Here is a 1,153,433-nt window from a genome sequence, read left to right on the forward strand (position 1 = left end):
TTTTCTCTCTCTCGTTCCTTTTCCCTCTGTCGATAATTATGATATGGTTTAGTTTCTGTATATTGCACTCTGAAGTTCTCATATTGTCCACCACGCCAAAATCGTTCTATTTTATAATCATAATAAGGATCTGAAGATGGTTCAAGTGCTGTATCTCTGACATCTCTAGTAATCCGATAATTCCATTCTCTGAAAAATTCACTTTCTTTGTCAAATTCTAGCTCATCTTCTCCAATGGTCACTGTAAACCTTTTTTCTTCAAAATCAGGTTCCTGTTCTTTGCGAATGGTTGCCTTTTTTAAAACCTCCTTTGCATGCCGGAGTCCTCTCTCCCAGGCACTCTCTGTTGGGGGTTCTGGAGGTGGTGGAGGCAGAATTTCATCAACAACTGGTCCACCCCAAGGATTGGCTGGCATCAATGGATGAGGTCCAACAGGTGGTGCACCATTGGGTGGAAAAGGGTCTGGTTTTGTGATCAAAGAATAATTTCCTTTGTCATTCACTCCAGGATGGATAAACCTACAATTCATCCCCCATGTACAATGACCGTTTCTTTCTGAAGGCTGCTCCGCTTTGAAATCCATGCCGAGAATGTTTCTGTTGCATCCTGTTGAAAGGGGGAACCCACCTTTCATAAAGAATCGGCAGATGGGACGAGGCCTCACCTTCCTATCACTAGGATCCTTTACTTCTCCTTCTTCCAGATCATCATCATCAATTTCTCCATCATCTTCCTCTCTTTTTTTCTCCTTAAGAGATTCTGGGTGTTCTTTTTCCTCCCCATTTTTACCACTGGATTTCTCTTCTTCCTCTGGAGTACCTTTTCCTTTCTCATCCTCATCTTCTCCACCAGCCTTCTCAGCCTCATCCTCTTGAGCAGTAGTTGTGGGTTCCTCAGGAACCTCCTCATCATAATCTAATTCATGTTCATCCAGTTCTCTAGTGACTGAAGAGGCTTTATCTCTAAGATCATTTGTCTTGTCTTCCTCCTCCACCTTCTCCTCCCAACATGGAGAGTTCTTACGATCTCTGCTCTGATCATTATTATCAGAGTCCTGAGATTTGGTTTCACTTAATCGGTCCTCCTCATGTGAATGATTTTCCTCTTCACCCTGACTCAACGTCCTTGCTGCATCTTCTTCCTCTTCCTCCAAATCAGTGCCCTTCCCACCCTCTCCATCCAACTCACGATCAGACCCACTTTCTTTCAGAATGTCATCATCTGCGAGCTCTTGCTGTTCTTTCTCTGGAGATCCAGGATCTCGATCAGGGCTCTCACACACATCCATCAGCATCCTCTGGTCCTAATTTCTGAGTTGAGGAGTCTTTTCCACTGGATCAGGATCAGAGGCTTTTCCACTTGAATCAGGATCGGAGCTTTTCCACTGAAATCCACTGAGGGGTCTGTCAGTCCCTGTTCGGGTGCCAAAATGTGGTGTTCTTGTTCTTTAAAATATATTTGGTTCTCTCTGGGAGAGGGTTTCTCCGGGAGGTTTTCTGAATGCCACCTTGGTTTTCAGTTAACAGTAATAATCATCCAAAATGCAGCCAGGTGCTAAAAGTTCTGATCTTTTATTGCCTCCAATACAGCCCGATTAGTTGAGGTCTATCTCTCTGCTTGGTTCCAAGACCTCCGAAGGTCTCCAAATCCAAAGGTTTGTCCTTCAGCCTCTGCCTCTGTTTTCTTCAGCCTCCAGCCAGCACAAAGATGAATCTGTCTCTCTTGCCTTCCGAAGTAATTCTCTCCTGGCTCTGGCTCAACTCCAACTCGTGGCTTCTTCTGACTTGACTCTCTTCTCTTCATGTAATTTGGCTGAATTTCCTCCGAGAGTCTCTGTCTGTTTCTTTTATACAAGGGATATGAGAGAGAGGGATTATGGGTTTTCTCCCAAAGTGCTCTCTGGACCTAAGAGCTTCAAGGGAGGTGTGAACTCACAGTTACAAAGTTTACTTTGTGAATCTGGCATACTTGTGAACTCCAACGAGTAAAGGTGTGAACACAAGCATTGTATCAATTAGTTCTACTTAGTACCTTGTTTCAGGTTCTGGCCCAAAACATTTTCTTGTAAGATCAGACCAATAATCTACCAACTCTAATGAGTTAGCAGTTTGTAAAGATTTCAACAATTAAGAAGTTAGGTGACTTATCAAAGGTCACACAGTCCTAGACAGGACTCCAACCCCAGCTTTCCTGGCTTGGAGATTTGTTTTCTACCCACTACACTGTGATACCTTTGCCTGTCTCTCTAGAGAGAGCCAAGGAGGTAAAGAGAGATGGAGAAAGAGACAGAAACAGAGACAGAGACAATGAGGGACAGATAGAAAGAGATAGAAATAGAAAGACTGAGATAGAAAGACACACAGAAAGAGACATAAAATATAGAGAGAGATCCATAAACAAAGAAGTAAAGTCATCATGGTATAGTGAATAGACAGCAATAAAGATAGACAAATAGATATCAATATTTATAATTTAAAAAGAAATACGGAGATAGATGTTTATATATGTTATTGTTTGTCCTTTGTTCTTGAAGAGAATCATGACTCAGGTAGGTGATATCATGCTGTACAGGTAAATTAGATTTAAGTGAGAAGGACTGTGGAAAGTCACCATCTTACTTTCTCCTCCAGAGCCATCTGGATGCAGTGGCAAAATATGAATCAGGATGACTGGAGATGGCCCTGGAAATAAATACAAGGGGAGTGTCTCCATCCAAAATATATACAAAGTAGCTACCCCCTAATTTAATGAGACAGAGGACACTAACCTCAGGGAGTAGATAAGAGTGGCTCCTTCACTTAATGAAGTCTATGAGATAAAGGTGAGGAGCCCGGGTGTTCCAAATAACTTTGGGTTCTGACCATGGCCAAGCACAGAGGCAGGAGCTTAACCACAGCGAGACCACTTTTAGTGTTTCCACTGCTATGAAATTCATGCATTGAGACCATTATCCACCCTTACCCAGGAACAATGAGTGCTGGAAGCTACCTCAGTCTGTCCCTTAGCTGAGCCCTACTGACTTAATGACTGAATGAAACGCAATCTTAAGGGGCCTCAGGGGTCCATTTCCAACTCAGAGATTTTGGTTTTGAAGAATACCTTAGAGTGAATTTTATTGAGTTATCACTAGATTGAAAAACCCTCTTCTAACCCCAGCCTGCTCCTTGGGGTGAGCTTCAGAGTCTCTGAGTCTCAGAGAAGCTCAGAAAAAGACTATTGTGGTGGTGAGTTGGGGAAAGGGGAACCAGGAAGACCAAGCTTAGAACATTCTGGTACTCCTTTAAAGCAAAGGTTCTAAACTTGGGATCTAGGAATATGTTTATTTAGTATTTTGATGACTCATTTTCAATATAGTTTCTTTCCTTTGTGACAACATGTATGTTATTTTATGCATTTACAATAATTACTCTTAAAAGGGGCTTTTAACCCTTTCCTGAACCTTGTCAGACCTTTCAGGGCTGCTCTTGTTATCAGAACTTTCTCAGAATGAGAACAGGATTGCCTCCAAATGTCTTTGTTTTATAAACCAGGAATAAATATGATTGTAAATGAATTCATTTTTAAGTGGTTGAATATCTTCACAAAGATACTCTCAGGAACCATTTGATGTAGATCCCTAAGAGATCAGGCTGTCCAGCCTCCTCCTTTCAAGAGGGAAAAAACCAGTATCAGAGAGGATTGACACAGGCAGGCAAAATTTAACAAGTAACAATAATAATGATAGTAACTAGTTCTTACATAGCACTTTAAGGTTTACAAAACACTTTGCAAATAGTCTATGTCTCCAAGGTGCTATTATACATTTTACATTTATTTCCCATTTTACAAACTAGCAGAGTCAGGGCTCAGAGCATAACCAAGCCAGTGTTCCTGGATAACCAGGCTAGATCAGGGTATCAGAGTTGATTTTTAGAGGTTAAAATTGATTTTTTTAAAAAAATGATAATATGGTGTGATAAGAGAATCTTTTTTTGTATTGGTTTTAAAGCTGTTGTTTTTATGAGTCACATGACTAGCTGCAGCTTGCAGAGTTTCTCTAATCTTTCACTTTACCTCTGTTAATGAATTGACTCTAGGGCAGACAGGTAGTACAATGGATAGACTCACCTTCCTGAATTCAAATCTGGAAACTACTGAACAACAATAACAAGTGATAAAAGAATTTCCGGCTCAGATTTATTATTTCTATTTGCTTAAGATAAAAAATGTCACATAACTAGATATAAATCTGATGTTAGTGGTTAGTTTGCAGATTCCAGCTTAATTCTTAGTGTTTACTGACTAGTGGTGTGTAGGATATATTCAAGGAAGTCTAGTGCCTCTGGTGTGAGAGTTGCCAAGTCCTTTCAGGATCTCTTTCCACCTTTGGTATTCCCCTGATCGGCTTAATTCTCACCTGTGGGTCCAACAAGCTCTAGTATGTACAATGGCTAAATCCCAGCAAATCACTTTGGCAGATGGGCTAAACCAGATTGAGAATAATGGAGGAGCATCAAACCCATTGGTTAAGTCAGGGAAGTGTCTACCCTACACATATGAAGGCTCCCCCTGGTGAAATGGGCAGATGAGAGCAGTGTATTCCAACTTTCATGAAAGTAGCTGAAGTAGGTGCTAAGGAGCGTTTAGAGATATCAAGGTCATCCATCTTGAACCAATTGTCTAGACTCTGTCCTACCACTAGACAGTAACAACTCACGAAGAGAAAGTGAGACTGACAACTTTGTGCAACTCTGTCTCACTGAAATCCAATTTATGAAGAAATCGAAGATACCACCAGTAACTTTTTACCATTTTTGCCTTGTGCAGGTAAATGATGAAGCAGTGGGTGCATGCCCAGGAGCTGTAGTCACAACCCTGCCCACAGATGACCCAAGCCATAGGGTTGTCTTTTCATTGGAAGCAGCAGTGGGATTCAGCAGCCACCTGGGTGAGTGAGCAGCCTTTTTAAGGACCACCCTGCTCACCTCATGGGATGAGGAAGAGAAAGAAAAGGTGTCCTAAAAGTCTGCTTCCTCAATCCTGACCTGATTACTCTGGCAGATAGGGATCCCACTTTGTGGTCAAAACACACCAAAAAATGTACAAAAACTTCTGCTGAGATGATTCTGCTCACCATCAATACATGGAATGTGCACATACAGAGACAACACAAAATCCAGTACACGTAAAGGATGAACAGCTCTTGTTGCAAGAGAACTTGGCAGATGTCACATCCAAATTACAGCCCTAAATGAAACAAGGCTACCCTACTGAAGCTAGAGCAAGATACACATTTTTCTGGAGTAGTTACAGCAACAGCAAAGGGGAGCACCATGAAGCTTCTATAGCCATCAAACTAATCTAGAAAACAAGTTTTTCTGCCTACCAAAAGGACTGAACAACAGACTCGCACAATGGGATTGCCACTTTAGAAAAAATGCCACCATCAACATCAGTCATTCTGTTCTCACCATGACAAAGAGGTCAAAGAAGAATTTCATGAAGACCTGGAGACTCTTATCATCAGTGTATCAAAAGAGGACAAGCTGATAATTCTGGGTAATTTTAATGCTAGTGTCAACTCAGACTACCAGAATATGGCAAGAAGTCCTTGAGAACAATGGAACAGGAAACAGCAATAGCAATGGTCATTACTGAAGACTTGCACATCTCATGACCTTCTCATCATCAACCATCAAATGGAAATCTTCCATTTACCTAAATGTAGTAACATGGCATACATGCACCCTCATAACAAGCATTGGTATTTAATAGGCTATATATATATACAAATAAGGCAATGTGTGGTGCAGAGTGCTGGACCGACATAAACTTATCTTCTCCAAGCAAAATATTCATTCAACAAAAGCTGTGGCTTCAAGACAAGGTGGCTACCAGAAGACTTATTATCAACTGATTAGAGCCAGTTCATTGCTAACTTGGAGAGACAGTTGAGCCAACACAAGGTTGGCAACAGTGAAGCAGAAAAGGAGAAGGCAGCTTTCAGAGATTTGGTGTACAGAGCTGGATTTACTCATTTGGGTCAGAACACTCACAAACATCAAGGTTGGTTTAATGAAAATGATGGGGAAATTCAGAAGCTGCTCAATGAAAAGCAAGAACTCCACAGAGTTTTCCAGCAAGATAGTTGACCTATCTCTAAGAAGGCAGCATTCAACTTCACCAAAAGTAAAACATAAACTAAGCTTAAAGAGATGCAGGGTGTGAACTCCAGTGAGTAAAGGTGTAAACACAAGCATTGTATTAATTAGTTCTACTTAGTACCTTGTTTCAGGTTCTGGCCCAAAACATCTTCTTGTAAGAGCAGATCAATTCTAATGAGTTAGCAGTTTATAAAGATTCCAACAGTTCTTGGCAGATGCAATTCATTTTTACACTGATAGGAGCAATCCAAAGCACTTTTATGATGTCCTAAAGGCTATTTATGAACCAAAAACATATGGTGCATCTGATAGAACCACACTGATTAATGATCATGATCTCAGAGAGATGAGTTAAATACTCCCATAGTGTTCTCAACAGACCATCATTAACCAATGCTGTAGTCTTTGATTGTTTACCTCAGGATGAAGTCAATCTTTCTCTAATCAAATTTCCAAATGAAGATGTTTTGAATGCCATTAAGTTTCTCCCTTGTGGCAAAGTGACCAGCAAAGCAATTGATTCTATTACAATTGAGATTTTACAAGGTTACTCATACAAAAATTAACCAAAATTTTCCAGGTTCTGTGGCAAGAGGAGATTATCCCCAGGAGTTCAAGGACAATGGCATTGTCTTGTCTATAAAGATAAAGGAAATATATTTTCCTGTGACATTATAGAGGAAGAGGTCTCTCTCTCTCTCTCTCTCTCTCTCTTTCTCTCTCTCTCTCAGTCATTGCTGGCAAGATCTTTCTAGAGTCCTCCTTAATAAGCTGACACATATCTGGAAGATGATCATCTATCTGAAAGCCAGTGTGGCTTCAGAAAGGGCTGAGAAACACTCAATATGGCGTTTGTTGTCTGACATCTCCAGGAGAAATGCCAGCAGCAGAACAGAGATCCATACACAACTTTCATTGATCTAACCAAGGTCTTTTGACACTATCAATCATGAAATCTTTATGGGAAATTATTTGAAATTTGGCTGCCCAGAGAAGTTCAACAATATTGTGTGTCAATTTCATGACAGCACACTTGCCAAGTCATGGATGATACGTGATTCCTTCATGCTTTCCCAGTCACCGATGGGGTGAAACAACACTGTGTACTTGCTCACAAGCTTCGGTATGATGTTTTCAGGTCTGTTGTCAGATGCCTTCACATCAAGGTCAGCTATCTCATTGATGGTAAATACTTAATTTGAAAATTCTACAAGCCAAGACTAAAATGAAGGTAGAGTTGGTGCATGATTTTTGCATTCACAGATGATTATGCATTCAATGAACCCACTGAAGTTGAGATGAGACATCGATTCTCTGCTGCTTGTGCTGAATTTGGCCTACAGTTAAAGCCAAGAAACACAGGTATGCCTTTGGCCAGTGTTACACCATCCATCTGTGGAACCATGGGTTACAGCAAATGGAGAAGTTTTGAATACCATGACTAAATCCATTTATTTTAGCAGAATGCTTTTTTTTTATCTAGTCTAATTCTTTTTTAATGTTTTTTTTAATTTTTCCAAATACATGTAAAGATGGTTTTCCACATTCATTTTTGTAAAACTACATGTTCCAAATTTTTCTCCCTGCCTTTCTTATCTCCTCCCTCTCCTAGATAGCAAACAATCTGATAAAGACTTTTTTAATATATTCTTTTAATATATTTTCATATTTGTCACATTGTGCAAGAAAAATCAGATCAAAAGGGGGGAAAGCATTAGAAAAACAAAGAAGCAACAACAACATAAAACACTGCTTCAGTCTACATTCAGACTCCATGGTTCTCTCTTTGGATGTGGATGGCATTTTCCATCCCCAGTACATTGGGATTATTTGGCAGCATAATTCCAAGGGCAATGAGGTTGGCATGTATATTGCCAGAGTGAGCTCAGTGCTTAGGAAGCTACAAAGGAAAATGTGGAAAAGAAGAAGTATTAGACCCAAAAGAAGGCCTCCAGAGTCATTGTACTGACCTCATTGTCGTACACCACTGAAACCTGGACAGTCTCCCAGCTTCATTCCAGGAAGCTGAATCGCTTCCATTTGAATTGTCTTAGGAAGATTCTGAAGATCTCCTGGCAGTATAAGATACCAGACTCTAAGGTCCTTTCTCTATATAAACCACTGAGCATTCAAGCTCTATTACAGAGAGTGCCTCCTCTTCCAGTATCATCTTCTCTTCTTCCTTTTTCCCTAAAATCCTATCCTCCTCCTTTTCATTTTTTCATCCATTAGAGGGATAACTCTGTCTTATTTCTTGTGTAGAAGCTCCCAAGTATAGCAAGATTGGCCCCCAACACATGGCATGGGAATGACTTTGGGTGACTCAAAGAGAGGTAGACTGGATATCTTTAGCTTCTCCCTCACCCCTTGCTCTAGAATAACCAGGAGAGGAAGCAGGAGGGCAGGGGTAAAGAGGGAATACCATGCTAGAAATCCATTTTTCTGCTCCTGTAAAGATTGTTGGTCTAGTGGGTGTGATCAAACTCATGCTAACTTTTGATCTGTTTCAATATTGGGGGAGAAGACAATCCTAATTTTATATCGAATATTTTACTCCCTCCCCCTTTGCATCTCTCACCTCCAGCACAGGGACTTGATCTTCAGCAAAGGAGAGAGAGCAAGGCCAATATAATGTTTGCATCCTCAGCTTAGCACAATACTGGGAACGAAGCATGAGCTTAAATGAATGCTTGTTATTTTATTCTCTCTACTTTTAAAACATATGAGGTTTCCACTGTAAGATTTATTTTGACTTCACATGACTGCATCTCATGGTACAAAAAAAAGAACACTGACCATTTACATGATGTCTGTGGAGTACTGAGGTGGGATTTGGGACATTGCTTCTGTGAATCAACAAGCACCTATTAAGCACTTCCTGTGTTCCAGGAACTGAGCTATGCTCTAGGAATACAAAGAAAGGCAAAAGACATCCATTTCCTGCTGTCTAGGAGCCTACAATTTAAATACAGAGAAATCACTGTCACTAGAAGGAGGGGCTGAGTTTAAAATTCATAAAAAGGAAACAGAAGATTTCTATTTGATCTGGAGTTTATTGAGTAGTAGGCTGCCATACTGCCATGGCAGGATCTTTCCTGCCATTAGGAAGATCTTTTTGGCAGCTGATTGGAAGAGAGGTATCCTGGGGAGTTTCCTCCTCCCCAAGCTGCCCTAGATGGTTTTTGAGGCTTTTCATAGAAAACCCAAGAAAGAAAAATGTTCCTTTCCCTGTAGCTAATGTGTGTTTAAGATCAGTTCTGATCAATCTACCCTGAGGAGGGGGAGGAAGAGGAGGAGAAACAGGAGGAGAAAAGAAAAAGATGAAGAGAGAGTAGGAATAGAAAGAAAAAAGAAAAAGGAAGCGTAGGAAGAAGAGAATGAGGAAGAAGAGAAGGGGGAAGAAGGAGAATGGGAAAAGGAAGGAAGAGGAAGAAGGGAAGAAACAAAAGCAGGCGAAGTAGAATACGAAAGCCAGCCTCTGAAGAGCAGGAGAAGGTGCTACAGCTTGTCTGCACTCTCCCTGCCCCTTGTCAAGTCTTCTCCTCTTTTTATTCCCTTTCTACCAGATTCCCAGTGCTCTGCCAGTCTCTGATCAATCAATCAACAAGCACTTATTAAGTCTTTAATATGTGTTAAGCCCTGGAGATAGAAAGAAAACCAAAAAGCCAGGCCAGACCTCTGGAGGCTGGTGTTCTGGGGAAAGAGGGGAAATGGGCAAGCAATATATACACAAGTTAATGATTTTAATAGCTTAAAACTGTGTGAAGGCTTTTGCAACACCTTACACACAGTGTAAATGAGAGGCAATCCCATGGGAAAGTCACTTAGTGATGGAAAACTCTAACATCGTAAAGGAGCCTGAAGAGCATTGGATAAATGCAGAATAAGTTCTTTCTCCTTCCAAATGCATTTGCATTTTTAAAAAGGAAAAAGGAGAGAGCAATGATTAACTTGAACCAATAATGGAAAGGGAAGCAGTGAGAGGATGGATCCATTTTGGGAAATGGGACAGTTCCTTTCCATTGTCCCAAAGGAACCCCCCCTGCTGAGCCTTGGGCCAAGATTGTATGGTCTATGGTGCATGTGGTCAATCCTCTGTCTTCACTCCTTCAATATCTGGGAGCCCTTGATGGTATTGAGAAGCTAAACAGATAGTCTGCCCTTCTTTCTCCTTTCCTGATGCTAAGACTTTTTCTTCCCAGAAAGCCAAAGAAAAGCTCTTTGTCTATAGAACCAAACTAATGACAAGCAATGTCATGCTTGAAAGAACCCTGCAACAATCCATCAGTTGGGTGGCTTCCTATTTAATAGCTTCCGGATGGCTTCCAGACATGTTGACGGAAGGAGGCATCCTAACTCCAGTTCCACTGATGGAGAACAGAGTGGGAAAGCCTTGCAGCAGCAACAGCTTAAACATTTGCTGAGAATTCTGGGACTTAGAGATTAGGCTTATTTTCCTAGCCAAAGACTGATAGATTACAAGGCTCAGGTTAAAATATATGAGTCCATCAGCTCCACAGAAAACTTAAACAAGGAGAACACTGACGATAAGTAAGGCCAGTGTCTCCAGAAGAAGCAACAGCATTGATAACTGGGGTTGGTAAGAGGATGGTGAAAGATGCCTGTTTATCTGTGGCTCCTGGAGGGTCAGGGAATGGGGTAAGAAAGAGAAACAAGGACAAACAGAGAAGCAGAAAACAATGGAGAGCACAGGGCTACCTGGAGAGCCACAAGACTACAACAATTATCAGGATTGTAGACTAAGGGTAGAGCAAGCTACCAATAACATTGGGATCTCTCCCCATTTGCTCAGACTTATGGAGAATTTTTCTATCATTCACTTCTATCATTTCAAAGAGATGTTAGTTTCCTAAGTTACCAAAAAAAGGTGGCCCAAGTAGGCAAAACAGAAGAAGAAATCTAACTGTATGGCTCTCTTTATAGAGTGAGAAATAAGAGCTGGTAGGAAAAAAAAACATATTTCCTTAAATTACCCAGTTGGGCTTATGATGAACCAAGCCAAGGTATGACTCAGAAAAGTTTTTTAATTATTTTTTAACTTTTCACTTGGACTTCTGTGATTTTCATCTCTATCCTGCCTTCTCAAAGGATGGATGGATTTAATTGTAGAATCCCGATTTAATGAATTCTTGGAATATAACAGAAATCCAGCCCTAGTCCACAGTACCTCAGGGCTGTCAGGGTTTTCAGAGGCCATTTAGTCCTATCCATTTCTGAGCTTCAATCCCTTTCCACCCCATTCTAGGGTGGTGGCAGCCCTAAATGCGTGCTTGCTAGAAGCATACTGAATAATGGGGGTTTAATTCATAATGTAGTAGATAAAAACTTGGAATCAGGAAGACATAGATTCACTAACTGTATGATCCTGGGCAAATCAGTCACCCTCTATGAGCTCAGTTTCCCTATGAGGATGAAATAGCACCTACATCACAGAATTATGATCAAATGAAGTAATGTTTGCCAAAGGCTTGACAGGACAAACTATGGCCACCTAATTAGTGAGCATCAGAGGTGAACTCTGAGCTCTGGTGTTCCTGGTCCCAAGCTTTCTACAGTCAGTCTGCTGACCCTGCCTGCCTTTTGTGTGATGATGAAAAGCTCAGAGACTTAAAATTCATGTGACCTTTAAAATTTTTCTTTCAGGAGTATACAAATGTGAGTTGTCACTATTATGTTTTGACTTAAATTAGGAGAGAGAAATTTTAGTGGCCAGAGAAGAAATAAATAATGAAGAAAATCAGAGTCAAGCTTCCAACTCTACTTTTTTCCCCTAACGGCACCTCTTTAAGGTTCTCAGACATTGCTGCTAGTGATAAAAGAAAAATATTGTCTTGGAAAGGAGCTGACTCAGAGATCATGTAGCAGTGGATATCCTCATTTGGCCAACAAAGGAAAGGTTGTCAGACCTGTCTGGGAAGATGCTTGTTTTGTGTGAGAAGAAAAGAAGCCAAGAAATAAATGTGGGGAGAATATAGAAAGAAACAATATAGAGTTCTGAGCTAACAAATTGATTTTGTTTCCTTCCTTATCAGAGGCCTCTTCTCAATCCTCAGCTCATTCTGTAGCCCAGGACTCCTTACATGAATCATTAGCAAGCCTAGTTCTCAACCATTGCAGAAGGGATCAATTTTGAGCTTCAGAACTGTGAGTTCCTTTAGATTTGCGGGGGTATGTTAATAGCTTATCTTCCCACTCTTTAATTTCTCACTGATAAGGAATCTTTTATTTTTCCTAAAACCACCTTGAAGATAGTTAAGAAGGTACTCTTTGTTATGTGAGCAGCAGCTGTCTACAATTTCAACAGGAATGGAATGGAAAAGTACCTGGTTTTTCTAAAAAATCTCCTTAAAATTGAAAAAAAGAATTGAAGAGAAATTGAAAGAAAAAAAAGGGAGAAGGATAAATGCTGGTGAGTGGAAGCAGGGAGATCTGAGTAAGTTCAGAAAGACACAAAACACCCTAAAGCAAGGATTCTCAACCTAGAGAATGTGTACTTGTGTGTGTGTGTGTGTCTGTCTGTCTACAAATAACATTTCAATATAATTGGTTTCCTTTATAATCCTAAACATTTTCTTTTTCACATTTACAAACATTATTCTGAGAAGGGATTCCCAGAATTCATTAGTCTGCTAAAATATGCCCATGACATGAACAAATGTTAAGAACCCTGAATCCAAGGCTTAGTTATATCCATGGAGCTGGATCACAATGGCTCCCACAGAGCTTAACACACCACAATAGCTCCCATGATCTCCAGAATCAAAGGTAGAAGTGTCTCTTAGACATTTGAAGCTAACCTGGCTCCTTCCTGCCTTCCATTCTCTTTATCTTCCTCCATGTATTCCTTGACTTAACTACAATGGTCTATACTCTCCTCCATCTCTTATTTCTTCTTCCACGCTTTAGCACTGGAATATTCCCGCCCCCCTTAGATTCCCTGGTTTCCTTCAAGTCTCACCTCACCCTCCCCTTCTTCAAGGGCTTTTTCTATTCTCTAGCAGTTAATATCGTCCCATCAGATATTACCTTCAATATGCTCTGGGCAGAATTTGTATATGTCTAATTATTTACATATTGGATCTCCCAATTAGACTGGAAGCTTTTTTGAAGTCAGAAGCTGTTTTTACTTTTTGTTTCCCCATAGTTTAGCAGTGTCTGACATGTAGTACACACTTAATAAATAATAGCTGATTGACTGGCTCCAATTAGACTCACATCTCCAAACCTTTGGCCATTTTTCTATCACCATAAATCTTGAAAATTTTGACAAATCCATTCATTCAATTTGAACATCCCCTAGCATCCCTTCCTCCTAGGCACTGTGCTTGGCTATGGAACATACAAAGAAGAGAATCCTGTAGAAACAATCTGCTAGGTCACAATGACAGACAAAGATGTAACAGAGTCCCTCTCTCAACAAGCTGACTACATATACAAGTAAATACAATGCAGATTTGAACATCAGAACATGAAAATGTAAAGTGTCTTAAAATCAAAGAAATTATGAAATACCGTTCTTTTAAAGTCTAGGTTACTTGCCAATTAATAAGTACTTACTGTTTGTCAGGCACTGTACTAGGTCCTGAGGAATACCAGTACAAAAATAAAATGATCCTACTCTTCAAAGAGCTTCTATTCTAATCAAGGAGATAAGATTTGACATTATGCCTCAGTTTCCCCAATTATCTATCAACGTTTCCATCATTTTTACTTTGCCATATATATTCTCTTTATTGCTCAGAATACTCATTTCCTCTCCTTTTAAAGATAAAATGGTCAGCAATTAATCAAGAATTTATCAAGGACTCTTGATTCTTCCAACTAATGTTCCAATATAGGAGGGAGAGAGGGAAGCAAAAAGGAAGGAAAGGAAGAAAGGAAGGAAGGAAGGAAGACCGCTTAGTAGCCACACAACCCATGATGTATTTAGTCTTATACGGCCAGCTCACACCGCAACAAACATTTGAGTAAGCAAAGAGATTCTCAGTTCGATAAAAATGGCAAGAATTCAAATGTGGGCTAGAGAAACACGAGGCTCCTCCACTCTCCAATTCTTCATCAGAGATACCAGTCATAGACGGGTTCAGCAGTCAAGGCCAATCCATACCCATCAGCTTGGTTCCCAAGCCCCCGAAGCTCTTTATCAGGTAATTAGGACCTTGATTCCCTTTCCTGAGTTCTACACAATAAGGTCAAAGAATCTTGGAGTACTCACTAAGCTCTCCCTACTTTGTGACGGCCTTTAATAATTCAGCTTGCTCAAGCCACTCAGGTCAATAACCATGACCAAATCTTAATTAATTTTTCAAGCCAAAGTCTCATGAGAAGACTTGTCAAATGCTATATAAAATTAATGATATTTGCTTTATCTGGGGTGGGGGTGGGGAGACACCCATTTGTCTTGCAAAGCTTAGTGAAGCTGGGCCAGCTTTGTCATTTGAGGGGCCCACACTTCCATGACCTGGTGATTTCAGATGGGATTTCAATATGATAGACTTATTATTAGCTCATCACAGGGGGTGTGCCCTTAAGCATAAGGCATCCAAGCCTTCCATACCTGGCTTCAGACACTTAATAGCTGTGTGATCCTAGGCAAGGATCTCTGCCTGCTTCAGTTTGTTCATCTATAAAATGGGGATAATAATAGCACATGCCTCCCAAGATTTTTGTGAGGATCGAATGAGATAATAATTGTGAAGTGTTTTGTAAACCATAATGCATTCCGTAAATGCTGCCTACAGCTACTAAGACTGAATGTCCTGCTCATATTTTTTGGTCCAGACCTGTGATTTCTTCAGTATCAGGGGCTCCTGTAGGGAAACAACCTCCTCGATGCAAATCAGCTAGACTTTCCCAACTTAAAGTCCTGGACAGCTTCAGGTTTAAATGTTTGCCCATGGATCAGAGATGTAGATCCACAGGGGCATGTGAGCAGCCTTCTCATCCAGCCTGGGAGTTAGAGAACCCCAGTTCTACTTCCAGCTCTGACCCTTAATCTCTGCATAATATTGGATGAGTCACTAAGACCTCAGTTTCTCACTTGTAAAATAATGGCATTGACTTAGTCTTAAGTGAATGAAGTTCCATTTAAAATCCCATTTTCTACAGGAAGCTTTCCCCAGCCAGCGCTCTTATTTCTCATGCTTTCTCCCTGTTAATTATTTCCTACTTTATCTTATTTATAATTTTTCTCTACACATATTTGTTTGTTTCTCAGCTCCCCCATTAGATTGTTAAATTCCCTGACTTTTCTCTATTTATATCCTCAGGGTTTAGCACAATGCCTGGCACAAAGCAGGCCCTCAAAAAATGCTTACTGAGTAGAAGGTACCTTCTAGCTTTAAGTCAATAATGGATAAATGAATGAATAAAAGAATATTTATCAACCAGGTACTATGAGCCAAAATAAAAATGGTCATCACAAATCTATCATGTAGTTTTCTTTACCAATATATTTGTGGGTAACTGGCATAATATCTACCCTGGGGCCCAGCTCTTCTGGTTAGTGAAAGGACTCTCCTCAGATTATTGCCTCAGCATATTTCACCATATTCCTGACTCTGGATGTCATCTCCTCTTCATCAGCCATCATCTGCCTTGTGGGGTAAGGAGGTGGGGGAAAAGGCTTCTTTTTCTTCCCTCTTCTCCATTTCATTCTTTCCTCTCCTTCATCCACAGTTCAGGAACCATGATTAAGTCAACTTTGTTTCATAATGAGATGTGCAAATCTACTCACATTCTCTGTAACCTCCTGGTTGGAAGTGCATCTCCCTAGCCACCATTTCTTTTGGTTTGTTGACTTCCCCAACTTGTCAAGTCAGGGAGTGTCTTTGCTTCTTGGGTTGAATTCCCAGCATATAGCATGGTGCTAGGCACTGAGTAACGCTTAATAAATGTCCTCTTATTCATCCATCCATCCATCTCATTTCTCTTTATCTAACAACTAATTTTCATTTATCTCCCCATCAGGTTAAATCTACCATTATTACAAAGGGGGAAAAAAGCAAAAATACCCAATACAAAGATTACATCTGGCATAGTATATAATTTCCTGTTGTGTCCTGCTTTTTAAAGCCCCCAAGTTGGAGTGACAAAATGCACCATGCTTTCTAGAGCCCACATGCCTGGGTGATTAAAATATTACGTCCTGCTTTCTAGAGCCCCCAACTCGGGTTTGTGGTGATCTTCTTCCCAAATGCAGCCAGGTGATAAAAGTTCAGATCTTTTATTATCTCCAATATAGCCCGGTTAGCTTAGAGGCCTATCTCTCTGCTTGGTTCCAAGAGCTCTTGCCGCTTTGTCCTTTGCTTCTGTCTCTGCTTTCTTCAGCCTCCAGAGCCAGCACCTCTCTTCATGTCATTCCAGTGAAATCTGACCGAGAGCCTCTGTCTGTTTCTTTTATCCAAGAGGGAGGAATTGTGGGATACGAGAGAGAGGGATTATGGGTTTTCTCCCATAGTGCTCTCTGGCCCAAAGAGCTTCAAGAGAGGTGTGAACTCATAAAGGTACAAAGTTTACTTTGTGAAGCTGGCATACTTGTGAACTCCAAGGAGTAAAGGTGTAAACACAACCCTTGTATTAATTAGTCCTACTTAGTACCTCGTTTCAGGTTCTGCCCAAAACATCTTCTTGTAAGATTAGATCAACTCTAATTAGTTAGCAGTTTGTAAGGATTCCAACAGGGTTGACAAAAAGTATTGTGCTTTCTAGAGCCCCCATGCCAGGATGATTAAAATACACCATTTTAGTGGAGAAATGATTGAGGCAGGATTCCTGAGAATGGTGGAAATATGGAGTCTATTTATTCCCAGTTCTTTCCCTTTTTTATACCCTCATACCCTTATGTAACCAAAACAACACTGGGCATGCACTAAGTATATATTGTGCACATGGGACCAAATAAACAACTTGCTATTGTATGTAGTTTGCCATCTGCTATCACTCCGTTTCAATCCCAATGCAGGTTGTCACTGCCTCCTGACTTCTCAGGAAGGCTGAGAGCCCTTAGGGGAGACAGGGAGCCAAACCAGACATTGTTAGCAGATTCTCTCTGAGTCAAAGGGTCTTATACCTTACCCAGAGTTTGCCCATTGTCTATGGCCTACAATTTCCTAATTTTGTGGTCCTCTCCTTCTTTGTCATAATGTAGGCTCTATTGAGAGACCTTCCCTGATTTTTCTTTTACTCAATTATTTCATTTTAGACATCTGTTCATTTATATTATTGACATCATTATGTATATTATTCTCTTGGTCCTATTCACTTCATTCTATATCAGTTCATACCAAATCTTACATTTCTCTGAAATTTCTCAGTTTTCATGGCACAGTCCACTAATATTCTCTGACATTTATATATTAGCCTTCCTCCATTAGTAGTCTTCTCTAACTTTGGAATTTTTTTTTTAATTTTGCTAGCACAATGAGAATTGCTACTATGAATATTTAATTTGCTTCTATCTTTCACTGTTTGGGGGATCTATAAAATTAGTCATTTGCCAAAAGGTAGAATAGCCTGTCATATATATAAAATGCTCCTATACCTGCTAGCAATTGGTTACTGTTGCACAGTTGTATTTCACCATTGATGTTACATTTCATTATATTTTCATAAGATGACCAAATTTCATATTCAATGATTTGCAACTCTCTGTCCATAATTAAATTGTAAGAGCTATCTTCTTCATCCCTGCATTCTCCAATTTCCCCTGCTCCCACCAGCCTTAAGGAAAAAAAATTAATTAAAACCAACTTCTTTAGGTAGGCTTTTTTTTGGGGGGGAGGACTTTATTCTATCCCATCAGGTAATTAAATCACTATCAGATATTATAAAATACAAATTAGAAATTGCTGACTTCAATAAAAATATTTTAAAGGCAGTTTAATGTCTTTCCCTTGAAGTCTGGATATGTTCCACCTCTTAATTTGTTAATAAGCCATTTTTCTCTTTTATTTTTGTTGCTTCTCTCCCCTTGTTGATACATAAAATAAAACTTTTATTTCTTTTCACCTTTTGGGCAAAATCATTCTTAAGTATTAGTTTACTATTCACAGTCCCTAGAACAAGACCCTAAAATGAAGGAAGGAAAGATGGAAGAAACAAATGAAATAAATACAATTGTTTCTTCTTTTAAAGTTAAATCTTAAATCATGTTTTAATAAAATAGAAATCATGTAATGAATGTTGGCTTAAGCAGCAACGTACCCTGTGGATGAGGGGAGAAGAGACAACATGTCCAGGTAGAAAAGATCACCACACCATCTTGACCATCAAACTCCCAAACTCTGGTGAAGATATCCCAAGATTCTGGAGTTAGGAGTCTTAGGAATAGCAATGGCCTCCAAACCACTGCTTTTAGCCTTGCTCCCCACAGCCATTGAAAGGAAAGATCATGGTAGAAGGGCCCCACCTTCCTCATCACCACCATAACCAACAATTGACCAACTGCTAACAATAGATAAATGTGAGAGGCCTGGGAGAAGCAGTATTCCATTTCCAGGCTCCTAATCTTGGTTCTAGCCAGCCTTCATAGCTATTATGTAAGAAGGCAACTCTTGTGGAGAAGGGGCCAGTCATACCCACCATTAGCCATCTGCTCTTCCCTCATTAAATAAATCAGTCTAAATGAAGCATCAAGGCATCCTGGGGGAGAAAAAGAGGCAGTATGTGCCAGGTGAGACAAACCACTATCATGACCTCAACCACCATCTCCCTTCAGACTCTGATAAAGATAGGGCAGAACCCTGGCCCCTGACCCCCCAGATGCCAGGAATGGCAATGCTTCCAAGCCCAATGTCCATAGCCACCATCTTGCAAAGGAATCAAATACTACCAGGCAAGTGCTCCTTTAGGTTCAACACTCTAATCTATTGAAGACCTCAAAAGAAAGTTCTTGCAAACAATATTCTTGGCACTGTCAAATGGCTCAACATTAGAAGCTGATATGACTCTGTTGGTGAAAATGACATCAAAGGAAAGGTATCGCTATCAGCTTTGCTGCTGTTTTCAGAAGCAATGGGATCTTTTGGAAGCACTGGGATCTTTCTAGTTTTCTATCTATTTTAATAATTGAAACAGACATTAAGACTTTTGAGAAACCCTGTACAGACAAGAAGCTGATTGAGTGAATTAACAAATGTATGATAATATACATGTGATGGACAATTCATGTATTTTCAAATCCTGTACTAGATTTGGAAGCTACAGAGATCTACTAATCTTACACTCTAGCAATTTACAGACTATGGGGGAAGGGAGGGGAAGCAGCACAAGCACAGAAAAAAACACACCAAAAATGCACAATTGATTTGGGGAGGCTTTTTCATTTTGCTGGCCACTTCACATTTCCTTCTTTCTTCGCCCCACTTCCCTCTCCCAATTTAAAAGAAACTGAAACAGCTGCAGGGATTAGAACCGGCTCCAAATGAGGAATGGTTAAATTTTCAGTGTGACCATTTGTACCTTGGAAATTGGAAAACACTGCACTCAGGGTTTGATTTATTGTCTTGTTGATTGTGGAGACTTAAGAAAGTGATAGAGAAGATGTTAATAATGCAAATTAAACATAAAAATGTACAGTGTGCACATTTTTTGAGAGTCTGTTAAAAATTTACCAGCACATTCCCAAGAGAAGAAAAGCATTAAGAACTGGGGTTAGCAGAACAGCCTGTGCAGTAAGCAGAATTGTCACTAAGACTTGGAAGGATCTAGAGAGTCTATGAAGCAGAAGTGAGGAAAAGGTGTGGTCCAAACAATGGAGATCAGAAAAGTCCCAGTAATGGGAGATGAGGAGATGTCCTTTCAAGGTGATAATTTAGTAGGAAAGGTATTGTTCAGTTTGATTGTAATATGGAGGGGAATGACTGGCAATTAGCCTAGAAGGCTCAGATGGAGTTGGATTGTTAAGGGTTGTGTAGACGAAAGAGAGAAGGTAATATTTATCCCAGAGGCAAGGAAGAACCAGTGGGGCTTGTTAGCAGGGGAAAAGATATAATAATACTTTTGCTTGAAGAATATCAATTTGGTAGTGATATGAAGACCACATGGGTTAGAGGAGGATGTATCAAAACTTCAATGCACAGAAATGTTTCGGTAAGAGGGTACTCCCAACACAGTTCTAAACTTCATCCTGCCCTTAATTTCACATCAAAAGACTAGGACTTAGGCTGATAGAAAAGAAAATGACTTTTCCTCCTGAGTTTACTGTATCTGTGATTTTTTTTCTCTCACCCACTTAATCTACACCTCAGAAGACTTAAAATTCAAAAATTAGGAAACCCTGAATCACAGATCTATTTATCACTGCCTGGACAATTATCCATTAACTGGTTGATAGCCTAGCCTTAGGAGAATGGAAATTGGGAGCTCTATAGAATACTAATTATGAGTCAGGGTCCAGCATATACTAGAGGGACCCAAACTCTTTGACCAAAATGAAAAGTTCAAAGAAGAGATTAATCTTGGGTACATTTTTTGTCTTAGCTGACTCACTGGGGAGACCTAGTGATTTTTTTCTGAAGAATTTAGTGTCTGGGAAAGAGAATCTTTTGGTGGGGGATGAGAGATTTTAAGAGCCAAGACTGGGAGGAAAGATGGCAGAATCTGAATGAAACTTTTATGGGTCCTAGGCATAGGTTTCTACATCATATAGAACAAAAGACTGCTAGTACCCACTATGCCCTGAGAAAGAGAAGGCCAAACATTTCAGGTGGGCGAGAAGCTGCTGATAGTGGCAAGTTCAGTGTCATTGGAGTAGCATCTGACAAAGCAAGGTAGGTCTTTAACAGAAGCATCGAACATCCCGAATAAAGAGGCATTGTCTGGCATTTGAAGAGACCAAAATATTTCTCATCAAATCACTTATTGCAGAAATGGCAGCTCATAGAGTTAGGTGAGGTACAAACTCTAATGAGTCCTCATGAAAAAGGAAGGATGCTGGCCTAGCCAATCTGGCCTTCTCTAGGCTCTTCACTCACTTAACACCCCATCTGGGAGCAGGGACATTGCCAGAGACAGGCAGCAATTGACCCTGGAAAAGTGGGTAGTGTCCAAAGGGTAATGGAAAGAGACAAAGGCACCCATCTCTTTGGCTAGCAGGCAGATATAGGCCCCAGCAGGAGCAGACAGCTGAGCTGTTTCCATCATCAGAACAAATCACATCTCAGCAGTGGTGACAAACCAAGAGCACATTAGCAAGGACAATCACCACTGCTGCAGTCTGGACATTGTTGTCCTGTTCTGGGCCAAGCATTAGCCTTTCCTGCCCAACTCTGCCCAGCTGTGCAGAGAGCATTGTGGGTGCTGCTATGGCTGGTGTTTATACCCTGCCTTTGCACTGGGAATTAACCCACTCTGAGAATGCACTCCCTCTTTATCTCAGCCTCAAACAGTCCTTCCTTTCTTCTAAGATAGATTCAGACACCATTTTCCACGTGAAGTTTTCCTACCTTCCCCCCCTCAACTCCAAATGTACTCCTTCCCAAACTTCTGTGTATTTAACAAGGGTGTGTGATTATGTATGTTTGTGTTTAAGCTCCATTTAGTTTTTGGCCAAGTGATGTTTTCTCTTTTTAACTGAATATTTTATAAGCATTTATTTTCTCTTTTTACTCTCCCAACCATACCTCCATCAGTGTTTTTCAAAAAAGAAAAAGAATACCCTCCTAACAGATATCTATAGTCTAACAAAATAAATTCCCAAGTTATCCGTGTTCAAAAATGGATCTCTCACCTGCCATTTGAAGTCCTTCCTTTGTTATTATGCTCCATCTTTGGACTTGGGGAATCATGGCTGATCACCCTTCAACATGGTGTAGACGCACTCTTGTCTTCCACAGCTTTGGATTTTCATAATGTTATTGCCATTGTATAAGCTGATCTGGTTCTGTTCATATTATGTGGTTGTCATTATAGAAATAATTCTAATTCTGTTTGTGTAATCAGTGTTTCCCATGTATGCTTGCCGAGTGGATTATTTTGTTCTTTGTACTGGTACCCCCAGCACCGAGGACAGCGCCTAATATAGATAGAGCCTAATATAAATACTGGTGCATTGATTTCAGTAAGTGAGCTTTGAAAAACAAAAACTCCCTTGTATATCAAGCTTGTCTTCCTCCCAGCTCTGCCAGGCGTCAGTTCTTGTCCTCATTTCACCGAGGAGGCTGAAACTCAGGGACACTCTCTAAATTGCCAGAGGTGGCAGAGATAGTTATTATTAAGGTCAGATTTCAGCCCCCGGGCTCTGCTGACTAGGAGCTAATCTTTTCTCACTAATCTACATGACTTCTTGCAAAATAATGATCCTGAGGCCATGGAGGAAAACTGACCTTCTGTACCTAAAACCTTCAGTTAATGCAAAGAGCCTCATTCTCTGATGCTTATGTGGTTCAAATTAAAGCCCAGACAAATCATTTTCCGTCAAGATTCATTATTCCCATTTTACAGGTTGGGAGAATATGATTCATAGAAATTAAAGGACCTGCTCAAGGTCAATCAATGTATGGTTTTGCAGATTTAGAGGTAGAAGGGAGAAGTGGACATCCAATCCAACCCCCTCTTTTATAATCAGAAGCAGAGGCCATACAGGTCTCATAAGTAGTCACTGACATAGTCAGGAGAGTCTCAGACCTCAAATCCAAGCTCACACATCACCCCTCTAGCTAGGAAATGCTAAACCAAGGATTCACTGAGCTTTTGTTCTGCTTGTCAGATCATCAGAGTTTCCATGGCAAAGGGGCTCAGGTCTCTTGGCAGCATGTTATCTCAATTTTATGGTTTTCTTCTGAAAAATCTGTCAGACTTGGGAGAGGGGCCAGGAATTGTTTTGAGAATCTAAAAGCAGGGAAAGGCTTTGCCAAACACTACAACGAGTGAATTTTGGGAAGGGGGTCAAATGGAAGTATAGAAACTGAATTTAAATACATTGTCAAACAGTTCAGATTAGCTGCAGATGTAGCATGGGCAGAACTCATTCACCTGGCTTTGAAATCAGGAGATTCCAATTAATAGGAAGGATCTCTAACTTGTTGTAATAATCTCCTAATTGACCTACTTTTCTCAAATACCTCCCCTCTCCAATCCTTTCTCCAGTGGATTTGAAGTCAGAGAAGCAGAGTTTAAATCTCAGCTTTGCCACTGATTCCCTGTAAGAACTAACAGATTCCTCATCTGTTAAATGAGACTTATCCTAGATGGTGTTGTCTAAGATCCTGTAAAATTTAGATGAATTCCAAGGGATTCATCATTGAAATCCTGGCTATCGAGTGATGTTTTTTCTTGGCTGATGCAATTAGACAAGTCAATACACTTCTTTGGGGCTCCATTTTCTGGGTATAAAATGAAAGGATTGGACTCTGTCTTCAGAATCTTCCAATTTGATGCCCATGGCTATATATCCATGAAATTATTTCCTAACCCTAGGAGAAGGGGTGATTAATGTTGCTGATAGCAGCCACATGACTACATCTCCTCTTCTCTTCAGGATTTTCAAGGGTTAAGCTCTTTTCTTTTTGATGTAATTCATTAGAGTTGATAATTCTTCAAAATACAATATCTTATATTTATTCAATAAATGAATTAAATTATAATCCAAGAAGGAATATTTTTAAGTGAATTCAAATTCAAAAATACTGTTTTATTGAGAGGGTTTTATGCTTCTGTTGTTAGGCATTTATTGGTAAGGTTTGTTTTTTTTTTCCTTTTTATTATGTAAGATCTGCTAGAGTCAATTTCTCTCAAATGGTGACATGAAGCATTTAAAAGCTCAAAAACAATCCCAGTACAAATTTTAGCAAATAGAATCCCAATGTAATCTAATTCTCATCAAATTATTTTGTGGTTATATACAAAAAGTGCACCATGACAGTAATATCATTTCTCCTGTTCCTGTTATTGATGACTTTTCTTAAGTGCAGGCAGAAAAACAGATGGAACTAGCCAGAACACAGAAGGGTTTGGGCTGCTTAGAGCAATGGTTTAAATTTCTGATCTTTATTAGATTTAGGGATATTTCAGCATTTTTTTTGCATAGCAAACATAACATTCATGTAATTTTTCATAGGGTCTAGGACAGAGTGTAGAGAAATAAGCATAACCTGAAGCAAACCCAGGAGAGTCACCTCTTTCAACCTTCACAGAATGATGAAGGGAAAGGAGACCATATATATATGGATGGACTGAAATGGAATTGATGAGCCAGGAAGACTTATTTTGAGGAGAAGAAATGCTATAATAGAAGGCTAGTATTTGTATGTAGTTTGTCTAAGTTTTGCAAAGAGCCTTAAACATATTCTCATTGTATTGTCACAACCACCCTGGAAGGCAGATGCTGTTATTACTCACATGTTACAAATGAGGAAGCAGAGTTCAAATGACTTGTCCAAGTTCACATAGCTCACACCCAGGTTTTCCCTATTCCAAGTCCAGTGTGCAAATATCTGTGTCTAGGGTTGCTTTCCAGAATCTGAATGGATGGCTTATGGCTTCAATTTGTTCTGCTTTAGTGCCAAAGGTCAGTACCAGGAGCAAGGAGAGGAGAGGGGGCTTTCAATTTGATGGAAAGAAAAACTTCCTAAGAAGTATAAGTATCCAAAAGTAGAAGGATCACCTTTAAAGAAGGGAGTTTCTCCCTCATTTGCACTTTCAAAGAAATGGGTGCTGCTGACCACTTTCCTAGGATGTTGTCAACATTATTTTTCAGGCTAACAGATTCCTAAGGTTCTTTTCAGGTCTGATATTCTGCAGTTCTGAGAAAGGAAAAAAAAATGAAAAATGACATTTACTCTTTTTTCTGAACCATGAAATTCAGATGAGAATACTTGAGCTCTTACCCAGCAATGGTAGAGAATAGTAGAGCTTTTAGATGTTACTGATCATTCATTTGATAAATATTTAGTAAGTCCTTATTTCTGTGTGCAATGCAAAGCTAAATAATACTTGTTCCTTGGAACACAGGGGATTTGTCACCCCTGGAAATTCTACCCAGAGAATGTCATAGACATTTTCCAGTTTTATTTTTGCTCTGCTCCAGGGAAGGGACAAGAAGGTCTCTATTGGCAAGAAGTGATGCAGTAAACAGATCCCTGAGCCTTGAATTAAGTCCAGTTTAAAATAAATGAGCTTCATTGTGCTACTCTAGACACTCCTGTGTTCTGATCTGAAAAATGCAGGATAGTAACAGTACTGTTACAGGGCTGTGAGAATGAAATGAGGTAACATATACCCTTTGCAAGCCTTCAAGGGTTATATAAATTCTATTAATCTTATCATTGAAGGAACTGGAGATGTTCAGCTTAGAGCAAAGAAGACAAGAAGAAATGTTCATTCTCTCCAAGTTTTTAAAGGCTGTCATATAGGATTAGGAATAAATTTGTTCTGTTTAACCCCAAAAGGGAAAACTCATAGAAGTGGCAATGAAGCAAATTTAGATAATGTCAAGAGAAACTAACATTTTTATTGTTGCCGTTATTCATTTTTTTCCATTCAGCCATCTCTGACTCTTCTTGATCCCATTTGGAGCTTTCTTGGCAAAGTGGTTGATCATTTTCTTCTCCAGTTCATTACAGATGAGAAAACTGAGACAACAAAACAGCACTCTATTCCCAAGCTAACAATTAACACTAGGCAAAATTGGAATGGACTGCCTCAGGAGGAAGGAAATGAGGAGGAAAACTCATACCCTTCCAAGTGGCCACCTTAGGACATCACTAAGAGGTGAGTTTTTTCCTAACCTCAAGCAAACATTTGATCTTTTGTGACTCCCAGCAGCTGCTCCTAATAGGGCCTTCAGGGACTAAGCAAAGAAAGCTCTTGCATGTGACATTCTAAAAGGAGAGTCAACACCAAAATTTCTGCTCCATCAGTGCCCTTATTTTTGGTCCTTCTACTCAATGGCCCTTCCACAAAGAGGGCAAAATTAAGGCACATGAAACTCAAACCAGCCAATCTTATTATTGGTTAGCTGCAAAGTTCTATGGAAGATGGAGGTTAAAATAACTGATTTCATGATATCAGCTGGTTCAAGTTTCCCAAGCTTGTTTGTCCAGGGTACTGGCTAGAGACACCCAAATGAAGCCTGGAGTGCCAAATGACTTGCCTATATCACACACTCACCAAGTGACAAAGCTAGGATTTGAATCCAGGCTTTCGACTCCAAATTCAGATTCTTCCCACTCTACACTGCTGCCTCCTCATGCATTGATGATGTTAGAATCACTTTCTGTATTCAGCTGGATCATGGATATAGACAATTAAGAATCATCTGCACAGAGATTGTAGTTGTTTCTGGAGGCCGATAATGTTATCGAGAGAGAATGAGAGACTCAGTTTGGCGTGTGCCCACAGATAGGGCATGTGATAGGGATAGTCTAGGAAAGAAGACTGAAACATGGTCATCCTCATAGATGTGAGTGGTAAGTGTGTCATATACAGAAGAAGGTCAACTAAGGGGAGGACTGAGAACTGGCTACCCCATTTATGCTTAAGAGGGTGTTGAGAAGAGCAGCATCAGCATGGTATGAAGATTGGGAGCTGGATGGCAAAGGGTTGGAGAAGGAGAGAGAAGGATCTTGCATCTCTTCCTCTAGACTACCTCTCTTGGGGTCTCATTGGGTTCCATGGATTGAATAATTGCCTCAATGCTAATGATTCTCCAGTCTACCATTTCTACTGACCTACGATCTCACAGGAATTAAAAGATGGCCTGGCTGTAGAGTTTAGGTTCAAGAGAAATTGGAGGCTATCCGATGGAGTGCCTTCCTCCAGCTCTTTAGTTCTGGTCAGCACAGATAGTGTAGGGGGAGAAGATAAATATAGTGTGATATTCTAGGCAAGTCCCTATCTGAGCCTATGTAAAATCACAAATATAATACCAATAGTAGGTCCCTCACTGAGCTGTTGTAAATCTCAAATGAGGAAATGAATGTAAAATGCTTTTCCAGTTTTGAAGTTCTATCTACCTCTTGGCAATTGTTATTATAAAGAACTTAGCTACCATATTATGTTTTATTTAGAACTACACTTATAAGACCAACATTTCATTCATTCAATGAATACTTATTCAGCAATTCTAGGCAATTATACAATTCTTGGCATTATGGTAGGCATTGGGAACTCAAAGTTTAAAAAAAAAAAAAAACAACCAAATCCCTGGCCTCAAGGAGCCTCAAGGAGGATGATAGATAGTAAGGTGTATACAAGTAATGACCCCAGAACTGAGCCTTGATGGCATTGAGGAAGAAGCACATTTCAAGCATATGTGAATGTGCCAAGTGAGAGATGAGTGCCAAATCCAAAGAATAGCTGGTAAATCCAGTTTGGGTAAGTCAAAACAATCTGTAAGCTTTGCAGAACCCTTTAAAAATATTGCTTCCTTTTATCTGTATCATAGACCTTGGAGGTAGGTGCTTTTAATATCTTCTTTTGACAGACACAGAAAATGAGGTACAGAGGCTTGTTTGAGACAAGATTGAAATTCAAGTCTTCCTGACTCCAGGTGCAGAATTCTCCACACACTGTATCATGCCACAGAAGGGAGTGACTTGGGGCAGATCACATTCTCTATGAGTCTCCAAAAAAGACAACTAGAAATCTATACTGAAGTCAGATCATGTAGGGCTTAAATGCTAGGTGAAGAAGTCCGCATTTTATCCCAAATGCAATAGGAAACCATGAAGCAAATTAAATGGGTCTCCTCCTTTGACCTAAAAATCCTAAAAATTATGAATTACAGCCTATTTAGCCAATAACATACATGTTGATCAATGAGAAGAGAGAGCATAAGAAGATCTCGTTGTCACCCACAATGCAGTGGAGAGGAGGGATGCATGCATGGGAAGAGGACTGCTAATTCTTATTGTTCAAATGAAAATAAAGTCACTGGAATCTTCAGAAGATCTTTTCATCCCCACCTCCCTACTTCCCACAGAAGATAACACAGTACAGCCCATCAGTAACCATGGCAACATCAATGCTGCATCTTAGCTGAGGCATAAGACTAGAAGCTGAGTACTGCTGAGAGGTGAACAACTTGCACAATTACTAGAAATGGTTATTATCTCTGTCTGTAGGTCTCCAGGGTTATCAAAGAATCAAAAGAGGAGAGTAATGAATGAGTGCCAAAATATTCTCTCATAAATCATGAACTGGCAGGTTATTAGTTTAAAAAGAGATGCCTGACTCTCACCTTGGGGCCAGAAGCAGTAGTTTTAGCCCTCTACAAACCTGACAAGGCAAAGTCTACAGGCTATCTACCTCAAGCCTTAAAATGGAATTCAGCATGAGAATCAGTAGGTAGACTAATAGTTTGACAAGATCCACAAAGTCGCTAGAGTAAATAAAGTGCTTTCCAGGGTAGGACTGGCTGAAGGAACTTGGATAAATATTCTTAAGATCCTAGTTGGAGGGCTACTAAGGACTTGAGATCACCCAGTCAGTGGAATAATGAACATATGTTAAGATCCTGTTACATGCTGGGCACAGTGCTAAGAATTGAGATACAAAGAAAATACAAATGAGTCTCTGCCTTTAAGGAGCTTACAATCTAATGAAGAAGATGATGACATAACAAATAAATCCAAAGTAAACTATCTACAGAATAAATGAGAAACATAGGGTGAGTATTATGAGAGATCGGGGAAAGCTTTTGAGGAGTAGGATATTACTGACCCAGTCCCTTCATTTTACAGAGAAGGAAAATGAGGGCTCTAGAAACTAAGCAGTTCAGCCAAAGCCACATAGGTGGCAGAACTGAGATTTGCCCACAAGCATCTGACTCCATTTTACCCATTTTCTGCTTGGCACAGAGAGGACTCTGTTTCTCTTTTTTGTCATCATTGGCTCAAATCATTGTTTAGCTTGGCACATATTTGCCAATTGAATTGAATTGAATGAAACTTAGAACAAGTTAGATTTCTGTTCCATATAAGGAAATTAAAAATTCTAGCTAATGAAAGCAACTAGCAGCTCCCTGAATGCCAAACATTTAAGAAACAATCAGAACAAATTATGGTATACTGATGTAATGGAATTTGACTACGTTATAAGATGTTACAAATATGAAGAATATGAAGAAATGTGGAAAGAGCTCAATGGAACAAACAAATCAGACTAATTATAACTATAAGCAATAGCAACTTAATTCAGGAACTACACAGAAAAGAAAAACAATTAAAAGGAGTTCAGAAATCAAAATGACAGCTTTGTTCCTGCCTTGAAAAGTTAAAGTATACATATTTAAACAGATTGTAAATAAGAGAATTTTATTTCCTGTGCATTTTTTTAATTTAAATTTTATTTTATGTAATAATAACTTTGTATTGACAGAATCCATGCCAGGGTAATTTTTTTTACAACATTATCCTTGCACTCGCTTATGTTTTGATTTTTTCCCCTCCCTCCCTCTACCCCCCCCAAGATGGCAAGCAGTCCTATAAATGTTAAATATGTTGCAGTATATCCTAGATACAATACATATTTGCAGAACCGAACAGTTCTCCTGTTGCACAGGGAGAATTGGATTCAGAAGGTAAAAATAACTCGGGAAGAAAATCAAAAATGCGAATAGTTCACATTCTTTTCCCAGTGTTCCTTCTTTGGGTGTAGCTGTTTCTGTCCATCATTTATCCATTGAAACTCAGTTAGGTCTCTATTGTCATAGAAATCAACTTCCATCAGAATACATCCTCATACAGTTTCGTTGTCGAAGTGTATAATGATCTCCTGGTTCTGCTCATCTCACTTAGCATCAGTCCATGTAGGTCTCTCCAAGCCTCTCTGTATTCATCCTGCTGGTCATTCCTTACAGAGGAATAATATTCTTTTTTTTTTTAATTTTTTATTTAATAATTACATTATATTAACACTCATTTCTGTTCCGATTTTTTTTTCCCCTCCCTCCCTCCACCCCCTCCCCTAGATGGCAAGCAGTCCTTTATATGTTGGATATGTTGCAGTATATCCTAGATACAATATATGTTTGCAGAACCGAACAGTTCTCTTGTTGCGTAGGGAGAATTGGATTCAGAAGGTATAAATAATCCGGGAAGAAAAACAAAAATGCAGATAGTTCACATTCGTTTCCCAGTGTTCTTTCTTTGGGTGTAGCTGTTTTTGTCCGTCATTTATCAATTGAAACTCAGGTCTCTTTGTCAAAGAAATCCACTTCCATCAAAATATGTCCTCATACAATATCGTTGTCGAAGTGTATAATGATCTCCTGGTTCTGCTCATTTCACTTAGCATCAGTTCATGTAGGTCTCTCCAAGCCTCTCTGTATTCATCCTGCTGGTCATTTCTTACAGAACAATAATATTCCATAACATTCATATACCACAATTTACCCAGCCATTCTCCAATTGATGGGCATCCATTCATTTTCCAGTTTCTAGCCACTACAAACAGGGCTGCTACAAACATTTTGGCACATACAGGTCCCTTGAGGAATAATATTCTATAACATTCATATACCACAATTTATCCAGCCATTCTCCAATTGATGGGCACCCATTCATTTTCCAGTTTCTAGCCACTACAAACAGGGCTGCTACAAACATTTTGGCACATACAGGTCCCTTTCCCTTTTTTATTATCTCTTTGGGGTATAAGCCCAATAGAAACACTGCTGGATCAAAGGGTATGCACATTTTGATAACTTTTGGGGCATAATTCTTCCTGTGCATTTTTATGGTTTTTTTTTATTTGTATTTTGCATTCATGGTTACAAAGAAAATTAAGGAAGCTAAGTATTTTTAATGCTTATAGAAGTAATAAATTTCCCATTGCAAGAAATCTTCAAGTGGAGTCTAACTGGGCACTAGTATCTCCAAGTGCTTTTATAGATTGGATTCATCGGTAAGCACTGGACAAGGTCATTTCTAAAGTCTTCAGTTGCATGATTCTGTGCTTCTTTCATAGAAGAGTAAAAGACACTATTGTGAAATTTCTGAACCTCCTTGACTTATATAGCACATTAGAGACAAGGCCAGGGTTTTGAAGAGCGAGACCCAAGGCCATCATTGGGGTGGTTAGTTGTTAAAATTGTGAAAACATAATGGTGCCCAAGAACCCATAATAAGTGACAAAGATCAATGAAATCAATGAAAAAGATGATTTTTGTAAACCATGTAGTAAACTACATGGATTACTAGTAGTCTATGCTGATGAAATTATAGATCTTTTGAGTTTCATCTCATCATAAAGCTTCTTGAGATATGGCATATAATACCACCTGTTTCCAAAGTATGAACACATAGGAAAAAAGAAAATTAAAGATTACCTTTAAGAGACAGTCTGGTCCAAAAAAGAGACTTGGTTTAATCTGGGATAATATGCCATCTCTGTCATTGAAACAAGTCATTTCTTCTAAATCCATAATCCTATTTCCTAACCTCTTTTCTTTAAACATAAATCTTTTACTTCAGACAAATGTACTACCAGGCTGATTTTTCAAATAAAGAATTGTCAGAAGACAATTTTTCATTCAGCCATTTCCCTTGAGATTGTTCAATATATGAAGAGTATGCTACAAATGTTTAATAACCATATCTCCTGGAAGGAAATATATATGTGGGGGGGGGAATACTTTTAAGCTTGATATGCATTATTAACATTTTCCTGATCACTTTATTAAATCTAACCAAAGAAATAATAACTTAAACTCTAATTTGTAGTGTTTGTTGATTTATGTGTTGTAAAAGCTCAGACTGAGATTTTAACAACCAGCCTTCACAAATCTATACATATTGATACCTGCACACTCTAGGTCTAAAAGTCTATAAACATATAGAGAAAAGTGTTTAAACTTTCGGCTTTCTTAAAAACTATTAACCATTTATTTCTAGAATGCATGAGTAACTTTTTGAGTACCATAGAAACATTGCATGCCTCTTGAAAAAATGCAAAATTGCTTGTCTCCCAGGAAAAAAAGCATCAGACACATATACTGTTATTTGTTACAGTAAGGAAGATATAATTTATGCAAAGTTCCTTAAAATTCACTGAAATTTCCATCTTAAAGAAAGCCCAAAGATTTAGCTATTTGTAGCTATTTTACCTTCTAGTTCTAGGACATCAATATAGTTTTCCCTGATGATTTCCTGAAAGATGATGCCTAAGCTCTTTTTTTCATTATGGTTTCCAGGAAGTCAAATAATCCTTAGATTGTCTCTCCTAAATTTATTTTCTAAGTCAGTTGTTTTTCCAATGAGGTATTTTACATTTTCTTTTATTTTTATTTTAATTTATTTGACTGATTCTTGATATCTTATTGAGTCATTCGTTTCCATTTGTTCAATTCTAATTTTTAGCGAATTCTTTTCTTCAGTTATCTTTTTTTTAGTTCCTTTTGTATATGGCCAGTTGAATCTTTAAATGAGTTGTTTGTTCAATTAAATTTTTTTCCATTTTACAAATGGTATTTTTAAGGAGTTGTTTTCTTTTTCCATTTTGTCAAATCAACTTTTAAGGTGTTATATCCTTTTCCCATTTCACTAAATCTATTTGTGAAGGTTTTTCTTCAGATAATTTCTGTTTCATTTCCAAACCCTCTTACAATGTTCTCATTTCCTTTCCCCATTTTTCTTCTAACTCTCTTTTAATATTTTTTTTGAATTCTTCCAAGACAGTCTTGTGAGATGGCAACCAACTCATATCACCTTTTACAATTTCATCTGGAGATGATCTGCTTTTATTGTGCCCAGGATTTGATGTTTGTTCTTTCTCCATAAAAACTATCAATGGTAAGAATTATTTTTGCTTTTTTGCTCATTAAAAAAAAAAAAAAAAGATTGAGGTCTGCTTTTAAGACAGAGGAGAGATTGTCCAAGTTTTTACCGAAGACAATGGCTGTGCTGGGTCAATGATGACTAACTTCTGGTGCTGGGTGGGCATGGCCAGGTCCAGCATTATTCTGGGGTTCAGGAGCTCACTATTTGCCTTTTGTATTTGTGTTGAATGTCTCACAGTTAATCTGATGATTCACCAGCTTGCAACCAGGACAGAGTAGCCAACACTGCTGTAGCTTCTTCCTGGTAGATTCCCAGGGCCCACACCATCCTGAGTCTCTGCACTGTGCCTGTGCTCAGCCTCCTCTCTCCCTGCTAGATTGAAACAGACATTTTCTAGAGATCTTCCCAAATATCTTCTCCTGGAAATTTATTACACTCCAAATATTTGTGAATTCTGTCACTCCAAAATCAGTTCAGAGGCTTGATTAGGTTTATTTGAGGGACATAAGGGAGAGCTCAGATAAAAAGATGTCTCTTCTCTGCCATCTTGGCTCTACCTTAGCTTTTTTATTTTCAAAATACATGCAAAGATAGTTTTCAATATTCACCCTAGCAAAATCCTGTGTTCCAAATGTTTTCTCTCTCCCTTCCCCTGACTCCCTCTCCTACAGGCAAGTAATCCAATATATGTTAAACATGTGCAATTCTTCTACACATATTTCCACAATTATCATCTTGCACAAGAAAAATCAGCTCAAAAAAGGAAAAAAAAATTGAGAAAAAAGCAAGCAAACAACAAAAATGTTAAAATACTATGTTATGATCCACATTCAGTCCCCACAATCCTCTCTGTGTGTGCAGATGGCTCTCTCCATCCCAATTCCATTGGAATTGGCCCAAATCACCTCATTATTGAGAAGAGCCACATCAATCAGACTTGATCATCACATAATCTTGTTGATGCTGGTTCTACTCACTTAACTCCACATCATTTCATGCAAATCTCTCCTGATCTTTTTGAAATCACCCTGCTAATCATTTCTTATAGAAACAATAACATTCATATACCATAACTTATTCAGCTATTCTCCAACTGATGGGCATCTACTCAGTTTGTGAACATTTTTAAACAATATTTTGATGGCTATATTTCAACATAATTGATTTCTTTTATAGATTTGGGTCTTTTGTAGGCATTTAACCAACATCTGTCTGATATAGGGGGCATAGTTGTCCCTGGAATGCCAAAGGATCCATGGTGGAAAGGAGACTAAAAATGCTACAGCTAAATCAGTAGCAAGTCATAAAGCAATAACAGGTGGGGGTGGTAAGCCTCTGATGAAAGGAAAGTAGATCTTAACCTTCTGTTCCTCCTCATTTTTCCCTTCTCTCTCCCATCTCCTCAGATATAAAAATGGAACATTCAAAGAGTGTTTTTGTTTAGGGAATAAAAGGTACTTTTTACAAGAACTGGAGAATCCCATTTAAATGGAATGTCTGGTGACACCCATTTTGAAAAATCCCTTTTCCAGGGTATAGTATGTGGAATCAAAGAAATAAACATCCAGTGAAATGGGCTTTGTCTCAATATTCTAAAGCTTCTGGAATCTTAGCTAGCTAGCTAGATGATAGATAGTAGATAAATAGTTGGTGATATTTGTAATGATAGATGATATTTCTGTATTCTCTCCAATAATGCAGATTATTACATGTGTTATGTCCCCTTATTAAAATGTGAGTTCATTAAGAGCTAGGCTCACCTTGTTTGTCTAAGTACTTAGTATTTACTACATAATCAACCCTTAAGAAATGTATTTTTCATTTATTTATTCATTCAATTATCCATGCCTGAATATTACATATAAATCTCATCCATTTCCTCCCATAAATGTAACAAGAGAATCACCCTTGTTGTGGCACTTCCTCTGCTTTCTCCTATCATCCCCAGGATGCCAGTGGCTCTCTCAAATCTTTCTTCCCTTCCACCATGTGACCAGCCCATCTCATTTTTCAATCACACATTTCTTTGATAATATCCTATATTATTTTTTCCTCATTCCATTCATAATTCTTCATTTGGAGTGTGTTGTAGCCTAGCCATTCCCACCAGACTCCTTCCTCTTGCCCACTGGGAATTGAATTTTTTCAAAACTATTCCTTTCTGTGGCTCAGAGAGCCCTGCAATGACACTGGTCAGATATTGGGGTTTGTTTGGTTGTTGTTGGGTTTTTTGTTTGTTTGCTTATTTTTGATTTGATGTTTTGGTCTTTCAACCCAGACTTGAACTTGTATCAATGTCAGAAACATGACATGAACAAACCCCTTCTCCCAAAGCAGACAGGTACTTTAAAGCCTGTCTCAAAGTTGTCTCAAATGTTGGGAGAAACAGTGACCCAGCTGAGGTCAGACTGTTGGCCTTTGTCAGAGGTATGAGTTATATCTAGGTTTTCCTGACTCTAACTCCAAATATATTTTCTCCATCTTGTTTTCTCATAGAATATTGGCATGTTATACACAGACTAAATATACTCACAGCCACAGCCTCATCTATATGATTCCATGTCTCTCTATCGCCTTTTCTTGTTGGAGAGACTCAGGAAGTTACAAATCAAATCCAACTGTAAACACTTACTAACTGGACAAGTCACTGCTCTTTCTGCCTCAGTTTCTTCATTTATAAATTGAGAAGGATTGGACTTAATGGCCTCTAAGGTCAATTCTAACTCTTAATCTTTATTAATCTTTGTTATAATTATATTGATCTTAATCTTACCTAAATCAGGTAACAAAAAGTACAGATATTAATCATAAAGTATCACTTCAATCCTTACACAATTGTATTGCTTCATCTGACAAATGGAATTTGTTGGTGTAATTGTACTTAAAAAAACAAACATAACAAACACCTTCTATATGCCAGCACTGTGCCAAGTGCTAGAGAAAGAAAAAAGACAGGAATAAAGCAAGGTCTGCTCTCTAGGAGCTTCTAATCTATTAGAGAGGATTCCATCTAGGCAAAAGATAATAAAATAATTCAAATTTCTTCTTCAACATAAGTTTTTTCCTGATGCCTTGGATGCTAGTCATCATACTGAAAGGATCATTGCATCTTAATCATAGAATTATTGATCTAGAGATGCAAAATACCTCAGAGGCTATGTCATCCAACCTTGTCATTTTACTGTTGAAGATACCAGGGGCCATGGAGCAAAGTCCCATAGGTAATAAATTTCAGTGACAGCATTTCAATATATGTGCTTTGATTCCAGAGCTGGTGTTCCATCACGCTGTCTTTATAAGTAGTTAATAATAAATGACTGGATTAGATTGGATGTTTACAACTTCTCTGAATCTTCATAGATGGGCTTCCAAAGTGGCTGTGGCCAAAAACTTTTCCTCATCCTCCTCCTGCTCCTCCTCCTTAACATCATCATCATCATCATCATCATCAACTTCATGTTCACTCTTATCATCCTGTGGCAGCTAGCCTTAGGGCAATGAGCATCCAGCACCTTAGCTAGGATGGTTTTTAGATAAGATGCAGAAAGTATTTAAGGGCTTGAACTTGTAACCTTTCTGGCATATTAGTATCTGCCAGAGCTTGTGCCCTACTGTTCTGGTCTAGCTTTCAAAAAAAAAAAAGCTCACCTCCTTGCCATTGTGAAGTCACACAAAAAGAAGCCCGCTGGGCTAATAAAGCCTATTTTTTTATACTTTAAATAAAACAACCTGTGACTTTCATAGGGGAATACAAAAAGGGCAAAAACTAATCCTGCACTCAAAGAGCTCCTAATCTAATGACAATATGCAAATAAATATATACAAAGCTCGCTCTAGATAGGGAAAATAACCAATAATTACCAAAGGGAAACACAGGAATTAAGAAGATTTGGGGGAAGGCTCCTTGTAGAAGGTGAGATGTTACTTAGGACTTTAAGAGAGCCAGATCAAAGGTAGATCAAAGGTAGATCAAAGGAGAGAGAGTATTCCAGGCATGGAATTTTTTCAAGTACTAGTGAGTAGCTTAAAAGATACATAAACAGGAAGGCCAATTTTGTCAGAATTACATGAACTCAAGAAGACAAAAATGTTTGGGTCGAGTTCAAAAATTAAAGCTCCCAGGGAGCAAGAATGTGCTAAGCCTGATTAATGACTTTTCATATCCTGCAATTTAGGCATAAAGAGAATAAAAGAGAAGCATGACTTAAAGGGACACAAATGTTGGAACAAAATCTGACCCTAGAAATAAATGGGAAGAATAAATGTTTTAAAAATCAAAAAGCTTTTTAGTAGTTTGTACAATTTATTAGCACGAAAGAATGTGAAAAATGTATAACCAGCGATCCAAAGTTAAATTTTGTCTCTCCCAAGCCCCTTGTTTTGAGAAAAATTCAGAAAGGGTACCGTTGTCCTTGATCAACTAAAAAATAAACATCTCTCTCCAACCCCAAATCTTCTCAGATTTATTTTTTTTAATTTTATTGATGTGAGGTGTTTTTTTTTAATATTAGGAACATTTCCAGATTAGCTCCTCCCTTGAAGAGTTCTCTTTTAATAAAGTAAAAGAATTAAGCAAAATGAACAATATCCTGTTGTGACTGAAAGTTCATGAACATGCTATGTCTGTAAATCCTCCCAACCATTCTATTTTAAGTGTTTCTTAATTAACAAATTTATTTTCTCTCTCCCAGTCTATATTGCATTGAAAAAGAGAGAAAAAAAATGAATTGCTTGTAATAAATATGCTTAGTGGAGAAATTCAAATTCCTTTGACCATAGCAAAAATATATATGTCTCATTCTGTACCCTAAATCAGAAAGTGTTTATACAAAGAGCAAGAAAAATGGGAAGCAGCTGATAGTTCAGGAAAGCATCCTAGCTGGCCTTACCTGGATCTCATCAAGGCATATCGTCATGAATGCTAGTGTGCCCTAAAGTTCTAAGAAATATTATCTCTGATCTGTGATTTATGGACTATGTGCTATGATATCCTTATGGAAAAATGCTTTAAAATGTGTGCGGGTTATAAATAGCACAGTTAGATCTTTTCCTAACCAGTTAAGTGAACAATCAATCAATCACCTTTTATTAAACAAATACAAGCAGTTATTAAGCCCTAACCAGAATGTATTAAGCATCAAACTGGCCATGGAAAATACAAAAAGAAAAAGGAAATAAGTCCTGACTTTGAAGCTTTTACATTCTATGCAATAGAAACATCGCTATTTAGATGTATCTAAAAATATAGAAAGGCAAATATGCTTATAAGTAAATTCAGAATATCTGCAAAATAAATATCTGCTAATTTAAGAAGCAGGTACAGAGAGATGGTCCAGTGAAGCAATCTGTTTTGAAATCTGACCTTAGGTACTTGCTGCATGATCCTGGACAAGTCACTTAATGCCTATTAACCTCATCTTAAATAGGGACACAAGGGAGAAGGAAATGGCAAACCACTCTAGTATCTTTGCCAAGAAAACCCCATGGCTGAGTCAATGGGATCACAAAAAGTCATATACAAGTGAATGAACAATAGTAAGGAGTGAGGTGATAGCAGCTGGGACTATCAGAAAAGACTCAAACTAAATTTTATTCTTTAATAGTTTAGTGCTCACTGTACCAGGCTTGGAGTTCAAATATGGTCTCAGACACATAGTGGCTATTTGACCTTGAAAAAGTCATTTTATCTCTATCTGCCTTAGTTTTCTCATCTATAAAAGGGGGATAAACTCCAAGAATTGTTGTAAGGAACAAATGCAATTATATTTGCAAAGTGCTTTAGTAAATTTTAAAAGAGCCATGTAAATGTTATTTTGACTCCATTCAGTTCAACATTTCTTATTGATGACATGACTGAAGACATAGATGCCCTGCTTCTTGAATCTGTAAATTAACATGAACCAAAAAACAATAACCAACATACTAGATAAAAAGTACAAATCCATAAAAATATTCAAGAGGTTAAAATGATGGTCAGAATCTGATTTGAAGAACCAGTGTTTTCTGGCAGGATGGTGAAGTTAGAGGTCATAAGAGAGCCAAGATTCCCTTTGTTATTTTTGTCATATGCCAAATAAAAGAAATAATAATGAAAAATAATATCATCTCAAGAAAAGGGGGAAAGTAATTATTAAAAGAAGGAACAAACAAAATAAATCCCATGGCATGATGAATAAGTATTGTGGGATGAAAGAAACTAAAGAGAAGGGAGGAAAAGGTGGAAGGGAGAAAAAGAGGAGAATGAAATAAGAACAGGAAAGATTCCAGAAGTGAAAGTGTTCTATATCACCAGAAACTTCTCTATGAATATTAAGGTGATTTTTTAAAATCATGGAAAATTTTGCATCTAATATAGTTGGAGCTGAGATTCTTATGGGATTCTGATAGTTAACAAGTTTGAATGAATCTTTGGAGAGTCCAAATAAAAAATAATGGATTCATTGAAGAATAAAATTGTCCCATTGGAAGACAACACGATAGCTTAAAAACAATTAGCAGAGAAATTCAACATAAGTGGGAAAAGTGTTTATGAGCTCTACAAACAATGGTAACAGAACTAAAGATGCAACTTAAGAAAAAATATATCAAGAAATGCTGTATGTAACACATTAGAAAATCATATGAAGATATTTCCTGTTGTGGTCATATCCTGAACTTACTATTCCAGGGCAGGTTTGATAAAGTAATCAAGGTTCTAGGGAGACCTCTGAGGGGTCAGAGAAGTCTTTCTCTAATGCCCTAAGTTTGTAGACTTAGTCTTATATGTCTCCTCTGATGTTAGATGCCAATAATCAGTATCTCAGTTACATATGATTAGTTAACATAAATTAGATTTTACAAAAGGATATTTACTTCTAAGATGTAGCAAAAATTAAAGTATAAATATTCCCCCTTCCAATACCTGGGGCACACTCTTTCCTAGACCACCTTGGTCCTTGGGGAGAATAAGCAAACAACACAATTTCTGCATAACATTAACTCTACTAAATTCATTTCCAAATATGGCATTGCTGAGAGCCAGAAACAATAAGAGGACCATGTACTCTCACTACCTTGCTTGTTCTGGATAAGAAAGGCCAAGATCCCTCCACTAATTGGGGCATTCAACAGTTCATCTTCCTTTTTGAAATCCAGTCAGGTCATACAAAGTCATCAAAAGAATTGTTTCTGTTCATTAAAGCCCTTTGAATGTACCTCACTTATGATTCCAGATTATCAAAAAGATTTTTTCTTTGACATGATGTAACCAGCAGTTGCAGAACATTTGTGAATGGCCAAAAATGCATGTACAGATTACATCTGAGTAGTACTCATAAGAACTGGGATCTTTGGCTAGTCTCAAATTACACTGGAAGTTTTGGGGGATTAGGGAAAAGAGAATGAAGTTCAACAGAATACAGAGAATACTAACAGATATGAATTTCAAGTTCAAACAGCCAGATATATTCTCGTCAGACTCCAAGATTTCATTGATAGCAATGATATAAGAAACCAGGAAGACAAAAATGTCATCATCAACAACACCAATAACAATAACAGCAACAGCAACAAAAGCAAAACCACCCATAACTCACTGATTCAAATTGAACAGTAATTTTTGTCAATGGAAAAAAGTGATAAAAAAAAGCTGGAAATCTGATTTTATCAATAACAAAGAGAAAGATCAGAACAACGAATTAGGCATGCAGTTAAAAAAAAACTTTAAAAAAAGGAATTAAAAATTCCCAATTAAATACTAAGTTGAAAGTTCTATAAATTAAAAGTTAAAATTAGTAAAATTGAGTGTAAGAAAACAATTGAATTAATAAATAACTTGAAACTATGAAAAAATCAATAAAATTGATAAAACACTTATTAATATGATTTTTAAAAAGAGAGAAGAAAACCAAAATACTATTATCAAAACTAAGAAGAGTGATATGCTACCAAAAAAGATGAAATCAAAGCAATTATAAGGTGTTATTTAAATATATATTAATATAAATTAAGTGAAATAAAAGAATATTTTCAAAAATACAAATTGCCCAGATTAGAAGAGGAAAGAGAATATCTAAATTGAACTATTTTAGAAAAAGAAATTGAACAAGCCATAAATAAGCTTCCTTTCAAAAAGCACCAGAACCAGTGAATTTTATAAAACATTAAAAGACCAACTAATTCCAATATTAAATAAGCTATTTGGAATAATAGACAAAGGACAGTTCCTATCACACTCCTTTTATAAACCAAATATATTTATACCTAATTCAGGAAAAGTAACAACAGAAAAAAATTATTGACTCATTTCATTGATGAATATGGATACAAAAATTCTTAATAAAATGTTAACTAAAAATTATAACAATACATTACCAAGATTTTATAGTATGACCAAGCACAATTCATACTATGAAGGCAAAGATGATTTACCAAAAGGAAAACCATCAACACAATTAATTATATCAATAGTGAAAGTAACAAAAATCATATGACAATATCAATAAAGCAGAATATTCATTTCTATTTTTAAAAAAACCACTTAAACGTATAGGCATAAATGAACTTTTCCTTAAATTGACAAGAAACATTTACCTAAAACCATTAGTAAGCATTATTTGTAATGGGGATAACTTAGAAGCCTTTCCAGTAAACACAGGCATGAAATAAGGATGCCTACCACCATTACCAATATTATCCAACATTGTATTTGAAATATTAGCAATAGTAATAAGAGAAGAAAAAGAAATAGAAGGAATCAGAATAATAAATGAGGAAATAAAGCAATCTCTTTTTGAAGATGATATGATATAGTTGAAAAGTCCTAAAGACTAAGCCAAAATGTTAATTGAAATAATTAATAATTTCAGCAAAGTAGAACGATATGACATAAAACCCACATAAATCATCAGCATTCCTATATATAGGAATCCTATGTATTATTTACCAACAGAATCCTTCTGGAAGAGACAACTTAAGATACCCCATTTAAAATAACTCTAGACAATAAAAAATACCTCAGAATACATCTATCAAAACAAACCCTGGATCTATATAAACAGAGCAATAAAAAAAATTGTACACAAATAAAATAAAATTTAAATGGAGAAATATTCATTATTTATAGGTAAGTAGGGCCAATATAATAAAAATTACAATTTACTAAAATTGATCTATATATTCAATGCTGTACCAAATAATCACCAAAAAATATTTTATGAAGCTAAAAAAATTATAATTCATTTGGAAGAACAAAAGAACAAAAGAAATATTTCAAGGGAACTAATGGGAGAAAATGTAAAGGAAAGAAATTTAGCAATACCAGATCTTAAATTATACTGTAAGGCAATAATTATTAAAAACTATCAGGTACTGGCTAAGAAAAAGAAAGATCAGTGGAACAGAGTAGACACACAATCTACAGCAGCAAATAAATGTACTTAACCCACTGTTTAACAAGTGTAAAAACCTAAATTTTGGAAAGGAGAATTCAGATTTTGGTTAAGAAAATTGTTGGGAAAGCTGCAAAGCCTTCTGGCAGAAATTAGGCATAGCAATATCTTATGCCATTTAACAAGATAAGTTCAAAATGGATACATGACCTAGATATAAAGAGAAGTATTACAATAAAGTTGAAGAACATGGATCATATTACCTATCAGACTAATGGATAGGTGAACAATTCATGAACAAACAAGAGATAGACAGTATTGTGAGATGTAAAATGGATTGTTTTTATTACATTAAATTTAAAAGTTTGTACAAATAAAAACAAATGTAGCCAAGATCAAATGGAAAGAAGAAAACTGGGAGGGAATTTTTATAGACAATTCCTCAGATAAAGGTCTCATATCTCAAATATATAAAGAACTTTGTCAAATCTATAAGAATATAAGTCACTCCTCAGTTGATAAATGGTCAAAGGATATGAACAGACAGTTCTCCATTGAAGAAATTAAAACAATTTATAGACATATGAAAAAAATGTTCTAGAACATTATTGATTAAAGAAATGCAAATTTTATACTCCTTAAGATAAATCATATTATACTTATCAGACTAGTTAAAATGATAAAAGTGGGAACTGACAAATGTTAAAGGAGATGTGAAAAGCTGGGACCTTAACTCATTGATGGATCTTTGAGCTGATCCAATTACTTTGGAAAGAAATTTGGAATTATGCCAAAAGAGTTATCAAAATGCCTATACCATTTGACCCAACCATACCACTATTAGGTCTGTTTTCCAAGATCTATTTAGGGGAAATGAAGAAGGACCTACATATACTAAAATATTTATAGTAGTTCTCATGGTGGTGGTAAAGAACTGGAAATTGCAGGGATTTCCATCATTTGGGGAATGGCTAAACAAATTGGGGTACATGTTCATGCTATAAGAAATAATGAGCTCAATGATTTTAGAAGAAAAAGAGACTACCATGAAATAATGAATAGTGAGACTCTGAGCAACATTTAGAGAACATCATGTGCAGTAACAGCAGTATTATTTTAAGAACAACTTTGAGCAATCAAGTCATTCTTTTCTATTATAAACATCCAAATTAATCTCAGAGATCCTATGAAGCAAGATGCTGTTTGAATCCATAAATGAATATTGTTGTGGTATTGGGAAAGATCAGCTGACTGATTTAGAAAAACATGGAAAAGACTAGAACTCATGAAGGAAGATGCTCTCCATTTTCAGAAAAACATGATAGGAAGAAATAAGCATAGTGTAGTCTTACATATATGAATATGAGTACATATCTTTATGCACACACTAAATTGTAGCCTACTTTGTCAGGGAAGGGGAAAATAAAATAAAAAGTAAATAGCAGTGATCAAAAGAAAACCAATAAGGAAGCAGAGAAAGTCTGGGCAACTTTGAAAACAATGTGTATTAATTATTATATAGGTTTTCTTGACATGGAAATTTGTCGTTTTATATTGAATCCTTTCATATGGTCTGCTGTGTACATGGCAATGCTTTTTCCTTCTCCTCTAATTTTGCATTTAGATGTAAAATTTAAAAATTTACAAGAAAAAAAAAGACCAGAAATTAAAACAAATTAAATTAAAACAAGGAAAGTTGAGTTTCCTTTCAAAAACTTACCTTTCCAGTAAAATTGAGCATGTACTCCCAGGGGAAAAATCATCTTGTTTTGTTTGTTTAAACTCAAATGAAAAATTCTAGCTAGTCCTCCAGACTATGGACATCTTTAAAGATCTTTGGTCTTCCTCCCCTACCCCCAATCTGTTGTCCTTCCACTTCATCTGCAAATGATACCAGGATGTTTTTTTCTATAATTGGCGCTTTCATCAAGTTGTTTTTTTTTCAAATGTTTTCCTGTATCATTTTATTGTTTTATGAGACAATATTGATCATAATCTTCTACTACCTTCCTCATAAAATTTCAGAAAGCATACTATTGAGAACTGGTCTTTGGAGTCAAGACACAGATCAAATGTGTGATCATAAACAAGTCACTTAACTCCTTAGTATTTTTAGCAACTCCCTAACACTATAAGTTTCAGAGGAGGATCTGACTTGCATTGGGAGAGGAAATGTCCTCATTCAGGAGTTCCCTACACCACTGGAATCTAAAGTGCATCCCTCTACCTCCACAATATACATGCATATGCAGACCTGCAATCACATTACATGCACATGCAGGTGTGTTGTGCATACACACACACATACACACACACACATACATACATATACACAAAAACTCACACAGACACATATGTAGCTGCTAGGCTCCAGGAGACAGTGCAGCACAGTAGAGAAAGTGCTTGAGTTGGATTTGAGAACTTAGATTCATATCTGGGTTCTGCTTTTTCCTACCCATGTGCCTTTGGAGTAATCACTTCATTTCTCTGAGCCTGATTTCTCATCTGTACAATGAAGAAGTCAGACCTGACAACATCTAGAGTTCTTTCCAACCATGCAATTATCATTCTAGTGAAGTCCAGAATTGCATTGATTTTGGGGGGCTACCATGAGAGGCAGCTGGGTGGTGCAGTGGATAGAACCATGGATGTGGAAGCAGAAAGACCTGAATTCAAATATTTCCTCAGACACTTATGAGCTATGTCATTCCAGCAAGTCATTTCATCTCCTCAATTGTAAAAGTGAAGATAATAACAGCACCTACTTCACAGGGTTGTTGTGAGGATCAAAGGGGATAACATTTGTAAAGTGTTTTGCATGCTGGATGGCACATAGTAGGCATGTAATGAATCCTTGTTTCCTTTTTTTTCTGTGTTACTACTGACATATAGATCTTGTAGTCCACTATATCCGGGACCTTTTTGATGAACATCTGCTTAGCTGTTCCTCCATCATCTTAGATTTCTGTAGTTGATTTTTAAGATCTATATGTAAAACCATAAATTAATCACAGGGAAATGTCCCTTTATTGAAAATGAGTAATATTTTAGCGTGTCAAGTTTTTAGGAATCCTGACTCTGCTATTCAAAGTACTAGCTATTTCCTCCAGTTCATAGCATTTAATAATCTGAAAAGTATACATCTCCCAACCAAACCATTGATAAGAATCATGGTCTAGCATTAAGGATAACTCCCTAGAATCCTCAACATCAAATCAATGATGATGACTCTTTAGGTTTGACTGTTCAACCAGGTATGAATCCATTTACCTCTAATGCATTCAAACCCACACCTCTCCAACTTTTGCTCAAGACACTTTGTCAGATGTTTGGTTATAATCCAAGTAAACCCTGTCTACTGCATTCTTCTCCATCTGACAGTTTAATAATTGTGTCAAAAAAGAGAGAGCTCCAGGAATACAAATCTCACCATTTACTGAGGCAGTCCATCCTTTTGAACAGTCCTACTTATTAGTGCTTTCTGTTGATCAAAAACATCTAACTTTTTAATGTGCTTTTAAAATATACTTCCACTTATTGTTCAAACTCCAGAGTTTGCCCTCCAGAGTCCAAATAAAACAAATCTCTGCCGTACTTTCAACATGCATCCTCTTTTTTCCACTCACACATCCACCATCTCTCACCTAAACTACTGCAATAGCAGAGGAATTGGTTTCCCTTGAACAAGACTTTTCCCCATTTCAAGTCATCTCCTCAGCTGCCAAAATGATTTTCCTAAAACATAAATCTGACTCAATTAGCATTTCCATACTTAATAAACCTTAGTGGCTCTCTATTACCCCCAGGACAAAATTTAAAGCTTTTTAGGTTAGCATTTAGAACTCTCTATAACTTGGGCCTTTTCTATCTTTCTACTCTCCTTATATTTTTCTTCCTTCCATTCACTCTATGATTCAACCATGCTGGACTGCCTGAAGCTCCTTGTATGCTTCATCTCCCATCTCTATGCTTCCATCATGACTTGTTCTCCATACTTAGAATGCTATCCTTCTCAATCTCTAAATCTTAGAATCTCTCATTTCTTCAAGATTTAATTCAAATGCTATATCTTCCACTCGGCTAGTACCATCCCCTTACTACTCAATCTTGTATGCTGAGAGAGACAGAGAGAGAGAGAGAGAGAGAGAGAGAGAGAGAGAGGGGAGAGAGAGAGAGAGATTTATTGATTTACCATTTCCTTTTTCAGTAGATTAATGAAAACAGAGCTTCATAGACTTGCCAAGGACCACACAACTAAAAGTGTCTGAGGCCATGTTTGAACTCTGTTATTCATGACTGCAGACTCAGTGATCTATCCACTGAGCCACCTATCTGCCTCAAATGTATACATAAATATCCACATGCACAAATGTACATAACTTATTAACTACAATATCTTCTCCCCTTTTCAACTGAATGCTTGTGAGGTTTTTTCATATACTTCAATCACAATAACATATTGCAACCAATTAAAGACATAAGCAGATATGGAAATCCAGCTGTCTGCAGACAATAAAGTCACCAAAAATATAACAAAAAATACCACTCTTCTCATTTTTTTGTTTTAAAAAAATTAGTTATGTTCATTAAAAAAAACCCTGTGATTTATATTAACACCATATTTATTGTTATTTTAAATTATTTTTTTAATTGTCCATGATAATTGTACATGGCAACAAGAAGATTATAAGATGATGAATTCTGATGGTCATGGCTCTCTTCAACAATGTGGTGATTCAGACAAGTGATCTTGTGATGAAGAGAGATATATACATATAGAGAAAGGATCGTGGGAACTGAGTGGTTCACTACATAGCATTTTCACTCTTTTTATTGTTGTTAGCTCGCCTTTTATTTTCTTTCTCATTTTTCCTGTTTAATTTGATTTTTCTTGTGCATCAAGATAATTGTATAAATATGGATGCATATGTTGGATTTAACATACATCTTTACCATGTCTAACATATACTGGATTACTTGTCATCTAGGGGAGGTAGTAAGGGAAGGGAGGAAATTGGAAAACAAGGTTTTGCAAGGGTTAATGTGGAAGAATTATGTTTTGAAAATAAAAAGCTTTAATAAAAACATTTGTCCATTTTAATTTCTAATACTTTTAAGTATTAATAGATGCCATCCACATATACAAAAGCTCTTTGGAGTCCTCAGTCATTTTTAAGAGTGCAACAAGAGTCCTGTCACCAAAAAGTTTAAGAATCTATGATAGAAACAAGAGGTTTTTGACTTCCATCTCCATTGGCTATTTCAAATTTTGAAATCTTCCCATGAAGACTTAAAACTCTCTTTCAAAAAGACTCATTTCTTCAAAAGACATCAATTGGAGAATGGTATAGTTATAAATTTGAGTCAATTATCTATATATTTATGAATAAAAGCATTATCAGAACCCTTGGATGTAAAAATTTTTCTCACTTTTCTGGTTCCCTTATCTTATCTTCATTAGATTTGTTCATATAAAGTCTTTCTAATTTGATATAATCAAAATTATCCATTTTGCATTTCATAATGTATTATATTTCTTCTTTGGCTATAAATTCCTTTCTTCTCCATAGATCTGAGAGGTAGATTACCCTTGTTCTCTTTATTTGGTTGTAGTATCACCCTTTATGTCTAAATCATGACCTATTTCAACCTTATCTTGGTATATAGGGTGTTAGGTTGGTCAGTGGTTGGTCAATGCCTAATTTCTGACATACTATTTTACTATTTTCCCAGCAGTTTTGTCAGTGAGTTTTTATCCAAAAAGCTGGCATCTTTGGGTTTACCAAACATTAAATTATTATAACCATTGATTATTATGTCTTGTGAACCTAACTTATTTCATTGATCAACTACTCTATAATTTAGCCACAACCAAATGGTTTTGATGACTGCTGCTTTATAATATAGTTTGGTACAGCTAGACCATTTTCCTTTACATTTTTTTCATTAATTCCATTGAAATTCTTGACCTTTTGTTTTTCCAGATAAAGTTCATTATTCATTTTTTTTCTAGATTTGTAAAGTAATTTCTTGGGAGTTTGATTGGTATGTCATTAAATAAGTAGATTAATTTAGATAGAATTGTCATTTTTATCATATTAGTTTGGGCTACCCATAAACACTTGATATTCTTCCATTTGCTTAGATCTAACTTTATTTGTGTGGAAAGTGTTTTAATAATTGTGTCCATACACTACCTGACTTTTGTCTTGGCAGGTAGACTCCCAAATATTTTATATCATCTACAGTTATTTCAAATGGAATTTCTCTTTGTAGTTCTTGCTTTTGGACTTTGCTGGTAACATATATAAATGCTAATGATTTACGTGGGTTTATTTTGTACCTTGCAACTTTACTGAAGTTTTTAATTGTTTCTAATAGTTTTTTAGTTGATTCTCTTGGATTCTCTAAGTGTACCATTATATCTTCTGCAAAGAGTGATAATTTAGATTCCTCATTACCTACTCTAATTCCTTCAATTTCTTTTTCTTCTTTTATTGGCAAAGCTAATATTTCTAATACAATTTTGAAGAGTAATGGTGATAGTGGGTAACCTTGTTTCATCTCTGCTCTTATTGGGAATGCTTCTAGTTTATCACTATTACAGATGATACTTGCTGATGTTTTTGATAGAAACTGCTGATAATTTTAAGGCAAACTTCATTTATTCCTATGTTCTCTAGCATTTTTAATAGAAATAGGTATTGGATGTTGTCAAATGCTTTTTCTGCACCTATTGAAATAATCATATGATTTCTGTTAGTTTTATTATTGATGTAGTAAATTATGCTAATAGTTTTCCTAATATTAAACTAGCCCTGTATTCCTGGTATAAATCGTACTTTGTCATGGTGTATTATCCTGGATATGATTTTCTGTAATCTCTTTTCTAATGTAGTATTTAAAATTTTGCATCAATATTCATTAGAGGATAATCTATATTTTTTCTCTGTTTTGAACTCACCTGGGTTAGGTATCAGTATAATATCTGTTTCATAAAAAAAAAATTGGTAGGATTCCTTTCCCCCCCTCCATTTTTCCAAATAATGTTGGGATAGTATTGAAATTAATTGTTCTTTATTTTTTGTTTGTTTGTTTATTTTGTTAAGGCAATTGGGGTCAAGTGACTTGCCCAAGATCATACAGTTAGGAAGTATTAAATGTCTGAGACCAGATTTGAACTCAGGTTCTCCTGACTTCAGGGCTAGTGCTCTATCCCAGTGTGCTGCCTAGCTGTCCCAATTGTTCTTTAAATGTTTGGTAGAATTCACATGTAAATCCATCTGGCCCTGGAGATTTTTTCCTAGGGAGTTGATTAAAATAGTTTGTTCAATTTCTTTTTCTAAAATGGGATTGTTTAAATAATTTATTTTTTCTTCTGCTCATCTAAGCAATCTATATTTTTATATTTATCCAATTCACTTAGATTTTCAGATTTATTAGCATACAGTTGGGCAAAATAGCTCCTAATTATTGCTTCAATTTTTTTCTTCATTTGTGGAAAGTTCACCATTTTCATTTTTGATATTAGCAATTTGATTTTCTTCTTTCCTTTTTCTAATCGAACTAGCTAAATATGTATCTATTTGGTGGGTTTTTTCATAAAACCAATTCTTAGTTTTGCTTTTTAGTTCAATAGTTTTCATAATTTCAATTTTATTCATTTCCCCTTTTATTTTCAGAATTTTAAATTTGGTATTTAATCGGGGAGGATTAATTTGGTTTTTTTCCTTGCCTTTTTAGTTGTATGCTCAATTCATTGATTTTCTCTTTATTTTATTCAAGAAAGCAACCAGAGATATAAAACTTCCCCTAGGAACTGTTTTGGCTGCATGCCATAAATTTTGTATGTTGTCATTCTCTTTGATGAAATTATTGATTATGTCTATGATTTGTTGTTTCACCCACTCATTCTTTAGGATTAGATTATTTAGTTTTCAGTTAATTTTTGGTCTATTTTTCCCTGGTCTTTTATTACATGTAATTTTTATTGTATAATGATCTGAAAAAGATCCATTTACAATTTCTGCCTTTCTGAATTTGATTTTGAGGGTTTATGTCCTAATATATGGTCAATTTTTGTGTAAGTTTCATGTATCACCAAAAAAAAAGTATATTCCTTTCTGTCCCCATTCAATTTTCTCCAATCATATCTATCTTTTCTAAAATTCTATGTCTCTCCTTAACATCTCTCTTATTTATTTTGTGGTTCAATTTATTTAATTCTGATAAAGCAAGGTTAAGATCAGCCAGTAGTATAGTTTTGTTGTCTATTTCTTCTTGAATCTCTCTTAACTTCTTTCTAGGAATTTGGATGCTATATCACTTGGTGCATATGTTTAGTATTGCTATTACTTCATTATCTATGGTACCCTTTATCAAAATGTAGTTTCCTAACTTATCTCTTTTAATTAGATTTATTTTTGCTTTTGCCTGATCTGAGCTCAGAATTGCTACCCCTGTTGTTTTTTTGTTTTTGTTTTTGTTTTTTTTTTTACTTCAGCTGAAATATAACATATTCTGCTCCAGCCTCTTACCTTTATTCTGTATGTATCACTCTTCTTTAAATGTATTTCTTTTAAACAACATAGTATAGGATTTTGGCTTTTAATCCAGTATGCTGTTTGCTTCCGTTTTATGGAAGACTTCATCCCATTCACAATCACAGTTAAAATGACTAATTCTGAATTTCCTGCCATCTTATTTTTCCCAAGTTATGCTTTTCTCTTTTCTTTCCTCCTTCCCCTTCTCCCCAGTATTTTGCTTCTGAGCCCCACCTCTCTCAAACAGCTCTCCCCTGTTACAGTCCCTCCCTCTTTCTTATACTTTTATTCTACTTCTTCTGTTTTCCCTTCTATTAATCTCCCCTTTTCCTTTTTCCTTTCCCCTCACATTTCCCTATAGGGTGACCCAAGTTTCTCTGTGAAGTCAAATATATCTAATATTCTCTCTTTGAGCAAAATCTGATGGAATTAAGGTTCACACAAAGCTTATTCTCTTCCCTTCTTTACCTCAAACTGTAACATATCTTTTTTGCCCCTTCCTGTGATGTAATTTACCCCATTTTCCCTTCCCTTTCCTCTTCTTCCAGTACAATTCCTTTTCCACCTCTAATTTCTTTTTTATATCATCACAATAATAATAACAATAAGGTCAAATTATACCTACACCCGCCAAGTATTCATGTAACAAAGATACAGTTCTCAAGAGTTAAAGTTATCTTTCCATATGGGAATGTAGAAATTTTAACCTTTAAAAACATAGGGTTTTTTCCTTCTCTTTTTTACATTTTCATTCTTCTCTTTAGTTCTGCATTTGAAGATCTGATTTTCTGTTCAGCTCTAGTTTTTTTAGGAAAAAAATTGACAATTCCCCACTTCACTGAATATGCATTTTTCCCCTGAAAGATAATACTTGGTTTTGCTAAATAGTTAATTCTTGGCAGTATTTGAGGCTCCTTTGCTCTCTGGAATATCATATTCCAGGCTTTTGATTCTTAAAATGGAAGTTGCTAGATCCTGGGTAATCCTAATTGTGGCTCCTCAATATTTGAATTGTTTCTTCTTGGCTTTTTGTGGTATTTTCTCCTTGATCTGATAATTCTGGAATTTAGCTATAATATTTCTTGGAATTTTCATTTTGGGATCTCTGTCAGGAAGTGATTGGTAGCTTCTCTCATGGTCTATTTTACCCTCTGAATTTAGGACATCAAGACAGTTTTCCTTGATTGTTTTTTGAAAGATATTGTCTAGGCTTTTTTTCATCATGGTTTCAGATAGTCCAATAATTCTTAGATTGTTTCTCCTGGATAAATTTTCCAGGTCAGTTATTTTTCCAATTAGTTATTTTACATTTTCTTCTATTCTTTTCTTTTCTTTTGGTTTTGTTTGACTGATCTTGATGTCTCATTGAGTCATTCATTTTCATTTGTTCAATTCTAATTTTTAGTGAAGTATTTCCTCAGTTAGCTTTTTTATCTCCTTTTGCATTTGACTAATTGAACTTTTAAAAGAATACTTTGAATTCATAGAATGCTAGATTTGGAATTATAGTTGATGATTTAGCAATAAAAATGAGTTGTAAAGGAAGACAACGGAATCTTTTTCTGTAGAGATCTTAAGAAGCAAATAGGTAGATTTGGTTTTTGGATATGTTATTTTAAATTCTGATTTGAGGGAGGAGGATAGACTTCATGAATTGTAGCCATCTCATGTGTCCCAGAGAATATCCCTTACAACATAAGATTTAACTGTCATATTTATTTTATATTTCATCTGGATAATATTATTTTGTACCCACTTATATATGTGTTCTCTCATCTATTATAATGTAAAGTCCCTGAGGGGAGGAATTGGTTTATTTTTTGTATTTGTAGCCCTAGTGGCTAAGACAGGGCCTGCCATGTATGCTTAATAATGTTTGACTAACTCATTGATTGAGGGCAAAAAATCACATATCCCTCTCTAGATTCATATTTGAAATATTTTTAGTTTGCTGCGACCTTCCATAAGCAAAGCCTTTGAGACCCTGGTGATCTCCATGCACTCAGATGAGGTACTATTGTAGCCTGATAATGGACTTAGTACCAAGTAAAATCAGACCCATTACATGATATGTCCCTCAGTAATAAATCATCCCCCTTAACTAATATTATCTCCTGCCTTAGCTCCAACTCAATTCACTGGCTTCTTTCAAGTTTCAGTTAAAATCCCACCTTGTCAAGAAATCCTTCCCACTTTTCCCTTAATGCTACCATCATACCTGAAAATACATCAATTTATCATGTATATGTATGTAGATGAGTGCTATCTATATATTATTGTCTCCCCCATTAGTTTGTAAGTTCTTTGAAAGCAAAAAACTCTTGTTAGCCTTTCTTTGTATCCCTAGTGCCTAGCCTCTAGTAAATGCTATTTATATAGATGTTAGTGGAATTCACCTGATAATAACTAAAAGATTATGAGAGGTAACATGACATAGTAAACAGAAGTCAAGCTAGTAATCAGGAAAACTTAGATTCTTTCCTCTGATAGATATTGGCTCTGAGATCCTGAAAAAATCACTGATCCTCTGAGTGACCCAGGCAGCCCTCTAAGACTACAAATTGCAAAGCCAGCATTGATCTATGCTGGTAGAAATTTTATTGTTTTGAGTTTCCTGCACAAAGGAAATCACAAGTTCAATAAAAAGAAAAACCACACTCCTATAGTAAACTGGACAGAGATTGCAGTTAGAATCAGCAGAGGGAGACCTCTTATTGATGAAATCACAAATTGAAGCAATTTTTTCTAGTAAGCTACACATCATTTTCTTGACAGAGGCAATTTCCCTGTTCCTATGGTGACTTAGTGATGAACAAAGTGTTAAGCATGCTCAAATATTTTTAACAAAGGAAACTCAGAATAAGATCAATGGAAACACCAATCAACTCTAAAACTGAAGAACATTTGTTCTCTTGTTGAAATTAAACCACATTAATGATAAAAAATGACCACCAGTTCCATACTATGATCTGTCTCAAAGGGAGGGTAGAATTATCCTATCTTCTGCCATCTACTACAAATCATGGAATAAGATTGGTAACATACATACATATACCTATATGTACATATATATATATATATGTATTATATATGTGTGTGTGTGCATGCATATATATGTATACACAAAGAAAAAAGTGTAGGAGAGGGAAAGTATTAGACTGACTACCAGACTTAAGGTCTAAGGAGCCATTGTGCTGACCTCATTGTTGTATGCCCATGAAACTTGAACAGTTGACTAGTGCAGTGCCAGGAAACTGAATGGCTGCCATTTGAATTGTCTTAGGAAGATTCTGATGGTCGCTTGGCAGGATAAGGTACCAGATATTGAGGTCCTGTCTTGAACTAAACTGCTGAGCATTCAAACTCTACTGCAAAGAGTACAACTCATTGAGCTAGAGACATTATTTAAATGCCAAAAGTATGCTTGACAAAAAAAAAATATTTTATGGAGAACTCATACAGGACAAGTGTTCATACGGTAACCAGGGAAAATATCACAAGGATACTCTCAAGGTCTCTTTTTAATAATTTTAGAACTGATCATATGTCATGAGAGACACTAGCACAGGACTGCCCAGAGAAGGCTCTGTGCTCTATGAGCAAAGCAGAATTGAATTAGCCAAGAAGAAATATGATATGCACAAAATTAGGGAAACAGCCCAAATGTTCATAGGGATTATTTGTGACTGTGTATAGGGATTAGAGCATTCTGAGCAGTCACAGTTGGACACACTAACTTGACTCTAACAAAGGACAACAATCATATATATTGTGATATAATGTGTATATTATGTATATGACAGTATATGTAATGTTACACATTCATTTCATTATGTCACATATTCATGCTCCTCCTTCACCTCTGCCTCTTAGAATCATTGACTTCCTCCAAGGATCAGCTCAGATGCTGTTTCTGACAGGCAGCCTTACCTGATGCCTCAGTTCCCTCTCTTCTCAAAATATTTTGTATTTATTTATCTGGAAGCTGGATGGTGCAGTGTGTAGAATCAGGAAGAGCTGAGTCCAAACCTAGACTCAGAGAATTACAAGCAATGAGATCCTGTCCTAATTATTATTATTATTTACTAATAATAGCTTTTGATTTTTCAAAATACATACAAAGATAGTTTTCAACATTCGCTATTGTAAAACCTTGTGTTACAAATTTTTCTTGCTCCCTCTTCACCTATCCCCTCCTCTGTACAGCAAGTAATCCAAAATAGGTTAAAGATATACAATTCTTCTAAACATATTTTCACATTTATCATGCTGCACAAGAAAAATCAGATAAAAAGAGGGAACAATGAGAAAGAAAAAAACAAGCAAGCAAACAACAAAGGTGAAAATACTTTGCTTTTATCCACATTCAGTCCCCATAGTATTCTTCTGAATGCAGATGGCTCTCTCCATCACAATTTTTGAAAATTGTAAATCAGAAATACTGAAATTGGCCTGAATCTCCTCATTGTTAAAAAGAGTAAGAGTTGATCACAGTTGATCATCACATAATCTTCTTTTTGCTGTACACAATGTTTCTTGGTTCTCCTCACTTCACTTAGCATCAGTTCATTCAATTCTTTCCAGGGTTTTCTGAAATCAGCCTGCTGATAATTTCTTATAGAATAAAAATATTCCATAACATTCATTCCCCAACTGATGGACATCCACTCAGTTTCCAGTTCCTTGACACTACAAAAAGGGCTGCTACAAACATTTTTGCACATGTGAGTCACTTTCCCTCCTTTAAGATCTCTTTAGAATACAGATCCAGTAGAGACATTACTGGACCAAAGGGTATGCATATTTTGATAATCCTTTGGGCATAGCTCCAAATTGATCTTCAGAATGATTGGATCATTTCACAACTCCACCAACAATGTATTAGTGTCCCAGTTTTCCCACATCCCCTCCAACATTCATCATTTTTTTTCCTGTCATATTAGCCAATTTGAGGTATGTAGTAGTACCTCAAAGTTGTCTTAATTTGCATTTTTCTGACAATAGTGATTTGGAGCATTTTTCATATGACTAGAAATTAATTTCTTTATCCAAAAGTTGTCTGTTAATACCCTTTGACCATTTATCAATTGCAGAATGTCTTGCATTCTTAAAAATATGAGTTGATTTTCTATATATTTTAGAAAGAAAGCCTTTATCAGAAACCTGGGATGTAAATTTTTTTCCAATTTTTTGCTTCTTTTCTAATCTTGGCTGTATTGGGTTTGTTCATATAAAAACTTTTTTACTTAATATAATCAATATTATACACTTTGCATTTCATGATGTTCTCTAGTTCTTCTTTGGCCATAAATTCCTCCTTTCTCCACAGATCTGAGAGGTAGATTGTCCCTTGTTCTCCTAATTTGGTTATAGCATCACCCTTTATGTCTAAATCATGAACCATTTCAGCCATATCCTAGTATTGGGCATTAGGCCTAGGTATAAAGTTCTAGGATTAGTATTCCCAGAAATATTTGTCAGAGAGTAAGTTCCTATCCCAGAAGCTGGAGTATTTGGGTTTATCAAACACTAAAATACTATATTGCTTTATAATATAGTTTTAGGTCTGGTATAGCTAGTAGCTCAATTATGTAAACTCTCTTAATTTCAGTTAGTTTCCTCTTGTGTAAAACAGATATCATAATAGCACCTACCTCATAAGTTGTTGAGAAAAATCAAATGAGCTAATATTTACAAAGGGCTGTTACACCCTCTAAGTGCTATAGAAATGTTGGCTATCCTTATTATTAGAGGTATACACATCATATCTCCACATACAGAGAATATAAGTTCCCTTATGGAAAGAAATTTCATTTTTTTACTCTTTTTCTTATTTATTCTTACTCACTGCCTATAGTTCTTCAAAATTATTTGTTGATTTCAGTTGATTTTAATCTAGACTTTTTCTGAGAAAAAAAAAGATCCTAAAGTCTGTGATTGAAAGAATCTACTTGCTTAAATATTTGAACATTCTCTCATGTCTAGGCCTTTAATGTCTCTGTCTTTCATAACATCTCAAAGCTCATAGGCTCAGAAATCACATCTGAAAATTTTGAGGAACCTGAGACATAGTTCGGATGGCCATTGGATTTGAACTCATTGAGGGAAGGTCAGTACTCTCACACTATCCTTTCATTTGCCTTCATTATCGAATCTTCATTAATTATATTTATCTCTATATATGCCAGTCTGAAGACTAACTTCTTTGATCAGAGATAGCAACAAAATAAGAGTTGATAGAATAATAAGTAATGGAAAAAAGGCAAAACTATCTCACACAGTGGTCCTATTCTGTCTTTAATCTTTTTTTCCAGAATATGTGTGTGTGCTTAAAAGTCCTACTTGCTGTCTTTATGCTCAATTCATTCTAGCTTATCATATTATTAACATTCTTAGAGTGGGGAGCCATCTTTTGTGTGCATTCCCAGTTATTTATGTCTTTCCTTCCTCTGCACACATCTTTCTAGACTCTAATTTGGTTCCAGAGCTCCACTTGTCTATTTAGAACATTATAAAAGTCTCCAAGCTCTACTCTCCTTTGTGTGCATTCCTTGCATCTTTGGGGTATTAGAATTCCAATGGTAAGCTTTCATCAGTACAGAAATGATAGGTATTGGGGGGGGGGTTCTTACTGGCATGGGACAGGACCCTCTAAACTGAATTCAGTAGATTTGGAGAAAATAGAGTGATCTCCAGGTAATCACTACTCAAAGAGCTCATAAACTAGCATTGATTTCATCACTTGCCAGTTTCAAACTGGAGAGGGGTAATATCACTGATAAATTGGAGCCAAATGAGAATGAATGATAGACAAGAACCTGATTTAACTGGAAGCACCAAGAGGATTTGTGGAGTTTTGACTTGGACCTTTCTGATGATCCCTCCTGCTAATGAGTTTCTAAGGGAGCAGGAGAATGGTATCTTTGTTCCTACTTCTCCACTTTCTCCAAATTTTCACCAATGAACCAAGAACCTATTGGATCCTCCTTTTCTTTTCTCTCCTAGCCTTCCTTCACAGCTGACGTAGGTATATTCTGACTGGAGCTGTGCTACATAGCAAAGACTTTGCTTTTCTCTTTTGTTACTTGTTCTCCAATTTTTCTTTCTCATTCTAGGACTTGAGGAGTTGCCTCAGTCTAGGCAAGCTCTATCTGGCTGAGGACAGACATCAACATCATCCATTGCAATTCTCTTCAGAGAAATAACTAAGAGCCTTACATGTGTAGAATTATTACTATGAACACCATTTTGATTACAAAGGTATCATTGTTGATAGACGTGCGTGTTGTTGAGCTAATGATTCCCAAGATGATCCATGAGTCTGGCAGGGCAAATTGTGTTAGACAAGTTGGTTACTGAGCTAAGAATTTCCCTATAGTCTATATTCCATTAAATTCCACTCTCCCTACGGCCAAACTCTGGAGTTACTTAGTAGTTTCAGATTAGGCTAGGACCAAGGCCAACAGAACCCAGGGCTGTTGATGTTCCATTAAATTCAGGAGAGTAGCAGACTCAGCAGCTGCTGGAAGTTGGGAGTTGCCTCCCAGTACACAGCAGGTTCATTAACAAGGAAACTCATTAAGACTCTTTAGAATCATTTGTGACTATGCTGTCAAAATGCTGATCTTGAAAGCATTCTATCCCTTTAAAGCTAATTTCTTCTAAAGAATTAGAGACCGTGAATATCCATTCTCTGACACAGTTACAATCCATTATCTTCATGTTTAGAAAGAGTATCCACTTCTGCTTGGCCTCTTAATCAATCACATCCTATTTATCTCTCTCTCTCTCTCTCTCTCTCTCTCTCTCTCTCTCTCTCTCTCTCTCTCTCTCTTTCTCTCTTCCTCCCTCTGTCTCTCTCTCTTTCCCCGCCCCCTCTTAAGATGGACTAGCTATTTCTTCCCAAGATTCTTGCCATTATTATATCAGCAATGGGTTTTTCCTTGCTATAACAAAAGATTATAAATCTTGTGCTACAAGGGATCTTAGAGGCCATCTAGTCCAACTGCCTCATTTAATAAGGGAGAAACCCAGATAAATGAAAGTGACTTACCCAAAATAACAAGAAGTAGACAGAGGTAACATCTGAACCCAAGTCTTTCCACACTCTTTCCATGGTGCTAGGCTGCCTTCATTATCTAGAATCATATCCAGGAGTGTAGTTTGCTATAGTATTTCCTTCTTTTACTTATTCTGAAGAAAGAGGTTCTCACTAAGGCCTCACTAAGGCAATTGCTGTGAAATTAGAGCTCTTGGCTCTGATTCTTTCCCTGTTCCTGTACATTGTTCCAATGAGCCACACACAATAACAAAGTCATTAGGAAGCCTTTGGGGCACCTAGAAGAAATGTTCTCTCCATATAATCAATGGTACATCAATAAGTGCCCTTCAAGCACCGGATTCTCATGTTGCTGATTACATAATATCATCATCAAATGTGGAAGCCATTAGTAAGAGAGATGGAGGGCTAATGAGTCCCTCTCAAGTGAAACAAGCTGACTGAGGGTGTATAAACAGCTCAGAAAAGGCAGAGACAGTGAAGCATGCTTTCAAATAAAACAAGTCCAACACAAGTTCTCCCAGTAGAATGTAACCTCCATGAGGGCAGGACTGTTTACTTTTTATATCCTCGGCTCGGAGCTTGGCACCTAAGGAGACTGGGTCTGGGTTTCACTGGTAAACATAATTCTGGGATGAAAAAAGTCCCTCAGCAAGTTTCTCTGCAATCTCTAGTTTTGGAATTTTAAAATATTAAAAGATAGTGCCCCAATTCACACAACGTGTGTGTGTGTGAGAGAGAGAGAGAGAAAGAGAGAGAGAGTTAAGACTTGAAACTAGACTACTCCACCCATTACTCCACTCCATCCCACTCATTGAAGGAAATAAGCAGTGGGTCTACCAGAATGCTCCCACAAGCACACATGACAATTCATATAAAATATTTTAGCGCTCTCTCTCTCTCTCTCTCTCTCTCTCTCTCTCTCTCTCTCTCTCTCTCTCTCTCTCTCTCTCTTTCTGTGTGTGTGTCTCTCTCTCTGTCTGTCTGTCTCTGTGTGTGTGTGTCTGTCTCTCTGTCTCTCTCTTTCTCTCTTCTGTCTCTCCCTCCAACCCCTGACACACACACATACATACACACCCATACACAATTTTAAAAGCTTAGAGCCAGGGGTCCTCAAACTACGGCCCACAGGCCAGATGCAGCAGCTGAGGATGGTTATCCCCCTCACCCAGGGCTATGAAGTTTCTTTATTTAAAGGCCCACAAAACAAAGTTTTTGTTTTTATTCTAGTCCGGCCCTCCAACAGTCTGAGCTAATAACTGGCCTCCTGTTTAAAAAGTTTGAGGACCCCTGGTTAGACTATCAGGATTCTCAAAGGGTACCCAAATCCTTATCTGGCCCTTATTCCAGGTAGAAGATCAAAGAATCTCCTTGTTAAAGGGAGCCTTTTTGTTGTTCTTTAATTATTTTTCATTTCTAAAGACATTTGGCAAAGATATTAGAGGGACTGGACATTTCCTTCTCCAGCTCATTTTACAGGTAAGGAAATTGAGGCAAAGAAGGTTAAGTGATTTGCTCAGAGTGACACAGAGCAGTCTAAGTAGCTAAAAGCAGAACTCAGGAAGATGAGATTTTTTGACTAGCACCATATAATCAAATAGAGCTCCTCTTTTAATAGATAAGGAAACTAGAGCAGAAGTTAAATAAATACCTTGCTCAACATTGCACCAATAATCAGTGACATGATAGGAATTTAAATGAGGGCTCCTAAAGGGAGTTTGATAGGGTAGTTATACTATGGGACCGGCAACAGGGAGCTTGGCTGTGAACTTAAAACTAGGAGCCATGTGTCACCCTGGACAGTTCCCTTGATGTATCTGAGCCTTGATCAACAAAAACCAACAAATCAACACATTTGCTTACATCTACTCCAGGAGATTATAGGCAGATTCATAGCTTTAATAACGTGAAAGGATCTTAGAGTTCTAATTCAACCCCTCCCCCTCATTTTACAAATGAGGAAACTGAGACCTGAGAGGTAAGTGACTTACCCAACATCATAGAGTAGCCAGGTAACAAAGCCAGTGATTGAACCCTTGCCCTTTGCCTATAGAGTTGGTGTTCTTTCTATTAGTCTATGCTGTTTCAGAAGTATTGTGGTAACATTCAATATGCTACAAAGCAATCACTATTTTTAAATTCTCTTTCTTTTCCTTGTTTTTTGAAGTTGTTTTTATTTCTGTCCTTCTTATGACTTCTGATTCTACCCTGAAGGATTCTTTCCCTCGATTTAATTCCCAAAACAACAACAACAAAAAAAAAAAAAAAAAACTCTCTCGCAGTGATTCAGTTTTCAGTCATTCGCTTCAGATACGCAAAGTGTTCCAAAGGTACATTCTTGGATGATTTCTTGCCTGCTTTGATCTTTCCTTAGGACCCTATTCAGGGATCAAATACCCTCAAATATTCCATGTTGACAAGCATAATAAAATTAGGAAATTTTTTATTCTTCACAAAATGTTTGGTCTTGATTTTCTCTATCTTAGAAACACATCAGTTTTAGTTATTTATATGATAGCTGGCATTTATATAGCACTCAAAAACTGGAAAAGTGCTTTATATACATTAACTCATTTAATCCTCGAAATAACCCCATGATTTTGTCATTATCAAAGTTCAGAGTCTTGCTAGAAAATGTTGGGGGCAGGATCTGATCAAGATCCAGTGCTCTGCCCATCACGCCATGCTGTCCTGACCACCCTGAGCTTATTTCTCCACCTGGTATCTGCTAAATGTACTGAAAATACTCACCAACCATTTTCTCTTTTTAAAAAAAATCTAAAAAGTAAGCCAGGGTTGCAGGAAATGTAGCATCTGTGCATTTAATGGCCTCCACATGGATGCAGATTTACGAATATCTCCAAAGACCAACGGCATCAATTGTTGCAAGACAGTTTTCTCCTATTCATAAGGCAAAGAAATTAGAGATAATAGGATGAATATTTTTGTTTCCAAAATTATAATGATATTAATTAGCATGCTTGTTCTGTCCGTTGCTAAAAAGACAGAGTGAGATGAGCAGGACAAGAATAATTTATCAAAGACATAAAAAATGTAAACATTGAATGATTTGGAAAGAATTCAATGAAATCGATGGATGAAATGAGCAAACCTGATTATTCTAGAGAACCAGTTATGAGGAAGAACCTTGCCCAGCCTTTGATAGAGAGAAGATGGATTCACATACAGAATGAGACACATTGGAGGGGTGAAGGGGGCCTATGTTTATATGATACAAAGTTCTGTTTTCTGTTTTTTTTTTCCTTTTTTCTGTCTCTGTCTCTCCCTTTTGTGGGTGGGTCATGGGAAATATGAGAGAGAAAAACAAATGTTTGATAATTGAAAAAATACAAATAATAAGCATTAGATCATGGAATTAAAGAGTTGGAGAAGACTCATCTAGTATAACCCCTCCCCCATTTTGCAGATGGCAAAACTGAGATCTATATGAGTTAAATGACTTGTTCCTGAGTCGTGAAGCTAATAAAGGGTAAATCAGAGCTTGAAAGAGGCAGTTGTTACAAACAAGAAAGTAATAAGATTTTCTCTGGTATGTTCACACCAAACAGGAGTGTTTTTCCTTTCTGAAACAAAGAAGAAGCCAAAAAAGTTCTTTTTTTAAACTAGTGGCCTCCAAAAAAAATTATGTTGGGTATTTTTTCCAAGAAGGGGGAGGAGGGAGAGATTCAAATGTTTCTGCCTTGTTTTCTTTCAACTGTATTCTGAGGAAACGTCCCTGATGGGCACCTCGCAAATGCTAACAAAACAATAACTAGTTTGGGAGGGGAGAAGTCTGCCACCCAGGCTTTAAAAATCCCATCTGTTCTTTGGCCTGTTTCCAAGTACTGTTCTCAGCCAGTCCAACGTGGCTGTCTGGGAAGGAATATTTTCTCCAGAATGAAAGGAAGTCCTTTCTAGAGTCAATCCCCAAATATGTCATTGACTGTCTCCTCTGTATGGCCCTGTGATATAGGGGAGATTGAAATTTTCCTTTCCATGGATTCAAATGTCATCTCTGATTCATGTCAGATGTGGGACCCTGAACCTGTAAGCAGCCCTTTAACACAGGATTTCTTAATCTGGGGTGGGGGACCCACCAGGAACTTTTAAAAATATTTTTGGAAGCTTGTATTTCAATATAACTGTCTTCCTGTGTAATCCTGCTGTTTGTTGTTTTGTCATTTAAAAGCATCATTCTGAGAAAGGGTCTCACCAGACTGTTAAAGGGGTCCAACCATGACACAAAAAAATGTCAAGAAAGCTCTTTCTCGAACTATAAATTACAGAAAAGTTTCCACTCGGCAACTGTAGAGGGAGTTTCCATTCTGACAAAATCACAGGTCAAGATACAAAAAATAAAACCATTTTAATGTGAAAATCAAGGTGCTCTGGAGGATATAAAAGGCACAACACAATGCTTGCCTTTTTGAAGGCGATTCCAATCCAGTGTGATAGGCGGTAAGACACAGCTGAGACCCTGAGTTCAAATCTTGGACCTAACATGGATTACTTCTGTGACCTGACACCTCAGTTTCCTTATCTGTCTTTTGAGAGGATTGGACTCAAGGATCTATAAGATCTCTTCCAATTGTATATCTATCCTCCTAGGAGACAAGAGGAGTAGCCAGCCAAGGATTTTATGTAGGCAAATGACCCAGAGCATGTCCTCTCTTGAGAAGTTAAAGGGAATTGTTGGGATGAAGAGCTCTCCTCTGCCTACCATCTAACACTAAGTATTTTTATGAATATTATAAATTATTCATCCTAACCAAGTGATATTGACAGGATGAGGATTTTTTTTTGCACCCATACATTCAGCTCTTAGGGGGCCAAAGCTCCTGTTGCCCTGCCTTAGTTTCAGTTGTGGATTGAATCTGTATCTACATAAGTATATTACAGAATAAAGCATGAAAGTGCATAAGATTAGATGAAGTGCTCTGAGAATATAGAGGGAAAGAGGAATCATTTCTGATGAAGGGAGGAAAATATGTAAAGAGGGCAGTATGGTGTTCTAAAAGCACACTGGATTTTGGAGTCAGAGAACTTGAATTCAAACTCCTCAGAACACTGCTCAAGGGGACTTAATCTTCAGTTTTTTTCTTCTACAAAATGGATCCTTGAACTATAAGATCTGTTTCATGCATCTGAGGCTGTATGTTATAAAGGAAAGGTCAATGGATTGAGAAAGAGAGAAACTGGGTTCAAATCTGCTGCTTCTCCATAATCTAAAACTCTGTCTCCTCATGTGTAAAGGACAGCGCTGTACTATCTCATCCCTGATGTCCCTTCTAGCTCTGAATCTACAATCCTATATTTTCAAAGGATGCTTCCAGCTCTCAGTCCTTTGGTCAGTGTCCCACCTGAAAGATCAGGTAGGATTTTCACCTACATAAGTGAGACCAGTAATCCTAGAAGATTCTGCTGCCCAATCTAGGCTCACTCTTCTGATTCTCCAGGGATTCTCATTCCTTCTTCCCATTTCTTCTGTTACTAAGATTGATAGCAGGCTGACAAGATGCTGGGAAGGAATTGGAAAAAAGTGGAATAAATTTGCTTTATTGGAGGTTTTCTGTTTTGTTTTGCTCTTCTATCAGCACCATAAATTATCTCACTGAGGCGTCATAAGACCTCTTAAATTGATTGCCACCACTGCTCCTTGGAGATTTGTCTGTCCTCTTAGTACATATCCTTTGTCTCATATCCACAGTCATAAACTGTCACTTCTCAATATGTTTTCAGAGTCAATATTGTGCCAAACACATTAAGCAACTGAGAGAGAGAAATGGGATGACAGGGTGGCTTAATGGAAGATGTCAAGAGAGATCAGGGTCACAGTGTTCACAAACAGCACGCAAATGATCTGAGTTTACATCATGAGACACTTACTATCAGGGTGACCCTGGGCAATCTGGGTGATCCTAAACTCTCAGCCTCAGATTTCCTCTTTTAAAATCACAATAGCCCCTGACTCACAGGGTGGTTGTGAGGATCAAATAAGATAGTAATATTTCACAAACCTTAAAATACTATTGAGACGCTGGCTTCTACTGTATACTTCATATATTCCTCAGGTATTTTTTTCTCTAGATACCTAAATATTGGAAGGTTGTCTCCCTTTACAATCTCCTTGCAAATGAGAACTAATTTATCTTTTTCTCCTTCATTTTAAACCAGTGCCTAGCATAGCAAGTGGTTAATAAATGTTTAATGGTTGATTGATTGATTCTTATGTTAGAGAAGATTTCACTCGTTCTTTCTGGGAAAGTCAGGGTTATCACAGCTTCTTTTAGATGACTGATATATATTTCATGATTGTCCCTCTCAGGAAAAGTGGTTATTTTATCTTTTGTAAAAATTCAAGTGAAAGTGAACCATTTCAAGTAGTTGCTATGGATCTGAAGACACATTATTAAAAGGTTTCTCTATTAGAGTCCCAAAAGGTGCCAAAGAATGTCTAAGGACAACAATAATTTGAATGCTTATTGTCAAGTTCCCTGTAATTATTTTTAGGAAGTACTTGATGGATAATGCTTAATTAGAACCATTCTCTTTCCTTTCTAAGGTACATAAAAATATATACAACGTGTGCCAGTACTCAAGCCATGAGTGGGAGTTAATTTTCAGCAAGGCCATTTTTAAAGTCAGCTGCCAGAACCATCAAAATATACCTTCCTACATCTGACTTTAAATGATGGTTCTCTGACTCAAATGGAGAATGACAGCCATTATCCACCAGAAAAATTGCCAAAGGTTATGAACAGGCCACTCTTAAATGAAGAACTAGATGTTCTTGTTTATCCTTCATTTCCTAAGAGGTCAATAGCATTATGGGCAATGTGTTGACTTGTGGGTGAATTGTATTTAGATGAGACAGAGTTAGACAAAGTTGTCAGCCTTGATTTCTCTTCCAGAGTCATCAAAGTCCATCAGGTAAGAATATTGGGAGAATAATTTCTACAGTAACAACAATGTAAAGAAAAGCAACTTGGAAAGACTTTAGAATTCTGACCAATGCCATCACCAGTCATGAGTCCAAAGGGTCAATAATGAAATGCATTTCCTGTCTCCTGACAAAGAAATGCTTATTTCTTTCTCCCCTCTCTCCCTTCCCACTCCCATCTTCCTTGACTTTCTTTCCTTCCTTCCTTCTCTTTCTTGACAGAGAAGATGGTGTCCAGGTTCTAATTGAGATATACAATTTGGGAAAGGGCAAATATATGGCTTTGTTTTGCTTGGTTATGCTGATTTTTTTTTTACATTAAAAAAAGGTTTTCCAGAGTTTTCAGGGAAATGATTCAAGTGGAAAGCTGATAGCAGGCCACATATGGCTGGCTCAGAAGTCATCAAACGCCCAGAAGCAAATTAGAGCAGGAAAGTAATTGAAGCAAGTGAGGGAGTAGAGAGGAGAGCCACAGTCGGATGTACAGCTCGCCTGCCCTGTCTTGGCCGAGAGCCAGCCGGAAAATCAATCCTTCAAGGATCATTTGTTCCGGTAAGTTATACAAGCCCTAAATAAATCCCACTGAGAAAACCTTGGAGTGCTGTTACCACTCTCCACTGAAAAGAAAGGGGGCAAAGCCTGAAGGCTTCCCCACCAGGGAGTGCACCAAGGCCATCCTTAAGCACTCTGCTGCCAGTTCACCTAAGTCCAATCCAAATCAATGCAATCCAATTCAACAAGCATTTATTAAGCACTTACAGTATACAAAACAGTGTCCTGGAGAATCAAATGCAAAAAGTAAAACAGTCTTTGCATTCTAGGAGTACACGTTCTACCAGGGAGGTCCATGTTGACACAGAAGTAAATCTGAAGTTCATGCAAAGTCATTTTAAAACAGAGTGGTGACAACACAGAGTCAGAAACAGGTTCCCATTAAAGATGGTTCCTGACCTGTACACAGAAGCCATGGCTTGGGAGTTTGTTTTTCTTTGCTTCTCGATGGCTTCTCACTCAGTTCAAAGCCTTGAGGAATATTGATCAGGCTACTCATTTGTAATAAACAACCCCATGGTCTTCTACACCAAAGACTGGGAGATTTGCCAACTTCTGGGGTCTGAGAAAAGAAAAGGAGAATAGCTCCAGGTTGTCCCCTTGTCCTGAAGCACAAACCAATATACAAATCAATCAATCAGCTTTTGAACTGTGATTTACCTGTTGGAAGTCTTCATGGACAATCCACGCCTCTTACAGAACCATCTTCATGCTTTAATTTATAGTCTTACAGAATTACCCAAGGAAATGAAGGTCTCTCCAACTCTGAGATACTCAGATTTTGTGAATAATTCCATGATCAAGCCATCTCCCACTTAAATTTGGGAAGTATTTTCAGAAAATAAATCAAATTAATGAAGAAGGAAGTCCAACACTTAACAAAAGTGTGACAGAAAAAAAGATGTCCTCACCAGCTTTTACCTCCAGATACTTCTATGATTCTTGCTACTCTGCCCCTGACATCTAGCCGCTCAGGGTCCCCTACTCCAAATAGCACCTATGGGCTCAATGTCATCTCTTCCATGAAGCCTTTCCTGATTTGTCCTTGAAATCTGCATTTAGTTTTACAAATCTTCATTGCATTATTATGTAATAGATGTGCTTTCAGATTCACTTTCCTTATCTGTAAAATGAGAATAATATAGCACTTATATTACTGAAACATTGTAAGGATCAAATAAGAAAACATAAATAAAGGCTCTGTGTAACTTAAAATACTATTATATATATATATACATATATATATGTATATATATATATGTATATATATATATATCACTTCTTGTTATTATTATTGTTTGCTCTCTTTATTTTTGTCCTATTTCCCTATAAGCCTTTAAGTTCTAGAAAGGCAGAGAGCTTACTCCCCCCTACTCTACAACACAGTTCATGAGAGCCAGCTTTCTCCAAAAGTGATCAGAGGGTCCTGCCAGTGATGTAATGACAAATAGCAGGACCTTCTGCTAGTCCCAGGGATTCTTCTACAATTTTGCCTCATGCCAGGAGGGAGAATCAAGTGTCATGTTTGTGGTTCCTGAAGCTTTCCTTTAATGATTAACCTTATTGAATGCTTTGATTTGAACTCTATTTGATTTCCTACTTTTGTTTCCTTATTTGCAGAAAAAAACAATCTTGGCAGTGCCCAGACTATTGAATTCTGTCTTTCCCAGATGGGGTCGGCTCTAGGATTGATCACTCAACTGGAATGGGCTGGTTGAACTGATGCGACCAACCGGATTAAGCTGAGCACGTTGCTCAGCAACTGAGACTCTGTTTTTGGAAAGAGCTAAGCAGATAACTAGATCATAGGGCTCTTATTGGAAATCATTATTCCTGATGGATGGATTAATGTATTGGATTCCCTCGGCTAATTCTTTGACAGATACCTGTAGTGATCAACCCCTCCAGGCTTGACAACTTGTTACTCTTGTCAGTAAGTGTTACAATGTCCTTTTTTCATGAGGAATAACACTGTGTTCCTTCAGTTATGGCAAAGACTCTTCGCTGAGAACTAGCTGAAACTTTTCTTTGACTCCCTAAAAGTCTGGGCTCTAAGATCTATCACCCTAGGCAGGAGGTAGGAGAGCTCCCGACCTTCTGTTCAACAATTGTCCTTCTTTCAAATCAGGTTTCTCACTGAGGGATCCAACTTCCAACTTCTAGTGGCCAGCTTCTTTTCTTCCCAAACTCCTGCAGAGGTCTTAATCAGAAGAATGGCTGGGGACGTAGCCATGGAGGCATTCCCAGTGGCCCGCACAGCTTCATTGTCTTTCCCCGCCTTTCATTAACAGTTAAGCTCATCTAAGCTCATGCCCATTCCGAGGTATAGAGTTCCTCTCTGCCATCTGAAAGGTTTTCCTCTTCACACTCAATCTCCCTGTCTTTGCCATTCAGCATGGGACACATTTATGTTCCTTCTGAGTTTAGAGCATTCTGGTCTACTATTTGGCAAGGATCTAGGTTCAGGAGAAGCTGCAATTGTGTAGTTCAATGGCAGGTATTCTATTTTCTTTTCTATTCCCCCCTTATATATGCGCCATTAAAAAAGGAAAATACTATATATGGTTAAGTAAGTCTACCTGTTCCCATGATGAAGATGAGGGATGGGGAAGGACATAGGACCAGAGTGAATATAGAATTCCAGAATTTCATATATTTAACCTAGAATCAGATAAATGCTTAATTGTGTCATCTGGTTGTCAAATATATTGGAAGCTAATAAGAAGGAAAGGTGAATTGCCAAAGTCACCTAGTAAGGAGGTGTCAGAGTCAGGATTTGAACTTAGGTCTTTCAACCACTGAGTCTAATATACTTTCCATTATACTTCACTGCTTCCTTGGACAGAGGCTAGATCTGGGGGTAGAAGGAACCTTAGAGGTTAACTAGTCCAACTCCCTCCATGCATAAGGACCAGAATGATAGTGTGACTTTCCCAAGATCATACAAGGAGTCAGTGGCAGAATCAGCATCCAGCTCCAAGCCCTCTCATTCCTGTCTATATTCTTGCCAGCATTCCACACTTAAGACCATGATTCTCTATATGTTATTTCTTTTTAAAATAGATTTTTAGTAAAATACAAATGAATCTCTAATTTTCAGAATCTCAGGCTGGGAAACAAAGTGAAGGTTAACAAATTTTAGGCAGTGTGGGGGAGGATATTGGAGACACGGGACCCACAGTGCTTCAGGGACCAAAAGGACACAATTTTCCAGTGTGACTTCATTTGCAATGAACCAAATAGCTCTACCGAGCTTTCCCTTTGTCTGGGGGAAAGTGTTCTATATTGAGGACTTGATTTTTTAACAGATCTTCCTTACATAGAACAGAAGAAGGGACTAATTTTCAAAACAAACAAGAGCTAAGAGAAAAACCATTCTATGATCACTTTGAGGGTTTTATTTTAGCTCATAAACATACAAGTTGGATTTCTCTGGTGAAGGTTAATTGCCCTTCAATAGTGAGCCAGCAGTGAGCCATCCTCAGTGAACCATCAGAGCCAAAATAGCAGCTTCTAACTCATGAGAAAATGAAAATCTGAATAAGATAGTATGTGGTCAGAGGAGGATAACTGAGATGATGAAGGGTCTTGGGTCCTGCACTTGGTGAAGGAAGTGTAGGAGGAGACAGTGGAATACAACAGAAACTGCAACTATCCCATGGAAGAAAGACAGGATTTTTTTTTCTGCTTGATCCCAGAAGGCAAAATTAGGAGGAATGAATACAAGTTACATGAGGTAAACAGGACTGGTGGAAGACTAAGTTCTGGAAATTAGACTTTCCCAAAATGAAATGGACTGCCTATGGGATTACTGAGTTCTCTTTTGGCTATATGGTTGGAGCCAAGATTGGATGAGCACTTGCTGGGAATGGTGTAGAAAGGATTTTTAAATTAATTGTATAATTATGTATGTCTATTTTGGATTTAATATATATTTTTACTACATTTAACATATATTGAATTACATGCTATCTAGAAGAGGAGGTAAGGGGAAGAGGGGAAAATTGGAACACAAGGTTTTTCAAGGCTCAATGTTGAAAAAAAATTATCCTTGCATAATGTTTTAAAAATAAAAAATTTAAATAAAAAAATAAAAGAGTAGATTAGGTTGGCCCTTCCAACCCTGATGTCTTAGGTTTCCATGATCAAAAAGTGTTAAGATATCATTATTTCAGTTATCTTAAGGCTGTGCTAGAGCTAGTTCAGAGGAGATCGGATCATTAACTTTTCAGTGGGAGCCTTTACATATCAGTAATTAGCAAACTCTACACATCAAGGCTTGAGTGATTATTCTATTGGTTTCCTAGACTTAAAATAATGGTGAAAAGAAGTAATGATGTGGAATAAACTTAAATGAGCCTTGCATGAATTGTTATTTTCAGAGACTCAATTGTTAAATAACAACATATTGTTATTCAGTTGTCATAGTCATGTCTCACCCTTCATGGCTCCATTTGGGGTTTTCTTGAAGAGACTGGAATGGTTTGCCATTTTCTCCTCTAACTCATTTTAAAGAGGGAGAGATTGATTTACCTGAATACTTATCATAAAAAGATTGGGAAATAATGGTAACTTGATAATCACTGTCCAGGATAGTACTGTTGTGCACATTCTCCATTTTACCATTACCCTCTATAAGGTCCAGGTGGAATAGACCCAAAGGGAATTGATAATGAGGTCAACATGACTAGCCTTGGGGACCAGCATATAACTGGTTATATATATATATATATATATATATATATATATATATATATATATATATATAATATGAAGGAACAAATATTGGTTATTGACAATCTATTATTTTTTAAATTAAATTTCTTTTGATTAATAAAAGTTTATTTTCTTCCTTTCTGCCCTATTAGAAAAAATTGAGAAAAAAACAAAATCCTTGCCCTAGATATACCTACCTAACAAAACAAATTCCTGTCTTATTCATGTCCAAAGTCCATGTCTCATTCTTTAGCCCTATAGCATAATGCTTCTGGGGGGAGGGAGGGGTGACATGCTTCCAAATCAGTCCTCCAGGATCATGACTAATCATTTTGTTGATTCTATTCTCAATCTAACTTGGTCACTTGAATTTGAATATACATGTGCATGGACATACAGACACAAATATACACAGACACTGCAAAAATTGAAATATTACAGCAAATCTTTCACAGCACAGGGAGTATAGAAGAAGTAGTGTCTAGGAGGAGAGCACGGGGTAATGGGGATAAAAATTGGAGTTGGATCAATCTTGCCTTTCATTGATTGTCAACTAAGACAAGGAGCTACATTTTTCTGACAATGCCCCAAGACAACTGAAATAAGGATATCTTAACACCTTTTGATCATAAAAAAGCTATACTTCTTTCTTAATTTTATCATTTCTAAAAGTAGGAGTTGAGACTAGGTAATCTTAAGGTTTCTTTCAGCTCTGTATTCTATTATTTCTCCATTACAACTATCCTAGTGGACAACAAAGTCCTTAGTGACCAAAGAATGCCTTGTAAAATAATAGGCCTTTAATAAAATTTTCCTGAGTAGACATGAAGCCAATGATTTGAAGAAGTGCAACATTAGACTTGTACATCCAACTGACAAACATTTACTAATCACTTGTCATTTTCCAGACGCATTCTCTGATGACTATAGAAATGGACCCTTAACCTTGGCCAACTACCTCCCTTGTAAGTGTTTGAGAGAATGTGGGAGACAGTAAAAAGTCATTAAATGAAGACAAAATTCAGTTTGCATATCCTAGATGTGACTAATTGATAGGTTTATCTGTGTTTGTGAAAAGCTGGCCTCTCAGTCTGGGCTGCTAGACTGCTCAAAGTCTTGGATGAGATGGGAGCCTGCAATAAATCCATTCCTCCCAATGAGATGAAATGGAACTGCTAAGTTCCACTATCTACCTATGCTGCCTCCTAGAGTCCTCCAGGCTTTACCATCTTCCCAGTCTCTGCATCCTACTGTGCTGTCATCTGATTTACTAATGGAACTTAGAGACCCCTGATCCTTGTCACCGGCCTCAGCCACAGCTCCCTTTGGCATTTTTATCTGGCTGACTGCTGAAATTTCTTTATGTGTTTCCTCCTCCAACTAAAGTATAGGCTCCTTGAGAGCAGGAACCATCTTGCTTTTTTTTTTAATTTACATCCCCTGTACTTAGCACATTGCTTGACACATAGTAAGTACTTCATAAATTTTTTTTCATTCATTTGTTCATTCATGAGTTCTATAACCTTCTAAGCTGCCAATTCAATGTCTTCAGAGTTAATCATACTTATTGATTTTGAGGGAAAAAAAAGCAAATCAAAGGACTAGGACCATAAGACTTGTCCTTCCTTTGGGAGAAATAAACAACTGTTCATGGTATAGTTTGAGAACTTTGTTCCATTATGGCTCCAAATTGGCTGTTCTCTCCATTATTGGTGTCAAACTCAAATAAAAACAGACAGCAATAAACTACACAAGTATCCCTACAAGCCAGATATTGGCTAAGAAAATCACATGTTGATATTATCTGCATTTTATTGTATTTTCATTTATTAAATATTATTAATATTTAATTATTAAGAATTTTTTCTCAATTACAATTTAATGTGCTTCAGCTATATATGAGGTTATTATGGGCCACATGTAGCTACAATAAAAGGTTTTGAAGAACCTTGTCAAAATACTTATCTGAAATTCTGGGTGAGAGAAACACATTAAACCATTTTCATTCATTAATAATTTAACAATGAAGATGGCAGAGTAAAAGCAGGAACTCACCCAATCTCTCCTCCAAACCGTTCCAAATTCCTTTTACAGTGGAGGGGAAGAAAAGGAAGACAGGTAGGGGGAGTAAGTGCACCTTACTCTCATCAGAACTGACTCAAAGAGAAAATAACATAGATACTCAATAAGGGTATAGAAATCTATCTTACCATGAAGGGAAATAGGAAGGAATGGGATATGGAAAGTGGGGAAGGTGATAAAAGAGAGGGCACATTAGGTGAGGGAGTGCTCAGTACCAAAACACTTTTGAGGAGGGACAGGGTGAAAGAAGAGAGAATAAATGAAAGAAAATACAATTAGCAATCAATTATTTAAAAAAAAAATCTGAAACATGTTTCTCTAATAAGGCTTCATTTTTCAAACAGAGAGGAAACTGAGTCAAATTTATTAAAAAAAAAAAAGAGCCATTCCCCAATGGATAAATGATCAAAAGATATTATCTGTGTCCAAAGGGCTATAAATTCATGCATATCCTTTGACCTAACAATACCACTACTAAGCATGAATACCTAAAGAGTTTGGGGGGCAAAAAAGGAAAATGAGCTATATGTACAAAAAATGTTCATAGCAGTTCTCTTCTTGGGGCAAAAATTTGGAAACTGAGAAGATGTCCATCAATTGGGGAATGGTCCGATAAACTGTGGTATATTTCTGTGATGGAATATTACTTATTTTGTGAAATGATGAGCAGGATGCTCTCAAAAGAAAAAAAAATGGAAAATCTTCCATGAACTCAAATGAACTGAAATGTACCTAATACAAAGTAATATCAATGTTCTGGGAGGACCAGCTGTAAATGACTTTGCTATTCTCAGTAGTACAATCATCCATGACTACTCTGAACTTATGATGAAAAATTCTACTCATATCCAGAGAAGGAATCGATTGTATCTGAATACAGACTGAAATATTCTCTATTACTCTCTCTTTCTTTCTTTTTAACTTAATTTTTCATGAAAGTTTTTATTTTCATTAAATGGGAGATCTGTGTTTTCATTCACAACTTGACTTTTATGGAAATATTTTTGTATAACTTCATATAGGGTTTCTTTTTTTTAATAGCTTTTTATTTACAAGTTATATGCATGGGTAATTTTACAGCATTGACAATTGCCAAATCTTTTGTTCCAATTTTTCCCCTCCTTCCCCCCATCCCCTCCCCTAGATGGCAGGATGACCAATATATGTTAAATATCACATGGGGTTTCTTAATTGTGCGTGGGGATAAAAGAGAGAACTGAGAATTTAAAATTTTAAAAACAAATGTAAAAAAATGATTTTTAATGTAACTGAATAAAATATTAAATAAATAAAATTTTAAAAAGAAAAAAATAAAATAATAATTTTACAAGAATTAGGACTCAACCTCATTGTCTACCAGGGACCCCGAGGAAATGGAACAGAAGACATGAGAGGTTGAAGTGTTAGTGATTTTGTAGGCAGAGGGTAGGAAATGGAAAGAAAATGAAAAAAATCAGACAGGAGATCTAAGTGAAAGACTAACACTGGGGAGGCAGGATCACAGTAAATGGACATGAAGGACCCTGTAAATGTATTTTGTCTATTTCATTGTTTTTCCCAATTTGACCCTACAGATAGATGATCATTGCATCATAGATGACCAATCCTCAGATTATTTGATTATCTGACTATAACCCGGTGAAATTCTAAAGTCATAAAGAGAGAGCCAGAGAGAACCTCCAAGGTCATGCAGTTCAATCTTCTCATTTTACAGATGAAGAAAGTGAAGAACAAATTAATTATGCAACATACCCATGGTCAAGTAAATCCCGATATTGTTCCCATTATACTACCCTGCCACCCAATTAGATGAAGAACTTTACAAAAGCAGAGACAGGATACGTTCCATAAACATCTCCATGGATGACTTGCTGAGTGAACTAAAGTAATATACCCAGGGTTGGAAAAATAAAAGACAGGCCCAGTGGGAATAAAGAGGGCTGTAAGGGTCTTATAAACACCTGGTGTTCATAATCATATAATGAGCTCTCTTAGTAAGACTATCAAGGGATTGTGCAAAATTAGAATAAGATTGTTTTTCCTCTTCCCTCTTCCCCATAGCTACTTTCAGAACTGCCTTCTCTTCCCAGATGATTATAATTTGGAAGACAGAGAGAGTTTAAAGGTCTTCACTCACTGGGACCTACTTAGGGGAAATAAATATGTTCTGTGTCCCTTCTGGTATACATATTTCCATTTCCTGCCCTTTCCAAAACTGAAGTTCCAGTAGGGAATGGCAGCTTCAGCCAATGATGGGAAGTGAGATGGAGAGTCTCCACAACAAGGATTTTTCTCCCTTCTCTTAACTGACTTTATGGGGAATTCCCAGAAGACTTTATTGAATCAGATACTCATCTATTTAGTCAGTTCTGAAACAAAGGAAAGTGTCTCTTGCAAAGAGAAGTTCACAAAACACAATTTGGGTTCCATCCTATCCACTTCTATATCTTTCCCAATATCTCTTATCTTCCTGAGAATTTTAATTTTCCAAGGTGGTTTATTCTAGCTTAACAAAAGCCCCTTCAATACTGAGAAAATTACTGTGATCCCCATTTTATTATCATGGGACTTAGAGTTTGGAGGTCTAACTAGCAGAAATCCATCAAGGCCAATAAGAAACAAGTGATTACATATGAAATGTGTGATCACATGTGAAAAGAATAAAAAAGAAATAAAGTCTATAAAGTGCTTTAAAAATCTCAGAGCATTAATTAAAGGAGATATACTCTCCCTGTCATTATTTTTTTTTATTCTTCTCATCTTATATTCAATGAAACTCTGACAGAAAAGTATAAAGGGAAGCTGTTGTCTGACTCTTATATTGAATATTTAACAGACAAAATAACAAAAACAGATATAAACAAGCAATTTTAGTTATGTAAAGTTTTACATTTTTAAATTTTCATTTTCACTATTTAAATTTTTGTGTAAATAAAAATAAAAAAGATTGACTAAGTAAAAATATGACAATATAATATGATAATAATAAAGTATGATATGAAAAATACAGGAACAGCGGGATCCAATGTGCAGCAAATAAATCATCTGAGGTCATCAACAAACAATTTTCAAAACTTAACAATTTGCAAAAATGGCCCCCAAAATACATTAGAGAGGCTACAGAAAGACAAAGACATTAATACACTATTGGGAGAGCTACGACTTAGTTTAATCATTTTGTAATTTGTACAAATTACATAATTACAAATCAATTTGTAATTATGCCAAAAAATGAAAAAAAAATCAGTGATTTCACTAATGTGTGTGTGTGTGTGTGTGTGTGTGTGTGTGTTTCACAGAGAGATCAAAGGGGAAAACAAAATCAAATACATTCTAAAGTATTCTCCACAAATTGTTTTATAGTAGCAAAAAAGTAAAAACATAGTGAGTATTCATCAATATTGAGGTGAGAAGTGACATGTGAACATATAGAATATCATTGTGCTGTAAGAAAAAAAGCTATCAGGAACTCAGGAAAAAAATGGATTGGCATGAATTGTTGCAGAGAGACACAAGCTGAATCAGGAAAATTATATGAACATTTACTAACACACTGTGAACAACAATAAAAATACAAAACAATTGAACTCTAATTAGCTGCAAAATCATTTCCGTTCCTGGAGACAGGATTTGGATTGTGGTAATTCTTAATTTTAATTTTGTTGAAATGTTCTTCCTTGTTCTATACCCTTCAAAGGAGGTGGGATGACTGAGCCAGGGAGTTGTGAGCCCAGAAACAATGTGCCAGTGTAGGGGATCTTGCTAGAGCAAGGGGAATGGAAGAAAAACAGTAGCAACCAAGTGGTAGAAATTTACTTTCTTTCCTTTTGGCTTTAAAGAAATAACAGTCAGAAATCTTCATGGAGACATCATGCTTCTTTCTGTCTCACACCAAAATGACAGAAATACAAGTTGAAAACCATGTGTAAGAGGTCTAAGATCCACAGTAGCAAGCAAAAGTCCCTTTCCCTTACCATTGGAAGGAAGCAGGAGAAGGACACCACATTTCCACTCATCAACTACAAGTTAAACTCCATACACTTAACTTCAGTTTTGCTGGGATATAAAATGATTATGAATTGGTATCAATAACTGCCCATCTCATATCCCAGGATTTCAAATAAGAGGAAAAAACTACATCTAACAACAGATTGAATGCAAAAAGGATTTCTATATTTTAGAGCCATGAAGTAACAGGATCAGATGGTATATACCAACTACATGACATACAGAGAATGCTTCCACTTTGGTTAATACAAGAGATGAAATAAAAACGTGAGTGACAAGTAGGATGGGAATCCAAGCCAAGAGTGTTGTTGGTCCTTTGTTCTCAAGGGGACCATGACATGTGAGTAAATTGGATTTAAATGAATGAGGGCTATGGAAGATCACCCGCCTCACTTTCCCCTGCAGAGCAAACCCAAGATACCTGACTTGACCTAGGTTGACTATTACCCAGATATATTTCTCTTGTTAGATAGACTCACATTACAGCTTAAAGAGTGAATAAGGTACAAATGGTAAGCAACATGGTTATGGGTTATGGGAATTGGTTGTGGTGAGAATGAAAAGCCTCACTAAACTTTAAATGAATAAGTGACAGAAGGAAGGATTGAAAATGGAAATAGTTAAATGAATAAATGAACATCAAAGTCATAGCATTTCACTAGCTTTTTATAATATTTAAGACAAAAAATTGGAATTTGTATTGTTTCTTTTTTCAATTTATAGAATAAAACAAGCATTTCTATGACATAGTACAATAAAAAAGATGATTGTACATGAAACTACAAATTTACTTTGCACAACTTGCTATTTCTTTCAAATATATAAAATTATCATGTAAATTACTTTTTTCTTCCCCCCCTCAGCCCTAGAGATGGCTACTAATAGACACAAATAAGTGTATGTATATGTGTGTATAAATTTATTCTATTTATCAGTTCTTTCTTAGAATTCAGATATCTTTCTTTTTATGTCATTTATAGTTAATTTGGCTATTTATAACAGACAAAATCATTTATTTACTCAAAGCTATTCTTAAAACAATACTGATATTCTTGATTCTGCTCATTTTGCTCTTCTTTATTTTTTAAATGATGTTTCTTAGAAGATGACCAGGATCCATATCTAGATTCCATAATTTATCGAATGAGGGTTTCTCATATGAGATAAATATGACAGGGCATTTTTTCCATCATACAGGAAGAACAGTAATGGGAGGATTATAATCTACATCACTTAAAGGAACTTTCAAATCAAGGATATCCAAGATTTGCTGGAGCGTTTGAAGATAATGTAAGAAGCCAGAACTGTTGGTCCCTGTAGAGCAAGATGGTTCCCAAGTAATAAGTCTAGGATTCTGCTGCAACCTGTCAAAGAAAAGATCTCATCTCATTTAACAGTTTCCAAGATAATAGGTGGTCATAACCTATGTCTTTTGAGTCACCAATACTTCATTCACTAACCCTGAAATAATAAGTCCCAGAGAAAGGGCCTACCTGCCTTGGTATAACGAATTTCTCACTGTTGTTCCCATACTGATAAAATCATGGGTTCGTTCCTAAACCTGTCTTGACATCATTTAACAATCTTTGTCTCTGCTCTGAACTTTACTTTCACATCCTTGAAAAGAGAGATTCCTAAAATCTTTCATTAAACCAAGTAAGTCAGACCAGATTGTGTAAGTGAGAGGAATCCAAATCTAACAAGCTTCACTTCAGATTGGCTGATATGACAGAAAAGAAAAATGACAAATGTTGGAGATGATGTGAGAACATTGAAACACTAATATACTACTGGAGAGTTGGGGAGTTGTATACTGATTCAACCATTCTGAAGAACAATTTGGAACTGTGACTAAAAGGCTATTAAACCATGTATGACCAAGTAATACCATAACTAAGTCTGTATCCCAAAGAGATAACAATAAAAAGGAAAAGAACCTGCATGTACAAAAATATTATAGAAGCTCTTTTAGCGGTGGCAAGGAATCGAAAATTGAAGGAATGACCATAATCGGGGAATGACTGAACAAGTTGTTGTATGTGATTGTGATGAAATGCTATTCTTTAAGAATGATGAACAAGGGCAGCCCTGTTTGTAGTGGCTATAAACTGGAAATTGAATGGATGCCCATCAATTGGAGAATGGCTGGGTAAATTGTGGTCTATGAATGTTATGGAATATTATTGTTCTGTAAGAAATGACCAGCAGGATGAATACAGAGAGGCCTGGAGAGACTTACATGAACTGATGCTAAGTGAAATGAGCAGAACCAGGAGATCACTTTACACTTCGACAACGATATTGTATGAGGATGTATTCTGATGGAAGTGGATTTCTTTGACAAAGAGACCTAACTGAGTTTCAACTGATAAATGATGGACAGAAGCAGCTACACCCAAAGAAAGAACACTGGGAAACGAATGTGAACTATCTGCATTTTTATTTTTCTTCTGGGTTATTTCTACCTTCTGAATCCAATTCTCCCTGTGCAACAAGAGAACTGTTTGGTTCTGCACACATATAGTGTATCTAGGATATACTGTAACCTATTTAACATGTAAAGGACTGCTTGCCATCTAGGGGAGGGGATAGAGGGAGGGAGGGGAAAAATCGGAACAGAAGCCAGTGCAAGGGATAATGTTGTAAAAAAAAATTTACCCTGGCATGGATTCTGTCAATATAAAGTCATTATAAAATAAAATAAAATATTTTTTAAAAAATTACCCTGGCATGGGTTCTGTCAATAAAAAGTTATTATAAAATAAAATTTAAAAAAAGATTGATGAACAAGATGATCTCAAAAGACATGGAAAGACTTACATTAACTGATGCAAAGTGAAATGAGCAGGGCCAGAAGAACATTGTGCACAGTAACAACAATATTGTATGATGATCTGCTGTGAATAACTTAGTTATTCTCAGCAATACAATGATGCAAATCAATTCTCTAGGACTCTTTATGAAAGGAGCTATTCATCAATAGAGAAAGAACTGATTGATCTTGAAAGCAGATGAAAACTACCTTTTTACTTTCTTATTTTTCTTTGAGGTTTTGGATCTGTATTTTCTTTCAAATATGTTTTGTCTGATTACACAGGTTTAATCTATGTCAAATTGCTTACCTTCTCAATTCAGGGAAGGGAAAATTTGGGAACTCAAAATATGAAAGAAAAAAAGAATGTTAAAAAATGTTTACATGTAATTGGGGAAAATAAAACATTAAATAAGATTTTTAAAAAGAAAATGTCAACCCCCCCAAAAAAAAGTCATTTTTTAAAAGGATGATTCAATCTCCATTGAGACTCCACCAGTTCTTTCTCTGGAGACCGAGAGCAGTTTTCACTATGAGTCCTTTGGAATTGACTGAGGTCATTGTATTGCTGAAAAGGGCTGAGCACAGTTGATTTTGGTATCATTATTTTGTTATTTGATTGAGAAGATAAAAAAATATAAGAAAGAGCAGCTAGTCAGTCTCAAGGGATCATGTTCCCATGATGGATTACAGTTTACAAAGTACTTTACTCAGCAATCCAGAAAAGAGTTAGTGCTACTTTGTTGTCCTCATTTTACAGACAAAGATGCTAAGACTTTTAGAAGTCAAGTGACTTCACACACAGTAGGTGCTTTACAAATGCTAGCTGAATACACCCAAAGAAAGAACACTGGGAAATGAATGTAAACTGTTTGCATTTTTGTTTTTCTTCCCGGGTTATTTATACCTTTGGAATCCAATTCTCCCTATGCAACAAGAGAACTGTTCAGTTCTGCACACATATATTGTATCTAGGATACACTGTAACCTATTTAACATGTATAGGACTGCTTGCCATCTGGGGGAAGGGGTGGAGGGAGGGAGGGGAAAAATCGGAACAGAAGTGAGTGCAAGGGATAATGTTGTATGGCATGGGTTCTGTTAATAAAAAGTTATTTTTAAAAATGCTAGCTGAAAAACTGACAAAGTTGATAAGTTATAGAAAGGGAACTTGTCCTCAAGTCTCCGACTCTAAATCCTATCTTTTCCCCAGGATTCCAAGAGCAGCTGGTCATTTAGGACAGAGGGCTTGGGCCTGGTGTCAAAAAGGCCTGAATTCAAATGCAGCCTCAGACATTTACAGGTAACTTAGCCAAGTCATTTTTTTTTTACTTTTGTGAGCCTCAGTTTTGTTTTGTTTTTAATCCGTAAAAGGGGGACAGTCAAGGAGATACTTTACATGATTATTGGAGGTTCAAGTGAGATAATATACAGACAGTTCTTGACTATCCTGTGATCTCTGATTTCTTTAAACCATAATCTACTTGAGAAGAGAGAATGTTTGGATTTTGTAATTATATTGTGTTTGTAATACTTTAAAAGTGCTTGTTAATTGATTGGTTAATTGCTAATGGTAAAATCCCAGAAATTAAAATTTCAAAGGATTATCCATTTGCCTCTGAGATGACACCCTCAGAAAGTGGTCCAGCCAATCTCTGACTGCATTAGCTTTCCAATCAAGAAGTATTCACGATGGCCAAGGGTATAAAGCAAAAGCATTCCTACCACTAGAAGCCCGATTTTCCAGCTTGTTTCTCAATAACTGACAGGATTTTTTTTTTCCAAAGCTAAAAGCTGGATTTAAATTATTAGGTTTCAGAAGTACTGTTCCTTGCTATTTTGGGAAGCCCCAGTTAATATTAATAAAGGGTGACAAACTGGCAAACAATTTTAGTTTCTTGGTTACTACTACATGCAGTTTGTATACATTAATTGAATTCAAGGTAATCAATCACTCTGACTTTTGGCAAGGTTTTTTGGGAATAAGTAATAACAACACTTAGTGTAGAGGCCAGAGGTAAGCTAGAATCATCCAGGGTCATTCCATATGGGCAATTTAAGCAAGATAGATCCCAGGATGTAAAGAGGCGGAACTAAGTAAGTGGTGACATGTGGTGGGGGAGGGAGGATCACTAGGACAGAGCTGGGATTATATCAAGGGTGATCAAAAGCAGGCAAGGAGCCAGAAACATGAAATAGTGGAAAGAGCCCTGAATTCAGTCAGCTACTAAACATTTATTAAGCATTCACTGTGGGTAACACACTGTGCTAAGCACTGGGGATACAAAGAAAGGCAAAAGACAGTCCTTTTCTGACTTTGAGAAGCCAAGATTAGGGTTTTAGAGGGAGATGAATGGGATTTACATCATCTCTCTCTGCCCAAGGTTAAAAACCTATAACACTAAGCAAGTTCATGAACCTCTCTGGATCTCATTTCCTCATTAGTAAGTCGAAGGCTGGGACCAGACAACTTTATGATCATGGGAAATGAGCTCGAGACTGCAGCATCAAACACACCCTGCAGCCGACTCATTGGACACCATGGGAGCTAAGATGGCAGCTTTCTCCTTGGAACACCATTGAACCAAGGGAGCAAGAAAGCAAAAAGATCTCCATAAGAATCTCAGAGGTAATGTGGTCATTTTATGGATGAAGAAACAGAAGGGCAGAAAATTATGCAGCTAATAGGATTCAGGAACAGGATTTGAATCCAGGTTCCTTACCTCAAAAGCCAGCACCTCTGGATTGTGTGCCAAAGCATGATTCTAAAATTTGATAGAGACTACTTGGCTTTTATAACCTTCTCTAACCACCTAGTTGAGTTCATTTAAAACTCTGAGCTAGCTAAAAGACAAAGAACAGGAAGAACAAATGGGTAAAACAATTGGACCATCTGCTATGAGCTATTCAGTTTACTTGAAGAATTTTTAGGAATTGGAAGCTTGGGGTGGAGGGAGCAATAAGGAAGTTAACACAAAGATCCTATGTCCTCAGCATCTCTCTAGAAACCAGCAATAGAAGTGACAGAAAGAAGAAAAACTATCAAAAACTCTCAAAAGAAAATTGCCTGGAGAAAAAAATACTCAAAGAAATAAACAGAGGAAGAGTTCTGACACAATGAAAAAACATTATGGATTAAAAGAAGTGGCAACAAAATGGTAGGAAAAAAGCATACTAAACAAATTCTAACAGAAAGAGCCAAAATGAAATTTGTATTTTCTCAAGGAAGAACAAAATGGATAATAAATATACAAAAGAACCAAGAAGAAACAAAACTAGTAAGACTATTACAAGATTTTAAAAGGAACTTTTGTGTAAATTAGAAATCCCCAAATTAAAATAAGATTTCAATGATTCTGTGGTCCAGTCCATTAATGAGCTTTAAAATTACTATGACAAGGAGATAATTTAACAAGCAGCCCAGAAGAAAAGCATCCCAGACAAAAATAAGTAAATATTTTGGAAAAAAAAAAAACACTCCCATCAAAATTGCTAAAGATTCATCGACAAAAACAAGGTGAGAGGGAGGCTGATTAAATCAATTGGTCCATGAGCCTTCCTTACTTAAAATAACTTGTGAGTGTTCTATACCTTGATGCTTTCATCAGGTAAGAATAGCTTCTGTTGAATAAATCAACTAGAGACATTAGGTTAGGTGCAAAAATGTCCCTAATCAGTTGGGGAGGAGTGAAAGCCTTTGAATGAAATGGGATGATGTGGCACAGGAAGAGCATCAGCATTGGTTGAAGAGCAGGTTACACACTGTGGCCTGCCATAGAGATATCCCAGTGCTAGACCAGTATTGGAAATAGTTCTAGCCAAACCAGAGAGAGAATGACATGAAGGGTAGACATGGACATGGAGGTAGGAGATGAGAGAGCCTGGGTGTTCTGCTCTGACCTTTTGATCAGCCCCTAAATCTGATTTCCAGCAAAGCTTTTCTGAGTTGTTTTTTTTTTCCCCACCAGAAGCAAAGGACTTGGTAACAAATACCTAGGTACCCAGTGCTTCCAGATAATTTGGCACCAATGCAGCCTGGCTTTGTTGTTCTATTGGCTGAGCCCCTTCCTTCTCTGACTTAGAGAGATTTCCTTCCCTTAGCCAAGGATTTTGCCTAATTACTTATATACAATAGCCCTGCCTTGGGAGAAAGAGGGGTATATTGTCTGCCCAAACATGTAGCTTACAGTTGACAACAGCAAAACTACTTGCCATAAAAACCACATTTCCAAGGTGTCTCACTTTTAGTCACAGCCAAATTTAAAAGGGACTCCAGTGATTTCTCAGGTAAATTGGTTGCACATTAGGCTGCACCTCTCTGGTATCTGTGAAAGACCTTTGTGGCTTTCCGAGGGACACGACTGCTTCAACCCTGGTGTTCCAGCTTTCACTGATCTAAGAAGACTTTCCTAAAGAAACTGGGGTAAAAGATGAGCTTAGAAACTGGAAAAACGAGTTAGCATCTGACTCCAGTGTTATGTGGCTAGATCCACAGAAACATTCATTATCAAGACTGAGGCATCCATCAGTGTCGTGGGTAAAGCCTGGCCTTGGAAGCAGGAGTACTTGGATCCTGCCTTCGGTATTTACTGGATGTGTGATCATGGACAAGTCACTTAACCCTCTGACCTCAGCTTCCTCAATTATAAAATTACGGGCTATATTTGATGAAATCCCAAGTGCCTCCTGCTTCTAAATCTCTATTGCTATGATCTTTATTGTGGAACAGTTCTCACAGGCCATATTGGCCTTCTACATAAGCTAGTCCTATATACACTTCTCCCTCAAGTAGAAATATAGAAAAAAAAATTATTATAAAAATCAAGAGATGCTCACAGTCAAGGAAACATTTGAAATAGAGTTGGGGGTGCTCTTGCAATGAGACGCAGAACCCCATCATTGGCCACAGATCCAACAGGACTTTGGGACCATCCAGAAGGTCAATCAGCCATAGATGCCCTACATACTGTCTCATTAACTTCCACATCACAACCAAATGGCAGTAAAGTCTCCAGACATGGCACACGGTGGATACATATGCTTCATACATGGCATGTACATATGCTGTTATGAAATTCAAGTCCAGATGTCTGACTAATCAATCACCCCAATAGCTACTACTATGCAAATTATAAACTTTACAGCCCCATCAGTAGGCCAGAGCTATTAGAATCAATCTGTCAGTAGTAGACACAACATCCTAAAGTTTTGGTGTCCACACCCCCATGAGGCAAGGTCTGGAGGAGAGAGCTCTTGGATGAACTCCTGCCACCCTTGCACCCTCTGGCTCTCCTGGAGAAGACACTGGATTGGCAGTGTTCCTTTTCTTACACAATAGCTTGGTGACAAGTCTTTCATATGGGCTTTTGTTGAAAGGAGCTGAGGCTCTGAACTCTGCACCCTCTGGGACCCTGAGACTTTTCTTCCCTGCCTCCTCTACCCTTTTGTCTGCTCTGGAAACCTTCAGAGATCTGGAGGAGCTCATCTCCTCCACCATTTCCTCCTGTACTCTTCAATCTTGCTCTGAAAATTGCAATCATATTTCCACTCTTTCTGTTGTTTGTTTGCATTTTTATTTTCCTTCTCATGTTTTTTTTTCTTTCTTTCTAGATCTGATTTTCCTTATGCAACAAGATAACTGTATAAATATGTATGCATATATTGGATTTAACATAGACTTTAACATATTTAACATGTATGGGACTACCTGCCATGTAGGGGAGGGGGTGGGGGAAGGAGGGAGAAAGTTGGAACAGAAGGTTTTGCAAGGTCAGTATTGAAAAATTACCCATGCACATCTTTTGTAAATAAAAAGCTATAATAAAAAAGAAATAAAAAATAAAAAATAAATTGCTATCATATCAACGACATCATTGCCTGCAGAAATGGTACCTCGGGGGATTGAAAAAAGCATCTGCAGACTTTTGAAGGTCATGAAGATGTGAGTCATTATTAATAAATAGAAATACGTCATCATCATCATCATCATCATCAGACAGACAGACAGTGTGGTATAGCAGGGAACTGGTCTCCCCAATAGGAAAATCTAGATAAATCCTTTCTCTGACACAGAATGGCTGCTTAACTCAGTCTGTTTTCTCATCTGCACAAAGAGCAGGATTGGATTCCATGACCTTTAAGGAACAACTCTAACTCCATCCTAAATTCTATCTATGACTGAAACCCTTGGCGAGTCATTGAACCCCAAGTGACCCTCCAAGCGGTGGAGAAAGGGCCAATCTACATAGCTGGAGGGAATTTCTTCATTGGAAGTTCCCTTAACCAATGAAAATGCAAAACTAGTTGCCACTGTTACTGTTTTCTAAAGAGTTGTATATTAGGGTTTTCTGCCTAACAATTATTGTTGCTAATGCCATCGGATTTTAACAAATTATAGATTAATAGAGATATTTAATGTATGTCTCAACATTTTCCCGATTAAATAAATGTGAAATTCAACTTAAGTAAGCAATAAAGTTAGGATAACTTCAGCCTATGGAGACACAGTCATCAATTTTCTGACTTCTCTCATTTACCTGGGAAATTGCATTAAATTGCAGGAGGAGGGAACATTAGCATTTTGTGCTCTAATTTTCTCCCTACATCATGTAACTGGGGTATTAGATCATGTCATAGATTCTGGATGGTTGACAAACCCATTCCTCAGAGTTTCTGGCAGTTCTACAAGCATATATCAGGGACAGGCTCTAATAGGTTCTGTTAACAAATATTAAGTCCTTCAGTATTTCCTTCTCCCACTCATTTCCCAAGAGAGCAAAGCATAACAACTGACCCAAAGTCTCATCTCTACCTTAATCTTGACTATACTCATAAGACATCCTGGAAACTCTAAAGCACTGTGTAAATACCAGGTGTTATTGACTCACAGACCCTCAGAATTGAAATCACTGACCAACTGGTCCGGCCACTTTTTTGGATTTAAATCAGTTAGCTGCAAATTGATAAATTTCACAAAAGAATCCTCTTCCACTACATTTCCTCAGAATAATTACTATATATATTAAATATATCCAATGGCCTGGTATTATGTTGGGTATCATAAATATACAAAGCAAGTTTCAGACACGGTCCTTATCGGCAGGTAGCAAATCAAAGGTGAATTTCAATATAGGAGGTGTCTGCCAAAAGACTTAAGGGACTGTACCATCAGGTTAAAAAAAAAAGCCTAAGGCTTTAAATAGTATTGTCTCTCTTATCTCCAGCTGATCTGGTGGTCTCTAATCACTTTCTGACAGATGATACTAGATAGATAGATAGATAGATAGATAGATAGATAGATAGAAGGATAGATGAAGAGACAGACATAGATAGATAGATAGAAGGATAGAGAGATAGTTAGATAGAAGAATAGAGAGATAGAGAGAAAGAGGAGGGTTCCTCATAAAATATGCTCCTATAATTATTACACTTATACAGTGCTTCACCCAGGTGCTTTACCCAATATTTTCATCTCATAATTTCCCACCTAGGAGATAGCAAAGATTTCATGATCTCCAGCAGCTCACCATTCTGTCAGACTCACATAATTTCCCCTTCCCCAGCATCAGGAGTTCATTACCCCCAGAAGATGCCACTTCCGGCATATTTCAGCTCTCTTATGTATTATTTCCTCTACCATGAGATGGTGGACTACTTGAAGACAAGGATGGACAACATTTTCCTTGTATTCTCAGCACTTAGCTCAGTACCTGACACAAAGTGGATACATTTTAAAAGTGTATTGACTCATTCTTACAATAACAATCCTGGGAGGTGGGGGCTAGTATTCCCACTTTGCATATGGAAAATGAGGCAGACTTATCCCAGTCACACAATTAGTAAGTGTCTGAGATAGGATTTGAGCTTTCTTCATATCCATGGTCTAACCATTATATCCCCAGCTGATTCTGGGGATAATGAAAGCACAAATCTAGACCTTTCTTCTAGCCTATAATCCCATGTAAATAAAGTCAACATGGAAAACCAATAAAACTCGAGCCAATTATAAATATTTGTACCATCTTGTTGGTGTAAAAGTGCACCCTTCCTTTCTGCTAAGAATGGATATGGTGCCTGTTTTTAGGATTTTGAAAAGGAATTTGATTGGGTACCAGTAAAGAAGAATTAAAATAAAATACATTAGTAAATTTTTTAAAAGAAAATACTACAGGGGAAGACTAACATGAGTGTTCAGACTATTGCCTGAGCCTGGGAAGAAATCCCTGAGAGCTCAGATTTGGTATCCCACAAACATTTCCCAAAGTAAAGCTGACCTCCCTTTCTTATCAGCCTCCTGGCCCTGTGAGATCTCTGTTCAATTAGGTTGGGCTGAGAAACTGTCCCTATTCCTGCTGAGGAAATAACCTTGAGTTGGAAATCTCCCACGCAGACCATTTAATCAGTCTCTTCCCTCCGGCTCGAGAGAGAAGCTAGATTATGGAAGGTACCTTGAGAAAAGTGAAGATTTCCTTGCAGTCAGAGGATTTGTCCCACACACAAATACTTCCTCTCAGACATTTGTGGGCAAAACTTCTCAAGAGGAAAAAGATTATGAATGCCAGAATTTCTGGTTTCTGTTTTTCTAGAGATTTAAGTGTCTGTTGTACTTAGTGATCTCAAAGGACTTGGTGCGAGAGGCCACACATCCTTTTAATGTCTTCAAGAAAACCAATGAATATGTCTACTGAGTAGTTTGGACTCTGACTGGTGACTTTCATAGAGGGACCTTCTGTAGGGTAACATCCCCGACCTAAAAGTCCCAAAGACTGTGTGTGGACTCACAAGGGTGAGTTCCCTTCACTGGAGGTCTTGCCATGAGCGGATGCCCACTTATTTACTATTTGTCCTCAATAAACTATTTTTGCTGTTGTTCTTCACTCATTTCTCTGTTGACTCCATTTGGGTTTTTTTGACAAAGTCACTGACTTGGTTAGCCATTTTTTTCTTCAGCTCATTTGACAGATGAGGAAACTAAAGGAAACAGATTTAAGGATCACACAGAAAAAAGTATCTGAGGCCAGAATTGAACTCAGATGGTTCTGACTTCAGGACTGGTGCACTATTCACTGTGACACCTTGCTGCATCTATATATTTTATATTTATTTATATATGTGTATGTTTTACATGCTGTCTCCCTTAATAGAATGTAAGTTCCTTGAAAGCTGATTCACTCTGAGGGATTTCGCATCCTCAGAGTTTAGCACAGAGCACTTACAGCATGGCAGTGTTTAATAAGTGCCTATAGATTGAATAATAGAAATTAATCTCATTCAATTGGACGACAAGGCTTCTAGAGCCCCTTCAGCCTATGAGATTGTGTGAGATTTAGTGGCTTTATCCCTTACATGTCTGCATTACCTCCATTCAATTCACTTTCATAGATCTTCATTCAGCATTTATTATATACAAAACACTGGGGAAACTAAGTCAAAAATGAAACAGTTCCTCCCCTTACAAAGCTTACCCTCTATTTAAGGAGCAGAGGGAGAAGAGGATGCAACACATTCACAGATAAGTAAATAAAAAGCATATAAAGTAATACCAAATAACCTCATGGAGAAGAGAGAGCAAGCTAACAACAAAGGAATCAGAAAAGTCCCATGTGGAAGGTCCCACTGGAACTGAGTTTTGAAGGAAACTAAGAGCTCTGGGAGGTAAACATAAGGAGGGGTGATCTCCCTGCATCTCAGTTTCTTCATCTGTAAATGAGTGATAATCCCTACCTCCCTCCCTAACTGTTGTTAGAGAATAAACTTGTACTACCCTGAAATTTGTAAGCAAATTTCTTCCCTTTTCCTCATTTTTTTACATCTATTCAAATAGAAGGGAATTGGGGCCCACGATTTTTACATTTTTAATTACTTGTTTAAGGTTAGAAAATCATTTAGAGATACTTCTTTCATTTCAGTCATTTTGGGATTTTCTTGGAAAAGATCGCCATTTCTGTCCCCAGCTCATTTTACAGATGGAGAAACTGAGGCAAACAGGGGTTAAGTAATTTACTCAGGTCACACAGCTAGGAAGTGTCTGAGGCCAAATTGGGACTGAAGTTTTCCCGACTTTGAGCCCAGCGCTCTAACAATTGCACCACCCAGCTGCCCGGAAGCAAAAACAAAACAAAGCTGTTGCATCTCAGAAAATCCAGCTGTGTAACCTGGACCATCCCTCTCCCTCTCTGTCTCAGGGCTTTCATGTGTTTAATGAGACCATGAGACTTCTGAGCCCTCCAGCCAGGATGCAACTTCTCCCATCCCCAAAGAACTGTGTGCTGTCTTTGTTGTGTGTGTTTTGTTTTGTTTTGTTTTGAATTTATGTTTGGAGTCAGACTCTGAGAAGACTCAGCCCACGTTGCCAATCTCTTAATGCCTCAGGAAAACAATAAAAGTATTAGCTTTAGTGACACTCTGTAGACATTTTCTCGAATAAGCTTAAAACCATCTGCCCGGGCTTTCCTCACCATCTCCCGGGCTTTGAAAGCCTGTGTCTTGGAACACAAAGTTCCTGAGGCTCTTGCAACCTTCTATTCCAAACAAGTAAGGCAGTGGAGGGAGCAGTCCCTCTCTGGGAAAGCATCTAGCGTGGCAGGGGGTGGCAGAGAAGCTCCGGGAGTCACAAAACTTCAGAGTTCAGAAGGACTTTCAGTAGCCGACTCCTATGGAATATCTGACAACTGGCCCACCAGGTTTTGATTGAGGATCTTCGAGGACAGGAGACTCACTATTTCCAAAGGCAATTCACCTTTGGAACTATTCTCGTTGCTAAGTGGTTGTACTTGTGGAGTGTGTGTGTGTGTGTGTGTGTGTGTGTGTGTGTGTGTGTTATTGGAAATTTTCACCCATCTCTCATGATTCTAGCCTCTTAAACCCACGTCAGCCAGTTGATCAATAAAGATTTATTAAGCACCTACTGTAGACCAGGCACAGTGCTAAATACTGGGGATACAAATTAAGAAAAAAGACCCTCCTTGCCCTTGAGGTCACAATCGAATGGATCATAGATTCAGAATTTAAAAGAACCTTCATTCTAGGTTTAAAACCTGGCTGAGACATATGAGATATTGGGCGTTCAACCTCATCTGAGTCTCAGTTTTCTCATCGATAAAATAAAGATATTAATACTTATTTTCATTGAGATATGTAATTGTTGTATAAATAATAAAATATTAGAGAAAGCTGTAAGCTTGCTCTCTCTTCTCCATGAGATTTTTTAGTATTACTTTGTAAAAGTAATGCTTTTACTTCTCTAAAAGTATTAGAGAAATTTTGAGCTAGGATTTCTAAGATGCCTGTTTGGGGGTTCTACCGGCTTGCTTTAAATGAGCAGCAGTAATTCAACTAAAGTGGTCTTTGAGGGTATTGAGATGGGGAAATGCCCAATAAAGAGATGTTCCACAGAGGCAGCGAGTCGGTATAGTGGATAGAGCATCAGCCCTGAAGTCAGGATGACCTGAGTTCAAATCTCCCCTCAGACATTTAATACTTCTTCGATCTTCGACCCTGGGCAAGTCACTTAACTCCAATTGCTTTACCCAAAAAAAAAAAGTGTTCCACAGGCAATGAAGGGCCCCTGTGAAGGCCGAATTCATCACACAGGTGTGAAAACAAGGCTTCTATAATTTAACCATAATATTTCTTGATTATTTTTCTTCTTTAAAAAATTCTATCACTTAAATTCCAAATTGAAATTAGATACACAGACATCTCTTTTATCAAACTAAAACCCACTGCTACCAAGAAGGAAACAAGAAAACCTTAAACTCATGCAAACTCTTCCTTCCTTTTTTTTCCCTTAAGAATCTTGAATCCATAATTGATCAGCTCAAATCTCCATGTAACCTCCATTGTCCCCTATCCACCAAATCTCCCCCATATTCCCACTCGCCTCTTTCCAAACTCCAACCCAATGAGCTCCACCATCTGACTTTGTACCCTCCTTCCCCATCAGCCCCTGTCTAGACACAGTGACACACGAATGATAACTGAGACCTCTGCAAATTGATTATCCTGTCTCATCGGGTCTTCCCGGCTGCACGCCATCTCCCTGTTCTGCTCTGACTGACCTCAATGGCATTCCCTATAGCTGTGTTCCAATCCTTCTTAGGTCCTCAAATCACATCCATTCGCACTCCCACTCCTGGCTCCCAGTCAGCAGATAACTGCCATTTAATATTTTTTTTATTTAACACAATATTTATCTGTCCTTCTTCCATCAAAGTGACACTGCTTTCCCCGGGGTTGTCTGGGGAGGGAGAGAAGGAAGTATGCATTGAGTAGATGGAGAAACAGAAGGAAAGAAGAAATGACAGGAAACAGAAACAGCTCCTTTACATGGAGAAGAGGAGGAGGAAGACCACCATCAGGAAAAAAAAAAAAAAAGAAGAGAAAGACAGCCCAGGTGACGTGGGAGAAAGGGTGCTTTCTTCAAGAAGGGGCTCCGGAAGAGGCACTGATAAGACTTCCCAGATGGCCCCAGCCCTATGGACTTAACTGCAGCATCAGTATCCCTTGGGATGGAGCTAGTTTGGAAGCCACATGTGGAGATAAGTGAGGTCAGGGGTACTGAAGCTGCCAGGTCCGCTGCAAAGACTGGCAGAGCAGGCGACGGGCAGCTAAAAATAGTTCCTGCCAGAGCTAGGGACGACCGGTAACACATCATGCAGGAGCAGGAATCCATCTATTCTCGAGGAGCAAGGTGGGATCACAGAGTATGAGGACCTGGTCTGCAGACAGGCACCCCCCAAATGTGACCCCAGACACTTACTGAGTGATTCCAAATAGGTCACCTAACACTTTGCCTCTGTTTCCCCATCTGTAAAATGAGCTGGAGAAAGAAAAGGCAAAACCATTCCAGTAGTTTTGCCAAGAAAAACCCAAGTGGGGTCAGGAAGAATTGGACATGACTTGAGTGATTGAACAACCACCACCCCCAGAAATGAGGGGACCAGAACCTACCTCAGAGAGTCATTGTGAAAACTAAATGGAAAGTGCTTTAAAGCACCAAGTAAATGGGTGTGTAGACCAGCTAGCTATCACACTTTATGAGAAACTAAAAGCTGGCCAGAGTGAGTCTCCTTGACTTCCAAAGTGAACAGTTAAAGCCCAGCTTTCCCATTGTCCATTCTGTCCTTGATGAAGAAAAGCCCTTTTCCTTCCCCTCTATGCAGCTTTCACCCAGAGCTACCTCCTCCCCTTCCCCCACAAGCTTGCCCCTTTGGCACTCTGACTTCCAGTCCTTACCCAGAACCCTTTTCTGCTCTGCTTCCAAACACATCCAGTTCTCCTGCATCCACAACATCCTCTACTTGACTGTCCCATCATTGGATCTCTCTCCCCTTTCATACCACCCAGGGGGAAAACCTCTTTGTCCCTCTCTACCTCCTCGGTCCTCAGTTCCTCCTCTGATGATTTCTGTCCCCATCCCTTGACTGAAACTAGTCTTTCCAAGGTCTCTAGTGATCTATTTGCTGGGAAATCCAATGGTCCTATCACAACCACCCCTTAACCCCAATTGCCTCAGAAAAAAAAAAAATGAAGCCTTGGATCCAAATGCTTCCAAACGACCTTTCAGCTCGCTCTCTCTCTCTCTTTCTCCATTTTGTGTCTCTGTCTTTCTCTGTCTCTAATCCATCTTTCTGAACTTTTATATTCCTCCCTTTTTGCATTGTATATTTCTACCATTCTGACTCACATGCTTTTCCCTCTCTGACCTCAAGTTTCTGTTCTGTCCTCGACTGATCCGCCTCCTGGACAGACCCCTTAACACCCTAAAAGGCTCTTCAAGAGCCTTTCTCAATCCTGCCTTATTAATGCCCCCAAAACCATGTTGTGTTTCCTTTATATGTAGTTTATATTCATATGTGGTTATTTACATTTTATATAGTTTATATTTATTTCTTCATAACTTCCCCAAATAAAGCTCTTATGTTCATGAGATCTTTGAGAGCAGGTCTATTCATTTTTACTTTTTCACACCCAGTGCTTGGAAAACAGGAGATGCTCAGTAACTGAATTAAATAAAATTGAATTGTACCAGATCAGCCGAATGTGGATCAATGTTAGGGGTCAGAGGTTGCTCTTATTGGGAAATCCTGGGTTACCTGAAGAAGTGGGAGAGGGATTGTGGTCCAGAGGCACTAATTCCTGGGCAACAAGAATATAAAAGCAGTAGACTTTGCAAGGGAACTCCTGGGAACCTCCTTGCTGACTGCTTGGAATTTCCTTCCCTATGGTCCCTATAGGTAGGTAGACAGACGTGTATGTGTGTGTGTGTGTGTGTGTTTGTATTTGTATGTGTGTATTAAAGAGATTATATGCTCAAATGCTGGGGTTTTGAGTGTCATGACCTCAGATGCAAAATGGGGACAGGATCATTTTTACCCACCACAATCTCCATGCTCACTAATAACAACAAAACAATTCCATGGCAGGGGGAGCAAGGCTGAAGGGACCAGCTGGGATTTCTTCTGCATAGGGAACACCAAAGAGGCAGCCCCCTTTGTCAGGAAAGAAGGGCTCCTCCTCTGAACCCTGCAGTCTTAGGGGCTCACCTGGGTTCCTGCAGGATACAGGATCTACCCCAGTCATACCATCAGGATGGAGCAGGAGGTATTTGAGCTCCAATCTCCCGGCCAAGTCTCACGGTCCCTGACTCAGGAGACTGTGCTTCTCATCCCTGCCTTGGGATTCCTACAAAACCTTTATGAAAATCAGCCACAGTACTGGCTTATTCTGGCACAGATATTAAAATCAGAACAAAATAAGAAGTATATAGCCCAAGCAGGGATGCAAATTCATGGAGCATTCTGTATTTTTATGATTTTGTTTATATCCATAAACATTTCACAGAATGTTGGTTTAAACAGTGATATGCTGAATACTGTAAAGTAGATTTTCTTTTCTGTTTAATTAATCCCTAGGCATTGGTTTCAGTTTTTCAAAGAAAGAAAAATAATAGATTTTTTGTTTATTTTTTAGAAAACAATCTAGAAGGCTAGAACTTTCAGAATCTTCTGAGGGAAAGAGTAACTTTCAGGGTGAGGGACAATTTCAAAAACCATTCTGCTATGAATACTATCCCACCCTTCAGGAAATCAGGTGGGAACAAAGGTTTACTATCTATCAAAATAGTTAAGAGTCATCAATCAGTCACAAAGCATTTATGGAGCACCTACTATGTACCAAGGACTGTGGCAGGAGCTTAGAGTATGGTGCATCTCTTCTCTGGAGCAGCAAAGGAGTGGAAAGAAAGTGATTTCCCACTGTCTGAGGGGTCACTGAACAAATTGTAGATCATGAATAACTGAAATATTGGGCCCAAAGAAGCCAGGAAAAGTAAAGCTGGAGAAGGTAGAGAATGATGCCACGGCAATGAAATAAGCAGAACTAGAAAGATAATATTTATAGAGACTAAAATCATGCAAATATAAAAGCCTAAAAAGGAGCCTGAGTAATATTCCTGATGGGGAGAAAAAAAAATGAATGAAAGTTGTTTATCAGGGACAATCAGAGCCCCTGATAAAGAACAAAATAAAAGCCTTCAAATAAAAGACCCGAGGTCAAATATGGCCTTGGGCACTTCTCAGCCATGTGATTCTAGGCCCGTGTCAGTTTTCTCCTCTCTAAATGGGATAATAATACCATTTACTTTACAGCATCATCATGAGGAGCAAATGAGTTCATGTAAATAATAATTAATATTATTGCTGTTCATCCTTTGTTCTCAAACAGGACCATGACATCAGAAAGGTGATAACTTGCAAGTGAATTGGATTTGTCAGTCGGGGCTGGACCAGGTTATCGGACTCACTCTCCCCTCTTGAGCTATCTGAGAAAGGGACCACAGTGTACAGAGCAGAGATCTCAGAGCCTTTAATTCATGCCTTAAACACTCATTCTGTGACCCAAACAAATCACTGAGGCTCTTTGGCTCTCGCTGTCCTTCTCTGTAAAATGAAATGGTCAAAACTTATGGCCTCTAAAGGTCTCTGTAAAAAATGCTGCAGATCTTTATAAATTCTAGTCATCATTAATATTATTATTAGTTATTATCAATCTTATCATTATGACATTGACAAGTCTGCTCACCATACTGGCTTAACTTAATTTGTGTGTGTATGAGCACATGTGTGAGCATATGTGTTACAAAGGAAAGTTTGATTAGTATAGTGGGGGCAGGATTAAATCTAGAAATAACTATGAAGGATTAAAAAGAAGCATTAATAAATTTTCTTTCTTCATTTATTTTCTTAACTTGGAGAAATGAGCCTGAGACAATTCAAATAAAAGCCTTCTTGACATCTCCATTTGTTTTTCCCCAGCTACCAGAAATTCTTGTTTTAAATTATATCTCAGATGGATCAAAACTAATGCTTCCACTAGACCCTAGAGGGAAAAGTCCTTTTTCTAAATTGTAGCACCCTAGCTTGCAAATACTTTCCACATGAAGCCAGAAGGATGCAGAGGGAGGAGAAAATGAAGTGAAATCAGCAGGCTCTGTTCATCTCCGTGACCAGTCATGAAATGGTAGATTTAGAGGTAAAAGAGCCCTAAGAAATTCTCTGGACCAACTCTCCCATCTTACAGATGAGGAAACAGAGGCTTAAACTTGTTAAAGGACTCACCTGAGGCAGAAAACAGCAGAACCAGAACAAGAACCTCTTGTTCTCTTTACACTGAGTTGTGTTGGTACTGGGTCAGCTGCCCATGGAACCCTGGCTCTAGAGCTAGAAGAGCTGGATTTGAATTTCGAAAAATAGTAATGAATAAAAGCTAGCATTTATATTGGAGGCAGATGGTTGCTCAATGGGTGAGTGTTGGTCGGGTGGAGTGAGGAGATCGGAGTTCAAATGCTGCCTCAGACAGTGGGTGTGTGACCCCAAGCGAGTCCCTTTGAAGTGAAAATAAGAAGTAGATTTGGGAGAGCATAATGGTCCAAGCATATGAAGTACTCGGGTCATTTATCACAGGTTATAGACAAGACCGGGTCAGGCTGAATAGTAGGTGATTAAACTTCCATTTTGGAGAAGCTTGAAAGTCTCATGGGAAAGGAGAAACAAGGAGGGGTGGGGAGAGACTGGGGAATAAAGGGAAAAGTGTGGGAGGAGTTGGGGAGAGGTCAGGGAGGGATAGAGGAGGAGCCAGGTGGGACTGACCAGGCTCCTCCAGAGAGATGCTAATCAAGACAGTCTCCAGAGGCTGGAGACAGGATGGATGGATTAGAGTTACTAACAATGGAGGCCGGATACACTGATTAAGAGTTCGGCTTCACATCATTATAAGTTGACAAGACAGTGTGGGAAATGTACCTCCAGCATGTTCTGAAAAGGGGAGCCGAATGGGCTGGTTTAGAGTTCACATCAATTTAATACTGTCTGTCTCAGTTTCTTCATCTCTACATTGAGCTGGAAAAGGAAATGGCAAAGTACGCCAGCATGTTTGCCAAGAAAACCCCAAATGGGTCACAAAAAGTCAGACAACTGAAAAATGTGTATAAATATATAAGATGTGTACGTGTGTATGCATACATTTCTGTTTGTTTTAGGAGGGCAAGCCCACAGAATATTTTGAGTTTAGGGCAGTCATCCCCCAAGGATACTAATTTGAAGGGAGGCTGGGGGCAATCAGGATTTAACCCTGAATGGTTTCCCATAACAAGAAAGACAGAATCCACCATGGCACTCCATCTCCACCCTTCATGACTTTGCCCTGGCTGTCTTTGATATTCAAAATGTTCTTGTTCCTCAACCCCACCTCTTATCTTTCCAGGCTTCCTTCAAGATTCAGTTCAAATCTCATTTTCTGCAAGAGACATTTCCTCAAACCCTTAAGGATGCTCAAAACCACCATCTTTGGGAGGTATTATTATTATCCCTGTTTTATGGATGAGGAAACTGAGGTGGAGAGGGTTTAAGTGGTCTGATCAGGGTCACACAGCCAGTAAGTCTCAAGGCAGGCTATGAAGTCTGACTCCAGATTGGGCTCTCTCTCTACTTTGCCACTTAACTGCCTAAAGAAATTGGAAAATGTAGCCTCTCTCCCTTCTGATATGACTTGGAATTGTACCCTTTTAATGTGATTATGGAGGTTCAGTTGTATGTACATATAAATGGTATGTACTTAGTAGACTTATAGTAATAATATACATATAGTAGAGACTATATGGAGAAATGACTTTAATTGGATTGAATTAAACTGAGTCCTTCAGTGTTGGGGAATTCACTATATCCCAATAAGCCATTTCACTTTGGAATAATTGTCATGGTTAGGAAATTTTCCATCTTATCAAATCTACATCTCCCTCTTTATGGCTTCCATCCATTGCCCCTACTTCTGTCCTTTGAAGTCAATAAACAATATTTTTCGCAAGAAATGGCTCTCAGGCTGCTGGGCAGGTGCTGAACTTTAGCTAGCCAGCCTCATTTTCCAAATACTATTTTCCAGTAGAATCATTTTCTTCATGTCCTTCCACACACACCCAATACCCATGTGATCTCTGTGCTTTATTCACAGATGCCCCCTCTATCTAGACCACTCTGATACCACATATCCATCTATCCTAAGACAATTTATCCTTTGAAAGCCAGGTGGAATCTCACTTCCTCCACAAGTCCCCATCTTACTATACTGATCTCTTTATGGGACTTCCCTTATCACTGTTTTCCCATATATTCCAGCTCTAAATAATCATATTATAGTCTCCTCTTCACCTATTGTTCTGTCTGCTTTTATTAATTCCCCAAGGAGACCGCAAACTCCTCATGGAGTGATCCATGTCCTCTACATCTTCTGCATCTCTGGGGTCACACCAGAAGCCCTTGACAAAACACCAAGTGGAGAATATCACCTCTGACAGCTTGGTGGAGACAGGAATCACCTTCCCTGTTTCCCTTGGACACCCTATGCAAGTGATGATTCCAGAACATTACTTAATGGGTTGCTGAGGGTCAAATTCCTAACAAGAGTCAGCTTTTTAAGATGTTTTTATTCTGGAGGGTTCTGGTAATAACACACATACAGGGCTTTGAAGTTTATGGTATACTTTCCGTACATGAGCTCATTTGAGCCCTGAAAAAAATCCTATGATATAGGATCTTCATTTTATGGAAAAGGAAACCCATTTTCAGAAGTTAAATGACCCACCTAGAGTCATACAGCTAGTTAAGTATTAGAGATGGGATCTGAATCCAGGTTTTCCTAATACTAAGGCCATGACCCTATCTATGCTTTTAATCCTAAATTGGAGATGACTGAAGAGTGAGTACTTTGCTGATTTTCCACATTTGGATTCTAATTATTTTTTCTCAGAATTGTCCAACCCAAAACTTGGGCTTATTTTTAATTTCTGTGGAAAAGGAGATGGATTTATATACAAATAAATATGATGAGATCAATGGAAATGAACCAGAAACAAATAGATAAGATCATTTTTAAATTAGATATGCTTTAAAAGAGCATAATATTAAGTGGAATTCCTTCCAAAACCTGTTGCAACTTGACTCTTGAGGCCAAAAAATCATTTGAACCATCCCTAGAAAATTACAGAAAAAGGGTTAGATGCATCTTTCCTTTTTATTAGCTTTCAATTATTTTTCCTTAAGTAGGCACCCTAATTCCCTTCTCCCTTCTTAATTTATCCCTCTCCTTTCTATTGCCCAAGTGAGCAATTCTTAGGTGTACCATGACATTAAGCTTGGTAACTCATTTTATAGAAAAAGACAGACATGAAAGCTTGAAAAACATCTCCTCTTTTTTCTTTGCCATGGACCTTGATTTCAACACAAAGAAGTATAATAAGAACACTTCTCCTTATTATATTTGATACCAACTTTAATGCTTGAATAGTCACAGAAGCCACTTTCATGTATCAAACCACTGATACATGAGACACTAATAGATTCTAGGATCATAAGAATAGTATTATTAAGTTTTCAAGGCATTTGTCTGTACACTTTCTCACTCAAATATCTCAAAGGTAAATGAGCAACCCTACAATCTAAAAGCTGTAGAAACTATCCTGCTCATTTATTCCATTCTGATTACATAGTGATCAAATCCCCCTTCATTCTGGATTACTTCATCTCAGACTCCTTCTATCTACTTATTCCCATGGAGGTTTCATTTCTCTCCAACAACACAGCACTCCTAACTCCCCATCACTGGTTCTAACTCTGTTCTCAGTTCTAGCAAATGGAATATTTTTACCCTGTTGCTCCCCGTTGCTCCTTCAGCATCATCATTCACCAATCTCTCCTCCTCTTGAGTGCACTCAATAAATATTTTCTACTCTTCTTGAGTCATGTTGCTGTATAAATCATCCCAGATCATTCTCCCTTCTTTCTTCAGGAGTTCAGCATGTGGCAAACTGGCCTCTCTTCCCCACACTCCTGGCCTTATCCTGAAAGACTTGAATAGCTATGTTTGTGCTTTTTCAAAGCTCCTTATCTTCCATTTACTCAATCGTCTTCAGTTCCATGACAGACATTCGCAGGAATGTTCATCCCCTGAAGCACACCATTGGCTACAGGTGTTTCACTTCCTTAATCAAAAACCTTACCATCCCTCCACCTGACCATATTATTCCATCTCTTCCCCTACACTATTTTTCTCCCTCAGTATTACCTCCAGCACCTCTCAGAACTTTCTCAGACCATTTCCCCTGCTCTGACTTCACTTTTGTAATTTTCCCATCTCATTTCTTTTTACTGTCCTCTATTCACTAATTCCTTATCCCCCTTATCCTGTCTTCATTCAGCACTTGCCAAACCCCAGCCCTAGATTATTCCCCTTATCTACCACTTCCGCTCCTACTTACAGCAAAGCATTCCTTTGATCCCTCCCTGATTTTCTATTCCACTGATTCCCATAGAAGTCATTCCAAATAATCCCCAAACTCCTTCAGCTGAGGACCTTCTTGATTTATGGAAAAAAGTGAGGATAACCACTATGAGCTCCCTCTTTGACATGTCTTGCCTCACAAAACACCTTGACATCATAATTCACTCTCTCCTCATTTCACTCAGTCTCTGAAAGTGAAATGTCCAATCTCTTTTCCATGGTCCACCCCCTCTATATATGCCTTTGATGCCAAATCCTTCAATTGTCAACAAATAAGAACCATGACCTTTTATCAAATACTTCCTATGTGCCCGGTACTATGCCAAGAGCTAGGGGATTCTCTCTTGGATCTTTAACTTGTTTCTACTTGTTCCTCTCCTGTTCCCCTCAAACACGCTCAAATTTCCCCTATCCTTTAAGAAAAAAAAAATGCCTCTCTATTCTACTTTCCCCTAGGCTAGCTGTAATGGGCTGAAGGGGTTGCACTGAGGTCCCTCTTAGCACTTGAGGCTAATTAGCAATGGATAATACTCTATTAATATATGCTTGGAGAAAGAATGGCCCTGCCCACTCTCAGTGCAAATTGGATGTGTTGTATAGGAGACTGGGTAGACGATTTGGTGAGTGGAGTGAGAGAGGCAGAGGCACTGTGGGCCAGATTCCTGTCGTGACTGCTCTCACTTCATATGGTCATTTTCCCCTTCACCTCCACAAAGAATAAAGATCAAGGATTTTCCCTTAACCTGAATTCCTGACTCCAGCTGATTCTAAAATACACGGTCATCACAACTAGCTTTCTATATTTCCATACCCCCTTTGTCAGCCAAACTTCTAGTAAAAAAATTATCTACACTTATTGCTGCCACTTCCTTTCTTCATATGATACAACCCCTGTATGTGCCTCCTGAAAGTTGCAAACATTCCCTTAATTGCTAAACCTGATATCTTTTCTTGATCCTCACACCTTCCTAACCTCTCTGTTGCATTTCACTTTGTTGACTACTTTCTTCTGTTTCACTCTCTCCCCCCTCTCACTTTTGGCTCACGAGTTTCTTCTGGCTCTTCTTCTTGTATGATCTTTCTTTCTCACTCTCCTTTGCTGGCTCATCATTGATGGTTTCTTAACTGGGAAACCTTTGTACTTGACTCTACTTTTTCTATGTCTTCTCAGTAAAATCATAAGCCCCTACTTGTTTGTTCTATCTATGCAGAGGACCCACAGTTCCATCTATGCATTTCATTCTCTCTCATGAGCTGTAGTCCCAGCTGCCTCTTCAGCAAACTGGCCCAGAACCATCTCAAACTCAATATGTCCAAAACTGAACTCATCTTCTTCAAGCCCACAAATTTTCATCACTTTCAAACGTCCTTATTTGTGAAAAATGCCAGTCTCACCTCCCAGGTAGTTTACATTAATCTACTTTCTATTTATGCAAAAATTCCAATTTATTCTCTATATTTTTCTGGTCATCTTTGTTGCTTCCCCCATTAGAGGGCAAGATCCTTGAGAGAAGGGATTATTTCATCCTTGTAATCATATTTCCAGTTTTTCACGGTGTCAGGTACGTAGTAAGTATTCAATAAATGTTTTGCAGTTGATTGATGAGCAGTTTTAATGTGAAGGATAAATGTCAGTGCCTACTGTTGGGGAATTTTTCAAAGAAATTCTCAGTCTGAAGAAAGATTAGACTAGAAGATCTGATGTCACTTCCAGCTCTGAGATGGATTTTGTCATTCTGTCAATTTATTAAGTAGAAATTCTTAAGATTATTTCCATCACGGATGCCTTAGTAGTCTGGTAAAGCTTATGGATCCTGATTCCCAGAATCATGCTTTAAATGAATACTTGAAAGAAATGGTAAATTTCAATTAGAGATTAAATTAAAATGTATTTGTTCTAATTCAGATTCATAGTTTTCCCTGTGAAATCTGTAATGTCTGAACTAGCTCTCTGGAGGATCTGGGGACCACCCTTGATCTTTAGTGGAAGAGTGCAGGAGACAGGAGAGAATGGTCAAAAATGGAATGTCTCATTTCCAGTTTTCTCAGCCCTTAAATATCTTATTGTAATTACATCATTACAGCACACTGATTATGTGTGAACTAGAGAATCATATCACCATGCTAAGTACCAAGTATATGTGAACTAGAGAACCATCATCTCATCAATTTCACTGAATTAACACCTTGTTGTAAGTATCCTTGTTTCGAGTATACTTCTCCAGAGTTCTGACTCTACAAAATCTACACATAGACCCCAACCCTGTTTCATCTGGCTAGTTAAGTATGCCCATTTCTAGGTGAGTAAAATAGTTCCCTAATAGCATGATTGGAGCCACTATGTGGGTTGGCAGCTTTTCAAGACTGTGCCCCCACCCCTGGACACATGAGCTCCTTTTCCTGTTGAAAAAAAAAAAAAGATGTACTGCAGAGACAACACTTTCAAGTCACTTTCAGAGAATTACATGGAAAGAAAACAATCTTGAAATAAGTTGAATAGCAAACCTTAGGCTGATGAGATCTTTGAAAGCATCAAAATATAACATTAAAGAAAAAAATCTGCAAAGAAATCTCCCCCCTCAAAAAAAAATTATATTATAGTACTCTAATTGTCTCCACTTTCAGAAAAAAATCAATTCAGATCATATTTCATAGTGACTTGAAATAATAATACTGAGCTCCATGCATGTTTATTAAGCAGCAAAATATTATTTTATCCTTTTTCTAATAGGTCTATCATGTCTTTTCCTGAATGAGAAGATACCTAACCCATAGTGCAACATAATCAGTCTTGTGATAGTGCCCTCAGTCTGACTGTCATTTCTCAGGCTTACGAAACCACCCAGACCAAGGCATGATTCCAAATTGGAATGGTTGGGCAAGTAGGACAAATACTCTACTGAACATTTTGTCATATATGGTTTACAACCTTTCTTTCTGTCATGGACCCTTCTCCAGCTTCATGAAGCCTGGGAATCCCTCTTAGTGTTAATGGCCTGATATGACAGATGAGGAAACAGTCTCAAACAGCTGATAAGACTTGCTCATAGTCACAAATCTATCAAATGTCAGAGGCAGGATTTGAACTATACTCCTTGTGAATCCCAGCCCCGTGCTCTTGTCACATGCTCCCTCAGCCAGTCAGGGTTTTATTTTTCTTTTTGTCTTTCTCTTTTCTTTTCTTCCTTCCTGTTTTCCTTCCTCTCCCCCCCTCTCTCTCTCTTTTCCCTCTTTCTCTCTCTCTCTTTCTTTCCCTCTCCCTCCTTCCCTCCCACTCTTTTCTTCCCACTCTCTCCCTCCTTTCCTCCCATTTTCTCCCTCCCTCCCTCTGTGTCTCTGTCTCTGCCTCTCTGTCTCTTTGTATTTCTATCTTTATCTTTATCTATCTATCTATCTCCTTCCTTCAGAGTAGATCAGCAATTGAGAAAAGACAAAACTTGTTTTCTCCTATCTTTGCTCATATCTATGCTCTTGGAGTTATTCTAAGTAATGAGAAACCCGGACCACTCTTGGGAGCCCACCAGTCAGGATATCAAAAATGTTTTCTGTCAAGGAGGATTTAAGAGCAATGTTTTTGTGCACTCCTCCCAAGACAGAAGTCTGTTCCTTTCATGCTTAGGTCCTATGTGCTTCTTGCCTTCAAGACTGAGATTGCATGATTCTGTGAAGCTGGAAAGCAGCCAGGACACACTAATTTGTGGACACACTTTCCTTGTGGAAGGGAATAGGTTCACAAGTATGAAGGATAATCCCCTCTGGATAAAATTGCCTCAGGAGTGCTTGGTTTTCCATCCAAAAGTTCTTGGCTCTTGCCCTCATCATAAGTATAGCACCCCAGGACAGGGGCAACACAGCAACAAAACATAGGGGTGGGTTTAGGGGGGATAATTGTGATGAAATCGCACCCCATGAGTCTGAAAGCCCACAGGACAAGGTACAGGGATTATGGGAGCCATTGGAAGGAAATACCCACTACATATCAACACTGTTGACAAAGCTTTCCTTGCGCTCAACAAGTTGCAGTCCTGGGTATCAATATATCCCCAATGGAGCTCCAAACATTTCTATCATCTGTGGCAGAAATTTTCCCTTTTTCAAAAAATTAAACAAAGGAATTGAAGTTCCACAGAGGACAAAAAGTTTCATTAAGGCTATTAATCTAATCAAACATACTTTCCCCCTAGAATTCACTAGCAGATCACAGAGATTACATGTATGCACACATGTGCAATCCTGTTAATGACATCCTCTAGGAGAAAAATAGAATAGATGCCTCCCCTTACATTAACGACTTGGAGCTTGTTCTTTGCAAGGACCAAGTGTCACCAAACAAACATTAAGAGGAACTCAAACTGAAATGACCACCTCGAAGATGAAGAAATTTCACATCTTGTCACTTCTGAATGAAGGAATAAAAAAGCTTGTATTAAACACGCATATGTGCCATGTGTATAAAATACCCCACATTTTAAACATTCAATTCCAACTGTAAATAAAAAATTAAATTTTCACATTTGTGTTGGAATACGCAATACTGAGGTTACACTAAAGGCCCAAAGGAATTTTAATTTTTACCAACTCTGGCTGTCGTCATTTCAGTCTGCCCTGCATTTGTACCAGGGCCAAAACCCAGGGTAAAAGCCTCAGGGAATAGATTTGTACTTGGACTGTGTGGATTCCAAGTGGGAAAACATGTTCATGGTTTTCTAGTTGAGAACTGAGAGAAGAAAGGGTAGAGGGAGGAAGTAATGCTTGGTTAATAAGATAAGCGTAATTCGAAGTTCAGCTGTGTGTTTGATGAGCCTTCTCTTAGAACCCATACATAACTCTGGCACTTTGACAATGGGAACTGGCTTATTGCTCCAAGAAACACAACTTTTATTTGTATCTTAACAAGTGGGAAAGTATGGAGGCTAGCAGGCCATAAATGGATGAACTGAGTTGCAGAGCTTTCAAAATCTGAGTAGTTCATAGAAACTATGGGGGCCAGACACATAACCCCCATGGGTGACTAACAGAAACATAACTAGGATTGGGTAAGCAGGCTTTTCCATAGAGTAGCAGATTTAGAAAGAACCAAACAGCACTGCTCCAATGCATTCTTCCTCCCTTTCCAGGCAGCATCCTTGCACCTATGGCAGCCTTCTTCTGGCAGACTTCCTGTCCCTTCAGTACCTTAGAAGGCTTGTGACATTGTGGGGAATGTTTCCTCCCTCCAGCAGCCTGCTCATCATTACTGCTTTCCCTGGATTCAAAGATGGCTGTATAGCTGATATTGGAGAGGGACAGTCACTTTTGAGTGGTTTAGTTTTAGAGCTCAAAGGCAGAAATAAAGGAAAGGAATATTTAACTGAATTTCATAATGAATTGGCCTGAAAGAGCATTAGTTCAATTTTTAAGTGCATACTATTCATTCAGAATCATTCAAGGCCTTCTAATAAGTCCTGAAATACTAGGATGAAAAATAACCCAGTAGTTGACTCTAAAGAGTCTCCACTGAGTAGGTAGAAGTACCCAGATATACAAGGTCAAATGTGATCGAGGCAAATGAGAAACCATATAAAGTGCTCTTAAAGGAAAGGCTACTTTTGGCTGGGGTGATTCAGAAGAGCTTCATGGATGGAGTGGCACCTGAGCTGAGCCTTAAAAGAAATGGAAGCTTTCAATAGACAAAGATGAAGAGAGATGGCATTCCAAGCTGAGGGTACAGCCTGTGCAAATGTCCAGTGGCAAGAGATTGGGCTGATGGATAAGAATTCCATTTCACTTTACTACATGACAAGAAAAAATGAGAAAATAAGGCAGGAAAAGGTAGGTTCCAGCAGATTGGGGGTGGAGAATATAGAAGTACAAGACCAACAAATTTGTCATTTGCTCCTGATGTACCACAGAGATACCAAAGGCCTGTAAGGAAAGAAGTAATATAGTAAAAATGCACATCTCATCTCTGGAATGCTTTCCCTCGACATTGTCACCCACCAACTTCTCTAGTTTCCTTCACATCTCAGGAAAATCCCCTCCTTCTATAGGATTCCTTTCCTCATTCCTCTTAGTTATTATCTCCTATTTACCTTATTGGTACATTGCTGTTTTCACATTCTCTCCACCTTAAATTGTGAGCTCCTTAGGGGTAGAGACCATCTTTTGCTTTTCTTTATATCCCTAGCATTTAGCACAGTGCTTGGCACACAGTAGTCACTACATAAATGCTTATGACTGACTAACAGGATGGAGGAATGGATATTTTCTGCAAATTTCTACAACCACCCAAGCTAAAAACTTTTTTTTAAACAAGTGTGTACTCTACACTGAATAATTTTAATTGCATGCATAAAATAAGATAGAAATAGTAACAGAAACATGGCATGAGGTTAAAACCTTATGAAATGTCATCAGAGAACTGAAATACTTGGAGTAGTCCCACACTTAGTGCCCCCACCTCCCCAAGTCAGGCCATATGCCAGGTATAGTGAGCAGAAATAACCCCATGGGCTTATGTTATAAGGTCTGGCTGGTGAAGGGCCAGTCTGATTTCTAGACAGCAATGGCTCAGCCTGAACCATTCCACAAAAGGCAGTCCAACTCCAAGTAGAAAAGGAGAGAAAAGGAAGGAATAGGGTAGCTTCCATCCAAAGGATAGGGGACTACAAATCCGCCTTGAATTACTATTGTCCCCATAGAGTTTATTCTAAGCAGACATACCAGCTCCTCTATCCTTGTAAAAGGGAAAGGTTTGAGGTCATGAAGCTTCTGAGGATCTCTGCAGCAATGGAAATAAGAGAAGACAAATAGTCTGGAGGAGAGACAGAGTGGCTAAATGTAGAAAGACCAAAGGACAAGAGAGGATGTGCAGCTCATAAAAAAAAATAAATCTGAAGAAAAGATCTTAAAGAAAGTGGAATGAGTGAAAAATTTAAAAGATGGCATTATACTATCAACTCATGCTAAACCGTGCAAGAATTTAAACCAAAAATCTACCAATCAACTTTAAAAATGCTTAGATACCCCAGTGATCATAGAATAATAGCAAGAAACTCTAAAATGAATTGAAGAAGTAAAACTATTAATAGCAAATATTGTAATAAAAATAAATTTAAAAATCAGAGCTCTCTATGCAGAATTTTTTAAATTATCCCACTGAGAATAGAATTTAGCGCCCTTGCAATTTTAAAAATAAAATCAATATATACTCAGAGTCAGGATAAGCACAAAAAAAGAAAATCTTGAAAATAAAAATAGAAATCAACAAAATGGAGAAAGGTAGAGGAATTATATATAAATGAAATATAACATATAATATAAATGAAATATATGTAGAGAGAGGAATTATATACAAATGAAATATAAAATATAATATAAATGAAAATAACAGTTGATTCTTTGAAAAAAATTGTCAAAATTGTTCAATCTTTAGCTGACATGATTGAAAAGGAGAGAAAGAGAGCAAAGCCAAATTAGGAAATTTTTTTTTAAATGACTAAGGTAAAACTGCAACAGGGAAGAAATAAAAATATTAACAGAAACTATTATGCATAATTATATGCCAATGTAATGAAGGACTGCAACTGATCTGGAAACTCGACAGCCCAGTTAATAAAATCACAGAAAATAAGTCATTTAAAAAAGGTGTTAAATTAGTATATAAAGTATGAAGAGAAAGGCTAATACTTTGTTATCTATTTTATGAGATATTTGAAGTTCTCCAGATCAAAATTCATAGAATTAGAAGACAGTCATTTATAGAGGGAGTATCAGCTGCAACCTTGTGGCCCCTTAGAAAACAAGGGACACGATCTCGGGCTGACAGTTCCAAGCAATGTGAACTCTGGAAGTTGGGAAGAGAACCAATTTGGCGATGGGAGATTGAGTTATAAAAAATGGGCTACACCCAGATAGAGCAACCTAAGAAAACCATAACAAGTGAGAGAATAGTGGATTCTAGAGTGCATGCCTATGATTTCCCTCAAACATACGTTACAAGCCTGTTAGTGAGGGCCTACTCTGACATTGTGAGTATTTGAAAGAGGATGAAAAAAAGTAGAAATATCTACAAATATATAAAATATTAATTACCATGAAATTCAGACCTTAAGGTAATCAGTACAAATAATGAAATTGAATGGGAAGAAAAACCTGTTCAAACTAATTTAAAGTAGGATTCTAGCTTTTTTTTTTTTTTTTTTTTTTTTTTTTTTGGTGAAGCAATTGAGGTTAAGTGATTTGCCCAGGGTCACACAGCTAGGAAGTGTTAAGTGTCTGAGATCAAATTTGAACTGGAGCCCTCCTGACTTCAGGGCTGGTGCTCTATTCACTGCACCACCTAACTGCCCCTTTAGCAAACTTTTTAAAAAATTATTTAAATAGCACTCTATGTTACTCAGCTTATTATTTAAAATTCCTAAAGAAGATATCATCAAACTCCATTTATGAATAAAATTTAGTCCTGATTCCTAAAGAAAAGATATAGTCCTAACACCAAATACAGTGCAAATTCCAAGGAAAAATACAGCAAAGAAAGATAATTATAGATAAATATTACTAACGAATAACAATGTAAAAATTCAAATGAAATTCTAAGAAAAATACAATAATATATTCAAAAATTGTTTAATTTGATTAAGTTATATTTATGCTGGGGAAATAAGAATATAAAATAAGAATTAGAAAAACTATTAACATAATCATATTGATAATAAAAATTCCCCAAATCAAATGACTGAATATAAAAAAAAAAAAGAACTTTGACAAAGTATAACATTCATCTATTCTCAAATCCCCTAAAAGAATAGATACGGGAAGGACATTTTTCAACACAGTAAAAAGCACATCTAAAATCAAAAGCAAATATTATTTTAAATTGAGAAATACCAGAAGTTTTCTTAATAAGTACAGGGGGAAAAGCAGGAATTGCTTATTTTCCCCTCTATTACTGATTTAGTGGGGGGAAATGTAGAAGAGATATAAGGCTGCCTACAAAATTAAAGATCTACAGCGCCATTGTGCTGACCTCATTATTGTATGCCTGTAAACAGTGGATAGTATACCAACAGTGCCCGGAAACTGAATCACTTCCATTTGAATTGTCTTAAGAAGATTCTGAAGATTATCTCGCAAGATAAGATAGTGGACACTCAAGTCCTTTTCTCAAACTAAATTGCTACTGCTGAGAGCACAACTCTGAGGGCTGGCTACATTGTTTGAATGACAAAAGTAACTTTGTCTACCAGACTCACATAAGGCAGACACTTACATGGTGGGAAGAAATGATATAAAGACTCTCTCAAGGTCTCTCTGAAGAACTTTGGGATCCATTGGGAGACATGGGACACGCTGGTGCAAGACCACCCAGCGTGTCGTGCTTTCATCAAGGAAGGTGCTATGTTCAGAGCAAAGCAGAATTACAGAACTTCAAAAGAAACATGAGATGCACAAATTTAGAGACATCTCTCCAAACTATTTTGTCTGACCTATGTAGAGCCTTTTGAACTTGTATTGGTCTGATCAGTCACAGTCAGACACACTGTACCTTGACCCTGACCTAAAGATGTCATTTTGGTCCTCTTCAAGAATGAAGGACAACCAAACAACCGATTGACTTTGTCCTAGAAATGCTGATTGCAATTTTAAAAGATGAAGAAATGAAAAGCTCAAACATTGACAAAAGAAGATACAAAGCTATCCCTGTTTTTCAGGTTAGCATTCTTAGAAAACTTCAGAGAATCAGCAAAGAAATTAAATGAGAAATTAATAGCCCCGTTTAACTAAAAGGACAAAAAAAAATCCTTTTGCAGAATGACAAAATCTAGCAAGAAATAATAGAAAAGAAATGTTCATTCTTTATAACTACAAAATATATAATGATGGAAATTTGGGAATCTGAGAGAATGGACAGTGTCCTTGAAAGAAATTGGAAAGTTTGGGAAAGCATCAGTCTGTCATCAAAGATCTTAAATTCTCTCAATAAAAACAATATGGAGCAAAGAACTCATCTAGGGAGAGGCATTTGAGATGTGTCTTAAAGGGTGAAGGGAGAGAAATCCAGATGTAGGGGAATATCAATGCAAAAACAGAAATGTGAGAGGAGGTGCTATGAGTAATGAACAAATAGTCTAGCTGAACATAGAATGTGGAAAAGAGAGTAAGTCTGATAAAGTTGGAAAGGTAGATTGGGACTAAGATGTAGAAAAACTTGCAAGCCCAACTGAAGAACTTTATGTTTGGTCTAAGATACCTTAGGGAGCCACTGTAGCATGATGAGGCCAGCTCTTAAGGAAATAAAATTGAGTACACAGGTAGGTAGCAAGTGGATTGAAGAGAGCAGAGATCTGAAGGAGGGATACCAATTAGAAAGCTTCTGTGATAGTCCAGGTGAGGAACCAAAAGCTCAGATAAGATGGTGGCTGTGAGAGAAAAAGAAGTACAAGAGCTATTGTAGATATAGAAATGACAAGATTTGGCAGTTCAATGGATATGTAGGGAGAGAGTGGAGAGCTAAGAATGAATGGAGATTCTGAATCTGGGAGGTTGGGGAGGGTCTTTAAAAATGGGAAGTTTGGGAAAACAGAGGATTTGGGAGGAAATATAATGAATTCCATTTAGAAATATTGAGTAAGAGATTCAGTTTGAAATGTCCAATAAGCAATTGGTGATACAAGACTGGAATGCAGAAGAAAAATTGGGGCTGGATTTGGAAGTCATCTGTGTAGTGTTGATAATACAAAAGCAACTGATGAGGTCACCAAGAGAGTACAAAGAAAGAAGAGGATCCATAACAGAATCTTGGGGACCAGACCTTCCCATTATGGGCAATGGTGTAGATAATAAGTCAGCAAAGGAGGGGTCAAGACAGGTAAGAGGAAAACCAAGAGAGAACTCTGTCCCAAATACTTAGGGAGGAAAGGAGAGGTAACAGTATCAGATGCTTCTGGGTAGACCTTGAAGCAAAACAGACAAGTCAACTCCCCAGAAAATAACCTGGATCCTTTAATTCCTGAAAATCTTCCCCCATGTGGAGTTGAAAATAAACTCCCCCAGGGAAAGGTCTTCTTTCCTTCCCTCCTTTCTTCCTTCTTTCCTTCCTTTCTTCCTTTTCCCTTTCTTCCTTTTTCCTTCTTTCCTTCCTTTTTTGTTTCCTTCCTTTTTTTCTTTTTTCCTTCCTTTCTTTTTTCCTTTCTTCCTTCTTTCCATCATTCGTTTCTCCTTCCTTTCCTTTTTTTCCTTCTTTTTTTTTCTTTTTTCTAGCTCCCTCCCTCCCTTCCTTTCTTCCATCCTTTCTTCCTTTCTTTTTCTTTCTTTCTGTCTCACTAACTCTGTCTCTGTTTCTCTTTCTCTCTCTCTGTCTCTAAATCTTTCTCTGTCTCTCTCCCTCTTTCTCTTAGTCCTATGAATGCATAAATCTTTGCTCCTCAAACCTAATCTCCCTTACATCCTGCCTTCTTTCCCAAAGCTACCATCACATGAGCTACAAAAGCCAGGATAATAGCAATTCTTTTTTTGAGCCCTGAGGCCCTTGTGCTTATACCAGTGCCATCCATTACCATCCAGTTTAGGAACAGGTTCTCAGATTCTGTCGAGATCCTCTCTGATTTGGCTGCAAATGAACTTGAGTCAGAACCAAGGCTAAGTAATTTGAGGCAAGGCAGTATTCTCCACTTACCTCTCCTATATCCCTTTCTTTATTTTGCATATCTGTCAACAGCAAAGCATGATTGCCTTGGTGCTGAAAAACTTCATTGGGCCCATGCTCACAGTCCTCAATTCTAATTTAGCTCGATGTCCTTATTGCTTCTCTCAGAATGTTCTCTTAAAACACTGCCCTTGGCTTTGTTCCTCTAGTTTGCCCTCCTCACTAGGAATGCCTTTCCTCTCTCCTCCACATCCAGTTCATTTTTAGTTAACATTCAAGATCTAGCTCTTGTCCCACCTTTTCTCTAGACTTCTCACATCCAGTCCCCTTCATTATGGTTTCCCACATTTCTGGACCTGTGCCACTGCACATATGGTCTGTATCAGTCATACTGCCATATAATCATATTCAATCTTGTATTACATCACTCCCCATAACAAAAGCCTTAACTGAGTCCCCACTATTTCTTACAATGTAGTAATAGTCCATTACATTTGCATGCCCCAACATGTTTAGTCATTCCTCAATCACTAGGTATCTAGTTCATTCCCAATTTTTTGTTACTATAAAAAAATGCTGCTAGAAATATTTTGGTGTATCTAGGATGTTTCTGGAAGCCAGTTTCTAAAAGCATAGGAATTGTATTGGGACCTGATTCTGAATCCTCATTGGGCCAGTTATTGGTTGGGTACATTGGGGTAATCACTTTGATTCTCTGAGATTTTCTTCACTTTTATTTAACAAATAATGATTAAGAAGCAACAGTAGCAATAATAATAAATACCTAGCATTTATATATTATCTTAATATTTGTAAGGCACTTTATATATATTATCAATAGGTATCTAGTTCATTGCCAATTCTTTGCTACTATAAAAAGTGCTGCTTTAAATATTTTGGTATATCTAGCATCTTTCTAGAGATCAGTTTCTAAAAACATGGGATTTGTATTGGGATCTGGTTCTGAGTCCTCACTGGGACATTTTTGAGTTGGGTAAATGTGGGGAAATCACTTTGCTGAGATTCCATTCAACTTCCTTTAACAAATAGTGATTAAGAATCAACATTAATATCAATAATAATAATAATATCTAGCATTTCTATAACATCTTAATATTTATATATTAGCTCATTTGATCTATGACTATGTGCAAGGTGCTGGGCTAGGTGTTGGCTCTTCAAAGACAAAAATGAAAAACACTCCTTGTTTTCAAGAAGCTTACATTCTACTAGAATGGAAACATTTAAATAGATTAGTAAATATAAAACAAATTGAGAAGGAAAAATGCATAGCCAGGGAAGACCAGCATGTGAGCTGAACCTTGAAGGAAGGTATGGATTGTATGAGCCAGAAAGAAGTATGTTGTATATCCCAAGCATTGGGACCAGCCTGGAGCAAAAACAGGAAAGGGGGAAATGGAACAGCTGGTTAATTTTACTGAAACATAATATTGTGAAGGAGAGTGATATGAAATGAGTCTACAAGAGTGAGATGAAATCAGATTTGGAAGAGCTTTAAATACCCAGCAGAAGAGTTTGCATTCTCTCCTAAGGCAATGGGTATCCACTAAAGATTTTAGAGCAAAAATTTAATATGGTCATATATGAATATTAACTTTGTTTTCCTCTTTTATAAAATACGATAATACATGAAAATGAGAAGTGCTTTGTAAATGGTACAACAGTGTATAATTATTTAGCAACTATTAATGTTGCCAAAAGATTAGTAATGCACAATACTAAACTCAGTGGCAGTTATACTTTGTAATGAACAAGAAAAATTAGTGTTCCTGTAATCTATTTAGAATTTTTTGCATGCAAGGAATACCAAATGGACACAAAAGCTATCCTCCACATCTGACCCATGTCCATCCACCACCTCAATCCCACCAAAAGTCAGTTTAGTTTAACTTGACCATGATGTGTTTCTGAGAAAAGTTCCCATTTGTAACTTGATATTTGCAAAATCATATTTGACTATCTTTGCACTCTTGAAACAAGAGGCACGATGGACTAGTGGATAGAAAACTGACCTGGCAGCCAGGAAGACCTGGTCACTGGCTTTCCACCCCAGGGTTTCAGATGCTCATGGTTTGTCCATTACACTGGGGTGATCCAGCCTAATTGCACCTCTTATGCTGGGGTTCCAGTTTGGAACAGTGTTTCCTGTGCCCCAGAAGTAGACTTTAAAAGTCATGAAATAGACTTTTTAAAATGAGAAAGAAACAGAAATTCTGTTTTTTGGTTTATTTGGTTATGGTTTATATCTGACCATAAAAAAGCTACTATGGCAATAAGGAAAATGAAAACACAAGTTCAGAAGAGGACAGCAATGTCAAAATGTCTACAATGAAATCTCAAACAGGAACATAAATTGGTCTCATGCCCAAAAAGTCTTGTTGGAAGACCTCAAAAATTATTTAAAAGCCAAGGAATGATCTATATAATTCCAACAGACTCAAGATGGAAAATGCCATCTACATCTAGAAAAAGACTATGAAAACTGAATATAGATCAAAACATACTTTTTTCTCATTGTTTTTTCTTTCTTGTACTTTTTCCCTTTTGCTCTGATTCTTCTTTCCCAATATGGCTAATGTGAGAAAATGTTTCATATGATTGTACATGTATAACCTATATCAGATTGTTTGCTCTTTTGGGGTGAGGAGAAGGGAAGGATAGGAGAGGGAGGGAGAAAATGGAAATCAAAATCTTATGAAAGTAAATGTTTAAAACCATCTTTATATAAGATTGGAAAAAATAATATTAAATAGGGAAATTTTTTTAAATATATAGGTTTAAGTCCTATTTAATCTGGACAAGTCATATCCTCCCCCCAAAAAAATATTAAATCACAATTGATTAAGGGAGATAAAAAAATGGGGAAAGAAATTAAAGTTGTATGGAAGAATTATGGGTTGAAAAGAGCCTTGAAAAAAGAAGCATAAAAATTGACTAAAGGAATAACTCCTTAAAAATAAAATTGGAAAGTTGAGGGGTTGGGGATGGAATCCACTGAAGAAAACAACATTTTTTAAAAGTAGAATTGACCAAATGGAAAAGGATGTACAAAAACTCATTAAAAATAAATTTTTTAAAAATTGGACAAATAGAAGCTAATGACCCTATGAAGACAATAAAAATCAAACAAAATCAAAAAAATGAAAAAAAAAAAGAAAATGTAAACTATTTCATTGGGAAAACAAAGGACCTGAAAAATGGATTTAGGAGAGATAATTTAAGAATTATTGGACTATCTAAAAGTCATGATTTTAAAAAGAGACTGGACAATATCTTTCAAGAAATTATTAAAGAAAACTTCCCTGGTAACCTAGAGCCAGAGGTAAAATAATTATTGAAAGAAACTATTAATCATTCTTGGAAGGGATTATCATAGCCAAATTAAGCAATTATTGTAGCCAAATTCTAAAATTATTAGGTCAAAGAGAAAATACTGCAATCAGCCAGAAAAAAAAAGCAATAGCTATTCCATCAATTCCAAGACTATCCCAAGGGACCCATGATGGAAAACGCAGACTATACCCAGAGAAAGAGCTATGGAGTCTGAATGCAGATCAAAGCAGATTACTTTCACTTTTTTGTTTTGTTTTTTTTTTCTTTCTTGTGTTTTTCCATTTTGTTGTAAGTCTTATTCTACAATAATTAGTGTGAAAATATGTTTAACTTTTTTACACATGTATTAAAAAATCGAGGACTCCCACTTGGCTGACTTGAGTTATCTTGTTCCAGATGAAAGAGCTACTTAGATTGGCTGGCATACATTCTCCTATGTATATTGTCTCTGGTTCTGCCATTTGGATAAATGGATTTCTTTGCTATTAAAAAAAATGAAATATGATACCTAGAAATGAACACAGTACTTCACAAAAGGACTTGTCAAAGTAGAACAAGACTTTCACTTTCTTGCTTCTGAGAAGGAACATACTTTTTTTCTAGTAAACTTATTTCTTTTTAACACACATTATTTTATGAATCATGTTGGGAGAGAAAAATCAGAGGAAAGGGAAAAACAGAAAAAAGAAATGAACATAGCATGTACTGATTTATTTTGAGTCTCTTCAGTTCTTTTTCTGGATGCAGATGGTATTTTCTGTCCAGAGTATGTTGGAATTGCTTTGGATCCCTGAATCACTGAAAAGAACCAAGCCCTTCAGAGTTGTTCATGTCACATTCTTGTTGTTATTGTGAACAATGTATTCCTGGTTCTGTTTGTTTTGCTCAGCATCAGTTCACGCCGGCATAGATCTACATCTCATACCCATATGAAAATAAAGCCAAAATGGGTACATGATTTGGGCATAAGCAAATTAGGAGAGCCAAGGATAATTTACCTATCAGTTCTTTGGAAAAGGGAGGAATTTATGACCAAAGAAGAACTAGAAAACATTAGAAAAGGCAAAATGGAAAAATTTGATTTCATTTTTTAAAAATTTAAAAGGGGATTACAAAACTGGGGAAAAATCAGTGTTTCTGATAAAAGTCTCATTTCTAAAATACATAAAAAATTCTGTCAACTTTTTAAGAATACAAGTCATTTCACAATTGATAAATGGTCAAAGGATATGAACAAATAATTGTCAAGTGATGAAATTAAAGCCATCTATAGTTATATGAAAAAATATTCTAAATCATTATTGATTAGAGAAATGAAAATTACAGCAATTCTGAGGTACCATTACATACCTCTCAGATTGGCTAACATAACAGGAAAGGATAATGATAAATGTTGGAAGAGATGTGGGAAAACTGGGACACTAATGCATTGTTGGTGGAGTTGTGAAATGATCCAACTGGAGAGTCATTTGGAATTATGCCCAAGGGGCTATCAAACTGTGCATATCCTTTGATCCAGCAGTGTCTCTATTGGGTCTGTATCCCCAAAAAAACTTAAAGAAGGGAAAAGGACCCACATGTACAAAAATATCTGTAGCAGCTCTTTTTGTGATAGTAAAGAATTGGAAAATGAGTGGATGCCCATCAATTGGGGAATGGCTGAACAAACTGTGGTACATGGAAGTAATGGAATATTATTGTTCTATAAAAAATGGTAGACAAGCTGGTTATAGAAAAGGCTGGAAAATATGCTTCTCTTAATGTAGTGCAAGATGAAATTAGCTTTTAAAAATCTGGGAAATAGCTTTTTAGTTTAAATGTTGATTCAGTCATAAAATTCACAGTGAGAAGCTTTACTATGGTTTCAATACTGAATAGAACTGCAATAGTCTATTTAATGAGTTATGGAATTGGCTGTTCCAATTGAATTATCTACTTTACAATCTAATAAGCATTTTGTTTTCTTCTCACCAAACTTGGCAATTATTCAACTGAACAAATAGTGTTTTGTGTTCTGTATAAACAAGCTTTGGACTCACTTATATAGTTAGAACTTTTTTTTCTTAAGATAGAATTAGCTTGGTACATTGAAAAAGAGAGAATGAGGGATAAACATTGGATAGCCTATTGACTCAACTAGTATCTCTGTAATGTCAAAGATTTGAGATAGACCCCTAGAATATTGACTGGACCCCTGAAGACAGGTCTAAGCAAAAATAGGAATGAAAAAAAGGAATGAAAGATGAAAGGACATGAGTGTTTTGTGATTTATGTCATTAGAAGAAGTTCCCTATTTGATGAAGTCAAAGATTCATTGGAATAATAATGTGCTGGAGTTCTAAATGTTTCTATTACATGTTTTTATATCATTTTAAAAAGGGTTTTTTGGTTAGAAAAAAATAACAATATGTCTTAAAACAGATTCCAACATTTTATTCTCCTACCCAAATTCACAAACCATGATTATATATAATTCATAACTTTATATAAATTGTATTTTAGTTCCATTGACAAATAATATCGAAATATACCAACCCTTCTAGAGAGAAATTCACCAATTGGATAAAGAGGCTTCAAGATGGAGGCATTGGCAGCGTGAAAGGACCATCGGGTCTGAGATAGAAAAGTAGTCTGCAAGTGAGGACCTGCAGTGGGTAAAAAAAGGAAGTATACTGGGCAGATGTGCTCACTTCTAAATCAGTTCAGCCCCTGATTCTCTGTATTGGGTTAGCAACACATGCACACACACACACATGCACACACACACACATACACACACATGCACACACCCCATCAGCTGCCTTTTAAAACTGCTAACTGTCTTTCCTTTTGCCCAGAGCTATATTCCCAAACTTTGTACTGTGTCTGGCGTATAATAAGTACTTGATAGGTGTTCATCTAATCTAAAATAAGGGAAACAAACATGTAAACTGAAGAACATATCCGGGATCTGTGGTTTCATTTACATTAATATGTGTGAGCTATGTTGGCAAAAAAAGCGAAATGACAAGCCGTAGTCTCTGTGTGAAAACCCCAGTAAGCCCACCTTCACAAGGTGCTCCCCAAATAGCCTTGCTTTCCTTATTCTCTCCTTCCTATATCAGTTTAATTTTGTTGCTAGAGTTATTGCCTTCATTTCACGAGTTGGATTGAACAGGAGGAGAGTGGGCTGGATTGCCTTTGGGAACTGGCAAGACTCTTTTAATGATCCCCAGCTTCTCCCTGAAATAAGGGCTCATCTTTTTTAATGCCAGGATTCTTCTGGTGTTGTCGTGTGGCTTTGAGACAAGGAACACAACAGCCACCAAGAATTAAATTTGAAGATCACCCAGAGGGCAATGGAGGCACATGGCAGCCTGAGTGGGCTCGGTACACAAGAAATAGAGGATTAAAAAGGGAGCAGTGAAGACCTCCTCCCCAAAATGTAGCAGTGAAAAGAAGGCTGGCAAGAGCCTGTGTCAGGAACAAAGGACAGCTGACAAGAGCTCTATATGGGAAAGAAGGGGAGGAGGAAGACGAAGACAGAGACAGAAACAGAGAGAGAGACAGAGACAGAGAGATAGAGATAGAGGGAGAAAGAGAATCAGACAGAGAGAGACAGAGACAGAAACAGAGAAAAACAGAATTCAGATGCAGAGAAAAAAAATAGAAAAGAAGAGATAAAGAAGAGGGCTAGATGGATAAACATAGATAGATAGATAGATGATTGATAGATGGATAGCTAGGTAGAACATTTGTTTGGTATGTTACACAATGCCACGCAGGCATTGTGTGGGACAACTCACATATTTCACTGCTATCTCAAAAGCATAGAAATCTCAATGGAAAGAACCCTGCTCCTGGATTCAGGAAAACATGAGTTCAAACATGGCCTCAGAATATGGCTATCTGTGTGACTCTGAGCAAATCAGAATCCTCATCTCCGGATGCCTCGACCTCCTCATCTATAAAATGGGGGTAATAACTCCAGGTTGTCAGAAGAATAAAATGTGATCATATGTGTGACATACTTTGCAAACCTTAAGAAAGCATGGAAGACCTTTGGCCTACTAGTTTCAGGCTATCGGAAAGAATGACACTAATAGAAAAACATGTACAAAAGCACACTAATGGTGATCTCCTTGGAGTCCAGTATCAGTAATGGGACCTCAAGGTCAAAGCCATGTACAAGTTTGTGACTCTCTGAAGCGTTCCCCATCGCCTTCTAGGAGGTTAGAAATGCAAAACTTAACTAGCAACTGGTCCCACAGACAGACTTCTCTGACCAGAAAACCTTTCCCCATCTGGCTCCAGCCTAATTTTCCTGACTTGTCTGATATCACTCCCATCATACACCATGGGCCCCAGCCAGGGTCACCCAACTACAAAGTAGAGGATTTGAACTCAAAGTAGGTGCTCAATAAATGAGAGTATACTGAGATTCCATTTCTTCATCTGTAAAATGAAGGGGTTGAATTCCATATCCTCCAAAATCCCCTTCACATTGAACATTTATTATTCTCTGGTCCCATGGGTAGGGAACAACTCACTCCTTTTTGGCACTGCAGGACACCAGTTTCCCACTGACCCAAGTGGTCACTCCTGGGGGGACTTAGGAGGAATGCACTCTGCCCCAAATAGCACCTCTGAAGAGTGATCCTACTACAGTCACTGTTTGAGCCAAGATCTCCAGTGGCCCACCATTGCTGATTTCTACCAAATGTGACTCAACAGAGTATAAAATTTACTGAACTTTCCAATGCTTAGCCTGGCACATAGTAGGCAATAAATGTTGATTGATTGATTGAACTTTCTCCCCATTAAAGGAATTGTGAACTCTATTGTCTCACTTTTAGTTCCAGGCTTAAGTGATAGTTTTTTTTAAAGAAAAACAGAATCCTCCTGTTCCAGTCATTAAACCAGGGAAAATCTCTTACTTGTTCTTTCTCAACCAAAAAGAGATTATTGTCACTTCTCAGAATTATGTTCATGATAGGCTTTTCCTCTTCAGAAGGAGAGTTCTAGTCTCAAATATCTGGAGACTAACAATCAGCCATCTAAGTAGACCCCAGATGTTTTAAGTTTCTCTTCACCTCCACTTTGTGCTCACCAAAGACAGGCTCTGAATCCTAGAGACCACTGGGTGAAAGAAGGGTGAAGTGTTGGACTTGGACTTGAGAAGATCTAATGATGATAATAGCTAAGTTTTATAAATCCCTTACTATATATCAGGCACTGTCCTAACTTCTCTGTAATTGTTATCTCATTTAGCTTCACAACAGCCCTGTAAGGTAAATGCTATTATTATCCCCATTTTACAGATAAGAAAACTGAGGTAGAGAGAGGTTAAGTGACTTGCCTGGAGTCTCACAGTATGTGTCTGTGGCCAGATTTGAACTCAGCTTTCTAACCACTGTGTCATCCAGATTCCCAAGACCAAAGTTCAAATCAGATGGCAGAAATTCACTAGCTGTATGACCATGGGGAAATCACTGACATTCAGTCTGCCTCAGTTTCATCATCAGTAAAATGGGAATAATAATAATAATAGCACCTAGTTTTCAGGGTTTTGTGCTGATAAAATGAGATAATTATAAGGTAGGTATCACATGGTAGGCCTTGAAACTGGAGTATCATCGGATTATAAAGCTAGAACTAAAGGTAAAAATTTAATGTATATGTGAATGAATGAATTAAAAGCATTTTATTAAGTATTTCCTATATGCTAGAAACCATGTTAAGCATTGGAAATAAAATACAAAGCAATCCCTGTCCTCAAAGAACTTACATTCTTATGAGGGTAAGGCAATATGATTTAGAAATGGCAGCTAGCTGGTACAGTGGATAGAGTGCTGGACCTGGAGTCAGGAAAACCTAATCCGGCCTCAACACTAGCTGTGTGACTCTGGGCAAGTCATTTATTCCTGTTTCCTCAGTTTCCTTCTCTAGAAAATGAGCTGGAGAAAGAAATGGCAAACCATTGGAGAATTTTACCAAGAAAATCCCAAATAGGGTCATGAAGAATTGGACATTACTGAAATAACTAAACAACAGTTAGTGATGTGGCAGCCTAGCTATGGGTAAAACCAGGGAAATTTTCACCTCTCAGAACTCAGTATCTGCCCTCCAGGATAATTCTCAGTTCTTCTGCTCTAAGTCAGGGCAAATCCCTTAAATGATCCTTTTAAAGCAAAACTCACTTCTCTTCCAATCTTGAGTATCGATGATTGCATTTGGAAGAACCAAAAATGAAATTAGTTCTATTAGAAAGAGAGAGACTAATGCCTTGTAATTATCTCCCTCAGTCATTTTGCCAGTGGAAAAAAAATGAGTGATAAATTCCAGCCAGACAATACAATTATTTTGGTTCAGGGTTATTGTAGGAAGTAACTTTATTACTGAGGATTTGTTTTCTGTTGTGTTTGTTTGTGTTGTTTTGTTTTTTCTTTACCCTGGCACTTCGATATGATGAAATGCAGAGTTTAAGAATAACCCTGTAAATACCACTCATGAAATCATCAGGAGCAATGATAATAAGGGTACAAGTTTTTTATGGTATTTTCATTCCAAAGAGTTCAAAGATTTCTATTTATTATCTCATTTGTCATCACAGGTTTTTCCTTTTTCTTTGGGAATAAAAAAGCCTGCCAAGATTTTTTTCAATAGTATTTGATTTTTCCAAATACATATTTGTATAAATACAAATACAACATTCATTTTTGTAAGGCTTTGTGGTTCAAAATTTTCACCCTTCCTCCCTAACCTCCCCCCTCCTCAAGAGGGGGGAGCACTCTGATATGTGTAATCCTTTTAAACAATCAGACCAAAAGGTCTTTTTTCCAAAAGGGGAAAAACATGAAAAAGAAAAAAACAAACAAAAAAGGTGAAAATAGTGTGCTGAGATCCACATTTAGTCTCCATGATTCTCTCTCTCCATGCAATTCTGCCAAGATTTTTTAATTGACATTATAAAGATAAGGAAACTGACTCTTAAGGAGATTAAGTGTCAGTTTCCTTATCTTTATGTGTCACAGAATAGAAAGGACCTCTTTCTTGAACCCATCACTAAATGAGAGTCCCCTCCATTACATCCTCCAAATGGGACCATCTCACCCCTGAAGGAAAAATAGCAGTGATATTGAGTCAAGGGACCTGGATTCCTATTTCATTGACAAGTGTTATCTTGTACAAAACATTCACCTTCTCTGAGCATCAGGCTTTGGAGAGGAATGGGGTTTGTTGTTGCTGTTGTTGCTCTTATTTTTGTTCTTAATGGGAAGAGCAGTGAATAAAATAACCTCTGAGTTTGCTTTGTCTTGCCCAGAACAAGAGCACTAGGATGCTTCCTGGCCATTTCCATGCCATGGCACTGTGCACCCTTTTTTTAGTACTCATTTATGTGCTGTCTTGCCTCCACCCCATTAGAATGCAAGCTTTATCTTAAGTTCTAATGAATGAAATTAATCATTCTTTACTTAAGAGTATTGGCTGACCTTTGAGAACTAGTTCATACAGAAATATGAATTCCCCGGATTAACAGAAGAAGAAATAGAATACTTAAATCAAAACTACAAATTGCCCAGATTAGCAAAAGAAGAAATAGACTATCCAAATACTCTATCTTAAAAAAAAAAAAAAAAAAAGAAACTGAACAACCCCCTAAGGAAAAAAAAAAAAACATCCCCAGGACCAGATGAATTCACAAGTGAATTCTACCAAATATTTAAAGAACAATTAATTCAAATAGTATAAACTATTTGCAGAAATAGGTGATGAAGAAGTTTCCTTATTCTTGATAATTCTTATATCTACCTAAATCTTTGTATGAGACAAACATGGTCCTGATACCTAAACCAGGAAGAGAAAAAACTATACAAGAATTTCCCTAATAAATATTGATACAAAACTTTTAAATAAATTACTAGCAAGAAAATTACAGCAATACATCACAAAGATCAGACACTATGACCAAATGGGATTCATGCCAGAAATGCAAGGCTGGTTCAATATTATGAAAACGATTTGCATAATAATTGGCTCTATCAATAACAAAAATCATATGATAATCTATAAATGTGGGGAAAGGTTTTGACAATACATAACTCATTCCTATTAAAAATATTAGAAAACATAGGAATAAATAAATCTTTTTCTTGAAAACAATAAGCAGGTTCTATCTAAAACCATTAGCAAGCATTGCCTTCAATGGACGTGAGATAAAAGTCTTGCCAATAAGATCAGGAGTGAAGCAAGGATCCCCATTATCACTATTAGTATTTTATTAGAAATACTAACTATAGCAATAAATTAAAAAAGAAACTGAAAGAATTAGACAATGAGTAAACAAAACTACCACTCTTTGCAGATGATATGATGGTGCAGTAAGAGAACCCATAAAGAAGCACCTCAAAAACTAGTTGAAATTATTTCAATTTTAGAAAAATTGCAGGATATAAAATAATTATGTAACCAACAAAACCCAGCAGGAAGAGATAGGGAAATTCCATTTAAAATAACTTTACAATATACAATATTTGGGAGTCTCCTTGCCAAGACAAATCTAGGGACTATAAGAACACAATTACAAAACACTTTTCAAATAAATAAAAACAAATCTAAACATCTGGAGAAATATCAGTTGTTTGTGGGCAAGCCAAGCCAATATAATAAAAATGACAATTCTACCTAGATTAATTTACTTATTCAATGTCATGCCAATAAAACATCAAAATAATTTTTATAGAGCTAGGGAAAAAAATAACAAACTTCACCTGAAAGAATAAAAGGTCAAGAATATCAAGAGAAACGATGAGGGAAAAAAGTGAAGGTTGTCTTGCTGTGCCAGATTGCAAAATATATTACATAATAATCATCAAAACAGTCTGGTATTGGCTAAAAAGCAGAGTGATGGGTGAGTGGAATAGATTAGGTATGCAGTACACAGTAAATTTTCATGGTAATCTAGTGTTTGATAAACCCGATGATCCAAGTTTTTAGGATAAGAAATCACTATTTGACAAAAATTTCTGGGAAAATTGGAAATCAGTTGGACAGAAATTATGTATAGGTCAGTATCTCACAATATATACCAAGATAAACTCAAAATGGTTACATGATTTATACATAAAGGGTGACATAAGCAAATTAGGCAAACATGGAAATTTTAATCTATCAGATCTATATAAACAAGGGGAGAATATAAACAAGATAAAATGAGTCATGTCATATTAAGTAAAATGGATGGTTTTGATTACATTCAATTATTTTTGCACAAATAAAACCAATGCAGACAAGATGAGAAAGAAAGCAGAAAACTGCAGGGGGGAAATTCATAGCAAATATCTCTAAAAATAGCTTTAGTCTCATATATATTGAGAAATATACAGGAGTCAAGTATATAAAAGTATGAATCATTCTCCAATTGAATCTGTTTTGTTTCATTTTTTATTTTTTTTTCTGTCTTTCTTTTAAATAGTTAAAAATAAAATAAATTTTAAAAAGAATTAATGGCAAATATCACCTCATCAATGAAATTACACTTGCACTTCTTAAGATTGGCCAATGCTCAGGGATCCCTGGTGGATCCACTGATTGAAAGGAAATGCAAACATTCAAAACTAAGAACATGGCTTTTTCCTGTTGTGGCCCCTTCTGACTTTTATAGCTTCATTACAAAATACTCTATACCTAATCTGATCATGCTAGTCTCCCTGTAATTCTTTACACAATCCAACAAACCTCTATTTTACATTTCTGTGCCTTAGTCATGGCTATCTCCAGGTTCACCCTTGTTTCATTCATAAGTCATCTCACTTTTTCCATGAAGATTTTCTTAACTTCCTAATTCCAATTCCCCATATATATATGCATGTGTGTATGTTGCATATGTATACATATATGTATATGCAGACACATATAATATATATACACATTTATTTGTGTATGTGTGTCCTTGCTGTCTCCTCTATTAGAATGTAACCTTCTTGAGAAGAGGAAGCATTTCTTTTTTTCTAATTTTCATATCCCTCATGCCCAGAAAAATAAATGACAAATCATAGGTATTTGATAAATTCTTATTGAATTGAATAACTAGTAAACGTTGATATTTAAATAATGCTTTATGTGCATTATGTCACTTGATTTCACAACCATCCTGTAAAGTAGCATGCTGTACTGGATACTTAACTAGATTTAGAATCAGCTCTATGCTTGGATTCAACCTCAGATGTTGAGTTAGCCTAACAAAGTAATTTAACTTCTCTGTGCCTCAATTTTCTCAGCTGTAAACAAAGTTAAATTTGATTATCTCTAAGAATTCTTCCAGTTTTAAAATCTGTGAATATTGTTATCCACATCATACAAATGAGTATACTGAGTTTCAGAATTTCCCATGATCATACATCCAGCAAGATTTAATTTGAATTCAGGACCAGAACTATTGACACTAAACTGCCTCTTGATCCCAATGAACTTGACTTTACTCTGAACTTATTTCCCCAACTGAAGCCATCCAACTGCCCCACTTGAGATGGAGCAAAAAAAAAAAAAAAGATTTTCAACCCTTCTCTCTTATTATCTATTCTTTTTACAAGCCTAAGAATTGTTATATTTGAGCTTCAGAAAGTATCATCTTGGTAATTTGATCTGAACCTTTTCTTACATCCCTAATCTTTGCAAATAAGCATAATCCATTTATGTATCATGAGGCACAAAATCTGGACGATATACTGGTATCTGTGCCAATCAAGAAAACCAAATTAAATCTTCCCCATGCATCTTAGTCTTTACTCTTCATTAGCAATTGACAGTAATGAAGAGTCAGTGCTCTCCATTAGATTTCTACAAGTCAGGATGGAGTCTCTTCAGCCTGTTATGTTACAAAAATGCATGGTAACTTTTTACTAGCCAATCTAATTTAGGAATGCCAGCAAATGTCACTGAGTCATTTTTGGAAGACAAAAAAAATTATGTTTTTGCCAATAAAATTTCCCTCCAAAGGCAAAAGCTGACAGAAATAACCTTTGTTGTAAATGCATCAGTGGGTCTATTAAAAGATGGATATTGTTATTTCAAATATAACTCATTCATTTGGCTTTCTTTAGGAAGAAAGACCTGACAAGTATTATAGAACCTGAAAACAAATAACAATTATGTGATGCCGATTGTGTGTTTGTTTTTTCCTTTTCTTTTATCAAGTTATTCAAGTAACATATGATGGGTTTTTCTTCTAAGAGTGGTTTTTGCTTCCTAAGAACTGATGGTGTTCCTCACTGATGGCCTCCAAAGGAAGCTGGATTCTAGGTATTTTGGAGAAGATTCTAGTCAGCCGGCTAGATTGAACTAGATGGCACAGAAGTCCCTTACATCTATGTGATGCTATGATTCTAAAGGCAAAACCAATACAACTAGTAGAGAATCACAGCATCTCAGCAGTGGACTGAACATCAGTTACCAAATAGTCCAACCCATACATGAAAGGAATTTCTGTCAAAATTCAACTAAAGAATGCTTAGCCAATCATTGCTCCAAGCCCAGTATAGAGAAACCCATTGGAGGTAGTGGGCAGTCCATTCCACTTTGGGGTAGCTCTAATTATCAGAAAGTTGTTGGAGTTGGATTTTTTTTAATGTGAAGCCTAAATTTGTTTCTTTTTGCTTTTTTATCCATTGCTTCTTGTTTTGTCTTCTGAAAACATTATCCACACAATAGAGATATCTTTTAATTTCCTTCTTAAATATATATGTATAATAAATACAATAATTTACTTTTCACCCTCTTCTTATTAGAAAAAGAAGAAAAGAAAAACACATTTACTAGAAATGGATAATCAAGGAAAACAAAATTCCCCCATTGCATGTCCATTTCTTTCAATTGATCATCACATGGCATGACATTGAACCCATCCCTGTCAGTGTCCTGATTGCTCTCCTCAGCATGTTGTACAAGTTATCAATAATATTTATCTTTCAATGCTTTCATGAATTCCCTCAATGGAGCTCTTTCTCCCAATGGTACAAGTCACCATCCATCCATCCTTTCACATCTTAAGTCAAGAGAACAAGTCTTTATCAAGTTTTTACTATGTGCAAAAAAAATCTGCATCTCTGTAATCAATTGTAATGTAAATAAAAGTGTGACAGCATCAGTAGGGCTATATATTGTGCTCCCAAGTAGCTGAGCAATTAAATTGTTCTAGAAATTGCAGGTGAGCATCTGTAATTATATTTCAAGAGAGGTCAGTGCATACAGATAAAAGGTTAACAAACTTTACTGCTATTCATAAGAAAAGAATTGCTGTTCATAGAGGGTTATTCTTGGTGTGCAGCCTCAATGAGGGAAAGGAGCAGGAGAAGTTAACCATATACCCCTAAGAGCTCAAAACTTATATAGAATTTTAGACTTAGAGACAGTATGAGCCAAAGAGAGACTTCCCACTTATCTATAGGATCAATAAAGATTTCTATCAATAATCGATACAGGAATTTTTAAATTGCCTACTAAAGAATGAGGAATGAGGAGGCAGGAAAATAGGAAATATCACCCTAATTTCAGCTAGCATCTAAAGCAGATTGGGGAGGGGGAATAATAATGCCTAGGGGGTTTTTTTGACAAATATGTCAAAACTAATAAATATAGAAAGTGGCCGTTATTATTCCCGTTTCTGGATTTATTAGTTTTGACATATTTGCATATTTGCTGGGGTTGTACCAGTCAAACGGGTTTTCACCAATCAACAATAAATTACATATTATTCAGTGTCCTGTGCTCTCATAATATAGGGAAGGATTCTGCTATTTTCCTCAGTGAAAAATTCAGTGTAAAGAAGTAATCATAAGGTTCTTTGCTTGAGGTGCCTAACAATGGGGTGTCTATCACCATCATAGAGGATCCCAGACTACTACTGAAGAATTTCAAATTGAAGATCAGCCATACGTAAAGAGCCACATGGTCAGCACAAAGGTCTACAAGATATTCACAAATGGAAGAAAAGAAGCTAACTCAAGGACATTATTAAAGAAATTAATTTATGAGCAGAAAAAGAGAATAGAATGGCCATCTTCTTGGGCATTTCCAAACTTTACTTCCTGAATTCTAGCCATCCTCCTCTGAACTCCCCCATTGTCCCTGGAAACCTGAGTTCTGAGAGATGACTCCCTGATCTTGCCCTGAACCAGGCTCCTATAATATTTCCTAGCCATTCCAGCCTTGTTACCTCTTTTTTCCTTTTCTTTCTAAATTGTTTTCCAATAGTATGTAAGTTCTCATTGAGGAGAGCCTGGCTTGCTTCTAGGTGAATCCCCAAGTGCTGAGCACTAGTGAGCATCCACTTATGTGGCAGTGGTTAGACTGGGTGCTCCATGCTAAATGTCACAAAAAGAGGCAGGTTTGAGGCAACATTCCTTCCTCCCTCCCCAGCCCTACTGATGGGAGGATGTGGGCAGCAGCACGGGCAGGCAGGGATGGGTTGCAGTCTGAACCATATCATTAAAATCAGAGATCCACTGGAATTTGGGAGTGATGGAGGTTCTCATGGCACCGACTTGGCCAATCTGAGTTATCTGCACCTTGACTAAACGGCAAATACCTTAGTTGCAAAAAATGGGATGGAAAAGTTAGTCATTTTCCTTTAACCTGAACGAGCATAGAAAGGTCAAACATATAAATTATCGTCAGCACGGGCAGCTTTGATTTGAGCGAGATAAAATAGGAATGCATTTCCTTTGAACTTTGGGAAGGATCCATCACTCACTTTATGGACGCTCTTGTCCATTTTAAGGAAGCCATGAGAATAGGTCTGCTCAAGGAGACAAGCTCTCCACCTTGGCAGAGGATGGGAGAAATTTTGAAGGAAATCACAAATAGCATTTCGTACATCCCAGAGGATGGGCTGTGTCAAAACTAATCTAATGTGCAGAGGAAAGGGGGGAAATGGCAAGAAGACATTCACTAGATCTTGTCAGAGAAAAATTACTGAGGCTGTCTACAGGGATACAAAAAGAAGACAATAAACAGTCCTTTCTCTTGGCTGGTATAAAGCTCTGCATTTCCCCCGCTGGAACGTGTGAAATTGGCCCAGAACAGATGCCCCGACCCCTCCCCAACCCTGCTCTATGCAGGGTTCAGGCCTCTGGACTGTGTGACAGCAGCAAGAGACAATAACCAGAACCGAGTGAGAAGGGAAGGAGCCTCTTTTAGCCAGAGGATGGGAGTCAATAGGAAAGACTCTACTTCTGTTTATGTAAAGCATCCCTTCGTCAAAACCTTCTGGCCTTGACCCTGCAGATGTTTTATGAGGGAGAATGGGGGCATCTGTAAAAAACAATTCTCACGGTTCGTAGGTCTAAAAAGGGAGGAAGAAATGTCAATTTTCATTTGAGTTCCTTTGCCCCAAGTCCACTCCATTTGGAGGCACCACTAGCTACTAAAAGAGACAAAGGGAGGAAGAAAAATAGAAACCCTGTCTTGCATACTTAGCCCTTATGGGATTGAGATTTGGCTGCAATAATAAAAATATTAATAATGGCAGCAACAGGCAACATGGTGTGGGAGTCTGGCTGGGAGACCTTTCCTGGACCTACCAACCAACAACAAGCCTGAATTTTTTTTATTTACCCAAATATAGTATATTTCTTGATCTGTGTATATGTTGCTTTTCCCATCAGAGAACCAGTTTGTTTTTTATTTTTTTGTTTTTTTGGTTTTGTTTTGTTTTTTTCCTGTTCATTTTTCCTTTTGTATCTCTAGTGCTTATCATGGTGACTGGCACAGAATTAAACCAATGAATAAGATTTAAAACCATCAAATTAGCATTTTTGCCATAAAGTGTTCATCAACTGAATTTAATTAAATAATCCAATATAACTTTTGTTTTGGGGGGATTTCAGTTTTTAACTTGTTTCTTATCAATGAGATATTAAGGTCTTTTTTAATCTTCCAAAGCTTTTAAGAGAAAGGTTCTTGTGGGAGTTCACTTATGAGTTGTCTGATTTCTTTTTCTGAGATTTGAGTTATTTTATTTCTCTTTTATTGTTCTGTTGATATGAGTATTACGAATGTGTTTGTGTGTTTATATATATATCACTAACAACACCATTTCCAATTTTAAGAGAAGAATATTCATATTCATCTTATGGTTTGGGTAAGCTTCATCTGATATCTGGGACAGTGCATTGTTTTAGGACTTTTTCCTCCCTTCAAATAGGATTTAGCTAATAGATAATTAGGTAATTCTGGGTTACTCTGGAATACTTGGAAGGATCTATGACTTTCACCCATTCCTCTGTAGAAATAGCAACCCCTCTCCATTTTTTATATTCTCTAATTCTTATCATTTTCCCAGAAATCCTCTGCAGAACATGTCTCCAGCCCTACTTCCATATAATAGACTGCTAAAAAAAAGATTCCAGAAGACAAGAAATTAGTCTGTCAGGGTAAAAAGGCACCAATTGTTGCCCGAGGATACCAGCTTGCTTCTGGAAAAAGCTGCCACAGCCTGGAGCTGACTGTGCTCCAAATCAGTTCTTCAATGCTGACTGCAGAGATGAGAGTGTTGATAGAAGGGAAAAGGCCATTCAATCTGGAGGAAGATCCTCTTCATTCAGCTTTTCCCCTAGGGAAAAGTTTCAAGAATTGCATTGTTCTGTCAACTGCTTGAGAACTCAGGCATGGAAGGCTGGGGAGTTATAAATCCCTGTCAGAGATCAGCAGCTGCTGCATCCTGGCCATCTCTCCTGGACCTACTTATTCTCTCAAGTCAATGAGCAAGAACTAATCTCAAACTTACTATGTGCCAGGTGAAGCACTAGGGATGCATAGGGAAGAGAGCCAGGAAGCTGAAGCTACGGGATCCTAGTAGTCATGGTTCCTGGGACCACCAATGTAGAAACATCCGAGTACCTTGAGGACATGGGTTGACCACTTGGGCGTCCATCTCTTCCTCTTTCTCACTGAGCACTGAAGGGCTCAGTCATCTTCAGCATCCTCAGCATCATCAGCCCCACGCTCAGATGGAGGACTTCAGGGTCTTGCCTCTGTCCTCTGCTGAACTGAACCCCAGTATCCTCCTCCAACAATGAAGGGGTTCCACTAGCAATGGTCGTCCATATGAAATATACCAATGAGACCTTACATCATCTTCTAGGATATGACATTGTTCTTCCAGATTCAAGCCAGCACACAAAGTATAATTTTTAAATGCCAGACGTCCTTGTGATGGAGTTGTCCTGCCGACAGTATTGCAATTTACTTCTGATGAGCTTGGAGGAGACAGAAATGTCACCAATGACACTTTCTTCTTAATCACCACTTTCTATTAATCACCACTTTCTATTATCCTTGAAAAGCCATATGTAAAATAAACAATGTTAATCGTAAGTGTCTGAACTCAGAATGAGACAGATTTTTAATGATGGTCAAGATGGGAAAGTGTGTCACTTAACTGTAGATTTTTTTTTTCCCTAGCATTTGTCTAATTCTCTGAGTGAGGGTGAGAGAGAAAGAAAATGGGTAAACTGTTTATTGGGGAAAAAAATCTTATTTCAAAAATAATATTTTAAAACTAAAAATAAGTTAATCTAAGTGTCTGAACTAAACCTGCAGAATGAGACACATTTTTAGCTGACAGTCAAGGTGGAGAAGTGTTTCACTTACCCATGTATATTTTTAGCCTGGCATTTGTTTCACTCTGTGAGTGAGGGTGAAAAGAAAAGAAAATGGATACTTGTTAATTGGGAAAAAATAAATGATAATTCAAAATGCTATTTTAAACTGTAAAAATAAGTTTAAAGGAGGGGTTTTGCAAGGATAAATTTTGAAAAATATGTACTTGCATGTATTTTGAAAATAAAAGACTACTATCAATTTAAATATATATATATCTTGAATCAGAGCATGCTTTTGATACATTCAGTAAAAATACAAATATCAAGCCATGTAACCAGATCCAAAGGCTCTTGTTAAAGCATCGGTATTTACAACCTGTGTCAATGTGGGAAGAATTTAGATGAAGCAACCTGACACATTTGTCCTTCTCTGTTCCCAGAATCCCACCTGGGTTGCCCCCCATACCCACAATGCCTTCAGTCCTCAGTTGTCCCCACTACACTCTTCAGCTTCCATAGTGGCCATTTCCTAGTAGAGGTCTATTCTTGTTCCTTTTATAGGCAGAAGCCTCTCCTCACTACCCCCTCCCCCAAATTAAGTGTCCTTACTATGAAAGTCTTTCATATTCACATTCATCCACGTTGTTTGCCCCAGAATGATGTGATCTCCTGGTAATCTGGCACACAATAGGTGTTCAGCAATTATCTTTATTCAGTATTCAGTCTCCAGAGTTCTCTCTCTGGATGTGAATGGTATTTTCCATCCCAAGTCTTTTGGAATTGCCTTGAATCATTGTATTGCTGAAAAGAGCTATGTCCATTACAACTGATCATCACATAATCTCGTTATTGCCATGTACAATGATCTCCTGGTTCTGCTCACTTCACTCAGCATCAGTTCATGTAAGTCTCTCCAGGCCTCTCTGAAATCATCCTCTGAAAGCGTTTCTTATAGAACATTAATATTACATTAATATTTTTGGATTTATTTATCTAATCTATAAAATGGGATGATTTGAATAAAATATAAGGTCTTCTCTATCTTATGATATTTAATCTCATGATTTTAGGGCCCAGGGCACACCCTTGGAAGACATTCATCAAAGGAAGGTTAGTTTGAGGGAAATCAAAGCTGGCTGGCTCTGGGTTCAGATTTTCCTGTGTGACTATGGGGGAATCACCTAACCCCACTGAGGAGTCAGACAAATGACCTCTGAGCTTCCTTCTCACTCTGAAACTTTGCTTCTGGAGGTGGATCACAGTGTCTAGCTAAGGAGACTGAATCCAGATCAGACAGGGATAGAGCCAGGAAAGACCTATGGAGACTGAATATAAATCAAAGCATAGTATTTTCACATTCTGTTTGGTTTTTTCCTTGTGTTTTTTTTCCCTCTTGCTTTGATTTTTTTCTTGCACAATATGACAAATATAGAAATTTGTTTAAAAGGATTGCTTGTTGTCTCGGGGAAGGAGGAGGTAAGGGAAGGAGGGAGAAAATCTGGAACACAAAGTTTAATGAAAATGAATGCTGAACACTATCTTTATTTTTATTTCTCAATGGTATTTTTCAAATACATGTAATCAATCAATCAATCCAAAAATAAAATTATTTGTCCAAGGTCATGGAGGTAGGAAATAGCAGAAATACAATTCAAATCTCTGTCTTGTGATTCTCTCCATTCAGAGAGTTGCTCCCTCTTTATTGCTGTATCATAATCACCTTCCTTGGTGATTTCAATTGTTCCAAAGAGATTGATTATCATTTCTACACAGCTGATTCCTGGATAGATGGACCTCTCTCCCAAACTCTAGACACACAAAGTTAGTAATCTGATGGACACCTTCTAAGGGTCCTCTAAGCATCTTATGTATCCCAAAGGAGAAGCCATTGCACCATCCTTCTTCCAGGAGCACAGGTGAGTAAAATAGAAACAGGGCAAACGGAGGCACTTGAAGCATGATAACATTTTAAGAGCTCTTAATAAAATGGGTCAGATTGAACCCCTCAGTCTGAGCAACGACTCCAATGAGAAGGGAAAACCTTCTTTACTGAGATACAGGAAAGGAGGCCTTGTGGGGAAGGGGTTAAGTTGGAAAGGTGGGTTGGCCTTTAGGTGTGGATGATCATACTCCTGAGATGATAAAAAGCCATTAATTTTGTGCACCAGGGAGCTGCCCAATCATCCCCTTGGGGGAGATCCAACCCCCCTGATTTCACAAGGAGAGACTAGGATGGGAGAATTATCTTTTGGAGAGAGGCTCAGTCTAAATTTGTTTTTGTTTGCTGATAATTCAACAGGAAGAAGGACATCATTCAACTCTGGTGGCTCCCCATGTCCTAGAGAATAAAATACTTCCCAGCCTGGCATTTCAGACTTGCCCCAATATAGCGAGTCCTCACTAATATTCCAGCCTGCACTCATGTACTACTCATTATTGAAGTCTGGTACATAGGCCCTGAGTAGTCTGGAAGAGGATGGGTGGTGCAATGGGTAGAGTGCCAGGCCTGGAGTCGGAAGGCCTGAATACAAATGCACCAGCCATGTGACCCTGGGCAGTTAACCCTGTTTGTCTGTTTCCCCATCTATAAATGGCCGACCACTCCAGTATCCCTGCCAAGAAATCACAAAGGGTTGTGTACGACCGAGACAATAAACTCCCACTATTCCCTGAGCTTGACAATCCATTTCATACTGGTCCCTGTGAGCCCTAAAACAAAGTCTAGCCCTCTTATGCTCGCTAATCCCAGGGCCCCAGGGGCCCTGCCCCCCAATCCTGGAGATTCCCAGGCAAGCCTCCCCCAAACCTCTCAACCAGCACTGGCTCAGAAACACAGACAATTCAATTACAGCCTCCTCCACCGTCATCCTCACTGTGAAGTAGTAGTATGGGGACTGAGCCTCGAGACAGTGAACTGGACATCCAGAGGTAAGGACTCCCTTTTTCCCCAGCATCCTCCGTTCTTATTTTCTAGTGAAGTTAGCATCCCCATCACCAATATTGGGTTGGACCTTGGAAAGGAACAGGGCCATTTTTGGCAGCTCCCGCAGAGGAGGAGCTGCTGTTTAGAAATGGTCACTTGGTTACTTAGTCAATAAAAATTTATTAAGAGCTTTCCCGAGACATGCCAGACACTCACACCGATCTTCTTAATCTTTCCTCTCTGATCTGCATGATTTTGTATGTAATACAAATTTGTTGTCTTTGCCTCACCCTGGCAACCTTAATTCTCAATTTTCCCTTTAAATGACAGGTTTGGCATTTTAGGAAATAAGTTTAGAACTGAGACATATCACTTGGGTGGGAGTCACAGCCTCCCTGGCACAGTTGATCCAATAATGCACATTAATGTTCTGGATGAGATGAAAGGTACAAACAAATAAGGAGACCAAGGAACTTTCACAAGGCAAGAAGTCATCATTTTAAAAATTACTTGGTTTGTACCTTTTGTTTTTACATTTTACTTATTTTCTCATGTCTGTCTTTGTCTTCCTTCTTTCACAAGGCAAGAAGTACATCATTTTAAAAGTTACTTGGTTTGTACCTTTTGTTTTTACATTTTACTTATTTTCTAATGTCTGTCTCTGTCTTCCTGACCTCCAAAGCCTTCCTTTGCAACAATTTTATTTTAGTTCAGCAAGAGCTACAAGTGATGGGAAGAATGGAGAAAAGGTCAGGGAAATAAAAGAACTAAGAAAATGCAGTGTCACAAAAATTGAGGAAGAAGAAGATATTGAGAAGAAGGAATCCATGAATAGGAGAACACAATGGCTTTTGAGGGGCTCCAGATCAAATGAAGACTTTTTGAATTAAGGCTCTGTGTCGGATGACTCAAAGTACCTTCTCTCCCAAAATTATTTTATACATTTACGCAGCATCCTCTCCAAATCCCACTTGCCTGGATGAGTGAGATCCAAAGAGGATCTGCCCAAGGATTCTAGGGATAACCCAGAAAGGTTGGGATTTTTAGCACAATTTTTCATGAGCTCCTGACCACAGTGCTCTCCAGTATCTGTCCAACAGCTGCAGAACCGTTTATAGGATTGTCAATATAGAACTGAGATAGTAAAAACAGAAGGAATATACCCCCCAAATCCAGAACAGATCCTTCCACAATTACACACACGGTCCCTGAGAAGAGTGGACTTGCACATAGAGGGTACATGTGACCAAAGAGAATGTATGGCTCTTGGGGACTGACAGTCCCTTTGTCTCTTCATGGGCACCCCCGTTAAGTTCCCCCAGATGTAGATCTCTGCCGGCCTCTAAGGGTCACCGCCATTGCAGATCACTCAGGTGACATCCTCTCAGCTCTACATGCAAGCACGTTATCAACTGTTCCAGGGACTGTGCTACTAAAAGACAAATCTGCCTGCATTTTAAACTTCAGAAAGTCATCCTCTGGTCATTGGGGGCAAAAGGAAGAGAGGGCAGCATACAGTCCTTCCCTTCCATCTCAAACAATTCCCTTGATCGTTGAACCGATTTAGAGCTGGAAAGTCCTGCTAGAATTCTGCTGCTTTGTTATATCTAGGTCCAGGAGGCAGCAATGGGCTAGTGTTTAATCAGGAAGAGGTCTAGAGTAGAATCCTCTCATAACCAAAGGGGAATCACTTAGCCTCACAGACCCTGTTTCTTTATCTGTTAAAAGGGAAGTCATTTCCATGCTGCCCATCTCAAGGCAACATAGTATTTTTCAAGTTCAATATAGCTTCAAACTCCTTGAAAGCAGAGAGAGCTTTGGGGGGGGGCTTTGTATCCCCAACACCTGGCACAGTGACTAGCACTTGTTAGCAGTTAAAAAAAATTGTTGATTTCTTGATTGACCTAAATGTCAGTTATTGTAATGAAGAGAGAGTCAGCCTTAGAGTGAAGAAGACTTGGGCAAAATCCAGACTCTGACACATATTAGTCCATTATTGTCCCCATGCTCCAGACAACCCACAAAGATCTAAGGTTCAGCCAAATTGTTGATGTTCATTGATAGAGGATGTTTCCATGCCTGGAAGACTGTGTTGATGAATCACACAAGTTCTAACCAAGAAAAACAAACAATTAAAGTTTTGACTCTCTTTCCATTTATGTTCCCTTTGCAAATGAGACACAAGACAGGTCGGGGAATTTTGCAATTGGTAAGATGGGCCAATTTTCAGTATTAAGCATGAATTGCACCATCCAAGGCATTCCATATGGTTTCATTTTCAAAGACAACATTCGTTTCTAAGGAAAGAGATAATTATGGAGTATGAGATTGGGGAGGATGGATTCATTGGTACAGAAGACCCTGGCAGAAATTCTAGATTAGAAGGCTGATGTTGATGTCATCACTTTGAGTTGGATTTTAGGCAAATACATTCATCTTCCCAGAGCTCAATGTAATCACCTGTAAAAGTATCGAACAACAGCTGCTCCGAGGGCTTTTTTTTTTTCATTTTTTTAAATGAATGTTCGGGAAGTGTTTACAAAATGTCACTGTTATTCTTTGGTTGAAAGGTTAATGAATCATCATGATCATTATCCTTTGATTTGAGCTTTAACTGTCTCTTGGCTTGAACTTCAAAACAGATAGAAAAAAAAAAAAAGATTGATAGCATCTCAGCGGCAGGAGGTTAAAGGAAGAAAGAAAAGGAAAACAAGGGTATTCCAAAGTAGAGCACTACAGACTTTGCAAGAGTCAAAGAATTCCCCGCCATTAAAAAATATTTGGCAATTTGGGCGTCTGAAGTAAGACTGGAGTGTTTTGCTAGAAGTACTATCTCTGGGTGGGGGCTTAGAGCTAACAAGAATAAAGAGATTTCCAAATACTTCCAATCTATTTTCCAGAAACTCATTTGGACACCAAATTGATTTCAGAGTAAGGGACAAATAGAAATGGTTGAACAAACCTGACTCCAACACCATTCCCTGAACATTGTTATACATAGCATTAGACTTCATCAGATACTTCGCTAACATCTAAGTAAAATAGATCAGTCATATTACTTTGATCTATCGCTTTAGTAATTCCACCAATTTAGCAAACAAAACAAAAAAGAAGCAAGGTTGGCTTAGTATAAATTCTTTTTGATGAACCTGTGCTGGATTGTCATGAGGTATACTTCTTATGCTAAGGAAGTAATCCTTAACATTTATATTCTCAGAGATCCCTTTGAAGCTAAATTTGTCTCTTTAGTTTGGAAGGTCCAATTCTTCTTGCTTTTTTCTTCATTTATATATCATTTTGCATTTATATATCATTATTTAAAGCCACGGATCATGCTTCTGGCTTCTTTCTTGAATTTTGTCTCCTGTAAATTTCTAGGAATTCCAACTGTCATTCTTCCTAAGTGAAGGTGGCTAGGTGGTACAGTGGAAAGTTTGCTAAGCCTGGAGTTCAAAACCAGCCTCATATACTTATTAGCCATGTGATCCTGGCCAAGTCATTTAACGTGTTTACTTTAGTCTTCCCATCTGTAAAATGGAGAAAATAATATCACCTATCTCTCGAAATTGTTATAAGGATCAATGAGATAATTGCTAAACAGCACTTGACACATAAAAAGTGTCATGTAAATGTTAGATATTATTATGGCATTAAGTATCATGCTTAATGTATATAAGCAGTTCCCTCCCCACTCTGACACACACGTGTTTTTTTTTTTTTCCTTTTTACTTAAACTTCCTTTTGATTCGTTTTGTAAGACTTCAAGCAAATGCAATCTTACTGATCCCTGCTGATCGATGTCCATCTATGGACAAGGAATTATCATTTCTATCAAGAAGCAATCTCTCAATACAGAAACTCCCAGGAAAAAGCACTCCCAGTTGTAATATTTAGGGTCAATATCTACTTAAAATAATTACAAAAGAGCCCCTATTGACATGTAAATTTTGGCCAGCCACCAAAGGACAAGTTCAAAGAAAATAGATTCAATCAAATAGAATTACAAAGAAAATGAGTTTCCCCTTAGCACATGGAGTGCACTACCTTACAGGTTATTGGGGGGAAAGGAAAAAAAATGCAACAGAGGGATGTGAATAAGCTCTCAAGACCCAGTGAAAGAGATCCTGAGGTAAGGAGACATTTTGGAAAAGCAGCCAAAACAGTCTCAGAGCTTGCCCAGTGTGAGAAAACAGAATACAGACAGCTAAAGTCAAATGATTCCCAGTGTGTGTCATAAACACTTGGAGACTTGGACAGCCTGGAATTCAATTTGTACTCTTAATGTTTCTCTTGTGCTTTGTAAAAGTTATTGATGAGTTCTTAAGGACAAGAAACACTGATACATCAGTTATTAGTCTCAAAATCATATGCCTCTGAATGGGGATGTTTTGAAGCTTGGCGTCATCCACTGTCACATTCAGGTCTCCTTCAAGCTGTTTTTCAGGATTGATTTGCTTATAAAAGAAAATAGCTTGATTTTACTGCCCTTGGCTTCTACTAACACCTCTCATTCTATCTTTCACTTTTCCCTCCTTCACCGGAACTACAGAGCTGGCCACTTTCTTATGGGAAAGTTCAGGGGAGAGAAATGTTCATTGGATATCCATGAAAGGCAGTTGGGGACTGCGATGATTAAAGCACTTGTTTGGAAGTCAGAAATACCAGAGTTCAAATCCAGCCTAAGATAATGACCAGCTGCGTTATCCTTGGCAAGTAACTGAGCCTCTTCCCAGCCTCTCTTGCCTTCTTTATTTGTAAAATGAGGGCAATAGCAGCATTTGCCTCCCATGATCACAATGAGGATGAAGTGAGATATTTTTTAAATGCTTTGCAAACCATGGCTTAAAGCCTATTGGATAAGACTCTTCTTGGTGGAGATTATTCCATGTAAGGGATAGAGTTGGTCAAGCTTGAGAATGAGAACTCTTGTTCTTCTAGCTTTCAGCTTTGAAAGACAAGACAGAGTTTCACACTCTCTTCATGTCTCTAAAGGAAGAGATCCTGGGAAGAAACCGACATCTAAAGGAACTAGTGCATTGAACATGTCCCCTGTCCCCAACTCACTGCACTAGAGACTTCAGGGAATTTCCCCTTGGATGGGATCTGAGGATTTCTTTCTTGGTTGAGCTGAGTTATATCACTCCCAACTGGAGAGCTCATTCACTCTATATCATCTGGTCTATTCTCATAAGTAAACCACTTCTGATTTCTGGCTTTTATCAGCTTGAATAAGGTTTATTTGTTATATACTGTGAGTTGTTTGTTGTAGAACTAAAATTTGGTGGGAAAGGAGTCAAGCATTGGACATATAACTTAAGACACTCCTTCCCTATTGAAAAATAGCAATCAGCCGTGGGTTTGACCCTGCAAATTTATTTCCCCTAGTATTTAAGAAAACAGATTGATATAAGTGCCCTGGAATCATCTCTCTCTGAGGAGAGAAGAGTGACCCAGTCCTGGCCAGCCTCCTGTTTTCCCTCCTGGAAGGAAGGTGAGTCTCTCTTGGAAAAGAGAGGGAGAAGAAACCCTAGAGATGCTAATTCTTGCTTCCCTGGGGGTCACCCCCATCTAGGCAGATCCATGTAGACATACGTATCCTTCATGGACAAAATACAGCACACACATACATCCTTACATAAAAGCCCGCCAGTAGTAATGGTGATGGTGTTCTTGCTATTGTCAGGTGAATGGGCACACCAGATATAGTTTCACCCTGTCCAGTAGGACTAGGAAAGGGATTAGCAGTACCACATGGCAGCTAGAAATTGATAATGCCTTAAAAAGCAAACTGTTCATAGGATAACAGAAGTGAAAAGACCATAAAATCATCTTGTCCAGTGCCTTTATTATTTAAGGCTCTTCACAACCTGCTTCTTTCCTATATTTAGAGTTTTTAATATTTTTATAGCCCCTCTATATATACCTGATTGATCTTATTGTTCCTCAAATGTAAGTCTCCCTATCCCATTTCTCTATTTGCATCCGCTATCCCCCATGCCAATGATTTGCTCCCTTCTTAGGTCCTTAATTTCTCCAGTTTTCCTTAAAATCCCACCTTCTGCAAGAGGCCTTTTCTAGCCCTTCCAGCTGCTATGCTTTCCCTTTTGAGATTGCCTCCCAACCATCTGGTCTCTATCTTGTATACACTAATTATTTACATGTGGTCTCTCATTAAGAGGAGAGCTCTTTAAGACAGGGTCTGCTTTCACCTTATCCCCAGACCTTATGCAGGGGTCTTCAAACTTTTTAAATAGGGGGCCAGTTCACTGTCCCTCAGACTATTGGAGGGCCGGACTATAGTAAAAACCAAAACTTTGTTTTGTGGGCCTTTAAATAAAGAAACTTCATAGCTCTGGGGGAGGGGGAGAAACGTCCTCAGCTGCTGCATCTGGCCCGGGCCGTAGTTTGAGGACCCCTGCTAGAGTAACGCCAGCCCGTAGAAAGTGCCCGATACTTTATTTAATTACAAATGAAGAAACTCATTTCCAAAGAGAGTTGGCAAGTTGTTCAAAATCACAGTCAGTAAGTGGGAGAAGTGGGTGCTCTGATTCCAAATTCAACACTCCATTCACTACCAACCAGTAATTTATAAGCCCTAGGGGACAATATTTAGAGGCATCTGAATCAATGTCAGTAACCAGATCATTCAAGTGAGGTCTACAGACCTTCTGCATAGAGAAGCTAGCTACATATGTACATATGTATGTGTGTATGTTTATATATACATATGATACTATTGAATTCTTTTAGACTATAAGATGCAGTAGATGCTTGTATGGTACCCAGGGCTTCAATTCATGCTCCTAAAAATGACTGCTCTCTTTTAATCTTGAGCCCTGAGCTTATGAACCTTCTTTCTACTGACTCTCCCCAAAGCAAACCTTACTAATGCATAACTTCAAAGCTAAAGACATTTCATAAAAACAGGATGACAATGGGTCACTCAGAGCAGCAAGCATTCTTGGCACCCATTCCCTCAGAGCTGCCAATTAACCTTTTAGGCTCCCCAATTCACTGGGACACTCATTCGTCAGCCACTCGTTAATAGGTGGCAGAACAACGGCTCTTGTGGGTTTCCCTCAGTTCCACGTGCTTGGCTCTGTGTGGAACACAGCTCCTTCCCACCTACAGACAGACAAGTTTCCTTTCCATCACCCTTCAAACCCCCAACTCCCCAAACCCTGAATCTCACCAACCTCCGCTGAGAAATCAACTGAGCCACATGGGAACCGTGTGCTATGGATCCCATGCTCAGTATCACAGGGGATGCAGTCAGAGAGAAGCTGGAGTTGAGACACAAGAATCCACAGGCTTTCCTCAGTAACCACTCCCACAAAGTGACTTCCTCCTGTGGGGTCACCCACCTAGGGCAGCTTTTCCCAGGAAGTGTTCCAAACCTCCTGGCCATGGTCTCTGCTCTGGGATTCGGTAGATACCTCCGGCCACAGTTAATTCTCCTCTTTCTCACTAATTAGTCACACGGGGTGTGTGGGGTAAGGGAAAGAGCCCCGACTGAGTTTGAAAACTTGCGCAGTTACTTCCTGACCTTGGACCACAGTTTGACCACCTGCTCTCTGGACCTGTAAATTCTGGGTCTTGGACCCTGATCTGCAGGGAGGCTCCTGACTCAAACCTGTGCCCATAAAGCACTATGCAGTTGTAAGCAGTTAGGATCGCTAAGACCCCAGGCCAACCCCCATAAGTGGCCAGACCCGCTGAAATCCAATTTACTCTTAACAGGATGGTAAGTGCTTATGTTCGGTTTAAAATCCCATCTTAATGGTGCTTCCTTCTGATGGAAGTCACAGAAAAGCTTTTCTATGCTCATAAAGCAGCCTTTACTTGGCGCTTTACTGGATCCAGCAGCCCGGGTGCAAGCGTTGATCTCTCTTCACATGGGAGCAGTATAAATTATAAAGTGGATCATGATCACCCCCAGAGGCACTATGACACCTCTTTGGACCTCACTTTCCCTATCTGTAAAATGCAGAGGTTGGACTAAAGGGCTTCTGAGGTCAATTGTGGCACATCTCTGAGAATGGGACATTTCTCAGGGTCTCATTTCCTCATATGTAAAAAGGAGAAGGAAAGAGGGACTAGAAGGTCTCTAAAGTACCAAGAGGACATTAAGGTCTCTAAGGTACTAAGAAGGACTATAAGGTCTCTAAGGTATTAAGAGGGGCATTAAGGTCTCTAAAGTACTAAGAGGTCATATAAGGTCTCTAAGGTACTAAGAAGGACCATAAGGTCTTTAAGGTACTAAGAGGGACATTAAAGTCTCTAAGATCCTAAAGTTCTAATTTCCTCATTGAGCCTAAAATTTTTTCCCAGAAGTTTTTCAAGGAAAATAGTTTCTGGCCAGCCACCCTTGGGAGGCTGTGATATTAGCACCCACGTGGAGGCTGCCATTTATTGTGGGTCCAGCTCTACCCTAGAAACAAATCATACCAAAGTCTGTGTCATCCCATTCCTCAACGTCTATCTAAGGTCTTTATACTGAAACTACAGTTTTCTCCTTCTAAGTACTCTTCCCACTCTCATACCCAGTAAGTCTCTCTTATTTGGACTGGATCTAGTTATTTCCAGTAAAAGTCCATGGGCTGGATAGAGTGTTCTGGAGCACCAGCATTTGCCAAGTCCTCTCCAGGACTGCTCCACCACCTTCAGGGTCCACTTGGCACTTAACTCTTACCTGTGGCTCCAGGAAGCTGTAGCACGCCAGTGGCCTGGCAGATGGGCTAAAGCAGGTTAAGGGGAAGCAAAGGATTTTGAGTTAGGAGTGTCTATCCAAAGCATGGGAAGGCTTGCCCCAGCAGAGTGGTGGAGAAGAACAAATGTTCCAATGACCATGGAGATGGCTGAAGTAGGTGCCATGGGGTGCTCAGAGCTCGGGTGGACATCGAAGTTACCTAGGTCACCCGCTGTGTTCCAGGCCATTTTATCAAGATGGGACAGGACTGGAAAACAGAGGGGGATTGATGGCTTTGTGTAATCCTGCCTCACTTAAACCCAACTGATGAAAGAGTCAAGACATCACCCTGTCGTGTCATTGGTTCCCTTTGAAAACAAAGAATGAACAGCAACGACGTGGGAAAACTTCTTAAAAATAAGTGGTGTTACTTACTTTTTAAAAGACCAGCATATGGCAGTAGGTCTGGGGTCAGGTGCAGTGTTTCACAGGTGAGCTTACCTGAAGCTGAATTCATTAACTGGAGCCTCACAAAGATATGCTGATGGAATCATTTAATTGCAAAATAAATAAAATGGGATGTTTTCATTTTTCAAAGAACTTCCCATCTTTAATCTTCTTGTAGCAACATAATATCCTAGTGAAATGTGTAGGATCCCTATTATTGTTCCCATTTCATAGATAGGAAAATTAAGGCATGGAAAGGTCCTGTCTTCATGGACATCTGTGGAGTACCACTGAGGCAAGAACTCAAGTAGAAGAGAAGGGGACCTTGCTTCCAGGAGAGCTAAGCTGATGGAAAACGAAAGTCTTTGGAGCATGAGTTGCCTTTATATACCTGATTCTGCTTGCTAAACATGTGGTGAGGAGTCTCTTTGTGTAGCAAAATGGGATGGGGTAGCTGAGTTACCTGAACTGATGCAGAGTAAAGTGAACAGAGCCAGAGTATTATACAGAGTAACAGCAACATTGTGCAATGATCAACTCTGATGACTCGGTTCTTTTCAGCAAATCTATGATCCAAAACAATCCCAAAAGACTCATGATGGAAAATGCTATCCACCTCCAGAGGAAAAAACTGATCTTATCTGACTACAGACTGGAGCAGATTCTTTCTTTCTTTCTTCCTTTCATTTTTTCTTTCCTTCCAAGTTTTCTTCCACAAAATGATTAATGCATCATTGCATTGTATAACATATCAGATTGCTTACCATCTTAGAGTGGGGGAAGGAAAAGAGAGAGGGCTAGAACTTGGAGCTCAAAACAAAAAGAAAATTGAAAATTGTTTCTACACATAACTAAGGGGAAATAAAACATTTTAATGGGGTGAGTGGGGGGTCACAAGATTTTGTCCTGCCCTCTTGGACTGACTTCTCTTTGACTGAAGTCATAGACAGTGCCATGATTGGCAGTGCCTTAGGACCTTCCCACATGAGACTGATTGTATCCTCAGCACCTAGTGCTGATTGATTCATGTTTTGTGAATATGAGACTCAGTTCTTTGCCTCAGTTCTTTTAAGTGAAGGAGTTTGGTAATAATGTCAATCTTGTGAGCTTTAAGAGGTGAGCAGAGTGAGCATTCCCCCACCCAGGAGGAGAGTCCTTGCCAGCCAGGTTATATAGCCAGCCCAGATTATTCTACTATCATCCCTCAAGACCTATCCCAGCAATATCTGAGATCAGGGCTTAGCTAGCTGTGATACTGCGTTTGTGAGACCAACAGATGTGGAACCTGCTATGTCTGAGCCCACTCTCCCCAGAGACTGAGATGCTCCAAGGGACACTATCCCCCCAGCCAGGTGGTGGAGGAAAGTGTTTATACTTCTGTTCTTGCTATATCTCCAAAGAATCTGTCCCTATAAGTTGGTATTAGTGACAAATGGAACTGGGGCACTAGTCATTGGTGGCTACCAGAGAGAAGGAACACATCCAGGATAGGAGCAGTAGGCAAGAGTAGGTCAGTGGTGGGAGACTAGTGGGTCCCTTGTCCCCAAAGATTGTCCTTCTTAGTGATGGCCGGAGAGGCTGAGCTGGAAACAGAGGTTCAACTGGCCGAGCCACCTCCAGCAGGGTCAGAGTGGAGTTCTGGAGGTGCTCTGGCTCACCTCTGGCACCCCAGTTCTCCTTGAGGATGTCTGCTTGCGGGAAGTTGGTCTTCATTTATTTTAATGCTCCATACTAGAATTTTCCCAGGAATCAAGCTCAAATTCAATGGCCTGGGATTTTCCAATGATTCTCTTCCCAATATCCTGGTAGCTCCCTTTTTCCCAAGATCTTTTTACACATCTCTGACAGGAGTGACTGCACTTATATCCTCCAGTTCTTTCAGGCTCTCAGATGTCATTCCTCTGGACCAGGTGACTTTAATTAAACTGAACTTGGTACAATTTTGTTTTATCCCACCATCCCTTATCTGTTGTCATCTTTATTTGGTCATTGTCACTGCCAAGATTATTCTCCCAGGCAGAGAAAATAGAAGCAAGAGGAGTCAGCAGCTCTCCGCTCTCTGCCATTAGTTCTGTTGTTCCCTGAGAAAAGGACTGATCCTTCTGCAATCCTCCCTTTGCTCACAATCTGCCTTTTTACCCCTTTTTGTCATTCTCGCTGATCTCAACTCCCTGGAGCTTTAGTGCCTGACATTCCTGAGTTTTCTATGGGTCCACATTTCTCTTCAGACAAATTCTATTTTTTCTCAGCAGTGCAATTATTTCCTTTTATCTTTGGAGTTTCACTTTTGCCCATTTCCTGGGCATCTGAATGTCTCGAAATCTGCATTCTTCCAACCCAGGGTGCATGTCAGGCTATGGTACACTTCCTTTCCTCCTCTATCACTAACTCTAGCAGAAAGTGGTCATTTACTACCACTACACCCATGGTTTCTGCCCAGTCACCACCTCCCCGTCTTAGCAAACATTAGATCCACAACTGAATTTCACCCTGTTGGTCCCTGAAGGGCTCTTTATTCCAGCAAATTAGGTACTATCTATAAAGCACGTAGCAGAGGGCTTGGCAAACCCAATGGAACTGGCTTAAATATTCATTACTCCCCCATTTTCATTTTACAAAAAAAGGGAAGTGAAGTTCAAAGACTACACTAATCCCTTGCAGGAGTCCAGCCCACTAACTTATTGTCCTCCAAATGTGAAATAGCCCCTGGTACTTAGGAGGTACTTAATAAGTGCTCACTGACTGACTGGCTGGCTGACGCCTGGAATACACATTCTCAATCAGCCAACAAGATTTCTTGAAGCTTGTTCAGAGATTGATTTACTCCCAAGTTATCGCACATGTACAAATGTTCCCCAATGTGTAAAAGGCATAATCTGTCCCACCTTCCCCAGACTACCTCAGAGCTGGGAAAGGGAGGGGAAAGAGACTCATAGGTGAGCTCAGTTTCTATAGAGCATCCAGGCCTGGTTCCAAGTCCAAAGTCCTCTTCATACTTGAGTCCAAGGCCCCCTGACTTCTCTGGTTCACCCTGCCAGTTTGGCTCATTGCCCCATTCTGTCTGGAATCCTGATTTCAAGGTCATCCTGGCTCACCCTCCACCCAAAACTGAGGATCAATGACACAGAACAAAACCAAAACACCCCCAGCCCATCCCTTGGAGTGGAAGTCAAAGAGGGAAAACACAGAAGGAAAGGGCTTCCCCTCAAGGTTTGGTTCATGGCACCTGTACTGCACATAGTGGGGATCCTCACCCTTTGGAAACAATAGGAAAAAGACAACCTGTCAAAGACCCAGCTTCATTTGTGATGATCCCCCAGTGCCAGCTCCTGTATCCTGTGCCAGGAGACCAGGTCAAGGAAGAACGGATCCTGATCCTTGTCTCCACCTGCTGAGATTCCCTTCACTGATCTCTTCTCTGAGGCCTTTTGGGATCCCATCCTCCTCACCTCCAGGGTCCTTCTTCCCTACCTAAAATATTCTATTTTATACAGCGTCTGTACTACATATTTTCTCCCCATCCAGTAAAACAGAAGCTTCTTGAAGGCAGGAGCAGTTTGACTTTTGGCTTTGTAGCCCTAATGTCCAGCACTAGATCTAGTAAGTACTTCACACATGCTCAGTTCAACTAACTGATCAGTGAATTTTTTAGTCCTATCGATCCTCACAGAGCAGCTAGTGGATTAGGACGAGGCTGCCACATGTGTCAGCAGAATCAGGAAGAACAACCTAAAATCGATGTCAAGAAAGGCACAGTCTGACCCCTTTGGGGCAAGTTTCTCTCTTATGATATATTTATAAAGTGCTTAGTACAGCATATAGCACACAGTAGGCACTTACTATCTGACTCGTCTTATGTATTTAATTTTATTCATTTAAAAATTCTGAGCAGGATCCAAAGGTTTCCCCAGACTGCCAAAGGAGGCTGTGACATATGAAGAGGTTAATCGGACCTCAAAGATTCAGTGCAGGTCTCCCTTTCTAAATGAAGTCTTTCTGGCAGTTCCCCGCCTCCTTCCCTCCCTCCCGTGCCTTCCCTGGCCCTCCACTCCACTGATCATGTAACTGGTTTGTATAAATCTCTCTCTGGATGGTCTTTGTCTCTAATTAGTACCTAGCACAGTGCCTGACACACAGTAGGTGCTTAATGAAAATACTTATTGAATGATTGTTATTATTATCATTTCATATTAGCTGAGTCCAATAAAAATAGATCTATCTTTAAATATTGGTTAATTGAGTAATTTCAAAGCATTTATTAAATGTTTACTGAGTTTACCCAGGAGTGTTGAGGAGAGGAAGAAGGAAAACTGGGAAGTAAACTGAAAAATAAATCTGTGAGCATGCTGCCAAATATTATCTCAAGATGTTCATAAGAGAGTCTGTGAGGATCTTTCCTCTGCCTGTATCCGTCCCTAACCAGGCTGCAGGTATTTCCCTGGGGCATTCAGAAACATGGTTTCAAGCCTGTTAAAAAGAAGTTTCAAGCATTTTGGCTTGTTAATGCTTTGAGAGAGGAATCAGCAAATGGTCGCTCTGATTCAGCATGCAGCCAGCACAGCCAATAGAATCAAAGTTTAATGCCATTCTTCAGTAGGCTGAGACTTATTTGAATTGCACATTGTTCCAACTGGAATCCCCAAAGAGTTCTGGAGGCAGCTGCTGGCGCAGTGGATAGACCAACTCTGGGCCTGGAGTCAGTTTCAATTGTGCTGATCCCCCAGTGCCAGGAAACTGGGTCAAGGAAGAATGGATCCTGCCCCTCATCTCCACCTGCTGAGATTCCCTTCGCTGATCTCTCCTCTCTGGGGTCTTTTGGGATACTATCCTCCCCACCTCCAGGGTCCTTCTTCCCTATCTAAAATACTCTATTTTATTCGTGCTTCTGTATTACATATTCTCTCCCCCATCCAGTAAAACAGAAGCTTCTTGAAGGCAGGAACAGTTTGACTTTTGGCTTTCAGATGGAATTCACTTGCTTACTGTTGTATAACACTGGACAAGTCCCCAAAAACAACACACAAACAAAATACCTGTTTGCCTCAGTTTCCCCAATTATAAAATAAGGATACTAACAGAACCTACCCTGAAGATTCTTATGAGGATCAAGTGAGGTATTTGTACTGGACTTGGCACATAATAAACACCAGATAAACACTTATTCCTTTCCTCTTTTCCTTCACAAAGAGATATTTTACAGAAAAATAGCTCGATTCATCACTCACTCCCTTTAAAGTGGAGGATAAACAATCCATAGATCTCAATCTAAGACTTTGGATTAATTACTAAATCCTTGGAATTGAAGTGTATTGCACGAGACTCTTGTTCCCACAGACCTAGGAAATTTGGAGTGTTCTATAAATTAGCATTTTAATTTAGAACCCAAGAAACTTCTGTGAGGGTAGTATTCGAGGTAACCCCCTAGAGAAGGAACCATTTAATAGGGATGGGGGAGAGAGAAAGAGAGACCTTAGCTCTCACTGGGTCTTAGCCCAGGTCTCCCTCCCCAACCCACATTGGCTGGAAAAGAGCATCCGGAAACACTGAGGAGCTCAGAAGAGGCTGGAATTCCCATGTCCCAATTGGTGCCCTAGCTGCATCCTGGGATTGATTAGTTGATGGCAGTGTCTACATTGGGAACCATGGATCAGTTGTAATGAATGTATGTATTATGGCCTACCTGGAGAAAAATCACTAGCTCGCAGAATTATGTTTTTAATAATCCCCTTCTATTATGTCTAATATATTTCCAACAAACTTCCTTCCCAATACTTATTACAGTGGCTGCAGTCTGAGACTTAGGAGGAGTAATCTAAGTAGCATAAGGAGATACCTGAGAGTCATCCAGAAGGAAAAATGGCTCTGCCTTTGTTTTTGAGCTACCAAGGAAAATGGGGTCCTGAGAGGGGGCTCCTAGCCGAGCAGGGCATAGAAAGGGGCAACGCAGGAAGAAAGAAGCAGAGAGACAGCTGTTATGAAATAATGTTGGAAAGAGAAGCATAAGGAGAAAGAAATGGATGTCTCTGTATTTGTCTTTATTTTGTGCCCCAAGCACATAGCACATAGCAGTTGCCCCCAGTAGTAAGTGCTTCTTGAGGGGTTCCAAGGGAGATGAAATACCTGGAGGCTATAATGAGCTTCGGGGTATTCTATTCTACAGAAAAGCAGCATCCTGGTGGCTGAGAATCTGAGAAAGAGAAAAATGGGGGTTCCCTCTCTCTCCACCAGGTCTGATGATCAGATAGGAGAGGGATCAGCTTTTTTCACTAAAAGAGCTGAAACTAAAATTGGGGGCTCTAAAACAAAAGAGAGGTGACGGAGTCCACTCTTCTTAGGGGGAAGAGGCATCCGATGGGAAACCCAGACAAAACAGGGGGCAGACCCGGCAAGAGCTGCACAAGGACAGGTAAAAAACCATCGGGGGCTTCAAAGACCACAGCGACCTAATGGAAATGAAATCAGAGAACTTGGGTTCGTGTCATTTGGATGCTTGCTTCCCACGTGACCCTAATTTCCTTCTCTGTAAAGGAGGGTGTTGGACTAAATGGCCTCAAAAGTACATTCTGCCTCTAATTCTATGATCCTGAGATCCTTTTAGTATCAGAGATAGGAACTGCCCCTTTTCATGTTTGCCCTTTCATATGTAATACTCGTCCATCTATTATATAGGTCTGTGCTCTTCCATACATCTGCCAAAATTGTCTAAAATAAAAAAATAAATCCTTGGAAAATGAATTGAATAAATGAAAGACTTCCTGAGTGATGCAAGTTCAAAGTAAGAGGTATTCAAGTTGAGATTTTGAATGGTCAGAACGATATTTAAAATACCAGTCGATTTGCCATGGCTCATGTGTTCCCTACACGTATGCTCCATTACCTTTGTACTAAGTTTTTGCTCACTCTTCCATAAGCAGTGTATGTATCTATGGAGGAGGAAATATATGTCGGGCTTTTAAGGAGAAATGTTTTGACGCTATTGTTTATACTGTGTTGTCTTAATAAATGCCTTTGTTTGGTCAGAAATGTGTCTCCTGGCTGACTGTTAAGGCGAAGCCCACCAGTGGGGATTCCTGAGAGTCCCGGAGTCCCCAGAACACGCAGCAGCTGCCAGCCGGGTCAGAGGTTGTCCAGAGTCCAGACTTGTCTCAGTGGACAGATGGAGACCTGGAGAAGGAAATGCTCCAATGTTGTGGCCACCTTTCCATGTCTCTATGACACGAATTTCCCAAGAGCTGCTGCTGCTTCCTGCCAGCATCTGGGAGGCCCGTCTCCCTGACCAGACTCATTCGTAGGGCACTGCTGGGGAAAGGGAGTCAAGACGGTTTGTAGAACCTAGCGTTTGGCTAGCTGGCCAGGATGGCTTTGGGTGCGTGGCTCAGGAGTGCCATCTGCCGTCTCCCACGCCCCTGACAGAGCACAACCTTCCCCGCCCTTCCAGTCTGGATGGGCTCCGAGACCCACTCACAGTAGGTGGCCAAGGGGCTGTCCATGGCCTGATGGGCGGCTGAAAAGCCCAAAGGGCAGGAATTATTCAACAAAGGAATGGCTGGGGCACACAGAGAATTATGGGTATATGATGCTGTAGTTACTGTCAGATGGACTCCTGTCTTTATGATTAATATATAACAAATATTATTTATTAGTCTTTATTATTGGTTTTGGTGAACTGTTTTTTCCCTTCTTTCTTTTCTAATCTTTACATAGAAGGTCCTCAGAAGGTATTCCAAAATTCATGTTATGAAAATGACTTCACTGAAACTCAAATAGACATAAATAAAAATGATTGTAGGCAACAAAGAACACATTAAAAAGATCTTCCCTCCCACTTTTTCCTTTCCTTTCTATATCTGAAGCTTTTTTTCCTTTCCATAGTTTTTCCCAGCAGTACGTCGAGTCGCATCTAGCAGCACCAGCTAGTCAAATCCCTTCTCCAGCCTGCCTCAGCCTCCTCATCTGTAAAATGGGAGAAGGAACCGGCTGACTCCTGCTGCATCTCTGCCAAGAACACCCAGATGGGACTATGAAGAGGTGGACGTGAGTAGAATGACTTGAGAGTCCCTGAGAGGTGGGAGGGGGAGGGGGGGTGCAGTGGGTAATGAGCCAATCTGTCGCCCCTGGCTATGAGACCCCAGACAAGTCCCTCAGCCCCTCAGGGGGCTCTCCAAGAGCTCCAGGTCCGAGAAGGGGCCAGTTTGCATATCTGGCCAGTAAAAGCGGGTCCCAAGGAGCCTGGTGGGCATTGCTGGGCCCGGCCGAGGAATGGACAAGCGGCCAGACCGAGGGAGGGGCAAGCAGCCCAGGAGAGGGACAAGCAGCCCAGGTGAGAAAGGGGCAAGCGGCGAGGAAGGACAAGTGGCCCAGGCGAGGAAGGCCACCTCCCGCTGGGAAAGGGCTCCTCCGGGAAGGCACATGATCCTGAACTTTTTGTTCCAGGCTCAATTTCATGGAAGGAAGAAGGGATGGGGGAGGAGGGAGGATCTAAAATGCGACGCTGAAATAGACACAGGAGGAGTGGACAAGCTTGAACTCCTGGCGGGAAGGATCTCAGAAACGAGAGAAAGGTTTCCTTCTAAAAGGAACTTGAAGCCCAATTAGAACAAGTTGGAAGGAGCCCAAAGCTTCCTCACCTTTACCAACACTGCCGGGTGATGGCTTTGGTTTTCAAGAAGCTTATTCCTCTTGGGGGCGAGGAGGGGGAGAAGTGGGGAGACTCAGAGGGCAACGACGTTGAGTATTCTTTAACTTAAAAGTCGGGAAAGCGAGTCAGGATGATTCAGATTCATCTTATGAAAATAAATGTCTCTAGGAGAATGGCGAGCCTATGGAGGCTGAAGACCGGAGCAAAAAGAATGAGCACCCACTGGGGCAAAATCAGGATCGTCGCACCCAGTAGCAACATGAAATGCAAAGCAAGGCACGGCTGCTGTGGAGATTTATTAAAATGAAAAACAAGAGTTTAAAGAAACAATTGAAAACCAACAGAATTTCACATTATGGTGTCAAGTATCTGATCTCGGTGCCCTGGCCATGTTCTGTAAAGCACCGAGGGGCCGTGGTGGGCCAGCAGAGCCGGCTGTCGCGGGGATGATTCCAGAGGCCGTCAGACAGGGAAGAACCGTCAGTCAACAGGATGAGAAGGCATTGTAGGGCCGAAAGGAAGGGACAAGATGGCAGCAGCCACCGTGGCCCCTCCGACCAGAAGCGAGAGTGCGAACGATCAAGGGAACAGTGTCAGCAGAAACGGGCCCACAATGCCACAATCAGAGGGGAGAGAGCACCTCAAACCGTACCGTCCGATCATTTAGAGTTTAAAGCACAGAAGCGAACGAGGTGCCCGACGTGGAGGACACCGCTGAGAAAGTCCCGGGAGGCTCCTCGGCAGTCTCTGCAGTCGTCCATCCCAGGAGCAGTGGCCATCGCAGGAGTCCGGGCCCTCGGGAGCACATCCCGACACCGGAGTCACCGGGGGGGTTAAGGGCACTGCATTAACGAAGGACACAAAAAGACAAAACATCAGGGCTGCACGCCGCACTGGGACCGAGCAGGAGGGATGAAGCAGGAAGAACAGAGGCCCCAGGGTCAAAGGCCACAAGGGCCCAGGGATGGAGGCCACAGGGATGGAGGCCCCAGGAATGGAGGCCATAGGGACAAAAGCCAACAGGGATGGAGGCCCCAGGGTTGGAGGCCACAAGGATGGAAGCCACAAGGGCTTAGGGACAGAGGCCACAGGGGCCCAGGGACAGAGGCCACAGGGATGGAGGCCCCAGGGATGGAGGCCATAGGGACAAAAGCCACAGGGATGGAGGCCACAAGGATGGAAGCCACAAGGGCCCAGGGACAGAGGACAAGCCTGGAAGCCACAAGGGCTTAGGGACAGAGGCCACAGGGATGGAGGGATGGAGGCCACAGGGGCCCAGGGACGGAGGGATGGAGGCCACAGGGGCCCAGGGACGGAGGCCACAGGGGCCCAGGGACAGAGGGATGGAGGCCACAGGGGCCCAGGGACAGAGGGATGGAGGCCACAGGGGCCCAGGGACAGAGGCCACAGGGACAGAAGCCACAGGGCCCCAGGGATGGAAGCCACAGAGACCCAGGGTTGGCTTGTGGTAGCCACAGCCCATTGAGCTGCTTTCCACCACATACTCTCTCTCATCCTCCCTCCAGCTGAGACTTCAAGCAGAGGCCAGAGGCAATGTTAAAATAGAGCTGGGAATGGGGAGCAGATCCTGCCTCGAAGGTCCATGAGCAGTTATCCCTAAGGAAGTCACTACCTTTCCAGCATCCATTTCCCCATCTGGGAAATGGGCAGAGTGACAGTATCAGCCTCCAGGGGAACCATGAGGGTCAAAGGAAGGAGGTCTGCCAACTGCTCCCAAAGTGCCCCAGGCTTTAACCACTGATCCCAACCAAGAGACAGACTCCATGGGTCACTTCAGTGTGGAAAGAAGGAGGAAAGGGAGTGGGGGAGGGAGGCCTCTCTAGCCTCCTGGGCCTCCTCCCCACTCCGGAGCCGGGATCCTCTGAGTCATGCCAAGAAGGACGGGGAAAGCTGAGCAGAGGCGGGTCCAGAGCAAGAACTCACCGCAGCCTTCAAGGCCTGGTCGAGGTCGCTGAGGATGTCTTCGATGTCCTCCAAGCCCACGGAGAGCCGGATCAGAGTGTCGCTTATTCCCAGCACTTTCCGGTCTTGTTTTGGCACCGAGGCGTGAGTCATGATGGCCCTGGCGAGGGAAAGCAACAGAGTTAAGGGGGGGAGGGGGAGGAGCTCCCTTCCCCCTTCCTCTGACCTAGCCTCTTCCCAGCCTTAGTGAAATCAGGGCCAATGGCTCCATTCCAGCCTCCCTGGGCCTCGGTTTCCCCATCTGTAAAAAGGGGATAAACGCAGTGTCCTTGGATGTGGTGAGAGTCCAGGCAAGGTGCCAGTGACCCTGAAGTTACAGAGACCCTAGTGACCCCTGACCCCGTTAGCCTCTGGGCAGAACGGGCCAGAGCCCGGCTTCTAGCGCTACACAAACAACAAGGGAGCAATTGCTAAGCTCTAAAATCTGACAATCTAACCAGCAGCTCCTGGGTGGGCCCAGCATGGCCGTGTCTGTGTACGGCCACATACGTGCGTCTGCACAGAGAGAGAGGTAAGGGTGTCAGTGTGTGTGGGGGAGAGTGTGGGGTGTGTGTGTGTTTATGTGTGTGTGTCTGAGTGTGTATACACATATTATATATATTATACTGTGTGTGGAAATGCTGCCCGTCTGCTCACACACCCGCGCACACTCGCACCCGTGGATCTGCGCCTGGATCCCCGCGCCCACGCGCCCGACCCCGAGGGGATCGGAGCCCTTCCCGGGCAGCTCAGCGGAGCCTGGCTCCGAGCCGGTTCGGGAAGCTCACGCAGATTCCCCGTGTTGAGGGCGCCCTCTTGTGTCCCCGGGCTGACTAGCAGGCAGCCTTTGGAAGGGGAGGACTCTGAGCAGTTCCCGTGGAGCACCGACCCATTGTATTCAAGAGCTGCCGCAGGCACGGGTGGGGGTGGGGGGTGAGGTTGGAGGGAAGGAGGGGGAAAGGAGGGGGAAGAAGAGTCAGACCGGACGGGGCCATGAAGCTGCGGGCCCCTCTGAGGGGCCTTTCCTAAAGCCGAGCCTGGGGAGCACGCGGCTCCTGCTCGCAGGGCCTTCTCCCGCTCAGAGCGCCCCAAAGGAGCGTCCTCCAGGCCCCCGAGCCGGGGGGAAATCCGGTGCCCCTCTGGTCTCTAGGGGGAACCAAACATAAGAGCGGGGGCTAGCCCGACACCCCGACGGGCCTCCAGCGGCCGCAGCTGCCGGGAGAAAGGGTCAGGCTGGAGCCTCTGGAGGGCCTGGAGCCCCTAACACACAAGGGCTGATGGGAGACGGCCAAACTGGGGGCGGCCCGTGGCTCATCACCCGGCTGCAAGAAACCGTGCGGGAGGTAACGGCAAAGAAACCGGCAAAGACTCAAGGGGATTGACAGGCAAGGAAACGAGGCCCGGAAAAAGAGTGCGAGGGACTGCGCCACGGGGAGGGGGAAATCCGCAGCCGACGGGCCAGGAAGCGGGGTGTGCGCCCACCAGACGCGACGCCCGGACTCTCCACTTCCCCCTTTACTCTTCTTTGTCCTAAAGGAGCGTGCGAGTGGGAGGTGGAGGAGGGACGTCTACACCTGCAAATGGCATCAATAAAACGCCAAGGGCGGCGCTAAGCCCTGCTCGGTACCCAGAGGCAGCTGCGGCTTTGACAAGAGAACACCGGGAACTCTTCCGGTTTGAGTTTGGCCAAATCACTTTGCCCCCGGGGGCCTCGGCTTCCGAATGTAAAAGGCAGAATTCTCAAGCCTTTCCAACTCCAAATCTACGGCGTGAAGCAGGGCCAGAATCCAAAGTCTGCCCAAGTTCTCCTGGAGCTGTCACTTCCATATCCATAAAAAGGAGTTAGGAGGAAAGTGCCTTGTACGCAACTCTGGGTCCTAAGTGCCTGCCCTCTATTGAAAATCAATTAGAAACTCAAGTTGGACTCCATCTGCCACCAATCATCACCAGCCCACAAGGCTTTATGAAGCATCTACTGGGTCCCAAGCGCTGTCCAACGTGCTGAAGACAGAGGGAGGGAAAGGATTTCAACGGTAAATAAGAATTGAAAGCAACTTACGGGATCTCGGCGAGACTCTCGTATCCTCCCAGGCTCTCAGCCAGTGTGAAAATCTACAGCAAAAGAGAGCAAAAGTGAAATCTCCTAGGTGGCTACAACTTCTACAAAGGCCAAAAAAACAAACCAAAATAGCTTTTCATTACAGTGTCTGGGGCTGGGGAGGATCCCGGTCAGCCCAGGAAAAGAAAAAGGAAGAACCGAGGATAGAAACGTGGAATTTCATGGCCAGTGATAATCCACACTTGAAAATATATTAAAAATGCCCATTGCCACCAGCCCAAACATCAGGGCAGGAAAAGATCGGTGGTACCAAAGGAACCAACAGCAACAATGAAGAAATGTTTCATGTATAAGTAAGTTCCTGAAAAGGGAGCTAAACACCAGAACTTTCTGCTCTTGCTTTCTGTTATTCTATTAGAATGGTCTATCAGCAGGCTGTAAAGGCCAGAATGCTGGATCCTGGGCTTCTCTCTCTTCTGCTACGGGGATGTTAAAAAAAATAATCGTACAATGTCTTTATATTTCAACTCTTATGTACTTCTTGAGATACAAAGGGTTTGGGGTCTGGGAGTCAGGGCACCCCCAGATCAAGTCTCATTTCTATTTCTGACCAATTCAAATGACTTCCCTAATCCTCAGGTTTTTCACCTGTAAAATGGGTGTCCATTTCTGAGGCAAGTCACATAACTTCCCTCAGTTTCTTATCTGTAAGGAGGTGGGTCTCTGAAATCTGTTCAGATGCGAGGATCCCATGATCTACCTTGTTATGAAGATACTGTGTAAAGGAGTTATTTTGATTTGGCTGTTTTTAGAGGAGAATTCTACTTATATGTACTTTATAGGTAATATTTATGTAGCACATATTATATTCACATATCTATCACATATGTGTAGCTACATGGTGCTTTTCAGTTTGCAGAGCGTTTTCTAAACATCATCTCATCAGAAACAACAACTGTGCAACTCAGGAAGGGTCACCCGGCCACAAAGGGAGGGTCTGACTGGCTCTCTGCCCGCCATGCCATGCTGCCCCCAGTGACTGGCATGTGTCCGCCAACCCCACCCGTGCGGCAGGGACGATACCTCCTCACCTTTAGTTTCTTAAGGAAGGCTTCTGCATGCGCAAGCTCACCCTTGATATAAAAGGTGACCATCCCCGGGCACCCGGTGCACTGGCGCTGAATCAGCTCGTACTGAGGATGAGACGGCAGACCTGCGATCAGCAAAGGGAACGTCTTACTGAAAAGCACTGGGATGTAACTTGGGATCCAAACTAAGGACGCTTGACCTTTATGTAGTCACACGCTATACATATGATCTCATCTAAGCCCCCCAGGAACACTGGGACAACACTCGATGCCCCGAGAACCATCAGCCCATTTTCTGCCTATCATGGTCAAGCACCCAGGGCTGCTTCCTTGAGGCTCCCCCAGCCACAGGGCAGAGGGACGAGCAGGCGAGGAAGGCCGGGGGCTGTGGGTGAATCAGGGGAAAGAGAGGCAGCCTGCTAGGGATTTTATCATTTACTATTACTTTTTAAATTATTATTAATGATAATTTATTATATATTATAATTATTTAGTACTTTTCATCCATTCACATCTATAAGGTCAGAGCTCCCCAAGGGAGGGGAAATGGCTGGCCATCTCAGTATGTCCTAAAAGAAGAGCTGGTTTCAGAGACAGAAAAGGCCACCCATCTTTATCTGCACATAAAAGGTGAGGAAGATATCAGATCCAGCAACACAGGGAGGAAAACGTAGCCATTCGGGGTCCTCCTCAGGACGGCCTCAATTGGCAGAAGGCCCCACTGGCACAACAACTCACCAGGATAAATGACCTTCTCCACCCGAGGATTCGCCTCCAGGAACTTGGCCACCGCCAGGCCGTTTGCGAAATGCTGCTTCATTCGGATCTGCAAAGTTTTCAGACCACGGAGGCAGAGGTAACAATCAAAAGGCGACGGGACGGCGCCGAGGGCTGCAAGGGGAAGAGAGCCCAGAAATAAGAGAAGGCGACTTGGACCTTGGAGGCCAGATCCCATCAGCACCAACCCCACCTGGGCTCAAGTAAAACTTCAGCAAGGGGGGACACAAACCATAGCCGGGGTGGAGGGGAACCCCACAAAATGCCATCAGCTGCTCTGAACATAGCTGTGCCTCAAGGTTCACATGGAAGACCAACAAAAAGCAACTTTTGCTTTTCTCAAAAAATAGAAATTCATAGATGCTCTTTTTTGGGTTCATCCTATGATCTCCTAAATACAGGGAACTCTCAGGGAGGAAACTCCCTCTGCTAATGAAGACTGGCTCAGTTGCCTGGGACACAGAGAGGTTAAACTGGCCCATGGACACAAGGCAGAATGTGTTAAAAGCAGCACCTGAACTCCATTATTCCTGACTCCAAGGCTGGCTCTCTATTGACTCCAAGTCAGTGAATGGGTAGATCAAGCAACTTCCAAACTGAAAATGCCAGACTGAGGGAAATGAGGAAAAACCAGGAGAACAATTCATGCAAGAACACCGCTAACAAACAAACTTGGAAAGCATCAGGAAAGAATCACTTTATCGAGCATCTGGGCCCCCAAGAGATCGGAGGCAATACATAGCATCTATTGGACAAAGGTGATGGATTTAGGAGGCAGAATGAGACATTTTTGATACAGTCATCAAGATTTCTTTTGTTTGACTATATACTAAAATAAATGTAGTTTTCCTTCTTGCCTTTCTTAATGAATTGGTAAGATGGGAAGGAAAAAATAGATTTATTTTTTTTAGTGGGGGGGATACTATAGATGTAAAATGTTGTATGCTTTAGGATGAGATCACTGTTATTGGTTTTGCCTATTTGATTCTAAACCTTTTATCCAGTAATCTACAAAATCCTAAAGCACACACAGAGAAAAATGGCTGTTTTTCTCTTAATGACGATGTTACCTGGTTTATTATTCCCAGGGAATTTAGGAAGCCACTAAAATAAGATTATTTGTGAAGCAGCAGAAAATTCAAAATCCCCCTCTCTTGCCCCCATGCCCAGGCGTACAGCATTCATTCCTCGTGTTTCCAAAAGAAAAGAAAAGTGGTGGTTGTCACCTATGCAAAGAGTTCTGGGCTTTTTCCATTCCATTTTAGGGAATTTTTTTTAATGTCTCTTTTCTGAGAGGATGTTTCTATTTTTTTTCAGAAAGCTACTGATGAAGAAAGAAGGGGAAGCACAGTGATAGGAGTCAATGACCAGACACTCATTAACTAAGTTTCACTGCAAACTGGTTCAAAGAACTGGGAACAGAGTGGGTGCCCATCAGCCAGGGAATGCCAAACGCGCTGTGGTATATGAACATGGCAGAAACTGGCAATGCCATGAGAAGCAGTGAATGTGCAGAGTCCCCAGAAACCCAGAAGGCAGGCATGAGGCAGTGGGGGTCCTCCCTTTGACCTTTTCTATTTAGCTAGCCTTAGGTTTAGACCTGGGTCTTGCTTCTTTGGAAAATGACTGGGTTGGACTATACGGCCTCTGGGTTCCATCCAGCTGTGGCCCATAACCAGATAGATGCTAAGTGAAAGAAGCTGACTCAGGAAAACAACACAATGACAATGACAGTGGAAAGTCCAACAAGCATAACTCCAGCAATGTTAATAAAATGAATCCAGAAATGGGAGGAGGGAAGGTCAGGAGGTTCTCCCTATTTCAGAGTAACTGAATAAAATAGGAAAAGAAGTAGGAAAATGATTGGGAACATGAGCTCTTCCTTTCACCACCATTTAAAATGAAACAATAATGATTAACTCACTGTATGTAGTGTCCCAAAGCAGGAACTATAAAAGAAATCTTACATCTAAAAAATGTCTTAGCCTTTAAGTGACAAAGTCCTTTGGTAATCACTAGTCTTGATGTGACCCTAAACTGGGGACAGATATAGCTGGACTGGGGGTTCATTGGTATAGGAAAATCCCAGGAAAAGAATGGCTCTACTGAGGCAGAGACAACTTACAGTCTTAAAGAGTAGCCCAGAGCACCATGTGGGCTCCCAAACCACCCATTAGAACACTTGGGAAATATTTAACAGAATAAAAATACAGCAGAACACAGATCATGTTAGCATGCGGTTTTCTAAGCCAGGATCCCTATGAACAGTTTAGAGGTCCCTATTTCTACTGGAGTTTGACGGCACTGGCCACTGACACCCCATGAGATAAAATAATTTTGCCTCTACTACTACTGCAGGGTCATATACAGGGTCAGAGGCGGGACATGAACCTGAGACTTCATGATTTTAAAGGTTAAAAAAAAGTTCATGATTTTAAGTTAAAAAAATCTCTAGATGAGTTAGCCATGACCTTGTGATCTGCAGACAAGCCAGAAAGGAGATAGCCAGAGTAGGTGCCGGTAATGATATTCCGGCCGCCCATCACATCCTGCCCCCCCCCACACCCCTGGGTTTGCCTCTGAAGTTTCTTTTATAAAGGAAGGAATAAAGAACCCAGAACTCTATCAGGATAAGAGAATCCTCATGGGAAACCCCCCTTGAAAATTTAGAAAAGAAAGCTGGAGCTTGCCGAAAAGGCAGGGCCAAATCTATCAAACATACACACAGAGGAGAAGAGGCATTCTCTCTCACAAAATGGAAAACAGGCTTCAGGGGGTGGGGGCCAGGGAATCTGCTCCCCAGATTTCAAAATGAGATACTCACAATTTTGCAAGAAGCTGAGTCTTTTATGGAGGTTTTCAGAATTCGTTGAAACCAAACCCATGACAACATCACTGTGGCCTGATAGGAAAAAAAGAAAAGAACACAAATGAATGTCAGTTCTCCTTTAAACCTGTCAAGCATAGTATTCAAGTGAAGAGAATATCTCAAGGAATAAGCCTATTAAAGCAACTGCAAAGCACTGAATGGTGGGAAAACATTGTAGAAATGAAAAGCAGCTAGGAAAAAAAACCCAAACACTTTTTCAGAGGGTGGGTGATTCCATCGAGACCAACCATTATTTGTTTTAAAACAGCCTTTTTGAAAGATTTTTCAGATCTTGGAATCTTGGAAATATTGCTTCTTATCTAAATATCGAAAACCACAGTTCCCTGTTCCTGCTGAATTGTAGAGACAAGGCCAGAATCAAGGAGCCAGTGTGAACCCACCTCACTGAGCAAAGATTAATAGTCCCTTTCCACTAACTATAAAAAATAACAAAGCACACTATCTACTCATCCCTTTCTAGAGAAGAGGAGCAGCTGGAGGCAGGGTGATACTAGCCTGGGTTCAATTATTGATCTGGGGCCCTCGGTCTGACCCCTTCTGTAAAATGAGCTCATGGGCCTGGGTCAGCCCACATTCAGAGTGTGCTATATTCAGTTAATTTTAGGAAAGGCATTAGTAAGTGGAAAGTGTCCAGGTGAGAGCAAGCAATATGGTGGATGAGCCCGAGCCCAGGCTCTCTAAGGATAATTGGAGAGAATTGAGAAAGTTTCCTTTGGAAAAGGCTGGCTCTCTTCAGTATGTGAAGGGCTGCCACCTAGAAGCCAAATTCAATTTGTTCTATTTGCATGCAGAGAGAAAACTTAGTAGCAAAAGCCCACATTCCATGGAGACGCCATCAGGAAAAACTCTCCACCCGTCAGAATCATGGGGCTGCCTTGGGAAGTAAGATCTCTCCCAAGGAAAAAAAAGGCTGAATGTGAGCATTCTGCGGTTATTGCACAGGCATGGGGTGGACTAGCCCACTGACATCCTTCCCCACTCTAAAACTTGGTGAGTCCATGACCAAACAATACTAAAATCCCTTCAGCTCTAAAATTCTCTATTTGCCAATTTCCAAGTTGAAGGATGGGAAAAGAGGGAAGGAGAGGGAAAGAGGCATATATATTATATATGTGTGTGTATAAAAGCATTCTATGGGGTCCAACTTTTTTTTCTTTTACAAATATTCCATTTGATCTACATTACTATTATTACTTTGAGTACCAAGTATTCTCAACCTTAAAAAATCATTCCTATCCTTCTTTCAAAGGAGAAAAGAAAGGTCATTCCCCAAATCAGAGTGGAGCAATACACTATTTTCACTCCACATGAGTCAGAAGGGAAAAGTGAAATTACTGTGGAAAAAATGGGAACTGAAATGTCAAACTCTGAGCTATTTTCAGCCATCAATGGAAAAGAACCAATTAAAGAGCGTGTTCATACTTACCATTCATATACTTTGTGGCTGAGTACATACAAATGTCAGCTCCCAGATCCAAAGGACGCTGAAATGAAACAGAAGGTTACTGTTTCTATGTGGAAGAGTGGGGGTGCAAGGGGATCCGGGGAGGGATTGTCAAAGCTGACAGTGTTGTTCTACCAGCTCTGTAGAAGCTCTGTAGACCATCTTAAGCATCTGTTTAGTTAGTAACACATATAGTAAAGTTGAATTATTTCCTATCCTTTTCCATATTAGAGTTTCCTCTCCTTTCCCCCCAAAATCTGGTCCTTTCAACAGAGTTCACTCGGTTAATTCAGCCAATAAACATTTATTAAGTGTTGCCTAAGAGCCAAGGACTCTGGGCACAAAGATGAAAACTTAGGAAGTTCCCCTCCTTTCCATTCTCCTGACTGAGCTGTAGGGGAAGATAAGATTTTCGATATGACTGATTTTGGAAACTCAGTTAAATCCCAGGTTTCTTGATCCCACTTTTCTCTTAATGGTCGCTTCTGAGATGGCACAGGGATCCAAGGTCATGTTTTTCTTTTAATTCAGATACCAAAAGTTACCACTAACTCTCAAAAAGTCTCAAAACCAAGTGCAAAACCAATCTGAAGAGACTTTCTGTCATTCTAACCCCATGTTATTGTCAAGATTGTTCACACTTTGGTGTGAGCCTTAACCAGCCTGATTACTCTTTCACTAATGAGTCCCATCAAGACAAAGCTCCATCAGCCAGCTTTTTCCAAGGATATTTCCTGAACAAGAGATCATTCATTTTCCCACCATATTTTTTTTTCCCTGCCATGTTTTTTCCTGTTTGTTAACCTTCCAATTTTCATATGACTGTGTTCAAAGTAACCAAAAAAAAGGTGTATTTTACAACAGGATCATCAAACCTCCTGGGTTTCAGCCTGACAAGAAAGGAGGTTTTGTATTCTGAAGCCGCATGGACAAACTCACAGAGAACTCCTGGGAAGGCAGGTCTGCCCAGCAAAACCCTCAGCACCTGGCCCACAGGTGCGGTTCTGGCAGCTTGCCTGCTCACCATCACCCAGCCAACAGGACCCTTGGTCTTACTGCATTTGTCCCGTGTGAGCTCTCCAAGGGGAAGGCTTAGTCTCTGGGCTACGTTATCGAAGCCATTCACAGACCAATCCTGTGCGGAACTCTGGGAAGAGCCTTGAGGACCCCGAGAATTCGGCCCCGCAGCCCAAAAATTCTTTCCTGGCAACTGGCATCCTCCCCACTGTGATGTACTTCCATTAACTACAACGCTGACTCACAAAGTTAGATATTAATCACCATCAGACTTTGCCTTCTCTGAAGTAAACCATTAAACCACATCTGAGGCGACAGAGACTCAGCAAACATGGCCAAGGCCTAGTCAAAGAGCTAGGATGCTGGGGCCTGGGAGCCGGGGACTTGGGGTTGGGGAGGCAGCTGGCTCATTCTCCGGTCACGAGGTGTGAAGGCTTCATTTTAAAAGGGGAGATGGTCATCTGGAACAGATCTGAGAGCCTGGCCATGGAGGGAACCCTCAGATGTAGAAATGTATATATTTAACAGTTATCTACCATAGATATCTATCTATCTACATACAGATATAGATATATATAGATATAGGAATATATATTTATATATGCATTTAACAGCTGTCATATATATATTTAACAGCTATCATATATATAGGAATATATATATTTAATGGCCATCTATTATTTATATTATATATATATATATGTATATATATATAAAACTGGGAAAATGGCTAATGGCCTTTCTTCAGAGAGCTGTGCCCAAAGAATTATTTGACAAACAGTATTTACAGCTCCAAAAAACTTGTCCAAGTTTTAGGCAGGAGGTTAAAAATGATACCCAAATTTCCTCTTTTTTGAAGGGAAGGCACCAGAGTATAGATCAAAGCTGTGGTCCTAAAATTACCATAAGGGGTCTCATTACTGAATGGAAGGGGGGGGGTGTTATAAAATTATGGTTTATTATCAATAAGTATTTGATCTGTATACCTAAATAGGTATAAATAGTGTATAAATGTATACACTCATATACCTGGGGTCATATAAAACTTTCTCAGGCAAAAAGGAAAAAGTTTAAGAAGCTCTGGTTTATGTGTTACGTCCCATAAATATGTGTAATAGCATTTCAAAATACTATTATTAGTTAATTGACTTGATGAGTATTATAATTACCATAATGTAATAAGAATAGCTGGATTTATGGATTACTTTAAAGTTTACAGACACATAGATATCTCTGTATGTAGATAAATAGTTTTACGTGTAAAAAGTTTCTGTAAATGTTGAACTGTATAAACAGTTGCATAAACGTGGGAGCTTTCACTTACCTGGAAATAGGCCGACATGAAAGTGTTGTCCACAACTAAGATAATATTGTCATATTTATGGACCACTTGAGCACAGCCTGCGATGTCAGTGACCTTCAAGACGGGGTTTGTGGGAGTTTCAATCCAAACAAGCTGAAACATAATTCAATGAATGTAGTCAATGGATGCTAACATGACCCCAACCTTGTCTTTCTGTGGAGAGCACATCCAAAAAGACAGATTCCTGCTCAGAATGACACAAAATGGGGTGTGCAAATGTATTTCTGTAGTACGAAAGAGAGAGAGGGGCTATAGCAAAAAAGAATATTAAACACTTATTTGAAAGCCTCTGTTCATATATTTTCTATGTAATTATATGCTTACATGTTGTTTCCTTAAAGGCAAGGTTAATTTCAGTTATATCTTTCTTTGTTCCCCACTGCCCACAGTAGGTGCTTAATAAATGCTCACTGATTTGTTGGTTGGTTGGTCAAAAGATAATAATTATGCAAGAATCCAAAATATGCATCCCTGCAGCTAGGGGATATGTAGGCAGTTCAGCCTGGGAATGTGAGTATAAAGCAGAGGGAAGCTGGTTAAAAAGAGCAAAGGCTCCTGGGAAGAGAGCTTGCTCCCTGGAGCCACTAGTTCCCCTGACTTATCTATCCAAAAGGAAAAGATAGTGGGACCTTTCCCTTTACAAGGTAAAGACTGAGAATCAATCCTTCCTACTGCCCTAACTGAGGGAAGTTATTAAAAGTCACTAAAGGAGAAGTTCAAATTATAATAACCCTGAAGTCCACCTCTTACTTCTCAGATTATCAAAGGTGACAGAAAAGGGCAGATAGGAAGGCAGGAAGCTTGATGCACTGCTGGTGGAGCTGGGAATTGGTCCCACCATTCTGGAGAGAAACTTAGAAATAGACCCCCAAAGTCACTGAACTGCAGCACATGCTTTGGCCCAGAAACATCACTCTCAGCTTTAGCTCAAAGACTGCAGACAGGAACACGTCCGCACATAAATGTTTATAGCAGCTCTGTTTGTGGTGGCCTGGAGGAAGTGTCCATTATCTTGGAAGGTCCAGTAAATTACAAATATAATATGAAAGTGATGCAAACAATGAATAATTTAAATTTTAAATTAAAAAAAAGCATTTTTAAGCCTACAAGCACAGCTAAGTCTACACCGTGCATAAAAATGTAAAACTGGCAGGTTTTGTTTATTTCCAATGTCATTACTTAAAACTTGCTAGATTAGGGATGGGGAGGGCAGAAAGACATTGTGAAATTTAAAAGCTAAAAGTAATGAACAGTTGGCACAATGATCCAGAGACAAAAAGACTGGATGATAATAATCGGGCTGGCAAAGGTGACTAAGGGTGACAAGCCCAGAGCCTAAGCCTGTAATTCTTGCTCCTGGGGAGGCCGCGGCTGGCAGAGCACTAGGAAGCAATGGGAGTGGAGGAAGGAGGGAAGAGGAGGGAGGGGAGAAAAAGAAAAGGAAAAGAGAAATCTGGGAAGAACTGTCTGATGTTGTAGGATGAAGAAACAGAAGAACAATCCATTTCCTAACAATGCATTATAGATTAATGATGAAAGGCTTTTGCTGGGTGCCATGGCCAAGCAGGATCCCAGAGGCCTAACCCAGGCCCTGCTCCAGATCTCTTCTGGAAAGCCCGATGAAGCAGGTGCCCCGGGCACAGCTAACGTGAGAAATGGTTTGGCTCACAATGCATTTGGGACAAAGACTTTCTCTTTCTTCTTGGGAGGAGGCACCTTCATCAGCCGCCTGGGAGCCTGTGCCAAGGTCACTCGAGTCAGATGAACCCTGCCCCCTGAGAAGGAACTTCACAGCAAGTCTCACAGAATGCCTTGTCCTGGAACAGGGATCCCTCCTGAGGCAAAACCCAATTGGTCCCCGCCTAGTTCTGCCTCTGCTGAGACCCTCTGGAAGACCCAGCACTAAAAGGTCCTTGTAGTTGGCACATTCTGTCTTTACATCTTAAAAAAGTGATTAAGGTAAGCTGGGCAAGTTGCCCATGCTAGAAGCTAGGGCACAATCAGAAGAGGAAAGAAAACTTAAAATTTTTAAAGAAAAATAAAAATTCTTCTATGGGAAAATACGTTCTTCTCCCATTAAAAAAAATCAGAAACAGACTGAGAGACAAAGACAGACAGATAAAGACACCCAGAGACATACACAGAGAGATAGAGAAGAGAGACAGAGAGACAGATACACAGAGAGTCAGAGTGAGACACACACACACACAAAGATGGAAACAGAGAGACAGAGACAAAGAGACAAAGACAGACAGAGACACCCAGAGACAGATAAAGAGAGATAGAGGAGAGAGACAGAGACATGCAGAGACAGACACACACACACACACACACACACACACACACACACACAGAAAGACAGAGACAGAGAGACAGAGAAAAAGAGACAGCGAGAGACAGAAACAGAGAGAGACAGAGAGACAAAGACGGAGAGACAGACAGAGATAGGCAGACAAAGACACAGCTGGAGAGACAGACAGACAGACAGAGATAGAGTGAGCACCAAGGTCCCAGTCAGTACCTTGGTTTCTGGGGTGATTGCAGCCTCCAGCAACTTGAGTTTGGAACAGTCAACAAAAGAAATCTTCAAACCCAATTCGGTGGCCACGTGCCGGAAGTATCTGTTTGTCCCTGCAGCAGAAAAAGATCCAAGTAAACATGGAAAACCCCGAGTTCCAGGCATGGATCTCTCCCCTGCAGCACTTCCCAGCCCAGTGTTGTCGCTACAATCCTGGAATATTCAAGGAAACTGCCATCACCCGGAAAGTACCGACTATACTATCAGATCAAATTCAAAGGGGATGTGGGCCATTTTTTAAAATTCATTGTAACAAGGGATATATTTGGGGGTTGGGGGGAGTCCACAGGGGAAGATTTATTTGCAAATGAAAGTGATGCAAAAGCTGAATATTTTAAACTTTTTTTTTTAAATATACAAGCATAGCTAATTCTATACCATGCACAAAAATTTAAAAATGGCAGGTTTTGTTTATTTCCAATTTTATTACTTAAAACTTGCTAGATTAGGAATGGGGAGGCAGAAAGACATTGTGAAATTTAAAACCTAAAAGTAATGAACAGTTGGTAAGGACCCAGAGACAAAAAAAAACAAAAAAAACTGTACTTTTTCTCAAAAACATCCAAGATCATATCTTTAGGCTGGAATAAACCTTAGAGACTACCTAACCCAAACTTCCCCCCACTGTTTCTCTCTCTCTCCCTTTCTTGCTCTCTCTCTCTCTCTCTCACACACACACACACACACACACACACACACACTCACTCACACACCATTTTATAATTAAGGAAACTGAGGCTCATGAAGGTGAAGTGGTGGGCTGGAGTCATTCTGTTGGGAAGTGGCAGAGGGAGCTCTCCCACCTTGGGTTCTCCTTCCACTGTACCACATCCCCCCTCATGTCAACCCCCTGAGACCTCCCCCAAGGCACTCCCTGATACATCTAGACACACACACGGGGACAATTTCTTCATGTTTCCTGAATTGAAAATAACCACAATTCACATTTCAGGGATGTTTTTAAAATAATATCCAAGTCCAAATATAGACTTCCGAACAGGAAGAGAAAAGTCCATGCTCTTTTCCCTTTGTGCCTTTCTCAAAGAGCCTGGCATTTCCCCTGGAGGACCTTAGCACATCAATAATGAAAGCCTTGTTTTCAAGGAGACCGGCTCCATCTCGTGTTCCTGAGCGGCCTCAATAAGGCCACAGTATACTCGAGCACGACTGAGACGTGTTTCCGGTGCTTCCCATCAAAGACCCAGAATCATCCAACTTAGAGAAAGACGAATTGTAAACAAACTGTTGAGTATTCAATTTTCTGTATACCAAAAATATGCTCGTCTTCGGGGGGGGGGGGGAAGCACATTAGCAGAAAAACCTCAATTTTTTCATCGTATAAACCTCATTCTGAAAATAACACCATATATAGAATATAAGAAATCTAGGAAAATTGTCAGTAAGAATTCAGAACTCCCTATGCTGCTTCAAATCCTAATCTTCATATTTCCTTCTCCATTTTGTGGATCACGGATTTGGAAGTAGACAGGGGTCTTAGGGGCATTCTAGTCCAACTCCCTCCCCATCCCCCATTTTATAGGCAAAGAAAGTGAGGCACAGGGTAATTTGCCAAGGCAAATGAGATGACAATGCTATATCTAATAATTGAAGGGAGGGGACGCAGAATCTTCCTCACTCTCCCACCCTTCTGACTGACACACCTTAACTCTGATAACTAGTTTTATCATAAAGGAAAACCAGAAAAGACTCTGGAACATCATCATCACCATCAACATCAACCCCACCCCACCTCATCACACCACACCACCCCACCCTTCCCCCAGAGACTTGTTAGAAAGCCCTGGCTGCCCGAGTACTCAGGACGGGTGCAGGCGTTCCCTGCACTCACTCTGCTGGCTTATAGTCTGGGAGCCTGGTCCACAGCGCAGGGAGGTCAGTGCACTGAGCCTACATGTGTTCCATTGCCTCCAGGTCTGAGGCAGAGTAGAGGCATGGGTCCCAAGCCGGTCATTGGGCCATCGGAGCACCCTTCTGACCACAGGTGATCTCGCGCCTCCCAGGTCATGGCAGAGCTCCCTACACGCAGCCCTCAGAGCCGGGCGCGTTCCTTACCTCCATACACATCGTCCATGCAGATGATGTGGTCCCCGGCCTTCAGGAGATGTGTGATGTTCAGCGTGGCAGCCAAGCCTGAAGCGAAGGCCAGACCTAAAATGGAAGCAGAGTCAGAGCGGGCACACACACACACGTGTGGAGCACGAGCCAAGATTGGGCACTGGAACGGAGGCCACCCAAGTGGGCCAAGTTCCCCAGCTTGGCCAAGACCACCCAATAATTGGTTGCTGAACTAGGACTCAAACCTTTCCCTCACGTGTCAGGATGCCGGCCCTTCTGGACTATCAGGGTCAGATTGCTGCAGATTCATGCTCCTACCCCCATCAGATGCAGTCATTAGCCCATGTGACAAGTAAAGAAACCGAGAATCTGAGTCATTAAGGGACTTGGCCAAACTCACATCTAGAGGGAAGAAGGGGGTCTCAGGCAGCATTTGAACTCAGGTCTTCCTTGACCCTATCCACTGCGCAGCAGATGACTGAGAAATTTATTAAACAAATGAGGGAGCTACATCATATCTTAGTCTGCCAACTTTATTTTTCAAACATGATAAAGTCATGGAAAATCTTAATCTGACTCCTGAAAGGGTAAGATGCTCGGGGGGATGAGCCCTGACTTTTAAGATTTACTTCAGGGTTAGGTTTACTTCTAATCATGCACCTTGATGCCCTGTTGGGAGAAGCCAGGGGGGCTGGGCCCAAGATCATCCTATTATATGGTCTAGTCGTTTCACAAGATCATAAGAACTGCCAAAGACAAAGGCCTCCCCTGGCGGCCTCCCCCGACTCTTCTGCTGTTACTTCTCTGAGCACCCGTATTCCTCAGAACAATCAGTAAACATTTGTTAGGTGCCCACTAAGTGCCAGGCACTGCACCAGAGGCCCTCCTTCAGGGCCCTTCCTCTCTCATTTTTCTCTCTGTGTCTCCAGTGTCGGATGAGGTCCCTAGCACACAGAAAGTGCTTAATAAATGCTCATTGAAAGCAGGACAGCGTTAGCCTGTCATGTTAAATTCAATCTTTGTTTTTAATAATTAGCTTGTGACCGAGATTCATGGTTTCATACTCTACCCTCTGGTTTTTGTGTGTGGTAATGTTTGTTGATGTTTCTCAAAGTCGTGTTTTTTACAGAATATTTCATTTTCCAGTGTTTCCTGGGATGATCATAAGACTTTGATACTTGCAGAATATGTTCCTACATGATCTCCTCTGACTCTGAGCACAGCTTTCTGAGGTCAGGGCTACAGGTTACATGATAAGGGATGGATAAATAGAGGCTCCTCAGCATGCTCTGGAGGCGAGTGCCCATTCTCCCACAACAAGAAAAAGTAGCGGGAGGATCTGAAGCCCGGGACAGATTTCTGTGCCCAAGTCCAGCAATGTCCTCAGCTCTCTCCCATGAGACCTCCCTGTCCACTGACAATTTCAAAACCAAGGTGAATTCACATGAACTTGTTTGCCTTTCTTTTTAACTTCTCCAAAGCCCAGTTAGATTGTGAAAGATCCAATTCAGATTTAAAATATGTAATGGCTGATCTTTAGTTATAGTTACATCCCCTCCCTGAGCCAATTTTCTCCTTTTTAAAAGGAAAGACTGAACTGGACCAGGAGCACTTAGCCATGTTTTATATGTACCATGGACCACAATGAAAATCTGGTGAAATCCATATGGAAATTCCTTCCTGAAATTTTTCCAAGGCATAAAAACAAAATTTCATTTTTATAAAAAATATAGTTGTCAACCTATTTTTTAAAAAGGTCACAGCTCCAAAGTTAAGAACTCCTAGACTGGACAACTATAGACCTTTCTCCTGCTCAAATGCTCTGGAGCTCCATCCATATTTACAGATCAACCTGGGCCTCTATGTGGTTGTTGGAAAACATGTTGAAAACAAACTGCTCACAGTATTTAGCACCATCCAGAGCTGCTACCACCTTCTCCAAGCAATTCCGCGTGGGATTTCCAGAGCGACTGTATTCAAAACCCTAAAGAATAAAGAGAGTTGAAGTTTAATTTTCTTTTAATGAGAGTGATGCCTTGGAAGTGAATCTTCTGTAGACAGACATACCAGAAGAAAAACACAGGAAAAGAAATGAGAGATATGGAAGAAAGAATTGGAAATGGAATGGAATACCTTGGCCATAAATACAAAACTTGGTCTAGACAACAAATTCCCTGAAGTGTAATGAACCCAAAGGAAGCTGATGATTAGATGAGACGATAATATTTTTAAACAAATAAACTTAAAAATAAAGAAAAGTTAAGGTGATGTAGGAAAAATAATCACCCTGGAAAGCAGATCAATGAGATAATTTAAGAATTAGAGAACTACCAGAAAGCTGTGACCGAGAGAAAAGCTAGACATCAAATTTTAAGAAACAATTTTTTAAAATGTCCAGTGCTCTTAAAACCAGAGCACAAAGTGGAACCTGCCAGAGGACAAAGTGGCAGAAAAATCTGCCAGTCACTTCTGAAAGAAATCTCCAAATGAAAATTCCTTTTAGATAACAGCCAAAATCCAAGGCTTCCAGATCAAAGAAAAATGTACTGACTACAGCCAGAAATAAAGAATCTAAATACCAACCTTATCTCTAATCCCAAAATCTGCTAGAACTATTTTTGGTCCAATTTTAGAGTTTGAGTAATTCTTAATTGCTCTCCTTATTCTCATTTCCCTTTACCCTTTCCCTTCCTGTTTTCCTGTTGAGCACTGGAGCTCTCTCTCTCTCTGTGTCTTCTCTCTCCTGTCCTTTCTTTGATCACTTCAGATGTGATTAAAATGCACTGCTCTGTCAATATAGACTTCTACTTCTACTTTAACTTGCTCACTGGAATAATGGGAATTATTATTATTATTTTTTTTTTTTGCCAGATTCAGGGTGTGCAAATACTTCTTTTGTCCTATTTATTGCTCTTCCCATTCCTGCTTTCCAGCTCCAGATCTTTCCCTCGTCTCTTTTTTTCTGTCTTCTCCTTCCTTCCCATTTTCCTCCCTCCTTCCTCTCTCTTTCCCTCCCTCCTTCTCTCTCTTTTTCTCCTTTCCCCCTTCTCTTCCTCTCTCCTTCCCTCCCTTCCTTTCTCTCGCTCTCCCTCTCCCTTCTATCTCTGAAACTGGCTACATTGTGGCAGAAAGGACTTCCAAAGTGGGATTCTCACATTTCCCATGCTCTCCAGCTGTTATTTATATCAAAGGTCATAGTCAACTTGGTTCTAAAGGGGGGAATGAAAAGCTGCCACAGAAGTCCTTTCATCTTGACCCAGTTGAAGCAGGAGATTGGTCAAAGGGGAGAGGGGAAAGTCTGGACCACAGCTCTCTCCCTAGAGAAAGGGAAGGTCTGAACTGCTGCAATGCTACAATGTAGTCAAGATATAATGTAGCAAAGATCCAATGTGGTCAAGAAACAATGTAGCTAAGTTACAATGTAGCCAGGATATAATGTAGCAGAAATACAATATAGTCAAGATATAATGGAGGTAAGATACAATGTAGCCAAGATATAATATAGCAGAGATACAGTGTAGTCAAGATATAATACAGGTAAGCTACAATGTAGCCAAGATACAATATAATCAATATACAATGTAGCCACTGCTAGATCAGTCATTGTTAAGCCCCTTCTTCCTTGAATGATTTTGTGAGCTGAGAGCAGCCCCTTTCACATCTGCATTCTCAGTGGGTAACTGAAGGGAGGCCCAGGAGTGGAAGCATGAGAACTTGGAAGAGATCGGGCAATCTCAGATTCAGAAAATCAGCCCCTGGGAGGCGGAAACACTTTCATTTTTAGTTGAGGTCTCAGTTCTAGTGTTAAGTCTTGCACAAAGGACACACTTAATAAAGAAAGCTTTGTTTATTGACTTAATAGAGCCCCAAAGATTTGCAAAGTGCTTTTACATGCACTACCTCATTTGGTCATCAGAAGAAAAGGGCACATAATGCTATTTACTCATTTTGTTTTTGCTTTCTCCCCCTCCCCCAGGACTTGAAGGTTTAAGAAAAGCATTGGCATAGGAGGTATAGACATTTTTTGCTATGTTGGTAAAGAGACACTGTGGAAACTCAAAGTATTTAAAAAGGGGAGTGGGGAGGTACTGAATCTCAAACTCATTCAATTTGGGAAATAAGTAGCTCACTTTTTTTTTTCCAAGTGTCATTTCAATTCAATAATAAAGTCATTTGTAATGATCATTCATCCATCTTCTTAAATGGAACCAACAGATTTCAGCTCCCTTACCCTACTTTTGGTCTTACAAATGGAGAGTCATAGCATGAATTCAAATTCTACACTCATTGAGTGTCAACTGTATGCAATGAGAGGAGCCAGAAAAATGAGTTGAGTTGCTGCTTCAGACCCACACTGTTTGGGTGATTCTGGACAAGTCAACTTAACTTTTCAATGCACAAGGCAAATCTCCAAATTGCAGATCCACACTGGTAAACAATTTCACACTGCAAGTTCCCTCCCCTCAAAAATGCACCAAGTAAATGCTGGGAAAGAGGAATAAAAAAATGGGGGGAAAAAAACCTCCTTGAGGGCTTTATAATCTGGTAAGAGAGAGATGCATAGTTCATAGGACATATGTATTATACAAAGTAGAATATGATGAGTATATAGGAGAGATAGTAAGTTCTCTGAAATACAAGAAAGGAGGGGCCATCTCTAGGGAGGAATAATGATGTTGATGGCAACAATAATAAAAGCTGCCATAGTATTTTAAGATTTACAAAACTCCTTCTAGCCTCACAATTATCCTGTGAAGTAATTACCATGACTATTATTATCCCCATTCTTGTAAATGAGGAAACTGAGGCTCCATGTTTAGTATTGAATAGCAGGTGCTTAATAAATGTTTGTTCCTTCCCTACCACCTGCAAAGAAGCAGATTTTTGAGTTGGTTTTGAAGGGACAGAAATTCTCATCCTAAAACCAAGAAAGAGCAACTCCTTAAAGGAGGGGTTCTGAAGTTTGGGGGAGCTGTGCACTTTTTGGGCAGTCTGCTAAAGTCATTGAACTCCTCAGAATTGGTTTTCAATGCATGAAATAAAACACATAAGAAAGAAAACCAGTGATAAAAAAATAGTTCTAAAAATATTTTAAAAAAACAAATTCACAGACTCCGTGTTAAGAATCTTGATCTAACACAATCTTCTTCACTTTGCCAAATGAGGAAAATGAGTGTAGGGAAGGATCTGGCTACCACAGAGCTAGCACTTACATGGCATTTTAGAGTTTGTCAAACCCTTTACAAATATTACTTCATTGGGTCCTCACTACAACCCTGTCCTGGAGGTCCCTATTTTATGAGGTTAATGGAAGCTCAGGGTCACACAACTAGTAATGTGTAAGGTTGAACTCTACCTCAGGGCTTCCTGCCTCCAGGCCTGGCCTTGGATGCACCTATTGTTAAGAAAATGTGATGATGAAGAGTAAAAAAAAAACTAACTGGCTCTGGAGTCTGTGGCCCTGAATTCAAATCAGACCCCTGACCCTATCTGGGCATCCCTGGGAAAGCCACTCTGTCTCCCAGGTTTCTGCTTCCTCCTCCAGGAGCTTCCAGGGGACCTTTCTGAACATCAGTCTCTTTCTTAGCATGCTGCAAAGGGTGAAAACTTGTTGCCGTGGCCTCTGCCTTGATGACCAGCTCCATCTGTTCTGCCAAGCTGGCTCTCATCTGTGAAAAAGTGGCTGAAGATGACAATGATTCAGAATGCAACAACGTGCAGCCGTTAACCTTCCTGCCCCATTGCCTTGGTTGGCTGACCCTGGTACACCAAAGTGGAGAACCTACAAACCTCAGCAAGTATCAGAGCCAGAGTTTATTGCTATCAAAGGACCCACCATAATTTCCCCCTCCCAAATTTTGATTCCTAATTTGACACTATAATTATACAAATTTGCATTATTTGGCCATTTTTGTTGGCGTGTAAAAGCTGTTTAGCCCCTTCTAGCTCTAAACCTCTCTCTAAAGCTAGGAAGCACATCGAGCAGAATGATCAAGTAGCTACAATCCCAGACTAACGAGCCAGGAAGGATTGGGTTCAAATGCTACCTCGGACAGCTCCTATGTATGATGCTCTTGAGATCTGGAGGAGAGGGATAATCACAGCATCCATTCCAACAACAAGGCAAGTTAACCAGCTAACCAGCATTATCAAGTACCCGGGTGCCAAGAACTGTGCTAGCTCCAGGGACACAAAGAAGCTAGGAGGAGCAAAATATGCCAGTCCTTGTTCTTAAGGAATTTTATAATCTAAGTCACAAAATTACCTCTAAACAAGACAGACTCAGGTTAAACTGGAACTAAACGAAGAGGTCAAGGTCACTGTGAGAAACATGGAAAATAATGTACAGAAAGCCCTTTGGAAACCTGGCTGCTTTGACACAAAAGTTCTTGGGCCTGCCCTGTGCTGGCTGCGTTTGGTCTGGAATCTCAGACTGAGTTCTTTCTTGATTCCACAGTTCCAAATGTAGTAGCTTGTCCTTCATTGTCACATGACCATGACATACAAGTGAATTGGATTTGGAATGAGGGAGTGCTGAGCAAGGTTCCCTGCCTCACTTTCCCCTCCATAGCCATTCTGGTCCAGTGGCTAGACAGAGATCAGGATGACTGGAGATAGCTCCAGATTCAGTGGGAGACCTGAGCCTTTTGAAGCTAAGGTCTTCTACAGGTCTGAATTTAACTGAGGCAATCAATACCATTTCAGTGATTAAGACTGGGGAGCAATTGGAGCAAAGAATCTCCTTTCACCTAGTCAAACCAATTAATCGAAGACCAAACAAATAACTGCTATTTACATCTATACTGAGCCAATCGGATCCAATGACCCATTGGGGATTGGCCCGGGACCTATTACTGGCCAATCGGGGAGAAAATCCTTGACAGCTTTGAAGAGGTGAATGGCATTTGAAGATAATTCTGTAGATGGCACATAGATGGTTTGAGGGCAGAAAGCTATCCACCCGACATCGCTGCTGAGACGAGAGGGCCACACTAATAGGTAGTTAACAACAAAGTTATTTTAATAGTTCAAGTCAGAGAAAGTCTGAACTTAGGTCACGTGGCTGAGTTACTAGAAGCAAAAGGCTCATGGGAAGGAAGCAACTGGCTCATTTTTCCATGTGAATTTTTAGCTCTCACCCAAATTCACATAAACATCTTATAAACTCGTTAGACCTTATGGAAAAAGTAGCATCCACCTGATGAAAGCCTAACACTAATTTCAGCTTGTGTCACCGTCCCTAAGTACCGAGATCAGTATTGATTCAGAGTTTTATTTAGAATATAGCAGGAAGCTATGAGACACATCCTGCCAGAGCTGGTGGTTCTTTAAATGGAAACCACAAACATGACTCCCAAAGCAAGCCCTAGACACCACGAGGTATCATTCTTGGCCCAGCATCCCCACTTACTAGAAAGCAGACGTGGAGGAAGGGCTGGCGAAGAATGGCTATGGAGCATTGTCTATAATGTCAAACTGCTTTGATGTGTTGATGCATTTGCTGTGAGTTTTTTCCTCTTCCTCTTTTTCTTTAAAAAAGGATTTAAAAAAGATTACATAGAAAGCTAGATAGATGATGATGATGATGTGTGTGTGTGTGTGTGTGTGTGTGTGTGTATCTCCTTCCAAGAGACAGGTCTCTCAGGAGGGAAAAATAAAAGGAGGAATGTAGGTGATACTAAAAAAAGAACACAGTATCAATAAAAATTTACATTTTAAAATAAAACATAGCTTTCTCCATGCTTACCATGTTCAATTCCCCCTGACTTTCTTTAATCCTTCATATTTGAAGTCACTCACTGAGCTTGGAATCAGGAAGACCTGAATTCAAATCTGACCACAGACATTTACTAGCATCCATCTGTGACTCTGGATGATTCACTTTTGAGGATAACAGCATCTATATTACAGGGTTATTGTGAGGATCAACCATTAAATAATATTTGTAAAGCACTTAGCCCAGTGCCTGGCACATGCAGATGCTTCATAAATGCTTATTTCTTCCTCTTTCCCTGTTTCCCACGGTAGTTTCCAGGAAATGACTAGAAATGCAGAGAGATCTCATCACACTCCATTGAGGGAGATATTATTCAAGCACAAAATGGATGGATATGATGTGGGAGGGTCCAAGAGCCAGAGATGATAAGGAAGAACCCCTATTTTTCCCTATGAGATCAGTGAGCTAATACCACAAAAATCTGTCCTATGTTGCCACAGGTCTCTTTAAAAGTTGTTTCCAAGTTGCTATAAGAACTCACTTACAGACATTTAGCTCTGAGGGGGAAAGGGTGAATTTAGGAGTTTAGTAGTAAGAAATTCTGTTTTCTTGTCTCCTGAACATAATATGCTAATTGCAAAAGTGAAAAAGGTAGTGGAACTGGACCCCAAAAAGCTCCCTGATCAAAACTTCCCTTATATAAGAAATAAGTCCTTTCTGTGGTGGCAAGGAAGTGCAAACAAAGCAATTGCCCATCAACGGTGCTGGTTTAGGTGCTTAGTTTATGAACATAAGGTAAAGTATTGCTGAAAAAACAACAATGAAAAAGATGAAGAGAGAAGCAAGGGAAGAACTGGATAAATTGAAAAGGAGTCAAATGAGCAGAACTAACACAAAGACACATACCTGATAGTGATAAGACTGAAAGTGAAAAGAAGATAACTCACAGATGCGGCCATAGCCAAGTTTAATCATGAAGGAAGTGAAAGGGAACTAGTGGACTAACAAAGGCAAGAGACTAGGCCAGTAGCACTCTGGAACAAACTCTGGGTGGAACACTACACATACACACAGGTAAGAATTTCTATTCACTTTCAAAGTCTTATGAAATTGTTCTTAGCCATCTTGGCAAATCACTAAGAGGAAATTTCTCCGCCAAGCCAAACTATTTACAAAATTTGATTTCTGTAAATAATTAATGAAGAAAAATCCCACCTGGGCTGCTGATGTTTTACTCTAGGTTCTTGGGGACTGTGGCCCCTCTCTAGCCTTGCAGGGTGCCACCGAACAGACAGGAAAGAGTCAAGCCAACATTTCCGTAACAAAAGAAAGTAACAAAATAGTCAAAAGCAGCCCCTGATAAAAATCAGGAAGCCAGTTTAGGAGCTTTCTTTGGTTTTCCATTAAAACCCAAGAGGCTTCCTTTGGACTATCCAAATCTCACTTCTTAGTTTCACCCGAACTTTACAAACAGGGAAAGGGGGAAAGAAGCCACTTAGCAAGCAGGAAGTCTGCACCCACTGGCTGTTTTACTGGCATTATCAGCCCCACGGCCTGTGCCAAGCCAGCCACAAGTTGCTACCTGGGACTGTCTGTTCCCCAGTTAACTATTATTGGACTCCCATCATATGGACTGTACTTTTAACTCCCGGCTGCTGCAATGAGGTAATTCAAGGCTGCCTTCCTGGCCCGGGTCGCGCCCTGAAATTTTAACAGACCTTGGATTTTGGTCCAAGGGTAGCAGACGTTGAAACGGACTGCTCAGCTCCGAGGCCGCCCAGGTGGGTTACCCGTGCCGAACCTCGTAACTGGCAGCCCAGAAACCTCAGGTCTCAGCCCTTTTTCGAAGTGGCTTTGGGAAATCCCCTTATCTCTGCCTCTCTTCCGCTCCCTGACCTCTCCTCCCCTCCCCTCCCCTTTCTCGTCTCCCTCTCGGACTAGAGCGCTGGGTTTGAGGTCAGATTCAGGTTCAAATGCTGCTGTTTGTCAATCTGTCCCGTTCGACCCTGCGCTGTTCCGGGGGACGGAAGAGAAAGGAGGGGAAGCCCCGGCGCTCCTCAGTGTCTGGCACGTGGTGAGCGCTTGATTCGTGCCCATTCAAGCGCACGAGTGATTTTAAGCGTGCCTTTCCGGGCCCGTATCATAGTCTTTAAAACGAATGATTAGCCTTTTTCTCGGGTCCGAATTGGAGTTCGGGCTAAAGCTCGCGGACCGTGACGCTCTGATGCAATGGGCACGCAGTCTTGCTCAGCGATCCTCCCTAACTTTCCTAGCACGTGGGAAGTGCCCTCCTGGGCAGGCTGAACACGGAGTCCCAGGCTGCCCCGTGCTTAGAAAAGCGCCCTTCGGGCTCCCCTCCCCTCCCTCCTCCCGGCCCGGCCCCCTCTCCGAAAGAGCCGCTCTGGGGAGGGTGGGCGAGCTCACCGAGTGCTGGCCGGGCGCCTTCTGCTTGAAGGTGGTGGACAGCGAGATGGGCGGCACCACGGCCTGGGAGGACCACTGCTCGGGCTCTTGGCCCACGTGGATGGCGTTGGTGGCGAAGTGCGGGAAGTGGGGCCGGAAGCCTATCTCGGGGGCTTCTCTCTGCTGCATTGTGGGCAGCGGGCAGGGCAGAGCTGGCCGGTGGCAGAGAGAGGAGACGGGAGGAGCGCGGAAAGAGGGAGGAGGCAGCAGGCGTTGGAGCCCCGGGCGCCGCAGCACTAGCCGAGCGGGAGGAGGGAGCCTGACGCCCGCGCGCACACGGCCGGAGGGACGGACGGACACGAAGGGACGGACCGCGATCGGGAATTGCTACTTTATCGCCACCCGGGCCCGCGTCGCTCACCCACGGGGCGGAGACAGCGCCGTCCAATGAGGAGCCGCCCCGAGCGAGCCCCCGTCTCTCATTGGAGGGCGCTGGAGGCGTTGCCTTGACGTCCACGGCAGCCTCCAACCTGGGGTCAGTCCCGCCACCTGGCTGGGTTCCGGGGGCCCCGATTCGGGGCCGGACTTGTTCCCCCGCCCGAGGCTCCCGTCGGGGTGAGAAGGGCTCGGGGGAGCTTTGGGCAAACTGGGAGGAGCGAACTTGGAATGAGTCGAGGTCACGGTCCATGGGCCGGCCACCGCAGCCAGCCCCCGGCTCAACGCCCACCTAGCCTTTGCCCCGACCATTGTGCTGACCCGGCGCATTGTGATCGACCTGGCTCGGGCTGGGATGTTTACGAAACCCGTCAGCAGGGCTCCTTAAGCTCCCGGGCTCGATGCAGACGCCCCCTTCCCTTCCCTTCCCTCTGGTGCCTCCGGGGCTGTTGGCCGCCCCCTCCCTCCGGTGTACACGCTCTGATTTGCGTGTCCACCAGACTGCTTTCTGCTGCCTTCTGCTCTCGCCTTATTGACCCTTCCTCTTCCGCGTCCAACCGTCTTAGTGGACATTTTGAGTTGGATGCCTCACTTGTCCCAAACTGAACTCCTTTGGCCAGCCCCAGACCTTCTCCTCCAGAACTCTCCCCTAGGCACCTTCCTGTTGCAGTGAAAGACACACACACACACACTTCCCGGTCTCTCAGCCGGAGCTATCCCTCTCCCTAGCCCTCAGATCCAATCTGTCGTCTAGCCTCCCATCTCCCTTCACAACTTCTCTAATAGAAATCCCCTTCTCTGCTCCCTTCGTCCCTTCTCTGGGCTTTTGTAATCGGTCTCCGCTTCTCAGCTCATTGCTCTCCCTCCTTCACAACCCTGCCAAAGTCATTTTCCAATAGCAGAGCACTAGCCCTGTCATCCCCTTACTCTGGAAACCTGTGGGGCTCCCATTGCATTCAAGAGCAGACAGAAGCTTCTCTGTTGGAAGCTCTTTACAACTGGCCCTTTCAGCTTTTTTAGTCTTCGTTTGCTTGATTCCTTTCAATACCCTCTTAATATTTAGTCATGTTAGTCTGCTTGCTCCTCCATGCTTTTGTATTGGCTTTCCCCCATGTCTAGAAAGGTCTCCCTCCTCACTTTCCCCCGTCCACCAAATGACTTGATGGTCATCTTCCTCTGTAGTTATCTTCCATCCACTCATATGTCTTACATGCACCTAATTATTCACATTCTGTCTTCCTGCTAGAATATAAGCTTCATGAGGGTAGGAGCTGCTTTTCCCTTTCTTTGTATTTCCAGATTTTTAGCACATAGTAATGTGAAAAATACTGAAAAGTTGGGTTTCTACAGAGTGTTGCAAGCTTGGAGATAGTGTAGAATAGTCAGTACCACTAACCAAGAGGTTTTCAGGACCTGAGAGGTTAAGAAAGGCTAAGATTCTACAGAACAATTAAGTAAATAATGGAAGCCTTAAGTAAACAAGAAATTGGGGAGCTAGGAAAAGTGGACTCAGCCCATCAGAAAGTCTTGTGATTTTGAGAAAATCACAATTTAAGATTAATAGCCAATCCAGCCCAATCTACTTGGACTGACTTGACCAAATCACTATTGCACCTGCTTAATAGGCTAACTGAATGTTAAACAACACACCCCATAAGAGGAGTTTTTTGCCATTTTTTGAATAGGGGATGTATGATGAGGAAGGGGAAACATATTTATACATATTTAGGGGGAAACATGTAGTGAGTGTATCAGAAAGTTTGTAACCCAGAAGAGGACTGACTAATCTGTCTCTGAAGGGAGGAACTGTACCAAACTAATAAGTAGAAACTTTCTCTACCTTTCTGTGCTCTTCCTGAAGAAGACGGGAGCCTACTTCTAGGCAGACATTAATATGATTCTTGAAGATTCTTCTTTAATAGATTTTCCTTGATATCTGCTTTTCAGCATCAAGAGTTGTTTTTTTTTTTTTTTTTTTTAATAATTTTGTTCGCCAACATATGATTTGACTTGTGGACCTCAGACCCTTTAGGAAGAGCACTCCCATTGAGTTCAACAGTCTGGAGGTTGAACCCCTGGTCCTTTCAAATTCAGGACTTCCTGTTTGGAATTGCCTTGAGATAGCCAGAAGAAACTTAACGATCAGGTACCCTACTGTCAGATGGGGCAAGTCAATATACGGAACAAAGGTAAGAAGCACCCTTTGTGGATCTGGAAGTTCCTTTCTAGAGGCTAGGCTGGATTGCAGAAACAATCTACAGGAAATCCACACACAAATCTTGAGGAGGCAGAGAAGTCTTGAGGGGTCAGATTTGGGCTGCACCAAAACTTGCTGGATTTGCAGATGAGAGGAATAGGTTCTAGACCTAGGGAAAGGGGCAGAATTCCTGGGAAAAGGAGACTCCTTAGAGTAGGAACAAGGAAGGGGTCAAGAAATAGCCTGGAAGAGAAGAGATAACTCTGTACTAGATAAAAGGAAAAGAAATTTAAAGCAGTGTGTGTGTGTGTGTGTGTGTGTGTGTGAGAGAGAGAGAGAGAGAGAGAGAGAGAGAGAGAGAGAGAAAGAGGGAGGGAGGGAGAGAGAGAGCGCGCGCCTGTGTTTCATCTTTTGAGTTTAGCTCTATCAGCCAAATTATCAAGGAAAATATCAGTCCATTTGGGATTTAAAAGGACTTGTTTTGTATATAATTGGATTTATGCAAATAGGTTTTAGCTCAAGAGAGGAAGGACTAATTTTGAGATAGGGAAAGTCTTTAACTGCCACATCTAAAAAAGGAAAAAAGAAAAAAAAATCTGACATTTCTATGGACTTAGAACCAGCCAGTTTGGGTCTGCAGAAATAGTTCAAGTTACAGAACTGCTGAAACATTTTAGCAGGTTCTGGGGCTTTTGCGATTAAGTTTTAAGTTGCTGGGCACAATCTCTGTCAGCTAACTTGAGTTATTCAAGTTAGATTTTACTGAAATGACAACAGTGATATTTACTGATTACTGGTGGACCATTTGATAAGATGGCTGGAAGCTTTCCTCTGAATTCTGCTCCCTTAAGAGGGGTTAGTGGAATAACATTGGAACAAAATGTACTTAAGAATGGATTAGTAGAGAAATTCAGGTATGATTGTTTAATGAAATCAAGTCAGTAATCCATCATCTGAAAGGAAATTGCCACAAGCTACTCAGAGGACTGTGATCTTGAACTTTTAAATGTGAAGGTTAGTGTCTGAGCAAGAGTGAAGCTGGTTGTGGTCCCTTTAAGAAACTGATTTGTGATTCTTTCTGATTGATTTGTGATTCAGATTCCTCCCAGCCCCTCCTGGCTGATGCATTATCACTTCAAGAAGCTAGGACCTTTGATTCACAAATCCTGGTCAAAAGGATTGAATAGGAATTCTGGGCTTGTCCCAGCCCCCATTGGATCTGAGCCAACTTGGGACTCTACCCAAGGGCCCCCTTTAGCTAAATCTCTCGTTATAAAAAGAGCCAAACTAAAATCCTCTCTTTGCACAAGTTCCAACCCCAACGGTCTCTACCCACTGGAATATTGTTTCCAATACCTCTTTACTCTCATCTATTTCCTTAACTAGACTTGAACCTTACTTCCAATTCCATAATAAACCTCTTTTATCAATCTAGATTATCAGGTCTGTAAATTCCTTTACAGAGGAGCTCTGCGCCACCAGAAAGGGAATCCTCAGAACTCCCTACCCTTGCGCCTCCACTAGACCTTATTTAACTCTCTGACCACCAGAAACCCTAATTTTATTTGGGTACCCCAAATCTAAACCTCTTCAAGAGGATCCTCCTGACTCAGTTTTTCAAAGGTGTTTCTTTGAATAAGAACCTACCTGATTATTCCTGAGTCTGGCTATATAGTGGAATTGTTATTGCATGCATTTACCTAAGGCAAACCGATCTAAGGATGCTTTCTCCTGTCCTGTCTATGCTCTCAGGCTGAAGCCTTAAGGGTCAGTTTTGATGCTGCTATGATCATGTCCCTGCTTTTTCCTCTTAGAGCAAATTTTTATAACCAGGACAAGTAGTCAGTAGATTCTATAAACACAATTCAAGTATGTGAGATCTTGGAGTTTTCTATCTGAAAATATATGGTCATTATATCCTAATTAAGTAGGCAAATAAATGTTTGGCCTAGTTAATCTCTGTCTATTGCTAGATGCATAAATCTGACTGAAATAAGGTTCTTAAAAGGTTTTCCTATAGAATGACCTAACTGTGCCCCTTTGCAGTTTGAAGTAGTCATGATTCCTGTGGAAGATTGACATCTCCCTTGTCCGCAGAATTCCCTCTCCCCAAAAGTCAGAAAGGGGAAATGATAAATCTGAGCTGAGCACAATTAAGTGATTAATAGAAGCCTTGAGCAAACAAGAAATTGGGAAGCCAGGAAGGCACAGGTGGATTCAGCCAATCAGAAATAGTCCCTTGGTTTTGAGAAAACCACAAACTTAAGATATTATCCTCCAGCCCAGACTAGTTGCTATCAATGCTGGCTTTGACCAAATCACTACTGCACCTGCTTAATAGATTAATTGAATATTAAACAGCATACCCCATGGGAAAAGTTTTCTGCCATTTTTGAACATGGGATATAGGATGAGGGAGCAGGAACCTATTTCTATATATTTAGAGGTTAACATGTAGTGGATATATCAGAAAGATTGTAACCCAGAAAGCAACAGACCAGTCCATTCTCTGAAAGGAGGGACTGTGCCAAACTAATAAGGTAAAGCTGCTCCACTCCCTCTTCCTAAAGAGGATCGGAGCTCTCTTCTGGCCAGAAACATTAGGATGATTCCTTAAGATTCTTCTTTATTAAATTTTCTTTGGTGTCTGATTTTCAGTGTCAGTGATATATTTCCCAAAGCATTTCCAGATATGACCTACTTACTTACCATCATGGCTGATACTCTCAGGAAGGAGATTTGGGGAGGAATGTTGTCTCTGAAGCTATGTTATAGGAATCAAATAACTAGTGGAGGAAGAAACTTGGAAGGAACAAAGGGAGCTGGACAATTTGTAATTTAAGAAGCAAGGCTACAGCGAAGGAAAGGGAAAAAGAAGCAATGTTCTCTTGAAGAGTTACTGGGAATCAATTCGGAGGATTTTAATGAGTAATTTTCAAGAGTCAACCTGAGGAGAAATGTAGCAAATAATGTTAAATGGTTTGGTTTAGATCTTAACCAGCGCCCTTTGCAATGTCTTTGTTTCTTTTCCAGAACATGGAAGAGCTTTGAGTGCCAAGCTTGGATCCAATTCCAGCCTCTCTCACTTCACAGCTGGATGACCAGACACATCCCTCCCCTTTTTAAGGGTTTCAGTTTCCTCATCTGTATAATGGAGAGAAGGTTATACTTGGTATAGTATTGTAGTGCTCATCCCACAGAATCATTATCAAGTTTAAAAGAGACAATCTCTTTACATGGCTCATGAGCCAAAAAAGCCAAAGATTTGGGAGCCTTACACAAAGTCCAATTGTGACTAATGATAGACTGATGGGCTGAATTGTTGAAATCACCTAAATGGGGGAATCTTTATCATTTAAATGTTGAACTCCACTCACAGAACGAGATGATGTTCTTGGTCACATAGTAATTCCCTGCACCAGTTCATACCACATCTCCCCTGTACAATGAACTCCTTTGGCTCCTAAAAAGGCTCGAGGTGCTAGAGAGCCACATAAAGCACTTGGATGGCACCATGTAACTAGGTTTGGGCAGAAGGGAATTCAAATGCTGCCTTAGAAAGATATTGGTGCTGTAATAGAGGCAAGTCTCTATTTCTTCTGTTTCTTCGTCTGCAAAATGGGATTAATAATAGCATCTGCCTTCAAAGTTTGTGATGAAGATTAATTGGAATGATGTTTATAAAGCACGACATAAATGCAAGCTGTTATTACAAACTTTTCCTTTAGATGTTTAAAACCTTTCACAGCCTTTCAGGCTTATTGTACATGACCTCTTTCATGAACTCTCTGGTACTTTCTTGCTAAACATCATACATGACATTTCACCTCCTGTTTCCCTACTTTTAAAGAAAGTTGTCCCCCATTCCTGGAGTGTGCTTGCTCTTCACTTTTACCTCTTAGCAACTCTCCTGAGCTTCAAAGTTCAGCAGGAAAGCCATCTCCTTATGAGACCCTTCTAGATCCCTCAGCTCTGGTAGCATATATCAAATTACCTTGTATTTATTTTGTATATATATATGTGTGTGTGTACATAGTCTACCCCTATAAAATGTCAGCTCCTTGAGGGGAGGACTCACTTATTTTTCTTTTTTTATCCTTAGCACCTAGCATCGTACCTGACATATATTTAATAAATATTTGTTGATTTGATTGACCCACTGTTATTTCATCTTTGAAATAAAGTAAGATCTTTCAAGACAATTGTGAAAATCGAGTAAGGCTTCATCTATTTCAAAGTTTGAGTAGGCCTGAAGGACTTTAAGCATTAAGTCAAGGGCATACTTAAAGTGTCTCCTCCCTGCTATCCTCTTAAGGGCATACTTAAAGTCTCCTCCCTTCTATCTTAAAGACATTAAAGTCTCCAGGCTATCCCCTCCCTGTTATCCCCTAAGAGCATACTTAAATCCCTTTCTTGTTATCCTCCCTATTTCAGCCAAATATGGGCAACTATGTACTTAATGGTCAAGTTCAATTTCTTGGGTAGTTCCCGAATTTAGAATGTAAGATCCTCAGCCAGTAAGGATGAGGGTCAGTGGTGGGAGGGGGAATTTGCTTTAGGGATTAAAAGCATTGACCCTGCCCTCCCTTCGATTGTCTGCTGGATCAGTAGGATACCCAATTCTTGCGAGAACATATAATAAACTTTGCTTTGCTTCTAGAGATCTCTTCAGTCTCTTTTTATTAAATGATTTCTGACTGACACATTTTTATATGGACGTGTTTTCTCCCTCGATAGGACACCTTCCTTGAAGGCAGAACTTGTTTCATTTTTGTCTTTGTATTTCCGGTGCATGGCACTAGGAACGTAGAGGGCACTTAATAAATGCCGGTTAAGTGATTATGTTATGCCACAGTTCTCTTTAACTGTCCTGACTCAGTTTCCCTGTCCCAGTTTCATTTACTGTTCTGTCTCTTCTGCTCTCGGGTTATAAATTAGCAAGATAAAAGAGTAGATCTCCTGATTCTTTTATGGATTTACAATATTCCTTTAGAATATTCCAAGATTAACCCATGATATCTTTACTTCTTTGTCTCTGGAATTTTTAGGTTTTATGGCTTCCTCTCCCTGATAAAAACTTTCCCTCCCTTTCTCTTCTTTGTCTCCAAAAAGGTATTTGAGAAGTTGGGGTTCTTCCATTCATGGCTGGAGTATGGCAGCTGGCAGTTGTATGCTGGACGCTGGATTCTTTGGGTCCTCCAGCCCTGGGACCAATATGGATTCCTTGGTCCCAGTATACTTATCTCTGTCTGACTGGATAATCTGAGACGAGAGTCCTGTCCAGTCAATCTTACTCTCCCATTAATAAAATATTAAAACTCTCTAATCTCTCTCCTGCCTCAGTTTCTCCGGCATTACAATTAATCCCCAACAAGTAGATTATTAAGTGTTTAATTCTTCAAAAAAAGACAATGCTTTTATACAGAAGATGGGCTTTTCCTTCAAAATTTACCTACAACCAAAAGCTGGAAAGAAAATCCTCTAAGGTAAATATGAGAGGCTGGGGATAGTTTTGTCCCATATTACTCAAGCAGATTGAGTTCTTGTAGAACCCTCTTGAGTACAAACATGCCAGAAGATTAAGTACTACCAAACTGCTGGTTCCAGAATTATCTGCTAAAATTCTTGCAAATATACTACCTTCTTCCATCATCAAAATCTTTCCAAGTCTCTCCTTGCCCTTCAGTCATAATGCAATGTCAACATTTACACTGAAAAGTTCTTCCTGGCAAATAATCAGGTTTTAAAATATGCTGTTTGAAATTGAATTGAGAGAACTGGATTTGAATACTGGACCCAGACACTTCCATAACCTGACCATCATCTGGAAAACAAAAATCATTTCTTCATTTATTTAAAAAAAATCCTCTTGATGAAAAACTTGACTAGTATGGAAATGTGTTTTGCATGATTTCACACCTACAATCTATATCAAATTACTTACTGCTTGAGAAGAGAGAGAATTTAGAAATAATTTCTTTAAAAATGAATGTTAAAAATTGTTTTCACATATAACTGGGGGGAAATATTATTAAATAAAAAAAGAACAGCTTTCTACTTCTCTCTCTTCATATTCCACTCTGTTCCATTTCACCGAGTGAATATAAAGTCATTTCCAGAGGCATTTCCTCCTGCTAAGAGAGGGAAAGAGTCCGATAAGAGTTAACTGGGAGCTGAGCCCTGAAGGCTTCTTCTAAACAAAGGATTCTACAAAGCACCTGGGAGAAGGAAAGGCCCTCCAGGCATAGCCCGAGAGCAGAGAGAGCTCAGATTGTAGTTTATAGTTCTGATGGTTATCTCAAAGCCCTCTGCAAGTTTACAAGCTCAGGACAATTCTTTCTAAATACTGAAAATTACCTGAGTGCTTCCAACCTGTAGCCGTCTCACCTTGAGGGAAAGAAATAAGAGGAAATTCCTCATGTAAAGTTTCTGTTCCTTGAAATCATTACATTCCCAAACTCACACCCATGCCATAGACAGACAGATGTGTCTCAGGACCTATCGAGTCACATGACTGTGACCCACAAGCAGTTTGGGCAGGAATATCGGGCCAAATTGTCCCTCACCAATGGTGTTTGCCAAGGCTCCCCCCAAAGATATGTAATCTCTGCTGACTACTTTTGTTCATGTGGAAATACTCTTATCAAATGGAGCATCTGGGCAGGCTGTACAAGAACAGTAATGGATACAGAGAACAGACCCTGGGGGACTAGTAAGTCAGGAGACCACCTCTTTCTCCACTCTATATTTCCGAGTCCAAAAGAACTAACTGACTAACTTTGACTGTGACCAAGGTGACATTAAAATGATTCTCCTAAGTATGGTCAACTCTAGAAGGCAAAAGTTCAATTCTACTATTGAGGGGTTCCAAGGAATCCACACCCAGGAGGGGAATGTCCAGGGTTGTACAATCTATGCCAGCCTGGGTGCCTCTCACCACAGCGGGTGCTGAGAAACCTCAGACACCAAGCCTTTGGAGAGTATCCAGGATTCTCCTTGAAGTTTAATCTGCATTAGTAACATTTTCCCTACCACATTCTTAAGTGTAAGCAATGGACAAAACAATAAATCAAGCCCTGAGTTGTAGCATTTCCCATTTCAGAGGTATAAATGTTCACATTAAAAATTGAACAATGTGTGGGACAGTATCGACCACAAAAACAATCAGAGACTCTCAAAGGAAGAGAAAAAAAAAATTATGATCTCCAGAGAAAGGGATTCTCCCATCTGGTACGGTATTTGTCAGCAAAAGGAGTACAAAGCACCTGTCAGATTGGCTAAAATGACAGGAAAAAATAATGACGAAAGTTGGAGGGGATGTGGGAAAACTGGGACACTGATACATTGTTGGTGGAGCTGTGAACAGATCCAACCATTCTGGAGAGCAATTTGGAACTATACTCAAAAAGTTATCAAACTGTTCATACCCTTTGATCCAGCAGTCCTACTACTGGGCTTATATCCCAAAGAGATATTAAAGAAGGGAAAGGGACCTGTATGTGCCAAAATGTTTGTGGCAGCCCTGTTTGTAGTGGCTAGAAACTGGAAATTGAAGGGATGCCCATCAATTAGAGAATAGCTGAATAAATTGTGGTATATTAATATTATGGAATATTATTGTTCTGTAAGAAATGACCAGCAAGATGAATACAGGGAGGCTTGGAGAGACTTACATGAACTGATGCTGAGTGAAATGAACAAAAACAGGAGAGCATTATACACTTCAACAACAATACTATAAGATGATCAATTCTGATGGACATGGATCTCTTCAATAATGAGAGGATCCAAATCAGTTCCAATTGATCTGTAATGAAAAGAACCAACTACACTCAGAAAGAATACTGGGAAATGAGCATGGACCAAAACATAGCATTTACACTCTTTTTGTTACTGTTTGCTTACATTTTTTTTTTCTTCTCAGGTTATTTTTACCTTCTTTTGAAATCCAATCTTTCTTGTGCAACAAGATAACAGTATATATGTATACATATATTGTATTTAACATATACTTTAACATACTTAACATATATGGGACTACCTGTCATCTAGGGGAGGGGTGGAGGGAAGGAGGGGAAAGGTTGAAACAGAAGTTTTTGCAAAGGTCAATGTTGAAAAAGTACCTATGCATATGTTTTGTATATTAAAAGTTATAATTTAAAAAAATTTTAAAAGAAGTGCAAAATAAAAATAGCAAAAAAAGATTAAATACTCTGAGTAGAGAAGCCCCACCTTTTCTCTCATTCTTTGGGGGAGTCTAGGCTTACATTCTAATCTTGAAAAGCTAATTTAGAAATAAGAGAATTTTTAAAAAAAAGAGGTACTTAAATGCTAATTAAGAGTTGGTGGGAAATGGGAGGGAATCAAACACCTGCAACCTTTTAGCTATAGCTTTGTTATTATAAAGTCCCAAGCTATGGGTTTAAGCCTATGAGAGTGTCTTAAACTATCAGGCCCCTATTCACCCTCAGTCACATAAGTTAGCTCCTCTATTGAGGCAGAGTGGGAAGGGAGAGTGGATGGCCACCAATGAGGTCATCTTTGTAGGAGAATATGTTGTACCACAGTTTTCTTTTAGTGCCCTACCTCAGTTTCCCTAAATTGTCTTGCCTCAGTCTCCCTAAATTGTTCTACCTCAGTTCCTTGAATTGTTCTGCCTCAATCCCCCTGGTTGCAACCTGTTCATTAGGACTGAAATAATTAGGGCTGTGGAGACCTGGCCACTCTGGCATTTCAAAAGAGTAAAAAACTGTTAACTGTATAATCTCAGATAAGGAGAAGTTCAGACATCCTGGCTCCTAAATCCTCCTAAATTATCAAGAATTTATGGTCCTCACTCTCCACTCTTTTAGAATCATATTGATGGTTCATTCCGGGAAATTCCCGTGTTTACCAATGTTTGGACTCCACCCCTTGCCTTTCTCTCCCTGATCTCTGGAACCATATATAATCCATTGGAATGTCACGTTCGATGCTGATGTCGAATGCTTTAAAACATCAGCCTTGAGACTAAAAGGCTGGTCCCAGACGATCTCTCCCTCTCAGAAACCCAAATAAAATATTAAAAACTCTCTAATCTCTATCTTGCCTCAGTTTCTCTGACATTACAAATAGGTTTAGAGCTCAACCACTGTGTAACTCAGCCAGTTCTGCCTAAAGATCAGGAAGCCACCTGGACTTGTCCAAAGTTCGCCTCTTGCTCCAAGACTGGAGATGTTGCCCCAACACCAGCTTGCTTCCATTCTGATCATTCCCATCAGTGGTCACTCCACACCCCCTGCCCCAGGCCACATGTCACTTGCCATCGGCACAAAGACAGGACAGGAAGAGAAGAGCACCTGTCTTGCAGACAGGGATACAATAAATAAAGGAAGCTTTTCTCCTGGGCTCCAGCCACAGAATCTCCACCTAGGAAAAGAGGCACTCCTCCAAAAGTCCTTGTCACTGGTGCTACCCATAAAACCAGAGGCTCCTTCCAGCGAGGGGAGGAGACTGCCCAGATGAGATGACCAGAGCCCTCCACCATGGCTGTGCAGTCACTGGTCTCCCTTCCACAGATGTCCGGGAGAATGAAGCATTCCTGGTTAAGAGTGGGAAGTGAAAGGAGCCAGAGAGAGACATCCTAGGAGAGGAGTGGGTGCTAATCTTGGAATCAGAAAGAGCGGAGCCTTTCTGGCCATGAAATTTTGGGGAAGACCCTGCCCAGGTGTCTGCTTCCTCTGAAATGAGGTTATTGGGCTGGAAGGCTTCTAGCTCCAATCCCACATCCCAGAATCTTGTCCTGTGTCAGGACTCTGAGAGTGCATGACTGAGTGAATAGAGGAGCAAAGATTAATCTCTTATTTTCTCACCTCCTGCTAATTTCCCCACTCCTTGAAATCTGGTTTCTTTTAAAGCATTCTCACTAAGGTCACCAACTGTCTCTTAAGGTTCAATCCAATTGCTTTTTCTTGCCTCTCATCCTTCTTGACCTTTCAAGGCCCTTACTTACTCGTGTCCAGTGTCCCTCTAGGATTCTAGGATCCATACCCTCCTTCTGGATGATTTTTCCTTCCAATTCTGGATAATGTTCCCTTTGATTTTTCATGACACTTCCAATTTCAGATAATTTTCCCTTTGATTTTTCAGGATGCTTCCAATTCTGGATAATGTTCCCTTTGTTTTTCATGATACTTCCAATTCTGGATAATTTTCCCTTTGGTTTTTTACATCCAATTCTTTTGTTTAGCTCCAACCTAACATTTCCTTTACAATCTTCTTAGTGAAGTCACAATTAGTAACTAGGTAGGGATGAACAAAGGCAATTGAAAAGACCCAAGTTGGAGTTCAGTCTTAGAAATGTATTAGTTGTATGATCCTGAGCAGACCCCCTGGGCCTGTTTCCTCATCTGTAAAATAAGAATGAGGTAGCATATGTTATCTCACATTCTCAGTGCTTGGCAGACCTCGATGTGCTATATAAAGATGAGTTGCTATCATTGTTAGTTATAGTTATGCATCTTGCACCCACTTCTTGTAAGTCCTCAAATTTTCTTTGCACATTCTCTCACTTGGTGATGAGGTTTGATTATGATTTTCACATAGATGTTTTCCAGATTTACATATTTTATTTTTCCTGAGCTTCAGCCTCCCATTACTAACTGGCTGCTGAATAGTTCCACCTGAAAGTCCCATTGTCATCTGGAACTCCGTGTGTCCAAAAGAGAATTCATAAGCTTCCCCACCGGTCTTCCTAACTCCATTGTTTCTGTGAAAACATCGCCTACTGGAAACTATTCAGGTTAACAATTCTGAAATAATTTTTTGCCTCTCTCCCCTTATTTTTTGTTTTTGTTTTTGTATACCCATCACCTAACACAGTACCTCACTCATACTTAAGTTTTGAACTGAATTAAATGCAAGAAGAAAATCAATGAATACTTGGACCTAAGTAGCAATATCAAGGGGTTTTGTTTGTTTGTTTGTTTGTCAATATTATGGAAGAAAGTAGAAGAATTGGACTTTCTGAATTCCAAGAAAGTGTGGATTAACACTTTCCATCAGGAGACCCATGAGAGGAGGAAGAGACTTATTGGTGCTTGGTGACTTCTTGAGAAGGGATGCTGAAGCATCCATTTGTTAACCTGCCCCTAATAAAATAAACCTCTGCCGTTTTCCCAGAGTCTTCCCCAGGATGTGGGGGGGAACTTATAAAGAGTTGTCAAATCAGGCAAATTATCAAATCTGATAATTCACATGGTGACAGATGAGACTGCCAGAAGGAAGCTGAAAATCATTGCTCCTAAGGTTGCCTTGGGAACAAGGATGAAGGCCTTGAGGGCACAGGTGGATAAATTAAAAGGGGAAATTTTAGAAGAAAATGAAAGTCTTGAGATTCCTTCCTTCAGACTCCTCCTTCAGATTTCCCCTTCAGGCTCCAGCACAGGGTTCTTAGCCTTCCCCTTTCACTTTCTTTCCTGTGCTGACTTTTCCTATCAAATTTAAAGAAATAAAGAAGAAAACTACATTTTCCTGAAAGGTAACACAGCCAATGAATTAATTTCAATATTTAACTGAAATGCTTCTATAGCATAGCTTCTAAATACTCAAAGGAAAACTAAACTAATTACAAGGAGAGATCTTTTTTAAACAAAAATGATAATTTATCCCATTGGACCTAGATAAATCCAACAACAAAGAAACATGAAAAAACCAAGAATCTGAATAGAATTTTAGAAAAATTAGATACGATTCACCTCTGGTGATTATTGAATGGAAACAGAAAGTAGTATACATACTTCTCACTTATGTATAACACTTTTACAAAGTTACTTCATTTTAGGACATTTAAAATTTCACAAATACAGAAAAGCAGAAATATTATGGGTATCTTTTAGTTATAAAATGCAATAAAATTATATTTAATGCAGAGCTATTCAAAATATTGAAATTTAACTAGAGATTAGATAATTTAATCCTAAATAATTGTTAGTTAAAGAACAAATCAGAGAAATGATAGATAATTTCACTAAGGATAATGACAACAATAAGACAACATTCCAAAATTTGGGGGATTCAGCCAAAGCAGAAGAAAGGAGAAAATTTATACAGTATTTCTAAAAGTTTTCATTAGCTAAAAAAAAGATAATTAATTAATGAATTGGAAATGCAACTAAAAATACTAGAAAACTAATAAATTAAAAATCTCCAATTACACACCAAAATGGAAATCCTAAACATCAAAGAAGAAATTAACAAAACTGAGAAAAACAACTGTATTGATGAGAACGAACAATTGTATTAATAAATAAAATCATGAGTTAGTTTTTTGGGGGAGAGAAGAGGGTATGGAAAAATGAAATAGATAAATCTTAGGCTGATTTAATTAAAAAGAAAAAAAAAAGGAAAACCAAGTGACCAGTATAGAAAATAAAATTGAAAATTCACAAGTGAAGAAATAAAAAATATTGTTAGAAATTATTTTTCTCAACTATATTGAATAAATCCTACCACTTAAACTAAATAAATACTTATAAAAATGTAAAATACCCAAATTAACTAAAGAAGAAATAGAGAATTTAAACAATTCAGTTTTAGAGGCATAAATGGAATAACTCAAAATTGAATTTCAGAAGAAAAAACTCCATAACCAGATGGATTCATAAGTGAATTTAATCAAACTTTGAAAGAACAATTTGTTCCAATATTATATAAAATGAATGTTCATTGTTTGATGGACTTGTGAACTGATCCAACCATTCTGGAGAATACTTTGGAACTATGCCCAAACAGCTTTCAAATTGTGCATACCCTTTGATCCAGAAATATTTCTACTGGGCCTGTATCTTAAAGAGATCTTAAAGGGGGAAAGGGACCCATATGTGCAAAAATGTTTGTGGCAGCCCTTTTCATGGTGACAAGAAATTGGAAATAGAGTGGATGCCCATCAGTTGGAGAATGGCTGAATAAGTTATGGTATATGAAAGTTATGGAATATTATTGTTCTATAAGAAACGATCAACAGGATGATTTCAGAGAGGACTGGAGAGACTTAAATAAACCAATGCTAAGTAAAATGAGCAGAACTATGAGATCATTGTATATGGCAACAGCAAGATTATACAATAATCAATTCTGATGGATATGGCTCTTCTCAACAAAGTGATTGAGATCAATTCCAATAGACTTGTGATGGTGAGAGCCATCTGCTCCCAGAGCTATGGGGACTGAATGTGGATTAGAACATAGTATTTTCACTTTTTTTGTTATTGTTTCCTTGCATTTTGTTTTCTTTCCCTTTTTTCCCTTTTTGATCTGATTTTTCTTGGGTACCATAATAATTGTGGAAATATGTATAGAAGAATTGTACATGTTTAACATTTATTGGATTGCTTGCCATCTAGGGGAAGGGGTGAGTGGAAATTTAGAACACAAGGGTTTGCAGAGGTGAATGTTGGAAATTATCTATGCATGCATGTTTTTTTTTTTTTTTAAGCTTACAATTTTTTTAATTAAAGCTTTTTATTTACAAAACATATTCAAGGGTAATTTTCCAACATTAACCCTTGCAAAACCTTCTGTTCTGGATTTTCCCCTCCTTCCCCTACTCCCTCTCCTAGATGTATGCATGTGTTTTGAAAATAAAAAGCTTTAATAAAAATAATGTACATGTATAACCAGAAAAAATAAAACAAATGAAATAAAATAAATTGTATGTTAAAAAAGCAAAATAAGAAGTCCTGTCAAATTCGTTCCATGATAGAGATAAAGTCTTTATATATAAACAGAATCAAAACAGAAAAAGGGAAATGGCAGACAAATATACCTAATGAATGGTGAAGCAAAACTTTTAAAAAATATGTATTAGAGAGAAGATTAAAACAACATATCACAGAGATTATATTACCATATCCAGCTTGGATTTATAACAAGAATGCAGAGCTAGTCTAATTTGAAAAATTATAAACTTTATTCAGTCTATTAATAAAAAAATAACAAATCTAATAAGATTATTAGCAATAGATCCAAAAACCTTTTAACAAAATATACCATTAATTTCTGTTTTAAAAAATACCAACTAGAAAACATAGAAATAAATGTGCCTTTTCTCAAAATCATAAATAGCCCCCCAAACCAAGAGCTACCATTGTTTGCAATGGAGATAAATTATAATCACTTCGGGGTGAAATTGGGTGAAACAAAGCTGTCCATTGCCACTTTTTCTAGATAAAAAAGAATCAAGGAAATAACCATAGATGAAGTAAAATTAGCATTTTTTGCAAATGATATAATAATGTACTGAAATGACCTTAAAAAGTCAATTAAACATTAATTGGAACAGTTAACAAGTTTAGCCATCTTGTAGAACATAAAATAATCCTGCACAAATCATCAACATTTCTATGTAACATCAATAAAACCTAGAAATAAGAGAAATAGAGGAATTCCATTTAAAATTTTAACAGAATATACAAAATAACTTGAAGCCTATCTTCCAAGATATATACCACTAGAACTATAAATTCAATTGCAAACAACTGTTTACAGAAATATAGACCTAAATAATTGGAAAGATATTGTTTATGGACAGGGTGAGCTAATATCACAAAATGACAATATTACCCAAATTATGACTCAATGAACTATATAAAACTCTCAAAAAATTACTTTATAGACCTAGAAAAAATAATGACACTCCTATAGAAAGGAACATAAGATCAAGCCTCTTCAGTGAAATAATACGAAAGAAAGGAAGGAAAGGAAAAAGATCTAGTGATGTCAGGTCTCAATAATAAATAAAGTAATTTGGCACTGGTTAAAAAAATAGAGACGTCAATCAGTAGCACAGACTAGATATACAATATGTAGAAGTAAATTTCTCAAATACCTTCGTATTTGGTAAAACAAAGACTCAAGCTTCTGAAATAAAAACTCATAATATGATTTTAAAAATCTGCTCAGAAATTGTATATCAACATGGAAAAAATTAGATTAAGAGCAAAATTTATATCAAGATAAGTCCTAAAGGGATATGTGATTTAGATATAAAAAAAAGTCCCATGATAAACAAATCAGAGAAACAGCAAAACATTACCAGTCAGATCTATGGGAAAAAGAAAAACTCATCACCAAACAAGGATTAGAGAGGATCACAAAAGACAATATGGATAATTTTGGTTTTATAAAATTAAAAAAATTTTGTCCATAAAGCTAGGATTAAAAGGGAAATAATTACTTGTAGAAAACTTTTGTAGCATTTCTCTGATGAAAGTCTTAGTTCCAAGATATAAAAAGAACTGATTAAAATTTATAAGATAAGGAGCCATTCCCTAATAGAAGGCTATGAATAGACAGTTCTCCAGGGAAGCTACCAAAGCTATATATAACAATATGAAAAAAATGTTCCAAATTACTACTAATTAAAAAAATATAAATTAAAGCAGTTCTGAGAGTCTACTTCACACCCATCAGAGTGACAAAGATGACTAAGAAGAAAAATAACAAATGTTTAGGGACACATTGATGCCCTATTGATGGATCTGTGAATGGACATAACCAATCTGGAAAAAAGCAATTTTGAATTATAAGCAAAAAGTTATTAAATAGTGAGTGCCCTTTGATCCAGTTAAGCCAAGGCTAAGCCTATATCCCGAAGAGGTCAACAAAAGAGGAAAAATTCCTTTATTTACAACAATATTTGTAGCAGCTCTTTTTGTGGTAATTAAAAAAAAATCTGGAAACCAATAAGCTATTCATCAATTGAAGAATAATTGAATACGTGGGGGTGTATAGAGGTAGTGGAAGATCACTATGCTGTTAAAAACAAGGAAAAAGATTATTTCAAAGAGACATGGCAAGACTTGCATGAACTCACACAGAGCAATGTCAGTATTATAAAAATGAATGATTTCTACAAACTGATGAAGAATAAGATGAGAATTACCAGGAGACTTTTTTTTTTTTTTTTTTTTTTTTTTTGCTATAACAACAATGTAAAAGCACTTTTGGAAGTTATAAGAACTATGATCCATTAAATCACCATTCAAGATTCCATAGATCTGACGATGAAACATTCTATTGATTACAGAGAGGTGGTGGACTTTGGGTGCATAATGAAATGTATCCCTCTCAGATCATGACTGTCCACAACACAGTTTCCATAGATCAGAGGTTTACATAAAATATAAAATGGGAATTTGGGGAGCAGTTTTGCAGAAGTGGCAGCCACAAAAGTCAGCAAGATGACAAAGAAAAAAAGTTAGAAACTCAGAAATACATAAAATGTATAGTATTGTATAATATCAACATATTTTATGATTTACTACTATAATAGTTCAGACTTTTTCTCTCGTACAGCAGGGACAAAAGTTTTTACATGCATTTTCTAGATTTCAGGGCAGCCTGTACCTAACCCCTGCAATGTGAAAGGGATAACTAAATCTACACTTTTTATATGATCTTTGAAGGAATTTGTTTTACTCAACTATGCAATTTTGTTACCAAAAACAGTCTTTTTATTTTCTTTTTCTTTTCCAATAGGGCAGAAATGGGAGGGAGAGAAAAATGCATTTTAAAAAATAGAGAAGTAGGGAGGCACAGATGTGAAGTGCTGCATCTAGTTTTAGACAAAATAATTGCATTACCAATTTTCCTTTCAGCCTCGTGGATGTGTGGGAAACTTAAGACACGCAAACCCCTCTTACAGAAACCATAAGAAAGCAAGATCTACAAGCTAGTGATTCTTGAGAAGTTTTCTTTTTCTTTTTTTGCTGAGACAATTGGGGTTAAGTGATTTGCCCAGGGTCACATAGCTGGGTAGTATTAAGTGTCTGAGATCACATTTGAACTCAGATCATCCTGACTTCAGGGCTGGTGCTCTATCTACTGTGCCACCTATTTGTTCCCTTGAGAAGTTTTGAAGGAAAAAAGGGATTGCAGAGGCGGATCGGGATGAGAAAGCATTTAAAGGCATATATGATTCTGGGATTAACAAAATACAAATTGTTTCAGAGTATTACTGAATAGCTTATTATAATATTTTTTCAATCAGACCTTAATAGTATAATTACTGTCATATGGAGATAAGGAGGAGTATGAATTTATATTTATATGTGTGTATATGTATATGTATATATATATATATATTTGTATATGTATACACACACTAATTTTTTATATGTATGTGCTTATGTGTATAAGTATGTATATATACACAGACTTTTGCATATATGTGTGTGTATGCATAGGTATATATACACAAACGTTTCTATGTATGTATATATAAAGGTATACATATATGTACATATGTATATATGCTTATATATACAAACTTTTATGTTTGCAGGTATATATGTGTATACACAAACTTTTGTGTATATGTGTCTATGATATATATACAATCTTTTGTATAAATATGTGTGCATATGTACATTTTCTTGTAAACTTTTATATATGTGTGTGCATATGTGTATCTGTATATACATGTATATATATACACAAACTTTTTGTGTATCTGTGTGTCTGTATATGTATACAAACTTGTGTATGTGTATATATATAAATGTATACATCTATGTGTATATGTATATATCCTTGTTTATATATATATTATATATATACATAAACTTTTGTGTATATATGTGTGTGTGAGTATGTGAGTGTGTGTGAGTGTGAGTGTGTGTATGAGTGTGTCTACGCGAACTCTAGACTTGTTGCTTTCTGACAGGTGTTCTTAATCTTTTCTGTGTCCCAGATTTCTTTGCCATTCTGGATGCCTTGGAGTAATGTTGTTTTTCAAATTCATAATTGAAAGACATGCTAAATTTCATTATAGATGGACATAAAGACATCATTTCCCCTGCAGATTCGCAACCGCTGGACCCTCTATTGCCTGTGTTTGGGGCATCGTTAAGCCTCATGGACCATGATTCCAGCCCCAGCCCTTCTCCCTGCTTCCTGAGGAGCTTGCCATAAGTACTGGCCTCCCAGCCCCTGGTTTCCTCCTCCAGCAAATGAAGGGTCCAAAGGAAGACTCCCAGCTCTGGATCCCTGCTCTTACAATTAGAGTCCTCTTCATTCTAAGGCTGACGCAGAACATGACTTCCCTGATGAGCAGAGTTGACCTAATTTTGATTGTGGAAACTTGTCATTAGATGTCACTGACAGGAGCGCTATGTTCAGTGTCCAAAGGGGAAAATTTCCATCCTCATTCCCAAAGTGACTCTAACGGATGCCCCCACCCTTGTTGAGATGCCTCCGCCCACACCCACATTAGACTTCTCTGAGGGAAGCCCCGCTGTCCCTTTTGCCCCAGCACTGAGACCCTAATCTCTGGTCCAGTTCTGGACAGGATACTTGCTGGGTGACTGTGGTCAACCCACGGAAACTGTGTTCCTGCTGCTTTTTCAGTAGAGGCTATAGGACTGGACTGGCTGGCAGCCACAGACTTTTCCAGTTCTTTCTCTCCAATCCTATATGATGAAGGAAATATCAATGGTTGTGACCTGCTTGGCAATGACACAAACGTTTCGGGTATTACTTCAGATCTTAATAGTTGTGACTGGGAGCAAGTTATTTAATCTTTGTTGCTTATCTCAGCTTCTTCCAATCCCTGCCTTGAAAGGCTGTGAGGATCCAGTGATAGAATATTCATAGTTTATAATAAAGTAATTGGCACTTAGTAGGTACCATATGAAGGTTTATTTTCATCCTTCCCCTCCCTTTCCTCCTCCACCCCACTTTTCATGATCCCACCAGCTTAAACTTTTCCTTCTGTGTTCTATCTTTCCTTGGTTTAGGTATCATGACAATATTTGTCTCATAAAATAATTCTGGTAGGGGACTTCCTCAATTTTTGAAGACAATGAGATCTGGGTACTGACTGTTCTTGGAGAGTTGGCAGTTGCTTATCTCAGCAGGAATCCTTCTCACTCCACATCAGTCCACCATGATCCTGACGCCCCCACCACCACATCAAAAGGCTCTTCAGTGGCATTTATCAAAAAATCTTTGATTCCCCAATGGTTATTGATCACAAATCTGATAATGTAGTTTTACAGTCAGATGAAGCATTGGCCTTTCATGGTGATGAATCATGTGGGAAGGCCTAAAGTCCAAGTGGATAAGAAGGGGAGAACAAAAGTTTCTACCTAGAAGAAACATATTCTACGAATGCACATCCAGCTCATTAATCTTCCTCTTCCTGTTTTATTAATGCATATTTTTAGGGCTATAAGTTTTCCCTTGAGGGAATATTTAGCTTTAGCTATATCCCAGAAATTTTGGCATGTTGATTTCTACTATCCCTCTGATTCCTCATTATTTGTTATTTTGTTCTTAAGTATCCAGTTAGGTTTGTGTTTGTTTATGATCCCTGAACCAAATATTTCTTTTATTATGTTATGGTCTGAAAAAAATGTTTACTATTAATATCTTTTTAACATTTGTTTATAATACCTCTGTGCTCTAACACATGGTCAGTTTTTTTGTAAAAGTTTCTTATTATGATAGGAAATATATATATATATATATTCTTTTGTAGTACCATGCAGATGATGCCATGCCTTTTAATTCTAGCAATTTGTTCAGTTCTACATTTCTCTCTTTATCTATTTTTCTATTGGATTTATCCATAATAAGAAAGGGATATTGACATCTCCTCTCACTATTGTGTTACTGTCAATGTCTTCTTGTAATTCACTTTATGTCTCTTTTATGAATTTGGATGCTAAGACATTTGGAGTATATAAGTTTATTACTGATATTGGTTTGTTGTCTAAGGTTCCTTTCAGCAAAGTATATAGTTTTCTTGTTTCTCCTTTTGGTATAATAACTTGTGAGATGGTGTAGTCCTGAGGTCACTAGACAATCTTTCCCAGTGACCTAACTTGTTATAATGTTGGCCTTTTGCTTTGAATGAATATGTATTTTCTGTTAGACTTGGTACAAACCACTGATGAGAAAATTAGGAGCTTTGGTTTTGAATAGATACAAATAAGAGTCCCTGAGAAATGGAGCGGCTTTCTGGGGGATCCACATGTGAAGAGGCCTTATGTGAAGAGGTCAACATAAAATATGGTTCTTTGCCACTTTTACAGCTTAAAGACTGACTCCAGGTCAAGTCTTTTGCTTACTACTCTACCCTGACTAAATTTTCAAAGAATCCACGTGGACATTTTATATTAATTAAGACAGGAAAATATTTGCCATATGGGCTAAGCTTGTTTTTTTGTAAAAAAGACAAACTATCCTGGAAACTTAATTGGTTCAGTGTACTGAAATGCACACCATTAACATAACTTCTGGGTCATCTAAGACCTAAGGAGTCAGGCTTGAGGGACTTGCAACTACCAAAACATCCAACCTACTTCCATCTGGACAAAGAGAAGGTGAGTTATTGTCACTGGGCTTGGAACTCTGTGTCATTCACTAGTTCCAGTTTTCAAGATATTATTTCGAGGACCTGACCCAATGCTGTATCTTAATATGTTTCTTATGCACTATTGCTTAGTAGACTTTCTTTTGCCAAACATGCTTTGGTCTACAAGTATGTCACTTTTTTTTTTTCCCCCAGCCCAGAGCCAGAACAAGGAGACCTGTTTGAATCAGCCCTGACCCAGAAGATAATTCTTTGCATATTCCATTCTTCACCTAACTGACTTTTTACAATCTTAACTTTTCCTCTATCTTCAAACTAATTAAAATAAAGATTAGGGAATATGAGAACAGAAATGAGGGAAGACAGATTGAAAGCATTTTATTGGCAATATTAGAGGGAAAGCATTAAGGGCAGAAATATTATTGAATTCAAGGAAATGGCTCAAGTTAAGAGAGCTAACACTTGTAGGCAGCAGAGTAAGGTCAGTTACAATGGTACTGAGGTGGGAACAATATTGTGCAGGGGGATCTCACAAGTGCCTGTATCACCATTGAGCTACTAAAGCAGAAAGGGCACCAAATAATGAAAGGAACTTATATCTCAGGCCCTTAACCTATATCCTACCTGATGAGAGCTCTTTGGGGCATTTTTTATTTTGGTGTTTCTTTAAAAAATTATCATTCACAGAGACTGAGACTTGAAGAGACCCCTAGGTATAGTACTTCAAAAACTGGTCTCATGGTCACAGGGGCCTGAGTTTAAATCTGTCTTCTGATATAAACTGGGGATGTAACTCCAGACAGGGCTCTTGGGCAATTCTGTGAGGCTGTTGGTTTCAGAGCAGGTGCATTTCTACAATGGTAGAGGGAGTTTCCTCACTGAGCATTCCCTATGTTGATGAGATTATAGATCTAGCTTTAAAAAACTAAAACCCAAACATCCAAGGCAATTTACGTGTAAGTAGGGGGGAATGAGACCCGGAAGAAAGCTCTGACTTGGAGAATGATTTCTCGTCTATGTGGACACGCTTTCTTAGTGGCTTCTCTATGTATTGATGGTGAATTCCAAGAAGAATCAAAACTACAGCTAACTACCTCTTGGGCAGGCAAACTAAATTTGTTCATTTACCTGAAGAATTACCAGGGAAGGAAAGTAAGAGCTTGTAATCAAACAGCTTCCTAAGAATGCTCTCCTGAACCTCCCCCACCACAAGCTACTGAGCCCCTTTCAGTCATCCTCTGTCTTCCAACAGCCCCAACATGTCACTCACCGACCAGGAAACTTTCTTTCTAGGATCATTTTCCCTCCTTTCTCGTTTTGATACTCTTCCCTCTTGTGTCCTTTACTTTTCCTGGAGAGGAAAACAGAAGATAAAGTGGAGAAAGAGACAGAGACAAAGAGAATGTGTTAAAGCTTTGCTTAACCTAAGGGATCTCTAAGAGCTTCAGAACCTCTTGTCTCCCAGGCCTTTTCCTCTGGCCAATACTGGCTTGTCCTCCTTGATTAAGGTGGCCCTGGCTGGATTGCTGAGCCTACCCAGTTGGGTCAGAAGGAAGTTCCCAAGATGGCCTATTGTAGAGACAAACTGGCAGGATTGGCCGGAAGCTGGTGAGGAAAGCCTGACAGGAGCTTGAGGAGCTTTTTATGCTGTTATATAAAACTGGATTGTTGAGAGCTGCTTCTGGGGTTGTCTGATAGTTTAACTTGAATTGTCAAAGGAGCTAACCAATCATAGTCCTGGCTGTCTTAATAGGGAATCTAGGAAAATGTTCTTTCTTGTTCTTTTTGTTCGTTTCTGGTTTTTGTTAACCCCAAAGACGTTTGGATTAAGTGACTTGCTCAGTCACACAGCTAGTAAATGTTAAATGTCTGAAGCTGGATTAGAACTCAGGTCCTCCTGACTCCAGGGCCTCTACTCTGTCCACTGTGCCATCTAGCTGCCCTTCTTTTGTTATCTTAGAAATAAAAAAAAAAAAAAAAAAAGAAAATAGTTAAGGAAAGGGAACAATCCTTTAAGTCACACCTGATATTGTTTACTTCTTTATCCACTGAACATAGTGTAATTAATAAATACCACCATTATTGCACCATTAGATGACATCTCCCTTGTCTGTCCCTAAGACTATATGTCTGTCTTACCCTTCACCTCATAAATTCACCTGAGGAGGTCATATTGCCACAGTTCTTCATATAGAAATCTGTTCCTACTCACCATTTATTATAGCCTGTTGATCAATGTATGCTATTAAATGGGAGGACATAATTCATTAGTCTCTGCAGTTATTTTATATACCAAAAGGTAGAGGAAACATCATCAGGTGAAAAAAGGATAGAGGTACAAAACCATGAGTTAAGTTCACAGGAGTTTCAGGTTCCAGCCCCACACCCCCCATTTATCTAGCCAATCCTAAAAGACTTTCTTTGAATATACTATCATAATCCATGGATATTTAAGCTTTTTTCTCTTTACTTCTTGCCAAATGTCCTTACCTAATACCTCTACTTCCTTCTGAAGCTCTTTCAGGCCTCTTCTGGCCCTGCCCATCCACAGAAGCTATTCTTACAGGTCCTAAATGATCACCTAATTGCCATATGTGTGTGGTTTTTTTTCTCCCAAACCTTATCCTTTATGACCTCCCTGAAGATTTTTTGACACTATTGGACTATATATATGCTTGCTCCAAAAAAATATTTTCTGGAGAACTCACACTGGGCAAGTGCTCCCAGGGTGGTCAGAAAAAACCACTCCCAAGGTCTAAAGCACTTGAGATTCAATTGTAGGACATGGAGACCCTGGCCCCCAGTGCGTTGTGCACTTCTTCCTTGGAGAAGGCGCTGTGTTCTGTGAGCAAAGCAGACTGAACTGGGCCAGAAGAAATGCAATAAACACAGTTAAAGAAGCCCCCCAAACGTCTGACCCGGGGCAGAGGCTGAGCTCCCTTGGTCTCATCAGCCACAGCCAGACATACTGTGATTCCACCCTAACTGTTGTGTCATTTTGGCTCTTTTTTAGGACCAAGGACAGACACCTTCCGGAGGCTTCAGATGTCTCCTCTTTCTCTCCACTCCCTCTCATACCTCTGCATGGGAGGCTTTGGCCTCCGTTCTGAGTTCCAGTCCCACATCCTCAAGGCCATCGTGCTGGTGACCTCCTGAGCTTTACCATGGGCAGTCATCCCGGCAATCTGCTATTCTTTCCAGGCATATCTCTCTAGTGTGCTAGTCCCCTTCTCCAACTGGACCTCCCTGTTGCGGAGGGCTCAGGGCTGTTGGTCTCCTGTCCCCTTCCTGCTGCTGCACAGAGTCCCTTCACTTCAGCCCCTTTCCCTCTCCTTCTCTGACATGCTCCCCCATTAGACAATAATCACCTTGAAGGGAGAGATTGTCTTTCTGATTATATTTGAAGCACCAGCATTCTGCGCAATAACCAGCATATGGCAAGCACTTAATGCTTCCCTACAGAACGTTTCCACTAGGACGCTCTGCTCAAACTGGACGCGTCCAAAGCTGTCTTACCTTTCTGGAAATTGCCTTTCCTTCTTGACTATTTCTGTCAGTGGTACCACCACTCCCAGCATCCCATGCTCTAAATCATAATCTGTTTTTTTGACTTGTTCTCACCTTCACTTTTTATTCTGCCATTGTAGAAAACATGCTGGATCACGATGCTGGGTTCGACTGTTGCGATACAGGAGCCACCTGCTGGAGGTCGAACTCAGACCTGTAGAATGGCTCTTTTCATGTGAGAGGATGATGATACAAGGAGACTGAGGTCTGTTCTCTGACCTCCCCATGGAGAGGCCGTTGCATTGTCTGACCTCCCCCCTCTTCCCTCTGATTCAAATTTATTTCATTTCCAATCCACAAGGAACATCTGCATTAGTAAAGGCTACTTTGCAACTCCTTCAAGTGTCATGATCCACAGATGCGGAGGATCTCGGGGAATTGACCTGTCCTTTCACTTAGGCATGGTCCTTAACACTAGACTAGCTTGTGAAAATTACTAATGTAATCATTTTCTAAAATCACTAACATAAGTATGTGTAGACTTGCTGGGACCACAGAAGGAACACTGACCCTATAAACTGTCCTTGAACCCAGGTAACCAAGTTGCTGTTTTGATTTAATGTTTTTAATAAACTCTGTGTCTATGTTGCTGTCTGAAAAAGATTGTTTTTAGCGGCCTTACTATTCCTACCATCACTTAGAGCCAAAATGTTGGTGTAAAAGCCTTCCTCCCCGACCCTAATAGTTTCCCATGCTATTTGGCCTGCTCACTTTGTCAGAGTAAGCTTTGTTTTAGAGATTCCATCTCAGTGATTTCTCGTGCATCCATCCTCCCAGCATGAAGACCACCACTCTTACTTTCCTTCCCTATTCCTTCATTATCCACTGTATGGAATAACGGGAGGCTCCTTATCAGTTTTTCCTTTCTTCTTTGGCCTCATTTTTCCTTTTATGACAATGCCACAACCACCCTTTTTATGCATTATTCTGAGGATGTCACTGCTCTACTCAAAAATCATTAGCGATCCCTTATTACCTGCTGAGTAAAGTTCCAATTCCATTGTCAGTCAATTGAGAACTACTTAGTCAGTGATTAGCATGTGTCAGATACCAGCTCAGTTCCGGGAACGTAGAGAAAAGCATAAACTCCTGTCCTTAAGGAGCTCACATTCTAAAACTTTTCAGGTATTTATTCATTCGTTTAATCATCATCAAACATTTAATAGCTATTCACACTGTGCTTGGCACCAGGATGCCTTGTGCTCAGGAACACAATGTGTAACGGTCCTGGACAATAATCCGAGGGTTTTGAGGAGCTGTGGTCCAGGAGACCAGGGTCAAGGAAGAATAAGTGGACCAGGAGGACCCGCAGGGACCATGGGGAGAGAAGGCCCAGAGGCCCAGGAGGAGCGGCCTCGGAGAAGGACCGTGCTCCTCCAGCTCCAGGAAACTCAGGCAGCGGTCACACCGGAGGTCTCTGGGCCGGTGAGTTACACCTAGGGGAGAGTAGCCCGTCCGTGATTTGCAGGAGGGAGACTCCTGGAGGAATGGGCAGGTAAAACAAGCTGCTCCAAAGTGGTGGTGATTAGGTGGAGCTTTGTCAGACATTCATGGTGCCCAGGTCGGCACTGTGATCGGGTCCAGCGCCAGGATCTGGCCTTCATCCTCCCACTGGACTTGGGGGACTCTGGAAGAGCGTCTCAGCCTGGTGACATCATCCCTCCTCTCTGGGAATTTGGGACACTCAGATAGTCAAGACTATTCACCCAAAGATGAAACTGAGGCAGAGCGCCGGGCTGATTGGAGGAGTCTGCCAGCAAGAGAACTCAGATCTCCCCTCCCCCGTTTTTATAAGGTTAAGCCATCTCTGGGTGCCGTGCAATGGGAGGCTAAACTATGGCCACCAGCGGGAGGCTGGGGACAGACATTTTGCTGACCGGAGGGTCATCAGATGGAGGGGTTAGGGGCGTCCTGGCGCCATAGTGGCGCCCTGTGATTCCTGGCTTCCGGGGCAGGGCAGCCCCTCCGGACCGCATTCCTCTTACAAAGCAGGGGTGACAGCCATCCTGACTGTCGGATAATTGGCCACTAGATCGCTCCCTCTGAGACCGTCACAGCCGGCCCGACACTGAGCAGGGGTTGGGGAAGGGCCCGGCTTTCTCCCAGCTTTGATGGTGAAGCAGGGTCTTTGGCAGCTTGCTTTAGGGGGTCTAGAACTAGAAAGGGGAGGAGCTGGGAGCAGGGCGATGAGTGAAGATCTAATTACAGTCGCCCCAATAATCTCAGTCAGGTTCTAGGCAGGAGTTTGGGAGGGAATGGGACAGGGCGGTGACTGAGCTTGGGCTCTGCTCCCCTCTTGCCCCCCAGGTTTGCGGAGCAGGTCACAGGCTCCAGGCTCCCATCCTCGCCCCAGGTTCCTGCACCAGACACGATGCCCCGCCTCCTCAGTGCAGGCGCCTCCCCCCGTGTCGCGGAGGGTGGCCTGGCACGTGGCCCTCCCGCAGAAGGGACTGGATGGGACTCTCTTTAACCCAGAAGGGATGAGCTGGCCGGAGGCTGTGGTTGGAAGGGGAAGAGGCTGCAGTCCCTGCGAAGGCTCTAGCCCGGACCGCAGCCGGGCCTCCTAGCACTCCGTTCCGGAGCTTGGAGGCCTGACGTCACATTTTCCCGGTAGGATGAGGACAGCCGAAGCCACGCGTGGAGCCGTCGCATGACATCACTTCCTGCCAGTGACGTCACATTCCTAGCCTACCGGCAGCCGCAGATGTAACACAGGCTCGGGGCCTCGCGAGTTGAAGTGGGCGGGAGACCCACGCTAGAGCAGACGGGCTCTCAGAACTCCGACAGCTTGCTCGAGGCCCCTGGGGCTGGTCCCCGGGGCGGGGCGTGGTGCGCTCGGCACGTGCCCGGAGCCCGCGGCAGCTACCGGCGCTTAGGCGAGGGCCACATAGTGGACATGGGGCGAGGCCAGGCGGGCGCGAGGCCGCGCGCGTCTCGCGGTGTTTCCTGACCGGGCCGGGCTGGTCCCGCTCCCCTCCCCGCCTCCGCCGAGCTCTCGCGAGAGCAACGGGGCAGGGCAAGATGGCTGTGGGCCGCCGCGGCCTGTGAGCCCAGCGGCGGGAGACGAGGCTCGAGCTCCCCCCAGCGAGCCCAGGACGGGCTGCGGCGGCGGGACATGCGTGCGGGCCGGGGCCGGGGCCTCCGCGGGAGTGGATGCTGCGCGCGGCGGCCGCCCCGGCTGCTCTGAGCGCCCCCCGGAGTCCGCAGAGCCCGAGGCCGAGGCGGCGGCGGCGGCGGCGATGACCGGCGAGAAGATCCGCTCCCTGCGGAGGGACCCGAAGCCCTGCGGCAAGGAGGAGGGCGACCTGCTGGAGCCGGGCGACGACGAGGCGGCCGCCGCCCCCGGGCCCTTCACGGCGGCGCGCGGGGCCGGGCCCGGGGGCGGCGGGGGCAAGGGCGGCCGGCAGGGGCCCCGCGGCAGCGGCCACCCCCCGCACCCCGCCGCGCCGCAGCCCCGGCTACCGCTTAAGCCGCCGCAGGCCCCGGCCGGCTCTGGCTGCTGCTCGACTTCCTCCTCCCTCCCGGGCGCCGCCGCCTCGGACCCCGGCCGGGGCCCTTCGCTCTACCCCGTGCACGAATGCGTGTTTAAGGGCGACGTAAGGAGGCTCTCTTCTTTGATCCGGACCCATCACATCGGCCAAAAGGACCTTCACGGTGAGCTGGGGCTCCCCTGCGACCCTTCCCCTGAGGGATCCCCCGCGGCACTTCATGCCTGCTCCCAGTCCCCCCGCCGAGAGTTTGGGAACTATCCCCTCCTCCCCCCATCTCAGCAGTCCCCTGGTCGCGAGGTCCTCCCATAAGCTCCCCTTTCCTGTCCCGGCTCAGGCGGCGAAGTTCCGCGCGGCCCGGCCCGCTCGGCTGCTTCCGAGCCTCGGGTTCGGTCTCGCTCCCTCGGGGCTCCTGCGCTCCAGCGAGCCCGCCGGGATCCCGCAGACGCTGGATCTGTAGGAACCGGACCCCGGGCCGCCTCAGGGAAGCTGTCTGTTGGCCTCCGTGGGTGCGGAAGCAAGAAGCCCGAGAGGTGGGACCTGGAAGGTCTTTGGGAGGCTGCTGGAGTGTCCTCTGGGGGGCCCGGGGTGCCTCGGGGTCAGCGGGGGTTCCACCTTGGGAAGGCCGGTGCCTTGTGAGCTCGAATTGCATTTTCCTGCTTGAGATTGACCTCTGTACCAGCCAGCGCGCACGAAAGCCCCGTTTGTGAGGACTGTGGAGGCTGGTGAAGGACGCCTCCTTCCCTGCTTGCCCCCTCCCCGGGGCCTCGCTGCGGTCCTGCTCCGGGAGGTAGATTTTCCAAGAAATTGGGCCCGTGTGTCCCAAATGTTGTAGGAGATTGCTGGTAGCATTGCCTCCAGAATGAGATCCCCGATTCCTACGGAGTCTGATCTTTCACAAATTAGGCCAGCCAGGAAAATCGCTTAAAAGTTGTGGGTCCCACTGGGGCAGGACTCTATAATACCCTGGTTTTCACCCTCCCGTTCTTGAATTCCTACATTTGTAACGTCTGAAGCATTTCAATTCCATTCGGACTTAGCTGTGCTTTCTCATACAGTGTCTCAAAAAGTTCCTTGAAATCACACCTTGTTTTTCTTCTAATAGACTGATTTCCTCCTCCTTGTTGATTGCTTAGTGTTGACTGTTAGGGATATTGATTACAGATCTGACTAACTCTAGGGAGTGGTTTTGAGTTGGATTCTGTCCCTAGGTTATTGGTCTGGGATTCCGAACTTTTCCCGCCCCGCATTACACTTCATTGGATCTTTTTGAGTGCTCTGGGCCCATTTCAGTCAAGGATCCATGTCAGCAGGGGCACTCCAGGGAGGCAGATTCCCAGCACCCGGGGACCTGCAAAGGCTGGGGCAGGAGCTACTTTGGCCAAAACGTTTATCATCTTTTGACCAACTTGATGGCAAATCATTAGAAGTGAAGGGAGAGCAGAAAACACCCAACCTCCCGTAGTTTTCTACATGCTGTCACAGTTGGTACCATTTAAGCCCCCTTCCCCCGGTGTTCAGGACCACTCACCCCCAGTATGCAGGGAGGCTTTGCACGTAGTGGATGGCTACACATTTTTGCTGAAGTTATTTCATTCCCAGAGTAGGCAGCATGAAAATAACTTCTAAAATTGAGACTAGATTTGACTAGCCAGAAGAGGGGATTAGGTAAAAAATATGATTTACAGAGTAATATCATTAGAACTGATTTTGTTTTATTATCCACAGAATCACTAGGATCAAAGGATTACAGACATTTGTCTATAATTTTGTTGAACTAGGGAGTGTTAGAATTTGGTCTTCATTTCACCTATTTTCCTTTAATTTGTCCTTTTGGGTATTTATAACAAATATTTTTGTTTGCATTGTATTGGAAGTATTTCCATTTCACTGTTACCAATGAGTCATGTACTTAGGAAATCACTTAGACGTTTTAATGGTATTACCTTTTCTTCTCATTGCTAACTTTGTAGGGGGAAAAAAAAACACCAATTCTTTTGATAGTTTGCTTCTCTTGGGCAGAAAGTTTCAGATGGAGAACACTTTTTTTTTTTAATTGCCTGGATAACTTACCTAAATTTTGAGGATATCCTTTTAAGAATGAAAATTAGTGTTTAAAAAATACAAGGCATTGTTCTAAGTTTTAAGAGAGGCAGGAAGATAAATAATAGATGCCTCTTGCCCTCAAGTATTTATTTACTTAGTGAGTCCTAGGAATTAATGTACTATGTACATTGATAGTCTATGTCCGTCCCAATGCAGATCACCATTCTTCATACCTGGCCCAGTTGTTTCATACTGGTTCTTATTCTCCTGAACGTTTTGCCGCATGGCATTCCCCTCAGTATGGCGAAGGCCTTCCTTGCTTTGGGGCCACCTGACTTTGCCTTTCGGTCAGGCTGTCTTTTCCCATCATAAGGTTCCACGATGATGTCCTTGTTCTTTTGGGCCCTTTTTGGTTTTTTTGGCAGCTCGCTCACTCACTTCTGCCAGGTGCCTCTCATTTTCAGTTCTTCGGAAACAATTTTCTACTGCATAGTAAAAGCAAGGAGGTCTTTGTACTGCAAAGTTGCGCAGGTGTTTACTTTCATGCGGTGTTTAGGATAGGTAAGAAGAACTTCGAAATTTGAAAGCTGCCTGGCCCTGTCTTCCAGATCAGTTCATCTCCCTTGTCCGACCTGGCATGGAGGGCATCCCTTCAAACTCATGAGAAGCTGGGCGTTGTCAATAAGTCAAGTTCATTTCTTCCCCATCAGGTTTCTAGGAGGTTCTGCAGTGTTCTGGGGCTTCATGTAATTAGTCTGATGTCCTGTGCAAACAAGATCTGTAAGATTTAGTGACTCTTGCCAGGTGTATAAAAGCCTTAGTTTCAAGGAACTAATCTTTCATTCTGTGTAGGAATCTCTTTTGTGGTGGTTTTAACAAGCAGCCATTCTTTCTTTATATCTACAGAACCATAGTAGACAGTTAATAAATGCTAGTTGCCTGACTTGGGAGCTCACTGATTTTTAAAGCAGTCTCTGTAATAGGTGGATAGTTTTAAATATTCTTGCTTATATAATAGGGAGCTAAATTTTACTTCCTTCTCCATTCTTTCTAATTCTGCTCTGCACATCTGCTGCATGGAGAGTATATTGTCCTCTCAAGTATCATGGGCTTCCTTCAGCCTACTCTTGAACAAGATAGATGTACTCAGTTCCCTCAACTGTTCCTTATATGACATGATATGATTTTGACACCCCTCACCATCTTGTTTGTTATTGAGCCATTTTTAAGTATGTTTGGATACAGTATTAACATGACCAATACTGAATGATATATTGTTTTTGATCTTGTTTGGAATACTTCATGTATTCTAGTTGTAATCATTTTTTAAGTTAAAAAGAAATTGTAGATAACTGAAAATTTCATTTTTAACTGATTTTTTTTTTGGGAGGGGGGGGAGTTACACATCAGTATGGCTTTCCTGTTATCTTCTTCCCAGAATTTTTCCTAAAAAGTTAAGCAAAGTTGTCCAATATGTGATTGCTACATGTAACTTTCAGTCAGTTTTTGTGCTTATCATTTTTTATATAATATGTATATATACATATATAATGTATACATTATATATAATACTATATCTGCTTAATTTAGTAATTTAGGACCAACACTGTCAATTATACTCTGAATTTTATCACTTTTAGTGTTGTATTCATTTTCATTTTTGTAAGTCATTGGGTTTATTGATCTTTGAGGTCTGTTTTCCCATGATTCATAGACTTCTTCTTATTTGTTATTTCCTACAATGCAGTAGTTTTTCATTATAACTCATATAGATTTAGCTTTTCTGCAATCATTGGATATATCTATTTCCCTAAATTTTGCCATTACAAATAATGCTACTATGAATTTAGGGTTACATTTTCTTAATAATTTTTTTTACATGAACTTTCAAATCAGGTCTCTGTTGTGTTTTTATGTGATTGTATTTAATACTTTATATTGATCCCTTTTAAGTTTTTTCCTCTTGGCTCGTCTAAAATTTCCCCTTACTAATTAACAAACTCTTCTCTGGTTCTACCCTCCACATCCTACTTATTCTGAATTGTATGCCTTCCTGTCCCCTACTGCCAGGTTTTTTATTCCCATTCCCTCATCTCAGTTACTCACCCCTTCCATTATAGCCTAAGGAAGGTCTGTTCCATAGATGAGAAGCCTGCTTTCATCTTAAATCTATTTCTCACGGTAGGTTTTCACTGAGAGCTGACTTCCTCCCCATGACCCAGCCTCCCTAACCTTCGCAGCACTGGCTACGTTTTGACTCATTGGTCAAGCTGGGGGTGATGAAATATTCTATTCTTTATTCCCTTTTGCAGTTCTCCCCCTATAATGGTCACTTAGGACCTCTTCTCCTTTGGGTTCCTGTGAATCGCCCTGCTCACTATTGTCTCTGGACTCTTCTTTCCTTAATTAGTTTAGTCCTTAGATCTGGGATCTTCCCTTCCCAACTCCCTTCACAGCAGGGGGCTTCAGCAGAGCTAGACAAAACGACACTAGTCTTCCAGTTCCTCAGCCCATTTCCCATGACCCACTGCTCCTTGCTCTGCCATAGCCACATGCAGAACATGCCATAATTGTGGCCCTTTCACCCCTGCAGAGCCTGAAATCCTCCCTCTGATCACTTGGATTGCCATTCTGCCCTTTTCTGATGGCTCTGGTGCCTTCACCCACTTCAGTCCAATTTACTTTCGTCTCGTGGTGTCACCTCAAACCAGGACAGGGCCTTGTGATGCTGGACGCCCTGCTGTGTCCTGTGACCTTCAGTCCCTCCGCCCCGCAGATCTGCACCAGCCACACTCTCGTCCTTTCATCATTTCGTCACTCTTAGTGAACCAGTTCGACTTTATATTTTACATTTCCATATTAGTCATTTTTTGGAAAACAGAATGGAGCAAAACAAGGAAGGCAAAGAGAAGGGAAAATAGTATGCTTCAGTCAATATTCACACAGCATCAGTTCTTTCTCTGGAGACAAATAGCATTTTTATCACAAGTCTTTTGGAATTGTCTTGCATCATTTTTTTTCCCCTAAGAATAGATACTTTATCTTCATATATAATTCTTCATCATATAATATTGCCTTTACTGTGTACAGTGTTCTCCTACTTCTGTTTACATCCTTTTGTATCTGTTCTTGTAAGTTTCTCCAAGTTTTTCTGAAACCATCTTGCGTGTCATTTTTTATAGTACAATAATATTCCATCATGATTATCTATCACAAGTTCTTTAGCCATTCCCCAATTGATGGCCATCTCAATTTCCAATTCTTAAATGTAAAATATTATATTTTCAATTACAAAAGCATTGAATAGAATATGGCCAATAACAAAATCTATATTATGCTGCTAATGATTTCTTAGGCAACTAGATGGCTCAATGGATAGAGCCCAGGGCCCAGAGTCAGGAAAATGTGAGTTCAAATCCTGGCCTCAAACATTTTCTGGCTGTGTCACCCATCCTGGTCAAGCCATTGAACCCCGTGTGCCTCAGTTTCCCCTTCTGTAAAAATAAGTTGGAGAGAGAAATGGCCAACTACTGCAGGAGCTCTGTCAAGAAAATTCCATCTGGGGTCAGGAAGAGTCAATAAGGCCTGAAATGACTGAGAAACAATGAGCTCTCCCATCCATTTTGTGGGAGGAGAAACAAGCTATCAAGTGTGATCACCAGCAAATCGTGTACCTTGAAATGACTCCAGACAGACCCCTGAGTAGCTCCCAGTGTGAGGGTCCGGAGAGGGCAGGCACGTGCTGGCTCACATAGCTGTCTGCAGATGTTTAGTACCTGGATAAGCTCGGGTGTCTTGGGACTTGGGGGTAGGGAAGTCTGGAGGAAGAACAGGTTTTGTGGGATTTTGGACATGTTGAAGTTAGAATGTATGTGGGTAGGATATCCTGGTGGAACTCCGGGGAGTTCAAAGGTACCTTGAAATCAGGCTATTCTCCCCCCCCCCTTCATTTTTCACGCGGATAAATGGGGACCAAGAGGCCAATTATCACATCTCCGCTGGCTCCCACACGCATTTTGTCCCTGATGTTCCCTTTTGTCCACCAGACTTACTAGGGGGAAGCTGGAGCGGAGGGGAGGGACTTGACCCGGAAAGTGGGATTCTTCTGGGGAAGGGTATGAGCTCTGTCTTGTCTCCAGACTCTGACCGGCTTCACAACTCTGCTCCCCCACTCCCAAACTGCCGGCGTTTCCCTGGTCCCCAGAGCCTTCCTCCTCCTTTTTGGCTCCTGTCCCGGGGCAGTGCCCGGCTCTCTCATCCGCCATCGTTTCCCACGTGCTGCATCTCCTCCTTTGGCTCCTGCCACCGTGGGGCAGCAGGCGATCTCTGCCCTCCTCCTCAGGTCCCTCTAGTAGTGCAGCCTTCAGACCAGCCCTGTCTGGGCCAAGCTCTGGGGGCTGCTCCTGGCCCTCGGGCCGGCCTCCTCGCCGCTTCTGCGTCCCAGTGCTGGTCCTTGGTGCGAGTGCAGAGACAGAGGAGGTCCGAGTGGGCCGGAGTATGGGCAAATAAGAAGAGGGGCGGGACGGGGAAGGGGAACGGGGTTAGAAATTGGGACTTTGAGTAAGTGACCCTGGCTCTAAAGCCCTCTTGGGAGCTTGGAAGGCAAGTCAGAGAGCGAGCCCCTCCTTGTGTCCATCGAGCTCAGGCTGGAGGGGCGCGGCAGGAGGGCAGAGGGAATTGTGCTGGAGTCCCTGAGGAAGGAGCCCGCTGACGCTTGGGCCACTGCTACTTGTTGCCCCGAGTCCGGTTTCCCTGGCTTTCTGGGGCCGCCATATTTTCCAGAAACCATCGGACCCAGAATATTCAGGAGGCCCCAATGGGTCAAGGACGAAGGCCCGACCCCTCTTCCCCGCCAGGTGCCACAATTTGTTTTTGCTTCCTGAGCCGGAAGCCGGCGTTGTCCTTGGCAGGCAAGGCGGGTGGGAGCCCTAGGCCTCCTCCCCTCCTCTTAGTCTGGTGATTCCCAGAGAAAAGGAGGCGGCTCCTCCCCGCCCCTCCCCGCCCCCTCCCCTGGTCCGGATGTCAGGCACGGGCTGGCTTTGGAAGCGGGGAGCTCTCTGCTCACTCACCATCTCCCTGCGAGTTCCTTGCTGTTGTGATAAACCTGGGAAGCCCTGATTTCCTGTTGACACTCCGCTTTGCAGAGCTTGCGAAACAAACTTCCTAAGTGGGGGGAGCGGGAAGGGGGTTCGAAAGCACCCTAGGTCTCGGGTTCACCTCTCGAGGCTTCTTTTTTCCCTTAATAACTTCTGGCGTTTCTTCCCTCATCCTTTGGGATGTTTTGCCGAAGTCAGAAGGTTGTTTTTGGCTACCATATTTGTCACCTTGAAAGGAGATTGTGTAAGTTGACTGAGAAACATTTTGGGGCTCTTAATGCATCTGTGGGGACAAGTTTTCATAGATTAAATTTCAAAAATGGTGCTAGTTATAGTCATTTCTGTCTATTTCTGATTTTTTTCAGGAAATTGAAAGGGAAAGTCAGCACTTTAGTTTATATTGGAGCTATTACAGCTAACTCATTTTTTTCTCCATTTTTATCCTTTATTGTAATTTTGTGTTTAGTTTGACCTTTCACTCTATATAAGTAATGCTCTGCCCTCGTGTTGTTTCTGAAATAGCTTCTCGTAGGATGATTAATCGGCATTGTTTGGTAGTTTTTTATAGGTATGTAGGGTTAATTTTTTAATCAGCAAAGCATTTCTTTCTCTTCCTTCTCCCTGCCCAAATGATTGCATATTCTAAATTATGTGTCTTTTGAGTTAAAACTTTGTTTCAGCAGATAAATATTAAGGAAGGATTGCTTTAAAAAAATCTAATTTTTGGAATCCATATTTCATGATTTAATTTACTTTATGCAAACACATGAAGACTTTGGAACAGTATTTATGTAACAATTTTTTCTTTTTCTTTTTTTGGCATTTAATTAATTAATTTAAAAAAATATTATAACTTTATTGACAAAACATATGCATGGGTAATTTTTCAACATTGACCCTTGCAAAAACTTCTGTTCCAACTTTTCCCATTCTTCCCTCCATCCCCTCCCCTAAATGGCAGGTAGTCCCATATATGTTAAATGTGGTAAAATATATGTTAAATACAATATATGTATACATATTTATACTGTTATTTTGTTGCACAAGGAAAATCAGATTTAGAAAGAAGGTAAAAATAACCTGGGAAGAAAAACAAAAATGGAAGCAAACAATAACAGAAAGTAACCTCAACTTTTTCTAATAAAACCTAGGGAGTTGCTTTCTGGAGACACTAGTCGGTATTGAATGCATTTTCACCTGGCCTTTGGGATTCCAAGGCCAGCTCTTTGTCCAAGCTCCTGGAGCTGTTTAGTGATAGAAATAGGAAAAGTAACGTCCCTCTGGTTCACTGCTGAGATTGTGGTTGCTCAGCTTTGCGCAGTACTTCAGTTCTAACACAGATTTTCTTCACAACACCGGAAATAGGCAGGGCCAGCTTTTTTCAGATAAGAGTGTAGTAATTTAGTTTTTGGTTGTACAGGAACTGCCAGAAGTGGAATTTGAACCCAGAACTCTTGACTCTAAATCTAGGGCTAATTTCATTGTTGTTGTGCCTTTGTTCCCATTTGGGGTTTTCTTGGCAAAGATATTGTAGGGGTTGGCCATTTTCTTTTCTGGCTCGTTTTAGAGATGAGGCAGACGGAGGAAGTCTGGCCAGGCTCCCCTAGCTAGGAGGTCCCTGATACCGGATTTGAGCTGGGATCCTCCTGACTCTATGTCTTTGGAGCGCTTGGCAGCCTCTGCCAGACACGGAGGTCCAATGACACTGGCCTCTTGGAGCTTCCTTTTCAGGCCTTCCTGACCCCCACTCCCGGCCCCGTGTCATTGTGCACCATTCTGCTACACTTAAAAAGCAGCAGTGATGGTTAGTGTGTTGCAAATGAACTTTTGAGGGGCTTAATAGAATTTATAAAAGCAATACCTTTTTAAAGCAATTTATTTAGAATTAAGGATAATTATTTGTAGCAAATTTTATTAGAGCCTTTGATAATTTTAAAGGGTAATTGAAAATTTCCATCTGAGAGTGACTTGGGTTTGATAAAGGGAAAAATTTGTCTAAAACCAATTGAGGTCGTGTTATTATTGGGGGAGGGGGGGGAGGACCTGGCAGAGTAAGTGAAGCTAGAGGCTTGGAACCCACAGGAGCTGCATTCAGATTCTGACTAAGCTCTGCTTGCAATGAGACACTTGGATGAATGTCTCCTGGATTAAACTTGAGTTAGCCTGTCTCCTCATCTAGAAAATTGTGTTTCTCTCACAAGGTCATTTTGTAGAAACAAGGAAAACAAGAAAAACATAAGATTAGATGAAGGTAGGTATCCTGCCTCAAAAATAAATAAGCAAATAAATAAATGCCACCACAGCTGTAGATTAGACTACTAATCTTGACTTTAAAGGCAGCATTAAAGAGATGTTTGACCAAAATCTAGGAAATAAAAAAAAAAAACTAATTATAAAATACAGATTGTTTTCTTTTTTTTGTCTGAATTAATAAATTAGCAAATAAAGAGAATGCTGTATTTGGCTCAGATACTTAGCAAAACTTGCTAAAGTGCCTCTATTCTGGTTTAGGAAGATAGTGATTAGACTACAATCAGATGGATTCTTTGTGATTTGGATGGACAGATTCCAAGAATAGTTTAGTTATTAATGGTTCTTTGTTACCATTTTTTGTCTTCTGTGGGAAACTCCAGGGACATGGTTAGATAGCAGTTTTCTAAGAGATCTGGGGATTTTATGGACTTTAGGTGCTAAATGGGAATTAGAATGTCAGGCAGCAGCTAAAAAAAAGTGAATGCACTCTTTGACTACAATAAGTGTTCCATAGGGAGTGGAAAGTTTAATTGTAAACTGACCACTAGTCTGACTTCATATATATGTTTTGAAAGCCATTGCTGTTTTTGGGAAAGGAAAGGTTATCAAGCATTTATTTTAATTAATTTGTTTTTAAATTTCATTTAAAAAAAAATCTGAGTTCCAAATTTTCTCTGCTGCCTCCTAATCTCTCCTATTCCCTGAGAAGGCAAACAATATGATCAATTAAACATATGAAATCATGAAAAACATTTCCATGTTAAACATGTTAAAAAACAAAACAATCCCCCCCCAACCCCAGAATTTAACACCACCAAAAACAAGAAACATAAAAAGTATGTTTCACTTCCATGTTAAACATGTTAAAAAACAAAACAATCCCCCCCCAACCCCAGAATTTAACACCACCAAAAAGGAGAAACATAAAAAGTATGTTTCAAATCTTCACTCAGGCCTTATGTTTTCTCTCTGTAAGTAGATAGCATTTTTCAAGAAGGGACCTTTGGAATTGTCTTGAATCATCCTATTGCTCAGAGTAGCTAAATCTTCCACATTGATTTGCTGTTAATGAATACAGTGCTCTTCTGATTCTGTTCACTTCGTTTTGCATCAATTCATAAAAGTTTTTCTAGGTTTTTCTTTTAGGCAATTTTTTCATTAATTATCTTGATAATGACCTTTTGTTCTTCCAGATGAATTAAAAAAATTCTTTTAATAATAGCTTTTTATTTTCAAAATATATTCAGAGATAGTTTTCAGCATTCACCCTTGCAAAATCTTGTCATTCCAAATTTGTCTTCCTTCTTTCCCCCCACCCTTCCCCAAGACAGCAAATAATCCAATATATGTTAAACAATTTGCTTTAGTTAAAATATATATATATATTCTCAATACTCTGTCTTAAAACATTGCCTCAACATTCCTTGCAAAATTTTGAGGCTATTCTTGAGAAGCTAGGACAACCTGTCATACCAGATGAAATTTTTTAAATTATTTTTTTCTAGTTCTATAAAATAATTCTTTGGTAGTTAAATATGATGCTTAAATTTAGGTAGAATTCTTTTTATTTAATTGAACTGATTTACCCATGAACAGTTAGTTAATAACTCTCCTATTACTTAAATCTGTGTTTGTGGGGGAAATGTTTTGTAATTTGTTCATTATAATCCCTGGGTTTGTCTTGACAGATATATTTCCAAGTATTTTATGATATCTGCAGTTATTTTAAATGGAATTTCTCTTTTTACCTCTTGCTGCTGGGTTTTATGGTAATAGAAATCCTAATAATTTATGTGATCTCTTTTGTACCCTACAACACTGTTCAAATGCTAATTGATGCAACTAGTTTTTTAGTTGATTCTTTAGGGTTTTCTAAGTAAAAATCATTTTCAAAATTTTGCTTTTTCATTGCGTATTCTAATTTCTTTGTTATTTCTTGACTAGTGATAGTGGAGAGACTTGCTTCACAACTCTGATCTTATGGGAAGGTTTCTCATTTATCCTAATATTATAGAAGACACCTGCTTTTGATTTTAGATAGAAACTTTAACATTTTAAGAAAGGCTCCATTTATTCCTTTGCTTTTTTGTCTTTTTAATAGGAATGAGTTTTATTCCTATTGTGTTTTGTGATAAGCTTTTTTTCCTGCATCTACTGATGGATGATTTTTGTTATTTTTGTTATTGATATGGCCAGTTATACTGAGGGTTTTCCTAAAATGAAATTCTTGATATAAATTCCACCTCATCATAGTATATGATTCTTGTAACATTTTGCTGAATCTTCTTGCTAATAGTATATTTGAAATTTCTTCATTAGTATTCATTACTGAAAGTGTGCTATAATTTTCTTTCTTTGAATTTGCTTTCCCTGATTTAGGTATCAAAACTATAAGTGTTCCACAAAAGGAATTGGGTAAAAGGTCTTCTTTACTTATTTTTGAAAATTGTTTATATAGTATTGGGATTAATTGTTCATTAAACGTTTGGCAGAATTCACTTGTAAATCTGTTTTGTTTGGGGGATTTTTTCTTAAGGAACTCATTTGTGGTTTGCTCAATTTCTTTTTCCAAGATAGGGTTATTTAAGTGTTCAATTTCTTGTTCAGCCAATCTGGGCAATTTACATTTTTGCAAATATTTATTTTACTTAGACTGTCAGTTTTACTAGTGAATAATTAGGCAAAATAACTCCTAATATGTATTTTAATTTCATTTTTATTGGAAGTACATTCACCTTTTTCATTTTTGATACTGTTAAATTTGTTTTTCTTTTTTTTTAAATCAAATTAACCAGTGATTTATCTTTTTTATTTGCTTTTTTCCCTTCATTAAAACCAACTTCTAGATTTATTATTCAATTAAAAAAAAAAAAAACTTTCAATTTTACTAATCTCACCTTAATTTCAGGTGTTTAATTTGGGATCTAAAATTTGTCCTTTTCAGTTCATTGATTTACTTTTTTTTTTTTCCATTAATGTATGTGAAATTATTAATGCATGTCAATATTTCTCGAAGGACTGCTTTGACTGCATCTCACAATTTTGGTATATTGTCTTATGTTGTTGTACTCTTTAATGAAATTATGGATTGTTCTATGATTTTTTTTTTGCCCACTCTTTAGATTAGTTTTCTATTACTTTTTTAAAAAATATTTTTATTATTTCTTTAAATATTCCCCAATTAGATTAAAAAAATTAATATTCATTTAAAAAAGATTTAGTTTTAAATTCTTCCTCCTAGTCCTTCCTCACTCCTTGAAGAAAGTAAGCAACATATAAAGTCATGCAAAATGTATTACTATATTTACCATGTCTTAATTTTTAATCCTTGTTTCTATGGCCCTTTAGTGAATGTAATTTTTGTCATATTATGCCCTAAAAGGAGTGCATTTGATAGCTGCTTTTTTCTGTTTGTGAGGTTTTTATGTTCTAAATATATATATAAGTATATATATTTTTTGTGAAGATGCTATGTACAACTGAGAAAAGGGCATATTCCTTTCTAGTCCCAATTTTTTTTACTCTAGAAGTCTCATATAACTTTTCTAAAAATCTATTCATTTCCTTAATTTATTTTTTAAAATTTATTTTATGCTTAGATTTATTTAGCACCAAGAAGGGTAAATTGAGGTCCCACTAGTTTTACTATTTTTTCCTGTAACTAATTTTTTTCCTTCAGAATTTGGATGCTATGCCATTTGATTTGTGTTACCTTTTAGGAAGATATAATTTCCCTGCTTATCTCTTTTAATTAGGTTTATTTTTGCTTTTGCTTTGTCTAAAATCACAATTGCTACCCCTGCCTTTTTTTTTTTTAAACTTCTGTTGAAGCAGAATAGATTCTGCTCCAGCTTTTTATTTTAACTCTTGTGTGTATCAGTTTCAAGTGTGTTTTTTGTAAACAACGTATTTTTAAGATTTTGGTTTCTAATCTCTTCTGCTGTCCATTTCTTTTTTATGAACAAATTCATCCCATTCCCATTTATAGTTATGATTTCTATGTGCATTTCTCTCTATCCTGTTTTCTTCTATTTTTTTTTATCTTGGATCTTCTCTAAAATCTGTTTTGCTTCTGACCACTGCCTTCCTTCATTCCAGCCCCTTTGTTAATCTTTTTCCCTTTATTGCTTATCTCCTCCTCCTACTTCCCCATTGAATAAGACAGATTTCTATATTCAATTGTCTATATATTCTTCCCTCTTTAAACCAATTCAAATGGAGTAGAACATGTTAGAATTTAGGGTTAGTGTTGTCCTCCCTCCTCCTCTTCAATCTCCTTTTACTTGTTAAAGTTCTTCCTTGTATGTCTTTTTTTAAAGTGAGATTATTTCCTCTGTTTTTTGAGTCTTGTGTTTATAGATTTTCTTTTCATCTCTGGTCTTTTCATTAGGAATACTTAAAAGTCCTTTTTTTCTCCTGAAAGATTATACTAAGTTTTGTGGGATCACTAAATTTTTTTTAAGTACAATATATGCATAGATATTTATACAATTATCTTGCTGCACAAGAAAAATCAAATCAAAAAGGAAAAAAAGAAAGAAAGAAAATGCAAGCAAACAACAACATATAGAGTAAGAAATGCATGTTGTGGTCCCCCACTCAGTTCCCACAGTGCTCTCCCTGGAGTGCAGATGGCTTTTTCCATCATAAGACCATTGGAATTGGCCTGAAGCATCTCACAGAAAGAGCCATCTCCATCACAACTCCACCAACACTGTATTAGGGGGTCACTGATTCTTGGTTGTAATCCTAAATTTTTAAAAATTACAATTCATTTGCCTTTGAGAATGAGGAAGTTCATGAAGACAAGAATGCACAGTTGTCTACTGAATTCATGGACTCAAACTCATCTCATCCAAGGGAAATAGCTTTATTATGAGGCACATTTAACCAGAGGAAAGAAGCCAGAAGGCTGGCAAGAGTTCCCCAGTGGAACCTGCACTTGACAAGGAGAAAGGGGTGGGGGGATCTTCCACACAAAGTGTGCTTGCCTCTGAAACTAATAACCTCTGGAGTTGGCGTCTATTGCGGGCCCTCCTGATTGTGTGTAATAACTGTGGGATAGGGATGATCCTTCCAGTGCAAGCAACTCAACCGGGACCCACTTCATCTAAAGGTGAGACAACCAAAGCCCACTTCATGGCTAAGGAAATCCTGTCAGTACGCCTCCCTGCTTGTGATTGTGTACAGTACCTTTCTTCTGGGCACCGGGTGGTTATTTGGGCACCTGGCCTTTTGTTGGAGTCTTTTTAACCACCTCATTAAGATGTCCCAAGCCTTCTCAAATTTCCTCCGTGTAACCCCTTCTTCCTTTTGAGAAGGCAAATGACATAGCGATTATTTATGTGAAGTCATATGATATATTTGTATATTTCAAAAGAAAGCACACACATGCAAACCAAGAAAAATCAAGTAAGAAAAGTATGCTTCAATTTGTATTACATATTATTGCTTCTCTCCCTGGAGATGGATGGCTTTTTTTTTTTTAATGGCATTCACATTTTAAAAGTCACTACTCTATGCAAGATGTTGGACAAAGAACTGGACGAGATTGAAATCTTAGATGAACATACATCCCTGCCCTCAATGAGCTTGGTGTCTGGCAAGGATACAATTAGAGATAATTATAGTGCACAGTATTCTGTACAGGGACTACATTAGCTGAATGCCCCCCTCCCCCCCCCCCCCCCCAAAAAAAAAAAAGGCTCATCTTGGAGAGAATCAGCCAAGAAGTCCTGTGTATTTCACACACAGACACATATACACATTCACATATGACATTTCCCCTCATATTTAGAAGATATTTGTCTCTAATTTATGTTCTGCTTCTGGATATCCTTAGCTTCCTCTTCTGACTTCATTGAATTTGTTTATTAATTTGTTAATGTGGTTTCTTTGCAAACTTGCATTAATGACTTGTGTTTGGCTTATCCCCCTAACCTGTCTAAATTTAGCTGTTTGGGTGCAGGGCCTGTGTAGCTTAACATCGTTTTCCCTCCTGCTCAAAAACCCTTGAACCGCATTACATGTTTATTTGAATGAATGAATAAATTAGTAATAGGAGGAGTTGAGAGAAAGCCAACAGGTGCCAAGCAGTAAAGTGGGCAGCTTTGGAGGAGTTCAGCTGCTGTGTAGGAAGATATTTTGTGCTAGCCCTGCCTGCATTTGAAATTAAGCATAATCTGTCATGATTTATCTTTCATTGGGTGGATAGTGATTAGTTGCCTGTTATTTATTTTGCTTTAGGCCTATTCTCATTTTAACCATGATTCTTCAAGTATTTGTTTCTGAAATGGCTTGCTTATTTAGCATCAGAAAACTAGTTTGGAGTTTGAATAAAAAGGTGTGGTATTAATATTTCTAAGATAAATTAAGGAATATCTTAAATTCATCTATCTTTTCCTCTGAATGGTAAAAGTAGATGGATTCATCCAGAGCTTTAGCTACATTTTAACCAGGTAGTAGAGAAGAGGTTTTCATGCAAGGTCGATCAACTTATTTATAATATTTATATTTATATATTTAGTTGCAAGACTGCTCTTGTCTCAGGTCAAAAATCACCATATTCTGATTTTGCAGGGCCATATTGATTTGTCTTAGATTGTAGGATGTTAGATCTAATTTCATGACAGATTTTTCCAAATAAAGGATCCCATTTGAATGAATTGTCTTGTGTTCTTTTATTCTATCTAATTTTTTTTTTTTTAATTTTGTTTTAGGAAACACTCCTTTGCATCTTGCTGTGATGTTAGGAAATAAAGGTTAGTAAATATATATATATATATATTTTTTTTCCTTTTAAAACGTCATGTTCATGGAGAATCTTAAAATTTTAACATAAAGTTGGTTTTTTTTTGAAACATGTGGGATGAAGTTATAGTCTTTAATACTGTCACCAGTTTTTATCATTTACTGAAATTGGAGAATTTTACCCCCTTTCATTTGGCAAGTCCTGTCAAGTTTAGATTATACTAAAAGCATTGTTCTTTGAGATGGCAGTGTCTTAAATATGGAAAGATAAATTTTCTTGTTCCACCATGTCCTTGCCATGGAATTGAATAAATCAGGTTGACATTCTTAATACATTTTGAAAGTGTTTTTATTAATAAATTTCTTTAGATTCATAATATAGAAAATTATTTTTTTCTGTGTATAAGAATTAAGAATTATGTCACTTTGAATGCCAATATAATTATATTATGACTTATTCTTTTCAAAAGACTTTAGTATTTCCTTTTTGGAAGTTTGGCCACACAGTGGGTGTGGGATGCACAACTCAGTATGATGACTAAGTGAGGTCACAGGTCATGTTCATGCTTTCTCCCTCTGAGGAGGCTGGAATTGCTTCAGCTCTTTCATGGTGGGTCCCCCTCGCCTCCTCACAAAATGGGGAAGTTCATATTGGAGAACATAAGCCTCCCTCAGGGCACTTCCCTTGGCTATAGCTTGTCAGCCCCCCTCCTCCCCTCCCCAAGAGTGCTGTTGTCTGATAGAGCCTTCAGGACCTCAGTCTCACCTTCGAGTCTGGCGTGCCGAGGGTGGGGCTCGACGTGGGGGAGTCCCACAAAAAGGGGCAACTGTCCTTTTTCTCAAGGGGCTCCTGCTCTAATTGCGAAGCCTATGAGTAAATGGTGTATATGTGCAAGGGAAAGATGGGAGAGACATAGAGGAAAGTGCTTGTGGTAAGGGGGACAGCATGCCTGGAGGAGATGGGGGGATAGGCTCCCGGGATGGCAGAGAGCTGGGGGACTGGCCAGGAAGGGCAGCTGAGAAGGCTTCGACTGCCCCTGGAGCACTTGTGTCTGATCTCGGAGCCAGGCAGGGGGTGACATGGCAGACATTCAGTAGAGGAAAATGCACTTGATCCCAGCAGGGAAGATGGACTGTCCTGGCAGGAGGGGATGGAGGGCAGGGGGCCGGGGACCGGGGGCCGTGGGCTGTGTGCTGTGTGAAGAAGGAAGAGCTCGGAGGCTGGCGGCCTTGTGGAGATGGCTTTAATGGTTGCCCCTGGTTAATCTGTTGTTAGCAGAACGCATAGGAAGGAGTGCTCTGTATGATTTATCTCTTGAGCTCTTTGAATCACAGGTAATTATCAAAATCTCAATTCTTTGTCTTTAATCACTTTTCATATTCCTCTTTACTGTAGAATTTCATCTATCCCTGAATCTTAGGAATGAGTTGTTCTATATGGCCCAATTTTCCAAGTAGCTTAAAATTATCCAGACATTTTAATTTCTAAACTTGAATTTTCTCAGTGGAAGTTTTTCTAAAACTTACTCTTTATTTTTTACCTTAAAAAGCGATATTTTTTTCTAAGTCATCTCCTCATTTATGCTTTCTCATCTCAGTGAACCCTGTAATTGCCAGTACAGCCAACCCAGTGCCAGGGGTGAGGGGGAGGGCACCTTTCCTTTCCTTAGGGCCTCTGTAGATCTGCTCATTGCTTTCCTTCCCCTCTGAACCGATTATAATAGCAATGACTTCACGTTTTCTGCAGGCCTTGGGTGGTCAGGACCCCTTCACCCCTTTGGTTTGCCCCTTCTTCCGTGCTCCTTGCTTCCTGTGCCTTCCAGCAGAGCTCAGTCTCTCCACCCTCAGCAGCAGCAGCATTTTCCCTGGGCTCTGCCCCCTCTGGGAGCTCCTTCCTTCCCTAGCCCACCCCTAGGAGAGGTTGTCTGTTCCTTGCTCTCCCCCACCCTGGGGCCTTCCCTCCTGGGTCTCTGCCACCCTCCCTCATGGCCTGGGGGCTTTTGGGCCTCTGAACCCTGGGACAGTTGGACTCTTGTTCACCTTCCGGCCCTCAGTGAGCCCCCTGGTCACTTCTGTCTCTGTGGCTGCTCGCTGGCTCAGAAGAGGTCACCTTCTCTGTCCCCCAGAAGCCCTGACTGACAAACCCTTTATGATGGAGTCCTTTCCCACGCTGGCTCTCTGCCTCCCACTATCTGCTCTGAGGATCCTCGTGGGCACCTTCCCTGGCAGCGCCGAGGCTGGCAGGGAACCCTGTTATGGATTGTGGATCCGCTGATGTAATCCAGGACCTAAAGCAGAATGCTTCTGCTCCTGCGCCCTTTCGTTCCCTAGAGAAATCTCCCTGGGATGCTCTTGCATTGGGCCTGGCTTTACCTTCCAGGTTTTTACCCTGCCCAGCAGACGGTCCCTGGGCTCCCCGTCCTTTGGGCTCACACGGCCTTGTCTGGATGCTTCTCTCTGACTTCCCACTCGATTTTTCTCTTTCCTTTGCCATGATCTCCCCATGTCTCAGCGTCTTACTGGTGAAATGGAAATAATGATACCGGGGAAAAAGAAAGAAGGAAGGATACCAACACTGATTGCCCTTTTGGGTCATTGGGAAGAGCTGACCTTGTGGCCCCCACAAAAATTCACCAGCATCACTGACTGCCCTGTGGGCTGGGATCCCCCCTGCTGCCTGAAAAGTGCCTGTGGAGAGAGAGAGCCCCATCAAGGAAAGGAGTCTCGGGCAGCGAATCCCTTCTCTTGACAGACAACGGCAGCAGAGTTGGGAGCTTGATCTTTCTGACCTCAGGACCATGAAGCTTTTCATCATGACTAGACTTTTGTCTATTGCTCCCCTTCCATTCCTTAGCCTTGTTTGAGTTAAGGGGATGAAACAGAGCCTCGTGACTGGTGAATCAGAACATCTAAATGTGGCTTTTAGGAAATTTTCTTATTGAATAAACACAGAAGGGCCCTTATCTCAGTGAGTAGCGCCTTTTGCCCATTTTGCAATGTTTACTTTTTAAATATTTTTTCTAGAGTCATAGGCCATTGATGAGGCCTAGGTGACTTGTCTCAGTAGTAGATCACAGAGAGATTTTGGAATGTCATTTACTTATTTAAGATTATGACCCTGGAGTCAGGAGGACCTTGTTGGTCTCAGTTACTGTTCCTAGCAATTTGACTTTAGGCAAGTCCCTTAACCCCAAGTGTCTGGGGAAAAAAAAGAAAAAAAATCACTAAAGTTAACAGTTAACTGGACATACAATCTTGTGTTATCACTTAGTAACTTCAAAGAACTAATATTGGGAATAATAGTAAGGGTCCATTTTGTTTCCCTAAAAGATCAGTAGTATTAAAAGAAATTTAGTTTTTTTTAAGTAATAGGTACACAGAAATCCATAAAAAGAAAACTCTTATAGTATTATTTGGACAGCGTTTTTCTTGCACCTGTAGATCATGGAGTACCATAGGTTCAGAAGAATTAACATCGAGGAAAGTAGCAGAGATCAGAAATTGATACGGCTGCTGGGGCTGTTGGTATTTTGCCCTCGGCCATAACTCACATGCCAGAGATCAGAAAGGACGGGCATCTGTGACAGCCAGTGCCCTGTGATGGGCGTCTATGACAGCCAGTGTGCTGTGAATTCTGGGTGCGACCATGCACGGTGCCCTGCAAAGCCTCTGCTGCCGGCTCTGGCTCCTCCTCTCCGAGGGACACAAGCTGAGAAGAAGATGGCAAGGCCGAGGGGGACAGGGTGTGCCTCCCTTTGGGGCCATCACCCCCCGTCAGAGCAGTCCCAGAGTCAGACCACCAACAGCTCTGAGGGTCTTCGCCGTGGCTCGGGCCGCTGGGTGGCCCCAGGTCCCACTCGGACAAGAAGTTGGTCCTTGGGCTCTGGCTGCACGGGCCAGGAGTGGAGGCGGCGTTGAGGGGTGAAGGGGGAGGAAGGCGGCTGTCTCAGGGCTCCTTGGCTCGCCGTGCGACATTGGATCAGTGACTGGTGGGAATGAGAGAGAGCTTCCTTGTCGCCCTGAATTGTTCTCTTCCTTGATGGTGGTGGGGATTGGGGGGGGTGGGGTTCCCAGGACTCTGCGCTGTCACCTTTCCATGGCGGCCAGGCTGCGCTTCGTGGTGCTAGTGGCAGAGATGGGGGTAGAGGGCGTTTTGATGATGAGCTGCAGGTACAGCTCCCTCCTGGGTCATGGGGTGGAGAGATGCTGCGAGACGAGACCCTCTGCCTGGTTGGGGGTCCGGGGTGGGGCCAGCTTGAGGATGATGTCAATTAAAGCCAGTTAAAGTGGCTCCAGGTGTTGTGAGAAGCTTTGGCGGCTTCTGGGTTTGCGCAGTGGGTGGCAGGTGTCGGGTGTCGGCCCCTGTGAGGTCCCTCAGTCACTGGTTCTTCTGTGAGGGGCGGCTCTCATGGGGAAGCCCTACCTAATCATCTTCTCTCTTGCAGAATGTGCCCATTTGCTTTTGGCCCACAATGCTCCAGTAAAGGTGAAAAACGCTCAGGGATGGAGCCCTTTGGCAGAAGCCATCAGCTATGGAGACAGACAGATGAGTAAGGACTGGGGCCACCCTCATCCCAGAAATCCCTCCCACCATTGCTGCCTCCTGCTTCGGCTTCTCTTTGCTGTCATCCCTCCCGTTCACACTTCCCGCCAGACCTCTGCTTGTCCCCCTGACTTTTACCAAGGGTTCAGGGTTGGGGTCCTGGCCCTCTCTGCTGTGACCCCGACCTCATCTCTGGGCCTCAACTGCACATGTGGCCGAGGCCTTCAGGGCCGCCTCTCAGGCACATGCAGGCCCTATCCCCCCAGGTACTTTCTAGCTTCTAACCTTGCCCCTCTCCCTCCTCAGGGGATTCTTTGTGTTTTTTTTTTTTATTTTTTTTATTTTAATAAAACTTCTTTTTTTATATAAACTTGGAATAATCAACAGATACATCTCATTATATCTCAAGATGTATTGTATGACAAACTGAACTTCTCTGACATAAGTTTTTAAAACAAGAAATAGAAATTTTAACGGAATAGTAACAAAATCACTCCCTTGTATCCCCTTTAGCACTTTTTTTCTTCTTTGCATTTTGTTTTAATTTAAAAAAGCAGACTAAGAAAAGAGAAAAACAGAAAAGGAAACAAAATAAAAGAAATCAAGAGAACATTGTCATGTGCTCAGCAGAACATCAGGGAGGATTCAAAATATATAACAACATTACCAAAAAAGTATATATATTAGGAGAAAAATTATATTATGAGTGTCCATCTTTTCTTTTCTTCCTTGTAAATTGTTCTTTTATTCTCTGCTGTGCATCATTTATATATTTATATTAAAAACATTTATAATATATACACATATATAAAATATATAAATATATTTATATTCCCCCCCTTTCATCCCCTCCCCCCCAAGCAAGTTCTAATTAAGAAAGTTTCTGTTTATGTAGATAGACATATATGCATGTCCTGCCCCCCACAAACATATGCATATCTTCCCCATATCTGCTGATTCCTCACTTGCCTTGCTCTTACTTAGCCCCCTCCCCTGAAACCCCTTCCACGTCTGCTTCCCGCAGCCTTTGCTGCCCTGTTTGCCCATTCCTCCCTCCTTGTTTCTTCATGGATTCAGAGGGTGCTGGACCTTCCATGGTACATATATGGTGACGTGGAGCAAATGTTCAGCTCCTCCCCTCCCTGGCGTGGTTCTCGGTAGCTCAGGGCCATGTCTGGGCCATGACCCAAGTAGGCCTTTGTGTCCATAAACACGATAGCAGAGGAAGAGTTAATGTCCTACCTGAATACCTGTTACCCCAGGGCTTTACTTCTGCCTATCCCGTTAGGGAAGGACACTGGGGGAAAGGACACGAGGCTGCAGGCGGCCTTAGAGAAGGGCTCACAAGGACCTCCTTTTGATTTCTTTACAGCTTCAGTTACTTTTTACTTTGGGGTTGGGTTGTTAATTTTTTTCTCTATTTTTTCTTTCATGGAACATTAGAATTCTGTAATGGAATGAAGAACCAGAGCTCTCCTCTAGCTTCAGTTTGACTTAGTGGAGAGATTCCAGGTGGCCACTGCAGCCAAGTGTCGGCCAATTAACCATGAACTCTTGGGGTTGGGGGAGGGGTGGGCTAGGAACTCGGGGGATGGGAACCATACAGTTTGGCACTTCTGGGTGTTGAGAGTGAGTGAGTGTGCCTTCTGATATTGGGGATATCATGTTGGGGGGCATTTTTTTTAATTAGCCAAGGGAAACTAAATGAGAACATTTAATTAACTCCTTTTCTTCTCCAATTTAGTTACAGCACTTTTAAGGAAGCTTAAGCAGCAATCCAGGGAAAGTGTTGAAGAAAAGCGACCTCGATTATTAAAAGCCCTGAAAGAGGTGAGCTATCCTGTGGGTTTCCTTTCCTGCCCAAATCTTAAGTGCACCAATATTGGATTTAAGTTCAGTCTTTTCACAGTTAATTGATTATCAACCCATGGTCCTGTCAGTTAGTGAAGACTCCAAATTATATTTTTGGGTTTGTCATCTACAAATGTTAAGTGTTAGTCGTCTCAGTTCTATCTGTCTCCTGAGACGAGGGAGGGAGAAGTTGAGATGAGAAAGTATCATCTTGGAAGAGTTGAAGAACTCTTCCTTGGTCGGGTTTTAGTCCGCCCACTTTCCTTTTTTAAAGCAGCCGCTGGCTCGGGGTAGCTGAGAGAGCTAGATGGGTCACCATGGAAGGCAAGTAGCGAGCGCCCGTGTGGACAGAGGGACCTCAATATCTCAGTTCCTTTCTCATTACTGAGAGCCAGTGTTGGAGACTCAGGGCACAGGATACCAGGGACAGTCTGCTTTGAGAACCTGTGATTTTGTTTGTTAATTTAAGTCCATCTTTGCCATTGCATCTCTCCATTTGATAAATGTCATTGCAAAGCTTCTGCAGTTAAAGTTTCTTGCCATGCTGCAGATCTGCTTGTGGGCCTCTCCCCAATCACTCCATGATCCTCAGACAGTGGGCATCCTATCCACCGTAGGGCTCAGCCTGAAAGCCTTTCCCACTTGCTAAGATCCAGAATTCACATTTCCCTCAAATCCTCGAACCCATGGCTGCAATACAGCATTCAATTATGACTTTAGAGGGAAATGTTGGTAATGTTTCATATTTAGAGGTTTGTTCAAGTAATGATTAAGTTAATGTTCTTTTATTGTGTTTGTTACACTTTAAAATTTAGATTTAGATTTGCTCAAAATGGTTGTATATGACTAAAAAATTGATTTTTTTAGGTTACTTTTTCTTAGATGTGATAGAATGACATTTTACATTTGTCTTCATTTGTTTTTTTTTAATGAATTCTTTGTTTTTGTTTTTGTTTTCTTGAAATGTGGGGATAGAGAAATAGTTTTAAAAGTCAATAATTGAGTTATAGAAAATGTGCAAGCACAAAGTCATTGAGCTTCATAATTTACTATGTAAATCATTATGTCTCAGCTATTAAGAATGTTTAAAACATTTCTGTTAAGTTAGTAAGATTGATAAGATGCAGTGGTGATGAATTCATCTAAGGTATGCTTTGGCAGCTTGTCCCCTTTACGGTATTATGTAACTAAAGCTAAAGAATTAGGTCATTCTTTATGTAATATTTTACTTTTAATATAATTGTGACATCAATTTCATAAGCATGTCTTCCAAATAACGGCATGAGCATTTTAAAAATTTTATCTGTATTACCTTTTCATATCAATTTCTCTATCTTTTTTGTTGATTGTACTGTATGCAATCATAGGACAAAACTATGAAGTTTTCTATTTGGGAATCCCAAATACATTAAGCACTTAGAGCTAAAAGAAGGATAATGAGGTCAGATTGGGCTTAAGTTGCTAGAGTGTTGTTGTCAAAGAGAACCCAAGAGTCATTAAATTATATATGAGGATCCCTGTGGTCATTTATTGATTTAGAAAACCACATATTAACGTTGTTGTCTCTGTTCTGTTATATTTTTATTTATTTTAATAACCATTTTCCAGTTACATTTTCACTGGAGAATTGCCCACTCCTGCATGGGCATATATATATTTGACAGCTGTGCTCTAGAGCTTTGGTCTTTGCAAAGTAAATTTTTTTTTTTCTCATTTATGGAGTTACTAACTATGAATTGGAAAGGGACATTAAAAAAAAAGCTTTTGGCTATTTGCATTTTTAAAGGTAATTACTTAGATGTAGGGGCAGCAAGGCAGAGTGGCCAGTGTGTTGGGCTTGGAGTCAGGAAGGCACAGGTTCAATCTTTGATGGAAATCACTCTGACTCCAGGCTAATTCATCACTTTCTAGGACTTAATGAATAAGGCATATTTTGGATAGATATTAGGATTAGTGGAGCAACTCTCCAGTCTCAGTTCATCTATATAGTTGCATCCTTTACTACTCCTGCATATATTTGCATAGATTTTTATCTAAAAATTTTTTCATTTGCATTTGAATAAAATTCTTCTTAATGTGTAAATTTTAATTTCTTGAATTTTGTCCTCTTTCTGCTTGCTTTTCATTGCTTTATGGAAAGCGTCTGTGTTTCTGCCCTTAATGAAAAGGAAGACTGCTCCTGTTCAACAAGAGGCCTCCAGAGTCACTGGCTTAGGCTGGGCTTTCACAGCTGCTCTGACCAGCCCCAAAGAGGGTCCTTCCCTCTGATACCAGAGGCTGTCCAGGTTCCCTTTTAAGAGCCCCTGGCAAGCCATCCCATCCCCTTTAGACCAGGTCATTTTTGAAGGACTAAATGCTCTTTGTAACTGTTTCCCATCACTTCCACTTGTGTCCCCTGGGGCCTGGATCCGCTCCGTCATGGTGGCTCTGCTCTTCTCTTGGCTGTCCTCCCTTTGCCGTTCTGATGAATCCCTGACACTTCGGACCCAGGAGCTAAATTCAGGACTCTCTGATCCTGGCGAGCAGAGCTCTGTGAAATGGTGTGTTCCTGGGATCCTTTAGCCTTTTGACATTGTTCTGAATACTAATTCTGTCTTCCCGTGTGCTATCTGCAGATTTTATGACTTATGCCTTCATCCAAGTCATTGATAACAATTTTAAATAGCTCTAAGTCGAGAACAATGCTGAAGTATTCCATTGAAGTCTTCCTGCAGTCATGATATTAAGCCAGTAGCAACTGGGTTTGAAAATGCCCGTACAGACAGCTTTGAGTTCCTGTCTTTATGGAAATAAGGTTAGACCAGTATGACCTGTTCTAGAAAGGGCTGTCTAATGACTTTTTTTCTAGGTGCTGTCCCCGTTCCTGTCATCCAGCCTTCCCAGTCCAAGGGCTCTGTACTCCCTTTTTCTCCCATCATGTCTTTAAAAACACAGCCCTCTTATTGAATTTAGCTTCCCATCTCCAGCCCCGCTGATTCTGAGCTTCAGCATTCTGGATACATTTTTAGAGTCATCATGCTTCCCTTTGGTGTCCAGTTCTTTTTTAAAAATCTAAGGAGACTGCTAAGTTCCCTGAGCGCTCCATCGGTCTCTTCAGAAAGATTCTGTTTTTTCTTCACTGCATTTTTCCCTTGTTCTCTTCAGAGCTTTTTCTTGTGCATCTTTTATCTCTCCTCTGATTGGGTTTCCTGTCTTTCCTCTGAGTGCTGTGGACCACCCTTCTTCAAGAGCTAGGTGCCCATCACACTGTGCTCCCTTTCTTTTCTCAGACTCTCTTTAGGGGCTTAGTCTCCTGACCTCATTTCTGATGGCTTTTTGTGGGGCCTTTCATAGCATCAGGCTGGAGGGCCATCCCTCTCCCAGGCAGCCCACTCCCCATCTTATGTGGAACCCTCCCCAGGTCCTCTTTACTCTGCTGAGGGCTTGGTTGGCGCGGACCCTCCCCTGTGAACTTTGGATTTTGCAAGGCAGATATACTCAGGTGTGTGCTCGGCAAGTGTTTTAGCATAAGTGCAAAATGCTCTGAGATGGGAGATAAAACCATCGTTGGCAGTGGGCTGAGCCAGGCAAGTGTTCGTGGATGGTTCTGGGGTGGATCTCTTGACCTACGATACATCTGCAGACCTGGGAAGATCAGGAGTGAAAGGGAGTCCTGGATCGGTACCGGCAGAGTCGGTTGGCAGTGATTTCGTGGAGAGGGGCAGCTGGAAATTCGATCGGGAACCTCGTAGGGACAGGACCGGATTAGTTTGGTCCAGACGTGGGGAAAGGCCTGGCTGCCTTAGGAACTTCCTGTCTTCATGAACCATCGCTGCCCTCGTTTTTCTTTTTGGACCCACTCTGTCCTAGTGACTGGAGGGATCCCCTAGTTCTGGCTCCAGATGAAATACTCCTGGTGTCTCAGTCAGAAGCTTGTCCTTGGGTTATGGCTGCAGGGCTTGGAGCAGGAGCTGTGTGCTGTGCCCTTCCTAGGCCATGGCCATTACTCTGATCCAAGGGGGCCATAGAGACTATCAGGGAGCCTTCCATTAACACAAAAGTGTTAGCTGGAGGTTATTAATAGCATGTCTTCATGAACGCTGAAGGGAATTTAAAAATCAGACTTTAGTTTGAGTTTCACCACTTTGGAGGGACTTCAGAGGCCTCTAATCTCCCTTCCCCCCACCCCCTACCCCCCAACAAGGCCTCTCCAGGACGCAGGGTAACTGGCTGTTGCTTGGAAGGGTCGTGGACCTATAGGGGTCCCTGGCCTCTTGAGGACCAGCACCCACCTTGTTCTATTTCACCATGGGCTTCCCCTTCCCATGCTTTCATCTCAAGATTCCCTCATCAATTTTCTGGACCTTCTCTTGGGAATCTCTTCAGACTGGTAGGTTGCTTCCCAAAGTGTAACTTTGAAACAGAATTTAACATTTGGATTTTCCTCTTTATTAATTTTGCATATAATTTTTTCTAATGAACATTTATAGACTTATGAAAATTTTCAGAGATTTGGTCTTTGTTTCAGGCTTTTTTTTTTTCTTGATTTGTATCGTTGTTGTAAACTGGTAATACTGATGAAAGATTTCATCAGTAAGAAAAGTTCTATTAGTCTAATTTCAGTTCTTTTTCATATTTAGTTAAAATGTTTCTGCAAAACTTTATTGTACAATATATGAAAGAAATTTTCTATTGCATTGTAACGACCGATTATATTTTTCTAATTTCTAAATATTTAAGATTTATTCTGATTTTACTACCCATTCCTCTTCAATTAACCAAAAATAATTTAAAGGTTAATATTAAGTAACTTTTAAGAGCTATTAAATGATGTACTTTTAGTAACTATTAATATTTCATTTCTCAGCTAGGTGACTTTTATCTAGAGCTTCACTGGGATTTTCAAAGCTGGGGTAAGAAATATGCTATATTTTACTTTTAAAGTAGTCACTGATGCAAATGTGCAAATGTGATTTTTCAAAAGAATTTATCACCATAACAAATATGATACTTGCATGAAGTTCTATTGAGTGATTTCCATCATAATGTATTTTGCATGTGACTGGTTTTTAAAACCTTATTGGTATACTTAATTATCTAACTTGAATAGGCATTTCCATTATTCTCTGAAAAGTTGAGTTGCCGTCTTTCTATTACAAATGACTGTCACAAACTCTGAACAGAGAAATTCTAATAACTGTGCTAATGTAAGGCAAAACATTTTTAAACTGGTGGGGGAGATAGCAAAGGATTTCTTGGATTATATTATTTACAAGAGTCTGAAGTATATTTGAGTTGTTGGAATTTGAAAAAGAACTTGGTTAACATGATTTGACAGTATACCCTTTTTAATCCTTTGACCATTCATGTCTTGCTTCTTTTATTGCCAATTTCTTTTCTGTCTCACATTCAGCTTATTAATAGACTCTAATTGAGTCGTAAAAGACCTTCACGTTTATAAGATGTTCTCTCTTTGTGTTTTTGCAACACCAAGATTAATTGCGTCTCATTTTAAAGATGAGGAAGCAACTTCACACTAAGCTTTTATATCAAAATAGTCTGATCTCATTGATAATACTACCTGGTATAGTTTTTCATCACTTTATAGTTCATCATTTTAAAGAATAAGTGGAAAAAATACATTTTTGTGGTAATTGTGTAACAAATTTAGTCAATAGACTATGTATAGTAGATACTCTGCTTCATTTTCAATCATGAAACATTTTCATATATGCCATAGATTAAACGCATAACCCTTTATTAATAAATGATCCATTTAACTTGGGGAAAATTATGTTGCTGAGTTTTACCTTTCTTTTCCTAATCCATGAAGTCCTAAATGACAAATTACAGAAGCCGGTGGGGCTTCCCTTTGTAACACTTGGTTATCATGGTGTATCTGTCAGAGAACAGAACCTGTGTTTTTCCTCCTTGTAGTGGAGTGGGGGGGGGTAGGCTGATGGGGTTGGGGGGAGAGCTGGGAAGCAGGGTACCTGAGAAGAGGGATAAGCAGGGTGCCTGGGGGGATCCCCAGGGGTAAAAAGGGTAGGGTGTTGGAGGGGAATGCCTCTTTTCAACTCTTATTCAAAAGGAGTTAGTTAACTGGAGGAGTTGAAAGTATTCCCTGGGCCTCGGCCCCCAGGCCCAACAGTAGCATTATGGGCAACTTCTGACTTGCACATAAACAAACACCCAGAAATATTTTGCTGAAAATTGTTGGCTGCAGGAACGATTTCCTCTTTCTTCTTCCATCCTTTGGAAACTCCTTACCTCCCTTATAAACATGGCTTAGACCCGGGGCTAGCTCATGATAGGCTCAGGTTGGAACTCAGAGCTCATTTTCTTAGAGAAATGTCATCCCATGAGTTACTCAGACTCTAAAGTTGCTTGAGAATATTGTTTTGTGGAATCCTGTTTTTAACTTTAAACAAATTAGCTTTAAACATCTCTTTTCAAAGTAATTATAAGACCTTCATAGAATTAGTACAATTTTCCCATTGCTGTTTTTTTTCCTTAAATTAGTGTTTGTGAGGTTTCTCAGTGCATTAATTATTTAATCTTTTCTATTACAAATATAGTGCCTTTACTTTCCCGAATTCTGCCTTCCGATGCATGTAAAATATACAAGCAAGGTATCAATATCAGGTAAGATGCTTGGCTTTTTTTGGTTACTGAGCTATGGAAAACTATCGTGTTTCTGAATGTTTTGCTGCACCCAAAGTTTACTTCTTTTGTCCTTTTGTGTAAGGATTTAATTGTAACACAATTGGGTGGACTTGTAGGTCATATCTGGAGATAAAATAAAGATAGTGTCTAATGGAATGTCACTTTACTGAAATTTTATTTAGGTTTTAGTGTTTAGAATATTTATGACAATATAGTTTAATTTAAATTGGTAAAGTGATCCCTGTCTCAGAAATATAGGAATGGGATAGCTAGCCTTATGAATTTTGCTACATAAATTGTATGAAAGCTTAAAAAAAAATGACCTCACTGTTTATTAACATGGAATCATTTATTTCCTAAAGTTCATAAATTCAAAATATATTATGCTTTAAGAATTCTCTTGAAATAACGTTTTTCCTGTGGATGATTTCTAAAGGTAATAGAGGATTATCGTCTTGTGGTTTTAGCATGATTTTGTCCCGGAACATATTTAAAATAAATTATGCCCAGTTTCAACTTCTGATAGTCGAAGGAAAGGGTTCTTCTCTTAAAGAAAGCCTTTGCTATTTTGAGTGACATTGAACAGAGAACAGGTTGGCACAAGCCCCGGGAAAGCTGGAGTTGGCCTTTGGGGCTCAGACAGAGTGGCGTGGGGACTGGACAAGTCACTTAGCTGCTCTCTGACTCAATTTCTCCATCTCCAAATGGGGGCAAAATGAATAGCCCGTTCTCTCACAGGATTGTTGTGGGGAATCAAATGAGATGCAATTTATGGGAAACGTTCACCCTACAAGGGCTTGGTGAGTGCCCGCTCTTGGCCGGCAGTTCTTGCTTTGCCCAGGGTCCTCTTTACCCCCACCCCTCACCCTGCTTGGCTCATCTTTATGTGGAGTGTACACATAGTAATTATGGCTGTACTATGATGATCAATAGAGCCATGAAGCAGAAGGGGACGTTAAGGAGAAAGTGGGCACAGCATGGTGCCAGCCAGCTGCTGCCCCTTCCCACTCACTGTGCCCAGTGCCCTCCGGGGTCTTTGAAAAGATGCACAGGGACTCCCTTTCAGCAGTTACCCTCAATTAGTCTTTGAACTTTGGAGAATCTGAAGTTTTTGGATCCATTTTTTCTAGCACACAAAAATCCACTTGTGCAATACGGTGCTGGTGTCTGCTGTAGGGACTTTTGCGGGCAGCGGCCACCCATACCCTCCTCCAGCAAATTCGTTCTCACTCACTCTCTGGGTGTCTGGTACTGATTGTCCCCTCTTGTGTTCCCTTCTTGGAGCTTGTTGCCAAGCTCTCCTCATACATGTTAGGGAGACATCTTCCCAAGCCTTTCAGAACTCTTTATGGAGTTCATAATGCAACATGGAGTTGCATAATGCATAATGCAAATTGATGTAAAGCAAGAGCTAATTTATATTTTCAGAGCACTGAATTGTGGTCTGGAATTCCAAGTTTCCCAAGGGGTGACTAGTGAAATGCCCCTGAGTCAATAGGCTAGGCAGTGATAAGGAGCTTGAGGAAGAGCAGAGATTTGGGAGGGAAATCCTTACATTTAATTGGTAAAATGACTCCATGAGAAAATTCACAATTCATTTTGGTGCCAAATTAGAAGCAAAAAATCTTCTGAAACTGGGAGGAAACCAGGGAACTGGGAAGGGCATGAGGCACTCAAAGAACCTTCCATGGGTCGGGGTGGGTGAGATGCATTTGGAGGATGGTGGGCCGATTTCTCGTCTGAAACTTTCCCTGAGGGTTGGTTCAGGAATAAACCCTTGAGGATAAGGTCACAAACTGGATCCCGGAGGATCCAGGAGAGAAGTGCCGCCTGCATATACCAGGGACTGGAAGGGAGTCCGGCGTGGAGTTGGGCTGGGGGAAGATGGGGGTCAGCTGGTGTCCCCATCCCTCAGGGCCTGGATCAGGAGACGGAGGGCCCCCCCCATGTCACCCTGCGCCCAGGCTTCTCCAACTGGTCATTTCCCTGCAGGCTTGACACGACGCTCATAGACTTTACTGACATGAAGTGCCAACGAGGGGACTTGAGTTTCATTTTCAGCGGGGACGCCGCGCCCGCCGAGTCCTTCGTCGTGCTAGATAACGAGCAGAGAGTTTACCAGCGGATCCACCATGAGGTGAGGGCCTCCCAGGGGTCTGGGGGGGCCGGGCCGAGTCCTGGGGCTCCAAGGTTTGCTCTTTTCCCATAGACACTGCTGACCATTTTGGGTCACTGTCCCTTCGGCTTCCTTGATGTGACTTTTGGGGTCCTGTGAGCTTTTTGAACTGTGTCTCCTTTGGGAGCAGAGTCTTCTTGGGTTTAAATTTTTTACTTCCTTTCCCTAAAAGCTAATGTTCTCTTGCTCTGCTTGGAGCACTCCCCCTCAGGAAGGGAGGAACAAGTCTCCATCAAGGAGGCTGAGAGCTGCCTCTACCTAGACAGAGCCAGCTGTGGCCCCTCATAGCAAGCTCCCCGGTTCGGCAGACTCAAACCCCCATGAGAGACGGAGGAGCAGTGGCAGAATGAGGGAGGGCGGGCCAGGTGCTAGGCCTGGGGTCTGAGGGCTGACCTTCTTCCCCCGCCGGACATGCACGGCCTCATTTGGTGTTTGCATCCCCTGTGCTTTGCCAGGGTATCTGGCCTGCGGCACTGCTTATGATGGTGTTGGTTCTCTGTGGTCAGGAAGTCCCTCCTTTCTTTCAGATGAGGGGAACAGCACATAACTCACTCGGTGTCAGTAGGTGTCAGGTGACTTCCTTCACAGCCCCCCATGGGCTGAGATCGGCTATTCGCACTTGTCACCGAACCATGCTGTTGGGTGCTAGTAAGCTGGCCTCCCATTCCCCCGGGGACCCCTATGTGGGCCAGGAGTCTCTCCCAACTGTGGGCACTGCACTCATCTCAGCAGGGGACTTTGTGCACGGAATTCTCAGCCAGCTCTCTTAAAAAGCGCCCCCAGGTAGACAGCGGTGTCCCTGCAAAAAAGCAAAAGTTGCTGACTTGGCAAGATTTGTTGGTGAAGTTGTGCTGGGGCTTTGGGGTTCTTCGTCTCTGAAAGTCTCCTTATTAGATAGAGAGCATAAAGGATCTTTAGAACATGATGGTTTTCATTGGCGCTTCGTGAACATTAGGGTGCGCTAGAATTTGGGCCATGAACCTGTGCCAGCTCTATGGTCTCTAGCTTGAACACTCCATTCTCTTCTCACCTGGAGAACGGGCTGAATACCCCCTCCCAGATTCTGAGCTGGCACTCCCCCCCAGCAACTCTGGGCTTCAGGTCCTTGGCCTCTGGTTGGGCCTAGTGGGGGGGAGAAGGAGGAGGAGGAGAGAAGGAGAGAAGGGGACTCTGGCACCGAGGCCTTCTCTGGGAGACTCCAGAACGAGAAACTTTATTTTTCCTAGCTTTTCCCTTCTTCCTGTATATGTCCTTGGAAAAGGAATGGGGGTCAGTGATCACCTGGGACTGCGTGTCTCAAACCCAACTTACAAGACTTGTTTTTTCTTCTTCAAGGAATCAGAGATGGAAACTGAGGAAGAAGTGGACATCTTAATGAGCAGCGACATTTATTCTGCAACGTTATCAACCAAATCCATCACTTTCACACGTGCCCAAACAGGATGGCTGTTCCGGGAAGACAAGACGGTACGTGGGGGCTGAGGAGCCTGCCCCTTTCATATAAGCATCCCTTTGGTTCTGCTCCGGCCTTCTCTGGCTAGGCACGGAACCGGGCATGGAGCCGGGCACGGAGCTGGGTGGAAGCCATTCCTGGGCTCTTGCCTCCTTTCACCTGGTGATTTGGGGCCCAGTGGTGCTCACTTAGATGGAGACTGCAGTGTTTTTTCTCCTGGATTCTCCTGCTGCTCACTGACTGGGTCTGTGATTTGGAGACATATTGCAGAGTGGGGAGGGAGGGATAAAGAAAAGGAAAGGAAAGGGAGGGGAAGGGAGATATTGATTGATTTTGCACCTGATTGGATGTGGGGGATAAGGGAGAGAGAAGAGACCAGGATGACTGAGTGACTGGAAGTGGCTGTGGACAAGTTTGGAGATGGATCACAAATTCACTTTGGGGCCTAATAACGTATCTATTCCGGGTTTGAAACGCCCACTAGGCCCCTGAACTGAGGTGAGGTGGGAGGGCTGGAAGCCGGAAGAGAGATCCTGGAGAATAAAAGTCAGAGGGGACGACAGGCTGGGTCAGCTTAAGCGCCTCCCTCTCCCAAGAGTTGTGATTTGTCTAGTAATCTTAGTGTTTATATTTTAATTGAAGATTCTTTTTTATTGTAACTCAATATGTGCTTTTGTCTTAGGAAAGAGTGGGAAACTTTCTGGCCTACTTTTACTTGGTGAATGGACTTGTTTTAGAATCCAGAAAAAGGAGAGAACACCTTAGTGAAGAAGATATTCTTCGAAATAAGGCCATCATGGAGAGTTTAAGTAAAGGCGGAAACTTAATGGAACAGAATTTTGAGGTACAGCAAGCAGAAATCATTTTACTTTGTGATACTCTAAGACAGATCTTTTTATAACAGTGAAATTTCAATTTACCTTGCCTTTCATGTTTTGTTTGTTTTCTTTGCAACTTTCACCATTTAAAAAGGGGAAAATAAGGCTTCATACAGCAAAGCTTCGATGTTTAAAACTCGGCCCTGCCATTTGTCACACACGTGACAGCCATTGCTGGGGAAGGCTTGCCTTCTTGCCCTTGCTCATCCTCTCTTTGAAGAGTTCCTTTCACTTTCCCCTCCGCGTGGGGTCTTGGCCCCCCAGCAGCTCCTTTGCTTTGTGCCGGCTGTCAGGGCTTCCCAGCCCCCTTAGTGCCCGCCCATTTCCCTCACCTCTGGGGGCTCCCAGGAGCTGCTGGCAGTGGCCATGCCCCTAAAACCATGTGGGCTGACAGACCAGATCGGGGAAGGGGGATGACTTAGGGGTAGCATCTCATGCCCCAGCCTGTCTGGACTTGTCTTGTCAGGGGAAGCAGGGCACCCTGACTCCCTTTTCTGCCTGGAGTGACGGTTTCTCCCCTCTCCCCCTTGTCTGTTGCAGCCTATCCGAAGACAGTCTCTGACTCCACCCCCACCCAACACGATTACCTGGGAAGAGTATATATCTGCTGAGAATGGAAAGTGAGTGGTGGGCGCTTGGTGGGGAAGGGGCAGCTTTGGAATCGAGGCCCCCCAGAGAGAGCGGCTTTAGAGCAGGCACAGCCTCCTCTGCCCCAAATTCCCCTTCTTTCCTCAGACTAAATGCAAGACGTGGGACTGTTTGAGGATGTGACCAGAGGTCTCCTGGCCCCATCCCCCCAGCGAGCACCACAGAGTTTTGTGGGGTTTGCTGGCTTTGTGACCTTGTGCAAGTCATACATTCAGGGGTCCCCTGTTCTCTGTAACAAGAAGGGGTTCCCCGTGCACCTCACACTTGGTGTGTGTTTACTCAACAAATATGGATTGGCCTCTTGTGTGCCAGGGGCTGTGCCCAGGACTGTGCCCTTGGCTCTTCTAAAGAGCCTCAGTGCAGGGAGGGGCCGCGTTTGACCTCAAGGTGTTTCCGCCCATTGGGCCCTGCTGTGTGCAGGTCCTGATTAGTGGGCAGTGGAGGCAGATCCGAAGGATCCTCGCTGCCCTCAAAAAGGGGCAAAGTCCTTGAGGGCAGACACGAGGAGGCATTGGGCATGCAGGAAGAGCTTAACAAATGCTCCTTGGGTGGATAGCAGGGCCTTATGCAAATCAAGTAAGATTCTCTGTAAGGACAAGCGTGAAGCCAGTGGGTCCTCAGACAAATGGAGCCACACAACCTTTAGGGGCTTTGTCTAGGAGGCCATGTCTGCAGGCTCTGGCTGGACCAGGTGACCTCTTAGGCCCTGCCCAGGTAGAGATCTGGGACCCCTGAGGGTGACATGGGGAGAGAGCCAGGTGGTCTCGGGATTGGAAGTGAGTCAGCGGGGTGGAAAGTGAAGCAGAGAAGCTCGGTGAGCAGCAGGGCATGCCGGTGCCTCAGTGGCCCCGCAGTCAGGCCCCCTTCGGGCGCGCTCCCCTTATGCTGTGGCAGAATCAGCAGCTGCATGAGGAAGCCCTCGCCACAGAGTTGGGCAAAAGGCAAAATGGTCCCACTACCAACGAGTGCTTGGGAACAGCTGTCGGGCCCGGGAAAGGGAAACGGGGTGCGCCCGATGAGTTACGGTTCAAGGGCCGGCAAAAGGCTCCTGTTGGAAAGCCTCACGCCTGGGGAAATTCCCTTATTGAGGGAATATGTGGAACTGAGATTTTCCAGAGAGTGTATTTTATTCTCATTACTTTGGGGTTTCGGCACATTTTTTAAACTTAGTTTTAAAAACCATCTACCACAGTGGAGGTAATAAAATGTCATCGGAATCTCTGTAGGCTGAAATGAGGTGCTGACAAAAATTAATTGTGTTATTTCCGTTCCATTGCAGAGCTCCTCATCTGGGTAGAGAACTTGTTTGCAAAGAAAGTAAGAAAACGTTTAAAGCCACAATAGCCATGAGCCAGGAATTTCCCTTAGGAATTGAATTGTAAGTTGGAGATTTTCCGCCCTCGACGGTTTTCTGAAACGTGACCCAGATGTTGTTCTGAAGGAATTCTCAGTCCTGGCTTTTTTATGCCTTTAAAATTGGATCTTGGGAAATATACAAGGCAGACCAGGCCATTAAAAAGGAGATCTTGGGCCTTGAATAAATCAGATACTAGTTATTTTGACTTTAAGCAGAGCTGCATTAATCAGAATAATTGCTAAAAGTGTTTTTTTCACTGCCCTTTCTTCCAGATTATTGAATGTTTTAGAAGTAATTGCGCCCTTCAAGCACTTTAACAAGCTTAGAGAATTTGTTCAGATGAAGCTTCCTCCAGGCTTTCCTGTAAAGCTCGGTAAGAGGGCGCTCGGGGATCACCTCGGTGCCTCAAGGCACCGTGTCCATATTTTTGAGGGGGCCAGCAGGAGGGGATTCTTAGACGTGAAGTGATGCAACGGGAAGAGAGATGGCAGCCGAGAGAAAAGCAGCAGCAAAAAGCCCCCTGGTCTGGGGCACCTAACGGGGAACGTGCCTCCTTGGAAGCCTCTGGTGGGCCAGGAAGGGGTTATGAGCCGGGAGTCAGCAGAAAGCGTGCTCAGGGGGGCGAGGGTGGGGGGAGGGAGAAGAGAAGGTTCTTAAAACTGAGGTAGGTGGTTTTTAGTCAGCAAAGCATCCTTCTCCCTCTGCCCTGGCTGGGAAAAAATAAATCCTGTGAAAGACAGGTGTAGACAGTTGAGCAATTGACAACTGGATCTTAGAAGTCACCACAGGGGGTCACCTCCAGGGGCCTCCTCACTGTAGGAGGTCACCGCTAGGCTCCTCCCATTGGTTCAGTAAGTGATTATTAGACTCCTCATGTTGGAGGATTGCTGAGAGAAGGGCGGCCTCAAGTGTTGGGCAGTGGGAGGAGACTCGGTGAGTGAGTGTGGGAGGGGAGAAGAGGGTTCTGGGCAGAGGCTAGGTTGGAGCCGGTCTGAGGAGAAGCCCTGGAGGGTTCAAGGAGGAAAGGGGTGGGAAGGGAAAGCAGGAGACAATATTATTAAGGGAGGAAGAGGAAAGTGGGGGAGAAAAGTCCAAAACCTTCTCTTGCTCCAAGGCCCCAGGGGGTGGAACGGACAAGAAGGTGTAGCCATGGGTGTCCATGAGAGGATGCTGGGTGGGGAGCGCGGGAGGCCTGCTGAGAAGGGGGACAGGATGTCAGGGGGATGGGATGTCGGGGTCACAGGCTGGGAGCTTGGGAGCCTGTCAGGGCACCAGGGGGAGCTGTCTGCCTTTTGTGTGGCTGAGATGAAGGCCGAAAGACCTGGATGTACCCTGATGGATGTGGGGACTCTGAGGATGAGAGAGGCAGTGGGGAAGGACCTTGGGAGCCGGAGAGAAGAGGGGAATGACCTGAAAAATTCAGTAAAAGAGGGAGATGGCATCATAGCATTGGAGGAAAGGGAAGGCTGTCTTCTCTCGCTGCTCCGGGGCTTTGGGGTGCTGAGGCTGGGGAGGGGAGGGCTTTGGGGGGCCTGTGCAGAGCCATGGGCCATCACTTGTTTCCTCTTCCTGGCAGATATCCCTGTGTTTCCCACCATCACAGCCACTGTGACCTTTCAGGAGTTCCGATACGACGAGTTTGACGAGTGCATCTTCACCATTCCTGACGACTACAAGGAGGACCCCAGTCGCTTTCCTGACCTCTGACCCCCGGACGCACCGTGCCATGGCTTACCCGCATGTCCGGGAGAGGGCGGCTCCCTGGGAAGCGGGGAGGGCGATCGTCCGCGGTCCTGTCGAATCGAGCACGTTTCCTGCCGCGCGCCGGGTCGGCCTTTGGACAATCCCCACGCCGTGAGCTCGGGAGCCGTTCCGAGGAGTCTGGGTGTCGGAAGCCACGGGGCCGCGCTTGGTTTTTACACCTTTTTACACTTCTCGGTGATACGTGGATTTAGCGTAAAAAGCAAACACTCCTGGACCATTAATGCTTGAGAAAATGAGATGTCTTAGTAGAGATCAGAGCCCTTGTAGACTTGCCGTCTCCTGCCCAAGATGGCGTCTGTCCTTCCGGCTTGGTTTTCCTCAGCTGTCCAGTGTCCGTTGCGTGTAGTTCAGTCATGTGAATGTTGTGGAGCGCGATGGAGTGGAAGGGACGCGGTTTTCTGTAGATGATCGAGCCCCATGGTGACCATTAAACAGTTGCATTTTCACGTTGCAATACATTTCAGAACTAGCATTCACTCTGCAGGGAATACGGTACCTCCTCTTAGCACCTTAGTGCAACTCCTGTGTGGTGCTATTCACGGTTTTATCCGAAGTCTCCCGTGGAAAACGTTTCTTACTAATCTTTCTGCCGTAGAGTCTCGTTTTCTTTTCTAATCTGTGTTCATGATAAAGTATGGGTTCGCATGCTTACCATCTGACGAGTTTGAGCACTTTCCAGAAAAAAAAAGGGATTCACAAATTTGGAAATCGGCTTTCCATGGAGTGCCCACAAGTCTGGGGGGGCGGTGGCTTAAGGGTGACCCGAGAAGGGTCCCAGTTTTGTTTTGTTTTTTAAAGAAAAACCTTAAACCTAAGACTTTGAAAGTATATTCCCATATTTATATTGAATACTTTGACTCTAGAGTATAAGCGTTTCACATAATATATAAAAATCCCTTTGTTAAATTCTAAAAATGTAATTTCAATTTAGAGATGATTCCTACTCCATGATTTTATTTTTTCTTAAGCCACTTAAGGGAAAGTAGATTCATTGATTTTTGCCTCCAGGTGTTCAAATCATGGATTCTCAATTTTGCATCTGAAATTCTTCCTGTTTACTTTTCTGAGTTGATTTGAAGGTCCAAAGTTGAAAATAAAATGAGTAAGAATTACTTTTGACCATCACGTGGTGTGAAGTATGAGAGGGCTTAACTACAAGTAGTGCGATTGCTATCAGCAAATACTGGGTGACTGTACTTAAGGCTGCACCTGCCGGTTCTTTCGGAGGCCCACATTCTTTGGCATCGATTGGCAGAAGGTGTTCCTTTACCAGGGTGTCCGTCTCTGCCGCCTGGATCGTAAAATGAGTTTGTCGGGCTTTCCAGAACAAGTCACCCGGTTGTTACAAAATCGGATTTGCTCATTTTGAAATGTCCTGAGCGTTTTGGTCTTTTATTCCTGAGGAGGATCTCTACAAAAGCCGGACGCCGGGCCACGAGAGCAGCGGGGCGAGCCGGCGTCCTCGAAGAAGCCCCGAAGGCCGCCCGCGTTGTGCGCCTCCGTGGAGGTCTGCCAGGAAGCTGATGTTTACAGAGCAGAGGGGGACACTGGATAGAAGATGCAATTACAAAGTCAGAAGCAAGGATCTCGAAGGCTGCTTTCTCCATAGCAATGTATATGACTTTGCAGATATGTTCATGTTTTAATATTAAGAAAGGAAATAATTTTTATAGTGCAGAAAAAAGTATTCATGGTTAAATTTTTAAAATTATAATTATTGTCGTCCGTGGCTTCTTAGACCTTGGGGGTGGGTGTTCGTTGTGAGCCTGCTTTCCTTGAAGGAAGACTAGCTGGTTTCCCAGCCTCTCTTCCTTCGAGCTTTTATGGGCTTGGACTGGGAATCATCCTGCCAATTCAGGGTCCCCCACTGGGGTTGGGGAGCAGGCGAGGGGGCGACCTTAGCTCCCCATGGTTAGGATGGAGAAGCTCGTATAAGCCGTGCAGTTTATGGGGGCGGGGGGTGTCGGGAAGTGGGGAGAACCACATCTCATTTACTCACAACCTGGGCTCGGTCAGTATCTCCTGGAAGCTGTGAATACTTTACTGGGATGCACTGGAGGTAGCAAAACTACTGAACACTTTTGCACTTAGAATTGTTTTGCACACATTTGTACTTTTTAAGAAACACAAGTTCTCCATTCCACTATGTTGTCATCTTCCCAGTCACAAAGGACAAACAAACGCCCCGATACTTCTTCCAATGGCAACTATTAGGAATCAACTCTGATGCAAATCAACTTCTCACCGCATTTCACAGATTTTCAGAAATGTAGTTTTTAAAGTAGTTTATCAGATATCAGATAAGTACCGCTTCAGGTAAAATCATCAAAACACTATTTTCCTTTGGTAGTATTCACAAGGACAGTTTGTTTTTAAAGTGCTCTGGAATATTTTCAACATAGCACCTGCTGTTTACATAATGCTGGAAGGGAGTCATATTAACAAGCTGGTCTGTACCAGAAAATAATCAAGCTCCGACTGTGTGCGACATGATCGGTTGGAAGCGGAGAACCGACAAGGGGTGGTCTGGCCCTCCCCCTCAAGCAGGGCTGGAGCTCCTTCCAGGTGACAGGTCCTCCAGTGATCAGGAGGGGGGCATCTTGGTGACGCAAGCAGACCGACAAAGCGTCTACACCTGGAGTTTTCCTGCCTGTGCTCAGGTGGGGGTTGGTGCAGGAGAGCAGCTTCTGAAGAGCCGCGGTCTTTCCCCAGGAACCATTCTTTACGAATGATAACCGCCATTCCTCCTCAGCCCCGGCACTGTCTGGCTTACATAGAAGTCTGCAGGTGCGCGGGACGATGAGGACATCGCGTCAGAACTGCCTGGGATGAATTTTTGGACCTGAGAGCTCAGGGCTCAGGGCTCGTGCAGAATGCCCCCTATTCCCCAGGAACCTCTTCTGGCCCTCAGCTCCTCCTGGGTTCTGAGGGGTCTGTAGCTGGGGCGGCCACCTGGTTCCAGAAAATGTGTCCAAGAACTTGAGCATGAGGGATAAAACTGTCGGGCGGTGACTAGAAGTCAGCATCAAACATGGAAACTCGGGTCTGAATACTTATTAAGAGGACGAATGGATTGTACCTCGTGTCCACTCTGCCCTTGGGAGTGGCTGCAGTCTAGTGAAACTTCGTCAGCGTGGGACAGCGACGGGAACAGCAGTGGGCCCCGGCTGTCGGGTGGTCCGCCTGCCCTTCGGATGCTGAAGGCCAGCCGCCCCCCGTCCTGCCCCCTTCTGGAGAGAATGACCGCAAACTTGGCAACGGCGGGGACAAGTTTCATTACCTACATATTTCATGGCAATAATCAAACAAAGCCCAATAAAGTGATCTTGCCTAAGAATTACTGAACTACTAGTAATCTGCCAAATCTAGTCTATAAATCTTCTTTCACACTTTTGTAAAGAGAAATTTTTGAGGCTGTATAAGTCATTATTGGACTTTTTAAAAATTCCTTTAGAAAAACCTCAGTCCAGTTTAAGGGCGCGTTCTGCAAATGGATTTTGTTCATTTACATAAAGGCCAAGAATCCACTGATCACAGAGCGAGTAAAGGGAACAAGGATTTCCATCGAGTTTTGGACACAACCATTGTACCTCCCTAAAATAACTTTGTATTAATAGCACTGATAAAATGTGGGAAAACAAATTCTCTTTTAGGTACTAATTGGAGCCACAGAATAGGAAATGCTCTTAACCAGCCTCATTCTGATCTTCCATTTTCATCGAGCTAAAAAAAAGTGCATTGAAATCCTTGTCCATTTTCCAGCCCTAGTGTTTTCACTGACTTAAGTTTACATTCTTCAGGTAGAAGGCTTGTTACTTTGCTCCTCGGTTTTGTTAAATTTTGCTTTACTGCTAGTTGTTTTTCCCGGGCTTCGGCTGTCCAGGGACCTCAGATCCTTTTTCTTTTGTTATCTCACCATTTGTTACTCCTGTGCTAACCTAACTTTGAACTCGCCGGCATCTCTTAGGTTGTTATTGGTAGAAGGAAGAAATGCAGCTTTTTGGTTCTGGTAATAAGGTGTCATTTTTCGAAAGTTCTGTAAATGCATCTATTCTGTAATTTTGGAAAATGTGCACTGGGGGGACCCAACCACTTTTTTTTTTTTTTTTTTAAGTACAAGAATGTTATGGAAAGGATTTATGTTTAGCTCCCTCTGCAACATTTCTACAACTTTTTTTTTCAGTTATTACAAATAAAATCTTAAATTTTCCAATGATTTCAGTTCCTTTCCCCTTGTGAGTCCTTAAGGTTTTGCTCATTCAGGCTGCCTATGGTAGCCCTTGGGTACATCGCAGGGGTGAGAGCAACCAAGGAGGCTGTTCCAGAGATCCTCACTTTGCTAAAGGTATATTATGTCATCTAGCAGCTGTTGATACTTTGAAAGCAAACCCAGAAGAAAAACGAAACTAAATTTAAAAATTAGGTTTGTGTCCAGCCATTATTGGCCCTTTTTCCAGTCAGGTCGGCTTCCCCCAAACAAGAGGAAATATTTTAAGTTGGGATTTAAACTTTCTCGGATTCCTTATTTAGAAGCAGAATCCCTTACAGATTTTGTTTTTGCCCGAGAATAAATGACTTGTCTCCTTATTCCTAAAAGCTTTGGTCTCTCTCAGAGCCAGTGATAGGTTCTCCTAAGAGTTCGTGCTGACTAAAGTCTGCTTTTGTCCCCAGCGGTTCTTGGCTTTTACTTCATTTGCCCAAATGCTTGATGATACTGGGTCTGAAGCCCGCTTAGCTCGGGACCCCCAGAGTAGGAGCCTCATCTTCCTGGGCCAGTGAGCGGTTTCCACAATGAGGGGGGAGGCAGTAGCTGGCATTCAGTGCACCACCTACAGATGCCTTGTCAGGAGCAGGGACTTAGTGGGCCTCCCACATTAAAAGAAAACGCCAGTGTAGAAGTGTCAGAACCGGGCACAACCTGGGTAATTAGGGGCCAACACAGGCCGGAACGGCCAGAACCTCAGGGAGCCCTCCAGCTATCCCTGCTATGTACTGGGCCTGCTATAGTGCCCACTGCAGGTGTTTGGGGTCCAGCCCAGGGTCCCACAGCCCAACCCGTTCTCTGAACCACTCTTCTGCTCTCCAGCCAGATAAGCCAATAAATCACACCAACCTTTTTCTAATAAAACCAGTTTATTTTTTAAATCAGTTTTTTAACTACCAAATACAGAACAAAACTCGGTGTGGAGGCAGTTTCACTTGATTCCTTTTACCTGGGGAGGGGCTCTGCCTGTATTTACAGTGGGCCAGCCCAGCGCTAGCCTTCCCTGGTGGGTGGAGACAGGCCAGACAGAGGCGGCGCCAGTTCCCCTGCTGCCCAGGCCATCGCAACTGCTGCCGCTTTCTTAAAGCCAAGGAGCTGACCGCTCCGATTTTCTTCCTTTCATTAGATGCAATAACAATGTTTCGGGGTGGACTTTGTTTCCACATGGAATAAAGACTGAAAAGTCCATCTTAAAAAGCCAAGTAAATGTATATTTAAGAGTATTTTTATCTATTTTCAAAAGCAGTGATTACTTAGGACCCTTCATCTATTCAAATCGTTAACTTCATATGGTATTGGAAAAATTTTTTTAAAGTTTACTTTCTATAAACTCTAAAAATGACGCTTTCATATACGGCAAACTGCAAAATGCCTGTGATAAAAAGAGTTAAAAACAGTTTTAGATTTTGACTTGGTTAAAATCTTAAAGTACCAAGTCTTTTTTCTTATTTCCCTGCCACTCGCGCAAACAATATGCATGGAACCACTCTGTGCCAACTATACACTAGATACATACCCTTGGACACTAATCATTTAATACCATTCCAGAGAGAGGCAAGGGTTCAGAGTTCATTGAAAATATCAAATGTGTTAGCCAGGGAGGGGGTTATTCCTTAATGAAGAAATACAACAGACCATTAAGGCTCACCATTGTATCGCCTTCCCACCTCCCACTTAAAAAAAAAAAAAAAAAAAAAAAAAAGACAGGAAAATTCTCACACAAAACAATTCGAGTTTTCGGGTGCCGCCCTCTTGATTGACAGAGATAAACATGGTCATCCGGAACCTTGTTCCCAGCGCACAGAGGGAGAACCAAACTCCTTAGGTGGATGAGGTAAATTTCATACATTCAAAAGTGTAAATAAATACAAGTACAGTTTTACAGGAACTTGAGCTTAAGTTTCAGGGTTTTATTATCAAAGTCTTGTAAAACAATTTCAGAAACTGTACATCAACATGGCACGGACTGTATGTCGCCTACTTCTGTTTTTTACCTGCACAAAAGTAAAAGCTCTGGAACGGGGTAACTAAGAAAACAGCTTGCCTAACTATGCATATAACCTGGAGTCACTGGATGTGTGGGGTTACTACTGCAGGGACAGTTAACACAAATTAGTTTATACAACTTGAGATCAAATAAAAAGGACATTATCAAGGAGACTTGTTTTAAAAGCATACAAATGTCAATTAAAAATGCACTACCTTCCCTCCCCCCAACAATGAGTTCTAAACAGTTAAGAACCAAAAGAAAAACAAAGCAAAAAACTGTACAACGGTATGAAGGAAGATCAGTACAAGGTAAGTTTTAAAGATGGGCACTGATAAATTAATACAAGAAATCTCAACTTCCAATGGAATCGAGATTAGGGAAAATTGCAGAACTCCATTTCAAAATATGCTATTTGCTACCAGATTTTTTTTTTTTTGGTGGGGGTTGGTAGGGTGGGTGACAGAAGGGGGAAGGAAGAAACTTAAAAAACCCTAATTTAAAAAAAAAAAAAAAAAAAAAAAAAAAAAGGTCTAGTGCATCTTTAACCTTTGAAAGCCAAACCAAAACGCACAGAAAAAAAATCAGCCCCGAGGCTCCAAGGAGATTCTCGATGTTACGGATGAAATGTTAATTTGATCACACTGACCCACCGAAGGCCCTAAGCAGACTCCATTCTCATGTTATGATGTAGACTCGAAGAGACATTGAGGATATTCCTGCCACAATTAACATGCAATCAGTGCATTCCCTATACGGCTCTAGTACTGTAAGGAATCAAACTCTAGAAATCGTCTACGTGAGCTTATTTAATAAGGGAGGAGAGATCATACAACATCCACAATCCATGCCTGCTGGAGATGCATGCAGCCGGTCACTCTCGTGGCCCCCCGCAGCCCCCCAGCACAGGGGGCCGACGCCATCCCCAGGAGGGGTGACCCAGAGGATCGGGAGCTGGACGACCACTGGGAGCTCAGAGCTCGACACATCTAGGTTTGGGGTAACACACGGGGCAGACAGAGACCAGGCGGGGAATGACACGGAGGCATGTGCACGGCCGGGCCGGGCCTCAGTCACTCATGTCCATGTCCTCCTCGTGGTGGTCGTCGCCGTTCACTTTGGACTCACGTAGGGAGTCCCCGCTGCCCTTCTCCACCGAGGATTCCTTGGGCTTGGGGGAGCCCCCCTCGGGAGCCTTCTTCTCCTCCTTCTTGTCCTTCTCACTGTCGTAGCCCTGCTCCTCCTCATCGTAATCTCTTGTCACCTGCTTTGCCCACAAGCACAAGCCAAGTCAAAGTCTGTCCCAGGAGGGGCGGCCCTACCCCCATCCATACTGCCTCAAGGCCCCACCCCCAGGGCCCCATCCCCTAGACCTACTTTGACATCCTTGTCACTCTCAGATTTCCTCTCCCGTTCCTTCTCCTTGTCTTTGCTCTTCTTCTTCTTGCTGGTGGAGCGCTCGCGCTCATCGCGCCGCTCTTTGTCCTTGTCTTTTTTCTTTTCCTTTTTATGTCTGGAACCAAACAGAAAACCATGAGAAAATCACAAAGGCCGGTGCCCTCACAGTGTCCCCTTTCCCCCCAGCTGCCCCTGCGCTCACCTCCGGGGTGAGGGCGACCGCGAAAGCTTCCTCTTGGGAGAGCGAGGCTTCTTGGGGGACCGCGTCCCGCTTCGGCTCCTCCGACGCCGCCTCTCCCTGTAAGGATATAAATATGCTGGCCTGTGAAGCGCCCCCACAGCCCTGCCCCCGACTCACGGACCACGTGACCCTCTGTCCCTAAGCACCAAAGCTGTCCCACAGCCCCATGTTCCCAGCCAAAATCTCAAATTCAGGCCTGCGCTCCTAAAGCCACTGGCGCGGCCATCATCATTCTCTGCCCCCCTTCCCTCATTTATCCCAGACGCCTGGTAACAACCATTCATTCTGAAAAGATCCCAGTGACTATCAAAAACTATGGTGAGTACAAAATGGTCACCCAACAGTCATGTTTGTCTAAAGAAAACCAGAAGTCAGAAAAGTGGTGCGATGAATTCTCCTAAAATAAACCAATAGCGCGGCTAGAACCAGTACAGGGTGAAATTGCTTTACAATCAATTATTCTCCCAACTGATCCTGGCAACTACACACAGAAGGTGAGGATGATGACGGGCAAACTACTGAGATAAACTAAGGCTATGTGACTCTCCCTAGATTAAAATGCAACTATCAAAAAGAGCAGCTCGTTTTTGAACTATGTAGAAAAAAAAAAAAGAGTCCAACTTCTAAGAATACAAATCATTCCCTAATTGATAAATGATTCAAGGATGCAAACAGTTTTGAAATAAAAAGTTAAAGCCATCTAGTCAGTAAATCACTACTGATTAGAGAAATGCAAATTAGGACAACTCTTGAGGTATCACTACACACCTGTCAGATTGGCTGACAGGAAATGATAATGACGAAAGTTGGAAAACTGGGGCACTGATGCATTGTTTTTTTTTTTTTTTAATTTTTATTTAATAATTACTTTATGTTGACACTCGTTTCTGTTCTGATTTTTTTTTCCCTCCCTCCCTCCACCCCCTCCCCTAGATGGCAAGCAGTCCTTTATATGTTGGATATGTTGCAGTATATCCTAGATACAATATATGTTTGCAGAACCGAACAGTTCTCTTGTTGCATAGGGAGAATTGGATTCAGAAGGTATAAATAACCCAGGAAGAAAAACAAAAATGCAGATAGTTCACATTCGTTTCCCAGTGTTCTTTCTTTGGGTGTAGCTGCTTTTGTCCGTCATTTATCAATTGAAACTCAGATCTCTTTGTCAAAGAAATCCACTTCCATCAAAATATGTCCTCATACAATATCGTTGTCGAAGTGTATAATGATCTCCTGGTTCTGCTCATTTCACTTAGCAACTGATGCATTGTTGATGGAGTTGTGAATGTATCCAACCATTCTGGAGAGCAATATGGAACTATGCCCAAAGGCTATCCAACTGTGCATGTCCTTGGACCCAACAGTGACTGAGTTTATATCCCAAAAAGATCATAAAAAAGACAAAGACCTACACGTGCAAAAATGTTTGCAGTAGCTTTTTGTAGTGGCAAGGAACTGGCAAGGGAGTGGATGCCCCTCAGTTGGGGAATGGCTGAATAAAGTGTGGCATATGAATGTTAGGGAATATTGTTATTTTGTAAGAAACAACCATCAAGATTTCAGAGAGGCTTGGAGACGCTGACACGAACCGAGCAGAACCAGGATTTCATTGTTCACAGCAGTAACGAGATTAGATGATGATTCTGATGGACATGGCTCATGTCACTAGTAATCAATGATGGGAAACACAGGCTTGCCATGGAAAGCGCTGCCTACATCCAAAGAGCTATGGGGACAGTGTGCAGATCAAAGCAGACATTTTTCACTTTGTTTTCATTATCTTGTGATTTCCCCCTTTTGTTCTGCCCCCCCCCCCAACGAGACTAGTACAGGCATCTTTGTTGCGTTTAATGTACCAACCTCCATCAGATCGCTTGCTGTCTCAGGGAGAAGCGAGTGAATGGGAAAAATTTTAAATGCCCAATTTTACATCGATGAAAAGTGAAAACTATTCATTACATGTAATTGGGATAAAAAAAAAATTGAGGCTAGGTTTGAACTTGGGTCATGCTGACTTGAGGACTGGTCCTCTATCATAGACACTATGCTATATGGCTGAATTCATTCTTTTTGTGTAACCAAAAACAGCCAACGAGACGAAGGTTTAGTCTTTAAAAATAAACAAAACTCAAAGGAGCTTTAAAAGGCCATTGGACCAAACAGCCGTGAGTCAACTCTTCACTATTCTTTTAAGACAGAGAAAAAAGGCTCCGAAGAATTATTCTCAATCCTCCATCCCAAAGGCACAGCTCCTTTCTGATTTCACCTAGGACAGGAGACTAGACAGCAACAGGTAACACCCAGTATGGTGTCAGGGCCCTGGCTGATTATTTTCTAAGGCCATTTCCCTTCCCTCCCCGCACAGTCCTGCTGTATGACAGCTCTTACGAGATTCTGTGGGTAGCAGATGAGCACAAGAAGGCCCGGGTCAGCCTCCAGGCCGGATGGCTGAGCACCCATGGGGGATCTGAGACTTCTCTCACCCGTGAATTGGCAATGCTGAAGTTGACTTTCAAAGGTCCCTTTATGGCCCGCTCCTAGCAAGGGTCCTTTGGCAGCTTAAAAGCCATTCTATTTGCTTATTACTGAACAACCACATCTGTAGGCAGTCTTTTTTTCCCCATGTGAAAGTGCTGCTGTTTAGTTTTTAGGCGACATACTGGATGGGAAGGAAGCGGAAGGGGAGGGTACACTGCCCCCCTGCAGAGAGTGACATGACAAAGGAGGGAGAGGGTATCCCTCCTCGGCTGGAGCTGGAGCACAGACACTTGGAAAACCAAAGCCCAGTGTAGAGACCAGGATGGGACAGAAGCTGAGTGAGCCCAAAACGTCACCTTCTGATCCCAGTCTTCCTGATGCAAGGCTTCTCCTCTTCCCTGTTGGGGGATCCCCATCATAGGCCCCAAGTATAGCTGGGTTCTAGGGTTCCGATCTGCAGGATCCTTCAGGTCCTCAGGCCTCTCTGGAGCTCTCAGACCATGAGAACACCCTAACCGCCGCCTCTTCCTTGGACTGAAGATACCCACCTCCCCCAACAGTCACCCTAAGACCAGGCACAGCGCCTATGCTTCTCCAGTTGCCTCCATGGCTGCCCACTGCCCCAGGAAGAAATGCTGACTCCCAGGCTCATCTCCACAGGCAAGACCCCAAACTCTTCATGGTGGCTCCTCTTGGAGGCCCTTCTGGATTCTTTCCTCCATTAACCTTCTTCCTCCGCACCTTCAGCCCAGATGCATTTGGGCCCAACAAAGCCCAACTCCAGCAGGTGAGAATGTGATTCCCAGAGTGAACCCTTCATCCCTCACACCCCTCCAGGCAGAAGGCCCTGAAGGCAAAGTCACACTACCAGGAGGCTTCACTGGGCCTTGGACAAAGCCATTTCCAACATTTCCTCCAGCCGGAGACTCCATGGACATCGAGTCAGAGTTGCCAACCTCAAGCCACGCCCAGGCTTTTCTGTCCAAAGGCCTTGTTACCAAGGCGATGCCCCTAACACCATCCCCCTCTCCTGTGCCCCTGAGGTGCTTCCCATCTCAGTCTGCACAGAACCACTCTGCCAGTCACAACCCTGGCCAAGAAAAGCACTTTTCTCACCAGACACAGCTAGGTCCTGATCCTGACCTCTGATCTTTGACATGAGTTCTCGTCCCCCCGTGCTCTCCCAGAGGCCTCCATGGGCTCCCGGCTGTCCTGAGTGCCTCCCTCCTCCCAACTGCCCCACTCTGGGACCATGATCACTAGTTCCTGCAGACTGAGAGCTCGGCCCGAGATTGCCATCGATGTGTTGATGTGCGCCTGTGCCAGGCGTCTAGCCAGCCCCAATTAAGGAAGTTCATGAGCCCCGATCTTACAAAGCCCAATGCCCTCGTCCCCTCTCTAAGGGGGTGGGTCACCAAGAGGTGGGGACTTTGCCAGGAGGCAGCTGATGGACCAGTGTGGGGACTAACTTACAAACACCCTTGGTGGTACCAGGAGCCTAAGGCCAAGAGCTGGGGCCGAACACAGACCAAGCTGCCCAAACCTCCTCTGAATCTGAGAAACAAATGCCGGGTCCAGGGGAGGGGCAACCCCAAATTGGCAGCAGACCACAGGGGTCCCAGGACAGCCGCCCAGGTCCACTGGGACAGAGGGCGCCCACACTGTGGCTCAAGGCCCAGTAGGACACTCACCGGCTCGTGCTCCGTGACCGCCGTGCCGTGCTGTAGCTCTTGGGGGGTGTTTTTGAACGCTTTTTTTCTTTTTCTTCTTTCTTTTTGTCTCTAAAAAGGCAGAAGGATGATAACAGTCACTGCTGTTCCTGGGCCTCTTAAAGGGGCATCCTTAACGAGACAGGGGAAGGGTGGGGAAACTTGCTGCCATGGCAGAGTCTTTTGTGAACCAAGAATATTTAGGGGAGCACACTAGACTGGGATCGCCAATGCCCCAGTGAGGGGAGCCCTCCGGGTCCTGACCACATGCCTGCTTCTCTAACCCTGGCCCCTGGCCAGCACAGAGACCCATGGGAGGCCAGGGTGGAGAGGTTCTATGGTTCTGTACCAATTCCGATTCCCTTATAAACCATGTCTCCAAACGAATGGCCAAGTTCCTCCCAGAACACCGGGGCGTAGCTCCGGCCCGTACCTGGTCTTTGACGTGCTCCTGGATCTTCGGCCTCGCTCTCTAGAATGAGATCTCCTCCGTCGTGGACTTTTGGATCGTCGTCTACTTCTTGACTTAGAATGTGATCTCCTTCTGGATCTGCTTCTTGACCGTCTTAATAGGAACAAGCCACAAGGTGACTATTTGAGTCCAAGAAATCACACTCAAGTTTAAAACATCTATTTTCCAGAGCATCAAAGACAATGAATACACATTTTGTAATAGTAATAGATAAATTACTCAAGGGGCTCAGTGCTCTTTCATGCCCCTCAGTCCTGGCCATTTAATGGCTCTTGGCTATTGAACTTTCACAAGCCTAGGAGACCCAAGCTAGGGGTCGGTGAGTGCCAGAGGTTGCAATGGCCACCTAACTCTGTCCATGACACAAAAGTCCGAGCCAGTGCTCTATAGCACTGACCATCCATGCCAGGCAACTTCTGGCCCCATCCTTCCCCCTGGTCAGACCCTCTCAGATTGCCCTCCCATTCTCCAGAGGGACACCATGGTCTCCACTTCTCTCTGGAAGCTCTACATTCTAGGGCATGGCCTGATCAAGCTGACCAAGAGCCAGAAAACTATTGGCCTGGGGTACTGATTGGATTCAGATCAGGTTTGCCGTCCAAATAAAACCTTTTTTTTAAACCTCAACTGCTGCATTCAACCATATTGCTTCTCCTCAATGTTTACATTTGTGCACTTTGTCACATTCGAAAAACTGTAACGATCTACTAAGATTTAGCCTGGCAAAAATTCTAGAATATATGATTAAAAAGATCCTCAACAGGTCCCCTGTTTAGGTCATTCTGCTCATCATCCATTTATAAGGAGCTTGATCCAGGTCTCCAAAGGGAACAGAGTCCTATCATGTTTATTGTTTTTTTTTTTTTGAAATGCCCCATGTGGGTGGTGGGATGATAAAGTACAGGAGGCTGTCCATGTTTAACCTAGAAGTAGATCCCTGAGAAGGGCAGGACATGCTGGGTACATGCTTAGAATGGCGCAGACACCACTGATGGTGTCCTGCAGCAACGAGTGCAGGGAGAACAGCAGAGAGGCTCCGACGTCAGCCCACAGATGAAAGGTGCACGTATGTGGCTTGGATGGAGAGAGCACCCTTGAGATTGGCCTCCGACACCCAGGAGCTGTGTGCCTGGGACAGTCACTTAATCTGTCTTAGCTCATTGAATAAGGAAATGGCAATCCCCCCAGGTACCAAGAAAACTCTGGGGACAATATGGTCTAGGGGGTCCCTAGGAATCCAACATGATCGAATCATGGGGAAGTGATGAAAGGCCTCAACTCAAGCAAAAGCCCCCAGAGTAGAAAGACAGGGGCATTCCAAGAGATTATCATGCAGGCAAATGTTTTGGTAGTGTCATGGCTAAGTGGGACATTAGCGGTGGGACAAAGATGATCCCCAAGCTGCAAATCCGAGTGACTGGAGATTGCGGTGTTGGTCAATGAAAAGGGAAGGATCAAGTCACTCAGTATGGTTTCAAACTCACTGAGCTTTAAGATGCTCACAAAGCTAGATATTTTGTTTTCCTGCTCTGAACAGACTACCTGCTCTGGTGTCTATGCAATCAGCATCCTGGAAAATCTACGAATGCTCAGCAAGGGACCTGAAAAGGGGATGACACATGAAAGAGCACTTTAGCAAATGCAAATGGCAGGGAAATAGCGCTCTGACCTATGCCTGGAAGATGAAGGAGTTCTCCTCCTCCTGGAACGTGACCTGGATCTCGAGTGTCTTCGTTTTTCTTCTTTCTTATCTAGAAATAGAAAGGAAAAAGAAGTTCTGGGTTCACAAGTATGCTGAAGAGTATCATGACATGTCTTAAGAACTCAGAGACAGTATCTTTTCAAATAGCCATTTTCTTATTGTAAATTTGCCATCTTTCCTCTCACTGCCGTCTTGGTTTTTCTTACATTTGTGAAACAATTCTGCATTAATGTCTCATCTTTCCCACATCCCACCAACATTTGTCTTTCTCCCTTTTCTGGTCCATTTGCCAATCTAAGTAAGGTAGTGACTCAGAATTGTTGAAGGAGCTCATGCTCATGAGAAAACCATGGGGTCGGAGCTGAAAGACACAGGATGGAACAAGAAATATGTTGCTCACTGCTAACAAGGGGTCTGTTTATTATTAAAATGAGAGGAACCCACAAACTGTAAGGATGCTTGCCCCAGATCTCTATTTGAAATTTGGCCCTGCACACCCAAGGCATCCCCACCTACAGGCTATAACCAAATGTTTTCCCTTCTAGCTTTTGTCTTTGTATCATGAATTGCTACTGCTAATACTGCTACATCTATTTTCTCCCATTCATTTTTTCACATATTATTAAAATAGCCGCAAATTTGCAAGATCAGAATGGTGACTTCTGACTTGCCCAGACTCACAAAGCTCAATTTCTGAAGCAGGATTTGAACTCAGAAAGGAGTCTTTTTCCAACTTTTGAGTCCAGTCAGTGTACCACACAGCCGCCCACTCCGGACTCACCTGGCTCGATGGCGGCAGAGATCAGAGACTGCGCTTCTCTCACTCTTTTCATGGCCTCCTCAATTTCTTTACTCGAGGTGTCAGATTTCAGACTTGGGGAGACAAGGCCTGCAGCTACATGGTTCAATCTGAAACCAAAGAGCTATATCTGAGACCGGGAGGTGGGGTGGGAGAAACCCATTTTAAAGTGGCAACTTCCAATCCAACTTTGCCCACTAGAGAACACACAAAGCTCCCCCAATGCCTTGGACAGTGAGGCATGAGAGCACTGCGCAGGGGCAGTTGCGAACATCTCATCACTGGGCAGCTCCAAACCCAGATGTCAGTGGCGGGGGTGGTGGTCTTTTCCCACTTGGCTATACTCCCTCAGGACTCAAGACTGCTTTGTCTATCCCTCTCTTCCCCCTCCAAGCTGCCTTTTTTCCTCTCTCTCTCTCTCTCTCTCTCTTTTTTTGGTAACTGCAGAACTTTAGTACAGTGCCTGTTTACTACTATTGACGACTGATTGGGTAAAAGTGGGTTGGGGGTCCATTGAGAAGTGACTAAAGCTAGGATTTTTATGTCAAGAGCCTTAGTCATCTTGAAGGAACCTAAAGAACAAAGCCCTGATGTTAAATCAACATCTGACCCACAAATACAAAATGTAGCTTGATACTACACAAAGACTTTTTGGGACCACTAGATAAACGTTCCCTTTGCAGAAATTTCCCCACAAATACAAGTATCAGCTATTATGTTTTGAAAACAAGACTAGAATAATAATTAAAAAATCGCAGTTACTCTTCTACTGAACTGTCACATCATAAAACCTGATTTAAAATTTCACCACATCAATTTTTTAAACTAAGGTATTTTTGTGAATGAAAGTAACTGCCATCCCAATTGCTTCAGCATATTCTCCATCTTACCTGGGCTTTTAAAGGCCATGCCATGAAACCAATCGAATAATCCTACTCCTAAAAAATGCTTTGGATCCACAAATAATTAACTGTACCTAGGATAATTTGGTTGCCAGCTTATGAATCCACATAAGGCAGATTTTGCAAATAAGAATTACTTACATAGGTAAAATTAGGAAATCTCTTGCAAACACTCCAAGTTCAAGAAATATAACATTAACTTAACATGCTATATAAGTCCCCCCCCCCCCCAAATAGTTTAGGCCCTAAACATGCACTCTGTCCTCACACACTTCAATATGCATTACAGAAAAACTTACTTGGGATCCACGGTACTCATTAGCTTCAGTAACTGATCTGCAGCAAGAGACTGTAAAATGGACATTGAAAAAAAGAATGTATTATCTCATAATTGAAGATTCATCCCCTGATAGTCATATAACTGTATATTGGCTTTACAATCCCAGAGACACAGCTGACATGAAATGGCCACCACTCCACCTCCCTCCCAGGATGAGTTGACAGTTTTCATTTAGGTATGTCCTCTAAGGGGTGGTGAGAATAGAACAATTTAAAAATTAAAAAACCCCAAGTTCATTAGCTAATGATGCATTAATTCTTAAATAGCAATGGTCCTATAAAAGAATTTCCCACCCCAAACTATCTTGGAGAACAATATATGGAAGAGCAAAGAATAGACCCAAACTGACTGACGTGTAAGATGCATAAGCCACCCTTCACAGCAATGAATGTGCACACTGGTCTCCGTCCCTAGCCCAAACTGCTGACGCTGAGACAACTGGCAGCTACAGACGCTGCAATCCCAAGTGGGAGACACCGCTAACCCTAAATGCCATTGGGGCTTCATGATATTCAAGTTTACATGAAGCACATAACTAATACTACACCAGATGATCAAAACAAGGATCACAGAAATGAAACCTTCTTGACTGAGGATTGATAAATCAGGAAAAAGACCAAGTGAAAAAGGAAACTCTACCTGAGAGTTCAAGTTTGCCCCAGGAAGCCCGAGAGCAGCAAGGGCGGGGTCCAGAGCAGGGGCCCCCAAAGCCGCCAGAGGAACAGCACCAATCTGTGGAGGACAAAAGGGAGGCGTCTAGGGACCGAAAAGACACTCAACCAACCCGTACAGACCCTTTGCCATTGAGTCAGCTGCAGCACACAAACCACTGGTCTCAAAACCATGACTGAAAGATATCCTCAATGTTACAAATCTAAAAAGATCATGCAGCAGAAAACTCAAATTCTTGTCAAATATTCCATATTTAGATCAACAGCCTCACGCTCCAGGCGCATTTTTCCACATTCCCCTTTCCATTACCTTGATTTCCACTTGTAGATGGACTCAAGCCAGCTCTACAATTTCACAATTCTTGCAAATCAAGTGTTTATAGTCATTTTTACTGCATATATTTACCCGGGGGTTCAGCTCTCAACTCAAAGAGCCTTTTCAAGATTCTTTATTCTAATTCCCAGCCATTTTTTAGATTCCCCTCTTCCCCCCACCAACTAACAGGACAAAATGCTTGGGATCAGAAAGAGACTGGTGTTTCCCATGCTTGCTCCCTGAAACCAAAGTAAATACAACTAACTCCTTACTTGCTAATTTGGAAGAAAACAGGGATTAGCATTTATTTAAGTCCTACAGGCTGGAAATATAAATTCCCAACAAAAATACTGTGAACAATTTAACAAAAATTTCTGATGACTGCAATATGCTTGAAATACACTTTTTATAAAGCTACTTCAAGAGCATGGGTCTTTTCTGAAGTTTGCTACAACATAACTCCAAAAATTTATAAAATAAAAAAACTGATGCCATTCGTTCAATGGCTTGAAAAAAGATCTACTGGGTAAAAACATCAACAGATAACATGGCATCAGAGAGCTACCTTCCAAGTCCTATTTCTGACACGAACTGGGAGAATAATCACGATCACAGATAATAATTTGCTTTATTGGGGAGCACAGCCCCACTATGGTGGCCAACCGAAAAGCATTTTCCAAGGAATTGTTGGGTTCACCTCTGCCAAGAGCCCGGGAACAAAAGTGTCATTGCGTGTTGTCCGTCCTTTGTTCTGCATCAGGGAGGCCGACCCCATGTCATGAAGCGAAGTGGACTGAAGTGAGGCAGGGCTGTGCAATTGCCAGCCTTACTTTTTCTTCTGAGCCACGCCGGTTGTGCCCAAGGACTGCAGGGCAGCAGGTTATTCTGGAGCAGGGCTATCTGCCTTGCCAAAGGACATTTTCTCACCTTAAATTCCCTATACTGCTGAAATCCAAAGTCCAGTCATAATATGTCCTCAGTCCCCCTGCCTCTCAGAACAGAGGTATTTTAATATCTGTTTTATGGGACTTAAAAACATCAAGTCACATGACCTGACCTCAAAATGTATCCAATACTTTACTATACTAGTCCCCCACCTTTGCCCCTAAAGAGTACCTTTCTTTACTTTTATAGTTTTCCAGAGGTTCAGTGCCTTTCAGTAATTTTTATATTTATGTTGTGATAGTTAGAAATATCTATTCGATATTTCTTTAAACAAACCAAAAAAAAAAAAAATTCAGATTCAATTTTTTACTTTTTCATCAACCCTAATTTGCTCTCCTCTCTTCCCTTACATCATCCCTCTGCCACCTCAACTGCAAAAGAAAAAACTCCTTATTTACAAATATAAATAAAACAAATTCTCATATAGTCACGATGTATGTGTCTCTTAAGTCCACATCACCTCTTCACCTGAAGTTGCATGTTCTGTTTATTTCACTGTATTAGCCCAAATGCCAAATTTTTCCCCCTTTGCTGAATTTCTTTGTGATTTCTTTCAATTTAACATTTCATTCATTATCTGTACCCCTGCCCCATTCAATCATTTTGCTTCAATTTACCATGTTCATAAAAGTTCCAGAGCTCAATTTTTTCTCCTGCCTTCCTTGGGGTCTATTATGGGATTGTTAGGAAAACCAAAAACATATGCAAATATTGAACCACTTCTTGCTTCCAAGTGCCCTTTACTGTAACATTTTTGGGTCACTTTTGAAAACCTGTTATTTTGGTAAGCTTTCCTCTCTCAGTGATCTGTAGAATTTATTCATAAGGAAATAGCTCTGTGGTACGCATTGATGATTTTCGTATCTTGCCAAGGGAATGGAACTCTTTAATTTCATTGGTTTAGGGAACTTCCAGTAAAGAGACTTCTTGAAATCAGCATATTCTCTGAAAGTATGGGGGAATGTAGCTGGCCAAGGGGTCTGTGTGTGCCAGGAGACATAAAGTCTTCCTGGCTTGGAGGTCCACTCTATTATGCTGCTATATAATGAAAATGTTAACTGTCTTTAACTTTAGCTATTTAAAAACTCTAATTTTAGGTAATAAAAATCATCTCATTTGAGCACTTTTGATCTTCCTAACCTTTAAGAATTCTATAACTAGCATCTCACTTCTCTTGCCTCCATTTTTCATGTGACCACGTAATTGAAGTCAACCCCCTATGAACCTCTAAAAGCTCTAAGACTTAAGGAGGTGTATGAAGCTTAATTTCTGCCCCTTTTCCAGTTTTCCCAATCCTCTTCTCACAAGAACCTCCTTCAATTTTTAGGCTTAGCCAACATCAAGGACAAGCCAACCAGACCGTGGTTTTTAAAAATTCAGGACCGACAGTTTGGTACCACCTGTTATTTCCCAAGTATGGAGATGGCGGCACACTTCTTTCAATATTTGCCTTTTCATTTTCTTTAGGACTCTAGATTTTTCAATCTTCCAAACAGATTTTATCTAGTGCTATAGAACTTCTCTGGGAACAATCATAAAACCTTCTAGCTGGAAATAAATTTAGTTTTTTGAATGCTTTTATAGCCCAACCCTACAAGAAACATTGAATCGTTCAAGTTAATCAAAGTTCTTTTTTTCCCCCCTGTGTTTAAGGAAATCATGCATATGTACTGGCAGGTAAATTTTCAGATACTTGCAGCATTCCATAATTATCTAGATTATAACAACTTGTCATTTCTTCTGTTAGTTCCAGCCACAGAAATGCCAGCAATTTTCCTGGATTAATTCTATATTCTGCTAATCTTACCCAAATTTTCCAACTAAACTTTTTGGGGTCTCTTTGGGGTCATCTATTCCATTGTGCCAACTATAAGTCGATAATTTTATTTACTACTTTACAATGCTTTGTATTCCTTGAATTATGTCAAAAATTACTGAGAAAGGAAATTATATTTTAAACTGGTATGAAGATTTTTAAGTCTGTGAAGCACAGTGCTGACCTTGTGTTGTGCAATGGGCACAGTAAAAAACACCTATAGGGTGTTTTTGGCCTAAGACAGCCCCTAAACTTTAAGCCTATGAATTCTAGGCCACAGGATCACAATTCCTTACAGTAAGTTCAACCAAATGATTGATGAATTATATTCAGAAATATATACTTAATGAATTATACTCAGAAATAGTTACAACTATTAATTTACCAAATCAAGAGATCTGACATCAGTCACTTTAAAAAGCATTAAGCACATCCAGATGCTGAGTTCCTACTGACCTAATTTGCATGTGCTAGTTATTTCAGCTGGTATCTTATATGTCAGGTGTTAAGAGGCTGCATAAATTGCCTTTAGTAGATTAAACACCTGACATTTTCCCCCCAAAGTTTTTGCAAAGTAATTATATTTGCAGTAAGATTTCTAAGACAGGATAGTAAAGTGAATGAATGACTGACTCCTAACTCTCACCACTTATGTTGCTATAAGACTACAACTTAAAAACCCTTAATGGGGTCCATTCCCTTTCTCATTTCCTCAGAATTGACAAAGAGCAGTACCTGGGTAAGGGGGTTTGGAGTAGGCAGAAGTCCACCACCAGGCAGAAGACCTGCCACTGCATTAGCTGGTGCCAACAGAGACAAAGCCTTAGTCTCATCAGGAATAACTCCTGCAGAGAGATAGCCATGCATTAGAATACATTCTTTTTCAAGACAGAAAACACACAAAAACACCCAGAAAATGTCTCCCTGATACACCACCTGAGTTTGTTGAAAGTACTTATGTTGGCTAAAATATAAAGCTTGAATTCTATTAATATTTATCACTAATTTTATGTCAGAATGAAACTTCAATGTGTGAAAAATTGACTTCCTTTTTCTCTACAAATGGTTAAGTTTCTAGAGTAAAAAAAAAATAGCACAATACACACTACTTTTTTGTTAACACTGCCAAGATGTCATCACCTGTACTCGATTTTTAAGTCATGAACCAAAGGTAAGCAAGCACAGTCGGCTCTCCAGGGTGTGCTCTCAACTTTCAAAAGCTGTTTTATGAACACGACTCGTGTCGGCTGCTTCACTATAAAGCACACAGAAAAATCAAGATACACAAGACAAAAAAGGTTGATTTAGGGGTTAATAATATGGCACAGTTCACTATGATTTTTTTTTACACCTACCATACAAATTTTGTAAAAATTAAAGAGAAGAAAGGTATGTAAGGAAATTTTCTGTTGAATCAAGCGTAGGGCTTTTGCTGACTCAAAGTGAATCTGAATGGCTCTGCAGATCTTTGAATATTCACTGGGTGTGTGAAGGGTACAGACTGGCACATTCCTTACCTGAGTAGTGAAATGCTTTATGTTCCAACATGTGCCGTGCTAACTGTACCAAAAAATGCTGCTACATATTGCCAGTTAAAAAGCAAACTTTGGCCCAAACTCTTGAAGCCACAAAAGACAAGTATGTCCATTTTAAATGCCTAGTCTATGTATTCAGCATAAATATTAATAAGGGTCCTACAATAAGACACATACTCATGTAGACAATTTTAATCCTATCCAACAGCAAAAGCCCTATACAGATAGATGGATTAATCTGTTAATGTGCCCAAGCCCCCAAAATGAGAGTTCAATAATACAATTTAACTACATATTTGCAAATACCAGTAGTATTTCTGTAATACATATTAAGAAACTGCATCTCATCATAAAACATACAATATGTACAGGGCACTTAAGAGAAACTGGATAAGCTGCAGAAGAAAACTGTTGGGTGGTATTTTCAGCAGGGCCTGGTATATAGTTCAGGCTGAACCAGGGAAAAGAACTGTAAAACACAACAACAAAAAAGAAAAACCACTGTTAAATAAAGGTAATGGTTCCTTCCACCTATACTGAGAGTGCCGATAACATAAACAAATGTATAATACACAGCACTGTTATCTTGCTTGTGTCAGAGCTGTCATCAATTTAGGTACCAAGAGTTATGGAGGGAGAGGGGGAAAAGATCATTTGGATATTGGGCACTAATTAATGCATCAATATATTAACATACCTACAGAGATTAAGGGATAATTTTGCATGCAAAATTATGTCTCAAGAGGATATATAAAAGATATATCAACATCTCTATCTCAAATTAGTGCAATTGCAACATTTCTGGCAATAGAATAGAAATAGAAATCCTCTTGAACTTATTGTGAGACACCTAAGAGAAGATCTGCATCCATTAAAAAAAATCATGCATCCGATCCTCTGATTTTTTTTTTAAAAAAATACTATTTAAAAATAAAACTACAATTTGAAAATAGCAATGAGGCCCCTCACCAGTTAATTTTCATGCGTCAAGAGTTTTTTTTTTACTGCTGCTTTGATAGAACCATGAAATACTGCATGAATGTGTAGAAATGAAAGAAAAAAGAAACAGACAAAAGAAACAAACATTAACCAAGGAACCTAAATAATCCCCAAATCCATTAATATTAAGAGTTCCTTCCAAATCTCTCTATAGCACAGTGTTATCAAATTAAGGCTATGCCTTCCCATCAACTCTGTGTGTACAATTCTAATACACTGCCAACACCAAAGGTTAAGAGCTAAAAACCGAGTGGAGCTGTGAGAGAGGGAATGAGCATTTGTGCAGTGACACACCTGGTGCCAGGCAACATTAATACTGCACAGCACAAGAGAAAATACATCAAGAATAGGTTTTTGAAATGAAAAACACCTATAATCCAATACTTTAAAAAAAATCACTTTAAAAAACTTATCTAAAAAAGTGACAATGTTCCCTTCAAAATTGTACATGAGGAGCTTCTATTTTGATGGTATGCTCTATTTTATTTAGCATCTAGAAAAACTGGGTAGAAAACTTTCCAAACAAAAGCTTTTTTTTTTTTTTTTTTTAAAAGCTTCACTAAAATGGCCTTACTTATCATTTATGTGCATTTGTCCCAAAGACCTGCACAAAGACTCATCCATTGGGCTCCCATTAGGGATTGCTTTGGGTGCCAGGCACAAGCATAAAAAAGGCTTCAGCAATGGATCCTAGCCCAGGGAAGACTCTTCCCAGGCAGACCCTTACTCTTTATTACTGAGATGGACAGAATATGATAGCATGCCTTTGCTGGGAGCAGAAAATGAAGGTACTTTTCTTTAGAAAAACATTATCAATCTCTCCCATGTTTTCTGGACTAGATACCTGCATATCCAATTATCAGGCATTGTACAATTTTTCAGGTTGATACTGAGAGATAGAAGGCATCTTCTTTTTAGAAAAGACAGTACCAAGAAGCTATCTGCCCTCGAGTTCAAAGGAAAAAAATTGCTGTTTTAATGCCTGGCAGCAAATATGCATATTTACCTACATTCCAGTAACTCTACATTTCATTTTTTCTCTTAACCACGTACTACATTTATAGAGAAATAAATCAAATAAAAGTACATTTGGATTCAAGTCTGCCCTAAATTTCAAATTGTGGCTGTAAAAGTGCTGTCTTGTCCCATTGTTAAGATCCACCCCCCTCTGCTTTTGTCCTGTCCAATTACTTTAACAGCCTAAAATGTAAAAAGAGAGAAAATGTGGTTAACATTTGGTGACACCAGGAAAACACCTGGGGGGCTTGAGCGGGGCTTGCTGGCCTTTAGTTATTGTCTAGAATCCCCTGTAGCGGCAGAGGACCCACTGTTTTTCAGTCATCTGGAAGGGCTTTGCATTTGCCTTCTCCACTACAAAAATCACACACACAAATAACAGAGAGAAGAGTTTATTATTTAGTGAAATTCTATAAAGTATAGCAAGGCTGAACAAGAAAACTTGGAATAAAATAAAATGCCCAGTGCCCCTCTGGCACCTAACCTAAAGGAATTTTTGGCTTTTCACACAAACCACAATCATTCAACCCTTGGTATACTGGAATCTACAATTTGGTAAATTTAATTTGAAAAATCAGTGAAAGGAAGTGATGGCGACTGTTCTCATTTGTTATTAAAGTGGAATTCCAAGTCATGCATTTATTTAAAGGCAACTATATGAAGGTGCATATAACAGACTATTGGTTTTTATGGATCTTTTTATAAGGATGGGGGAAGAGGGGTTAAACTCAACACCAATTAAGATAATCACTAAGTGTCTTTTAGGAATTAAGAGTTAAGGGCAGTTATTTTATCTTTATTAATAAAAAGCTAAACTAGAAAAATTGGAACTGATTCTAATTTTCGGAATTAAGTGTGACTAAAAATTGGCCATAATGTAATTAAAACCTATGGACCACAGTATACCAAGGGTCTCAAAATGTTAATTGCTTAGATTTTTAACATGCTACTATTACTCACTCTACAAAACTAGACTGAGGTAGACGGTCATCAAGAGGATGGCCACATAGGCAGTGAAACAAAGCACAAACCTTCTGCATAGGGTACGACTATCAAAGCTCTGTCAACGAATACAGTGTTTGTCAGATGCTGTGCCACAACTGCTGAGTCTGGATCATGGAACTTTACAAAACAGACACGTGAGGAGACTGGCAAAGGCGAGTCACTAAAAAAAAAAGAAAAAGGGGGGGGGGCGGAGGGAGAGGGGGGGAGGAAGAGAGAAAAACAATGGAGAAAAAAAGATTAGTCATCATAGCACTACATTATTAGAAAAAGTAAAAATTGTCAGAAGTCAAAGGTTTCTAAATACTGTTCATTCATAAACTATAACACTAAATTCATATATAGCATTTCCCAAATAACAAATATAATTCTACTTTAAAATTTGACAACTCATTAAATGTCCCAAAATTTTCTCTATAATGAAATTTTAGATTCTGGTATATATTAATAACCAAGAAGATAGATATAGCAAATGGATCTCAAATGGAATGCTCAATTTCCAATATAACAAATCACGGATCTTGACAGCAATCAATTTTCTTTGCCTGTACCCTAAGTTTCACATATCTACCCCTTTCCTCCATTTAAACTTTTGACTATAAGGATATAGACACAAAAGAAATTTATAATCAAATATAAACTTAAGAGCAAATGGCACAAAGGTTTTGGGAAGAGGTATAGATGGAAGAAAAGTGAAAAGCTTCACTTATCAACTTCATCGTGGTAAACTTCAGAGGGAGAACGTTTCTCTTCCTTGAGTAAACCATTACAAAATTTACAGAGAGCACTATTAGCTTTACTTTTGACTTTAAAGGTAAGAAATCAATCATTTATAACTTGAGTTTATATCAAATTAAAATAAGATGACCAGAAGGTGACTATTGCATGTTCAAACAGTGGCTCACTGTTGTCAATGATATAAAAGTTTACTCTAAACTTACACTCTAGCTGTGCTGATTCTGCATATGTCTTAAAAAAAAAAAAGTCATCCTCAGAATAAGAAAAACCAAAATCTGTCATTAGACATTCTGCATTGTCTCCCTTTATTATATATATTTAATAAAACAAACTATTTAAATTAATCTATACTGTTTGCAAGTAATTTAATAGTTATCAACTATCATGTAAATGTTGCTGTGAGGCTGCTCTCTTTTGATTCTAATCCGTCTAAATGCATTTTGAGAATCTTAATATGTTTATAAAAGTTGTTGGATCAATGTTTAAGCGTGGTGGTGGGACTATGCTTTCATATTTCAGAAAAGGGAAAGAAGTTAGCTGGCGGCCGATAAATCTCTTCAAAAATCAATGATCAAAGAACTTGAGGTAGGACAAGAGATTATTCTTGAGGTTTGTGTCTCTCCTAATGTAGGTCATAGCTAACTTCGGAGACAAGTAGGGAGAACATAGCACATAAATATTAGTGGTAGGACTTAAACCCAGGTTTTTCTAGTTTTTCCTAGTCTTCTTCAATAAGAGAAGCCCTCTGAATTCTTTTCCTTTAACTGTTTAAATGAAGTTAGCGACTAACGTGAAATTTAAAATGAAATTAGCTTCTAAAATAATTTTGAATGCTAACAGTTTTCATCTTAGAATACACTTAGTATTTAACTGTTTCCCCAGTGAACATTACTCTTCTTTATAAGGGTCCACAGCACTCTGAAAGATCACCTTTTATCTTGACAGAATTCAAAAATTAAGGGACTATCTCAACCGCCAAAAGGCAGGTTGGGTAAAAGAACTGGATGAGTAAGCAGACCAGGATTTAAATTCTCCCTGGAAGTGAGACCACATTATCCTTCTACACCTCTGAAGATAAGATTTAGATCTCCAAGGGATCTTAATAGATTTCCTGGTCCAAAGCATTCATTTGAGAGAAAATGATTACAAGGAAACAAACCTCCTAAAAGCATATTTAAGGACAAGATGGAAATAATTTATTTGTATCAAAACAGTTAAGAATCAATAAAAAAATGACTGACACCAGCCAACTGTAAATGTAATAAGCTACTCTTAAGGGATGATCTGACCAATTAGGAAACATTTAATAAAATAAAAACAAAAAGAAATACAGAGAACATTACCTTTTAAACAAAATCAAAATGTGATTGGTTGGGATATTCATATACGAATCGGGCTCTGATTCTATTAGTTTAACACAACTGATCTACATGGAAAAGAAATACAACAGGATCTCCCTAATTTCAAGAATGCATTTGTTTTTTACAAAAAAAAGTCCCTTGTCAGACATGTCAAATTTTGATTTGAAAATGATCACTTAATTACCACAAAGGAAAAGGAAATCTGAATATTTAACAATGTTAAGTATTTATCCACTACAATTCAAAAACAGGAGAATTGCTATCTGCTAGACAAGAATCTGATTAAGAGCAGAACAGGGCTAACAATCTTTAGGTTCTTCTATTCAAAACATTTGATTTCCACTGCTCTGATTTCAAAGTATTTCGTTTTATCCTAGATTTGTAATATTTTTCAATTGGAGTCCCTAGTCCCTCTTTGGTAGTAAAAGAGGTGATAATTTCCCAGGTTGTAACATGTAATCCTGAAGCCTATTATCAATTTGCACCTGAAACCCTAAATACCAAACATCCATCTCTTATCAAATTAATTTTTAAATTATACTACCATTAAGCTTAGCATATAGAAAGGAAGCTACTTTTAACTTTGTTCTATTTATCAGAAGTCAAATAGGTGAATTGAATCCTCAAATCTCTTTCAAAATACAATCTAAATTATTTGTTTTGGGGCTAAATGATGATACTCCAATTTAAAAGCTGGATATCACAAAATGACTAGATAAATTAAAAATGTTTAGACTGGGGAACAGATGAAAAGAAACAAAACAGAGGGAGGGAAGATCCAACTATGGTTTCACAGTTGAGAGTCATGTTCTTAATATCTTAAGGATATTTCTAAAACTGGAACCAGAGCACCTGAATGAGGGCAAGTGAGTATTTGCCCAAGAGTGCAGGACTTGGGAACCAAGATAATCAGGTTTAAAAAAATTGTGTATATGGACCCTTTAACTATTTTGTGATCAGGGATAAAAGTCAGGAGCTCTGAGCCTCAGTTACTGTACTTGCAAAATGAAGTAAAATGCCATATACCATCAACACCTACACTTACAAAGTTTGCACAAGGCCCAAATCAAATATCTGTGAAGAACTTTGCAAACTTAAAGGACACCCATTTATATTGTCATAGGTAAGATTTCCTGATTAGCCTCCCACTGAGAACTGAAATTAAGTTATTTGCAGTGGCGCAGAGGGTAATAGTTAACTTTAAGGTTCAGATTAAATAAAAATAAATGTAGAGTCAAATCATAGTGCCTGATTTTGAGAACTTTTTCTTTTTATTTGGAAAAAGAACTCTCAGAACCTCCATCACCTAATGCCATCAAATTCAACATACATTTCCTCAATGTTTACCATGGATAAAGTACTAGGCTTTTTTTTTTTTTTTTAAGCGTACCTTTGAATTCCTACAAGTTCAGTGCTGATGTATAACTTTGATTTAATTTCTCAATAGCACAATCCTCTAGTACAAGGATTACTTGTACTATTATAACGAAAGGTGTGTGTCTTAGTGTGAACCACATGAAGGTAGAGCATCACTCTTCAGTAAGGTTATCAAAAATGAAAGGAAAGACTCGTCTTTTCCAGTGTTTTCAGCCATGACTTGTACTTTTTGTTTCACACCAAGTACACAACACTTGATTTCCAGAAAGTGGATTAAATCCCTCAAGCAATGTCATTTTTTTTTTTTTTTAAAAACCAGGAAATGTTATTGACTACAAGCACAGTGGCCATTTTTCTAAACAAAATAGAGTCTCTCAAGCAATAAGTTAAATATTTTTTCATCATTTAGATCAGTAATAACCTCATCAAATAAAGGGAAAATTAATCCCTGAAGTGGCTTCTTATAAGCTCATCTAGACCTAGGTTCTCTCCAGGTGGTCTGGAGTCCTCAAGTTAGAACTATTTGACACTAAAACATTATTTGCATTTTTCACTTCTATTACCTCACCAGTGCACAATGGAGCTGTGGGATTTGGGAATGAAAGAAAGGTTATCTTGTCCATGAAACTAATGGCTAGACATGGTTTTGGTCAAGATTTGTCTATTATCAGCACCAACTAATTATTTCCAGGATTATCTTAATAGCGCTAAACACTATTTTAATAGTAATGGTACTATTAAAAAGTATTGAATAACATTTTTGAATCTCATGGTTAATCATGGGACGACCATGTTTCTATTCACTCTCACTCTAACAGTGTCAAAGCAATGGTAGGTAAAACTGCTATACCTTAAGTGCAATCAAGGCAGGCACTAAACTATTAGCAATAGTCACTGTATTCTTCGGACTCTACAAACACCCGGTAAAAACATCAATCAGTTTAAATTCTTGATGAAATAAACAAAAAAAGGATAAATTTATTAAATCTCGAGCCCCTCTTTTCTATGCTGTTATATCCTCATAATACCGTGTATGACAAAAATGAAAAATAAGAGCATAATTGTTGTATAATTAAGCATGAGAGATGTGTCTGGAGGAAAAGCAACTTGAGTTTAGAAGTGAAAAGACCGACTTGGTAACTATATAGTATGCTTTACAGACATTTTAAAAAAATGCAAGACATGACTATTATCACTTTAAGCAAAGAAAAGAGATGTTTCCAGTGATAAAACTGAAGCTTTGAAAAGAAAATCAGAACCTTGGAAGATTTTCATCTGCCATTAGCTCGACAAGCTTCCCAAAACTTAAGGACTTTTCTGATGAAACTGGTGATATTAATGAATGCAAATTTTCAACATAGAATAATAAAGTGTATTAATATATATAAAATCTGCATTACCTATATATTCCAACTGATTGATGTGTGAAATTACAAAATTGCTCATGTGTTAAAAAAAATCATTCAAAACAGATGATATACTAATTAATCTTTTTAAAAATTCAGGTACAGTATCAAAAGAATAATATCCACAATTATCTGAAAAGGTCATTACAATTTTCCTTCCTATCCCAACTACACATCTGTATGAGGCTGGGTTTTCTTTATACAGTTCAGAGAACTGTATATATCTATTAAAGTCAGACATCAAAAAGATTTGTAACTATACAAAAAATATCCTCTTCACTTATTTTTTGATTCAGAAAATGCATTTCTCATAAATTTCTTTTATGCTAACGTGATGGGTTTATTATTCTAAATAAACTAATAATATTTAAAATGAGTTTTAATTTCTAATATAGTAAATATTGGTGGCCCTTAAAGTTCTTTTGCGAGCCTCAATACAATTTTTTGTAAAGGTCCAGAAGAACAAAAAAAAAAAAAAAAAAAAAAAGGGAGGGGGAACGGGGAGGGATGATTGAGGCCCACTGACTTTAGAAACATCATGAAAGAAATAAATGAGACAAATTTGCTTTCAAGATTTAGCAACAACGCAGAGACAAAGGTTATGAGAACTATGGTAGGCTACAGAGAAGTCTCATAATTCTATCCTAACTTTTTATTTCTGCCATTTAAAAAAACTTATAAACACCAATAAAAGAAAATAAAATCACATTCAAAACCAGTTCTGCTTCTCTTCCACTACGATAAAGTCCAATTTCATTAAAGAATGGAGAACAGGCTCAGAAAACTGACCTAACTTGACAGACATATAAGAGAGTAATTTAGGACTGGGACAAACACTATGCTACCCATTATGCTTAAATAGAATGCCCCCAATCTTTCTTTCTCCTGTAGATCTGTAAGAACTCTTTAACCTTTCCCTAGGTGCTAATTCGATAGTCATTAAAAAGCTTAAAGACAACTAACAAACCCAAGCATAAATCTCAGTAACCCACCCGGGGCACCCCAGAATCCTCTTTCACCAGATATTCGGACAAAGACAAAAGAGAAACTAGGTCCGAGATTATAAAGACACGCCTCCGGCCCCTGCAGAAGCGCCACGAAATCAGTGGCTCTGGCGAAATAAGCCTCCAGCCGCGTTAAATTCCCAAACCCCACCTCACTGGCCCCGGGGTCCCTCAGGACCGGTTCCTCCTCTGCTCCGTGGGGGAGGGGAAATCCCGGTGAGGAGCCCACCCCCCTCCTTTTCCCGGTTCTCGGGGCTCTTTAACTCTCCCCCAACGTGTTCCTCGGGTCGATTTGCCACTCGGGAGGGGGCATTCGAGAGGCCTGGGGGACGACCCCCGCCCCCTCGCGGCGGGCATTTTCCGGTCAGCGTCTCTCCCCTCCCCCTCAACGGCCACGGGGTCACTACTCACTCGGGCGGGAAGAGGCGCAGCTCGTCTATCTTGCCCAGGAAGCCGAAGAGGGTCCGCATCTGCTCCGAGCTAGCGCTCGGGGACACGTTCGTCACCTGGATGACCTCGGTGCCGCCGCCGCTGCCGCCCCCGGGCACGCCGCCGCCGCCGCCCGGGCCACCGCCGCCGCTCGGACCCGGGCCCGGGCCCGTGGCGCTGGGGACGACGGTGGGCGTGCTCATGGCGCTCTCGGGCCTCGCTCGCTCCTGCTTTAACACATCAAACACACAACAAACAGTGAGAGGGAGGGAGGGAAGGGGGAAGGGAGCCGGGTCCACCGCCGCCGCCGCCGCCGCCGCGCCCGGGAGGAGGGAAGAGGGGGAGAGGAGGATGAGGTGGAGGAGAGCGAACGAAAGGCGGGCGGGCCCGAGAGCCGAGGCTGAGAGCGGGGCCCGGCCGCCGACCTCGCGCAGGCCCAGGCACGCACAGAACAAACGGCCACCCGCCTGGCTCGGGCTGGGCCGCGGCGTCCCACAATGCCCGGCGGCCGCGCATGCGCGTCCAGCGTGCGCGTAGAGGAACCGTGTCGTCACGCAGTGACGTCACTCGGCAAGGGCTCGGGGCCGGACTGGGCCTACAGAGGCCTCTCAGGGTGCTAAACACTACGACCCGCTTCGTCTTTCCCGTGGATCAAACGGAAGTGACAGAGGCAGGGAGGGCGGCTGGGAGACTCCACTCCCCATCACTTCTAGGATCAGACACTCGTCCTCCCCGACCCCCTCCACCCGGCGATGCTACCGTTTCCTCGTCCCCTTCCCCCCTCCCCTCCCCAAAGCCCCTCCCGGGGTCACTCTCTCCTCCGCCGGGAGAGGCACGGCTCCCCCGGGCAAGGCCACCTCCCCTCACAGGCCTGTAAATTGCGGGAGGGCCGACCTCGCTCCCAGCTCCTACTGCCTCCGGCCTCTCCTTTTCATGGCACCTTCCGGAGCCTCCCCGGCGCTTCTGCTCCCCCCCACTCCCACCCCAACCAACGGAGGCCCGTCAGCCGGGATCCCTGGTTTGGAGAGCCCCACGTTAATGGGGTCCGAGTTCGGGATCTCTGTTTTGGTCACTATTTCCCAACTCCACTTTGAGGTTAGTTTGGGCCACGTGGGAGGCCCCGGATACGTCGGTATTTAAAGAGCCGAGCCGGCTTTAACGATCTCCCGCTAGCCTCCCATAGCTGGTTTTAAAATAACGAAGCCACCCGGAAACCGCGCGCTGACCTAACCGTCGGGGGCGTGCCCAGTCACCAAACAACTAGTCCGCGATTCCGGCCCTGGACAGCCGGGCGTACCCTAGGTTTGCCTCCGTCTCTACCCCACGAGACGCCAGGCATTTGGACTTCATAGAAACAAAAAGGCCAAACTCACCTGCTAATACACAGTTTTCATCCAATGAAATTTATATGCAGTTGCTATCAGATCCCGTGCCCTTATAGGGGTGCTCTACAAACGAAAGATACAAACTATTCAGGCACAGGCAGGACAATCCAGGACTTGAGCTTACCCACCTAGGAACCGATTCAAAGGCAGCCTAAGCCGTACCGGCTGTCTCAATGGCCTCCGGTATTTAGTCCGGGGCCGGGCTAAGTGAACACTAGGGGCACGACCCCCCACCCCCCATAACATTAGAAGGGAAGACAACAGACACACAAAAGGGAGGGTGACAAGAGATATACACAGAACAGTTAGACACAAGACAGCTTGAAAGGGAGGGCCCGAGGCAGCCTAGATGCTGCATCAATTGTCTTTACAAGTAAGTAATTGGGAAAAATGAAATGTAATTAAAACAGCCAACCCGCTTTCTGAGCTCCCAGCTAAAGGAGAAGGAATCTTGAGAGGTGGAGGTGGAGGAGCAGTCACTGCAAAGGCACAAAAAAAGGGGAAACTGGCTTCCTGGGATGGAGATAAGATGCCACTTGCGCTCCATTTTGGGAGATGGGGCAACATCGAGAGCCTGGAGAAATAAGGGGATTTTAAAACCTAAACACGGGAATTTATATTTTATCTGAGAGGTGATAAGAAGCCACGGTGGCAGCAGAAGCCCGGAGACCAATTAGGAAGCTAATGCAATAATCTAGGGGAGAGATGATGAATTAAGGCAATGGCCCAGGTTCGGAAGGGGAGTGGGCTATGAAAAGAATGGAATGATCAACAAGATCTAACCAGAGACTGGCTAGAAGGGTGAGATAGAGGCAGCTTCCAAAACTGGTGTCTTGGACAGAAAAAAGGATGCGTTTTTATGAGGGAGAAATATATGATTCTAGAACATTCTCCCTGAAACCTCAAGACAGCAAAAAGGTATCTGGGGCTGACGTTCAGGGGAAGAGTCCATAGCTGGAGATCGAGTTCCCAGTCATTGGTGTTAGATGTCAGTGGGCCACCACACAAAGAGAAAAGCCTTTCTATGTATGTAACTGGATTAATCCCTATTATTTTTGCCCAAGGTCCATCTTTCTATCAAGTCACTCAGCATTTATTAAGTACTTACTGGGGCTGGCTCAGGCACTATGCTAAGTGCTGAGGTTACAAAGTGTGGGAAGGAGGTCTCTGATCTCAAGAAGCTCACCTTCTAAAGGTGAGACAGCAGGCTAACATCGACATACAGACAAGATAAACATAGGGCAACAAGAAGGCAAACTAAACTTGACAGACTAGGCCGAGAAAAGCTGGCAGGAATTAGAAGTGGAACTAAGGAAGTCTGAAGGTCATTCTGGGCTTCAGAACAGCCAGGGCAGATGTACAGAGGGAGAAGGCAGAGCCTGAGCAATGAACTGTGATTATATTTCATTGTAGCCAAGTTTTAGTCTAGAAATATGGGGAGCAAACACTTTTCAGAACCAATATATAAAACAAATTCATCTTTATTCCTCAGATAGAAATCATAGTTTGAAATGTGCTAACAAGATTTTATTAGTTTTACTCTAGAGTAAATATTAAGAGGATTGGTTTTAAAGGGTTGACTACCAAAGGAAAAAAATTTTTTTTATTAAAGTTATGACCTTATGATTCAAGGCAATTCCAATGGATTTGTGGAAAGACCCCAACCACATTATTCTCTCAAATTTTAAATGAGGGACCCAACACCTGGACTACTCAAGAGCTCAACTCTCACTGGAATCTTCTTTAAAAAACGAGCGTCACTGTCAATGTTCAAAATGGGCAGGGATCTGAAACTGTATCCTAGACTCTTCCTCCTTTCCACCCCATTTGTCCATGTAAGATGCAAAAAGATGTTTTTATTATGAATTTAAAATGGAAGCAAAAAAAGGAGGGGCTTGGTTTGGGCTTTTAAGTTACTCCTCCTTCACACACTCCATAAGTATAGGCTTATTCACTGCCAAAACATTTTTAAGCTAATGAGTAGAACTATATCCACGATTTTCTAAATGTAAATTTTCTCTATAATTGTTTTGATTTTATTTTAAACTTGACTATATGGTCCCGATACTTCACTAACAAGTTAGTGAAGAAAGCCTAACCCTAATTTGACCTTTTAAAAATGTATATTCCTAATTAAAATCTTTTTTTCAGGACAATCTGAGTTGGAAAAGCATGGACTGAAAAATTTTATAACCATGTAAAATAAAAACAGCATAACAAATGCAATAGATCTCAGAAAACATTTGCTTTCTCAGACTAATTTTAATATTACTCTTATATGCATAAGCATATTAACTCATTTAAAATTTAACTTCATTCTATTATTTGACCTTAAAAAAAACCATAAGTTGTCCTGCCACCAATCTCAGGTGATTTGGATGCCACAAGGTAGACAGTAGTGCCTGCAAGGGGCTAGAGCTTGGTTGGGGGTAAAATGGAGGGGGGTATTTGGGGAGTAAAATAGTCATTCAACAACTACTTATTAAGCATCTACATATATGCAATAATTATCCTGATGTCTTATTAATAAAAATCAAGTTTGCTGTAGACAATATACATCTATGAGATACATTTATGGTTCATTTCTAGAAAAATTGATTTGTTAGCTATCTAAATACTCAGATACTACTTGACTTGAAAGGATTTATAGAAATCCTAAGAAAAAATATGATGGCCTGAATATTAAGTCATTTTGTAGCTGGCACTCTGGTCTAAACCTACTTTAAAAAAAAGTTAAAATGTATATAGAGTAAATATTAAGAGCACTGGTTTAAAGGGTTGATTACCAAAGGAGGTTTTTTTTTTTTTAAATTAAAGTTATGACTTCATGATTCAAGGCAATTCCAATGGATTTGTGGAAAGACGCAACCACATTCATAGAGAACTTCAGAGACTGAATCAAAGCTTAGTATTTTCACTATTTTGCTGTTTGTTCTCCCTGATCTAAAAAATGTGAAAATGTTTTGAAGAATTGCACATGTTTTAACTCATACTGGATTGTTTGCTAAGGAAAGGGGGAAGGAGAGAGAAAAATCTGGAATACTAGGTTTTGCATCAAAAGTTGAAAAAAATCTTTGTATGTATTTAGAAATATAAAAACTATTATTAAAAAATTAAATTATCACTTTAATCATACAAACGACTATCCCAAAAGAACATACTCAAACTATGTGGAGTGAATACTGTGAATAAAGTGAATAAAGTGAATAAAATGAACTAAAACTACTACTTAAATTTGTTTTAAAATTAAGTTCAAACTTAATGAAATAGTTCATTCACAAACTATTTTAAATGTCACTATGCAAACCAATTTCAAAATTAATATTAACCTTTTAAAGATATTGCCAGTTTCTTCTGAGTAACAAGAGGGATTTTAAATTTTCAGTGATGGAAAATAGAATGGTATTTTGATTAAGTCTAACAGAAATGTACTTAATCTTTCTGTGTTATGGGCCTTTCAAAAATGCTATTCAGAAAACCACTTCACATATCACAGACCACTTCAAATACACTTTTAACTAGTGTACTTCAACAGAATTAAGATTATAAAAGAAAACATATTCAACTATAGTTATGAAAATATTTTTTAAAATAAATTCACAGATCCAAGGCTAAAAACTCCTGCTCTAATAAATCGGATTAAATGTTTAAAAAATGCTTTCCCAAAAATTACCCTGGCATGGATTCTGTCAATATAAAGTTATTATTAAATAAAATAAAATATTAAAAAAAAATGCTTTCCCCTAGCCATCATTTTGAATTTCAATGGTTTGTTCTATTATCAACAAGCCCATTTTCATGTTTTTCATTGGATGCTACTGTGTATTTGACCATTTAAAATGAGAATGTTATATTAGTTATGGTCTTGATTGAAAGTTGTTAAAGTACGAGGGATCTGGTACCTAGTAAGTGCTGGTTCTTGTGGTAAAAATATAGCATTTCTCAAAAAACCCAAGGGCCAAACAACCAAAGGTTACTGAATGATTTCTTCCACCAAAAGAATTTGGGAAGTTCCTTTTCTTTTGGGCTTCTGTCTTTTTTTCTCTACAAAGTGTGGATTACTGGTAGCTTCAAGTAATAATTTTAATTATAGGTTTAATTTATCCAAATCCAAACTAGGAAACAGAGGGGGTGAAGAGAGATGAAGAAGCAAGAGAAAATGAGAGTTATTAAAAGGAAAATAGAAAGGCCCCCAGCAGCTGGAAAATGTCAGTGACATTTTTTTTCTTTTAAAGCCTGAGATGATTAACTTGATTTGAATTACAAAATTTATTTAGATATTGATTAGTTTTTGTGCTCATTCCTCCAGGACCAATAATATGCTTAATTTTTAAAAGTATATTCATCATTTGCAGGATAAAAGAAAGGTCCCCTCCCTTTCCTCCAATCCAAACATCCCTTACAGGACAAATGTCAAATTAATGCCTGCCAAACTCTGGATTGCAGCCCAAACCACTTCAAGAAATGTTACAGGGACATGTGTAACAAAAAAGCTACAATGCAGCAGAGATAATGCTAATTTGTGGTTTCTAAGTCGATATAAAGACTCCCAGGCATCCATTTCTATTTGAGTATGACATCACAGTTTTAGATTAATTTCTAAGATTAGAGACGACTGAAGTTCTAATGCTAATATTATAATGGTCAAATTGTATAATGTTACAATTTATTTTTCCTGAGGCAATTGGGGTTAAGTGACTTGCCCAGGGTCACTCGGCTAGGAAGTATTAATTTGTCTGAGGCCACATTTGAACTCAGGTCATCCTGATTTCAGGACTGACACTAACTGCTGCACCAACGAACTGCCCCATGTTTCAGTTTTTTAATCCAGAGAGAAAATGTTATGCTTTGGAGATACAGTGATCAATTTTTGCTCTTGTTTTTCAGGGACTAAGAAAGACAGAAAGGTTGAAAGGCAGTGCAGACTGTATTCTGACTTCTCTATTTCCAAGAGTCCCAATGATCTGATCTTTGTTATATAAACATGAATATTAGCTGTAAGATGAGAAAGAGAACCATAGAGAAAATGAACCATTTTTAGCGCTATATAATAGTTTTTTAAACAAAATAACTTTTTATTTTCGAGACAGTACCATTCATGGAAAATAGGGTTATGTGAATAACCTAATTACAAAACTTTTGTAGAGTGATGAGGAAGACCCTCCCCAAATTACTGAGGCCCGAGAGTTAACATGGCCCAAGAGAACACATGATCTCTTTCAAAAGTATGCATGTTCTAAAAACCATTCTTCTGAACTCCTCCTTTCCTTCACCCATTGTATCCAATGAAAGTCCAAGTCAACCATTTTGTTTCCCCATTATTCTATTCCCTTCTTTATAGGACGTGGCATGAATCTAACTACCAGGGCCAAGACTAGTTGCCAACTCCCTGCCAGCTTCCAGTCTCTCACTTCTTTACAAAGTAAACAAACTGATATTCCTAAAGCACAGGTCTGATGATATTACCACTGCAAGGGGAAGTGGAAGGAGTTTTCAATGGGTTTCCATTTCTTCAAAAATAAAAACCTGGCCTCTAAAGTTCTTTACTATGTGGCTCCAACTTTATCACACATAAAGGTCTTATGCCTTTTCTCCCAGAAGCGGGATATTCCTTCTCTCACTTCAGTCCATTTGCCTAAAATGCTCCCTCTGCATTCTAATTGTTACGATTTCTAGCTTCTCTCAAAGTACCATTTCCTCTAGGAGGATGTTCTTAAAACTACCCCTTCAACTAAATCGCTAAGTATTCATAGCCTGTCTGCACTTTGTACTTATATGTGCCTGTGTGTGTGTTCAACAGAAGCTAAGTTTGTCTTTGCATTGGCACAGTGCCTACTTGGATGGAAGGAGGTGTTTAATAAATGTCTGTAGACTAGATTCCCTTGCAACCCCAGCGACTGCTTTTCAAAAATCATCCCCACAAACTTTTGATTCTTTAACCAAGTTTGTTCTGAAATATCTGAAAATAATTTAAATTTTGTAAGTTCTATTTTTCATCTTCAACAAATTAAGTGGAAAAGAACTAGCAGGCAACATGTAAAGGAAAACCCAAAGTTTTGTTTTGTTTTTCTTCTTTTTTAAAAATGGCAGGCCCCATGTCTTTTTATGGTCAAAAGAGTTTAGAGTCTCCAAGTACTCCTGGAAGAACATTTATGGCATTTGAAATATCTGAGGCAAAACTACAATTTTGTACAACTACCAACTTGTTTATCAACTGAAAAAGTATAAATGTCACAAGCTGTCTGATGTTTTTTCTTCTTCTTGCAGATGATATAATTTTTTTAATGATAGCTTTTTGTTTTTCAGAATACATGTAAAGATTGCTTTCAACATTCACCCTTGCAAAACCTTGCTTTCCATATTTTTCTCCCTCCCTCCCCCTAGACAGCAAGTAATCCAATACAGGTTAAACATGTGCAATTCTTCTAAACATATTTTCACAGTTGTCATGCTACACAAGAAAAATCAGGCCAAAAAAGAAAGAAAAATAAGAAAAAAATCAAGCAAAGCCGATTAATATTTTTACAAGGACACAGAACGATATTTTACTTTGTTGGCAAAGGTGTGTATCCGGGAAAAACAAAAGCTCTAGAAAAAGTAGCAGCACTACTATCCCCCTCCCCACTTTGCGGCTACAAGTAAAACTATCAATATTTCTTGCTATCAGGGAAATGAGATATTTCGGGAGTTAATAGTTATTTGGTTCTTTTTGTTGTTTTTAAAGCAGATTATCTGTACCGAGAAAAGCAGGGATTAATTTAATCTGAATTTTCATGTGAACCTTTTTTTTTTTTTTTTTTTAATTGAAAATGAGAAACAGGGATCCTGGCTATGAATAAAACTTTTTGAAAGCAAGAACAGAAAGTATGTTCTCTAATAGTTTCATTTTCACTTCAGGCTCATTTAAAACAAAGATTTTCTGACATTTTCACATCAATAACTTCTTTATGATCTTAAATATATTTATTTAAGTGGGTTGTTGCCTACAACATTTATAAACATGTTAGAAATTAAAATATTAAAATAGTATTTTGCAAATAGTTTTCCTTTCTCACACGAAGCAGCAATGGGACAGGGTATTTGAATGGCTTTTTATTCAAGGAAAAACTATATAAGCAGGATTGTGGAGAGAGCCTAGGAGCTAAGAAGGCCTGGGGCTCAAGTATCACCTCTAAACACTTCTTAGGCAGCTCTGAGACTATGGAGGATCTGCTTTGGTGGAGGGGGGGTTCCCTCATCTAGAAGATTCCTATACCAATAAAATGACAAGTCCAGACCACCTAAAAAGTATATATGAGTGCAAATCCAAACATTTAATATTATATACATGTATACACACATGTGTACTATAATTCCACATTAAGTAAAAATTAACAATCCTCATTAAGATGGTTATTACATCTGATTATTACAAAATATTAAAACTTAACATAATGGCTTACTTTTCAAAAGTTAATTGAGAAAGCTAATTTTAGAATTTTGATGTTTTATCACCCTCCTCCCTAGAATCAGACCAAGTTCACTTTAGGTGAAAATGAGTTCAAGGAGGATTGAAGTGTTTTTCTTTTTTTTAAAATCTAAACATTAACAATGTTAATAGTAGTATAACTATCTTTAAAATTCTTCAAATATAGTTACTGACAAATACAGTTGCATTTAAGTGTTACAGTTAAGAGCTGCATCTAGACTGCTGTTGACATTTTTTTCTATGATGAAATAGAACAGTAATTTATTGAGTATCTTTTTTTCCTAGAGAAAACAAAACAACAGAAATCAAAATATTTGAATGTGAGGCTTGGAAATTCATAAAGTCCTTATTCCCCACAAATTTTTAACAATTTCAAATGTTATTATTAATGACGGATTTTAAGCCTATTACAGTTTTAAATGTTAGAAGTCTATATCGAAAAGACGACTTCAAATAAATCTCCAATAATGACATGCAAAGATGCCATATCCTCTGTTCTCATGGGTTACAGTAGATGAGTATAAGAATGGATTAGTTTAGGGAACAGTCACACAGCTCCACCTCACCACTCCCAAAGGGAAGCCCAAACCAGGAAAATGCTCGCTGGGAAATGCTTAACAAAGTTAAGTACAATAGAGAGCGAAATGACATCTTTAAAAGCCCCAGGGATCTAGGTGTTGCCTCCCTGTCCCCAGGCCTCATTTGGGATCGACACTGGATTAGGAAGATAAGCAAAGGTGAGAGGGCAGAGACCCAAAGAAGCGGACCAAGAGTATAGCGCGCAAACCTGGAAGCCAAAGCAGGTTTCCAGGTAACGGTCACTTCAAGTCCCCAAGTGTGACAGCTCTCGGACTTGGCCCAAGGGCAGAGCTGCGTGCCCACCTCCGGACCCGCTTCCCGAGTGAAACATCCCTTTACAAGTCAAGCCCGTCACCCCCTCCAAAAAACGCCGAATTTACCCCTCTCTCAACCCAAGAGCGGCGCACCGTATCCCCGGGGACAGAGGCCGCTCCCGGCGCATCCGCCAGGGTTCGCACCCGGCTCTTCCGGCTCCGGACACGGTCCCTGCTGCGTTCGCGGAAAGGCCGCGTCAAGGAGGGGGGCGCTAACTTCCCGCGGGGCACCCAATCAGCTCGGGCCGCGGCGGCAGGGTCTGTCCCGGCGTCCCTACACCCAACCCAGGAGGCGCTACGTAAATGCAGGCCGAACCCACGGTGCTAAATAAGTGCACAGCCCCGGAGGCTTTCTCTCTGGGATCCGAGTCGGGGCAGACCGAGAAAGGCCATTCCTACGGGGGATAAAACCCAGGCCGCCCGCGCGGAAACGACCAGCCCAAGGTCACTAGGCAGGTGATACGCGGTAATGGGTAATAACCCAAGCTAAGCCCGCGCTGGCCTCACACCCTCGGCCCGGCGCTGTGCCCGCCCCCGGGCTTCTCTGGCCTCGGGCTCCTCGGCGACTTCCGAGGCCAAACCGCGGGCTGGGCCCGAGCGGAGAAAGGGAGCGGGGGGGCTGGCTCATCCTACCGGGCTCACAAGCCCAGGCCCGGGGGCTCCTTGGTGCGGTTTGCGGCCTGCGGCCTGTGCGCTCCGCGGGGCCTTCTTTACCGATGGGCCGCCCCCGCTGCCCGTCGTCCGTCGCCTTCTCTCCGGCCCCGGCCTCCCACAGACCCAGAAACCCCGTCCTCCGCCAGACCCTGTCCCCAGCTAACGCTGAGGAAGCCCGGGCGGGTCCTGGCCGCCAGCTTACCTGAGGCGGACGCTGGCTCTGAAGAACACGCAGTCAGTCCCGGCGCTTCTCCAGAATCCTCCTTCCTGCCTCCCTTAGGGGCCCAGACGCCGCTAGCGACGTCACAGGCGCGCCAGCCTTTACGTCACCGCGTACACCACGTCCAGGTCCGACGTCGGCGTGACTCTCCTCCCCTCGCGCGCGGCTGGCCGGGGCGGGGCGCGCTGCTTATTCGTCACAGGGCTGGCGGGGCGGTGCCTTGGGAGAGAAGCGGGGAGGACCACGGCGCGCCGCTTGGACGTCACGGGGCAGACAGGTCTGAGGCGACGTTCCGCAGGGCGCGGCGCGGTGTTTATGCGTCACAGGGTGGGTGGGGCGACTTGGGACCTAGGCGGGAGAGGCAACATGTCTAGGTTGAAGAGACCGGTGATGGGCTCGGGCTTCCGCCACGAAAAAGGCGACAGCAGCGCCGGCATCCCGCAGGGGCTGCTGAAAGCGGCGCGGAAGAGTGGCCAGCTCAATCTGTCGGGCCGGGAGCTGAGCGAAGGTAAGAGCGGGGCCTGCGGCCGTTGGCTCCCGAGCCGGGCGAGACCGGGACCCGCCCACCAACTCCCAGCCCGCCCGGCCCGGCGGGAGGCTCTGGCGCGTTGCTTAAGGGGCCTTGGTAGCTGCTGCGCCCCCAGCCTCGGAACCCCGCCTCGGCCGGGGGGCCGCCCTCTGGCCGGACCCAGGAAGCGTTCCTTAGGCGCCTGCTGAAGTCCTGGGGCCGCCTCGGGGGCGGGGTCCTGCTCCCTGGGTGGAACGCATTCTGCCCCATTTCTGAAGCTTGCTGTGTTCCAGGCCCGACTTGGCCCTTTTTGGGGGGGGGGTCGTGGTTCGACAGGACATCCCGGCCCTCGAGGCCGGTACTGGGAGTCCTGGGTCTGGCCTGCTCCCCCTTTCCCCATCCCCTCTTCCAGGAGTCCTCGGTGCAGCCCCCCCTCCAGTCCTCAGTCCGGGCTGCGAGGGCCCCCTGCCCCTTGGTAGGGACCCCGGGAGGTGAGATGGCAGGCAGCTCCGCGGGCGGCTCCCTCCCTTAAGCAGGCTAAGGAATGACTACTTGGCTTTCGGAAAGGCTGCGGGGCCCTCCAGTGACAGCTCGCCTCGGTCTCCGCCTCCGTGGAGCGGCCCGACTAGGATGCCTCCCCCCAGGTTTCCTTCTGATTCTGCCTCTCCAGGAAGCCTGGACTAAGGGGGCAACGCGGGCTGTGAAGTCGGGGAGCGCTCCTGAGAGTGGGTGAGGCCTCCCAGGCCAGCCTAGGAGGTCTGGAAGTGGCCCCTCCACCGCTCCTCCACCTGCTGCCTGTCCGAGAACCGTCTGGCCCCACACCTCGGAGACCTCTCGGCAGGTCTGCCTCAGCCGCAGAAATCCACCTTGGCTGCCGCCTCTCCTGTTTCATCTCCAGCCACACAATGAACACATCTTCCTGTTGAAGTCGGAGAGGGACCCCACAAGCTTGGGGGTTACAGACCAGTGTTGTGAGGTGTCTCAAAAGAAGTTGCAGGCTTGAACCCATATTCAAGTCAAGGGGCAAAGTTTATTGTAACTGTCACTGCCAATTGAAGCAGTCTAAATTCCAAGAGAAGTTAGGCTGGAGCCTGGAGAGACCCATTTATCCAGTTCATGTTGTTGATATGCTAATTTTAGGGCCTAGAGGTAGAACCCAGGAGTGATCTCAAGATCTTGGTTATCTTTGACCAATAGACAAGAATGGTGTAGGACTGTTCTAAGGCCAGAAGACTTAAGTCACTGACAGACACTTTGTTAGAACAATCGTCTTAGCATCACTAATATATCTTTCCTAAAGTCTAAGGGAAGAAAGGTTATTATATTCCTAGGTCAGAGGACTTTTATAATCATTGACAGAAGAGTAGCATTCTTAGATCAGAGTGCCTCAGAAGATTTAGAATTACTGACAGAAGCCCCCTAAGGTCAGGGGACCTTAAAATTACTGCTGTCTCCCCTAGAGGCTGTATTACATCATTTCCCCTCTCAAGCAGTTGCCCCTCAAATTCATTTGGGACAAAGGGATGGAGAGCTCATCTTCTGGAGTTGCTTCATGCTGATAAGGCTTGTAGAGCTGTCCCAGCCTGGTGGAGTCCACACTGAGGAGGGAAGACATGTAAAGATGGCGGTGGCAGCATTCAGAGGGATGTTGAGTGTCAGAATCAGTGAGCCGATGGTATTCAGGGTAAGCAAATAGTTGGAAGTTCATAGCTTGAAGTCTGGAGGAAACAGATCTGCCAGTAGGAAAGTTAGTTCTCAGGAGGTTATGAAGAAGCTTCAAGGGAGGAGGTGGAGGAGCTTTATGAGCGAGTTTGCCAGAATAACTTTGGAATGAATATCCTACAGTTATGTGGGTAAGAGAGCCTTTCCTGCAAGATAACAGGGGAGAGGTTAAAGTTATTCCACAATGCATCAGGTTTCATACGTGGGCTGCCTTGGGGGGATGCACACCCAACAATCCCGAATGCCCCCTTGCCCATGGAGCTCTGTAGCCTAAGTTGTTATCTCCCCACTGGCGGGAGCCCACAGAGTGACGTCAAGAGAGCTGGAGAGGGAAGAGTAGGAGCAAAGCTCTCATCCTTGGAGTGTTGTTAAAGGTGCACCTGGAAAAAGTGGAAAACAAGAAAAAAAGCTAGAGTGAGGGAGAGGACACAGATAATTTCACCCTTCTCTATCCAGTGTGTTTCCAGGAGTCCTGCAGAAGAGTACTTTCAGGTCCTCTATAAGTTCACAGGAATATTGAGGAATGACAAAAATAACAAGAGTAGCTCTTTCATCTAGAAAGAAGTTCAGCTGGAGGAAGCCTTTGAGTTTGACTGAAGTTGGAGTAGTTAGAATGACCTTATATGGTCCTTCCTAATGGGAGATTCTTCACCCAATTCTCTGGAGTCTCCAGACATAGTTTAGTAAGGACTGGCTTGAGGGTGTGATTCATTTTCTCTCCTTTCCCAGAAGACTGAGGCCACCAGGCAGGGTAAAGATAAATAGTTTTTTGGTGTTTTTTTTTTTTTTTTCTGAGACAATTGGATTTAAGTGACTTGCCCAGAATCACATAGCCAGGAAGTGTTAAGAGTCTGAGGCCAGATTTAAACTCAGGTCCTCCTGACTTCAGGGCGGGTGCTTCATTCACTATACCCTAAACTAAACCCTAAATAATCTTAAGTGGGCTTGATCTCGTTTAGCAAAGATATCTGAGCCTTTTCAGAATTACAAGGAAAGGCTTTTACCAATTAATAAAGGTGTCAACAAAAACCAAAAGCAGTTTGATGCCCCTTGAGAGAAGGTATATGTGTAAAATCTGTCAGTCCTCTCCAAATATGTACCTCTTCTCTAGGCTTCAGGTGAGGCAGTGGGGGTGGGGAGGCGGGGTTAACAGTTTTTTTCAGAATTTACTTAGGCACAAACTGGGCAGACCTAACAGATGTTTGTTTCTCCTAGCTTGTGAACAGTGAAGATAAGTTTCACAAGGGACTGGAGACCACTTTTTCCCAAGCAGGTGGCTTGCTGTAGATTAAAAAGAAATTTCTACTGACTTCCCTCTGGGATTAGAGGCCTGAGGGTGTTTGAAATCCCTCAGAAGGGAAAAGGGTGTACCCCTTTATTTAGCAAAGGGCGTGTTCTGTAAGTGTCAGGGAGCTAGGGAATTAAAGATTCCATGGTCAGGGACAACTGGGCAGCAGCACAGGTAGCTAACTTTGCAAGCCTGTTCCCCTTGTCCTGAAGTGAATCAATTACTCAATTGAACTGATGACTTTCAATTACTTAAGAGAATCTCTCTTCTGGTATCCTTTATAAAACATAACAGAAACCTCTGGGTCCGTGGACAGCTTGCCATAATTGTTTTGCTGTCAAAAATCCCCTTTCCATCTGCGAGCATACAAAACATGTTAGAGTCAGTATAGATGTTTCCTCTTATTCTTCCCCAATTATTAGAAAGGTTGTGGCAGCTAGCTCTAAGGCAGGAGGGTCACCCCCAAAAAAAATTTTTTTGAGAAGTTAGCAAGAGGTCTGGGAAAGAGTTCCAGTGACTCTAGTTGAATCAAGTCCCCTAGGACCTGGCCCCGCCTTCCATCAATGTACAGTGTAAAAGCCTTTAGGTAGGGCCAAGGTCTGGGCAAGAGCTGAGTTTAGCTTTCAGGGTCTTAAAACCTTGGCCTGATCAGGACCTCCTTTTGAGGGAATTGTGTCAGAGCCTGGAATAGAATCATAGAGGGGCTTGGCAATAACTAAAATTAGTTATAAAATCCAGCCTTGCCCAGGAAAGTACACAACAGTTCAGGGAGTGATTATAAAATTCACAGGCAATATGGGCCTTTATAGCCTACAAAGAAACTTTATAATGGGGGGGGGGGCAGGGGAACAGAAGTTAGGGGTTTGTATGGCTGTAGCCAGAGAAGTGGGACCACAGATCAAGATATCCTCTACATACTGGAAAGTCAGGGCCTGTCCAAATATGTGGGGGCTGTCACGGAAGCCCTGAGCTACCTCAATGTTAGGAACATAATTGTCCATGTTAATTGGTAGGGGTTATGTTTCCCTGGATTTGTGCCTTCAAAAGCAAAAAAAGATTGTAAATCTTTTACGCAATAGTATGCAAAAGAAAACATCTTTAAGATCTAAGGTAAAAAACCTTGTGTCCCCTGGGATACTTGTATTGGGCTCATGACTTGTACTGACCATTTGTTCTAATTATAGAAATTTACTATAAGACGAAAAAGCAGGCACGTGATTATAATAGCATCAAAACAGGTCTTTCAGGCTTCAGCCTGAGAGCACACACATGTTGGGATAAAGTATCCTTAGATCTATTTGACAACTGATTATGCAGTAATAATCCACCTCCTAGCCAGACTCTGGAATAATCAGATGAGAAACTAAGAAACAAAATTGAGAAACTGAGTCGAAAAGAACCCACCTTAAGCAGAGGCCAAGATTGTCTTTCCAACTCTTGCCCAGATAAGTCGTCCACTTAGACATTTCAGGAAGGCATTCAAGTAACTTGGGTTATTGACTTAATGATCAGGCAATCAAATTTAAAACTCAAAAGAGTATCAGTTACAATCCCAAGAGATTTTATCTCAAATAGCAAATTCTACTAATCTCATTTTAGGGCTAGATACTTTTTTTCTTTTAAAGTTTGCCAGGACTTAGCCACATGAGATTTTTGTTTAACATGTTTTATATTTTTAAGCTTATCTTGCTGCAAAGGATCAATCATTATACAAGCTTATAGATTCTCAGTAAATACATTCCTTATTATTTAGAAACTATAAATCCTAATTTTAGGTCAGTATGGTGGCAAAAACTCCAAATAATTAATTAGCAATTTTAAAGTTTTCCTAAGTAATAACCAAATAATCTTAGTTGTAATTTCTATTCCCTTAAGTAAGTTTCTCTTTTGTTTTAGGGAGAAAATAAGGCAATTCTTAAAATTGAGATAGAATAAATTGACAACTTTAGTTAATGGGGTTCCCTAGATCCTGATTATATGTTTTGGAGAGACTGAATTCCCATTTAGTTATATTCTAATTCACGCAAATCATTTTTCTTTTATGACCCAGGAAAAGGATTAAGGTGCCAGTTTTTACTGACAGGGCCCTTGGAATTCTGATTCTAGATAACTTAAAAGCAGTCTGTTTGTAGCCAGAGTTTTTAAAGTAATAGCAAACTGCTTTTCTGTTTTCCCAAAGTTCCCAAACTCTTCTGTTAACACTATAAGTGCAAATAGATTACAATATACATATCTCTTTTGTGGGCTTTAATTAGAGCTCCTTTAAAATTACTTTTATTATCATATTAAACAAATTTCCAAATTATCTTACACACACAGAAATCATTTATCTGGTCACATCTAAAAAACCCATAAAATTATCAAATATGAAGCAATTATATTCAATAAAACAGTTAACACTCATATAACATGTTTTATGTTAAACACTTGCAATCATGTGATCTTCACAACAATAATTATTTCTTTTTACAAATCAGAAAACTGGGCAGAGATAAAATAATTTGCTATAAATTACATAGTTAATGCATTCTACAACTGAAACAGAGAATGGTGGGCTTACCAAATGCAGAGGCTGACTGCCTTTCTCACCTCACACTGCCATGCTGGGTGGTGCCGGGGATACCCAGATCCATCCCAGGCAGTTCTAGACAGAAGTTTCTGAAAGCTGGAGTGACTGGGGCCAGGGTCTCCCTTTGATGGTAGTTTCAAGTGCCAGGGCTCAGGGAATGCTGACCATGGAGCATGACCCCTCACTCTATCTCCATTCCCTCTAGCTGGGATGGGGAGGTGTTGGGCAAGGTTGTATGGGGTCCCCATGGCTGCTTCCCCTATTTCTAGAGATAAGGCAGAATTTGAGTTTCTCTACAGTACTTTTAGCATTCTCTTTTTTTAATCTGATCTGAGATGAAAGGAGTTAGCAAACAGGGACTTGGGCTATATTGATCTTGTTAGCAAGCCCCACAACTGAGACACACTCAGGACTACTCCAGGGAGTGGAGTGGAGAAGATTCCTTAAAACCTTCTGGGGTACTTTCCCAAAGTAGCAGAATGGGATTTTGGATAAGATAGGAGTCAAGGAAGGATTAGCAAAAAGTCGCTTTTTACCTAGTGTGTTTTTTCTTTTTCCTTTTCTTTCAGAATGGGGTTCATTCCTGGAATTATCCTCAGTGTTTCGGGAATTTTTCTTGCAGTCTTACAATGACTAATTGCCAAACTTCTTAATCATTGCTCTCAAAACTTTGAGAATCTGCTAAGATGTTGTTTCAATTTGAATTAGCTAACATTTTTTGTATGGCCCCCAGCTTGGCCAAAGCTGAAGTTCACAGAAAAAAGTTAGACTTTTCAAGAAATCTTCCCAGCATTCTAACTATAGCTGGTTGCATTTTAAATCTTTTCAAGTAACAAAATCTTGCTCACAGAACAAACATGACACAGATATGCAGACACAGACAAAATGACGTGAAAGAGTGATGCGGGTGAACTCTGCAAAAATGATGTCCCCTTTAATCTGTAAAATAATCACTGAAACTGTGTCCCCTTTGATCTGCAAAAGAAGAAAGATTCGGGGTCTCCTAGGCTCCAGAGAGACTGGGAGAAGGCACATTTTCCAGACAGAGATAATCAGCATCTTCAATTGGAAACCTCGGGCAAATCACCCCCCCCATTGATCTTTTTGGGTCTTTTTGGATCTTAGGAAACTCTAAATTCTGGGGAAAATCTTCAAAGTAATTTCATTCTTTTGGAAGATTCTGGTCTGATAATCAGTTCAAACTGTCCCCAGATTTGCTCATAAAATAGGTTTCAAAGTCAACCTGTTCTTTGCAAATTTCTTCGTTAAGAAATTTGCCCACTAAGAGAGAGCTTCTTACTGAAAAAAATAAAGCTTCCCTTTTGCCACATTTGGGGTTCGCAAATTCTTTTGCATTTGGACCTGTGTCTCCGAGCAGAGAGGGGATCTCTCTTATTCCTATATGTAGAGGGCCAGAATTTTGGAAAAGTATATTTGAAGCAAGGATACTTATAACAGGGTGTTTACTCAGGGTGATTGATGGGATAATGGTTCTCTAGTTTACATATAGTTAGTACTTAGTATGGTGATGTAATGGTTCTACAGTTGGCACATGCTCAGTGGCTGTAGTGATGTAATTTTATTAAGGTATATAAGGGCTGAGAGAACCTGAAATAAAGAGACTCAAGTATATGTATGTGCTGGAGCTCGGACTCGGACTCAGACTGCAGACTGCAGACTCCATTCTTGACCATCCTCTTTGGGGCTAGTCCAGACATTACACCTCTGCATCATCAAGGGGACCTTAAAATTATTGCTGTTTCCCCTAAAGGCTATATTGCATCATTTTTGCTCCTTATTCTTTGCTAAATTCCCTTGGAACTTAGCCCTCCATCAACAGTGTAATAAATCTTTGCTCCTTAAATGGAACACAGTTCTTTTGCCATGGCCCAACACCAACCTGAGGACCCCAATATTGTTGGGGTATCATCCGCCTCAACAGTTTCATAGAAGTGCTGAAGTTAGAAATGTGATGATGAGGGGTGGAGGATTGAGTAGATACTTAGAAGGAGCAGGAAGTGCAGGGATTCTCCTTTCACCTAGTCACCACCAACCATGATTGTGGCCCTCATCACCTTTTACCTGTGGACTCTTGCAGTAGCTTCCTAAGTGGTCTCCTTGCCTCAGATCTTCACATCCCAAGCCTGTCTCCACCCTTGGCAAAATGATTTTCCAAAAGGACATTTGAGTGGGGACACTCTTGCAGGCAAACTTCAGTGGCTCTTGCATACTTTTAGGATTAACTGTAGGCTTTCTTTGACATTGGAAGCCTCACAAAGTGGCTCCAGCCTATCTGTTCAGTCTTATTGTGTGGTACTTCCTTCCATGTGTTCTCTTTCCCAGTTTTTTTTTTTCACATTCAAACATTTCCCACTTGCTCTTTCCTGATCATTTCTGTGACTGACCTGACCCCCTGGGTTAGAATTCTCTCCCTCCTCACACCTCAGCCTAGTTTCCCTCAACTACTTAACTCAAACATTTCCAGCCTTAAGTTTCTTGCAAAGATAATGAGGGTTCTTTGAAGAGCTTTGAGGCCTTAGTTTATTTTCTGGCACTTGTAAAGTAGCTGATTAGGAGAAATTGAAAAGGAGAAAGGGAATGAGAGGAAGCAAGTGCTCCAGGAGTGGGAAGCAATAGGTGAAATGTAATGCTCTAGGAAGGAATGGGATTGTAGAACTCTAGTTATAAGCATTTGAATTCTCCTGGAGGACCATCTCTTCCTTTGAGACTGTCTCTGAGAGGGAGAGAAGAGGAAGGATGAAGAAAGACAGACTTTGTTATGTAGGAAAGCTCCTGTGACTTATGACCTTTATTTTAATGAATGAGGGGATAACTTGTTCTCTTCTTTCAGGGATCTCAAAGAGTCAGACATGACTGAAAAACAGTAGATTTGGACTTGTACTTTAAGAAAATCACTTTGGTGGTTAAATATAGGCTAAATTTGAGTGGGGAGAGGCTTGCAGCAGACAGACCCACTTATAGCTCATTGCAGTACAATTGCATGTTATAGAAATATTACAAAGATGAAATCACATCACATTTTTCAACAGCTGGACTGTGAGCGACGGAGAGTGAAGAATCCAGGAGGACTCAGTTTTTGAACTTGAAATATGGGGAAGAAGGTAGTTACCCCCCATTGTAATAAAGAAGTTATGTGTGGGGCATGGGATGGGGGTGGGGGAGGTGTTACAGGTGAGAGAATGGGTTCTTTTCTGGAAGTCTTGATGTTTCCTAAATTTCTATCCAATTCAAAATGTCTGAAAGGCATTTCTGCAAAGAGTTTTGGGCCAGATAGATAAGGATTTGGGAATCATCAGCGTAGAAATAATGTGTGGGACAACTATGATTCCCCAAACCAAAGTAACATCAGAGACTCTAGGATAGAAAAGCAAAAAGGATTTATTACATCTTGCCAGAAAGGACAAACAAGGCGTTGTCAGTAAAGGACTGCAAAACTGCAGAACACAAGATTACATGGACCCTAATTGAAAGCCCCCACTCCTCCCCTGACTTTTTCTCCCATTGTCTGGGGGAATCCAGGTTTATAGATTTCCTAAAGAATACTATTAAATAACAAACTCTTTACCCATTAAGTATTTAATGGAGGGAATTTTTTTTTTTTTAATGTAAGATAATGGAACACCTGCAGCTTTTAACTATTGCTCAACTTGTTATTGCCCTATTGTCACAATTAGGGCATAAGTCAAGGCCCGTTCTTTTGAGAGGTCTTCACTCAGTTTATCCCATTCATAGTAATTAAACACATTGTTGTCCTTTGTTCTCATAGAGGACCAGAATGATCTCACTATGTAAGAGTTGAGATATAGTATATCCCACTGTCGCTGATCACACCAATATGAGCTCAGAGTGCTCTGCCACAGGTTGGGCACAGATAATCCATATGAACATTTGGGATAGCTTCTCTAATTGTGCACATCTCAAGTTTCTTATGGGCTAATTCTTTGCTCATAGAGCACAGCATCTTCTCTGATGAAGGTACACGGCACTGAGCAGACCTGTGCCATTATCTCCCATGCCATACAATTGATTCTAAAGTTCTTAAGAGAGACCTTGAGAGCGCACTTGTGTTACTTTTTCTGATCACTTTGTGAGCACTTGTCCTGTATGAGTTCTCCATAAAATGATTTTTTGAGGGGGGCAAGTGTCCATTTGGCATTTGAACAGTGTAGCCAGCCCAGTGGAGTTGTGCTCTCTGCAGTAGAGTTGAAATGCTCAGCAGTTTAGTTTGAGAAAGAGTCTCAGTATCTGGCACCTTATCCTGCCAGCTGACCTTCAGGATCTTCCTAAGACAATTCAAATGGAAGCCACTTAATTTGCTGGCATGGCACTGGTAGACTGTTCAGGTTTCACAAGCATACAACAATGAGGTCAGCCCAGCAGCCCCATACACCTTTAGAAGACCTTTAGTTTTCTCCCACACTTTCCTTAGAGTCCTCCCAGACACTGAGCTACATCTGGTAATGCGTGTGTCAGTCTCATTATTAGTGTGGACATCCCTGGAAAGTATACTGCCAAAATAAGTGAACTTATCCAAAGTAAATTTTAAAAAACATACATAGGACTATTGACATCACCAAATAAAGGATTGTGCAGGGAGAAAAGAAGTGAGACACTTGTGGTTAGAGGATGTGATCTGGAGGAGGATCCAGCATACCTTGAGAAGTGTGAGTTAGAGAAGTGAGAAGACAATCAGGAGGGAAGGTGACCTGAGCAGCAACAGAGAATAAAGTATTAAAGTCAAGAAGGTGATCAGTGGAGTCTAAGGGTGAAGAAAGGACAAGGAGAATAAAGCCTGAGAAAAGGCCAATGGATTTGCAGCCCACAGGTCATCAGTAACTTTGGGAAGAGCAGTTTCAGTGGAATGGAAAGAGCAAAATCAGTGAAAAAAGCTTACTTCTGACTCTCAAGGCATTTTGTTTTTCCCCAGTCAAAATTAGTTGTCTCTATTTCCATGATGGGGTAGATATGGTAGGGACCCAGAACATAACCTTTTTAGCAAATATGCATAGTCAGCATATCAATTCTTGCTTGATTATGTCCAAAAAAATAATGTGTACCAGGAGCCTGTTACTTCCCTATCCTGAGGTTGGGAACATTCTCCCTCAGTATTTTGGTCATGGTCTTGATCAGAGTTTTTATGTCATTGGTATTTTTGCATAAATTATTTTTGCATTGCTCACTTCCCTCTGCTTTAATTCCTACAAGTGTCCTCAGTGAAGTCAGCAGGCATTAAGTGCTTACTATACTCCTCTCAAAATCACATTGAATCCCAAGTCTGCCATACAAGTCAATAAGATAATAAGCATTTATTAAGCACTTTTTATGTCCCAGGTGCCTTCCTGAGTGCTAGGGGTACAAAGAGAGGTAAAAACAATCCCTCTTTTCAAGTACCTCATGCTCTGGTGGCAGTAAAGGGATTGACCATAAATGAGCAACTTTGTACAGATAAGCTGCGTATAGAACAGATGAAGATACTCTCAAAGGGAAGGCACTGGGAAAGGCTTCTTCTAAAAGGGGTATCTTAGCTGAGATTTGGAAAAAGCCAGGGATCTTTTCTCTGTCTGTACAACAGGCTTTATCCTAACTGTCCCTTTCATCATTATTTTAAAAATATCTCATTATATTCAAATCACATAATATGTTCACTTATTCCCCAGTCAATGTTCATTCCTTTAATTTCTGATTATCTGCTACTCCAAGAAGAAGGAAGGAAGGGAACAAGCATGTCATATTTAAGTGCCTAATTATGACACTACTGGATACTAATCTGTCACACTGATGAAGCTCTGTATTTCTTAACTAGTATGACATTGTTTTGGTGACTGCTGCTTAGTAATTTCATTTGAGATCTGTATTGGTAGGTCCCCTTTCTTTATACTTTTTTCATCATTTTCCTTGAGATCCTTGACTTTTTCATTTCTCGGGATGGCAGTTTGGAGGGTCTGAACTCCTTATGAATAGAAATCCTTCCTTCTTTCAGTACCTCTTCTCACTGTGTGTGACAAAACCACCAGCTCAAATAAATCAAGGACAGTTCTCAAGACTAAAGCAGAAAGGGACTTTATTATGATCTTGCGAGAAAGGGTGTCTCCCTTCCCACAAGCAGTTGGGCAAGGAGAGGCAAGGCCCAGTTACCAGACAAAAATATTGTAGAGGCCCAGGTTCTAACACTCCCGACAGGCTGGATCTTTGCCCTCATTAGCCACGACAAATGACCTCATATTCTAAGTCATAGATGAGGAAAAACTTTCAACCCAACCACATCTTTAGGATTACTGAGTTACCTTATATGGGAGATTCAATGCCAAGGTGGCCCCAATTTAGTCTCACAAAGAAAAGGTCCTACTCCTTGTAAACCATGGGATTTCTGGCCCTGGGACCCCGCCGGCCCTCACTCACTCTTTAGAACCATGTCTCCAACTGGTGAGACAGCTTTCACAGTTCACTTCATTCATCAGCAAATAAGGGTCCTCTCCAAAGTCAAATCCTTGGCTGTCCTTGTCCCTTTATGAGCTCTCACTCAGAAGTCTGATTACCTTCCTCAGTTTTAATCATCTTTATGTAGCTGTCACTTAAACCCACCTTTCACTCTAAGATCTCATTTCTAGATCTGCACCTATTTGACCGGCAGACAGAGCCCAGATGGCCTGGTTCCAGAGCACTGCCTCCCTGACCTTACCTCAGGAGGTCCAAACTGTGGTTTGGTCCCCAGTAAGGCGAGGAGGAGCTCAGGTTCATTGATCTTCTCCAAATTGTGTGGCCAGATTGTTCATGGGCCGATGTCCAGATTCTGTAGGCACCTCTATTACCCTGGAGCCCAAGGCCTCATTGGGCAGTTGTGGACATTGAGGCCCAGGGAGGTTCAATGATTTGCCAAATGTTATCACTTGGGATTTGATATGAAAATATCTCTAGCAACCATTTTATGGTAGCAAAATACTGGAAACAAAGTAGATGCTCATGGATTGAGGAGTGGATACAATATAGACCATTGCTAGGTCATGAGAAATGATCGGTGTGAAAGGTTAGAAAAGTAGAGCAAGACATGTGAGCTGATGCAAAATGAAGTAAGCGGGATAAGGGAAAATTACTGATTCTGTTAAAGTAAATGCAAAGAACACTGACAGAAATAGAAATTAGATGTTGTAGGTTTAACCCCAGAGAAGACAGAAAACACATCTTCTTTGTAAAGTCCGGACTAGCTCCCTGGAGGCCTCAGAATCAGCCAGAGTCAGGATAAGCAAAAGCCCTTGGTCTTTAGGGGGAGAAATGAAGGAGATGGATAAAACTGCCAGGAGTTTTGCCAAGGATCCTACCTTGATTCTAGAGTCCAGCATCTCCAGGAATCTCCACACTTTTCTCCTCTTCCTCCTGAGGCCAAGTGAAGTTCTCTCTCCACCCCCTAATCCTTACCTACAATTCTCTTAACCCCAAGCATTGAGCCAGCATTTACTGGGAGAAGAGAAATTCTAACATATGCTGAGAGTATTGTCCAATAAGTAATTAGCCTTAAGTGCTCGGCTATCTGATTCTAGCACAGCTTTTAAGAGTTTCAGCCCTTTACATTCTTTTCTTTCTAAGTGGGAGATGATGATCAGTAGTTAATAAATATTTATTTAAGTACCTACCATGTGCCAGGTGGGTATGAAATATTGCTTCTATTGTCGGACTTGGTTGCTGCATTAGATAGTTTTGCTAAACTTCCCCCCCCCCCCCCTTTTAAAAATGTGTTAAATGGTATGTGACTCACTGACTAGAATCTACCTGCCAGAGCACTTTTCCTGAAACACAAATCTGTACTCAAAAGCTTCAGTGGCCCCCGAGGAGCGCCAGGATCAGATATTACATGCTGGCTCTGCCATTTCCAACCCTTTATAGCCTGCCTCCAGTCTACCTTTCCAGTCTAAGATCCACCCTCAGTGGCTGACTTGCTGTTCCTCCCAGCTCTTGGTTTGCTTCTCATGTCTGAAGGACTCTTCTTTTTTTCCCCAGTTTCCAGCTGCCCTGGACTCCTGCAAGGCTCAGCTCACACCCCCTCTTTCAGTAGGTGGTTTTATTCTTTGCCCCCAAGCATTAGTGGGAGCACCAGAAAAGCTGCTGGCCCATATTTTTTGCCTATAAATCCTCAGTGCTTTGCACACAATAAAGACTAAATGCTGCTTTACTTTACTTGGAAGTCATGTAAAAAGAAGATAACATTAAAAAAAAAAGTTAAAGAACTGAATTGATCTTTGCGCACTCATAACTTACCTATTTCTAGTTGTCAACGTCCGACCATAGTTACTCATCTGAGTGTTCACTGGGGTTACTGGCTGGCATCAGTGGCGATCCCGAAAATTTGCAGAAGAACTTGGTATGGGCATATCTTTTACACTTTATGCTAATTGAAGCAAACTTTGGTGTGTGAGATGTCTTCCTGAAGAGTTGTGCTTAAATTAAATTTCAGTTAAAAGTACTGGGAAACAGATTTGAGAATATTGCAAAGAAGAATATTTTATTGATTAGACTAAAAGGATGGGACCCTGGGGAGGTTTTGAATTAGCTGCTTTGGGGGAGGGCAGGGAACCCAGATAGCACCTGGTTGGGAAATCCTTGAAGGGATTCAGGCCACGCCCCTCTTGGCTTCCCTCTTGCTACTCCTCTCTTCCCACTCCCCTCTAGCCCTCATTGGAAGGTGGAGCTACATTTAAGGAGGGGTCTCACCACAGGTGGATCCTCATTTCCCACCTTGCTGTGCTAATTACGACTCCTGACCTTTCCACCCCAGTCATTACCTTCCCTTTTTCCCCCAATTTTCACCTGCTTTTTATCTGCCCCATTAACTTCTCAAGGACATGGATGTATGTGTTCGCTCTCTTGTGTCCCCAGCACGGCCATGTGAGTAGGAAGGAATATTTTAAAAGTCTTGAAAGGTGGGAAGAGGCCAGATTAGGAAGAGAAGAAAGTGCCAAGCAAGGCTCCATAGTTGGTTCTAGAAATAATAGGGAGCCACCAGAATTTAGCAAGGAGTGGCAAGGTCAGTCCTGTGTGTGATAGTAGTTGGGGAGCTTTTGGTGAGGCTGTTAGCTCTACATGCCCGGGCCACTCTCTTTAGTGACTTGGATGATGTTTTCTGGTCCCATCTCCTGCACTCCCATTAGGGGATAGTCCCATGTGTACCTCCCTAAGCTCCTTTTTCTCCCCCCAGGCACAAACAGCCTGTCAGCCCTGGATCCTGCTGTTGCCCACATATGGGCCACCTTCATGGGCAAGAATTCTGAAATCCCCTGTTCTGCCCATCTTCTCTCTGCCATCCTTGGTAACCCTGTTCCTAATCTGCATTGTGAAGTCTGATCTTCTCAGTGCTCTCCCAGGCCATCTCTTCAATGGTAGCCATTCCCCAGAGTCAGTTCAACTCTGTCCTGTCTCTGGAATCCCCAGCCCCCTCCTCACATCTCCACTTAAGCCTAGCCAAGATTGATAACTTGCACCACATCATCTTTACACCTACACAGACGCTTCTGAGTGAGGGTGGAGAAAGTCACACAGCTGTTCTAACTGGGGCCATGACAGATTTATGTTATGTAACCTTAAGGAAACAATCCCACCATATATACACCATCCTCATCAGCTCTTCCATTCTGCACAGCAGCTCTTCCAAACCTTCTTGGCAGTCGTGTGCAGTTTTAGGATACTCACTCGGTAGGAAAGACCACAGTTGGCATGGGAACGGGGAGGCAGGCCCAAGTTAAGAAAGGCCAAAGAAGGTGGAAGTGAAGTGGGACACTAAGGCAGGTGGTGTGGGGACAAGGGTTGGGAAAGAGGTAGAGGGCATCCCTCATAACCCGGAATTAAAGTTGGGAATGCTCAGCAGCTTGATCAGATGGTGATAGAGGGGAGCAGGAATTGGAAGTCTCATTTTTACCAACTCCTCTGCTCCCTGGGGATTGGTTCATGAACATATCCAAATCGTCTCAAACTTATGGATACAGCTTGAAAGTCTTCATCCCAACGTTAGCAGCAGCTTTTGGATGTTCTGCTGGTCTGGAGCTGTGAAGAGCTGGATTTTGTCTGGAACTCGCCTATCACAGAAGCAGACCTTTAACAAGCCGCCCATAAGTGGTTTCCCCCGATTAGGCACATAGTACTGGAATCCAGTTTGGGTTACTATATGATGTAATTTGTAAATTATGCTCTGGAAGCCCTCTTCGGTATTATTTCTTCATGGCTTCCAGGCTGTCCTTTGCAGTTGAATTTCCTGCTAAAACTTCCTAGATTGACTAGAAGGGGAATAGGTAGTCAGGGAGACCAGAATAAAATACCCTTTAAATGCAATTCTAGTCCCTCCTTAAACCTCCCACTCTCTCAGCTGAGAAACTTGGCTCATATTTTATGGAAAAAGATTAAAGCCTCTTCTCCTCTCTTCCTTACCTCCAATCACTCAAAGTCCTCCTGCCACTGTGTGGCTCTTCACTTGTCACCCGTGGTGACATGGCCTTACTGCTCACCAAGGCCAATGCTTCTTCCTACACAAGTGATCCCTTTCCATCCCATCTTTTCCAACAGGCTGCCTGACCCCTTTCTCTGTGAACCCCCACTCCTTCACTTATATTCAGTCTCTCTTCTGGCTCAATTCCTACTGCCTACTACCACGCCCATGTCTCCCCTATCCTGAAATAACCCTCACTTCCCTCCTTCTGTCCCTGCTAAATATCATCCCGTCTCCTGCCTTTTGTAGCTAAACTTGCAAAGGCTGTGTGCAGTCGGCAATTTGACTTTTTCTCATTCTCTCTTAATCCCTTATAATCTGGCTTCATTCCACCATAACTGTTCTCTCCGAACTTAGTGATCTCTTACTTGCCAAATCCCATGGCCTTTTTCTCATTCTTGAGGACTCATTCTGCAGTCTTTGCTCCATTTTAGTTTTTTTGGGGAGGCACCACTCTGTCCTGGTTTCCTCCTGTCTATCTGACTGGGCCTTCTCTTGCTTTCCTCTCTTTAAGGAACCCTCCTCCAGAGCATGCTCCCTAACTGCAGATGTTCCTCTGAGACCTCTTTTCTCCTGCCTCTGTACTACTTCATTTGGCGATTTTATAAACTACTATGGATTTAATTACCATCTCTATGCTAATGATTCTCTAGTTTACCTTTCCTGTCCTGTTCCCTGCTGACTTGCAGCCTTGCATCTCCAACTGCCTTTCAGATGTCTTGAATTGGATGTTCAGTAGACATATTTAGCACGTCAAAACATGGCTCCTTCTCTTTCCCCAGAATTCTCCTCCACTCTTAACTCCTCTAGCCTCCCAGTCTTCAGGCTTGCAGCTCAGGAGTCTTCACTGTTTCTCATCCCCATATCCAAGCTGTTGCCAAGGCCTGCCAATGTTACCATTGTAGAATGTCCTGAAGATGCCCCCTCCTCTGCTCTGACTCTGCTCCTTCCCACTACAAGCCCTCATTGCCTTAGTCCTGTACTACTGCCCTCGCTGCTGGAGGCGGGGTGAGGTCTGCCTGCCTTGGTGTCTTCCCACTAAAGTGATTTTCCTAAAACAGCTCCAGTGATGTTTTCCCGTTGCTCAAACCCTGGTGGCTCCCTGTTGCTTTTCTAGGCTCAAATATAAAGTGCTCTGTTTAGCATTCAAAGGCCTTCCTAACCTGCCCTCTCTTGTCTTCCCAGTCTTCCATTTTATATCCCTCCATGTATTCTTCGATCTAGTGGCACTGACTTCACTATTCCAGGAAGAATCTCATCTTTTGGCTCTGGGTATTCTCTCTGGCTGTACACATGCCTCTTATTCTCCCTCCTCTTCTTTGTCGACCTCCTTGGTTTCCCTTAATTCCCAACCAAAATCCCACCTTCTCCTGGGAACCCCTCTTACTTCTGGCCCTTGCCAAAATCTTCTTATTTCTTCTTTTTCTTATATTTGGCTCGCTTTTATATATGTGTATTTTCATATTGTCTCCCAGATTAGATTGTGAACTCCTTGAGGGGAGAAGCTATCTTTTGCCTCTTTTTGTATCCTCAGATGCCTGATGCATAGTAGGTGTTAACTTTTTGTTATTGATTGATTTCAGTGAAGTGCTGAGGGCTCGGACCTGGTTGAAGGCCATGTGAGATAGAAATGAAAATATTTGGCGACATATTGGGTATACGAGTAAATAAAAAGTCCAATATGAGAAATTTAATATTTCAGACGGTAACATGAGAGTTATGGGGCTGGGATGGAGATGAGTGAATGGGGAATGTTAAGTGTCAGAAGGAAGTTTTCAGAAATTCTCAATCATAAGGATTGGGAAAATTGGAGGTGAGAATTTGTTAGCCAGAGGATACAGAGGTACCATCTGGCCGCAGCTCTCATCATCATAGGGTAATGGTATCAGAAAGCGTGGTCACTTCATTCTTTCTCAAATAAAAGGGAAAAAGAAAAGACTGAGCCTGTGTTTGTGATCAGTAAATAACTAGTAACTAACGGACCATATTCAATTGTTTATTTCTGTTATCTCAGGATGGTAGGGGATGGTGCATAGTTGGGTGATAGGCAGTATCTGAAATGTTTCTTGGTAGGTCTGGTTTCCAGGTCCTAATCCTAGATAAGATCCTATTGGCAAGATGGTTCAGTAATAATTTTAATAATAATAATATCATATGAGTTGTATATATCTTAGGTTACATAATCATGTTATAAAATATAATAATAATAATAATAGTGGCCAGAATTTGTGTAACACTTTAAGATTTTCAAAGCCCTTCATACTGTTTTTTTCACTCTTGCTGTTTTCTCTTAGAGGCATAGAATCATATAAAAAACTAGGAAATATGTTTAGAGAAATCTAGGCCATCTTTCCTCATTTTATATATTAGTAGTAGAAAAGAAATAATCATCAGAAAGGGGAAATGACAACTCATAGTCTTACAATAACCAGTCTTTGTCCTGAGGGTTTAAACTCAGCTCCTTGGGCTTCAAATCCATTATTTTTTTCCAGTATCAAAGCTTCTAAAACCATGGGTTGAGACTCCATATAAGGTTGTAACTGAATGTTGAGATCATGAAATTCTGATTTATTGGTAGGAAGTGCTTAATTTGTATATCTATCTTATATACCTGGAGTCATGTAAAAATTTCTTGAGTGAAAAGGGATCATGAATGGAAAGAGTTTACAAAACCCTATGTTATATAATATTTCCTGTGTACTCCTAATCTTACTTTTTTTTTTAATTTAGAAAAAAAAATTTAAAAATCTAGAAATAGGTTTGAAAGAATTTTTGATTGACATCGTATTAACTTTTGATATCCATTTTCACAAACATTAGTATTAATGGAATGTAGTAATGTAATCACATTTTTTTCCTTCTCATTTTGGGGGAAAATAGTTCCTCAGACAGTCTGGCGAATAAATTTGGACGTCCCCGAGGAAGCAAAACAGAATCATTCCTTCAATGCTTCTGAACGATGGTGGGAACAGATAGATTTGACTAAACTTATCATATCCAACAATAAACTTCAATCACTTTCAGATGACCTCAGACTTTTGCCTGCACTGACAATACTTGATGTAAGTTGATTGACTATCCTTGATTGAAATAGATATTGTAAAGAGAAAACACATCTCCACTTAGATCTTGACAGTTCCGTAGGAAAGAAATGGTTTTCATTTCCTGTCAGCAGAATGGAAGAAGCAAATGTCAGGTTAAATTAAAGTTCTGCATTTTAAACAAGGTGGAACCTCACCGCTTACTGTGATTTCATGGATAGGCTTTCTTCCTTAGCAGTCCAAACTATGGCTCATTCCCATCTTTTCATATACTTGGTTATGCTTGTCCTTGACCCTTCTATCATGATAATAGAGACTTCCTTTTAGAAATGGTAATTATACAGTAATTCCAGAAATAAAGGTTTTATCATTATATGCTTTGGTCTGGATTTATTTTCATACAACTTAATATTATTTTCAGACATCTATACATGATCCGTTTGAAATTTAGAATTTAAGTTTTGAAACATGACCGAAAAATATTTTCATTTTTGCTCTGGTCTTAAATTAAGATATTGGACCTTAATTTAACTTAACTGAATTGCATTGTTCTTTCTCAGAGCAGCTTTTGAATTTTGAAATGTCCTGTTTTCAAGCTCATTGAATCAGTAAGAGTATCAGCCTATTCTTTTCCTTGTATAATTATACTATCTATAATTCAGCCTTCACATATGATTTCTGACCAATAACCTCTTTTACTGGTAATAACATGAGAAGAGAACTGAGGGACTCGGGTTGAAAAGTGTGAGAAGAGGAAGTGGTGGGGACATTGTGGGGGGGTGAGGGTGGGAAAAGGAACAAACCCTGTTTGTGACTGAATCTGCTAATTTGTTTTAGATGCACGATAATCTGCTGACATCCCTTCCTTGCGCCATAGGTGAGCTGGAAAATCTTCAGAAGCTTAATGTCAGGTAAAGCCATACTGCCATTTTTAATTTTGATGTTGTTGGGAAGAATTTGAAATCATTTATTAATTTTCTGAGATTAAAAAAAAAGAGGACAAAGGAGGGGGAAGTATAGTGAAAACAGGGCTGGTGGTCACCTGAGGAAGATCTAGAGTCTGTCCCTAGCCACTTGGGGTTCTGAGCATGGAAAAGGCCTTAGCCTTTCATTTTCTGGTTAACTTTCCAAAATGGGAAGTTGTAGATACATTGACCATCATCAGGATGGAGTTGCACACTGTGTTCCCTTTGTGCATGAAATCATAGGTCCAGCGTGGAGAAAAAAAATCTATATGTGTACACATGTAAGTATATAGAGAGACATAAACAGACAAAACAAAGGGAGCCTGGGTTTATTGTCTGCTTCTGCTTCTGCTTAATATCTCTGTGATTTGGGGCAGTACTTCTTAATAACAGTTTTCCATTTCAGATTCCTCCTCCGTAAGTGTAAGGTGTTGAAGTGGTTGATCTCTGAGACCCTTGCCAGGTTTAAATCTTTGATCCTATGAAATCATGTTATTCAATTAATCAATTTATTGATTAAGAACAAATTTACATTTAGTAAGTACTGCTTACTTTTTGATAGTTACTCTAAAACCAAAAATGATAATAATTTGGTGACATTTATGTGGGGCTATAACAATTTCAGTTTTGAAAATCAAAGATTAATTTTTCCCCATTATTCAAATTACCAAAATTTTTTCTTGGCTGATTATAAATTTAACACCAACATGAAGATGAGTTTACTGTTGCTAAACTTTTATTTGGATATTGCTTTTAGTTTGGTTGAATACTAAATTCACTGACCATAATTTAATTAATGTCCTGGTCTGATTTGATTTTGTTTAGACATCTTAAGTTCCTTTTCAAATATTCACAATATCCTTTTTATTCTGTTTCTCACTATTACTTCCCTTTTAGCCCCTTATTCCTTTTCTTCTATTCAAGTCTTTAGTGTAATTCCTCTTTGGGCAATTCATTCAAGAAATTCATTCGTTTATTTGTCTGTTTTAGAGGAGATGGAAAATGTAGATAAGATTCCTTCCCATGTGGAATAAATCCTCTCTGAGGAAGACTAAATCATAAGCCTCTATTAAGTGTTTGCTATGTGATTAGCGCCAGGCAAAGTGCTTGGGACGCTAAGAAAAAACGTGGCTTCTGTCCTCAAGGACTTCACATTCTCACTGTAGAGACACTATAGAATAAATGCACATACAAAATGTGTGCAGTATAAAAAGAAAGTCATCTCTAGCTGAGCAGGGAGCTAGGGGAGATTTCTTGTGGAAGGTGAGATCTGAGCTGAGAAAGAAGAAGGCCCAACATGCTATGTGTGAGAACCATCTGGAAGGTCAAGGATGTGGAGAGAAGTAAAGAGGAAGGGGACAGTGGAAGGGGGTTGTGAAGGCTTTGGAACAGCAAAGAACATTTTCTGTTTGGTCCTGGAGGCAGGAATGCCCCTAGACCAAAGTGGAGGGTTAGTTTACGGTGATTTGACCTGCACTTTAGAATCCCTTTGGTACCTGGAGAGAGGGGAGAGATCTGAGGCAGACATCCCTCTATCCCCCGACCCCCTGTGGCTTTTGCAGTAATTGAGGTGTGAGATCACCAGAGTCTGTAGCAGGAGGGAGGAAATGTCAGGGGAGAAGGGCATGGATGGAGCAGATGTTGTGAAAATACAAACCACCCCTTGGTTAGGAGCCAGCACATGTTGGGGAGAGGGAAGGAAGCATTTGGGCTCCCTGAGTGGAAAGGGAAAGGGCTAGGGCCACCTTCTCAGGTGAGGGAGGGAAAGTGTAGGGAAGCTTTCCCCTTCAAGTGAGCGAGGGAAAGCGCAGGGAAGCTTTCCTCTTCAGGTGAAGGAGGGAAAGTTTTCAGTCAGTGCTTTCAGCATCTCCATAGTCCTCAGCTCAGCTCAGCAAGGGAGGGGGTATTGTTGGAGATTCGAGGGGAGAGCTGCCAGGGCGAGTGGGACAGCAGGCGAGGGCCGTATTCAGGGATGGCCTTGACCCATTGAGGGTCATCTTGTGATGGTCAGCCATGCTTTGCCAACCTCTTCCAGCTCTGTTAGGCAACCTTGAGTTGGAGGGCAATTCCACAGCTTTAATCTTAGAGGATGAATGCCGAGTCATCAGAGGAGATCCCGGGAAAGAGAATGCTCTCGGTCAGTGAGTGGCTCAGTGTCCTTGGAATGTGGGCATTCAGCAGGTTCGCAGGGGCTGGGATGGTCAGCACCTACTCATGGGGCAGAGGCTTTCTGGGGCACATCCTGCCTGGAAGGGAGCAAGAGGGATTAAAGTAGATTCCCAAATGTAAGAGTATTATGGGCCAGATCTCTGAACTTGAAACAAAGGATTCTTACAAAGTACTGAGTGGAATTGTCCCTGTTCTGGTGCCAACATGTAATATTCTCTCTAAAATGTAATGTTTTCTGTTGAGGTTTTCTTGGGGTCTCTGGAGGGATCCTTCTTTTCAGTTCAGTAATCACCACAAGTGCCAGGGGTTAAAGTCCAAATCCTTTATTGTCTCCTTCAAAATCCTATCTCCTTCAATTGGGGTTTGGCTAGTTTTCTTGGGGCCTTTCGGAGTCTTGGTTTCAATGGAGAAGCGAAGGAGGAGAGCCTGCCACCACGGTGGTGTGAGATGGAAGGAATCTGTCTGAGTCCAAGGGCTTGTACTCCACCCTTCAGCCTCCAGCCTTCTGTCCGCTTGTCTCTGAATCTCCCTGGCTGAGGCTTCTAGCTTATAAGCCCCACACTGAGTACAAACCAATCATTACATCACTAGGAAACCATTATTTGTTGTAGGATTAAATCAGTGCTAAACTAGATTTAACCATTGTCTCCTCAATTCTACTCAGTACCTTGTTTAAGTTCTGGCCCATAACATCTCCTTGTAGGATTAAATCAATCATACTGAACCATGCGAAATTAGATAACTATTGTCTCTATCAATTCCACTGACTTAGTACCTTGTAAGAATCCTTTGTTTCCAGTTCAGAGTTCTGGCCCCTAACATCAAAGGTCTTAAATGTGGAGCAGCAGAGTTTGAACTTGCTCTGAGGAGTAGGGAGCAGAGGAGAGAGGGCCATCCTAAGTTCTCTGCTCAAGAAAATTCATTCTGACCCAAGTTGGAAGGACTTGCCAGGGTCCTAGTCGGAGTCTGAGGCAGGATGCCTCTCTCTGTGCTTCCCTCAGTGGAAGGAGAGGGGTTGGGTGTAAAAGATTTTAAGCCAGGGGAGTTGGCAGGACTTGGGCATTTATTGAATATGATTGGTGAGGGAGAGAGAAGAGTTGGAAGGAAAATGACCATTGGAAAGATGGGGAGATGGCAGAGCCACTGGCAGGAATGGTCAGGGCTGAAGGAGAGCCGGGCTTAGATTCTGTCTGCTCCACAGGCTCTCTTCTTTCTCGTTCATCTTTCTCCTAGTGGGAGCCCAGGCTTTTCCTTCATGCATTTGGCTTTTAGGAAATTAGATTTTTTTGGCCTTTTCTTTGATCTCTTGCCTCTGGGCCTTTGTTAGAATAGTTCTTCCTTTTATTCCAAGCTCTTCTGGAGTTGCCATGTCCTCCTTGAAGCCTCGCCTAAAACAGTCATTTGGTTCCGGAGGATCTGCCATAAGAGGTAGAGCTGGAATGATAGGAGGGTGAGGAGACAAAGAACCTGAGCATTTGCTAGAATTCTGTTAATCAGATAGTTGTACACTTTAGATTATATATTTTTTAAAAAGCAATACTCCTTTAGTTTATGTAATTAAGAGTTAATGACAAAGGCTATCAAAAGATAGTTCACTAATTACTTTTGTGAAAGAATTTCCTTCATCTCCTTTAAAATGTCCAAAAGGTCACTTATTATTACCCTTTTTATGTGCATAGTGTTGTGAAAGAAAATAGAATTACTTTTAAAATAAAAATAAAGTTTTAATAGGGTCATATAATTGGCTAACAAAAGCTACACAATTTTACTATATTTTCAGATGTTTTAGCATTTATTTTTCTCTCTCCTTAGTCATAACAAGCTGAAAACACTACCTCAAGAACTTACAAAACTAAGAAACCTGAAGGGCCTGTTTCTGCAGTACAATGAACTGACTTGTGTTCCTGAAGGATTTGGACAGTTGGACAAATTAGAGGATTTAGTAAGTTGTGCTTTCGTAATCCCGACGCGTTTTTTACTTGAAACACTATTGATCAGCTTTTTAGTGTCCTGAAGAATAGGAGTCTTTGATCCTCCTTTCAACGAAAGCCCACAACCTCCTTCATCATCTTTTTTTTCAACCAGGGTTAAGAGCCTTCTAGCTGCTAGATGAGACAGAGGAGGAATAATTGGGAGAAAAGAAGACCAATAGACTCACAAAAGCCAATTTGAGTTTACTTTTGACATCTGCAGTAGCCCTGAGGCACAAAGAGAGCATGAGTGCTGGGTTCAGATAATGTCTCAGATGCTTACTTTGTGTGTAACGTGACATTACTCATCTGGCACATGGAGGGATTTGACTCTGGCCTTCTGGCTCAAAAGGTCCCTCTTAGTCCAAATCCATGATTCTGGGGTATAATATATACACTGTGATACATTTTGGAAATCACATCATTAAGGGGATTGTCACCAAGTAGACCCATGTTTTTCTTTTTTTTTTTTTTCTTTTTTAATTTTTTTTAGACCCATGTTTTTCAAAGGAACAGTGTTTAATTCTTGGGGAATCTTACTAAGTACTCAGCATGGGGGGGGGGGGTGAAAGTTCAGAAATGACTAAGAAAGAATAAATAAGCAAAGAAAAAGATCCATAAATTATAAAACACTATGCTAACTTGAAATAAGTAATAGATTCCAGTCCTGTTAGTGGCCCCATTGTGGTGGTATATCTTTATATTGCACATAAAAATAACAGCTCTGTATCACTAGAAGTTTGAGCTGAGTGAGGTGTTGGGTAAAATCTCAGACCTTGAGTTAACCATCATTGTTGCTTGAAGAGAGAATGCACAATTATGTTGGAATGAATGGGGAATGATGGGGAAAAACCCTGCAAGGGTTTTTTATTAATGATTGTTAAGACCTTCCCTGTAGGACCTTCCATAGACCTTTGACCTTCGACCTGGGCTCTTAAGTGTTGTAATATGTGTTCATGGAATATTTTGGCACATTAATGATAGCTGTGATATTTCTCTTGCTGCAAACCATTTTTAGAAATGACAAGACTTAGCCAGTGTCTGTCACTGGCAACCTCTTCTACTTTCTCCAGCTGTGGATTTGAATTAGAAAGCTAAGTGCCATTTAATCTATTTGTTCTCATCCTTCTGTGCCACCAGACATTCAGTACTTCACCGCATTGAAAAAATAGTAAAAAAATAAAGACTAGCATATGGGCACTAAAAAGGAGCTTTAAAACATCTCTTACAAAATTGCTAAGACAATAATTTAACAACCTGCTCAACCAGGAATGATACAGTTATCGAGAAGAAATGTGGAAATTAAGTAGGCAGCCTTGGCCCCCACAGAAGGTGAGAATTGGCCACATTGGTAAAATTGAGCCTAGAGAATTTACCAGAATTGGCTGGCCTTTTACACAAAAGGAGAAGGAAGAAAGCTTTTCTTCACACATCATATGGGTCATTCTTTCACTTTTTACTTTCATTTGTGAAAGTATGAAACCAAACACTGATGGATTCAGGGAAATCTCTTAGTAAAGCAGTAAAGGATTCTTTGAGGGTGCAGCCAGCTTTAAGAATTTCCAGGACAATAGAGGTTTTTAAATTTCCAAAAAGAAATCTCCTGACTATCTAGGCAAAGGGATGTGGCAGGTCTTGATTTCAGTCCATTTCCTACTACAGTGAAAGCCTTGATGATCCCAGTAGGCAAAATTAAGCATTAACATTGGTTTTATATAAGTACCTGGTGAAAATTCAGAATGATTTTATAATTCCAACCAAGAGGTGATATTTGGGAAAGATGGAAGCATAAAGAAAACCGTTCCCTAGTGAAATTGTTCTTTCCCAGAATATACTCTGCATTGCCCACTGACCTCTCAAAACTGCATGTTAAAGGACCTTCACAGGAACCATTTCTTATTTTTGTTTTTACTTTTTCAAAAGGATCTATCAAACAATCGCCTTACAGCTCTTCCAGTTAGCTTTTCTTCCCTCTCTAACCTAATGCGACTCAATCTGGCTGGTAATCAGATGAAGGACTTGCCAGTGGAAATCACGAGGATGAAAAGTAAGCTTATTCAGCATTAAAATATTTTAAATGTAATGTAGTGTTTCGTACATCTCAAACGTTTTGTCGTGGTTAAAGGTGACAAATATAATGATGGCTTTGAAGGTTCTGGGCGTTACTTCCCCTGGGGGGTGTCAGTTTTTACCCAAGAACCCGATTTTCACAGGTAATCATGCATTTGTATTTGGCAGCTTGAGATAAAAAACTTAAAATGATCAAGAAGTGAACTTTGCAAAACGAGAAAAAAGCGTAATGAAATTAATAAAATTGTGATGGGCTGGACAACCGATTAGTTTTGTGATGTTTGATATTTGCCTCTCAGCCATCATGAGGTGAGGGGTGCCATGTAGCTTCCCCGGCTCAAAATCAGCCTCTTTGACCTGAATTCCCAGAAGGTGGCCTCTGCTTGAGGCCAGATTTTTTACACTTAAAAATGTTTATACCTAAATAGATAATATCATTTTTAATCTTAAAAAGATAAACAATAAAGTTCTTTAATGAAACAATAACAAAACATTAAAAGGGCTTCGTGGTGGCAACATTGTGGGCATCGTGGGGTTGGTGAAAACTCTGCCGGCAGAATGCTGCTCTGGCAGGTCCTTCAGCCTGGAGAGGCTGTGAGCCCCGACCCGGGCCTGTGCTCAAGGACCAGTGGACTCTCACTTTAAGTGAAGCCCCTGGGGAGTGGAACTTTTTAGCCAAAGCAACTCACAGGGATGGTTTCCTAAGACAGAGAACTTGCAACCTGGTCTGTGTTGGTGGGAAACTTCAGTAAATCTTAGATCCTTGAAATATTTTTAAAACTATATTTTAAAGACAACAGAGTATAATTTGATGCCTTTCTCTCTAACCTTCATATTTTATCATTTTACCCATATTACAAAATCAGAATAAAAAGTTTTTCTAGTAGTTAGTGCTTAATTTTATCATGTTTGATACCAAAATGTCCATGTCCTGCTTGCTCTTCTGAGTCAGCCTTAAACTACTCTTTATCTGGCTTAACTTTGGCACTTTGAACTCATTCCTCAGAGAAAGATTTAGCAGAAGAGAAAAAAATAATGTTATTTAAATTATTTTGAGCATTTCCTTCTTCACTTCACCCTACTTCCATCAGCTCCGATTACAAATTGCTCTGCTAGTGTACCTCTTCATTTTCTTATTTTTTGAAAATTCACTCAATACATTGTTTCTTTTCCCATCCACTCTCTAGTTGGGAGCTTGTGTAAAATATATAATGTGCAGGAATTCACTTGGGTATAACTTGATTGTGAGCTAGGTCTTAGAGAGAGATTCCCAAAGGTATTTTCTTGAAAGTCAGAAAATAGTTTCACCCACAAAAATCTTGGAATGCTAATAAACATAAGAAAAGCTGCTTGATCAATCCTTAAGTAATAAGATAGTCAGGGGGATCTAAAGTCTCAGGGTAATAAGGACTGATTTTCTGAGGGGTTTTTCTCTGACTTTTAAAATAACCACAGTCTTAGGTGGTTAGAGCGTGGTAACGATGCTGAGATTGTCAGTTCATTTCCCCACAGATACTGTCACTCCAAATAGAATTGTTACTCAACCACACTAATAGTTTTAAAAGCTGCACAAAGTTCTGAGGGTGAGATCTTCAGAATTCCCCCATGGAGAGTTTAGAGCAGTGTAAACCATAAAAAAGAGATCATCATGCTGCTAATTATGTCTTCTTTCTTTACTGAATCACTATTGTCCAATGGGGGAAAAAACTGAAAGACCTTTTTTATTCCATTCACATGTGTTTATTTCTTTAAAAATAAATGGTAGTGGGGGTAGCTAGGAGGTAGAGAGCCTTGAAGTCAAGAGAACCTGAGTTCAAATCTGGTCTCAGACACTTAATACTTCCTAGCTGTGTCACTTAACTCAGTTGCCTCAAATAAATGAATGGATAGATAAATGGATAAATAAATGGTTTTGTGTGGAGATGATACCATATATGTGTGTAGTATTTTTATTTTCATTTTATCATTTCTATGTACACGTTAATTCTTAAAGTTTTAGTAGATAATCCATTAAAATAATTTTGTTAGCCTAAATTTATATAAGTCCTTTGTTTTTTTGGGGGGGTGGTCATGATGATGAAAGTAGTAATTCATTATAAGAATATATTTTATTAAAGTTTCACAAATCTTCATGGTAAGAAACACAAATAATTTTCATCAAATATTTTCTATAGGATTAAAGCATTTGGATTGCACTTCGAACTACTTGCAAACTGTACCTTCTGAATTAGCTAGCATGGAATCACTAGAACTGCTCTATTTACGGAGGAATAAACTGCGTTTTCTACCAGAATTTCCTTCTTGTCTATTATTGAAGGTAACATTTGTTATTTAATATAAAACATATTACTTAAAAAAAATATTGTTTAAATAACAGAATATGTATTTCAATACAATCACCTTTAAAAGAGATTTTTTTTCAAGAGCTATAGTAAAATTAATGTTGATAAATACTTTTTAAATAGAAGAAATAACTTCATTTTTAAAGTAAAGATCTATCTTGTTTAGTCCAGCTGTTCTTCATATTCCTCCATTGATAAATAGATCTTTTTAAAAATATTGTAATGTATTTCTAGAAATCATTGTTATTAGTAGTAAAATCATTGTGAATCTAGTTTATTGTGATATTTTGCTTTCTGATTTTGAGGTCATATTAAAGAAATTACATCCAAATGCAGAAGCTCAGAATTAGAAAGACCTTCTGAGGTTTGGTCCATTCCAGGCTTGAGTAGGGCTCCCTTCTACAACATTCCAAAGGACTGGACATCCAAGTTTTCTTTGTTAGGGAGAGGTGGAATTTAAAGTCTCTTTCTCTTTAGTGTCTAACTCTGTGCTTTGAAACCAAGTGAAAACAAATTAATATCATTAATAGTAACAGGAATCACTAAAAGATATACATATATATATACCATTTAAATGTTAATGAATTTAGTGGGACGCTGACAATATCAAATCCTAGTCACTAAAAAAAATCATTTCATCTTTTGATGTCCTCTTATGAAATACGTTCATTAAGGAACACGTTTTCTTATGGCCAGGAGAAAGGGAAGAAGGTCCAGACAGGTAGGGGGGGAACCACAGTGGCCGACTTAGGGGAGATTATGAACAGGAGTCACCCAGAATAGACAGGCATGAATGACTTATGAGCTCATCCCACCCCCCCTTAGAGGGAATATCCAAATTGAGCTCACATATTTTTTTAATTACTACAAGTAAGGATTTTGGTGGGCATATACTTGGATTGAAATTTTAGGGATCTGGAGTCATTCATTCAGAGCGCCTATATTATTACGCACCATCTAAGCTGGTAGGAACTGATTCTAGTCCGGGCTCTGCCACTAGACTTTTTTTTTTTTTTTTAATTTTGTGCAAAACCTTAACCTTTGTTTGCCCAGAGCCCTTCTAACCTTCCCAATCTGTAAATCTACTTTATTGAATTGATCACTACCCTGCCGCTTTCCCTTTTATATATCTTGCCTAAATTATTTCTTTTTTAAATTTCTTTTTTAGAGTTTGAAATAATTATAGGAGAGTCATAGCAATTTTAAAATGATAACAAAATCTCTGGAAAGTTTTCCTCTGGGGATTTTTGTTCAGCTGTGAAAAAAAAGCTTGTTTTCATTTTACTGAAAATTCAAGCAAATTAACGATAGAAAAGCTGTGTTTCTTATCGTAATTTGAATTTTATCATTTGAATAATTTGAATTTTTTGCTTCTAATTGATATTTGATACCGTAGGTGATGAATAAATTACATTTACTAAGAATAACAGAAATGTGAATAACTCTTATCTTTGCTTTTTGTAGGAATTGCATGTTGGTGAAAATCAGATTGAAATGCTAGGACCAGAACATCTTAGACATCTTAAATCTATCCATGTGCTAGACCTAAGAGATAACAAGTTAAAATCTATTCCTGATGAAATTACGCTGCTCCAGGCCTTGGAACGACTTGATCTAACTAACAATGACATTAGTAGGTAAGCTGAAAAAAAAAACAGCCACAAATAATTTAGGGGATTAAGCATAGGAAAATAGTATCTGTGTTCTTCAGAGAATTATAACCAGAGTAATTCACAGTTCGTAAATCAAGAGTTTTCTCAGTGATTTAAATCCAAAATCATTTTGAGGCTTCTGACATTTTAGGGGAATGGGGGAACTAGATTGTCTTTTGAAATATATTTGCAATGAAGATCCACATAAGGCATGTGGATTGGAGGAGAAAGCTGGGGTCAAACTCAAGGAAATCTGGATTCAGCTTCGGCCTCTCGGCACTCCCGGACTCTCTAAACACGCAGCAGCAGAAGAATGGCCTCCTCAGGGAAGGCGCGATGGGGCTCTCTGCCTTAGAGGAAGATGGATAAAACTAAATGACAGTGAAGCTAAAAGCCATTATACTAATACAAAAAACCTGCTTTTTAGTCCCAGAAAACAAACAGTAAAATGCCTCTTTTCTGAGAGGTAGTGTGTTGTTATACATTATGACTGGATTTGTGTTTCATAGGGCATTGAAGGTGAGAGCATGCCCTTTCCCACTCCCAAGTAGCCTGCCAGTCACCAGTGCTTGGGCACAGGCTTTGAAGCGCCCTGCCCAGACCGCCCTCACCTGTTATGGACCAGAACTCTGAAACAAGGATTCTCACAAAGTACTAACTAAGTGGAATTGATGAGACAATGGTTGTCTAGTTTAGTATAGTGCTTAATAGTTCTCTAGTTGAGTATGACTGATTTAATCTCACTACAAATAATGGTTCCCTAGTGAGATAATGATTGATTTATACTCAGTGGAGAGCATATAAGCTGGGAGCTTCAGCCAGAGTTAGAGCAGAGAAGATAAAGGACAGGAGGCGGGAGCCAAGGAGAGAGATTCATTCCATCTTCGGTCAGGCTCCTGGTGGCTCTCCTGGGGGACTGAGAGACAGTTTCATTCATCCCATCTCACACCCTGTGGTGACTGGCCTGTCCTCCTGCATTTTCTCTACTGAAACAAGTCCCTTCTGAAGCGCTCGAGAAAGCTAGCTGAGCACCAGGCCAAGGAGACATTAAAGACCTTTGGACTTTAACACCTGGCTATTCTCGTGGTGATTACTCAACTGAAAAGAAGGCTGCCCCCGAGACCTCCAAGAAAAGCCACCGAGAACATTATACTCACCCAGACCTCCTGGCTTGCACATGGCGGCATCCCCTCCCAGATGTCAGGGCTCTCCTGGAGGAAGGAGGACGACCCACCATTGCCTGTTGCCCAAATGCATAGAAAATGACAATTCGTGCAATTCTGTATTTACTTTTAAAAAAGAACTGTGTTCTGTGTTAACATCTTATGCAGATCTCCACCTCTCATACAAAATGTTCAAAATCAACTCATCCTTTACTCTTAAAAAGGAAAACTCCCTCCCTCCCAAGATTCCTGGGAGTCATTTCTGACTCTGACTCCTTCCCATCCTTCCATAGAACCATCACAGTTACTGATTAGAAACAAAAATATAAAACTGTCAAACAAGCTAAAGCCCATGCTTAGGTACACCTTTTCTCTAGATCGTTATTCCTAGAGAACAGACGCCAAAGTGTGGAAGTGTCCCCATGGTCACCCGCTGCCCTGCAACTGCTCGTTTAATACTCTGAACCTTCCTCTCTGTGATGGCGTTTTTTTAAATCTTTTTTTTTTTTCTTTTGTGAAGCAATTAGAATCAAATGACTTGTGCAGGTTCACACAGCTAGGGAATTTTAAGTGTCTGAACTCAAGTCCTCCCTACTCCAGGGCTGGTGCTTTATCCGGTGTGCCATCTAGCCGCCCCTCTATAACTTTTGAGTGGAATCCTTTTTATTTACATAAATGAATGCATCTGAGTTGGGGTCTCAGAGAAATTCTTTGTATGTAAATTGTAATACATCTTTTACCACAAATGCTTTTTTATTTAGAGGGAATATGGTACTTTTTTTTGGTGTTCTCAATCTAAACCTGAGACATGACGATTTAGGAGTGATATGTGATTCAAAACTGACTTTCAAACAGATATTCTTTTACAATTCAATAAATATTAAATAACAATATTAATTTTTTTTCAAAGCTTATTCTTTTTACTTCACTCTACACTAAGCAAGTTTTTCTTTTTCTTTTTTAAGTTAAACTTCCATTTGAAGGTGAATATCATAGGTCAGATTTGCTTGGTCCTACTTTAGATATTTTAGCTTTAACATGCTATATACTGTCTTGTGAGTTGTCATCTGTCTAGATGAATTTTTATTTTTGTAGTTGAATTATATTTAAGGGATTTTATTTTGCTTTATTTTTTATAGTCTGCCCCATACATTAGGGAACCTTCCTCGTTTGCAGTTTTTGGCTTTAGAGGGAAACCCTTTGAGAACTATTCGACGAGAACTCCTAAATGTAAGTATATTTTGAATTTGCTTATATTTCATTTATTTCATTTTGATGTAAATCTTTCATCAAATGGCAGTGTTCTCTTTCAGTGATGATTTTGTTTTCTCTTTTGTTTAGAAAGGAACCCAAGAAGTCCTCAAGTATCTAAGAAGCAAAATTAAAGGTATCATCTTCTTTCCTTTTGTATTTCCATGCATGGAAAGTAGCAGCCAAAGCTTTAAAATTAAATTAAATTAATTGGGCTACTTTTAGTCATATTTAATTATATTTAAACCTCTGGAAAACCAGAATCTGGTCCTACATCATTAGAGGAAATTATCTTAGACCAGGGATCCTTAATCATAACTGTATTTTGACAGTTTCCTTTGTAATCTTAGAATTTCATGTCATGCAGTAAAAACATTCTGAGAAGAGGTTCTTAGACTCTACCAGTTTGTGTCTATTGTGTCCATGATAAAAGAAAGGTAAAGAAACTTTGTTGCAGATGAAGTTTAGACTCCTAGAAATTTACATTTTTAATCTCTTTTGATTTATGCCACATCCCATAACATGTAAAAAAACCTGTGAAAGTCAAGGAATACTTTGTGAGCCGTGTTCCATCCAGGAGTTTGTGCTCAGTCAGGGCTAAGCCTCTTCCTCAAGAGGTCCCTTCATCCTGTGGGATCTTAGTAGGTGTAACTGGGGCTCCTCAGAATAATCCCCTCTTTTAAGTTTTTCCACCCGTACCTTGGTTTGAATTGACAAGTTATTTTGATGTTGTATGGATGCAGTCCAAGTTAAGTTTGGTTCCAGGATTATTTTGGTCCAGATGAAGCCACTTGGGACATGGTACGCCTGGGACGTGGGGTGGCTGTGGTGGCTCAGGTCTCTGGGCTTCTCAGGCTGTCTGACTCTTCAGAGCCCCACGTGAGACTCTCCTGGCAGAGATACCTGAGAGTTTGGCCATGTCCTTCTGTAGCTCATTTTACGGATGAGGAAATTGAGACAAATAGGGGAAAGTGACTCACCCAGTGTCACCCAGCTCGGAAGTGTCCGAGGCTGGATTTGAACTCAGGTCCTTTAGCCACTGTGCTGCCCTCCTCCATAGGTAATGTTAAAACAGGACCCTGCCCACTAGGCTGTTGGGAGATTGAGAAATGAGATCCTGGGAAACGTGCCCTGACAAGGACATTTTGGTCTCTTGTGCTTATGTCCCAACACATATTTTTAAAAAAATATGTATTAAAAATCTTGAATTTGACCATGTCATTGTACTTTGAAGCAGTTTTCTGTCTTGTGAAATGCAGAGATAGGGTGGGATTGCACAGCCTGCCTGGCGCACTGCAGCATGGAGGGGGAGACTGGGCCTGGGTGCCAACTCTGGCTGGGCTTGCCTCCATCTTGGGGGCTCTTCTGCCCAAGCCTTTCCCTCCTCTAACCTTGGCTCTTCCTCCTCGGCATCAGATGGGAAGAGGCTGGCGAGGCGATTGCTGAGAAACCTTCCAGCTCTCAAATTCAACAAATTATGAAGTAGAGACAAGAATTCGAGTAGTTATTTCGCTTTAGGTGAGATCTGGCCTGCAATGTAGAGCTAGGATATTATTCCAAATCTGTAAGCTCCTTAACTGCATTAAGAATAATTTTAGATTTGAGCAGCAAAATTATTAATAGCCATCTCTAGTTATCTTTTCTGCAGAGGTGGAGGAAAGAAAATGTGACATTGTAAAAACCCTGATTTAGTGCAGGGCGGAATTGTTCTGTTCCTCCCTGACAAGTGCAAACTTTATTATTTTTGCTCTTATGATCCACTAGGCTATAATACGCAGCACATATGTTGCTTTTAGTAGAAAGTATTCCTCAATTTTTTTGCTCTGAAGGCGTTCAGAATGCCTGGCAAAAAAACGTTTAAAAAATAGAGCACGTGATTTTATATCTAGATCTACATGCCACTATTGTTACATACAATAGTCTCTCTTTTATGTGATACATAGTTTTAAATGGGCCTTTTTGCAATTTGTTAATTTTAAAACTTGTAATCCTTTTCACTTCACAACAGTTTGTAGTATTTTAATAAGAAAGAGTCCCAATTTTTTTTCTTCCTCGGTATAATTTTTCCTATTCATTTTCCAGAAAGATAGACCTTTATATCTTACTAAATATTTTTCCTTACTTTTTTTTTTTTTAAGTTTGAATCATGGGGATAAAATTTAGTTTTAAAAGTAATTAGTTGTTTTCCATTTTTTCCTTCAGTGTAAATTATGGAAATAATTACATTGGACATTTATTCACAATGATAGTTATACAAGTATACCTTATGCTTTATTTAAATGACAAAAGTAAGAAAATACAAATGTTTGATGCAAGGCCTCAGCCTTGTGTGTGGTAGAATGTGAGCCAGCATGGGAATCAGGCAGGAAGAGTTTAGATTTTGATCCTACCCTGCATGGCCTTGGGAAAGACTCTTCCCTGGTCCACCTCCCAGTTTTCCATCTCTAAAATGAGAATCATATTTGCTGTAAGGTTCTTGGGAAATAGGATATGTGTGATTCTTCCTGTCTTCACAGGCAGACTCTGAGAAAAATCTATCTACTCTTGTGCCCCTACCCCTATGCTTCTTCTCTCATTACCAGGCATCCTTTAAATGGACTTTTCTCCCTCTTTCTTCTTAAACTCCTGGTAGCACTGAGCATGGCTGGCTTGTCCTCCTGGACACTCTCTCTTCTCTGGGTCTTTGTGATTCTTTGTTTTCTTGGTTCTCTCCCTCCCTCCCTCCCTGTCAGTCTACTCTTTATTGGAGCATCATCTAAATCATCCCCCAGGTCTGTCCCGGTCTCTGTCTTGTCTCCATTTTTTATTTATTTTTTTGGTGGTTGCATCAACTCCCTTGAGTTTAGTGTTTATCTCCGGGCTGTTGTCTCCTCCATCCAGGTATCCAGCCCTTCTAAGCTCTACTCCTTTATCACAAGTTTCCAGGTGGCCCTTCTTTCACCATTCCAAACTCAGCCTGTCCAAAATATCTTATTTCCCCCCCAATTTCCTCCTCTTCTGAAACTTCTCCACTGAAATAAGATTATGTAACAATCAAAAGCAACTTACTTCATTAGAATTCATAGCAATATGTTAAGAAAGCTTGTTTTATACTCCTTAAGATTCTTGGAGGAACAAATGAAAAACCGAAGAGACAGAGTTTCTGAGTAACTAATAATCTCTTTATTAATTAGGCTAGCTAATAATCATTAAATTGATGAGCAATCGTTTCTCTTGGAAAACCAAAAACCCTAATTGGAGACACTGAAGCAAATGTAAAAGTTAATACCTTAACAAGTCAAACTCAAGCCTGATTAGTTTAATGAGGAGGTGGATTAGGAGTCTTCAACTTCTCATTCTAAGAATATTTCTTGATCTTGAGACTCATCTCCATCCCTCTCTCTGGGTGTTTTTTCTTCCCTTCATGAGATGGGTCACTTTAAATTTTAATGGAGTATCCTAAGGGCTTCTTTCTTTCCCTGAATTCGTCTAGAGAAGTAAGTTTTGGTGGGTGGGGTCCTGCCCAGGAAGGGAAGAGGTTGTTTCCTTGAGGGCTACAACTGTTTCATCAGTCTTGGCTTTCAGAGACTGACTAACCCTAACCCCAAATGAGATGGTAAGAGAAAAAGCCTAGATCCCAAATTACTATTTGATTATAATTATGGTACCAAAATAATAATTTCTCTAACTGCTTCAAACTACAAGAAAGCAATTCAACTAGAATTAAGTGTGGTGCTTTAAGGGGTACAACTTCCTCATTTTATAGATGAGGAAACTGAAGGCTGCAGGAGAAATGGAATTCCTTGCCCAAAGTCAAGTAGCTAGTAAGTGACACATGCTGGATTTGAACTCAGATCATTAACTTAAAAAAAAATTAAATGTATTTATTTAAAACTTAAAAATGCAAAATAAGAAAAAACAAAATAGAAAAAATTCATTGCCATATGCTCAGCAGAAACATATGAGATTCAATAAGTATAACAAAAATTTTCTATTTCAAGAAAGTATATATAATTATAGAAGGCATGTTTCTCCATCTTTTCTTTTCCTTGTAGGTTTTCTTTTTCTTCTCTGGTGTGTACTTTTTACTTTATTCTTCCCCCCTTATTTCTGAAGTGACTACAATTAAGCAAGGATATATTTATGTAAACCTCTAAGTATACATACACACACATCTAGATAAACACATAACATATCTACATATACACACATATGTATACATACGTATATACACATATCATATTACTGTGACTGACATATAATGTAAATTTCTCTTTTGATTGAATCATTAAGTTTGACTTTGAGATCAATGATTACTTACCCCTACTTTTTTCTAATAAATTCTCCTCTTTGTCATTAATATCTTGTACTCCTTAATTTGTTTTACTCTTACTTATCCTCTCTGTTCTCCCATCTGTTCTTCCTTTATCTTCTCCCCTCACCCTTTCCCTCCCTCGTTATCCCATTCGCATTAATCTACATACCTTGTCCTACTTTTCCTATGCTGTTTTGCTGTGTAGAGTCACATCATATTCAGCTCTACCCCAGTTTTTCTTTTGGATCCCTCAATTTAAAATTTATGTCCATCTTAGACACATCATCTATAAAATATTGGCCTAATTGAGTCCCTTGAATTTAGTCTTTGATTTTGGCTTTCATATGTTAAATTTTCTGTTGAGTTTAGGCTTGTTTGAGACAAAATTCTAAAAATCTGAGAGTTTGTTGATTGTCCTTTTTTTTCCCTTTCAATAGTATCCTTAATTTTGCTGAATATAATATTTTTGGCTACAACTCTAATTCTTTTGATTGTCAATACATAGAATTCTAGGACCTGTGGGCTTTTATTATAGTTGCTGATAGGTGCTGTATAGTTCTAATGGCAGATACAGCATATTTGAATTGGGCTTTTTGTTTTTGTTGCTTGTAAAATTTCCTCTTTGATCTGGGACTTTTGCAACTTAGAAGTGATGTTCCTATATTTTTTCTCTTCATAGGATCTTTGAGATGATAATCAGTGATTTTTTTTTGCTTTTTTCATACTTCAAGACAGGTTTTTTGGTTTTGTTTTGTTTTGGTCATAAATTTCAGATAGTCTAGTTATTCTTATGTTTTCTCTTCTTGATTTGTTCTTCAGTTCAATTGTTTTTCTTATAAGGTGTTTCACATTCTCTTCTATTTTTTCATTCTTTCTATTTTATTTTGTTATTTCTTGATCTCTTATAGCTTCATTGGTTTCTCCTTTCCCAATCCTAATTTTCAGAGTCATTTTCTTCTTTAAGACTGGATCTTCTTTCCTAATTGATTGGCTTTCTTTTCATAGTCTCCTTGTTTTTCTTGGATGGCTCTTATTTTTGTTTTATTTTTCCTCAATCTCTGTCATTTTTTTTTTTTTAAGTTCTTCTATAAATTCTTTCTGGGTAGGTGATCCTTTAACATTTCTCTTTAGTATAGGGAAGGCTCTTTTTACTTTGATCTCCTCTTCTGAAGATGAACCCCATTCTTTCCTATTCCCACAGTAATTTTCTGTGGTTGGGTTCTTTTTCCTTTGCTTGCTCATTTTTTTAAAAAATAAGGATTAATTAGTGTAATCACCTCTAGTCCTGGTGTGGGGGTTGGGAGGAATGATGCCTCTGGCTTCCCTTCATTTTTCCCTTCTGGCCTAGAACCCCAGACCAAAAAGCTTCACCTTCCTGCAAGTTGTCCCACTGCTTCTACATTCACCGGGTGGGCTGCTTCCTCCCGTCCCAGGGGCCAGGCCTGATCTCCACAGCACAGCTCAGAGAGGTTGGACTCAGACCCCCACTCCCCTTGCTGTCCTGATAGAGAACCCAGCGAGCCCCAGGGCTCCCCACTAGCTGTTTCCCCCAAGCTCACCTGCAGGTGTGTACGCTCCCCACTGATGAATCCTCCATCCTGTGTTCTGGTCTTCTCTGGTTGCCCCTGGAAGATTCCTGTTCCGCTTCTAGTCTTATTTGTTTGCTGGGTGCAGTCAGCCTCTCCCTAGACCACCAAAATGATGGAATTATGGGTGACACCCCCAAGTGTATTGGGGTTTTATGGGTCAGTGGTGCAAGTCATATGAAAAGAATTTGTGGGCACAGGCTTTTGTATCAAAGGGCAAAGATTTTGTTTCACTGTGGGGAGCGGGCTAAATTCCAAGAGAAGGTAGTGAGAAAAGGAGTTTCAGAAAGGGAAAGACAAGGCCCTCTTAGAACTCACCAGTAGCCAGAAGGAAGTGGGCAAGTGGGGATTCTGGGGCAGGCTAGTTTTGGGGATGCTCAGTGGACAGACTGGCCCCCAAAGCTGTTAGCTGCACTGAGGAGAGGGGGGGAGGACTCTGGACTGGCCCTCCATAACGTGGCTTTCTAAATGGGGGCAGGAAATTTGGAGGCTTTCCGGAGACCTCCCCCTGAGGTGGGGCTGTGAGCCCATGGCCCACTTATGGCTGAGGTGAGTCCCCTCTGCTCCATATGGCACTTTGTCATTACCTCGTGTGATCTTCCCGCAGTCCCGGGGAAGGGGCTCTCATGACCACTGTCTGACAGATGAGACCCTATCTCCACCTGCAGGCCGCACGGCTCAGCTCCTGCCCTGTTCTGCGCCCCTTCCTGTGGTATCTCCTCTTAAAGCCCCTCATGCCCATCTCTGGGGTTCTTACATTCAGGTCTTCTGCGTGCTTTTGTAATTGGACCTCCGCACGCAGCCCTCCTGTCCTCCCTCTCGTTTGCCCTTCTCAGTTTCTGAGATCTGCCTTGACTCCCTCCGGCCCCAGACCTGCCTTAGGGGGGTTCTCCTCGTGGGTCCCCAGCTCCTGGCCCAGGGCAGGGCCTGTGGGAGTGCTGGGACATCTCCTGCTGTGATGCCGATGCTGTGGCGAGTCTCCCTGTCTCCTGATGCTAACAAGTCATTTCCACTTGGGCTGCTGCCAAGAGGGGCAGATGGATGGAGGCTAAAGGAGGGCCGGTCTGACTTTATGTGCTCTGACAAAGACCCGGAGATTGCCCTGCTGCCGGTGGTCTCGGGCCCTGGAATGGAGGTGTTTAAGCTCACCAGTTCCACCACCTTCCGCAGCTGCTCCTCTCTTTTCCTCTTGCTTTTGACCTGAATATATTGTCTCTGACTTCAAACCCCTTTGTCTGCTTTTCTACTCACTAACTTTCGGGTGAGTCAGACTGACCTGGCTTCTTTGGCTCCTTAAAAGGATCAGAAGACTTTCTGCCTCTTTTCTTGCTTTCCACTTCAAGAAAGGTTGTCAGGTACTGGGATGGGGGGATCTGGCCCAGACCCGCCATGGGGTGTCTCTTTTGATACGATAGCAAAGTAATGGACTCAGATTTCCCAGGCTGCTATAAAGCAATAGAAAATTCTGATCGATTCCATGCCAGTCTCCTTCCCTCCCTCTCTCCCTTCCCCTTCTTCTGTGGCTGCTTCCTCTCCAGCTTCCTAGTCAGCAGAACCCCTCTCTGTCCAATTCAAACTGTGGGATAGAGCCTTTGATTTTCCTGATTGGAAAGATTGCTCCTTGAGATGCTTGCTGATCTCCAAATCCCAGGCTTCTCAGATATTCCCTGTACCTCTTTTGTCTTGCAGAGGAGTTGGGCCTCTGACACTCCCAGGAACGAATAAGCATCATGCGATAACATCTCTGAACAATAGCTGGGCCTCCTACAGCTTCTTCCTCTTGCTACCGGGAAGGAAGGGAACGGATCTTAATAAAGTGCTTGTGACTTTGTGAAAAGGGGGCCACAGGGCCCGGGGTTCAGTGCTCTGTCATCAAGATGGAAGCAAGTGAAGAGAGGAAAGGTATGGAGGAGGACAGAGTGCACCTGACCCTGCCTGAACCCATTACCACCTTTATAAGTTCAGATTCTTTTGCATTGGGTTACTAAGAACCTTCAACAAGGAAGGAAAGAGAGATGTGAAAAGGGACAAAGGGCTGGTATTCAATCACAGGCACTGGTGGGTGGGTTGGAAGCAAAAGCAAAAGATCGATCCCTTAGGTGTCTTCTCAGCTGTTCCAGAAGTGAGGATACTATGAAGGAGGGACTTGGGTAAAAATAGCATTTCTTAGAAAGGGGTGATAGAAATTAATGGCATTTGATTAAGAGCAGCCATGGGGTGGAGTTGAGAAGCCTCTAGTTCCTAGCTGAAGCAAGAACACAATTAGTTTTTTAAAAAATCACAGTAAAAGTTGATTCTGGAAAATCGGAGGAATTTAGTGGTCAGCTATGGAGCAGAGAAACCAAACAAAGTGTCGAGCTTTAACAGGTACCTTGTCTGTTGTTTGTGGTTCTTGGCCCCAGTTCCCAGGATTCCTTACAGGAAGGCCAGCCATTGGGCTGGCATCTTTCTTCTGGACTTTTGAGCTCCCATTGGCTGTTGCACTCTGGTCCCCGTTCCTGCTTCATGATGGGGTCACCTCCTATTCCAGGAGTACATCTGTTTGATGTAGCCCTGCATAGTTCATGTTTGATGTGTGTCCCAGTCTGCTCCCTTCCTTCCATTTTCCCTCATGGTGTTCTATGACCTAACCATAGAGGACCCCTGGAAGGAGAGAATTGTTTTCAGAGGGAAAAAAGGATGCTTTGGAAAAGTTTGTGCAGTGTTTTGAATGACTTCAGTTTTCCAAAGGTAGTCCATCAGTTCATCTCACCTTCCCCTAGATGTTTGTCTAAAGAGATGTAGTGTGCTTTAGAGTATCATTTGGGAAGATTATTCTCACAAAAATGCGGAGGTGGAGAGTGTTTTCTCGATTATTATTCCTTTTGGGGGAGTGAAGCGGTTGGTAGCCTTCTCTGGGGATATTCAGTCAAGTCTACTCTTCCCATTGACTCTTCTTTTGTGACATTTCTTCAGGAATGATCATTCAAAAATCCAAATGTGCCACTGATGGAGAAGATAATTATTAATTTACCAAAATCTGGACTGTTCTTTCTCATATTTCATTAGTTGTGTGTCATTCTAGTTTCATTTTTAACTCTCTTTGGGGAGTTTGAGTTAAGTTGGATTTCCCACCAAGAAAGCCTGTTTCCTGCACCTCTAGTTCTTGCTGATCTGGGTCCTGTATTCTTCCTACAAATATGCCCCTTTCTATTAGCATCCCCCTTTCCTTTCCCCTTTCCCCTCCTATTTTCTTACAGGGTAAGACAAGTTTCTCTTTCAAACTCAATATGTCTGATATTCACTCTTTGAGCCAAATACAATGAGATTAAGGTTCAACCAATGCCCATTCCCCTCCCTTCTTTCCCTCAGTTGTAATAGGTTTTTTTGCTTCTTCCTATGATATAATTTACCCGATTTAGCTTACCCTTTCCTCTTCTTCCAATACAATCCCTTCTCTACTCCTAATATCTTTTTTATATCATCACAATAAAGTTAGATTATACTTACACTTTCTAAGCATATTCCCAACAAAGATATATTTCTCAAGAATTAAACATACATCTTCACATATAAGGATGTAAACATTTTAACTTTAAAAAAAAAATAAGTTTTTCTTTTTAATTCCCTTTTTAACATTTTAATCTCTTAAAAAAAACATAAGGTTTTTTTTTTTAATTCCCTTTTTAACTTTTTATGCTTCTCTTGAATTCTGTATTTGAATCAAATTTTCTGTTCAATTTCATTGAATGTCCATCTTTTCTCTTCAAAGATAATGCTTACTTTTGCTGGGTAATTGATTCTTGATTGTAGGTAGTCCTAGCTTCTTTGCTTTCCAGAATATCAGGATTATTCCATCCATTATAATGGAAGCTGCTAGATCCTGGGTAATCCTCATATGAATTGTTTCTTTCTGGTTGCTTGCAGTATTATCTCCTTGATCTGATAATTCTGAAATTTAGCTACAATGTTCCTTGGAGTTTTCATTTTGGGATCTCTTTCAGGAGCTTCAATAAATTCTTTCAATGGCTATTTTCCTCTCTGATTCTAGCACATCAGGACAGTTTTCCTTGATGATTTTTTGAAAAAATGTTGTTTAGACTAATTTTTTCAGAATGGTTTTTAGAGAGTCCAATAATTTTTAGATTGTCTCTCCTGGACCTGTTTTCTAAGTCAGTTGTTTTTCCGATGAGATATTTTACATTTTCTTCAATTTTTGTTTTGTTTTGTTTCATCTTAATGTCTCATTGAGACATTTGCTTCCATTTGTTCAATTCTAATTTTTAGCTAATTATTTTTTCCAGTTAGCTTTTTAAAATCTCCTTTTGCATTTAGTCAATTGAACTTTTAAATGAATGGTTTTGTTCATTGGATTTTTTTTTTTTTCCATTTTTCAAGGACTTAGTTTTGTTCTTCATTTTTCCAAAACTATTCTTTATGGAGTGATTTTCTTCAGATAATTTCTGTTTTCTTTTCTAGAGCTCCCATTTCCTTCACCCACTTTTCTTCTGAGATAGAGATCAATTTATATCACTCTTTGAGGCTTCATGTCCTCAGGGTTTAGGTCTATTCTTCCCTGTCTCCATAAAAGCTATCTATGATCAGAGCTCTTTTTGCTTTTTTGCTCATTTTTGACAATTTTGACAATTAGGGCAAAGAGGAGATTGTCCTCCTCAGGCCACAGTGGCTCACACTGCCCTGGGCCAATGCTGCTGGCTTCCTTCTTGTGCTGGGGTTCAGGGGCTCACTCTTTGCCTTCACTAGTTGTTGTGGAGGTCTCCCAGCTAGACTGCTGATCCACCAGGACGGGGGAGCCAATATTGCTGTATTTTGGCTTAGAGGACTTCCTGCACTGTACCTGAGCTGGCCTACCTTCCCCCCCACCCCCTGCCAGATTGAGACTGATCTTTCCTGAAGTTCTTCTAAAATATCCTCTGCTGGAAATTTGTTACACTCCAAATATTTGTGGGTTCTGTGACTCCAAAACCCATTCAGATGCTGGGAGAATATTGGAGGAACGCAGGCAAAGACCTGTCTCCTCTCCACCTCCTGAAATGTTTGTTAAGAGGCTAACTTAACAAAACTCAACAAAAATTAACTGAACTTGTGAGGAGACTCTTGTGCAAGTGGGGGCATGAAGGAAGGTAGCAAAAAGGATACAGGAAGATGTGATTCAGTCACAAGAAAGGAGGAGACTAAAGGCCCAGAATATACAAAAACTGCCCGTTTATACAGAGCACAGCCGTCTTTGTTCAGGATGACGGCTCAGTCCAGGGTCCTCCTGGTCTTTGAACACAAATGTGTTTGATTCTTTATAATGTGAAAACAGTGGTAGGTGGTGGTGCAAGGTTTAGAGCCCTGACCCAGAATCAGTCTTGGATACTTGACCCTGGCCTTGTGATCCTGGGTAAATCATTTACTGCTTATTGATTCACACGCAAAAAAACTTGTAAAAAATTGAAAGCAACATATATTGTCAAACTCAGAAATCTTCCATCTATTTCTGCCATCTAAATTCATCTCATTCATATTCAGAGGTGCATTTACTTGTGTATTTTCCTTCTTTGTTTTTCCTCACATCCTTTTTACTTTATTTGCCCTATCCCTCTTCACCCTGTTTTACTTCTACTTAAGGCTGTTCCTTAACCATTTAAGTGCCTCTCCCTTATCCTTTCCCCGCTTCTGTCCCCTCTTATTTCTTTCCGAATTTAGAAGACTTTTATAGTCTATATAAAAAGACTTATATATATAGCCTTACACAGAAAGTATATGTTTCGGTCTCTCTTTCTTCCATTGTCAGAGAGTAAGGTTCCAAAACTATTTGTCCTCCCCACTAAACTTCTGTACCAGTTCTTCCCTTTATGCCTCATTTGTATGAGATGATTTTTCCTTTTTATCTCTCCCTGAACAGTTGTATTTTTTTTTAGAATCACTCTAGCACGCCTTTCTATTTTTAGGAGGGACTAGTTTTCATTTTTTAGATAGATTTGGCTTACGTAGGCTTAGAGTCTTTAACTTCCAAGATTCGTTGCCCCGCAGTGGGGCAGTGTTCCAGAGTCTCCGTAGGGATTAGTGACCGGACTCCCAGACTGTGACTGTGTGTGTGGTTGGTGTTAGGGGGAGTCAGCATCCCTAAATTCTAACAGTTGTCCCATTTGTGTCATATAACCAAACTCTAGATCAGGTCAGAGATGTCTGGCATGAAACATGGGTGGCAGTAAACCAAATTCATTGTAATCTGGTCAGTGCTTGATTTGGGAATAGCATTATATGTTTAGGTAACAGGTTCTTTAAAAAGCACCATGTTATTTATTTATTTGCTTTGTGAGGAAGGGCTAATTACCATTATTTCTCCTAGGAAACTGATTATTCCTTGAGGATTTTTCATGTAGATCTTCTAAAATAATATTGATTGCAAAGTTTTGTATTGATATTGCTCGTAGCCCCTTTGACCGCCTTTTTTTTGGTGCCAGAACATTGGGTTCTGTTGGTAGAAGTTGGTTACTGATAACTATCTAAACAAAAAGCTATCCCCAGGCTGCAGCTAGCTCATGCCCTGATTTTATCTGTGACTAATAATATTTTTATGACTTTTAGTTTATTAATCTCTATTTGTGTGGCCCTATGACTTTTTTCTTCCCAGATGACCCAGCAAACCAAAACGAGGCGGCCATTGAGACAGCCATGACCCTGCCAAGTCAGGCCAGAGTCAACGCGCACACCATCACGGCACTGAAGCTCTTAGACTACAGGTAGGTCGAGGGGCATCCTTGTCTGGGTCGCTTTGGAAAATGGCCCCCGGGATAGATTCCAAGAGATAACGGAGGCAAAGATCAGAACACAAGGCATCTTCTCTGATTTCAGGTCAAGCTGGGAAACATTCCCTAGTTTATTTTTTTCTAAATTGGTTGGATAAGAATGTATTTTAAAAAAGAGCCATGAGGCACAATGGCAAACCCCCTGAATTCTGAGCCAGAGGCATGGGGTTCAAATCCACCTTATGACAGCTCTCCAAGCCAGCCTCTTCCTCTATAAATATAGAAGGGATGACTTGGGACGTCTCATTCACGTCTATATCTCGATTCTTGTGAATCTGTATTCTTGGAAGAAAATGTGCTGTTGACAAGAAGACATTTCAGGAATAACCCATCCTAGAGTATGAATTGGAGAAATATAGTGTTATTTAGGTGCTTTCTTTTGTGGATGTCACCATGAAGCCACTGACAATGTGATCACAAAGCTCCTAAGGCTCTTTATTGATTTTTGACACATCCAGCATTTCATGGTTGGAAGGGGGCAAGCCCATACTTGCCTAAGAATGGCAGAAGGACCTTTATCCAGCTTGTACCTGAAGTGAGTCCCCCACCAACCACTTCTCTTGTGGATGGTTCTCATCAAACAGCAGTCTCGTGTCTGCTCCGGAGACTGCTATGTTTAGGACTGCACGTTCTTCAGCCATTTCTTACGTGCCGTGGTCTTGAGTCCTCAGGCTCTTAATCTGCCATCTATTTCTTTTTTATGGGCAAATTAATCTTATTAAGTGACCATTTTCCTCCAAACAACCACTGCCAGTTCTTTTGACACAAATAGTATAAAAGCAATCCATACAAAGCATTTCAGTGGGAAAAAACCAGCCTTTCCAACCAGTAGATCTGGGTTCAAATTCCAGGCCACACTGTGTCAGCGTCCAACCTTGGCGGTTTGGCTGACCTCCTCGGGCCCCGTCTCCTCATCTTTGATGGAAGGTTCTGCCCTTTAATATACCCTTACACTACTACCTGGTGTGGCCCAGGCCTCTTGAGAAAAACTTTTTCATTTTCTTCATTGAACAGCCTTTCTGGCTTCCTTGTCGAAGATCAAGTCCACCTTGTAGGACATCTTGCTTTGTATCAGATGTATCCGGGTGCTTGCACTGCAGACATGTGTGTGGCCTACCCACCTATTTATCTGCTGCATGTATTTTATGTTCATTTATTTGTGAACAAGCCTTTCATGAGCTTAGCTTGGAACATTAGGTTTTGAATCCCCTCAGGTGGAAGTGACCGAGAGTTTATCCCCGAGCACAGTTGGGAATAGTGCCTGGGAGCCGCCGTACGAGATCTAGTGCTTAGGAGTTTATTCACCACTTACGCTTAGTCGAGCACAAAGCGTTTCTGGAGCAACCGCTGCGTCCCAGGCTCAGTGCTGAGGGTCCAGGAGCACAGAAGGAGGCTCTCGAGGAGCTCGCATGCTACTTCTGTTCTTGCCTGGTGGTTTTAGGCCCCTAATTTCTTAAGAACCTCTTCTAATGCACAGCTTTTTAAGTAGTGTGTCTTCCATCTTGGCCATAATAGCTCTTACAAAGCGACACAGGAGCTCCGGAAGGGGCTCTGCCCCGGAATTGGAGAACGGAGGCCGAGCGCAGGACTCATCAGCAGGGGCAAGTTTGTGGACTTTGTTTCAGTACTTCCTCCAAACCGGTCCAGCCTGTCTTGAGTTCCCCCACACTGGATTTGGGGAGTAGTTATGGCGAGGAGGTCAGCCCGCAGCCGTGTTTGTGACAAGCATCCCCAGGCTTAGCCTGTTGGGCAGACAGGCCTGCCAGGGAACCTTCGCCTTTCCAGCTTGTTAGGAGCTGTTAAAGCATGTGAGAGCCTAGGTTCTGTAGCCTATCCTCCCAGAGGGCTTCCCTTCTCTAATCCCGCCTTGGTTAGGACCTCCTCTCTTTCCTCCCTCTGACTTCTCACACCTTTTTAGCCTTTTTGATCTTTTCCTGCATTCTTCTGAATTGTAATGTTCTGGGTATGTCCCATTCCCCCAGGGAGAGCAGAAGCTAGCATCTCTTTCTAGAATCTTTGTACACAGGACACAAACAATGTATAATTGTTACCACTTAAGGACCCTCTTTATGAAAGACACTGTGGGGGGTATAAAGACAAAAATGAATAGCCCCTTCAAAAAGAGTTCACATTCTATTTGGGAGGTGGGGTGAGAGGGATACGACATGTCTGGAAGTAAGTAAAAGTAAATCGTTATACAGAGTAACAAAGGAATTTTGAGAGGAAGAGACCCTTAAAACTGGTGGGGAATGGGGTAGGAGGCCTCCTGAGCTGGGCTTTGGAGGGATATGGAAGTTTGGGGGTTTCTGTATCATGTTGAAGAGGGGCTTTGTGGTCTACTTGATGGGGAAGGGGGCAATTGGAGTTAAAGGTCCCTCTTCTTTCACCTCATTTTACCCGCATCACGCTGGAAAATCCATCTAGAATACCACCTCTTCCAGAAAGCCTTTCTAGAACCTCCCAATCAGGGTGACCTCATTTAGCATCTGTCTGTTGGCTTTTCTTCGCTGCTCTTAGCAGATGTTCTTCTTTTGCATCTGTTGCTCATGGGCGTTTGCCATTCCCCCCTCGTAAGCTCCAGGAAAGCGGAAGCTACCTGTGAAGAGCCAGCTATCTGCAGGGTTAGGACCCCCAAGAGTTTATTGAGCCAGACTGAACAGCAGTAGCTCAGGGGGGCTTGGTGATCGAAAGGCTCAGAACTAGAATGATCTTGCTTTTTATTTTTTCAGTGACAAACAGACAACATTGATTCCTGATGAAGTATTTGATGCTGTAGGAAGCAACGTTATCACTTCTGTAAACTTCAGTAAGAATCATCTAAATGAAATACCCAAAAGGTAGGGCTTGGGCTACCAAGGCCATTTCTATTGAGTTTGGGTGTTGATATATGAGCACATTTGGATGACTGTTCATCCCTCCTATGTTGACCTGACTTTTGGCCTTACTTTGTATTTGCAGGGCTTAGCACAAGGCCTGCAAAAAAAAAAAAAAAAAAAAGGCCCAGAACCAAAAAAAAAAAAGTTACTAAGCTCTTACTCATCCTTTGTAAGTGGGATTTATTGCTATTAAGTTTTGATAAGAAACAGGAACAAGTATTTTTCACAAGACTTAAGGATTTTTGAGAGAAGCCATTTATTTTTCACACATTGTTTACTTTTAAAATGGTTATTGCAATTATTCACTAAATATTTTAATTACTTTTTTCAGCGAAGTGCATTGTCAGGAATTATTTGTAATAATAGTCTATGTAAACTCCCTGGGCAATATTCTCATTCCCATTGGTTCTGTAAAATTTCGAATACATGGCAGCTGTAATGGGCTGAGGCTCGAGTTGATGCACTGAGGTCCCAAGCACGTGAGGCTAAATAGTAATTGGACCATACTCTAGTAATATATAAGTTTGGAGAAAGAATGGCCCCCGCCCACTCTTTGTACAAGTCCTGATGTGTTGTACAGGAAATGACGTTTTTGGTGGGTGGAGGCAGGGGAGTGGGAAGGGAAGCAGGAGGAGAGACTGCTGGCTGGCATCTTGTCACAGCTGCTCGCATTGCCGTTGCGACAGCCCTTCATCTCCAACCCCCTCTGCTAGTTGGCTTCCTGTCGCAGCTGCCCATATTGCTATCGCAATCCTTCCTGCCCATATTGCTACTGCAATCCCCCCTCACCTCTACTGAGAATAAAGATAGATTTTCCCCTTAACCTCAATTCCTGACTCCGGCTGATTTTAAATACGCGCTCATCACAGGCAGCAGCCTGGAGTAGATACTTGTCCCTGTTTTTATCCCTGGAAAATTCATTTTCATTTCCAGATTTCCTACATGCAATGCCGTTTTCTGCACCCCCAGTGGTGCTCAGTTTTCACTGGGGATGATAAATGTAACTCAGTGTTCAGATGGCCAGAGTAGCAGCATGACCCCTGGTTGTCAAGGTCAGCCACGTTGCTTTAGTGCAGAGATCTGACATTGAGAAGAATTGAAACAAATTGAATTTGCCTCCCACTTCCATTTTCAGAGGGCACTGGGTCATGTTGGATTCTGGACCAGTCTTGACCAGACTATTTATCAGTCAGTCAGTTGATCAATAAACAGATACAGCTGTGTGGGAACAAGAAATAGGCCTTGCCCGAAAGGAGTTTACAATCTAATGGGGGAGGGGGGGAGACAGCACACCAAAGGAAGCTGGGGGCCATGATGCTTGTGGATTTGAAATCTAATTGAGCTGTCTAGGGAGTTGTGAGTCCTCTCCATAAAGGGAGGCTTTGGGAGGAGAGAAGAGTCAGCTGAGAGAGTTGAGGGGGGACAAGTCTCCAACACTGAGCCAGGGAAGCCAGGCTGGGGGAGACAGCGGGCGCTATCCTGAAGCCTGAAGTGAGACGCTGCCGCTGCTGCCCAGAGAGAAACCTGGAAAGTTCGTTTGAAAGGTTTCAGAAGCTAAATAGTTCTTTTGACAGGAAAGGAATATTTTTGTCAAAGCCAGATCAGGAGAGAATTGATGAGAGATTTCAGGAAGATTGCGGGATGCGGCCATTTTCTGGGTGAGGTGACCGAGGCTGACTGAGATTGGCGGTGGTGCCAGGAAGTGTCTGAGGCCGATTCCAACTCCCCCTGCTGACTGGGCGCCTTTAAGTCGAGGGTGACATTTTTGATCTTTGATTTTAAAAAAAGAATTGTTTGAATGTTTGGGGGAAGCATAGAAATGTTGCACGTTAAAATTGGCTGAAATTCTTCATGAATGCTGGCAGTCTTTGAGTTTCAGGACGGCCCCCGGCTGGGTTCTTGTGTTTCAGGATTATGGAGCTGAAAGCTGTCTGCGACATCAACCTTGGCTTTAACAAGCTTTCCTGCGTTTCTGCCGAGCTGGGTGCGCTTCAGAAGCTGGCCCACCTGGATCTCAGGTAGGGAGCGTTAGGAGCGTGGTCCCGTCTGCCCTGGGAGCTCTCGCCAGGGATTGTGGGGCTTTGTCAATGAAGCGCGCATTAAATGCGGGTGCCTGGCTGCAGCCAGGGGAAGGAGAGCTGAGCTGAGCTTATAAACCGGTCGGCTTTTTGCTAGAAGAGCCTCAGAAGCCCTTGGGAGTCACAGTGGGCCCATGTCCCGGTCATCTCGGCGTGTCCTTGAGAGCCTGGCCTCTTAAACCCCCAGCCGGGGGTCCCATAACTGCATGCGGGGCTCACAGAGTTAGGATTTCTTTTATATATCACATACCTGGGCTCTACCTTAGAGAAACTTGTCTGTGGCAAGAAGCACCTAGGAGGAGGAGGGGGTCAGAGTAAGAAAGTGCTCTTGACTTGATAAAAGAGGGCCCGTGTTCAGGAAGGGTCGGGTCCTTCCGGTGCTGCCACAGCCATACATACTTACGCAGCTTCTGTCAGAGGTGGCTGGCCGGAGCGCTCAGGGAGGTTTGGGAGGCAGGGACGTGGAGCAGAGAAGCAGTGGATCCTCTGGGCTCGGCTGGCTTGGGCCTGCCTCCCACTTCCATTTTCAGAGGACACTAGAGCTGAAACCAGTGGATGAGCAAGCTGCTTTAAAGGTAGGGAAAGAGACCAGAGGAGAAGATCAGGAGGGACCCTTGCATGGAAAGGTGTAATATTCTCTCTAAAATGTAATGTTCTCTGGGAGCAGGTTTCTTGCGGGGCTTCTAGGAGCAGCCTTCCTTTCAGTTCAGTAATCACCACACGAGTAGCCAGGGGTAACAGTCCAAATCCTTATTGCCTCTTTCCAAGTCTTGTCTCCTTGCCTGCGGCCCGGTTGGCTTTCTTAGAGTCCAGATGCTTTATCTCCTTCCTGGGGCTGGGCAGTTTTCTGGAGGCCTTTCAGTCTGGCCTTGGTTCCGAGAGCTTGAGTTCCCGCCGCCTTCTCTGGCTTCCGAATCTCCCCGACTGAATCCTGGCTGAGGCTCCCAGCTTATATATGGTCTCTTATCAAAGGTGTGACTCTTGTAGAACTATAGTAAGTACCAAGGACATGGACTGAACTAGAAAACTGTTAAGCACCCGGCTAAACAACCATTGTCTCTATCCATTCCACTGACTTAGTGCCTTGTTTCAAGTTCTGGCCCGTAACGGAAAGGGCCTCCGCTGCGGATCTCTTCGTTTGTCCAGTGGAAGCCTGGGGGCCAGCCTGGACCACCGTGTTTCCCACAGAGTCCTGGGCAGGCGGCCTGAGGAACTTTGACAGTCTGCTAGTGAGGGAACTCCCTTAGTAGCTAGAAAGGGAAGTTCTGGTGACCTCGGAAGGAGTCGGGACTGCCCTGGACTTGCTCCTCTTACCTTGTTCAGTCACAGGTTGTCAAAGGTGGCCAAAGTGAAGGCACCTGAGGGCCCACGGGCTGTGTGAGGAGGCACCCACCTTATTGTGTGGGTACGGTCCGTTCCTACTTGGTCTGGCTGCCCACGTGGTAATGAGGTCAGGTCAGGGAGGGCTGACTAGTCTGTGTGTTTCCTTTTTCTGTTAAAATGGTTTAAACTGTGAAACTAATTAAATCTCTCTCCTCCCCCCTCTCCTGCTCTCTTCCCCTCCTTGCCCCTTCTCCTCCCCATCTTCCTCCCCATAGGAATAATCTTTTGACCTCTTTGCCTGAAGAGATGGAAGCCTTGATTAAACTGCAAACTATCAATCTTTCCTTTAACAGGTGAGTCTCCATTCAGACACCAGTTCCAAGTTCCTGGGTCACAACAGGCTGTTCTGTTCTCCCTCTGACCCAGGAGCAGCTCAGAAAGACTTGAGGAGCCTCCCTGGGATGACCCCACAGGTGGCCCCCTCCACAGCCCCTTGTCACTCTCAGTCTCCCAATGGGGCGTGCAGGGCGCTTGTTGGGCCATTGTGCAAGGGCAGAACAGGTACAAGCACACAGCTAGAAAGCCTTGGGCCAGCACTCGAATGATCGCTTTCCTCTCTTTAAAGTACCAGGCGGGGGCCTGGAGTTAGGAGGAGCTCACTTCAATTAGCTGTGAGCTAACCGCATGATGGATCTGTCTCAGTTTCCTCAACTGTGCTAGGGATCCTACGGCACCTCCTTGGCAGGGTTGTTGCGAGATTACATGAGGTTGACAGCAGTACAGTATTTAGCCCAGCACCTTGCACATAGTGGGTGTTTTATAAATGCTGCTTCCTTTTCTTCCCCTAAACTGGGATGTCATGGCCGTAACTGATACCTGGCAGGATTTCTTAAAGTCCTTTTCACACTTGTTAAAAATAATGCTGCCTTTTCGGTTTCAGTACCTTGTTTGAAAGCAGTCAAGCCGTCAGCATCGAATTTCTTGGGGTTGGTTTTTAAAAGCACACGTGTCATTTTACTTTCATTCTGTTTTTCTACCCAGAAAGCACTTAAGCTTTAAAGAGGAGATTCAGAAATTGCAGTATTTTCCATATTCTTTTTTCAAAACGCTGGCCCTTCTTATCTGATCTCTCCATCGACACAGGGCCGAGGGCTGATGTGCAGCCTCTGCAGAGGAGGCTCTTGGGGGCCTGGTTTTTCGGGATGTCTTGCCGGCTCTGGGCTGGGGCTGCTCCTTTCTGAAGGCTAAAGAATGGAGAGCAAGTAGAAGAATAGCAGGGGGCCAGCTGGCCGCTTAGCATTTAGCAAGACACTGGTCCTAACTGCTAAGGAACTGGGGAGCTCCCCCTCTAAGCCAAGCTGGGGCACTGAGGTGCTTGGGGTTTTTGTTACCACCTCCCTCCTGTCTTTCGGGGCTTTTCCTTTTCTGTCTCTTTCTTCCTTTTTCCGGATCTCTTTCCCTCTCTGTTCTTCCCATCTTGACACCCCATCCTTCTTTTTCTCTCTGACCCTAAAACTCTCTTTTAGTTCAACATAATCTGGAGCTGTTGCACATTTTCAGTATTTTGTTGAATACTCTGTCTTTTCCCAAACCAGCCCTTGCATCTCTTCCGAGTCCCCCAACTCCAAAATGGCTTTTAGTGTCTTATTTTTCCCGCTCTCTGTGCCCTTGTATATAATCAGTAAATAGATTGTCTCAGTTCTTCCTTCATCAGTCTGTAACTCCCAGTAATCATCTGGAGCACGGACTAACTGGTTTCTCCTTGTTGCTAATGTCTCCTGTCAGAATCTCACAAATAAACTCTTTTTTTTTGTTTTGTTAGTGACGGAAGCTCCCTGCTGGGAACTGCACTAGTGCAGGTGGGGAGGGGGTCAAGTGATTGTTTCAGCCGCCTGAAGCCCAGAGAGCGTCCACGATTGCCTGTGGTATATACCACCGGTATACACCTGGCTGCTTATGTGGCCAAGTTTGTTGCGGGGTCTGGCTGTCCAGATGCTCCATGCTAAGTCGGTTCTGTCCACGGGCTCCCTTCATTAATTAACTTGGCTTTGAAGGCCCAGGGGGTCTGCCTCCAGCTTGCTTTTCTGATTTTCCCTCCTGCCCTCTTGTTGGTAAACACTCTCCGTTAGACAGGTTTCGGTCTCTATTCTGTGCCTTATCGACCCGTTCCATCTAATCGATCCTCCAGGCAGTGGGAGGTCTACCTGGATCAGAGGGAAAAGTTCTTGGGATCTAGGAAGGCTTCATGAAGTGATGGTATCGAGGGGCCAGAAGAGAAGCTCCTTCCCCTCCCTCTCCAAGCCCTTTCTGCCCACAGTAATCTCTTTCTCCCTCTTTGAGTTCCAGAACACCCGTGTCCCTGTGACTTACTTGAGACACTGATGTTATTTCTGTTTGCTTTTCTGCAAAGAGAGGTAGCATCGAGTCATGGAAGGAAATCAGGCAGAATGCCATGTCTTACCAGTCGGGGCCTCGGGCAGCTTGTTCTCCCTCTGGGATCAGTTTATACATCTTCCAAATGGGTAGATTTAGCTGGCTGAGCTCTAACGTGGCCTCCAGCTCCAGGCACAGTGTTCTTTGTTTCTGTGTCCTTGAGAGAGGCTTAGTTTCTCAGGAAGGGCTTACCAAGAACTTTGTGACGACCTAATAAACCGGAAGACCAATTCAGCCCTTGGGTGTGGACATCCAGGCAAGCAGCTTGATGCCCTCCAGGAGACCACGGGCCCTGGGACCGTAAGCAAGCTGCTGGCTTTGCACCCACTGCCCAGGGCTGTCAGAGTCGGATGAGGTCATCTCGGTAATGTGTTTGGCTCAGTGCCTGGCACATAGTAGGCACCTGATAATGACTTTCTTCCAGCATCCCTCCCTGCTTCCCATCTTTCCAGCCTCCCTCCCTCCCTCCCTCCCTTCCATTCTTCCTTCCATCCCTTCCTACCTTCATCCCACCTCTTTCCTTCCTTATCTTTTTTCTTCTCTCCCTCCCTCCCTCCCTCCCTTCTCTCTTCTGTCCTTTGCTTTTTTCCCTCCCTTTTTTCTTTTGACATTTTGCCATTGTCTAGTATAGTAGAGATACCAATAATTCACAGTAGCTGCTTGTTAAATGTCTTACTAATTGAATAATAAGGGGAGACAGCACATAGACATATAGGAAAGAGTAGACCCCTTGGACAGTCTGAGGAACCTATGGACCGCTTCTCAGAATGATGTTTTTAAAAATAATGATTAAGGGAGTCAGTAGTTACATTTCAATAAAATGTTAATGAAAATGAAATGTCGTTGTTTGCCCCTCCTGGTTCACAGACCCCTCCAGGGGCAGCGTATAGCTGCACGGCCAACCTGCGTACACCCCGTTTCCGTTGGGGGTGCAGGGGGGCACGGGGTGTTAGCATTTAGCCCTCCCCCGTCACTGGGCCTTCTCCCTCTGCCCTCCCTCCCGGCCTTCTGCCGAGCCTCTTGCTCTGGATCCTGACCTCCCTTCCCTTATAGCGGCCGTCCTTCAGCCTCAGGTCTGCGGATGTGGGTTTCTAGGCACTGGACCAGGGTCTCTCAGTAGAATTCCTTTCCTTTATAATCCACAGCCCAGAGAAGGTTCAGAATCCTTGTCTACTCTACCAACTTTTGTTCCCTTACCCAGCGGTCCCCCCGGCTAGTGCCGCTCCTCCCCCCCCCCGCCTCCGAGGTTTCTCTGCCTGTGTCCACTTCTGAAGCCCCTCCTGTGGGTGGACACCCCATTCCAGGGCAGGGGACTCTTGCTGTTTTGTCTTTATGTACCGGTTCCTCCCCCTCTTCCTGATAGGTACTAAACACTGGGAAATGAATTCTTGCTCATTTTATTAAGCCGAAATAAAAGCGCTTTTGAAGCAAAGTGTTTCGGTTTCATGAGGACGTCTCCTCATTGCATACGTCCATCTTAAGCATTCGTCTGGTTCCCTTCTCCCCAGGTTCAAAACCTTCCCCAGCGTTCTCTATCGGGTGCGGTCTCTGGAAACCATCCTTCTCAGTAACAATCAGGTTGGATCTGTGGACCCCCTGCAGCTAAAGCAGATGGACAAGCTGGCCACTCTGGACCTTCAGAACAATGACCTCCTCCACATCCCCCCCGAGCTGGGCAACTGTGTGAGTCTGAGGTAAGACCCGCTCGCTCTGGGGCAGTCCGGCTCGATGGGCATCTGTGCCGGCTGCTTTCTGAGTGATTTCTTGGAGAAAGCGAGGGACGTCCTGGGGGAGGGGCGGCCGGGGCCAGAGTGCTCCCCGCGGGCCTGCTTTCATTGCAGGGCCCAGTCAGGACGTCCCCAAAGTGTCAGGCTGGGGACGCGCTTCCTCTCATGCTGAGAATCCCTAGGGGAGGCCTAGGAGCGCCTCCGCTCTGGGGCACTGAACACCAGGATGTGTCCGTGCAAGGGCCTTCCTGAGAGGTGGGGAAGCCTGGCCTGGTGATGGGTCTCTTAGATCTGCCCACATGGACTTCCCAGAACCAAGTCAATGAAAAGAAAGTCTAGAGTCAGACATTTTCCCCCTTGAATAATCCTGACCCTTCTGATCGGCTGTTGCAGGTTTTTTTATAGCTTTGCCTATTCGATGTGTGTGATGGTGTGAGTGTGTGAGTGTGAAAGTGTGAGTGTGGCGGTGGTCCCTGGCTGGCGACCCTTTCTCTGTGCCGGCCGTTACCTAGGAGACCCCAGCACATAATTGGGAAGCGCGTGTGCAGCCTCCCCTACAACCAGGGAGGGCAAGAAGGGCCAGGAAGCTTACAGTTTCATGGGAAAAAAGAGTAGCTCCTGGGTGTCCGGGAGCCTCTGCCCTCGGTCTTTGGCCCGTGCCAGCCACGGTCCCCACTGTTCTCCGGGCATCGTCTGGCTCCCTGCAGAGCGGCTGTGCCCGTCCCCCTGTGACATGGCCAGAGGCGGTCTGTCTAGTTGGGGTCTGGTCAGGTGTCTGGTTTCAAATTGGGGCCTGTGGGGTGTGAGAGAGAAAAGGTTTCTTGTTAAAAAGTTTGATTTAGATTTTGGACAGTAAGAGCCATCTCACGGAGAGTGACGGACCCCCGGTTTCTCCTCTTCCTCCAGGGCTCTTCTGTTGGAGGGGAACCCGTTCCGCATCCCTCGAGCAGCCATTTTAGCCAAAGGCACAGATGCCGTCTTGGAGTATCTGAGAGACCGGATTCCTGCTTAATGGGAGTTTTGTCACCCCCGCCGCCAGCGGCCCCGCGAGCTTCGAAGGGCAGGGGAGCGCGCCCGATTTCCTCTCCTGATGCTTGTTCAAGCAGTGTGTCACTTAGTATTGCTGTGATTTATCTGGGGCCCAAAACTGACTCTACAATCTTATTACCACTAAATATTCTTTTTACATTGAAAATAATGTATAAAAACTTTATAATGATTATTCTAGATTTCTGTGTGTTTATGCATTCATTCTCAAAAGTTTTGAAATTTGAAAAGGGAATGGTAGTTTCTGTGACTGAAGTATCGTTCTTTTTAAAGTTGATTTTTTTTAATCATGACAAAACATTTTTGTAAAAGATAAGTCGTGTTTGGGTTTTTTTTTTTTACATTTTGTTGTTCTATTACATATGCATATGTGTATGTTTGAGTCATTATATACGAGAGCACTTTGCCACCTTTCCTTATGTGGGGAAAGTTATAGCGACATTTGTTGCTCTACTATATACTATATATTATAATACTGAGTATTTGTGATGTCAAGTTTCGAGATTCTGATGCTGCTGTAGCTCAGTAACCCACCAACATTGGACTGGAAGGACAACAATGAACCTCCAGGAGATTTTGTTCGATTTTCATTTTGGTGTGATTTAAAAAAATAATTCTGTCTGCAGCATTTATTTTCAGATGCTGAGAATCCATTTTTCCCTGTTGTGTATCATTCACTTTGATTAAAGCATTTGTCGAAGAAGAAACACGTTTCTATCCCCTGAAGAAAGAGCTGTTGGTGAAGGCGGTTTGGCCTTTGGCCTCTCACCATTAAAGTGTTTTGGTCCCATCTCTCCTCTGTCTGGCCCACCTTTGTACCATAGTCAGATTTGGCCCCTTCTAGGCATTCTGTGACTCAGACAGAAAGTCTGAGAAGCCAAAAGGTTGCACGTGGAGGGTCTCCCATTGTGAGCGTACGTTCTCAGAAATTGGCTCTCTGACCCGCGGCCTTGGAGATCTTAATGACGTTGAATTTGTCGGTGGAATTAGGACCCTAATTAACTGGGTTATTACAGAATTTCTTCTGCAAAAGATCTAGATTTAAGGAAGCTGAATTTTCAAAGAAGATTCATGGTCTATTCAGCCTAGGACATATTGAAAATAGGATCTCATTTGGGTAGATTTCAGAATCACGTTTTGAGAAAAAAGTTAATGACGATGAAAATATTTATGGATGAGGCATTTTTCCAATATAAATTTCATTGTTTATCTTACTAAGGGGAAGCGTGTTGTTACATTAAACAAAAGACACTTTACAATAAGGTGAAATTTTATTATTTGTACAATAAAGAGACTTAGAGACTTTTATGTTATTCAAAACACTTTTTTTTTTTAAATACTGAAAAAGTTGAGTACACCAAAGCCAAAAAAAGGCTCTGCCGTATACCGCACAGCATCGTGTGAGTCCCTGTGTTTTGTATATGTACAGAAAGCATCTTCAGAATGCATTATAATCACAATGTACACCCTCACCAAGTAGTGTCAATACAGAGGCCAACTGGAAGGAAATAAGTTGCGTGTGCAAATGAAATCTGGCCATTTAAAACTGAGTTTTAAAGGACCTTTTTGCACATAAAATGAAGCAGTTCTTAAGTTCGGTGTGTAATAACTGCCAAAAAAACATTCAGTACATTCACACTTATGTTAATAAAGTAGTAAATAGTTCTTCATCCAGTTTTATTTACAAGATGGAGTTCAACTGAAAAGTACAGTTTTAATATAGCAATCTGTAACACATACAAAAATGACAAGTATTTATATATAATTTAAGCTCAAAATCACAATTATCTCAAAATATTAGTTACAATACAGCCATTTCCATCATAATTAAACATGTCCTCAAATAACTTTTATAAAATGGTAAAATCTTTATATTAAAGTAAGCTATTTGTTTTGAATTGGCTACAGTACTTACTCCCAAGTAGAAAACTGTTGAGTTGTTTTTCTCGCAGATTGGCTAAATAAAGCCACCCGTGTAAAGCCAAGAGACCGAAAAGGCCCCGATTGATAAAGATCCGGCCTCTTGGGCTTTGGGGGAACTGGTCAGTAAAAGCTTTACGAGGGGAGTGTCCGACTAGAGTCTGTGCGGTGAAATGACATGCACTGAGAAGGGAACGGGATGTCGGGAGAAGCCGGTGGAGACTACTGTGCGCACAGAAATGGCGACGGGTGGGTGACCAAAAGCAGCCCGAAGGACGGGAGCGGGAGCCATCCCTCACCCCCGCAGCAGCGGCCAGCTGCAAGGGTCACCGCCACGGGAGAGGCCTTGGGCTCCTGCTGGCCAGAGCCAGCCCGGGGAGCGGCGCTCCCCAACGCGGCCCTCGGCACCCCGCTCCAGCCCCTTTACAAAATGCAGTTTCTGGCTGTGGGAAAGACACTTGAAGGGCTCGCCATAGGAGGGAGGGAGAGGTCAGTCCAGCGAGGGGCTAGAGGGACATCTCCGTGAGCCTTTGTCCAACTCTGAATTTGGAAACTCACCCCGTGTCCTGCTGCCTACAATGATGGGGCCAAACCTAGGTGGCTGATTCTGTTCTGGGCCCAAGGCTGGCTTGTTAATGCAGGTGGTTTGCCCTTGGGAGATGAGAGGGCAGAAAAGAAACAGAAACTTCACTCTTGCAGGTTATTGCCAGCTAAACATAGAATCTCAAAAGATTCACAGTATTTTCTATTACTAAAAAAAAAGTTTCCCTTCACACTGAAAAAACAAATCAAGATGAAGTGTTGATTGCCTTTGGTTCCCCAGCTGTCCCCACAGAAGAATCGGTGGAGAAACTTGGTTTCTTCTAACACCTGCAATGTGGTTTCTAGGTGGATTTTCAGGTCTTCCCCTCCCCCTGCCCCCCGAAACCTAAACAGTCAAGGTAGGCTTCCTAGAGTGGGGGAATGGGGCTCGGGAAGAGGATTTGCCTGTGAGTTTGTAAAGTGGACAAGGGAAGAGGAGTTGGCTGGGGGGACCAAACTTCCAAGGGCTCCTCCCCAGTCTCACTACTAGGGGCGCCCATGCCCTGCGGGGCAAAACTGTTGAGGTGTTGGAAAGAGCATTCGTCCCATTATGGGAAAGTCGTCTTCAAGGGATGGGTTTTCCTGGTTGGCCCAAGGGCTTTCCATTAACTAAATAACAGTAAAAACCATTCCAGCTTTCCTGCCTAAGTAGAGGAGATGATGAAGCCAGGAGCTCGATGGGCTCGATGGGAAGGAAAATGTCCACGTCCCTTTGTCATAATTCATCGGTTCCTATCTGGCTGTTAACCGAGGGCCATCGCTAATCCCCGTGAACTTAACTGCACAAGATAAATGCAGCAACATAAAAAGAAAACACCCCTATATGTGTGTGTGTATATACACATATATACAAACCTGAGTCATAATAAAATTTATTTAATATATGAAAATAAGCTTTAACGGGCCAAAAATACCTTTGTGCAATATCAGCAGCTAACATTGAAACTTCAGACAAGAATATTCATAAGCTTATACATTCTGTGAAGAATCAGCAAAATAATGAGCATCTGCATGCGATGACTTTCCTAGCTATAGAATCAAGACAATTGGATTTCATCGCTAGTGCCGATTCTATTTTCATTCCCCTGAATTCATTAAGGTTTTAGAAAACATATTCAAGTATGGGATTTCTATGTTATTCCAGCGGGCATTCCCAGTGTTTCCTTAATAATCTGATGAGATCAAATTGCAAGGGTAGTTGTGAAGGCGGCCGCCAGCTGCCAGATTGCAAGGGGAAACCCTTTCGAAGAGAATTCAGACTCTTCCAAAAATAAGTGTCTTGGAAGAAGATAAAATCTGGGATGATGCGTTAGGTCAAGGGGGAGTAGGGGGAGTAAAGCTACACTCATTCCTGGGCTTCCCTTCAGCAGAGAAGCAGTTCCTCCTGTAAGTCTTCCCCCCCTTTTCCTTGAACCCTCATTTTCCTAGCTCCCAGTCCCCTCCCCTTCATAGAAAGGACTTTTTTCTCCCTCCCCAAACTGGGCCTCCAGCTTTGGGTCTGCTGCACACCTTCTGAAACCCAGCGGCCTCCCCGCTGCCTTCTCCAAGTCTTCCACTCCTCGGTCCCATTCAGCTCCCCCGTGTCTCCCCGCCCTCTGCCCCTCCGGCACTTAATTCTACATGAGGAGGACTCCACTCTCTGTGCCACAAACCCCCCACTGACCAGTCCTGGCTAGCTCCAGCAAGTTCTTTCCCTCCTCCCAGCGTCGGGCACCTGCTCCCCATTCACATGTGGAATATCCTGAGGGCCGTCCGCTCCGAGGGCGAGGCCGACCTTTCATTTCTATCCCCAGAAGCCAACGCGGTGGGTGCTCTGCCTGGAGTAGTGGGTCCTATGTTTCTACTGGACCGAAGCATCTGAGGCGGTCCGGGGCACGTCGCGCACCGGAGTGTGCCCAGGTTCCCTTCGGTGTCTGCTGGGGGAGGAAGCCCTTGGGGTTGGCCCAGGCCAGGTCCCGTGGCCAGAGGGAGCGGTCATGGGCCAGGGCAGGGGGAGAGCGGAAGCTCTCTAGGATTTGTTCCATGGAAAAGGCTCCCATGTTCAGAGCTGGTGGGCAGCTGAGATTTGTTCCAGGAGTGGAGGGGTAAAAGTAGCTGGGGGCGGGGGGGAAGATGACACTGAGCCAACCCGACGTTGGTCTCTCCCGGCCTTTCTGGGCAGCGTTTGCTTTCTGTGTCATGGAGGGTCTTGGTTGTGCAAAAAGCTAAAAAAGACTGTCTCAGCCAACAGAACTGGCGCAGAGATGCTAAAATGTGGCAGAAAACGGGATTAAATATGAGGAACTCTACCTTGCAATTTGGGCATTTCCAGTTTTGAGAGACCAGGATTCTCTAATTCCAGCCCTAAGTCAATGAGTGGACAGAGAGACTTGCCAACAGCCCTAGTCATGGAGTCTCTAGCTGTGGAGGAGAAGAGCGGGTGCCGAACGGAGACGGAGCTCTGGACAACTCAGACCATCTGGCCAGGGACCATCAGATCGGCCACACGGGCCCAAATCGGGCAGAGAGGCACTCCTGAGCTGGGGGAGGCAGCCTGCACGCCCTCTGCTCCTCCCAGTCCCTACTGGGCCCAATTATTGCACACCAGCCACGGATTATTGCTTATATACACCCTCCCCATCCCCTGCAGCATTCACAAGTAATTCAACAAGAAAGAACGCCCTCCTCGTCCCTGACCCAGCCACTGCCAGAATCCCTCCTTAGACTGGAGAAACCAGACCCCCGAGTCTCAGAAACCAGACCCCCGAGTCTCAGAAACCAGACCCCCGGGTCTCAGAAACCAGACCCCCGGGTCTCAGAAACCAGACCCCCGAGTCTTAGAAACCAGACCCCTGAGTCTCAGAAACCAGACCCCCGAGTCTCAGAAACCAGACCCCCGAGCCTCCTTCTGAGCTCAGAGAGGGCTGCATTATACATAGGACATCGCTGCCTACAGCACCTGATTTTGGGGGTGCACCTCTCATGTGCCTGAAAATTCACATTTAGAGCTTCGTTCTTTTGACTTTATTAAAATAAAGGTTTCCCTACATGGGGCCGTGTGGCTACTTGCATGTGAAACCCTGGGCATTATCACCCTGGGTTTCCTGAGAACAAATTTCAATGAGAGCGGTGATTGGGATCAATAATGGGAAGCCTTAGCCGACATTGAAGGTGCTAAATTTCCTCCCCTCGGTTCTGCCCAGAGCCGGCCCCAGATTCAGAATTCTCTACTAAGGGGAGACTTTCACAAATTCTGCCAGATTTTTTCCTCACTCACACATGAATACAAGTTCTTTAGTACAAGCTCAAGAATCGCCAACAAACATCTTGTCAACTAGTCTACCCATGGCGTAGAGACCCAGTTCTGATGGAGGGGAAGAGCAACGGGCCCCTCGGGTACCATTTACTAGGCAGCGGCTCACGCCCCACCTCTGACACACCCTAGGCCGTTCTGGGCAACGCCTGCTGACCTCCCCTCCCCTCTCCTTTCCCCCTCTCTCTTCTCCGCTCCTTTCCTTTCCTCTCCCTCCTCTCCCCTCCATCCTCCCTTCTCTCCACCTCTGCTCCAGGCCACAGAGGGATCAATGACATTCGTTGGTGGAGAAAGTCGCTTCCCACACTAATTAAATCCGTCTAGGACATGTAGACAGCCTGGCTGCCCAGCGCCGACTCTGGGGCTGTCACTTCCTCACCCTGGGCAGTCCCCCCTCGTGTCCTGGGAAAGCCCGTGGCTGACTCCCAGACGCCCAAGCTGGACGGCCCCCAGCCGTCATCTCGTCCCAGGGATTCGCCCCCAAACTGCCCAGGCAAGCGGCCATGCAGCTTCTGGCAGAGCCGCTCCCTCGCCAAGCGTCCCATGGGGGAATGACCGCTCAGTTCTTTTTCCTAAATGGAAAGTGCTTTCACAGCTGAAGCTCTTTGTGCTTGGCCCGTCTCACCCTCCCCAGGCCAGGGTCCGGCTCCTGGAAGCTGCCTTGTTACAGGGTCCCTTCCTCTCTTCTCCTTTGCTCTTTCCTATACACATATACATATATATGCATATATAATCTCCATATATCCACATACATCCAGACAATCCCGTGCCCTAAGAAATGATGAGAGGAAGGTTTCAGAAAAACCTGGCAAGACTTCCACGAACGTCGTACCTAGAAACAGTAATATTGTATACAGTGACAAGCTGTTCTCAGCAATACAACGATCCAAGACAATCCCAAAGGACTCATGATGAAAAATGTAATCTACCTTCGGGAAAGAACTGATGGAGTCTGAATGCAGACCAAAGCACTTATTTTTCTCTTTCTTTTTCTTCCTTCGTTCCTTCCTTCCTTCCCTTCTTTTCTTTTGAGTTTTCTACTACAAAATGGCAAATACGGAAATTTGTATATTTACCTATGTCTAACTTACATCAGATTGCTTGCTATCTCAGGGAAGGGAAAGGGGAAGGGAGAAAGAGAGATGGCTAGAATTTGAAACTCAAAAATCAACCAAAAATGTTTAAAATTATTTTTACATGTAATTGGGGGAAAATAAAATAAACTATCTCTATTACTATCCATCATCCATCCATCTGTGTCCTCTATCTATCATCTCTCTTCAAAATGTTATGTAATCATCAAAATGGAAGGTGGGAAGAAGAAAGTGGGAGGAAGCTCCACATGTCTGTCACTTAGCATAAAGATCAGTATTCTAATTTAAACAGTGTAAAATGAACAGGAAAAAATCCATCAGCATATGAACAGAATCACTTGGCTGGAGAGGAGAAAAAAAAATCAAATGAAATATCGGGTATTTTCCCCCCAGTCCAACCTTTCATTTTTCTTAATAGGCAAAATCTGGTTAAAATGAACAGAAATGTTCCCTTTTTTGGGGACTATATAATAGAATCTATTTTAAAAGCAAACATATTGGAGTTTAAAATCACACAAATGGGTATTTTCCTTTTATAGTCATCACACTGGAAAGTTATGCAATTATCTCAGTAATACTTAAAATGTTTGGGTACCTTGACTTTTCTTCTGATCTTAAAATGAATTGATCAGCCACATTAAAAACTCATCTTTTTCATCTTTGAAATCATTATATACTTCAAATTTGATTCTTTCCCCAAATTTAATTGTATTGCCTGGATATTTTTTGGACTATTTGCAAAAATCTATCTCCTTCTTCTCAAAAGAGCCCTTGAACACATTCAGAATTACTGAAGGTTGAATGAAAAGGAATAGTTCTTAATCTCATAATTTAAGTCCTCAGTACTGGGAGCGGGGAAAGAATGAGTCCTGGATTTGGAGTCAGGTGTCGTGAGTTTGAATGCCACTTTTGCCCCTTTCTCCCTTTTCTAAATTCTGTAAAATGCAGGTGTTTTGGACTCAGTGAGTCTCAGCTCCCTCCCAACCTGAAATTTGTGACTCAGATTTGTCCTTCTGTGCTCAGGACCAGAGATGGAGGAGGAGGAAGGAGTGCATCATCCTTACTTGTACATCCTTGGGTTTGCCAGTGCTCATGGTTAATAAACAACAGGTTGGAGATGGGTTGGGAGAGGGGGATGTACTATAAAGTAGGTAGTTTCTGCAGACTGACTCCTGGGTGTTCTCATGAATACCATTTCTCCTTGAGTTGCCATTTTCTCCTTCCTAAAGCCTAGGGTCAACCAAACCTCCCTCCTGCCCCCGAAACTTTCCCCATTGCCTTTCCCACTATGCTTCCAGGCTTTCTTCCCAGAGGGATTAGACAGTAAGTATTCCCATCTGTTCCCTACAAGGACCTTTTCTTTCTCCTCTCTGTCCCTTCTTGGAAGCTGTACTCTCTCATGAATGCCCTTCCTCCTTCTGGATCTACATCTTCTCTCATTCACCCAGTTGTTAGTTCCAACCTCCCTTCAATAAAGGCCGATTTAGTTTATATCTCTTACACTAATTTTTCTATCAACAAGTACCCCCGAGTAAGATTTAAATCCGGGAGATCAGGGGCTGGTTTTTGTTTTCTCTGGATCTTGAGAGCGAGCACATAGGAGGCAATTGTTAATTGATTGTTGAGCCCTTCAGCAACTGCCTCCTCCCTCCCAAAGATGACCAGGACCGATCTCCCTATTTTCTCGGGCAAGCTGATGAAGACAGATTTGAGCAACTCCGAGTGATCAAACCATGCGGACAAATGACCGAAGGAGGAGATTTCGAGGCAGATTGTGGCCGGCAGCGCCAGAGGAACACGTCAAAGGAGGACTTGACAAACTGAAGGATGCCGGGGAGAAATGGCCATTTTAACTCTTCGAATATCTGGTTCTTGGTTGCAAAGTTAAAGATTCATGGGGTCAACTTGTACCTGAACCAGAGAAGGATTATAAGGATGAGAAAAGATAGAAAATAAGCCCCGAGGGGAAAGGAACCGCAATGTCCTTGGCTCCATACCATACGGACTGACTTAAATGAAATGACTTAAATGACTGACCTGTATCTCCCAGGATGTCCCCTCGGAGCCCTGAGCCACCGGCAGGTAGCCACACATCTGCCCACGCCGCCAAGATCTGGCACGTGGGTTTCTAACGACAAACAAGCATCGTTAAAGCCCCTGCTGTGCGCCGGCATTGCGCCAAGCCCTTTACAATTATAATCTAATGGATTTCTCACAGCCTCCTGGGAAGTCAGCGCTGTATACAGTTGAGGAAGCCGAGGCAGACAAAGATAAAGCGACTTGCCCAGCATTTCGGGGCCCCTAAGTTTCCAATTCCCATCTTCCTGACTCCAGGACCCCGGATCCCCCGGGAATCTCCCCGCGCCTCCGAGTGCTTGCACTCCTGGCTCGGACTCCATGTTTGCCCAGAGAAGGAGACAGGATGGGCTTGGAAATGTGGGGGGCAAGCGAGGGGCAGCCTGCTGCTGCTGAGTCCTAAGGGTCCACAGAGAGCCCCACGGGTACTGGCCCCATCGGAGCAGGGTGGCCCAGGGCTTGCTCTCTTTAGAATACTGATCATTGGGGTTGGAGGCAAAGTTCTATATGGACAGTGATGCTGATCATTTTTGATGGAATTCTTAGTAGGGAAAATAAGGAAGAACCTGTAAAATCCCCAACATGCTCTGACTGTTTCATGGAAGGGTCTCTTTATTAAGGTTCAGGGAATCAATATTCTGAAAGGGAGCTGAAGCCAGGGATCTCCTAAAGCCAGGGATCTCCTAAAACCAGGGATCTCCTGAAGCCTGGGATCTCCTAAAGCCAGGGATCTCCTGAAACCAGGGATCATGAATCCTGGGGTCTTTTAAAGACAGGGATCTCCTGAAGCCAGGGATCTCCTAAAATAAGGGATCTCCTGAAACTAGGGATCTCCTGAAGCCAGGGATTTCCTGAAAGCAAATATCTCCAGAAGCCAGGGATCACTTGAATCCAGGGATCTCCTGAAGCCAGGGATCTCCTAAAACCAGGGATCTCCTGAAGCCAGGGATCTCCTGAAACCAGGGATCTCCTAAAGCCAGGGATCTCCTGAAGCCAGGGATCACTTGCAGCCAGGGATCTCCTGTTATCCATGACTTCCAGTTCTCTTTGGAAAGGATGAGTATCGTAGCCTGGAGTTGTCTAGGTGACCCTGACTGGTGACTTCTTAGCTGACAGAGAGAAGGAGGAGTCAAGAATGGTCTTTCTTTCTAGGAAAACCGAGTGGCGTGGTGTTCTAAGGGAGACTTGCCATGGGCTGATCCAGTCCTGCCTCTGACAGACCAGCTGAGGGATCCCCTGTCATCTGTAAGGCATCTTAAGGCTCTGAATTATAGCTCAGTGGGTAACCTTCATGGGTGGAGGCAGTTTGGCCACACAATGAGTTCACAGACCGAGACCAAAATAACAAAGAACCAAGCAAAGAAACCTCTGTACTTGCCCAAGGTCAGAAAGACAGAAGGAGACGACAGCCTTTGACTCCAGACTCCCATTTTTAGATCCACCTGGGCTGTTCTGCCTTGTGCTGGTCCCCAAACTTGGATTATGATCAAATAGGCAGACCTGAGGGACAGGCAGGAAGGGTTGTCAATGGCTTTCCTGGACCGAGGGGAGGGAGAGAAAGGAGTTTGCTAAGAGCTCTTCTTGGGAAGCGGACCCGCTAAGGCAATCAAGGGTAAAGTTCCATTGGGTTGGACCGGATCTTCACAAGTTACGGGGCAGACATGAATCGAGGCTGATTGCACTCTCCCTTTTTCAGCTCTGACTAAAGAAAGGGGGAAGGGATAGAGCAAGGAAGGACAAGTGTGGCTAAGCTACCTGGTGGGAAAATGAAGCGGGGCCCCAGTGGAAGTGAGAAAGTCCCTCTCTCCTGTTCAGGTGCCTTGGGAGGTAGGTCTGCAAGCAGAGGCGGATGTCCACTTGTCAAGCATCCCCTAATGGGGATTCTTTGCCCCCTCGGAGGATGGGCCAGATCATCTCTGAGGTCCTTCCCGGCTGATTCTATGATTCCAAGATGGCAGCTCGGCCTGGGTTGGTCCAGGGGAGCCCAATTAATAGACGGTTTCCTCAGGCATCCAATTAAAGCCTTGTCTCTTAGAGATGGTAGGTGGGAACACAAAGAACTCTTAAGAAATGTAGCAAACTCAGAAGTCCCGGAAGCAGACCACTGACTCCAGCCTCTGGGAACCCAGGTGAAGACACCGGGTCAGTCTGAACTCTGAGTCCTCAGCAGCATTTTCTATGTCGCCCTCAAGGAGCTTCCTTCTTTTTCATGGTTGATATATTTTAGAATTTGGGAGGGAAAAGCATTTTCAGAAGTGACAGATCCACCTCATCTCATCTTAAAAGGATGGCGTTCGACTTGGCCGACAAAGAGATGATTCTCTATGGAATGACAGGTGGGGATGCTGTTTCACCTTGTTGCTGGGAAGAGGTTTGGAAGGCAGTAAACTCCCAGAAGAGATCCCCTCGGCCGCTGTGATGCTGCTCCCCGGCACAGATAGAAAGCCTCTGAAGGGAAACTCTGAAACCAAAGTCAGAGGTGCAGAGACGGCTTCTGTCACCCAGTTAGGCGCCTCTGACCAGCCTCTGACCAGCGGTCAATTTGATGTCTGCATTGACAGAAGAGCAAGAAGAAGGGACCCAGGCTGCATGCAAAGCTGAACTAAATGGGCTGTAACAATGAGTCTACTGGCATTTTAGAATGGATCACTGAGAGAAGAGGCAGCAAGTCTTTCTCAAGAGGGTTTTAAAAATGGCCTTGAGAATGGTCCAAATACAAGGGGGAAGTTGGTCTCGATGACCCCTGAAGGCTCCCAATACCCAAGAGCAAGCAGAAATGGGTTTCCTCCTTTAAAGCACTATTTTTATTTCTGGCTACACATTTCTGGTGCTCACTTTTAAGTTCATAAAAGTTTCACTATTTGATTTGCTCTTGTGAGACATCTCATCTTAAATGGAAAAATTATACTCATATTTTTAAAATTTATGCCTATTTTAAAAACTATTTGCTAGCTATTTTGTTCCAAAAAGAAATAACAATAAAACTAAAGAATACTTTTAGCATCTTCCTGACACGAATATGTGTCTTGTTTTCATTTGAATTCTTTTTTTTTTTAGTTTTAGTTTAGTTCTAAATGTGCTTACAGGCTGTGCTGGGTACACCTTTATCTCTCCCCCAATGAATGGCATTTTGTTTTTCCTTTCTCTGAAGTTTTTATTTTAAAAGTAAAACATGATTGTAAATTTTTAAAATTAAGGTTATCACAAATAAAGATGCTTGAAGATGAAATAGTTTACTTGCCTCTTGCCAGAGAGGGAAATGCAGAGACGCTTGTTTTCTGGGTTACTCAGGTTTGTGATGGAGCTTTCTTCTTCTTTTTCTCAATTTGGGGACCAGGGGGGGGGTCAGGTTATAGAGAGTTGGAAAATAAATCTATTTTTCAAAAAAATTAGGGTTACTTAATTTTTAATTTCTTTTATTGATTTGATGAATAAAAATGACCTGAAACACACACACATACCTATGCCCTCAGTGACTTAATAGTCAAAAGGTTGGCCTTGGGGTCAGGAAGCTTGGAGTGAGAGCATCTCTGACCCATCCTGGCTGAGTGAGTCCGAGTGCATCTTGTTAACTTCTCAGGGGCCCACGGAACTCTCCAAGACTAAAGGACAGAGAAACCAGCTCTTCCCACTCTGTGCTGATGAAAATTCTAGGCAGGTCCCCCATGAGATTGATCATTTGATCATTTGAGAGGCAGATGGATTCTTTTCCAGCCAGGACAACCCTCCACCTGCTTGCCTCTGGGTTGGGATTTGTGTGATTAACTCAATTCCCAAGGAAACGACAGGTCTTTGAAGCATTATGATTGTCACCACATAAGTGGGTGGGGGTGATCCTAAAGTGGTGGGGCCCAATTATTCTGGCCTCAATTTGTTTTCTTAAAGAACTGGATGTGGGGTGTTTGAGGACTGACCCAATGATAGGGAGAAAAGCGACCATTAAAGATCGTGGTCGAATCATGTTAGTTTTATACGGTGTATAAGAACAACGGTAAAAGGAAAAGGAAGAGGCCAGTCAGCACAGCCTGGCTTCGATGTGTTCTTCCTCTTAGCTGATTTGTTCTCAGTGTCCATTTGTCTCAGGAGATGGGGGCAATGCTGGCTGATCCCGTTAAGTAAAGCTGTTGTTTGGAATCGGAACTGCTCGGGTCAGCATCAGCATCAGCATCTGCCCCAGCATCTCTAAGCATCACCTTCCCCTCTCAAGCAGCCATCTACCTTGCTTCTAAGTCCAGATTAAATTCCATTTCCTGAAAGAAGCTATTTGACTAGGGATGGGAAAATGTTTCTCTTAAGAAGAGCAAGAAAGAAACCAGAGGTCCAGGAACGCCGAGGAAGGAGATGGAGAAATCAGGCTAGCACGGAGACAGCATTTACCTGGTTGAAGAGCAAAAGGAGGAACATCTGGGGATGTTTCATGAGGGTTCATACATGAGTGTGTGGATCCCAAGAAGCTACTGTTCCATTTCCAGGGTGAGAATTTATGCCTCGGTGGAAATCAGCAAACTACAAACTAGGGCTTAATTTACTATTTTGTTGATTGTTTAAATTTAATATAATGTTAGAGAAAGTATAACCATACATATTAAACTTAAAAATAAGCTTTAAAATGCATATTATATATATATATATATATATATATATATATATATATATATATATATATATATATATATATATATATATAGGAAAGCTGATCATTAAACATTTGCCAACCTGCTCCTAGATTGGGCCAGGAGATCAGAAGATCTTTCAGTTGGACTGCTGGGTTCCAGGGCCCAGGTAAATTTGTGAGGAAGAATCTCTTCTACCTTTTCCTCTCTTTTCTTTTTTTTCCTCCACTTTCCTTTTCTCTTTCTTTATACTCTGCATCTGATCCTCCTCCCCACCTTTATTTCTAACCTCATCTCACCTCTTTGATCTTTTCTGGATCTGAGATGCTGGAAAAATTGAGAAAGAGGCGGAAAGCTTCACCCCAAAGCAACATACTGTTTTCCTGCTGTTATGTGGTTATAAGGAGACTAGATCGCTCCCTAGACACAGCTGCCCTAGAGTTTAAGATGAGTCTCTTCCTCCAGATGTTTAAAAATAAAAGGTTAGTGTGCTAATTGTCCCCAGAAGACAAATACGCTTCCTCTCCTATGGTTTTCATGCCCCATCACGAAATTTGTGAACTGAAATAGAGGAATCATTAGTGAGGCTTCTTGTGAGGGCCTTTGAAGCTTAATGAGAACTCTCATTCTATTTATACCAAGTAGCGTCTTTCCATTAAAAAAAAAATCAAAATCGAATTCAAAATAGGTTGTTTTCCTTTATCAATAGGAAATTGATTATCAGCAGAATCAATTTTGAACATTTTCACAAGTCATCTTTTTGAGTATGATGTGTGGCTATTTCCCTGGGGCGATCAGGCAAGCAGGCAGAGAAACCCAAGGGGATGGACAAGACCGCAAAGGGGTGCAAAGCACAGGGGAAAGTGAGTTTCAAGTTTCTAGGTTCTTTGAAAAGGCTGTAGCGATTTGGAGTAAAGAGTTGGTGAATGGCTTAGTCTGAAGGTCTAAATATACTCCAAGTGATCAACTTATTCCTGGTCAGAGGGTGTTTGCATTTGATGAAGCATTACTTTCTATCATGCTGGACAACACTCTGCCAGCCTGGCATGAGACCCTCCAGGAGTCATCTCTCCCAACTACCCCCTTCTTTCTTATCCTGTGGGTGCTTCCTTAGTTCAAGCCCTTATCATGTTTGCCTGGAGTATTGAAACAGCCTGCAAATTGGAATCGTTGCTTTAAGTCTTGCCCCACTTCAATCCAACATTTGCCAAAGTAATCTCCCAAAAGCCTCAGTCTGATCCTGTTCCTCATGGGCTCCCCAAACTCTCACTGTACCTCCTCCACTTTAACTCCAGCTAACACTGTTATAGCACTAAAGATTACACAGATATTATCTCATATGATCCCCAACAACCCGTAAAGTAGGCACCATTATTATTATCACCCCCAATTTACAGATAAGGATAAAATATAAACTCTTAATTTTGGCTTTTAGGGACCTTCACAATCTACTTCCTTCACCCCTTTCAGTGTTGAACACACTTAACTTTCCTGAACATGCTTTTCCTTCTAGCCAAACCGATTGGCTTATTGTTTGCCATATATGACGTGCTATCTCCCATGCCGGTTTTTGTACAGACTGCCCCTCATGCTTGTAATGCCTTTCCTTCCTGATTTCTAGCATAGCCAGCTTTCATCAAAGCTCAGTTCAAGTGCCAATTCCTATAGAAAACCTTCCTGATCCTTCCCCCCTCCTCCCAGTTACTCTTCTTGGAAATTACTTTGCATTTCATTTTCTATGTATAAGTTGTTCTCCACTCGAGACAATTAATGAAAATCTCGATAATTGTGGAAACCATCACTTCAATCAGCCTGATCCTTCCCCCTTCCCCTCAGTTACTTCTCCTGGAAATTACTTTGCATTTCATTTTCTATGTATAAGTTGTTCTCCACCCTCAATAAAATGCAGGATCCTTAAGGAAAGGAATTTAGTTTTTGTAACCCCAGAGCACCCCATCAGCTAATTGTTTAAAAAATGCTTGTTGAATGAATGAATGAATCAACGAAGTCTTCACAATTCCCACTTGTGTATTCCCATGTAGACATTTCCTCTGTACATTCCCCTCCAGGGCATTCCTACTTGACCATCTAAGAATCACGACAAATGATGAAAATCTCAATAATTGTGGAAGCCGTCACTTCAATCAGCAACAACAACCACAAAGGTCTTGTCTTGTCTTCCAAGAGAGCAAAAGATCACACACCTTAACCCTATCATGCTCAAACAATAACAAGAGGGGGCAAAGTCACCTAGAATTTTTCATTTAAAATAGGAAGTTCTCATCATTTGTACTTCAACAATGGCTTTCAGAAAAATTACCACCAAGAAACCCATAAGGTCGGAAATGATCACATTTTCCTCCAAGACCAAGGAGGAATAGTAGAACCAGAACAGGATAATTGACTTCAAGGAAAACAAATGGATCTTATTTATGGGAACATCTTAGTCAATTCTGCTTGAAAACCAAATTAGAAAAAGAGAGGGAAGAAAATATGATCAGATTATCATGATTTACATGACAACGCTTAGCTCTGAGGTCAAGAATTCTCTCTAGGGAAAGTGTGTGAGCAAGCAGTTACCCTGAAATGATCTGTCCAGGGTGCTGAATCCTCTGGCTGTCCAACCATGGGGAAAAGGGTGTGATGGCTTACTTCTTAGTAGATGAACTCCCTTTCTGATTGAAAATGAACAGGTCACAGTTTGACTCAGATTCTCAGAGGAAAGATCTAAACAAAGCAATTATGATTTTCTCTTACCCCATGAGATTCTGTGCCCTTCAAGAGATTGGCCATCATATTGACTTTCTTCACTACAGGGATACACAAGGTGGGATTTGCCAGCTTTGTTAGCCAATTCAAGTTCAAGTGGACTGTGCCTCGGGGCTATCCCAAAGCACTGCCATAAGAATCTTTTTTTTTTTTTAGTTAGATCTTATACATGGTAAGAGCAGTCACAAGGAAATAACAGTTTAAAGAAAAGTATGTGTTGAAATAAGCTTGAAAGATATTTTTTTAAAAGCCCCGATCCTTCTATGTCTTTAAAAGAAGGATGGGGTGGGGAAGATTTCCTTGTCAAAAGCTATCCAATACAGTTAGATCCCTAATTAGCTCATGGTAGGGGCTTAATAAAGATTTGTTGAATTGATTTGACTATGAGCTTTGTACTTAGAGGGCAGTTAATAAAATTTGTTTTAATTAACTGAGAATCAGCTATTTTACAGATATAAAGTGAAATGGACCCAATGGATGGATGCAATAAATACCACCTATGGTTTGATCAAGCTGTTTTTTTTTAAATAAAATCCCAAACAAGGAATTAAACACAAGGGATGGACTAAATTCAAGCCATTAAAAAACACTATTCTTTTGTTCTCCAATAAAAACAGCCAATATTATTTATCCAAAATGTTTATGCTGAAGTAGAAACAAATTATATGATCTTTTCTAATTCCATTTCAGAGAAATCAAGGATCTCCAGAGGAATCCAGAAATGAGGAAGCAAAATTACAGTAGATAATGGATTTTCTTTTGGGATTGGTGAATTTTTAGATGATAGGTCAGCAGAAAAGTCCCTGCTTTAATATGGGGCTTAAAGTCTTCAAAGGTTTGTGGTTTACAGTGTGAAATTATAGAAAGCAGAGCAGAGATTAATTTGGGGAATTAGAAGTAATTTGTATTCTCTTGGCTAGGTCAATTCATATGAAACATTGTAGGAACCAATGGTAGATGTCATTTAGATAGGATGATGTTTGGATGAGGTACAGATATCATGGGAAGAAGAAAGATACCAACATAGTATATGGATGATAGTAAGTGAAGAAGAGGGAGAGCATCCCAACCTGTCAAGGCAGCCCTTTGGAAATCTGTTCAACTCATGACATCTTTGAGTGGGATGCAAAGGGAGAAGGAAAGTTGGAAGGAAGGAAGAATGGGACTAGACAACACTAGGGTCTCTCTCCTCTAGGAGTCAATGATCCTAGGGATCTTTTCTGGAACACTCAACTGGAGGAACTATCTCCATTCAAACTCTCCATGCCTTTGCAGATACTGGGATTTATCTTTATTCTGATATCAGGTAAAGGGCAGCCAAATCTTGTGCTGTGGTAAGAGGAGTGTCCCTCTTCACTGTTGTACCTTCTCATTTTACTTTGAAATGACTCAACAGGACAGATTGTGGATTACATTTCAGAGATTCCAAGACATAGTGTCAACTTAGGGACTTCAGGGAGTTTGGATTTATTTTCACTAGGATGAAAATCATCAGAGACCCCTTCCTCTCAATAAACTGTGGTTTCAGGATATTTCCAAATTAACTTGGTCTCCAAGAGGACATTGCGATTGAGGAATTTTAGGGTGACTCATATCCAAATCTAGTGAGATATGAGCAGAAAAAAAAATCACCTCAGAAATGCTGGTCCTGACAGAATGATGTAGACTTTGGTCAAGAAAAGGGATTTATTTTTTTAATTCTTCTGAATTAGAATTGTGCATATGTCTTATCTACCCTACTTGATAGAACACTAGTAGATTATAAAGTCAGACAATGTCTAATTTATTTTTGTGTCCCTCGTAGCATCTAGCACAATAAGGATGCAATTAGTTGTAGAGGAAGGACAAAGCAAGGAGGGAGGAAGGAAAGGAGGAAAAGAAGGGAGGGAGGGAGCAAAGGGAAAAAGGAGATAAGGAAAGAAGAAAGGTTTAAAAAGGAAGGATGAAGGAAAGGAAGAAAGATAGAAGGAATGGAGGGAAGGAAAAGAAGGAAGAAAGGAAAAAGGAAAAGAAAATAAGGAAGGAGGGAGGCAAGAAGGAAAGGAAGGAAAGAGGAAAGAAAGGAAAGAAGGAAGAAAAAACTATATTGAACTAGAGTTGACAATTGTTTTGCTGAAATGAGAAGGCAAGTTTTAGATGAGTATTAAGAGAGTCTTGAAATATGCATATGAATATCATGCTCTTTATTAAGCTCTGAGTGTGTGTGTGTGTGTGTGTGTGTGTGTGTGTGTGTGTGTGTGTGTGTGTAAGCTAGGTGATGCAGACTGTGGGACTTGAGTTCAAATTTGGCCATAAACATTTAGCTGCTAGGTGACTCTGGGCAAGTCATTGTACCTCTGTTTGGCTCATTTCCCTTTACCATAAAATGGGGATGATAACAGCACTTCTCTCCCGGAGCGATTGTGAGGATAAAATCTGTTAACATTTGTAAAGTGCTTGGCCGACCTTAAAGTGCTATTAAAAATACCAGATATTCTTACTGTTATTTGTGGATACTTTTTTCTGCAAATGCCCTGGTAAGGGAAGCCAAAATATTTATGGATGGGGAGGAATACTTCCAAACCAAGAACAGGGGGATGGGGGTGGGACAGGGTGGGAGCTGGGGGGAAGTGTAGTCATTTTTGATTAAATCCAATCGATTTGTTTGCTGAGAAATGGCCTGGGGTTGGGGAGAGCGGGGTCTATGATTGCAGCACCCTGGACAGCTTCTTCAAAAACAAACAAAAACCCCACAACTTGTCAGCGACTTCCTAGACGAATTTGAGGAAATGCCCGAGGCCCTGAGAGTTTCAGTGATTGTTTCCAAAGACTGGAGGCAGCATTTGACTTCCAAGACTCACAGCACAGTGTTCTATCCATCCCACCATCCTGCCCAGTTAAACACAATCCCAAGTTTTTAAATTTTCTTTGAAATGTATAATTCTTATCTCTGGGGGTGAGGAGGATGGCTCCCCCTCCCCCCCTCAGGCTTACATCCTCCACCACTCCTAACTCATAAAAATAATGAACCCACACCAGTGTGCGGTAGTCCACCTCTGCTTCTGATTTCATCACCTGTAACACCGAGTTACCGGCTCTATTAGAATAAGGCAACAAGCTCAACAAATGGTCTGTAGCACAAGGCGGGTAGGGGTATGTGCAGACATGCCCGGCTTCAGAGAGAACACCCATACTTGCAGCTGCCCACGTCCCAGCTCAGCTCTCCAGGAGCCCCCCTCACTGTGTGCACTGGGGATCCTGCTTCTTGGGCTGTCCTTTCAACATGTAAGAAAAGAAGTCCTAACGCTGGACTCAGACGATGTTTCTCTCTTTCTCCCGAGCTCTCCCTCCTGCCCTTCCAGCAGAATGGCTCCTTGTGCAAATGGGAGCTGGATTCAAGATAAGGTCAAGCCAAGACTGGAATATGGGCCTGGACTTTTACCAGAATTTGCTGTTTGTGAATGAATCTTATACACAGTCAGGCTGAATCTTTCTAAGGTTCCTTCCAGATGAAGACTTACAGTCTGAGAAGGTTTACAAAAATATTATTGGATGCTGCAAACATTTAGAGGAAATGCTAGAAAAAGGAAATTTCAGTCTGATACCCAACCAGTCAACTGGGAATCTTTGGAACATTTAGCCAATGGGGTAGGAACAAGCTTGTTTGAACAGAAGTAGATCTAAAGGGGAACCTGTTTTCCATTTCAGAACCGTTATCCACCACCATGATATGGTACAACCATTATAGGCACAGTTGGGTGAAGCCCATAGAGGGTTATGGGTAGAACATGTTATCCTAACTTCCTTATTTCCCCCAGAAAACTGATCTCCACCTGGGAAGTTGGGGCTCACTTAGAGAGAGCTAGAACAGTTCACCAAAATGTATATATGGGCAAGAAAGGGATCCTACTGGTTTCCCACAAGACCAGAGGGAGAGACGTTTATTGCTTTGGGCAGCATTGATTCCTGAGCTAAGCACCAACTGTATACAAGCAGCTTCCTAGACAAAAGCCTAGGTTAACACCAAAGAAATTCTGCCCATAAATTTCAGGAAATGTAGGCAAAGCATGTTTTCTTCTTAATGGATAACTGGGAAATGTGGTTGGCGAGAGAGGAAGACTTCTGGGAGTCTTTAGCAGGGTGTAAATTCTTTGCAAAATTTTAAATCAAGAAGGAGAATCTATGGGGTATCTGTCAACTATATCATATCACTTATTTAATGATCCTGTCACTTCCCTTTCCCCTCATTAATTCTACAGGCTTTACTGGAGCAAACTTCAGGATTAAAGAGAAAAGCTTCTGTTTAGACTTCGCAATCTTGCCCCTTCTCCCCACATTCTCTGGGTTTACTGGCCTTCTGGCTACTTCCCCACAAGAAACTCCATCTCCCAAGTCCTTATTTTCCCTGGCTTTCCCCCTTTTCTGGAATGTTCTCCATCCTGAGTTCCTGGCTTCTTCTGCAATAGGTCATTCCTGATCCCTTCCCACTGGGCGCCAAAGGTTCCCCCTTCCCCCCTCCCCAGAATTCTTTCCAGCTCTTCTGTCTCTATCTTGTATACACATAGTTGTTCCTCATTGCCATTTCCATTAGAACGTGAGTTCCATAAGGGAACGACCCAGAGCTTAGAAAGGTATCTGGCCCAGAGAAATACCTAAAAAGTGCTTGTTGACTAAATTCCCACAGTGTACTGAGAGCATTATAGTACGGGCCAGAGGGACCAGAGAACTGAGACAAAACAGGGTCCCCACCCTAAAGATCACACCATCTAAAAAAAGGATAAAGAAAAAAGTGCAGGGGACCATTGCTGTTCAATTGTTTTTTCAGTCCTATCTGACTCTTTATGATCCCATTTGGGGTTTTCTTAGCAAAGATATTGGAGGGGTTGGCCATTTCCTTCTCCAGCTCATTTTACACATGAGGAAACTGAGGCAAACAGAGTGAAATGACTTGCCGGGAGTCACGTAGCTAGAAAGTGCCAGAGTCTGGATTTGAACTTGTGGAGAGGAGTCCTGTCTATATACCTTACGGCGTGCCCTAGATGACCCAACCATTACATGATCAGTACATTAAAAAGTCACAACCCCAAGTGCTGGGAGTGGGAAGTTATTCTCTGTTCCTGGTCTCCTCGTAAGACTTTTTTTTTTTTTTCCTATTCTCTATTATTTGGGGCTGTGGTGGAGATGATGAATGGTTGTCTCCTGTTCTGTTCATTTAGTCTGTCTGCCTCTGAGGTGATACTGGCGATCACTACCTTCACTGAGCTCATTATCGTTAAAATTCTAAGTAATGAAGAAGATGTGGATCTTTAACCATATCTTCTGATGTGAAGTTTCAGAGCGATAATGAGTTAAACATTTTTAAAAATCATAGTGAAATACATATGAGAGCAATGCTCAATGGAGCAAATAATTTATGATCAACTCTCTCACCTGTAGATGTGTGGATTATATAGGTGTGTGTATACATGCATATATGAACATATAAATACACATACACACACACACACATATATGTAGGTATGTATTGTTATCTATATGTCTCAAAGTTATCGTGGTCCAGGTGACTGAAGTGTCAAAGTATGAAGTGATTAGCATGCAAAAAAGGGATTGTATTATGATTTTTAAAAAGGAATTAAACTGTTTTATAAGCCTTGTACCTAGTTTCAAAAACTTATTTGGCTTATAATGCCCTCCCAGACACTAGGATTTCTGTTCTCCCTCCTTATCCTTCCCACATCCTCATTCTATTCCTTCTGAAAATGCAGAATCCGTCTGCTCCAGATACTATCAGAGCCCCTTCAGAGACCCGGATTCTTAATTAAGACCAACTCTAAAGAGGTAGAATTGACTTGCTTCTTCAGTATTCCCATGGCCCTCCTTGATTATGATATTTTTGGATCTTGGAATATTCCAGAGCTTACTCTCCTGGCTGTTTACAGGGAGTCAATCAGGTGCTCATTGAAAAATGGATGCACCAGCCCATTGACCTACGCAGTCAATCCAATTCTTCTAAACTCATGGGTCACCTTCACCAAATCCAACTGACTCCCCTTGCCAGTCCTTCCTTTTCCTTGGCTGCCTTTTCCAGCGCACAAGATTCATTAAGAAGCTGGTTAACGGAGTGCGGGAGAGTTTGGTAAGCCATTTTCCACCGGATCGCTGCTTCCATTTTTCTTCTTCCTACCTCAGACCCAGCAGATTAACTCAAGGCACTGGCCAAAGGCTTGAATGTTGGTATACTAGCAACAGTAGAGGTGTTGACAGGAATGACACAGTGCTGGCGAGGACGGAGCCCGTTGGGGCCCACAGAGTTATGGTTTTCAAAAATCCCTCTTGCGGGCCTGGGATTGGGGAGGGGGGTATCTCTCAGTGATATTTATAAGAAGGGCCAGAAGGCCATAAGGTCCCTTTCTGACCCTTTCCTCTATGCTACTGTTCTCTCTCAGCCTCAGTTTGCCTACCATCAAAGCCATATTTATGAGATTTTTTTTTCTTTTGGTAGAAAGGATTCAATGAGATCAACAAGGATCACCAATAACATGATAGTATATCCATGAAATCGTGACACTTATTTTATTTGGCTCTGGATGTAGGGGTGTGAGTTGTAGCAAAGAAAATGGAGGAAGGCTGTCACATCACAAACTGCCTCTTGATTGTGATGCAGAAAGTCACCTCCTCGTGTGAAACTCCAATTGGCCCCCATTTTAGTTTTGTGGTCCTCACTACCCCTATAAACTGTGTGTCACATCCCGGTGACGCTGAGTAACAGCAGACGGGGCATCCACCCAAAAGGGAACGCCTATTTCTCGCTGCAGCCCTGTTTAACCACTGGCTCCTCACAGTTAAACCGGGTGACAGTTTCTCTTGCCAAGAAATACCATGTCAGCTCTTGGGAGAGTAACTTATTTTAATAGACCCTACAAAAATACATATTCTCATTGGACGTAGGAAAACAGTTCATTTACAAATAGCGTCCTCAGAGCTGTGGTGACACAGTATGCAATGCACACACTGCATGAAACAGCAGCTTGGAAAATCAACGGGGATCTCGGTTTGCTCCTAAAGAGCCATGCTGACACGAGAAGGAACATGAATAGTGCAAGCTCTGCAGGCTTGTCGTAGGATTTCCAACGGGGCATCTTAAAGAAGTGGATGAGTAAAAACACAAAGAAATAGTAAATAGGATTAGAAAATGGAGAGTTTTTCCATCACTCGTACTACAAAATGTCGAGAATTTGAAGATCCCCGAACTCTCCCATCGGCCTGCCAATCCGGCGGTAAAGGAACGCCAGAGTTCCGTACCATTATTTCTGGAGAAGAAAAATTAAAAAGCTTTAAACACTTGGACCAGGAGCGATTGAGATGAATTTGGGATTGTCTCCAGCCCTGGTCAAAAGGCAAGCTCTGAGATGAATCTTACAGCAGACCACAGCTCTGGGATAACACATTTGAAGTTGATATTCAATGTTAGAGTTCAAATATAGCTCCCACCAATGGCTCTCCGCTAAACAGTCCTTCTCAAGGGTGAAGCTTATCGATCCCCAAAGCTCATTGAAATGACTGAAAAGCAGCAAATCCGCTGATGCGACCCGCGAGGAAATTCCACACCAACAGCAAAAAGAATCACAGGGGCTACTGCGTATAATTAGAGAAACTCGGAGAAAACAAAGCAACTTTCCTGCCACCCATCACTCACTGCTTATTTTTGTGGAGAATCATAGTTCCCGCCAATGGCCTTTTGTCCATTTCCCAACTTTCGGTGGAAGGCATTGAGCAAGTTTAATTAATTTTATATTGACTCTTTATATTCAGGTCCCAGAGAAAAAAAGGCTAATTTATGAAACATTTCACTCTGTATGGTGAGAATTTAGCAATGAATATGGAACCAAATATAAACACTGTATACCATATGTACAGTTACTTTCATAAGGCATTATCATGTATTTTATTGAAAAAGATTCAACATAGTAAAGTCTTATTTTAAGATATATTTTCTTTCTCAATCCGAGGTGTTTAGTTTATGAAAATATCATTTTATCTATATTCTTTTTGAATATATGCCAACATATAACTTGTGCTAGAAATATTTTATGGGAATTACAATTCTTTATCTCTGTATTTTCTATAGAAAGGCATATACAATTTTGAGGCAGTGTTTCTGATGGAGAGCGGAATTCTTAAAGAGCTTGTGTGTGCTTCCGTGCTCTGAAATTATAGGAAATCCACTTTGAGAAGAAACTAATCTGATAAAAAATGAAATAAAATGAAAAGAAACAAAACAAAACCCCCGCACCAATGCCCAGCCAGAGGCTGACAATGAGAACTAATACATCACCACGTGAACGTCATATTTATAGAATGAACATTTTTAAGGAGGCTCAGTACTGACATACAGTATTATACATTTGGCACTAATGTTTGCCATTGGTCCAGCAATTGGCAAAAATGTTTTCCTATGTATAAATTTATCTTTGAACATTAGGTCTGATTAGACGAATCTTCACTATTTATAAAAAATATTTAGACAGTAAGCTCACGCTGAATAACTAGGTCTACTGTGTTCTGGAAACTCTTCAGGAGTAAGACCGCTTTCTCATGTTCCATATGCACGAAACTGTGTCCGTTTGCCTGGAAACACACAAATGAAACAGCACAGTCAGCCCCAAATGGCAAGTTGGTGTTCTCTCTCATTTCCAAAAACAACAAAAATCGAACAGAAATCAACACAATTTTTTTTAAATTATAGAAAAGGCTTATTTCTTAAATCTATCCTGAGATAGTAGCTCAAATATAAAGATATACAAATAATCTTTTTTTTTTTTTTCACAGAAGGAGGTTTAGCACCATTAATGTCTTCTTTACAATTCTCCAAATGTTAAAAATCAGTAATGCAGCTGGGGTATTCACATTCACATGAAGGATTTAGACAAGAGTTGGTGACCTGGGGTGGTGAGAATATTGCCCACTTGGGCAATATTGATGAGACATGATGCTTCACGGTGACCAAATCTTTCATGGAGGCACATGTAGAGAGGCTGCCTATATTAACCAAAGACACCATTCTTTCTACCCAAGTCAGAGAAGAACAGAGTTCAAATTCTGACTTGTGGATTTATAGGCAATGACTTGGGTTACCTATGTTTGCTGGGAGTTTGGCTACTGCCCTGTATCCCCATGACTTTAAGCATCATTTTGATTACATCAGGTCATGGAGTGAAGGAACAGGACAGATTCCTATCATATGTTTCATATAGGATAATTTTTGATTTCAGTCATGAGCAGATCCCACAAGTATTGGTCATATAGAATCTCACCGACATGAAAATTACAAGCAAACAAGCAACATTATTTAACTATGGTCAAGAAAACTCATTCTGAAAGTCAAAGTCTTTACTGCATTTGTAGACATAGCCTTGGTCAATTTTGCTTAAACAGATGCTTATTTTGATTAAAGAAATTAATCACTTTATGTTTGGCCTTGCATAACCTTAAAGAACTAGGTAATTGCTTGTATTTCTCACTTTTTGGTTGACTGAGTCGGTCTTGTATAGAGAAAGCTATAGAGAAAACCTTTTTTTTTGTGATTCATTACAATATGATTAATCTTTCTCATAAGTACGCTTTTCACATTAGACTGCTTTGGGTGTTGTTATGACAAAACAAAAAAAGAGATCATTGGTAGTGCTGGATAATGCTTAAAACCTAATAAGGTTCTATCTGGTTAATTAAATATGATAAACAAGAGCATGGATAGGGACATTACTTGGGAACATCAAACCCCTCAACCCATAAGCTAATACTGAGGTGCAAACACAGAAGAAAATATAGAAACAAGGAAATAATGGTTTAGAATGAAAATTGCTGTCAAGTGTGCTTTCTTTGAGGACCTTTATTTAATGTGAGAAACATGCAAAGTTGACATAGCTAAGCAAGCAAATAACCAAGCAGTCTTTTGGCCACTGGGCTTCTGTGCTCAGATTTCTTGCCCTAAGTTGCATTAAGAAGCACACAAATGGGCTCATTCATTTTTCTTTCAGGTCAAATCGAGATGTGGTTTGGAGAGCTGAGCAAACTGGTTTTCTGTGACCTGACCTGGGCATAGGAGTTTGCTCAAATCTGACCAGGTAATTCACCAAGACCTCTCCTTTAACTCTTACCCTGACATATGCATCAGTAAAAAACAAAGCTGATGAAAACCACCTTTTTAGTCACAATTTTGAGAGAACACAGTCTTGATTCCATTATCTGGATGGGGGATATATGTCCATTTGGTTTACAGAAACTAAATTGAATTAATGTGATTTCCTAAATGTCAAATTTGGTGAATAATTCTGAAACTTCCCTAGGTTAGGGTCATATTTTGACATGGGTTTCAATAAATTTCATTTATTACTAGTGACACGGATGAGACACAATTCAATTTTAAAACTATTTTTTATAAGTCCCTTCTCTATGGAGAATAAAATTTAAATAAGATTCATTTCTGTCTTTATGGAGTTTGTGATCTAATAGGTGATATCAATAAGTCCTATATTCAATATTCCATTTCTGTGAATCAACAAATATTTGTTAAGTGTCTGCTAAGTGCCAGGCACAATGCTAAACACTAAGGATACAAAGAAAAGCAAAAAAAAAAAAAATCCTGATCCCTGCTTTTAAGAGATTCTCAACACAGTTGAGATGAAGACAGCCTGGGCTGTCTCTTATATACTCCTTCTGCACTGCCATCCCTTGTTCCAGGCCCTCATCACCTCCTGCCTATATCATTGCATTGCCTGCTGTTGCAGTCTTAGGTCTTTTCTCCACTCCAGGCTGAGAGCCTGGGTGGACCCTTGAGAGTAATAGTAAAGTGAGAAAGAGGGGAAAGTTTTTGAGGAAAGATAATGTCATTCAGTTTGAGAATTCCATTAGAGAATTGCTGATATGAGACAGAGGTCAAAAGAGAAGTTAAAACTGGAGCAATAGATTAGTAAATCATCAACATAAAGATGGCAATTGAATCTGTGGGAACAAATGAAATCACAATTTAGCGATGGTATTGAGAGAGAGAAGAGCACCCTGGACAGAGCCTTGAGACACATCCACTGTGAGTGGGCATGACCTTTAGGAAGATCCAGCAAAGGAAACTGAGAAGGAATGTCCAGGTGTGGAAGAGGATATTGAGACGAGGGAGGTATCTTGAAAACCTAGAGAGAGGAAAGTATCAAGAAGAAAGTGATTAACAGTGTCAAAGAAGGCAGGGAGACCGAGGATGAGGCCATTAGATCTGGCAGTTACAAGGTCATTAGGAGAATTTTAGGGACAGCAGTTGTAGTTGAGTGATAGTCTGGGAAGCCAGAGAGAATTCAGAATCAAGTAAGAGGAGAGCAAATGGAGATACCTAATGTAGATGGCCTTCTCAAGAAGTTTAACCACAAAAAGGAAGATGGGACAATAGTTAGTGGAGATGGATGGATCAAGTGAGAGTTCTTTGAGGATGATGAAGACATGGGCACTTTATAGACAGTAGGATAATAAACAAGGAAAGATAGAAGATTAATGAGATAGAGCAGGGACAATATAATTTGCTGGAGAAGGATATGATAAAATTGAAGGCTATTCTGAAAAGTTTCATCTTGGATACCTTAAGTAAGAGGTAGAGGAAGCACAGAGCCCATCAGTTCAAAATACCTTGGGAATGGGAGGATACACTGGACCCCTAATCCTCCATCTATCCACAACAGAGTGGTTGAGATCCCTGGTAAGCTGCAAAGAGCTCCACATCTTTTATTGCGACATAATTGTTTTTCTTTTTTCAAAGATCTTTGCCTATGGCTGGAATGTCTTATTCCGTGATCATTACTTGCTTATAAGTCATTTCTCCACAACACACAGCAGCAGACAGCCAGAGGAATCTCTCATCCAGCAGCACAAGCCCCTGGGTCTGCATTCACCCAACCTGGAAGGGAGAAGCCCTGAATTGGGCTATGGCTCTTTTGGACTCTGACGAGGAAGGACCAGCAAATTCCTGTTTCTGTAATGATGGTGAATCTTTTATTGAACTGATCTGATTTCCATCCCTACAGTCTAACATTTTTTGGTTGCTTTTTTGGGGTGAGGCTCTCCACTATTGCATGGGTAAATCTGTGGCTATCATGACATGCTGCATTTTGTCTCCTTGAGAGTAGCAAAGAACTCATTTTTCCCCATTATAAACTCCATAACTTTGTCCTCTGCAGTAGTCTCTACAGACCTGGGCGCTTTCAAGGCTGTGATTCATATGCAAGTTGCCAGCAGGTTCAATTTGGGTCATTCCAAAAATACCAGTGGAAAAGAATATTTATTCTTAAAGTAGAATCAGCAAAAATGCTGAGGTTCTTCATTCTTATTATAGCTCCCACTTCTGGTTTATTTTGGGTGTTTTTAGTTTATGAATCTGTGTTTGATTTCTCTCCCAAAGCAGAAAAGTGATGATAGGAACCAGTATTCTTTGCAGCAGAAAAAATACCTTCAATGTATAGCAATGTGTAGCAATGGTGGATGGGACAGCTAGGTAACTTGTACAGAGCAATGGGCCTGGTCTCAGGAAAACCCGAGTTCAAATCTGGCTTCAGACATCTACTAGCTATGTGTTCCTGGGCAAGTCATTTCACTTTTTTGCTTCAGTTTTCTCAACTGTAGATCAGGGAAGATCTAACATCCACCTCCCAGAGATCAACTGAGATAATACTTATAAAATACTTAGCACATTACTTAGTATATAGTAAGTGATACATAAATGTGTCCCCATCACCTCTTAATTATGTCTCTGAATTCTTTTATGAGCTTACAATTCTCTTACTTTCTAACTAAAAAAATGAAAAAAGTATTGAATTGTACCTCAACCAGTTATACAAAGGATCTCTGATTGCCTTTGCCCTGGGGCCTGGATAAGTAAAACATTTTTGAAGACTTGGGATTTCTGTTTGTTCTTAAAATTGTCATACATGTGGGAGGTTCTTGCAGAAACTAAACTTAGAAAACAAGATGGCAGTTTTAGACTGACAATTTATTTAAATGATATTTAATCACAGAGTTTAAATTTTGTTCCAAATTTCATTTCTACATATTTGAGAAGGTGGAGAAAATCACCGACTACGGTAACTTTGGTGTTTAGCCCGTTTTTGTTTATTTAGGTCTCTTTAAAAGCTCCCAACTTATACTTCAAAGTTGAGGTGATATTACAAAATGCTTCATATGCCTTGAAGTATGACAGAAATGTCAATGATTATTATTCATTTCTTCCTAGACCCTATTCATATCCCAACTGTTAGTTTTACAGTTGCAATTTTTGGACAACTTGTTCTAATTTTTAATGTTCTCTTTGCTGTGCTAGATAACAATGACAGATTTTGTGCTTTGTGTGTGTGTGTGTGTGTGTGTGTGTGTGTGTGTGTGTGTGTAAAACTAACTCCTTATTATAAATTTCTTGCTAATCTGCAGTCAAGGGTTATATTCTTTCTGACAATGAACTTATAGAGATGGTCTTGCCATGGCTTTGATCCAGTCTGGCCCTGACCAACTTCTCCACCTGTAACCTGGACCTCTCTCCTTCCTCCATCATCTGGTCCTTTTTCAGCTCTTTTCCTTGTCTCTCAGTCCACATGGGTTCCTTCCCTCAAACCCTATTTAATCATTGTTTGGGTCTCAATTGACTCAGATTGAATGTAAATAACATTCATTTTTGCCTTGGTCAGAAACCCTCAGAGTCCTCCCCTCTCAGATTAATTAATTAATTTATTTAAAATTTTTTGGACCAGGGCAAAGAGGAGATTCTTTGCCCTAATTGCTACCCTACCTTAATCATTGAATGGGTACAGCTTAAGTCAATGATGAAGCCCCTAGCTTAAATAGACCCAGATCTCCCATTGCATCCAGGTTCATCTCCAGTCATCCTGATCTATGTCTGACCATTGGACCCAGATGGCTCTGGAGGGGAAAGTGAAGCGGGGATCTTGCACAGCCCTTCCTCACTTCAGTCCAATTCATTTGCATATCATGGTGTCACCTCCCTGATGTCATGGTCCCCTTTGAGAATTAAGGACAAGAATAACCACTTGAAGAACATATAATGTTCTATTTTATAGAATAGATATATATGTTCTATTATATCTATTATAATGTTCTATTCTATAAAATCCTTCCACTGACTCCCTGACCACCTCTTCCATGAGTATATAGGATGCTTCCACTTCTGCTCCCACACTCGCTGCTCAACCACTTGGAAGGTGTCTCCCATCCTCATGACTCTGGTGAAAGTGTTCCTTCAAAATTCACTGTAGACTTGCTTCTTGCTAAAGCCAATGGTCTTATTCCTCATCTTCTTTGATTTCGGTACAAATAAAAAATTGATGTTATTATCTTTTGCCTCCCTGCTTCTTGACATTATTTTATGCACCGGTTTTTGTGACACAAAACTTTCAGGGTATTTCTTACCTCTCTGATTACTCCTTATGTTTCTTTTTTTCTGATTTCTAAATGTAGACACTCTCCTGAATCCTAGTTTGATGATTCATTTCTTCCCTTTTTTCTCTATAGTCACAGAATTACAGACTCAGATGTAAGGGACATTTTCAACCATTTAGTTCAACCATCTAGACTAGCCATTTTACTCTGTTTGCCTCAGTTTCCTTATCTTAAAATGAATTGGAGAAGAAAATGGCAACCACCCCAGATCAAGAAGAGTCAGACACAACTGAAAAATGACTGAATAATGACAACAGCAAAATTCAAGCTTCTCACTTTACAGTTGACAACAGGAGATCAAATCATAGAGCTAAATCTGGAAAAGACTTCAGATGATGTCTAAAACAAACCCTTCATTTTACGGAGGAGGAAAATGAGACACAGGAAGGTGAGTGAATAAGGTCACCCAAGCAGTCAGCATCAAAGGCAGAATTTGAACCTTGAGCCTCTGACTCCCGTGATTCACAGCTAATAATTACATCTCTGGGTACTGCAAGAACTGCAGATGGAAGTGATGAGTCATTGTAAAAGAGATTGTGGGAAATGGAGAGGAGACTGGGAAGAAAACAGATTTTGCAACTCATAAGCTAAAGAATTTAACTTTGAATTCTGGGGACATTCTAGAACAAACCATTAAAAGTAAGGTTCATGAACATCTGGGATATTAAATAGTGGTTATAAAGAGCAACAAGATTTTATCAAGAACAAATCAAGACAAATGGACCAAAATTTTCTGTTTTCGCAAAATTCGCAAAAAAAAAAAAAATACTTAACACATCAGTAAATGTTGCAGATAGAATTTCGCTAAATTTTAGCAAAACATTTGCTAAAAATTTTTATATCATTTTAGTATGGATCACTGTGGACTAGTTAAAATGGATTTTGAACTGCTTAAATAGCTGTACTCAAAGAATAGTCAGTAATGGCGCAATGTCAACTTAGCAGGAGATGTCTTGTGGAGTGTCTTGGGCATTTCTGCCTGGTCTGATGTAGTCCAACATTTTAGTCAAGATTTGGATAAAGACATCAATGACATCAAATCAAATGACATGAAAGACATCAAAGAATCATCCAATCTGCATATGACAAAAAGTTGGGAAACAAAGTGGAATTAAGCCTTTTTATAGGAAGCCTTTCCTGTTATTTTTTTCCTGTTTATACTTTTATATAGATTGTTTGCATGTAGTCTCCCCCATTAGATTGGGAGCTTCTTGAGGGTCAGAACTGACTTCTGCTTTTCTTTTATTCTCAGTACTGACTTCAGTGCCAAACTCATAGAAAATGTTTAATGGAGTTTAATTAATTGATTGGATCAAGGTCTTTTTACCACTTCATGCCTGGACTACTGCATGTTTCTCTCAGCTTCAGTTTATCATTCCCTCAGCTGCCAAAGTGTTCTTCCCGAAGAGCAGCTCCAATCATGTCCCCTACTCACTAAAATTTAGTCACTATCTATCACCCCCAGGATCAAATGTAAAACCCCCTGTTTGGCTTTTTGAAGCCTTTCCTAAGTCTTCTTGTACTTTATTCCACTTCATTTATTGACATCTACTGACAATATCATAAAATATTGGATGGAATCTAATAAGATGACATCCCAAAGAGACAAATGGAGAGTCCTACACTTGGCAACAAAAATCAGTTTTTGTTGTTTCAGGGTTCCAAAAGAAGGGGAGGCAGAGAGAAGTTTACCTGAAAAGGAATTGGAGGCTTTAGAGAAATGAGAGCTCACTCTAATTTAGCAGAGTGATGTGAAAACTCCCTCAGTGATTGCAATCTTGGTCTGTATAAGAGAGTTATAGCTTCTGGAACCTAGAAGTGAAAACCCTAGTGGATTCTGCCTTGGTCACTCTAAAGCTAGAACACTGCATTCAGTTCTAGATACTATAAGGAGGAAATGGATAAGCTGTAGTTTCCAGATGTGGGCGACCAGATAGCAAAGGCCTTACTGCTTACAGTGAAGATTCCTTTTAGGTAGGAGTTGGACTGTAAGACCCTGAAGGCCTTTTTAACTTTAAAATTCACTGAAAGGCCAAGGTAAGACTTAAACATGGATCTCCTTCCTCCAGCATTTAGCAGTGTCTTGTATACAGCAGGTACTTAACAAATACTTGGTGATTTGATTTCCTTTCCTCTAAATGGTTTATTGATGCTTTGAAAATGTAATTTTTCAGTGACAAAAAGATAAAACTTGCCTATGACAAACAAATGCGATTAAATCAGCACACAGGGCCCACCTTGTTGTGCTTCAGTTATCTAAAATTTCTAAACTAAAGCCTATCTCAATGCTATTCCTCTGAAATCAAGATAAGTCCCTGCAACAATGAGTTTTCAGGCTCTTTCTAGTGAATGGGGATCTCAGGGCTTGTTTTCCCCTCCAAATCCTGCCTCACTCAGTGCTGGAGAGACCATTCATTGCCATGGCTTTACTTCCAAGAATAAAGCAGCATGGATTCCATGTCTCCTGGGGACGGCCTTAGGGGATCCGAAAGGACGAGAGGTGGGTGTCCATAGGGGAGCACAGGCCATGCTTTCCAAGCTCCTGGAGCCCCTCAGACTCCAGGAGAAGCCAGGTTTCTTTTTTAGTCCTGATGGGCAGTATGATTGAAGTCCATAATTGATAATCCAAGAGAAGAGAACACAACACAGTTTCTCTAGTATCATGAAAACCAGGATTTTAGTAAAGGGAACTACAGACTTTTAAACTACTTTAATCAGTGCTAAGAAACACTATTGCTTATTTATCATGAAGTAACATGAATAGCAAAGAAAATATTAGAAACATTTCTGTTTCATATCCAAGAGAGACTGTATGCAGTGGCTGGTGAGACAACATTGGTCTGAGACTCTGGACCACTCACTTCCTTGTCTCAGAGAACCCTCAGAGGTTTAAGCTGCCGAAGAACCATTGTCGATATGTAGGGATCCTCCCCCCAAAAACCCCCTCCCTACAAAAACAAACCTGTTTGTTCATTTGTTTATAGCAGAACGAGTTAAAATTGAGCTATTACATTAAATCGAATTCATGCAATTTTGAGATAAATTGAGTATAAAGGTTTGATATATTAAAAATGAGAAATAAATGAATCTTGTAAAATGAAATTAGTATCAAAGTTATCTGGGAAGGGGATGGAGCCGCTAAAAAATTTTATGCCTCCACCGAATGCAATTAATGTTTCTAATTTTAGCTGAGATGTAAAATTCTGAAGAGATTCCAAATCCCTTTCCAGATGTTAAATCCTAATTTAATGTTTATTGATGGATAGATAGAGATTAGACATGTTCTACCGTGATAGCTCTTTGTGCCAGGGGTCGGCTCTGTCCGTGGTCCACATTGGACGGGTCCTGCCAAATTGGAAACTTCTCCACCATTGGCTGTGAACTGACCCTGTGCCTTGTCTGATTTTAGGAGTCCTTGTTACTAACTTAGGTACACTGTGATTCATTTAATGTTTTTGCTTTTTATTTTTTATTTAGTTACAACAACTCAAGAAGACCTTCTCCTAAAACATGGATGGGCTGAAATCTGGATCAGTAAAAAGAAATGTTCATGTCAATGAAATATCTGATTGTTGAAATGGTGAATAAGTTCCATTTGATACCTCCTTCTCTAGAATTATGTTCTTTTTGCTCTCTTTCATAATTTAGAACGAGGAGATTAACAGTTAATGAGATAATATTTGCAAGATGATTTGTAATTCCCAGAAAAGACACAATTCTTAAGAGAGATTTTATTACAACAATTATGAAATTATAGGAAAAACAATCCTTGTCTTGTTTTCTCTTGCTTTTTGGTATATATATTTCAATTTTCTTTCTTCCTTGTGGTAAATAGTTTTGTAAAATTCCCAGACGTCACTTTAATGGGAATTCAGTGATGTTACGACTGCCTGATCTGTGGAAAATTACTTGTAGGCTTAACAGTCAGTAGTAAATGAGAAGGTCCCTGGTTTGAACTTCCCAGATGGTTACAGATGTTTCCCTCTTTTAGATGTTTATAAATGTTTTGATTCTCCTCATGGCATCATTTCTGTGACCACCAACACTAGGAATATTACACCAGCAGATGGGTTTATATGACTATGATTATCTTAAAAATAAATCATCTGGGGACCCACTCTAAAAAGATCCATCCAGGTGTATATTGGCTATTTTTGATTCCCTCATTAACATTCTGCATCTCAAATGCCCAAAGGTTTATCTATTTTGGCAGGTCAGTCAAAACATAGCTGGTGTGCATGAGCTCTAGGCTTGGATTTTTAGGAACCATAGTCCCTAAATCAGATTGACAGCTAGGCAAGAGAGGAAACCCTGAGAACTTTAAATAATTACAGTTTTCCTCCGCATTAACTTTATGGAATGAATTCACATTTCAGGAAGTGAATCGGATAAAGTACTATAATTAAATACTGAGAAACATTTAGGGCTGACTAGACTTTATACATCAATAGTGTATTGATTGTAAACTATATCATTTTTTCCTCTGATGAGAAATTATAACTAGAGATTACAGGTTCCCAGGAAATTAATACTCTAAAGTTCATAACCCTAAAATCATATGCTTTGTGAGAAACTGTGACGTCTTCATTGGGACATTTTACTGTTCTTGTTGATTATTTTTGGGAACAACAACTAGAATGAAACATTTTCAGAAACTCTTTTTTGGTTTTTCCAATTCAGTGGGGCTCAGAGGTTGATAACCTCTCCAGTAATAAGGGGTAAGGGAATAGCAATCTGGTTGCATCCTTGATTCATTATTTTGTATAGAAAAGTGCTTTGAAAACTAAAGGCACTGTAGTAATGACCACTAAATGAGGGTGAGCAATATTAGAAAACTGAAAATAAAATCGTGGCTAAAACTTGTGTTTAGTTATATTAAGTTGGTAGGGCACGTAGGTGTACAGTGGATGGAACTATAGTTCTGGAGTCAGGGACATTCATCTTTCTGAGACCAAATCTTATCTCAGATACTTCCTAATTGTGCAGGCCACATCACTCTGTTTGTCTCAGTTCCCTCATCTGTAGAGTGAGCTGGAGAAGGAAATGACAAACTATTCTATTATTTTTGTCAAGAAAGCCCTCAACTGGGTCACGGAGTCAGATATGACTGAAAAATGATTGAATAAAATGTTAAGCTGGTAATATTTCTTTATGGAACCTTCCAAATTATGTTGAGAAACATGAACAAAGGAACTTCCACAGCTCCCGGATGGCCATCACCTTCTCAATTTTACCACTTTTTCAACATAGAGAGAACCCTAATACAGGCACTGAGCTGCAGAGACTGAATGTTTCAGGCAACATCCACCAGAAAGGCTGTGTGAGTCAGTGGCTTTTGGCAATCACAACCGGCGATGGAGCATCCAAAAGAAAGATGGGACTAAAGAGAAGGTTACTAAGTGGGAGATCTAGGAGAAGAGAAAGGAGAGGAGGAAGAGAGAGACTTAGAGAGAAACAGAGAGTGTAGGCAGGACCAGTGCATTTCTGTGTATACATCAAAGGTTAATGATTAAGAGGCGGACCTCATCCCACACTTGGGATGTTCAGAAGAGTCATATTTGTTTAGAAGTTTGTATTTTGGAGTCTTGAAAAATAAAGATCATATGAAAGTTGACAGTCTATGACTCTTGGCTCAGAGATCAGGGGAAGGTGACCTGATACCTATGAATGTCTTTAGCTCAGAAGAATTTAGGAGGGAGGATTGGGGTATGCTCTAGGGAACTCCACTCAGGTAATAAGAGTCTTGATGAGAAATCCTGGCATGCAGGTAAAACACAAGATGAAAGGAGGATGGAGGATCTTCCCCTTAGATTAGGCAATCTCTCTCAGTCACCCAAAGAGCTCCAGACAATAGTGAATCCCTTACAAAGACAGATCATCACAACCACCTATGGTCTTCTCTCTTTTCAAGTCTCTCCCATTGCCCTCTCCCCATTCCCATTAGAGGAGGTCCTCAACTCATCCTTGACTGAGAAAATAGAGACAACTGGCTTTGAGCTCCCTCTTCTTGAACTCCATTTCTCCCTCTCTCCTTCATTAGTCTAGACTCTCAAAGGAGTGCCTTGTCAATGCTGACCCCTATTTACCCTTGATCCTATTCTGTGGTGTACATAGTCTCACGCCCTTCTTGATGCCTTCTAATATCTAGGGACTTTCTATTTATGAACTTCTTCCTTGTTGCTTAAAAACATGCCCAGATTTCTACCATCTTTAAAATTTAAGCACATGACCCTGTCATTCCTTCAATCTATTACTCCCTTCTCCCTGAAATTATATTCTTTTCCTCACAAGTATGTTATTTTTCCATATATGTGCACAGGTTATTTTCCCTAATAGAAGGTAATGTCCTAAGGGAACCTTTGCTTTTTAAATTTACATCTCTAGAGCTTGAAGTTGCTCAGATTCCCAGGTGACCAAGAAAACAAAAGTGATGGGAAGCTGTCCAAGAAAGCTCTAAGATGAGCAGTTCCCTCACTGCAAATGAATTCAGTTGCAGACAGATTGGCTCTTCTAGCAAATTAACGATATATATGAAAATTAAACATATCTTAGTCATGGTTCCACAGTGCTTTAACTGAGCTAATAAATAAGAGAACTACTAAATCTAAGCAGTGAGAATGTTAGCCATTTTCCAAGCAGTTTTCCAAGTTGATGTATTCATTAAGTGAAGAATTTTTAGACACAAAAGGCCAAATTCTCTAAGGCTTTTTCTGTGGCCTGGAAGTTGGAAAGAAACTCATCTTTTTTTTTTTTTTTAATACTTTCTTCAAAACAAATCTTTGAGGAAGTTAAACTATTACTCCTCTTCCTTCAACTCCATTTTACAACAAAGGAAGTGGAAATAACTTGGCCAAGTTCACACATTTAATTAATGCCAGTGCTAATTCTTAGACTCGGGTCTTCTGCATATACAACCAGTGAAGGTTCTTTCCACTATAATGTGTCAGTTTATTAGAAAAGTGATTTGCCCTATCAATCAGAGAAATGCAAATTAAGACAACTCTGAAGTACTACTTCATACCTCTCAGATTGGCTAAGATGACAGGAAAAGACAATGATAAATGTTGGAGGGAATTTGGGAAAACTGGGATACTAATACATTGTTGGTGGAGTTGTGAACTGAATCAACCATTCTGGAGAGCAATTTGGAACTATGCCCATCAAACTGTGCACACCCTTTGTTCCATCAGTGTCTCTGCTGTGCTTATATCCGGAAATCTTACAGAAGGGAAAGGGACCCACATGTACAAAAATGTTCGTGGCAGCCCTCTTTGTAGTGGCAAGAAACTGGAAACTGAGTGGATGCCCATCAATGGGAGAATGGCTGAATAAGTTATGGGACATGAATGTTATGGAATATTATTGTTCTTTAAGAAATGATCAGCAGGAGGATTTCAGAAAAACTTGGACAGACTTACATGAACTGATGCTGAGAGAAATGAGCAGAAAGAAAATATTGTACACAGCAAGAACAAGATTATGTGATGATCAACTGTGATGGATGTGGCCTTTTCAACAATGAGGTCATACAACGTAATTCCAATAGACTTGGGATGGAGAGAGCCATCCTCATCTAGAGAGAAAACTATGGAGAGTGAATGTGAATCACAATATAGTATTTTCACCTTTTTGTGGTTGTTCTTGTATGTTTGCTTTTTTCTTCCTTTCTCATTGTTTTTCTCTTTAGATCTGATTTTTCTTGTGAAGCAGGATAAATACAGAAATAAATATAGAAGAATTGAACCTATATAGGATTACTTGCTATTAGGAAAGGGAGGAGGTAGGGATACAGGGAAATAAATTTGGAACCCAAAGTTTTGCAAGGGTTAATGTTACAAATGATCTTTGCATGTTTTTTTAAAAAATAGAAAAGCTATTATTTTAAAAAAGAAAATAAGTGATTTGACTGAATTATTTATTTTTCAATCAATTATTTTGGCATGTGGTTATATCTTAGATCTCAATTTCTCCAAGTTTATAAGTTGTTTAAAAGTTATTTTGTCATTCATTTCTAAAATTTGTAAATCAGTGAACTATAAATCTATGATGGCAGTGGCTATTTTGTTTACGTTTTGTACCTTCCTCAACATTGACAGCTGTAGGCACACAACACATAAGTATTAAAATTAACCATGTTTTAGGTACCTATTATAGGTACTAGGCAAGGGAAGAAATAAACTGCCTTATGCTTTTCCATTTTGTTTTAATGACTTATAAAAGGTTTCAGGAGCAGTTCATTATGCACAAATGCTTTTCTATTGTTTAGGAGATTATGTTGGTGCATAGAAATAGAGGAAGCTTTGAGGAGGGGGGTGGATGCTATGAATCATCTTGTTCAGCACCATCACCTACCAAACATAAGAAACATTTTCTTCTGGCTTATTTTTCTTCCTGGCAACAAATTAGCTAGCCATAATTAATAGATTGTATTTAAATGAGACTCGAAATTTGAAAAGCATTATTTATTAGACCAGTTGAGTATCTTATTGTTACTGGTATTTTTTGTTTTAATATATGGCAATTCATTCTGAAAGAATGAATAATAGAGTGATAAAAAGCTGGTCTAGGAGTTGTAGATGGATTTCTAATCACTCCCACCATCTCCTTATGACCCGCTCCTTGGTCCTTGTAGGATCTATGTAAGACACATAAAAAACAAGGGGAGCACTATGGGGAAATTTGGGATCAATAAGGATTATGAATATTCTGTTTTAATTTAGATCTTGCAAAGGCCATGAAACTAGATGAGGGTTGGTCTTCTCCTATCCCATTGGAGGCGAGATGCTTAGATATACCAGAGATCAATCTTCATTCAGTAACTGCCACATGGAGCTCTGGGCGCATCATCAGTAAGAGAGCGGGCTACTTTGTTTGTACTTTTCTAAGCTGGACTTCCTGATTAAGGGCTGGGTGTGGACAACATCCCTGAAAATGACCAACGACGACTGTGACATGGACCGTCACCCTTCTCAGTCCTCGTGATAGTGACTGAGGCGCCAGTTCTCCTAGGTAGGGTCTGGAAGACACTGGTCACTTGGCATCTCCAAGTGGATGAGGCTGCCATATTGTAAGCAGTGGTCCCTGGGTTGCCCTGGGTTTGATATGGCCATTCCTTTATATTCTAGAACAATAAAACCTCCTGATGTGTCAGGTCCAGATGCTTTGTAAAAGGATGATAAATTGTATATGGAGTAGATGCTTCCTAAACAACCATGTGCTTCTTTTCTCCACCTTATGGCTGTCAGTGAGGAAAGTGCTTTGTTCATTTTAACCATTAATTAATCATTAAGTGCCTACTATGTGCCAAGGGCTAGGGATACAAAGGAAGGCAAAAAAAGGGTCCCTGCTCTCATGAAAATCCTTCTACTGGAGGTGGGAATGAGGCGACCTGCCAAAAACTAAATACAAAATACATAGAGATTAGAGGGGAAGGCATGGTTGGGGGTGGGAAGAGGCTGCCCCCGCCCAAGGTGGATGTGAATGAAGGCTAGAAGGAAGTCAGGGAAATTGATAGATGGAAATTCAGCTGCATTTGGATCTTTGTTCTTTGGGGGTGAGAGAGGAGCCCACATCAAGGATCTGGCAGGAAAGAGTTGGGACATTGAGTTGGGTCCCAGAGGTGATCCAGAGGAAAAAGAGCAAGAAGGACTGAGCTGTGGTCAAGAAGGGAGAGGAGGAGGATGGTTGGCCCTGCAGGTGTCTTGGAGCAGAAGCCAGAGAGTGGTCATCACCCACTCCTCCAATGCTGGGATATGTTTCAAGAAAAGTAGCTCTTTCCCCAAGCCCGAGATACGAGGTTTGCTTCTGATGTAAGGGAAACAGCAGTGGTTCTGAAGCCCTTTGGACCCGAGAGTGCTCTTGTCTGTCAATGATTGTGAGAATCCTCTGGCCTAGGAATGGAATATTTCTTTCCTTAGATAATCCTGAAGCCCTTTGGACCTAAGAGTGTTCTTGTCTGTCAATGATTGTAGAAGTCTTCCGGCCTTATAATAGTCCTACAAACATTACTGACTCTCAAACATAATCTGTTGGTCAAAAATGACAAAGTTCCTGAGACCCCCCCCCCCAAAAAAAAAAAAAACCTACTTGTAAACCATAAGATTAGCAAATATAATCTGTGGTCAAGAATAACCAAGTTCATGAGAGACCACCCCTCAAACCTACCTGAAAGTCATAAAATTAGCAAACAAGTAACACGAAGCTCAGATCTGATTTTGTATAAAACTATCTTCCTTCTCTCAGATCCTTTGCTAATTTCTTTTGGAACTTAGCTGATTGTAATAGCGTTACAATTACAAATAAATTTTGACTTGGATATGGGTTCAAACCTGCAAATTCTTTTGAGATACTTCATGACACTGGTCTGTGACCCCAAACTTTTGGGGGTCCCCTTCCCAATCTCAACACTTCTGTATCTAAACATTTTTCTATAATCTGAATATAGTCTCAATTATCAAGAATCTGGGGTTAGCCAGAAATAAATATAAATGTAAATTAGGATTAAAAGCCCAATTTTGGCCTAAATGTTGGGGGTTTTCTTAATTGCAGGCTCAGGCATGTTGTGGTTCTACTGCTAATGTCACAAATAATAAGAAATCCCTAAAGCAGCAGAGGAGAGAAGCAGTTGGGGACCCCAGGGGAGGGAGACATTAGATTGTCCCCTGGCTTAGAATGAACCAAGAATTGTGGCTGTTTCAGAGGAAGCCCAGGGGGCTGCTGTTGCTGGATTGTAGAGGGAAGCTGAGGGAAGTAAAGTATAAGAAGACCAGGAAAGTGGGAACAGCTTTAAAGGCCAACAGATGCTGGTTGGCATGGGGAGTCTCTAGAGCCTCGGAGCAGAGCTGCCTGGAAAAAGATCTCTGGGGATCCAGAAGGGGATGGGCTGGAGGCAGGGAGGCTATTGCAACAATCCAGGTTTGAGGTGATGAGGGCCTGACAAAGAGAACAGTTAAAGAGGCCTTATTGTCATGGATCCTCCACTTGTTCAATTGGTTCTTGTCGCAGACAGGATGCCCACAAGGCCCCCTGGAATCACATCAGTGAACCACACAAGCCAGGATGCAGTGTCCGTCTGGCCCAGAGGCTCCCCTGCCCACTCTCTGCACAGCTACCCATGGTCATGAGCTCCCCATGATCTGAGTCTGGGCAGGGAAGAAGCTCTGCTTGTACCACCCCTGTCACAAGATGGGATCTTCTGTCCAATTTTGTCCAGACCTCCAGAGGCCTTCTCTGCTCCAGCTGAGGCCAGAGGTCAGAAAACTGAGATTTCTTCGTCTTTCCATTCCATAGATTTTTAAAAATTAAATTGAGTCAGCTTTTCCTCCTTCCTTCCTTCCTTCCTTCCTTCCTTCCTTCTTTCCTTCCTTCCTTCCTTCCTTCCTTCTTTCCTTCCTTCCTTCCTTCCTTCCTTCTTCCTTCCTTCCTTCCTTCCTTCCTTCCTTCCTTTCCTTCCTTCCTTCCTTCCTTCCTTCCTTCCTTCCTTCCTTCTTTCCTTCTTTCTTCCTTCCTTCCTTCCTTCCTTCCTTCCTTCCTTCCTTTCTTCTTTCATCCCTCTCTTCCTCCCTTTCCTTCCATTCTTCCTTCTTCCCTTCCTCCTTCCATCCTTTCCTTCCCTTTCCCTCCCTTCATTCCCTTTCTCTCTCTTCCTCCCTCTTTCTTGCTTCTCTTCTTTCTTCTTGACATCATGGAAAGAGAGGTTTATAACTACATTATTTGATACTTCTTTGAATGAAACACAGGTAGGGGTCAGGCTGATAGATCTTATCATGATGCCTTTTTTTTTTTTTTTTTTTGGTTTGGGCCTTACTTAACCAAGAAATAATCATGTATAATACATATATGTGCATATATACATATACACACATACATGCATTGATAAATGTCAGGATAAAGAAATCAGGCTATGAAGATGAACATTCATAGTTTCTTATTTTCTAAGTGTTTCTGATTGAAAGGTTAGGGTAAGCTAGGGAAAGCTAATAGGAAGGCAAACCAGAAAAGATGAATTAAAAGGGATCTCTAGGCCTCGGGAATCTTCATTTTATGTCAGATCTGATTTTTTTTTTTCATGGCTCATTTTCCAATTTCTTCTGCATTATGAATATTAACCTCTAGGTTCTACTTCTCTACCTTCACAATGGTATAAATTTAGATTCTGGGACCTATGAGAAAAAAGTCTGTATCTCCAGGCAAGTATTTCAGAATGAGCCCTTTTTCTGTTGAAAATAAAGACATCTCCCCTAGAGAGTTTCCCATCATGCGATGCAGGAATTGCTTGGGCAGCATTTGTGCCCATCTTGGACAGGAACTGAGCACAAAGATGATGATATGGAGGCACAGAGAGAGCAAGTTGTCTAAGGCTTCTCAGAGCATTTGACAGCTGTGGGAGTGTGTTTTACCTGCTGTGCAAACCATTAAATTAGATAAAGCCTTTTTGAAGAAGATGCGAATTTACAGAAAACTTATCTCTTCCTGTACAGTTAAATTTTCTTTCTTTTGTGAAAACATCAACATGGATACACACACACACACACACACACACACACACACACACACACGTAAAATCTCCATGGTGTTAACATAGCATATTTAAGAGTCACAGTTAAGAAAATTAAATCCCAAGCTAATTCCCCATCTTTGATCCAAAGCCACCGATTTATGGACCATTCTTCAAATTAATTAAAATTGTGAAAAAAGCAAAGTTTCTTTTGATGACTGTTTATACTACCAATCAATGAATACTAAATGAAGACATTCATTTACTAAATACTAAAAATGAAGACATGTGAGATGCATAGTACTATCAGAAAACATATTTTCTTATTTAGCACACTATGCTTTTAGTATGTAGGTATTTTTAACATAATTTTTCCTTCATTGACTATAAATTTTTTTAAAAAAAAAAGCATTTTTCTTACCTGAAGGATCTTATCACCAGGCTGCAGCAGGCTGGATGCTGGCCCATCAGGCTGAACCCTAGTAACAAAGATACCCTATAAGTCAGAAGTAACAGAGGTTAGGATTCTATTACCAAGAACTAGGTTTTAGATTTGTTTGCTATTAATTCACACCAAAAACTCAGATTATTACTTTTTAACAATACCAAAACTTGTGAAATAGTCCACTCAGGCTAACTTCAACAATATAATTATACTACCTTTGATGTATATAGGTCACCATCATTAAAATCACAAAAACTCAGATTATTACTTTTTAACAATACCAAAAACTTGTAAAATAGACCATTCAGATTAACTTCAACAATATAATTCTAGCTATACCTTTGGTATAAGTCACCATCATTAAAATCACAAAAACTCAGATTATTACTCTTTAATAATACCCAAAACTTGTGAAATAGTCCACTCAGGTTAACTTCAACAATATAATTATACTACCTTTGATGTATAGGTGACCATCACTAAAAATCACAAACATTCAGATTATTACTTTTTAACAATACCAAAAACTTGTAAAATAGACCATTCAGATTAACTTCAATAATATAATTCTAGCTATACCTTTGGTATAAGTCACCATCATTAAAATCACAAAAACTCAGATTATTACTCTTTAATAATACCCCAAACTTGTGAAATAGTCCACTCAGGTTAACTTCAACAATATAATTATACTACCTTTGATGTATAAGTGACCATCACTAAAAATCACAAACATTCAGATTATTACTTTTTAACTATACTAAAATTTGTGAAATAGTCCACTCAGGTTAATTTCATATATAGGTCACCATCACTAAAATATGTATGGGAAAGACTTCTCCAGCTTTCCTAGTACATAACAGGATTGTGAATTCATTTGACAGCATTTTCTTGTTAAGTTGCAGAGAATTCTATTGTCTAAATTACAAACTCAATTATCTTTCATGTGCTCATACTGTTTTCAATCATCCCATCTACTTGGGAGGTAATTCATCCAAGTGACTGTATATTATTAATTCAGAGCAATGTTTTAAAAGCTCGAGTAGAAGCTGTATATGTTGATTTATTTCAGTGATTATCTTGTGTTTTGTTGAGATTTCATCTAAATCATTTTCTATTTACACAGAAATTGAAAGCATGTCGACTGAAATACAGATGGTATCTATATGGTGATAAAGTCTCATCAATTCAGTCCCCAAAATGTACAATTAGCCAGTGTAGACAAACCAAGACATTTACTGACTGAATTTCTTTTTTTTTTACCTTCCAACTAGATGCTTGAACATCGTGTAGAAACAGTTTTAAAGTACAATGTTTTTCAAAATCAACACAGTTATGTCTACTCTGTAATTTGCACAACCATTTATTGTTTGTTATTCTGGACTTAATATATTTTTGAGCCTAAGCTTTAATGCATTAATAAATAAGTAAACAAGTTCTTCTGAATTCTCGTATCTATATTTAGTCCATTTTCATCTCCCAGCATTTGAGTTCTTCCTCAAAATTATATTATGTGCTTTCCATAAAACCCTTTCCTACTGTTATCTTCCACGTTTAAAGACAGTATCACCAAAAGTGGCTAGGACTACATCATGTTCTCACCACCAGCTAAGTTTATCGGTCACATGACTAGGTAGTTAATTCACCAAGTGAATTGTTTGCCTGAAATGAAGTGTTAGTTTACTCAAAATGACCAATGTTACTCTTGTCACTAACCCAAGACCTGGGGGAACCCAATAATTCTTTTCATATAGGAGATGTGTGCAATCAGTCCCAAAGGGAGGGACACTTTCAGAGCCCTTTGTTCTTGGTTGTCCTGCCTCTGCTCTAGAAGATGAGGGACATCAGTGCCCAAAAGATGCCCACACATCTCTGAGAGCAGCAGCAGCAGGTGAGGACTATGTGTGCTTCGTGGCTCGTCATCTGTGTTTCAGTAGGTTCTGCTGGCTCACTTGCTTCAGCACATTGGACAGGGAAAGTTGGGTGTATTCCATCATGAACTTAGACCTTTTATTTACATTCTGTCTTTTTTTTTAATTATAGCTGTTTTTTTTTTTTGACATTACACATTATACAATTACATTATTATACATTATAGCTTTTTTATTTACAAGACATATGCATGGGTAATTTTTCAACATTGACCCTTGCAAAACCTTCAGTTCCAACTTTTCCCCTCCTCCCCTCTCACCCCTCCCTAGATGACAGGTAGTCCAATACATTATGTTCTGTCTATAGGGACAGGATTATAGACAGTATAACTGCACTGTTAGTTGTTAGTATTGAGATGGTGCCAAGAATGGAAATGTGAAGAATCCCAATACGTTCAAGGGCAGGGCCATTGGAAGGTGTCTCTTAATGGGGTGCGACCCAGCCAGCACCCTGAGGTTGCCGCTGAAGCTTCCTGACCCAGGGACTGCAATTTCCCAGGGCCACACTGGCCCTCTTGTCCAGATTTTGGGTTTGTGGCACTGATAGTAGCCCAACATCTGCTGAAGGTCACAGGTATTCTTTGCTTTTCAATTTGCCAGCGTTTCCCAGAAGATCACAAGCTTAGATTAAAATCAGTGCTCAGATGCTGTTGCTGCCATTGCTGTGCTTTGGGCTGTCTTTAAGGATGATGACACAAGGTAGATATAATGAGGAAGATCCAATCAAGATGTGTCTCTGTGTGGGGATGTCCCGGATTGGAAACTCTCTCCATGATCATGGATCGGCGGCTCATACGTGACTTGTATATTTAGAGACTTGATTGAAGTATTGAGAGATAAAGTGACTTATGCAGAGTCACACAACTATTATGCGCCAGAGGTAGGACAAATCCAGATCTTTTTGGCTCCTAAGTTGGTCTTCTCTCTACCACGTCACGCTGTTCTTAAAGAAGGCTAGATGAATATTGGTGAGGAAAAAGACAACTGACTTTCAAAACTGGACAGTCTTATTGGAGCATTGATGGTGAGTCCAAACAGAAGTTTATAGCTGTGCCAAAATACAGAATAAAATCAGCTGATCACACAGATGTCAAGAAGTATTCTCTCTCTCTCCATTCAGCAACAGCATGGCCATTATCATGTCCTTACAACATCACCTTCCACAGCGGGATGACATGAAGGGATCAAAGATGTGTCGGATACATGACTGGAGGCATCTCGTTCATTTTCTGACTCTTTGCCGGCGGGATGTTGAGCTTCTTGGGAATATGCATGGGAGGATAGGATAAGTTCTGGAAAAAGTCCTCACTTGCTCCAGCACGTTCTAGCGATGTGATCTCCATGTATGATAAGGCTATCTCATGATGGCCTCAATTTACTATCATGCTTTAGGGGAAGAAAATACTCATAGCATCCTCGATTTCTTAGCAGTCCAATTACAAGAGTAAATTACATTTGAAAAGCATCATATTTTGGCAAAATTATCTGGTTTAAATTTTGGGTATCTCATTTATAGGCTTAGAACCAGTCAGCAGAATAGATAGAAAGTTGACCTGAAAAGAAGGAGGATCTATATTCATTCTTTTTTTTTTTTTTTCCTGAGGCAATTGGGGTTAAGTGACTTGCCTACGATTACATAGATAGGACTTCTTGTCCTGAGACCAGATTTGAACTCAGTTCTTCCTGACTTCAGAGCTGGTGCTCTAACCACTGTGTCACCTAGCTGCTCCAAGGATCTGTATTCAAGCCCCATCTCTGACACATACTGGCCACATGACTCTGGGTTATTACCTTAAGCAGTCAGGTGCCAGGCACCTCTGAGAGACGCCCAGAGAAAGTGTCCACTTGCATTGGTAGATGGAGTTTCCTCAACTGGGAAATCTCCAGTGGGCAAATGTTCAGTGATTATTCTGGAAAATAACTGATTTCTGGACCTGGCCAATGGAGTCACAGACTCAGAAGATAAATGTTCTTTGGATGGCCCTGTGACTACTACTTTGGATAGCTCCTTCTCACTACGCTTTCCTTTTTGGTATGACCTTTGTCTGGGCTCTGGACCAGCACAAGTTCATGGCTTAAAGCCCCAATCGCACAATTACTACACACACTTTGGGTTACCTTTCTAAGGAAGTCAGTTTCTTGGGGCACAATAAAAAGGATGAAATGGGGGAACACTCCGAAACACCAAACAACCAAGTCCAATGCTCTTGCTTCTCGGCACCCAGCACAATGTCTGGCACATAGTAGGCACTTATGTGTCTTTTGTCTTACTCATTGTTGTTTGATAGACTGAAGTTTCTTCCAGTTTTGAAATCCTGTGGTTTTGACTCATGTCTTTGGCTCTTGGACTCCAGATTTACTAACACTTTCCAAAATTCAAACTAAGCACCATTCTGCATTTCCAATATAGATTTTAATTTGTCATCAAAATGGTTATTAGAACAGTGGTCCACTGGCCATTAAGCTTCTTAAAAGTACTTAAAATCCAGGAATTTTGTTATTATAAAGCAATAAATACTTATATGAGGAATGAAGAAAACATGGCCAAAGACTATGACAAAGACTACTTTGGCTGATGAGGATTTTAATTATTGACAATGTTGCATCATATCACTGGTCAGTCTTTCCACCAAAGCCTTTATTTCAATCAGTGACAAAAATGCTAAACATACCAGCGCTGAACACAGATATCAGGGAGCTCCACTCAATGGCTGCTGACAACCTGTCCCTGAACTACTCAAAGATATGTCTGAAAAATGTTTTGTCTCTTAGGATTTTATGGGCACTTAAAGGCATCCCCAAACTCCTTATTTTTATTCATACAGAAGAATATGAATTAAGGGCAATGGCAAGAGAGCAATGATCCCTGTATTAGTTGGTGATTTTATGTAAATATTAGGGTGAAGAGAATAGATATAATTCTAACTTTTAGGATAGAAAAGAATCACTCAACTTTTTGAATATATGGGATTTTTGTCCTCCCCTCCTATATCACTATAGTAGACTATCAAGTGCAATGAAAATTTTATAAAACTATGCTCTGGTGGACTATAGTTCATGAAATACAAAGGTAAGTGGTTCTCTCCCTTCTCACTAGTTGACTCAGGATATTGAGAAATAGACCAAGAAATGATAACAACAATCTTCGTGATTTTGCTAGTTTGAAGGAAGAACATTATGGGCTATTCCATCACTTTGATGGAAGACTATTACGGGAACTAAAACTTAAGACTCAAAATAGAGTTTGCTTTGCCTACTTTTACCAGGTCAATTTACTTTTTGTTATTTCCTGTGGTGCTATAAAAATGATTCAAAACTATGTTCTCTTTGGGAGATATCACATTCATTGCCATTTCTAACTGTGACAATGGGATTGTATTTACATTTTATAAATTATGAGTTAACTTCTTAAATTTAAAAATAAAATTCTATCAGTTAATTGTCATACTGTTTTTTTTCAATTACCACTTAGATCACACATTTTGGTAAAAATTGTCATGCTTTTGCTTAGGGGATGCTTCTGATTATTAGGGGAATATTTTAATTGATGAATTTTTTACAGATTATCAAAGTATCACAGAATCTTTGCATTGGAGGGACATTAGGGACTATATAGTACAAGCCAAAATATATGGACAAGAGTCTTCTTTAGATCATATTTGACCAGTGATCAGCAATGGCTAATACCAATCAAGGACCCTAAGGTCTTTTGGTGAAAGATTATTAAGAAAAGATTTTTATACATTATTAATTATTACTAATTATGATTACTAAGTATTAAGACTGGGATCTGAGAGAAGCTGTGGATATTCCTTGAATGCTTTCCAAGACAAGATAACTAATTGTCTATCAAACGATCATTGCTGTTGGTTGTCATTAATACCCACTTCCTTCTTGGAACTTTTTGATACCAAATTCCATATAAATACAAATATAATAAAAGCAGCTAGCAAAATGGAGAATTCTGTGAAATTGATTTTTTTAAATCACATCTTCAAAAATGGAGCTATTTGAAGTCAACAATTCACTTAAGAAAAAGCAAATTTCAGCCACATCAGATAGTATCCATGAGGAGTCTAAAGAGGTATGTAGTTAGCTTGGGTTGGTGCTCCTGCTGAAGTCTTCTAAGGCTCCTGATAGAGGAAGGGAAGGTGTAGTGTCTGGACTAGCTCTCTGGAGGATCTCTCTGGAGTCTGGAATGTGAGATCGAGCTCGAGCACACGCTCACTCGAGTCAACTTATATCAAGTCCTCTCAATTGTAGAACTATTACTTCCCATACTAAGTACTAAGTATGTGTAAACCGGAGAACCCATTATCTCATCAATCACCCTGAGTAAACACCCTGTTGTAAGTATCCTTGTTTCAAGTATACTTCTCCAGAGTTCGGGCCCTCTACAGAAAGGAATACTTTTCTGAGAGACAGTAAACAGTGCAATATTTATTTATTTGTATTCAGAGCCATCAAGAGAATTTTTAGGAATTTCTCTTGGCTTCTGGTGCCAAGATGGTGGAGTGAGGAAGAAACTTTCTGAAATCCTCCCAAATTCCTCTCCAAATAACTAGAAAATCACCTGAGAATTGGTCTATGAGCAGGGAAGCAGCTTATCAGCCTAGCAGGAAAAGCTCTGTTTTACTAGGGTGGGCAGCAGCCAACCTCACAGAAGGGGGACTACAACAAGGCTTCTGGGCTGAAACTATCTATCCCTTTCCCCCCTGGGCAGGGTGAGCAGTGAATGTAGCACAGTAAGTCCCTACCCTCAGCACAAGCCACCAGGGAGGCCTTGACTCCAGTGTTGACCATTATAGAAGCCCCATCCTTGGGGCCTACCTGCAAAGAGACCCCATTTCCATAGCAACCCAGCAACAGGGCCCCATATTGGGGTAAACCAGCTGCTAAACCTCACAGTAAGGGGATGCCAATAGGAAAACTCCCTCCCATTACAAGCCAGAAGGGAAGCTAGGGACTAAGACTTGAAGCCCAATGAAAGCCAGCAGTATCACTCAGTTTGGGTGCAGGATCATAGGCCAACTCTCACAGAAAAACACTAAGTCATAAAAAAGGGCAGAAAAGATGAACAAAAATCATAACAAAAGAGCTTGACTACAGAGAGTTATTATGATGATAAGGAGGATCAAGACATAAATTTAGAAGAGAACAATATTTAAAAGAATGACTATTGTAAACCTCAAAGAAAAATGTAATTTTGTCTCAGGCCCAAAAACAAGCTCCTGGAAGATCTTAGAAAGGGATTTTGAAAAGCAAATTAGATCAGTAGAAGAAAAATTAGGAAAAGGAACGAGAGTAATACATAGGAAATATGAAAAAAGAGTCAATAACATAATCTTTCAGGGGGAAAATGGATATTTAATGAAATAAAGGACTTTCATGCATTTTTAATAAGAAACTAGAGCTGAATTAAAAAAAAAACCCTCCAAATACAAGACTCAAGGGAAACATAAGGTAAAAAGAAAACAAGAAAGGAAAACATTAGAAATTCAATAAGATTAAACTGTTTATATTTCTACATGGCAATATGATATTTGTAACTCTAACAATTTTATTATATGAGTCAAGAAAGAAAATTGCACTGGAAGAAGAAGGGGATGGGAAGAAGTTAAAAAGGGCAAATTATCCCACATTAAAGAGGCACCAAAGAACTATTGCAATGGAGGGAAAGGTTGGGGGGAGTAGCAGGCAAAATTTAAATCTTATTTTCATCAAAAGTAATTCAAAGAAGGAATAACACACACTCACATGGGTAAATAAAACATCTATCTTATCCTATAAGGTAGTAAAAATTGATGGGAATAACAGAAGGTGGAGAAAGACTTATACAACTGAAAGTATATTGGGGAATGAGGAAATCAGAAGTAAAGCATTTTTTTTTATTTAAAAGTATTTTATTTTTTTCCAAGTACATGTAAAGATATGTTTCAGTATTCATTTTGCAAGATTTTGAGTTGCAATTTTTCTCCCTCCCTTCCTTTCCCTCCCCTCAAGACAGCAAGCAATCTGATATAGGCTGTACATACACAATCATTTTAAACATATTTCTATATTAGTCATCTCATGAAAGAAAAATCAAAACAAAAGGGAAAATCATGAGAAAGAAAAAATAAAACAAAAACAAATTTAAAAAAGTGAAAATAGAATGCATCAATCTGCATTCAGGCTCTATAATTCTTTTTCTGGATGTGGATAAAATTTTCCATTCAAATCTTTTGAATTGTCTAGTATTACTGTATTGTTAAGAAGATCTAAGTCTATTATAGTTGATCATCACATAGTATTGCTGTTACTGTGAACAATATTTTCCTGACACTGCTCATGAAGTTTTAAAACACTTGTGAGGAGGGAAAGTGTGAGGAATAAGAGAGATTGGGATAAAAAAATGAAAAATATCATTAAGGGAAATGCATAGTTAGTTATCATAAATATAAATGGGATGAATTCATCCCTATGGTGGAAGCAGATAGAAGAATGGATAAAAACCAGAATTCTACAATATATTTTTCACAAGAAACACATTTGAAGCAAGAGATACACATAAGGTAAAAATAAGGGGCTAGAGTAGAATCTATTATGCTTCAGCTGAAGCAAGGAAAGCAAGGGTACCAATTATGGTTTCAGACAAAGCAAAAGCAAAAATAGATCTAATTAAAAGAGATATAGAAGGAAACTATATTTTGATAAGAGGTACCATAGACAATTAAGTCATATCAGTGCTAAACATATATGCACCAAACGGCATAGAGTTTAAATGTTTAAAGAAAGTCAATGAGTAACAGAAGGAAATAGATAATAAAACTGTACTAGTGAGGACCTCAATTTTCTTTTCTCAGAATTGGATGAATCCAATAAAAAGACAAAAAAAGTTAAGAAGGTGAATAAAATTCAGAAAAGTTAAATATGAAAAATCTTTGGAAAAAATTAAATGGAAATAGAAGGAACGTACCCTGTTTCCCCCATTCAGCAGTATATGGCAGCTAGATGGAAACTTACCATGTATTAGAATATAGAAATCGCATAATCAAGTGCAGAAAGGCAGAAATAGTAAATGCTTCCTTTTCAGATCATGATGTAGTGAAAACTACATTCATTAATGGACAATGGAAAGTGATCAAAGGAAAATTGGAAATCAGATGAGATCTAATTTGGAGAACAGGTGGATTGGGTAATAAGTCATAGAAACAATTGATAATTTTATTAAAGAAGATGAGACAATGTATTAGAATTTATGGGATTCAGCTAAGATGGTGCTTGGGGGAGAATTTATATACCTCATTGCTTATATTGGTGGAATAGAGAAAGAATAGATTGCTTAATTGGACTTGCAACTAAGGGGACTAGAGGAAGAACAAATTAGAAATCCCCAACTGAACACCCAGTTGGAGGTCCTGGGGATCAAGGGAGCGATTAATAAAATTGAAAGTAAGAAAATCATTGAACTAATGGATAGGAGTAGGAACTGGTTTTATGGAGGAAAGCAACAACAATGGAATAGATAAAGCATTGGTTAATTTAATTAGAGATGGGAAAGAAGAAAATCAAATTACAGTATCAAAAATGAAAAGGATAAATTCATCACTAATGAAGAAGAAAGTAAGACAATTGTTAGGAGCTATTTTGCCCAATTGTATGCCAATAAATTTGATAGTCTGAATGAAATGGATGCATATCTCAAAATATAAATCACCCAGCTTAATAGAGACCTTAAATAGCCCTATCTTGGAAAAAGAAATTGAACAAGGCATCAATGTACTTCCTAACAAAAAATCTCCAGGACCAGATGGATTCAAAAGCAAATTCTACCAAACATCTGAAGAACAATTAATTCCAAAACTATATAGACTATTGGGGAAATAGGTGAAGAAGGAATTTTACCAAATTCCTTTTACAACAGAAATATGGTGCTAATATACAGGCCAGGAAGAGCCAGAGGAAAAAGAGAAAATTACAGACCAGTTTCCTTGATGAATGTGGCTGCAAAATTTTTAAATAAAATACTAGCAAAGATATTACAGCAATGTATCACAAAGATCAGATACTATGATAGGTGAGATTTGTACTAGGAATGCAGGGTTGGTTCAATATTAGGAAAACTGTCAGTGTAGTTAATTATCAATAGCAAAATCAACAGACATATTGTCTCAATGGAGAGAAAATTTGACAAAGTACAACTTCCATTTCTATTGAAAACAGTGGAAAACATAGGAATGAATGGAGCTTACTTTAAAATGGCAGGTAACATTTATCTAAAACCATCAGCAAGCACTGTCTGTAGTGGGGATGAGTTAGGAGTCTTCCCAATACAGCCAAATATGAAGCAGGGACATTCATTTATCACCTATGTTGTTTAGTATTGTGCTAAAGATGTTGACTATAGTGGTGGAAGAAGTGGGAGAGATTGAGGGGATTTGAATGGGCAATGAGGAAACAGAACTACCACTTTTTATGGATAATATATAGTGGGAGAATCTTGTAGAGTCAATTAAAAACTCCTTGAAATTATTAACAACTTGGGGAAGGTTGCAGGACACAAACTAAACTGACACAAATCATCATGTATATTGCCAACAAGGTACATTGCAAGAAATAGAGGGAGAAATTCCATTTAAAATAAATGTAAATAATATAAAATACTTGGGAATCTACCTGCTAAAACAAATCCAGGAATTAGATGAATACAAGTATAAAACACTTTTCACACAAATAAAGTTAGATCTAAACAATTAGATAAATGTTGATTGCTCATGAGAAGGATGATCCAATTTAAAGATGACATTTCTATTTAAATTAATCTATTCTGTTCCAAGCCAAGCCATCAAGGGATTGTTTATTAGAGCTGGAAAAAAGATGGTAAAATTCATCTGGAAAAACAGAGGCTCAAGGATGTCAAGGGAATCAATGAAAAAAATGTGAAAGAAGGTTATATAAGATCTCAAATTATTTTATAAAGTGATAATTATTAAAACATTATTGTACTGGCTCAGAAGTAGAATGTTATATTACGTACAAATTATATTATAGCAAATAACCATAGTAATCTAATATATAATAAGCCCAAAGATCCAAGATTTGGAACAAAAGTTCATTATTTGCTAAAAAACTACTAGGAAAATTAGAAAACTATGGCAGAAATTGGGTATAGAATAACACCTCACACATTGTACCAACATAAGGTCAAAATGAGTATATGACTTATACATAGAAGTGATACCATAGACAAAAGAGCATGGAATAGTTTATCTGTCAGATTTATAGTTAAGGGAAGAATTTAGGATGAAAGAAGATATAGAAGCATTACAAAATGTAGAATAAATAAATTTGATTTATAAAATTAAATTTTTCTGTTTGTGAAAACAAAATCATTACAACCGAAATTATAAGGAAAGCAGAAAACTTGGAAAAGAATTTGTGAGATATCTCTGGCAAAGGCCTCATTTCTCAAATATAGATAAACTGAGTCAAATTTATAAAAATGCACATCATTCCCCAACTGATAAATGGTCAAAGGATATGAACTGGCCATTTTCAGGAAAAAAAAAATCAAAGATACCTATAAAAATGCTCTAAATTGGTCTTGATTGTGGAGAAGCAAATTAAATCAACTCTGAAATATCATCTCATACCTATCATATTGGTTAATATGGCAAAAAAAAAGTTGGAGGGGATGTAGGAAAACTGAGACACCAATGCATTATTGGTGGAGTTGTTAACTGATTCAATAATTCTGGAGAACAATTTGAACTATTTCCAAAGAGCTATAAGATCTACTAATATAATTGTGCTCTTTCTGTTTCTGTCTCTGTCTCTGTCTCTCTCTCAATATCTCTCTCTCTGTGTGTGTGTGGTTGTTGTTTTGTGTGTGTGTGTGTATAAAAGGGAAAAAGAACCGATTTGCAAAAAAAAAAAAAAAAAAAAAGCTCTTTTTATGGTGGCTAAAAATTGAAAATTAAAAGGATGTGCATCAATTGGAGAATGGCTAAACAAGCTCTGGTATATGAATACAATGGAATATTACTATGGTATAAGAAATGATAAACAATGACTTCAGAAAAATCTGGAAATCCAAGATTTCTAAGAGTCACATTCAAACAGCAGCTTGAAGATATTTTATAACATGAAGTCACACATCAGCTTTTCACTGTTCACAAAGGAGGTCCTTTGCCACGTTTCCCTCCTCTATTGTACAGGAAAGCCACATTTGGGATGTCTTTTTCATGTAGACCCTGATTGTTATTAAAGGTGATTTTTCATTCTAACTTGTCATGAGCCATGAAAACTCAGGGAGTTTCTTCTCCATCCCTGCACCCCTCTTTCTTTATCTGTAAAATGACACGGTTCGAATGAGCCAATCTCTGTGTTTTCTCTTAGGGTGATGAGTTTGTGAAATTGTGATTTATAAAATGTTCCTCCCATCATAAAATGTCTAAAGGATCTAGTCAGTTAAATCGGGCCATGGAAAGATGAAGTGGCCATTACTGAGACCCGGCAGACTCTACGCTTACCCATAACTCAGGTCTTGCTTGCAGGCTGTAGGACCAATCCAGTGTCTGGGCAAGGGAGTGATTAGGCGGAACTCCTCGAACTGAAACAGTCAGTGATATATGACCTATTATGCAGCCACCAACGCCTCCTATCCTAATTCAAGAAACTAAATTCTTACTTTTAACATTGTTTTTATTATAAAGCCAAGTATTTCATTAAAAAAATAAGCAATCAGTTCAATGACTGGCTTTATATTTTGCTTGTTCTTGAGAACCTGAGCCAGTCCATTATCCCTCAGGACCTGGATCCCTAAACTTAGTAGTAATAATTAACATTTACATAGGATTTTTTCTCCGCAAAAAGACCCAACATCTCAAAATTTGTAGATGGCTTGAAGATGTGGCTGGCAGAACACATTCAAACAACCTGGAAAAGCTGTGAAGAATGAAATACTTACTGTTGTCTGTGTTTGTGGGTATTAGTGAATAATGTTATAATGTTGGATTTGGAGTCAAGAAGATGTGGATTCAAATCTTGCCCTAGACAGATTCCAGATGTGTGAAATTAGGCAAACGTTTAACTTAATTCAGCCTCAGTTCTTTCTTCTGTAAAATGGACATAATAATTGCACTGACCCTTTCAGTCATGCCAAAACCAAAAGAAATTTGAAATGTAAAGCTCTTTGCAAATATTCACTCGCTACACAAATGTTGATGTTGTTGTCTAAGAATCAGGCAAGGTGAGTGTGGTAAATCATATTGTTCCAAGTCAATGACCAGGGGATGGGTTTATATTTAAACCCAGTCTTTCATAAAAACATTAATGAGGGCATGGAAGAGATGCAATCTGATTGTTAGAGGGATTGACCATTACAGAAGAGATCACAGAATTTTGGAGTATTGAGACAACATTTTCTCCAGTATCACGATGATTCCAATTTTACAGGCCAGGAACCTGAATGAAACTGACAGGTTCAGTGACTTATCCAGAGTAATATAGTCACTAATCGTCAGTGTCAGGACTAGAACCCAGGCCTTCTGCTCCCAGTCTAATACCTCTGCCACCATAACATCCACCTGTCGGACACTGGAGCTATTTCCTCTCTCCGAGGCCCTGGGGTTGGACTTGTTTTATGCTGTCACTGACCACTGCCCTGTTTAGAACTTTGCCTGTGCTAAGTGACTCCCTGTGACTCCAGTGGCCCCTGGACAACTTATCTGCCTGCCCACCGGCTCTCACAGCTCATTTTTGCCCTGTGCACTTCTCCAAGTTCCAAACATCCCTCTGAATTTTGCTCCAGGGCTCTCGGTCTGGAGCTTCCATTCCATTCCAAGCTGTCTCTTGGCAGAAGTCTGTCAAGTGGGGGCTACGTGGTCCTACCTGAGTGGTAGGAGAAGCCAGCTGACCTTTACTGATGATATTCAATTGATTTTTCCATGGCAGAATTTAGTCAACAAGATCCTCTGGAGAAGGATCCTCTTGGCACATCAGCTTGGTGAAGTCTTTAGTCCCTCCCCATCGTATTTCAGTGATATAAAATGAAATACAGATAATTTAGAAGGGAAGCAATTACAGTGAAATGTAGTTATATAAATATTTGTAATAAAGCAAGTTCCTATCCCACATTAAGAAAAAAAAGTCTTGCCCCAAACTTGGGAGATCTGCCCATTTACTTTGTGATGAATAACAAAACTTCCTTGCTAAGTGTTATTCTGCTGTGATTCAAATGTCAAATGTCAAATGTGATTCAAATGTGTCAAATGACACAGAATAAGTGACAGAATATAGATAGACAATATAGATTTTTAATAAAGAAAACACATGCTCCTTGCAAACTCTTCCATTTTTAAATTAACCAATGTTATAAGGCTCAGTAAGACGGAAAAAATATTCCAAGTGCATTTTGTGGTTTTCCAAAACATACTTTCCTAGATATTTACATTCCTTAGATACAAGGGAGCACTTTGGTGCTGCTGCATTTATAAATTCTTGTCTTTCAAAAAAACAAACTACACACACACACACATACACACCCACACACACACCCCAATATACATTTTCATTTAAATAATTTTTACCAAAATTCAATGTCCTCAAGAAATCTTTTTTCCTATCTTTCTGGATGAATTTCTAGTGGAGAGGAAGATGCATTATACATTTTCATTTAAATAATCTTTACCAAAATTCAATGTCCTCAAGAAATCTTTTTTCCTATCTTTCTGGATAAATTCCTAGTGGAGAGGAAGATGCATTGAAGAAACTGGAATAATTGCTTAGGATGAATTAAGAATCAATGTTCATAATCATCGTGTTTGAGATTTCCTTGCTGTTGCTGGTGATTGTCTGTGGGCCAAACTTTTCACAGTGTCTTAAGGCCTTTCCAGGGGAGGTTTGAGTGTATTTCTTCAATCTCTGCCCACAATCTCAGATTGCTGTTATCAATGACCATCCAATTTTCTGTACTTTGCTAAATATGGAAGTTGTCTGTTTAAACTTCATGAAGGGAAAAAATATTTCTGTCCAGTATCCAGCATCAAGCAGTTAACCCTCCTGCTGGAAAAGTCCCTCTGGAACGAGCCATTCTGTTGTGATCATGGCTGTGAAACCTGATTCTTCCTGGGCAGGCTTTGTCCCAAGTGTAGTCCTGTGCTTTGGAGAGAACGAGGTCCAGCATCCTTCTCCATCTCCTTTTCTACCTACAACTTTGCGATTCGGTCTTTCTTAACTCTCAGAGATGCCAGCCTCAAAACATGAATCCCATAATAACTTTTAGGAACACTTCCGCTGTTTTCTCTTCTCAAACTTTCAAGTTTTTTAAAAAAAATAATCAGAGTCTTTTGTCTCTTTATTAAGGTGCTAAATTTGCTTAAATTAACAAAACTTATATACATGGAGGAGATTAACTGATCATTTTAGGATACAAAATCCTCCTATGACTTGTCATCATATAACTCAGATGATCCAAAATCTCTGGATACCTGTATTTTTAAGGTAATTTTATAAAGTAGTAAAAACAACTGAATATAGCAAGTACCATTTAATTCATTTCCTAAAGAGAGAAAGGCATAGACCAGATTAAAGTTTCTTATTTTGGGTCAACATGAATTTTATGTGATAAACTTCAACCTAGCATTCTTTTCATTGAGTAATACACTCTAAATTCAGTACTACCTACTGGTAACTATCTTGCCATTGAGGAAAACAAAATTAGGCCTGTAAATGAGAAAAAAAAAGAAATTCAAATAGTTTTTTCAGTCTTGTGTAGACAAATTAATTGACTATATTTTTTATTTTTCTACTTGTTATTTTGGTTTAGTAAATACAATACTAAGACCATATTTTAAACTTGAAAAAAAGTAGAAAAGTCTGGTCATATTCCCCCAGGTGACTCTCTAGAGATGAAGCCCTTCTTCCATGGTTACCCTTAACTGAAATGACAACATTTGGTCTCTTCTGCCATCAATAATGGCACAGTGATGATACACTTATATCAAGCCCAAAAATGGCAAATAGGAGAATTCCTAATTATTTTCTGTAAATTGGGAGCTTTTACTTCAGTTTGGCAGTACCAGAAATATACATTTAAAATTTTAAAGGGTTTTGTTACTTTTTAGGGAATTTTTTCCCCTATGGTCATATCTAAATGCAATTCTATGTCATGACAGTTACTCAAGATAAATTGTAAGAAATAAGTTGTCTCACTAGAAGTTAAGATAATTTGTAAATATGTGATTAAGTAACATTTATAAAAATACTTATATTTATCACTGAGGAAGGAATATAGAGTAATTTTTTGGGGGGTAACTTTAGAATCCCTTGGATATATTGGACTTTATAGTTGAAAATAATAATTCACAGAAATCTTTTCCATCATTGTTCATTTTAAATAGGAAATTTTCCAATCAAACTGAGAACACCAAGCAACATTTCATTTTTCTTCTTCATTTAAAAAAAGAAGAGAGAAGAAAAGAAAATTGACAGGACATCTATGCTTTTCAGACAGGGTAAAGAACCAATATGATTTTCTTGCATTTCATATATATTTCCATAAGGATCCATATTTCATAACAATCAGCTTCTCATCACAACTGGGACTAATGTGAAAGCCTCAACAAAGAGTTAAGAAGTAACCCTAAATGCCAAGCTATAGAAGAAGGGGAGGGGTGAAGGTGAGGGAGATCCCCCGTCTCTGTGGCCAAAACCATTAATAAAAAAACTCACAACCGTTGTTATTTCTGATACCTCTGAATTTCAAAACTCTAGATTGCTACTGATTTGCTAAAAATACAATGATGACTTCCATCTTCCTGGGATCATAGCATCAGAAAGTAGGAATCTTAAAATGCCCCTCAAGAAAATGGCATCTGCAAAAGTATTTTTAAGTGGGGGCTAGGGACAACTTTTGTAACTGTGTGTATTTGCAAATCATCTATAACTATAGCTTATATTACACACAGAACTGCAATTGTACCATTTGGGCCAGGGAATCTGAAATATATTTGAGCTAAGGAAGACAAAATTTTCCTGGGAACAATCTCAAATGAACTATTTTAGCCAAATTCAGTAGACAGTAGAGAGAAGACCCTGGGATACAAGGTCCTGTAGAGAGAACAAACACTGTCATCTAAGATTGCTGATAAAAAGGCTGCTGAGGATTGGGAAGAGAACAGAGCAGTACAGGTCACCTGGTTAAAAGCGATTATTTGTGTATATGTGAGGAAAATGATCTGGCAACTTCTAATTTAATCTTGGTGTTTTGCTAAACTTAATTGTTTCTAAATGCTGAGGTTCAAGTACTATCAACACTTCCTAAATTTTAGCATCCTGAGACAAAGCTCAAGTTCTTCCTTCTTAGCTATTGCTCTACTTATATGCTTTCCTTATAAGTTTGAAGTTGAAGGGGAGGGATAATAAATACTGCCCTTCTCTCCCCACTCTCCACTCTGTTTTCCTTTATCCCAACATCTTAAAAGAGAGGGGAAGAATGAAAAGGAATAACTAAATGTCATTTCTTTATCATCCTCACCCATTCATAGTCTCATATCAGATCTTTTCATCTCCATTTCATTCTATTTTTCATCTGAGTCCCCAATAAATTTCTCCTCCTCTTCTCTCATTTCTCACCTCATTCATTCCCTACTCTGATGGGACTTCAGGAGTTTGTCCCTGTGTCCACTGCTCAGCAGATAGGTGAGAGGAGAAGGGGAAAACAGCTGGTTCCTGGGGTTCCAGTAGGGGACAAATGTATTTCTGGCATCCAAACCCACTTTTCAAGGAACTTTGCTATTGATAATGATTAAGTTGTCGATGATTATAATTTTGTCCAACTTCTAGTACATTATGAGTATTATCGGAACCGAAGCTCATTTTATAACAGTGTTTCTAAGGGAAAATCTATTTAAAATTCCCAATAAGTGATTTACTAGCTTTTGTAACACAATTCTTTGTGAGTTGGGGGCTATCTGTGCGATTTTCTTCAAGGAACCAATCTAGTTCTATAGTAGTGATAAGGTTTTTGTGATCTTTTTCCTACCATCGTAATGTTCAAATCGGTTTTTGTCCCATTCATATAAACATATCTTAAAGCAACTTGATACAGTTTTATCTTACTGATAAATAAATGTAAAACTTGTTTCGAAATTGCATACTTTGTTAAAAAGGATAAAATCTCTTTTAAAAGTGGGTCCAATTAATAGTCACAAGATCATTCATGATCAATGAAAAAATTGATTTCTTACCTTGTCAGAAGGTTTGAATGGATTTCCTTGTCCACTAATTCCACCACTGATACTAAATCCAAGGCCAGGATTCTTTTCTATTCTCACACAAAACTAAGTTAAAAGATATGAGAAGGTAATCAAACATAGTCTTTTCAAATCAATGTACTCTCTTTTCATATCAGTTCAAATTCATTTAAAATATTAAAATGTTTTCACATAACAATGAATTCATTCCCAATAGATACAGAGAAGGTATATTTATGAAATACTAGGTTCTTTTACTTACTTCAGTTTAGATTTAAATTAGGCTGAAAATAGCTCTACCATCAGCTAACTGCCATCAGTCAGTTAGTTAAAATTAAAATGCAAATATCAGACTCAGAGGTACTCAACTTGATCATTCATATAGAAAAGACCAAATGGATGATTAACTTTTATTGCCTATATTTCAGTATGTTTGGATAAATGATTCATAATATTTGTTCATCAGTATCTGAGTCTGAGACAGAAGGTAGAGACAAGCAGTGAGTTGGGTCCAAGGTAGAATATGGGGAGGAGTGTCATTGCCTTTGGGAGACTGACAAGTTCTTTAAATACTCAAGCTCAAAAGTTTATATTTTTAATACCTATAACCTATGGGTAGGCAGCAAAACATGGAATATGCTAGTCTTTGAAGAATGAAAAATGAATTTTATACAGAACGCAACATAAGAAGTTTACAACATAAAACAAGGAATTTTGAAGAACTGGAGTTAAAGATATATATATATATATATATATATATATATATATATATGAATAGGGGTTGGGATGGGGAAACAGCCAGAATCCTCCATGAGAACCCTCTCAGTGTCACGTGGAAGCAAGAAAGAACTGCTAAATGTTGGGGGGGGGGACCTTCTGTGGTGAACTTGGGGAAGCCATGGGACAAGTGGGACTCTGACTGGTGGGAGATGACAAAGAATCAATAAGATTGCAACTTTACAGGGATATTGATATGGTCTCTGTTAATGTCCCGGTTCTATAGTGAATTGTCCTGGAGGACGTGGTTAAGGTCTCAGAGTCTATTCCATCAAAGCATATATTCTGCCTTTGACTATGAACCTAAGAATATGCTTTATGCAATGGAAGTCATTAAGATTTTATGACATTACAGGAATTTTAACTTCCATCTTTGTCAGTGGTAAATATTCTATTTGTTCCATAAATAGTTCTCTTAAAACTCACAGGTGGAAAATTACTCACTGATGTAGTCTTTATAGCACAGAAATTAGCAAATGATTTCTGGGTAGGATTTCAGGCTTAAGGTGAGCAACCATATCCCATAGGCACTCCACCAGTTGTTACTTTTAGGATGTCTGTAATGATCTCTTTCTAGCTAATGGATCAGCACTTTTCAAAATGTGTTATCAGAGGGTGTTTAAAATTGTTGATTATGACAAATTTGAATTTTTTCTATGTCTTGATATAGATGAAAGACTAAAATGTATTAGTCACAAGCAAATGGAAGGAATTTTCATGGCACTTTGCCACAGTTTAACTGTAGCTCATTTTTTAATGAATAGAAAATGAAAAATACTGCTATGATTCACACATTTAACTTTTGTCTCTTAATGCAATCATTTCCATTTACTTGAAATTTGGGCTAATTATTCATTGTTTGAGAATCTTATATCACACATTGGAACACATGGAAGATATCTGGATTTTTTTGGACAGTAGAACCCCCCCCACAAAAAAAAATTCTACTGAATCACAGAGATAGGTAATAGACTTCATTTATAGGATAAGCAATTTGTTCTCTTAGATCTACTTTCATTCTTCCTCTGAGATTTAGAAAGCATTTATATTCACTTGGTTATTATTGTCCCGATCTCTGATTTGGTTGACATGGGAAGCCATCGATAAGGAAACAATCTCTATCCATATAGACTTGTAACTTGGAGTCTGTGAAAATTATTCTGGGCAGGGAGACTTTTAGCATCATGAGCTAGTACATGGTGTTGAAAACTTAAGAGTCACACAGCTAGTAGATGTCAGGAGTAGGCTTTGAACCCAGGCCATCGAAGTGATCAGTGAAGTCTTCCCTAGAGATGACATATCATCTTTTACTTCCCACATCTTTGAAAAAGTAGTTTCCTTATATCTGAAATTCCCTCCCACAACAGCTCTACCTTGTCAAAGAATCCCCAATTTTGTATGCCTTTTGGGTCAAAGAGAATCCACTTTGCTACGCCTGACGTCAGAAAAACTGGAATTCAAAACCGGCCTCAGAAATTTACTAGCTTTATGACTCTGGGCAAATTATTTAACCTTTGTCCACTTCAGTTTTCTCAATTTTAAAATGGGGATAATAATAGAGATCTTCCATCACAGGGTTGTTGTGAGGGTCAAATAAAATAATAAATCTTGCAAACTTTAATGTGTTTGCTTCCTGTTTTATTTTTGTATTGCCTGAAACAATGTCTTACACATAATGGGCCCTTAATGAGTATTTGTTGAACTTAATTATTGGAAACTGTATAGACACAGAGTGTTTTATTTCTCTTCTCTTTCTTTTTAAATTTAAAGTTCATGTAATTAGACTGGATTTGTGAGATTCTGGATAAATGTATATCATTGGCAGTTTTAAGTCTATTTCTTCCTGGGTCCAGAGTCTATTGTTCTTACATTTTCACTGAGTTTCAAAATCAAACATTGTCTTCTTAATCAGCAGTTTATTTCCTTTCACTGCCCTTCTCTGAGCCCTGTGCATGTAAACAGCAGTGAGTGCGAGGGGGGCACTCATGAGCTCTTGCCCCAAACGTCAGAATCTTGAGCAGTGTTTTCCAGAGTCATTCATTTTGTCATCCAGATCAGGTGAGTCAGTAGAACATGGGGTGATCACAGGCTTTGATAAGTCTTAGCTAAGTTTTCTAGAAGTTCTGTTTCTGTTTTTTTTTGGGAGAAGTGAGAAATGGAGCCAAATAAAAAGGAGAAGGATTTCATGTGGGTGAAACTTGGAAGGCTTTGAACTAGTGAAATGGATGATCAGTTGATTTTGGGCAAAAAAAAAAAAATTGGCAAAATTTTGGAGAAATTTCGGAAAATATGAAGAAAATTCTCCAGACCAAGATAGCAATCCAGATTCTACTTCCAGATTGAAATAATTCCCCAAGATCAAGAATAATTCATAAGGATATAATGCAAAGAGGTTTAAAAATATAGGGATTAGAATCAGAAGAGGGAGACTCCAGAAAGAGAGAATAATTGGCAAGACCAGATAAGTTAAATAAGAACTGATAAGTCAAAGAATTAGAGACTTAATCAAATTGATTCTGGAATTATTAATTAATAATAATATTATGTTAATTATCATTAAGGAAGGAAGGGTGGGGCAAATTGTGAAAAAGATTGGAAGTTGATACTAGGATCAAGGAGAGATGGGTGTGTTCCTAAAGCTGATGAGATGAAGAAAATGGATTGGAATTGTAAAGCTATTCAAGGCTACGGCTGTGTAGCAAAGCAGCACCCAAATACTTAGGGTGGAGGTGTAAACATCTACAAGTTGCCTAAAGGAACAAAGCTGGAAATCTCATCATTACGGAGAATAGGGAGAGTTGTCTAGTGATCTGCTTCAAATATGAGATTCCATAGTTGAGAAGCTGGATGAGGTGTTGCAAGTAGTAGTTCTCTAGAGGAGAAGGTGAAGCGAGAAAAAGAACGGTGTTGTTAAGGAGCATGATGGACGCCTAAAGATAGAGTTAAAAGGTCCCATTGATATGCCACAGTTCCCTTTTGATGTCCTGACCTAGTTTCCCCATTGTCCTATCTGCCTCAGGTTATAACCTTTCCCTCTTAAAGTTTGATAGGATAAAGGTCTTATATCTTAGACTTAGGCTATACTTATTCCCTCTTAAAGTTTAATGGGATAAAAGTCTTTATCCATTTTAAACATCATTAGAATATCAGAAGCCTCTCCAGTACCTCCCATTATGGGGAGAGGTGCCTCTCCCCATTAGGTTATCCCCATCCAGGTACTCCCCCATTATGTCATTGTTCTTGTTATCCTATAAAAAAGCTTGCTATCTGATACTTAGGGCTGGATTCTTTGAGATGATAATCTCGTTATCTCTCCATTTAATAAACTATTAAATTGGTCTCTAATCTCTGGCTTGCTCAGTTTCTCTAGCATTACATTTTGGAGGGTTATAACCTGAAGCAGATAGGACCATGGGGAAACTAGGTCAGGACATCAAAAGGGAACTGCGGCACAACACAGTTGGGTGAAAAAAAAAGGGATCTTAAGGTGGAAGGAAGATCTGATCCATATCAGGAAGAAGGGCAAATAGAAATATTTACAGAGGAGAAAAAAGAAATTGGGAAATTCTTCCAGAATTACATACTATGAGGAGGAAAAAGCTGCTTGTCTTCTCAAGGGGCTCAGGACCCATCAGATAAGAGATCATATGCTGAGAGGCATTAGAAGACAAGAACAGCAGCTGTGATTCCCCACTTTGGGCAGTGAGCCAGCTGTTTGTCTAGTGTTGTCTAACAACACTAGAAAGGTCTGTTACCTTCTTGGTGTGTGCTGTGTGTGTGTGTGTGTGTGTGTGTGTGTGTGTGACTGTATTTGTCTATATCTACTTATATGTCTTTCTATATATGTGTGTGTACTATGTAAATGCATTTGTGTCTATATTTATGTTATTATATAAAAATAAATATACATAACAGAAAACCTCCGAGGAGCTACTGAAACAGACGACAATGACCCAACTTTGGCCAGACATATGGGCACAAATGAGACCACTGGAAGGAATCTGAAAGTATTGTTGTCAATAACTGTGAGCTCTTGAGCATATATGTTATATATAATATAAATATATTAAAATAAACTACAATAATATATTAAGTATATAAATGGATTATGTATATGTATAATGTATGAGTGGATTATATAAATGGATTTTATGTATATATAACCATGTATGAGGATATATGTGTATGTGTATGCTTATATGTATGTATACAAATATCTGTGTGTATGTGCATGTGTATATATATATATATATATATATATATATATATATATGTTGTTCCTTCTTTGTTTTAAAAGAGGAAGGAGGGGTGGGAGAGAAAGAAAGGAGAAAGGGATGAAGGAAGGGAAAGAGGAAGGAAGGAAAGGAAAGGAAGGAAAAGAGGAAGAAAAGGAGCAGAGGGAAGGAGGGAGGATGGAAGGAAAGAAAGGAAAGAGGAAGGAAGGAAGGAAAGGAAGGAAAAGAGGGAGAAAAGGAGCAGAGGGAAGGAGGGAGGATGGAAGGAAAGAAAGGAAGGAGAAAGGAAAGAGGAAAGGAAATTGAGTTGCCAATTTCTGCTTTCCTTGCCTCAGAAAATGACAAAAGGCAGAATATTAAGGGAAGGAGCTAAGCCAAGAGCACTTTGCTTTCCTAAATTTGTAAATGTAGTACAAATACATAACTGACTAATTACAAGTAAGAGAATTGGGGAAGGTGCAATTATGAGAAGCTTTAAAGGAGATCTGGGATTTGGAGGAGGAGGAGGTAAGAGGAAGCACTTTTCAGGTCTAAAAGATCAGAAATGGAAGGTTAAAGTACAAGGGGCATCAAATAAGTTAGACCTCACTCGGAAGGGGACTAATGAATAATAAGCATGAAAAGGAAGATTGGAGTGGATTGTAAAGGCCTTTAAAGGCTGAACAAAGCCACTAGGACCTGAGCCTAGAAAGAATGGGGAGCTCCTGCTCTTGAGCAAAGGGACAGACCTGAGATTTCCCAAAATCACGTTGGGGGTAGGATGAAGGACAGAGATCAGACTGGAAAGTGCAGAGACCAGAGGCAGGGAGTCTCACTAGGAGGAAGCTGCCATTCTCCAGAGAAGCAGGCAATAAGGACTTGAGTGAGGGTGGTGGTCATGCAGGTGGAAGGAAGGGGACAGATATGAGAAACGCTCTGGAGGTAGAAGGGACAACATTTGGCAATAATGGAGTGAAGACTCCATGATGATTCTCTGAGCCTGGAAGGCTGGAAAAACTGATGACTTTGACAGACTTAGAGATGTTCTGAAGCCGTGCACATTGATAAGACATGGGCACAAAATTTCATAATGATACAGACTCCCTAAGGAAAAAAATTAGATTAGAAGCAATGGCCTGTTTTATATCCTAAAGGTCAATGTTCAGACCAGAAGACGTTCCTATGAGGTCATCCGGCATGCTATTTAAAATAGCTAGGAACCAAATAAATATTTTCATTTCTAAATGTGCTTAAAATTAGGGATAATTGTGTCTTTAAAATGTGGTGGGAAAATAAATAAAATTCTAGCCAAGTAACAGCTAGACAGAAAAGCTTTGATGTCAAAGAAGTATCATGGTTAATTAAAGTGCATAAAAGCCTGGCTAATGATAATAGGTACAAGACTAAATTATGGAAAGGCCAATCTAATTTTGATTAGAATAATAATATTCGGATCCCTTGCTTTTTCATTCAGAGGAGAAAATAATCCTGTGAAGGGTTCTGGTTCTGAAATGAGAAAGACTGTTTTGGTCCATTTTGTCTTATTATATATCAAGTAGTGGGAGGCTGGGATTGAAGAGAACTTTGCCTTTTCCTTATTCTGGGTGGTTATCTGTTTTGCCTTTCCAGATGTTGAAATCTGTTCTGCTAAATAATGTCTAACCCTGGGGGAGGGGGAAGGTTTGCAAAAAGGTTTGTTTGTGTTGGGGGAAGAAGTGTAGACATGTGCACACATGCATGCACATGTACACACCGTCACAGCACAATGTGTGTTTTGTGCATGTACACATGTTACACATGTGTGTATAATGTACATGTGTATGGCATTACATTTACCCAGGGCTTCCAAGCCTCTGTCCTTCAAGAGCTATTTTGCCCCTCTTTGTGTGTATTAGACACCCACAACATAGGAATGAACATTTTTAAGGAATGGCCCCTTTGCCCGTTAGCTGTGCTGCTTCCCCCTGCCCTCAGTTTCTCCTTCTCTGTAGCCGGGGATACCAATCACAGCTCTCTCTAACATGGCAGATTTGGGTTCCTGCTGTTTTCTCCAAGCCATCCCACGGAGGAGGTGATGCTGGGATTGTTACCTTCTCTCTTTGATGGCCGAGGGAGTGGACATTGGGGAACTGAGGTAACTTGCCATGGTCACCCAGTCGGGAAGGCTCGGAGCTGAGATTCCAATCCAAGTCCTAGGGCAAGCTCTTTTACAGGGAGCGCTGCCTCACAATGGCTATCACTGGCCCCAAAGGAACACCATGGACTCACTCACACTTTTAGTTTCTACAGCCTTTCCTATGGGGGTCAGAAGCTCGAATGAACCACACCCAAAGGAGAGGGAAAAGCGCGGGGGCTCACCTGCTCTGGGTACCCGTCCATACTCCTCTGCCCTTTAGTTTGAATTAAGCACCGTCCAGGCTGAGGTCCCCGTGAAGCTTGCGAGGAAGGGATCTGAATGGGCAAGGGGGACTGAAACTGTTGGATGGTCACCTTGTTGACATTGCCCTCGTACGGCTGCTGCTCCCGACTCCGATGCTGGAGGCTCTGGGAACCCATCAGCGTCTGGATGTGGCTGCCTGCCTGTGGAGAGAAGGAGCTGTCAGTCTGGGACCGGGACCCTCAGAGAGGCGGCTGTGGTCGAACCAGGGGAAGAATCCCCGCAGCTGAGCAGCATGGGGCTTCAGAACTCGGACAGAGAAGGAACAAAGAGCACGGCTCTGCCCACACGGGGAGAGGTGGATCCTGAAGGAAAACGAGATCTGGTCCATCCGTACTTAGCTGATGGAGTGCATTAATGTGACAGCCCAAGACACCAGTGCCTCCCTACTGCCCTAAAATGAACAGCAAGTTCATTTTAATAATTAATATTGATTAATGACAATTAATTAATGACAATTCACATTCCAGAAGCACACAGTAGGAGCAGGGGGATAGTGAAGAGAGGGATAAGCTAGGAGCCAGAAAAACCGGGATTCCAGTCTTGCCTCTGGCATCTACAGATTCCCTTTGGGCAACCCCTTAACTTCATAGTGACCTGGGCAGCTCTCTTAACCAAGTTTCACATGATTTGACGATCTGCTTCAGCGGAGGGAACTTCCACACTAGGAGTTCCCTTCATGGTGAGGGAGTGTGGATGGGTGTGTGGGGAGCCCGGGAGAAGCTGTGGCTTGACTCCAAGGGGTGTGTGATCCAGCATTTGGTCTTGATCCTTCCTGCATGACCTGCTATGCTCCAACTTTGGAGTTTCTCTCCACCAACTTCATCCCCCAACTCTCTCCTTCTGTATCTCGTTGGTGAGTTTATCTCCCAACTCGCTCTTTCTGTATCTTGTCCTACGCCACCTAAGCTCCCAACCTCCCTCCCAAGCTTTAGCGGGTCAGGGCAGTTAAAATCTAATTTCTACCGTGGTAAAAGCTGCTCATGCGCCATCTGGCTTGTCCACTCTCTACACAGTGGACAAAATGATTTTCTTAAATTGAGATTTGATCACATCAACCCACCTTCCCCAGGGGCTTCCTAGTGACTCGGGGATCCGTTACGATTTATCTTTAAAAATCTCTATTTTCAGTGTTTTATGTTTTACAGAGACGAACACATGCATGTCATTTATAGATAAGTAAATAGATATAGTGATACTATATTTACTTATACTATATAATACTACAGTATTAGTATATATTATAGTATATATATATACTAGTATATAGTATAGTATATGATACTATAGTATACTTATAGATAAGTAAAACACAAAAAGGAAGGTGATATTTCCAAAGCTTTCTGCTCAAGCTCAATCGAAAAAAGTGTGATCCTACACCATTCAAATTACTCAAGGAACAAGCGCCACACACTTCTATCCTACTCCAGAGTTTGCAAAGTTTTTTTCTGACCCCCTGAGGTACTCGGTGAAAGCATCATCTTCATTTTAAAGATCAGGAAATTAAGCCTTTAACCACTTAGCTGATAGTCAGGACCAAGTTCCGTAGCAAGTGGAATTTGAACTCAGGTTGTCTCAATTTAAGCCTAGCAATTTTTGCAATTTTTACAATATTTTTGCTATTTTACAGTGGAAACTTAAAAGATTTAGAAGTAAGTCTTTAGCATTCTGGTTGGAGACTTTATAGGAGGATATGATCAAGAGAATATGGAAAGGCAGCAAAGTGTAAAGGCTGGAGATGTAGTCTTGGAGTCAGGAACTCCAAGATTCAAATCCATTCCCACTTCTGACAAACACTGGCTGCAAGTCCTTTACTTCATCATCTTCCCAGCCAACTCTCCTCCCCCTTCCCTCGAGGCAATTGGGCTTAAGTGACTTGCCCAGGGATTTATGTTTCCTTTTTCTGAAGCTAAAGTCTTGGATACAGTTTTATTCTCTCTCTCTCTCTCTGGACACATCATAGGAAAATTATGGTTTTGTCAAGATAAATATAATTATTTATTGAATGACTGCATTATTTCAAAGAGGAAATATTTCTATGGCATCTTATTCAAATGTTTCTGCAATTTGGAAACTAATCTAGTTAACAGAGACTCATCATCCCAAGGGCTACAAGGTAATGCAGTTTTAGATCCTAGCAACTTTCCATCGTTGAGAAGGGTTATGATTCAGCATATCCTCATTGACAAAGACTTAACCTTTAAGTGTTCAAATTATATGTAACTAACTGCACCCATCTTGGTCCTAATTCTCTCTCTGGATGAATATATATGTGTAGACACATAGTCTGTAGATTTTATTTAGAGAGAAGTTTTAAGGGATAGTTACAAACACAAAAAGTCTTATAGAATGAGAAACAGAGGCTCACATTTAGCTTTCTGGCTCTGAAACATTCATTTTTTTTTCAAATAGTATTTGTTGAGGCAGCTGGTTGGGACAATGGGTACAGTACTGGACCCCGAGTCAGAAGAACTGAATTCAAATCCAGTCTCAGATTCTAGCTGTATGACCCTGAGGAAGGCACTTAGCCCTGCTTCCTGACAAAATGATCCATTGGATGCCCTGAAGGTGGGAATGACAAACCACTCCAATGTCTTTGCCAAGAAAACCCCATGGATGGCATTAGTCCATGGGGTCAAGAGAAGTCAGACACAACTGAATGGCTAAAAGACAAAAACAACAAAGCATTTGTAACTGTACTGCTTATTGTGATTTAGCCTCAGGGCCATTCATTCTCTTTTAGAATAAAATGAAATAGTCATAGGATTCCAGGACCAAAGATTTAGAGCAGGAATGGACCTAGAAGAGCACAAACCCCTCATTTTACAGATGAGGAAACTGAGACCCAGAAACATTTGAGTGATCATACAGCTAGCTGGAGAGGTAGGATTTGAATCCAGGACTTTGGGATACTCAATCTACCCCACCATGTTGCCTCCATTGTAACCAACTGGTTACCTGGTTGAGTTATGTAATCTAACAGTTAGCACTTTTCCAGGCTAATCCCATATTTTATTTGTTAGGATCTCCTAAACACTTGCTAAACTTTTACAATCCATTCTCCATGCTCAGAACATAGAACCTCCTCATCCTCGTCACATAGAATCATTATCTCGCTTCAAGGCTGGGAGCCAATGTAAGCATCTCCTCCTGCATGAAGCCAACGTCCCTAAGCATTTATTATCCCCTCACTGTATCCATTATGGCACCATGCTAAATGCTGGGACTACAAAGAAAGGCAAAAACTATCCCTGCCTTCCACAAGCTCACTTGATGATAGACATCTCCTTAATCTCCCACCCTCCTTTGTGAGCTCCTTTCTCTTTCTTCTGAAATCCATTTAGCGGGATGCATTTTGTATCTCCTGGAAAATGAAGCTCCTTAAGGGCAAAGGATGATTTACTTTTTGTCTCTGTACATCTAGCACCTAGAATGGAATTGTACAAACAGAACACGCTAAATCAAATTTTCCCCAATTGAGTTATGTCTCTTAAAGGCAAGTGTTGTCATAGGGGATAATTACTTGAAGGAGAGACTAAAAATATTGTTTTATTGCTACCACAAAGAATAATGCGTGTCTAAAAACGTGACCCAGAATAATGAAAATCACCAATTTACGGTTTGTGTCTGAACAAGCCCAACACAACCTGTTGATTCAGTCAGACATTATGAACAAAAGCAACAAACTTCAAACAAAAAAACAAAACTTAGAACAAAAGCCAACTTGTTTGACCCATTTTTTTTTTTTTTTTTCTGTTTATCTAGTTGCATAGACCCCGTGACCTCCGCCTTTTTATTCTAAACAAGTACAATACCTTCAGGAGTATAGAGAAGAGTGAAAATATACAAAAATAACTGAAGACTGAGGAACAAAGTAATTGAATTCATATTAAGACTCACACATTCATACAATTGTACAATAAGACTGAGAACACCCCAGGATATCACCTGTGCTGTGTGGGGTTTATTTACATTTGACTGAAAATGATTACAGGAATCAGACTATTGTCTAATGTGAGTAAATAGCCTCAGTTAGACAATTATTCACTTAATTGGAAAGCCACAGAATGTCATATCTTAATGCTAATCCATGAGATCCTATTTGTATGTAAAATCTGAATCTACTCATACTTTTAATTATGAGTATACATGCAGTACATATTTAATAGATGTTTATTTAACCATAATTCTGCATTGGGAAAGAGTGGTATCAGCCTCCTGAGTTATGAAGGCTTTATTTGATTGCTTTCATTGTGGATGCTACAGTTTGAGCAAATGAAACAGGAAAAGCAATGGAAAAGCCAGGAGGACCTATCCAATTTCTTTCTGACCACTGCCCAATTTTCTACCAAAGTCTTGCTTTATTGCTAGTTTTAAGATGTCTATTTCTCATGTTTCAGTTACGAAGATGACTACTTCTCTTTAAATCAAGAAGGCGATGTTTGATGGAGAAGGCAAGAATGTGTGCCGACTATTTCTGTGATTAGAAAGAAATGGATGGGGGAAATCTGGTTTCAGGGAAGGCCCCATGGCAGCAGCTGGGCTTCAGAGACCAGTGTGTGCTCAGCAATGTATGCCACGTAGTGTCAAGGTGAACACTGGTGACCCTTTCACACAGACAAAAAAGTGACAGCAAATTTCTTGTGAAAGTGAATCTAAAATAATTAAAATCAAAATGCCTCAAATCTGCATAGTACTTTCAATTGTGTCAAGCTCACTTGAGCCCACCAACAATCCTGTGATAGAAGGACTAGAAATAGTCAGCCCTATTTTACTGACGGGGAAAACATCATTCAGAAGGCAGATAAAACTTTCTTGGGCTATATTCAAAAATTTTACAGGGACAAAGTAATGCCCAGAGCAATATTTCTTGACTGATCACAAGGTCAAATGTAGACGATGTCTTTATATGAGGTACAGCAGACAGGAAAGGCCTGATCTCTTCTAACTGATGACCAATTCTCAAAATAATGGCTGCAGGGTTAAATTCAGATCAAGAGACATATTTTGGAGGAAAAGGAATATTAAAGACAAAACAAAAACAACCTCTACAGTGTTGTTGTATAATTTGGATAATGAACAAGAGAAAAGACATTTGGTCTGGTTCAAGGAAATTGGACAACATAACTGTGTGTGTGTGTGTGTTTTTTTTTTTTTTTTTTGAGAAGAAAACATTAATGTACAATAATCTACGATGTTTTTGTTTCCATCTGCCTATAGGCAAAGTATCTATATCTATGGCTAAAATCATCAGTATTCTTGATATCCAAGAAAATAAGCATAACAGATTTGCAAGTGAACCTATATTGATAGGTTTCTTTGAAATCAATGTCATCATCCCTGCAGAGTTCATCTCACAGGGACAATTGTCCATCAGGCTTACTTTATAGAAAGTCTGAAGTGTCAAGAGACAATGGATGAACCATGCAAGAGTCATTTGTTGTGAAGTGGTTAGCTTTGCTTTCACCATTAAGTCTATTCAAAGGAATGGGATGCAAACTATATAATTTATGTCAAAATAAGAAATCTAAAAAAAATGTTTATGCAATCTCAGCATCACTGCATAGAAAGACTTCCAAAATGACGGATGACTTTGAAAATGAAAATGCTTACCTGGATGTGTAAGTTCTAGGAAATGTTCTTGTAAAAAATCATCTCATTAGTTTATCATCTTTAAAGGCTTTAGTGCCTTCTGTTATTTTGACACAAAATAAATTAAATGCATGAAACTAAAAAGATAATTCATATGTTATTCACACATAATACATTAAAGGTAAAAAAAGGTAAAAATGTTTAAAAATCAATATCTGGACATACATATAATAAAATTATTATTGATTCACAACCAAGATGTCTACAATGAACTGTGGTTGTAATTCAGATGGTTACAGTTGGGAATGTGCCCTCTGTGTGTCCTTGGCATAAAAGGAAATCTAAATGATAACTTTTCTCTCAGTAGCATTGTGTGCTTAATGAGCTCACTGAATATTTTATCCAGTTCATTCTCAACTATGTTTTTATTTGAAATACTAAATTCTATACACAGAAATAGAAAAGTAAAGATTATAGTTTTCAAGAAGAAATTTTCAAGATTTCAAGAAAAAAATAGAACCAAAAGTTATAGTCAGACATCAGAATAAAGTCAAGATATTATTTTTATAATCACAGATTTTGAGATTTGGAAGGGACCTCAGGAACCTTCTGGGCTGACTCATATATGAATGACAATCCTTATGGTAACATACTGGTAAGTCCAATCTCTGCTGTAAGACCTCCATGGAAAGGGCTCCATCACCACACTTGTGTTCCCCTTTTATGGACATCTCTGGTTCTACAACTTCATTATTTTTGTAGTAATGTGTCTTATTTGCTCTCCCTATATCCTTATCTCTAAGTTCTGTTGGAAAGATCACTGACTCTAGAATTATACAGATGGTCAAATCCACCTCTGAGTGTCGGTGTGACTTTGACTCTGTTACTTAAGCTTTTCAGGCCCCATTTCTTGTCTCTAAAGCATGAAGATTGCCTCAAAAGCCTCTGAAATCCTTCCTAGCACTATATGTATGATCCTAATATTCTGAGATGCCATCATGAGATCTTGTGCATTTAAGATCCAGAAGAAACTTAAAAGAGAGAAATTCATCCAAATCCTTTATTTTGTGCACAGGGAGCTAAGTCCAGGGAGCACAAAGGAACATTGATTGCTAAGAATGATCATTCTTTCTCCAGCCTTGCTCGCATGCAGGGAAATAGAAAGATGGTACAAGATGCTCTTGGAGTCCCAAATAAAGGAGTTTATGGAGCTAATTTCATAGTATTCCCAAAGGTAATAAAAATATCATTTCACCATCATCATCTCTCCTGGCTGTGTTTGTGAGGGATGTAAAGCTCTAGAAAGGAGACTGCAGCTTAGGAACAGACATCTCTTGCAGAAGCTTGAAAACCTTAGTGTGATTCTCTAAATTAAGTCAGCATATATTTTTACACTGGTGACTTCAGTGAGAAGACAACAAAGCAGAGGATTACAAAAGGCACTTTGGAACAATATGACTTAGGATAAAGAAGTAAAGAGGGCCAACCATTTAATAGATCAAGAACAGGAGGAAAACACAGCAGGTATACTTGAGCATGACTAAGGAGACTGTTGATCTGGGAGAAAAGCAGATGAAATGAGTAATGCTCTAAAGGCAACCACATTTTGATGTGTTTTGAAGTCTATCCGGACTAGAGTTTGGATTTTATTTAGTGGTTAATGGATGACTCTCAAAGGATTGTGAACAATAAGGTGACATAATTGGGCGTGAAGTGTACTGGCCTGGCATATAGGAGGATGTTCTGAAGTTGGGAGAGAATAGAAAGCAGATCTCTGGCAGAATTTCTATTACAAAGCAAGAAGGAGGCAGGTCACCATGACAGGACCACAAAGCAAGACTTAAGTCTAGAGTTAAAGGGAGGAAGGGAGACTGATGTTAAGAGACATTGTCTTTGAGATAAGCTTCAGTCACTGGTCCCTCAATGAGCCCTGTGCATTCTTGCCTCCTTACCTTTGCTATTTCTTCTCCCCCAGCCCAGGATTCTTTCTTTCTTTATTCTTTACCTCTCTTTCATGGCTCCTCCAGGTCAACTCCCAATTCTGCAAAAAAGTCTTCATTGCCCATTGCTCTTCTTCTTTTTTGTCCCCTAAAACACTTGTTATCTATAATAAGTTGGAATGTATTGCTATACTTAATGTAGAAAATACACATGATTAAGTCCTTAAAACTTGATCTACAAAACTGTATCATTCACTGTTGGAAATTGTACATGAAATGGAAAATTATCGACAGTAATGGAAAGAACATTTAGATGAAAGCTAAAATTAGGACTCGGACTAGACACAAACTTTTTTTTTTTCCTTCTGAGGCAATTGGGGTTAAGTGACTTGTCCAGAATCACACAGCCAGGAAGTGTTAAATGTCTGTGAGAACAGATTTGAACTCGGGTCCTCCTGACTTCAGGGCTGGTACTCAATCTACTGCCCCACACTTAAACTTGATACTGGCAGACACAAATGAAAGCAGAGGCTCAACACATATTTCCTTTTTTCTTTAGATTGACAAAGGCTTCAAGGAACATGATTTCTTCATTTTGAAATGCCGCTATATTTTGGGATAGCTGTATAGATTCTATTTGAACACAGACTATTTGCCTCTAAAGATTAAGTATTTATCTGTAAGGTTTTTTCCTATTTTCTTTTCAGAAGCCTTCCAAAAAGCAGAAAGCATTAATGTCAATGGATATGTTCATTTTAAGAGGGAGCAATGGTCTTCTGTTTCAAAATAAACATTTCAAGTACTGCTGGGATAGTTTCACAGCCATAATTTGCCCCTATTTCTACCACTTGAGTGGTCTGCAAATCTTTTTTTTCTTCTTTTTTACTGAATATCTATTGGATAGCTATTCTGTAGACTTCTGTATTTGTTAAATAAAATAATTTATGATCAGTACAGAAACAGCCAATCCTTTAATTTTATGAGGGTGAAATTTTTTGATGCTAGGGACAGATGTATTGTTGCTGGAAAAATATATCCTCTGGAAAGTGGCGATGAAGGGTGGGATGTGTTTTATGATTTAATGAATACTATTGTAGAAGTAAGAAAATGCAATTCAAAAGTGGCAGTAAAAACTAAACAACCTTTTAATTATTTGTCATTTTTATTTGGAATTAGAGAATTTTTTGGGGGTAGTCTCACTACACTGTCCCGTGTTTGGCCAGGGTGAATTAAAAAATTCTTTCCAAAGCCTCCCTTGAAAGAAGGCTCCTAGGCCAGCCATGTCTTAATTTTCCATGAGCTGCTTTCTTTAGGACTCTATCTTTCCTCTCCTTTTCATCCTCCTTTTGTGTATTGCCTTCCCCCTTTAGAAGGTAAGTTCTTTGAAGGCAGGAATTATTGTTTCCCTTATTTCTTAACACAGTGTCAGGAACATAGTAAGCACTTAAAATACATAATTATTGATTGGCTAACTAATCCTCCTAAGGCTTCCAGTGATGGGAATTCACTACTTCCAGAATTGGTTCATTAAAATTTTGAACAACTTTAATGGTTGGAAAGTTTTTCTTTTACAATGAGCTTAAATCTCTCCACAGCTTCCATCCAGTTTTCTCATCTTGACCTTTGGGAGTAAGCAGAACAAGTTTAATCCCTTTTCTAACCAGATAGCTTTTTAAATCCTTGAAGGCAGCTATCATGCCCTTTTTATGCTTATCTCTTGCTTGTGACCTATTTCAAGCTACTAATTCATGCCTATTGAGGGAGTTTTAATTCTCATTGCATACAAAGTTTTCTATCTCTTAGGTCAATAATTTAGGTCTTTGGGGAAGTTTTAATTCTATTTGGATACAATCAGTCTTATTTACCTAATATAAATGTACTCTAGGGCAGACCAAGAAAATTACAGTAGGAAGCCACTGTGCCATTCAGAATAACCAACCACAATTTTCATACTGTTCAGTTCAAAGAGTGGACAAAGGCTTTTGGTGACTGCCTAAGTGTAATATTACTGGTTCTTCTGATGCCTAACCCCTTTCTCTATTAGTCTTTTGTACTTTATTTTTAAGTATAGTTTATCACTTAAATTGTATTTTTTTTCAAGGAGGTCAGTAATAAATTTTTTTTTTTCATTTAACTTGTAATTTTGCTATAATCCAGCTAGGAAATTCATTTGAAATCAGTAATACTCCATTGTGGGAACAAGCAAAGTAGTAATTTAGGAGAGAGACAGATAAGGGAAGAAGAATTAGAAGGCGATTCAATAGGGAATTATATGCAGACTCTACTTATCATCTGCAAGGCCCTCCTTTTCCATGAAAGCCAAGAGTGTAATCACCAATGTCAGATTTCAGAGAAGTCAAGAAAGAAGGCTTGAGGAAAGGCCATTGAAATCAGTAAATAAGAGATCACTGATAACTTTGGAGAGGGTGGTTTCAGTTGAATGATGTGGAATCAGGAACTAAGAAGAAAAAGGAAAGTAAATGGAGGTGACAATTGTAGATGGCTCCCTCAAGGAGGGATTTAGGATACTAGCTAGCAGGGAATAGAAGAAGCAAGTGAGGGTTCCCCCTCCCGCCCCCAGGCAATTAGGCTCAAGTGATTTGTCCAGGGTCATGCAGCTAGGAAGTGTTAAGTATCTGAGGCCATATTTGAACTCAGGTCCTCCTAATTTCAGGGCTGATGTTCCATCCACTGCACCACCTAACTGAAGGTTTTTTGGAGGATAAGAGAGCCATGGGCATTTTTGTAGGCAATAGGGAAACAGCACAACATGAAATTGAAAGTTTGTAGGAAAGTGGGAATGGGAAAGAGGGAAGTCTGCTGGAGATGATATCATGGATTGTGGTCATGTGTTTATGTAGAGGGATTTGCTTTAGCAAGGAGAAGGGGCCACCTTTTCATGTGAAACAGGGCTAGAAGAAATGATAGCCATCAGGGACCTGAGTGATATGAGATGAGGAAGAAGAGGGATCTTTTGGTAAATGGCCTTGATTTTTTCAGTGAAATGGGAGGCAAGCTTCTCAGCTGAGAGAGTGGGAGAAGGGAAATGATGGGAGGTTTGAAGAGGAATGAAAAAGTTTGGAAATGATGCTGTGGTGAATTGGAAAGTGAATCAATTAGGGTGATGTAAAAGGATTGCCTGGTCATAGTGAGGGCCCAGATGAGATTACGTAACTGGCCCCAGTCAGTGGGGCCTTAATATTCTCTCCAGCTTCATTTAGCAGCTATTCAAGAGAAGTGAGGTTAAAGGATAGAAGGAGTAATCCAGGGCTGGCTATGCCACTGAGCAAGGGATGCAACAGAGAAAGACAGCATAGAGGTGAACTAATTCACCAAGGGGGATTATGGGGAAGAGCATGTTGCCAATGTAGGGCTGGCAACCTGGGAAAGAACTGAAGGGTGAAGGGATTGAAAGCTGTAAGGATGAAAAATAGAGCTTGTGATTGCAAAACAGAAGTGGAGGGCAGTATTATAACAGATTATGGTAAGATAAAGGAATTTCAGAGTTCATGAAAATGGATGTGGAACACTTGTGATGGGAAGATCAAGTCTTCTGTGTCTAGCTGTGGTGCAGTGGAATGGTAAGTCAGGTAAAATAGGTAAGTTGAGGAATTTGGAGGTTAGGATATTTGAGTGAATAGTATTATGTATATTAAAGTCCCCCTAGTCTGAATGCAGGAGTTGGGGAACAAAGAAATATTTCTTGAGAAAAGAAGGGTAGGTAGAAAATAGCCACCAGAATCTCTATTGTGTGGCAAATGTGAATTGAATGAACTTCAGAGAAGAGGTCACTTAGTGATGGTGGTGGAGGGATATTCTGGAAGTAGTGTTTGGGGGTAAAGTGTTTTCCAGCTCATCCAGCACAAGTGCTATAGTGGAGAGTTAGGGAAGCTGTATTGTCAGGAGGGAGCCAGGTCTCCATCACTGTTAGAAGACAGAAGAAGGGATGAGAAAAGAAAAGGCTTAAGATGAAAGGCAATTTGTTATCTATGGGCAGTAGCAGCAATTTTTGTCCTCTACCATTTCTAATTTTCAAAAATTTGCTTAAATATTTCAGCATTAAAGGATTTTAATTATGGTCACAGTTTTATTTGTGCAATCTTGGTCTTTCCCCCTCCACAAAATCTATTCTATTCTTTTTTTGCAACACAGCAATAATCTGACTGCATACAGATAGCAAACAGACATTATATGTTATCAAAGGGATGAATCACTGGAAATTATATACAAGATAAAAATATGAAAGTGCTATCATAAAACTATGGCTTCCACTAAGTCAAATTAACATAATTTTCTTAGTTCCCTTATCAGTGAACATTAACTTTTCAAATTACTTAACAATAAAATTTAAACTTTAAATGTTTATTCTCAAATTTATCGCATACTTTGAGATATTGCATAGACACATGTCTACTTGTGGGCTGGAATAGTTAGAACATATCCATCCATTGAGTCAGTAGTACATTGACACCAGCAGTAGAGAATCAACTTTGCTGCATCTCAACTGTGGGGACTGAATTGAGTGCACAGTTGTCTGCAAACAAAAAATTCTGCACCAATATTCTCTCCATTTTAGTTTTGCCTGCAGCCTTTTCAGGTTAAAGAATTTATCATCAGTATAGCTAACTTTGATAGCATGTTTCTCCTCATTGAAGGCATTGGACCTCATGGCTGAAAACATCATGCTAAAAAGCAGGGAAACAATCCCAGCCTTGTTTCACTCCATTGGTGACTAGGACAGCTTGAGAGCACTGCCCATTGTCCAGAACCCGAGCAAGTGTGCCATCATGAAACTGACACATTGTACTGATGAACTTCTCTGGGCAACCAAATTTTGACATAACTTTCCATAATCCCTCCCGACTGACAGTATCAAAGGCCTTGATCAGGTCTACAAATGTTATATCCAGACCTCTGTTCTTCTCTTGGCATTTCTTCTGAAGTTGTTGGGCAGTAAACACCATATTGACTGCTCCTTGGCCCCTTCTAATGCCACATTGACTTTCAAGTAGATGACCTTTCAGGTGTAGGATGAGCCTATTAAGGATGACTCTGGCAAGAGTCTTGCCAGCAATGATGGAGAGACCCTCTTGTGTGAATGTCACAGGACAATCTATTCCCCTTATCTTTATAAAAATGGACAAGAGAGGCACCCTTGATTTCCTGGGGCATAGTCTTCTCTTTGCATATAATCTAGAAATTTTCAGTCAGATTTTGTTTTAACAATGGACTCCTACCTTGTAAATCTCAGCAGGAATAGAATCAGTACTACATAAAAGTAGTGTAATGGCATCCACAACCTCTTCTTAGTTGGAGCTTTAACTAAAGGAGTGATTGATTTCAACCCAAGATAAACAGTCAGTAGCTTCAGCATTGATTGATGATGATCTGTTGAGAACACTGGGGAAGTATTCGGCTCATCTCTTTCAGATCATGTCCTTAGAAGTAATAAATGTAGCTCCATCAGCACTGAGGAGTTGAGATGTACTCTAGATCTTTGGCCCATATATAACTTTCAGTGCATCATAAAAGTGCTTTGGATTGTTACTATCAGTATAAAACTGAATTTCATCTGCCATTTTATTGAGTCAAGAATGCTGCATATATCTAAATTTTGTATGTCTTTTACTTTTGGTGGAATTGAATTCTATCTTCTCAGAGATGGGTGAGCTATCCTGCTGGCACACCTTGTGGTGTTCTCATTTTTCATTTAGCAGTGTCTGAATTTCCCTATTATTTCATCAAACTGATCTTGATAGTTGTGAGTGTTCTAATCCAGATGAGCAAAAGCAGTTCTGTACAACAAATCTCTGAAAGTAGTCAACTGCTTTTTTGCTCCACTATTGCCAGCTGTATGTTGGCTTATCCTACCCTCCAAGTTAGCAACAAACAGTTCTCTCTCAGAGAAGTGTTCTTATCTGTTGACATTAATTCTTCTGGTGCCTTTTTGCCTCAGTGCCACTGCTTTTAATGAATGTCATTTTTCAGGTTGGAGGGGATAAGTCTATGATCAGTCCAGCACTCTGCACCACACATTGATGCTGTCACTGTCACATGCCATCTGTCTCTTCTCCTTATAATTACATGGTTTATTAAAGGCCAACATTTGCTGGGAGGGGAATCCATGAAGTTTTATTGTGTTTAGGTAAATGGGATACAATGTTAACGACAAGAATGTAGAACATTAATTGTTAGCAATTAACATCAAGAAAACACAAGGCCTCTGTCAAGCAGCACCACACCATGCATATGTGGAATCATTGATTACAGCAAATGAAGACATTTTGAGTGCTCTGGATCAGTTTACTTACCTTAGCAGGATACTTTCCAGGAATGTACAAACTGATAATGAACTTGACACATGTATTGCCAGAGCTAGCTCAGTGTTTGGGAAGCTCTGAAGAAAAGTATGGGAGAGCAGAGGCATTAGACTGACTACAAAACTGGAGGTCTACTGAGCCATTGTGCCGATCTCATTGCTATATGCCTGTGAAACCTGGACAGTGTACCAGCACCATGCCAGGAGATAGAATCACTTCCATCTGAATTGTCTTAGGAAATTCTGAAGATCACCTAGCAGGATAAAATGCCAGACACTGAGATCCTTTCTTGAACTAAACTGCCAAGCATTCAAATTTTACTGAAGAGAACACAATTCCGTTGGGTTGGCTACATTGTTCTCATGTCAAATGTTTGCTTGCCAAAAAGACTATTTTATGGAGAATTCACACAGGGAAAGATGGTCAGAATAAGTGATACAAAGATACTCTCAAAGTCTCTCTTAAGAACTTTAGAATTCATTAAATGACATGGGAGACACTGGCCCAGGACCTCCCTGTATGGTGTATCCTCATCAGAGAAGATGCTATTCTCTATAATTGAATTAGCTCAGAAGAAACACTCCCCAAGGCAACCATAAAGGAAAGTTAACATCGTGCTAATAGTCTTCAGGCCATTCTAGTACTGCATCGACTGAGAGCTTATCATCAGTTAGGGCATTGTGCCTAATGGCATAGATCCCAGTACTTCCAGGAAGGATTCTTATTTGAACTTTAACTTTTCCATTAATTCTTCACCAGAACTGCGAATGGGATGGAAATGGGAATGGGGGAGACATACCAGTCTTCTTTAGATCTCTCCGTATTACTGGAGTGAAAGAACAATATTGATATGTTCTGTTTCTATGGTTTGTGATCCATATCTTTTCCCAGTGACTTATCTCTTTGATGTCAGCTTTTATGCTTTTCTTTGTCCATAAGGCTTTTTGGGTGACCTGAAAATTTGATTCTTGGGAGACTGTGATTCCATGACCTGTAGCTATGTAGTATTACCAGAAAGATTCTAGTTTTAAAGAGGTGAACTTTCATGTCAGAGAGAAATTTGGAATCACTGAAAATTCTATATAATTTCAAAAATGCAATGCAGTTTGCTTCTTCTTTCTGTTCAGTTCTGAGACTGTCTAAATGCACATACTAATGGACCAGCTCAGTAGTCTGCATGACTACTGTTTTTCATTCTTTTACTTTCATCTGCAAATTATTAGATTGAACTTTTAAAAGATCTGGAGGTTTTTTTTTTTTTTTTTAGTGATTTTAATGATGTTCAATGAAGACAAAAATGCTATCAAAGTTAGCCACCATACTAGTGGTAAATTATTTAACTTGAAAATACTACAAGCCAAGGCTAAAGTAGAGGGAAAGATGGAACATAATTTTTTGTTTGCAGATTTCTGTGTACTTAATGCAGCCTCTGAGGTCAAGATGCAGTAAAGTATGGATAGATTCTCTGCTGCTTGTGCTAATTTTGACCAATCAACACAGGAAACACAGCTGCTCCATCAGCTTGCACCACACCATCCGTACTTGGAACCAATGGAGAACCATTGAATGCTGTAGCTAAGTTCATTTACCTTGACAGTCTACATTCTGGGGACGTACACATGGATGACAAGGTCAATGCATACATTGCCAGAGCTGGTTCAGTGTTGAGAGACTCCAAAGGAAAGTGTGGGAGAGAAGTATTAGACTGTCTACCAAACTGAAGGTCTACTCAGCCATTGTACCGACCTCATTGTTGTAAAACCTGGACAGTTTACCTGCATTTGAATTATCTTAGAAAAATTCTGAAGATCACCTGGCAGGATAAGATGCTAGACATGGAGGTTTTTGGCCACACTGCCAAGAATACAAACTTTACTGCATAGAATGCACCTCTGATGGCATTGCCACATTGTTTGAATGCCAAATGTATTTTTGCCTAAAGAATATGTTACATAGAATTCACACAGGGCAAGTGCTCACACAGGGATCAGGAGCAGCAGTGACACTCTTAAGGTCTCTCTGAAGAATTGTTGCATGCCATGAGAGACGATGGCAAAGGATCACCCGGCATTGTATGTCTGTATCCAAGAAGGCACCGTGATCTACAATTAAAGCAGAATTACAGCAGCTCAAAAGAACATAGTTAGAGACAACCCCACTGCAAATGATCAAGTGGACTATGGGTACCCAATCTGTGGTAGAGCCTTCAGAGTTTTCATTGGTCTGATCCGCCACGGTCAGACTCATTGTGCTTTGACTCCAGCATCGAGATGTCATTTTGGTCCTCTTCAGGAATAAAGAATAATGACCAATCACCACTTTATGAGAGCTTAATGTCATCATCATGAGGAAACAAGTCAAAGTTGTTAAGGACCATGCCTAAGCACAAAGAGGAAGGTCAGTTCTCCCGAAAGCCCCCACAGCTGGGAATTATAACTCCCCTGAAGGAATTGCAAAGCATCCTTTACTGATGCAGATATTGCTTGTGGATTGGGAATGAAATAAACGGTGCAACCTGACAGCGGCTGCTGGGTGTTACGAGAGCCACCTGCTAGTGGCTGCTGGGGATCTAACTCTGACCAGCAGGATGGATTCCTTCATGTGAGAGGATGATAACAATACAAGGAGACTGAGAGCCAGACAATGAAGGATTAAAGTGACCAACAAAGGATCTTGTATTTTATCCTTGAGATAATAGGGAGTCACTGAAACTTCTTGAGCAGGGTAGTATCATGACTAAAAATATCACAACTGAGCTCATGTGGAGGACAGATTGGTAAAGTGATGTTAAAGACCAGGAGACCATTTAGGCTCTTGCCTAGTTGCCTAATATTGTACAGGCAAAAGGTGAAGAAGGTTACAATACAGGAGCCGATGGTCGCTTGCCTGGGTGCAAGAGATGCTGCATTGGAGGATCAAGAAGGCTTGGTAAGTCAATGGATATGAAAATGAGGCTGAGGGAAGAGACAAGATGAACGAAAGTCATGAATAACTGACTGGAAGGATAGTTGTAGCCTTAAGAGGAAGCAGGATATTAGAAGGAGGTTTGATTTGTAGGAAAAGATAAAGTATTCTGTTTCATACGCAGTGAATTTGAGGAGGCTGTAGGAAATTGAGGTGGAGATGTCCATCAGGTTGTTTGGTCATGTAGGTGTAGAGATCAAGAGAGAGATGACAACTTAGATTTGGGGTTCATCCATATAGAAATGGGGAAGAAAAGGGAACAAAGATGCTGTGCTAACAACTTTATGAATACTGTCTTAAGAGAGGTAAGATAAGTTAAGGGGTAGATAAATGGTACAGTGGATAGAGCATTAGCTCTGTAGCCAGGATGACATGAGTTCAAATCTGGCTTCAGACATTTAGCACATGCTAGCTGTGCAATTCTGGACAAATCATTCAACCCTGATTACCTTGCCAAAAAGGGGGAGGGGAGGTGTTTTTATAATTCCCCATTTTACAGATGATGAAATTGAGGCAGACAGTCAAGTGACTTGCCCGTGGTCATAGAGTTAATAAAGGTGGGTTTGAACTATGTCTTTCTGACTCCAGGACTCTGGGCACCATGACACAGATAGCTACAATAAAGATAATGATCATTGCCTCTGATTGCTAAAAGAGGACCAAGGACAGAGTTCTAGGTTATTTACCATGGATAAGGAGCACGATGGCTTATATAGCAAAGGAGCACAGGATTTTAGGCTGGATGGCAGCTCACCAAGCTCATCTAATTCAACCCCTCATTTTACAGAGAAAAAAGGGGAGGCTCAAAGAAGTGACTTTCCTAATTTGTACCTTCTTCCTTCAACTCAGTATACCAGGACACATGACAAAAGATGTCTTACTAACTGGAGAGGATTTCCTGGAGATGCAACATGTCTTACTAACTAGAGAGAATTTCCTGGAGATGCAACATGTTCTGTGGAGATCCAGGTTTCTCTCCTAAAAAATGGCAGGAGTAAGAAAGAAAAGGTCAAATATGAAAAGTGGTATGTTAACTGAATGTGGCCCTTTAGGGAACAATAGGAGAAGGAGGCAAAGTGGGATAGAAATTTGGGATGCAGTGGGATGAAGTGGATGAAGAGGAAGAAGAGGTGGGTCAATGGAGTCCTAAAAGCCTCCTTCAGTTCTACACCATGGATTTGGAGAGAGCTTGCTAACTATTCTTAACCTATGGTTATCATCACATTCGATCATTTAGAAAATCTTTATTTAACAGTCAGAATGGGAAGAGTGGCTCAGATTTATTTGAAAGAGATCCAATCTTGGCTCCATTTTTAATGATGACTCTGAGGCAAACAATTTGGGCCTCAGTTTTCCCATTTCCAAGAAGCATCAACCAAACAAGCCAAATTTAGGTTATAGATTTAGATTATAGATCATTTATAGAAATGAATTAAATTTAAAAATAAATACATTAAGCTAAGAAGTCAATTTTATGGTGAACTTTTAATAGCCACAAAACACATGGTGATGGTAAAACTGGGTTTGGAAAGAATTCTCCTCTCTCTATAGTTACACCTTCTACATTCCTATTTCCATTTGATAGCGACACTTAGAAAAAGGCCAATGGAAGAATGAACATAATTTAAATGACAAAAGATAAAATAATTAAAAGTGGATCTTTAGATGACTAGACCTGATATACCTGAACATGAGCTGGAAATATACTATTAGAAAATGGAGTAGACATTGTCTTTCTGTGATGTTTTCCCTCTGACTAGATCAACTTTGTGAAGCCTTGCTCTACTGCTTTGGGAAAAAGTAGAAATTTTATATATGGAGAAAATGAATCCAGATAGACCTCAAATTCATTTCAGAAATGAATTGGCAATCTTGTCAATGGTTGGTTGGTTGCTGGTAAAGAACCAAAAATGATATTACTATGTTACAGTAAAGTTACAAAGCATCTAATTGTAGACCAGTCCTTACTCTGAATGCTCTACCACAGGTCAAGAACAAATAATCCATATGAACATTTGGGGCAGATTGTCTACCTTTGCACACCTTGGGTTTCTTCTGAGCTAATTCAACTCTGCTTTCTTCATGGAGCACAACAACATGGAATACAAACACTGATATGATCAGTGTTTCCCATGTCATGCAATCAGTCCTAAAGTTCTTAAGAGAGATCTTGAGAGTGTCCTTGTGTTTTTTTTTTTTTTTCTGACTAATATGTGAGTGTTTTTTTAGTGTGAGTTCTCTATAAAATAATCTTTTTGGAAGGCATATACTTGGTGTTCAAACAATGTGGCCAGCCCAATGAGTTGTGCTCTCTGCACCAGAGTCGGAATGCTCGGCAGTTTAGTCTGAGAAAGGACTTCAGGTTTGAGCCCTTATCCTGCCAGCTGACCTTCAGAATCTTTCTAAGACAATTCAAATGGAAGCCATGGTAGAATAGGTTGATCTCTTTAAAAATAATGCCCCAAATATGACAATATTTATGCTTCTCTCATGATAAATAATTTTACTTATCATGTTTAATAAAAATTGGAATGTTTCCTCCGAGACAAGACCAGCCTTCTATTATTATTTGGGATTCATGGGTTATTTTGCAAATTTCAAGTAGAGGGTACAGTGAGATGATCAAGAAGTCCCATTTTGGATTATCTTTACAAGTGTATCATTTTTTATGTGTATTATTTTATGTATATTAACAAAACTGGATCAACTAAAATGTGATGACTTTGATGATGATGATGATGACTACTACTCCTTCTACCATTGCTATCCACTTTAATGCTTGTGGAATAACTACCCTCTTAAGCAGGTGATGACAATATATTCGTGCCTGTTTTACAGATGAGCAAACTAAAGAACAGGAGCCTTTTCTGCAGATACACAGTGAGAGAGAGTCAGAGCTAACACTGTTAAGCAGCCTTGTGACTCGAGGTACAGCACTTCTGAGCACAACCCAATCTAATAATTCAACAGATGTTATTGTGAAGACAATGGATTTTAAACTTGCTCTGATGAATCTGGCCATCTAATGTGTTTCAATTTTCCCACCGTTCCTTGCAAGTGAGTGTGGGATGGGAAGTCTATAAAATATCTTCTAAGTGTCTGATGGTATTATCTAAGGTGTCTTGAGTGGTAATCGGTACCCTCTAGCTCAAAAGCCCAACTGAGCTCTACCAACACTATCCATATCACAACACATCACAACTATGGTGCTGGGCTGACACCAAAGTGCCTGGTTCTCATCAGTGCTGCCATCTCTTTTTGGAGATGGACACTTCAGACAAATGATTGGGTGAGCATCACAACGCACCTGGCCCTATTCAGTTGGAGACTGATGTAGGATGCTTAAGCATATATACTTTTAGGCCTCTAGGTGCATACTTGGACTTGGTGGTATATATTCACAAGCTGAGTTTTACAGTGAAGATGTGAAGTATTAGTAAAGAAAACTCATTGTTAATACAGAAAGTTTTGCATCAAAATTCAAAAAAAGGATTCTACTATATTGCGATTCTTTTTGTTGGGTAATAGTTAGCAAATATTAATTATAAAAGCAGACGTGATATCGAGGCACAAAGTACAGACCAGACATTACAACAAATCATACAAGGATCCAGGGTGTCAGTTATCAATTTGAATAGATTACCTTTTTAGTAATCGTGTCCGGAGGTACATCCCGCCTCCCAAGTGGATAGGGGTTCCACTGGCCACTGGGAGATACATCTTCTTGTCCATTGTCTAGAATGTTGCTTTGCTGGGACGGGGTCTATTGTAAAAATGGTATGGCAATCTTAATTGATGGAACAGAAGTTTAAATACCTTTTTGAAATGAATGCCTAATTATTATAGCAAAATTAATTTTTGCTAAATTGCAGAACAATATTTAACCTGAATTTGAAATATTATTATATTCTATTTACTGGTTAAGGATTGTAAAATGGCTGCCTTTTGGTGGCAGTGTTGAATACACATTTCAATTAAACCACCAATTTATGCTGTTTCCTGAACATTTTTGGAAAAATTCTAAATTATTTATAGTAGACAAAATAAAAAAGAACCGAATGAAAAAAAAATCATACTTTAGAAAACATTGAAAACTTAGCTTGTCTTTTTAGAATTTTTTTCTATTACTAACAGTAGAAATAAAAACTTTTATGTTACATATCAGAAATCTTACCATAATCCATGAACTCCAAGCAGCTAACCTATGATAAACAATGTAAGGCTGGGCCAGCACAAAGGCCATAGGACCCTAGGCTCCTATTTTGTACCATATTGAGATGATATTAATACTAAGCCTGAGCAATCTTGGGACATTGTCCATGCTTCAAATAGGAGGTTAAAATCATCTTCAAGAATGTAATACAAATGTTATGCTATGGAAAACAGGCAAAATTGGTCATAAAAATTGAACACAAAGTTATTTAGTTGATTTGCATCAATAACAGTATGTATTTTTGTTAAAGCTTAAATACTCCATAATTATTTTCTTCTCACCTAATCCTTTAATACCTAATGATTTTTCAGTGAGAATGCAATGATCTCACCCCTGCCATCCCACTTTCCTCTCAGTCAGGTCTGTATATATTTCTGAAAGCCAGGTCCAGAAGAATGGAACTGGCAGCTATACCCCAAACTAATTATAGTCTGCGTTCAAATCTGAGAAATGGCTATAGAAGAAACTTTTGGAAAGATAATTTCCCCCCTTCTCCCTTGTACAACTAGATGCAATGAATTATCCTTTCTATCTTTGTCACTCTCTCCTCTCCCCCAGCCCCACAACTGACTAACCTGTGTAGAGACCTCCCAGTTAGTAAACTCCTTCTAGCAATGCTGACTAGTAACTCTTGTGTAGTTTCTGGAGTTAAAAAGTCACCTGGCTCATCAAGAAGTCAAATAGCTTGAGTCCAGGTTTCCCTGACTCCCAGAGCAGCTTTCTAGCTACTGTACAACTCCTTGATCTAATGTATTTCTAAAAGGGTGATAATGGATTAACTGTTAATTTTACTGATGTATATTTGAAATGTGAATAGTTCTTTATTGTTGTTCCAATTCTGAGTAATTTCTATGACACTGATAAATAACATTCTGTTCACATGCATTTTGCCTCAAATATATTTTGCCCATTTGTTATACCAGTGAAATTAACACTTATAAATAGTAATGAAGCAATCTGTAGGCATAGATTTAATAGGGAATGAAAAAAGAGTCTAGTTTTTCCATTTATCCTTTTCCCATATTCTGTATATGTATGCCCTGAGCATATACACCTGTGATAAGTATATCTAAAGTTATTTTTTAAATTCACAAATAGATTTAATAAAAGAAAGGAAGTGAAAGAATACTTTGTTAAGCCACTATTTATGTTTAGTTTGTTTGAAAAAAATCATGTGTTCTCTCAATTACATTTTTACTTCAAGAATAATACCAGACTATTTATTCATTGCTCAGCAGTACTTGTTTCCCATAATTTCTGTTTTTAGAGTGCTTTTCATATATGCACTTGTATATGGCTGCCAAATGCACCTTATATTCTTTAAATAATCACTCAGAAGTTGGAACCAAGCAGTTAAAATAGAAGGTATCCCAAATGTTTTGGTATGAAATTTTAAAACAGCACGAAAACCTTTGGAACTTATTATATAATGGACAAATTTAATCACTGTAGGTCAAAACTTTGTTCTTCAATTGTGCATATTCTTCTTGTTTTGTTCTACATCTATAAAATACAGATATTGCACATTATTTTGGTGAGGTGGTGGAAAATAGCATCTTACAAACTGCCTAAATAAAGTACCTCTCCTTTCTGATCCTCTCACTTTGGGTGGGCTGCCTTTTTCCTTATAATTTCTGGGCTACTTATGTTCCTACTTTGTATTGACATTGTTTCTATAGGTGGGGAAGACAATTATCACATAATATAAAAATCTCTTAAAAATGAACGACTAAAGAGGAAACATTCTCAAGCCGTGATAATCCAGACTGTTTGCTGATTTATAAAATGCTCAGGTCCTATTTTTTCTCCAATGAGAATAACAGATTAAATGTGGATTCCCCTCTATTGTTTAGACTGAGTGAGAAAAGTCGGCACATTTTAAAGATACTTTGTTGAATACCGAAATTAAAATTCTCTGAAAGAAAGGTCTTTTATCAGTACCAAGAGAGTGGCTGCATTTTTGTAAGGGAGTCAGATTCATTGTAGATTTTCAAGAAAAGCCAAATCAAGCCCCAACAAAACAGAAACTGTTATTGCTTGTGTGCGAGAGAAGGGAGAACTAACTACAAGAAACTCGTTTGCCAAAATGGGACTGGCTACTTTTGAAAGGCAAACATTTGACCCAAGCTTCCTGAATTGGACTGAAATGAAAGTGGCCATTTTAAGATTGACTAGAAAGCCAGAAGGAACATTTCAAAATGCACAACAGCCAATAGGCTCGAGAAGTCTCAACTGCCTTTGTACATTGGTGCTTGGAGGGAATGCCTAAAGTCAGGCAGAGATGGTGTGTGCAATTATACTGTAATACTCTGTAGCCAATATTTTATCTGCATGTCTAAAATGAAAAGATTTTTTTTCTCAACTGAATTAAATCAATGCAATATGAAAAAACACACGATCCAATGTATCAAAAGAATTCTAAGTATGGAGAAAAAAACTTCATTTTAAAATAATTTAGAGAAAGCTAATTTAATTTTTTGGAGGGATTTTCTGAATTATGGATAATTTGATAAGAATGCATTGTTTTTGAGTCCAGGATTTATAGAATTTATTTCAACAAATACTGGAATATTAGTTAGAATGGGCACCTTGAATACTACCAGATGTTGCCTAATGGTCATGAAGATAGCTGACTGAATCATGGTAAACATCCAACTCTGAAATCTTACACTTGTCTTTAACTTTGTAATTTTTTTATGATCAATATAGAGACAACTTTGTGTCTAGTTTCTAAATTATCACAAAATTCAAATTTGAGTTTCTCATCTATTCTCTAAACTGGACAAAGTTAGCATTTCATCCGTAATGGAAAGAGTTCCCTCTACTGTCTCCTTCACTGCATCAACCTTAATGTCTGTTTATCTCTGGATAATGAGGATTTAATCACACATAAATACATATATATATATTCTAAATGCCATTTTTTATAATTTCATGAAAGATAGGGAATCAATAATAAATTGAGTAAAATCTATATAGAATCTATCTATGAATTTCCCTTATACATTTGTAATCCACAGTATTATAATGTGATTAATCCCACACTAAATCTTTTCAATAGATATTGTTTGCATAGATCCAATTAGATTTTTCAAATATTTTATAATTATTTTAATCATCAGTGTTGCAGTGTTCTTATGCAGAAGAAGTTGAAAACATTGTTATCTAATAAAAGTCAGTGAAGAATTTTGACACATGCAAGATGTGTAACCAAAACTGAATGATTGTTTCATTTTCATTCCCACGTGTATACTGCACACATAGTGTAGCAAGTGCACAAAATAGATCGATCCTAATTCATAAATAGCTTTTCACAAGGTAATAACTCATTTCGCTTTATAATTAAATGTGCTTTTTGGAGAAAACTGGGAAAATATATGAAAGGAAGATTTAAGATCTTTGAAAATTTTTACCCGTTTTGTTAGGAATGTTTTTCCTGGGGTTAAACTACTTTGTATTTGTAATTAAGATACACTGGGAACTAGTAAACATACTATTTGCAAACTCAATGAAGTAGACATTGGTAGCATTTGATTCAGATATGGAGACATTTTTGCAAAACAAGACAGAAGTTTTTAATATCCAGTGATAAACTGAATTCCCCAGTGTGTACTCGAGCCACTGAAAGCTTCAGTCTTGTTTGGAGAGGCTTTCCACACCTGCTCATTGCATTTAGCTCATGGCCATTCAGAGAGTGCACAGAAATGCCCCTGAATGTGAATGAATCCACAGGGACTCTGAATGTCCTTAAAGTGACCTGATTAGGAAGATGAACTTTGAATAATTCATACATTATATTTCCAATAGTGAATCTTTAGGGATTATCAAGAGTTTTATGGTAGAACTCTTTGTGGTCTCCTTGCTCCTTCCTTTAACATATACACCTCCTTTTACTGGGTTGACTATGACAGTCTAAGTCCATCTCTTAATTTGAATGATTACTGGGTTTTAAATTAATGCAACTTTTGAAGATACTTCTTGGGGGGCCATGGCTGTGTGCTACCAGATACCTGAGCAGGCCCTGAGATAGCCTAGATATGCATCACAGAACATCTTTCAGGTGTGTAATAATTCATACTGAATTGATTCTTTAGGGTCGCTCATAGAACATTAGACAGTTAAAGTTGCTATCTGGATCACTTAATAAAAAGCCGGAAAATAATAGATACAGATGGGCTGTGGCCCAGCATGTCTTACAATGATTCACACATATTCTTTACTTTTGATAACAGAGAGGATACACCATGGATGTTAAGGCTGCAAGGCTGCAAAACCAGAGAATTTTTCAATTCTCACTTTGGAGATCTCACTTTGGAGAGGTTCTGTTTACACTCAAAAATGTTCTTGGTGACTGAGCTTTCAGCTTCCTCCGGAAGATGTCAAATTAGGAGGAACCAGCCCTTAAAGGATAACCTCTTTTATATTTGGGAAGTCCTAATCATGTGGAAGTTTTGGGCCCAGCCTGCTTTTCTGCCACTTTGATACATGAGTCCTGCCCCTGGAAGGAATCTTAAAGGTCATCGAGTCCAGTCCCCTCATGTTACAGATGAGGAAATCGAGGCTCTGAGAAATGAATTGATATGGTCAAGGACCATAAGGGGCAATGCTGGAACCGGACTCTGTTTTCTGAGCAGTGCCGTTCCCACCAAGCAACAATGTCGCACCGGGCACGTGATTTCTAAGATTATTATGCTATACTGTCTTAAAATAATGAATTGAAAACAATTTAATTTTTGATTCTAGCTCTGTTCCCAGAATGCAGCATCAACAAAAGCTAAAACTATCTCAAAAATAAAATAAAAGGACCCCAAAGCGACACACACAGCCACGGGAGCCGTTCAATCCAAAAAGCAAGGTTGTCAGCTGGGAAGTGACAGCCCGCTGGTTCGACGGCAGGGTCTGCTCCCATCAGGCTTCTTGGCCCCTGTGCTTTTTGGACAGTGGAGGAGCACCAAGGAAACACAAGGTGTCGTTACGAATTGAGAACACGAGGGAACAAAGAACATTAACTAGCTTTGGAGACGCTGGCCCGTCCAGGCCGGTCCATACTTACATGCTGGAGAGGTAGCTGTTGCTGTGTTTGGTTCTCAAACTGAGACTTAGTCTGCAAGTTTAAAGTCATGCTTCTCCCTGCATGCACGGCCGAAAGCCCTCCAGAGTGCAGCATGCCAAGGTTAACTGTGGCGTGTTTGTAAGCGGCATTCTGAGTAGAGGAAATAATCACGTGACAGGGAGTGGACACATGCTCAGCAACACATTATTACACGAACATGTCTAAACTCTGAAAGTGCACGTTTTCGGCTGGCCGACAAGAAGTCGTCTCTGGAAACATGCACTGGATTAGACGGAAGCTTACGAGTAACGGTGTTAGTTATACACAGAATGAAAACCATCTAAAACTACGGCAAAGACAGAAAGCAAACAAGACCCATTCTGTTGTATACTGGCTGATCACTGTCGATGGATAAAATTGAGTTTTGAAATTGAGAACGGCCATTCTGACCCACCGTTGTTCATCTGTGGCACAATATCTTAATCTGACATATTCAAACCACAGTGAAATCCCAATTTTATCACTTACAAATAATGCTAGAGATTTCTCAGAGATGAAACTATCACCCAAATATTCTTTAAACTCCAATTTGTAATGATTGAAACTAAGGAAATTGGACAGGCTAAAATTAATTTTTCCAATGTCTAGAGACCTTGAACAAGTCAGTCAGTCAGTCAACAAACACTGATTAAGTACTTCTTATGCAGCAGGCATGGTGCCAAAAAGGGGGATTAAAAGAAAAGCGAAAAATCGATGGTTGTAATTTATCTGAACAACTGGTATAAAAAGGTCAATTAAAATGACTGAATCAACCATTTCTCTGACAGAATTTTTGATTACTCAAATGGTCCAATTCATCACTTTTAGACCCAGTCTTTCTTTGTTCTTTTCATCTTCTTTTGCCATGGGCTAAATTGAGCCAAAGAAAATGCCAAGTCTGGTAGAACTATCCTGGAACTCTATTATTTGGGGACTAGGATGTTCTTTAGCTTAATTCTGCAATTTGCTATTTGGGGAAAGTGAAAGTCATAAGGACTAAACAATTTATGGGTGCTTACTGAACAAATTAATTCCAGATGTGGCACAAGAGATCATGTCACCTTATTTCCAGGATAGTTTCCATTGTTGTACATTTTTCTAATTTTTCTTTCCATAAAATGATATGAACTTACAGGGAATGAGAGGAACTGTATTAATGGAAGGGGAGGGACTAGGTTTCAGTGAGTTGTAAAAGTGACTTATCCACAATTGTGGATAAATGCTTATGCACATATTCTGGAAATCAGAAATGGTGCTTGGGAAGTGATGACTCTTAAGGAGTAAGTTTAAAGTTATTTAAGGCACTGAAATATTCCTTTTAAAATGTTATCATTTTAAGGCTTCTCTTAGGAAATAACCCCAAGCATTGTTTAATAAGGATGCACTTTTGAGATTAGAAGAGTCCTCTGTCCCTGAGAGCTGAAGCCCCAGTGGTGATCAAAATCTTGTCTGAGGCAGCAAGGGAGTAAGCAATAGATTTGGGACTCAAATCCCATTCTCTGGTGCCAGATCTTGTACTCTCTTTCCTGAACTTCAGAGACCTTACTACTCCATCAATAGGTATGGCTTCTTTTAACTATTTTCTTATTGAGAGTCTTAGAAATCAAATTATGTTCAGTTTTCCCATCCAATTAAAAAAATATATGCATGATTTGGAATTTGAAATACTAACTTTGATGGTGAAATTCTGAAAGGTATCACTATTGAAATGGTCATCTTTAACATCTAAGTTTCACTGAACTCTGAAATGAAAATGTAATACAATATCGAGGAGTTTCAAAAGTTATTAATGTTTAAAAGACTAAGACTTCTGTGGTACCTTGTGTAAAAATATTTTCTCTCAGATAAATTTTTTCTACCCAGCCATTTTTAATGTCAAAATTAAAATGAACAAGATAGGGTATTAACAGGGATGCAAAACAACTTATTTAAGCATGAATGATTGCTTTAGTTACACTAAGTCCTTGCTCAAGAAGAGGCATTTATACAAAGTGGTTTAACTTCTATTCTTAACAACTGTTGTATCACCTAGAATAGTGGTGGTTGAGACAGGGGAATTGAATGAACAGATATATGTCAAAAGATGTTGACTCTCTGTTCCCTTCTAAAAAGGGTTTGGGGCTAGGGGTAAGGTTTACTTCTGTAGCTCTCCTTTCAAGGAAAACATTGGTTCTGCAGGACTAGGGATGCTGTTCTGTTCCCTGGAGGACCAGATCTCCAGAAGTTCTCTTTCTTGTAAAATGAACAAAGAACTCTGGTATGGGAATGTCAGAGACCTGAGTTTCACAGGTTTCTGTTGTGACCTTGACATAGAGGGAATTTTTAGAGTCATAGATGCCTCAGAATGGACTTCATGGAAGAGTGTGAACGTATTACTAGAGCATTTTTAGGTAGGTCCATTTAGACTGGGGAGCACAGCAATTCAATGGCTGATGATATAACTTGTTTAGGTGGAGGAGTAAGAGGGAGAAAATAACTGTTGCCAGCTTCTAAGACTTGAGATGCCCTCACATCATCTGAGGCATTTGAGTCTCTTAGAACTAAAGGAGAAGCTGTTGGAAACTATTTCTACACTTTTTTAAAAAAGGAAAATCAGACTTATGGAAGATAACACAGAGAGTTAACGTGAGATTTATGCTCACTAGCAAAAAGGGTTATACCAGATAAATGAAAATGGATATTTGGTCAGTTCTTCACTGAATGGGGCAGATTGTCCACTTCTCCATCTCCTCTCCATTCCCATGCCCACTCCGCTCATCAGGTCCCTGATGATTTTAGAGAATCTCACTCATTATTCATTGGAAGTTCTATCTGTGAAATTAGGGGCAACATAGACTTTTTGTTATTTGTTTTCATTCCCTTTCCTATTACCCCCAAGATAACTGATTGTCACTGGATTCATTCAAAATTAGCACTTAACACAGTTTTCTCTGTTTCTTTGTTAAAACATCTCTGTGTTTCCAAATCCAAAAAAAAAAAATTCAAATAATGCTGTATTCTTTGGTTCCTTTCCATTTTTCCTCTCCACGTTCTATTTTTATGGATCCAAGAGAGAATTTACTTGAGATAAGGCAGGGTCAGAATGTGTCTTACTGACAAATTTGTTCTAAAAAGCTCCCTTTAACGTAAGTGAGCATAATTATTTGAAGCCAACATTTTGATGACACATTTGATGAGACAAAACTGATTTCCACATTGACAAAAACTAATTCACGCACTCCATCCTCTTTTTTCCTCCCACCCAAATTAGTTGCCATGTAGCCATGGCACAAATGTCACAAATTATACGACTTTAAAAGAATTAACTCTGAAAAGGCTATGGGCCATATTCTTCTAGTCTACAATCTAAAATAAAGTAAATAAGGTATCTAATACTTTCTAGATTTGATAATTTACAATAAGTAACCAAAACTCGCCAAGAAAAACAAAACATTCTCCTTTTTTTTAAATGAAAAAAAAAGCAAAGAAACCCCATTAAGTATTTTTTAGTAGAGAACATCTATAGGGACCTATACTGAAAATAAACAAACAAAACCCTGTGAAATACTCTGTGTAACTTACTCATTTCATTAATTTCTATAGAATGAAACATCATATTTCTCTTGGATAGATTTTAATTTCTAAGACAAAGTGATTCTCTTCAGTTCCAAAACAAAGTCGAATTTCTGAAATCACTCTGTAAGGCAACTTTTGTTGTGACTTCATACTGGACTGAATCTGGATGAATTTTCTTACTGTAATATGCATGCTAATTTCTGTTTCTAATCTCAGAGTCATCATTCATTTTTTATCAACTTAAAAAAAATTGGATCTAAATATTTCCTTCTATATCAAACCAATAATACATTAATAAAAAAAAATGAAACATGTAGGACATTGAATCCTGATTTCTTTTCTTACATCCTGCTGGGATGCTTATCGTTCATTACAAACAATAACTCAAGTTGTCCCATAGCTTTAACCAAGTACAAATTTGTCTCTAGAAAATAGGCCTGACTTTTGTACATAATTAGCCTACTGAGAAAAGGGCAAACGAAGTCATTACTATTCATAGTTGTAACGACACGTTTTGGTCTTTTAGGGTACCTTTTTGAGCTCCGGAGAATTTTATTCTGGTGGCTAACAAAATAGAACGAAAGAATGAATCATTGACTTCCCTCCCCCCTCCCCCCCGTACACACCGGTAGGACCAAGGCCAAATTTGGAAAATCACTATTCCCAGATGACTGACTCTAACGGTTATTAAAAAAACAACGTCATCGGTAACTTTTGTACTCGTCTCCCCATTAACGCAAACACAAAGCAGATTTTGATCATCACTATTCAGTCATGTAGTTCATGCTTTACTACAAGAACTCAAAAATACGAAAATGTCAAACTAAAGGCATCGATGATATTCTTACAGAGAAATGCCAAACATACCCTGTCTAACCTTCTAGCTTCTATATGTCTAAGCAGCTGTTGTCTCCAGTCTGCAGGCATTTTCCCACAGCTCTCCTCTCCCTTCCCAGGAGTGGGCCTTGTCTTTAAATCACTGTTATCTGATGGCTTGTCACCATAGTTACCCAAGTTATAGTCAGATGGTATCTTTTCCAAAAGAGCTGCCATAGTAGGCCTAGCTGAAACTGGTCTGGTTTGGGAGGCACCATAACTCTCTGTACTGTAGCTTCTTGCAGACAATGGCCGCCTTTGGGTAAGGTTTTTAACTGGAAAACTTCCCGCCTGGGCTTTCACTTCTTGATATGAAGGATGTTCATCTTCATACCTGCCATTCCTTTTGAGGAACTGGGATTCAGACACTGAGGCGCTGCTTTGGCGATCCAGAGCTCCTCTATATGGAGGCCTGCCATACCTATCACTCGGGGGCACTTCATGAGGCTCACTGACCCTTCTAAACATGGCCATTTCTGCGGAGCTCGCCAGAGAGTCCGCTCTCCGGAGGAATCCCGCCCTGGACCCCTGGCTTGCGAACTGGGCGTTGACAATGGCCTCCTCGTTAACCGAAGGCTGAGAGAAGGAAAACATGTGCTCCACGGGGGGATAGCCTCTGTAAGCTCTCGGACTGACCAGATCCTTTGCGATCGTTTTACCGGGCTGTGAGATATACTCAGTGTTCTGTTGGAAAGGAGGAAGCATCCTCTTTTCTGCTTTCACCTCCACTGCTCCTTGCGGATTGAAGCTTTGGTCAAACTGATAGACTTTCTTCGTCATAGAGGGCTTCTGTGACGGTGGCCCCTTACTACTGCCATAAGTCAACATCTCATCGTCGAGCATTGGGACTGACTGACTACGAGACATGCTCGACATGCCGTGCTCCGGCATCAGGATTTTGTCTGGCCTGTCGTGGCTCCCTAAGTGATCGTTCCCGGATGCATAGTTTTCTAACGGTATGTTATACACCTTATATGTACCAATGTCTATCTCATCGATACTCTGTGACTTTTTAAATTTATTGGACTTTATATCTTTCATCAATGGTGAAAGCCTCTCTGTGCTTTTGCTAATGGAAATCACACCTTTGGAAGGCTCTGGGCGGCAGTGAATATGAGAAAAGACATTACTGAGACTCCTGTTCGCATTGGAATCGTGATACTCCCAAGGTACGCCTGGAGAGAAAGGACTGGCTATTTCTGCTGGTTCTTTTATATGGTCTTTCCTTTCTGGCAAAGGGCTGGTGGTGGGGGTGGTCTCCAATTTGGAAGGAAAAGCTGTCCTGTCTTCAAAGGGACTAGGGGTTCTAGTCCAATTCTGCCAAGGATTGGAAGGAGGCACTTCTGATTCAGGTGTGTGTCTATGTGTAGACTGTTCAAGTTCCAGGGGGATGCCAACTATCCTGTCTTGTCTGATCAAAGGCCGACGGCTATGAGCAGATGTGCTTCTGGACTTGGAACTTAACAGAGGATTACTGTTGGCGTTCTCTGCTGCGTTCTCCTCTGCGACAAACCCCGTGTTATCGTAATGGGAGCCGTCGTTCCAGTGATCGGCAAACGTTTCGCTCATCGGACGCCTTTCGGGACGTGGGGGGATGTTCCCTGGTGGCACAGGCTCACGCTGGCTGAGTAATGGCTTTGAGTCAATAGGCTGGGGAAAAGATGGCGTTATCCTGCAGGACAGATAAAGAGAAGCGATGTCATGATGGTAATCAAGCGGGTCTTTGTTAATGAAAGAACAAACAGTAGAAAATGTCATCATCCTTTATGTATATAGTCAGTCGGCTATTCACCCAGAACAGGTGTAGAAATAATAACGATCGTCTATGAAAGTTGAAAGAACTTCTCTTAAAAGGATCTCGGCTCGCTGAATGGACTCATAATCTCCAAATAATGTGTATTCAGAGCTCAAGGACTCAGACTGTTGAGCAAACACATATGTTGTACATTTTGTTGGGATATAATATGTACATATTTGGCCATATTTTCTAAGGATGAAAATTATATATTGGAAGAAAATCTACAGTTTCTTTTAGGTTAATGAATTCCTTCAACTATTTCTAACCAGCATTTCAATGATCCCAAATTACCCAACACACATATGCATATAATCTTTATATCATATAAGAATGTATATATTTCAAAATATTTTTTCCTGATCTAAGTATATATATAGGCATACATATGTATGTATACATTTACATTTACATATATATGTGTGTATATATATATATATATATATATACATATATTCTACCCTAGATCATTGTCTTGTCATGGCAGAGGGGCTTACTATGAATGAAACTATGAGTTATCTAAGATGAACAGGTCATAGTGGAGAGTTCTGACAAAAGATGATCCACTAGAAAACGAAATGACAAACCACCCCTGTATCTTTTCCAGAAAACTCTCTGGAGTAATAAAATGATAATAAAGATGATATCAGAAGATAGGTCACTCAAGTTGGAAAGTGTCCATCATGATACTGGGGGAGTGATAGGACAAGTACAAGCAGCACTAATACTAATGAATTGACTGGGCCTAAACTGAAAGGAAGCTTAGCTGTAGATACAACTAGTGATGAAAGGAAAGTCTGATGCTGGAAAGATCAATATTGCATAGGAATCAAGGATGTAAGAGCTATAAACCAAGGTAAGCTGGATGTGATCATATAAGAGATAAAAAGACGAAACATCAACATCTTGGGTGTCAGTGAACTTCAATGGGCAGGAATGGGTGAATTTCATTCAGGTGATCATTACGTATACTTCTATGGACAAGTAGCCTTCATAGTTTACAAAAGCACCAGAATAGCAATATTGGAATATGATCTCAAAAATTACAGAATGGTATCTGTTTGAATCTGAGGCAAACCATTCAGCATCATAACAACAGTCTATATTTCAGCCATTGATGCTGAAGAGGCCAAGGTTGATTAGTTTTATAAAGGTCTGTAACATCTAGAAAAAAAGTCACATTCATTATAAGGGACTGGAATCCTAAAGTAGGAAATCAAAAGATATTTGGATTAATAGGCAAGTTTGGCTTTGGAGTATAAAGAGAAGTAGGGCAAAGATTAATAAGAGTTTTACCAAGATAATTCACTGGTCATAACAAACATTGTTGTTGTTGTTGTTGTTTTTTTTTTTTTTTACAATCCAAAAGACATGTGGACCTCACCAGAGGGTCAATACTGAAATTAGACTGAGTATATCCTTTGTAGCAAAAGATATGGAAGCTCTATACAATCAGTTAAAATAAGACCAGGAGCTGACTCATGACTCAGATCATGAGCTTTTTATTGCAAAATTCAGACTTAAATTGAAGAAAGTAGGAAACTATCAGACCATATAAGTGTGACCTAAATAGCATCTCTTTTGAATATGAAGCTTTTGGTGGCTCAGTAGATAAAAGACTGGGCCTGGAGATAAGAAGACCTGAGTTCAAATTCACATTCAGACACTTTCTAATTGTGTAATCCCAGGCAAGTCACTTAACCTCCAAATGCTTGACAAAATGGATCAGCGTTGGAGGAAATGACAAACTCCTCTGGTATCTTTGCCAAGAAAACCCTAAATAGGTTCACAAAGGGTCAGACACGATGGAAATGACTGAATAGCAACAACAACAATGAGTATGAAATGGAAGTAATTAAAGCATTTAAGGAATTACAGCTGGTAGATATAATGCCTGAAGAACTATGGAGAGAGAGAAAAACAACCTAAGATCTTGCCAACTGGTCCCATCGCTTCCTGCCAAATGGAAGAAGAAAACATGGATTCAGTCTCAGAGTTTATATCCTTAGGCTTAAAGATCACTGCAGATGATGGCTGCAATCATGAAAATAGAAGGTGCTTGCTCCTTGGAAGTAAAGCTGTGGCAAATCTGGACAGCTGACTAAAAAACAGAGACATAATCTTGCTGACAAATTTCCTATAGTTAAAACCGTGTTGTTGTTGTTGTAGTTGTTGTTGTTGTTGTTGTTGTTTTTCTAGGAGCAATGTATAGCTATGAAAGTTAGATTACAAGGAGTTCTGAGTGCCATAAAATCTATCAAATTGTGGTACTGGAGAAGACTTTTGAGAGTCCCTTAGATAGCAAGGAGATTAAATAAGTCAGTACTTTAAAAAAATTAATTCAAATTGCTCATTGGAAGGTCAAATCCTGAAGCTGAAATTTAAGTACTTTGGTGACGTATGAGAAGACAGGCCTCATTGGGAAAGATTGAAGGCAAGAGGAGAATGGGATGATAGATGATGAGATGGAGAGAGAGTATCATGCAAGCAATGAACATAAACTTAGATAGATTTTAGGAGATAATGGAGGATAAAAGGGCTTCAGCCCATGGGTTATGAAGAGTAAGACCCAACTGAACCACAAAATAAACATATATTCACACATACATACCTCTCTCTTTCTCTCTCCCCCTATATATCTAATCTATCTTATCGATCTTATCTACTAATCATCTATTTATCCATTTATTAATCTATCTATATCATAAATAAATAAATAAATACACATAGTTGGAGAGTCAGCAGAGACCTTAGAATTGATTTGGTTCACACACACAGTTTTACAAATAAAGAAACTGAGGCACAGAGTTTGCCAAATAGCATACATTGGCAAGTAACAAAGCTGGGTATTGAATACAGGTCATGTGTCTCTAATCCCAGAATTGTTCTCACTATATCACAGCTTCACTTTTAAACATTCATAGTAATTCCTTAATTGTTGATGAAGACAATGTCGATAGTTGGAATATTTTAACGTCTACATAAAAATGAAAGAATATGGAATGCCTTGACACTTCCAGCAATGATTCCTCCTCTGCTAACAAAAGCAAAACTAATAGCAAAGGAGCCATGCTCAAAGGGACTTAGCAGAAGATAGCACTGGGCTTCTCTTTAGGAGCCTGCTCCTTCTGAGCTGAATGGCTGCTCCTTGGGCCTTTCTCTCTCATCTGTGAATGGGAGAAGATGGGGCAGAATTACTGATGAGAAGCTAAATTGACTTTAACAGGTCAATTGTAGTGCTGATCAGTGCTCTAAAGTGATAGTTTTCAATATGGCTCAGAAATGAGGAAGGTATTTTGCACCTATTTCCATCATCCTCAGAGTGCCCTCACCTCCTGGGTCCCCAGTGATTCGGCCTACTCAACTCAGGATGTTCTGTCTGCTGGGTCCACTCATTTGCTTAAACTAATCCTGAAGGCAACAGGGTGATCTTCATTTAATTTTGATTGTTTTTTTTTTTTTATAACCAAAAATAGTCATCTGGGAACCCTAAAGAAGGAAATGGGAACTCACCTGTTGCCCCACAGAGAATGATTTCCTGCATCTTTAGTCGCCGTTTGCAAAGACGCTGCTTTAGCACGGGCGTTCGATGATCCCGAGGAAGCCTGAGAAGGTGAGTAGTCTGAGTAAGTACCCGAGGAAGCACTGTTATTCAGACACTGAGTTTTATCGACTTCAGACTCATCTGTTGATTCTGAAATTTAAGGGGTAAAAGTTAGCAGAGCTGTGGCTGTTTACACTCCAACCTTTCCCAGAACACCACGATCTGAAAACAAACATTGCATTCTACTCTCCGAAAAAAAATAAAAACAACAACAACCAGTTGTAAAAGAGATGCACATAAATGCCATGAGAAACATGGTATTTGTACAGGTGGTTCTGTACAAATAGCCTGAGAGCTGTTTAAATGCCAGTTTTTAAGTATTACCCTTTTTGTCTTTTGACAGAAGAACAAGTTTGGGAGGGTATAGCGGAGCCTCGGCCAGTGAAGGGTGAAGTTCCCCAATCCTCATTTCACTGGCTGGATGAACAAAGGAATCCTAAGGGAGGGGAAAATAAGAGAAAACCTATGAATAGAAAGTGACCCAATGGCTGCCTTGGAATCAGACCCAGCTCAAAGGCCCTTGTGGGAGGGGGAAATAGGCCTCCTGTGCAGCCGACAAGCTATCTGTCTTGGGTGGGAAAGCCCATATTACTCGATCCAGCAGTCTTTATGACCACCTACTGTGTACAAAGCCCTACGCGGGACGTTGGAGAAACCACAGGGACTGATATTCTCTGCATAACCACAATAAAATGCATATGAAACAATATTTCTAGGCATTTATAGGACACTATAAAATTCGTAAAGCATTTCACAACCATTAGACATTGGAACCTCCAGCCAACTGGATCACTGTTGTACAGGAGATTGCATTGGATCTATGCAGATCAGCAACTGCTAATTTACAGGACTACAGAGATGTCCGGGGCACTGAGAGTTTAAGTGATGTGCACCTGGTCATATACAGGCTTGGAACCCTTGTTTTACTGATTCCAGAACCAACTTCTACTGCACAGAGCTGCTTCTCCTATTTTACGTTTAAAAAAATGGAGGTTCCCAGTCATTAAGTGGCTAGCCCATGGGCATTCAAGCAGAAAGCATCCAAGTCAGGATGGGACTCCAAGTCACCACATCCTATTTCTTCTCAAAGATGCACATCTGTCTTTCTGGTAGGGCCCCATAGGAGCCACGGGACAGAGAGCAAGCACAGTGACTAGAATATTAGGTATGAAATCAGGAAGATTTGTGCTGAGATCCTGCTTTTAGAGCAGAAGAGGGAGCAATTACTTCCCTTTAGGTATTTTTCTGTTGTTAATGAGGTTTTACATGAAAGAATTGACCCAAATAAGATAGGCCATCTGTTCTAATCCAAATAATGATGAGGTCTGAAACATGTATAATGGCAACAATCAAGAATCATTAATTTAGCTTGTCAGTAGACATTTTTTTTCCCTTCTAAGGAATAATATAATGAATATTTTGGGTCATCCAAAAACATATCATTACAACAAGATAATTGGTATAGATAATTGGGACAGATCTTTCTGGGTAAATAAACTATTTCTTGAGAAAAGTTTGGAAAATCTGGATTCTCCATGAGCTAGTAGACTGAAAGAGTGCCATTTGATGTAAAAGTATCACTCATTTATTAAATAAAATACTCAGGTTTGGATGAGTTTTTAAAAATCCAACTAATGTCCTTGGAATAATTTACTTACCCAGGAGTAACTGTTAAACACAAATCAATGTCATATTGCTTAGCAATTCTAACAACCCATGTCATCCTGGAAATTGCTAATAACTTGGAAATACCTCAACTGTGATTTCCTTTGGGGCAACTGGCCACTTATGTTCATACTTTTCTTTCACAGGTTGGTCGGTGTTGGCCGTTGGATTTGAATTCTCAACACGCCCTCCATGGCTTGTTTTTCCCACCAGATTTTGAACAGATTTTACCATATTCTTCAAATCTTCTGGGTAAGGGGTAGGATAGCGTTTTAGATTTATTTCAACCTGCAAATTTAGAAAAAGAAATTTAATATAAAATGCTTTTGGGTATTCATTTTCACAAAATTTTCATTGTATACAAAATAGCTAGCAAAACTGCACGTTGAAATCACAAGCACTGAAGGCCTTTGAAAAACTGTGCTCTCTGTGGAAGAGTGCTTATCATACTCCCCAGTTCTTTTGTCCATGTGGATTTAAGATCCTGCTTTCTTCTCAGACCTACCTAGCGGATGTCTGAGGATCTCAGCAATTTAACTGCTTGGAATATTGACAGAGCATCTAAACTATTGAGTCATTTTGCTATGTTATTCAATATTTTATACTTTGGGGGCTTATTCTTTCCATCCATTAATTACTTATAGGTAATAATATTGATGTTAATGGAACACATGCAGGAAAAGAGGGGAGACATCCCTCCTTCAATGAATTCATGCAGTATTGTTATATGTAAAAGAAAAAAAATGAAAAGTAGATAACATCTGGTGTCCTAATATGCATCAGGGAGATGTTAATGATCACATTACTTGGAAATGTACAGCATTTCCAAAGTAGGAGGAGAGGGAAGCATTAAAGGGTCACTTACATTTAGTTTCACCCAAGTATAGCACAACATTTTAATGTATTTGTTAGATCAGAGCCAAACTAGTCAAGAGAAATGGAGAAGTGATGCAATCACATAGCTAGAGAATGCTTTGGCTTCCATTAGACTGGTATTTCAACTCAATGCCATCAAACGCTCCTCTGACAAGAGGGCTTTGAGTTTTTGTTTCGGCAAAGTCTGGCCTTAGAACCGCTTCAGGCTTTGCTTCACTCTGCTGATCTAAATTTCAGGAACTATATGTATGTGACTGTTCTGAACAGCTAATTTATAGAAAAATGAGAAATTCCACATAGAAAAGCCTGCCTTCAGGTTACTTCTCACAATGTAGTTGGATCAAACACGTATTTATCAAATTTGTCTTAAAAATAATAATGTAAATTTCTTTGTGTCAATTTGTCTTATCCCATTAAAAACACCAACACCAACGGCAACAGCAACAACAGCAACAACATGATACCTAACAAAAGAATAACAGCTCTGGATTTTCCTCCAGATATAGAAATCATGTGTGTATATGTGTATAAGTGTGCTTGAGTGAGGATGTAACTCAATAAAGTTCTTAGGAAGCAGGAAATTCTATTTGATGGGCGATGAGGCTAATGTAGATGAGATAAACTGTTTTGCCATCCGACAGGAACTGAACGTTTCCAAATTCCCTCAAACAAGGACCAAGCCAAACCAAACCAAAAACAAAACCAAACCTCTTTTTATTGCTCTGTCCACATTATATTTCTAATAAGCATAATAAGGAAGTAAGCAGTTATTTAGGAAGGTGTTTAGAGATTTGCAAAATGTTTTGGTAGAAAGATATAGATAGCTTAAGTTTTTTCCTATCAAAGAAATAGATTGATTAGAATTTGTAACATGAAAATTAAGGTAGAAATATATCAGAAGGGTTAGAGAAGCCTAGGCTTTGAAGAAAATAAGCTTTACGAAGAGTTTTAAACACTATAATAGAAATTTTTTTAAAAAAAGATTAATCCAATGTGGTAAATCTTAAATTAAAAACAGCATTTTTTACTTAAAAAAATCCTGTGACACTACTCTATGAAGAGAATGCTAATTATTTTATTGAACTTCAAACTGTTTGATATCAGAAGTTTCAAATAACAAAATAATCATTTCTAAAAATGCAATGTTTTAAGTCAGGAATTGTGATTCCTGTCAATATAATATTTTTTATTAACACATAGTGTTGATATGGAAAGTCGAGTTTAAATACAATAAAAACAGATTAAAGTCATATATATGTCACCACTTTTTTATCTGCAAATTATTTTTTACATTTTTTAGCTTCTACAGAAGTCAAGAAAAGAAGCCATTTTGCCCATTCAAGATATAGTCGAAATAAAATTTGTTCTTCTTCAGCAAATCTGTTTGCTATTGATAGGATTATATGACAGTGTGTTCCTAATCATTGTCAGAACATTTTCTGAATATTTTGTTAAGTGAATATATTTTGACAACATGTCTAGTATTCAAGTAAACCTACATTTACATAAGAGAAATTTGGGGACATATTTAAGCCAGCAAATAATCTACTTGTTTTCACTTTATTAGAGGAGGCGTGATGTTCTTACTGGAAAGTGCTGATGGAGTAGGATGTAGAAGAATTGATTATTGGGTCCAGTTCTCCTTTTTATAGGAGGACCCTTCTCATAAGAAGGGTCATTTTAGACAAATCAAATAGTCTTTGTGACTCAATTTCCTTATATGTAAAACAGGGGTCATGATATTTGCTTAATCTATCTCACAGGTTTATTGTAAAGGCATAATGAAATAATAGATGTGCCAGTTATTGAAAAAATTTAAATTATAAGATAAAATAATACAATTTTTTGATATTTACATTGGTTTTAAATTTTAAAAATTGTTCCGTTGGCAAATGAGGGTTCAAATTAATGTGCTTTGCCATGTCACTTTTGTTTTTTTCTAATTTCATTCAGATCTATTTGAAAGAAAATCTACTTCAGTGGCAAGGGATAGACCTATTAACTATATTTTGAAGCTATAAGTAACTCACTAGTGTGAGTAGCACATGCACAGACACAGACACACACACACAAATAATATTATTATAGAAGGCAAACTGGTCATTTAGAATCTTCTTTTTTTTAGTTTGAAATGAACTAAAATTTATTTATTATTTCTGAATGTCTGAAGTGTATGTCACAAGGTGGTATAATACCAATTTAAAAAAATTCAGTAAATAATGCTTGCTAATACTTTATTGATTCTTTTCCTGATTTTCAATATGCATGCCAAATGCTCCATTGATGAAAAATATATGATAGAAACAGTTATGTTAATATTACAATTCTCTAAAATGTATGATTTTTTTTTAATGTTTAGGACAAAGTGTCTTTTATTCTACTACCTAATAAGGAAAAAAAAAGTGTGTTTACATTTAGGTAACGTATTTACTACTAATTATTTGATTATTGAAATGTTGCATTATATCACTTACCCCGTAGTATTTGTTCATGTAAAATACATTTTATTGAACAGAAAAACCTACTGAAATATTCAGTCAGTTTATGTAAAATAAACAAATGTTTTATGCTCTTTCTCTTTCATTTTTAAATCAACTGGAAACATAATTTTGTTTAAGAATTATTTGAAATTGAATTGAATTTGAAATTTGAATTGAAGTAGTAATTTTGTGGTTTGGGAATATTGAAACATTAATATTGAGGCTGAATTTCTTTATACTGTTACTTTATAAATATTCATAAGATTATAATTTAGAAATGGACAAATCTTCACATTTAAAATAGCACCATCATTTTTTTTTAAAGTTACTTGATTCTCATTTTATTTAACAACAAACTATAGAAAGTCAAATTTTAGGAGAAAAATAATTGCTAATAATATTTTCATTTTGAATTAGTTTATTCTGAGATTAAAATTTTTTAAATTAAAGGAAATTTTGTAATACTTTAGAAGAAGGTATTCTCAACCTTATTGAGGTTTTTACTTTGCAGAAGGGTTTTTGTCCAGTATGCAGACTCATGGGTCAGAGGAACTTCTAGGCCCCTGCCTAAAAAAAGAGTCATTGAGTCATTGATTTGTCCAGTGTCACATAGCAGGTAAAAGTCTGAAGTATATTAGAACCTGGGCCTTTTTGCCTCAAAGTCTTATTCACTAAGCAATGCTTCCAGACAATCCAGCTCATCTTGTATCAAGAATACAATTAGTTAGTACTTCCTTAAGTGATAATAAATGCAATAAAAAGTTTGAGACCAAGATGGCAGGTTTATCACTTCATTAAAATGCTACTATTTGTTGCAACAAAGTCTTTTAACAAAATCCTATCTTAGCGTCAATGTCTCTTTCCTATGAATTTTTATCCAAATGCAAAGTCATTTTAAAAATGAAAGATTTAGAGACATCAGTTGCCCCCAAACGCACATTGCCATGAAGTTTAAATTGACCAGCCGTCTAACTGTCAACACATCTGTCTAGTTGCTAATATTCTCCCAATATTCTCATGCTTGGGATGGGAAAGTCCATCGTTAACGATAAAAGCTACAAACAACCAAAACTGGTTCACCCAAGTCACAAACCACCCCAATGATCCCCCCTGGAGGTGCCCCAAATTGTTTGTTCCTCCCCTTTAGCATTTCCCTCCCCCCAACCCCATCACGCAGATGCTGATATTGCCAAGTTTCCATAGCAAAATTCAATCTGGATCAAATAATGGCAATTAAAAACAGGTAGGCAATCATCATTCCTTACAAAAACCATGCAGAACATACCCCATAGACCACTGGCTCCAAGGCAGCCTCTATAGGGAGGGATCTCCTGCCCCGAACACCTAGGCCTACCTGTCTGCCACTTAGAGAGGGAAGAGTTGTGGAATTTGCTGCAGCTGGCAACGGAGTGCCCATGCTCCTGTCCTGCTGGAGGCCACTTATACACCCCCATGCCAGCTGTGGGTCAATCTGGGCAACTGGCATGTCTTGGATCTGCTGATCACACCTGGCCCATGGTGTGCAGCAATCGCCAGACAGTCTGGCAGGTTGGAGGGCAATCCCACGCTGGCCCCTTTCCCAGGGGGCATGGCAAGGGTGATCCTGTGGGAGAAGGAATCTCCATTTTCTGGGAGAAAGAGGAGCACTATAGCAACACTTTCAGTTTGTTATCATTCTCTAACCTAATTTGAGTCCTTTTTTTGGTAAGGCATTCAAAATCTGTAAGCAAACTAGTTTTTCCTTCTATTTTATCAAACAACAGTATTACAGCGGGATCCTAATGGATCATAAATTTGTCATAAAATGCAGCAATCATGCTATACTATACACACAGTTAGGGAACTATACATTAATTTACATGGAAGTTGATGGTGTAGGTCAATAGTGGATGATTTTCCATTTTCTGAATTAGCATCTATCAAGAGATAAAATGGGTACTGAATTTAATGCACATGTAATGAACCAGAAAATTGAGATTAACCTCATTTAAGATTTCAGTGTAACCCATTCATCATGCCTCCATGATGACTTATTTAGAAGAATGTTTGCATTCTAATTTGTTCCAAACACATTGGCATTGGAAATGCTTAAATCAGCTACAATCAAGTAGATGGAAATTAAAAAAAAAAATAACAGCATTAACAACAAAAAAACCCCACAAAATAAACTCCAAAGGAAAAAGAAAAGCTAATATGGAAGGAAAGAAAAAAAAATTAGCAACTTAAATCAAAAGAAGAAACCCCAACCTTCCTTCCCCAAATTGCATCCCTCTCCCATAATAGCCCACCATCTAGAGGGCAGGGACCTTGTTTTGGTCTTTTCTTCTTAGTACGGTGCCTGGTACATAGAAAGTTCTTACTGATGGATGAATAAAACTCCACCTACCAAACTTCTAAATAATAATTTGAATTGACAGTCTTTGGAAATTGCAGCAGCTCTATTTCTCTCACCTCACACACACACACACCAAATCAGGTTCAATGCACTTTTCTTGTCCTCTTGTCATTAAGGTTGTCATTGAGAAGTGCCAGGAGTTTTGGAAATGCAGTAAAGGAGAAAAATGCTTCAGAAGTCCATGTTTTCACACATTACCATTTGTACTGGGTCTAGCACTTAAAATTCTGGGAGATAAATACCTTTGCTTCTTTGGGGGCCTCTTAATAATGATAATCTTAAATTCTGATCAGAGCTATTTCTGAAAACTGGAATAAAAATCCTCCTAAGTTATTAAGCCCACAATCACCAAGACACCAAGATTTTTTACAAAATTCTCAAAATAATAAAGGTTTTTTTTTCCTGTTACTAAAAAAAAAAAGAGACCCATGCTGTATCTGTGAATGCTTAACTGCCCTGTATCAAGAAAGCACTTTGATGTTCAAAAGAAAAGTCAGGAAATGAGTGGGGTCGAAGGAAGGGTGTAGAATCAAGGGTGACCACAAAATTTGTTGGCGAGATGCATATTAAGTTACCTGCATAATTAGTCAACTAGAGTGAGAGTTGTTAGTATCTATGATGGGAAAAGTGCATAAATAATAAGAAAAAATTTTAATGGGAGATCCAAGATGTTGCCATGATGATAGAAGACACTGAAACTTGACATTGACAAAAAGTGGAAATGCATTTACATTTTTGAATTCATCTAAGTTAAATGAATTGAAAATCACAAAGGGATATTTATTTAAATATCCTGTAAAGTTGACAGGTTGAGGATATTTGAAATAATGAAAACATCATCTTTAGCTACTTCTCTTCTTACTTACTTTGTACCCTCACATTTAAACGTATTACTAGCTTTTCTTGACTATCTCAGTGATGTTTTAATAATAAAGTTCAACATTTGTTATATTTAGCTTCAGTTCAGTTTGTATGGTACAGTCCTTAGTAAGAAAATAAAAAAACCAAGGCTTCACAGGAAAGACTAAAATAAACCTTTTGAGAATCCATCTAATTTTTTCATGATGACGATGATTTTAATTAATGACAATCTGTACTTGGAAAGATCTTTTCTCATTGGTTACCAGCTTGACTCTCTTTTCCTAGGGCTATGGCAAGTAGCTGAAGGATCCCTCAGTCAGAGCTGGGGCAGTATGAGTAGCAATCTCGACCGGATGGGCAGATTAAGAATCGGCAAGATTCTTAATCTTGATGAAACGAGACCGTGTTGCTATCTTTAAAAATGGTTAATGGGGAAATGTATGGATTGCTTCCATTACTTCAGAGGGTCCTAATTCTTAACTCCATAAATAGCACCAATGGAAAACTGCAAGACTCCTAGAGAGGGTTAGGGAACTGAAGGCTGGAAAGCAAGACAGAGAAGCTTCACCTTCACTTTTCCAGCACTGTCGTCGTCTTCCTTTTTGTCTTCAAATTCAAAGGCAACGGTCATTCGTTGTTGTCGCTGCTCCTCCCACAGAGTAGGGTTAAAACTGTCGCTGTCTGACTGGAAATCTACAGTTACATTTCAAAGTATTATCAGAGTAAAAGTTGTTTTCTAATAGAGGGTTATTAACAATCCTTAATTAATGCATTAAACAAAAAGTGTTGAAAGGAACTAAAAATTGAAAAAGAAGAAAGGGGCATAATCAACATTCCAACTGCCAGATGGCCTTCTTGCATTTTAACTTAAAACTAAATATCATCAATTTCCATTCATCCCAAACTGGCTTTGCTTTTGAGCTTTCCAGTGTGGATAACTGGATATGCAGAAGGGAAGATGTAGAATAGTTCGCACAAAACACTGTATACATATGGTTTCTTATGAAAGAAGGTGCCTAGCACTTCATCCTGTTTTTGGAGAAGTGGCCCACGTGTTTTATTTCCCCACTGTATTTGGGATGAGAAATGGCAAGAGTTATTTGGACTTTCATGCAGAGATTCCAATTATTCTATTCAAGTCTGAGGTTTAAAAAATTTTAAATGATTGATAAATATTCTATTATCATTGAAAGACTGAGCAATGTTGGTAATATAGACATGTTGAAATTCCAAACTATGACTTTGGTCAAACTCCTTTTTTTGTCTTACAAGCCACTTGCAAAGTCTGTCTATCTGTCTGTCTGTCTATCTTGTTTGTGCTCCAGAAAGCCCATACTGACTGGGAGTTCAAGATTTTAAACTATATAGTTATTATCCTTATCTTCCCCGGGTTAAAATTTTTTTCTTCCCATAAAATGAAGTAAAAAAAAAAAAAAAACCTGTTATTCCCTTAATGGTACATCTTACTTTAATAGGTCTATATCAAATTGAGGAAGAAAATAGACATTTAATTTAAATGTCTAGTTCCAAGAAAGAGATTTGTTGAATGATTTTTCATTTTTTATTGCTAATTTCAAAGGAGAAATCTTTTGAATTTCCCTGAACATGGAAATGAAAAGGAGACTCCCTGTATGACTAGTACTACTTTACAAAAGTGTATTTAAGCTTTAATTTTAAAGTAACTATTTATATAATCATTGCTGTTTTTCTTTCAGAAATTCAAAATTTCAAATACACTAAATTTATCTCCATAAATTTTTCAAATGGTTATTTGATTCCTGGAGTCCTAAAAGCTAAGAACACTTATAAAATAATACAAAACCTGAAGAATTCACTTGTATTTATGAATCACAAATAAATTTTTTATTATAATTTAGTCTTAAAACCAGAAAGATGGGCATACCTGTGACAGAAGGATCCATTTACAAGTAGTCCTAATTCAAGTAAGACTGGATTTAAAGAGGGTTACTTTTTGAAGCAGCTCTGTCTCCCTTTCTCATTTCCTCCTCTTTCTTTTACCCTTTCCTGTATTTCTGTCTCATCCTCTCTGTCTGTCTCTCTGTCTCTCTCTGTCTTTTTGTCTCTCTCTGTCTCTCTCTCTTTCTATATCTATATCTATATTTATTTGCTTCTCTTTGTCTCTCCCTTCCCCTTCTTCCTTTTCCTTCCTCTTTTTTCCTCTTTCCTCCTCACCTTTCTGTCTTATTGTTTTGCTGCCTCCTTTTCCAACTCTTTCCCTTCATCTTTCAACTCTCATGTCTCCTCTCCTTTTCTCTTTCTCCTCTCCCTTTTCTTTTTCTTTTTCATTTTCCTTTCCTTTCCTCTCCTCACTTTTCCTCTATTCTCTTTTTCTCTTCTATTCTCTCTTCTCTTCTACACTTTTCTTCTCTTTCTCTGATTCTCTTTCTTCCTTTGTTCTCCTTCTCTGAGTCACACACTCTCTCTCTTTGAGGGTGGAAGAAAGCTCACCTCCATTTACTTTTATATTCCCACTCATTAGTTTTGGGGGAAATTTGCCCATGCCAGCATCCCAAGAATGAATGATCCATTTCCTTAAAAACATGAAGAATCAATAGGATTAAGGGACTACTTTCCCAGCATTTAACCTCACCTATAATTCTACTGATTCTTAATTTAAATTTCCAAAAAAATGCTTGTTAATATTTCTTAGAAAAAAAAGATTCACCTTGGGAAAGACAAGATTGTAATTCTTTGTAAAAATACCTCTTTGGGATTAATTTCTAAAGGCATCTAATGTCATGAATTTATGAGCTATGTGGGTTGTGCTTGTCAAGCTAGGGGAATTTAAGGTTGATAACAGTTCCTTGAGAACTTGAGTTAGTTCTTCTTGCCTCAGACTGACCTTGTATCATTCCATTTAACTGAGCGTCTGTTATTTAAGATACCCTGAGAAGAAAATTCTAGAACCTTCTTTGATTGACAACCTCCTAGATCAATAATACCTCCAGTTCAAAAGTTCCTTAATTGGCCATTTCTATTTAAGAAGGGGGGGGGGGCGGATTTTTTTAGAATGCTTTTGAAGATGTTTCTTTGGACATAATGATTAGTTTGAAGAAAAAGCAGTTTCTCCTGGATCAAAACAACACCCCATTATTTTTATATACATCTATTCAATTGCTAAAATGTATGACACTGACACTATCAACATATTCATAGCCTTACCCATCTACAGATGTCACTGTCCAGAAGTCAAAGCTAAAACAATCCCTTTATATAATAAATAATTATTATAATATTTTAGATAGTTTTTAGAAGATGTTTCTGACGGTGATTTACCTTCATCACCTCGAGGTTGTTGAGGAAACATGTAGTTAGTCAATACTCTTTGTTTTGTTTCTGGGTGAGCTTCAGTTTGTAAAGGGATAAGGGCCTTTGACTGTGAACAAAGGAAAAATGAAACAGGATCAGAAAGACCAAAAAATGTGTGTGTATATATATATATATATATTTTTGAAGAATTTTAAAAAAAAATGATATCAAATACAAGTCTTGCATTCTTCCTTCAAGGCCTTGAATGAAAAACTGAAAACAAGTAGTAGTAGAGTGGGGGGAAGATAATATATTAGAATATATGTGATATAAATGAAGATTCCCGCTGAAACACATTTCCAAGGTCTTAGGATTTCAAATTGAATGATAGTGAAAATTATTATACAAATCACAGGTATATTATTTAATCCAAAAATGGCTTAGTCAGGTACCTCATCAAGGTTTGGAGAAAACTCTGGACTCCCCAAGGCAGACTAATGATAAGTTCTACCAAATGGAGAGGCCTTAAATAGAGTTCTGAGGATGCCCTCTGAGGAACAACCTGGCTAAGCTCAAAGATGTTCATCATCAGTTGTTCTCAGGATGATGAATTTTTTGACCACTACAATCCTCAGGAGACCATAAATGTCAGAGAAAGTAGAAGTAATATCTACACAGACAAAATCACAGAACCCTGAAGCATCAGAGACAGTACCAAGTTTAGTCTCATTGATCAGTATTACTACAGATGTGCTCTTTTGGGGAATCTTCAAATCTAATCAAGTTATTTGTTTCTTTTTAGTAAGGAAAAAAAAAACCAAACTCTTTTAGATATAATTCTGCATGCCCATTAATTTTCTTTTTCTTTTTGCTTTATTTTTTTCCACTTAATTTTATTTTATTTTCATTAATTTTCAATAATCTGTTTTCTTAGGAATACATATAATTAATAGCTAACATATATAGTTTTAGCATTTGCAATATACTTAAACATATTATCTCACCTGTGATCAAATGCAATAAAAAAGTTATTACCAAATTCATGAAATTCAGAGAGAAGTTCAAAGTTTTTACATGATTTAAAATGCATCAAGAATAGGTTATTTTGAATTGAAGCTTTATAATATGGATAAAAGATACATTTATTGACCAAGTAAAATCAAGTCTGATCTTATATAGCAGTCCTTAGCACAGTATCCGGCACATAGAAATGTTTAAGAAATGTTTACTGACTTGAAAAGGATTAAAAAATATCAAGATTGATTATATCAGTTAAAACTCAAGACTTCCATTAAATTTCTTTTAGAATTCATTTAAATAATTTCAAAAAAACCTATTGCATAAAATCTAAGCAATTTTGTATAATACTACAAACATATAATTTATTATATTATTTAGAAAAACCTGTTTCACCAGATGACATTTGTTAATACAGAATAAAATTAATTTTTTTGATATTTCATTCCATATAGAGATAGATCATGAATATATGAAAAATCATTATTTTAAAGACAATTTTAATGATAAATCTCTGCTCTATTCAAATTCCCACAAGAGTGAATTGTGATTTTGATGGAAGTTTCCTATGACTCAGGTCTCAAAAATAGATTCTCTACTTCACACTGATTTCAGAATGTATAGTGATTCCTTGATGCATTGAAAAGTTCACATCATATTGATAAGATATTTTGGGTGACAATCACAAAGTCACTCACTAGATAAGAGGAGATCCTATTTTGAGGCAGTCACATGAATATACTTCTCATAAACTTCCTGAACTGCTGATTGAGGGTCAACTCAGCAGGTCTCTAAGAGTGACTCAGGAATCTGTCTGTGGCCTGTGCTGCTGCTTCACATGTTTACCAAGGGTTTGGATAAAACAAAGATGACATGCTGAGCAAATTTCCAATGACACAAATCTGGGAAAAGTTAATATATGGAAGAACAGGGATCCCAAAAGGTGACGAATCTCTAATTTTGAACTAAATCTAATAAGAATAAAATGAATACTGATAAATGTGTGTTTTTCTAACTAGGTAAAAACATCAGTTTTACAGGGAAAAGATAGATGATGATATCTGAAAAGAATCTGTAGGTTATAATGGGTAGCCTATTCATTATGAATCAAGAGTAGGATATGGCAGCCAGAACAGTTAACCTGATTTTGGGCTTCAGAGAAATGGTTGATGTTCAGAAGGAAATAGCTATCACTCACTCTCCTTCTCTTCCCGGTCAGACCACTTGCAGAGTACCCTGGTACTTTACACACCATCATCTTTTAGAAGCGAATCTAGAGGAGGGTGACCAGGATGGCCTAGGACCACCAGATCACATAACATGAGCATCCTTTCTTTCTTTTTTTTAATTAAAGCTTTTTATTTAAAATATATATACATGGATAATTTTCAACATTCACCCTTACAAAATTTTGTTTTCTACAATTTTTCCCTCCCTTTTCCCCATCCCCCCAGATGGCAAGTAATCCAAGATATGTTAAACATGTCCAATACTTCTATAAGTATTTCCACATTAATCAGGTTGCACAAGAAAAATCAGATCAAAAAGGAAAAAAAAAATGAGAAAGAAATCAAAATACAAACAGCGACAATAAAAAGAATGAAAATACTGTGATGTAGCTTTGTAGAAGCAACCTTATATCTGAGCCCGCTGTCTGTAGGGACTGCAGAGAGAAAAGGGGAAATGCACGACCAGGTAACAGGATGTGTGAGGAGAGATATATTTTGTGACTGAAACTTCTATTCTCACTTTACAAATATCCCCTTATACAAAATGTCCCTTTAAAAAGATAATTAATATAAGTGGTTAAAGGAAAGGGAGCCACTAATAATTGTGAACTAACAATGAATAAATGAATAAAGCATTTATGAAGGGCTTATTCTGTGCCGAGTACCAGGGTTCCAATGGAAAAGTTGAACAGCCCCTTCCATCCAGGAGCTCTCCAGGGATACAATACCATGAAAGGTTTCAAGTGCAATCATGTGGGATGGCCCTGTGGTCCTCAGGGAGCAAAGCAAGAGCTCATATCTCTTTTTGAAGGCCATTTCCATTTCCTGTCCATTTCTGATGAACCATTTGATGACCAAGGTTCTTTCTGAGTCTATTTGCTGTTGCTTTAGCACCTGCAGAAGAAAATCCAGGCTACATATCCATTGGGACCGCTTCTTAGAATGGTGGAAGAAGGCCCTGGGATGGAAACCTGGCTATTCTCAAGGCTCTTAGGCTCAAGGTACTGGGCTATCCCCATTGCAATTTAAAGAGAGAGTGGTCAAAGTGGTGGGAGTTTAAGAATATGTTATAGTGGGTGCTAGAGTTAATGGAATTAAAGGAAAATCATCCCATCTCTTCACAGAGCTCTTCAAACTCTAGATTTGTCCAGGCCAGCTCTAGGCCCCAGACCTGCCACTGTGCTGTTATATTAGAACAGTGAGTATAGCATTTCACTACAAAGTAATTGAAAGGCTCTTGTATGGAAGAGGGATTTGGCTGATCAAGGGAAGAAGCGGGTGGCAGTTCCTGAGAATCGGATTTAGTATTGATGAAAGGAAAACTTCCAAAAAATTAGGATAATGGAAGGATAGGACCTAAGAAAAGGATAGAACTCCCCTTGTTGGAATTGTCCTCATTATTTGGAAAATCCTAGTAGCTCCTTAAAGATCTTTAAGCAAAGATGTAGAGGACATGCAAGTCGGCAAAATAATTTCAATACAACTATTGACATTTGCGTGATAATTAAGGCCAGTGAAATACTTTCCAGATAATTCTTCTGACCATGCTGAGAGATAGCTCTCTAGGATTGATTATCCCCATTTCACAGATAAAGCAACTTCCCCTAGAAGTATACCCCTGAGTAAGTTCCAAAGGCAGAATTTGAATCTAGTGCTCTTTTGACTCCAAATCCAGGATTCTTTCCATTGTAACTACAAGTCTAAGATTCTATGATTGTGAATCGCCTAGGTAACTGGAGGGAAAAAATCTTGGAGGGAAGCAATGCATAATCAAGGTGAAAAGGTAGGATGGTACACTTCATTTTAGAGGCCCAGTGGAGGAGTTTGTAAGGTAATGGAGACCCAAAGAAGAGGTTTGAGTCTAGGAGTGCCATATATTTATACACAAGAAAAAATGTTCATCAATGAATCAATCAGCAAGGAACACATACAAGGCACTGTGTGTGAAGAACAAAGAGAAGGTCAGTTTGGTTAGGCTGCAGGTGATGGAAGAAGAGTAATTGGTAAAGAAGTCAGAGAGACAGGATAAGGTCAAGTTGCAAAGGGCTTTCAAGGCCAAAGATAATCTAGATTCTATCCTCAACTCAAAAGAAAACTACTGGAACTGAATGGCTGGGTGAATGCCATCTTCCTAATTGCATCTAAGCAAAATGACTCTGGCCGATAAATGGACAGATTGAAATACAGAGAGACTTAAGGTAGAGAGACTGATGTCCAAGAAATAGTTGTAACAGTCTAGAAAAGATATGAGTGTTAAACTAAGATAGTGGCTACATGAGTGAAGATATTTATTTTTTAAAATAAAAGCTTTTTATTTTCAAAATATATACATGGATAATTTTTGACATTCACCCTTACAAAATCTTGTGTTCTAAAGTTTTTCCCTCTCTTCTCTCCAGCCTCCCCCATAGATGGCAAGTGATCCAATATATGTTAAACATGTGCAATTCTAGATATATTTGATGGGAGATTAGAGGTAGACACAGCAAGCTTTTTAATTGGTGGCTCTGAGGTCATGAAGAAGGAGTTGGGAATCATTGTAAGATTATAAATGTACAGGACTGATTGAATGGCACATCTTCTCTAGAAAAAGGAATGTTTGGAAGAGAGGTAGGCTTTGAGAAAGAGAATCGAGTTCTTATGTTGCATTTGCAGCTTCTCAGGGCATCCAGATAGAGATGGTATCCATCAGGCAACTGGGGATGCTGAACTGAAGCTCTGCAAGAAGAATTGGGTATATAGACTTATGAATCATCTACATACATGATATTATAGCTTTAAAAATTGATGAAATTAGAAAAGATGTAACTATGAGAAGAAGACAGAGTCTTGGGGGACACCCCAGCGAGGAAGGGTGATGTTGGTGATGATGCAGTGATAGGAAGGAAGCATTTTGGGAAGAAAGGGAAAAGAACACATATCTATTAAGTGCCTAATATGTGCCAGATATCATGGTATCTTCACAAAAAGTATCTCATTTGCTTGGATGAGGAATATGGGAAAACTTGTCTAAGAGTGTGGTGGCAGTCAGGTTAGAAAGGAGGAGACAGATTATGAGATCATAAGCAGGATTTTAAACATAATAATCCTTTGAACTATTTTATATTACTTTTTGATAATAGAATTTGTTACTAATCCTCATTTTTGATATTTATATGGTATGGATGAAAATGAAAAACTACTAGAGTGCAAGATTCTGGGAGTAGTTTTATGGGAAAACATTTTACATAGGTATGTATCTATAGACAGCTATGTATATACACACTTATAGATACATATCTATGTATATTATTCTTCATCTTGTCATATCTGACTCTTTGTGAAACCATTTCAGGTTTTCCTGTCAAAGATGCTGGTGTGTTTTGTCATTTCCTTCTTCAAAATAATTAAAAGCTGGCAAAAAAGTAATATGAAGGTCTACTTCTCACTTCTACAATACTTACATAATCTTCTGCTTAGTATCCCTGATTTAAGACTCTCTCTGCTCTAGTTTACCCTTTCCTCAACTATCAAATGAACTTTCTAAACCTTTGATTTCACCACGTCTTCCCCTCTGCTTTGTCCCTTGCTCTATTCAATCACCCAGTTACTTTCAGAATCAAATATAAAATCCTGTTTGGCTTCCAGAGCCTTTCCTAACTTGGACCTGTTCTACCTTGCCTATCTTCTTATACCCTGGTTCTTCCATAAGTATCATATAATCCAATGCTGCTGACCTCTTTGCTCTTATCATAATGATGTTCCATCTCCTGATTTCAGGAGTTTTCACTAGCTGTTCCCCCATCCTGGAATTTTCTCCCTCTTTGACTCTGTGTTCTTGCTTCCCTGACTTCCTTCCAGTCTCAGTTAAATCCCAGTTTCTAAAAGTAACCTGTCTAATTCCCTTTCATTCTAGTTCCTCCTCTCCAATTTCTTCTGTCAATGTCTTCTTTATAAATACTTGTTCGCATATTTTCTCTCCCATTAAATTGTAACCTTTGACAGCAGGGACTGTTTTTTTTTTTTTTTGGTCCTTTCGGATCCCCAACATTTAGCATAATATCTGGCACCTTAAGTAAGAGTTTAAGAAATGCTGTCAACTTGACATAATTTGGAGTGATGAGCCAAAACCACCAATTTAATACATTTTTCTATCCGTCCAATGTACTAATAAAGATGTAATACAAGACTATCTATCTCTAGATCTAACTACTTATCTTCATACAAACATCCATAGTTTCATGAAGGAAGTGATTCTTTCACATGAAAACTTTTCTCCTCTCTTAGAACTTAGAACAGTTCACACAATAGAAAATAAATAAACTTTTACAAACTTTTCTCCTCTCTTAAAACTTAGAACAGTTCATACAATAGAAAATAAATAAACTTTTGCTGAATTGAATCAAACATAAAGTTATAAAAATTGATAAAAGAAGACCCAGAAATGAAGGATAAAAGGGAACAATGGGAGGAAGGAGACTAAAGACTCATTTCAGGATTATTCTTACATGAATATTTCATAGGCAAAATCTAGCCTACAATTAACCTTCATTGACTTGAATTATTATAGTAATTTAAAAATTTATATTACACATGTATTTCTCATGCTTGAGATCTCTTATGTAACTTCATATGCCATTTGATTAAATATCTTTTATTAAATCAACTAAGCAATCAATAATCATTTATTAAGAACCTAGTGGGGTTCAAGAACTGTCCTAGGTACTAGGGACAAAGACAAAATATGAAATAATCCCCATTCTCAAGAAGCTTACATTCTATTAGGGAGTGTGTGTGTGTGTGTGTGTGTGTGTGTGTGTGTATGTGTGTGTGTGTACTTCAGGAAGGACATTGATAGTTGGAAGATTTGGGAAATTTTGAGTGCAAAAAGTGATCTTAAAGGGAAAAAAGGATTGAAAGGATGGTGGAAAGGAGAGGACACAATGTAATTATGAGAGATGGGCTAGGGAATGGGAACAGCCTTGAGGCAAAGAAACAAACCAGAAAGCTATTTTACCAGTGTAGGCATGAGGTATTGAGGGCTTGCCTCAGAGTTGTGACTGTTAGGGGACAGAAAAGGGGAATGTTGGATGATTTTACAAAGGTAAAATCAACAGAACTTGGTAACAGATTGGACAGAGAGAGTCAGAAAGCTAAGTCAAAGATGACCCCTTGACTAAAAGTTTTGTGATTGGGAAGATGATTAGACCCTTGACAATAACAATGAAGTTAAAGGGAAGGAAATAATGAAGTGAATTTTGGACATGGTGATTAAGGTTATCTATAAGACATCCAGTACAAGATATCCAATAAGTGGTTGGAGATTGGAAGCTAAAGGTCAGTAGAGAGAGAAAGGATTAGATAAAAAAAAATCATTAGTGTAGAGCTGATCATTGAATTTTTAGCAGGTGATGAGATCACCAAACCAGAGTATGTAGGAAAAAGGGAAGAGAGCCCAGGACAGAAGTCTGGGGGTCACCCATCATTAGTAGATGCGACTTGTATGAAGGTCTTGCAAAGAAGACTCTAAGGAGAAGTTGATAAGTAAAAGGAATATTCGCTTAGAATAGTTTCATGGAAACCAAGTAGATGGTGTTCAACAATGCTAAAGTCTGCACAGACATCAAGGATGAGACTTTAAAGAAAAGGCAATTAGATTTTTCAGCTAGGAGATCATTGATAGTTTTAGAGAGAATAGTTACAGTTGAATGAAGAAACTAATAGTCATAATTAAAAGAGAGTGGGAGAAAAATGATAGAAGAAATGATTGCAGAATGTCTTCTCAAGTTTAGCTACAAAGAGGAAGAGAAGCTTGGGATCAGTGGGTTCGTGTATAGGCAGTAGTCTACACAGTAGAAGAGATTGATGATTAGTGAGAAAATTTGGAAGATAGAGGGGGAGATGGAACAGAATAAGATTATTTTACACACAGAGAAGTTTGTTGTGGCAAGGAGAAGGGTCATCTTTTCATCTGAAATAGGAGTCAAGGAGAATTAGCTGAGGCACTTGATGTGAGATGAGAAACAGGGGAAAAAAGGGTCTCTTACTGAGTGACCTTTCAGTTCTTGCAATGGAAGGTTTAAAGAGGGATGAATAGGTTTAGAAAAGCCATCTCAGTGAATGCCCAGTTGAGATTATATAACATAAATTGCTAGCGGATTTAGTTTATAATTTTCTCCAGCTTTATTCAGAAATATTTGAGTAGGAGTGAAGGCAATAAATGGTGACAGGATGAGGGAAGAAGGAAATTTAGGGAAGAGGAAAGTGTTGAGTTGAATTGGTTCACCAAGGAGTCAATGGAGAAGGAAGGACAGTAAAGTCAGTAATAAGTGATGGCCTACTAGAAAGAATTATATGTTCACTTTTCTCTTTTGTTCTTCTGGGTTTTTTCCTCTAGTGGTTTTTGCCTTTTATTCTGATTTTTCTCTCCCCACATGATTCATAAAGAAATGTGTATTTAAAAAAAAATTAATGTACATGTAAAACCAGGATAAAGAAAACAATAAAAAAAACAAAAAAGAGAAATTTAGCAAGAACCTGGTATATGATAAACCAAAAACAAATAAATAGATAAACAACAAACAAATGAATGAACAAACAAACAAACAAATAAATAAAGGAGGAAAAATGATGACTTAGAAAAGAAATGAGCTGAGGGAGTGAATGTAACAGTGAGGACAAAGGTTAGAATTTGGAGTTACAAAGCAGAGGGAGAGATCAGATGACAACAGACTATGGTCACAGAAGGGAATTTCAGATTTCATGAATAAAGAAGTAATATATTTGTGGATGATGGCAAGATCAAGGTATCTTGGGTGGGTCATGGAAAATGACTAAATTAAGGAACTGGGAGGAAGGTGTTTAAAAAAATAGCAATGTGTATATTGAAGTCCCTTTTATGAAGACAGAAGTTGGGAAAAAGAGAAAGATTGTAAGCCAAGTACTTTTTCAGAAATGATCAAGAACTACCAGAAGTTTGATTAGGTGTTCGACATGGAACCTAAAAAAAGTTAATGAATAATTGTGATTTGTTGGTTAGTTTGTTGTTGTCTTTTGTTCTCCAAGAGGTCCAAAATGACATTTGAATGGATGTTGAGGGGATCAGGTTGAGGGAAATGGGAACAGAGGAGCTAGGAATGTACTTACTCTTGGGCAGACTATGAAACCATTCTAAGACAAAGTTCTTCAACTATAAAAAGGAGTGAATTTAGATGGTCCTTATGGCTTTTCTTAGTTCTCTCTATAATGCTAATATGTAGAACTGAAAGTCAGGGCTGTGATTAGGGCTGGATTTATAGACTTAATGTCATGTGAATAGAGGCAATAATTACACCTACGGATGTTACTTTTGCCATCAAGTGAAAAAGAATAAAGAGGGACCTTGGGGAACACTCATGTGTAAGAGGTATGGTATGGATCATAAAACCAAAAGGAGAAAGGATTTAGGAATAGAGGGTGAACAATATTGAATGCAGAAGATAGGTCAGGAAGGACAAAGACTCAGGAAAGACCATCAGACTTACAATTAAGAGGCCACTGGAGCCTTTGAAGAGAGGAATTCCAGTAGCATGATGAAGGGAGAGGAAGTAGAGACAAAGAGTGACAGATTTTTTTCCCCTAAAATTTTGAGAAAGGAAAGAGTATGTGATGTAATAATAAGAGTCTAGGAAAGTTTTGTTAAGGACAGTGCAGAATTGGGCACCTAGACTTTAGAGAAGGAATCATTAAATAGAGAAAGATTAGTGGTTAGAATCGGGAGTCAAGAGGGTCGGGGTTAGGGTTAGAATTAGGGATGATTGAGGGGGTAATCTGCAAGACAAAATGGGAGGATATGGGATCAAAAGTATTATTGGCCATGATAGCTTCTGAGTGACTAGTCAAAGTGTACACATTACTGTGAGCTCTTTAGCTAGGGTTTTCAGTAGATGCTATACCAAATTGTACCTAGAACCTAAGTATCTTTTTTAGGGGACCCACACAGGAAAATGGATTTTCTGTGTATTCTCTGTGTTTTCTGTAGGTTCTCTGTGTATTCATTGAAACATATTTACACAACTTTCCCTTTTCTTGCTCAGAATTATTTCTTTCCGATTTTATTGTTGGCTTTCTATCACCCACAATTGTTTTTTAAATGTAAAATGTCTACTTATCCTTTTCCTTAATTCTTTGAAATTCGTTCTTCTAAATCTAGAGTGCACACAAGATTGTCTCTAGATTTCATCTCCTAGATCCCAGATCCTATTTTGCATCCCCCTTCTACTTCCCCTCACCCATTCCTATAATTTCACCTCTATAACCAATTCTTCCTTGTTAGTGAGGATCAGACTCAGAATGGATTTTTCCCTTTCAGATTATTCCAATTTTGAAGCATTAGATTGTCTTTAAAACAAGTCAAGAAATTGTTGGTGTTTCTGTTTTTGGTGTGCGTGCACACACACACTTTTTATTCCAAAGAGTGTTTTAGCTGAACTTCTCTAGCACTAATAATAATAATGGCCAGCTTTTACATAGCCCCTTCTATTAGCCAAGCAGTCAAACTGCTAAACAATTTACAAATATCCATTTTGCTTGTTCTTCATAACAATTCTACAAAGTATAGATGAGGGACCTGAGACAGGCAGAAGTTTAGTGGCTTTTCCAGGAGTATACAGCTAATAGAGTGTATAAGGCTGGATTTGAATTCAGATCTTTCTGGCATCAGGCTCAGCAGTCTGAGCTCTCTCAACTAGGCTGCTATTCAATGGCCTTTCCTATCACATATCACTCTGACAGGGGGAGGTCTGCTTCCCAGCTTCTCCTTTCTTCCCTTTTTCTGCCAAGGGATCTGCACTATTTCTGATAACAATAGGACATATTTCTCTGCCTCCACTAATTTTCATTCAAATGCTCTCCACCGGTTAGCTCTCTTTCTTATATTTTGTCATATTATCACATCTTTTGAATATATAATTTTCAATGAATCTCTTCCTTCTTTTCTCTATTAAAGAAGAAAATGCATCTTTTCAGAGCTATGATCCCTATATATCATCCCTCCAAATTCTGGTGATATCTAAGCAGTCACAATGGCTTCCTGTGTTAAGTTCGATAGTTCGGTTTTCTGATTATTCTGCTACCCAGCTTCCTTTCCCAGGCTGCCTTCATCGTGCTGATGCCATGGAAGCACATGGACAGTATGCTGACTATCCCTGTCTCTTGTTACTTGACTGACCCATCTCCTTTTGAAGTCATACTTCTCTCTGATGACATCCTTTACACCAGTCTTCTGGGACAATTGTCTGGGACAAGTGGTTGCAGACTGCTAATGATCACAATACCTCTTCTCTTTGACATTTTGTGGAAACGATAAATGTTAATTCTTGAGAGACTTGCAGTCAAGTTGTGTCACTGGATGATTATTGATGTTATCAAGATGAGCTGTTATTTCTGGAAGGAGCTTGAGGTCATTTAAAACATGGTTTTGTGAAAGCAAAGCCATCCCACTCTTCACCTACGGTTAAATTCTGAGCGCAGCCCACTGTACACCCTTAGTGGTTGAATGAGATATATACATTGCTGAAACAGCTGTATGGGTTATACGTTTAGCTGAGTATCCTCATCTGAATGCGAGAAAATTTTCATCCACCTGATTTTTCCTGGTGAATAGAGCATATTCTTCTGAGGGAATAGGGATCTTCTCTAGACAGTCCTGTATGGTTCTAGGGCTTGCAATGAGTATGATATTGTGCACAAAACTGAGCATTTGGAAGACCTCCCTAACTATAGAAAATCTCTCTTCAGTTTGGACTCTATACTAGCCATAATAATACTAATAATATAACAAATATTAGCTAGCATTTGTGTAGCAGTATAAGATTTGCAAAATGTTCTATAAATTTCCCATTTTGTCTCCTTGACATCCTCTATGACAGTGGCAAGCAACTTTGGTGAGAATATAAATTCTATTTTATGCCTTATTTCCTATTTATCTGAGGAATGTTGAACAATATTATCTTTGGGATTATATTTTTGTAATAATCTTATGATTGTGACATGTGGAAGACATCATGTTTTCTTTAAAAAAAACTTTATAGTGATCTTTTGCTCTAGCGATTAAATGCTTTTTTATGGAGACAACAATAGAAACACAATGAAATTAGATACTCTCCATATTTTAGTTAACTATGTGATTATAAAAAAAAATCTGGTTAGTTTTAGATCACTGTTGACAAAAGCTTGACTGTTTACTTTGCAAATATTCATCAGAGACATCTTTAATGTATGTGTAGATCATTCTCATATAGATTTGCAGAGATGGGTCTAGTAATAATATTTTCTTAAACAAATTTTTAGCAATAATATGTGCTATTTTTTCCCCGAGTTATATTGATTTTGTTCTTTGCTCTAATAGGTTGTTGATCTTACTGTCCACAGACAGCTGCTTTTATAAATGGCTCCTACATGAGCGATTAGTTGTTTCTTGTACATTGAAATATAATCAATTTAATGTGTGTGATGCTATTTAATGCTTATTATGTCCAGTTTCTCCTGACTCCACGATGAAAGTTTTCATAATAGATTTGCATGAAATTTACTTGCAATTGACAAGTTTTTGACCTCTCATTTCTTATTCTGAAACCCTATTTTCTACATGCTTTTCGTTGTACTCTATTGTAAGCTCTGTGTTTGTCATCAAGAATTCAATATGTGATCCATACACGTCTAGCATTTGTGCATTTAATTTAAAGGATCTTATAAAATTTCTCGGCTTTTTCATCCTGTTCTGTGGATATTATAGAGAAGCTATAATTATTTTCATGATGGCTTATTTGCATTTGCCTTTTGTCAATAGTGTGACGCCCTATGACAAAATATTACATACAATTATATTTAATTTTTCTTTTTGATACATTCCCCTCTTCCTCTATTTCTGTCTACAAGAACCAATGAACTTTCCTTCTACTTATTTGACATTTCCTTCCATTTTCTGGTTTCATTTGTATTGATAATGTCAGAATTGATATAATTCAATTCTAGTTGTATGTCCTCTAGTTGTATGTCATCCAGAAGCATCACTGGCTAAGCTGATGTTTGTTCCATTTTTTTTTTGTTTGTTTGTTGGATGGCCCAAGCTAACCTGATCCGTGAGAAACAGACAGGAGCAGTTGCCAGGATTGTACCGAAGCTTTTTCTGCATGGTGAAATCATCCAGGGCTGGAGGTCTGCTTATGGTCTTGGTGAATCTGGATCTTCTGACAGGTTATGCTGAGATGCTAAAACAGGGCTCTATGGAACTCATCAAATAGAACTTTACTACTTAACACACAATTTAAAATGATTTCACTTTCATCTCAAACACAACTTATAATCTACATCTCATTTTACTAATAGACTCAGATTTTGATGACTTATTAATTTTTTATTTATAAGGAGATAATTCTTAAAGGTTCTTACTTGATTGTCTGAAAGCCACAAAGCAGCAAGCTCCTTCAGTTTGGTAAATGAGAATGGTAAATTCTTCAGCCTGCAAATAAAACGATATTTTAACATTATGGAGGAATTATGGACATAAGCACCTTTATTTTATAAGAACCTATTTTAAATAGTTATATTCTATGATTACTCTCCAAATTCTAGCAGAACATATTCAACCTAGGCACCCCAATATGATAGAAAGGATACTGGCCTGGGAATCAGGAGGCCTGGGCCCTTGTCTTGATTCTAGTCAAACACTATGGGTATTCATGGAGGGTTACAGGACTTATTAGAGATCATCTAGTCAATTGCCATCATTATAAAGATGAAGAAACATGGCCCAAGAAGTGAATCATACAATGAAATGTGTCAGGATATATATCTGGGTAGCTAGATGATACAGTGGATAGAGTAACAGGACTGGAATCAAGGGGATGAGCCTTCCAGAGTTCAAATCTGGCCTCAAACACTTACTGAGTGACTCTGAATATGTCACAATTCTCTGCCTTAGCCTCCTCATCTGTAAAATGAACTGGAGAAGAAAGTGGCAAAGAGCTTCTGTGTCTTTGCCAAGAAATCTCCAAATGAAATCATGAAGAGTTGGACATGACTGAAAACAACTGAACAATAACAATTTGATAGAAAATACTATAAATTATCAAAAGGTAATTGAGAGGGAATAAAATTATAGAAAGATTCTTAGTTATCTCAAGCTGGACAGCTTGTGTTTTAGAGTATATGGTTTGTTTTCTCATTAGCTTTTTTTCTTTTCTTTGATATTAAATAGGAATCTCTTTTCCAGGTCTTAATAATGGGTATGGAGTTAAGTCTTGTGATGTAAGAAGGTATCTTTGAGGTATCAAGAGCCAACATTTTTATATGGGCAGTAAAAAAAAAAAAAAACCTTGGTAATTAAAATCATTAGCATTAATATAGCACTTGAATGTTTGCCAAGTGTTGCCAAGAAAATACTTTCTTATTTTATCCTCACAAAATCTCTGGGAGGAGGATGTCTTTGTTATTCCCATTTTATAGATGAAATAATTGAAGCAGACTCATGCAGGCAGTGAGCATCCAAAGGATATATTTGAGCTCACATCTTCTTGGCTCTGGATCTCACTGTGCTGTCAAGAAGCTCATTTGGCTCTTTGTTATATTATTATTTTTCATTGTGTTGGTTAATAAAATTTAGACAGTACACTTTTCTATTAATACTTTAGGCATCTTCCTTTTGAATTCATTGAGTTTTATTTGTTTGTTCATTTGTTTTTGTTTTTGATGAGGGATTAAGTGACTTGCCCAGGGTCTTAGAGCTAGGAAGTTTTAAATGTCTGAGTCTAAATTTGAATTCAGGCTCTCCCAATTTCAGAGTTGGTGCTCCATTCACTATAGTGCCACCTAAGGGCTAAATGTGAATAAATGTGAGAGATACAACCAGTTGTTTGAGTGTTAATTTAAAAAGTGAAATTATGAATATAAAAATCCATAATTAATCCTCATAAGAAGAGAAAGCTACCTAGGATCATATTTATTCAGTTTTGATGGAAATCTAACTTTGTTTACTACTAGATATCTCTGGGAGAAAAAAAAAAGTTAGTGCCATTTTTCCTAGGGGGCAGTCAGGTTCTGAAGTAGATAAAAGTGCTGGGCTTGGACTCTTGTTGAATTCAAATCTGGCTTCGGTCACTCATTAGATCCATGACCTTGTGTAAGTCACTTAACCCTATTTGTTTCAGTTTTCTCATCTGTAAAATGAGCTGGAGAAAAGCCATTGTGGTATTTCAGCTAAGAAAATGACAAATGGGATCATAAAGAGTTGGACAAAAATGAAAATGACTGGACAAAAACCCAATGTTTTTCACAACTTTATCTTGATGTTATGTCATATAACTTTAAAAAATCCAAAAACTGATTTGTATTTAAAGAATTGTTTTCAAGTTAAACAAATATTTATAAAGAATATTCTCTGATATTATAATAACCACCACAGATTAAACTTTAAACAAACTTCATTTCATTCTCATGACCAATGTTTCAGGAAACTTTTTTCCATACTCTAAGAGCAAGACGGAGGTTCTTGTATACACTGCACTAAATTAAAGTCATCAACCCTTTTCTAAAGACTAATCTTTCAAATTTGGAAATAGCCTATATGATTAAATAGATTAAAGTCCCCTGGCACTCCTCGACTCCCCAAAAATATATGTCTGCTCATTTCCTTGTCTTTCTCTTCAGGAGAGTAGGGATTCCAGTGAGACCAGGAGGGATTTCATATTACATTCAATTTGAGCTTAGCAAGATCTTCACTTTCACTTTTTTGAATTAATTAATGTTTGTCAAGAAGGAGAAAACACCCACATGGAAAAGCATCAATGACTTAATGTTAGAAATTCATGTAATTCATAGTTACCTTTAAATAAAAGTAACAAGCTGTTTGGAAGTCTCTAATGAGTCACATCATCCACCCAAGTGTTAACAGTACATTCGACATAAGCTCTTTCTTTGACTTAAAGAGGTGGCTTTCCACAAGCTTGGACTCTCATTCCAAATCTGGACTTTGATTTCTTTTGGGTGATTTTATGACACTTGGGTGTTCCTTTAGTTTCTGTTGTGGTTTGGGGACATTGTGCCTTTTATGCAAAAATAAGCATTTGCTGAATAAATTGTGGAGGACATTAGGTTCTGAGATTATGGCAGAAAAAATGTTTTGGCTCCAATACATTCTTATTGAGTCATTCATTGAATTCTTGGTCTCTTTTTAGGGGTCTCTGTAAAGGGCTGAAACTCTTGAGTTGATGCACTGAGGTTGGACAACTGAGCATTTAAGACTAATTACCAATTGGATAATACTCTATACGCATATGTTTGGAAAATGGCCCTTCGCACTATTCTGTGCTAGCTCGATAATTGGTGTATAGAGAGAATTGTAGGAGGGACTAGGGGGTGGAGTAAGACTATCCAGGGTCACTTCTGGCCAGGAGATGAAGAGAAGAGGCTGTGGAGATCCTGCATCCATCCAATTCACTTCTATCCCTAAAGATCAAGAATAAAGACCAAGGACTTTTGCTTATCCTGACTCTGGCTGATTCTAAGGTATCCAGGGTGCTAACTCAGTCTTCACATCTCTCCCCACCAAATTTGGCATTTTAACCATGTCCCAACATAGGCTACTAGGTCCCTTTGATATAATGTTGAACCTACTTTGTCAGTCCTAACCCTAATCCTCATCATCTACTCTCCCCCATTTCTATTTCCTGAATGATGTTCATTGGGTCAGGTACAAATTCATGTTACCTAACTACACTGCTCCACCTTGGGATTCATATATTCTCTCTCTCTCTCTCTCTCTCTCTCTCTCTCTCTCTCTCTCTCTCTCTCTTTCACACACACACATACACACACACACACACACACACACACTCTCTCTCTCTCTTCATTGCTGTTCTAAACTTCTTCAGCCAAATAAAGCAAATTTAACATTCCTTCTACATGCTAAACCTTCAGATTTCTACTTTGCTTTGTTTCTTCTTCAGGCTCAACAAAAGAGTCTCACTCTTCTTCATATGGCATATTTCCCTTTTGTCATCCAGACTGCCTTCCTCGGTCTGCTCTCAAACTTCAAAGTATCTTTCCTAAAATGAGGTACTTAGAACTCAATGCACCCCTCTGGATGTGACCAAGAAGGTGCATGGGGTGGGGGTGGGGAGGGCATTATTCTGCTAGAAACAACAGTGGAACGCAAGCTTGGCATGATTTACCAGGTAGCAAAAAAAAGTAAAAAATATATAAATATGTAATAAAACAATACATAAATAAATAAATAGACATTATATATAATATTATATATACATCTGGGGATTGAATTAAGAAAGACATAGCTTCCAGGAACAAAGAAGTGATACTAGTTCTGCAATCTTCCCTAGTCAGGTCACATCTCCAGTGTTTTGTTCAGTTCTGAGTGCCACAGGTTAGGGATGCTGATTCTCTGGAGAGCATCTAGAGGAGGCCAAGTGGGATGATGATAATGAAGGGCCTTGAGTCTACCTCCTAGAAAGATTAGTTGAAGGAATTGGGAAGTCAAAGCCTGAAATACAGTGGGCTGGTTTACCTAATAACTTTTTAAGCTATTATGATATAAAAGAGATGCTATAGGGGCAATATTATAGCTGTTTTGTTCAAGTATATGAACAGTTATTATGTGCAAAAGGGAATATTTGGTTGGTCCTGGATGTCAGAATCAGGAGCAATTAGGAGAAATTTCAATGAGACAAATTTGGACATTATATCATGAAAATGATGACAGCAGCAACAAGAACAACCTCTTAACAATTAGAGCTCTAAAAATGAGAAGTGAGCTTCTTTGAGAGGTAATGGATTCCCCAATTCAAGGATTTCAAGAAAAGGCTGGACTGATGGCTTCATGGGAACATTGGAGATTGGATTCCTTTTGAGTTATGGGTTACATCACAACAGCTCTGAAGTTCCTTCCAACTCGGAGATATTTAAGTCTCTGATTTATTCAGCATCTACCATCTAGGTGAAGGAGATGAGTCATGTAGCTTAAAATGAAAGAAGAAAGAAGACTGACAGATTGGCATCTTTGTCTCTTCTTCCGCCTCTGTGATAATATAAACATTTTATCCTCCTACCTGTGCCTTTTTTTTGGTCTCCATTTTTTTTTCTCTATGTGTTGTCCATTTCTATAAATTTTCTCCCAGGAGCTACTATTCCTCCCTTTTCATGGCGTATTCTGGTCACTCCCCTTTCTTCCCACAGCTCCATAGCTTTGGAACTATAAGAGACCTTAGAGATCAATGAATCCAAACTCCTCATTTTGCTGATAAGGAAACCAAGGGCATAGAGAGAATAATTGATCTGTCCAAGGTCCTGCTTGTCATATGTAGTAGAACTAGGGATTCAAGCCAAGTCCCCTGCCCCCAAATGCAGGTACTTTGTCCTAGTCTGCTTCTTTCTGACACGTGGCAATAGCCTGCTTTTACCACCTAGATACAGCCTCAAATCCAATGTCTCCCAGACTTTCCATCATCTTTCCTCTAAAATATGCTGCTCCTCCTAACTTCCCTATTTATGTCAGTGGTCCCAGTCACCTTGGATCCAAATTTTGGAACATTTAATTTTTCATTTCCTTCATTCTTCATGTCTAATCAGTTGCCAACTGTTATTAATTTTCTCTCTGAAATCGTTTTTCCATCTGTCCTCTCATTTACACTCACCCCACCTCACTCATGCTCTCATTATAACTAGACAATGTGATCATAACAATTTCTAAACTGGTCCCCTTCTTCTGTTTTCTCCATCTCCAACCCACCCTATATCTTTCTGCCAAATTAATCTTCCTAATGTGTGTCTCCAATGATATAATTTCTCTCCCTAAATATCTTCTATGGATCCCCAGTTTCTCTTGAATAAAATGAATCAATCTGACTTTCAAGGTTCTTTACAACTTGTCCACATCCCAATTTTCCAGCCTTATTTTAAATAACTACTTTTCATGTAGCCCAAGGCCCAGGTAAAACAGACTTCTTGTCCTTTTAATGTCTATTGATTTTCTTTTGCCAATTTAAATTTGTCATTGAGGAGTTTACAATCTAAAGGAGGACACAATATGCAAACAAATGTCTGAATTAGCGATATACTAAATAGGAAGTGATAAAAAAGGGGAAGGCTTTACAATAATGAAAGCTCAGGAAAGGATTTTTATAGGAAGGTTGATTTTAGCTGGGACTTAAAAGGAAGACAGAGAAGTGGGAGGGAGAGATGAACAGGAAAAGCTTTCCATGTGTGATGAAAAAACAGAGAAAATGTCTAAAGTTGGGAGGTGGAGTGTTCTGGCTGGGGAAAAGCAAGGAGGTAAGCTCCATGGGATCAAAGAATAAGTGGAAGAGAGGAAGATGGAAGGAGCCTGGAAAGGTCAGAGATGGAATGGAATAGGTTATGAAGGGTTTTGAATGCCCTTTGAATTATATTTGGTCCTGGTGGTGATGAGGAGCCAGTGGAGTTAATTGAGAAGAGGGGTGACATACTTGAACCTATCTTTGAGTTTTAATTTTATCTGGACACATCACATTTTATAAGTTATTTGTTTAGATCTTGTCTTGCTCCTATTAAGTGATTTATTTCCAGCTTATTTATTTTGTAGCTATCATGCTGTCATTGCTGGCCCTCATGTCCAGTACATGGAGAATAAATTTTTTCTGAAAAAATGAATGAGTTAGTTCATGAGTATTGTTGCTCATGGTTACTAGAATTGAATTCCATAGTTGATTAAAAATCTATAACTCATTACCTTCTGGTGGTTATTATAGATTATTTTATCACAATTATAAATTAAATTAATAAAATATTTAAAGTTTTAAAATTACATAAGGATTTTCTGTAAAGCTTGTATATCATCCAATCTAAGTTTGGTTAAATAATATGGATTTTGCCAGTTATACAAGATACATTCTGCTTAGCTTATTACATTAGATAATTCTAATTTAGATTCTCAATGAGATAATTCTCTTAGAGGTCATCAAACCCAAGTTCATCATTTTACAAAGAGAAAACTGGTTTCCAAATGGATAATGTGAATTGTCCCAAATCACAGAGGTGGTCAGTGGCAGGCCAGGATTGGAATCCAGGTCCCCTGACTTTGAGTCTGGCACTTGGTCTCTCTGCTTAAGGAAGAGCTCAGACCTTGTCCATTCCCTTCTTCATTCCTGAGTAAGCTCCTCCTGACTTTCTGTTCTTCTTACTCCATTGTGAGCCCAAGCAAGGACCATCTCTACTTCATTTTCCTTCCCCCTTAAGTTTCTTTCATGTGCTGATTTTTCTAATTAGAATGTTCCTTAAACACAGAGAGATCTTTCTTTTTGCTTGCATTTGTATTTCCTGGACTGAGTATAGGGCCTGGCCCAAAGTAAATACTTAATAAATGTGGGTTAATTTGACTTTCTTGGTTGCCATCTTTCACACTGTGAACTTAATATTAACGACAGTTTATAGTGTGTCTTATTATAATGCTTCCATTATTTTTCAAGTTGATTTGAAGTTTTTAAGCAATCACCTTAACTTAAAACTTAAAAAAGAATACAGTTGACATTTTCTGGTGAAAGATAGTTTCATATTTTTGAAGACTCCTCTTGCATATTCTAGATATTAATTGATATGGAAATATTTTCTAGGAAGCTTTGGTTGGTCTGGAGACTCAGAAGAACAAAAATTTGTGACATAATTAAGATGATGTTTTGCCATTGAATTTTGTGGGTGTTTTTCTTGGCACTTCTATTTTTCTTATTACCTGTACTGAATAATTGCTGAGTACCATGAACTGGCAATTAGACGTTTTAATGATATCATTACCACTCTAATGGGAATCCTAATATTTACACTGCCAAGTAATTTGCTAGAGACAGAGTTACAGACACACATAGGCTTTCTATTTATTGTTAAGCCACGTGGACTTCATTATAATAGTGAAACAGAGAGAATTTTCACTCTTCCTAAATTGTGGGAAGCTTTTGACTAAGGTTATTTACATGGAGACATTTCTATATTCAAACAGAATTTTAATAAAGTTAAACTGGTGTAACTTGTCTGTATCTCTTTAAGATTTTCTTTACTAACTACAACTGGTGGTGAAATGATTTGCTAAAGCCTTCATTCATAGCATGAAAAAGCAAAGGATTGATCCAAAGCTATGGAAAGAAATCAAACATCATTTTCTTTAGTAAAGATAGATTTATATGGATGAACAATATTGTAGAAATACCTGTTATCACTTAAATTTAAAACTCTTAATTTCTGCATCTGGCCAATCTCTTCAGGAAGAAATTCCAGCTTATTGGAGCGCAGGGACATGACTGTAACATTTTTACAACTCCCAATCTGTGGATAAGAAAGTAAAAGAAGTAAAGAAGTTGTCATAATTTTCACATGAATGGTTTTGATTTGCAAGAGGAATTATGATTTTCACCTGAATGGAAGAAGTACAGTCTAGTGGAGAGGGTATATTGGCCATGGAGTCGAGAAGACTGGATTTCTAGCTCATTTCTGATGCTTAGTAGCTGATGAGTCTCAGACAAGCCCCTTCATTTCTCTGTGTTCAAGCCATTTCCTAAAATTGGTTCTTGTTGTTTTTGTCATGCCAGATTCTTTGTGAACCCCCAAACCATAACACAACAATATTATTCATGGGGCTTTCTTGGCAAAGATGGTTTGCCATTTCCTTCTCCAGTGGATTAAGGCAAACAGAGGTTAAGTTATACGTTCTGGTATCACACAGCTACTAAGTGTCTGAGACCACATTTGAACTGAAATCTTCCTGGCTCTAGATCTAGTACTCTATGCACTGAGGCACCCAGCTACCTGATCTATCAAGGAATAAATGGCTTGGAACTGTGCCTTTGGAGGCCATTCCTACATATGGGATTCCCCATCTTGATGCAATCACAGATCCTTGCTTATTCACATTTATATGAATATTTGACAAGAATAGGTTAAATATATTTCTATAAGAAAATTATTTTCATCCCTATTAATTTCAAAGGCTTTTTTCATGTTACATAAGGAGACCTCTTTTCAAGTTAATCATCATCAAGCATCTGTTAAATGCTTACTATGCACAAGGCTTTGGGGATACAAATAAAAAGCAAAAGACAAAAATAAAAATGAAAAACCAAACCAAAGAAACTCTTCAAATATGTCTAATGTCCTTTTTGTGTAAGAGCACTTTCCTTAAGATTTGTGACACTTTCCTGATTATTCATATATAAAGTTCATCATAATTGTCATTGCCATAATAATTATTCCCACTATCATCATCATCACCACTACCACCACCACCACCACATCATCCTGCCATCTCATACTTGCATGGTGTTTTAGGATTTTGCAGAATACTTTTCTTGAAACAAATATATTGACACAAGTATTCTATTTTATATGAGAAACTTACTCAAAGCCACACAGCTGACAAATTGTGGAGTCGAGAATTGGACTCGGGATCCTTTGAGTTTTTAAATCTAATGCAAAATCTCAGCTTTAATAAAATATTTATTTCAAATCAGATCTTCTTATTTAATATTGCCATTAGCTGCTAAATTTAGCATTGCCATAAACTCATTTCACTATATAAGGGGCAGATAGATAGATTTGCCTTGAAAAATTAATTGTATTTTTGCCTACAAATGAGCCATTATAATCTAATACTCTATGCTCTGAAAATAACAAACATGTTTTAATTATTGTTCTTTGTTAAGGAAGTGCTGAAAGAGATTGAATTTAAATGTTCACTGAAACTCAATTTTCTATTATGATATGGGAAGCATATTTTCTAAAAAAACTTCTTAACTGGAAAAATTATTTCTATGTATATTAGGAAATTTTTAGGAGAATGTGAAGCATTAGTATTACTAAATTTGATGTTTCTTTCTTTCTTTCTTCTTTTTTTTTTTTTACTAAATTTTACTAAATCATAGTTCTAAAAAATAGGAAACACACAAAATATAAAAATTTCATTTGAAGTAGTTACAATACTCACAAAAGGAATTTCTTGATTTTTTCCCACAAAAATAAAACACAAATTAATTTTGAATCTTATTATAAAAATATAAGTATGTATTCAATGAAAATAGTTTTATTATCAATTTGATTTCCAATTCAGTAATATTTTAATGAATTTGGGAGAAGCTCTTTTGACCTTCTGAATATACATTTTATTATTATTTTTTGAATAATTGAATTTTGTTTTATATGCGCTGGTATAACTTAGTTTTATCTAGAAATTACATATATATATATATATATATATATATATATAGAAAATACATACATAATTATCCTAGTGGGATATTTTAAGTGAGCAATATCATCAGTAAATATAAAAATATGCTTAATAAATTTTAATTTTTATAAAATCCAAATATGTATTATAATTATACACATTTTTGCATGTCCCTTGTCTCCTGCAACAAATAGAATCACATAAATTTTAACTTATTTCTACTATCACACACCTTATGAATCTACACTAAAGAGTTTATATTTAACCAAAATAATAAATATATTAATTATTAATGAATAGAAGTTAATTTCTTACTTCTCTAGGTAGTTCTGGGAGAAAATTCTCATCAACAGCTAATGTTCGAAGACTATGCAGGTAGCCAATAGTGGAAGGTAAGCTCTCCAATTCATTACAGCTGCAGTCAAATTCTTCTAATAAAGATAAACTGAAATTTCAAACACAGTTTAAAGCATTTCAAAATTTTTGGTGATGAAAATAAGATCCTATAAAGTCACATTCCTTCAAACTTCAAAACAAATTAAGATTTATTAGCTAGTAGTCTCACAAAAAGTTATCTAACTTACCTTGACCAATTGAAATAGATTAATTTAGTTTATAAAGAAAAGCTTCCTTCTCCTTTGACTTGTCACAAGGTATAATCTTACTTCTGGGCAGATACTGGTTACACCTTTCAGATGAATTTCTCAAATGTGGATGTGTTTAAATTCTTACCCAAATTTGGGGCATCAAACTCAAATGGAGCTGGAGGCCACCAAACCGTACATACGGAAATTTGTAGGACCCATATTAGCTTAGAAAACCCAAATTGTTTTTTGTGTGTTTTTTAAAAAATTAACACACTGACATTCAAATTGGAGAGGAACTACATTTTGATCTGTTGTGGGTATGTGTCTGATGCCTCTGGGGCAGAATAAACTTTGTTCAGGCTTTCTGATCTACTAGCCATTGAATGGCCAGCTCCAAGGGCCTGGCAGAACCTCAGCTCTGTCTAGCCCAACGTCAATGGTACTTCTTCATCTGGATGGCTCCTTCACCAGGACTCACCTGAAACAGCATCTTTAACTCAACATGTCAATAAAGGACTCATTATGTCCTGAGCTAAACGGCCTCTCCTTTTACTTCTCTCATCTAGTGAGGGCACCTTGCTCGGGCCAGACCTTCAGATTTTGAATCCTTAGTTTTTATCGACCTCCCTCAAATTATGGCATCATGGATAGTCTTCCATTTCCCCTTTTCTTTGAACATATACAATCAAATACTTGGCTTCAGGGCCCTGCCAACTCCCATTTGGACTCCTTTGGGAGTGGCTCCCCTAATCCCGGTATCTCTCATGCAAAGCTTTCTCACACATGGCTTCATAATAACCTTCCTCAGTTATTGCTCTGATCTTGTCATTCCTCTCAAGACTGCCCTAGATCCCTATTGCTTCTTAAATTAAGTGCAAATTGCTGAACTGAAATTTAAATTCCCCTAAAACTGTCCTTCAAATCACCTTTTATTAATCATATTAATTACCTTCCCACATGCTATTGGCCAGCCACCCCAGACTTTAGCAGGTCATTGAATGTGACATTTCCTTACCTGCCTCTGGACTTAAACAAGACCAAGACTGTCATGGACCTGGACCTTGGAGGCTCATTTCAAGTCTCCTTTCTTTTTTCTAGAGTTTTTTTCTCTCTCTCCCAGGTTAGATCATCCTTGCTTATTGAGATGCAGATATGGCTCAGCAGACTATAGGAGCCTTGAAGTCAGGGACTATGCTTTCTGTGTTTAGCTACTTCTGCCTTGACTTCAGAGGGCATTTAACCAATGTTTTTTAAATTAATCTGGCAGTTCTCTAGTGGGGCTTGGATTTCCTAGTGAGCCCCAAAGATTGAGGACTTCACTACTCTTGAGTGTAGAAAGCAAGGGACGTTTTTAAACACCTATGCAGATTATACAATGTGAATTTCCTTTATGACAGAGGGATCATGATCTTTTTCTAAAGTGCAGGCTTCTGCTCCTTTTAAAAGAGAAAGTAAATACTCACAGTGGTCATCTGGGAGATAGAAACATTCCTTGAAAAGAGAACAAAACCTAATCAGAAGGATTCCAATGGGAAAATGAGGAAGCTGGATGTAGAAGGGTGCTGCTGAATTCCATCATGTTGGAGGGTGGAAGGATGTGATGAAGCAGTAAAAGGGAGAAGGATCAGTTGGAGGCAAGAAACAAAGCACGTTCTTTCTGAAGGGGATGGAATTAGACCTTCTAGGGAAGAAGCAGCTGTTGGATTTTTCAAAGTATTGTGATGTGGCTCTTGGAAGTCACTAAGTGAAAAACCAACCAGGAAAGGTCAGAGGGAGACAGATCACTACTACTTGTTGGTGATTCTCTTCTGAGGAACAATGACTTGACTATTTATTAATAACTATAAAGAGGCCCATTGTTTTCTAAATGCCTATGCTGAGGACATGATGGTGTCAGAGAACAGTTATCCACTTTTGATGAGAAATGTGGGTATAAATGAGGCTGCCAGAAGAATTCCAGAAACTCTTGCTAAGGAACACAAAGTTTTGGAAAAGGAAAGGAAGAATTTAGGGCAAAGCTAGTGATTTCATCATTGTGGTTGGCTGAAGATAAAGGTTTTGGAAGGGAAAGGGAGATGTAGGAAGAGAACATTTGGTTAAGAATATGGCAGCTGAGAATGGGATTTGGACTTCTGGATTAGAATTTGAAAATTTTAAATGATAGGCTACTGAACAACGATGAAGTACACCTAATAAGGGATAATAAAATATATATTTTTTGGGTCTTTAAACCAAAAAGGATGGAGGAGATGGAAAACTGCCTGTTGATTTCCAACCTAAACAGTAGCTATGATGAGGGGAGAATACTATTTATAGTGGACAATCTCAGAAATTCCCAAGATAGAAAATTTTAAATAGGTGCTAGCCATAAAACATTGTCTCATATGTCTATGCAAACATGTACAAAGTACAGGTAACATGTCTATTAAAAAAAACAATAACTCAACAACTGGAAGATATAATTGCTTAGATACTCTCAATGAAAGATCCTGGAGAATGGGAAAAAATCCAGTAGGATTGGAGAAGAACAAATTCAAATGTGGGAAAAGAATGTAGTCTGAGATAATAGTTGATGGTGCCTTAGAAGAGAGTGAACAGGAAGGAGTTACAGATATCTGAACTTTACCATGTTATTTAAATATAGAGATGGCATAAGGCTGGGAGGACATTGAAGACATTGGGAAAAGGAAATTTTTGAATTTTATTTATGTTTTCACTTTATGAAAACAAGAATTTCATTTTATAAATGTGATTTATAGGATGAATATAAGCATGGTTTATGTACCAGCTACAACTTAGTTATCTCTAATAGAATACTAATATTAGTAATAATAATATATTCTTTCTCCATAAAATTTTAAATCATTGATACAAGATCTTTAACAAGTTAGACATTTTCTCAAAAATGTGTTTTCTCACAAACTGAATAAATTTCTACAATAAAAGTTAATTGTCTGTTAGTCTTTTTATCACCCTTTTCCTAAAGCTAGATAATACTATTTATGTGCTTTCTCTTTCTATTAATTACCCAACTAAAACAAACCTCAGTACTGTATAGCAGTTATTTTGTTCTTTTTTTTTTACTTATGTAAACTCTATGCAATTAAAACAATTTCAACCTTACCTACTAAAGTGAACCATTAGCAAGAAATTAAGCCATTGAAAAAATTAGAAATGAATATACAAAAAGTCACTGACTCTATTACCATGTCCTTCAAGAATTTTAATTGCTTTAAAGCAATGGTCCCAATAAGGAGGCTAAAGAGTCTCCAAACTGTTTACATTACAGCAAGCACTTGAATTCTTCGCCATGTAAATATCTAGCAATGAAGGGCAAAACCAGTTTACACTATAAATTCATATGTAAAACCTACAGAGGGTGGTGGTAGAAGATTATAAGAAAGATCACATTGCAAAGCTGTGAAGTAGAGAAAACTATGTGTAAAGAAATCTAGATGAGCACCCAACCAAGCGAGTTCATTCTATGAACATTTAGAAATAAAATAAAGTTCCTCTCTTCTTCAGATGGAACACATCCTTTAGTGTTTCCATAATGACCTATTTTAATAATTAATGACTGGACAACAACTACAATTGGATTTTAACATTTTTGTCCTTACTCTGGTGTAATAAGGAAAAGGAAAGGAGTTTAAGAAAATAAAGTAAGAACAGATGGAGAAATCCAAATGAGCAAGGAATGCAGCTCTACGGGAGGCAACACCATTTTGGAAACCCTGAGAGACAAATGTAAGCCATCTGAAAGAAGAGAAGATGTCAAATAACTGGAGGGAAAAACTATCCCTACAAGGTGTAGTTTTACATTATTAACATCAAAGGTAACTAAATGGAAACATAACAACAAACTCATATGATTTCTTTTTCAAGCCTATAAAATTTTTATGAGCATAATCCGCTTGTAAACAATGGTCTCCTCCATTAGAACATGGCTTGCTTGAGGGCACAAACCATGTTTTTGTCTTTTTAGTATCCCTGTGCTAAACTTTGGGGCTATGAAGAAAAGAAAAGACTCTTTTCTTTCCAATATCTTATGTTCTCCAAATTGTGCTGACTTGATACCGAACCATCTTTGGGGAGAACCTAGCAGGGTCTGTGGTCTTCTGGTTGGTTGCTTGTCCTTTGTTCTTGAAGAGGATAAAAATGACATTGCTATGCTAGAATCAAGGGAGTCTAACAGTGGCTGATCAGACCAACATGACCCTGGAATACTCTACCACAGGTTGGGCACAAATAGTCCCTATGAACATTTGGGGTGGTGAATTTGTGAATCTCACATTGCTTTGGAGCTACTTTAATTCTGCTTTGATAGAGCACAGCACCTTCTCTGACAAGGAAGTCACCGCTTGGTGATCCCAGTGTTTCCTATGCCATTCAATTAATTCCAAAATTATTAAACCTTGAAAGTTTCTTTGTATCACTTTTTCTGACTGCACGTGAGTGTTTGCTTTGTGTGAGTTCTCCATCAAATAGTCCTTTTGGTGAATGTACATTTGGCATTTGAATGAGGTGGCCAACCCAATGGAGTTTTGCTCTCTGCTTGGAAGTTTAGTTTGAGAAAGGATCTCAGTGTTTGGTATCTAATCTTACCAGGTGATCTTCAGAATCTTCCCAAGGCAAATACAATGGAAGCCATTCAGTTTCCTGGGTTGGTGCTAATATAGTGTTTGGCTTTCTCAGGTATAAGACAGCAGAATGGCTCCATATACTTTCAGTTTGGTAGTCAGCCTAATACCTCTCTTCTTCCACACTTTCCTTTGGAGCCTCCCAAACACTGAGCAAGCTCTGGCAATGTGTGTGCAACCTCATTATTAACATGGGCGTTCCTGGAAAGTATATTGCTAAGGTGAGTGAACTTATCCACAGCATTCAAAACTTCTCCATTTGCTGGAACTGCTGCTTCCACAGAGGGTGGATGGATAATGGAACACCTTGGACTTGGTGTTGTCAGGCCAAAATGAGCATAAGTAGCAGAGAACTGATCCACACTTTATTGCATCTCAGCTTCAGAGACTGCTTGGAGTGCATGATCATCTGCAAGCAAAACAGCATGCACCGACATTCCCCCCACATTAACCTTTTCAAGTTGAATTTACCATTTGTGCAGTCGCTGACCTTGGTGCTGTGTTCATCCTCACTGAAGGCGTTTGACAACATGGCAGAAAAGATCATTCTAAAAAGCATGGGAGCAAGCTCACAGTCCATTGGTGACTGGGAAAGCATGAGAGCATCATCCATTATCCAGAGCCTGGGCAAGTGGGCCAGGGTGAAATTGATATACAATACTAATGAACTCTCAGCAGCCAAATTTTGACATAATTTTCCCTGACCTCCAATGACAGTATCAAAGGCCTTGGTCAAGTCTATAACCATTGCACATGTATCCCTGCTCTGTCCCTGGTATTTCTCTTGGAGTTGTCAGGCAGTAAACACTGAATCAACCCTTTCTTGGCCCTTTCTGATGCTACACTGACTCTCAGATAGATCATCCTCTTCCAGGTGTAAGGTCAGCCTATTAAGGGGAATTCTGGCAAAAATCTTGCAAAATAATGACCAAGAGAGAGACATCCCCCTCTGTGATTATCACAGTATAATCCATTCCTTTTATCTTTATAGAGATGGACAATGGAGTCAGCCGGACTCCTGGGTCATAACCTCCATTTACCATATAATCTGGAAAACTACAGTCAGTTTTTGTATGAGCAATGAACCCACCACCTTGCAAGTTTGGAACAGAATCAGCACCAGGTGTTTTGTCATATGAAAGGAACCTAATATGGCATTCTAAACCTCTTCTTTTGTTGGAACTGCAGCTAGGGAGGGATTCAGATAAATGATCAAAGGCTTTACCATTGATTAATGATGGTCTTTTAAGTCTTCTGGTGTAAGCCCCAGGGTGCTAAGCTCCACATCAGGATGAAACTTTTGACTAGGGAGATGGCCTAGACTACTCGTCTTCCCACTCTAAGAGTTTGTGTGTCTAGAAATCATTTCTACCTCCAACACTGGAGCTGTTAAAAATAACATTTTACCATTTTTGTGCTGTAGGCATGAACTGAAATATGGGGACAGGAGAAGGAAATTCAGGACCATGAAAAATATCTAAAATATAGTATGACCATTATCCATACTTGTTTTGATAATGTATCCCATAGGTTTAAATAATTAATCCTAAGGATTATCATATGCCTCAGGGGAAATCACATTCATTCATGATGCTCAAATCTCATTTGAGTTATAAACTTTCTTCAATAATTTAAACCCAATGATTTCTGTGAGATTGCTGTTATATAATGAATTTAATAAAGGCACCGCATATTTAGTCTGATGTTTCCTGCAATGTTGATTTGGTAACAAAATAATGTGGCTCCAATATTTAATAACAGTTACCAGGGTGGCTATTATATTTGGAGATACAGATCTCTGAAATTCAAATACTAGGAGTTATTGTCCTTAAGTCCATTTGTGAAGTGATCTTTTAAAGTGGATAGAAAACTATCCACATTATTTCAAACCTTATACCCACCTATATTAATAATCAAAACATTTGAATGAACACTGACTCAGTGGCAACGTGGTCTGTGAAAAGAATGCTGGGCTTAGGGTCAAGAGAGCCCTATCTGGGATTGGTTTTCTGATTCTCACAGACTTTATGGCTGCAGTTGTCATTTAAGCTCTCTGAGTCTTAGTTGCCTCATCTGTAAAACGGGGACAATAATATCTATAGTACCTAACTCGGGCTGCTGTGAGGATCAAATGAGATGATGTGAACAAAGTGCTTTTAAAATCTTAAAACTCTAGAAAAATCTTAGCTGCCATGTGGGAGGCACCTGGAGGAAGATGCAAGAAGAAATATATATTGTCTGTCAAAGAGTTCACAATACAGTTGGGAAGAAAACATGTGTCATGTGGAAAGGTAGCCAATAATAAAAAAGATAAACATTCAATAAAATATAAAAAGTCCCAAGGCAAATTATGTGGAGATGATAAAGAAATAGTTTAGACCAGCGATCAACAGAGTGTTGGAATTCCTGGGGCGGTCCACAAGATTATTCATTGATTTGAATGTCATTGATTGAAGTACAAAAAAATGCAAGGAAACTAACACACACACACACACACACTCTCTCTCTGTATACACACATATGTATGTATACACATAGTGTATAGATTTATGTATACAAATATATATATATATATATGGAAATTAAGCTTTAATAATATCTAAAATACTTATTGACACTGCTGCCCTCACCTGATCTTTATATCATATATTTCCAGGCCATATTCAGTAAGCAAGGTGACATTAGGGTAGAGTATAGCAACTTTCTGTTCATGGTTTGTGTTTCATGGTTAACAGGTTAACATACCTGTTCATGCTATTTATGGATTATATTACCTGACTTTAACTAAATCAATTCTCCCAAAATGGGCAATTGGTTTAAGATTCCTGTAAAGAAACTGTAGATTGAAAAGAGTACTAAGGAACAGGAACACAAGAAAAAAACAAAGAGAAAATGGTAGAACTAGCATCTTTTTTGTTCCTAATATGAAATCTTTATTAGTCAAAGTCCAAGGTAATGATGATAATCTAATTAGATCTAACAAGAGGTTAGCTCCCCAAATTCAAAATTGTCAAGATAATGTGCAACATGGGTCTATCCCTAGCTATTCCTAATGCTGAACTTTACTCTAAATATTGGTTGTACTTGGAGATACTAGCAAATGATAGAGAAATTTAAATTTAAATTAGCAAATGATAGAGAATTTAAAAACTAGACAACTAGAATATCTAGATGAAACTACAATTTTTCAGTAATGTTTAGTATCCTAAGCTAGGTCACTCTCTATTCCTCATTCTCTCTCATTTTATTTTCCTACATGTTTTTATAATATATGTATATATATAATCTAACCATTGTACACATATATGATAAATATACATGTTTTCATGTGAGTTTAAAAAGTCTTGCTAATAGTATGAATAATCAAAAGAATGCTGCAAGAGGTCATTAGAAGGCAAGAGAATTATGGATTGCAGAGAGTTGGAAAGACTTCACTAAAAGGAGAAATTAAGTTCAATGTTGAAAAATAGGTTTGTTTTATATGAAAAGTGAAAGACAATCTCTGTGCTATGATGATGACAAAAGGGACAATAGAAGGGAAATGATACGAGCAGAGACCAGTAGAGAGAAAGGAAAAAGGAAGAAAAGCCAGTGGGCAGGAAGGATGGAACAGAGAGGATGCAGAAATATTTCAAATTGGTCAGAGTAGAAAGGTCAGAACAAGTTCAAAATGACCAGCACTTAGGGACTTCCAATGTCTGGTTCCCTTTCCAACCATTTGCCGTGGGGCTCTCTTTGATGTGTACCATGTTCTGGTGAAACTAGACTACTTCCTGACTGTTCACTACAGTGGACATTTCACAGCCATGGCATTTATACAAGACATTTTCCAAGTCTAGAATCCATTTCCCTCTTCATCTCTGCATTGAAGAATCCTTTTTCTTTCTTTGAGACATCACCTTCTCTGTGAAATCTTCTCTTAGAAAACCAGTGATTAGTATTTTCTTATTCTAATTAGAATATAAAGTCATCGAGAGTAGGGTCTATTTTATTATTATCTTTCTATCCCTACAGTCTGAGAGGGAACCTTGCCCAGAGTATGTTATAGGCCAGAACTTGAAACAAGGTGCTAAGCCAGTGGAATTGATAGAGACAATGATATTTAACAGTTCTTTAGCTCAGTACATGTACTTAGTACTTACTATAATTGCACAAGATTCACACCTTTAAGAGAGCATATATAAGTTAGGAGACTCAACCAGGATTCAGTCCAGGAGATATAGAAGCCAGAGAAGGCAGTCGGGCAGAAAAGGAAGACAGAGAAGTGGTGGCAGGCTGTCCTGTGGAGAACACTGAAACCAAGATCCGGAAGGCCTCCAGAAAACTAGCTGAGTCCCAAGTGAAGGAGATAAGACTTTGAAGGAGACAATAAAGGATTTGGACTTTAATACCTGGCTGCACTTGGGGTGGTTACTGAACTGAAACGAAGGCTGCTCCCAGAAGCCCCCCAAAAAACCTGCTCCCAGAGAACATTGCATTTTAGAGAAGAATATTACAATAGTAGGTGCCTAAGGAATCTTAGCTTAATTGTATTGTGGTGGAGGGCCTCGAATGCAAAGTTAAGGGGCTTGAATTTTACACAACAGGAAGGCAAAGACTTCCTGAAAACTAGAAAATGTAGTCTGGTGGGCTTTAGACCAAGAACTCCTTGAAAACAGGGGCTTTCTTGTATTTCTTTATATCTCAAATGCTTAGCTCATTACTTGGCACATAGTAAGTACTTAATAAAAGTTACATAATTAATTGATAGTATGTAATTTTTAAAAATATGCTTAAAATAATTCTTGTCAAAGTTCCCAACTTGATGACTCCCTGTTTGGGCATTCCTTGTTGGGAAAAGTTACTTGCCAGAATTTAGGAGGCATTATTGGTTTTAAGAAGACACAGACAAAAAAACTAAACACTGGGAGTACAGACTGTCAGGCTCCCTCCTGGTTCTTTTTTTATTTTCTATTTTCTCACTTGATGACCTCATCAACTCCCATGGGCTTAATGATGATCTTGATGTGGATTACTCACAATTCTGTATTGTCTTTTCTAAGCTGCAGTCTCATATCTCCAGTTGTCTATTGCATATTTCAAATGGAATTTTCCACAGGCTTTTCAAATGGAAAAATAAAAATCATTAGTAAAAACCATTACCTTTCCTTTCAAACTCCTTCCCTCCTTAACTTTCCCAGTTTAGTTAAGGATACCACCATCCTTCATGTCATCCAAGTTTGCAATCTTGGAATTATCTTCCCTCTCTCTTATTCCAAATAACCAATCATGGCTTCCAGTGGGAAGGCACTGACAATTGGAGCAGCCAGGTTGGAGACAACCCCCCCTAAAATGTCCCTGCCCTCAAGGATCTCACAGTCTGCTCCTGGAAACAACAATTACACAGAAAAATATGAAATATATGCAAAGTGCCTTCTGGGGGAAATGAAGACAGGTTTACTACAGGAAGTGGCTCTGGATTTGAGCTTTGAGAAAACCCAGGATTCTATGAGAAAGAATCGAGGAGGAAGAAAGCTGTCCAAAATAGGGCTGGATGGCCTGGGTAAAGGCACTGAGCTGGAAGCTAGGATGATTCTGTATGAAAAACAGACAGTAGAGCAGTGTGATTCTTCCATAGAAGGAAGGAGAGGAATGTGTACCATGAATGGGAGATACATTCTGGGGGCTTTAAAAGTCAGAAAAGTTGGCCTTTTATCCTAGAAGCAAGAGGAAGACAGCAACCATTTTTGAGCTTGGGAATAACAAGGTGCTTTAGTAACGTCATTTTGGCAGTTGTGTGGAGGATGCACAGGAAAGGGGCCAGACTGGAGTCAAGAACAATGTTTTCCCTGTTGGGTCACTGTACTGAAGGACACTTGGGAAGAATGAGTAAACAGAGGAGGAATGAAAACAAGAAAGCTAATACAGTGGGGGGGATGCCAATTATCCAAACATGATTCTGGATCCTTCCTTCTTATCTCCTCTCCTCCATCCTTTCCTCCTCCTCTCCATCTTTCCCTTCTGCCTTCCCTCTTTCCCTCTATCCTTCCCTCCCTCTTTCCCTCCTCCCCTCCATCCTTCCCTCCCTGCTTCCTTTCCTTCCTTCCTTTGATAGGGCTAGAGGTTGACTAGAATGATGAGATCAGGAAGTCATGGTCCTGTAAGCTTCAGCTGACGAATGGAGAGACATAACCCAGAGAAGACAAGATTTTAAGGAGACAGAGTAGCTGTCTTGAGTTATTTGAAATAATGGGTGAAAGTGGCAAGAAGGCAGATTTGGGCTTCATTAAGGAATAATTTCCTATCCTTGAGTTGTTCCTGGCAGGAAGGAGTTGCTTTGGGAAGCTGGGGGTTCCACCACAATTGAAGCCTTCTTATAAAACAGGCACATTGAATGCTTCTGAGTTTGCCACAGAGAAGATTATATAGTTCAGGTTGGACCTGGTGACTTCTGGGCCACCTTCTGACTCGAACAATCTGTGATTTGGGGATTTCAGTGATAGCAAGTTTCAGAAACCATTAATATAGGTAAAATTTAAATCAGGATTTTTGTCATACTAATTCAAAAATTTAGACATTTTGTGTTTTCCATTTTTCTATAAAGCTGCATCGAACATGACTAACCTTAAGAAATATTCAACTCCAGTTGTGAAGCTTGTTTGCTCAGACATTGGGAGATATTTTTTTAAAGAAAAAAATATTGGGCAATGAGATGATTGAGACCAGTTCCAATGATCTTGTGATGAAGAGAGTCATCTACATTCAGAGAGAGGGCTGTGGGAAATGAGTGTGGATCACAAGATAGCGTTTTCACCTTTTTGTTGTCGTTTGCCTGCATTTTGTTTTCTTTCTCATTTTTTCCTCTTTGATCTGATTTTTCTTATGCAGGAAGATAATTGTAAAAATACATATACATATAGTGGATTTAACATAAAAAAGAAAAATATTGGGGCAGCTAGGTGGCACAGTGGGTAGCACATCAGATGTGGAGTCAGGAGGACCAGAGTTCAAAACTACTCTCAGATACATGACACTTACTAGCTGTGTGACTCTGGACAAGTCACTTAATCCTGTCTGCCTTGCAAAAAGAAGGAAGGAGGGAAGGAAGAGAAGAAAGAAAACATGTTTTATGCACAATTGGGGCAACATGCTTATGCCGGAACAACTCACTGAAAACTAAAAACAAACAAACAAAAAAAACTGTCACAAAGTCTACACAGTGTCTACACTGTCTACACAGTGTCTACACAGTACAGACAATGAAATTATTGTTCATCTGAGCATTTAGAACTCTGTCACAGAGTTAACCACATGAATTTAACATTTCAAAGTAACGTATCTTTTTGCCTCCAAGTAGTTCAAACATCTACATAACCAAATGAATTCTTCATTTTTCAGGAGGATATCTTGACATAACATGGGTCCAATGAATACTGAGCTTGATACAAGAGAGGGAAGATCTTTTGCTTAGCTCCTCTCATTATGTTTACACAACAGATTATATATTTCTCCTACCAAAAATACTTTGCCTCAAGAGCTGCTGGTGCTATCAATTCAACCATCACCATTAATCATTCAAAAACATACTGCAAATGTATGGGTTGACTATCATGATGTAGCACACTTTCGATTTCCAGAGCAGCTACATGTCTCTTGGGAACTAATTAAGATTCAGTGACAAGCAATAACCAATGGAACAAGTTATTTAATATAAAACTTAGGGGATCCCTTCCAGTTCTGAGGAATGGAGTAAATCATCAGCAATCTAAAAAATATCCACCAAGGTCACTTCTCAGAAATTGAAACAATCTGAGTAAAAAACAGAAATTTTGTAGAGTTTTGGTAGACTTAGTTCTGAAAAGCAATGTTTTTAATAATGCATTTAATACATAACAGCATCCATCATTTTAAAAACACTTTTCTCACTGGAAATGGGAATTCAATTTTACCTCCAGCCTTCGAGCTAAACTATTAGTTAACAGACTACAAAAGCAGATGGGCCCCAGATGATGGAGGGCTGAAGATTTTGTATTTTTATCCTAAAAGCAAAACGAAGCTTTTGTAAATATGTGAGTACTGGGATGATATGGGCAGATCTGTGTTTTAGGAAAATATTTGACTGCTTTAAAGAAAATGAATTGGGGAAGGGTTGGGGGAAACAGCTATTAGAAGCCATGATATGGCTCTGAACTAGACCTGAGCTTCCAAGAGTGGAGAGAAAGGAGCTTATTTGAGAGATGTGGAACTATGATGAACAAGATTGGTAACTGACTGGGTCACCTACAAATTCACACTACAAATCCTAACCCTAAATGCTGTTAGGCAGTCCTACATCTCACTAATTAACACTCACTATCCCACTCACCCCAGTAGCTCTTCTAAACCTTTTACTCCCTCCTCAAAACTCTCAAGACTCCCTTTACCCCCTTAGTCCCTATTCATGTCTCATATTTTCCTGAAAGAATTGAGACTCTTTACTGAGAGACGCCCTTTTTCCTCCATCCAAATCTGTTCTCGTTCAGGTGCTTTCTGCCACCATCATCTCCTTCATCTCCACCACCTATAATTCCAATTGAGTGGATGGTCATCAGTCGGGTAATGACTGAATAAGTTGTGATATATGAATGGATAATGGGATATTATTGTTCTATAAGAAATGATGAGCAGACTGATTTCAGAAAAGGCTGGAAAGACTACCTACTTATTATCCACAATCCTGTGTCTCCATTTCTCTTTTTAATCTCTCAAATTAAATGTTCCACAGACATCTTAAACATGTCACAAACAAACTGAATCATGATAATAGCCTTTTGATTGGGCTTCTTGCCTCATCTCTCCCCTCTCCAATCCATTCTTCACAGTTGCCAAATTTCATAAAGTATAGGACCAAGCAAAGAATTTTTGTGGCTTTCTGTAATCTCTAATATACAAAGATAATTCCACCTTTATCTCATCATTTTCAGTTTCTACTTTTGGGTATACTTTAAAATAGAAATAATTGTCATTTCCATAGTATATATGTATGTGTGTGTGTGTGTATATATATATATATATATATATTATGGGTATAGGTTTGACCAATTTTTAGGAAATTCACAATCACAGATATAGGAAAGTACTCTTATTCACTATTTTAGCTCTTATTGTGAAAATCATTTGACTTTTTCTATTTTTAAGGCACCAATTTTCTTAACTTGTTTTTGGGAAACTAAGGTAATTAGTTTCTATTTCAAATGGAACTATAAGTAGGAAAAAATCAAACACTTTATCAATTCAATCAATATACATTTTTTAAAAGTGCCTATTATGTCAGACTCTGTGCTTAACACTAGGGATACAAAAATAGACAAAAAATAGTGCCAGTCCTCAAGGAACTTATGATCTAACAGAGGAGACAATATGCAAATAAAGTAAGCGATATACAGGATAAATAGGAAATAATTCATAGGCGGAAGGCAACACAATTGAGAAGGGTTAAGAAAGGCTTAAAAGATAGGATTTTGTAACAGAAGTCAGGGAAGTCAGGAGGTGGAGTCAAAGAGGCAGAGCATTGGGACAGCCAAAGGGAGTACCCAGAGCCAACAGATAACACGGCCATGTGTGTGTCACTGGATAAAAGAGTACATGGTAGAGAGTAAGGTATAAAAAGATTGGAAAGATAGGAGGTGCACTAGGCTAAGAAGGGCTCTGAATGCCAAACAGAATTTTATATTTGCTCCTGGCGGTGACAGGGAGCCATTGGAGTTTATTGAGTTGGGTGTGATATAGTCAGACCTTTGCTTTATCAAAATAACTTCAATGACTGAACTGATGTATGGAAAGGGATTTTTTTCCTTTAAGAGTTAGTGAAAAGAATTACAATAGTGTCTAAGAATTTTTACAAGAATAAAAATAGAAAAAAGACCACAGATTCATGAAATTGTTTTGCTTTGAGTTTTTCTCAAGTGAAAACAGACTATGGCATGCTATCCCTACAGTGGGGAACCTCAAGAATCACTAACGATGACTTAAGTAATTGTAGGGATAAATGCAATCTTTGGCAGACAACACAGTGGAAGTAAAAAATAAAGGTTTTTCCTACCTTTCTAAAAGCTGAAGTGTGACAATTCAACAGAATCAATAGTAAAATTATCACATTTTCTAATTTAATAATGTAGCCTAGGATTTTTGCCTGAAATTGAAGTTGACCTGTTGAATCTGTATTCTTTTCTGAAAAGCAAGATGTTTTCCCTTCTCAGTTTCTGATACCTTTTCATTTTCCATTCTCCATTGAATCAGAGACAACAAACATGTTGAAAATCAGATTGAAATGTCATTGGGAAACATTTCACAAAATAAATACAAATACAACAGAACATAGATAATGTTAACATGTGTATTTCTAAGTCAGTTTATGCTTTCAGGGATCCCCATAACCTAGGTTTCTAACTGAATATAGCATTGTAGCATCATGTGTCCCTGACGACTACTCAGCATCCATCCCTGCCCACCTGTATCTTCAGTTCCTGTGGATGGAGTTCATCTGGCCCAAATCCTCGACATCCACAAGGTACATCTAGATCCTCTCTTACTATCACCTTACTTATTTTAAGTATCAATTCTCCATTAGCCATATTTGGGCTGAGTATTTTCCAAGGCAGAGCAATAGCTGAGAATTTCTGCCTTCTTGCCATTACTTATATTCTCCTGGAATAAGATATGAGAATGGGATCTTGTTTTTAATCTACTCTCAGGTGTGGTTTTCAAGTAAACCTCTATTCCTTTCATATAATTCTACTGATCCATCTTCATTATCAAAACATTTAAAGTTTTAGTTGAAATAAATTAATTTATTCTTAACTCTTATTAGTTAGATTAAATTGCTATGAAAAACACTTTTTTTTTTTACTCATATGTAGGCTACAAAGCTACATGCCAGCATAAGTTAGCATTTAATTTTGAAATTCTCCTTGAATTTCAAGGAGCCCAATTTTAAGAACAAGACTGATGGACTCTTTAAAAGACTGGTAAGAAAAATAATAAATTATTTATCAAGCGTTCATGTTGCTTTTAAAAAGTAGGATATCATCAAATCATTGAATTAAGACAGTAAAAGAATATCTTGATATAGAATTTAATTTAAATAATTTAAAGTTATAATGTCTTTTGCTGAAAATTTCAACAAATGATTTTGTTAAAATGTGTTCATTTTTAGCTTTAGGAATATGGATTCTTTTGATGCATTGGTACTTACTTTCCAATTGCATTGGGTAACACAGTAAGTTGATTGTCATCTACTTTTAGAGTGGTTAGTTTTTTCAACAGTCCTAGAAAGAGAGAAGCATGATTGTTAATATATAAAAGCAGATTTGTAACATTAAACTGTTCTAAAAACAAAATGAATCACTTGTTATAAACACATATCATAAATCATTAATATTTGCTGCTTAAATGAACACACAGAATTTTAGATGGCACAGTAGACAGAGTGCTGGGATCTGAAAACGGGGAGTTTCATTTTTGTGAAATCTGGCCTCAAACATTTACTAGCTGTTTATCCACAGTGCTGCAAGTACTTAGGCAAGTGATTTAGCCCTGTGTGCCTCAGTTTCCTCATCTGTAAAATGAGCTGGAGAAGGAAATGGCAAACCACTTCAGCATCTTTACCAAGAAAACCCTAAATGGGGTCATAAAGAGTCAGACATAATTGAAATGGTTGAACGACAACAACATTAATTTAAATTAAGCAAATATTAAGTGCCTATTATATATAAGGCACCATGCTAAGTGCTGAGAATTCCAAAACAAAATGAAAAACTGCTCTCACTAAGCATCCAATCTACCAGATATAAGATATTTCCACAAATTAAAAAGTACAGTATAATTTGAGGAGGGAGAGAGAACTAAGAACTAAATGGATCCAAGGAAAGTTTCTCATCTGAGGTGGTACCCAAGATGAGTCCTGAAGAAAGCCCAATATTCTGAGAGGCAAAGACCCTCCTGAGGGAGGGCTTAACACATGTGGAGGACTTTCTAGATTTAAAGAATCCATTTAATTTAATGGAAGTCCTGGGTAAACATATGGAACTAGAGTGCTATAAAGATTTGAGTTGGTGTTCCCTTCTGTGACAAAAAAGAAAAGCATACTTGAGTTTAAGCCTCTCCTATACTAGACTGTAATCTTCTGGAGCTCAAGGACTGAGTACAATCCTTGTTATTATAAGGATTCAAATATTTCTTCAATCAATGCTGAATGACTACTAAGATATTGCTATTTATTTCCACAGAGATGAGTTATGGACATTTCAAGTTCAATATGTTCAAATCATTCATTTTTTTTAGCTAGAACTCCATTCTCTTCCAACTTTCCTTTATTGGGAGAATCTCATTAAATTTTCAGTCATCTAAATTCACAATCTTGGAATCATTTTTGAAACATCATTGCTCACCCCCATCTCCCAATTCAATTGATTGCAAATCTTTTCAAATACAGCTCTATTTTATCTCTTACCTTTTTCTCCTTTGTTCTCTGTCTGTCTGTCTCTCTCTATGTGTATGTATACATATATATTTATATGTTGTGATAACTGTATTTCAGTATGATTTGTTTGCTTTTTAGTCTTATGGATTTTATTTTATGCATTTGAAAACATCACACTGAGAAAGAATACAGAGGATTCCTCAGACTGACAGCCAAAGGTATGAATGACATAAAAAAGGTGAAGAACCTCATTTCATGCCTGGAATACATCCATGTTTCTGAATCTTGAACAATTAGCTCCCTTAATAATCATATTAAGAGTCACTTTTTACACAAGACAATGAGGTTGCTCCAACTATTAGTCTTGCCTCTTCCCAATTCCTTTAATATATTTTATATTGATATAAATTAGATTTTGTGAAGTGTTTAGTATAGTGCTTGGCACATAATATGTGCTTAATAAATGTTTATTCCCCTCCTTCTCTTATATGTATAACTTTTGTTTTTCCTCCAAAAAAAAAAAAAGTCAGGTCTTTGCAAACAAGGACTTTAGACTTCTGTCTCTGTCCCTTCAGCACCTACACACTGTCGGACTCATAGCAGGTGATTTCTATTGATTAATTGTTTGACTGATTTGTAGTGATGATAGGTTTGAGGATGATTAGTTTGTCAGCTCACAGTCTGTCATCTGTGTGTCTAATAGATGCAGGTGACAGCAGGCCTTGCCTTGAATCTTTAATGGCTTCAAATTTTAATATCTGGACAACATGGAAATCACAACTGACTGTCCTTTGGTGATCATATGTTAGCAGGTCGGTTCTTATACCCCTAATCATTCTGATGATTAATGAATATGCTTTGTCTATGACTATAACTGGTCAGCGACATGGCAGATGTAGCATCCTTACCTTTACTGTGAGATAGCTGATAGGCATTTTTATGGTTTCAACAGATGAAGTTCAAGGGGAAAAGTTGGCTTTCAAAAAAATTTCCTCTTTTTGTAGTTTATTTATTTATTTTTGATTCTGAAACTAAATAGGCCTGAATCTGTAAGCTATCCTGTTTAAATCATAAGCAGTTATTGCAATTCAAATGTTAGTTCAGGATAAAAAGGGCCTTCTACCCTCTTTCATTTCATTGGGAAAATGAAAAAAGAGAATCCCACAATTGATCGACTGTTTATTAGAGTATGATTTTCATTAGACAAAATGAATGGGTAATTTAATTTCACTATTCCCATGTCTATAAGAGACCATATAACTAATCACCTGCCTCACAAAAAACTGCCACTACTCAAAGGCAAGGTTAGTGGAAGAAGGAGAATAACCAGGGGAAGGTTAGGGATAAATGGAATTATCCATCATTACTACTGGGAGGGGGAAAAAACTAATATTGATTTCCAGCTGATGATGAGTTTGTAACATACTGACTCATAAAGATAAGTATCTCAACAGTATTGCTCCTTCATTCTTCTCATCTTTGTGAATGAGACTCAAAGAAACAAGTAGTCCTAGCACTAGTGACTATAATTGATTTTTTAATATTTAATATTCTATGGACTATTGTAAAAAGTAGCCATTTTTTAGTTAAATGAAATTATTAGGATGTAAGAATTCTTGGTACAATTCCAGCAGCAGACAGGATGACAGGGGGGATATGTGGCTGATCCTGTTTGCCCATGGATCAGGCTTTAGATAAGGCCATCTGATTTGGAAATTGAGTGATCAATGATGACTTTGGAAGCTGCTGTTTCAGTTGAAAGATGAAGTTAGAATTCATTCTGCCAGGGGCGGGGGCGGTAGAAGTGAGAGGAAAAAAGGTAGAGGAAATACATCTAGATGACAGTTTTTTTCTCTCTTAGAATTGGTTTTGAAAGGGAAGAGAAATATAGTCTTAAGTGCTTGAGGAAATGATAGGGTCAAGATTGGAGGAGCACAAGCATTTCTGTAAGCAGCAGGAAAGGAGCAAGGAGACAGAAGAGACTGAAAATGAGAGAGACAACACCCAGAGAGAAGAGAAGGGGGAGACAGAAATACAGACAAACAATTTAATAAAGCAGACAAGAGGGGATCAGGTGAGTAGGGACCTAGGGCTAGCCTTGGCAAACAGAGCCATTGCTTTATCAGAGACTGGAGAAAAAGAGGAGAAAATGCAGATTGAGATCAAGGAGCTTTGAGATGGGGGAGGAGTGGCCCTATTTTCTAATTCAAGTACAAAGAGAGGGAAGATGTAAGGGTGGGAGTGGTAGGGAAAGTGTAGGAGCCTTGGAGGGAGAAGAGGTTTGGAAAGCTTTGATGAAGAACACAGTGAAGAGTCAAACAGGCGAGAGGCAAAGGATTACCTTGTAGCAATCAGGGCCAAAGGGAGATAAGACAACATCTAGGGAGCAAACACAATCACCATGGTTGTGATTCCTTCTAGCACCATTCAGCAGTGGAGGAGAAAGAGCAGAGAAGCTACATGATGGTGGCAGGGCAGGGCTGGGATTCGGTAAAGCATGACCAACAAGGTCAAAGGATTCAATAATAGAAATAATTCCAAATCTGGCTTCAAACACTGACTAGCTGAGTGATTCTGATCAAGTCACTTCACCTTATTTGCCTCAGTTTCTTCATCTGTAAAATGAGCTGGAGAAGGAAATGACCAACCAAACCAGCATCTACCAAGAAAAGCTCAAGTGGAGTCACAGAGAATTGGACACAACTGAAATGATTAAACAACAAGAACAACAATGATGTGAAACCATTTAATTAGAGGGTGTCAAGATTGACCTGGAAGGAGAATGAAGCCAGAGTAGGGTGGTAGCGTGGGAGAATCCTGAGAGGGAGATGGGCTAGAGGTCACGGTTAGATACACCTATGTGTCAGGAACTCTTTTAGCTTCAGGGGAAATAGAAACATGTATGTATAAATGCATCATATGTGTACACACACAGAAATACACATACACACATATTTATGTACATATATACATACATACACATATATATGGATGTATATGTGTGTGTGTGTCACACACACACACACACACACACACACACACCAGCAATTGAGGGAAACAGCATCAGATTGGCCACTTGTGTTTTAAGACTGTATGCTAGAAGAAAGAGATGGGTGAATTGTCAGAAGCATAAAGTAAAACACAGTGACGTGTTGGGAAATCAATACTGGTGCAGTCTGAAAAATGTCAGGTGAAAAGCAGAGAAGAGCCTCAAGTCAGGCAGATGAAACCTGCTCCTGAGAGAGAAGGGAGAGAGATGGCAGGCTTGGCATGGAGGCAGAAATCCAGCAAGTGGTTTGAACTCTGGTCCCATCGAGGGCAGCCTTGGCTCCTGGTGTGAGTGCTCCTAGTGCTCAGCCAGCCCGCAATCAGAAATCCTGATTGATTATTGGATGCTAATGGCGTCATCATTTAACATAAAGATTACCTCACTCCTATGTTGTGGCGAAACATGGTAAGAATGCATCTGCATTATCAATGGTGGGTGGTCTCTGCACCCTCAAGTTTGGATCCTCCCGACAGTCCCAAACCCCTTAGCCTCCTCTCTGCCTTGATTGGATGGCTGCAGGGTGGGGTATTCAATACCTCAATACCTCCTAAAGCCTTCCTTTGAGAGGTCAGGGACTTGGACTTCCCAGTTCCATCCTTTCCCCTTGCAATGATGCTAGTGTCTTCCTCCAATCGCTTCCATGAAGATTCCATTAGATTCTACATTTAATGCAGTGAGCAAAATGCTGAGCCATTATGTCATAAACTCTTATTTTCATATTCTCATTGTATAAGTGAGGACATGTGGGCCCAGGGAGCAAAGTGCCGATTTGCGGTGATACAACAGAAAAGTGTCAAATTTGAACACAGATCTCTGGACTCCAATCCAGAATTACTTCTATTGAACCACACAATTGATGACAGGGGTCTTGAAATTTTGTTATGAAACCATTTTCATTTCATTTCAACCACTCAGATTTAGGTTCTTTAAGAATCTGCATTATGGACAAAGCACATGGTTCATGTCCCGCTTGCTTGGACTTCATCATGGCTCAAGGAAACCGCCTAACCTTGAGAGACTCCATCACTTTGGCTCCTGACACCTCATTAGGTGTCTGTGCTCTTTGACCCTTGGCTGGAGGGCTCGTGGGCAAAGCAGGGGCTCTCATTTAAGACTTCTCCCTGGCTAACCATCCCTTCGTTTCCCAGCAGCCTCAGACTGGTCTTCATCATGCCTCCATGCCTTGATAACTTTTTCCCTTTTCCTGTTTTCCCCTTTTTGTGTTGTTTTTCCATATTCTATTTTGAGCTACCCAATGGCACAGAAGCAGTTATTTTTTCATATTTGTATTCTCCATGCTTAGCACCATGCTTGGCACATAATAGGTGCTTAATGAATGTTTATTGACTGATTCTTCCTTGAATCCAAAATCAATGCTAATTAAAGCAAAAACAAACAAACAAACCAAAAAAGGATTTTCAAGCTAAGTTGGATAAATGAAGGGAGAAGGGAGGATGATAAAAGAATGAAAAAGTTTGATTTTGCTTCTGTTTTATATTTGTCCTAGGAAGGTGACGATGAAAATATATACTATACTAATATATATATATATACTATATAAAATATAAATATATATAGTATATAAAATATATACGATAAGTGCATTTAATTTTCCTGAATAGGTTTAAACCAGGCCTGTCTTAATGATATCTTTAGGTACTGAAAGAACTGTCAGATGTGATTGTTTATCAATGATTAGCAATATTTAAAATCTATGGTAGTGGAAAAATACCATATTCTGATTATTTAATTCTGATTTTGGAAAAATACCAATTCTGATTATTTAAAGAGGATGGAATCTATAATGTATAAGCCAAGAATTTGCTTTTGTTTCCTGATAGGATTTTAGAACATCATATTTAAGATCTGCTTTGTGTTTATTTAGAAAGAGAAGCAGCAATGACTAAAAATCAGTATCACTTTATCAAGAATAGGTCATGTCAGATGAACCTCATTTTGGGACAAGCCTATTACTATAATGTTAGGTTAGGAACATTCTCTAGAGCAGGGGTCCTCAAACTACAGCCCGTGGGCCAGATGTAGCAGCTGAGGATGATTATCCCCCTCACCCAGGGCTATGAAGTTTCTTTATTTAAAGGCCCACAAAACAAAGTTTTTGTTTTTATTATAGTCCGGCCTTCCAACAGTCTGAGGGACAGTGAACTGGCTCCCTTTTTAAAAAGTTTGAGGACCCTTGCAGTCTAGAGCATATTTAAATTTCAGGAAAAATCATCTGAAAAGATCTCTCATGCCATTTTGGTATATGATGTAGTAGTATAGGTCTAGAGATTTGGAGCTGGATGAATGAACAAATAACAGTCATTGCTGGACACGATGTAAGAATGGGGATGGCTAGTGAAGTTCTTCTGGGATCTGTGCTTACCTATGTGTTCTTAATTTTTTCAGTAATGTGAATGATGTCATAGAAGGCATGATAGTCAAATTTGTAGATGATGCAAACCTAATTCGTTAAAAGCTAACTAAAACTAACTCATTAGGAATAATTAACATTGGATGAAGAAGTATCCAAAAAGATACTAGCAGGCTAGAAGGATTATTCAAATAGAATAAAATGAAATGCAATAGAGATGAGCAAAAAGTTGTATACTTTGCTTTAAAAATCAATTTCAATATTACAGGATAGGTAAACTATAGCTAGAAAAAATTCTACTCCAAATGATCTGGGGATCTTGATGGAATAAAAGCTCACTATAAGTCAACAGTGATGGGAAGTCCAAAGTAGCAAACAAAGTAATGCCATCTTAGATTGCATTTAAGAATATAATAATCAGAACAAAGAGAAGTCATAACCTCATTGCATTTTGGTCAGATCATCTCTGGAATATTGTATGCAGTTCTAGGTGTGGTATTTTAGGAAGAGAACTGACAAACTGAAGAGTGTTCAGAATACAATGACCAGGATGGTTAGAACATAAGAAATCATTGTATTTTAAGGATCATTTGAAAGACTTTGGGTGTGTCTCTCCCTTCAGACCAAGAGGTTCTTGACAACAGCAGGGACCCATATTGGACATTTTTTGTATCTCTAACACAGTGCTTTACATAAAACGAGTGCTTAATAATGTTTGTTGGTTGATTGGTATTTTAGGAAGAGAACTGACAAACTGAAGAGTGTTCAGAATACAATGACCAGGATGGTTAGAACATAAGAAATCATTGTATTTTAAGGATCATTAGAAAGACTTTGGGTGTGTCTCTCCCTTCAGACCAAAAGGTTCTTGACAACAGCAGGGACCCATGTTGGACATTTTTTGTATCTCTAACACAGTGCTTTACATAAAACGAGTGCTTAATAATGTTTGTTGGTTGATTGGTATTTCTCCTAGAGCAGAGAAGACTTAGAGAAGATCAGCTTGTACTCCAACATTTGAAGAGCTGTCATGTTTTGCTTAGCTTTACTCCAAAGGACATAATTCTGAGAAAAAAAAAACAGACATCATAGGGAGACCTGAGGCAACAAGTAAGTAAAACCCAAAGCCCAAACTAAGAACTTCCTAATGATCAGTTCCATCTGCCTGTGGAGGTCCCCCCTGCTGTACTTTGCCTGCTGGGCTGGAAGACCTCTTGTCACTGGTGCTGGATAGGAGATTGTTGTTCACGAGCAGCTTGTTCTGAGCTTGCTTCCCAGCTCTCAGAGTTCTGGACTCCCAGAATGTGCTTTAATGGATCAATCCATCAAGAGTTACTCTGTGTTCCACTGGGTGATGGGCATCAAGGTTACAAACAGGATAGTGAGGCAGTCCATAGATAAAAACACACAAAAATCAATACACTGTGAAGGAAGGGATGGAATAACATTAGAGTGATCGGGCAGGGATCCTCTTGGCAGGTGCTAATTGAAGGCTCCAAGATGCAGAGGTGAGCTGGGAACTAATACAAATGATCTCAAGCTAGAAAATGGGGTGCCACATGTGGGGAAAAGCAAGGAAGGTCCCATATGGTTAGAGGACCAAAGGTGAATAGGGAATAATGTGTAAATGAGCAGGAAAAAGATTAGTCGGATAGTGGAGGGTTAAAAGCCAAACAAAGGTATTTGTATTTGATCCCAGAGACCACTCATACATTTTGTTGACTATTAGGTACAAGTTGATGATTAGTTTATTTTGTGATGAACTTTTACTGACATCTTTAAGAGTCAGCCTGATGGAGCTGACCGAGTGCTGGATTTGGAGCTGGAAAGACCTGCCTCTTGTGGGTACTAGTTGTGTGACTCTGGGCACATTGATTAGTCTGCTCTGGGCACCTGTCAATGATTATACATGAAACTAGAGTTAAGGTACCTGTTGATCTGCACCAGTGAAATCACAGATCTGGACCACAAATTTTCTTTATAGATTTTTTTTATCTCTTCCCCTTAATAAAATTTCTATTATTTCTTATTCACTTTCCTAATATTCACAGGCTGTGTAATATGAATGGAAAAGGAAATTTCAAGGCTCTGTTAGGGGACAAGTTTTTGTCCCTAATAGTGGAGAGAGAGGTCCCCACAGAATGGGTTTTGTGATAGTAAGGAGATTCTGGCCCTCTCTGATTGACTTTCAAGAATTCAGATCCTGCAGTGGAATCTCCAGGAAACCCAAGAACCAATCAACCAACCAACCAATGACCTTTGCCTTGAATGTAGATGCCAAAAGCCTTTATGGTGATGGGAATGAGTCTCTGTGAGGGTTAATTCTGGCATAAAGGCAGTGAGAATCCATTTTTTAAAGTTCTAGATAAATGGTATCAGAATATTATTATTCTAAAGATCATTTTTCTTGTCCCTTCTCATTGTACATCTAGAACAATCATCCTCTTCTTTCATTCATCCCCTCTTGATGCTAAGCTCAAACCTTTTTTTGTTGTTCTAACAATTAAGTTTAGATTTAATGAAATAACTATGGGACAAAAAGAATCCTATTACAAGATGTTATTAGAACAACTCCACTTCTGGTTAAAAGACCCCCTCTGGCTGGAGCCTTGAACAAACCTGGATTCTTTGTGCTTTGTACTATTACCTCCAGACCCTACCAAGTACTTGGTACCTTCTAGGACCTGGTGGGGCATAACTCATCTTTACTTGAGCCACCTGCTCTCACCTACCTGTGTCAGCCTGCTTTTGAGTCTCATCTTTGCTCTTTACTCTAAGATAGACTGGCTGGTAATGGAGCTGAAACATCCCCAATGGAGAGTATACCAAAAAGGTTTACTACTTGAGAATAATAAAGGATGGGAAAGGAGAAAGGGAGGAAGCTTCACAGTGTGTCTAAGTTTATTTTATATAGGGGGCAGTTTCCAACATCAAATGCATTTATGTTCCAAAGCCTAAACTAAATGACTTTTGGTTTATCCATAAGATTGCATGTCATTATGAGTAATAATCAAAATAATAATAAAAAAAAGGGTTTCCAGCTTGATTTGATGATTGTGGCACATTATGTTCAATTTTCATTGTAATTGTTCAACTGAAGATAGTGCTTATTATATAGAATAGAATTAATATTTAGCAAAACAAATCATAATTTAAAATATATATTTTAGGGTGTTATGTTAAAAAATCTTGCATACAACAGTATTCTAAGAACCATAACTCCTATACTTTCTGTATTAAGAAAAGTAGTACATATTTAACAGATTATTCTAAATATCAGAAAGACATTTGTAATATAATGAAACAAATTGCATTATTGTAAATATCCTGGTTTCAAAGGTTTATCACAATTGGTCAAATTTCTGGAATTAGAAATCAAAGAACAGTTTTTTAAAAAAAATGCTTTAAACATTAACATAAAAATCTATAGGCTTAAAAACATTTGGTTGTCACCTTAATCATTCTCTTTCTTTGCACCATTAAGGAAACCAAGGCCCAGAGGGGCAGAGGGTCACCTACCCAATGCCCATCCATTACAGCACCACTCTCCTAAGCCCAGGGTTTCCCAGGCCAGTGCCCCTCAGCCTCTCCAACAGTTCTCAGATTTTATACCGGCTACTCAATTCAAAATCAGTTTGGTGCTCTTTGTTAATGGCACATCCCATACTCTCCCAGGAAAGATAAAAAAGATACCAGCAAATTGAATACAACATTTCATCAAGAAAATGCTCTTTCCTCACCTATAGAGTCAGGCAATTGTTGCAACATATTGGACGACAATAAGAGGTCTTCAAGTGCTTCACATCCCGAAATCTCCATGTCAACAGTTTCTATTCTGTTTTTGGACATATCCAGGTACACCAACATCTTTAATTTCCCTATAGACTTGATAACATCGCATAAACTCAGGGTTAGTTGAGAAGTTTTTCCAAGAAGTTTACAAGGAATAAAAACATGATGCTATTAAAGGTTTTATTTAAAAGCTCAAACATTCTTCAAATAGCTCTTTTGAGAAAAATGGAAAATTACCAATTAAAAAATACATTTCATTTCCTCAGGCAGAAATTATATTTTAGATGACTGAAACCAGACTCTCTTCTATAAAGCAGGGTAGAAATGGTGACTCCATTTGAGTATTGTTTCCCTCTTTTCTCTTTGCTCCTTCAACGTAAATGAATATTCTTTTTCCCTAGAGTCAATTGGCTTTCCTGATGACTGTCTTCCACTTCCTCTGGCCAGACAAGTCATTGTTTGACCCAATTCTTCCTTTGGGTCCCTATGGGGGTACCTGCTGACTGGTTAGAGGTCAGGAAAGGGATTTAAGGTCCCCATTAACGTTTATCATGATGCAGATAAAGGTATGATTGAGGACAACAAAGTTATTCTTTAATTTAGAGATTCCAGTGAGCCATATTCCCCCTGTTTTGAAGCTATAATCCCTTCTGTTCCTCAGAAAGCTATTGTCGGTCTTTATTAACTTACAGACATTTTGTCAGCATTAGCTTTTCTCCTGGCCGAAGTGTGTCCATGTTTTTAGGTTCCTAAATTTGGTTTCTCCAAACCCTTACCTGAAAATTCCTAAAAGAGCCACATGTACCAACAGATGGGGGATTGAGGATACAATAGTTCTGGTCTAAGTGCACCTGCTCTTCTCAAAAAAAAAAAAAGAGTAAGGGGGCTACAGCAGAACTACAGAACCAGCCTTGAAGTCAGGGCTGTTGACTCAGCAATTGGCAAACAGTAGATACTTAATTAATACTTTTTGATGTTGGTAGGGAAGCCTGTGTTAGATACATGGGGGAAGAGCAGGAAGCCCTGTGAGATAGAAATTAGAAGGCAACAAGAAAAGTGAAAGGAGGAAGAGAGTATGTCTGAGTATACAGAAGGAGTTCAAAAATGGAAGTGGAACAGGAACCCTCACACTCAGTTTTGGGGGCTGGATCCATGTTTTCCTAAGTAGAGGGAACTTCTGATGAGGAAACCTCCTCTACCAAGGCAGATCCTCATTTTCTTTGCAATTTATTGACTTAGAGACTAGTGACTATAAGGAATTGGTGGGGGGGGGGAGGGAAGGAGTAGAGCCCTAGATTTTGTGGAAATAGAATTAAAAATCCAATGTATATACTTAGACCATCTGATAAATCTTTAGAACAAATACAGCCTTCCGAATGAGGCTACATATATCGGAAAGCAAATTAAATGGATCATTATCTATCTGTTTTGTGTTTAAGATTTTTAAACGTGAAATAACTTCAGCTAAGGTTTTTAGGAGTATTAAAAAACAAAATGAATTTAATTTAATAAATGGATGCTAAATGAGAAAAATTCAATAACATTCAGAGATGAAATTCCAAATAAATATGTAAATAAATTTGATCCTAGTTGTGGGGCATAATTTTTTTTAAAACTGTGATTATGGTCCTAATGATAATTTATGCTTTCCAAATGGTTAAGTATAGAGAAGATCATGGCTAATAGACTTGTTATTTAGTGATGCATTCTCCAGCCATGGCAACTCATAAAATTAGGGAAAAAAAATACAGATTGGTCTTTAGATCTAGAGAGATTCCCCCACCTCCACCCCTTCTACTTCTGCACCCTGATTGAAAGCAACAAAATGGTGGGAATGGGGCAGAGATTCTTAGAGGTTATTTTAAAATGACAGGGTAATATGTAGTTTATAAACACTCTTAGAGGTAAAATGGCCAGAGATGCAAGTCTTAGAGCTAGGAAGAACTGCTTCAAGCCCAGCCTTTGACATGTCCTGAGCTGCATGACCCTGGGCAAGTCCCTAGCTCTCAATGCTCTTGGTCAGCTACTTCAAACACTTGGTTCTGGGACCAGATTAAAATGTAATCGGGGGAAATTTAACAGGAAAAATACAAATACAGTGGGGGCAGAGATAATGTCATTATGTGATTTTGTAAGTTAATAGCAGCTGCAAGGATCCTACTGGTTGATTCAGTGAGCAATTTTGAGCTCGAGCAATTTTGTAAGACTGAAGTGCAAAGAAGGTCCTCAACCAGCCCTGGGAGAGGGAGCATCCTCACCTGATGAAGTTGGATCATCTGGATACCAGTGTAAGAGTCATTTATGAATCAATCATCTGTTTACAGTAAGAACACTGGCTATTCAAGATAAAAACAAATCTCATGATAAAGAACAAAAATAATGAGATGCCATTTAAGGCAATTCCAACCAACACATACTTAAATATTCTGTCGATGCAAAATAAAATGGGAAGTGATCGAAAGGAGATGTATCAACCGGATTATCATCAATTCTTGAGGAATTGTTGATACAAAGCAACTGGCAAACATACAGACTGAAAAAGCCTTAATCAGCCTACCAAGGGAAGAACTATATCAGCCACAAGCCACACTAATTTAAAACAAGATCACGTCTAAAATATTACAGAGGAAGATGTTGGAATAGTAAGAATAGTTATCTTCTCAGAAAACATCAAGGGACAGTAGAGGGACAAAATTTAAAGAAAGCTTTGCAGAGGCCTAAATGAAGTCAGATCATCCCTGAGAGCATGTAAGCACGATTTAGTACAAATAGATGAAAACTGGGAAACATCGTCAAGATTTCTTTAACAAAGTATTTTTTCTATCAAGAATGGAGTCATCACATTTGGAATCTGAATTTATCATCCCTCATGGAAAGTAGAAATGATGCTAAAAGAAATAAAGATGTGAATTGCAGATATACTAAGTTAACTATACCCAGTCGGTGGCCATGGTGGAAGTGACTCAATTTTTCAGGTATCAAGGGGCTGATATTCAAAATATCTGAAAGAAGAGTTGATAACAAACGTTCAGAAATAATCATGAATCTTATCATTATATCTTTCCCCAAAAAGATTTAAAAATTATTAATCACAACTAAAGCCCTACTTTTTTACCTTTAAAACATTAAAAGAATAATATATACTCATATCCAGATCATCCTTGATAATAGAAACCTGATGAAAAGGAAAATGCAAGTTTTTGGAAATGATATCCTGTAGGAGAATTACATCTCTAGAGTTAAGTAATCGACTAAAAGGTTTACATAATATAATATTCCATTATGCTTCTTGTTTGGTGACTATTAAAATATATTTGATTTGGTGGAACACAATGCCCCCTTCCAATAGGGTGTCCTGTATAAATATATTAAAATTATGCAAGATTTTCTTTGAAAAATATTATAATGAAATAGCTCTGTTTTCTGCTTCTCTGATTATTAATATATGTTAAGGGCCCAAATAGGTTGTCATCTGCTCACCATTTGCCACTGTTTTGGAAGATGTCTGGTGCAGAATCCAAATGAAAATGAAAGAGGAATTCTCTATAAAAGATGAGGGCTTCCAAATGCTTCTCTTGATGAATGATATTGTCCCACATGCATTAAGCCCCAAACATTTCAGAGCCTCCTAGATGGGATGTACATGCACTAAAAGAGGCCTGGCTTATCTGCACTGGGAAATCCATGGTAACAAAGAATGGCTCTTATTCAAGTGATGGTGGACAGATTTGTCCATCGATGCACTGGATAGTTACTACAACTGGATAATGAGCTGCACCCATGATTGAAGTTGGGTAATGATCTCTATTACTTTTGAATTCTCCTTGAAACAAAGGCCCATGTTTTAAACATCAGCATTTATTGAGTGATTTTATATGACTACATTTCATGGTGGACCTGTTTCCCAAGAATTAAAGTGGAGGGTCACTCGTCTTCATGGAGAGGTACATGATCAGCACACATTTGAACTAAGAATTGAGTAGAAATTGTGACATCAAGGATATTGGAGGAGAGAAGGTAGCAGGAGGGAGGGGAAGTCCACTTGTATCCACGCAGTGTCAAGAGTTGGAAGAAGGCCTTTCCTGAGCACACTGGGTGGACTTCTTGTGGAGGCCTGATGGAAGGCATGGGCAAAAGTCACCCAGGAGGAGATTGTGACCTGCATCTTGGAACACAGTGCCCACATCTAAGAACCCAGAGATATATTTCAGTATGGCAGTGCAGAGAATATGGATCAGATTTCAGTGAGACTAAGGGATGAAGTGTTTGCTTTACAAAATATGGACGTACTCAAAATAAATGTTGACTTTTTTGATGGTTTGTAAACAGGTTTAATAAACAGGACAAAATAAAGGACAGAGTTTTTTTTCCCTGCCTTTGAAATCATACTTCCTATGGAAAGAGTGGATCTCCCCATTGATACCATAACAAGATGAATACTATGATTGAGGATGAATGATTGGCAGTTATATTCCTGGACTGGGACTTCTAAAAGGTTCGGAGATATATGGCAGGGAGATGAGAAAGAGCCAAAAAAGCTGAATAGAGATAGAATCAGAAAACAGAGGTGAGTCCCTGGGACCAGGAAGACTGCCTGTTCAAGTAGTTTTCCTTTTGGGGAAAATGCTCATCCTCACAGGTGGCAGCTGTGCAAAGAACTTCCAGCCAGGTCTGGAGAGAGGAGGTGGGTTTTCTGAACATGTGCTGCACTCCTGGACTCTGCTTCTTCAGGAGAAGTTCTGCTCAAGTGCCTGGATACAACCTTGTGAGGAGAAGAAGAGGAATTCCTTTGCATTACAAAATTGAGTCATCCTGGGAGGAGAGGGATAACCACGTGGCCCTAAGGTGCAGAAGCAGGAAGGGCTCTGAGGAGACACCTGGAAGCTGGCCTTCTGTTACCAGACAAACTTCCTTACATTATTCCACAAAGTGGGGGCCAGGACTCCATCTCGGGAGCAGTTACTGCCTTATCTGGACTGTCCGGCTCTAATGGTCTTTCAAGAGCGACTCAAACACAGGGTGTGACTCCCAGGCTACAGAACTGTGTCAGTACTTCTGGGAAGGCAGGGCTCACAGGAATATGAAAGGTCATTCATCTCTGCTTCAAATGTTCTTTGAGCCCCTGCATGGTGAGATGAGGGGAGGTGGGATTAACTAGAAATGGAGGAGAATTGCTTTGACTTTATAAACTGTTCTAATTTCTCAGTATTCCCCTCATCTCAAAAATTCTTTCTGCAGTGCAAAATCAAATCTGGGAAGAATTTTACATAGAGGTTGAGAACTTACATGGAAGCTGAGGGACATTCCTGTCCAAATATGTGATGATTTAGTCACAAGCTACATTCTGGTGGTTCCAGCAGATATCAAGGGTGGAAAAATCCTTCCACTAGACATATTGTCTATCCGATGACATTTATTGAGTACTTACTGTGGGCAGCCTTCTCTAGTAAGGCACTATAATTACTCAGGATTATGAAGATAAATCCAGGATCCATCTCTCTCTCTCTCTCTCAATATGTAAAAATATAATTATTTTCCCATTATGACTGAGATAATTGGTCTGTCACCTTCAGAGAAGTAAGCTCTCTGCCCCATTCCAAAAGTCATCTTTTTAATTAGGCTTATGATTGTACAAAAAGAGGATAAATATATTGCTGGTTATAGCTACATTTCCTACCATTTTTCTTAATTTTTTCCTTAAAGTTGGGATAAGAAATCCATCTCTGGAGCAGGCAGAAGGGGTAATTATGCTGACAGAGGAGCCATTTTCCACTTTAAATGTTCTCAAGCTTACCGAAACTGTACTTCGAGTCATAGTGATGGTGTGCTCAATGGGCTGAAATGCTCCCAGGCCATAGGAAGTGTACAAGACTCACGCTCACTGAGTTAATTGCTATAGCTTACAGTTAGAAAAAAAGTACCAAGTTACCTTTTAAGTCAATGAAGAATCTGATTCTTTGACTTTGCATCTCTGTACTCAAAATTTTAACTTGAATTTAAAAGAAACAGATGGTACCCAAAGAATGATTTTGTTCTTAAGATAGGATTGTAAAAATTTTAATGGAGTTTCTGATGAGCTTTAAGGATAACAGTTAATTATATAGAACTTAAGACACTTTGTGAACTGAGAAAACCCATGGTATTTTCAAATCCTATTAATTAAATAAAATTTCCTTAACTGGACCTCATACTCATCCATGAGTATATATGCTATTTATTTTTCATCTGATAATATTACAATTTCCAACATTTGAAAGCATCGATTAAATGACACAGATAAGAGAGAGAGCCCAAAGAGAAGTAATAAGATAAACCATTGATATGTTTTTAAGCATATCCACAAAATAATTAAAGTTAAAAGTAAATTAGTGGAATACTTTTTGCAGTTAAACATTGCTATAACATGTCATATTGAAAATGGTTTTAAGACTCTTAAAAAATAGAATCTATTATGGTTAAATGGTAATATGTTGTATAAATGATATTTCTCTTAAAACACATATAAAAGGCATTACATAATATAAACTTACATACCCCAGGAAGTGTTTGAAGTGCATTATTGTCCATCCACAATTCTCTTAGGTTTTGTATTTGTTCCAGAACCTCGGGCTGGGGAAAAAGAGAGTCTGATTCATACCAAATTATGCAACATCCAATAGAATTTAACTGAGCTGGATATCAGACCTGGAATCCATTGGGAAGGTTACAAGGAGAAGTGAGACTGGGTCCTGGGTACATCTGAATTCACTTTAGTTTATTTAAACACTTCTAAAGGAAGCCAGTAGCTTGTGTTAGACTAAGCCCTTGTGTTGACTAATCTTTAAGACTAATCGCTAGGAAATTTCTAATTTAAGAGGCTATAAGTAACACTGAAAAGCCCCTCAACATTTATAGTCAGCCTGGAGCTTTTCTAAACTGTCCCTTTCCCCTGGAAATGTTCAAGAAAAGAAAAAAAGAAAAACAAGCCTAATTATTCACAGTCAACATAGGAATCTAATAGATGATTATTCTTTCCTTCATTAAGTATTGAGTACATATCATGTGAAGAGCTCAATGAGGTTCCTAAAAATAATTTCTGTAGCCGCTAAATGTTGGCCAAGTGTTCTTCTCACAATAACCCTGGGAGGGAAGCAGTACACATTTTATTACACCCTCTCTTTTTATGAAGAAACTGAAATGTCAGGGGTCATATAGCAATGAAGTGTCAGGATCTAAAACAAGGTCTTCTTAATTTCCACTATACGTAGGTGCTGAAAAGCAAGCATCTCTCCTTAGCCCATACTAAAAACTTAACAATTACCTGGAATGAATGAATGCCTCCTTGTGATCATAATAGTAGTTCTTTCAAAACATAACACTTAACAATTATAAAGTGAGTTTCATATATCTGATTCGAACCTCATAATGACTCAGGGAGAGGGGAAGAACAAATATTTCTTTTCCCCCCAAAGCTTAACTTTGTTGTGTTTATTTTAACATTATACATTATTGATGTGCTTTATTTTTTGTCATTTTTTTGTACTATTTTCATAATATGCTATTCCAAAAAAGTGAAACCACATGATGGCACGGCAGCAATAGGACAGCGACAGGACAATGATGTTCTGCAGACCCCAACCTGCGACCTCTCTAATAAGATAAATGAGCTGGATCTGGAGCCCACCAAGACCATTGCATTTGGCCTGAATTCTGTAGCCTTCTAGTGTCTTCATTTCCATTCTTGTTAATGTTGCTCCCCCAACTTGGTGTCCTTAGCTCTAGATCTTATTTCATAAAAGCTTCCCTGTGTTAACCCCAAATTCCTCATGCTCATCATTCCAGTGGCATCCGGTCTCATTTAGATGGCCCAGATTGTTTGGCCATTCCCTAAGTGCTGAGTATATATTGTATCTGTGATTTTTATGTTTTTCCTTTTGTTTGCTGCTGCTATAGCATTCTAGAAAGCGCTGCTATGGATATCTTGTTACACGCTGTACCTTTTTTTTTGTTCCTAACCTCCTAGGCTTGTGATCCTTGAGGTCAAGAAGTATGAAGAGTTTAGAAATTCTGGGGTCATAATTCCAAATTGCATCCCAGAATGGTTCAACTCCTACTATATATTGATCTACAAATCATTCTTCCTTTTATTGTCTTTGTTAATTCGATCGGTGTAAAGTGATCTCACATATTTGTATTTTTCTTGGTGAATTAGAAATATTTTCACATAGAAGTTCATGGCATTTCTTTCCTACTTCAAGGTATCTAAATTCAAAACCACAGAATTTCAGAGACAGAAGGAACCTCTAACAAGTTAGTCCACTCTAATAGCTGAACAATATTCCTCCCAACAACATACTTGACAAATGACCATTCATCCTTTGCTTGAAGATCTTCAGTGAGGGGGAACCTACTACCTGTAGTACGGGCAGCCCATTAAATTCAAGTACCTCCATCTGTTAGGAATTTTTCCCTTCCCTTAAGCTTCAATATTCACTTTACCTTTTTTGCCCATGATGCCTATTTCTGCTCTGAGAGCAAGTCTAATCTCTCATCCAAGTACCAGTCTTCAGAACTTTACGTGCTGCCTTTCCACCCAACCTTCTCTCACCCAGCCGTCTCCAACTTCCTTCCTCATCCTCCTCAAGCAGCACTTGTATGTCACTGGATCTGGCTAATTGTCATAGGAACAGCCTTGGAACTGGAAAGGACCCCAGTGGTCACCTATAACAGCCTCATCATTCTACAATGACATAAACTGGATGTTTTTGCAAGGTAAAAATGAGCTCTGGGAAAGATGAAAAGACTCCTAAGATCTCACACATCCACAGTTGTTCGTCACCCTTTTCACATGATATCACATCCATCATACTGTTTGCTTTGAAGGAAATTTGAAGCTTTAGATCTTCCCTCTAAAAAGAGTTGAGAAATTAACACAATACACCAGACCCGCTCTGATCAGACAGAGCGCTGTGAGAAGACCACCCCCTCCTTTGTCCTAGAAGCTATTTCTTTCTCAATTAAGACTAAGGTTGAACGGGCCTTCCTGTCTGCCACCTTATAGTACTGACAAATATGGAGTTTTCTGTACATGCAAAACATCAGTTTTTATAAGAAAAACTCCTGTCTTAATCATGACTCCTTTATCCCGTACTGATGGACTTGACTTTTTAGACTCACCTCTACCTTTATCAAATTTCATCTCATTGGATTTGACCTAATAGTCTAGCTGGTCAAAATCTTCTAGGGCCCTGATGCTGTGCCATGTTTGGGCCATGTGCATATTTGATAAGTATTCTATTTATATCTTTGTCCATCTCACTGACAACACCTTGAATGGTACAGGGCCATTAGGAGAAAATGGGGGAGCTCCATTAGAGACCTTCCAAGAGTTTGAGGTCTATTGATGTCATTGATTCCCCAGGGCTTAGTATAGAAACTTGTCTTGTAGTAAGTGATGAATAAACATTAATTGGTTAAGAGATATTGCTATAGAACAACCTTGAACACAATGTGTAGCATTTCTTACATAGACTTTCCTGAAATTTATTGCTTTCTATTTTGAATTCCCTCTTATATTCTGCTATGCAGATAGCAATTTTTTTCTTTTCCTATTTTGTATTTAACTTTACAAGAAAGGAAAAAAAGAAAAACAAATAAAACAAGTAACTGGAAAAAAAAGGAATATTAATACAACTAAGAAGGAGCAAGTTATAGCATACACTTTGGTTCTGGGTCCTATTCTACACATGATACTTTCTAAGCTGTATGTTCATAGGAAAGACTGTCTGAGCCGCAGAAAAAATAACAAATTACAGATGGTTACTAAGTTCCTGATAGATTGGGATCTTGGTTAGATGAAATCACAGATCCCTGATATGCTTCTGTATTAGTAATAATCCTAATACCATTATTATTATTTTAATGCTTCAAAGGATTCTTAGATTTGACAATGTTGTTAACTTTCCACCTACATTGGTTCCAAATATCTTCTCACTTGAGTATATAGTTCATCAAAAGAAACATAACAAATTAATTGGATGGATTGCAGCTGAAGTTTTAAATAAACTGACTTCTTCAAGCCACCTGGCATATGCCTCATTGCTATGTGCCCAGGAGATGGAAACCAAATTTTATATTGATAGAAGGAAAAAAAAATACTTATAAAGGTAAATAATTTTAAATTGCAAATATGTCTATCTTTAATAAATATACATGATAAATAAATAATATAATAAATAAAATGATATAACCAAATATTCAGGGTTCATTTAGTCCAACCCTAACTGGAAGAACCAAACAATGTTTGTTCTACAATGTTCCTGACAAGCAGTCAATCATCCTAACTCTACTTGAAGAACTTCATTGTTGGAGAGCACAATGGCTTCATGGCTGATTCCTTATATTTTGGGGCAGTTATAATCATCAGGAAGCTCTCAGCTATCTTGAGCCTAAATATGACCTTCTTTTAACTTCCATTCATAAGTCCCAGTTTTACCTTCTGGAACCATCAGAATAGGTTTAATCCACCTTCCAAATGAAAATCTTTGAGATGACTGAAGATAGTCATGTCCTCCCCTTTTCTTGCTTCTCCTCCCCATGTACCAATCTTATTTTCCTTAGGATATAAGTGATGTTAGGCTTAGCTGTTTTGTATTATTGTTAATATTTTTTCTACTACTGAGGAAAAGTGGTTGACAATCACTTTTCCTCAGTAGTACAAAAAAAATTAACTTATATATATACATACACACACTAAAATCAATACAGTCACATATATAAATATAAAAATTATATAATATGGCTTTTTATTTCCCAAGAGTACCAGGTATCAGAGAAAATATTATATAAGAAACATATGTAATCCTACAACCTTCATTTTAGTTTATTAAATGCAAGCAATCAACAGTGAAGAAAGAGAAAAGGAAATCTATAAAGGTAAATAAAGAGGAAAAGCAGATAAAAAGAAAATCCACCCCTGGAAACAAAAAGAAGTAAATTATTTCACTTCTAGCAATTACATGAGATTGGAAAGCACATTGTTATCAATTTTCAAGAGGTGTTTTATCCTGACTTCCTGCGTCTCAACAAGAACTTCCACAAAACCATCCCTGCCAAGTAAGGATTCAGATTATCCTTAACTGGAAGAACTGAAATTTAAGAATACCTCAAAGTGCTAAGCTCCATGATTAAGCAGCACGACTTTTTATCCATACAATAAAGAAAATAGAGGTAATATGATGAACATTTTAATTCCAAAATAAATTAATATTTGCTTGTAATTATTTGTATTTAAAATACATTTTAATTGATAGGACAAATCAAAGTAAATGTTTAAAAAATGGCATGAGTTGAAGTTCTTGCTCCTACCAAGTGCTTTTCTGCTACCTGCCAAGATGGTCCTTAACACACTATCTCCCTTGGCCATTCTGGGGGTCCCACTATTTCAGTGCTTCCCCTTCCCTCCTCAGAGCTTCTAGGGCCTTAGGACCCCACTACAGCCTGTTCTCTCAGATTCTGGGGCCCCATCTCAGGATTCTTATACCATTACCCCATGAGTCCACAACTTAGTTTCATCTTTCCCTCTGCCTTGCTTCATGTATTTCTGGTCCTTTCTGGTCCTTCATGGGGGTCTCCATACCTTCAGGATACCCAGTAGGGCTTGAACTCCAAATTAGGGCACCTCAGTTTGAACCTTGTCTCAGGAACTCATAAGGTTCCATACTGATGGCAACCCTGGGCAGCTGCAGAAGCTTTCTCTGCCTCAGTTTCCTTATTTGTAAAAGACAAATCAACTTTGACAATCTTTTAAGTCCTTTCCCCTTCTAAATCTGACTCTGAGCACCCCCATTTCCCAAAGCTTTCCTTCTGTTATCCTCCCATGGGGATCTTCATCAGCTGGGTCCTGTTCCAGTCCCCCCAGTCCTGTCAATGGTCACATCCCAGTTCCCAATGAGGGTTCTCTTTGCCCCTCTCCCCAATGGTTTCTACTTTTCAGAGACACTTGCACATCTGCTTTTACTCAAGCCTCACATCTCAGGGTTAGCTCCTGAACCCCATAATCCCCAAATAATGGAGCAAAGAAATGTAAATGGGATGTCCCCTTCTCCATTAACCAAGGTCTGCTGAAGTATGTTGAGGGCAGAGTCCATTCAGCTACTTAGGGTGCCTGTATTTTCTCCTGGAGGCCATAGGGATCCAGCCACTGGACTTTCTTGAGTAGGAGGTAACATGATCAGGTCTATGATTTAGGGAAATTACTTTAGTGGCTGACTTTTTACTGAGTAGACTTGAAGAGAGATTGAGGGAGGCAGACTCCCCCACCCCCAGCAGGTATTGCAGTAGTTTAAATATGAGGCGATGAGGGTCTGCAGAAGGTTGGAATCAAGGTCAGAATACAGAAGGGGGCAGCATATTGGAGAGATGCTGCAAAAGTAAAATGAATAGGCCTTTAATAACAGCTTGGAAATTGGGGTGAGAGATAATAAGAAATCCAGGGTGACTCTTAGTTTGTGAGTCTGGGGGAGTGGGAGGATGGGGATGCCCTGTATAGTAATGGGGACCTTCAAAGGGTCTCTGATTCAACTCTGTCAAAAGGTAATTAGGCATTTCTTCTCTCACTCCCAGGTCAGAGTTCTTATTCTATAGAACAATCAGAGGATAACCAGCCTTTTGGTTGTAACTGGTAAAATTCACGAATTTCTGCAGGAGCAGTTAAAAACATTGTGAGGGGCAGACTTGGAGAATCATTCCTCCATTAATGGAAATTCTACTTCTTTTCTCCAAGCCCTTCTGTTAAATGTGGCTGTAAACCCTGTCTCCTTTCCCGAGTTAATTTTGTTAGCTGCAAAGGTTAGTCCCTAAAGGAATGAGTCAGTTTTATTTTTGCAGGGGATTTATTTATCCAAGTTTTAATTCATGTATTAACTAAAGTGTTTCTCCTTATTTCCCTCTGGCATAGAAGCTGGACTGTGGGACTTTGAGGCAGAAAGGCTTGGGTTTATTCTATCTTGGGCATTTATCAGTGTACGATCCTGAAAAAGTCACATACCCTCTCCAGACTCTACTGTCTCCTTTCCTATCACTCATGAACATATTCATATCTTCCCCACTCTCTCTCCTCTGACTCTGGTCCTAAATTTCATGGGGCCATGTACAAGAAGTATCCCCACTTCCCTCTCACCCTCTTAACTTTCTACAGTTTAGCTTCTGGCTTCATCCGTACATTGAATGACCATAGGTACCCCCCCCCCCCGGCTCTCTGGGTTCCATTATTATGAGCCTTCTTTTTGCCTCTCTCCATTTTGCTTCATTTGGTGATCTCATCAGCTCTCATGGGTTTAATTATCATCTTTATGATACTGATAATTTTCCAATCTACATCTCCTGCCCTAACCTTTCTGCTGACTTCCAATCTCATATCTCTAATTGCCTCTTGCACATCTAAAACTGATGTTCAGTAGACATCTTAAACTCAACTTAAAGTCCCCCACTTCCAAATATCTCTAGTTCTATAACCAGCATTCCCCTGCCCCATGGACTCATTGTGAAATGGCAAAGTGGTCAACATCTCTGGATGAAACAGGATACTCCATCTTAGCCTATTCCGTTTCTCCACTGGGAATTTTTTTTGGCTGTTCCTGAACCTAGAATATTTGCCTCCTCCCTTTGCCTCCTGGTTTCTCCAGTTTCCTTCCAGTCCTAGTTAAAATCCCACTTTCCACCAGAAGCCTTTCCCAATCCTTATTCCCTCTGTCGATTATCTCCTGTTTGTTCTGTTTATAGCTTGCTTGTACCTATTATTTTGCTTTTTGTCTCTTCCATTAGATGGGGAGCACTTTTGGAAGGGACTTTGGCCCTATTTTGTAACCCTGGTATTTAGCACTCTGCTTGGCACATGATTCACGCCCAATTTGGATTTACGTGGGGCAGACTTGCATGAAGTCGTCAGACTCACTCCTTAAAGCCATCATTGTCCAATGACAGGACTGAATCAAGATGCGATGATGATGACCTGAGATGCAATGGATGACCTCGGTATGTTCCATATGTAAGCTCTAAGCACTCCACAACCCCTCCTTTCCCTGCCTTCCTGGCTGTTGGAATAAACCATTCTCACCCACCCACTCCACGAGGGAAACTCTTTACTCACTTGGGGCAGACAACCCCCTAAGTCACGGTAAGTTCCCCCAAACCTGGTTTAGCCCCTCTACTGAAACACTTTAGTGGGCTGTGGCTTTTTGGAGCCATGGGTGAGAGTTAGGTGGATCAGGCGGACACCAAAGGTGGAAAGCAGTTCTGTAAAAGGCCCAGCAGCCCTCACCCCAGAGGTACTAGTTTTCCCTAAACACACTCCTACATCCCACTTAACAAATGCTTATTGATTAATTGACTCTGCATTTTAATTGCCTCAAATATATAAAATGGGGATAATGATAGCACTTGTCTCAGAGTCATTGTGAATATATAAGGTATGTAAAATGCTTTTCATATCTTAAATTGCCATCTTAACGTAAACAATTATCATTATTATGGTTATTAACAATGGCTATAAAATCTTCAAAATATTAAGAGATGTATCACAAATTCCCTAAGATTTTGGGTCAGTCTCCTGGGAGAAGTAATGGTAAGGCATGGGAAAGAACTGAATATAATCTATGGATGGATTAATTATTGGCTCTAGTGGAAGGTGTATCTTCATCAGCAAGATTAAGCACTATGGAAAAAATGAAGCGATAAAATCTAATGCTATTGAAATGTAATTTATTTGTAGTTAACAACAATGAACTTAAGTTATCCTCATGTATGAAGAACTAAGAACAGTTTTATGTTATATATTAAGAGGGGATTTGATTTGCCAGTGATTCAAGAGTGCAGAAAGCACAGAATATAATCACAATATATTAACGGGGTATTAGTCTGTGCCCTGGCTTTTTATAGGGCAAAAAAATATCATTTTCTGATTAAAATAAAGGAAGAACAGAGATTGGCTGATCTGACAGATTTGTCAAGCCTATGGGTATTTTAAATGGATAATTTCTGGGGAGTTTACAAGAGTTTTTCTTGCAAGACATGGAGGAAGAGCCAGGTTGGGGAGTGATTAATGGGGTTCTCTTTCTCCTGATCCCCAAGCCTCTCCATGGATTATGTCACTCTGAAGTAGGTGTTCTGGGCAGCAGAGGTACAGATTCCAGACAGACTTGGAAACAGAAACAATCACGCAAAAAAAAAATTAAATTTAAGGACAGGACTGCCTGTTGTTCCCTTGAGGAGCAAAGCTGGGTGAGCCATAATGCAGCATAATGAGCATAATGTGAAGAATAAGAACATGAATATTTATGTTCAATCAGTGAAGATAAAGAGAAGTGGACATCTTTTAGTTTTTTTTTTTTTGTCATGTCAGTGATTCTGTAACCATGCTGGCCGCCATGTTTACTAGCCACAGGGTAGTCATCAATAGTAAATAACTAAAATTGTTCCTGGCTGAAAGATAGAAAGCTTGGCCAGTGACACTGGTGGAACAGGGAAGGAGAAGATGTCTTGTATCTCTGACTCATGTCTATGTGGGTTTGGGCAAGTCACTTCCTAGCTCAGTACAGCTTTGTGGGATCATCACAGATTTAGAATGTGCAAAATTCCTTAAGTTAAGAGAGGATGAGTCTGGGGGCCAGAGAGCTTAAGGGAGACTGGCTTTTCTGATCATGAACTTAGCTCTCTTTCCACTGGGCTCTACTACCTTTGAGTCTCAATGCCATCTAATAAAAGGTTGGATTAATGGAATCTTTTAATTTATCTTCCTTTTCTCCAATTATATTGAGTGAATTTCTCAGCATTTTATTTGCTTTTATTTAGGATAGTCTAGAAAAGTGAGGGTTTTTGTTATTGTTATTTTTGCATAAAGATCATTATTTAAAAGGAATTGGGTGTGAAAAATGAGTGAGAACTTAGGTTGTTTTAATTAGAATAAATTGTCATCTTACAAAGTACAAAGAGTTTAGCCCTGGAGTTATGAGATTAAAGCAGAACTATAAAAGTAGTGTAGTGAAAAGGAAGGCAGGAACAAAGACAGAACATAAGGAGAAAGGGAAGGATGGAAGAAAAGAAAAGGGAAAGAATGAGAGAGGGAGGGAAAGAAGGAAGGAATAGATAAATGAAGGAATGGAGGGAGAGAAGAAAAGAATAAAAGAAAAAAGAGAAAGAAAGAAAGAAAAAAAAGAAACAAGCATTTATTATGTATACGCTATGTCTGCTAGGGTACTATACTAGGCATTTATAAATATTATTTCATTTGATTCCCATAACAATTCTGGGAGGTAGATACTTTAGTATTCTTATTTTCTAGTTAAGGAAACTGAGGCAGAATTTAGTGATTTGTCCAGGATCACATCATCAGTAAGTGATGGGTCAATGAGTCAAGATTTGAACTCAGGGCTTATGGACTTTAACTCTATCCACTGCTCTACCTAGGAGTAATCTTTTCATAATCAAACCACATTCCCTGTTTTGGGACTGGGAATATCTCAGAAGTTCAGTTGTCGCATTGAATCATGGGATCACCATCTAGATCAAGCAGGGATCCCTATTTTACAGCCAACAAAATGGAAGTCTAAAGGTGGAAAATGATGGTCACACAGAGAGTAATCATCTGAGGTAGAATTTGAACCCATGTTTCCCGACTGCACAGGAGGTGCCATTTCCGCCATACTTGCTTGGCTGGGTCAGCTGAAATCAGTGTCTTAGGCATGAGACCCCAATGTAGTAACAAGGTAGCCGTAAAAATGAGCATCATTAAAATATAAGAATTGCAGTTAAAATGATTTCATTTTGTGGGGGATGGGGAGGTCTAGGAAAGAGCAGCCAATGGAAATCTCAAAGTTCTGGGATCTGGTCCTGATTCTGCTTACTCATTATCTGTAACTTCCCAACTTCCCAGGGCTCAGTTTCCTCACATGTGAAATGAAGGATTTAGAATATGTGAAATCTGATCCCTTCCGTCTATGATTCTCTCCTTCCCCAAACATCAGAAGATTACAGATGTCTGCAAGTCAGAGAGGAGAGCTGCTGTTGGAAAATGCAGATTTCGGTGTTGAATCCTTGAATGATGTATACATGCTCATCAGGGAAAATTGTAATTATAGTAAATTATATAATTTCTAGATTAAGTTTAATTTTCTCTGTCTCTTAATAATGTTTAATATGTTGGAAATTGTCTAAACACTTTTATTTGAACAGAAGCCTATAATTATATATTAAATGAGGCACCCATGAACAATTGCTAATACTATTGTACTTCTGGTATCCGTTAGACTCTTTTTGCAATTTAGATACTTCACTGAAAGAAAATGGCTCTTTGATGAATCCTAATTTTCTTGCTTATGAATGACAGTCGACCTGCAATGTGGACTGTTTTTGTTCTTCAAAGGCACGCTTAAGAGGAGTTCTATATTATGAATTCCATTTTTCTGTTGAAGATATAAAAATCCTTGTTATATTATTATTCCATTGGACTGATGATTTTAATTTTCTCTAAAGCCATAAAACGTGGTTTATTTGGCTAGTCAAACCCTCATCCACTTCTGATGTTGCCACAGATGACAACCAGATTTCTTGAGACCTCTCCTCAGTCAGCAATCCATTTAATTTGGGAACTCTTATTCTGGGGATGTTCTGATTAGTGAGAGAGCATGGATTCCAATGGATCACCATAGCTAACCAGTCTATATCAGAGTCTCCAGATCATACAATATCCACATTCTGGGCAATTTCTTGCCTGTCACAAATATACTTTCATCTTCTATATTCTCCAAACCACTCCAAACATGAACATAACACAACACAACACACACACACAAAGCTCCATTTCTACTTTTTGCTCTGAGAAACACAATCAAATAAACATGACCATTGGTTCTGCAAAGGACATATTTCTATTGAGCATCCCTGTGACCTTTACATCCTTCCCTGGCCACCATTCCCCACTGTGTGTTGTCTTTCCAAAGTAAAATTTAAATTGCTTTAAGGTAGAAACTGTTTCATTTCTGAATCCATATCTTTTGGCAGTTGGCACAGGGCTTGGCACATGGTTAGTGCTTGATAAATGCTCGTTATTCATTCAACCAGAACCATTTCCATTCTTATAAATAAAACAATCCTTGATATTCATAGTGATGACTTTGTATCTTGGCAAAAACTGGAGGTATCTTCAGAGCTTTAAAGAAAAAGTGATCCTACAGAGAAAATGCTTAAGAGTTAATGTATTGTTCTCCAAAAGCATTGCCTCTAATGAGCCTTTACAAACAGCTGAGGAAAGAAAGTGAAAGATATATCCAATTGAATGTAACATTTCAGAGACCAGCAAGAAGAGATATGGTTTTCTTAAATGAACATTACAAAGAAATAGAAGAAAACAAGATTGGGAAAGATGAGATTTAATCAAGAAAATCAGAATCATCAAGGGAAAATTTCATGCAAAAATAAGCATGATAAAAGATAAAAATGGCAGAAATTAAACAAAACAGAAGAGATTAAGGAGGCATTGAGAACATACCAAAAATCTATATAAGGAAGACCTTCATAACTATGATTACCATATTGCTAAAGCCTAGCTTGCAGAATCTTGAGCATCAACTCTCTGGCATATGAAATGAGCACAATTAATTGTTTGGTAATTTGAACATTCAACCGGACTGGAAAAGATCAGATCAAGGAGAAAGGAGGAGAAGCCAAAGAAGTCCAGATTACCCAATATTGGCCCTTCTCTCCTGTGCCAGTCAGGTTATGCTTAAAATTCTGCAATCTGGTTTCAGCAACATGTGACCCAAGAATGATCAGAACAGCAGGTTGGTTTTTGAAGAGGCAGAAAAACCAGAGACCAAATTGCCAACATTCACAGATTATGGAGAAAGCAAGGGAGTTCCAGAAAGAAAAAAACAAACATCTATTTCTGCTTCATTGACTACACTAAAATCTTTGACCATGTGAATCACAACAAAATGTGGCAGAGTTGGAATTATCAGATTATCTTGTCCCCTAAGGAAGAAGCAAAGGTTTGAACTGAACGTGGAACAATTGATTGGTTTACATTTGGGGAAAGAGTATGATAAGACTGTATGTTGTCACTTATTTAAATTATGCACAGAGTACATCTTGCAAAATACCAGACTGGATGAATCAAAAGCCAGCATAATGTTGCTGGGGAAATGTCAATAATCTCAGACATGCAGACAATGGCAGGAAGTAAAGGGGGAATTAAGGAATCTCTTGTTGAAGGTGAAAGAGGAGAATGCAAAAGCTGACTTGAAACTTAACATACAACACCTCCCCCCCCCCCAAACAAAAACAAAAACAAAAACACCTTTAAGATCTTGGCAATGGGTCCTATTACTTTCTGGAAAACAGAGAGAAGAAATGGAAGCAGTGCCAGATTTTATGTTTTTGGGTTCAAAGATCATACTTTGCTCCTTGGAAGGAAAGGTACGGTAAAACTGGACAACAGACTAAAAAGCAGAGACATTGCCTTGTTGACAGAAGTCCAAAGAGTCAATTCAATACTGGTTTTTCCAGTAGCAATGTTTGAGTTAAATTATGAGGAAATCTAAGTGCCACAAAACCAAGGTACAAATATCAAATAATCCTCACTGATCACCCCGGAGCCAGGTGCCATTTTCATCTCTATTTGATGATTGAGGAAACTGAGACAAATAGATTAAATGACTTGCATAGGGTCATACAACTAGTAAGTTTGAGGCTGGATGTGAATATTCTTGACTCCAAGCCCAGCACTTTATGGACTGCAAAGTCCCTAACTGCCCCTGTGGGAAAGATGATTGCAATAATTGCTCTAAAGTCAGGGAATCAGCCCAGGATAGGTTGTAGCAAATGCTCTAAGTGTCTGAGAAAATGGTTTATCTCATGAAACTTAGTGCTTTACTTTCAAACCCAGCCTCACTAGCAGTGATGGGACAGTCCAGAGAAGTTGTTGCATGTAAGCTGGACTGATGGACAGAATATCCAGCAATAAGCAGGGTCTCCCTCCTGCCCCCCGCTCTGTCCAGGCACTAAGATTTTAGCCAGGATGTTTGGAGAGAATGTTTTTGTTTTCAATCTGTGTCTACAGTGTTTATCTCAGTGTATTTAATAAACACAGTGTTGATTATTTAATGACTAAATGAGGAATGCGTCAAGGGCCATAAAGGAGCCAAGGAAAGATTTTTAAAGAAGCTTTGGGTCTGACATGATAGATGGCTCCAAGAAGGGTTGGACTTGCTTGTTTGCAGAGGGCAGATCTTGGAGCAATGAGCAGAACTTAGAAGGTGCAGATTTTGCCTTGGATGGAAGCTTTCCTAACTGCCAGAATTATCCCAAAGTAGAAAGCATCACCTGAGATGGGGATTCCCCTCTTGGTTTCGGGGGATGGCTGTAGCTCTGAGGGTTTGGAGTTCAGGAGCATCATTATAATCCTTGCTCTTGAAATCAAGCAAGTAAAGCCCTCTGCAGTCCTGAACTCTTGGAATATGAGTTACTTTTGTTCAAGGACAAGAGAATCCTAACCTCAGAGCAGGAGATCCAGTTCATGGGTCCCCGAGATGCTGAAGCTTATGGGTCCCTTCTCAGAACAGGGTTATTGAAAATAACACCCAGAAAGTTACAAAGGACACAAAGTAGATTAAAAGGCAGTTATTAATTCCTTTATAAAGTTTGTTGGCCCTAGGTTAAAGAAGGCTTGGGATGGAGAGTTCATTCTATTAGCTCTCCAGGCTTCGACTCCCATGAGACCGTCAGGGAAAGGTCCCTGCTCAGATTGGCTTTTGACAAGTTTCATCTTTTCTTTTTTCTTTCCCAAGCAAACAGCTGCTTGGGCAGGTTCATTTTGTACTGAATCTTGCACTCCTACACGCGTCCTGAAGGCGGACGCTTGCCAAGACTGCATTGAGACAACCTCGCTTGTCATTAATCACATCGCAACCAGTTATTTTCACTTTTTATCAAATTAAAGTAAAATTAGACTTCCAGTAATAAATGTTTGCTTTGCATGTAGAGGAATGGCCTCCACTCCCGCTGCTGCCATGGTGCCTTAGCACCTGCTTTTGGCACTCGAGTCTGTGACCTCGTGCTGGTTATCTCCATCAGAAATGCCCTTCCCTCAGTTCAGTTCATCCAACTTTTATGAAAAGTCCAGCATGTGCTCACTGATGGTCGCACATGTTTCTCGTCCCTGAGATCTCTTAATGTGGGGGTGCTGACAGTATGGTGAGTTCCAGGAGCAGGGGACTGCCCAACGCCAGGAGGGTTGGAAAGAGAGCTTGCTGTTGCTTAGTCAGTTAGTTATGTCTGACTCTTTGTGACTCCATCCGGAGTTTTCTTGGCAAAGATACTGGAGTGGTTTGTCGTTTTCCTCTCCATCTTATTTTACAGATGAGGAAACTGAGGCAAGGAGGGTTAAGTAAATTGCCCAGCCAGTAAGTGTCTCAGGCTGGATTTGAATTCAGCTCCTCACTCTGGGCACTCTATCCATTGCCCCTAGAAATGGGAGAAGATCAAGGCTTTTGTCCTAATCCATATCAGGATTGGGTCCAGAAATGGCCATGATACTTCCAAATTGGTTGATTTAGGAAGATTAACTCTCAAAAAAATCAACTATTAATAAGACATTGGAGAGCCAAAGACAGCCCAACCCCAGTCATTCACACCCTTAACTTATATTCTATTGGATAATACAGTATGTAGACCATTGTAACGTTGTTTGTCTTACATAGGGCGCAGTGCAGTTGGAAGTGATTAAAGCTATTTTAAGCTACTGAAGCTAAAACTTTCATAAGACATTTGCGATACCCTGTACACTTTCAACAGTCAGTAAGCACTGATGATCATGATGTCGTCAGCATATAATTTTGGATGCATTACCTGGCAATAATATGATGATACCTGAATCTTTTTTTTTTCTCTCATGGGTTTGGATAGAAAACAATCACAGGACTTCTCTGGAATAGCAGCGTTCCACCCCCAACATCCGCCATATTTCTAACTTGGTCCCCACAGCGCTCATCCAGGATGAATAAATCCTGGCCCATCATTGCCCTTTCCCAAATGATTGCCAACCAGTTGTCATTAACAGAAGCATCAGGGTATTGTGAGGGAGACACTAAAGGTAATGTGTGGTGGCAAATAGCTTTGAAAACTACCTCTTGTTCTCTTGGCGAGAGAGTTTTGTACCAAAGCCCAAGATCCCCCCGGGACCACCAGTATTGCTTGTAGCCTGGCTCTCACAGCCATCATTAAAGGGACAGGAGTGACACTGATGCTATCCCAATACCCTCTATCAATCACCTGCCAGCAATGAACATCTGAGTTCCAGTGGCTTGGGGACAGCAGAGTTCTCCAGGCCAAGTGCATTAGCAACCCAGGGTTCACAGCCATTGTCCCAGGGAATAAATCTTAAAGATGCAACCTGTCAACGGCCCCTACAGTCAAAGACTCAAGGTCTGGAAAAGAAAGGTGTCCCCCCAAAGTTCGGGGTATTGTCCGGTGGATCAACATCAGAAACAGATGGGGTTTTGTCAGTGGAAACTACAGCAAGAAACACCAGCTGTTTAGCTACTGAACCTGAAGGAACATTGCACATCTGCCTGAGGCTGGCAGCTGGAACTGGATTTTCTTCTAGTAGGATGTGAGCCCCTTGAGTGAAGGGAGTATCTTGCCTGTGAATATCCTCAGTATTTAATAAGGTGCTTCACATACAGTAAATGCTTAAACTTCCTCCCTCTCTCCTTCTCTCTGTCTCTTTTCTTTTACTTTGTCTCTTTCTCACTCTGTCTCTATCTCTTTCTCTGTCTCTCTGTCTTTCTCTCTCATTTCTCTGTCTCTCTTTTCTTCTCTCTGTCTCTCTTTGTCTTGCTCTGTCTCTGTCTCTTTGTCTCTCTCCCTCTTTGTTTCTCCTGTCCCAGGACTTTGGTTTCCCACCGTGTATTTCCTTCCCTTGTTGCCACCTCATAAAACCCCCTCAGTCATGGAGGTACAGCTCCATCACCACCTTCTGCACGAAGCATCTCCTGATTCTCCTAACTCCAGTGCTATCCCCATGACCTCTTCTTTGTGTTTGTTTTGTTGTCATTTTTCTAACTAGAATTTCGCTTCTTGAGAAGAAGGATGGTTTCATTTTTGTGTTTGTGCTCCAGAACCCAGCACATAGTAGGTATTTACTAAATGCTCGGTACTGATTGCCCAATGAATATTGGAAACTGTCTTGAGGCACGGCCATTCGTATGATCAACGAAGATGACTGCCATACAATAGAGAAGCCCTTTTGAACCACAAAATTGGTGCTTTATAAATGTAAATTTGTAAATTTGTCTAATGATGGTGATGAACACAGATGATGGCTCATTACCGCCACTGTTGGATTAAATGACCTCTTGTGGTTTCCTTCTAGCTTGTTTGATGATACAATTAACCAAATGAACAACAAAAAGCATGGCTTTGTTTCACTTTCCACTGAAAGAAATCTTATTCAAAAAAGAGATTTCTCAAAGAAAAGAAATTCTTCTTGAGGGAAATGCAATAAGTTTTGTAAAGAAAAGAGAGCACCAGAAGCAACAAGTCCAAGGCTTGCCCCCCACATTTAGGATCCCTCAGGCAGCTCAATATCTAGCTCCATGAATCTCAGGTTTCTTCTTCACCAAAATGGCATGACATCAGAGTTCTTTTCTGATTGGTGTGAGGACTAAATGAGATAAATTAACTCATAAAGCTCTTAAAAAATATCAAAGCACTACATAAACACAAGCTAAACTGATGACTTTGAAACCAGATTTTTTTTTTTTGGATTATTTCAAACACTGAGAGAAATTAAGAATAGATAGAGAACTGGACTAGAAAATTACCTAGACCTAGAATGACAAAATAGCAATGGGGGTCACACAGTGCCTAAGGATCCTTGGTGAGTTAGAGCAACTTAGAAAACCATATATTAAAATTATCTAGAGTCTGTTGTATTTTGGTTTTGTTAAATATTTTCCAATTATGTTGGACTCTGAAGAGAGTATTCTGGAGGTTCTGTGTATTCTATGATCTATATTCTGCTGAGACTAAAATTTGTGCCCAGGATTTGGTTCATTAGTCCTGTCAGATCTTGAAATCAAATTGCTTTTCCTACCATTTTAATTTGTGCTTATACTCACCAGTCAGACAGACTTTAAAATCTCAGGCCCTCCCCCCCAAAAAGCAGCATTGTAGCTTGAAGTTTGACTAAACCATCGAGAATAATTTGCATTTGTGTTAATGGTGATTCACAATCCCCTACTGAATACTCCGGGTTATATAATTCTGTTTCTCTCCTGAGCACCAAATGTTCATATTTCCTTTGTGAAGCCTCAAATGCAAACACAGAGGCTCATTCAAAAACAGTTTCCCCTGGCTTAATCACAGAGCATTTTCCCTTTAATTCATCTGGTAGGACTGTTGACTAAAGATTGCCAAAGTGCCAGCTGTACTGACAAGCCTCCAGAGCTCAGAAAAATCCATTGAAGGAAAGGCGACCGGCGCTGATTGATTTCATTCACAGGGTCCAGCCACCACATTGCAGACAAGAGAAAGATGATGATGGAAAAATCGCTTCCTATGTCAGTGGGAAAAACCAAAAAAAAAAAAAAAAAAAAAAAAAAAAAAAAGGAAAAATACTTCTTTGGTTGCTCATCAAGAGTGTTCTTTAGAGAGGAATTGAGTTTGTCTAACTTTCACAGACTTTAACACACATACATATATGTATGTCTATATAGATGTATGTATGTATACTTGTATGTCAATCTCTCTCTGTGTATATTTACATACACACATATGCACACAGCCATCTGTCCATCCATTCATCTATTTATCTAAATCTGTGTTTTTCCACTATAATCTTTCTCTCATGCCTCCTTGTGGAAACTCAGAGTTCTTCAAGACCAGACCAGCAGAATTCCATGCTGGAAAAGCTTACAGTACATGTTTGGGGAGAAATGATTTATTTCCCAATTGATAAATGGTTGAGAGATATGTAGTTTTCAGTGAAGAAATCAAAACAATTTATAGTCGTATGAAAATTTTTCTAACTCATTATTGGTTAAAAAATGCAAACTAAAACAAAATTGATATATCATCGCAAATGTAATAGATTAACTAAAATGACAGAAGGGGAAAATGACAAATGTTGGTGCCGATGTGGAAAAATCAGCACATTAATACACAGCTAGTGGAATTGTGAAGCAATCTCACCATTTTGGAGATAAATGTGGAATTATGACCAAAGAGTTATAAAACTGTGTATACCCTTTGACCTAGAAATGACACTATTAGGTCTGTTTCCTAAAGTGATCAGGAACAAAAGGAAGAGAACCTATACTTTCTAAAATATTTATAGCAGCTCTCTTTGTGGTCACAAAGACTTGGAAAATAAGGGATTGAGGAGATGCCCGTTAATTGGGAAATGGCTAAACAAGTTGTGTTATATGATTGTGATAGAATACTATAGCACTCTAAGAAGTGATGAGCTCATTGATTTTTTCTTCATTCAATTCAATTAAACAAACATTAAATGCCTCTTTGGGTAAGTGTTGGTAGATAAAGAGAAGTAAGACACGGCTTTTGACTTTCCCTGGATGCCTGTGTACATCCATTGTAGTGCTTTGTAGTATATCCCTGTGACTTCAGTAGGCTGGCTACATGACAGCTCCATGTCAGCAAGTCCAATCGCTTCATAAACATCTAAGGATAATCTGTTTTAACTTCAGCTCTCTCTCTTATGATCAGCACAGATCAGAACATATTTCTAGAATATCTCCTATTATAAGCACAGCTTAGACTATCTTTCTAGAACCTTTTCTGTGATCAGCACAGACTAAAACATCATTCTAGATTCTCTCCTATAATCAACACAGATTAGACGATCTTTCTAGAGCCTTTTCTGTGATCAGCACAGATTAGAACACCTTTCTAGAATCTCTCCTATGATCAGCACAGATTAGAGCACCTTTCTAGATTCTCTCCTATGATCAGCACAGATTAGAGCACCTTTCTAGATTCTCTCCTATGATCCACAGATTAGAACGCCTTTCTAGATTCTCTCCTATGATCAGCACAGATCAGAGCACCTTTCTAGATTCTCTCCTATAATCAGTACAGATTAGAACACTTTTCTAGATTCTCTCCTGTGATCAGCACAGATTAAAACATCGTTCTAGATTCTCTCCTAGGATCAGCACAGATCAGAGCACTTTTCTAGATTCTCTCCTATGATCAGCACAGATCAGAGCACCTTTCTAGATTCTCTCCTATAATCAGTACAGATTAGAACACTTTTCTAGATTCTCTCCTATGATCAGCACAGATTAGGACACCTTTCTAGATTCTCTCCTATGATCAGCACAGATTAGAACACCTTTCTAGAACCTCTCCTAGGATCAGCACAGATCAGAGCACTTTTCTAGATTCTCTCCTATGATCAGCACAGATTAGAACACCTTTCTAGATTCTCTCCTATGATCAGCACAGATTAGAACACCTTTCTAGATTCTCTCCTATGATCAGCACAGATTAGAGCACCTTTCTAGATTCTCTCCTATGATCCACAGATTAGAACGCCTTTCTAGATTCTCTCCTATGATCAGCACAGATCAGAGCACCTTTCTAGATTCTCTCCTATAATCAGTACAGATTAGAACACTTTTCTAGATTCTCTCCTGTGATCAGCACAGATTAAAACATCGTTCTAGATTCTCTCCTAGGATCAGCACAGATCAGAGCACTTTTCTAGATTCTCTCCTATGATCAGCACAGATTAGAACACCTTTCTAGATTCTCTCCTATGATCAGCACAGATTAGAGCACCTTTCTAGATTCTCTCCTATGATCCACAGATTAGAACGCCTTTCTAGATTCTCTCCTATGATCAGCACAGATCAGAGCACCTTTCTAGATTCTCTCCTATAATCAGTACAGATTAGAACACTTTTCTAGATTCTCTCCTGTGATCAGCACAGATTAAAACATCGTTCTAGATTCTCTCCTAGGATCAGCACAGATCAGAGCACTTTTCTAGATTCTCTCCTATGATCAGCACAGATTAGGACACCTTTCTAGATTCTCTCCTATGATCAGCACAGATTAGAACACCTTTCCAGAACCTCTCCTGTGATTAGCACAGATTAAAACATCGTTCTAGATTCTCTCCTATGATCAGCACAGATTAGAACACCTTTCCAGAACCTCTCCTGTGATTAGCATGGGTTAGAATATCTCATTGAATGAGAACACAGAAGCAATTTAAGAGTTAATTAAATAGCCAGTGATGTCAAAGGGAAAGGAGAAGACCATTCTCCTTTCCCCATTTTGAAATATTGCAGAGTCTTTAAGGGCCTCTAATGGGCATTCTATGAATAGCTGGGTTTGGCGAGTTGAAAAAACATCCTCAGAGAAGAACTTAAAGTATCAAAAGTTTCTGTCAGAAGGCATCATGGCCCATTACCTGTGAATGATCTCTGAGGAATCAGGACAAACAGAACAGAAGTATTTTATATATTTCATCTGGAGATATGGAAACTTTATCTTTTTTTTAAGAAAGAGTATGAAAAAAGAGGTTTTAAATAATGGATAAAATGTTGTTTGGCTTTTAAAACCTTTATAATCTGACCTTTTCCTACTTTTCCTCTCTTCTCATACCTGTCAGCTCAAGAAGAAAAAGGAAAAAGAATAGTTATATAGCATCCACTACCTGTCATGACAGTCTAAATTCATCTCTACTTTGAGAGTAACTCGACTGGTAGATTGAGGGAATGCCATGTTTACACTTGTATTTTAGCAAGACATGGGGCAGTCTCTTCCAGCAATAGAAAGAATACTGGCTCTGCAGTCAGGATTCTTGGGGTCAAATCCTGCCACCTATGAGCTTGGAAAATCACTTTTCTTCTCTAGGTCTCAGTTTCCTCATCTGTAAAATGAAGGATTGAACTTCATGACCTTTGGGGTCCCTTCCACTCTTAGTTTTTAGATCCTACAAGAAGTCTGGTGGACAAGTTAGAAAGAGAGGGACTCGATAGTAAGATGAAAGTGGAGTTACAGTGTGCCCGACTGTGGCTGAGCAGAACAATGTGAGCTTAGATTGCTTGGACACAAATGGTCCATAAGAACATTTGGGGGGCTTCTTGAAGTTTGTGCATTCTGCTTTTCCTTTGGACTAATTCAGTTCTGCTTTGCTCCTAGATACAGCTCCTTCTCCAATGATGATAAGATTGACATATGTACTCCCAGAGCTAGCTCAGTCTTTGGAAGGCTCCAAAGGAAAGTGTGGGAGAAGAGAGGGATTAGACTCACTTCCAAGGGAAGGTCTATGGAGCCATCAGGTTGATCTCACTGTCGTATGCTTGTGAAACCTGGACAGTCTACCAGCACCCTGCCAGGAAACTGAATGGCTGCCATTTGAATTGTCTTAGGAAGATCCCCTGGCAGGATAAGGTGCCAGACTCTGAGGTCCTTTCTCAAACTAACTACTGAGCTTCCAACTCTATGCGGAGGGCACAACTCATTGGGCTGGCAACACTGTTCAAATGCCAAATGTACACTTGCCAAAAAAAAAAAAACTTATGGGGAACTCACACAGGGCAAGTACTCACAAGGTGGACAGAAAAAGTGATACAAAGCACTCTCAAGGTCTCTCTTAAGCACTTTAGAAGCAATTGTGTGATACTGGCGCAGGACCACCGAGTGCTCTTTATAAGGATACTATCTTGTTCAAGGAGACAGACTCCGTTCTGATTGTTTTCTTGTAGTAGTGAGCTTGACTTGCCCTAATTGTTTCCTAAACATCACATTAAGTAAGGCTTATTGAATCATGGCTGATTGTGCATCTGAGCTGTGCCCTCGTACTTGACCTTGAAAAGAAAAAGCAGAAAGTTCAGCAGGAAGCCAGAAACAGCTTGGATCAAGAGGGACCGATACAATGGGCACGTACATATTTGAGGGCCCTGGAGGAAAGTTAGAGTAGAACCACATGGCTCCTCTGGGGAACTATGGATATCAGGGAACTGCTTAGCCCCAGGAGAGGAAGGGACCACATGGCTCCCAAGATGGCAGCAGATGGAGGCTGCGGCTAGAAAGCTGTTCATGGGCGAACAATGTGGAAGACTTTTAGTGAACTATAAGGCCGGAATCAATCAGTAGTATGATGCTATTCTGAGGAGATTACGCCACGTTTAATCACATGAAATCAATATGCTGTTTAACATTGCCATCACTGACTAGGATAAAGGCATAGGTGACATGACCAGCACATATGCAGATTTACTGTTACATTGACTAAGCCAAGGTCCAGAAGGGTCTTGACAGGAGAAAGCATCGGACTGACTCTAAGAAGATGAGATTTAGTAGGAATAAAGGAAAGTCTTACATCTGGGCAACAGATGGGTTGGTTGCTGTTCTTCACTCTCAAAAAGGACCAAAATGATGTCCCTATGTTAAGAGTTGTAATGTGTCTGACTGTGGCTGATCAGAGCAACAGGAGCTCAGAAGGCTCTGCCACAGGTCGGACACAAATAGTCCCCATGAACCTTTGGGGCGGCTTCTCTAGCTTTGCACATCTCGTGTTTCTTCTGGGCTAATTCGGTTCTGCTTTGCTCATGGAGCGCACGCCATGCTGGGCGGTCCTGTGCCAGCGTCTCATGCCATACAATCAATTCTGAAGTTCTTAAGAGAGACCTTGAGAGTGTCCTTGTAGAACCACCTTCTGACCACCTTCTGAGCACTATAGGAAACCTGTGGGGGTTTCCTATAAATGAATGAATGAATAAATAAACAAACACATATATATATTTATATATGTATATATGGGCAACAGAATATAAGGAACAATAAGTGAAGCCAATTTAGGTTTAATGCCAAGAAAAATTACTGACAATTGGAGTTTTTATAAAAAGTAGAATGAATTGGCTTGAGGGATAGTGGGTTCTCTCTTTTCAATGGTCTCCAGTCATAGACTGGATGGCTAATTATTAGCTAAGAGTGGATGGTCCTCTCATGGATGGTTTTGCCTAATGACTTCAGTTGAAGTCTCTTTACTCTCCTATTCTGGGGTTTTATGATTAATAAGGTAAATGTGAAATTTTTCACGTTGCCTCTAAAAAATCAATTTCAAATTATAAGTTGACGGAAGTGGTTAGAGAACAGTTCATATAAAATGGATGGTGGGATTTAGGTGGACTTTAACCTCAGAGTGAGGCTCTAGCCTGATGTGGAAGCTTAAATCCCAACTAAACCCAGAGAACTCTTGCCTGCTCTAAGAGATGCATGATGCTCACATGGAGAGGCCCTCTGCGCTTTTTGCTCATTTACCACTTCTAAGTTTTGTGCTTCCTTCTGAGAAACATGGAGTAAGGAGCCTCTGGAGAGCATCCATAGGCAGGCTAAGAGGGCGGCGAAGGACCTGGCGTTTGGACCATGGGAGGATCAGGTTAAGGAAATGGGAACAAGAAGCCTAAGAAGAGAGCCTCTGGGAAGGGACTGAACTTTCTATAAGTATTTGAAGGATCAGATTGGTTCTGGTTGGTACTGGAGAACAGAAGCAAGGGGAAAGGATGGCAAAGAGTAAGAACTAGCCTTTTCAGAAAAATCATTCCACAGAATGAGAGTTGAGTGTGTTGCCTTGGGAAGATCCCTTCACTGGAGGGCTTTAAGGAGATTGTGGAGGATGTTCTACAGGGGAGTCTGATAATCTCTCTCACCCTGAGAGTCTAGGATTCTCTAAATGTTAATTCAGTTCTAACTACTAAAATTGGTTCCATAAACAACCAAAACCCAGAGATGGGCCAGTATTGCAGGGAATTGGGACAGTTGGGACCCAATCCAAACTGGTAGGAGGGAGAAAGTAAAGAGTCTATTAAAAAATGTGGATTTTGGAGACTCTAAGTTTCCCCATTGCTGGTCCTGAATAAATACTGAAGAACAGTTGGAGCTCCAGGCTAACGTCACACCCAGGACAAGTACACAGGATTGAACAGCAACCACCACCCAAGGTTCAGAATCCCAAGTAGCATGCCCTCTGGCAGTGTGCATGACCAGTTTATGGTACCTACATCCCCAGTCAGCTTTCAGTTTTTCAGCTTTATCTAGTTACAAATAACCACAGAATATACAAACTCAAAATTGGTCTACTTTTTTAAAGGGCCTAAGTGTGAACAGGACTGCAGAACTGAGATCCTTTCATCCTTTCATAGGTAGTTTTTAAAGTTGCTATATCCAAACACTCATCCAAATACCTACCCATCTATCCATCTATCTATCCATCTATTTATCCATCATCTATCCATCTATCCATCCATCCATCTACTTATCTATTCATCCATTCGTCCATCCATCCATCCATTCACCCAACTATTTATTTAGCTGTTCATCTATCCAATCCATCCAAACACCTATCCATTCATTCAACTATGTATCTATCCATCCATCCATCCACTCACTCATTCATCTCTCTGTCTCTGTCTCTGTCTATCATCTATCTATCTATCTATCTATCTATCTATCTATCTATCTATCTAATTATATCTCTATATGGTTGCTATTATAGTTTGACTGTGAATTTATAGGCACAGTTTCTAGGTGTGTTCTTGTCTGAATGGTCAGGTCTAGTTCAGAGGACAACAAATTTAAAACTGGAAGAGACCTTAGTATGAATGACTGCTTTAGTTTACAGATGAGAAAACTGAGGCACAAGGGATTAAAGTGCTTGCTAAGTGTCATCAGCTAATAATAGCCTGTGAAGGAACCGAGCTCCCTGAACTTTTGTTTCTCCTGGCAGAAGGACAGCTCCTTGAAGGCAGGGTCATTCAGTTTTTATATCCCCCATGTCTAACATGGTTCATGGCACATGGTGGGCACTTAACAGATACTTTCAAGGCAACCAGAGGACTCCATAGTGCACAGAGCCTGAGTCAGGAAATCTTGACTCCAAATGCAGTCTTAGCCATTAGGTGGGTGATCCTGGGCAAATCCCTTCACCACTGTGTATCTCAGTTTCCCCACCTTCGAAATGGGGATCATCCTACCTTACTGCCTGCTTCCCCGGGCTGCTGTGAGGATTAAGACCTTTCAGCAGGGTGCTTGGAGCATAGTAGGTGCTTAATCAATGCTTATTCCCTTTCTGACTATGAGTCACCCTGAAGGATGCAGCTTTCCTGAATAATCACGCAGGAGTTTTTAGTTTTGTTGTGTTGCTGACCCCTTGGGCAATCTGGTGAAACCTAGGGACTCCTTCCCAGAAGCCAATGAATAAAAGAAAATCTCCAGTGACACTGAACTGGCGTCATCAGGATCTGAGAACAGCAGCAGGGATTGCCAAAATCTCAGTGTATCAACCCTAGTTCCAAGGGAGATGCTTGAAGCCATCTGACTTAGAGAACTCTTACGTCATGATCGCATCTTAATATGACCTAATGCTTCTGCTGGGGAGGGAGGGGGGGCCAGGTGCTCAATGTCTGAAGGTGGGAGGGGGCCCTGGGCAGCAGAGTCGGACTCCCCAGCGTCTGGCCTGAGGACTTCTCCTTCTGGTAAAAGCTGTCCTGGCCGGACCCAGCTGCCACAGCCTGGCAGGACCTGCAGGAGGCGTCCTGAAGGATCCACTGAATCTCATGGAATCAAGTATAGGAAGCTGCAAATTCAGGAACCAAAGCCCTGCTGTGCAAATGATGTCACACAATGCGGAGAGCTCAGAAAGCCCTGCAGTTATTATGCAGGAGAAATTTTCCAGAGCTCAGAAACTTCTTGATCCGAGTAGCCACCATGGCCCAAGAAGAGAGAGGCCAGGCTCAGAACCCGGTGCCTCTGGCTCTTTGCCAGCAGGTAAAAAAGGGGTCTCCTTTCCCCCAGCCCATCAGCCTCTCCCTGCTGGGATCCACCCTGGGATCCCTGCCAGAATCTTCCTTTCGCAGCCTGTTCTGTTTAGAATCTTCGCTTCAGACCCTCAGCCTGGCCTTCAAGGCCTCCCCAGAATGGAAACTCCTTGAGGGCAGGGGATATTTTGTTTTTGTCACTGTGAACCTAGGCCAGGGCCAGTCCCTGAGACAAAATAAGAGTTTAACAAAGACTTGCTCTCCAGAGTGGCTGGATCAGTTCACAACTCTACCAATTATATATTAGAGTCCCAAGTTTCCCATATCCCCTCCAACATTTATCATTTTTCTTTTTTGTCATATTAATCTCAGAGTTGTTTAAATTTATATTTCTCTAATCATTAGTGATTTTGAACATTTTTTCATACACCTGTCAATAGCTTTAAGTTTTCATCTGAAACCTGCCTGTTCATATTCAGAATGACTCTTATTCTTATAAATTTGACTCTGTTTTCTCTGTATTTGAGAAATCAGGCCTTTATCAGAAAACTGTTTCCCAGCTTTCTGTTTTCCTTCTAATCTTGGTTGTGTTAAATTGCGCCAACCCTTTTTCATTTAAGATAACCCAAATGATCTATTCTGCATTTTCCAGTGCCTCTATCTCTTGTTTGGTTGTAAAGTCTCTCTTTTCCATATATCTGACAGACGAACTATTCAATGTTCCCTTAATTTGTTCATGGTATCACCTTTTATGTCTAAACATAAGATTTAAACAGGTTTAAAAAGGGCCTATTTTGACTTTATTTTGGTATAAGATATACTGAGGAAGCTCCAGAATGAGCTGGAAGGAGAGACGACCCGTTCAAACAAATCTAAAAAGTCAGGGTCAGGAGGAGAACGGTCATAATTTTGTAAAATTTGAGCCAGAAGGAAATGTAGAAGCCATCTAGTCCAATGCCTTCATTTTATGGATGACAAAACTGGGCTAAATAGGGAAGTAGAATCTGAACCCAGACTCTCCAGTGATCTTTCTGCCGTATCCTATTGCCTCTTGGGAAGGAGCGTCTTACATAAGATTTCCCTGGCAAGTCCTGTCCACATAAAGGAAACTCGGTTAGGTCTCTCCCTGGCAGCCTGGACCAATCACTGAACAGCCACTGGATGGACAGAGCCTCCACTTTCTGCATCAGTGATGTATGTATAAGTCACTTCAAGCCCTGCCTCAGTCTCCATCCAGGGTATACAGCTTGTCAAAGTTGAGGCTTTGAACAACACTTTCATTTATCACTCTAGTCACTGAGTCACTGGGTGTGAATCGGGCTTTTTCACATGCCCACGAACCACATTTTGCCATTTTAAACTTTGTTTACTTTTAAAACCCTGTAAATGTCAACACTTTTCTCTTAGTGATAACAAAAAGACAAAGAGCGGGATTTGGCCGAGTATCTGGAGGGAACGCTTATCTGTCATAACTTACTTATATAATGGAATTGGAGTCACCACATGGTGCCGTTTCCGGAGGCCGTTGATTGGGCCCAATTACTCTATTGCCCATTAAAAGATATAACTATCATGGGAAAGCTGCCAGGGCTGCCACATGACTAACACCAATAAGCCGCTGCCTTCAAATAAGTCCCACTAAAAACACGAAGCCCCAGAATACTCCTCTTCTCCCAGTTCCAACATGATGACATTTCCAATGAAAGGGTCTCACAGCAATGGTGGGAAAAGGAGAGCTTCTTTGGTGGTGAATTCAGACAGCAGAAAGGTGCCTTTGTATTCAGGTTCTTTCCAGATGTCTTTAGGCATTAACAATCAGACCAAAAATAATTTTAAACCTTTTTGATTCATTAGAACTGGAAATGATCTTAGAGACCAAGTTTTATACAAGAGGAAACTGAGGTTCAGTGAAGTTCACAAGCCTGCCCAAGCGATCCCAGATTTCTCTGCTACTTAGTACCTGTGGATTTAATTTCTGTTGTGCCTCAATTTTCTCTTCAGCAAAGTGAGGTCTTTAGTCTAGGTGACCAAGATTGATTTTAACTCAGTCAACAAGCACTTATTAAGTACCTACTGTGTGTCAAATGCTAGGGATACAAGAGGCAAAAGATTATTCCAGGAGATCACAAGCTTTTTTTGACTTTCTCTCCTCACCTGTCTCCCACATTCTCCACCTTTCTCTATGTCACTGCTAAAATCTCACCTTCTCCAGGAAGACTTCCTCACTCTCTCCTGGACCTGTTGCCTTCCCTTTTGACTATTCCTTTTGATCCTGTATCCATCATATTTCTTTGCAATAAGTTCTTTGAGGACAAGGGCTGTGGGGCGCCAGCTAAGGAACAGGCCTTGCCAAGTCCCCTAAAGTCCTCCAAGTGGTCTCCTCTTGCTTCCGTCTTCCAAGGACTTGCAGCGGGCTCCCCTCTTGCCTTTCTCTGTATCTCCAGCACAGTGTGTGTCACACAGTAGGTGCTTAATACATGCATACTGACTGATTAACCCATATCTGATAATATAACAGTTAAGTTCCTCAAAGAGAGCAACCTCACTCCCTCCTGAGGCAGCCTGTCCCCCTCTGAGATACTTCTAACTCTGAGAAGTTTTACATCGTCTCAAGGCCAAAATAGTCTCTTTGTAGCTTAAATCCAGAATTTCCAAATTCAGGCCCACGGTGGCTGAGTCAGGCTTGACCTCAGACCGATGGGATCGCCCCTTGGGAATGTCTGCTGCTTGAGGAGCCCGGGGGAGCCCCGGCCTGGTATTGCCTTCTGCTCCCTTGTCGCCCTCACTCTCTATGGCCAACCCTTCCAGCCTTCACGTGGCTCCTATTCTCCACTTACAGACTTCCTGCTCTGGTTCAGGCCCCCGGCACACTATGACTGGACATTTGCAAGAAATTATAAGAACCCCATGTCCCAGTCTAGTTACCACTCAATTGCCCTATTTCTCTAAAGTCCAGTCTCAGCTTGTCACTCAGATCCTCAATAAACTTCAATGGCCCCTAATGCCCCTCGGGTCAGATATAAAGCCCTTTCCTTGATGTTTAAAGCCAGCCCCTTCCAATCACTCATTCACAAACACTGCTTAAGCACTTACTGTGTAGGAGGCACTGTCTTCCTGCACCTTGCCCCCCCCCCCCAATTACATCATGTTCCCCAAACATAAGACTCCCCCATCTCTGTTTTTTCATTGGCTGCTCCCATGTTTAAGAAGCTCCCCCTCCTCATCAAGGCACTCTGCTTCTGGGCTGCCTTGGAGGCTCAGCTTAAAGTGTTCTGTGAGAGAGCCCCCAGGCCCATGGCCCATGTGAGCCTCTTGGCTCTGAGAGCCTGCTTGTACCTCCACAGCTTGTACCTCCACAGTTGGGTCGGGGTATGAGTTCTCTGAGGGGAGGGGCTCTGGTCATCCCTTGCATCTGCACTGATTAATAAGAATGGACCACTGACTGACTGACTGACTGACTGACATCATAAGAGAGAATTGTCTGAGAAGTCAATGACCTGTCCAGACTCACCCAGTGTGCAGTGGAGTCAGCTCTTCCTGACTCTGCAAACAGCTCTTTCTCCACCGTCCCTTACTCCCATCGGCCCCAATCAACAGCGATAGGTTAAAATCTAAATTCCCTTTACATCTGCTTTCTATTTTAAGCCACACAAGCATTATGCAAAGTAAGGCAGCCTTATTAAACTCATTTTACAGATGAGGAAACCGGCTAAACGATTTGCTCAAGCTAATCATAGAGGGAATAAATATCAGAGCAGAGATTTGAACCCAGGACTTTAATCACAAATCCAATGCTGGTTCTCTGTTCCGTGTGATCCTGCCCTTTTATTTGACAAATGAAGACACTGATATTCGAAAAGGGCCAGATCTTCCCGAATCCAGGTTTTCTGCCTTCCAGTCCAGTGTCTTCCAGGCTGCCTGGCACGTAGTAGGTGCTTAATAAGTATTAACTGCCTTTACTTACTCCAACTATTTTCCATTCATATCTCTTAAGAACTTTAAGGTACAAAATGCTTTATAGAGGTTGATTATTTCATTTGATCCTTGTGAGAAACCTGGGGATAAGCAGGACAGCAGCAGCATCCCCTTTTTAAAGATCAGCAAATTTAAGTGCAAAGAGTTTCTTAGAAGTAACTTGTCAGTGACCCTATAATTTGTAGGCACTGGATCTGCGACTGGAACCCAAGCTTTCTGTCTCATCTTGGAGACAGAATTAAAGCATTAGGAATAAAACCTTTTGCCATTTGAGGGGGGAGGGACTCTCAGTGGCAAACTTTGGAGCCTCCATATGGAATGAATTCCAATGAATAAAAGACTTTAGGAGAGCTGGAAAGCTCTCCCTTCCCTCCACCCACCTGCAATGACGACCCTCCTTCTTAGAAGCATTAGTTGTTTACTAAAATGATTTCAGCAGAGCCTCCCATCACCCAGTGTGCTTAAAACCCAGTGGTGACATACGCAGAACAAAGGAAGCAGTCTTGTTCATCACATGAATTACATTTAGAGAACGGGCTTTCTTACCAGCTCGCTGAACTCGTTATTGCCCAGGTCAAGCCTCTCCAGCTGGGCCAGTTTGTGCATTGACCTAGAGGAGGTGAGAAAAAAAGAGAAAATCCATTGTGAGATATAGCAAGAAAGCCGAGAGATGTCTTTATGTGGTTATGTTCTTATACAGAAATCATAGCTTAAAATGTAAAAAATACGGAAGCCGTTCTTTGTCCTCGGTCCGGTTCGGTGGCTAGAGGTCAGCCTGTCCTCCGAGTCAACTTGGGTTCGGGGCCCTCTCAGGCCAAAGAGGGTGTCCTAGTGACCAGAACTCTGGACCCCGAGTTCAATAGTACCCAAGACACTTACTGAGTGACCCTAAGCAAGTCACTCAACCAGTTTCTCTACTGTTAAATGAGGATAATCGTGTTATCAACCTCACTGAGCACACAGCAGGCATTTAATACATGCTTGCTCTCTTCTTTGCTTATACAGGGAGGCTTTCCTGTTGGAGGCTAGCCCTCTAGCCATGACACTAAAGGACCTTTTTCATAGAATCTCTAAGACCGGAAAGTACCTGCAAATCCAACATAGCATTTACAGATAAGGAAACTGAGGTTGGGCATGTCCATTGTCACACAGAAGTATGAATAAAGGGAAGTCTCTTGTCTGCATCCTATGTTCTTTTTGCTCCACAGCCATCTTTAAGATTCAATTAAAATTATTCCTTCTCAGTGAAACAACTCTGAAATTCTATATTCCCTTTTGTCCCGCCTTTGCTATTCCTCCCTTTCAGACTTCTATTAATAACAGTCAGCCCTGGATGGTGCTTTCAGATCTTGCAAAGTGCCTTACAGATATTATCTTATCATATCTTGACACAACACTGGGAGGTCGGTGCTATTATTACTCCCATTTTACAGATTTTTTGAGGCTGGATTTGAACCGAGCTCTTACTGACTTCAGGTCAAATGCTGTCTACAGCACTACCTGCCTTTTCATTTGAATAGGGGTTACCTTTCTAAAGAAACCGGAAACTTAAGGGTAGGAGCTCTCCTAGCTCTTTGATTTCCCCAAAGGCTCTAGCTTAATGCCTTTCCTGGCTTTCATTCAACCCAACAAAAAAACTTATGTTCTGTAGGAAGCCTTTCCCAATCCCTTTTAATTCTAGGTACCTTCTGTCAATTCTTATTATTGTTGTCAAGTTTCAGTCCAGTTTGACTCTCTGTTATTCTATATGGGGTTTTCTTGACTGATAATGGAGTGGTTGGTCATTTCCTTTCCAGTTAATTTTACAGATGGGGAAACTGAGGCAAGATGAAGGGACTTGTCCAGGGTCACACAGTGAGGAAATGTCTGACTCTTATTCTATTAATTATTTCTTATTTATCTTGTGTTACACTGACTTTGTGGATGCTAGCTAATTTCCCCACTAAGACTAAATGCTCCTTGAGGGGAGATGTCCTTTGCCTCTCTTTGTATCCTCAGTGCCGGGTGCCTCTGCAGGTGCCTGATAGATGCTTACTGCTTGCTCGCTTGCTAATAGGAGCTCAGGGAGAGTTGGTTAATTTTTGGAGAGAGTAGCTCTTGGTGGCTTGGGGACAGGTGACTGCCCTGGGGACAGGTGACTGCCCTGGGGGCAGGCGGGCTCCGGCTGGGAGGAGGGGCCAGGAGAGGCTGGAGCAGAGCAGGAGCGCTCCTCACCTACGCGCGCCCCCTCAGGTGTCTGCCTGTGTTTATGAAGATGGGGAGGGGTGAGAGACCGAGACAGAGAGGGAGAGGGAAGGGAGAGGAGAGAGAGAGATAGAGAAAGAACAAGAGAGAAGGAGAGAGAGAGAAAGAGAAGAGAGGAAAGAGAAGAGACAGAGAGGAAGGCAGAGAGGGAGGGAGGGGGGGAGAGAGAGAGAGAGAGAGAGAGACAAACAGAGACAGAGAGAGCGCCAGGGAGAGCCAGAGCGTCCCTCGTCCTCAGGACGCCGCCCTGCCGGCCGGAGTGGGCACCTCCTTTCTCGGCTGGCGCTGGGGCAGCTCAAGTGTGACCCTTCGCTTCACTGACACGCCAGTCTGGGAGTGTGTGGGGGTGGGGAGTGGGGGGAGGCGGGATTCAGGGACTGAGGCTGACCCCGGGCCCCACACGGCTTTTTCTGGCAGTCCTCAGGTCTAGGGGGCGGGCTCGCAGTCAGGGGGGTCAGAACTTTGGGATTCGGAATCACGTCCGCGCCGGCTTCAGGCCGCCCCCATCGGAGCGAGTCCTCTTCCCGAGGCCCCGGGGTCTCTTCCCGGCCCCGAGAGGAGAGGGCGGGGAGCGGAGTCCTCCCCACTTCCCGCGGCAGCCCCGAGAGGAGAGGGCGGGGAGCGGAGTCCTCCCCACTTCCCGCGGCAGCCCCGAGAGGAGAGGGCGCGGAGCGGAGTCCTCCCCACTTCCCGCGGCAGCCCCGAGAGGAGAGGGCGGGGAGCGGAGTCCTCCCCACTTCCCGCGGCAGCCCCGAGAGGAGAGGGCGCGGAGCGGAGTCCTCCCCACTTCCCGCGGCAGGCAGCACGGGGAGCAGCTGTTTGGCAGCCACAGCCCGGCAGGTGGTAGCAGAGCGCAGCTCCAGAGCGCGGGGACCGGGGCGGCCGGGCGGGTGGTGGATGGCACAGCGATGACCCCCCCCAGCCAAGACTGAGTGCTCCCGAGGGACCAGCCCAGTGCCCGCCCCGAGGGAACCTGCGGGCCTCCGGCATCCGGGCGCTGAGTGAGCACGGCCTCCCGGGCTCCCCTCTGAGGCAGAGCGCGGCGGGCCTCTCCGGGGCGCCCCTCTCCGAGGCAGCTTGTGGGCAGGGCCTGCGCCGGGGCGCCAAGTGGTGAGGGCGCCCCCAGAAGGAAGGGAGGAAACCAACAGTTAGAAAGCACCTCACCTGTGTGATCTCACATGATCCTCAAATGCACTCTGGGAGGTGAGTTCTTATTCTCTGAGTTTACAGAGGCGGAAACTGAGGCAAAGAGATTTGGCTAAATTCACACAGCTCCTGTCACATCTGTATAACTTTCTCACACACGTGCACATATACAGACTCATGAGATGCGAGAACATAGACACACACACTCTCCCTCCCCCTGTGTCTCTCTCTCTCTCTCTCTCTCTCTCTCTCTCTCTCTCTCTCTCTCTCTCTCTGTCTCTGTCTCTGTCTCTCTCTCTCTCTCTCTCTCTCTCTCTCTCTCTCTCTCTCTCTCTCTCTCTCTCTCTCTGTCTCTCTCTCTGTCTCTCTCTCTGTCTCTTTCTTTCTCACACACACACATGCCCACACCCACCCCCCCCCCCCCTTATACAGCTGGGCAGGGTGGGCTGCCTTTGAAATCAGCAAGTCCTGCTTCGCAGCGCTGTCTGACACACTACCTGTGTGACCCAAGCAGAGTAACCTTTCTCACCCTCTCTTTCCCCATCTGTAAAGTGGGGTACAGTAATAACAAATTACAAATAATAGCAGTGTTGTGAGGAGAAAGCCTTTGCAGACCCCGGAGTGCTCCATGATGGTGAGCTGTTGTCAGTGTTTATCACGGGTGTTCCCTCTCCCAGTTAAAGACAAATCCCTTGAGGGGAGTGACTGCTTCACTTTTATCGCTGTGTCCCTGGCACCTGACACTAAACAGGAACTTAATCAGCCTTTGTTCACTGATTGCTCAATGATCTTCCAGGTTCCTCTGAGTCTCCATCTAGGATTCTCTGTGTCAGAGCCTGGGTTTTCCATGCTGTAATACCAACCCTCTCGCTGGGCTGCCTTTCCAAGGAAGACTCATAACCATATAATGCAGCCCTGCAAAGGACCTTAGAAATCCTCCTATAGTGTAACTGCTTTATTTTTCCAGATAAGGAAAACAAAGCCCAAAGAAATGCTATCTTTCCTTAATTCAAACATGCCAAAATAAATAAAAATAAAACACGATAGTGTAGTTACCAGGGCCTCTCCTCATATACTGGAAAATGATTCTTTAGGAAAAAGTAATACATACACAGATTTGTCCTCCTGCTAATATATAGGTTTTGTAACTGCCACAGGCCTTAAAGAGCTATAGGGTCTGGCCTTCCTGTAGTAAGTACTTTTTTTTTTTTTTTTTTTTTAAGAATTCCCTTCAAAAGTATCTGAGACGGACCCTGTCTGGTCATTGGGAAGTGGATGCCTGCTGTGGTGGGCATCTTTTATTGGGCATCTTTTTCTTTGTACTGAATGAAAATATGTTGTTCCTCTCATTGACTTTCTTTCCAGGCCAGCCCATCGAGCTTCTTCAACTTTTACTTATTTGTTTCTAAACTCTCCTTAATTGAGTCAAATTTATTTAAAAAATAAGAGCCATTCCCCAATTAATGAATGCTCAAAACATGAACTATAAAATCATGCATATCCTTTGATACATGCATATCCTCAGCAATACAATGATCAAGACTACTTTGAAGGACTTAGATGAAAAATGTGTCTCCATCCTCAGAGAAAGAATTGATTGTGTCTAAATACAGGTGGAAGCATACTCTTTTTTTAAATTTAATTTTTCTTGAAGTTTTTTTTTGGTGGGGGGAGATCTATGTTTTCTTTTACAATATGACTTTTATGAAGATGTTTTGCATAACTTCACATGTTCCTTCTTAAAGGGTGTGGGGATGAGGAGAAAGAGAAGTTGGAACACAAAGTTTTAAAAACAAATCGAAACCTCTTCTATCCCAGCTGCTCTTCTCTAGATGTTTTCCCGTTTGCCATTGTCCTCCCAATAACGGGACCCAGAATCAGGTGAAGAACTTCTGAATTGGCCTGAGCAGTATGGAACACAAGGAGACTTTGTTTCCATGACTGGGATGATGTTGTGCTAAGAAGGCAGACATTACCAGGGCTACTAATCCTTTCTCTTTACCAGTTTATAAAGCACAGAGTGTGACGATCAAATGATGAAAATGATTCCATGAATATATAGAAGAAAAAATACATATGAGAAGCCAGCAGCTCCAGTGGTGCTTTATTTAAATGTCTCCAGGAGGAACAATCACTGGTGAGAGGTCTGTTATAGAAAGGAAATTTCAGATTACAGTGAAAGACTGCATTTTCAGAATGCATTTGAATCTCCAAGCTTAGTAGGTCCTTGATCATCCAGAGAAGAGCATGATACAGATATATCTATCTAAATATAGATATCAATGATCTAATATATCTATATGGTATTATATATACATATATATGATCTAATATATCAATAGGTGATACATATATATATATATATGTCCAGATATGACTATAGATATAATCCTACAAAGAGGCGCAAGGAAATATTTTTACAGAAGTATCTTAAACAAGCATCTCTTAAGTGCATACCATATGTTAGGGATTATGCAAGGTAGTGAGAATACAGAGACAAAAATGAAACATTTCTGCCCTTTAAGATGTTTATATTCTGTCAGAAGAGGCAACATGAATGTATATGTACATATAGAATTAATACAAGTTAAATATAATCTTTGTGGGTGTTGCCTTGGCAACACATATACTACAAGAGGAATGGCAGAGAGAAGATCAGAAGGATGACTGTTCCTTCCCATTTGGCCCCGTTGCCACTCTCTGTGCCTCGGAAACCAAGGCTGTGGCTCCGATTTGATGGATCTCTACCACAGGAACAGGGACAGGGATGGAATTCCATCATGTTTTCTCTCTCTCCTATTCTTCTACAAAGTGACAGGAGTACTGGGCCTGGAGTCGGGAGGAAAGGTACTAGAGCTTCATCTGTACATTCTGGGTACAGATCATCCTAGTGAACAGACATGTGGTGGGATTTTAGTGAGGCACTTTGTGGAATATTCTTTGAAAACTTCAGGCATTCAACATGGGTAAAGCTGGGGAAAATGATTTTTGTACATTATTCCTGCAAGAATCATTCAGAATTTCTAAATTCTCCATTCTCTTCTCAGAGATGGAATATCTTTCTTAAAACTATTTTTTTTTTAAGTTAAAAGATCTCTGTGAACATTTCTCCTCACCTCTTGTACTTGATCATTTCTTTGATTTCATTTTTTAGAATTCTGAATCCTTTCAATTTTTAGTCACCATCATCAACATTTTGTGTCATCTTTAAATTCTCATTGAGCAGCCAGGGGAGCAGAGTTAGGATTAAAGTACTCTCTTACCCCCTTGTCACCTGGTTGACCTTGGGCAAGGTGATCTATTATTCTCACTACCCTCATCTGTAAAAATGGGGATAATAATAGCAACTATTTCTCAGGATTGTTATAAGATCAAATGAGATAAAAGATGTAAAATTCTTTGCAAATTTTGTTATATAGTTATTAGATATTATCACCTTTGCTTGTGAGAATTAGGTCAACAGGGATGCTTCCTAACATTCCTTTTTGAACCACATTACTGCCTCCAATTAACCCCATGAGGTTCATAAGGTTATTGACTTTAGTGATCATGTGGGTCAAATAAATAACCTCAGTAGAAAAGCAACTAACCTGGAAAATAGATGTAAGACAGACAATCTAAGGATTATTGGATTTACTGAATACCATGATGAAAAAAAAGAGCTTAGACATCATCTTTCAGGAAATCATCAAGGAAAACTGCCCTGATATCCTAGAACCAGACGGTAAAATGGCCTTTGAAAGAATTCACCCATCATTTCCTGAAAGAGACCCCAAAATGAAAACTCCAAAGAATATTGTAGCTAAATATTGAAACCGGTCAGAAAGAAACAATTCAAACATCGAGGAGCCACAATCAAGATTACCCAGGACCTAGCAGTTTCTACCTTAAAGGACTGAAGGGTCTGGAATCTAATATTCCAAAAGGCAAAGAAACTTGGACTGCAGCCAAGAATCAATTGTTCAGCAAAATTCAGGAAAGAAGATGGACATTCAATGAATTTCATTTATTTCTTATAAAAAAAACAGAGCTGAATAGAAAATCTGATTTCCAAACACAGAACTCAAGAAAAGCATAAAAAGGTAAAAAGGAAAGAACTCTTGAGAACTATATTTCTGTTATATGTATACTTAGAGAGTGCAGGTATAATTTCATTTTATTGTGATAATATAAAAAAAGAAACTAGAAGTGGAAAGGGGATTGTACTGGAAGTAGAGGAAAATGGAGGTGAAATGAGAGAAACTGTATCTCATGAAGAGGCTAAGAAGACCTATTATAATTGAGAGAAAGAGGGGAGGCGGATGAACGCTGTGAGAAAATCATGAAAGTCTGATGTTTGGGTCCATTACAAATTTATGCTACAACAATCTGCATCATATCTTCCCCATGTGAGGAAAAGGGATCCTTTTACACTTCCCTAATTACCTCTTTATGCCATTTTCCATACCAAATAAATTTTTTTGTCCTTCCTCAAAGGTCCTGTGGCTTGTAAACCCTTTGACCTCCCACGTCCCACCTCAACTCAGCAGAAAACTTGGCCACAAAATTCACTGAAATCATTGAAGATGATCATGGTGAACTCCCTCATCTGTCTTTCCTCTCATTTCACATCACTCAGAGGCTTTCCTCCACTTTCTCTTCTTTTATTCCCGACTCACAAAAAGGGCCCTTCTCCTATCAGAGGCTAACCTACACTCAGACAATCCCACTTCACTTTAACAGATTCCCTTTTTGTTATCCCTCTTCTTCCATCACTCCTTGTGCTCTGTGGCCCACAAATGCATCCTTGTCTCCTTTTCTCTCTATCCGCTTTGGATCGAACGAGGCTCACTGACTACCTTTATATATCTCTTCTCCCTTTCATGGCCAGTCCCCTGTGGAAGTCGAGGCTTTCTAACTCTGCCATTTGTTTTTTTTTGCCTCATCCCAAATGGCAACAAATCCCTCCAAAGTGACCAGGGATCTTTTTACGTGTGTGTGTAAGTATGTACACATGAAGGAGAAGAAGATTTAGGACAGGACCTTCAAAGATCTCTATAATCAGCAGGCATGACTTGGAGGAAGACCCAGCAATGGAGAATATAGGGATGGTCAGGGGGCAGAAGGGGAACAACGAAAGAGTAATGTTGTGGAAATCTAAAAAGAGAGAATGTCAAGGAGGACATCCCAGATGGGGTCAGACATTGCAGAGAGGTTGAGAGGATTCATTAGGGCCATTCCCTTTGGCAGTTACTTGTTTATTTTGGAGATGGATATTAATGCATGCTGGGGGTCTATGGAAGGGAAGCCTTACAAACAAAAAAGAATAAAAATACCAAGAGCTAACATTTCTATTGTCCTTGCTGTATGCTAGACCTTGTGCTAAATACTTTATAAATATTACCTCAGTACATATTCATTATACCTTGGGAGGTAGGTACTCTTATTATCCCCATTTTATAGTTAGGGAAACTGAGGCAAATAGAGACTTTAAAAAATGATTCAAAGTCACACAGCTCTGAATCCAGAGCAGAGGAGCCCCTGGGAGGGGAGTGGGTATAATGCTTCAGCCCCTTGAATCCAGCAGTTGTCCTAATGTCAGTCATGCAAAGAGAGGGCTGATTTCTCTCCGACTCCCACAGAACCATAGCATCCCTGGGCCAACTGGGATGTGGCCAAGTGGCTGAGCCCCCATCAGTGAGCTTGTAAGGTCATGGGAACAGGAAGGACACTGCAGGCCTGAAGGATTCAAAACAAGAAAATACAAATCACAGGCCAGCAAGTTCCATTGTGACTTTGGGAAGCGTTCAGGAGTTTAGAGGGAAGCTCTGCTTAATTGGAAAGCATGAAAAGAACAGAGGAGCTCTGTAATTACTAGGCTTGAAAAAAGAAAACATTCCCAGAAACTTCGAGCTGTTGCTTTTGAACAAATCTCATTTTGAGTCACATTAACAATCTACATTCCTTTTTTACTTTATTTCTCTGAATATTTTTCTGATCTCCACTTCCAAGCTGCTTCTATTTCTAACTTTATTTTGAAACAAGACCCTTTCAGTTTGGACTGTTTTGTGTCTTCTCTCTCAGAAGAAAGGGAAAAGTTGCTAAACATATTTTTCTCTTGTCTATATCTCTGTTCTGATTTCCGTTTGTTTTGTTTTCAAAGTAATTTTCTTTCCAGATTTTTTTCTCCTTCCTAACTTTAGTCCCTTTGGTCATCTGCAAAAGGCTGGTAACACTCTCAGAAAGCAGCCAGAATTCTGTGATCTTTTTCCATTTGAAGGTATGACTTGATGCCCTCCCCACACTGATGGATGCCAGGAATGGCTTTTCTTCCTGGCAATTTGTTAATAATCATTATTTCTACATGAAAGTCAAATTGGATTCCATCCAGAAATCAAAATTAGGTATACATTAAGTCAGATGGATTAATTTTCAGCCATTCTTTAATAGAATATCACGTAGAAAAGAAATTTTGGATGGCCATTAGCTAGTTTGCCTTTAAAAAAAAATACCATTGTGGCCACAAATACAGGTGTGCCAATTTTCATTCAGAGGTAAAGAAGGTCTCAACAAAGAGTCAGATAAGCTATTAGAAGCTTAGAATGGGAAATATAATAAAATTGTGACAATGAAAATTGCTGATAAGACGAAGGCATGAAAATAGGGTCCTTAATGAAAACTTGTTTCAGTTGAAGAAATAGCAACAAAAAAGCTCTGAATAATAATTACATTTTTAAAAAACTTGGCTCACATTGACATAAAATGACTTTGACTTCAAGTAACTTACATGTTACGCGTCTGCTGGCCTTGTCATTCTTAAAAATACATGAGGAATTATCTTCAAGCTCTTTACAATGCAGAATGAGATGGGGAGGGGGCGATAACTCATAGTTTCCCTTAGTTTCTGTCAGCCAGGACAATATTAGGTAGGCAGGAGTAAGTCAAGTAAGTGCAAGAAACAAGGGGATGACTTTCCCTTTTTAACAGAGACTTCCTTGATTACAAACTCACTCATCCCTTAAAAAGGGAAGACATCTTTCCCCAACTCTCAGGGATGGGACTGCAAACTTTTGGTTGTTTCCAATACTCGGGGCAGAATTGGATCTAAATCTAATAGTAATAAAGTGCATGGAGTGAAAAGTTCCCAAAGATCTGGGAGAAGACAATACCCCAGGTGGAGATGAGGTCTATTTATCAGGAAGATGACGTCCTGTCTGCCACCAGACACCTATTCCAAAGGTGTGATTACTGAGTCTACAGAAGATCAGCTTATCCCCTAACGCCATCAAAGACAAATACAAATCATTTTTCACTGCTGTCCAATAATTCACTGAATAGTAACCCCCAAAGAACAGTTTTTTGTTTGAAGGCTGGGGACTTGTCCTCAAACTGTATCTATCTGAACTTCCTCGAACATAAAGAAGCAAAGAATGAAACACTAATAAAAATAAAAATATAAATAAAATAAACACATAAATAAAAATAAAATAAAAATATAATTAACCATAAAATATAAATAATAAAAATATAATAAAATAGAAATAAAAACATAATTAACAATAAAAATACAATTAATGCACAATATATAATGGGGGGGCTGCATTTAGACAGCCCATATGGACATACATATTATATGTGGAAACACCTATCCCATCCACCCCTTATTTGTATCTGCCAAGCATTTTATGTTATATGGCTTCTCATTTGACCTGAATCACCACAACTGCAAAGTCAGTTCCTCAGTTCTACAGCTTTTTCTTCCCATATTAATTATGACAAAGTGGAGACTTTTAGAAAGTAAGTGATCTACTTAGGGTTACAGAGCTAGAAAGTATTTGAGCTGATTGGATTCTGCTTATTTCTAAGTGTGGTGATCTAACATGCTAAAATATCAAGAAAAGTAAAAAAAATATTAATCAACGTACATTTATTAAGCACCTACTATGTGTCAGGCACTGTGCTAAGCACTCTAACAAGGTATGCTACATGACAAATGTAGACTTTGGATTCTATAGCCTTCCAACTCTGCTTTCCTAAAACAGTAAAAAGAGGGGCATATGCTCTGACAAAAAGGAAATAGTGGGTGGATATTCAAAATAGTGGGTGGATTTTCAAGTTTTTTTTCCTGGCCTTTCCATTTTCTCCTCTTCCTGATGGGAAAAGGAAGTGAAAAAGGAGGGGAAAGTGGAGACAAAAGTAAGTTTAAGATGAATGAACAAGGTTTGGAAGGCAAAGGAGACTAGCCTGGGCCCCTCCCCAAAATGGAGACTCTAAAAGGGGGTCATGGTCCTGATAAAAACCACATCTAGAAGACTGCAAGAGTTAGTTGCGCATTCCAAGGCAAGGGGGCTCCAGGTGCTAAGGGGAATTCCAGGAGGAGACAGTATGGTTTGGAAGTTTGGCAGCTGGCAACAATTCTGGGAGGGAGGAGATAAGGATATCAGAAACGAGTGTAGACATGATGGTGAGTAGATCAGGACCTCAAAAGACTCTGAAAACACACTAATGCCTAATGCTTGGGGCAGGGTGGGTGGAGGGAGGAAGGGAATTTATCTCTCTGGTCTCCTTTTTCATTCAACACCATTTCAAGTAAATCAAGCCGGTGAACACTGAATGTTGTTGTGAAGGGGCTATTTTGGCAGACATCCATTTCATTTATTAGCAAACAAACACAGGTGTTTCAATAGGAAACATTTCCCATTTGGATTAGGTTATTTCCATCATTACTGCAGAAGGAAGAACACCTATGATTTTTAGACAGTGTGGACAGAATGTTGTAATTTGCAAATCTTTCCAAATGAGAAGTTGTCACTGTGCTTGTGATCAGAATGTTTTATGATGATATCCTAAGAATATCTTTTCTACTCTCTAGCAGAGGCCAACAGAATATTGCCATTAAAATACGATTTCATTTTATTCCTTACAATGAAAAGAATTGAAGTTCCATTTCTTAGATGAAAATTTATTTTCTCCTAGAAGAATTTTAACTCTGTGTTTATTTTAATCAGAATACTTTATTGTGGACCTAAGACTAAAAAAGATCATATGTATGTTCAATAGACTTTAGCGTTCTTATCTGTAAAATGCAAGAGGTGTTATGGGAGATTTCTAAGGCTCTTTCAAGGTATATTATTCCAAGATTGTTACTGCCTGTGTGATCTTGATACAGTCATTTCATTTCAATGTCCATTTCTTTCCAAGTCTTCATTGCAATTTTAAGTGTGCCCATAATGCTATCCTATCTGTTGGTAATAAGCTAGTGAGTATTATTACTTTTTTTAAATTTCTTTCTAACATTTTTCTAAGTTATTTTTGAAAATCTTGTTTAAAAGACAAACTATATCCAGTCCTTGAATGAGCTCTGATATCCCATCCTTGACTGCTGGGAAACATCTTTGGATGATATGTTGTATTCATCTCAAAGAACATATTCAAGTGAGCTCATAATATCTATCTTCCCATTGTGACCCTTCAAACAACAACATCAAAATAAAATCCAACATAAAACTTTAAATAAACCACCATATTTTCTTGGATCACTCTACCATATGCTGCCTTTGTTCCTATATACTGGCCGTTGAATGAAACTGGAAAAAATTCAGAAACTGTACTGAACAAATCCGCTACGAATTTATGTTTCATAAGCCCAACTAGGCTCTCACTATGGCAAGGCAATCATTTTTTATCTTCTGAAATATCTCACTTATTACAGGTCCTTTTTAAAAGTTTTTCAATCCTCCTCCAATCTCCCATGATTTCCTACTCCCTACTCTCATTGACTTCCATGGTTTCAAGGATCATCTCTTTGCTGATGATTCTCAGATCTCTCTCCCAACTTCAACAATTGCCTTCTGGATATCTCAAACTGCATGTCCTGTAGATATCCTAAACTTAGTATGTCAAAAACTGAACTCATATTTCCCCCTTCTCTTTCAGAACTTCCTGGGGGTACCTCCATCCTTCCAGGTCCCTGGGTTCACAACATATGGATCAGCCTCAACTTTTCATTTTATTTCTTCTGTGCAGCCAATCTCTTGCCAAATCTTGTAGATTTTCTCCTCCACAACATCACTCACAAATATCTCATTCTTTCCTATGACATTGATGCAGGCCCTCATCATTTCAGGCCTGGACAGTTGTGATAGCTCTTGGTGGGTCTCCTTGCCTCAAGTCTCTGAACTTTAGAGCATTCTCCATTCAGCCATCAAAGGGATTTTTCCAAAGCATGAATCTGAACATATCACCTTCCTTTTCTTCTCTTTGATGGGCTCCAGTGGCCTCTGAAACCTCCCTGGATCAAATATAGAATTCTCCATTTGGCATCTGAAGTCCTTTATGATGTGGCTTCCTCTATCTTTTCAGCCTTCTTATACCTTATCTCATCTCATTCCCTCTGACAGCCAGTGACACTGACCTTTTTATGGTTCCTCTCCTAAGGCACTCAGGCTCTTGACTCTAGCTGTTTCCTTGCCTAGAATGCCTTCTATCTCTGCCTCCTGGCTTCCTTCAAATCCTACATGAAATCTGTCTGTCTGTAAGAACTTTTTGCTTCTCTGCCTTAACCGAGAGCCTTCCCATGATTATATCCAACATGTCCTGCCTATATCTGATTTCTGAATAGGTGTACGTGTTGTCTCTCCATCAGACTCTGAGCTCCTTGAGGACAGGGACAGGCTTCTTCCTTTCTATGCCCCCATGCTTGGTGGAGTGTCTAACCATAGTGGAGGCTCAAGAAATGATTATTGTCTGATTGACCGAGATTTGCAAACTCAGCGTCATCCTGAGCTCTTCACTCTCCCTCCATCTCCATCCCCAATCAACTGCCAACTCTTGTCAAATCCATCTTCCTAGGATCTCCTGCATCTCCCCTGTCCTTTCTTTCCTGCAGCCATTAACTCAGTTCAGGCTCACTTTTTAACAGGCTAATTCTATAGTCTCCTAATTAGTACTTCTGTTTGTCCTTCCCCCTTCTTTGATCTATATTCTTTTCTATGGCCAGACTCATCTTCCCCAAACCCCAGCTTTGCCTCTGTCACATGAATCATTAGTAGTTCCATCTGCCTCTGGGAAACTTCTCTGCTGAGGATTTGAAGATCTAGAAGTCCCCTGAGCTTGTCTTGGAAGACTTATCTCACCTTGTTTCCCTGGACACAGTCTTTTTTCTGGCCAGACCTGCCAGTTTGCTATTCCCTGCGTGGAGCCACTTTTCTCTCATCTTCAAGCTTTTTTTTTGCAAGATGTCATCAAGACCCAGTGGAGGCGCTGCTTTCCATAGCAAGATTTTCTCCTTCCTCCTTTATTGATTATTAATTGTCATTTATTAGCCAGGAAAGTGTATTAAGCTGATTATTATGATTATGTAAAATGGAATTTGTCTTTAAAACATCAATTTATAGCAACGTCATGTTGCTGTTGATAAATCTCAGTGGTCCTGTGGACTATATTGTCCATGGGGTTTTCTTGGCGGAGATACTGGATTGGCTCACCATTTCCTTCTTCAGTAGATTAAGGTAAACACAAGTGAAGTGACTTAGCATCTGAGGTTGAATTTGAACTCAGCTCATCTTCAGTTTAGGTCTAATACTCTCTCTATTGAGCTATCCAGCTGCCTCAACAATATATTACTATTAAAAATATTCTTTACAGGTAATATAATGTGAAAGTTACAGTAGTAACTTGCTGACACAGTGTGACCAGTAAATCTATTTCATCTTTTGTTGGATAAGAAATGAATGTTTTGTTTAAGCTTGTAGATATTGTTTATAGAGACAACAATAAAATTATGTTGTGTTCATCAATAGAGAGGAGACAATGGTGACCTCAGAGAAGGGTTGGGGGAGGAGCCTCTGGAGAAAAAGGAGGGGGAAGATGGCACCTTGGTCCTGCCTGGAGGAGGCAGTGGAAATCAATGCTAGATTTGAAGCCAAAAGACAAGGGTCATCATCTAACAGAGACTCCTTACTAACAGTGTATCCTTGGGCAAGTACTTGGCCAATTTACTAAGGGCATGGTCTAATGAGAAAGTATTCATTCTGGACCTGACTTCATAGCCCATGGCTGATTTTTAATTTACTATCTGTGTGATTTAGGTTACTAATTTTATCATCCTGGGCATTACATCTTAATTGTAAAGCAATCCACTGACTTTTAAATTTTATTATTTAAATAAATAAAGCCAATTTAGGATTAGGGTTAGGGCTAGGGTTAGAGTCATAGAATAAGTAGGGTTAAGTCATAGAATCACAGCAGCTGAGAAGTTGAGTGGGTCCTAAAAGGTCATCTGGTTTCCCTCTTTGCAGCCATAGCCATCTTTTTAGATGGTTCTTTTATTCTATATCACAATTGTTTGTCTTTATATTTCTGAAATTTCCTTATGGAGCATAACTTCTGGATGTAATATCCTCTTCAGAGTCTTAGGTGAGGAGCTGACGGAGTCACAGATCTCGAGTACAAAGGAACTTTAAAAAACATCTGACAAGTAACCACACACAGTCATTGCTTAAAGATCTTTGGTGAGAAGAAACTAGTGACTCCTAACATGCACTCTACTTTTCAAAAAGTCTAATTATTAGGATGTTTTTCTTGATTCCTCCACCCCTCCCCTAACTCCTCCTCAGACACCATTGTACCAGCAAACTTTAAATTATTACATACAGTATATACTTAACTGTTGAATGCCTTATCTTTCAGGTAGAATCTAAGCACTTGGAATTATTTTTTCATGTCTTTGTATTCCTATGGTTCCTTGCACAGAGTAGGCTCTTTCTGCTTTATAATTTCTTACTAACGAATGAATGAATGAATCTGGATTCTATAGTTTATGAAGGATGTTGATGAAAGGGAATGGATCTAGAAGAAGATGACCAAGAAAACTTCAAGAAACTTACAACAACCCAAACAATTGAAGCATAATAATTAACTGATTTGAAAATGTAAGTTAGAAAAGATAATAACAAAATTCATTTGCAAGAGCAAAAGATCAAGAATTTCAAGGGAATTAATGAAAAACAATGCAAAGGATGGTGAGCTAGCTGTACCAGGCCTAAACTGTATTATAAAATGGCAATCATCAAAACCATTTGGTACTGGCTAAGAAATAGAGTGATACATGAGTGGAATGGTTGGGTACATGAGACACAAATAGTCAATTACTACATAAATCTGGTGTTTAATAAATCCAAAGACTCCAGCATCTGGAATAAGAATTTATTATTTGGCAAAAATTTCTGGGAAAACTGAAAAATAGTTTGGCAGAAACTAACCATAGACCATCATTTCCCACCCTCTATCAAGATAAGATTGAAATGGGTTTATGATTTAGACACAAAGAGTGATACTAAAAGCAAATTAGGAGAGCAAGGGATAGTTTATCTGTCAGATCTATGGAGAAAGGTAGAATTTATGACAAAACAAGAGAGAGAGAACATTAGGAAATACAAAATGGATATTTTGATTACATAAAATTAAACAATTTTTATACAAAGCTAATGCAGCCAAAATTACAAGGAAAGCAAAAAGATAGGACATAATTTTTGCAGCCAGTGTTTCTCTGTTAAAGGCTTTATTTCAAAACTATATAGAGAATTCTATCAAATCTATAAGGACACAAGTCATTTCCTAGTTGATAAATGGTCAAATTATATGGAAGGCAGTTTTCAGATGAAGAAATTAAATCTATCTATAATCACTAAATCACTATTGATTAGAGGAATGCCAATTAAAACAATACTGAAGTACCACCTTATACCTATCAAATTGGCTAAGAAGATAGAAAAAGAAAATGACAAATGTTGGAGAAGATGTGGGAAAATTGGAATATTAACGCATTGTGGGTGAAGTTGCTTGTGTAGTAACATACTGTCCCAGCAAATTATGCATACTATTTGTTCCAGCTATACCACTACTAAGTTTATATCCTAAAGAGCACATAAAAAAGGAAAAGGACACACATGTACAAAAATATTTATAGCAACTCTTTTTTGTAATGTCAAAGAATTAGAAATTGAGAGAATGGCCATCTACTGGTGTTGGAATCCTTACAAAGTGTTAACTCATTAGAGTTAATAGAGACAATAATTATCTAATTTAGCATGGTTCAGTATGATTGATCTTATCCTGTAAAGAGATGTTATAGGCCAGAAGAAACAAGGTACTAAGTGGAACTGATAGAAACAATGCTTGTGTTCACACCTTTAGAGAGCTCATATAAGCAAGAAGCTCTTAGGGCCAGAGGCACTCTGGGATAGACACAGGAGGTCTCTGGGAGGAAGCCCACAAGTCCTCTCTCAGAGGTGGAGTCAGATTCATTCACTTCATCTCACACCACCGTGGTGACTGGCCTCTTGCACTTCCGCGACTGAGACCAAAGCTGGTCTGAAAGGCTCTCCAGAAAGCTGCCCAGCCCCAGGCAAGGAGACAAGAGATTCATTCCATTTTCTACCTTTGTGCTGGCTGAAGGGCAAACCTTTGGATTTGGAGACGTTTGGAGGGAGCTCTTGGAACCAAGCAGAGAAATAGACCACCAAGAAAACTAACCAGGCTATTTTGGAGGAAGCAATAAAAGAGCTGAACTTTTAACACCTGGTTGCATTTGGAGTGATTATTACTTTGAACTAAACTAAGGCTGCCTCCAGAAAATCTCCCCAAGAAACCTGCTCCCAGAGAGAACCATTATATTTTAAAGAAGAACACCACATACTGGGGAATGGCTGAACAAGTTGTGGTATATGAATGTAATGGGATACTATTGTTTTATAAGATATTCTGAGCAGAAAGATTTCAGAAAAACCTAGAAAAAGTTACATGAACTTTTGTTCAGTGTTTTGTTGAGTGAAGTAGGCAAAACCTGGAGAACATTACACATAATGACAACATCATTGTGTGATGATCAACAATGACTGACTTGGCTCTTCTCAGCAATGGAATTATCCAACACAATTTTAAGACTCATGATGGAAAATGCCATCCATATCCAGAGAAAGAACTATGGAGTCTGAATGAAGAATAAAACATACTATTTTCACTTTTTTTGTTATTTATGGCTTTTCCCTTTTTTTCTGTTTTTTTTCCCCACAACGTGACTTAGATAGAAATGTGTTTCCATGATTTTTGCATATATAACCTATATCAGATTGCATTCTATCTTGGGAAGGGAGGAGGGAAAGGAAGAAGAAAAATTTGGAACTCAAAATCTTACAAAAATAAATATTATGAACTATCTTTATATTCAACTGGAAAAAATAAAATAATATTTACAAAAAAAGAAAAAAAAAATTCAAGCTATAGTAAAGACTTTCTCAACCTTCAATATGATAATTGTATGTTTCAGTCATAAACACAAAAGCCAAATGACAACTTGTTACTCTGTGCCTGGAGACAGTTAAAAGCCTATGTCATTTATCACAATTATATGTATATTATCATGGAGAAGACTTTCATTACCAGATTTTTAGTCAAGTTCCTTGGAGGCAAATCAAATAAATAACAGCACTGGCATAAATCATTTGAGGGATATTAGATTTAAGCTCAGAAATCCACACATATCTAAAATGTGTTGGCAAAATTGTTAAAGGGATACAGTGGGAATCCTATCTAATGATTTTTTGGGGGGAATTTTGAGTGGGATCTAAATGAATGAATGGAAACATGGTGGTTGTCTTCAGTGAATATAAGATCTATCCTAAGACTATTTTGTCCCCGAGGTCAGAGTAGGAGCAATGAGTGGAAGATGCTGAGAGGCAGATTCCAGCCCCAAGAAGAAAATCCTTTCCATCAACTATAGTTGTTTCAAGCAGAACTATTGCCTTGGGAAGTAGTTAATTCCCCTTCACTTAAGTTTTGTAGATGGAGACTGTATGGCTATTTGTCAAGGAAGTTATAAGGCATGAATGTTTAACCATTTTAGGGTCAGGGACCCCATTCTGGATCATGGAGCTGGTTTCAGAATCATATTTGAAAATACAAAAATATAACAGAGGATTATAAAGAAAATGAATTATATAAAATATGCTTATCAAAATATATTTATAACATTTAGTGCAGTGTCTGGCATCTAATAGGTGCTTAATAAGTCTTGGATTATTAATAATACTTATTAAGTATTGGCTGACTAGCTTTAAATATCAAGCACATACAAGTCCACAGACCAGAAGTCAAGAACTCCTGTAGAAGCCACATTTTTGTTGACATGGAGGTTGGATTAAATGAACTTTTGAGTCCCTCCTAGCTCTTGAGGTTCTGTGATTCAAGGAAATATGCACTTATTAAGAACATATTATATGTCAGAAACTGTAAGACACTTGAGACCCAATGACAAAGGAAAATGACATCTATCATAAATCAGGAAGAGGGGTTATGAGCTCTTGTCTCAGCTCAGCTGAAAGCATCACAGAATGGAATCACATACTATCAAGTCACAACGTGTAAGCAAGTGCATCTTTGTTCTGTTATCCTTTTGTGAGATATGATCCTCTTTGGTCAATAAAGAACTGGATTAGTTTAACAAATCTCTCCGGGGCTCTGGGGATTTTAAATAGTATAATGAATTTTAGCAATCTAAGTTCTAATTAGATAGTTGGGTGTGACCAAGGGAAAGTAATCCCTGTGTCTGAACCAAGAGCAGAAAAGAGGATCAGTATGGGGAGGGGATGTCCTCTGCTTTTCCTCCTGCATATCATTAGAGCATCTGGTTACTGCTCAGGTTAAATCCTTGTCAGAAACTGCTAATAGTGCAATGCAGTTGGGGTGGAGGGGGTGAGGAGGTATTAGATCTCCATCAAGGGTTACATTCCTTTTTGGCCAAGTGGGAGCATCCCACACAATGTCTTTGGAGTGTGATGGAGACTCACTGACAGGGGCCTTTATAATGTCCTTTCCTATCGAATGTCAACATCACTCTGGAGCTAGGACCTAGTATTTAGTAAAGTGGATCTAGCTTTGATGCACTGTGATTTCAAGAATTTTCATTTTCAATCTCAGTTTTTTTTATACTTTTATACTTAAATATATGTGTATATAAGTATACTTAATATTTTTATACTGGTTTTATCATGGACTTGAAGGTTCCTTGAAATCCTGGATTCCCCTATCCCAACAGCTGTTTCAATAGCTCTAACAATCACTCAAGTCACTCATTACAAAAGCTACAATTTTTACACACTTCCTTGAGTAATATCCATAAAAAACTCAAAAATTTAAAATATAACAACAAAAAAGAAAAAGGAATATATCTGCTTGGTATTAACTTAAACATTAAGTTCCAGAGAACGTATAAAAGGTAGGGAAACCAGCTCTATCTGATGTCAGCTGATCAAGGTCAGCTGTTGAGATAACCTACATTAGAAGCATTCCTGCATGGCCTTGGCTCCCACACAATGAAACCCCATTAGGATCCAAACTTTCCCCAAGGAATTTGCACACTGCTGTGGTTCAGTCTTTCACACCATAGAGATCTTTGCCATAAGACAAACCCTTGCCAAAGGTTATTCAGCCTATGCTGGAAAACTTTCAAGGATGCTTTCAAGAGCTCATTATGGTGACATAATCTATAGACAGCTGGATGGGCCATTTTTTTCCATGTGCATGTCATCAAGACAGAAGATACTTATGTCTTTGACTAATCATTGATTATAATTGATTTTATTGATGCTGATTATTCATTATAACTGATTATTCAATTATTAATATTGATGACTTTGCTTCGGTTAAAATAGTTCTTGGAACTGTTTTGTTAGAGAATCATCTGCATAGAAATAACTATAGAGGACTTCAATTTCTTTGGTTTTTTAAAATAAAGACTAATTTTTAAGAATCATAGAATTTTGGATTTAGAAAAGCTCTCAGAAGTCACCTCGTACAAAAATACATGAGAAGCAGAATAATGGAGAGAGAGCTGGCCTTGGAAATAGGGAGATCTGCATAGATGTCTCATCTCTCTCATCTGTTACTGGGCACAGGCCCCCATCATCTCATGTTCATACTATGGAAATAATTTCTAATGGGTCTGACTGCCTCTAGTCTTTCCCTGCTCTATCCAGTCCATCCTTCTTTCAGTCATCAAAGGGATTTTCTTAAAGCACAGTTCTCTGATCAGGACTGATTATGTCCCTTACTCAGTAAATTCCAGTGGCTCCCTATCACCTTCAGGATCAACTACAAAATGCTGTATTTAGCATCCAAAGTCCTTTGTAACCTGTCCTTCTACCTTTGCAGTCTCATGCAAGTCTGCAGTCTACAAGTCTGCAGTCATACTTTCCAGCATGTACCCTTCAATTCTGGACTTCTGGCCCTTCTAGAAACAAGCTCCTCCATCTCATAGGCACTTTCTCCAGTCACCCCTCTCCCATACTGGGAACGTGCTCCCTCCTCTGCTTCAATTACTAACTTCCAGGGCTCCTTTTAAGCCCAAACTCAAGTCCCAGCTTTTATAGGAGACTTTCTGTATCCCCTCAATTCTAGTGCAATTCTTCTGCTCGTTGTGTTCTATATATTTTGTATTTAAACTTCTCATATCCATTTCTTTCCATGCTGTCTTCCCATTAGGTTGTGAGCCTGTGAGGTCTATGCCTCTTTTTGTAGCATTGGATTTGTCACACAGTGGTGCTAAATAAACATTTGCTGATTGATCAATCTTTGATCTTTCTTTACCGGTAATATAACTTTGGCCGAGTCACTTTCACTTTAGGGCTTCACACAAAACTTTAAGTTGTAGAGGATGTCCTAATCTGCACTGATAGAAGTATTTTCTTATCTGGAAGTTCCTTACATATCCAGTCTGCATTCCCATCCCAGTCTATTGCAAATGATTACATAAGCTGTTCTTAGAGATCTCCAAGATCCAGGAGCCCATCATCTCCAGAAGCTGCTTGTTCAACTTTTAGATAGCTTGGATGGTTGGAATTTATTTCTTTATCCCTAATATAAAATCTTATTCATACAAAATTTAAAGGATCAGAAAGGATAATAATTCAAGAGAGAACTGTCCCCATGCATTTATCTAGGGATTGGTTTTGTTTTTTGTACGTGGCTATGTTCATTTTGGAAATCAGCATCCAATCATGGACTTCCAGAACAACTATCTTCCCAGTGTCATCCCTTCCTATATATTGGAAAGGGATTGTGCTATTTGATGCAAAGCTTGGAGACTTTTGCACTTTCCAGAAGGAGGAAGGTGGCTAGCTTTGAAATTCAATGTTGAATCTAATATAACTTTGAAAGGTCAAGAAATTCAAATATATCACCACCCCCACTTTGGTGCACATTAGACAATTGGCCAATTAAATATTCAGGACTTGATCTTGAACTTAAATGAAATATCCAAACTTCTTTATCACCTGAGTGAATATTAAGAAAAGGAACGTGTGCTACTTCCCACTCTAGGAAAGATATGACTCTTCTTGGTCTGTTCAGAGCTAAATTACCCAGCCTGCCTAGAGCAATTCCTTTGAAACAGAGACTGTCTGTTTACTTGTAACTAAGAGGCTGGCTTGCTCTAGCACATTTTTGCAGATTTTTAGGGTTTTAAATCTATTTCCTCACCTTTTTTTTTTTAAGTTTTAGCATTTCAAGTAGTCTAGAAGGGTTCAGTTGTGAAGAACATCTCCTTCCCTGGAGGTGTTGGATAAATGAAGTGCTATTATATTTAGCAGAACAGGATAGGAATAAAACTAATTGTCAACGAACCAGAAAGCCACATTTCCTAAAGACTCTGATTTAAATCTTATTAAATGAACTCAAGGTGAACACTCACCTTTTACTGTTTTATTTTTTAAAGATGTCTTTTTGAAGACTAAAGGCCTCTTTAAGCAATATTCTCTTAAACATAACACTTTTTATCTTGGCTAAAACAATTGGCAGAAGTTGTTGTAGTTGGATGCTTTTTCTATCTCCATTTCTATCTGAAATGCAGAGCTAAAATGGACATCAAAGAAGGGAGAAATGCTACCTTCCAGGGAATCCACATGTGACAAAATTACCTTATCTTTAGCTTCAAAGGATGACTTAAAGCATTCCTCTCTGTAGCACTGGGCAAATTTTCATAGAGATTTTTCTCCAATTTGGAAGTAGCTCAGTGCTTTCACACATTTGTGCTTTGTGATAACACCCCCCAAAACATGTTTGTTTTGTCTTGTCTTTAAAACAGCAGCATGGACTGAAGGTAGACAGGTTCAGTGTGTTTTAGCAACAAGAGAATGATTCATATTTTCACACCTTCCTCACACAAGTCATGCAGTGTCATGGTACAGCATTCTAAGGAAGTAGCAGTGAAATGTTAACGAGAAAATATTTTCGTCATCTCTTGTCCTTCTATCCCATTTCCCTTCTTGGAATTAGAACTGACTGTGAGGGAGAATTTCTTTTTCCTTCCCAACAAATATACCCAACCTTTCCCCATCAGGATTCTGAGCCAGTGAATTTACAGCCAGGTACTATTCTCAGTGACCCTTTTTTTGGAAACCACATTTAAAGCAGGATAATGGGATATCAATATTTCAATGAGAATCAAGCCAGTTTCTCCAATTGAGAGCTTATTCAGTGCCTTTAGAGAGCCTAATAGTCAGAGATTTCAGGACCCTTCAGAAAGCACTTATTATCTCCTTCTCACAGGTGGTGGGCCATTCTTTGATATACACATTTGAGAGTCATCACACTACAGTGGATGGAAAACCAACTTTAGTCATGAAAACTTTGATCCAAGTCCTTCGACACATGCTAGCTGTATGACCTTGAGCAAATTATCTCCGTTTTCTGAATGCTGGGCATCTCTTAAAGTCCAAGTGACCAATAAGTTGTTGATCTGTATCTGTGAAGGAAGTTTCTGCATCGACTTCCTGTTTGCTTATGAAATTACAAGTTGAGATGACCCTCAATCCAAATTCCTTTCAAATATGAGGTTTTTAATGACTTTAAACTGCTCTAAGACTTTTGGGATACTATATATACATACTCATCTATAAATGAACACGCATATAACATGTTTACATGTATCATGTATCTAAAATGTCATCTCATAATAAAAGATTACAGAGAATGAAAATTGTGAATCTATTTGGAAATGCTTATTCTTGAAATTGTGATTGCGCTATTATAGGCTGGTATTGCATTCAATATTCACAATAGAGATAATGATTGAAGGCATTGGATTTGGTACTAACAAATTAAACTGTTTCTCATACAATCTTTTTTTCTAGATATAGTATTTTTAGATAATTTGAAAGTTTTTTTAAATAGCTGCTTTCACTGCCAAACTTGCTCTTGTCATTAAGAAGCTGAATCCTGTTTTTCTAAAATTCAATCCAAGCTGCAAAAGATAAAGTATTCCTTGATCCTCAGGGAGTTCATGCTTTCTCCCTTCAAAATTCCTTTTCCTCCACCTTCAGCTTTCCTTAGGTCTCATTTAGGTTTCATTGTAAAAGATAGGATTTAGGACTGTCTCAGACTCTTCAAGCCCTGGGTTCAAATCTCACTTTAGACTTTTTTTTTTTTTTTTGGCAATCTCTTCAATTCTCTTTTTTTTTTTTTATAAAATGGGAGGAGGAAGATGAAGTCCTAATGATACCAAAAGGTTTACTCCGATGTGTTGTGTTGGAGTGCAAATAAGGCCATGTATGGAGATCATTTTATGGACACTAAAGTGCTATATAAATGTTAATATTACTCCTTCTCCTCTTCCTCATCTTTATCCTCCTCCTCCTCCCATTACCACCACTGCAGCAACTACTACTGTTGCTAGGGAATATTTATATAGTTTCTATTAAATGCCAGACACTGTACTAAGCACTTTACAATTGTTATCTCATTTGATCCTTACAACAACATAGAATGACAAGGCAGGTACTGTTAATATCCCCATTTTACAGATGAGGAAACTTTGGCAAATACATTGTCCAGAGTTACTCAACTAAGATGGGTCTGAAGTGGGATTTGAATTCAAGTTTTTCTGATCCCAGGTCCAGATTTCTATCCACTGTCCACCCACATGCTACTTTCTTGAATTACTGTTTGTATTTCTATTATAATGCACTGTTCTAGATCACATGCACCATTGGAACAGGGAAGCATCTTCTTCGAACAAAAGCTGTCCAAGGTTCTGAAGATACAATATCCTCACTCATTAGGAGCTTAAATTCATCAAGGAGACAATCTTAGTATATACAGATTAAATACAAGGTGGTTAAGGAAAGAGGCCATGGAAAGCTGTGGGAATCAGAAAAGGCTTTGCATCCTTGAAGGAGGTGCTTGAGAGATGTTAATAGCAAGTATTTATTAAATCAATCACTGCTACGACTTAAAGAGTCATCTCTGTGATCACTGATACCTTAGGACAATGTGTACACATATCAAGCAAATGTTTGTAAAGTAGATACCTTCCAAGGGAGAAAATAGTCCCTGGGTCAAGGCAAGGAAATTTGTCTCTAAGGCTTGGCGTTTGGCTATAAACTATTTTGGCTACCTGTATAAGCTTGAGCAAGTCATTTCTTTCTGGGTCTTTGTTTCCTCAGCTGTGAAATGAAGGAGTTGGATTTAATGTTCTTTGGGATCCCTGTGAAGCCTGATTTCTATGAGGCCATGATGCTGATTTTTTAAACACTAGTATTAAGGTAATAATACTTTCAAGATTTATGGGGGGAAATCAGATTTTTTCACTTGGAATGGTTTGGTGATGCACCAAAAGTATGTTTTTAATTTAAGCCGCCTTTATCTTGGTGCTTCTAAATAATCTTCAAAGTGTATTTTAGCCAGTGAGCAAATTGGGAGGATTTGAAGGAGAAAGGAAGATTTAATTAGCAGATGATACACAGGCACACTTTGCACAAAAAATTAATTCTTCTTGCTGCATTGTCATAATATCCTAGAAAGGTGAAGTTGGAAGGGATCTCAGTGACCATTGAGTCCAATTAGCAGCTGAGCAGGAATTTCCTTTCCAACCAACAGTCTTATGTGAGTGCCTCCGGTGAGGAAAGACCCTCTACTTTCTGGGTCAGCTAAGTTCCCTTTGGATCAGCTCTAATTGTAACTAAGTCTGCCTCAAATCATGTCTTAAATAGCTTTTTGTGACTTTCATTATTTCTAGTTCTATCCTTTAGGACAAGAGTTTTTAACTTCTTTTTTCCTTCCTCCTTCCATCCCCCTCTCCTTTTTTTTCCTTCCTTCCCTCCTTCCCTCCTTTTCTTTCTTTTTTTTTGTCATAGACCCCTTCTTCCCCCCTCGCCCCCCGGCATTCTGGTGAAGCTTATGGATCCATTCTCAGAATATTATTTTAATTCATAAAATAAAATACACGAGATTACAAAGGAAACCAATTATAGTCAAATATGATTATTATATTTTAAAAATTCACACAACCCAGGATAAGAACCTCTATTCTAGGGTCAAGAAGAACATTTATAATTTCTTCTCTGTGGTGACCTTTGCAATACTTGAAGAAGGCCATCACACCCTTCTCAAGTCTTCTTTTCTCCAGTCCAGTTCCTTCCATTGATCATCCTCCAGCATGGATTTGAGGCCCTTTCATCTTCTCTGGAAACACTTTAATTCATCAGTGTCCTTCCTGAAATATTACCCCAAGTATGGACCACTGTTATGGGCCAGAACTCTGAAACAAGGATTCTTACAAGGTCCTAACTAAGTGGAATTGATGAGACAATGGTTATCTAGTTTAGCATGGTGCTTAATAGTTCTCTAAGTTCAGTATGATTGATTTAATCTTACAACAAATAATGGTTTCCTAGTGATATAATGATTGGTTTATACTCAGTGTAGAGCATATAAGCTGGGAGCCTCAGCTAGATTCATTCAGATTCAGAGAGGGCCAGAGAAGACAAGCAGACTGGAGGTTGAAGCACAAGCCCTTGGACTATTCAATTCCATCTTTGGTTAGGCTCCTGATGGCTGGGCTGGCCTCTTGTGCTTCTCCACTGAAACCAAGATTCCAGAAGGTCTCTAAGAAAGCTAACCAGGCCCCAGGAAAGGAGACAAGACTTTGAAAGAGATAATAAAGGATTTGGACTTTAACACTGGATGCTCTTGTGGTGATTACTCTCCTGAAAAGAAGGCTGCCCCAGAGGACCCCCAGAAAACTGAACCAGAGAACATTACAGGACACAATCCAGAAGGGTTTTGATTAAGACAGAATACAATGGGACCGTAGCTTCCTTATTCTTGGAAACTGTGCCTCTCTCCATGCATCCTGAGAGTTCAATTACCTTTTCTTTTCTGACTTTTTACACTTTTCAATCCATACTGAACTTGTAGTTAAAATCTCCAAAGGTCACAAGCTAGCTTTTCTATAAATTTTAAGTTCTTAAAAAGAGCAACATTTTCAGAAAGTGAAAAATTAAGGGTTTTTTTTTCTACAATAATGCTAAGAATAGATAAAGTATTTTTAAAAGTTTGCTCATCACTTGACATAGATAGTCTAACAAGACATAGATATGGTAGATTGGGAGGGATAGGGACTTGGAAATCCTGAGTCTGAGTTGCAAACTTATCATTTAATAATTTATATGACTGTGGCCAGGGCACTGAATAGTTCTGAACCTCAGTCTCTAGATATTTAAAATAGGATTAGCAATTCACACCCTCCCAGATCTCCAAGCTTGTTGCAAGGACCGGAGAAAATCATACAATTAAAATACTATAAGCTGACTTTAGCTTTGAGAGATGACACAAGCCATAAAATAAAGTGGCAGGTAGGAGACATGGATAAAAGAACAGTAGATTTATTGAACACATAAAAAACTATAATTTTGATTTTCCAATTCTATATAGATATTCATACAAAAAATTTGATGCAATTCAATACAATACCTATTTATTGATAACTTATTATATGCCAAACAATGAAGACATACAGACAAAAAAGAAATCCATCCTGCCCTCAAAGACCCTATGTTTTACTATGAAAACACATGTAAACAAGGTGTAACTACAACAATACATATATACATTTACATAATTGTGATATATACATATATAATATATGTATATATCATATACACACAAAATGTGTACGTATACACCTACATATACACAAATAAATAATTTCGGGGACTGTAAGAGTAATAATAATTAGGTATATTGGGAAAGGTCTACTGAAATCAAGAATAATACAATTTTGAACCACGTTCTACCTATATACTTCATATGCTGCAAAGTTGTATAAATAAGTTATATCTATTCTTTCTTTTTCATGTAGTAAAAATATACGAATTTAGGATTTCAGAATCATTTGAGGAATTCCAATTCATGATTTCCTAGATAATAAATAAAACAAATCAATTCTAGAATCACTTTAAGTAAATCCCAATTCTATTGTTTCCTGCCAGTGTAGAAAAGAATCTCAGCACAATATTTTATTAGCTACATATTTATTAACTATATCAACGACAAAAATATTTACCAACTACAATGTTTTGGGACTCATAATCTAGGGAGACCATTTGCATCAGGCTAGAATAATTTTTCTGCTATAAAATAAAGTTTGTTATTAATAACAATGACAGTGCACATTTATATAGTACTTACTATGTTCCAAGCATTACATCAAAAATTTACACTTATAATCTCATTTGATTCTCACAACAAACCTAGGAGGAAGGTGTGATCCTTACCCCATTTTACAGATGAGGAAATGGATCTGTGGTCTGCTTAACTTTCTGACCAAAAATTTATTCTATTATAATGATAATAACACTAGACATTAATGTAGTCCTTTAATGTTTTGCTAGTCTTTGACATAAATTGTCAAATGACAAATACTAAAATTCTCATTGAATATAAATTCCTTGAGAACAGTTTTTATTTTGTCACTGAATTAAGGAAGGTACTGGGAAAAGCCCTGGCTATGAAGTTGGAAGATCTGGATTCAAATGCTGCTTGGGATATATGCTCACTCAAGTCCTAGCCTTTCTGGGATCCATTTTCCTTCTCTGTAAAATGAGGATCTTGATCTGGATGGATTCTGGTGTCCTGCCATCCTCCAGAACTGTAAGTCTGATTCCTCAGTACTTAGCAAGGTGGTTGGCTCATAGGAGAAGCTTAATAAATGCTTATTAAAGGATGCCCTGATTTTGACTCTTCAAGATCCTGTGCTTTTATCATGTACATTTTCCTTCCACTAATGTGAATGCCATTTCTTCAAGGACTTAGTTTGTCGTTTGAAAGAGCAGCTGTGGCTGTTGGGTAGTGGCTGACTGGTTGGCAGCTCTTAGTAGACTGGATAAAGAACATTTCCAACTTAGCTGAAACTTGAGTTGGTTGTCAGGCGGCAGGCTTGTATTTTGGCAGTTTGTTAACTGGCTTGGCTTCAAAATGTTCTTTCTACCTTGGATTTAAGATGCAGAATAAATTTTTGGATGATGCTGAGATTTGTTAAGCACATTCATTATAAGAAGATTTTTTGGTTTTTTGCTTTCAAATGGGATGGGGTTGGAAAGAAGACAAATGTTTGTAATTGAAAAATAGGACCGCTTTGAGTTTACAGTCTTTTAGATTATCCTCTGAGAATCAATAGCCCCTCAAGTCCCTGATGAACAATCAAAGGAAGATTGCCATTAAATTCTATATTACCCATGTTTTAACAATGTTAAATAACGCTCCAACTGAAATTACCCAAAGGATTACCTATATTTTAGTTCTTAGGCACAATACAATTTTAATACAGAAACACAATAGCAGCACTAAATTACATGTTTAAATGTTCCATGTAAATGTACCCCCTGATGCTGATTTTATTTATTTTGCATAAAGCCATTATGGAAAACAATTCAATGTGCGCACTGAAATGCTATATAAACCACTGCACTATACAAATGAAGCCAGCATTGGTAATTAACATGTTTTAGTGCTATAAAATCACTGGTATGTATTAAATTACATATGGTGAAAATTAGACATGAACCAAATCAGATATTGCTATCATATACTTTTTAATTTTATCTCCAAGTTTAGGCAACAATTGAAAAGAACTAAAAATCAGGAGGAAGATTTCATCTCATCACAGATTTTCACTATGACTTGGGTGGTATATAATTCGTGAAATGATGAGTCCTGTTTTGGGATTCCTTATTAAAAGGAAATAGGATAAATAAAATGGCCAGGGGAGCTTTGCATATTAAGGATATATGCTTATGTGAGGAAATCTCAGAACTGGGGGATAGAATAGCATGATGAACCATGTTTGGACAAAGGTCAAAGGATGGAGAAATAAAAGTGTCTACTTTTATTTGAGTCTATTCAATAGAGTAGAGTCTACTCTACTAAAGCCCACTTAGGAAGGAAATAAATGAGGATATGGGAAACTTATAATGAGATGAAATGAAGAACAACAGAGCAATGACTAGGGTTTTAGTAGTACAGATATCCAATGGCGCGCTCCCTTTGCCAATAGTAGAAGCTGTAACAAATCACGTTCATTCTTTACAATGAAGTGGAACCAATAAGGGAAATTTCTCTACTGAATCAGATTATCACCTATAGGGAAGTTCTGAGGGTCGAGATAGAAAGAATAGAGGGGATTCCTTTTACCAGTGAAGGAGACTAAGTATCCAGGAGTTCCCTTCCAATTTTCACATTTTGTGACTCTGCTGACTGCATAGAAATTTGAATTCTGCACCATGTGTTTCTAGGAGATCATTGAAGAATATCAGAAAACTGGATAGTTCTAGGACCAGGATTCAGGAAGAATGGGATTCCCCTTCTGCCTCTGACAAACTAGCTGTCAGTGAAGCACTCAACCTATCTGAATACTTAATGTACCTGCCTTATGGGGTTGATAGAAACTTCTGGTGAGATAATGAATAAGAAGAGCTTTGCAAAAAAAAAAAAAAGACCAACCAGCTCTTGCTATTGAGGAGCTCATAGTCCAAAGGGAGAAACAACATGCCGACATTTATGGAGATAGAGGATGTATAAAAGGTTAATTGGGGAGAATCTCGGTGGGGTGGGGGTGGGGGGGCGAGGATCTGGATTCAAGTTTTGACTCTCCTAGGCACTCCTGATGAGACTATGAGCAAGTCATCTACCCTTCAGTGCCCTAGGCAGATCTTTCAGATTTGAAAGTCAGGCGAATGTCAATCTGTACCAGAAAAAGAAACTGGCACACCAGGAGTTTCCCCATTCAGAGATTGAGATGAAAACCAAAAAAACTGCCTCAGAGCATACAAGATTTCCTTGTTCTTAACATGAAAGTCATTGCAAAGCTTTAGTTAAAAACCAAACATTTTGCATGACCCTCAGCATGGAAAGAAAAGGTGGGCCCCACCAGCATGTAGCATTCCAAAAAGGTTTGATTCTGGAGCAAAGTTTGGGAGAACCACCTCTGCCAAGTCTATGGACGTGGATGCTCCTGATCCTGTAATTGCTGGTGCTCGTAAAGCCGCTGCCTCCACCTCTGCTGCTGGGCGGGCCACTGAATAGTCCCAGGAGACTGGGCCAGGGGGAACCCTCAGGATCTTCCAATGCTAAGATGAGAAAAGTCAATTTCAATGTCCCAGAAATGGAACTTCCGATGTGACTTAAAAAAACCCCAAAACAAATACCAAATTTCAATCCCCCAAATCAAAAAGAACTAAAACAAAAAATAATATATGGCACAGACAAGTAAGAATACTTGTTTAACTACTTCATCAAAATAGATTAATATAAAATTTTCTGAGGAAGTCTTTTGGAATCACCCAAAGGAGAGAAGGGAAATGTAAAACAAATATGGAATAGTGTATAAAAAATTCACTATTCCCTAAAGATGGGATACATTTTCTCATGTATCTCTATCTCTATTGGGACTGAATCTGATATTTCATTAGCTCAGGGAAATTCTAGATGAGGAAACTATCAAAACATGTTGAGATGAGTTATATCACTGATAGTCTCAGAGAGTGGGTACTGAGATGGTGCTTTGCTTGGGGTCACACAGCAGTAGGTATCAGAGGCAAGGCCGGAATCCAGAATTCTCTCCCATACACCCTCACATGACACAACACTCTCTTGTAGAATGATTCATAAAACAAGGCCATGAAAAAAATCTTCCCCCAAATCTTCAACGTCATTTGTGTGTGTTTTAATTGTCAGTTGGCTTATGGATTATAGTAAATATATGTTTAGCTTTTATATATCTTTTAAATTTATTTTATCTTCTCAGTTAGAAACTGCCTTCACTGACTTAAAACAAAGTTTCTTAGTTGGTGGTTTGTAGAACCCAAGAGGGTTGATGAGGAGGATCCATGGTGTTCCTGCTAAAATTTTCCTAATAGTGTCTTAAGCGGTAGATGATTGCCCAATTATGCTTCAAATGCATTTTTTGCCTCTGTGAAAACAAGCCTGTGAATATTAAAAACATTATAGGCTTGTTTTCAAAATCATTATGAGCTTTTGGGGACAGAGGTCATCATTACGATGATTATAATTACTTGGTAAATAAATCTAAAATATCAGAAGTAGTATACTAAATTACTCTGGGGGCTCACAATACATTTGTTGCTGTTATTGTTGCTGTTGAAAGGAGTTGACCAAACAAAAGGGAGAACCATTGATCCAAATAATGATGCTTCCGGATCTTATAGTTTTAGAGAATTACCTGGGCATACTGATTTTTGGCATCCTCTCAGTATATGCATGAAGCTGGACTTAAACTCAGATCTTAGCTTAGGACTGAAATTCTCTATCTACTGTGTAACAACATCTTTCATTTACATAGTTAATTGTATCTAATACATATTCAAATATTTTGGATAAAATCAGGATGGACAAGAAGATGGCTCCCTTTGGATTTCTGACTTTTTTTTTCTTTCTTTTCTCACCATCTATATTTGCTTTTTTTGGAGCCACCTCCACATTCTGAATTTCCTTTCTGCATGGATATGTCCCCATCCAAAAGGCGACACTCCTGAAAGATGCAATCTGGATTATGCAAGATTTAAAAAACTCAGTTCCATGAGATAATTGCCATGATATCACCAAGAGTTTAGTGCCCTTTGAGGAGAGATTGGGACTGAAGAACAAGTCATGGAAGATCAGGCTATCAGCAAAGACTCAACATAAAGATAATACATTTTGTAGTACACAATTCTTTTCTCCATTTTTCTCCATTAGATATTTAAATAGAAAATTTGCTTAAGGAACATAAGATTAAATAATGGGTGCCTTTGGTCAGCATCTTAGAAAAATGCTTGCTTAAAAATAAAGATTTCAATTTGAAGGCATATATTGGAAAAAATGGTTTAAATCAGTATTTATGCCCCCTGCAAATACATCAGTCATTTGAATAAGTATAGCAAAGTTACTTGGATTTAACAATAACATTTTTCGAATAAAAAAATTCAAAGCATTTTTCAAGGACAAATTTTACAGTCTGGGTGCCTGTATCTGTTATATTTGAAATACTGGAAAGTGACACATGACCACAAACCGTTATATGGCAGACTTATACTGAGGGTAATTTTTCAACAAGAATTGTCTGGAATCAATCAATTATGGGATCTTGTTTTAACTGAGTGCTGCTTTATTTTGTGTGAAAGTCACAAGTCACTTTTTTCAATTAATGACTTTTCCATGCTTTGTGCATGATTTTTAATGTATGACATTTTATTCAAATTAGTTTTGAAACCATGTCCTTTTTATTTTAAGACTATAACTGTGATCTCATGGATGCTTTAGAAGAAAGCTTTATTCCCCCAAAAGAAATCTGAAGCTCTTTTGTAATTTTTAGTCTTAGGAGGCTTCCTGGAGCACTGAGGACTTAAGGGACTCACTCAGGGTTCCATAGCCAATATGTGTCAGAGGCTGGACTTGAACCAGGAATCTTTCTGATTCTACAGCCCACTTTCCATCCCCTATGCCACGATGCCTGAAATCTGAATAGTAATAATAATAATAATAAGAAGAATAAAAGAATCATGTTTCAATTAGTATCCTAAAAATCAGGAGTGCTTAAATAGCAAAAATCCAAAGAAAAGGACAATTTTTTTCTGATACATGTTCTTAAATCTAATGTACAGGATCATAAACCATAAGTTTGGAGCTGGAAAAGATCATGGATATGTTGACTTGGTGCAATGGTTCTCAAACTATAGCTCAGAGATCCCTGGAGATCATTGAAACTCAGGAAGTCAGAGGTCAAGACTATTTTCATCCTAATGCTAAGATGTTTTAATTTTTAATAGCATCACTATCAATATGTGTATATATGTACACATTTGTATGTGTTTCTATATAGACATACATACACAAAAAAGGTTTCTATAAATATTAACTTCTAATACAATAAATATAGATATAATTCCAAATTTAAAAAAAAAAACTCTTTGGGGAAGTCATTATTTTTTAAGATTGTAAGGGGATTGTGGGACCAGAAAGTTTGATGACTGCTAATGTAGTCAAACTCCCTTCACTCGCAGATAAGGAAACTGCGGATGAGGGATTAGCTACATGCCCAGAGTCATATAACTAATAAGTGTTTAAGGAAAGATGAGAATTCAGGTCTTGCTGTCGCAGTGAAGGCCTCTGAATTGAATATTAGATTATTTGAACTTTTCCTTTATTACTGCTAATGATGTACATATTTTTACTTCCTTTAAGTAACGTAGTTAAATAGGATTTCCCAAGAACATTGCAAGATCTTCACAGCAGGATTTTCCAAGTGTTCATTCATAGTTCCTGGGGATTCCTATTTCATAAAAAAGACCTAATATGTGCCTGTGAATGAGGGGAAACATGAAGGCACAAAGTCCAGTCCATCCTACAGAATATATCCCACAGGGCTGACTTAGCAGAGGCTTCCTTGATAATGAGGGAAATAGCATGTAAAGAAATGTCTATGCAAAATGGCAGCAGAGAAGATTAAAGAATGAAAATAGGCTCTAGGATCTGGGGGCCAGGAGGGAAGATGCAGGAGAGGGACCAGACTGTCCCAGATAGTGGCCTTGGAGCCAAATGGTGAAAAAAGCTAGAGATGTCCAAAAGGACATCTAGTTACTCTTTGAGTTCAGCCTTTACACTGGCAGGTCTCGGTTCACACAGAAGGGCTGCTACCACACACTTATACTCGATTTCTATCAGAGGTAACCTTGTTGAGGGGAAAATGTATTCTTCTTGCTCACGGCCTTGGCTATTGAGCCCTCACCAATGTATTTCCAGTTATACAAATCAGTCCAATGACACTTGTATAACTTTGCTTAGTAGTAAGTTAAAAGAGATAGAATATCATAAGAACTCATTAATCACATGCATGAATAGTAAAATGCATCATAATCCACACACAAACTTGGGTCATGCTGTTATAAATGCATTCAGTTTATATTGCAGAAAGTTGACAAAACAGAAACCTATCTCAGAAGCACATGAGGGGAAACAAAATCCATATACTTGGGGTAATTCAGAGCTCTGGTCTGTGGACCTCATTTTTGACCCATTTAGAAAGATACGTTCAGTGTTTTTTGTTTTTTTTTAATCAAGCCCTACTTTTTGTGACCCTGTTTGAATTTTTTTTTAAACAAAGATACTGGAGTGGTTTGTCACTTCCTTCTTCAACTCATTTTACAGATGAAGAAATTGAGGCAAAATTAAGTTTGACTTGATTTGAACTCAGAAGATGAATCATCTTGGCTCCAAACTCATTATTCTATCTACTGTCCCCTCTACCTGCCCCAGGAAGATATGGAATCCTCCATAAAACAGATGCAGTGGAAAAATTGTGGAACCAGGTTGGGTTCTCCCTCAGGCAACATGACCTAGCAAGGTTTGACATTATGCTTCAATTGCATCTCTTCATTTTGTCTTATATGCATATAATTACATTTCAGGCAACTTCAAAGATCCCCACCCTCTCTACATGAAGGAGAGCTAGTCTGAAATTTCCTTTAAATCCTTCATGGGATTTTGTATTTTGTTGAAACAGAACACAGAATCCCAGATACTGAGCTGGAAGGGACCTTAAAAACCTTCTAACCCAATTCTCTTATTTTACAATCAAGGAAATCAACCTCTGAAAAGTTGAGATGTAACCATGATAAATCAGAAAGTACGGAAAGAGGTAGGATTAGGACCTTTGATTCCAGAGTTATCACTCTTTACTTTATACCAAGTTGGATCATGTTGGAAATGCAATTAAAAATATTATTTTGATATTGGGGAGTTTCAGAACCTGTCCCAGATAAAAGGATGATGTGGGAACGCTTGTTCGAGCTCTCATTCTTTTGCCTTTATCTTTGGGCACTCTGTTTTCATCCTCCTTTCTTTCCTCTGTCACCCTTCAAGTGACTTCTGTAAGGCACTTTTCTCCAGCAGATGCTCATTTGTCTCTCATGGAGCGTTAGATGATGTAACAAATGACAACTATTTATTGCTTCCAGTGTGCAAAGTCCTTCACAAGAAATTAACCAATCAAATGGCAAAGCAGCATTTATTAAAACTTAGCTACTGATTAGATATGTAAGGTAAGGAAGCGTGTGAAATCAATAAGGATATATTAAGGTTGTGAGTCTTGGACAGCTTGGTAACACCTTCCACAAGAATATGCAATTGTTAGAAAGAGGTAGGTTTTGGGAAAAGAGAATGATCTCTACTCTGGACATGTTGTGTTTGAGATGGTCATTGAGTATCTATTTAGAAAGTGTTTTTTTTTTTTTGTTGTTGTTGCAAAATCCATAATTCACTAAAAATATCACAGCAAAACGTAAAATCCGACGTGCATAAAAAAGACAAATAATGATTGACCTTATACATGCTATGTCATTTAAGTCTTACAGGAAGCCTGTGAGATAAGTACAGTTGTCCCTTTCACATCACAATTTTTCCACACACACACCCACACACCCACACGCAAAACAGAGGCCTTGATCCCAAGGAAAAAGATGGATAGCACATAAAAAGGAAGGCATGGTGTAAAAGAAGTCTGGAAAGGAGCAAAATAGATTTAGCTGGCCTGGTCACCTCTCTTAAAATGGAGATCACTAGAGGAACTGACCAGAGTAAAGGATTTGGGATGGGGGCACAATGATTTTGTAGGGTGAGAAGGATGCTAATAAATTATTTTCATTTGAGAAACTGAAAAGCTTCATGGGTGAGATGATACCTCATTGAACTTTGAGGGAATGCAAAGTACTCGCCTTCCCAAATTAATGCCCTGTTTCAGAATCGCAAAATTTTAAGAGTTACAAGGAACATGAACAATAACCTTGTTCCAATTTCAGTGCTCTATGCATTTGGAAGCTTACTAAATTTTTTTCTTTTAAAAATGCATTTTACAGATGAAAAACTGGAGACACAAAAGAGTATAATAACTTGTCTAAAGTATTTTGGGAGACTGACTAAAGCCCAAATCTTTTGATTCCTAGTACAAAACATAAGCTCCTTGAGAGTAACATCAGTTTTTTGGTCTTCCCGGAGCCTAGTAGACAGTAGGCACTTAACAAATGCTCCTTGATTAGTCTTGCCTAGCCAATATAACATGTAAGCTCCCTGAAGAACAAGATTTTGTTTTTATTTTCCTTATACATTTTTTGTATTTATATTTTTTGTATTTATTTTGTATTTATATTCCTAATCCCTGGCATAGTTCTTGGCACATAATAAGCATTTAATAAATGCTTGTTGAACTGAATTTTAACAACATAGAACTAATGGCCTTTAAGACACAACAGAATAGTCAAATGAGTCAGCAAGCACTTAGTAAGCTCTTACTATGTGGTTCTCTAATTGGAACAGTTTAGACACACTACAGATGGGTCCTAACAACCCTGCAAGGAGACTTGTAGATCCACTCCACTCGATTGCCGTCTCCTCTGCCCATGTACAACGTTAGACTGGGAGCCTCTTTAAATCTCAGCACTTTGAAAATGTTCATGTGAGAAATAGGAACATTAGACTCTCTCATTTGGGAAACATGCTAGATTTGGCTGATGGATAATCAAGGTCATAGAGATATTTATTACAAACTTCAAAGGGCTCATAAGGCATTCTTAATTCTTCCCTTGGTATGATCAGCTAAGAATTTCACTCTTATTGTCATCACGTAGCAAAAATTCCATCAAAATATTCCATATTTTATCATAATTTCCTTTTTATGGAAGGTAAGTTTAATTTCCAAAGAAATAATTCAATAGCACATTAAAAAGTAGCATACAGTACCATTCAGCACAAGGGATATATATGCTCTGAATGCAGTTATGCTTTCACCTTGCTTTAGGAATGGCGCTATAACCTAACAAGTAGCAAATACATTTGTTTCCCTGATGATACCTAATAAAATGCAAATCCTGCTCTGCAGAACATGAGGGCTGAAAGGAAAGCCTTGTGGAGGAATTTTCAATCAGTACCTAACAAAAGTTTTACATCATGAATATATTGGAAGAAAAGAAATGAGCTGAATGAAAGGATTGAAATTGATACTCATGGATATAGCTCAAGAGAAGAAATAGACCACAGGAAACTCAATGTTTCATTTATAAGGATAATAGAATAGGATATGTCGAGCCTGAAGGTAAAGAAATGCCCATTAGACTGATTCATGGTATAAACTGAGAAGATGGAAGGGAGAGCTTAGGAGAGCATATACAAGAACTGAAAATAAGAAATCAAATTGGTTTTCATTTTAAGATTTCTCAAAATAGAAACGAGTAGATACTTTGGAAGGTGACGCATAAGGGAGGCTTGAATAATCGGTGCGCTTGAACATAGGTCCCATGGATCTAGAATGAATAAGACCCCAAACTTTGGAGAACCTTAATTAATGGCTTATATCAATTCTTCAAGTCTTGTTTTTTTAGTAAAAGATTAGAGAAGAAAGAAGGCTATCTTGTGAAATTAGACAACTTGTAAATAGCATTCTGAACTTGAAATCAGCACTGGGTTCAGGTTCCATCACTGACATTTATTTTGCCCCATGATTCTTTGATGTTTCTTAAATGCCATTTTGTTACTTGGGGCCCTGACTTGTGATCTAGCTTGAATTTACTATGGAAATTTGCTAGCTGACTTTCTGAATCCTTCCTGCCTTAGTCTCCCTGACTGTATTCTGAGAAGCCACCTTTCCTTACCTGTTCTTTGGCATAAATCCATCATTGTTCAGATGACCTGAACTTGGACAATAGGCAGTCTTTCACCTATCCTTGCACCTAGAGATAACATTTATCACTACTCAGATATCTTATTTGTACTTAAAGATTAAAGGAGAATACCCCATCTCTGTCCAGATGACTTGAGAGAACATCTTCGAAAAAGTCCATAAAAACCCCACTTTAATCCCTGCCAATCTCTTGAGTGAGGGTTATCTCATACACTCAGCTGATCCTAGAGATCAGTTCTTCTGTTCTAGAGACATTACTTAATCCCTGAGTGGGACCCCCTTGGGTATTTATTGCCTCTTGTCTCTTTCCCTTGTTCCTTTTATAGATTTTATCACTTGTATTACTCTGACTATTGCTCACATTTACCACTGACTTCTGGTAGTAGTAAGTAATACTTATTGTAATCTCTCTTGGATTACCTTTTCCTCTCAGGATCCAACTAAATGACCTAAAAGGTTAACAGATCAAGGTTGGACTACTGTTACCTGCCTTTAGAACACAAGCTCTTAACCAAAGCTAAGATTACACCTTCTGACTGCTGTATCTTTCTAGACAATGGGGTACAGAAGCCTCACCATCACCCCTTTTTGTGGTAGAGAAAATTCCCTCCTCTGAAACCCCCAAATCACCGACCAGGGATGGGACTAGAATGTACAAATGACACCTTCATGGATAGGACTCTCTCACTGGAGAGGGAAAGACCTAAGAATCTTTGCCTCAAGGACAGGAAAGTCCTTCCTGTATTTTCTGTCCTTAATTCAGTGATCTGGGCTGGGACTAAGATCTTTGCCAGCTATATCTTCTCAGGCACGACCCCCTTTCCTCATCAAAATGAGCAATTATTCAGGCCAATGTTGAGGAAATTCATATTTCTGTGAGTGTTGAATGCCTTGACATCTGATGACTCTTCAGTCTCGGCATCCGATGGATTTGTCATTCGCTAAAGTACAGAGAGTCCCAGTTCCTTTTAAAGCATGAAAGTGGTGGAATTCTGGTAAAGCACATAGTTCATAATGCTTCTTCCTATAAAACTCTTTTTAATGCATGACAAAGGATACGTGAACATCCTTACAGCCATACTAAGTATACCTTTAGGGGTATGGCATAGGGCTTGTTGGCTGTTGGGATCAACTTAGAATTTCTGAAATTCTGTTTGGGCAAATTCATTTATCTGCCGTCTCAGATATTACAATGATTTTAGAAATGAACACATTTTTTCTTATAAATTTTAAATGCATTGAATAAAGAGTCTGTACCTGGAATGCATTAGCATTATGGATATAATCCTCAGTATTTGCTATTAATTTATTTCCTTAAATTTCAGAGGAATAGGAAGGGGCATCAGAGGCCATCTGGCCCCACCTAAAATCAGATGGGAATATTCTCTACAACATTCACATCCACGGGCAATTCAGCCTTTTCCTGGCGACTTCATGCCACTATAGATCTAAAACTGGGAAGAAACTTTGAGGCTCTCAAATGCAACCTTCTCATCTTATTGTTGAGGCAAAGGAGACCTGGAAAAGTTAGATTACACAGCTAGTAAATGTGTAAGCCAGGATTTGAATCCAGATCTTCTGCCCATATTTAAAGGAAGTTCCCTTTCGTCTCCTACTCACCAAGACCCAGTACAGCCCATTTCACCTTTGGACAGTTCTGATTGGTAGCAAGTTTTTTTAATTGAAGTGGAACTGAAATCTGCCTTTCTGCAATTTTCACTCATTGTTCCGAGTTCTATCCTGCAGGGACAAGCAGAAAAAAAATCTAATCTGTCTTCACCATGACAACCTTTCAAATCTTTGAAGACAGTGCGATCATATTTCCCACTCATTAGTCTATTATGGGAGTTCTGTTCTCTAACAGCATTACTCAAGACTTATACTGCATTTAGTTATCTGCCAAGCCAAGTTAATGTGGGCACACGTTCATTTCTAAGATTAAATTGAAGGATCTTCAAATGATTTTTGCTGCTGATGTTACTCATTTGCTTTATTTCCAAGGTAATTGCTTGAAATTCTGGTGATGGAAATCTTCTGTTTGATCACAGGGATTTCATTGTTATCGATTCTAAGTGCTTCTTACTGTCTTCAAGTACATATCATTTGAGAAGTATCATCAAGTTGTCATTTGGTTTCTGGTATTATGACCCGACTCTCATGGTGTTTGAGTATTGGCTCAAATCATCATAAGCTCCAAAGACTCTCAGTCATAAGACTTTTTTGTTCCATATTACCCAGAGGTCTCTTTTCCATCAGGACATCCAATAGGAGCTTAATGATATTAGTTGAAGTGAATTGCTACAGGGATGCTCTGGATGAGTCTGAATAAAAGAAGGGAATGAAGTTTATTTCCAAATATCTGAGCTATCATGGACTGTGAGAGCTCAAAGGGACATAGTCCAACTTTTTCCTGTACAGAAATTTTCTCTACAAATCCCTAAGAAGTGAACATTGAGTCCAATACCCCAAATGAAGGAAAACCTATTGTCTCTAAAGCTGCCCATTCCACTTTTGATTCACTCTATTAAAATTTTTCATTAGACTATCATATTCTGCCTTCCTAGCATTTCCTAGTTTCTGCTCACTGAGGTAAGGCAGAATAATATACCCCCTCCCAAATCTATAAAATAGCAACATAGTTTTTGAGTTTATGTGCTCTGAATTAATAAAATGTGTGCAAGAAAATTTGGAAAACATTTTGGATTGGGACTTTTCATTTGAATAGTCATTCAAGTTGTGTCTGACTCTTCATGACCTCATTGGTGGTTTTCTTGGCAGATACTGAAGTGTTTTTGCCATTTCCTTCTTTAGCTCATTTTACAGATGGGGAAACTGAGGCAAACAGGGCAAAGGGATTTGCCCAGGGTCACTCAGCTACACAGCCATTAAGCATGGCATTCTAGAAAAAAACAGTCCCTGAATAGGAGTCACAGGACTTGTGATTGTATTCTAGTGAAGTCACATTTGCTCTTTGGATCTTAGTTTTTTGTGTGTATAATGAGACAATCACACTAGCTATTATCTATGTTCCTATGATTTGTCCAGTGTCCCATAGATGATAATTTTTAGAGCCAGAATGGGAACCCAGGATTTCCTGACATCAAGTTCATGTCTTAATCCAATAGAATACTGCCAAGTCTCTTTATTTAGAGGATAAACAAAACACCTAATCTCTCCATGGCCGGATAGCTCTTTAAATCACAGGACATTTGTCCCAAAATCATTCTGCTTTTATCATTAATAACTGGTTTCTGTTCTGTGTACTTTGACTTCTTCATCTGAAAACTGTCTGTTCATATCTTTAAACCATTTATCAGTTGGGGAATGACTTGTATTCTTTTAAATCTGCCTCAGTTCTTTGTATATCTGAGAAATGAGACCTTTATACGGGACACTTGCTGTGAAATTTTTTCCTTCAGCTTTCTTCTTGTTTTCTAATCTTGGTTGCATTGGTTTTCTTTGGGCAAAATCTTTTAAATTTAATATAATAAAAATTATCCATTTTATATCTCATAATGCTCTGTATTGGAACTATAAACTGTATGCTTTTTGATCCAACAACACCACTACTGTATCTCAAAGAAATTTACAAAAAGAGGAAAAAGCCTATTTGTACAAAACTATGGCAGGGGTGTATATGTGTGCGCTTGCGAGAGAGAGAGAGAGAGAGAGAGAGAGAGAGAGAGAGAGAGAGAGAGAGAATGAGAATTGACAAAGAACTAGACATTGAGAGGATGACCTCAATTGGGGAATGGCTCAAAAATCATGGTACGCAATTGTCATGGAATATTATTGTGTCACAAGAAATGATGAGCAAATTGATTTCAGAAAAAGCTGGAAAGACTTACATGAACTGATAGACAGAATGGAGCAGAACCAAGAGAATATCATACACAGTAATAGCAACATTACACAATGAACGATTGTCAGTTACTTAGCTGTTCTCAACAATACAGCGATTCAAAACAATTCCAAAGGACTCATGATAAAAAATACTATCTACTCCCAGAGAAAGAAGTGATGGGGTCTGAATGCAGAGTAAAGTGTATGATTTTTCACTTTATTTTTTCAGAGTAGTTTTTTTTTGATTGTATTTTCTTTCTCAACTTGACTCATAGAGATATGTTTTGTATGATTGCACATATTCAACCTATATTAAATTGCTTGCCATCACAGGGAATGGGAAGAGAAAAGAAGGAGAGATGAAAAAAACTTGAAACAAAATAAAAAAAATAGTAAAAGTTGCATTTATATGCAATTGGGCAAACAATATTATTCAAAGAAAAAAATTAAACAAAAATCTATTTTTAGTAAGAAATTCAATGTCATTTTTTTTCCTTTTTGGGAAAAAAAACAATCAATAGAATCAGAAAGTAGTCTAGTGGAGTGTTAGGAATGTTGATCTTGGCATCTAAGGATCCTGGGTTTGAGACTTTATCTTGACATTTATTTGGTGTGTCCTTCAACTTATGATGCTTCCCTGAGCCTTGATTTCCTCATTTATAAAATGTGAATACTGATACCTTTAGTACTTATTTCAAATAATAATAAGAAAGAACAATGAGATTGTGTATATTAAATACTAAAAAAAAAAAACTTCAACAACTTTAAAGCTCTCTATAAATGTCCATTATGGTTAAAATATAATGAAAAACACTGAGAAAGAACAATTGAACATTAAACACAAACTCATCCAGATATTTCAGAGAAGTAAATCTCATTCACAAGTTAATTTTGAATCATTAATCATGATATTCAATAATGAGCACATATTGCTTTTTCTTTTACTGATGTCAGTGATTTATTGAATCTGCACCAAAGCATGAATTCTAGATTTGTAATGATGAATAAATGGAGAAGGAAATGGCAAACCGCTCTCGTATCTTTGCAAAGAAAACCCCAAATGGGTCATGAAGGTGACTGTGACTGAACAACAATTAATGAATCAAAGAGGTATATCTTTTGCATATTCATACTATGTATACATACACACATATATGTGTGTATATAATATATGTATATATGTATGTCTCCTCATTAGAATATAAAGTCCTTGAGGGCAGAGACTGTTTCAATCTTGCCTTCATCTTCTCAACACCTAGAACAAGTCCACCTAGCACATAGAAGATGTTTGAGTCTTATTGATTCACTGATTCTAATGCAAGTTAATGTACTTTTTTCAACTTTTCTTTGGCCAAGATTTTGTACGATCATAAATTTCAAACTAGAATGGCTGGTAGGGATTATCTCCTTTAATCTCCCTATTTTACAGATGAAGAAACTACGGTCCAGAGAAGTTAAATGATTAATGCAAGGTCACAGAGCTTTTAAGCTCTGACTCCAAATTTGACATTCTTTCCATTATAGCATGCTTGCTCTCTCTTTCATTTCTCTCTTGCCTTTGCCCTGGGTTAGGATATCTCACAAAATTTCTTCTCTTAATTGTCTAGCTATTTATTTCAAGTGCCAGCATTTATTTTACTAGCCAAGATCTTTAGAAGAAAAATGTGTTGCATTAATTTCCTGATGGCAGCTCAAGTAGAACAGAGTTCCATTATAATGGTGCTCATCACAATCAAGTGTCTGATATATTCATAAATTAAAATGTCTCTTGAGGCACAGTAACTACGTACAAGATGTTTGATGGAACCCAATCAATCTCAAATCATGTGTCTGTTCATACAATCCCCTGATATGTGCTTTTTTCCTTTAGTTGCTTTTGGGCTTCAGAGATAACTGGGTGACTTGGTTTCCCTTATTGTATGGTCTTCTTCTTAACTATTATCCTGAAGTGTTATCAATTGCCCCCCAGTCACACTAGGTCTGATCCTATAGGGATGGTCTTACAAAGTTTTGCTCACCCTACAGTTACCTTTGGCAACAACAATGAAACCATAACATTTCACAATGCACAAGAACTAAATACCCTGGTGTTTCTTTAAAACATTTTTTTTTCTTAAGAAGGGTATGATGGCAATAAGTATTTCCAGCATCCTCATGTGCAGGAGGGATTAAATTTGTCTACTTTGCCCCAGAAGACAGAATTTAGAAGAATGGGTAGAAATAGCAAATGCAAGAAACTGACTTTGGGTCAATGGAAAGAAAAGAAAATTCCTAATGAATCGCATCTCACCAGAACTATCCTTAAGACAATAAATCTGTATCCAAGTTCCTCTACAGATAAGTTACTGAAAACTGTCACCTTATTTTATCCACTATGATAACATATAGTCACTTCTAGTCATCACAGTGCTTGCTCCTCTTGGGTTACTCTCAGATTGTCAGTGTCCCATTTACTATGGGTCACTCGCCTGAAAGCAATACTCCAAAAATAGCTTAGAAGGCAGAGTATGGTGAGGTAACCACTTCATTCCTGGATTTACAGAGGGCCAAGAGGCGGGTCATCTGTCCAAGATCTTTATGAATTGAAAATATGCTTTAAGGATCCAATGAGCAAGCTTGATTTAAAATCAGGCCAGAGTCCAAGATTCTGGTAGTCAAACATGTGAAATCACAGAAGAGATAGATTATCTACTTTATTTTTCCCTCTACAGTGTCTGGGGTAAAATAATTCTGATCATAATATTTGAGGCAGATCTTTCCCAACCCTTTTTTCCACTAATCTTTTGAATATCTTTCAGCTGTGGACAGTTCCTATCCCTGCTGAGTTTTTATACAGGAAACAGCTGTGTTCAATAGGCAAGAGAAAATGCCCAGTATTGGGTTGGATACAAAACCTATTTTTCACGCTACATTGGCCACATTGGTCTAGTTGCACTGATGAATTCTTGTTTAGATAAAGAATTTGGTGAGATGCTCCTCTAAATATAAAAGAACTGTATAAATATTATTGGAAAACATTTCTATCCCCGTAAATGGATGCCATAATGACATGTTCTTCCATAATCTGTTCACCTTTAATAACTTATTTGCCTTTTTCTTTATGAAAATAATCAGCAACATTAAAAAATGATACAAACCCAATGAAAGACAAAGTGTTTAATTTTTTGAATGCTTTTTAATTAGAGATTGTTCTTTATATTTATAAATGATCCAATGGACGTAATGAAAGTTTCAATTTAGTTAAAACCCTTAAAAGAATTCATCCATCTAAAGTTGCATTGGAAATTTTCTGGATGGGCAGAGAATATATGTCTAACTTTTCTAATAATAAATTTGATGGATACAAAATGCTTCTGGTTAGGATTTTTTGGAACACAATATAATTCTAAATATCAAATATTTCCTAATGGCCTTGGAAGCGCAAGACACCAATTAATTTTATTTCAAAAAACATTGCTCATAAAATTATGAAGCTCATTTTGTAACTAGAAGGAATTGTTAAATCATTATTTGGGTGTTGTAAATGTGAACTCAGATGCATAAATCCTTTGAAAATGTCATCATGCAGTGGAAAACTAAGAAATCATGACTATAAATTCAAAAAGGTGATTAGTTTAAAGCTTAGAGCCCTTATAACATCATGACTTTAAACAGTAAAAGACATAAACAAGTGATCAGTATGGCAGAACAGGGAATAGAGCCCTTGGGAAGATGGGGATTCAAAACATTATAGTGTAAAATGTAATGATGAGTTTTTACCCTGAGAATGAATAATTTTATATATGTATGTATATATATGTATATATATACACACATCCATATATAAATATCTATATCTATACATATACTTATTGATATATCACTATCTATATATGACTAAAGATATGAAGACAGCAGAAAATTAATTCCTAGTCCCCCACAAAAATTAAAACAAAAATCTAGAAAATTGCTTTTATTTAGCCTATTTTGTTGAACTAAGCATAAATAACAAGGCAGTATTCTTTTGATAAAGCATTTGAGCATATCTGAAAGCTCATTGAATGGGGAGCTGGAGGCCCTGTGTGACCAGAATCACTGAACCTCGGAAGTTAAAGGGACTTTAGAGGAGGTCAGATTCATCCCATTCCTGAATAATTATCCACTCTCCATCAGACCTGAAAAGTGGTTATAGAAGTAGAACATTTTCTATAGAATAATCAGTGAGAAAGGAATCTATTGCTTACTACTAACACTCTGTCCACTTGCAATAGTTATAATGAAATGTTTTCTGTCTTCAAGCAGTCTATACTCACTGGTCCTTGACTTTCTCATCTGAATAGTGAGGTCACAACTAAGTTTCCCTCTTATTCATAATAGGACAATTTTCCCCCTCAAGAATTTTCTTTAAATAATAGATATAGCAATAACAACTAATATTCATTGGGTCTGTCATGTCATGATCACGGGGATTTACTTCATCAGTTCTGAGAATGGCTCTTCCACATGAAGTAATGTGGTATATTAGAATAGTGGAATTAGGAAAATTTGGGATTATACCAACCTCAGACATTTCTTGGAAATGTGATCCTGCGAAAGTCATTTCACCATTCTGGATTCAGTTTCTCTACTTATAAAAGGGGAGTTTTGGCCAGATCACTTCTAAGGTTACTAAGTCTGTGATCATTAGAATAAAATTTGTATATAATATAGGATTTGGAAATGCATCATTCTTCATGTACTTTGAAATTGCAATAGGAAGCCTTTTGGGGTTGGGAGGTTCATGGAATGCTTTAAACATGTCATTTCTTTGAATCCTCATAATAACAAATGGGGGGAGTACTAATTGGAATTATCATCTTCATTTTAGAAATGAAGAAACTAATAGTCAGAAAGGTGACTAGACTTACCTATAACCTCATAGTTAGTAATCTGAAAGGAGACTTGAACACAGGTCTTTCTGACTCAAAATTCAGCATTTTACATCGTATTTCAGTGGTTCACTGGAAGAACAATTGGTTCTTTTAATATTATTGTTGTAATGATATAGTGTCTTGGACTCAGGATGATCTGGCTTTATGTGATGGGAAAGTCATTGAATCTCTCAGTGTCCTATACAGCTCTCTAAGAATGTGAGCTACAGAGAAAGTGTGAACCCACCTTAGTAGAGGGAGTGTATTTACTTGGAGTTCTCTCCATCAGAGAACTAAAGAATAGATTTGGACGAATATAATACAAATCTCAGGCTTGATGAGTAAGGAACAATAATTATTTCTTATTCTTACTCCATGACCAACTTCTCTCCTTTTCCATCCATACATGCCTCTGACAATGCCTCTTTATGATTTTTTTTATATGCAAATCATCTCTGACAGCAAGGATCACTCTACTTACAAGTAGTTTGCATCTTTCCATTGCTCTGTGAGCCACCAGTAAGTTTGATTTGTTCAGAGTTATGGTATTCCATATTTAAAGTCAAAGATTATCACTGGAGAATAAAGTTCTTAAAGAGATGAGCATATGTTACAATCAGCATACAGGGTCAGTGAAAGAAGAGCATTTTTGAAATGTGATCAGATATGATTACCTCACACTATTTTGTAGCATTTTTATTGCTTCTCTGCTGTATATGTCTAAGAGCAAATTGTAAGTTGCATAATTGTAAGGTAATTAAAAATTTTTAAATGGTTCCAAAAAAGGAAGGGGATTTTAGTTTTGTTTGGTTTTTTTCTAATATTCAGTAATAATTTGGTATGTTGGTTGTCCTCTTATTTATTCCTGCTTAATGATCATAAAAATAATAATATTTACATATCATTATTAGGATTGTTAAGAGAAAGAACTTCTTGTGTCTAAATACAGATTGAAGCATCCTCTCTTTATTTATATACATCTCTTTCATTTTTTTAAACTTAGTTTTTCTTGAGAGTTTTTATTTTCATTAGAATGGGAGATTTATGTTTTTTTTCCAAAACTTAACTTTTGTGGAAATGTTTTGCACAGTATCACAAGTAGTTTTTTAATTGTTGGTGGGAATAAGGGAGAGAACCTAGAACTCAAAAATTTTAGAAGTAAATGTAATTTTTTTGTCTTGACTATGACTGGGGAAAACATTAAATAAATAAAAGAAAAGCAAATTACAAACAAAGTCATAAAGAGAAGTGCAGACTGAGGGCAAGGCTGGTAAAAAAATTCCTTGAAAAATTTCATTAAGAGCTAAAAATTATATTATAATGAAATGAGACTACTAGAGAAAAGAATTGGGGGGGAGGGAAGAAAGGGAGACATAAGAGGAAAAATACTTGGAATAAGAATCAACTAAAAGCTTAATCCTAAATGTATAAATCTTACCCAAGAAATAAACCCCTTCAAAATCAGAATGAGTAAAATTGACATTAATGATATCATGAAAGTACAAGAAATACTAAACCAAAGAACAGGAGAAAATGTAAGGAAAATGTTATCACCAATAACTAACCTGGAAGATAAATCATGGAGACAGAACTTATTCATAGGGTTACCAGAAAATAGATCATGGAGAGAGAATTTAACTTATAGTATTATCTGAAAAGCATGACCAAAAAAAGAGTCTGGATATCTTACTTTAGGAATTCATGACAGAGAACTTCTCAGTCTGTGGAGGAATTGGGAAATATGGTGGAAGCAGTACAGACCAGACCAGTTTTCCCCTATGATTCTTCCAAGAAAAGCCTAGAAATAGTTCCAGGTTAAGAAACAATCAGGAAACAAAAGAAAAGGAGAAAATAGTGAGTTATTTTTCTAGTCTGAGGACAGAAGTAAGTTTGTGACCTACAGAGAGATGATACTCCCAGGAGATTTTTAGTCTCAGAGTTAAAACTCAACTAGTTAAAACCCAGTGTAATTGGATCCTCTAGCTCTGTGCTAGGAGAAGATTCTGTCCAATCTAGTTAGGACAAGGACTTCAGAAAGCAGAAATGGGAAATCAAGTCAATCTTATTACCAACATTCTGAAACTAGGTTAGAGATCCAGTGTAGAATGAGGAGGAGTTCTGAATCTAGGGGTCTTGGAAACATCTGAATAGAGAAAAGAAAGGCATTAGCTTAAGGCTATGAACTGGACTAGAACAATGTGGAATCTTAGATTTTCTCTGCTACTCAAGACTAAGGCTGATAGCTGAATGACCAGAGCAGGAAGCTCAGACCTAGGGGGAGCTAGAAGGACTCAAGATATTCAGAGTCTTTCAACCATCTTACATGGGCTAGGGTCAACATCAGGAAATGGGGAATCCAACTAGAGCAAGTCTACAGTTGTTTCCTTCAGACTCAAATCAGGAGAAAAAGATCAGAAAAGGAGATAAGTCCAGACAAATTCAAAAGTGAAAACTCAGGAAGGTTATATCCCAAATCCAGAATGATCAGGTCAAGAGTTCAACAAAAGAGGAACCATAGCTGGATCACACAAGATTTAGCAGCTACTGTCATAAAGCAGTCTAAGTGGTATAATTGGATGATTGGTATAAACTATTCCAAAAGGCAAATTTTAGAGGTTTAAAACAAAGAATAACTTACTTAGAAAAGTTGAATAATCTCACAGGAGGAAAATGTGTTTTTAATGAAATAGAGGACTTTTAAGCATTCCTGATGAAAAGATCAGAGATGAATAGAAACTTTGAAATGAAAACAAGGGAGTCAAACTCTCTTCCCAATAAAAAAGATAGATACAGGTGACAAATTTAAAACACTAAACAAAAAAAAAGCATTTTCATTGTAATTAGCAGATATAATATGAATGCCCCTTAATGCCACAGAAAAAGACAACTAAGATGGAAGCTGCGAGATTCATTTTTATATATTTTGATAATCTTTTAGGAAAAGGAAAGGAAAGAAAAAAGGAATACAATAGAATAGAAAGGATTTCTTGTTTTATATTATCTGAGTACTTTACAAACAAAGTAGAAAGGGAGTGGGAAAGCAAGCAGCACTTGGACATCATTTTCATCCAAATTGGTCAAAGGAGGGAGTAGAAATACGTATTATCTTGGGGAAGCCTTAATTTCTTCCACTTTAGTTTCTTCATCTGTAAAATGGGGGATAATACTAATACCTACTTTGTCGGATTGTCATTGAGACAGAATGAGATAGCATGTAAAGCATGTTATAAATCTTAACATGTTCTATAAATGCTAGCTTTTGTTAACTGCTTTCCATTGTCAGCATTACTAGGATGAAGGGAAAGGCTTGAGGCAGGAGGACCAATTAGAAAGCTATTATATAGTCTGGGAGGTGGGCATTGAGAACCTGAGTTAAGGTGGTGGCTGTGCTAATGGACAGAAGGGGGCATGCACAAGAATTGTAGATATTGAAATGACAAGATTTCAGTTAACTGGCTGAATGGGAGCCAGAATTGTTATATTTGTAATATAACTCCTAATACATGTATATCAAAAGCACCTAGTTCTAAAGTTAAATATGAAGTGGTATATAAAGCAAGAGGACATACTATTAACTCTGCAGATTGATATCTTCTCTTGGTTGCCTGAGGCTACAAGGCCCCATGGGCCATCATCCTCCATGCTCCACTGCATGTACCCATTGCTACAGCCCAGTAGACCATTCTCTTATCACATCCAATTTGCTCATGTGAATCTGCACAGGCCACTAAGGTGCCTGGAGCAGGTCCATTTTCTCTTATCTATCAGCCTTATCCTACCCCCTCTTTGAAGCACAAGACAGTGGAATTGTTCCCTATGTTGGCTAATATGTGGCCTTTGAGGCTCCTTCCAAACCTGAAACTTTGACTAAGAAAAGACTCTTTAAATCATTGCCATTGATAACATTGATTTAACCTACACTATTCTTCTCCAAAAAACTTCATCTCTATACAATCAATTTTCATGGATCCATCTTGTATAAGAGAACCTTTAACACTGAAATGAAAGGATATATAAAACAGGAGGCAAATGTTCTCCTAGCCTTAGTATAACCTGCATTATTTATGTCCAAGGTGAAGGATTTACTTTGGAACATTAAATAAAATCCTTAATGAATCTGGTAGAAATGGCCATGACTTTGGACAGTCTGACACTCTCGCTAGTAACACAGCCATCCTGTGAGGTGACCACCTGGGGAGGGGGGACCTGAATTATGATCACGAAGAGAGCTCTCCAACTCCAAAGGGGTCACCGTAGAACACTAGACAAAGTAATGCTCTTTCCCCTTTCCCATATTTACCTTGGCATCAGAATTCAAAGGGAAAGGTGTTTTGAGGAAGGAATAGTTCCTTGATTTGTTTTCTTCAGTGTCTAGCACAGTTCCTGGCTACACAGGAGAAACTTAATAAATGTTTATTGATTTTGCCTGTAGATAAAATACATCCTATTATACAAACAGTTAAACAATGAACCGGTCTCTGCTTCGATCTTTTGTAGCAGATATTTTCAAATGCTCATTTATTACACTCGTATTTTCCTCCTTTTTCTTCTTTTAATTTTTATACACTATGTGAAAGAGCTGGGATTTTACTAGAGGGGGGAAACACCTCCACAGATCTCAGATTTCAACTAGTCTGTGACTTAGTAAATAAAATCTAGGTAGTTACTTCAGATACATCAAGGATAAGTGACAGTGCTTAATATTTCACAGCCAGTTATCATTTGGGGGAAAAGGCTTTCAACCCAGAAATTCCTGTCTGTGTGCCATCCATTCAATATTTCATTCTGTCTTAATGACAAAGATCCGTACTAATATTATCCCCCATTTTACAGATGAAGAAACTAAAATGAAAGAAGTTAAGCCTTGCCCAAGCTTATATGTGTTTCTACTCCTTCCTTTGACCAATTTGGATGAAAATGCTGACTAAGTGCTTCCATCCAGCAGCCCAGGCTTTGAGCCCTGTGATTTCTACATCTTTAATATCTCTATACAAATCCTCAGTTATCTGGGGATAAATATCACATTCATTAAAAAGACTTCTTTGCTGACTTCTCAGGCAGAAAGCACATCATTTGAGCAGCCTCCCCCTCTCATTTCTGGTCATCGGGTGTGGTGGAATAGGGGCATGTGATCTGGATTTCATATTGAGAGGAGTGATACATTACTAAGAAGGAGCTGCTGAAGGCCAATTTCAAAATGGGAGACGTGATTTTTTTGCTGACCCACAATTTGAAATGATTCATTATGTGGCAGCCCCTCTGGGCTCACTTTCCCCAACTCCCACTCACATTAGCCTGGTTGGATTTCCAGAGGGCTGCTGACAACATTTGTCCTTAAGGTTCCAGGAGTAACCTTGAGGTTTTAGGGATTTCTCCTACTGCTTCTTCATGAACTCCATGTCTCTGGACTCTCCCCTTTCACCTCAACAACCCCAGTCTGACATCAATACTGCCATTCCTTGGACACTGCTGCTGATCTTAAAAAGAAGTCTAAATATTCCTGCTCTTTCAGGAGTCGCAGGATTATCCTAGCCCATTGCCAGTTGTGAGGATGGGGAGAGAACTCAATCATTCCCTGATCCCCCCACTCCCAAGGCATTTTTCCAGTCACTGCCACTGAAGTGGCTCATTGTTAGAAACTCTTGCAGAAATATCGAAATTTCTGAACTGTCTTATACACAGGCTGAAATGTGTCTGATTTTTTCAACCAGTCCCATTACATTTCCCATCTGGCTTCATCTGACTTTATCTAATGATCAATATAATTTGATTTCTCCCAGTCTGAAGATAGAGTTGTTCAATCAATATCCAATTGACATTTTTGATCGATTTGATTGAAAAGAGTTATCTAGAGCTTCTCTGAATGCATTGATTTGGGTTGGGAATGCTCTTAGAATGGTTCATCACAAGTTAATCACTTCAATAACTTTAATTCAAACATGTCCACACGCTCATTACATATCTACAATAAATGCCAATGGAAAGATGCTCCAGTTTTGTCAAGATGGACAATTCCTGGTGGGAGCCTGCTGTCAGTAAAGATGGGGCACAGCTAGGAAGGAAATTGTGGGTGAGAGAGGCTTGAGGTGCAGAAATGTATGAACTACTTACCAAGATTACTAGTAGTGTTCCAGACAGGTGTGAGCCCAGTGTTAACTGTTCTGCCATGCATGTCTCACACACACACACAACTCCACCACCACCAAAACTGAACTTGTCAAATCACTGATGTAAAAGTTATCTTTTCATTGGTTTGCCATTTAGAGTTTTCTGGGGGTGCTGAGAGGCTAAGTATCAATAATGATAACTAGCATTGATATAGTGCTTTGAGATTTCCAAAGTGCTTTACATGGCATCTTATTTAATCCCCACAATCACCCTATAGAATAGGTGCTATTATTAACCTCATTTTACTGAGGAAGAAATGGAAGCCCCACAAGATTTAGTGCAAAGCTAGGTAGTGCCATAGATAGAGTGTTGGCCATGGAGTCAGGAGTAAATCTGGTTTCAGACACTTATTAGCTGTGTGATCCTGGGCAAGTGACTTAATCTTGTTTGCTTCCATTTCTTCATCTGTGGGCTGAAGAAGAAAGGGGAACTCATGACAATATTTTTGCAAAAAAAAAAAAAAAACCAAAAATAAACAAATAGGTCATGAAGACCCAGTCCCGAGTTAAACAACTCAACAACAAAGATTTGGTCATATCCAGGGTCCCATAGCTAATTTAGAGAAAGAATTTGAACTCAGCTTTTCCTGATTTCAAGTCCACCACCTGATGCCTCTTGCCCAGAGTCATAGAGCTCATATGATTTAGAGAAAGATCTTGAAACCAGGTCTCAAGGACACTATGGCCAGTTCTGTACAAAATGCCAATAAGTCTGTCAATGAATATTTATTAAGCACCTTGTCTGTGTCCGGCACTGTATTAAACACTGGGGATTAAAAAAAAAAAGACAATCATGAGTCCTTGCTCTCAAGGAGCTTAAAGCCTAAGGGAAGAGACAACATGGAATTAACTCCATACAAATAAGCTATAGACAGGAGAAAATGGAAATAATCAGCATGTTATGTGGAGTAACTTAGATGTAAAAGGCCAAGTGACTTGGTTTTGGTAAATGAGATCATTTGATCCTGAATGTTCTTGAACCACTGAAGGACATAGACAGCTCCTGGCACTGGAATATTAAAGAATTGTACACAGCTGGGTCTAAAATCATCATAAGAAAGAGAAAAAAAAACTGCTGACAGAGAAATTTCACAGCCTCCCTGTTGCATTCCAGAAAAAAAAACAGATATCAAGAAGTCTATGGTTTTCACAGGAGTCTTGAGTTGGTGATGGTTCAGTGGCCACAGGCAGATCAAGCTGAATCATTTGTTTTCTCTATAATATCCCTGATTATCTAGTATGTATTGATATCTCCAATATTATGGCCACACTCCCTCTTGGGACAGCCCACTCATTTTGTGAACATCTCATATGATTATGAAGTTTCATTATATCACAATGAGTGGGATCATCACAATGGGTGCTAGATAAATCATACCTAGAACCCCTAGAAGGTGGGAGCCTCATGCTTTCTCTGGGATGGGCCCCTCATTACAACCTGGCTTTATCTTGGCTAGCTATCAAATCTCAATGGTAGACTACCATTATATTGTTACATTCAAATTATCTCAGTATCCCTGGGATGAACTTTTTGAAGTCAAGTAAACTTTTCCTATTTTCTCTTCTTGAACACCACATCCAATGCATATTTGATGTACACAACCAGTAATTCCCATGGTAAGATATTCATAGGGTAAATTATATTTGCATTATCACCCACTCACAATAAATTCCATTTTGTAACTTAAATACAACCATTCATTAACAAAAACAAAAGAAAAAAATAACACCACAGGTATTAATAAGATGAATTATAAAGCATACAGTACCTTGGATCATTCTCTCCAACCATTGTGGGAAATGAAGTTAATCCACAGAGAATAGGAGGTGCCCATTTACAGGAATTAGCAGGGTAGCACATGAGGGAGGGAAACTCATCTGTGCTTAAGCTAAGTCCCAAATCTGGACTTCAGATTTAGATAATATTGATCCATCAGGGAATATATATATATATAACAAGAAACTGAGCTTCTATTTACCATGTGACTATTTATCCTTACTATTCTTCAACTGGAAAAATCCTCTTCTTTCTCTAATCAGGACATAGAATTCACAAACTTTTTCCAATTCATATTTTTTTCTAAAAAGCTACTTAGAAAAAAAAAATTAGAATTATAGTAGTACTCTAAGATGAGGAACTACAAAGTTCATCCAACTGATTATTTCCGGGTTAGTCACATCATACCAGCTGACTATTTATTCACTTGGAAGTCTCATTGTCCAATCAGAATGGAGCTTTCAGCACAACCCAGATTAACCTTAAATCAATTCACCTGGATATCACAGCACCTGCAAAGCTTTCTGCTTTTCCTTATGCCACAGGGGGCAGCAGAGAGCAACAAGTTCTTGTAAGAAGTTTTACCTCTCTCCAATTCAAAGTAGTGCTGAAGGGCATAACTGTCCCTTTTTATCAATGAATTTATTTCTCTGTTCCTTCAATCAAAAATTAATTGATAGAAATCTATTACCTAACTGTTCCCATCTGCCACAGTTTCAACAGACAACTTTTCAGCATCTTTCTCAGAGTTTTCTCTACAATTTACTGGTTTGAATGAAAGCCTCCAACTCCCAACTCTCCAGATTTTCTGTATAAAATTGGCAGTTCCTTTAAGATCATACCCCAGCCTCCAAATTATTACATTATTTATCATTTTTAGTTTTTTATCAGTTTTAAATAAAAGTTATATGTAAATGTGCTGTTACCAAAACCATCTCTAGTTCTACAGTACACAGTGTGGTCTAATATATCTTTGGTGTTCTTGAACCTTTTTTTTTTAACTCATAATTTTCTGGCTTTAAATAAATAAAAAACTTTGCCTCATTATAATAATCTTTATAAGGTGATGTGCCTTTATATTCCTAATTTCATTTTTGTTCCAAACTTCTCAAATTCTATCTGAAGCTGTGTTTCTTCATCTCTTATTAAATTAGTTATTTTCCTTTCCCTTTTGGTATTAAAATGTTGATTTATAACAATTGCAATATCTTACCTTCTTTTTGATGTAAATAGTTTTTTTTTTTTTAACACAAAAATACTTTTTAATGATCCTATAAAATATTTTACCATATTTTCAAAAGGTAAGTTTGATGTTTGGCACTGTTTACTGCATAAATAGGTTTTGTGTGTGTGTGTGTGTGTGTGTGTGTGTGTGTGTGTGTGTACTTTTGAATATAACAAATTTGAGGTTTTATTTGTCCAGACCTGTGAGGTCATTACTGTATGGAATTTCTAGCATGGAAGCTTTCTTCACCCACAGAGAGAAATAAGCATCTCTTAGAGAATTACTTGAAACATTGAGTGTTTGTGAAGTGCCCAGGGTTAGGGTCACAGTTAAAGTTAGGGTGTCTCTGAGACAGAATATAAATCCACCTTTCTGATTCCAATTCTGATTCTCTATTCGCTATTCTATGTAACTTATCTCTAACACCATCAATATGTACAAAATCATGATTTCTCCAATTATTTCTACTTTGACTTTCTTTGAAAACCATAGAATACAAAAGAGAAGATGTTTTTAGAAAATGCAGCTGTAGGTGACATTTTGAATAGTAAATAAGAAGCTATCCAATGAGCATTTATTAAGTACTTTTTATATAAAAACAATAGGAAATGGGGACTCATATATAATGAAAAGATATCATGAAAACATACTTAAGAGTCATTAAAAACAATTTCTCTATGATTCTCATTCTACAAAGATAAAAATTTTACTGAACTTCCCTCATTTCTTTAGTGTTAAAACTCTAATTTACGTAAAACCTTCTATCAGCAAAATAAAACACATTTACGTTGAAAGTACAAAATATCTCAAGGTGAACAAATATAAGGTTATATTTTCAAGTGTTTACTTAAGTTTTTGGCTTTCTTTATGAGTATTGTTACAAAATTCAAAATCCTAAACATGATTTACCCACAGTATTTATAGACATTCAATTAATTAAAGAACCATGCTCACATTCTTTGTAAAAATACCATTGCTTAGGAATGGTGTTTAATCAAAGATCTTGGACATAAATATAAATAGTATAAGCCCAGTAGGACTGGCCAAGATCCACAACCATGTAATATGCTCATGCTCCATTTTATCTCATGCACTAGAGTATGTATTAATGAAAACTGAGGAGAGGTAACTATCACTTTCTTTAGTTTCTTCATGTCCCCAACTTTCTGACTAAGTCAAGAAGAGTGGCCCCCCGCCCCCATTACCAGCATTACTTTCCCCATTGCTGACATTATTTCTCTGACATTTTTCTTTTTGGAAAGATTCATTAAAAAAAGAGTGAGAGATGGAACACTGGCAGTAATGATACTCAAAGAAGGTTGATACTTGAGTGTGACCCATATCCACTCCTGTCTCTGCCCCTCATTGCTGTATAAAACTAGTTTCACATTTACAGATCTAAGTTATTGATAGAAAACCACATACTAAATATGTCTGAAATATATTATTGTCTTATGAGTGAAAGAAAAAACTTCTAATAAATTTGAAGCTGTTTTGTTTAAAGAATATGCAAAAGCAAAATGACCACCCACATCACAATGTTTTTATTTTTAAACATTGTGAACCACAAGTAAGAAATCAACCTGATAAAATCAATATTTTCATCTTATTCTGAAAAAATTATCATCCTATCATAAATTATTTTCAAATTTTAGAAATTAGTGACTCATTTTTGTTTGTTTTACTTGTAATGTTCTCCCTTCTAATAATTATGGAAATTCCCCATCCCTGTCAGCAGCAACTTTTGTCCAAATGACACCAGATAGACCTAGGAATGACAGCACCTCCTAGACTGGATCCAATCTTTACAGCCAGCTTCTGGAGATGCAACTGCTCATGAGAAGCCAACAATTCCACCAACTTCCAACAAGTGCCTCTGATAGAATTGACAAGTTAGTCTAGCCACCCTGGGAGAGACATGGGAAGCATTATGATCCATTTCACACCATTGTCCAGATCACTATCTCCCCTCAAAACTCAAGTGGAGATAGCCAATCCCCCAAACCTCGGAAATCTCAAGACTTTGAGCCGAGTGCCCCCCTAGGAAACAGCCACAGTAAAGATGGCAGCTTCCCCTGCAAGTGTGACCACCAGCTACTGAAGATCCAGAAAGAAAAATCATTGCTATCAAACACCCGTCCAGTACAATGGTTCTGCATCAAAAACTCATATGATTTTATAAGTTGGAATGATTTTGAAGGAGAAAGCAGATGGAAATCTGCTTTGCATATTCCCCTGAGGTTCATGGGACCTTTCCAATCTAACTTGTGCCTGAAACTTTCCCTATGTCTTGTGTGTCTTGAGAATCAGGGTTAATTAATTTTTTTATTTCTATTTCCAATGCTTAAGTATAGTGTCTTGCACATCAATAGGTGCTTAATAAATGTTTTTATTTATTCATTATAGACCATTGTAGAAGATTATACTCTTATGCATGCAGAACTTTAAGAAAGGATAAATTTCCTATGATTTCAACATGTCTGTTTTGTAAAAATAAAAAAAAAATATTGTTTTGATTCCTTTAAATAAAATTTGTGATATTTTGAAAATATTTGTAAATACAGAGCTGAGAGTAATTGTCCTCAGGATCCTATTTTAAAATGGGATTAAATAATGATGGATTTTGATGCATTTCCTGAAAAATGATAAATTTATTTTTTTTAAATTCAGGCATATTATATACTCCAAGGATGATATAAGGCATTTGAGACTAAAAGACTTACAGTGGTCTGTAACTATATGAAGAACCTAAGCTCTGCTCATCTACTTTCCCCTTCTCATGACTGGAAAGGCAAAGCAAATTCTTAATTTTCAGTGATTTAGTCTGTTGAACTTCATAAGTGGCCATGCAGACAACATTTAGGAAAACTAATTCAATCCTTCTTTCAGAAGCATATAAGCTGAAATTGAAATGCTACGGAGAAAATGAATCCCCCAACCTTGATATACAGAGATTGTCATTTCTCCCACCAGCTGAAAACAAAAATTTGAAAGTTGCACATCAGACTTTAATAAAATATGCGCTCACTTACTTTGGTAGAGTTTTCAAATGATTTTCTCTTAATTCCAAGATCCGCAATTTGACAAGTCTACAGAAAGAGAGACAGAGTTGATCCTTAATATAATCATATGACAAAGTGTGTCAAAAGTCATCACGAATGACTTTTATCCCCTTATTGCCTGGAAAGAAAGGGCCAATGTCATATGGTATAAAAACTGTTTTTGATGACCAACAACAGGGCCCAGAAGAATAGTAACTTCCCTTGTAAAGGAAATGGGGCTTCCTAAAGTTTGACCAACTTGTCTAGGACACATGAGTAGCCAATTGCAGGATAGGATCTCCAAGCTCAGTGTTCTGATTGGCAATCTGGCTTTTTAATTTTTAATTTTTATTTATTTATTTATTTTTTTGCTGAGGTAATTGGGGTTAAGGGACTTGCCCAGAGTCACACAGCCAGGAAGTATTAAGTGTCTGAGGCTAGATTTGAACTCAGGATCTTCTGACTTCATGACTGGTACTCTACCCACTGCACCAACTAGCTGCCCCAATCAGGCCGATTTTTATGCTCCTCTGGCTTCAGAGCCAAAGGTTTAGATCCTGCTTGTACACTGTGTCTTGGGTCACTTAAGCTCTCTCATTTTCTTCAATCAGCAAATGATTGGGTTGGATTTGGCTCCTTGAAGGTCCCAGCAATCACTTACTTTGTGAATTGATGAAATTTCATGTGTTTTTCTGAGCCATTGGCTACATAATTCTCCTAGGTAAGTCACTTCCATTTCACAGAGTGACTTGGCACAGGGAGCTTCTTCACTAACCCTAACCCTTCACTAATGAAAGGACACATCTGTTCCTTCCCTCCCCACAAAGTTTTCCAAAGCATAGTCCATGATTTCTGTGTTTGGGACAAGAATTCCATTCATTTAATCAAGAACTCAAGCATCTCTGGACTCTTAGGTAATTTACTATCCAGGAGGGAAAGGAAATTTTACATAAATGATTATAAAACAAGGTAGAATTTCAGATCTTGAAAAGGAGCCAGAAAGAGGTAATAATGATAAGAGCATTTCTAGGGCACGTACTATGTGCCAGCCACTTGCTAAGTGCTCTGTACATATTATGTTTTTTGAGCTTCACTAGGGAGATAGGAGACTGTTGTTATTTCCATTTTATAAGTGAAGAAACTGAGGCAGAGATAAATTAAGTCTTTTGCCCAGTCACACAGCTAGTAAGGTCTGAGACTGGATTTGAACTCAGGTCTTCTTTATTCCAGATCTGTAACACTTGAGGTGTAAAGTAAGTATTGTTTTATTCTTTTTATTTGCATCTGCCTGGATTTAGCAAAAATCCTGAGTATCTATGATAGATTATTATTGATAGATAATTATTAAAAAGTTAAACACTAGCTGTGGATTCTTGCCCCCCCCACCCCAGTCCAGCCTTTAACTCTTCAATATTAGCAAAGAACAGACTTCTGTTGCCTGGGTCAGCTGAACTGAGTCTGGATAACCCATAGCAATAATAAGTTAAACTAATGAGTTGGTTAGACAAAAGGGAGCACGCATCTGAATCTTTAACTTTTTAAAAATACAGTGGAGCTTTGAAGGAGAACTTCATTGGAGAAGTGTGACAATATTTCAGAAATACTTTTGATTCAACAGAAAAAACTTTTAAGATAAAAACAAAAACTTTGGTTCTAAATGTTTCTCTCCAAAGCCTAAGTAACAGGTTAATAATAAAAAGGAGGGCAAAAAGGGAGCTGGATTTGATTACAAGAAGAAAGTATCCAATCGCAAATTTCAATTCCCTTGATCCTAAAAGGCAAAACTTCTTAAACTGTGGGGTTGGATAATTGAATGTGGGGGTCATGAAGTTATGATTTATTATTAGTATCTTATTTTATGCATCTATCCACCTGGGGTAAAAATTTCTCAGATGAAAAGAGGTCATGAGCAAAAAACAGTTGAAGAAACCATGCTGGAAGGTCCTGAACTTTGGGCTCTGATTTCCAGGTGTAAAAATCAGAATAATAGTGGTGTTATCTTCTCTCTTTATGCTGTGAGAGAACATTAATATTCTCCCCAAAAGATAATTCTTATCATATCCATCAAATGAATTTAAACGAAGCTATGCACATGGAAGTGATTTCTAACAGGAAAGCAATATTGTTCAGTGTTTATACATAATGCATGTATTTTAAATGGGTGTATATATATGTAAATATATAATATACTGTCAAACATAACTATAGCAGAATTATTATTATCATTTCCTTTCCTATAGTTGCACACACATCTACTTTTCTATGTCTATGCATATGAAATATTAGCTATTTTTATTATTTAGGGTTCAGGCTCTTTTTTCAAATTTTCCTACCGTCATCATTTCAATTCTTTCACATGAGTTCCCCGTTCCTTGCCTGGCAGACCTTTGAAAACAAGACAAATGGAATACCCAAAATAATACTGATTCTACTCCAGGGCTGCCACTTGGCATTCTATTCCTGCTCATTTGTCCAAGGCCCTTGTCCGGGAGTCCCTTGCATTCCTTCCTTTATACCCTTGAATCTTCTTTCTTCAAGCCTTATCTCAGGTTCCACCTTCCCTGAGAAGTCTTCCAGGTGTGCCTCTGCTGTTAGTGCTCCCTCTTCCTGCCCTTATCTTGTACGACAGCCCTTTGCTGTGTTCTCTCTCTCTCTCTCTCTCTCTCTCTCTCTCTCTCTCTCTCTCTCTCTCTCTCTCTCTCTCTCTCTCTCTCTCTCTCTCTCTCTCTCTCCCCCTTTCTTTCTCTCCCCCCTCTCTCTTTCCTTCCTTTCCCTCTCCCTCATTTTCTCCCTTCTTTCTTCCCTCCTTCCCCCTTCTCTCTCTCTATTTCTCTTTGTCTCTCCCCCTTTCTCTCTCTTTCCCTTTCCCCTTTTCTTCTCTCCCTCTCCCTCCTTCTCTGTCTCTCTCTGTGTCTATCTCTTTAGCTATGTCTCTCTGTCTCTGTCTTTTTATCTCTCTCTGTCTCTCCACCTGTGTCTCTCTCCCTCCTTCCTTTCTCTCTGTCTCTCTTCTTTCCTCCCCCCTGTCTCTCTGTCTCCATCACTCCATCCCTCCATGATCCCTAGTCTTCTGTATGATTTAGTAGCTTCTATTTCTATGAATCTGAAGCTCCCTGCACAGATAATGCCTAAGAGGAGACAATGCAGAGTGTCAGTTGCCTGCATTGACAGAGAAGCTTCCTCATCCGGTTCTTCCCCAGATCAGTGATATCCTAAGTGTAGACACTGGGCTATTACTTGATGCTGCAGTGCCAGTTCACGTTGGAGCCATGGTACTTTTGTAGTAAAAAGTCACACATTTTCCTTAGCTGACAAGTTATTCAAAAATCATTTGATAAACTTGGGATATTAGAGAAAAGGAGAGTGATTAAAGGAGCTGACATTTTTTATGGCACCTTTTGGTTTGAAAAGGCTTAGAAAAGTGTACAGTTCTCATTTATTAGGCATTGCTGGGCAGTTAGAGCTCATTAGTCCTGAATTCAACTCCAAACTCCCATTTACTTCCTTGTGATACTGGAAGAGTCATTATACTCTGCCTCAGTTTTCTCAAAAATAAAATGGGAATAATAATAACTACCTCTAAAGATGATTGTGTAGATTAAATGAGATAATGTTTGTAAATGACATAGCACATGTAAAAGTAACTTAGCTTGGAACATATCAGATGCCAAATACATGCTTATTCTTTTCCTTTCTCCCTCTCCTTCAGCTTTCCTATACTGAAAATGTGCGTGAAGACAAAGGAACTCATGAATTAGCTAATTTTCCTGTAAAATTCTGTCTACCATCACTTGCTTCCTTCCATGGCCATGGCTGGCAGACTATTTCAGTTTTGTTTTTGAATGCCTGGGAAAGTCCTGCTGAGTGCCGGGCAAGATGCTACTTTGGGAGGGTACAAATCGACGGCTGTTGCCCTCAAGGAGCTTACAGTCTAATTGGAGTAGCTTTATCCACACAAGGGAAGGGAGAGGAGTGAGCCCTTACTGCAAGCCTATGGGGTTTCAGGCTCTGGACTGAGTGCTTCACAAATTGTACCTTTTTTGATCCCAGAGACTACTTTGTGACATACGTTCAGTGTGATTGCAAGGGGACCTCAGAGAAAGACAATAGTTGGGGGGGGAAGGAGGATTCCTAGAGAAAATAGGATTGGGATCAAGTCTTGGAGGAAGCCAGGGGGTACAGGTAAGGGGCGAAAGGACAAAGCCTTCCAGATTTGATAGGTGGCAAATTGGAGAAGATGTCTGGATCTTAACATATATGTAAGGGAGTAAAATGTCAGATTTGAAAGGTAGGAGGAGTCTAGGATCTGGTGTGCTTTACATGCCGAATAAGATTTTCTATTTGATTCTAGAGGTAATAGGGAGCCCCTAAAGTTCACTGAATAGTTGGCTGAGATGGTTGACCCCAGTTTTAGAAAAATAAATTTGACAGTGAAGTGGAGAGTAGACACTGGAAGAGCCCTCATCCTCAGGGATTTTATAATCTCAGCTTGGCAGTGCAGTAGAGTACCAGAATGAAGTCAGGAAGCCCTGAGTTCAAATCCAATCTCAGACTCTTGATAGTTTTGTGATCTTGGACAGGTCATAGAACCTTTGAATTCTTTAGTTTCCTTATGCTTAATAGCAGCTCCTTCCAGGGTTGTTATAAGGATACTATATAAATATATAATATATTTTTATATAGTATTTATATAGTATATATACAATAAATGTTTATATAGTATATACAGTATTTCTTTATGTAGTATATATAGCATATGTTTATATAGTACATATACAGCATATGTTTATATATCATACATATTATATATTTATATAGTATATGTTTACATACTATATACATAATAAAATACATAAAATACTATATAAATACTAGTTATTAATATTATTAGATGGAATATATAACATAAATAAAACATGGTACAGATACATTAAAAACTGTGGGCATCGGATAGGACTTCCGGCAGAAGGTAGCATTTGAGCTGAGTCCTGATGAAGGAAGAAGCCATTTGGGAAAATGAAGGTGACACTGTCCCTAATTCCTAGCTAAGAAGACAGGTTAGGAATGTTTCCTTTATTTGGAATGTTTTTTTTTCCATCTTTTATTCTTACTCATACTTTCCAGAGGGCCAGGCTCCTCTGGGGAAGTACTTGCCCAAGGTGAAGTAAAATTAAATCTGTTCAAGTCATGGCTTCTTACCTTCCGAAGTTGGCTGGAAGAAACTCCAGAAAGGCATCATTCAGGTACAGCTGGGTCAGGTTGATGAGCTGTGTGAAGCCATCAGGGAGCCTACAAAGGAATTGAAGGTTTGGTCATTGCCTCAATGTCACCATAGAAACAAGACCAACATATACATCTCAAAGAAGAACAAACGAGAGAGGTGATCAATTTCCCGACTCTCTTTCGCTCACACGGAGACGGGAGAATTTATCGAGCATCTTGTTAGAGCCCCCACTTTTTGTCCGTTATTAAAACAAATGACAAGCATCTTGTCCAAACTGCTATCACAGGGTGAGATTTATATACCTGCCAAAGGAAGGCTGCTTCATCCTTTCTTGTGTCCTACTTAGGGAACTTTGGCGGAGGGCCTGTTCGTTAAAGGGATGAGTCTACACCACTTCCCCGGACTTTGAAAATGCTGTTTCTCTTTCAGTTCAGTTTAATTCAATTCATTTAAATTCAGTTTAATCAATTCATATTTATAAAACATCTATGGTACAGTAGTCAATGTGCTAGGTGCTTGCACAAAAATGAAAACCACTTGTTTTCAAGGCCTTTACACACAATTAGTGGAAGGAAGAGGGGCTAACATATACAAAGTCTATATATCACTTTTCTTAAGAATTAAAACTTAGAATCATAATAAAAATTGCTAACTCTGAAAATGAAACAAATGGCCAACATCCCCCAATCATTCATATTTTTTTAAATATTTAAAATATTTTCCTATTTAACAGGTAGCATTAGGATACTTTTTGGTCTAATTTTGAAAAATAGTCAAAAAGCATTAAAGACACCAAATATATATTTCTTTATTAAAAAAAAGTTAGGAAAAATTGCTTTGGAGACTATTTATAATATATTATATATAACATTTATGTAATACACGTATCTATAATTTATAATACATATGATATAAATACTCTGGAGAATATATGTATATTATATGTATATATATAATTTACAATTTACATAATGTAAATGACTGGAGACTCTTTTTTTAAAATAATTTTTTATCCTTTAGTCAAAAATAACCTTTTACATTAAATTCCCACAAATTCTACTGACTTCTTTGAGCTAATGTTGCTCAGATTATGAGGCAGACATGTTGAAATCAGACGTGTTAAATGGCCTGTTCAAGTGTCATTGAATAAGTCTAGTCACTTGGGGAGGAGTAATGTGAGATGTTCAGAAAAACTCAGGAGATGGTACAGTGGAGAGCACTGTACCAAATTAGGGAGATCTGCTTTCAAATTCCTGCTCCTAACATTTGTTAACTTGGTTATTTATGTCATTACTGAGATTCAGTTTCCTTATTGATAGAAAGGAGACAGAAGCTAATAAGACCTGCAGTGTCTACTGAGCAGAATTGTTTTGAAGATCACATCATATATGTGTAAAAAGGTTTAAAAGTTTGAAAATCTCATATTAACATGATTCTGGATGTAAGGGTTTGCTTTTGCCAACAGAAGGATAAGGTGTATTTTGTTTACTTTATTTTTGTCAGTAAATTGCTTCATTTATTTTTTAGGGAGGCTATTAGTTCACATATTCACATATAAAGCTGGTCTCGAGGTTCTGTCAGATTGTTCTCCATTTTTCTGAACAGTTTTTTGTTGAATAATAAGTCTTTACTCCAATACTTTAAATCTTTGGGTTTTTCAAACTAGACTACTATGATCATTTGATTTGATCCATACTGCAACCTCTCTCTTTCTTAACTAGTAACATTGTTTAGATGCTTACTGTTTTATAGTCTGACATCTGGTAGTAGTAGACCGCCTTCCTTGCCATTTTTTTTTAATTCCCTCAAAATTTTTGACCTTTTTTCTTGAAGATAAAATTGTTTTTCTATATCTACATAAAATAATATTTAAGCAATTTAATTGGCATAGAAATGAATAAGTAAATTAATTTAAGTAGTTTCATTCCATTATATTGATTGGTTGAGGCATCAGCACCATATTTTTATAATAGAAGGAATTTACTGGAATACATTTTCCCTTTCCCTCCAGCCCCAAACAGTTTGTATAATAATGTAATTAATTGTTTGTTAAACATATAGATTTAACTGATAAATCTATCTAATCCTGTGGTTTTTTCCTCTCCTTTGTTAATTCATTTATGACTTATTCATATCTTTTAAAAATGTATTATTTCAATACTTTTTCATGTTCTGTTTCTCTTGTCATTTTATATTTTTATAAATAATCACCCATTTCATTTAGATTGACAGTTTTATTGATATAAAATTGGGTATAATAGTTGTTAAGCAATTATTTTATTTCTTATTTGTTGATCATAAGTTCATCTTTTTTAATACTGGTAATCTGGTGTTCTTTCTTTTTAAAAGTCAGGTTAGTTAGTGGTTTACATATTTTTTTTCTCAAAAAGCGGCTCCCAATTTTACTTATCAATTTATTTTATTTTTATTTTTTTTGTTAATTTTCAGTATTTCTATTTTGACTTTTACTTAAGGTTTTAAAAATTATTAGTTTTTCTCTTTTGTAGTTATATCCAATTTGTTGTTCTGTACTTTCTCTTTTATTGATCAGTGTTCAGAGACATAAATTTTGTTCTATGTAATGCTTTGCATCTCCCAATTAAAAAAAAAGTTTTAAAATTCCCATTATATTTAATGAAATGATTGATTGGTTCTATAATTTATTATTTGATTTGCCTGTTCTTTAGGATTGAGTTATTTGGTCTCCATTAAATTTTTAATAATTTCTTTAGGGGCTTTTCAAAAATATAATTTTATTGCCTCGTGAACTATAAAATATATGTTTAATATTTTTGTTTTTTATACCACAGTATTTTGCCAATTTATGTTAAGGTGGCATAAGGAGCTAATATATATATATTCTTTTTCTTTTCCATTTAATAATCTCCAGAAGTCTATAATATTTAACTTTGATAAAGTTGTTTCTCTATTTCTTTAAAAGAATTTTTTTTTGATGAATTAGCTTTGTCTAGGCCCTAGATTCATTTGCCATATTATGTTGGGGTTTGTTTTTCTTCTTGCTTTAGTTTCTACTCTATTTTGCTTCCCTTCATCATTCATTCTTTCTTTCTATTTTTGCATACTAATTTTTAAAAAGAGTAATAGCAGCTTTATATTTTGCATGCTTTCCCAAGAGTCTCTATAGACTTCTTGATAGATTCAACACATCAAACATAGCAAATATCAATCTCTTTCTGTACCTTTTATTTTCCTTAAAATAATTCTGTATCTGATATTTTCACTTTGACCTTTATATATTTATTTAAAAAATGTACTTGAGCTTTACCCTCTAACTGTCCTTTTACGTCTAAAGGATCACATAGCTTTACCTTCTATGTTCTTTTATGTCTGAAGAATCGCATCTCTTAGAAAACCTTTTTCATAGGTGGGTGTTTATTATTTCTTTTTTCTACTCATCTATTGCTTCAGCATCCTTCTCATGCTTTATAGAAAAGAAGATAGTAAGAGAGGAGTGAGCTCAATCCTAGTGCTCTTGGTTGGGTATAATCTGCCTTTGTTCCCCTTGACCATCTTCTCTTTCCTTCATTCAAAATCCAATAATAGGCTCTTATCCTTTCTTTCCCCTTAAGACCTTCTTTAAACTCTACCCTTTTATGATTTATTTATTTCAACAAGTGAAATATATTTCTGTCCCTGATTGTATCTAGATCCTTTCCTCATATAATCAGTTTAGATGAGAATGAGATTCAAGAACTCTCTCCTCTCTCCTCCTCCTCCTTCTTTATTTATATAGACTTCTATTTGTATATCATAGTTATGTGATATGATTTCCCCATAATTCCTCTTCATCATCCTCCCTCCACTGTATTCATCTTCTATTCCATTTCTATTATTTCTTTAAGATACTCAAAAATGTAACAGAGCTATTCCAAGGCTTTTGTTAAATTAGACTCTCTCTATGATCCTTCTTGGCAATAAAGATGAAACACATAGCATTTCTCCATATTATAATGCAAAGAGTTTATTCTTATTTAGTCTCTTATGATTGCTCTCTTGTGTTTACCTGTTTCTGTTTCTCTTGATCCCTGTTTTGGCCCTTCAAAGTTTCTACAAAGCTCTGGTCTTTTCATCATGATTCTTGAAAATCCTCTATTTCATTAATAATCCATTTTTCCTCCTGTAGGATCATACACAGTTTTTCTGGGTAAATTATTTTTGGTTTTAAGTCTAGATTTTTGCCTTCTGGAATATCATATTCAAAGTTTTCTTCTTTATACTGATGGCTGCTTAGTAGAATATTATACTGGCTATAAGTCTTTGGTGTTTAATTTTTTAAATGCTACCTTCTTTGCCAGACTTTGTCTCTATCAGTGACAGATCTCTCTCTTTGTCTCTCCATCTTGACTTGGGCTTGAAATTTGATGCATTTTGATTTTTCCTTGGATTTAGGACTTATTCTAATGCAATTACCAGAACTTATAGAGGAGCTATTTTTTTGGGGGGGGGCTTGCTTATATTTACTTTTTGCTGCTTGTTTCTCTTTTTTTTCTGTGTCTGTCTTTCTTCATATACACACACGTGTATATATGCATGTATTCATATATATATTTATACATATACATTTAAGTGCACACACTATATATATATATACATACACACACACACATGCATACAGATTCACTGATTTAACAAACATTTTATTAAGTTTCTCTTTTATGGTAGGCACTGAGCATACAAAGCTAAAAAATAAAATAGTCCCTGACTGAAAGCATTCCATTGGAGGAGAGGAGTATGTATGTAGAAATAGATTTCCAGAGTGAATCATATAAATGATCTCATTTGATAAGGTGATGAAATATACCAAAATGATCATTAATGTTTTAGTCAGAGAACCTTGCTTCCAAACCCTACTCAGCTACTTACTGCTTAGATGGACCGGGGCAACCCACTTTGCTTCTTTGGGTCTTTGTTTCCTCATATGTAAAAATAAAAGGCTGGATGTTTGAGCTCCCTTCAGTAGAAGTCTAATCTATCATTGTACAAATAGCCTGGATTATATCTCTCTTTCTCTTTTACTCCCACCATGCTTTATTTTTAGTTAAATATTTCTGTGTCTTTATCTTACCAGTCCACAATGAAATATTCTTCAAAATACACAAATGTACTAAAATGTCATTGATTGTCTTGTGATCAAACAATAAATATGTGGTACAGCCTTATGCATATATGTGTGGAAGGTGTATATCTGGGGATTTATTAATTTGGATATCCTGCCACAAACTTAAAACAATCCTCTAGCCTAGAATTGTCATTTCCAAGCCATAGCAGGATCAGGAAAAAAAAAACACATTATTTGTTGATTGAATCTATTCTGCCAGATTGCAGAAAGAAAACAAAATAATCATGCCATTTGTATTCTAATCATCAGTTTCTCAGTTTTTTTCAATTCCTTTTCCCCAAGAATCTTGGAGCAAGTTTAATCTTTAATAGCTGAAAACTTCACTAAGACTTTTGAAATGCCCCATTTATACCTACATACACATATGTCTATACCTTTAGTCACAATATTAACTTATAGTAGATTATCATAATTAAGTTCACAATGAACAGAAAATTAGACATTAGAAATGGAGAATAACTACAAAATCTCCACTGTTTTATTTAACAACTGGGGCAGAAAATGTCACAATACATTTTATTTTTTAATGCTTTGTTCAGACAGTTGGATTTTTTTTTTTTCATCATTGCCCTCTTTTGCTCTAACATCCACCTGGATCTCTCTCTTAGGAAATGGTTATGATGGTCATGCCCATATCTTTTAAAAACGATTTCTCTTTGAGCTATAGGAAAACAGTTCCTTGTTTATGACCAAATCTTATTTGTAGAATCTATGCATATAAGTATGGTGACCTCAGAAATTGTCTTCTAAAAAAAGTCATCTACAGTTGATGACTTTTTCCATAACTTCATTCTAGTCTATGGCATTTCTGGATTCATCCATCAGCAGTTTTAGTGCAAAACAGATTTTCAGGAAATGTCAATCAAGTTTTGATTGGATCACAGCTGTCTACTGTGTATGGCTTTGTTTCTCTCATGCTGCATTGAGAAGCCAGTTGGATTTGCAAAGTTCTCTTACTTTATCTTCTATCCATCCATTCTAATAGCATATTGTTCTAAAGAGAAAACCAATTGGTGGTCTACATCATTTAAAAATAATAACTGAATTTATAAAATCTGCCAATATAACTTGTGTATCTATACAATGGGATGGTTTTTGTTTATCTCTTTTAAGTTGTGAGTCATACTAAATTGTGTTTGTTTTATAAGCGAAGAATCTAGAGTACAGTGGTGTTAATTCACTTGCCAAGAAATGTCTTTGAGAAACTATTTCCAGAGCAATGCGGATTTGTCCACATCATGTCTATTTGAAACAGATACCTACTTGAATGAGCATATCTAAGCAAATTTTGACTTTCAGTAGGGGGAGAATTTAATAGTTATCAAATCTTTTGGTCTTAAGTATTCCTTTGAACTCTTAAAAAAAGTTATTGTGAAATACAAAGAGCTTTTTTCTTTGTGGGTTATGTGTGTTGACATTCACCATATTAGAAATAAAAAAAAAAATGATAAATTTTAGATAAACATTCATGTGTTAATTCATTAAAATTATATTTATATTATAGTTAATAGAAACAATACATATTCATGTAAAATAGCTATATTTTCCAAAACAATTAGTAAGAAGAGTGACATTGATTTACATATTTTTGCAAATCTTTTTTAAAGATATCTGACAATAGAAAGCAGTTGAATCTTATATTTGCTTCTGCCTTCAATCTGTTGAGATTTTGCTTTTGCTTAAAGTATATGCAGAAAATCTGGCCTCATTCAGATCTGTAGTTCTAAAAGGAAGCAGTCCTTTAATGGGCAAATAACATCTTAGCAGTATTATAAAAATAGTTTTGATCTTGCCGATTCTTTTAGAGGGTATCAGGGGTATCTAGTATTTGGGAACCACATTTTGAGAACTATTATGGTTGAGCCATTGTGAATTTAATTGTAATAATCCTTTATATGCTAATGCTTTGATTAGCTCTTAGAAAGTATGATTTTATTCTCTTTTGTAATTCATTTAAATTTACTTATAAATTTAGAAGCTATGTCCATTAAGTACATGTATGTTTAAAAATTGAAATTAATTCATGATTAGTATTATTTTCCTGTAAAATATTGTTCTCCTATTTCTCTTTAAAAGAAGTATTTTTGCTTTTGTTCTGTCTGAAATCATAATTGCTAATATTGCTTTTTATTCTGGTGGTGGTTGTATTACTAAAGTATGATAAATTTTGCTCCAATCCCTTATTTTAATTCTTTGTGAATCTGTTTCAAATCTGTTTCTTGTAAGCAACATATTATTAGATTTTATTTTCTAATTCTACTAACCTCTTATGCTTTATGAATTAATTTCATTCACATTCACAGATTTGACAGTGATTTATTTAGTTCACTCCATTCTCTCTTCTACCTTTCTTTTCAATGCTGCCCTAATCCTGTTTATCTCAAGTTATTATCTTCCTCTTGTTCCTTTTTAATTTTCTCTTCACTATTTTCTCTTCAAACTTAAGGTTTTGCTAATCAGGATAAAACTAATATCTTTCTAAATTTACACTCCTTTTTATATTTTCCTTTCCTTACTATCTGTACCCCTGTTGAATTGAATTTACTTCTATGCCAGTCTCTCTGTCTCAGTCTCTTTCTGTACATTCTGTCCTTTTTTGACCATTTTCAGTGAATGTGGAGTTCAAATAATTCTCTCTCCTCCTTCCATGCTTACATTCTGCCTTCAAAGTCTGATTGTGTGTCCTAACAAGTTCTCCGATATTTCTTTTTTTGTGATGTACTAATCCAACTCCTTTTATTTTTTCTTGTAACATCTTCAGAATAAAACAAAACTATTTATAGGTTTTCTGTTTCAGTTGATTGTTTTTATGCCAAACTACAAAACCAGGATTCTATAAGAACATTTTAAATATCTGTCCTATCCATTAGAATGTTATCTATTTATCTTTACAAATTCTTTTCTGATGGTTCATATATTTTTTTCTTTATCTCTAAGAAGTATTCTTCTGTATTTATATTTCAAAGTTCTCTTTCAGCTCTTTTCTTCCTCTCAGGAGAAAATAATCAGGAATATTTGAAAATCTTTTATTTCATTGAAGATCATTTTTTTCTCTTGAAGGATAATTTTGTTGACTAAGTTATTCTTCATTGTAGACCTTTGTGTTTTGCCTTTTGGAACATCTCATTCCATGTTTTCTGCTACCTTAAAGTGATCACTGCTAATTTATGTGTGATCCCGATTGTGCTTTCTGGATATTTGAATTATTTCCTTCTTGTTTTTGTAGTATTTTTCTTTTGGTCACAAGCTATGGATGTTGGCCCTGATGTTCTCCTGAGTTTTCATTCTGAGTTTTATTTCAGAAGGTGATGGGAGATTCCATTTTCACACTCCTTCTTATTCTAATATAGGTCAGATAATCTTAGTATTAAATTATCTTTTTTGATCTGTTTTACAAGTACATTATTTTTTATATACAATTTCTCATTCTTTTGACTTTGTTTCAAGAATTCTTGTTATTTGGAATCATTAAATCCCATTTGAGCCATTCTAATTTTTAGGGAATATTTTTAGGCAGTATCTTCTGTTAAATCATTAATAAATTTTTCCATTTTTATATCCATAAATCTCATTTCTTCTGTAATATCATTTATAACTTGCAACATTTCTTCAAAGATTTATGATTGTTTTTATGAGCAATCTTTTTTTTAAATCTGTTTTTGAGTTATTCTCTTCTGAGTTTGTGTGTTAGGCATTCCTGGCATCACAAAAGTTTTCTTCCTCCTCCCTCTCTCCCTTTGTTTCTTCCTTTGTTCTTTCGTTCGTTCCTTCCTTTTTTCTTCCTTTCTTCCTTCCTTCCCTCTCTCTCTCTCTCTCTCTCTCTCTCTCTCTCTCTCTCTCTCTCTCTCTCTCTCTCTCTCTCTCCCTTCGTAATCTAACATATGTAACTATCATTTGTTTATTTTTCTATCCATTTTATTTGTTATTTATCTCTTTTTTGTTGCTGAGGCCTTAGGCATTGAATTCTAAACTTTCTTATTCTGGGAATAAATTATATTGAAATCTTTCCTTTAACCTATTGATCTTTCTTAAAAACTTTTCCTTTATCATGAACATTTAAAGTTCTCCTCTTCCACAATTAGCTACAGTTGAGGCATTTTCCTTTGAATGAGGTAAAAAAAGAAACAGGGACTTTTTCTTTAGTACTCTGAAATCTGAGGCTATCCCCTCTTGTGGGAGAGATTGAGCTGAGTCCCTTAGAGTCTATTTCCTTCACACTTCTTTTTAAATCAGCTGTCAGCCTGAGTAAAGACTTTTTTTTTTGTACTTAGATTTTCCCCTTAGTGTTTACTTTTTTTTAAAACTTAAAACTATCTTATCATTTAGTTGTTTATTCATGTCTGACTCTTCATGAACCACAGCCATCCAGGTCCTTTTATCCTCCACAATCTCTCAAAGTCTGCCCAAGTGTATACTTGTTGCTTCCAGGAAACCATTTATCCATCTCATCTTTTGCTGTCCCCCTTTCCTTTTGCTTTCAATCTTCCTTGACATCTGGGTCTTTTCTAATGAGTTCCATCTTCTCATTATGTAGCCAGAGTATTTAAGCTTTAGCTTCAGTATTGACCTTGCAATGAATAGCTTGAATTAATTTCTTAACCTTAGCACCTGAAGTCTGGCAATCTCACTTTTGTCTTTTAGGTAGTTTATTTCTTGCTGAAGCAGATGGGGTTTTTACATCCTGTAGATATCAAGATTTGCAATGTTGTTAACTTTCTCATTTCCTCACTTTCACTCCACATATCTCTTGGATTACCAAATGCTGTTTTGAATATGTTATATACACTACTTTCTTTCCACCTAAACAATTATTATCTTTGGTTAAATATTATCATCTCTTTCCCAGATTATAGCCTTCTCACAGATTTAGCTACGTCTGCTCTCCCTACTTAAATCTATTTTCTCTACATCTGTATATATGTCAAAAAGATTTTTTTCTGAAGGACATGTCTGACCATGTTACATCCTCTTTCTACATACTCAGTAAAGTCCAGTGACTCCCTCTTATTTCTGGTATATAATTTAAACTCCTATCTTTGGCATTTGAAACCTTTCCTACAACTTGACTCCAACCTACCTTTCCTGGCTTATTATAAATTGTTTCTACAATGGACTCTACATTCTAGCTAAAATTGCCTTCTCGCTTTATATAAGCCATGGTATTTGATTTTCTCTTTCTATACCTTGGAATTGATTGTCCCTCATATCTGGAATGCTCTCTCTCCTTCTCTCCATTTCAGAATTATGAGGTTTTTTTCAAAGGAGAGATCTTCCATTAGCCTTTTTCTGACCTACCAAGCATCAGAGCCTACCACTGGACATTATCTTGCATTTATTTTGTTAACATTTCTTACACATGTATATTTGTATATATTCGTTTCCCCAAGTGAATATATATTCCTTGAAGATGGGGACTAGGTACGTAATAAGTCCTTAATAAATATTTATTTATTGACTGATTCATCTTTCTCGATGAAAAAATTTAAATTTGTGCCTACACACAAACTACTGAGTCACTGTGAGTAATCCTCAAAGCACTTTGCAATCCTGTGTATATTTACTGTAGGACTAGAGCATTAATCAAACAATTAGTAATCATGGCTATTGATAAATATTAGTAGTAATAATAAAAATAATCACAAGTGTTTTTTTAAACACCAACTTTATTCTGTCAGTGTACTAATATTAGGAATATAGTGGGACATAATATGCATTAAAATGTATATTGTCTACTTGGAGAGATCAGACACATTTAAAGATGGGCTTTGAAGTAACTATGCGGCTTAGAATATTAGTTTTTAACTTAGTGTCAACAGATTCCTTGAGTGCTTTTGGGTAGATTTCAGGGAGTCTATGGACTAGGATGGGGGGAAATTATATTTTCATTTCATGATGATCTAACTGAAATGTATTATTTTCTTTACTTATAAATGTAGACAATAAACATTGCTTTGAGAAGTAATCCTAGGATGGCATTTAGAATATATGCAAAAGGGTTTAACAATCCCTAATTTCAGTAAAAGTGTCTTGGGGGTGATTCTAGCCATGAAGATAGCTGTGTTCAGTAAAAGCTTCTTGTGGATGATTCTAGCCATGAAGATAGCTGCGTTCAAAGAAGAGAAGTTAGTAATGTGCATGACATTTTGAGAAAACATGGAATGATGAGTTTAACTACAGGGCAATATTCCAAGAGAAAGGAGATTGGAATGGTATTTAGGAAGCAAATAACAGAAATTCTACTTTGACAATGTAATGGATTTATGGTTTTATTGGATCTTCTCCATCTTTTCATCCTATTTAGTTTTCATCCATGTCTTTCCAAAAATCTCATCTATATCTTTTCACACATCTTTCATGGAAGGTAGACTTACTGCAAGGAAAGCTTTCCTGTATTATTTAATATAAAGGGTACCACATAGTACTCAGCATGTTCATTTGCTGTCTCTTGTGACTGGCCCATCCATTTTTCATACAGTTCTTCCTTTGATATCTTTTATGCTATGCTGGTAATATTGCAGACTTCATATATTCACCATGATTTTTTCCATTGTCCCTTGGTTACTTGCACTCTAGATTTTTCTGAGATAATGATAATTTAAGTCATGTAATAATTCAGGAAGTTGGGCTTTGGTAGCAATGAGAAGTTTGTGATAATTGAAAATACTTTATCCTCTATTCAGTTTTGAACCGGCCTTATTGTCCATATGCAGCAGGCTTTTCCCAATCCCCTACACACCTGTGAGCACACATCCATGGCCTACTTTGATGGCTATCTTGGATTATTCATTTACATAGTAACTATTTTTTCATCCACTTTACTTTTCTAATGTGAATGGTCACAAGAATCTCTTTTAGACTCCTACGGATGTCACTAAAGTAACTTCTTTTAGTGTTTTGGAGCTTGATAGAACTACTATGTTATATTGTATAAACAGGAATATGGGGAAAACTGACATTCATAGGAAAATGTTTTACTTGAATATCTGTAAAGTACTTTTCATGACATTAATGAATAAATTGAAGGAAAGAATGAAAATAAACAGTTTTGACAACATGTGTTCCAGGAACTGTGCTTTTAAAATCTTTTTTAAAAAATCAATAAGCCGCATAGGTTACAGGATTTTTTATTCTCTGCATTTCTCATTAGTCACTTGAATGATAATAAAGACATCGTCCATTGGAGAAAATAATTTCTTTTATTTATTTTGGAGTCAATTTGGATTAAATGATTTACCCAGGGTCACACAGCTAATAAGTATCTGAGAATGGATTTGAACTCAGATCCTCTTGACTCCAGGGCCAGTGCTCTATTCACCAAGCCACCCAGGTATTTAAAAAATATCATTTGTCTAAGTTTATGTTTTCATCAAGAAGTCCCCAATATATACAAGTAGTATTCTCATAAATGGTTTATAAAAATGGGAAAGTAGAGTATATAAGTTGAGTAGAGCATATGCCAGTTACCCATTGCTCCTGAGATACATTCAGTTTGATCTGAATAAATAAAACCATTCCGTGCCATGTCCATAGGCTTCTATCTCTTTTCCTAAAGGAAGTCTTCAAGACATATAAACACAAGTCTTTTAAGCAATCTTGAATGTTTTGTTTCTTTTAAAGAGAATGTTTTGTCTCTTTTAAAAAACCTACATCTTAAAAAAAAAACCCTATACCTTTAAAAACCTACGTCTAGATTGTACAATAGATAAAGACCTGGATCTGACCCTCAATAGATGTTTATTGGATTGGGTTGGATGGAACACTGGGAGTCAGGAAGACCCAAGTTCACGCATCTTTGAATCTGCTGCTCTGCTTGGGTTCAGCTCCATAGAACAAGATGTCCTTTCCAGGGTACCTCTACTTTCATCATCTAGTTGCTAATTCAAGCTTTAATTGACACCCCCTCCCTCAGCTTCCTATCCACTCTGACAGAGGGCTGGATGGAAGACTACCAAATTCCTCCCAATGGCTTCCTTTATAGAAGGCAGGAACTGGATTCGGGCTCACTCCACTCTGCATCAGCTCTTCTGCCTGATTTCAACTCCATAGAACATCTATTAAACCAGATACCACCTGGGGTATCTATCCCCTAAAGGAGGGCATCTAGGATGGCAACACATTCACAATTATTCTACATAAATATTATTTATCTCAGAGAAGAAAAAAGCTCAGAGTGGAGGGAAAATGATAGTTGTGCCCCTGTATCTGAGAGTGTCACTTAGAAGAAAAGGATTATTTTCACCCTGTTTGGATTCAGAAAGCAGAATTAGAAAAAAACAAGAGTGAATGAGGGAGAAAAGAAGTGGCAGATAGAAGGAAGGAGGGAGTCCTTCCTTCTCTTGCTGTGTGACTCTATGCAAGTCATTTTGCCTCTGTGAGAGAGAGACAGACAGAGACAGACAGAGACAGAGACAGAGACATACAGACATATTTTGGCTTAAAGCCAGAAAAAGCTTTCTAACAATTACAACTGTCCCAAATTAAAATGGACTGCTTTAGGAAGTGATGAGTTTATCCTCATGCAGAGTCTGGATAATCCTTCTTTGGCAATACTCTGAAAGGGTTCTTGTTTGGGATATCCATGGAAGGCCGTTCCATCTCTGGTAGTCTGCAATGCCTTCTCATTCCCTTCATATATAGTGAGATTGATCTTTAGACAGTAGGCAAGTCTGTCACTGGGACAATATTTAGAGCTGACTCAGCTTGAGAGAACCTGCCAGAGTTTGTGATGGGCACAGGACATGCCTTTTAATATACAGGGTGATCTATACACAAGGATTGACAGCAGAGATTCGGAGTTTTGTTGATCTAGTATCTGTTGTGGATATTTATTTAGAATATTAATATTTAAATTTAGTGTGATGCAATGGATGGGAGGATGACTTTGGAATAGGGAAAAGCTGGGTGCTTCATATGACACATCCTGAATGTGTGATTCTGAGAACACATCTTAATTTCTAGCACCCTAAAGAAATCTTTAGGACTATCAGTTTTAGACTAGCTGCAGATTTGCCTTGGTGAAAGAGATTGATTCAAAGGGACTTCTCCACCAAGACAAATAATAAGTTCAGGCCTTCTTTCCTATGTAATGAGTAATTTGAAAGTCCATTTAGCTTCTCTGTTATGAATAGTAAATAACTATCCTAAATGCCACTTTGTAGTTGCCAGAAAATGAATAAAACTTGCATAAGGAAAGGCAGATTCAATACCTCAAGCACCCCATTGATAAAGAGCAATTTTCGGATAAGATTCTTTTTCTCCATTGAGGTGATTGGTATACTGCATTAACTCAGCCATTGGGTGCCATTTCCTTAGGCTGATATTTGCTAAGTTGCACCTTTAGTCCATTTTACCAAATTCAGGGCTGCTTCCAAAAGAGACAGATCCAATAAAGAGAACATTTTGTGAAATGGAAGAATTTGGTTTATTATACAAAATTTCTTTGGGGAGATTAAAACATTATCCATGCCTTCCAGTAGAATGAGAACACTTGGGAGGCAGTAGCTGTTCCACTTTTGTCTTTACAGCCCCTAGAAGAGTTCCTGTTTTCAGCAGGAGCTCCCTAAGTCCTCACTGAATTGAATCATAGGTTGTGCTATAAAAAGAGACCGACATATCGGGACCGACATTTGTTGGCCAAATGGACTATGGAAGAAAGGACACAAAAGTCTCAAGCTGCTCCTTAGAAAGCTTAGTAAAGATGCACATACATACACACATGCATTTGAATACATATATATGTATATATATATATCCTTAGTAAGCCTTTTTCTTAATATATTACTACACCTATATGATATTTCTGCCTTTATTTATATATACATGTACAAATGTGTATATATATAATAAACATAAAATATGTCTGAATTAAATGATAGGAAGAGTTAACACTAACGCTGTAAGTTAAGATTTGTGAAGAACTCTTTTATTTCACATTAATCCTGGGAAGAAGATATTAATATTATTCTCATTCAATAAATTAGGAAGCAGAAACAAGTAGAAGGTAAATGATTTACTAAGTGTCACATAGCTAGGAAGCATCTGAGATCAGATTTGGGGGGTCAGTGCAATTCTTAGCCCCCTTTTGCAGTGACTTGTCTAGAGCCACAGCACTACTGTGTAAGGTCTCATTCGAATCTAGGACTTCCCGACTCCAGGCTCCGCATTCAGGGCATTGTACTCCCTTGCTTTTTATTTGCCGTGTGTGTGTGTGTGTTGTGTGTGTGTGTGTGTGTGTGTGTGTGTGTCTACCTACAGATTTTGCTTTAGTAGATAATTTTAAATAATAAATTTATTTTTAACATATGCATAAGCACATTAAGTCAGCTAGAAGGCAGTTTGGTACAGTACAGAGAGAGCTGCTAATCAGAAGTTAAAAGAATCCAGGATCCCAGATTTGGGGTAAGAAAAGATTTTAGGGGCTATCAACTCTAACCCTCTCCTTTCAAAGAGAGGAAGGTGAGACCCATAATTCCAGGACACACAGTTACCCAATATCCAGGATGGAAACAGAATCCCAGCTTTCCTGACTCTAAGTTCAACACTCTATACCCTGGACTACAGAAACCCATGAGACTGACCAATCAGGACAGGAAAGGTTGTCATTGTGGGGGGTTGACTGTAAAATGTGTCAAATATTTTATGGATATTGTCTCCTTTGAGGCTTGCAGCAGCTCCATGAGGTGCAGGAGTTATTCCTCCTCCTATTTTACAATTGAATGAACTGAGGTCCAAAGAGGCAAGTAAGTGTCAGAGATGAACTTTGAACTCAGTGTCTTCCTGGCTCCCAAACAAGGCCTTTTGTCCCTCATCTCAGGCTGCCATTACAATTACCTCTTAAATAACAAACATATCCTTGCTCCAAATGGGACTCTTCCCTGTTGTGCTGCAGAAGTGGATGATGAAATAAAAGCTCATGTAATGACTTTTTTAAAATGATTTTTATTTCCTGAGCTGTGCTGAAATCTCCTGGGCCAAGATTTTTACACTCCTGTTGACTGAGAAGGGCCCACTTTCTATCCAGAATAGACCATTTCTTTCATCAGAGTTGTGGACTTTTGAAATGAGAGCTGCCTTCATAGTCTATGACTTTGTTGAGGGATGTTCTAGAGATCTGTCTGAACCTTGAAAAGTTAAGGAAGTGTTCCAAGGTCACCCAGCCAGTATGTTAGCAGTGGTGCTGGAGCCAGGGGCATCCTGCCTCCTGTGCTAGCCTTCTGTCCTCAGGGACCTAATTCAAAGAGATTCTCCTTGGAGTAGGAAGCCCAGTCAATTTTAGGAGAAAAATAAACTTCTAACTTTATGCTTGGTAATAGGTTTTTTCCCCTGTAAATTCAAGTTAAATAATATTCATTCATCATATTTTTAAAAAAGAACCTCCAACCTTTGTGTTTTAAAAAGAAATACATTTGACACTTAACAAAAGAATTGTTGCTCGCAAAAAAGGGAAAAGAAGCATTAACATCTTTACATAATGTAACAGGCATTGCATAACAAACTTGACTAGGCATGGGAGCTTTAAATAACCCAATAATTATATTACTTAAAGACATACCAGGTGGCTTTTTATATTTGACTGACTTAAAAAAAGGTTTCAAGCACTCCAATTTATGGGTATTATAGAGCTGTCAGGTATCACTTTCTTTCCAAAGGTAGAGTTATCCGATCTTTAATTCATTGCATTTAAAATACAATCTTCGATCCTGACCTGAACATCAGAGACCATGGACTACAACCCTCTCATTTTCTAGATGAGGGGGGAAAAAGCAGCTCAGAGAAAGTAAGGTTCTCACTCAAGATCATACAGGTGGTAAATATCTGAAAGAAGATTTGAACTCAGGTGAACTCAGGTGTCCAGGCTCCAAGTCAGTGCTCTTTCTACCTTAACATATTGTCAACATAATCCAAAGAAAGAGAAGGAACCAAATAAAATAATTCTCTTGTTGGTTCTCAAGGGCAGTGGGACTTGAGAGAGATTTTTCCTCTAGTAACAATTGGTATTGATATGATGATTTAAGGTTGACAAAGGATCATAAATATATGACTTTACTTGGTCCTTATGAGGAGCCTTCGGGTGAAGTTTTAGTTATCACCATTCCCATTTTACATAATAGGAAAATGAGACTTTCTTCTTGTTTAACTGATTTGTTTAAAGTTACCCCACTGAGTCGTTATGTAGGGCTGGACACAAATCTAAGGTTTCTGGGACTTTGCAAAGGAAAATCAAGATCACTAATGATGACAATGCTGGGCTTTCTCTTAATCCCAGCTGAGAGGCTATTTAAAACCCTAGCAGCTGAAACCACTGGTGCTGATGGCTGGGAGAGATGAAGGAAGGTTGGTAATTTTCACTGCTCTTACAAAGTTTTGCTTTTTGAATTCACATTTCTATATTTTAAAGCTAAAGATGAAAGGCAAGACCTTCAGATCTCATTTGATCCTAAATCCATTTAGGGGGAGAGAGTTACCTTCAAGAACTCAAGGGGATCATATGGGGGAGAGAGGGGGTTTGTTGTGTGACCCCAGATGACAGAAGTACAGGCAATGACTTTGATCCTGTTGCTCAGGTGGGAATGGGCTGGGGATTCCTAATGATGAGATCTGTCCTAAGGGGAACAGACTTTTTGGAGTACTAGCCTACTTTTCCCTGAAAGTCTTCAGTTAGAAAGGAGATGACCAATTGTCTGCTGAGCGGTCAAGGGGATTCACTGGTCTAGATTGTACTAAGATTCCTCTAATTCTGAAAATGTGTGATGTCGTGGTCCTAGTAGAATGCAAGCTCTCCACTGGCAGGACCCATTTTTGCTTTCGTATCCTCAGAGCCTATCAGAGTACCCTATTCATAGTTGGAGCTTACCAAATGCTTGTTAAATGTACAGGTTAATTCTGTGCTATACCACACACCCTTTCTCTCATTTTTTCTCTTTCCTTTATTTTCCCTTTTCTCTTCTACTCTTACCTCTTTTTTTTCTTTTCTTCCTCCTCCATCTCTCCTTCTCTCTTTCCTTTTCCCTCTTCCTCTCCCTGTCCCTCTCCTTCTCTTTCTCCTTCCCCTCCCTCTTACATACACAGACCAGTGCTAACAATTCAGCATTAGTCCAACAAAAGTTTAATAATTAAGATTTCTTACTAATGAAGAAGAGATAAGATTAGAAGTAAAGAATTAAAGAGTAACTAATGTTTGATAAATTTTAATTATGGATATGCTCAAGATAGGTTTTGATTTCTCAATGTGGTCTGTAAATAAGCATCATATGAACTCACTATCATTATTATTATTATTATTAATTTTGGTTTTTGGCTCAGCAGGCTACTTGGCAACATCTTCCTGTGAGTCCCATGTACTCCATGACAGGTTTCTATCCTGCTACTATGGACTTGGAATGGAACCTGGCAATGGAACCCAGGGGAATAGAAACTGATTTGGGAGTTAGGCGACCCAAGAATCAATCTCACTACTCGGCCTGGGATCCTCTACTCTAAACTCAAGATCTGGAGGATTTTGGACAAATCCTTTTATATCTCTAGGTTTTGGATTCCTTTCTAAGCGAGAGAGCCTGGACTCTAGTGTGTCTCTGCTCCTTTTTGGGTCTAACTCCATTGGTTTCATCCTTGTATTTCTCAAGCACCTAGCAGAAAATTTGAAGAATTGACTTGAATTGGTTATTCTTTTTTCAAGAAATAACATCATGTTCAAAGAATTCTGAGGAAAGTTACTTAAGGAACTTTATTTTCCACTTTGCTTTTTTCCCTTCCTCGAATGTTATCATCTGTTCTTTAAGTGGCCAGGGTTCAAAAATGGATTCTGTTCTTAGGAGGCCTTACATGCCTCTGCTGGTTTCTGTGGAGACCTCCTGCCCATGGTCTCTAAAATAATCTTCAATGAAAAAACATGGGAAAACTGGGACACTACTGCATTATTGGTGGAGTTGGGAAACAATCCAACCAATCTGGAGAACAATTTGGAACTATGCCCAAAGGGCTATAAAACTGCATACTCTTTGATCCAGCAGTGCTATTATACCAAAGAAATCATAAAAGAGGGAAAAGGACCCACATAAGCAAAATGTCTGTAGCAGCTCTTTTTGTGGTGGTAAAGAATTGGAAAATGAGTAGATGCCCATCAATTGGGGAATGGCTGAACAAATTATGGCATATGGGAGAAACGGAATATTATTGTCCTATAAAAATGATGAAAAGGCTGATTTTAGAAAGACCTGAGAGATTTACATGAACTGATGCTGAGCAAGTCAAGCAGAACCAGGAAAACATTGTACACAGCAACCACAAAACTGCAGGATGATTAACTATGATAGACGTGGTTCTTCTCAGCAGTTCAATGATCCAAGGCAATCCCAATAACTTTTGGATGAAAAATGTTATCTGCATCCAGAGAAACTATGGAGATGGAATGTAAATCAACACATGCTATGTTCACTTTTTTCCTTCATTTTTTCTTATGATTTTCCTCTTTTGTTCTGATTTTTTCTCTTCCAATTTGATTCATATGGAAATATGTAAAAAATTAATGAGCATGTGTAACAAAATAAAATGCTATTTTACATGAAATTGGGGAGAATAAAAAAAAAGAAAAAAGTAATCTCCAACTTATCCTGAATATATCTTATTTGCACATAATTGTTGTCTTCCTCAGTAGACTCTATGCCTCTTGATGGCAGGGACTGTGTTGGGATTTTTTTGGGTTTATCGTCACTTTTCTTTGTATCCCCACTGCTTAGCACAGTGCTTGGTATACAGGAAGTATTTAATAAATACTTATGGACTTGACTCTTTTCTCCATTCCATTCCACTAATAATCTCCCCATTCACCTTTCTCCTTACTGCCTCATTCTCCCGGTTACATGGAATATATGCTTTGTCATTAGAATTAACTTCCATCTCCCCACTCTAATAGAAATTTAGTGTTTCCTAGGACAAACACTGATTTGACTGGGGGCATCTCCCACAGAGGCCTCACCATGGAAGCATTTATACCTTTTGTGCAATTATTATACTCTATTTGGTATCAATGTTATTTGTGTATGCATTTTATTTTCCCCAACTATACTGTAAACATCTTGAGGGCAGTGTGCTTTTTTATTTATCATTGTAAGGCCCTTAATGCTTAGCAATAATTCATTCATTTATTCATTCAATAAAATTTTTAATTGGTGTTTCCCATGAGCTAGGTTTGTGTCCCCTGTGATGGACACAGGAGGAAGTATAAAGTAGGAAAACCAAGTTTCACAATATTTGCACATGCTTGGTAAGCATCCCAGAGCACTTTAACAATTATAATGCTGGCTCATGTTGAAAAGGACCTTAAAGCTCATTGAATCCAGCATTTCCCAAACTACATTGACCACAGAACAATTTTAGGCTTGAAATATGTTTTACACAAATTTTTGGCACCAAAAGAGGCAAGAAATAATGGAATTAGGGACAGCTAAATGTCACAGTGGATAGAAGACCAGGAGGACCTGAGTTCAAATCTGACCTCAGACACTTAGTACTTCCTAGTTGTATGACCCTGGGCAAGTCACTTAATCCCAATTGCCTCAATAAAAAAAAAGAAAGAAATAATGAAATAGAACCAATGAGAGACAATAGGGCATACTTATTAGGGAGAGAGAAACAGTATGGGGAAGGCATCATTAAGAAGGATCATTGTAGAAAGTAATTAAAGGACTAATAATAGTGGAGGAGTAGAGAGAATCTTCTATTCCATTCAGGCTTGCTTTAAACTATAATTGAAATTGTGCATTTATTGTACGGAGACAGCTCAAGCATCAGAGGGAGAATGGGACAACAAAGACTAATAGCTAGGGAAATCTGGGCTCAAATGCTACTTCAAACATAAATGTATGGTCTTAGGCAAGTCTGTCTCAGTTTTTATATCTGTGAAATGAAGAGATTAGACTTCCTGGCCTCTATAGCTCTTTTGAGCTCTAAAAGCCATGATTATCACTTTGCTCTATGAGAGTTTTCTTGATCTCTTTTCTTTCACCCCCAATGGCTCTTGCCTTGCTTCTTCCCCCAAGCTGTGACATTGACTCCCTCCTATTTATTCTATATGTGCTTAGACATGGGTCACTCTGCTGGGCATCCCTCTGAATGACAAATCTGAGGATGTGGTCAGTTTTGAATTCTGATTATGCATGTATAGGCAGCCAGAGGCATGATGGTCAGAACTTTGAGTGTGGACTCAGACCAAATACAAATCCTGTGCAATTCCAGTCTCAGAGACTTACTATCTTTATGACTTTAGGCAAAGCACTTGACTTTTGTCTGCCTCAGTTTCCTCCACTGCAAAATGAGGATAATAACAACATGTACTCCTAAGGTGGCTATGAGGGTCAAATCAGACAATATTTATAAAGTGTTTAGCACAGACCCTGGTGCATAGTAGGTGCTTATTTAAATGCTACTGATAGTTTCCTTGAAGGAATCTAAATTCCTTAAGGGTAGGAATTTTTGATGTCTGCATCCCTACAGATTAGTCCAGTGCAAATAGGATTAAAAATACATTTTCCTTTCTTCAGAGTAGGAACTTAAAGGCCTGTTGATTGATTGATCAATTGATTAATTGATAGAAGGGCAGCAACAAGAGTTTAGTGGGATGGGCCTCTAAGAGGGAAGCTGCAATAATTCTCCATGTTTAAGATCACAGACCATCTAAATGAACAATTGGACCAATAATGATTGACTTTTTATTTCTTCTTGAGAATCAATGTCATATGGTACTGACCATTCCCACAGGAATGGGAGCTACGGCCCAAGGACCCACGGGGTTGCCCAGAGGTTTAGAGAATCATGTCAACATTATCTCTCTTCTATTGCTTTTTCTTTTATGTTGCTAATCTTTTCCCAATGGCATTTTCATTTGGTTCCAACTGCCCTTTAGATACTACAGATCCTATTCAACTTCTGGACAAGGTGGGGAGAGAAGTGGCATCAGGGTAAGGAAATCCTGATTTCCAGTCCCATGGTGGACACATGGCCTACCTGTCTTTCAGTGTATAGATTACTGAACTCAGGAAAATCTGAATTCAAATCCAACTTCAGATATTTTCCAGCTCTGTGACTCTGAGCAAGAACCTTTATATATCTGTCTGTCTTGATTTCCTCATTTGTAAAATGGGGATAATAATAATACCTACCTCATAAAGTTATTATGAGAATATAATGAGATATTGGTCAAATACAAATCTCGAAGAGATAAGTAAGTCCTAGTTATGTAAAATAAAAATAAAGACATAAGATTATAAATTGTAACATCAGGAATTGCTCTATACAGGTAGATCAAGTGCCTCAATGGGAAAGCCCTACATAGATGAAATTATAGTTCAGAAAAAATCCAAACACTTTTTAAAAAAGAATATATTTGCATCTCATTTGTACAATTGGTCTGCAAGTCTCTTGGCCAGTGGCTATGCCCAAGAGGGGAAAGTCAGGTAGCTTGAGAGGACCTCTGGAGTTCTGGGAAGGGAAGGCAGAGAAAGACAAAGTAGCACTGAACTTGGAGTCAGGAGACCTAGCTGAATCTCAGCTCCAACATTTAACAGCCTTGATCCTGAGCAAATCACTTCCACAAACCTTAGTTTTCCTTTCTGCAAAATGGAAATGAGAATACTTGTACTCTATACCATTTAGGGTTGTGAGGAAATCCCATAGTTGACTTGAAATGCTACAGGAAAATCAGAATCTGTTGTAATACTTCCTGTTCTTCAATTTTGACCTTGGACAGGTGATCAATGAACATTTACCCATCTGATTTCTCCCTTCCTGACTTTCATGTATTAATAGGATCTGACACTGAGTCAAAAGCCAAACCAAACTCTCAACTCAAATCACTTTAAATGAGAATTTTATTGTTGCATGCACATTTTTCCTAAGAGTGAAAAAATGAATAGAAATAGAAATATAGAGATCAATACTCACTTAGAAATGGGATTGACACTGGCTTCAATAATTGTTAAACACTTACAGCACTTAATGTTTTCTGGAAATTCTTGTACACCTAAAAACAAAAAACCAAACATGAGAATATTCCAAAAAAAAAAATCCTCTTATTTCATAGCTATTATTCAATTCAAAACAATAGTGGCAACACTCATGCACTATATTTACATGTCATAACAAGTGCATATCATATGTATCCCCATTTCTAAAATCAATTTCATATATACACATATGTACATATAATTATTGTCTATTAAAAAATCTTTCCAGTTTTCAGGTAAAATACTTAAATGCTACCAATACATTTTAAATAAGTTCCCTTTTGTGTACTTGTTGACCCTAAGGAGATTGGAAGCATAATGTTTAGTGTGTATGTGGATTCCCAGACCCCTTTAATAACTGTCAAGATTTCAAAGTTCACAAAATGGAAGAATGGGAACTGAAGCATTCCTCCTTAACCTAGATTTTTTGGCTTAAGTTTATACAATGTTTTTAACATTAGCTCAAATAAATATAAGCCTGAGAATTTCAGAGGGAAAAGAATTCATATGGACACAGGTACCTTGGAGAGCGACAAAGGAAAACAATCAGAATGGTTGAAGGTCCTTGAGTTCAGGAAGTGGCAGGAAAAAGGGATGTGGAGACTGAGCAAGAGAAGACTTGGGGGGCTGAATGAAACATGCTAGTTGATGATCTCTCAAGGTTTGATGAGTTCTGGGCTCATAAGCCACTGAAATCTAATGCAATTCTGGAAAAATTCTATTTAATTAGTGTCATTCTCCAAGATGACATTTCAGCCTAAACTGACCCATGGAATACAATAAAAATGCTTATGGAGGCACCTGTATTATAGGCAGTAACATTCTTCTTGGTTGAAATTCTGATGCTTGAAGTATTAACAAAGAGCAAATGCTACAAAAATATCAAAACAGAATCAAGAAATGTCCTTAGCACAGATTTCAATAATCACATCTCAAAATATAATTAGAATATTCTCCAGGAAATATTCCCTGTAGAAATTTTGCTCTATACCTACTTATCAAATGTGAAATACCATAATTTTGCTCACTGAACTAAATGGGCTCAATAATCAAGGTTTTAGATAGAAAGGAATTGATAAAAAAAATCCATTAAAAATACATTCATGTGTTCACAGGCAGAAGATAAATTGACCATTTAGGCTCATTCTAATTAGGAAAGGATTTGTTTCTTTTTTTCTTTCCTAAATCTGAGGGAAAAATTTAAAAGACAGTAAACTCTCAATTATTCAGGGACCAATTAGGCAGCGTGTGGATTATCCATTCTTGTACTTGTTCTCTGTTTGCCAGGCTTCCACAGAACTATTTCACTCCTCATTAACTCTTCCACCAGAGGGTGTGAAAAGTAAGGGAAAGGAGAGGAAACTCCGAACCACAAGTCCTTGTTTGTGGGCAGAGCATTGGAACTAATAGTGCAAGTGGAGCCTTATTAATCCCTGCGAACTCTATTTATTTGCGCTGCTCTGACCCTTATTAAGACAAACCTTTAAGAATGGACTAGAGCTTGGCAAACCTATTAATAACAGCAGTTTTCACCCTTAGTTAAAGATAAAAATAGCATAGGTGTCAGACTAGAAATGGAATGCCATAAGGTGTTTAATCAAAATCCAAATTAAATTAATAGGATCACAGGATTACAACTGGAAGAAGCCTTAGAGATCAAGTAGTAAAGCATCTTTACTTTATGTATATATGTGCTTGTATGTGTTTGTATGCACATAAATATACACATACAGATATGTAAATTATACATACATGTACATATATTCTTTTTACCTACCCATTTATCCATCTATTTTTATTTCTTTCCTTCCTTTCCCTCTCTCTTTCCTTCTCTCTTCCTTACTTCTTTTCTTTTTTCTTCCCCTTTTCCCCTCTCCTCCCTTCTCCTCTTATCTCCTCGCCTGTCTTCTCTCCTCTCCTGTCTTCTCTCCTCTCCTGTCCTCCCCTTTCTTCTCCTCTCCTTCCTTTCCTTTCCTTTCCTTTCTATTTCCTTTCCTTTCTTCCTTCTTCTCTTCTTTCATGCCTTCCCCTCCCTCTGTCCTTCCTCCCTCCCTCATTTTTTCCTCCCTCCTTCCTTCCCCTCTTTCTCTTCCCTTCCTTACTGCATCTTTCTTCCTTTTTCCCTCCTTCCCTTCCATTTCTTCCTCCCTCTCTCCTTTTTTTCCTTTTCTCCCTTTTCCTTCCTCCCTCCCCTTTCTCCTTCCTTTCATTTCCCCTTCTCCTTCTGTTTTCTCTCTCCCTCTCTTTACCCTTCCTCCTTCTCCTTTTCCCTCTATCCCTTCCTTATTTTTCCATTCCTCCCTCCTTTCTTCCCTCTCTTTCTTCCTTCCTTTTTTCTTTGCTTCCCCACCAATACAAAGCAGTACCGATATATTACACAAAGAAAGAAATGCTAATGTCCATGGTCTATAGACTGATCTTTGGAGAAATAAATGATAAATACTAGAAATAAGATCAGTTAAGTAGATCTAGTATTATACACTAATTCTGATATAAAAAATATAAAAGATGATGCAAACTAATGACTGCATTATTCTAAATAGGAGACCAAGAAGGCCTCTGCACTTCATAGTCTTAAACTTAAATACATGGCAGAGGTTAAATGATTTGCCCATAGAGTCAGTGTGTGTCAGAGATAGGATCTGAATCAATCGCTCCTGTCCCAAGCCCAGAACACTTTCTGGTCCTCATAACTCTACAGTTAAGGATAGGGTGGTAGTATTAAGGGAGCTTGCAAGAAAATTCAGAAATAAATGATGAAAAATATGAATTGAAAAATCTCAAATCATTTCCCCCTCTATCATTTATTAGGATCTCAAATATCATCTCAGAATTTAAAGAAAAACAGCCAGGGGCAGCGTTAACGCAAATAAAATCAAAATCATTGTTCCTTGAGCCAAGAGAGATGTGAGTTCACATTCCCTCTCATATTTGCATTAGGTCCCTTTGTAGGTCGTTAAACTTTTTAAATTTCAATTTCCTGATCTATAAAATGGCAGCCTTAGTAATATCACACTGTAGGGTTATAGGGTTCAAAGGCAAAAGTACATAGAAAACAAGTCAGAATTCATAAATCCCTCTATAAATGTCAGTGATTATTACATCCTCTTTCTAATAGTGATGATCCATAAACTGCTTTCAAATGTCCAGTTACTTAAAGTGTCATTGCCAAATGACTGTTAAGTAATAGGTAAATGACCATTTGTACTAACCCATAACTGCATACATTAATCAGAAAATCTAGGAACTGTAGCAAGTGCCATTTTTTCTAACAAAATGGAACTAGGGAGGGGGAGGAGCTTGGAATGATGATAGTAAAAGATTTTTCTAAGGGAGAAAATATTCTCTGCTAGCATAGGTCACCAACTAATTATTCTGAAGCCGAGAACCTTAAGAGAGATGCCCAAGCCACCGAGTTCAGGCCATTTCCCAGGGGTATGGAAGGAGCAGTTTTTGAACCCATTGGCTTTAAAGCTGACTTTCTGGCTACTCTACCCATCATCTCTAACAAACTCAGGACATTTAAGATGGATGGGACTGAGTTTTACGAAGTCCTTCTTTATGCTAGGCTGTTACCTGTGTGGATTGTCTTTAGATAAACAAACCTTCAGACTAACCTGTAGACGATTCCTTTATTTTTCTCTAATCACTTATCAGCTGAAGGTAGGGTGATCATTCCTTGTTACAAATGTCACTTGCCCTAAAATGAGCTCAAGGATACTATGATTACATCAGATCTCCTATTCTAATATAATGTGGGGAAACTCCTATTCTAAAGTTATGCTCATTACATTTCTCCTCAAACTTATCCTGCCTTTTCCATATTGGAAGACACCATCATTTCCCCCATTTTCATCATCTTTCTTGTAGTATCTGTTGTAATCTCCAATAAAACACCAGTTCATTTAGGGATGACTCTTTCTTTTTTGTATTTGGATATTCAGCACCTAGCAGAATGCTTAGAATGGAGTCACTATTTAATAAGTGTTCTATATTAACAAGAATTGGGGGTTTGACTCTGAGGAGTCTCCAATTTCCCAGTTCCAATGTTCTGGAAAGTCCATATGTCTGATTTGAATAAGGCTCAAGGTACTTAGTTTTTTAGCTAGAAAATTTACAAAATTTAGCTAAAAAATTCAGCTAGGAAATTTTCAAATGAGAACATGAGACTGAGAGTCAAGGACAAGTCACCTCAAGGAATAGAACTGGGATTTCATCTCATGTCTCTTGGCTTCAAATTAATCACTCTTTCCCACTGTCCACAGTCAGGAGAAAGAAGGAGGCTCTCTGTCCACTAGGCAACATTGTCTCTAACAGAGATCTCAGATTTCAAGCTGGCAGAGACCTTGGGCTATATAATCCAATCATTTCATGTTTCAGATGTGTAATGTCTCCAAGCTAGCTTTCTTTATTTCTCTTCTACTTTATTTACTCAAAGTACTTTATCCATTCTCAGTCCAGAGTGAGTTTTTTAAAGATGGGGAACAAGTGTATGAAAATAAAGTTGATAGACTTTGGTTGAGGGAATTTTCTCATTGGAAGTGTCCTACACCTAATCAATCAGAGGTTGAGACAAAAAAGAAAATGTTAGCCTATTGAAGACATCGTTAATTAAGGAGTGGGAAGCTAGACAGCTCAGTGGATAAAACACAAGGTCAGAAGTCAGGAAGAATTGAATTCAAATCTAGTCGGAGACACAAATTGTGTGACCCTGGAAAACTCTCCATCTGTTTGCTTCAGTTTCCTCATTTATCACTGACTTAGAGGAGGAAATTGAAAACCATTAATGTCCTTGCCAAGAAACCCCTAAATGGGGCCATACAGTCAGACATGACTGAGAAAACTCAAAAAACAAGGGAAGGAAGAACTTGGATCTGCATAGATAGGAGAAGAATGTATTCCACTACTCCATTGGCTTTATGGCATTGATGGAGTTAAGAAGACTGCCTTCCTGGGGCTTCTAGCAAATTGGGACCCTTTCCTTTTCACAAGTGGTTTTAGCAGTCTGCCTAGGGCTACACCAGAGCATTTCATGGGATCCTAGTGAGAGAATTAAAAAGGAACCACAGTATTGAGCTAATCACAAAAATCTCATTTTGCAGATGGGGAAACTGAGGTACAGAGAGGTTAAGTGACCTTGGAATGGGTCCTTTTGGCTAAACCATACTGATAATAGAGGATTATTATGTTCCAGCCTTTTTTCCCACAACCTACAAATGACTTTCTTAAACCGTCTTTAAAAAATTATAATGAATAAAGTAATCTAGAATCTTTCTTCTTTCTTCCCTCTTAATATGCTCCCTTTTATGTTATTTTTATAGATTGAATAGCTCTTCATTTTCTCCTGTTCTAATCTAATGTGACTGAGTAAAAGAATCATTTTCCTCTACCCCAAGATTGGGAAAATTTTCTATTGTTTCAGTCAGCAAGCTTCCATTTTGGGAAAGGGTGGAATAATTGATGTTAGTAAAACATTTAATGATGGTCCCAGTTCTGATTGCTTTTCATTAAACTAAAATGATGACTTAACCTCCTCTAATGTTATGAGAACCCATCTCATGGAGAAATAAGTTTTGAAAGAAGAGAAAAAAATCACTTAATGGTGGCAAAATTATGAAGGGCTTTCAAATTAATTCATTTCCATTAACGTCAATAGCCTATGGTGTCGTGCTCTCTATGACACATCCACAGCCAGACTTGAAATTGAGTCATCGCCTAATTAAAATTCACCATTTGTTATTTTATTTTCTCGTGTTAAAATCAATGCACTTCAATGTAAGCTTCTGTCAGCTTTACAAATGGGCATATCAGATTTATCTGGAGATCACAAAAGTGTTGAGAAATAAATGCATCTTCCTGCAGGGCTTCATAGACTCATCGATTTAGAGATGGAAAGAGCCTTAGAGGTCATGTAGTTCAACCCTTTTATTTTATTGATTAAACAAAAAAGAGAGGACCAGAGTTGGGAAAGTGTTTCATCCAAGGTCACGTGGATAGCAATGGTGGAGCTATTATTTGAACTTAGGTCCTTGACCCTAAATCCATGGCTCTCACAATTCTGGGAAATGGATTCATAGAAAGAAGATTAAGAACACTACATAAGATTTTTGTTTTTATTTTAAGTATAATCATAAGTATTTATAAGTGTTGAAGTGAAAAGAAGATTAAATTTTTAGTCTGAGGACTACACTCCTCCCTCTCTTTCAATTTCTACTTGTGTGGCTTTAGGCAAGTCATTTTTTACCTTTCTGGACCTCAGTTTTCTTATCTGCAAAATGAGGGAATTGGACTTAATGACCTCCAATGTTTCTTGCAACTCTAAATCTACAATGCTAATATTACCAGTTAAATTTGTCTAGCCACTATATCTACTTATATGAATGACTTCTGTTGGATAATGTCATGGATTTTCTTCCATGTCTTCTCTGTCTTTATCAGCTCTCTATGCCAATCCATCTGTTCCCATTTAACGTTCCTACTATATAGTCCTGGTCAATGGGAATCTGTTCTTCAATGCTCCTTTTTCTTCTTTCACTATTTCCAAAAATCCCCAAAGGGAGGTCCTGAAAGAAGTACCATAATTCCTTTTTCATATCTTACTGGTGTATGGACATTTTCTGTGAGACCAAAATCTGTTAAGAGCATCATGACTAAAGTCTTTTTTTAAAAATGAGAAGCAAGCAGAAGAACAGGGGAGGAAGAGGCGCTATTGTTGAAACTCTGCCTTGTCCCACTTTTATGACTCAGACCAAATCCCAATTTGACTGGCCTTCAATTTCCTCCTCTGTGAAATGAAGAAGTTGGATTAGGGGATCACTAAAGTCCTTACTGGCTCTAGATGAAGGATGACCTTAACTATTTAGGATCTACATTTTCTAGTAATTCATAAAGCAGCAAATGCAGAGGATCTACCTGAAATACTGGGTAAGACTTAGTTCAACAAGTACAATATTTTCTACAAAATTTCAGCAGTTATCTCTAGTTTTCAGCTAGCACTGCCATTTTCAGAGTCCCTAGTATGCTAGGATCTTTATCCATAAATTGCTTTGGCATAAGGGAAGGCAGAACAAAATGGCTAAATTGTTGGCACCCATAGGCTACCTCTCATCTCATCACTGGGGTTATATTTCAAAAGGCCATGTGGGGGTCAGTGAATTTCAAACTACGTAGAAGAGAATCACCAGGTTCCTTGATAAATTCAGCCCAATATCGCTAAACTCCAGTACTCACAGGCCTGAGCTGCCGTGATAAGGCTCTACCACAATTCGGGCACAAATAGTCTATCTGAATATTTGGGAAGGATATGTCTCAATTTGTTCATCTCATGTTTCTTTTGAGTTATTGCTATTTTGCTTCACTCATAGAGCACAGACACTTCTTTGACACGTAATAGGAAAATTAAATGGGTCTAAACTTTCTGAATGAGATTCGAACCCTTACTGACTCCAAGGTAGCCTTCTCTGCTTTACTTTCTACTCCAGGTTAAGAGAACTAGGGACACTGAGTCTAAGAGAACTAGGGCATAATGGTCAGTATTTGGGAGATTGACATGTGGAAGAGAGATTAGATTTGATCTCTGTAACCACTAAAGAGAAACCAGGAACAATGGAAAGAAGCTTCTCACACAGAGTTTCCTGGTTCTGGGTAGTACAAGTAGCCAGTATAATGATGGCTCAAGTGCTTTTTCAAAGAGTCCTGTCTATGGAGCCACAAGACCTGGATTCAAATTCCATTGTTGTGGCTTCTACTTTGATAGCTATTTTTCAGTCATGTCCAACTCTCCGTGACCTCATTTAATTTTTTTTCTTGGCAGACATACTACAGTGCTTTGTCATTTCCTTCTCCAACACATTTTACCAATAAGGAAACTGAAGCAAATAGAGTGAAGGTAACTCCCTGAGGTCAGATTTAAACTCAAGAAAAGGTGTCTCCCTGGCTCTATGTTGGGCATTCTACCCACTGTGCCACATAGCTACTTCTGTGATCTTGAGCAAATGACTTCACTTCCTGAGCTTCAGTTTTCTCATTTGTAAAAATAAGATTTGTATTTGCTGGATTTTCTCTTAGGGATCTTGCAGCTCTACTTCTATATACCTCTTATATCCTACATCCCTTCACATGGAGGGAAAAGTTGCTGGAGAAAGTAAAATGGGAGGTTCAGACCTAATAGTTCCCATTGAAAGCCCTAGGCCATGTCTTTAAAGGAGTAAAACTTATACCTTTTAAATGTCTTTATTTAGTGACTATCATTTTAGATTTTTTATAGTAGCTTTTTATTTGTCAAAATATATGCAAAGATAATTTTCAATATTCACCTTGCAAAATCTTGTGTTCCATATTTTTCTCCCTCTCTCCTCTCCTCCCTCCCCTAGACAGCAAATAATCCAATATAGGTTAAACATGTGTTCTTCTTCTAAACAAATTTCCATGTTTATCAGTATTATTTCAGTTTTTAAGTGATGTATAAAAACACTGGATCTAAAAAGAGAAGACATTTCCAACCAACCAATCAATCAATCAATCAACAAGCATTTATGAAGCACTTGCTTTGTGCTGGGCGATGTTTAGGTGCTTGGGATGCGAATACAGAGATTTACCACTTTACCAGCTTGGGAGGATCCTTGTAACCCAGTTCTTAGGAAAATAAAATAAGACAAAACATTTAATTTTTAAAAACAGAATTAAGCTATTTAGAAATGAAACCCTTACCATTTTTACTGATGTCAAGTTCTTTGAGATTAACTAAACTAGCAATAGTGGTTGGCAGATTCGAAAGGTCATTATCTGGGATACTCAGTTTGCGGAGAGCTTGACAGTTGAACAATTGCTGAAATGGAAAATAACCTTTAGTTAGGTTGCCATTGGATTACATTCAGTTTGCAAGCAAATTCAATGATCAAATTTACTTCATAATCTCCATATATCACAATGTTATATTAGCATAAAAGGATAAATAAATCTCTGATCTCTAATCTCATATTACAGGTTTCTTTCAGGTCAGTACCATTTAGCTATTTAGAACCAAATGAATCCATTCTAGCCCTGAAAGGCTGTCCATTTCAAAATTCCCATTTCTCTCAAGGATAGTTCCAGCCACACATTCACCCATGGTCAAAATCTGCAAGGTTCTAGTTTAGAGGATCATAGGTTCTCAAGTTAGAAGATAATTGAGATTGGGTACTCCAATCCCCTTGTTTTACATGCTGTCTTTGGCTTTGCTCTTCCCTTATTTTTCTGCAATCTACATTATGAAGTAACTGCTCTGTGTAAGGTGATGGTAAGTGTTGGGGATGGATAAAATGAACAAAAATGCTGCCCTCCAAAACCTTACATTTTCTTGGGCTGGGAAGCTGCGGGGAGAAGGTGAAGAGATTCAACTTTTACACAAACAAGCCAGCGCAAGATAATTTGAGAGTATGAGAGCACAGCTAGGAGGGATCAGGGAAGGCTTTCTGTTGACTGTGGCACATGAGTCGACCTTTAGGGTAAGTAAGAAATTCCCAGAGAAAGATGAAGAGGTGATATATTCAGGACAAGTGAGAGATGCAGTGTTGAATCCAGAGAAGCCATCATAAGGTCCACATGCCTAATTGATGCTTAATAGATGCTGGTTGAATTAAATTGAAAAAAAAATGCCAGGAAAGTAACTCCTATTTTGGCCATCCGAAAGAGTCCAACTGGTACAAGCCATAGAACCAGCCAAAGAGTCAGGAAGAACTGAGCTCAGCTGGTTGTGTACCTCTGTACACTGCCAATCATTTAAGCTCCCAGGGTCCCCTGTCTAAAATCATGGGATACAAAGGCAGTGATGATCTTCACAAGTGCTTCCCAGTATGGAAATTTCTTTTTCCAGTGAAGTCAAGGGGCCAATCTTAATCCTTTACTATTATTTATTAATAAAGTTTTATGACTCACTTCATACCACACTTACACCAAGACTGGAACTAGCAAGTGAATGTTCAAGCAATTATTTAGTGCCTCTTCTGGGCCAGGCACTAGGGGTACAATTCATTGAATACAGCAATCCCCAGTCACGATGAGCTTGCATCCTCATCAAGGATGACAGCAGCAGGTCATGTTTTACAGTAGCTGCTGAAAGATGAGAACAGCTGGTTTGTGTTTCTGTATGTTTGCTGTTTTTCTAACTTGTAGTTTTCCATTTCTCTTCTTTATTTTAAATTCCATTTTACTTTGTGTTCAATTAGTAAGTATTTTTTTTCCTGCTTTCTTCTATGCCTCCCAGAAAAGAAAGAAAAACAAAACCTTTGTACCAAATAGGAGAGTCAAGCAAACCAAATTGCACCTCCATCTCCTAAGACATAAAGGGGTGGATATCTATATTGGTGGAGAGAATTTTGCGTTAATGAATTACTGATTCTGGCATAGCAGACAAAGTAAGACGACTTTGAAGTCAAGAAAACTTGCTTCAAGTTTCTTCTCTGAAATATTGGCTGTGTGACCCTGGGTAAGTCATCAATCTCTCTATGCCCCAGGACACTCTTTAAGATTAAACATTATAGCTAATTTTCTGATCTGCCTCATTGGAAGAAGTGATTCCCATGGATGAAATCCTGTTTAAGACAAAATCTAAAAATGTCTGTGAAAGGGCTTCATCCTTTACTCCAAAACATGTAACCTGTAACCACTGTAAAACGTGACCTGATGCAATCATTCTTGGGGATGATGCAATCTCTCTGTGACTGGGGATCGTTGGATTGTTGTATTCAGTCAAATCAAAGCCCCAAGTGTCACTGAGTAAGTGCGTCATTGACATTGCTGGCATTCAGCATCTCAGCATTTACAAAATGAATGCAGATTATATCATAGGTGGATGATGACCCAGAGGCAACAGGACCTTAAGAGAACTTTCTAGTTTTGCTTTTTTTAAGCCAATGAAAGAGGACGCCACTTTTCAACTGCAAACAGATTTTATTGTTCTACCATTTTATCTAAAAGTTTTCAATATTTAATTTACATTTTAAAAAATTCTACTGTACATTATATTATTTTAAAATATTTGTTGTAGTATCAAAATATAAGGCATCGATCTTATAATATTTAACTATTATTAGAAGGAATGATGAGTAATTAATAAAACTAATTTAATTAGTTTTTATTTATTATTAGTAGTTAGTAAAAAAAAAGTAAAAACTGAATTGGTCAAAGAAAAAAGTACTAAGGATTGTAAACTGACAGACTATTACAGAGATCATATAGATATCTATGTATCAAAGAGAAACATTTACTTAATTGACAGTCATTATGGAAACCGGAGAAGAGAACAACATAGGAGGCAGGACACAAGACTTGGGCTCAAAAGGGTTCAGTCCCAGTTCAAACACTTCCTAGCTGGGTGACCATGGACCCATCAATCTCTCTGTGCTCAGCATCCTCCCACAGTGAGATCTACACCGTGTCCCTATTGCCTCATGGAGTGTCAGCCAACTGTTATGAAATGAAAAAATCTGAACAAAATAATTCCCCATCCCAGCCCCTCAAGAGCTGTCCCTAGTACCAGCAGGCCTGTCAAAATCTCATTTGATTCTTGCACAAACTTTACGAAGTAGCACCTATAGCAGTGATCACTGGGATTTCATTGGGGGAAGAAGCAAATGGGCAAGAAATTCCTTTTTAATAATCACAGCAACAATAATAATAGCTACCATTTATATAATGCTTTAAAGTTTATAAAAACGGTTTATACATATTTCCTTTTACTCTCCCAACAACCTTGAGAAACAGGTTTTATTATCACCTCATTTTACAGATGAGGGTTAGAGAGATTAAGTGACCTGCCCAGGTTCACCCGACACTATACAAAGTGTTCTATGCATTTTTTCACTAGCTGCCTCCAGCAAGTCAGAGCTGCAACTTTGAGTCTTAGAGAGTTGTTTGGGGACACAGAGAAGTTAAATAACTGTGTCAGGGTCATAGAGCCAGCCTTGATATTGGGCTTGATTATCTAGCCCAACAATTTCCTTATTTGACAGACAGAGAAACCGAGGCTGGAAGAGCAAGTAATCTAAGGTTACTCTTGCTATTCTTGTGGAAGAACTGAGATTTTAATCTGGGTCCCGACTCCAAATCCAGAGCCCTCTTGCTCACCCTCATTTATGTGATGGATGACAAAAACTGATGTAACCTCAGGGGAGCCTTCTAATCAGTCTAGACCAAGAACATTGTGGCAGGACATGGAGGAAGGAATGGTGCACCTGGAGCCAGTACCTGAGGTTGAATATTGTCTCTGTCAGTGATTAACTGGGTTACTTGAGCTGGAGTCAATTAACCTCAAGAATGTTTAGTGTCCTATTTTGTGAAATGGAAATGATGATGATGATGATGATGATAATGATAGTAATAGCACTTCTCACATGGTCATATTGAGATGAGTGTTAAGTAAATGAGATATAGCATATAGAAAATCCTTCACTAGCTCTTAAAATCCTATATGAATGTCTCCTAGGAGAGAATAAGACCTCCTCCAACATAGGTTCCAAGAGGTACCCTACATGGAGCATTTTGCAAGCCTTAAAGCACTCACTCTATAAATGGAGGAAGATGGCGGCAGTGATAGTATGCATCAAGGCAAGATTTAAGCTCAGGTTTTTCTAGCTTGCTTCCATCGGTCCTAATTCAAGCTAAGTCTGTTTACTGATTTCCTGATGACTTTTAAGTAAGTACCTATGTGGGGCACAGCTGCAAGTGTAGGAAAACTGTAGCAATGGAAGAAATCAGTGGAGAAAGCCATCTTGGTTTTTCCTGCCTCCTAGGCAATGCCCCATGGCCTCCCATTGAGCATGAACTAAAAGAAGCTGTAACAAAATCCCATCCCACTTTTTGGGGTCCATTCTTAAGGCATTTTCATTTTTGTCCCATCTGAAGCCTGATCTAGGAAGCACCCATTATGTGCATGAATTCCACATGTAACGGGCACTCAAACGGTTCCTGAATGATTGTTCATGATGACTAATCCAATTGACCCACAAGTCTCACTCTCCTAAAGTTATAATTGATATTTTTAAACAAAGCATTTTGCATATTGAGGCAGCAGGATACAGTGGACAAAAAGCCAGCCTTGGAAAAGACTCTGCTTTCCTGCCCTCCTGGGACATATTGGCTATGTGACCTTGGACAAATCAGTCTCTTAATAGCATCAAATAACTCTTTAAAGCTATACAGGATTGATTAGGGGATTATCGAGAAGTGCAGAGAGATCTCCGCTCCAATAAATTTGGAGATCAAGACCTTAAAATAAAATAATATGTGCACTACCTATCACTGGATCTGAGATGAGTAAACACATCAGGTGAATAGAAATTGCATAAATAAAATGAGAAACTTCTGAGTTTGAGTCATGGAGGTCCATAGGCTGGTGAACAATTGAGAAAGTCTTTTTTAATGAGTCTGTCAAGATTCATGCTTTGAATAAAGAAGGGAGAATCATTTCTGAGCTGGCTATAATTCTTCCAGGATGTTAGAAAAAGCAAATATAATTAATAGTCAATTAGAGTAGGGCCATTAATAGTTATAGTTATTTTGACTTTCATCAGTTAATAGTTCTTCATATTTCAAAATCTAGGCAGTTAATAAAAAATGTTTTGAGTTCTAAAATGTTTTTTATACAAAATTGTTTTCTTTTCTGGGTGAAAGGGTCAATTTATTTAGAATTGATTTAAACTGGTATTGAGACCATGGAGTTTTAATATAAAGACTTGAATCTAAAGCTAATCTCAGTAAGGTTCAGTGAGTCAGATTGGGATTGACACCAGATAGGGACAGCAAAAGTGTGCCTGCACATAGTAGGCCCTTAATAAATATTGTTTGCTTGCTTGATAGAAGAACATGATGGGATAAAAATGTAAACTAGCAAAGATGTAAATCTTTTTCTCTCTTCTTTATGTGTGTTCGGGAATCAGGATGCTAAGGAAAGCACTTTGTGACTTTGAGCATATCATTTCATCTCAGCTGAGCATCTGGCACATAGGAGGTACCTAATAAATTCTTGATGATTACTGACTGACTATAGGACTCAGTTTCCTTAATTGTAAAAAAATCACAAAACTGGCAGACCATATTTTATGCTGATGTAGCTTTCATTAATCAATCAATAAGTATTTGTTAAATGCCTACTATATCCCACATACCATGCTAAATTCTAGAATACAAAGACAAGAAAAAACTTCTTCCTTAAAAAGCTTACATTTGTGCTGAGCTTATCTCTACACAAGTATGTTCAAAATAAGATTGTACATATGTGAACATATGTGCATATGTACTTGTGTGTGTGTGTGTGTGTGTGTGTGTGTGTGTGTGTGTAGGGGAAAGCATCAGCAGCTGGAGATTCTCCAAAGACCTCATGAAAAGGTAATGTTGGAGTTATTAGGGATTCTAAGAGGAGGGAGTTTATTTCAGGCATGGATACTGAAGATGGAGCATCATGAATGGAAAAAGGCAGCATGTGTATTAAATGAATGAAATTTATTATTCATTCATCACTATGGTGGTTGTCCATTATTTATGTTGATTCTAAAAATTGCCTTCTCCATGGGAGCCACTGCACTGAGATGTGAAGATGAAGCTCCTTTCCCTAGACAACATGAGTCAGTGGAAAGAGAGAGTTCTCTCTGGGAGTGGAAAATTTGGAGCCCTGGAGCAGGGTACCAGCTTGGCTGGCTCCCATTGCCCCACTGAACTGGGGTAACTTCTGGGCCCCATATTATGGGAGTAATGATAGTGCTGATCTTACAGAGGTGTTAAAGGCCAAATGTATGTGTGTGTATTTGTGTATACATATATACATAAGCAGACAGAGGCAGAGAGACAGAGAAAGGCAGAGACAGAAACAGAGAAACAGAGACAGAGATAGAACACTTGGCAAACTATACACACACATGCTATTAAAATTATTCTTGTTATTTTTTCTGATTCAATCATTATAGTCTAATGAAGGAATAAGGCACATCCACAAATGTGTCTAATACAAGTAGAATGTGAAAATTCACAAAAAAATAAACTGTATCTTACATCTAAGATGGAATGGACTTATTGAAGATCCAAAGTATTTTCAGAGTTGGAAAGATCCTTTTTAGCTGGGGAGATTAGAGAAGGCTTCATGGATACTGCATCCCACTTGGGTCTCCAAAGAAGGGAGGAGGGATTTTAACTCAACAAGATGAGTAAGAAATCTATTTCAGGCATAGGGATCACTGAGCAAAAGTCTGGAGAACAAAGATGGCAGCCTGAGAATGACGGGTGATGACTTAGATAAAAGAGATTGTCACTCTTACATGGTAGGTTGGAGCAAGATTAGGGAAGGGTGATTTAGATAAACTTTAATTCGCTGAAAGTCTTTGAGTAAAGGAACAACATGATCAGAGTAGAACATTAGGATATTTACTCTGGCAGCTTGTGAAGAATGGAGAAAAGGAGCGGGAGGCAGGAAGCTTGGTTGGCGGGAATTATGAAAATACAGGGGAAAGGTGACAAGAGCCTGAACTAGACTTGTTGTATTATGAGTGGAAAGGAGGGAATAGATGTAAGACTATTGGTGGAAGGCAGCAGCCCAGGTTTGGCACCTGATCATATATAGCAGGTGGGAGAGAACTTTGGGTTTCAGGCTTGGTCTTGCCAAAGTGGTACCATCAAGTGTGATTAGGGAAGGGGGAGGTTTTGAAAAAAGATAGAGTTCAGTTTTCTAAATACTGAATTTGAGATACGTGTTAGAAATCCTAAGTTATCCAGAATGATGATGATGATGATGATGATGATGATGATGGTGATGGCTAACATTTACATAATACCTACCATGTGCCAGCTACTATTAAGTGCTTTACAATTATTTCCTTTCATCCTCAAAAGAGCTGTTGGAGGTAAGTTGTGTTATAATCCTTATTTTACAGATGATGAAACTGAGGCAGACAGAGGTGAAATGACACACTTAGGGTCACATAGTTAGTATCTGAGATTACCTTTGGACTCAGGTCTTCCTGCTTCTAAGCCCATCACTCTACTCAATTCAGAGGGAACTCTCAGAAAAAGAAACTTTTTACCTTGGAAACTGAAATTCTGACTATCTCGTGTTTTTCTTTTACACAAGACTAAAACTACATCCTTTCCCAAAAGATTGCACATACTCTGAAGCCTTCTAGCCCGGCTACCGACAGGATTTTCCACAACTCAGCATTCCTTTCATCTGTCTCTGTGGTTTTTAGAATTTCCTGTCGAATTTTGCCTCTTATTGCTTTGTCACATTTGACTACCCACAGAATTTCACATATGATTCCCGACCATTATGGTCTATTACTGTGCCTGTAACCCCAAGCTCCCGGCTCAGGAACAATGCAATCAGCACTGGGCTGGGTGCTAGGGCTCGATGTGTGGGGTGGGGAGATGGTGGGGGTGGACAGAGGCTGTTCTCAAGGAAAGGAATGTCATTTCATGGTCTTACTCTCAAATGTAGAAAATTATGCAACACCGACTCAACTTTCTTGAACCGAAATCTTTCCTCTCCTCCTTTGAGATTTATTTTTACATGTCTTCTGACATCCTTTGTCATCATTTTGTAACATCATTAACTTTTCCAACTTACTGTATCCTATTCTACGGCTCGGAACTATCTGTGACTACAAAGTCAGACACAGAAGTACTGAGGTGAATTGAGATACAGGGGTGATGGGCAAAGAACAACTCTTTCCTAAATGGTATGGATGAGCTTCAGTGATCATTATAGAAAATTGTAATGATCTGTCCATCTCAGATTGTGGTGAGGATGACACTAGGAATAACTCAACAATAACCACAATAGTTGATCAAAAATGTGTTACTGTTTTCCCAGCACAATTTCCAAGATTCTTCATTCAAGAGCAAAGGATTTAAACTCAAGGCATCTGTGTTCAAAACCTACCTCTGATTCCTATTTCCTCTGTGACTTTGGAAAAGTCATTTTATCTGTCGATTTCCTCAAATGTAAGTTTTCAATGAAATGAAGAACCCTCCAAGCTTTAACTCTATGAGACTATGAGTGTGTGCAGTAGTCATCCTTGCACAAACTGCTTTACTTATTTGGGTCTCAGTTTTCTTCATCTGTAAAATGAGAGGGTTGAATGGAAGGACCTTTAAAGTCCCCTCAAGCTCTATATCTCAGATTCTATGATCATCCTCCAAAGACTTATGAATGTACTTCATGCTCCATTCACCAGAGTTGCTATAGAAATATATATGACTACCATTGTTTTATTGGAACTTGGACTACAGTCTAGAGCTGTGTTGTCCTTGTTCCCAATTCCCAGATGAGAAACTTTCTGCCACCAGCTCAAACCAGCACATTATTTGAATCTTTATAGCATTATAGAGATGCATAATGCACGTAAATGGATTACCCAGACTCACAAATCCTCAATGTGTTGGGGGGAAGGGTTGTGATGAGTTCTACTTACTTTTACCCATTGTTTCTACACTGGAACATAAGAAAGGAATAATCCATTCATCCATCAGTCTATCCATCTGTCTATCAATCTATCATGTGCCTATCTGTCTCAATATTCCTCTTTCATGCTATAGGCCAGGGGTCCTCAAACTACAGCCTGCGGGCCAGATGCAGCAGCTGAAGACATTTATCCCCCTCACTGGGCTATGAAGTTTCTTTATTTAAAGGCCCACAAAACAAAGTTTTTGTCTTTACTATAGTCTGGCCCTTCAACAGTCTGAGGGACAGTGAATTGATCCCCTATTTTAAAAGTTTGAGGACCCCTATAGGTTTTTGATATTCTTTATTTTTGTCTCTTACAATCAAGTCACCTGAGATCTGGACAGCTCCTCAGACTAAACCAAAGGAAAAAAAAATCTGATCGTGGTCAGTGAGTCTCTGCTTAACGACCTCTAGTGATATAGAAATAATTTTCTGCCTAGACAGTCCATTCTACTTTGGGCTAACTTAAAATCCTCACTTAGTCTGAGATCAAATCTACATCTACTTTTTGGCAGTATCCATACACAGCTCCTAATTCTAGTCTCTGGGTCAAAGAAGAAGGCTAATCCCTTTTTGAGACATCTCTTCAAACCCTTCAAGACTCTCTAAATTGGCTTTGGCGGATCAAAGTTCCTTGACCCTTCCTCACATGGAATGGCTTTGATTTCCCCTTATTTTTTTTCTTTTCCTCTGGACACAGTCTGGTTCATCAATGTTCTCTCTAAAGCTCGATCCTAGTCCTGAATACCCATTCCAGATGTTGCTTTTATTTGTGTAGACAAAGATGGAGCAAGCTTTGGGGGTTGAGATGTCACCTAGTGGATCCCAAGATTGAATACTGGACCTCCAAAATGTTCTTATTCATATCTCCACTACTTTACAGATGATCCAAGTGATAGGTTAAGTGTTTAGCCCAGATTATTTTCCATGGACTCTAAGTGTAGCTTGCATGTACCTAGGTATGTGCACACTGTGTTACCCTTTTAAAAAGTGAGCTCTTTGAGGACAGGGACTAGAGTCAGGAAGCCCCACATTCAAAACTTCCACTCAACAATTACCAGCTGGGAAAGTAATCTATCATATCTGAGACTGTTTTATTGTCTCTGAAAGGGAGACAATAATAAAATCTACATGGAAAAGTTTTGATGAGGATGAGATGAAATAACATATGGAAAGTGTTTTGCAACCCTATGTTTATTTGTAAAATTTATAATTTTTAAAAAATAAATTATTTGCATTGTTGCTATTTATTCTTGTTGTGAATAATAATAATAATAATAATAACAATAATGTATAAGTAACATTTAGCACAATTTCTGCCACATGGGCAGTTGCAGGAATATGGAGGTTATGAGAAACTCCAAGGTGAGGAAACTCCTTATTCCATTTTAGATTAGCACTTCTGCAACTTAGCAGCTTTGAGAGCTGTCTAGTTCACTGAGTGCCCAACAGAGACAAGAGACTTGTTCTAACTTACACAATTGTGACTTTTCAAACATTTCTTGTATTTGTTCATGAGCACTTTTCAATGTTAGAGTGGAGATTTGAATCCAGTTCTTCCTAACTCCAAGATCACTTCTCTCCCCACTCTGCCATATTGTATAAGACCTAGCACATTAAAAACACTTAATTCATGTTTGTGGCATGACTGGAGCAGAAATAGAATTTATCCCATATTTCCAGTCCTTCACAGCTCCTGACTCTTTTTCTCCATAAGTGATTATCTGGCCACATGACTTTGCATCCTGCCCTTCATTTTGGGATTGAATTTTTGAATCTTAACACAGTAAGTTCACTTCAATTAAATTTAGTCTTAAGAGGCAATGAGACTGATTAGATCCAGAACTGATCTTAGAGTTAAAGAAACCCAGGTCCTAGTCCCTTCTCTGACATTTAAGACCAGGTAACCTTGGGCTTTTCTCAGAGCTACAGCCAGTTAGTTCCTTAACTCAAAACTGTAGAATATTTACAAGTCTCCATTGGTGGAGGGGCTGTTCCCATGGAGAGCTGATAATGGATGTTCAGCACTGGGACAGGGGTCTTGGTCTTCTAGGGAAGGTCCAGAGAACCACTTGAGTCTTTTGAAACATTTCCTGTACTTGACCACGAGACCTAAAAGTCTTTTCAATCATCTCATCATTTGCATTTTTAGTAGTAGAGAAAATAAAGGCCGTCCTTACTTGATATCCATATCATACATTGATTATCTTTGTGGGAGTTGGGGAGCTCATTACTTAGTGAAATCTTAGACACGAGTCATTCTGAAGCTTTGCTTAGAGATTTCCTTGGAAATTTCCAGGTGAGGCATGAGTCAAGAGATAACCTGATCCTGTGAAATAAACCTTCTCCTCTAAGATTACCACTAGTTCATGAATCCAAAATTCTGAATTAGTCCAGGACCTTGGATGTCATGCATAATTTTGCAGAAAGATGTGTAAACATGTTTTTTTCTCTCTTTCTTTTAATAAAATGAGAACACCTTGAGGGGAAGGATGATTTCATTTTAATCTTTCTAGAATTTAGCATAATATTGAATCTAATAAGTCCTTAAAAATACCTGTTGATTGATCTCAATATTTAAATTAAATCATTTAATGTGTGACTTGAGATCTGTTTAATTTGTTAAATGTATACAATAAATTTATTTAACATTTATAATATTAATATAATTAATACAATATTTATAAATATATTATTTATACAATAAATTATCTGTGTAGCAACCAAATAACAAAATATTATTTTTTGAGGATCATTAAAGAAGATATTTGAGATACCTATCAAGGAGATTCCTTTGATGAAAAAGTTTGTGCTCTGACTGCAAAATATATTCCTATTCAAAGGATATTATTCAAGATTGTTGTGACCAGAAAATTGAAATTTCTGAAGCTGCTAAGAGTAATGAGTTTTTGATGGCATTGCTTCTGGTTACTGAATGTGCATTACACCTTCTCTTGGCATTAATAGAAAAAAAAATCAAATGCATAGAAAATGGACTATGGACTGGTTTGAAAGAGCATTCGATTTGGAGTCAGGAGACCAATTACTTAAGGTATATGTGATCTTGGATAAGTGATGGAAAACCTTTGGCTCTCCATTTCCTTCTATTTCTAGATTTCCCTGAGCCAAAGATCTTTTAGAAACATGCTTCAATGTTGAGTGATTGAACTTGATCACATTGGGAGGTTTGAAAAGATCAGTGAATTAAGATAAATGGCAAAGTGTTATGCTAGTTGATTTCAAGCATTTAGAAAGTTGTCATATAAAAGAAGGATAAGATCCAACATTTTGTATTCCTTATCTCAGCACATGGTTCTTACAATAGAATGTAAGTTCCTTGAGAGTAAGTCAAGTCAAGGTAATAATTAAATTATTGAGCACCTATTATGTGTTGGGCATTGTGCTAAGGGCTGGGAAGACAAAGAAAGACAGAACTGTAGTATCTACTCTCAACTTGATGGAGGGGAACTATGCGAATAGATATGTACAAATGAAATAAGTACAGATTAAATTGGAGATGATCTCAGAGGAAAAGCATTAAGAGGGATGAAGAAAGGACTCTTGTAGAAGATGGGATTTTATTTGAGTCATAAAGGAAGCCAGGAAAACCAGGAGGTAAAGATGGAGAGGCTGGGCATTGCAGGCATAGGAGGCAGTAAAAATGCTCCAACTTGGGAAGAGTTTGTGTGAGATACAAGGAAACCCATGTAACTGGATTACAGAGCACATGAAGGGATGTGAGATGACTGTAAATATGTGTGAGCGGGCAGACTATGAAGGGATTTAAACACTAGCATATTTTAAATTTTAATCTAGAAGTCATAGGTTGCCATTGGATTGTATTGAAATGGGGTGAGAGTATGGAAGTGTGACATGATCAAATCTGTTCACGTTTTAGGAATTTTACTTTGATAGCTGAATGGAGGAAGGACTAAAATGGGGAGCAATGAGATACTGAGAATCCAGCAGAAGACTATAAAAATGGTCCAGGGTCAAGGTGAGGAGGTTTGCACCTGTCTAGTGACAGTATCAAAGGAAAGAAGAAAGTGTATTTGATAGATGGTGCAAAAGTAGAAATGACAGCATTTGGCAATGCAATGGCTATGGGGACTGAAAGATTGGGGAGTCCATAATGACATCTAGATTGTGAGCCTGAGTGACTGGGAGGATGTGATGCCCTGGACAGTAATGGAAAGAAAAGGGGAAGTTTTTTGGGGAAAATATTGACTTTGGTTTTGGACATGTTGAGTTGAAGATGTTTATGGGACATCCAAAAGTATGTCTATTTTGAGATATTTAATAGGCAGCTGGAAATGCAATTGGAGATTAGTAGGGATGTGAGGGCTGAATAAATAGATCTGGGAACCATCAGCATAGAAAAGGAATTTAAATCCCTGGGAGCTATAAGATGACCAAGTGAAATAGCAGAGCGGAAAAAGAGATGTAGGCTCAGGATAGAGTCAACTGGGATGCCCAGAAATCATAAACATGCCCTGGATAAAGATTTAGCAAATGATGTGAAAAGGAGTTAGCACCCATGTAGGAGAAAAGCCAGGAGAGAGTAGTATCACTAAAACTAGAGAGAAGAAGATATTCAGGAGAAATGGATGATCAACAAAGTCAAGGGCTATAGAGAGATCCAGAAAGGAAGAAGATTCATTGGAACGATCACAAGCAGCTCATTTTGGAGACTTTGGAGACTTTGGAGAGAACAGTGTTGGTTGACTAATGACAGCAGAAGACTTTAGAAAGTTAAGAAGAAAATGAAAGGACAGGAAACTGGGACCTTCATTCTTTGCAAGGATTTTAGCCATGAAAGACTGGAAAGATAAAGGCTGGTTAACAAGGTGGGTCACAAGCCACCTGATTGAAGTCTCTTCTCACTTCAATCACACTTCACACAGCTACCAAAATTATTTTCTCCAAGCATAGTTCTGACCATGTCACCTTCCCTTTCTCCCTACTCCTGAACTCAAAAAACTTCAAGGGCTCCCAATTTCCTCTATAATCAAATAGAAAAATATCCTCTTTGTCATTTTAGATTCTTCACAATGGCCTCTTCCTACTTCTGTAGCCTACTTCTACATGACTCCCATCCACACTATTTTTGGCTCAGCCCCGTAAGCCTTCTTGCTATTCCTCACACACAAAGCTCCATCTGTCATCTCATCTCCCTTCTACTGGCTCATGTCTGGAATTTTTTCTCTCCTCACTTAAATCTCGTTGACTCAGCTCAAGTACCACCTACTCATTCCCCCTCCAAGGTTACCACATTGGATCTGATTATGTTACATATATATATATATCTTTGTACATATTGTTAACTCTATTAGAATGTAAGCTTCTTGGGGATAGGGACTGATTTCCTTATCTTCATATTCCCAGAGCTTGACGTAGTATCTAGCACATGATAGGTAGGAGCATTAATACATGTTTGTTGATTGATTCATTGATTACCATTGAGCCCAATCAATCTGAGTTTGCTTGGAGAACAAGTCCTTGATTGTTTTAAAGGAAAACCTTCCTTTGTACAAATAGTACAACAACATAATATCCACATGCAGAATCCTGTTTTCTATAAAATGAAACATCAAGCAATAACATTGAATGAAGTGATTATCAGAGATCGGACCTACTTATTTGTTGATGTTATCTGGAGCTCTTCCTGAGAACTGACAATATTTAGAACTTGTGGCTAACCCTTTACATTTCTCCAGTGCTCATTCAGAGGTTATATTTTTGATCCTCAACATTTACCTTAGGCAGCTCTTCAATTTGATTGGCATCTAGATAAAGTTCCTCTAGGGTCCTCTCAAAGTTAAAGACCTCCTTTGGCACCTGCTGCAGGCCGCAGTGAGAGTAATCCAACACTGCGACGATTTCTTCTTCGCCTCGGAAACATCGGCACGGCACCAGGCGGCCGATGATCTTCCGTTTGGTTGTCATCTCCAGGCACTGCACTAGAGAAAGAGAAAAAAAGGTTGTTTCATTCTCTGCTCTGGGGGAAAAAAGACCCAATTCTGCTAGTTAAAATGGGGAATAATAACTTTTTATTTTGGAACAGAAATTGAACATATTCTTCCCTTGGCACAAAGGACATTTGTACATATTCAGACTGATTCCTGGCCCAATCTTCAACTCTCCAAAGCAGAATTGCACATCCCTCCCTCCCACTGCCTTGGAGGAGGACCACAAGGAAAACAAAACCTCTGATTCCTCTGCCTCTCTAGTTGAGGAAATAGAGAGATTCTTCCATTTGGGTAAAGGGCTTCCCTTCTTATCTGGCTCATGCCATACTGAATCCTGACCCCAAGGATTGGAGAACTATGATGGTCCTTTTTTTGTATCAGAAACTACAGATCATACTGCACTGATTTGCAATAGTGATTTCTTTTTTACAATGTAATTTTATCCTGCACCAGAATTAGCCTTATGAACTACATCTGAGGGGCTTTTTCTTTGTTAGCCAATGTATTCAATTACAACAATTTTGTACTCTCTCTCTCTCTCTCTCTCTCTCTCTCTCTCTCTCTCTCTCTCTCTCTCTGTCTCTCTCTCTGTCTCTCTGTCTCTCTCTCTGTCTCTCTGTCTCTCTGTCTCTCTCTCTGTCTCTCTCTGTTTTTCTCTCTCTCTCTCTCTCTCTCTCTCTCTCTCTCTCTGTCTCTTTCTTTCTCTTTTATATTGCACAAATAAAATCACACTCATGGGCAATTAAGCATAACATGTCTAAAACATGTTTTACATAGAGCATAACTCCCAACTTTAATAGATAACAAAAGGATTTGGGAAAACTTCATCATCAAACCACCTTAAATGATTATAAGTGATTATAAACCTGGGCTTAAGGTTGAAGGTAACAATGTAAATATTTTTAAAACCCCCACAAAACTATACATCTTTGGTTTTAGTCATGGCATTGTACTAGCAATGACCTTAAGAATGTCTCCTTGATCTTAGTTTCTTTGCCTGTAAAAGTAAGAGAATTTCTTTTAAAAATGAGTTTTAGGGGCAGCTAAGTGGGGCAGTGGAAAGAGCACCAGCCCTGAAGTCAGGGGGACCTGAGTTCAAATCTGACCTCAGACACTTAACACTTTTTATCTATGTGACTCTGGGCAAGTCACTTAACCCCAATTGCCTCAGCAAAAAATAAATAAATAAATAAATAAATAAAAATGAGTTTTATAGAATTTTTTAAACAGATATTGTATCTATTTTCTTGATCAGAAGTTTTTAACCTTCTTTTATTCATGGATCCCTTTGCATAGTGAACCCAAGGGTCCTTTCTCAGAGTAAAGATTTATTTTCTATTTTTGCAATGGAAGGAAATGATATATTTCATCTACATGTTAGTAAAAATAAAGTTCAGACCTACAGGCACCTTTCCTGACACCTCAAAACAACTTGGATACTCTAATTTCAACCTGTCAAAAACATTTTTTTTCCTTTTTAAATACTAGCTTTTTAATTTTCAAAATATATGCAAAGATAGTTTTCAACATTCACCTTTGCAAAACCTTCTGTTCCAAATTTTTCTCCCTCTCTGACTCACCCCCTCCCCTAAACACCAAGTAATCCAATATAGGTTAAACATGTGCAATTCTTCTATACATATTTCCATATTTATTTTGCTGCACAAAAAAATCAGATCAAAAAGGAAAAAATGAGAAAGAAAAAAATCAAGCAAACAACAACAAAAAGGTGAAAATGCTATGTAGTGATCCACATTTAGTCCCCATAGATCTCTCTCTGGATGCAGGTTCAAGTCCCAAATCTGATTTATATGGGCTTTGTTACCCCAAGTCACTGAACTTTTCAGTGTCTAGAAGATTATCTATTATTGCAAATTTCAAAAATGCTGTTAGTTCTGTTGGCAGAGGGACTTGTTCTTATCAGGGAGTTTCTGCTCCCCCGCCTATCCTTGGATCACAGATTGAGGATCAGAGCCCACATAATTCAAACTTATTCTAGCAAAGAAGCTGGTGGTCTATGAAGAAACTGCCCCTACGTTGCACAGGGAGGAGCCCCAGAGACAGCTCATTTTCCTGACTCAGGGAATTTCTTCCATGTGGAAAACCATTACCAAAGCAAGTCTGGATCCATTTTTTTCCATGGTCTTAATGGATTGTGGGTTCCCTGAGAATTACGGAGACAAGGCCGTTACATGTTAGTGGCAAGATTTGAATCCAATTTCCATTATGAGAACAGTCACCTGTGATATCCACTTTGCTCAGCTGCCTCTCCATTCATTCTATAGACTAAATCTTGAGATAGAGAGCTTACTGGACCTGCTTAAGAGTTCCCAACAATTTGGGGAAGTTCTGGGGTTCTAAGTCTCTGGGTCTCCTCTTCCCCAATGCCTGAGTTTTCCAGCAGATGATGATGTGTTGCTTCATGACCACAAAAAGGCTTTGAATAAATGGCTGGATATTAACCTTTCCATTACACACTAGTCTTTGAGCATGGGGGTTTGTGTAGAGTACAGGGTGTGGGTAGAATGTCAGAATAAACTGGTGGGGAGTTGTCATCATTTCTCTTTGAGAGAGCTGAAGAGAGCTCAATTGCAAGATGAGTCTTCAAGGGCTGAGTGAGGGGTGGAAGTACAAAGAGGCAGGCATAGATAGGGCTCCCAGCCTGGCACTCTAAAAGGTCTGTAGGTACCTCTGCAATGTACCATAGTTAGGATTCAGGCTTTTCTACCACGTGGTCAGAGATCAGAAGGTCTCAAAACACAGAAACAAAGTATTAAAGGAGCTATCCACCCATTCTAACCCAGGCCCCTAAAAGAAATCCCTCTAGTAATTATACCAAATAATCCAGACGAAGAACAGATGGAGAATGAATGAACATTGAACCAGACTCTTTTTTTGGTGTTTGTATATATTCATTTCTTTAATTTCTTGTATCACATCATAATGAATTTGGAAATACGCTTTACACATTGAACATATATAATCTATACCTAGCCAATATATACCATAGAAAGAGGTAGAAGGGAAAGAAAATTTGGAACTCAAAAAAAAAATGTTGATAATCGTTTTTATATGTAAGTGGTAAAATCAAATATTAAAAATTATTAAAAAGTAGTAATTATGACAAATTTGTATAAGATTTGTACCATACTTTATATATTTATTTCATTAAATTCCCACAATGAGTTGGTGCTATTCTCTCCCCAAATTATGGAAGAGCTAATTGAGGATTGAAAAAGTTAATTAATTTAAGGTCATACACTGCAAGTAGCTGTCCAGCTTGGAATCTTCCTGATTCTAAGTCTAGCACTCTCTTCCTGTACAACGTGACCTCTCCAATATACTGGTAATGGGCTCTGCAATGAGGGAGAGCCCATTAGGAAATTTTCCTTGACTGTATCTGCTCTTTGTATCTTCAGGGCTTAGAATAGTTCTCTATTGCTGTCCCAACTTTTTATGTTGTTATCCTTTTGTATGTTGTCATCTCCTAGTACAGTTATCACTTTTGTATGTTGTCATCTAGTATAGTTATTCCTTCCACTTTTGACTTTCCCCATCGCAGTTTTAGAATATAGGATATTAATAGGAATTTAGGAAGTTAATTAATAAGAAATTAAATGGGAATTTTGGGGAGTTTTGCAGAAGCAACAGATGATATGCAAAGGTCAGCAGATGATACAAAAATATTGTAGAAACTGAGAAATGCATAACATACATGTGTTGCATTGTATAATATCAACTTATTTTATTTTCTAATAGCAAAATCATTTAGAATTTTTCTCCAGTATGAAGGGAGGGCCAAAAGATTTTATATGGATTTTCTAGATCTCAGGGATGCCTTCAGAAGGGACAACTGCACTTAATGGATGGTTATTGAAGGACTGGCTATTTCATGTGCTTGGGATTCTCTTGCTCCTCATCTCCACCTCTAGGCTTTCCATGCTTTGTTCATCTTGGTCCCACTATCAGTAAGAAGCCCTTCCTTCCTGTCTCAGACCCTTGCTCAAATCCCATTTCCTCTTCTTTCAGATCAAATGGTAATACATTTATTTAATATCCTTCCCCATAATAAATAAGAGGTAGAAAATGAGAAATATTGTTGCTATTAATATGCATTAACATTGTAAACATGTTTGTATTTGGACCCTTGGGCTATTTAGAACAAATGGTGCAACTGTGTAAATCAACTCAGTAACAGGATCCCCAAAGATAAACTCTTCCCAATTGGCTCCCTCCTTCCTAAAGAGAGACAAATGGAAAATCCTAAATAGAGATGAGTAATCATTTTGCATTGAGTGAGGAGACAAAAGAAGTCAGGTGTCATTTCCTCAGTTGATCCAACCTCAGCAGACCTTGGGAGAGGATTCCATTTCCATGATGGTGACCAGGAGTCAGTAAGAAAGAGTTAAGTTGGGTTTTAATTATTCTCTGTAAGAACACGGATTGAAGAGGAAATACAGTGTGTCAACATCAGTCTCAAGTCAACATCAGACTTAAGACAGCTTGAGTTCTAATCCAGCTTCTACCTTACACTACTTTGGGGTCCCCCAGCATATACAGAAAGGTCCCATAGCTGTACATTAGATTAGAAAACCACATATTAATATCATCTATACTTTATTGTATTTTTATCAAATTTTGTCAAATATTCTCCAATTATATTTTAATCTGGTTCAGCCAGTGTAGCCTCTGGCCATTCCCCCATGCCTAAATCAGTGCCAAGAGATCAAAGAGACTTGTCTAGAGTCAAGCAATCAAAACGTGCCAGAGGCAGGATGTGAGAGGTAAAGTTTTCTATCTATTACTCTATCCTGCTTCTCTGGGAGATATGCTTTCAAAATATTTTCATTAAAATGGGTATGTAAAGAGAACAACTTCATCTCTGTTAGGTAGACATCATTTATCCACTCCTCCTAGCGGTTGGTAATTGTTAATTCAGAAGATTTAGGATTAAGTAACAGAATGCTGCAATAAAGAGACTCAGAAGTCCTGGATTTAAAACTTGGCTTTGTTTCTTGCTACCTGTATGACCTTACACAAGTCAGTTGTCTCCTCGGCATCTTCACCTGTGAAATGAGGGAGTCTTGAGATCAAGCTGATCACATCTCAGTCCCTTCACAGAAAGCCTCTCAGCCAAACCTTATAATCTCTCATTCTTTGTTGGTTTCTCATCTTAAGAGCCCCGTGTTCTTTCCAAGATTCGATAGAGCCTCCACTCCAATGGGCTTCGAGGCATGCTATTAGAGCTATCTTTTCAAGCTGGCATTTGCAACATGGAGCAAGCTGCTCTGATGGAATTTCAAGCTGTTTAATGCTGATATTTCTATCATAACTCTGGATAATTCCTGCTTTTTTTCTATTTTTATTGATATTGTAATCAATGTGAACCATGTTTGTATTTGGACCCTGGGGCTATTCAGAACAAATGGTGCAACTGTGTAAATCAACTCAATAACAGGATCCCCAAAGATAAACTCTTCCCAATTGGCTTCCTCCCTCCTTTGTCTCCCTTCCTCGACTATAGTTGCTTTAGGTGTGAGAAGCAGGCAGTTACCTTGGTAGCAGGCAGATTCTCAGAGGCTCACAAAATACATAACAACCTGCTTTCCTATACTCACAGGATAAAGGAAAAGAAAATCCACTTGAATAGAAAAAAAATGAGATCTAGAAATTCTACAGAAAATTGCCAGTTTGAGGAACGAGAATTTACTCCCAAATCTGCTATCTTCAGCATTCTTAGAGAGGAGCTGCCCATTTTCATTTACAAAAGGACAGAAACTTTATCTCATTGGGCATGAACAACTTCCCTAAAACTTTATATCATATCAGCCAAGAAATTCAATGTCATTAAATAATTGGGGATACGCAGCATTATAGACAGATGGGTAATGCAGTGGATAGAGCTCAGAGCTTGGAATAAGGAAGAACTCAGTCCAAATCCTACCTTAACTAATAATTTAGCTAACTGAATTAACATTTGTCTTAATGAGTGTATGACTAGGTAAGTTCTTGAATATTAATGAGACATGTGACCGGGATGGGGGGCAGCTAAATGGTGCCATAGTGCACAGAGCACTGGGCTTAGGATCGAGAAAATTCATCTTCATGAATTCAAATCTGACTTCGGACACTTACTAGATGTGTGACTAGCTGTGCAAGTCACTTAATCTTGCTTGACTCAGTTTCCTCATTGGTAAGATGAGCTGGAGAAGGAAAAGGCAAAGCACTGTGGTATCTCTGCCAAAAAAAAAAAAAAACCTCTATGGGGTCATGAAAAATCAGATATGACTGAAAAAATGAAATGACACATGTGATTAGGTAAGTCCTTGATATTCTATTTTTTTCTAGGTTTTCTTGACATTGCTGTGTCCTGGTTCTACTTCAATTTATCTGACCACTGCTAGATTTTCCTCATATAACTGTGGGTGTCCTCTGGGCTCTGTCCTAATCCATCTTCTGCATATTATTGTACTTGATGATCTCATCAGCTATCATTCAGCTATCATCTCTGTACTGATGATTATCAGATCTACTCATTCAGACCTAACTTTCTTGCTGACCTCCAATTTTATATTCCTACTGCCTGTTGGGCATGATGAACTGGTTTTCCATAGACATCTTAAACTTGAATTTTCCAAAATGGAACTCCTCATCTCTTTCCCCAAACACTTTCCTAACTTTCCTAATACTCTCAAGGGACATCATCCTCTCCATCAGTCGAGCTCAAAATCGAGATGTTATCCTTGACTTATCCCTCCCTCCCTCTCTCAACCCCCATATCCAATCTGTTGCCAAAGCCTATTGATTTTATCTTTTTAACATCTCTCTAATAAGTCCCCCCCTTCTCTGGCATGGCCATTACCCTAGCACAGGCTCTCATCACTTCATATCTAAGACTATTTAAATAGCCTCTGGTAGGTCCATCTGCTTCAAATCTCTCCCCGTTCCAGGGCATCCTCTACTCTGCTGCCAGAGATTTTCTCAAAGCTCAGGTCCAATCTCAGCATCCCTCCTACTCAATACACAGCTAGCATTTATAAAGGGCTTTAACTTTTGCAAAGCTCTTTACAAACATAATCTCATTTTAGCATCCTGACAACCCTGGGAAATAAGTGCCTTATTATCTCCATTTTACAAAAAGTAGAAATGGAGGGAGACAAAGTTTAAATGACTTGTCTAGGTTCATATAGTTATAGGCATCTGAGGACAGATTTGAACTCAGGCCAAATGAAATGCACTCTCCAACACTGTGTTACCTCCAGTGACTTCCTATCATCTCTAGAATCAAGTAAAAAAAAAATTCTGCTTGGTTTTTAGAATCTACTTCTGACCCTCTATTTTTCTAGTTGTCTTAAACCTTATTGCCCTTCATGCTCTACCCCTACCCCCACATAATCTGCACTTCAGAGAACAGCTCCTGGCTGTTCCTCCATCCACAACAGTCCATCTTTTGGCTCATAGCTGTCCTCCATCCATGATCTTCATGACTCTTGGCTCCCAGCACTTTCATTGCTATCCCTCAGACCTGGAATTCTCTTCTTCCTCATCTTTGCCTCCCAACTTCCCTGGTCTATTTCACGTTCCTGATTATCTCCACAAAGCCATTTCAAACACTCTTAATGCTCGATCTTTCCCTGTTGGTCAGAATTATCCTGCCTCGAGCTTGTTTATACACCATTTACGTGTTGCTACTCCCAGGGGACTCTGAGCACTGTGAGAGCAAGGATTGACTTTGCCTTTTTTTTGTATCCTCAGCACTTAGCACAGTGCCTGGAATATAGTGAACACTTAATAAATTAATTAATTTAATTAAATTAAATGATTAAATGTGAATTAACTTTTCTCAGTCCCACTTCCTGTAGAAAGATTAGCCATTCCCATTAATCACTAGCTGGGGGGAGGCAAGCCGGCTTAACTAGATCAGAACTCTGGGGAGAGACAAGCAAATCAGACCAAGACCACCACCTTAATTTCATCTCTTTTCACTCCTAGTAGGGTCCTTCTATGAGCTTGAACTCCTAAACCTTGGCAATAGTGAAACCTTGGGCTGCCAGCCGACATCCTCAGCCATCATCCTGGCAAGCCTGACTTGTGGCAAACTGCAGGAACTTCAAGCACTGCTTAGCTGAGGGCTTTTCATATAGCAAGTACTTAAATACTTCATTCATTCATATGCCTATGAATGGGAACTTATGTGTATGTAATGTCACATGTGCTATCAGACTTGCTCTTTTTGTTGGTCAATTTAGCTGAATTCTTGTCCTTTCAAACAAAGAAAGGTTCAATGGGGAGGGGGCTTAGTGGATAATAGTTATAATATAAAAATGGAGTGAAGTTTTTAAATAGAATTCTAAAGTCGATATCTATAAAAATGAAATGTGAGTGGTCTCAGAATCTGATGCTATTAAATTGAATTGGGGGAGAAGTCAACGAAAGCCTAGACGAAGATAAAGAAGGAAAAGAAGTATTTAAAGACAGACAAAAATGTGAGGCTTTACCACACATTTTGACATCCAATTTAATATTTTATTAGACAAGAAAGCCTCACAGTATAAAGGAAAGTCCTTTGGAGGCACAGCTGCAAGATCTGGCCTTCTTATCCCAAACAGAGGCAAATGATTTTAAATTTTAAGTTCAAGACTGCACTTTCTTTCTGATTAAATTTCACATTGTTAAGTTTCCTTTTTGATGGGATTTCTGGATCAGTGATACTCACAGCTCTGGGCAGGATTGTTAGAATGACAATATTTTGACAGCGTAGCTTGGATTTGGTGAGATATTTAAGAAGCCCATTGTGTTGGATGCTTTATTACCCAAACCACATCTGATCAGATGGAAATCAAATGTGGCTTGGGTGACAATCAGCATCCTGGAAGGGTTGAGAACTGAATAGGACATTTGAGGTCATTCTTTAGGACGGAAGCCGACCCGATCATTAGCCCATCGGTCTAAGACAGGAAAGGCTTAGAGGCGATTTAGTCCAAATTTCTCTTTGATAGATAACGAACTGCAGAGAGGTATCACCCAAGATCACATGGGTAGTAAATGGCATAGTTAGGATTCAAATTCAAAATCTGTGACTCCAAGTTTAATCTTCTTTCTTTTATTGTATTCTGCTTCTATTTTCCTTTTTATATATAAGGAAACCCAGACTTAGTGAGTTGAGTGATTTGTTCAAGATCACACAATTTCTTAATGGAAGAGTTGAAAATTGGAACCAAGTCAAAGCCCATTGATTTTTCCACAGTCTTTTTTCATCTTTATTCCAATAAAGAAGATTGCTAAGCGCTAGTTGACCAATAGTCCCCAAAGAGCATTGCATAATGGATTGCTCTCAACCTAGATAAAGGTCTTTAGTGAGCTGACAGCATTAAAGAATTGTAGGACCTCAGAGGTAGAAGCGGACTGAGTGGACATCCAGTCTAGCACACTCCTTAAAAAACAAAATCCCGAATCTAATGTCTAGTGGCCAGACTTTGTTGGAAGACTTCCTGCAGTGAGAGGGAATGTACTGCCTGACAAAGGTCCATCCAGCTTTTCAGTAGCTCTAAGGGTTAAGAAGCTTCTTCATACAAAGCTTCTCCAGATTTTGCAACTTCCATCTATTGCTTCTCATTTCACCTTCTCAGGAAAAGAAGAAAAAAAAAAAACAGAAGTCCTCTTCTTCATGCGGGTTTCTGAAGTACTTGGGGAGAGCTATTCTGCAGCCAGCCCCCAGTTTTCTTGTCTTCAAGCTTCTTATCGCTGGCTCTCCATCATGATTGACACAAGACTCCGTCCTTGGCTCGGTATCTCTCCACATCTTTGACAACGTCCTGAAAACACAGGGAGGAGGTTGGCAACGATCTGTGGATGAAGCAGTTGGCGTTGACAGCAGTCAGGCTGGATGATGAAGTCGGGATTAAAAGGCCTTGACAGGAGGTGGGAAGGACCAGGGAGGCAAAGAGAGGCCATTCACCGCAAGTCATACCACACTTGGGGTACACCTGGAGGTTCTGAGAGCCCCAAGGGGCCCCTCACAGGCGCTGAATGAGAACTGAAAGACACACGCTGGGCCCCGACAATTAAAAAGTCCCTGGATCTAACCCAATGCTGTGTTCGTTTCAAGTCAAAGGCTTGGCCTTCCTATCTGATCATAAAAAATACATGTAAGAAATCAAAGAGTGTATTTGCAATAAATTACTAATGAGTTTTCAAGTATGAAAAAAAAATAGGGGTTTATTTGAACTCAAACTCATTGGCTGCCCCATAGGGATTTTCACATTTTGGGCTCATTTTCTCTCCCTTAGAAATTCCCCTCTTTACACACTTAAGGGAGAAAAGGTGCTTAGTAAGATGTTCTATCATCCTCAAGTCATATAAAAGAATTGAGTACTGGCTTCAGTTCAACAACCATTAATAAATGGGTACGAGGGGCACGATAGTGGGGTACAAACCCCAAGTGGGGATATTTCCCCAAGGACAAAGTCCTATTCATCAAGGTACTTACAATATAATGGGGAGATCAGTACACACACACACACACACACACACACACACACACACAGAGCATAGTACAGAATAGGCTCGGGGAGACTCAGAGGGAAGGACTGGTAGAGAGTGGGGATGGAAGACAGAAGGCAGCATTTGTTGCTGGAGCTTTTTTTCTCCTAGTAAGAATCAAAGATGAATTAAAAACAAAATGGGACTATTGTAATGCTTTTTAATGGACAAAGGATGTGGAGAAGGAGCTTGGCTGCTTTTTCTTTTTAAGAAATAATCTTAGAGAACATTTGCTCTTCCATTTAGTTTGAATGTTATTTTTAGAATTTGGAGGAGAATGGATACATCTTAAATAATGTACATTAGATTGTATTTGGATTTTTGTATGTTGTAAGACAGCTTAGCAGAGGTTGTTTGTCCCTTGTTCTCGAAGAAGACCAGGACATCAGGGAAGTGGAACTGGGTTTAAGTGAGGGAGGTCTGGGCAGGGTCACCTGCCTCACTTTCCCCTCCAGAGCCATCTGGATATCATGGCCAGATGTAGATCAGGACGACTGGAGATGACCCTGGATGCAATGGGAAACTTTGGCCTTTTCAAGCTCAGGTCTTCAACAGGTCCCAGTTTGACTCAGGTGACATCCAATCAGTGATTAATCTCCTCTTTCCCCTAGTCCAAAACAATCTAAATGAATGAATGAATCTGGGAGGGGAAGAACCTTAAGGTTTGTGACCAAAGCAGAACTGACTGCTATTTATATTCAATCTGAGTCAATCAGGACCCAAACAATGATCAAATGGAGCTTGGCCTAGGACTTGTTTGTGGCCAATAAGAATCAGATTGGTTTTGGTTTAAGGATTTGTCTTTAAGAAAGAAATCTTGCCAGTAAACCCCAAGATATTTTCAGACGTACAAAAGAAAAGGAAAAAATACTTTTGTGAACATCTGTAGGTAAGGGTATGGTACCTTATGTGGTACCAGATGGAAGGAAGGAAGAAAGGAAAGAGGGAGAGAGAAAGGAAAATAGGAAAAAAGGAAAGTAGGAAGGAAGGAGGGAGGGAATGAAGGAAGGAAGGAAGGGAGGGAGAGAGGGAGGGAGGGAGAAAAGAAGGAAGGAAGGAAATAAGGAAGGGAGAGAAGAAGGGAGAGAAGGAAGGAAGGAAAGTTGGAAGGAATGAAGGAAAGAAGGAAGGAGGGAAGGAAGGAGGGAGGAAGGGAGAGGGAGGGAGGGAAGAAGAGAAGAAGGGAAAAAGGGAGGAAGAAAGGAAAAAGGGAGGAAGGAAGAAAGAAGAAAGGGAAGGAGGGAGGGAGGGAAGAAAGAACTAGATGGAGGCAGGAGATTACATGTTGAGTCTGGGGAGCAGTAAGCAGGCCACTTGGGCCAGAATGTAGAATAGGTGAAGAGAAAATACCATGACGTAAAACTAGAGATGGACCAAAGTGAAGTATTTGCATTGGATACTAGAAGCAATAGGGAGCCAGTGAAGATTTCTGAGGAGGGGAGAAAGACCCATGTCCTAGGATTTGTCATTTTTATGACCTTGATTTCATTCTATCAATTTTAGGACTTTTGACCAATATCTCTCTTCTTCATCCACTTATTTTATTCCTTTATTTGCATTTTTTGCCTTTCCTATTCTTCCCGAAGGCTAAAGATAATCGGAATGATTTTCCTTGATTAGCTTCATCATATTTATGTACTTTTTTTTCCTTCTGAGAAAATTAGATAGTGCAAAGTTGTCCACTAGGAAACCTTCTTAACTGAGGTGTTAAGGGACAGAGACAGAGAGACAGAGAAACAGAGAGAGACAGAGAAAGACAGATCTAGAGACAGACAGACAGACAGAAAGAGATACAGAGAGATAGAAAAACATAAAAAGAGAAAAGAGAGAGACAGAAAGACAGAGACAGAGAGACAGACAGAGATATAAAGAGATAGAAAAACAGAAAGAGAAACAGAGAGAGATAGAAAGACAGAGATAGTGAGAGATAGAGAAACAGAAGGAAAACTGCCAACTATCCTGCTGGACCATGCTTCTCAAGGACAGGGATTTTTTTTTAAATTTTGGTCTTCATATCCCCTGCCTCAAGGAACATATCTAGCACATAGTAGGTGTTTAATAAATGCTTGGTTGGTTAATTGAAAGAGCTAGTATTCCCATTGCTCAAATCAGACTTTTTTTAGTCCAGAAACAAGTTCTTATGTACTTGAAGGCAGTTTCTAAATTGTTTCCCTCGTGATCTACATAATGATTCTACAATGATTTTGCCTTTTTTTTTTTTTTTTTTTTTTTTTTTAGTGGTTGTTCTAAAACCTGAATAAGCAGAACAGGAATACAGAAAGCTTGCAGCGATACTGTCAGGATACTCATTTGAGTTATTTAATTTTTTTTCTCATTTTGCAATCAACCCACCTCTATTTAATGAATAACTGAATAATGCTAATTTCTTGGAACTCCACTTGGAAGATAATTAAGTCTCATAGGAATTATGAGCAGAAGTTAGGGGAAAAAAAGCATTTTCTCTCTCCTTCTTCTCCTCTAGGAGTTATCCCAAACCAATTTCCAACGACAGCTGGATGTGAAGGAGATGTTAGACTAGAGCCAGAGCCTCTGTTTTAATACCTGCAACATCTGGGATAAAGTGAAGGCCTTTGAAATAGACAGGGTAGCTTTAAAAACAGAAACAACCCCAAACTCCTGCCTTTATGTGGCTCAATGGGTCTAGAACGGTCATGATTTTGTTGGTTATTCATTCTCTCTGGAATGACTATATTTAACTTCATGCAGATGTGGTATTAACGGTACAGATCGGTGGCCATCCCCCTCCCCTCTAGCCTGAAGAATGGAAACCCCTGCAGGCTAGGGGCTGTTCCTCATTTTGTTACACATTCCCAGCATCCACCACAGCTCCTTGCACACACTGATAATCCACTGAAAACAACAATAACAGTTTGCATTTTTATGATGCTCTGAGGTTTGCAAAGTGCTTTACAAGTATCATCTCACTGGATCCTCTGTGAGTTCAGTGCTATTCCCATTTTAGAGATTGTAAAGTACGGGCTAGCTCCCTGGAAGGCTTCAGGGTCAATCAGAGTCAGGGCAAATCAAAGTACTTAGTCTTTAGGGGGAGAAGTGGAGGCAGGCAAGCTGCCATGCGGCTTGCCAAAGATGTATCCTGGATTCTAGGGTCCAGAGTCTCCAGCCTCTCTCCTCCTCCTCCTGCCGCCAAGTGACTCTCCTTTCTCTCCCTCCACCCTCCAATCCTTGCCTACCATTAGCTTACTACCAAACATTCAGCAAGCACCAATGGTGAGGAGAGCCACCGTCCAAATATATGCTAATAGAGCCATTGTCTCACATCCAATAGGGAGCCTTAAGTGCTGTCTTGGCTGATCCAGGGTTTCAGTCCTCTACAAGAAATGAGGAAACTGAGGCTGAAAGATGCCGAAGGACTCAGCTAGGGTCACAGTGCTAGCAAGTTTCTGAGTGGGATTTGAATTCTGCTCTCGCTGACCTGAAGCTCAGTCCTGTCACCTGCTGTGCTGTTTGTCCGGTGGAATTGATTTTAATTTATAAGTGATGTCAAAGCCAAAGCTCCCGATGTTTATTTCTCTGGAGGAAGGCCGTTTCTGATCACCGTGTGGATTTAATGTTTCCCTTTGTTTTTCCTTCTTCAGTGTAATGGCGAAAGTGAGCTCCCTGTCCACAGCAGTTACCTGTGGTTGGGCTGGTGCCATTTATGCATCTCAAAGCTCACGGGGCAATCCAAGGTTCATGGGGCACCGGGTGGGGACGTGATCACAAGCGGATCTAGTCAGTGCCAGGAATCAATCCATCGCGGTTTTCAGCAGGGCCCATTTCATCTGCTCCCAGCGTGGGAAAGCGGGGAGAGTGCTGCTCCCCTGAAATCGGGGGCCCTGGCTTTCCTCTGACACTGACTGGGCCCTGATGGGGGAAAGTCTTGAAGACTGCAAGCTGCCAAGAAAGCGCCCACGTGCCTCGAGAGGGAAAATTGGCGCCACCAAAGAAATAAGTGAGCTGTTCCTTCAATGGCCTCTTCAGCTCTTGTGTCAGGCCTGGGGCCGGCTGGGAGCTAATGAGGGCTCGGAGGGAAGATGTGGGCCCTTGCCCTGCAGAGCAGCAACATCCCCAGCCCCGTCAGCCCACTGGCTCTAGAACCCTGGCAGCCCCAGCCCCGTCAGCCCACCGGCTCTGGAACCCCGGGACCCCGGGGCCTTCCCATGCAGCTTCTCCACTTGCTGGGGGCTGAGCTTCCTGTTCTGGGGGGTCTTGGGAGGGCAAACCTGCTGAGTCTCCTCTCTGCCCCTCCAGCAGTAAGCCGAGGGCTTGGCTGGAAAGAGCACTCAATAAATGCTTATTTTTCTGACTGCTGACATGACTTAATTGATACTTCTGCAGTAAATGCCACCATTGGGATGCCAACCAGGAAGGTGAGGTTCAGAGAGATTAAGTAACTTTGCCAAAGGTCCCACAGCTTCCCACAAAAATTCTGCAGAAGTGGAACCTTTGGGGAGGGGGAGGAGTTGGAGGAGAGAGACAAGCTTGCCTCGGCTTACCCAGGAGGACTTTTACTCAGTTTATTTGAATTAGGCTCCAGAAGGGGAAAATCTTAGTGCAGAGAAGGGCTTGGACCCTCCCAAGCCTCACTGAAAATGAGAAAGAGCCTTGCTGCCCTGGTCGTTCCTCTCCTTCCTAAGGAAAGCTCTTCCTTTTGCAGCCTCTCCTTACCTCATATAGCCCCTCTACTCCTGTGTCCTCCTACTCATAGTGCCCCCTTCATGTAGCCCCTCCCATTCATGTGGCCCCCAGCTTATGTAGCCTTCCTCTGCTCATGTGGTCTCTCTGCTCATGCAGCACCCCCTCATCTAGCCCCCCTCTGCTCACCTAGCCCTCCATCATGTGCCCCCACCCCCATCTTCGGTCTTAGAACAGTAACGGCTCATTTCCCAGAACACGAGGAGAGGCGTGTTCACGGAGAAGTGGAACAGGGCTTGATTCCGTGGCTAATGGGGAACATCCCGGATGGTCAGGAAGCCCCAGAGCGTCGTGCAGCTTTGATGTTTTTAAGGCCCCCCTGGTGTAGAAAGAGCACTGGCCTGGGAGGCAGGAGGCCTGGTCCGGAGTCCAGACTCCAGGGAAGGCTCTAAGGCTGGGGGGAGGGCTGGCCTCAGTTTCCTGAGCATATAAAATGAGGTCTCTTGACTCTACTGAGGTCTCTTGACTCTAAGTCCACAGAACTTTTTTTTCCTGCTGTTTCCAATTAATTTATAAATAACTTGGAGTTGGAAAGAAACTCTGTAGCTGTTTAACTCAAACTCCTCATTTTATAGATGGGAGAGTTAAGGCCCAATGAGAGGAACTAATTTATCTAAGATTGGATAGGCAGGAAACAAAGGTGAGATGTCAACCAAAGTCCTCTGATCTCCAGAGCACAGATGTACTTTCATGTATAATGTTCTTATCTATTATTTAATGCATATATTTTATCCATTTTAGTTAACATGACTTATCTCTTAACCTAATATTTATAATGATAAAATAATACATGGAGTCTTTTTATATGACTCATGTAGAAAATGAGCAGCTTTGGCCAGTTGTTTTCTGTAGCTTCTTTTGGACTCTGCTGATCTAAAATTCTACAGTGCCGTGCGAGGCTTTTCAAAAGCATTTCTGAGACATTTACCGCAGGCCGGGAGCACTCTCACTGAGCAATGAGAACACAGAGAAGGGCAAAAACAGGGTCCCCATCCTTGAGGAGCTCCGTTCCAATGGGGGACAACAGGGGAGACAAAAGGCTCCTCTTCCTCTCTCTCTGTCCCTTTCTCTCTCTCCCCACACCTCCCCGTATGTATACATGTAGATGTGCACATACATACATATACCTTATATAGATGCGCATATAGACATATTATATGTAACCTATATTGCCAATATGCAGTCTATATTATTTTTATTTTGCCTCTCATTTATTATATGTGTGCATATATACACACATATATACGCATGCATGTGTTGTATATATACTCTCATATATTACATAGTATATATATATATTATACATAACCTATATTGTCAATATGCGTATTACATTTTACTATATTATATTAATTTTACAATATTTCCTGGAAAGGCCTCTTGTAGAGACTCCAAGGAAGCCAGGAGGCAGAGAGAATTGCAAGTATGGAGGCCGGGCAAGAAGATGAAGAGTTGGAAGATGGAGTACAATAGCAGAAGAATAACAAGAATACATTGGATTTGTACAGTACAGAGCAAGACCAAGAATCTGGGGAACAGAAAGATAGGAATGGTCCAGCACAGAGGGGGATTTTTCCCATCCCTTTTCCCTCTGAATATCTTTTCTATGACGACACAGATCTCGAGTATATTACTTGACTTCTTTAGAATATCCTGTGTTTTCTCATTCACAAAATAAAGGTCTAAGATGGCCTCTAAAGGCCTTCCCAGCTCTAAATCTGCCCTTCATTGATCCTACTTCTGCTTTTCTTGAGGACCAGCTCTAGGACTCATGGGTGCTCTCTCATCAGTTTGAAGAGCAACTCCAGGACCAAGGTCTCTGTTTTAGCCACGGCATCAGTTCCCGTTTCTCCAGAACAGAACAAAGTTGTCCCTCGCCATTTCTCCTCCACTCCCATTCAGAGGATGGCCCGTATTCTCTGACTTTCTTAGAATATGATACAAAATTTTAGCTGGACTTCTAAAACTCTTTACAACAGTTCAAGGGGCATAATTCTCATCATTTCTCTTCATCATTCACAGTCTAGTCCCCTAGTTTTTCCTCACACCATCCCAGTGCATTTTCATTTTGGGTACCCACTCCCTTCTTGGCTCTCCCCCTTAGAAGCCTTTGCTTCCTCCTCCAGCCTATGGACACTTCCCTCATCCGAGAAGCCATTCCTGCTCACTTCCAATTGCTTGTACTTTCTCCTTTCTCTCCTTTCTCAAATTGCCTTCTATTTATGTCATGGGGAATGGCCCAGTCCTTAAGGCACATGCAAATATTCTCCCACTGCTGCCGGTCCATGAGGAGAGCCAGCTCACTGCTAGAGTAAGTTGGCATTGGGACACAGTGATGATGAAAATTTGGTGAATCAGAGAGCCTCTCAATGCTTTATGTTGCCTCAAACAATATGGAGACCCATCTGTGAAATCCCAATCTCCATCTCCTTGACTAATAAATTTGCCTTTTTGATCCTTCCAAGAGAGGACTGAAATGAAGGATTCTTCATTGTAGACCAATTTTGTACCATTACAGATACGTAATCTACACTCAATACTCAATTTCCAATGATGTATTTTCAACTAATTAATTTAGAGACAAAGATGAAACCATTGTTCATTCCGAGGTTATGGAGCATTCTTCAAAAGTCTTATGTAGATGTTTTCCTGAATCATCATTTAGAAGATGGGTCACAGTCCTTATTATGCATAGGGGATATTTTTAAAGACTCTGATCTGCCACTGTGATCACAAAAATGTATTCTGGGCTCAAGTGACATTGAGTTCTTGTCTTTGAATAGCTTTCCAGGAAATGGGCTGCCTTCCATGTTCTCAGAATGATATCAGTATGACTATATGGAACGGGCAGCACGGACCTTGGGACTGGGAAGGCTTTGGGCTGAGGATTGAGAGGTGGAAGGGAATCTTGAGCTTCTCAAGCTCACTTCCCCCATTTCATAGACAGACAGTGAGACCCTGAACCTCAGGTCAACCACTTGCCCCACATCTCACAGGAATCCACATGGACTTCCAACTGAGGTCTCTTGATTCTAAGTCCATAGAACTTTTTTTTTTTCTGCTGTTTCCAATTAATTTATAAATTACTTGGAGTTGGAAAGAAACTCTATAGCTATTTAACTCAAACTCCTCATTTTATAGATGGGAGAGTTAAGGCCCAATGAGAGGAACTAATTTATCTAAGTTTGGATAGGCAGGAAATTAAGGTGTGATGTCAACCAAAGTCCTCTGATCTCCAAAGCACAGCTGTACTTTCATGTATAATGTACTTATCTATTATTTAATGCATATATTTTATCCATTTTAGTTAATATGACTTATCTCTTAACCTAATATTTATAATGATAAAATAATACATGTAGTCTTTTTATATAATATATTTATCTCAACTTTCTTTTATACATAATATATAATTAATATTCTATCATTTATTTATTCAATGCCTTTAATATATCTAATATGCCTATTTAACATAGCAATCAATTATATGATTATTTACCTGTATTTAATATAGCTGATCAACTTTTCCAAGATGTTACCTATTATCTATCCATACATAGCTATTATTTATATATAGAAATATATCTATTATCTACACATAAATATATCATCTAATATATTGAATACATTTAGCTAGTATTGATATAAAATATATTTTTAAATATATTGTTCTAATTGATCTAATATATTGATTTCATAAATACAATAGGTTTTTCTAATATGTATTTATCAAAGACATGTTTGCTTCTTCTACTCTCATAGTTGTCTGCATGCTTTGCACATAGTCTTCCCTGATATGATTTTTATATGAAAGAATGATCATAGTTTAATAATCATAGTTTAAAGCTGGAAGCCATAAGTCTAATCCTCCCATCTGACAGAAGAAGAAAAAACAATGATCAATAGAGTAATATAGTTTACATACTTATGTGAAAGCTAAAAAGAATAGAATTTTAACCAATAAAGATCAAAATGATGAGATTTATAGGTTAAAATTAAAAGATTTTTTTTTTTTTTGAGAAGGGAGAGGGAGGTCCAGTGAGGTTCTCCAGGCCTCCCTGGCTTTTCTTCCCAAGGGAAGGAAGTATTTCTTCCTCCCCTGTGTTCCTCTCTGATGTTCAGGTTTCACTCTGGATTCTTGGGCTCCCCACCATGTCAGATATTCTGCTGCAGCGGTCACCCTCTAATCTATCTCATTCACAGGGAGTCCCCGGCCCAGCAGGGCCAGTGCGCCACAGGAGGAAGTCCTTCGGCATCCATCCCCTGGCTGGATATTTGATGGCCTTTACATGTGGCTTCCTTTCCTGGTAAGTGCCGTCTCCAGCCAATCTGACAGATGAGCCTGGTATCTTCTGGGGTTTATTTGGTATTAAAAAGCTGGTACAAAGCGGCCTTTTTCCAACAGTTTCTAGCCAGGACACAAGAAAGCTGTACCTGGCTGGGTGCTGGTGTTTTTGGTGGGGTAAGGGGAGGATCTAATGAGATGGAACGTTACCATTGTTTGAAAGGAACCCACCATAGGACCCTGATTGCCATGTTCCTCTTATAAGGAACCCCACGATTTGCAAACCTGTTACAAGCCTCATTTCATTTGATCCCTTGATCCCATGATCATGTTCTTTTCGACTGAGGAACAATGGAGAACCTCGGCCTCAGAGGGCTGGGAGGTCATATGACTAATAAGTATTTCAGGGATGGTTTGAATCCAGGTCCCTCTGAATCTAAGTTCCTTGGGAAAAATCATAAAAGACAGAATAATGTTCTCTGAGGGATAGTGTGGTATAGTCAGGAAATAGAGGTCCGATCTTGGAGTCAACAAGATGGAGATTTAAATCCTACCTCATCTATATCATCATTATGATCTTGGACAAATCATTTCATTCAATTCATTCACCAAGCATTTATTAAGTGCCTACTGTGTACCAGGAAACTGAAATTCTCCAAGGGTTCATAAAAAGAATAAGCATTAGTAGCATAGTCAGTACAAAGTCCTGACTCGTGGAGACTTCAAAAGCCCAGTACAGTGTTCATCTGAACTGAACAGTGATGAGGAAGGGATAGCATGATTGACCAAAGCAGACGGATGGCCGCTTTTAGAAAAGAATGGGGTCTGGCCAGGGCAAGGTCTCCCCCATCTGTTCTTCTAGACTCCATGAGTGTCTATTTGCAGTGCCTAAGATGGAACAAACTTTCTTTCTGCCATGTCCCATTATTGATTCACCTTGTGCTTATAAATCTAGTTCACAGAAACTGGCTTCAAACCCCATTTCCCTATCAGATACTTGTGTATTTCATTTTTTAACCAAGTGTGGAACTTTAAATTTAACACTATTAACATTTTCCTCATTTCCTTTGACCTACCATCTAGCCTTTATGCTAGACACTGTGGCAAGAAAACTGTATCAAAGATAGTCTTTCCCCATAATAAACCTCCATTCTTCCGGGGGAAACAATATACACCACGTGACAAAGAGGTTAAAAAATGGTAATGGACTTTTCATCCATCCTCATGTATTTATGAAACATATACTGTGTGTTGAGCATGAGCAAGTCATAAGTCAAATAGTTCCTGCTCTTGAGGAGGGGAGATAACAGATTCTGCCATCTAATATATTCACAGCATAATTAATTAGGGTACGTACACAGGGAATATTATTCTTGTTTTTAAAGTCAAAACTTACTGAATACTCAATTAATAAGGGTATTATTTTATTCATTAAGATAAAAAAGCTTATTTTAACAACTAAACTTTATCATAAAAACAAGATTTAAAAATGAGATGCAAAAATCCAACTTTTGGAGACATTATGGTAAGTTTCTGCCCACCCACCTGTCCCAGTCCATCTGCTTGTCTTGTTTGTATTATTCATCCCAGCTTTGAGGCATCTGCACATTGGATTAAGTATGACCTGGGTGCTCTCACCCTAATCCTAGTGGTAGCATGTGCCACTGCTTGAGATAGTCGAATGAGATAATGTAAGCAAAGTGTTCTGGAAACCTCAGAAAACTGTCAACATCACATGACTTTATTATTATTGTTGTTATTGTCACTGATGAAAATGTTGTCTGGAACGAGAGTTATGGATAAGAATGTGGATGTCATGGATGAAAAGCTAGACCTGATTCTCAAAATTGCCTCAAGTGTCATCCTAGCTGGGATGACCCTGGGCCAGTCACTTCGCATTTTTAAAGTTTAGTTTCTTCATCTGTAAAATGGAGACGATAATAGCCCGTACCCGACAGGGATCTTGCAAAGATAAAATGAGAAACTATACCCGGAGTATTTGGAGAACAATGTGCTAGATGGACAGGGTCACTATTATCCTTATGCTGAGATTCCATTGTATTCCATGGCATGATGCTAAAAAAAAATCCTCTAAATATAGTTTTCCTCTGTGGTTTGCAAGTTTTATAGAGTTGGTTGTAAATCATTACCATTGCATTGTAGCTTTCTAATGGAGATCCATCTAAGAAATGTATCTAGGTCAAATAGAAGTATTTCTCACACAGAGATGGAAGGGAGAGGAGATAGATTCCAAATGTTTTATGTCCCTCCAATCACCGGGTACCAACTATCACTACTTAGATCGGGATGGGGAGAATGAAAACTTTTATTGGCTAAAAAAATGAGGAAATGAAAAGGAGTGTTACTTTTCTATATGTTTTATGTACATCCCCATTGAGTTTGTAGAACAGAGAGGGACCTTCAAAATCACCTCGTACAGCCTCTTCATTTTACAAATGTAGCAGGGACAAAATCAGGACTTCTGCCCCTCAATTCAGTGTTCTACCCACAGCACTATGGAGTCCTTGCAAGGTAAGAGCCACATCCCCCCTTCCTATGAAAAGACACCATTTGTGTCTGGATGGAGGAGTCAATAATAGGGGGAATATTGGAAAGAAGCAGGGGCATTGGAATAATAAGAAGAAGCAAGGGCACAGCTTACTTCAGGAGGTAATCTTAAAAACAGTCATCTCTGTGGAGTAAACCCCCCTTAAAATGCAAAACAAAACCCACCACTCACAGAAAAGAGGAAATCCACTTGAGTTTTCATCCAAGGATGGAGAAGACCCATAATATAATTGATCACACTTTAGGTTATCTGGCATTTAATCTGTTTTTGATTTCCCTAAAATATGTTTTTATTAGCTTTTGATTACAAATCATCTCATGAGATAATTAGAAAAGGAATAGAAAAGCCACACGGAGAAACTACTGACGCTGGAGGCAGTGGGGTGTCCTGATTGGGAGAACAGGAAAAACAAATATGTCAAGTTAACCTCACAATAAAGAGCCCTCAATCTCATTACTGTCCCTAAATGGGAAGAGGGTCATAACGCAATCACATAGCTCTCACCCCATCGATCCTGGCTCATCCTTGCATGAATTTCAGCAGGTCGGCCACTGGGGCATCCAGTTGTGTCTGGGGCTAGCGATGGAAAACAAGAGTCCCTCGCTCTCACTGCTATTCGGGCTCATCTTGGTTTCCAGTCACACTTTCTCAAAGCAGCGACATTTGGGGCATTATCACCCCCCATTTTAAATAGTGAGAATGGAATTGCTTTTTTTCCCTTCTCTAAAGAGTACATACAAAAAAGCCATATATATATGTATATTATATATATGGATTTATATATTATCTATATAATACATATATGTATAATATATGTATTATATAGATAATATATAAGATAGATGATAGATAGGTAGGTAGGTAGATAGATAGACTTGAAAGGGTTCTGATGATTAGATGATGCAGCAGACATGGAAGGGCTTTACCAAAGTTAATTGGAGCCTAAGAACCTAGGTTCAAAGTTTACCTCTGACATTTATGACCTTGGTCAAGAAAGTTACTTCTCTTGTGAAGTCCCCTGACTTTATATTCAATCTCAGACACTGACTAATTGCATGACCCTGGACAGGTCACTTCCCCCTGTTTGACTCAGTTTCCCCATCTGTAAAATGAGCTGGAAAAGAAAATGCAAACTACTCTGGTATTTCTGTCAAGAAAACCCCAAATGGGGTCATGAAGAGTCAGACACGACTGAATGACTGAACAACAGTAAAAACAAAATGAGAGAGTTTGATCATGTGACCATTGGCTAAGTCAGTTTGCTTTTATGAGCCTCCATTTCCTCCTCTATAAAAAGGGGGAATTGGACCATATGATGTCCAAGGTCCTTTTCAGCTGCAGGTAGTCAGGTGGCACAGTGGAAATGAACTGAGCCTGAAGGTAGGAAGACCAGAGTCCAAATCCAGCTTCAGATGCTTACTAGTTGTATAACCCTAGGTAAGATGGTTACCCTCATCTGCCTCAGTTTTCTTAACTGGTCAAATAAAATAATATTTGTAAAGTGCCTGGAACAAAGTAGGTGGTATGTAAATATTATATATTATCATCCTTGTTACAATATTATTAGTTCTATGATATGATACTAGCTGTATGATCCTGGAAAGTCACTTAATTGATGTCGGTTTCATTTCCTCATTTCCTAAATAGGGATAATAACAGTAGAGAGTTGTTTTGAGTCTAAAATGAGGCTTTTAAAAATACTTTGTCAACCTCAGAGCATTATCTAAATGCTTGTTTTTCTTATAGGAAGATGCAAAGGGAAGATCATTATTACCAGGTTCATCATTGTTATGGTTCCTATTTGGCTCTGATCTCCTCTTTTCCATCATAAGAATGGATGGATGCTCTTAACAGGGTCATTTAGATTGTGGGGCCAGGAATAGCTTTCTTTTCTATATTTGTATCCTCAGGGCTTATGGTTTTATCAATTACTTGATTGATTGATGACCAAACCTTGTGATTTTTCCTTCTTTTCTTCGCTCCTAAATTCTCCCTTTCCTTCCTGCTCTTGGGTCTGGACTGGATGCTCGGACTGGAAGGAATGATGCTCGGAATGGGGCTCTGAACGGCAGGGCAGAGTCTTCCAGGACCCAGATGGAGCTTTGGCTCCGCAGGTTGGAGACCCAGAGGGTAGCAGCAACACCAGTTCACTCTTTCACTCGGCACCACGCTGCCTGTGGGCACAGAACTGGGCTGCCAGCCTGCAGAAACTCCCCAGTCGGCAGGGCAGGTCTGGACCGGTGCCTTGGGTTGTGCAGCTGGTGACAGGCTTCCCACCTAGCTCATCACTCACTGGGAATCCTGAGGCTCCTCTGCTGGCGCACTCAGGAGCCGGGCCCACGGTAGGCAATGCAGCTCCTGCTCAGCTTCTGGGGATTACTTCATGCCTCCGGCTACTTCTTACCTGAATTTGAGGGTCCTGTTCCCTCCCTCCCCCAATACAGAATGGGGCCCCTGCCTTCCTGGCTCCTCTCTAGTTGGGAGTTAATGGGCAACTAATTTTGTCTTTCTGGTCTCGGTATTCTCATTTATAAAATGAGGATAATGACATTTGTGATTATTCCCATCAAGTAGGAGTGATTAACTTGAGGTTCATTAACTTATGAAGCATTTTGGTCATTGCATTTCAAAGTAGTTGTTTCCTTTGTGATCTTAGGTATTTTATGTATTTACAAACATTATTCTGAGAAGGGGGATGCCTAAGGGGGCTGTGACAGAAAAATGGTGAAGGACCTCTGCATTAAAGAGTCACTATGAGGAGCAAATGAGGGCAAGAATCATTGGAGTTCTAGGTGTAAGGGATTTTGGAGATCACCTAATCTAACCACCCCATTTACCCAGGAAGAAACTGAGGTACAAGGAATAACAAAAATAATAGTAATAACCAATATTCTCATGTGGCTTTAAGATTTGTTTAGATTTGTCTCCCTCTGTTCTTCTTCTGTTACTGGTTCCACTTGAAGACAATTTATCCACCATTCCATCCATCCATCCATCCATCCATCCATCCATGTATATTTATTTATTTATTTTTGCTGAGGCGATTGGGATTAAGTGATTTACCCAGGATCACACAGCTAGGAAGTGTTCATTATTTAAGGTCAGATTTGAACTCAGGTCGTCTTGATTTCAGGGCTGATGCCCCATCCATGTAAATTTACACATATATGTATGTGTGTCTCCATATCCCTTTCTGTATCATATCTATCCATTTCTATTTCTATCTCTATCACTATCTTTAGGCATACAAATATACACACATATATAGTCACATATAAGGCATTGATTTACACACAAGTATATATACACATACATATACTACATATATATATATGCGACCTGTGACTACATATGTGTGAGTTTGCATACATATATCACTTTACATCTGTAGCTATATTATCTGTCTCCTCTCTTTCTGTATCAGTTTCTCTGTCTGTCTCTGTCTGTCTCTGTCTCTGTCTCTTTCTCTCTGCTTCAGGCTCTTCCCAAAGCTTCATTCTTGCATTATCAATGACCTGTTAGACATTTCAATCTGGATATCCCAGAAGCATCTTAAATTCAATTTATCTCAAACTAAACTTATTATCTTTCCCCCAAACCACCTCCTCTTCCTTCTTTCTGTTGAAGGACCCACCATCCTTCTGGCCTCCCTGGCTTATAATCTTGGGATTATCCTTCATTTCTTCCTCTTTCTCAGCCTGCCAAAGTTAGTTAGCCACCAAATCTTATCCTTTTAATCTTTACCTTCATTTCTGACATAGCTATTGTCTAAATTCAGGCTTTTATCACCTTTTATTGTAACAGTTTCCAATTGGTCTCCCTAAGTCATCCTTCCACAGCCCAGTCCATCTGGCAGATTTCTTTCAAAATAAATGTCCTTAAATGTAAATCTAACCATAACATTCTCCTATTTAATCAACTCCAGTGGCTTCCTATTGCCTCTAGGATTAAATAGAAATACCTCTGTTTAATTTCAAAAACCCTCCACAATCTGGCCCCAACCCATCATTCCAATCTCATTGGCTCCTACAGTCTGTAACCCAGCCAAACCTTGCTCATGTACAACTTCCCACCTTCCATTTCTGTCTCCTTCGCACTGACTGTGCCTGAAATGCTCTCCCTCCTTACCTCTCTCATGGGTAATCACTCCCTTTCCTTAAAGTATCCTCTGCCACTTTCTACAGTCAACACCTCCTGAGCTCACAAGGGCTAGTGCCCTCCCTTCCTATCTCCCTTTCAAAATGCCTTTTTTATCTACTTTGTATAGATTTGTATTCATAAACTTTATATTTATGATGTGTGTCATATTATATTGTCCTTATTGTCTCCTCCCTTGGACCAGGAGCTCTTTGAGAGCAGAGATCATTGTATTCTTTTATCTCCAGGGGTGAATAAGTTCTGCACACATAATAGATGGCTAAAAAACACTCATTGATTGATTGTATATGCATATATACACCACACACATGTGTATGCATGTACACACATATGCATTATACACACACACACACATACACACATATATATGCATTTGATCCTGAAGTCAATTCTATAAGCTAGGGTCTGTCTTTATCTCCATCTGACAATTGAGCAGCACTCTCTCCATTATGATTCCATTATCAAAAAGATAGTCATAAATGTAAGATATGCAAAAAGATTTGTGATTCTATAATGCTATACAAATGTGCATTCAATTTGATCCTGGACCAATACTGAAGAAGAATGTTGGCTGTTTTGCAATTGGGAAATTAGGCAGTGCTTCTAATTGCCTCAGACTTTTCCAAGAGTCTGTGTGTGTGTGTGTGTGTGTGTGTGTGTGTGTGTGTGTGTGTGTGTGAAGGTCTTTAAACATCAATGTCCTGCTACTTATATTGAGCAGATCAAAGACTACCACGGCCTCTGAAAACTCCAACCTTGGGGTACCAAAAAGGCCCTGGAGAGGTTCATGATGGACATCAGTGAGTCACACCATAGAACCCCATAGCCTCGATGCTGACTACAGGATCCGACAAGGGAAAAAAACGAGCCTTGTTCATTTTTTGTTCTCTGAAAGTAGAGTCCCTTTATTCCTTTCACCTGTCAAATCTCCAGGGAGATCTTTGCACATCTTGGTTAGTGAGTAAAATTCTTATCTCAGCGGAAACATTTTCTAGATAGAGGCACATGTTTATGAAGCCATCTGAATGCCCTACATAAGACGGGAAAGGTTTCCTTTTAGTAAACACACACACACTCATTCACTCATGAATGGTTCCCTTTAGCCCCATAGTGTCTAGGACAGTAGATACAATAGATGCTTAATAAATGCTTGTTGATCGATTCTTGACAGATATTTTCTAAGTCAAGAAATAAACTAAGATGAAAATTGGTAAATTAGATAAGATATACCGTCTGCCATTCTAGACTGGTTATTAAAACATTTAAAACATTAAAGATTCAGTTTTAGAGCTTAGTTATCAACTAACAGCTCCAATTTACTTTTTTCTACTACGTTTTCTAAATTTAATTTCAATTCATGAAATAATACAAGCATTTCATAACATAATAGATAAAATAATTATTGTATATGAGACTGCAAATCTAATATGTACAACTTGCTCTTCCATTGCAATAGGAAAAATGAGAGTTAGATGGGGAAGGGACTTGAAGGTGCTATGGTTTATAAATTTTAGAACCAAGATGAAAACTTGGGTTCTAAAACTTCAACCTTCAATAAAAAGAAACCTCACTATTATAACTAGATCAATTTGCCAGCTTTTCAGAAGCACTTGCTGTGAGCCTGGCATTGTGCTAGGTATAAGAACAGCAAAGAAAGAAATGAAAGAGTCTCTGCTCTCAAATAGCTTGTGTTCTAACAAGGAAGGACACATATACACAAGGGAAGCTAAATTTCTGGGACTGGCTAGCTCTCAGAGCTGATGTATGGGGAAAGATCAAGAATGACTCCATGCAGCAGGTGGCCTTGAGCTGGAGATCTAAAGAAAGAGAGGTAAGGAGAAAATACTTTTTATGGCAGTGCAAAGACATGGAGATAAAACTAGAGTATCTCAGACTGAGTAAAGAAGAATAATAGGCAATAAGGCTCAATAGTAAAGTTGGAGGCCCATTATGATAGATTTCCTTATGAAATTTTACTTTGTGGAGGTAATCAAGTTTAAGTGACTTGGCCAGGGTCAAGTTAAGTGTATGAGTCCAGATTTGAACTCAGGTCTTCCTGTGTCCAGGGCTGTTACAATGCACTGCGCCATCTAGGTGCCCTTATGATAGACTTTAAATGACAAATGGAGGCATTTGTAGGAATTTGAAATAGGAAGATGTTTCCCATTCCAAGTGTGTAAGGTCAAAATGAGTCTTAGATCATGGCATCCTCACCATCCTCTCTTTAAACTGTTGGAAACTTGCTCTCCCAAAGTTCTTGATTCATGTCAGACAACGTCAGGCTTTCTCTTCCTTTCTAGCCTAAATTCTAAGACGGACGACGACTTCTCATCAAAATCTCATCTGTTTCATTATCTCCCTGTATCAACCAGTCTCGACTACTTGAGGACCAGAGCTGGGATAGGATTTCCCATTCTTTGTTCCTCCATATTTTGAAATCAAAATTATTATTAAGGTTAGTGTACCCTGTATGGTGAGGGACAGTTAGGGGGGAGAGGGAAAGGGAAAAAGAGAAAAGACAGAGAGAAAGAATTAGAAAGATGGAGACACAGAGAGACACAGAGAGACATAGAGACAGAGAAAGATGGGGAGAGGGAGAGAGACAGAGACAGAAAGACAGAGAGAGCGAGACACACACAAAGAGAGCTCTAACATCTCGGGAGAAATCTGGATATCGGAAGTCCCCCATTAACTCTTATTTTATTCACACCTGTGATCTGTTTTTCAAATTCACTTACTATTGCTTTCTTCCTTTATACATGTTCATATTCCACACCATATCATTCAATCAATAAACATTTATTAAGTACCTACTGTTTGTCAGGCACTGTGCTACAGACATAGTACAGGAGGCACAAATTTGACTCCAAAAAATACCAGAGTGTAGCCCAAATCAAATATTGGGAAATGTTTAATAAAATAATTAAAATACAACATAACACAGATAATGTGAATGTGTGTTTTTCTAACTCAACACACTCCAGAAGAGACCCATGTGTATTAGAATTTGACACCACTTGTCTACAGTATTATTTGTTTTTTAGTTGCCAGCGATCTATACTTAAATGCTGATTAGATCACAGCTGGACCATTGAATTGAGCTCTGGGAACCACATTTTAGTAAAGACATTGAACGTCTGGGAAGTACTCAGAGAAGTACAATGAGCATTTGAATTTATGCCATATGGATCACTGGCAAATAAACTGGGGATATTTTGCATGGTGAAGAGAAGATGGAGGGGAGATATGATGGCCACTTAAAGGCATCTTCTGTGGATGAAGAATGGGCTTGAATCAGCTCATTCTGCCTAAGTTTGAAAAACCAGCTGTTATATTTTGGTTTTCCATTTCAGAAATCAGCAAATGCTACAAATCAGGGATTGATTTATTGTTTGGCTTATTATCTTGGCTTAACGTGATGGAGTAAATGTTGACAATGTGGATTAAGTGTGAAAGATTTTACCTCTTCAAGCCAGTTGTTAAATATTTACCAGCACACTTCTACTTGACCTCAGAGGGCTGAGCTAGGAATGATGTGTAGCGGGTACCAAGGCACATTTGGGTTTAAAGAATAAGAACCCGGCGCTGTGCCTGGAACGAGAGATCTAATGTCCAAACAGAGCTTCCTCCGCTCAAAGTGCACACACCACCTCAACATGAATAGAAACCGCCACTATCGGAGCTGTCCAGCACAGGAAGAAGTTACTTTGAGAGGATGGTACATGCATTTACAGAGCTAGAAAGATCAGTGGTTCTTAGCCCAACTTATAACTGAAGGAGACTCCCCTTCATAACTAAAAAGAAGCCAACAGACAGTCATCTACCTTCTGCTTGAAAACCTCTGGTGATGGTGAGTTTACCCAATAAAAGTAGTAAGGATGGCACAGTGGATGGAGGGCTGGATTTGAGTCAGGAAAGGTTGAATTCAAATTTTTCTTGGCCACTTACTTAGCTGTGGACAGCAGGGGCAAGTCACTTAACTTCTAACTGCCTAAGTTTTCTCATCTGTAAAATGGGGAAATAATAGTAAATTTGTAAAAATATGTAAAAAATAGTAAATATGGGGAACAAAATGGGGGGAAGAGGAAAATAGAATTGTGAAGAGCAGGTGAGACAATAAATATAAAAAAAATTGTAAAAACTACATAAATTATGCAAATAATAATATTATTAAATTAATTATTAGTAAAAGCTATTGCTCTTTAAATTTTGCAAAGCATCTAGGTTGCCTTTGAGTCTCCCAACAATCCTATGAAGTATCTGCTATTATTAATCCCATTTTACAGATAAGGAAACTGAGACCAATAAATGTAAGATGTCTGCTCCAAGCTAATAAATGTCTTAGGCAGGATTTGAATTCAGGTCTTCATGATTCCAAGTCCAGCACTATACACACTCTGCCATCCAGCTGCCTCTAATTTGGTGGGCTGACTAAAAATGAACCCATCTATGTATTGCTGTCAGCCTGCCTGCCAGATTGAGTGGTCATGAATTGGCTGCCTCGTAGCTACTAAGGGGATCCCCTCTAGAGGTCAGCCTCAGTCAGAGTAAAAGGCCTAAGGTGGATGATTGCCCAGAACAGTGTGAATGAATTGCAGAAACATTTTCTGAGGAGATGAGAGCAAGTTTTCCTCTGATCTCATTTTGCCCTTTTTCTTGAGGTATCTTTAAGAAGAAAAATAGTGGAATGAAGTCTGGATTTGGAAGGAATAGAAGCAGAGAGAAATCCATAGGTAAGGGAAGGGAAACAAGGGAGAGAAAGAACCGAGATCTTTCCCCCTTTTCTTTTGGTGACATCACAAGATAGTAAGAGACCTGGGAATTTTGGGGAAACCCACAGGAGTGTTGGAACCTGAGTGAGAATCTCACTTTTGTCCTTCTTTAGCCTAATTCAAATTATCATCTATTGGAACGTGTCTATTTGTTGAATCCCTCCAACAGAAGTAAGCTCCTTGAAGGCAGTGACTGCTTTTTCTTTTTTTTATTTCCAGAGCCTTATGCTCCCTCCACCCCCCATAAAGTACTTGGTTGGAACAGGCAATCCATACTTATAAGTTGGCTTTATAAATAAGTAATTGGATTTAATTGAAAGTTGAGTGACTTTTACAAGCTATAAATTAGTGGGATTTGTGATACCATAGAACCAAAAATGAGACCTCTCCCAAGGCCATAGTTTCACAAGATGTTTACACCTGTGAAGTTTTTTTTCCTGGTCTTTTTATAATAGCTTAATAGCTATCTAACACTTTTATACCATTTTAAGGTTCCTATTCTATCTCAATTGATTCTAATGACAATTCTAAGAGAAAATGTATTATTATTGTTCCCAATTATTATCTGAGAAAATTGAGGTAGAGAGAGTTTAAAGGACTTGGTCAGGTTCATGCAACTGGAGAAAAAAGTTTTGAGGCAGGATTTGGATTTGAATCTTCCAATCTCCAAGGCCAGCACTCTTGTCCATGGTGCTACCTTGTGACAATGTTTTAATGGGATTGTAGGCCTTTTTTTTTTTTTTTTTTTTTTTTTTTTTTTTTTTTGAGCCTAGCATCTATATGATATAATCTTTAGCATTCTGGAGGATGAAGAATCCAATTTTATCTGAATTATGTACATCATTATACAAACAGAGGATTATCATGATTATTAGAGTCTAAATTCCCCATGCAAAGAAATGATTTGGTAGGCCAGCTCATTTAATTTTGAGTTCAAAAGGACTTAAAATGTATTTTATTCCTGTGTGCTCAGTAAACATCCATTTTCAAAGTAAGATTTTCATGTTGTGGTGCAGTTTAACAATCATATTATGGCCCCCTATTAGGAGATTTTTGAGTCACTAGAATATTTCTTCTGGAAAAAACTGGGAAACTTCATCTTCTAGAGTAAGGCTTCTTAAATTGTTTCCATTCACAACTCCTTTTTGCCCAAGAAATTTTTATGTGACCCTGGGTATATAGGTATATAAAATGGCTAGACAAACTGAATATTTACTGATAATAAATCATGACTTTATTTTTCCCACAGTTATGAGGCCCCATATGGGACTGAGAAACAGTTTAAGAAGATGAGTTCTAGAGAATGCAGGGGATGTCTTCTTCCCTGGAAAAATGGGAGCAGTCTTTGTAGCAATGTTCCACCCAAAGATGTATTTATGGAGTCATTTTAAGTATTTTCCTTGTATTAACACCTACAGTCAAAGATTTCATAGGAAGCTTAATACAAACACTCTGATTATCTCCTGTAAATGCTTCCTAACACACTCCTTTTAAATTAGGGTTTGAATTCTCCTCTGTTAAGAATTAAATTAGTTGATGCCAGAGGAATATGGAAAAATATTTCAGAGCTTCTTTGATGCATTTCACAGAATCCCCTTCATGGTGTGTTGGAGGAAAAGAGTTCTGGCATACATTATTGTAATTGGTTCCATGGTTACTTAAAGTATGGAGCTAATGAGACTAAAGTCTTAGAAGAATCAGGTTAGCATTCTCTTTCTCTGTGGTACTTTGCCTATAGTAAGCCACCGGATGAATGAGTTTTTTTGGTCTAGAGGGCATACCAAGCAAGGAAGTGAAAAAGGATGGACACAAATGGAGGTGTTCCACTGATAGGTATACATCCCAAGGAAGGCAAAGACAGAAATGTCTCACATGCATTAGAATATTCATAGATTTCTTGTGACAACCAAAACATTGACACTATGTAGGAGCTTGTAAATGAAAGATTAACTAAATATTTTTTGATTTTTTTTATTCTAGTTTTTCTTTGGCTTAAATTCCTCTCTTCTCCACAGATCTGGCAGGAAGACTATCCCTTGCTCTACTAATTTGATTATAGAATCACTCTTTATATTTACATCATGAACCCAATTCAACCTTGGTAGAGTGTTAGATGCTGGCCAGTGCCTAGTTTCTGCCTTACTATTTTCCCAGAAATTCTTGTGAAATAGTGAGTTTTTATCTTATAAGCTCGAGTCTTTGGGTTTATCAAATACTAGATACTATAGTCACTGATATTGTGTCCTGTGAACCGAACCTATTCCACTGATCCACTGCTCTATTTCTTAGCCAGTACCAAATAGTTCCGATGACTGCCATTTTATAATATAGTTTTAGACCTGGTACAGCTAGGCCACTTTCATTTGTATTTTATCATTAATTTCCTTGAAATTTTTGACATTTTGTTCTTCCAGAAGAACTTTGTTATTATTTTTTACACTGGCTAATCAAATCAAAGGATATGTGCCATAAGAATCAGTGAATGTGATAAATCCAAAACATGGAAGATTGATTCTGAGTGATGAAAGCAGAATCAAAGAAAACACCATCTACAATGACTAGAGCCATTTCAATTTTTTAAAAAGAGGAATAATATGAGTACAGGGAGCCTGTTTGTTTCTGAACAAGAGATGACAAAGTGCCGTCCTTCGCCATCTTTGCAGAGAAGATGGACTATGGTGAGGAACATTTCATTTTATTTATCTCCAGTGTACAAAATTGGGCACATAATGGATCCTTAATTAATACTTCTTGATTGTTTGAGTTAATATTGTCTGTCCAGATTCTAGGTGTTCCTTTAGTTTTTCCAGTTTTTAAAAATCTTCTACTTTATTTCTTATTCTTGTTAAAAAGGGATGGTTCTGCACTCAGCAATAAATAAATATGGTGAGTAGGCAGTTCATAAAGGAAGACATCTAAACTCAATAGTCAAATGAAAAATATTTCAAATCACAAATGGCTAGAGAAATACAAATTAAAGTTACTCCAACATTATACCTCACAACCACCATATGGGTAAAGATGACAAAAAAGGAAAATGAGAAACATTGAAGGGATTATGGGAAGTAGGGATATTAATGCATTGCTGGTAGATCTGTGAATTAGGATAGCCATTCTGAAGAGCCATTTGGAACTGTGCTCCATGAAAACTGTTTGACCCAGAGAAAACTTGGCTTGTTCCAAACCCCCAAAAAGAGCAAAGAAAGGCATGTGTATAAAAACTATTTTATACGTTCTAGCATCGCTTTTTGTTGTGCCAGAGAACTGAAAATTTAGGGTGCCCATCAATTGAGAATGAACAAATTATAGCATATGAGCAAAATGGAATATTATATTACTATAAAAAAAAGACAAAACTGCATGGTTTTAGAGAAACCTAGGAAGACGTGCTAGAGAAGGAAACGGCAAACCACTCTAGTATCTTGGAAAAGAATCCCCAAGTGGGTCAAACATGACTGAAATGACACAACAACAACAGCGGCAAGATTCCCATAAACTGATGCAGAGTGAAGCGAGCAGACTTGGGAGAACAACACAGACAAGCAAATTATAAAGACAAACAACATCAATGGGCTGGCCATGCCCATTAATCAACCATCAAGCATAGTATAGTTTTACAGCTCTTCACACCCCCGTTTTCCCTTCTTTGGACATTTATAGGTCATCAAAATATGGAACTGAGAACTGAATATAATATTTCATAAAAGGCAAGCTTGAGATAGTATATAGGTGGTGGTTGTCAGCCTTAGTTCTTGAAGAGGACCAGAATGACATCCCTATGTTAGAGTCAAGTCACAGTGTGTCTGACCATGACTGATCAGATGAATACGAGCTCGGAATGCTGTCACAGATCAGACACAAATAGTCCCCATGAACATTGGGGATGGATTCTCTAAATTTGGGCATCTTGTGTTTCTTTTGAGCAACAATTCCACTTTGCTCATAGAACACACCTTCTCTGATGAGAGCACTACCGTGCTGGGTGGTCCCGTGCCAGTATCTCTCATGTCACACAATCATTTCCCAAGTTCTGAAGACAGACCTTGAGAGTATCCTCTCGAGGAACAAGCATTTATTAAGCACCTACTATGTGGCAGGAGAAGGAAATGGCAAAGCACTCCAGCAAACTCCAAACAGTGTCATGAAGAGCCACACCGGGCTGAATTAACAACAATAACAAAATATACCAGGTATTGTGCTAAACACTTTATCAATATTATCTCCTTTGATCCTCTCAACAACCCTGCTAGGTGGGTAGGTACAGATATGACCCCATTTTATAGGTGAGAATAATGAAGCATAGAGTCTCAGTGATACGACAAGGATCACACAGCTAGTGTTTGATGCTGGATTTTAACTCAGGGTTTACTGACTCCAGGCTCAACTCTTGACCTAGTTGCCCATGAATTCCTTCTGGGCAAGAGTTCCCTTGCTCGATTGCATTTGGATTCCCAGGGGTTGGCATAGTGTTTGGCACAAAGGAAGCCCTTAAGATACGCTTTATCTGTCTACTTAGTAGCTGGGGATCAGAGAAAACATTTGATAGACTTGGAGCCAAAGTAGTTGTGATAATCAAATGAGATAAAATTTGGAAAGAATTTTGCAAAACTTAAAGGGTCGTATAAATGTTAATGTTATTACCTAACTTAGAAAACTGGAAGACCTAATCCCAAAGCCACATTTTGCTTTCACAAAAATCACACACTTAGAATTTTCTGTTATCTAAATGATCATCTAAAGCAGGTATTTTTAATCTGGGCTCTCTATTGATTTTTAAAACATTTTGATAACTATTTCACTATAATTTACATCCTCTTTAATCCTAGCTATTTTATTTTTGGAAGTAGAAAAATCCTTATTCTGAGACAAAATCCTTGGCTTTACCAGACTGGCAAAGGGATCCAGAACTGTGCTCTAAAGTTAGGAAGCACTGGGCTTGGGCCCCCAAAGGCAGGAAGATTTAAGTATTGTCTCTGATAAATACTGTTGGTTGTAAGATAGGTCACAACCTCTCAATGACTCAGACAACTTTCTAACTCTTAAATGAATCTGGACAGATCTGTATTGGTTGAGAAGTTTTCACAAGGAGATTTTTATGTAAATGAAATCACAGTAGGGAGGAAAAGAAAAAAAAATAGAAGAGAGGTAAAGGGAGAAAGAGGAAGGGGGAAGAATTTAAAAAGAGGAGGAAGGAAGAAGAGGATGTTAAAAAATGAGAAGGAAGAAAAAGAAAAGGAGAAAGAGGAAAAGTTCCCCAAATCATACCAGTAGGTAATCGGGTACAAGCTGTATGATTGAACTCAGATGGCTCCACTATTTTGTGTACAGATCTGTGGGAATAGCCTTATCAACCAAGATTAGGCAGGCCCGGACAGCAGTGCTGGTAGCTGAAGTTCAATTAATCATCAGCTGGCAGGTGAGAATAATACTAATGACTTAAGGCTTGACCAGGTGACTTGTGATTAAGTCCCTCAGCACAGTTCCCAGAATCCAGCAGAGGTGGTTAATACATACTTGTTTACTTGATTTGAAGTCTAAAAGTCTGATACAAACTAAAAGAAAATAATGGAAATAGCATTGGGCACTATGAGGAGTCTCATCCCTCCCCTGGAATTGGAGAGGTCCCCATGGTAGGGAGCTGATGATGATAGTGTGACACAGAAGTAACCAAGACACTGATTGAGTTTCCAGAAGAATGACAACACAAGTACAAGGTGGAAGGAAACCAATGGAAAGAATTCATTTCTGAAGAGAATGAACTATATTATTCCTTCTAGGTATAAGCCTCTTGAAGACAGGGATATCTCATACTCATCTCTGTATCTTCATTAGGACCTCACCTGAACTCATTAAATTGTTGTTTAGTTAACCTAAATTGATGGAACATCTCTGATTCTGTGTTGGTGCAAAAGTTTCCCAGTCAACCCTATCCATGAGCTTGTCAGTCAACATCATTCGTAAAAGGTCTTGTTTTTTGCATAGTCTTTTTCCACAGAAAAAGACTTGTGTTTTTCCACAGCTGCATCCTCCTGTCCTTTGTCTTGACAGGGCCTGATAGGTTGACCGGCATTCTTCTTCTGCCAGAAGTCTTTAAAGAAACATTGGAACTTTGAAGGGCCGGTCCTGATCTAGCCAAAGACTTTGCATTTGAACCAAATGAATTTGCTCCCTAAATAACTGAACATCTCTGACTGGATTTGAGAACTACACCTCCATGTCTGGAACTCCTAGAATTCATTTCCTGAGTCCTAGAGAAAGTTTATGAATTCATCTTTGGAACTCTTGCTATTGGTGACTAAGTGTGTGCAAATGACTTTACTTTAGCCCACTAAAAATTGACTGCCTACTACTGATTTATGGCATCAGTCCAAGCGGCAGCTTCCTTTCCTATCTAGTTCCATAGCCACTGAGTCAGACCATCACACTCTCTACCTCCCTTCCCACTCCCATCAGTTCAAGCTGTAGCTTCCTTTCCTTTCTAGTTATAGTCATTGAGTCAGACTATCACACCATCTATCTCCCTTCACACTCCCAAATTTTCCATCTCTCTATAACAAAGATCTCTCACCTAGTCACCTCTGTATCAGTCTCTGTCTCCCTCTCCCTTCCCTCTTTCTTTCCCTTTGTCTGTTTCTCTCTCTTCTTGACCCCTTTTATGTCTTTCTCTCTCTCCCTCTGGCCTTACTTCTTTCTCTCTCTCTGTTTCTGTCTTTCTCATATTTGTATTCCTAGTTCTAAGCACACACAATATCTGGCACAGAACAATAGCTTAATGAATTCATTTTATTTCATCCATTCATGTCTATTCAGAAAAAACTACATTTTTCCCTGGGGGAAAAATGAACTATAGGTTAGATCTACCATGCTAAAATAATAATGTAAACACAAGCCTTGGTATAACTGAGAGTTTCCAAATTGAGTCTGATCAGAGAAAATAGTCTTTATAACATAGTTACTAAAGAAAACATCACAAGGACAGGTTAAGAAAAGATAAATTGAGAAAGTCTGGTAAAAACCAAGGTGAAGGGAAGAAAAAGAGATGAAGGCAATAAAGAAAATGAAAGAAAAAGTGAAAGACAGAGGTCATCCCTATTATTTGTCTGGAAATCATTTATAAGGCAAGAAACAACCTCCAGAGAAAAGATGCATTGTTTCCAAGAAGAGTTTCCTAATCTATTATAAGACAGATGGATTTTTATCTTTTTTTTAAAGCTCAGCAGGTAACAAAAAATGTTACAACCTTGTCAGAAACTATTGTCTTTTAGCTCACTTCAACTGAATCTCCTTCTCTGTAACTTGCTTTGCCTTGGTGAAGATGAAGCAGGCCATACTAGTGTATTGCATGTGAAAGATCCAGGGCAGCTCGTTCCAATTAAGGGTTTTGAAGACCACAAGCATCCTAGGAGTGATACTGGGATGTATTTGCTCAAAATACTGACACCATTGAAGGCGACATTAATAGCTGGCCAGTATACCGATCAAAGGATGCACAATTCTATTGGATTCTGCACTAGTCAGACCACATCTGAAGTATTATGCTCACTTTGAGTTGACATTTTTAAAGGGGATATTGGCAAGTTTGAGCTTGCTGATGTCCCTAGATCCTCTCTCTTCATCGGTTTGTCCTGATCTGATCTTTTCTGCTTCCATCTGCTGACCAGTCTCCCCAACCCCTATCTTAGCAATTCTATTTCAAGTGACACAGTTGATCAAAGTCCAACCTCCCGGTTAAGTTGTTTGTTACCACATGACATCCATAGCAAAAATGCCAATTTGTCAGCACATGACATAGAGCTTTTCCTCTGCGAAAACTCTTCCAGTTCCTTAACCTTAGAGATATTGTTTTCCACTCTTTTTAAAAGTGTGAACCTCATAAATAATAGAGATGTTTAAGAAATAATTGCTGCCTTAAAGTGAATTGACTCCCAAACTTGAGAATGGAATGCTTTCTACCATCAGACCAATCTTAATAATAACTTAGGCATCTTAACTTGCTCTTATCTTATGTTCCTTGGGGGAATCTGGAGAGCTGATTGTCACACCCACTCTTAGGCATTTATTTTCTTCTAGTAGTCTCCCTTACCTTGTTCTCTGCCTTTGTGTAATGAGCTGTCTAAAGAGGTCGTGGCTTTCCTTCAGTTGAGATCTTCAAGCAGGGGCTGAATGACCCCTTGGGGGGAGATGTTTTGTAATGGGCTTCCTTTCTGTTTAGGGACTTTGGACTAGGTATTGTCTAAAGTCCTCTCCATGTCTACAGTTCTATAATTTTGTGATTAAAATATCTTATTTTTTTCTCTCAGATTTAGAGTTGTTTCCAAAATATATTTCTATATATTCAATATATATTTATCCTATATATACACATATATATTCCCTTGAAATAAGAGGTTTGCCTGTATTATATCGCATCAAGATCTCATTCTAAAATTCAATAATTTAATCACAGGTTGATTTCATAATTAATCAACCAACAAGTATTTATGAAGCACTTCATAAGGATACCAATAAAGACAAAAGCAATCTTCTCCCTAAGAAATGTATATGGAGAAAACATTTAAATGAGGCAGCAGTGTCTCCTACACTGACTCAATGCATTGCAGAGAGTCAGGTCTTGGGAAGACCTGAATTCAAATTTGCTGTCAGATATTTACTAGTTTTATTAGCTTGGACAAATCTCTTTTATTATTATTATTATAGCTTTTTATTTACAAGATATATGCATAGGTAATTTTTCAGCATTGACAGTTGCAAATCCTTTTGTTCCAACTTTTCCCCTCTTTCCCCCCACTCCTTCCCCCAGGTTGACCAATACATGTTAAGTATGTTAAAGTATAAGTTAAATACAATACATGTATATATGTTGGACAAATCTCTTAATCTATATTTGCTTCCCTTTCCTTATATGTAAAGTGGGAAATATATAGCATTTTCCTCCTATGGGTGTTGTAAAGATCAAATGAGATGATTAAAGATGATAAAGCACTTAGTATAGTGCCTGACACAGAGTAGACAATATAAATGTCATTGTTATTATTGTTGTTATGGATGAACATGACACAAAAAAATCCAACACATACACAATTTAACAGCCAGTGGGGGGCAGTATTATCTTGATGGATGAATTAAAAAGGAGTACCTACAGGTTAGGGTTTTAGTATTGTCTTACTCAGCAGTGTTTCTCAAAGTCTGGTCCAGAGCAGCCTGGAAATCTCTGAAATCCTTTCAGAGAGTCTACAAATTCATAATTAGTTTTTATTTTTAATGTGATCAATATCTATAACTATAACTATAACCCACATAAACAAAAACTCTTTGGACAGATCGTCAATCATTTTTAATAGGATAAAGATATTGAGAACAAAAGTTTGAGGACCACTGTATTTGAGCTATTAAATGATATAGCTCAGCGCATACATATGAAGTTTCCCCTGCCCTCAAATGTACAGCCTTAATTTTAATTCTCTTTTCTTCTAATCAGTATATATATTTTCAGTTATTTTAATATTAGTTCAACCATAAGCATTCATCAAGCATATACTGTGTGCCATGTAGGATACTAAGCTCTAAGGGTAAGAAGAAAGGTAAAAGCATAACATATAACTCAAAAGGAGCTCACAGTGTACTGATGACAACATGAAATGATCTTCTATCTAAAGGATTTACACAGTGTATATAGAAGGTAATTAAAGAGGGAAAGTACTAGCATGGGTAGAGGAGGATTGACCTAAAGAAGGTGGTTTTGGATGTGGGGCTCAAAGGAACCTGGGGGAGCCAGAAGGTTGAAGGAAGGAAGAAGAGAATTATAGGCATGAGGGACACAATAGTTCAAAATTGCACTTTAGAAATGGAGTATCTGGTGAGAGGACCAGCAGGGCTGGGCAATGTAAAACATGCGTATAGGGGCACTGGAAGGGCAGGAAGGGACTAGGGTGAGAAGGGTTTGGAAGGCCAGACAGAATATTTTATGTTTCTTCTTGGAAGTAATAGGAAACTATGGTGATTTATTGAGTAGGAGTATGAAATATAATTTCGCATCTGGATGGAGGGTGGATTCATGTGGGGAGAGACTTAAGGGAAGGAGATATACCAAAAGCTACTGGTCAAAGTGTGAGATGGTAAGGGTTTGAAGAAGGGTGCCAGCCATTCATGTGAAGAAAAGTGGTTTGTGTGTATGAGTATAAATATGTAGACATGTATATGTATGTGTGTACATATATATGTATATACACACACTATATATATATGAAAGACATATCCAATCTACAAATGTAAGATTTCATAAGGAATTAGATATTTAGGATGAGTAAGAATGAGGAGAGAATGACAATGAGCTTGTGAACCTACATGACTGTGGTCCCTTAAGTAGAAGCTTTGGGGATAAAGCTTTCTAAAATTAGAGTTAGGAAATCAACCAATTCAGAATTATATACAAATATTGCCTATAAAGACAGTCTCCATTGATTCATTCAACAATGAAAGAATGGCCTCAAATAAGGTGGACTCTTTTAGGATCTCCAGTAGTGAAAATCTGATGAAGTTTTTGGTCATTATGTATACATTCCTATTAATCACAAAACTCGGTATCTATGAAATAAATTCTCATTTGCAATGAACAGCAGCATCCTTTTTGTGAGCTCCTAGACACCCCAAGTCCATATTGTTGCACATAAGATTTCAAATAAGACGTGATTCAGTTTCTTGAACTTCAGCTGCTTGTAAATATATCCTAATCATCTTATATACATGGCTAAATCAATAGCATTAGAAAGTCAAAAGAGAAACAAAATTGTCACAAAACTAAAGCTTTTGTGTATGTAGTATTCTTTCCCAAGTAGAAGGTAAGCTCACTGGGGGCAGGGATTGTGTGTCTCCTGGGTCTTCTCTGTTTCATGGAAATCCATGATCTGATTACTGGAGACAATCCTCTACTTTTGCTGGTGTGGTAAGACATGAACAAGAGTTTCCCAAGATGTTTTGGGATGAATGGGTTGCAAACTGCATTATTGGAGGGAATACCCACATTGATGAGATCACAATCCCTATCAATGGACTGGTGAAATGGACTGCATACATACTTAATCATTGCTTGTTAGATTGCTTTAGAATTCATGGTCAAACAACTAATTTAGAAGCACAATTATTTGGAAGACTTAACTTATTCCTTAAAGCTTTCCTCAGAGCACTGTGTGGAAATGATTAATTTCTTGAAGGCTAGGTCATCAGAGTTTATCCTCTTTATTATCAAGTTCTGGGAGAATCTCTCAAGTGCTGAGGATGGATATGGAGAAAAATCATATACCTCTTTAGAGGGAATAATCATTGGGTTGGTCACAATCTAAGACAATTTACTAAGCTAGGGAGTATTACAAAGGAGCTGTCATCTGTACTGATGAGAACATAGACTCTTGAAATATTGTAGTAGAAGAAAATGGATAACATGTTCATTCAAAAATGGATCCTTCTAGAAGAATGTAAGCTCCTTGAAGGCAGGCCAGATTTGTATTAATAGCATATTCTCTTTGGAATCACTTTGCATCATTGTTGGTGGAGTGGCAAACTAGTCCAATCATACTAAATAACAATATGGAACTATGGCTGAAGAATTATGAAACTGTCTTTGACCCCAAAGAGATCAAAGAAAAATGAAAAGGGCTCACATATGCAAAAATATTGCTAGCATTTATTTTTTGTGATAGCAAAGAATTGGAAGTTGAGATGGCGCCCATCAATTGAGGAGTAACTAAATAAATTATGGTAAAGGATTGTGATGGAATTCTATTGTATTGTCAGAAAAACATCGGAGGGCTTATATGAACTTTGTGAAGCAAAGTGAGCAGAACATGGAGAATGATATGTTGTGATGATAGCTTAGCTGTTCTGATCAACACAATGATCCACAATAATTCCAAAACAGTCATGATGAAAAATGCTCTGTACTTTCAAAGAGAGTTCTGATGGACTTGAAGTGCATAGTGAAGCAGATTTCTTCCCCTCTTTCTTCATTTTTCTTGCTTCTCCTCTCAAATGTGAGTATTTTCATATCTATCTACATACCTACATACATATGTATCAATATACTTATGTGTCTATTTATATGTAATTATGTACCTATGTATTTATTTATATATCTATATACCTGTGTCTGTATGTATCTATGTACCATGTATGTATGCACCTATGCATCTATCTTTCTACCTACCTACCTACCTACCTACCTATCTTCTTGTCTGTCTGTCTGTCTTTCTATCTATCTATCTATCTACATAATAAGTATTATATTTCCTGTATTGCTAATGGGTAAGGGACTAGAGGGGAGGAAATTTTGAACTCAAAAGTGAAACATAAATTTTGAAGTTTTTAAGAGGAATAACATTGCATTAATTTAGTATGGATTCTCTGTGTACTTATTTGAGGACATTTTGCTTCCTCCTCCACTGCAGAACGCTTACTCATTGAAGGAAGAGACTATCTTTTTGGTATCCCTAATATCTTGTACATGGCAGGTGCTTAATTAATGTTTCTGTAATAAATTGACTTACTAAAAGACTATGAATTTATCTAAGAAATTTTATTGAAGAAGATAGATTTTCCAAAGATATAAAAAGCCAACTAGTGTGTCAATCCCACTCTCTGAATGAATCTAGTTGTAAAGAATTTTGTTATTTATTCCAAACCTTAACTTCCTATAGTTTTCTGTAAGGCCAGCAGAATTTTTGCAATATTCAAGGGACATTGCAACATCAGTCAGTCAATGATGCTTGGCTTGAAGAGAAAAAATAATCTACATAAACACATTAATTACATACAGATCATCACAGATGAAACAGCCTCTGAGGAATGATCTGAGTTTGTGAATCTGAGACAAAATCATTGATTCTTAGAGGAAACCGTGAGCCAGAGAACCCCTCTCCCCTCCTTTTCCCATTGGAAAGATCCCAAGAGATCTTTCCACCATGCCACATTGCTTTTATTCTCTCCATATCTTAACATGATTTTCTAAAACTTCTATCCACTTCTTAGCTAAACAGGCAGAAAAAGAATTTTGAAGACAGTTGGCCCCCAATATAAAAAACTTCTTAAAACAGCTACAGATTTTTAATCTAAATGAACTCAATGTTCTTCCTAAGTAAGCCTCATTAGCAATCTATCTTGAATGTGGTTTTTGATTTCTTTCTTTCTGATTTTCATTATGGTGGCAAATTGAGGCAATGTCCCTGTCTCCAAATGAAAGCAATATTAATTTGAATACATTGGCTTCCCTAATTGCTGGAGCTCAGACAGCAGGCAGAATCAAGTCTAGATGAATCCTTTAAAATCAGAAAGAGGGAGACCGTAACTGAAATGCACTTTCCATTATCACCTGCCATTGGCCCTGTCTGCTTTGCCCTCTCTGCCCTTTTATTTTCATCTCCCTTCTACTTTCTGCTTGATTCTAACCTGTTCACATGGAGGAGGTTTCGTGATTTTTAACTGGAAGGAATCTTGGAGAGATGAGTCCAAACCCTTCATTTTATAGTTGAGGGAAAGAGACTGGCTAGTAAAGTGACAGGTTTGAGAGTTTGATGCTGGGCTGTTGAAAACAATACCAGTGATTTCCCCTTTGAACCACACTGCTCCTAGGAAGAAAAAAAACTTAATGGAGGAGTTGGCCATCATCATCAAGACCTTGAAGAACCATTACATGGAAAATGGATTTGAATTATTCTACTAGACTTAGATGGCAGAACTAGGTACAGTCACTAATTAAAGAGAAGCAGGTTCCATGGACAGTTTCTTGACAATTAGAGCTGTCCAAGAAAGAGAGTAGATTTTCTTAGGAGAAAGTTGTTTCCCATCTCTAGAAATCATTAAACAAAAATTGGATGACCACTTTTTGGATTTAAAATAGAGAGATTTTAGTTTAGATGCACTTTGAACTAGATGATTTCTAAAATCCCTTTCAGCTTTGAAATAGATTTTATGATTCTAGAATTCTGTGACCTGGACCTCTCCCTCAAATTTTAGCTGTTTGTGATAATTTTATAGTCTCTTTTCCCTTTTTCTGACCCCAAAAATATAATGTGAATAGTCTAATTCATAGACTCTACTTTGTCTTAGCCACGTGACTTTGGTCAAATCCCTAGAAAAATTCTACCCCAGTTTCCTCATCTGTAAAATAGAGATATTAATAACATCGCCATCCCAGGTTGTTGTAAGGATCAAATGAGAGAATAACTGTAAAGTGCTCAGCACAATGTCAGGCACATGGGGGGATGTATTATGTTAATGTTAGCTTCTATTATTAGCTATTTGTTAACTCCTTAAGTCTAATGCTCAAGTGGGATCTGACATTAATTAGCAAAAGCTCTTTTGTACTTAGCATTTAAGTCTAAACCAGAAATTGTGTAGGCAGATTAAGTGGTCATCTAATACGTCTAACTAAGGAACATCATTAGATTAAGATATGCAATTCAAGGAATAATGAGAAAGTCCATCCCGGGCTCCAAAACTTCACTCAACCTGGTGCTAATGTGTCTAAAATATTGATCAGCCGCAGAATAATGTTTCTACTACTAGTAGTGAGGTAGCTGGGTGGAACACAGGACTTGGTACTGGAAGACCTGAATTTTATATACTTACTAGTTTAAAGAATCTGAAGGAGTCATTTAACTTCTCAAAGGTCAATTTCCACATCAGAAAATTAGATTTAATTGTGTCTAAATCCATGATTAATGTATGATTAATAGTAACAATGGGTAGCTTTTTTATATAGAGTTTTCAGATTCATAAAATACTTTACATGTTATCTCATTAATAGGTCACTTAGTTAAACAAGGTACCCCAAAAGTCTTAGGGAAGTCTTACACCATGAAAACTTCAAAAGTCCACTAAGACTTTGCAATACCTTGTATAACACTTTTATGCACTCTGCTCCCAATCTCAGAATTGTAAAGCACTTTGAAGGTCATCTAGTCTAATCTATAATTAGCAAATTATCACCTAAGGTTGTATTTCCTCCTCATGTAAGCATGTCCAGTTCATCCTCTTTGCTAGTCAAACTTCAAGCCCCAAAGAAGGCAGACATTTTCTCATTTGTACCTCTCTGGTTACTGCCTGAGGTACTGGCACATTGGGAATTTCTTTCTTTCCCCTTTTAGGATCCGTGCTTCCACCTCCCATCAGCACCTGTTTCATTGCCAGCTCTCTCACTTGACCTATGTGATCATATCCTCCCATTACTGAATCCCCCTCTGGTCTCACAGGCTATTATACCTTCACCACAAGTAATAAAAACTCAGATCTAGTCTTCCCCAAGACCCTCTCCTTCTCTGGTCCCATCTCTTTCCTTTCTGAGAACTTCCTTACCCTGACTTCAGTCTCTAACCTGTCTCAACTACACACTGGAGGGTTGAAGACTGATTACACTCCCATCTTCTCATTCCCACCTCTGCCTCCCAAATTCTAAAGCATAGATGGATCAGCTGTTGTCTAGCGTCCATTTTACAGCTAAGGGAGATCCAGAAGGTTATAGTTACTTGTCAAGGTCAAACAAGTGTGAGCAACAGAGCTGGCAGATAAATCTGGGGTTTGTGACTTCTTGTTCCAGCTTCCTTCTCATAACTCCGTTCTCAGAGCTCCAGAATTAAGGAGAGAAGGGCATGGTAGAACAAAACTGGTCCAAGCATATTCATTAAACCATATGATAAGCATGGTATTTTTATTGCCTATATTTTCTAAAATATTTAAAACATATTATTCTAACAACAATTTTTTTTGGTATAAAAGTACTTAGTTAATCTATTGTATTTTTGTATAAAGTGATATAACAGCTTAAAACCATAGCAACGGGTTAAAAATGAAAAATAAATCCCACACACTAACTCACTAATTGTTTTAGCTATCCTAGAGCAAAAGTGTCAGATACACAGCCTATAATTCCCAGGAGGTCTGAATCAGATTTAAATGTAACTGTGAGTAATATATGTAATATATTGTAATAATAATGTAAAATAAATAAAAATACAATAGAACATAGATAATGTTAATATGTAGCTTTCCGAGTCAATTAATAGGGGGCTACAGGAATCCTCATGTAGGGTTTAGTGACTTTTGACTCTCCTTGAGCTTGATACAATTGTTCCAACCAGGCACCTATTTGCATTCTTACTATTATTTCCCGACAAGAAGAGGAACTGTTAAATAGAGGGTAATGAGCTGGCTTTAGAGTTAGGAAAGAAGGAAGAAAAGAAAAAAGAAAGAAGGAAAGGAGGGAGGAAAGGAAAGATAATCAGTATTAGTCATTAGGTAGATTATATAAGTTCTTAATGAATGTTACTTTCTTTAGGTCAAAAATCAGTTTTACTTCTCTTCATATTCATCAGAGTTCCCAGCCCTTCCTAGAACATTGTAGGTCTTCAATAAATATTGGGAGGATGAATGAATGAACTGGCTGCCAGGCAATCAGACAGTAACTTTCCTATGAAAGGGAAATCTGAGAGTCCTTAACAATCTAGCCTTAGGCAGTGGAAAGAATCTAGCTGTGTGTTTATTTTATTCTATCAAAAGTACTATCCTCATAAGGTTTCTATGAATCACATTTGGAAGTGAAAAACCCAAATGTGACCAAAATTAAATATTTTGTTATTCCACCACATAAATATTGAATAAAATAGTACATTTGTTACCCATAGTCTGCCTTCACTCATGTAAGTCTAGAGGGTAGCACTGGGGCAGATATTTCCAAACTGGCCTTTAATCTTTAATTTTTCAGGATGCCTTTCTTGATCTTTAAAGCTACTATCTTCTCTCAGTTGATTACCACCAATTTAATCTGTCTATAATGTATACACAATTATTTGCATTAGACTATGATTTCTTTGAGAGGAAAAACTATCTTTTGGCTTTCTTTATATTCACCAGAATGTTGTATAATTCCTGGCACAAAGTAGGTAGGTGCTTAATAAATTTCTAATAATTGATTGATTTATAGTTTCTTAGAAATCTTAACTGAAGGAAAAAAAAACTGAACTTTGAGCCACAAATCCTGTACTTGAATGCCAGCTAGACCATTTACTGTGTGACTTTGGGAAAGTAATTTTACTTTTCTGTGCCTCTATTTCATCATCTAAAAAATAAAGACATTGGAATAGATAACCTGCAAAGACCTTTAAAACCCTGATGTTCTATTGTTCTGACAAAGTACACCAAGAAATAGGTATTTCTGTATAGTTATGGATGCCTACACTACTTCAAATGATTTAACTTTGAAAAGATAATGAAATTGTCTGTTGTTTATTATGCAGCTCTTTTCTCGCCTGTATTATCATTATCTTCATCAATGAAGCATGGGAGAAGGCAGAAAATGCTTTTAACCCAATCATTCTCTCCCCTCTTCCATACTGCTTCATTATAGTTCAAATCTCATCTCCTGGTTTTCTTATCTATCTATACTCTTATGTAGAATTTACAACACTGAGTGTTCTCGAAATTTTCTATGTTTATAAAAATATTAGTCAAAATAACAATTGAATATTAAGTTACACCTCAGAGGACTTGATTTAATTAAGTAAAATAAAGAAATGGATCTCAATAGATGATTGCCTATTTATTTCACAAACAGCTTATTTAAATCTATTTGTTTGATTGTTGAGACAGCTTCCCTATCAGAATGAACTCTTTGAGATCAGGGACTGTCTTTTGTTTCTTTTTGTGTCCCAGAGTTCAGCACAGTGTCTGGCTCATAGCAAATGTTTAATACATATTTATTTATTGATAGATAAACACATCTCTCCCACATCTGACATTTACTGATTTGAGAACAATCCTCAAGATATATTTCAGGACAAATCCTCTCTGATTTTATAGTGAGAGTTACAATGTGATCTTAAAAGTTTCTCTTTACCACTCAAATTTCTTTGCTTATCTCTTCCAATTTAAAAAGTCTTTTTCTGCCCACCCACCTCATTCATTTAAATGGATTTTTAAAAATCATGCTTCCTATTCTATGATTTGAAAATGTCAGGACGTCCTGATACATTGAAAAGAAAAATTCCCCAGAGCCAGGGCTTCTCAGAATTTTAAAAATGTAACCTTTCCAAGAGATTGGATTTGATTCAAAAAGAAAACACTTTCATAAAACCATTTCTGCTCGAGGATTCTGGGCTGATTTTATAGCTTTATATTGTAATTAAAGCCACCGTGCCATACAGGACCATCCATTTACTCTCTTCAGTAAGATATACATATTTTGAATGGGTCACAAGGAATAAGAGAACTGACCAATAAACAAACAAAAAAAAGGCATCATATACAACATACTTCAAAGACCCAAATCATTAATGACATGTCATGAGCTTCCTAAAATTCACCCTGGACAGTTCCTCCCTAATTAATTTAAAGCTATTGTGGGCCAATAGTTTGGGTCATAGTAATATGATCAATATTGGTCGATAGTGTGGGTCAACAAACAGTGGCTAATACCAATTCAGAATTCCAGGACTGAGTATGGACCAATGATAGAGCTTATAGCACAATGCCTGGCACACAGTAGGTGCTTATAACGAATGTATTTTGATTGTTTGATTTATGAGAGGTTCCCACTGCCAGAACATGACAGCATTCTACACACTAAAGGGTAGAGAAATAATTGAGTATCTACTTGCTAGTTATTCCTGTCTCTGCAGACTTCTAGGATGGGATCACTTGGACGTGCATTTTTTTGTCAGGTAGCGGAGGGCTCCTTTAAAAAAAAAAGAAGAAGAATTTTGATTAACTGCACATATACATGTACACGTGTCATCAAGCTGTAACGACATCTGAATGAGCATTTTGAACACAAACGGAAGGGGATGGGGAAGTATTCCATTTGGATGCTTTCCAAAGTGAAGTGTTTTATATACACTAATATGGCACAAAGTAACAATACGTAGGGACTCAAAACACAATGGTATGGGTGAGTCAAAATAGTTTTTATTCAATTCAACAAGCATTGATTAAACACCTTTTCTGCTAAAGAACCGAAGATCCAAAGACATAAAGGAAAATCGCCCCTGACCTCAGAGAGCTTAAACAGGAATATGGTTGATATCAATTGATTTTAAAGTATCAGATTTTCTAGCTTCATGTAGTTGTCAATAAGGTTTCATTATATGTGCTTGGGCTAACATCTGCCCTCAAGGAGCCTACATTCTATTGAGGAAAAGCAACCTGCACATAGACAATGAAATAGAAAATGTATAAAAATAAGACATTAAGGAAAGGGTACAAGCAACTGGAGAATAATTAAAATGGGCTTCCTCTGTGAGGTGCCATCTGAGCTATAAAAGCTAGAGATTCTAAATGTAGAATTATGAGAGGATGTTCTAGATGGGCAAAGGGACAGTTAGGAGATGGAATACTGAGTTTAGAGAAGAGCAAATAGACCAGAAACTATTCTGGAAAGATAGGCTATCTGCTAGGGCTCTGCATGAAAATCTGAGAAGACTGTACTTTTAATCTAGAAGCAACAGGGAGCCATTAACACTTCTTGAGTAGGGGAATGAAATGGTAAGTTTGGGGCTTGAAGATGATCATTTGGTAGCTGGGCAGAGTGTGAATTAGGCAAAATCTATAAGAAGGAAGAGAATTTCAAGGCTTCACTCCTCTATCTAGGAAAAAAAAAGGAATGAAAGCTGGAACTAAGGTGGCAGCCAAGTGAATAGAGAGAAGATAAAAAATACAAGTGCCCCTAGGAGCTAATGAATCCACTAAGAGAGACAAAGTAGAGAGGAAGAAGAGAGGAGGCACCAGGATGGAACTCTGGAATAAATCCATGCATAGGGAGTGGGGGAAGGATGGAATTTCAGCAAAGCAGAACTAGAACATTGACGTTCCAAAAACTAAAGTTGTAGAGTAAATTGACAAGCATTTATTAAGCACTTGCTATATGTCGGGCCCTATGCTAAGTGCTGAGAATAGAAATAAAATGAAAAAGACATTTAGGAGAAAAGGCTAGTCAACATTATCCATAGAAAGGGCAAGAACATTGAGGACGGAGAGAAGACTGTTGAATTTGCCATTTGAAAGAACATCAGTCATTTTGAAGAGAGCAGCCAGTTGAGTGATGAAGTTGGAAGTCAGGTTGGAAGGACTTAAGATATGTGTGGGAAGAGAAAAACTAGAAAAAGAGAATAGATAGCTAAGAGTTTGACTTTAGAAAAGGAAAAAAGGTATCAGATGATGACTTGAAGAGATAATTGTGGGGTTTTTTTTGCATTTTTTCCCCTTAGAATATGATTTTAATCAAAAATACATTCTCTAAAGCTGTTCTATGCCCATGTTTTTTATTTAATTGATAATGAAAGATCATTAAGATGTTTTCTCCTTCCTTTCTTATTTCTTTATTCCTTCTCTCACCTTGATCAGAAACCAATGTATCAGAGGATAACAGGGATTTCGTTTCATTTAAACAATCTGTTCCTATTAAGAAATATACAATATCATCTATTATCATTCATATTGTAAAAAAAAAACACCAGTTTTACAATAAACACAATTTTAAATTAACCAAATGCCCTCATGCTAGTAATAACTGCTATCTGCATAGATTTTTAAGGTTCTGAAATGTTTTAAATACATCATCTCATTTGATGGTACTGTAAAATAGGTATTACAGGCATTATCATTCCCATTTAACAGATGAGGAAATGAGGCTCAGATAAGTGACTTGTAACCATCCTTCCAATGTTTAGTATAGTGCCTTGAATGTGATAGATACTCAACAAAACAGCATCATGAAATGGAAGAGGATCAAGCAGAAGAAATCGAAAATCTTTGCAATAGAGATGACATAACCAACATAATAATTGAGAAACTAATACCCAAGATAAACAAGGAGATAGAAAGTTTTCCTTGGACAAATTAAGTCATCTAGCCCAGGTAATAATAATGATAAACATAATGATAAATTTGAGATATATTTACATATACATACACACACACACACACAAAGCACCAGGTCCTGCACTAAGCACTTTACAGATGACCCTATTTGATCCTTACAAAAACCATAGGAAGTAAATAAAGGTTATCATTAGCTTCATTTCATAGTTGAGCAAACATAGACAAACAGGGGCTAATTGATTTGTCCAAAGTCAGTGTCTGAGACCAAATTTGAACTCAGGGCTTTTTCTTTCCAGGTACAGCACTCTATTCCCTGCCTCAGGGAATACTCAGCTGCCTCAGGTGTTTGTTCACAGTGTCTAGGCCATCTTGCAAGTCTAAGGTTTGACAAAGAGCTTGAGACTGCCTGTCTTTGTTAGAACAAATTCGGAATCACTGGTCATCACATATCCACGAACATCTTTTACAGAGCTTGCCTCTTCATCTCTGAGAGAGCCTTGACCAAGGGTGGGTGGGTTTGGAGATTAGCACCCATGTCTGAACTTGAGCTGTGCTACTAATTAGCTCCAGAACAAAAGAATCACTCATTTTCCCACCTCACAAGAGCATTTAAAAAAAAATTTAAAACAGTGCAGAGCTAACTATATTTTTAGGAGAACATTGTTATTACTATGTGTTATATATTCCAAGTGTAATTAGGTTTCTATAGTTATTTCTTGCTCTCCCAGTAAAAATCTCACTTATGAATCAAAAATGATATTATATTTTATTGATAGCTAATGGTCCATAATTTTTAAATAAAACATCTTTCCCTTCATGCCAGATTCACTTTTCAACAAGCTGGAAATAATATAGAGCACTGGTTCTCAGACAGTTATTTGCCCGGGGCACCATGTTATATTGTTTTGAAGATCATGGCGAACGGTGGCAGGTTATGAAACTTGGACATATGGTTATGGTAACTTTTTCAAACCATTTGCTGCATACTTAGAGATGGGCAGGGCTCCTAGTGGGAGGATGGGGAAAGAGAGGGAGGGAGCATTTCTGTAGCATTGACTGTGTGAGAGGCACTGTGCTTTACAAATATCATCTCACTTAATTCTCACAAGTAGATGCTATTATTATCCCTTCTTAAAGCTTAAAGCTCATCAGTCACCCACCTAAGCAGTCCAGGCTGAATTTGATCTCAGATGCTACCAGTGGTCTGCTCTTGGAGACAGTGATACAGAGGTTTTTTTTTTTTTTTGTCTAATTCTTATTACTGCAAAGTTCTCCCTATCATTGAGCCTAAGCCTTTGTCCCCTGTGACTTTTGCCATTGATTCTTGTCCTGTCATTCTCTAGACCTACAGGGAATAAATCAGGGCAATTTCATTGCAGGACCAAAGGAAAGTAGACACACCCTTGGTCTCCTGGGAAGCAGAGAGTCAAGTTCCAAAAGACAAAATCTGATGTGTTCTGAGTGATCATGCTTTTTCCGAGAAGGAAAAATAAAATGAAAAGGATGTGTCCCTAGGCATTATTCTGGCAGTGTGGACACTAAATCTGTAGTAGAGGAGCAGGGTTCAGATTCGACATCTTTTACTACTTGTGTGACTTTGTCACATTCTCTTTGGACTCCACTGATTTTTCTGTAAGATGGGAGGTGGGGTAGCCGCTGAGGTTCCTTAAAACACTAAACCCACATCCACTTATCAATTTGAGAACATGGAAAAGAATTCAAAGTGAATTAGCTGTGCTCCGGCAGGGAAAAGTGACAGAGGCTGGGTTAAGAGAAGTCTGGCTAAGAGAAGGCTGGGCTAAGTGGAGGTTGAGCTAAGCCAAGATAATGTTCATTCAGTAGAATCTTTTAAAACTGATATTTGATTTTTCTAGTAGAAGAAATACTATGTGGCTGAGATACAGCTTCTAACCCCATTCAAGAGAAAAAACAAAAGTGTGTGTGTATGGGGGGGAAGGTTAAAAAAACATACAACTCTTCCACAAAAGACAGACCGAGGGGGGATTTTTCCTTTTTTGCAAAGACTTTAAAACAAGGTGCTTCAGAGATCAGTGATTCCCACCCCAGATGCTCTCTCCCCTTTGGCATGGTGTATTGTTGGCTACTTGTGGCCTCGAGGGAAAGCTTCATTTCAAAGAGATTTTCCAGGAGGACTTAGAAAGAGAAGCATTTAAAAGCTTTCTGTAAAAGCTCCTTGCTTTAAGCAAAAATTTGGGATTTTTGCATTTCTCATTGAAAGCAACTTACGCATTTATTCCTGAAAATATATTTTACTAGACTATTCTCAGTGCATGTAAATAACCTCTCTAAGGTCCCCTGAACATCTGGAATTTCAGGCACACTGGAGTCCTTGCTAGTGGATGCCTCCTCCGGTGTTGGCCAAGCAAAAGTAAAATGTTACCTTGGGGATACAAATAATAAGTGCTTAATAAATGCTTGTTGACTTGATTTGACTTAAAGTCATCCAAACCTCTCATTTTCTAGATAACAAAGCTGAGATCCAAAGAGGTTCATTTACTTGTCTAAAGTCACATAGTGACCTTGGGAGTCCTTTGATTCCATACCCAATGCCTATCTTTGTACTACTACATTTACTTCAAAGTTTCAATGTATGCAACCATTTGGATAAATGAATACATAAGCTTTTAGAAGGCTGGGACTGTCCTCTCTCTCTCTCTCTCTCTCTCTCTCTCTCTCTCTGTCTCTCTCTCTGTCTCTCTCTCTCTCTGTCTCTCTCTCTGTCTCTCTCTCTCCTCTCTGTTTTCTATTCAGTGAAGAAGTCCAGTTATTTGCTCATACCTATAGAAATCAAGCAGAAAATACAGGATTTGAACTCAGGCCCTAGGATTCCCACATCTGAGGACTAACTTGCCACAATTCTATATTGCCTTCAAGGATGATGACGCAAAACCAAAAGCCTCTACACTTTTCAATGGATCCATCCACAGGATCCCAGAGGCAGGCACCATCTTGTATGTGTATCCTATGCAATGCACATCCCTTTCAGAGCAGAAGAACATTAAACAATCACAAATGCAACTGGAAGGTGGAACCGTAGATAATAAATTGTCTGGCCAGATTTCAGTGCCGAGAGCTCTAACTTCTGCCCTTATGCAGCAATTGACTTTAAATGAGAAAGCTTAGTGGAAGAGTTTAAATATTTATAAAAATTAACCTTCCAAATCCCAGAGGCCCAGCATTTGACAGCATCAAAGCCGGAGACGTCCATTTCAAGCTACTTAGCAAATGAGAGCTAATAACGAAGCACAAGCCCAGGAAAACTAGGGTTCAAAGGCTTTGAAATGTCAAGAGGGGAAGGTAACCTTAATACTTGAAAATCAACATTGAATTAGCCGGAAAGCTCACAGCCTCAATTTAATCCCAGCTCAGTAGATTGAGAGATGTCCCTTGACTGATTTTCTGATGTGATTTCTATGCAATGTTCTTTAGCTGCTCAGGGCTGCTGATGTGCTAGGTGCTCCCTGGACCAAAGACATTTAGAGCTTGGAGATTTGATAAATAAATGTGACCCGGGATTTTGCAAAGTGAGTCCCCTGAGAATGAAGCATCAGCTAGAAAGAACTTGGGGAGTTTATTCAATCCGTTCACTCATCCCAAACTCATGGGATCATAGTTACTGAGTTAAAGAAACCACCTGGTTCAATCCCTTCCCATTTTACGGATGATCAAGATGAGCCCCAAAGATGTGCCCAATATCACACAGGCAGGGACAGAGGCAAGATTGTTAAGCACATCTGCTGGCTCTATATCTGATGCTCTAGCCAGTCTATCATGGAACCCTCCCTTGCATTATCAGTGCTGTACGTACAATGGAAGGGACACTGGTCTCAGACTCAGAGGAGGCCATGTATCCCTGTAATCCTTTTATAAGGTGTCAGGTTTCTTATCTGTAAAATGAAGGAGTTGGACTAGATGGTCAACAAGGTCTCCCTACATGCACAGCTATCATTAAATTATCCCTGCTGGGCAAATTTGTCCTTCCTTTAAAGGCTTCATGGAACTCCAGGGCAGGAAAGGGACCCAGAGGCTAGGCTATCTAAATGGAACAGGAATCCCTCCACAACACAGCAGGCTCTGAATAAACTTTTGTTGATCGACACCATTTGAGATGCACTTTCATGCCTTCCTTTTGGCACGTGTTCTTCCCAAAGCCAGCAGTCTTTCTTTAAGACTCATGTATCATAATGGGTGCAGCTATATTGACCCTCATGTTGTACTCTCAATTCTTACTTATGAGACTCTGGTTTCAGTTAGGATAAGAGCTGAGGAAAGGGAAGAGGATGTTAATGGTAGCTCCTGGGATACAGTGTATACTGAGGACGAGGACTCAAATCTCAACCCTGACACTCACTACCTCTGGGATCAGGGGTAAATCTCACGACATCCATGGGCCTCAGTTTCTTAATCTGTCGAACATGAGGGCTTAGATCAGATCATTTCTAGGCTCAAGACATGCTCTATTAATCTATTTATGTTTTATAATCATTTCCCTCAAAGTATCCCTAGAAGGGGTATGGAAATAATTTATTTCATTTTCAAATCCCAACCTGAAACTCACTGACTCTCATTTTGGCCAAATTCCTGCAACTCTTGGACTTCTGTTTCCTCAACTTTGAAATAAGGATGTACCTCCCTACAAGACTGTGAATTTGTTAAATGTTTTCCATGACTATGGCTTTTGCTGGAAATAGACAAATAAAAGGCAAAAAGTCATTGAGAGGCTCCCATTCACCTGGAGCACGGCACCCGGATCCTTCAGAGATGTCTGTGATCTCATCACGGCAATGTGGGTCATAGCCCACCCTTGCTTTGTCCTCCCATTTATCTTCTGTTGGGGATCTACCAGTGGTAGTGGCTCAGTTGCTTAGTTGTCTGGACATTGGAGCATGTCACAAAAGTACTCAGAGAAAACTGAGTGTACAGGATTAATTTTTTTCTGTATAGCTCTAATGTACAGAACTAGGAGGAAAATAACTTCCCCAAACTTCATCCTCTCCCTAAGAGAATGGGGTGCCTTGGGAAGTAAGGGATTTTTCTCTGCTTGAGATCTTCAAGCAAAGGCTGGACAACTCCCCAGTGGGTATGTTTTAATTGGAAAGATTTTCCTGTGTCTGGTTTGGTCTAGATGGCTTAGATGCCCACAGCATAGGAGACCTTCCATACCCAACATCCCCCATATCTCTGGTGCAGAAGGAGGGTCCTCATTTTGCAACTGAGTAAAGTGAAGCCTGGAGAGACTGACAAGATACCCAAGATCATGCCAGAGAGAAATGGAAGAGAACAGCATCAAAATCAAGTTTTCTGAATCCAAGTCCTTCAATACCATCCCTCGAGATTCCTTGACTCAGGAAGGAACCTGTAATGACTCATTATAACCAAACTCTTCCCTGGCTGTCAAGGTTCTCCGTAATCCCAAGGCTGCCAGAAGAGTCTACTTTTTTCCTCTTTCCAAGAGCTTTTAATCTACTTAGAAAATAAACTTTCCCAATATAATATGAAGAAGCATTCCCAGAGAGCATTTTTCTGAAAAAAACATTTTAGGTTTTCAGTAGATTATAAGCTCAATGCCATTTCGGGAGGGATTCCAGTCATGCTTATGTGATAATAATAATAATAATAATAATAATAATAACTATCATTTACACAGCACTATTTGTTCCCATTTTACAGATGAGAAAGCTAAAGCAAATAGTAGGAAAATGACTTTACAAGTCATTTCTCAATTGATATACAGTCAAAGGATATGAATGGGAAGTTTTCAGATAAAAAAAATCACTACTAATTAGAGAGATGCACATTAAAACAATTCTGAGGTACCTTCTCACACTTATTAGATTGGATAAGATGACAAGAAAAGAGAATGATGAAGTGTTAGATGGGATGTGGGAAAACTGGGACACGAATGCATTGTTGGTAGAATTGTGAAGTGATCGAATCATTATGGAGAACAATTTGGAACTATGCCCAAAGGCCTCTAAAACTCTGCATACCCTTTGATCCTGCCACGCCACTAGTAGGTCTGTATTCCAGAGATTATAAAAAAGGAAAAGAACCTACATGTAGGTATTTAACTCACTATCTGGAATTATTTTCCCTCCCATCTTTAAAAGTTTCATTGACATGTTTTGCTTTTACATTATAAACATGGGAAATTACTCCCATTCTTTTAGATGTCTCTCATTAAAAACTAAAACAAGTTAGCAGAACTAACAACATAATGGCCTCCTCTGAAAATGCTTGCAACATTATGAGTTTGTGGCACCCCAACTATTCTGTTTTTAAAGTTCTTTTCTCTCTTTCCCATTGAAAAGAAAATAAATTCTGTATAATATGTATGTATAATCAAGCAAAACACATATAAAACCATAAAGATGAACATTATGAAATGCTATTGAGATTATTTCAGAGACACTGAAAAACTTGTAGAAAGTGATGCAGAGCAGAACCAAACACTTCACATCATAACATGTGTTATAAAAAATGAACAATTTTAAAGATTTTGCTTTTTTTTAACTGATGAAGAATGAAATGAGCAGAACCAGAACAATTTATGAAATAACAACAACATTGTAATACAAACAGCTTGGAAAGTTATAGGAACTATTATCAATATGATGAGCATCCATAATTCCAGACAGTGATGAAACATAGTGTCTCCCTACCTACAGAGAAATGATGAGTGTGAATGTCTCATTCTGCATCTATAATCTTTTTAGTTTTCTTTATTTTATTTTTAATTTATGGAATTTCATATCATAGTATAATAAAAAAAGATGATTGCACATAAAACTACAGACCTATTATGAAAACTTACTATTCCTTTAAAATATGTAATAAAACTGTCATGTAAATGTCTTTTTTGCCTCCTACTTTTCTTTTCTTGTCTTTCTTTTTTCCCCTTCCTTCCTCCCTTTCCCTTTTTCTTTCCCTTTTCTTTTCCCTTACTTTCCCTTTTCTTTTCCCTTTCTTTTCTTTCCTTCCCTTTTCCTTCCTTCCTTCCTTCCTTCCTTCCTTCCTTCCTTCCTTCTTCCTTCCTTCCTTCCTTCCTTCCTTCCTTCCTCCCTTCCTTCCTTCCTTTCTTCCTTCCTTCCTCCTTCCTTCCTTCCTTCCTTCCTTCCTTCTTTCCTTCCTTCCTTCTTTCCTTCCTTCCTTCTTTTCTTCCTCCCTTCCTCCTTCCCTCCCTACCTTCTTTCCTCCCTTCCTTTCCCTCCTCCCATTTATATTTTGTATTTATCAGCTCCCCCTCCACCCCTCCCCTGTTCAGACCTCAGTTGTAATATTTAGAGTAGTACCCTTTGGAAGAGCTCTTGTTAAATTGGAGAGCGACCATGTAAAGCCAATCAGAATGGTTCAAGGCCCTGACATCATGCTATATAAAGATCATTTGAAGGAAGGAGGGACAGTAATTGGAGAGAAAACTCAGAGAGGCCTTCAGATATTTGCAGGGCCATCCTGGAGAAGATAAATTAGTTGATTTATAGGGATTAGAGTGAGTAGAAATGGGGGGGGGGGGAGGCGGGGAGTTCAAAGAAGCTACCTTTGTTAATTATATGGGAAAGCAGGTAACCACTGGATCTGGCCCCTGTGGGAGACAGAGGCCGTGGCCTGCCCCTCAGGTCTTCAAGCAGAGCATTTGGCAGAGGATTCTTTCAGCTGTGAGCTGGATAAGATGGCCCCAGATGTCCCATCTAGTTGTTAGATCCCATGGATCCTGCGGCCATCATGTCCAGCAGAACAGTTTGGCTTTGATGCATCTGGCAAAGGGAGAAATGGGGGATTTCTGTGTGTGGGAGCCACGTGATGAGAACGGTGTTTTCTGGGTGGGCTGGGAGGCTAGGTTAGAAAAAGATTAGTGCCAGAAAGAGCCACTCACGGGGTGCAAAATAACCCAGAGGTCAGGAGGCTGGGTCTAGCAGAAAGCCTGAGGCACCACTTCGAGTCTCCAGGGTTTCCAGGCCCTTTCCAGCTCTCCAGAGGGCTCCACGGAGGCCCAGGAAGCACAGCTATCTGTTGTAACCTCAGTGATAATCACAGATCAGTGGAGAGTCCTGGGGACCTGCACTTTAACCTTCTGCCATTCCTGGCAGAGCTAAGCAACTTATTTCTAGTCCCCGAGGTCAGAGAGCTACCGTAATGGCCCCCAAACCTTCTCAACAGTCCTGGGCCCATCAGTGATAAAAGGTCAGAAGTCACGAAGGATGTGCTCAGGGATGGACAGACACATCCATCTCTATGTCCTCATCTACACCATCCCAGCCCAGGACAGGTGAGGACGGGAGCACTGGCAGGATGGTAATCCTGCCCAGAAGGTTCCCATCTGAGGTGGGACGGGACAAAGGATGGAGGACCAACATTGTGTCCTGTTACTTGTATCCAAGGCCTACCTCTCTCCAATCCTGACTGTGTCACCCTGGGCAAGTCACTTAACTTCCATGAACACAAAAGAACTTTCTAGGACCATGAGTTAAAAGAGAATTGCCGATCTGCATCAGTGAAGGGACAGATACACCAGGAGTTCTCCATCCTGATGAACGCTAGGTCCGGATCAAAAAAGTCTAATAATCAAACAGAGCCCACAATGGGGATTTTATTGGGTCACCTTTAAAGTAGTAATGATAGTTACTATATAGGTATATATGTATATATATACACACACACACATACACACACATACATATATATATAGGAATATATAGGATATACCTATATATAGGATATATACACACATATATAATACATATATTACTTAATATATTGCATGTATTATTTATATTACATAATTCATAATTATATATGTTTATGTGTGTATATGTGTGTGTGTGTGTAGAGCCATTGAATACCAGGAATTCTCAATCCTGATGAACTCTAGGTCCAGATCAAAAACATCTAATAATCAAACAGAGCTCACAATGGGAATTTCATTGGGTCATCTTTAAAGTAGTAATAATAATTATAATAGTTAGTATTTATACATACATACACAATATATATCTTACTTAATATATTGCATTTTGTATATATATATATATATAAATATAATATGTATATGTATAGTTAGTATGGGGAACTCTTAGGGTGAAAATTCTCTCTACCTGTACAAATACACACCCATATCTTAGAAGATAAACAGACAAATGCTAAGGAGTTTGCTGAGCACTGACCCTTTAAACAACTGGCAGAGGTCAGACAGCTGTTAAGTGTTCGAAGTAGGAACTGAATATAGATTTCCTTGACTTCAAACCTAGCACTCTCTAATATAGCATGCTCCTTCTTTGTATTAAGTAATCTTTGTAATACTAAGAATATGATTTCTGTATGTAGTACATACAATACTATAAGTACTAAAATCCTCTAAATAATTTCATGCAAAATTAGCAGGCGGGAAAACATTATTTCAGAGGGTAATAATTATTGTCACCAACATTGCTAGGTACATTGAAAGTCTGCACAGAGATCACACATGTCTCATTTGACTCTCACAACCTCTGTGAGGTAATGTTATTATATCCCCATCTTATAGAAAAGGAAACTGAGGCTGAAGGGGGTTTATATTTATATTCCAAGGTCACAAAATTGTCAAGCATTCAAGGCACTGATTGCATGTCTACTTTGGCACCTACCTGTTTCTAACACTACCGCCACCAATAACACTAATAAATATTGAAATTGGATATTATTTCTTCCTTTATATAAGCTATATAATGGATCTATTCTTTTTTAATTAAAAAAAATTCTTCAACATTAACCTTTGCAAAACCTGGTATTGATGGATCTATTTTCTGCTCACAGATAAGCTGTACCTCTTTCCCCACACCCAGGCCCATTTTCTGTTATATTTAAAATAGTTATTGACAGTTTTTATGGATTCAGAGAGATTCATTCACATGCAAAGCCAATGAATGGACTTCTACTTCCTCCTCAAAGACCATCTATGGCCACTTTACCTTGGAATATCCAAGCATTTGCTAAGAATAGACTAGACTCTAGCACCTTGGAAATAGGTCATTAAAGCATCTATTCCTTCATTACCCAAAAGTGCAAGAGTTGTCATCAAGAATTGGGAAACTTCAAAATGCCAAATGACCTAAATCAAAACAATGAGGAGGTGAGATAGAAGGTATCCATCTTGGTCCAAGAAGCCATTTTAAAGCACCTGTCACTGAGATGGACCCTGTATTAGAAAGAAGAGCCATGGAGTGAAAAAGCTCTAGGTTCATTCCCTATTTGGACACCAATTAACTGTGTGACCTGGGAGAAGATTCTGAACCTGTGTCCCAGAAACTTTTTAAAGACTGTAAGTTACTGACAAGATGCCAGGCTACATCCATAGTGATAATTCTGTATATAAATGAAATAAAATGTATAACTCCTCCCCTCCCATTCCTTCCAAAGGAAAAAAAATATGAAAAATATGTATTACTCTATATTCGCTTGTGGGATTGCTAAGAAAGAAAGAAAAAAATAACAAAAAATCAAGCCCAGACTTTAGAGACCAAACATTCTAGTCAAGAAGACTCAATATGTGAATAAATAGATACAAGATGATTTGAGGACGTCAAGGGCACTGAGAACTTGGTGGGTCAGATTGGAGCAAAGGTCCAGGAGGGAGCCAGCATCTTACAGTAGGAAGAGCATTGGTCCCTGCAAATCCGGCCCCACTGCTGCTTCCATTTCTTCATCCGTCCAAATAAGGGGTTCGGTCTCTGATGTCCCTTCCCACCCTAGATCAAGGATTTGATGAAATATCCCAGTACCTGTTTCCATCTTCTTCCCCTCCCAGCCCCTCGCACGAGCTGATTGGCTCCAAGGTGCCGAGGGGCTGGCCGGATGGATTAGCCATCTGCGGAAGAGGTCATCCCTGCACTCTGTCTAATGACAGCCTGGATGAGATGCAGTGCCAGAGAAGAAAAATTATTCCGAGGTGATCCACAGCATAATCGATCCCCAGATGAGTTAACGGCCTCGGATAATGGCTAATCATAAAACTGCTCACCCTCCTCTGATTGCCATCGATTTTCTCCAAACACAAAATCTAATTATAGCTGTTGAGTATGTATTCCACTCAGCCTATTCCCTGGCCCATATTTCACACCTGATCAGAAGTCTTCACTTCAAGTCATACATTTCCCCAAATGCCGTCATTGTCTATTAAATTTAAAGAACTTTAAAAAGTTTCTTACTCTGCCTGCCCTTAATGCCAGCTAATCCTGGGTCTATATATTAATTGTTATCCAGTTATTCTTTTAACCCTGTCACACTGTGGGCAATGAGGCTCTTAGCAAGAGATGGCAGCTTATAAGTCAAGAATTAAAAGGCCACTGGGTTTAAGCAATTTTCCTTGTGGCTTTCTTCTTCTTCTTAATTAATTTTGTTGCCCTTTTAGTTAAGTGCCCAGTGAAAAGGGGGGGAGGGGATGAGGAAAACCCATAGGGAAGGCTCACAAACAATTCTGTGGACAGCGAGGCAAGAAAGATCACTCCACAGTGGATAATCTCTTATAATTCTGTCTAGCACAAAGTATTATTAATAACGGCAGCTCCTCCAAAATATGTGTCTATCACACAAGCTGTCATGTTTACTGTCATCCAGGGTGTGGATTGAGGGCTGGAGAGAGAACAGGACGAGCTGTGGTTCGCATCGTGTGCTCCGTCTCGTCTGACAGCAAACTGAGCGCCTTGTGACATCAGCTTTCTGGCTGGGGCATCGCAGGTACCCCGGGTTGGACCGGGACCTTGGTCCAACCTGCCCTGCCGTGACCGAAAAGCAGAGCAAACACAGCATTCGCTTCTCCAACATGAAGGCAAATGCCCCAACCAGTGACACAGCTAGCTCTTCTCTCTCCATCTTTCCCTCTTCCCCTCTCTCTCCTCTGTCTCCTTCCTTCTCCTATCCTTCTCTCCTTTTTTCATCTCTGTTCTGTTCTCCTTCCTCTCCCCTCCAGGATTCCAAAGCATCATTCTCTCACCTGCTTTCTCTTGTCTTTAAGGGCTCTTGGATCTTGCCATCCTCCTGCTGATGGAACCAAAGGTCCAATAGACCTTTCCATCCATCATGTCTTTAAGTGATCTTGGACCTTGCATCCCCTCTGCCTCCTTCCTTTTCTCATCCCCTCTCTCCTCTTTACATCTCTGTTCTGTTCTTCTTTTCCCCTCCAGGACCCCAGAGCATCATTCTCTCATCTGCTTGCTCATGTCTTTAAGGCTGTTGGATGTTGCATCCCCCTCCCTTTTCTCTGCCTCCTTTCTTCTCTTATCCTTCTCTTTCCTCTTTTTCACCTCTGTTTTATTCTCCTTCCTTTCCTCTCCAGGACCCTAGACTCTCTCACTTGCTTTCTCATGTCCTTAAGGGCCCTTGGACCTTGCCATCTGCCTCCTAATGGAACCAAAGGTCCAATAGACCTTTCCTCCATCATGGCATTGTATGCTCCTTTGTGTATTGTCTCTACTTTTCTCTCCTTCCCCTCATTCTTCTTATCTTCTTTCTTCTCCTCCCCTCTCTTTCCTACCCTTCCTCTCTTCTTTTTTCCTCCCCCACTTTCCTTGTTTCCCATCTCTCCCTCTTCTCTTTCACATTTCAATAAAGACACTCATGTCCATAATGAACAGAGCACGTGAGGTCAGGTACCTAACGACCTGGGAGCGCAGGGAAGCCATCTAATTCCTCTTCATCTGTAAATTGAGGGGAATAGCACCCCCCGATACTGGGGAGTCAAAAGGGATAATGTATGTGAACTCTCTTTGCACAGTCACTGAGGGAACTTAATATAGATTCTCAGTTGAGTCAAAGGCAATTGGCCTCAGGTTCACTTTTGACATTTCCTACCTGTAGTGTTAAACAGCAGTTCAGAATGCAATAAAAATCATCTTATATTTATCTTCAGCTAAAACCCCTTTTAATAATACAGAAAGCAAATAAAGGAGATTTAAACCGAGCAGACACTCTAGAGCTAAGAAGGTTTTTGCATTTTTCTTTTTAAATTTTTTTTTTTTTGCAAGGCTTTTGGAGTTAAGTGACTTGCCCGGGGTCACACAGCTAGTAAATATTAAGTGTCTAAGGCCATCTTTGAATTCAGGTCCTTCTGAATTCAGTAATCTATCCACTACACCATCTAACTAGATTCATGAAATTTAATTGTATTTGAACTATAAACAAAGACATTCTTAGTTCACCCCGTTATTAGATTTTGGCAGCTCTTGCTCTAGAGCATCACAATGCTAACTGGCCAGGTACTGATGAGGCAGAAGGGGGAGCAGAGAAGGGAAAATTTCACCCTGTCCCATAGTCTGCCAAAAAGTCCATTTGGAGAAGCAGCAAATTTTGCGAAGGTGGATAATACCCGAATTGGGTCAGAGAGGCAGCCCAGGTTCTGAGTGCTCACCTTTGTGTAATGGGACTTTTGGAGCACACTCAGATCCCCTAACTTGGAGGCACTCGGTGTGCCCACCAAGTAGGAGGATGTAGCGTCTTTTGATTGGCTGTATAACCAGAAAAGCTGTCTCTAAAACTGGCCAGACTGAGTCAATCTCTCTTTTTCCGGCTCCCATTCTTTCCTGCTGTGCTTAAATGGTGACGATCCCGGCTCACCCACCTCCCAGATGCCATGGAGTGAACCAGCTAGAGAGGAAGAATTTCCTCCCCCTTCTCTCTCTCTCTTTGACTAACCTAGTCTTGAGAAATGAGCCTGGAGTGTTTGGTTTGTTCTGTGTCGTGTATCCCTCTCAGGTTCAGGTACCCTGAAGTACAGTGGTACCCCCTGGACCTGAGAACTTGAGCCAGAATTCCAGGAGGGGGATTCAGACTGGCAGGAAATCTCTGAGGGGTCAAAGTTCTTGGGATAAATAAGGGTTTGGAACTGGGACTACACCGATAAGCTCTCTGCTTTATCTTTGATAGAAATACATCTTGGTAAAAGTTACTCTAACTGTTAGTGGTTCAATGGAACTGGGGTGCAAAGACCACCTGCACTTGAGAATATCATCAGTAGGGACTGGAGACATTTCCAGAGAGTTTAGACATCTCAACACCTTAAAAGTGCTGGTCAGTTCTAGGTGAGGGTGAAGTCCAATTGAGCTTGTGGACAGTGGTGATCAGGGGAGTCAGTGTGACATTCATATCCAGTTCAGATTAGCAGGGCCCTTCCTTAATGTTGGTTTGCCTCTGGCCAATTGACTAGGTTCTACTTTCCCTTCTCACCACAAAGGTTCCTAGGCTTCCCCAGGCCCTCAAGGCTTCTTCTTTTAATCCTTCAGTCCTACCTTCCAGAAGGGGAAAGCTAATCTTCCCTTTAGCTTTTTAGTTAACAAGGGACTACTTATGCAAAGTGCTTTGCAGACTTCAAATCTACATCTGTTGATTTTTATCAAATAGGCAATGGAGATTGTCCTTCACAGTACGTGCCAGATTATCTTGTTGCAAAAATCTACCTTGAGGCAGCTAAATGGGACAGTGGGTGGAATACCAGCCCAGAACTCAGGAGGACCCGAGTTCAAATTTGACCTGTGTGTGTGACCTTAGACAAATAATTTACTGTCAATTCCCTCACCAAAAAAAAAAAGTATATCTTAAAGAAAAATAATTATGCTTTGGTATTTATTTGGTGATCTATACACGCAAGTTCCTGTAGGCTGTATAGACATAGCACATTAAAAAAAATTTAAAATGTTTAGGGATGGAAAAAAAAAAGTTTTGTCCTTTCATTTTAGAAATAAAAATTCTCAGATCCAGAGTCAAAAAATGACTTGCTCCAAATCATACAAATAGATCAAGAGAAAATTTGAATTTGAACTTGTCTGCTGACTTCAAATTTGGTACTCTCTCATTCCCTATCCCCTCCATATACTACATTATCAAGAAAATCAGCCCCAATGGGGAAAAATCAGTCAATTCCTTTTGATTGTAATCATAGTAGTAAATCATAGAATTTCAGAGTTTAATGAGATCTCGGAGTTCATGTAGTCAAAAAATGACTACATCTCTTCTACACAATACTGGAAAAGTTGAAATCCTGCCCTTCTTGGATGATCTTCAGTAAGGAGAAGACAATTTGAGTGAAGAGCTCTCATTTTTGTTTTGAAATATATAATATATATTATAAATATATAATAACAATATTAAAATAATGTAATTTAAATATATATTAAATATATTTCATTAAACATTTCCAAATTATTAAAAAAAATTTAACATTCTTTTTTTTAATATGAGTTTCAAATGCGTTCTTCCTCTTACCTCTTAAGAAGGAAAGCAATGATATCAATTATATATGTGGTCATGAAAAATGTATTTCAATATTAGCCATGTTGCAAAAGAAAACATATACATATATGCAAAAAGAAAAATAAAGTGAAATATATGGTTCAGTCTGAATTCACTACATTAATTTTCTCTCTGGAGGTAAATAAAATTTTTCACCCATGGGCCCTTTGGAATTGTATTGGGTCATTTTCTTAATTAGTTAGCTCTCATTCTGGGAATTTTGCTTCTCCCCCTTCTTTTGTCAAGCTTAAATTTTCTCTTTTGCAATTTCAGTCTACAAATGCCAAGTTCTATCCAGATACTCTGTGCTTTAACCCCATCTCAAACCCCATTCATTTAACTTGCTGATGCGCCTAAAGACTTCTGTGAGGAAAATTAATTTGAATGATGTATCATTTGATTATTAATATTAAAATGCATTATTCCTTTCCTACTCTCCTCCCTCCCCCCCCCCCCACCTTTCAGTTTAACTTTTAGAGAGACTTTTACTATTCTAGCTAAGGAATATGATAATTCAGCCCTTCCTAAGATCTGAACTTGGCTCATGAGCACAGAAGGCAGGCTGAACTCCTCCATACTAACAACTAACATAACTTACAACTCAACTTTCTAATTAAAGCTAGGGATGACTTGGTCCAAAAGGGGGACACTAAGCTAGGAAGATCCTGGGAGATTTGGGTGGTTTCCCTTATCCAGACTGAAATAGGCAACTGAATCTCCTGAGCAGGACATTTTCCTCGGCTGACTGTCCCCTCCCAAGAAATTATAGGAAAGAGCTGAGAATACTTAGCTCACCTCCTCATTAAATGCCCATCAATCAGAATTGTCTTTCACTTATCAGGAGAGGTCCCAGTGAGTTATTTAAAGGGTCCTATGATTGGAAACTGAGTCTGGATGCCCATCAGTTGTGGAATGGCTGAATAAGTTGTGGTATATGAATGTTATATTATTGTTCTATTAGAAATAATGAGCAGGCTAATCTCAGAAAAGCCTGGAAAGACTTGAATAAACTGATGCTAAGTGAAGTGAGTAGAAGCAAAAGAACATTGTGCACAACAACAAAATTATGTAATGATTAATTCTGATGGACGTGACTATTTTCACTTGAGGTGATTCAGGCCAATTCAATAGACTTGCGATAGATAGAGCCATCTATACCCAAAGAGAGTCCCTACAATTGTAGAGACTGAATGTGGATTACAACATAGGATTTTCACCTTTTTTATTGTCCTTTGCTTGAATTTTCTTTTCTTTCTCATTTTTCTTCTTTTTTGATCTGATTTTTCTTGTACAACAAGATAATTGTGGAAATACACACACACACACACACACACACACACAAGAATTCCACATGTTTATCATATATTGGATTGTTTGCTCTCTAGGGGAAGGGTTGGGGGAAAGGGAGGGAAAAATTTGGAACATAAGGTTTTCTAAGAGTGAATGTTGAAAACTATCTTTTAATTTATTTAAAAAATAAAAAGCTATTATTAAAAAAAGTTTTATAACTCTTAAAGCTATAAAAATACAAAAAAGATCCTATGACTTTGTTCACCAAAAAAGATCAATGGCTTTGAATTGTTGGTCATATCCCTTGCCTTGCTAAAAAAAAAAAAAAAAAAAAAAAAATTGATATTGCATAGCAAGAATTCTGTCTTAGGAATTTCATTCCTGATATTTAAAGCTTGCCATCTCTGCGGTAATATATCCAAAGGTCCACTAGGCTGTTCTATCCATCTTAGAGTTGAACTCTCCCTTATTTATCAAGGCCCCCAATTAGAAGGTGATCTTTTTGAAAACAGGAACTATTTGATTTCCCCTTTGTTTCTTGGGTACTTGGCACATAAGAAGTACTTAATCACTGCATTTAAATTCATTCATGAACACATTTGGCTGATATACCATAATGTGGATTCAAAATGAGCTTTCAGCCCGCTGACTTTCAGATACCTCTTAGATGGCTTGGTCTAGCCACACCTCTCCATCACTTGTAAGGGGATAGATAATTGCTTCAAAATTGTGTAGACACAGCCTTGGTGTGTTAATGTGAAAAATCAAGGAATTATATACATGCTCTATTTGAATGTCCTAGATTTCTTTGGCTTGAATGAAATGAGTGATTCTTCTTCAGTGACCCAAATCCATTCATATTTTCATTGCTTACTGTTTCTCTGGAGTACTTTCCTTATGCAAATATCTATTTGTGGTTGAATGTATTTAGCTTGTAAATGGGGTCATCAATAAAATCTAGGGAAACTAAAAATAGAGGTCAATTTGCAAGTGTGCATTCTGCTTCCACCAGTCCTTGCATTTCCTTCTTCTTTGAATAAGGGAAGAATAGAAAGGATGATTTTGTAAGCATTTATTAAGTATTTACCATGAATTCAACAGCTTGCTAAGATTTGAGAATGCAACTGCAAAAAGGAAGATTATCCTAGCTCAAAGAGTTTACATTTTAGTAGGGAAGAACATGCATACACACATACACACACATATCTACATATGTGTATGTATGTATGTATATATGTGTGTGTGTGTTGGTATGTTGGTAGCTATAGAATAGAATGTCTGAGGAGTCACAAGGATGGTAAATTCATAGATTGTTCCAAAAGTTTTAGTGCGGTTTAAGCTTTAATAACTTCAGAAGTTTAGATTTTTGGGAGCCAAGATGGCAGAGTCCAGCCTGGGATCCAGCTGAACCCTTTCAACATTCTCTTCCAAGAAACTTTAACATAATACCTCAAGTAAAATTTTGGAGCAACAGAGCAAACAAAAGTCCGAGAAAAACTTTTTTTTTTTTCCCTAGCCAAAGACAACGGGTTCACAAGTCTGTGTCATTATAGTGAGTGAAGACCTGGACCATGACAAGACCACAAAGAGTTGAACTTGGAAGTGGCTGTGATAACAATAAAAGCTTCAGAAGCTCAGTCCTGAGATGGTTAGGGGGGTGGACAACTACCCAGAAAAAAGACTGCAGGGCACCTGTGCTTGGACTGGGGACAGCTAGGACTGACTGGCAATTCTTTTGCCCATAAGCAGTTGTGAGTCTCAGTTCCAGGATAGAGAGGAGTGCATGCAATAGAACACATGGAAGTTGGGGTCCTGGTCACAATTCTAGGGCCAAGAGCAGTTTGGTTTCAGGAGAACAAGGGTCCAGACCCAGGACCAAAAAGAAGCTCTATCACTTGAAGCTGCAGAGGAACAAAGATTCTTTCTGAATAAAGACCAAAGCACAGGCTAGAAGTGAGGACCACATCTTGGAAGCAGGTAGAATGGGACAGATTTTCAGATATAAAGGAGGCAAAGAAGAATTTTTATAGTGGAGGGGGAAGTGACTGGTGGTCATTGGCAACAACTGAACCTCATTCTCATTTGAATTGGTTCAAAGAGGGAAGAATATTCATACGCTCTCAGTTGGATATAGAACTCTATCTTACACAATAGAGATTTGAGGAAATGGATTAAGAGATATAGGAAAGAGATGACAAGAGAAAGTGTCAATTGGGGGAGTCAGTGATCAGAAAGGGGACAGACTTTTAAGGAAGGACAGGATAGAAAAAAGAGAGAAAGTTAAATTAAAGGATGAGAAATGCATGGTTAGTGATTCTAATTGTGAATGTGAGTGGAATGAGCTATCTTATAGAAGAGAAGCAAATAGAATGGATTCAAAATTAGAATTCAAAAATAGATAGTGTATAAAATACAAGTTTGAGGCAGGAAGATATATATTGAGTTGAAAGACAGGGATAGAGGAGAGACTTTTATATTTCAGTGAAAGTGAAGAGTGCAGAGATAGTGATCAAAACAGCCAAAACAAAAGCAAAATTAGATCTAATTGAAATAGATAATCAGGGAAACTACATCTTGTAAAAGATACCACAGACAATGGATGAATATCAAATATTTTACAGTACATTTTTCTAATAAAAGCTTCATTTCTCCAATATGTATAGAACTGAGTGAAATTTATAAGAATAAGAACCATTTCCCAAGTGATAAAAGGTCAAAGGATAGGAACAGAAAGTTTTCAGAAAAAGAAATCAAATCATGTAGTCATGAAAAAATGCTCTGTCACTATTGAATAGAGAAAGGCAAATTAAAAGAACTTCAAAGTAGCACCTCACACCTATCAGAAATGATAAATGTTAGAGGACATGTGGGAAAAGAGGTATTTTTAATGAATTGTTGTTAGAGTAGCGAACTGTTCTAACCCTTCTGGAGAGCAATTTGGCACTATGCCCAAAGGGCTATTAAACTGTGCATATCTTTTTTTTTTTTTTAACACATAAATACCACTATCAGTCTGTATTCCAAAAGAGATCAAAGGAAAAGGAGAAGGACCTATCTAGACAAAAATATTTATAGCAGTTTTTGCTTTTGTTTTTGTTTTTGTTTTTGTTTTTTTTGTGGTGGCAAGTAATTAGAAATTGAAAAGATGTCTATCATTTGGGAAATGGTTGAACAACTTGTGGTATATGAGTGGGATGGAGTGCTAGCCTATAAGAAATGATGGGGGCTAGTTTCCAAAAAAACATGGCAAAATATATGTGAGTTGCTGCAAAGTGAAGGTAGAAGAACCAGGAGATTGTTGTGCACAGTGATAGCAAGGTTGTGATGATCAACTATAAAAAAACTCAGTCATTCTAATCAAGCGAATGGTTTGAGACAATTCCAAAGGACTCATGATTAAAAAAAATGGTATCCACTTCCAGAGAGAGAACTGATGATCTCTGAGCATAAACTGATGTAAAATATTCTCATTTCTTTGTGATATGGCTGATATGTAAATATGTTTTTCATGCTTTCACATGTATAATTGATGTATTTGTTGCCTTCTCAGTAGGTAGGGAAGGAATGACAGAGAGGAAAAGTATCTGGGACTCAAAATTAAAAAAAAATATTCTAAAAACAAATAATAATACATTAAAAAAGAATAAATGCCAAAATTCACAAAAATCACTTGAGGTTTAATTATTTACATTTATTTTATTCTTATTTAGCTTTGTAAATTTTGAATGAAAACTTTAATTTTAACAAGATATGGTACTCTGTTATTATTCCCAGTATATGCAACAGTTTCTGGATGGCAATTTTTCACATACATGGATTGACCTGGTCACCTGATCTAGCTCTATTTGACATTTTCTTTTGGGGTCATGACAGAACTTTAATGTATGTATCATAGTCTCATTTTCTGGATGATCTTAAAGCTATCATTACAAATGAAATCCTCTCAGTCACTAAGTTGATGAAATGTTCTATAAAATTTGAAAACTGATTAGAGTGACATACAACAAAAGACAATGATCACACAGAGTTTTAATAAATTCATAATAAGCACTAATTAAATTAAGGCGAATGGAATGGGATGGAATGGAGGCTAACTCCTTCAAATTCATGGGATCTTCTGGTCTGCCTCTTGACTTTAGACCCCAGCATTCAGGCACTGCCAACAACATGTGCAGCTTCTTTTAAAATTATTTCCTTTTTATTTCACATACAATTTTTGACATCTTAATTTAGAATGAATGAAACAAAAGCCATTTATTTTTTTTATTTGTTTGGCTATCATATAATCCTGTTGAGTTACAGTATGCTTGTTATTTACTTATCAATCAATCCACAAGCATTTATTTAGCACCTACTGTTCTCTCTCTCCTCTCATTTTTTCTGCTTCCTCTTTCTCTGTCTTTCACTCCATGTACTACTTTCTTTGACCCTTTCTCTCTCTCTGTTCCTCTTCTCTCATCTCTTTAATTGCCTGGAGTCAAACACAAAACAGGAAGGAGCTGGGGGAAGGCTGTCATAATTCTTAGATCTTTGAGCAGCACCTCCCACATGATCTACATTATAAATCTGCACAACTTCCTTACTCTTCTGTCTCCCATTTTTTTTAATCTATAAATTTTGTATAATACATTTTCTTAGTAACAAGAACATTGTAATGTGGCCCTAAGGAATCATTCCATGTCATAAAAGTCCCTTTTTTTGTGTTTTGCTGTTCTCTATCCCATCTACCTTATTAGATTGCCAGCTCACCAGGTGGGAGCCTCACGCTGCCCTCTGTTTTATGCATACTCAGCGTGCCACTGACATTCAATTTGTACATGTTAGCAAGAAAAATGTTAACGAGAGTCTTGAGCCTACAGTCAGACTCAGTGTGGGTCATATGTTCCATTAGCTAAGCATGAGCTAGTCACCTCAGTTGGATAAATACAGTCTTTCTGAATTACATTTAGTCAATTATGGTTATACCAATTGGCGTATCTACTTTATGTTCCAGTCCATCTAGCCAACTAAACTTCACCGTTCCACCCTCTTATTTCCCCCCATGACTTTGTACAGAGTGTTCCATTGTCTAAAACACACTCCCTCTCACCTCCGACTTTGGACAAATGGTTCCTAAAAGGCTTAACTCATATGCTACACCCATCCCCATTATTGCTGCTTTCTTCCTCCTCCCATGATCTTGTACTTTTTTATTGTTGCAGTTGCCTTCCATCACTGCAGAAGAATCCATGCTTCTAGATGGCAGGGATTCTAGATACCCCAGATCAAGCAAAGCACCCCGCACAGTCAGCCATCAATAGAACATGTTGAATTGAATTGATAATGAGCACAGCATGTGCTCTAACCCTCTGCCATGTTTGGTTTTGATGGGTTGAAGTCCAATAACAGTCTCTGCCTAAAAAGTGCAACAAGGCACAAATAGGGTCATGGAACCCAAGAGTTGGAAAGGACTTCAGGGTTCATCAGCTTCAAGATCTGGGTGAGTAACAGAACAACCCCTCTCTCATGCACCTCAAATCATTTCTTTGTAACAATGTCCTTTCAATATCTCATAAAGCAGCCCATTCTATTTTAGTACAGTGAAATGACAAAGGAAAGAATGTGAATAAAGTGCCAGGCCTGGAGTCAGGAGAACTTATGGTCCACTTCTATCTGGCCTCAGGCACTTACAAACTGTTTGATCCTGAATAAGTCACATAATCCTGTTTGCCTAAATTGTACAATTTGTAAAATGAGTTGAAGAAGGTAACGATAAACCATTCCAGCATCTTTGCCAAGAAAACCCCACATGGAGTTCAAAGAATCAGACACAAGTCAAAAATGACTATACAACAGCAACATAGCAGATTGACACAATGTCGAATCCTATCAGACTCATTCTGCATTCCCCGTACTTTGGAGTCCAGTCAAACTCTTTGTCCTACAGCAGACATGCTGTCTACTGCCCTCTTGCTTTGCACTGGACATATTGGAATACCATGTAATCCTGTTTCCTTCTTTATCCCAGAATTCTTAATTTCCTTTAATATTTTAATATTCCACGTGATGCTTTTTCTCATCCCATCAAGTTCCAATGGGATTCTTCTTTAATCACCTTGCATTCTTTCATATTTGTCCTATTAGTATTTCTTTTTCATATTTGTATATGTTCTGTTGTCTCTCCTAATAGACCATTAGCTCTTTGAGCAAAGCTGTTTCACGCTTTGGCTTTTTCTCCCCAATGTCTGGCACATCCTTAATGGCTTAGTAAATGTTTGAGTTTAAATCCTCTTCCCTTAATTATTGTAAAAATGATTCCTTTTATACTCCCTCCCATATAACCTACCCTTGAATCTCTCCTTCCTTTTAGAAATCTCCAAATGCTTCAGGGGTTTTTGGACAGAGATCCTACAGGCCATATCTCATACTAAGAACATGCTTCTTTTCTTATTTCTATGTCACGAAATCCTCCCGTTCCTTCAAAACTGTGCTCAAATTCTATTTACTATAGGAACAATAAACTCCCAAAGCTTTTCCTCCATGAAGGGCTCAGAACTTTCAACTTCCATGAACTACTCTACTTGGTTTCAACTCCATGAACAGCATGCATGTCATATTGGATAGTCTCTGGAGGGGCTACCCACCACTTTCCAGCTTCCTTTTGTGTATCGTCTTCCCTCATTAGATTGAAAGTTTCTTGAAAATAGGGATTGTCTTATACATATACACAAACACACACACACACACACACACACACACACACACATATTCCTTCATGCTTAGCACTGTGTGAGGCAGGTTGCCACAGGCAACAGTGAAGAAGGTTTCCATAATGCAAGATCCAAGTCCTAGAGCCAGATGTATTGACTTATGATAATCAGTCAGCCCGTCAATAAGCATTTATTATTAAATATTTACTACATGCCAGGTGCTCTAAGTGCTGGAATACAAAAAAAGACAAAAATCTGGTAATAGAAAATTAATTATTTGAACAGTAAGCACTACAATAATTTTAAAGAGGAAAAATCACTGTGGGTAGGGAAGTCCAGAGAAGTCTCCATGGATAACTGGGGAGATGTTTGAATTCAGATACATAGAAAGGAGGAGGAACGATGGGAAAAGAACAGAGTGGACTGGACTCAAGGGACAATGAATGGTCATGTCATTTGATTAGGGACTTCAAAAAGAGGAGCCATGGAAGATAATGAAAGGACTGGGGGAGTCATCACTATGAATGGTCTCAAAAGAGAGTTCAAACTCTAATTAGCTGACAAGAACAGAATAATAATGAGATTGTCACCTAATTCATTCAGTTAATTATTTTAAAAGTTAAAAAAAAAAAGAGCACAGTATTAACCTTGGGCCCAAGAAGTGAACTGTCTAAGTATGTTGTGGAGGAGTCATAGAAGGTAGAGATGAAGGAAGAAGAGGCACAGAGGAAGGAAGGAGGGCTGGAAGGCAGGAAGGAAGGAAGAAAAGAAGGAAGGAAGAAAGGAATGAAAGGAGGGAGGAAGGATGGAAGGAAGGAAGGAAGGAAGGAAGGGAGGATGGAAGGAAGAAAGGAGGACCGGAAGGAAAGAAGAGAGGGAGGAAGGAAGGAGGGAGGAAAGGAAAAAAGGAAGGAAAGAAGGAATACAGGCAGGCAGGCAGGAAGTAAGGAAGAAATGAAGGAAGGAAGGAGAGGAGGGAAGGAGGGAAGGAAGGGAAGGAGGGAGGAGAAAAAGAAGGAAGGAAAAAAAGAAGGAAGGAAAAAAAGAAAGAAGGAAGAAGGCAAGGAAGGAGGGAAAAGGAGGAAGGAAGGAAGAAAAGAAGGAAGGAGGGAAGGCATGAAGGAAGGAAGGAAGGAAAAAAAGAAAGGGAGGGAGGGAGAAGAGAAAAAAGAAGAAAGGGAAAAAAGAAAGAAGGAAGAAGGCAAGGAAGGAGGGAAAAGGAGGAAGGAAGGAAGAAAAGAAGGAAGGAGGGAAGGCATGAAGGAAGGAAGGAAGGAAAAAAGGAAGGAGGGAGGGAGAAGAGAAAAAAGAAGAAAGGGAAAAAAGAAAGAAGGAAGAAGGCAAGGAAGGAGGGAAAAGGAGGAAGGAAGGAAGAAAAGAAGGAAGGAGGGAAGGCATGAAGGAAGGAAGGAAGGAAAAAAGGAAGGAGGGAGGGAGAAGAGAAAAAAGAAGGGAGAAAAGAAAGGAAGAAGGAAGAAGGGGAGGAAGGAGAGAAGGAAGGAGAGGAAAAGGAGGAAGTGAGGAAGGAGGGAAGGGAAAAGAGAGAAGAAAGGAGGGAAAAAAGGGAGGGAGGGAGAGAAGAGATTTATTATCAATCATTATTCTATATCCAATAAGGATCTGCTGAGAATTTCTGAATAAGGGAATGAATAATGGATGAAGGTGGAGGCACTGAAGCATAATAAAAAAGACCTAGGATTTGTAGTTTAAAAAGCTAGGCTTGAATCTCAGTTCAGCTTCCTCTGGCCTGTAGGATCAGGAACAAATGTTTTCCATAGGGGTCCTGAATCTATACTCCCTCCCTACTAGGTGCCTCAGGATAGATTTCAGGGAGTCCTTGAACTTGGAATGTAAAGCTATCTTTATTTTCTCTAATTTCTTAAAGAAATTTAGCATTTCCTTCATCTATGCATGTTGTCTACAGAACACTGGTCAGAGAAGGGTCTCTGGCTTTTAGGAGGCTACCCAGGGGATCAGAGATGAAAAAATTGGTTAAGAACTCCTGTTTTATACCCTTTGTGCCTTAATTTCCTCCTCTGTGCAGTAAGAAGTTTATTTTAGATGATTTCCAAGTTTTCTTCCTCCTCTAAATTCTCTACTCCTTTGAAGAGGTACTTTAGGGGGGTGAATCTGGAGGCAATAGCAAGAGATCATAGAATCATAAATCCAGAGCTGCAAGAGACCTCGGGGACATCTTGTTCAAGCCTTTAACAGATGGGAATACTGGGACCCAGAGAAGTTAAGAAATGACTAAGGTCACCAGGGAGACACTGGAGGCACAAATAGGCCATTCTGAAGCCTGAGTTTTATTGCAAGAATAAAACTAGGGAGCAGCTTTGAGCAATCTTAGAAACAGGGAGTGTTTGTCTTCCAGGGTTCCTCATTCCTTCACTCAAAAATATTGATTAAACATCTTTTCAATGTTAAGTGCTGAGCAATGGGGGAAGGACTGAGGTGGGAGGGGGAATCCTATTTCTCAGAGTGTTTTCAGAATATTCAGTGCTTGCTCTCTTCCTGCTCCATCATACTAAAATAACAGACTTCCATAATGATCCCCTTAAATCATCAAGAAAAGTTTACATTCTATCTAGTTTTCAATTTTAAAAGTCCAGGGAGTACAAAATACATTAGAAAGATTCCTCTCAAAAATGGTTATACTTTTTTTTCAAATTAGCATTTGAAAAGGGAAATGTCAGGTATCCAAAAAATACTCTAATAGTGAGCATCTTAGCTTATGGAATATGAATCATATTAAGGATGCCAAAATAAACTGTTGCTATCAGTAGAAAAAAGAAATGTGTCATTACAATTGGACATTTTGTATGGAGATAAATTTTAATTGATTTTCCAGTGATTTTAATGCAATGATTCTATAGCCAGACTACATAATTTGCTTGACAGAGAAATAAACATAATAGTAGTAGTAGTAGTAGTAGTAGTAGTAGTAGTAGTAGTAGTAGTAAGTAGTAGTAACTGTTGTAGTAGCAAAAGAAAGTGTGATAAAGTAAATAGAGGGCAGCTTTTGAGTCAGAAAGAATGGGATGCCAGAACCTTTGTCTAACTGTGACATCCTGGTAAGTAGATTACAATTCCTCAGTACTCAAGGAAGCTCTTTAGAAGGGTCAGCTCTAGACCAGCTCTTGGTCCCCATTAGCTAAGTGTTTCTCTGCCTTCCTCAATGAAACAACACATTCCACCATAGGCATCTAATTTTTAAAATTAAAGCTTTCTTTTTATTTTCAAAATATATACATGGAAAGTTTTCAACATTCATCCTTACAAAACCTTGCATTCTATTTTTTTCCCCTTCTTTCTCCCTATTCCTTCCCCTAGATGGCAAGTAATCCAATATGTTAAACATGTACCGTTCTTCTATATGTATTTCCATGAATGTTTTGCTGCACAAGAAAAATCAGATCAAAAAGGAAAAGAATGAGAAAGAAAACAAAATGCAAGCAAACAACAGCAAAAAGAGTGAGAATATTATGTTGTGGTCCACACTTAGTTCCCACAGTCCTCTCTCTGCTTGTAGATGGCTCTTTTCATCACAAGATCATGAACTCAATCATCTCCTTGTTGAAGACAGCCACATCCTTGAGAATTGATCTTCCTATAATCTTGTTGTTGCTGTGTAGAATGATCTCCTGGTTCTGCTCATTTCACTCAGCATCAGCTCCTGTAAGTCTCTCCAGGACTCTCTGAAATCATCCTGCTGGTCATTTCTTACAGAACACTAATATTCCATAATATTCATATACCATAATTTATTCAGCTGTTCCACTACAAAGAGGGCTGCCACAAACATTTTTGCACATGTGGGTCCCTTTCCCTCCTTTAAGATCTCTTTCGGATATAAGCCCAGTAGTAACACTGCTGGGTCAAAGGGTATGCACAGTTTGATAACTTTTTGAGCATAGTTCCAAATTGTTCTCCAGAATGTTTAGATCCATTCACAATTCCACCAACAATGTATCGGTGTCCCAGTTTTCCCACATCCCCTTCAGCATTCAGCATTATCTTTTCCTGTCATCTTTGCCAGTCTGAGATGTGTGTAGTGGTATCTCAGAGTTGTCTTAATTTGCATTTCTCTGATTAATAGTGATTTAGAACATTTTTACATGACTAAAATGGCTTCAATTTCTTCATCTGAAAATTGCATAGGCAGCTATTAATAGTGACATTTACAAAGCATTTTAAGGTTTGCAAAGAGGTTTCCATAAATCACTTGAAATAAAGAAAGCTGTGAGCTCACTGCTGTAAAGGGCTGAAACGCTTGAATTGATGCACTGAGGTTGGACCACCAAGCACTTAAGGCTAATCCTGTGCTGGTTCAATCTTTTGGTGTATACAGAGAATTGTGGGAAGGACTAAGGGGTGGAGTAAGATAAGCCAGAGTCACTTTGACAATAGACAAAGAAGAGAGGTCGTAGAGATCCTGCATCCATCTCATTTACTTCTACCCCATAAGATCAAGAATAAAGACCAAGGACTTTTGCTTATATTGACTCCGACTGATTCTAAGGCATCCAGTGAGTACTCAGTCTTCACAACTGCAGTTTCTATTATTCACATTTTACAGCTGAGAAATTTAAAATCAGAAAGCTTGAGTGACTTGTTCCTGGTCACACAACAAGAATAGGTTAAAGGCTGGACTCTTCATAATTACTATCTTGCACTCTAGCTACTGTGGTACTCAGTGAACATATTGGACTTCACTACCATTCAGAATAAAAAAAAATATTGCAAACAGTTTGGTTTTGGCAGCAGCGGATTCATCTGTATAGACAACCTAGAACTGCATGACCTTGACATTTTAATTTTGGGGAATCTAAGGGGGTTAGTATCTGGGATCCTGTCCAAGAGTCAGGAAGAACTGGATTCAAATTCTAATTTAGATATTTGCTAGCCATGTGATCATTACCTTTTTTTGCTTCAATTTTCTCATTTGTTGGACTTAATGATCTCTAAGGTCCCACATTCAGATCAAAATTTATGAGGCTGTGGGTTGAATGGAAATGATACTTTGGGTAAACTAACATGAACAAAATCAAGTAGAAAAAAATCCTGTGTTACTATAATACCATCTTACCAATTGAAAGTTGGGAATAATGGTGATGATAAAGTTTCCACAGATTCAAGTTAATTAAGTTCCCACAAAGTATCAGGCACTATGTTAAACTTGGGATATACAGAGAAAGGAGAAAAAGCCCTGTTCTCACAGATTTCCCATGTAATGGAAAAAACATCATGTAAATAACTAGATACAACCAAGTTATATAGAAGTTAAAGTTAAAATCATGGCAGAAAGAAGACACTGAGATGGAGGATAATCACCAAGAAAGGATGGCATTTGGGACTGCACTAAAGAAGGTATATTGTCTAGGACTGGGGAGGTCACATTATATTCTGTCTTATTCTTGGTACTCCATTTTTGGAAAACCATTGATAAACCATAGTCAAGAGAAGAACAATTATGATGAAGGATCTTAAGGATGCATTATATGAAGGTCAGTTGTTGGACTAGGGAGTGTTAAGCCTGGAGAAAAAAAGTCTAAAGAGAAAAATGTTGATTTTCTTCAAATATTTGTTAAAAGAATTCTCCTTTTGGCTTGGCCCCAGAACACAGAACTAGGAATGATGGAAGTTGTAAGGAGGTAGATGATACCAGGCTTATATCCCAAAGAAATCAAAAAAAGGGGAAAAGGATCCACATGTACAAAAATGTTTGTGGCAGCCCTTTTTGTAGTGGCTAGAAACTGGAAACTGAGTGGATGGACATTAGTTGGGGAAAGGTTGAATAAGTTATGGTCCATGAATGTTATGAAATATTGTTCTGTAGGCAACAATCAGCATTCAAACAGACCTGGAGAGATTTATATGAACAGATGCTGAATGAAGTGAGCAGAACCAAGAGAACACTGTATACAGCAACAAGAAGATCATACAATGATCAATTCTGATGCACATGGCTCTTTTCAACAATGAGATTATTCAGGCCAATTTCAATGGACTTGTGATGAAGAGAGCCATCTGCATACAAAATGAGTAATAAATGGACTGAATGTGGATCTATTTTCACCTTTTTCTTGTTGTTTGCTTTTTGTTTTCTTTCTCATTTTTTTCTTTTTGATCTTATTTTCCTTGTGCAACATGAAAATTGTGGAAATAAATGTATATAGAAGAATTGCACGTGTTTAACCTATCTATACTGGTTCACTTGTCTAGGAAAGAGGCATAGGGAGAAGGGAGGGAGAAAAATTTGGAACATAAAATTTTGCAAGAGTAAATGTTGAAAACTATCTTTTCATATATTTTAAAAATAAAAAGCTATTACTTAAAAAAAGATGTATATGAAAACTTATGGCAAGGAAGAACTCCTTAGCAATTCAATCCTCAAGTGAGACAAACTGCCTTGGAGCTGGGATGGGCTCTCCTCCTCTGGGGATTTCCAAGCTCAGGCTGGATAGACTATATCTCAAGAACAATGAAAAAAAGATTCTCATTCAGGGACACATGAAACCAGGTAGCCTTCATTGTCCCTTTTAACTCACAGTTTATGATGTTAGATTTTTTCAACACAATTTTTTATCAAATTGTACACATCATATTTGCTGAAAGAGCAAAAGGAGGATCAAAGACTCATTTTATGTCTCATCAATATTCAAATATGCTTTTAGCAAGAAAGTTAATAAAATAAATCATTGGTTTTGATGCTTATGGAAAATCCATCTTCGGTTATCATGTATTCCTCAACAACAGGGTTTTTGGCAAGATAATTGATCAGTTTTCTCATTTTCTGCAGTCAAAATAAATAAAAGCAGTATTTGAGAATTCGAAGGAAGATGTAATACCTTAAAATAATTTTTATACTTAATAAAAATAAATTTAAGAGGGAAATAACATTCTACATAGAAGTTCAGATCAACAAGTTTAATATTCAGTACTGCACCTGGAGTAGATCAAAGGGGCAAAGATAGAGTTTGAAGATGAAAGAAATGGATCAGACCTTCAGGAAGATACCCTGGACAGATCCTCCTTGAGGGTGACTGATTTGAATTAAACTAATGCTAGAAACGAGCCTAGTTTTAAGATTCAAACTAAAATTTATGCTGGAACTTTGGAAATGGATGAAATTATATATATATATATATATATATATATATATATATATATATATATATATATATATTAACAAAAGACCTCAGAGTTTGCAAAGCAGTGTTACAAAGTGTACATTATCTCATCTGAGTCTCATAAGAGCTCCATGAAGCACCTTTATTTTAAAGATGAGGAAAATTAAGTTCGGAAAGTTATATAATACACTCAGAGCCCCATAGATGCTCAGCTATACAGCTGGAAGAATTAAACCAAGTCTTCTGAAATCCGAGTCTAACTTGCCTTCTACATGTCTACGTACCCCATTCCTCCTTGATGTCTGAATGTTTGCTTGTTTTTTTTTTTCTACTTAAAATAGCCCCATAAATCCAGGAAGACTCCTAGCTCTAGTTACTACTCTATCTAAAGCTGAATGAATAATTACCTTCTTTTTATTTTTCACCGAAGAATCCTAAGTTATGGGATGGAATGGGACTAGAAGAGGTTCCATTGATGGAAGGAATTCTCATGAAGGTGGCGCCCTCCCCCACCACCAGTGCAGATTGGCGTCTTGTAATCTGCCACTGATATTCTTGGAGACTCGCTGCCTCCAGAGAGAAGCTGTGAGACCATGGGCAAGCCTCTCAGTGCCCCATGCATCTCTAGTGCCAGCAGTGCCATTGGCAGGAAATCCTGATCCAAAGTGACTGAGTGACTAAGGGAAACAGACCCAAACTGAGCTTCCCTCTGAAGTTCTCGCCTGCTGAACATAACTAAGTGAACCCAAATATCTCCAATTTTATCTTATCTCACAAGACTGAGCTAAATTAAATAATAACAGAGACAGAAGCTTCGTGACAAAATTCTCATCTTCTCATTTTTAATTAAGGTTTAAATTGCCACTTTGGTCTCTGGGGTCTATAAAGTGGCGGGCTGCTCTGGGCTCCCAGAAGAGGCCCTAACATCCTGAGATGAATATGAAAGTGAGAACTAATCACAATAGCTGAGGTCATTAACTCACAGCCTTCTCCACACATTTGGTCAGCCGATCCTCCTACCAATTCTGGGAAGTGGGTGCTACCCACATTACCAAGCCCCCTTCTACAGATGAAATAAAATAAACATAGCAAGGCAATGTATGACCTTCAGCCATGTACTTTATTGGAAGAAATGGAAAATGCTACAAGTTACTTTTGTGACAAGAATATTCCATCTTGTAATAGAGGAGCACATTCTCCCCAAAGCCACAGTTAATGGTAACAGACATTGAGTTAAGATGAACTTTAAACCCTTTGGGTCCTTTAAACCCTTTAAAATCCTTTGGGGAGTTTTTGAGGAAATGGGGACTTAGAAATGCTGTCTGAATAAGAGACCCAAGCCATGGAATAGTGTTGTATCTGGAGACAGAGATCTTGGGTGCAAATCCCACCTCTGACCCTTACTATTTGTAAGACTGGGCAAATCAATTAACCTTTTCCTACTTTACTAATAGCTATGTGACCCTGAGCAGGCAGCTTTAATCCATTGCCTCCAAAAAAAAATAACTTGCAAACTGAAGGTGCTTAATATATGCTTTAAAAATCAGGTGGATAAATCTTTGGCATAAATTGTATAGTATGGGAACAATGGTAGGGACAGTACAAGAGGCCTGATGATATTAAATGTATCAGTCTCAGTTTCCAGCTTCTAGCATGTGGAACACATGAAAAATATTCACACCTCAAAGCAACAATCAGAGCTTTAAACTGAACACGTCCTGAACCATAGATTGCATTCATCCTGAATTGAGGAGTGGTTTTTTTTTTTTTTTTAATTTAAGCAAAGTCAGCAGTTTACAAAATGCAAGTGAGCCTGCTCTTTATGTAAAACCACGATGTGTGATTAGTCCCCAAGTCTTAAGCTAAGCAACTGGGATTCCTCAAGGAGGATTTTTCGGTGTCCCCTGACAACAATCCAGTGCTCACATCTTTAGCCTGAATCTTTGAGAACTTCCTCCTGCCGATTCCCAGAATCCAACAAGAATTTGCAAAATTCTGTGGAAGGCGGACAAAACTCTCATTGTCAATAGTGCTGCTGGTTGTGGATCTAACACTATAGAAGGACACTCAGCAAGAGTTGTGATGCTGGAGACTGACAGTGCCATCTATCCCATTCGCACAGAGGCTACTCTTTGGGGTATGAGCAGACAGAGCTTTAACTCTGGTTTTTACATAAGACAAGATGACTTTTAAAAATGGGAAATGCATATGGCTGGACAAGCAGGCAATACAACATTCTAGTAAAATGAAAAACCACCCTATGGGCATAATTCCAAATCACTTTATACCACAGTGGTACCCACTTTGACTACAACAGCCCACCATTATGTACTTCCACTTGCTCTGAACAATACTTGATCTTATTTATATCAAAAAACAAAGTTAGCCTGGTATCTCCAAAAGAAGCAGAGAAGTGAAAAGCTTTGATACGCGGGTATCGGGATAGAGCTTCAGGTTCCCCAGCTACAAAATGGGCATAGTAATAGCAATAGATCCTGTCACATAAGGTGTTTATGAAGCACAAAGGAGATAAAGTATTTATAGCTTAGGATACTATACAAATGTAGAATATCATTATTATTTTAATTATTAATTAGGAGGCACTTGATAAATGTTGCTTGATTGACCTAGCCAAGACATAGTAATTAACTATTTGGTATATATCAATTTACATTTTAAGTTCTAATTCTCTTTTTAATTATACCATTTTATGAGATTATAAGTGCATTAAGGAAGGAATTGTGTCTTAGTGACTTTTATTCATTAAGTACCTACTGTGTGCCATGCACTGAAGATATAAAGTGAAACAGTCTCCACCCAAGGCACTTACATTCTACTGGGAGAAGCAATGTGTATACAGAGAAGATATACAAAATCAATACAACATAAATTAGGGGCAGGTACCCTTTTAGTTCTTTCTGAGTTCAACTTGATTGGAGAACATGGTGTCCAAACACTTATTTTTCCACAGAGTCCTAATTTCTAGGGGAAAAATTCCCCAACTGAAGGAGAACAAGAAGATGGTATGCTTTTGTTTCTCCTATTCTTTCAGGAAATATTTAGGATGGTAAAGGGAGAAGTTTCAAAGATTCCTGTAGGTATAGGGATACTAACTCCTAGTGGAGGCAGCATTGGCATGGTAGAAAGAACTAGATTGGGAAAACTTGGGTTCAGATCTTGACCCTGTTATTTAAAAGATATGGGTCTTTAATCCACTACTTAGTTTAGTGCCTGGAACATAGTAGGTGCTTAATAAATGCTTGTTGATTGACTGATTTCTTCTATCTAGAATTCTTTTTTCTTATCTATAAAATGAGGAGATTGGATAATATGACCTAAAGAAGCCCTTTTTGCTTTACATATGATGATCTTTTAAAGGATTAATAGATTATATGTTATATGGATGTTTGTGAGTAAGAACTAAATCCACATATCTTTATTTAATGCTAGGAAAAGGGCTACATAAAGAAATACAGATATAGCTAGAGCGATAGGTATAGAAGTCAATATAAATATCCAGAAAGATCCTAAATGTAGGGATGTCCTAGTGAGGAACCCTCCTCTCCAAAGGCAGCTCTTTAATTCTTTTGCAATTTAGAGATCATCTGGGGGACTGACCTGCTCAAGTTGACAAAGTAAGGGTGTGTAAGAGGAAGGACTTCAACTGAGACATCTCCAACACCAAGACCAGATTCCTCTCCATTATATTACCCTAACCTAACTCACAATATTAATGTCCCCTTATTTGATAGCAAGGCAAGATCATCCTGAAAGCTTGTAGTGGAATAGAAGTGTTTTCATGGAAAAAACAAGCCAATTGATAGAAATTTGTAAAGATTCATTCTGACTTGCTTTAGAGGTTCATAATTATTATCTTAGTCTACCTACCACTCCACATTCATCCTCTAAACTTCATTCCTTTAAATGATGCATGTTAATATATTATAATGAGACACTTAGGGGTTTTAGATTTGGTATCCCAGTTAAGCAGCAATTACTTAGACACTCCTCTAAACTCAATTCAGCATACTTACACTCCTCTTCAGGTCTCTTCCGAAGTGGAGCACGCACTTCCTGAATACCAGGACTTCTCAGAAATTGTGGGGGATTCCTGTGCCTCCGTAGGCTCTCCATCCTAAAAAGCAAAAAGAAATCAATTTTTATGACTACCAAATCATGGAGTGATTATAACTTTGGAGAAAAGAATTAGCGTTATCTCAATAATTCAGGCACTGAAAATATAAGACAATTTAGGATTTATAAAAATGTAGGTGATACACTAGGAAATAAAAGAATCCCCTCAGCCAAGCAGTCATCAGCACTACTTTTGAGCTCTTTTGCTAAGAATAAAGAAGGAATGGGGGTAATTAGACTTGAAGTCAAATCTGGTCTTAGATACTTACTAGTTGTGTGACTCTAGGCAAGTCACTTAATCCTGTTTGGAAGAAGGAAAAAGGAGGAAGGAGGAGGAGAATGAAGAGGAGGAGGAGGAGGAGGAGAAAGAAGAAGAAGAAGAAGAAGAAGAAGAAGAAGAAGAAGAAGAAGAAGAAGAAGAAGAAGAAGAAGAAGAAGAAGAAAAAGGAAAGAAGAAAAAGAGGAAGAAGAAGAGGAAATGGAAGACTACGCACATATAGCCAGATTGCTTTTCAGGGTTGCAGGTGACATAAGGCCAGTTTTGAAGTGACAATACATTGGATCTCAGATGCCAAGAAGGAACTCAATAGATTAAAGGAGTGACTCAAAGCAAACAAGATGGTATCTTCTCTTTGATTCTTCAATAGATTTGCAGTCCCACTTATGTGGACAGTCCAGCAAATGAGGTACCCTATATACATCTCATCCTCTGTAGCTCTTGTACTTGCCCTCCTAGAAAACATCTACAAAAGATCTGTCCAGCACACTGGGAGCCCCTAGTAGTTTGAAATGGAATAGCTGTAAATATGAAGCTCCATGCCTGAAGGTGAGCTCCATGTGGGCAAGACTCTTTTTTTTTTTTTTTTTTTTGGCTTTTCTATGTATTCTCAGTGTGTAGCAGAGTATTTAACCTACGGTGAGTGTTTGACATGATTTGGGGTCAAAAGCCAACTTGCCAAGTAGAGAATGGGAGAAGCACGGCCAGACCATAATAAAGATAGGTGTTTTACTGGCTGTAAGACCAACAGGAGGCATCAATAGAACCAAAGAACCTGTTTAAACTATTCAGCAGACATTAAGAAAGGTAGAATGTCCAGGACTAGGGAAACCCCATTGTCCTCTACCTTCTTTAGAACCCATGTGGACTCTTCTGATCAGTTCTGGGCAAAATAATTTTTGAAATGGAAAAGTGAGAAAGTGTCCAATTAGGGTGAAGGGGGAAGCGTTGAAACTGTGCCATAAGATAAATTGAAGTATCTAGGGAAGTAATGTCCAGAGAGACTTATGGGGATGATAATTGAAGCCTTCATGGTCTTAAAATGCTGTCATATTCCATTTGGAATATGTACTTAAATACCCACATATTACTGAATCTGTTATACTACAAATTCCTTGAGTGTAACAAAATATCCATTCACTGTATTTGAAGCCTCCAGAGCCTAGTACAGTCCCTGGTATATAGTAAGGTACTTAAATATTTGTTGGAAGAGGGATTAAGCTCGTTTCTATTTGGCCTCCCCGGGGCCGAACCAGGCGCAAGGGGTGGAAGGTATAGAGGGAGAGATTTAGGATCAATGTCAGAAAACCTATCAATGAATAGAGCTGTGCAAAAGTGGAGTGAGCTTCTTGGAGAAGTGGTAGCTTCCCTCTCTCGGGAGGTCTCTAAAGACCTATATCCAAATCTTGGGGGGTAATTGATCATGTGCCCATTGCTCTAGACTACTCTGAGATTCCCTTCATTACTGGAATTCAATTTTCCGAGATTACTTACTTCTTGTCAAACTATCTAGGGAGTAATTGACCTCATCTTCCTCCAAAATTCTCATTTTCTAGTGAAAATCCAATGTCACTAGATAGGAATCAATTATGGTGCAATGGATGGATTTCCATTTAATGTCATTTAACCATATTCATTATGTGTTTAGGGTTTTATATTTTTAATATATCTTGGACTTTGTATTCCCAAAAGGCATTTAACTTGTGTCAGCATAAGTGTAAAAGACAGTCAAAGTCATTCTCTCTCTTTCCCCTTTCCTCCCTCCCTTCCTTGTTTTCCTCCTTCCTTCTTTTCTTTTTTCCTTCCTTCTTTCCTTTCTTATTTTTTTCCTCTTTCCTCCTTCCCTCCCTCCTTTCCCCCTTCTTTTCTTCCTTCATTTCTTTGCCTCTTTCCTTTCTTCTTTTCTTTCAATAGTTAGAAAGAAAGGAAATGAGACTGCCACTTCACTGTTTCTGAACATTCTGCTTTTCTTTCAACTAAAATCTCATCTTTTACAGGAAGTCTTTCACAAAGCCTCTTAATTCTAGTCCTTCCCTCTTTTCTTTACTTCCTAATTATCCTGTATAGAGATTACTTGTACACATTTCTTTACTTGTTAACTTCCCCATTAGATTGTAAACTCCTTGAGGGCGGGGACCATCTTTAGATTCCTTTTGTATCTCCACTGCTTAGCACATTGTAAGTACTTAAATAAATATTTATTACTTGACTGATGATAGTGGTTAGCATATTAAATGGGAGAGGACAGATGTTGTTAGTGAGATGTAGTGAGAGGGAAAGATCATAATATCGAACAAGAAAATATCTTAAAGGCCATTTACTTCAATCTCCACATAGAGGAAGGAAACTAAGGCAGACCCCAGAGCTTCAATGGCTATCTTATATTCAGTCAATACTCCATCAGTATTGATGCATCCGGGTGGGACAATGGAGCGAGGGGAACCTAGAGTCAGGAAGATTTGACTTCCAACTTGACCTTGGATGCTTCCTATTCAAACCTCACCTTTTTCAGTCTCGGTTTCCTTTTTGAATAATGGTGATAACTGTAGCACATACTCCAGTGATTTTGTGAGAATCAAATGAGATAATATTTGCAAAGTGCTTAGGAAACCTTACACACATACAAATACTAGCTATCATCATTAGCCATTATTAAGAAATGTCTTAGGAAGGATTTGAATTCAGGTCTTCTGTACATCATGTCCAATGATAGCTTTATTAAACTACCAATAAACCATCAAGGAGAAGAAACGATGCTTTCTCTAATGGGGTGATTCACAGTGAGCCTGTGGGGTTTGTTCTTACAAACCCAAGGGGAGGCGTTACAGGAATGACAAATGACCTGAACACCATTGAAAATTGTCTGTCTCTTTTCTCCGCCACATTTGTTGGTGTAGATAATACTCAAGTCAGATTCGCCAATTATGCACGGCATGCCCTGGGAACAAGCAGGCAGGTTTGAAAGGTGACTAACTCTTTGGGACGATCAAATTATCATTGTGAAAGTTATTGTTTCAGGTTGTACTAATTAGTAGATTACATTAAGCCCTTGTATCCCCCAAAGTAATTAATTCACCTAGAATAGAACTAGGAGACCAAAAATGTCACGTCATGTATTGTTTTGCTTCCTGGTGGATGATTCTTTAACTCTCTTCTCTCTGCAAACTATTCTTTCTGTTTTACCTTCTCTTCTTCTTTGTCTCTTTATCTGTTTTCCCTTTTTGCCTTGTCTTCTTTCTTTCCACCATTTCTTTTACTTTTTTTTCTCTCTGGCTCTGTCTCTCTGTTTCTGTCTGTGTCTGTCCATCTGTCTCTCTCTTTCTTCCTCACTACTCAAATGCACCTTCTCCTGAGATCTATCAGATTATTCCATACTCACTTCCCTGTTGATGCTATTTCCTTCCCTTTGCCCCCAAGATGAACTTTTATCTGCTTCATATGAGCTTTGCTTCTATCCTTATGTATTCGAGTGGTCTCTCCTGTTAAAGTGTCTAGTGCCTGGAATACTGTAATACTTAATAGCGATTTGCATTCTGCTATTACCCACAAGGTGACCATCACTCCTTTCAATGTGAATACCTACCTCAACTGCGACTACCTCATCAAGTAGAATGAAGCTGCTGAACTCATATAAAGCAAGGCTCCTATGCCCACCCCCAACCTTTGTACCTCACGCTCGATCCAAGACTAAGTAGCAGAACTGGCATGTAAGCCTCCCTCTCCTGGCTCCAGATCCTAAACTCTTCCCACATGACTGAAGCTGATGCCCTTCGGTTGGTATGGAACACCTCTTCTGGAATGAATGAGTGTTCATCCTGCTTTGATCGAAGACCTCCCAATGGAACGTAACCCACTAATCAGAAGGTAAACTTCCTTTCTGGGAGAGTTCTCATTGTTAGAGGAGATTCCCCACACCCCATATGAATCTAAATTTGTCTTCCTAAATGATCCCCTAATTACATCTAGTTCTGCCTTTCAGGACCAAAGAGTCCAGGTCAATCTCTCTTCTCCCGACAGCTTTTCAAATATTGAAAACAATGATCACGTTCCCTGTAAGTTGTCTTCTTCAGGCTAAACATCCCCCGGAGTTTATCTAGAGTTTTAGTTTGCAAAGAACTTAACAAACATTAGCTCATTGGATCCTCACAATGCTCGTGGGAAGTAGGGCATATTATTTTTTTCATTTAGCAGAACAGGAAACTGAGGCAGATAGAGGTCAAGTGACTGGAGCAAGGTTGCATACCAAGTGGATGCCTGAGGCTGAGTTCAAATTCAGGTCTTTCTGACTTCAGATCCCTTTCTCTCTTCACTGAGTTACCTAGCTGCCTCTCAGCTATTATTATTATTATTATTATTATTATTATTATTATTATTCACCAACCTTAGGGTTAATGATGACCAATTTGGATAAAAATAATAGCACATAGACACATAATTATATAGCACTTACTATGTGCTGGGTTCTTTTAGACATTCTCCACTTGATTAGTGTTTTCCCTCAAACTTGGTGTCCAGAACTGAATACGAGACTCCAGATGTTATCGGATAAGGGATGAAGCCATTGGGAGTCTCCTCTCCCTTCCCTGGAACACTACTAGGCTTCCCTCAATGCATTCCAAGTTTGCATTTCCTCATTGGCTGCCATATCTCCCTATGATCCCAAGCTGCTTGCATAATGGGCTTATAAAATCTCATCTCTTTAATACTAATATTCTCCCTGCGTACTATATGGCTGTAAATCATGGAACAGGATCATCCAATTATTAAAATTGCATATGACCAAAGGGCAATGGGAATCTGCATGGCAGGTGTAAAGTGACTATGGCATAATGTCATTGATGCCTCGTACATGGGAAGCAGCACAAAAAGCCATTAACCAAGATGTCTGTGATTGGAAGAGAAAGCGAGTCATTCATACGGTGAATGAGAGTGGTTAATAACAGATGGACAGGCTAAGTGGAGCACTATGCTCTGGGAACAATGAAAGGACTTTAGCAAAGGGCTCCAGTGCATTGAACAGATGCATTACAGAGTGTCTATAGAGACATGTGGACAAGGATGACACAGACTGATAAGGGATGGGAAGGTTATATAAGATCCCTCAGTGGAGAGAAATCAGGTAACATCATGAATCCATGGAAATATTAAAGTATATTTTAGACATATTTAATTTCATTAAAATTCTTATAAGAAGTTTAATATATTTTATTAGCAAAATAGGAGATTCAATTTATAACTATCCTTTTTTTTAAATGCAGTCTTGAAGTGCTTTCTGAATCATCGAATAGTGAATTACCTTAACTGTGCTTGTAGATTTGTGAATTTTGTTGCATTCCATTTCTTTGAAAATTGGCCAACCACATATGATATGTACATTTGTCAGCTCTACTCATCAGAACATTTGTTTGGCAAGATAACAGACATTTACTGTGTTTATTGGACATGGAATCTGTGGGCATTTTACATTAGCAATTTCTTTCAAATAAACATAGTTGTTCTTCTCAGTGTTCTGTTAACTCTTTCAAGTCTTATATTTAAGTTTAGTGGTTTCTGCACATTATACACCAAGGTGGTAATCATCGATTTACAATGGTACCAGTGTGGAAGGCAACATAAGTAGGGCATTGGATTGAGAGTTGAAAAATCAGAATTTGAATAATGGCTTTGACACCTACTGTGTCCTCATCTATTACTGAACTTGCTGCAACCCAAATCTTTTAAGAGTCAATATTCTTAGATCAGAAAATGCAACAAAAATTGAACCCCATTATAGAAAATGGAATTTATTTATTTTTTACACTAGTTTTAATTTTTATTTAGTATTTGATTTTCTCCCAATTACATGTAAAAACAATTTTTAACATTCATTTTTAAAACTTTGAATCCCCAATTCTTTCTCTTTCTCACTCTTCCCTCCCCATTGAGAAAGCAAGTTTCAAAATAGATTTTACTTGCATAGTCATGTAAAATATATTTCCACATTAATCAAGTTGTGAAGGAAAACATAGACAAAAACTCAAGAACTACAAAGTTTAAAAATATGCTTCAATCTGCATTCAATCACTATCGGTTCTTTTGTCTGGGGATGGATAGCATTTTTTTCATCCTAAATCCTTTCGAGTTGTCTTGGGACATTATATTGCTGAGAACAGCCAAGTAATTCACAGCCAATCATCTTGCAATACTGCTGTTACTTTGCACATGGTATATTTCACTTTGCATCAGTTCATATTAAATCTTTCCAGGTTTTACAAGGAGCAACCTGCTCATCACTTCTTATAGCACAATAGTATTCTATCATAATCGCACAACACAGTTTGTTCCACCATTCCCTAATTGATGGGTATTTTCACAATTTCCAACTCTCTGCCACCAGGGAGCTGCTATAAATATTTCCATAGAAACAGGTCCTTTTCCTTTATGAAAGAAAATTTAAAGGAAATACAGAGAAAGACAGGGGGAAAGAGAGGAAGGGAATGAGGAACAGAAGAGAGGGAGGGGAAAGAGGGTGAGAGGGAGGAGAGAAAGATGGAAAGGGAGAAGGAGAGAGGGAGGTGAGGAGAAGGAAGAGAAGAAGAAGGAAGGGGGAGGAGGAAGAGGAGGAGGAGGAGAAGGAGTTTAACGTAAAGGTGAAGAATTGGGAAATCCCTATTTCAGAAAAAAATTACAAGCCTATTGAAATGATGGATGTAATGATATTGAATCCTTAACAAGCTCCCAAATATAGGAATTAGATGTAATTATTTCTGAATTGAAGAAGGAAATGATCATCTTTCCAAGACCTGGCTATCATGAGTCTATCATGACATTAAGCCAAATGGACTTCTCTCCCCCCTGCCATTAAAGAGAAAACATGAGAATAAGACTGATAGTCACCTAATTTCCTACTTGAAGGCCACGGTTGTTTATATCTGTAAAACTTCTAGGTATTGGAAAACATCGGAAACTTGAATTTAATAATCATATAGCACGCTTTCCTTTTTTCTTGACTGTCTTTGTGTTCAGGCTCCTAATGACATCCCCAAGTATCGAGCTATGTGTTGTCTTGCCTTGGATGATTTCTGCCATATTCTTCTTGAGCTTTCTAACTCTTCACCCCTTGCCATGTTGGTAAATAAGAAAACTGTTTATCCTCATGATTACTAATGGGTCAATGTGAAGAAGTCAAGCACAAGAAATTAAATATAGCATACAATTATTGATTCAGAATTAGTGAGGACCTTAGAGACCAGTGAGTATAGCCCAGTCATTTTGAAGAATAGGAAACAAAGATGACAGGTATCTTAAGACCCTGGATCTTTGCCGAGAGTCAAAGAATAAAGAATCATACAAAACAGAATTTTAACACACGATAGCACCAAAGAAAAAGAAAATGTTCTAGAAGGTCCCCAGAAATTTTAAAGGTTAACAGAATTGCCGGGGAGCAATGGAAGCACTCAGGTCAGTCCAGCCAATGCCAGTCCAGGATGGAACAACAAATGAGCTATTCAGTTCACAATAAAAAAATATTTTTGTATTGATAAATCTTGACAGTAAAGGCCTATCAAAGGGGACTGAGGACCAGGAGTGAGACAAGCATCATATTCAAATATCATCCAATTCTACAAGCATTTATCAATACTTTTATTCAATTGTGTGTGTGTGTGTGTGTGTGTGTGTATGTGTGTGTGTGTGTGTGACTCTATGTCATTCCACACACACTATCCAGGGGGTTTTCTTGGCAAAGACACAGGATTGTTTTGCCATTTTCTTTTCCAGTGTGTTCCCCTTCAGCAGTTGAAAAGTTGAGCAAATAAGGATTAAGTGACTTCCCCAGGATCACACAGCTAAAGTATCTGAGGTCAGATTTGAACTCAGTTCTTCCTCATTCCCCAGTGCTCTATCCACTGAACTACCTAGTTCTTACTATTTGTGATTCACTGTAGATACAGGAACAAAATAAAAAATGGTATCTGCCCTGAAAGAGATTATATTCTATTAGGGTTTAAATAACTGAATATAAGTGAAATCATTGAAGTCAAGTTATTAATAAATAACTAAAGTAAGAGACTATGCATTTTGTTACAAGTTTATGAAAGCCTTTTCCCACCAATATCCCTAGCTGTAACTAGGGTAGGGCAACAGAACATGGCCTCAAGGTGCCAACCAACTACCAGATTTAGAATCATTGTTCTAGCTCTAAAATTCTATGATTTCATCAGTACCAGACCCTCCATCCCTTCCTATTCTCACAGTCCACCAACCTTTTCAGGTTTTGACCAGCTAATCTAGCCAACTTGCACTAGCAGATCAATTATTTCCATTAGTCTTTGCTCAGATCCTAGAAATCAACATTAACTTATTTTCCAATGTTGTGTTTACATTTACAATATGCAATTCTAGGTAAAATATTCTGCCTGCTTTTACTGTGTTCTGGGCTTCTAAGCATTACTGGAAAACATTTATGGAACCTGGCCATTTGGATTGGTTATAAATTCATGCCTCATCTGGATTCTCAACACCGCTCCTTTTGTTCATCTCTAATTGCCTCCCTCTAGTGTTCATCATAGCAGTTGTTTCAAATCTATTCCATCTTCAGAGTCCCAACATCTCCTGATCACTTAACTACTTGAAGATAACTGAGAAAATTAGGGACATCCGACATAAGCTTTCCTCTTTTCTGTCCCTACCCTCTCCCTATATCACTTCAAAGCTGACCTTCCTTTCCTGCTATCTAAAGGAAGACATGTCTAGAGATAGGGTGGTCTCTTCGGAAGCCCACTGGGATGGAAGTCAGGAGATATATGGGTTTCAATCTCACTTCCTCCTCAGAGTTTCCTCCACTAGGTAAGTCATTTTATCTCTCTGGGGCCTTAGTTTCCCAATCTGTAAAATGAGGCCAGTGTTCTTTTGGACATTAGAATACTTTTCAGGGTTTTAGAGAATATGTAACATATTTATGCACATATGTAACAGAAGCTCTCTGTCATTCTTCTGTACTTTCCTCTCGGACCATCCCTCAATTCTATCATCTCTATTATTTATTTTTAATCTCAGATGGTTGGTAAAAATTTCTGTTTGTTTTTTCCCCTTTGGAATTGTTTCCTTTTATGTTTTTTAAATTTTTTCCTTGAGAATCTCCCATCCCTCATTCTCTTACTTCTTTAAAGAATTACAAAATAGGATATTACCTATTCTTTATCTGAACTCTGGAATCTTCTCTCACAAAATGATGGTAAATCACAGACTATTCCTTCCTTTCTTTAATTGAGAGTAAATTTAAAAATATAATAATAACTGCTTCCTGCAAAATCCCCACCATTTTTACACCATCATACCACCAAGGTCCTCCTTGTTAGTGAAAATAATAGTGGAACAGGATTCCATTTTTCTGTTTGTTTCTCTACCTTATGTGAATAATGAGATTATCAGTAAGGCAAATCAAATAGTTATTAACTTTTTTAAGTGGAGAGATAGATAACGAGAGAAAAAGAGAATCAAATTGGAGAGGAGAAGAGGGAAGAGACAAGAAAAAAAAGTCCTATTTGGCAGATTTTAGATAAAGAAATTAAAGCTATCAATAATCATATAAAAATGCTCTAAATCACTATTGATTAATGAAATGCAGTCTTAAACAACTATAAGGTACCACTACACACTTCTCAGATTGGATAAAATGATAGGATAAGATAGTGATAAATGTTGGAGGGGATTTGGAAAAACTGGAACACTAATACATTGTTGATGGAGTTGTGAACTGATCTAACTATTCTGGCAAGCAATATGGAACTATACTCAAAAAGCTATAAAAATGCATGCTTTTTGATGAAGTAGTACCACTGCTGGATCTGTATAACCAATGGATCATAAAAAATGAAAAGGAGCCACATGTACAAAAATATTTGTAGTTGCTCTTTTTGTGGTGATAAGAAATTGGAAATTGAGGTGATAACTAATTCAGTTATTTCTTTTTCTTCTAATTGAAGTTCCCTATTATTTTATACAATGATGTCAAGTTTATGATCTATTTCTTTTTTAAAAATTAGATTAAGTTTATTTTTGTATAATTTAAGTTCTAAGCTTAAATTCTCCCTCCTTCCCTTCCCCACACTGAAGAAGGCCATTGTTAGACAAAGACATACACAGATATATAAAACCATACTTGAATACTTCTATTTATCATTTTCTCCTCTTCCTCCTCTTTCTTCTTCTTCTACTATGGCTACTACTACTACTACTACTACTACTACTACTACTACTACTCCATCTCTTCTTTTCTTCATCTCTTTTTTCTTTGTCTCTTCTTCATCATCTCTTATCTTCTTCATCTCTTTTAATCTTCTTTATCTCTTCTCTTCTCCTCCTTCTTTGTTTCTTCTATTTTCTCATCTTGTTACCTATGGTCCTTCTCTCTATTTGGAGTCCATATGTGAGTGTTCTGTCCATTGAAATACAATATTAGACATTAGAAATGTTTTGGCATTTGGAGGCTAGATTTTTTAAAAATTACTTTTTAATAATTAATTTCTTTTTTCCTAAAAAAGTTGGGAAAATGCAGTTTTCATTTTTGATTTCTTAAAATATAGCTCTAGAAAAAAAAGATCAGGGTTTTAAAAAATTCTATTATGTAGCCCAAGGGAGCTATTTGACTATTTTTAAAATCTAAATCACTCTGACTTACATTGAATGGCTGATAGGAGCCCCCAACCCAAGCTTCTATGGTTCATTCTTTAGGTTTAGGTGACTTAGAATTAGTGTCAATGGCAATTTCCCTTCTGTTCAGAAATTTTGAGTGTATTCCATTTCAAAACTGACATTTTTGAAATGACAAATCAGGCCATCTTTTGCCTTGATCCTTACCTATTCCTTTGTCATTGAATAAGCATTGTCTCAGACTAATTGAGACCGAGGTAATACCTTAATTTATAAAAGGCAAGATCACCCACTGTATCTTGGAATCGCACTAGACCTCAACTTTTATCTTGCCACTGGATTTCAATGACTTGAAGGAGTGAGACTGATGACTTTGTGTGCTCTACCTCTCTTAAATCCAATTCATGAGCAAATCAACACATCACCCTCATGATGTCATTAGTTTTCTGGAGAAAAATAGACAACCCCCTCTCTGAGTTTATCTATTTCTTAGGCCATTCATCTATTTCCTCCTGTCTTTTGGCCCTGTGATATATATTTATTCCTATTAAAACTTTACTTTTATCCCTACTTATATTCATTTATTATATTTTACCTTTCAATATTTTTAATCCACAAATCAACAAGGATTTATAAAGGATCTACTATGTGCCAGGAACTATGCTAGAGAACAGAAATATAGAACCCTAAGCAAAATGGCCTTTTCAAGAATCAAGGAATCTAGCCAGGAAAGATAACATAATCAGATGGAGATACATATAAAAGTGACATGAAGTAGCTTTATCTGAGAAGGGGGACCCTGAATCTTAGTAGAGAATACAAAAGCTTTAGTATAGGAAGTGGTTCCCAAATTTAGCCTTGAAAGCGACTAGGGATTCTAAGAGGTGGAAGTGAGGTAATTAACCATGGCAAAACCATTCCTAGAGGAAGAGAATAGAACCTTCAGTATTAAGAATGGTTAGAGGAACAGTTTAGTTGGACTGACAAATGTGTAAAGTAGAGTGATGGTGAAAGAAGGCTGGAAAAGTGGGATGGAACCATCTAAGGAAAGATTATAAATGGTAGCGAGTTTATATTGGATCCTAGAGGTAACAAGGAGACATTGGAATTTATTGAATTGGGGCTGACATGATTAAATCTGTGCTTTAGGAAAATTACTTTGGAAGCTGTAGAAAGGATGGATTAGAGTTAGGGGAGATGAGGTTTAAGGAGAACCATTAAACAGCTATTGTGATAGTCCAGGCAAGACGTGTGTGTTCCACAAATCTGCTAAGTAGGCTACACAGGCTTTTATCTAAGCTACAAATCTTAATGGTCAAGGGTCAATAATACTCTCCAATGTTGTACATCTGTACAGAATGTTATAATCAGTTGAAAATGATGTATACAGGAAAACATTGACTCTGTCTTGGTTAATTCCCCATTGCCTCTATGCCCCTTCTCCCCATGAATTGATTAGTTGTCCTGGACTAATGCAGACATGCCCTAATTTGCATTCAATTACCTAAAAAGGAAGCAGGAAAGATGAGTATATGCTAAATATAGACAACTACTCTATTTAATTCAAGACCTTTCCTATTTTAAGTAGGAATCACAAAGGTTTGCAGTTTACATGACCTAAAATTAGCAGATAATTACAAACTTCATTCTTGATATGTTCCCTAGACACAGCTTTACTTTCCCTAAGGATATTTTCTCAGTTAAAAGGAGTTATAAAATAAAGTTAAAAAAAAAACTCAAGTTATTAGTTTCCAGGAAATTAAAACTTTTAATTATACTATAACAATTAAATATGTTTAATTAAACAATCTTGAACATATGGAACCTCTGAAAAACAGTGACTTCTCATAAAGATTTGTACTTTGGTCACATGAGAAAAGGGATCTTATTAGTGTATTTATTATTCTTTATTAACTACTTTGTTTTTCATTATGTTACAATAAAATAATTTTATTATTTTATAACAAAATTTGGGATGACAAATAATGAGATTATGGGAAGGAAAGAATCATGGACATTAATTTGGTAATAGAATGTAAGCTTTTAGAAGGTAAGGGCTGTATTGTGTGTGTGTGTGTGTGTGTGTGTGTGTGTGTGTGTGTTCACATCCCTAGTACTTAGTGTGTCTGACATAAAAAAAAATCTAATAGATATGGGTTAGTTAATTGATAGATTAACTTTCCTTAGATTTTAATAATTAAAATTTGAAGCATATTTTTGGTAAAGTAGATGATTCTTTCACAACTGAATTTAACTAGTAAACTCAGTAAATAATTCATTCAAAGTGTTGGCTGCTACCCTTTAGTTTTGGTTTTAACATTTGTATCTTGGGGCTTATGTTGAATGCCGGATCTATTCAGATTTGCTGCCTTACAATCCTCAGGAACTAATGGACATCTTCCATATTTCAAGCTGGTAATTACTGATGAACACGGTCCTTTCCCTCCTTGTAAAAATCAATGATCTAAAAGCTCTCTCCCCTCAGGTCAACTTCCTTTTCTTCCCTCAATATGCCATGCTGTTCTCAGATTTGTTCATTATAGGAAAGTTCTTTAGATTGTGTTTCTTTCACCCATCCAAATCTTACCCATCATTAAATCTTAACTCCCCAAGGAAACTCTCCACAGCAACGTTGTGACCCATTGTTGTGCCCCCTTTCTAGACAATTCCAATTTTTTTCCTTATTGAAACAGGTACATAGTGAGATGGATAGAGGGCTACGCCTGGATGTCAGGAGACATGAGTTCAAATCCTGCCTAGTTGTATGATCCTTTTTAAGTCACTTAACCTCTGCCTCAGTTTTTTTCATCTATAAAACAAATGTAATAATAGTGCTTAACTCCCAGAGTTGTTGTGAGGATCAGTCATGAGATAATAATATTTGTAGAATACTTTGTAAATCTCAAAGTGCCATAGAAATGATAGCTATCATCTTTACCACCATTTTCCCACAGCAAATAATGATATTCTGGGTTGTCTCTTTAATAAGGGCTTGGTTAATGTCTCAGTCTGATTTTCCTATCTTTCTCGTAAGTCAGTCTGATGTTGGATTTGGTGTCAGAAAGAATTGGATTCAAATCCTGCATCTGATTCTTAGTAGCTGGGTCACTATAGACAAAGCATTTCAACTCTCTGAGACTCAGTTTCTCTCATTTTTAAACTAAAGGGATTGTATTGGACACCTTTTGAGGTCTTTCGAGCTCTAAATCTCTGGTTCTTCTTCTTGGCGGTAGGAATGGGATTATCCATGAAATGTAGTACTAGAAGGCAAGAACTCAGGGTTCTAGCCTCAAATCTTCCACAAAAGTTCTGTGTGACCCTGGCTAAGTCAGTTCTCCTCTCTAAAATTCTCTTTCCACAAGATAACTTGTGGAAGTGTCACTAGATTAAAAAGGAGAATTTTTATTTCCTTTGAAAGTCAAAAAAAAATTCCAAAAAGGCTAATTTAAGTAGAAGAATTATGTGCTTGATATCTCCTCAGTGCCTTTATATGGAATAAAACAAAGACTGCTAGGTTTATTGCTTTAGAACTTCTTGCATGAATGGCATCTTTCCCATTTACCACGGGGCCTTTGTTGCTCCCACAACACTGAGTTTCTCCCCTTTGGAATGAATTTTTATCTGTTTTGTTTAAAAATAGAGATTTGTGACTTAATCAATACAAGGGATTCCCATCTCAACCAATGGAGGCCCATGTCTTAGATTTATATGTGAACATCGCCTCTCTCCTTTCAGAGTGCAAGCTCTTTATAAGGCGATGATGCTTGATTTTTGTTGTATCCTCAGGGTCCCAGAGCCCAGTACCTCATACATAGTGGGTGCTTCACAAAAAACTTATTGAGTCTACTGCTTAATTATTTCCGTAGATTTGAAAATTTGCATGAATATTTTTGGTAGCAATGAAAGCAAAATCAGGATATCTAAGTGGAACAGTAGATAGAATGATGGACTCGGAGACAGAGATATGGATTTAAATCTTGTCTTAAACACTTATGAGTTATATAGCATGGAGCAGTTCATTCAACCTCCCTTTGCCTCCATTTCCTGCCTGTAAAGCAGGCAGAATAGTAAGCTCTATCTCAGAGAGTTGTTGCAAGATCCAAATGAAAGAAAATATAAAGAACTTCACAAACCTTAAGGTATTATATACATGCTGGCTACTTATTGTTATTATTGTTAATAATAATAAATGAAAAGGTGCTTATCTGAAGAAATCCTATCCTTCCCCCAACATAAGAATAAGATAAAGAGAAAAAAAATTCCTTGATCTAAATGCTAATTTCTGTGGTTCACTGAGGAAGGGAGAGTAATGAGAGGAGCTGTACACTGAAATCCTGGAGCTCAGAGCTTCCCAATGTGTGTGTGTGTATGTGTGTGTGTGTGTGTGTGTGTGTGTGTGTGTGTGTGTTGGATCCCTTGGAGTCCAGAGCAGCCTATAGAACCCCTCGCAAAATACTGTTTTGTTGCCTACATTCATAGTGGATGGAAATGTTAAATTTCTCTTAAGAGGTTAGTGAATTTAAAGCTATAACTTTTTCCCATCCATGTTCATGGAGCACTGAAATCTATATGTGGACACCCCCAGGGTGTGTGGACTCTGGGTTCAGAACCCCTGTTCTAGTTGGCTGTATAAAGACATACAACTTGAAAGCACAGGCATTTCATTCGACCTTCAGAACTCATTAGAATGTAACACTATTCTGTGAAATCAAGAAAGAATTCAAATATGAACTCACTTTTGCTGAGGGAAAGATTCCTTTTGTGGAAAGCTGAGCAGCTGAACTAATTTGATCTAATGGCCTAAGATAGGTAAGCTAGTGTCCGAGGGAGTCATCTTGTCTCAATATTCTGATTACCATCAGTGAGCTAAACTCCAGGATAGGATTGGTCAGAGATTAAATTAAATGGAAAATAGACATCTACATAAAAATGGAGGTCAACAATAATTTCAGACAGTACAAAGTTATTTCTAAGAATGAACACCTTGAAAGGAATAGCCCAATACAATTTAACTTGCTGTAGAGGTCATTTGACATCATTATTTGAAGGGTTGTAATGAAGAAGAGAATAGACTTATTCTATTGACCCAAAACACCAGCGCTGGGACCAATAGCTAGAATATGCAAATAATTATATAGAGGTATATATAATACATACAAAAATTCCACAACAATGAGAGCTCCATGAATGGAAGGGGCCACTCCGGAAGGTCAGAGGAACCTTGAATCAGAGCAAGACACCTTGAAGAGGATCAAGACCAAACACTTCAATTTACAACTGGAGATTCTAATGTAGAGTAACTCCCATGGAGTCAAGGCTACAGAGGTTAGTAATAGGGGAGGCTTTGAAGTCCAGGTTCCCAAACAGCAAGTTCAACGTCCTGTCCACTAAGGTACAGTTGTCTCCCATGGAGGCCAGGGGGCTTCCTTTGATTGGGAGTGTTTCAATAAAGGCTGGACTTGTCAGGGATGCTGGCCAAAGGAATCTTTTAGTTTTGAGTTGGACTCCATGACCCTGAGGTCCCTTCTCAATGTGAAATCCCATAGTCCAGTTACAATGATTCATATTCCAACTCAAAAACTACTTTTATACAATATGCCTTCACATAACCAGGTTCTCCCTCTATGAATTAAACATCTGTATTGTAACATGGGCAATCCAACTATGGCAGTGATGTGGAAAATGTCTTTTCCAATTATGTCGCATGCCAACTAACAAGTGAAAAGCATGAAATGCAAATACAAGGAAACGACAAAGAGAAAATTGGCAAACAAAAAAATGCCAAGAAATAATGCTCATTCAACAAACACTACTCTTAAACAAACCTGACTGATGAGGGTTTATTATCTTTAAGAAGGGATTTAGAAAAAGCACCATAAGATGGTTCTCTTAAGTTGCATGTTTCTCCTTGTCATCCCTATTTGTAAGCAATTGATTTTAGGAATATGTCTATTGGCTAAAAGAAAGTAAAAATGGCTAATCAAGCATAATAAACAACACAGCTGCTCATAGAGATAATTTTTATGCAGCACCTTCTATGAATATTCACTGATAGAAATAATTTCCATTTAGATATTAACTATTATTCTAAAAGTTTACACAAATATGAAGAAATCTGAGGCAAGGGGGAAAAGCATCCAAGCAAATGGCCTTCGCTTAGTTAAAGGACATTTATTAAGACTTCCAACCACATGGATACCAATGGCAGAGTAACCAACATCCTGTTATACTAACAGCTCTCTCTCCCCTTCCCCCAAAATCTTTTGTACTTATTTCAGAGATGTTTGTGCATATGTTCCACATATTTCTCTATCTATAGAATATAAGCTACTTGAGAGTAGAAAAATTTTTGATTTTGTCTCTGTAGCCCCACTGCCTACCACAGGATCTTGAATATAGCAGACCCTTAGTAAATGCTTGTTGATTCTAGTCAAATAGTAAAAGTTTCTAAGTATCATCATACAAAAGCACTGTGGGTATAAAAGGAATAGGATTTATATTATGTAAATGATCTGGATTTCATCATTATATAGGAAATGCCATCCATCAAAGCAAATACTCTATAGCTTATTGATGTAGTGACTTGCCCAGAGCTACTTGACTAAGGACAGTGGGGAGATTTTGTACTCTTGATACCAAAATCTAGTCCTCTGTCCACTATGACTTGATGTGAATATGCCACCCTTGTGTCCGTGAGCAGATGGAATAAGAGTAATGGTACACACTGAAGTAGCTAAGTTGCTATTGTTTAGAAAATATCAAATCCTGATTTTCAAAGCACAAAGGCATTTGAACACCTAAAGGAATTCAAAGATTTGTTTATGAACCTTAAACCACCTCTCATAAACTGGAAAAAGGAAATGACTTTACTTTAGAAAAGTACATTTTATTATTCATGAAAAATACTATTTATAGAGCACTTCAATGTGCACAGAATGCTTTTGTAACAAGAGCTTTGTGAGGGAAGCAGTGTGGGTAGTATTATTCCCATTTCACAAACAAGATAGTTGAGGCTCAGAAAGCTTCGGTATCTTGGCCAAAGTCCCAAAGCTAGGAAGTGTCAGCACTAGGATTTGAAATGAGTCTCCTGATTCCATTTAAGTTCTCTTTATATTTGCTGTTTTAATATTAAGCGACACAGTGTTTTTATTTTTTTTTAATTTAATATTAAGCGGCCCACAGAGCTGGGCATGGAGTCAGCAAGACTCATCTTCCTAAGATCAAATCTGACTCCAGACACTTACTGTGTAATCCTGAGCAAGTCACTTAACCCTGTTTGCCTCATGCTGTAAAATGTTTCCTCATCTGTAAAATGGGCTGGAGAAGGAAATGGCAAACCACTCCAGTATCTTTTATGAAGAAAATCCCAGATGGGGTCAGACACAAAATATAACTGAAAAAATTCTACATCAATTAACTTTAAAAAAAAATCTATTTAGATTGAACTTGTGATTTCACTGAGAAAAGGAAGGAACTTCCTCAAGAAAACTCCCTGTACCAGTGAAGATCCCCGCTCTTCTCTCCCTGTAGTTTTAGAGAAGTATCTGGAGTACTGAGGATCTAAGCAATTTGCCCAGTGTCACTCAGCCCTTAGTGTTTCAGAGGGAGGATTTTAAGCCTGACACTAAGGACAGCTCCTTCACAATGCCATGAACCCAACCTTCTAAATAAAAATGGTGTTTATTCTGTGACTATTCAGTCATTAATATGAAATGCTGCCCCCTTCATTTCACCCTCACATTGCCCACCAAAATAGAAGGGAAGGACTGTATTTTTCTGTATTTTTTCAACAGAGAAAAGAATCTGTACATGGGGTTCATTGAAATACTGAGTCCCGACTCCCTTCCTAAGAAAACGCTCCCAATGCAGGTTATCCTCTTCTTTGGTCCCATGTTCACAGAGAGCTGGATGGGGCCTGTATATATCTATAATATAGATTATCTCCCTAGATCAACAACAAATCATCAATGGGCCATCCTTGTTCACACTCCACTTCTGCCTATTTGATCCCACTAAAAGTGTTCTAAAAGGGATGGATTCAGCCCTATTCTACATGAGAACGTAAGTCTCATCAAGGATGCAGAACTGAAATATAAACAATAGAATTCGAAATCTCAGCAGATGTGACCATGGACCAGACCACCAAAAAACGCTCTTTGTCTGAATTGGGCTCTGGGTCTCTCAACCTGGAAAGTTCCATGTCCTCTCCAACCCCTCCTCCACCTCTCCTGCCCTAATTCTCTCTGTTGTCATCTTATTGTATGTCAACTTTCCAATAACTTGGTAACTAACAGAGACTTGTGGGGATTAGTTTAATATTACTCCTTCCAATAGTGTTTCAGTTATAAAAGACCCTGAATATAATGCTCCAGAAGAATTAATGCAGCATAGATGAGTCATGATGACAGTAATGAGGGAGACAAATGGGGTTCTTTCTCCTGCTATCAAATTATATCATGTTGCCAATCTCATTCTGTGCATGCGTAAGAAGACCCTCTCTGATTGTATGAAAAAGGGGTTCACAATTTTGCCATAGGTCCCACTGAACTGGGGTTCTAAAGCTGTGAAGAACAATTCAGAAAATAGTAGCTCTGGGTTCTAATAGGCTTCTGTCTGACCACAAATGGGCCTTATGGATGATTCCTAATAAATGTTATTGCATTTTAGTTTTTTGGATTCATTCATCATGGCTAGTAATATGGTCACATTAATAAGAAATTAGGTCCGTATGAATTTAGGCCAGTAACCAACAGAAAACACAGTGTAAGGAGCAAATCATCAGAACGCAGGTGATGTCACTGGTTGTATTCTGCTTCCCAGATCAAATACTTAAAGGAAACATCATTAGTATTAGTGAAATCAAGTTGTTTTGAGTCATTAATTTTTGAGACATTGTGTTAAAATATGGAGATATAAGAGAGAAAGGACCACAGAATTAGAGTGGGCAGGGACCTCAGAGACCTTCTAGCTCAACATACTAATATTCAGAAGAAAAAAATGAGGTGAAGGGAAAAGATGTGACTTTTCCAACATTATAAGGTAGCAAGAGAAGAAGGATTTGAAACCAGGTTACCTGATATCTAATCCAGGCTCTTTCCACTAGGTTATTTGCCTTGTCAATACAATGTGGCTCATAAAAAAACTTTGATCATTATATCAAAATATCCATTCAGAATTTTTAGAGGGACAGGCTTGATTACAGAAAGCTGGTGTTGAATCAGTAATAATATGGCTTTGGGATCAATAAGACCTGGGGACAAATCCCCTCTTGGACACTTAGTAGTTCTGTGGTTTGAGACAAAACACAAACTCTGTGTGCCACAGGCAGTTCTCTAGGACCTGTATACTAGGACACCCCCAGCCTGTCATCTGAATTGTTGGAAGGAATTCCTACAATGAGACCTCCCAACTCTGATGAAATCACAGATCTAGTTCATGTCTATGTATTGATGCCTAAAAATGGTGGGAGAAAGCAAAGGATATATAAGTTTGCAGAAAAAAAAATAATAAAAGAGTGCATTTTTTTTCTGTGAAATAATTTGTAAAAAAGACAAAGGTATACATCATCAGGGTATAAAGAAATCTCATATTCCTGGAAATGCCGGCCATGCCGATTCCCACATGGATCTGCAACTGATGAGCAGCCAGAAGCTGTCTATCCCATTCATAAAGCCTCCGATAAGCTCGACTGGGTATGGCAAATTGTCTTTCACTTCTGCCATAGTGCCAGCAATTCTGCAGACTGGATTTACAATCTTGCAAATATAGTAGGATTCTGCTCCAACCTGGACAGCAAAGCAAGCTAACTGGATAACCTAGTCAGGATTTTCCAATTTACTCTTCCTGTTTCTCTCTCTCTCTCTCTCTCTCTCTCTCACACACACACACACACACACACACACACACTCACACATACCCATACTCTCTCTCACACACTCATACACTCATTCTCATATTCTGTGTGTGTCTCTCTGTGTCTCTGTGTCTCTGTGTCTCTCTGTCTCTCTCTCTCTCTCTCTCTCTCTCTCTCTCTCTCTCTCTCTCTCTCTCTCTCTCACACACACACACACACACACACACACACACACACACACACACACATGGAATGCTACTGTCACTTGCATCTCCAATCCCAGCATGGTCATAGGACATATTCTACAAGGACTGCAATTTATAAGAGTTGCAGCATTTGAGAGCTACACAAAATTAAAGATAACTCTCTACCTCTGCAGTGATACAGAAGGGAAAGACATGCTGCTTGTTGCTGTTCTTTCTCAGAAAGTGATAAAACGGGCATGAGAGAACTGTGGGTAATTTTCACTCATTTGAGTTCAATTGAGTGAGTTCCCAACATCATCAGCACCTCAGTGGTAGTTCTCCCCATTATTACTTCAATACAAGAGTAATCATACTTTTATCTCACTTATCGCAGCAGGCTAAAAAAAAAGCTAGGAGCTATATGCAAAAGAGTTTGCAGTTCTTATATATTTCTGTACTCCTTTAAAAAGGCTTTATTCAGTCTATTTGTAACCTGAATCTGTTGGAGGCCAGTACCCAGGATCTTCTCAGCACTGATTCTTAGAATACTTGGGAACTAAATCTCAGAAAACAAAAAAAAATATTCTTATTGACTGAAATATTTAAGTAGGGTTATGAAGCTTATGGTCAAGAGGAAAGTTAATAATAGTAATAACTAACATTTATATATTCTTTTTATATTCATTAAGTATGCATTTATGTATTCATATATCATTTATATGAAATGTATATGTATATATTTCATACATTTTACAATTATTATTTCATTTGAGCACAACCACCTGGGATTTATCATCACTATTTTACAAAAGACAAATTTAACATGAGGTTAAATGACTTGCCTAAGATCACAGAGCTAGTAAATGTCTGAGGTTGGATTTGAAGTGATCAGTTCTTTTAAGGCCCACGATACCACCTAGATACCTAGATTATTATCTTAATAATGACTTATTAAGAACATGGGATATCAAGGGCAAAGCCAGGGTAGAGGGGTATAGTCAGCAACTTAGGTGAACTCTCCCAGCATTCCCCTCCAAACAACATTCAAATAAGGCCTCATCAAATTTTGGAGTGGCAAAGGGAGTGTTTTTCAAGATTAAGACAATTTAGGAATATGGCAGGAAAGATCTGTGAGATCAAAGTGTGAAGTAGCATGGAAGGTGACAGAAGCACCAGCAGCATCCTTTGGATGTAGCCATAACAGCAGCAGTAGCAGTGTTAGAAGGTCTCAATCCGGATGTAGTAAGGGGGTCGCACAGCTGCTTAGAGAGAAATTAAAAGTAAATTTACTATTACTAAGAGCAGCTGGCAATGATTAGTGACTCTACTGCCATTAAGCAATTCTGAGTCACATTTGCAGGATGAAGAAGAGTCCTTGTGGTCACTTACAAGGTCGCAGGGTCCTGGTTCACAGTCCCAGGACCAAGAAGAGTGTTTCCTGAAGAAGAAGAGAGGCTCTTCCTGGATAAAGACCAGAGTACAGACCTAGAGAGCAGTGACCACACTTCTCTCAGGATGACACTAAATAAGAAGCACCAAAAAATTCAAAGATCACCAGAAGTAGCTCTGAAAACAGAAGCAATAAAAAAAAAAATCTGAATTTTGGGATGGCGCTTACCCACTCTCAGGTGAGCAAAATCCAACTTTGACATAAAATTCAAAGTCAGGAAATTGGTTGGAAAAATAAGCAATTGGAAAAAAGAAAAAACAAAAGAAAAATAAAACTTGACCATTAAAAGGCTACTAGGGTATCAGGTTAGATTGAGACATAAACTCAGGGAGAAAAAAAAATGTGAAAATAGATGCTACAATGAAAAGCTAAAAAATAAAATGTTAATTGGACTGAAGCCCAATAAGAATTCCTGGGGGATTTTTAAAAAAGAGGTAAGAATTGTAGAGGAAAATATGGGAAAAGAAACGAGAGTGATGCAATATAATTAAGAAAAGAGAATTAACCATTTATTTAAAAAGGCACATAGAGAGAACTCCTTAAAAAGAAGAATTAGACAAATTGGGGGAAAATGGACAAAAGCTCACTAAGGACAATTATTCCTTAAAAACTAGAATTGTGCAAGTTGGAGGTAATGATTCAAGGAGACATCAAAATACAACAAAACAAAGTCAAAAGAATGAAAAGAATAAGAAAAGGTGCATAATTTAACTGGACAAAAATAATTAACCTGAAAAATAAATTGAGGAAAGATAATTTAAGAATTAATGATCCAAGAAACAAGCTACACAAGAGGTTTCAAGAGAAGATAAAAGAAAACTGCTCCAATATTTTAGAACCAGAAGGTAACATAGAAATTGAAAGAATTCACTGATAAATTTCTGAAAAAGACCCCAAAATGAAAACCCCAAGGAATATTATGGCTAAATCCCAGAGCTCTTGGGCCAAAGAAAAACTATTACAAACAGCAAGAAAGAAGTGAAAAAAAAATTATGGATATTATGGAGCCCCAGTAAAGATTCACACAAGATTTAGCTGCTTCCACATTAAGTGAATGGGATGCTTGGAATATGATATTCTGGAAGATAAAGCAGATAGGATTGCTACCAAGAATCACCTTCTCAACAAAACTGAGTATTGATCCTTCAGAGAGGAAAATTGATGCTTGATGAAATAGAGGACTTTCAAGGATTTCTGTTGAAAAAACTAGAACAGAATGGGAAATTTAGTGTTCAAACAGAAGACTCAAGACAAACATAAAAAACTAAAATGTGAAAGAGAAATCATAAAGGACATAAACTGTTTATATTCTCATATGGCAAGATAGAGCTTGTAACTTCTAAGAACTTTATCTTTATTAGGACAGTTAGAAAGAGTCTATGTAGATGGAGGGAATTAATATGAGTTGATTATGCTGGGATGGCCTCCCTATGCCCCCCAAAAAGTTAACAGCAGATGTACTAGGAAAGGAGATAAGAGAGAGGTAGAATGAAGAATTTTTTTCTAACATAAAAGAGACATGCAAGAAAGAATTGTACAATGGAGGAATATGTACAATTGTACATATTCTATGGGGGAAGGATGACAAGCAAAGCTTGAATGTGACTCTCATTGAATTTGGTTCAAAGAAGGAAGGATCCACACACATTCAGTTTGTTATAAAAATCTATCTGGCTTAACAGGGAAATAGGAAGGGACAAGGATAAGACATATGATAGGATTATTAAAGGAAGGGTAGATTAAGGGACAGGATCAAAAGGGTCAAAAGTAAAAAAAAAAAAAAAAGAGGAAAGAAAAGAGAAAAAGAGCAAAAGATAAACATAAGAAAACAGGATGGAAAAAATATGCAGTAATCATACCTGAATATGAACGGAATAAACTCACCCATGAAATGGAGGCAGAGGCCAGAATGATTTAGAAACCAGAATCCAGGAATATTATATTTACAAGAGACATACTTGAAAGAAAAAAAAGAGTCACACAGAGTTAAAATAAGGGCTGAAACAGAATCCATTATGCTTTGACTGAAGTAAAAAAGACAAGGGTAATAATCATGATCCCAGACAAAACAAAAGCAAAAACAGACGTAATTAAAAGAGATATTTAAGGAAACTACATTTTGCTAAAAGATACTATGGGCAATAACAAATGTTTACAATAAGTTTCTTTGTTAAAGGTCTCATTTCTTATAGGGAACTGAGTCAAATTTATAAAAAAAAAGAGTAATTCTTCAATTGATAAATGGTCAAAAATATGAAGAGGCAGTTTTCAGATGTCAAAGCTATCTCTATTCATATAAAATGTACTATCAATTAGAGAAATTCAAATTAAAACCACTGAGGAGCCACCTCACATCTATCAGAAATGACAAATATTGAAGTGGTTGAGGGGAAAAAAGGTATATTGGCAGAGTTATGAAGTAGCCAATCATTATGGAGAACAATTTGAAACCATGGTAAAAGAGCTAAAAAAAGTGTACATATCCTTTGACCCAGCAATACCACTACTATGTCTGCACCTCAAAGAGATCAAAGGAACAAGAGAAAGGACCCATATGCACAAAAATATTTATACCAGCTCTTTGTGTGTGTGTTGGTAAATAATCTCTGATTATTATGAGAGGAGATGCTCATCAATTGGGAAATGATTGAACAATTTGTGACATGTGATTGTAATGAAGTACTATTGTGCTATATGAAATGATGAGGAGGAGGGGTTTCATAAAAACAAAAGGAAATCAGAAAGATCAATATGAATTGATGCAAAGTGAAGTGAGAAGAATCAAGAGATCACTGTACACAGTGATCATGATATTAGCTATATCATGAAAGAGAAAGGAAGAAAAGTGAAGGAAATTAAGAAAGAAAGAGAGAGAGAGAAAGGGAGGGAGGAAGTTGTAATGATGTTCAATTGTAAAAGACTTTGTTACTCTGATTAAAACAATGATCCAAGATAATTCCAAAATAATCATGATTTTAAAAGTATTATCTACTTTCTTCTCCTTCCTTCCTTCCTTCCTTCCTTCCTTCCTTCCTTCCTTCCTTCCTTCCTTCCTTCCTTCCTTCCTTCCTTCTTTCCTTCCTTCCTCCCTTCCTTCCTTTCTTCCAACAGTTTTGAATTAAGGGACCTAGTCATGATCGAAATTGCTGACAAGCTCTTCTTATAATGATTGAAGACAAATGAGGTAAGGGGAGTTCATTTTCTACCACTCAACCCTAATTCAGACATCTATCTAGTTCTGTCCAATCATTTAAAAATGAGGAAACTGAGGCCCAGGGTGGTTAAGTGACTGCCAAAAGTTAAACATCACATGTGAGACTTTAGCCCAGTTCTTCTGCCTCCAGAGCCTGGGTTTTTTCCATCATTCAACACTTCTTGCATCGATTATGTAGATGAAGGTCATATCTGTGCTAATAAAACATGTTCCTGAGATATTGATATTGTTCTATTTTGTGACATGTATTATGCTAGTATCAAAGCTAAACCTATGTCAATTTACTTCCTGACTTTAAGAGCAGTGTTATTTTCTGAATTCTGATGAATGAGCAGCATTTATATACCATCAGGTCTCTCCATAGTAATATACTTCTAAAATTTCTAGAGCCAATGCTAGGGTTGAAGTCTAAGAATTGGCAACACAAATTCTGAGAATCCCAGGCCACCATTTTCCAGCTCTTATTTCCTTCTCTATAAAATGTGAATACCAATAGCTATACAACCACTGGGAGTTGATGGCATAGTGGGTAAATCACTGGAACTTGGATTTAAGAAAAACTGGGTTCAAATTCTAATTTAGCTCCATATTAGTTCTGTGACCGCAGGGCAAAAATTTTAAATGTTTCTTCACCAGTAAAAGGCAAAGTTGGATGTGGGGGCCTCTAAAGGTCTCTTCAAGCTTTAAATCCAGAATCCTGGGATTTCTTTCTCAAGTAGGTAAGAATTAAAATAGTTAATATATGTGAAGCAATTTGTAAAAGTAAATAAGGTGTTAGACAAATATAAATTCCAGTATTATCATCAGAAATATGTAATGGTTTTAAGTAGGTAGCTTCAGCCTATCAGTTTGATCCTTGGTCACCTAGGCCAATCTGCCTATATGAATCCTTATTAATTTTTGACCATAATTTTAACTATCCATTTCTATGGACAAGACAGAAGAGAAAAGCCTTGAAGGGGATTCAAATGCTTCTACTCTTTGGACTTTTCTAGCCTTCTCTCCATCATTACTATCCTTTGCCAAGGCTGAATCAGGGACCTTGGGTGTGGAGACCATGGTAATATGTAAAGAAATGTCTTCCAAGTAAATGGAAGAACTGGAGGGTATCCAGAGGAAGGAAATCAGACTGTTGGAGAGCCTTGAGTTCATGCCATATGTTAACAGTAGGTGAATTTGGGGATGGTCAGTTATGGGAAAAGAAGTCTCAGGAGGTGCAAGGTCATCAAGTATTTCAAAGCTGTCACGTGGAAGAGGAATCACGCTTGTTCATATTTGTCCCAAAGGCAAGTCCAGAGCCACGGCCGGAAGTTAGCAGGAGGTGGATTTGAGGTTGTCAGGAGAGACTTTGGAACAACAAGCAATTTCCCAAAGAGAAATGAATGTCCTCTAGAGGGATGACTTGCCCCTCTTTAAAGGTTTTTAAGTAGAGGGTGGAGGGCTATCTGATCGGCATGATACAGGGGAGTCTTTTCCCACTTTAAAGATGATGTGATTCTGATAAAGGAAACAGCAGATCAGGGAACTGGAGAAGAACAAAGAATCACTTCCTTAAGAGCTAAAACTATTGCATAAGCTTCTTAACACTTTTTTTCCCCAAAGGAAACAACCCACTCATTCCATTCAAAATATAATTAGAAACCATTTCCAATGATCTATTACATCAGATTGTGATAACAGTAAAAAAGGACAGCGCCCCACTAAAACTAAGCCCGGCCAATCAATCCCTTTTTCCCCATGACTGGGCTCCTGACTTGCTGGACTTCAGCACCCCTTTTCTGCTGCTGTATCACCTTGAAAGTCTCCCTCAGCAGCAGGGCCTCCTGTCCCTACAACATCCAGTCCAATCTCCCATTAGTGAGCTCCTATGGGAGCCACCATTTAGAGGGACTCAGGCCCACCAAACTCCATTTCCTTCTGCCTCGTATTTTCTGGATTTTACTACATGCCCCCAGCACCAACACTTCTATTCATTCTTTGCCCACCTTTTTCAGATCTCTTTCAAGTGTGATCTGTGCCCTTCCCCAAATAGAATGAAAGATATTCAAAGGCAGAGACTGTGATTCTATCTGTCTCCCTAGTACTTAGCACAATATCTGGTCCACAGTTACAGAATCAGTGGCTGCTTTTATCTTGCCTTGCCACAGTATTCTTTTTGGTAAGCTACTGGAGGGCAGGGACCATTTTTGCTTTTCTTGATATAGTATCATTAGTGTTTAGTGGTGTGTCTGGCACATAAGTGCTTAATAAATACTAAGGTAACTACTATTTCCACTTTACTTTGGGCAATAAAACCTGCCATTAACAAAATAGTTTTAGATTAAAGCGTGTTTCTCACAGCAATCCTAGGAGAGGTTTAGTAGAATCTGAAGCTAAAGCTCAGAAAGATTAAGTTGTTTTCTCAATGACACCCAGTAAGAACGTGACAGAGCTGGAAATGTTCTTCCCAAGGTTTTTGACTCCAAGTATAGTTTCTTCCACCATAATATGGCAGCCTTGTCCACTAAGGGTCAAAGGAGGATGCTGCATGTGATTTCTAATTGAGATGTCATCTCCTCTAAGAGAGAAGTATCCAAATTAACTATAATCTTGATCATGTTTACATAAATATCACAGAAAGCCTCCCTCTAGGTAGTTGACCATAGGGTTCAAAGAGTAATAGTATTGCCAGTTCCAATTCTGGGGTTCCTCCAAGAACCCATCACCTTAACATTCTAGGGCTTTGCTTCCATCGTCAACTCAGAGAATAGGAGGATAAGCAATCATAAGACACGCTAAGAGCTGTAAGGGTCCATTTAGTGTATTCCTTCATTCTACAAAGGAGGAAACTGAAACTCAGAATAATAGCAAATTATTTTGTCCAAAGTCAGGTGAATTAGGGGGAGCTAGGGCTGTAGTAGATAGAGCTCTCAGATGAGTCAGGAAGCTCTGAATTAAAATCCGGTCTCAGATATGTACTAGCTGTGTAACTCTGGGCAAGTCATTTAACCCTCTTTGCCTCAGTTTCCTTAACTGTAAAATGAGCTGGAAAGGGAAGTGTGAAACCATTTTAGTACCTTGCCCAGGAAAGCCTTGAATGAAGTCATGGAGAGTCGTAGAAGGCAGAAATGACTCAATAGGAGGCAAATTAAAAAGTAAAACTGGGATTATGACCAGATCTTTCAGATTCATCTTGAGCTTCCCCAAACTTTCATGTGTCTTGCTATCTTCCTGAGCAGTCCATTCTCCCTCCCTTAGCTAATTTTTTGCTGTTTCCCCTCTTTCCAGTATCATTTTGTGTATTTATTCTCTGCTCCCCAACCCATTTCTGAAAAAAAGGTGTCTATTTCCTGACTACCTATAAATGTAGACAAATTTACAGGGTATGATATTCAGAAAAAGTTATTGGCTTGTCCTGTTTTTAGTTAGAAATACTGAATTCTTGCTATAGGGTAAATTTTGTCACCATATTTCAAAATACAAACTATTCTACTTCATGTAAAGAATCCCAAAGCTGGAAAAGACATTAGAGGAAGTAGACAATGGCAGAGTGGATGGTCCTGGGTTTTGTTTTTTAAGGGCTGGGTAACTCCCAACAAATCACACAGTCCTCAGGGGCCAAAACCCTCTTTAAACCTTGGTGAGACTCCTTCCCCAGGTTCTTCAATTTCTATGGACTTCTGAACCTCATCTGAAAATGAGAAAATTGGATTAGATGTTGGCTGAGCTCATTTCCAAAAATAAACTTTATGATCTTGTGATTTTGTGATCTAAACATAACCATTTTACAGATGTGGAAAATGAGGCACAGAGACATAAATAACTTGGCTATGATCATTCACTAAAAAAAATAGGAAAGAAAAGACCTGAAATCATATCTAATGGCACTCTGTGCTCTTTGTATTAGATCAAGTTGTCACCCTAAGAAGTTCTTTTATTAAAAAAAAATAAGCACAATGTTCTTAGATGTTGAATTGTTCATTTAATGTCATGATGTGATTATAAAAATCTTGTTTGGCAAAATGTGTCTTCAGATGGACAAATCTACATAAACTTGCTAAATGTTTCTTAAAGTTTCAAGTTCCTCTTCATTTCTGTTGTCAATATAGTGAGTTGAGAGCAGATAAAATATTTGTTATAGCTTACGTCTCAACAAGATGATAACCCATTGTCCCTTTTTTCTGAGCAGACTGGACTGAGAGCACAGTGTTCAATTCTAGGTGCAACCTTTGATAATGGATTTATAAACTTCAGAGAATCCACAGAAAGATAACCAATATGATGGACCAGACATTCATGCCATTTGTTCATCATTTGAAAGAAATGGGAATATCCAGTCTAGAGAAAAAGTGACTTGTCAGGGTACAAGGTGGGGAGAGAGGGTAAAAGGTGGATTCAAGTATTTTAAGGGTTGTCATAAAGAAAGTCATAAAGACTGGATTTACTGTGTTTGGCTCCTGAAAGGAGAATAATTAGCAATTATGGAAGTTATCAAGAAGGAAATTTTGGATTGATGCAAAGAACTCTTTCCTAGTTATTCAAGCTATCCAGAAGTGAAATGGGCTTTTTAAATGGGCAATAGTCTCCTTTTCACAGGAAATGAAACCCATGTACATGAGTACATTGATTACCGACATTAGAAGAGACCATTGTTCAGAAAAAAAAAGTTGAATTAGACAACTCAAATCCTTTGCTACTTTCTGCTTCAATTATAATAGTTATTCAGTTGGTTCCTTTACCTTGAGTCTTCTCCTACTCTAGTCCATTCTCTACTCCACTATCATAATGAACCTCCTAAATTGCAGGTTGATCCTATCATCCTGGGGGCAGCTAGGTGATACAGTGGAGAGAGAGAGTGACAGAATTGGAATCAAGAAGAATCATTTTCTTGAATTCAAATCTGGCTTTAGATACTTCCTAGCTGTGTGAACCTGGGTAAGTCATTTCATCTGTGTTTGGATCAGTTTCCTCATTTGCAAAATGAGTTGTAGAACCAAATGGTGAACCCCTCCAGTATCTCTGCTGAGAAAACTTCTGAATAAGTCAGATACCAACTGAACAACCATCCTATCTTTCTCTACTCAATAAATTCCAAGTGGCTTCCTATTCCACAGGTCAACTACAAAATTCTCAGCATGGTATTGAAATAACCTGGCCCACTCCTGCCTTACACTTTCCTCCACAGTATTCTGTAATCTGATGACTTTGGTCTTCTTTTTGTTCTTAATACCAGATACTCCATTTCTTGATTCTCAACATCTTCTTTGGCTATCCTCAATGCTTTAGACCCTCTCTCTCCCATCTCAGCTTCCCAGCTTCCCTAGTTCCCTCTTCAACCCCAGCTAAAATTCCATATTCCTCAAAAAACCATTCCCAATTCCCTGATGTGAAGACCTTCCCTCTGTGATTTTTATCAATTATTTCCACGTGTCTGTATCTTCTTTGTACGTAGTTCTTTAGACGTTGTGCCTCCTTCCCTGAGCCCTTAAGCCTGTGAGCTCCTTGAGAGCAGGGACTGTTTTAGCTTTTCTTTCCACAGTTCCTCGTACATAATAGATACTTAAATTCATGTTGACTGACTACTCATCTAAACAATTAGCTGAAAGCATTTCAGCTACTGGTACTGCAAGAATAAGCTGAAATTTGAATATAATTTATGTCACAAGCCTGTCTTTCAACATGCACTAAGCATTTCCTTTGTATAAGAACTTTATTAGAAGGATACCAAAGAAGCAAAAGAAATTGATGACTCGGGTGAAAAATTACTTAAATGTGGGTCTCCAAAACCTCTTCAATTTTCAAAGACCTTTTCTCCTCCTTTCACTATGGTCAAACTATATCCACTATTTTGATCAATGAATTTCAGGTAATGCAATCTAAACCGGTTTTATTATCCAAATAGATAGATTTCATAGACCTCTTTCAAGTAAGAAATGGGATTTTGACAATAATGTAAAGGGACAGTACAATTTCAGCTAAAATATTACTGTTAGTGGGTTGGGATATTTTGTGCTAAAATGGAAGGAAAATGTCATTAAGCAATTGTTATTATAAAACTTTGTGATTTCACTATTCATTTCAAAGAAATGCTTGTTTAAATAACAATTGGTCTGGATGGTCCTTTCAACTCTAATTCGGTGTCATATTTATAGCATCAGAGATGTAAAGCAGGAATGTTAGTGAGAGTTCATAGAAGCCAGCTACCTTATTTTGAGATGATGAAATCTAAAGGGCAAGGAGATGAAAGGAACTGCCAAAAAACTTGCTTCAGAGACGGGATTCAAACCCAGGTTTTCTGACTTCAGAGACATTATTAGTAACATTGTGCTGCCTTTCCTTTAAAATTAGATCTATTACAAAAAAAATAATAAAAGATAGTCCATATAGAATTCTCTCAACTGTCAGCAATAACAGTTTCTGGATTTTGATAAAGAAAATAAGACCATTTAAAAGAAAAGATTCAATCTCTTAATCAATCAACAAACTTGGATTAATCTATTAAATATCTACCATGCACTTAACACTTAGGGGATCTGCAAGAAATTTAAGACATAGACTTGTCCCCAAGAGCAGTATTCTAAACACAGAAACAATTTGTAAAGACGTGGAGGAAAGTGAATGATAGACGACATACAATAGACATTAACTATGGCTCCTGAAAATTATGTAGACTGAATTTCTGCAAATCAAATCAGATTCTCCAAGTACTTGGATAGATTTTTATTTCATTTATTCCTAAAATAAATATTTTAATGTATATTATTTATTAAGCACATAGTTTAAGGAAACTAAAGAAAAACAAATAATTTCTTTGCAATTTGAATAAATATGGCCTAATATATTTCTTTTTTATAAATCATGATGGTCTGCTTCCTATTACTTATGCTTATTTAATGCAAAATTCTAAAAAGCTTGATTCTCGGCTTACCCATTCCACAGAGAATTAGACTAAGTATATGGTCCTTTTAAAAGCAAGCACACTGCTAGAAGCACAAAGTGACGGACGGCATGAAAAGGGACAAAAAACTAAACAAAGTCTGCATGAGTCTTCAAAAGCAGATCACTGAATATGAGGGCGTCTTCTGGATCTTCAATAGCCTTTGATGATAGATTTGCAAAATTGACTTTAGGGGTTTTTAAGGCTGAGGTTAAGAGGATCTAATGACAAAAAGTAAGCTCCTTGAGGGCCAGCACTATTTAATTTGGTCTTCATATTCCCAGTGGCCAGTATAGTATCTGGTACACAGAAGACCTTTGCTTGCTTGTTTGCTGATTTATCCAGATAGTAAAGTGATCAGAGAGATTATGTAGCCTAATGCCTCACTTTAGAGCTAAAGGAGCTAATGCCCAAGGATGTTAGGTGATTGGCCAAGATCTCATAGGATGGGACATCTCCCTCACTGGAGGATTTCATAACCTAGCTGACAAAATCACAGGTTATTCTTGCATTAGTTTTCAAGGTAATTTCTTCATAGCAATTCTATAAAGTACTTTAATTATTATTATTTTTATTGTATATCTGAGGAACTGAGGCTCTGTTGAAATTTAGATTTCAACTGAATCTCCCTGATGGCAACTTCTGGATTCTAAATTTCAGTTATTTGGAAAGTTCACTTTGAAAGGTTCATTAAGGAAAACTCAATAATTTGAGTATTCAAATAGATTCATTATATTATCAATTTAGAGGCAGTATGGTACAATGAATAAGATATTAAATTTGAATACAGAAGACTCAGATTCCAATTTCACCTCAGGCACTTCCTTAATGAAGGACCCTGGACAAATCACAGAATCAAATCTGTGTCTCAATTTCCTCGTTTGTAAAATGAAGCAATGAGACTAGAAGGTCTCCAAAACCACATTCTGTCACTAGATCTATTATCCTATTAATCGAATGGCATGATTAATTATAATATGATACTGCCTGATAATAAAATATTTGTCTTTAGACTGTCAACAGCTGGAATTTGAACTCCAGGATATTCAACTTGCAAGTATTTCAGAGAAGTGAAAATATAAAATTCAGCCAACCTGAAATACTTATAAGTCAAATAGATGATTTGAAGCAATGACTGCAGAATTCACGGATCGTTAGTCTGCTGTGATACCGGGAACAGATGACCAGGTCTGAGATGACACATCCCTTTAGCAAGACGACTCATCAAGTCTGGTTAATTTCACTGAGGAGCCTTGCGCATCTATTCTAGCCCTTCTAGAGTTATTATTCTTGCTGAAACCAATCGGTCAACCTGACAATTTCAATAGCTGTTTACAAATTTCAAAACTCCTAATTTCGATGTTCTTTGAATTGCAGATAAATTCAAAATACAGAACTTGACAAAGGATTTTGATGTGTTTTATTTTGTTGATTATCATACTACTATTGCTTCGAATTTCCTTTATAAATAAGAAGGTCCTTTGTGTTATTTTTTACCTTGAAGTGCCCATGATTTCCCAATCTATAGTTAACTTTTACAGAAATCTAATGTAAAACACAAAATCACTCATTTTCTTCTATCATTTCTATAATATATGTGATATCATACAGGTGTAATGGCATAGTAGAGTGATAGAATTGTAATTAGGAAAATCTGAATTCAAATCCTCCCTCTGATTCTTACTATGTGACATTGGGCAATCTAGCCAGTTTTTATGAAGCTCAGTTTCCTTAACTGTAAAATATGGATGATAATATGGGCATTCAAAGCTCATTTTTATTATAATCAAAGAATATAAATGAACAATTAGTTTAATAAAGAAAAAGAGACAGTGCTTATAAAATATAGAAATCTGAAGCATGAACTGCCAATTTGCTTTCTACAATTAGAATTAATCACATTTGGGATGTGGGACCAAGTCCTGACAAGTCTGAGATTTCAATAATAAGGTACTTTTTATTTAAGAATACCTTCTTCTGATATTTTTGGGGGAGTTTTTGGTCTTTTTCCTGTCTGTTTTTCTGTAATTTTTTCTTATTTTGCATTTAAATATTAAATAAATAAATATATTTAAAATAAGGATTTTTTAAAAAGATTAAGGTTTTTCAAATGCAATGGGAAACTTCACTGGGTTTTTGTTTCTTGGGTTTCTGGGCAATCTCCATGTAATATGTAGTCCTACTTGATGGTTCTAGACACTACATTAACAGTAAGAGAATAGTGAGGGTGATGAAGACTAAGACTTGTGAGGAACATCTGAAGGAACTAGGAATATTTAGCTTTGAAAAGAGAATAATTGAAGGGAAGAGGAAAGGAATAATAGATACTTTTAAGTATTTGAAGGAATGTCCTATGAAAAAGCAACAAGACTTGTTTGACTAGCCAACAGATTTTGCCATCTCCAACTTCCTTCTCCTCCCAAAAAGGAAAGAAAATTAAAAGAAATGAATGGGAAGAAGATTTTGGGTGAGGAAATACTAATGTTTAGAACCGTACCAAACTACAATGGGCTGCCTCAAAAATGGTGGCCCAATGAAAAAATTTCAAGTAGAAGTTAGATTAGCCATTTGTCAGTAATTTTGGAAGAAAGATTTTTGATGTGTTATGGGGGAGTAGGTGATTTCTAAGATGCTTGATGTTCCTTAGATTCTGTGATTTTGTGAAATAAGAAGAATGAAGGATGAAAACTTTTTTTTTTAATTTTTTAATTATTGCAGACAAGTACAAATGCAAATAGTTTAAGAAAGATAACATTGTTAAGTCACACATGAATCAGATTGTGCTATTCATTTTGTTTGTTCTTAAGAGTAAGGAAGGAAATCTGGAAGATCTATTAAATATTTTACTTAGCCATGTTAAATCTTTATGAATAGATTAGTGTTTTTATCAAATCATAGCTAGGAAATCTAAGTTAAAAGCTTTTCTAAAGCACATAGCTTTCTCCCAGGGTATGATTTACTTTCTGATTCTGCATGGTCAATTAGTAAAGTGATCGAGAATAAGAAGACCACACAAAGAAGAACACCTTGCTCATGATTTATGATTTCAAAAAAGCTCAGTTGAATTATTTGGGGTTATTCATGAACTAGCAATTTGCCACAAGCACTTCAGTTCCATAATCATTTGTCACATGCCTACTATGTGCAAGAATAATTCTTACATCAGTCACGAAGATGTGCACTTTGTTTTATTGATGCTTTAATGGATAAACGACTACAGCAAGATGGCTATACTTGCCCCTGTTACAGGTCATATTTCTGCCACAGCTTCTATTCCTGTGGGATCCTGATATTATGGCAATATTTTTTTCATAATTTGTATATTGAGAAAATAGTAAATATTCTTGGAGTCTTCCTGTAAATCCTTTAATATTTCCTTTGTAACAATGCACAAGAAAGGTGGTGGGCTATAGAAGACTGAATATTACATAAATCCAATATAACCCACCAGTTATTTGCTGCATAATATTGGGCAAATAACTTAATCCCTCCGAGCCTCAGATTAACCTTCTAAAACCATACACTGTAGAGAGGCATTTTTTTTTCCTTCGTGGAGGGGATTCACATACCAGGAATCTCAGTATGAATAAAATTCTACCATACTTACAAAAATCCACACACATATATAGATATTTTTGTGTGTGCATGTATGTGTGTGTATATATACTTATATATATAATATACATATACATATTATGATATGAGAACTAACTGTATGGGATTTCTATTTAAGATGTATATGAAAGGGGCAGCTAGGTGGTGCAGTGGATAGAGCACGAGCTCTGGAGTCAGGAGATCCTGAATTCAAATCCAGACTCAGACACTTAACATTTCCAGCTTATGACCCTGGGCAAGTCACTTAACCCCAATTGCCTCAAGGGAAGAAAAGATGTATATGAAAGTCCACAAAACAAACTTCTTTCATTCATTTTGTGATTAGGCTGTTTTCTATTGAAATGCTCAGTATTTCATTGAGAAGGCTTTATAGTATTCTGAGATTGATTGTAATTTATATTTCAATCATGAATAAACATGCATTAGGTATGTGACAGGCACCATGTTAAGCACTGAGGATACCAAAACAAAACAAAACAAAACAAAAAAAAAAGAATCCCTAACTTTAAGGAATCACAATCTGATTAGGAGGGGGCGATAAGCAAATGAATATGAACAGGAAAATATATACAGGATAAAAATGAGAAAAAACAAAACAGAAGGAAGAATTAAGAGGAGTTGGGAAAGGCTTCCTATAGAAGATAGGATTTTAGTTGGAACTTAAAGGAAGCTACTAAGTACAGATGAGAAGGGAGAGTAGTCTACTATCAGTGAAGAAAAGCATTTGAAAAACCATTCCATCAGTTGGGAATCATATAGACCAGTGATTCTTGAACTTTTGTTTTCAGTATCTTTATCCTATTAAAAATTATTGAATATCTCTCCAAAGCGTTTTTGTTTATCTGGGTTATATTTATAGACATTTACCATAATGGAAATAAAAACTATTTTTGAATTTGTAGACCCTCTAAAAGGGTTTCAGAGATCCCCAGGATTCTTTTGACTATACTTCGAGAACCACTGATATAGACCATCTTCTGGCACATATGGATACTTTAGGTGACTATGTACATCAGATTTTATATCTTTCTGGGTTTCAGTACTCAGACAATAGTTGAAGAAAGTTGCATCAGAAGTCTGATTCATTACGAGCTCTCAAGACATCCATCCATACAAGAAATGCTCCTTAATCTGTTTCTGAAAGGTATTCTCTTCACAACCTTCACCTTTCCTCAGGTACCAAAAATCCTTATCTTGTGGAGAAAGAACCCAGTGTAACCGTAAAAGAATGAACACTTAGGAAAGGGTCATAGAAACAAGCTATATCATCTGATTCCCTGCACGTTTCAAAAAGAGACACAAAGATACAGTCACAGTGAGTGAGAAAGCTTCTCCTAGGGAAACCCATATGAAGCAGGAGCACCATACTCACTCAGCAGGCTCCCTCTGAATTTTAAAGATCACCCAAAAGCACTAGAATGCCTAAATATACTGGTTTGGGTAACTGTCTATAGGCTACCTTATATCTCTCCAATCACTCTGTCCCACACAGGCTCACAGCAGTGTTAGAAAATGCCACTTGGCAGCAAGGGCCTTGGCTCTGCCCCTTCAGTGCTTAAAGCAGTCTAGCAATCAGCTGCACTATGATTACTGTTCATGGTGCTGAAAAAAATCCGTCATAGTGTCTGTAATTTTAAGATAGGCACAGTGATACCTTGTTTTTAGAAAAGCTGTCAAGGCTGCATTTTGCTTTTTAGCCCTGACAAGTCAGATACATTTTAAAAATCAATAAATCATCAGCAGAAAAGGTTCTATATTCTCATGACTTTTGTTAGTTGTATTTTGGTAAATATGTGGTCTGCCATATAAAAACCATCTGTAAAAAATCTGCCTGTTTTGTTTTCGCATTCTTATCAAGGATACCACTGATGAATGAATAAATCATTCCCATAAAGATTTTTATAGCGATAGCCCGAATATTTAAAGCCCCGGTATTCTTATTTTTATGTAATAGGTTGACAAAACATATCGATTTTATCTCTGAACTATCATATTCACATATTTCATATCACTATTTTTTTATTCCTTTTGCTACTAAGGAAAGTTCTTATTAATTCTCCTCTGGACTGCTGTCACCTTAATAGTTCTTCCTACCTCAAGTCCCTACATCTACCACAATACCACTGACTCACTAATCTTTTTTTTTTTTAAGTTTAGATATGGCTAGGCTCACATTTCTACACAAAAGCCCATCAATAGCTCATTATTATCTAGTAAGGAAAGTTTATATTACTTGTCAGGCATTTAAGGAAAGCTATTATCTAATATCTTTACAACCCAATGTCACATTACTTCCCAGTATATATCCACGCCATCCAAATTGAAATCATATTTTTCCTTAAATAAAACTTGTACCCTTGTACTTTGTTTCCTCTGTGACTTCACATACTTTTTCCTATATGTGAACCATTCTTCCTTTACTTTTTTATCTATGAATTTCTAGTTACCATGAAATCCCTATCCAGTATCATCTAAAACCTTTGAAGTTTTCTGTGATCCCAATCTGAGCCTGATAATGAACTTTACTTCCTTTGATTCACATAGGAGTTTGGTTTCTACTTCTTCAGTACATTTATTAGATAGTATCCCAGTACTTTTATTAGATAATATTAAATCATAATTAGTATTAGAGTTATTTATATACAGTGTATAAATTTTAATACTCAAGGAATTATAATATTGCATTTTAAAAATACCTTATTTACTTATATTATTATAACTACTCAAATAAAAAAGGTAACCAGTACATAGAATGTCTTTAGTAGAGATGTTTTATGCTTTAAATTTAATCAATAATCAATGTGCATGAGAAATCTGGAATATGGTTTTGGATTTGTAGATGGAAGACATTGCATGGCATAGTGAACATGTTGCTGTAGTTGGAGTTAAAAAGAATGGAATTGAAATATCATTACTGAAACTTATAGCTTGGGTGACTCTGGGCAAGTAATTTTACCTAATTCAACTACAGGTTTATCATCTGTAAAATGAGGCTACAGTGTTCTTGGCACTCATATTCCAGGAATTATGTAGAGATCATATGAAATAACATATTTAAAATGCTAGCCCCTTTTAAGGGTTGAATGTAAGAACTGTATGTAATCTTTTAAATTTTAGAATAATATTTTCTTTAAGTGAAACCAAAAATCGATTTGAGAATTATTAAAAATCATATTCTCTTTATGGATTTCTTGCATTAGGTTCAGATATTCTTTCTGACATCACTGTAAATTCCTTTTCTTCATTCTTTTCAAAATAAAACAAAATAAAATCATTTCTAAGACTTCGGTCTTATTTAATTCTCTCTGGGAAACTTCATGACATTAGAGTTCTGAGGGGATACTTATTCCCTTATAGGAGAATATGCAATTATAGTACCTACTATATGACAGGTACAGTGATAAACACATTTTACAAATGTTATATCAAGGGATCCTCACAACAATCCTGAAAGACAGGTTCTGCCATCATCATCATTTTAAAGTTGCAGATACTGAGGCAAATAAAAGTTAAAATGATTTTACCAGAGTCACATAGTAAGTTCCTGAAGATTAGAAAGAAAATAATTATATTTCTCTCCACACACACACACACACACACACACACACACACTACACATATTTGAAACATAAAGATTTATACAGGTTTCAAAATAAAGAACCAGTTTAAATCCAGTATGCATAAGTCTAACTAAAAAAAAAATCAGTGTCAACAAAAATGTTGAGAAGATGATAGTAAAAATTGATTAAAAGAAATAAATGAAGGAACTATATTAAGAGCACTACAGTTTAAATGCACTGAGTGGTATACCATCTAAATATATAAAAGTGTATCCTTTCATACCCAGAAAATTTTAACAAAAATATAAACAAGAAAGAAGTTATTAAAGGTAAGTAAAATCTTATAAAAGTTAATATGATAGGTTTCTGGTGATTACTAAATGGGAACAGAATGGAAAACATAGAATCAAACATATCTCTAACAGGCCAAATGACACCAAAAATTATATTCAACAAAGGGCCTTTGGACAAAGGATTAAAATTAGTAAATTTAGTAATGTAGAATTATCAGTAGGTAAAAGAACAAATCACATGAGAAAAATAGAAAATCTTATAAAAATGACAAAACACATTATATGAGAATGTTTGAGATAAAGTCAAGTAATTTTCAGAGGAAAACACAAAAAGCTATATATATATTTTGACTAAGAAGAGAGAAATAATATATCAGTGAATTAGATATGCAACTAAACTAGAATATAGAAAAGATTAACTAGCCAATATTTAATATTTTTGCCCTTAGTCTTTGTGATAAGATTCAAAACTTTAATACACTGCTGGATCTAGAATTATTCTTCATTCCCATAGATACTTCATTAGTAAAAAAGAGCACCTTACTCCCTCTGTTCACCAAACCATACAAGCTTCCTTATGCTTTCCCATAAATTACCCTTCAGGGATCTACCTCCTTCACTTCATGTCTTCCTCTGGATCATGTCTTATCTCTTGAGTATCAATAAACCTTACGAGTCAATCATTTGTTTTATTAGTTATGAAACATGTCACTTACCTTTTATTATATTCATGGATATATTTAGAAAATTTATTATAATAAGATAATAGGGTTATTTTCTTTTCCACAAAAACATTGTCATGGTTAATGTGTGCCAACAGTCTTATGCCATTGACATGCAATCACAGATTTAGATTTGGAAAGGATCTTGGAGAATGCTGAATCCAATTTCCTTATTGTATAAAAAAAGAAATAGAACCCAGTTATGCTAGATGACTTGTTTCAAGACATGTTCTCAGGGACAGGCAAAATCTAGTGGTTTTTTTTTTTTTAATTGCAAATCCACTGCACTATTTCCATTATGGAATTTAGAACCATAATCAATAATTAATCCAGCTATGATGATAGCCCCTATTTTATAAGCTGGCATTTACTTGAGAGAAAATTGAAAAAAACAGATTATGACTTGTTGTTGATCTTTAGGCTTAGGATAAGAAGACCTGGATTCAGAGGCTGAGCTTAATAACTCTGTGCTTTGGGCCAAGTTGCTGAAATTATCTAGACTTCAGTTTCCTTATCTATAAAGTGATTGTGGTGAATTAGACCAATGGTTCCCAGTTCTTTATGGTTCCCATACTTCTTGGCTTGTAGGCAAATCTTTCTGTATATTCTGTTCAATAAAATATAAATAAATTATAGTTTACCATGAATAGAGGGCAGCTGGGTGGTTTAGTGGGCAACATGCTGGCTCTAGAGACAGGAGGACCTGAGTTCAAATTCAACCTGAAAAATTGGGACCAAGTCACTTAATCAGTTTACTTCATAAAGAGTCAGAAACAATTGGAAATGATTAAAACCATACAATAAATATCATTAATATGCATTTTAGACTACAGTTAAGGCTTTTTCTACCATGTCCCAGAAACAAGTTCATTCTGGATGCTCAGTCTAGTTCTGGAATTTGTGCAGTGGAAGTATCTTCTGTCTCTCTCCCTCTGATTGAATGGCTTTCCTCTAAATCTCTATTTAAGGAGAGAAGTCAGGCCAGTCATTTTGTCTTCCACTCCAGGATGAACTTTGTCCTTTCTCTACCATTGCAGAAAATCTCCCTTACTTTTCAGCCTCCTTTTATATGTTGTTTTCCCCTGTTAGAATGTAAGCTTCTTGCAGGCCTTTCTTTCTGCTTATATTTATATTCCCAGAATTTAACACAGTAGCTAGTAAACTTAATAAATGCTTCCTGACTGACTAAAAATAAAGAGCTTAATTGATTTTTCTTCCTTCCTCAAGGTCACACTAATATGTGTATCTTTATTGACTGAAAAATCATTTAAAGTTTATGGAAAATTTAAATAGGATGCTGTGATTATTTGCCAAATATCCATTTCTCTATTTTTAGTCTCTGTTGTACTTCTATAGTATGTGCCTCACTGGGTTAAGAACTTCTGGAGTAGAAGGATCTTTTAGATTTTTCTCATCTGAACATTCTGTGAGTTTCTTCTATAATCTTGAACATATGGCTTATTTAAAGAAAGGGAGAAGATATGAAAGGTGGACATTTCTTGTTCTATTCAACATAAATATTATTTGAAGTTGTATACATTGTTTTTACTAAGTTTTATTATAAAAGCATAAGTCTAGAAATCAGAATAAACTTTTGAACTCACTGACATGAATGAAATACTTTTATATCATCTTCACTTCCCCATATTTTCATATTTTGAGAGTTTGTTTCTGGATAGAGTAGGTATTTAATATTAGATTATCTGACATATAAGTCAAAACCCATGATTTTTAATAACATTTTAGCCATTTAAAAAAAAATACTCAAAGAGATTAAAAATCTCATCAATGTGGATACTCATTCCCAATGCTGAGCCATCCATGCTAGACCACCCTGTGGTAAAGTATATCTATTGTTTCCTGTAAATTTGCCCGAGAGGCAGAAATTAGCATTGACCTACACCCAACACCCTATACCAAAATAAGGTCCAAAAGGGTTCATGATTTAGACACAAAAGGTGATATTATAAGCAAGTTAGAAGAACAAAGGATAGTCTCCCTCTCAGGTCCATGGAGAAGGAAGGAAGTTGTGGCCAAAGAAAAATGGGAATGTATTATGGAATGCAAAATGCATACTTTTGATTATATTACTTTAAAAAGTTTTTGTACAAACAAAATCAATGCAGACAAGATTAGAAGGGAAGCAATAAATTGGGAAAAAAATTTATATTCAAGGATTCTGATAAAGGCCTCATTTCTAGACTATATAGAGAAATGACTCAAATTTATAAGAATTTGAGTTGTTCTCCAATTGACAAATATTCAAAAGATATGAACTGTTAATTTTCAGATGAAGAAATCACTTTTAGTCATATGAAAAGGTGCTCTAAATCATTATTGATCAGAGAAATGCAAATTAAGGCAACTCTGAGGTACCACTACACAACTCTCAAATTGCCTAAGATGACAGGAAAAAAAGATAATTATTAATGTTGCAGGGGATGTGGGAAAACTGGGACATTAATACATCTTTGGTGGAATTGTGTAGTGATTCAATCATTCTGAAGAGCAATCTGGAATTATGCCCAAAGGGCTATTAAACTGTGCATATTCTTTGATCCAGAAGTGTCTCTACTAGCCTTATATCCCAAAGAGATCTTAAAAAAGGGAAAAGGACCCATATGTAAAAAAAAAAAGGTTTGTATAGTATTTTCATTCTTTTTGTTGCTGTTTATTCACATTTTGTTTTCTTTTTTTCCCCTTTTTTGGTCTGATTTTTCTTGTGCAGCATGATAATTATGAAAATATGTAGACAAAAATTACATATGTTTAACACATATTAGATTACTTGCCATCTAAGAGGGGGTGGCGAAAAGGGAGAGAGAAAAAAAATGGAACACAAAGTTTTTCAATGGTGAATGTTGAAAACTATGCATATGTTTTGAAAATATAAAGCTATAATAATAAAAAATTGCCTAAGCAATTGTATCCAACATTGTTTTCTACATAATACTTCCCAACATTACAATAGATGTGGAGCACATGGGTTGACTATCACATAATCAATGTTTTCGCTAGAGTGATTTCTTTCCTTTTAAATGATTTAAACGATATTGAACAACAATCTATTTTCAGAGTTCAGTAGGACAAGTGTCATGCAGAATCTGAAATGAGTGGAAATCTCTTTTGGAGGTTCAGGAATTTTCTCTAGTGGCCATAGTATTCAGGAAGGACAAATACTTTTAATTTCTTTTTAAAAACAATTTTAATTTCAAAAGATTTATAGTTACTTTCTTTTAAAATTTTAATGGAGATATTTTCCAAATAAGGATTGGATCAAAAGTTATAAACTAGGTCAAACTTGCCTCTAAGACTTCATTAAATCTTTTGATTTCTTTAAAAACAGATGCACACATTATACATTATAAGCAAATGTCATGAATAAAATATTACAAAAACAACCAACAAGAAATACATTAAATTCATGCCCCAAATGTTCTTTGGCCTGTCACCCAATTAGAGAACTAAAATTTATCTATTGATGTCTATGAACTTAAAGTGCCTACATGTCTGTTATGTGGAAATTTAGTTAGAGCTCTTAGTCTATGCTACTAAGATTATATAGTCTTGTCGTTAACATCGTGACTTTTATGTGAGATGGTATTCTAATTATAAGCTATAATTATCAAAAGAATATTGAAATATGTTCATCAAATTAGGGGTCTGTGATTGGCAGCATGCAGCTAGTGAAGGTTATGAACCATACAAATTCTGCTAAAGTTTCTGAATTTTTTTTTTTTACATTTTAAGATAATACATTTAAAATATTTATTTTTTGCCCACTATTTGAGAAGCTCAATAATATATATTTTGGAAGCTCAATGTTAACTATATAATATAAAATAAAAATTCTACAAAAGAAAATTTAAAAGTATGACATCTTACTTTCTTGAATCTTATTAGAAAGAGAACCAATTAACAAGTTTAAAGAAATACATTAACTGAATGTAAAGAGTTTACAAAATCCATACCATTTACCAGTTGAAAGAGGGATATTTAGCCTATGAGGAAGATTAAGGAAAATATATAACAACAAAAGCTTAACTGTCTCTCATGGTGCTACTTTTTGTGAACATTTCCCCCAGAATTACTTTGGTTATTAAGCAGAGATCTCACACTCTGAACAAATTAGTATTTGCAGACAGCTTGAAGTCATGCAACTCCTACCCCTTTCCTTCTTTTCCCCTACTCCATTACCATCACTAGAAGCAGAAGTCAGATCAGAATATTTTATTTCATTCATATCTATTTAATGGATCACAAAAGATTTTGTCATCTGGTGGCCAAACTACTAATGAGGAGCTTATTTGTCTTTAGGTAGGTTGGTTCTCAGACAATGAATATCACCTTTCATCAGTTCTAGACATTTAAGAAATTTCAGCAGGTATTCACTAATATTGAAATCTTATTTGTCACAAAATATAGTTTTCAGAAAATATAGTTATATTCATTTAATTCTATCTCACGAATATGAACCAAAGAACAAATTAACGATCATGATGATGGTGGTGGTGGTGGTGATAGAATTAGAGAAGCTGAAGAGGTAATGGTGGCTGTCTACTCCAACTGAAATATTAAAAAAAAGTATTCCTATAATAACATACAAGATAACTAAGTATCTAGCCTTGGCTTAAAATTTTCCACAAAGGGTGACTTCTTTTCTCAAACAGTTATTTCTGTCTTAGAATAGGTCTTATGCTTACAAAATTTTGCTTGACACTGGCCACTTTATAACTCCTTGTTCTACGTCTTGCCCATTGGTAGTAGCAGCAACAGCAGCCACAACATCAATAAAAGCAACAAATCCAAACATTCTAATTCCCCATCCAAATGGCAGCTCTTTTTTAGATGCCTGAAGGCAGCTTTCACGTTCCCTTAATCTAATCCCTTCTTCTGATTCTTATTTGATGTGAACTCAAGGCTCTCCACCATTGTAGTTTTCCTTATGTGTGTGCACTCTAGTTTTTCAGTATCTATAGAGAAGGGTTCCCATACCATACACTATATTCTAGATGAAATTAGACTAGACCAGTGAGACTATTGCTTCCCTCCCTCATGATTATCTCTTAAGACTCAATATGGTAGTTGTCACAAAAGACAATGGAATGGGCCATGATGAGTGTTAGTCTATTGCAATGACCTAGGTAGAAATAAAAGGCATTTAAGACATGCTGGATGAATAGTATTAAAGTAGTTTAAAACACCACCAATCATACATATGACTAGAAGAGGAGGTAGGCTCCTTAAGTATCAAGAATAAAGGAAGAATAAATGGACAGACTGAATGTTACACTGCTATACATGTAATCAAACAATGTACATATTTATATGTATAACATTTATACACATATATAATGCATAACACATATGTGTATATACATATACACATACGCAAATACATATCACATATATACAATTTCAGGGAAGTTCTTTAGTAGTGTGATGAAGAGCGTTTCTGTGGAGGATTTATGAAAGGTCATGTGCAGGACTCAAAAAAGATAGGCAAGTATGGGGAAGTTATAAATTTCTTCTTGGAAAGAAGAAGCATTTCAATGCGATCACACAATCTAATTATCTGAATTGTTTTTTTTTTTCTCTCTTGAGAATGAAATATAATTGGAAATTCCTGGAAAAAAGCACAAAGTAAATATAAAACATACACATTATTTTTTCAGCATTCTCTTACAATCCATCTTCATGGAGAGCTAGATTACCTTATCCTCAAAAACATATTGAAAACCTGGGTTTTAGCATTTGTAAATAGTTATTTTTTTAGGAACAATGACCTATATTATTAACACCAAGACTCTAGCAGTGTGACTATATGTCTACAAGTCATGAAATATTAAAGTCTTCAAGAAACTGAAAATGCATTGGAGAGAATGAAAAAGAGCTCTATAGTGGGCATGAGCAGACTGAAACATACTAAGAATTATGAGAGAAAACCAGAGTAATAAATCTTATCAAAGAAATGCATGAGATAAAAAGAAGATGAGCAGATCATATAGTAAGAGAGAGCAAAAATCAGTGGACAGCTGCTTTGCGCCACTGATCGGGAATCTTAAGATGTCAAGATAATATGAAGAGGGAACCCAGCAAGTTGAGTAGATATCACCATGGTGAACTTATGAAAAGATTCATGAGTAAATCCCATGAGATGGGTAAACATGAAAATCCACTGGGGGAATGAATATCCATACTAGTCTAAACCAGATCCATTTTAGTATTTGAAATTGTTGTATTTTGTTCAGAAAAAAATGCTGAAAATCATTCAGCAAATATACCTCATTCAGCATTCTTGGATCTTCTTCATTTGGCTTTCTTATATAGAGAGTCTACATATGGACAAGAGCTCGTCAAATTAGGTAATATTGGTAAATTATTTGGCATAATGTCTGGCATGTAGAAGAGACTTGATACATATATATTCTTTTTCTTTTTCCATATACTATTCCCTAGGTCTGATCTTCCCCATATTTCAGAGAAAACTGAAGTTAGGGAAGTGAAATAATATACTACTAAGTGACATGCCCAGATGGATTAGAATCCATGTATCCTACTTCCTATCCTGTGGCTTTTTCTTTAAAAAATAGATTTTAATAAACTATTCCTGTTTTTCATCACCTACACCCTTTCCCATATGTCACTTCTCTTTAGGTCATAACATATAATGACATTTTAATGGAGAAAAAATTAGAAAAAGATTAATGCATCAAAAATATGATATTATATGCAATGTTTCACACTCTGCAGAAAAAAGCAAATAAAGTGAGGAAGAGATTTCTTGAAACATATCAAGCTTAATTTTGGATTTGATTTGGATCTGGTTTACCTATATCTTAGGAAAGCCTTTTTTCTGAGGCAATTGGGGTAAAGTGACTTGCTGCCCAGAGTAACACAGACAGAAAGTGTTAAGTGTCTTGAGGTCAGATTTTAACTTTGATCCTCCTGACTTCAGGGATAGTGCTCTATCCACTGTGCCATCTAGCTGCCCAGGAAAGCGTTTTGACAAATTATCTTATAGTTTTCTCATAGAGAACACATAATAGTATGATCAGAGAGGTCCAAAACTAATTAGATGACCAAACCCGTGAACAAGATGTTAATGGTTTAATAGCAAGATGGCAGAAAGTCTCCAGAAAAGTCCCCTATGGATCTATGCTTAGGCTTGGACTGTTTAATACTTTTTGTCAAAGTCATGGAGAAAGGTAGATATAGTATTCTTGTCACACTTTCAGTTGACAAAAAGCTGAGAAGGAGAGCTAACACAGCAAACGATAGAATTATGATACAGGGGAATCTTGACAGGCCAGAGCATTCAACTAAGTGTAAACTGAAATATAATGGTGAGGTTTTTAACTTGGGTACCAAAAATATGTGCATTGTACATGAATAGAGTACAATTGTTCTGTTAGAGATCTGAAAGGTTTTGTGCAAAGAAAGCTCAATATTACTCTGCAGTGTAGTGTGGAAGTAAAAAAAAAAATGCCAATACTTTATTGGGTAGGATTAAAACAGCTTTGATATAAAAGGGGGGTGATTGTCACACCATATTCTGCCTTTAGCATACATCATATGGAATACTATGTTCAGTACTAGACACTTGGTTTAAGTTGGACATTGATGAGTTGGAGAGTGTCCAGAGGAGAATAAGCAGCATGTTGAAAATCTTGAGTCTGTAATATGGGCTTAACAACATGGGGTTATTTAGCCTGAAGAAAAGAAAATTTCTGGGAATATGATAACTGTCCTTAAGTATTTAAAGGATTACCATATGGCTTTCTCTGTTTAATTGCAAAAAAAAGATTCCAGAAGCATTGAGTGAAAGTTACAAAGAAGCCATTTTAGTCTTAAAATTAGTAAAATCTTCCCAATATTGGGACCTGTCCAAGATGGTACGATCTACATCACCAAAAGATGGCTTCAAGCAGGGGTCGGATATCTGATTGTCAAGGGGTTCCATTCATATATGGGTTGGACTCAATATATGTCATCACTTTCAATGATCAAGTTCTATAATTCAATGTACTTTTCATTGATCAATAAAATAAGATTCATCATTACTCATTTTCTAGAGAAGTTATAAAAGTGAAATGAAAAGAATTCTCCTATTTCAAATTTCTATCAACATTTCAAATCTTTTTAAAGCTTAAAATATCACATGGTTTATTAGTGTTCCTAATCTAGAGCTTTCCAATTCTGATTTTCTCAAAACTTTACCAAATAAAGTAAGTATAATGCTCAGTCTCCCAGATGCAAATATTTGTACTTTTATTTAAGGTAAATAAAAAAAATCATAAACTACATTTAGTTAAAAGTTAGAATTTAGCAATATTGTAAAATCTCACCTTGTATTCTAACCCTTTTTTGAGAAAGATTTCAAGCAACTATGCATACATATATGCATCTGATATAGTCATCAGTTAGGTGATTCAGTGGTTAGAGTGCCAGGACTAGACTCAGGAATATATCTTCCTGAGTTCAAATCTAGCCTCAGACACTTGCTAGTTGTGAGACTCTAAGAAAGTCACTTGACCCTGTTTGCCTCAGTTTCCCCATCTGTAAAATAAACTGGACAAGAAAAAATGCAAAACACTCTAGTATCTTTGCCAAGAAAAATAGGATTATGAAGAATTGGATATGACTGAAAAACAACTGAAAAATATATACTTTTTATAGAAAATAAAATTTGCAGTGAAACTTGAAGGAATGCCAGGAACACAAAAGGTAGAGATAAGAAAGAGAGAACTCAAGATTTAGGGGACATTCAGTAAAATGCTTAGAATATGGAGATTGGAGGGTCTCATATTCCAGGAACAGAAAGAGTGTCCATAGCACTGAGTTGCAGATTATATAAAGTATGCATAGAATATGAGAAAATTGGAACAATTGGAGGAAGCTAGGTTATGAGAGACTTTGAATGTTCAACAATTATATTTGATCATGTTAATAATAGAAAGTGACAGGAATTTATTGAATAGGAGGTGAGATGGTCAGGTTTGTAGTTCAGCAAGATTATTTTCATGGTTAGTTAAGTGTTAGATAGGTTAGAGAGAGAACTTTGAGGTGGAAAGACAAACCAATAGGCTATTGTAGTAGACCAAGTGTGAGGTAACGAGGGCATAAATCAAGATGGTAACAGTGTCTGAAGAGAACAGATGCTATGTATGAGAGATCTTACAAAGGTAAAATCAAGAAACTTAGCAACAGATTGAGTCTTGGGAGACAGGATGAAAAGGATTTAGGAATTGATTAGGAAATGATTAGGAATCAAGCGTGATATTTAGGCTAGGATCTTGGATGATCATGAGAATAGTAGTGTCCTTAACAATAATAGGAAGTTTGAAGGTATGGAAGAATTCAATAGAAAGATTAAGTTCAATTTTGGATTTGCTGAATTTAAGAGGTTCTGTGGAACATTCAGTTGATGATGTCTAATACGGTGCTTTCACAGTGGAATCAGTTGTTTTGCTGAAGGCAGAGCAAGAGAATGGATGACTTCCTGAGCTTTCTCCCAGCTCCATGATTTAGCATATAAAATATAAACACATACAAAAAACCCTCAATCCCATGAAGAAATTGCTCCACATCTGTGCAAATCTCCCCATAGAATTGAAAAAAATCAGAGAAAATTAAACTAGCTATGAGCTAACAAACATTGTGTATCCTATGAAGTACTAGCCTATGAATAGAGAGAAAATACCACTTTATTAGGCAGCTGGGTGGCACAGTGGATAGAGTGCTGGGCTTGGGAGGGGGGGAAGGGAGAGATTCAAATCTAGCCTCAGTCATTTGCTAGTTGTGCAATCCTGGGAAAGTCACTTCATACTATTTGCCTCAATTTTCCCATCTGTAAAATGGGAAAGAAGGAAATGGGGTCACAAATGAAAAACACCTGAGAACATCACTTTCCAAAAGCCCACTGAAAGAGCAGATATATATTCCTTTCTCTTTTCTTTTTTTTTTTCTGCTAAAAGACCTTTTAAAACAGTTGACAAATTTTAACTCAACTTTTATTTGTAAACTTAAATTTTCTCTCTACATGTCAGTACTAGCTTTTTCTAATGTAGTACTAGCTTTTATTAAGCATCTCTGGTGAGCTGAATAGAGCTGAATAGACAAGGCAGTAGTATCTGGATGGCTAGGAAAACTAAGGAAAGACCCCTAAAAATTATACAACATGGAAAGACATCAAATTGAATAGATATGGATGAAAAAGATGAGCATATGTGGAGAAAACAAATTAATTCATGAAATCTCAGTTCCATTCAAATATTTAAGAAGGAGGAGAAGGTGCTGTTCAAAGTACTCCAGCACAACAAAACACCTCTTTCTGTGCTGTACCAAAAAAAATCATAAGTACTTAATAAATTCCCATTGATTGATTGACATAAACATCCTTCCACTAGTACATATGGTATAATCAATGTGACTTCTTCATAAAAATCCTTCCTCCGTCTATGATTTGTCCAATTGTGGTGCTACTCTTACTCACTTATATTTTGACTAATATAATTCTCCCAAAGCAAGTAGAACAACATAAAATAAAACACAAGCTTAGTACTCAAGCCTTGTTGATTGAAATTGATTTTTCTTTTTTTGATTTATAGAATCATTCCATAGAATGTCACACTCTAAGACCACACCCATCAAGTTAAAGAGACAACTTCACTATTTCATTTCTAAAGGGAATCGATAAAATGATCAATGAGGAGGTCCACCTGATGAACAGGTCTAATAGCTTTTTTATGTTTAGGGCATTCTACAGGTACAATGTGTAAGTTACAACTCTCAAGAGGTGCACACCTCCTGGGGATTTTATTTATTGTCCCCAACTGGAGATAATTTAACTGTTATCAATAAGAGTGTTATTCAGGCAAGTGTTGGCTCAAGGCAGACTTAAGATTCAAAGAGATCTTTATGAACTAGAACATTGGGTCAAATCTAATAACATTGAATTTAGTAGAGATAATTATAGTTTTACATGGTGCAAAATGAAATGCCAGTAATAAAATAGAGAAAGACATCACTATAGTAGTACATCTGAAAGAGACCTTGATGTTTTAATGATTGCAAGTTCAATAAGAATAAGCATTCTGCCAGGGAAGTCAAGAAAGGTAATGTGGTCTTAGGTCCCATTAAGAAAAGGGTAGCATCTAACATTAGGGAAGTAATGGTCTCATTGTACTGTGCTTGACTCCAACCATATCTGGATTGTTGTGACCAGTTCTGGGAACTGTTTTTTAGAAATAAGATTGAAAAGCTTTAGAATTAACAGAGGGAGGTGACTAAGATGGTCAAAAGCCTTGAGTTCAGGTCAAGTGAGGATGAATTGAAAGACTGGGGAATGTTTAGCCTGGAGAAGAATTTAAGGGTCTCTGTCTCAAATTATCTGAAGTGCAGTCCTATAGAAAAGGGATATGTTCTATTTAGCCCTAGAAGCAGAAATAGAAATAATAAATGGGGGTTTCTAGAAGCCAATTTAAACATAATGGAGAAAGTACTCAAAATTAAAACTACTCTGAAGTACAATAGATACTTGGATAGATGGATGGATAAGTATGTTACATATTTAGTGATACATTCTGGGGATAGAAATGAAAAAACCTAAAGATTATCCTTTGTATATCTTGCAAGGTAATGTGATTTTTGAGCTTTCTATAGGACTCCTTTTTAGGTATATTTTAGAGAATATATTTATTCATATATCAATTGGACTAAACAGCTTCTAAGAACTATCGAAATTCTGAGATTTGTTGATTTATATTGTTCGTTATACCATTACTTGCGTGTACAATTCATGTTTGTTACACCACATCAAGCCTGCACTGACTGTGGGGAGAGTCATCACTAATAGCCTCTGTATTATTGCTATGTGCTTGTGTAATATCTCCCATGCTGATGGGTTTGTGCATAATAAGACCCTTCAGCCCAGAAACCCGCTAGCAATCTCCACTTCCCTTTGGTGCTTTCCATCTCCCTTCCTGAGATGTGAGGGGGGTCGTGATCACCTCCTTTTCAGTGCTTTCACCTCCTTTCCTGAGAAGTCAGGGAGGGTGTGATCATTTCCCCTTAGGGGCTTTGACTTCCCTGAGGAGTCAGGGATAGCATGACCACCTGTGTTCTAAGACAAAAGAAAGCGGGAAATGTAATGGGCTGAGGCTCAAGTTGATGCACTGAGGTCTCAAGCACATGAGGCTAAATAGTAATTGGACCATATTCTATTAATATATATGCTTGGAGAAAGAATGGCCCCCACCCACTCTTTGTGCAAGTCCTGATGTGTTGTATAGGAAATGACGATTTTGGTGGGTGGAGGCAGAGGGCAGAGGGGGGTGGAGATGGAAGCGAAAAGAGAGATTGCTGGCTGGCATCTTGTCACAGCTGCTAACATTGCTAATCCCCCTTCACCTCCAATTCCCCTTCACCTTTGATCCTTCTTCACCTCCACTAAGAATAAAGATCAATGATTTTCCCCTAACCTGAATTCCTGACTCCTGCTGATTTTAAATACATGGTCATCACAGAGATGCCCTTAATTCCATGTCAGTTCTTCAAGGAACCTCTCACTGAAACCCAATTTTAATCTAAGGAACCAAAGTGGATTTAGAGAAGATTCTGAAAAATTATATGTTAATTGAAATAATTAGGTAGCACCACAGTTATTTTCCTATACACAGCTTATCTCAGGGAGATAACAATAAGAAAAAGGAATTTTCAAACCTTGGCCAATTTCACAAATGTTCTTTTAAAAATAATTCATACTTGTGAAATTTCCAATCTAGGTCACTACCTAAATGCATAATGCATACTACATTAATGGAGCATGTGCACTATTCAAATAGACAAGTTATTTTAGAAAATATATGAAATCTGTGAAAAATCTAGACAACCCATAAATTTTGCTCATCCTCATCCACACAGATCAAGGCTTCTCTTTCCTCCATCCTAATGATACATACTCACTTCCTCTTTACTCATTTACTCAACAATTTTAAATGCCTATTACGTGCCAAATAATGTCAGGAGCTAGATAGATGGGGATACAAAGACAAAACTGTCTTTGTTCCTGAGGATCTGCCCATTAAGCTAAGAGAAAATAAACTTTGAAAAGATTTTGGTTAACTGACATCAAATTTATTTGAGTCATCAATGATATAAATTCCAATTAAATTTTAAATCCTTCATCCAATGAATCATTATAGTATTTGGTGATCCTTCCAGTGTAACCCAATTTGGAGCGGGTATTATCAAGCTGGAATGACATTGACTATAGGCCCAGAGATATTTTTTTGCCAAGAGTAGACTAGATCATCATCAGAGTTCACCATTTCAAATAGTTGTATGCGTGTATTTTTAGATTTGGTGAAGAAATTCATAAGAACCAAAGACTAAGAGTGGGAAATATCTATGTTAATAAAACTACTCATCTTTCATAGTATATTATACTATATAGCCATATATATATAGTATAACTACATAATAATAATATATAGTATAGAATAATACAAGAATGACTTGTATTCCTATAAAAAAACATGTTTCCAAAGGTGGAATGGAAGGGAGGAGGTTCCTCTTTATTGAAACTCTTCTAATATCGATAGTTGAGCATCCTTTTGATGTCTGCTGGAATGGGAATTCCTGTTCCGGTTTGAATTTTAATGGGTGGCTGCTAAAATCTTTTCCTGTTTGGAGCTTCTGTGACACTCAAAGTACTTAGGTTTGTAGTCATTTGTTTTATCCATTCAAATGAAAATTACTGAACACTTTATATTAATTCCATAATAGCTGAAATGCTGGACTTGGAATCAGGTCAAGTAAAGAATCTTGCCTCAGATACTTGCTAGCTGTGTGACAATGGCCAATACACTGCATCTCTCGGCTCTTTAGTTTCTTCAACTGTTAAATGGGGAAATAACAACAGCAACTCATAGGGTTGTTAGGATGAAAAGTACATCCTGAGAGGAACTAATTGTAAAAGAAAACCTATATGGGGAGGTCTTTAGCAATGGAGGGGAGAAATCAGGAAAGACTTCTGGAGAGGTTGCAGCTGAATAAGACTTTAAAGCACAGTTTCTTAACCTGGGGATGATTTCAGGTGGCTCACCAAATTGTATGGTAAAAAAAATTACTTTCACTAACCTCTAATTGAAATTTTCTATTATAAATGTAGGTTCAGAAAAGGGGTCCATGAGCTTCATCACAAAAAGGTTAAGAACCCCTACTTTAAGAATGTATAATTACAGAGAGAGAGGGAAAACTGATATTCCTGTTGTTAGATAAGCAAAGGTATACAGATAGGAAAGCATGGAGAGGAGGCATAAAAGCTAATGGAAGAAAGAGCATCACTAGCTTATAAAGGAATTTCTCTTGCTCCATAAGAGAGAATCATGGAAGACTTTGCAGTAGAGGAAAGGTAAGAATTAATTGAATGGAAAACATTCAATTGAATCACTAAATTTATATACTGAAAACATAGTACTGTAGCAGTTAAGACTACCCTCAAAAGTTGAAAAAAAATTGAATATTATTTTATATAATTTATTCATTGCTATTGATGACAAAATAATATTTCAAATAACATTTATTTGGTGTTCTAAAGTTTGTATTACCATTTGATTCTCATATTGACCCTGTGAAGTATGTGTTCTTATTATCCCCATTTTATAGATGAAGAAACTGAACCTGAGAGAGGTTAATGGCTTTTCCAGGAATTGTATAGTTAATAAAGATATGGACTAGAATTTGAATTCATGTCTTTATCCTAACTCCAAGTCTACAGTTCTATCTACTCTGCCAAGTTTCCTCAACTTAAAAAAAAAAGAATTATTTTTCTGGGAAACTTTGAGTCATTAATGAAATTTTGCATTTCCTAAAGGTAATCCCACTCTTGTCTTCCTGTGCAATTATAGCCAACTCAACAACTTTCTTTTCCCTCTGTCCCAGATATTTGTACTAATGGATGAACTCTAAGTTGCCCATCCAAATTTATTCTATAATTATAATTGTATGTGAGTCTCTAAGAATTAAAAATGAGTCCCACATAAGGGCAATGGAGAGGCCCATGGTGAATGTGAGCAGGAGGTAGCATATAACCACTAATGAACTATTAATAAGAACAAGAGAATGGAGCATCTCTAGGGAGACTGATAATGGACTATTCATGTGGCAAAAACACAGGATGTCTGTGGACAGTAACAATGCTCCCCAGAAGCCCTCATTCTCAGAAGAACTTGGGGCATCATCTAGCAGGCTGAGTGGATCCCTTATGGTGAATTTATGAGAGGACATGGACAAAAGTCATACCCAAGGACTGATGTGATTTATCTTGTCACGGAGTGCTCTCCAATTGATGAAATCCATTGGTGTTTTTAACTATCTGATTATGTCTAGTGCCAGTCCCTGAGGTTGGAAGCCTGAGCATTATCTTTAATTCTTTTCCCTTTCATTATTCCTCCTATCCTACTAATATACAGGTACTCTCTATCTTATCTCCTCCATATCTATCATATCCCTCTTTCCACTGCTAGAACTTGGAGTTTAGACTTCAAAATAATAGAGTCAAAAAAGTTCCGAATTGGAAGTTCAAAATTCACCTAGTCCAAAGAAACATGCATCTGCTTTATTACTTTCCCCAAAAGAGGTTATGGGATAGAATACACATTTATTAAAGGTTTTTTTCCTGCCAGGCACTGTGCTACATGCTTTTAAAAATATTATATTTTTAAATCATTCAACCTGTGTCATTTATTTAACTTAAAGACTTTCACTGAGAGAGCACCCACTGCCATTGAAGTCAACCCATTTCGCTTTTTTTTTTTTTTTTTTTGGCGAGTTGTTAACCACTTTTCCTTATTCCCCCCCTAAATCTGAACCTTCCACCTAATATTCTTAAGTCCTCTCCCAAGGACCAATCACAGTAAATTTATTTCCTATTTCCATAGTTTAGTCCTTCAATTTCTTGAAGAAAGTTATCACCTCCCCAATTCCATCCCATTTTACTTTCTATCTACTATCCAAGCTAAACATTCCCAATTCCTTTTCAATGATTTTCATCTTATCTATTTGTTCTTTCCCAATTGTCTCCTTATTGGTTTTCTGCTTTTACTCTGTTTTTCTTCCATCCTGTCCTTGATGAGAAAAGAGAGAAATAAAAATGAGGACCCCATAACAGCAATGGAGAAGCACAGGACAGGTGAGAAGAGTCAGTCATGTTATGTCTTCAATGAAATGTTAAGTTTTCCAACAACTAATTTTACAAAAGATTCTAGAAGATTCAATGTTTGACAAAAATCATGGGAACTATTCTGTATTTGAAGAATACAGCCAACCACCATAGAAAGTGTCTCACAAATCAATTATACTGTACATACATAGATGGTGATATGCAATGCATCTGTCCCAACACAAAGCAGATGTTGTCTTTGTACTCAGCTCTCCTGGTGTATCAGGCTAATCCCCTAAAAGGAAGGAATGACAATGGCTTGGCAGCCTACCCAGAGGAAGTTCTTAGGGAAGTTCCCAAAGCTTCATGTATAAGTAAAAGGCTTGAAAACTAGAAATGACCTAGAACTTGTCTTTGGGAATGCTCTATTTTATAGGAAAAGTAGCTGAGGTTAATTCCAAGGTGCTAAGTGGGCCATTCAAGATCACATCAAGTTGAATGGATGCACAAGAATGGATCAAATCTTCCTCCAAATGGAGAGCTCTTTCATCACAATTCTCATGAGCAAAGTTTTTGCTGCTATAATCCATGATGGTTTAGAAGACATCCTGTTCTTTTATTCTTTTGAGAGTTGCTAAGATCAGAACAGATCGTCAAAATAAGAATTTGTCTATACTATGAGATTTTTAAAGAATACCCAATTGTCTCTGCTTGGAGGCAGAGCAGAATAAATAATCCTTGTTAGTCTAATTTTAAAGGTCTTTATTGCACTGGGGAAACTTTCTTGCTACCATGCTACTCATTCTCTGTCTCTGTCTCTGACTCTCTCTGTTTTTTTTTCCTGTCTCTGTCTCTTTCTGTCTCATCTTTTAACTATACATACATATATAATGTGTTACATGTATATAAAAAATGAGAAAATAACAATACACAGTTCAACTGTGGGAGGAAACAAGTTTGTATATGAACACAGCTGTGTTCTTCTGATATCCTAGCTGAAGCATAAATGACAGAAAAATTTACCCTGGAATATGAATATGCACGTGAAAGCGCATTTCAGAACATGTCTTCCTTCATCTTAATAGTTTGCAACTTTGTACTTTGGGAAAAGATGTTATTAAGGGAACAGGACAATTCTGGGTATCAAATGAAGCAATGTTTGTGAAAGTGTGGGAATTACCCTGAACCTGGAGTCCAGGATACAGAAATTGGACTCCTACCTCTGATACTTATTGGCTGTAGCAACCCAGGCAAGTCATTTAACTCCTCTCAGTACTAGTTTTTTTCAACTGGGTAAGAGGGATAATGAGTTATTTTATCCCAAGTTGTTTTATTAAATGAGATAATTAAATGTACAAGACTTTGCAAACCTTAAATAAACCTATTTTCTCTCCATATTTATGCATATATATGTGCATATATATTTGAAATGTATTGTATCCCATATTCATATGCATATGTATATGTATTATGTGTGGGGGACCCATACATGCAACTTTATGAGTATAGGCAACTCTCATTGTGTTAACTCATTTCACCAAGGAGAGCAGCAATTAATCACTATTATATACATACACATACATATATATATATATATTATACATATGTATATATATATTATATATATGGGCATAGGATAAGGGATCATTTGATTTATTTTTGACCTTTCTTTTTCTTTCCTTTTATTTTCATTTTTCTTTTCAATCCCCTATTCCTAGAACATTATGAAGCACTTAGTAGCCACATTATAGATGCTTGCTGAAATAAATTGGACTGAATCCTTATTATCCAATCGAGCTTTTTATCCAGCATGCCAGATTGTATTTCTAAAATAATTTATACATGTTAGTGATTATGATTGTTATAATCATTGTGATTATATCATCACCACGGCAAAAATATGAAAGAATTAGTCAAAATTCCATTATAATGCCAGTGGCCCAGAACTAATACTACCAGAATGAATGTATGGAATTTCCATGCCTATAATGAGGAAAGCAGCATATAATATTCTATAGCCAGTGTTATGCAACTTAATATACAGTATAATTCAAACTTTACTGTAATGATTGAATTTCATCTTCCAGGATTGCTTCTGCAAATCATCTGGAAAGAAACATGACCAGACATACATTAGAGTGACTATTTCATCAGCCACCACACAGGCACTTTAGCTTGGGTGTATTGTTTACTGTTAATGACCTAGCTGTACAGATGCTGTGTCCTTAGGCCAAAGTAATCCTTGCTCTGGTGGTTCCTGGTCTCATTCCTCCAACTCTAGCTTTGATCCCTGGAGGATTGCTGTAATTTAGCCTCTGAAAACTCAAGAGAGAAGGGCTAGCTTAGAATGAAAGCTCCAAGGGCATCTGCAAATTGAAGAAATTACCCATGACCACTCATGCTAGTGCTAGAAGTAATGGGAGAAAGTTGCACAGAGATAAATTGTGGGGCAAGAGATGGTGATGTCAGGAAAAAATTTTGAACTGAGCTCTCCAAACAAACAGTGAACTACCTAGGAAAGCACTAATTTTCTTTCAGGAGATGTATGTAAGCAAATGCATATGTGACCATTTTCCAATCAAGATGTATTGGACATTCTCATTAAAAGTACAGATGGATTCAATGATCACTGAAATTCTATGATTCTTTGACCCTCCTTATAACTCTATTTCTATCTTGAACACAGTGTGGAAAAAAGCAAGCCATCTTTCTTCAAAACCTTTTGCTATATCCAAATTATCCATCCCTGTTGAAGGGACAATTACTGAGCTTCATGAGACTGACATCAAACTGGTCTTTTCAATCTTGACCATTTTCTATATCTAATTAACTGCCAAAATTGTCTGGTCTACTTTCATCTCACATGTATGTCTCTTTTCTATTCACATAGCCACCACCCTCTTTTTGTGATTTTGTGTTTTTTTTTTATGTTTCTGGTGCTTAGCACATAAGTGTTTCCTGTTCATTTTTGTTTCATTTCATTAAATCCCCTTGTCACTTATATGCCTTCATCACATCTCACCTAACGTATTGTAATAGCCTTTTAGCTGATCAGCTAATCTCAAGTTTATCCTTAGCCTAACCAAAGTTCCACAAAGCTACCACTTTCTAAAATGAGAGCTTTTCATTTTCTAAAATATAAACCTAACCAAGTTTCCTCCTTCCTTTAGCTCAATAAACTCCAATGGTTCCTTATTATTTCCTCTCTGACCAAAGATAGAAAATTATGTTGGTCATTTTGGCTTTTCATTTTGGCTTTTCATCTTTCATCCCTTTCTGGGTTTGCCAGCCTTCTACTATTCCCTACACAGATCCCATGGACCACATATTCCTTAGACGCTTTGATCCATCTCAGCTCTATTCTTTTGCACTGGTTGTTTCATATGTCTGGAATTCCTTCCCTCCTCACATCTCTGATTTCCTTTAAGAATCAGTTTAATCAAAACTACCTGCTTAGTATCTCTTCTCCAAGGTTATTTCCCTTCTACTTGATAGATAGCTTGTCTGTACTTAGCTATTTACATATATCTCATTCCATATGGAAAGGCAGAAACTATTTTTTCCCCCTTTCTTAGTAACCCTAGTGTTTAACATAGTCCTTAGCACACAAAGTATTTACATTTGGATTGTTTATGAATTGAATTCAAATCCCCTTAGCAATTATCTATTTCTGTTATCTCTCAGTCTTCTAAGTCCTTTCTGCCATTATAACTCTCTGTAATTCTCCATCACCAGAGTTCCTTCCATTCTGAAAGTTTATGATATTATGTCCCCTGATCTTCAGATTGTCCTTTCTAGAATGACATACCCAGGACTTGGTTATGGATATAATAGGAATCAGCATAGCAGAGTAGAGAGGGGCTAGTTTTTTGAGTCAGAAATTAAAGAGATGTCTACATATTCAGTTCAGTTCTATTGGAATATACATCATAAACTAAATACAGACAGGTCAAGTCTGGCTCTCAGACTTCCTATCTGGTTTCTCTACCAGTTCCTGCTTCTTAGCTCACAAAATGGAAATTATTTCAATTATTGTCTTACGGACCTATTGTGAGATGCACTAAAATATAAAATGTAAAGTACAGTCTAAAATATTTATATAAATGTCAACTATCATTTATCCAATAACATGATAATTTCCGTGGCAATTACTGGCAGGCCAAAATTAACAAGCATCTTCTTAAGGCCTGCAGAGATGCTGCAGCCAATACTACCGTAATTAACCACCACCAATATTTATTTAGAAATACTATGTATCAGGCACTTGCTAAGGGCTTTACACTTACTATCTCATTTACTCACCATTTAATCACAATACACAAAATGAGGTTCTTTGATCAGACGTTAAGACTTGTTATTCAAGATATGATTCTAAAACACTAAGGATATTTAAAGATTCGGGAAAATATGTTAATATTCTATTGCTCGAACTTCATTGATGAGGATATTGGATCCTGTTGTAAATTGTAACCCATCCATGACTGTCCATTCTATGTTCCTCTTGCATAATATAAAATCTTATATATTCTACCCAGTTGATTCACCTCAAATGCTGAAACTATTTTGATTTTTCTTAACATTATGTAAGGACACTTATGAATTAAATCAGCTGTCCCTCCCTGTTGACACATAATAGCCCATATTCTTTTATCTTATATTTTTGATGACATCCTTTACTCCCCTTCTTTTTCATAATTCCCTGTTTGCAATGTATTGCAGCCTATTCCCACCCACTACAAACCTTTCTGCTGCCCTCATTTTCATACTCATTTTCCATTTTTCAAAGACAGCAGTGTTCCATGTCTTGAATCCAAACAACACCAGAAGAATATTGGCATTAAACAGATGGGCATTTATTTCAGGCAGAAGGTTGTGATCATTAAAAATAACTTTGCAATTTCCCAAAGGCAATTCGGTCTTCTGTTCTCATATTCAAGATTGGGCCCAATCCATTGTCCATTTCCAGTACTTGTCCAACAAAAATAACACTAATACAAGCCTTCCATCCTCATCTCCACCTCCTCTCTTTTTACATTCTAGCTAAAATCTCATCTTCAGCATGAAGCCTTTCCTTATTTCTCTTAATTTCAATGCCTTCTCTTTGCTCATTTTTTTCAATTTTATCATGTAAATATCTTGCTTATACATAATTATTTATTATTAGATTGTGAACTCCTCAAAAGGAGTTACTATCTTTGTGTCCCCGTATAGTACCTGGTCCATAATTGGTACTTAATATATATTTATTGACTATATGTATGTGTACACTAATACATTTTAAATAGATAGATAGATGGCTAGATCTATTGATGGAAGGTCAGCCAGCCCATGGTTATATATCTATCTTACATTCCGGCTGTCCCCCAATTCCTGGAAAGCATTCCTTCTTCCTCTCCACCCCAGAATCACTCTCTTTCTTCATGATGTAACTCAAGCACCATCTTCTACAGATGGGGTGGAAGACCTTGTTTTCTGCCAAGGGCCATTTGGACATTTATAACCTCATTCACGGGATGTACAAAATGATCAGTTTATAGAATTTAAGCAGTTGGAGGTTGATGTACTCAGCTTTCAGCTCATCATGGCCTCTGTGTTTGACTATGCAAATGATTTTGTGGGCTTTATACAGTGAGCAGGAGAGATATTCTCCACTCCTGTTCTACAGGAGCCCTTTCCTGATTCATCTAAGATTTAGTGTCCCCCTCCTTAACTATCTTATATTGAATTGTTTTTTAGCCTCTTTCTGTTTATTCTGTATGTATTTTTACATGTACTTCTTGCTTTCTTCATTAGAATATAACCCTTAGAAGTTAGGGGTGATTTTATTCTTTATGTACCTCCAGTGTCCAGCAGAATAACTGAAACATAGTAGGGACATAATAAATGCCTATTAATTGGTATATACATGTGCGCATATGCTTTCATAGCTTCTATATATTATAGATAACATCCTAATGTACACATCCATTCTCCTGGAAGACTTGGAAGGTTTTGATCTATATCACTAATAAAATCACAGACCCACTAAGGTATTCTCCTGATTACAACATAATTTTGTAGAGACTGATGTATATCAGGCTTGAATTGCCTTATAATTGTTTTAGCTTCCTAGCTTAAGTGGTACATTTTAAAGTCTGAACCAAGAACTTTCTATCTTGGGTTTTGTGACATTTCAGTGCCTCCCCAGGCATCTAGAACCTGCTGGTTAATTTTGCCCTGGCAGAAATTGCAAAGAAAATCGCCATAATATTATACAGAATAATTACAAACACTGAAAGGACTTCACTATCTATAGGAAATCTTCATTTGACCCTCAACTAACTCTCCTGTTTGCAGGTGACATCACACTGATTTTATCAAGCCCTGGATCACCAAAGGGTTTTTATGATGAGTTCTACAAGTATTTCTGCAATTTTGCTCCAATTATTTATACAGGAATAAATAGTAGACTATGTAAATTTAGACAGGGATATATAGTAAATTTATACAGGAATAAATAGTAGACTATGTAAGAGAATGGGTTTGGAGCTAGAAGGTGACTTAAAGGCTGTCCATCCAACATCCTTATTTTAAAGATGACAAAATTGGAGCACAGAGAATTGAACCACCTTGCTCAGGTGTACTCAGCCAGAAATATGAACTCAAAGTTTCCTGCCTCTACCATGCTCATTCCTCTTGCTTCAAAGAATTGATGGAAAGGATAGAAGATTCTACTTTTGCAAGTAATATGCTACACAAAATATGTCTTTGTAATCATGTGACTGACAAAAAGAATGTTAGTTTCTTTTTTGAATGTTGACTATTAAGTATAAAACATTTGACTCTGTAAAGAAAAATACTGCTGTAAGAGGTCTCTTACAACAAATTATTCAATTTTTATTCAAGATTTTTTATTTTATTTATTTTTATTTTATTCATGATTTCTTGTGTAACGACAGACATTGCCATCCCTGTAGCATTATGTCAAATAAGGCACTTGCTGGCCCAGAGCATTAACTACCAGGCTAGAGGAACTCTATCAGAGAGTTCAAGTGGACATGAGATTTTTCTGTAGATGGGGAAGTCCTGCAGGTGCCATTGTTTTGTGATGATATAGAGCTGATTTACTGTTGAATCATTTGGTCATGTCCGCTTCTCTGTGACCTATTTGGGGTTTTCTTGGCAAATATAGTGGGGTGGTTTCCATTTCCTTCTCCAGCTTATTTCACCTGAGGCAGACAGGATGAAATGCCTTGCCTCAGAACATGAAGCTAGTATCTGGGGCCGGACTCAGAGATAGGAGTCTTTGGGGTATTGAATCTAGCACATCTGTCCACTGTGACATCTGGATGCACATATTTAACTGCTTATGTGAAACCTTTAATGTCAAGCAGCACAAGAGCACTCTCAAGGTCTTAAGAACTTTGGGATTGTGTGACATGGGAGGCAGTGGGACAGGACCTCCAGCATGGCGCACTCTCCTCAGGGAAGGCGCTGGGCTCTATGAGCAAAGCAGAATTGCGGTAGCTCAGAAGAAACATAAAACATTCATATTTAAAAATCCACTCCAAATGTTCGTATGGACTATTTATGTCTGACCCATGGCAGAGAGCTCTGAGTTCATATTGGTCTGATCAACCATAGTTGGGCATACTGCAAGTAAGTCCATCAATTCCAACACGGGGGTGTCATTTTTGAGAGTGAAGGACAACAATCAATTAACCAATAATAACAATTATAACAGCTACCATTTGCATAGGATATTAACATTTGCAAAGCATTTTACAGATATTAACTCATTTGAAGAGAGGGAACGAACGCTAAATGACTTGTCCCAAATGATGGACTGGAGGAGATCTTTGGTCCATTCAAGCTCCCAGTCTATGATTTTATGCTCCTTTGAGAAGCCCAGCTTCATTTTTATATGACCCTGGCAGGACTTTGTTCAGTCAGATCTCTCTAAACATATCTGTAAATTGTTTGTTTTTTTTCAGCAATAGTGAAAATAAGAAATAAGAAATAAGATGCAACATGAAATTAAGTTTAAATGATTTGGTGAAGAGATTCTGATCATAATTTCCCACCATACTTTTTCATTACACTGATGTTTCTATTCCAAACTCGTCTTGCTCTCTTTTGTCTTATTTCTCTGCTCGATGATAAGCTCAAATGTCTATGGATGAAAGAGGTTTTTAGATTCTTATGACCTCCTTGTAGCTGACATCAATCAAACATTAGTGAAATTGTTAGAATTGGAAAAGATGCTTTGCTTCATCCACTTTTCATCTCCAATCCCTTGCTAAAATGGATTATTTGAACTTGATTGCATGTTGTATCTTTTTCTTATTTTCACTCTTTTCTTCTAGCTTTATATTTATTCTGGAATTTTGTTCTAACAAGTCAGCAGTCTAACTATATGTTAACAGCTAACTGAAGTATGACTGCCATCCAAATAAAAAGTCGGTTCCATGACATCTTTTTAATCTGTTCTTTTTATTTCCATGCATATATAACAAGACTGTATCAAAAATTCTAATTATCACTGAAAGAAAAGAGTCCAAAGGTAGATATGGAGAATTCATATGATTGAGGCTGTTCATATTTTTTCTTTACATACTTTTGGATTGTCCAGCAAACATGTGAGGATTAAACAGAGAGTTCACTTGTATTTTTCTTGGTTTGTATAAGTCTTGTCTCACTAATTATGCTGAAAGTCCCAGAGGGCAGGTTATATGCTTATTTTTCAGAGCCAGGGACAAATCAAAATCATTCTATTCATCACTTATCCTTTTCTCAAGTTTCATATCTGCAAAATGTGGATAATAATAGTACCCACCTTAAAGAATTAAATGAATATAGAAATTAAATGAAAATATTTATAAAATTCTTTACAGACTTTCCAATGCTATATGAATTCTAGCTCACTATTATTATTAGCATTAAATATACTCTTCAGGAGCACTATTGCTATCATAAGTACATAATTAATATTCCTTCCAAAATTCTCTTGCATTTGATTTATAGTTATCTTTCTTTCATGAAGAAAACTTGTATAGAGTATGAGGAGTCATCCAAGGGTTCAGGTGCCACCTCTGACACATACTAGTGACCCTGGGTAAGTCATCTGCTCCTTTAATGTTTTAGGGAACTTTCTAAGACCATAGCTAGCATTTGGCACAGTGACTGGCAGGTCACAGGCATTTAATAAATGCTTAATAACCTCAACTGTTGTTTTATAATAATTAGTTCTCATATGATGATGTGTGCAAGAAGAGGAGGTCCTCAATGGATTACTTTTCTCGGCCTCATAGTTTTGGCTAAGATCACAAGGAGACCATTTTGGAAGGTTTTAAAAGGCCTCCCCAAAAGTAAGGCATTCTGGCCCAGGATGAGATTTGGATGAAGAGAACCTAGCTTCAAATTCTAATTATTAACTTTGTGTTCTTGGATAGGTCATATTACCCAATAGGACTTGATTTCTTTACCTGCAAAATAGATCTAAATCCAAGTTTGGATTCATTTATCTCTAAGGTTATTTCTGGCTTTAAATTGGTGATCTTCCCAGCTACCTTACCCTCCCAGCATTCTTGGTTCCCATAGACGAGCGAAAATTAAATGTACTCATTTTCATGAATCCACTATCAAAATGTCTAATTATGTCAACATTTTACTTTATGCGTTCAATATTGCTAAACTGAAATATTTTAATGAAAGCTAATTATATGTAAGTTTATATGTTACTTCCCTTTATTTAAGGATGTGGAGATTTAGAAAGATATAGATATATAGATAGATGCATTATGTATATATATCTGTCTTCTTCCTATATCTATATAGAGAGATCTATCTCTATGTTTAGAGAGAGACAGAGGCAGAGAGAGGCTGTGTTATATTTATATCTATATAACTGTGTGTCATACTTAGCTCTCTACTTAGGGGCAGTTAGGTAGTCAAGTAGATAGAGTGCTTGACCAAGAGTCAGGAAGACTCATCTTTGTGAGTTCAGATGTGACCTCTGACACTTGTTAGTTGTATGACCCTCTACAAGTCACTTAACTCTTTTGTCTCAGTTTCTTTATCTTTAAATGTCACTGGAGAAAGAAATGTCAAAGCCTCCAGTCTCTTTGCCAAGAAAACTCCAAGTGGGATCATAAAGAGTAGGACACAATGGAAACGACTGAACAGCAGCAACAAGTATATGTGTGTGTATATATGTGTATATACAGACAGAGACAGAGATAGAGAGAGACAGAGACAGAGACAAAGAGACAGAGACAGAGAGGAAGACACAGAGAGAGACACAAAGAGAGACAGAGACAAAAACAGAGAGAGTTAGACAGATAGGAAAACAGAGAGACAGAGAAAAAGAGACAGACAGAGGGATACACAGAGAGGCAGTCAGAGTCAAAGATACAAAGACAGAGAGAGACACACAGAGAGATAGAGAGAAAAGATAGTCAAAGATAGAGAGACAAAGAGACAGAGACAGAGAAAACAAAGATTCAGAGAGAGAGAAACTAAAAGAGGCAAAGACATGCAGATACATATATAGGTATGTGTGTATATATACACACACATATATATACATATATATATACACATATAATTTCCATAAACAGAAGTCATCCAAAGCCATCTAAGACCTTTCCACCTCATTTTATAGATAAGGAAACTAAAGCACCCAGAAACAAGGTCACACAGTGCTGCAAAGCCAAGGCTCGAACCCAGTCCCCTGGCTCCCAGTCCGGTGCTCTCTCCAGTAAACATTGCTGCCTTTCATTAAATGTTCCAGCTCATATTAAGGCTGCCGCTAATTCAGCCCATATATTGGCGGGGAGTTCTAAGCTTCTCGTGTTCATAAGTTCCTTCCTTGGGGCAAACATGAAATCTTTAGTCACGCTTGGTATTTATACAAGTCTCATGTTTCATCTTCATTTTCCTCGTTGCCTCTAAAAATTAAAAGGAAAATGAGACTGCATAAAGGCATTTCTTTAAAATGTCTTTGACAGAAAATACTATTCAGTTCATAAATATTTCAGCTGCACAAAATGCTGGGAAAACCTGAAGTCACTGAGAGCTGCCCGTCAGCTCGGCAAAGCTCCGTTCCTCAGCTGCACTCGCTGCAAATGAGATCGGGCCAGCCCCAAGCTGGGAAGCACGCATTTGTAATCATTATTAAAGTATTATAATATCTTAGAATATGCATTTCCCCAGAGAAGCAGCCTTGTTGACTGGTCTTCAACAATGCACCTGCCATCCATCCCTTTTTTCCTAACCCCACATTACAGGGAATTCCCTCTCATCTGTTCATACCACCTCTACTCCCATCTCCAATCCATCTTTGACAAAACAGTATGGCTTATACATGGAGCTTTTAGATCCTTTTTCTATTTAGAAACCTTCTGGGTAACCCTTTACTGACTAGTAATATCCCATGTTGCTATAGCATCTCATTGTTTAACAAGTAATTTCTTTATAAAAGAACCTCATTAGCCCTCTTTCAAATCTTGTGAAACTGAGGCCTGGAGAGTTCATAGGGCTTCTTCTTCTTGTTGTTGTTCAATCATTCAGTCAAATCCAACCGTGGGAAACCATGAATTTTTGTCCCTGGGGTTTTCTCAGCAAAGATATTGGAATGCTTTGCCATTTCCTTCTCCAGTTCATTTTACAGATTAAGAAACTGAGGCAAAGAGGGTGAAGGGACCTGCTTAGGGTCCCACAGCTAGTAAGTGTCTGAGGTCAGATTTGACATTGGATCTTCCTGATTCCAGACCCAGCACTCATTGCACCAGCGGGCTGCCTCTTAGGTGACTTACTGAAAGCCACGTAGCCACCCAAGCAAAAAAGTCAGGATTCCAAATGGGATCTCCCATATGTGGGTTTAAGTGTGTGTGTGTGTGTATGTGTGTGTGTGTGTATGTGTGTGTGTGTGTGTGTGTGAGAGAGAGAGAGAGAGAGAGAGAGAGAGAGAGAGAGAAAGAGAGAGAGAGAAAGAGAGAGAAAATGTATGTGCCTACTTATCCAGAATGCCAGGACCCAACTGGTCAACATTCAAGAGCTCCCCAAATTTACCCTTACCTTTCTGGCCTTATACCTTGTACCTTCATGGCATAGCTAAAATAATTTTGCTTTGTCCGTCGTATACCTCATATGGTTCCTGACCTCCCTGTCTTTGACTTCCACATTGATTGCAGTCCCTCCCTTTGGATCTTCCCTTATTGAATTCAAATCAAGCTCACGTGCCATCCACTTCATGAAACCTTTGCTAATGTCTTCCATGATCTCCCATGTCCGAGCTCTAAAAGCACTTTGGTTCTTGCTTCTCAAATGCATTTGCCCTGTATTTTCTCTCTCATAATTGTCTACAGATTTATCCCCCAACTAGAGTTTAAGCTTGATGACGGTAAATTCTAAGCTTTATTTAATTTCCTATTATTTTCAGCACCTAGGATGTTGTTCTGCACCTATTAAATATGTAATGAGTGCTTGTGGAACTAAATGAAAGCTTTTAAAAAATCCACTTAAATTTTAAAATTCCATTTAACGCGCTAAATCTACAACTGGAATTGTTTTCCCAATCTGACATCAGGAGAATTACTTTACTCTCCATGCCCTCATACTTGTATCCCAGCCTAGATATTCCTATCTGCCTCCATCAGCAGGCTTAGGCCGAGAATCATTCTAACCCTGGGAAAGAAAGCTTTTAGACTTGACTCACGATCAAAGAATCTGTAGTTAAATGCTAAAAAAAATTAAAAAGTAGATTAGTGTCATAGGCCTGAAAATCTTTATTAGTCCCCCCATTACCTCTAGAGTTAAACAGACAATCCTTAGCCTAACATTGAAAATCTCTCACAATTTACCTAAAACTGACACTTCTAGATTTAATAATTATTACTCCCTGCACTCCATATTATAGTCAAACTGAACTGCTAATTGTTGCCAGAACCTGGTTTTCTATTGTTTAATTTCTGTTCCTAGTTTTTAGAATATAACTTCTCTTTGTTTCTACCTTTTAGAATGAACTTTTTCCAAATGATCAGCTCATATCACCTACATGCCTTTCTTGATCCTTCCTTGCAACACAGTCCATAGTACTTTCTCTTTTCAAATTAGATTTCATGTATTTATCTGCAGATAGATGATGTTCCTTCCTTTCAATAGATGAAAATTTTCTTGAGGAAAGGGGGAGGTTCATTTTTGTTTTCATTTCCTGCATGACCCGTGGAAAGCCAGAGCACTCTACTGTAATGCTAAATATATTAAGCAAATTAAGTTAAAAAGTTTTTGTACCAACAAAATCAATGCAGACAAGATTAGAAGGGAAGCAATAAACTGGGAAAACATTTAAGGGTTCTGCTGAAGGCCTCGCTTCTAAAATATATAGAGAATTGACTCAAATTTATAAGAAATCAAGCCACTCTCCAATTGATAAATGATCAAAGGATATGAAAAGACAATTTTCAGATGAAGAAATTGAAACCATTTCTAGTCATATGAAAAGATGCTCCAAGTCATTATTAATCAGAGAAATGCAAATTAAGACAATTCTGAAATACCACTATACACCTCTCAGATTGACTAAGATGACAGGAAAAGACAATGAATGTTGGGGAAACCGGGACACTGATACATTGTTGGTGAACCTGTGATCAGATCCAACCATTCTGGAGAGTGATTTGGAACTATGCTCAAAAAATTATCAAACTGTGCATACCCTTTGATCCAGTAGTGTCATCACTAGGCTTATATTCCAAAGAGATCTTAAAGAAGGGAAAGGGACCCACATGTGCAAAGATGTTTGTGGCAGCCCTTTGTGGAGTGGCAAGAAACTGGAAACTGAGTGGATGCCCATCCATTGGAGAATGGCTGAATCAGTTATGATATATGAATGCTATGGAATATTATTGTTCTATAAGAAATGATCAGCAGGATGATTTCAGAGAGTCCCGGGGAAACTTACATGAACTGATGCTGAGTAAAATGAGCAGAACCAGAAGATCATTGTACATAGCAACAAGAAGATTATACAATGATCAATACTGATGGATGAGTCTCTTTCTGATAATGAGATAATTGAGACCACTTCAAATGATCTTGTGATTAAGAGAGCCATCTACAACCAGAGCAAGCATTTTGGGAACTGAGGGTGGATCACAGCATAGCACTTTTGCTCTTTTTGTTGTTTGCTTGAATTTTCTTTCTTTTTTTTCTTGTTTGATTTGATTTTTCTTGTGCAGCAAGAGAATCATATAAATATGTATTCCTATATTGGATTTAACATATTTTTACTACATTTAACATATATTGGATTACTTGCCGTCTAGGGGAGAGGGTGGGGAAAGGGGGGAAATGGAACACAAGGATTAATGTTGAAAAATTATCCATGCATAATGTTGAAAATTAAAAAAAAGCTTTTTATAAAAAATAAAAAAATAAAAATATTAAGCCAAAGAGGGAAAAGTCATGAATATATTAGGTGGACTCTCCATGGCAAATATTTGGAAGGACATAGAAAAGTTCTTCCAGCTGGACAGGGTTTAGTGACTGTGATCTGTATTTATAGAGGAGACCTCAGACAATAAAAATATGCACATTAAAATATGAGACAGAGACAGAGATACACACAGACAGACATACAGAGAGAAATAGAGAGACACAGAATCAGACACTGAGAAAGATACAGAGACAAAGACACACAGAGAGAGATAGAGAGAATCCTTCACAACTTGCCCTGTCTCTTGTAAATGTCTGGTGACTAAAATGCACATTGAGAGGAAAAGTTTTCCAAAGAAGGGAAGCAACAATCTGAGCATAATCTGAAGTGGTTGAGGCTATTCATGGAGGATCACATTCAGCTCCCTTGCCATCCAAGGCAAGGGAGGTAGGTGGGTTAACAGGTGGGGAATAATTGGACCATCGGTTGGACTTGAAGGAGATTAAAATTTAGGGGGACATGAGATTGGCCTTAGAATACCCAAGCATCTGTTTGGTGGAAGGGGAATCAGTTTTGCTCTGCTTGGTCTGAGAAGGCAGAACTAGGAGGACGAGAAGAAGCAGACGCAAGGAAAATGTGCTTTTTAGGACTGGTGTAAGCAATGGGCTTTCTCAGAATGAGAGCCATTTGCAGAGGAAAGGCTTCAGGCTTCATGAGTCCCCCATTATTAGATCTTGAAGAGAAGGCCAGAAGGCCATAATTGAGAGGTGGGAGGAACGTCGTTAGCCACTTTTGTGGCTCCCATGGACTCTGTCTATCTACCAGCCTTGCTTCCTCCCACCAGGATGCTGGAAGCTCCTATCAAGGCCACTTGGCCCTCAAAGCTCTTGGCCACTTTTATTTCTGATTCTGGGCAGTCTGGCTCTCCCAAGACTGTGTCAGAGATCTGGGACATAGTCTTTAGAAAGACATTGATGTGTCCTAGACACATCGGCAGAGATTCTTCATCAGTCATCAGTTAAGTGACGTGACCTCTGATACCCACTGTACCCCTAGCCTTTTGTGATGTAAAGAATCTTTGGCTCAGTCACAGGTTCCAGCTTTATTCCCTTGAAGTCTTCTCTGGTTTCTGACCTGGCCAGGACTACTCCTGGCACACCGAGGCTCAGACTCTTGGTGCCTGAGGCTCCTCTGTTTGGTGTCTTGATTCTGGCTTTAATCCACTGACTATGAAATGTTTTTCTTCTGTTTCCTTCTCTCTGTTCCTGTTGAACGATCTGGATTTGACTCAAGTTACTCCCCCCTCATGGCTAGCTGGGCCCTTACCTTTTCTGATTATTTCTGTATTGTCCCTTCCTAAGTTCTTCCCAGAAGCACATCCTGCTGAGTTCTTAATCTGGGCCTAGAAAAAGGGTCACAACCCTACCCTCCAAGCTCTGCAAAGCTGATTGGCTTTTCAAGAGTTATGGAGCTGGCAAGTGCTTTACCACTAGCCAGCCTCCTCTTCCTGGGTTACTCTTCACCTGTACCACTTTTGTGGCTCCCATGGACTCTGTCTATCTACCAGCCTTGCTTTCTCCCACCAGAATGCTGGAAGCTCCTATCAAGGCCACTAGGCCCTCAAAGCTCTTGGCCACTTTTATTTCGGATTCTGGGCAGTCTGGCTCTCCCAAGACTGTGTCAGAGATCTGGGACATAGTCTTTAGAAAGACATTGATAATGTAATCTACTACCATTAAACTCCATCTCCCCAAGAGGGGCTCCTTAGACTGAGGATCTTCCTGCTCTTTTTGAACTACTCCTGGCCCTCCCCTTCAAAGCATGTTGGAGCTGAAGTTTTAGAGTTGGAAGAGACTTAAAATCACCTAGTCCTTTTTCTTTGTTTTGTGGTGGGAGAAACAGAGGGCCAGAGTTTAAGGGATGTTTCCAAGGACATACAAGTAATATGTGGTAGGGATGGGGGATGAACCCAACTAGCCTTTTTCTACTGCAGATGATAAATCATTAGAAATGGGAGGTATCTTAGATTTCTTCAAAGGTTCTTAATGCCTCAAAAGATATGAAGAGACAATTTTCAGATGATGAAATTGAAACTATTACCACTCATATGACAAAGTGTTCCAAATCACTATTGATCAGAGAAATGCAAATTAAGACAACTCTGAGATATCACTACACACCTGTCAAATTGGCTAAGATGACAGGAAAAAATAATGATGAATGTTGGAGGGGATGCGGGAAAACGGGGACACTAATGCATTGTTGGTGGAGTTGTGAACGAATCCAACCATTCCGGAGAGCAATCTGGAATTATGCCCAAAAAGTTATCAAACTGTGCATACCCTTTGATCCATTACTGCTGGGCTTATACCCCAAAGAAATACTAAAGAAGGGAAAGGGACCTGTATGTGCCAAAATGTTTGAGGGTTGCCTCAAACTGGAAAATGAATGGATGCCCATCAATTGGAGAATGGCTGGGTAAATTGTGGTATATGAATGTTATGGAATAGTATTGTTCTGTAAGAAATGACCAGCAGGATGAATACAGAGAGGACTGGCGAGACTTACATGAACTGATGCTGAGTGAAATGAGTAGAACCAGGAGATCATTATACACCTCAACAATGATACGTATGAGGATGTATTCTGATGGAAGTGGATTTCTTCGACAAAGAGAAGATATAACTCAGTTCCAATTGATTAATGATGGACAGAAGCAGCTACACCCAAAGAAAGAACATTGGGAAATGAATGTAAAGTGTTTGCATTTTTGTTTTTCTTCCCGGGTTATTTTTACCTTCTGAATCCAATTCTCCCTGTGCAACAAGAGAACTGTATGGATCTGTACACATATATTGTATCTAGGATATACTGTAAAATATTTAACATGTATAAGACTTCCTGCCATCAAGGGGAGGGGATGGAGGGAGGGAGGGGAAAAGTCAGAACAAAAGTGAATGCAAAGGATAATGTTGTAAAAAAATTACCCAGGCATGGGCTCTGTCAATAAGAAGTTATAATTATAAAAAAAAAAAAAAACAAGGTTCTTAACACCCCTTCCCATTCCCCCTGGACTCTTCTTGGTAGTCTGGTGAAGTCTGAGGTCTCCAAAGAAGTTATTTTAAATAAGTAAAATAAAATAAAAAACATAGCATTACAAAAAAAAAAAAACAAATAAACAAACAAACATGCAAAGTTAAAATCAAAAATAGTTAATGGTTCCTTGGCTAAAGCAGGCTGTGGATCTCATTTTACAGATGAAGAGGCTGGGGCCCAGAAAGGGACTATGCCTTGGTCAGACTCACACAGGTGAGCAGCAGCAGCTGTAGTACTCCAAGTCCCACCTCCTAACCTCCAGTGCAGGGTCTTTACCAGATCTGTCTGTCTGTCTGTCTCCTTGTCTCTGACTCTTTCTCTCTCTCTGTCTCTTTGTCTGTCTCTTTCTGTCTCTGTGTTTCTGTCTCTTTTTGTCTGTTTCAGTCTCTCTCTCCTTTCTTCCTTCTCCCTCCCTCTTTCCTACTCCCTCTCTCCTTCTCCCTCCCTCTCTCTCTCTTTCTCTCTCTCTCTCTTCCCCGCCCCCAACAGGGAAGCAGTTTATAGAGTGGAAAGCACCATGTAACCGAGAGCTGTTCAGATTATGAGACTACTTCCTCCTTCTCCTTGCTGGTTCCTCCTGAATAACATTCTGTCTGCTTGATTTATGGGGTGCACCTGTCCCCTTCAGTCAACTTGAATTTCTCATCTCAGACAACCTTTGCCAACACTGTCCAGTTGCCGCCCTGAGCTCGGAACCCTGGGGGTGAAGTCAGAAGAGATGAATGAGGTATTTGTAAAATGCTTTGCAAACTTAAAAGCACCACAAAAATGTAATGACTATTATCAGGACAAGTAGGCAGCACAGTCAATAAAGCCCTGGGCTTGGAATCGAGAAGTTTTAATTCAGCCTCAGACAGTCATGGGAGCCATAGCAAATCACTTAAACCTTTTTGCCTCAGTTACTTTATCTGTAAAATGAGCTGGAGAAGGAAATGGCAAAACCACTCCAGTATCTTTGCTAATAAAACCCCACATAGAATCACCAAGAGGCAAAAAGAATTGAAACGACTGAACAATACTTACTATCATTATTGCTGTTGTTGTTTTGCTGTTATTAATTCAACCCAAATCCACTGGAAATAACCAGCACATCCCATCCAACAAGCAATTATTAAGCACCTATTATGTGTAAGGAAGAAAGGTGGTGTTGATTACTAGTAGAGAGCTGGTTTCAGATCAGGAAGGCCTGGTTTAAGTCCTCTGCTACATACCAGATGACTGACAGTCTCTGCATCAATACCATAAAGCTCCGAGCAGTAGAACAGCTGCCAATGTGCCTTGGTAGAAGGAGATTCCCCAGCTGGTCATCACTATTCCAACAAAATCTTGAATCAGCATTTTATTTTTAATGCATCAAACACTGTAGTATATTCTCTGGATACAGAGAAGATGAAAACTACTACCTGCCTTCAAGGAGCTTACATTCTGCTAGGACAAAATGGCATCTAGTTGAAAACTAGATGCACAAGAACTTGAATTGCAGAGAGGAAGGACCAAAACTCTTTCCTTAGAAGGTATTACCTGAACTAAGCTAAGGGTTCTGGGAGATAAAGATGGAAGAAGAGGGCACGGGGAGCAGAAAAGACATGGAAACTGGAGGCGGACTTTTAAGGTTATAGAACTGCCAGTGGGCCAATTTGACTGGAACATTAATTCAAGAAAGGATTTAACAAAGAAATGGCACATCATCAATTTACCAATTCTGTTACTGATTAAGAAATTGAATTACATTTTAGGAAAATTAGAATAATTAGATGTAAAATTAAAATGCAAATACAGTATGGAAATCTAATTTTGTTTCTTCCTATGACAGTGAAATAACCTTGACATCCACTACAGCAACATTATCTGCTTAAAGTTGCAGAGATTCTTCCCTGCAGGGATTCTTCAGAAGGGATGGCTCTCCTTTGCCCTTCTCACCAAGTTGTTGCTGTTCGGTCATTTCAGTTCTTTGTGACCCCATTTGAAGTTTCCTCGGTAAAGATATTGGAATGGTTTGCCATTCATTCCCTTCTCCAGTTCATTTACAAATGAGGACCTGAGACAAACTGGGTTGTGACTTGCCCAGGATGACATAACTAGTAAGAGTCGGAGCCTTGATTCTGAATCCAGTGCTCTATTCACTTTGCCACCTGACTGCCCTAAGAAGAAACGTTACAACTTTAAAATTGACAGGATTTAGCACTAGGTTGCATTTATGGGGTGGATTGAAGGAAGGATTCAAACATGACGTTTACGTTGCAAGTGTGGGTGACTGGGCAGACAACAGGGAAAATGGGAAGGTGGGGAGTTTGGAGGATGTGGACTGAAGTCAATTCTGTTGTGAACATATGTTGGAGATGGCTACAGGACCTCACTTCTAGATTTCTAATGTTCTGAGAACCTTCATTATGCCATGTGGATCCCAATGGAGCATGCAGACTCCTATCAGTTTATCCCTGCACTTGCTACATCTTCTTATTAAATTACCCATATCTTTAATAATGGGCTTCATGTGGTTTCTTCTGGATAATTCTTTGTTTATTATCTGTGGCATCCTGCTTAGAAGTGCATGTGTCTCTCCCTGGGATGTAAACTGGGAGGTCTAAAACAATAGTCTCTATCCACTTGAGTGAGTATTTGTCAAGCACTAGCTCTGGAAAAGACATTGGAGATCCAAAGACAAAACTAAGGCAAGAGAAAGAAAAAGAAAATAGTTATTAGCCTCAAGTAAGAGCCTAATCTGCTACTGAGGGGACAGAGCCCAGAAACAGAAATGTCTGACTGATCTTTTAAAGCAAGAGCCAACACTAGCCGAAAGCATCAGAAGACACACCCATAGCGTGTGGTCCCAGCACGGGGTACTGAGGAAGGATGGGGATTATGAGGAGGAAGGAAGGAGGTGAAGAAACAAAGAATGAGGTCACCTCCGTCGGTACCAAGTGGAATACATTTTCTTTTGGGAAAAGGGAGTGGGGGATCTGAAGAGGGAATAATGAGAAAAAGGAAGTCATTTGAGAACAAAAAACCTGCAAAAATAGTCACAATCCAGACTTCAAATTCCTATAAAAGTATTGAAATTCTCTCTTGATGTGGTTTGTGTTTTCTCCTAGGAATAATAGTCATATTTTCTGAAAATTCAATTACGAGGGGTCAAAAATTCTGATTTGCAAGGGGCTGGGGAAGCTATCAAGACCAACCTGTACACACACCATAATACATTTTAAATGTCTACTTTAAACAGGTACCTGTTTGATATTGGGATCCAAAGACACAACATGGGGACTCTGTGTCTTCACTGGATTTAATCCAGTATTTTCTTGAGCAGGGATACAACATGATTGGGCTTTGAAGAGTTCCTTATACTTCATGACAATGTTTTGGGGAACAAGTGCAAAGGCTGTGCAGGGCAACTCACTTTGTTAAAAGCTCCCATGACTTCTTTCCCCCAAACTGATTTGAGACAACTTATTATATTTATAGTTAATGGCTCTTGCTCATTTCCCACAAGTTAAGTCTCATAGTAGGATGGATCAGTTGCATTTTATGTGAGATACATCAGACAAATTGCTAATTTTCTTATCCTTACAGTCACTCAGAAGTTAATAGAAGAATCAAGATAAGCAATCAGTCCCAAGAAGAAAGACAATCAAAGTTGCTTTGGGTGATTTTAAATTGTTTCTGTTTCATCCCACTCAGAAGAAGGCTCAGTTTGGTCTCTAAGATCAATGTGCCAGAGTGAAAGGGATATGATGACAGATTTCATTATGCAAACAGCAGGCAGATGACAAATGAGCCTATCTGTAACTCAGTCAGGCAGTCAACAAGCGTTTATTATGTGCTTGGAACTGTGCTAACCATTGGGAATACAAGGAAAGGCAAAAACATAGTCTCTGCCCTCAAGAAACTCATGTTCGAAAGAGGGCAACAGCAAAAATCATGACATACAAACAAGATCTATAAGGCTCTAATAACAGTGGATCCACAAAGTGGGCTTCCAGCTGAGACCTGAAGAAAGCCATGGAAGTAGGAGGTAAATAAGGAGAGAGAAATTACTGCAGAAAGGGGAATAGTTAAGGCAAAGGCAGGGAGTCGGTAGAGAAGAGTGTGGAGTGAGAGGAAGATCATGGAAGCTGGTGTACTCTATTAGGGACAAGGTGGAGGAGGAACCAGCAGATTGCTGTTGTCCCCCTGAGATGATATTTGGAAAGAACTTTTAAGACCTTAAAACACTACCCTGATTCTAGTTCCCATGATGGTGATGGTGATGATCAATGGCTTTCAGGATGATGATGAGGATGATGATGATGGTGTTTTTAATCAACTCCTGCCTTGTACAAGAGAGATGACTAGCTTCCTGAGAAGTTAAGTGACTTGCTCAAGGTTACACAGCCAGAGAATAAAATGGAACTGCACTAAAAAGAAACTCCCTAATAATTAGTCACCAAAAGAATAGTCTGCCTCACTAAGTAACAGGTTCCTCTTCGCCACAGATCTTTCAACAGAGACCAGATGACATCTTTAAGCAATTAGAATAAACTTTTCTATAATCATTTATTTTTTATATCATCTACAATTTCCAGTCCCCTCCAACTTATTCCATATAGCAAATAATTTTTTTTAAATGGGGGGAAAGTTCAGTAAAACTAACCACCCTATAAAAAAGAGGTAAATTGATGTTCTTGTGTTACATTCCATACCCAGAGTCCCCCATCTCTGCAAATAAATTAGGGGAAGGTGAAGTTTTTCTCAAGTTGTTTTTTCTTAAAGGCCAAGCTTGGTCAGAATTCAGTGTCCATATAGTTGCTGATTCTGCTGCTGCTGGTGGTGGGAGGGCTTCTTCCTATTTGAGTTGCCAATTGTTTCTGGGTAGGTTATTTTACCAGTTTTACTGATTTCACTTTGAACTCAGGTTAATGGCAGATCACCCATCATAGATATTGTAGATAAGGTCTAAGGTAGAAAGTAGACATTATTCAGATGGGGTTTGGGATACATGGCTACTGAGTTACCCTCAAAATCTGAAATCAGGAAATTCTCTAAATTCAGGACAACTTTCCCATTCACTCTGCTCCTTCTGAGTTCATTTTGCCTTCTTCTATTCTTAATTATCTAGTTTCATAATGTACTCAGGAATACCCAGAAGATTTCCCATACTCAATGTGAGCCTCTGTGAACATCATATCACCTCTACAGTGACATCATAAAAGCTAAGTCCTGTATCTTGGATATATCCCAGACTCCCATAAAGGCCATCTGTACAGTGTGCAACTAAAAAAATATATATCTGTTGACTCAATGGTTTTGATGATATTCTATTATTTTCTTTCCAGGTATTTCACATTCACGCCACTAAATCACTGTTCACTTCATATTTACTTATTAATTACTCAGTGTTACTGACATATACATAAACTTTAGTTTACATATAACAAGTCCTCAGTCTCTAATTAACTTTATTTCTCTACATCTGGTTCCCACAAATTCTGAAACGGCCAGTCTGCTCAGTCTCTGTTGCGCAAATGCCTGGCAGCTGCTGTTCCCTAGTGGCTCAAAAACTCAGGGCAGAGGACAACAGCTTTCTCCATTTTTGAAACCTGGGATTAGAACTGGTTTTCATGATAACTGATAGCTGGTCCATGCACCACATTGGTTCACATGTGAATAGATAGAGACTTAAGATATTAGGTAGATCTCCCCCCACACACGTACACACACACAGTGAACTCAGAGAAAAGTAGAGATACACATTGATCTGCATTATTAGAGGGAATATTCATGTCTGGGAGATACTGAATCCAGGTGAAAATCATCACAAACCCTTCCCAAAATAAAAATACAAGAAGTCTGCCAAAGACTTCATATTCCCTTATACCCCGAATGCCTGTTTACTGGGGCCCTCTTTTCTCCTGGGATTGGCCCAATGAAGTAAATTAAGCAAAAGTATTAATGATTAATAAAAAACTTTAATGCACCACTGATCACAGAAAGCTCTGGAACTTTAACAGAAGCCTTCAAGGACTCATGTTTCTTTTTATTCAGGAGATAAATAATGTGAGCATTGGAGGTGTCCTGACAAGCCCAGTGGAGAATCTATTTTTGTGCAGAAAAGAAACACACAGACACACGTCCATACACATCCCTATATCTGAACCTGTGATTTTCGTGGCATAAGGAGCTTTCAGAAATTCCTTCCATTGTTAATGTCAATCAATGATAGTTTATAAACATTTGCCAAGCACCTATTATGTATCAAGCAATGTGCTTGATTCTAGAAATACAAATACTACTACTACTAATTTTAACCATCATCATCATCATCATCAATGATAATAATAATGATGAAAGCTTTGCAACTTCCAGTCATAGAGAGTTGATTAAGGCACTGAGAGGTTCAGTGAGTTACCCAGAGATACACAGTCAGGATGGATTAGAGGTGATCCTTGAACTGAGCTGTTCCTGACTTCTATTATCTAACCCTGCTATGACAACCTAGTCTCTTCTCTCTGGATTCTTTCCCCCTCTCTCCTTCCCTCTCTTTCTCTGTTGTTGCATGATCTATATATGTATATTCAGATATGTACACACACATTTAAATAGATAGAGATATGGAGCTATAGGCATGGTACACTATATAGAGATATGTTTTTATCTCTTTATAATGTACCTTGACTATTTCGTGCATGTATATCTTTTTAAAATAGAAAAAAGGCTCGTATATAAAATAATAGTTCCAATATCTGTTTAGAAATTAAAGACTAGATGGCATCCATGGCTCCTTCTTGGTCCAAATTGATGATCCTATGAACATCTGACCACATCACTCCTTTTTTTTTTTTTTTTAAATTCCTCAGTGCTTTCCTGTCAATTACTGAGTAGTATCTACACTGCCTTCTGTCTGCTCTTCAAGACCCTCTACGATTTGGCCCAAGGCTGCCTTTTGAACGAAATCTCCTGTTACTTGCCCACCTGCAGCCATGTGCTTTAAACTTAATTCCATTCACTTCACCCAAACAAGCACTGTGTTCCTTTCTCTATTACTTTCTTTCCATTATTTATGGTACCTAAAATAGACACTCACAACCTTGCTGGTTTTTTATGCTTATTCATCATTTGTAATATAATATGAATTGAATCATTTAGTTGATACCCTCGAGAGATATTATACTTGAAATCACAGAGATCTGAATTCAAATCTTGCCTCAAACATCCATTAAGTGAATGACATTTGCCAAGTGACTTAACTGCTCTATTGAACCTGAATACCAGTGTTTTTGGAAGGAAATATGGGATAATATATGTAAAGTTTTGTGAACCTCAAAATGCTATGTAGATCCTAGACATGATTGATATGATGATGAATGTTATCTCCTTCAGGAAACACTTCTCAATGTCCCCAACTTTTCACTTTCCCTTTGGGTCTCATAGGATTTTATATTTTCTGATTTTCTAATATACTAAGAAAGATTTGTTTAGTGAGTTTGTGTATCACATTTCTGTTGTCTTTAATTTTGTCTTTATATCCCCCAAATCTCATGTAGTGTTTTATACAAAGTGGATATTTAATAAATGCTCATATTTGGGTCATCCCTTTATTGGGCTATGAATTCCATGAAGGCAGAGACTATATATTTCTCTCTCTCTTGGTACTCTAACATGGTAGATATTAATAAATGTTTGTTGACACTTAACCCCAATCACCTCAGCAATAAATAAGTAAATAAATGAAATACATTTTTTAAAAATTAATAAATAAATCTTTGTTGAATAAATGAAAAAAATATTTCTGAAGAAAGCAAAAACCATTTCTGAAGTTTATTTCATTCAATAATAGTCTATATGATCCAAAAAATTTTGAAAGGAAAATATATTATGTAGAATTCATTTTTCTCACATTTTTCTAGCTTAAGATTTATTCTTATTTTATAAAGAGGATATTTTCATCCTTGCAAGATGGCCACTCATCTATAATGACTCCCAAGAATAATTTTAAAAATCCATGGGGGATGAGCTCGGGAATCATTCCTACAGCAGCTTCATAAATTAAGATGATTCTCCTCTTGAAATTTAATGTCAACACTATTTTCAGCAAATCTAAAATGAACCACACTGCCCACAAAGCCAAAGAAAAGAGAAGATCTGAAAGGATACAGAAGTTTAGTGAAGGTAAATGCTGCTTCTAAGTGGTTGAGCTACTAGAAGAAAGGCCATAACTCTAGCCTTTGGGAAATTCATATGTGTTTTCACAAGGCAATTGACAGTAAAAAAGATCTCTTAAATTCTATGAAGTGTCAACTGCTCTTGAAAGATATAGAGAGGCAAAATAATTTCTAACAAAACTCTAAAATAACTGTCTTTTGACATTCACTACAATGGTCGTAATTCAAATCAATTAATATTTATTAAATGTCTATTATGGACATAGTAGTATGCCAGTCTCAGAAGAGGAAAAGAACCCAATGAAACAATCTCTGCCTTTGAGGAAATAAAACTCAACTGGGGGCGATATAATAAAAGCACAGAAAAGTTAATAGAAAGGAAATGGAGAACGATTTTATGGCCAAGTATTATTACTAATAACTGATCACTGAGACTAATAATTGAGAGAAGGACACATTGGGAAGTATTGGCATTTGAACTGAACTTTACACAAAGCTGGGGAGATAGAGGCTAGGAGGGAGAGCATTCCTTACTTGGAGGAAATCACTTGTTTCGGGGTGTGTGTGTTATATTTAGGGAATAATTAGGAGAAGAACACCGTTCCTGGCACATACCAAGTACTTAATAAATGTTTGTTGGCTGAGTTCATGTTATTCCAGAGAGTTTTCCTTTCATTTACATTAGGAACTAAAGTTCTTCAGAGAGATCTTGAGAGTGTCCTTATATCACTTCTTCTGACTTCCACATGAGCACTTGCCTTATGCAAATTCACCATAAAAGAGTCTTTCAGGTAACTATATGTTTGGCATTTGACCCACAAGGGTAGGACATGGGAGATGCTAATATGGCGTGCCCATATCAAAGTTGATGCTTTGTTCAATGAGCAGTAGTACAAAGCAAACAGGAGATGCATAAATCTAGAGATGTTTGCATTTCAAATGTCCAAATGTGTGGGAGAACTGGTATTGGTCTGATCAGCCATAGTCAAAGCCACTCTACCTTGACATCAACATTGATTCTCTTTGAATGCAAAAGATGAACAACAACATTAGGAACCATAGTCTTTGGTGCTTCCAAATTTCAGGGATTTATAATTTGGTCCATGGAGATAATACCATGACTAAAACAGAATACAAGCCTTCTGTAACAAGAGTGATCAGCACCCAAACCTATATTCTTCTGGTGTCCTTGCTGGTGACTCCTTCTGAACTTATCGAGATTGGCATTTGGACATTAGACCACAGACAATGGTATCGTGAGACTAAGTATAGAGATATTTGAAGTGAAGAGATTATTTGAAAATAATACACAGAGAGTTGGGGAATCATGGAAGTTTTCAGCTAGGGGGTCATCAGCAGCTATTTAGTGCAATACAAGCCTGGCAAAAATCCCTTAGATAAATTAAGAGATTTCAGTAAAGAAAATAGAAAAAAAATCAAATGAGAATAATGGAAAGAAACATTTTAAAAGCCTTGTGATTTTAAAATATTGGTTACAGTGCCTTTGTTTTATTGCATTTATCCCTCCCTTCGACACATTGTTCCAACCCCAATAACAACAAAATGAGACTATGTTTCTTTCCACTTTTTTTTCTTAATCTCATATCTCTTTTTGCCTCTTTACAATAAAGCCAATTTGATTTGGTAAATGATAGAAAATGGCTAACCTAATGTGATTTATACTAGCAAAACATCATTATTACCTTCTAGTAGCTGTTATATATTTTGCAGTTCCTGTCCTTCCACTTACTAGGTGTGCAATCTTGGACATGATACTAAGTTTCTTCATCTATAAAATGATATAACTCTCCCTTCTACATTAGGTTAATCTTCAAAGTACCATATGTCCAATTAATGTCTTCTCCTTTCAGATTATTTTGACTTTCTCCGTCTATATTTTCTACTTATTTGATGTTATCACTCCTACTACAATGTGCTCGCCTTGAAGGTTAGGACAGAATTTTTCTTTATATCCCCAGCACTTAGCTCAGTGCCTAGCACAGAGAAAGCACTTTACAAAAATTTATTGATTGACTGAGTTATTATTTACGTTATCATCAAAGAAAAGTATGATTAGAGAAGGTACCAAGTACCAGTTATGAAACAAAAATAAAAAAAAATGATAGATATTTAGCCCTCCATGTTTCATTAATACCTCATCATGTTACGAGATGGAGAGGAAGACGACAACATCTTAGATGAAATTTATAGGAAGACTTGAACTAGAGTCACATAGCATAAAAAAAGGAAAAGTGGAGAACTTCTGTGATCTTGGACCTAGTTCTCATCAACAGGAATACAGCTCCATGAAGCCTATATTTCCTTCCTAGCTAATTATAAAAAGGGAACGATAACTAGTAATATATTAAAAATTATTTCTAAGATATTTCCATTACTCCAGCTTAGAAAAGGATTCATTCAACCTGATCTATCTTCTCCAACCACTAGATATTGCCACACTATCTCCTAAGTGATGCAGTCTGTAGAAGATTATCTGTCTGTTACACTTTCTGAACAATAAATCAAAGACTGTGAGAGAGAAAAACCCATCTTTAGAAGCTCATAAGATGAATTTGATTTTTAAAATAAATTGGATTTGTTAAAGTAAAATTCATTCTATAAAATACAAAGCAGAGATAGATATAAGATAATTGTAGTTTAAAATATGTAAAAGATCAAAGATATCACAATGGGATAGGAATTCTAACTTCTCATTATCTAATATTTTATGCAATAAATTCATATAATCATTGAAAAAAAGTTTTATAAATAGGTTTTAACAGATCATTATCTCTCACCATTTCCTCTTCTTGCCGACAATCCAAATTTCTTAGGAGCTGCTAGGTGGTACATTGGGTAAAGAACTGGACCTGACATCAGGAATACTTATCTTTCTGTTATCAAATCTGATCTCAGACACTTACTAGTTGTGTGACCCTGGACAAATCACTTCACCGTATGCCTCAATTTCCTTATCTGTAAAATGAATTAGAGAAGGAAATGGCAAACTATTCCAATATCTTTGTCAAGAAAACCCCAAATGGGTTAAGAAGAGTTGAACATGACTGAAACAACTGAACAAAAATGACAAAGTTACTTTAAAAAAAGAGCTCACTATGACCATGGACATTTAGACATTGATTCTTCAGAATAATAAATATAACTTTGTGGGGAGAGTTAATCATTCAAGAAATGAACATATATTTGATGGTGAAATCTTGAATCATATCTGTAAACTTGGAGATGATAATTTAATTTTCTGAAATAATTAAAGACTAAAGAACAATAGGCAGCTTCCAACAGCTGAAGAAAGGAAAGTTGAATGAGACTATTTTCTTCCATTTTGGTTATTCCATTCTAATTCTAATTGAAAATCATCTGGGAATTGAAAAGGCAGGAAAAGCCATTCCCTTCCCCAATGCAGAAATAAATTAAAAAAAAAAAAAAAACAAAGAATGCATTATATTAGATAACCTTTCAGTTTTCTAGGATAAATTTCTAAGACCTAAAGTAATAGAGAAAAATATAAACCAACAGAGAGAGTTTCTACATCTGGGAGTCCTCTATGCTAATCAAATGATAGGGCTAACTCTAACTTTATATTTTGCATTTACTTATATGTGTGATTATTGTTTTTTTTTTCTCAATGAAATGCAAGCTCCTTGAGGGAAAGGGTTGTTTTTGTAGCTTCACACATAAATGCCTAGAAAAAGGAAGCATCTAATGAATGCTGATTGATTTGTAGAATGTGGTATTTTGCTCAAGAACTACTCAGTAGAATTGGTAATTCAGGCATCCATCCTCCTTTTGTGACTCTAACTCTCACAGCCAGTAATAGCTGCCGGCAAGATGTAGACCCATTTTCTTAACTCTAGTCTACAGCTCCATCCATTCTGAGTACTGTGATTTCTCTTTATTGTAGAACTCTTTCCCTCACCTTTCCCAATATCATATTTTCTGCATGTATAAGGGGGATTAGATAGTAGGGACCCAGTCTTTCAAGTTTATGAAATCTGCTCTGCCTGGGGCCTATCCAAAGGAGTCTTGATCTCTCTATTCAACTATCAGAGAATATCATATTAAAAAAATGGATTTTTCTTTTTTGTTTGGCCCCCAAAGGTAGGGCTGAGAAACAATAGGAGGAATTGTAATGGAATCAAATTTAAATTTAATGCAAGGGGATCCTTTTTAAAAATTAGAGCTCTATAAAAGGAGGAGGGGGGAGGAAAAGAGAGAAAAAGAGGGAGTAGTGAGGGAAGAAAGAAGGGAGGGAAGAGAGAGAGAGAGAGAGAGAGAGAGAGAGAGAGAGAGAGAGAGAGAGAGAGAGAGAGAGAGAGAAAGAGAGAGAGAGAGAGAGAGAGAGAGAGAGAGAGAGAGAAGAGAGAGAGAGAGAAACAGAGAGAGAGAGAGAGAAACAGAGAGATAGAAAGACAGAGGAACAGAGAGATAGAAAGACAGAGACAGGGTTGGGGGAGAAAGGGGAAGAGAGGGATATCTGATTTTATTTGTCCTCTTCTCCCTTTTATCAAAACTTGTTTGGATTTCACCCCATCTTCCCTTCTCCATTTTATACACACACATACACCAGTTCCCCTGGTTTTGATAGGTAAGGTTTTGCCTATTCTCATCTGAGACTAAACCTAATAAACTTTGTACTTATCTCCTCACCAGATCGAGGTGGGGATCTGTGCCCTACCACCTTTAATGCATTTTCTTTCCCCATTAGAATGAAAGCTCCTTCACTAATACATTGTTGATAAGAGTTGTGAACAGATCCAACCATTGCCCATCAGTTGGAGAATGGTTGAATAAATTGTGATATATGAATGTTATGGAATATGATTGTTCTGTAAGAAATGACCAGCAGGATGAATACAGAGAGGCTTGGAGAGACTTACATGAACTGATGCTAAGTGAAATGAGCAAAACCAGATCATTGTACATGGCAACAACATTATACGATGATTGAATCTGATGGCTCTTTTCAACAATGAGCTGATTCAGGCCAGTTCCAATAATCTGGTGATGGAGAGAACCATCTGCACCAAAGAGGGAGGATTGCAGGAATTGATGTGGATCTCAACATAATATTTTTTCTCATTTTTGTTATTGTCTGCTTGCTTTCTTTTTCTTTCTCTCTCATTTTCTTTTTTTTTTTTTTGATCTGATTTTTCTTGTGCAGCAGAGCAATGGTGGAAATATTTATAGAAGAATTGCATATGTTTACCATATATTAGATTTCTTGCTGTCTAGGGGAGGGAGTAGGGGGAAAGGAGGAAGAAAAACTTGGAACACAGAGTTTTGCAAGAGTGAATGTTGAAAACTATTTTTGCATATATTTTGAAAATAAAAAAATATTATTGAAAAAATGTTCTTTGAGGGCAGAGAGTGTGTTGCTTACTGCTTTTTGTCCCTTCATTGCTTTGTATAGTGTCTGACACTTAAAAGCTTAATAAGCACTCTACTTATCCATCTTTTTATTTTGTGATCATCTCCTTACATTGGTTAACTCTGTATATTTGCTGCTGTTGTCCATTTTTTTCAGTTTGTCCTACTCTTCATGACTCCATTTGTGTTTTTCTTGGCAAAGACACTGGCGTGGTTTGCCATTTTCTTCTCCAGCTTGTTTTATAGCTGAGGAAACTGAGGCAAACAGGATTAGGTGACTTGTCCAGGGACAATTAGATAATAAGTGTCTGAGTCCAGATTTGAATTCAGGAAGAAGAGTCTTCCTGACTCCGGGTCCAGGGCTCTATTCGCTTCACCATCCAGTGACCCCCCACTGTGCCTATGTACACGGTGCAAAATGAGATATGTCTTGAACTCGTTGTTCACTCTGCAAAACATTCAGGAAGACATAAACTCTGTCCTCAGGTTGCTTAGTCCATCAGGAGGACAAGACATGACCAAAGATAGTTTCTATAATACAGAAAATGATGTGCTAAATAGAATTACAACACAAGGTGCTTTGTGGAGTCTGCAGGGGAAGGTTATTATCAACCAGAAGGTAGAGGAAAGGCTTTCAGAAGAAGATGAGGGGAGCCAGGCTTGCTAGAGCACTTTATATCCATGTCCATCATCTCACATGGAACTCCTAATGGCCTTATGGGGGTAGGGAGGGCAGCCATCATGCTCTCCATTTGAGAGCTGAAGCTAAGTAGGGCAAATGCCCAACTTCTTTATTCTCTGAATGAGCCGATATTGGTTTAGGTGGTGTGGAAGAGGAGCATTTTCATGTTGCAATTATGTAATCGTTCTAAATAGGTTCAAACCCTTTCATCTGCCATTTAGATCTGGCATCAGATGCCTTAGCCAGACCCCAGGGTGACGCTTGGATACAGCAGATAGGGGAGAGAGTGGCTCTTCTGATCTGGGTCAGTATCAGAAAATCAAGCAAAAAACCCAGTGAAGCCATTGAAAAGTCTAATCTTTGATACTAAGAATGAAGTTTTAGAAAAGAATATTGTTAAATAAAAAGAACAAAGTTAAAATGTTGGCAGGCATTGGGAGGGGGCAGGTGGAAAGCACATAGTTAATGACAGTCTTGTAACTTGAGAAAAAATATTTTAAGCAATCTCTAGCTGCCCCCAAAGCTCAATTCCCACATTGCCTCTTACATGAGGTCATTCCTATTTCCCCCCTCCCATCACTCCCACCCAAACTACTTTCTCTTCCTACTTTCTAAAGCCACTTAGTTTTTCTTTACTTATTTCACCTTTATTTACAAATATACATATATATTTTTTTTCCTCAGATAGAATATAAACTCCTCAGGGCAAGGGCATGTGTGTATAGACACATACACATACATGTATATGCACACACATACTCATATATGCCTGTATGTATATATGTATGTGTAGTTATATTTCTAGCACTTGATGTCTAGTAGGGATTTTATACATGATTACTGAATGGATGATCTGGAATATTTTAAAACTCCAGTGATAAAGAACTGCTGATTTTGAAAGCCTTTTTTAACAGTAATTATATCAAATTAAGAGGGGTAGCATTAGATGATACTTTTTTTTTTTTTTTAGTTTTGCCAGGATTAGCAATATGCTTCATCGGGCTTTCTCAGAAAAATAGTGAAGTCAAAAGAACTGTGAATTAGGGTCTAGAGTTTGAATCTCAAATTTGCTACTTATGATTAGGCACTTAATGGCTCTGAGTCTCAATTTCCTTTTATACAAAAAGGTTGTGGATTCATAAATTTAGGTGATAGCTAAGGTTCCTCCCAGCATATTCTATTTTTTCCCTCTCTTTCCCCTCCTTTCTCTTCCCTTCCCCTCCCTTCCCCTTCCTTCCTTTGCCCTTTCCTTCTCTCCCCTTTCTTTCTCTGTCTCTCTTTCTGTCTGTCTCTGTCTCTCTCTGTCTGTCTCTCAACATGCATAAATACATATACCAAGTATTGATCTTTACACTTATATTTAAGTACGCTTCTATCATGGAAGATCACTTAACCGTTATGTTTCAGTTTCCTCATCTGTAAAATGGTGATAATAATAACCCAAGGTTATGGAATTGAAAATAGATAATATTTACTTTTCTATTATATAATCTTGTATTTTATCTATGTACATAAATCAATGAAGTATCCCACATTAGTGAATTTTCTAGATAATTGAAACTAATACTTTTAAGCACTAAAATATTTTTTAAAAGATAGCATTTTGAAGCTTTTTAAGATGTAAGAATTTTTCTTTGCTTTTAAAACAAGATATGTAAATGAAATTGGTAGCCAAAAATTATAATGGCAAGTTAGGATGTGGGGAGAGACACAAAACCCAGACAACCATGGGAAAGAGTCATCTTCCTTCCATCTGCCCTGCTCCAATCATATCTGAACTACTGGGTTCATTTGGGAGTAATACATTTTAAGAGGGGCATCAATAAAATGAGAAGTAACTACATGAGGGTGATGATGTCTATCCAAGACAATAGGGATTTTTTAGCTAAAAAGAGATATGAGGATTGGTTTAGAGAGTGGGACATGTTAAATATTTTCAAATATATAAAAAACACTCAATAAAAAGAGAGAGTTGATTTTCTTGGGTGGCTCCAAGAACAGAAAAAGGAAAAAAATAGGACAGAGGAAGGCAGACTAATTCTGGAGCCATATAAGGAAGAGCTGCCTAACAATTAGAGTTTTATGAAGATGGAACAAACTGACCCAGAAGTCTTCAAGCCCAAAAGGCTAGAAAAGCCCAAATCAGGAAGATTGCTATTATAGCTGGCTTTATAGATCACAAATGGGTTGGAGCAACTGGTCTTTTCCAAGTCTTAAAAGTTTTTGCGATTCTGTGACCATGTTTTTCTGACATGCAATGGTCATTATCAAGAATATCAATTTCTATTCAATGCTCTAAGACAGTAATATCCTTAGGGTTTAGTTTGGGCTTTACAGCTACTTATCCGTCTTGTTATTGTCCAGTCAGGGCTGTTACCAACCTTATTTAGGTTTTGTTTTTTGTTTGTTTTTGGCAAAGATAATAAAGTGATTTGCCATTTCCTTCTCCAGCTCATTTTACAATTGAGGAAACTGAGGAAAATAGGAATTAAATCCTAGGATTCTAAGTTGAGGACCTAAGAAGTATCTGAGATTGAATCTGAACTCCTGAAGATGAGTCTTACTGACTCAAAGCCCATAATCCTATCTATTACATCTTCCAATTGTCTATTTATCCCTACTGTGGGATGAATGGGCCCAAGGTCCCAAGAGCTTGCAATTTTCCCCTTTTGGCCTTTAGAATGTTATCATTTTCTATGCTATTAGCTCAACAATTGTCCCTTTTTGCTCCTTTCAATAGTCAGACAAGTAAAGGCAAATATGAATTTTACATTCCTTTTCTTGAGATAAAACATAGCCTGGTAACTAAAAATTCCACCAGAATAGGGCAGAGCATTTGGGGGAAATACAGTGGATTTGGTATTAAGGAACTTAGGTTTTAATTCCCTTGATCCTCCATTTATGACCTCTGACACTTCCAGCAAATCACTGAATCCCTACAGCTTTCATTCCCTAACTATAAAAATAAGGGAGGTGAGTTTGACTAAATGATTCTGAAAGTCATTTTAGTTCTAAGCCTATAACTCTAAGGAAAAGATCACAGAAAAACTTTTTGCTTTAATTTTTGAGTAATAATGGTTGGGAAAAAAAAAAAAAACTCTTTAGCTAGCAGCAGCAATCATTATGGTTAGAGAGTAGAATGGAAGAAAAAAGTTTGAAAGTCAAATTCATCGATGCAATATTTATTTGCTACATTGCATTAAGTTTAAATTAAAAATAGGATAAATTTCTGGTCCTCTACATACATGTGAAGGTTATCCATACCAGAAATATATTCTTCCTTGACAACACACTGTCGTCCCACTATGTGAAACTTGTTAGTGAGCCCAGAAATGTGCAGGGTCCCTTGCAACATTCAGTCCGATTCAACCAACATGAAATAAACATCATTCATGTGCAAAATATTGTGCTAAGTTGGAATATGAATACAAACAGGAAGCAGGTCCTGTCTCCTAGGAATTGACATACTCCTGGCAGAGGCAATGTATTGGTAGATAAGTCAATATAAGGTGATTGAGGAAGGAAGAAAGGATCAATAACTTGAGAAAGTGGAGGTGCAGAAGAAGGCTCACTTAGGAAGTGACTGTGAGCCGGCTCCTCAATGAAGATAATTGATTCTAAGACTGTAGATGAAGGTGGAAAGCCTATACAAAAGCAAAGTAGAGAGATGGTATTTTGAATTGGAGCAATGGAGAATAGCCCAGTTTTGGTGAAAAGTAAGGAATAAGATGTAGGATGGATGAATAATATGAAACGAGATTTGAAAGAAAGGAGGGTACCAAGGAGAGATCTCCCCAAGACAGATTGAAGAGTTTGCATTTGATCCTAGAGATAAAAGGAAGCACAAATGCTATTTTGGGTGGGGTGAAGATCCACATCTGAACCCACTTACCTAAAGCTTGCTTTTGAGGAAGCAAAGTAGACAGCTGCTCCATAATCCACGGACAATGAAACTTTCCACCTATTTTGCAAATGAAGGAGGTACTTATCGGGGTGTCGTGGCCAGTGTGGGACTATAACAAAGGTGGTAAGAAAGGCTTACTAGAAAGCTAAGTGTTCAACATTTTAGCAGCTATTCTCCCAACAGCTGGAGAATCTTTCTTTGGGGATAACTTGGTATTCTGTGGGCTTCAGGTGCATCCTGGGAAGGTTATTCTATTGGACACTTTGAAGCTTTGTTGCAATTGTTTTAATTAAATCAAAACCAAGCTGAGATTAAGCCTTCAGCCTAATGATCATTCACAACTTCATGCTAATTGTTTTAATTAGATCAACACCTAACTGAGATTAGCCTCAGGTTTCACTGAGTAAGGGAAGGGAGAAAAAGAATGAGCAAGAGAAAGTGGTGAGTGATTATAGCTTTTCCTACTTGGTCTCACTTCATAACTCCTCTAATCCACATTTCTTTTTTCATCTTTATGAGGGGAAGGAGAGAACAGTATTCATAGGCTCTCCTAGTCCAGGAGGCTTGTGGTATGGCTGAGGGAAAAGGCCTGAATTTGGAATCAGGAGACAGGTTCAAATCCCAGCTCTTCCACTCAATCTCCATATGCTGATACTATCTGTGCTGCCTTCAGTCTTTGGTTATAAAATGAGGCCTTTGGATTATATTATTTCTTAGATCCAAATCTTTGCTCCTACAATTCCATGTGCTTTTGTGTCAGATATCTAATCTAATCTAATAAAAAAATCTTAAAAATGAAACAAAACCTAATACCCCCCCCCATATTTTCCAAATATTCATTGTTAAGTGGTGATGATCCTAGTTTCTTAAAGGCCATGTTAGCTGGACGTCAGTTTAGGTAGGTTTTACCAAGTTTACAGACTTCAAGTAGAGACCCAAAGACATCTTCCGTATCATCTAAGGTGAAGGAAGTCCAATTAGATTGATGAAGGTTTCTTGCTAGGAGGCTACTCACTAAATGCTTTTCACTTCTTCTTCTGGGCATAATTCATAAAATACTTACTAAGGGGTGGATGGGTTGTAATCTGAACTGGTTTAATGATACTATATCAATGCAATCATAGGTCCCCAAGTTAATAAAGAAATAATAAAAAGCTTCTTGAAAAAAATCTCTTATCTTTTCCAGCAACAAATGGGTATGAAATGCCCGAGCACACATCTGGGCTAAGGACAAATTATCTAGATATTTGTTAGGGAAAACTGGACAGCAGTCATGCAACCTAGAAAGGGAGTCCAAGAGAGTTTCTGAAATTCTAGATGGGGATGATCCTAGGAGGGTCCCTCTGTAGGATACTTTAAATGCTTTTCTCACAACAACTTCCAGGAAAGTAAATAGTGGCAGTCGAATCTGGAGTGTGGAAGAATTCAGTGGAGTGATCCTAAGCAAGTCACTTAACCTCAATCAGTTCCAGTTTTCTCAAAATAATAATACTTACCTCATGGGAATAATGTCCAGATCAAATGAGGAATCTCATGTTAAATGTTTTAGAAGCTAAAAGCATTATATAAATATTGGCTTTATTATTGTTATGCAAAAATAACAATTTTTAACCATAATCATCATAATAAATATCACATAGGACAACTAGGTGATGCAGTAGATAGACCGCACACTACTAGTTGTATGATCCTGTTTGCCTCAATTTCCTTATCTGTCAAAGGGGCTGGAGAAGGAAATGGAAAATCACTCCAATATCTCTGCCGAGAAAACTCAAATGGGGTCACAGAGTTGGACACAGTTGAACAACAAATCATTATCAAATGCATTATTATCCCCATCTTATATATGGCATCTGTGGCTTGAAAGGTTAAGGATTTGGCTGTGGTCACACAGCTGGTTAGTTTCTGGAGTTAAACTGAAATAGCTGAGAAACTCAATGTTCCTTCTCCACAGTTTAGAGCAATGCTGTCAGTGGAAGGTCTTTTGCTTTCTACTGAAGGACGGGCTCTTTGCTTTCAAGTTCAACACATCATTTGGCTGTCTACTTTGTTTTGTCTTGCTTGTTTGTTCACTGCATATATTTCCTATGCACAATTAATAAATAATGATTAATCTTTCTATTGCCTTCTGTATCTCATTTCCATCTTTTCTACCTTTAAGGAAATGGGAACAAAGAACTTATGAAGAGATAATGGACTTTGACTGACAAATTGTTCTGTTAATATAGGGTATTTCCAAATACTCACTGAGTCGGGGCATGGACATGGATCAGGCAATTCAGAATCACAGCACCCAAGCATTTCAGAGTTGGAAAAGACCTCAGGACCACTTTGCCCAACTCAACTCCTAAATGAATCTCCATTACCACATGCCCACCACGCTGTCATCCAGTCATTGCTTGCAGATATCCAGGGAGGGAGAACCTCCCCTCCTGACTCAGAATGGTTAAGAGGGAAGACTACAGGTCTATCCCAGAAATATTGAGAGGTCAGCTCCAGATCAGTGCAGTAAAGCAACTATCTCAGTAAAATGAGTCACCTGAATTTTGTGGTTTCCCAGTTCATATAAAAGTTCTACTTATGATGTATGGTGCCTGAAATCTAGGGGAGGAGGTGGAGGGAAGGAGGGGAAAAATTGGAACAGAAGTGTTTGCAAGGGTCAAGGTTGAAAAATTACCCATGGATATGTACTGTCAATAAAAAGCTGTGATAATAAAAAAAAGTTCTGTTTATGCTATGTCTATATACCTTAATTAAAATATTTTATTGTTTAAAAATGCTAAACATCATCTGAGCCTTCAGCAAGTTTTAATTGTTTTTCTGGTGGAGGGTCTTGCCTCATTGTGGATGGTTGCTGACTGATCGGGTGGTGGTTAGAGGCCATTACAGGGTTATTAGTTGGGCTAATTTCAATTTTGTTGTGACCCAGAGAACAGGGAAGCCTGAAAAGAGGGAGAAAGACTGGGAACAAAGAATTAAAGAAGTCAGAACACACACAACATTTATCATTTAAATTCACGGTTTTATATGGGTACAATTTGTGGTGCCCCCACACAATTACAATAGTAACATCAAAGATCACAGATCACCGTCACAGACATAATCGTAGGATAAAAGTTTAAAATATTGTGAGAATTACTAAAATGTGACACAAAGACACGATGTGAGCACATGCTGTTGGAAAAAGGATGCTGATTGACTTGCTCCAAGCAGGGTTGCTTACAACTTTCAATTTTTTTTTTTTTTTACTGCAATATCTATGAAGAGTAATAAGTAAAATACGAAAATAAAGCATGTCTGGACTGTCTTTGTAGAAGGAGATCCAATGTCCAAACCCTCCCTTGGAGACCTACTGGTAGGCTGACAAGGCATTCATTGCATCAGGATCTCCATTTAGTTGTTTGAAAAGTGGAGGGTTTGGCCTCCATAATCACTAAGGCCACCAAGGACCCTCAAAGCTCTAAAAGCTCTTGAAGATCTCTTTAAGGTCTATTAAAGCTCTGACCTTTTGGTAGCTCCAATTGCTAAGAAGCTGTTTCTGACATGGATCTCACAATTTATTTCTTTAAAACTTCCAGCCACTCCCTATTTCCTTGGAACTCTGTGGGTCCAAAGGGAACAAATCTCTCACATTATAGTCTTTCAAGTCACTTGAAGGCAACTATCACCTTCACTACCTCACAGCCTTGTCTTTTCTCAGCTAAATTGATCCATATATGGCATAAATTTGAGATCTAGTGTGATGCCGGTTGTCTTTCTCTGAAGCATTCCAGATTCAAAGTACAAAATGATGACAATATTGGAAAAAAACAATTCAAAAGGGAAAGCATAAAATCATAATTATTTAGCATTTTATTATTTCTTGTGCCATGAATTTGATATTCAGTCAAGCAGTACATTAATTAAAGAGAAAAGGGTATCAGAAAATGGATTCTTCTTGGCTTTCTGTATCCAATTTATTATTCAGTGAAAATTTAAATCAATTTTAGGGACTAATCATTCTCTTCCATTCTCACCCAGAGTTACTCAAAGACTGGCATCCAACTGTTCAGAATCAATATATACTAAATAATTCTATGCATAGTCAATGTTCAGCTTCAGCACCAGAGTAGTGAGTGAAAATGGGGCAGAACTCTCCAAATGATGCTCACTCAGGCAGGTACCAAGAAGTTTCCATATCTGAATCAAGAAAACGATTTTAAGATGAATCTCACAAAATTTCCACTGTTGACATTTATCATCCATTTTTTCTGTCCACCGCAACAAGTTTAAATAAGTATATAGGATAAACAGATGTTAACTGCAAATGAAGAGGAAAGGATCCAAAGAGATATAACTCTTCTTTCCAAAGACAGGATCCCCCAAATCCAAAAGGACAGTTTGGGAGCATCTTACAATTATCGGCAATGAACATCATATGACATGAGACAGTAATCTGAGCGTAACAATCGACCAAGAAGCATCTATTAGTTGCCATCCTATTACACAGGCACTGGCGTATAGTTGGTAATCACTTAGGAAATATTTATAAATTACCAACTATATGCTAGTGCCCGGGTGATAGACATTCAGGATACAAAGACAAATGAAGCAATCCCAGCTCGCAAGGAGTTTACAATCTACCTGGAGGAGACAAGAGATATGTTTATATGTGCATATCTATGTGCATCTATCTGCAGCTATGTTTTATAGAGAGATAAGATACACATACATAAATATACATATATAAATATGTACTTCTATACCTATGTACAAATATGTATTTCTAAACATACATATGGGGATAAAGGTAATTTGATGAGGATGCACTAGATGAGGATCATCATGTAGAAGGTGATGTTTGAGCTGAGACTTGAAGGAAATCAATGATTCTTTAAAAAAGAAAGAGGGGAAGAGGTCATTTCAGGCATGAGGGATAACAATCACAAAGGAATATTTCCCAGAAATTTATTTTAGACACATGAATAGATAATTTATCAGCTTTATACTGGGAAAAAATATGAATGTTACATATTCAGCTCAAGAAACAAAGCATATAATAAATTCTGTGGCACATTGGAAAGAGCTTTGGACTTAAAGAGTCAGAGGATGGGCTCTCAATCTCAGTTCTGCTGCTTCCTATCCATTGATTTTGGGGAAATTAAGTAATTTCCCTGACACTAGACATCTACCTTTTTTAAACTATAGAGGTTGGATTAGGTGAAATCTAGCATCTCTTCCAGTTCTCTGTATCATGACTCAAGCACCATGTTACCTAATAATGGTGCAAAAAACAACAACAAAAATTTAAATATCTCTTCCATCCAGATCCTTATTTTCTACTAGGAGATACAACAGTAGAAGGATCAATGAATACAAAGAAAAAAACAGCATTTTTGTTGAATTATTTTAAGTCATTTCTGACTCTGATCCTCTCTGGAGTTTTCTTGGCAAAGATACTGGAGTGATTTGCCATTTCTTTCTCCAGCTCATTTTACAGATGAGGAAACTAAGAGAAACAGAATAAAGTGATTTTCCCAGAGTTATATAACTGGTAAGTCTCTGCAGCATCTTTTGAACTCTGGACCTCCTGACTCTAGGTCTGACACTCTTTCCATTGCACCACTTATGGAAAGTAATTTCAAGAAAGAGAAAGCTTTTAAGAATTAAAGTAAGATGGGGATGAAAAAGGGCTTTGTGTATACAGGAATACAAATACTTTAGGCAAACAATGTCCCTGGCAAAAAAACAAAACAAAAACTAAGTTGAGCATGCTTATTGAGTGAGCCTCTAAGACTCATTCATAATTCAAATAAGTACTTTCATAGATAGTATTGTACCTTAATATGACATATTACACAGACAATCAGTAATTTAATATTTGTTTATAAATAATATTAGTGATACCAAGACCTTACATTTATACAATACTTTAAACACATTTTATTCAGAATCAATATACATGAGTACATGGATAACCAATGGGGAACATATCAATGGAGGCTTGTGAGCAATAACAGTTGTCGTTTAGTTGTTTTTCAGTCATATCTTACTCTTTGCAACTCCTCTTGAGGTCTTCTTGGCAAAGCTACTAGAATGGTTTGCCATTTCCTTTTCCAGATCATTTGACAGAAGAGGAAATTAAGTCAAACAGGTTTAAGTGACTTGCCTGGGTCACACAACTAGGAGTTGTCTGAGGCCATATTTGAACTCAGGAAAAGGAGTCCTCTTCACCCCACTTTGTTACTTAGCTGCTCCTCCCAATAAGGAGTCCTTTCAATTAATCAAGATTACTCCTTGAACTCTAAAGGAATATGTAACTGAGCTCTGAGAAGCTAATCTACTCATCCTGGGGACCCAACTTGTCCATTATAGAGACCCAAATTCCTGGTATAAGTGGGGTTGGGAGAATGAGCCCACAACTTTTGCTAAAAGTGGAGTGAGAGATCAGCAATAAGTATGGAAAGGTAGACCAGGAGCCATGTTGTAAAGTCTTTTAAATACCAAACAAAAATATTCATATCTGATTCTGGAGAATATAGAAAACGGGAGACTTTATTGAGTTGGACGTGTAACATGGTCAGGCTGCACTTTAGGATAATTACTGTGGCAGCTCTGTGGCTGAGACTGGAGTCTGGTGAGACTCGAAGTATGGAGAACAATTAAAGGCAAAGATTAGAAGTCATATGGCCCTGAATTACAGCAGCGGCTAAGTGAGTGCAGAGAAGTGACAACTCTAAGAGATGTTGAGGGGTGAGAAATGCCAAACTATGACCCCTGTCTGAATATGCGGGATGAGGAAGACCGAGAAGTTGAGGATGTCAGCAAACATGGCACCCTGGGACCCTGAAGAATGGTAATGGCCCAAAATAGAGAAGTTCAGAAGAACGGTAGCTTGAAGCTGGCAGCGGGCAGACAACAGTGAATTCAGCTTGCAACAGTTTGTGCTTAAGAAGTCCACAGAGTATCTAGTTCAAAATGGCCTTTAGGCAGTTGATGATTGAGAACTGAAGTTCTGGGGAGAGATTAAGGACAGATGTACTGATCTGGGAGTCATCTGCAAAGGACTGATAAATGAACCCAGGAGCTAGGCAGGTCACCAAGAGAGTAGAGGGAAGAAAGAAGAAAAGGGCCCAAGAGTGAACCAACAGAACCATGCGAGTGGTAAGATGGAAAAGTAGAATCACAGCAGTCAGAAGAGAACTGGGCAGTTCTGTGAAATCCCAGAAAGAAAAGAAGGTCCAGGAGGAGGTGGCCCAAAACATCGCTGCTACTGAGAGTTCAAGGAGGCATTGGGGGGGAATTCTGTGAGGGGTTTTTCCTTTGCCCCCTTAAGCACCTCATGTATTGTGGGCCCTGGATAAATGTCTGAATGAAAGAATGAAAGAGCATCATGAAGCACTTACCATGTGTGAAGCCTTGTGCGAAGCTCTCATGACACAAATCTAAAGGTAAGACGGGCCGAATCTCCAGGGATTTACAGTCACAGGGAGGGACAACCGGGAGCACGCTGGGGATGACTCCGACAGCCCCTCATTGGGCTATTTTCAGCTTGGGAATTTACAGCTCAGAAATCTACAACTGCTCCAGATCAAGGCTTGATTTATGGGTTTGGTGATTGTCTAGACTTAAGAAAGTGATAGAGAACATGTGAATAAGTCAGTTTAAACTTCAAGTACGTCCTACATACACGTTCCCTAGAGAGGCCGTGGCTAAACATTTACCAGCATGTTTGATCCTTTACTTTTAGCTGCAAAGCAAATAGGACAGAAGCCTTGAGTGACATGTCTGGTGAGAGAACCACACTGATCTCTGATAGTGGGCCCTTTGTTTGAAAGGGCCAAGGACTTTATTGGTGAGAACTTTGGTTGTTGGGTCTTGAGTAGCTGTGTCTGTTGAAGGATGTGTGTGTGTGTGTGTGTGTGTGTGTGTGTGTGTGTGTGTGTGACAGAGACAGAGTCAGAAACAGACAGAGACAATGAGACAGAGAAAGAAAAGAGAGAGAGAGAGAGAGAGAGAGAGAGAGAGAGAGAGAGAGACAGACAGACAGACAGACAGACAAAGACAGGTAGGGGAGTGAAGAAAGCTATAGCCACTGCTGAGGTAATTGTAAGGTTACATTTCTACAGGGGTTGCTCCCCTCCATGATTACTGATGGGGAGACAGACTGAAAGCAGGGCTTGATGGTTTAGACAGGGTGGCTGCTCCCAGGGATCTTGACCCCAAACATTGAAGAGAGCTCAGCTTTGGAACAGGGTGAGCACAGAGAGATCATCTACTACGAACTCCTTTTTTAAGAGGAAGCAGGCTTGGGTGGGGAGGTTTGTAAAGATGGCCTGGATGGCCGGTGGCACAGCTGGGACTAGGAGAACTTTCAGAGTCTGAGTCTGGTTTCCTTCCTTCAAACTCCAGAGCCTCTCCTAGGGCTAGGAACAAGCTCATTTTTCCAAGGACCTCTGAAGGAGGGAGAGCAGCTCTTGGCGCTTGCTCAGTGAGGGAGAGTCAGGGATTGGTTCTGTTGAATGATCGAAGGGTCCCTGCAAGGAGGAGAATCATCACCTGCTAGACATGTCACTGCCTATACTTCCTTGAAGTAATTGAAGACATCATAAAGAAGGTTGGGTAAAGGGCTTACACCTAATTATACATTTGTCTCTCATTTAGGAGACAGCTTAATATCTTAAGGCAAAAAAAAAAATTGCTTAACTAATATATTCTCAAAGAATATACTTTCTGAGGAACTTAGAGGGAAACAACATGACCCTAAAAGCTCCATAAAGGAGCAATTTGCCAAAGGGCCATATTGAGGGAAATATACAGAAATGTCCTAAATCAGCATTCAGTGTTACTGTGGTGCCATCTGGCAGAGTTCATCGTCAGGCTGAGTGATGGGTGAAATCCTTTTCACCAGATCAGATGTGCTGCGAAACCTGTGAGGGCTGAAGTATTGTGTGCTTGGGGATGCTCCTCCGCCAGCTAGGATAAGGAAATTAAAGGTGGTGCAGGGGGGAGTGGTGGAGTTCACTGATTAACTAATGAAAAATAAAACGTGGACTAGTTATTCATTAGTTCTTCATGTAGACCAGGGCTTCTTCAACTTTTTCCACTTGCAACCCCCTTTTTTTATGCAACCCTGGATATATAAGTACATAAAATAGGTATACAAATCAAACATTTACTGCCAATAAATCATAATTCTATGACCATCACATTCAGTTTTGTGACCCTATACGGGGTCATGACTCCCCAGTTTAAGAAGTTTTGATCTAGACTATTGTCAAGAACAATGAGTTTAACACAGGGCAGAAATGTTTGTTCAATCACAGCGATAAAATACCCGTCTGAAGCAACAGCATCAGAATGGTCAGTTTGGAGGCCAGAAGATTGGACCAGATGCCTCTGATTGTCTGAGGGGCTTCTAGGACCAAGAGGGACTAAACACCTTTTCCTTGGCCTCAGGTAATAGAAGTAGGCTCAATGGGGAGAAATGGGATGGATTCCATCAAATAATGAAACAATGATAACAACGTTTTTTCTAGTTATTCATAACTCATGACAGTTAGCATGGGCCAGTGGATCAACAGCCAGTCTCAGAATCAGGAAGACCGGTATTCACGTCCTGTCTCTGACTCAGGTGTGACCCTGTCAAAGTCACTTTATTTCCTCAAATCTCTAAACCACTAAGTTGCTAATCTCTGTACTGATAGAGGGAATTTCTCATCGTTAGCTCCCTACACTGATAAATCACACACCGATGCAGCAGAGATTTTTTAAAGTTCACATGTATAGGGTACTTTAAGGAGTGGAAGAGTCACTTTCTCATTGGATATTGCTTTGACATTGTCAAAGAGATCAAAATGTCAGAGATGAACACCCAATGGTGCTCTCCCTCATCAGTTTTCCAGGGAATTTGTGCTAGCCCTACCACTAATGACTGATAGGACCATCAGATGCTAGCCCTTCCCATTCCATGGGACTCAGGGAGAAGAGGTTTCAGGGGAAAGCAGGCATCTGAGGTAGCAAGAAAATCAATGAAGCAAAAATGGCCTATGAGTGGGAAATGCGTGCTGTTCTCCTACCACAATCAGCCTTGTATCGACCAGGGCTGGACCTCAAGGCTAGGGTCTTGTAGATAGATCATGCACAAGATGAGTGGGGATGGATCCTGTGTCACTGGGCGTCCACCTGCCATTGCAGCACAGACCCCAAAATGGTATTTCTTCTTCCAGTGGGCTCTCTGTTCTTGTCCATAGCCTTCTTCTGGTCTGGGAAGAATTACCTCTACTTCTTAAACACTTATTTATTTTGTCCCCTTAGCAGGCAATGGGGATAATTAACCATCTCATTGACATTATATGCTTCATTGTCCAAATGTAGCAGCTAGGGAAAAACAGAGGATGGGAAACTTTTAGGAAAGAGGGCGATTATAACAAATTGTATGATTTTTATTTGGTTTTGATTTTGGGCAGTGACTTACTGGCTTGGGATTTGTAGCTGAAAAAGAGAATTACCGATTCCTTCTATAATGTCCCATGACAGAGAGAGGAAACTTAGAGCTAAGTCCCTTTAGGCCAATGGTTCTTAACCTAAGGTTCCCAGACACCTCAGGGGAATGGTGTGTGTGTGTGTGTGTGTGTGTGTGTGTGTGTGTGTGTGTATTTATGAATATGGATGTGGGAATATTCACATTTTCATTTCAATAATTATTTTTGGTAATATTATGCATTTCATTTTATTCATTTAAATCATATTCTGAGTAGTCCTTAGCCTTCACCAGACAGGACCCAACGGGTCCACAACACAATATGGTTCAAAACTGCTGAGCTAAGCAATGATTCAATCATAGTTAAAGCACCTGATAAATGCAGTGGCTTACTCAGGATCACCTGAGGGAAGAAGTGCTAGAGCTGGATTTGTTTGAATACAAGTCTTGAGACTAAGCACTCTTTTCATTGGACCCAAGCTGCTTAGGTCCACTGCCATATTAGTTAGAGGCTACATCAACCAGTGCTTGCTAGGAATCAAGTAGGTGCTTACAAAGGAGCTGAAGTGATGATAGATGACAGAAACGAGCACTTCCCTTCCTCTCTGAGTTTCTCAGTCCTTCTTAAAAGTTGTTTTAGTTTCAGGAGGGTCAGCCCAACCCCCTCAGTTTGTGGCAAATTTTAATCCTACCATGTGTTGGGCATTCTGCTTTGGGGTTCATTATGAGTGCCTATTTCTAGGCAACTGAAATCTTCCAACTAGTACTCAGCCATCCTTCCAAGATATTCCACATCTCTTTCCCTGTCACTTTTTCCTTCCCTCCTTCTGTTCTTCTTCCTATCTTTCTATCTCTCTCTTCCTCTTCCTCTCTCTCCGCTTCTCTTTCTGAGTGCTTCTCTATGTAATTATATGTAATCTACACATAATTACACACCCAATTGTCTGTCTGTCTGTATACTGCCATTCTGCTATCAGCTTCCATCCTATTCTCAATAGTACCAAATGTCACATAGCATCCATGCTCACAATTACAGGGACAAGTCTTATGTGAAACCTGCAACCCCTCTAATGATAAAGCTGGATTTGAGGCTTTGAGGAAACTTGGTAGTAGTGATGGTGGTGGCAGTCGTGTTCATGTGTGTGTGTGTGTATGTGTGTGTGTGTGTGTGTGTGTGTGTGTGTGTGTGAGAGAGAGATTTGCTTACTTTAAAAAACGTGAACTATTCTAGCAACATCTACTTGCTTTGTTAATTTGTTAACCAGAAATCAATAACCATGTTATTTTTACATAGATCTCCTAATGTTTCTTCAGCTAATCCTGACTGTACTTCTTAATTTCAATTCTTATTTCTCATTTTCATCAGTAACATGAATGAAATTTCTATTCAATAAAATTCAACAAGCACTTACTAAGCAACTACATGTACTCAGGGACACCAGGACAGAAATGAAACAAGTTTTCTTCAAAGGATTCACATTCTATTGGAAGGAAGGAGGAAGGTGACTGGAGGAGCATCTTATACATATGTATATATACATATGTGCATATGGAAGTAAAATTCTATTCAGAGAAAATGTCAACTTGTAGATGACATTTTAGTTGGCTTTATACTATCTCCATGTCAGAAAGACATACTTGGGGAAGGGGGAAAGGAGAAAAAAAGAAAACATGTAAATAGAAAAAAACAAAAACAAAATATGTAAAAACAAATATAATTAAAATTGGGGGTAAGATTGGATGTAGCAGATTGGACTTGCTGCTGGAGGAATAACATGAATAGAATTGCGCTGGGGTGGAAAAAAAAACAAATAGAAGGCAGACTCTTCCTTCAAATTATTTATAATTTAGCTGAAGGCACAGCACTGGTCATTTGGAAATGATGCTTTCCTCTTTGGAATTATCTATACACCCTCTCCCCCCCCGCCCCAGCTTCATTAATTCTATTTCTATGTGAATATACCTTATTCCTGTATTGTTCTTCAAATAAAGCATTGCATATATATATATATATATATATATATAAAGATAAATACATATGTGTATATGTAATTTTAAAAAAATATATATTTTCCTACTCCTTTAGTTGTAGCATTTTCCCCAAATCACCCTGTATTTGCTCTGAAATTTCTTGTTGTCTGGTTTTGGGGGTTTCTTGAGATCAGATACTGGCTTTTTTTTTTCCCTATCTCTAGGACTTAGCCCAGTGCTTGGTACAAACAGTGCAGTGACATGTACTTAGTAAATGCATTTTCATTCATTCATCCCTTCATCTGATCTAAAATACCGTAAGTGCTTTGGGGGCAAAGACTGCTTCATCTTCCCTTTTTATCCTTCAGCAGATAGCACAATGCCTGTCACATTGTAAGAATATAATTGCATGTTGAAAGTTGAATGAATTATCCTTATAATATCACATTTCTCCTGGGAAGTACTGTATCCAATATATAAAACATGATATCCAAAATTTTCTAAATTTTATCACTCTATCGTTTTTTGATTTTTTTTTTTTTACAGAAAATTCACCAAACCTTTATTAAGTGATTATCGATGTAAAGCACTGAGAACACAAAGGTAGATTAGACACAGACCCTTTTCTCAAGTAATTTTGTCTAATGAGAGGGAAGGACAAGTTCCTAAATGACAATGATACAAGAAAGAAGGAGATAAGTGTAAAGGAGAAGATTAGCTAAAGTGAATTGAGAAAACTGAGATGGGAGAGATCACTTTCACCTAAGTTTATGCAGGTTTTTTTTTTTTTTGGGGGGGAGAAATAGGGGGGAAAAGAAGGCTTCTTGCAGGAAGTGGTATCTGAACTGAGCCTTGGCATAAGGAAGGAACAAAGGAGTTTGAATAGAAAGAAATGATTTTAGTAGATAAGATGAGCAAAGTTGAGGAGAGAAATGGAGGACAAAGGGTAAGAAAAATAGACAATTGGTCACTTTCACAGAGAGAAAGAATAAACTAAGGGTGGAAGAACTTTAAGATAAAAGGAGACTTATCACCAGAGAGTGGAAATCATCATGTCAAAATAGGATTATAGGGCAATCTTTTGCTGTTGTTTATCTACAGTTTGAAATTCCTGCAAAGGGCTGTGGGAAATCATCTTTTCAATGGGAGACATCGCTGCCTCTAGGCAGAATAATAAAGAACATTTGATCATACCCTCTCAGTCTCTGGTTCTCAGACATATTCCCACCACAACTTGGTCATGGAACTCAGATGACTCAAATTTCATCTGTCTTTCATCTCTTTTTGATAACTCTTGTCTCCTCCTCTTAAACCCATGTGAAAAACTGTAGAGGGAAGCTTTCCTTAGCCAAGGGAAGACTTTGTCTTTAGCATCTGTTAATGTATCAGAGATCTCTTTCATTTTTTAAAGCTCATCTTTTAAAGCTCAACTAAACAAAAAATGCAGAGTATCCAATCAATCCTGACACTTGAATGTCAGGACTGAAAATTTATTCTCTGCTATTAGTAATCTGGAACTATATATATTTTCCAAAAAAAGACACAATTTTAGAAGTGTATAGAATGAGGGAGATCATTCAGGCAGACATGTGAGCACCTCACCAAAGTTCAGAGTTGCAAGGGTCTTCAGAGGCTGTTGAGCCCAACCCATGCACACAGAAACAAGAATCTTGTCAACAACATACCCAAGAAGTAGTTAAGTATCATGAAGACCTCCAACAAGGGGGAAGTCCAGCACCTCATGAGGCACTCCTTACACTTTGGAGTACTTCTCCTTGGCAGAAAGCATTTTTCTGACACCAAATCTGTCTTCCTCTCAGCAATGTCCACCCATTTCTTGGTCCTCTCCTCTGGGGCCTAAACAGAAGATGTCTAATTGCTCTTCCACCAGATGGTCTTTCAAATGCTTGAACAGAGCTATCAATATCCCTGTCATGTTTTTTCTTCACGTTGAATTTCTCCACTAATTACCATAACATACACTCATGGGCCAAGACTTTTTCTAATTGATTTGCTCTGAAAAACCTTACTAGATTCCCAGTCTTCTTCTTAAATATATATAATACCTGGTGTTGTCTGACCAATGCAGAAAAGAGAAAGACTATCACCTCCTTATTTCTAGAAGCTATACCTCTCTTAATGTGGTTCAAGATGAAATTGGCTTTTGGAGGATGGCCATAGTCCTGATTCCTATAGAGCCTGAAACCCATTAAAACTTCTAGATGTTTTCCACACAAATTGATCTCCATTTCTCCTTCATCTTATATTTGGGAAGTGATTTTTTTGGGACCCAAACATAAAATTTTGCATTGAATTTCATTTTATTTAGGGGAAGCTTAAAAGCAAAAAAAAAAAAAAAAAAAAAAAAAAAGCAGTTAGTGGGTCATCGTCATCTCACCACTATCATCACCTTCATTATTGACAACAGATATTTTTGTGCTTATACTTTGGGTAGGGAGGGTCAGGGAGACAGAAAAGTGTTTGATGAGATCTTGATGAGGCTTGAAACATAGATGAATAAGTGGAATATACGTGTAAAGTATAGCATCAGTCTTAAGCCAATATTATTCCCCATTGTCAACAGCATGCTGACGTCACATTTGTGGAATGCATATATATTTATGTCCCAGCCTGAGTGTCTCAGTGTAAAGAACTGGTATCCTTGTGTCATGATTATGCAGTGTATGTCCAGTGATTGCACTATGATTAGTGACATTAATTTAAAAAAGTTTTATCATCATTTAAGACTCAAATCATAAAGCATTAATATTTCTTGAGGCAGTGTAATACAGTAAAATTAATTCAGGACTTAAAGGCAGGTGATTTAGGTGAAAATCATGTCTCTGCCACTCTCTTCTCTCTTTGGCCACTTATAAATCATTTAATTAGTCTGAGTCTCAATTTTCCTATCTATAAAATGGGACTAGTAATAACTGCAGCAGCTACCTTGTAGTTCTGTGAAAATCAAATGAGATGATGGATACAAGGTTTGCTATTATGAATATTATTATTACTCTATAAATACCACTCTAAGTAATCTGTTCTTGAGTTGGATATACAATATCCCTGAAATATCTGTTGTTTTTTATATTTATTTAAGCTTTACTTTGATGCTTTTCAGTATCACATCAGCATTACAAGTGATAACCTATTCCTAAAATAAATTATTAAAAAAATCATGCATTTAAAAATATTTTCTATTGGGTATGACCATAGAACTTTAAAATCTTCAACTCAAAAAGGAATTTAAATTCATCTGTCTAGTACAGCTTCCTGGCTGATTCATCCCAGATGTTCTTTGCTATATCCTTAAGCCATCTCTAACAAGCAGTGACTGAACTTCCTTAATACTTTCAAATGGCAGGGAACTTACTTCTTTAGCAGGCATCCATTCCATGTGGATACTTTTCTAATTGATGGGAAATTTATATAATATGTTGAAATTTGTCTTCCTGTAATACCATTGAATTACTGGTCTTAGTAATTCCTTCTGGAATTATATAGACTAATTTTAATCTCTTTCCCCCCTAATGTCTCTTCAAACATCTGAAGATATTTATCTTCCCCATGGATCTTTTATAGAGAGAAGATAAAACAACAGACTTTACTAAATGATCACTACATGTGCCAGAAATTGTGCTAAGTGCTATGGATAGGATTACAAGTAAAAAAAAAAATGTTCTTGCCTTTCATGCACTTATATTCTAAGGGGAAGGAAGGGAGATAAGACACAAAAGAGCCAAAGAATAGAGATGGGAATGGAAGTATCTGGAGAGGGAAGATTATGTTAAATCACAGAAGTCAGAAGCAGAGCTGGGAAGGGAACAAAGGTTGACCAGTCTGTATCCCTTCAAAAATGGAAGTCCCTGAAGGAAATGACCAATGGGAGAATAGAAAATAGATCTGGTAGAGTTGAGTGATGAGAAGGCTGTAGGGAATGATGGATATTTGAGGGTGAAAAGGCTCCAGGTTCCAGTGTCAAACATGTGTCTCAAAAAGGACTCATACATTCTGATAACTGATGTGTAGGGCACCTCTGTCTATCCAAGAAAGACTCTAAAGCCACTAAGTATAGGGTTTTTCACACCCTTAAGAAACTGTTAAAGGTGTTCACTATTTATTTAGTGATAAAATGTAAGAAGAATTTAGAATATAATCCCCAGGAAGGTAATCATTAGGGATTTCTTTCTTACCTTTTTGTTGTTATCATTTTTCACTTACATCTGCCTCTTTTGGATCCCATCTGAGGTTTTCTTGCTAACGATATTGGAGTGGCTTGCTATTTCCTTCACTAGCACATTTTTCAAATGAGGAGACTGAGGCAAATTAGGTGAAGTGACTTGCTCAGGGCCACATGATGTTGAAAAGCATCTGAAGTCAGATTTAAACTCAGGAGGATGAGTCTTCCTGACTCCAGGCACTCTATCCACTATGCCACCTAGCTGCCCCCTTCTTTATCCACTTAAGACATTTTTTTCCTTCAAGTTTCTAACCTTTGGTCCCAGGTTTGCCTCTGGGGTCAATCACAGAACTGGTAAAATCTTAGCCTTCCCTTTAAGAAGTTCTACAGTGTAGCTTCAGCCTCCCTTTTCAACCTTCCCCCCCTTCATATTCTACACTCCATGCAAATTACATATTTTCTAAACTTATTTGTGGAGTCTTGCCTCTCATAGCTGTCATTCTCCCTATCATGCCTGGGCCTGTAGTCTAGAAGGCTTGCCTTCCTGAGTTCAAATTTGGCCTCAGGCACTTAGTAACTATGGGAGTTTAGGCAAGTCACTTGTTTGCCTCAATTCCTTTATCTGCAACATGAGCTGGAGAAGAAAATGGCAGATTTCTCCAATATCTTTGCCAAGAAAATTCCAAATGGAATCATGAAGAGTCAGATATGACTGAAAAACAAATGAACAGGAGTGGAACATATAACCTTCTCCTCTACCCCTTAAGACATTCCCCATTTTCCTCCCTGGCTCAGCTCAGGTGTGACTTGTTCTGTCAAACATTTCAGATTTTTCCGGGTCACTTTTACACCAGTTGATACTCCTCAAACACTCCCTGAGCACACTAAGTGACCATGTCTTCATCCTTTCCTCTTCTACCCTTCTAGCAGACTTAAACACCTGCACATTTTCTTTCAGTAAAAAAGAAACTCTTCATAAAGGATTCAATTGGGATTTTTTGCTTTGCTTTTAGTCTTTGGGTCTCCTGTATTTGCACTGTGACTGAAGTGTAAGTCTGCTGATTTTAACCTGGATCAGCACTATAAGGAGTCATGAAGACCTAGTTCTGAGCTCAATCATAAACATTTTTTTAGCACCTACTATGTGCCAGGCGCTGGCCTAAGTACTAACATTTACATGGATATGTAACCCTAGGCAAGTGTACTTCCATTTCCTCACCCAAAAGATGAAGATGATAATAATATCTGTCCTGTCTATACAAAGATTTCTGTGAAAGTCAAATAAGATAGTCGATGGAAACATTTGATTTAAATGTCATTTTTTAAAAAAGTGCTGAAATAAATGCAAGGGAAGAAAAGTTAAAGAGATTTAAGATAATATTTATTCATGAAAAATTGTTTTTTTTTTCTTTTGTTGAGTCTTTATGCTTTTATTTGAATTTCCTACTTTTCTTTGACCTCAGTGCATAGAAGCAACAATAATAGGATTTTTATTTTTGGGGAAAAGTTCAAATTAATGAAATAAATACTTATAAAATAACCCAATGCAGAATACCCTTTGAGAAACAAAAATAGGTAAGGATTTATCTTTATTGTTGTTGTTAAAATAAATAAATAAAGGATTTGGGAGAGATAGGTTTGCAATGACGCAAACGTGACAAGATTCCAGATCTAGAGAGAAAGAGACCTTGGCTTCCATCTTGGCTGTTCTTTTAGGGATGATGAAATTAAGACCTAGAGAGACAGAGTGACTTCCCAAGAACTCACAAGTGGTAAGAAATGACCTGAAGTTTAGAGTTTCCTCTATGTCATCACCTGAAGAGAACCATAAGTGATAAGAACTGGATTTTCGAAGTAGATGCTAATTTCATACATCCTTAAAGAAATCATGAGAAAATAAACTGGTATTTGAAAGGGGAAAAAAGTAAATGTTGAAGTTTAAAAATATAATCAAGACATTTTGGTTCCTGGAGCTGTTGTGAAATGGTGAAGAATTCAGATTTCTCTTCTAAATAATTAGTACTTCAAACAACAGTGATAACTGTCTGATGTGTCTGAGCCCTAGGGAAAGAACAGGAAGCTAACTAGGGTATTGTGCCTCAGATGGACAAATTCCTATCAGCATGAACTGGAGGATGTTTAACAATGGTTTTTAAAATCCTTTGAAAAGAAAAAATCATATCATATTCATGTATTCACCTGGGCACAAAAACTCACCAAATTGGGCTGACAGGCTAATCCGAGCTTCAAAGAAACAAAAAATAATCAGAGGCAAGGTATTCTGATTTCATTCCTGCTTCCTTTGCCAACGGCTGCCCACTGGGGGGTGTTAGGTAGAGGAAAACATCTTGTATTTACTTTTCGAAATTGGGGAGAAGAGAGAGGATGGATCCAGGGGGAAAACTTTCAGGTAAATTCGAAACAGTACAACAAACAGTCATTGAGAGCCCAATCTATGCTAGGTACTGTGCCAGGCACTGGAGATACACCTTCACAAATAGAAAAATTCTTACCCTCTTGGAACTTAGACTCTACTGAAAGGGGATTTAAAGGGATTCAAAGTGCATACAGACAAAAATATCAGGATGATATGAGAAAGGACAGAAAGTTAAGAGCTTTTCCTACAAGGCAGATACCCGAGCCAACTCAGAAGCAGAAATGAGGGGTTCCTATATTACAGTGCATTTTGGGAAATGAAGGTCACAGACATGAAAGATAAAATGCTAACAATAACTAGTAGAATACTTTGCTTGAGTCAATAAAATAAGAGTGGAAAGAACAAGTGGAGATAGTTCACAGATTTTACATAGCAATGATTTGGAGATCACAGAGATAATTATGATAGATCAAGGAGTCCCTTTAAATAGGTAGAGAAGATGAGAAGTTAACAAGTATTTGTTAAGTCTTTAGCATGTACCAGGCATGTATGTGTTTGCTAGTCATTATTACATACTATGATGGTGTGAAGAAACATGGAAAGACTGGAAGGTCGTGAGGATTTTAAAAATGAAATAATGAAAAGAAAAAAAAAAACTATGTCTATAATTTTTAAAGCAGCTCTTCTTATGATAGCAAACAACTGGAAATTTGGGGGATGTTCATCAATTGGGGAATGGTTGAACAAATTGTGGTATATGTTGTGCTGGATACTACTACCATATAAGAAATGATGAGCTCAACGATCTTAGGAAAAAAATGGAAAGACTCATATGAAACAATGAAGAACGAAATAAGCAGAACCAAAAAAACATCATGTACATCAACAGCAATATTTTTTTAAGAAAACTTTTGAGCAAATAAGTCATTTTAACTATTGTAACTATCCAAATTAACTACAAAATACATATAAAGGAAGATACTATCTAAAGATGGAGAAAGAACTGATAAATAGAACTAATAAAAGTATTTATAAAATGGTTTTACATGCATATATGTTTATATAAAAATATCTACATACTCACATACATACATACACGTATATATATATATATGGACATGCTAATAGTAGTCAACTGTAGCATAGAATGGGGCAAAGAAAAATTTTAAATAAATGGCTTTATTATGTATTCAGAAGGAATAGCATGTCTACATAATAGATTTGCAGTTTTATGTGCAATCATCTTTTTATTATACTATGTTATGGAAATGCTTGTTTTATTCCATAAATTAAAAATAAAATGACTAAAAGGGAAAAAAAAAAGGAAAATAGAGGAATTTAAATTTGATTCTATAGTTAATGGGGCGTCATTATGCTTTATTGAGAAGAAAGATGGTGAACGTTGTGCTTCAAGAAAACTTTTGGTGGTCATGTGCACTGTTGTGGGGAGGTGGCAGGTTGACATAAGAGAACCATTTGGAGACTCTTAAACAGAGAAAACGTAATGATGAACTGAACTAGGTCCTGTGTCTATAAGATGAGGGAATGGGGGCATATAGGAAAACAAAGGGGTGGAGATAAAAATGAGTATGCGAGGGGAGTGAGAGCAGATGATGCTCTGAGCAAGGTTCTGAATCTGACATTTTGGACTGTCATGATTTCGTAATTGTTACAGGCATTTCTTTGATAGAAGGAATTCTTTTCAGAAGATCTGAGCTGAGAAAGTCTTTATGTTGCCAGAGAAAGGCAATATATTAATGCATTAACCTTTAAGGACATCATGTCAAATTATCCACCCATTACCTATTATTTGATATTCAGCCTTATTCTAGGAAGAGGGAAGACAGGACAAGAAAATGACACTATGGAGGATTCGGAGAATTTTGTGAGTGGGAAAGAACAATGCAGCATTTGGGGGAGGAAGAGTCATTTCTTTAATATTTAGGGAATCAGCAAAATGTCCTCCACAAGTGGAAGCATCTGCTTTTTATCTGAGGAATTCCCCTTCTTTTGGATTCTGTGCTGGGGATCTTCCATGACCCTACAAATACCCTTGGACAGATAGCTCTCTGTCTTATTCCTCTTATTAAATTAAAAATTCAAGAGTCATCAAAGTTAATATGAGTGTTCTGTATGTCATGTTGTTGGCATTTAATTTTGACATGTTCATCAGAGATACCTTATTGAAAGAGAACTCTGATAAACTTCTGTTTGAGTAAATCAAATGCTTTTTACATCGCTTTTTGTTGGTTTTCGGGATTCATCTGAATCAGGGTCTTTTTTCTGCCTTACATCACCATTAGAAAAGTATCCATTCATAAAAGAGGGACTGTCTTTGTGTGATGATGGGAATCACTTCATCTCAAAGTGTGAGATTTGGTCTTACTTTCTACCCTTAAATATGACTATTCCCTTCTCTGAGGGTCATCTCAATGTCCTCCTCCCCATCCTGGGTGCTGGCCACCCTAAGGAGTCATTACCTTTAATCAGGGTGAGATGCAGTAGAGTCCTAGCTTACTTAAATGGTCTTCTACACAGGCCCTAAGTAAACTACAGTACTCAGTAGGGCCCAAACCAATTTAAAATGTTAATTGAGAAATATAGAAAAAAAAAAGATAAAATGTAATAAAATAGATGATTAGAAATATGTGGTTTTCTAAGTCAATATACAACAGCGGGAAGGGGAGGTCTTTGTGTGTATTTTAGTGGCCCATTTTATTTGAGTTTGATACCCCAGTTTTAAGATCCATTTCCCTCCTAGGGAGGGGTGATGGTAAAACAAACAAATAAAGCATTAGGCAGATTCTTCTATCAGTTCTTATTCTTTTGCAAATATACTTTAATGACATCTTTTTTTCCCTTCAGGAAGTGAAACTGATCTCCCCAGGCCAGGCTTTCCTTTCCTGGCTCTCATCCTCCTCTTCCACAGTCCTTCCAGACTAAAGAAATACTCTCCTTTCCCTACCCCCACCCACACAGGGAGGAAACACATTTCCAGCTCACATATTTCTTGCCTTCTCTTCATTCTTTCCATATCTGCTTCCATTCTCTCCATACCTTAAGAATCTCCCTCTCGGGTCCCTTAGAATGAGCTTCCCTTGAGTCTGGGGAAAGTCAGACCACATAACATTGGGGAGGACCCTAGGGACTAACAGAGGGTCACAGGGTAAATGGTTGTGGGAGGCTGAAGAAAATTCAAGTCACACAAATTTCCTGGGACTTGTCTTATGCCTTTTTTCTCCCATGTATCACCAAAAATCAGTTACCGGGACTGGAAAGATCTCTTCTAGACTGTAAGGCAAAATGGAAAAGGTCAAACAAATTGGAATTCAAACAGAATGAGAATAGGTTTTTTCCTTTTTTTTTTTTTTTTCACTCAACTGAAAATCAAAATCTAGTGATGAAGACTGAAAGTCATTTGGATAGATGCTCTCTCTGTGTCTCTATCTCTGTCTCTCTCTGTGTGTCTCTCTCTCATACATAGCTATAAAAATACATATATGTAGCTTGTGTAGACTAGAGCCAGAGTTCATGGAATATTGTGTCTAGATATACATGTGTGTATATGCACACATGCAGACATATACATGCATGCACAACACACAACAGTTAATATTAGAGGAATAGCTTCAAAATCACATCATACAAGAATTATCGAAGGAAGTAGAGATGATTAGACTGGACAGAAGGTTCTTTTGCAGTGGGGAGTACACAGATTAGACTTGTTCTGCATATTCCTAGAGGGGTCCCTGAGATAGTTAGGTCAAAGTAGATAGAACTTGGCCAAGAGTCTTGGCCTGGAGTCAGGAAGATCTGAATTCAAATCCAGCTCCAGACTCTTACTAGCTGTGTGATCCTCTACTTCAGTTTTCTCAACAGTTCCTTCCTCAGTGAGAATAATAATACAATGTTATCATGAGGATCAAATTAATATTTGTAGAATTCTTAGCACAGTACCTCGTATATACCAGGGGCTCACTCTCTCACTTTTCCCCAGAGAGTAAAACAAGAGGCAATGGGTGGAGGTACTAGATTTATGCTGATGGCCAGAGAAATCTTCCTAGAAAATGGCCATATCCAAGAATGGAATTAGCTTCCTTGTCACCCACTGGAGACTCTGAGGAGCGACTGGAGTCATTGGGGACTCTTGGTCAGGTTGTTGGATGCTGTGACTTCCACAGTTCTTTCCAACCCTGAAATTCTAGAATCCAGTGATTACTGGACAAATGTCACATCGCTAAATTTTCCACAATGTCGCCACCATTATGCTGTCAAGCAGCCCATTCAGCCCATCCTCCTACTAGAATGCAAATAGTTCCCAGAAGGGAAAGTGTTAGGGATCCTGAGCTTGCCTCTTGCCCCTGATCATTTCTACCTCTGCTTCTCTGAGGCTCAGTTTTTCTGCCAAATAGAGATATCACATGGTTACCATTGGCCTCATAGAGTTGCTTTGAGCATCGGACTCAGGAAATCAGTCCCCTGACTCTTGTATGATATTCTCTAGGGTTTCCTCCCATACTCTCACTGGTTCAGTTGTTTTGCCATCCAGATCAGAGATCAGGACCTGAGGGAATTGATCCTTTCAGCTCCAGAACTCCCTGCTTTGTGATCCTCCTAATTGAGAGGACCTTGTCCATAGCCTCGTGCATCAGGCTACTTGCTCCATTCAGGCTTCCCTTTATTTTCCCATCATCTTCATACCACCCACCTGGACAGCATCCTTCTGCCTTCCTCTTCACCTTTGTTTTCCAGTTCTGGACCCATCAACAAATCAATACTTGCACTGCAGTTGGAAAGGATGCTGTCTATCTAGTCCCCAGTGGAGCAGCTCAGTAACTTTCCAAACCAAAACACTCTCCTTAGAGGCACCAGTGTCCCATGTGTGATGTCTTAGATATGAAGAGAGAAAGACCAGAATTCAAATCTAGACTCAAAGACATATGCTTATTTATGTGACCTGAGTAAATCACTTAATCTCTGTCTGCCTCAGTTTCCTCAACTATAAAATGAGGATAATAAGAGCCCATCTCCCTACCCCCAGGGTTGTTACCAGGATCAAATGAGATATGATTTTTAAGCACTTAGCACCATGCCAGGAACAAAACGGGAACTTAACCAATGCTCATTGCCTCCGTCCTGACTCCTCTCTTTCCAGTCCGCCCCAAGTGCTCAGAGTCAACCAGAGAGCAATTCGTTTATATCAAGTTTTCCTTCTTAGACTTTGCTCCTTAACACAGTCCTTGGCACCTTCCACAAGGATTTCTATGATTTTCTTAAGGATTTAATAGAGTATCAGAGCTTAGGTGCCCAGACTGATGTGTCCTTTCAGGCTTCCCTTAGGATCAGTCACTTGGTGGTTTTTCACGTCCCTTAGGATTGATTTGTGTCCAACACCAAGATATGCTTCAGTGATGATCATCTGACCTCTGAAAGAAAAGACAGAATGTCTGTATCTGCCTGACACACTACACAGAAAGCTGCAGGTCTGCTGGCAACAGGACGGCCGGTCTGTGGTGGAGAAAGCAACCTGGCAATCTGTGGGATGAGGTCATACCAACTATTCAAGGCTGGATCTCCCTGTCTTTCTCTGTCTCTGTCACTCCCTCTCCGTTTGTCTCTTTCAGTCTCTCTGCCTGTCTCTTCCAGTCTCTCTGTCTCTTTCTATTTTTCTGTCTGTCTGTCCCTAATTCTCTGCCTGTCTCTCCTTGTCTGTCCCTATCTCCGACTTTCCCTGTCTCTCTCTCTGTCTCTCCCTCTCTCTTTTTCTGAATCTCCTTCTGTTTCTATCTGTCTCTCCATGTCTCTCTATCTCTCTCTTCTGTTTCCTTCTCTCTCTATTTCCTGGTATCTCTATCATTATATCTCTCTTTCTCTTCCTACATTTGTGTATATTATCATTCCCATTTTGTTGATGAAGAAACTCATACAAATTACAAGTCTTGGTCACACAGCTAATAAATGTGAGAGAAGTGACTTAAACCCAAGGCTTGTGATTCCAAACCCAATATTCTTTGCTAGTACAACATGCCAGAGAAATGCATGTTTTTGTAACATGAGCATTTTGCATGTAGAGTTGTGAAAAATAACTCCTGAACCTTGGAGTCCTCTGTAAATGTGACTATAATAATAATAATAATAATAATAACAATATATATTATATATATATGGAGAGACACACAGAGACATAGAGAGAAACAGACGGAGACAGACACAGAAACAGAAACAGAGTGTCAGAGACACACAGAGAAACACAGAGACATAGAGAGAGACAGACAGACAGAAAGACAGATTAAAAACAAAGAGACAGAGACACAGAGAAACAAAAGTAAAGAGTAACACAGAAACAAACAATGAGAGACAAAGGCAGAAAAACAGAGAAAGACAGACAGTTTAACAAAATGGATAGTCAGTTTTTCTAAGTGTACATATTTGAATGAAAAACTACACCAATTTATTATTATTGTTTAAAGAGATGAGGAAGAGAGAAGATTCTGGGAAGAGAGAGGAATAGGTTGGTAAATTTCAAGCTTTCCAGGTTTCCCTCACAAACAACACATTTGCACTTCAGGTGCATCATAGACTGGGGAAAAATCAAGACTTGGGGCTGAACAGGGATCCTCCTTGTACAACTTGAGAAAATCCTAAAACCTCAAGCCAGGATTAAGCCATATGAAGGGCAGATACCTCCTGAATGGCTCCACAGAAACACCAAGTAGAGACCCCTGAAGCTAGTGGGGTATGGCTGGAGCCTCAGCAGGAACCACAGGAACTTTCACCTCTTGGACAGGTGAGGGGTTGGGGATCTGAGTCCAAACAGACTTGGGAACCTTTGTTGATTAGGAATGACAGGACCAACAGTGTGGCCTTGGGAAGGAAGGGACAAGCATGCTGGGAGGACAGAAGCAGTAGGGCAGGAAGGCTGCTGGCTGCCGGCATTTGCAGGAGGGGAGAGCTCTTGGTGTGGGGTTCCAGATAAGAGTGGAGAGCTGAAATGAATCTAGAGGCATCATCCCCCACCTCATCCTTCTGAAGTGCTTACACAAATAAGCTCTTATTTAGAAAATAAAAAGGAATTGGCAAGAAAGAAAGCACCTAATCATGGGAATTTACTAGGGAATAGGGAAGACTGGGGTACATATTCAGAAGAGGACACTGAAGTAAAAAAAAAAGTTCCTACCCCAAAGAGTAATGTTAAATGGCTCCCTGCTCAGAGAGAATGTATAGAAGAACTCAAAAAAAAAGTAGAATTTAAAAATCAAAAGAGAAACATCAAGGAAAAATGACAAGAAAAAAAAGACCAAACCAAACAAAAATCACTTAAAAAAAATAATCCAAGAAAAACAAGATTATGAAAAAAAGTTAACTAACTAGAAAAGAAAATACAGAACCTTAAAGATGAAAATAACTCTTTGAAAATCAAAACTGGACAAGGGGAAGCCCATGCAGATATGAGACCAAGAAACAACAAAACAGCATATAAAGAATGAAAAATAGAATAGAATGTAAAACATCTTATAAGAAAAACAACAGATCTAGAGAATAGATCAAGAAGAAAACATACAAGAATAATTGGACTACCTGAAAACTGGGACCAAAAAAGGAACCTTGACACAATAATTCAAGAAAATTTTCCTGGAGTGATAGAACATGAGGGGGAAATAGAAATAGAAAAAAAAAAAAATTCACTGATCACTACCTCAGAGAGATCCTTTGTAGGAAACACATAGGAATATTATTGCCAAATTTCAAAATCTCCAGATAAAAGAGAAAATTTTGTAAGAAAAAAAAAAACACAATTCAAATATGCTGCAGCTAAAATTAGAATTGTGCAGGACTCAGAAGCCACAATAAAAGAACTATAGATCCTGAAATCATATCTACCAGGAATCAAAAGAATTAGACCTACTGACAATCAAAAGAACTAGCGCTACCACCAAAAATATTATATCCAGCAAAATTATCTATAATATTGGATTTAAAAAAAACCCTGACATTTAAGGAACTTGCAGATTTTCAGGACTTTTCCTTTTACCAAACTTAAACTCAATAGAAAATTTAGTATTGAAGAGCCAATATCAAAGATTAATTTCAAGGAACTTAACTTGAACACATTGTTTTTCACAGGGAAATGCATACTATATGTTTAAGACTGACATCAGCAATTGGGTAGCTCAAAAGAAAGGTAGAGGCAGAGTTGAGTATGATCTGATTCTAAAAAAGCAAAACTGCCTAGGAAATCTTATACAAATAAGGTACAAAGGAGAAGAATAGACACAGAGGGATTTGAGAGGGAAGGTGGGCTTGTAGTTCTGAAAATCTATTCATGTTAGAAATGGGTTACAGATATACTATAAAGGATATAGAACCCTCCAAAATCTATAAAGAAATAAGGGAGGAGATATAAGTGGAGGGAGAAGCAAAGGGTGAGAGAAGACAAGAGAGGGATCTATGAGTGGTGGGAGATTTAATAATTACAAGGCAAGTTAAGGAGCATAATTAAAGTAGAAGAGTTAGCAGGAATAGGAAAGAAGAAATATATACAGACACTATAGCAAGGATCAGGAGCAAAATTTATTAGGGAAAAAAAGAAGAGAGGGATGAGGAAACAGAGATTACACAGCTGAAGAGAATTTTCCAGTGCCGCAGAGCCAGAAACGGCAGAGCTAGGTTTCAAAGCCATATTGGTCAAATCCATGCCTTTCCTGTTTATTTTATGTAGCTTCTCCATAGTTACTCTCTTTAGGAACAAGCCCCTCACATCCCAGGGAGGCTGGTCCTCAGACCACAATCAGTCACAGATTGAATCTGGGAAACTGCATCCAATTTCACAGCCAAAAGTGATTAAAACTAATAAACAGCTTCATTTCTTTTTAAAGGACATAGTTGATTAAATGCTCATAATACAAAATTCATAGTAGAATGGATTTATAAGGTAAGCTCCTAAATGTGTCCTTAGATGCAGCTGACCCAGGAGAGAAGGAGAGAGCTTTTTATGAAAATTCTCACTTCCCCAGGTTTAAGTGATCTTTAATGTAAAAGTAAGACCTTAGAGTAGGACATAGACATCATGTAGGAGGTGGCCAGATAGCCTGGAAGGTCAGCAGCCTCAAGAAATTGGAGGGACCCCAAAGGACCATCCAGAAATCATTTTGGATGGCAGCATCCTTAGTATATTGGAAATGTTTCAAAGAGCTATTTAAAGGTTCTATAAACTTCTGTTGTCTAAAATGCACTTTTCATATGGATATTTAAAATAAGTACTTGTTAAAGCAGGAGCTGTCCATTTAGGGATCACCAATTAGCTAAGCTGTCAAACATCACTCATTTTATTTTGGTCTGCCTGAGGAAAGAATGATGTGAAATGGATAGAATGGCTCCTATATGAGGGCGAAGAGCCCAAGTCTTCTACCCATGAACCTCTGCTGCTTCTGTCTGTAAGAGACTTTGGCCAAGTCTTGTAAAATCTTTCTCTCAGTTTCCTAATCTATACAATGTAGGGAATTATATTTACAGTCTAATTGTAATGAATTATAATCAGATGAATCTTAGTGTAGGATAGAGTCACTAACTGTGAAATCAGGAAGATCAGAGTTCAAATCCAGCCTTAGCACTCCATAGCCATGTGACCCTGAGCAAATCACTTTAATCTTCCTCATAATCAATTTCTATAGCTGTAAAATATAATTAATAATAGGCTCCACTGTATAAAGTTGTTATGAAGATGAAATGACTATCTGTATAAGATACCTTAAACATATTAAAGTACTTACTACATAAATGTTGAATGATATTATTATTACCACATGTTTATAAAGAATTCTTTTTAAGGAGAAGTAGATTCCACAACAATTTACACGAAATAACTTATGTGTTTATAAACGTACATTCTTTTTGTATGATGAACTGAAAAAGAACATTGGGCTTGGAGCCGCTTTTGACCTTGCCTAAATCACATAATTTTTATGAGCTGTTTCATCATCCATAAAATGGGAATGATTCTATTTGTACTGCATTTTTGAAGAATTGTTGTGGGGAAAGAAAATTGCTAATTTTGGTGCCTTCCTTGCCAACCCTCAGTCTTTGGTTTATGTCCTCAATCCCATTTCCTTCTGTCTTTTCTGGGACTTGGTCCATGTTATTCCTTCTAGGTCTTATCTTGAATCTCTCTTTCCCTTGATGAACTAGGTAGTTTACACTTAGTTTATGCTTTTAATCAATCCAAGGAGTATTCTCACCTGATGAAAGAATCAATGTGTAGTTCCTTTCATTGATATTGGGGTATCCTACTCCTACCTCTAAAAGAAAGATCTGTTGAAGGAAATGGCATTTGACCTAGAGAAATGAAAATGTATACCTGGCTAGAATATGTTATAAGCTAGTATCTGGATAGCCTTTAAGCTTTAACTCAAATTATCTCAATGGATTCTCATATGACTTGGATGGCTCTGTGTCAGTTATGTTTAGGGTGTTAATGCAGAAGAGGGATTTGAGTTTATTTTGTTTAGTTACAAAGGGTAAAGCTGAAAGCAACAGCTGGATATCATATAGCAGAAGAACCCTTACAAATGGGAAGAATTCCATTGGCAAGTCATGAGTTAATTGATACTGGAGATGTGGAATTGAGGACATTTTTGAGAGGTTCTTTGGGTAAAAAGTTTGATGGGATAATGTCTGAAGCTCCTTCCTGCTTTATGTATGATTTAGAGCTGCATCCCTAAGAAGCAGCACCGAAAAGAACACAAGTTTTGGAATAGGAAGACCTGGGTTTAAATCACAACCCGGCCATTTACTATGGGACCCTACTACTTGTGCCTCTGAACTGCTTTGTTTATGTGGACACACGTCCATGCAAAAGTTTCTGTCTGACCTCAAGAAGCAATGCAAACTCTTAATTTTGTCTTTGCAATTCTAGTGCCTGGAACATAGCAAGTCTCACAAGTATTTATTGATTGTTTTTGGCTTCATTTTTCTGACTGGATCTCAGCAATCTAATCAGCAAAATGAAAGAATGGAACTCAATTATGTCCAAAATCCCTCATGAAGAGCTGGGGATGCTGTTCTTGCCATGAACAACCCAAAGGTCTAATTTGTCAGACTAAGCATTCATCCCCCCCCCCCCAAGAGTTGTTGTGAATTTGTTGTGAATGGATTTCATGAGTTTTTATGGAGGTAGCAGATCTATCTCACTGGCAGCAACTATGGAAGATGCTCATACTAAAGAATGTCTCCATTCTTCCACTTAGATAAAGAGATGAATCCAAGAGGACATACTTCTCTTGACTCTTTCTAAAATGATAGCACCATCTATAAGTAGAAAATTGTAATCAACTCCACTGAGGCTTGACACATTTCCCATGCCTTACTAGAAACAATCTGGGGACCTATGTTATTACAAGAGGGCAGCTTCATTTTACTTAGGATCATAACTTCAGAGCCCTGAGGTCTTTGGAGGCTACCCCTTCCTCATTTTATAGAAAAGGAAATCGAGACCCAAAAGGCCCATGACATGTCAAAGTCACATAGTCACTTAGTGACGAAGCAAAAATTGGAACCTAGATCCTTTCACTTGTTTTCTTTTCTCTCCGCCTCCCTCCATTTGTAGTGTTTCTTCTCTTCCTCAGACCCATGAAGTTTTGGTTTATGGATATTTTGTATAGGTACACTGTTGCCTGTTCTTCTTGGTTCATAGCTAATTCTTTGAGATATTTAAAATCTATCTAAACAATAAGACTTATAATGCTTTGAATCCCATAGCTTCCTAATCCTGGGAGATATTTTTCAGAATCAAGACTGATTTTCTATATGCTTTCAGTCTCTCCCCAGTCCACCTTTTGTTTATGCAATTTCTTTAATCTCTCATCTATCTGTTATTTCCAAAATTATTTTCTTTGCTTCCTTGTAAATGATTTTTCATGTTACATCATCATGCATCTGGTCTTCATGGTGGGAAGTGCAATCACAGTGAGAATTCTACTGGAACCTATAGCGAGAGATCCATAACCCACTCCAATGGAATGTTCCTACCAGAGACTAACAATAATCTTTGCTTTTGTCATTTGTGTCTAAACGAATCCTGGAATTCCTAAATTAAGCAATAGTAAGAATGGTGGCAATGATCCCAATTTTTATGGCAGGAAAATAACTGCCTTCAAGGAGTCACATGGTTCAAAGCCAAAAGATGCTGAATTGGCCAGTGTTCTAGAAACTTAAGTCCAATGACATTAGAAGAGCTCAGATTTCATCTCCCTGACAAGAAACTCACATATGGATAAGATTCTAAACAGAAGGTCACTTTGAAAGCCCTATCCTTCTCTTGGAAACCCTTGCTCCATTCAAGTCTCAACTCAGATATCCCTTGTTCCTATGAAAAGCCATTTTCTGATCTCCCTCTTCTAACCATAGTTGAGGTCTCTCTCCCATGAAATTAATTTGTATGGATTTTGTATTCTCTTTGCAAATTGTTGTGCTGGCCAGTGGGATGGAACTGCCAAGACCCCGCCAGTCTCCTTTTTAACTCTGTAGCCCCAGAACTGAGCACAGTGTCTGGCACAGGGCAGATACGTCAGATATGCTTACTGAACTGAATTGGAATATTTCAGTCTAATCCTGGTTTTTAGCCCACGTATTTTGCCTCGGGGAAGCTGGAAGCTTCAGGTAGCATGTGGTCGATAAGATGACCACTTTCAACTGCTTGAAGATATGTTCCAAGTAGAACTCCTCGTTTTTTGTCCCATAAAGCCAATCTTCTTTCTGATTTGCCATCTTTCTTTCAGGCACTTAAGGTTGGCAGCATGGGAATTGGCCAACAGATATTCGATATACATGTTTCCATACTGTGATACACATGGGAGTCCATTTTAAGTTTTCAGGGTTATGAGGATCAATGAGATAATGCTTATAAAGTTCTCTGCAAACTACTAAGACCATATGAATGTTAGCTGTATTGTTATTGTTTTCGCCACCCTCATCACTATTTTTCCAAGGATAAAATTGCTGTTCCTCATCCACAATATTTTATCTCCTCTCTCTTTGACTCTCTGTATTTTCTCATCCTTGTCAGCTCCTTGAGAAGAGGAAATGTCTTAAATTCATATTTTAAAGCATATTTATAACAGTACTTTGCACATTATAAACAATTAAATCTTGTTTCCTTCCTTTCCTCCCTCCCTCCATTCATTCATTTATTCTCTTCTCCCAGAATTCTGACCTCCCTTTAACACTCTGCTCAAGCATTTCCTGTAAATGAAGCATTTCCTGATGTCTCTCCTGGCAGCTAGTGTACTCAACTCCACCCCTCCAAAAATCCCTGTGTGCTTCCTACAGGCATTTTATACTTACTTATAAATCTATATTTTGTTTCTTTTTACAATAATGTGAATTCCTTGAAGTTGTAGTTTTTTTTCTTTTCTGCCTCTGTATCTCCAGTAACCATCTCAATGCCTTGACTGAACCCATTCACTACCAGGAACACCAGAATTTATAAATAGTTAATCATTCTCCCCAGGGACAATACTGTCTTGTATCCATTCTTTATATTATTTATCAGTTTTCTTAGGAAATCTAGGATGATGAGTATTGGTTGAAGGAATATTGCTGGAGAAGACAAGATATAGTTGTTTTTAAGGGTGCAAAGAGTGATTGCATAGAAGCAAGATTCGATTTGTTCTCTTTGACTCCAAACAGGAGAACTAGAGGAGCTATGGATGGAAGTTATAAAGTGGTGAATTTAACCTTGATATAAAGAAAAAACTTCCTAATAATCAGAGTTTTCTAATAGATGAACAGACTTCCTTGGCTGAAAATCAAACTAATGAGGGATGAGGAGAACTCTTTAAAGTGTGTGAAACTAGGTGGTAGTAATGGATAGAGCACTTGACCTGGAGTCAGAAAGACCCAGATTCCAATCTGGTATTAGATACTTATTAGCTGTGTGACCCTGAATAAGTTACTTAACCCTGATCTCAGTTTCCTCAACCGTAAAATGTGGCAAAAATAGCTCCAACACCATAGAGTTAGTAATAAGAGAAGAGAGGTTAAATACTAGTCTAGGACTTTATCCATTTTGACCTTCCTGATCTCTTTTATGTCCTTGTTGTTTTATGGCCAGCTGCCTTCCTCCCCGATGCATATATCATGCTCTGGAAGACTTAGTGCTTTCACTTCTGGAATTCCTGTTCTGTTTAACCAATGTGGTCAGCTCCGGACACACTTGTTTTTATTTTTCCGTCATTTTCTTATAAGCCCCTTTTCTAGAGAGCATTTATTTGCCCTCTACAATCCATGCCCATTGGTTGTACTGGGGTAAGTCATTTTGGTAGACAACCAGACTGAGAGTAACCAAGAGGCTTCATCTCTAAAATTAAGGCCACCCACTCATCCTGAGCCACTGCTTTTTTTCCTGTCATTGGATTTCAGTGACTCAGAAAGAGAGAATGAGGCTGAAGATTTTGCACAATTCTGCCTCATTTAAATCCAATTCATGTGCAAGCTAAGACACCATTCATGATGTCGTTGGTCCTTTCTGAAAACAAAGGGTGATCAATAATAACACCGGCTCCAGTGGACTTAATTGCCATCTCCATGATGATGATTCTCAAATATCTACCTATCTGCCCCAAACTCTCTACTCTCTTCCAATCTCCTAGCTCCAACTGCCTCAAATTCAAAATGTGCAAAATAGAACTCATTATCTTTCCCCCTAAAATTCCCCTCCTCTTAAATTCCCTGTTATTGTAAAGGGGAACGCAATCCTCCCAGACCCTCAGCACTAATTAAAATGCCATTTGTTTAGGAAGCCTTTTCTAACCCCTCTTAGTCTAGTACCTCCCTGCTATTAATTATTTCCTATTTATCCCATGTATAACATGTTTGTATGTTTGTTTGTTTGCTTGCTGTCTTTCCATTAGCCTGTGAGTATCATAAGGGCAGGACTGTTTTTTCCCTTCTTTTTTATATCCTCAGTGATTGGCATAGTGCCATGCACATAGTAGGAAGTCAAAACATTTTTATTGGTTGATTGATTCTGGTTGATCTTAATTTATAAATGAATTCCAGTATGATTATTGATTTTTGTATCAGATATATAAATACTTTTTTCTAATGAAAAGGAAAAGCTCTGATACATTGAGGTTCAACCCATGGGATTTACAGATTTGAGTATCTTATAGCTGCTTAATTGATCTACAAATATCCAACCCCTCTTGACTGAGGTCCAAGATAGATCATGTTCAACTCCACTCTGTGACCAACAGAATCATACCAAGCTTCAGCATGCCCGTGACAGTGTCCATGGCATAGATCCCGATCCTAAGAGTTGATCTGCTTTAAAAGGGAGAGGAAGGCACCTTCACAATATTGCTTGTCCAGAAAACATGTGACTTGGAATGGGTTGTTGTTAAAGGAAAGGTTAGCTCTTAATCTGCCTGGTTTGAAGGTGGTGGTAGGGGGTCTAGAATAGCAGGGGAGGTTGCCGGCCTCTCTTCCCTTTAATACCTCCTCCAAGGACATTCAGATTCCTCCCTGTAAAATGGTGAGTGGGTTCACATTCAGAGACAGGAATATGTTCTGTTCCTTTCCACCCACCAGTCCTGGAACAGTATGCTGAAAGCTGGTATGAAGAAAATGATTCTTCAATTGAAAAGCTTAGCAAATGTACCAATAGACAATATAGCCATTTGGTCATTTTTTTTAAAAAGTCTTAAACATTTGCTGCTATACAAATGAATGTTCTTTTTCAGGTAACAGTGGACTAGATAGATTTCGAGGCTCTTTCTAGCTGCTTCTGGGCATCTTGGCTATGGGGTGAGTGTCCCCAAACAATAGTCACTGGGGCAAATCCAGGTGTTCCTCAGTTGAAGTGATAAAAGTATTTTTGAAAAGTTGGGTGTAACTCACCTGAGCTAATAAGCCATGCCTTTTTCCATTTAATTACATTTTAATGTAAATAAAAATAACAATAGAATTAGGGATCTCAGAGACCATTTCTGTCAACCTTCCTATATTATAAATAAAGCAAGTGAGTTCTAGGGTTGGTGAGTTACTTATCAAAGATCACACAAATAGTAAGTGTAATAAATGAAAATGGAGTGGAGACTGTTTCCAGAGCCTGACTTTCTGGGGGAGCCCTATTTCTCTAATCACTCTCAAATGTATGTTTTCTCAATTCTAATTTTGGCATATCACATTTTCTTAATGAGACGCTATTTCTTGAAAAATGCTGGGTATGAAATTAGATATGGAGCCATAGCAAGAGTCACTGGGGCCTAGTATACACGGGTTGGGCTTACAGAATGAGATTTGTGATATCAAACAATTTGTTGAGACGGCAATATCTTTTAAAAGCTGAGAAGCCTGGACTCTAAGATCCATTTCCAAACTGACATTCTTTGATTCTAAAATTAAGTCACTGATGTTCGAGGATAGTTTTTTTTTTTTTCTTGGAATCCCAAGATCCCCTCAAGGCTCATATCAGGCTCTCTTTTAGGGTTAGGGTTAGAGTCGGGGGTTAGGGTTAGGGTTAGAGTCGGGAATCAGGACTCTAACCCTAACCCTAAATGCCTCCCTTCTCCCGACCTTACATGGGACCTCTATGGATTCCCCAAACTATTAGTGCTCTTCTCCACCCCAGTGTTCATTTTCCTTTGCTTCAGATCAATTTCTTCTCTACTCAGAATGCATAATGTTTCACCTCAATAGAATGTAAGCTCCTTGAAGGTGTGCCCTGTTTCATTATTGTCAGGCTATTCCCATTATCCATGCCTTTCACATCCATGGTAGATGCTAGTTAAACAAATTCTTGTTGAATTGACTCAGCTTTGAAAGTGGGTAGTAAAGGCAGCATTTTGTATCTTTAATGTCATTTAAAAAGAAGTTTAAGTGACCATTTAGTGAGTGGGCTGTGGAAGTAGAAATACTTGGGTTCACATGTTCCCCTGTTGAGTCTTATTTGTATGATTCTGGGTAAATTATTCTACCTTTTGAAGCCTTGGCCACCTCTTTAAGTCTGCAAATTATAGAACATGACAAGACCTTCACTGGTGGAAGGAGTTTCTTCACCTGGAAAGTTCTAACACCAGAGAGAAGAGTTCTCACCCCATCTCCCAAATAAATAAAGTGATTTCTCAAGCTTCAAAGGTTTAAGGAGTTTTGACATGTTTCTGTCATTTAACATTCATTTCACCATTAGGTTTCTCTAAATATTATAATTACTCAATAAATTCTAGGGAAATTAAAATAATATTCTCATATTTATTAAAAAGCAGGCATCATACAATACAATGCAGGTTGAGAATGATATCATATGATAATGTGATAATCACCATGATTAAAGCTAATTTTCTTAAAGACAAGCACCTTTATTTGAATGAGGAAAATTCAGTGAATTTTTGTCACAATATTACTCTGCCCCAAGATAGTCAAAGGGAACCAAAAAGATAAGACAAACACCTGAACGTAGCAGGGAGGGTATAACTGCACCCCAAATTCAGATGGTCAATATCGTCAGTGCTGGCTATCAGCATTTATCTCATCTCCCTGCTTTACCTGTATAGACTGAGTTCCCATGTTTACAAAATTAGATTTTAAAATATCACCACCATAGCACTGTAAATATCATTGGCAATGTTCAAACATGACTGTTGTCCAGGAGGATTCAGATAATGTTACTTAAAGATACTGAATTAAAAATCAGAAAATAGTGAATTCAAAAATGTATATCATCTTCTTTCTTATAATGCAATCAGCCAATCAAAAGCATTTAATGTTCTATATCAGGAATTATGTGAATTTACACAGATGCAAAGATAAATGTGAAAAAGTGTCTGCCCCAAAGAAGCTTACATTCTATGCAGAAAGGGGTGGGAGGATGGGAAATAGACAATGTATGCACATGTGTGTCTGTTTGTATGTATGTGTGCAGGTATAAGCAAGCCCTACACAAAACAGGAACATGGTAATTTGGGCGAAGGCAACTAAACCAGTTGTTCACAGGGGGTTCATGGGGATAATTTTATGGATTTGTGCTTATACTGAATATTAGCCACTTCATTTGAGTCTCTGATATAAAATGGCAAATAATCCAGGTCCATTCCCTCCCCCCATATAAAACCAGATAAACCAATCATGCTGGATGACTTCAGATCCAGTTATCAATTCTAAAACTATGATGATTAAATACAATAAAATCTAATATTATTCCCAATAGTTTTTGGAAGTCCCTCTAATTCTACTTTTAAATTATTGTAACTGAATCATCTGTGGCAGTTTATTGAATTTTTAAAACCATTCCAGGGAGTTTTCTGGCATCATATTCATTACTCAAATGTTTTGTACACATATACACCAAAAAATCCTTCCTTGGCACCTAGATAGCATTCTATCTGCCCGGCTCACCTTTTTTTCCTCATCATACAAAGAATTTGGCAACAGATTATTTTCAAACTCTACTAATGGTTTATATGATAGTTTTCTCATCTCCTTTGTCGTCTTCTAGCCTATCATACAATTTTATCTCTTCTTCTTCTTCAATCTCATGCTATTTACTTCATCAGTAAATGTGTAGGCATCCCTGCCAATTCAATTCTTGTATGGATTTGTGTCCCTTATTTGCCAGTCCTTTAGCACTGACTTTGACCTCAACCAACACCATGAGGTTAGTTATGATAATTATTACAAACATCTCCCAAAGTACTCCAGTGTTTTCTATGTGCATGACAGTAATTTATGAGCAAATAAGATTTATGAAGCACTTGTAGATCCAAGGCCAATGGAGCTGGAGAACACTAGAAATTCTAGAACTATATCCCTAAAATCTTCTTAATGTCCTATCCATTTGAGAAAAAAATAAAAAAAATATAGATATACATATACACATTATGATCACCTATATAATCAAGTGAAATGTAAACTCTCTGAAGGTAAGGAAGTTTTTTTTTTTTTTTTTAATTGTCTTTGCATCTCCAACACCTTCTATCTGGTCCAAAGTAGGTACTTGTATGTTTACTATTGGATTGATTTGATAGTCCCAATTGTAGCCAATGTAGATATTGTATATGAAAAAAAAAAAAAGGAATGATAGAGACTTAGGAAGTCTGTAAATACTTCACACAGTGAATAAGGTAAGAGATTTGTTTTAAACAGAAAATCCTTAAGGCTATTACTTGCACTTATTCTCGGTATCTTTAAAAGGCATATAGCAATAGTTCTGTTATGCTTAACCATTTAAAGATCTCTTATGATAACTCCTCAGATGTCTCTTTCTAAAGAATATCAGCAGAGTTTTTAGAAAAATCAAGATAGCCTTTTGAATTAAAAAATGGCTTTATTTAAAATAACCTTAATATTCCTCTACATGACAGAGTCTAATAGCATATTAGGTATTTCTGTCATGGATTAATTATTCCACGAAGATAAGCCACTGTCTTTTCTGCACCCATATTAAATAACTGTCATGAAAGTCATATGATGCATTACTGCCAAACATGGCTATAGATGTTCATTTGAATATAGATGGGCAGTTGAAATTATCAATATTTTATGTTCATTAAGGAAAACCCAAACATTTACTAATTTCTGGACAATATGAGAGAACCCCCAGAGAGGATGATTAAAGTGTTTATGGAATTACTGAAGGTGTTTTTAAGACAGTAAAAATATTAGTGTACACCCTGCCTTAAGGATGATGATTTACACTGACTTTAATAATTTTGTGTCTATTTTAATCATGATATTTTAGTCCTACTCACTTTAATAATGCTATTTTGTGTTGGTATAATTGTTATATAAATTAGTGCTTTAGTTTTTTTTCCAAACATGATGTAATAACCCTTCCAAGATATTTAAGGAGGCATAAAGAATGGGGAGGGGGGGGCGGGGAGAAGCAAAGTTATTTCAGGCAGCTAGGTAGCACAGAGGATAGAGCACTAGAACTCAGAGTTAGGAAGACTTGAGTTCAAATGTGACCTCTACCACTTACTAGGTCCTGACTGGGTGAGTCAATTAATCTTTCCCTGACTTACTTTCCTCACTTGTAAATTGGGAATAATAATAGGCCCTTCTTTTCAGGGTTATAATGATTATTGAAATCAATATTTATAAAGTACTTCACAAACCTTAAAGTTCTACATAAATTTTAAGTATTATTATTATTATTGTTATTTTACCTATATCACATAGCAGTAATAGATCTAATACTGAAGCCGACGAATACCGACTTCCCCTACATGATAATAATTCTATCTGATGATCCCTATATATAGATTTTTTTAAAAACTGTTTTAGGCCTGAACTTAAAAATTTGGTTGTGAAGATTCTGGGTATTAATGAATTTGTGTCATCTCAACATTATTTATTCATTTACAACACCATTTCTGATTTTAGCTATACCAAGCATAAGACAAAAAAATCTGTAAATCTTACACATGGCTGTTTAAACTATGTATGAGTTGAATATTTTTCAATACATATGCTTGCCAAATAATGCATTAAGTCATCATCCTTTCAATTTTGTGAGATTGCTTAACATGAAATCTGAATATTATAATCTAAAAACAAAATGAATAGTGTAGAATAAACTTCATCAAGAATGGAATTTAGTTGATTTTTTCATTAATCTTGAAAGGGAGGAAAGTGTGATAAAAATGTATTTTTTTAGATTATAAAAATTCCCAATTTAGTATTAGTTGATGAATGTAATACCAGAATGATACTAGTAGCACATGGAGGTAGGCTTAATTCACTTTTATGTATAAGTTAATCTAAAAGATATGTAACATCTCAGTAACAATTTATGAAATGAATATGTAACATATGTGTAACATATTTTGCTAGGTTCTAGGGAAGTAAAAATAAAGAAACATAGTCCTTGACTTCAGGGAGCTTACAATCTGAGGGGGGAAGGGAGGAGAGATAGAGACAGAAAGAGAGGGAGAGGGGATAAAGGGAAAGAAAGAGAGAGAGGGAAGGAGGGTGGGAGGGAAAGACAGACAAACAGGCAGAGAGACAAAGACAGAGAGTGAGGGGAGAGAGGGGAAAAGAGAGTAGGAGAAAGGGGGAGAGAGGAGATGAGATGGGAGAGGGAGAGAGAGGGAAAGAAAGGAGGAGAGAAAGAGAAGAGAGACAGATGGGGAAGGGGAAAAGAAGGGGGGCAGAGAGGGAGAGGGAGGAGAAAGAAAGAAGAGAGAAAAGAAAAGGGGGAAACAGAAGTGGGAGAGAGAGAGAGAGAGAGAGAGAGAGAAAGAAAGAGAGAGAAAGTTGGGGGAGAAAGAGATGTGATTAGTAAACAAATAAGTAGGAAACAAGACAGGATATGATAATCAATAAAAAAAAAAACATTCATTAAGCCCTTACTATGTACAGAGAACTAAAGGATGCATTGATTACACAAAAACAAAAAAAGAAAGGAACTTATATCTTATCAGAGGAAACAACACAGAAAAACTTATTCTAATTCTAAATATCTGCAAAATAAACACCATGGGCTCTCCCATGTGGATCAGCAAGGTAGATCCTAGGAGTAAAAATCAACAAAAGATTTAGGAAGCACTTAGTAGGTGCTCAGCACTTCCCCTACTCTCAAGGGACTTTGTTGAAGGCACTGGGCACAATCTGAGCACACGCCCAGAGATGGTAAATGGAATATCAAGTACCAAGACCATGTGCCCCAGCTTAATAATATTGAAGAGTTTTGGGAACAAAATCACATAGATGGGAAGGAGGGCTGGAGTTGAATAATGAAGGGCTAGAAATGGCCCAAAGAGTCCTTTTTATTTTTGTCCTAGAAGCAGGAGGGAGGTAGAGCTTTTTAAGCAGGAGAATTGCATGCTCCAACCTATGCTGGGGGTAGAGGATGACTCTGGCAGTTGGATACAGAATAGATTGGAAAGAGAAGAGTCCAGGCAGGGAGATTATAAGCAGAATATTGCAAGTGACTCAGTGACAGCATAAGATCTGTGGGAGAGGAGGGAAGTGAGCAGCTGTGTGAGATGTTGTGGACATATAATCAATGGGCACTGGCAGTTGAGTAAAGAGAGGAGGTCATGGCAGACAAAGTATTTTCAAAAAAAATGAAGGGGGAATTTGAGAAAAGATGGGGAATTAGGGAAGGCTTATGAAAGGGGAGACATCACAATAGAACCTTCAAAGAAGAGTCACACTTTTTGACAGTGAGATATAAAAAAGAGAGAATGAGATAGCTCTGGGAAGAGCTATTCCATGTCCTTCTCTAGCTCATTTTACAGATGAGGAAACTGAGGCAAACAAGGTTAAATGACTTGTTGGGAGTCATACAGCTCACAAATTTGATTTGAACTCATGAAAATCAGTCTTCCTGATTCCATACCCTGTGCTCTATCCACTTTGCCACCTAACCCATATATATGCGTTAGACAAATCTGTATGGACAGTTTCTGATTAGTGCTAGGACACCAGAGAAAGGTGTGATTAGCTTAACATGACGGCCCTTCAGTAGTAATATCCCTGCATGAAAACCCAGCATGCTCATTCTTTCAATGGAAAATAATTTTATATATACATATATTTATAAATTATAAATTTATATATACATATATATTATAAATTTTTATATACATATATACTTGAAATATAATAGCAACATAAATGACAGATGGCAGATTACTTATAATAATTAAACTACATTAAGAAATACTGATTCTACACCCCCCTCCCAGTAGTTATTCTCTGTATACCAAGTTCTAGAGAGTTTCTTTTTCTTAATGGAAGTGAAAAGATGACTATATGAGGAAAGTCCCTTTCTTCCCCTAAAATAAAGTAATTGAATTATAAGATCAGAAGCTCCCAGATCTAGCTGGAAGGGAACTTAAAGATCACAGAGTTTTATCAATGGAAATAACTTGAAAGAATGTGCTTTGCCATTTCACCCTAAGGAACTTTCCCCCTGACTTGTGGCTCAAATCCAGTGTTTTGGTGGGTTAAGTCAGTTTCAGAGGATCAGTGGATTTAGAATTGATTCTCTGAAATGGATTTAACCCATCATAACATTAATCGGCACATAATGTGTATGGAATAGAATACTTGTTTAAATGAACTAAATATGCAGAATGTCCCAAAAGTCTTAGTATAGTTTAAAGTTAATGAATTTAAAATTGAACTTAGGCTTTTGAGATACTTATAATGTTAAAGTAGTAATAACTAAAGAAGAAGAAAAACAAACGATTACTATTTTGATCCTTTTTTTTTTTTTTAAGGATATTTTCCTTTTCCCAAATCTTTTAACAAATGACTGTGATTGAGTGTGAGAGAAGACTTTTGGGGTTTTTTCTTTTTTTTTCCTCTTTTTTTTTTTTTTTTTTTTGTACAAAGTAATATGTCATTTTCAATTAAAATAAGAAAGCCCTAGGGAGACAGGTGTGATAGTAGTTAGAAAGCTAGTCTAGGATTCAAGAAGCCTGGAAGACAAAACCTGCCTTTGGTCCATATGGACTAGGTGACTTACCACTTCCCAGAGGCAGCTGATGTTTGGCAGTGATAGAGGGTAGGTTGTCGAGAGGAGACCCTCTTCCCCACAAAACAATACAGATGCAGACCCAAAATGCAAATGGGTGATGATGGAAGTAGGAGAAACTGGTACAGGAGCATGGAACCTCCAGGGTGGAGGCTCTCTACAAGAAAGCCAGAGAAAGAATGGATTCTCTACCATTTCCAGCCTAAGGACATCCACCCTCAGATTAAAGATCACAGTGAGAGGAGGTTCTGAAAGCAATGTACTGGGGTGATAGCTAGTGTGAGAAGCTTCTGCTCCTTACCAAACACTCTGTGGTAATCACTAGGTGGCAAAAGACTCTTTGTAGCAAAAACATCAATTAAATGAGTTGGTACCTCAATTCATATCGATAATCAAGGCCCTACATTTGCTAATTTAAGGTTATAGCTTAATTTCCCCTCAAACAAACATATAACCCCTTCAAAAATCTATATATGTTTGAGAAGCAACTTAGTGTGGTCCAAAGATATTCTGGAGTCAGGAAGAGCTGTATTTAAATCCTGCCTCTGATATTTACTAACTGTGTGCTCATAGGTAAATGACCATCTCTTTCACCCTCAGTTTTCATATTTGGAAAATCAGGATAAAAAACACTTGTGATACTTATCCATTATAATAAGGTTTTTGTAAAGATCCAAAAAGATATGTATAATCTTAGCAAATCCATCTCTCTCTCTCTCTCTCTCTCTCTCTCTCTCTCTCTCTCTCTCTCTCTCTCTCTCTCTCTCTCTCTCTCTGTCTCTGTCTCTGTCTTTCTCACATACACAAATATACATCACACATGGCAGTTGTAATTATACCATAATGCTATCTATTAGGAGAAACAATTTGGTTTAGTGAATAAAGAGTTGGCTTTTAAGTTAGTGAGGCCTGAGTTCCAGTCAGTACGCTGACAAAATGAGACCTAAGACTCTAAACTGGGAAAGAAATTGAGGTTCTTCATTGATGGGGGAAATGTTTTATGCCAAGGAAATCACAGACTCCCCTTCCTCCCCAAAAGGTACATTCTAATTATCTGTTAGTGTCTTCTCTTAACTTGCCTTGGAACTCTTAAAAGATTTACTTGTGTCCTTAAATATGCTGATTAACTTAGAAGAAAAAGGCATTTTAAAAGAAAATGAAGAATAAAATATCAAGTAAAATCAATCGCCTTGTTTTGCATTTTGATAAGAAAATAAAATGCAAACAGATGGATTTTTATTCCAAAAACAGAGCAAGTTAGAAGCAGCTCTGCAATTCTGACCAACTTGTGCTCAGGGCGGTTCACTTTCCCTGAATGGGTCTGTGTCTCTTTAAGGAGGTGCTTCTATTTTTGACACGGCATGTGTACAGTCACATGTGCTAGAAAATGTAGGGGTTGCCATGGCAAATTCACGTCTTTTCACGAATAACCAAGTAAAAAGGTGCACGAACACACTCTCACCCCCAGAATGTGCCAGAGATGGCTGTCCTTTTCTTGGGAAATACCAGCATATACTTCGGAGCACAAAGGGTCCTACTGAAATAACCATTCAAACTTCGATTCACTGGGATTATTCGGAAAATGGTGCAATAAAAATGAGAATCATCGCCCAGTCATTCAAACTTCTGATCTCTTCCCCCCCCCCAAAAAAAAAAATCCCCAGTTAGCGAGAGTGGCCCCTTGTCCAGCCTTATTTTGGAGAAGGTCCCAATTCAGCCTCAGCACATTCTCTGTGTGTGCTAGCAGACTCTTTCACCAAACGGAGGGATTCCTAAAATCACTCCCCAATCCCCTTTCGTATCCTGGTGAATTTGAAACAAAAGCAAAACCCACTCCTCCAGTCTGCATCTTTTTGCATCTGAGACAGCCTGAAAGCGAACAGTCTCGGAACCCGACGCCTATTGACATTGCCCAGCAGGGCAGGTCCTTCCTTGGAATCTGGGAAGAGTTCAGAAACCGGACTTTGGGTAGCTCTGGGAATGAGTGAGCTTCTCCGGGCTGGGGGACCCAGTGGCGCCTGCTTCTAACAGAGGGAGGTAGGAGGTTCGGGGCCGTGGGAGATGCCCACGTGTGTGTGGGGAGCTGAACTTCTCCACCGCCTTCCCACAATGCCGTGCCTTATTCAAAAGGGGCTGAAAGGACCCCCCCACCCCACCCCGCCTCAAAATCCCCACGTCCTTGTGCATCTCTATCTCTCCATTATTGCATGCAGTAAACTTTATTCTTCCTCTGTAGGCGGAATAAAGCAGCTTGGACGCATGACATTTCACAGGCTCAGGCAGGAACAAAGAAAATCAAGTTCCCAGCAGTGTATCTTGCCCACCGGAGGGATCACGTGGCCTGCTTCCACTCCTCTCGCCCACGCTCTGATATCTCTATTGTGCCTAGACACTTTCCCCAGGTTCGAACGCACCCAGCCAATAAAAGTGCTTCCCTCCCGGCCCGGGGTCCAAATTGCGCGGGGTGAGCAGTCCGGGGGTGCTCGGGGACGCGGAATGACCCACTTCCCACCTCAGGTGATTTCCACGAACTGAAGGTACCTCGCGAAAGTAAGCAGAAGGCACAAGCAGATGTCTCAGAAACCCTCCCTTTTTCCTTCTTGGAAGGATGGGACGTAGGAGAGCTTCCATCATCCCTTTTTCTAAAAAGGAGCTTTGGTTGGCGTTTATTTCCATGAGTTAGGCAAGTCATCTCCACGTTCCGAGAGCCCCCACCTCAACCGCACTCCCCCCCCCTCCGCCCCCTGCTTTGTATGGGGAGGAGACGGAACCCGAGGGGAGAGAGGGTGGAGGCTGGGCTCTTTCTCAGTCTCCCCCCCACCCCTTGCAGCTGAGCACTGTAATGTGGAAAGCAATCCCCTAACTAATAAAAACAGACCCATATTAAAGCTATTTCCAAAGCTAATAACGCCGCCCTCCCGAGATCGCTGACTCGAAGCTAACCCCGAGAGCCCCGAGAGCTGTCCTAATGAATGCAATGTGCAGGCGGGCAGGATGCAGCGCTTAATACTATTGTTATGCCTTGGCTCACTCTTTCAGGGGAGGCTCGCCGAGGAGCCCAGCAGCGAGGAGGAACGCCGAGACATTGAAAGGGGACAAAAGCGCCGAAATCGCCCCGGTCCACGATCCCCCCTCTCCCCCCAGCTTGGGGGCACAATAGGAAGCCGAAGCTCGAGTTTGGGAAGGTCTCTGGGGTGGGGAGGGGGAAATGCTTCTGCCACTGACTGCACACCTGCACCCTCTCCCCCACCGGCTCCTTTCCCTCTCCCCCCTCCGCCCCCCCGAACCCGAAAAGCCCTTTCCTTTCAGCATCCGGGGGAACAAAGGGCTTCGAAACCTGTTCTTTACAATCCAAGCCCCAAATCAGTAAGAGCCCCTCAGGGGACGACAGGAGGGAGAGCAGCCAGGGTTAACGTTCCCTCGCTACAAGTGTGTGTGTGTGGGTGTGAGTGTGTGAGTGTGAGTGTGTGTGAGTGTGTGTGTATGCGCGCGCGCCTGTGTGTGTGAGTGTGTGTGTGCGCGCGCGTGCGAGTGTGTGCCCGCAGCTATCACGACAGCCACTCCAGGCTTTCGGGCATCTCCCCGAAACAGCTGCTGGTGCGGGCTCCGAGCTGATGTTAAGAACCTCTGCTTGGACCTCCCGAGCGCCAAGTGTTCCAGCAGCGGCTCCTCGTTAGCTCTCCCCACACCCTTTTCGCAGTATGTAACCCTTTACTAGACTTAGCCCGGCCGCGAAGTCCACCCACTTAGCTCTCCCACCGCCTGCCACAACCCGCAACCGCCTCCCGCAATCCGCTCCCCACCCCGGGGCCGGCCCCGCCGGAGCGGCCACTGCAGCAGCACCCGAGCGGCAGCTGGCGCCGGGGGAGCGCGGGGAGCCCGCGGACCTCCCCGCGCTCTCGTCCCCGGGACTCGGCGCCCGGCCGGGAGGGGAGCCCGACTGCGCTCACGCCTTCTCCCCGTGCCCGGAGGCGGGCGCCGAGCTGAGGCTGCCCACTGCAGCAGCCCCCTCCGAGGGAAGGGCAGGAGCCGGGGGAGAAGTGGGGTACTCACATTGCAGGCTCCGGGAGGAACTATCCATGAGTATCCGAGGGCTCCCGACGTTCAGCTGCAAATGCTTATTCCTTAAAGTGTGGCTTCCCGGGTCCGCAGTAGAGTGGGAGTGGAGAATTTTTTTTTTTTTCTCCTCCTTTTCTTAGAGAGGCAAAGAGAAGGAGAGGGGATTCTAGGAAGGTCCAAGGCTAGACCATGATGCCGATGCCCTTCAGGTGGACTGCTGGATGTGTTCCCATGGGAAGCCGCGGAGAGGGGAAGCCCGGCTAACGACTAGCAGCAGGCTGGGGGCGGGAGGAGAGCGCTAACTCTCCTAGTCTGTGCCAAGCCTGGCCGGCCACCCAATCACCAGCAGCGGCAGCAGCAGTGCTAGCGGCACCTCCTTCCCCACCCCCCAGGAGGCTCCACAGACAATAAATCCTGGTGGGAAAGGGGAAGGCGAGGAGGCGAGCAGAACCGTGGCCCCCGACTCGCAGCCTCGGCGTGCCTGAGCCAGGCGGGGCGGGGCTGGGGGGGGGCGGAGATCCCCGAGGAGCTCTGGGTGTGCGGGGAAGCCGAGGCGAGCAGGGGCTGAGGGAGCCGGCGGCGGGAGCAGTAGCCGAGCGTGGTCAGGAGCCGTTTTCTGGGGGATCCGGGCAGCCGGCCTGGAGAACAGGGGCCTCGCCCGCCTTGCCCACCTCGCCTCGCCTCGCCTCGGTGCGGCGGCTCCGCTCACAGGTGCCGGGGTGGGCAGGCGGCAAGGCGAGGCATGTGGCTGGCAGCCCGGCTTGCTCGCTGGCTTCCTCGACCCCCTCCCCCCTTGTCCTTTTGGCTTTCTTCTTCCTTCTCCTCCTCCTCCTCCTCCTCCTCCTCTTCCTCCTCCTCCTCCTCCTCCTCTTCCTCCTCTTCTTCCTCTTGCTCCCCACCCCCTGGTAGGACGGACTACACCGGCTGCAGCAACCGCTTCAAAGTGTGAAAAATGTCAAGGAGATTTTTCTCCCCCCCGCCCCAACCAGCGAGGGGGGTGGAGACTGAGCCCTTACGCGCCCCGCGCCCCTCCCCTCCGAGCTAGCCCCCGCCTCCTCCCCGGCTAAAAACCCCGCGGGGAAAGCGGAGGATGCCCAGGCTAGAGCCCATCCGCTGTCGCCGAGGCTTCCTGGGGAGGGGGTGACCCGGTGCCTGGCTGGCGGGGCTCGCTGGCTCGGGCGCGCGGCGGCGGCGGCGGCCGGCTGCTGCTCCGGGGGCCAGCCCGAGCTTCCCTCCGAGCGGGAGTCCCTGCCTGCAGCCGCCGGGGGCTCCCACCACTCCGAGACGGGCGCTCTGGGGCCCCCGCGGCGGGGCCCCAGCCCCAGGCTCCCGCCGGCCCGCGCCTTCCCCTGGAGCAGCTGGTCCCCGCGCAAAGCGCTGCCCGCCTGCTTCGGTTTGCGTGCGAGGAGAGCGCCCCCCTTCCTTCGTCCCTCCTTCCCCCCCTCCCCCCAGGTTCCGTGACAGGAAGCGCTGCGCTGAGCGGGCTCGGGGCTCCGGAGGAGCTTGCCGGGGCTGCTGCTACTGCTGCTGCCGGAGCTTGTCGGGGCTGGGGCTGCCGGGGCTTGTCGGGGCCGGGGCTGCCGGGGCTTGTCGGGGCCGGGGCTGCTGCTCTGGCGGCTGCGGCCGGGGCTGCTGCTGCGGCTGGGGCTGCTGAAGCGGCTCTTTCAGCGGGGGCAGCTTATCTCCTCTCCCTCGTTGTCTCCCGGAGCCCCCGCCCTGCCAGGCTGTCTAGCAGATTGGAGGGGGGGGGGTTCTCTTGTCCCAATGCAGTCGGTGTAACTCCCACCTTTTAGGATTTAGCGCCCCGTCTCCCAAGCCCACCCTGGGAGTGGCCACCTGCCAGCGACAAAGGACTTGCAGCATTAGGCTGTACCCAACCGTCTCCTCTCCCCCATCTCAGAAGCACACAAAGGCACCTCTCCAGTCCTGTCGGCCACTGAGTTTGTTGTCAAACTCTTGAAAGTGTCTGCGGGCCACGTAGAACTAGAAATAATCCTACCCGCCCCCCCCCCCCAACAAACCCGACAATTGGGGGGGGGGGGAGGAGCGATGAAAAGTGGCAGTTTGAAATGAATCTTCCTCTGCACACATTTTTGGATCCCTCCCCCTCCCATTTAATGCATGTCTTCCTTCTCTTTATCTTCCCAGGGACTGGTGTGGGCTGGAAATGTTTACATCCATACATAGCTAGACCTTGTCTTTTGGGAATATTGTGGAGCGGTCCGTGGGAGGAGGGGTCAGCTATCACTTTTCATGCTAAGCAAGCTAAAGGCCGGAGTTGCATCTTTTAACGACCTCCGATGGAGTGGGGGCATGTGTCCCTGCAGGCGTTCAGGGCACGCTCCCCAGGAAATGCGCCCCGTGTCCCCCTCGCAAGGCACGTTCTCCCCATTGTGGGGAGAGCCCTTCAAGGTCAAAAATCATCTTCACTGCCTGAGTGGGAAGTGCTTGGAAAGGGATTCGGGTCATGGTTAACTAATCGGATGGGTAACCAGCCGGGGAAGGTTGCCGGGAACAGCTGGCGGAGCACTGAGGGAAACTGCTGTTTCATTTGAGTGAGGAAGGGGACAGTGGGGAAGGGGACAGTGAGAAGCTGGACTGGGGAGAAGCTGGGAAAGCCTCATTGAAGAATCAACGCCCAAGTGGACTTTTGAAGGGTTGGAAAATGCACGGATGGTGGAGTGAGTGCATTGTCAGGGGGAGCAACTAAATGACTCCAGGGGACAAATCGGCCGATTGCCTCAAGCTGGACTTTTCCCCTCCCTAGTTAGGGCCACCTCCCATTTTCCTCCGCTTGCTTGGCCCCAGTGGACAGCCCAGTGGCGGGTGTGCAAGTGAGAACTGGGAAAATTAAAAACCACTTTGAAAATTAGCTCAGTGGAGTTAGTCCTTAGCTCAGCATTTAAAGGCTTTTCCAGGTTGTCTTCCCACACCTTCCCTCCCCCACTCCAACCCCCTTCCCCCAGCAAATTGGTTTCCTTGTCGATCCCCCACCAAGTATTCCCTCTCCTGCCTGCTAGCTGCAATCCTGCACGTCTGGAATGAACGCCTTTCGCTCCCACCCCCATCCCCTCCCCCACCTCTGGGATCAGCTTGGTGCAGATGGCTCTATGGGCTTAATTAATGCTTATTAAATGAATTGAATTGCTTTCGTTGGGCAACTTCTCTCCATCCCTCGGAACTCCTGGCTCCCTTCTAGGCTTATTTCAGCTGCTACCTTCCACCGGAGGCCTTTCCTTATTCTTTCGTCCCCAGAATTACTTTGTACCGATTTTGTTTCCTTTCCCAGTTTCTCCCAGTAGATTGTAGCCTCCTCGAGGGCAGGGATGGTTTTACTTTTACTTTTGTGCCCCAAGCAATGGCAGGGTATCTTGCTGTTACACAAAGCCACAGAGTTTCAAGCAATGGCAGGGTATCTTGCTGTAACACAAAGCCACAGAGTTTCCTCCCAGAGTGCTCACGTTTACCAAATCTGATGATTGCCTTCTATCAACAACAGTTTTCTGTATTGTTTCCTCTTAAAAAAAAAAATTGAATAAATGTTCACATTAAATGTCTGGAGGATCCTGGGAAATTAATATTTAGCTCTTATGTCATCAATGTAGTGGGGAATTTTGGTTTTCTTCTGGAGCCTTCACCCCAAGGGAGTTGTGGGAATAATATCATGCCCCCTTTTCCCACCTTCCCTAATTCTGAGGTCCTGTGAGTCAGCAAAGAATTAAATGGATAGAGTTTTGCAAAGGCTGCGAGGCCACTGTGAGCTATTAGGTATTTGACAGCCATGATTTCAGTAGAAAACAATGCAAAGGAAGAAAAGCAGTGTTCTTCCCGAAAGGCCCTGAGCACACCGGCCCGATTTTGCACAAGATTTATGAATCTCTTCCAGGATTTGGCCACCTCTGCTTTTTGAACAATGTCTCATATTATAACAATTTCAATGGGCTCATAGAAACGAACCATTGAAATGCAAATGGCAATGCTGTCTTTAAACTAACTCCGAGCTGCCCTGGCACCGATTTTCCCAAAATACTATGATTGTCTTAAAATTGGCCACTGAGGAATATGAAAATACCCTTAGGCTCATGCAAAGCTCAAGAGCCAAGGGAAAAAAAAAAATCCACAACTTAAGAACTGGGATCAAGAAAGTTTTGACAAGCACTCATCGGATTAAGTCAGGGACAGCTTGTTACAGTATGGAAGGACAGCCAAAGTCTATTCAAAAAGTCAAAAATTCATATAGCATTCGAATGAATTCCTCAGGTTTTTTTTTAAAATCCTAAGATCTGTTTCCAATATAGGCAAAACTATTGCTGTGGAATAATGATTTCAGGAGCACTGGAAATGGAACTCCTTTCCCCAACTACAGCCCTGATCCACGTGACAAGAGGCTTGAAAATCCATCATTAGGGATTCATTCACATGATTAGAAATTCTTTTTCAGTGTTCCTTGTTAAAGTGGAAATTCTGCTCTACCAGTAACTATTGTATGACTTTGCATGAACCAATCAAGAATTCTGAGCCTTAGTTTCCTTGCCTGTGAAATGAGAGGGTCATATTGAACGACTTTTGAATTCTCTTCACCTTGAAATCTGTGATTTTAAAGAGAACATGGACTTAATTCTGGAAAAAAAAAAAGGATCAAGACCAATAATAATAGCACAAACACACACAGACTTACATAGACACATGCATCTACATAGATACATACACAAATCTAGTTTGTGACCTGAGGGAGGTCATAATCTCTCTCATTGGCCAGTAAACATGTTAGGATTAACAGCTTTGTGAGGGACATTATGACTTACCTAAGGTCACAGAGCTAGTAAGTTGTAGGTAGGACCAGGATTTAAAGTTAGGTCACATGGATTTCATTTAGTCTGCATATACTATATTCATATATACATTCATATGACTGTGCTAGGCAAAGGGAGATAAATATGGATGGATAGATAAATAGATGATAGGACAGATAATATAGAAACATGGATATGGATCGTTAGATAGGTGGGTAGATGGATGGACAGACATAGATTGATAGACAAATAGATAAAACAACTTCTGCCCAAGGGAATTTATAATTAATAAAGATGATAAAGAGCAAATACATGACAAATTCAATACATAGTATTAGACAATCAGAGCATCTTTCCTCCCTCCCTCCCTCCCTCCCTCCCTCCCTCCCTCCCTTCCTTCCTTCCTTCCTTCCTTCTTCCTTCCTTCCTCCTTCCTTCCTTCCTTCCTTCCTTCCTTCCTTCCTTCCTTCCTTCCTTCCTTCCTTCCTTCCTTCCTTCCTTCCTTCCTTCTTTTTCTTCTGCCTCCTTTCTTTCTCCCTCCTCCCCCAATTAGACTGTTTCATATAGTAGTAGATTTACCCTTAATCTTAAGCAAAGACCGAATAACCATAAATTGGGTCTGTCATAGAAGGGACTGTTGGTCAGGTCCAAGACCAGTAAACTTCTGATGTCTCTGAGACTATGTGAAGTTATAGTTTTATTGTTATTGTAGTTTAGTACTTTTAGATGTGCACAATTCTTCATCTCTCTCTCTCTCTCTCTCTCTCTCTCTCTCTCTCTCTCTCTCTCTCTCTCTCTTTGTGGCAAAGATACCCGAGCAGTTAGCCATGATCCTTTCCAGTTCATTTTATGGATGAGAAATTGAGGCAAATGGGATTAAGTGACTTGCCCAGGGTCACATAGTTAGTGTCTATGGGCAGATTGAGGCCAGGTCTTCTTGACTCCAGGGCCAGCATTCTATCCACTAAGCCACTCAGCTACCCATTTATAAAAACTTGTATTTCTCTCAAAAGGGGAGTATACAGGAGCTCTCTCCACTGGGACTCTTCACACAATAGCTATTTGATTGCTTATTGTGGTTATGGAAGACTGAGGACTATGAGATCCCAGACAACCCTGTAATTTCCATGAGCATCAATTCTAAAGGTAAAAGGGATTGTTGAGGCCATCTGTCAACTCTTTCATTTTTCTGATAACACTTTCAAGATGACATAGGTGGAAAATATCTGAATGAGGATTTGAACTCAAAGCCTTAGTGCTCTTTACTATCTGTGTCATGTTTCCTTGGGATCATTATTTTTATTATCTCTTTTCTTTGGCTTCTGAATCCTAATTTAGACAAAGATGGTAAGTCCTTCCTATCACCCATTATCTCCCAACTGCTCTCTCTGTCTCTGTCCCTACACACACCCAGACTCACCCACCCCCACAGCCCCACACATGTTCCTAGTTATCAACACAGTCTTTATATCCCTTTCCCCATTCAGACAGAGTTTCTGGAGGGCAGGGCTGGGTTTTTGCCTTTCTTTGCATCCAAAGTACTTGGCACATGGTAATTGCTAAATAAATGCTGGTTGAGGGCTGGTTTGTGGCTCATTCCTTGGCATCTGCCTCCTTTCCGAAAGCCTATCCGCGTGCTCCAACCCCCATCTCCCAAAGCCAACGCCATTTTGTTTCAGCCAAAGGAAGGGAAGGCGTCTATTTGCCTGAGTTCCTCTTTCCTCCGCGCCTCTGACCAGCTCCTTCCTCGTGCTCGGCCCCACATACTTTCCAGCCCAGCTGGTTCTGTTTCAGTATTACACTAAGTTGGCAACCCTATTTCTGAAGTATGGCCTAAATTTAAAATGCCACCCCCTACCAGGAAGGTTATTTTTGATGGATTCTAGCTGAAGAGAGCTGCCAGGAGGGATGAAGTCACTTTGCTTTCTGGACACCATTTGAAAGAGTTCATGGCAAATAACCCCACCCTCCTTTACCACATGACTCTGCAAACTTTCCAGAGAAAATACTTTGCTATTGTTGGTTACTTGGCCAGGGGAGCTTCTTATTGAGCAAACTGCTACATCTAAAAGGTTTTGTGGCCCTGAATATATACATCCATTGTCAAATTCAACCACCACCTAGGTCTGCATTAAAACCGAGTAATTAGTTTGGCTCTACTTTAAAAATGATCTTTTCTCCTTTTTTTTTTTTTTTACACTTTATCATAAAAGGATGACTTCTCAAAAAAAAGATAGGTAGGAAGGGAAACACCAGAAAATAAAGGACTGAAAAAACAAAAGGACAGTGTGAGGATAATGTTATTGCATTGAATTGTGGTTTAACAAGGGAACAAGATGTTCCCATAAATTACAATAATTCAAGTTCATATTTGGGGAACACAGAGAATTCCAACTGAGTGAGGGAAAGAAGGGTGGCTTCTGACTCCATGCCTTCAGCAAGGAGCCACAGTTTAGGGCCCTCTCCCATGGGCTGCTCCATGGAAAGAGAACGGATCCCACCCTGTTCCATTCACTTAATGATTTGCTGCATGACCCGGCAGAGCTGAACATCGATTAAAAAGAATTTCTATGGGAGTGGTGGGGGTAGTATGTTCAGATAGATGGGATAGGACAAGCAGATCTAGAGAGGGAGGGCCTTTCCTGACCTCAGTAGAACCTTAAACCCTACAAAGGTTTAAAAAATGACATAGGGTCCAGTTTGACCGGACCACGCACCATGAGGGGTGATGGGCAATAAGGCTGGAAGGATTAGACAGTGCCATACTGTGGAGGCTTCTATTGTCCAGCCAAGGAACCGCCACCACAGTCGGATTGGCAGGAGTTATCAAGTGGGAAGAGATGTCATTCAAGATTTTGCAGGGAGGGAGTGATATGTATGCATTAAAGAGATTATCACAGCAGCTGAATCGGAGCTGCCAAAAATGGGGAGAGGCAAACCCATGAAAAGGCCATGACAGCAGTCCAAATGAGGGGGAAAGGGTCTCAGCTAGGGAACAGCAGAGCTTAACTATATGGGCAATAGTGACTGCTCTGTTCATCCTCTGCTTCTTAGAGCCCAGATCTGTTCAATTTCATCTGGGTTCTTTCACATTTTTAGGGGGATTTGGGGATTACTCCTCCCTCTGCTATTGGCTCAAGCCTCCACCAGTTTTAGGGATTCCTCATAGCCCAGTTCCATTAGACACCTAACAGGAAAATTATTTCAAAGGTAGAGCAAGTAAGTCCTATAGATATGCTTCTCCCCTCCTCCCCCCCTCCCCCCCACATACACTTGACAGCTGAAGGGAGCACAATTCTCCCTTATACTATCTCGGGCAATGGGGCGAGATGAAGGAGGAGATTCACAGCTTAGTTTAGTTCCTATATAGTATGGTCCAAGTTCTAAGGCTGCCCCATCCCACCTCCCTGAGCTGATAGCAATATCTGGTCTGGAATCCTGCCTCCCAAGTCAGCACAATTTAAGCTTTGGTCCAGAAACTGGACCTATTCCTGAGCACAGAACTGGCAAGGGCAAAGGAAACAGATGAAAATCTCAAGTCTAGCCCCAGTGGAAGGAGGGGGGAAAGATACATTCTATCCATCTTAATATCTGTGTGTGTGTGTGTGTGTGTGTGTGTGTGTGAGAGAGAGAGAGAGAGAGAGAGAGAGAGAGAGAGAGGAGAGAGAGAGAGAGAAGAAGAAGAAGAAGAAGAAGAAGAAGAAGAAGAAGAAGAAGAAGAGAAGAAGAAGAAGAAGAAGAAGAAGAAGAAGAAGAAGAAGAAGAAGAAGAAGAAGAAGAAGAAGAAGAAGAAGAAGAAGAAGAAGAAGAAGAAGAAGAAGAAGAAGAAGAAGAAGAAGGGCGAGAAAAAGAGACAGACACAGAGAGACAAAAAAACAAAGACACATGCAGAGACAGAGACAGAGACAGAGACAGAGACAGAGACACAAAGAGGGAGAGAGAGAGAGAGAGAGAGAGAGAGAGAGAGAGAGAGAGAGAGAGAGAGAGAGAGAGAGAGAGAGAGAGACCGGCCTGAGAAAAGGGAAGGGAGATGTGGAATTTGAACCCAGGTCTCCTGATTCCAAAGCAATTTTTTTTGTTGTTGTTTTATTTTGTTGTTTTGTTTGTTGTTTTGTTTTGTTTTGGATTAGGATAAGACATTAAAAAAAGGTGAGGGGAGATCACAAATGTATCATTTAAAGATAAATGTAACTTTTAAAAAAAAATTGGAGCATAACTATATCCTTTTGCAAGTAAGAAAATTGAACCCCAGAGACTTGTTTAAGGTTTTATGCTTAATAAGACAGAACCAGGTGTGTCTAAGAATTGCTGGAAGTCATAGTGAGTAGAGTATCAGGCCTGAAGGCAGGAAGATTCATTTTCCTAAATTCAAATCTGGCCTCAGACTCTTACTAGCTGTATGACTCTGGTCAAGGCTCTTAACCCTGTTTTCCTCAAATGAGTTATCTCATCTGTAAAAGAAGCTGGAGAGGGAAATGGCAAATAAAGCCCAAATAGACCTTGGAGAATTAGACATGACTAAAAGGTGACTCAATAATAAATATACAGAAGAAATAGAATAAGAAGCCAGGTCTTCTCATTCCACCAGACTATGATTTTGGGTTAGCAAATGTAGCAAATGCAAGAGTTTGACTGTATATATCTAATGGATACCTGAAAATTCACTAATGGAGCTCAGGAGAGGCTAAGGGAAAACTTTTGGTAGGAGCCTTCAGGAAGCAAGAGAACAAAAGAAGACCATCATCTAACTTGTTTGGTTTTAATTTGAGTTGGTATTTTCCATGCAGAAGATCATAGATTGGGATCAGAAGGGGTCTTAGATGCCCATGATCAAAGGATCTTCAAAACATACCTAGAAGCAATTCCAAAGTCTATTTAGCTCTCTCCCCTGTCTTTACAGATGTGATATGAAGAATTCCACACAGTTAGTGTCTGGGGTGGAATTTGAACTCAAATCTCAATTAAAAAATGGCATTTTTATAGTCATTAAAAACATAGGCTGCTATCGTTACCCTTCGCCTCTTTTCCATGAGTTCTTATGATGATAAGAGATATTCCTCTATCATTTTATGGTTTTTGTGGTTGATATTACTTCCTTTTAAGGATGAGCAGACCAAGACTGATGGAGAGCAGATCAATCACTTACTAGCTAAGTATCTGAGATGGGAACCTGGGCACTTAGGATTCCAAAGCCTTCCACTACATCCTTCTATCTTTGCCCCTGTATGACTGGTTTCAGTAAGATGTGAAACATGCTCTCTCTAATGCACAGAAATCCTTTGGCAGAGACTTTTCAGGTGAATAAAAAGGCCAGAGCATCCTTGATTAGCTGAACCAGTCAATTGAATGACAGCCATGTAGTATTTAGTTCAAGGCAAAAGGAACAAAATAGGTCCACTGAACCTTTGAGCTGCTTAATCGATTAGACACATTTTTAGTACAAGTTTGCTGGCTCCATCATATTTGGTCACTGGGCAGATTCTACCAAGTCACCAATTCACCTCTCTATTTCATGGTAGGCAGAATGGTCTCTAGAGGCAGCGTGATGCACAGAATGTGGAATTGGAAGGCAGGAAAATCTGGGTCCAAATCTTGCTTCGGGCAATATCTACATGACCCTGTTTGGGTCACTTAACTTCTCTGAGATTCAGTTTCTTCATCTGTTAATGATGGAGTAAAGTGGGGTTTGGACTCAATGATATCTAGACTTCTTTAACTGAAACCTAGGATGCTATGATAAAATTTAAGCTATAGAGAAAGTCAAGGATATGTTTGTAGGGAGAAAAGTGACATGAGGTTTTAATGGTCAAGAAAACCAGCTCCGAATGGTCCCTTTCTCACTGCCCTTTGTCCACTTCCTAATCTTATCAGTTTCTCTCCAGTTTTACAAAGCAAGGGTCCAGCTGAGAACCCGAGAAGTCCAGCCAGATTGAAACCACATCCATAATATGGTCGAAGACCCTACAGATCCAAGGGAATATTGTTCCTTTCAATCACTATTTGAATGGAAACCTAGGAAATGGCCAAATCCGATCTCTTTGACATAGACGTGTATACTCCATCTCTCACTGTCTTTCAGTCTCTGTCTCTTTATCTCTCATCACACACACAACACACAAACACACACATATACATATATGTATAGTACATATAGATACAATTCACAGGAACACATATAAACATATATGTGCATACACGGAACCAACTATATGATTCTCTCTATGTAGGTGTTGTCTATGTATGTATATGAATATACACATGTATATCATTGGCAGCTGGGTGCAGCAGAGGATAGAGTGCCAAGCCTGGATTCAGGTTCTATCTTAAATCCTCCACAGAAGCCTTACCTGAAAAACTTTGAATATTTTTGGGATGTCAGCTTGACTCACAGGGAAGCTGTGAGTTGTTCATTGTTGCTCTCTGCCAAAAGGCAGTTTATGACACTGGACAAGTCTCTGGTGTTAGACTTAAGGAAGGCCTGACTTCAGATTGTGCATCAGACACTTACTAGTGTCTTACTGTTTCTACAAGTTTCTTCACTTTTCTGGCCTCAGTTTCCTTATTTGTAAAGGGAGGGCACTGATCTTTGATAACCTCTAAGCTCTCTTTCCATGTCTAAATCAAATAGCCATTTATCGCCATTTTGTCCTTGAAGACATTTCTCATGCACTGGTTTTTGTTGCTAAAACACTGCATCTTCCATGTGAACCCAGTGCATTTTCCAGTGCTTTGGGAGTCTCTGGGCTCCTCAGAGTTTGGATTTTTTTTTTTTTTGTGAGTAGGATGCTTCATGATTCACAGCTGTATAACATTGCAAGGAAAAATAGGGTTTTAAAGGGTGATATTTGGTGGTAGTGATATTCTGAAAGGAAGAAAGGAAGGAGGGAAAGAAACAAACATTTATTTCTTTAGGTATCAGGCACTGTGCTAAACTCTTTCCAAAAAACTATCTCATCAGATTCTCACATCAGATCCTGGGAAGCAGGTGCTATTGGAATCCTCCTAGAGGGTAAATCCTTTCCCCAGGGTCTTACAGCAAGGAAGGATTTCAGGCTGGAATTGAATTCAGATCTTCTTGGCCTAGTACTCTACCCACTGAACTGCCTAAATGCCTTTATTTACCAAATTAGTCTAACGCTTTCTCTCAATTTAGTCTTAAAGAGTTCCCTAAGGCTATTGAGAGATTGAATGGGTTATCAAAAGTCAGATGGCCAGTATGTGTCAGAGGAACTTGAACTCAGATCTTCCTGAGCATAATGGTAGGCAGAAGCTGCAGGGCAAGGAGTAAAACCCAGTATTTCTTATGATGTAGTGTTTGGCCTGATAGTAAGGGTTCGTGTTGCAGAAGGTAGAACAGCCAACTTGATGTCAGTGGCTATGGGGTCTCTGGAGATATGGTGGTCCCCCTACAGAGACCTTCATGTGGAGAATAAAGAACCGCAAGTCAGCAATTCTGCAAGTATGAGATGAAGGGATAATATCTTCAAGATCTTCCAATTCTAAAATCCCACATTTTTTCTCTTGCCCTCCCTCATTATAACCTGGACCATCTCCCTTGGAAGAACAACCACAATAACAAAGATGAAATGGAGAGCTATGCAATTCAAATGATCGAGCTTGTGCATGAAGAAGAGAAGAAAATATGTACCTTTCTCCATTAAGTGGAAAGGATGGAAACTGTGAGTCCAGAACATTGAATATACTGTCAGATTTAGCTCATAATTTGGGAACTTTCGTCTCTTCCCCCCCCCCCTCCCTCTCTCTCTCTCTCTCTCTCTCTCTCTCTCTCTCTCTTCTCTCTCTCTCTCTTCTCTCTCTCTCTCTCTCTCTCTCTCTCTCTCTCTCTCTCTCTCTCTCTCTCTCTCTCTCTCTCTCTCTCTCTCTCTCTCTCTCTCTCTCTCCCCATTTTCCTCCCACCTCCCTCTTCCTCCCACCTCCCTCTTCCTCCCACCTCCCTTTTCCTCTCACCTCCTCTCCTCCCTTCTTCCCCCGCACTGTATTATATTTTTCTGCACTTGAAATTGAAGAACAAATTCAGAAATGAAAGTTATATAAAAATGAAATAAGTACAAAATTTTAAGAAATAAGGAAAATGCTATGTAAACCTTCAAATCTTATTATATTATATGAAGGTGTTATTTACATTTCTCTGGTGCTACCAAGGTTTTCTGTCTCCAGGATGGTGACAGCTCACTTTCTACCCCTTGAGGTAAAGAATCAGGCTGATTCTATTTTGATAATTAATATTGCACAGTGACTCTCATAATACCAGCTACCCTCCAGAGGTTCCCACTTGAGTCACATACCCATAATTAATCTTGGCAACCACTGAGGCTTTGTGATGTCACACACACACACACACACACACACACACACACACACATCTCAGCTTTGAAATAAATTTTAATTCAAAAAGCTGAAACGTGTCTGTTATTAGATCTTTGGGTTCTCCATTATTCTCTAAATACCTCATTCTATGGCCTTTCTTCTAAGTGATGCTGATACTTGAGTTGTATGGTTCCAGAGACAATGGCTGGACCAACATAACTTTTACTTCATGCAGTTAAAAAGTGTGTGTTTGGGGGGGGGAGGAGAAAGGAATTGCTCTTTTGGACTTGTGAGAATTCATGACAAGCCTGGAATTGTCTCATAAGATACCAAAGGAATGTCTTCTAGATTATATTTAAAATGCTACCAGATTGTCAATGTCTTGGACATTGCATGTAGAAGTCATTCAATAAAATGGGGGAGTGAGAAGTTGATAGAATGCTGGATTATGAATCAGAAAGTGTGAGTTCAAAACTTGCCTCAGACACTATCTGTGTGTCCCTGAACAAGTGACCCAATCTCTCTCAGCCTCAGTTTCCTCAGATGCAAAACAGGGTTAATAAAAGTATTTACCTCACAGGACTGTTGTGAGATATATAAAGTATTAAAATCTTATCTAAATTTTGATTATTAATAAATACTTATTGAATTACAACTTTACACTATTCACAGAAGGAAAATAATTTGGAGGTCACCTAATCTAAGTCCCTCATTTTAGATGTGAGGCAGCTGATTCCTAGAGAAGAGGAAAAGATCAAGTAGATAATAAGTAGCCGATCTAGAATGTTTGATGCCAAAACTTTACATTTATTTAATTATTTCTACTACCAGATATTAAAAAAAAATTGACATTATTATACTGGGAAGATTAATACCAAACTCTATAATTTATGAATTTTTAGTTTTCTAGATCAATTAATCATTCAGTCTATCAACATGAATTAATTAAGCACATACTGTATTCCAGGAACTATAATAAGTGCTAAAAAGGAGCAAAGATACCAAAAATGGTTTCCAGTTTCAAACCTAACATTCTCTTGGAGTTCAGACAATTTCAGACTTGAAGGGTATTAATCCCAGACTATGTCTTATTCTGTCTACAGCACACATGATAAGTGATTATCTTCCAAAAGCTTCTTGAAGTTCTCCAGTAAAGGAAATCCTACTACCTCTTGCATCAGTCCATCCCATTATTCTGTACTGTTAATTTTTGGAGAGTTTTCTCTCTTATCAGGCCTATGTGTACTTTTCTATAGCTCCTACCCATAGCTCCTCATTTTGTCCTCTAGAGTCAATCAAAACTAGACTCTTCCTAGTGACATCCCATCATGTGCTTAAAAAGAGTTATACTGCCCCTCTCTGATTATGCATTTCATTTGGCTTTTGAAGGTCATTACCTCTTTGAGAGGATATAGATGCAATGTTTCATCTTCAGTCCTCCAGTCTTATGGTTTAACATGACATTGATCCTTGAGTACAGCCCATCAGTTCCAAAGCCATCCAATTATTTTATTCTCATCCCATATCTCTCTACTTTTCTTACTAAGAAGTGGCTTATGGAATGTTTTGCTAAAATTGAAGTAAATTATGTTGAACATATCCCCATGATCTTTCATTTTTAGTAATCTCATAAAAAGAAATACTTAATACGAGGTAAATTTCTTATTGGAGTCCATGGGTCTTTTTGGGTGCTACTGTTCTGTATCATGGTCTCTTCTTTGTTCAGTCATTAGTCACGTCTGAGTGTTCATGACTCCATGGACCAAAACACACCAGGTCCTTCTGTCCTCCACTGTTTTTCAAAATCTAACCAAGCTCATGTTCAGTATTTCCATGATACAAGCCATTCATATAATTCTCTGCCGTTCCATCCTCTTCTATCTTTCCCAACTTTAGGTTCTTTGACCAATGGGTTCAGTGAGTTTTATCTTCTCATTATGTAGTCAGAATATTTAAGCTTAAACTACAATTTGATCTTCCAATGAATAATTAGAATTAATTTGTTAACTGATTTGATTTTCTTACTCTACCAGGGATTCTCAAGAGGTTTCTCAAGCACCACAATTCAAAAGCATTAATTTTGTAGTGTGATGACCGCGTTTAGCACCCAGAGTATATTAGAATCAGCCGGAGTCAGAATAAGGGAAAATGCTTGATCTTTATTCTTTGTGGAGATGAAGGAGAATGGTGATACGAAGTGAGAGTAATCACAACATGAATCTGGCCAGCAGTGGCCCCGACTCTCTCACTCCACCTACCAAATCATCTGCAATCTTCTATACAACACCCAATTTGCACAGAGAGTGGGTGGGGCCATTCTGTCTCCAAGCATATATTGATAGAGTATTGTCCAATTGCTAATCAGCCTCAAGTGCTTGGGACCTCAGTGCAATGAGAGCTTCAAGATTTCAGCCCATTACATTGTAGTATTCAGCCTTCCTTATGGCCCCACTCTCACAGTCATATAGGGTAATTTCCAATCATCGTGACCTATATCATGCCACTGAACCTAGATGATTCTGGAGGAAAGAGTGAGACTGGTAACTTTACACAGCCCTCTTTAACTGAAATCCAACTCATTTGCAAGTTATCACCTTCCTAATGCCATGGTCCTCTTTGAAAATGAAGGACAAATAACACAGCCATACATTGCCTCTGAAAAAAAACAAACAAACAAACAAAAACAAAGCCTTTGTTGGCAAGATGCAGTCTTACTTTTTAGTATGCTGTCCAGATTGTCCACAGCTTTCTTTCCAAGGAAAAAAGTGTCTTCTAATTTCATGGATGCAGTCACCATCTGCAGTGATCTTTGAGCTTAAAAATATAAAATCTTAACATACATTTTAACATATTTAATGCATTGGACTACCTGCCAACTGGGGGGGGGGTGGAGAGAAGGAGGGGAAAATTTGGAACAGAAGATTTTGCAAGGGTCAATGTTGAAAAATTACCCATGCATATATTTTGTAAGTAAAAAGCTTTAATAACACACACACACACACACACACACACACACACACACACACACACAATCTGACAGTGCTTCCATTTCTTCTCCCTCTTTTTACCAAGAAGTGATGGGAACAGTTGTTAAAATGAGAGAGAGAGAGAGAGAGAGAGAGAGAGAGAGAGAGAGAGAGAGAGAGCTTTTATACTCTCCTCTTTTACCCACATCAAGAAGTTTCTTAATTCCTTATCACTTTCTTCCATTGGAGAGGTATCATCTGGATATCTGAAATTATTGATATTTTTCCTGGCAGTTAATTCCAACTTTTGATTTATCCAGCCTGGCATTCCCTATTATGTAATATGTATATTAGCTAAATAAATAAGATGACAATAGGTAGCTTTGCCATACTCCTTTTCAAATCTTAAACCAATCCAGTTTGTTCCATGTTCAGTCTTAACTGTTGCTTCCTGGCCCATATATGGGTTCTTTAGGAGACAAGTAAAATGATCTGGTACTCCTATTTCTTTGAGGACCTGCCACATTTGTTGTGATCCACACAGTCAAAGGTTTTAGTTTAATCAATGAAACACAAGTAGATTTTTTTTTCCCTTAGAACTCCCTTGCTTTCTCCACAACCCAGCAAATGTTGACTATGTGGTTCCAGTGTGGCTCAGTAACTAACTTTTCCTTTCAAAATATACCCTACTATTTCTCTCAGGAATGAAAGTCAATTCACTACCTTAAAGTCTGAAAACATTATTAGATTTTACTTTTTGAAAATCATGACATTTAAGCACCACCCACACAATAATGGCTAGCATTTATATACCTCTATCATGTTCTGCAAAATACTTACATATTTGATCCTTGCACATTTATATCATTTGATCCTTATATCAACATTGTGGTACAGATAGTATTAGTATCTCCATTTTAGACACAAGGAGTCTGAGGATGAGGGATGTTAATGACTTGCTTCATGTCACACAGTTAGATAAGTGGCTAAGGCAGGATTTGAATTTAGGTAGCTCTGACTCCAAGGTCACTGCTCACCCTACTACACCAGTTAGATTTCTGTCCTCTCCTCACATAAGGAGAACACCCATGGTTCTTCTTTCATCCACAAACTTCTAAAGATCACATTCGGGGCCTGGGGATCTTCACTTTCCAGTTCTTTTGGATATCTTAGGATTTTTTTTTCCACATGGAGTGGTTGACTTTAACTCATCAAAGGCACAGAGGTACTCTCATATACTTCTTACTTGAGCATCAACTTTTTATAAGGCATATTCCATCTTTTCTCAACAAAAGATCACATCTCACAAAGGATAAAAGAAACTGAATAACAATGGAAGGACTCTGCCTCTTCCCTCTTCCCAACCCTTTAGCTCTGTCTTTTTTGATTCTTCTCATTTATTCAATATCACTAATATCTCCATATACATTATCGATTTTTTTGGTTGACCTTCACTTGTCTCACTAGTCTCAGCTCATTCTGAGCTTGTGCATGCCAAATATTTCTAGACAGTCAAGCAATGCTTTTGTATGTGTTCTGTTACTGGTTTCTTTTTTCATCTTTTAAAAAACTAAATTAGTTCATGAGTTATGTGAGCATCCATATCGGTCTCTTAAGATAACTGTCCTTTCCCCTTTTTGCTCTTAGAATTGTTTCTCTTTATGACCACAGAAATTCTCTCAGGAGAGCTTCCCATACTTCCATTCTTTCTCTGAATCATTTGAAATCAGCTTTTCCCAAATGAAGGGCATGTGCCAAATATCAGATTTTTTAGTGCATTTCTGTCTTCTGCAAATTCTAAGAAGGGACAGTTATTTTTCTTTGACAGTTGCCATCAGTTCTACCCAGTGCCCAGTCATTGTTAGTAGGATTAGATCCATGAGAATTTCTTTTTATTCTCTTTTCTTTATGAAGAAGGAAATTAAGGGAAATCATAGCATTAGTAGTTGTTCTACTTGTAGGGGGGGGAGAGAAAAAGAGAGAGAGAAAGAGAGAGAGAGAGAGAAACACAGAAGCACACAGAGAGACACAGTCAAAGAGACGGAGACATGAGTCAGAGAGAGAAATAGAGGGGCAGAGGCACACAGAGACATAAACACAAAGCTAGAGAGACATACAAAGAGACACACAGAGACCAATGGCCAGACACAAGGATAGATAGAAACAATTCAATAAAAGAAAAACAGAGAGATTGGAGAGAGACAAAGAGACAAAGATGGAAAGACAAAGAGACAGAGACAGAGAGACAGTATAGATGATGTTTGAATAATTGAGGTATAGCCATCACTGCTATTTAGTACCTTGACTTGAGGCTTTTCAAATTTTCCCCAAATTATCTATTTCTTTTTTCTATCTAGGTGGTCTGTAGTGTGATCTGCTGACAATTATAATTCTTTATCTACCTCCATTGATGTTCTCTGAAATATTTTTAAACAAATGTGATTTCTTGTCTGCGTCCTGGATTTTCTCACTTGATTAGATATGTTTAACTCCTTCAAAAACAATTAAATTGATTACATATTTAATTTTAAACTTTTTTTTTTAATTTCGAGTTCCAAATTCATCTTCCTGAGTTCAAATTTGATCTCAGACACTTATTAGAAATAGTTTGTTTAATTGATGTGTGTATCTTGTTCATTTTGGTTATGTCCAACTCTTATTACCAAATTTGAGATTTTCTTGGCTTGGTTTGTCATTTCCTTCTCCAACTCATTTTACAGATGAGGAAACTGAGGCAAGCAGGATTAAGTGACTCGCCCAGCATTGTATGGCTAATAAGTATCTAAGGTCAGATTTGAACTCAGGAAGATGAACCTTCCTGACTCAGGGCCTGGCACTTTATCCAATGTGCCATACAGTGCCCAATATCATCCCATCTTCCATTTGAATTCCCTCTTCATTTGTTTACATAAAGTTTGATTTAAATATAATATGAAGCATCCTTTAGCTCTTCTAATCTAGTCTCAACAGTCAGTTTTCTATTTAGTATACCATGTAAGAGACATTTTAAATCCAAAAACATGAATGGAGAATCCTCTTTTCTAACAGGAGAATTTTGAATAAGGCTTCATGGTGCCCTTACCAGACAAACTAGACAGGACCTTGGGACAGAGGTGGGCTGGTTGAACTAAGACATGACCAAGAGTGAAGAAAAGTTTCTTATGAGACCCAAAAGGCCAGTTTCTTCATTATTAAGGTAACTCTGGAGCCCATATCAAATCTATATTGGTTGTTGTTAGCTCCTTAGAATCCTTTGAATATATTGTTGTTTCAGTGAAGGTTTTTTTGCCCCTCCACCTCATGCTATGTACTTCCCTGTATACCATATAGTAGAATTGGTCCTCTCAGGATAACCAGCCAACTGTGGAATTACCTTCCTTATCATCCAGGGTTCCATCTTTATACAAAGTGCCAGCTATCACTAAACTGCTTTATTGACTCTACAAGGTATAGCAAAATATGTCAGATGAAGTTCATCTTGAGGATTCACTCATAGTGAAGGTAGCACTCACACTCAGGGTGGATGTCATCCAAGTTGAAAATAATATCATAATGTCAGCCATGCTAGATGATGGGAGGTTTGCTTAATGGAGGTGGGACTTAGCCTATTTCCTTGGAATAAAATATCTCCATCTAGACTCATGTTCTAATCCCAGTTTCACTGATACTTATAAGGTTAAATTTGCCTTCTTGCACATGGGGACCTCTAGTTTATCTTGCTTATTAGTTATATTTTGTGCATCTGTTTATATGTCTTTGAGACCATGGGTTTTATTTCTGACTCTTTTCTTGAATATTTTCTCTTGTGAAATTCTTGATGTTTAACTGTTGGTCTTTCTATAGTCTAGTATGGCCATGTTTTCAATATTTTGTTTGGGATATCACATAGACATCTAATGTCTTTCCCTTTTTGATGGGATCCAACATGTTAGTCTTCCATTTAGATACTACATCCTTTTGTCTTCCATTTTCTTTTTATTGCAAGAATCATTAAGATTGATATTATCCAATTCCTCTAATACTGCACATACTTGTTGATTCTTAGACTTATTAATTACCAATTATCTTGATCATTGATTGATCATGGCCTTTACCAGACCGCTATTTCAGGAAAATTCCCTTCACACTTTACTTTTTTACTTCAGTTACTCTTCTCTGTCTTCCTCATCCGCATCTCTACCATATACCTTGCAGAAATTCTTTCCTTCCTGTTATGAAGCCATAAATCATAGTCTCACTCTAGCTCTACTCCCTTGTCCTCCCTAGAACTTTCTTCCCCCTTCTTGACTGACCAACACTTCCCAAAATACGTGGGCTATTTCATAAGTCCAATTGATTTGCTTTGTCTTTGATCTCTAAGTACTTATCTCTGAGACATAATTATTTAATGAATTCAATTTTACTTAGTTATCTACATATCTATAGATGGTTTAAAACCTGGAATACTCAACAACCAAAGTTTTCCTTTTTGCCCCTCTGTCATGGTCACCACTAAAGTACGCCTGAAGACCACTTGGTAATTTATTTTATGGAAAGCCAAGAAATTCTACCAAGTGAGTAATACATTGGTGTAGAGCCCCTCCCCATGTTTATAGAAGTTAGAATTGTCCAACAAGGCTCATGTATTGCTGGGACCTTATGTAGGAGATGACCCTGAGTTCTTCTTTGAGGGAAGTTAAAGATTCCCAAAGGCAGACAAGATGGAGGGCAGATCTTTTCTGTGCCCCACTGTGGAATGCGTAGCTCCAGAAGTAGAATTTCCCGTTCTCTGCAAGTTTTCAACCATAGATTTACAAGCTGCTTGTTAAATTTGTTAGAGAGGAACTACTTTGTGACGTTGAAATGTCATGATTCTGTGATCACTTCAGCCCCTTCTGGTTTACGATGGTCTCTGATTTATCAAAGAATCTTGTCCACTCATTAACTACCCTCTCCCTCCATTTTGGAGAGTTACAAGAATTTCAGGCACAATGCTGAGGGTGAAGTGATCAATCTCTCTAGAGCTAACTTTGCAAAAGCAAGCTATTAAGCGATGTCAAACATTCCATGCTCCATTTCCCAGCCTGCTCCCTAAGTCCCACCCATCTCATTCAACAATATACACTAGCATTCATCATCCCACTTCCGGACTGACACACGCCACTCTAATCTATTTACCAATGAAATAGTTTCCTAATCTCAGTCATGCAGTTTCATTGCCTTCAATATGAACTACTCCCCTGCCTCCCTCTCAAACCCCATGCTTAAGTTGATCAATCCCAATTAGATTACTACCTGGTTTGCACCTCTTTTATCTCAATCCACAGGTCCTTCTTGAATCCATTCTGAAATCTCAGCAGAAATACTGCTTTCCCCCATGCCATTTCGTCCAATTTTGCATCCATTTCTTTCCTCACATTTTTGATTTAACAAAAACTTGGTTTCCAGAGAGCACCCCAACCATCTCCTGAGACTTTCTAATACAAGATGATTCTTCCCTCCCCAACTACCCTGGCTTGCAGGATTATGAGGAAGGGATATTATAGTACATCATGGTACAAATGAAAAAGTACTTCCTAAGACAAAGTCTTAAGTCCAAATTCTGCCTTTGAAGCTCACTAACTGAGCTGAAAGTAACTTAATCTTTCTAGACTTTATTTTTCTCACCTGTAAAATAAGGAGTGGATTGAATGATGTGGCCCCTGAGATCTCTTATGATTTATTATCATTATTCTTAATCTCCATCCCACTGTAGGTTTATTCACTTGCCTATTCTCCCTCCTTCTCTCACTCTTTCTCTTCCTCTCTTCCTCCTCCCTTTTCCATCATTGGGGAAATATATGAAATCCAGGTTGGCCATTCTCACCGGCTTTGTTACTATAATCATCCATTGCGTTCTTCCTATTCTTAAATTTCTCATCACTTCAGCATGTGGTTCATGGCCTTTGTCTCCAGCTCATCTTTAGCCATTCCTATTCAGGGAAGACATTATCCATGCTGGCCACCTTTTAAAGTCATCTCAATGACCAATTCCTTAGTCTCCTCATTTCAATGATTTTCTTCTCCACTCCATCTTAGCCACACACTGTCAAGGTTCCACAATGCACTCTACTATTCAGATCTTCAGGATCAAGATTCAGAACCTGGAAATTCTGCTCTCTATCAGTCCTGCCATTCTCTCACCAAAGATATACCTGGTCTTTGCCTTTAATCCAATGGGCAATCTTGAGCATTCTCTATTCTACTGCCATGATTTTTCAACTCTGCTTTATATTCATTCCAGCAAAGTATTCTCCATTTCTCCATTTAAGCCAAAATTAATTCTCTGTCCTCCCCAAATTCTCTTTATTTTCCTGTCACCACATTTTTTTTCACTGTTTCTCAGGACTGAAATTCTCTCTTTCCAACACTCTTCTATGCAGATGATTAGAAAGCCAGACTCGGATACTTGAAATCAAATCCTGCCACTAGCGTGGTGACTTTGGGAAAATCACTTACCCTGTCAGATTTCTCATCTGTAAAATAGAGACAATAATAACCCTTAACTCAGAATGTTGCAGTGAAGATCAAAGAAAATAACACGTAGATAATATTTTGCAAATCTGAAAGTGCAATAAAAATATTGGCTATTTTAAATTTCTATCCTCCCTTTAATGCTCACATCAGACACCACTTCCTACAGGAAACTTTCTCTACTCTGTCCCCTTGGGATTCACACTAACTGGTACCGGGTTTTGGCCTTCTCTTAGTGCACTTAGGTCTTCAGCCTCAGACATTAAGGGCATTAGGAGGTTTGAGGGACATCAGGAAGAAAAATGAATAGCTTCCTCATGTTTAGTAGTAAGACACATTAACTGTAAGGAGATTTCAGGTATTGTAGGCACTTAGCATCAACCTCAGACATGTTGCAGAATGTTTGGGTCAAGAGGCATCTTAATGTAGCCCTTCAAAGGGCCTGCTTTCTATCCTCCAGGGTACCTGGGCCCCTTAAAGAATAGGGTGGTCAAGTTAACTGGTAGAAAATAGCATCCTTTATGAGTGAAGTGTCTGGTCTCTGTCAGTGCTAAAAAGGTTTTAAATCCTTAGACTTGGGGATGGGAGTGTTGCAGAAATCATAAAGATTCAGAATATACTGAGCAAGGAGGGGTTGAGATAAGAGGTAGCCATTTATGCAGTATTTCAAAGGTTTTCACAGCATGTTATAAATGTGATGGCAAAACACATCCCGTGGAGTATCCATGAAGCTGAACTGAGCTTTCTCTTCTCAACTTCTCAGCACAAGTGCTAAGATGATGATGATAAACAATATTGATGTAGTGCAGGGCTTCTTAAACTTTTTCTGCTCATGACCTCTTTTCATCTGAGAGATTTTTATGTGACTTCATGTATATAAAAGAGGTATAGGGACAGCTAGGTAGAGCAGTGGAAGTACAAATCTTGAAGTTCAAATCTAGCCTCAGACACTTAACATTTCCTAGCTGTGTGACTCTGGGCAAGTCACTTAAACCTAATTGCCTCAGCAAAAAAAGTAAAATAAAATAGGTATGCAAATCAAACATTGGCTAACAATAAGTCATAATTTCACACCCCTATATTCAACTATAAGACCCCCATATGGATCATAACCCATAGTTTAAAAAGCTGGGATTTAAGGTTTGTAAAAAAAAGCCTTTGGAAATAATTATCTTATTTGATCTAGGAATTATTATTACCCCCCAAATTTACAGATAAGGAAACTGAGACAGGCAGGAGTTAAGTGACTTGCCCTCATGCTAAGTAAGCTTGTGAGGCTGGATGTAATTCTAAGTATAGTGCCCAACCCACTGACTTACCCGCTTGCCTCAGAACTGAAGGGCTTTGGCATAATGCAGCAGAAGGAAGAGCTGATCTCATAAAGGATTGGCTATGGAACCTAGAGGAGCCTGAACTGACTTCACAATGCAAGACAGCTTCCACTTTCATTCTCTTCTTCCTTTCTTTCATATGGAGCATAGGGTTTTCTCTCTGGGGCTTTCCAGGGATGAAGAAGATTTTCTTCATCCTCAGTATGTCGGGAAGTTTCTATCATGTCATGAAACACATGTGATATCTGAGCCCTGAGACTGTATTCTGCCTACCTGCTTTATGTTTCTTTCCCTGAGCATAGATGACTGAACAACTATTCAGGGTAACTATCTTGAGAAGGACTTTTCCAGGTCTGGAGTTAATACTATAAGTTTAACAGTTTGGAAAATTAATGCTGTAAGTTTAATAGTTTGGAAACACTTGGATTCTGCAATTAACACTGATTAGTGTCAGGAGACATTGTCTTCAACTACTTAGTTCTTGGAGATGACTAATAATAATAAGTTGAACCAACATCATGCTCTGACTGGCCAGAAGACCTTCGTCTTTCTATAGTTTTTATTTTTCTGGGCAAAATGTAAATCTTTATTATAAAGTCATCATCTTATACTCACTATAAATGTTAATGTAGCAAGTATGTTTCAAACTCACTCTTTCAGCGTCAGACTACATCTGTTCCTTGGGATTCTGAACTAACCAGAAAGTTTTGTGGTTATCTCTTCTAAACTAACATTGATTGAGATCTCCAAGCCCCAACTGTATTTTTCCTTTCTCATATTAGGAGGTACCAATGACTAGATCATTTAACCATTTATGTCCCTTAGATTTCACAGTGAAACTACTTTGAAGATATGGAAAGTACAAATATCTCCCCTACAATCTCAAGGGCAGGGCTATTCTCTATATTATTTTAGCCTCCAAAGGACAACAAACCCAAAGCATAATTTGCAATAGCATTTGTCCCACCAAGTTCATGGCCAGATAGGGCGTGATTGACAGACAAATCCTTGTCTCAGATACCATTGAACTGGTTCCAGAAGCTTGCAAAACCTAGCCTATATTTCAACTTCCAGATATCTGTGACTCACTCATTTAATTTTTAAAAACTCATAAAATAGGAGACGACACTCCCGTTCCCCGAAAGAGAAAAAATAATGACATCAAGAACCAAAGTCTATTTTTAATGACCACATGGTCTTCCTCAATTATGAACAGAAAAGTCAAATGGACAAAGGAAAGAGAAACATCAGTTTTGATAGAGATGTTCAGATATTGCAGAAGTTAGTTGAAAAAAATGGTTGTTCAGCAGTCCTACATAAAAGTTTTTATGTTTTGATATTTTAAGTATCTATCTCCCAGGAGAGTGGATTAGGAGTTATGGGTGACTGTAGCATTTTAAAGTCTTTGTCAATGGATGTTTATGAGTCTTTGGAGTTTTAAGCATTTCTTTTGTATGGAGCAAATAAATAGCTAGCCTTTAACTAATCTAGCTTATATATCAAGTATCTTTCTGACCAATTCTGATGAGACTTGGATAGAAAGCAAGTCAAACATAAACTTTAAGCAGTTTCCCTCTTGGTTCTAGAGCATAGATCTAAGACTCAGAAAATGTGAGGGGAAAAAAGAGTCTTTCACACTTTTTTTTTAGAGGCTAAGTTTCTCCAAGGACTACATTTACTCTGTGTGAGCCCAGAGCCTCCATAAGGGAATCATTGGTCTATTTTTTTTTTTTTTTTTTACAAATATGACATGTCATTTGGGCCAAAGGTTTTATGACTCCCATTTTATAGATTGGGAACTATGGACACAGAGAGTTAAAAAAGGGTATCCCATGGTCACATAGCTAGTAAATGTCAAAAGAAGGCTTTGATTTTCGTGACCTTAAATTTAGGAACTGAGCTGTTGTGCCATGAATAAATCAAGAAATCTTTCTTCCTCAGCATAAAGAATCTTCTGTGAATTCCTGAATAAATGAACTCAGACATTTTAATCATGTCCATTGACTTCATTGGTGTAGGGCATGGTATCAGCTGCCATCATAACCCTAAACTTCCACTGTCTATTCTAATTAATCATATAGATATTGGAGTTCCTTGGTCCTCAAACAAAACAACCCATCTCCCAACTTTGGGAATTTTTTTTTCTGAGACAATCGGGGTCAAGTTACTTGCCCAGAGTCATATAGCTAGGAAGTCTTAAGTATCTGAAGTCAGATTTGAATTCAGGTGCTCTATTCACTATACCACCTAGCTGTCCTGGGAATTTTCTTTTTTTTTTTCTTTTTCTTTTTTTTTCTTACCAGCCTATGCTTAGAATATTCTCCTTCCTTATCTCTGCCTCCCAGCTTCTCCTCTTGGCTTCCTTTAAGAATCAGTGGAAATCCTGTTTTCTTTAGGAAGACTTTCCCAGTCCACTTCAATTCCAGGATCTTTCTTCTATTTCCAATTTATCATGTGTACATATATCTATATCTATATTAGAAACACTATCTCTCCCAATGCACTTCTTTTGCAACTTATAGTCTGAATATTTTTCCCCTAGACCACTGACAAATGACTTTTTTTTCTGAGCCAATTGGGAAGTGTTAAGTGTCTGAGATCAGATTTGAACTCAGATCCTCTTGACTTCAGGGCTAGTGCTCTATCCATTGCACCACCTACCTACCTCAAGGAATGACTTGTTAAAAGGCATAGATCCTTATGACTGTGTTTGTAGGCTAACAACATATATTTGTCAGAAGTAAGACTTGAACCCCAGTCTTTTTGATTTTGAAATTGGTTTGCTCCTTACGGTATCGTGCTAGCTCTTTTGCTGCTATTCATCTGTAGAGGTGTCATATCTTTATTAGGCTCAACCTCCACGAAGACGAGAATTATGATTTGGATGTTTTATTGCTCTCAGTGCCTAATACAGTGTTCCTGTATTACAATTACTCCATTCCTCCTTGTTCTTCCCTCTGAAGCTAAACAGAACAAAGTTTAATCCTTGTCATATATGACAGATAGACCTTTACATATTTGAAAATAATTATTATCACTCCTCCCTCACCCCGCACCTTTTTTTCTCCAGGATAAAAATCTCTAATTACTTTACCAAGTATTCCCATGCTTCAGACTTGCAGGGACTGTGTATAATTCTGTAGATTTAGAACTAGAGGAGACCTTTAAGTCATCCAGTCCAATGCTCATTTTTCACATGAGGAAATTAGGGCCTCCAGAGGAAAAAAAAATGACTTGTCAAAGATCATACAGGTTTTAAGAATGTGAATCTTACAAAAAGGAGAGTCTGGATTCAAATTCAGTCTTTGGACTACAAGTGGAGTCTGCTTTTCCATTCTCTCATAGTGTCTTATATTACCATATAAGTTTTTTTTTAATTTCCCATTTAAGCAAAATAACACAGTCCTTATATCTCCATTAATCCAACATGACAAAAGCAATTTAAAATGATACATCCCTTTGAGTGAGTATGCCAAAATGCTAGAAAGGGAAGACAACAATCCCAGAGTCACTGGGAACCCAGTTTAAGGCTCCTTTTGTCACTATAGCTACTTCATAAATCCTCATAGCTGTAAACCAAATCCTAAAGACTGTATGTACTTAAGGCCTGAATCAATCACCCGGGCTCAAATCAATTGCATTGGGAATGAGTCACGTGGGCATCCAAGCTATGGACAAAGATCCCACAAAGGTGAATTAATATTCTGCCTGAATTTAGAGTGCAGCATTACCAACCACTCTCCAATTGCCAGTGGGAAGATGAAGGCTTTTCATTTCCCATGTAGTTCATAGTTTGTCAGTAGAAGGACTACATACTTAGTATGATTACGTCAATATCTAGATAGCTTCATTCAGTTTTCAAGATAAGCCCTAGGTCAGAATTATATCTCTGAACTTTATGTTCTTTATGTAAGTCCTTACCTTTGATCCCCACCTAGGATTTCCTTTGGGGCTGTGTCAATCTGACTCTTGTCTGGGGTCCATTCAATTCAATCAACATTTATTAAGTGTCTACTGTATGCCAGAAACTATGCTAAATATTGAGGATACAATTAATAAAAAGACATTCCTTGTCCTCAAGGAGCTTACAATTGAAAAGAGAGAAACCCACAAAAGGAGGCAGGAAAAGAGAATGGGAAGCAGGAGACACTTGGTGAAGGATCATTTTGTTCTATAGAGTGGAAATAAGGTAGGGCAGCAGATGAAGAGTGGAGTGAGCTGAGTCTGGTTCTGCCCTCTATAAAGGAAGGTACTGGAAAGAGTTTGGTATGTGATCCTTCAGCTCTCTAATGAGAGGGAAGAGGAGGCTGTGCATGTGGGGGCTCTCAGTCAAGTTAGAAGTATGGTGGTGAGATGAAAAGGGATGAGCTGATTCTGGGAGAGGCATCTTAGGGCAGTGGATGGAAAGTAAATATGTGCACACATACAGAGAGAGAGAGAAGAAGAAGAAGAAGAAGAAGAAGAAGAAGAAGAAGAAGAAGAAGAAGAAGAAGAAGAAGAAGAAGAAGAAGAAGAAGAAGAAGAAGAAGAAGAAGAGGAGGAGGAGGAGGAGGAGGAGGAGGAGGAGGAGGAGGAGAAGAGGAGGAGAAAGAGGAGGAGAAAGAGGAGGAGGCGGAGGAGGAGGCGGAGAAAGAGGAAGAGGAGGAGGAGGCGGAGAAAGAGGAAGAGGAGGAGGAGGAAGAGGAGGAGGAGGAGAAAGAAGAAGAGGAGGAGGAGGAGGAGGAGGAGGAGGAAGAGGAGGAGGAGGAGGAGGAGGAAGAAAAAATGAATGAAAGGAAGAAACAGAGAGAGATATGCTAAGAATAGTAGGCTTCCCTACTCATTTGTTACCTCAAGGTAACAAATCATTCCCTAGGACATATTTTTATCCATCAACCATAAATATAAGTTCTTTGTATCCTCCATATCACAAATAGAACAAATTTCCCCAAATATACTGAAAGGCCTTACTCAAATTTAATATTTCACTAAATTTTGGGGTATACTGAATAGTTTTCTAGAATTATATTAGTAACCTGAGTACTTCCCCCCAACGTTTCCAAGGAAAGATGGAAGGGCTGCTACAGAGTTAAGCAATTTCCTTTGATTTCCTCTCTTTCCCACTGGACTTCTAACAATCTTTCAGTTCTTGAAATTATCTAGGCAGGTCATCATCCCCTATAGGAGAAAAGAATACAGGATTAATAAAGACTCAAAGACTTTTATAAATTAAAAAAAATATATATATATATACATATATATACATATATATATGTATATATATATGATGAATTATTCATCTTCTCTGGTCCTCAGTTTCTTCATCTGAAAAATGGGAAGAAAAATTCCTTCCTTGACAACATCCCATGGTTGTTTACTTTTGATTGACAAATAAAATTGTGTGATAATTGTGATAAACTTTGTGATGGTTACATATTAATACTTTTAAAAGAAGCAAGTGTGAGCAGTCACAGATTCTGAACAGGTTACTTGTCAGTTTGAATTTCAGAACATATTTACTCATAGAAACCTTGTTTTTCATGGCAATGAGGCTGGCTTCCAAATTTACTCTGTGATGTTCCTAAGTATAGTTGTACATATTAAATAAATGATGTATTTCAAGATCTAGTATTTTCAGACATTTCAGCTGTACCTAATTAACATTTTTCATATTGTTTCTATGGGGAAAAGGTAATTTTAAGCTCCACAGTGGGAAGACAGTTATACTCCTCATCTTTCCTTTGGCCCCCAGCCACAGAAGTAAGGATTCTCCCAACTAACTTCCTAAGAGAAAATGAGAAAGCAGATACTCTTAAAGGCTTGTGAATTGGGAATTTCTCCATGTTTGAACAAGATAAGACATCATTGGAAAAATTATAAGGATGATCACTTACATTTATTTAGTGCCTTAAGGTAGATCAAGTGGTTTTGTAATAACATTTGTATAATAGGAGGAATATCTTCATAAGTGTTTGGAATTAGACTATAGGAGAATCAGTTCAACTTCATTTTCCAGAAGAGGAAACTGAGGTCCAAAGAGGAGAGTGACTTGGTTAAAGTCACATATGCTTAGAGATGAAGGCTTAGAGGTCATCCAGGTGAACACATTTATTTTATAGACTTGCCTGAAGTCTCATAGGGAGTGGATGGAAGAAACAAGATTCTTGCCCAGTTTGCCTGGCTCTGGATCCACTTTAATTTCCACTGGATGTTATTGATTCCTGAAACTACTATATAGGTATTTTCATAAGGCTTACTGCATAAATGGATGGATATAAGAGAAACAGAGACATAGGAAGGCAGAAAGAAAAAAGAAAGAAAGGAAAAGAAAGAAAGGAAAGAAGGAAGGAAGAAAGGAAAAAGACAGATAGATAGAAAGGAAGGATAATGTTTCACCCTGCTCTCTCTCAATCTCTGTCTCTGTCTTGTCTCCTTTTCCGTTTCTCTTTCTTTTCCCATTTTTGTTTTTGTATCATTTTCATTTCACAATAGATTCCTTCCCTTTACAACTCAGAATATTGCCCTTTATTTTTTCCCAAGATTTTAAGATTTTTATTTAAAGTTTTGAATTTCAAATTCTATCTTTCTCTCTCTTTCCCTCTCCTGAGATGATAAGCAATCAGGTATAAGTTGTAAATGTGCAATTATGTAAAACATTTCCATGTTAGTTAATTTGTACAAGAAAATTCTAATAAAAGAAAAAGTGAAAAGGAGCATGTGAAAAATAGAATGCTTCAGTCTATATTCAATGAATATCGGTTATTTCTTTGGAGGAGGATAATATGCTTCATTAGTCCTGTGGATTAGTCCTAGTCTTGGATCTTTGTATTGCTGAGAATAGCCAAGTCCTTCACAGTTCTTCATAGTACAGTGCTACTGTTACTTTTCTCCTGGTTCTGTTCACTTCACTTTGCATTAGTTCATGAAAGTCCAGGTTTTTCTGTCATTTTTTTATAGCACAATGATAGTCCATTACAATTACATATCACAACTTTTTTAGCCATTCCCCAACTGATGCACATGTCCTTGATTTCAATTTCTTAGCAACCACAACAAGAATTGCTATAAATATTTTTATATAAATAAGTTTCCTCCCACACCTTTTTTTCCCTGAATGTCTTTGAGTTATAGCTAGCAGTAGTATGGCTGGATCAAAGAATATTCACTTTTATAGCCCTCTGGCATAATTCCAAACTGATCTCTAGAATTTTGGAATCAGTCCATAACTTCATCAACAATGCATTAATATAACCCTTTATAAAAAAAGGGAAAATAAGAAAATTAAAGTAGTTGAATAAAATTAATCAATGTATCATGCAAGGATGACATTGTATGCTGCATTCCAAACTTTTTGTCTCCCCTTCTGCAGAGGGGAAAATGACACTTACTTTAAAAATCAGGCCTTCCATTCTTTCTCCTTGCACAATTTGCAAAAATAATTTATTTTACTTGAGTTAAAGAAATTATTAGAATTTTATAACAACGACCTTTTACACATAAATATTTTTGTTTGATGCTTTTCTATATAAAGACTAAACTCTGTTTTTGACACTGTTGCTCTGACATCATAAGTACCTCAAGGACATTCCTCATATTCATCATGAACTAGTGAATGGTGATGGTGATGGCAGCCAGAGTCCAAGGCAAAACTCCATAATTATGCTGACTATTTTGTTTTAATTTGTGTAGACCATGTTAAACACTATGCTGCTTTTACCTTGCAGTGAATTCCGTTCGTTAGTCTCACTTTTGTAGACTTTGAATATTTTTCATTGAAAAAAAGGTGAATATATTCACATGATAAGAATGATAGTTGAAAGAAACCACTTTTGGCCATTGCTTCATGACCTTCCTCACAGGGTATCCCTGTTCTCAGGGAGGGTGGTCTACAATTTGGAAAGCTCAACCTAGTTCACAGCCCAATGCCAAATGTTTGGAGAATTTGCGAGACTGCTTTTCCTAGGTTGGGGCCATATAGAAAACTGCAAAACTTGAATGAATATAGTCCTAACTAATTTAAAATATTTCTGTCCAAGATGTCATGTATTTAATATTTAGCCTATTATTTACTTTGTCCTATATATAGACCAATTTTATTTTTGTGTTATGTTGCGTATGAATTTTGAATGATTCAGATTTTTCCCCTTTGGAAGGATATAGTTGATGTCTGGCTGATTTTTAAAACCCTTAAACTTTGAGATCATTCACACTGAAAATTTAATGATCTGAGATGATGTGAATTATTATAGTTATCCTCTGCAAGTTGAAGTATGATACCCAAAGATGCAGATGCATGGTAACTATGAAGACAGCGATACAAAAAAGAAATAAATAAGAAAGTTACAAAAACATATTTGAATAATTAAAAGTTTTAAATGTTCAATGTTTTTTCTTCATATTTTATAAAATAATGAATAATAAATCCCCTCAAGTTGATACATGGATGTATAATGAGGAACAATGCATTTTTAAAAGGCATATTCATCGGCAGGATGGAATACATTGCTCACTCCTTGAAAGCTATTTGTCTAAAAAGAAACATCTTTTTCAACAAGGGACTATTTATTAATGATCTTGAAAAAGTCACTATGCATTAAAGCCATGCTGAATTGAAGAAGATGGCATTTTAAATTACATCAGTTGTATTTTCCAAGGTAAAGGGAGATAGAGAATGTGGAAACGCCTGAATTTTGAGTTAGAAGGGTCCATAACTATCTTGTCCAACCCCTACTTGAAAAGGAATCCCCATCTTTTCATACCTGATTAATTATTCAGACTTTGAAAGAAGGGTAAATAGTCCCTACCAGCCATGGAGCCCCATTTTATTTAGGGATAATTATTAACATTCAGAAAACTAAAGTTTGCTTCCTGGCAGCTTCCACGTATTTCTCCTGGCTTTAACCTCTAAGGGCAAAAAGAACCATGTGACAGTCCTTCAAATAAGCTTCTTGAGGGCAAGGAAAGGAGGAAAAAAACTAGCACCAAGGGCGTCTAATTTAATTTTTATCTTTGGATCCCCAGAACCTATTACAGTACTTGTCATATAATAGACGGTTAATAAATACTCACTGGAAAAAGAAGCGGCAAAGCACTCCAGCATCTTTGCCAAGAAAATCCCATAAGAGGTTATGCTGAGTTGGACATGACTGAAATAATTCAACAACAACAAATGTTTGCTGATGAATTGGTTAGTTGATTGAAGATAATTAGGAGACTCCCATTTAGTCTTTCCTAATTTAAATATCTTTAGTTCTTTTAACATATCCCTCTATAGAAAGATCTTTTCTAGATTTATCACCAACCTAAATGTCTCATCTGGATGATCTCCCAGTTATCAATGGTTTTTGTAAGTTGTGGCACCCTGGACTGTACACAATACTCCAGATGAGGTTCAGTTGGGGAAGAGAACAGCAGGATGATTATCTCCTATTTGTTTTTATTTTGTTTTGGCTACTATATAGCAACACTAGGGGGGTTGAGGGTGAGGACTGAAGAATCACAAAATCTCAGACTTGGAAGGGACATGAGAACCATGTAGCTTGGCCTGTATCTAAGCAAGAGGCCTATACACATCTCCAACAAGTGGTATTTCAGCTATCGCTTGAAGCCTTCCAATGATATATGACTTAGTACTGCTCAAAGTAGGACATTCTATTTTTGGATTGTTCTAATGGTTAAAAAGTATACTATTGCCACTCAAAGTCTATGCTTTTGAAGACAAAATCTAACACATAGATGATCCCCAGCCTAATCAAACTGCAACATTTCCATCCATACAAGTTGCTGCTCATTTCTTAGTCTCTCATCTGATCTTTGATTTAAAGAGGGATTTTCGAAGACTAAGTAAGAATCATGATGTCTACTTCACCAGCAGCCTCTGGCACATGACTTAGCACATAGTAAATTCTTAATTCATCCTGCTGACTGATCAACTGACTGAAACTTAGATGATTAGCAAAGGATTAACTTGAAAGCTCACCTGAAAATGAATATTTTAATTCTTTGCAACAGCCGTGACTTTGAATAGAATGTTCTTGAAGGAAAGTAATGAAACTTTAACATAATGCAAGCCTATACATAACAAACATTTATTTTAAGGTTAATAACAGTCAATATTTTAGATAAAACATTTAGTACAAAATGATTTACATCCGATCTTCACAGCAGCCCTGCAAGGCAGTGGAGATACCCACATTTACAAATACTCATGTATAGATAGAGGTATCTGTCTATCTTTCTATCTACTGATCTATTAATAATTTATTCTGTCTATCTATCTATCATTTATCTGTTTATCTGAAGGCCTTTATCAATTTTCTATTTATCTATAATCTATCATCAATCATCTCTCTCATCTATGTCTATGTACATAGAAATAGTTATATACAGGGTGTTGTAAAAGTCTTCATAAAGTCATATTGATTTTACCTTTGCTAGAAGGAAAAATCTTCCCATTTCTTTTCCTCCATTGTGATCATCTACCCCTACAGTACAGGCCTTCATCACTTCTTCCCCAAACTGTTACAATAACCTACTGGTTGGTCTCCCTATCTTAAGGGTCTCCCCACTCTGATTCATCCTTCACTCAGCTGTCAAATGGATCACAAAGCTCAGATTCAGCCATGTCACCCCTCTCCCCAGCCAATACAATAATTTTCAGTGGCTCCCTATTACCTCCAGGACTAAAATAAAATTCTCCATTTGTCATCAAGTCCTTCCTAATTGGTCTTTATGATTTAGTGATCCTTTGATGCTGATCTTTCTGCTCCTCACAGGCTTCAGGTATATTCCCACTTATATGTGTAGAATACTTTTTCTGTTCGTCTCTGCTTACTGGCTTCCTTCAAGTTTCCTTAAAAAAGCCTTTCTGAAGCTTTTTTAGTGCAAATAGTGTCTTTCCAGTTTTGGTTATCTCTAATTTATCATATATGTGTGTAAATATGTATGTATACACACATATACACAGGCATATATATTTAAGTATGTGCATGCATGTATATAATGTACATGAGTGTATAGATACAGATGCTTTATATTATATATACACAGGTACATGTATTTAAGCATATACCTATCTATCTATTTATACACAGTTGCTCTCACATTGTCTTTCCTATTAGACTGGGAGTCTAATACTTGAGACTAAGGATTCTTTTGCCTTTCTTTGAATCCCCAGAACCTAGCACAGTGCCTTGGACACAATATGCAAGAGTCAAAATAGTGGCTTACACAAAATAGATTTGATGCATTCTGTGGTCAAGAACAAAAAAAAAAGCTGGACTTTTACTTTTTCTCAATAAATATATCTAAATTCTTTGAAAAAGTGGAAGGGAAATTGGTATCATGAACTTTTTTTAAAAAATGTCATATGTACCTTCAAGATTTTAAATGACAGAGTTGCCTTAAACTATTCTTTCCATTACATTTTAAAGAAGGGAAAACCATCTTCTACTTACATTTTAAAATAGATTTACTCCAGATTCTCTTCCTGCTAAAGTTTAGCCTGAAGCCACTTTTTGAAATGGCTGAGGTAGAGGAGTATATATAATGAACAAACTGTCAGCTATTAAATTATTAGCATATTTTTTCAAATCACTAAATCTATTCATCTAAATTCCCCCCAAACTGGAAAACTTCTATACTAAAAGGAGAAGTTTTATGTTTGCAATTTCAATAAAATCTTCTAGACTTAAAAAAACCAAAACATCTAGGTATAGAACTTGACTGTATGCAATTTTCTTATTCGGGATTTTTAATAAAAACAATGCTACAGGAAACTGAGCATCAGAATTGAGAGTTCAAAGGAAGCAGCAATCATCTAGAATCTGGTAATTTTACAGATAGAAAGGAGTCCAGACATTATCTTCCATGAATCTCTTCTACAATTAGCTCCAACTAATGGTCACCCTGCTTTTGCTTTTGGATTCTGGCCTAGGAGACTCCTTATCTCTGGAGGCAGCTTATTGTAGGTTTTTGGATAGCTCGAATTATTAGGCAATGCTTTACTTTGGAGCTGATGAGAGACACTGATGTCTAGTTAATAGAGGGGAGGCTTTGAGGAGCAAACATTCTGCCTCTGAACCATAAGAACTGTGTGGCCCTGGGGGAGTCTTTGAATCTCTCAATACTCCCAGGAAATAGTTTAGGGTCTCAAATTATAGATAAATTGCTGATCTGTATCAGTAGAAAATATTTTATCCCATGGAGTTCCCTACATTGGATAAAAGCTATGGTTCTGGATGAAAATGAATAAAACTCCCCCACACTGAGATGAGAAATGCCACACTGGCTAGTTTCCATCTATTTATCTGAGTTTTGTACTATGAGATGAAGTAAAATATCGATGATTAATTGTGTTTCTACTTGGCAGTTCTTTAATATATACGAAATTTACCGACATATATTATCATTCATGAATCACATAATTTTAGAATTTGGTGGGATTTCACTGGCAAACTATACCTATACTTCCTACCCATATCATCTTGACCAGGAAAAGAAAGTAAAATATTTTGTTAAATCTTTGCTAAAATCATATGTCATGGAACCTTTCCCTGATCTAATAGTCCTATTAAAGGACAAAATCATATTTATCTATGATGATTTCATTTTCATAAGCTTTTAAAAATGTACACTTATGGAGGCCATTGCTTTCTTTTTAAAAATATCCAGAAATCAATTTCTTGAGTTCTTTAGAATTGAGAAGTCCACCTCTTCCTGTGACATCTCTTTCCACTTTGGGGGTAACTCCAATCCTTGAAAAAAATTTCTCCCTTGTATGGAAGCCTTTTCCTCCTGAAGCTTCTGCTGATTGTTCCTGATTCTGTTCTTGGAGACCAAGAGGCATAAACTGAATTCCTCTTCCCCACCAAAACATTACAAATACCTGGATACTGTTATCACATCCCTTGCAAGTCTTTCTTTTTCTTTCTTTCTTTCTTTCTTTCTTTCTTTCTTTCTTTCTTTCTTTCTTTCTTTCTTTCTTTCTTTCTTTCTTTCTTTCTCTCTTTCTTTCTTTCTTTCTCTTTCTTTCTTTCTTTCTTTCTTTCTTTCTTTTTTATTATATAGCTTTTTATTTACAAGATATGTGCATGGGTAATTTTTCAGCATTGACAGTTGCAAAACCTTTTGTTCCAACTTTTCCCCTCCTTCCCCCCACCCTCTCCTCCAGATGGCAGGTTGACCAATACATGTTAAATATGTTAAAGTATAAGTCAAATGCAATATATGTATACATATCCATACAATTACTTTGAAGTCTTCCTTTTTCTAGGTTAAACACACTGGGTTCTGCCAAGTGATGCTTGTGCTCATGGTTTGCAGAGCTCTCACTACTCTGGTGATCATTTGCAGTCCTCTCACTGTTCTGGTGATCCTTTCCTGGTCCCTCCCCTAACATTTTTTTTTCCTTTCTGCAAATGTGATATCTAGAAGGAGCACAACACTTCAAACTTCTGCCTAAAATTGTCTTCTCTGGCTTTTGATTCTCCATTTCTCTTTAGCCAACCATATGTCACATTCACTTTTCTGGAGTATTGTATTGACTGTTGACATATTTAGTTTGCACTTTGGTAATATACTATATTATAATGTTAGGGGAATAAGATGCCATGTAGTCACATCTCCATATCTTAAAATTAAGATTGGGTATTTTAAACCCCTCTGGACCTAAATTTTTCATTTGTAAAATGAATGAAAGGACTATCTATTTAAGAGCCAAAAACCACTGGTTTGGGTGCTAGCTTTAGCACCAACTACCTATCAGCTGGCTTATATCAATCACTTTTCTCTGACCTCATTCTCTTTTTCTGTAGAAGATGGGGATCTCATTTTGACTCTCTACTCAGACACTTAAGTGGTGACCAGATATAAGTCACTTTACTGAGTCTCAGATTTTTCTTCTGTCATGTGGTAAGATAATACCTACTTCACAAAGTTAATTCTTGTAAATAATCAGGAAAACCTTGAAAACAGGTTATTAAAAGTGTGCTATTGTTATCAAGCTGGCAATTTTCTACTTGGCTCTCAGCTCCAAATTGTGCTTTGTGGTTGTTTCTATATTTCTATTGATTTGGAATAATGTTTCCAACTTAAAAGTTCCTTTATACAGATACCTTACATAAAAAAAAAATACTTTATTTCACAACCAAGATCAGAGGCTATATCAGAAACCCCAGGACTCAGTCAATCCCCCGTCAGTAATCATTTAGTTAGAAGAAGGTGTTGGGCACTGGGCTGGACACTGAGAATACAAAGAAAGACAAAAACAAACTTTGTTATCAAGATCTCACATTCCAATTGAGACAAAATACATATAGGATGGGTGGAATATATGCATTTTTAAAATATATTCTTTTATTATTTCCCTCCTTTCTCTCTCTCCCTTTTTTCCATTCCTTCCTTCTTTCTTTATTCTTTCCTCATATCCTTTCATTATTTTCTCTTTCCTTCATTTTTCTTCCTTCCTCCCTTCCTTTTCCTCTCTTCTTTTTCTTTCTTTCTCTTTTCTTTCTTTCTTTCTATTTCTTTTTTCTCTTTTCTGTTTCTTTCTTTCTTCCTTTCTTCCTTCCTTCCTTCCTTCCTTCCTTCCTTCCTTCCTTCCTTCCTTCCTTCCTTCCTTCCTTCTTTCCTTCCTTCCTTCCTTCTTTCCTTCCTTTCTTTCTTTCTCTTTCTTTTTATGAATCATAAGGCAGAAGCTTTAAGAAGGCAAAGTATGGTATAGAAAATAGAAGACCAACCTTGGAATCAGAAAGACTTTTAAGTTCAAGTCCTACCATTGACACATACTGACTATGTGACCATTGTCAAGTCACTTAACATATCACTACCTTTAGTAATTGTTTAAGATATTATATGTATAATAGTTGCCAATCTATCTTGATTTAGAGGTTTTCTTCATCAGAAATTTCCTTATACAGATAAAATCCCAGATCTAGTCCAAAATGTACATTGTGCCATTTGTGTAAGTTGGATCTTTTTTGATATTTTAATCTTTAAGCTATAGAATTCTCTTTGGGTTACAGTGAAAGACTAATGTGAATATTGAACAGAGTAGCTCCTAAGTCTATGGGGTACCATGAAAAGAGTCTCCAGTTTAAACTCAGGAAGATGGTTATTCACATTCAGATTCTGTTGCATATGACTTTAATTCCCTGGGGGAAATCAGGTTCCAAATCTCAATTCTCCAAATTTCTCATTTATAAGTGAGGTTAGTGGACCATATGACTGACATCTCTTCTTCCTTTCAATCCTGGATATAGAAGAAGAAAATATGCCATTTGTTCTTTCTAAACAATTTTATCTTTCTCTTTTTTTCCCCAAGTCATATTCCCAAATTCCTAAAATGTTCTAATATGAATTCCAGGGAGACTATGTACAAAGCCCTGAATTAGTAATATTAAATCATCATAACACAAAGATGTTGCAATTTACAGAATATGGCATATAAAAAGGAACTGAGAGAAATTGTGTGTTTGTGTGTGTTTAAAATATCTTCCTGTAAAAAGTGGCTTTGCCAGTATAAATGGTCAATCAGTATTCTAATCAGGCTTTTGACAGGAAGACAATAAATCCCAGATGATCAACAGAGTAGACTTTCACCAGTTGAGGCATCCAGGTATGGTGGAAAGTGACTGAATTTAAAATGCAAGAACTTAAGTTTAAATCCTGATGTTGCTTCCTATTTCTTATACGGTTTTGAATTCTCTGCTTCCTAATGTACAAAATCAAAGGGTTATATTAAATGGTCTCTGAATTCCCTCCATTGCAAAAATCTTTTATTCTTGAAGAGGAAGAATCGGGGTGGTTAATATATGTGGGATTTGCCAAGGTTTTATAACTCACATTCATGCTTTTCACCTTGCCCTTTTCCTTTTATAAAGTGGTTTCAGTTTTTCAGCTTTCATTCCTGTGCTAAAGTCCCTATTTTCTTCCCTCCAGTTTCTTTCCTCTTTGCTCCCTGAAGGGGATTGAAACCATTCCAGGAGCCTGCAGTCAGAGCTGGGCATGGTAAGTAACTAAGCTAGGCTTGAGTTGAGATAAGAAAAATCAGTAAATCCCAGTTCCAGTCATTGTGTTGAACTCAACTGGCCCGAAAGCACAAAGTTTTATGCTTTTGCTCCAAGTCTTGTCTGTTCTGTATTCAACTCCAAATCCTGACTATGTCTGCCAAGACTATTGCTCTTGATGCCTTTTAATTTAATTCAACAAGCATTTATAAAAAGCTTTCTCTATGAAACCCATCTGTTGGGAATACAAAAGACAAAAAAACAAATTCAGAACAGTTCCTGCCCTCAAGGAGTTTATATTCTCTTAGGGATATAAACATTTTTATGCATAACTAAATAAGAATAATTTGAGGAGGAAGATAATATTAGCAATTGGGACAAGTGTTAGGAAGAGCCTTCTAGGGCACTTTTCAAAATTTTAATTTTAGTTTATTATGAACTTGATATATAGCAATAATAGACATATTTAATATACAAAGAATGAGGAAAGATTATGAAACATAACTAAGAATTTCTATTACATATAATTGTTTCTAAACTATATAACACCTTCTATTTATTAATTCTAAAATAATTCTACTTATCTTTCCTCCTAAATTTCCAGTTCCTTCAAAACTTTGTTTCATTGACTCTTTTGCTTCTTTTTCTCAACACCACTGTGTCTGCTACCATCCCCCAGACTTTCTGTCCCTCCCTCCTTCTTGGAACCAAAAAAATATGGAATGCTTCCCAACATGGCATGTCCATTCTTGGGCAGAAGCCATGCTAAGCTTTTATGTATCACTCCAATTTTCACAAATGTGCCATTGTAGACAACATAGGAAGGTGATTCTTGAACTCAGACTTAAAGGGACATTGTGATTTTCAAAAAGGAAGGTGACTAGGGGGTCTCTAAGCAGAGGTGGGGCATAGAAGGTCAGGTTGAAAGGATAATAGTATGGCCAGACTGACTGGAATATGGACTGATGGAAAGATATCCAACCATTTATTTCTTGGGATACAGTCATAGAACCCAGGAGACCTTGCCACATTGACAGCTACCACTGTTTCCTTGGCAAGACATTCTTCCTCAGAGAGGAGGAATTGTGAGACATCTAAATATATTCCATAAGGCTTACTATGCAATAGAAAAATGCAGGAACATTTAATGATAGTTGAATCTAATATGTTGTATGAACTCAAATGTTGAATGGAATCATAGAATCTTTGATTTACAAAAGACTACAAGGTCATCTAGCCCAAACTGTAGTTGAATGAGAATCCTCCCTATGACATAGCTGTCAAGTACTTCTCAAGCTTCTTCTTGATGAAGCAGACTGTCTCCAAGGTAACTCATCCCTTCTTCAGACAGCTCTCATTGTGAGATAAGTTTTCATGTTGCTGGAGCCTGCCTCTATAATTTTGAGGTCAAGAACAACAAATCAAATCCTTTACCCACATGAATGCCCTTCAAATACTTGAAGATAGCTGTCATTCCCCCAACTTTACGTTTCCCCTGCTAAACATTTCCAATTCCATCAATTAGTTTTTATATGGTCTGGGCATGTTAAGTCACTAAGCTTCCAGAATCTCAGGTGCCATCTTCAGATGCTTTTCCCAGCCCTTCTGAAAATGGGACATGCACCCAGCATAGAACAACAACAACAACAACAACAACAACAACAACAACAACAACAACAAAACAACTCTGGTTATAAACTGATCAGGACACAGTACAATGGGATGATCACCTTTCTCATTCTAGTCAATGTCTTCTTTTCATTCCACCTGATGATGCTTATTTATTTCGATTTGGGGGGATGCTATGCTATGCTGTTGGTTCATTCTGAGTTGTAGGTTCATTCAAAACTCTCAATTGTTCTTTGAACAAATTCTTCTTTAGCTGTACCCTCTTTTTCTTTACTTGTGAAGTCAACTTTGGGGTCAGAGTGTACAGCTTGGTATTTGTTCTTCTTGAAATGTTGGTACTACTTCTCTCTGGAGTCTAGATTAACAAAGTTATATGTTTATCCCCAATGTTTGCATAAGAAAAGTACACTAGACTATACAAAATCATGAACCCCATGTGTATATACACACATATATACACACTTATCACAAATGACATGTGGATATCATATATCTTATGTATAAATATACATCTATGCAATTATAGATACAAAATAAATCATGAATGAATGTGTATATATAATATGTATTATTTATTACAAGACACAGACACGTGTCTCTGTGTGTGATATATATGTGTATGCCTTTGTGTTAGTGTATGCATGTAGATATGTATGGGAATAGTAATAAAGATGGGATCTGTGATTTTAGTGGAATAAGGAAATCCTGCAGAATATACTTCCTTTAGTGGCTCAGTTTGAGAGCCCTACATCTATCTATTTTTATAGAGAGTCATCTAGGTTGAATATTGAGGAGTTATATGACTTATTTAAGATGATAGATCATATTTGTGTCAGAGGAGGGATTTGAATCTTGGTCTTTCTGACTTCGAGACTGGCTCCCTATTCATGAGGACATATCACTTTTTTTTCCCACACAGATATTCTCTAAGTGATGCTATAAGACAATGAATCATAGAACAAGCAAATCTCCAAAGAATCTCAATCAAAAAACCATTTCTCAAAGCCCAGAGAAAAGAGGAATGGCATCTCTAATCAAGCTGACGCAAGTGCCTGATGATAATGAAGCTTTGTACGTATAGCTGAGAATACATATGGCCAAAACTGGAGGTGGGCCAGTCCCATAATGAGAGTGAGGTCTTAGAGATGGGAGTTGTGCTGTTTAAGTGGTATCTATGAAATATTTTTAAATTTTTTAAAAAAGGAACTCTTCCTCCCCCTCCAAAGGAGTAAGATCTCTAGCGGATTAGCTGAATCCCTGTGTAAGGATTACAGAGACCAGAAGAATTATGCATTGGGAATTAGTATCTCTAAGTGCAAAAGGAATCTGTGTGAAGATTAAATCATGGCTCCAAAAAGGTACTGAATAATTATTCTAGTTTATACATAAATAGGACAAGTCTTAGGAGCTGGTAGAAAGAGCAATTCCCTTGTCGATAGAAAGCCTCCATTGCCCAGAATTATCTGCATGTGCTGGTTCACAGCTCCCTGAAATTAGATAGCAATTCATTAAGGCTTAGTTCTCTGTCATAATGCAAATAATCCTGAAAGGGACAGCATTTTATTTGTCACACATAGTCAGGTTAGCCTGCTCCTTTCCCATCTCCACACTTGGTACATAAAAGATTATCAGATAATTTACTCTGAGCAGGATTTAGTAAGGTGAAGGGTTAAGAGCACGAGAAGCGTGCTTCCCAAGGGTGTGGATGGACTGGGAAGTGAGAGAAGACACTGTATTAAGAGAGAAAAGACATTAAACTAAAAGCAGACTGGATTTTTTTTCTTTCTAATCCAATCACATAAGAATTTAGTAAGTGTGTATAATGATGTGGAAGGCACTATCCTGACATTTGCACAAACTGTACCCTTGCCTGATGTTTATTCTGCCCACCCTTCTACCATGAGAATGTTGAATTTCCTTCTGATCGAGTCACCTCCTACCTAAGACCCTGCTTGATCATACTAGCTGCTCCTACCTCATCGCCAAACCCCAGCACAAGATTTTAGGGGCACAGATCTTGAAATGGCATCTAATCCAACTCCCTTCTTTTCTCTCACTTTACAGGAAAGGAAACTAGCACTTTGTATATTCCCTCAATGCCTAGAGCCTTCTCATCTGGGAGGATCTCTCCATGACTATAGTCTCCTTCTCCACGTGGTTCCCCTCAGAACCTCCATTTTGAAGAAACTTCAAGGCCCACCATTCTTCATTCCTCTTCTTGCTCTGACTTTCTGGACTGGTCCATCATGTTCCTGCTCAGGTACTTCTCTCTACTCTGTGCTTTTTACAAGTTATCTTGCTATATCAAAATGCAATCTACTTGAAAAAAAGTTTGTAGTTTTTATATCCCCAGTGCTTACCACAGTGTCTGCCAAATAGTAAATGCGCGCTGATTTGACTCATGTATTTTGTGTTTATTTATCTGTGTACACATTGCCCTTTCACCCCTTCTCTATAAAATGTGAACTTGAAGACAGGGACTGATTTTTGGTTTTTGTATCCCCAGCACCTAGCACAATGCCTCAAACATTGTAAATAATGAATAATACAAAAAAAAAAATGGGATGGCCCAACATGGAGCCCAGGAAACCCTTTCTGCCTTGCAAAAGATATCCAGTCTATCTTACCTTCATATATATAATATTGTAAGAAACCTTAGATGTCATCTAATTTAACATTTTACATTGCATGTGAGGAAACTGAGATACAGGCTAACTGACTGACTTGCCCCAAATCCCATAGATAATGTCAAAGATGGGATTTGAACTCCTGTCTTTGACTCCAGACTTATTTCCCTTGTACCACACTGCCTTCCCTTATGGAGATGCCAGAGACACCCAGGAATTGCTATGTACTCTAAAACATACAGTTAATAAATGTCAGAATGGGATGTAAAACCAATTCTGTTTGACTCAGTACTAAACACTCTATCCATCATGCAGGCTTTCTCTGGCATTGGCACAAATACAACAAATAAAAAATGTTTTAAATTAGCCTCAGGCAAGAGTTCTTAACCTGGGCTCCACAGATACCTAAGGGATCCATAGATAGATTTTAGGGGGTTGTAAATTTGGATAGGAAAATATATTTTTGTTTCAAGATGATTGGTGTCCTTTGTAGCTCTCTGTATTTTATTTCATGATTTTAAAAAACATTAATCTGAGAAGGGCTGAATTGGATTTGTTAGGATGCCTAAGGGCTCCAGGACCCACACAAAAGGTTCAGAACCATTGGGTTTTTGAAGAACATTTGCAGATAAATGTCCTGAATGACCTTCATGAATAAAGTCTGCTTAAAGTCTAGAATTATCTGCTTTCCTACATTTTCAGAGACAGTCACATATCATAATGTGATTGTTAGACCTGGCATGTAAAATTCACTCTGGTAGCTACAAGAACATAACATTATATAGAAGGTCACTGGGTTGAAAATGCAGTTCTCAAGTCAGTGCACTGGAAGCTTGCATTCACATTTGTGATGGTCTAGAAAGCAGAATATTTCAGGAACTGGCCGGGTAATAAACACAGAACATTTTCACCAAACAAAATTGGTCTATCCTGACAATTTATATTCAGTTATATCATGGGCAAAATTAGAAAAATGACCCTGGTTTAAATTGTGACCTAGAGAAGGCTGTTCATAAAGTAATATCTGAAGAAGGGCACATAGGACCTTTTCTCCTAGAGAGTAGAATAAGAGACCTCACAGAGCCTGAAGGAAAGTAAAAATTCAGAGAAGTAAAATATGAAATATTTGTGTGTGTGTGTGTGTGTGTGTGTGTGTGTGTGTGTGAATTCAAAGGATTAACACTTGGATTCCAAAGCCCTTAGGATGGCACCTATCTCAAGGTTCTTGTGAAGATCAAATGAGATAACAATTCTGAAGTATTTATCACAGTGCCTGACACATAGTCAGCACTATGTTAATATTAACAGTGGTGATAATGATTATGATGATGCAAGCAGAGTAAAGATGACCTGAATAATTATGGCTCTGCTTTCATCAAGGAAGAATGAAGTTAGAAGACCTGAGTTCCAAGATGGGGATAGATTTTTCTCTTATTTGAAACCACTTTTCTCATCTGGTATTTGAGGGTTGGTAATTTGAGAAGAATCCTGGCTCATGATGTTTGGTTTCACATTATTAAAAAAGGTGACTCATTGTTTTAGAAGATCAACATATGTTTTCTTTTATTTAAACATTCATCTAGATCACCTGTGATGTTCTTGGCTCTTTTCAACAATGAAATGATTAAAGGGAATTCATTTGTGATGGAAAGAGTCATCAACATCCAGAGAGAGAACTATAGAGACTGAACGTGGATCAAAGCATAGTATATTCACCTTTTATTGTTCTTTGTTTGCTTATTTTTTTTGTAGTTATTTTCCTTTTGAGCAGTTATTTCTTGTGCAGAATAATGAATATGGAAATAGGTTTAGAAGAACTGCATGTGTTTGACCTATATCGGATTGCTTGCTGTCTTGGAGAGAAGGGAGGGAGAGAGAGATGAAGGAAAACTTGGAACACAAGGTTTTATAAAGGTGAATGGAGAAAACTATCTTTGCATATATTTGGGAAAATAAAATTTTAAAAATGCATCTAAAATGAGTTCCAAATTCTCTCTCCCTTCTGTCCCTCTTTAGCTATTGAGAAGACAATCAATATAGCATTTTACATGTGACATCATATAAAACACATATCCATATTAGTGTTTTGTTTAAAAAAAGCAGAAAAAAAATAAGAATGAGAATGCCTCAATATGCAGTCAGAATTCAGCAATATTCTCTCTGCAGTTATTAAAATGCTCTGGTGAGCATTTTTTAGAATGTGTCCTTTGCAATTGTCTTAAATCATTGTATTGATCAGAGTAGATAAATATTCCACAATTGGTCATCATTACAATATTTCTATTAGAGTGTTCTCCTGTTAGTTCATATAAGTTTTCCTATGTTTCTTTGAAACCATCCTGCTCATATATAATAGCATCTATCAATGTCATACCCTGCAACTTGTTCAGCCATTCCCCAAATGATGAATATTCCCTCCATTTCTAATTCTTTGCCACCACAAAAAGAACTGCTGTAATATTTTTGTACAAATAAGTCCTTTCCCCTTTGCATAGACATATTTGTGGTATTATAAAAGGAAATGATATGTACAATTTGATCATCTTTTTTTGCATACTTCCAAATTGTCTGCGAATGACTGGATCAATCCAAAACTCCAGCAACAATGCATTGTGGTCCTTATTTTTTCACATTCTCTCCAGAATATATTTCTTTCATTTTTTGTCATGTTAGCTAATCCTATAGATGTGAGCTATCTCAGAATAGTATAATAGACATATCTTAAATCATTAGTGATTTAGAATATTTTTATATGACCACTGACAGCACTGATTTCTTCTTCTGAAAACTGCCTATTGTCCTATGACCCTTTAATAATTGAGGAAGAGCTGTTCATATAAATTTGACCTAATTTTCTATAAATTTTAGAAATGATGCCTTTATCAGAGAAACTTGCTTTAATTTTTACCCCACTTTTTTCCCTCTCACTTTTGGCTCTATTGATTTTGTTTGTGCCAATCTTTTTAACCTCATATTACAATATTATCTATTTTACTTCTTTTAATCTTTTTGATGTCTTGTCATAGACTCTTCCTTTCTCCCTAGATGTTGCTGGTATTTTTTTTTCATATTTTCCTAATTTATTTATGGTATCACTCTTTATATCTAAATCATGAACCCATTTTGACCTTATTGTGGCATCTGGCATGAGATGATGGTCTGGGACTAATTTTTCTTAAGATGATTTTTAAGTTTCCCAAATGTAGTCAAATTGTGAGTTCTTGCTGCTAAAGCTTGGATCTTTGGGTTTATCAAAAATGAGATTACTTCGATCATTTATTTATCTGTATTGTACACCCAATCAATTCCACTGATCTATCATTACATTTCTTAGTGCCAGATTGTTTTGATGATTATTGTTTTATAATATAGCTTGAAATCTGATAATACCAGTCTTTTTTGTATCACATTTAAAAAATGGATTCCTATGATGAGCAGGATGCTCTCAGAAAAAAAAAAAAAGGAACCTGAAAAGTCCTCCATGAACTCAAGCAAATTGAAAAGTATTGTATGCAAAGTAATAGCAATGTTCTGGGATGACAAGCTATAATTGACTTTGCTGTTCTCAGTAGTACAATCATCCACCACTACCCTGAAGGACTTATGAGAAATTCTATCTAGACTCAGAGAAGGAACTGATTGTGTCTGAATACAGATTGAAACATTGTCTCTTTCTTTCTCTATCTGTTTTTTAACTTAATTTTTATTTTCATCTGGTTGGAGATCTATATCTTCTGTTACAACTTGACTTTTATGGAAATGTTTTGCACAACTTCACATGTGGTTTCTCAGTTGTGGGTGGGATAAGAGAGAGAACCTAGAAATCAAAAATTTTAAAAAAAGTAATTTATTTTCATCTTGAATATAACTGGGAGAAAATACTAAATAAACGAAAGATTATACTGAAAAAAAGATGGATTTCCTTGATATTTTTGATTTTTTCTTCTTCCAGATGTCTTTTATTACCATTTTTAGTTCTAAAAATGCTTTTTGGTTCTTTGGTATGACATTAAATAAATAAATTGATTTAGGTGAATTTTCATTTTTATTATATTGATGACTTATCCATGAACAATTAATATTTCTCCAAATGTTAAGATTTGTCTTTATTTGAGAACAGATCTTGGATTTTTCTTGAAAGGTAGACTCCCAAATATTGTAAATTATCTGCATTTATTTTACTTGGAATTTCTCTTTCCATTTCTTCCTGCTAGGTTTTGTTATTAATATATAGAATTGCTAATTTTTATATGAACTTATTTTTATTTTTTAATAACTTTTTTTATTGACAGAACCCATGCCAGGGTAATTTTTTACAGCATTATCCCTTGCACTCACTTCTGTTCTGATTTTCCCCCTCCCTTCCTCCACCCCCTCCCCCAGACGGCAAGTAGTCCTTTACATGTTAAATGTATATCCTAGATACAATAGATGTGTGCAGAACCAAACAGTTTTTTTGTTGCACAGGGAGTATTGGATTCAGAAGGTAGAAATAACCTGGGAAGAAAAACTAAAATGCAAGCAGTTTATATTCATTTCCCAGTGTTCTTTCTTTGGGTGTAGCTGCTTCTGTCCATCCTTGATCCATTGAAACTGAATTAGCTCTTTTTATCGAAGAGATCTACTGAACTTATTTTTATATCCCATGACCTTGGTTAATTGTTTTGACTACTTTTTGGTTGATTTTCTAGGGCTTTCCAAGTATGCTATCATATCATCTATAAAGAGTAATGTTTTTGTTTCCTCCTGACCTGTTTTTAGTTCTTTAATTTCTTTTTCTTGTCTTATTGCTACAGCACACATTTCTAATACTATATTGAACAATAGTGGTGATAATGGATATTTTTGCCTCATCCTTTATCTTTTGGTAAAGACTTCTCATTGATTCCCATTGCAGATAGTGCTTGCTCTTGGTTGTAGATACATCTTTCTTATCATTTTAAGAAAGCTCCCTTTTTCCTACGCTTGTTTTCCTAAAACAGATACAGGGATAGTTAGGTGGAGCACTACCCCTGAAATCAGGAGAATCTCAATTCAAATCCAGAACCAAAAATTTATGATCCTGGGCCAGTCACTTAACCCCAATTGCCTTGGGAAGAAAAGGAATGAGTGATGCATTTATCAAAACCTTTTTCTGCATCTATTTAGATAATTGTATATATATATATATATAGTTATTATTGTTGTTGTTATTGCTTTTGTTGATTATATTTATAGTTTTTCTAATATGGAACCAACCCTGCATTCCTGGAATAACTGTCTATTGGTTATAGTGTATGATCTCTGTGATATATTCCTTGAAAACAGTTTACATAAATTTTTTTGCATCAATATTCCTTAGGGAAATTACCCTATAATTTCCTTTTTCTGTTTTTGTTCTCTCTCATTTAGGTATTAAAACCACATTTGTATCACTTAAGGAAATCTTCTTTATCTATTTTTTTAGATAGTTTATACAGTATTGAGATTAATGGTTTCCTCAATGTTTGGTAGAATTCAATTGTAAATCCAGCTGGTTCTGGGAACTTTTTCTTTGGGAGATCAACCTCTTTGGCTAAGGTAAAATTATTTGAGTACTCTATTTTCTCTTCTATTAATCTAGCAAATTCATATTTTTGTAAATATTCATTTTTTTCTCTAATATTGTCAGCTGTACTGTCATATTATTGGAAAAAATAACTCCTAATGATTACTTTAATTTCTTCTTCATTGATAGTAATTCAACTTTTTCATTTTTCATTTGGTTTTCTTGTTTCTTTTTTTTTTTAATAAAATTAACCAAAGATTTATCTATTGTTTTGGTTTTTCTTCAATATAAATCAGTTTTATTTATTTGTTCGTTTTTAATTTTACAGTTTCAATTTTATTAATCTCTCATTTAATTTTTAGGATTTCTTTTTTTCATGTTTAATTAGGGATTTTTATCTTTTTCTTTTCTAGTTATTTTTAATTGTATGTCTGATTCTTTGATCTATTCTTTCTATTCTTTATTGATATACACATTTAGAAATAAAAGTTTTCCCCTAAGCATTTCTTTATTTGCATCTCACAAATTTTGATACGCTGCCTCATTACTGTTTTTTAAAATAAAATTATGAATTGTTTCTATGGTTTATTCTTCTACCCACTCATTGGATTAATTTCCAGTTAATTTTAATCTATATTTATTTACCTTCTATGGAAAGTCTTTGTAACACTGTTACTGTAACACTGCCATAATATATTGAATATTGCCAAAATATTTTTCCAAAATGTAAAAGAACAAGTACTTCTTAAACAACTACTGTGTTCCAGGGACTCTGTTACCTTATAGGAATTTTAATAGAGGGAAAAGAAATTCTTGATCTTTAAAAGCTCATAGTATGATTGAGGAAACAACATGCAAAGAATTATGTACAAGCAAAGGTTTATGCAGATTCTGCAGCCAAAAATCAATAAAGAGAAGGCAATTTCATTCAAGGATTTGGGAAAGGTTCCTTGAAGATGAAATAACTTTTCTTAAAACCCAAACAAAGCCAGTGATTGTAGAAGATGGGAATGAAGAGGGAAAGTTTCAGGCAGGAAGAACAAGTGAGGATGAGAGGAGCCAGGAGATGGAGTGTCTGGTGCAAGGAATAGCAAGGTTCATAGACTACATTGTTACATATAAGAAATAAAGAAATGTATCAAGGGACATTAAAAGCCAAATAGAGGATTTTATGTATGGTTCTATGCTAAAGACCATGCCTAAGTGCACTGTAAGGGGCAGGTCAATTCTCTGAGAGCCTCCACAGCTGTGAACATCTCAAGGCGTTGTGGGGCAGCCTTTCCTGGCACAGGTGTTGCTTGTGGCCTGGGGAAATAAGTTGTAGGCAGAGGTAAGAGGAGAGAGGTCAGACAACACAATGGCCTCTCAGTGGGGAGGTCAAAGAACAGCAACTGCCTCTCAGTCTCCTTGAATCACCATCATCTCTCACAAGAAAAGAAGAAAAGGTCTACCAGAGGTAAAGCAAAGTCACATATTGTGTTCCCAACAGTTCTAGAACTGAGTGTAAGATGGATTGAACTGAGGAGAGACTTGAGGTGAAGGGATCATTTGAAACTCTAGCAAAGTCCAGGTATGAGATGGCAGAATCAGAGAAAGGAAAGGGATAGAATTTGAGAGAGGTTATGAAAACAGAATTGACAGTACCAGAAAATAGATGGGATATGAGAGGAGGAAGAGATGGAAGTTGTGAGCATAGTAAGGAGGAGGGCAGAGAGTGATGATACCTTCAGTAAGAGTAGGGACGTTAGGAAGATGGAACTATTTAGGGGAAAAAAAAAGGATGAGTTCTGTTTTGGATATGTTAAATTTAAGATAATTGTGAGAATCTTCTTGGTACATTGAACAGATTTCCATCTGCAAGGCTGAAGGTCAGGAGAAAGCCTGGGTTGGACAAGTAGATCTGAGAATCATGGGCATAGAAATGATCATCAATACTGGGGGACAGATTAGATCACCAAGAGAAATAATATGATGAGAGAAGAGAAGCATGGGTAAAATAGATCCAAACCAGGGTACTACCTACTTTGGAGGTGGACATCTTTGGGCTGCCAGGAAGCAGCAGGACGATAGGGAAGACGATGGAAGCTGGTGCTTGTACAGTGGATAGAATATAAGACTTGGATTCAGGGAGTCCTGAGTTCATATTTGGATTCAGAAACCAGATATGTGACTCAGGGAGCCTTTTAACCTCAGTTTTCTCAAGTTTCCCCAATTCTAAAATAGAGACTAATAATACTAACATTACAGAGCTGAAAGAATATTAATTGAAAGCATATTTATAAAATCTCTTACACAGTATCTGGCAGATAGTAGGTATCACATAAATCCTTATTTTCTTCCTTCCTGTCCCCAAGATCATTGAAAGAGCACTTTCAAGCTTACACTTGATTGTAAGTTTTCTGAAGAAAACCATGTATTATTTCATATTATATCTTGCTCAGCATAGGTGCAAAAGCAATATTCCATCAATACTAATGCAATTGATTTTATGTTGAATGAAGGACACTGAAGACATACTCGACAGAGGATGTCTCTGAGGTTTCTATTGAGATAAATATCTCAGTGGATTTGAAAGAAGTTCCAGTAATTCAGGGCCACAGAGTTCCAATCATTAGCTTTTTCCATTTTTCCTTTCATTGTTAATTCAGAAGAATTATTTTTTCATTAAGAAATCGATGATGAGCTGTGTTTTTTTTTTTTTTTTAATTTACATAGAAAAGCACCAGTGACTGAACTATGTATGAGGTTGTAATTACCCTCACTGGCCCCATTCACAATGAACACCATTTGAACCAAAACTGGACAAAAGTCAAATGAGAGAAAATAGAAACATCTTATTTTTCTTGGATTTTAATTAAAGCCAGTACAAACAGCTTTGTGTGGGAACATGGCATAGTGACTACTTCAATTCAGTCATTTTTCAGTCATGTCCCACTTTTTGTGACCTCATTTTTTTTTTCTTGGCAAAAATACTAGAATAGTTTTGTCATTTCCTTTTCCAAATGAAATAGAGGCAAATAAGTTTAAATTATTTTCCAGGGATTATACAGCCAAAAGGTATCTGGGCAGGGTTTGAACTTGGGTATTCCTGATGCCAGGCCCAGTGCTCTATCCACTGTACCACCATAGTCGTTACAGGAAAATATTGTGAGCAGGAAGACATGAGTTCAAGCTTTGCCTCTGATATACACTAGCTATAAGACACTGGATCAAGAACTTAACTTCTGAACTTGCATACACTCTGTAAAGTAATAATTTCCAAAAGAGTTAATCTGCATTAGTGGAAGGAATTTTCACAGTGAGAATACCCAATATAGGTGAAATTAATGTCTGGACAGAACAGCCACAAAAAAAAAATAACAAACAATACTATTTAAAAATGACCATTTTAATCTGACCTTCCATATGAAGACAAATATTCTCCAATGGAAGCAGAAATACTGAATTCTAAAGGTGAAGACACTTTTTTTTTTAAATCCCTAGTGCTTATTTAAACAGCTAGGTTGCACAGTGCATCAAGTGCTGAGCCTGCAATCAGGAACTCAAGTTCAAATTCAGTCTCAGAAAATTAATAGCTACATGACCTTGAACAAGTCATTTATTTATTTGTAAAATGAAGACACAATGGAGAAGGAAATGGATCCACTCCAATATTTTTCCCAAGAAAAGCCTAGAGTTAAGAAGAATTGGACAATATTGAAACAACTGTCCAAGAAACAATTGAAGTGCTTATTTACCAGTCCCAGAGACAAAGTGGCTGTTTCATAAATATTTATTGAGTCATTCCCTCCTTTTTCTTGGACTAAGTCAGTGAGCAATGACTGTAGCAATGAGATTAGGAATATGTGTTCTCTCTTTCTCAGGGATCTTGTAGAGGAGGCCTACAAAGATTTGGATAGGTGCGATCTTTTTGTCCCAGTTGATTCTGTGTTTGAGTTTAATAAGAGTTTATGTGAAATACATTGGGCAATGGCTGGTAGTATTCTTAAATGAGGGATTTCCATCATTTGGAAAGCGTCAAGCTTGACGGCTTCGTTTTCAAAGTTAATACAACATAGCGTAACATATTTTAAATGTAACATTATTTAGTCATTTTAGTTGTGCCCAAACCCACTTGGGCAAAATCACTGGAGTGGTTTGCCATTTCTTTCTTCAGCTCATTTGCCAGATAGGAAACTGAGCCAAACAAGATAAAGTGACTAACCCAAGGTCATATAGCTAGTTAACAAATGGCATATCTAGTCAACAATAACTAAATATGGACTATGTGCCACACACAGAAAGTTTCTACCATTAAGGAACTTGTGTTGTAATGGAGGAAGCAACATGGCAACAGCATGTACATGTGAGATGTGGGGAGAGTGGGCCCAAAGTTAAGTACAAAAGTTGTGAGTCATATGTGGCAAATGGGTAAGTCACAATCTAGCTTTTAGATATTATTTTCTCTCTACATATAGCATTCATGAAATACTTGGGCATAGATCTCATCAAGCTGCAAGGATCTGTGCTTTGTTGAGCCCATGGCTGATATCTCTCCCCACCAGAAGGGGACGTGCTCCCTGGAATTGCTTATCCTTGGGCAAATATGTTTGCCAGATAGATATTTTGTTTTCTATTGGTCCAGTCTCCTTGAGAAGCTGGGCAGGGACATGGGGGGAAAGAAGCTTCCCTCTGCCAAAAAAAGTTATTCCTTCACAGAGGTTTGCTTCCAATTTTCAAAATGGAATCTTCTGAACTGGAATTTTTCTATCAATCGATTGGTCCACAGCTTGAGTGAGCTCACTACTGGATTGACTGCTATTTTTACAGATTTTCCCAGAAATGTGTCTGATTCTTTCAGGTACTCTTAAAATACTTCCTGTATGATGTCATTGCTTTCCATCCAATGTCCAAAACCCTAACAGGGGTCCTCAAATTATGGCCGGCGGGCCAGATGCAGTATCTGAGGATGATTATCCCTCTCACCAGGGTTATGAAGTTTCTTTATTTAAAGGCCCACGAAACAAAGTTTTTGTTTTTACTATAGTCCGGCCCTCCAACAGTCTGAGGGACAGTGAACTGGCCCCTTATTTAAAAAGTTTGAGGGCCCCTGCTAGAATTTATTCAAATTGGTTATAGAGGAGGCCTGTAATTCCTGCTTTTGGGGAGGCTGAAGCTGGAAAATCACTTGATATCTAGCATTCTGAGGTATAGCAGGGATAAGCTGATGAAGTGTCCCCACTAGGTCTAGCACCATTATGATGAGCCGCTGAGACTGGGACAGGGGAGTGAGGGAGCACCAGGCTGCCTAGGGCAAGGTGAGCCTGTGGTGACTGTTCACCCTAGTCTGGGTGAGATAAGGAGACCTAGTGTCTCAAAATTAAGAAATGAACGATCAGATAAATGAATGAGTGAGTTAGTAAATGAGTTAACAAATTAATACAATCTAGGTAAAAACGTATCTTTTGATTTATTTGATTGAGATATTTGAGCTTCCTATGATTATTTTAATTAGGGTGGGGATAGAACTTCACTCTGACATAAATAAGTATATGTAGATATCTCAGGGTATAATGGAGAGAGAAGAACTCATTGGCATCCCAAGTTGATGGGCTATATCCCCTAAGTAATTTCCTAGGATTTCCCAATTAAATAATGATAATAAGTAATTTGACAGATATAAGGCTGGTTGTTTGGTCAGATTCAGTCATTGTTAATAGTTCTATGTCAATTAATGGTTCAATTCTGCACATGGCACAAAAGTGGAAGAAGCCTCCAACATACTGGATGATAAAGTCTTGATCCAAAATAACTCCCCTGGCTGGGGTACTGGGCTAAATCTACTAAGATTACATTCAATAAGGATATATGTATATGTATATGTGTATATATATATATACACACACACACATACACACGCATATATATATATATATATATATATATATATATATATATATATATATATATAGGCAGATGTAGGTACAGAGAATCAGCTTCATAAGAGCAATATGGATTGATATGATTAGGCATTATATTTGGAATCAAGAAGTCCTGGAATCCTGACTCAAACCCTTATTATATCTGTGACAATGAATAAGCCATTGATCATTTTAGAGCTTCAGGCTTTATTGATAGCCTCAAAGGATTCTTCTATTTCTAAATTGATGGTCCTATGATACTATGACTCCACCATCATGGGGGATTCCAAATGGTCAAAAGATAAGAGCAAGGGATAGTTGATAGGTCAAGCCAGTATAAATAAACTTTGTCCCCAGTATGGTGTGTAGATGCCTGGAGCAAACATGGGAGAAACACATAAGAGTTCCATAGAATGAGTAGATTGCAATGTTTGTGTTCTGCATCACTGGAGAGAACGCTCACTTCAATGACATTACCTACTTCTTGTGTTCTATGAATGTGTAACACTGACCCCTTCCTCAGTTTCCCTCATGTAAGCGTGAAATACAGTCCCAACCATACCTGCTTCTCCATTTAGAGAAGCACAAAATCAGAAGAGAGAAATTCCCAGTTTGTTTTCTATAAGAAGCCCTCATTATCTGCAAATGGAATTAAATTTTAAAAGTATATTTGATAATGATGATGGACAATAAGACCATCATATAGTATAGATTTTTGATGAGTAGGAGTAAATAGATTGCATGCTTATAAGATTTGCAAATAAGCTATCTCTGAGAGTATTCATTACTGCAGAGTTAGGAATGAAAAAGAAAGATAGACTAGAATATTATCCCAAATCTAATAAGATGATTCCCTCAGAGAGCCATAACTAGCCAGCTGTATTCCTGAAAAAGATCTGGGGATTTTAGTGGATTACAAGCTCTATGGGAATCAGCAGTGCGATATGACTGGGACAAATGCAAATGAGATTTTGGACCTCATCAATAAAGGGGTAACATCTAGGAACAGGAAAGAGAATCCGGCTGCATTCTGCATTGATCTGATTATTTTGGGAGTTTTGTGTTTGGTTCTGGGAGCCATAGTACGGGGAACACATAGATAAATGAGCAAGAGTTGCTATAATGGTAAGACCTAGAGATCATGTCATAGAAAGATCAGTTAAAAGAACTGGGGAAATTCATCTCAGATAAAATAATTTAGGATGACATGGTAATTTTTTTTCCAAGTATTTTAAGGGCTACAATGTGGAGGCTGGGTTAAACTTGCTTGCTTAGCTCCTAGAAGGCAGAAGTAGGAGCAAGGGTGAAAGGCAAAATGAGAAAAAATATAAGATTAAAATCGGAAAAATGTATCCCCCTTAATAATTAAAGCCGTTCCAAAGTAGAACATGAAGGTTCATGTTTTCTGGAGTTTCATGAACAAGGAATGTGAAACCACTTGCTGTAGACGGTGTCTGATGATGATGATGATGATGATGATATCTATCATTTAGATAATGCTTTAAGTTTTGCATAGTTCTTTACAGATGTAAATTCATCTGATTCTCAAATTTCACACATGAGAACACTGAGGCATGTGGTGATCAAATGACTTTGCCCAAGGTCACATGATTAGTAAAAGTCTGAGGCAAAATAGAAACTTGGATCTTTCTGCCTTTGCATTTTATTTCCTTGTTAAGTTAAGGACATGAAAAGACGGCCTCTTAGTTCCCATCAACACTTTTCTGATTCTATGACCTGGATTGAAGAAAGGACTTGGGAAATATGAAGGGATTTGTCGGTTGCTGTATTGTTCCTCCACAAATCTCATCACATTAATGCATTTTAAACATAATGAGTAACACAAGTTTCTGCACATTTCATACACCCCCAGGAACTATTTAAAATCCCAATTACTGGATGTACAACAAACACCCTGTGTAGGGTGTTCTGAGTCATATTTCATGAGTAGTTAACTAACTCGGTCATCTCTAATAGTCAATGATTTCTGATCCAAAGGAAATCAAGGATGGGTGGGCCTGATTATCCAAAAGGAGGAAAATACCCATTGTCAGTCAAATCTTTTAAAATAGACGACAACGTCTACTTCTGAGTGAACCAAACAACGGTTCTTGTGCTGGGATCGTCTCATGCTGGGATATCTCTCTGCTCCCAAGGCCCTTTTTTTCCTTTGGTGATTTTTTTCTCCCAACCTCCATTTTGAGGAGGGTCCCAGGCTAGGCACACTTCATTCTCCACTCAGCTCAGCTTCTGATTCTCAGAACTTTGTCACACTGCCCTCCTTCCTCTCTTGTTCCCTTTTATGGGCTGTCATTCTCAGTAGCATGTAAGCTCTTCAAGGGGCAGGGTCTATGTTTTGTTTGTTCATTTAGTTTTAGTTTTGTTTTTATTTTTACCTTTCTTTGTGTGCCCCAACACTTAGCATAGTTCATATCAGGTACATAATGGGGTCTTAATAAATGCTAGTTGACTTATTGGAAAGTCCTAGAACCAATCACAAGAAGCCTTGTTTAACAGCACCTGATTCGTAATCAGGACACAAGTAATTACAAAGGTCATGTAATTGGGATTTCTTTTTTCTTTTCTTTTTTTTTTTTTTTTTAACTTTCCAGAGATTAATTATAAGAAAAAGTGAAAACTTGACCTTTGCTAGAGCAACTTTCAGGACATTCTAGGGTCAGAAGATTGAACTCGGTCATATAATCATGATGTTAGATTTGGAAGGGACCTCAGAGGCATCCAGCATCTAGTGGAAAAATGAGACCCTTAAATTAAGAATATAAGGCCCTTGTCTAAGGTCATACAGATTGAAGTCAGAAGAGAAGAGTTGGTTCAGATTTAGTTCTTTTCTTACAAAGTCTTTGTTCTTTCCCTTACATAATATTTCTAGCTTAATGTCTGTTCTGAGTGACACCTTAGGGTCATAGATAGAGAGCTGGATATAGACATACATAGATTTGTGTGTGTGTGTTTATTTTAATAGGTAGAACTAATGATTCGTCAAATGGTTACCCTGACAAAATTGTTATTCTTCTTGCATTTCAGTTGAACTCAATGATCTCCTTGTGTCTCCTGCTGAAAGAGTAAATGTATTAAGGAATGATGTGAAATTTAAGCATAAGGAGAAAGTGGGAAGTGGGGGAGAAACAAGCACTTACAAAATGTCTCCTCTTTGTCAGGCACTGGGCTAAGCATGTTATAATTGTTATCTCTAGATCCTCACAACACCCCTGAGAGAGTTTTTTATAATTATCTCTATTTTACAGAAAAGGCAACGGAGGCAGGCAGAGGTTCAGTGACTTGCCCAGAGTTCACACGACTAGTAAGGATCTAGGTCCAGCTTTGAATCCAAGTCTTTCTCGCTCCAGACCTAGAGCTCTGTCTACTACAGAGAGATTCAAGTGGAGAGCTGGCCTCTGGGTCAGCAAAAGCTGAGCTTAAATCTTGCCTCTGACAAATCTTGATTGTGTGATCCTTGGTACTTTACCTATAGTAGAGTATACTATAGTATTCTAGGCAACTTTTGGAGACAGTAAGTTGCAAAGAAGTGTTAGCAAAAGAAATTTCCTCACCTTGGGGTTCTCTACATGAATAAAAACATGGATTCTGCCTTATGCTGTCAGCAAAAAAAAACTACAAAGCAAAAACAAAAACTACACAGACTTCCCATCTAGTGACATAACATCTAGTAAACAAATGAGATTTGTATCAGGAAAACTAGATGATATATACAAGGCCTGTCATTTCATTACCACTTCCTCAACAAAGTCTTCTCCAACTCTTTCACCTGTGCTCTCCCTAGCCCTAAATGCCCCGAATTACTTTTCTATATTCCATATTTGCTTATCTTTGTCCATGTTATATTCCTCTCCTCCTTCCACTAGAATATAACCTTCTTGAGGGCAAGAACTATTTTTTTTTCAGGTGTATTCCTTTCTTCCCCCATTAGAATATAAGCTCCTTGAGGACAAGAATTTTTTTTTCAGGTGTTCAGTCCCCCGTATGTCTAACAGCATAGACAACTAATAAATGCTATTTGAAATGAAATGAGAATTAATAGCTGAATTCTCAGGGCTCAGGTACTTGTGAGGTTACTTCTAATTTGCTGATATGGATATAATAAAAGAGGTGGCAATTGACCAAAGCCTTGAAGGATGAGTCATATGCAAAAAGGTGAAGATGGAGAAGAAAGGAAGGAAGGGTTTAAGTTACAGAAAACAACAATCTAATCCAAAGCACAGAGACAGGAAACCATGAAATGGCTTGGGTAAAGTCCTTGTGATAGAAAGGACTGATCCACACAGGTCTTGGCCTCTGACACGATGAATGAAAACAAATCAACAGCTTCCATCTTGATGGACTAGGGTGCCATTAATTCAAATGAAAACCATCTTTCATTGACTGCAAAAAAAACGCTGAAATGGAGCAGCTAATGATTAGTAGATGTTACTTTGCCCTAAGATCATAGAAATTAAATAAATGTTTCCCTTTGATCCACTCTCCTGGCCTCACACAGACACAGCCTGAATCTCAATGAATTATGTAGGATTGTGACGCATATCCAAGAAGAAATCCAAATATTTCTCCTTCTTGGCTAAAACATCGATGAAAGCTTCTCAGTTCCCAGTATAATGTACCCAGCTTTAATCCTGCAAGTATCCCAGCAACCAGTCGAAGAGAGCCTGCTCTCATTGAGTTAGACAAACTTGTTTCAGACCAAGAGCTATGTATAGCCGAAAAGGGCTCGGGCAGATGTAGCATTGAACCATTTTCTTTCTTCTTTGATGAATGGCTTCTAAATATCATATTTTATTCTGGGGTATTTTTGAAGAGGCTGACCCTAGTTTCTAAAGTTACTTGAGAATAATTATGGGGAGGTAAGTCAAGTTTTAAAAGCATTTCATTTTTTTTTGTTTCTTTCATCAATACTCAGAGAAACTGAGCACATATTGCTGTTGCCTAAGGCATAAGGTTACATATGTAAAATATATCATATGTATTATATCATATCAATCAATATGATATCAATGATAGCAATGTATCAATGTATCAGGTATATATAATCATATATATATCATTAAATAACTAAAATACATTAGATAAGATTATTGATGATAAATATAGATATATATTAAGACTTCCGGTTAAGATGGCGGAGAGGAGGCTCACAGTTGCATAAGCTCCGCGCTTTCTCTCACTATCCACTTCATTACAAGCCTCTGAATCAATGCTTGACTGAAAAAAACCCACAAATAGTTACCAAGAGAAGCCATCCTTGAGATCCGCCAAGAAAGGTCTGTCTTTACTGGAGGGCTGGGGCGGTTTTAGATCGGGCACAGGCTGAGGGCAGCGGCAGTGAGAGCACGGGAGCAGACTGGAGAGGGGGTGGAGAGTGATCATAGCCGTTTCTGCGGGGAGAGCTTCGCTACAGGTTTGGATAATTTCCTCCGGCAGCAAGTCAACAGCCCAGCAGAAAAGCTAAAAACACCGGGGCTGAAGAATACAACTGCAAACAGCTGAAGTCTCTCAGGACCTGGCCCCACCCCCCCTTCCCCCCCTCAGTGACTCAGCACGCTCTGGGATCTCAGAGCGCAGGCGCAGCACAGTCCTGCTAGTGCCTCACTGCTGCCCCCTGCAGTCTGTAGAGGAAGCTCGATAACACACCCAGCCCCCCCCCAAAGAAAGACTCCAGTTTTTTCTGTTTTTCTTTGGTAGTTTATCTCTGATTAATAGACAGAATGAGCAAGAAGCTGAAGAGGACTTTAACCCTTGACAGCTTCTATACAGATAGAGAGCAGACTCTAAATCCTGAGGAGACTAAAAACAGGCAGTCCCCAGGTGATTCCCCAAAGGAGGAGATCGGCTGTTCCTCAGCACAGATGAACCTCATAGAAGTGATTAAAAAGGCTCTCACAAGGGAGCTAGAAGAAAAATGGGAAAAGAGTCTGGAGAAAGTTAAAGAGAGAGTGGATAAAGAAGTAAAATCCTTGAAAAATAGGATTAGTGAACTGGAAACAGAAAACAGCTCTCTAAAAAACAAAATTGGCGAAATGGAAAAAAATTCCACAGAACAAAAGAACTCAATTGGACAATTAGAGAAAGATTTTAAAAAAGTGAGTGAAGAGAATACTTCACTGAAAATCAGAATTGAACAAGTGGAATTGAATGACTCGAGGAGACAAGAAGAATCAGTCAAGCAAATCCAAAAAAATCAAACAATGGAGAAAAATGTGAAATACCTTCTGGGGAAGACAACAGACCTGGAAAACAGATCCAGGAGAGACAATCTGAGAATCATTGGACTCCCAGAAAAACATGATGAAAAAAAAAGCCTGGACACTGTCTTCCAGGAAATTATCAAAGAGAACTGCCCAGAAGTCATAGGAACAGAGGAAAAAATAAACATTGAAAGGATTCATCGATCACCCACTGAAAGGGATCCTAAAATCAAAACACCAAGGAATATAGTGGCCAAATGCCAGAACCCTCAGGTGAAAGAAAAAATATTGCAAGCGGCTAGAAAAACCCAATTCAAGTATCAAGGAGCCACAATAAGGATCACCCAGGATCTGGCAGCATCCACATTAAAAGATCGAAGGGCCTGGAATATGATATTCCGAAAAGCTAAGGAACTTGGTATGCAACCAAAAATAACTTACCCAGCGAGAATGAGCATCTTTTTCCAGGGAAGAAGATGGACATTCAACGAAGTAAGCGAATTTCATCTATTTCTGATGAAAAAACCAGAACTTAACAAAAAGTTTGATCTACAAATATAGAACTCAAGAGAAATCTAAAAAGGTAAAGATTAATCTTGGGAACTATATTTTGACTATATAGATGTATAAAGAATACATGTATACCTTGTTCTAGAAATTGATGTGGAAAGGACATTGTACCAGAAAAAGGGTAAAGTGGGGGTAGTACATCTCATGAAGAGGCATAGGAAACCTATTATATCTGAGAGAAAGAATGGAGGGGGATGAATATAGTGGGTATCTTACTGCCTTCAGAATTGGCTTTAAGTGAAAAATCTTAAGACATATTCAATCTATGGTGAAACTTCTCCCATCTCATTGAAAAGTGAGAAGGGAAAAGTGGAAAGGGAAGGAATAAGCTAAGGGAAGGGAATACGGGAACTGGGAGGGAAAGGGGTAAGATAGGGGGAGGAACTCTAAGGAGGGGGGAGGGATACTAAAAAGGGAGGGCTGTGAGAAGCAAGGGGTGCTCACAAGCTTAATACTTGGAAGGGGGGAAAGGGGAAAGAAGGGAGGAAAGCATAAACCGGGGTTAACAAGATGGCAAGTAATACAGAATTGGTCATTCTAACCATAAACGTGAACGGGGTAAACTCCCCCATAAAGAGGAAGCGGTTAGCAGAATGGATTAAAAGCCAGAATCCTACAATATGTTGTTTACAGGAAACACACCTGAAGCGGGGAGATACATGCAGGTTAAAGGTAAAAGGTTGGAGCAAAATCTACTATGCTTCAGGTGAAGTCAAAAAAGCAGGGGTAGCCATCCTGATCTCAGATCAAGCTAAAGCAAAAATTGACCTAATTAAAAGAGATAAGGAAGGACACTATATCTTGCTAAAGGGTAGCATGGATAATGAAGCACTATCAATATTAAACATATATGCACCAAGTGGGGTAGCATCTAAATTCTTAAAAGAGAAACTAAGAGAGCTGCAAGAAGAAATAGACAGTAAAACTATAATAGTGGGAGATCTTAACCTTGCACTCTCAGAATTAGATAAATCAAACCAGAAAATAAATAAGAAAGAAGTCAAAGAGGTAAACAGAATACTAGAAAAGCTAGATATGATAGATCTCTGGAGAAAATGTAATGGAGACAGAAAGGAATACACTTTCTTTTCAGCAGTTCATGGAACCTATACAAAAATTGACCATATATTAGGACATAAAAACCTCAAACTCAAATGTAGTAAGGCAGAAATAGTAAATGCATCCTTTTCAGACCACGATGCAATGAAAATTACATTCAACAAAAAAGCAGGGGGAAGTAGACCAAAAAATAATTGGAAACTAAATAATCTCATACTAAAGAATGATTGGGTAAAACAGCAAATCATAGACATAATTAATAACTTCACCCAAGAAAACGATAATAATGAGACATCATACCAAAATGTATGGGATGCAGCCAAAGCGGTAATAAGGGGAAATTTCATATCTCTAGAGGCCTATTTGTATAAAATAGAGAAAGAGAAGGTCAATGAATTGGGTTTGCAATTAAAAATGCTAGAAAAGGAACAAATTAAAAACCCCCAGTCAAACACTAAACTTGAAATTCTAAAAGTAAAAGGTGAGATCAATAAAATTGAAAGTAAAAAAACTATTGAATTGATTAATAAAACTAAGAGTTGGTTCTATGAAAAAACCAACAAAATAGACAAACCCTTAGTAAATCTGATTAAAAAAAGGAAAGAGGAAAATCAAATTGTTAGTCTTAAAAATGAAAAGGGAGAACTCACCACTAATGAAGAGGAAATTAGAGCAATAATTAGGAGTTACTTTGCCCAACTTTATGCCAATAAATTCGACAACTTAAATGAAATAGAAAAATACCTCCAAAAATACAGCTTGCCCAAACTAACAGAGGAAGAAGTAAATATCCTAAACAGTCCCATCTCAGAAAAAGAAATAGAACAAACTATCAATCAACTCCCTAAGAAAAAATCCCCAGGACCAGATGGATTTACATGTGAATTCTACCAAACATTTAAAGAACAATTAACTCCAATGTTATATAAACTATTTGAAAAAATAGGGATTGAAGGAGTCCTACCAAACTCCTTTTATGACACAGATATGGTACTGATACCTAAACCAGGTAGGCTGAAAACAGAGAAAGAAAATTATAGACCAATCTCCCTAATGAATATTGATGCTAAAATCTTAAATAAAATATTAGCAAAAAGATTACAGAAAATTGTCACCAGGATAATACACTATGACCAAGTAGGATTTATACCAGGAATGCAGGGCTGGTTCAATATTAGGAAAACTATTAACATAATTGACTATATCAATAACCAAACAAACAAAAACCACATGATCATCTCAATAGATGCAGAAAAAGCATTTGATAAAATCCAACATCCATTCCTAATAAAAACACTTGAGAGCATAGGAATAAATGGACTTTTCCTTAAAATAGTCAGGAGCATATATTTAAAACCATCAGTAAGCATCATATGCAATGGGGAAAAACTGGAACCTTTCCCAGTAAGATCTGGAGTGAAGCAAGGTTGCCCACTATCACCATTATTATTTAATATCGTATTAGAAACACTAGCCTCGGCAATAAGAGTCGAGAAAGATATAAAAGGAATTAGAGTAGGCAATGAGGAAACCAAACTATCACTCTTTGCAGATGATATGATGGTATACCTAGAGAACCCCAGAGATTCTACCAAAAAGCTATTGGAAATAATTCATAATTTTAGCAAAGTAGCTGGCTACAAAATAAATCCCCATAAATCCTCAGCATTTTTATACATCACCAACAAAACCCAACAGCAAGAGATACAAAGAGAAATTCCATTCAGAATAACTGTTGATACCATAAAATATTTGGGAATCTATCTACCAAAGGAAAGTCAGGAATTATATGAGCAAAATTATAAAAAAGTCTCCACACAAATAAAGTCAGACTTAAATAATTGGAAAAATATTAAGTGCTCTTGGATCGGCCGAGCGAACATAATAAAGATGACAATACTCCCTAAACTAATCTATTTATTTAGTGCTATACCAATCAGACTTCCAAGAAAATATTTTATTGATCTAGAAAAAATAACAACAAAATTCATATGGAACAATAAAAAGTCGAGAATCTCAAGGGAATTAATGAAAAAAAAATCAAATGAAGGTGGCCTAGCTGTACCTGATCTAAAATTATATTATAAAGCAGCAGTCACCAAAACCATTTGGTATTGGCTAAGAAATAGATTAGTGGATCAGTGGAAAAGGCTAGGCTCACAAGACAGAATAGTCAACTATAGCAATCTAGTGTTTGACAAACCCAAAGCCCCTAACTTCTGGGAAAAGAATTCATTATTTGATAAAAACTGCTGGGATAATTGGAAATTAGTATGGCAGAAATTAGGCATGGACCCACACTTAACACCATATACCAAGATAAGATCAAAATGGGTCTATGACCTAGGCATAAAGAACGAGACTATAAATAAATTAGAGGAACATAGAATAGTTTATCTCTCAGACTTGTGGAGGAGAAAGAAATTTGTGACCAAAGATGAACTAGAGACCATTACTGATCACAGAATAGAAAATTTCGATTACATCAAATTAAAAAGCCTTTGTACAAATAAAACTAATGCAAACAAGATCAGAAGGGAAGCGACAAACTGGGAAAACATTTTCACAGTTAAAGGTTCTGATAAAGGCCTCATTTCCAAAATATATAGAGAACTGACTCAAATTTATAAGAAATCAAGCCATTCTCCAATTGATAAATGGTCAAAGGATATGAACAGACAATTTTCAGAGGATGAGATTGAAACTATTACCACTCATATGAAAGAGTGTTCCAAATCATTATTGATCAGAGAAATGCAAATTAAGACAACTCTGAGATACCACTACACACCTGTCAGATTGGCTAAGATGACAGGAAAAAATAATGATGAATGTTGGAGGGGATGCGGGAAAACTGGGACACTAATGCATTGTTGGTGGAGTTGTGAACGAATCCAACCATTCTGGAGAGCAATCTGGAATTATGCCCAAAAAATTATCAAAATGTGCATATCCTTTGATCCAGCAGTGTTTCTATTGGGCTTATATCCCAAAGAAATACTAAAGAAGGGAAAGGGACCTGTATGTGCCAAAATGTTTGTAGCAGCCCTGTTTGTAGTGGCTAGAAACTGGAAAATGAATGGATGCCCATCAATTGGAGAATGGCTGGGTAAATTGTGGTATATGAATGTTATGGAATATTATTGTTCTGTAAGAAATGACCAGCAGGATGAATACAGAGAGGCTTGGAGAGACCTACATGAACTGATGCTAAGTGAAATGAGCAGAACCAGGAGATCATTATACACTTCGACAACGATATTGTATGAGGACATATTTTGATGGAAGTGGATTTCTTTGACAAAGAGACCTGAGTTTCAATTGATAAATGACGGAAAAAAGCAGCTACACCCAAAGAAAGAACACTGGAAACGAATGTGAACTATCTGCATTTTTGTTTTCTTCCGGATTATTTATACCTTCTGAATCCAATTCTCCCTATGCAACAAGAGAACTGTTCGGTTCTGCAAACATATATTGTATCTAGGATATACTGCAACATATCCAACATATAAAGGACTGCTTGCCATCTAGGGGAGGGGGTGGAGGGAGGGAGGGGAAAAAAAATCGGAACAGAAATGAGTGTAAATATAATGTAATTATTAAATAAAAAAATTTAAAAAAAAAAAAAAAAAAAAAAAAAAGATATATATTAACATTTCTCTGCATGCCCATCTCCATACAGCTATATAATAAGCTTCAATTCTATTTCTGATTGACCTTAAAAGTTGAACAGAATGAACTCCATTTTTATTCATTGACTCTGTTTAAATTCAGCATTATTATCCACCCTTATTAATGTCATTATTATTACCAACCTTATTATTTCTAGTTATAAAAAACCAACACCAGCAGCCACTTTTCATTAACTCTAATTAGATGGATCAACTTGTTGTCAAGGGTAGAGAGAAAGGTTTGGAGACAGGAGAAACCTCTCCTCTGACACTGGCCATGTGATTATTGATAACATCTCAGCCTGTTTCTTCATTTGTCAAATGAGAAGGATTATAATTCCTATAGGATATGCCTTTAAGAGTTGCTGGGTGGCCCATGTGTGAAAATATACACTCAATTTTTCTCTATAGGCAACATGGAATAGTGGTGGTATAAAAGAATGCATAACTTAGAGAACCTGGGTTCAGATCTTCTTTTGACATTCAATAGCTTTCTGACCCAAGACAAGTGTTTGTTTCCTTGTGCTTTAAAACAGGGTACCTTAAATTTTTTCCTCTCGTAACTCTTTTTCTCTCCAGAAATTTTTATGTATCCTGTGTAGATAGGTATATAAAATAAATGTACAAATCAAATGTTTACTGATAACAAATCATAATTTTATTACTTCCCCCATTCAGTTATGCAATTCCATATGGGATCTTGGCTGCGTATTAATTGACATGCTTAAATTTGTTTTGTGTTTGAGAGATGAATATTGGATTTAGAGTCAGAGGACTTAGATTCCAATTTCATTCCTGCCATTTGATCCTTATGTGAACTTGGGTAGTTTGATTTACCTTGATGGGCCTCCCTTTCTTCATCTGGAAAATGGAGGTTATGGCCTTTCGGGTCTCTTCCAACTTTCAATTTAAGATACTTTCATCAATTAAGTTATAGTTGGATTGCAATCTTCCTTGGTAGAATTCTCCTGGACTCACAAAATCAGAAATCTACCACATCTTTGCATATTAATATCAGGGCTAAACAAAAACAAAAAAAGGATAAAGTCAGAAGAAGTAAAAGTAAAATCTTCCTTTCTAGTGAACCTTAGAAATATCCAACTCTGACACATATCTAATGCAAACATGCATTCCAAACTACTCTCATATGTCTTGGGATCAATACAAGTAGTTCTGTGTGCACCAAGTTTCAGAAAAACCTAGTTACAAATACTATCTGTATCTAGAAGCATTTCTTGGCTATGATGAGAAAGACCTGCTTGAGACAGATATGGAATCTCAGGACTGGAAAGGCCCCCAAGCCCAATTCCCCCAAGCATCCTCATAACAAAATATAACATACAATATCCAATGGGCAATCCAGACTTTCCTTGAAAATCTTCAGTAAGGGGGAACTTACTACTTTCTAAGATGGCCCCCACCATTTTGGGACTGCTTAGATTGTTGGGAAGTATGACTCTAGATTAAGCCAGGTTTACCCTCCTTATAACTTTCATCTGTAGCTCCTAGCTCTGCTTTCTGAGTCAAAACCAAGTAAGTCTAAGATTTCTTTTCCATGACAGCATATGAGATACTTTGAAGACAGCATTCATATCCCTCTGTACCTATTCTAACCTTCTCTTCCTAACCAAAAGATACTTGTTTCTTTCAAGTAATCTTCTGATTGTGTAAAACTGAGGTCCTTCTCTATTTTAATTGTTCTTCCTTTAATAGGCTCCTTTATGAGTATTAATCATGGGAATGATGAGCAAAAAGAAAAGAAAAAAATGATGAAAGGAAAAGGTTAGTGTGGTAGGGATGAGGAGGAATATGGGGACACAGACAAATTAGGAAGGGGGAGAAAGGAAGCTGGACACCATATTGTATGTTGGTGTAGTTTGATGAAGGAGGTGTGAAAGGACAGATGTGAGGGGGAGGGGAAAGGGGCAGAGTAGAGTAAAATATATAGATTGCTGCATTGAGGTGTAGAAGAGCTGTGGGGGTTGACATGGAATTGGAAAGGAGGAGGAGGGTAACAGGGTAGTAAAGAATTCTAAGCAAAAAAATGTTTATTTTGTGGTTAATGGGATGGTATGCTGTTTTCCTGAAAAAGTTTGGACACAAAATGTAGGTTTATAAACAAAATGCTTATGTCTCATCTCTAAATATAATTCTTGCAACTGGACCATCAGAACAGAAGATGGGATCCTTCTTTATTTTTCTTTTATATTCTTGAGGCCAATTATTCCTGCATTGCCCCACCCAGGACATGGACGAGATTTGATCACTGTAATTGTCTGGAAATCATATTGGGGAAAAAAAGGGTTCCAGTGTCCTCAGCAAAAGTCATCCTTGAAAGAAGATTCTTTTCCCTTTAATCAAAAGTCTGGGCTGCTTACTGATCCCATAGGATAAATAACTGAGGCCACAATTCAAGGAAGGGTGGATGCTATCTTTTCCTCTTAGAATGTGGGATGTTCTATAGTCACCTGCAAGTAGGTGACTAAAAATGATCATTTCTTGAGTGCTGGCTGGAAGTGGAGGCCTGTATTAAGTATCTGGAAGTGAAGGAGAAAGAATTTTTTGTTTGTTTGTTTTTGTTTTTGTGATTTTTTTCAATAGCTTTTTATTTAGAAGATATATGCATGGGTAATTTTTCAGCATTGACCCTTCTGTTCCAACTTTTCCCCTCCTTTCCCCCGCCCCCTCCCTTAGATGGCAGGTAGACCAATACATGTTAAATATGTTAAAAGCAGAAAGAATATTCAAAGGAAATGCTGTTCAGTGTTATGGGTCGGAACTCTGAAACAAGGATTCTAACAAGGTGTTAAGTCAGTGGAATTGATAAAGACGATGGTTGTCTAGTTTAGCAGGGTGCTTAACAGTTCTCTAAATTCAATATGATTGATTTAATCTTACAACAAATAATGGTTTCCTAGTGATATAATGATTGGCTTATACTCAGTGTAGAGTATATAAGCTGAGACAAATTCAGCCAAAGGAGTTAGAGATGGATTCATTTCCACCGTCCACCTTTGTGGTGGCTGGAGTCTGAAGCAAAAGCCCTTGGACTCAGACTCGGAGCCCGAGAAGACCAGCAGACTGGAGGCAGGAGCACAAACTCTGGGAGCCAAGGAAAGAGAGATTCATTTCCATCTTCATCAGCCTTGTGGTGGCTGGCCTGTCTTCCTGCATTTTCTGCACTGAAACCAAGTCCCATCTAAAGGCCACAAGAAAGTTAGCTGAGCACCAGGTGAAGGAGACAATAAAGACTTTTGCATTTTAACACCTGGCTATTCTTGTGGTGATTAATCTGCTGAATGGAAGGCTGCTCCAAGACCTCCAGAAAACCAAACAAGAACATTACAATTCAGAAATCAAAAGATCGGAAGCCTTGAGTTATCCAAAGACCTTCAGTTGGTGTGAATATCTCATATCACATAGCAAGGGGCGTGCTTCATCCCTTAGCCTTTTTGAAATCCACTTTCTATATTGTCTTTTCTCCCAAAAATATAAACTCTTTGAAGTCAGAAATAGTCTTGCCTGCCTTTGTTGGTATCTCCAACACTTAATACAGTATGTAACTCATACTCAGCACTTAAAGAATCCTCTCTCTCTGTGTCTGTCTGCCCATCTGTTTGTCTCTTATCTATCTACTATCTACCTGCCTACTATTTATTGACACTCATTACTGTAAAAAAAAAAAAATTGGAGTGAAGAGGTGGGTAACCATAGTTAAATGACTTGCCCAAGGTCCCACATCCAGCCATATTTGAATTCAAGTTCTCCTGATTTCAAGGACCAGTGCTACCAAGTTGCCCCAGCAAGTGGACTTTGAGAGACTGTAACAGAAAAAAAAAGCTCACTTTGTAAGCAATCTGATGTTGAGACTCTTTGAACTATATTGGTCCTTGGATAATGGATGTAAAACCCGGTACCAGAAGCAAATCCAAAGCTTTTCTCAATCAGTGAAACTTGTCAGAAATTGAAAATTAGTTGATCTGGACTTTAAGAATCCAGTACATGGCAAAAGTCATCATTCATGAGCTTATAGAATTCTAGAGTTGGAGGAGACTCAGGAGTTCTATCTAAAACAACTCTTTCATTGTGCAGATGAGGAAAGTATAGTCCAGAGAGGTGAAGTGATGCATAACTTATATAAAGACCAAAAAGCTTCCTATATATTTTACATCGCCATCACTTTCCTCTTCCTTTCCCTCATTATTTTCAATATGTCCATTATACTCTGCTGCTTCCTTGTAGGGGACAATTTTGATAGACATTGAAATATTAGTTAAGTTGAATACAAAACCATGTGTCAAAGAATGCAAAATAATAAAAGATAAAACAGATATAAATGCTGAGTATTCTAGAATAAAAAGTATTCTAAGACATAGAGATAGGCTCAAGGAATTTCTTGAGGAGACATTGTTAAATAAAGTATATTGGCAGTAGGATACATACAACAATTAGGAAACAGATCATTTGGCCAACAATCATTTAAAAATATGGTAAATCTCCAACTAAAAAGAGTTTGAGTTGAGTTGACTCGACAAACTTTGAATATACTCAAAGACACATGTCATCCTAGACATTATGTAATGGCTTGTTTTTTTGCTACCCATGGATTATAAATACAGAATTGGAGAATTTCAGAGTTAGAAAACAACTCAGTAGCCATAACCCAGAAGAGTCCTTCCTGACACTATAACGCATCATAACATTAAAAATATGATATTTTTATTTTCAGAAATCTTAGTCTAAATGGGAGGATAGTTGAGATAATTAAAGGCAATTACAGAAACTTGTGGAATCTATACTATTGTACATTCAGAGGTAACTTAAAAGATCCAAACCTTTATAAATCAAAGATATTTATTGAGTACCTGCTATATGTCAGATCCTGTGCCAGGCCCTGGGGGTGTAAGCCCATAGAATGAAATGAGATATTCAAGTTTCTTCTTTAAGAAAGAAATGGAGAGGGACTAGACATGATGGACAAAAATAGCATAAAGTGAAATTAATTTTGTTTCAGTAGACAGGAAAAAACTCATTATCGATGTAAAGGTCATTCCTGAATCAGCTGTCTGTGTAGTTAGAATGCTGATTCATTATTGGAGAAGTCTGATCAATTTGATGTGATTTCTGTTCAGAGAAATGAGCCTTTGTTTGGCATTTGAATTCCATTTCCCTATGTGGGGAGGGGCTTTGGACACTGCCAATCATTGATAACCTCACTGAGAGGAGAAAAAGCATTTCTTGTGCGGCTTGGGTCGGAGTGGATCAGAAACACACCTTTGCATGAAGTCTGCAGAGATGGTCAGTCAAAGATTTATGGAGCCATCTTCCAAAAGATCAGAGAGCCAAGAGTGCATCTTGGCCCTGGGATATGTGGAAAGATCCTGAGTATACCTGCAATCTGCCTCCCCAGTATTTGGTATTGATTGCCCTAAGGTTGAAGCATATTGCTGTATAGTACTGGACCCAACATTTAAAAGATCCAAGTTCAAATTCTTTTTCAACAACATGCTGTCTGTGTGCCCTTGGGCAAGGCACTTAACCTATCTCGGCATCAGTGCCTTCATCTGTAAAATGGAGAAAATACCTCCCAGGGCTGTTGACATCAGATGAAAAAACAAATATGAAGTACTTGACACCTTAAAGAAGTATATAAATGCCAGGGTTTATTAGCTATTAAAACTATTTATAAGGTTACAGGGAAGAATTCTGGAACTATGATTACCACTGGAATATTGTAATATTCAAATGGAACTGCTTACTGTCCCTTCTTATTAGAAATAGAGCTTGTTCCCAGGTTATCCCTCTTACAAATATGATACAATTTTTTTTCCCTTTATATGATGAGATTTCTTTAGGAGAGTCCTAGCAAGGAGGCAAAAGATTTGATCATTCACTCAGTGAAGTGATTGTGAGTATATTTTGCTGATTGTTTCCCAGACTTGAATTCCTCAAACGACATAAGAGAGTATCTGTTTGGTCACAACTCCACCAACACTGGATTGCATCCCTGCCTCTTTTTTGCCATTTCCTCCAATTAATATGTATATATATGTATATATATATATGTGTGTGTGTGTGTGTGTGTATGCATATACATGCATGTGTATATGTACATCTGTACATATACATACATGTCTATATGTATGTATGTGTATGCATTATATATATTTTATATATATATATACATACATACACAATACATATAAACATATAGATATTGGATCTGAAAATATTTTAGAACAATAATCTCCTTTAATTACTCACTGAATGGACATTGCCTCAGACAACTGAGACCTAGGAAACACTTTAGCTTAAAAAGCTCACAAAGGCATCCTGGGCCGTCGCCAACTGGCCTGACCTAACTCTTGCCACTGGACTCTAATAATTCCAAAGAAAAGAGCAAGGCTGGTGACTGAACAACCCTGCCTCACTTAAATCCAATTCACTTGCAAGTCGAGACTTCCTCCTTCTGATATCATTGGTCTTCTTGGAGAACAAAGGACAAACAACAACAATAAATAACAACTTATGAAGTTGATGACCATCAATAAGGCCAACAATAAAATCAAAATAAAGAGACCAAATGTCATAAAAAGCCCTTCCCTCTTACTAAAATCTGGCCAGGGAGGTGAATTCTGACCTGGGTCTTGATGGATGCAGTAAGCATAGTTTTGACAGAGAGAAGACGTGCTAATATCTGTCTGATCTCCGCCGACTCCTTTGTCATCAGAAGGGTTTTTATCTGTTTGGTTTATAGTATTATACTCCATATATGCATGCATATTGCTTTAACGGATATTCCAGTGAGAAATTTCCTGGCTTGCTAAGAAGCTCTATGATTTATTTCTCCAACAAAACTGACTGTAAGTTGTATTGCCCTATTTCAGCCCTATTAGGCACATTCCCACAAACTCTCACATTTGACGAAGAAAGCTTTCAGTTCTTCATTAACATCCTGATTTACACATCCCCAGTCTTGCTGCATCTGCTTTATTTAGCATAGGCCCATTACTGGTAATGCTTTGGTGGGAGCAGCTGCAGATGTTACCATGCTCCATTGGGTGAAGGCTGATCAACAGCCACATGCAAGGGAGGAAATGCCTGATAAGTAAAACGGGACTTATAGAACGCTACCCATGGGGCTTTGAGGCTAGAATAATGTTACTGCTGCAAAGTCATTTATGGCATAAATCAATATGTATGAGTGAATCCCGCCCTGCAATGCCCCCATGAGGGCTCTGAGTAGGGTGGGTAACAGAAACAGCCTCTAGGTGCTAGAGATGATGTATTAATGCACTGCCAGACCTTCCGCAGCATTGGAATGACTGATTTTAGCCCACAGTGTGCAAGAATAATCAGTTAAAAAGAGGAGGAAATGATCTGAAACGTCAATGGCTGGATCAGCTTACCACCAGCTACTCTAGGACTAGATGTGACACTGGCATTCAAGAAGCCTTCAGGATGGGACCCCCTTGGTCTCAAGTTTACTAACATAGTCACAGGAAGAAAATGTATAAAGTATAATGAACTTGGCTTGAAACATAGTGCATGGAAGATTGTGGAAGAGTCACATAATTTTAGGAGTGTTCAAATAGTGGCTGGTCCTGCTTGCTGTTCCAAATACAGGACATTTCCTCTCCTGCCTTCATGCCTTTGTATAAATGCTCCATGATTATAATCATCTCCATTCTCACCTACAGAAAATTGAATTTTTAAATCCATTCTACTGTGTCCTACAGGAAACCTTTCTTAAGGTAAGTTAAGGCAAGATGCTAAGCATTTATTAAGCACTTATTCTGTGCTGGGCACTGTCCTAGGTGCTGAGGTTACAAATACAAGCAAGAAGGTAGTTTTTGCTCTCACCGAGCTTACATTTTAGTGGGAGAAGACAAGACAGAAGAAGAAGCAGAAAAAAGGATGGGGAATGGGGAAAGTACCCTTGTGAGGCATATTGCCAAAATATAGTGAGGTAGATGTAGATAAGGACAATCAAACAACTTCTCAAAAACTCTAGAAGGAATTCACCTATAGGAGACAATGGCTGACATGATGAAGGGATATTCTAGGGTGGGACTACTGTTGAGGCTTGAAGGTCTTAAAGTCCCACTCGAATTACTTTGTAGGCACTTTGTATGTCATTCCTTTTCTAGAGAATGTAAGATGCTTGGAGGATAAGAATTGTTTTCCTGTTTGTCCTCTCATTTGCACAGCCAGACAGCGTTCGGTACCTAATAAATAGGCACTTAGGGTTTTTTTGAGTTGAATTATAGGATGAGAGAGTTGGAAGACCTTAGAGACCATTGAGCTTAGAGCTCCCATTTTATAGTTTTAAAAAAAATGGAGTTCCAGATTTGTCCATGTTTACACAGGTTGTGAGATAGAGTGGAGTTGAGAGATTCCAGATCATACATTCTCCTACACCAATCTTGTCTGTCTATACTGGACTGATGAAAAAAGGTAACAACCCTTAATTATTTGGGGATGTTTAGGTAAAAGTTGAAGATATGGATTTCTACTCAAGACTACTCTGAAATCTTATTTATATAGAGATGTAGCCTCAGGGACCTAAAAAAAACCCCAAAACAAACAAACATACGCTGACTGGGCCCCAAGTGCTAAGAAGTCTTTTCAAAGAGGAAAGTTCCTGTGGGGGCCTAATGACAGTGTATGTCCGCCGTTCGGAAGGTCAGCCCAGCCTAGTTTGCCAGCCTCGGCTGCATATTGGTTGCCAGGGTGATCAGCTGTGGCCACGGCAACTTTTGAAATTGATGGAGTTGTCAGGGAGAGTGCCTACCCTGTCGAAATCCTAGATCCTTGGAGTATTAAGAAGTATAACGTTATTAACTGGATGCATGCAATTGATTTTATTATGTCAAACTTCAAACTGTTTACATTAAGTCAATTACCCAGTTGTTTGGTTGAATGAAATACCAGCCCACTCCCAAGAAAATCAATTTGTAGGAGCAGATACAGCTCTTAGAGTTCCCTCCTGAGAGTTATAACGAAGGTGGAGTGACAGAGCCTTTGCCTTTGGGGACTTGCGGTTAAAAGGGGGTACTAACTACACTGTCAAGTCTTCATTGGCATGGAACAAGTGAACTGCACGTTGAGTTGGGGGGATAATTAGTTAAAAGAGGAGGCTACCAGAGAGTAGCTTCTTTCCTTCAGCAGACACAATCATGTCAGCTCCTAATTTGTTCCCATCCCCAGATCCTCATAGATAGTATTTCTGGTCAGGAATGAGAGGCGGGCAGGTGGCCCAATAGATGGAGCATGGGATCTAGAGTTAGGAAGACACGGATTCAAATATGGCCTCAGACATGTACTAGTTGGGTGATTCTGGGCAAGGGACTTCAGCCCTCTGTGCCTCACTTTGCTCAACTATAATACAGAGACAAGAAAAGCACCTGCTTCTCAGTTGTAAAGATAAAAGAAAATCATAATTGTAGAGCATTTTGCAAATTATAACTATATAAACCCATTATCATCACAATATCTTCACAAAATCTTCTTTAATGGACCCAGTCTGTTCCACAAATGAAATAAGTTTATGTCTTTCCTGCTCCATTTTAAAAAAAATACCCTAATGATAAAGAAAATAAAATGCAAAATTGTCCTCTATTTAGAGTCAGGAAGAACTGAATTCAAATTTGACCTCAAACACTTACTAATTGTATGTCCCTGGGTCAGTCACTTAACTCTGCCTCAGTTTCTTCATTTGTCAAATGACCTGGACAAGGAAATGACAAACCCTTCCAGGATCTTTATCAAAAAAGCCTCACATGGGATCATGAAGAGTTAGAGACAACTGAAAAAATTGGCCACTTTCTCTCATGAACCTCTGTTACCATCTTAGAAATGCCTTCCTGCCTTTCTGCCTTCCTGCTTTTCTGCCTTCCTGCCTGCCTTTTCTTTTTATCTTACTACTTTTTAAAATAGTTAAGAGTTCAACTATAACCCTAGTAACATTCAACATTTACTGAAACCTCATAGATTAAAGTAAATGTATTTTTCTTGACAACGTTCCAAAAGGTAGGTGAACATTATAAGGGAAAATTAAAATTATATTGTACTGTTCTCCACAGAGATTTGTCAACGAAGAGAAACAAGTTAAAAAGCAGAAAGAAAAGAAGAGTAGAGAGGGTGAGACCAGAACTAATGGAAAACCCCCATAATGGCATTTTGGGAATTTTAGAAAATGGAAGAATGGATAAAATTGCCCACTGGTTAGCTTATTCTAGCTGTGTAATACTGGCCAAGTAACAACCTTATTTGTCTCAGTTTCCTCATTTGTAAGATGGGCTGGAGAAAGAAATGACAGATCACTCTGGTTTCTTTGTCAAGAAAATTCTATCAGAATCAGAAATGCTAAATGACTGAACAACCACAAGATTAAGATAATCCTGAAATTTCAGTGTTTTAGGAGTTTCTGATTTGTGGAGTCTAGGAAAAAAAAAAAGCATAGACTAAGAATCAAATGAGACCTGGATTCAAATCCTCTCCCTAGCCTTCAACACAAATAAGGATTCTAAATCCATTAGTCAATGTCTCCAAGCCTCAGTTTCTTTTTATCTTATCTGGCCATAATAAAATCTTTAAAAATCAGACATCATAGGATTGTAATAAGGATCAGATAATATGCATACATACATATCATATATATGTAGGAAGGGGTAGTTTTTGCACAATTCATTAAAACTTCAGTCCCAGTGATTTTAATCACAGATAACTCAAAAAGAGTTAGTAACCTACTGTTAAACTACTGTTCCTTCACAAACATCAATTCTTACATGATTATTCTTTGGCCTGCTCTCCAACTAATTTTTTTAAATATATAAACCTTATATTTTCTTCTTTAAATTTTTTTGATTTTGTTTTAATATTTTTGTTGTCTCATGTAGTCATTGTTTCCTGTTTGACCTATTCTAATTTTCAGGGAATTAAATTATTGGGTACTAAGGTATTAATTGCCCCATTATTCTTTGTTTCCTGTTGTTGTCTTTCCATCATGTGTAACTTCGTAATTCCATTTGGGGTTTTCTTGACAAAGATACGGGAGTACTTTGCCATTTTCTTTTCCAGCTTACTTTGCAGATAAGGAAACTGAGGCAAACAGGTTAAGTGACTTGTCCAGAGACATTCAGTTCGTAAATGCCTGAAGACAGATTTGAACTCAGAAAGTTTTCCTGCCTGGAGGCTCAGTTCTCTATTCACTGAGCCACATGTCTTTGCTTCTTTGGTCCCTGAATATTCATTTTACAATTTAAAAAAAATAATATTATTAATTACTACTTGGTTCTCATGTAGTCCTTGTGGCCAGAATATTCCTTTCTCTGAGAATTCTTTGGTCTCTTGGAGTCCCCATTTTATAATTTATAATTTAATATGTTTCTCCATTGCTCTCAGCATTTTCTTTTCCTTGCTCCTATCTCAAGATTTTGGATTGGAAGCTCTTAGTCTAATCAAACTCTACTTCCATCTTCCTGATTTATGGGGATGAGCCTTTTTTGATCCGTAGCTTGGTCACTGAGGAGGTTCTTTCTATGTTTTTCAGGAATTATTCTACCTTGTTTTCTGCTTGCCTAGATATTGGAATGGGGTTGAGGCTGCCTAGGCTGCTCTGGACTTGTCTGCTTAGTGCTACAAAGACCCATTTCAAGTTCTATCTGATTTTTTTGTCAGAAGGGGAGGGGATAACTTGCAATTTGTTTCTCCTGTCCTTGAAAATTCTTCCTTTTTCTTTTCTTTATCACTTATTTATTATTTATTGCTGGAAAGGCATTTGGAAACAATTTGTTGCCTAATGTCAGCTCCTTAAGAACAGATAATTTTGAGGGGTCATTTTATCACCAGCAAAGCATTTGGCAGATGATCGTGCCTAATGACTAATTTTGTTGAGTCTTACTGAATTTAATAGGCTTCTCCTCAGGGAATAAAGAATCACACATTTTGAGATGGAAGAGATGTGTAAGGCAACTGGGCCATCTCATCCTTTTTTAGCTGAAGTGACTGAGGTCCAGGAAGGCTGGGGGCCTTGAGTACACAAGTACTAGGAGGAAGAGGTGGTGCTTAAACTAAGTCTTCTGAGGTCACATTCTGAGCACTAGTTACTAAATCACTCTGCCTACAGAAAATCATCCCACTCGTTCTTGTATTCTTCTCTAGCATGGTAAAACATCAAGTTTTGTATTCTTCTGGAAGAGCTTTAGAGAATCTGAGGTCACTTGCAAACCAAAGAGAAGTCTTTGGAAGGGGACCTTAGAAATAGAACACTCAAAATATTTTCATCAAACAGGATTTAGACAGTAAGGTAAACATATTCTCAGCATTGTCTCCTCTCTAGAATCTAATGGGGAATCAGCTAGCTGGCAAAGAACATAGAGCTCTGGGCTTAGAGTCAGGAGGACTTTGCTTCAAATCAGACTTCAGATACTTCCTTGCTGTATGACTCTGAGGTAAAGTCATTTACCTTTTGCCTGCCTCAGTTTCTTTAACTGTAAAACAGAGATAATAGCAGCACCTTCCTTCTATAACTATTGTTAAGATGATGTTTATAAATTGCTTAGGAGAATGCCTTCTAATAAAAGGAATTACATAAATGGTAGCTATTATTATTATTATTATCATCATCAACAGCTTAATAATTCTGTATGCATGTTGTCAACTTGGTTTGTGGGTCATACTGATCAACAAAGGAGGCTGAGTCCATAAAATGGGCTATAATTGGAAGGGAAATTAGGAAACATGGTGGCCAAGCACTTAAGCATTTATAGAGTATAGTTCTCCTCGGCTCCCACACTTATTCATGGCACACTGAGGCCGAAGGTAGGAACTAAGCATTAAACATAGATTCATTGATTTGTAGCCCCAGGAGCTTCAGCAGTAACCCAATCCAGTAGTAGCTGGGAACAGACTGAGGTTGAGAGAGAGATCCAATTTACCCAAGCTCACACACAGGATGTAAGTAGAAGATCTGAGATCTCACCCTGGTTCTCTGATCCAGATTCTGAGATCTCTGCTTTCCACTACCATACACTATCTTCCATTATTTTACCATTAAAAGTAGATGGCTTTTAGAGAGTGCTTTTGATTTTGTAAAATACTTAAGGAATATTTTATCATTTGGTGCTCACAGTAGTCTTGTGAGAAAGATACTGTTATCATTATTGCACAATGAGGAAATGGCTGAGAAAGGTCAGATAACCAGGATCACACCAATAGTATGTATTTGGGATAAGATTTGAACTCAGGGCTTTTTTGATTTACTCAATAAACATAGGATTTAGGTGGTAAGGCAAATAAACCATTCTCAGCACTCTACCTAGAAGGCTAGGGAAAAAAATGATCCATTAAACATAAAGATTATGATGCTGAACAATCCCCCAGTCCATTACGCATAAAGGAAAAACCAATGTCAGTTAATTATTGCACCGTGCAGTCAGAGTTTCACTTCTGTCTCTGGACCAAATATCAATTCTATTTCTTCCATTGGGACACCAATACTAAGATAAGCCTAAGTGTATTTTTTTTTCTCTTGAGAATGATTAGCCCTTCCAGGTTACCTTCATGGTACAGACACATGGCTATCTTAATATGGAAAAAAAAATTAAAATTGGTTCTATTTTCAAAGTAATTTACTTGGGTGAGCGTTAATGAAGGGAAGACTTTATGCACAATTTCTTTGATGAATCAAAGTTCAGCACACTTATTCAAGGTGAAAATTTATGCAAAGTTTTCCTGATTATTCAGGTCATAGCCAAAATTGCTGCAGCTTGTACCTTGCTGGGAGAAAGAAAGACAATCTTTTCTATACTGGTACCTGCCTTCTACCACTAGCCCTTGTCCCAGACTGCATATCTTTCCATCCTCAATTTGGATTCAAGGTCAATCCATGGAAGGGATCCTTTGGAGCAGGATTACATATATTATGGACGCCTGCCCTTGGAACAATTCAAGGCAGGCAGTGTATGACCTACAGTCAGTTTTGAAAAAAAAATAATACTCCAAGAATCCAATTTTGTTGATGGTATTTATTATCGGAAGCCATGTGACAGCCCAGGTGCTCTTGTAATAGCAATTAAATACCTGACTTGCTTTTGAAAGACCCTTACAATTTGATTGAAAAGAACTGTCTAAAGGTGAAACTCATCTCAGCAGGACTAAAATGTTATTTGACCACATTTTCAAAAAAAATCCAATAGCCTTTTTTTTTTTTTGGTCAGAAAGGGGTAAATATCACTGATATTAACACTTGTTTTGATGATTTTTACCTGAGTTAAATTTTATTTTATTAAAAAAATTATTTTCCCCAATTATATTTTTAAAACATTTAAAAAAAAAATTGTAGTTCTAAATTCTTGTGCCCTCCCCCCTATTTTGTATGAAAATGTAAAATTTATTTCCACACTAGTTATGTTATAAAAGAAAACACAGATAACACACACACACACACACACACACACACACACACACACAGACATTCTGAGTGAGATTTTCTTAATGCTTACTGATAAAGGGAAATAATCAGTACTGGTAATTACACATATTGAGAGTTTCTCAGAAGTACAAAACAGGGAAGGGAGGACTCTGGTGTAGGCTATCTAATCTTACCTAAAATCTAAGAAGAACGCTCATTTCAACATCAATCTCTTGCCAGAAGCCATCTTGTGATGTGGGACTCACTACCACCAGAACTGGATCCACTTTTAGAGAGCTCTAATTCTCAGCAAACATCCCCTTTCTTAAATCTAAATTGGACTCTGCAACACAAACCTTAGATCCCCACTAATCCTAGTTCAGCCTTTTGCTGCCAAACAGCATCTGCCTAATTCCTTCCCTCCCTCACTTTCTAAAATGTTTTATTGTTCTTTTTTTTATCACCATTATTTAGCAACATCTATTTTTCTTCATTTAATCCTACTTTATAACAAAGAAAAAGAATTAGATAAAACCAACTGTACATAACACTCTGGGCTCATAGTGCCCCATTTATGCAAGAAAGGTTTGCTTTTTTCCTTCTGTTGGTCCAGAAAAGTGTTTCTATAAATTTCTGTTGTTATTCCTTGTGACATCACAGTATTCCATTTCATCTGTATACTACAGTTAATTGTCATTATCCAATCAAATGGAATTCACTTGACTTTCATTTTGTTGCTATTAAAAGCAGTGTTTCCTTAAATGGTTTAGTGATTTATTTTTTAGTCTTTCACCTCTCTGGGAATATATTGCCAATATTGTGATCATTAGTTACTTTTCATGTTTAATTTCAAATTGTTTTCCAGAACCATTGCATTAACCCTTGGTTTCTACAAGAACATCAGTATATCCAGTTTTCATTTGGGATGAACCTTGATAGACATCTGGGGCAGTTTGATGACACAGTGAATAGACTGCTAGGCTTAGAAGCAAGAAAACTCATCTTTCTGATTTCAAATCTGGACTCAGAAACTTTCTAGCTATGTGATTGTGGGCAAGTCATGTAACCCTGTTTGCCTCAGTTTCCTCATCTGTAAAATGATCTGGAGAAGGACATTTAAAAAAAAATACTATTCCAGTATTTTTGACAAGAAAACCCCAAGTGGAGTCATGGTGGGGTCACACTGAATCAAGTATGACTGAAATAATTGAACAAAAAATGATAACCACATAGGCAATGGGTATCTGAGCAATGGTTTCTGATACAATATACCTAGGGCAAGGTCCTCAGCCCAAAGACCTCCATAAGGGAGGGGACCCATTGCCTACTAAGGCAGCCTGTTCCACTTTTTGAAAATTTTAATCTTAGGCAGGTTGTGCTGATATCTGGTCATTCATTGTGAGGAAAGAGGTAGATAAACCCTAAAGCTCTAGCTAATGTCAACAATTATGGTGATGCTTATTTTTGACTGGACTAATGATTTTAATGGCATAAGGAACTCCCAGATGATGAACTCTATTTATCAATGTTGAAAGGCAGCCTCTCATCCATTTTAAGAGTCTTAGAAAGTTGCCTTGGGTTACTGGGGGATTAAGTAATTTACCCAGAGTCACACAACAGGCTGGGTCAGAGATGGGACTCAAAGCTTATTTATTTTTCCTGATTCCGAGATATGCTACATCTTTTCATAAGCATTTATATATATTTTTAAATAGCATTTATCCTTTAGACTTTTGTTTAGGTTCTGCTGAGCAGAAGGTAAGATTTAATCTTTTTATGGTCTTTGTTATCTTAGGGAAAAGAAAATAAAAGAATAACTCTCTTTTCGTGGAGCTTTTTTAAATGCAGACAAAAAAGTGGCTGCTATACAGATCAGGCAACTTATAAAATTTAAAATGGGAAGGGATTTTGGAAACCAATGAATCTAGCTCCTTCATTTAGGAGTTATGGAAACTGAGACCCAGGGAGAATAAGTGATTTAGCCAGAGGACAGAGCTGGGACTTGAATCCAGATCCCATTAATCCATTACTGATTGCACTGTACAGAGAAATGTGGAATCACAGTGACTTGAAAGGAAATTTCATAACCATCAGATTCAATCCACATGCAAAGGAATCCCTACTATGCATGTCTGAAAAATTTTCCTCCAATCTTTACTTACAGACTTAGAATGACAGAGAGTCCTCCACCTCTTGAAGTAAGACTTTCCACTTTGGGACAACTTCTCCCAGTCAGAGGTGAATATACTTGCCAAGAAGCTTCACTTTTTTGTATTACAGTAAGGTTCCTCCATCTCTATAAATGACTAAAGAAAGTCTCTGAGGGATAAATAATAAAGGATAGTAAAGAACAACCCAGTGGCTGAATGTAAGAAATCTGGGGCATAATTCGATTCTATTCAATAAATGTTGATTGAACATTTACTATATACCAACTCTTTAAATCAGAACAAAGAAGTTTTTGCTTCTGTGGGTGTGTATGTGTGTGTGAATGAGTTCTTCTTTTTCATTTGTTTCATTGTGTGACTCTGTGAACCCATTTGTGGTTTCCTTGGCAAAGACATAGGAGTGGCTTAACATTTTATTCTTCAGACCATTCGACAGCTCAAGAAATTGAGTAACTTGTTCAGGATCACACAAATAGTAGGTAACTAAGGCCAGATTTGAACTCAAGAAAAGGAATCTTTCTGATTCAAGGCTGTGTGCTCTATCCATTGTGTCACCTAACTACCCATGTGACTGTGTGTGTTGATTTTTTTTTAAAAATTGGTTTTCTTTGTAACCCCTTGTAGTTTGGTTTTGTATTTAAAAATGTTATTCTGGAAAGGTCAAAAGGGAACATGATATACACATAGACAAGAAGACTGAGAATCCCTTACTTGTATTCAGATGTTGGATTCAAGGGGGAGAGGTCTCAAAGAGGAATGAGTATAATATAACAGCTGGGCATTAATATAACCCGATATAACTTGGACATTGAGGGAAGATAATTGTCTTAACAACCTTTCTTTCCCTAGCTTCATGGACCTTATCCCACTAGGTATTTAATCTGGCAGAAGATCAGGGCACGATGTATTAAAGTCTTCAAAGAAGATGATCCAGGGAATAAGACAACAACAACAACAACAAAAACAAAATTTGAGTCAGTGAGATGAGATGAGGATCAGAGACTTCAGAGACATTCTAGTTCGATCAATCCATCAACAATCCTTAAAAAGCTTCTATTATGTCACTGGACTAGGGCTTGGGAATACAAATATGACGAATGAATCATTTCCTACTCACAAGAAGAGAGGAAAATATTGAGCTCCAGAAAAGTAAAATGATTTTTCCCTGGTCACATAGGTGACAAAGCTGGGATATGAATCCAGGTCAGCACATTTTTGAAACTATGCTTGAATCTGCATGAGCAAACTCAAACCCTGGATTCTATTGCTGCCAATGAAAAAGTAGGTCTAGACTTCCATAAGTGGTGAAAAGTTCTTATTTTGAAATGCTCATCCCTTTGGAGGTAGTGAACTCTTGGAGAACTTCAAAGTTTTTTAACCTGACCCAATATTACATAATTTCTAAATCCATAAACTCACTGATCTAGTTAAGAAAGGATTTTAGATGCTACTCTTCAAATTACCACCATTTATAAATGAAGAAACTGACTTGCTAAAAGTCATATAGGCACAAGTATCAGTAGAATTTGAACTCAAGTCCTTTGACTTTGGAGAATCCATTATTTATTTATCTATTTGAGTGGCAAAGTCTTATTATGTCAAATGCCTGGATGAAGCTCCAATTATACTTTCCTTTAGAGGTTTAGACTCATTGAATGACAACTTTGGCAGGGAAGGGGAGACATCTAAAGCTCAAAACATTCACTAAAAATGGTTTCATTTCTTGGCATTATTAGTTTTTTGCAGTTTGTCTAAAGATTTTTCTGCTGACACCATTTCCCCAAACACTTTTTTTCTATTCAGTTTCACACAAAGGCTTACAGGATAAAGAATTATGACTTATGCCCTTCGTAGGGGGAAAAAATGCTAGAATACTTTTATCTTATATTTTCTCACCAAGGAGGCAATCTTGGCTAGATATGTGCAAAACTATGGTCAGAAAGGGAAATCAGAAAGACTGATAGATGTTCCTTTGCCTGCATGGTTTATCTAATTCTTTAAACTCAGCCTGCATGGTCCTCATTCTAGCCTTTCTTGTCAAAAATGTGAAAGGTAGTCAGTGATTTCTGTTCATCTCCCCATGGCTCTTTTCTGCCAAAGAAATAAAATGCTTTATTTTCACCTGTTTTGGGCATCTTCTTTGGATCACCCTTCTATCTCTTCCAATTTAGTGTCAGTTTAGAAAAACCTGTGATGCTATTGACAGTCATTCCCTTCACCAATATAAAGTTCATCCCTGCCATATCACTTGAGACGGCTTCATAAGGTGTGGTGACCCTGAAGTCTATTGCTGTGAGATATGGAGAGTGTTCAGGGAAGACCAGTAATTCAGGGATAGAGAGTTTGTTGAGCCCTTTTGAGGATTCTTCATCTACCTTTGGTGTCCACCTGATTCATCCAATTTTTATCCATTTGCTTTGATAAGTTATAGCATATGCAGTGGCTGGACTGTGGTAAACCATTTTGATAGATGAAGTAAACCAGGCTGAGGCTAAAAAACTGGGTCTAGAACTCATTTGTGAGTTAGAGGGATGTCTACTCTCGGTAGGTGAAGACTTCTTCTAGTGGCATGTGTGGATGAGAACAATTTGCCCCAATGTCCACGAAGGCAACTGAAGCAGATTGCTGTGGAAAACATAGAGCTTGATGAGACATTCAAGCTCCCCACAGCATCCATGGCCAGTCATCCAGATTTTTGTTTTCACCCTAGACTTCAATGGCTCTAGAAGACAGAGTGAGGTTGATGACATTGGGCAGCTTTGCCTCACATAAATCTAAATCACCTGCAAGTTAAAACTACATCATGATATCATTCACTCCCTCTTGGAATTGAAGGAAAAACAATATCAGTAGGCCAGAAGTCAAAACTCTTTTAGCCTGGCAATATTTGCCATAGACCAGAAGCCACAGGCATAGTCTCACAACTCTAGAGCCTTCTCCATGAATCTATAATAGAGGAAGCTTTTCCATTGTGTTAAATTGATTTCATTGTAGTTTTAGGCCCTCAAGGGACCATATAAACAATCAAGTTCAACTTCTTAATTTTAAAGATGAGAAAACTAAAGCACAGAGAGATTGAAAGACTTACTATTGTTTCACCGTTAGTCAGTATCTGAGGTAGGATTCATACTGAGCTTCCTAATTTCAAATGAAACACTCCATCCAAGTCATATTGCCTTTCATATTTTTTTCCCATTATTGGTTCCACTTTTTTTCCCCCTTTTTCATTTTGTGAATGTTCCTAGGAACATCTTGATGTTTCTTTTATTTTTGCATTGTATTTTGTATTGAATTCTTTAGTGAATACAAATTGGAAATCTGAATGTGGAATGGCATGAAATAGGGTGTTTCAAATCTTTGGTTTTCATTTAATTGTTGTGTGGTCTCCAGTGCTAGTTTTTAAAAATCAACATGAAAAGTATTTTTATTCTAAATATTCCTATGAGTATTTGCATAAGAGGAAGTATTTTCAAACTATATTCCATAATTTAAATGCTAAAAGATAGCCTATTCCATATCCAAACTAATAATAGCAACAACTAACAACAAAGTACTAACTTATTCTATTATTTGGAAAATCTATGACACTGCCTAGGAGTTAATTGATACCAATGATATTGTTGGAATCATGACCATGTCATGATTTTTTTTCTCATTTCATACAATACCTTAGATACACTTGGTTTCATGAAAGTAAATAAGAATCATGTAATCACAGAATCCGACATTTGGAAGCCATCTCAGGAATCATCAGCAGTCAATACAGCTAAAAGAGGAATAATGTCCACTGTATCATATCTGACAGTTAATGGATCAGTTTTTCCTTGAAGCATTCCAGAGTGAAGATATTGATCAAATGATTTTTCACTGCTAATAAACTACCTCCTTATAAATTACCTTGCTTGTATTCATACTTGCTCTTTATATATTTATTATTTATTTACGTATTTATATATCTGTCATCCCCAAAATAAAAAAAAAAAGTGTTCTTGAAAATAAAGATTGTTTCAGTCTTTGCATTTATATCAGTAATGCCTAGAAGAGTGCATAGTGTGAAAAGGATAAATACAGAGAACTATGCAAAACTTAGATGAACTGATGAAATGAAATAAGCAGATCTAGATACTATATATGTTATTTTTGAATCTACTTATTTCAACATCCACACACATCTTGGATATGTTTATATCACACATCTATGTGTGAATATATAGGTAGTATGGATTTCCATATACATTTCCACATACATATAATTCCATGTATATGTATGTCTATGTATATATAGACACATGTAGGTGTGTATATACACAGTATACATACAGACATAAGAACATAAAGAGATGAGTCACACGGATGAAACTCCAATAGATATGAAGAAAAGCAAAAAGAGAATTGACATCTAGCTGGGGCCAGTAATTTCCCCAGAAATAATTTTAGAAAAGTATTAAGGTTGTTAAAACTGAGCTTCCCCCTGTGAATGGGGACTCTGATAGCTCTGAGGTTTAGCCCTTGAGACATCCGCAATCAAAGGGGGAGAAGAAAGAAAAAGAGCAATAGATGAATATAAAGGGGGAAACCAAAAGTCTAGGAGGGGGAAATGATGGCAGTTAAAATAATTGCATATCCGATGTAGGAATAGTAGAAAGGAAGGTGACCTACGGGCCATCTAAATTAACATCTAAACATCTGTGAATAAACATTAGAAAACAAAGGCAAATGACGGTGAGACTGAAGGCCCTGTGGATTCCAAAAGATCATGGAACCAAAACAAAATATTCCCAAAGGCATCAAAAGAAAAATTGGAAAAGTAGCATTTACGTCTTGCTCAGAAGAAATAATTGACAGACTAGAAATACTTGAATTCATGATGATGAACGTCTTCAAAGAAATAGAGGAGAGAAGTGATTTGAAATACCAATACATAGAAATGAAGGAAGAAGACTAGAAGGAGCACAGAAAAGGAAGCAAATGATGTTTAAAGAACACAGGCTATGTGAGCAAAAATTACTGATCTTGAAGTAAGACTGTGTAGTATAATTAAAGGATAACAAGTTTTCCAGAAGAACAAAATATGTCAGAAAACCTAAAGACTCTAATACAAGAAATAGTACAAGAAAATTGCCTGGACTTTTGAATTCAGAAAACTAAGTATTAATCAAAAGAATTCAGATTACTTCCCCGAAAAAGGGAGGAGGGATCCTTTGCTACTGACTCCTACACACATAATGGTAAAATTTAACAGTTGCAATGCCAAACAAAGCAAAAACAAATTCAGCAAGCTACCAAAAGAAAGACCTTCAAATATTAAGGAGAGGAAATTTAAATAAACTCAAAACTTTTCGGTACTCTCCAGAAAGTGTCAAACAGATTAGAATAATAATGTGTATTGAAAAACATAGGTGCTTGGGGTGCATCCTCAAATACCACAGCCTGAAAAGCTGAAGCTAATCATCAACATTAACAACAAAAAAGATGCCCAAGAATTTCGAGACATCTTTAACATCTCACAGAATTCATGAATACTTTATTTGATTTGTAAATACTTCAGGCAATAGAATTGCAGAAAAAAGTAAGGAAATAAAGCAAATTTAAGACACAAGCAGTGTATTGAATTACTAAAGAAGAAGAAAAAAAGAAAATAGAAAACCACTTAAGGGATTGAAACAATAATGTCAATAACAGAGGAATCGTTAAGATATTTATTTCTAAAAGTACACAGAGCCGTGGGCCACAGACGATCTTAAATAAAAGAAATAATGGTGGAAGAATAAGTTTGAAATATCATTGCAAACCTGCCTACATCCTGCCTACAGGTGGGTCAATAATGTACTTTATGGGATTACATTGCAGAAAAGGAGGTTCATAAAAGTGGAAAGGGAGGAAGAATGGAGAGTTTAGTGATAATCAAATAAATGGTAAATAGTGAGGGAAGATAATATGCAGTCTCTCAAGAAGAAGATGTGAGTGGCAAAGGAGGAAAAGGTTAAATTGAAAGAGAGGGATAGAAAAGAGGAAATCTTTATTGAGTGGTGGGACAAGATACCACTGAAGAACACTTCCAGGGTGGACAAAAATATGGTGATCTTAAGTGAATACAGTATGGTGGGATTTATTGCTAAAAGGGAAAAAAAACTACCTCTCAGAGATTATTGTTCAGTTATTTCAGACTTTTATTGACCCCATTTGGGATATCTTGGGCAAGATACTGTAATAATTTGCTATTTCCTTCTCCAACTCATTTTATTGTCTCATTAGAAAATGAGAAAAACAGGATTAAATGACTTGTCTAAGGTTACATGGCTAGTAAGCATCTGAGGCCAGATTCAAACTAACAAGGATGAGTCTTCCTGATGCCAGGATCAGTGCTGTGCAACCTAGCTTCCCCTTTAAGACTGCCTCTATGAAGAGCAACCAACATTTTGAAAAAGAAAATAAGAGCTCTTGAGGACAACTGATATTCAGAATATTAGTGAGAAGGAATGAATCTGGAGCGGCAATTACATGATAAATTGGGGGAAATAATCATGGGGAGGACCTGTGGTAGTAATGAACTGCACAATCAGGAACACAGGAAAAATTATACTATGCTGCAATACTTCTATACCCTCTATCTCCTTCTGCAATATTAACACTTCTAAAAATGAATGATTTTCTTGTTTAAAAAAAAAAGAGAAAGATTTGCAAGGAAATTAAGTAGAAATTATTTTAAAAGGGAATTCAAAATGGGTAATAATCTTTAGTTGCATAAGAAGTAAAGATATGAAAAAAGAAATGAGTATGAGTATAAATCAAAAGATGAGTATAGAATACACAGAAAGGGGAAAAATTAATAAACAAAATGAAGGAAAACTCCAATTAATATAAAAATAGTTCTGAAAAATTAAATAAAAATCTAGCAAAGTAAACTCTTGAAGGGGAAGAGAAGGAGATGTTATTGAACTTCTTAACTGGGAAAAAAGAGAGAACATCAAATAATTAGATAAAACAAAGGAAGAGAAAAATAAATAAAAGTGTAAAACTGGGGAAAGGGACAACAAATGAGAATGAAGTAGATATTAAAATTTTAGAAAGAAAGCCTGTGGGAATAGAGTTGCTTTACAATTAAAACAATCATACAAATAAGAAAAAAAAGGGCTATTTTTACAGAGGAAGAGAAGCAACAACAAAAAAATCCTAATTCAGAAAAGAAAAACAATATTGGGGAAAAAGGAGGAAAATGTAAATTCATTTCTTACAATTTTAAATGTGAAAAGATTGAATAATTCAATAAAATGTTACATAGTAGAAAAGCAAAAATAAAACAAAATTGGACTCTAATGTTTACAAAAAATAATGAAAAGCAAAGACATGAACAAAATAGAAATTATGTTCTGAGTAAGTTCCAATAAAAAGCTAGATTTGTAAGTATGTTAAGCAAAAACAAATATTCACCATGTTAAAAGATAATCAATGAAATGCCATTGTGATATCAATGTCATAAAATAGTACTCTGATGTAAAACAAATGATGCATAGAATGGACACAAAGAGGAATTGAAAGATTTACAGGATCAAATACAGCGTGAAGAAAGTAGAACCATGAAAACAATATACACAATGACTACAGCAATGAAATTATAAAGAACAGCCATACAAATACCAAAAGTGAATTATTTCATAATTCCAAAGAACAAGTATGGTTCCAAGGATGAATTCTGAGAAGATAGCTTCAGCCCACTCTTTTACACAAGTAGGTCCACAGATGTGCTTTCATTTTATTTTTATTTATGTTTTGCTGCAATTGGGGTTATGTGACTTGCTTAGGATCACACAGTTAGGAAGTGTTAAGTATCTGAGACCAGATTTGAATTCACATCATCCTAACTTCAGGGCTGATACTCTATCCATTATGCCACCTAGCTGCCCTCTCTCTCTCTTCCCCACCCCCACCCCCCCCCAGCATGCAATTAAAAAAAATTATAGGTAAAGGAACATACTGAATTGATTTTATTTTCTATCTATAGGCAATTGAAAATATCCACTATGTGCACTTTTATCTGGTATTTCAAACCTTTCACAACCTGACTCCTTCCTGTCTTTCCAGTTATCTTATATGTTATTTCCCTTCATGTACTCTATGATATTTCAGACATATTTTTGATATAGACTATCCATCTAACATCTTCAAGTCTCTGAATTGGCTGTCATTTATGTTTGGACTTCTCACTCCTCAACCAAATTTCTTGAAAATTCCTGCCTTTCTTCAATATATAAAAACATATATATGTTTTATAAATAAAAAAGCTTTAATTAAAAAAAAGAAAATGACAATCTAAAAAAAAATTAGAACCATATGAAAATCTCATTATGATATCAATCAAATGATCACTTTTTTTGTAACACTGTTCCTATGACATCAATTGTCTGGTGATATTGTTTTATCAAACATTGTTTTTTCATGAAATAAGTTAATGAAGTTAAGCAACAAATATTGGCTTAAAATATTAAAGATCATTTTAAATTTTAATTTAGCAAACATTTCTTAAAAGTGAATTTACTAAAATACCAATCAAGTGATGCATCATTCAACAAGCATTTATTAATCACTTAATATGCACTGAGCACGATCAAACTCTGTGGATCAAAAAATCTAATAATTCCTGATCTTTAGGAGCTTCTATTCTACTTGGAAGACAATATTTATACAAAGTATGTACATGACATTTATCTACACACATATGTATATTGTAAATGTTTATTTGTATGTATATACATATGTAAACAAATATTCATGTATCTATATATCATGAACATACATATATGCATATATACTGGAAAGATCAGGAAAATTTTTGTATGGAAAGAGGCTTAGCTGTCTCCAGTAATACTCTGGTGAGGGCTTTCCATCACCTAGCCCAATATTTCTCATGATTTTTTTATCTGTCTTTAACAAAATGAGAAAAGAACTGGCCACTGTTTGGAAATACACTGATGCCAAATAATAATAAAGGCAGACACTCGATCATTTACAGAGTGTTTTAAAGTTTACACAACTTTTTGTATATAGTATTTATATCATCTCACTTGAGCTTCACAGCTCTCTGATATGTACTATAAGGTGTAATTATCTCAATTCTATGGTTGAGGAAGCTAAGATTTAAAAGTGTTTAGTGCTTTGTCTAGCCTCTTGCAGAAAAGTACATGCCAGAGGTGGGATTTGAAGTCTTCCTACATCCATCTCCAGCACTCAGTTCATAACATTAGACATAATTTGCCAAACATATATTTACCATCATCCATTATATTCACCCCTGGTGAACATATGACAAACATGGCTATATTGTGACCTGAAGCTCTGGAGGAAGCTATATTCATAAGGATGAGGTATGGATTGATGAGAGTGAGGAAGTATGTGCACATTAATGTACTATGTTCTGGGGGATACCAATGTATACAACTCCGACCTTACTTAAGGTTTCTTACCTTAAGGTTATCTACAATCTAATAGGAAGAAATGACATCTACCTATTTTGTGATGATGTAAGGAAAAGTTAGACATTTCTTTTTGTTTTTTTCATTTAATATTTTATCTTTTCCAAGTTAATGTAAAACAATTTTTAACATTTTTAACACTAAATCTTTAACACTCTCTCTTCCTTCCTCCCTTCACTGAGAAGGCATATATGAAGTTATGCAAAACAATTCCTTGAAAGTCATGCTAAAAAAAAAAAAGTGCTTCAGTCTGCATTCAGACACAACTATTTCCCTCTCTGGGGTATGGACAGCATTTTTTTGGTCATAAACAAAGAAGTCAATAAATAAATAGATAGATTAAGTAAATAAATATATAAATAAATAGCAAAGTCATTCACAGTTGATCATCTTACAATATGGCTATTACTTTGTATATGGTACATTTCATTTTGTATGAGCTCCTGGATGTCTTTCCAGATTTTTCTGAGAACATCCTGCTCATCATTTCTTATAGCACAATAGTATATCATCATAATCACATAGCAAAATCATTTAATCATTCTCCAGTTGATGAGCATCCTCTCGATTTCAAATTTTCTGCCCTGAGAAAAAAGTTGCTATGAATATTTTTGTACATTTGTGTCTTTTTTCTTTGAAAAAACTTCTTTTGGGATACATGCTTAGTAGTGATGTTGTTAAGTCAAAGGTCATACATGGTTTTTATAACCCTTTGGGCATAGTTCCAAATTGTTCTATGGAATGATTGAATCAGTTTAAAACTCCACCAACAATGCATTAATCTGATTCCCCCCTCCCCAATTTTTTTTTTCTTCAACATTTGTCATTTTCTTTTTCTGGCCTATTAGCCAATCTAATAGATATGGTGTAGTTCCCAGAATTATCCTAACTTGTATCTCTCCAATCATTAATGAGTTAGAATATTTTTAATATGTCTTTAAATAGGTTTAATTACATCACCTGAAAACTGTTCATGTCTTTTGATCATTTATGAAGTGGGGAATGGATCTTTTTTTTTTTTTTTAATAAATCTGACTCAGTGCCTTATACATTTGAGAAATGAAATTTTCATTAGACAAACTTGTTTCAAAATTCTTTTCACAAGGAGCCAAAAAATAACTGTTGTTAATTGTATCCTCCCATTTATCTCTCTTTCCTTTCACCCTGTCCCTCCTCAAAAGTGTTTTTTTCCTTTGACTACAATATGCTCTCTCTTCTATTACTTTTCCACCTTCTCATATACCTTCCCCCTCTCCTTTCCTGAGGATAATATAGATTTCTATATGCAATTAAATGTGTAGTTACTCCTTATTTAAGCCAATTCTCATGAGAGTATGGTTCTCATTTCCTCTCTCATCCTTTTCTTCTTGTCCAATATAAAGGCTTATTCTCACCTCCCCCCTTTTTTTTGGAAGATAATTTATGCTGCTCTACCTGTCCTTTTCTCTTTCTCCCAGTACATTTCTCTCTTACTCCTTAATTTTATTTTTTAATAATCTCTTCATATTTAGTTCACAACTGTGCCCTCTGTCTATATATACTTCTTTTAACTTCCCGAATAATTAGAAAATACTTATTGGTTACAAGTATCATCTTCTCATGTAGGAATGGAAACAAATTAACCTTATTAAGTCTTTTATGATGTTTCTTTGCTGATTACCTGTTTATGCTTCTCTTCAGTCTTGTATTTGAGAGCCAAATTTTCTATTCAGCTCTAGAATTTTCATTATGAATTCTTGAAAGTCTCTTATTTCACTGAATGACCACCTTTTTTCCTGAAGGATTATACTCAGTTTTGCTAGGTAGGTGATTCTTGTTAGAGCCTTTGCTCTCCAAAATATCATATTTGAAACCCTCTGCTCATTTAATGTAGAATCTGATAAATCTTATGTTTTCCTGAATGTGACTTCACTATACTTGAATGCTTTCTTTCTGGAAGCTTGCAATATTTTCTCTTTCATCTGGGAGCTCTGAAATTCGACTATAATCTTCCTGGGAGTTTTCATTTTTGGATCTCTTTCAGGAAATTATCAGTGAATTCTTTCAATTTCTATTTTACCCTCTGGTTCTAGAATATCAGGACAGTTTTCCTTGATAATTTCTTGCGAGATAATGTCTAGGGTCTTTTTTCATTATGGCTTTCAGGTAGACCAATAATTTTTAAATTATCTCTCCTGGACCTATTTTCCATATGAGTTATTTTTCCAATGAGATATTTCATATCATGTCCTATTTTTCATTCTTTTGGTTTTGTTTTAGTGTTTCTTGATTTCTCATAAATTTGTTAGCTTTCATTTGCTAAATTCTAACTTTTAAGGAACTATTTTCCTAAGGGAGCTTTTGTATTTCCTTTTCCATTTGGCCAACTTTGCTTTTTAAGGCATTCTCCTCATTAGCTTTTTGTATTTTCTTTTGTATCACTATCATTTCTCTTCCCAATTTTTTCTCTACTTGTTCTATTTGATTTTCAAAATCCCTTTTGAACTCTTCCATCATTTGAGAACAATTCTTATTTTTCTTGGAAGTTAAATTTTGTTATTTTCTTATGAGTGTATGCTTCAAACTACCTCATCACCATGGTAATTTTCTATAGTCAGAATCTTTTTTCTGTTATTTGCCCATTTTCCCAGCCTATGTATGCAAGCTTGTATATATATATATATGTGTGTGTGTGTGTGTGTGTGTGTGTGTGTGTGTGTGTGTGTGTGTGTGTGTGTGTTTGGATCTATATCTATCTCTATACATACTTTAGTAAGCAACATGGAGTAATAGAAAAGGTTTTTATTAGAGGATTTTTGTGATGTGAAGAATTAGGATTTACCATGGCAATGGTATAGACAGGAAAAAAGTATAGAGAAGAGGCAGGACAAAATTCATAAAGTATTATATTGGTGTGAGTTAAAACTGAGGAAGGCCTAAATTAGGTTGTCAAATGAGAGAAGGAAAGAGAAGAATATGTGAGAGAGTGCCATGATAGAATAAATTAGGCTAGTACCTGTTTGGGTTTTAGGTTAAGAAAGAGAGTCAAGAAGGATTATGAGGTTTGGGGCCTGTGTGACTGGAACTTAAGGATTTGGACTTATTTTTGAAGTGATTCTAAATGAATGGAAATGGCTCTGGTCACTAAAATAGAGAATGAAAATAAGGAAGAAAAGTAGAGAGCTTTGGGAGATAACAAGGTCTAAAGGGTATGAGGAGAATGAAGGATCAGCAAAGAAGACAGAGAAGGGACAGACAAAAAGGGAGAAGAGCTATAAGAGCTCAGTGTTAAAAAAGAAAAGAGAGGAACAATACCAGATTCTGTTAAAAAAAATGGTGGGGAAAATCCTTGTATTTCATGAAAAGGTGTAGAGGGCTGGAACTCTGGAGAAGTATACTTGAAAGAAGGTGTTAACTCAGTGGAATTGATGAGATAATGTTTCTCTAGTTCACATATATCTAGTATGATATAATGACACAATCACTATAGTTGGCATATACTCAGTATGATATAATGATGTAACTGTTTTTTTAATTATTATTATAGCTTTCTGTTTACAAGATATATGCATAGGTAATTTTTCAGTATTGATAGTTGCAAATCCTTTTGTTCCAATTTTTTCCTTCTTTCCCCCCACCCCTTCCCCCAGATGGCAGGTTGACCAATACCTGTTAAATATGTTAAAATATAAGTTAAATACAATATGTGTATACCCGTCCAAGCAGTTATTTTGCTGTATAAAAAGTCAGACTTTGAAATAGTGTACAATTAGCCTGTGAAGAAAGTCAAAAATGCAGGTAGACAAAAACAGAGGGATTGGGATTTCTTTGTAGTGGTTCATAGTCATCTCCTAGAGTTCTTTCCCTGGGTTCAGTTCATGTAATGATGTAATTGTAATAGGGTATTTAATGGCTGAAAGAACTGAGGACAGAGTCAGTCAGTCAGAATGAACAGACTGTGAAGGAGACAGACTGTGGAGGAGACTTTAGACTCTATTACTGACCATCCTCATGATGACTATCCTGCTGAGACTAAGGCCTGGACAGAGCACCTCCAGAAAGCTAGTCCAGACATTACAAAAAGAGAATCTCTGGAGATGGAGATAGCTCTTCTAGTAAAATGGTGAGGATATGGAAACAATAAAGGCACTTTTGATGATATGGAGATTGAGAGAGAAAAGGCATTATTTCAAGGGAATAGTAAGATCAAGGGAAGACTGTGATGGGTGAAGAGTTGGCTCATTGTTGTAGTATTCAAGCAACAATAAGGAAAGAAAAGACAACCATCGAGTGAAGAAGAAAAGGGTTATGACTGATAGAATGAAGTCATGTAGGAAACAGGATGTAAGGCACAGATAGAGGGCTTAGTTTTACCAAGTGGGAAGCCTACTTCACTCCAGAAGAAAGAGGTGATAGTGAGTGAAAGAGTGAGATACTTAGGCCAGTAAAGAAGAATTGAAGGAATTAAACTTTCAGCCTCAGTCTTCCAAGGAAAGTAGGGAAGGGAAGAGTGGAAAGAATGAGAAATTTCAAGTCTGAAGATCTGGGTTTAAATCCCAGCTCTGCTGCTCATTAATTCTGTGACAATGCATTCATTCAAGCTGGGCCTTATATTCCATTTTTTTAAATGATGGGATCCAAAATCCTTTCAAGTGCTAAAGCTTGAAATAAAGAAATCTAAATAAAGATCTACTTGGAGTTAGTGAAAAGGAGATAGAGTTGAAGACTCAAGTAAAGAAATGAAGGTTTGGAATAACCATTGTTAAAAAAATATGATAGAGAATAAATTAGTAAAATCTTGCAGATCATCTGTTCACTGAATCATATTTTTTGATTTGGAAGCAACTTAAGAGAGAACCAATATTTTTACAGAAAGGAAAACTGATGTCTAGAGAATTTAAGTGACTTTTCCATAGTCACAAAGCTAATAAGTGCCAGTGATGAGATTTGAGCCAAGGTCTTTCTGACTACAACTTTTATACAACTTAGAAAACTGACACAGACAAGTGAAACAACTTATTCTAGGATAATCAGGTCAACCCAGTGTCTTAATTTCAAGACCAGAACATCTTCCCTTACTACCATGTATCCCATTTCCTTGTCTAGCATTAGTTTTGAGATGGCCACACAAGTATTCATCAGGTAGTAGGTGATTAATACATGCTTCTTGAATGAAGGGATGATAAGAAAAATAGAGAAACAACAGAATGAACTGCTCTTTGGTACAAATGAAAAAAATGATTTGATTATTTTAAGTTTCCTATAAAAACACTAGGCTTAATGAATAGTTTTTTTTTTCCCCCTTGATTTTCTGATCTCTCTCTCTCACTCTCTCTTTCTCTCTCTCTCAACATTCATCCCTGCAAAATCTTGTGTTCCAATTTTTTTTCTCCCTCTCTTTCCTTCCCCCTCCCCTAGATGGAGAGTAAGCCAATGTATGTTAAACATATGCAATTCTTCTATACATATTCAACAATTTCTGATTTCTCTTTTTAAACAATGCATAGTTCCATATCTGCCTAGCATAACATAAGTCCAGGATTCATGTTAAATTTCTTAATTTTATTATAGCTATGTTGATTTCTTGAATAACCTTAAGCTATTAACTGTTTTTCTTTACTCATACTTCATAAATTGGGAAGTCTAAGGGATCAGTTTATCAAGAACAACGTACTTAGTGCTTACTGTGTGTCAGATACAGTGCTAAAGATAAGAAGAAAGATACAAAGAAAGGTAACACAGTCTGTGCTCCCATTGCCTGTCCTTAAATCAAGTGGGGGAGTCATTGTTCATAAAAATAGGTACATACAAAATATGGAAGGTAAGTTTTAAAGAGCAGTGTCAACCAGATGGAAATGATGGAAAAGGGAGGGAAAGGCCTATTAAAGAAAAGAACATTTGATACATAGAGAGGGTGTGGGTATAAATTGACTCTGATGTGATGATATTCAAGGAAAAGATGTCAAGCAATGAAAAAAAAAAAAGATTGTACTGGGAGAAGAAGAAAAGGGGGGAGTGTGATAAATTACCATTACATGAAGAAACACAAAATAGCTTTTTCAGTAGAGGAAAGAAGGAAAAAGAATGAGCATTGTCTGAATCTTAATTTCATTAGTTTTGGCTTAAAGAGTGAATAACACACACATTTTCAGTTAGGCACAGAAATTTATCTTCCCCTATAGGGAAGTGGGAGGAGAAAGGGGAAAGAAAAGGAAGGTACTGAATAGAAGGGAGGGCAGAAACATTAGGAGAAAGGGGTAAGAGAAGAGAGGAAGGGTGATAAAGGGAAGGGCACATAGAGGAAGAGGTTGTTCAGAAACAAAACTGTGAGGAAGGACAGAGTGGAAAGGGGGAAAAAGTATATACAGGGGAGAAAATAGGATGGAGGGAAATACACAGCTGGTAATCATAACTGTTAATGGGATTAACTCTCTCATAAAACAGAAGTAGATAGCAGAATATAATATGCTGTTTACTACAAAGCACATTTGAAATAGAGAGATACATACAGAGTAAGAGTAAAAGGCTGAAGCAGAAAGTGTTGTAGACAATGAAGTAATACCAATACTAAACATATGTGCACCAAGTATTACAGCACTGAATTTCTTAGAGAAATTAAGTTACAGGAAGAACTAGATGGCAAAACTCTACTGGTAGGGAATCTCAACCTTCTCTTAGAATTAGATAAATCTAACTACAAAATAAGAAAGAAATTAGAGAGAATGTTAGAAAACTTAGCTAGGATAGATCTTAGGAGAAATCAGAATGGAGATAGAAAGGTACATGGCATCTATACAAAAATTCACCATGTATTAGGACATTAAAAACCTGACAATCAAATGTAGAAAGCAGAAATAGTAAGTGCAGCCTTTTCAAAACACAATGCAATAAAAATTACATTCAATAAAAAGTCAGAGAAATATGGACTAAAAACCAATTAGAAATGAAATAATCTAATCTTAAGCACCTGAACACAAAGACAAAAACCAAATAGTCTCTGCCTTAAAAGATGTTTTATACTAACAGAGGCACAGTTGGCATCATGGTATAGAGGTGAGAATGCTAAATTTGAAGTTATCAAACTTGAATTTGATTTCTGCCTCTAGCTTTTGGACATCAGGGAAGTCACTTAACCCACCTGCCTCAGTTTTCTTATCTATAAAATGAAGATAATAATAGCACCTATCTCTTAGATTTATTGTGAGGATCAACTGAAATAATATTTATAAACCTACTTAGTATTATGGTTGGCACATAGTAGGTATGTTATAAATGCTTATTCCCTTCCCTTTCATGGATCCTTTCTATAGAATAGTGACACCAGAGAATCGGTTAGAATGATGCATTTAAATGTACAAAATTAAAAAAAAATTCCTAAGATTATCAAATAAACACATGTATGGAAACATGGTTTTCAAAAATGTATACAAAACCCCAATTCATGGGTCCCATGTTAAGAACTCCTGCACTATACAAATGTGATAACCCTCCCTTTCCAAAACAAAAATAAAAATGAAAACTTTAAACTATATATGCTCTTTTGATGACATGTTGGCAACATTATCTTCATATAGAAAAAAGACAGTAGATTCTGATGAGTACTAAGCTCAGCTATTTGTATTCCAATGCTTTGCCATTTAGCTTAGAACTTGTTTCCAGAACTTTGATTATCAGGTATATCTTCCTATCTAGTAATAACTTGTAGGTTCTTTAGTGATTTCTTCCAGGTATGAATGAATTGTCAATCTATTTAGATGGGCAATGTGAATTATGATTGTGTCACTCCTCGTAATAGATAAGTACCTTGTCATGAAGTGCCCCAAGGAGGAAAAAGATGGGGACAGATGTAATTTATACAGAAATGTGATTCTTTCATGCCCTATACTACAGAAAATCTAGATAATCTGCTCCAAGTCCATCTCAAAATTCACTGGAAAATTACAAAAAAATAATAATAATTAGGTCAAATCATCCAATAGTATTGCAGCCCTCCTCTGGACTTTCCTATACCCTATGCTTATTTTAATTACTATTGACTTAAAAAAAATCAGTTAAATAAAGAGTTTCCCAAATTCAATGAAAATCTTGCACATTATCTCAAAATTCAACAGGGTCTATGCAAAGATGGAGAGTGAAAGATTGCATCTGTCATCTGGAGATTTTAATGCCAAGCAGCTCAATATGAGTCAGCTCTGGGGATGCAGCAGCCAGAAAAGTGCATATGATTTGGGGCTTCATGAAGAGAAGCAGAACTTTTAGGAAATGAGGTGGCTTCCCCCATTGCCAATGTTTTCCCTTTCCACTTAAAATATCTTGTTTGTGTAGAAGAGAGGTGTAGTGGATATAGTCTCGACTTGTCCTAAAGTCCTGAGCTTAAATCTGGTCTCAAACATTTATGAATGAGTAGTGATTTAACCTCCAAATTGCCCCAGTTTTCCCAAATGTAAAAAAGGGATTATAATATCACTTGTTTCCCCAGGTTATTGTGAAACCTAATGGCATTATATTTGTAAAATTCTCATCACAGTGGTGGCACATAATATGCATTTTACAAATGTTTATTATTATTATTATTTTTTTATTACTTACATTTCACAAATATAAATGACTGTTGTTCAGTATTAAGATTCAACCAGTTCCAAATAGGTATGTGTGTATTTCTGTGTGCACGTGTACAAGGACTACCCAGTCTTTTAAGAAATCAAAACCATTATCAGATTGTCTTCTATCTTCTCTAGAACATAAGTACTCTTGCATTTCTGTCCTCTGTATCTTCAATATTCAGGGCAGTGGGAGTCATACTTAACTGCATATTGAGTTAATGCATTTGAAGGAGAATTCATTCTGCCTCATTTGGTTGTATGTTGCTGGAGAAAGGAGACTCTTTATCCTCATAGCCCTTTGTTTATATCTTCAGGTCTTAACACAGTAACTAGATGGAGAAGGTGCTTAATAAAGGCTCGGAGACCATTTTCTTTTCTTGTCCAACAGATTTTCTGTGTAAAGTCAAACACCACTCGTATCCGTGTTGGTTGCTACTCTTTTTTGGAGATCTCCAAGTGATCCTTTCGCAATCATCAAAGAAGAGAGTTAGGAGCTCTCCATGGTGGGAAAGGTGAAGAAGTATTTATGTGCTGCACTGGCAAGAATGTAATATTAAGAAGCAGAGGACATGGGTTTATGTCCTACTTTTGCCATTTACAGTAACTTCCATGAACTCTATCTGCCTTATCTGTAAAATCAGGAGATTGGATTAGTTAACAACTCTCAACTTTTTTATCCCTTAAACCTCCAGATCCCTTTACAATCTAAACATTTTTGATGATCTTCCAGTGCTCTTATTTCTGTGCTCTATAGTTATTAACATTTACTGTATCAAAAAATAAAAAAAAATCTTAATTTTATTATGAAAATAATTTTGACATCACAGACTGCTTAAAAGGAAATGCCCAGAGATTCCTAAACTACATTTTGAGAACCTCTGGATTAAATGACCTCTAAGGTCCTTTTCAGCTTCAGATTCATGAGCTTCTCTATGGATTTTCATTTCTTCAAGAGCTGGGAAGACTCCAGTGTGAGGGAATATATTGCTTTCTTTCCATGTCACACTGCAAGAAGATTGCCTGAGGCTTGTACCACAGCCCACCAGGAGCAGAATAAATAAACAGGATGACTTCTCAATTGCTCTTAGAAGAGATTTTCCATCTTGATTTAGGTCCTGTCACCTGGTTTCTGCTCCCATTTCCCTCTGGTATCTTTAACATCAATGAGAAGGGGAATCCCTGGTAGAAGAAAGTGTTATCCCATTAGAATGTAAGCCTCTTGAGAGGAGATAGTATTTCTTTTTCTTTCTTTCTTTTTTGTTTGTATCTGTGGGGCTAGCACAGTGTTGAAAATACTATAGATTTTATTAAATGCTTGTTGATTAATTAATCAGTGCAGTGGAAATAACTTTAATTGTTTAATTGATTTAATTTGTCTTTAATTTCAGAGGAATTGGGTTTCCAGCCCAGATGTGACACTATCTGGCTGGCCTTGGATAAGTTAATTAAGACCTCTTTAAAATGTAAAATGAGTGGGCTGAACTCAGTGACCTCCAAGATCTCTGATAGGTTCAAATTTATCATCCTATTGTTATATCACTTTTGATATCTCTTACAATTCAAAATATCTTTCTTCTCTGACTTGAGCAGGAAAGCTCATAAACCACATGCAATGTTTCATAGACTTCCAGGTCAGTTGCATTATGGTACTTAAAGGAAATAATGCATTTCACCTTATGCTATCGACATTGGGGGGCTACAGGTCGACATCATTGGTTTGCTTTTTAGTGTACTTTCGGGCAGACAATCTAAGGAAAATAGAATAATGAGAAATCACTGCTGATTTTCCTCAATGTTCACATAATTGCAACTGTGCTTAAGCCAATCATTTTGAAGGTATGCACTGGTATCTATACAAAAAGTTTATATTTAACATACATCTATTTCCAAACTGCTTGTCCTATTCATGACACCCTAAAATAATCCTCCCTTAACACCTTCTTCTAAATATGATGAGTTAAACTGCAATCAGCCTTTGTGTAGGGAAAATAAGAGGGAAGAACAAATTTTCATTGGGGCCTGCTATGCATTGTTATATTCTCATTTCAGCCCTTAGTCCAGGAGCATTATCTGTGTCCTTCATATTGTTCCATCTCCTTTTTGCATGTTAATATCAATTCAGATGCTGTATGTATTTCAAAACCAATTTCTTTTGTAGTCTCCTCCTAGGGAGATGACAATGAACTAACTTATAAAAGGCCTGCTACTCTTTTTCACCCCTTCCGCAAAAGATGACCGAATGCACCTTGATGATTACTTTCTATGCCAATAGGAAGCAATAGGATTACCTTTGTAGATTTTAATGAAGAATTACAATGCACCGAAATGTACTTACATAAGTAGCCTAGAGAGCCAAGGTGTTGAACCTTATTTCTGGGAGCCCTGCAGCTCATCATTGAGTTGGCCCCAGATCTGCAAAGAAAGGAGTGGACTGTTTTGCAGTTTACAAGTGGCACTGTGCCTTAGATCACCCTCAGCTGTCTCCAGATCAAAGACTCATCTTTTGAGTGGCAAGGTACTCCCAGGAAGTGGATATGTGAGAGCCCTGGACTTGGGAACTTATGCCTCTGATACATATTGGCTGCAGGAAGATAGAAAAGTTACTGAATCTCCAATATTCAAGACAACCCTAAAGAGAAGAGATTCTTCATCTTTGTGGCATTCCACATACATAATAATAAATAATTATACAATACATGTATTAAAAACAAAATATGGAAGATTGCAGTTTAAATAGTTTTAAAAGCCAGTTTATGGACCCAGGCCAAGGACTCCTGCTGTAAGAGAATAAATCACAGAAGAGCTACCAACAGATATGGGGAAAGGGAGTTTCTTGATTACCTTGATGGAATCATGAAGCCAGAGTTCTCCCTCCCCCCGCCAAAAAAACAAAACAAAACAAAAACAAAGGTTTTCTCTTGATTGTGTATAAATGTGAACCAAAGGACACCATGATGTTTGCAGAATCAAAGCCTACAGTGGGGCCAAGGCCAATGAGAGAGATGAATGGTACCCAGACTGTAGAAGATGATTTTAAATGTTTTGAAAACACAACCAATCTTTAAATGTTTACTATTTACTAGGGTGCAGGGAATACACATGCAAAGAAAAAAAAATCCCTCCTTTTATCAGATTTATATTTTAATAGGCAAAACAATGGGTACATGCACACATGTGCATGTATGTGATGGATATCATCCATGTACTGTATAGAGAATCAATGTAAAAGTAACCTCAAGGCAGTTAGGCAGGAAAGGCACTGCCCATTGAGAGAGAAATCAGAAAGGGTCTCATCCAGAAGGTGATGCCTGAATTGTATTTTTAAGAAAAAGAAGAATTTTCTGAGGGGACACTGAAGGAGGATAACACAGGCAGAGGCTCAACTAGAGCAAAGGTGGCTACAGCATCTGAGCAATGATGATTTGATTGAAATAAATTATCTAAGACGTCAGCAGGGACAGCAAAAGAGATGGGACTGTTGGGCAAGCGAAGGAAGAGAGAAGAAACAGGAAGAATGAAAGTGGTATCAGTAACTGTGGGAGTCCAAAAAACAACAGCAGCAGCAGCAATCAGGGCAACAAGTGAATTGGTGCCTTTTTGGAATCAGGGAGATCTAGGTGGAAATTCCACCTCAGAAATACAGTTTCTTCATCTGTAAAATTAGGGGTTAGATTTGATGTCCTTTAGTATTAATACCACAATGACAGTGTATACTACATACATATTTATGTAGGTAAATACACATATGTATATATGTTTATATACTTACATACATGTATATGTGTATAAATCTACATAAAACCTGTATCTGCAAACACAAGGATATATCTATGTTTAAGGTGGCAAAGCACATTGAAACTATTATTTCATTTATATATATATATATATATATTTATTATATGTTAAATATATATAAAATATATATTCATTTACAACAACTTTGAGAGGTAAGCACAATTATTATTTCCATTTTACAGATGAGGAAACAGTTGCAGACTTAACAAGAGTTTACCCAGATTCATAGAGCTAACAAGCAATTGAGACTATATTTGACTTCAGGTCTTCCTAATTCTAGGTGCAGCATAATAGCCCTTGTACTACCCAGTAGTCACTTATTTCTCTTTCAGTTCTAAGTCTATGATCCTTGAACAAGTAGTCTATGAAGGATTTATAGGAGGATGCAAGTTTAAAAAAGTACAATATAAGAGAATGCTGAAACAGACCAATCTGCTTTTGAGAAACGATGAGAATTGTTGAAGAATTATAAAACCAAGAAATGTATTTCTACAATTTAGCTCAACAATGTGGAATGGTCAATGTGTAGCGACCCAAAGACAAAAATCATTTACCTTTACCTAATCTTTAAATCTCAATTGGACTGTGAGTAGAATTTCAGTACTCTAGTCCACTTTTAGTCATACCCCCAAATGGATCATAACTGATATATCTGACAAAATCACATTTAGCCTTTGCTTTAAACCTACTATTTTGCAAACCACACGATCCCTTTTTGGGAAAAGCTCAAGTTGTTAGAAAACTTTTCTTTTTATTCAATTGAATTTGCATTTTGGCAACTTCCATATATCATTCTTAATTCTTTCCTGGGGTAAAATAGAACAAATTCTTTCCCTTTTCCATGTGACAATGGCAGTCTGTTCCCTAAGTTTTTTCTCCTCCAAGGTAAATATGCCATGTTTCCTTAAAAGTCTTGTATAGAATGAGCTTAAAATCATTCTCTCTTTTTGCTTTTTGGTGTCTCTTCTCTGGTCATTTTTTTTTCATCTCTATTACTTGTCCTCCTTCAGGGTCTAGCTTAGATCTCACTTCCTGTAGAAGGTGGTAGGAATTTCCAACCCATCTTCCAGTGATTCTCCTTTCAGATGAGATCCAATTTATCCAGTATATATATATTATGTATGGAGTCATTCACATATCATCTCCTACACTACAATTTGGACAATGTGGGCTTCTTAAGAGCAAGACTTGTTTGCCAACACATACACACAGAGAGACACACAAGCAGACAAAGAAACATAGGCACACAGACAGATAGATACACGCACATGGCCCATAAGGAAAAGAACTAATTTTCATCTTTCTTTGTATCACTAGCACTTAACACAGTGCCTGGCACAAAGTACTTAATAAATTCTTGCTGCCTGAAGTCTTCTTGTAATGTACTATAGATGCCACCTGATCACAGAAGAACAAATATCACCATTACCCCTATCATATTGGGTTCTTGGACTCACTGTTTAAACACAAATATACTTAGCTTTTATTTTACTCACTATTCCTTAAATACTTTTCTCCTTTCAAAGAGGAAGAAAATATCTCAAAATAAAAAATATAAAAGGAGAAAAACTCATGGAAGTTTAGTAAAACTAATCAAAATATAGAAAAAAAAAAACAAATGACATTATCTAAATTATTCCACAACCAATTCTTTACCTCTGCAAAGGATAAAGGAGACATGTTTTCTCTAACATTTTCTTTTGGTCAGACTTGGCCAATATAATATCCTAGGCTTCGGTTTCAATGGCTTTGTTGTTTTTCTTTTTTACATTATGATAGACCTTATGAAAGATGTGTTCCTTATTTTGCTTGTTTCAGTTTGCATCAGTTCACGGAAGTCTCCCCATGCGTCTATGCATCCATTATCATTATAATCTTTTATGGTGCAGTAATATTACAATCCATTCATTTTCTGACACTTGTTTAATGATGCTTCCATCTACTGTCAGTTTCTCTAAATGTAACCTGAGTTTTTGTTAGCTTTTTTGGATCTATCAACATCTAAGGTCATTTTTTAAAATTGCCCCCTTCTTAAATTTTATTGATATACTTAGCACATCAGTTGGCTCATAAGACCATACTTCTGATGGAAACCCATACAAAGAGAGAACTGTGGAGACTGAATGTGGATCACAACATAGTATTTTCACCTTTTGCTGTTGTTTGCTTGTTTTCTTGCTTTTTTTGCTTCTCATTTTTTCCCTTTTGATCTGATTTTTCTTGTGGAGCATAATAAATGTGGAAATATGTTTAAAACATATTTAACCTATATTGACTTATTTACTGTCTAGGATAGGAGGAAAATTTTAAGAGAGGGAGAAAAATTTGGAATACAAGGCTTTGCAAGTGTAGATGTTGAAAACTATTTTTGCATTGCACGAATTTTGAAAAATAAATAAAAAAAGTATCTAGCCCTGAAGTCAGGGGGACTTGAGTTCAAATCTGATTCATACACTTAACATTTCCTAGCTGTGTGACCCTAGGCAAGTCACTTAACCACCTGCCCTGCCCCCCCAAAAAAAAATAGAAAGAAAGAAAGAAAGAAAAGGGAAAGGAAAGGAAAGAAAAGAAAAAAAAAGAAAGAAAAATAAAAAGTGTTATAAAAATTTAAAAGATCATAGATTGAGACTTGAGAGGGACCTGAAAGTTCTAGCTCATCATTTTACAGATGAGATCATTGAGGTGGAGACAGTTGAAGTGACTTGTCCAGGATCATAAAGCTAATACATGTCTGAGACAGTATTTAAACTGATTTTCTGGTCTTTGAATCTAGCACTCTATCTAGTAAGTCACTTAATTGCCTCTGTGTTCTTAAAATATAGATACTCTTTATGGTATTTAGTTAGGTTGGTATCCATTGGCAGTTTTCTCATCATGTAAGCACTTTTGATTAGACTTGCAAAACTCCACTTAATATATTTGTTAACCACATCCTATGTGAAAAAAAAAAGTTGTGCTCAAAATTACAGCTAGACAGCCATAAATACTAAAAGGTCCCTTCTCTGCAGAATCATACACTATATTTGAGAGAATAGACAACATCTACATAACTATATACACAATTATATGAGGACAAAGAAAGCACTAAAAGCTAAGGGGATAAGGAAAAGTTTGTGGTAGGGCATGGTATCGGGGGCTTTAAGAAAATTAGAGATTCTGAGATATAGAAATGAAAAAATCCACCTTCTATAAAGCAAGAGACAGTCCCTTGCAAAAAGTATGAAACAGAAGATGAGCTACTAAGTTTAGGAAATGATTGATCAAACAATTAGGCTCAGCATAGTGGGGGAAATGTAAGGAAAGGTACATTGGGAGCTGATTATGAAGAATTTTAACTATGAGACTGGGGAGATGGAATTTTATTTTACAAACAATTAGGATCACTGAAGTCTTTTTAAAATTTTTTTCATTTTTATTTTTATTTTTTAGCATTATCATGGTTAGACCTGTGATTTAGGAAGAGTATTTTGGCAGTTTTGCAAAGGATGTGTTAGAGAAAGAAGAGATTCAAAGTAGGGAGACTAGTTAGGAGTCTATTCCAAATTTGCAGATGAAAGGTAATGATGACCTTATCTGCAATAAGGATCACAATAAATGGAAGAGGATGACTCCTGGGGATTTGGGGGGGAGTGCAATAATCAAGACTTGGTAGCTGATTCTATATGGGAGTGGAGGGAGACGAGTCAAGAATAGTTTAGAATTTTTGTTTCTTGTTGACTACAAAAATGATTGAACAAAAGAAGCTGTCATAGTGATTTTATATATTATACAGAAGAAAATTATCCTGTATATCTATTCAATTTGATATATTAGATTGTTTTTGACCAGAAATGAGTTGGTAAGGATTATGGTACCTCTAATCCTATCATATCCCAAACTATTTATCCTGTTTATCTTAACAGTACAAGTAATTGGAATAAGTCTGATTTTTTTTTTTTAATTGTTAAGACAACCAGATTTGTTCCAGTTCTATTTATTGCTCTGTTTTGACATAAATAGGAATGGGAAAAGGATAAATCATTTAGGGATCATAAAGCAATGGATCAAATTATAATAAATCTAGTTATTTTAACATATAAATATAAGCTCACCAGTTCCCAGTTATTTGAGAATTGAAGACAATAGGATTAAGTGTAAAATTGAACAATTACGTCTTATAATCATCAAGTAATTGATATTTCCCTCATTAAAATAGTCTTTTTAAAAATTATTATTATCATTCTGATTGCACTTGTGTGAGACTCTGGGTTCAAATTATATTTTGATTCTATAACTCTATAATACATTTTCTCTTAATTTTAAAAACTGACTCAAAATGTTACTTATATTATAGTTGGCTTGTTAGTTTTTAAATGATATTTTCCCTCATTTACATGAAAATACATGTTTCAAAACTTTTTCTGTTTTGAGTTTCAAATTTTATCCCTCCCTCACTCCCCTTGCCCTTCTCTAAGGCAATAAGCAAAGTGATATATGTTATACATCTGCAATCTTATATGATATTTCCATATTAGTCATTTTGTAGAAGATAAAAAAAGAAAGGGACATACATACACAGAGACAGAGAGACTGGGAGACAGAGGTAGAAAGGCAGAGATAACAGAGAAAGAGACAGAAAGAGATAAAGAGAGACAGATCTGCCTAGGTATGGGCAATTAATATTTTTTATGCCAATGGTTTTAGAAATGCTGATGATTTAAATAGGTTTATTTTTTTTTTTTTTTCCTAGCAGAGACCCTTATTCTCTTTGTTTCTTTTTTTATTATTAAAGTTTTTTTTTATTTTCAAAATATATGCATAATTTTCAACATTCACTCTTGCAAAATCTTGTATTCCAATTTTTTTCTCCTTCTTCCTACCTCTTCCCCTATATGGCAAGCAATCCAATGTATCTTAAACATGTACAATTATTCTATACATACTTCCACAATTATCATGTTACTCAAGAAAAAATAGATCAAAAAGGAAAAGAATGAGAAAGAAACAAAATGCAAGCAAACAACAAATGAGTGAAAATACTATGTTGTGATCCATACTTAGTTATCACAGCCCACTCTCTGAGTGCAAATGGCTCTCTTCATCAAAAGTTCATTGGAATTGGCCCAAATCATCTCATAATTGAAAAGAGTCATGTCTATCAGAATTGATCATTGTATAAAGTTTCTGTTGTCATGTACAATCATCTCCTGGTTCTACTCACTTCACTTAGCATCAGTTCATGTAGGTATCTTCAGGCCTCTCTGAAATCACCCTGCTGATTTTTTCTTATGGAAAAAGTATAGTATGTGAATGTAAATAATATTCTATAACATTCACATACTATATATTTTTTCAGTCATTCTCCAACTGATGGACATCTACTTAGTTTCCAGTTTCTTAGATCCCTTTTCCTCTTTTAAGATCTTTTTGGGATTTAGGCCCAATAGAAACACTGCTGGTTCAAAGGGTATGCAACCCAAATTGCTCTTTTCCAGAATGGTTGGATCTATTCATAGTTCTACCAACAAAGTATTAGTGTTCCAGTTTTCCCATACCCCTTCCAATATTCATCATTATTTTTTCCTGTCATCTTAGACCATCTAAGAGATGTGTGTGTGTGTGTGTGTGTGTGTGTGTGTGTGTGTAGTGGTGTCTCACAGTTGTCTTGGTTTGCATTTTTCTGATCACTAGTGATTTAGAGCACCTTTTCATATAACTAGAAATGGTTTCATTTTCTTCATCTGAAAACTGTCTATTCATATTGTTTGACCACTTGTCAATTGGAGAATGGCTTGAATTCTTATAAATTTGAGTCAATTCTCTATATATTTTAGAAATGAGGCCTTTATCATTTATGTATGTAAATGTTTTCCCAGTTTATTGCTTCATTTCTAATCTTATCTGCATTGGTTTTGTTTGTACAAAAACTTTTAAACTTAATATAATCAAAATTACATATTTTGAATACCATAATGATTCCAGTTTTTCTTTGGCCACAAATTCCTTTCTTTGAACTTCACAGAGCTGAAAGGTAGACTATCCTTTGTTCTTCTAATTTGCTTATAATAGCACTCTTTATGTCTAAATCATGAACCCATTTTGACCTTATCTTGGTATAGGGTGTTAGGTGTGGGTCAGTGCCTAGTTTCTATATATTAATTTCTAATTTTCTCAGCAATTTTTGTCAAACAATGAATTCTTATCCCAGAAGTTGGAGTCTTTGGTTTATTAAATACTAGATTACTACAGTCATGTGAGCCTAACCTATTCCATTGATTACCTATTCTACTACTTAGCCAGTACCAAATAGTTTTGATGACTGCTGCTTTATAATACAATTTTAGGTCTGGTGTAACTTGGCCATCTTCATTTGCATTTTAAAAATAATTCCCTTAAAATTCCCCACCTATTATTTTTCCAGATGGACTTTGTTATTATTTATTCTAGCTCTAAAAATAAATTCTTAGGAGTTTGATTGGGGTGGCACTGAATAAATAGGCTAATTTAGGTAGTATTATCATTTTTATTATATTAGCGTGGCCTTCCATGAGCACTTGATACTTTACCAATTGATTACAGCTGACTTTATTTGTGTAGAAAGTGTTTTGTAATTGTGTTACATATAGTTCCTAACTTTGCCTTGGCAGGTAGACTCCCAAATATTTTATATTATCTAAAGTTATTTAAATTAATTTTCTCTTGGTATCTCTTGCTGCTAGATTTTGTTGGTAATATATAAAAATGCTGGTGATCCACAAAAAATTGTGGATTTATTTTGCATCCTGCAGTTTTGCTAAAGTTGTGAATTGTTCCTAGTAGTTTTTTAGATGATTCTGTAGGGTTCTCTAAGAATACCATCATATCATCAGCAAAGAGTAATAATTTTGTTTCTTCATTACCTAGTTTAATTATTTTAATTTCTTTTTCTTCTCTTATTGCCAAAGCTAATATTTCTAATACAATATTGAATAATAATGGTGATAGTGGGCAATTTTGTTTCATTCCTGTACTTATTGGGAATGGTTCTAGTTTATCCCCATTACGCATGATGCTTCCTGATGGTTTTAAATTGATTATTTTAAAGAAGACACCATTTATTCCTATACTCTCTAGTGCTTTTAATAGGAATGGGTGTTGGATTTAGGCAAACTTTTTTTTCTGCATCTATTGAGGTAACCATATGATTTCTATTAGTTTGGTTATTGATATGGTGAATTATATTAATAACTTTCCTAATATTGAACTGGCCTTGATTTCCTGGTATAAATTCTACTTGTTCATGGTGTATGATCATGGGGATAATTTGCTTTAATCTCTGTTAATGTTTTATTAAAATTTTTTGCATCAATATTCATTAGCAAAATTGGTCTATAATTTTTTTTCTCTATTTTGACCCTATCTGATTTAGGTAGGATTTCTTCTTTCTCTATTTTCCCCAAATAGTTTGAATAGTATTGGAATTAATTGTCCTTTAATTGTTTGGTAGAATTCACATGTAAATCCATCTGGCCCTGGAGATTTTTTCTTAATGAGTTGATTAATTGCTTCTTCTATTTTGTTTTGTATTATTATATTTGTTTTCTATTATGGGACTACTTAGTAATTTATTTCTTCCTCTGTCAATCTGGGCAATCTATATTTTTGTGATTTCCTCTTCATATTTGGAAAGTTCACCCTTTTAATTTTTGATACTAAAATTTTTATTTTTTCTTTCCTTTTTCTAATCAAATTAATTAAAGATTTATCCATTTTGCTAGTTTTTTCATAAAACCATCTCTTAGTTTTGCTTATTAGTTCAATAGTTTTATTTAACATTCAGTTTTATTAATCTCCCCTTTCATTTTCAAATTTTCCAATTTGGTATTTAGTTGGGGGTTGTTAATTTGTTCTTTTTCTATCTTTTTTAATTGTGTGCCCAATTCATTGATCTTCTCTTTCTTTATTTTATACACATAAGTATCTAGAACGTCCCTTAAAAACTGCTTTGGCTGCATCATTGAGTTTATTTCCTATCCTCCAAGTTTGCTAAAGTTGTTAATTATTGTAATTGATTTTTGAGTTGATTCTCTAGGATTCTGTAAGTATATTGTTATGTAATCTGCAAGGAGTGACAGTTTTGTTTCCTAATTTTCTATTCTAATTTTTCAATATTTTTGTCTTACTGCTTTAGCTTGCATTTCCAGTGCAATGCTGAAAACCAGTGTTCATAATAGTAATCTTTCCTTCATCCCTGATTTTATTGGGAAGGCTTCTAATTTATCCTAATTACAGATAATACTTGCTGATGATTTTAGATAAATGTTACTTATTATTTTAAGGTAAGCTCCACTTATTCCTAACTCATAATTTTCAATAGAAATGGGTGTTCCATTTTGTTAAAAGCTTTTTCTTTTATTTAAATAAGCATGTGATTTTTCATTGGCCTTGTTATTAATGTGTCAATTATGCTTATAATTTTTCCATTTTTGAACTAGCCTTACATTCCTGATAGAAATTCCACCTTGTCACAGATTTGATCCTTGTTTTATATTGCTCTAATCTCCTTGCTAGTTTTATATTTAAAAATTTTGCATCAATATTCTTTAGGGAAATTGGTCTATAGTTTTCTTTTTCTGCTTTTCTTCTTCCTGGTTTAGGTATCAACACCACATTGTGTTGTAAAATGAATTTGATTGAACTCTATCTTTACCTACTTTTCCAAATAATTTATATATTATTGGGATTAACTTTTTTTAAAAAAAATATTTAGTTGAATTCACTTGTGAATCCATCTGACCCCGGGAAGTTTTTTTAGGGAGGTCTGTGATGGCTTGTTTAATTCCTTTCTCTAACATTGGCTTATTTACATATCCTATTTCCTCTTCTGCTACTCTGGGCAATTGGTATTTTTACAAATATTTACTTATTTAAATTAAATTGTCAAATTTATTGGCATACAATAAGGCAAAATAACTTCTGATAATTGTTTTAATTTTGTCTTCATTGGTGATGAATTCTTTCCTTTCTTTTTTGATACAGCAAATTTGTTTTTTCCTCAAAATAAAATTAACCTATTGTTTATTATTTTATTCCCTTCCACCACTGAATCCCATAAAAATGGCTGCATCCCATAAATTTTGATATGCTATCTCATTGCCATCATTCTCTTTAATGAAATTATTGATTCTCCACATGATTTGTTATTTGATCCATTTTTTTCCCCTTTAGGATTAGATTATCTAGGTTCCAATAAGTTTTAATTCTATCTTTCTCCTTACCTTTATTGAATGTAATTTTTATTGCTTTATGATCTGCAAAAATACATTTAATTTTTTCTGCTTTCTTACATTTGATTATAAAGTTCTTATGTGTAATGCATGGCCAACTTTTGTGTAAGTGCCAGGTGCTGCTAGGGAAAAAAATATACCTCTCGAGCCTCATTTTTCTCCATATGTAAAATGGGGATAATATCACAAGAAATTGATTGATCATTTTCTAATGGAAAAGTGAGAAGAAAGTATCTTTCAAAACACTAAAGGAATGTCTTACTTGTAGAAGAAATAGTAGTAGTAGTAGTAGTAGTAGTAGTAGTAGTAGTAGTAGTAGTAGTAGTAGTAGAAGAAGAAGAAGAAGAAGAAGAAGAAGAAGTAGTAGTAGTAATTTTCACTATTGCTATTTACTGTAAAAAAGTGAACAGAAAAAAACAAAGTTGAAAATGTTTTGTGGAGATTTTTTTTTATTCAAGAAATCATGCTTCTACTTTTAATTAAGATTTTCAAAAGATAAAAAGATCCCTCAGAGAAACTTTAATATATATAAAATTGAATCTATATGCCTTGCTACTATATCTTCATTGAGATCATAAAAGCTCTTCAAAAGACCCACTAGGAACCAAAATGAAACAAAAGACTGTGGCCTTTTATATCAGTTCTGGGTTTTCCTAATGTTGGGGGGAAAATTTCTCATCAAGATTGCTGATTTTATCTCCCATTTTCACAATTTGTCATTCTCTGCTTTAGACATCTAGAGGATTCTTAAAATCTAGGATATTTAGTCTTTCTTCTGATTAAAATCTGATTAGTTATGTAAAAAAATGAAAATTATGTGGTTATCTGTGTCACATCTCCTTAGGACCTCTTTCCTTGACATGCACTTCCTCTTGTAGGTTAGGTCTCCAAAAGGCAACAACTGTCTCTGTTTCTAGATGCAACCTTTTGGATGGTCACTCTTTGAATTAATGGGATACAGCTTTGAAATTTACTTTGAGGTACACAAACGCTGAGTTATTCAGTTCAGATAATAGTTTTTTTTTTCCATTGAATTCTTTTCAAGTACAAGATTTCCACATTCATCCTTTTTATTATGTTACTGTAGTTAGTATAAATCTTTATTTTACAAATAAGGTAATTGGGACTCAGAGAGATTCTGTGACTCACAAATAGTAATACAACTTACAATTGGTCATTATCCTTGAAGTCCAGGTCTTTCTGCTTCCACATTCAGTTTCTTTTCCTGTACTTCATGACTGGAAAGATAAGTGAAATCTAGATTGTGCAGTGTCTTGATCTCATTTAAAAAAGAAAAACCCATAAAGCATTCTACCTGATCATAGAATACTTAGTTCCTTACTGTAAATCACAGAGGAGAATTTCCTAAGATAATGCCCGTAAAAAAACAAATTATGAAAGATTCTACTTAATAGAGAAGATGTTGGCTACAGACTTTGTAACAGACTGTTCTGAACATAGCAGATGCCTATTAAAGGTGTGGCGAATTCAGTAATGAATGACTGAATTGAGTGAATTTCATCTGAGGACTTACTTCTACAGTGCCTCTGGACATCCAGAAGCAGTGCTGCAACTAGAGAGGGGAGAGCAAGTCTTTGCCCCAGGATGATTAATTTATAGGGTGACAAAATGAAAGGATCTTGACAGAATTGAAAGTACTTAGGCAGTGTACAACTGACAGTGATTAGCAACTACTTATTAAAAATAATTAGTTTTAATAGAAAGCTATAAGAAGGTCCTGTTGAATGAGTTCCTCTTGAGGGATGTGCTACTTCAAGTTGCTTGCCTCAGGCACAGTTTGTTGTGATTGTCGTGGGTACAAAAATTTTCCAGTTATTACTCTGCAAAGAGGCTTATCCCCAGAATGCTGATAACCATTGTGCTGCTGATAGAACCTATCTCCCCTGATTGTGGTGAGGATCAAGTGAAGTATATTTATAAAGTGCTTAGCATAGTGCCTGGCATAGTGTAAGTGTTATATAAAAAGTAGTTATCATTATTATTTCTCCTCCTCCTATTATTTTTATTAACTAAGGGATAGAATTGGGGGCCATGGCAAGTCATGAGGATGACTTGGCAAGGGATGGCAATGTCATGAGTATATCCCTAGGGTAAGATTAGCAGCAAAATAAAAGGCTGACCAAAAAAAAAAAAAAACAAAAAAAAAACCCAAAAAACTATAGGAGGATACTAAAGTCTGAAGTGGTATTAGTTTGTGCCAGACATTTTGATACAACTTAGATGTAAAAAGACAAATCTGACAGATGTTGCCCCCTTGCATTCAATGTATGTGCTTAGGAGTTAGATAATCGGGAAGGCAACATTTACATAGATTCATAACTGATGCAAAGGAAACATATAAACCTAAGATGTGTGTGAGAGAGAGGCACTAACAACTAAGCCAGCACTTTAAAATATATTCTCAAAGAAACCAAAATGCCAGAGCGATAAAAAGCCTGATGAACTGAAATGCAGCAAGCAAATCCAACTTTCCCAGCCCTGAATGGAAGCCTGGCTCTGCTGCCTTTCTATTTTAAAACCCCTCCTTCAGAACACTGACTTCTGTTATATTTAGCCGTGACTGACATGAATCTAAGTTACTCTCCGAACCACAGCTTCTAGAGCTCGATTGGCAAATGCCCCTTTCGTTATCTATCACTTTCTGTTCTCCATTTTGCTCTTGTGCCTATAGTCATCTAGCTACCCAGAAGTGTTCACATAGTATTAAAAAAATCCAAAATCAGATTCCAAGGTTTAACTCTGTGGCTGAAAAACATTCATAAGTGACAATGACATGTACCCGCACACTAAGTGCCAAGCATCAACTTAAGTATTGCTGACTTAACAGGGTCTCCAGAATGTGTAACCCCTTGGAAGGGCTGGCAGCTGTGGCTTCCTTTTCAATCTAATGGCTTGATTTTAAAATAGATCCATGGTCTATATTTAGTTCCCAATGGCCAGGGAGGGAGAGGGGAAATAAGCAAAGCTATCTCAAGCCATCCCTATTCACTTAATAACAAGAGCATTTTTTTTTTTCTTGAGAATGACGTATGCTGCCTTGTGCCTTTCCAAATTTGATCCTACCTTTCCTGGTCGATCAAAGACAATTCGATAAAAATCGTGACAAGGCAGATCACAAATAAAGAGAGGTGTGTTATAATGACAACCGTTACACATCAAAAACTAATCATATACAACATTGGGATCTATGGCCGATGTTGCTGCAAATATTCTTTATCAAGGCAAACTCTTCAGTGGTTCAGGGTAGAAAGTCAAAATCTATGAGACTACAGGTCTGTACTTTTATCCCAGCTCAGCCACTAATTACCTCTGTGACATTGGGCAAATCATGTGAACACTGTGGTCATAATTCCCTTATCTGTAAAAATCAGGGGATAAGACAAGATGACTTCTAAGATCCTGGAATTACTTAATTCCCAAATCTCATAGATTCTCATATAAGAATCTCATAATCACAGAATCAATTTCATCCAACTCATTGAAAATTCTCTAAATAACAAATTCAGTTCATGGTCATCCAGCCATTGCTTGAAGATCTTTGATGAGAGAAAATCAATTGGGCCAAACCATTCCCTCCTAGCTCCAATAATTTATGACATACTTACCAATAAAATGATGTAAAAATAGCAAAGGACTCAAAGTGCTGCATATATCAACCTCATTTATTTTCTCCATTCCCTTTTGGGCAGGCAGGGTGGATATTTTATTCATTTTTATTACTGAAAATTCCCAGTAAATTACTTCCTTGATACCTCATTGTGGTACAAAGACGACCACACTTTCCAGTAGATTTGTACCTAGTCATAGGCTCTTGACAAGCAGAGACTGTTTAATTCCTTGCATTTGCATCCTCCATGTCTAGAGCAATGTCCGGCTCATAGTAGTGCTTAATAAATGCTTACACATTGATTGTTTGAGGATGGGTGATGAGCCTGACTCATTTCAGATGAGCTCTGTCCTAGACTGGTTGCAGAGTGAAAAGCAAAAAATAAAATATCATCATCATCATCATCAACAGTAACAACAACAACAGCAGCACATCCACCAAAGTACAGTGTGGGTGAGAAATTTGAAATTCAAAAAATTGAAATTACTGCCTCAGATTGAAGAGCAAGTTAGTGGTGGAAAACACTAAGGTTAAAATGATATGGCCACACACAGCTCTCCCCTGAAATATGGTAATAGAACTAAATGAAATCATTCAACCCAACCAATATTCCCCACATGTATGCAATATTTTACATCCGTAGTTCCTAGTCTCTCCACAAATGGTGGACATCTATCCTGCCCCTGGGCAATTCTTAGTTATTATTCTAGAATTCTCACACATTGCACGGCCTTGGTGGCGAAGAAAGAAGAATCTCACAGTATTACAACAGGGGAGTATAAGAGAGAAATGTTCTCTAGCTGACTCTTCCCCCGGAGAATTGATTTGATGGACAAAAGACCTCCACTGAGAGTGTAGGATATTTGCCTCAGGGAAGCCCTTAACTGGGCCATCTGCCCAACTTCTTTACCTTAATGCTGCCTCTTGCCACTAGCATATTCTATCTCTTTAATATTGTCATTTGTTTTTCCTAAGAATAAGTTTGAGATGCCCCAGCATAATAATGAACAAGTTTGGAGTCAGAATAATTAAATTTGGATCCTGGATTTTTCACATATTAGCTCTGGGATTTGGCAAAGTCATTTCATTTCCCTTTGCCCATTTATGTATTTGTACAGTAGTGATAATTCAGTTTCATTCAACAGGTTCTCCTTTCTTTCTCCTATGTGTTAAGTTCTGTGCTAGGTACTGGGGACACAAAGACCAAATGGAAGTAGTCCCTACCCTCAAGGAGTTTATATTCTTCTGCTAACTATAATTCACATTGACTCAGAGAGAAAAAGATAGATACAGGCAGATAGAAAGAAACAGATGGATGGATGAATGGAAAGATAGACAGAGGGATAAATGGGCAGATAGATGGATATGGATGGATAAACAAAGATAGGGATAAATGATAGACAAATATGATGAATTGTAAGATACATAGATAGATACAGACAGATAGATAATAGAGATTAAACAGAGAGAGCCTTTGTTAAGTACTCATTATATTGCAGATACTATATTGAGTGCTGAGAACACTGTACAAGCAGCCAAGGTAGTTCCTGCTCTCAAGGAGTTCCCATTTTTAATGGGAGGATATGACAGATAAGGGGTACATCAAGACAGAGAATTATGAACACAGAGGGATAGTTTGGCGCAAGTGGACAGAAAATGAATTAAAGTTTTGGTTCTGGCAACAATTAGTTGAAAACTAACTTTTCAAAGCTCATGGTATTTCCAAGGGTGGCACAGTGGACAGAATGCCAGGCCTGGTGGCTGGATGATGTTAGTTTAAATCCAGCCACAGACATTATTTGTATAACTAATACTTGTTTGCCTCAGTTTCCTCGTCTGCAAAATGGGGATAACAATAGCTTCTATTTCCAGCACTATTTTGAATCTCAAATGAAATGGTAACTGTAGACACTTAGTACCATACCTGGCACAGAGTGAACACTATATAAATGTTAGCTACCAGAATTGCAGTGGGAATTCAAGTTTTCTGGTTGGGAATGGGGTGCAGTAGGCATAATAGATGACATTTATACAGTACTTTTGAAAGCATATTGCATACATTATTCCATATATCTACACGTTACTCCTCCCACAATAGAATGTAAGCTCCTCAAGGGTACCTACCTTCTCTTTTTTCCCTTATGACCATAATACTTAGCACTGTGTCTGACACATATTTGTTGCTTGTCAGTTCATAAAGTTCTATAACAACATGATGATGGGTTGATACAGAACTTCCACAAGAAGAAATTCTTGGTATTGTTTCAGGTTGTCACCTTCTTTGTAACATGTGGTCACAGTCTTTTAGAGCACTGAGACATTGTGGCTCTTCTACAACAATGATGTGTCAGAGGCAGAATTTGAATCCAGGTCTTTCTGAGACCTAGGAAAGCAGTCTGTGGACTTGTCATAGTAACCCTAGATCATGATTTGGGGAAAGGAAGGAACTTTCACATCAAAGAAAGCAACCATCTTTACATTGTATATCAGAAAGAGATAGATCTCTATGGCCGATAGGAAATTTCAAGTCATCAAGCATCTCTAAGTTGGAAGGGACCTCAGTGGTTATTCAGTAAAACCCATACTTGAAACTAGTAGTCTGACTATCCATTAGGCATATATTTGCTTTTACTACATGATTGGTCCATCTTTTCTGATCATACTATTCCTCTAATGTTCTCTTTTACATTACTCATCCTAGGCAAAAATTATCCTGACAAATGCCCCACAAATGACCAGCTTGTGTATGCTGCAAGACTTCTTGTCTTCAAACTCTGAAATTTCGTGATTTTCAAATTTTATTTATTAGACTCTACAATTTCTTTCCAAATTAACTAGTCAATTTAGAAAAATTTAATATTATATAGAAATGATGGTTAATTATTTTTATTTTAAGTAAATTATTGAAGGAAAGGTTATTTTGATAAACTAAAAATACCCCTGCTAGCCAGTTAAGGGGATCATGATCTAGATATGTCATTGCAATGGCTACTTCACCAATTGCCATTATGATCTCATCTTAAATTGGGTTACTCTTCAAGGGAACTCAATCAAAAACCATCTTACACTGAAATTAATCTATAACTCTTCAAAAATGATTGACCTTAGTCTGCCCTGAAGGTAAACCACTTAACAAATAAATGTCTTTAGTATTAATTTAGGTCATTTCATCTATGTAGGGGCTCATAGAAAGAAACCAAACACCTTCCCATTGTACAATAAGAGGAAATGAATAATTATGTCTCTGTGAGCATAGAAAAATTTAAGACACTCACAATAAACAATTTCAGAGCTGGAATGGGCCTCAGTGACAGTTTAGTCAGCCCATGTTTTTGGTAGTAGTGTTATTGTTAGTCATCTATTTGCTCTGCTCCATGACTGGTTCATCATCTTGGGTCATACTTTCCTCCAATGACTTCATTTACACTACTCTTCCTGTCCAAGAATCCTTTGAACAAAAAGCTCAATGCACAGGTAACATGCTTCTGCTGGAGTACTTTTTTATCTTCAACCTCTGAGATTTGTCAACTTTCTGAAATTTATTTTTATATTGTACTCTTCATAGATTGACTCCTAGGCAACGTGGGAAATCTTACCAGGCCTGAATCTATGAAGAACAAATTAAACCCAAAGCAAGAGAGATGCTTATGGCATTAAATAAAGACAGGTGAAGGACAGGTTTTTTTTTCCCATTTCTAATTTTTTTTTTTTCATATCTATTACTTAGTGTTTTATTTTTCCCCAGTTACATATAAAAAGTGCCATTTATTTTTAAAACTTTGAGTTTCAGATTCTTTCCTTTCCACCTTCCCCATCTCCCCATCATTGAGAAGACACATGTGGAGTCATGTAAAACATTTCCATAAAAATCATGTTGTGAAAGAAAATATAGATTCTTCCCACCCAAACAAAATCAAGAAAAGTAAAGTTTTAAAAGAGTATGCTTTAATCTGAATCTGAATTCAGACACAATCATTTTTTTTCCCTCTGTGTATGGACAGCCTTTTTAATCATAAGTCTTTGAGAATTGTCTTGGATCATTATATTGCTGAGAATAGACTAGTTATTCACAGCTGATCATCTTACAATATTGCTATTACCTTTTGCATAGTACATTTTACTTTGCATCAGCTCATGTAAGTCTTTCTAGGTTTTTCTAAGAGCATCCTGCTCATCTTTTCTAATTGCACAACAATAATCCATCATATTACATACCACAATTTGTTCAGCCATGCCCAATTGAGTTCCTCTTTATTTCCAATTTTTTGCCACCAGAAAAGAGCTGCTATGATTATTTTTATACATATAAGCATTTTTCTTTTTTGTTCTTTTTTTATTTTTTGGATACAAACCAAGTAATGGTATTACCAAATCAAAAGCGATGCATAATTTTATAACCCTTTGAGCATACTTCCAAGTTGTTCTACAGAATTGTTGAATCAGTTCATAATTCCACCAATAGTGCATCAATATCTCACTTTTCTCACATTCTCTCCTATGTTCATCATTTTTTTTGTCTATTAGTTAATCTAAGAGTCATTGGTTTATTTAGCATTTCTCCAAATCAATAGTGAAGTAGAGTATTTTTTTTCATATGTCTATAACTGATTTTGATTACTTCACCTGAAAACTGTTTATATCCTTTGGCCATTTATTAATTGGCTAATGATTCTTATTCTTTATAAATTGACTCAGTTCTCTATAGGTTTGAGAAATGAGGCCTTTATCAGAGTAACTTAATTGATAATTCTTTTTACAATTACTATTGCTAACTGTATTTGCTCCTATTTATTTTATTCTCTCTCTCCTTTCACCCTGTCCTTCCTCAAAATTGTTTTGCTTCTAAATACCCTCGCCTTCAATCTGCCTTCTCTTCTATCACCCTCTTCCCTTCTCATATCCCCTTCCCCTCTTACTTTCCTATAAAGTAATACATACCCAATTGAGTGTGTATGATGTCAATTCTGATGAGAGTAAAGTTCGCTCATTCTCCCTCATCCCCCTTTTGCCTTCTATGGTGAAAGCTTTTCCTTTTTTTTTTATGGCAGATAATTTAGATCATTCTACCTCTTCCTTTCCCTTTCTCCTAGCACATTTCTCTTAAGTGAAGGCCATTCTAAATGTTCTCAGAATCACAAGCCTTCAGAGTTGGAATAAACCTCAGAGGCCATCTGCTCCAACCCAGATCTGGACAAATCTTGCCTCTAAAACATGGGACAAGGGATCATTCAGCTTTTGCTTGAAGTCATCCAGGATTAGTGGTGATGGGAATTCTCTCTGTATCTTCTCTCTCTTAGTCTCTGTCTCTGTCTCTCTCTCTTTGTGTGTGTGTGTGTGTGTGTGTGTGTGTGTGTGTGTGTGTATGTGTGTGTTTCTCTGTCTCTCACCTCTTTCTCTGTCTTTCTGTCTGTCTGTCTCTCTGTTCCTCAAGGCCAAATCTGTGTCTGAGATGCTTCTACTGGTTCCAATTTTTTTTTGTATTCATTTTTTAAAATAACTTTTTATTGACAGAACCCATGCCAGAGTATTTTTTACAACATTATCCCTTGCACTCACTTCTGTTCCGATTTTTCCCCTCCCTCCCTCCACCCCCTCTCCCAGATGGCAAGTAGTCCTATACATGTTAAATAGGTTACAGTATATCCTAGATACAATATATGCAGAACTGAACAGTTCTCTTGTTGTACAGGGAGAATTAGATTCAGAAGGTATAAATAACCTGGGAAGAAAAACAAAAATGCAAGCAGTTTATATTCATTTCCCAATGTTCTTTCTTTGGGTGTAGCTGCTTCTGTCCATCCTGGATCAATTGAAACTGAGTTAGATCTCTGTTGAAGAAATCCACTTCCATCAGAATACATCTTCATACAGTATCATTATTGAAGTATATAATGATCTCCTGGTTCTGCTCATTTCACTTAGCATCAGTTCATGTAAGTCTCGCCAGTCCTCTCTGTATTCATCCTGTTGGTCATTTCTTACAGCACAATAATATTCCATAACATTCATATACCACAATTTACTTAACCATTCTCCAACTGATGGGCATCCATTCATTTTCCAGCTTCTAGCCATTATAAACAGGGCTGCCACAAACATTTTGGCACGTACAGGTCCCTTTCCCTTCTTTAGTATCTCTTTGGGGTATAAGTACTGGTTCCAGTTTTAACATACATACATATGATACACAATTATTTGTATATTAAACATATACTTTAGGGATGGGGATTGGGCTTTGTGATTTCATCTTTGTGAGGAACAACTAAAAGGCAAGTTCATTTTGACCAACATAGCTTCAAACATAATATAAGCATTTTATGCACACCTCAATGGATCTGTCACCTTATGATTATAGGTACTTCTTCCAATTTTCCAGCCCAATCACACTTTTCCATCATCTGTAATTCTTTTTCATGCCCTCTTTTAATTCTTTCATCAAGGCCCATCCAACATTCTGGAAGCATTTCTTCTGTGTGTCCTCACATTGTATACATAAGAGTGGAATTCACAGGTTTTCTATTGTCTATCTCTACTCACGTTACATGACTAGTCCACCTTTTTAGGTCACACACTTTTCTGCTGATGTCTTTTAGAGTTAAACCATATTTAATATGAACTCGTTGAGAGCAATTTTTTGCCCTTTTTGCATTCTGAGCACTTATCACTATGCCTGGAAAATAGCAAGTTGATGCTTTTTAAATTAATTGGTTGACCATGTACCTTTCCATTGACCTTTTGGTCACTTTCAACTTGTAATCTTCAGAGAAGAGAATTTTCTGGCTCATAGTCAGTCTCCTTGAAGCAATACAACTTGACCGCTCATCCTGCATTCTTACTTTCTACTACCAATAGAAGTGTGTGCCTCTAACCATTTTTAATGTTTGGTGACTATGCTTAGTGACTCCGTGTTGTAGAGTGCAGAGGCAGTTATATATTGACCTCATAATAAAACCAGACTTCTACTACATATATTGAGGGCATGACAAGAATCTTCTAATGTAGAGGGCCAGAACTCCGGAGAAGTATACTTGAAACAAGGATACTTACAACAAGGTGTTAACTCAGTGGAATTGATGAGATGATGGTTTTTTAGTATACATAGTACTTAGTATGGTGATGTAATGGTTCTCTAGTCCACACATACATAGTGTGCTATAATGATGTAATAATGCCAAGGTATTTAAGGCTGAGAAGGACTGGAGATGAGACATTTCATCTTTGACCAGCATCACGGTGGCTGTCCTGCCTTCACCATTTCTCCACTAAGATCAAGGATTCAGGCTGATCCCGAGGTCCTCCAGAAAGCTAGTCTGAACGTTAAATTCTAAGACTTTGGAAGCAGATCAGTTACTCTTTTTTGTGTTGACTCATAGGGACATGAATGCCATTTCCAGGGGAAAAAACAAAACAAAACATGATAGGCAATGCCAAAGATTGTAAAGTTTTGTGTAAGAAAAAGAAGACTTGTGATGCAACATTTTACCATCTCTAGCCCTACACATCCTGTCCCATTTTCCTCAAGTTTGCAGCAATCTCTGACAGTGACTCTGTGTCTCTTTATTATCCTGGAGATAGTCCATCTGATTCTAGGGATTTGCATTTATTGAGGACACCTATACAGTCTCTTATAGATTTTACTTATTGTACTGTTAACCATTCTTTAGATAAAAAGATCATCTTCATGGCAGAGAAATCAACATAAAAATTCAGTAGTTCTGCACTCTCCCCCAATCGATGTTTCTAGCCTTTATTGGATATTTCTATTGTCAACAGTTCTGCTAAAGGAAGAAACAAACAAAACCCAATCCTGTTCAAATATTTCTTTCTTCCAAGTCTTGAATTGTTCTCAATTTTAAAGTTCCTGACATTGTTCTTAAATGACTGGACTTAAATACTTTTAAAATTTGGTGTTTGAAACCTTCTAAAAATACTTCAATACTTTATAAGATCTATAATTTCCTTAGTCTGGGCACTGCCATTAAGATCATGACTCAATCATTTTTTCCATTTTTAACATATGATTTGCTAGTCATTAAAGAACAGGTTCCTTGGAATTAAGACTAAGAAATTGAAGGGAGTCTCAAAATTCTTCCTTCAGGTATTGTCCTCTGAAAGGAAGGCAGCTTGGTATAATGGAGAAAGTCTTGGACTTGGAATCAGGAAGGATAGTGATATCCATCTTACATGGTTATTATCAGGGTTGAGTAAGGTAACATGGGAGCAATTTGCAAAATATAAAGCATTATAGACACTACTTCTCCTCCCCTTTCTCCTTTTTTATCTTTTCCTCTTCCTCTCTCTATCTCAGTTTTATCATCTGAAAAAAAGGTTAGTTATAATATGTGGTTCTATCTCAGGTTCTAGCCCTAATTAACATGGGACTGTGACCCTGTCATTTTGGCTCTCAACCTAAATCAATGTCACCAAACTCTTTGGATTACTCCAAGATTAATAATCATTAAGTTTTTGCACAATGCTATTTTTTTTAAACTGAGTGTTCCATCTACACATTTACTTATTTTAAATTGCATTCAGATTCTTGCCTCAGTTCACACAATTACTTTCTGGTAGGAATTTGCATCCAAGTCTTCCTGTCTTGTAGGCCAGAACCTAATCTACTCTGTCCTCCCTCCTTTATAAAACTCATCCAAACTAGAAAAAATTAGAAGTATGAAATAAGGACAGAATACTATTTGCATACGGATTTTAGTAGGGAAGCACTGAAGTATAACTGGTAGAGGAGTGATGTGGTCAGACCCGAGGCAGCAGCGGGAAGGATGACAGAAATGGGCAATACTTTGAGGCAGGGCCATCCCACAAGATGTTACTGCAATTAGCAGGTGAGGGATAAGGGGGAATGCAGAGGGCCAGTTGTATGACTGGAGAGAAGAAAATGAATAGGAGAATTGATTGCAGTGGGGGAAAAACTAGGATTTGATAAGTGATTGCCTTTTTGGGCTCATGGACGGGGGTGCCCAAGATGACTGAGGTTGTGAATGTTGATTCCTGGGAGGGTGCTATTAGTCTTAGCCTAAAGATGGCAGACTAAAGACATAGACTTGGGGATAAGGATGGGGTCAGGAAAGGATGTCCTGAGAACTGAGGTGTCAATCATAACCTGTTCAGGCTTGCTTGGCCTCTATAACTCAGATGATATCACTAAAAATGAAAAGGCAGGATGAAGGTCAACAGCTGATCCATCCCCTGAAGCAGAGAGCCATCTGGTAGGGGATCCCAGCCAACCAATAGATTCTCCACCTAATTTCTTATTTACCTGGTCACTGAATAGGTGTGACCCCATCAAACTGAGACCTGTTAAAGAGCTTAGCTTAAGGCCATGTTCTCCCACAGTATCTGGGGATCATCTTCAACCTTCCTTATCTGTATCTTGCCACTAGACCATATGGAACCTGAGGAGAAATTGAAGCAAGTGACTTTAGGGCACAGCCCTCCCTCATTCCAATCCAATCCACTTGTATATCCTGGTATCATCTCCCAGACCTCATGGTCGTCTTCTAAAATGAAGGACAAAACAACCAGTCACTAGGTGATGGGATCTTGAATGTTGGGTGGAATAAAGATTTTCCCAATGTCACCTGCACAACTTGCCAGGATTTCCTGGTTAATAATTAAGTTATATTTGCTGCAGTTATCCTGAGAAGTCAACACCTGGCTTAATAGGAGGTAGAAAAAAGAAGATATTGTGGAGGGGGAGTGTTAGGAGAGGATAAGAAAACTGTCAAGATTGGCTATGATGAGGAGGCCAGTTTGACTCATCTTTTTGCCCTCTCATTGGTCACATACCTGTTGAAGTTAGGCCATGACCTCTGGATTTTAAGCCAAGACTCCCAGAAGCCTTTGCCTTCCATTAAAAGATCACTGGACTAAATGAGCTCAGAGACTACACTTAGGGGACATCTAAATTGGAAAAAGGAAGGGACTTTTAGATCATAGCACTTGGGTTCAAATTCTGAATGGAATTCCAACTCAAGCAGAGTCTAGGTGGATTTAGGCAAGTCACTTGCTTCCCCTGGTCTTTAATTTCCTCTCCTAAAAAGAGGGATTACAAGATCATTTCTTACCCCTCTAAAGCTTAAGACAAATTATCTTTTAATTCTCCAAATATCTACCACATGGTGAGGATGTACAAGGTACTTGGACTATAAAATAATACAGAACAAAATCCCAGCACTCTCTTCTCTTAAAGAGGTAATGTTTTACTGGAAGGGAGGGCATCACATGTACAGAAATGAATAAACATCAAGTCTTTTTAAGGGAAGAGGAGCTTTCAGAACTAGCAGAATCAGTAAAAGCTTTTCAGTGGAGGTGGTCTATGAACACAGTCAGATAAGAGAGAGGAGAGAGTAATTATGTTTTAAGCATGGGGCACAATCTGGACCAAAGCATGAATATTGAACCTTGAGTTTCATAATCAGCTAGTGTACCAGTTTCCAGAGGGAATTGCTAATCTGTAAAGGAGAATTAAATAAGAGTATGTTGGGTTTTAAATACTAAGGTGACAAATTTGTATTTTATCTTAAAGGTAATAGGGAGATATTGAAGATTTTAGAACAGGAGTGTTAGGGCAGTGCTTTAGGAATTTTCTTTTGGCAGCCATGTGAGAATGGATTAGAAAAGGGAGGAATGAGAAGCAGAGAGATGAAAAGGATATTGTAATCATTCAAGTAAGACCTAAAGGGATCCACATGAGGGGAGGGAGAGATGGATTTATATAGAGAAGCTGTGACAAATTTGATAAATCCCTACTGAAATGACAATGATTCCAATATTCACAGGTGGGAGAAGATAGAGAATTAGTCTGTGATTGCCAAATATTAATAAGTTCTTGTTAAAAGCACAAATTAGTGGTTCTAAATCCCAATGATAATGTTTTGATCATGTTCTTCTTGTTTTTGTTCTAGTGAAATTTTTACAATCCCTTCTTATTACCTCTATCCTCCCTCTTCAATAATAATGCTACTAGTTCTTATCTTCCCCTTGGCCACAGCCAGAGAATTTCAAAATTCAATTTTCAGTTCTTATTTATCCAATATGACTTCCTATTTCAGTCTGCTTTTTTTTAAGGAGGGAGCTACTTTTCTGTCCACTTCTATGAAAGCTTAGATAAAGGATGATGTAGCATGTGCATTACCAACCGTAAACATCACTTCCAAGGAGTCATTGTGTGGCAGAGAATATCAAAGGGTTTTTAATCACATCTATAAATCTTCTGAATGAGTTTAGACTCTGTATGCCAAAAATAATGATTTCTGTAATTGTCCTAGAAAGGGAGTATAATCAAGTACACAATTTGTAAAGCCTGAAGACTCCGATGTTCCACAGGTTGGTTTCCAGTCAATGTAGAATCCAAAACATAAGTTGAATTCTGAGTAATGGAGACCTTTCTTGTCAAGGATCATCTTGGAGAAGAAATGATGAAATATCCTTTCTCTTTCAGGACAGAGAGATGAGAGATTAGGGCAGAATATTGTATACATTGTCAGAGAAGATTTCTGTATTAGATGTTTGTAAAATATTATTTTTATCTTGTAAATAGGGCTAGTTAAAGTTGTAAGGGGATGTAAAAAATAACCTCAACACAAAGATCAATGAATCAATAAAGCATATTAAAATAGAATAACAAAATATAATCATAATTTTATGGCCAACTTTCTTATTACAAACATCTCCACAATTTGGGAAGGTAGTCTTTGAGATAATTCACTAGATTTGATATTCAACTGGTTTGGTCTTTGAGACCTCCTGGCTCAACTGTCCCTTACCTAGAATGAAATATCAGAGGGGGGATTGCACAGTGAAGTTGTCCAAGGAAATAAATTTTAATTCTTTGAAGTTATGAGATTTGACAACCTGCATCTTGTCTTTTCAGCTCATCACAATCTTGTAAAGGACAGAGACCCTCCCTTAAGCTTATTTGTATCTGTCACTATAACCTATCACAGGGCCATGTATTATAACAAAGATTTTTAAACTATATGTTGTGACCCCATATGGGATTTCATAACTGAATGTGGGATTCATGAAATTATGATTTGTCAGCATTGATTTGTTTATCTATTTTAAACACCTATATACCTGGGGTCACATAAAAATTTCTCAGGCAAACAGGGTCATGAATAGAAAAATTTTAAGAAGAAAAATTTATGATAGCTACTCAATTTATATTGATTTAATGAAATATTAATTGCAATTAAAATATTGTTTCCATAATTTTATGGATAATGTCACTGGGGCTCAGGATTCCAAAGTAAAAGTAATAAAAACATGTGAATTCTTTCCTTCCAAACAGTGTTAAACTTAATTGCCCTAACTAAAAGCCAAAATCTGTGTCACTGAATGGCTTGTCCACAGTGATGAAATCTCTACCCTATGCAATGATATTTTCCTTCTTTTTAACTCAGTCTATACATGATCTATAGGCCAAGCTGTGTCACTGAATACTGGTCAGTGTGACTTAGCTCAATTATTAATAAATATCATCTTGGTGTTGATCTTTAGCAGAACATGCAAAATAGAGTTACTAGTCTCTGCAACAAAATGGTGCTTCCCAGGCAAGTTAGACTAGATATTCTCATCTTGGGAAAAGCAGCCAAAGTCTTTGACATGGGATGAGGCTCACGTGAGGTAAGCTTGTAGGGATGCATGCAATTTTAATGACATGGCAGATTTTTGTCAGCCTAATCCAGAACACCAAAAAGAATGAATGATCACTGAGACTCAATAAATGTGGAACAGTGCATTCTAATTGGAAATCTCTGCAAAGAACTTCAAAACTGGAATTGTGGGGAAATGGCCCTCTAGAAAGAATCACATTTCTGTTTCTTATCATAGCATCTGCACCCAGAGTGGCCCATTAGTTGGTCCATTTAGAGAATTATATGAAGACACTAAAAATATTGACTCGACTCTTCAATCCATTCTCAATTTTTAAGACAAAGTGATTTTTTTTTTGAAATGGAGATTTGACTTTATGTTTCCTTGCTTCTATTCAATAAACTCCAATGGCTCTCAATACTCCTAGGATAGAATATGAACCTTTATGTTTAATATTAAGAACATTGTTTTTCCTTACTTCCTTTCCAAATTTTTAAATTACTCCTCTTTATATATTCCCCAATCCAGCTACAATAGACTATCTCCTCTGCCTCCCAGGCAACATTCCATGGCCTATCTCTGTGTATTTATGACAGGCCTGCCTGGGAATGCTCTTTCTCCTGGCTTCTACTTCATAGCTTCCCAGCACTCCTTTCAATTTCAGCTCAAATTCAACCTTATGGAAAAAGATCTTTCCTGGCCCTTCTAGATGGATGTGTTTCTTCTCCACTGCAGTTTGATCTCTTCTTTATTTATATATTTTGTATGTAACTGGTTATTTACATGTTGTCTCTCTCATTAGAATCTTGCTCATTAGGGGAAGGATTTTTTTTTTTTTTGTATTTAGAAATTTTTCTTTGCAGTTTGCTTTTCTTTGTATCTCTAGTGCTTAGTTCCAGGATACATATATATCAATACTTTTGATTGATTGAGTTATTGATTAAAGGAGATCATGATAGACCTATCCCAAAATATCATGGCCTCCTATGAGGAAGTATCCAACCAAGTTTGAATGGTTATTTGCGGATGTTGTATAGACATTCATGTTCACATACATTTTGGGCTATATGGTTGTTTTTTGATATCTTACAACTCTGGCTCTGCAAGATTCTGTGAGGGGAATAAGACATTCATTAAAAGTAGAGATGGGAAAAGAATGAAATATTAATATCCTCTGGTTGATTCCCTTTGGAACTCTTTGTTTTCTCCTATTCCAAACATTCAGAATGATAGTCCTAATCAGACAATGTTGGTGTTCTTATCAGCTATTCCATCTTGATTAGCTGCTATACATCACTGACCAACTATTCCGTCCTTCATTGGCTTCCTCCAGTAGAGGTACATAAAGGATAATCCCCCTAAGTTTTGGAGCAGAGCCAACCAGAGTGTGAATATTGCCTAGGTTACACAAGTAGATTTGCCAGTGGGATGCACTGATTCTGGTGCTTAGCTGCCCACAGAAGGCATAAGAATGGCAATAACAACAAAAAAATAGAATGGATATAAGAATGGTCACATTAGTAGAAAGTGATTCAGCAGGTCTAGGACTACTTAATCTAGATCTTAAGATTGGTCCTCTGAGATGCATGGATGTCTCCAGATATGGCATTGCTGGCACAAATGATGCTGGACTGAAAAGCTTCCAGCTCTCTCTCCTGTCCCAAGACACGATCCCTACTGAGTTCTGCCTTTTGAATATTAAAAGTCCAGTTGAGCATCTTTAGCTTGATGACCAGATGAGCAATAGCTTATTAAAATGGAAATTTTCCCGAGATGGGGTGGGGTGTCCAATTCTAACCTTACCTTCTTCATTAGGCTCTGTGTCACTATGTTGGTTATTTAACATTCCTGAGCCTCTTTCTCAACTATAAAAAGGGAATAAAAATTCACAGAAACACTGTGATAATATATTTTAGGCATTCTTCTACTCAGCAGGGGGGAACATGGAAATAAGAGTCATTGGGATGGGAATTAATATGAAGGGACTTTAATGTGCACAGCAGAAAGCCAGAAAGCTTTCAATTTCTACTATTCAGCCTAAAACCCCAAATATGTTTTTTCCCTTTTTTGGATTCATAACATTTGTCATCTTGCCTTCTCATCAAGAATCAATCTTCAAACAGACAGCTGGCATTTGTGGGAATCTGACACATTAATGTGGACTCTTTGACATCTGACACTTGAGATCTAGCCACTTTCTTGGCTTCTTCGTCCCCTTGAAGTGCCTCTGTTCTGCTTTCATGTTTTCACTGGAGACTCTCATCTCCTTATTCCATTGCTGAAAACTAATTTTCCCCACCAGCAGTTCTATCTCTCTTTCACATCTGCATAAATTATAGCAATCAGGCTAAGCAGGGGGTGTCAGAGAACTTGTTGGAAAGAGTGCTGAGAAGTGAGAAGCCTGAGGGAGTTTGTGTTATTCAACATTCCCAATCTCTAGAGATAGAAAAGAGGGAAAGGGGCAAGAGGAGAACTGGGAAATTTTTGACTGCACTGCTTAATTTGGCAATCATGATTTTTATCATCCTATTGATTATTATTTGAATTCTTTGGGATGTTCTTTAAGGTTGTCTACATTGCCCAAGAGACAAAACACAACTTAAAGCACACCTTTTGCATGAGTCTTTTTTTGATAACCTTTCTCACCCCAGCTCCTACTAATCTCCCACTTTTCCCTCAAAATCTTTTATTTATTTGGTACATTTTTGTTGCTTTATCTGTAACAGAAGAAAAAAAATAACATTGACTTCCTGAAGTTGTTGTGAAGGCCACAGGAGATAAGCTTCAGGTTAAAACTGCTCTAAGACTTTTGGGACAACCTGTCTACTCAAATCACTTTTATATTCTTTGAACAGCATGTCAATGGCAGCTCTCATGAAGAAAATGATGATGGTCCTGATTTTAAGTGATGCTGGCACACGGTTCTCCTACCCTGAACAAAAGTCAGATCTCCGAGGACTTTTGTAACTCAGTACCCAACACATTACTTGGATCATTATTTATAGCACTTCAAATTTTGCAGAGCATATTACCTACATTATCTCATTTGATTCTCACAATGATCCTGGAAGATAAGGGGTTACTATACTCCCCAATTTACAGATGAGGAAACTGAGGTTGGAAGGAATAAGTGACTTAAGAATGACACAGCTAATAAGAATCTGAGGCAGGATTTGAAGTCAGGTCTTTTGGACTTTAATCCTAATATCCTATCTACTGTGTCATTACATTGTTATGAAGATCCTAGCACAGAGAAAGTGTTTAATAAAAGTATGATTATCAACCGATAATTCTATATTATCTATAATTCTTTAAGGCTTATTTCCCCACCAATACTTTTCAAGGTGAATGGAGTGTGGGTGAGAAACATGGTTAATGTGTCTTTTTCATTTAAAAGGGCTGTTTCAAGAAGCTGAGGGAACCCTTAGCATAGAAAGCCAGTGAATTCTGTAATTTTTGCCTTCACCTCCTATCTGTTTATATTACTATTCAACTCAACAAACACACTCCTCTGGGTTCCTTCTGTATGCTGAACACTGTGCTGGGTACTGGGGAACACATTTATACTATCCAACAAAAAAGTAAAATTTAAAGAATTACAGGTCATGAAATTAAAAGGGTTGTCATACACTATCTAGTTTATTCTATGATGGAACAGGAATCCTCTCAATGGTGTTACCCCCAAAAGTAGTCATTCAGCCTCTACCATAACGAACAAGGTGATCAGGTGCAGGACTTATTTCATCTTGAAGAGTTGTTTGGATAGTGGAACTTTGAGGAGATTTTTCTTTTGCACAGAGCTGAAATTTTTAGAATTTCCATCCATTCAGGGTTTTAGCCTTGGGACCTGGTAGAGGAATATAAAAAGCTAATACCTCTTTCCTATCATAGTCAATCAGTTACTTTGTAGTCAGCTAGCATGTTCCCACCACTGCAACCTCTTAAACCTTTTTTTTTAAAGGATAACTGAACAATGTCAAAATTATTGGTGGAATTAGCAAGGGGTCTTCCCCAAACATGTGAAAATGCCTCCCAATGTAATGGGCAGATGAGAAAAAAAATGTTCTAATAGCCATTAAGGCAGCTGAAGTAGGTGTGTGGAGTACTTAGAGTTTGGTTAGCCATTAAAGATATCAAGGTCATCCATTGTATCACAGACCATCACCATTTGTTTTGACTTTTGCTTTGCCGCTGGACACTGATGACTGTGCAAGAGTAGGTGAGACCAAAGACTTCAGGCAAATCTGTCTCACTTAAATCCAATATATGCATGAATCAAAAAATATTACTCATGATATTCTATTATTTTTACCCAGCTTGAAGACCTGTGAAGACATGCAAGTGATAAAGCGGCAGATATAGATATCCTGGGAGCTATAGCCATAATCCTGCACACAGGTGGCCCAGACCACAGGGTGATCTTCTCAATGGACTAAAGAAGCAGTGGGATTCAGCAGCCCCTTTTGTATCTGATTAGACTTTTTGAAAGACTTTACCACTCACCTCTTGGCATGAGGATGGGGATAGAAAAGGTGTCCTAAAAATTGATTGCTTCACCCAATCAGGGTCTGTTGACCACGGCAGGCAGGGATCCAACTGTGCAATCAAATCAGAAAATAAATGTACAAAAACTTTTTTATTCCATTCCACCATCTGTACATGGATTGTCCACATGCTTGTGAAAAATACAAAATCAAGTAGACCTGAAAGATGAACAGCTCTTGTTGTAAGAAAACTCAGCAGGCATTGCATCCAAATAACAACCCTAAATGAAGCAAAACTGGCAAAGGAAGGCCAACTTACCAAAGACTGAGGTAGATACATGTTTTTTGGAGTGGCAACAAAGAAAAATACCTTGAATTTAGCATAGGATTTGCAATCAAAACTAATCAAGTCAACAACTTTTAACACCTTTACAAAGAATGAATGATAGACTTATTTCAATGCAATTGCCCCTTGCAGGAAAGCTCCCTGCTGCCACCAGCAACATGAATACTCTCAACATGATAAAGTCTAGAAATTATAGAAAAAAAAATTATGAAGATCAGAAGAGATCCTAATTATCACTTCACTGAAAGAAGATAAACTTATAATTCTGGGTGACTTTAATGCAAAAATGGGCCAGACATGGCAGGAAGGCCTTCAGATAACAGAGTAAAAAATGGCAATAGCAACAGTTATACAACTGAAGACTTGGATATCTCATGTCCTTCTAATCACCAGCACGGTCTTCCATTTACCTAAATGCAATAAAATCTGTGAGTATACCTTGCAACAAACATTGGCATTTAATAAACTGTGTCATTGTAAGGAGAAGAGACACATAGGATGTAGAAGTGATGAAAATTAGTGTGTGGTGCAGAGTGCTGGACTGATAATATTCCTCTCTTTTCTAAGTTAAACATTTGCATTCAACAAAAGCAGCACTGCCAAGTGAAAAGGATCATCAGAAGATTTAATGTCAATAGATTAGAGGCTTCTCTCACTGAGAATAGTTTGTTGCTAATCTGGAGGGAAAGTTGAGCCAATATACGGTTAGCAAAAATGGAGCAGAAAAGGAGTTCAGCTTTCAGAGTTTTAATATGCAGAATTATATTTACTCATCTGGGTCAGAATACTTGTAAACATCAAGATTTGTTTCACAAAAATGATGCAGAAATTCAGAAGTTTCTAACTGAAAAGCAAGAGCTCCTTAGGGTTTACCAGCAGAATAGTGTGTGTTTCTTTAAAAAGACAATATTTAACTCTATCAAGGGCACAAGTGAAGTTTAAAGAAATGCAAGAAAAGCCTCGTGAAATGGGGATCAGCTCATATCTCCCTTTGGGACTTCATCTGGAGTTGATTTGCCTTTAGGCACACAAAGTCAGGATTTGAGGTTTGTTCACTCTCTCCGTAAAAGTTGTTTATCGTCATAGTTCTTTTTGCTTTTTTGCTTATTTTTTAAAGGTTAAGATCTGCTCTTAAGGCAAAGGGGTGACAGCCACTTTAGTTTGTCTTGGAGCTCTTGTTTCTGAGTGAATTTTGGTACTGGGTAATCATGGCCAGGTTTGTTCTTCTGGGCTTAGTGATTTAGTTGCTTTTTGTATTTTCTTTTGGGGGTTTTGCAACAAACCTGCTAACCACCTGCTTGCAACCAGGACAGAGTAACCTAAGAGCCTCCCAGAAGATTCCCCTGACACCACAATACTCTGGCTCCATGCCCAGGGCTCCATATGCTGCCCTCCATGTGGGCTTGGCAGACTGACCCCAGTCCAATTGAAATAGACCTCTCTGAAGTTCTTCCAAGAAATCTTCTTCTGGAAATATATTATCTTCCAAATATTTGTGGATTCTGTTCCTCCAAAACCAGTCCAGAGGCTTAATCTGCTGTTGGTTTGAGAGAAGGTCAGAGAAGCTCACAGAAAGCTGTATCTGCTCTCCACCATTTGACTGGACCCCCAATTTGGCATTTTCTTTAAAATGATAAACAGTATCTTTCTAAAAAGCATCAGCAAGCATTAGGATAAGAAGAAGCAATCCCAATAACATCAGGGGTGAAACAAAGTTGCCTGTTACCACCACTATTATTCAAAATTAGTACTAGAAATATTAGCTTTGGCAATAAGAAAAAGAAATTGAAAAAAAATAGAACAATGAGGAAACAAAACTATCATTCTTTGTAGATGATATGATTATATACTTAGAGAATCAACTAAAAAACAACTAGAAAAATTAACAATTTTAACAAAGTCTCAACATATAAAATAAATATGCCCTCATAAATCATCAACATTTGTGTGTGTATGTACATATGTAATTAGTAACTGTTGGAATCCTAGTGTTATCTCAACTTATATTATTATATTATTTTGAAGAACAAGAACACCACAAGTAACAAAGCTGAGTAGCAAGAGATAGAAAGAGAAATTCCAATTGAAATAACTATATACAATATTTGGGTGTCTACCTATCAAAGCAAACCCAAGTATAAAAAACACTATTTAAAAATACTGTTCACACAAAGTCAGTCTAAACAACTGGAAAAATATCAATTGTCCATATGTAGGCTGTGCTAATATAATAAAATGACAATTATAACCTAATTAGTTTGCTTACTAAGTGACGTACCAATGAAACTATCAAAAAATTTTATAGAGCTAGAAAAAAAAATATCAAAATTCATCTAGAAGAACAAAAGATCAAAAATATCAAGGAAGTAATAGGAAGAAAACACAAAACATCAGGTGGTTTAGCCATATCAGATCTAAAACTGTATTATCATCAAAACTATTTGGTACTGTTTATGAAACAGAGTGGTGGATCAGTGGAATAGGCTAGGTACACAAAACCCAGTAGAAATGACTATAGTAATCTAGTTAATAAAACCAGAGTTCAGTTTCAGGGATAAGAATTTCCCATTTGGCAAAACCTGCTAGGCAAATTGGAAAATAATATGGCAGAAACTAGTTATAAACCATCATCTCATGTCCTATACTAAGACAAGGTCAAAATGGATCCATGTTTTAAAACTAAGGCACTAATATCCTGTTGGTGGAGTTTTGAACTTATCCAACCATGCTGGAACTAATCCAGAGTGTTTTAAAACTATGCATACTCTTTAATACCAATCCCAAGTTCTTGCTCTTTATTTTTAAAGTATCCAATATTTATGCACCTATTATCTTGCAGACTCCAGCCCATCCATGCTTACCCCATTTATGACACATATGTACAAAAATATTTATAATAGTTCTTTTTGTGTGGCAAAGTATTAGAAACTGAGGGGATGCCAATCAATTGGGGAAAGGCTGGACAAATTATAGTATAATAATGTAATGGAATAATATTGTTTTGTTAGAAAGGATGAGCAGTCAAATTTCAGAAAAACCCAGAAGGCTTACATGAACCGAAGGTGAGTTAAGTGATTGGAACCAGTAGAACATTGTACATAGCAACATTATGAAGTAACAGCAACATTTTGCAATGACTAGCTTAGATCTTCTGAGCAATATAAGATCTAAAATAATTCCAAAAGACTCATGATTTAAAATGCTATCCACATCCATAGAAATAACTATGGAGACTATATGCAGATTGAAGAATACTATTTTTCATTTTTTCTTTTTTTTTTCTTGTGGTTTTTCCCTTTTGAGCTGATTTTTCTTTCACAACATGACTAAAATAACAACAATAAAAAAGAACAAAGGACAATCACCAACTACTGGAGCCTATTTTGCTTTGAGGAGTTGTTTGGATAGTGGAACTGTCAGGAGAATTTTCTTTGTATCAAGATGAAATCTAGTTCTGTATAATTTCCACCCATTCATGATTTTAGCCTCTGGGGCCTAGTGGGAAAAAAAATTCAAAAGCAAATCCCTTTTCTTTATAATAGCCTTTCAGTTACTTTGTAGGCAGGCACATTCTTCCATCTCAGATTCTTAAATCCCCTTTTTACAAGGTCAAACTTCTCTGTTATTTTTTTAGCTGATATTTGTATTTGATGATCTTCAGGATTCCTGTTGCCTTTGGTATGGCCACTACTCAGTATTTTCTGACTTTCCATCATCTTTTCTTAAAAAAAACAAACAAGCAAATAAAAAATACAGAACTGTACCTGTGTCTAAGGTACAGTTTGACCAGGGCAGAGAAGAATCTGATTATCATTTCTGTAGGTTTAATTAGGTATATATAGCATTGCATTTTCTCATGAAACTGTCATGGTATCATGGAGCTAGACTTCCTCTAGTCTAAGCTCCTCATGTTACATATGTAGAAACTGAAACTCAGGGACATGAAAGGATTTGTGCAAAGTCACATAGCTAGAAACAGTTGCAAGTAAGATTTGAATACAGATTTGCTGACTCCAGGATCAGCACTCTTTTCATTATCCTATATTATTTCAATCTAATTCTTTCCTCCATTGCTACAGTCTTTGAGAAAGATAATCTTGTTTCCTTGAAAAAAATCTAATGCCTTAAATTTTGGCATTAATGCCATCACTTCTCAGTTCTAGGAGCATATGTCATTAAATCATTTCCATTCTCCTTGTATTTAATATGTAAAACATTTTTGTTGATATTTTCTGTTTTTACATCACTTTTATATATTCCTCTCTCTTCCCCATCCAGGGAATCATCCCTTAAAACAAAACTGTCAAAAGAATTTCAGCAAAAATAAAATGTGGAGAAAGGCAATGCTTGAAATTTACTCTTTGGTGGGAGACTCAGCCAAAATACACAGCATTGGCTATTCTGTCCTGGTTCAGAAGTCCTACCTGTGATGTGGAACTTGGTGAAGTCCACCCAGCACAGTGATAAAGCCTGCAGCTTTCCAGCCCCAGGATAGTGAGAAACCCCTGTTGTCCTCTACAAGAAACTTAGAACAATCTCCCCTGTGCCCTAGGAACAGATAGCAACCCTTTAAAAATGAACAAAAGTAGGTTTGACCATAGAAAACATTTTTCTTTTTTTTCTTATCAATTTTCTTGATATTCTTGACTATTTTTTCTTCTAGATAAATTTTATTGCTTTTTTGTAGCTCTACAAAATATTTTTTTGGCAGTTTCAATGGCATGGCATTGAATAAGTAAATTAGTTAGAATTGCTATTTTTACTATATTAGCTTCACCTACCCATGAACAATTATTTGTTTAGATGTAACTTTATTTGTATGAAAATTATTTTGTAATTGTAGTCATATAGTTCTTGGTTTTGTCTTGGCAGCTAGACTCCCAAATATTTTATATAGGCTGTCGTTATTTTAAATGTTAAATATTTTAAATATTTATATTGAATAAATATATATATTTATATTTTATATTATGTATATAATATAAATAAATAAATATTAAATAATATTTTAAATACTAAAATAAAATTAAATTTATCTCTTGTTGCTGGGCTTTGTTGGTGACATAGAAATATTGATGATTTATGTGGGTTTATTTTATAGCCTGTAAATTTGCTAAAATTATTAATTGTTTCTAGTAGTTTTTTATTAATTCTCTAAACCTACCATGACACCACCTACAAAGAGTGATAATTTTGTTTCCTCAGTACCTAATCTAATTCCTTCCATTTCTTTTTCTATTCTAATGTTAGTAAAGCCAACATTTCTAGTACAATGTTGAGTATTAGAGGTGAAAATGGGCAACCTTGTTTCACTCCCGATCTTATTTGGAATGCTTCTTATCTCCATTACATATAATTCTTGCTGATGGTTTTAGATAGATGTTACTTATTATTTTAAGAAAAAACTCCATTTGTTCCTATGCTCTCTAGTGTTTTTATTAGGAATGAGTGCTGAATTTTGTCAAATGTTTTTTCTACATGTATTGAAATAATTATATAATTTCTTTTGGTTTTATTGTTTATATGTTCAATTATGCTGATAATTTTCCTGATATTGAACCAGCACTGCATTCCTAGTATAAATCCTGTCTTAAAGATATAAAATTTTCTCTCAGAACTGCTTTGGCTGTATCTTGTTAGTTTTGGTATGTTGTCTCATTATTGTTATTCTCTTTGATGAAATTGTTGAATTTTTTCTTTGATGTGTTTTTTTTATCCACTCATTCTTTAGGATTAGATTTCGTAGTTTCCAATTGATTTTTGGTTTATTTTTCCATAGTTCTTTATTATACATAATTTTTGTTGCATCATGATCTGGAAAGGATGCAATCAGGAGTCAATTCTGCTCTTGAATATGAGGTTTTCATGCCTTAATATATGATCAATTTTAGTGTAGGTGTTATATATCACTGAGGAATATATATATATATATTATATATATATTATATATATATATTCTTTATTTTCTAACCTAACCCTTCTAAAATTCTATTTACCTCCTAAATTCCCTTCTTGTTTATTGTTCTGTTAGATTTTTCTAGTTCTTGGAGTTACCTGCAATATTTCTTGAAGTTTTCATTTGGGGGTCTCTTTTAGGAGGTGATTGATGATGTCTTTCAATGACTATTTTATCCTCTGGCTCTAGAATATGAGGAAAGTTTTCCTTGATTTCTTCAACGATGTTTTCCAGGCAAATATTTTGTCATGGCTTTTAGGTAGTTCAATAATTCTTAAATTGTCTCTTCTGGATCTATTTTTCATGTTTGTTGTTTTTCCAAAGAGGAATTTTGTATTTTCTTCTTTTTTTTTCAATTTTTAAAATTTTTTGACTGATTCTTGATATCTGAGTCATTCTCTTTTATTTGTCCAAATATAAATTTTTTGTGAATTATTTTCTTCAGTTGGCTTTTTTGCCTTCTTTTGCATTTGACTAATTGTACCTTTAAAGGAGTTGTTTTATTTATTGTATTTTTTCCCATTTTGCCAGTTCTGTTTTTTAAGGAGTTGTTCTCTTCAGTATCTTTTTTTTTTGGTCCATTTTGCCAAATTTATTGTTAAAACATTTTTTCCTTTGGAGGTGGAGTTAAGATTGGTGGAGTAAAGGTAGGAACTCATTTAACCTCTCCCCCAAAATGATTCAAATTCCTTTAAATAATGACTCTAAGGAACTTTTAGAGTTTCAGAACACCCCCATAATGAACTATAACATTGTATGGTCAAAAAAATTAGGTCAGGAGGACAGGTCTATGACACCAGAGTAGCTGTACCCCAGCTTCAAGGAGACAGAACCTCTAAATCAGTAGTAGTGCTAGATGTTTCTGGACCCCTTGGCTTGGGGAACACCAGGGAGGATTCAGAAGGTCAGTGAAAAGGTCTATGGCAACAGGATCAGAGTCTGGTGTTTAGCCCTAGTGCAGTCCTTTTAGAGGCTGTGCCAGTGCAGCCCCAGCCCCAGTCTTAGGGTCTGAGTCCCAGCAAAGCAGAACTCTGTTGACCCAGCAAAAGGTAATGAGAAGAATGCCTTAAAAAGCTAAATTGACCAATTGGGAAAGGAGGTACAAAAGCTCACTGAGGAAAATAAATTCCTAAAAAGTAGAATTGAGGAAATGGAAGCTAATGACTTTATGAGACATTAAGATACAATAGAGCAAAACCAAAAAAAAAAAAAAAAAAAAACATGAAAACATAGGAAAAAATGTGCAATATCTCATTGGAAAAACAACTAACCTGGAGAATAGATCCAAGAGAGATCATTTTAAAAATTAATGGTCTGAAAGTGTAATCAAAAAAAGAACCTGGACATCATCTTTCAAGAAATTTTCAAGGAAAACTGTTCTTATATTCTAGAACTAGAGAGTAAAATAGAGACTGAAAAAATCCACTCATCATCTCTTGTAAGAAATCCCAAAATGAAAACTCCCAGGAATAATATAGACAAATTCCAAAACTCCCAAGTTAAAGAGAAAGTATAGCAAGCACCCATAAAGAAACAATTCAAATATAGTGAATCCACAGTCAAGATAACACAAGATTTAGCCGCTTCTATCTTGAAGTACTTGAGGGCTTAGAATACGATATTCCTGAATGAAATAGAGTTAGGATTACAAATAAGAATTACTTACCCCACAAAACTGAATATAATTCTCGAGAGGAAAAGGTGGTAATTCAGTGAAAGAGAGGATATTCAAACATCTATGATGAAAAGACCAGAGCTGAATAAAAAGTTGATTTTCAAATACAGGACTCTGAAGAAGCATAAGGAGGTTATCAGGAAAGTGATATCATAAGGAATTTAATGAGGTTTATCCATTTACATCTCTACTTCAGAGGATAATGTAATGATCTAGAACTCTGAAACCAGGATTTTTATAAGGTGTTAACTAAGTGGAATTGATAATACAATGGTTATCTAGTTTAGCATGGTGATTAATAGTTCTCTAGTTCAGTACATGTATTTAGTACTTAATATAGTTCTACAAGATTGACATCTTCGATGATGTAATTATAATAGAGTATATAAGCTGGAATAAACTCAGACAGAGGCATTCATTCCATCTCCCACCTTTGTGGTGGCTGGAGGCTGGAGTACATGCCCTGGGACTCAGACATCCATTCTATCTCCCATCACCATGGGGGACTGGAACAGACTCGGGGACTCAAAGACAGAGGACTGAAGGCTGCAGCACAAGCTCCTGGACTCAGGGAGACTTCAAGACAGAGACTATCGTGGTGGTCCTCCTGCCTCCCTCACAGAAACCAAGACACATTCCAGAGGACCTCCAGAAAGCTAGCCTGGGCCCCAGGCAAGGAGACAAGACTGTGAAGGAAACAATAAAGATTTTTGGACTTTATCTCTGGCTATTCTCATGGTGATTACTCTGCTGAAATGAAGGCTGGTCCAGAGACCTCCAGAAAACTAACCAGAGCATTACAGGATGATACTTGTAACTCATTAAAACTCTCTTATTATTATGGCAGTCAGGTGTATAGATAGACAGCGGGTATGGCTGTGAGTTGAATTATATCTTTTCTTTAATGATGAAATTAAGGATTGAGAGAGGAATGTACTGAAAGAAAAGGAAAGGGAGACATGGAATGGTACAAATTATCTACTATGAAAAAGAGGTAAGAAAAAGTGAACCTTACTCTCATCAGAATTAGTTCAAAGAGAAAATAATATACATAATCAATAGAAGATAGAAATCTATCCTACCCTGCCAGAAAACAGGAAGGGAATGAAATATGGGAAGGGGAAATGTGAAAAAAGAGAGGGCATATTGGGGAGAATGGTCAGTACCAAAAGAGTTTAAAGAAGGACAGGGTGAAAGGAGAGAATAAATGAGGGAAAATACAATTAGCAATAGTAATAGTAATAGAAAAGAATTCTGAAACAAATTTCTTGGATAAGGAATCATTTCTCAAACATAGAGGCAACTGAGTCAAATTTATATAAAAAAAATAAAAGCTATGCCCCAATTGATAAATGATCAATAAATATGATCTGTTCCCAAAGGGCTATAATAACATCACTACTTGGCATGAATACCCAAAGAATTTTTTTTTTTAAAAAGGAAAAGTTGGTGGGACTCTTACTTTTCCTATTTTTCCAAGTAGTTTTCATAGTATTGGAATTAATTGTTCCTTAAGTGTTTAGTAGAATTCATTTGTAAATTCATCTGGCCCTGGAGATTTTCTTCTTAAGAAGTTGATTATTAGCTTCTTCAATTTCTTTTTCTAAAATGGGATCATTTAAGTAATCTATTTCCTTCTCTGTTAATCTGAACCATCTATATTTTTGTAAATATTTATCCATTCCATTTAGAGCATCAAATTTATTGGCAAATAGCTTAACAAAATAGCTCTTAATTATTGCTCTAATTTTCTCTTCATTGGCTATTTCTTTATAATATATTTTGCAATCTGGTATTGCTAGGCCACCTTGCTTGGTATTAAAAAAATTCTATTTCTTTTTTTTTTTTTTTTTTTTTAGGGCAAAATCTTTTTTTTTTTCTTTTTTTTTAAATTTTATTTTATTTAATAATAACTTTGTATTGACAGAATCCATGCCAGGATAATTTTTACACGACATTATCCCTTGCAATCACTTATGTTTCGTTTTTTCCCCTCCCTCCCACCCCCCCCCCCCCCAGGATGGCAAGCAGTCCTATATATGTTAAATATGTTGCAGTATATCCTAGATACAATACATATTTGCAGAACCTAACAGTTCTCTTGTTGCACAGGGAGAATTGGATTCAGAAGGTAAAAATAACTCGGGAAGAAAATCAAAAATGCAAATAGTTCACATTCATTTCCCAGTATTCCTTCTTTGGGTGTAGCTGTTTCTGTCCATCATTTCTCCAATGAAACTCAGTTAAGTCTCTTTGTCAGAGAAATCCACTTCCATCAGAATACATCCTCATACAATATCGTTGTCGAAGTGTATAATGATCTCCTGGTTCTGCTCATCTCACTTAGCATCAGTCCATGTAGGTCTCTCCAAGCCTCTCTGTATTCATCCTGCTGGTCATTCCTTACAGAGCAATAATATTCCATAACATTCATATACCACAATTTACCCAGCCATTCTCCAATTGATGGGCATCCATTCATTTTCCAGTTTCTAGCCACTACAAACAGGGCTGCTACAAACATTTTGGCACATACAGGTCCCCTTCCCTTTTTTAGTATCTCTTTGGGGTATAAGCCCAATAGAAACAGTGCTGGATCAAAGGGTATGCACAGTTTGATAACTTTTTGGGCATAATTCCAGATTGCTCTCCAGAATGGTTGGATTCGTTCACAACTCCACCAACAATGCATCAGTGTCCCCGTTTTCCCGCATCCCCTCCAACATTCATCATTATTTTTTCCTGTCATCTTAGCCAATCTGACAGGTGTGTAGTGATATCTCAGAGTTGTCTTAATTTGCATTTCTCTGATCAATAGTGATTTGGAACACTCTTTCATGTGAGTGGTAATAGTTTCAATTTCTTCATCTGAAAATTGTCTATTCATATCCTTTGGCCATTTATCAATTGGAGAATGGCTTGATTTTTTAAAAATTCTATTTCTTGTAGCTGTTTGTCATATAAAGAAATGCTAATGATTTGTATGGGTTTATCTTATATCCTTCAATTTTGCCAAATTTGTTAATTCAAGTATTTTTTTTTTTTTAGTTGATGCTCTAGGGTTCTTCAAATATACCATCATATCTTCTGTAAAGTGTTATAGTTTTGTTTCCTCTTTTTCTATTTTATTTCCTTCAATTTCTTTTTCTCATTAACCTTTAACATTAACATTTTTAGTATTATAGTAAAAAATACTGTTAACAACAGGCATCCTAGCTTTACCTCTGATCCTATTAGGAAGGCTTCTAACTTACTGCTTATCATTTTGAGGAATGCTCCCTTTTTTCCTAAGCTCTCTAATGTTTTTAATAGGAATGGGTGCCATATTTTGTCAAAAGCTTTTTCAGCATTTATTGAAAAGATCATAAGATTTCTGTATATTTTCTTATGGCTATAATCAATTATGTTAATAGTTTTCCTAATATTGAACAAATCCTGCATTCCTGGTATAAATCCTACTTGATCACAGTGTATGATCCTTGTGATATATTGCTGTAATTACCTTACTAATATTTTGTTCAAAATTTTTGCATCAATATTCATTAGGGAAATTTGTTTCTAATTTTCTTTCTCCGTTTTAGCTCTTCTCAAGTTTAGTTATAAATACCTATTTGTATCATAAAAGAAGTTTGGTAGGACATTTTCTTTGTCCATGTTTTTATATAATTTACATAATATTGGAGCCAAAATGTCAGACACCGAATCAGCAATGCAGCAATGCAAATAATGCTGGTAGTTTTTGAAAGTCTTAGCCACAGATGGTAAAGTGGTCAAACTGGTCAGAAGGAGATCTCTTTACTATTACTAGGGAAGAATTCTATTGCTTTAGAACATTAGATCCCATAGTTATAATGGGGGTACATTCTCACAATTCCAGGGCAGATAAGAGTGTTTGTAGTCACTCAAATATACTTCTCTTTGGACCATATCATTTTGGGAGAATTGAAACTTAAGGGCCCAAAGAAAGATCTCTGAAAATAGCTGCACAAAAACTTTAAAGCCTGAGATATTGCATCTTCTACCCTTGAACTAGAACCCTTTGACAAAAAGTTAAAAGCTGATACTGACAAGAGAGATCAAAACACACAGAATATGATAACAAAGTCAAAAGTTCTACATTCAAAGTCTCCAAGAAAAATAAAAATTTGTCTCAGGCCATGCAAAAGCTAAAAGAGGATTCTGAAGATCAAGTAAGAGAGGTAGAAGAAAAATTATGAAGGGAATGAGAATGATGAAAAAGGAAATACAAAAACTAATTAGAAGAATGCCTTAATAAACAAGGTTGACCAAATGGAAAAAATCTTACTGAGGAAAATAATTCCTTAAAAAATAGAAGTGAGCCAATGGAAGCCAATGTCTTTATGAGAGTTCAAGAAACAATAAAACAAAACCAAAAACCAAAAAACTAGGAATTGATGTGATTCCTTTTCTGGAATCACCTGGAAAACAAATCCAGGAAAGATGACTTTAAAATTATTGGTCTACCTGAATGCCATGTCAAAAAAAAGAGTGTAGACATCATCTTTCAAGAAATTATCTGGGATTATTCTGATATTCTAGAACCAAATACAATTTGAAAGAATTCACCAATCACCTGCTAATAGAAGTTCTAAAATGATAACTTCCAGGAATATTATAACCAAATCACAGAGTTTCCAGGTTAAGGAGCCAATACTGTAAGCTTCCAGAAAGAAACAATGCAAGTATAATGGAGCTACAGTTAGGATGATGTGAGATTTAGCAACTTCTATATAAAGGAGCCAAGGCTTTGAAATATGATATTCTAGAAAACAATGGAGCTAGAATTATAAGCAAGAATCAACTATCTGGCTCAAGGAGAAAATAATAAAGGCATCCAGAAATGAATTTTTTTTCTTTAAATGTTTAATATAATTCCTTTGTGAAAACATCTGTCTCTGGTGATTTTTTTTTTTTTTTTTAGGGAGCTTGTTAGTTATTTGTTAAATTTCTTTTTTAAGGATAGGATTAATTAGGCATTCTATTTCCTGATCTGTTGATCTTAAGCAATTTGCATTTTCATAAATTCATTGATTTTGTTCAGATTGTCAGATTTATTGGCATATAATTGGGCAAAATATTTCCTATTTCTTTAGTTTCCTCTTTGTTCATGGTGATTTTCCTCTTTCAATTTTTGATATTGGATATTTGACTTTCTTTTTAAAGAATCAAATTAACCAGTGGCTTTTTTATCTTATTGTTTAAAACAAACAAACAAACAAAAACACCCAAAACCAGTTATCGGTTTTATTAGCTCAATGGTTTTTATTTGTTTGTTGTTTTACATTTAATCTTATTAATCTCACATCAGCTTGTCAGGATTTCCATTTTGGCGCTCAGTTGAGGATTTTTAATTTGTTCTTTTACAAGTTCTTCTTTGTTTGTTTGTTTTTTGTTGTATGCCTAATTCAACTATCTGGTTTTTTTTTTTTTTGTTTGTTTGTTTTTGTTGTTGTTGTTGTTGTTGTTGTTGTTGTTGTTGTTTTTCCCATTTTGTTGATGTAAGTATTTAGAAAAGTAAAATTTCCCCTAAGAATTTCTTTGGCCTGGCTACATTTCTCTCCTTCTTCCTCTCCTTCTCCTTTTCTCTCTTCCTTTCCCTCTCTCTCTCTCTCTCTCTTTCTCTCTCTCTCTCTTTTTGGCTGAATTGATCAAGTTCTGAGAGGGGCCTTTTGAAATCTCACACTATGTAGTTTTGCTCTTTATTTCTTCCTGTAATTCACTTAAATCCTCCTTTAAGAATTTGGATGCTATCCTTTTGGTGCATATATGTTTAGTTTTTTAAATGGTTTATTTTCTATGGTACCTTTTTAGCAAAATAATAGTTTTCTTCCTTATCACATTGGATTAAATCTATTTTTGCTTTTACTTTATCTGAGATCGGGATTACTACACCTGTTTTTTTTTTTTTTCTTTTTCCTTCAGCTGAAGGAAACTCTTATAATTTATGTTTTAGCCTTTTGCCTTTACTCTGTGTGTAGTTCTCTGTTTTTAATGTATTTCTTGTAAGAGATATATAACTAGATATGCCAGACCTTTGGAAAAAAAAAACCTGGTTGGGAACAGAAAGGAATATACTTTTTACTGCCACAATTCTTTTCCATTATCTCATTTCTTTTCCCAATCTCTTGTATCTCTTTTATATGATTTTTAAGCTCCCTTTTGACTCTTCCATGTGTTCCTTCTGGGTTTGAAACCACTTTTTCTTTATCTTTGGGGTTTTGTGTATAGGTATTTTGACATTGTTGTTCTCTTCTGAGTTTGTTTTGATCTTGTCTATGGTCCTATACCATAATAACTTTATATAATTAGATTCTTTTTTGTTACTGGTTTTTTTTTTTTTTTTGTTTTTTTTTTGGCTTCTTTCTTTCTCCCTTCCTCCTTCTTTCAATTTCCCCTTCCCCTCTCTTCCTCCCTCCCTCTTACTCTTTCTCTAGCTTGCCTTTTCTGTCTATTTTTATCTGATTTTTCCTTTCCTTTATATCTGAGCTCTGCACTTTTGATGGAAAGAATATTGTTTCAGGCATCTTGTGCAGTGGCTACAGGCCCTTGGTTTTTACCTGATGTTGCACTGAGTTTCCCTGAAGCCTACAATATACCCTCCTGTCTGGTTCTGCTTGAAGGGATTGGGTAGATTGTGTTTTGCTTTGCTGGAGGCCAAAAAAGTTTGGTAGCTTACCCGGTGCTGAGCTGGGGTTCTAGTGGTAGTATGTATCATATGCTGAGGCCAAATGGGGTGTTTCTCTGGTGCTACACTGAAGCACATGATTGTTTAGTTGATAGTGAATTCCAAATTGCTCAGGGCTGTGCTGAGGCCCATGGAAGTCCGACTGCTGGAGGATTCGATTTGGCTGGTGCTTCCTGGAACACATGGTGGCTCCCAGAGCAGGAGTCCATGGACTTCCCTGCTTTTGCCAAAGCATGTAGTGTTGGTGTTCCTCTGCTCAACCACTCTCTGGCTCAGGATCTCTTGCTAATTTGCTAAGGTGGGGTTCACTGCCGACTGGCTGGGAAGCTTCCTCTCTTGCACTGGTTCCCTGCTCTTTTTCAGAATGAAAGTTACTCCTCCTGCCAATTCTCCATGTGTCCTGGGTTAAAAGATTACTTTATCCCTTCTTCTTGCTATTTTCATCTCTTCAGAATCTGTCTTGGGGTGCTATGTCATGGTTGCCTTGAGGTGAACATGGGAGAGTACAGAGATTCACTGCTTACTCCACCATTTTGGCCCTCAAAAGTGTTCACAAATAAGCTAATTAAGAAAAAAATGATATAGCATCAAAAAAAAAATTAGGAATTCACAACCAAATAAGAAATCAAAGAAATTCTCAGAAATTATTTTGTTTATATGTAGGCCAATAAAATTGTCCATCTAAATAAAATAGATATATTTTAACAAAAAGAGTAAACACTTAAATTAACAAAACAAAAAATAAAAGATTTAACTCTGCCTTAAAAATATACAAAAACTACTTCAAAAAAAAAGTAATTTGGAGCTATTACTAAGTCCCTTCTTTATTACAAATATAGTTTTACACTTGGGGGGGGCAGTTATGTAATATAGTGGTTAGAGTTCCAGCCCTGAAGTCCAGAAGACCTGAGTTCAAATTCATTCTCAGAAACCTATTAGCTGTGTGATATTGGATAAGTCACTTAATTTTGTTCATCTTGGTCATTTTGTTTTGTTTTGTTTTTATCTGTAAAATGAAGTGATGACAAAAATGACTAATCATTACAGTATCTTTGCCAAGAAAACCTCAAATGGGGTCACAAAGAGTTGGCCACAACTCAACAACAACAATTAGCAGTTGCTGCAGCAACAGTTTAATACCTAAACCAAGGAATGTCAAAATAAAAAAATGAAAATTGTGCATAAATTTTATATGAAATTTTTGCAAGGAGACTATGACTTTATAAATATATATATAATATATATATATATATGTGTATATATATATATTCATATATATATATATATATATATATATATATATATATATATATATATATATAAATAAATAAAATGTCTAGGCAGGATTTATATCAGAAAAGCTAGACTAATGTATCAGCCAAGATAAATTATATGAACACAAATATAAATACTCCTCACATGTACATAAAGATACATTTAAATAGCTGTCAAAATGTTTTTTTTTTGCTCATGGATAGATCAATCCAATATAATAAAAATTTTAAATATTATTTAAATTTATGTATTTATATATTCAGTGCCATTATAAAGCACTACCAAAAATTTATAGAGCTAGAAAATAATAATAAAACTTTTATGGAGAAACAAAAGGATAAGAATATCAAAGTAATCAATGAAGAATATATGACTTAGAGAGGTCTGGAGAACCAGATCTCAAACTATACTACATAGTGGTAATCACCAAAACATTTTGATATTGGATAAGAAATAGGGTGGTTAATTAAAAGAATAGTTTAAGTACACAAGGAAAAGGAGAGTAGTAAACTAGTGTTTTATGAAAATAAAGATTCCAGCTATTGGAGTAATAATTAATATTTGACAAAAACTACTGGAAAGAAAAGCTGGAAAGACATCTCATGGAAATTGTTTATAGATCAATACCTCACAACCTATACCAAAAAAAGATCAAAAGGGTACATGATTTAGGGATAAAGAATGATATCATAAGCAAATTAGAGCAACATGGTAAAAACAAAGCAAAACAAAACAAAACAAAAACAAATTTTCATATCTATAGATAAAGGGACAAGTTCATAAGTGAACAAAGTCCTCATTACATTAAATATATATTCTTTATTTCTGTATCACATGAATAACAAGATGGTAGACATTTTCTTTGATCTCCACAACTCTCAAATCTCCTCTGAACAGAAATTATGTGCCAAAGATAAGGAGACTCCAGCTATTTCCATGGTTTTAGACACCCATAATTCAAAATAAGGTAAAAACAAAATAAAAATTAGGAATTGATGCTCACTGATGCTGATCTCCTTCACATGCTATTTGGATCAAGGTGGCACTAGCAAATATAAGGACTTTATGCAAGCCTATGACAAAATACATCCCCATATTCTGCTACCTTACTTTCTTCTCTTTCTAGTGTCATAGGGACCCTGGATCCAGACTGTGGAAGTTTCCTCTGCTCTTAACAGTTACTTGGCAAAAAACCTTTCATAAGCAAAAGCCAATAAACTTTAATGCCACAAAGCTCTGTACTACCAACAGCTCTGAACTGGGAAAAGCAAGTTCTAAATTTCTGATTCTGGGCCAAAATACTAAGGAAAAGAGGGAATGGTATAGGTCACTAGACAGGACATGATGCATATGGGATGCTGTGCAGCATTCCTTCAAACCTGAGGAAAGAGCACGCCTTCCAGATGACTTGAGTTTGGACCACCCAAAAATCATTTGTGTCAGAGAAATAGACTGGTGATTTGTAAACTGCCCATTGGAAGATCAGGTTGAAATGCTTTGAGATCTAGACCCAAAGAAACCACAGTCTGAGAGGTATCAAATTATAAACAAGTGATAAAGAAAATAAGAGGTCAAGGAGAGGAAAGACTAAAGGTACCAATGATTACTGGAAGGAAAGCTCCTGAAGATCTTCTTTTAACATAAAGAAATAAATCAATTGAAAAAAACTCAGTAATAACAGAAGAAAATATGGATTTTAGATCCAGTAAGTGAATTCAAGCATCTATGTATGAAATGAAGGAAAATGATCCAACATTTAATGAAACAGAAGACCCTATGGAAGTTGAGTAAAACATGGTTTCACAACATGCTGTTCTTAAGTCATTTAAAAGAGAAAATTATGAGAACAGGATTTTTGTCCCAAACATCAAAAACTAATAAGAAATATAAAAAATTGAATCTGCAATGGCAACCTCATGAAAAAAAGAAAGGAAATAATAATTAATTGAAAATGCAAATACACAGAAATGAAAGAGCATACAAGGAGAAAAGCAAAAACAAAACCAAACAAAACCACAGGGGGAAAACATTTTTTGAAATCTGCATTTTGTAAGAAAAACATTTAAAGAAAGGATACACAGAAGCAGCCTGAGCATCACAGATTTCCTAGAACACAATAAGATAAAAATCTTAAAACCATTATGAAAGAAATAAAAGAAGACATTTCCCCAGAACTGCTGAACATAGAAAATGAAATTCTAATGGAAAAAATTCATGGATTACCTCCAGAAAAAAAAAAAAAGGTTGCAACCTCCAAGATACATAGTGGTTAAATTTAACAATTCAATTAAAAATTGTTCTGAAACTCATCAAGAGAAAAAAAAGGTTCAAATACAAAGGAAAGTTTATCCATCTAAGACCATTTAGTACTCACAAGAAAAAAGGAGAAAGGAATGGAATGGTGTGTTCCAAAGAGCACTGGAGCTCAAGATGTAGCCAGGGTGACCTATGCTGCAAATATGAGTCCGACAGTACAGGGTAGAAGGTGACTGTTTAATAACAGATAAGAACATGAAACAGGTTTAGAAAGAAAACTAGAACTGAAGAGACTATTTATACTTTAAACACTCCAAACTACAAAAATAGAAATGAAAGAATCGAGTGAATAAATGCAGACATCATAGCAGTCATCATAGAGAGACAATTGAAAGATCAAGAAATTTCTTTTTAAATGTAAGCAAACAGACAGAGGTGAAGTTGGAACTCTGAAACAGACAGCCCTAAAGAGGCAGACGGGCAGTGTTACATACAATAACCTGCCAATAGGTGGAGGCTTCTTTTGTGGGACTATGTCACCACATGGAAGACACATGGAAGCTTGGAGGGGAGCCGGGGAAGAGAGATGAGTAAGTGATGTTCCAGGATCTACTAAGAGTTAGCCATTGGAAGAAAATCATGTGATCTCTGGGGTATCAGAATTCTAAGATCTACAGGGGAGTGAGTGAAGAAGGAAAGATCGAAAGGAGAAAAGGAAGATGGCTTATATGGGAGGTGATAGTGCTTCCATTGATGAGCCCTCCTATGCATGAAGGGAAATGAGACTACTACTAGATGATGATTGGAAATTTTGGTGCCTGAAAAAGTCTATTTGGAGAGACAGAGAGAGAGAGAGAGAGAGAGAGAGAGAGAGAGAGAGAGAGAGAGAGAGAGACAGATACAGAGATACAGAGAGAGAGGGAGAGAGAGAGAAAGAGAGAGAGAGAGAGAGAGAGAGAGAGAGAGAGAGAGAGAGAGAGAAAGAGAGAGAGAGAGAGAGAGAGAGAGAGAGAGAGAGAGAGAGAAGAGAGAGAGAGAGAGACAGAGAGAGAGAGACAGAGAGACAGATACAGAGACACAGAGAGAGAGACACACAGAGAGACACAGAGAGAGAGACAGAAACAGAGACAGAGACAGAGGGAGAGAGGGAGGGAAGGAGGAAGGAGGAAACAGAGACAAACAGAGACAGAGAAACAGACAGAAAGAGAGACAGAGATGCAGAGAGAGGCAGAGACAGACACACAGAAAGGAAGAGATAGAAAGAGACAGACAGAGAGAACTACAGACCAATATTGTTAGTGAATGCTAAGAATTTTAAACAAAATCCCATCAAACATATCACACAGATTTATCCAAGAAATCATTCATTATGATCAAGTGCGATTTATAACAGGGATACGAGTTTGGTTCACCTTTAAGAAAATAATCAACATGATCATATTAAAAATTAAAACTTCAAAAACCATTTGGCCATCTAGCAAATGCAGAAATAATCCTTAACAAACTCTAACACTTCTATGGTAAAATCCTACACAATATAAGCATAGAGAAACCTTTCAAAACATTTTTAAAATATCTATCTAAAACCAAAAGTATCATATATAATAGAAAAATCCATTTATACAAATACTTCTAATTTTTTTAAATAAAAATGAGTGTTGAGCTTCATCAAAAGCTTTTTCTTGCATATATAATCTTTTTAAAATAACTTTTTTATTGACAGAACCCATGCCAGGGTAATTTTTCACAACATTATCCCTTGCACTCACTTCTGTTCCGATTTTTCCCCTCCCTCTCTCCTTCCACTCCCTCCCCCAGATGGCAAGCAGTCCTATACATGTTAAATAGGTTACATTATATCCTAGATACAATATATGTGTGAAGAACCGAACAATTCTCTTGTTGTACAGGGAGAATTGGATTCATACGGTATAAATAACCCAGGAAGAAAAACAAAAATGCAAGCAGTTTACATTCATTTCCTAGTATTCTTTCTTTGGGTGTGGCTGCTTCTGTCCATCCTGGATCAATTGAAACTGAGTTAGATCTTCTCTTTGTCAAAGAGATCCACTTTCATCAGAAGGCATCCTCATACAGTATCGTTGTTGAGGTATTTAATGATCTCCTGGTTCTGCTCATTTCACTTAGCATCAGTTCATGTAAGTCTCGCCAGTCTTCTCTGTATTCATTCCGCTGGTCATTCCTTATAGAACAATAATATTCTATAACGTTCATATACCACAATTTATTCAACCATTCTCCAATTGATGGGCATCCATTCATTTTCCAGCTTCTAGCCACTACAAACAGGGCTGCCATAAACATTTTGGCACATACAGGTCCCTTTCCCTTCTTTAGTATCTCTTTGGGGTATAAGCCCAATAGAAACACTGCTGGATCAAAGGGTATGCACAGTTTGATAACTTTTTGAGCATAGTTCCAAATTGCTCTCCAGAATGGCTGGATGTGTTCACAATTTCACCAACAATGTATCAATGTCCCTGTTTTCCCACATCCCCTCCAACATTCCGCATTGTCTTTCCCTGTCATTCTAGCCAATCTGACAGGTACGTAGTGGTATCTCAGAGTTGTCTTAATTTGCATTTCTCTGATTAATAATGATTTGGAGCATATTTTCATATGGCTATAAATAGTTTTAATTTCTTCATCTGAGAATTATCTATTCATATCCTTTGACCATTTATCAATTGGAGAATGGCTTGATTTCTTATAAATTAGAGTCAATTCTCTATATATTTTGGAAATGAGACCTTTATCAGAACCTTTGACTGTAAAAAGATTTTCCCATTTATTGTTTCCCTTCTAATCTTGTCTGCATTAGTTTTGTTTGTACAAAAACTTTTCAATTTGATATAATCAAAATTAGCATATCCACTTTCCCAATTCTCTCAACAATTATTGGATATAGTTTTAAAATTAATTGTATTAATAAGATAAAAGAAAATAAAAGAATAAAATTAGGTAAAGATGCAATGAAACTATCCCTCTTTGCTGGCTAATATAATTCTTTACTTGGAAAACCCCAGGGAATCAGCAATGATACTGAGACAATTAATAGCTTCAACAAAGTTCCAGGTTGCAGAATAAATCCCCAAACATGATTCCAAAATGCTGTATAAATAAATATACACACTCTGTTATTGCTTAAAAATAAGAGATTGATAAAGAACATAAAAAAACAGGATTATTAAATAATCCTATGGTGTATAAATTGCCTAGGGAAAAACTCCTTATTTTATTAAAAACAAAATGAAACAAAGAAGAAATTATTTAGGAAAACTAAAAATCAGTCTGGCAGAAATTAGACTTAGACCAATACCTTGCACTATCCTTCATAATGCATTCTAAAGGGATATGTGAATCTAATGTTGAAGCTGACCGTTTAAATTTTTTTTTGAATAGAAAGAGATCATAAACCTCTAAGAGGCATAAGAGATTTATTCTTAAGCAAACCAGAGATAGAGACAATTTAAAAAGATAAAATAGAAAACTTTATTGAAAGTAAAAAGCTTCAGCATAGACAATATTAATGCATCTAGAATAAAAGAAGTAATTGAATGACAAAAAACTTTGTATCAGTTTTCTATGACAAGGGTCTAATTTGCAAGACACAAACAATATATGTATGTGTATATGTTTGTGCATGTATGGATATGTATATATAGTGCATTTATAAATAGACATGTATGGAATATATGTATAAATGTGTGCATATATATCATGTATATATGTGTATAGTGTGTGTTTATAGATGTTTACATGCACATATTCCAAAGAACTACTAGTAATAAAAAGGTAAGTCAAAATAATTCTGAGTTTTCACTTTATACTGTGCAAATTGACAAACATTTCAAAATATTAAGACATTCATTGTTGGAGAAGTTGTGGGAAGATATACATTGTTGATGGAACTATACAACAGTGCAACAAATTTGGAAAACAATATGGAACTATGAAAATAAAGTGACTGAAATAGCTACCCTTTGTACCATAACTTCCATAACTAGGTATGTACCACAAGGAAAGCATTGCAAAAAAATAAAAAAAATAAAGTTGCCATTTATAGTAGTATTTTTTTGTAATAGCTAAGAACTGGGATGAAAAAAAAAGAGAGAGAGAGACCATCAACTGGGGAATTAATATAAATGTACTAGAATATTATTGCTTATAAGAAATTACATTGATGAATGAATATAAATGATGAATATAGAAAAAAGTACTAAACAATTTTAGGAATCAGTGCAGAAAGAAGTAAGTAGAGTCAAGAAAAAATATATACTGTAATCACAAAGATTTAAAGATAAACATAAAAATCAAAAGTAAATATGATAAAATTAAAATTTTAAATGGGACTTGAGTGATGAGATGTGAGAAGCCACTATCAATCTATGGTTGATAGGAGGTCTATTATTGCATACTGAAAATTAATTCAGACATTTTTCAGTGTATTGATCAGTAGTGCTGACTTGTTTTTTCCCTCTCTAAAAGATATGATATTTGTCATAGTGGATGTCTCTCAGAGAGAGGGAGAAAGTGGGACACATGGGATACTATTGTGATATGAGCAATAGAAAATATCAATAAAAATAACTTTTGAAAATATCCTTTTTTTTCCTTGTGGGTCTATATTCAGTTTTACTAGATAGGTTATTTTTTTTTCTTTTTTAAAGATGGATTCTTCTTGCTTGTACTCTGAACTCTTTTTGATTTGAAATGCAATATTCCAAGTCTTCCACTTCTTTATAGTGGTAGCATGCTAAATCTAATTAAAGTTCTGTATTCTCTGAATTATTTTTGATTGATTGCAATATTTTCCTATTGATTTAGGAGTTCTGGAATTTGACTATAATATTTCCGGAATTTTCATTTTGGAGTCTTTTTTAGGGGCTGATTTGTAGATTCTTTGAATCAATACTATGGTTGAAATTCTTGAGGCAGTTTTGCTTTAAAATTTCTTGAAATATGGTGGCCAGAATACTTTTATGATTGTGGATTTCAGGTAATCAAAAAAAATTCTTAAATTACTTTTTCTCTCCCTATTTTCCAGATCAACTGTGTTTTTCTTAGATATTTCATTTTTTTTCCTTTTCACACACACTTACAAGACTACAACAAATTAATGCCTTCTACATATAAAGTCTTAAAGAAAAATAAGAATTGGTCTCAGGCCATGGAAGAACTCAAATGGAATTTTGAAAATCAAGTAATAGAAACAGAAGAAAAATAAGGGAAGGAACTAAAAATGGTACAACTGGAAAATACAAAAAAAGTTAATGAGGAGAATGCTTTAAAAAGAAAAACTGGCCAAATAGGGGGAAAGGTAGAAAAGCTCACTGAGGAAAATAATTCCTTAAAAATTAGAATTGAGCAAATGGAAATTAATGACTTTATGAGAAATCAAGATACAATAAAACAAAAGTGAAAAATGGGGTAAAATGTGAAATATTTCATTGGAAAGACAACTGACTTGGAAAATAGATCCCAGAAAAGATAATTTAAAAATTTTTGACTACCTGAAACAAATAAAACAAAACAAAACAATTGAAGTACAGTGGAGTTACAGTCACGATAACACTAAATTTAGCAGCTTCTACCTCAAAGGACTAAAGAGCTTGGAATATAATATTCTGGAGACAATGGAGGTAGGATTACAACAAAGAATCACCTACCCAGAAAAACTGAGCATAATCCTTTTGGGTGGGGGGAGGTGAATATTTAATAAAATAGATAATTTTCAAGCATTCTTGATGAAAAGACCAAAGCTGAATAAAAAATTTGATTTTCCAATACAGAACTTGGGAGAAACATAAAGAAGTAATCAGGAAAGTGATATTCTAAAAACAAAATAAAACAACAACAACAAAAAAAAACTTAATAAAGGTTATTTATTTATATTCCCACAGGGGAGGGTGGATACTTGAAACTTAGAACTTTCTCATAGTTAGAAACAATATATTTAGACAGAAAGCACAGATATAAGTTGAATATGTAGGAATAATATCTCAAATAATAAAATTAAGGGGTGAGAGGAATGTACTGGGAGAAAGGGAAAGGGAGAAGTGAAATGGTGTAAATTTTCTGCCATAAAAAAGAAGCAAGAAAAAGCTTTTACAATGAAAAGGAGGAAATTGCCTCAAAAAGGAAATAACATACACACTCAACATGGGAATAGAACTCTATCTTATTTTGCAGGAAAATAGGAAGGGAAATGGATACAGGAAGGAGATAGGGAGTAGCAACACCCTTTTGAGAATATAGAGGATGAAAGGAGAGAGATAATAGAATAAATGGGGGAAATATAGTTAGCAATAGTAATTCTAAAAATAAATTTGAAGCAAGTTTCTCTGATAAGATAAGGCCTAATTTCTCAAACATAGAGGGAACTGAGTCAAATGTATAAAAAGAGCCATGTCCTAGTTGATAAATGAGCAAAAGATATGATATATGCCCAATGGGATATAAATTCAGCATATTCTTTAGCCTAAGAATACCATTATTAGGCATGAATCTTAAAAGGGATTTTTTTTAAAGGAAAAAGATCCATATGTACAAAAAATATTTATAGCAACAACACAGAAAATGATCTATATACAAAAATATTCATAGCAGCTTTTTTCTCAGGACAAGAAAATTGTAAAATAAGGGGATGCTTATCAATTGGGGAATGGCTGAATAAACTGTGGTATGTGTTTGGGATAAAATATTATTATTCTGTGGGAAATGATGAGTAGGATGCTTTCAGAAAACCCTGGAAAGTTCTTCATAAACTCAAGCAAAGTGAAAAAGTACTGTTTATAAAGTAATAGAAATGTTCTGGTCTGATCAGCTGTATATGACTTTGCTTTTCTTAGTAGTATAGTGATCTATTGACTACTGTGAAGTTCTTATGATAAAAAATTTCCTTTCCATACCCAAAGACGGAAGTGATTGCATCTGAATATAAATCAAAACATAATTTTTTAAAGTTATTTAGACAAGTTTGATGAGAGAACTCAGAAAACATGCTTATGCTATTCTACCATATTATTGTTAAATTTTCTGTGTGCATATTTATACCTCAGAAATTGATAAATATAGATATTGAGAGAGATTTCTTTTCTTGTTGTTGATTCTCCAAACTTAAGAAAGTGATTAAACAAGTGGTAATAATGCAATCCACATTTGAAATGTGTTGACTCTTTTTCAGACATCTAGTTGTTAACCATCTACCAGCACTGTGTGAATTATCTCTTCTTCTCAAATGTAAACTGAATGAGATCAGGGTCTGCTTAATTTTTATCTTTATATCCCAAGTTCCTAGTACAATGTCTGGACATAGAAGATGGTTAATAAATGTTTGACTGTTGATTGCATGAAAGTAAAAATTATGCAACAATTCTATGTCTCTCAAATTAGTGTGCCTCAGGAAATCAGGGTTATTCTTCACTGGGGCTCTTTAAAATAAAGTTAAATATCTAATTGTCAAATAAAAAGAATCACAGGATTAGGGGCACAAAACAAACATTAGATGGGAATTCTGGGATCATCTATCCCAATCCTTTAATTTTATATAAGGAAAAAAAAACTGATATCCAAAAATATGAAATGTTAGTATCAGAGACAGAAGTGGAACCTAGGCCCTCTTCCACAGACAGTTTTCTTTCAACTATGATTCAAATATGCTTCGGACTAGATGACATCTGAGGTCCTTCTAAGCTCTTAAATTTTGCTGTCCTATGGAGAGAGAATTTTTCTTCAATTCAAATAAATTTTCAGCGTTTTAAGAAGAAAAAAAACAGCTTCTTGTTGCAAGCTCATCAAGTTTGAATTTTGTGGAGGAAAAAAGGGAGATATGGCAAGTACTCCGGTAGTTGAGTTCTAAATTGGGATCCTAAGGAAATCATATATTTCTGAAGAGAGACTGAGAGGAAGGGAGAATGCTACAATAAGCATTCATACCTTGGGCAAGAAGAGCCTAAGAAAATGAACCTCATGGAAGAAGGTAGTGAAAGAAATTCCTTTGAATGGGGGGATGTTTGAACTCTAAAGGTATCTACACTTGCCCTTTAACTTCAGAAGTGGAGAACCTTGGGCTGGGTTTTTGATGTGGCATAATCTTCTGTTCAGATGTTTTCTGTAGGTAGTGCTGCCATGTTTAATTTTAAAAAGTATGACAGTTGCATAGATAGAGCCCTGATGAAATACCATTTTCATTAATATTCCATTGGGCTTCTTAAGGGAAGCACAGCTGGGTTCTGGAGAGGCAGCAGTATCGCTGGAAATGGTCCAAGAGATGAACCACAGCAGTAAACTACTAACTAAGGAAGTAAAAGTTATTAGAATTCTAGAGGGTTATCAGCTTAGAGCTGTTAGAGACCAGTGGAGATAACCTCATTTAGCACCAGTATTTAGATGTGGGCAAACTATGGTGAAGATAACTTGAGGATAATACAGAGAATAATCTCTACCTTCTTTCAAAAGGGAATCCAAGTGCTCCCTTCAAAATGAAGGTTTTTTTGTTTTGTTTTGTTTTGTTTTTGTTTTTGTTTTTGATGGCCAAGCTACTGGTAATTCCCCTTCAAAATTCCCTTGCATTTATTTATTCGAAGCAGCTTGTGATATAGTAGTTGGAACAAAAGGCCTGAAGTCAGGAAGACATACATTCAAATCCAACTTTAGACACTTACTAGCCGTATGAGCCTAGGCAAATCACATAACATCTTATTGCCCCAGTTTCCTCAAATGCAAAAAGGATAACAACCGTACCTACCTAATAAGGGAAAATCTCTTAGCAGAATATCTGGCATTGGAAGGCATTCTATAAATGCTCATTCCCTTAGCTTTTCTCAACCTCTTCGTAACAAGGTGCTCTGCCAAGTGAGTGGCTTCTAAGTTTAACACCCAAGGAAAAAGCACTGATTGTCCCATACTAATCTGCAAAGTGAGCTAAAGAAGGAAATATCAAACTCCTTCAGTATCTTTGCCAAGAAAATCCCAAATGGTGTCATGAAGACTCGGACATGCCTGAAATGATTAAACAACAACAGTTTTCTCCAGAGTTCTTTCCCTCACCTTATGGTGGCCTCTTTTATGTTCCCAAAGACACAGACTCCATGAATCATTAGATTATGGGTAGTCATATAGTGTTGACATTGTATATCAAGTCCAAACAATCCCTGATAAACAAGAATGAGAACACGCCAGCTTCCGAGCCAGAAGTTTCTTTGGAAGACTGCCAGATAGAGGGAGGCTCAATCATTATCTGAGTTCTGATCAGAACAAACCTAATTGATAACTGCAGTGCTATCAAAATTAGAGCCACATTAGCCTTCGATGGGACACCTAAACTTGAAAATTGTCTCTGGACTGGTATCATAAGTTACCATCCTCAAGCCTCACTTTTGTTTTCAATAGGAGAGGGAGATCACTATTCTTTAATAGCTTTCCTAAAGCGACCAGCTGAGGCAGACGGCAATGAGATAGTGTGAAAGGAACTCTGCACTTGGGTTAGGAGAGTGGGGCTGATCCCAGCTATCCATGTTGTTGACCCTTGCCATTGTCCTAGAAAAGAACCAACATGGCATTACTGTATTGGAGTGAAAGCACAATATGTCCAACAGTGGCCGATTAGATCTATTTAAGCTTAAAAGTCTCTATGCATAGATGATGCATATGAACATCTTGCCTGGAGAGGTTTCTAGATCTGTACATCTCATGTTACTTTTAAGTTTTTCCACTTCTGCTTTGCTCATAGAGCATACTGCTTTCTTTGGTGTGGGCATGCCATGCCAGGCAGTTTTGTGCTAATATTTCTCATGTCTCATAATTGATTCCGTAGTTCTTCAAAAAGATTTTGAAAATGCCCTTTAAAAAGGCCAAAAACATCATCCAAACTCCACATATTATTTACTAACTGAAAGACTTTGGGCAAGTCATTACCCTTTATGAACCTTGGTTACTTAATTTCCTTCATGAAGCAGCCATTTAATACATAGAGTGCTGAACTTGGAGCTGGGAAGATTTGAAATCAAATACTGCTTCAGAACATTTCTAGCTGCATAATTCTGAGTAAGTTGCTGCCCTTTTTTGACCTCAGTTTCTTCATCTGTAAAATCAGGGTAATATTAGTACTTACTTCAAAGGGGTTTTGTGAAGATTGAATGGAATAACTTCTGTGAAATCTTTTGCAAACCTTAAAGGGTTATCTAAGGGTTATTATGATTCCTTTTTTAAATGAGGGGGTTTGAACTAGATTTAGTTCAATTCAGTAAGCAATTATAAAGCCCTTATTACATGCTGTGACACAGCACCCATGTGTTAGACTTAAATATACAAAGACAATGTTAAAAGAAATTTCTGACCACAAGGAGTTTATCAAGGGACTACAAAGACAGGAGCTACAACATGCAAATTACTATGTATATTGATGAAAATTTGATGATAGAAAAAAAAAAAACTAAACCAGGTTTTCAGGAAGTTTGGTATATAAAAATAGTCTTTGCACTTAAAAGGCTTACATTCTACTAATGAAGGAAATGTTTACTTTAATAAATGTATGCAAAATATATAGAAAATGATTACAAATAATATTTCATGGAGGGAGGAGTCTATCCATTGGAGGAATCCTTAAAGGTGTCATGTTAAAGGATGTATTCAAGCAGAAACATGGCAGGAATTAGACAGTGAATTTGGCAACTTGGTCTCTAGTTCCTCTTCCGCTTCCAAAACAGCCTATGTGACAACCGTGTTAGCACCCAGGACACCCCAGAATCAGCTGGAGTCTGGATAAGCAAAAGTCCTTAGTCTTTATTCTTGGTCTTTAGGAGTAGAAATGAAGGGGATGGAAGAGAATCTATGCAACCTACTTCTTCCTTGTCCACTGTAAAAAGTGACTCTGGCTCATCTTATCCCACCCCCTAGTGCCTCCTACAATCCTCTGCATACACCAATCATTGAGCCAGCACAGGATAGTGGGAAGGACCATTTTCCAGGCATATGCCCATAGAGTATTGTCCAATCAGCAATTAGTCCTAAGTGCTTGAACCGACCTCAATGCAATGACTCAAGAGTTTCAGCCCTCTACAATTCTAGGTTCACATATCACTTGTTGGAATGCAGAGGAGAACTGTTGGAATACACGGGAGCCACCTGACAGTGGCTGCTGGAGATCCAACTCAGAATGGATCTCCTCTTGTGAGAGGATGATACAAGTATAGTGAGAGGCAGTTGCAGTTCCCTGACCTCTCTATCTGAGAGACCATTGCATTGTCTGACCTCTCTCCTCTTCCCTCTGTCTCCAATTTATCTCATTCCCAGTTCACAACACTTGTGCCAGCAAAGGCTGCCCTGCAGCTCCTTCAGATGCTATGATCCACAGCTGTGGAGGCTCTTGGAGCATTGATCTGTCTCTTGACAATCACTAAAGCTTAGCTTGCAGAATTTTCAGCATAAACTTGCTGACATGTGAGTTGAGTGCAATTGTTTGCTAATGTGAACCTTCTTTGGAATTGCTTTTCTTTAGGATTGGGATGTAAGCTGATCTTTTCCAATACAGTCTTTTCCTTTTTTGGGGGGAGGGGGATTTTGATTGCAGCATTTCAACAGCATCATCTTTTAGGATTTCAAATAGCTTACTTGGAATTTCATCATCTTTTCTACCCTTATTATTTGCTTCCTAAGGCCCACTTCATTTTCTAGGATGTCTAATTTTAGATTAGTAACTACAGCATAATGATCATTGATAATATTAAGATTTTTCTTAGTATAATTCTCCTGCATATTTTGCCATTTCTTAATATTGTCTACTTCTGTTCAGCCTCTACTATTTTTGATTTTCATCACACCCATTTTTGCATAAAACATTCCCTTTATAGTTATAATTTTCTTGAAGAGATCTCGTCTTTGCGCCCATATTATATTCTTCTATTTCTTTGTATTGCTCATTTCCAAAACTATCTTACATCTTGCTATTCTCTAGAATCTGCATTCATTTGAGAATATCTTTCCTTTCTCATTTCCTTTCTGCTTTCCTTCTTTCCTCAGCTATTGATAAAACCTCATCAAAGAATCATTTTGCTTTCTTGTTTTTCTTTTTCTTTGAGATTTCTTTGTTGTTTTTGTTGCTGCTTCCTATACAATTTTGCAAAATTCCATCCATAGTCTTTTGGACATTCTATTCTACCAGTTATAGTTCTTTATATCCATTCATCACTTGCACTTTATATTCATAAAGAGTGTTATTTAGATCATATGCATTAGATATTGTGTTTCCCCTACTTTTTTCAATTTTAATTTGAATTTTGCAATAAGAATTTCATTATTTGAATCACAATCAGCTACAGTTCTTTTTAAACTGACTGTACATTACTTCTACACCTATGCCTGCAAAATATATAATTAATCTCATTTCATATTTATGTTTGCTATGACTAGTGAGTTATCTTGACAAAACTCTATTAGAATCTTCCCTGTTTTACTTTCTACTCCAAAGACAAACACCTATATTTCCTTCAATGTAATAATAATTCTTATTCTAATTATCTTTTGGTTCCCTACTTTAGCATTCCAATGCCCTGTGATGAATGTGGAATAATTTTTGGTATTATTTCTAGAAGGTGTTGTAGATTTTCATAGAACTGGTTAACTTTGGCTTCTTCAGCTTCAGTGGTTGGGGAACAGGTTTATATTACTCTGATGTTGAATGATTTTCCTTAAAATAGAGCAGTAGTTTCTTATATTATATCCCAGTGCTGCTTTTCTCATTGTTTTATTGACTTATGAAAGCTCTCTCATTTTTTCTAATTCTTGCCCACAGCAGTATATTTAATGATTACCTGGATTAAATTCCTGTCACTGACACTCAAAATTTGATGTTTAACTTTTCCATCTCCCATTTTACTACACCTAACTTACCTTGGTTCATAGAGTTAAATTCTAGATGCTTATCAATATTGATCTTTACAGCATTTAACTTTCCTTTAATAACTAGGCATATCCACAACTGGCTTTTGCCCAGCCACTTCATTTTTTTTTCTGAAGCAACTTATGATTGTCCTGTGCTCTTCCTCACTAATGTATTGGACACCTTTTGACCTGAGGAGATCATCATTCAGTGTCATATCTTTTATCATTTTAATACTTCCCATAGTTTTATTTGTTTGTTTGTTTGTTTATTTGTTTTTGCAGAGATACTGGAATGGTTTGCTATTTCCTTCTCCAGGGGGATCACCTATTGTCAGAAGATTCTACTATGACCTATTCAATTTGAATAAGGCTAAACAATATAATTCAGTTTCACTGAACTATACAAACTCCCTATTATGACAAGGCAATAGTCTGATAGGGTTTTTCTTATTTTTCTTTTTTTTTTTATTGAAGCTTTTTGTTTTCAAAATATATGCAAGGATAATTTTTCACCATTGAATTGGAAAACCTTGTGTTCCAATTCTCCCCCTTCCCCCATCCCTCATCCCCTTCTCTAGATGTCAAGTAATCCAATATATGTTAAACATGGTAAAATGTATGTAAAGACAATATATACATACATATTTATATAATTATGTTGCTGCACAAAAAAAAATCAGATCAAAAAGAAAAAAAATGAGGAGGAAAATAAAATGCAAGCAAACCACTCAGTTCCCAGAGACCTCTCTCTGGGTGTAAATGGCTTTCGTCATCATAAGATCATTGGAACTGGTCTGAATCATGTCATTGTTGATGAGAACCACACCCATCAGAATTGATCACCTTATAATCTTGCTGTTGACATATACAATGATCTTTATTCAGCCAATCTCCAACTGATGGGCATGCATTCAATTTCCAGTTTCTTGCTACTACAAAAAGGGCTGCCACAAACTTTTTTGCACACGTGGGTCCCTTTTCCTCCTTTAAGATCTCTTTGGGATATAAGCCCTGAAGAAACAAATAGCCTTTGATCTATGACAGTTTGATAATTTTTTGAGCATAGTTCCAAATTGCTCTCCAAAATGGCTGGATCTGCTCATAATTCCACCAACAATATATTAGAGTCCCAGTTTTCCCATATCCCCTCAACATCCATCATTATCTTTTCCTGTCATCTTAGTCAATCTGAGAGGTGTGTAGTGATACTCGGAATTGTCTTAATTTGCATTTCTCTGATAAATAGTGATTTGGAGCACCTTTTCATATGACTAGAAATGGTTTCAATTTCTTCATCTGAAAATTGTCTGTTCATATCTTTTGATCATTTGTCAGTTGGGGAATTGCTTGAATTCTTATAAATTTGAGTCAATTCTCTATATATTTTAGAAATGAGACTTTTATAAAAACCCTTAAATGTAAAAATGTTTTCCTAATTTATTGCTTCCCTTCTAATCTTGTCTGTATTAGTTTTGTTTGTACAAAAACTTTTTAACTTAATATAATCAAAATTATCTTTTTTTTTTGTTCAATAATGATTTCTTGTTCAACATTGACTACAAATTTCTTCCTTCTCCCCAGATCTGAGAGGTAAACTATCCTATGTTCTTCTAATTTGTTTATAATATCACTTTTCATGTCTAAATCATGAACCCATTTTAACTTTTTCTGTTAGAATCCTTACAAGCTGTTAAGTCATTAGAATTGATAGAGATAATCATTATTTAATTTAGCATGGTTCAGTATGATTGATCTGATCTTACAAGGAGATGTTATGGGCCAGAACTTGAAACAAGGTACTAAGTGGAACTATGCTTGTGTTCACACTTTTAGAGAGCTCATATAAGCAAGAAGCTCTCAGAGCCAAGGAGCACTCTGAGAGGAAGCCCATAAGCCCGCTCTTGGAGGTGAAATCAGATTCATTCCATCTTCCATCTTTGTGCTGGCTGGAGACTGAAGAAAGCAGAGACAGAAGCAAAAGACAAGTTGCAAGAGCTCTTGGAATCAGTGAAGGAGAAGATAAACATTTGGATTTTATCAGCTGGCTGTATTTGGAGTGATTTTTACTCTGAATTGAAACTAAGGCTGCCTCCAGAAAATCTCCCCAAAAAACCTGCTTCCAGAGAGAACCATTATATTTTAAAGAAGAGAAGACCACACTTATCTTGGTATGTGGTAGGTGGCATCAATGCCTAGTTTCTGACAAACTAGTTTCCAATTTTCCTAGTGGTTTTTGTCATATAGTGAATAGTTATCCCCAAAGCTGGGGTCTTTGGGTTTGTCAAACACTAGATTGCTATTGTTATTGACTATTTTGTCCTGTGAACCTAACTTTTCCACTGATTGATTACTCTATTTTTTAGCCAGCACCAAATGGTTTTGATGACTTTATTTGCTTTATCATATAGTTTTAGGTCTGGTACAGCTAAGCCACCTTCACTGGCAGTTTTTTTCTCCATTAATTCCCTTGAAATTCTTGACCTTTTGTTCTTCCAAATTCTTATTATTTTTTCTAGCTCTGTGAAGTAATTTCTTGGGAGTTTGATTGGTATGGCATTAAATAAGTAGATTAATTTAGGTAGTATTGTCACTTTTATTATATTCACTTGGTCTACCTATGAGCACTTGATATTTTTCCAACTGATTAGATCTGACTTTATTTGTGTGGAAAGTGTTTCTTAGTTATGACTTTCCCTTGGCACATAGATTCCCAAATAATTTATACTATTGACAGGTATTTTAAATGTAATTTCTCTTTGTATCTCTTACATTGTTGGCAATATTAAATAATGCTTATGATTTATGTACATTTATTTTATATCCTGAAATGTTGCTAAAGCTGTAGATTGTTTCTAATGGTCTTTTAGTTGATTCTCTAGCGTTCTCTAAGTATACCATCATATCATCCACAAAGAGTGATAATTTGGTTTCTTCATTACCTATTCTAATTCCTTTGATCTCTTTTTCTTCTCTTATTGCCAAAGCTAGCATCTCTAATACAATATTAAATAGTAATGTGGAAAATGGGTAAGCTTGTTCACCCCTGATCTTATTGAGAATGGTTCTAGTTTTTCCCCATTACATATGATGCTTGCTGATGGGTTTAAATAAATGCTACTCATCATTTTAAGGAAAAATTCATTTATTTCATATTCTTTAGAGTTTTTAATAGGACTAGATCTTAGATTTTATCAAATGATTTTTCTGCATCTATTGAGATGATCATATGTTAGTTAGGTAATTGATATAATTGTTTATGCTAATAGTTTTCCTAATATTGAACCAACCCTGCATTCTTGGTATAAATCCTACTTAGTTATGATGTATTATCCAGGGGATGACTTTCTGTATTTTCTTTGCTAACATTTTATTTAAGATTTTCATCAATATTGATTAAGGAAATTGGTCTGAAATTTTCTTTCTCTGTTTTCACCCTACCTGGTTTAGGTATCAGCACCATATCTGTGTCATAAAAGGAATTTGGAAAGACTCCTTCTTTTTCTATTTTTTTCAAATAGTTTGCATAGTGTTGGAATTAATTGTTCTTTAAATGTTTGGTAGAATTCACATGAAAATCCATCTGGCCCTGGAGATTTTTTTTTTTTAGAGAGTTGATTAATAGCTTGTTCTATTTCTTTTTCTAAAATGGGACTATTTAAATAATTTATTTCCTCTTCTGTTAACCCAGGTGATTTATATTTTTGTAGGTATTCCTCTATTTAACTTAGATTATCAAATTTATTGACATATGAATGGGCAAAATAACTCAATTATTGCTCTAATTTCTTCAGTGGTTTTTCTAATATTATAAGCTCCATTTTGAATTGCATCCACAGAGCTAAAGAGATTTCTGAATTCTTGACTCAGGTATGGAACAGTGGAAATCCTCTTTCATAGCTGTTTTCCATCATGGACCTTTTTGGCAGACTGATGAAAACTATGGATCCTTTATAGAATAAGAATTTAATTAACTGAAGAAATTGATTCTAGTGAGAACAAGAAATAATGTTTATACAACCCAATTTCAAGGGCCCATTGAAATCTATTCATGTTGAGAATTGATAAATATGAGATTAAGTACCACTGGACTAGATGTTTGGAATGGACTGAATGAAGAAAATAGGAACAGGTCAGCATTCAGATTTGTCTAATTAGAGAGGAGACTCCAAGTTGGGAAGAAATAATAAATGAGCTTGTGAGGAGAGGACTATACAGTGAATGCTGGGTCTTGAGGAAGTCTGCTGGACTTTCTTAGGAGAAAGAGCTCATAATTTGGAATCAGAGCACATGAGTCTTCCCTATATTATATGTATGTATGGAATATTGGAAATGAATTAACTTCCCTGGGGCTTAGCATTCCTGACTATAAAATGAGGGGTTGGAGTAACTATTTGCTAAGGGTCCTTCCAAATCAAATATCCTATTAATATCTGAACCTAAATATTAAATTGAATTTAAGTCTAACCAAAGGGGAAAGAAATATGACAATGAGTCTTAGGACCCTCTCAAAGTACTGCGTAGAAGAAAAGGAAGAAACTAAATGTTTATTTCTTGTGTCTCCAAGCATCAATGGTTCTCTATTACCCACTAAATCAAGGTCACACTTATTTGCTTGCAGTTCAAAGACCTAATTCAAAGATCTAATCTTAGTCTACCTTTCAAGCCTTATCTCACATTTTCCTTTCTTTTAATATAGTGCACACTTTAACAAAAAATGAACTCTTACCATTATTTAAAAAATTCTTAGTGCTTTTCTGAGTGTAGATTTGTCCATATCTTTCCCTACCCTTGGACTGCATTCACTCTTACACCTCTTCCACTTCTATCTATTGAAATTCTAGTCATCCTGCTTGCCATCTTTCTCGCTTCTTCCAAACCATGGATTTGGAAGCCATTTTCCATGGATTCTCCTGCCTGAATTTCCCCATAACCTTTTACTTAGATTTTTTTTCTTTTTCATTTGTCTTTCTCACACATGTACTATACCTTGATTATAAGTTCCCCAAAGACCTGATTCAGCTCCCACTTCACCTTTTTTCCCCAGTGCCTTGTACAGGAAGGTATCCATAAATTTGTAAGGGGTAAATGAAGGATTTATCTGGTAGTTGTTTACATAGTTTATATCTCCTACTCTATTATGAACACTATTATAGGGCATGCCATAAATACCTTTGTCACTCAGTCCAGACTCTGCCATGATGCATTACATAGATTAGTTAGCCTTAAAGTGTTTCTATCTCCTTCCTTCATCCTTGGAAAGGAAAATGATTCCAGGCATTGGAGACAGCCCATAGAAAGGCATTGAGACAAGATATGAAGAATGATGAATAAGGAACAAAAGTCAGGCCATTTTAGATCCCCATTGGTATGGAAGAGAGTCGCATTTAATAAGTCAGGGAGAATAGGGTGGGATCATGTCACAAAGGACTTTGACTGAAAAGTAGAAAAGGTTCTATTTGATCTGCAGGTCTTAAGGAAACACTGTTTTCCCTATGTAGTTAACTGAGTAGGGTAATGATATAGTTTCATTTTCTCTCTTGTCATTCTGTCCTCCCTTATTGTCCAACCTTTGCCTAAGTCATTCTCTCTACCTGTAATGAACATCCCCTGTCCACACATTTACCTTTTGCATTTCCTCCCTTCTTTCAAAGATCAAATTTTAGGGTAATGGCCTCCATGAAACTAACCCCAACTCTTCCTTGTAATAAAGAACACTCCATGTAATAGTGTTTTTCCCCTCTCCACTTCTTGTTATTTCCCTTAGATTTCTTCTTTGCTTGTAGCTCACTTTCTCTTCTAGTAGCAGAGTCTGCAAATACCATTTCCTCCTCATTAAGTTGTACACTCCCTGAAAGTAGTGCCTCTATCCTCTATATTAATATACAGAGCTGAGCCCAGAGCTGTGCATATATCAAGTACTTCAAAATGTTTATTGAATACATGAGTCAGTTTCAAGGAAGGACTTGATTTAGAAGATGAATCCCCTCCTACAAATTCCAAGAAGTATAATTTGACCTAAGATTTGTCACCTTTGGGCTAGTTATCTTTGGCATCTCTATAATTCTGAAATCTTTAGACTCTCAACAATGAAGAAGACAGAAATTTCATATACAACCAAATAAAGAAATATTTGTTCTGGTAAAAAAAAAAATCTAGAAAAAAGGATGATTCCCTTTAACTAGGGAAAGATTCATCAAGTTCTAGTATGTTTGTAATGAAATATTACTGCTTCTAAATTAAGTGAAATTGGACATGCAGAATTCAGAGATGTATGGGAAGGCTTTAACAACCGATTGTGGAATGAACCAAGCCATGACACCATATACATGGTGCTTTAATGTAAATGGAAAATACGGAAAAATAAAAATCAAAATTCTGTAATTATAATGATCACTTTCTAACCCTGAACAAGAAATGAAGAAATGTACTTTCCCTCCTTTAAGGGGAGTTTGGATCAATGAATAAATTGTAGGAATAGATTGATGTGTTGATTAGTTTTGATGAATTGCTTTTTTATGCTCATGACAAGGGATGACTCCCCGAGAAGGGGGAATGGGAGGAATATATTAATGTGACATAAAAATATGTCAACATTTCAAAAAGAAAGCAAGCTAATGCTATTCCAGAAAGTTGTAAACCAAATCAATCTCTTTTCCCTAAATTTCAAGTGATACCCAGTCTTTTTGTTTTATTTTGGACAAGGGAATTGTTGCTCTGTATAATGATCTCCTGATTCTGCTCACAGCATCAGTGCATGTGAGTCTCTCCAGGTCTTTCTGAAATTATCCTGTTGGTTATTTATTACAGAAAAATAATATTCCATAACATTCATGTACCATAATTTATTCAGCCATTCTCCAATTGATGGGCATCCATCCAGTTTCCAGTTCCTTGCCACCACAAAAAGGACTGCCACAAACATTTTTGCCCATGTGGGTCCCTTTCCCTTCTTTAAGATCTCTTTGGGATATAAGCCCAGTAGAAACACTGCTGGATCAAAGCGTATGCATCATATGGTAACTTTTTGAGCATAGGGTCAAATTGCTCTCCAGAATGGTTGGATCTGTTCACAACTCCACCAATAATGCATTAGTGTCCCAGTTTTCCTGTATCCCCTCTAACATTCATCATTATTTTTTCCTCTCATTTTAGCCAATCTGAGAGGTGTGTGGTGGTATCTGAGAGTTGCCTTAATTTGCATTTCTCTGATCGATAGGGATTTGGAACACTCTTTCATATGAATGGAAATAATTTCATTGTCTTCATCTGAAAATTGTCTGTTCATATCCTTTGCAGTGTTTTTACTTTCTAAACTTTTGTCACCTGGAGGCAGAGGACCAATCACCCTGCCCTAGTTATAGCTCTGCTTAGATCCATATAATATCTGGGATATTGTTATTGTTATGAGGCAAAGCATTATTAATAACTGATGACTTAGGATGAGTTCCATTTTTCATTTTTATTTTCAAGACCTCAATTATTGAAAGTTGAGTTGAACTTTTCTATCAGACCTAACCCTATAAACCCTTTCTAATCTCAGGTGAATTACATTCACTCAAGCTTGGGTGGAGACATCCTTTTGTCTAGCTAGCCTAAGGCTGAGGGTGGGCTAAGTAAAGAGATAGGGTTTGTTTATTTGTTTTTGTTTTTTTTTTTTTGTCCATATTTTACCTTCAATCCTTCATTTTAATACAGTATAATTTCCATTGTGTTATCCAATCTGAGTTGATTGACAACTCTCAGGAACACCTACCATTTGAAGAGTATTAAAAACTGTGTGTCTATGTTCATAATTGAACAAATGGTCCTCCTTTTATTAATAATGTGCTGGCCATATTCATATAATGTTTAAATTAACAATAAACCATATTTCTTGAACCTTTTAAAATTGCCATTGTTATATATTAATTCCTACTATAGACAAGAAATATCTTCAACCCAGATTTCTCACATGGAAACTTAATGAATTCCCATCAGTGCTTAGTGTGTCCAGAGAGTGGGAGAGAAAGGGGGGAAAAAATCAATGTTTGCTTAATGCACTTTCCCACTTAAAAAAAGAATTATGTGTGTTTTAGTAATGGTAGAAGTGAAAAGTCAAAAATATAGGAAATTAGAAGGTAGGTTGAGCTGGGCTGTATTTCTTTTAAAATTTCCTTTTAGTGACAAAGTGGGAAGAATATCTCAGCAAAGATAAATTAAAAAAAAGCTCCCAGTCACAGCAGGTGTCTGATCACCCGGGGGGAAGAAAGATGCTGGCTAGAGCCAGGAAAGCCAAATAAGACTTGTTTTCTTGTTGTTCTGAATCCAACAATTTGATTTGGAGCCAGGAAGAGAGTGGCAAACTAAGTCTGTATTGACTGATTTCCATCCAATTTTGTGCATCCTCTCAAGACACTCTCATGTCCAGATTTTTTAAAAGGAAAAACACATTTTTTTGAAAGATTGGTGTTTTTTAAAATTTTTTAAAGTGTCTGTCTTACTATGTACTTTTTAGACTAGTTGAAACTATTAGCTGCAGTAAAGGGAGATCTTCCTCCCTCTAAAATAATTACCTCCTAGAAGCCCAGGCTTTTGCTATGTATGTTATTTGGAGAGCTGGAGACAATATCTTGTGGATTAAGTCCAATCCACAGAAAATCTGGAAATGTGATTCTTCAGCCTATCTCTTGTAACCTTGGAAAAGTATCTTTTCCATTGATAATTTTTATTTGATCAAAGCACTTAGTTAAAAGATGATGCATTATCCAAGGGCTCTGATAAAGGCCTCATTTCTGAAATAGAAAATTGACTCAAATTTATAAGATACAAGCCATTCTCCAATTGAGAGATGGTCAAAGGGTATGAACAGGCAATTTTTAGATGAAGCAATTAAAATCATTTCTAGTCATATGAAAAAGTGATCTAGATCACTATTGATCAGAGTAGGGCAAATTAAGACAACCATGAGCTCCCACTACATACCTCTCTGATTGGCTAAGATGAAAGGAACATATAATGATGAATGTTGGAGGGAATGGGGAAAAACTGGGACATTAATACACTATTGGTAGAACTGTGAACTGATCCTGCCATTTTGGAGAGCAATTTGGAATGATGCCCAAAAGGGTCTTAAATTGCCTAACCTTTGATCCAGTAGTGTTTTTTACTGGATCTGTATCCCAAAGAGGTCATAAAAAAGGAAAAAAGACCCACATGTGCAAAAATGTTTGTAGTAGTCCTTTTTATAGTGTCAAGGAACCGGAAACCTATTGGATGCCCATCAGATGGAGAATGGCTGAAGAAATTATGGTATATGAACGTTAGGGAATATTATTGTTCTATAAGAAACAATCAGCAGGATTATTTCAAAAAGGCCTGGAGAGACTTACATGAACTGGTGCTAAGTGGAGTGAGTAGAATGAAGAGAACATTGTATATCCTAACAACATAATTATATGATGATCAACTCTGATGGACTTGGCTCTTTTCAACAGTGAAGTGATTCAGGTCAGTTCCTATGATCTTGTGATGAAGAGAGCCATCTGGATCCAGAGAGAACACTGTAGGGAGTGAATATGGATAAAACAATATAGCATTTTTCCTGTTTTTGCTGGTTGCTTTGTCATTTTTCCCCCTTTTTGCTCTGATTTTTCTTATGTAGCATGATAATTGTGGAAATATATGTAGAAGAAATGCACATGTTTAATATATATTGAATCACTTGCTGGCTAGGTGAGGGAGTGGGGAGAAGGAAGGGAGAAAAAAATTGGAATACAAGGTTTTGCAAAGATGAGTGTTGAAAATCATCTTTGCATATATTTTGAAAATAAAAAGCTATTATTAAAAAAGATGATGCCTTAATCAAATACTTATGTCAACAAAGAGTTAAAGAACCATTTGAAAAAAATAATTTTTTTTTGAAAAAATGGTATCTGTTATTTCTAAACAATATCCAACCCAGTGTTAATGACACCAGACCCCATTTAGTTTCCAAAATTGTCTAAGAGCATGTGAATGGGACATGTAGTCAAAGATGCTCACAAAAATGTATGGCAAATTGGAGTCTGTGTTTGTGGTTTGGACTCCTATTAGGTCTTTAGACCTAGGAAGATGAAGATCAGGTTTTATTTCCAAAGAACTCAAAAGAGAACACTGCACATAGTAGGTGATTTGAAGACAATGACTACCGTCTACCATTCAAACCTTTTACATTACAGTTTGAAAAGTTCTTTACATATACTATCTCATTTGATCCTTTCAATAACCATTTGAAGTAAGTCTTAGAGATAATAAATCTCCTAGTATCATCTCCATTTTTCAAATGAGGAATTGAGTGTGAGAGAGGTACAATAACCGGATAACATAGTTAATAAATGCCTGAAGAAGGGTTCAAACTCAGGTCTTTCTGACTCCAGGTTTCTTACTCTATCCACCGAGCAACCCAGTTGCTGTCCTCACAAAAATGGATGGAAGGAAAGAAACAAGAATTTATATAAATTCCTACCATGTGCTAGACACTATTTTTCGACTATTATCTTATTCGAGATAACACAGTCCTTGGATTGTGAATCCCTCGATAAATGTACTATTATTATTGATTGGATTTTCCAGGACCTTCTTTCAACCTCAGTTTCCTCATCTGAAAAATGAAAATGAAAATAATTCCTACATTTTGGTCCAAAACCCAGAGCTATTGTTACAGCCAAATGAAACCAAATTATGGGAAAGCATTTTGTAACAATGGACAGTGGTGTGCAAGTGGAAATTTTTTTTTTAATGTCAAACAATTATTTTATGCTTTTATGCAAACATTCCCAGGTATGTTCTTAACATGAGATGGTTTCAGAATACTAGTTAATATAAAAATATGTCAGTTACAAGGGACCAGTGACTCGACTTGAGATCACATTTTTCACAATTCCACATTTAAGAGATGAGCCAAATGAAACAAGATAATTGTGAAAAGATTTTGTCTATTGAGCAGCGTCATGCAAATAGGAGCTGTTTTGGAAGAATGTGAAAAACTGCTTTGGGGCAGATAGCAATTCTCCAAGGAGGCTTTTGCTAATTGGGTGCAGCCCAGTTGTGTGCTCTCACCAACCCCATTCAATGTGTCCTCCAGCTCAATCAGAAAAATAATGAGCTATTTAAGGCTCTTGCATTGTTAATACCTTGTGGGTCTAAATTTCTTTCTCCTCACATCTCAAAGGTGAGTTTTCAGAGCTTACCCTAGACCTCCTGCAGTGAGGCTTAAAAAGAAGAAAGCAAATTAGTTGCTATGAATATTGAACTAAAGAGAGGGAGGGCACTGGAGAAATGGAAAGTGGTGTGGGGCAGTTACAGGAACAAAAGGACTGAAGTCCAAATCTAGCCTTGGGCATTTATTACCTTTGTGATGTTTGATGAATCATAACCTTCCTGTACCTCAGTTTCTTCATCTATAAAATGAAAGAAGAGGGCATTATAGAAAATGGCCTTTAAGGTTCCCTCTAGAGCCACGGTTCTTCAGGGTAGATCTTGGAATAGCCAAGATTTCTGCATTCCTTCAGGGACTGGTGCAAGGAGAGAATCAGCATGAAGAAGTAGATTAGTATTGGGCTTGGTATCTGGAACACACTAATTGGACGAGTCACCCTGGCCAAGTTATTTAACATTCCTCCAAGCCTTGATTTCCTCATTTGTAAAAGGAGAGCATTGGACTTGATTTTTCTGGAGTCCTTCTCAGATCTAAATCTAAGATCCCTGAGCCCCCTTTTACTTGGAACTTCAATTAGGATTTTCCACAGATGTCGTTTAGACACCTCTGAGACTCAATAAGATCAGGCAGGCTTAACACACCTGATCTGATGAAGTGGGAAAATTGACTTTTTGTTTTTTTCCATTTATCTCTTTTATGGAAACCCACAGCCTGAGCCTGACAAGAGAGAGGGCAACACCTTTCCAGAGTGAAAGATCAAGCCAAAGAAGTCTGCCTATGCAAAGTTAAACGTATCTTCATTATACTTGCATAAACATTTGAATGGGTTCAGAGCTCTGCTGAGAAACAGCTGCTCCCCGCTTCCTTCAAACCCACTCCTATGCTTGTGCTATTTTCCCACAAAATGCATTTTCACTAAAAATAAAATATTTAAGGGTTTGAAATTTCTTCCCCAAAATTGTCCAAATATCCATTTTGGAGAGGTTAATAATAAAAATAACAGCTGGGAATCACCTACTATGTCAAAATTTGCAAAGTGGCTTACATTTTTCATCTTGTTCAATCCTTGTAATAACCCAGTGAATTAGGTTCCATTATTATCCCATTTTTACAGATGAGGAAATGGAGTTCAGAGTGGATTGCTTAAAGGAACTCAACCATATTTAGCTCAGAAAAAGAAATCTCCAGATAGCATGATAGGTCTCTTCAATTATTTTGAAGAGCCTTTTTGCGGAAGATGACACTTATTCTGTTTGGTCCCAGAAGCAGAACCAGGAGTAATGGGTTGCATTTGTAAAGATGCCAGTTCAGCCTCAATCAGGGAAAATGTTCTACCAATTCAAATCATCTCAGAGTAGATTGCCTGGAGACCTGGTGGGGATCCCTTTCCTTAGAAGTTTTCAAGAAGACATTCCCATGCTTGATTTGCTTATTAAAGTAAATATTTCTTTCTTACCTGGATCAAAGTGGCTGCTGAAGTCCCTTATCATTCTCAAGCTCTTTTTTTATTTTTAAATAAAGCTTTTTATTTTCAAAGCATATGCATAGTTTCCAGCATTCATCCTTGCAAAATTTTATTTTCCAATTTTTCCTTCTCCTTTCCTTCCATCCCTCTCTCTCCCTCTTCCCCCCAGACAACAAGCAATACATGTGCAGTTGTTCTACACATATTTCCACAATTATCATGGTGCACAAGAAAAATCAGATCAAAAGGGAAAAAATGAGAAAGAAAACAAAGTGCAAGCAAACAACAATAAAAAAAGGTGAAAATACTATGTTGTGATCCACACTCAGTTCCCACAGTCCTCTCTCTGGGTACAGATGGCTCTCTTCCTCATAAGAGCATTGGAATTGGTCTAAATTACCTTATTGTTGAAAAGAGCCACATCCCATCAGAATTGATCATTCTATAATCTTGTTGCCATGTACAATAATCTCTTGGTTCTCCTCACTTTACTTAACATCAATTCATGTAAGTCTCTCCAGGCCTCTCTGAAATCATTCTGTTGATTCCAAATTGCTCTCCAGAGTTTCAAAGAGGAAAATTTTGATTTCTAAGGAAGAACCTTCTGCATCTATTGAGATAGTCATTTTTTTTTTGTTGTTGTTGTTAGTTTGGCTATTGGACAGCCAATTATGCTAATGTTTTTCCTAATATTGAACCAGCCCTGCATTCCTGGTATGACTAGCACTTGGTCATGGTATATTATCTTGGTGATAACTTTCTGTAAAACTCTTTGGCTACATTCCATAAATTTTGCTATGTTTTCTCATTGTCATTCTCTTAGATGGAATTATGGATTGTGTCTATGATTTGTTGTTTCATCCATCATTTTTTAAGATTAGATTATTTAGTTTCCAATTAATTTTTGCTCTATTTTCCCCTGGACCTATATTACATGTAATTTTTATTGCATCATAATCTGAAAAAAGATGCATTTACTATTTCTGCCTTTCTGCATTGAAGTTTTTATGCTCTAATACATGTCAATTTTTGTGTAGGTTCCATGAACCCCTGAGGGGGAAAAAAAAAAAGTATATTCTCTTCTGTCTCCATTCAATTTTCTCCAAAGGTCTATCATACCTCACTTTTCTAAAATTATATTTACCTTCTTTACTTTTTTTCTTATTTATTTTGTAATTTGCTTTATCTAATTCTGAGAGGGCAAGTATAATTAGTATAATTTTGCTGTCTATTTCTTTTTGCAGCTCATAACTTCTCTAGGAATTTGGATGCTTGGAATTTTGAATGCACCACTTGTTGCATATATATTTAGTGTTGATATTACTTCATTATCTATGGTTCCCTTTAGCAAAATGTAATTTCCTTCTATATCACTTTTAGTTAGGTTTACTTTTACTTTTGCTTGATCTGAGATAAGCATTGCTACCCCTGCTTTTTTTTTTTTTTTTTTTTTACTTCATTTGAAGCCCGGTAGATTCCTTTCCAGCCTTTTACCTTTACTCTGTAGGTATCACAATATCTTGTTTACAAGAAGCACATTTAAAGCAGAGTATTTCTTTGGGTGTAGCTGCTTCTGTCCATCATTGATCAGTTGGAACCGAATTAGATCTTCTCTTTGTCAAAGAAATCCACTTCCATCAGAATACATCCTCAAACAGTATCGTTGTTGAGGTATATAATGATCTCCTGGTTCTGCTCATTTCCCTCAGCATAGGTTCATGTAAGTCTCTTCAATCCTCTCTATATTCATCCTGCTGGTCATTTCTTACAGAACAATAATATTCCATAACATTCATATATCACAGTTTACCCAACCATTCTCCAATTAATGGGCATCCATCCATTTTCCAGTTTCTAGCCACTACAGAAAGGGCCGCCACAAACATTTTGGCACATACATGTCCCCTTCCCTTCAAAATTTCTTTGAGATATAAGCCCAGTAGTAACACTGCTGGATCAAAGGGTATGCAAAGTTTGATAACTTTTTAGGCATAATTCCATATTGGTCTCCAGAATGTTTGGATTTGTTCACAACTCCACCAATAATGCATGAGTGTCCCAGTTTTTCCACATTCCCTACAACAGTCATCATTATCTTTTCCTAACATTGTAGCTAATTTGAGAGGTATGTAGTGGTATCTCAGAGTTGTCTTAATTTGCATTTCTCTGAGCTAATTCAGTTTCAAGTGATCAAGGATGGACAGAAGCAGCTACACCCAAAGAAAGACACTGGGAAATGAATATAAACTGCTTGCATTTTTGTTTTTCTTCCGGGGTTATTTATATCTTCTGAATCCAATTCCTCCTGTGCAACAAGAAAACTGTTTGGTTCTGCACACATATATTGTATCTAGGACATACTAGATGTATACCTATTTACATGCAAAGGACTGCTTGCCATCTGGGGGAGGAGGTGGAGGGAGGGAGGGAAAAAATCAGAACAGAAGTGAGTGCAAGGGATAATGCTGTAAAAAATTATCCTGGCATGAATTCTATCAATAAAAAGTTATTTTTAAAAAAAAATTCATTTCTCTGATCAACAGTGATTTGGAACACCCTTTCATATGAGTAAAAATAGTTTCAATTCCATCATCTGAAAATTGTCTGTTCATGTTCTTTGACCATTTATCAATTGAACAATGGCTTAATTTCTTATAAATTACAATCAATTCTCTATATATTTTGGACATGAGGACTTTATCAGAATGTTTAATTGTAAAGATGTTTTCCCAGTTTATGGCTTCCCTTCTAATCTTGTTTGCATTACTTTTGTTTGTACAAAAGCTTTTTAATTTGATATAATCAAAATTTTCTATTTTGTGATCAATAATGATCTCTAGTTCTTCTTTGGTCATAAATTCCTCCCTCCTCCACAAGGCTGAGAGGTAAGCTATCCTATGTTCCTCTAATTTATTTGTAATCTCATTCTTTATGCCTAAATCATGGACCCATTTTGATCTTATCTTGGTGTATGGTGTTAAGTGTGGGTCAATGCCTAGTTTCTTCCATACTAATTTCCAGTTTTCCCAGTAGTTTTTGTCAAATAGTGAATTCTTATCCCAAAAGCTAGGTTCTTTGCATTTGTCAAACACTAGATTGCTATAGTTATTGACTATTTTGTCCTGTGAACCTGAGCTATTCCACTGATCAACTAATGTATTTCTTAGCCAATTCCAAATGGTTTTGGTGACCACTGCTTTATAATATAGTTTTAGATCATTTGGTGAGTTTTTTTTTTTTTTTTTTTTTTTTAAAGCACCAAGTCTATGGCTAAAAAAACCTCAAAACTTTTATCCTCAAATTTTCAAGGAGAAAAATAAGTACATAGAGAAAAATGTACATAATGAAAGAAAGGGGGAAAAGTCAAATTAAATTGTTATAACATTCTAATATTTGGAGAAGACTAAGTCTCCTTTCCTTATTAAATATAGTAAGTTAAGCAGCCAGATATCAGTGAATGCCTACTCAACAGAAATATTTTTCAGTCTCTTTGAGTTTCAGTTGTGGCAATTCACTGACACACTGAGATCTATTAAAGTTGATTTTAATAATAAGTATAAATACACATTACATATATACATTTATGTATATCTGTGTATACATACATATACACACAAATACATATATATATATATATATATATACATATATATATATATATATATATATAATATATATATATATACAGGGTATATCCCAAATCTTATAGTTTTAAACATTAATAATTGAGAGGCTTAAAACTGTACTAATCTTGGATGTATACATACATACAAATACACACTCATACATACATACATACATATATACATACCTATATGTACATATACATACATTATATATATACAGAGAGAGAGAGAGAAAGAGAGAAATCTCTATCTACCTATCTATCTATAATCTATGTCTTTCTCTATATCCTAAATATGGAGATATGTGTCATCACAAGCATAGATGTCAAGAGAGTGATTCCTTGTTTTCAACACACAGATTTAGGAAGATAATCATAACTGTCATAGAGCTACATGAGGAAAGGACCTAAGAGATGGAATTCAAACACTCTATTTTACACATGAGCCGACTGAGGCTCATAGTTCATGACTGTTAAAGGTCTCATGGGTAGCATTTAACAAAGACATAATTAGCTCAGGGTTCCTACCCTACCAAAAAATGCTCTTTTCATGACCCCATTCTGCCCTACTGTCTACTTTAAGAGTTTCAATCTGTGTCACTGGAGGGATTTCCCATGATCATAAAACTTTACAATTCAATTAAGAGAATGTGGCCAACTATAATAACTGAGTTTCCACCACTTTTTTTTTTTTAATAGAGTTTGAACGGGCTGGTGATTCCTGTCTGACCACCATGTACCACATCCCCAAATGAAAGAGATACAACCAATGCCTGCTTTGATGTAGGCAGCTGGGTGGTGCAATGGAGAGTTTGGAGGACCTGGATTCAGAAAGATCTGAATTCAAATTCGGCCTCAGGCATTTGCTAATCTGTCGGATCCTGGACAAGGATAAGTATTTTATGCCTGGTTCAGTTTTCTCATCAGTAAAAAGGAGATAAGACTAATAATTACTTCCCAAGAATTGAATTAACACTTGTAAAGTGCTTTGTAAACCTGAAAGCACCCTATAAAATTATTATTAGTAGTATTAGCTGTGTGACCCTGGTTAACCTGTCTCAACCTTAGTTTCCTCATCTATAAAATGCAAATAATAATACCACTGAACTCAAAGGTTGTTGTGAAGATAAATGATATTATGTTTTAGAGTGCCTGCAAATCCTAAGAGTGCTATGTGAATGCTAGGTATTATTATAATTGTTAGCATTGATTTCTTATACATATGAGATATGAGACTTTTTAACAGAGATATCTGATTTAAAATAGAATGCAATAATCATACAGGTGACATAATGAGCACACAGAGAGCATTTGATTTGGAGGTCAAAAGACCTGAGTTCAAACCTGACCTTTCACCCCTCTCAGCCTTCTTTCTTCACCTGTAAAATGAAATTAATAATAACAGCTGACTCACAAATTGTTGTAAAGGGTATCATATTTTTTAAGGCACTTAGCCTGGTTCATCCTATGGACTATACAAATGGGAGCATAATTATTATTAAATCACATCTCTTCTATTTACCATTGGTATCACAATTCAAAAGGAGAATAGGATCTTTGAAATTGTAAATATAGTAGCTGCTAAGACACCATTGAATATTTATAATTACTATTAATCTTCTTATGAAGGAATATGTTCGTTGCCAATTTGAATTGCTCTTTAAGAGTTGTTGTTTTGTTTTTCTTTTTCTTTTTGTTTTGGTGGAAGAGGAGTCAACTTTGGAGGTCAAATGACTTGAGTAATCTAGGATAAGTTGTTTCGTGTGTTCGGATTTCAGTTTCTTCATCTGTAAAATAGTTGAACTAGTATGGAAGGAGGAATTCTTAATATGGAATCCAGGGATTTGTTTTCTTAAAAATATGTTCTTTTGATGAATTTATCTCCAGAAAGTTGGTTTCCTTTATATTGCTATGTATTTTATTTTATGTACTTAAATACCCTGATTCTGCAAAGGAGTTCATCCATAAGCCTCAGCAATTCCCAAAGGATGCAGAACACAGCAAAGGCTAAGAGCTGGAGGATCCCAAAGACCCCCTTATACTCCATAAACATAATCCTAAGGTTCTAAAATCTTCTTGGTTTCCCTATTATGAAGACATTCCCTTCATAGAAGCATGGGGGTGGATGAGTGAGAGAATGAATGTAAGAGTGGGAAAGGAGAGGTGATGTATGGGAGAGATGACTGTTTAGGAACCTCCTGGTTCAACACTCTGATTCTTCACAAGTTGTTGGAACTAGATTGAGAGAGGCACTTTTTGGTTAGTGTATAGAGGTCAGATTCCTCTCATTACAAATGGACTCCTCTCTCTGGAAGAAACAATGCCTTTTGATTCTTTGCTTGGAAGAAAAGCAGGGGGTTACTGGATCAGGATGTTGTATACACTGTCAGATTTACTCCTTGTGCTTACTGCTTTTCTTTGTTAAAAAGTAATGGTCAATCTTTGGAGAAAGTCTGGGTATCCGGTAATGATTATGATATAAAAAATATAATAACACATATTTACAAATAGCTGACATTTATATAGCACCTTAGAGTTTGCAAAATATTTTAGACACTTTATCTTATTTCTTAACATCACTTTTTATTTTATTTTATTTTATTTAATAACTTTTTATTGATAGAATTCATGCCAGGGTAATTTTTTACAGCATTATCCCTTGCATTCACTTCTGTTCCGATTTTTCCCCTCCCTCCCTCCACCCCTTCCCCCCAGATGGCAAGCAATCCTTTACATGTCTTAACATCACTTTGTGAGGAGTGCATTACAAGATTTATTATCCTCATTTTAGAGATGGAAAAATTGAGGCACAGCAAGGTAAAGTTGATCTAATGGTCACACACTTAATGCTACAGGTTACTTTTGAATCTGTGACTCAAAGCTCCAAGAAACATGACATTGTACTTCCCTTCCTTCTTTGCAGAGATGCTTCTATCTGGGAGGGGGCAGTACATATCATATTGGACTTGGTTTAGGTATTGGGTCATCTTAATGGACTTTTCTGTCTTTCTGAATTTTTTGTTATAAAGGATGACTTATTGAAAGGGAGCAGGGGAGGGTTACATTAGGAAATGAAGGTGATTTTAAAGCAAAAAAAAATCAATAATTATTTTTTAGGGGAAAAAAGAATATTTCTATCCTTTGTGCCAGGGTACTTCTAATGGAATTCTGAGCATTGGAAGAGCATTTGATCAATACCTTTTAAAAATCCCAAAATGATAATGAATAAAGCTAGCAACAAAATAGATTATAGAAAGAGCAGATTGATTTGAGTCGTGGAAACAGTTCTTTGTTTCTGTCTTGGAATTCAAGGCCTTCTCTAAGTGCTTCTTCCACCGTGGATCAATTTTTCTACCTTTCTCAATATAAATTGGAGATCACGGTAATAGTAGTCCCAAGGTTCCCAGGAGGATTATGTTCAGAGCTTTGCTATTTTAAAAACACTTTATTAGCACCAAGGAAACCTGTACTGAGAATAGAAACAGAACATCAACCTAACCTCTCTATAATAATCCATGATGAAGGATGTGGATTATAAACAAATGGAATACTAGATTTGTAATCAAAAGGAAACTACATTTTATGAGAAAATAGACCCACACAAATCATTGTGCAGAGAAAAACTCCATTTTCCTTTTTTGCACCATCTCAGGATTTCATCTATGCCCAGTTATTAGAAGTGGGAAATAATGTCTTTCTGTGGCTATCTGGTAGAGCAGCTGAAAGTGACTGAAAGTGACTGTAATCCACTGTAATCATAGTGGATTGCAAGCTGAACGGGATCCACATCATATCAATCAATTCATAAACATGTATTAAGTACCTACTATGTGTGAGTGATAGACTAGAGTAAGGGGAGACTGAGGCCCTCTAGTAACTATGTTAAACTGAAGATTAAACAAAAAAGGCAAAATATAGATCTTGCTCTTAAGGAATTTACAATCTAATTGGAGAGACAACGTGCAAACAAACAGGTACAAACTACTGGACAGATAGGAAATAATTAACAAGAGAGAAGGCACAGGAAGTAAGAGAATTTGGAGAAGGTTTTCTGTAAAAGGTAGGATTTAGCTGGACTTGACCTTTTCTCTGGGAAGTCAGTAGGCAGCATTTAGGAAGGATAGCATTTTAGGGATGGGAGACAGCCAAAGAAAATACCTGGAACCAAGAAATGGAGTGTCTTGTAGAATTCCAGGAGACCATTGTCACTGGATCAAAAATTTTGTGTCAGGGAGTAGGTATTAAAAAAAATGGAAAGAGGAAAGGGGGGTGGTTATGAAAGGCTTCGAATGCCAACTTTTTGTATTTGCTTCTGGAGGCAATAGGGAGTCACTGGAATTTATCAAGTAGGGATGGTGGTAGAAGGAATATGATCAGACCAATGATTTTAGAAAAAAAATCACTTCAATGACTCATGGAAGGACTAGAGTAAGGAGAGATTGAGGCAGGTAAATCCCCCTAGAAACTACTGCAGTTGCCCATGTATAAGGTGCATGAGGATCTATGCCAGAGATATCCTCTGAATAATGTCAGAGGAGAAAAGGGGCATATTGAAGAAATGCTGTAGAGGCGAAATATCTAGCACTGGCAACAAATTAGATCTGGGTCTATATGTGAGAGATATTGAAAAGTCCAGAAAGACTCTGAGGTACTGGGGTAATGGTGGTATCCTCTATTATAACAGGGAAAGTGTATGTAGGGAAGAGTCTATGGGGAAAGATGAGTTCCATTTTGGACATATTGATTTTAAGTTGATGAGATCACTAAGTGAAGTAGTACAGAAGTAGGATACACTGGGAAGATAGGTGGCACAATGGCTAGAGCACTAACTTTGGAGACAAGAGGACTTGAATTCAAATCTAGCCTCAGAGACTTTCTGCCTATGTGACTCTGGGCAGGTTATTTAACCCCGTTTGCTTCTGTTTCCTTATTTGTAAAGTCAATACTTAAATTAATTCAGACTATTCACTGCAAGTTCAAATAGGGAAGATGAAGCTTAAGTCCTTTGGCTACATGGCAAGACAGGATTCATAGAAAAGATCCTTATGTTTGAGAAAGATTGAAGGCAAAAGGGAAAAAAAAAGGAGAGGATGGGATGGATAAATGGTGTCATGGAAACAATGAACATGAACTTGAACAAATTTTAAGAGATCATAAAAAAACAAAGGCACTGACGTACTATGGTCCACAAAGAGTTAGATATGACTGGGCAATTCAACAACAATAACAGCAAAACAAAACAAAACAAAACAAAGCAAACAAAAAAAGTCAGACCTTAATGGTATTTCCCCCTATTACACACAATGATAGTTTTCAACATTAATTTTTGTTTCCCATCCCCACCCCCCAAGACAGCAAGCAATCTGCTATAGGTTATATATTACAATTACGTGAACTAGATTTCCATGTTTGTCATGTTGTGAAAGAAGAATCGGAACAAAAGGAAAAACCTTAAGAAAGAAAAAAAACAACAAAAAAAGTGAAAATAGTATGCATTTGGCCACCATAATTCTTTCTCTGGATGGGATGGAACTTTCCATCACAAGTCTATTGGAATTGTCTTGAATCATTTATATTGCTTAGTAAAATATATCATAATTGATCATCACACAATGTTGCTGCTACTGTATGCAGTATTCTCCTGGTACTATTAATCTCACTAAGCATCAGTTCATGTAAGTCTTTCCAGATATTTTCTATTACATTCATATAGCACAACTCACGTAGCCATTCTCCAGTTGATGGTCATCCCCTCAATTTCCAATTTCTTACCATCAAAAGAGCTACTACAAATATTTTTGTATATATTGGTCCTTTACTATTTTTTTATGATCTCTTTGGAACACAGAGCAGTAATGATATTGCTGGATCAAAGGAAACACACAGTTTAAAAGCCCTTTAGGTATAGTTCCAAATTGCACTGCAGAATAGTTGGGTTAGTTCACAACTCTACCAATAATGCATTGGTGTCCTAGTTTTGCCACATCCCCTCCAACAGTCATCATTATCTTTTCCTGTCATCTTAGCCAATCTGAGAAGTACCTCAGGTAGTGCTACCTCAGAGTTGTCTTAATTTATATTTTTCTAATGAATAATGATTGTTTTTTTTCCAATATGGCTTTAAATAGTGTTTCTTTCTTTGTCTAAAAGCCTGCTTTCTTTTGATCATTTGACCATTTCACTTTTGACCATTTATCAATTGGGGAATGACTTGTATTCTTATAAATCACAGCAAAGTTTCTTAATCTCCTCTGATGTGAATTGTGTGACTTTGGGCAACTCATTTAGTAAATTTAGACCTGAGTTTCTTCATCTATAAAGTGAACAGGTTGAGCCACATGGCTCCTGATATCCCTTTTAGTTCTTTGAAACTAGCCATGTAACAAATGAGAATAAAAAAAAAAAAAAAGATCGCCATCATTATTAAACAATCAAATGAGTATTTCTTGAGTGCCCACCATGTGCCAGGTACTGTGTGAGTTTCAGGGAATACAAATACAAAGGACAGAAGAATTACTACATTAAATGAACTCATTTGAATTAAGTGAGGAAAAAAATACTTGGTGAGTGGTTGTCCTTTGTCCTTGAAGAGGGCCAAAATGGCATGACTATGTTCCAGTTGAATTACAGTGTGTCTGACTGTGGCTGATCAGATCAAGATGAGTGTGGAATACTCTGCCAGAGGTAGGATACAAATAGTCCTTATGAACGTTTGGGATAACTTCTTTAATTTTGCATATTTTATATTTTGGGGGCTAATTCAGTTCTGCTTTGCTCATAGAGCACAGCACCTTCTCTATTAAGAGTACACCATGCTGGGTGCTCTTTGCCATTGTCTCCCATGTCATACAATTGATTCTAAAGTTCTCAAGAGAGACCTTGGGAAGAGCTAGATGGTGCATTTATACATTCTCAAGGGCAAGGGTCCTTTTTGCTTTTCTTTGTCTATTTTTTAGTACCTGGCACAATGCCTGACACAAGTAGGAACTTAATACATTTTTAATTATAGATAATCTAAAAAAAAACCAAAAAAAAAAAAAACAGACAACAAAATATACCAACATTTTCTAAGTTCTTTTTGTATGGAGAACAGTATAAGGGATAAAATTTAGATGACTCCTGCTCCCTTCCTTCAAGTAGCTTCTATTCTAGAAGAGGATAAGACACTGGCCTGGAGAAGTAACACAATAACTCATGTTGCAGGCATTAGGGAATTATAAAATAGCGCTCCCTTGACGGGCTCAGGGTCATGTGTGTTTTGGGAGAGATAGATATAAAATAGGGAAGGAAATAGGAAATTAGTATGTTATAATCATCATTTCTCTTTTGAAGTGGTCAACAATGGGTCCTTCCTTTAGCAACCTGTTGCTTCCATTGTACCTAATTCTACAGATTTCCACCATTGCTTGTAGTCCTGGCTTCTGGGACCAAGCAGAACAAATTCCTTTTTCCTTTAATATTTAAACATGGCTATCATCTTCCCTGCAATTGTTCTTCTCAGTTGGCCAAATGTAGTTCTTTTTTGGTTTGTTTTTTGCTTGTTTGTTTTGCTGAGGCAATTGTGGCTAAGTGATTTGCCCAGGGCCACAGCCAGGAAGTATTAAGTGTCTGAGGCTAGCTTTGAACTCAGGTCCTCCTGACTTCAGGGCTGGTATTCTATCTATGGCACCACTTAGCTGCCCCTAAATGTTATTTTAAAGAATCCTTGTAGGGCACATTCTTCTACATTGAAAACTTCTATCCTGGGGCCTCCTCGCTTGACTTAGGTTGTGTCCATTTTGAATTGCATAGGCCCACATTTCATTTGCCCTTCCCATTGCTTGCTGGCTATTTTCTCACCATCCATTAGGTTCATCTCTATCACATTATTCTTCCCTAGGCACTACTCCCTAGAGGTCTTGTCTTTTATGTTGGAACATAAGTTTTCTGACAGTATGGCTTTCTATTCAAGGCACTTCCATTTTGAGTCTGGGAAGACTTTAGAACAAACTCGGTTCATAGCAAGAGTTTAAGAATGTTTTTTATTCATCTATCTTCTCCTGTTCTCTCCCCATAATAATTGCCATAGTCTGTCTGGCCACATTATAACTAGTTTATAACTTTCCTGCAAACTGGTGCCTAAAACTTAATCCAGTATTGCAGATGTAAACTGACCAAGAGAGAGTGCCAAAGCTCTTGAAAATGGATTTAGAGTAAAAGGGGGGGGGGATCTTTACTCTGAGGAAATCACAAGTCCAAGAGAACTTCAAAATCCCTTTTTGCTAAGTAGATGCAAAGTTAATATATTTTATATTATTTATATATTTATAAATTTTTATTTATATACAATATACTTATATATAAATGATATATACAAATTTTTATATATAATTAAAATATAGAAATACACATATATATTTATAAATATTTAAAAATAAAATATAAATATAAATAAATTTATATATTTATATATTACTGAAGAATTGGAGGTTTTATCAGCCCCTTATCAATTTTTGTTGCCTGGATTAAAATCCCAATTGCTCCACCCTAGTTATCACTCTGCTTGACATTTTAGAACAATCGTTGTTGCTTAATCATTTCCATCCTGTCTGACCCTCCTTGATCCATTTGGGGTTTTCTTGGCAAAGTTATCGGAGTGGTTGGTCATTTCTTCCTAGTTACTTAATAAATGCTTTAGAACAATTAGTCAAACAACAAGCATTTATTAAGCAGTTAACTACGCGCCAGATTCTATGTTAAGCACTGGGAAAAATAAAGGCAAAAGGTAGACCCTACCCCTTAAGAAGCTTCCTGTCTAATGAGGGAGAGAGCATATTGACAACTCTGTACAAATTAGATATGAACAAGATGAATTGGAGAGAATCTCAAAAAGAAGGTACTAGAATTAAGAGGGGTTGGGAAAGGTTGGGGGAAAAATGGGGTTTAGTCGGAACTAAGAGAGCTGGGGAGATTAGTAATCAGAGCAGAAAAGGAGAGCCAGAGAGATAGAAAGTCTTGTTTGTGGAATAGTCAGAAGGCCAATGGTTCCATCATAGAGAATATGGCAGGAACTAAGGTGTTAAAAGAATAAAAAGGTAGGAGAGGGCTGGGCCATGAAGGGCTTTGAGCACCAAACAGAGCATTCTGCCTTTGATAGAAGCAGCTAAGAGCAGACAGAAGAAGGAATCACCCCCATCCCTCATCAGGTGGCTGAGCTTCCAATCCTCACTTCCTGAAGGAGGCTAAGGGCTGCTTCCTGCTCTCAATGAGAGATACCTTAATCAGAGCCCTCAGCCCACACTGTGCTCTCACCTTCCAAGTGCTTTATTTTGGTCAGGTGTTGGAGGCTGGGAACAAATGTGCCATGCAAGGGATCCATGTGAGAGAGGGAAAGGTACATCAAACGCCCACACTTGCCACTCACAATTTGAGTTATGAAGTACAGAGGAGTTGCTGCCAAGGAAGGCAGGGGAAGGGCAACTGTCGCCATTTTGAATCTCTAGTTTTGGACTTTCTTTGAGCACCTGGGAAAACTGATCTGAGCTGAAAACTTTCCCTTCCATTCCCTCTCCCCTCCACCCAATACAGGGTAATGACAAATGTCCCCCTGAGTATTGCAGCAAAGATTTAGAGTTTAAAAGGACTTCTCCTAATCATAGAATCATGGATTTGCTCCAGGAAAAGAATCTTACAATCTTTTGATGCTAAGCCCTCCTAACTGGAGAGATGAGGAACCTCTGAGAGGGAGCACCAAGATTCCCAGAGCCAGGTTTTGAATTCAAGCCAGCTAGCTTTAAGTCGATCACTTTCTGCTCTCCTTTGTTGTGTCTCATGTCACTGGTTAGCCACAGTGTGACTTTTCTGCCTCTTCTGAGGATCCGATCAAGAATTGTGCTTTGTCTGGTCATAATAACCACTGTAGCAATTCACAATTACCAAGTGCTTTGTGCATCCCAGAAGTCTTGTGATGGGCCATTTCTGTACTTATGACACCCTCGGCAATCTCAGGGTTAACAAGAGACAGAGAAAAGAGCCCTGGTTCTGAGATCAGAACTTAGTCGAGTGCCTTGCACACTCCATAGGGCAAATTTTGGTGTGTCATTCTCTGTGACAAGTCTCTGTGCTAAAGATTTCTGTGAAATCAGGGGGTTGGGGGAAGCTTAGAAACGAATGGGGGTTAAGTTAGGCTACAAAGTCTCTGAGGTCTCTCCAAGCTCTAGATCTATAAGTCTATGAGCTTGTAATACTTGGTAACATTTTTGCTAAGATAATTACTAATTTTGCTAATCATTTCACTTATGGTATCACATTTGATTTTCCTAATAACCATGCAAGGTAGGTTCAATTATTATTATGCCCATTTTACAGATGAGGAAACTGAGTCTGAGAACAGTTGAAATACTTGTTTAGACTCACATGGCTGTTAAGTATCTGGATTTTCACTCAGATTTACTTGACTCCAAGTTTGGATATATGTGCTATATCATCTGACTCTCTGAGTGGGTTGGGTAGAAGCGAGACCCTCTCTTAGCTCTAGTCGGTCAATACAAGTAGTATCTCCAAATATGTCATAGAAGTGAGGGAAATGTTTTCTGTTTGAAAAAGAGTCGGGGCCTTCTGATTCACACATGTGGCACCCATTGAGTTCTGTGGACTTCCTGTCCACAAAAGGGAACAGTCCTCTTGCTAGAAATCAAATCAGATACCTTTGGAGGCATCTTCTAGAGTTCTACTCAATCTCTGTGTTTCTTTGTGTCTCTGTCTCTCACTTTGTCTCTCTGTTTCTGTCTCGCTCTCTTTGTATCTCTGTCTCTCTGACTCTGTGTCTCTCTGTGTCTTTCTTTGTAGCTGTGTCTCTGTCTCTTTGCCTCTCTCTATGTCTCTGTCTCTGTCTCCATCTCTCACTCTGTCTCTCTGTTTCTGTCTCACTTTCTTTGTATCTCTGTCTCTTTGACTGTCTGTGTCTGTGTCTATGTCTTTGTCTTTCTGTGTCTCTGTGTCTCTTTGCCTCTCTCTGTCTCTGTCTCTGTCTCTTGCTCTGTCTCCGTTTCAGTTTCACTCTCTTTGTATCTCTATCTCTCTGACTCTCTCTGTGTCTTTCTCTGTCTCTCTGTGTCTTGCTGTCTCTTTGCCTCTCTCTATGTCTCTGTATCTCTGTCTCTTTCATCTCTCTTTCTCACTTTCCTTTCCTTTCCAGTCATCCATAAGAAAGTGACCTTTATCTTTCTCTCTGAAATTCTCTCCCTCCTCCCACAAGTCAAAGGGGATGTTCTTGCTGTTGCTCTCAGCCTCTTCTCCATTTTCTTCCTCGTGTTTCTAAGAGTTGGGAAGTCCACATAACTTCCTGTTCAACCATACACTATTGTGCTTCTGATAGATACTGATTCATGCTAAGCCCTGATCGGTGAATAAGTGGAAGCGTGTAGCATTTGGGGATCATTGTTCCTTCTGATTTCATTATTCAAAAGGCTTTTAGATAGCTTTGTGTATTTGTCCTGGGCTGGGCCACTTGGCCTATGTGCCTGGGAGTTTTCAATTTCCACAAGTTTTCTGTTCATTTTTGCTGTGATAATATGATATTTTCCCAACGGTCTGTGGGGTTGAACATTCTCATTCAATCTATTTTCTTAGTGAGATTGTGCATTTATATCAGGGAATTTCAGGCCCTCTTCACCACTGACTCCACTCTCCAGACATCTTCTGCTCCTCCTCCTCATCTGCCATCTTCTATTCTGGAGAGCCCTCCATCCCTAGACTCAGTTCTCCTGCTTGGTGACTACCTGCCCAGCACTGTGGGGAATCACTCCAGTCAAACAAAGCCTTTGTCTTTCTCCTTCTCCCTTCCTCTTAAGCTCAGCTGTTTGGCTCTCTGGGGTGCAGTGGTTTTTCCCTAGAATGTAAGCTTCTGCAGGGTGGGGACCATCTTGTATGTAGAGGAAAGCATGGGGCCTGACATGCACCAAGAGTATAATAAGTGTTCTATATACTTATCCATTTATCTTCTATTCAATGGCAAAAGGAATCTTGGATACCCATGACGCATGGCAGATTTGGGATGTGCTTTAAAGAAAATGGTAGAGGATATTGGGAACATTTTCTCCAATGTTACCTTATCCTGGCCCTCAACTTTAAACACACTCAGTTAACAGGCCCGATAGGTGAGTAGAATGTATAACACAAGGAAACATAACATGACATAATAATATAATATAATATAATATGATATGATATGATATGATATATGATATGGTATGATATGATATGATACAATGCAATACAATATAATATATACTATAATATAATGCAATACAATGTGGTGCAATATGATACTATGATATAATAAAAACAACATAATACAATATAATATAATGTATTATAATGTCACATCATGTCATATATCATACAATGCAATATAATAAAGATAATATAATATAATGTAGTGTAGCATAACATAACACAATGTCATGTCATATCATATATTTTGTAATACAATATAATATAATAAAATACAACATAGCCAAGCAATAGGATACAATACAATATAGTATAATGCAACATAACATAAAATCATTTCATATAAATCATATCATGTAATATAATACAATGTAATATAATGCAATACAAAGGGATATAATAACACTATATGATATAATATAATGTAACATAACATAACAACATATCATGTCATGTCATATAATGTCATATAACATAATATAACATAACGATGTTGTTGGTAAGTTGTTTCAGTTGCATCTGGCTCCTCACAGTCCCATTTGAGATTTTCTTGGTCAAGGTAATCAAATGGATTGACATTTCCTTTACCAGCTCATTCTACAAATGAGGAAACTGAGGCAAACAGGGTTAAGTGAGTTGTCCAGGGTCACACAACTAGCAAGTATCTGAGACCAGATTTGAAGTCAAGTCTTTCTGACTTTAGGGCCAGCTCTCTATCCACTATGCCACCCTGCTGCCTGACATAATATATAATGCATATAATAGAATGTATATAATCTAATGCATATAATTTATATAAATAACATAAAAATACTATACACAATATATAACATATCTAATATACATAACATAATAGACTATATAATCACATAACAAGGTATAAATAACATAACATAATATACATAACATATAATATTGGTGATATGATGATGATATTACATAATACTCATTTTATGGCTCTAGAAACTGAGGTTCAGAAATGATTATTTTATGGCTTTCCAATTCAGGCCTCTTTCCTCCTTGACTTCTTCAGAATAATACCCCAGTGACTCTACGCTCCAGTTGTCTCTGATGTTTTTCATACCTGATTCGGTCTGCCCCTCCAGTGTGGACCCCCTCCCCCCCCAGCCCCCATACCTCCCTCAGAGTTCACCATGAGGGTTCAGCCAATGAGTTTCTGACCATTGCCACTTTGCACAAACATTAAGTTGGCCTTCGTGGATCCGCTGGGCTTTGTTCTGCCCTAACAGCTCTAACTCTAGGTCTCGGATCTCCGATTAGCCTGACAACTTTCCAAACTTGAATGATGGGAAGTTTAGGAAGGTGCTACAGCTGTCATTATCCACATTGTGAAATGAGGAAACAGGAGACTTGCCCGTCCCTGCACCATAGAGCTGGGATGTCTCCAGGACACTCTTGAAGTCCAGGTTGGGCTCCTATTCTCCAGGCCAGGTGCCCTGTCCTACACAAGGCTGACTTGCTTCTTTATATCGTATGGGGCTAAGTCAGGGAAATTTGTGCAAGATTTCCTTGATTCATTTTCCTTTTGTTGTTGTTCACTGGTTTAGTAGCGACTCTTAAGTGATCCCAAGGACCTCTGCTCATGCTGTTTTCTTGGCAGAGATACTGGAGTGATCTGACATTTTATTCTCCAAGATGTATCACTTCCCACCCCCCTAGTCACACAAATGCCAAGTGAAGGCAGATTTGAACTCAGATCTTTCTGAATTCAAGTTCTATCCCCTGTACCATCTTCTTCCCCGGTTTTCCTTTAAGAGTTAATTATTAGTTTATGAAGGAGAAGGAAACCATATATTCTTTATTTGTGAGCATTTTCCCAACACATTTCTCCCTCTAAAGCACTTTTCCCCTCTACAAAATCCAACTATAAAACCCCATAAAAAGCATATTTGACAATTTTACTGGAGTTCCATTGTGTTGCTTCTCAGTCATAAGAAGGATATGACCAAGCCAATGGGAAAAATGGTAGAATTATTGACAAAATCTTTCAAATAAAACTCCAGAATAAACCAGAGCAGCCAGTTCTAGGTTAGGCTTTGGGCTAGAGGTCTCCCAGACAAGGAAACACCCTGTCTAGTACAGCTCAGAAATTTGTCTGCCATTTATAATTCCAGAGAGTAAATGAGGCCCAGAGTCCTATCATCATTATTGGCTAGAAGCAGACCCCAGTTCTATCTCCTTGATTCCCAAACTAGGAGGTATGACCAATAGTGTGCTGGACTGGAACTTGGAAGCCTTGGAAGTCAAATCCTGACTCGGATAGTTAATAGCCATTTAACCCTGAATAAATCACTTAATTTCTACCTGACTTGGTTTACTCATATGTAAAATGGTACTAATAATAATACCTGCTTCCCAAAGTTATTATATGACTCAGAGGAGATAACATATGCAAATTTTAAAGCATTATAGAAGTGCTAGTTATTATTATTATCATTAAATATAGTTAGCCAATTTCTGATCTTTCTTCCTATCCCGACTCCCCAGAGTTTGGGGATGCTGAGTGCAAAGCCAAAATTTCCCCACTTCATAGTTTTCATTTTAATTGTATAGCTCTCCATGAGAGGCATGTGGCCAAGGCAATAGGGAGCTGTCCAGGAAAGCCTGGGGTCATGTCTGGCCTTTGTGACTCAGGCCAAGCCAACCTTTCCACTCTCCATATCACTTTCCAAGGCCACAGTTGCCATCGAGAAAACAAATAGCTCATAGTTTGTCCAAAGTCAGGATCTGAGCCCAAGGCAGCATTAGACTTGGCTCTTCTGACTAGAAATTGTTTTTGTCTCACCCTGCACCATGTTGTTTTTTCTTTATGTTACTTGCTCAATATCATATTGGTAATCAGTTTCAGAAATAGGATTTGAACTCAGAGCCTATGAGCCCAAATCCCTCTGTTCATGTTATTGTCTGATCTCTCCCAGCCCCTTTCACAAAAGGCTTTACATCAATCCTTCACATGCCTACCTTTTTTCTCCTGAGGCAATTGGGGTTATGAGATTTGTCCGGGGTCACACAGCTAGGAAGTATTAAGTGTTTGAGGCTGGATTTGAACTCGGGTCTTCACATGCCTACATTTTTTTTTTAATTTGTTTATCTGTTGGCTTTTCTCTGCCTTTTTCATATTTTGTAGGCCTCTCACTCCTTGAATCTCTGCGCCTGACTCCAGCCCTTCCTGCTGTGATTTTTGCCTGCCCTCTGGCATGATGTCGTTCTGGATATTATGTGACATTCTACCTGGTCTCTGACCGCCTGCCTCCTCTGATTTTGTATTTTGTGAGTGTGCTTTGACTCACCATCCTGCCATGCCCTGAGGCCTTTCTTGTCCTTCAGGTCTTGTTTTTGTATCTCATTCTGGACCCATAGCTGCTCAGTCCTCGATCTGCCCTAGTGCATCAATATTTCGTAATAGTTACTTCCTTCTACTTTTCATAAGTGGGTTTGTGCTCATGAAATAAATCTGGAAAGAGTAAAAAAAAAGATTGGGTTCCTTCTACAGCTTTGGCTTATTTTGGGGCTGAATACTTGATTAAATAACTGGTAAAGGTGATTACAAAACATATACAGTTCCACTTACATGAAATTGAAAAGCTTTTTGCATGAACAAAATTAATGCAACAAAGAAGAGAAGTGATTGATGGGGGAAAATAGTATTTGTATCCTAGAGCTAAAAGTATGATATCTAAAATACACAGACAGCCTCCTAGCCATTTCCAAACATTCTAACCATCCTCATCCTCCTCTGGAACTCAGATTTTACTCCTTGAACCATGAGCTGGTCAGCTGATCTGATGGGTGGAAAATGTAGTGATGAAAAAGCAATACCAACACAAGATTGTGAATTTAGGGGCAGAAGATACTTTAGAAGGCTCTGAGGATTGTGTGAGCTGCCTAACATTGTACAGTTTGGTAGTCAGTCTAAGTGTCAATGCCTATATTCATACTCAAGTCCTCTAATTTCAAACCCAGCTCCCTTTCTATTGCACCACACTTCCTTCTTGGATGAGTCAGAGGATGAATTCATAAATGAACAAATAAATAACAGTGCATCACTAAACACTTACGATGTGTTGTTCTAAGAGCTAAACATGCAAATGCAAAAGCAGACCATCAGTGCCTGTGAGGGAACTTCCATTTAAATGAAGGACATAGCAAGAGTAGGGGAGTAGTAGCTAGGGACACTTGAGTCAGAAAGTGTTAGGGATAGTGAACCTGTAGGGGAATTTTAACACACTCCATCCAGAGTTCATTTCATAAAGTCCATGTTTCCACAATTAAAGAGACTGAAGGAAGAGTACATTAATGGGAAGGAAGACATTTAACATTTGGCTAGAGAGGAGGGACTGAAATGAAGGCCGATAGGGACATCCTGAGATGGATGAGAGAGTCAGTCACCAATCTGGAGATGAGGCCCCTTGGGTCTGGTCTCTGTTACTAGGAAAGTGGTGAGTGAACTGGAGGCTGTGGAGGAGATAAGACCTGGGTTCAAATCCTATCTTAGGTACTGGCTAGTTGTGTAACCTTGGACAAGGAGAAAAAAAAATGTTGAATTGGATGCTCCAACAAGTAATGATAAATCCCTTCAGAGATTATTTTTTTTTTGCTTCTATTGATTGAATAATCAGTCTTCAAGCCATTGAACAAATGACATCTGGAACAGTTAAATATTGGCCTCCATCCTCAGTCTGAAAGGAATCAAATAGTCCACATACAACCATTTCCTAAGGAAAACTTTGGTTCTCTTTGAGATTTTTTATTGATCTTTTTCTATTCCTGAATAAGTAAAACATTATAATACATGTTAAGAGAAATTTTATTGAAGAAGATACTAGATTTGTCTGGAAGACCTAGGGTTCGTAACATTGCTAATTGTGTAACATTGGGCAAGGTTACACGACCATCACCGAGCCTTAGTTTTCTCATCTGTAAAATGAAAATTCACTTATTTATTGAATAAGCACTTCTTAAGTGAGATTATTTATCAGGCACTGTGCTGAGCTTAAGGGTAAAATGAAGAGCTTATATTATATAGAGAGAAGCAACATGTTCATGGAGAAGGAAATATGAGATATGTGTAGGAAAAAAAATGAAGTGATAGCCCCTGCTCTCTTATGGGGATGTTGCAAGATTCACTGAGATGATTCATGAAAAACACTTTGCAAACACCAAATTGCAGTGTAAATGGGGGATATTACTATGAATCTTGTTGTCTTCCTATTATTAGCATCATGGCATAATCCATAGAGAGCCAGTCTCCCTCAGGGCCCAGAAGACTTGGCTTTAAGCCTGGTCTCTGACAAACAATGATGCTTTGACCTCTCTAGTGCTTAGCAAAGTTCCTGGCACGCAGCAGACCCTTAATCAATCCTTATTGACTGACTGACTGACTGACTGAACCTGAAAATATCCCCAGATAACTCAATAACAATAAGAGGCAGAAAGGATATCGAATTGCATTGGCTATAGGAAGCTTTCCCACCAGAAATTTGCTTTGCCAATGAAATCACAGCCCTAGACTCCCAGGGATATGTCCATTTCTTTATATTTATATAGGTTTGTGTTTATGTCATTTACATGCATGTACATTTGTTTTCAGAAATATATGTAATATGCCTGTGTATATTGAAATCCATTTATTCATATAACTGTGTCTACATATTGTATATTACATATGTAAGTATACTGTGTATATCTACATGCATATGCACGCAGAGAAAAAAATGAGACAGAGAGAGAGTGAGAGAGAGGAAGAAAAAGAGAGAAAGAGAGAGAGAGAGAGAGAGAGAGAGAGAGAGAGAGAGAAAGAGAGAGAGAAAGAGAGAGAGAAAGAGAGAGAGATATTTATGTATTCTCCTCGTGCAGTTGTCTTTATCATCATTCAATGACATGTTTGGTGTCCTACAGTGGGGAGCTCTGACAGAATTCAACAGAAGCCTATACTCCATTAAATAAACAAACAAATGAATAAATAAACACATTCGACTGAACAGCTCCCAAGATCTCTAGCCAGCCTCATTTGGTTCCACTCACATATACATCCTCAAAAAGCTATTGCAACCAGGCCAGAATATTTTCTTTATTAAAAGGGTGTTGAGGTTTGTATAGAGGAGGCATAGAAGAATGGGAAGAAAAGGAAATGATGCTTCATTTTTTCCAGCATCCACTCACCATTCCTTCACTATTATGCTGAAGTTGAAAAAAAACAAAAACAATAAAAAACACATGCATGTGGAATTTTTATGATTTCTCTGGTGATTTTTTTTTTTTCTTGGTAGAGGTGGGAGGGTGGAGAGGAGAAACAATACCACAGTGATATCAAATTTTGGTGGGTGATTGGGATAATGATTTGGAAAGTGCTCTTCATAATGTAACTTAGTGGGTTGATTGTTGAAGTGAATTTGAATCCAGCCTCAAACATTTACCAGTTGTGTGATGCAAGTCTCTTGACCTGTGTGGGCCTCAGTTTCTTCATTATGTGAAATAAGAATAATTATAATGCCTGCCTCCCAGGGTTTCCTCCAGGGTTTTTAAAATCAAATGAAATAATATTTGCAAAATGCTTAAATCTCATAAAATTCTTTATCAAAATGAACTATTTTATGTAAATGTTAAGTATTATCTGGGAGTCATTGTCTGGAGTGGAGAAAGTTTCCCCAATCTTTCATATCCATCGATTAAGACGCTTCAGCATCTGGTTGCTTTTCTCTCTCCCTTCATCTTCTGGGTGATTTTTTATCACCCATTTCGTCACCTACCTGTTAACAGATGAATAAAAGAATTGCATTCTGGTCATGAATTGTATTATTCAGCAATCTGTTTGTGTGCTATCAGTTTTGATGGGGAATTTGGGTAGCCATAGAAACATGGGGTGGCTCAATCTGTTGCCTTTTTATAAAAGGAGAACGTTCTCTCTCTGATTCCTTGGTAAGTCCCTTGCTTCCCGTCCAACTAGCAATGAAACTATACACCTCTGTAGCCTAGAAACTCATAATCTGTTGGTTAAAGTGCCCAATGGAAGAGTTTTTAAAGTGACTCAGCTCCAGGGCCAGAAAAACACCACCCAGAGCAAAAAACCTGGCTCAAAGGTAATCATTATGGTGTTCCAGAGACCATGAATCTCACAATATATTTGGATTGAGCAGGGCATTTTGTATCACTCCCTTTCTCTTTGTCAAGGATAGTCTCAGGGAGTGCATTGTATCTGTTAGGATACACATTAAATCCAAGGAAGACAGGTAGCCCGTGAAGAATAGAAGTTATATGTTCATGTTGTCCAAAAAGTGATTCCCCTTTTTCTATTGATATTCCTATGAAACTAAAGAATTATTTCCATGAAGAAAATCTCCTAAAATGAATTCAAATATTTTATTTATTCATTTGTTTGTTCATTAATTCATTCTTCCAACAAGGTCCCCCCTGCATTTTCTCCTCTCTTCAAATCATTCTCTTAAAACTTTATTAGGCCATGTTATTCTTTTGCCCCAAAACTTCAGTGGTTCTCTATTTCCTCCAGGTAAAATGCAAGCTCTTTCTCAGCATGGCACTTGAAGTCCTTCAGTGTGTCTTAAATCTATTTTTCTGGTTGTTTTGCACATCATTCCCTTTCACATATTTTAACTGCTGGCTAACCTGGGCTTTTTTGCTATTTCCTAACCTGGGCATTGCATCTCCTAACCACAAAGGGCTTTGTAAACCCTTGAAGGAAATGTCCTATTCTTTAGGAAGGTTTTTTTCCTCCACTTCCACTCCAGATTTCTTTAATGGGCAGTTCAGGCTCTACCTTTATTGAGAAGCCGTCCCTGATCATTTAATGTTGGTTATTAAAGATTAATGCTCAATCTCTTCCCTTCCAAACGATCATGATATATTTATATATTCCTCTGTGGAATTCCATATACCTTCCCGATGTAAATACCTCAAGGGACTATTTTTTGTGTTGTGTTTGTTTCTGTAATTCTGGGAACACAGTAGATGCTTAATAAACCTTCATTGACTGAGGGATTATCAAAGCTATGACAGTATCAATTAATCAATCAATTAACAAGCATTTGCTAATTTTTAAACTACATGCTCAAACGCTGCACTGAGCAATGGAGAAAGCCATTTCAAGAAGCCCTCAAGAAGCTTGCATTGGAAATAGAACCACAACTCCAAGTTGGAGCAGCTTCCAGCATTGGTCAATTTACTGACAAGAATTTCACCTGAAGGCCAGCTTAATTAAGGACACAAAAACTCATCACTAGGTTTTCCATAGAATTTTTCATTTTATTTTTTCCAGGATTGAATGTCATTCTAGACCATGTGAGAGGAGCCATAATGGAATAATGCTTTTTTCTTCTCCAACCTAAAGTCAGGATGATCTAGGTTCAATGACTGCCTCAGATATTTACAAGTTGTATGACCCTGGACAGGTTTTGGACTCCATGAGTCCATTTCCTCATCTGTAAAATGAGAAGTCTATGCTTCTGCTTCTATGATCTTATGCTCTTACAAATGGCAGATCTATGAAAATACCTGAACTATTCCATATGTCGTTAAGCTTTTCTTGTTGCTCAGACAGCTACAAGGATGAAAAAAAGATCCAGTCAGGATTTTAAGGAGCATGAGTTTCAGCTGGAGTGACTTCTGGAGAGGAACATTTTTTGGAAATCTGCCGAATGTTTTTGTGAAAGGAGGCTTCAAAGTAGCAGCTACTGTTGTGCAAAAAAGCATTGAACCTGTAGTCAGGAGAAAACTGGGTTTACTTCCTGTTTCAAATGCTAATTAATTGATTTACTCTGGATATAGGGCTAGTGGGTCTGGTCTTGAATTCCAGTTCTGTAACTCAACCACTTGTAAGATTTGGTCAAATCAATTAATTTCCATGAATTTCAATTTCCTTATCTGTAAAATCCAAGAGTTATGCCAGATATCCTTGGTCATTAAGATCTTTTTCATTTCTAGCCATATATTTCTATTATCCTAAGCAGTTGGCCTCTCAGAGCCTCAGTTTCTCTTTCTGGAAAGTGTGAAGAAGTCTAACACCCATAAAGTTTTGTCTTGGTACTCAGATAAGATCATGAATGAATAAAGAAAGCATTTGCTTACTAAGTGTTTACTAAATGCAAAGCACTGGACTAAGGGCTGAAAATAGGAATTGAAAAGTAAGACAGTTCTTGTTCTCAAGAAGCTATATTCCAATGGGGGAAAGAATACATATGGAAGGTTTCAGCTGCAAATCAGATGAAAAGGTCAAATGGTCCTTTGCAGAATGCTTTGTCAACTTTGAGGTGCTGCATAAATTAAAGTTATTACTAATTAACTCTAGTTGACCTTTCTTATAAGCTAAACATTTCTTGTATCAAATTTGCTTTAAAATGTTCACTCTTGTACAATAACCCATATCTATGTAACATATAATCTATATAATATATTACCTATGTGTGTATAAACATTATATAAATAGATTTATGCATATATACATATAGATCTGAATATATCCTCTAACAACATAAATGCTTGACTCTTCTAAAATTTTGAAAAACGAAATCCAAGCAAATATTTAGGGAGGAAATGCAGGCTCTTCTTCCTCTCAGTTCTTCTGCTTGTTAGATCCTTGGAGTGCTTTGAGAGTGTTTAAAATTTAATTTTATACATAGACTTCTGTATTATATTTTAAGCCCTTTATTGACCTTTAAGGAAATGTTATTTCTCAATAAGATTCCAGGAGTCAAGTTATAGAATGGGAAAAGTCAAGAAAAGCCTTTAGTTGGGTCACATTGACTACCCTGCCCCCCATTGCCTAAAGGCATATGGGATGTCATACCCAAATGTATGTTACTTACATTTCACCCCTCCTCCAGGGGAAAGTCTCTGATACTTTTCAAGGCAGTTGGGTATCTAGGTACTGCCACTGAATCCTGCTGCCACTGATGATGTTCCACAATTATAAGGGCATCCCCTGTATTTCAGTTCCATTTAGTCCCTAAAAAATAAATTTTTCCAAGAAAGTATTTAATTCAAAAGGATAATAATGATTGCACCAACATACTCCCTGACATGTGGGCTATAATCCGCGCCTTTCCATACCACCACAGTTAATGGAGAGGTGAAAAGGAGGAGCTTCAAAGATTAGTTGGGGTCTCTATCGCACAGTCCCTCCAAGGCCAAAGCTCCCCTTGAGCTTGAGGGCCAGCATCGTAGCTTCTCAGTGCTTCCATGATGGGTTGGCAGGCTGCCATATCTCTCTGGAGTCCTGCCTCTGAGGTGACTATGGCTTGATTTTGGTTGGGAGGGATTATCTCTCGTATCTATAATTGAGAAGGAAAAATGAAGCAGAGGAGTGATTCCAGGGATATGGGGCAAGAAGACTTTCTCCCCCAGTATAATTCACAGCATCTAGGCCGAGAGTTAATCTCTGCCTTCCTTGGATTCCAAGGAGGGAAGAGGGAAGACTCTTTCAATTTGGCACTTCCAAAGACATCCCATGTCCTGGCCTTATAGCCAGTCCTACCCACGTGATAGGAAAAAGCAGCATTCCCACAAGATGGTCCCGCTATGCTAAACCATTTGAGCATGATTCAAACTCCCAATTTCATTTATCCAAATACATATACATATATACACATATACACATATACACATTATATATATATATACACACACACACACACACACACACACACACACACACACACCATCCTACTTCTGACAATTTTAAGTCATGTGGCCAAGTCAATGTCCTTCCCTGAGCTTTGGTTCTTGTTACCATAAAATGGGACCGTGATGCTTGTGGCACTGACTTCACCGGGCTGTTGCGAGACTCAAATTAGTGAAAGCCACATAAAGGTGAGGATGAATTAATTGCTGCTCCTTCTCTGATTGAAGGCAGTTCTTAGTAAAACATGGAATTCTTCCAGATTGAATCAGTCAGACAAAACTGGGTGTGAAAAGAAGCCTCTGGTGGGTGAGAGATTTGGTCATTCTCTGAAGACTTTACATAAAAGTGAAGATGAAAGAATGATTTGGAGTGTCTTGGAGAAGAGAGGAAGTAGTGAGTTTATCAAGGCCTTAGCTACAAGTCCCTGGCAGTCCAGAAACAAATAGAAAAAGGAGAAAGAGGACACAGGACTGAGCCCTAGGAGGGAAGGATGTTGCTAAGGAAGGACATTGTCTCAGACAGGAATCAGAGTCCAGTTCAGGCTGCTACTATCACTGGGGTTCACCCATGCAAGGACTGGAGAGTGATACACAACATTTTTTTAAACAAGGTTTTAAACAATATTTCAATATCACTTATCATTTTTGTTATGTTATTTGCCTCTCATTTGGTAGTCTGGGAAAGGTAAATGTCCTGCTTTATTCAGTCATATTTATTATGCTTTAGGTTATTCTTCTTGTTGTTTAGATATTATAAGATTTCAGAGTTACAAGAACTGAGAAAGCCTCATTCTGGGTTTCAAATCTTCAATCCACCTCATTTTATACTTGAATAAACTGAGTCTCAGAAAGACTATGTGGACTTCCGGTTAAGATGGCGGAGAGGAGGCTCACAGTTGCATAAGCTCCGCGCTTTCTCTCACTATCCACTTCATTACAAGCCTCTGAATCAATGCTTGACTGAAAAAAAACCCACAAATAGTTACCAAGAGAAGCCATCCTTGAGATCCGCCAAGAAAGGTCTGTCTTTACTGGAGGGCTGGGGCGGTTTTAGATCGGGCGCAGGCGGCGGGCAGCAGCAGTGAGAGCACGGGAGCAGACTGGAGAGGGGGTGGAGAGTGATCGTAGCCGTTTCTGCGGGGAGAGCTTCGCTACAGGTTTGGATAATTTCCTCCGGCAGCAAGTCAACAGCCCAGCAGAAAAGCTAAAAACACCGGGGCTGAAGAATACAACCGCAAACAGCTGGAGTCTCTCAGGACCTGGCCCCCCCCCCCTTCCCCCCCCTCAGTGACTCAGCACGCTCTGGGATCTCAGAGCGCAGGCGCAGCACAGTCCTGCTAGTGCCTCACTGCTGCCACCTGCAGTCTGTAGAGGAAGCTCGATAACACACCCAGCCCCTCCCCCAAAGAAAGACTCCAGTTTTTTTCTGTTTTTCTTTGGTAGTTTATCTCTGGTTAATAGACAGAATGAGCAAGAAGCTGAAGAGGACTTTAACCCTTGACAGCTTCTATACAGATAGAGAGCAGACTCTAAATCCTGAGGAGACTAAAAACAGGCAGTCCCCAGGTGATTCCCCAAAGGAGGAGATCGGCTGTTCCTCAGCACAGATGAACCTCATAGAAGTGATTAAAAAGGCTCTCACAAGGGAGCTAGAAGAAAAATGGGAAAAGAGTCTGGAGAAAGTTAAAGAGAGAGTGGATAAAGAAGTAAAATCCTTGAAAAATAGGATTAGTGAACTGGAAACAGAAAACAGCTCTCTAAAAAACAAAATTGGCGAAATGGAAAAAAATTCCACAGAACAAAAGAACTCAATTGGACAATTAGAGAAAGATTTTAAAAAAGTGAGTGAAGAGAATACTTCACTGAAAATCAGAATTGAACAAGTGGAATTGAATGACTTGAGGAGACAAGAAGAATCAGTCAAGCAAATCCAAAAAAATCAAACAATGGAGAAAAATGTGAAATACCTTCTGGGGAAGACAACAGACCTGGAAAACAGATCCAGGAGAGACAATCTGAGAATCATTGGACTCCCAGAAAAACATGATGAAAAAAAGAGCCTGGACACTGTCTTCCAGGAAATTATCAAAGAGAACTGCCCAGAAGTCATAGGAACAGAGGAAAAAATAAACATTGAAAGGATTCATCGATCACCCACTGAAAGGGATCCTAAAATCAAAACACCAAGGAATATAGTGGCCAAATGCCAGAACCCTCAGGTGAAAGAAAAAATATTGCAAGCGGCTAGAAAAACCCAATTCAAGTATCAAGGAGCCACAATAAGGATCACCCAGGATCTGGCAGCATCCACATTAAAAGATCGAAGGGCCTGGAATATGATATTCCGAAAAGCTAAGGAACTTGGTATGCAACCAAAAATAACTTACCCAGCGAGAATGAGCATCTTTTTCCAGGGAAGAAGATGGACATTCAACGAAGTAAGCGAATTTCATCTATTTCTGATGAAAAAACCAGAACTTAACAAAAAGTTTGATCTACAAATATAGAACTCAAGAGAAATCTAAAAAGGTAAAGATTAATCTTGGGAACTATATTTTGACTATATAGATGTATAAAGAATACATGTATACCTTGTTCTAGAAATTGATGTGGAAAGGACATTGTACCAGAAAAAGGGTAAAGTGGGGGTAGTACATCTCATGAAGAGGCATAGGAAACCTATTATATCTGAGAGAAAGAATGGAGGGGGATGAATATAGTGGGTATCTTACTGCCTTCAGAATTGGCTTTAAGTGAAAAATCTTAAGACATATTCAATCTATGGTGAAACTTCTCCCATCTCATTGAAAAGTGAGAAGGGAAAAGTGGAAAGGGAAGGAATAAGCTAAGGGAAGGGAATACGGGAACTGGGAGGGAAAGGGGTAAGATAGGGGGAGGATCTCTAAGGAGGGGGGAGGGATACTAAAAAGGGAGGGCTGTGAGAAGCAAGGGGTGCTCACAAGCTTAATACTTGGAAGGGGGGAAAGGGGAAAGAAGGGAGGAAAGCATAAACCGGGGTTAACAAGATGGCAAGTAATACAGAATTGGTCATTCTAACCATAAACGTGAACGGGGTAAACTCCCCCATAAAGAGAAAGCGGTTAGCAGAATGGATTAAAAGCCAGAATCCTACAATATGTTGTTTACAGGAAACACACCTGAAGCGGGGAGATACATGCAGGTTAAAGGTAAAAGGTTGGAGCAAAATCTACTATGCTTCAGGTGAAGTCAAAAAAGCAGGGGTAGCCATCCTGATCTCAGATCAAGCTAAAGCAAAAATTGACCTAATTAAAAGAGATAAGGAAGGACACTATATCTTGCTAAAGGGTAGCATGGATAATGAAGCACTATCTATATTAAACATATATGCACCAAGTGGGGTAGCATCTAAATTCTTAAAAGAGAAACTAAGAGAGCTGCAAGAAGAAATAGACAGTAAAACTATAATAGTGGGAGATCTTAACCTTGCACTCTCAGAATTAGATAAATCAAACCAGAAAATAAATAAGAAAGAAGTCAAAGAGGTAAACAGAATACTAGAAAAGCTAGATATGATAGATCTCTGGAGAAAATGTAATGGAGACAGAAAGGAATACACTTTCTTTTCAGCAGTTCATGGAACCTATACAAAAATTGACCATATATTAGGACATAAAAACCTCAAACTCAAATGTAGTAAGGCAGAAATAGTAAATGCATCCTTTTCAGACCACGATGCAATGAAAATTACATTCAACAAAAAAGCAGGGGGAAGTAGACCAAAAAATAATTGGAAACTAAATAATCTCATACTAAAGAATGATTGGGTAAAACAGCAAATCATAGACATAATTAATAACTTCACCCAAGAAAACGATAATAATGAGACATCATACCAAAATGTATGGGATGCAGCCAAAGCGGTAATAAGGGGAAATTTCATATCTCTAGAGGCCTATTTGTATAAAATAGAGAAAGAGAAGGTCAATGAATTGGGTTTGCAATTAAAAATGCTAGAAAAGGAACAAATTAAAAACCCCCAGTCAAACACTAAACTTGAAATTCTAAAAGTAAAAGGTGAGATCAATAAAATTGAAAGTAAAAAAACTATTGAATTGATTAATAAAACTAAGAGTTGGTTCTATGAAAAAACCAACAAAATAGACAAACCCTTAGTAAATCTGATTAAAAAAAGGAAAGAGGAAAATCAAATTGTTAGTCTTAAAAATGAAAAGGGAGAACTCACCACTAACGAAGAGGAAATTAGAGCAATAATTAGGAGTTACTTTGCCCAACTTTATGCCAATAAATTCGACAACTTAAATGAAATAGAAAAATACCTCCAAAAATACAGCTTGCCCAAACTAACAGAGGAAGAAGTAAATATCCTAAACAGTCCCATCTCAGAAAAAGAAATAGAACAAACTATCAATCAACTCCCTAAGAAAAAATCCCCAGGACCAGATGGATTTACATGTGAATTCTACCAAACATTTAAAGAACAATTAACTCCAATGTTATATAAACTATTTGAAAAAATAGGGATTGAAGGAGTCCTACCAAACTCCTTTTATGACACAGATATGGTACTGATACCTAAACCAGGTAGGCTGAAAACAGAGAAAGAAAATTATAGACCAATCTCCCTAATGAATATTGATGCTAAAATCTTAAATAAAATATTAGCAAAAAGATTACAGAAAATTGTCACCAGGATAATACACTATGACCAAGTAGGATTTATACCAGGAATGCAGGGCTGGTTCAATATTAGGAAAACTATTAACATAATTGACTATATCAATAACCAAACAAACAAAAACCACATGATCATCTCAATAGATGCAGAAAAAGCATTTGATAAAATCCAACATCCATTCCTAATAAAAACACTTGAGAGCATAGGAATAAATGGACTTTTCCTTAAAATAGTCAGGAGCATATATTTAAAACCATCAGTAAGCATCATATGCAATGGGGAAAAACTGGAACCTTTCCCTGTAAGATCTGGAGTGAAGCAAGGTTGCCCACTATCACCATTATTATTTAATATCGTATTAGAAACACTAGCCTCGGCAATAAGAGTCGAGAAAGATATAAAAGGAATTAGAGTAGGCAATGAGGAAACCAAACTATCACTCTTTGCAGATGATATGATGGTATACCTAGAGAACCCCAGAGATTCTACCAAAAAGCTATTGGAAATAATTCATAATTTTAGCAAAGTAGCTGGCTACAAAATAAATCCCCATAAATCCTCAGCATTTTTATACATCACCAACAAAACCCAACAGCAAGAGATACAAAGAGAAATTCCATTCAGAATAACTGTTGATACCATAAAATATTTGGGAATCTATCTACCAAAGGAAAGTCAGGAATTATATGAGCAAAATTATAAAAAAGTCTCCACACAAATAAAGTCAGACTTAAATAATTGGAAAAATATTAAGTGCTCTTGGATCGGCCGAGCGAACATAATAAAGATGACAATACTCCCTAAACTAATCTATTTATTTAGTGCTATACCAATCAGACTTCCAAGAAAATATTTTATTGATCTAGAAAAAATAACAACAAAATTCATATGGAACAATAAAAAGTCGAGAATCTCAAGGGAATTAATGAAAAAAAAATCAAATGAAGGTGGCCTAGCTGTACCTGATCTAAAATTATATTATAAAGCAGCAGTCACCAAAACCATTTGGTATTGGCTAAGAAATAGATTAGTGGATCAGTGGAAAAGGCTAGGCTCACAAGACAGAATAGTCAACTATAGCAATCTAGTGTTTGACAAACCCAAAGCCCCTAACTTCTGGGAAAAGAATTCATTATTTGATAAAAACTGCTGGGATAATTGGAAATTAGTATGGCAGAAATTAGGCATGGACCCACACTTAACACCATATACCAAGATAAGATCAAAATGGGTCTATGACCTAGGCATAAAGAACGAGACTATAAATAAATTAGAGGAACATAGAATAGTTTATCTCTCAGACTTGTGGAGGAGAAAGAAATTTGTGACCAAAGATGAACTAGAGACCATTACTGATCACAGAATAGAAAATTTCGATTACATCAAATTAAAAAGCCTTTGTACAAATAAAACTAATGCAAACAAGATTAGAAGGGAAGCAACAAACTGGGAAAACATTTTCACAGTTAAAGGTTCTGATAAAGGCCTCATTTCCAAAATATATAGAGAACTGACTCAAATTTATAAGAAATCAAGCCATTCTCCAATTGATAAATGGTCAAAGGATATGAACAGACAATTTTCAGAGGATGAGATTGAAACTATTACCACTCATATGAAAGAGTGTTCCAAATCATTATTGATCAGAGAAATGCAAATTAAGACAACTCTGAGATACCACTACACACCTGTCAGATTGGCTAAGATGACAGGAAAAAATAATGATGAATGTTGGAGGGATGTGGGAAAACTGGGACACTAATGCATTGTTGGTGGAGTTGTGAACGAATCCAACCATTCTGGAGAGCAATCTGGAATTATGCCCAAAAAATTATCAAAATGTGCATATCCTTTGATCCAGCAGTGTTTCTATTGGGCTTATATCCCAAAGAAATACTAAAGAAGGGAAAGGGACCTGTATGTACCAAAATGTTTGTAGCAGCCCTGTTTGTAGTGGCTAGAAACTGGAAAATGAATGGATGCCCATCAATTGGAGAATGGCTGGGTAAATTGTGGTATATGAATGTTATGGAATATTATTGTTCTGTAAGAAATGACCAGCAGGATGAATACAGAGAGGCTTGGAGAGACCTACATGAACTGATGCTAAGTGAAATGAGCAGAACCAGGAGATCATTATACACTTCGACAACGATATTGTATGAGGACATATTTTGATGGAAGTGGATCTCTTTGACAAAGAGACCTGAGTTTCAATTGATAAATGACGGACAAAAGCAGCTACACCCAAAGAAAGAACACTGGGAAACGAATGTGAACTATCTGCATTTTTGTTTCTCTTCCCGGATTATTTATACCTTCTGAATCCAATTCTCCCTATGCAACAAGAGAACTGTTCGGTTCTGCAAACATATATTGTATCTAGGATATACTGCAACATATCCAACATATAAAGGACTGCTTGCCATCTAGGGGAGGGGGTGGAGGGAGGGAGGGGAAAAAAAAATTGGAACAGAAATGAGTGTAAATATAATGTAATTATTAAATAAAAAAATTAAAAAAAAAAAATAAAGATACAAAGCTTGATAAAACAAAAAAAAAAAAAAAAAAAAAAAAAAAAAAAAAAAAAAGAAAGACTATGTGACTTGCCCAAAGTAGCAAGAGCTTGTCATGGTTGAAGAGAGCTCTTCCCTCTGCCAGGTTGGGGACAGACACTGAGGCCCTTTCTCAAGCTGAGCCATTCAAACCCCACTACAGAGAACACAGCTCTGATGGAGCAGCCACATTGTTCAGATGCCAAATGGATGTTTGCCTAAAAGACTATTTGATGGAGCACTCACACAGCCAGGCACTCACGCTGAGATTCGAAGAAGTGACACAAGGACAGTCTCATGGGTTCTCTCAAGAACTTGGGAATCAATTGTGAGACGCAGAATCACGCAGCGTGCCGTGCGTACCCAAGAAGGCACTGTGCTCTGGGAGCGAAGCAAAATCCCAGTAGCTCGAAAGAAATGTGAGATGCCCAAATGGAGAGACAACGAGCTCTTTGTGCCCAATTGGTGGTAGAGCCTTTTGATCTGTCTGACTGGTCATCATCAGACACACTGTCCATTGACTCTGATAATATGGTGACTTTTTGGTCCCTTTTTAAGTACTAAGGACAGCAACCTTCAGCTAATCATTCACTCAGTAAACATTTCTCTAGGCAGCCTGATTTCACAGTAGATAGAACATTGGACTTGAAGTCAGAAAGATCTGATTGAAATTCAGCCTCGCCCCTTTACTAACGGTATGATCTTGAACTAGTCAACAAACCTCCATCTGCCTCAGCTCACCTGTAGAAGGAGAATAAGCATTCACATGGCATCTCCTCTGTGTCAGTTGCTACACTACTTATATTACAAACCATATCCCATTTAATTCTTCAAATAATCATGCTGGTAGACAGCTTTATCCTGATGTTATGGAGGAGGAAGATGTCCATGAGGATCATCACAGCATCCAGCCCCCAGAGAGGCTGTGAGGATGAAATCAAATATCTGGAAAGCAGTTTTTAACTTTTAAATGGCTTCACAAATGCTATTGATAATCACTGGCTGGGTCTGTATCCCAAAAAGATCATGAAAAAGAATCCATGTGCAAAAATGTTTGTGGCAGCCCTTTTTATAGTGGCAAGGAACTGGAAATTGAAGGGATGCCCATCAGTTTGAGAATGACTGGATGAGTTATAGTATATGAATGTAATGGAGTATATTTATTCTATAGGAAATGAACAGCAGAATGATTTCAGAAAAGCCTGGATTGTACATAGCAACAACAAGATTATGTCACAATCGACTGTGATGGACTTGGTTCCTTTCAACAATGGGGTGATTCAGGCCAGTTCTGATGGTCTTGTGATGGAGAGAGCCATCTGAATCAGAGAGGACTATGGAGACTAAATATGGATCACAGTATAGTATTTTCACATTTTTTGTTGTTATTTGCTTGCTTTTTTCCTTTCTCATTTTTCCCCTTTTTGATCTGATGTTTCTTGAGCACCATAAATGTGGAAATATGTTTAGAAGAATTGCACATGTTTAATTTTATCAGATTACTTGCTGTATAGGGGAAAAGGTGAAATGAAGGGAGGGAGAAAATTTTGGAACACAAGATTTTGCAAGGGTGAATGGGGAAAACCACATTTGCATATATTTTGAAAAAAAAATTATTAAAAATTAAAAAAAAACATAGCTACTATTCTTTCTCCTTTTATGGCTTCTCAGGTTTCATGGACTTCCCCATCCTTCCCTAGTCCTAATTGCTCTCCTCTCAATGTTCTTCAGTTTTCCACCTCCTTTTCCAAAATCAGTCTCAGAACCAGACAAAATGTTCCTTGATTTGTCTTAGCAGGGCAGAGAACAGGGACATTCTCCATTTCCTCTGCCCCAAGTTACACTGAGTTTCTTTTTGAGACCCAAGGTTACATTAACTTTTCTACCTTAACCTCCCCTTACCCCCATGCTAATCTTTCTCAGATGAAAGACTAATTTTCCATATATGTTTGCTCTGGCAAATTGATTTTTTTAATCAAAAGTATAAAACTTTACATTCATCTCTATAATATTTCATATTATAAAGTTAAGTCTGGCAAGATCCTTTAGAATTCCGACTCAAGTCTTTTGGTATATTAGCTCTTCCCTATGGATCTTTCTCCAACCACTTCAATTATACATACTCCAGTGGAAATGTGATGTCATATCTTAGGTGTTTGCCCCCCAGTGATGCAGATGCAAACCATCCCTTCTTATCAATCCTGCGTAAATCTTGTCCATATCCTCCCACAGGTTCATCGCAGTGGATCCAATCTGTCTTGGGGGGTTTCCTCACTTTCTTCTACTGCTCAGTCAGCTAGGGATAAAAAATGCCCGCCATTGCCATCTCATAGGGTTGCTCTGGGGCTCAAGTCAAATGAAATAATGTGTGGGCCAGTATTTTGAAAACTGGAAAGAGCCCCAAACTATAAAGCTTTATTATTACTTTCAAAGTTTGCTGAGTGATAGGCCAGGCTAGAATGTTGGGAATATAAATGGCTGCAATATCTCCTGCCTCGCAAATAAATCTATTTGACGAAATGCAGGAAAAGAGTAATTTGGAAGTGGCGGTCTTCCAAACCTGACGTTCCGATAACAAGTTGAGATGTATGATAGGAGAAGAGGCCTAGGAGAAAGTCATTTTACCTAAGGCCAAACCTGCCCAGTATGTTTCCTAACAGTGATAATCCCATTCACCACTCAGCCTGTCATCTGAATCGTTGTGCAGAGTATTTTAAACTGATTTCATATCAAATTCAAGGGCTTAGTGAGGAACACATAAATATGTATCCAAACTCCCAGATGAAATCAATTCTTGGAGTGACAGTAAAACACACACAAGCATATGTATATGTGTATACACATGTATATGTATATATACATACATATATACATACACATATACATATATTATATATATATATATACATGCATATAAAGATAGATCATCTATGTCTATTAGTAGTAATAATACTTACAATTTATATGATGCTTAGAGTTGCAAATATCTTTATATCAAGCGATCAGCTTTTATTAAGCACTAACTGTATGTCAGGCATTCTGATGGGTGCCAGATATACAAAGCCAGAAATAAAACAACTTTGCCCTCAAAGGTCTTACATCGGATGATGGGAGGCCACATATGTATGTAGAGAGATATGTGGACTCAGACATATCCATAGCTATATAGTGCATATCAATGTTGCATATATATATGTACATATGTATATGAATATATATATATATATATTTAGACTATGTATGTGTGTGTATGCATATTGAATGCATAATAATTTGGGGAGTTCACTTGCACTTGGGAGATCAGGTCATCCTTTGTGTAAAAGGCTCATATAATGCTCCAGGGACCTGGCTATCTTTCTGTTCCCCAGACAAGACCCTAAGTCTCCTGACCCGCTTGTCTTTTCTATGGCCGTTCCCATTATTTGTACTCTCTCCCTCTTCATCTCCACTTTTTGGTTTCCTTATCTTTCTTTAAACTCCAGGTCTACCCCCATCTTCTACAAGAAGCTATTCCAGTTCTCGTTCAATTCAGGGCCTTCCTGCTGTGATTCTCTTCACTTTATCTTATCTAAATATTGTTTGTACAACATTTGAATATTGATTTTTCCTATTGGACTGTGAGTCCCTCAAGAGGAGGAACCTTCTTTTAAATTTGCATACCTCCAGGCCTCAGTATACAGCAATTGCTTAATAGTTACCTGTTGACTTAAATGAAAACAGGGAATTTCAGGAAGCAGAGCTGAGGAGAGTTGCTTGTGTCCCAAGCATGCAAAAGCATAGAGATGGAAGGTACAGAAGCACCAAGTAGAATAACAGAGCTGCCTTCCTGAGAGAACATGTAGAGGGAATCTTGAGGAAGAAGAATGGAGAGATAGGAAGCTTGAGAACAGATTTAAATGGCGGAAAGGAGTTTATAGTCAATCCTTGAAGCCACAGGAATCTCTTAAGTTGGTTAAGCAGGGAGGTTGGAATGGGCAGCCCAGAGCTTTGTGAAAATTTCCTTGTTGCTTTGTGGAGAATGGATGGGGTGAGGAGGAGTACTTGAGCAGTTTCTAAACTATTGCCCTCAGGTGTAGGTGACATAATAAAGGCAGGAATGAGGAGGGTTGTATACATGAGCAATATGGCAGAGGAAGCAGCCATCCTAGAAGGCGAGTGCAATGGTTATTCCCATTTCACAGATGAACCAATGACTGTCATGGGACTCATTGACTTGCCCAGGGTCCAGAGTAAATTCTTTCCTCAGTAATTGAACTCCAGTTCTTCTAATTTTGTATTTGCACACTTCAGTCACCAGAAAGAATAGCACTATCTCTGAGGGACATACTTTGATGCTGTCAGAGAGCCGTGTTTCATTGGCCTGCATTCTCCCTGGATTCTCATCCACATCTTCCAAGGAGGAATCGTCCATGCACCCGAAGACTGGGAGAGGTTGACCTTTGGCATTCTTAAGGAGCAGAGTAGCCTTTGGGCTCCCCATCTGTCCCTCGATTCTTATTACATGGACTTCTCAGGTCCTTTTCTGTTCCCTCCTGCCCTTCAGGATGCCTTTTCTGCCATTTAATGATTCATTATTGGCAATGAGTTACCACATGCTTATGCCCAGAATATGATCCTTCAGAGCGGTCTGTCTCCTTTTCAATTACCCCATGATTCATTGTTATATAGCCCTCATCAGAGACTACTGACATTAAAAAGAGAGATTTATTGTTGTTGCTTTTTAGAAGGAGCAGTTTGGGCCTTTAGCCTCTTTTTATATTTCTAGTACTTGACATGTTGTAGGAACTTAATAAATGCTTGATGATGATGAAGAGAAAGATCACCCATTTGGAGGGATTCAGGACCTTAGATACTATTGAGTCTAAGTCCCTCCTTCTCTAAATAAGGAAACTAAGAGTAAGTTGTTAAAGATTAAGTGACCTGCCTGATGTCCTATAGATGGCAAGCACAGAGTCAGGATTATAACAGATTCAATCGTGTCCCACTCTCCAAGACCCCATTTGGTATTTGCTTGGCAAAGATACTGGAATGGTTTGCCATTTCCTTCCCCAGCTCATTTTACAGATGAAGAAATTGAGGCAGAAATGGTAAAATGAGTTGCTCAGGGTCACAAATATTGGAGGCCAGATTTCAACTCAGAAAGATGAGTCTTCCAGACTCTAGGCCAGGAACTACTTGCTATCGAGGTGCTCTATGGATGAAGAAACTGCTCATTCCTCACAATTTGTGACCTAGGAGGTACCAGGATATTTTGACTTCATGGATAAGAAAGCTGAAGCTCGGGGATATCCAGTGTCCTGGCCAGAGTCACACAGTCAGTAAATGTCAGAATGAGGCTTATGATTCCAGTTCTCTGATCCTGACTCCCCGGCCATTATTTTTCTTATGTCACAATTATTGTCAATACCAGCAAGCGGTTTATTCTTTTCTAATAAGCATGTTTTAATTTATATTTTTAATATAATACTACTATATAGGAACACCTTACTTTATTTGGTCTATAACCAAGTCTTTAGAGAGACCCTCGTTTCTAGGAAGCACATGCAGTACGTTGCATTATTTAGTGTACATAGGTAATAAGAACTTGCAAAATTATCCATAGAAATGAGAACTGGATATCTAAAATCAAAAGACTTGGATTGAAACTTGCCTCTGGTTTACTACTCTGTGGGACCTTGATTAAGTAATTTAACCTCCCCAGATTTCCATTTCCTCATTTTTAAAGTTAAGGGGTAAGATTGAATGTCTTCTCTATTCCTTTCCATTTCAATTTCCAGAATCCTATCAGTCCATTTCTTGCTTTAGCCTCTAACTCAGAAAAGTTTTTTTATCTGAACCACAGCTTCCTTTTAAGGTGAAATCACACAGATCAGAAAATGTCAAGGAGCTTTGACTGTGTACTCAATTGTTCACTGATAGATTGAATGGATTTATAGTGCAGTCACAGATTATAAACTTCATGAGGGCAGGTATTAGGCTATGATTGCCATTGTATCTCTCCGAGGGCATATGTACAACGGGCTCTGTACATAGTTTGCAGAATTAATTAACTAATGGGAACTTGGAAGAATAGCAGATAAATGTTCAAATAAGTCACAAGGGGGAATATGCAAAAGGAAATGTTAATCACCTATGGATACACCTACAGAGCAGAGAAGGAATAAGAAATTCCAAACAGAGTCTTTTATATGAGCAGAATGCAAGTGGAGAAATGTCAAGTCTGTAAGAGTTTAGTGGTGCAGAGGGAAATTGGTTAGCAAGTATTCAGGAAAGTGCTGTGGTGGAAAATGGAGATAGGAGACTTGATATCTAACCAGTATTTGTTCTGAGCTTACTCTACGACTTTGTAAAATCACTTTACATCTCTGTGTCTCATTTTCTCTCTCTGTTAAAGAATATACACATCCATGACTTTTTTATCTCAGAATATTATACAAAAACTTAAGAGATGGGAATAAGGACTGGGTTGGTGATTTCATTAGTATAGGAAACTACCAGGTGAGAGAATTCCCTATATGGGTGCAAACAGTACTTTTTCTTTTACTTATATTCTTAAAGGGAAGGATAAAAAAAAAATCAGCTCACATCCTGCTGCCTAATGTAAATATTTTGTGCTCCAATAGCTCTAGCCTGCAGTTTTTAGCTATGTAGCCAATTTGTACTTTTTTTGTTTTTGTTTTTGTTTTTGTTTTTGTTTTTTTTGGTTAAAGATAGATATGAATCACAAATAGAAATCATTGTCATCTGTGAATTGGCAGATGTTTTTAATGTCTGATGAAGATGCTTAGGGCAGAGTTGAGTGGGTCCCTGCCTTTCTAGAAAATAGATTTGAGGTGTCATGGTTTACATAATTAAGCAAAACATCAGTCAACATGGTGAGGTCCAAATGGCCACGGCTGATGCTGAGTTGCTAGCATTTAATTGGGTAACATATTGCTTGTCATTATTGGAGGAACCTGTGAGGCTTTCTTCCTTATATAAGTCTGGAAGCCCAGCCCAGCTTTGATGAAGGAACTCTCCCTATGCACATGCTGGGTTTTTCTGTGATAATTTGCAATTTGTTGGTTTTGTTACCATGGTAAGTGTTTGCTATTTTTCTCTTCAATTGCAGAGGAAGTTGTTTCTAACAAACCCTATTAATTGGTATCGGGCTTACAGAAATATACTGCTCTCCTTCCAGGAGGAAATGCAGGTTTCCTTAAGTCATTAGCCAAATCCTCGTCATGGAAGTTTGAAGTGATTGTCGGAGGTTGGAGCAGGGGCTGTGGTTTACAGTTTTTACTATTACATGGGAAACTCTTGATAACATGGCTTCTCTTTTGTGATAAATGCCACTTTGGGAAAGGAGTCCCACCCACTAATCCAAGGGCCAGATTCCCTGTGAGCTAATTGGATGTCAATCCTAGGAGAAAGTACAGTTCTGTGTCTTGGCTGTTAATCTATATCTTGGCTACTTTTTTAGAGACACTCTTCTTAGCTAGCATATCACTCGGAGTCAGCCAGATGGAAGCACAATTGATGATCATCCCAAGCAACAAAAAATGTTCACTGAGTGTACACATCACACACATGTTATGTATTGATACATCTGAAGAACTTCTAACAACATTGGGCTCTTTCTTTGGTGGTGTTCCCGTTATTAATATCAAATGAGGATTAAAATGGGGAGAGATATATTCATGACCATGTTTGTTATCGTAGGATATACAATGCAGAGCTCCAATGGAAGAGGATTTCCCTAAAGATGGTGATGAACACTCCCAGAAAGGCCTGTTTGTGGATGGTATTGATGTGGTCTCACCTCAAGATCAGGAGTTTTTCCAGAGTCTGTTGATCCTTCATTACCCAGATATCTAGAGCTAGAAGGGACTCCAGAAACCACCAAACCCAATCTCTTCTCGCACATCAGGAAACTGAAGCCCAGGCAAGGTGAGTGAATTGTTCAAGACTATGCACATAACCTCAGAGATGCTTCATTTATGGTCACTCATAAAAGTATAGCTTGACCATACATACAGGAAAAACCAAGAGTATGTGCCGTAGAGATTATGATCTTTAACTGGATTACCAACACAACTGAATTTTTTCCATCTAAATTGTCTTAGGAAGATTCTGAAGATCACCTGACAGGATAAGTTACCAAATACTGAGATTCTTTCTTAAGCTAAACTTCCAAGCATTCAAATTATACTACAAAGAATGCAACTGACCATGTTCAAAGGGCGAACATATGACCCATTGACAAAAAGACTATTTTATAGAGAACTCGAATGACACAAATACCCACACGAAGCGCAGGAGAAACTGTCCAACAACATCTGAAGAGACTTTGGATTTAAATCTAATTATGGGAGAATCTGGTCCAGGGCTGCCCAGCCTAGCATAGCACACCCTCATTAAAGAAGGCACAGTCCTCCATGAGCAAAGCAGAGCATCAGTGGCTTGAAACAAATGACATGTGCAAAGTTAGAGACTTGACTCCAAATGTTCATATGTATTCTTTGTGTTCAACGTGTTGTAGTTTTCCAAGCTCATGTTGGTGTGATGAGCCACCATCGGCCATACTGTATCTTGACTCCAACTTGGTGATATCTCTGTGGTTCTCTCCAAGAACAAAGGACATTCAGCAAAAGGCAATACTAGGGTGCTTGTTTCCTTCCCTTCTGAGCTCAGCAGAAAGACAGCTACTTATTAAAATGGAGCTTCTGGTGCATATATTTTGACATGGGAAAACTGCAAAGTTCAGTAAGAATCTACCCATTGACTAGACAGTTATTGCAAAAATACTGCATAGTAGGAGAGTTTTTAATCTCAAAATACTTAGTTACTTTATTTGTATTGTTAAAAAAAATCTAGATTTGATTGAGAAATAAAAAAAAATCTAGATTGAGAAATCATCTAAATGATTAATTTAAAGGAATATCGTTAGTCTGCAAAAAACAATTCATAGAAAGTAAGTAAAGAGAGGACCAAATGAGATGTCCCAAGGCAAATTCAGAGAAACCTCAGCAAATTTGTTAAATGCTAAGGGTTTATGAAAGACTTGATTTGATAATGTCTAAAGGCCTTTTTTTACTTGTTGGTTTTTGCTAATGGTTATCGAATCATGATATATATATATATTTATATATATACCTATATATTCATAGAATAACACATATTAAATAACAATCTAGTTAAAAGCATATAAAGCTTTTGGATTCTTGGTGTGTGTTGCAAGCTGCCATGCCAAACTATCCCTTTATTTTTTGTCTACTTTCCAGAGTTTTTTTTTTTTTTTTTTTTTCAGTTCTTGTCAAAGTAATGTTTTTACTGCTTTCTGAGTAGGTGATCAGCTGTTTGTTGAACTTGCCTTTCTTTTTCTAGATCTCTTCATTCCTTTAATCACCAAGCATTTATTAAGCACCTATTATGTGCTTGGCAATGAAGCAATAACAAAATAACCCAAGAAACAAAAGTTTCCATCCACAAAGAAGCTTTCAGTCTAATGAGGGGTAGGGGTGGGCAGGAATATGTATACAATGAAGTACATATAAGTAATATACAAATTAAATAACATACATTTATATATATATTAATATATAAATAATATAAATAAAAAAGTAATCTTGGAGTGGAAGGACATAAGCAACTGGGATGAAGAAGAAATCTAATATAATAACAATGATGATAATGATGACAATAATAATTAATAGTAATAGCTAGCATTAATCTATTTCCATGAAGTTTGGGGAATGCTTTACAAATATAATTTCTTTTTATCCTTGGAACAATACAATGAAGTAGAAGCTACTATTGTCATTTTACAGGTGAATAACTAAGCCACACAGATTAAGAAAGTTGCTCAGGGTTCTAGGAGCTAGTGTTTGAAGCAGCAATTTAATTCATGCTCTCTAACTCTGGCTTTAATATTCCATTTCCAGTGCCATTTAGCTACCAAATTGTAGCAGGGGCATGCGAGGCTGAGTTTATTAGAAAATAAATAATATTTTTACACAAGAGAGACTAGGAAGGGATGCATTTCAGGTATGTACGATGAATTCTGCAAAAACATAGAGATGGGAGTGGAGTGTCCCATACAGTGAATAGCCAGTCGACCAGATTGGTCAAAAGAGAATTTAGGACGGAAAGTACATTGTACAGTGAACCAAAGAGATTGGGAAGGGAGGGCATTCAGTATCAGGCAGAAGATCAACCTAAACTAATACTCTGTGCTTTTAGTAAATGCTTCCTTGACCCTTGATCCCAAAAAGCCAAGTTGCTAAATCCAGTTTCACTTTGTTATTCAACATGGACCAGTTGAAAATTGTCACTTTAAATTATTTACAATATTGGATCACTTTCACTCGCCATCTTTGGTGGGCCCTCTCACCCCAGTTCTTCAGTTGTCTCTGCTCTCCTCCTTAGTGGAGTATTGACCTCTGCTTGTTGACCTCTGCTTATCCAGTTCCTGGAAAAGCAACTTGGAAGTAAACATAAGAGTCAAAGTAGCAGTGTGGCCCAAAATAGCTCATTAAAAAATAATTCTTGAGGTCAGTGTTTAAAATAAAGAAATCCTAAAGGCAGAAACATCTCATGTTGGTCTCATCATGGGCCAGATTTTTCTTTCTTCCTTGGTTTGTATAAGCCTAAGTGGGACTGATAATTGGCTTCTGAGTGGGAAAGGCCACTAGAGGTAAATAATTGCATAAGTGACTATTATCGGCAGTCGTGATAGAGAAAAATAAAGTTACTCTTTTTCCTTGAAATAAAAAAATAAACATCTCATAACAAATTTACATATTTGACAACTTTTTCTGTGATTCTGAAGAACTTTGAGAAAACTAGGTGGTACAGAGGCTAGAGGGCTAGATCAGGAATCGGGGATACTTGGTTCAAATCCTTTTGTATAGAAGTGGGGTGTGTGTGTGTGTGTGTGTGTGTGTGTGTGTGTTTGTGTACACACAAGTTAAAAAAATAAGAACGAGTTAAAGACAAACTTTATGATCCTGGGCAAGTCACTTAATTGCTATCTAACTCGGTTTCCTCAACTGTATACAATGGGGATTATAATGGTATTTACCTCAGTTGTATTGAGGCTCCAATAATATATTTGTGAAGCACTTGGCAAAGTGCCTGGCACATATGGGTACCCTATAATGCATATGTACCATCTGTTTTCCATGACATTGATCTTAAGAGGAAGTAGTTCCTCATGGAGTGAGAATGAAAGATGGCTGCCATGTTGCCTGGATACTCCTGCGAGGATCTTGAATGAGACTTCTGGTTCCCCAGCAGAAGTGCTGAGGCAATGTCCAGTCTTTTTTTGAAGACTTACAGGAAGGAGAAGCCTGTTCTACATCATTTTACTTGTGGAGAATTATTGCTTCCATCAAACTTAAGTTTCTTCTTTGCCATTTCCATACTCTTAGATCTAGCCTTGGGATGCCATTTGTTTGTCAGTCTGTCATCACCAGGTATTTGGGGAATACCTACATGTTAGATATTCCCCTAAGTACTAGAGTGGTTGCGTGTACCGTCTCTGGTCATTCTGAGCTAGATCTGGCCACCAGACCCAGGGCTGAAGGGAAGAATAGTGACTTTGCCCAGCCTCCCTCACTCAAATCCAATACACTTGCATGCCATGGCATCAGCTCCCTGTTATGATGTTCCTCTTTAAGAATGAAAGGCAGAGAACAACTAGGGAATCAAAGAAAGGAAAATCAAACCAACAATAGCCCTGATCTCAAGGGGCTCATGCCCTAATGAAGAGACAATATATAAATAATTAGGTAAATTGAAGATAGATGTATTGTAGATAAAAATGATCTGAAAGAGGGAGCCATTAGGAATTGGGAAAACAGGCATTTGATTTGGACCTTAAAGGAATTTGGGGAAATTGAGGCAGAAGTGAAGGAGTTACATATTCCAGGCATGGAGAACTGCTGCAAAGGCCAGGAGATGTATCCCATTTGATGAATACAATATAGCTGGATAGAAACTGACATTGGACGGGGAAATAGGGACCAAAAAATGGGTGCATTATTCTACTTGAATATGAAAGCTCTTCAAATGTTAGACGAGCACAATCATTTTCTCCTAAACTTTTCTTCTTCCAACCTCAGAATCTTCAGATCTTTCAATCTCTCTTCTGGAAAGAGCAGAAGGCCAGTTGCCATTCTGATTACTCTTCTTGGATGTTCAGCTTAACAAAGGCCTTTGTAGTCCCCAGAACCAAACATAATATTTTAGTGACTTCTGATCAGAGAATATTATGATGGCATTAGCATGTCCTGATTTCTAATCCATTTTTTAATAGCTTTGTTTTCAAAATAAATGCAAAAAGTTTTTAACACTCACCCTTGTAAAACCTTGTGTTCTAAATCCAATTCATTCTTAATTTTATTTTTGAACTCAAAACACCAATAAAGGAGCATTTTCAGAGATGAAACAAAATACAGAAGCTGATCTGTTCCATATCAGTTCCTTGTTTCCTTCTATGACTTTACAATTTTTTAAAGTGACTTTTAAAATTTTGGACAATTGCTAATACCTCTCCACCACCATCCATTCCTCTGCTCAATTAACTGAGAAAGGGGGATTAAAAAGCTGTAATAAATAAACACAAGCAGAATTCATTCATCCAGAGGCCTTGTCCAGAAGCATAAGTCACTTTCTGGATCTGGTGTCTATCATTTCTGTCAGGAAGTAGATAATAGACTTCATCCTGGGGCCTCAGAGACATAGCTGGTTATTACAATGATCTGAGTTCTTAGACCTTTCAGAATTGTTTTTCCTGACAATATTTTTGTCCTTGTATAAGCCCTTCTCTTGGTTCAGCTCCCTTCACTTTTTATCGGTTCATAATACTCAATTTCTCTCAAATCATCTTTTATAATTTTTTATGGTATAATTCTATTACATTCATAAACTGTAATTTGTTCAGCTATTTTCCAATCTTCTGAGAAGCAATCTAAAGCATATACATAGATTCTAATTCTGTCCCTCCCTTTTCCTTCCCTCCCCTTCACTTCCCTCTTCTTTTTCTTCTATTTTTATCCTCATTTACGCTAGCCTTCTGGATGAGGAAGATTGTTATCTTGGAGTTATTTCCTCCTTGATTTTTCTCACTAGTAAGGAGAAGATAACAAACATGAGAGAATAACTAACTGGGATAATTATTCCTCTTCTTGAGGATGAGGCAACATGGACATGCTTGGAGGTATCTAGAAAGCAGAAAGCATCCAGTAGATAGGAGAGACCAGAGATTAGTGAAAGAGTAAGAAGGATGATGGGAAGGAAGGGGACCATGTGTATATAGAGAGGGGTTTGAACACCTTATACCCTTATGAGGCAAGAATTAAAGGGGAGATAGTAGAGAAGGTATTTAGGTGATATGAAGTGGAGGGGAAGAGAAGTGGGAACTCTGTGGATGACTTCATTTTATTCAATGAAATGAGGCAAACATCAGTCTAGCATTTACGCCCCCCCCCCCATTCAAGAGAAATAATCAAATGCGATACAATTTTATATTGAAAATGAGTGATTTTTTTCTTACTAATCATGGAAATAATCAAGCAAGATTTTACACAACATATTTCAGAATTTAAAAAAAAAACAAAAAAAAAAAACAAAAAACAAGCCTTCCTTTCATTGGATTTGATGGTAGAGCTCTAGGAGGTTAGCCTAAAGATTCCAGAGGAAGAGTCTGTAGCTGGAAGGTGTTCCTTAAAAGAAAACTCTTTCCTCAGCATTTTCCTGTCCTTCCTTTTTAAAAAAGGTATGTGGGAGTTGATGTCAAGGGTTTCTGAGATGAAAGGGGGAGCAAACAGATAATGCCCCCAATTTTCTCACTAAAGTGAGATTTTTCACTGAGAGTTGAAGTGTGGGAGGTAAAGGAAAAGAAGAGAATGTTTGAGAGTTTCTCTGGGATGAAGATGGGGAAAAAAATTAGAGAGATCATCTGTTTCAACTTCTGTATTTTATAGTTGAGGAAACTGAGACCTAAAAATGTCGCACAGGTACTGCTCAATTCAGCTGGACCAGGCTCGAACTCTATACCCAATGTTCCTTTCACCATATGACATTACCAGAAGCTGTCTGGTTCAAATATGCTTTTACATATAAGGAAAAAAAAATGAAATCACTTGCCTAGAATCATGGAACCATTTAGGACCAGTCAGCTTTAAAAGCCAAGTTCCTGTCCTGGCTCAATGATCTGCCCACTCAAACCTAATGGTAATGGCAGCTGGCATTAAGATGGTGCTGTTAGACAAGGTTTGTAAAACATTTCAGGTACATTATTTCATTAGATCCCTTCCATAGCCTGGTGAAATTGGTATTGGAGTTATTACTGTCATCAATTTATAGACAAGGCAGCCGAGACTCAGAGAATGGAAGGGATTTGCTATGGTCACACTGCTGACAAGTTATAGAGATGGAACCTTTACTCAGGTCCCACCAAACAAGATTCAAGCATCATAGATTTATACCTGTTGGGACTCTCAACATTATCTAGTCCAAAGATTTCATCACCCAAAACAGGGAACTGAGAATCCTAGAGATTAGGGGTTTTGCCCACAGTCATAAATTAGCTAAGTGATAAGATACAAGATTCGAATCCAGGCTTTGACTGAACATAGGTGCGCTTCTGCTTTGTTTGTCTGTTCATTTTTCCAGGACACCCCCACATTTGCCACTGCTAAAAATATAGTCATGAAAATCTTTGCTCTGGAATCAATAATGACCATGGCAATTCTGCTGATTTTTAAATATGAAACATGAAAAATGTTTTTGTAGATGAAAACTGAATACAGTTTTCTTTATGTAGCCTTAGAGAGTTTGGAATGAATTGTACAAGGATGGAAAGGCCTACAAACAGAGCGCTAAAATGAAGGCTTTAAATATTTAAACTACAAGATAAAATGCATAGAGTCCAACCAGTATTTCCAAGGAGAAGATAACTTTTGTCTTATTTAGATCCAACATTTTTAGATGGTTAGGGGCTATTGAGCACTCATCTGGACAACACCTGCTCAGGAGTCAACTGGGAGGAGGGAAAAGAACCCTCATTTAGGAGACTTGGGTTAAAAAAAAGTCAGCCTAGTTACCTGTTAGCTGCATTCTATGTCTGAGAGCTTTTAAAAAATGATGAGATTACAGATTTCCCACTGGATTAAACCTGGTGATCTTGCTCAATCTTGCCATTTTACAAAAGACAAAATTGAGATGCAGAGAGATGAAGTCACTAGGTTTTATTCCTGGGATGAGACCTAGGATTCCACCAAGGTCCTTAACTCCAAAAACTTATGTCATCCCTGGCTTCCTCCTGTATAAGATAATAGATTTTCTAAAAATAGTCTTAATTATGTGTGCTTGGATTAGATATCTTCAAGTTCCTTCCAACTCCAATGTTTATGAGCCTATGAATCCATGATGTATTCCCATGGAATAGATCAGGGTTTTCCTAACTTCTTTCCTATTGTCTCTTTCTGTCTCTTTTCTTGTTCAGTCATATCCTATTCTTAATGACCCTCTGGGGAGAGATTTTGGTCAAAGATACTGGACTGTTTTGCCATTTTCTTCAGGGTCAAACAAAAGTTAAATGAGTGGCTTAGGGTCTTACAGCTAAAGAGTAAGAGAAGTCAATTTTGAACTCAGGTCTTCAGGCTTCTGTAGCTTTATCCTTGAAGCCACCTAGTTGTCCCTGTCTTGGACATTAAATAACTGCTGGCCAATTGACTCGCAAATCAATTCTATTCCAAAACTATTTCATAAGCACTTACAAAGCCAAAGGCCTTTTACTATGTACTGGGGACATAAAGACAAGAACAATACACTGTCTGTAACTTGAGGAGTTTATAGTGTACTGAGAGGAAACATCATCCAAACTGAGAAATAAATGCAAGATAATTGAAAGATGGAGTTGGAACATGGTAACTGGAATAATGGAGTTATGACAGGGGAAAGCAATCTGTGAAGGCTCCCTGGAAGAGGAGGAATCTGAGCTGGACAATGAAGAAAATCATGGGAAATCAACACTGGGAAAGAGTATGTTGGCAGATCCACAGCATTTCAGCTTCAGAAAGGACCTGTGGTCTAAGCGGTAGCCAAGAATACATCCATAGCCAAGGCATCCATTGGGTATTCCTTGGGCCTTGCTTAAAGGCCTTCAGCTGGGAGGGATCAAGCTCCCAGATCAGATACTTCTATTATTAGCACGTATTTCTTGACTTCATTCTAAATTTGCTTCTTTGCAATTTCTACCCCCTACTTTTAATTCTGCCCTCTGGGCCGAACTAAGATATTAATCCTTGTCCCACAAGCTAAACTTTCAAGTGTTTGAAGAGAGTCAGCATGTTATCCAAACTAAGTACTCTGAGTGCCCTCAATGGATCATCCTGTTGCAATGTCCCCTGGCTACTCTTTAGTTCATTACTGTGCATCTTTAACTGTGGACCCAGCACTGGTCAGATGTGATCTGATGATCTGGGAAAAGGCTGATGCACAAACCATTAGAAGTCCTCATTGACTAGAATATAGAGTTTGTAAAGACGTGTAATGAAAAATAAGGCTAAAAAAAAAGTGATTGGAGAAAGATTGTTGTTCAGTCATTCTAGTTGCATCCAATTCATTGTGACTCTCCTGGAAGTTTTCTTGGCAAAGACACTAGAGTAGTTTGCCATTTCCTTCTCTAGCCCATTTTATAGAGAGGGAAACTAAGGAAAACACATGTTATTTGTCACACTGTTAGTGATTGTCTAAAGCTAGATTTGAACGCGGGGAGATGATGCTGATTCCAGGCTGGTTTACTCCGAGCTATAATAGAGTAAAATGAAGCATCTCACATTGGATTCTATTAAGGAACCTGAAATAGAAGCATGATGGTGTTTAGAGGGCTTGGGATGAGGAAAACTGGAGCGCAGTCATGTCTTTGCTAACTGCTGCCTGTGAAATAGGCAAGTCTCCACTTCTGTGTTCCAGATCTCATACATTACGGGCAAGTTGCAGATCCAAATTGGTGGAGAGCATTTCCACACTGTGAGTTCCTTACTAGTAGGAAATTTTGGCTATCATGCCAAAAGGAAGCTCCTCGGGCAGTGCCTTCTATGGCCTGATCTCATGTCTCTTCACTAGTCTGGTTCTCCTTGTCTCTAATGGATCAATATCTTTCCAAGAAACATCTAGGGGCTGCAGAGAATTAAAAATAGGATTTGGAATTAGACAAGAGTTCAAATCCTGTCTCAGACATTTAGTATCTTTGTGACCCTGAGAAAATCCATTAAACTCTCTCAACCTCAGTTTCCTCATCTGAAAAAAATGGAGAACAATAATATCTAACTTACAACATTGTTTTGGGGATCAAATGAGCAAAAAGTACCTTGAAAACATTAAAGCATCTTATAAATACTGGGCATTGTTATTATTAATATTCCTAAAATGTGATATTCTGAACTAAATATAAAACTCCAAATGTGATATGATTAGGGCAAAATAAAAAAGACCGAACACCTTCCTCCTCTTGTCTTACAACTGTTGCATATGATATTGATTTTCTTATCCTACATTTGACACTGTTGCTTGAACCAGCTCAACTTTCTAAAACCAACTATAGACCTTTATATTTATTCTCAAAGTTTCATCATATAAAATTAAGTCCATTGATGTCATTTAATGCTTAATCTTGGTGGAGTCAAATGAATGTTAGACCATGAATTCAAGGACATAGATTGAAGCCCCACATCAACTGTTTTTTTCTGAGACCTTTGGCAAAAAAACCATAATTGCTCAGTCTTACTTTCCTCATATGTAAAGTGACAATGATAATAATTGTGCTATTAAATGGGTAGAGAAGAGAAGAGTCCTCTTCAAAGATTAGTTGAGGATCCCAGGTCTTCTAGCACTGAGATTGTTATTCTGTAAAGATATAAAGGAATTAAGGAAATCAGATACTTGTATTGCAGAACTTGTATTCCAAGTTCGACTTTATCTAGAGAAGGCCATCCAAAATGGCGAAGGACCTCATGATCATATCATATGGGGTGGGCTGGAGAAAGAGGAAGGGTTTAATCTTTTTTTTTAAAATTTTTTTATTAAATAACTTTTTATCAACAGAACATATGCCAGGGTAAATTTTTTTACAGTATTATCCCTTGTATTCACTTCTGTTCTGATTTTTCCCTTCCCTCCCTCTACCTCCTCCTCCTGATGGCAAGCAGTCCTTTACATCTTAATTAGGTTACAGTATATCCTAGATACAATATATGTGTGCAGAACCAAACAGCTCTCTTGTTGCACAGGGAGAATTGGATTCAGAAGGTAGAAATAACCCAGGAAGAAAAACCAAAATGCCAGCAGTTTATAGTCATTTCCCAGTGTTCTTTCTTTGGGTGTAGCTGCTTCTGTCCATCCTTGATCCATTGAAACTGAATTAGCTTTCTTTATCGAAAAGATCCACTTCCATCAAAATACATCCTCAAACAGTATCATTGTTGAGGTATATAATGATCTCCTGGTTCTGCTCATTTCACTTAGCATCATTTCATGTAAGGGTTTAATCTAAAGAAGGACTACCAGATGTCTTAAAACGTTTGGAAATATGGATGAGATTTTTGTTATTTTGCTCCAAAGGCAATGAGTTGCAATGTCTAGGATGTTATAACTGTGAACTTCCTCACAATCAGAGTTGGCTAGCAATGGAAAGTACCACTTTGGGAAGTAATGGGCTTCTTACTACTAGAGATTCAAAAAGATTTTGTTTCTTAATATATTCTGAAGTTTATTTAAGGAAAGGATCAAGTTAGGCATTTTTTTTGTGTCCTCAATACTTAGTGTAGTCCCTGGCACATAGTAGGTGCTTAATAAATGCTTGTTGATTAACTTTTTTCTTTCCAGGGATGTTGCAGAAGAAATATAGTCTTCAGAGAGAGGTTGCACTAAATGACCACTTGCTTTGATTCTTTTAGTTATGATTATTAGATATGCAAGGAGATCTAGATTCAAAACCGGACTGTGCTCCCTAATAGCTGGGAACTTCAGAGAAGTCACTGCACCCCTCTAGGTCTTGGTTTCCTGCCTTGTCTGTGACATAAAGGCTTTGGATTGCATGGTCTCTTAAGCTCTTTCAACCCTAACTAACAATCTCTCAATCCAGATCTACAAATATTTGATTCTAATTGGATTGGATGAAGAAAAAAGGGTTGGCAGGAAAACAGCTAGAAGAACAAGCAGTGACTAACTTCCAAAGAGTTCATGTTACAAAAGGTATTTTCAAGTCAGTTCTTTGTGATTCCAAATGCATTTTCCCATAGAAACAAACTCCACTTTGTGGTCAGGTTCCCAGGGCAGCCTTCAAAAGGCTATTTGGACATTAGCATAGCTGACTTATGACACATTTATAGGGAAAGATGGTGGGAAACAATCCTGCCCCCCGAACCAGCAATTCAACAGAACACAAAAGCAATAGAATTGGATAGAAATGGGAGGTTTTTATCAGGCACGTTAATGCTTGAGGCAAAGCAGGTTTAGAAGGTGCAGAAAGACCGGAAGATTTGTGGTCACAGTGAAGGGCAGCTTTTGGCTGTTTCAAGGGCTTTAGAAACTGATGGCTGCAGTTCCTTATTGGATTTAAGTTCACGTCCCAGTTTACAGGTTCTTTTGTTTATAAAGAAGCATGACCCTAGCATGATGTGACCCAGTGGAGATATCACTGGCCCCGGAATCAGGAGACTTGGGTTTAAATTTTACAGATGAGATACAACTTCATTGTGACCTTGAACAATTCACTCATAAGGTCAGAGATTCAATCCAGTCCAATCTCCCGGGAAACTGAATTAATCTTTGCCAACCTCAGTTTCCTTATCTGCGAAATAAGGGCTATTTTAGAGTTGAGGGTAACTGACAGGCCTCAAACCCATCAGTGAGTTAGGGGAATGAATGCCCTGAGCATGTGAAAACTTCTCCCAATGAAATAACTGATTGGCAACAGTCTGTTCTAATGACCACAAAGCAGTTGAAGCAGGTGCTGTGGCTCTCTTAGAGCCTGGTCAGCCATCAAAGATGCCAAAGTTACCCACTGCATCCCCGGCCGTCGCCAGCCATCCTGACTTTGTTCACATCACCAGGCTTCCATGACGATGAAAGATAGTGAGACTGGTGACTTCCTACAACTCTAACTCGCTTCAATCCAATTCATGCTCAAGTCAAGACATGATCAAAATGGACAACCAACAACCGAAGAAACCAAATCTAGAGAATAGGATCATCTTTACAGATAAGAAAACAAGTGCAGGGAAATGAATTGATTTGCCCGGCATCATCTAGCTAGGAAGCATCTCGGGTAGATTGAAATTCAGATCTTCTTAATTCTAACTCGAGATCTCTACACACTGAACACTCAGCTAGCTCAGCTCCTCAGCTCCTGAGACCAATGTCCCCATTTAAAAGAATGGAGTTATTGGAGGAAAGAAGGTCACCAAGGTCCTCCACAACCCTTGATTTACTTCCAGTGAGCATGACCTGGTCTAGAAATGTCTTCCCTTCAGTCAGGACTTCTCTACATCCAGAAATTCTTCCTGGTCCAAGGCCTCCTCTGCTTGTTTATTCAATCAACCCACGAGCAGTGTTTTTGTTCTGGTGCATGCTGTTTCAGAATATAGGGTGTAGTTTGGGAAGACTGAATCAATGAGGCAGATACAAAAGCAATGACAACAAAAACAAGGGCAAGTAACCATTTTCCTAAATACAAACCCTTGCAACGCTGTTAACACTCACAGGTGCCGTTCTCCAGGCCTTTTGCCTGGAGAGAGACCCTCAGCTTGATCACACGAACAGCTCTAATGAGACAAAATAATCCACCAGGTCTGAAGAATGTTACTGGTTTATGGAGAACTCCGCCCAAAGTGGGCCTTGGACTACTTAACCTTGTCCCAGTCTGGGTCTCCATGACAACAGGTTCCACAAGTTTTAACCTACTGACACTACAGGGACCCTCAGGGCCCATGGTCTTGGTGTAATGAGGAGTAATACGCCAGGAGGGCACCTGCTATATATCAGGCACTGTGCTGGGCACTGGGGATACCGAACCAAATGGACCAAGGAAATAAAAATGAGCCACAACCCTCAGGGACATAGATAGGGAGTGAGTTTGAATCTTGCTTTAGACTTGGACTAGTTTCTTAGTGGCTTAACCCTTGGCATCTTCATTTCACAGATGAGGAAACTGAGGCACAAGGAGATTAAGTAATTTGCCCAAACAGGGTTGGTAAGTGAAGCAGGATATAGACTTGGCAAGTCACTTCCCATCTCTACATCTTTTTCCTCATCTGTCAAATGGCAAAAACAAAAGTATTAACCTCACAGGGTTGATAAAGAGTTGACATATATAATAGTGTCCAGGGAACAATAGTTGATGGATGGGAGAGTTCAATGGCAGAGAGTTAGGGATTCTAAAAAAAACCAAGGCATGGCATTCTAGTCAAAGGAGCCAACCTGCTCTTTCTGCTCCAGGAATCCTCACGAGCCTCTGGGACTTTTGTTTCTTAGAGTAGGAACAGCATTGTAGATAGTCAGGGACCTAGAGTCAGGAACTCTTGAGTTTGAACTTTACTCCTGACACACAGAAGACTGTGGGTCCCTGGACAAAGTACTTAACCTCTCTGGATTTCCACATCTGTAAAATGGGGATAATCTATACTTATAGAACCTGCCTCATTTGTAAGGCAAGTCTGTTGGATGGGGCCATAAATCATAGTTTTCAGGAAACGAGGGAGGCTGATCATTCTGGAGTTGAGTGAAGCTGACTGCAAAGACATCTAGAATTGTGTCCAACAGCGGGCTGATTCATCAGCAGAAAATGCCATCCTTGAACCAGCAGCCTGAACATCTGTGTATAGCCCTCGTTCTCTGGTTCTTAATTACTGGGAAAATCCTGGACCCCTTCAAAACACAAGTAGGAATTAGGTTTATTGTTTAATTAAACGTTTCAATAGAAAGTTAATGTAACCTCAGCAGTAGCTCCTTCCAGAATGACAATGGATATTGTTATTGTATCTTTCAGGGATACCTGAATCATGGTTTGTTTTGTGCTTCATTAACCTTAATCCATAGCACTTTAAGGTTTTCAAAGAGATTATCATGTTGTTGTTGTTTTTTTTTCCTCAGTTGATCCTTAAAATTATCTTGGAACTTAAATGTTATCATTATCTCCATTTTACAGATCAGGAAACTGAGGCAGAAAGAGATTAAGCAATTTGCCTGGGTTCATGATTAGGAACTGAGGAAGGATATAGACTCATTGTTATGACTTCAAGCAGAGTGCTCTATCTACTAAGCCACCTACCTACCTCAAGAACATAGTTATACTGGCTTACTACCTCATTAAAAAAATAATTAATTTAGATGCATGAAATATCAAAAACTTTTTTAGTACCTCTTAAGACCTCATTAGGCTCTATGTTTTTTTCATTTTCAGTCACTTTTCTTCCAAGTCTCTAGCTCAGCCTTTTATTTTAAATTTGCATTATTTCATAAGGTTCTTTGTAGGACCTTTCATATCTTCTAATTGTTTATCTCAATTGCTTTATATTATTCCATTCTATGGATGCCCCACAATTCCTTTAGCCACTCTTCTATTATTGCACATTTACTTGCTTCCAGTATTTTCCAACTGCACATAATACTATTATGAAAATCTTTGAAGAGACAGCTCTTTGTTCTTTATAATTCTCTCAAAATATATTCTGAACAATGGAATCATTGAGTCAAAGGGTATCATAAGACAGGGTTGGGTGGAAAAGTACTGACATAGTTGGCTCTCTGCACCGAAGGAAGGCAGCGAAATCTGTGATCCTGCCAGAGGCCTTATCACAATGTCAAGATGAAATCTTCCCTCACTGGCTTTACAAAGGGAATTGGGGGAAAATGAGCAGCACTACTACAGTGCCAAACAACCTGACTCTGAGAGGGAGCCAAGGGCTGACCAGTCCTAATGACCGAATGGCCCCAGAGGAGAGATGGAGAAGAGCATTCTTCCTTTATGTCTGAATGTCATCGGAGCCGAAAAATGAGAAGACTAAGGGCCTTAGAGACCACTCATCCCAAACCACTTCTTTTAAAAATGGGGAGATCCAGGCACATATATGCTAAATGATTTCCCCAGGAACTCACATTGAGTATACATCTAAAGTGGGATTTCAACACAGTCTCGTGATGCTGGGGCTGATACACCCAGAGGAGGAACTACAAATGGGAAGTGGCAAATAGACTGGCAGACTTAGTCACTGAAGCATTGATTTTTTTCTTCACTCTTTTTCTTTGTTATTTGGCAGAATCAAATTAGTTAAAGGCTATCTACAAGTGACTGTTGTGTGTATCTATCTATATACACACACGTGTTTATATACACATGTATTTATATGTATGTGTTTATGAATGTATGTACCATTTATGTGTATGTGTATAACAACAGCTTTAAAATTTTCTTCCACAGAGACTATATCCTATTACTATATCCATAAAATAGACTATAGAATCTTTAAGTGGAAGTTTAATTTACCATTCTACGAGATATCATTTGCAAAGAGTCTATTTACCTCTCCTTGCTGGAGAGAAAATGACTGAGGTTCGGAAGAAGACAAGAAAAATTCTTTACAGAATTACTTTAACCTTAATATTGTAAATCAAGACTGCATATTTATTATAAAATTTGTTTTTTTTTTTTCCCCCAGTGAGGAGGAGGCAAAAAAAAAAAATGGTTAACTGGAAAAAATATAATTTGATTAAAAATAAAACAAAACATCTTATTCAGGAAAAGGATCAAAATATTCCTTAGAAAGAGGTTTTTCTTGGTATCTTTCAATAGCTGAATAGTAGGAATGGGTTCCATCAGTGAAAAAAAGTCAAGTTGGAGCGAAAGTCAAAGATGACTTCCATTATAACTTAAACACTGGAAACTTTGTATTAATATGTTACTTTGTTAGTGCAAGAAATAAATTGTAACTAACATTTATTTGATATTTTGATATAATGTTGTTCAGTCATTTTTCAGTCATATCTGACTCTTTGTGACTCTATTTGGGGTTTTCTTGGCAAAGATCCTGGAACAATTTGCCATTTCTTTCTCTGATTTATTTTATGAGTAAGGAAATTGAGGCCGGGTTAACTGACTTATCCGGGTTCAGACAGCTATTTACCTGATGATTGAACTCATGAAAAGAGTATTCCTGACTTCAGACCTGCCACTGTATCCATGAATCATGTAATTCCTATTTTGATATAAATACAAAACTAATTATAGAGCAAAGAAGTGGCTCCAGTTTATAAAAAGAGAAAAATGAGGAGTCAAGAAGTAAAGGGAATCTACATACCTGCTTTATGTCGGTCTGGTAGCAAAACTGAGAGTCAAGAGAAGCTAGTTCCCAGGAAATAAAGACTATCACCAAAGCAAAATCAAGATGTGGATATATTACTATAAAATAGTAAATGGAGCATTGGGCCTTTTTATGCTGATTCATAAAGTATGACTATTCTCTGCCACAATGGCTCTATGAGCTGCTCTAGCTAGCCCTTTCTACGAATTAATTGGGGCCTATCTTTAAGCAACATCCAAGCTTTTATGTTTCCTATTCAATACTCAAAATGGCACTAACCTCATATAGACCGAGAGGATTTGTGTTCCACAGGTATGTCTTGCGAAAAACCAGTCACTTGGTACCAAGATTGCAACAGGGCATCAAAGTAGGAATCGTAGACTCAAAGTTAGAAGGCCCTCCATGAGCATCTGGATCTAAAAATAAAATCAAGGCAACAATTACTAATTAAGTACCTACTGTGTGCCACACACTTTATATAAGATGCTGAGGATTCAAAGAAAAGCAAAAACAAACAAAATTAAAATCTGCCCTCAGAGAGCTCATTGTCTTCTTATTCCTATATTAAAGGCCTGATTAATGGATAAATGGTTGTCCAACCACTATTTGAAAATCTCCAATGAAAATAAATTTACTACCTCCCACATCCATATAACTAAACTACCGTCTTTGACCTTTTTTGCCTGTTTTAGCTCTCCCATCTGGGGCCAGACTCAATAAGCCAAATCCTTTTTTTCCACAAAGTAGTTTCCTAATAGTTGAGCTTTGCTGATTCTTCTGTCCTCTAGACTGAACATCCTCATTCCTCTGATCTTTCCATGCATGAGATTTCCAGGCTTTGCATTCAGCAACAATTATTGTTTCCTGACTTGTTATGATGACTATAGGACTCAAAAGATAGCCAAGGTATTTTTCCCTTTATTTCTATCAGGAGAGAGCTATCAGAGGCAGAGGAGAGGGAAAGGTGAGTTGGGAGCACATTTGGGAAAGACATCAACAGAGTGAAGTCCAGTGCATAATTCTAGCATAGCCCCAGCCCTGGTCCTAGCAATAGCAAAGCAGGACTCTGTTGCTTTAGCATCTATAGCAGGGAAGGGGCATTCCTAACAGGACAGAAAAGAGGGCTTGTCTTTAGATTTCTAGGAGAATCTCTGAAAATAGTTTGGGATAGTGCACCCTGTACCCTGGAAATAGAGTCCTACTTTAATAAAGAGTTAAAAGCCAAGTAATAGGCTAAGAAAATGAGCAGACAACAGAAAAAGTTTCTGACCATAAAGACCTCATCCTGCTTTTGGTGTTTATTACCTGTGCGACTTTGGATGAGTCATTAATGATCTTGGGTTCTTAATTGTCATCATCTGTAAAATGAAGGGTTTGGACAAGCTGGCATTGGAGAGAGCAGGTATTAACCATATACTTTGTGACACACTCTTAGGTGATGTGGACAGGGTAGCAATACCTAGTTTCAAATAAATAGGTGACAAATTTCAATGGCTGTTCTTTTTGGCAAAAGGCAGGTTCAATTAGGGAAACAGGTTGTAGACAAAATGAAGGAATGAGATAGGCACTAAAAGTGACAAATATGAAATAGAATTGGGATAGCATATAGTTAGCAAGGGAAAAGACAAGTTCCCAAGGGGAACTCACAATTAATCAGGAGAAAGGAAATACTCCTTGAAGTAGGAGTAAGCTATTGACTAGCAGGTTAGACTGACCAGGGTTAGCCTGAATAAGGAGAAAAGCACAATTAAGGGAAGGCACTATGAGGGGAGAGAGGGAGAAAGGGAGAGAGGGAAGGAGGGAGAGAGGGAAGGAGAGAGAGAGGGAGAAGAGAGGGAAGGAGAGAGAGAGGGAGAGAGGGAGGGAGGAAGGGAGGGAGGGAGAGAGAGAATGAATAAGAATACTTAGTGGGATGAAAAAGAATTTAGCATATATCATCATAAGAAGATCCTTTATAGTAGAAATAGAGTTTGGGGATTTCTAAGGGACAGTAAAATAAATAAATAAATAAAAGCAGGAACTCAGAGGAAGGGGTCAAGGGGCCATGCATACAAGGTCTCAGATCTGCCTAAAGATATGCTAATCAATATCTCAAAGAATTGTTTAAAGAGACCAGAGGTTGGAAAGTGGACAATGGGACTCGATAAGAGTTCCTTCCTAGAAAGTCTGGGAATTATCTGATAATAGCTTCTTCCTGAGAAGGATAGAGAGTAAGTCACATTATTGGACGTTGAAAAGACAAACATAAGTAAGCAAAACATTTCTTGTCCTCATGGGACTTATAGTGAGTTGGGGGAACAAGACTGCACAGAGAAGTTTGCTGGAGAGAGGGCTGAAATTTGAGTGGCTTGGAATTCTAGTGAAAGGATGGTAAAGAATTGTTGTGGAGGTCTGGGCCCCAGAGAGATAAAACAGAAGCTCACCTATCAGAGCCAAGCAAGTTGGGGCAGAATGGAAGGCACAGGAGGTGATGACTGGAGCTCCACAGTTGTGGTGTGAAACAGTGCACAAAAGCAGGTGAAAGATTCCTGGGAGGGGAAAGAAAGAAGGTATAGAAGAGACAATGGAACAGGCAGTTCCTGAGCCAGACAGCTTGATCCCTGTCTTGAGTGAATGAAGGCTTTGGGAAAGGAGAATAGTCCACGACTGGCCATTGCTAAATGGCTGTTATTTGTATAAGAAAAATAGCTAACATTTGTAGAGTATCTTTCAGATTATGGAATAGTTTCCACATGCAAATTCATTTGAGCTGCACAATGGCTTTATGAGATAGCATCATACATTATATTTTGTTGTTAAGTTGTTTCAGAGTCTTTGTGACTCCATTTGGGGTGCTCTTGACAAAGATCCTAAAGTGGTTTGTCATTTCCTCCTCCAAATCATTTTACACATTGAGAAAAGTGAGGCAAACAGGTTTAAATCATTTGCCCAGGTTCCTACAACTAGTAAGTGTCTGAGGTCAGTTCTGAACTCAAGTAGTCTTCCTTACTCTGTGCCCTATATTATGCTACCTAACTGCCCCTTTTTATCAATAAGGAAATTGAGGCTCCTAGAGAAGTTACTTCTATAGGATTAACTAGCTAATGAGCAGCAGAGATGTGCCAAACCTGGGATCCTATTGACTCCAACTCCAAGAGTTTTACAGTACACCATGCAGATCTGCTGTTGGGAACTCAGGAATCATAGCCAATGTTGACGCAGAGCTTAATTCTGGCAAGACACATGGGTATTCTGGACTCCAAATGCCCTATCCACTGCACTGGAACTCTAAACAAAAACATTTAAAGGTCTGTAAGAGAGAACTGTCTGAATAGTCTTAAATGCACACATGTTACCTATAACATACAAGAAGATATTTTCTAAGGTGAGCAAAAGTTCACCCCAGAAGGATGCCCTCAAGCCAGAATGGAGCATCCTAACCATTGGGTAGAGCTCACTGAGTCCCATGCCTTCTGTAACCCTAAATAATTCACTCTTATTTGGTGAAAGAGCATTTCTGGCTCAGAACTGCTAAAAGACTCAGTGTAGGTCTCCTGTGGCTAGTTAATTCAGCTGGTGAAAAGCTTAGTCATTGCTGCAAGATTCTTGCCAGAGATCTCCTTAATAGGAAAGCTACATTATGGAGCCCAAGATGGACATCAGTTTGGCCATTCCCAACAGGTACGGCTTATAGATAACCCAGCCCACTAACTCCTGGATGCATCACTGATTGACTAAATAGGGTAACCAGACACGAGGATGCCAAGGGAAATGCCCAAACCCCTCAGTTTAGGGAAATAAACACGGCAAAAATTTTACCTGTTGGTAGAAGTTCATGGTGGTTATATCAAATGTGTATGTAGAGACCAAACGTCCTCAAGATATTTCAGTGGATTTTCTCATCTTCATTGTTATTTCTGTTTTTGTTTTATTGAAATACCAGTGCCTGAACCTGTTTTGAATGTTTTAAACAGTTCCCAAAATATTACATAATTAGTCAGACACGAAGAATACATTAATCACTTACTATGTGCCTGACACTATGCCACGAAGTGAGGATGTAAAGAAAAGCAAAAATAGAGGAGAGTTAATGAAACTCATTTTGGAACGAGGGGGACAATATGTAAACAATAAGACTCAGACAAATTATACAAAGAGTAGATAGAGGCGATTGGTCCTAGTAGCAGGAAGACACAGAAAGGCTTTCTGAATAATGTGCCATTTGAACTGAGTCTTACAGGGAGCCTTGGGATCAAGGAACTAAACATGATGAGGAAACTCTTCCAGACATGAGGAAAAAATGAGCAAAATAACAGAGATATGGCATTTCCAGTAGACATTCGAAATGCACAAACTCTTTGTCTTCTTTCCTAAATTGTGCCCATCTCTCTCCTGTTCTTGCAGAGGACCCCATCATCTCAGTCACTCAGGCTCACACTTACAGAGGCGTCCTTGACTCTTGACTTTCTTTCAGCCCATATTCAAAAGGTTGCCAACTTCTGTGATTCACCTACTCAGCATCTCTAGAATACACCTCCTTCTCTCTGACATTTCCCCGATGCTGGTTCAGGTCCTCATCCCCTGGGCTTGCCAGAGTTTTGCAAGTATAAACTGAATGGAATAGTTTATGAGTATGGAAGAGACAACTGGCTTTCAAGGAGCATTATGACAACAACTGTGTATCTTTTACTTGTGACTCGTGTCGTGTAGACATTTCCTTTTCACCTTGGATCTTGAGTGTTTGATATAAAATTCCTTTCTTCCCCATCTTTTCAGTGTTAGGCAATTTGGTGTTATTTAAACTCTAAATAATTCCTTAAATTTCACATTTGAACTGGTACAATTGCCTGTTGATTATTCTTGCCACAATTATCTCTCTTCTGCAGTTAATTATCCCGCTGTCAAAAGTGCTAAGGTGTAGGTCTAACCAAGTCACCTGCCCACCCCAGTTTAATACAATCTGTTGTCTTCAGGATCAATTAGAAAAGCATCTCTATGGCTTTCAAAGACCTTTATAATCTGAGTCCTTCTTACCTTTCCAGTCTTCTTAGAATTTATTCCTGATCCTATTCTGTGATACAGGGATACTGGTCTGTTGGTTATTCCTTGAACAATACCCATCATCTTTAGGCTCAGAGAATTCTCTCTGCTGTCACCCATTCTAGGAATACTCTCCCTTCTCTACTCTGTCTATTGCCTTCCTTGGCTTCCTCCAAGTCCCAACGGAAGTATCATCTTATATAAGAAATCTTTTTCAATCTTTCTTATTTTGTTGTGCCTCCCTTCTCTTAATTATTTTTCTTTATCCTTAGAAGTCTCCAAATCTTATTGTCCATCTATTCAGTCGTAGTGTAGGCCAGGTTTGTGTCTTAGCATTCAATCTCAAACTTTGTGTTTCCAGAATACACAGGATGATCAGATAATGATACAAGTTAACCAAACTCCCCAATCTTCTTAGCAATTCTAAAATACAAGAATAAGAAAGCTAGAAACTTTATCCAAAGTAATACGAAGGAAAACATGATTTGGGAGGTTATGCTTGGAAACTGGTGGATTCAAACACATGTAAGGTACAGTTCCCTCTGCTGGTGTAGCTCATGGTTTATTTGAGAACCTCCAGCTTTATAAAATGGGTCCATGGGTTTTCCATGGAAGACCAACTAGATGGACTAGAGGCATTCTCATTATCTTCAAGGTATTTTCAAAATTCCAACATTGGACTTGAATCATTTACCTAATGAAGGCTGCATCTTCTTTTTCAGTCACATATTCTCATGATTTTTTTTTAATGTTATTTTGAACTCAAAAACACAAACAGGATCATTTCTAAATGCAAACAATAAAAGAAAAAAAGTAATGTTGTATATGAAAGTTAGAATCTAAATTAGATTCAGCTTTTTAAAATGCATAGTATATATTCTATATATGTTTCAAACTACTTGCCATGCTTGTTAATGTCTCCATCTGATCTTCCTTTTGTTTTCTTTTGTGTGATTTATTTGTTTTATTTTTTTTAATTAACAAACATCTATTGCATCTTCCTACAACTGAAAAAAAGAATAGAAAACTAAAATTCTGATAATAAACATATAAATTAAAGCAAATCTCAGAATAGAGAGTCATTAGGGAAGGGAGATTTTTAATTAAAATTTAATGTTATGTTAATATTAATTATGTGTGTCTTCTTATATAGGCACAGTTTGTGGCACCCCTAAAACAAGTGGCAACACCAAACATCCCTGAGCACAGATTGTCAAAAACAGACACAATTATAATGAAAAAAGTTTGAAATCATGTGAGGATTACCAAAATGTATCACAGAGACATGATACGAGCCATATTATTGGAAAAATAACATCAATAGATTTGGTTGATATAAGGTTGCCACAAACCTTCAATTTGAAAAAAAAAAAGCAATATCTTGAAAGCAAAATAATGTAAAATACAATAAAATAAAGGATGTCTATCTCAAGTTCTACATTTTTTCTATCATTTATATAATGTTATCAGCTCTTGTGTCAATCAATCATTTACTAAGCAACTGTTAAGTGCTTACATTATAATGCATGACAGGGATAGTGTGATTTTGTTGGGATTCTTTGGTTCACTTTGTCTCTGGATGCCTGAAGTATTTTTTCTTTGAGTTACAAGCTCCGAATTCTGGATAGGGCATTCTTGAGCGTTTTAATTTGGTCTTTTAGGAGCTGACCTATGAATTCTTTATATTTCACTTTACGTTCTGATTCTAATATAGATGAGCAATTTCCATTTATTATTTCTTAAAATTTGGTATTCAGAGACTGTACATACCCTTTGATCCAGCAGTGTCACTACTGGGTCTGTATTCCAAAAAGTTCATAAAAGAGAGATAAGGAGCCATGTGTGCAAAATGATGATTGTAAGCAGCTCTTTTTGTAGTGGCAAGGAATTGAAAATCGAATAGATGTCCCTCAGTGAGGAATGGTTAAATAAGTTATGGTATATAAAATAGTGGAATATTATTGTTCTGTAAAAAATGATGAGCAGGTTAACTTTAGAAAAGCTTGTAAAGACATGAACTGATGCTAGGTGAAGTGATCAGAACCCAGAGAACATAATACATAGTAAGAGCAAGATAATGTGAAAATCATATGACATCATATGAAAACTTTAGCTCTTTTCAGCAATACTGTGATCCAAGACAATTGCAATAGACTTACTTAGATTGGAAAACTCTATCTACATCCAGAGAGAGAACTGTGAAGACTGAATGTGGATCATATCATGGTATTCTCATTCTTTTCTTTACTTTTTTTTTCCTTGTGTTTTTTCCCTTTTGGGTCTGATTTTTCTTGTGTAACATGGCAAATGTGGAAAAATGTAGAGGGCCACAGATAGTGGAGGAACTCTGGGTAAGATATAAGACCCTTCAGCCCAGAGGGAAACTGATGGAAATGTCTTGTTTGGCTTCCCAACTCCCTTTGGTGTTCTCACTCTTTCTGAGAAGTCAAGGAGGGCATGACTACCTGTGTTCTTATGCCTTACTCAGAGTTCCCCCACTATTTGTGGCCCTCTACAGAAAGCTGTTTAAAAGTATTGTACACATGTAACCTAAATCAGATTGCTTGCTGTTTGGAGAAGGGAGGTCAGGGAGTAAGGGAGGGTGAAAAAAATTGGAATAGTAAAGTCTTAAAAAAATGAATGTTGAAAACTATCTTTACATGTATTTGAAAAAATAAAATACTATTGAGGGGAAAAAAAACAAATTTTGTATTCAGGTAATTTTAGGGAACATATAGGATTATGCTGATTGGAAAGTGCAGTGATTTCTAAATTCTTACTCTTTTACCTCTTTTCCATATTGTGCTTACTAATAAACATTTTGCATTTTCATTTAATTTTTAAAAATCTTTTCATTTTAATCTACTATGTCTTGTTACCTTGAATAATTTTTCCTATTTCCTTTGTTCTAAATTCAGGGCTTCTGTTACTTGGGGAAGGTTTTCCATCATCTGATTCTGTTATTTATTTTCCATCTTTTTTTGCTCTGCAACAAATCTTATTTTTTAAATGTCTCTTTAATTTCTTCCAAATAATTCTTCTGCCCATACTATTTCTCCACTATGTTTCGCCATTTTATAGATTTATTGTATTTATCTGTATCATTTTTTCCCATTTTTTATTAAAGCCTTTTATTTTCAAAATATATACATGGATAACTTTTCATCATTGACCATTGTAAAATCTTGTGTCCCAAATTTTTCCCTCCTTCCCTGCACCTCTTCCCCTAGCTGGCAAGTAATTTCTATATATGTTAAACATGTTAAAATATATTTTAAATCCAATATACATATACATATTTATGCAATTATTTTGCTGCACAAGAAAAATCAGGTCAAACTGGAAAAATGATAAAGAAAATAAAATGCAAGCAAACAACAAAAACAAAGAGTAAAAATGCTATGTTGTGGTCCACACTCAGTTCCCACAATCCTCTCTCTGAGTGTAAATGGCTCTCTTCATCACAAGATCATTGGAACTGGTCTGAATCATCTCATTGATGATCTCATGAAAGAGTCACATTCACCAGAAAGGATCATCTTATAATCTTGTTGCCATGTACAATGATCTCCTGGTTCTGCTCATTTCACTCAGCATCAGTTCATGTAATTCTCTCCAGGCCTCTCTGAAATCATCCCGCTGGTCATTTCTTATAGAAAAATAATATTCCATAACATTCTTATACAATAACTTATTCAGCCATTCTCCCCCTGATGGCATTTACTCAGTTTCCAGTTTCTTGCCACTACAAAAAGAGCTGCCACAAACATTTTTGCACATGTGGGTCCCTTTCCCTCCTTTAAGATCTCTTTGGGATATAATCCTATTAGAAACACTGCTGGGTCAAAGGGTATGCACAGTTTGATAACTTTTTGAGCATAGTTCCAAATTGCTCTCCAGAATGGCTGAATCCATTCACAATTCCACCAAAAATGTATCAATGTTCCAGTTTTCCCATGTCCCCTCCAACATTTGTCATAAGAGATCACAGAAAGCCATGGCTGGTCTCCACCATCTTGGCTCTGCCTCTTCTGAGTCTTGATGTTAGTGGATATTGCATTGGGCCCAGGATGAACAAGCCTCATCTTCCCGAGTTCAAATCGGGCCTTAGAAATGACCATTTTTGCTTCAGTTTCCTCCTCCAAAAATGAGCTAGAGAAATAAATGACAAACCACTGTAGTGTCTCTAGTAACCCCTTGTCCCCATCCACGGGGTCATGAAGAGCAGACACCACTGAAAACAACGAATAAAAAATGTCTCTTAACGGAATAATATTCTTTATAGCATTTTGTGTTGTCTTATGCTTAATTGTACATCTAATCTCATTTTCTTATTTTACACTTTTTTTTTTTTTTGTCTAGACTAGACTTCGAACCATTTCAAAGGTGAAATGGTCAGGTTCTGTATGCTCTTGCCATTGGCTGCTGCTTCAAGTGTGTCTATATTCAGAAAGCTGGCAGCTTTTTAGGCCCTCTGGAATCATCCAGAGTTAGAAAAATGTATTCTTCAGGATGCTGTGGGAGAATCTCTGGTCAAAGAGCTTTAGACTCCTGGTCCCCACAGAGCACTGCAGTGTGACACTAGACCTCTAGGAGTCTCCCTGTTAGAATAGCCACAAATACCTGCCTTATGAGTGTTGAGTGTTTCAGGCATCAGATACTTTCAGATTTCCACTAGTTAGAGCACCTAGTAGGTCCCTAATGTATTCATTCTCATTAGATTCTCTGTTAGGGGCTTTCCCATTATCTCAATCCTTCTGTTCTCTTTTTAGGCAGCCTTCAGGAAGATGAAGAAGTTTGGTTATATTTCTCTTTTAATTTATTGATCATAATTTTGCCTATTGGGAGCTCCCTCCAGCAGTGCCCATCAAAACCCATTCATACCCATCCATCTGGGATGACTGTTCCACATTCTTGTATAAGTGTCCCACAGGGGATCTGCCCAGCATGCTCAAGGCTTTCCTTGCTTTGTTTTGACAACATTAAAGCCCTGGTTGACACTCTGTCTGCTCAACTATCATTCCCTATCTTGATCATGTGACCAGCCCAACTTTTCACATACCATCAATTTTCAGCTAAGAGCTGTCACTCCTGTTCACTTTCACAATTCTTTATTGACTTTGTGTTCTGGCCTGCTCATGCTTTCTGTGATCATCTCCATCACCTTCTGCATGATACTCATTTTAAATTCTTCAGTTACTGTTGAATTCTTTCTTACTGCTATAGAGAAGCACTGGAAGAATATTGACATTTTTTAACAATTTCACCTTTGTTTTCATGAGAAGCTTGAGATCATTAAAAGTTTTGCCATTTCCAAAGGGAATCTATTCTATTCTTATCATTTTGCTCAATTCTGGGCCTGATTTCTTATTCACATTCACGGTTTATCCTAGGTAAGCATATTGTTAGACAAATTGCAGCTCGTTCCTACAAATTCAAGTAATTCGGTCCAGACTCCCTTGAGTGAATACAGATCTCAGTGTTGTGAGGTAAGACACAATTGGCACAATTTCATTCATAAATGACTGAATATGGACGATCTCATCAAGCCCAGAATGGATTTTTCAATTTGAAGTTTTTATTTTACCATTTACATTTCAGTGGCAAACACTTTCAATGATCAGATTTCCCTTTTCTATACCCCTCTTATATTTATGATCAGAATGTCATTGAACAGGATTATTTATGCTGCTAAATCCTTCAAGGAAAGAAAAGAAAACATTTTTGGAAAAATAAAAGTAATCCATAGGGTAGAATGTCACTCTACCTAATCAATTGCTTTCATATAATCAACAAATAATGATTATAACAAGCCATTCTAACACTATTACCTGCATAGTCACAAATATCACATAATCTTCTATGGTTTAAACAATAAAAAAAACTTTTATTGTTGGAGAGGGTGTTGAAAAATGCAACACTAATACACCATTGGTGGAAGTGATCCAGTTATTCTGGAAAATACTTTGGAACTATATCAACAGTGAGCTGATTCAAACCAGTTTTAATGATCTTATGATGGTGAAAGCATCTTTACCCAGAGGATTGGGTGTGGATCACAACATAGTATTTTTACTCTTTTGTTGTTTGCTTGCATTTTGTTTTCTTTCTCATTTTTTTTTCCTTTTTGATCTGATTGTTTTTGTGCAGCATGATAATTGTGTAGATATGTATGGAGCAATTGCACATGTTTAACACATATTGGATTGCTTGCTGTCTAAGGGAGGGGAGTGGGGGAAAAGAAGAAGAAAAATTTTGGAACACAGGGTTTTGCAAGGGTGAATGCTGAAAACTATTTATGCATATGTTTTAAAAAATAAAAAGCTTTATAAAAATAAAAAATAATAATCACACATGTTTAACCTATATTGGATTGCTTGCTGAATAGAGGAGGGAATGGGGGGAAGGCAAGGAGAAAAAATTCAGAACACAAGGTTTTGCAAGAATGAATATTGAAAACTATCTATGCATATATTTTGAAAATAAAAAGCTTTTTAAAAAGAAACTCCCACCCTTTGCTTTTAGTTGTTCCCTCTAAAGCCAAGCAGAGCACATCATTAGGCACAGACACAACTACAATTATTCCATCACTGTTCTACAGCAACAAGGAGCCAATTAGCAGATTGGAATGCTTGACTGAGATGCCTGTTTTCCGTGCAATGGTTTATTTAACTGAGTTATTCTGTCCACTGAGACTTTTCCCCACATTTATAATTCAGTTCTTCAAGAATTCATGACTTAATCAGTGGGTCTATGCCATCTTCTCTCACAATAAGCACAGAGGCACTTGGCTATGATGAATTTTTGTCCCAATTTTGGTTTCTTCCAAACGAGCCAGGTGGGTCCTTGGGCATCAGACAGTCGGGCTCATACCCAAAGCCTTTCTGGTTTGTTAAGAATCTGTCAAGAGTTTTTCCTACTTTGGCATTATTACCTTTGTGAACCCAGTTTCTCTTCCATGGTATAATGAGGTATAGAGACATCCTGAGAGATGTTCAAACTAAAGTTGGGGATGTCGTAGAGAAGATTCATAAGCTAGAGATTGGACCAAGGGGCCTCTGTGGTTCCAGCTCAAACATTATGAGATTCCCTATGCTATTAAAGGAAGACTTTAGCAGAAGGAATTCACGCATTAAATACAGAAAAAAAAAGTTTTAAAACCCCAGCACTTAGGCTTGGAAATGGCAGCTACAAACACAACTTATCACGAAGACATCCTTGACAAACATGACCCTGATTTGTTAAGTAGCATAATGAAAACCTGTAGCCATTGGTCAAACAAACCATTAGCTTGAGAACTAAATTGTCAGTGTAGACAAAATCTCCCAATTTTCTCAGCATTGATGGATATTCGCTGTTCTCATGGCCCAACTTTGGCATATTCCTTCCCATTTTCAGATGACAGGATGAACCCAGGTTACAATCTGTCTTCTCAGGCTTAATGGAAAGAATATTTTGCAACCAGGCATTCCATTTATACAATCAGACCCTTTTATAAGTGTCGTAATAAGGAACTGAACTAACATATACCCAATATGATGGCTATTGATCTAAATCACAGAGTTGGGGCAAAGCTTTAGAAGAGAATCAATCAAGGCTAAAGGAACACTATTGACATGAAATCTCGAGGGATTTGGGTTCAAATGCCATGCCACAAATTTACGAGCTGATTGAGCATGAGTGGCTGATTTAGCGTTTTTAAGCTTTATCTATAAAATTGGAATGATTATAATTCCTGTGATGTGTAGTGGGCAGATCTGTGTTGAGAATCACATTACTCTAATTGTCCCATTAGCTGTCACTCATCCAGGACCCTCCTCCTCTTGCCTCCATGGTTTGGGACAGGTTGTCCTCATACCTGGCTTGGTGATTCCAAGAGGTAGAGAGATAAGGTGGCTCTCTTGATAGAGAGGTAGGTAGATAGGCCCACCTTATCTCCCTCTTGGAATCACTAGTTTCTCTCAAGATCCAGCTCAAAGTGATGCCTCCAATACAGAGTCTTTCCTGATCGCCCGAACTTGCTACCCAGTGGACAGTATTACTTCCTCTCTTCAGGTAAACTATTTTGTATACATTCTGCCTACCTGTATACCAGACCTCTGGAGAATATAAGCTCCTTGAGGGCAGAGACTTTTTAATTTTTGTATCTTCAGAGTTTAGCACAGTGCATAGAACATAGTAGCTACTTAATAAATATTTGCTGAATATATGAGCTGAGGTAATTAAACTGAGATAGAGATACATAATGAAAAGGACTAAGGATAAAGCATACTTTTCAACACCAGACAAAGAACTGATGCTGTCTAAATACAGACTGAAGCATGCTATTTTCACTTTCCCTCTTTCATCCTTTTTCTTTTACTTGAGTCTTTCTGTACAAAATGATGAATATGGAAATGTTTTGCATGATTGCACATGTATAACCTATATTATATTGCTTGCCATCTCAAGGAAGAGAAGAGAAGAAAAGAAAAGGGGATAGAATTTGGAACTCAAAACATTTTTAAAAACTATTAAAACTTGTTTTTAATGTAATTGGGGAAAATAAAATATATTAACATTTATAAAAAGAAAGAGCAAGTTATACATAATAGATTTATAGTTTCATATGCAATCATCTTTTAAAAAATTATACTGTTATAGCAATGATTTTTATTCTATAAATTAAAATAAAATAAAATTCCAAAAGACATATGCAACATTTATATAAAAATATACTGCTGTAATATTTTTTGTAGGACATAATATAATAATGTATAAATAGATGGTTGATCATTACTACTGCAATTACCAATAATAAAACTCCATTGCTAACTGTTAATGGCCATAGAGTAATCACAGCTTTTATTTGACTCATTTTGCTTAAAGAACAATGTCAATTCACATTTAGTCAAAACTGTGCATTCATGAGTTGTGTGATAAACTAAGTAATATATTTTCTTTGAAATCTTCATTAGAAAAGCTTTCATGAAGCATACCAAAGGATCATACTTTTATTTGTTGAAAACAACTATCACTGATATTGTACTTTAAGGCTTAAAAACACTTATTTTAGATATGTTAGTGGGTTTGATTAACCCAACTTTTTTTGCAACAAATTTTGAGGTAGGTGCACAGATTGTACCCATTTTATTGATAAGGAACCTGAGACAAACTGAGATTAAGTGATTTGCTCAATGTCACATAGTTTATAAGTATCTGAGGTCAAAATTTGCATTCAAGTCATTCTGAGCCATTGTGTATGACACCCCTCCCCCTTCTGCCCCAGCTCTTTCTAGTTAACCTCTTTCAGCCTTAGTTTCCTTCATTAAAAATGAAAGTAACAACAACAACCACTTCACAGTTTTGTTTTGGAAAACAGATAACATGTAACAAACATTGAAAACCATGAAATTCTATGTGTATGTAACTTATTCAATAAGTAAGCATTCATTACATAATAATTATTATAATTATTACTATTTTCACCACTGGTATATTATCATTGTAATCATTTTGATGCAACTTGTGTAACATACTTTTGCATTCAATGCTTGTTGGATCTATGCTTGTAGATAATGGGACTGCTTTATATAATAAAAAGAGTGTTATTCTTATTATTATCATCAGTTTATTCTCACATTTATAATGAAATTAATACAGAAATGGTGGCAGGCCAAATCACTATTATACTAGTTTTCTTCTATAATTAATGATCTGCAAAATATTGCACAGATGGATGAGATCTTTTAAAATATAATAAAAGTATTGTTTTTCTTGTAGTTATTGCCATTAAAATAATTGCTACAGTGTTCATTTTCAACAGTTTCTGAATAACCCAAAATATATTTTAATTTAATCACCTAAAAGGAGTTTATATTTTAGTTGTGATGGAGTATCCCTTATGCAGTGCACTAACTTTGAAACTTTTTTTGCTCTTCATTTGATTGAGAAGTGTCTCAGAATTTGACATAATCAGGATTCAATGTTTTGAGCTTGGAAAGAAAGGAAAGGAAATGAGCTTTGCATGACATTCCTTAAAAAAAAGTCTTGCACAATCATCCAGCCATCATTTTGAGCTGCCAAAAAAAAATGTGACTCAACAATGGGAAGTGATATTTAATGAATCATCATGGCTAAAACATAGAGAATGATGGAACCTCAAAGTTGAGGAGGGGGGCAGTCACCTTTTTGCTTAACCAAGCTATTCTTAACTAAGAACTCTCTTTACACATTTTAACAAATGGTTGTTCAATCTTTGCCCTTAAATTCACAAAAGTTAAGTAAATTTGGGTCATACGGTTGGTAAAGAGCAAACATGAAATTGGAATACAGATCTTCTCTAATCCTCAGTCTATCGTTTTTTTTTTTTCACTTAATAGTATTTTATTTTTTCCAATTACATATAATTTTCAATATTCACTTTTGTAAGATTTTGAATTTCATTTTTTTCTCCCTCTTTTTCCTCCTCCAGTAGACAACAAATAATCTGAAATGGGTTGTACATATATAACAATTTTAAACATATTTCCATATTAGTCATGTCATGAAAGAAAAATCAAAACAAAAGGGAAAATTTATGAGAAAGGGGAAAAGGGTGAAAACACTATGGTTCCATTTGTATTCAGTCTCCATAGTTCTTTTTCTGGATGCTGATAGTATTTTCCATCCCAAGTTTATTGGAATTATCTTAGATCACTGTATTGCTGAGAAGAGCTCATTATATCACAGTTGGTCATCACACAGTCTTACTGTTTTTGTATATAATATTTTCCTGGTTTTGCTCACATCACTCAACATCAGTTCAAGTAAGTCTTTTTCAGCCTTTTTGTAATCAACCTGCTCATTATATCTATCTTTTTTATTTATTATTAAAGCTTTTTATTTTCAAAACATATGCACACATAATTTTTAACATTCACCTTTGCAAACTCTTGTGTTCCAAAAATTTTCCCTCCCTTCCCTCCAGCCACTTCCCTAGACAGTAAGTAATCCAATATATGTTAAATGTGCAATTCTTCTATACACATTTCCACAATTATCATGCTCTATAAGAAAAATCAAATCAAAAAGAAAAAAATGAGAAAAAAGAAAATGCAAATAAACAATTAAAAAAGTGAAAATACTAAATTGTGATCCACACTTCTCTCTGGGTGCAGATGGCTCTCTTCATCATAAGACCATTGAAGCTGACCTGAATTACCTCCAGGTTGAAAAGAGCCACATCCATCAGAATTGATCATCATATAATCTTGCTGTTGCTGTGTACAATGATCTTGTTCTGCTCACTTCACTCAGCATCAGTACATGTAAGTCTCTCCAGGCCTCTCTGAAATCATCCTGTTGATCATTTCTTATAGAACAATAACATTCCATAAGATTTAAATATTATAACTTATTCAGCCATTCCACAACTGATGGGGGCATTCACTCAGGTTCCAGTTCTTGCCATTACAAAAAGGGCTACTACAAATATTTTTTCACACATAGGTCCTTTAACCTTTTTACGATCTCTTTGGGATGCAGGCTCAGGAGAGACACTGCTGGATCAAAGGTATGCTTAGTTTGATAGCCCTTTGGACATAGTTCAAACCAGAAAGGCTTTGGGTATGAGCCTGACTGTCTGATGCCCAAGGACCCACCTGGCTCATTTGGAAGAAACCAAAATTGGGGCAAAAATTGATCATAGCCATATATATATATCCATAGTTTAAAAATTGCTCTCCAGAAAGGTTGGATCAATTCACAACTCCACCAACAATATAGCAGTGTTGCGGTTTTCTCACACCTCTCCAACATTCATACTTATCTTTTCCTGTTAAATTAGCAAATCTGAGAGGTGTATGATAATATATTAATGTGTTTCTCTGATCAAAAACAGATTATTCTCTTATCAATAATGATTTAGAGCATTTTTTCATGATTATAAATGGCTTAAATTTCTTCATCTGAAAATTATTCATATCCTTTGACCATTTATCAATTGGATAACTCATTATATCTTACAGAACAATAGTATTCTATCACATTCAAACATGACAGCTTATCAGCTATTCTCCAAATGATGGACATCTACTCAATTTCCAATTCCTTGTTATCACAAAAACTGCTGCTATGACCATTTTACACGTGTCTACTGCTCTTTTAACTAGACTATGTTCACATTCCTAAAACAGCACAAATATGAGTTAGATATATATAGTTATAATAATGCTGGGTCAGGCCAGTTAGGGAGAACAGTGCTTAGAGTGCAAGCCTTTGATTCAGGATGATCTGAATTCAATTTTGGCCACAAACACTCACTATCTGTGTGATCCTGAACAAGAGTCACTTAACTTTGCCTCAGTATCCTCATTTGTAAAATGAATTGAGAAGAAAATAGGAAACCATTCCAAAATCTAAGAAAACCCGAATGGGTGATGAATAGTTGGACCGAACTGAAATGGCTCCAGTACATCATGCATCAGATCCCCATACACCTCTACAATCCAAATCATGAATTTCAGTAAAGAACATCAGTCGTGGTCTTTGTTCTTAGCAAAATGTTGTTTGCTTTTGGTACTTTGCAGCTTCATTAGCCATGGGGACAGATGTTCCTTTGGTTTGTCTTTAATACTTTTCTATGGAAAGTCAGAATGGTTGAGGAACAGTATAGATTGCTAATCCAATCAGATACACTTTTTTCCTTTCCTTGGTCTAAGTTTCACATGTATAGTCATGATGGACAGAGTTCATTGGTCAGCAACAAATCCACCTTTTCACTGAAAATTCCATAGGACCTCACAGTCCTTATTGTCTTGATTGTATAGTAATACGCTGAAATCTCCTTCATCAAAATCATCGACTCCTTTTACATAAAAGCAATCATTTATTTTTCATTCTGAACTTAAATATCAAAATAAATGAGCATTTCATATACATAGAGGGATAGAAAAAAAGAATTTATAAGAAGCTGTGAATCTCTGTCACAACTTGCTTTCCTTTTTACTATGTAATATTTCATGTTGTAATAATGTAATAAATTCAGCCTAGAGCTTTCCAAGATATCCTGCTTATTTTGATTTCCTTTTGTTCTCTTTTGTGTATTTCTGTAAATGACTCAGTGACTCTTTTCCTTTCTCTTTCTTTTTTCATGGCTATTCTGTTCCTGACCCTTTCTCCTACTAAGTCTCTTCAATTATAAATAAAAATGAAGAGAGGAAAGAGAAAACCTTTGTAACAAATATTTATGCTAAAGCAAAAAATCCCCCCATTGACTGTGTTCAAAAATATGTCTAATTCTGTACCTTGTTCTATTCCCTCTTTGCCAAGAGGTTTGTAGTATTCTGCATCAAAATTTCACTGGAATCATTGTTAGCCATCAAATTGATCTGAGTTCTAAGTACTGTATTTTTAAATTGGTTTTCTATACACTCTTGTTATTTTACCAATTATCCTTGCTCTGCCAGCTTTGCTCTTCATTAGTTTACACAAGTCCTTAAGGATTTCTCTAAAACAAATAACATTCTATTTATGTCATTATTTTTCCAAATGATAAGTGGTCACCTACTCAGTTTATAGTTACTTACTGTGGGGGGAAAAAAAAAAAAAGGACTATTCTTTTTTATTTCATTTGGCCTATAGGGTGAGTAGTGATACTGCTGAGTCAAAAGGTATGAAAAGTTCAGGTAATTCTTAAACTTAATCCACATTTCCCTCTTGAATGTCTTAATCCTTTCATTGGTCCATCAAGTCTGAACTACTTTGCCTGTTTTTTCACAGTTCCTCCAACAATTGTACCTTTTCTTTTTCTCATCTTTGCCAAAGTGATAGGTATGGGATGTAACCTCAGAGTTGCTTTGATTGTAGTTCTCTGGTTGTGAGGCAGTCAATGGTGCCCAAGGCTTGGGGTCAAGAAGACCTGCATTAAAATCCTACCTCATCTACTTACTCTCCATGGGACCCTGGGCAAGTCATTTAACTCCTCAATCTCCATTTTCTTATCTGCAAAAAGGGATAAAAATAGCAGCTACCTCATGGAGTTATGAATAAGTAATTTGGAAATGGTAAAATGTATATGAATCCTAGCTATTATGATATTTATGAATGACGGAGTATTTTTAGTATGATAGTTGATGATTTAGATTTCTCCCTATGAAAATGGCTTGTTATTGTCATGTATCTATTAGAGAGTGACTGTTTTTTTTTATTTAAATTAGCCCTTTTATATCTCAGATGTAAGATTTTTATCAAATGATATAGATATTTTTCCAGTTAATTACCTTCCTTATAATTTTAAGAGATACAGTTTCCTCTGTGCAAAAACAAAAAAAAAACTGGATTTTTTTGTTTCATATAATCAAAATTGTAAGAGGCAGGTAGGTGCCTCAGTGCATAAAATACTGAGCTTTGAATCAGATGGAGATATGGTGTCATGGAAACAACAGACATAAAATCGGACAGACTTCAGAGATAATAGAGAATAGACAAACCTGGCAATGCTCTTGCCCATGGAGTCACAAAGAGTTGGGCTTTACTGACCAACAATGATAGCAATAGCATCATCACTGTCCATTCTATCTTATTTTCCCTAATTCTTTCTTTGGTCATGAACCTGTTCTATAATTAAGAAAGATCTTTATCTCTCTTGCCTTGTTTAGTATATCATCTTTAATATAAGCTTTGGACCTTCTCCAGGTAACGGTCTGAGATGTTCCTCTGAACCTAACGTCTTCCAGAATATTGTCCAGTTTTCCAAGCAGTTTCTGTGGAACAGTGCAATGAAAATATTGACTTTTGCTAGTCTGGGGAGTGTCTTTGAGTGCATGCATCAATGAGGATGATGAAGGGTCTTGAATTCATGTCTTATTAAGACATAGATAAGAAAAGAAGAATATTTAGGTGAATAAGAATAAAGTTTCTTGGGGGAAAGGGAGAATGGCTTTAAAATAAGTCTTTTATTTAAGTATTTAAAAGACTTTCACTTGTAGACTATTTTTATTATGTTTTCTTCCTATAAAACAAACTACAAGCAATGAGTATAAAATAGAAGAAAGCAAATTTAGGCTAAATATATGGCAAACCATATATTTATAGCTTTTCTATGAGTTTGAGCCTCATACCTATGCTTTCACTACAACCAATGAATACATCTCCTATGAAAAAACTTCTTCCCAATGACACTAGCACTATATCTATGATTTATCTCCTTACCCATTGCCCTATCATGTATCTCCCCACAACTCTATGATCGCACAAATGCTGGATTTGTAATGGAATCCTGACATTGTTACTTAATCTATATGGCCTTAGTCAAGTCACTAAATTCTCATTTCCATCCTGTGTATAAAAGAAGGGGAAAAGATGGACTTGACTTCTAAGGTCCCTCCTAATTCCAATCTATGATGCTTTTATTGGAGTTATCCACAAGTAGAATTGCCTGCTCGGGGCAACAAAGGATCTTTCTCTGTTGGAGGGTTTCATGAAAAGATTGGATGATCCTTCTAAGGGTTGAATCCATACCAAAGTCTTCTTCAGAGACCAATTGGATTAAATTAAATGACTGTTGTTGCTATACTATGCTATATAGTATACTACTATAACTATGCTACTACTACTATCATTACTACTGCTATTACTACTACTATTACTACTACTACTACCACCATTATTGCTGCTGCTATTGTTACTGCTACTACTACTATGACAACAACAACAACAACAACAACAACTACAACAACAACTACAACAACAACTACAACAACAACTACAACAACAACTACAACTACTACTACTACTACTACTACTACTACAGCTACAACTACCCCTACTATCCCTGCTGCTTCTACTGCAGCTATTTTTGCTACTACTGCTACTACTACTTCTAACCTTGCTGCTGCTGCTGCTGCTACTGCTACAACTATTATAGATCCTGCTGTTATTGTTACTGCTGTAGCTACTACTATAGTGACAACTAGTGCTTCTGCTAATTAAATAGGTGCTTAGTCTCTACTTGTTTTGTGCAAGCTACTGCTCTCAAGGAGGAGATATTCTAAATCAAGAAGGCAAAGTATATATAAATAGGCAAAAACCAGCTACTGAGCTGATAAGGAATTTCCTTAGAGAGAACACCTGGGAGCACAGGCCAGTTCTCTTACTGAAAGGGACATCTGAGAAATGAAGGTTGCTCAGAAAGCTTCAAGACTGGCATCAGGAGGAAGAACAATCGAGACCTGAGGGAGAACCATTTCAAAGGGCAAAGTAGTTGGGAGATGGTGCATCAGATAGGGAACAGCAACAAAAAGACCACCGACACTGGCTGATTGATTGGATACTTTGAGCTTTTCAGTGTGATTTACACACATTAAAGAAGCTCATGGCTCAAGCTGTGAGGCTCACAGAGGTGATCTAATCCAACCCTCTCAGTTTAGAAACAAGGAAATTGAGGCTAATGTGACCTGCCTCTTGCCACACAGAGGCTGTGACTGACTCCAAGTCTAATCTATTACCCATTCCACCACCATTCTAAATATTTCTTCCTTTCTCAATTTTTTCACCAAGTAAAGTCAAGAAACTCAAATTCAGAAGTCAACAGAAAAGTCTATTATAATTATAGTGGAATCTTTGCATAATGATTCATTATCACATTTAGATATAGTGGGTCGAACCATGTTCCCCAAAACATAGTAATTACATACCATAAAGCCTGATGTGACCTAGTTGGCTAAGAAGACGACAATTGCATCTGTCCTCCCCAACGAGAATTATAAAGAAGATCCACTGTAGCTGCTAATGGATTGGTGGATGGAACATTCCGTTTCCAAAAGCCACTGCAGAATGCAAAAGCTTGTAGGAAAAAAAGAAAAGACGTTCACCTAAAATATTATTAAGTCAAAAATTGCTTAGAATTAAAGCAAAGAGAATGAGGTTAAATAAGGTTATTTTCCATGAGCTGCAAACATTGTCTTTTAATTATAAAGTTGCAGGTTAAATAAGCTAACAACAACAACAAAAAAGAGGGCAGGGAATTGAGACAGTAGCAGTTTGGGAATCAAGGGATTTTTCTTGTCACAAAGCAGCAGATGCCCAGCTTCCCACAGAATTTCCTTAGAGATGAGACTGCATTGAAAGAACACAGTTTTCTTGAATAGTCTCAGAAATTTACTCAGATTTACATAGATAGAATTGCAAAATAACAACAACCAATATTCTATAATGCTTACCATGTGTAAATGACTTTAAAATTATTATCTCATTGATCCTCACAACAACCTTAAGAAATAGAGGCTATTAAAATTCCCATTTTAACTGAAACAAACAGAAATGGAGTGACATTTCAGCTAATGAGTTCAAATTTGGTCTCAAACACTTAAGTCAGAAAGACTTGTTACTTAAACCACTGGACCACCTAACTCCCCCATCTCCCAATCCAAGGGTTAGAAGAGATTGCATTTACTAACAAGTTCAATTCACATTTGAACAATAATTTCCATTATCATAAAGCTAAAAACCGGCCATACTATTTTTGTTTGAAAGCCTCCATTGACCGGGAATGTACTTCATCTCAAATTGCCATATATTGCTTGGGCACTTCTAATTTTTAAGAAGTGTTTCCTGGCATCAGGCCTAACTTTCCTTTTTACATGAGTTCCTCTGGAGTCACACAGCACAGGGCTCATCTTTTCCCTACTGCACTGTTCTGAACTATTACAAGAAAAATTTCGCATGTTTTCTAAGTCTAAATATTTCTAATTCCCAAGATGCCTGGCATGATTATATGGATCTTCACTCTCCTGAGTTTCCTTTTTCATGATATTATCCAAATTATTTTCACTTCCTAAAATGTAGCAAATGGGACTGGACATAAAATTTCAAATGAAATATGATCAGGGTAGAGTAAAAAATGACGATCGCAGAGTTAATGTGAGGCTTTATTCCTCTGATTGTATCCTAACTTAAACAGTTCTTGCTGGATTTTATGGGGCTTACAATCCACTAAGAATTCCATAACATTTTCAGAGAAATTGCTATCTAGTCATTATTCTTTTATATTGCTCTTGGAAAGTTCATTTTTTAACCCAGGTATAAGACTTTTTATTTGTCCTTATTCATTCATTCATTCGTTTGTTTATTTATTTTTGGTTCAGTCCTATGGAACATTGAAATGTCTGATGCATTAAAATGGAAGCATTGGAGAGGCACTTGAAGGGAGCAGATAGTAATACATAATAGAACAACTGTGAAGACAAACTCCAAGTATTTAACTAATTAAAGTCACTATCAAAAGAGAAAATATGTTGGTCAGGAAGGAGAGGAATGTATAACCCACTAATGAACTGTGTGAGTCACTTCTATCCTTGAAACTTGGAGAGGAAGTTAGATGGTCTCTGTCATATTAAGTGGATGCAGTGAGGCAGACTTCAAACATGCAACTTGCCCAAGACATTAAAGCATAAGTGGGCTGCAATTCATGGCATTTCAGGGAACATCCCTATCTAGGAGAAACAGATCAGTGGAGTAATTGAGTAAATGTTACTTGTTAAGATTCACCTCAATAGTTCAGTATATCAAGAACTGCTCTTGGATGTTGACTTTATCACAACAAATGACCTATTCCTCTTGCTTTACGTCATCTGTCATTTGATAAATACACTGTTTATAACTTCAACCATTGATAAGCATGACAAAATATATAGGGTTAAGAATAGCTCCGTAGAATGTCCCCTTAGGTAGTTCCCACCCAAATATTGACAGATTGAGGCACACATTCATAAAGTTCTGAATACCGACAAATGTTATATAGTTCTATACCTATTTCTTCATCTGGTTTGCAATAGAAACATTGTGAAATACTTTTTTATTAATTAAAAAATTCATTTAAAAATTTAAGTGGAATAATCCTATTTGAATTGAAATTGGGTTAGTTTCTCATGACTTGTTCTTGATGATGATTCTAGAACAAGAAATTGGTTTGGCCAATTCTTTGTCAACAAAATAAAAACACATAAAAAGTCTTAAACCTGCTACAAATTTTGGTTTCCCTCAATGTATTCTTAGTTTCATTGAACTTTATCATTTCTTCAGTCATTAGTCAATCTAATGATCCTATTTAATTGATATAAGACGCCATCACTTCATTTTACTTCACAAACCCTTTATTAAATGAAGAGAAGTAAGACTAGAACTAAACCAAGACAAACAGGACAGCTTTGAAAACCCCAGATTGAACTTCTGTATTTAAAAATACAAGCAAGTTTTACTTTTATATGATTCGCAAATTTATGTACAGTCTTTTTTTCTGTTTAATTACATATATATGATCCATATATGGAAACATATACATATACACATATATATGATTGTTTTATTTGATGTTTGTGAGTTCACAATAAACATGAATGAAGACAAAGCAAAATAAAACAACAACAACAAAATTAAGAACTTAGTATATATAGTGCACTGATGTGAAGAAAGGGAGTTTGCCATAAATAATTTAGAAAAAACACAATTTTGGGAATTCTCAATGGGAAATGAAATGTTCCTCCTCCCAAAAAAAACCCATTTGTCATAACTATTATGGAATTTAACTAGCTAAAATTTAGCTGAGATTTAGCTTTAATTACATTGAGATTTAAATAACTTGAATCCCTGCTGTGTACAATTATTGGAAATTTCATTTTTATGGTGTTCTTGGGCATCTGGAAAGTTCAGTTTGTATCTCACCAGAGAAGTCATTCATTAAGGGGCTGAGAGCTATCCTACTCTTTTAAAATGGGAGCTTAGAATCTTTCCCACCATCTTTTATCACTGAAGTGGGAACACAAGCATTTCATGTGTTAGGAGAGCCACTCTTACCATCTGCTTTTTCTAACCCCTGAGTCCTCAGCATGTTGTTAGTCCATTCGCTTCTATTATCAGGTAATTCTATGATGGGATAGAAAATAATTTTTTGCTTGGTTCCCAAATGATTTCCTGGTCTGGTCCAGCAAGAGAGGAAGTTCCACTTGCATATTTGAGGCTGTTTGCTTTTTTTTTTTTTTCAACAGATACTTTGTGTAAAAAACAAAGTTCAAGAGACATGATGCTAGTGTCATTCCCCTGAGATTAGCTCTCCCTTGCATGGATTTATCACGTATATGTAATTATTGCTATGTTGTTTCTCCCATTAGATTGTAAGCTCCTTTAAGAAAGGAACTGTTTTTGTCTTTCTTTATATTCCCAGAAATTAGTGTGATGTCTGGGAAAGTATAAAGTGCTTCATACATATTCTTGACTTACTGACATTGAACATAACCATGTTGGGGGATTTGTAATATCATTTAGCACCAAAAATAAATAAATAAATAAAAATAAATAAATAAAATTACCTGTAAGTAGAGGTCTGACTATTGAACAGAGGGAGCTGAGGGAGAAAAAAATCAGATCCATGGGCTCCTTTGGCAAGCATTTCATAAAACAGTGACTGGAATATTATTTCAACATTTCAAAGAGCCTTGATATTTGCTAGAACTGGATAGGATAAGGTATATAAAACACTGGGCAAACTTGGAACCACCAGGTTAATATGAGATGTTATAATAATCACAAGCATTTACATAACATGTTGACATTGGCAAAGAGCTGTAAAAATGTTATTTTATTTGATATTCACAAAAATCTTGAGAGATGAGGGTTATAATCATGCCCATCTTACAGATGAGGAAATGGAAGCAAAATGACCTAAGTACATTTTTGAGGATGAATTTGAATTCGGATCTTCTTGACTCTAAATCAGGAACCAATCCAAGGGAAAAAAGAGTAAAGAAGTGAGCAAATGGATAAAAGGAAAAAAACAACAAAAATTATTAAAGATCGCAAAAGAAAGAAAACCAAAGACCTCAAGCATAAGTAGCTTAAATAAACACTAAAGATATCAGCAAACCAATGGAATATGGTCTCCAGATCAAGTAAAATAGTTCAGACAACTATGAATGAATTTTGAAAAATGAAGGAAAATGAACACCTGCTGAAGTGTATCCCTCAAATAACCTGAACAGAATCTCATGGACTGCTTTAAAAGAGATGTAAGGATTGTGAAAGGACAATTTACAATTCCTCTGTAGTGGAAATAATTGGCAGAATAGAAAAAAATAGCCTTGAATCTATAATGGTGAGTCTCACCAAGGAAATAAGAGAGTATAACCAAGTGGGAATAGAAATACATAGAAGTAAAGAATGTCTGCAGGAAGAGCAGCAAAAATCAGTGACTGTAAACAAAAGCATGATCTCGGTGCAAATGAAACATAAAGATCTCAAAGGTGGGTTGTAAAGACAGCAAAAGGAGTAGAATAGGTTTCTTAGAAGAACATGGCACAAAACTCAAAGACCAAAATGCAAGAAATAATACACAAAATAGCCCCGAATTTCTGAACATAGAAAACAAGGCACCAATCAAAAGATCCACTGATTGCTTCTACAAAACCAAACCAAACCAAATTTATGCTGCAATTCATAAGACATGTAGTGTTCTATTTTAATAATTCCACTGACAAACAACAATCCTATAACCAGACAGGAGAAAGCTCTTGAGATATATAGGAAAGGAAATTCAAATAACCCACAATTATTCTAGATTTATGAGGTCATGAAATAATGTACTCTGAAGATTGAGAGAACTGCCTTGGAAATCTAAGCCTAAATATTAATGAAAAAAATATAGTTGCTGAATGCAAGAGGGGTTTGCAGATTACTAGAAAGAAAGCCAGACATGAAGAAGTTATTTACTTCTCAATCACTGCAGACAAAACAAATGCAAGAAGAGCAAAGATGGACAGTAACCAAATGACAAGAAAGAGACCATTAAGATATTTCTTCCTACATGCACATAAAGGGACAAATGGGAAAATATAATCAATAAATACACATTTATTCCAGACATTATGCTAACCATTGGGGATAAAACAAGAGACAAAAGGCAGTCCCTGCCTTCTAAAATCTTGCAATGTAAGGGAGAGGCAGCATGCAAACAAATATGTAGAAAAGCAAACTATATCCAAGATAAGTTAGTATGAGATGAGAGACACTAGAATTAAAAAGAGTTGGGAAAATCTTCCAATAAGAGATGGAGTTTTAGTTGAGACTTAGAGAAAATCAAGGAACCTAATAGGAGAATTTGAGAAGGAAGACCATCCCAGTCATGAGGGGTTAGCCCCCAGGAGTGTGGAGATGGAGTAATTGGATTGAACCCAGTGATATTGGCTCAAAGGGTACACTGTGGAGAATAAGGTATAAGAAGATTGGAAAGGGAAAGATCATTTTGTATTTGATCCCAGAGATCATAGGAAGCCACTGAAATATAGTAAGTAGGAAGGACTGGTGACCTGAACTTTAGGAAAATCTTTTGATGACTGAATGGAGGATGGATCAGAGTAGGGAGATAGTTAAAGTCAGGCAGATTTACCATCAGGCTGTTGCAATAGTCAAGGTGTGAGGGCCTGGGCTAGAGTGGTGGGAGTGGGCCTGGAAGAGGCGTTGAAAAGGTAGTGTCAGCAATGGGGAGTGAGAGATAGCAAGATGCTGAAGCTAGCTCTTAGGCTGGGAATCAGAGGGATGGAAGGATGCTATTGCTCTGTAAAGGACGTGGGGAGGGTTTGGGGGAACAACAACTATGAAGGTTTTTGGACATTTGGTTTATGATGTCTAAGTCATATAAAAGT

The 1,153,433-nt window shown here is 38.4% G+C and overlaps 6 protein-coding genes, 4 long non-coding RNA genes and 1 other non-coding gene across 21 annotated transcripts in view; 5 read left to right on the top strand and 6 right to left on the bottom strand.

Moving 5' to 3' along the window:
* LOC127561666 (zinc finger CCCH domain-containing protein 18-like) overlaps positions 1–1,602 on the bottom strand; it is an 8,642-nt gene extending 7,040 nt beyond the window's left edge. The window contains 1 exon segment of the mRNA XM_051996843.1: positions 1–1,602. This exon segment is cut by the window's left edge and continues 1,551 nt beyond it. Within this exon segment, the coding sequence (XP_051852803.1) occupies positions 1–1,295 (1,295 nt within the window). The 5' untranslated portion in view covers positions 1,296–1,602.
* Positions 1,603–153,337: 151,735 nt separating this feature from the next.
* Positions 153,338–180,834, bottom strand: CTH (cystathionine gamma-lyase). Its single transcript, XM_051999439.1, has 12 exons — positions 180,450–180,834; positions 172,211–172,292; positions 170,306–170,401; positions 168,176–168,285; positions 165,616–165,747; positions 163,257–163,314; positions 161,765–161,842; positions 158,902–159,054; positions 158,167–158,288; positions 157,076–157,128; positions 154,999–155,137; positions 153,338–153,896 (listed from the first exon to the last, which is right to left on the bottom strand). Exons 1-12 carry the CDS (start codon positions 180,615–180,617, stop codon positions 153,888–153,890), a joined length of 1,200 nt encoding a protein of 399 aa, XP_051855399.1. The 5' UTR covers positions 180,618–180,834; the 3' UTR covers positions 153,338–153,887.
* Positions 180,835–181,545: 711 nt separating this feature from the next.
* LOC127563166 (uncharacterized) lies at positions 181,546–188,386 on the top strand. 2 transcript variants are annotated; one of them, XR_007953908.1, is made up of 3 exons: positions 181,546–183,009; positions 186,094–186,232; positions 188,173–188,386. It is a non-coding gene; the product is annotated as an uncharacterized LOC127563166 (long non-coding RNA). The 2 variants fall into 2 exon arrangements; XR_007953907.1 differs by having other exon boundaries at positions 186,094–188,386.
* A 19,687-nt stretch (positions 188,387–208,073) lies between these two features.
* ANKRD13C (ankyrin repeat domain 13C) lies at positions 208,074–252,147 on the top strand. Its single transcript, XM_051999436.1, has 13 exons — positions 208,074–210,637; positions 226,586–226,627; positions 231,062–231,166; positions 232,904–232,989; positions 237,857–237,902; positions 239,568–239,634; positions 241,648–241,792; positions 243,167–243,298; positions 243,967–244,128; positions 244,703–244,782; positions 246,090–246,188; positions 246,440–246,540; positions 247,744–252,147. The coding sequence occupies exons 1-13, from the start codon at positions 210,223–210,225 to the stop codon at positions 247,872–247,874; spliced, it is 1,611 nt and encodes a 536-aa protein (XP_051855396.1). The 5' UTR covers positions 208,074–210,222; the 3' UTR covers positions 247,875–252,147.
* A 1,937-nt stretch (positions 252,148–254,084) lies between these two features.
* Positions 254,085–279,057, bottom strand: SRSF11 (serine and arginine rich splicing factor 11). 2 transcript variants are annotated; one of them, XM_051999438.1, is made up of 12 exons: positions 278,822–279,057; positions 272,554–272,687; positions 268,707–268,816; positions 264,863–264,955; positions 264,183–264,232; positions 262,964–263,091; positions 262,150–262,231; positions 260,442–260,573; positions 259,991–260,080; positions 255,783–255,878; positions 255,560–255,695; positions 254,085–255,446 (listed from the first exon to the last, which is right to left on the bottom strand). In XM_051999438.1, exons 1-12 carry the CDS (start codon positions 279,040–279,042, stop codon positions 255,252–255,254), a joined length of 1,467 nt encoding a protein of 488 aa, XP_051855398.1. In that variant the 5' UTR covers positions 279,043–279,057; the 3' UTR covers positions 254,085–255,251. The 2 variants fall into 2 exon arrangements, with proteins under 2 accessions (XP_051855398.1, XP_051855397.1); XM_051999437.1 differs by having other exon boundaries at positions 254,085–255,449.
* On the bottom strand, positions 269,684–271,755 carry LOC127563165 (uncharacterized). Its single transcript, XR_007953906.1, has 2 exons — positions 270,476–271,755; positions 269,684–269,975 (listed from the first exon to the last, which is right to left on the bottom strand). It is a non-coding gene; the product is annotated as an uncharacterized LOC127563165 (long non-coding RNA).
* Positions 279,058–289,779: 10,722 nt separating the features above from the next.
* On the top strand, positions 289,780–348,139 carry LRRC40 (leucine rich repeat containing 40). The gene is made up of 15 exons (XM_051999435.1): positions 289,780–289,967; positions 308,916–309,097; positions 309,914–309,987; positions 314,023–314,152; positions 316,104–316,227; positions 318,425–318,567; positions 320,057–320,229; positions 322,547–322,637; positions 322,749–322,794; positions 335,161–335,269; positions 338,065–338,172; positions 340,122–340,229; positions 341,888–341,965; positions 345,554–345,739; positions 346,679–348,139. Exons 1-15 carry the CDS (start codon positions 289,826–289,828, stop codon positions 346,782–346,784), a joined length of 1,800 nt encoding a protein of 599 aa, XP_051855395.1. The 5' UTR covers positions 289,780–289,825; the 3' UTR covers positions 346,785–348,139.
* On the top strand, positions 290,102–296,876 carry LOC127563167 (uncharacterized). Its single transcript, XR_007953909.1, has 2 exons — positions 290,102–291,651; positions 296,116–296,876. It is a non-coding gene; the product is annotated as an uncharacterized LOC127563167 (long non-coding RNA).
* Positions 348,140–370,031: 21,892 nt separating the features above from the next.
* On the bottom strand, positions 370,032–889,247 carry LRRC7 (leucine rich repeat containing 7). 9 transcript variants are annotated; one of them, XM_051999450.1, is made up of 27 exons: positions 888,425–889,247; positions 749,297–749,397; positions 662,762–662,964; positions 648,247–648,364; positions 639,476–639,554; positions 616,374–616,463; positions 611,166–611,222; positions 551,352–551,415; positions 520,540–520,614; positions 513,954–514,098; positions 503,567–503,639; positions 487,443–487,572; positions 485,115–485,230; positions 477,320–477,389; positions 463,692–463,791; positions 460,963–461,087; positions 458,493–458,741; positions 453,870–454,070; positions 452,442–452,553; positions 452,027–452,207; positions 446,710–448,390; positions 442,249–442,398; positions 436,626–436,745; positions 416,088–416,309; positions 408,733–408,825; positions 390,546–390,620; positions 370,032–371,772 (listed from the first exon to the last, which is right to left on the bottom strand). In XM_051999450.1, coding segments are annotated over exons 1-27 (4,740 nt in total). In that variant the 5' UTR covers positions 888,427–889,247; the 3' UTR covers positions 370,032–371,664. The 9 variants fall into 9 exon arrangements, with proteins under 9 accessions (XP_051855410.1, XP_051855401.1, XP_051855402.1 ...); XM_051999441.1 differs by lacking the exon at positions 442,249–442,398; XM_051999442.1 differs by lacking the exons at positions 442,249–442,398; positions 888,425–889,247 and adding an exon at positions 712,653–712,733 and having other exon boundaries at positions 749,297–749,394.
* Positions 889,248–912,497: 23,250 nt separating this feature from the next.
* On the top strand, positions 912,498–932,387 carry LOC127560515 (uncharacterized). Its single transcript, XR_007953347.1, has 4 exons — positions 912,498–912,663; positions 928,259–928,327; positions 930,875–931,026; positions 932,020–932,387. It is a non-coding gene; the product is annotated as an uncharacterized LOC127560515 (long non-coding RNA).
* Positions 929,038–929,142, bottom strand: LOC127563580 (U6 spliceosomal RNA). Its single transcript, XR_007954027.1, has one exon. It is a non-coding gene; the product is annotated as a U6 spliceosomal RNA (small nuclear RNA).
* Positions 932,388–1,153,433: the final 221,046 nt, after the last annotated feature.

Source organism: Antechinus flavipes, chromosome 4 (assembly GCF_016432865.1).
Source record: "Antechinus flavipes isolate AdamAnt ecotype Samford, QLD, Australia chromosome 4, AdamAnt_v2, whole genome shotgun sequence".
Taxonomy (NCBI): domain Eukaryota; kingdom Metazoa; phylum Chordata; class Mammalia; order Dasyuromorphia; family Dasyuridae; genus Antechinus; species Antechinus flavipes.

Coding starts and splice junctions, on each gene's coding strand:
- CTH (XM_051999439.1), bottom strand. CDS start 180,617: ATGCAGCAGAGAGAAGCCCCCGAGATAGGCTTCCGGCCCCACTTCCCG. Junction 168,286..170,305: donor CATGGACGATGTGTATGGAG/GTAAGGAACGCG, acceptor TTTCTGCTGCAG/GGACAAACAGATACTTCCGG. Junction 155,138..157,075: donor GAGAGTCTCGCCGAGATCCC/GTAAGTTGCTTT, acceptor TTCCCTCGCCAG/GGCCATCATGACTCACGCCT.
- ANKRD13C (XM_051999436.1), top strand. CDS start 210,223: ATGACCGGCGAGAAGATCCGCTCCCTGCGGAGGGACCCGAAGCCCTGC. Junction 244,783..246,089: donor ATATCTGCTGAGAATGGAAA/GTGAGTGGTGGG, acceptor GTTCCATTGCAG/AGCTCCTCATCTGGGTAGAG. Junction 246,189..246,439: donor TTTCCCTTAGGAATTGAATT/GTAAGTTGGAGA, acceptor CCTTTCTTCCAG/ATTATTGAATGTTTTAGAAG.
- SRSF11 (XM_051999437.1), bottom strand. CDS start 279,042: ATGAGCACGCCCACCGTCGTCCCCAGCGCCACGGGCCCGGGCCCGGGT. Junction 264,956..268,706: donor CTCCAAACCCCCTTACCCAG/GTACTGCTCTTT, acceptor TGTCCTCCACAG/ATTGGTGCTGTTCCTCTGGC. Junction 264,233..264,862: donor GGGCAAACTTGAACTCTCAG/GTAGAGTTTCCT, acceptor TCCATTTTACAG/TCTCTTGCTGCAGATCAGTT.
- LRRC40 (XM_051999435.1), top strand. CDS start 289,826: ATGTCTAGGTTGAAGAGACCGGTGATGGGCTCGGGCTTCCGCCACGAA. Junction 309,988..314,022: donor CTTCAGAAGCTTAATGTCAG/GTAAAGCCATAC, acceptor CTCTCTCCTTAG/TCATAACAAGCTGAAAACAC. Junction 335,270..338,064: donor CTGAAGCTCTTAGACTACAG/GTAGGTCGAGGG, acceptor TTATTTTTTCAG/TGACAAACAGACAACATTGA.
- LRRC7 (XM_051999450.1), bottom strand. Junction 452,208..452,441: donor TCTGTCAAAAGACAAAAAGG/GTAATACTTAAA, acceptor CTTAAATTTCAG/AATCAACAGATGAGTCTGAA. Junction 371,773..390,545: donor CTGGTGATAAGATCCTTCAG/GTAAGAAAAATG, acceptor GTGTGTTTCCAG/GCAAACGGACACAGTTTCGT.